This window comes from Lithobates pipiens, unplaced genomic scaffold (genome assembly GCF_037356315.1).
Source record: "Lithobates pipiens isolate NorthernLeopardFrog02 unplaced genomic scaffold, aLitPip1_a1.2 Scaffold_3, whole genome shotgun sequence".
Lineage (NCBI taxonomy): Eukaryota > Metazoa > Chordata > Amphibia > Anura > Ranidae > Lithobates > Lithobates pipiens.
The window spans coordinates 235,648,419-236,699,958 of record NW_027507790.1 but is presented as its reverse complement, the minus strand read 5'-3'; the positions used below and the strand labels follow the sequence as shown (position 1 = coordinate 236,699,958).

The window sequence follows — 1,051,540 nt, the reverse complement described above, 5'->3', positions numbered from 1 at the left end:
GGTTAGTGATGCCTCTTGCTTAGGTGTTGCAGCCTCTGGGGCCTTTCAAAAAGGTGTGTATATGTAATGACAGGTCATGTGACACTTAGATTGCACACAGGTGGACATCATTTCACTAATTATGTGACTTGTGAAGGTAATTGGTTGCACCAGAGCTTTTTAGAAGGAGGAGGGAGGAGCCACACAGCGGAAGCCTCTGTGATGCAGAGAGGCCCACCACCCATAGGAACCCGCAACCCACCACCTATAGGAGCCCGCAACCTGCCGCCCATAGGAGCCCTCAACCCACCGCCCATAGGAGCCCTCAACCATCCACCCATAGAAGCTCGCAACCCGCCGCCCATAGGAGCCCTCAACCCACCGCCCATAGGAGCCCGCAACCCGTCGTCCATAGGAGCCCGCAACTCGCCGCTCATAGGAGACCTCAACCATCCGCCCATAGGATCCCGCAACCCGTCGTCCATAGGAGCCCGCAACTCGCCGCCCATAGGAGACTTCAACCATCCGCCCATAGGATCCGGCAACCCGCCGCCCATAGGAGCCCACAACCCACTGCCCAGCCCGCAACCCGTCGTCCATAGGAGCCCGCAACTTGCCCCCCATAGGAGACCTCAACCATCCGCCCATAGGATCCCGCAACCCGTCGTCCATAGGAGCCCGCAAATCGCCGCCCATAGGAGACTTCAACCATCCGCCCATAGGAGCCGGCAACCCGCCGCCCATAGGAGCCCACAACCCACTGCCCATAGGAGCAGGCAACCCGCCGCCCCTAGGAGCACGCAACACACCGCCCATAGGAGCCCTCAACCCACCGCCCATAGGAGCCCGCAACCCGCCGACTATAGGAGCCCTCAACTCGCCGCCCATAGGAGCCCGCAACCCGCCGCCCATAGGAGCCCTCAACCCACCGCCCATAGAAGCCCGCAACCCGCCTCCCACAGGAGCCCACAACCCACCGCCCATAGGAGCAGGCAACCCGCCGCCCATAGGAGCCCGCAACCCACTGCCCATAGGATCCCTCAACCCACCGCCTATAGGAGCCCGCAAGCCATCTCCCATAAGAACCCGCAACCCACTGCCATCAAAATAATGTGCTCTTAAAAGAAAATTACAATGAAGCTTTCTCAAATTATTTGCAAAATATATATAAAAAAAGCAACTTAAAGAAACGAAAACTTGACATCCGCTTGCAGTCCAGGTTGGCTCCTCTTTGCGCAAAATCACATTATATTACGTGATCTCGCAAGGTTTTCATAGCAGGCGCGCGCGTACCTGCCACAAGCTCTGTGGGTCCGACCGCGATCGTCTCACGGAGTGGAAGAATGGGGAAATGTTAATGTAAACAAGCATCTGTTCTGCCTAGTGACATTGTCACTGATCGCAGCTTCCTGTAATCAGGAGAGATGATCAGTGATGTGTCTCACACAGCCCCTCCCCTCCACAGTTAGAATCACTCCCTAGGACACACTTAACCCCTGCAGAGCCCCCTCCTGGTTAACCCCTTTACTGCCAGTCACATTTACACAGTAATCAGCGCATTTTTAATTGCACTGCTCGCTGTATAAATGTGTGAATGGTCCCAAAATAGCGCCAAAAGTATCCGATCTGTCCTCCATAATGTCGCAGTCACGATAAAAAGCGCAGATCGCCGCCATTACTAGTAAAGAAAAAAAAATTATTAATACAAATGCAATAAAACTATCCCCTATTTTGTAGATGCTATAAATTTTGCGCAAACCAATTAATAAATGCTTATTACTAAAAATATGTAGAAGAAATGTATTTTTAGCAAAAAGTTAAAAATATTGCTTATTGCTTTTTTTCAAAATTGTCGCTCTTTTTTTGTTTATAGCACAAACAATAATAACCACAGAGGTGATCAAATACCACGAAAAGAAAGCTCTATTTGTGGAAAAAAAAGGACGTCAATTTTGAGTGGGAGCCATGTCGCCACGTTGCACGACCGCACAATTCACAAGTCAGAAAGGGGACTGTATTAATGTAAAGTACCAAATAACAACATAAAGTCCATAAACAATATTCATCAGGTTCACATTACAATCTGAAAAGGTCATCTTCTTTTAGCTGTCAGTTTGTTTGGTGCAACCTATGAACGTCTAATGTACAGTAGTGATGGTCATCTCCATCTAGCAGCTGATGTGCACACTACTTAAAGCAATGTTATCCCACTCATGGGCGTCCGCAGAACTTTTTTCAGGGAGGGGCATCATTTTAAGGTCACCCATGCTCTGACCCTTTTCGACAATGTCATTATCACAGTCATAGACTGCAGCTGTAGTACAGGTGATGGTCAGAGACTGCAGACATGGCCCAAGAGACTGTCAGAGACTGCGAACATGGCCCAAGAGACTGTAGGAGACTGCGGACATGGCCCAAGGGACTGTCAGAGACTGCGGACATGGCCCAAGAGACTGTTAGAGACTGCAGACATGGCCCAAGAGACTGTCAGACTGCGAACATGGCCCAAGAGACTGTCAGAGATGGCATACATGGCCCAAGAGACTGTCAGTGACTGCATACATGGCTCAAGAGACTGTAAGAGACTGCGGACATGGCACAAGAGATGACCAGAGACTGCATATATAGCCCAAGAGACTGTCAGAAACTGCATACATGGCTCAAGAGACTGCAGACATGGCACAAGAGACTGTCAGAAACTGCATACATATGGGGAGTGATAGAGAGAGAGAGGGGGTGACAGAAAGAGACAGAGGGGGTGACAGAGAGAGACGGGGTGACAGAGGGGGGGTGAAAAAGACATAGGGGTGAGAGAGAGAGAGAGGGGGGTGACAGAAAGGGGTGCTGAGGGTAGTCACTCCTGATCCGATCCCTGATTCCAGGGGGGGGGGACACTTGCCCCCCCTTGCCCCTACCTGCGGACGCCCATGATCCCACTAGATCGCACACACAAGAAACCTCCAGAAACCTGCAATGGGGGCACGAAGTTTTAAATGCCTAGGGGCCTTCACAGAGTTTAACCTGGCACTGGACACTAATAATATATCTCCTGCGCCTGTGCACTGGTCTGGAGTTCCATATCTCGGCGGCATCCATCTCCATTCTCAGCAGTACACAGCACTGGATATGTCCCATAAGCAGTGCACAAAAAATGAAAAAATGGAAGTAGTTTTTTCTGGCAGAAGAGACTTTGCATGCGCAAAAAAATATCTCCTAACAATTTTTTGAGTTTGCCACTTTAGTCTAATTTTCAGCCCCCATTCACTCTGAAGAGACTTGTCATGTGATTTGACTGGTTAAATCGCATGACAAGTCGCAGCCTATTGCCGGCAATGACACTGTTCAAATCGATGTGACACCAACTTTGCGGTGCGGCACCAATTTGCAAAGTACTTTTGACAATTCCGGGTGCGACTTGAATAGCATGAAGCCGCACAGATGTCTTCCAAGTCGCACCTGAAGTCACACCGTCATGCGGCTTTTTAAATTGTGCAGTTTCAGATGAAGTCGCCTGATCTCAAAGCCGCAGTCAATGTGAACGAGGGCTAAGGGTAGCTATATTCTTTAGTACTACTTTATCAGGTATGATAAATGTGTGTAGGCTGATATCACATGTGCTAAACGTTTCAGTGCCAATTACATAATAGACGTGTACCCATGCAATGCAAAAAAAAATAAAAATAAAAAAACTTTAGGCAACAGTAAATTCTGGTATTCCTACACAAAAATGACCATACTACTTTTCAGATGGCAGAATGCCAGATTCTTCAACAAGTAGAAGGAGACCCTTGGATACATTTAAATGCAACATTTTAAAGTTTCGCAAGAGACCAGAAAAGCCCAAAAACATGTGACAGCTAGTAATTACTATGTAAAAAAATAATTATTTACTACTCTGACTTAACATCTGTCTCCAGAAAGCTGGAGATCTTAAAATGGAAGTAAACCCTTCCAAACAACTTTGACCTACAGGTAAGCCTAGATTAAGGCTTACCTGTAGGTCCAAGTAATATCTCCTAAACCTATATGGTTTAGGAGATATTTGCCCGAAAATGGGCACCGCTGTCTACGGCGCATGCGCCGTAGACAGCGGCGCGCAGGCGCACTAAATGCGGCAAGTCCAAGAATGGATTTGCCAAATTTGTCTACTCCCGTGCGCATGCGCGGGAGTGACGTCATCGCGGCTCCGGCGAATGGCAGCGTCGGAGCTCCGAGACGCGACTCCCGTGCGCATGCGCGGGAGTGACGTCATCGCGGCTTCTCCGCTGTCATTCGTCGGAGCTGCGAGAGACGCCACAACCAAGATGGATGCGGCGGACTACAGGTGACAGCGGCGACTTCGCTGGCTCCTGTGTCAGGTAAGTGACACATAATGAGCTACTATGCGATGCATAGTAGTCCATTATGCTTTACCTTTGCAGGGAAAAAAAGAGGAAGTAAACCCATCAGGGTTTACTTCCTCTTTAAGTATGTTTTAACTATTTTCTGTTGCAGAATGTTTTTTTTTTACATAATTTCATTGCACCAACAGAATCATTGCTCTTGTATTTGATATATGAGATTTTGATTGCAAACTACTTGATTTTAAAAAAGGTTTATGGTTATGAACTGTTAATTTCATTGTCCAAAAGCTCCATCTGCTGGGAGGACTTGATATTACAACATATTTCTCCTAGAGCAGGAATTTTGTGCATGACAATCTCTTATGCCATGTACATACGACAGGACTTTCTAACAGACTAGGTTCGACGGTCTTCCCGATGGACTTTTGCCACACTTCCGACGGACTTTCCAAACAAATGGACTTGGCCACACACAAGCACACCAAAGTCAGACGGATTTAATGTGATAGCCAGTAGCCAATAGCTGCCCTAGCGTCGGTTTTCGTCCATCGTACTAGCATACAGATGAACTGATTTTTTGACCAGAATCGAGTCCGTCGGAAAGATTTGAAACATGTTCTAAATCTAAAGTCCGTCTGATTTTTCAACAGCAAAGGTCCGATGAAGCCCACACACAATCAAATTGTCCGACAATATCTTTCTTTCTTTCTTTCTTTCTCCCCCTTTTCATTCTTTAAAATTATTTTTCTTTCTTTCTTTCTTCCTTCCTAAATTTGCACACTTCAGCTTCTTTTCCCTTTCCTTCATTTAAAATATTTTTCTTTGTTTCTTTCTTTCTTTCTTTCTTTCTTTCTTTCTTTCTTTCTTTCTTTCTCTCTTTCTTTCTCTCTTTCTTTTTCTCTTTCTTTCTTTCTCTCTGTTTCTTTCTTTCTTTCTCTTTCCTTCTTTCTTTCTTTTCCCTTTCCTTCATTTAAAATATTTTTATTTCTTTCTTCCTTTCTTTCTTCCTTTCTTTCTTCCTTTCTTTCTTCCTTTCTTCCTTTCTTTCTTCCTTTCTTTCTTTCTTTCTTTCTTTCTTTCTTTCTTTCTTTCTTTCTTTCGTTCTCTCTTTCTTTCTTTCTCTTTCCTTCTTTCTTTCTTTTCCCTTTCCTTCATTTAAAATATTTTTCTTTCTTTCTTTCTTTCTTTCTTTCTTTCTTTCTTTCTCTCTTTCTTTCTCTCTTTCTTTTGTTTTCCCCCTTCATTCATTTAAAATACAATGATTAATACTCTGAATGTTCTCTTGGCGATGTTTTAAAATCCAATACAGGTCCTCAGTTTAGACTTTAGAGTTAACTGTGAGGGAAAAAAGTGCTGTTCCACAGAATTATGGTGCCATTCCTTGCTAAAATCATAAAAGTTTATTGGATAAACAATGGCTTGCAGAGGAAAGATTTGGCCAATAGTGTTAGCATTGAAAACACAGTGTGAATACCTGGAGGTGGGAGCTGTAAGAGTGACAGGGTGGCTCCTGATGTTGCAATCAATCAATGGAAAAAATTCTTAGCTGCGCTGAAAAAAATAACAAATATGTGATAACAACTGATCATGGTAAAAAATTAATTTTAATATGAGTGAATCATTCAATATAACTAATATAGTGATGTAACCTAAAAAGAAAAACTGAATGGTGAAGTCCAAAATAGTCCAAATTCAATATTCCACCAGATGCGACTAATAAAGGAGACTCCTTAGCGCTAGTGATGGACGAACTTCCGACGGGACGTTTCGCGAACGCGAAACGCGAACGGACACAAACGTTCGCGAAAACGACCGTTCGCCGCGGGCTCCATTGACTTCAATGGGAGGCGAATTTCGCAAACCTTTAGGTCGAATTTGCGGCCACGGGGTAATTATTAGGGGGTAGCACGTAGTCCCACCACCTGGACAATAGCATAATACATGTATGAGGTGAATTTGGGATCGATAACTACAAGCATTTTTTTTTTATTTGGGAAATTGTTCTGACAATTCAGGACTATGGAGCTAATGAAGGCAATGGAGGAGAGGGAAGGTCAGGGACCAGGGTAGGCAAACAAGAGGGTGCAGGAGATACAGAGCACTGACAGCAGCACCGTAATACAGAGCACTGACATCAGCACCGTGACATACAGCGCTGACAGCAGCTCCGTGACATACAGCGCTGACAGCAGCTCCGTGACATACAGCGCTGACAGCAGCTCCGTGACATACAGCGCTGACAGCAGCTCCGTGACATACAGCGCTGACAGCAGCTCCGTGACATACAGCGCTGACAGCAGCACCGTGACATACAGCGCTGACAGCAGCTCCGTGACATACAGCGCTGACAGCAGCTCCGTGACATACAGCGCTGACAGCAGCTCCGTGACATACAGCACTGACAGCAGCTCCGTGACATACAGCGCTGACAGCAGCTCCGTGACATACAGCGCTGACAGCAGCACCGTGACATACAGCGCTGACAGCAGCTCCGTGACATACAGCGCTGACAGCAGCTCCGTGACATACAGCGCTGACAGCAGCTCCGTGACATACAGCGCTGACAGCAGCTCCGTGACATACAGCGCTGACAGCAGCTCCGTGACATACAGCGCTGACAGCAGCTCCGTGACATACAGCGCTGACAGCAGCTCCGTGACATACAGCGCTGACAGCAGCTCCGTGACATACAGCGCTGACAGCAGCTCCGTTACATACAGCGCTGACAGCAGCTCCGTGACATACAGCGCTGACAGCAGCACCGTAAGCAGCCCCAGGAGGAAGTCAGCACAGCACAGGGATGGTGTGATCCCCTCATAATAAGAACCCCCAGGAGGAAGTCAGCACAGCACAGGGATGGTGGGAGCCCCTCATAATAAGAACACCCAGGAGGAAGTCAGCACAGCACAGGGATGGTGGGAACCCCTCATAATAAGCAGCCCCAGTAGAAATATGACACCGCTCAACCTCTTCAAAGAGGAGGGTAGGGGCATATAGTACGGTGTGCTTTTTTGGGTCAGGGAAGTGAGCCAAATGAATTAAGAAGGTCTGTGTGCTTGATTCCAAAAATTGTTTATAGACATATACATGGTCTACTGATCACATGTGTTGAATTCCTCCGAGATCCATGCCTCATTCATTTTTAGAAATGTGAGGTAGTTAACACTGTGGTGAGCTAGGCGAGTACGCTTATCGGTCACAATCCCCCCTGCTGCGCTGAACGTCCTTTCGGACAGGACACTGGATGAGGGGCAAGCCAACAGTTCGATTGCAAATTGGGCAAGCTCTGGCCAGAGGTCAAGCCTGCCCACCCAGTAGTCTAGGGGTTCATCACTCCTCAGAGCGTCCACATCGGCCGTTAACCCAATGTAGTCGGACACCTGACGGTCTAGGCGTTCCCTGATGCTGGATCCGGATGACACCTGTCGATGGGTCGGCTGAAAGAATGACCTCATATCCGAAGTCACCAACACATCTTCAAACCGGCCTCTTCTTGCAGGCGCTGTTGGATTGGTACCCGCAAATCCTTCTCTGGGAGTGGGAATTGCTCCTCTGCCAGCGCACGCAAAAGCAGAATGCAGCATTTCTCGAAGCAAGGCCTGGAAGTGCTGCATTCTGACAGCCCTCTGCGACGGCGGTAACATTTCCGCCATTTTGTGTTTGTACCGGGGGTCTAAGTACGTTGCCACCCAGTACTGGTCCTTGACCCTCATGCTTTTTATACGGGGGTCCCTATTAAAACACTGGAGCATGAAGGCCCCCATTTGCACTAAAGTGGAAGCGGTGTGGTGGCCTGGCTCCTGCTCATCATCCAGGATAATGTCGTCCTCTTCATTCTCCTCTCCCCATCCTCGCACAACAGGGATCCCAGAAAGGTTTAAAGCATGCTCTTCTTGCTCCTGCTCATCCGCCCCGGCACCATCCTCCTCTGACTCCTCATCAGACTCCTGTTGTTGACTTGTCTCAGATAGAGTAGCCCCCCCTGGGAATTCATCCAGCATTGCGACTTCCTCATCTTCCCGCTCCTGCTCCTCCACAGCCTGATCAATGACACGACGCAATGCACGCTCCAGAAAGAAGGCATAAGGTACCATGTCACTGATGGCGCCATGGCTGCGACTGACCAGTTTGGTGATCTCCTCAAATGGCCGCAGAAGTCTGCATGTGTCGCGCATGAGCAGCCACTGGCGCGGTGAAAAAAAACCCAGCTCCCCAGAACCGTTTCTTTCGCAGAGTTCATACAGGTAGACGTTAACTGCACGTTTCTGCTGGAGCAGCCTATCAAGCATATAGAAGGTTGAGTTCCATCGCGTCGGGCAATCGCAAATAAGACGTCTGACCGGCAGATGGTGTCGCCGCTGAATGTCAGCAAGGCGAGCCATGGCCGTGTAAGATCTTCTGAAATGGGCCGAGATTTTCCTTGCCTGCCGCAAGATGTCCTGGACCCCAGGGTATTTGACAAGGAATCGCTGCACGACCAAGTTTAAGACGTGTGCCATGCACGGCACGTGCGTGATTTTGCCCTGTTTCAATGCGCTAAGCAGATTGGCACCGTTGTCACACACCACTTTACCAACTGTCAAATTGAGCGGTGTTAGCCACTCATCTGCCTGTGAACGCAAAGCTGAAAGGAGTGCCGGGCCAGTGTGGCTCTTTGCTTCCAGGCACAACAGACGCAGCACGGCATGGCAACGTCTCACCTGGCATGTGGAATAGGTTCTGGGGAGCTTGGGCGGTGCAGTGGAAGAGACGCTAGCAGCGGAAAAGGAGGAGGCAGCTGAGGAGGAGAGGGAGGAGGATGGAGTAGGAGGAGGAGAAGAAGAGTCAGGCCTGCATGCAATCCGTGGCGGTAAAACCAAATCTACACGGGTGCCACGGGTTACATGCTTGACGGCCGTCAGAAGGTTCACCCAGTGGGCAGTAAAACTGATATACCTTCCCTGCCCGTGTTTGCTAGACCACGTGTCTGTGGTCAGATGTATCTTGGCACCGACACTGTGTGCCAGAGATACATTCACTTGCCGCTGAACATGGCCATATAGCTCTGGGATGCCCTTCTCTGAGAAATACTTCCTTCCTGGGACCTTCCATTGTGGTGTTCCAATGGCCACAAATTTGCGAAAGGCCTCCGAGTCCACCAGTTTATATGGCAGTAGTTGGCGGGCTATGAGTTCTGACAAGCCAGCCGCCAACCGTTGGGCAAGAGGGTTATCCGGCGTCATCATTTTTTTACGCTCAAACATTAGGCCCACGGAAGCCTGCCTTTTTGCAGAAAAATGTGAGCTTGGCGTGATGGAAGGTGGAGTGGAGGACAATTGTGAGGAGAGAGGAGAAGGAGAAGTAGAAGACGAGGCTGGACGGTGAGAGCCTGCAGTGTGGCTTTGTGTGTTCCGTTGCTCCCACTGGGCTCGGTGATGGCTGCTCATGTGCCTTCTTAAGGCGGTCGTCCCTAGGTGAGTATTGGGCTTACCGCGACTAACGCGTTGACTGCAAAGATTGCAGATGGCAACGCTATTGTCAGCAGCGGACACGTTAAAAAAAGCCCACACTGCGGAGCCATGTGCCGGTGTCCTGGGAGCGCCAGATGTGACCGTACATGGTCGATGACTCGCTCCTGATACATTTGCAGTCTGCTTTGTCCCTGCTGTGCAATGTAAGTCATTGCTGCTTCTCCTCCCTATCTGCTGGTCCATATCTCCCTCTGAACTCCCCTCCTCTTCCTCTCTTGTGGGCACCCACGTGACATCACTAGACACGTCATCATCAACGTCACCTTCCCCACCGCTATAAGTAGAGTAGGCAGCAACACCGGGGACCAACCTCCTCCTTGGGCTGATCTGGGTACTGGCGTCAGACTGCTGAGTAGCGCTTGTTGCTACCTCCTCTTCCTGATCCAATACCAAGAGTGGCTGCGCATCAGAAATGTCCTCTTGATATGGATCGGAAAATAATTCCAGTGACTCAAGCGGAAGGTATGTGGTGGTGGTGGTGGTGGTCGTGTTGTTGGTGGTAGTGTCTTTGGGGGTGCACATAGCAGAGAGTGAAGAAGAGGGTGCAGATCGAGAGGATGAGGAGGGTGCAGAAGAGTAAGGCTGAGCGAGCCACTCAACCAAGTCTGGTGCATCCTTTAAAGTAATTGAACGCACCTTCTGCAACTTCCCACTTTGGCTCAAGCCTGTTGCTCCTGCCCTACCCCTACCACCCCTGCGGAAGGGCCTGCCTCTTCCTCTGCATGTCATTTTTTAAATGACCCTGTGACAAAACTCTTAGTCCCTATACCGCTGAAGGACTGCTGCAGTATAGGTGAGCGGTCAGCAGTGGTGCACGTCAACCCTATCTATTGTGGACCTATAGCGGTCCTTACAGAACAGCAGACTGTACCGCACTCAAGCCTATGTACCGTAGCACCCTATACCAAGTTACCAGTCCTTATAAGAACTTTTGTGGACCAAGCAGGTTGTGTATTAGTGTTTAGCAGACTGTACGTCAGTCCCTATACCGCTGAAGGACTGCTGCAGTATAGGGCAGCGGTCAGCAGTGGTGCACGTCAACCCTATCTATTGTGGACCGATAGCGGTCCTTACAGAACAGCAGACTGTACCGCACTCAAGCCTATGTACCGTAGCACCCTATACCAAGTTACCAGTCCTTATAAGAACTTTTGTGGACCAAGCAGGTTGTGTATTAGTGTTTAGCAGACTGTACGTCAGTCCCTATACCGCTGAAGGACTGCTGCAGTATAGGGCAGCGGTCAGCAGTGGTGCACGTCAACCCTATCTATTGTGGACCGATAGCGGTCCTTACAGAACAGCAGACTGTACCGCACTCAAGCCTATGTACCGTAGCACCCTATACCAAGTTACCAGTCCTTATAAGAACTTTTGTGGACCAAGCAGGTTGTGTATTAGTGTTTAGCAGACTGTACGTCAGTCCCTATACCGCTGAAGGACTGCTGCAGTATAGGGCAGCGGTCAGCAGTGGTGCACGTCAACCCTATCTATTGTGGACCGATAGCGGTCCTTACAGAACAGCAGACTGTACCGCACTCAAGCCTATGTACCGTAGCACCCTATACCAAGTTACCAGTCCTTATAAGAACTTTTGTGGACCAAGCAGGTTGTGTATTAGTGTTTAGCAGACTGTACGTCAGTCCCTATACCGCTGAAGGACTGCTGCAGTATAGGGCAGCGGTCAGCAGTGGTGCACGTCAACCCTATCTATTGTGGACCGATAGCGGTCCTTACAGAACAGCAGACTGTACCGCACTCAAGCCTATGTACCGTAGCACCCTATACCAAGTTACCAGTCCTTATAAGAACTTTTGTGGACCAAGCAGGTTGTGTATTAGTGTTTAGCAGACTGTACGTCAGTCCCTATACCGCTGAAGGACTGCTGCAGTATAGGGCAGCGGTCAGCAGTGGTGCACGTCAACCCTATCTATTGTGGACCGATAGCGGTCCTTACAGAACAGCAGACTGTACCGCACTCAAGCCTATGTACCGTAGCACCCTATACCAAGTTACCAGTCCTTATAAGAACTTTTGTGGACCAAGCAGGTTGTGTATTAGTGTTTAGCAGACTGTACGTCAGTCCCTATACCGCTGAAGGACTGCTGCAGTATAGGGCAGCGGTCAGCAGTGGTGCACGTCAACCCTATCTATTGTGGACCGATAGCGGTCCTTACAGAACAGCAGACTGTACCGCACTCAAGCCTATGTACCGTAGCACCCTATACCAAGTTACCAGTCCTTATAAGAACTTTTGTGGACCAAGCAGGTTGTGTATTAGTGTTTAGCAGACTGTACGTCAGTCCCTATACCGCTGAAGGACTGCTGCAGTATAGGGCAGCGGTCAGCAGTGGTGCACGTCAACCCTATCTATTGTGGACCGATAGCGGTCCTTACAGAACAGCAGACTGTACCGCACTCAAGCCTATGTACCGTAGCACCCTATACCAAGTTACCAGTCCTTATAAGAACTTTTGTGGAACAAGCAGGTTGTGTGTTAGTGATTAGCAGACTGTACGTCAGTCCCTATACCAATGAAGGACTGCTGCAGTATAGGGCAGCGGTCAGCAGTAGTGCACGGCAACCCTATGTATTGTGGACCGATAGCGGTCCTTACAGAACAGCAGACTGTACTGCACTCAGGCCTATGTACCGTAGCACCCTATACCAAGTTACCAGTCCTTATAAAAACTTTTGTGGACCAAGCAGGTTGTGTGTTAGTGTTTAGCAGACTGTGCGTCAGTCCCTATACCGCTGAAGGACTGCTGCAGTATAGGGCAGCGGTCAGCAGTAGTGCACGGCAACCCTATGTATTGTGGACCGATAGCGGTCCTTACAGAACAGCAGACTGTAACGCACTCAGGCCTATGTACCGTAGCACCCTATACCAAGTTACCAGTCCTTATAAGAACTTTTGTGGACCAAGCAGGTTGTGTGTTAGTGATTAGCAGACTGTACGTCAGTCCCTATACCAATGAAGGACTGCTGCAGTATAGGGCAGCGGTCAGCAGTAGTGCACGGCAACCCTATGTATTGTGGACCGATAGCGGTCCTTACAGAACAGCAGACTGTACCGCACCCAAGCCTATGTACCGTAGCACCCTAGACAGACCAAGTTACCAGTCCTGATAAAGAGCTTTGTGGAACAAGTGAGTTGTGAATGATTAGCAGACTGCAGCAGAAGGGCAGCAGTCAAGTATAATATTCTTTCTATATTTGGAAGAAAGAATATTATACGTGTACAAGCCTATTACCGTACCACTGATACCAGTCCTGAAAAGAACCTTTGTGGAACTAATAGTAACAGCAAGTCTTTAAAATTATCCTCACTGCCTGACACACTGCTTCCTGCCTGTCCCTATACAAATTGGCAAAAAAGAGTAGGCTGGAACGATTAGCTGGAACAGCTCTTTTGTGGACCTGATAGTAACAGCTAATGATGATGATGATGATGATGATGAAGAAAGACTAATCTGGCTGAGCTGTCCCTAAAATAGCAGCATACAGCGCTCTGTCCCTTTATCTAAACTGACAAAAGAAACTCAGGCTGCTGACCTAACACCTATACCAGTCCTGAAAAGAACTTTTGTGTACCAAATAGCTAGCGTTTTCTCTGTCCCTACTCCACACAGGATCCTTTCCCTACAGTGACAGAAGAAAGAATGTAAAATGGCCACCGGATCGGGTGTATTTATAGGTTAGGGGGAATGTCCAAGTGTCCATGAGCTGTCATGTCTCAATTGGTTGTCCTGTAACACATGATAAACGTGTCACGAAAGGTTAAAGTTCTTGTATACATTAAACACGTAAGTCCGCCGGGGCGAACGACGGAAAAAGGCGTTCGAACCCGCGGACGGCGAAAGTCGGAAATTCGCCGCGAAACGACCGCCGGGCGAACCGTTCGGCCATCACTACTTAGCGCTCTATTTACTAGTGACATAACACAGTAGCACCCAAGAAGCAGTGACAGGATATGATAGAAAAAGGCCTCCACCACCGATAACACTGCCGCTTGCCACACTTAAGGATCTCTTTTTAGGGAGATCTCCAACAGCTTGTGGCTCTTTCCCCAGCCAGGGTTTCTATATAGAACTAGGAGAGTGGTCCCCGCTATGCCGTATCCGATGGTATCAAATAGGTTTAAGCAATGTTCATCCCCCATGCAAGAGACAGAAAAGCTTTTGTATCACTTATTCATCCCTTTTAGATTGTAAGCTCTTACCACGAGCAGGGCCCTCCTAAAACTGCCCATGGATTGATCAAAAATCAGCTGCTTCAGCAGACACACCGACATATGGAGGGTGACAGATGGAGGGTGCGTGTGGCCAAACTCAAGGGGAAGGAAAGAGGATCCGTTTCCCAGCCTGATAGCGCACTGGAATGGGCTGGTGGTGAGGTCAGCTTCTAGGTGTATGGATCGACCGTATGCAGTGGCGACTGGTGAAGTTTTTGGATGGGGGGGTGCCAGACCCCGCCCATCATGACCACGCCCACCATTTTGGCCCCTCCCACTTCTCATAAAACACACCCCTTATGTAATCGGAAAAAAAATTTGACGTGGGTTCCCCCTCCGAGAGCATACCAGGCCCTTAGGTCTGGTATGGATTCCAAGGGGAACCCCCTACGCGGAAAAAACGGCGTGGGGGTCCCCCCCAGATCCACACCAGACCCTTATCCGAGCACGCTACCCGGCCGGCCAGGAAAGGGGGTGGGGACGAGCCCCCCCCTCCTGAGCCGTACCAGGCCGCGTGCCCTCAACATGGGGGGGTGCCTTGGGGGAGGGGGGGCGTGCGGCCCCCCCACCCCAAAGCACCTTGTCCCCATGTTGATGAGGACAAGGGCCTCTTCCCGACAACCCTGGCCGTTGGTTGTCGGGGTCTGCGGGCGGGGGGCTTATCGGAATCCGGGAGCCCCCTTTAATAAGGGGGCCCCGGATACCGGCCCCCCACCCTATGTGAATGAGTATGGGGTACAATGTACCCCCTACCCATTCACCTGTGAAAAAAAGTACAAAAAAAAAAACACAACACAGGGTTAAAATATTTTATTGCACAGCTCCGGGGGTCTTCCGTCTTCGGGGGTCTTCTCGCCGGACTCCTCCGCTATCTTCTTGTAGCTCTTTTGCTAGCGGAGGAGTCCGGCTTTCTTCCTCGCCGCCGGCCTCTTCTCCCGACTTCGGGGGTCTTGTCCCCCTCTTCGGTTCTTCTGCCGGGCCACCGCGCCTTCTTATAGCTCTTTTATAGGCGGTGGCCCGGTCTTCTGCTGCCGCTGCCGCCGCCGCCCGTTCTTCTTCTTCTTCTTCTTCTTCTTCTTCTCCTTCTTCTCCAGGAGATGTTGCCTCGACGATCTCCCTGGCCGGAATGCCAGGGACGCGCTGCGCTGTTACTTATATAGGGACAATGGGGCGGTGTCACATGGGTTGATGTCACATGGGTTGGTCACATGGGTTGATGTCACAGTCGCCATGTGACATCAACCCATGTGACCAACCCATGTGACATCAACCCATGTGACACCGCCCCATTGTCCCTATATAAGTAACAGCGCAGCGCGTCCCTGGCATTCCGGCCAGGGAGATCGTCGAGGCAACATCTCCTGGAGAAGAAGGAGAAGAAGAAGAAGAAGAAGAAGAAGAAGAAGAAGAAGAAGAAGAAGAACGGGCGGCGGCGGCAGCGGCAGCAGAAGACCGGGCCACCGCCTCTAAAAGAGCTATAAGAAGGCGCGGTGGCCCGGCAGAAGAACCGAAGAGGGGGACAAGACCCCCGAAGTCGGAAGAAGAGCCCGGCGGGGAGGAAGAAAGCCGGACTCCTCCGCTAGCAAAAGAGCTACAAGAAGATAGCGGAGGAGTCCGGCGAGAAGACCCCCGAAGACGGAAGACCCCCGGAGCTGTGCAATAAAATATTTTAACCCTGTGTTGTGTTTTTTTTTTTTTGTACTTTTTTTCACAGGTGAATGGGTAGGGGTACATTGTACCCCATACTCATTCACATAGGGTGGGGGGCCGGTATCCGGGGGCCCCCTTATTAAAGGGGGCTCCCGGATTCCGATAAGCCCCCCGCCCGCAGACCCCGACAACCAACGGCCAGGGTTGTCGGGAAGAGGCCCTTGTCCTCATCGACATGGGGACAAGGTGCTTTGGAGTGGGGGGGCCGCACGCCCCCCCTCCCCCAAGGCACCCCCCCATGTTGAGGGCACGCGGCCTGGTACGGCTCAGGAGGGGGGGCCGCCCGCTCGTCCCCACCCCCCTTCCTGGCCGGCCGGGTAGCGTGCTCGGATAAGGGTCTGGTGTGGATCTGGGGGGGACCCCCACGCCGTTTTTTCGGCATAGGGGGTTCCCCTTGGAATCCATACCAGACCTAAGGGCCTGGTATGCTCTCGGAGGGGGAACCCACGCCAATTTTTTTTCAGAAATTTGGCGAGGAGTTTCCCTTTCAGAGCTCATTCTCTGATTGGCCACGGCAAAAGTCGCCTGGCCTGGGGAAACCTTTCTGGCTGAAGTGTGAAAGCTTTTTTTCCATTCATTCAGCTAAATGCATGAACATTTAACAAAGTAGAAACTAAGGTCTTTATGCGGTGACTCACCTCCTGCCTGTCTTGCAGCTCCGCTTGGGCTGAGGAACGGAGCTGCCGACGTCACTTCCGGGTTTCGTAAAGCAGCCGGAAGCCGGAAGTGACGTGCCTGTCCAAGAATGACAATGCTCCCGCCCGTAGAATCACAGTGATTTTACGGGCGGAAGCCAGTCGGCGTTCTGCAGTGCGCCGCAAGGCGGGTTTTTAACCCGCAAATGAAGCGCCATGGATGCAATCTTGTGATTGCATTGACGTGGCGCTTCTCATAGTGCACTGTGACCGGCGCCACAGTACACTATGTCAAATTGTTAAATGACATTATTTTTTTTTTAAATGTCTTAAAGGGCCCGTTTTTTTTTTTTAACCTTTTTTTTTTTTTTAACCTTTTTTTTTTTTACACCTGGGGGAGGGGGGGCGGCGCCCGGGCGCCCCCTATGGGCGGGCCGCCACTGACCGTATGGGGACACTGGGGCAGATGGAGCTAGCCGGTGTTTTGTCAGATTAGGCTACCCGTCAGATTTTGTAACAGAAGTGATGTTCCGACACCACCATCTTGCTACACCCCGCACTCATCCACACTAAGGATAAAGCGAGAAGGCGGCTAGCAGACATCTTGTTACACCCACCGGAGTCTTGTGTGTCACACTTATTTTTAACAGTAATCTCAGCTTATATAGTGAAATTCAGTATTTTTTAATCCGTGAGACTGTTTTGAAGTTGATTTTTCATGGCAGTGGAGTTCTGTCATATTAGCAAACCTGTGGGTTCAGCAGGCTCACTGCTGATTTTAAAATTCAATATCTAAACAGTCAGACGGATTTTTCAATACTGTATTTTCACTATTAAACCTCAGTTTACTGTTAAAAATAAGTGAGAAATGCATGACTCCGGTGGGTGTAACAAGATGTCCGCTTGCCACCGTCTCACTGTATCCTTACTATGAATGAGTGCGGGGTGTAGCAAGTTGGCTGTGACAGAACGTCACTTCCATTACAGAATCTGACAGGTCGCCTAATCTGATGAAACACTGGGGCACCTGGAAGCCTCTGGCTTTGTGATGAGATTGTCGACCAGGGATGATGTCATGATCTGGCGGAAGAGGATTTGAACAGCCACAAACTGTATGCAAAGCTAAGAGGAGAGCCAAGTCAAGCCAACTGTGGTCCAAAGTATAAAAGCAAGCTGCACAGACTACATGTTTCGGGGTAAAACCTCTTCTTCAGGTCTTAGGGTGCTGGCTGCCAAGTCACAAGTAAAGTTTTAAATAGAGAAAGGAAGATTAAGGGGTGAACCAAATGACAAGGGAAGGGGCGGAGGACCGTGTCACTAAGGCCGCGTACACACGCGGGGACTGTTCGCCCAACTTTGTCCGTCAAACAGTTTGACAAACAGTCCGCTCAAAATTTGCATGAGCGGACTTGACTACACACGATGAACGAACAGTCCGCTGAAACCGTGCGCGATGACGTGAACGGCACGTACGACGGGACTAGAAAAACTACGTCCTATACACTGCAATGCAACCTTCGGCGTGTAAATTCTTTCTGAGCATGCGCGAGACTTAGTTTGACGAACAAGCCTACACACGAGCGGACTGTTCGCTGAAACAAGGTTTCAGCGGACAGTTTTTCGGAAATTCCGAAAAACCTTGTTCGTCAAACTGTCCGCTGAAACTGTCCGCTGAAAGCCCACACACGAGCGGACTGTCCGCCCAAACACTGTTCAGCGGACAAAGTTGGGCGAACAGTCCGCCCGTGTGTACGCGGCCTCATACTCAACAATCCTTCCCAAAGAAAAATAAAACATTTAAAGGGTACTGGCAAGCAAGTGAATATATAACACATCCCTTTTTAAGGTCACACACAACACAACAAACAAAATACAAAAAAAAATTAAAATAAATTCTAAAGCAAACCCAAAAAAATACTAAAATAAATGTAATTAGGGAGTGGATATGTAAACCAAAAAATGAAGTCACATAACAGTATGGGCGTCCATCTCCTCGTTTAATCTATGGGGGGACAAAGTATCCAGCTTATATATCCAAAGAGTCTCTCTCTTACATAGCAACGAAAATCTTTCATTGTCCATGAGAGACTCCTTGGGTACACACTCAAAAGCTAAAACAGAAAGATGTTTAATATTCTTGCCATGGAGAACTGCAAAATGACAGGAAACACTTGTGCGTCCTCACCTTTCTTAATGAACCTGTGATGCTCACCAACTCTAGTTCGTAGGGTCCATATGGTACGGCCTACATACAGTAAGTTGCAAAGGCACCGCAGGATATAAATCACAAACTGAGTAGAGCAGGTAATGAACTGATTGATGGAATAGTTCTTTCCGGAGCTGTCACTAAAGGAAGACTGTGAGAGATGAACTGGCACATGTGACAGCCCCTTTTCCTGCTTGGAAAATTCCCACATTATTATCAAAGTAAGTTCTAATTTCCATACTTCTTACTTGCCTAGCCTCTGTGGACTTACTAGGAGCAATATTATTTTTGAACGTACAGGCTCTCTGGAAGACGACCTGCGGTGCTGATGATAAATAAGGGCACAACTTAAGGTCAGAACGTACTATGGACCAATGTTTCTTAATTATGTGGGTGATGGCCCTAAAGTTGCTATTAAAACCTGTAATGAACCTAACGCTGAGATTTGTCACTACCTGTTGCCTAGGAGCATCACCATTGGAACATCAAAATTTACTAAGGCAAGAGTCAAACGCTTCCTGGAGAAGGTCCTCAGGGTAGCCCTTCTTCCTAAATTTATCAAACAGGTTCCTGCTCTGTGTGATGTAATCTTTATCCCTGGAACAGTTCCTCCTGAGCCGGAGGAATTGTCCTTTTGGTATGTTATTCAGCCAAGTCGGGTGGCGGCAGCTCCCAAAGTGTAAGTACGAATTGCCACTAACCGGCTTGGAGTGATTACTGGTAAAAATGGAGCCTTGTCATGTGTAAGCTCTAGATCCAAAACTACCAGATGGTCAGGGTCAATGACGTGTGTAAAGGTAAGGCCCAAGGCATTAGTGTTGCAATAAGCAACATAAGACAGGAAACTACTGGCGTCTCCATCCAAAATAATGAGCAGGTCATCAATTTACCTGCCATTGAAAGCAATATGTCTCATGAATGGATTATTTGTCCAAACTGAACAGTCCTCCCACAACCCTAATGATAAATTGGCATAGCAGGGTGCAAAACTCATGCCCATCGCTGTGCTTCTTATTTGTAGATAACATTTATCCAGGAAAGAAAATGAATTGCGTTCCAGACAAAACTTTGTCCCCTCAACAAAAATTTAGCCTGTCTTGAATTGTACTGTAGGTCTTTAAACAAAAAGTGGGAAAGGGTTTAAGACATGAGGGATGGAGGTGTAAGGGGAGTAGGCATCCAAAGATGCCCCATATGGTTGCTCTCCTATTTATAATGTTGTAGAATGTTGATGACATGACTGGAGTCCCGTATGTAGGAGGGAAGCTTTTGCACCATGGGTTAGAGAAATATACTCCAGAGCCCACTGGTAAAACCATTGGTACCAGCAGCTATGGCTCTACCAGGTGGGTTGACCAGTGACTTGTGCACCTTGGGAAGATGGTAGAAATATGGGGCGCTGTAGATGGTAGGTAACAAGTACTGGCCTTCCTGTTTGCTGAATACAGCATCATGAATAGCCTCCTGTACCATATATATGAGGGCCTGCTGGAATTCAGAGAGGGGATCATTGGTCAAAACGAAGTAAGTACTGTTGTTGGAAATCAGTCTGAAAGACTCCTGGAGATAATCGGCACGGTCCTGGATGATTATGATGCCACCCATGTCCACTTGTTTAATGGGGATTTGACTCTAGGGCCTTCAGGGCTTGCTGCTCCGTGGGAAGTTAGACTTATGATGGGATGTGCTATCACGTATGTTAATCAGATCTTTATAGACCACCACAAGTTTCAAGAAACTGGCCTCTAGATCGAGAAGGAATGTGAACAGAAAAAGATGTGTGAAACGGGGATCAAAACATTCTTCTAGTGGTTGACTGTGTCATGACTCTGCAGTAATGTTTCACGCCCTGTCTGTCTGCTTACCTTTGGTCAGTGTATCAGCTTAGGGACCGTGCTCTCACACCTGCATGTTTAAGTAATCTTCTCTAAGCATGGCTCCACCCAAGCCTCTAACAGCAAACACTATTTAACACTGTAATAAACACAGGTCACACAGGACCAGACCGCGCTATAGTGGTAATAGCAAACCACGGCACAAACCAACAGAACACTAAAAAAGGTGTCCCCGCCCCTATACCTCACAGCCCTAAGGAGGATCGTGAGCTATAACAGATATCAGAGAATACTTATGTATTGGAAAGGGCCCAGGCGCTACCTATAGTGGCTAAAGAGAGATGTGTGCATATATGTGTACAGACATAAATATATAGATACACATACAGCACCACCAACTAGAAAATCCTGATGATTATTAATGGTAAGACCCCCCAACATCCACTATTAGATACAGGAGAGTGGAGTAGGCAAGGCAAGTGGCAAACAGACCATATAATTTTACCCTAAGGGTAAATAATATAGGTTCAGTACTTGTTAATTTGACATACACTAATGCCTATAATATACTAAAAATAGTACAGACTATAAATACCATACCAATATCATAAGTGCATGTGTAAAACACTAAATCCAACTCATGTAGCCATATGCCCAATAAGCAGGCTAGTCACAAGCGGAGATATATATAAACCTAAATAGGTATTAGTGATAAAGTGTAACTGTGCAGACACAAAAAGGTGCTAAAAATACACAAAAGGTGCAGAAATTATACAAAAATTAATCACATAGGAAACTAATATTATTGTGAAAAGGAAAAAAGCAAACCAAAACAAAAATAAAAATCAGAACAAAAATAATTTAGTGCTTAAAGTCCATAGATAAATTCATTCATGAAACAAATAAAACAAATAATGTCCTAGAGGGTGCATTATTCAGGCAAAATAGATATGTATGCTCAAAATCTTCAAGTAGGTGCAGTTTAAAGTGACTGGTGCTCAAATATATATAATTCAGGTGACTTCCGTGCTCACCCCCTCAGCTCCCCACTCACCGGAACTTTATACCCACGAAGGGCAATCAGGCCTGTAAGTTTCAAGCAGCAGGGACTGATCCACGGAAAGAAGATCCAAAGGAGGCAATTTTCCACTCTTTTCTCCTTTCTTGATGTATAGAGAGGGTTTTGTGAGCTGATGCTAGTAGATCAGAATATCCTCAGAGAGAAAAAAGGGGTCTCATAGTGTAGTAATTCCAGGTCTCAAAGGTTAATTTTAAACCATAAGCTTTATTGGTTAACACACCAGAGAAAAAAGGTTTTATTTAAAAATCCAAATAGCATAACCCCTGAAGGGGATAGTATACAAAAAAATTACAGTCCCGGGATGACCATAAATAAATAAACAGGATCTTTTTGTAAAAAAGTGAAAAAGATAACAATATAAAAAATATATATAAAACATAAAAATAAAAATAAAAATAAAAATAAAGATAAAAAGGAATTGTGTTTGCACACCTCCTCTAACTGAAACAATTATGAGCAGAGGGAGTCCTAAATAAACAAATATAAGCAGGGGGAGTCCTAGGTGCAGCTGTCTCTGCCGTAGGGTCACAATGAAGCGACTCCCAAACGTGACGCCCTAGACGAGGGTCGGTCACCGCTAATCCTCACGGGGAATAGTACCCTCCATAGCGGACTGAGACTGGCAATTTAACACTGTGCACTGCAAGGCAGCCAACAGGAAATACTATTTAACACTGTGCACTGCAAGCCAGCCTTGTCCGAGCAATAGTGTGTTTAGGCTCCCCTGTGTTTTTCTTGCCGTGTGCTCTACGTTGTCTGCTTGTTACCCTGACCCTTGGCTTGTCCTTCTGACAATTCCTTGTTGCCCTGCACTGCTGTTTCCTCTCCATCCACCAGAGCCTGAGTGGGCATGAGCTGGGAGACCCTGGGGGCCACGACCTGGTGTCAGCTGCAGTGAAGTCCATCCTCCCCATCAGAGGCTCTGGTGAAATCCTGCCGACTCTTATGCCCTGTACTCACGATAGTATTTTCCGATGGAAAATGTGTGATAGGACCTTGTTGTCGGAAATTCCGACCGTGTGTAGGCTCCATCACACATTTTCCATAGGAATTTCCATTACACAAAATTTGAGATCTGGTTCTCAAATTTTCCGACAACAAAATACGTTGTCGGAAATTCTGATCGTGTGCACACAATTCCGACACAGAAAGTGCCACGCATGCTCGGAATCAAGCAGAAGAGCAGCACTGGCTATTGAACTTCATTTTTATCAGCTCGTCGTACGTGTTGTACATCACCGCGTTCTTGACGTTCGGAATTTCCGACCAACTTTGTGTGACCGTGTGTATGCAAAACAAGTTTGAGCCAACATCCGTCGGAATAAATCCCATGTATTTTGTTGTCTGAAAATCCTATCGTGTGTACAAGGCATGAGGCTCTGCACCCTGGGGAATATATGCTCTAGCTCCCTGTTCAATTTGTATTGATGCTCAGGGGAGCTGCTTTCCTGAACCACCCAGAGCTCTATCTGTAGCACTCAACCGAAAGGTTCACAAGCTTAGCAGTGTCCTTCTGACCCCGGCGGCGTGCATCTGTCACCTGGCCTCAGGTGACCTGACAGACTCTCAATGTGACTCTCCTCCTGTAACTCCCATAAGTTGGCTAAAACAGAGGAGTTGGAATCACCAACAGAGGGGCTCATGCGCCCGGACCTCTGTGCAACTTGTATTGCAAGCAACATTTTGCTTGCAATAGGTGCGGTCAGGGATGCGCGGTAATATCATGTTGCCTATGTGATGTAATATTTTAAAACAGGTTCTCTTTATTGAGAAATTAACAGTCTTTTAGACCCTTGATGTCTCACTTGTCTTCCATTGAAGTAAATGGTGCACAGATTGCATTCCATTAGCTTGCAACACAGAAACCAGAAGTGAGATTTTACATGTTGCTTTCAGATTAATTCTAGCTAGGGGAGATCAGCGAACACTTGCTTACTGGTCTCCCTCCCCTCCATCCAGCTACACCTGCCATATGGGTGTTGGTTTCGCATGTGGACATTGGAGCCAGAGATGCATGGTGTGGGGGGGATGTTGTGCTGGCAGCCCTCTTCAGGATGGGGGGGTCAGAGAAAGCAATCAGGCAGCTATGCAGCTGCCAGATCGATTTAATTAGAAAGCCAACAGTTGGGGGTGTGTATAACCCCCCACCCCACTTCCACCACCATAACACATAGTGTCAGTAATATGGTTAAACTAGGATGATTTACTTTTACTTTGTATTACCCTGCATTTGAAATAATTACATTACATAAAGCGGTCCCAAGAAGTCAATTCCTGAGACTTGAGGAATTGTACAGACACAGAGATTTACAAAAAACAGGCCTTTATTTTGACAAAAAACTTTTTGGATAAGGGGTATGACCCAATATCTGTACACTCACAATATCAGAAAGTTTTAGAGACAGATAGGAGTGCTTTGTTGTTGGATCGCCCACCAAGAGATCAAGATAACTCTTAGAAATGGGCAATTCTAACTTCATATTCAGTACAACACAATGATATTAAAACCATATTGAACAGACATTGGAATGTCCTGAAAACGGACAAGGTTTTGCATCCTCTAATACCAGAACACGCTAAAATTACTTTTAGGGGAGTACCTTCACTACAAAGTAAAATTGCTCCAAACATAATCAACCCTCCTGGTCCCCCTTTTTTATTTCCTAATTTGAAAGGGTACTATCCTTGTAAAAAGTGTGTTGTATGTTGTCATAATACAAATGGCAGGTCTAAAACATTAGAATTTAGCTCCCCTGTCACCAATCGTGTCTATCCATAAAAGGTTTCCACACGTGCGCCTCAAGATACGTTGTCTATCTGATTACGTGCCCATGTGGAATGCAATATATTGGGCGCACTACTCATACCTTTTCAATTACAGTAGGGGAGCATATTGCCAAAATAAAAAGTGGAGACATTAAACTCACGGTCCCAAGACATTACAGGGAACATCATTGGAAGTCATGGTTGCTGTACCTTTCCTTGGGTGTGTTACACCAAAATCTTGGTTGACCCATCAGGCATATGCCTAGCTGGGTTCAACCTGTCTGGTAAGCCTCTTTTCTTATGGTGGTGGGTTATCAACCAGATTAGACAACCAGTTCACCCAGATTCACAGTCACATTATTCATTGCCGTATTATATGGACTTTCTGCACTTTATATGCACTGTTGGTTTGCATAACTTTATCATTATTGGTGTGTAATCTTTATTTGCTGTATATTTACTTGCACATTTATATACTATATCATTTTTTGGGGGAAATAATTTCATTATTTATTTCACTTTTTTATTAGCGCTGCACTATATTATTTTATTGAGTCTCTAACCCTTCCCCATTCTATCCAACACAAAATAGGAAGTTTGGACTTCAAAGAGTTTTACACAACCCTGGATTCCACCTTTCTTGGCATACTAAACCAATTTACCAAAGTATAACTAAAGTAAAAACTTTTTTTTTTTTTTTTTTTTAGTTTTGAATGTGGAGAGGGTGTGTGAGTGTACTACATTCATTTGTCTATATATTTTTTAATAAACGGTGTCACACTAGGGCCGGTGCGCTCTCTCTTTTACTCTTGCCTTTTCAGCTGTCAGTATTCCTGCTGGTTGATGGAGCAGCATGGCTAGACCTATGTATAAACGGTTTCTTTCCATACACATACTCTATTGATGGATTATTGTGGAACTGTTTTGGCTTTTATATCCACCTTGCCATCAGCTTATTGCCTTCATTGATTTTCTGTACTTTTGGTGTTTTCTATTCTTTTTATCATTATCATCGAAAGTGAAAGTAAATAAAAATCCCAAATTTTGGGTTGTGATCAGAATAGAAATAGAGGAAAAATCTTCCATTGAGGACACTAGTTATTCTCGATAACCAAGGATTCCCTCACTTTGAGAGGATTTCAATCTCTCTAATGCGACTCAGTTGGTAAAAGAAAACCCTTCCTTACGCAATCCAAAGTGAAAAAAAAAAGTTGTGCATTTAGTTCAACTTTCAAATTCCCATTATGAAAATTATTTAGTCAGTGTATTGGGAAATAAACCTGGGGATTCTCAAAAAGGTCAAACGGATGGTCTATTCAAGTTGGTGAATGGGCATCGACCAACAGTGAGATCTGATGTGATGATGATTTCTTTTTTTATTAATGTTTATTGAAGAAAAGAAGCATGTACAATAACATAACAGACAATACGTAAACCAGCACAGGGGACAGTTGTATCACATCATCAGCAGCCATGGTTCAAAGCAAAGTACCGCCCACGAGGGCCTAGCTAATAGAGGCAGTATATGAACTGGAACCATCGTCAGGATTTCAAAGGCACATGACCAGGTGATCGGTACGAATCACTGCTGCTGGAGCCATCAAACCTCTGCGGTAATAAGAATACACCCTTCTCTTCCATTATAAAAGAGAAAACACAATGGAAAGATATAGAGAAAGAGAAAAGAAAAGGAAGAAAGGAAGAAAAAGGCAGGAAATAAAGAACATAGAAAAGTGTGGGGAATGTGAAGGTGGGGGAGGAGGGGAGGGGGGGGGGGGGTAGGGGGATGCAGGTCCGCCTCTGATATCAGCTCCAAAATTACCTCAAAAACCTTAAGTGGTATGATTACATCACAGTGGTTGAGACATTATATCTGCATAGCTAGAGGAGTATTTAAAGGCAACCCAACAGGCCCAGATTTTTGTTGCCAGCTCAGATTTGCCACGGAGGGAGAGAGTCAGGTCCTCCATGTAATAGGTGGTATCCACGTTGAGTAACCAACGTCGGAGCGTAGGGATCTTCCTCAGTTTCCAAAATTGTGGAATGAGGGTTTTTGCGGCATTAAGGAGGTGGGGTGTAATTGATCTTTTATAAGGGCCTGTTGGCTTCCCCGTACAGTGGAACAAAACATACCATGGGTCATTAGGAACCTCCCATCCCTGGATCTCTTTAATCCAATATAAAATCGTTAGCCAGAATGGACGGATCCTCGGGCAGTACCACCAAATATGAGCATGAGTAGCCCTTTCACCGCACTCCCGCCAACACAGTGGTGATGTCAGGGGGAAAAACCTATGCAATACCACAGGCGTGTAGTGCCATCTGGTTAAAAGTTTATACGCCATTTCCGACGTTTTAGAGGATCCGGAGGAGGTATGTGCCAGGGCTAGGATTTGTGATTTTTGGGACAGCAAGAGTTCCATTTGTAGATCCTGTTCCCAGTTGCGTAGGAATGTGGGGGTACTAGTAGAAGTGAGGGACAGTAGTGCTTGATAAAAGTACGAGATTGGCTTCTCAGTTGGACTAGTGTCGGCAAATGCGGTTTCCAAAGGCGTAAGCTCCGCCAAGGAGCGTAAGGGTTTTGGGAGCGACCGAACAAAGGCCAGTAATTGATGATGTTTCCAGCGGTCCATATATGATATGGGAGATGCACCCATGATGGTAGAGAGCGGTAAAACGCCGGAGGGGCCGGCAATTTGATGCAGGTAGATTTTATTGCCCAGCTGCCATGGATGAGTTTGAGAGTCCATATTACCAGGTGGGAAGAAATTGTGTCCTATCACGGGCATCAGGGGGGAATTATACGTCCATCCATGTGTCTTACACAGAGAGTCCCATACCATCAAGGTTGATTGCGTTAGCGGTGACGTAGTAGGCAAGAGAGTCCGGAATTTCCTCTGGATCCACATCAGCGTGGAAAGTTCAGTGCCACATAGGTCTGTCTCTAGATTAACCCATAGTTTAGCCTCCTTGCAGTATTTCCAGTCAGAGAGCCTAGTCAACACAATGGATCGATAATAAAGCTTAAAATCTGGCACTGCTAAGCCACCATTACACTTAGGGCGGGTGAGGAGAGATCTAGGGAGTCTGGGTTTTTTTCTATTCCATTTGTATCTATACACCATAGAGGTCAAGATCGTAAAAAAAAACACCGGTATCCCAAACGGGACCATCTGAAGCATAAAGAGCACCCTGGGCAGCAAATTCATCTTGACCAGCCCGATTCTACCCAGCCAAGAATGTCGCAGCTGGGACCATTTCTGGATATCTGACCTAAGTGTGTTAAGCAGAGGTATAAAGTTAGCGCGGAATAGGGACGACAGGGAGGGCGTGAGTTGAATGCCTAAATATATCATGGAGCTCGCCTGCCAAGTAAAGGGGTAGTTCCGTTTCAGGTGAGACACCTGTCGGGCGGGGACAGAGATATTTAACAGTTCCGATTTGGACATATTAATTTTAAAATTCGAAACCAAGCCATAAGCCGAAAACTCAAACATAAGATTGGGGAGGGTGATCAGCGGTTGTTGTACATAAAACAATATATCATCAGCGTATGCTGCGTATTTGTGTTCCGTTTTGCCTATTGATATACCATGTATACTCGGGTTGCGCCTGATGAGGGAGAGGAATGGTTCTAGGGAGATTGCGAACAAAATTGGCGAGAGTGGGCATCCCTGGCGGGTGCCATTGTATAAGGAGAAGGGGTCACTAAGGGTGCCATTAATTCGTATTTGAGCAGTGGGACGGTGGTATAAGGCTGATATTTTGGAGCGCAAAGAGGGGCCAATTCCTAGATGCGTCAGCGTTGCCATAAGATATTCCCAGTCCACCCTGTCAAACGCCTTCTCAGCATCTGTGGAAAGTAACAGGGTGGGCTGGGAAGTCCGCCGTACATACGCCATCAGGGAAAGTGTGCGAAGGGAGTTATCCCGCGCCTCTCTACCCGGGATGAACCCCGTCTGGTCCTGCGAGATCCATTGTGGTATCAAGGGGAGCAGTCGGTTTGCAATGCTCAATAGCGAAATAGGACGGTAGCTCGCGCAATCACTGGGGTCTTTGCCCACCTTGGGGAGAACAGTGATGTGGGCATGAGTGGTTTCCGGACGAAGATCTCCGCCGGTCGAGGTCACGTTAGCATAGTTGGTCAAGTAAGGGATCAGTATGTCAGCGTACGATCGATAATAAGTCACCGTGAGGCCATCAGGTCTCGGGGCCTTGCCACAGGCCATGCCCTTCATGGCGCCCAGGAGCTCCGTCGATGTGAACTCACTCTCCAAGGAAGCCAAGACCTCCGTAGGGAGCGTGGGGAGGGCGGCACGGGCCAGATAGTCTCGGAAAAGGCGTCCCCTTGTGTCTCCATCCCGGACGTCCTGGTGCACCTGATACAGGCGTTGATAAAAATCCCTAAACGTCTTGGCTATTTGGGGGGTATCAAACACCAGGTCTCCCGAGGGGGTCTTAACCATAGCAATAAATGCCGCGTTCTTACGCTGTCGCACCGAGTTGGCCAACAACCTGCTGGGTTTATCCCCCCACTCATAAAACCATTGAGCCACTAACCGAGAGCGTCGCTTTTGATCCAAATGAAGGAGGGACTTCAGGGTCTCCCGTTTCTCAGTCAGGGTGTGGAAAAGGGCCGGGGTCTGATTTAGTTTGTGTTGGCGTTCCAAGCCTGCAATTTCACGCAGTAAGGTAGATTGGTGTAGCGTGCGCTCCCTCTTTTTCCTTGATCCCAATTCCATAAACTTACCCCTAATATACACCTTGTGGGCCTCCCATAACACTCCCGGGGAAACGTCAGGGCTCACGTCAGTCCTAAAGTAAAACTCTAAATTGTCGCCCATCACCTTTTTGTCCGCCTCCTCGGCTATCAGGTCTTCATTCAACTTCCAATTAGTGGATTTCAGGGGTATGGACTCTACTTTGATAGTTAACGAGATAGGTGCGTGATCTGACAGGGGAGAGGAGTCAATGCTTGACTTCACTATGAGCGGTAGGTGTTGATGATCAATGAAACACAAGTCAATTCTGGAATACGTTTGGTGTACGGAAGAATAGTAGGTAAAGTCCCTTTCCCGTGGGTGAGCAATTCTCCGGACATCCATCAACTGTAGGTCATGGAGTCGTGAGCGTATAAACTTTAATCTTCTGCCGGATAAAGAGGAGCCACCCCTAGAGGTGTCCAAAGTAGGTTCCAGCGGAACATTAAAGTCGCCCGCTAGTAGGATACATCCACGGGCAAAACTCCGCAAGGAGTTGAGTGTGGAGGCAAGAAAACTCGCTTGATTCTTGTTAGGGGAATATAAGGTAGCTAGGGTACACGGCATGCTGCCCAGGGTGCCCCGGAGAAACAAAAAGCGTCCCGCAGGATCGCTCAGCATAGCTTCAAACGTGAACACGGTTCCCCCACGAAACCCAATGGCCACACCCTTTGCTTTGGAAATATCGGAAAGGCTGTAGTACCACGTGGGGTACTTTGGGGAGTGTAGTCTGACTAGGGTCGTATGTGTGAGGTGGGTCTCCTGGAGGAAGACCACGTCCCCCCGCAAACAATCCAGCTCTCTATATAAATTGTGTCTCTTCCCCGGAGCATGGAGGCCCCTTACGTTAAAAGATACAAGGTTCACCGTGGCCATGAGGTCTCCGGAGGAGGAACCGCGAACACCAACATATAACCAGTACAATACAGAGGCGGACCACCGCTAAATGGGGGGGAGAGGGCAGGGGAGGGTGCAGGAAGGAGCCAAGGGAGGGGGGAGAGAGAAGAAAAGAGGAAGGAAAAGGAACAGAAAGAGAAAAGACCACATAGTAGTGGGAAAAACAGAAAATACCAGAAAAAATGCTGTCTGACAACAGCTAGTGTTGCAAGCATAATCATGCCGTGCGAGAGCGGGCTACATGCCCGCCACAGGGCCCCCACGCCCCCCACCCCAGAAGGGGCAAGGACACCAGGGCCCCGTGCCAGGCAGCCCCCGCTCAAAAAGGGGGAGACGGGATTAAGGCAACTGGGCACAAACCACACCATGGGGGTCTGAAGCACAGCCCAGTGGCCCGGTGCCGACACTACAGCAGATAACTCACATCATCCAATAGGTATAACAGTAGAACACATGTATAATAGAGTACGGAACCAGGGCGGTAAAGCATGCAAGGGGAAACCGCAATCCGACCAAAATTAAAAAACAAGGGGAGAGAAAATAAAAAATAAAACAACATTAAACAAAACTTATGCAAAACAAAATCAGAGGACCCAGAACGAAAAGATAGCAATGTCCACCCTCGGGTAGGGGCCCCCAGGGAGGCACAAAGGGGTAGTTGGCACAGCAATCAACATCCTACCCGTAGCCTAGCAAGGTCCAGCAGCCGCCAGAATCGGTCCTTGTCTACTTACAGCCAGGGCAGGGAAGGCATCTCACCCTCAGCAGGGTGGTAATCCCTGCGATTGCAGCCAAGAATCCAGTGCGGGAAAGCAAACGGCAGGGCATTTTGTCGTTTCAAGGGCGGTGATCCTGGGCAGAGGTGCGACGGGCATGACCCACTTTCTGCCATCCCTGGTCGGCCCCATTGGGTAAAGGCGGGATGCCATCCTGCCAGCCAGGTAGCTCCGGGATATTAACATTCAGGTCGTTGCAGAATCTGGCCAGGTCTTCTGGGAAGCGAAGTATCGCGGTTCTGCCATCCTGAGAAGCAATCAGGGCCGCAGGAAAGCCCCACTTATATTTAATGGACGCCGCCCGAAGCAGTTCCGTGAGGGGACGCAGGGCTCTGCGTCTATCTAAAGTCTCCCTCGCCAAATCGGGAAAGAAGGATAACATCGCCCCATCAAAGTCGAATGGTGTGGCGCCCCTGGCCTTCTGCATGATCAGCTCCTTCTCGGGATAATGGTGGACCCGGCATATGACGTCCCGTGGGATGTCCGTGGTGAGGTTGCGGGGTCGAAGAGCTCTATGCACCCGGTCAATCTTTAAGGGGGCATCCGCCGCTCGGCCGAGGAGGCTGTTAAAAATGCCTCTGACGGACGGTAAGAGGTCATCATCCCCAGTTGCTTCAGGGAGACCCCGAATCCGAACGTTATTGCGTCTGTTGCGATTCTCCTGGTCTTCGAGCTTGTAAAGAGTCGATCGATGCGCAATTGCAAGCTGATGGGTAGTCGCCTGTAAAGTCCTAATAGCGTTTGCATGTCGATCCAGGCGTTGTTCAGATTCTTCCACCCGCAACAATACTTGAGACAGGTCCGATCGGACCGCGGAGACCTCCTTCTTAATGACCCGCTCCAAGTTTATCAGCATAGAGGCCAGGTCAGAGTTGGTAGGCAGGCCGCTCACCTTCGTCGCCGCACCGGTAGAATTAGGCAGGTCCTCCTCATCGCCCGAGTCCGCAGAAGACTCAGGCGAGCGCGGTCTCCGTTCCGGCCTATCGCGGGAGGCGGGGTCTACTCCCAGAGGCGCACAGCGTGGCGAGCGGCCTAGGCCATCCTGTCCCTCCGCATCTTCAGGTTCCACGGAAAGGAACCGCTTAATCGACCCCGTAGAGGCACCTTTCTTGGGCAGGGACTTGCCCGTTCGCCGGCCCATCGTCAGGCGAGAAGGATGTGAGAGAATCCGTAAAGTTTAGGCTATTTTAGTAGTGTCGGCCCCGGAGCACACGTCCGCTCTATTGCATCGCCAGGCCACGCCCCCGTGATGATGAATTCTGTCCAATCGTCTAACCTCCTGGTACTTTTTGTGTGCCCCATCTCTTCTAGTATGACCACGGTCTCTGACAGTTTTCTGTAGTGTAGCGCCCTTCCAGTTGGGCTGTTAGGCAAATTTAGTTATTGGCTTCACTAAAATGAGTGTAGTAGTTGCTTCCAGTTAGGCTGTTAGATAAATTTAGTTTGGCTCCACTATGTTGAGTGGAGTGGTTGTTGATTGTTTGGGTGGGCTCAGGGTTCCTGAGCTGAGAGTTTGAAAGAAGCTTCCAGAGCACAGGGAAAGGGGATTTAAATGATCAGCTGAACATTTTTTCATTCTTGGCCAATCTCTGGAAGGGGGCATCCAGATGTGGCTGCGGAAATGATTAATACACCGGAGGCCTGAACAGATTGTTCTTTCCTCACCAGGAAAGAGTCCAGTACTTTTGGGACTGCCAGTGTTCTGTCAAGATAGGCAATTCATCAAGATGTCCAATTACGTCACTTTTGGTTACTGTAAACCATCAGTAATTGGAGATTTCAATGACTTGCCATTTTGACACAACATCGGTAAGCGTGTGCATTACGGTACATGAAGACTTTGCGATTTTGAGACAACAGCGGATAGCAAGGGAACAGTTGTTGCCTCTGCAGAGGAGGCCATTTTGTTAATGTTTATCAGAGCGGAGTAACAATATCTGCTCTTAATACTGTGTACCGGAGTGTATATGGTTGCCAGTGTTGTGTTAAAACAGCAATACAGTGAAATCTCCAATTACTGCCAGTTTACAGTAACCGGAAGTGATGTAATTGGAGGTCTTGATGAATTGGCTATTTTGACAGAACACTGGCCATAGGAGAGGAATCACTGAAACAAGAGACTACAGTTTGGGACTCAGTGGTGGCTGGGCTGAGGGCCTCAGGAGAATTGCTGAGGAGGCATACCTGCTGAAGGACACTGGTCTGGAGAAGGAGTTTGTTATCTTCCTCATGAGAGACCTACCTGTGAAGGATGGGTGGCAGACAGCTCCTAGGACACTGTGAGTAAAGATCTTGCTTCAGAAAGCTGTTATTGAGAGACTAGAGGGAAGTTTGTCCTCTGGTGCTGGTGCTGAATGTTTTGGAGTATCTTGTGACCCCAAACCCCTTCCTCCTGTTAAAGTTCTACTGCAATAAATTCTAAAAAGGCATCACTTAGATTGAGATTTAATTGTCAGTGTGCTGGTGTGATTGGTGGCATCTGTACTACTTAATGAGAACCTATCTGTTTCCAGCGGCCCGTGAGCGCTACATTAGTATTACATATACTAAATATTATTTGTAGCCCTATGGTGATTTCTGAGGCCACACTTGAGACACAATACATGTAGTAAGTTGACCACAGAGGAGAATTTAGCTTGTGGTTAAAGTGTTACTAAACCTACAACATTAAAATCAATCTGTATATGCAGTAAAGCATGCTTGTTATACTCACTGTTGAACCTAAGGTGTCAGTCCTCCATATTGTGTAAAAAGGCTGTTTGGTCTGGTCTCCTCTGATCCTCCTTTTCTTCCACAGTCCCAAATAAATAGATAAATGTCCATAGAACAGAGCCTTGGAGGCACTCTGCATATGCTCGGTTTGGTGTGTATTTCAAGAGGTTTTTTTTTTATTTGGTGGGGGGGGGGGGGGGTGCATGTGATCAGCACAGGGCCAATCAACACTAACCAGACAGAGGGTCAGGGGTCATGCAGCCTCATAGGACAGTCAGAGGAGAATGTAATCTCCTCCTACAAGCTTTAACCAGACACTGATGGAAGTCACAAGACTGCTTTATACTGCTGATGAGAAAAGGTATTTAGCAATTTATTTTTACTAAAATAATTGCATTTACATGTTCTGTTTACTGGGGGAGACCATGAATGCCAGGTCCTGGGTTTAGTAACACTTTAATTCCATCCTGGGCCTGTGATAATAAGATATGCTGGGCTGATGGTCTTAAATGGAGCTAATCTGACAGTCAGTGATACACGCCGGGCATTACATTTATACCTTATAGCATTGCCACCAATCAATGTGGAATCATGTCAAACTTTGTGTAGTACATTTTATTTAGCCCACACAAATTAATTCCTACCATCAAAGGGCCGGTTGGCTGTGTTTGTCCCAAAGATCAACATTTTTTAGTCCTTCCTCCGTTGACTATTACTGGTCCAAGTGTGTCCTATTGTTAATGTATCTGGAAGGATTACAATACAGGACCCAACCTGCTTGGAAATAATCACTATCTACTTGGCTGTTTTGTTGCCCGTCCCTATTTGGAACAGGTGTGTACATTGCCTTAATCAGTTCTGTCCCTGGAATGTTACTGCTACATAACATTCCTTGAGAAAAATTCAAATTATGAATGCTATAAGAATATTAAATAAGTCAGACTTGGCCTTGACCAATGAGGGGGGTGGGGGCTAATTATTCTTATAAATGACAATATGAAAGACTATATCCACCTTCTAGTAAAGCACATCTGGTAAGCCCCATCCATCTAATCTCCTTCACACGTGTTGAAAGGTCAAATCACAGAGACGTGAGGGTGTTTAGGTGTGAAATACTATTTTATTTCCAAAAAAATGAGTGATGTGTGACTTTTGCCTGAAATGCCAGATAAACAATCGCAACTGATGTATGAAGTTTCTTTCCTCCACTTTGATCTGCTTGGAGGAGAATGCCAAAGAAAAATCTATTTCATACACCAGGCACGGGTTGCTTTGTTCATTACTGTAGATATTTGGAAAATACATATTTTTAATATGAACTAAGCTGCACTGTATAAAAACTTCAATAATATATCATACTAAAAAATTCAAATATACAGAATTAGAAAGATGCTGATATTGGCTTAGGTTCTAGAACCATAGCTGCACAGCTCTTTCCCTAACACAACCACCTTGATGGTGTACAGTAGGGTGATTCACCAAAGGAGTAGGCACTGGTCACTTACAAGAATAAGGGTCAGGGTCAGATGCATGAACCCAATGATCTTTTTGGATGTTTGTAAGTATGGCATTCTCATCACCACTGTATAAGGGACATTCTTCTTAATAGTCACCATTGTAAGGGGCATTTTCTTACCACCTATAAATTAATTATAGGATCCCCACAACCTGAAAATGATTACAAGGGCTCCTTTGAAGTTAAAAGGTTAATAAAGGCTGCTCCAAAAGTAAATAAGAATACCCGTTGATCTGCTAGAAATATATTAACTGCCTGACAGCACAAAACAGTAAAAAGAATACAGTAAAATCTTCATAATGTAACACTGTTTATTCTTATAAAGTCAAACATTAAAACCAATACACTCAGATAGCTCTGTGCTCTCACCTAGCACCTAGATAGAACGCTCAGTCAAAACCAGTTTTGGTTCCACCTCACTACCTGGGGCAAGCCATTTCTGTATGCGGGATGACGTCATGTATAGCTCTACCCCAATGCATTTGATCTCATCAGCATCATTAGGGAGGTACCGTCATAGGGAGTTATGTGAGTGTATTTGTTTGAATGTTTGATTTTATAAGTGTGACAGACTCACTCGGGACGGGGGCTTTTGGAGGGGACTGAATGCTAGCCTCTTGCTTACGGAATATGGGCCCAGGCATTTGAGGGAGCTACAAGCATTTTAGGAAGATATTCTGTTATGTAATGCAAAATGACATTATTAAGGAGGCCATGATGGTCTCTGCTGTTTGGGGTGTGGCTGTATTCCAATGTTCTATTGTGTCTCTCTGCCTTGCATATTATGGGATGTGTATGTAGATTAACTGTGAGATTGATGGGAGAGAATTCCTCCAACAGCTCTCCCTGCTCATTGGACAGTCTACCCCGCCCGGAATGCAAAGGAGGGGGGTCTCGAGTATTATCTGTGTACCTGTTTTTTCAATAAACAGTCCATGTTCAGAAACCAAACAAGTATTGTCTTGTTTTCTGGTTGTTAGAGGTTAGACTATCTGATATCTATATTCAGACTGGGGGGAAGCGGTATATGACGAAAGCACCCAAACGGAGTGTGGGACATTTTGTTACAATAAGAACAAACATTATTACACTATGAAGATTTTACTGTATTCTTTCCCAGTGACGGCATCCATTTGAGGGCAAGAGGAGATGATATATGGTGTTTTCTGAGCTTTTCTGATAGAGTGACACATGCTGAGGAGTATTAGTAGTGGAACCCCTCAACCGAGGGGAGTGGTGGAGCCCCCAGAAAAAGGAGTTGTGGAAAATCTGGAGAGGAGTGTGGAGGATGGTCATAGTGGAGGAGTGGTGGAACCTTCCCATAATTTTGAGCGCAGATAGACCCTACATGATAGTGGGTCTTTAAATCTGGTGATTGGCTTGAGAAGGTGGGGGTCAGCATGTGGTGATTGGATTAATATAAAGTGATACTAAACACACACTGTTTAATTGACATTGTCCCTTCTATTTTTGTATATGGATGATAGCACTGTTATTATTTTAATTAACCACTTGATACTGGGCACTTAAACACCCTTCCTGCCCAGACCAATTTTCAGCTTTCGGTGCTCTCACACTTTGAATGACAATTACTCAGTCATGCAACACTGCACCAAAATGAATTTTTTGTCTTTTTTTTCCCACAAATAGAGCTTTCTTTTGGTGGTATTTGATCACCTCTGAGGTTTTTATTTTTTGCGCTATTAATATAAAAAAAAGACCGAAAATTGTGAAAAAAAACGCATATTTCTTTGTTTCTGTGACAAAATTATGCAAATTATTAATTTTTCTTCATACATTTTGGCCACAATTTATACTGCTACATATCTTTGGTAAAAATAACCCAAATTAGTGGATATTATTTGGTCTTTGTGAAAGTTAGAGAGTCTACAAGCTGTGGTGCGAATCGCACAAAATTGATCACATCTGATGTACTGGTGGACTATCTCACTTCTTGCGACCCGAACAAGTCAGGAAAGTACAAATACCCCCCAAATGACCCCTTTTTGGAAAGTAGACATTCCAAGGTATTTAGTAAGAGGCATGGTGAGCTTTTTAATGTTGTCATTTTTTCCCACAATTCTTTGCAAAATTAAGATTTTTTTTTCTTTTCCACAAAATTGTCAATGCAATAGGTTATTTCTCTCACGTGGCATGTGTATGCCACAAATGACACCCCCAAAAATATTCTGCTACTCCTCCTGAGTATTACAATACCACATGTGTGGGACTTTTTTACAGCCTGGCCACATAGAGAGGCCCAACATGCAGGGAGCGCCATCACGTGTTCTAGGAGCATAAATTACACATCTAACTTGTTGACTACCTATTACACTTTTGAAGGCCCTGGAGCACCAGGACAATGACACGTGGCACTAATGACAGATGGCACTGATACGTGGCACTGATGACACGTGGCACTGATGACAGATGGCACTAATATGTGGCACTGATGACAGATGGCACTTATACGTGGCACTGATGACAGATGGCACTTATACGTTGCACTGATGACACTTGGCACTAATACGTGGCACTGATGACAGATGGCACTAATACGTGGCACTAATACGTGGCACCGATGACAGATGGCACTAATACGTGGCACTAATGACAGATGGCACTAATACGTGGCACCGATGACAGATGGCACTAATACGTGGCACCGATGACGCGTGACACTGATGACAGATGACACTGATAAGTGGCATTAATGACACGTGACACTGACAACAGATGGCACGTGACACTGACAGGTGGCACTGATGACAAATGACACTGATACGTAGCACTGATGACAGATGACACTAATTGGTGGCACTGATGACAGATGGCACTATGTGGCACTGATGACACGTGGCACTGATGACAGATGGTACTTATACGTGGCACTGATGGCAGATGGCACTGGGGACAAATGGCACTGACAACAGGTGGCACTGGGGACAGATAGCACTAACAGGTGGCACTGGGGGCAGGTGGCTCTGGGGAGGATAGCACTGGGCGAGGATGGCATTGGGGTGGATGGCACTGGGGAGGATGGCACTGGGGCGGATGGCATTTTATTTCCTATTTTTTTTAAACTTACGGCCGCTGCAGCCGTTGATCTCTCCCTTCTCACACGCTGTCTGTGTGAGGAGGGAGAGAGGCGCTGAGAGATGATCTCATATGTTTACATATGAGATCATCTCTCATTGGACATGCCGATCGTGCTGTAAACGACCGCTGTGATTGGCCGTTTACAGTGATCTGTGACTGGCCATGTCCGAGGGACACGGCCAGCACAGAACTTCCCCGATGCGTGCTCGCGGGAGTGCGCATTGGAGAAGTAAACAGGAGGCCATTCAGGGACGGCCTCTTGGCAGTTAGCGTCCGCTCTGTAGCCATCTTTCGGCTATAGGGCGGGCGCGAAGCGGTCAAAATATCGATGTCCCATGGCCCAGATCTTTCCCAGCATGTCTGCAGTGAAACAAAAGCAGGAGGCCTCTGCTGCTGGTCACATATTCAAAATAAAAAAAAAAGGCCTTTGGAATATAGAGTAAAAATAAATAATTAATTTGAATAAACTGTTTTAATATTTCATTAAAAAATATATATTTGAAATCAAATCTTTATTATTTTTTTGGCAATAACGTGGTGTGGGCGGATTTCTGCCAGTCATAGTCTGTGTCACGCCCCTCCAGCCTCTGTTTTAGAATAAGAACAATAATAAAATAAAACAAATGGAAAAAGAGCAAACATTTTGAAAATAAAACACTTTTCTTCCTTTCTGTTATAAAATGTAGCAAAAAAGTAATTTTGCTCCTTCACTGATGTGCAGTGATGAGGCTTCACTGATAGGCACTAATAGGCTGCACTGATGGGCATCCAAAGGGCACTGATGAAGTTACACTGAAGGGCACTGATGAGGCTGAACTGATGGACACTGATGGACACAATGATCACAGAGCAATGGGCACCCTAAGGGCTTGCGGTGGGGCAGGGGTCTGTGAGGACATTAATAGACACCCTCCTGGAAATGTGCAACCACGCTGTAACAGTAATTTGGTTAACTCGTGATCGGCAAGAAGTTAATATACATGTAATATACCACCCCCATTGTGTTTAGCTGGTTAGTGGGTATGGGGGAGGAGGGAAGGAGTGGGCTTGTCAATAGAACAAAATGATCCTGCTTCCTTTTGCTTCTTTATGGTAAAGTAATATAAACATTACCTGCGTACACTGTAATCACAAAAAAAGAAAAGAACAAAGCATAGGAATTTAACGGTTGCCAACTGTAATCCCAGATCGGAAATAATGAGTACTCAGAATTGTTAAAAAAGTATACAGCATTTTATTTAAAGCGGACCTCCACCCTAAAGGGGAAGTTCCGCTCATCTGAATCCTTCTCCCCTCCAGTACCACAATTGGCACCTTTCAGGGGGGTGCAGATACCTGTATAATCCAGGTATCTGCACCCACTTCCGGGAATAGCTAGCCACAGATGCCCCATCCCCCCCCTTGTGTTCTGGGAAACACACAGTTCCCAGGACACAACGGGGACCAGTAAAGACGCGCAGTGCGACTCACGCATGCGCAGTAGGGAACCGGGCAGTGAAGCCGCAAGGCTTCACTTCCCAATTCCCTGACAGAGGATGGCGGCGGGGGCAACTGAGAGATGAGCGATTGCTCGTCATCTGCTGCCGACATCGCTGGATCCTGGGACAGGTAAGTGTCCATTTATTAAAAGTCAGCAGCTGCAGTATTTGTAGCTGCTGACTTTTAATATTTTTTGTTTAAGGTGGCCCTCCTCTTTAAAGCGGGGTTCCACCCTAAAGTGGAACCTCCGCTGATCGGATCCCTCCCCCCCTCCGGTGTCACAATTGGCACCTTTCAGGGGGGAGGGGGGTGGAGATAGCTGTCAAAGACAGGTATTTTCACCCACTTCCGGGCATAGACTCCCGTGGGAGTCTACGCCATTTCTTGTCCTGCCGCGCTGTCTGCTGGGACACACACGGGTCTCAGAGACAGAGCGGAGAATTCCTATTGCGCTGCGCGACTCGCACATGTGCAGTAGGGAACCAGGAAGTGAAGCCGATTCGCTTCACTTCCTGATTCCCTCACCTAGAATGGTGGCGGCAGCAGCCGAGGGCCGAGCGATTGATCGGCCTTCGGCTGCCGGCATCGCTGGAACCCGGGACAGGTGAGTGTCCATTTATTAAAAGTCAGCAGCTGTAGTATTTATAGCTGCTGGCTTTTAATATTTTTTTTTTTCGGTGGAATCCCTCTTTAACAACATTTTGGGGTAGATTTGCTAAAACTGGTGCACTCAGAATGTGGTGTAGCAATGCAAGTTAACCAATCAGCTTCTAAGTTCAGTTTTTTTTATAAAGCTTTGTTAATAAAACCTAGCAGCTCATTGGTTTCTATGCAGAGCTGCACCAGATTTTGTATGCTCCAGTTTTAGTAAATAACCCCCTTTATATACTTTTTAAACTATTCTGAGTACTCATCATTTCCGATTGGGGATTAAAGTTGGCCTATGCTTTGTTCTTTTTGTGAATATTTATGGATGAGGCGCTACACTTGCTGGGTTGTGTCTTCAATCTTTATCATATGTAATCACGCTATACTTACAATGGTAAAATATATCTACTTTAGGGCTGTCATGAATTCTACGATCATTAAAGCATTAAAGCCTTTACAAGGATCTTGGAACATTTGCAGAGATTAACCACCTTGTTAACACCATGTAGTAAAAAAATAAAATAAAAAAAAAAAGGTGGTTAGGTGGACACTATTTTCTGGAGTCTGTTTATAAAGGAAGCTACACAAAACACACAGGCAACCAGTGTGCGCTCCTGAAAGAAAGATGTCATTAGACAGCGCAGAGCATAGGCATAATGTACAGAGCCAGTAAGAATGGCTTTGTACCTTATGATCGCTGTGAACCAATCACATTCATTACAAGTGCATGTTCTATCTATGTTTACAAACATTCAACCTATTTACACCTGAGGAAAGAGAGGAAGTGGAGTGATGCTTGTAAAACATGAGCAGGATTGTTTCTAATGTATGTTTATTCTGTTCTGGTAAGTGGTTACCGCCATCCCTATTTCTGTACTTGAAATGGGAAAAAGACCCTCTTATGGGATTTTGAAGGCAACCAAAAAAGAAAATGCATAACCATCTATTGTAAGGGATCTTCCCGGGGTAGGGTGTGTTTGGACACAGTTCACAGCAGACTTGGAATTTGATAAAGCAGATCTTGGCGTTTATTCGTGGTGCAAACAGTCCAGCAAACAAAATATACAGCAACACCGTGCTTTCTAAGTACAACAAAAATAAAAGTCCTAGCCCGGCTGGGCGCTTACTAACAGGTTCTGCTCACCTATCTGACACTTACAAACACAGCGTCTTTCGCCTGGATATCGCAGGGTGAGTTTTAGCTCCAGCAGTGGCTGTGCTTGCAGCTTCCTTCAACACACAGATTGTTCATTCCCTGGCTGAGAGCAACCACCTGCAGACCCTGCAGTGCCTTTAGCTTCCCAGGCTAATTAGGATCAAAGCTCACCTGATCCCAAACCCAGAACTGGATCGGGGGATGTGGAATGACAGGTCCCTCTACCAAACCTACCTGCCATTCCATATAAACCCAGGCCCGGCAAAATTAAATAACAACTCAGCAGCATATCGCTGCTGAGAAACTGATCCATCCTGGATTTACCATCTCACACTGTGTAGCAACCTAGGTGAGATGTACACCCCCTCGATCACTTCTCCAGTGACATGTCTACATATCCCCCCCCTCTTTTTCAGACCGGAGGGCTGAGCCTTTTGTCCCCACAGACAACTTACCCTTGACAATGCGTCAGCATTTGCCTGTAATTTCCCTGGCCTGTGTTCCACAGTGAAATTAAAGTTTTGTAGGGAGAGAAACCATCTAGTCACTCTTGCATTTCTCTCCTTGTTTAACTTCATCCATGTTAGGGGGGCATGGTCTGTCACCAACTTGAATTTCCTGCCTAGCAAGTAATACTTTAAAGATTCTAGGGCCCACTTCACTGCCAAACATTCTCGCTCCACAATGGCATAATTTTTCTCGGCCGGGGTTAGTTTTCTACTCAAGTACGTCACCGGATGCTCCTCACCATTCACTACTTGTGAGAGTACTGCACCTAAGCCTGTGCTAGAGGCATCTGTCTGGACCAGAAATTCTCGCCTGAAATCGGGGGTGACTAACACAGGTGGTTGGCACAAGGCAGACTTAAGGCTTTGGAAAGCCTCCTCGGCCTCTGGGGTCCACGTGACCATTGCTGTCTTTCCGCCCTTTGTCAAGTCAGTTAGCGGAGCAGCAACTGAGGCAAAGTTCGGCACAAATCTACGGTAATAACCCGTAATACCCAGGAAAGCTCTAACCTGTTTCCTTGTCAGGGGTCTAGGCCAATTCTGTATTGCCTCAATTTTATTTAGCTGTGGCCTAACCAATCCTCTTCCAACAATGTAGCCCAGATATTTGGCCTCTTCTAGGGCTAGAGCACACTTCTCGGCATTTATGGTCAACCCTGCATCACTTATGGCATCCAACACGGCCTGTACCTTACAGAGGTGACTTTCCCAATCAGGGCTAAAAATGACCACATCATCGAGGTAGGCGGCTGAGTAATCACGATGTGGTCGCAGAATCAAGTCCATCAACCTCTGGAAAGTTGCAGGCGCTCCATGTAACCCGAACGGCATCACTACATACTGGAATAGCCCATCAGGGGTGGAGAAAGCAGTTTTCTCTTTAGCCTCGTCAGAAAGTGGAATCTGCCAATAGCCCTTTGTGAGATCGAGGGTGGTTATGTACCTGGCGTTACCCAACTTCTCAATCAACTCATCTACCCTGGGCATAGGATACGCATCGAACTTGGAGATCTCATTCAACTTTCTGAAATCGTTACAGAACCTCCAAGTTCCATTGGGCTTTGGGATTAGCACAATTGGGCTGGACCATTCACTCTGTGACACCTCAATTACCCCCAGAGCAAGCATACGTTTTACCTCGGCAGATACGGCTTCCCTACGTGCCTCGGGTATCCTATAGGGCTTAAGGTTTACTCTGCTTCTAGGCTCAGTTTCAATGTGATGATGGATGAGGTGTGTACGCCCTGGGAGGTCAGAGAACTTGTTTTTGTTTTTCTGTAAAAATTCCTGAGCCTCCTGTTTCTGTGACACTGATAGAGTATCACCTACCTTGACTGGAGGGATTGGTTGTGACAAATTATTAACAGTATTTGTCGCCCCCAAGGATTCCCTGTCTTTCCAGGGCTTGATCAAGTTTATGTGATAAACTTGGAAAGGCTTCCTTCTACCTGGTTGGTGCACCTTGTAGTTCACCTCACTGATCTTTTCAACAATTTCATAAGGACCTTGCCACTTCGCCAAGAATTTACTCTCAACAGTGGGGACTAGTATAAGGACCCTATCGCCTGGGTTGAATGTCCTGATTCTTGCGGACCGGTTGTAAATTCTACTTTGGGCCTCTTGAGCTCTCTGGAGGTGTTCCCTTACCAGGGGCATTACAGTGGCTATACGGTCCTGCATTTGTGCTACATGCTCAATAACACTCTTGTATGGGGTGGACTCATTCTCCCATGTCTCTTTTGCAATGTCTAGTAGACCCCTAGGGTGATGACCATAGACCAACTCGAATGGTGAGAACCCTGTGGACGCTTGGGGCACCTCCCTAATAGCAAACATGAGGTAGGGTAATAAATGATCCCAGTCACGACCATCTTTTGCCACCACTTTCTTCAACATATGTTTCAAAGTTTTATTAAATCTCTCCACCAATCCGTCCGTCTGGGGGTGGTACACAGAGGTACGGATGTGTGAGATTTTAAATAGTCTGCATAATTCCTTCATTACTTTCGACATAAATGGCGTACCTTGGTCAGTTAGGATTTCTTTGGGGATCCCAGTCCTAGAGAACATATAAAACAACTCACGTGCAATTGTTTTAGATGCAGTGTTTCTTAAGGGTACAGCCTCAGGATAGCGGGTCGCATAATCCAGGACTACCAAAATATACTGGTGTCCTCTAGCTGACTTTACAATGGGACCCACTAAATCCATGGCAATACGCTCAAAAGGCACCTCTATAATAGGGAGCGAAACCAAAGGACTGCGAAAATGTGACACTGGGGCACTAACCTGACATGTGGGGCACGACTCACAGTATTTTTTAATGTCATCATATATGGCCGGCCAAAAAAACCTCTGGAGAACCCTCTCTCGCGTTTTGTCAGTCCCCAAGTGTCCCCCAAGAACATGGTTATGTGCCATGTCAAGCACCTGACGCCGGTACGGCTTAGGTACCAGAAGCTGTTCCACAATCTCATCCTTAACCTTATTAACCCTATAGAAAAGATCATTAGTCACCGAAAAATGTGGAAATCTTTTTTCAGCATCTGGTTCCTGAGGTACCCCATTCATTACAGCAACCTGCTCTCTCGCATTTTTGAGAGTGGGGTCCTGTAATTGTGCAGCCCCAAAATTATCTCTAGACACCTCTAAGTCTAGTATATTTTGCTCAGTGGGAGGAGCCTCCTCCTCCCCAGCCAGGACCTGTAAAGGAAAACAATCATTTTCATCCTGCATACTTTTATCATTCACAGTGGACAAGGCAACCCCCTTAGAGGTATCCTCACTCCTTTTGGGGATTTTTCTTTTTTTCCCAGAGAGCCCAGAATAATGGAAAATCGCGCCCCAATATTACATTATGCATGAGGTTTTTAACCACACCCACTTCATATTGTACGGTGCCTTGTTCAGTCCCGACTTTAGCCAGCACTATAGGGTACATTTTTGTATCACCATGTATGCACACAACACTCATATGCTTTTTAGACTCTAAGTCCCCAGTCACCAGGCTAGCATGCACCAAGGTTACAAGGCTTCCTGAGTCCATTAACGCTTTAACAGGAAAGTCATTGATTGTAATATCGCAGATGTGCGGTTCAGTCTCTAGTCCAGGAACTGCAGCACAAGATGGTTCCGCAAATAGCGACTGACGCCGGCTAGCGTCACATTCCATGGGTTCAGAGGTAAGAGGGCAATGGGCCGACACGTGTCCCGCCTCATGGCATCTCCAACACTGGATAGGGCCTGGTCTCTTTGGCAAGGAGTCCTTTTCAGAGCCCCTTAGCCACCCGGGACCATCACCAGTCTTTTGTCCCTGAGACACCACTTGAGCCCTTTTCCCCCCATCAGCACCCCTCCACACTCCCCCAATAGATGGAAGTCTCTTACCAGCTGACGGCACAGATCTGGCGCTCCGGGGAGGTGAAGATGCTGCAGGAACATCACGGAGGTAGTCCTCAGTCGCCTGGAACCTCTCCACAAGGTTGACAAGTTCGTTTGCATTCTTAGGATCACCTTGTCCCACCCAGCGTTGCAAGTCAGTAGGAAGGGCTCGGAGGTAGCGATCCATCACGACCTTCTCTAGGATTTGTGCAGGAGTAGAAGTGTCTGGCTCCAACCACTTTCTTGCCAAATGGATTAGGTCATACATCTGGGACCTCGCTGATTTGTCCAGACTGTAGCTCCAGTTGCGTACCCTCCGGGCACGGACTGCAGTAGTAACTCCTAGTCGGGCAAGCATCTCCTCTTTTAGCCGAGTATAGTCCTTAACCTCTTGCTCACTGAGGTCATAGTAGGCCTTTTGAGGTTCACCTGTTAAATAGGGCGCAATTACCTCTGCCCACTCAGCGGCTGGTAACTTCTCTCGCTCAGCCACGCGCTCAAATACTGTTAGATAGGCCTCAACATCGTCCTCAGCAGTCATCTTTTGCAGCGCTTTCTGCACAGTCCTTCTCCCAGAAAAAATCTCTGGAGCGGCTCCCATCACCACAGGCGCCTCTCGATTTGCTATCAGGTGCTCAATAAGTTGTTGTTGTGCAGCCATGGACTGTTCATGTCGTCTATTGGCCTCTATCTGAGCCTGCTGTTGTGCAGCCATGGACTGTTCATGTCGTTGCTGTTGTTGCAAACTCACTTGCATAAACTGCTTCAGCATCTCCTCCATGTTGCTGGACTGTTCCTGGAGTGTCATTGCAGCTTTCACCCAAGACATAAGCAGCTGTAGCCAAGTCTGTCCACACCGTTGCCCCTAGCAACCGACTTTGCCCGCATTCGAACACCAATTGTAAGGGATCTTCCCGGGGTAGGGTGTGTTTGGACACAGTTCACAGCAGACTTGGAATTTGATAAAGCAGATCTTGGCGTTTATTCGTGGTGCAAACAGTCCAGCAAACAAAATATACAGCAACACCGTGCTTTCTAAGTACAACAAAAATAAAAGTCCTAGCCCGGCTGGGCGCTTACTAACAGGTTCTGCTCACCTATCTGACACTTACAAACACAGCGTCTTTCGCCTGGATATCGCAGGGTGAGTTTTAGCTCCAGCAGTGGCTGTGCTTGCAGCTTCCTTCAACACACAGATTGTTCATTCCCTGGCTGAGAAGCAATCACCTGCAGACCCTACAGAGCCTTTAGCTTCCCAGGCTAATTAGGATCCAAGCTCACCTGATCCCAAACCCAGAACTGGATCGGGGGATGTGGAATGACAGGTCCCTCTACCAAACCTACCTGCCATTCCATATAAACCCAGGCCCGGCAAAATTAAATAACAACTCAGCAGCATATCGCTGCTGAGAAACTGATCCATCCTGGATTTACCATCTCACACTGTGTAGCAACCTAGGTGAGATGTACACCCCCTCGATCACTTCTCCAGTGACATGTCTACACTATATATAAAACACTTTTTATTACAAAACTCTAAAAAGACATAGCTTTGTTAAAAACACAGGTGGCCATATATAGGCCATGATCCATTGCACACATCAATATGCAGTTGATACTTTGGCACTGTTACATATCTCTTTGATGTTCAGCAGATAGTTTGCTTGGGCATCATACATCCTTTTTTAGATTTATTAATTAATCTCTTCCTCAGGGATGATTAGATGCCTTTCAATTTATCAAAATAATATTACCACTTCTCATAATGACTGGCCATATCAACCTCCACTTGCCTGTGAGTAGGGGTGAATTCATGCAAGGATCATAAATATTTTCATACCATGGAAAAGGGACTTGTGAAAATTAGGCCCATTTTTCACTGCTGTCCAACACAATCGTATATGTGCTAAGGAACAGACCTGCACAGCTTGGTTTGGGTGAACAGCAGTGAAAAATGGGCCTTGTGTAATTTTCTCAAGCAATTTACACTTGTTTCAAAACAAGGCTTCGGACACTTTATTAAAGCTCTCTGAACGCCAGTCAAAGCTCCTGTTTATAAATAAAATGGTTAGCTTACAGTCCTGTTTACACCTGCTTTTGCTTGGTGCTTCGATGAGGCTTCAGTGGGTCTTCAGTGGAGCTTAGGTGAGGCTTTGTGGAGCTTCAAGCGAACTTTGCCATAGACTTCTATGGAGGCTTTGAAGACACTTTGAAGACGCTTTGAAGCACCACTGAAGCTACATGGGGTATCATTTTTGAAGCAAAGCCGAAGCAAAGCAAAGCAAAAGCAAGGTGTAAACAGGACTGTAATGCCACGTACACAAGATCGGACTATCTGGCGGACTTAGTCCAGCGGACAACCCACCGGACTTTGCAGCAGAGGTCCGCCGGACATTTGAAATGAACGGACTTGCCCACACACGCAGTAAAGTCCGTTCATTTTGAACGTGGCTCCAGGTAGCCGGGACTAGCGAAGGAAGTGAATGTCGCCGCCTCCATCGGTGAGATTGACACCTCGCTAGCCCCGTCACCTGGTATGGATTTAAGGGGGAAACCCTACGCCGAAAAAAACGTCCATAGCAGACCCTTATCTGAGCACGCAGCCCGGCCGGTCAGGAAGGGGGGTGGGGACAAGCGAGCGGCCCCCCCTCCTGAGCCGTACCAAGCCGCGTGCCCTCAACATGGGGGGGGTGCTTTGGGGAAGGGGGCCCCCACCCCAAAGCACCTTGTCCCCATGTTGATGAGGACAAGGGCCTCTGCTACATGTCTTTGGTAAAAAAAAGAAAATTCCAATAAATGTATAATAATTGGCTCATGTGAAAGTTATAGCAACTACAAACTATGGTATATACCCTATTTATCGGCGTATAACACGCACATTTTCCCCCTTAAAATAGGGTGAAAATAACGTGTGCATGTTATACGCTGATATATGGTGCCACCGAGCGGGAAGGAGGGGACGAGCGCTGCTGATCCCCTGTGTACTTGGTTCAGCTCGCAGTCACGCTCAGTCCCACCCCCTGGACGACTCCTAGCATTGACATTCTGGCATTGGACCGGCATTATGTCCATCATAAGATCTGGGCCAAGGGGTGGGACTAGGCGTCACGCCGAACTGAGTACACAGGAGAACCGGCTCTATTTCAGCAGCGCTCGTCCCCACCTTCCCCTTGGTGGCAGCCTATATTTCGGCAAGAATGCAGGTGGGCACTAATCAGGCTGCAGTGAGGAGCAAAGCTGCAGATGGGCACAGATCAGGCTGCATTGATGCTCATTGACCATTATTTTGCTTCACAGTGGTTTATTTAAAAAAAAATGTTTTTTTCCTGAAACTTTCCTCTTTAATTGGGATATATATATATATATATATATATATATATATATATATATATATATTTAAAAATGGATAAATCCTGATGTCCTGACGACTAATTTTTTGAGGCCCTTTGGAAAGTAGACAGACAGTCCAATGTAATTACTACAAGGTATGGTGAGTTTTTTGAAGTTGTAATTTTTTTCTCACAATTTTTTGGAAAATGAAGAATTTAAATAGAATTTGTTTTTGTTTTTCATGATTTTCTTTTTTTACTTACTGTCACCAGTGCAGTGCAGTGTCATCATATAATGGGTGTGGCAGTGATCAGGGACACTGACTGGTGACAGTATGAAATATAGTATATATATATATATATATATATATATATATATATATATATATATATATATAGTGCCTTGCGAAAGTATTCGGCCCCCTTGAACTTTTCAACCTTTTGCCACATTTCAGGCTTCAAACATAAAGATATAACATTTTTATTTTTTGTGAAGAATCACCAACAAGTGGGACACAATTGTGAAGTGGAACGAAATCTATTGGATTTTTGAAACTTTTTTAACTAATAAAAAAATGAAAAGTGGGGCGTGCAAAATTATTCGCCCCCCTTGCGTTAATACTTTGTAGAGCCACCTTTTGCTGCGATTACAGCTGCAAGTCGCTTGGGGTATGTCTCTATCAGTTTTGCACGACGAGAGACTGAAATTCTTGCCCATTCTTCCTTGCAAAACAGCTTGAGCTCAGTGAGGTTGGATGGAGAGCGTTTGTGAACAGCAGTTTTCAGCTCTTTCCACAGATTCTCGATTGGATTCAGGTCTGGACTTTGACTTGGCCGTTCTAACACCTGGATACGTTTATTTGTGAACCATTACTTTGTAGATTTTGCTGTATGTTTGGGATCATTGTCTTGTTGGAAGATAAATCTCCGTCCCAGTTTCAGGTCTTTTGCAGACTCCAACAGGTTTTCATCCAGAATGGTCCTGTATTTGGCTGCATCCATCTTCCCCTCAATTTTAACCATCTTCCCTGTCCCCGCTGAAGAAAAGCAGGCCCAAACCATGATGCTGCCACCACCATGTTTGACAGTGGGGATGGTGTGTTGAGGGTGATGAGCTGTGTTGCTTTTACACCAAACATATCGTTTTGCATTGTGGGCAAAAAGTTGGATTTTGGTTTCATCTGACCAGAGCACCTTCTTCCACATGTTTGGTGTGTCTCCCAGGTGGCTTGTGGCAAACTTTAGACGAGAATTTTTATGGATATCTTTGAGAAATGGCTTTCTTCTTGCCACTCTTCCATAAAGGCCAGATTTGTGCTGTGTACGACTGATTGTTGTCCTATGGACAGACTCTTCCACCTCAGCTGTAGTTCTCTGCAGTTCATCCAGAGTGATCATGGGCCTCTTGGCTGCATCTCTGATCAGTCTTCTCCTTGTCTGAGCTGAAAGTTTAGAGGGACGGCCAGGTCTTGGTAGATTTGCAGTGGTCTGATACTCCTTCCATTTCAAAATGATCGCTTGCACAGTGCTCCTTGGGATGTTTAAAGCTTGGGAAATCTGTTTGTATCCAAATCCGGCTTTAAACTTCTCCACAACAGTATTACGGACCTGCCTGGTGTGTTCCTTGGTCTTCATGATGCTCTCTGCGCTTTCAACAGAACCCTGAGACTATCACAGAGCAGGTGCATTTATACAGAGACTTGATTACACACAGGTGGATTCTATTTATCACCATCAGTCATTTAGGACAACATTGGATCATTCAGAGATCCTCGCTGAACTTCTGGAGTGAGTTTGCTGCACTGAAAGTAAAGGGGCCGAATAATTTTGCACGCACCACTTTTCAGTTTTTTATTTTCTAAAAAAGTTTAAATTATCCAATAGATTTTGTTCCACTTCACAATTGTGTCCCACTTGTTGGTGATTCTTCACAAAAAATTAAAATGTTATATCTTTATGTTTGAAGCCTGAAATGTGGCAAAAGGTTGAAAAGTTCAAGGGGGGGCAAATACTTTCGCAAGGCACTGTATATATATATATATATATATATATATATATATATATATATATATTTTTTTCTTTTCTTTTTTTTTCCTTTTTGTTAACATGTTTTGACCAGAGCAATGTAATGTTAACATAGTAACTCTGTACTACTCTGGGTAAGTGATCATTATTTCCTTTTTTTTCCTTTTACACATTATGTCTATTGGCATGGACCATAGGGTGAGTACATGGATTGAAAAACTGGCTACAAGGGCGAGTTCAGAGGGTGGTGATAAATGGGGAGTACTCGGAATGGTGAGGTGTGGGTAGTGGGGTCCCCCAGGGTTCTGTGCTGGGACCAATTCTATTTATTTTGTTCATAAATGACCTGGAGGATGGGGTACACAGTTCAATCTCTGTATTTGCAGACGATAATAAGCTAAGCAGAGCAATAACTTCTCCGCAGGATGTGGAAATCTTGCAAGAAGATCTGAAAAAATTAATGGGGTGGGCAACTACATGGCAAATGAGGTTTAATGTAGAAAAATATAGAATACTGCATTTGGGTGGCAAAAATATGAATGCAATCTATACACTGGGGGGAGAACCTCTGGGGGAATCTAGGATGGAAAAGGACCTGGGGGTCCTAGTAGATGATAGGCTCAGCAATGGCATGCAATGCCAAGCTTGGGCTAACAAAACAAACAGAATATTGGCATGCATTAAAAAGGGGATTCATTCCAGAGATAAAACGATAATTCTCCGGCTCTACAAGACTCTGGTCCAGCCGCACCTGGAGTATGCTGTTCAGTTCTGGGCACCAGTCCTCAGGAAGGATGTACTGGAAATGAAAAGAGTCCAGAGATGGGCAGCTAAGCTCATAAAAGGTCTGGAGGATATTAGTTATGAGGAAAGGTTGTGCGCACTGAACTTATTCTCTCTGGAGAAGACGCTTGAGAGGGGATATGATTTCAATATACAAATACCGTACTGGTGACCCCACAATAGGGATACAACTTTTTCACAGAAGGGAGTTTAACAAAACATGTGGCCACCCATTAAAATGAGAAGAAAATAGGTTTAACCTTAAACTACGTAGAGGGTTCTTTACTGTAAGAGCGGCAAGGATGTGGAATTCGCTTCCATGGGTGGTGGTCTCAGCGGGGGGCATCAATCGCTTCAAAAAAACTATTAGATAAGCACTTGAACGACCACAACATACAGGGATATACAATGTAATACTGACATATAATCACACACATAAGTAGGACTTGATGGACTTGTGTCTTTTTTCAACCTCACCTACTATGGAACTATGGAACTATGTTTGCATATGGCAGTGCATTACATGACTACTGTATATGCAAACATTTTACTGAATGAAATTGGTTAATTGACTTTGTTTTGTTGTTACTATCTGTGATTGGTCAGAGCTAATCACATGGTACAGATGGGCTGTGATTGGCACAGTCTGTACCAGGGGCGGACTGACCATTGGGCCACTCGGGCTCTGCCCGAGGGCCCCATGCCACTAGGGGGCCCCATCAGGGTTGCCAGCCTCAGTAAAACTAGGGACAGTATGTAAAAATCTGTGTTTTTTTTCTTGTACATCTGTCTCTGAAATGTCCCTTACCGAAATTCTGAGATTATAGCTGCCCCAACTCTCCAGTACCTTCTCGGGCAATAGAAACATGTCTGTGTATACTGTGTGATTTTATACTGTGTGTGTGTGTGTATACTATTGGGCCCCATAATTTCTGATTGCCTGGGGGCCCCATAATCTCCTATTGCCCGGGGGCCCCATGAGTTGTTAGTCCGCCCCTGCTCTGTATCATGTGATCACACTGACCAATCACATCTAGCAACACAATTGAACATAGTTACATAGTAGGTGAGGTTGAAAAAGACACAAGTCCATCAAGTCCAACCTATATGTGTGTGATCATATGTCAGTATTACTTGAAAGGAAGCCATCCACTGTATACAACTGTCATGTGACCTGCTGTGATTGGTTGCATCGGTCACATGGTACCGGCAGCGGGCTGGTACACAGATCAGACATTGGCTGTGTCCGGTGGATGCAGCCTGCGACAGATCATGCCACTGCTCGGCCTCGCAGCTGCGTGCGGGGTGCGTGCGGGCTGCGATCTGGCAGGACCTTATCTGACGTCCACCTGGATCAATGAGAGGTTCCCGCCGGTATCATTATACCATACGCCTCGTGGGAACCGGTTAAATACTATCAAAAGAAAGCCCTTTTTCTCTCAATAGGGGGTACAACATTGCATGGCCAAGTAGTTGTCAATCAAACCATCACAGCACTGAAAACTAGAAATAAATGCCCCTCTACTGAAAGAGTATATGCAGCCTAGTACTCAAATGGTTAAAATGTTGGGGAGCGAAATTGAAACTACGACTGCTTTATTTCTTCATTTCATTCAGCCCTTGGGGCTCCTAATCTTCAATAAAATATCAGATTACAAAGAAGAAAAGGGATGTGACCCTCATATACATGAAGATAAATTTAGCTTTATTGATCAGATTAGCCAAAAAAAAAAAAATGCCTGTTTGCCACATGCTAGATCATTGGATCAAAACTGAACTGTGAAATGACAGATGAAGAATAACAGTTTGAATGTGATTTGTTGCCCTGAGACCATAAGAACAGCTCAGCGGGTGGCCAGTGTCACAATATACACTCACTGGCCACTTTATTAGGAACACCTGTTCAATTGCTTGGTAACACAAACTGCTAATCAGCCAATCATATGGCAGTAATTCAATGCATTTAGGCATCTAGACGTGGTGAAGACGACTTCCTAAATTTCAAACCGAGCATCAGAATGGGAAAGAAAGGAAATTTAAGTGACTTTGAACGTGGCATGGTTGTTGGTGCCAGACAAGCTGGTCTGAGTATTTAAAAAACTGCTGATCCACTGGGATTTTCACACACAACCATCTCTCAGGTTTACAGAGAATGGTCCGAAAAAAGGGAAAATATCCAGTGAGTGGCATTTGTATGGAGGAAAATACCTTGTTGATGTCAGAGGTCAGAGGAGAATGGGCAGACTGGTTTTGTGATGATAGGAAGGCAACAGTAACTCAAATAACTACTCATTACAACCAAGGTATGCAGAATACCATCTGTGAACGCACAACACATCGAACCTTGAAGCAGATGGGCCACAGCAGCAGAAGACCACACAGGGTGCCACTCCTGTCAACTAAGAACAGGAAACTGAGGCTACAATTCGTACATCATACGAATCGTAAATTCATAAGAAACTGACCTCCATGCTGTTTCTTCCCCCAGCGTGTGCCGTTACTGGCCCATTATGCTTTTAATTTGCAGGCTTTGCAGGGAGCAAACGAGGAAGTAAAACACAACCTCTTTAAATACTCTACAGTGCTGGATGTAAAAAGGAGACAATTGGTAATAATTTGTGGATCCATTGTGGTATTATTTGTCTGGAGACATTCTTCACTTGGCTTTTCTTGGTCTCAGAATCTCAGTACACACGCTCAGCCAAAATTCCAGAAATAATTACATCGGGCGCCAAACGGTGAAGCCAAAATTTTCCTCTGAAACTGCATGCACCTGCTGCATCTGTATGTAATTCTGCATTGTTCATGTTATCTCATTGACCTATACACGGCCAATAGAGCTTGCCAAAATCCTATCTCAGACTCAGACATCATACCCGAGAGGCTCAAAAAAAGGAAAGACACGTTTTTTGTGTCTTCTTCAGTTTATCAGTATATTTAAAGTGGACCTAGCAATGTGTTATGCCCTGTACACACAATCGGACATTCCGACAACAAAATCCATTGTTTTTTTTCTACAGATGTTGGCTCAAACTTGTCTTGCATACACGCGGTCGCACAAAGTTGTTGGAAATTACAACACGTACAACGGGACTATAAAGGGGAAGTTCAATAGCCTGTAACCAATAGCTTCCGTCTCGTAATAGATTCTGAGCATGCGTGGCACTTTGTGCGTCGGAATTGTCTACATACGATCGGAATTGTGGATCGTGTGCATTTTCTATATTTTTGGATGCAAAGAATGCACTTTTTGGTTAAGTTCTATTGGCAGATAGCATGTCTAATTTTATTTTTTTAATTTTTTTAATGCACAATAAAAAATGTTCGGAGAATAATACTTGGCTATGTGTTTTACTTCAAATGACAGTTTGGGAGCAGGCAGTTACATTTTTAAAAATACAATGTAAAATTGACAAGGGACACCAACATAGTTGTGTCTTTGATCTTAAAAATTATGGGATAATGGTGTTCTGGTAACTTGCCCAAATAAAAAAAAAAACATAATAATATTCTTGATATCACTAGAAAAAAAAAAGCTTTTGAAACCTTGTTTGCACTAATTCCATCAGCAGCAAAGCAGCTTCATTATTATCCCATTAAAGAAGAAGAGAATTGTGCTCTGCATTTGGAGATTTCATAATTTGCCGCGTCACAAATGTTCTCCATTACGAACGCTAGTTTACAAGACCGGCCGCTTCTGCTTCCGAGCATGCATGTTTGTACTTTGGACTTTGTCCGACTGACTTGTGTACACATGATTGGATAATCCGACAACACACATTTGTTGGTGGAAAATTTGAAAACATGCTATCCAACATTTGTTGGTGGAAAGTCTGAAAGCAATTGTCTGATGGAGCGTACATATGGTCGGATTTACCGCCAACATCCTGACATCCAACATTTCCCGTTGGAAAGTCCGATCGTGTGTACGGGGCTTTAGAGTTAGGACTTTTCCAAACAAATGCTACTATGTCTGTTTGTAGTGACATATCAGACTTGTAAAGTTACTAAAAAGTCCACTCTAATGTAAACCTGCCATGAGATCATATGTAAAATACCATGCTTTCTCAGATCTAGTAAATAATGCTGGCCTTACACAAAAAATGATATGATTGTTTGACATAAGGATTGTTTAGATTTTTGGGAACATTTATCATGTATCCATTAGGCTTGGTTCACAGTAGTACAATTTCAAGTGCAACTTGGGTCCCATAGAAGCACACAACAATGGAAATCATATTGATTTTAAAGTGACTTTGGGGAAGGAACAGGTGCTTACTGTTGTAGTTGTTTTAAAGTGTTTTTTAACCCCCCCAAAAAAATGCAGATTCTGGTCCCTTAAAGCAGATTACACAGCACAGCCCTTGTGCTGTGTAATCTGCCTAATCTGCCCCCCCCCCCCCCCCCCAACTGTAAAAAAAAAAAAAAAAAACTGAACTTGCCACTTCATGTATGGCCTCTCTAAACAGACCACGAAAATCAGGGCTGCTTTGCCCTGATCTCCGTGGTCAAAGTACCTCCCTCCGTGATAGGCTGCCATGCTCTGCTCTCCTTTCTTCCCCCTCCTTCCTGCCTGTCAACCCCCTCTGTGTCTGTCTCCGACCACCCCCCCCCCGCTATTCCTGTAAAATTAAATTACATTTTTTTCACTGCCAGCCTTTCTATTAGAGGCTGGCATAGCACACTATGTCACTAGTTTTCAAAAACTAGCAGTGTAAATACTTGATCTGGGCTGTCTTCAGTCCAGTCATGTGACTCACGGCTGCTTTACAGCTAGGATACACAGCTTCTGCGGAGGAGACGAGAGGCCACATGATCTCCCCGTTTGACGTGAGAGGGAGATCATGGCCCCTCCCACAGAAGCAATCCATGTGACCGGCCTGAAGACAGCTCAAACTAGGTATTTACACTGCTCATTTTTTTAAAACGACTGACATAGTGTGCGATGCATGCCTCTAATAGAGGGGCTGGCTTAGTTTTATATCGACGAGTTAACAAAATCTTTAAAGAGGAAGTAAACCCGACCAAAAAAATTCAAATTTTCTACTGTTACTCTAATAGTGTACATCAGCCTTCATCCTATATATGTAATTTCTCAAAACGAGCGCTGTAAATACCTTTTTTGATCGTTTCAAAAATATCTCCCTTCCCGGTATCGCCCGCGCCATTTCAAATTCTGGCTTTGACGTCCTTTCCGGACGTCATTTCCGCCCTTAGTTAGATTTCACTCCGGAAATCTCGCGCATGCGCCGTAGCGTCATAAGAAATCCTAACCAAGCCTCGATCTACAACGCGAGACTTCTCCTCTGCCGCAATGAGGAGAATGCCTCGTATTAAAAAAAAGGCAGAGAGGCAGGAAGATGAAAGGCGGCAATACAATATACGCCGCATTCGCTCGTCCACACTGCGCAAGCGCGGCTGACGTCACGGACATGTAAACGGCGGTTTTTTCGAAAACTACACAAGTAAGTTTACTTTCTCAGGCAGCGATCAGCTGCCTGAGAAAAGCATTATCTAACAAGCTAAACATGTTTAGGAGGGTTTATTTCCTCTTTAATTATGTATGTAAAATGTCCAGATGCTGACATCTGGTGCCAATCCAGTGTTACTACAACTTGTTATTTCTGTATTTGTTAATGGTATAACCCAGTTCACCTGTCTGTTGCAGCTAGTTAGTCTGAAGAAAGGGGTTCTCCTCTGAAACGCATCGGCCGCTTATGTTGGGGTATTCGTCAATTCATCTGACATCAGATCTGGACATGTTGATGTTCGGTGCAATGGATCCAATAGTATTTTATACCTTTTTTATATCTTTTATCAATACTCGTTTGTGAGTAGCCATTTTGCTATATGTTCTGTTTTTAATAAAGCTCTATTTATGGTAATGCACTAGGTCAGTGTGCCTTCCTTTTTTGTTTTGTTTTCTCCAGTATTTGAATACCCAATATTCTAAGGAGGGCTGCAAGACCTTTTTGACACTACCTTCTAAAACTGTCGGTATCACACTTTGAAGACCCAGACACCAGAGCGCAGGAGAAGTTGTCCTTTTCCTGTGCGGACTGCAGTCACCACTCATCTCCTGCTGCACATCTGATTATCAAAAGGCCATGGACCGGTACCGCTCTGTGGCCTGGGGTTGGGGATTCCTGCCTTAGTTTAACCCTCCCTTCATCTCCATGTTCCCTAAGTGAGCTGCTATAGTAGGCTTAAGACTTCTGGGTTGGGTGGAAAGAGGTTAATGAGCTTAAAAAACAGCAACCATGAAAATGGGAAATTAACCCTTTTGCTAGTTCCAGTCAAGACTGAAGATCAAACCTGAAGATGCATCTAGAGAGCAAAGCCGGTCTGCTCAGTACTTAAATTATAACTGTCATGACGAAAACATGGAGACTGCCACTGCTGACCTCTCCTCCTGTATTTGTTGGTTGTCTGGCTGCCATACTAACCCTCTGGCTTCAATAGTTGAAACAAGCTTGACTGTTGGTCGTCTGCAGGCTTGGTCTGAGCCAAAATGTACTGAAGTTAATGAGCCAGCATAGCAGCCAGATAGGTATCATTTCCGAAGGAGCTCAGCAAAAGCAACTCCTAAATTGATAGGTTTAATTTGGTTTCATTCAGAACTATGCATCACAGTAATGTGCGATAGAATGATGTAGTATGTTGAGGTGCCATTCATTTTGAATGGCATCCCAGCGTACGAAACCAGCACACACCTGGTATTATGGGCAAAAATAAAAATGACATATACTGTAAATATATTATAATCAGTTAAAAGCATTAACAAAGTAGTTTTGTTTTTCTGAGTTCCCCCCCAACATATTTCTATGCCCCGTTGATCCTGCTAGTGCCAGATCTGTCATTTTTCCACAGTGTGATAACACTGTTCATTCTGTAATAAAATCACACATCAACTATGCCACCCTGTGAACACCGTAATTCGTAATTTTAGATTTAATGTCATTTTAGATGTACATATGGTTTTATATGAACTTTAAGTGGAAGACAACCACATAAAACAATCCACCCAACAACACCCACCCCCCCCCCCCCCCCCCGTTGATCGGGTCACTGACGGCACCCACTCCTAGTCCTCCTAGGTGGCTTGTCTGTCTGGTCATGGGGTCACAGGCTCATAGGCTGCACCCCCCCCCCCCCCAGGTCGGTTGGACTGTCAGTAGTCAGGGCCCCGCACTTATACCATCTCACGGCTGAGGGCGGCTGCTTCCTGTGCATCTCCTCCCTCTTCCTCCTGATTGGATCTCCTTTTGGTCAATCGGCTGTCCCACTTCCTGATTGGCCGAGAGGAGAATCAGTGTGACAATAGCGAATATTCATTTGCTATTGTCACACAACTGGGTGGGCTTCGTGCGCAATGCTCTGCGCCCTGAGCCCACCCTATTTTGAAGCCTGTTAGAGCCTCTGGCTGTAATCACTTGCTTCAAAAAAATGCATGTAGATCAGGGGGCCAGACGCCTGGATGGGGGGTGGCGCCCATGCAGCCTTATGGATGGGCTGTCACTGCTCCTAAGTTATGAAAAAGAGGGCAGGGAAGGTGTTCTATAAGTTTAACACACTGTTCAAGGGTGATAACGCTGATCCTCCATATATACAGCACAGTGATATATACAGCATTATCCCCATAGGACAGGGTACTGGTAGGATCTGTACAGTAGGTGAAAATAAAGGTAAACAAAATAAAGCAGACCTTCCCCCTAATGTGTTGATGGGTTTTGTCCATGGGCACATTTGTGCATGCTACATTAGGGTGGCACCCGGGGGGAGGGGCAGAGCCACCTGGATTAAAGTTCAGTTTTAAAGCTGAAGTTTAGCTATTTTATTTCCCTGTATAGCATTAGTCACATTATTTACTAGTAATGAAGTAAATCCCATATTGTGAAGCTAACTTGATCCTGGAGAAATCTTCTGTGTAGGGATGCCCCATACTCTTCCTCTCAGAACCAGACATTTTGAGACAGAAAGAGGACAGGGCATCCCTACACAGGTTTGTCAAATTCCTGTCCCCCCGCACTTTCTGTGTATTTTGGTTTCATCTGCAAGTTTCTACATCACTATAGGACACAGTAATGACATAAAGGCCAGCGGGAAGGTCCACATCACACAGCTGGGGATCAGGTGTGCTCAGAAGGTTCTGCCAGGAGCCCTAGCTCCTAAATAAGGAGAAAATTCCAGAACGGGAAACCTTCTTTTGCAAGGTGCTTCATTTTTATTGGATAGCGGCAGATAACAACCATTTCTTTCTTTTTTGTTTAGATAAGCATTTTTCTTCTGAAATTTCCAAATCGCTATGAAAATTTGAGAACATTGTTCACCGCTGACAGCAGTTCAAATATATCCTATTGAAAAGTGAAAGTGTAATACCGAGCTTTCCCTTTGAATGATAAACAGCAGCTAGCACGGAAAATAGACAATTGCAAAGATAATAACGTAAAAATAGAAGTGCAACACTAAAAACACATCTCAAAAATGAACTAAGACCATGTTGTGAGTCTCACACTAAATAATAAAGAATGTGTGGAACCGCTCATTGTAAGCCCTTGTACACACGGTCGGAGATTCCGACGGAATGTGTCCTATCGGACCGTTTTGTCGGATATTCTGACTGCGTGTGGTCTCCATCGGACTGTTTCCGTCAGAATATCCGACGGACCAACTTTTCCAACTTGCCAGTAAAATTTTCCGACACAATGCTCCGATCGGACATACTCCGATCGTATGTAGCCTACTCCGACGGACAAAGTGCCACGCATGCTCAGATCAAATTCCTAGACCAAAGTTATTGGCTACTAGCCTGAACGTAGTCCCGTCGTAACGAAATAACGTCATCATGTTATGTACAATCTGATTTTCCGACAACTTTGTCCAACCGTGTGTATGCAACAGTTTCGGACAAAATCCGTCAGACAAAATCCGTTGGACAAAAGCCAACGGATTTGGTTGTCAGAATTTCCAACCGTGTGTACAAGGGCTAAGAGGTCTGACCAGTTGTTATGATGGTCAGAAATCTAGCAACGTAGGAATTCTTCCAAGGACTGATTGGCTCATTCTGCGGCCCCATTAGACTGCGATGCGAAGAAAGCGGAGGCCCGGCAAGAAGAACCGAAGAGGGGGACAAGACCCCCGAAGAGGGGGGCAAGACCCCCGAAGTCAGAAGAAGACCCCCGGATGGCGGTGTCATGAAAATTGCATGAAAAAACGGACCCCCAGGTCTTCTGGTTTACGGCCGCGGGCGTCACCACGGGTGCGCGCAATCGTGTGCGCGTGCGTTCGTGCACGGGTGCACGTGCACGGGCACGTGCGCGGTCGCGTGCGCGTGTCCGTGTTGCCGCCAAACAGGCTATTTAAACCTGTCTATTACTAATGGTCTCCGCTGTCTGCTCTACAGCGTTATACCTGTGAACCTGATCCGTAGCATTCTTTTCTGATTGACCCAGCCTGCCTGTGACCCATCTGCTATCTGCCTTCACACGCCCCCAGGCTTGTTGTGACGATTCTCCTGCCTGTTCCATTGTACTTCGCTTCCAGTCTGATATCTGACCCAGCCTGCTCTGACAATCCATCTGCTAAGGTGAACCTGCTTTACTGAATTGTTTCATCTGCTGCAAATTGCCTGCTTGTTTGAACTGTTTCATCTGCTGCAAGTTGCCTGCTTTATGGAACTGTGTCATCTGCTATAAGTTACCTGCTTTACTGAGCTGATCCATCCGCTGTGGTTACTTGCTTTACTGAACTGTGTCATCTGCTATAAGTCACCTGCTGATCCTTCCGCTGTGATTACCTGCTCCACTGGACTTTTCCCCCTGCTGTTGTGCTCCAGTCTGCAAAACTGAACCTCACCAATTCATCCCTTTCATCTGTTGATCCTGCCAGGCACCTGTACCCCTCCTTACTCCTGTGTTCCCTGTTACATTATCAGGAGACCGGTAGTGGGAGTCGTAAGGTAGGCCTCTCTCCGCAACCCGGGCTCGCTACTATAAGGTACGTGACAGGCGGTGGCAACGTCGAAGAAGAAAGCCGGGCTCCTCCGCTAGTAAAAGAGCTAGCAGAAGATAGCGGAGGAGTCCGGCGAGAAGATCTCCCAAGACGGAAGACCACCGGAGCTGTGAAATAAATTATTTTAAAAACATGTGTTGTGTTTTTTTCTTTACACTTTTTTTCACCAGGTGAATGGGTAGGGGTACATGGTACCCCAATACTCATTCACATAGGGTGGGGGCTCGGTATCTGGGGGCCCCCTTATTAAAGGGGGCTCCCAGATTCCCATAAGCCCCCCGCCCGCAGAGCCCGACAACCAACCGCCAGGGTTGTTGGGAAGAGGCCCTTGTCCTCATCAACATGGGGACAAGGTACTTTGGGGTGGGGAGCCGCAGGGCCCCCCTTCCCCAAAGAACCCCCCCATGTTGAGGGCACATGGCCTGGTACGGCTCAGGAGGGGGGGTGCTCGCTCATCCCCACCCCCTTTCCAGACCGGCCAAGCTACGTGCTCGGATAAGGGTCTGATATGGGCTTGGGGGGACCCCCACACCGTTTTTTCGGCTTAGGGCTTCCCCTTTAATCCATACCAGGTGAGGTGTCAAACTCACCGATGGATGTGGCGACATTGACCTCCCTCGCTAGTCCCGTCTACCTGGAGCTGCGTTCAAAATTAACGAACTTTTCTCCGTGTGTGGGCAAGTCCGTGCATTTCAAAAGTCCGGTGGACTAGCACACAGATGGACGAATTGTCCGGCGACTGCCAAGTCCTGCGGACAATTTTGAGTCAAAACTTCTTTCTAAGTCCGCCGGACTTTTGGAAAGAAAAAGTCCGCCGGAGCCCACACACAGGCGGATTGTCCCACGGACTCTGGTCCGCCGGATAGTCTGATCGTGTGTACATGGCATAAATCTAATTGGTGGTGGATTATCTACTTGGAAAACCCTCTTCATGAGTTATTTTTACTTTTGATGTCAAATGGACATTATAAACACTAGGCCTCTATTCATTTACATTTTTTGGACTCACTACGCATTGGATTTCTATAACTTATGGATTTCATGTTTATTTGCCTTTCATTATTGATGCATTATCACTGTGAACTTATCTAATCAAGGTTCCACATATTCTTTATTATTGAGTGTGAGACTTACAACACTTGTTTTTCCAAGCATAATATCTGCAGAAACAAATACTTTTATTTTTTTTGGAAATGTATCCCAGCCGTCTCTCCTGCTCGCAAGGTCTGAAACCAATTTTACCTGCGCCACATTTTTTCTTGCAGGTTCACAAATGTTACATTACAAACACATGCATGTCGAAGGTTGACAAATGCTTTTGTATGTCGTGTCAGGCAGATCGATAGAACATCAGCAGTGAAATGTGTTGTTGATCTGTGTAAAGTGAAAGATAAACATACGGAATGGATTACTGGCCTTGTTTGGACAAGGATTCAATGAGTTTGGTGTGTTACTAATATGAGAATGGGCTGTCAGAGGATGACAAGATGTTCACCCATTTCCACGGAAAACACACCAAAGCCAAACTTTGTAAAAAAAATTAAAAAATTCCAATAAAGGAGTAAGAACAATTACTGGAAATGGAAAAAAAAACATTCTATTAAGTTTAAAGAATATGATTTCTTTCCCATAAAATTGTCGGGTTGTGCTTGTAATATATTCCTCCCTTAATATATGACTCATAATTATTAACTGAGGAAAAACGCTTCTCTGCCTTGCATCACTCAGTGGGTGACTAGATGTTAGCCAGGAGGAGACCAGGAAAGGAAATAACAATTGAAGAAGCAGAAATAATGAAAGTGTTGGCTATACGCTGTCCCTTGCATTAAGGACACTGCATTTAGGCACCTTAACCACTTCAATACTGGACACTTTCACCCCCTTCCTGCCCAGCACCAGGTCAAATGTCAGCTTTCAGTGCTGTTGCACTTTAAATGACAATTGCGCGGTCATGCTACACTGTATCCATATGAATTGTTTATCATTTTTTTTAAAGACAGATGGAGCTTTCTTTTGGTGGCATCTAATCATCACTGTTTTTTTTTTTTCAAACAAACAAAACAGACCAAAACATTGAAAAAAAAAGAAGAAGAAAAAAGTTTTTTCTTTGTTTCTGTTATAAATTTGTGCAAATAAGTAATTTTACTTATAATGTGTGCTGATGAGGCTGCAAAAATGGACACTGATTAGGGAGCAGTGATAGGCTACACCAGTGATTGTCAACCAGGGTTCCGTGAAACCCTAGGGTTCCTCCAGAGGTTTCTAGGGGTTCCTTCAGCATTGGGCAATTTCTGCCTCTCAGATAAGTTCCCACCCACACCATTGATCTTTTTAACTATCTGTAAGGAGGTAATTCTTCCCAATGACCACAAGTGTAAGGACCATTCTTCCCACTGACCATCACACTATTGTATCACGAGTTGTAGATTTCTAATTTTTAGTAGGGGTTCCCCAAGACTGGAGAACTATTTCAAGGGTTCCTCTGTGTTGAAAAGGTTGAGAAAGGCTGGGCCACACTGATGTGCACTGCTAGGTGGCACTGATGAGGAGGCACTGATAGGCGACACTGATAAGCTGCACTGATGGGGCTGCACTGATTAACAACTCTCCTCTCCTTCCACAGACACGGCGTGGGAGCAAAGGACTGCTGATAACCAGCAAGTTTGTTTACATGTGATCAGCTGTGATTGAACCAATTGGGATGCAGAGAATGCCTGATGCATGCTGCAGGGGTCACGCCGGGATGCAAGGTTTCGGGAGGATGTCCATGGCTTCCCTTCCAGAACTGGACGACCACCCTGTAGCTGTCTTTTGGCTATAGCGCGGTCAGGAAGGTGTTGAAACTCTAAAATTATTTTTAAAAATTAATTCCAGGTATGGATATTTTATACATAGTTAAACTGGTCCAGCTTGGACCAATTTAACAATGCATACACCATACCTACCCGATTCCCCTGGAGCCTAGGTATTACCGAAGTAGACACCGCTATTCCAGGGATCGCTACTTGCTTTTGGGTCCTGTGCTCAGCAGATGGCCTAATACATTCTGAACACAAAAAGGTTGGTTGCTTGGCATGAGTGTCATTCAAAGAATGCTTTGCATTTTCTGAATCAATGCAAAGTGTATTGCCCCGCAGCCAGGCACACAATCTCAGCCACTCTTTTCCTCAATAACCAGTCTAGGAGTGTTGTTTTTTATTTTTGGATATCATGGATAGGGTTGAGGGAGCTTAGTGAGGTACTCCAAAAACAGAACTATGTACAGATGGAGGACAATGAACTTCTTTCTGAAAAACTGAAGGAGGCGCTCTTGCTTATAGCAAACTTAGCTTTGTAGTGGAAACACTTAAACGCAGACTCCTTTCTTTAGAGCCACAAGATCTGCCCCTGCCCCATTATGTAGAATCAGACAGACTAAGCCAGTGATGGCGAACCTTGGCACCCCAGATGTTTTGGAACTACCGTATATACTCGAGTATAAGCCGAGATTTTCAGCCTCTTTTTTGAGGCTGAAAGTGCCCCCTCGGCTTATACTCGAGTCACCGCTGTCTGACTGCTCGATCAGCGTATCGAGCAGACAGACGGCGGACATTAAAATTCAAAAGCCGCGCCTCCTTCTCCGCCTCCGCCTGTGATAGGCGGAACACTGAATTTCCCAGCAGTCAGTGTTCCGCCTATCACGGACATCCGTTCATTCTCATACTACGGACGAGTATGAGAGGATGTCCGTGATAGGCGGAACACAGGCTGCTGGGAAATTGAGTGTTCCGCCTATCACAGGCGGAGGACGGAGGCGCGGCTTTTGAATTGTAGAATGGCCGCCGAGAAGAGCGGCGATCCTGGAGCGGCGATCCATCGGCACGACACGGGACGGAGGAGGCACGGGACGGAGGAGGCACGGGACAGAGGAGGCACGGGACAGAGGAGGCACGGGACAGAGGAGGCACGGGACAGAGGAGGCTCGGGACGACGGCGGCTCGGGACGGAGGCTTGGGACACAGGTAGGCTGGACACACACACAAGGCTGCACGGACACACACACACACACACACACACACACACACACACACACACACACACACACACACACAGGGATGGATGGATGGATGGATGGATACACACACACACACACACACACACACACAGGGATGGATGGATGGATGAATACACACACACACACACACACACAGGGATGGATGGATGGATGGATACACACACAGGGATGGATGGACGGACACACACACAGGGATGGATGGATGGATGGATGGATGGACACACACACAGGGATGGATGGACGGACACACACACAGGGATGGACGGACACACAGGGATGGACAGCCATGTCTCACCCTCGGCTTATACACGAGTCAATAAGTTTTCCAGTTTTTTGGGGGTAAATTGGGGGCCTCGGCTTATATTCGGGTCGGCCTATACTCGAGTATATACGGTACATTTCCCATGATGCTCATATACACTGCAGTGTAGTGGAGCATCATGGGAAATGTAGTTCCAAAACATCTGGGGTGCCAAGGTTCACCATCACTGGACTAAGCTCTTTGGGACACCAGCTGAAGTCCCCAGCTGACTCTCTATTGCAAGAGGGGTGGCAGCAGTCTCTAAGATCTCTCATAGCAGTCTGTAATTACAAAAATTTCTAGGGACAGTAGGTTTCCAACTTCCAAGCAACACTTTTCTCCAGTGATACCAGACCAGATCTTCAGAAGACAGCCCCTCAGCTCTCTGTAGCTTCAGCATCCAGACCCCCAGATCTGAAATTTGTATGTTGTCATAACAAGCAGTAAAATGAGCATTTCCCTGCAAAGGATCAGTGTGGATGGACCTTAAATGATTAGGCAATTTCAGAAAACAGTAACCTTACACAGCCTCGGGGCTGTCTTTAAGGCAGGGCAAAAGGGGAAGCTGCTCCGGGCCAAGTCATTGTTGTGGGGTCCAAAGCAGCTGCCCCTTGAGCCTACAATGCCTGTAAATAGTTGACAAGTGGATTTGGGAGGGCCCAAGAAAATGTTTGCCCAGGGTCCAATCAATGTTAAAGACGGCCCTGCACAGCCTTAACAAAGGGAAGAATATGACAAATCTGATCAATCTGATCAAATCTGATCAATGTCACAAAGCAAAGTTGGGGGAGAGGGGTTTATGTTTTCAGAGTGAATTAGTTAGGGGTCTTTAGGGCTAATAATAGTTCCAAATTACCCTTATAGCAGTGCACCAGGAAGGCAGCACAAACCCTTCCAATTCCGTACCACATCCTGAAACATTTGTTGGTGCACAAGAATTTAATAACCATTAAGCTGGGGTGCTCAAAGGGGTCCCTGTTTGGTTTAGCCCCCTCTTGAAGCAACTGTTTGGAGATGAAGAGCGTAATTAGCCATATCAATGGAAACCTCTTCATTGGCATCCTTACTCCTATGGAGAGAGAAGCCTGAGTGCCTATTTTAGCAGGCTGGTATAACCATTGAATACATCAAAAAAATGTTCTAAAGCAGACGAGGTCTAGATGGTGGGAATTATTTGCAAATTGACCTACTTGATCTTGAACTTTAATCTGAAAAATGGATTAGCTCATTAGATGGAACAGTAAACTGACATTTTTATCATTTTAATGAAAACGTTGTAACTTTTAGTCACAGCTGAAATAAAAACCGCAAAGTCTGACCGACTACAGCTATGTAATTGTGCAGGTATTCTCTCTATCATCTATTTTAGGCTCCTTACTGCCACTCATAGACAGAGAGAAGGGCTAAGTTACATAGCACAGGGCCATGTGACATGAAGCTGTGCACCTGCAGTCTTCAGCACATTTGAAAATGTGCAGGTTAAAAGCAGATATACACTATATATATATATATATATATATATATATACTATATTACCAAAAGTATTGTGACGCCTGCCTTTACACACACATGAACTTTAATGGCATCCCAGTCTTAGTCTGTAGGGTTCAATATTGAGTTGGCCCACCCTTTGCAGCTATAACAGCTTCAACTCTTCCGGGAAGGCTGTCCACAAGGTTTAGGAGTGTGTCTATGGGAATGTTTGATCATTCTTCCAGAAGCGCATTTGTGAGGTCAGGCTTTGATGTTGGACAAGAAGGCCTGGCTCGCAGTCTCCGCTCTAATTCATCCAAAAGGTGTTCTATCAGGTTGAGGTCAGGACTCTGTGCAGGCCAGTCAAGTTCCTACGGACTAAGACTGGGGTTTACAAGGTTTAGGAGTGTGTCTATGGGAATATTTGGCTCAATCCATCATGGATGCTGCTGCCAGACTCATACACCTTACAAACCGCACAGTGTCTGCTACCCCTCTCTGCCAATCCCTCCATTGGCTGCCACTTGCCCAACGAATTAAATTCAAAATACTAACACTTACTTACAAAGCCATCCAGAACTCTGCCCCCAGCTACATCACTAGCCTTGTCTCAAAATACCAACCTAATCGCCCACTTCGTTCCTCCCAAGATCTCCTGCTCTCTAGCTCCCTCATCACCTCCTCCCATATCCGCCTCCGGGACTTCTCCCGAGCCTCGCCCATCCTCTGGAATTCACTACCCCAATCTGTCAGAATGTCTCCAAATGTATCCACTTTTAGGCGATCCCTGAAAACTTTCCTCTTCAGAGAAGCCTATCCTCCTGCCTCCATCTAACAACTGCACTATTTTTCCATTAGCTCATCCCCCACAGCTATTACACTTTGTATAACTTGACCCTCCCTCCTAGATTGTAAGCTTGCGCGAGCAGGGACCTCTGATTCCCCATGTCTTGAATTGTAGTGTATTGTAATGTCTACCCTAATGTTGTAAAGTGATGCGTAAACTGTCGGCGCTATATAAATCCTGTATAATAATAATAATAATATTTGACCATTCTTCCAGAAGCGCATTTGTGAGGTCAGGCTTTGATATTGGACAAGAAGTCCTGACTTGCAGTCTCTGCTGTAATTCATCCCAAAGGTGCTCTATGAGGTTGAGGTCAGGACTCTGTGCAGTCAAGTTCCTATGCATAAAGACTGGGATGCCATTAAAGTTCATATGCATGTAAAGGCGGGCGTCCCAATACTTTTGGTAATATAGTGCACATAGAACAGATTAAGATATAGAGTTTTTGACCAATAGAAAAAGGCATAATCCACCTTTACGACCATGTTTCATATTACACCCCCTACCCATGTACTTGAATCATAGGTGCTTTTCCCTGGAGCATCCTAGTATTGTTTGAATTCAGCACCATTCATTCACAGAGTCCTTCACAGGGACCTGTGAGTCGGAAAACTACAAGTCCCATCTGCCACAGTGGCAGAGTGGCTTACAGATTATGCTGGCACAACTCTATCAATGTCACCACATCAGTTAAAGTAAGTCCAGCCCTGATTTTACTTCTAAATCTAAAGTTGTTCTCTAAATTTGCTTACTGATTATTGGAAATAGAAAACTGCCTGTGAAATCTATTCAAAATTTTTTTTTTCTAAAATGTGTAAGTTACAGTAGACAATGACAAGTATACCAGAACCAGATTTATGCCACTGCTATATAGTTTGGCCGCACAACATTTTAGCGAAGCCAAAAACATTAAAGCGGAGGTCCACCCTAAAGTGGACCTTCCGCTCATCGGAACCCTCCCCCCCTCCGGCGCCACAATTGGCACCTTTCAGGGGGGAGGGGGGTGCAGGTACCTGTACAGTACAGGTATCTGCACCCACTTCCGGGATAGCTCTCTGTGGAAAGGGGCGTAGGTTACACCCCTTTCCGAAAGTCCCCCGCTGCCTGCTGGGAAACACAAGGATCCCAGAGACAGCGGGGACCATCCTTATTGCGCAGCGCGACTCACGCATGCGCAGTAGGGAACCGGGAAATGAAGCCGAAAGGCTCCACTTCCTGATTCCCATACCCAAGATGGCGGCGGCAGCACCCGAGAGATGATCGAGAGATCGGCTTCGGGTGCCGACATCGCGGGCGCGCTGGACAGGTAAGTGTCACTATTTTAAAAGTCAGCAGCTGCAGTATTTGTAGCTGCTGGCTTTAAAAAAAAAAAAAAAAACGCCGAGTCCCGGCGGACTCTCGCTTTAAATGCAGAAACAAAAAACAAACATGTCTCTGCGAAACTCTACTTGTCCCGACCTCTTAATGACTAATACACTGATACGGAATTGTAGTGGAGAGTCCCGTTCAGGTATTTAGGGTGGACACTGTACAGGTCCAAACAAATGACGAAAGAGCTAAAAAAAAAAAGCCTTACAAAAAAACCTGATAACAAGTCCAAAACCACATCACCACAGACCATAAGCCAGGCACACAAGCCAGGAAAATGATAGTATCTAAGAACAGTCAGGTTAGGCTATTTAAGGAGGAGGTCAGTTTCTTCTGATTCATGACAATCTGGAAGAACACGCAATCCATTGTAGGAAGATTATGGGATGGAGGTGAAGGGGGATTGCACTTCTGAAAATTCCCAGATGTATGATGGTTTAGTTTTGTGAAGCAGAGTTGGACAGAAGCATTGAGATCAAAATGTTCCAAGGAACCATCAACCTTTGGACTACAGGAATGTAAAAGTGATGCAACACAGTTCTCTGGAAGTTACACATTTGCCTTGAACTGCCACGCTAAGTTGTGATGCTTGGCGTAAATTACTATGCTCTCTTTAAAACCATTAACCTAGATCACAATCTGTGGAATGTTCTTGGTCATTTAGCACAGGGGTATGGGAGAGAAGCCACTAAATTGTTAAATCAGCTTCAACAAAAATATAGACAACTCCTGGATTCCCATAAGAGGTGGGCTCTAGAAAAACATTTGTATGTTTTTGCATTAAGTCCATGTTGGAGCATTTTGTGGCATTAAGTGTGGCTCTCCTCAGTAGCTCTTAAATTGAAGGTGGTTAGCAGCAGCTGCAGTTCTAAGCCCTTGTACACACGGTCGGACATTCCGACAACCAAATCCGTCGGATTTTGTCCGACGGATTTTGTCCGAAACTGTTGCATACACACGGTCGGACAAAGTTGTCAGAAAATCCGATCGTACTTAACGTGATGACGTAATTTCGTTAGGACCGGACTACGTTCAGGCTAGTAGCCAATAGCTTTGGTTTAGGAATTTGATCTGAACATGCGTGGCACTTTGTCCAATCGGAATTCTATACACATAATCGGACAAAGTCCGATCGGATCATGTTGTCAGAAAATTTTATAGCCCAGCTGGAAAACTTGGTCCGTCGGATACTCCGACGGAAACAGTCCGATGGAGCCCACACACTGTCGGATTATCCGACAGCGCGGTCCTATCGGACATTGTCCATCGGAATGTCCGACCGTGTGTACAAGGGCTTAGACTGATCCATATACTGAAGTGTTTCACCTATGTCAGTTATGCAGTCTTTAGCAGATCAAGAGTGGAGTTGAGTGGAGTTACTTATAACGTCAGCTGCAATTGTCCATGAAGACGTCACTTGCTAACTTTGAAAGGCTTGCCTCTTTCTTCCCAAGAGTTGAACATTTACATTAAAGCCATCAATACTGTTTCGGTACATATATTCAGGTGCAGGAACTCCTCCCTCCTGAGTCAGCCTTGGTTTCTGCCCCTACCCACCTCTGAGCACCTTTCCTTAGTTCTACCCCCTACTCACCCCCCAGGGCCACCCCTTTCAAAGATCACAGAGCCAGGTATAATTTTGCGGTGCTAAGTAAATTTGTATGGAATTTGGCAATGATAAGAAAAGTAGTAAAATAGACCCGCAGCAACAACAGACCCATGGTAGCGACAACAAATTTCCTAGCAGCCAGCCATAATAGACACCTCCCTCAACAGTAGATCCCTTCCAGCAACAATTGACCCTCCAGCAACAATAGACCTCCCCAGCAACAATAGATTACCACACAAAAAGAGACCCCCTTCAGCAAAAATAGATCCCCCAGCAGCCAGCAGCAATAGACCCTCCAGCACAACCCAGTAACCCCTGCCATTACATACATTCAGTGCTGGAACGGCGTTCCCCACATTCCCTCTGAAAAAAAGTCTTGCATACATTAAAGTAGAAGCTCAGCCAAAAACTAACTATAAATCTACTGGCAGGCACATGATTGGAATTTTGGTCGGAAAAAGCTCTGGTGGTTTTTCCGATGGAATTCCGACAGGATTTCGCTCAAGCTGTCTTGCATACACACAGTCACACCAAATTCCGACCATCAAGAACGCGGTGACGTACATGTATGACAGGACTAGAAAAAGGAAGTTCAATACCCAGTAGCCAATAGAATCCATCTTGTAGTTGAATCTGAGCATGCGTGAGTTTTTGCACATCGGAATTGCATACACACGATCGGAATTTCCATCTGAAAAATTGCTCTCAAATTGTTGCTGGCGGGAATTCGGACAGCTAAATTCCGTTGGAGCCTACACACGGTCACATTTTCCGATGAAAAGCTCTCATCTGTCTTTTGCTGGCCGAAATTCCAATCATGTGTACGTGGCATAAGACTAATCTATCTAACCCTGTAAAACAAAAATTACTATACATACCTTTTCTGCAGCTGTTCCGGTCTGGTCCCACAGCTGTCAGCGGTGGGATTCTCTCTGTAGGTGTGTGCAGTTGGAAGACCCATAGTAAGTCTATGAGTGGCATCACTTCCCAGGCACAGTCATCTGTCTCCTGCACACAGACCGGACTGGATCAGCTTCAGAAAAGGTAGGTATAACAATTATTGCTTTACATGGTTAGATAGATTAGTCTTAGAATGTGGCTGCCAGTAGATGTAGAGTTAGTTTTTGGCTGAACTTCTACTTTAAGTACTTACAATGTTCATAACAATAGCTGTGTCCTGAATTCCAGGCCCAAGCTGTACAATTGTAACTAAGCCTCGGACCCAACATTCAGTGGTTAAGTTTTACAACTGCTACTGACCTTGAGACTTTATTGATGGACTGTTGAATGTTGGGAGAAGAGCTATTCACACTGCTTGTCATGGTGCTGATGTGATCTTAAGTTGAGGTGCTGTATACAGCATTAGACTACACAAAGACACAGTTGTTGCTTTTGAAATGAACAAAAGGTAATTGGTACTATAAGAATATTCAGTTTTTGAGACCTGATGGGTTCTCATTAAAGTAAGCACTGTAACGCCAAAACATTTTTCTTTCCATTTTGGGTAGAAAAGAGAATGGTGTCAGTTTGTTTTTGCCAGCTGTGTCCTATTTCGGAGATTTCCCTTTACTTCCTCTCCTGTAAACACAAGGTGAAGGACATGCCACTGAGACAGTTGTCACCCGAATAAGTGTCCCCACTGGAAGATTTTCTCTCTATTCCTCTTCTGGTGGCAGCTAAAAATTTTGGATCTTTCCTCACTTTGAGCCTTGGTGCCAATGGTCAGAGGATGAGCAGATAGTGTACATTTGCCTAATGTGGACACAGACAACAATAAAAAAAACTGAGGGGGTTCTAACCCCTCTCCATACTATCCAGAACTAAGAGATGATCTAGGACATATTAACAAACCACATGCACATAAGACTAATGTACTCCCAAACCGACATTGTACCCACCTGTAAGCACGTTTTTCCTCATGGAACCCGGCATGCATGCCATATACTTGTGTACTCTTCCAGTATCATCATAAATCTGCATACACACTAAATTTTGACCCCTATAGGACTGGTTATTTTGTAGCATTAATAGTTTTTAATACAGTGGGGAATATTGACAAGTTCTGTAAGGTTCTTATTTCTGTATGAAACCCCATTGAGGAGATTCTCCCCAATGTTCTGTCATTGTGATGCCCATACAAAATGGGTGAATGTCACTTGGACAGGAAGAGACCGATAGCTATAAAAACATTGTTGGAAGTTCCACCCTGTCCCCACTCTACTGAAAAGGTGAGAGGATTTTCCATCAATTCCCTAATTCCATTAGAGACGCAGGCAGCATTAAGAATACAACAAAGGCTCATATCCTTCCCCACTCTATCCAAAACAAATGGGACTTGAGCTTTAAAGTGAAACTAGTACCACTGATTTGACTATTTACATTAAAGGAATGTCAAAGATCAATCACAGATGCCAATATGCTTATGTCAACTCTCAACCAAAGTTCAAGCCCTCAGAAGGCTGCTATCATAGCTGATCATATTTGCAGCACTCATGGCAAATGCAGATCCAAATAAACGCTAAGATGGCACCATCTGTGGCTGTAACAAATACAAGGTTTTAGTTCCACTTTTAAATTTTTGAAACATTACATAAAGTCTCACATGGACCTCTTACCACAAGAGGTCAAAAAGGCTTGTGGCTCCACACCCAGCCAGGGCCTTTTAGAACTTCAGAGGATCTTCAAGCATTGACATACCAATTTTCCCGACATGGTTGTCATTGAAACTCCCCAAAATACAAAAGGCTCCACATAATGAGAAATCTTAAATACATTTATTGCACATAAGCTAAAAGTTGCACTTACATCAAGGATTCATATATAACGCCTTTAAAAGTATGTATTGGCCGATACACATACAAAAATCCATCCTTCCGTGACTCGAGGGTTACGGCGATATCAGCGCATCGCTCCGCCCATAACCGTCACTGTAACCCTCGAGTCCCCAAAGAATAGGTTTTTGTATGTGTGCCGGCCAAAGTATACATTTAAAGGCATTATATATGCATCCTTGATGTAAGTACAACTTTTAGCTTAAGTGCAATAAATGTTTTTATGATTTCCTACTATGTGGAGCCTTTTGTATTTTGGGGAATTTCAATGACAACCGTGTCAGGTTGGTATGTCACTGCTTGAAGACCTTCTAAAGTTCTAAAAGGCCTTGGGTGGGTGTGGAGCCACAAGCAGTTTTTGGTTCTTGTGGTGAGAGGTCCGTGTGAGCTGGTAAGCGAGCCTTTCAGTCTTTGGTGGTGGTGTTGATGCACAGAATCACAACTCAAGGTGGTGGATGGTAGTGATACTCACCAAGAACATCGGTATTTGTCACTTGCGGACTTTCTATTTCTATTTTTATTTTATTTAACTAGCACAACTTGGTATAAGTTATACAATATTGAGACTGTGCTGATATCTCATAGATGAGTCGCTGCTCGTACCACTTTTTACATCATTTTATGTTGTTACACATCTAGCTTGGCTATTTCACCTTTATTATTACATAAATTCTGCCACTATGCCAAGACCTTAATGAATGCTATACTTCACGGCAAAACTGCTTCTTTCTCTATGGAGATGCACAATCAATCAAAACAGGATGATGCAGCTTACAAGAAGGTCAACTGCAGGCAAGAAAGAGGTCAACTGCAGGCCAAAAGCAGGTAATCAGCTTTAAACTTTAGGAAAATTTACATACATTCTGCCACCATGCCAAGACCAGAATGAATGCTGTATTTCAGATCAAAACTTCTGCTCTCTCCATGGGGATGCACAAACAACTCAAAGCAAGTTAATGCAGCTTATAAGGAGGTCCCCTGCAGGCCGACAGGAGGTAACCTGCAGACCAGAAGGAGGTCAACTGTAAATTTGAAGAATTTAACTGCAAATCAGAAGAGAGAATATTGCAGATCAAATGTATCTGCCAATGAACGCAGAACCATCTTCATCCAATCTCAAATGTAAGCTGAATGTGGCTGGAAGCAAACTGCATTTGCCCATCAACACAAACCCAAAGCCAGCTGACACGGGCATAAAGGAATAAATACTTAAATACACCAGATTGTTATTTTCTTTCAGGGTATTCCAACAATAACAAGGCCCTGAACTGATACTGAATCCTTTTTTGTTGAAGAAAAAGAATATGCTGTTAAAAAATAAATAAGCTTCAGGTGGCAATGATTTTTATGTATGCTCCAAACATGGTAATAATCAAAAAAAGGTGTATGTAGTGCAAGACTGTGAAACAAAGCTTTGGGGATTTTTGCATTACTGAATGTTAAAATCATGTGTGTGAAACAGGTGTGTTCAGAAAAAGAACATTTTTAAAGTGCATTCCAGAACAAAACTTTTTTTGTTGTTTTTGGATAGAGTGAGGAAGGTTAGTTATTTGTCACTTCCTATCAAAATGTCATGGATTTTTTATTTTTTTTAAAGACTAAGGCTAGCACCCTAGTCAGCTTCTTTTTTTGTTGTTTATGTAGCATCCTCTAGTGCTAGATTCATGTAGGTAAATATGTTTTTGTGACTCATAGTAGTTGTGTCTGTTAATTGGGTCGGGTTACTGTAGGTCAGGCTGGAGGGCTCTACAGTTCAGGCTTCTGGTATCTCCCCCTGGTTCTAGAAGCTTGGAGAAGTTTCTAGAAGCTAGTGAGTGGAGGCCAGGAGGTGCTGATCTGCATGTTTGTGGGAATCTGGCCAATCCCCAGGAAGAAGGCCTGGCAGGGTGGCTGGATCAGCACATAAATATTGTGGAGCCTTACCAGCCAAGGGGAGTCGGGTGGAAGATGGAGTGAGGAAGCTGTGTTATGTGGCCTGGGAGGGAACCTCTGGCTCCAGGCTGAGAACTGAGAAAGGAAGAAGGACAGAGGGATCTATACTATCCCATGGTCTCAGTTGGGAGACACCCTGGCTTGCGAAGAAGGACCTGTACAGCAGGAGGCCTGAACAGTTGTCTCTTCTGAAGCACCAGGATTTCCAGGGACAGTATGAGTACTTCTACATACCCAGGGCCAAAAAGGGTTAAAGTTGTTGGTTGTAATATCGAGCAAGCTTTTCTGGGACTGTGCTAACAAGCTGTGACTCAATCTCTTGTCCTGGGACATTTGACTAAGCAGCCAGGTGGTCTGCCAGTGGAGATTTTGCTAAAATTAATTTTTTTGGATCACACACAGAAGGAAGTTGCCTTCATCATTGTTCCTCAAGTTGAGTTAGGCATCCCATAAAACCCCATACCCTATCCAAGTTGTTTTCCCCAATAAAACAGCAAAAACAAGTTATTTGACGGTTTCCTTGGGAAATCAAAATCCAGCAGCCCTTGCGGGGATATCGCTACACCTATATCCCTGTTGAAGACTTCTCCTCACTTCCTGTCTGGTAAAACCATTGTCACAAAGACAGAAACTGAGAGGAAATCTCTCCAACAGAGCACTGGATAGCAATCAAACCCAACATAGGTTCATAATTTGTCTTCCTACGGTATATCTAAAACAAAACTTTTTTTTTCTTTACCCAGGGACAGCCTTGACTAAATGAGGAGTGAACCCAAAAATTAAGAAAATTTGGTCACCTTATTTTAAAATTCCTATATTCCAATTATAGCAGGTTTCCATTATACATTAACACACACCAAAAGGTAGTATTATATTTTGTAATATTATTTTTTAAATTATCGATTGCATAAAAATTTCACATTTAGGCTCACATCTCATATTCATCCTCAGATTTCATTCTGAATGCTCTGCAAGAAACTCAGCTTTCATTATGGTTTCACCAGAGCTTTTTGTAATGCTTATGGATAGTTCTGTATTTCCACTGTATTTTCACACAGCATAAAATTCCATACGAGTAGAAAGGAGAAATTCAACAATGAGCTCAAGGAAAAAAAAATACACAGTTCAGTCTAGATGATATTGAAGCCTTTGTTTAAAAAAGAAAAAAAAGTTGTAGGACAATATAAACCAATAAATTACAGATGCAAGTAGATGGAATACCATTTTTACGTATGTTCTATGAGCCAAGTGTGAATGTTTTTGATTGAGAATGTAACAAGTTTAATCTCCAGTTAACCTCCTTTAAAAATTGCTTCTCTCAAGGTGTAAATCAACCTCAAGTTGATGGTAAGTTCTAGGTGGATACCAAAAGTTGAACCAACTGCCAACTTTTTGTGTCTTTCAGCCAACCTGGGGGAGAGAACTAATGGCTGAGATCCCTGCTAATCTTTTCCCTCCTTGGCAGCTACCTTGTTCATCTTATAAAGAACTAGTGGCCAGGCTATGGACATTTGGGTATTTACATGTTCATAACAAGCAGTAAAAATTATTTAAAACAGGGGTCTCCAAACTTTCTAAGGACTTTAGTAGGCCAAACTGTGGCCATTGGGAGTAGAAATTGTCCTGGAGTCAGTGGAAGGAAATAGTGCCCCATCATTGGTGTCAGTAAGAGGAATACAATTGTTGATGTCAGTAGGAGGAATAACACACCATCGTTGGTCCCAGCGGGAGGAATGGTGCACCATCTTTGGTGTCAATGGGAGAAATAGTGCCCTGTTGTTGATGCCAGTAACAGGAATTATGACCCATTGTTGGTGTCAGTGGAAGGAATAGTGTTTTGCATCACTGAGAGGAAAATGCCCCAAGAGTCAGGTAAAGGCAAGCAAAGGGTTGCAGTTTGGAGACCACTGCTTTAAAACAAGCCCTAACTAACCTCCATAGTTTTAGGCACCATAAAGCATTTGTCCTCAGAAACACTGAAGTGGTTCTCCTAATAGTTCTTCTCCCTCCCATCAGCGACTGAGCAGCTCTTCCCCTTCACACCCCTCCCATTAGGGGCTCTGCAGCTCACTTCATCCTGCTTTACCCTCCCAGCAGTGACTTAACAGCTCAGCTCACCTTCCAGCAGTGACTCATCAGCCTTCTATTCTTCTATTCTCCATTGTAAACACATAGAGGGAGATTTTCTAAGATGGGTGCCCACAGAATCTGTTGCAGCTGTGCAGAGTAACCAATCAGCTTCTAGGTTTTGTTGTCAAAGTTCAATTGAACAAGCTGAAGTTAGAAGCTGATTGGTAACTATGCACAGCAGCACTATATTATATGGGCACCAGTTTTAGAAAATCTCCCCCATAGTAGGAGCTCTGGGAGAGAGAACAGGGTAAGCTGATGAGGGAAGGTTTTGGATGGAACTTTGAGGATAAATTGCTTTAATGTGCCTGCAGTCACTGAGGTGAGTGAGATCTTGTTTTAAAGCTCATTTGCTAATTGTTAAGAATATGTAAACTCTTTAGTGTTTATAGCCTGGCCACATTTACTAGTCACATATATGATGCTCTCCCTGCCCTATTCTCCACTTAGGACCAATTTACATTTGTGCAGTGCCTTAATGTGTGTCGTGGCTTCCAATGCACAAAAACATCTCAATTATTGGACTTCTCTCATCTCATTTTGCTGCAATGCACTAAGGTGCATTTCTGCACATTGCAATGCACTAAGGTGCATTTCTGCACATTGCAATGCATGTGCAATGCCTTTGTTTTTTGGGGTGCTATTCAAAATGAATGGCACTGCAAAGTGCCAAAGCATGAAACAATTTCTAATGCCGCGTAAACATGGCTGGATTTTCCGACAGGAAATGTTGGATGTGAGCTTGTTGGAAAGTCCGACCGTGTGTATGCTCCATCGAACATTTGCTGTCGGACTTTCCGCCAACAAATGTTTGCTAGCAGGTTCTCAAATTTTCCACCAACAAAACTTTTTTGGCGGAAAGTCCGATCGTGTGTACATAAGTATGTCGCACAAAAATTAACGCATGCTCGGAATCAAGCAGAAGGAGCTGCACTGGCTATTGAACTTCCTTTTTCTCGGCTCGTCGTACGTCTTCTACGACACCGCGTTCCCACGTTCAGAATTGTTGGCCAACATTTGTGTGACTGTGTGTATGCAAGACAAGTTTGAGCCAACAACCTTCGAACAAAAATCCACCGTTTTGTTGGCGGAAAGTCCGATCGTGTGTACGCGGCATTAAGGTAAAGCAGATTAAGAAATCTCACAGCAGCCTCAAGGAGGAAATCTGAGAATACCCAAAAGTGTGGCCGAGAGTAAAAGAAGGCTGATGATCCAACAGAGTGGTTTCCCCCTTAAATAACTGATATATCAGTTCTTGGTGGACCTAACCTTTAAAATAAGCTTCTGTACAAATGAGAAGCAAAATAATAATACAAATAATAATAACATTAATAACAAATAAATTCAAAAGTCAAAAATAGATACTCTTTACATTATCAGTGCATTGTTTTATACATTGAGAAACAATATAAAATTATTTTCATCCTGGCGCATGATTGGTTAATGGTGGTTTGTTTTGTCTGTTCGCAGATTCTTGGACACAGTTCTTTGTTTGTAGTCCTCTCCTGAGCCAAAGTCCATTGTGTCATGATGGTTGGAAAACTCCTGAGGTATAGGAAATTCTTCTGCAGAGGAATGCATGCGGCGCCCAAAGACTTTGTCCTGCAGTTCCGCTATATCATTCCGTATGTCGGCCATCATGAGTAACAAGAAGTCAAAGGATCCCGGTGGCCCCTTAAGGTGAAGATCAATATTCTCAGGTTATATTATTATTTTCAAATGATATGTCCACACAACAATTACATTTTAGTAAAGAAGTAGACACCAAAGAATTTCAGCATCTGTAGAGGCTTATTTGCCAATGCAATAGAAGTGCCAGTGAGAGTTCATTTTTTTTTGGTGGGGGGAGTAGAACAAGAGTGGGTTTCTTGAATATTTATAATTTTTTTTCGAAACAGCCATGGATTATGGCGATCCCTAGAACATGTTTTAAATGTGCTTCACGTTTTCTTTTTTTAAGCAAACCTGTAGTAGGATAAAACTTAATTTACCATTCTAGGTCTATGCAGGTAGTATCAGCCCTTGTACACACGGTCGGAGATTCCGACAACCAAATCCGTCTGAGTAATTCCGACTGATTAATTCCGGAAAAGGTCCGGAAGTGATGTTGCATACACACGGTCGGACTAAATTGTCAGAAAATCCAATTGTACATAACGTGATGACGTTATTTCGTTACGACGGGACTACGTTCAGGCTAGTAGCCAATAGCTTTGGTCTAGGAATTTGATCTGAGCATGCGTGGCACTTTGTCCGTCGGAGTAGGCTACACATGATCGGAGTATGTCCGATAGGAGCATTTTGTCGGAAAATTTTATCGGCAAGTTGGAAAACTTGGTCCGTCGGATATTCAGACGGACACAGTCCGATGGAGACCACACACAGTCGGAATATCCGACAAAACGGTCCGATAGGACACATTCCGTCGGAATCTCCGACCGTGTGTACAAGGGCTAAGTTTTTGTCTTGTGTACCCCAACGGCTTCTATAACCTGGATGCTCTAAAATGCAAATACTGACTTTTTCAAGGATGTCAGTGCTTGGCTCCTCATCTTCCCACATATTCTGATTTTGCCATCAATGTGATGAGAATCCTCAGGCCGCGTACACACGGGCGGACTGTTCGCCCAACTTTGTCCGCTGAACAGTGTTTCAGCGGACAGTCCGCTCGTGTGTGGGCTTCAGCGGACAGTTTCAGCGGACAGTCTGACGAACAAAGTTTTTCGGAATTTCCGTAAGACTGTCCGCTGAAACTTGGTTTGAGCGGACAGTCCGCTCGTGTGTAGGCTTGTTCGTCAAACTAAGTTCCGCGCATGCTCAGAAAGGATTTACACGCCGAAGGTTGCATTGCAGTGTATAGGACTTCGAATCTCTCGTCCCGTCGTACGTGCCGTTCACGTCATCGCGCAAGTTTTCAGCGGACTGTTCGTTCGTCGTGTGTGGTCAAGTCCGTTCATGCTAATTTTGAACGGACTGTTTGTCAAACTGTTTGACGAACCTAGTTGGGCGGACAGTCCGCCCGTGTGTACGCGGCCTCAGTAATCAGTTCTAGTTGAGGCTGATAATCGCATATTAGAGCACCCCAGGTTTAGGGGCTCCCCGGTTCTCTTGAAGGAAGACAATTCTCTAGACCAGCCTTTCTCAACCATTTTTAACATGGGAGGAACCCTTGAAATAATGTTCCAGTCTCAAGGAACCCCTGCTAATAATTTCTATATGTAAAGCTCACAGTACATTAGTATGATGGTTACTGGGAAGAATGCTCCTTACATTTGTGGTGATTGGGAATAATCCCTCCCTACAAACGGTTAAAAGAGAAGATTAGGGTTTAATAAAACCCAAACATTTGTGCTCACCTACAGTGCCTTGATAAAGTATTCATACCCCTTGAAATTTTCCACATTTTGTAACCAAAAATGCAAATGTGTGCTATTGGGATTTTATGTAATATAACAACACAAAGTGGCACATAATTGTGAAGTGGAAGGAAAATGATAAATGGTTCTCAAATGTTTTACAAATAAATATGTGAAAAGTGAGGCGTGCATTTGTATTCAGCCCCCTTTACTCTGATACCCCTAACTAAAATTTAGTGGAACCAATTGCCTTCATCAGTCACTTAATTAGTAAATAGAGTCCACCTGTGTGCAATTTAATCTCAGTATAAATGTTCTGTGAAGCCCTCAGAGGTTAGTTAGAGAACCTTAAGCCCCATACAAACTATCAGATTTTCTGCTGATTTTTTCTTTCAGATTTAACAAAACCATATAATATGAGGTCAAACCTTAGGAGTTTCAATTTGTATGCAATCAGCAGGCCCTTGCACTACATGGTTTTGGTAAATCTGAAGACAAAAATTTGCAAAAAATTGAATAGTGTGTATGGAGCTTTAGTGAACAAACAGCATCATAAAGGCCAAGGAACACACCAGACAGGTCAGGGATACAGTTGTAGAGAAATTGAAAGCAGGGTTAGGTTATTAAAAAATATCCTAAGCTTTGAACATCTCACAGAGCACTGTTCAATCCATCATCCGAAAATGGAAAGAGTATGGCACAACTGCAAACCTACCAAGACATGGCCGTCCACATAAACTGGCAGGCCAGACAAGGAGAGCATTAATCAGAGAAGCAGCCAAGAGACCCATGGTAACTCTGGAGGAGCTGCAGAGATCCACAGCTCAGATAGGAGCATCTGTCCACAGGACAACACATTTTGAAAATAATTTATAATTTTCCTTCCATTTCACAATTATGTGCCACTTTGTGTGGGACTATCACATAAAATCCCAATAAAATACATTTACGCTTTTGGTTGTAACATGACAAAATGTGGAAAATTTCAAGGGGTATGAATACTTTTTCAAGGCACTGTAGGTGAGTGCAGCATCGATCCCGTCCCCTGCAGGCTCTGTAGTGAGAACTGAGCAATCAGACATTCCTGATCACTCAGTTCTTGTCAGGGAGATCCTCCTCACGGACGTCCGAGCGGCGAAAGTCGCAGAAGATCTTTTGCCCAGTTTCAGGAGCGTTACCGCGATCAGCGGTGCGTGCGTGCGCGTGCACGTGCGGGTGCGCGTGCGTGCGGGAGCGCGCACGCGGGTGCGCGCGCGGCCGTTTGACGCAAATTGGCGCCAATAGCGCTATTTAAACTGGAGCCATGCTTCACTGCTTTGCTGCCTGATCAACAGCATTCCTGTGCTTCCTGGTGATCCGTATCTGAACCTGAACCTGTACCTGTACCTGTATCCTGATCCGTATCGAACCCGGCTTGTTCCCGACTCTGCTGTTTGCTGCCTGCCCCCCGACTTTGGCTTTGTACCCGACTACTCTTCTGGATTCCGTTTCTGTACCTGATCTGCCCGCCTGTGCCTGACCTGGACTGTTACACCATCCGTCAACTGTAAGTTGCTTGCTGTTGTACTACAGGACACCTCCCAGTCCTCCGCAATATTTGGCTGTACTCCTTCTGCGTTTGTAGCCTTCTACCTCTGGCTGCAGACTACTGGACTCTTCCACTTCCGCTTATCCATTGCACCTGCATCCGTTGTTGGACTACAATACCCCTCCGTTGTTTGTCACTTCCTGCAATCACTTGTATGCCGTTGCTGGACTACAGGAACCCTTCTGCTGTCTGCTGAACCTTATCTCACCTTTGCCTGCATTCTGACACCGGACTACAATACACCTCCTCCTTCAACGGTCTTCTGCCTCTACCACCTGCTATCCAGTCAGGCACTTGTGCCCCTCTGTGCTCCTGAGCCCCTGTCATCACTACCAGGGTCTCTCGAGTCAGAGGTCTACGAGAGGCCACTCCCTGCACTCCGGGCTCTGCTTAAAGGTACGTGACAGTTCTCCACCTCTGCTCTTAGTAGAGAGATGTGACAGCTCTCCCCTCCAGTGCTCAATTGAGCGCTGGGTTGCTGACGGGATGGGAGGGGCTGGCTCGGGCTCTCAGCAGATCGCACGACTGAACAAGGTCTGCCGATTTGCTCCTGATTAGTGCTCTCAGCCAATCACATGGTTATTACAGCTGCTCCCCTGGAGCTGTCATAGTAGGTGAGGTTGAAAAAATACACAAGTCCAACCTATGTGTGTGATTATATGCCAGTATTACATTGTATATCCCTGTATGTTGTGGTCGTTTGGGTGCTTATCTAATAGTTTCTATTAGATAAGCCCTGCTGGGTAGAATGATAAAAAAAAAACTACTAGTGTGTACTAACCTTAAGAGACAACATGTTTGAAAGGTAAATATTTGCACTGTGCTTTCTTAAGATAACACGTACAGATATGCACATATCTGTGTGTGTGTTATGCCCCGAACACGTGGTCAGATTTTTTTATGGAAAATGTTCGATGGGAGCTTTTTGTCTGAAATTCAGACCATATGTAGGCTCCATCGAACATTTTTCATCGGAAATTTCTGTCACACAAAATTTGAGATGTGGATCTCAAATTTTCTGACAACAAAATCCGTTCTCGGAAATTCCGATCGCGTGTACACAATTCCGATGCACAAAGTTACACGCATGCTCGGAATCAAGCAGAAGAGCAGCACTGGCTATTGAACTTAATTTTTCTCGGCTCGTCGTACGTGTTGTACGTCACCTCATTCTTGATGTTTGGAATTTCCAACCAACTTTGTGTGACCGTGTGTATGCAAGACAAGTTTGAACCAACATCAGTCAGAAAAAATCCATGGATTTTGTTGTCGGAATGTCCGATCATGTGTACAGGGAATTAGTGTGTGTGTAAGTTGGAACCCAAATGTACCTAAAGCATTTATTTTTAGTTTTGCATAGACTGGTGAAGGGATAGATCCCTCCACTGGGAAGATTGGCCCTCTCCTTGTCTCTTGGTGACCACTGTTGAAATTGAGGGAACATTTCCTGTTGTGTCCTGAGACAGGAAGTCAAGGAAAATCTCCATAATATGGCAAAAAAACATAACCATACAGGTTATGAGAAGGACCTAAAGGAATCAAAAAAGACCTCCAACAGAATCAGTACATAGCACAGTAAAGCCTTCTAAAGGCCCATACACACGATCATACTTTTTGACAACAAACATGCAAATTAGCTGTTTTGGAGCAACATCCGGCCATGTGTACGCTCCATCGGACAAACTTTTTTGGTTTTCATCAGACTTTTGTTGGCTGTGCGAACGGACAAACTTTCTGGCAACAAAAGTCCGATGGAGCAAAGTCTGATCGTGTGTACAGAAAGCCATAGGACTTTTGTACAAAGTACAAACAGGCATGCTCAGAACCAATGCAAAAGATCAGACAACAATACAGAAGTGGTAAAGAGCAGAAAAACCACATGATTTGGTGAAAGTTGGTTGAAAAAGTCCTGCTGTGTGTATGCAATACAAGTTCAGGGCCGACGCCCTTTGTACAAAAATCCAAGGGAAAGTTTGTACAAAGTCCGATCGTGTGTATGAGGCTTTAGAAGGACAAATGACCACGTCTGCTTCCACCACATATCCTTAAAATAAGAGAAATATTCCTATTTCAGGACAGTGGGTGGCATCATGCAAATCATACCTTTATACTGTACACCAACAGCCAAATGGACATCCAGAGCTGCTGGAGTTTATTACAAATATAGCCTAATATTATAGGGTATTTTTTTCCAAATGCATATAGCTGTTTCAGGCTTTTTTCCCATCATCAGTGCATAGAAACCAAGGCTTCTATGAAGTAGGGCTAGGAGTGTCCAAATAGGACACAAACACAAACATTTAAATTATTAAAAGAAATAAACAGTATATACTGTATAGCCTTTAGATGGACTTTCAGGAACATTGAAAGCAGACAATACATTTTGTCAGACCATTAGACATCATTGCTTGATTTAGCAGATACATTTTAGATTATTAATAGTGAATAACGTCTAAGCCGTGATAGCTGTTCTGAATGATATCTGCGTTCAGCTTCTTTTTATATTTTGTTATTCCAGACACTAATTTGTTAATAGAAAACATACTGCACTTCAACGGGACGTTTATTGGGTGTTTTGGAATAACATCGTAAAATTGGGAGATATATGTGAGAGTGTATTTAAGAGAATGTAGCAGATTGGGCAAATAAAACCACAAGGTGAAATAAATTGGAGACACAAAAGGTCAGTCATAAACATAAAACCGAGGAATAATGAGATATATTTCTATCTGTTTTATTTCAGAAACTTGAAGTGAACCTTTACTACATTTTGGACTTGTAAGGCCCTATTCACAGATGTGAATGGAGCCATTTGCAATTATCCATGGGAGACTCAGCTTGGATCCATGAGATTAGGTGCGGGCAAGAAGCCCTATTAAGAGCAATGGGCGCCTGACAGCACCCACAGATATTGGTGGCCATTCACTTGTATTTGCTGATGCAGCATTTAGCTGCAGGTGATTGGCCCTGGAGGCCCACAGCCTGTAGGCCCTGTCAGGTTCCCAAACAAATGGCAACTGCCCCAACCTATAACTGGCCTTAACAGCAAAAAGTAAATGGAAGGGCAAGACATGTCAAACAACAACAAAGAAAAAAAATTCCCAGTTCAACTTAACAGCCAGCCTGCAACAAACCGAATTGTCCTGTCTAACAGTACACGTTAAAAAAAGGGGTTTTGTTTGTACACATCTGCAAATACATGCATAAGCTGCAGAGGACGCTACATGGCACCCCGGTATTATCTGCAGTCCTTACGCTATACATTTTAGGAGCCCCCATAGTAGGAGACTTCATATATAATAATGGATAGATTGAGGGCAGGTATGCCTGGAGGGAGCCCACTCCTCCTTAAAGGCACAGGGGTGCTCTGGACATCCAGCAACTAGCACAATGGCAGGGAAGGTGTCCAGTGCTCACCAAATAACCAACAGTACAAACCATTGGCAATTACCCTAACCTATAACTGGCCTTAACAGCAAGGAGCACATGGAAGGGCGACACATGTCAAACAACCAGGGCCATGTTTTCAGCGGGAACGTGGGGGAACACAGTTCCAGCACCTATTGATGCTGTCTGCTGGGGGATTTATGGTCACTGGTGGGGATCTGTTTTTGTGTGAAGGTCTATTATTGCTTGTGGGGGATCTGTTGTTGTTGGGGGGTGTCTTATGTTGCTTGTAAGGATCTACTATTGAGGGAGAGGTCTATTGTTTCTGGCTGCTGGAGGGTCTATTAATGCTGAGCGCTGGAAGATCTGTTGATACTGCTGGGGGGGGCGGAGTCTAAAGTTTCTGGGGTGGATCTTCTGTTGCTGAGGGTGGTATTTTGTTGTGGATGGTCCATTGTTTCTGTGTGGGGGTATATTATTGTGTAGAGAACTATTGTTGCTGGGGTGGGGCCTATTGCTGGGGGGGACTATGGTTGTTGGGGTGGAGTTCATTGTTGCTGGGGGAGTCTATTGTTATGTGAGGGATCTATTGTTTGTTGCTTGGGAGGACCTATTGTTGTTGAGGTGAGGTCTAATATTGGTGGGAGGGAAAATTGTTGCTTTGGAGGATCTATTATTACTGGGCTGGGGTCTATTGTTGCTGGCTCCAGTGCATCTATTTTTGTATTGCTTTTCTTGTTATTAGACAAGAACAAATTCCATGCAAATTATTTAACAAATGATACTTGGGGCAGTACTGGGAGGTGGGTAGGGGGTGGAATCAAGGGGGGGACTCAGAAGGGGGGAGTTCCTGCACCTATTCTCTGAGAAAAAAAGCCCTGCAAACAACAAAGAGAAATTCCCAGCTCAATTACCAGTCAGCCTGAAACAAATCAAATTGTCCTGTCTAACAGTTCCTGTTAAAAACAGGGGTTTCGTTTTATAGTTTTATAGCGGTAGGACTGCAGATAATACTGGGGTGCCTTTTCAAGGCCTCTGCCTCATATATTTGCAAATGTGTGCAAACTAAAGCCTGGATTTTAACTTGAAATTTTAAACAGGACAATTCGGTTTGTTGCAGGCTGGCTGGCAAGTTGAGCTGGGAATTTTTGTTGTTTGACATCCGTCACCCTTCCATGTGCTCCTTTCTGTTAAGGCCAGTTATAGGTTGGGGCAGTTGCTATTTAATTGTACTGTTGGTCATTTGGTGAGGGAGTGTATTGGACACCTTCAATGCCATTGTGCTATTTGCTGGGTGTCCAGTGTGCCCATGTGCATTTAAGAAGAAGTGGGCTCCTTCCAGGCATACCTGCCCTCAAGTTATCCATTATTATATATGTGCTTCTACTATGGAAGCTCTCAAAATTGACAGAGTTAGGACTGCAGATTATAATGGGTTGCCTTGTCGTGGCCTTTGCAGCTTACGTATGTATTTGCAAATGTGTGCAAACTAAATTAAAGGGCCAATCATCTGCATCTAAATGCTGAGCTGAATTTTTCTTTGTTGTTGCCTGTCAGGCTCCCATTGCTTTCAATGAGGCTTCTTGCCCACACATACTGTAATCTTATGTATCCCTGCTGAGTCTCCCGTGGGAAAAAAGCAAACGGCTCTTTAGGCCTCTTTCAGACCCCTTTCACACTGAGGGCGTTTTGCAGGCGCTATAGCGTTAAAAATAGTGCCTGCAATCCGCACTCAAACAGCTGCACCATTGTCTGGCAGGACGTCAGGAAAAGTCCTGCCAGCAGCTTCTTTGGAGTGGTAAAGAGGCGGTGTGTTTACTGCTCCCCCACCATTGCTCCCCATTGAAATCAATGGGGTAGTGCGGCTATACCGCCGGCAAAACGCGGCCTTTCTCGCCCGCTAGCGGGGGTTAAAAGCATTCCGCTAGCGGCCGAAATGCGCTGCAAATCCAACGGTAAAACGCAGCTAAACATAGCGCTGTTTTACAGCCAACGTTAAGGGCTGCGCAGTGTGAAAGGGGTCTCACACAGAGTGGACTCTGTTTTGATCAGCGGGGGATCTGTCCGCTGATCCCCTACTGATCAGAACAAAGCGGGTGGATGACAGATCTGTGTCTGCTCAGTTTCTGCAGAGCGAACACAGACAAAGCCTAGTCTGCTCTATGGACAGCCACAAGTTGGCAAACACCCGTTGTTCGTCTACACCCTACTGCCCTCCATTCAAAATTATCTTTTTTTTTTTTTTAAATGGTACATTTTCTCAATTTAAAGAAGTTCAGACTGAGCTCATTTGGCTGGCCTTCTCCTATGGGTCAGAGGAGTGCAGGTCGTTTTGCACTCCTGTGACCCGTTTTCAGCAGAGAGTGGACGGAAGACCACTCTCTGCTGATGCCACAGGAATCAGTCCAGGCACTGCGTTATCCCAATAATGGAAGTCTGGATCTGTCAGGTTCCCTGGACTGACACCTGTCTCAGCCTCTCAGCGAGCCACTGAGAGCCTGAGCCAGCTGCTCCCCACCCCTCCATAGCTCAGCGCATGGAGGAGCAGAACGGAGAGATGCTGATTGACAGTCAGTAACTCTCTGCTCGGGGAGCTGTGAGAACCGAGGCATCGGTGGTGATATTCGATCACTCGGTTCTCAGTGTAGAGGCGCCAGGGGACAGTATCGGATCGATGCTGCATCCACCTAGGTAAGTATGATCATGAAAATAAAAAACCAAACCCATACTTCTATTTTGATACATTTGATACGTTTTCTATTTTCTATTGTAAATAAAATATGGGTTTATGTGATTTGCAAATATTTGCATTCTGTTTTTATGTAGAATTTAGTCCTTTTTTTGGAATTGAGGTTGTACATGCATGCCTAATTGTTGCTTGTGTTCAAAGAAGGAGTAAGAATTGTGTCTAAGTTGGCACCCAAGCCAAGCCATGGAACACCTCAGCACCTTCTGGTGCCTCACTTGGACTTTCGGTTCATAGTCTGTAAACTCTTGGGCAAATAACTTAATCAATAAATGGAACAGGAAAGCATGCCGATCAGGAATTCTGACTTCACTTGCAACATAACTGTTTCAGGTCAGTGACTCAGAAAGTACCGACATGAGAGGAGTTCAGACAACTAGCATTTTTTAGGAGAAAGTCAATAGTGGTGTCCTATATGTATGTCTGCAAATCATACTAGAATCTCACCGGAAGTCCTCTTGGTCCTGGAGCTCCTCTTTCACCCTAAAAAAAATAACCAAAAGATACATTTAAAGTGATACTAAACACACTGTTTCATTTACATTGTCCCTTCTATTTATGTATGTAGATGATGGCACTGTAATTATTTTAATAAAAAAAAATCTAAGCACCTTTTTCTTAATTGATATAAAGCTGTCACATGACCCAGATCTTTCCCAGCCTGTCTGCAGGGAAACATAAGCAGGAGGAGCTTCTAGCCCTCTGCTGCTGGTAACATGTTCAAAAAAATAAATAAATACATAATATCAAAAAACTGTTTTATATTGTCATTAAAATATCAATTTGAAATCAAATCTTTATTATTTTGTGGAAATAACATAGTGTTGGTAGATTTCTGCCAGTCACAGGCTGTGTCACGCACCTCCAGCCTATGTCTTAGAATAAGAGGGAGGTGAAGCCTCCATTAATATACATGTAATATCTAGACATGTGCACTGGCAAAAAATGTGTTTGTTTTAGTTTTATTCGTTTTTATTTTTTCATTTTTATTCATTCGTTATGATCGAAATTTGTAAATTCAAAAATTGAAAAATTCAGAAATTCGAAAATGAGTAAATTTGTAAATGTATAAATTGAAAAATTAGAAAATCCAAAAATAAGAAAGAAAATCCGAAAATTCTAAAGGACGAAAATCCAAAAATTTGAAATAATTAACTATCTAATAATAACTAACTATTAAATTATAAGTATTAGCAATAAAAAGATTTATATATATATATATATATATATATATATATATATATATATATATATATAAATAAATAAAAAAAATTATAGGTATTAGAATTTCCTTTCAAATTTGGCTGTTAGTCAACGTAACGATTACAAATTTATCCAAAGTTACGAATTATCTGAAAAAAACGAATGCTGGATCTAAAGAAATTGAACGGAATGAATTAATAATAATAATAATAATAATAAAATGTTTTTATTATTATTGGTATTTATTATTATTCATTTGTTACATTCCATTTGTTTAGATATTCGTTATTTCGGATAATTCCTAACTTTGCATAAATTCATATTTGTTCTGTACCCTAACAGCCAAATTTGAAAGGAAATTCCAATACCTATAATTTAATAGTTAGTAATGGTTAAGTTATTAAGTTAGTTATTATTTCAGACTTTCGAATTTTCAGATTTTTGTTCTGATGTTCGTTCTTTAGAATTTTTCATTTGTGAATTTCTGAATTTTCAAATGTATGAATTTACGAATCTTCGGAAAAATTTGTTAAACGGGTTTTCATTAATTCAGATATTTACGAATTAATGGATTTGTCAAAATTTGTTAAAAAAAGCAATTTGGAACAAAATGAATTGCACATGTCTAGTAATATCCCACCCCCATTGTGTTTAGCTGGTTAGTGGGCATAGAGGAGGAGGAGGGAGTGGGCTGTCATTTACCACTGTGTATACACCCACATGTGTGACTCTATAGTCACATGGGCTGCTCAGATGTAATAGGGAGGAAATGCTCTGCATAGAAACTCACTAAAAACTGAGCATGTGCAGAGTTGGCACCACAGCTGCAAAATCTCTAGCTGAATTGGAGACATGGGCACAAGGTCCACCAAGATCAACCAGGTTTTTTGCAGAATACAGAATCTTATGGTGACTGAGTGAGTATGGACAGCATGTAATACACCATTTATTGATATATTTTCATGATGTGGGTTTAGTAATAGCCTATTGTAATACTCCAAAAACTGCAGTGCAAAGGATATATACACACACAGTATCTCACAAAAGTGAGTACATCCCTCACATTTTTAAAAATATTTCATTATATCTTTTCATGTGACAACGCTGAAGAAATGACACTTTGCTACAATGTAAAGTAGTGAGTGTACAGCTTGTATAACAGTGTAAATTTGCTGTCCCCTCAAAATAACTCAACACACAGCCATTAATGTCTAAACAGCTGGCAACAAAAGTGAGTACACCCCTACAAGTGAAAATGTCCAAATTGGGCCTAATTAGCCATTTTACCTCCCTGGTGTCATGTGACTCATTGGTGTTACAAGGTCTCAGGTGTGAATTGGGAGCAGGTGTGTTAAATTTGACACCTCATGGCAAAGAACTCTTTGAGGATTTAAAAAAAAAAAGAATTGTTGCTCTACATAAAGACGGCCTAAGCTATAAGAAGATTGCAAAGATCCTGAAACTGAAACTGAGCTACAGCACGGTAGCCAAGACCATACAGCAGTTTAACAGGACAGGTTCCAACCAGAACAGGCCTTGCCATGGTTGACCAAGGAAGTTGAATGCACGTGCTCAGCGTCAAATCCAGAGGTTGTCTAAGGGAAATAGACGTATAAGTGCTGCCAGCATTGCTGCAGAGGTTAAAGGGGTGTGGGGGTCAGCCTGTCAGTGCTCAGACCACACGCCGCATACTGCAACAAATTGGTCTGCATGGCTGTTGTCCCAGAAGGAAGGCTCTTCTAAAGATGATGCACAAGAAAGCCCCCAAACAGTTTGCTGAAGACAAGCAGACTAAGGACATGGATTACTGGAACCATGTCCTGTGGTCTGATGAGACCAAGATAAACTTATTTGGTTCAGATGGTCAAGCATGTGTGGCGGCAACCAGATGAGGAGTACAAAGACAAGCGTGTCTTGCCTACACAAGCATGGTAGTGGGAGTGTCATGGTCTGGGGGTGCATGAGTGCTGCCGGCACTGGGGAGCTACAGTTCATTGAGGGAACCATGAATGCCAACATGTACTGTGACATACTGAAGCAGAGCATGATCCCCTCCCTCCAGAGACTGGGCCGCAGGGTAGTATGCGAATATGATAATGACCCCAAACACACCTCCAAGATGACCACTGCCTTGCTAAAGAAGCTGAGGGTAAAGGTGATGGACTGGCCAAGCATGTCTCCAGACCTAAACCTCATTGAGCATCTGTGGGGCATCCTCAAATGGAAGGTGGAGGAGCCCAAGGTCTCTAGCATCCACAGCTCCATGATGTCATCATGGAGGAGTGGAAGCCTGTGAAGCTCTGGTGAACTCCATGTCCAAGAGGTTTATGACAGTTCTGGAAAATAATGGCGGCCACACAAAATATTGACACTTTGGGCCCAATTTGGACATTTTCACTTAGGGGTGTACTCACTTTTGTTGCCAGCAGTTTAGACATGAATGGCTGTGTGTTGAGTTATTTTGAGGGGACAGCAAATTTACACTGTTATACAAGCTGTACACTCACTACTTTATATTGTAGCAAAGTGTCATTTCTTCAGTGTTGTCCCATGAAAGATATAATAAAACATTTTCAAAAATGTGAGGGGTGTACTCACTTTTGCGAGATACTGTGTATGTGTGTGTATATATATATATATATATACATGACTGAAAGAGCAAAGCAACCATATCAAAGTTTACTGTACCAGATTGTTTAAAGGGGTTGTAAACCCTCGTGTTTTTTTCACCTTGTGCAACCTATGTATTAAGGTGAAAAAACACCTGGCAGTCACCAGCCCTCCCGTTTTACTTACCCAAGCCCCTTAATCTCCTCAGCGGTGACGCGCTGTCCCTCTCTCCACTGGGTCCTGGCTCTTGATTGGATAGATTGACAGAGCAGCCATTGGCTCCCACTGCTGTCAATCAAATCCAATGACAGGGGGGTGGGGGGGGGTGGTGTTGAGCCCGACATTTGTGTCTGTGGATGCAAATGCTGGACTCGGGAGTGCACCCGCAAGGTAACCCCCTTGGGAGAGCGCTTCTCCTAGGGGGGTTATCTGATGTGGGAAGGAGCTACGAGAGCTGCCGAGGGACCCCATAAGAGGATGTTTGGGGCCACTCTGTGCAAAACGAACTGCACAGTGGGGGGTAAGTGTAATATGTTTGTTATTTAAAAAAAAATTAAAACGATCCTTTACAATCACTTTAAAGCTTATCCTAAGCTGGTGAGGGAGTTGGTAAATAAAATTGGGTGTAGCGCTGTCTGAGTCATATTATATCCTAACAGTTTGCTGTGCTCTATAAAAGGTGTAAACCACATGTAAACCACAAAGTACATACAGTAAAACCTTGGATTGCGAGCATAATTCGTTCCAGAAACATGCTTGTAATCCAAAGCACTTGTATATCAAAGCAAATTTCCCCATAAGAAATAATGGTTACCTGAAATTATTCATTCCACAACCATTTATTCATAGGTCCTTCAGTTTATAGTCCATATAAAAAGATTATAGTAAAGTGACCAGGTTGTGTAACCATAAAATGTCCATCCACAAATGGAAGCCTCCACAAGGGGATTAGAATCAAAATCCAGCAGGAGCTCCAGAGTATAAAAGAAGAGAGGTGACTCTAATGCCGCGTACACACCACCGGACTTTTCAACATCAAAAGTCCGACTGAACTATTCCGGCAGACCATTCGATCGTGTGTGCGCTGCAGCGGACTTTTGATTTGCAAAAGTCTGACAGACTTTAGAAATGGAACGTTTCAAATTTTTCCACCGGAACTCCGCCGGACCCAGTTCCTACCGAGAAATCCGCTCGTCTGTATGCTAGTCGGACGGACAAAAACCAACGCGAGGGCAGCTATTGGCTACTGGCTATGAACTTCCTTATTCTAGTCCGGTCGTACGTCATCACGTTCGAATCCGTCTGACTTTGGTGTGATTGTGTGTGGCCAAGTCCGTTCATTCGGAAAGTCTGTCAGAACTCTGAAAGAACTCCGTCAGAACTCCGTCAAAAGTCTGTCGGACCTAGTCCCTCGAAAAGTCCAGTCGTGTGTACGCGGCATAAGGGTAGCAATATGTTGCTAAATGTTGTACCTTCATTAAATGTAATCATCTTGCTACACTTAGAAGCGCCTCTCTTCTCTTTTACACTCAGTTGTGACGTGACGCTACTTGTATATCAAGACATTGCTTGTATATCAAGTCAAAATTTATTAAAAAATGTTGCTTGTCTTGCAAAAGGCTCTCAAACCAAGTTACTCTGCATCCAAGGGTTTACTGTACTAGAAAATCAGGGAATTAAAAATCAGAAATTAAAAAATAACATTGGCTCAAAACCCTTAAAGTTGTAAACCCTTACAAACCACTTTGACCTACAGGTAAGCCTAGATTAAGACTTACCTGTAGATCCAATAAATATCTCCTAAACCTACACGGTTTAGGAGATATTTGCCAAAAGACAGGCACTGCTGTCTACGGCGCATGTGCCGTAGACAGCGGCGCGCAGGCTCACTAAGCGCAGCTGTCAACAGCGATATGTCGCGAGTGGCAGCTCGCATGCGCGGGAGTGACATCATTGCGGCTCTGTCGAATGACAGCACCGGAGCAGCGAGACCCACCGAGAAGATGGAGACTCCACACACAAGGGGACAGCGGTGACATCGCTGGCTCCTGTGTCAGGTAAGTGACACATAATGGACTACTATGCGATGCATAGTAGTCCATTAGGCTTTACCTTTGCAGGGAATCAAAGAAGAAGTAAACCCATCAGGGTTTACTTCCTCTTTAACTTCCCTGGGTCTACCATCACCTGATTAATGCTCAACCAAAACTAAGCGATACAGGGTAAGAGGGAGCATTTAGTGGCAACCTGTGTCATTATCATGGCATAGAGGGGGATAGGATTCTACCACAGAGATGCCAAAGGAGAAATATAATATTGTACAAGGAGACAAAGGATACATGAACAAATTTACTTCCTGGAGATTCTCAAACATTTGTGCCCGTGTCTACATCCTGTTAGCCCTTGTACACACGGTCGGACATTCTGACAACCAAATCCGTTGGATTTTGTCTGATGGATTTTGTCAGACGGATTTTGTCTGAAACTGTTGCATACACACGGTCGGACAAAGTTGTCGGAAAATCCGATTGTACATAACGTGATGACGTTATTTCGTTAGGACGGGACTATGTTCAAGCTAGTAGCCAATAGCTTTGGTCTAGGAATTTGATCTGAGCATGCGTGGCACTTTGTCCGTCGGAGTAGGCTACACATGATCGGAGTATGTCTGATCGGAGCATTTTGTCCGAAAATTTTACCGGCAAGTTGGAAAAGTTGGTCCGTCGGATATTCCGACGGAAACAGTCCGATAGGACACATTCCGTCGGAATCTCCAACCGTGTGTACAAGGGCTTAGGGTGAAGGCAACCCTATCAATAGATGGGTACTACCTTAAAAACTATTTGGGAGACACACACATAAACATACTGGATGAGAATGACAAAACGAAAAATGAGTAAAAATGACATCAAGGTATGCTGCACACATCCCTGTTCTATTACAGTTGTAAGGTACTTCCCACATTAACAGGCATTGCATTTCAGCAACCTGTTCATTTAGAGAGAATAGCACGGCAACTGAATGTGATGCATGACAACACCTACTGTAAAGAGCACCATGGCTGCAGTAACTTATAGTAAAACGTGTGTTACCACAACGAATAGGTGACTTACTGTATATAAAGTGTACACCACAAACCAAAGTCATTCATGACTTTTACCTAAATCTAGTCTGGGCAATGACAGAGTAGTCACACAGGCTACATACCTTTAATCCATCTTTCCCAGGTGCTCCAGATGGACCCTGCAGGACACACAAGGGAGTTTTAGCAAAGAGAATATGTAGTACATGCCAGCAAAAGTCTGATGCAGTTGTGCATGGTAGCCAATCATCTTCAAACTTCAGCTTGTCCAATTAAACACCAGATTTTACACTCTCCACTTTTAGTAAATGAACCCATTCAACCCATACACTGTCATTATAGATAATTTATACAGATTATTCACAATGATGTACAAAGTAAGAAATAACAGGGGCTACAATGATAAAATGAATCAATAGGGAGCAGAATTCCAGCTAGCAGGGCATGCATTGTAAATTAGAAGGAAATTTGGCAATAGGAGCCTTTATGGGGAGGAAAAAAGACCACAGCTGACCATGTGTAGGAAAACTGAAGACTGGGTCATCATGCAAAGGCTCCAAACAGGGAAGGACTCCATTAGGACCATCATCAATTAACCACGACTGTAACCTCAAAGTCACTTACTAAAGTTAATTAGTCTTTCATTGAATGGGTAGATGAATATTATTTTGTTAGATACTTAAACCAGGACATGGATATATTGGATTGACTATATGTTTTTGTGGATAGATCACCGTTTCTTCTGCTATCCTATAATTCAAGAAAAATGGGTAAGGATATTGTAAATTTTAAACAAAGATATCTCTTTGTATGGCTTTCTGTAAATGTCAATTCTATGAAGAGCACTCATTCCCTAGTGCTACATATTATTACAAATGCTCATTGGTAATACGTTCTCTTTCAGCCCCCTTGTACAGTAGAGGGTTTACTGCCCTCTACTGTATAGTGAGAGAACAGCGGGGCAATAAATGATCTGGAGGGGGGGGCAATGTTTAGCAAGGGAGCCCTTGATTTGCCCTATATACATTGATATATGAGCAAATCTGCATTTTTTTGTGCTAGTGAAGGTCTGGTTTGATGTGGAAAGCTGTTTTAGAGAAAGAAGGAAACATAAGAGAAGTCTTGAATATGTGATTTGAAAGTAGTGATCAGAGAAAAACAGATATTATCAACATAATACTAACCACGGGACCTCTTCTTCCTTGTTTGACATGTGAAATCTCAGGAGATGGTCCCATTGGGCCCATGAATCCTCGTGGGCCGGGGGGACCAGGAGGCCCAGGGAGACCTGGTTGGCCAGCAGTTCCTTTAGGACCTGGTAACCCTTGAAACATACGTCAAGAAAAAAAATCTTGTTATAGCCAATTCAAATAATTTTTATTCAAATAAAATAAATACATGTAGCTAAGCTCTAAACAGTTGAGATATTATTACAGTGCATCGCAAAAGTATTCACCCCCTTGGCTTTTTACATATTTTGTTACATTACAGTCTTTAGTTCAGTGTTTTTTTTAAACTGGATTATATGTGATGGATCAGAACAGGATCAGTCTAAGTTGGTGAAATAAAATTAGAAAAGAATATACATATAACAATTTTTCAGGTATAAAAAACTGATAATTGGCATGTGCGTATGTATTCACCTCCTTTGTTATGAAGCCCATAAAAAGCTCTGGTGCAACCAATTACCTTCAGAAGTCACATAATTAGTGAAATGATGTCCACCTGTGTGCCATCTAAGTGTCACATGATCTGTCATTACATATACACACCATTTTGAAAGGCCCCAGAGGTTGCAACACCTAAGCAAGAGGCACCACTAACCAAACACTGCCATAAAGACCAAGGAACTCTCCAAACAAGTAAGGGACAATGTTGTTGAGAAGTACAAGTCAGGGTTAGGTTATAAAAAAAATATCCAAATCTTTGATGATCCCTAGGAGCACCATCACATTTTTATCATAACCAAATGGAAAGAACATGGCACAACAGCAACCCTGCCAAGAGACGGCCACACAACAAAACTCACGGACCGGGCAAGGAGGGCATTAATCAGAGAGGTAGCACAGAGACCTAAAGTAACCCTGGAGGAGCTGAAGAGTTCCACAGCAGAGGCTGGAGTATCTGTACATAGGGCGACAATAAGCCGTACATAGAGACTAAAATTGAACTTTTTGTCCATTAAAGAAAACGCTATGTCTGGCGCAAACCCAACACATCACATCACCCAAAGAACACCATCCCCACTGTGAAACATGCTGGTGGCAGCATCATGCTGTGGGGATGTTTTTCAGCAGTTGGGACTGGGAAACTGGTCAGGATTGAGGGAAAGATGGATGGTGCTAAATACAGGGATATTCTTGAGCAAAACCTGTACCACTCTGTGTGTGATTTGAGGCTAGTACAGAGTTTCACCTTCCAGCAGGACAATGACCCCAAACACACTGCTAAAGCAACACTTGAGTGGTTTAAGGGGAAACATTGTAAACTCCAAGCTAATATATCAGATACAAATGAATGCAGTTAGGTCAGTATTTATTCATAAATACATCATTAAATGTATGTTTTATATGCAAGCAGTGTAAGTACATGAATTTGACCTGGTATTAGTCTCTTGTAGTCCCTTATACATCAGTTGAGTCTGGAGACGCAGCACAATAGCCAATCAGTTTTGCTGCAGTGATCATGTACTAACAGGGAACACAGTGATGTGAGTAGAGTGCAGAGTGTCTGAATTTATAATTCAGAATGAATGAACTCATCAGCCTGCTACTTCTCCTTCACTTTTTCTTTATCTAAAGCCGTTTTTAGTGCAAGAAATAATTAAAATGTCTATTAGGGTTTTGCCATCTGTGTCTCATTGGGAAGTTTTCCTTTACTTCCTGTTGTGTAGACACAACAGGAAGTGAAAGGTAATATCTCCAAAGTGAGAGAAATGTACTCTTATGCCACATACACACAATCGGAATTTCGGCCAGCAAAACAGTGATGAGAGCTTTTCACTGGAAAATGCGACCGTGTGTATGCTCCATCGGAATTTAGCTGGCCGAATTCCCGCCAACAAAAATTTGATGGCGGGAAATTCCGATTGTGTGTATGCAATTTCGACACGCAAAAACTCATGCACGCTCAGATTCAACTACGAGATGGAAGCTATTGGCTACTGGCTCCTGAACTTCCTTTTTCTAGTCCCGTTGTACGTGTTGTACGTCACCGCGTTCTTGACGGTCGAAATTTGGTGTGACCGTGTGTAGGCAAGACAAGTTGAGTGAATCTCCGTCGGGAAAACCATCGGACCTTTTTCTGACCATAATTCCGATCGTGTGTACGCAGCATTAGATGTCGCTAGAAGTGCCCTCATTGGACGATTTTCCTTGGATCTAATTATTTCCTGGTCTAATGATAACTAGATCAACAGTCAAAAGTTTATTTTCAGAAATTAAAGTGTTTCTAAATTTAAAACGTGTTTTTAGCTTAATGCATTCCCTAGAATAAGGTAAAACATTTTAAAACTTTCTGTGTTCCCCCACATTCTTAAAGAGGAACTGCAGTCTGCTCACATAATTTGTAATAAAAACATCTTTGGCATTCTGAAGCTTCCCTCCAACCACTTTGCATATTATTTTATATATACTGTGATCCTGTACTTGCCAAAATGCTGCAGAAATCTCCCTTCACTGAGTCTGGCTGCAACCATTTTAACTGTGAGCAGCTGAAGCTGCTGCCTGCTTACTTCCTGGATTTACACCGACACACAGAGGCACACCTCCAGCTCTGCAGCTCTCATTGGGCCTCTTATGACTCACCCCCCTCCCTTCCTGGCAAATTCTCTCGGGAGTGAGAGAGAGAGAGAGAGCTGTGCATGAGTCTAGACTTTTTACCAGACAGGAAACAAGAAGTGGGCTGTATAAGGTATTTACTAGCAGAAAAAATATATTTTACTATCCAAAGTTAAAACAACAAGGGCAGAAGATTTAATAGCTGGAAAGTTAAAAAAATGACTGAAGTTCCGCTTTAAATACTTACCTCAATCGATCCAGGACTGTGCATGGCTGCATCTCTCCTCGCCTCTCCTCTCTCACTATACTTATGGGGACTGAGGCAGCAGTGGGAGACATTGGCTCCTGCTGCTGTCAATCAAATGCTGTGGGTCGGTAGTAGGGGTGGTAAGCTACGCTAGGTGTGTGTATAATTGTCTATTCTCCAATTAAACAGGGTGGAAACCATAATGTCACTGCCTCACCGCCCCGCCTCATCCAATCAGAGAACGCTTTGCATTCATTGGGAAAATGCAAAGTGTTCTCTGAATGGCACTCATGACATGCCAGCGATCTCCTGTGTTCAGTTAGCAGCAGGGCAACTGTTCAGCACAGGACCTGAAAACTAGTGGAGATTACTTGAGTAGTGGTGCCTACTTTTAGAGAGATCCCACAGGTATGGTATATGCAAAGTTATATTAGTCCAAGCTGAATATTTCCATAAACTTTCCATCACACAGCAGGAAGTAAAGCCTTGTACAAGCGATCGGATTGTTGGCCAACAAATACGAATGTAGTGATGTACTACGTTGTTTTTGAGCTCTTTAGCGCCACCCTTTGGGCTCCTTCTGCTAATTTTGTGTTAGTAGAAGTTTGGTGAGTGTTGATTTGCGCTTTTCATTTCGCACATTTCATTTTGTTTCTGAACGGCCGTTTGTCAACCAGCCATGTTGCGGAATTGGAGGAGATAACGTGTTATTTATTATTGGCCTTGGAGTTATTGCTTCGACATTATTTTTTGGGTTGAATAATAATGATTTGATTTGGTATATTTTCTATATTTTTGGATGCACAGAATGCACTTTTTGGTTACGTTCTATTGGCAGATAGCATGTCTGATTTTATTTGTTTTCTTTTTTTAATGCACAATAAAAAAATTGTTGCGAGTAATACTTGGCTATGTGTTTTACTTCAAATGACAGTTTGGGAGTAGGCAGTTACATTTAAAAAATACAATGTAAAATTGACAAGGGACACCAACATAGTTGTATCTTTGATCTTATATACTACAGGATAATGGTGTTGTGGTAACTTGCCCAAATAAAAAAAAAAAAAGCATAATAATATAATATATAATTTTCTTGATATCACAAGAAAAAAAAAAGCCTTTGAAAATTAGTTTGCAATAACTCCATCAGTATCACCAGCAAAGCAGCTTCATTATTATCCCATTAAAGAAGAAAAGAATGTGCGCGGCATTTCGAGATTTCATAATTTTCCACGTCACAAATGTTAATTCTCCATTATGATCTCTAGTTTACAAGACCGACCGCTCCTGGCTTGTCATTGCTTCCGAGCGAATGCGTGTTTGTACTTTGGACATTTGTCCGACGGACTTGTGTACACACACTCGGAAAATTCGACAACAGACATTTGTCTGCAGAAAATTTTAAAACCTGCCATCCAACATTTCCCGTTGGAAAATCTGATCGTGTGTATAAGGCTTAAGAGGAGATCTCTATAAATCAACAGGATATCCCTCTTGCACTTGGACAGCAATTCTTGACACTCTTCAGCAATTGAAGTGTTCTTCTCACTTCCTGTTCCTTTGACAGCTCAAATGTCAGATTTACCAACACTTTCTTTTCTAGAGACAGTGATCCTCAGGACCAACGAGGGAACACCAGTGGTAAAAACACATGCATTCCAAAACTTTAAAAAAAAGTGAATTTTTTGAATTTTAACCACTTGCTGACTGTGTCACGGAGATATACTGCAGCACTATGGCTCTCATGGGCGAACTTGGCCGCCAAGCCACGCACGATCGCATGCACAAGCGCCAGCAAGGGGATTTGTGTGTGTAAACACACAAATCCTTGTGCTGTCAGAGGAGAGGAGCCATGTTGTTTCTTCCTATGAACAATATGGCTCCTGCTAGTCACTCATATCCCCACACAGTTAGAACATGCTGAGGGAACACACATTTAACCCCTTGATCGCTCCCTAGTGTTAACCCCTTCCCTGCCCGTGACATTTACACAGTATTCAGTGCATTTTTATATCACTGATCACTGTATAAATGCCAATGGTCCCAAAAAAGTCCAATCTGTCCATCGCAATGTTGCAGTACCGCTAAAAATCACAGATCACCGCCATTACTAGTAAAAAAAATAAAAATGCCATAAAAATGCCATTAAAATGGCATAAATCTTTCCCATAGTTTGCAGACACAATAACTTTTGTGCAAACCAATCAATATATGGTTATTGCGATTTTTTTACCAAAAATATGTAGAAGAATACATATTGGCCTAAAATGATGAAGATTTAAAAAAAAAAAAACTTTTGGGGATATTTATTATAGCAAAAAGTAAAACATATTATATAAAGAAAACTCTAAAAAAATGGTGCAACTCCTGCAACAGGTGAGTTAATCCATCAAGAAAGAGTTAGAAACAGCGCGTATTAATCTAACCATAAACATTAGCAAAAGACAGCATTCACATAGTCAAAAAAAACTCCTAAAAAATGATCAAGCAAAAAAAAAAAAAAAAAAAGGGAAGATAAATGATTCCCAGGATCAGTCTTTGATATTATGTTTATATAAAACAATGTCCAACTGAAGATTAAAGCTTGATAGCGAAGATTCCGGTCTCACAATTAATTCATTGAAAGATATATGTAGTTTTATATTGCACCAATGCCCGACATACACCTCCACACATGCATACATGTAAGATCCTGTCCCAGATTACTGCCAGTGGAGAGGTAGTCCCCCTTAGGTATTACTCTTACCAGACAATAGCTGGGTTCTCGCAGTTAGTAAGTCAATTCTCATAGGCGAGGGGTGCAGGGATCTTCCTTCACTTCTTCATATACTCCTCCACTCCATCTCCATCAAGGTATAATCAGAAGAAAGAAAAGTGCATATAGCGTGATACCGTAAAACCAATAAATGCTTTATTAAATTAAAAACCCACAAACATTGCACTCACAAAGGTAGAAAGAAAACAAGCATAAATACAATATGCAGATTGGCAGCTAGGGTCAAGGAAGATGGTTAGGCTAAACGGTGGTCATACCGCCTTCGGCAACAGCTCACTCAGCTAGTATTCCTCGGCTTAGCACTTCTCCCCCTCTAATTCCTGTCGCTCCTGCTGCATACAATCACGTATGGTTCCACCCTGACGCGTTTCGTCTTACTGACATCATCACCCTCAGATGATGTCAGTAAGACGAAACGCGTCAGGGTGGAACCATACGTGATTGTATGCAGCAGGAGCGACAGGAATTAGAGGGGGAGAAGTGCTAAGCCGAGGAATACTAGCTGAGTGAGCTGTTGCCGAAGGCGGTATGACCACCGTTTAGCCTAACCATCTTCCTTGACCCTAGCTGCCAATCTGCATATTGTATTTATGCTTGTTTTCTTTCTACCTTTGTGAGTGCAATGTTTGTGGGTTTTTAATTTAATAAAGCATTTATTGGTTTTACGGTATCACGCTATATGCACTTTTCTTTCTTCTGATTATACCTTGATGGAGATGGAGTGGAGGAGTATATGAAGAAGTGAAGGAAGATCCCTGCACCCCTCGCCTATGAGAATTGACTTACTAACTGCGAGAACCCAGCTATTGTCTGGTAAGAGTAATACCTAAGGGGGACTACCTCTCCACTGGCAGTAATCTGGGACAGGATCTTACATGTATGCATGTGTGGAGGTGTATGTCGGGCATTGGTGCAATATAAAACTACATATATCTTTCAATGAATTAATTGTGAGACCGGAATCTTCGCTATCAAGCTTTAATCTTCAGTTGGACATTGTTTTATATAAACATAATATCAAAGACTGATCCTGGGAATCATTTATCTTCCCTTTTTTTTTTTTTTTTTTGCTTGATCATTTTTTAGGAGTTTTTTTTGACTATGTGAATGCTGTCTTTTGCTAATGTTTATGGTTAGATTAATACGCGCTGTTTCTAACTCTTTCTTGATGGATTAACTCACCTGTTGCAGGAGTTGCACCATTTTTTTAGAGTTTTCTTTATATAATAGTGATAAGGCTATATCCACGTATATATCCTAATTAAAACAGCTGCGAAATAGGATTGTAATTCCACACCCTCCAGCAAAACGCATATATGCAGTTTTTGATTTAAGCGCTTGTTAAATTTTTTTACATTGAGCTAGACGGCGCGCGAGGTGTATGAAAATTGTGGTTTTAAAAAGTAAAACATATTGTTGTTTTCTTTTTCAAAATTGACACTCTTTTTTTTTTTTTTTTATAGAGCAAAAAATGAAAACCACAGAGGTGATCAAATACCCCCAAAAGAAAGCTCTATTTGTGAGGAAAAAAAGGAAGAAAATTTTGTTTGGGTACAATGTCGCCACGGCCGCGTAATTGTCAGTTAAACCAATGCAGTGCCAAATTGTAAAAAGTGCTCTGGTCAGGAAGGGGGTAAAATCTTCCGGAGCTGAAGCAGTTAAAGAGGCAGCACACCAGAGCTGCTTGCTTTAAGGCACACTTGTCTGATTAGAACAGTCTTTCTCAACCTTTTCACAGAGGAACCCCTGCTAAAAATTAAAAATCTACAACTCATAATACAATAGTGTGATGGTCATTGGGAAGAATGGTCCTTACATTTGTGGTCTTTGCCAAGAATTACCTCCTTACAGATAGCTAAAAAGATCAATGGTGTCAGTGGGAACTAATCTAAGCCCTTGTACACGCGGTCGGAGATTCCGACGGAATGTGTCCTATCGGAGCGTTTTGTCGGATATTCCGACTGTGTGTGGTCTGCATCGGACTGTTTCCGTCGGAATATCCGACGGACCAAGTTTTCCAACTTGCCGGTAAAATTTTCCAACAAAATGCTCCTATCGGACATACTCCGATCATGTGTAGCCTACTCCGACGGACAAAGTGCCACGCATGCTCAGATCAAATTCCTAGACCAAAGCTATTGGCTACTAGCCTGAACGTAGTCCCGTCATAACGAAATAACATCATCACGTTATGTACAATCTGATTTTCTGACAACTTAGTCCGACCGTGTGTGTGCAACATCACTTCCGGACCTCTTCCGGAATTAATCCGTCAGAATTACTCCGACGGATTTGGTTGTCGGAATCTCCGACCGTGTGTACAAGGGCTAAGAGTCATAAATTGCCCAATGCTGAAGGAACCCCTAGCAACCTCTGGAGGAACCCTAGAGATCCACAGAACCCTGGTTGAGAATCACTGGATTAGAACTTTGGACTGATCCTTTCCTTTAACCATTTGCCTACTGGGTACTTTTAACCCCTTCTTGCCAAGGCCAATTTTTACACTTTGAATGAAAATTATGTGGTCATGCAACACTGTACACATATGAAATTTCTATATTTTTTTCACACAAATGGAGCTTTCTTTTGGGGGTATTTAATCACCACTGGGTTTTTTTGGATTTTTTTGCTAAATAAACAAAAAAAGACTGAAATAAAAAAAAAAAAAAAACTTTTTTCATAGTTGTTCATGTTATAAAATTTTGCAGAGAGGTAATTTTTCTCCTTCACTGATGTGCGCTGATGAGGCTGCACTGATGGGCACTGATAGACTGCACTGATGAGGCGGCACTGATGAGGAGGCACTGATGAGGCTTCACAGATAGGTGGCAATGATGGGCACTGATTGGCAACACTGGTGGGCACAGATTGGCAGCACTGGTGGGCACTGTTGGCACTGCACTGGTAATCAAGACACTGATAATCAGTGCCCTGATTATCAGAGTAGATGTCCCTTTCACAGAAGACCATTATTGGCTCTCCTCTCCTCTTCTCACTTTGTCAGTGTGAGGAAAAGAATGCTGATAACATTGCATTTACATCGTGATCACCTGTGATTGGACACAGCTGATCACGTGGCAAAGAGTCACTGATTTGCTCTTTACCATGATCTGTGATCAGCTGTGTCTTGGGTACACAGTGATCACAGAGCATGACGCCCACATGATGCAGCAAGTGCACGGCGGGCGTGACCATAGGAGGACAGCATATGATGCCCCTCCCAGAACTGGCCAGCCACGCTGCAGCCTTAATTTGACTATAGTGCGGTTGGCAAGTGGTTAAGGTCTGTGTAAGGGTCAAGTGTTTGAATAGATTTGAGGTTGAGTGTTAAATTAAGGTGGTTTTAAAGTCAAAATGTTTTTTTTTTACCTTAAACAATTCCCTGCATTAAGGTAAAAACTGCTCCATTACCTCTCCACCCCCCATTCCTAAACACTCACCTATCACCTCTAACAGATCCAGCACTGTCCCAGCTTTAGCACTGCCCCTCCACTTCCTGGTCTGGCAGTAGCAGGAGCCATAGACAGGGGGGCGGGGGGGCATGGCTTGTCAGCGCTGCATGTGTGTCTGTAGATGCACACAGCCCAGCTCAGGAGCACGCCTGCATGGGTTCCCTCTTAGCACACAACTTGCTACAGAAGGTACCAGGCATGTACTGGCCATTGGGACTACCAGGGTGGGCGGATGGCTCAGTGGGCCGGTCAGCTACAGTCCTGGAGCTGCTCCTCTCTGACAGTGAGTGATGATTTCTGGCCAGGAGGAGCAGCTGCTGTCACTTGCTGGAGAGTGGATTAGGCTTTCTGCTCCCTCCAGCCTGCAAGGGGAGCTAGTCAGCTGACAGACTTTCTTTCCTTCCTCTCTCCCCTTATCACTTGTCACTTATCACATAACTGGAGAGAGGAACGAGATGCTGCCTTCAGAACTGTGAGCACAGGTGGGAGGGGGAGGATAGGGAGGACACTCTGATGTAAGGGGGCTTCTGGTGATGGGGACACTCTGATGTAAGGGGACTGCTGGTGATGAGGACACTCTGATGATGAGCGGGCTGCTGGTGATGGGGACACTCTGATGTAAGCGGGCTGCTGGTGATGAGGACACTCTGATGTAAAGGGACTGCTGGTGATGGGGACACTCTGATGTAAGCGGGCTGCTGGTGATGAGGACACTCTGATGATGAGCGGGCTGCTGGTGATGGGGACACTCTGATGTAAGCGGGCTGCTGGTGATGAGGACACTCTGATGTAAAGGGACTGCTGGTGATGGGGACACTCTGATGTAAGGGGGCTGCTGGTGATGAGGACACTCTGATGTAAATAGACTGCTGGTGATGGGGACACTCTGATGTAAGTGGGCTGCTGGTGATGGGGACACTCTGATGTAAGCGGGCTGCTGGTGATGAGGACACTCTGATGTAAAGGGACTGCTGATGGGTGCACTCAAAATTAAAGTGGGCCGGTCTGGATAAAGTCCAGGGCCAAACTTTTGTCCCAGTCCAGCCCTGGAAGGAAGGGCTAGACAAAGTCAGTGGGAGACCACTGTGCAATATCATTTCATATAGCAGGTAAGTATAAGATCCACTTTTATTTTAAATCAAAAAAATATCTTTAGGTATTTTTTTTTTCAGCAAACTTAAAAAAAAATGATCTTGTTCTGTTCATGCCAAAAAAAATTTGTGTTTTCATTTATTTTTCTTCATTTTGTTTTGGGACTTCCACAAACAGTAGAGACAAGACTTGGGTGACCTTTGATACATCCCCTTCCAAGCAAATGCATGACAAAAAGTCAAATCTGAATTTATGAGCATGGAATAAACGAAAGTGTTTCCAGACTAGATCCGGAATGTCATATTTCCTTTCAAATTAGATTTCAGCATCAGAGAATGGAAAACGTTAACATGTCATAAAATGCAGTAATTGTTGAGGTAGTCATGGTAAACAGTCTGTGCTTTTCAGGGCTTTGTTTGTATCGTAGCATTAAAAAAAAAATTATAAAACGTCTCCTGCCTGCCTGAGATCCACAGTGGAAAGTAAAGACAAATGCCTAATGATTCCATGTATTTTGCAGCGATTAAGGAATTATCAAGAATTTACTGTCAGACTCATTAACCATATGAAAGGCTGACCAGTTACTGAACTCAACAGGATTACATTTGCTAAGATAACGTGCATCAAGTACAATTGCAAGTTTTTTTTTTTAGAAAATAAAATACTTCACCCTACTGATCCCATGCAGCCTCTTTGTGACAAATTCCTGTCTACATGTACTCCAGTAACATCCATTTGCAGATTAGGTTTCCTAATGGTGATAACAGTGGAACACTCTTGTGTAATGTGCATGGCAGGGCTTCTCTAAAGCCTCGTACACAAGATCGGATTGTTGGCCAACAAAACCATGGTTTTGTCTGAAGAGCGCTGGCCCAAACTTGTCTTGCATCCACACGGACACACAATTGTTGGCAGAGGCGGCTCTCTAATTAGGCAAAAGAGGCGGTTGCCTAAGGCCCCGCGCTCCCGGGGGCCTCGCGACCCGGCCAGTGTCTCCAAGCTGGCATGGTGAGCGGGTCGGTATGGTAAAGCCTCACCGTCTTTAGTATACAGCGCTGCTGCAGAGTGCAGAGGAATTGTAAAGGAGGCGGAGCTGCCTCCACTGCTGAAACCGTCAGGAGGTAGGGGCGAACTGGGCCAGGGGGGCTCGTAAAAATGGTGCTTGCTCTGCACCACTGCCTGCAGACGACCGTGACCCGCCGGCCACCGCTGCACTGTGTTAACTCTGCAGCAGAGCGGTGCGAGTATTCTATGGGTCCGTCCATCCGACGCATTTACTGCTCTGTCAGGCGGAGTGATCTTCGCCCGACAGGAGCTTCCTAGTCCCGCCCGGTGTGATGTCCTTCATTCACAGGCCGGGAGGCGGGAGGAACAGGCAGAGGAGATTGTGGCTGCACAGACCTGCGAGGAGCCAGTAAAGCCCCATGCAATAGTGAAAGTAAGTTTGCAGATGGTATTTGTAATATGCAGCATGGAGGGGGTTAATGCATTACTATACATTAACGACCAGTGTTAGTTAATTAACCCCTTTGTGCTGCATTAGTGGCAACAGTATCAGTGTTAATTAACCCCTATATGGTGCAGCATGAAAGGGTTCATAAACACTGATACTGTTGCCACTAATGCAGTGCAAAGGGGTTAATTAACTACCACTAGTCACTAATGCATCAGTGGTGTATTTGATACTATCCCCACCATACACTACGCACCCCTCTCATCTACATAATATCCCCACCATACACTCCGCACCCCTCTCATCTACATAATACCCCCACCATACACTCCGCACCCCTCTCATCTACATAATACCCCCACCATACACTCCGCACCCCTCTCATCTACATAATACCCCCACCATACACTCCGCACCCCTCTCATCTACATAATACCTCCACCATACACTCCGCACCCCTCTCATCTACATAATACCCCCACCATACACTCCGCACCCCTCTCATCTACATAATACCCCCACCATACACTCCACAACCCCTCTCATCTACAAAATACCCCCACCATACACTCCGCACCCCTCTCATCTACATAATACCCCCACCATACACTCCACAACCCCTCTCATCTACATAATACCCCCACCATACACTCCGCACCCCTCTCATCTACATAATACCACCACCATACACTCCACACCCCCTCTCATCTACATAATACCCCCACCATACACTCCGCACCCCTCTCATCTACATAATACCACCACCATACACTCCACAACCCCTCTCATCTACATAATACCCCCACCATACACTCCGCACCCCTCTCATCTACATAATACCTCCACCATACACTCCGCACCCCTCTCATCTACATAATACCCCCACCATACACTCCGCACCCCTCTCATCTACATAATACCACCACCATACACTCCACAACCCCTCTCATCTACATAATACCCCCACCATACACTCCGCACCCCTCTCATCTACATAATAACACCACCATACACTCCACACCCCTCTCATCTACATAATACCCCCACCATATACTCCACACCCCTCTCATCTACATACTACCCCCACCATACACTCCACACCCCTCTCATCTACATAATACCCCCACCATATACTCCGCACCCCTCTCATCTACATACTACCCCCACCATACACTCCACACCCCTCTCATCTACATACTACCCCCACCATACACTCCACACCCCTCTCATCTATATACTACCCCCACCATACACTCCACACCCCTCTCATCTACATACTACCCCCACCATACACTCCGCACCCCTCTCATCTACATAATACCCCCACCATATACTCCGCACCCCTCTCATCTACATAATACCCCCACCATACACTCCACACCCCTCTCATCTACATAATACCCCCACCATATACTCCGCACCCCTCTCATCTACATAATAACCCCACCATACACTCCGCACCCCTCTCATCTACATAATACCACCACCATACACTCCGCACCCCTCTCATCTACATAATACCCCCACCATACACTCCACACCCCTCTCATCTACATAATACCCCCACCATACACTCCGCACCCCTCTCATCTACATAATACCCCCACCATACACTCCGCACCCCTCTCATCTACATAATACCCCCACCATACACTCCACACCCCTCTCATCTACATACTACCCCCACCATACACTCCACACCCCTCTCATGTACATACTACCCCCACCATACACTCCGCACCCCTCTCATGTACATACTACCCCCACCATACACTCCACACCCCTCTCATCTACATACTACCCCCACCATACACTCCACACCCCTCTCATCTACATACTACCCCCACCATACACTCCACACCCCTCTCATCTACATACTACCCCCACCATACACTCCACACCCCTCTCATGTAAATACTACCCCCACCATACACTCCACACCCCTCTCATGTACATACTACCTCCACCATACACTCCGCACCCCTCTCATCTACATAATACCCCCACCATACACTCCGCACCCCTCTCATCTACATAATACCACCACCATACACTCCACAACCCCTCTCATCTACATAATACCCCCACCATACACTCCGCACCCCTCTCATCTACATAATAACACCACCATACACTCCACACCCCTCTCATCTACATAATACCCCCACCATATACTCCGCACCCCTCTCATCTACATACTACCCCCACCATACACTCCACACCCCTCTCATCTACATACTACCCCCACCATACACTCCACACCCCTCTCATCTATATACTACCCCCACCATACACTCCACACCCCTCTCATCTACATACTACCCCCACCATACACTCCGCACCCCTCTCATCTACATAATACCCCCACCATATACTCCGCACCCCTCTCATCTACATAATACCCCCACCATACACTCCACACCCCTCTCATCTACATAATACCCCCACCATATACTCCGCACCCCTCTCATCTACATAATAACCCCACCATACACTCCGCACCCCTCTCATCTACATAATACCACCACCATACACTCCGCACCCCTCTCATCTACATAATACCCCCACCATACACTCCACACCCCTCTCATCTACATAATACCCCCACCATACACTCCGCACCCCTCTCATCTACATAATACCCCCACCATACACTCCGCACCCCTCTCATCTACATAATACCCCCACCATACACTCCACACCCCTCTCATCTACATACTACCCCCACCATACACTCCACACCCCTCTCATGTACATACTACCCCCACCATACACTCCGCACCCCTCTCATGTACATACTACCCCCACCATACACTCCACACCCCTCTCATCTACATACTACCCCCACCATACACTCCACACCCCTCTCATCTACATACTACCCCCACCATACACTCCACACCCCTCTCATCTACATACTACCCCCACCATACACTCCACACCCCTCTCATGTAAATACTACCCCCACCATACACTCCACACCCCTCTCATGTACATACTACCTCCACCATACACTCCGCACCCCTCTCATCTATACTACCCCCACCGTACATTCCACACCCCTCTAATTTACATACTACCCCCACCATACACTCCACACCCCTCTCATCTACATACTACCCCCACCATACACTCCACACCCCTCTCATCTACATACTACCCCCACCATACACTCCGCACCCCTCTCATGTACATACTACCCCCACCATACACTCCGCACCCCTCTCATGTACATACTACCCCCACCATACACTCCGCACCCCTCTCATGTACATACTACCCCCACCATACACCCCGCACCCCTCTCATCTACATACTACCCCCACCATACACTCCGCACCCCTCTCATCTACATAATACCACCACCATACACTCCGCACCCTTCTCATCTACATAATACCCCCACCATACACTCCGCACCCCTCTCATCTACATACTACCCCCACCATACACTCCACACCCCTCTCATCTACATACTACCCCCACCATACACTCCACACCCCTCTCATCTACATACTACCCCCACCATACACTCCACACCCCTCTCATGTAAATACTACCCCCACCATACACTCCACACCCCTCTCATGTACATACTACCCCCACCATACACTCCGCACCCCTCTCATCTACATACTACCCCCACCGTACATTCCACACACCTCTAATCCACATACTACCCCCCACCATACACTCCGCACCCCTCTCATCTACATACTACCCCCACCATACACTCCGCACCCCTCTCATCTACATAATACCACCACCATACACTCCGCACCCTTCTCATCTACATAATACCCCCACCATACACTCCGCACCCCTCTCATCTACATACTACCCCCACCATACACTCCACACCCCTCTCATCTACATACTACCCCCACCATACACTCCACACCCCTCTCATCTACATACTAACCCCACCATACACTCCACACCCCTCTCATGTAAATACTACCCCCACCATACACTCCACCCCCCTCTCATGTACATACTACCCCCACCATACACTCCGCACCCCTCTCATCTACATACTACCCCCACCGTACATTCCACACCCCTCTAATCTACATACTACCCCCACCATACACTCCACACCCCTCACATCTACATACTACCTCCACCATACACTCCGCACCCCTCTCATCTACATACTACCGCCACCATACACTCCGCACCCCTCTCATCTACATACTACCACCACCATACACTCCGCACCCCTCTCATCTACATACTACCCCCACCATACACTCCGCACCCCTCTCATGTACATACTACCTCCACCATACACTCTGCACCCCTCTCATGTACATACTACCTCCACCATACACTCTGCACCCCTCTCATGTACATACTACCTCCACCATACACTCTGCACCCCTCTCATGTACATACTACCTCCACCATACACTCCGCACCCCTCTCATGTACATACTACCTCCACCATACACTCCGCACCCCTCTCATGTACATACTACCTCCACCATACACTCCGCACCCCTCTCATGTACATACTACCCCCACCATACACTCCGCACCCCTCTCATCTACATACTACCCCCACCATACACTCCGCACCCCTCTCATCTACATACTACCCCACCATACACTCCGCACCCCTCTCATGTACATACTACCCCCACCATACACTCCACACCCCTCTCATCTACATACTACCCACCATAAACTCTGCACCCCTCTCATCTACATACTACCAACCATACACTTCGCACCCCTCTCATCTACATACTACCCACCATACACTCCGCACCCCTCTCATCTACATACTACCCCCCACCATGCACTCCACATTCCTCTCATGTAAATACTACCCACCATACACTCCGCACCCCCCTCATGTACATACCACCCACCATACACTCCGCACCCCTCTCATGTACATACTACCCACCATACAATCCGCACCCCTCTCATGTACATACTACCCACCATACACTCCGCACCCCTCTCATGTACATACTACCCACCCCCATACACTCCGCACCCTTCTCATGTACATACTACCCACCATACACTCCGCACCCCTCTCCTCTACATACTACCCACCATGCACTCCGCACCCCTCTCATGTACATACTACCCACCATACACTCCGCGCCCCTCTCATATACATACTACCCACCATACACTCCGCACCCCTCTCATGTACATACTACCCACCCCCATACACTCCGCACCCTTCTCATGTACATACTACCCACCATACACTCCACATTCCTCTCCTCTACATACTACCCACCATACACTCCACATTCCTCTCCTCTACATACTACTTGCCTCCATAGACTCCGCACCCCTCTCATGTACATATTACCCACCGTCATACCCTCCACTTTCCTCTCCTACTCAAATTTACCGCCACTGTACAGTAGGGGCCCCTACTAGGGAGATGGTGACCCGTGGCATACAGAAAAAACAGTCAGTGTGGATAAATGATGCTACCTATTGGGCATGGCTTTTTAGTTTGATTAGAAATTTTAGTTTTTTTTTTTTTATATTCTTTACAGTTTTATTTTTTATACAATCTTTTTATTTATTTTTTTGCGTCTTTTGGTGAAAGTTTTTGGTTTCTTTGGTGAGATATCAGGGGTCTAAACAGAACCCTGAAGTCTCACTTTTGAGACAGAGAAAGGAAATGAGGAAACACGTTCCCCAGTTCCTTTCTCTATAGCGTCAGCTGCACTGCAGATGAATGAACAGGAGACAGAGGCTCCTGTTAATTCATAAACTAAAGCATAGTATGCTATGAATGAACACAGTGAGTGATAAGTTCCAATCACTCACTGTGTTCTTTTAGAAAAGGTAGGTTTACCAGCCCCCTTTTTCCTGGCCTCTATCCTGAAGATCCCCCCACAGCAGTCAGCTGGAGAGCAGAGGAGGGAAGTGGGGGCATACCTTTATTTTTTATCGATTGAATTATTTTTTCCATTATGGTCGTGAGTGGGGCCTCATGTCTAAGTTTTGCCTAAGGCCTCACAAAGCCTAGAGCCGCCTCTGATTGTTGGCCAACAATCACAGATGTAGTGACGTACTACATTGTATTTCAGCTCTTTAGTGCCACCCTTTGGGCTCCTTCTGCTAATTTCATGTTAGTAGAAGTTTGGTGAGTGTTGATTCGCACTTTTCATTTCGCACTTTTTATTTCTCGCTTTTCAGTTCGTTTCTGAACAGCCGTTCGTCAGCCAGCTATGTTGCGAAATCTGAGAAAATAACGTGTTATTTATAATTAGCCTTGGAGTTATTGCTTTGCCATTTTTTTTTTTTGGGTTGAATAATGATTTCATTTGGTATATTTTCTATATTTTTGGATGCATAGAATGCACTTTTTGGTTAAGTTCTATTGGCAGATAGCATGTCTAATTTTATTTGTTTTCTTTTTTTAATGCACAATAAAAAAAAAAAAAAATAGAATAATACTTGGCTATGTGTTTTACTTCAAATGACAGTTTGGGAGTAGGCAGTTACATAAAAAAAAAATACAATGTAAAGTTGACAAGGGACACCAACATAGTTGTATCTTTGATCTTAAAAACTACAGGATAATGGTGGTAACTTGCCCAAATAAAAAAGAAAACAAGCATAATAATATTATTCTTGATTTCACTAGAAAAAAAAAAAGCCTTTGAAAATGTATTTGCAATAACTCCATCAGTATCACCAGCAAAGCAGCGTCATTATTATTCAATTAAAGAAGAGAATTGTGCGCTGCGTTTCGAGATTTTATAATTTGCCACGTCACAAATGTTAATTCTCCATTACGAACGCTAGTTTACAAGACCGACCGATTCTGGCTCATCCTTGCTTCCAAGCATGCGTGTTTGTATTTTAGACTTTTGTCAGATGGACTTCTGTACACACACTTGGAAAATCCGACAACACACATTTGTCCGAGGAAAATTTTAAAACTTGCATCCAACATTTGTCCACGGAAAATCTGACAACAATTGTCCGATGGAGCATACACGCGGTCGGATTTTCCGCCAACAGCCTGACATCCAACATTTCCCGTCGGAAAGTCAAATCGTGTGTACGAGGCTTTAGTCTCCATTGGGAGAATTATTGGGATTGGGGGAGATTTACTAAAACTGGTGCACACAGAATCTCCTGCAGATGTGCATAGTAACCAATCCACTTCTGCGTTACATAGTCAGGTTGAAAAAAGACACAAGTCCATCCAGTTCAACCACAAAAAAAACCCCAAAGAAACAATCCCATATACACAATCCTATACCCACTGTTGATACAGAGGAAGCTGAAAAAACCCAGCAAAGAATGATCCAATTTGCTACAGCAGGGGAAAAAATTCCTTCCTGATTCCCAGAGAGCCAATCGGATATTCCCCGGATCAACTTTACCTATAAATGTTAGTACCCAGTTATATTATGTACACTAAGGCCGTGTACACACGAGAGGATTGTCCGTCCAACTTAGTCCACTGAAACATGTTTCAGCGGACAATCCGCTCGTGTGTGGGCTTCAGCTGACTTTTTCAGCGGACAGTCTGGCGGACTAAGTCTTTCGGAATTTCCGTAATATTGTCCGTCCAAACTTGGTTTCAGCGGACAGTCCGCTCGTGAGTAGGCTAGTTGGACGGACTAAGTATGGCGCATGCTCAGAAAGGATTTACACGGCCGAAGGTTGCATTGCAGTGTATTGGACGTCGAATTTCTAGTCCCGTCGTACGTGCCGTACACGTCATCGCGCAAGCTTTCAGCAGACTGTCTGTTCGTCGTGTGTGGTCAAGTCCGTTCATTCAAAAGTAGGACAGACTGTCTGTCGGATTGTCTGACGGACTTAGTTGGATGGATAGTCCGCCCGTGTGTACGCGGCCTTAGGAAATAATCCAGGCCTTTTTTAAAGCAATCTACTGAGCTGGCCATAACCACCTCTGCAGGAAGTATATTCCACATTTTCACAGCTCTTACTGTGAAGAAAACTTTCCATATTTGGAGATGAAATCTCTTTTCCTCTAGACGTAAAGAGTGCCCCCTTGTCCTCTGTGATGACCTTAAGGTGAATAACTCAACACCAAGTTCCCTATATGGACCACTGTATTTGTACGTGTTGATCATATCCACCCTTAATCTCCTCTTCTCAAGAAAGAATAAATTCAGTTCCTCTAATTTTCTTAGCCCCCAAGTGCATAACTTTACATTTATCAATAGGTTGAAGCCCTCGTTCACACTGGGCGGGTTTGAAATCGTGCGAGTTCAGCTGAACTCGCATTTCAGTGTGAGTTCAGGGGCAATTTGAAAGACATCTGATGTCTATTAAAATCACCCCTGAAGTCGCCAACAGCTGAACTACTTTTGGGAATCGGACGGTGCCATTGCCGGCAATAGGCTCTGATTTGGCATGCAATTTGACATGTCAAATCAGCCCCGTGTGAACGGGGCTTATGGTCAAAAGCTTAATTGAACAAGCTGAAGTTAGAAGCTGATTGGTTACTATGCACAGCTGCACCAGATTCTGTTTATATCAGTTTTAGTAAATCTCCCCTAGAGAACAATTGGTAGACAGGGACAGTGCATTGTCACCTGGTGCAAAGATATTATGTTAATGAAAGCTGTATATTTAACCACTTGCCGACCAGCGCACGACGATGTACGTCGACAGAATGGCACGGCCAGGCAAATGGGCGTACATGTACGTCCCTTTAAATTTGCCGCCCTGCCATCGGGAGCGTGCCGCCGCGGGCATCCCCGCGATCCTCTCACGGAGCGGCCAAATGGAGAAGTGCCGTTGTAAACAACATTTCTCCATTCTGCCTAGCAACTAGTGACGCTGATCTCTGCTCCATGTGATTGGAGCAGAGATCAGTGTTCACTAAATGAAAGCCCAACCCCCCCACAGCTAGTAACACACCCCTAGGAACACTTAACCCCTACACTGCCACCCACTGGTTAACCCCTTCACTGCCAGTGTCATTTACACAGGAATCACTGCATTTATATAGCAGTGATTACTGTATAAATGACAATGGTCCCAAAAATGTGTCAAAAATGTCCGATGGGTTCCCCACAATGTCGCAGTCACAATAAAAATCGCTGATCGCCGCCATTACTAGTAAAAAAAAAAATAATAAAAATTATTAATAAAAATGCTATAAAACTATCCCTACTTTGTAAACGCTATAACTTTTGCGCAAACCAATCAATAATGGCTTATTGCGATTTTTTTTACCAAAAATATGTAGAAGAATACGTATCGGCCTAAACTGAGGGAAAAAAATGTTTTTTTATATATTTTTGGGGGATATTTATTACAACAAAAAGTAAAAAATAATGCGTTTTTTTCAAAATTGTCGCTCTATTTTTGTTTATAGCGCAAAAAATAAAAACCGCAGGGGTGATCAAATACCACCAAAAGAAAGCTCTATTTGTGGGAAAAAAAGGACGTCAATTTTGTTTGGGAGCCACGTCGCACGACCGCGCAATTGTCAGTTAAAGCGACGCAGTGCCGAATCGCAAAAAGTGGTCTGGTCTTTGACCAGCAAATTGGTCTGGTCTGAAAGTGGTTAAAAATATTGAACATTAGATATTCTTCTATTCTATTAGGAACCTCTTCCAAAACCCTCTCTCTACACAATTTTTTTTTTCATTTTGAATTTTGGTAAACTTTTTATGCACTGAAAATATTTAAATTTTCTACCTTACTGTAACCCAATATGTGGCGTTTAACTGTGTCTGCCTATGTGTACATACTGCATTGACCCCACAGTTTCATATGTGGGGAAAAATAATTATTGGATCCCCTGCAGATTTTGTAAGTTTGCCCACTTACATAAAAAATGAAGGGTCTATCATTTTTTTATCATAGGGGTATTTTAAATGATAGAGACAAAATATCAACCTGAAATCGAGAAAAAATATGATACAAATGTTATAAATTGAGTTGCAGTTCAGTGAGTAAAATAAGTATTTGATCCCCAAGTTAAACATGACTTAGTATTTGGTGGAGAAACTCTTGATGGCAAGTACAGAGGTAAGACGTTACTTGTAGTTGGTTACCAGGTTTGCACACATCTCAGGAGGGATTTTGATCCACTTTTCTCTACAGATCTTCTCAAAATCCTTAAGGCTTCTTGGCTGTCACTTGGCAACTCGAAGTTTCAGCTTCCTCCATACATTTTCTATAGGATTAAGGTCTGGAGACTGGCTAGGCCACTCCATGACCTTAATGTGCTTCTGCCTGAGCCACTCATTTGTTGCCTTGGCGGCAATGTTTTGGGTCTTTTTCATGCTGAAAGACCCATCCACGACCCATCTTCAGTGTTATGGCTGAGAGAAGAAGGTTCTTATCCAAGATTTTACAATGCACGGCCCCGTCCATTGGCCCCTCAATGTGGAAAAGTTAGCCTGTACCTTTAGTAGAGAAACAGCCCCAAAGCATAATGTTTCCACCTCCATGCTTGACCTTAGGAATGGTGTTCTTAGAGTCATAGTCGGCATTTCTTCCTCCAAACAGGCAAGTCAAGTTAATGCTAAATAGCTCAATTTTGGTTTCATCGGACCACAGCGCTTTCTCCCAATCCTTCTCTGAATCTTTTAGATGTTCATTGGCATACCTCAGACGAGCCTTTACATGTGCCTTCTTGAGGAGGAGGAGGACCTTGCGGGTGCTGCTGGATTTCAATCCATGGCGTCATATTGTGTTACCAATGGTTTGTTTGGTGACTGTGGTCCCAACTGCCTTGAGATCATTCACAAGCTCCTCTTGTGTAGTTCTGGGCTCATTCCTCACTTTTCTCATGATTATCCTTACCCCATGAGGCAAAACCAATTATTGTTGGTTGGTAGAGGATCAAATACTTATTTTACTCACTGAACTGCAACTCAGTTTATAACAACCGCTTGCCAACCGCCTCACGCTGATATACGTCGGCAGAAGGGCTCGTACAGGCAAACTAACGTACCTGTACATTGCCCTTTAAGAGGCGGCCAGCGGGCACGTGCACGCCGCTAGCAAGCTCCATGAGTCGGGTGAGTCTGTGAGACGATCGCGGGTATTCTCACGGCGATCGAGTCTGCGGGACCCGCGATCGTCTCACAGAGAGGAAGAATTGGGAGATGCTAATGTAAACAAGCATCTCCCAGTTCTGCCTAGTGACAGCGTCACTGATATCTGCTCCCTGTGAGTGGAGCAGCGATCAGTGATGTGTCACACATAGACATGCCCCCCACAGTTAGAAACACTCCCCAGGACATACTTAACCCCTACACTGCCCCCTAGTGGTTAACCCCTTCACTGCCAGTGTAGTTTACACAGGAATCAGTGCATTTGTATTTGTCCCAAAAATGTGCAAAAATGTCTGATGTCCACCATAATGTCACAGTCATGATAAAAATCGCTGATCGCCGCCATTACTAGTAAAAAGAAATTATTAATAAAAATGTCATAAAACTATCCCCTATTTTGTAAACACTCTAACTTTTGTGCAAATGCTTATCAATAGACGCTTATTGCAATTTTTTTTCCAAAAATATGTAGAAGAATATGTATCGGCCTAAACTGAGGAAAAAAAATGTTTTATTATATATTTTTGGGGGATATTTATTATAGCAAAATGTAAATAATAATGCTTTTTTTTTCAAAATTGTCACTTTTTTTTTGTTTATAGCGCAAAAAATAAAAACCACAGGGATGATCAAATATCACCAAAAGAAAGCTATATTTGTGGGAAAAAAAGGATGCCAATTTTGTTTAGGAGCCACGTCGCATGATTAATTGAGGAATTGTCAGTTAAAGCGAAGCAGTGCCAATCGCAAAAAGTGCTCTGGTCAGGAAGGGGGTAAATTCTTCCGGGGCTAAAGTGGTTTAAATACACCTATGATAAAAAAAACAATTACGGACCTTTAATTTCTTTATAAGTGGGCAAACATACACAATCTGCAGGGGATTATATTGCAAATAACACGTTCATGTTAAAGCTTTATATGAGGAAGTTTTGAAAAACAGAGTTTCCGAGAAAGACTGCAGAGTGGTTGGTAGGTCTAATAGTGGTCAGACAAGGCTAATGGCGGGGTCGGGTGGCAAAAGTTGCACCGACGGTGGGAGGGGCTTAAACTTGGAGCCTATATATAGAGTACAGGAGTCAGAAGTATGCAATGTACAGTGCAGAGGTTCATGTTGAGTAATGTACAGGGGTCAGGTGTGTAATGTATAGAGCAGGGGGTCTCAAACTGGCGGCCCTCCAGCTGTTGCTAAACTACAAGTCCCATGAGGCATTGCAAGGCTGACAGTTACAAGCATTGCTCCCACAGGCAGAGGCATGATGGGACTTTTAGTTTTGCAACAACTGGAGGGCTGCCAGTTTGAGACCCCTGGTATAGAGTGTTGGGGTCAAGAGTGATTAACAGAGTGCAGGGGTCAGGTGTATGTTAAATACATAATTTAGGAGTCAGAAGTCTATACAGCCCAGCTCACAGTATCTTCTTTAATTAATTTTTGTCTCCACCCTTTTAAACTGTACATAGCACAGCCATACCACTGCATATGCATGCATACAACATAGATACGCATTGCAGACGCATACATACTGTACATGCACACACATGCATACAACATACATACACACTGCAATGGTTTGACCTGGCAACCAGAGCACAATTTTGGGATCGCCATATCAAATACAGTAAGTTCCCAGGTATAGTTTTGATAAGTTTATATCTACTTTTAACAATTCTGGTAATCAAACCTTTGATAAAGTAAGGCCTTTTTTTTTAGCTTTATTACAGCTGAACACATATTACACATTACATTACAAGCCTGCGTCAGCAGTTATTCCCATAGTTAACCATGTAGCGGGATCATGCGGGATGAAGGTGAGGTATGGATGGTATGACAGCAGCTATTACCAGTCTTACAAAAAAAATGTTAGTTGCTTGACAGTCAGCATGACAGCCGGGGAAACTAGTATTTTCAGAAGGGGTCAGCAAAGGTTTTCTTACTCAAAAAAAAATATGTAGATTTAATAAGATGAAGAAAGTAGACTTATCTGCTATTCCTAAATCCTTATTTCTAATAGTATATATGAAAACCTTTACACTGCAAAAGTAAAACCCATGTACAATAGTGCTATGACTACATCAAAGACTTACAGATCATCAATATTTATTTCACGTGTTTGTTTCTGATTAGCCTCTACATTTATTTTCATTTCCTGTGCCGTGATTCCCGTGCGATGTACTTATTCACACATGGTTGAAATTTTCACATGTACACTCAGTGCGTATTGCAGAGATTGTAGTAAGTTCTGCATTGTTACCTTGGGGTCCTTGTGCTCCTGGTAACCCTGGTGGTCCTTGAACATACATGGTGGAAGCCAGTACCTTGTCAGCTGTGATTTGTTTGCTGGATTCAGACACGCTGTTCGGTAACAACGCCAGCTAAAATATTAATAAAAAAAAAAAAAATAATAATATTTCAATGGCCATGTAAGCAAAAAACAAGTTATAAAAAAACAATATCTAAAGGGATTTTCTTTACTAAAGTTGCTTTAAAAAAATAATGGACTGCAAAGTTTAAACCCTTCTTCGTGTTGTCCAAAAAAAAAAAAAAAAGAAGAAATGTTGGCTGGTGTTGGGCTTTCAAATGGAACTAAATCCTAACTGTGGTTGGTCAAGTATGCACATTATGTCACACTCACCTCCCAAAGTGATGTGGTGTGTGCTGTTCCTTCGATGCCGGGTTTGGTGACTTTGGCTATCCCGATGGCTGGCCCTGGATGATGTTAATCCCACACTCGGGCATGGACTTAATACATATTGGCACTCAAGACATGGTTGTGCTGGAATGTTTTTAATATGCTTTTTTTTTTTTTTTTGTATAAAATAAATGAACTTTTTTAAGTATACCTAAGTGTTCTGTGCCTATAAAGTCCGAGCCCTTCCTCTTGGGTTGTTACTCCCCCTTGCTTTTTGTATTCATATATTTAGGACGTGGCACCTTATACCGCAGCAGTAGCCACAGTACCATTCTGTGGTGATACATTTTTTCATTAAATATTGGCACTCAAAGCATGCTGAAATTATACACTGAACTGCACATGTGCAGCTCAATCCAAAATTACAATAAAGTTGCTAGAATGTAAGGGAAAAAACTTTTATGGCAGAAGAGACATTTAAGGTTTCTTCTGCTATAAAAACATACCCTTTTGCATTAAAAAAAACATTTGAGTTCCCCTTTAAGTATTAAACTTTATGTACGGACAAAACTTTTTTTTTTAGATTTAGAGTAGGGAAGGATTTGAATCTGCCAGGTTTATATTACCATCTTGGGCTCCCTTAGCAAGCCTAAAGCTGGCCATACACCATACACCTGAACATTTTTACAGAAATTCGGAAAAGCTTTAGACCGTGCCATCACCGAGTCAACAAATTTTGTTCAAAACTCCTTAAAATTTCCCCCAGACATACTACTATAGCATACACTGTATTATCAAAAGTATTGGGACACCTGCCTTTTCACGCACATTAAGTTTTTATGGCATCCCAGTCTTCGTCCATAGGGTTCAATATTGAGTTGGCCCACCCTTTGCAGCTATAACAACTTCAACTCTTCTGGGAAGGCTGTCCACAAGGTTTAGGATTATTGTGTCTATGGGAATGTTTGAACATTCTTCAAGAAGCGCATTTATGAGGTCAGGCACTGATGTGGACAAGAAGGCCTGGCTTGCAGTCTCCAGTCGAGATCATCCCAAAGGTGTTCTATCGGGTTGAGGCTAGGACTGTCAAGTTCCTCCACCCCAAATTCGCTCATCCATGTCTTTATGGACCTTGCTTTGTGCACTGGTGCGCAGCATGTTGGAACAGGAAGGGGCCATCCCTGAACTATTCCCACAAAGTTGGGAGCAAAATATCTTGGTATGCTGACGCCTTAAGAGTTCCCTTCACTGGAACTAAGGAGCCAAACCCAACCCCTGAAAAACAACCCAACACCATAATCCCTCCTCCACCAAATGATTTGGATCAATGCACAAAGCAAGGTCCTTAAAGCGGGAGTCCGCCGGGACTCCGCGTTTTTTTTTTTTTTAAAAGCCAGCAGCTACAAATACTGCAGCTGCTGACTTTTAAAATAGTGACACTTACCTGTCCAGCGCGCCCGCGATGTCGGCACCCGAAGCCGATCTCTGGATCGTCTTGTCAGGTGCTGCCGCCGCCATCTTGGGTATGGGAATCAGGAAATGGAGCCTTTCGGCTTCATTTCCCGGTTCCCTACTGCGCATGCGCGAATCGCGCTGCGCAATAAGGATGGTCCCCGCTGCCTCTGGGATCTGTGTGTTTCCCAGCAGGCAGCGGGGCACTTGCAGAAAGGGGCGGGCACTTGCGGAAAGGGGCGTAATCTACGCCCCTTTCCGCAGAGAGCTATCCCGGAAGTGGGTGTAGAATACCTGTACTGTACAGGTATCTGCACCCCCCTCCCCCCTGAAAGGTGCCAATTGTGGCGCCGGAGGGGGGGAGGGTTCCGATGAGCGGAGGTCCACTTTAGGGTGGACCTCCGCTTTAAATTCATGGAGGAACTTGAACCCTGGCCTCAACTTGAGGTGCTATTTATTAGCACAAGGACCAGTTTATGAGAGTTTAAAAGTGCTTCTGTAACCTTCAGGAGCCATTTTAGCCTATTACAGCCTTTTAATAACTTAAAAATCTCCCTTATTTTACCTTCTGCACTGACTTCGATGACTCCAAAAAGTTCAGATTTTCAAAGAAATCTCAGGAAATTGCATACTCTGCTTTAATATATCACTAGCACGGATGAGTGGAAATAAAACAAAAGCTTACTAGAAGCTTTGAAACATTGTGTTCACAAATGATATACTAACCACAAAATGAATTATCAGTGAGCTCCCTATTCCCTATGCAGGAATAACTTATTTGTTCAGAGATTTTTAGATCTTGCACATTTATTTTCACACTGCTACCAGTAAATGCATTTTCCTCTCTCATTTCTGAGAAATTATGTGGGGCATTTCTTTAGTGGATTAGAGAATCTGGAATTTATTATAAATAATTAGGTGTTTATCTTTGCAATGCATGATTATTTTCACTTTATAGATTAATAGAGATTGTGCATGCACTTGATTGACCACTTGGCCGGTTTTCTGTCATCACTGTTCTATGTTTCTGAGGTTGATTTACTAAAGCTTAAAACTGGAGAGTGCAAAATCTGGTGCAGCTGTTAATGGTAGCCAGTCAGCTTCTAACTTCAGCTTGTTCTATTAAGCTTTGACAAAAAAAAACCTGGAAGCATATTATATTATATTTATATTAATATTTGTCATATTTATTAGCTTTTTTAGTAAAAACATGCATCCCACCCCTGATGACTGGCAAGAAGCCAAGAAACGCATTGGGTTCTCAAACTAAGGATGCCCAATTAAGCTTATTTTAATCCTTGATAATATCAATTTTTGTCCTATAGAGTTTGTACTCATTTATGTGATTTTATGTATTTTGATTAGTAATTTATGTATTTCTGTTATGAACTGCATCCATGTATGTCCATTGATTTGTCTATACTCCAAACTCTCTGATTATTATTATGAAAATATATTGAGTGTATATCTATATTTATATTACTGTACTACCATTGTATGCATTCAGATCATGGACTACCCCTAGGGGTTATTGATGATAAATGAAATCTAAATCATTTCATCTACTCAGATATATTTATTATTTTTATTTTCAATTGACATGCTTCATTTAATGTCCCACTTGCCCCCCTTTTCTTTTAATACAATTTACCCGGGATGGAAGCATGCCATTGCTACTTGGTACTGCGGCAGGTCACTTCTCTTAAATCTGGAAGCATATTAGTTTCTATGCAGAGCTGCACCAGATTTGGCTCTCTCCAATTGTAGTAAATCACCCCATGGGCGCCCGCAGAAGTTTTTTCAGGGGGGGGGGGGGCATAATTTTAAGGTCACCCATGCTCCGCCCCTTTTTGTCAGCATCATGGAAGGGGCTTGAGTGGGCGGTGCCGTTGCCGCACCAGCTGGATCTACAGCTCTCTATCTCGCCCCAGTAGATCATCATTTTTGAATTAAAATGATTGCCCTCATTCTGATGTGTGCAGTGATATATGTATAGGGCAAACATCATTTTCCTACCTAGGTGACCTAGCACATATGTTTTTATATGTTTTTGTATGTGCGTGTGGGGGGAGGCCTCTACAAAAAATTCAATATTGTTTATGCGTCCATTTAAACAGTTAAAACTTTTTAAATTGTATTTTTTTTTACCATTGTTATCACATTAGGAACAATAGCCCCTAAATGATAGCATATAGGTGACTAGGTGGCAGGGGAGGGGTTGGCACATCACAGTGGTTGTGGAAGTGATCTGCCAACATTTGGATTTACAAAAGTACACACACTTCTGGCTGCTATTATAGCCAGGAGTGTGCTAAAAGGACATGTCTGCAGCACATTAACAATCTGAAGCAAGTGGTTGGGGATTCAGATTTTACAGCAGCAAGATTTACCCCTTTCATCCCTCTACTCCGTGCTGATCCCGCTCCTGTGCTTTGCTGACTCCTCCCCCTAATCGCACTGGACTCCTCCCTCTCATCTCTTGGCTCCAGTTCAGCGGCGATTGTTGAATCTGGGCTAGACTGGAGGCATTTCTGCGGCAATAGTTTATGCGGGTCTGGAGAGAGAAAAGCGGTTGTTCTGCCCTTCACCCGAGACTCGGAGAGAAGAGGAGCAGTAGAAGCCTGGAGAGCAGATGGAAGCTAGTGTGACCTGGAGGCAGTGGCTGATGTTCACAGAATCACAGTGCAGTGCTGCATGTCATGGTGCGTGCTGTGTGACCTGTGCTGAGCTGGGTAAAGGTGTGAGCGGGACCGGCATCAGCATCAGCTTTTCTTGAGGGACCTATAGCTTGAGTGTCCTCCCTTTCCTGGCACCTTAAGGCAGCCGCCTTTCCTCTCTCATGCTGGTGACGGGTCTCCGCACCCACTCAGGATCAGTCTGTACCCTGAGTGTCCATGTGTGGACACTGTGCTCTGGGGGGGGGCACTAGCTCCCCCTTGCCCTTACTTGGGACACCCATGAATCACCCCTCTGGCTGGGTTCACACTAGTGCGCTGTGCAAAATCGCATGTGATTCGCACTGCACTGCTGTGCAAATCACATGCAATGTCTGTGTGATGCGAATTCTGCCATACAGATTGTATTTCACATTCTGGGGTCGATTTAAAATCGGAGAGTGCAAAATCTGGTGCATCCCTGCTTTGAAAGCTTTATCAGCTTCAAGGTTTTTTTTCTTGTCAAAGCCCAAGATAGAAGATAATTGGCAATCATGCAGAGCTGTACTAGATTTAGCATTCTCCAGTTTTAGTAAATTAACCCCTCTGTACCAGGATTCTGCAATGCAATCCCGAGTGTGGCTCAGGGTTACCGCTAATGGTACTGAAATTTAACCCCAAGCCACACTCAGGAATACCGCCAGGAGAGTAAAACACACATTTACAGTGTTACATTTTGGATAATATTGGCAGTGTTAAAACTTACTGAGCTACCTTAGCCCCCATTCACATGGGTACGACTTGTCATGCGATCTGACAGCTCCAAACTGCAAACCCTTTCTGAGCACACTTTAAAGATGGCTGATATGGAAGACCGCATGAGAAGGAATAACATACGGCTAGTGGGGTTCCCTGAGATCGTGGAGGGGAGACACCTGGAAGATTTTTTGGAGAGCTGACTTGGAGAGCACATGGCTCCTGATACTTTCACAAAAATGTTTACTATTGAAAGGGCACATTATGTTCCGGGCCGTGCTACACCAAAGAGAGCACCTCCCCGATCTATGAGAGCAAAGATATTACATTTCCGTGATCGGGAGAATATTCTGAAGGGGGCCAGGACAGCCCTGAGCTGGAGTTTAATGGCTATCAAATATCCATTTATCCTGACTTCTAAGCTGCCATTCAGAAACAGAGGGCCTTTTTTCAACCAGTAATGAAGCATCTTAGGGATCTGAACTTGATCTACAGTATGCTATAGCTTTCTAAACTGCACATTGTGCATAATGAAAAGGCTATTTTTTCATAACTCCTATTGAAGCTTCAGAATGGTTGGATGCCCACGGTCGCCCGTGGGGTGGAGCTTCTTCCTGCCCCTGCTAACAACCTATGAGGAAGATGGTGTGGACATTTTCTGCTGTTTTCTTTTCTTTCCTGTGGATATATATGTTTTTCTCTTTTTAAATTTTTTTACTCTGGGTAAAACTCTGCCTGGGATTCAAAACCATTGCTCTGTTTTCCTGGCAGCCCAGCAGACTGATTGAGATGTTATAAACCCATAGGCCCCTTTCACACGGGGCGGATCAGTAATGATCTGCCCCGTGATGATCTGCTCGCTCAGCGGGGATCGCTCCGTTGTCCCCGCTGAGCCGGCGGCGGACAGGGCTGTCTCCGCTCTCCTCTATGGGGGATCGGATGAGCATGGACCGTCTGTCCGTGTTCATCCGATCCGCTCTGCAGACGGATAGAAAAATAGGATTTTCCTCCGTCTGCAGAATCGGACCATAGCGGAGGCGGACAATAGCGGGTGTCTGCGGATGTTCATCCACAGACACCCGCTATCCCATAGGAAAAAAATGTATGCCCGTATTTCATCCGCAAACGGATGGATGAAATACAGACATACCGTCCGCATGTGTGAAAGGGGCCATACAGTATTTCCTGTTTGCCTATACTATTCCATGTTGGAAGCCTGCAGACTGTTCTCTATACTGCAAAGATTTTGCTGTTTTACAGTAACTCACAAAAGTGAGTACACCCCTCACATTTTTGTAAATATTTTATTATATCGTTTCATGTGATGACACTGAAGAAATGACACTTTGATAAAATGTAAAGTAGTGAGTGTACAGCTTGTATAACAGTGTAAATTTGCTGTCCCCTCAAAATAACTCCACACAGCCATTAATGTCTAAACCGCTGGCAACAAAAGTGAGCACACCCCTAAGTGAAAATGTCCAAATTGGGCCAAGAGTGTCAATATTTTGTGTGGCCACTATTATTTTCCAGCACTGCCTTAACCCTCTTGGGCATGGAGTTCACCAGAGCTTCACAGGTTGCCACTGGAGTCCTCTTCCACTCCTCCATGACGACATCACGGAGCTGGTGGATGGCAGAGACCTTGCACTCCTCCACCTTCTGTTTGAGAATGCCCCACAGATGCTCAATAGGGTTTAGGTCTGGAGACATGCTTGGCCAGTCCATAACCTTTACCCTCAGCTTCTTTAGAAAGGCAGTGGTCATCTTGGAGGTGTGTTTGGGGGTCATTATTTTGGAATACTGCCCTGTGGCCCAGTCTCCGAAAGGAGGGGTCCATGCTCTGCTTCAGTATGTCACAGTACATGTTGACATTCATGGTTCCCTCAATGAACTGTAGCTCTTCAGTGCCAGCAGAACTCATGCAGCCCCAGATCATGACGCTCCCACCACCATGCTTGACTGTACGCAAGACACACTTGTCTTTATACTCCTCCCCTGGTTGCCGCCACACACGCTTGACACCATTTGAACCAAATAAATGTATCTTGGTCTCATCAGACCACAGACATGGTTCCAGTAATCCACGTCCTTAGCCTGCTTGTCTTCAGCAAATTGTTTGCAGGCTTTCTTGTGCATGATCTTTGGGATGACAGCCATGCAGACCAATTTCATGCAGTGTGCAGCATACGGTCTAAGCACTGAAAGGCTGATCACCCACCCCTTCAACCTCTGCAGCAATGATGGCAGTCCTCATACGTCTATTTCCCAAAGACAATCTCTGGACATGACGCTGAGCATGTGCACTCAAGTTCTTTGGTCGACCATGGCAAGGTCTGTTCTGAGTGGAACCTGTCCTGTTAAACCGCTGTATGGTCTTGGCCACCATACAGCAGCTCAGTTTCAGAGTTTTGGCAATCTTCTTATAGCCTAGGCTATCTTTATATAGAGCAAAAATTCTTTTTTCAGATCCTAAGGGGCCATGTTGAACTTCCAGTGACCAGTATGAGAGAGTGAGAGTGATAACACCAAATTTAACACACCTGCTCCCCATTCACACCTGAGACCTTGTAACACTAACAAGTTACATGACACTGGGGAGATAAAATGACTAATTGGGCCCAATTTGGACATTTTCACTTAGGGGTATACTCACTTTTGTTGCCAGCGATTTAGACATTAATGAGTTATTTTGAGGTGACAGAAATTGTAAACTGTTATACAAGATGTACACTCACTACTTGTAGCAAAGTGTCATTTGTTCAGTGTTGTCACATGAAAAGATATAATAAAATATTTACAAAAATGTGAGGGGTATACTCACTTTTGTGAGATAATCTATATTTTTTTTGACTGAGATGCTTTTCTTAGACTGAACTCAAGGACTGGTACCTCATGGTGCTGGGTCCTGTGTGGCTACATTAAGTCAGCAATGGAACTATTCATATTATGAAAAAGTCTCCTGCACTACTTTTAGCCAAATTCAATGCAGCTTGCATAGACTTCTGTTAGGCCCCTTTCACACTGAGGCATTTTTCAGGTGCTACAGCGCTAAAAATAGCGCTTGAAAAAATCGCCTCCTTTCACTCCTTTTCACCTCCGGCTTTTACACTGGAGCGGTGCGCTGGCAGGACAGTAAAAAAAGTCCTGTTAGCCGCATATTTGGAGCGGTGAAGAAGCGGTGTATTCACCGCACCTAAACCACTCCTACCCATTGAAGTCAATGGGGCAGCGCGGCTATACCGCCGGCAAAGCGCCGCTGCAGAAACGCTTTGCAAGTGGTTTTAACCCTTTTTCAGCCGCTGGCAGGGGGTAAAACAGCCCCACTAGTGGCCGAATACCGCTGCTAAAGCGACGCTAAAAATAGCGGCGCTTTACCGCTGACGACGCTCCCGCCCCAGTGTGAAAGGGGCCTTAGAAGAAGTTGCAAGCCGCAATGAAATTGCATAGCTCCCAACTGTCCCTGATTTGGAGCAATGTCCCTCTGTCCCTCATTCCTCCTCATTTGTCCCTCATTTTGGTCTGATCTATATAGTTAAAAATGCACTTTCAATCTTTCAAAAAGTGTTTCCCAGTGCTAAACATTTCATCCAATTTTAAAATTGCTGCATTTGTACATTTTAAAAGCCAATATAAAGGAATAGTAGTGGTAAAAAGAAAAAGCACTTGTGGATTTAACCTCCCTGGCGGTACGATTATTTCGGATTTTAGGTGCTAAAAGCGGTACAATTATTTTGCATGAAAATTTGGTGTTTTATATTGTAGTCCTGTAATTCTTAGGAATAACTCGCTTAAATCTGTCCAAACCAGAGTCTAGCAGACATCCCGGGTATGATAAAGTTTGAAAAATGAAATCATAAATTATAATATAATAAATAATTATAAATAATTATACCAAATAATAATATAACAATAATAAAAATTATTCAATAATGTAATCAAATCAAAAACATTGAAATTTGCTCAGTTGCAGAATTGTCACTGTCATTACTTTTCAGTATTTGATGACGGATCTCCCTACAAATCGCTATCCCTCAATTCTGCAAGTGATTACAATTTATTCTCACTGTTTTCTAGCTGGTCTAAAATAATTTTTGATGTAAAGGGACAGTTTTGGTTGCTATGGACAATCTCCAGTTTCCAGGCATAAAGAACAGTTTTTATAATATAAAACTGCATGCAGGGCACTGGGCAGACCACTAGGGACAAAGGGGATGTGAAATAATTACATACAGCAATGTAATCTGTAAGATTACATTATACTGTATGTATAGTGAGTGTTTCACTTTTTGAATTTGGCGCCGATCTCCGTCCCCGTGCGTCGCAACGCTCGGAGGGCACGGAGATCGGCTCCATGATAGATTGAGTGAGACACGGCTCGCTCGTACATCAAGGGGAAATCGCTAGATCCGAGGGAGAAGGTAAGTAAACATCCACCTGGATCCAGCGATGCGGTCCCGAGTCTGACTCGGGGTTACCACTTTTGGTATAAAAATTCCACCCCGAGCCAGACTCGGGAATACCGTCAGGGGGGTTAATTAACCTTTTTTTTTGGTTAATTCTCCTTTAAGGGGGTGTGACAGGGGGGCGTGTCCTATGCCTACATACGTTTGTTAGTAGGTGTCCCTCATTCCTATCTCATAATGTTGGGAGGTATGAAATTGGCAGTGCAAATCGCACTGATGTTTGGCTTTGAAATTGTGCCGAAGAAGCGCAATTTCAAAGCCACGCTGGTCTGAACGGGGCATAAAAAAATACAGCTTCTGATTTTTACACTGTTAAAAGTTGCAAATAAGTCCCATGTTATATATCTACAAAGATGAATGGGACAGCATACTTCCTTTCATTAACTGCAACCATTGTATCAGATCTACTGAGCCAAATTGATACTGCCAAAAAAATTCTCTTACCCAGATTAAATTATGGACCCTAATTTAGGGGTTATTTACAGTATGTATGTAACGCCTTTCCCTCCCTTGAACAAATAAAAGATTTATATAAAAATCCAAGTTTAAAAAAAATGTATATTTATGGAATAAAAAAATGTTTATAGACTGAGCAAGCAAATGTTTGGTTCGGATTCAACAATTCCTTGAAGTGATCCTAAGCATGAAAGAAAACAATCCCCCAATATACAATGTTTAAGTGTTTCATATCTTGCCTATATGTGTTTGTTTCAGCGTATCTGAATAATATACATGGAGGGGGCCGTATACCTTCTGCTTGAGCTGCAAGACGGTCTGTTTTATTTGGTGAAATTCCTTGCATGTGTCTGAACAGATTCCTGGTTTCAACACATTGTTGAATTTCTCAGATTCTGCAAAGAAAAAAAGCAATGTTTGTTAGAAGAAAGTAAACTCATTACTTAGCATGTGGATGTGAGAACAATGCGCTGACAAGTAACTGTTATTGCATTTGTGTTTCGGAAAATATTTCGCTTTAAAAAAAGGCTTGACGAAACCATAAAGGGGGATTTACCGCTCGGTTTTGGCAGGATCGTTTTTTTTTTTTTTTTTTTTGCTTTTTTAGGACTGCAGGAAAACATAAGTCTTAATAAAATACTTACAGACAGCAAGACATGAAAATAATAAATGTGTAGAGGAACAGTCATAGAGACCTGCAAAAAAGACCTGCAAAATAAGGCCTGGCACCCTCTTGTATTTCCCCAACTGGCCAATAAATGTGCAGTGAAAATAGAAATGAAAGTGTATGTGAAGGTAAAAGTTTTTTTCCCCTCTTTTTTAGTTTTAGATAGAATAGGGAATAATTATTTGGTTTTTATTTGTTCTATGAGTTCCAGCATGAATATTTCCCTTTACTTCCTGTTCTAGAGGCACAACAGGAAGTGAGAGGAAATCTTTCTTAAAGCGGAGCTCCAGGCTCCTTCAGAAAAATAAAATAAAACTCAGTAGCTACAAATACAGTAGCTGCTGACTTTTAAAATTAGGACACTTACCTTTCCACGAGTCCAGCTGTGTCTTCACCCGAGCCGAATTTTCAAAACAACTCTCAGTTGCTGCCACCACCATACAAAGAATTACTGCTCTAAGGTAATGACTTCTCCCAAAACAGCTGTCTACACAATCCCACAGGGCTGCCACCACTATCTCGGCTAAGGGAAACCAGCAGTGAAGCCTTGCAGCTTCACAGCCAGTTCCCTACTGCGCATGCTCGAAGTGCGCTTTGCATTGTGAATGGCTCGCCTATGGGGGGGGGAAGAGGAGGGGGGCTGAACTTCCAGCTGAGTTCACCGCAGCGAGCTCAGCCAGAAGTGGGAGTGGGTACCTGTCAAAACCAGATACCCACTCCCCCCTCGAATCCCGCCCCCAAAAGGTGCCAAGTGTGGCAGCGGAGGGGGGAGGCAAACAAGCGGAGCTTCCTCTTTTGGGTGGAACTCCGCTTTAAGCACGGGAAAATCCCTGGAAAAGGTTTTGGCAAAGGAATAAAATAACAGAAGAAACTGCACAATCTTAAATGCTTTCAAAGATAAACTACCACCTCACTTCTGCTTGCAATCAATAATCACAGCGCTGTAAATAATTCTAAATATATCAGTACAAAAAAAATAAAAAAATTGTGCAAAAAAAATTACAAGTTATACCAGCTATATGAAAATGCCAATCTATGCACACTAATACACTATAAAAAGTCCAAAAAAGTCCTTATGTGATCACATTCATATTGCTGGTATAAGTTTATATAATGTACAAAAGATTCTTTTTTTGGTTGCACTGATATATTTATAATTTTACCTAAAGGAAGATTTGCTCTTTCAACAAAGAAACTCCAAAATATGGACCTTGTGCCCCGGAAAAAATGATCCCCCATACAAATACAGAAAGTGAATTTGTCCAGCAGGGACACCGACAGGAAACTAAAAAGAAGGCTTTTAACACCTTCTCACTCCATCCTAAAACTAAAAGAAACAAAGTTTTGCCCTTTTGGTACATTTTAAAGGGGTTGCAAAGGATTGTGTTTTTTCACCTTTATGCATCCTATGCATAAAGGTTTAAAAACACTTGGCAGTCACCGACCCCCTCGCCCCCCATGTTACTTACCTGAGCCCCTTCATCTTCTTCGGCAGGGACACGCTGTCCTTCTCTCCATGGAGTCCCGGCTTTGATTTGATAGATTCAAAGCAGCGCAGCCATTGGCTCCCACTGCTGTCAATCAAATCCAATGACCTGGGTTCCGGGGGGGGGGCGGGGCCGAGTCATACATTCGGCTTCTATGGATGCCGAAGGAATGACTCGGAAGCGCGCCCGCAAGGTAACCCCTTCGGTAGAGCGCTTCTCCTAGGAGGTTATCTAATGTGGGAGGGAGCTGCGAGAGCCACTAAGGGACCCCAAAAGAGGATGTTTGGGGCCACTCTGTGCAAAACGAGCTGCACAGTGGAGGTAAGTATGACATGTTTGTTATTTAAAAAACAAAAAACAAAGGTTTAGTATCACTTTAAGGTGCAATGTATGCATATTATAAATGCCAACAACCCCCCTCCCCTGGTAACATGCAATTAAACATTTTCAAACAAACCTTTTTTTTTAAAGAAATACCTCTTTGGAGACCCAATGGCATCATCATTAACCCTTTGGAGCTGGCGCCTCCCACCCCTTTAAGGGGTTTATGATGCCGTGAGGTGGGGCGGGGTTTGTGATCATGTGACCACAATTGAATCTCTCTTCTTAAAGAGGAAGTAAACCCTGATGGGTTTTACTTACTCTTTTTTCCCCTGCAAAGTAAAAGCATAATGGGCTAGTATGCATCGGCTGGGGGCCGCATCCATCTCTGCCCCTCTTCCTTTTCGGGGCCACATGGGAGTCATCAGTCACGGCACTTGCTTGTGAAGAAACGGCATGGAGGGCCATTTCTTCACAGCAAATGCCCCGATGACATTATCAGCGCATTACAAAACTAAGCACATTCAGGAAATTTTTACAGTACCTATAGGTAAGCCTTATTATAGGTTTACCTATAGGTACAATTTCTGAATTGGGGGTATACAACCATTTAAAAGCTCTTGATAATCCGATAAATGGTTGATTTAGGTGCAATCTTAGTAGCAGCAATATCCTTGCCTGCGAATCCCTTTTTATGCAAAGCAATGATGACTGCACCTGTTTCCTTGCAGGTAACCATGGATAACAGAGGAAGAACAATGATTTCAAGCACCACCCTCCTTTTAAAGCTTCCAGTCTGTTATTCTAACTTAATTAGCTTTGTCCTCATCAACACGGCCACCTGTGTTAACGAGAGAATCACTGACATGATGTTATCTGGTCCGTTTGTGGCAGGGCTGAAATGCAGTGGACATTTTTTTGGGGATTAAGTTCATTTTAATGGCAAAGAGGGACTTTGCAATTAATTGCAATTTATCTGATCACTCGTCATAACATTCTGGAGTATATGCAAATTGCCATCATAAAAACTGTGACAGCAGACTTTGTGAAAATGAATATTTGTGTCATTCTGAAAACTTTTGGAGAGGGATATAGACTCAAATACATTTAAGTGCACCCAAACTTTTGTGTGTGTGTTGGGATAGGGGGGCTTCTAGAATTTTTTTTATGAGTGTTTTTTATATAATTTTATTAAACTTTTTTATAGACCATCAGAAACCAGCCGAGATTCCGACCATGTGTGGGCAGGCCGAACATACCAAGTTGATCGATTGATCAACTTGGGTACAACCAGCCTGCCAAATTCACTTCCGATTATTGCTAGTGGCTATAGCGGCCACTAGCACTGTTTTCTCTCTGGGGTGTTGGACAACAGGTGCAAGAGAAACCCCTCTCAAGCTCGATCTTCACCATGTATGCTACACTTGCCAAGCATAGAGAAGGTGAAGCCAGGCTGTCAATCACAGGAGGCCTAACACAAGACACATCTGTCCTTCCCGTGACAGTTATTCTTGCTTTTTGCATACATCAGCAGGGGTGGGGTGGGCTGGTTAGAAGCAGGTTTGAATGATGATGACCTTTTAGAAAAAGTCTGAAGCACACACTATCAGATTTTCTGCAGATTTTTTCCTTCAGGTTTACCAAAACCATGTAGTACAAGGGCCTGCCTGATTGCATACAAATTGAAACTCCTAGGTTTGACCTCATATTATATGGTTTTGGTAAATCTGAAGGAAAAACTCAGCAGAAAAACTGATAGTGTGTATGGGGCTTAAATGTACATATCTACAGCAGTCCTGTTCAAAGTCTACTTAACCTACACATTTTTGGAAAAGCAGACATGCTTATTAAATGGAGCACATTATAAACATACTACAAACTTTTCAAGCTCGGAGAAAGGTTCACTTTAAGCCAAGAAATGTCCATATCAGATATTATTTTCCTAACAACACAACATAGTATTACATCAGGGAATTACATGAAACAAGGATGAGTATTGGAGTTATTCATTTGATAGATGTTGTTACATTATTTGTCCTGCTCAGAGCAAATGTGTTTGCAATTTAAATTTGTATCAATAATTATTATTGCCTTAACCTACTTTGCTGTATATCAGGTAATAAATTAAAACAAATATGGAATGCATACAATAGCTCCAAAATGTTTCTGAGAGCAACCTACAGAGCTGTGTTTGATCTGTGCTAGAAAACGCAAGCCATTAAATACTTGGGCAAATATTCATCTTAATTTCCAAAACGGTTCCAGGCAAACAAAATAAGATTAGCATTGCTTTTTTTTTCTGCAAGTATGTGAAATTCGAAAAGTTCCAGACCTGAGCTAGTTTCAGATTCTGATAGGTGAACTCAGAACCCTAAATTGTACAAGGAACCTCTGTGTCTTTAATTAAAGAGTATTCAAATTTTTTTTCCGCTCTGTTTGGACAGGTATCTAACCCTTTGTATGATGATAAAGGGCTAGAAAACATATATATGTACTAAATTATTTATCTGCTGGTAGAAGGCTGAACTCAACTTACTACTAAATTTATAACCAATGTTTTTCATCAATATTCTGTAAGGCTCCTTTCACACGGAGTGCAATCCATGCCGATCAGCAGGGGACCTGTGAGCATATCTTTTGCTGAATCTGAGCTGAACGAGGCGGATGTCAGTTTTTTTAAATCCGTGCCTGTTCAGTCTGTGCCTGGTGGACATGTGCAGGACTCCACTGTTTGTTTAAATTAGGCTACCTCCAAACTGCCACTTTTAAGTCCAAAAAACTGGAAATGGATGGCCTAAAGGGTAGGTACATGTAATGGACATGAGACCATTTGCATCCACCTGTCCATGGGACTGCATGGAGCATGCAGATCTGGTCCTATTGGACGAAACACGTAGGGTGTAGCCAGTGTATATTGATGCTGTTGATCTAAGCTGCTGTCTCACGATGAGTGGCAGCACATATATGAGTTTACACTTGTTGTCTTTTGTTTTCTTTCTTGTTCAATAAATAAAAAAAAGCTACACTATGAGCAATTTTCTTTTGCCCTGTGTGAGACATATTGTGGGTTGTCTGTCTTGATTGGTGGAGCAGGAGGGTTCAAACCATTCTGATATATGTGGGGAAGGTTCTTGTCAGCTGGGGTTCCTATGATTCACCATAAAAGTCGGTCTGCAGGGGGAGGGGAGCTTTTTTTGGGTACACTTTGGTGGATTTGTCAACAGATTATATATGACAGCTTTTTATGGACAATATTTTCACAATCACTTACTGTATCAATGTTTATTTGGTTGTAGGGCGCTTAAAAAAAATATTTTAATTTAATTTAATATTTATTTCTACAAACATTATTCATTATTCATTTATTTTTTTTAACTAAAATTACTTGGAAGGCATTTAATTAAAAAAGTTTGAAACTAAAGATTCACTAAAACTGAAATCTACGAAGCTTTCTGCTAATATTGCAAAAAATTAAAAATAAAATCATCCTTTAGTGATTTGTTACTGCTCTGGAACAGGGGGAAACAATGAAAGAAATAGACTATTTTGTAACCGGCTCAAGCTGACCCTGATTTCTGTACTATCGATTGATCTTCATATTAGAGTTTACAGTCAGCATCTATATGACAGTGAAGTCTCCAAAAAGAAAACATTTCAGCTGCTCATTGGGTTTGGTTTACCAAAGGTAAATAGGCTATTTACGTTGCAAGCGAAGTTGCACTTTGCAATGGAATTTGAACCCAGAGTGAGAGACCATATGTCCAGCAGAAATATTTTTTTTTTCTTGCTCATGGCTGGGTAACATCATCACATTCACTAAGGTAAATTCCCTTGCAAAGCGAACAGCCTATTTGCTTTTAGTAAATCAAACGCATTGGTGGCAAGAAAAGCTGAGCAGAAGTAGAATTACTGAGAGGGGCTTAAAACGTAGCTGGATTTTTTCACGTGAGGGTGTGATACTCTATACCAGTGATGGCGAACCTTGGCACCCCAGATATTTTGGAACTACATTTCCCATGATGCTTCACTACACTGCAGAATGTATGAGCATCATGGGAAATGTAGTTGCAAAACATCTGGGGTGCCAAGGTTCGCCATCACTGCTCTATACAAACGAGGGGTGGAGGTGCAGGATCTCCTTTAGGGTGATCTCACAATTGGGGACCCCAAAACCTATATAAAGCCAGTGTGCAATAAACTGAAATTTTAAGATAAGCCGGACCTGCATTTGTACTGATGGAGATACATTTAGCAGAAAAATTGTTCTAATCGACTGGTTTTGGCAGAAGCTCTGAAAAAACGTGAAGTAATTGAAAGACATTAAGGAAGATGCCTGTGTTCATACCTTGATTCCCCTTGGTGCACGTTTTCCCATCCACCTCCAGGGAGTAGCCTTCGTGACAGTCGCACCTATAACTTCCTGGGGTATTGATACAGATGTGAGAGCACACCGTCTCATTCTTCAGAGTGCATTCATCAATATCTAAAAATAGACAAAAGAGATGGGGATGGAAACATTATTAGCCAATAACATAGACATGAGTCACTCTGAGAATTTTCTCTCTCTTCCATAGGATTCCTGTACATACAGCTGTACTATAGATATAGGAAAAGCAAGTGCAGCACCCTCTAGTGTGCTAAATGTAGATAGGTTTGTTGTTAGTGTAGGTAAAAATTTGTTTAGCTCAGGGTTAAAGTGGTTATAAACCCTCTATTTCAACTTCAGCTCATTATAATCTGCATAGAACAGGCAGCTAGTCGCTGCCTGTGAAATGTCACTTACTGTAAGCCCTTGTACACACGGTCGGACATTCCAACAGAAAATGTCCGATCGGACTGTGTTGTCGGATAATCTGACCGTGTGTGGGCTCCGTCGGACTGTTTCCGTCGGAATATCCGACCGACAAAGTTTTAGAGCTGGGCTATAACATTTTCTGACAACATGATCCGATCGGACTTTGTCTGATCGTTTGTAGAGAATTCCAATCGGACAAAGTGCCACACATGCTCAGATCAAATTCCTAGACCAAAGCTATTGGCTACTAGCCTGAATGTAGTCCCGTCGTAATGAAATAACGTCATCACGTTCTGAATGATCGGATTTTCCGCCAACTTTGTCCGACCGTGTGTATGCAACACAAGTTTCGGACAAAATCCGACGGATTTTGTTGTCGGAATGTCCGTCCGTGTGTACAAGGGCTTACAGTTTCCTCATAATCCATTCTGCAATCTGTAATGATGTCACCGGCGCATGCCCAGTTCGTAGCATATTTAACGGCACGCTATGTGTGCCGTTTCATTATCCACAGCATGTCAGCTTATTTCCTTTCACTCTGAACGGCACAGGAAAGGAAGCCTCACAATACTGTGCCCTCCTCCTCACCTTCCTGGATAGAGGCTTGATTTACACATGACCGCGAACGCGCAAGATTAACACAGGAAAGGAAAGGAAAGGAAGGGCAGAAATGACGTCCACACAAGAGCCAGTAATCAATAGTAAAGATGGCGCAGCCGATTCCCGGAAGAAGGGAAAATTTATAAAAGCAAAAAAAGGTATTTCCAAACCTTGTTTTAGTGAAATTTTTGCATGCAAGACTTCTATATACATTGCTGCATTTTAATTTAAAAAAAGGGGGAAAAAATCTGGGGATTACTTCCTCTTTAAGCCTGAGCTATGAATCTGGCACAGGGTTTAGTAACTCAGGGCTGGGTGACTCATCCTACCAGCTTCTCTGGTACCCCCACACTGTTTTCTGGGACATTGGAGAATGTTCTAGACATAGTGGGTGGAGGTTAGGAAAAGCTGCTTGGCATAATTATGAGGGCCTCAGCCAATCCCCAGTAAAGGGCTGGCAGGGGGCAGGCCACCACATAAATAGGCATGAGTCATTCCAGGACAGGCAGCTGGATGAAAGACGGAGATGGAGTGCTGAGGAGGCTGTCGGTGGCCCATGACGGTGCCCCCTAGTATAGGAGGGGGAGGGGCTCAGGTCACACGGAGGAAACCCTTCCTGGAGGCACGGGAGCAAGGAGAGAGGACAGCGGGAGCAGGTCAGCATGTCTGGAAGATCTAAGAGTCAACCAGGTGTGTTGGTGAGTGTAAGTCTTGAGGACTATGGAAAGAAGTTAGCATGGAGGGCTAGTGAATGGGACAGCTGCAGCCAGGTGGGTTGTCAGCACTTGAGGTGGTGCTGGGATCAGTAGCCACAGGACTGATGCAAGCTGGACACTGAAATTCTACTACACATCTAAGGGACTTTGGGTTCCTGCCTGTAATGGGCCATTAATGGGCCTGTAATGGGCAATGGGCTTTCAGCTGACTGAGTGACTGTCAGGTCATTATTTCATGGCTAGTTCAGACTCATGCTAACCATTGCAGACTGTAAGATCTAATTCAAATGGGGAACCACCAAACATGATATTATGCATGTGTAGACTGAGGTTCTCCTTTTATAGTTTAGTCAAATTTTTTAGTAATTCGTTTTTTTAGATTTGCATGGTCATAGTTCATATTCAAATTGCACTTGCCTTAATCTTCAATGTGTGTCTGGGAATGGAGCAAGTAAGACTGCTGAATGAGTGCAGTAACAGACGTAATTTATGTAATAAGCCACCATAGGCATATATTGTTTTCAGACAAAATCTATTGACAGACTTAAATTGTGATATGGGGGACAGTAGTTTAAAAAAGAAAGAACTGCTGAGCATGTATGAGTAAACATTACTGCCTGTAGTACATACTATATGGAAAGTTATAGTTAAGAGAAGCTATTGTAAAAAAAGCTAGTATTGTATTAAGGAGGTAGAAGGTTTGTTAGAAGTCCTCCATTTACTATCACTATTACTATTATTATCTACTGCAGATCACTTTTCAGTGGGACACATGTATGAACGAGCCCTGAGCCCTTGTACACACGGTCGGAGATTCCAACAACCAAATCCGTCGGAGTAATTCCGACTGATTAATTAATTAAGAGGTCCGGAAGTGATGTTGCATACACACGGTCGGAATAAGTTGTCAGAAAATCCGATTGTACATAACGTGATGACGTTATTTTGTTACGGCGGGACTACGTTCAGGCTAGTAGCCAATAGCTTTGGTCTAGGAATTTGATCTGAGCATGCGTGGCACTTTGTCCGTCGGAGTAGGCTACACATGATTGGAGTATGTCCGATAGGAGCATTTTGTTGGAAAATTTTACCGGCAAGTTGGAAAACTTGGTTCGTCGGATATTCCGATGGAAACAGTCCGATGCAGACCATATACAGTCGGAATATCCGACAAAACGGTCCGATAGGAAACATTCCGTCGGAATCTCCGACCGTGTGTACAAGGGCTTAGAGAAAGGCATAGCGGCCAGAGGTGGGAGCTAAAAACTGGCATAGACAACTTTCAAATTGCTTTAGCATGTTTCTAAGCAGGTAAGACCAGCATGCAAGGAGGGCCTACTGTAATAGAGCCAGTTGGCTGTATCTGCTCTCAGGTCAAAATTTCCCAGTCCTCGCCTAAAGTAAAGCAAAACTTTTCAAGCCAGAGGTCTTCGGAAATGTTATAGACTGTAAACCAAACACTGCATCTCAACCAAAAACAAAGCTAAGGCAAGTAGATAAAATGTCTTTAAGAATCCACTGTACATTAGAAGCAAATCATTTTATTGGATTTCCCCTGACACAACTATTGGTTTTAGTCAACCGGTTCTCATCACCAACAGTCATGCCCATTGCTGGCCACCCGAGGACACATTTAAGAGGACTTTAGGGGAGTTGAGAAGATTCTCATCTCTTGGATGGCAGGATGAAATTTCCATTAGAACTGATGAGGCAGTCAAAATATTACTCTATACCTACAAGTGCTGCTGATGAAAATGTCTCCTCCGAGATTCCTTAACAGTCCTCGCCTGAACCGAATAATTGGACCATTCATTAGGCCACAAAGCAGTTACTGGACAATACGTGCATGAAGAATGGGGGTAGATGCTGCACTGAGTTACTCAGGCTTGGAAATGATTTTTAATCTTATGGACGTATTGGGTTTCAGATTTTTCCTTATAGATGTGATGTTGCTATTTTACGAGAGTTTCAGCAGTGGTGATTGACTTGTGGCTGCTGCCAAACACAGCACATCATACATCCATTTTTATATAAGACATCAATAACAGCCTCTTAGTGTACACCAGAGAGCACTTTACACCGATAGAGTGTAGTACTTAACCCATGTTTTCCCACTGTTATTTCTGAAAGTCTTCCCATTTATTGTTATTTATTTGGCCTGACTGTTTGCAGAAGTAAATGGGTAAAAGAGGTGACTATAAGAACGATTTCACGGTCAAATTAAAGGAGAACCAAACCAAACTTAAAGTGAATGGGCTGGGTCTGAGGCCTAGGCTCACGCTGCCTTGCTGGAGGTACTAGTCCCAGGATTGGAGCTGATCCTGGAAAAAAGCAGCAGGGAGGAACTTCAGCTGCTGGAGGTGCCTGAAAAGTTGGAATTTGACTTGGACTTTGCAGAGTCTGGTATCTCATCTAGTGAGTTCATGTAGCATCTGCACTACAGTCAAGTTTTTTTTTTCAAAAATCACAGTGTGCCACCGCTTCTCTGCATGACTGGGCTTGTGAGATAGACTCCCTTTGCCATCTAGAACAGATGGCCTTCTGACAAATGGACAACACTAAGATTACTTGCACAATTTCTTACACCACAGTGTATTGGTTATAGCTTGCACTTATACTACTGGTTTGGAACGATCAAAGAGGCACTGAACTTCCTCCCCTTTTCTACTTGTGCCCCCTTTTCCCCTCCACTTCTCATTCCCCTCCACCCCCCCCTTTTTTTTTTCTTCCCTCTCACGTATCTGCTTCCTTTCCCTTGCCTGAGCTTCTTGCACATCTCTTCCTTGTTGCTACAACTCAACTTCAAAATGCTACTCGGCATCCTACCTACCTGGAATACAGCAATGAGCTTCTTACTGAGTGGCTGTTTTTTTTCTATTACTACAGGTATCTGACTTTCCTTCTGTGTACTGGTTTCCATCTTGAATTGGTATCATAATACCCTTTCTTTTTTACCCCAACATCTTACGATTATTGGGGGTTATTGATTTGTAAGATCAGGTTTCTATAGTTCATTGTTATTTTTCAGCTGACTACACTTTGTGATATCCTTCTCTTGTCTTGAATTTTTTTGCAACCAAAAAGGAACAATAAAATAAACTAAACTAAAAATTACAGGGTGCCAATCTGGCTTAAAAGTCATTTTACCTGTTATGACTGTAATTGAATTCTGGAGTCTGCTGGATTCTTTGGGTGTCCTGTAAACCTTATCTTTTTGGCTAAAAGGTGATTGGTGCCCATCTATCCACAACCCTAATATAAGTCAAGGACATAACCCTGAGATGAAGTGTCAGTCCACCTGACTTCTGGGGGTTACAAAGAGCCTCCAAAGGGTAAGGAGGTACTACATACTGATTTGGGTGCCTTTTCAATTTAGTTTTCTTTAGAATTGGCCCTTACTTCTTAGCCCTTGTACACATGGTCAGAGATTCCGACAACCAAATCCGTCTGAGTAATTCCAACGGATTAATTCTGGAAGAGGTCCGGAAGTGTTGTTGCATACACATGGTCGGACTAAGTTGTCAGAAAATCCGATTGTACATAACGTGATGACGTTATTTCGCTACGACGGGACTACGTTCAGGCTAGAAGCCAATAGCTTTGGTCTAGGAATTTGTTCTGAGCATGCATGGCACTTTGTCCGTCGGAGTAGGGTACACATGATCGGAGTATGTCCGATAGGAGCATTTTGTCGGAAAATTTTACTGGCAAGTTGGAAAACTTGGTCCGTCGGATATTCCGACGGAAACAGTCCGATGCAGACCACACACATTTGGAATATCCGACAAAATGGTCCGATAGGAAACATTCCGTCGGAATCTCCGACCGTGTGTACAAGGGCTTAGAGATACTGTAGGTCCTCGTTAGCTACTATTACAATGTCCACAAGTATCATCTCGATGGTCATTATGAGTTGAGTGATATGTATGAGAAAGATTAGTGATACATAAGTATAAGAAGAATAAATGAAAAAGATAAAGTGTAAGAAGTATTTATGAGAACGTTGAGTGAAAATTTGCATAAGGAGAGTAAGTGACACCTACATTATTTAAAAGGAGAATACCCGAGAAAGAAAAATAAGAAGTGTGAGTATGCGTATTATGAGAAAGCTAAGTGTGAAGTATGAGGAAGGTGAGGGAGAAGTATGTATGAGAAAAGTAATTTAGAAGTATTTATGAGCTGAGTGAGATGTACAAGGTAGACAAGTGATACTCATGTATGAGGAGATGAAATGAGAAAGAAGTGTACAAAGTATTTATGATAAAGCTGTAAGCTATATAAGGAAGATGAGGATACATATGTATGAGGAGGATGAGGAGGATAAATAAGATGGGTGAAAAATATTTATGAGAAGTACCTATGAAATAACGTGCAAATATCAATCGGTGCAAACAAAATCTACAGTGTATAGATAGTGATTAAAATCTAATAAGAACTGGGACTGGGTACAGAATATGAATGGGGTAATTCTTAAGGAAAGAGTAATATATATAAGACAGGGAGGAATTAAAAAATTAGATAAGATCTGGAAATTGTGGTGTGAGAAAATGAATAGAAATATCTATATGTAAAAGTGGAAAGGTTATTAGACATGTAGTAGAGAGATAGGAAAACTCTCATGAGTGGAATGGAGGGGAGAATGTTGGAGGGATTGGAAGGAAGGGATGAGGGAAAAGGGGGCTTATTGTCTTATTATCTAGTTCTCTGTTTTTTTTTTTTATATATAAAGGTATGTGAATGATGTTTGTTTTGTTTAAATTGAAAAGAAATTAATAAAGATATAAAAAAAAAAAAATCTAATAAGAAACGTAGCCGCTGTCACATAAAAGTGATTTCACCCCACTTACAAAATTATATAAACCAAAACAGTGCTGCACTACTACATAAATATAAAATTTTTTGAGGGGATAGCACATTTCCACTGTTATGCAAGCTGTACACTCACTACTTTACATTGTAGTAAAGTGTCATTTCTTCAGTGTTAAATAAAATGAATAAATTGCGGCGCTACCAAAAACTAAAATGAAATATATCAAAACACGTTATAGTGTAAAAAAATATATATATAAGGCAACCAAAGATGAGTGTAACTCACTCTAGTGATAGAAGTGCAATGTGGGGCAATATATAATATAGCATCTAATGAACTGATAAATGTGCATAAATAATCTAGGGCAATAAATAACGTGACATCTGATACAATGAAAAATGTGCATACATAATCAAACAATCATGCTGTCACCAGTGAAGAGCTCGGACCTGTCCGCCATCCGCTGTCATCCCCCTCCGATGTGTCCGGACTGGACGGTGCTGCCGCGCTGCTCACAGTACCTACCGCCCTGCCCGCTCAGGATTAACCGTATATGTACAGGGGCATTTGCTTTGCTGGACGGATAAGGATGGATCTGCTTATGCTTGCATACTGAGCTTGTATACTAAGCATTTGAGGTGAGAGGCTGGGGGAAACTGGTGGTGCACAAGCTTTGCACTGAAGTTAGCCGGTGGATAGCCACGTGTTTGAGAGTCACCTTTTACTTTATGCATGGACTTTGTTATACGCTCACGAAGCAAGTGCATGGACTTTTTTTGAAGAGCACTATATATTATTGCATTGTTTGCACATGTTTTTGTAGTAACCCTTTTTTTGCATTTGTGGATTGGGTCATCACTTCATGCATGATTGTTTGATTATGTATGCACATTTTTCATTGTATCAGATGTCACGTTATTTATTGCCCTAGATTATTTATGCACATTTATCAGTTCATTAGATGCTATATTATATATTGCCCCACATTGCACTTCTATCACTAGAGTGAGTTACACTCATCTTTGGTTGCCTTATATATATATATTTTTTTACACTATAACGTGTTTTGATATATTTCATTTTAGTTTTTGGTAGCGCCGCAATTTATTCATTTTATTTATTTCTCCTTTGGTGCAGAGATCACTATTTCTTTGCTGGCTGCTTCCACACATTTTTATTTATATATTTATATATTTATGTTCACTATACACGTTTTGTAGTTCGCTTCTTTCCACACATTTAGTAGTGAGGTGTAGCGCATTAGTACTTTTTTATCATTTCTTCAGTGTTGTCACATGAAAAGATAAAATATTGACAAAAATGTCAGGGGTGTACTCACTTTTGTAAGAAACTGTAAGTAAAATCAGCAGTGTTCCCCTGTGGGGATAATGAAGATTGCTGGCGTGGTGTGGACACTTAACCTCCTCTATCCCAGGCACCTACTTTGGGTTCTGCTGAACCCAGATCATCTCACCAAATGAGATATAATATGCAAAAAAAAAAAGGCAACATCTAGTGCTCGCCGTCTGAGATAATTTATTAATATAAAAAATGGCCTGTGCTGGCTGTATCAACAAACAGACAATATAGTCTTGAGATGGGCGTAATGTGACGTCAGTACGCAGGCTCTGCCCCCTAGACGCGTGTCGTCAGGGCGTTGACTTCTTCAGTAGGACCCCTACTGGGAAGGTATTTAGTCCCTCTTCTGCTGTTACGCCTTGCTCCAGCGTTTTGCTTGCTGCCAGATACTGCTAGCTGTTATCTTGTCCCTGCTCTTTGACTATGCTCTCTGCCTAGTATCTTTACCCTGAGCCCTGCTAGCTTGTTCCTTTTCCCTCTTGTTCCTGATCAGTTTTGGTTTCCCCCTTCCTATATGTTCCCTGCATCTCGCTTCCCTGTGTTCCCCATTTGTATATATTGTATATAATTAGTTTGATAGTTAGAATTTCTGTTATTCTGTTCTATTCTGGTCATTTATTTAGGTATTTTGTCACTGGGTTTTTGGTTTACTTATAGCTTTATGTTTGCTGCTGATTGGATGTCTTGTTATACTATAAATACATTTGTTTGTATATAATCCTCAGACAATTCTTTGCTGCTCTTTCTCTTTTCCAAGATCTGTGTGGCACACAGAGACACACAACAGAAAAGTTGAGTCAATCTTTCACCATTTTAACTGGTTGCAGGTGTGATTTCTATATTATCAGTGCCTGTTAATTGACAGAGGGGAGTTTAATTACAAATTACAGGAGCATCGTTTTGTTTATTTGTATTTGAACCGATTAGAATATTCGAAATTCTAACAGTTTTCAAATCAATTTTGAATAGTTTTCAAAGTCGAATTGTTTTTGAATCATTTTGAATAGTTTTCAAAGTTGAGTCATTTTCAAATTCAAAGATTTTTCGAATTCGAAAAGTTTTCATATTAGAATTCGAAATGTATTTGAATACTTTTCGAATTGGAATTGTTTTCCATTTTCCAAAGAGAATAAAATTGAATATAAAATAAAGGAGGAGAATAGAAAAAAATATAATAAAATATAAAAGAATATAAAAGAAAAGAAAATAATAGAATAGAATGAAATAGAAACAAATAGAATAGAATAAAAATAGAAATAATATAACCATCTGCTGAAATTCGAATAGAAAAGAATAGAATAGAAAAGAATATAGTTAAAAAAACAATACAACAAAATAGAAATAATATAACCATTTCCCAAAATTTGAATAGAATCAATTTGTATTTCAATGGAAAAGAAAAGAATAGAATAGAAAATAACAGAATAGTATAGAAAAAACAAAGAATAGAATAGAAAGAATATAACCATCTTCCTATTCTAATCTATTATTTTCTATTCTATTCAAATTCAAATTAATTCTATTTGAATTTTGGGAAATGATTATAGTTTTTAATTCTATTATTTTCTCTTCTATTATAGCCTATCCTATTTTTTTTTTTATTATTTTCTATTTGTTTCTATTTTGTTCATTTCTGTTCTTTTATTTTCTATTTTGTTCCGTTTTACTATATTATATTCTATTCTTTTATTTTCTGTTATATTCTTTTCTATGCTATTATATTATTTTTCTATTTTATTCTTTTATTTTCTATTATATTTTATTTTCTTTGGAAATTGGAAAGCTGTTCGAATTTAAAAACTTTTCAAATTCGAATTTGAAAACTATTCAAATTCAAAAACTATTCTTAATTGATTTAAAAACTATTCAAAATGATTCAAATTTTGTCCACATTTTTTTACCGTTATTATGGATTGGTTTAAATTCGGTACTATTGTAATTCGGATATTCGGATGTATCTATTTTTCCGAAAATCAAACGAACTGCAGTGCACATGTCTAATTGATAATTATGAGAAAGGAAAATGAGAAAAAAGTGTAAGCAGTGTTTATGAAACAAGTGAGATGTATGTTTATGAGTGAGGTGTATGAGGAGGATGAGTGATACATATGTATGAAGAGAATAAATAAAAAAGAACTGTAAGAATATTCATGGGAAAACTGAGTGAAGAGCATGTATGAGGAGGATTTGTGAGGAAGAAGATTGATAAGTAAATTAATTTTGAAACAGTAGGAGAACTGCGACTTAAGTTTTGAAGATTACTATTCAAGTCACCAATCATAGAAGTAAATGTCGAATAAGTGGCAGAGGCCCGGGGAAAGAGTGAGCAGACAGTGACGAGGACTATTAACCGCTTAAGGACTGCCTCCTGCACATATACGTCGGCAGAATGGCACGGCTGGGCACAAGCACGTACCTGTACGTTGCTCTTTAAGTGCCCAGCCGTGGGTCGCGAGCGTGCCACCGGCAGCGCGCTCGCGACCCAGTCCTGAGCTCTGTGGCCGCGGGACCCGCGGACCCGATCACGCTGGTGTCCCGTGATCAGGTCACAGAGCTGAAGAACAAGGAGAGGTCTGTGTAAACAAACCTCTCCCCGTGAGTTCTACTGTGGCTATCACTGATCGTCTGTTCCCTGTTATAGGGAAAGACGATCAGTGATGTCACATGCTAAGCCACGCCCCCTACAATAAAAAAAACACACGTCACACATAACCCCTCCTAGCCCCCTAGTGGTTAACTCCTTCACTGCCAGTGTCATTTACACAGGAATCAGTGCATTTAAATAGCACTGATTGCTGTATAAATGACAATGGTACCAACAATGTGTCAAAAATGTCCGATGTGTCCGCCATAATGTAGCAGTCACAATAAAAATCGCCATTACTAGTAAAAAAAAATATTAATAAAAATGCTATAAAACTATCCCCTATTTTTAAACGCTATAACTTTTGCGCAAACAATCAATAATCGCTAATTGCGTTTTTTTATGCCAAAAATATGTAGAAGAATACATATCGGCCTAAACTGAGGGAAAAAAATGTTTTTTTATATATTTTTTTGAGGATATTTATTATAGCAAAAAGTAAAAATATAGCATTTTTTTCAAAACTGTCGCTCTATTTTTGTTTATAGCGCAAAAAATAAAAACCGCAGAGCTGATCAAATACCACCAAAAGAAAGCTCTATTTGTGGAGAAAAAAGGATGGCAATTTAGCTTCGGAGCCATGTCGCATGACCGCGCAATTGTCAGTTAAAGCGATGCAGTGCCGAATAGCAGAAAGGGGCTTGGTCCTATGGCTGCAAATTGGTCCGGGGCTTAAGTGGTTAATGAACAATGAGTTTTGAGGGTTGAGGTTTGAAGGAGGTGTCCATTCATTACCGGTTGAAGGAAGAGTGAGGAGTAACATATGTGTGTTGAATTACTTTAAAAAAAGGAGCTCTTACTAGATTGTTAGGATGCAGGAAGAGTTCAAGTTGTAGACTTTAGATATATTATATACATAATAAAATCTTTGTTGAGCATCTTGTGTGTCTACGATCGGCAAACAAAGAACATATGCCCTTTTTTGTAGTGGATGTGGCCGTACTCCATTAGACATCTCATAAAGGTAGTTGGCTGTTGTCTGTGCCTATTGAGCTATATTTTTACATTTGGCGGAAATGTACTATGATATCAGTATTTTCTTCCTAGATTCCATTATCCTCTGCTTTATACCGTGCCTTGAAAAAGTATTCATACCCCTTGAAATTCTCCAAGTTTTTGTCATGTTACAATCAAAAACGTTTTATGTGATAGACCAACACAAAGTGGCACATCATTGTGAAGTGGAAGGAAAATGATAAATGGTTTTCAAATATTTTTACAAATAAATATGTGAAAAGTGTGGCGTGCATTTGTATTCAGCCCCCCTGAGTCAATAGTTTGTAGAACACCTTTCACTGCAATTACAGCGGCAAGTTTTTTGGGGGGCTTTGCACATCTAGAGTGACATTTTTACCCATTCTTCTTTGCAAAATAGCTCAAGCTCTGTCAGATTGGATGGAGAGCATCTGTGAACAGCAATTTTCAAGTCTTGCCACAGATTCTCAATTGGATTTAGGTCTGGACTTTGACTGGGTCATTCAAAGGGCCGGTACACACGATCAGTCTTTTTGAAAACAAACATGCAAATTAGCTGTTTTAAGGCAACATCCGACCATGTTTAGCCTCCATCAGACAAACTTTTTTGGTTTTCATCACATTTTTGTTGGCTGCGCGAACGGACAAAATTTTCGACAACATAAGTCCGATGGAGCAAAGTCGGATCGTGTGTACACACCCCCCTACACTTTTTTTTAAAACAGTGTTAAAAAAAAAAAGGTAAAAGAAATAAGTAAAAAAATATAAAAATTTTTAACGCTCCCCGTCCCGCCGAGCTCGCGTGCAGAACACATATGTGAGTATGAAAACGCATATGAAAACAGTGTCCACACCACAAACCAGACAAAAGTCTGATCGTGAGTACGAGCCTAAAAAATCTCTGAGGGCTTCACAGAACAGCTGTATTTATCCTGAGATTAAATTACACACAGGTGGACTCTACTAATTAGATGACTTCTAACTGGTTCTAATAGATTTTAGTTAGGGGTATCAGAATAAAAGGAGCTGAATACAAATGCACACCACACTTTTCACTATTTATTTGTAAGAAATGTTGAAACCATTTATCATTTTCCTTCCACTTCACAATTATGTGCCACTTTGTGTTGGTCTATCACATAAAATCTCAATAAAATACATTTACGTTTTTGGATGTAACATGACAAAATGTGGAAAATTTCAAGGGGTATGAAAACCTTTTCAAGGCACTGTATGATAAAACATGGAATATATTTTATATATAGAGAAATGCTAAACAGCCTCCCGTGTCTATAGAGTGATAGCTTCTGGGTCATGATCTTACAAGTGATCACCATCAGTCTGTTTTATTCAGTTGTCTATCTCCCTCGCAATGACAGCTGCAATCTGCCATACATTTTAATCCTATATCTGTTTCCAGTAGTAAACACCTCATTTAAAGCCCCATGTTTACTGGACGTCAACTGATACACTCCATTCTACGTGAGGGTTTTTAGATCCCCCGGGTAATGAAAAATTGCATCACATTTTTATTTTTTGTTTCTTGAGTGTCTGAGATCGTGAGACTAAATAAAGAATATTTCAGGAATGACTTTTGAAAAACAGTTCCATAGTTTACCATGTGAATATTTCTTTTTTCAGAGCTAACCATCTGGTTCAGGCAGTGTCCAACATCAATGAAAAGCAGAACACGTAAGTGTCCACAAGATTTATACTGTGACATTAGAAGCAGTTCATAAAATAGACAAAGGCTGAGCGGGCGCCAATATTTTCTTTTTTAATATTCAGTGAATTTCTATCATAATATATGCCAGTGCGCCTGACTGTAATGAGCAAAGATGAACAAGTAATGGAATCGGACAGAAAAATAGCTTTAGAGCTAGAAGATAAATACAAAAAAAATTAATATTATCTAAAGAGCAAAAGTTTCTAGAGTAGAAGGAAACAGATTATTACATGATGACCATTTGACTAGTGGAGGTAAATTCAACTCACCTACAGACAAGCGAATGCTGGAAATTTTCAACATGGGCATATGGCCCATTAACAGATGGAAATACTAATACTCCCATAAAGGGAACCTGTGATCAGACTATTAAAATCAAAGGATTTCCAGAAAAGTAAATGGAATAGTTATAAAGTAACATAAGTTGCCATCACCCTTGCACAGTTAGTTTCCAACAGGGGTGCTTGGGTAAGGCAGTTACTTGCATGGTTTCTCAAGGTCAACTTGAGTCTTTAGTCTATAAGGATTTGCCTAAAAAAATCTTAAGTCTCCTTAGCCCTTGTACACACGGTCGGATTTTCCGACGCAAAATGTCAGATCGGGCCATGTTGTCGGATAATCCGACTGTGTGTGGGCTCCATCGGACTGTTTCCATTGGAATATCCGACGGACAAAGTTTGAGAGCTTGGCTATAAAATTTTCCGACAACATGATCCGTTCGGGCTTTGTCCGATCGTTTGTAGAGAATTCCGATCGGACAAAGTGCCACGCATGCTCAGATCAAATTCCTAGACCAAAGCTATTGGCTACTAGCCTAAACGTAGTCCCATCCTAGCGAAAGAACGTCGTCATGTTCTGAACGATCGGATTTTCCGACAACTTTGTCCTACTGTGTGTATGCAACACCAGTTTCAGACAAAATCCGTCAGAAAAAATCAGACAGATTTTGTTGTCGGAATGTCCGACTGTGTGTACAAGGGCTTACAGTTCTACGGCATACTATAATATTATTTGTTATTTTCTGTATTATCATTTTATGCCAATGTTCACTTTACCTTTGCATATTGTATTCCATGTCTTTATTGATACTAAGCTTTATGTCAATGTATGTGTATGTAACATGCAAATTCTTTAATAAAAAAATATTGGATAAAAAAAATTAAAAATTTAAGGATTTACATACTCTAAATTTCTAAAATAAGAAAATTTGTTTAAAAACAAACTTTTTCATGACTTCTGTAACTACAGCCACTGTGGAGCAATTCATCATCAACTATCACTACAGAGACACTGAAGTCTGATTACAGTTGCTTACTGAATATCTTCTGAAGGGCACCTGCTACTTGTTTATAGAAGAAAGGTGTCAAGTATCTGATGCTATGTTACAGTACTCACAGGATCCCTCCTGGGTCTCCAGTATTTCCTAGGATCTCCAGTACTCGCCAGTATTTCCTAGGATCTCCAGTACTCTCAAGATCCCTCCTGGGTCTCTAGTATTTCATAGGATCTCCAGTACTCACAGGATCCCTTCTGGGTCTTCCAGGATTTCCATAGTCTCTAGGACCTCCAGTACTCACAGGATCCTTGCCAGGTCCTCCAGGATTTCCATAGTCTCTAGGGCCTCCAGTACTCACAGGATCCTTGCCAGGTCTTCCAGGATTTCTAGGACCTCCACTACCTCTAGGACTTCCAGACTACCCACAATTGAAGCTGGGTGTGTCCTTGACCAGAATAATATTTAACCACTTCAGGAGCACCGCACGCTGATATACATCCTTACTTTAAAGTGAAATATCGTTGTTATGAGAGCAGCTAGCTGTCAGGCTGGCACTTACCGAACCGATGAGTCCGCTTGGGCAGAGGGTGGTCTCCCGTACGTGTCCGACTTACAACCCCTGATAGAGCAGACAGGTGGCTGAGAGTGCGGAGTGGTAAGAGAGCCTGTGATATGGCTCCAGGAGCAGGAACTTGCAGGAAGCTTCCGGCAGCAGGTGTGTAGATAGGACACAGGCAACTGGGTACAGAACAGGAGCAGAGCAGGCAAGTCCGGGTGCAGGCAGGGTACGGCAACAGGCGGGCAGCAGAGGCACAGAAGGAGCAGGCAAAAGAGAGGTCAAACAGGCCGAGGTCAGATGCAGGCAGAGGTCAGCGGTGTCAAGGGAAAGCCGGGTCGTCAGGAGATAAGCAACAGGAACACAGGATACGAACAACGGGACAGGAACCGAGAAGCTGTTGATCAGGCAGCACCTGGGAGATGTCAGTGGCAGACCTAAATAGGCCGTTTGGCGCCAAGCACCGCGCACACGCGCGCGCCGACGCGCGCGGGCGCGCGCGCGCCCCCCCGGACGCCGGCAGACACACCAGCGGTACCCGAAGTGCCCACCACCGCGCGCTGACGCGCACCAGCGCCAGCAGGGGCACGCGAGGGCACACACCGACGCGCACCAGCGCCCACAGGAGCGCGCAACACCGCACGCACAGGAACACGCACCCCAGCACGCACCGCAGGACATCGGCGCGCACCAACACGGGTAGCACCGCGACCAACCAGGTAATGACCCTGACAGTGCCCCCTCCCTAAGGGCAGACTCCGGCTGCCCAGGTGAGCCGATCTGGAAACCTGACGGTTCTTGAAGGCCCGCAAAAGTTCCTGAGCATGTAGATTGTCCTCGGGTTCCCAGGAGTTGTCCTCAGGTCCATAACCCTTCCACTTGATGAGGTACTGGGTTACATTACCCCTCTTCCTGCAATCAAGGATTGCTTCAACCTCAAACTCCTCTTCATTGTTCACTATAACAGGTTCGGGTGGGTCGGTGGTGCGGTCAGCAAAGGGATTTGGGGTGACGGGCTTCAGTAAGGTCACGTGAAAGACCGGGTGCACTCTAAAAGAGTCAGGCAGGTTAAGTTCATATGCCACTTCGTTTATCTTCCTTTTTACAGAAAAGGGGCCCATGAATTTAGGGCCTAACTTCTTGGAAGGACAGGCCATCTTAAGGTTGACTGTAGATAACCATACTTGGCTGCCGGGAGCCAGAACGAGTTCTCCCCGTCTCCTTTTGTCAAACGCCCGTTTATAGCATTCCTGGGACCGGGCCATGGTTTCCTTTAGGAGTTGGTTGTTTTTAGAGAAGAAGTCCAATGTCTCGGAAACTGCCGGAACAAGGCATTCTGGGACTGAGCTGGGCAAGAAGGCTGGGTGGAAGCCGTAATTGGCAAAGAACGGTGTCTGGTTGATGGCGGAGTGCAAGGAGTTGTTATAGGCAAACTCCGCCATGGGTAGTAGCGAGACCCAGTCATCCTGCGAGAAAGAAGAAAAACAGCGGATGTACTGTTCCAGGGACTGATTGGTTCTCTCCGTTTGTCCGTTTGTCTGGGGGTGATAAGCGGAGGAAAAGGCCAGTTCAATTTCAAGAGACCCGCAGAGCGCTCTCCAAAACCTCGAGGTGAATTGGGCGCCTCGGTCGGAAACAATACTTGCCGGGATCCCATGCAGCCTTACAACTTCTTTGACAAAGATCTTGGCCGTCTCCATAGCCGAGGGAGTGCCCTTCATCGGGAGGAAATGGGCCATCTTGGACAGCCTATCTACGACAACAAAGATAGTGGAGAACCCCTCGGAAAGGGGGAGTTCCACGATAAAGTCCATCGAGATCATTTTCCACGGTCTCTCAGGGACAGGTAACGGTTTCAGTAGGCCCCAAGCCCGCGTCCGGCTGTTTTTATTTCGGGAGCAAGTGCTGCACGAGTCCACATAGTCCTTGCAGTCCTTAAGAAGTTGAGGCCACCAAAAGGTGCGCTGAATCAGTTCGGCAGTCTTCCGGGTACCAAAGTGTCCGGCCATCTTATGATCGTGGCAGAGTTCCAACACGTTTACCTTCAAGGCTTCAGGGACCACGATCTTGCCTTTATGCCAGAACAACCCCTCACTACAGCTGACCTCGGGGCTCGGGGGCATTCCAACAGAAGCCTGTCTGATCCGGGAGATAAGGTCCCCTTGGAGGAGCAAGAAGTTCCCAGAAGGGAGAATAGTATCAGGAGGCCGAGTCTCTTCAGGGATAGAAAACATACGTGACAGGGCATCCGGCTTGACATTCTTAGAACCAGGTCTATAGGTGATATGAAATTGAAACCGGAAAAAAAAAAGAGCCCATCTGGCTTGCCGTGGTCTAAGTCTTTTGGCAGTTCTCAAATATTCCAGGTTTTTGTGGTCAGTGTAAACCAGGATGGGATGTGCAGCACCTTCCAATAAGTAACGCCACTCCTCCAGAGCCGCCTTAATGGCCAGAAGTTCTCGGTCCCCAACATCATAGTTCCTTTCGGATGATGACAGTTTGCGAGAAAAGAACGCCACCGGGAAAAGAAGGGCCTTGGCACCCTGCCGTTGGGATAACACCGCCCCCACAGCGATTTCCGAGGCATCCACTTCCAGAACGAAGGGTAAGGCTGGGTCCGGATGTTTTAGAATAGAGGCAGAGGTGAACAGCATCTTAAGTTTTTCGAAGGCCAGCTGTGCCTCAGGGGTCCAAGAGAATCGGGTACCCTGCCTGGTCAGTTCGGTGATGGGAGCAATAATCGCAGAGAAACCCCTGATAAATTTCCGGTAGAAGTTGGAAAAACCGACGAAACGTTGTACGCCCTTCCTGTCCACAGGTGCAGGCCAGTCCAGGATGGCAGCTACTTTTTGGGGGTCCATCTTGATGCCCTCCACAGATATAACCAGGCCCAGGAATTGGATGGACTGGCGTTCAAACTCGCATTTTTCGAGTTTCGCGTAGAGCCCGTGTACCCTGAGACGAGCTAGCACACTACGGACATGTCTACGATGGTCTTCCAAGGATGAGGAAAAGATTAGGATATCATCCAGGTATGCAATTACGTATAGATCCAGGTAGTCGCGGAAGATGTCGTTGACAAAATGTTGAAAGGTTGCGGGTGCATTACACAGCCCGAAGTGCATGACAAGGTACTCGTAGTGCCCAAAACGAGTACGAAACGCTGTCTTCCACTCGTCTCCTTCTCGGATACGGATTAAATTGTAAGCTCCGCGAAGATCCAATTTCGAAAAGATGACTGCAGACCCCAGCCTCTGGAACAACTCGGGTACTAGGGGTAAAGGGTAACGGTTTTTGACAGTTATCTTATTCAATTCCCGATAGTCAATGCATGGACGTAAGGAATGGTCCTTTTTTTCGACGAAAAAAATGCCAGCACCGGCAGGGGAAGTAGACGGACGGATAAACCCTTTCTTTAGGTTTTCATCAATATACTCCTTCAGCGTGCCTAACTCCTGTTCCGTTAATGGAAAAATTCTCCCAAAGGGGACTTCGGTACCTGGTAACAGTTCAATAGGGCAGTCATAAGGCCTGTGGGGGGGGAAGAATATCTGCGCCTTTTTTGCTGAAAACATCCACAAAGTCCTTGTAGGGTTCCGGAACGGTCTGAAGCAATTTTGGATCGACATCCAAACAGAGAAGTTGAGAGGAGTTGCATGTCGGTCGGGCCAAGCAGTGTTGTTGACAGTAATCGGAAAGAAACTTGATTTCTCCTGTGGCCCAGTTAATGCTTGGATTGTGGGCCTGCAACCAGGGTATCCCCAGGATAATTGGAAACAAGGGGGAGGAGATGGCATCCAGACGCAGGTGCTCCTGGTGACAGGTGCCCATAGTAGCCAGCAGAGGAACAGTCTCTTGAGTGACAGGACCGGAACTAAGGGCGGAGCCATCGGCTAGATGTACAGCAAGCCCCTGAGCCTTGGGTATGAGCGAGATGTGATGGTTGGCAGCGAAGGTCAGATCGATAAAGCAGCTGCATGCTCCGGAGTCAATGATGGCTGACACTGGAAAACTCCCTCCTGGAAGCTGCAAAGTGAGGAGAAGGGCAAGGTGAGAACTGGGTTTTCGTAGAACAGAGGCACACGTGAAGGAAGAGGAAACACACTTACGTGTCTTGTTGGGGCAAGCCCTGACATAATGCCCAGGTTCACCACAGTAGAGACATAAGTTAAGGGTACGTCTGCGCTGCTTTTATTCAGGGGTCAACGAGGGCCGGAGTAACCCGAGCTGCATTGGTTCCGGAGCTTCCAGAGCGGGAGCAGAAGAGGTAGACGAGAACTGACCAGCAGAACTGGGAACCTTGGGGAGCACCCAGGTGGGACGGAAGTGGCTGGAGGACCTCTCCGACCGGCGTTCCCTTAACCGGCGGTCAATCTGAATGGAGAGGTTGACTAACTCATCCAGGGTTTGTGGTATTCCTACCCGTGCCAACTCATCCTTAAGGGGGTCAGAAAGTCCCACCCGGAATTGGTGACGCAAGGCGGCGTCATTCCAATCCGTGTCGGAGCTCCAACGGCGAAACTCCACTGCATAGTCCTCGGCCGCTCTGCGACCTTGTTGGAGAGAGTGTAGTGCGGCTTCTGCGGTCGCAGTCAACTGAGGGTCCTCATAGAGCTGAGACATGGCCAAGAAGAAGTTGTCAAGGCTATCCAGGGTTCCAGATTTCTGCTCCAGTAAACGATGGGCCCAGGTTTGAGGCTCGCCGGACAACAGGGATATCACAAAGCCCACCTTGGTTGCCTCTAGAGAGAATGTCCGGGGCTGCAGTGCGAAGTACAGTTCGCAGGAGTTGCGAAACGCACGATACTTGGTGCGATCGCCGGAAAACCTCTCGGGTGTAGGTACCCTTGGCTCTGGAGGAAGCATCACTACGGAGGGTGCAGATGAAAGACCGGTGGGGGAGGTTCCTTGAGGGTTAGATGAGGAGGACAAGGCTTGGACTTGCTCTTCCAACCTTGAGTAGCCATCCTGGAGACTCTTCACGGCTTGGGTCAGACCGGCCAAATGTCTGCATAACTCATCCATAGGGGAGGCCCCCTGCCCGGACTCAGTCATGGCTGCCTGATACTGTCAGGCTGGCACTTACCGAACCGATGAGTCCGCTTGGGCAGAGGGTGGTCTCCCGTACGTGTCCGACTTACAACCCCTGATAGAGCAGACAGGTGGCTGAGAGTGCGGAGTGGTAAGAGAGCCTGTGATATGGCTCCAGGAGCAGGAACTTGCAGGAAGCTTCGGCAGCAGGTGTGTAGATAGGACACAGGCAACTGGGTACAGAACAGGAGCAGAGCAGGCAAGTCCGGGTGCAGGCAGGGTACGGCAAAAGGCGGGCAGCAGAGGCACAGAAGGAGCAGGCAAAAGAGAGGTCAAACAGGCCGAGGTCAGATGCAGGCAGAGGTCAGCGGTGTCAAGGGAAAGCCGGGTCGTCAGGAGATAAGCAACAGGAACACAGGATACGAACAACGGGACAGGAACCGAGAAGCTGTTGATCAGGCAGCACCTGGGAGATGTCAGTGGCAGACCTAAATAGGCCGTTTGGCGCCAAGCACCGCGCACACGCGCGCGCCGGCGCACGCATTGGCGCGCGCGCGCCCGCACGCGCGCGCGCCCCCGGACGCCGGCAGACACACCAGCGGTACCCGAAGTGCCCACCACCGCGCGCTGACGCGCACCAGCGCCAGCAGGGGCACGCGAGGGCACACACCGACGCGCACCAGCGCCCACAGGAGCGCGCAACACCGCACGCACAGGAACACGCACCCCAGCACGCACCGCAGGACATCGGCGCGCACCAACACGGGTAGCACCACGACCAACCAGGTAACGACCCTGACACTAGCTGCCATAACCCCGGTATCCTCTTCTTCAGCCGGAGGTCCGCTTTCCGATAAGAGTGGTCTCTGTGGCGAGATCACTTTTATCGGAGGCGGAAGAAGCCCCCCCCCTCTCATCGCACTCCGGTGCCCTGCGGAGCTGTCAGCAGCAGCAGAGGCGATGGGATCTTCACCCTTGCTGGGCATGGAGACGAGTGAGGGGAAGATAGCCCCCAACTGTCTCCATAACATTGCAGGGCGGAAGCCATGTTAAAACATCACTTCCGCCTAAAGCTCTTAAAGAGCCATATTTTTTTTAAATGACAATTTTTAAAAAAAAATTGCATTTTAGTGTAAATATGAGATGTGAGGTCTTTTTGACCCCAGATCTCATATTTAAGAGGTCCTGTCATGCATTTTCTCTATTACAAGGGATGTTTACATTCCTTGTAATAGGAATAAAAGTGACACATTTTTTTTTAAAACAGTGTAAAAAAAATAAAGGTAAAATAAATAAGTAAAAAAAAAATAAAAAATTTTAACACTCGCTCGCGTGCCGAAGCGAACGCATATGTGAGTATGAAAACGCATATGAAAACGGTGTCCACACCACAAACCACACGTGTGAGGTATGACCGCGATCGGTAGAGGGAGAGCAATATTTTTAGCTCTAGACCTCCTCTGTAACTCAAAACATGCAACCTGTAGAATTTTTTAACTGTCGCCTATGGATATTTTAAAGGTTAAAAATTTGTCGCCATTCCATGAGCGGGCGCAATTTTGAAGCGTGACATGTTGGGTATCAATTTACTCAGCGTAACATTATCTTTCACAATATAAAAAAAATGTGATAACTTTACTGTTGTCTTATTTTTTAATTCAAAAACGTGTATTTTTTTTTTTTTAAGTGCTCTTGTAAGACCGCTGCGCAAATACGGTATGACAGAAAGTATTGCAATGACTGCCATTTTATTCTCTAGGGTGTTAAAAAAATGTATAATGTTTGGGGGTTGTAAGTAATTTTCTAGCAAAAAAAACAAACAGTTTTTAACTTGTAAACAACACATCTCAAAAAGAGGCTCGGTCCTTAAGTGGTTAAAGGCATTTTTTTATTTTTTTACCTTAATGCATTCTCTTACAACAGCAGTGTAAAAGTATTGACCCCCAACCCTCCTCCATTACCTGAATTATTTAAGAGCAGCGGGAGCCATTGGCTCCTGCTGATGTCAGTCAAATCAAGTGAGGAGTGAGTGAGTGAGTAAGGCGTGTTATCTTAATTAAAAAAAGTTTTCCTTACAACCACTTTAAGCAACAGCCTTGGAAGTGGCTGGTGCTGCACCTTTTCACCAGCTACCTCATGCCGCGTACACACGATCAAACAAGCGGGTGAAAAAGTCCGGCAAACTCAAGTCCGCCAGACAATCCCCCCGTGTGTAGCCTCCGGCATACTTTTTTGACCCGAAAGTACGGCGGACTTATAAAGTAGTTTTGCACTCCAATCTTCCCGCCGGACTCGCATTTCGGCGGACAATCCGGCCGTGTGTGTGCCAGTCCGCCGTACTTTTGAAATGAACGGACTTCTCCCGCCCGGAGAAAAGTCCGCTCATTTCGAGCGGGTCTCCAGGTAGGCGGGGCCTGCGAAGGAGACATCGCGGGCCCCGCCACCTGGTATGGACTTAAAGGGGAACCCAACGTGGAAAAAATCGGCGTGGGGGTCCCCCCAAGGTCCACAACAGACCCTTGTCCAAGCACGCTACCCAGCCGGCCAGAAAAGGGGGGACGAGCGAGCGGCCCCCCTCCTGAGCCGTACCAGGCTGCGTGCCCTCAACATGGGGGGTGCCTAGGGGAAGGGGGGGCCGCGCAGTCCCCCCCACCCCAAAGCACCTTGTCCCCATGTTGATGAGGACAAGGGCCTCTTCCCGACAACCCTGGCCGTTGGTTGTCGGCGTCTGCGGGCGGGGGGCTTATCGGAATCCGGGAGCCCCCTTTAATAAGGGGGCCCCCGGATACCGGCCCCCCACCCTATGTGAATGAGTATGGGGTACCATATACCCCTACCCATTCACCTGTAAAATAAAGTACAAAAAAAAACACAACACACAAGATAAAATAGTTTATTGCACAGCTCCGGGGGTCTTCCGCCTTCGGGGGTCTTCTCGCCGGACTCCTCCGCTATCTTCTTGTAGCTCTTTTGCTAGTGGAGGAGCCCAGCTTTCTTCCTCGCCACGGCCTCTTCTTCTGACTTCGGGGGTCTTGTCCCCCTCTTCGGTTCTTCTGCCGGTCTTCTGTCGCCACCGCCTTCCGTTCTTCTTCTTCTCCTGGAGATGTTGACTCAACGCTCTCTCCGGCCACAATGACAGGGACGCGCTGCGCAGCGACTTATATAGTGACAAGGGCGGGGTCATCGGTTGATGTCACATGGGTTGATGTCACATTGTGACCCCGCCCCCTTACGATGTCACAGTCCCGGAGGATGATGGGACTGTTGCCATGTGACATCAACCCATGTGACATCAACCCATGTGACATCAACCGATGACCCCGCCCCTTGTCACTATATAAGTCGCCGCGCAGCGCGTCCCTGTCATTGCGGCCGGAGAGAGCGTCGAGTCAACATCTCCTGGAGAAGAACGGAAGGCGGCGGCGGGGGCGGTGGCGGCAGAAGACCGGGCCACCGCCTGTAAAAGAGCTATAAGAAGGCGCGGTGGCCCGGCAGAAGAACCGAAGAGGGGGACAAGACCCCCGAAGTCGGAAGAAGAGGCCGCGGCGAGGAAGAAAGCCGGGCTCCTCCGCTAGCAAAAGAGCTACAAGAAGATAGCGGAGGAGTCCGGCGAGAAGACCCCCGAAGACGGAAGACCCCCGTGTTGTGTTTTTTTTTGTACTTTATTTTACAGGTGAATGGGTAGGGGTACATTGTACCCCATACTCATTCACATAGGGTGGGGGGCCGGTATCCGGGGGCCCCCTTATTAAAGGGGGCTTCCGGATTCCGATAACCAATGACCAGGGTTGTCGGGAAGAGGCCCTTGTCCTCATCAACATGGGGACAAGGTGCTTTGGGGTGGGGGGCCGCGCGGCCCCCCCTTCCCCAAGGCACCCCCCATGTTGAGGGCACGCGGCCTGGTACGGCTCAGGAGGGGGGCCACTCGCTCGTCCCCCCTTTCCTGGCCGGCCGGGTAGCGTGCTCGGACAAGGGTCTGTTGTGGATCTTGGGGGGACCCCCACGCCGATTTTTTTTGGCGTTGGGCTTCCCCTTTAAGTCCATACCAGGTGGCAAAAGTTTCCTTCGCGGGCCCCGCCTACCTGGAGACGCACTCAAAATGAGCGGACCTTCCTCCGCGTGTGTGGGCGAGTCCGTTCATTTCAAAAGTAGGGCGCATAGTACAGCGGACTAAGTACGCCGTATTAGTCCGCTGAAAAAGTGCCGTGTGTGGGCAAGTAGCCCGTTCGGAAAGTCCGATGGACAGTCTGGCGGGAAGTCTGCCAGACTAAGTCCGTCGGATAGTCTGCTACGTGTGTACGCGGCATAAGAACTAAAGTTCTATAATATTTACCTGCCATTTTCCTGTTTTTTGCTGACCTGCATTGACTTGACTACTTTCCTGCTTGCTGCCTGCCAAGACCCCTGCCTGGACCTGACCACTGTATGGCTTGATGTCTGCCAAAACCCCTGAATGGTCCTTACTACTTCCTCACTTGCCATTCGCCAAGACCACTACCTCGATCAGACTCTAACTTGCTCCCCCTAGAACTCGCATCTGACTACTCTGCTGCCCTGATGCTTTGTACACAATCTCTGCATTGTAGCCTTCCCATTCCAGCCTCCCAATGGTGGGGTGGGGATCCTGGGGGCTGTGACCTGGTGCCAGTTTGCAGCAAAGTAAACTTATATCCTGCAGGGTGCTCTGGTAAATACCAACTGTCATTTAGTCCCCACATGTCAGGTGAGCCCACTTTGTTTTGAGTTACAGAGGAAGTCTAGGACTAGAATTATTGCTCTCGCTCTAACGATCGCGGTGATACCTCACATGTGTGGTTTGACCACCGTTTTCATATGCAGGCACTACTCATGTATGCGTTCACGTCTGCACGCCAGCTCGTCGGGACGGGGCGTTTTCGAAAAAAGTTTTTTCTTATTTATGTTCCAAAAAAAAAAATTGGGTCACTTTTATTCCTATTACAAGGAATGTAAATATCCCTTGTAATAGAAAAAAGCATGACGGGACCTCTTAAATATGAGATCTGGGGTCAAAAAGATCTCAGATCTCATATTTGAACTTAAATGCAATAAAAAAAAATTGTCATTTGAAAAAAATTACATTGAAAAAATGGGCCTTTAAGACATATGGGCGGAAGTGACGTTTTGATGTTGCTTCCGCCCTGCAGTGTCATGGAGACGAGTGGGGGCCATCTTACCCTTACTTGTCTCCATGCACAGCAAGTGAGAGGATGTGTTTGCCTCCACCGATACCGATGGTGGAGGGCACCGGATAGCGGCAGGAGGGGGGTCCCCTCTCCCGCCACAGATAAAAGTGATCTTGCGGCGAATCTGCCGCAGAGACCACTTTTAACTTGTAGCCGACCGAACATGGGGATACCGGGGTTATGGCAGCTAGCAGCTACCATAACAATGATATCCATCCCCAAAGTAGGGACGTACATCGGCGTGTGGCGGTCGGCAAGTGGTTAAAGTAGCCTTGCTTCTGCATATCCATTATAACGCATGTGGTTGCACTGTGGATGGTCTCCAAATTTAGAGTTAGGACTACAGATACAGGGGTATTTATTTTTTTTACTAGTAATGGCGGTGATCTGCGTTTTTTATCAGTACTGTGACATTGCGGCAGACAGATCGGACACTTTTGACACTTTTTTGAAACCATTGACATTTATACAGCAATCGTTGCTATAAATAGCCACTGATTACTGTATAAATGTCACTGGCAGGGAAGGTGTTAACACTAGGGGGTGATCAAGGGGTTAAAGTGGTTGTAAACCCTTACAACACACTTTTTGCTACAGATAAGCCTTTAACCACTTGACCACTGGGCACTTAAACACCCTTAATAACCAGACCAATTTTCAGCTTTCGGTGCTCTCACATTTTGAATGACAATTACTCAGTCATGCAACGCTGGACCTATATGAAATTTTTGTCCTTTTTTCACACAAATGGAGCTTTCTTTTGGTGGTATTTAATCACCGCTGGGTTTTTTATTTTTTGTGCTATAAAAGAAAAAATACAGAAAATCCTGTAAAAAAATTAATTTTTCTTAGTTTCTGTTATAAAATTTAGCAGATTAGTAATTTTTTCTTCATAAATTTTGGCCAAAATTTATACTACTACATATCTTTGGTAAAAATAAGTACAAATTGGTGGATATTATTTGGTCTTTGTGAAAGTTATAGAGTCCACAAGCTATGGTGCCAATATCTGAAAATTGATCACACCTTAAGTACTGACGGCCTATTTCAATTCTTGAGACCCTAACATGCCAGAAAAGTACAAATACCCCCCAAATGACCCCTTTTTGGAAAGAAGACATTCCAAGGTATTTAGTAAGAGGCATGATGAGTTTTTTGAAGTTGTCATTTTTTCCCACAATTCTTTGCAAAATCAAGATTTTTTTAACTTTTTTTTTTTTTCACAATATTGTCATATTATCAGTTTATTTCTCACACAGCATATGCATACCACAAATTACACACCAAAACACATTCTGCTATTACTCCCGAGTACGGTGATACCACATGTGTGAGACTTTTACACAGTGTGGCCACATACAGAGGCCCAACATGCAGGGAGCGCCATCAGGCGTTCTGGAGCACCCAGGACAATTCTGACATTTCTCTCCTACATGTAAAAATCATCATTTATTTGCTAGAAAATTACATCGAATCCCAAAACATTATATATGTTTTTTTAGCAAACACCCTGGAGAATACAATGGTGGTCGTTGCAACTTTTTATCTCACACGGTATTTGCGCAGCAATTTTTCTAATGCTTTTTTTTGGAAAAAAACAGTTTTGTGCTTAAAAAAAAAAAACACAGTAAAGTTAGCCCAATTTTTGAAAGATGAAGTTACACCGAGTAAATCGATACCTAACATGTCACTCTTCAAAATTGCACACGCTCGTGGAATGGCGCCAAACGTCGCTACTTAAAAATCCCCATAGGCGACGATTTAATTTTTTTTTTTACTGGTTATATGTTTTGAGTTACAGAGGAGGTCTAGGACTAGAATTATTGCTCTCGCTCTAACGTTCGCAGTGATACCTCACATGTGTGGTTTGAACACCGTTTTCATATGTGGGCGGGACTTACGTATGCGTTCGCTTCTGCATGCGAGCACATGGGGACAGGGGCGCTTTAAAAAAAAAAAAAGTTTGACATTTTTTCCCCCAAAAATAAATTTTTTGATCACTTTTATTCCTATTACAAGGAATGTAAACATCCCTTGTAATAGGAATATGGCATGACAGGTGCTCTTTACAGTGAGATATGGGGTCAATAAGACCCCACATCTCATCTCTAAGCTGGGAAGCCTGAAAAAAAAAAAGATTCTGGATTTGATCGTATTGGTGAGTCGGTAGAAGCACCAGAGGGCGGCGGGAGGGGGGGGGGGGTGTCTATGGCTGGGTATTGCAGGGTATCACCGACTATGGCTGGGTATCTCAGAGTATGGCTGGGTATCTCAGAGTATGGCGTTGCAGAGTATTGCGTTGCAGAGCATTGCAGGATATTGGAGGGTGTTGCAGAGCATTGCAGAGTGTTGCACGGTATTGGCGGGTGTTGCAGAGCATTGCAGAGTGTTGCAGGGTATTGGTGGGTGTTGCAGAGCATTGCAGAGTGTTGCAGAGCATTGCAGAGTGTTGCAGGGTATTGGCGGGTGTTGCAGAGTGTTGCAGGGTATTGCAGAGTGTTGCAGAGTATTGCAGGGTATTGCAGGGTATTGCAGGGTATTGCAGAGTAATGCAGAGTAATGCAGAGTAATGCAGAGTATTGCAGAGTATTGCAGTGTAATGTAGAGTATTGCAGTGTAATACAGAGTATTGCAGTGTAATACAGAGTAATGCAGAGTATTGCAGAGTATTGCAGGGTATTGCAGGGTATTGCAGGGTATTTCAGGGTATTTCAGGGTATTGCAGAGTATTGCAGAGTATTGCAGAGTAATGCAGAGTATTGCAGAGTATTGCAGAGTATTGCAGAGTAACGCAGGGTATTGCAGAGTAATGCAGAGTAATGCAGAGTATTGCAGGGTATTGCAGAGTAATGCAGGGTATTGCAGAGTATTGCAGGGTATTGCAGAGTAATGCAGAGTAATGGCAGGGTATTGCAGAGTATTTGCAGGGAATTGAGGGGTTAATTTTCGGTGAGCAGCGATGTGGGCACTGCAGATGCAGCCCACATCGCTGCTGACACCGATCTCTTCCCCCTCCGCTGTTCCGATCGGTACAGAGAGGGGGAGGGAGGAACCGGCGTCATAACATGACGCCGGTTTGTTTACAAGTGATCACTCCGTCATTTGACGGAGCGATCAGGTGGTAAACGGCCGCTATGAGCGGCCGTTTACCGTGATCCGTGATGGCGGTCACGGATGCTCTCGAGTGCGTGCCCCAGGGGGTGCGCGAGAGCGGAATTCTGGGAGGACGTCATATGACGGCCTCCCAGAGTTAAGAAACCGCCCTGTAGCCGTCATTCGGCTATAGGGCGGTTATTAAGTGGTTAATAAGGCTTACCTGTAGCTACCCTGGATATCTAATAAATCTGAAAGCAAACTGAAGCAATGACACCCTACGAGCTTCAGTGAGTGTGCTGTTACCGGGGGCTCCCGCATGCATGCACAGGAGTAACATCATCACGGCTCCAGCCAATCACAGCGCCGGAGCCCATGATGCCCGGAAATAACTCCGGGAGCGATGTTGGAGCAGTGTACAAGTAATTCTTAATGAGCTAGTATGATACGCATACTAGCTCATTATGCCTTTGTCTTCCAGGTTTTTGTTTTTTTTGTCCTAGGGTTTACAACAACTTTAACTGTGTTCCCTAGGTGTGTTCTAACTGTGTGGGGATGGGGGGTGGGGGGGTGGGACTGACTAGGGGAGGAGGGAGGAGACTGATCAGTGTTCCTATATACTAGTTACACACAATCTGTCTCCTCTCCCCTGACAGGGTGTGGATCAGATCCACGTTCCTGCTCTGTCACAAGCGATCGCGTGTGCCCGGCGGACATCGCCGTCGCCGGGCACACGCATTGGCTCCTTTAGAATGCAGCAATTTAAACTTTGGATGAAAGGTTTAGCACTGTGAGTCACTTTTTGAAAGATAAAAAGTGCATTTTATATACAACTACAGTGGGGACAGAAAGTATTCAGACCCCCTTACATTTTTTACTCTTTGTTATATTGCAGCCATTTGCTAAAATCATTTAAGTTCGTTTTTTTTGCTCATCAATGTACACACAGCACCCCATATTGACAGAAAAACACAGAATTGTTGAAATTTTTGCAGATTTATTAAAAAGGGAAAACTGAAATATCACATAGTCCTAAGTATTCAGACCCTTTGCTGTGCCCCTCATATATTTAACAGGTGCTGTCCAATTCTTCTGATCATCCTTGAGATGGTTCTACACCTTCATTTGAGTCCAGCTGTGTTTGATTATACTGATTGGACTTGATTAGGAAATCCACACACCTGTCTATATAAGACCTTACAGTGCATGTCAGAGCAAATGAGAATCATGAGGTCAAAGGAACTGCCTGAAGAGCTCAGAGACAGAATTGTGGCAAGGCACAGATCTGGCCAAGGTTACAAAAAATTTCTGTTGCACTTAAGGTTCCTAAGAGCACAGTGGCCTCCATAATCCTTAAATGGAAGACGTTTGGGATGACCAGAACCCTTCCTAGAGCTGGCTGTCCGGCCAAACTGAGCTATTGGGGGAGAAGAGCCTTGGTGAGAGAGGTAAAGAAGAACCCAAAGATCACTGTGGCTGAGCTCCAGAGATGCAGTCGGGAGATGGGAGAAAGTTGTAGAAAGTCAACCATCACTGCAGCCCTCCACCAGTTGGGGGGTTTATGGCAGAGTGGCCGGACGGAAGCCTCTCCTCAGTGCAAGACACATGAAAGCCCGCATGGAGTTTGCTCAAAAACACCTGAAGGACTCCAAGATGGTGAAAAATACGATTCTTTGGTTTGATGAGACCAAAATAGAACTTTTTGGCCTTAATTCTAAGCGATATGTGTGGGAAAAAACAGGCACTGCTCATCCCCTGTCCAATACAGTCCCAACAGTGAAGCATGGTGGTGGCAGCATCATTCTGTCAGGGGTGTTTTTCAGCTGCAGGGACAGGACGACTGGTTGCAATCGGGGGAAAGATGAATGCGGTCAAGTACAGAGATATCCTGGACGAAAACCTTCTGCAGAGTGCTCAGGACCTTAGACTGGGCCGAAAGTTTACCTTCCAACAAGACAATGACCCTAAGCACACAGCTAAAATAACAAAGGAGTGGCTTCACAACAACTCTGTGACTGTTCTTGAATGGCCCAGCCAGAGCCCTGACTTAAACCCAATTGAGCATCTCTGGAGAGACCTAAAAATGGCTGTCCACCAATGTTTACCATCCAACCTGACAGAACTGGAGAGGATCTGCAAGGAGGAATGGCAGAGGATCCCCAAATCCAGGTGTGAAAAACTTGTTGCATCTTTTCCAAAAAGACTCATGGCTGTATTAGATCAAAAAGGGGCTTCTACTAAATACTCAGCAAAGGGTCTGAATACATAGGACCATGTGATTTTTCAGTTTTTCTTTTTTAATAAATCTGCAAAAATGTCAACAATTCTGTGTTGTTCTGTCAATATGGGGTGCTGTGTGTACATTAATGAGGGGGAAAAAATGAACTTAAATGATTTTAGCAAATGGATGCAATATAACAAAGAGTGGAAAATTTAAGGGGGTCTGAATACTTTACGTCCCCACTGTATATAGATCAGACCAAAATGAGGGACAAATGGGGAGAAAAGAGGGACAGAGGTTCATTGCTCCAAATCAGGGACAGTCCCTTGAAATCAGGGACAGTTGGGAGCTATGGCCATTTGTTTATAAGAGCCCAGTTGCCAGATTGGCCCCTGTGCAGCTGCAAAATCTGCACAATTGGTATGTGCACCAAAGCCTTCCGGTAATACATCCCTGAGAAGGGATCTGAGGCTGCCCCTTCCTCCAGCTGTCATACAGCGGCACAGTCCCTGCTGTGATCTTCTCTCACTCTCTGCTTCTTGCTTCCCATACTGGCAGCTAGCAGCGCTTTTACTAAGTGGTATTACATACATTTCAGATTGCCTCATATGTAAGCAATACTCAAACAGCATGTTATCTATAATTCAACACTTACATAGCTTTTATGCTCAGTAAAAAGATTTTTTTTTTTTTGCAAAAATAAGCACTTTTTCTTCATGCTAAGCTGCAAAGATCAGAAGCATGGCAATGATAGCCAGCGTCAGCTACACTTTGTCCTCTAGGGGGCAGCGTATGATTGCAAAAGCACCATCCAAAAATAATAAATTCAGGAGCCCAGCATGCAAAGACAATCTACAAATAATAGGATCAAGCAGTTAAAAAGCGGCTGTAGCGAATCAGAAATCAAGTTACTAGCGTCAGCTGCCACATTTCTATCTTAACAGTTTGTTTTTAAAGGGAAAATACACTCTATGGCCAAGTGTTTGCGGATACCGATCAACTTTCTTTGATGATCTTTAAGAGGGACACCTATTAGTATAAAGCAAAGAAAAAGAACACACGCCTGTGATGTAGACGTGTGCGTTTCTTTTCATTTCAATTCGTTTTTTTGGACAATTTCATTTTCGAAGAGTCAGATTTATATACCGTAAATCTCGGAATGGACGAATGTCAATAAATCTGAAAAAAAATCTATATCAAAATTAACAAATGTATTTGTTTCATTTGGATGACATCACATGATGGGATAGTAGTTCAGGCCCATGGGGAAATGGATTACATTTTTGAATTTGTTTGATAATTCGAATGTGGGTAACAAATGGATCCAAATTTTGTTCAATGCGTTAATTCGGATGCACATGATCCCACATTCGATATTGTCCAATCAGCTCATGGCATTTCTCTTGATGGCTATAAAATATTGAATCCTTCTGATCTGAATCTGTCTGATTTGACAATACATTCAATATATAGCAATCTTCAGGAAAAAAAAAAATACAATTTTTTTTTAATCCACCTGGACCAATGAATATATGAAACAAATGCCGAAGATACAAAACAAATTCCAAAAACAAATTGGGTCAACATAACGAATACGAGGAAACAGCATTTTTCAGTGAACTAATGCACCTTAAACTAAAAAAAAAAAACTAAAAAAAATGTCAGCGTGCGTGATGTTCTAAAGCCTCATACACACTTACTAGCCCTGTGCATCCTTGTTCAATGCTCTGGACCGACCTGACCTCTTCCATATCTCAGCTCAGACACATATGCCTAGGACCAATGCTATTTACTCTTTCCATTTGGAAAAAATGTAACAAGAGGTTCTCTCTCTCTTCTCCATGCCCTCCTCTCTTAAACATCACCTACAACCTGGATATCCCAGACAGCCTTTCCTATGTTAATATGCTTCCATGGACTCAGGCGGGTATTTTTCAGCTCCGTCATATAGTACATCCAGTGACCCGCAAGCTACTCTCCTTTCAGGATTTACAAGACAAATTTGACATACCTGAAAAGTTTTTTTCTCTCGTATCTCCAATTTAAGCATTACTTCCATTCCGTATCACCTGCCATGGTCTTAGAAAAACCCAATGCCTTTGAAGCTTGATGTGCCCAAGGCCCATATCAGCCTGGCCTCATATCCACTGTATACAAGATCCTCCATGATTCGACTCCACTCACATTGGCCTCCCATGTATACATGCGGAGATGGGCCAAGACAATCCCTTCTCCTATATCCCTTCCTTATTGGCAGGAGATCTGGACTTCCATATCCAAGGCCTCCAGATGCGTGGAGCAGAGAGAGACAGCCTATAAGGTCCTCATTTTTTGGTACAGGACCCCTGAGGTTGTGCATAAATATGACCCCTCTGTTTCCCGGAAATGCTGGAGATGTATGCGGGATGTGGGAACACACTACCATATCTTTTGGGAATGCCCGCTAATTTTACCATTCTGGCCCTCGGTCCAGTCAGTGCTGCAATCAGTATTGGAGAGGGACTTCCCGATGGACCCAACACATTACTTATTAGGTCTCCCAATCCTGGGATTATCCAAACACACCAAGAAGTTAATGTCATATATTCTCCTAGCTGCCAAGAGAGTAATACCTACCCATTGGTTATCTTCCGACCCTCCCACGCGATCCCAACTAATCTTAACTATAGCGCAGATACGTAGAATGGAACATATGACGGCAGTGATTCAGGACTCTCTATATCAATTTTCAAAGATTTGGGATCCATGGGACAAATCCTCTTTCAATCCTGAACCACTATTCTAAAATGCTTTTAAAAAAAAAAAAAATGTTTCCCGGGCAACATACATCTCTGTACACAAATGTTTAGTCTATTCGCTATTCTTATATATTTTAGTGATATTCAATTGCTGTACCACGATTCATGGTGTACCCTCTCCCCTTTATTCTTCTTTCTACTTCCCTCCCCAGATTATGTCTCCCACTGAATGATGCTACTTTTCTTTGAATATGATGACAGTGACATTCTTCTGTACCGTATTTGTTCTTTCTCTGTTTTGTTATGGAAATTTTTTTTTTCAATAAATATACATTTAAAAAAAAAAGCCTCGTACACACGATCGGACTTTCCGACAGGAAATGTGTGATGACAGGCTGTTGGCGGAAAATCCGACCATATGTTTGTTCCATCGGACAATTGTTGTCGGACTTTCCGCCAAAAAAGGTTCTCAAATTTTCCTTGGACAAAGGTCTGTTGTCGGATTTTCCGAGCGTGTGTACACAAGTCCATCAGACAACATTCTAAAGTACAAACACGCATGCTCGGAAGCAAGGACGAGCCAGAAGCAGTCGGTCTTGTAAACTAATGTTCATAATGGAGAATTAAAATTTGTGACGTGGCAAATTATGAAATCTCGAAATGCAGCGCACATTTCTCTTCTTCTTTAATGGGATAATAATGAAGCTGCTTTGCTGGTGATACTGATGGAGTTATTGCAAACACATTTTCAAAGGCTTTTTTTTCTAGTGATATCAAAAATATTATTATGTTTTTTTTTTTTTTTTATGTGTACAAGATACCACAACACCATTATCCTGTAGTTTTTAAGATCAAAGATACAACTATGTTGGTGTCCCTTGTTAATTTTACATTGTATTTTTTTAAATGTAACTGCCTACTCCCAAACTGTCATTGGAAGTAAAACATATAGCCAAGTATTATTCTTCATAATTTTTTTTATTGTGCATTACAAAAAGAAAACAAATTAAATTAGACATGCTATCTGCCAATAGAACTTAACCAAAAAGTGCATTCTATGCATCCAGAAATATAGAAAATATACCAAATCAAATCATTATTCAACCAAAAAAATAATATCAAAGCAATAACTCCAAGGCCAATAATAAATAACACGTTATCTCCTCCGATTCTGCAACATGTCTAGTTGATGAACGGCCATTCAGAAACGAACTGAAAAGCACGAAAAATGAAAAGCGCAAAATGAAAAGCGCGAATCAACACTCACCAAACTTCTACTAACACAAAATTAGCAGAAGGAGCCCAAAGGGTGGCGCTAAAGATCTGAAAAACAATGTAGTACGTCTAGTATGTTTGTAATTGTTGGCCAACAGTTGTGTGGCCGTGTGTATGCAAGACAAGTTTGGGCCAACACCCTTCCGACAAAATTCCACAGGTTTGTTGGCCAACAATCTGATCGTGTGTATGGGGCTTAAAGCTTAAAAGCCCCATTCACACTATCAGATTTTCTGCTGATTTTTGTCTTCAGATTTACCAAAACCATGTAGTGCAAGGGCCTGCCTGATTGCATAAAAATTGAAAGTCCTAAGGTTTGACCTCATATTTTATGGTTTTGGTAATTCTGAAAGAAAAAATCAGCAGAAAATCTAGTTACATGGTTCATGAAGAATTAAAAACGCAAAAAAATCATTATTAAATCCACAAGTTGTTTTTTTCTCCACTTCTTTTTCTTTAAACTAGGTTTTCAAACCAATACATTCAATCTTTTAGCGGATTGTTGTACAGTTTACTGCAGTAATACACTTCTGGTAGCTACATAGTACATTTCTTTTTTAGAAGTATATTTATGAGACCAAAAAGAGGGATGAATAAGGAGGAAAGGCAAAAAAAGGCACATGGGTGTCTGCAAGGAAGGGCCCCCGGAATCCGGGATCGGATATGCACTTTCCGTCAGATCCAGTGCCAGCATAAGGCAGCCAAGGCGGCCACTTGAGGGTGCCAGAAGGGGGGAGCTGCGGCCGGCGCTGCTCACACCTGTATACAGTTTAGCATACTGATACTCAGGCTGATACTCAGGCATAGCCCTGGCCGGGCACCATTAACTTCACCCGCTCTCCTCTCCTGACTCTAGTCCCGGCCCCCTGTTGCTGCACTTCTCCTCCTCTGCCAGATGCAGGGCAGAGAGACATCCTCAGCTCAAAGACACCGCACCCCCCCAAGACAAAAAACTCTCTCCCACCTGGGCGTTGGCAGAGAGAGGGTTAGGAACGCCTCCAGTTCAGCAACACAGAGACCACCGCCCTGAACTGGAGGTCTTGTGAGACAAGGAGAAGCCGGGGAGGAGTCTAGAGCCAAGTGAGGCTAGGGGGAGGGCCCAATGCCAGCACAAGGCTGGCATTGGTGGCACTGGTGGCATTACCACAGATAAAGATATCTCTCTCCCATCTCAGTGGAAGGTAGGGCAAACATGCTGCTTGTAGCTTAATGGTGTCAGAATCTGGCTGTGAATATTATTGTACCAGTCCTGTCCTTGTGCCATCTCCAAAGTCTCTGACAATCTCTTGTGCCATGTATGCAGTCTCTGACAGTCTCTTGTGCCATGTATACAATCTTTTAGAGTTTCTTGAGCCATGTATGCAGTCTCACTCTGACAATCTCTTGTGGCATATATGCAGTCTCTGATCCTCTCTTGTGCCAAGTCCGGAGTCTCTGACCATTTCTTGTACCATGTCCGGAGTCTCTGGCCATCTCCTGTATTACGTCTGCAGTCTCTGACCATGATAATGTGGTGATCACATTGTTGAAAAGGGACAGAGCATGGGTGACCTTAAAATGATGCTCCTCCCCTGAAAAAAGTTTTGCGGACGCCCATGCAAAGGGATTTGGTTCCAAAAGGTGGTCAATCACGCTAAATCAGGCACAGTTGGGAGCTTTGCGCCTGGTCATCACACCTATATGAGCTTGTTGGATGTCATACCAAATTGATTGAAAATTAAAATTAAGTTTTACCCCATCTTTGTGCCTGTAACAGCCTCCACTCTTCCGGGAAGGCTTTCAACATGGGTTTGGAGTGCGTCTGTTAGAATGTACAGTACTAAAACATTAGTGAGGTCCGGTTGTAAGCGGATGCAGTAAGCTAGTCTGTCACTAGGTGGCTCTGTCACAAAACAGTGTGGCAATAGAGAATTACACTATATTGCCAAAAGTATTGGGACATCTGCCTTTACACACACATGAACTTTAATGGCATCCCAGTCTTCGACAGTAGGGTTCAATATTGAGTTGGCCCACCCTTTGCACCTATAACAGCTTCAACTCTTCTGGGAAGGCTGTCTAAAAAGGTTTAGGAGTGTGTCTATGGGAATGTTTGATCATTCTTTCAGAAACACATTTGTGAAGTCAGGCACTGATGTGGATGAGAAGGCCTAGCTCACAGTTTCCACTCTAATTCATCCCAAAGGTGTTCTATAGATTTTGGATGAGTTGGATACCATGTCCCTGCTTGGTGCTAAAGTTCCTCCCACTGGCCACTAAATCACTACAGGACACTGCTACTAAATCTCTATAACAGACCTAAAATTTAACTTAAGCTTTAGTCATGTAGGGCTAAGCAAGAGGTTCACTTTAAAACCAGCCCCTGCAGCTGCCCTGGGCAGACTTCTGTGCACCTTTACAAGCTAATCCACATTCCTTCTTGTGGATGTAGGAATTGGGCACATGCTCATCCAGATGTGCACTCGAATGCACGTGCACACACCAGTGCGTGCATCAGCACACATGCACATGTGCACCAGCATGCTCACATGCACCCATGACAGATGGTGGTGCCAATTGGGCTATTTAAAATGAGACAGTGCTCAGGTTTAGTGCTGCTTTATCTTCTGTGTGTTCTGAGAACCTCTAATCCTGCATCCTGACTCCAGTTGCTGACCGAGCTTGTCTTAATTACCCCCTGGACTCTGCCTGTACTGGCCTCGATTTGCCTTCTGACCTCTGCTTTTGCTACTGCTCTACCGATCGGCTCCTTACCCGGCTTGTACCTTGATCACACCTTTGCCTGCCTGCCTGACTCTGCTTTCCTCCAGCTGTTGCCAGGATCTGCCTGCCATTCGGCTGTGTCTGCTTGCGCACTGACTAGTTACTACTAGTACAAGCCTTGCATGCATGCTATTCCATTACCGGCCTGCCTCTGTTTGCTGCTTACCAGTTGCTACCCAGCCTGCCTGCTCCACTCAAGACCACTGGTGACTACCCCTGCCTGGCGTGGTCACCTGCTCTGCTAGCAAGGCATACAGACACTCATGCCACTCTGAACTCCTGTGCCTTCTGTTCACACTATCATGTAAGGGAGGCCTTCCCCATCATATCAGGCTCTGTTACCCGGTTCGTGATAGCTTCTTTGTTGCTATGTTTGCCTCCTGAAGGGAAGAAAAGAAAACCCTAAGTGAGTTCCTAATAGAAGGTAGTTGTAGCTTTTGCAGTGCTGAGGACTCTCTCCCAAACCACTGTGAAGATGCTAGAGCCTGAGCAGCCAACAGTCAAGCACCAGCAATAGATAACTGGCAGGTGAATAAAGGGAAGACGAGTATATGCAGGAGCAGGGCAAAGTTCACTTTAAAGAGAAGATAATATGAAGGAAAGAGGGATACAAAAAGATTAGTGGATATCACACATAGTGCAGGGGTCAGGAGTAAATACAGTCACAGAGTGCAGGGGTCAGGAGTATGTAATGCACAAATTGCTGGGGTCAGGAGTGTGTAACACAGGCAGTGTAAAGGTCAGGAGCATGTAATGCACAGGTCAGGATACAGAGTACAAGAAACAAGAAAAACGTGATATTGCTGTTGCACAAGACAAGACCCTAGGTGGCTTGTATAATCTACTTAGAGTACAAAAACATATCGGCCCAACTGTAGCAAAGCACTACAAGCAGAAATTAGATTGTTGAGACAATCGTTAACTGTCAGTGTATGGGAGGACTGATCCAATCAGTGACAAATGCACATGGAATGCAGCTTCTGAAGCCTCTTGGGGTTAGGGGTGTGACACAGACAGTGCAGAAGTCAGGAGTATGTAATCCACAGGCCAGTATACAGACTATAACCAAAAGCGACCCCCTCCTCCCATAATAAATGGCACCCCCCCAAGCCAACAGATTTCCCCCAACAGCCACCCCCCTCAGTAGAGACGCCCCTCTCCCAGGTCACCCCCCTTCTCAGTTCACCCACCCTTACTAGCTTACCCTCCCCAAAGTCTAGACTCACTCTCCCAACTCCCCTCCCAGTACAGACCACTCACCGCTCAGCACGACACCCCACCCACCCCATCCCCCCATCCAGTACACACCTGCCCCTTCCATGAGGTAGCAATTTAGATTAAGGCGGAAAGCCATGGACACTGCAGTGCCACCCAAAACCAAAAGATTGTCAGCTTCAGGACCAGGGAACCCTGCAAGAAATGGCCAGCACTATTAATGCCCAAGGCAACACAGTTTCCCTAGTGAAAGTGCCAACAACATTTGTCTGCTTTGTTACCCCTCCCCTATTGTTTATGCTGCTTAATGACAGGTGCTCTCTAAAGGCATAATATGTTAATATGCTTCTTCACTGTGGCATGACTATACGTTTGGTTATCCTTCTATTTCCAGCCTCTGCTACACATGTTTCCTATTGTCCTAAGTTGTAAGAACCAGAATGCTCCCCTGTTGTGCAGGTTGCATAGTGTGGCTACATTCCTATCATACATCTTATATACACAGCTATTATGTTGCTTATTACTAACACTTCATTTACAAAATATGCCTGAGCTATTTAATAAATTACTTTTATGAACCAAAAAGAATTATATCTACACATCCCAATTCTGGAAAAATAAGCGTGAATTTGTGGATTTTGTTTTCAAGTGTAAAGCCGACCTTACATGATAAAATCTCATTGGACAAAGAGAGCACAATCTCCTCTAAATTAGTAACAAATATGCAGTGTGAAGGCCAACCTAAAATCCAAGCTATCCGAGCTGCAAGGCCTTCACATTACATAGCTGTTGGCCTATCTATCACAATCTATGACGAAGCTTTGAGGTCATTTTAATAACACAATCATAGCTGACTAGGGGAACTCAAAATTAAAAACAGTCATGTGTAAATTCAAGTTAAAGTGTCATTCCACCCAAAGGTGATATTTAAGTTATATCGCTGGTAAGCTGGGTCAGCCCCACACTATGACTGGGGCTGGGTAGGTAAGGGGTATGTTCCTCCTCTGAGTCATTGGGTTGTACACTATGGATATGTACTCAATGGACACCTGACCATCACATCTACAATTATATGAATTATATGGCCAACTGACACACTTCAATTCTTGTACAAAGCCTTCCAAAAAGAGTGGAGGCTTTTATAACCCCAAAAAAGGGGAAGGGGTCGGGGGCAACTCCATAGTAATACCCATATTTATGGAATGGGATGACCAATAGGCCCATATAGGTGTGATGGTCAGGTGTTCACAAGCTTTTTGCCATATAATGTATGCTTTGAATAACAGGTTTAATTAAAGCAGGGGTGTCCAACCGCTGGCCTGCGGGCCACATGTGGCCCACAGCGCCCTCTGATGTGGCCCGCCATGTCTTGCTCTGAGATGGCAGTTCAGCAAGCCCAGATCACGGGTTCCCAACCTGCCATCTCTGAGCATTAGTGCAAAGAACGGCGCCGCCGCTAGAGAAAGCAGAGCTGATGCTTCCTGTATAGCACCGGCTCCTTCACAGGTGAAGTGATACCAAATGTACTCTGCCTGTGACAGCAAGCATTGGCTCTGCTCTCTACTGCAGCTGCATGCTTCTGTCACAATTATGCTCGGGGATGGCAGGTCGGGACATAGGAGCCTGCGATCTGGGACAGCAGCCACCAGTATCAGTACCAGTACCCACCAGAAGTACCTGCCAGCAGTACCAGTACCCACTATCCGTACCAGTCATCAGTATCAGCCAGCAGTATAAACCAGCAGTGCCAGCACCAGCAAGAAGTACCTGCCAGCATTACCAGTACCCAACATCCGTACCAGTCATCAGTATAAACCATCAGTACCAGTACCAGCCATCAGTACCAGTACCAGCCACCAGTATCAGTACCAGCCAGCAGTACCAGTACCCACCAGCAGTACCAGTCAACAGTACCAGTACCAGCCAGCAGTACCAGTACCCACCAGCAGTACTAGCCAGCAGTATCAGTCAGCAGTACCCAGCAGAAGTACCAGTACCAGCCAGCAGTACCAGTACCCACCAGCAGTACTAGCCAGCAGTACCAGTCAGCAGAACCAGCACCTGTCAGTAGTACTCACCGTCAGTACCAGCCAATAGTACCAGCCAGCTGTAGGAATCCTGAGGAAGAAGTGAAGATTGAGGTCAGTTGAGGAGCAGCCTTAGGCCCCTTTCACATGATCGGTCTGATCGGGTCCACCTGTCTGTTTTTCAGGTGGGCCCAAACGGACTCTCCATTCACCTCTATAGAGCGGCAGATGTAAACGGACTCATGCCCATTTACACCCGCCTATATGCAATCCGATCTCCTTAAAAAAAAACAGAAGGGGATCTGTCCCCTTCTGTCTGGGCGGATCGGAGGGCCCTTAGGGTAGAGCTGGTTACATATGCAGAGTGGACACAGACCTGCCATCCCCCATTTACGCTCATTGTGGCCCGCAACCGGTTACCAAGTGGCCCTCGCTCCTCAAAAGGTTGGGCACCCCTGGATTACAGCAGATGCATAGCATAGTAGAAAAATGTCTCAACAAAGGTGGTGGTTAACTGACTTACATTGGCCACCTGCAAGTGGTAAATATGACATATTCTTATAAATATTTGAAAGTTATATGCTTAATTATTAGTTTTTAATGTAATAAAGAAAATATCTTCAATGAGATATTATACTTCTCCTTTAAGTCTAGACTAGCTAGACCAGAAGGCAATTAACATTACACTTACCTAGGCAATATGGCTTCTCTCTGTTCTTGTGTCTCTCACGGTCATACTGGTAACCAGGATAACAAGTGCACAGAACTCGGCCAAAATTATCCGTACATTGCTGTTCACATGGTGCTTCTGAGCAGACGTCATAATCTATAAAGAGACGAATCATTGAGGAATTAGCAAAAAAAATAATAATTGTTCTCGTTTCTAGCAACTATCTACTACGATGTATGATGATTCAAAATGGCTGTCATGCCAGGCAAAACAACAGGCCCATTTTATGGCTCCCTCCATAGTAACACATAATCACATGTTCTTCAAGTTGTCCAGAGCCATGGACTCTCCCCATGTGACAGCGCTGGTCATTGACCTTGTGCTGTCACATATATTGAGTCACATCTGCCTCTGTACCTGGAACTACTGGGTTCTTTGCTCTAAAAATAAAGCAGAGGGGTAGCAACCCTTCTAAATAAAGATTTTTATACTATTCTTGTGAACTTTTTTTTTTTTTTTTCATTTTCATTCATTTTCATTTCATTTTTTTGTTTATTGTTTTTTATTTCGTGAAAGCATTGAAAAAAACACCCACTGACAAAATGTATTAAAATGCCCTAAATTGTTTGCAAATAACTTTGTAATGCTTTGTAACTGAAATTTTGATTTAGGCATTTAACACAAATGGGACAAACTTAAGACAAACGAAATGTATAAATGATATATCTATAGCAGCTTTTGTTTTCAAATGATCATTAGTCAAACTAGAAAGAAGCTTATATTTTTTTTCAAATTTTTACTTCCACCTTTTCACTTTAAAAGAAATAAAATAACTTGAAAATATCACAAAAAGGAAGCTTTGTTTGTCCACTCTTACATTACAAAAAATATATACATGTATATACTATAATCATTATTATTATACACAATTTATATAGCGCCAACAGTTTACTCAGCGCTTTACAATGTAGAGGGGGGGACAACACATTTACAGTACAGTTCAATACAAAAGGGACAGGAAGGCCTCGCTCATAGAGCTTACATTCTAAAGGGAGGTGGTGGCACAAAAGGTACAAAAGGTAATAGATGCGGGGGAATGATTTGATGGGGGGTGGCTCAGGTTAGGTGGGTGTGGGATAGGCTTCCCTGAATAAATGAGTTTTCAGGGATCTCCTAAAGGTGGACAGGGTAGGGGCTGATCGGATTTACTGGGGCAGGGAGTTCCAGAGGATGGGAGAGGCTCTGGAGAAGTCCTGAGCATGGGAGGAGGTAACAAGGGAGCTAGAGAGCAGGAGGTCCTAGGAGGAGCGGAGGGGATGATTTGGGCAATATCTGCAGATGGGGTTGGTGATGTAGATGGGGGCGATGTTGTGAATGGCTTTGTATGTTGTGGTTAGCATTTAGAATTTTGCACGGTGGGGTATGGGAAGCCAGTGAAGGGATATACAGTATGCCTCACATCTGTATCATAAGTAATACAATTATTTATAGATTAAATATTGTAAGTATATGACGCTGAAATGTGAAAATGACTCTGGAACTAAAATCAGTTGCTTTTAAGTTCAAAGGAAAATATCTATTATTGTAGTGAATATTTATTTTAAGTTATCATCATTGCATAGCTCCCAACTGTCCCTGATTTCGAGGGACTGTCCCTGATTTGGAGCAATGTCCTTCTGTCCCTCATTCCTCCTCATTTGTCCCTCATTTTGCTGTGATCTATATAGATGTATATAAAATGCACTTTTTATCTATCGAAAAGTGTTTCCCAGTGCTAAACCTTTCATCTGATTTCTAAATTGCTGCATTTGTAATTTCCAAAAGTCAATATAAAGGAATAGTAGTGGTAAAAAAAGCACTTGTGGGTTTAACCAATCTTGTTTTTTTGTACAATTCTCCTTTAAGGGGGTGTGGCAAGGGGCGTGTCTTATGCCTGCATACTTTTGCTGATTGGTGTCCCTTATTCCTATCTCAAAAAGTTGGGAGGTATGATCATTGTATTATTAGTGGCAACTTTAGGACTAGATAAAAAAAAAAAAACACTTGAAAAATGTGCACCCAGCAAAACAAATAATTAAGACTCATCTGTCCTGCTGCCCATGCTACCGATCTTTGCTTTTTTGAAAGGCTGAGCTGGATGAAGTATCTTCCAACAGTTTGGTGATTGTTGAATGCTTGGCCCCCCCCCCATCCTTCAATCTGGAAGGTCTACATTTCTACAAGACACAGTTGTGATGTATAGGGATGAGGTCTGGCTTGCTGCTGCTATGGGTTCACAGTGATTCCGTAGGATGCATGAAGTTCACATTTCACAATGTTTGCAGGTTCTCCTTTAAAAATAAGGAACAACCTATAATTGGGCAACAACGTCTTTGCTTCTGGTCAGTTGAGCCACAAAAAGCAATCATTTGAAGGGATGGAGAGCCCAGTCTTCTTTCTATAAAATGTATATGTTTGATGTCTGTTAAAGTGGTTGTAAACCCTTACAAACCCCTTTTACCTACAGGTAAGCCTAGATTAAGGCTTACCTGTAGGTCCAAGAAATATCTCCTAAACCTACACGGTTTAGGAGATATTTGCCAAAAGACAGGCACCGCTGTCTACGGCGCATGCACCGTAGACAGCGGCGCGCAGGCGCACTGAGCGCACCACTGTCAACGGCGATATGCCACGAGTGGCGGCTCCCGTGCGCATGCGCGTGAGTGACGTCATCGCGGCTTCGTCGAATGACAGCGGCGGAACAGCGGGACCCACCGAGAAGATGGATGCGCTGGACTACAGGGGACAGTGGTGACTTCGCTGGCTCCTGTGTCAGGTAAGTGACACATGATGGGCTACTATGCGATGCATAGTAGTCCATTATGCTTTACCTTTGCAGGGAATCAAAGAGGAAATAAACCCATCAGGGTTTACTTCCTCTTTAACGTGATTCTAAAGCTCTAAGGTTTTTAACCTTTATGCATTAAGGTAAAAAACTTTCTTTTGCACAGAATCCCCCCCTATCCCCACCTGAGCCTGATTTCCATCCAGCGATGTGCACAAGAGCAGTGGCTCTCCCGACTCTATTCACCTTTAACCACTTGACAACTGGGCACTTAAACTTCCTTCCTAACCAGACCAATTTTCAGCTTTCAGTACTCTCACATTTTTGAATGACAATTACTCAGTCATGTAACACTGTAACCATATGAAATTTTTGTCCTTTTTTTCACACAAATAGAGCTTTCTTTTGGTGGTATTTAATCACCGCTGTTTATTTTTTATTTTTTGCGATATAAATCAAAAAAGATTGAAAATTCAGTAAAAAAAAAAAAAAAATTTTTTGTTTCTGTTAAAATGTATTGGCAGAGTATTGGCGAGTATTGGCAGAGTATTGGTGAGTATTGGCACGTATTGGCGAGTATTGGCACGTATTGGCAAGTATTGGCAGAGAATTGGCAGAGTATTGGCAGAGTATTGGCAGAGTATTGGCAGAGTATTGCAGTATTGCACAGTATTGGCAGAGAATTGCACAGTGTTGCAGAGTATTGGCAGAGTATTGCACAGTATTGGCAGAGTATGGGCAGAGTATTGTCACTGAGCAGCGCTGTGGGCTGGATGTGTAGTGCCCACAGCGCTGCTCATCTCTCCCCCTCTCCCCTCTCACTGTACCGATCGGTACGGAGAGGGGAGGGAGGAACTGGCATCATGACGTGACGCCGGTTTGTTTACAAGTGATCACTCTGTCAATTGACAGAGCAATCATGTGGTAAACGGCCGTTATCAGTGGCCATTTACTGTGATCCGTGATGTGCCGGATCCTCCGGACCCGGCGGTCACGGATGTTCCCGGGTGTGTGCTCCAGGTGGCGCGCAGGAGCAAGATTCTGTGAGGACGTCCCATGGACGTCCACCCAGAATAAGCTGACCACGCTGTAGCCGTCTTTCGGCTATGACCCGGTCGGCATGTGGTTAATGGGCAGATTGATAGCAGCAGAGGCCATTGGCTCCTGCTCCTGTCAATCAAATCCTATGACGAGGGAGCAGGGTGAGACTTTCCATGGGGGTACTCAGTGGGGGGGGGGGGGCAGAAGCACTGACGTGGGACCCCAGAAGATGAGGATCGGAGCTGTTCTGTGCCAATCCATTGTATAGAGCAGGTAAATATGAAATGTTTGATTTTTTACCTAAAACTTTTTCATTTTCTTAAATATCACTTTAACACTGTTAGGGAGAGCTACCAATTCTGTTTAGGGACATAAACTGTTATTTTTATCATTTTTGCATTAGTCCAAGGAAGCTCCCAGCTTCCCATGCATTTTGTTTGACAATAGCTTGCTTATTAACCCTACAAGTGGCAGAACAGAAAAACAAGATTCATCTCATGTAGACTTCAATAGGTTTGCCACAAAGTTTGTGAATTTCAAGCAAGTTTTGCGAAACTGTGAACTGAAGACAAGTAGATGTGTCCAGTCCTAGTGATGTGGTTGCTGACTGCCCAGCAGATGAAACCACAATGCACAGCAGGTACCAGGTATCCACAGCATATATAAGTACCAGATGCTATGGATTCTTCAACAAGCTTAACTCTTCAAGAGAGCGAAAATCGGCAGTGTGGATGGCAGGACAGGTGATTCTTAATTCTCTTCTTTTTTTTTATCCAGGTGCACTTTTAAAAAAAAATCTAGCAATCATGTCACCTTAAGAAATCTTCACCAGCACATTTTCCCAATGTAGCACCCTCCTAGGTAGGTGCTAGAGAGTTTATATAGTTTTGGGCTTTTCTGCTTAAAGTGATTATAAAGGCTTGTTTTTGTTTTTTTGTTTTTTTTATATGAAACATGTTATACTTACCTCCTCTGTGCAGTTGGTTTTGTACAGAGCAGTCTGGATCCTCTTCTTCTTGGGTCCCTCTTTGCTGCTCCTAGGCCCTCCCTCCTTTGATTGCCCACTCAGCCAGCAGCTTGCTACAGGGGGCACCCAAGCCGAGTCAGAGCTCCGTGTATCCATTCAGACACGGTGCCCTGGCCTGGCCCCGCCCCCTCTCTCCCCTGATTGGCTGACAGATTTTGATTGACAGATGCCAGAGCCAATGGCACTGCTGCTCTGTCTCAGCCAATCAGGAGGAGGGTCCTGGATGACTTAGGGCAGGGATCTTCAAACTACGGCCCTCCAGTTGTTCAGGAACTACAATTCCTATCATGCCTAGTCTTGTTTGTGAATGCCAGAGTTTTACACTGCCTCATGGGACATGTAGTCCCGAAACAGCTGGAGGACCGTAGTTTGGAGATGCCTGGCTGAGGGGATCGTGGACATCGCTGGAGAGAGAAAGGGCTCAGATAGGTAATTGGGGAGGGGGGGGGCTGCTACACACTGAAGTTTTTTTTATCTTACTGCATAAAATGCAGTAAGATAAAAAAAAACTTCTGCCTTTATAACTTGATTTGTCACTGATTCAATAGCAGGAAGGCATATTGGACAATGGGAGGAAACCTAGCAGGTCATGGATGCAGATATAGCCCTGGCCAATTGGAAGGGGATGTGCCCAAGGAATGCTGGGTGCCTGTATTTAAGTCTGACTAGCGCATGGGCTCAGGGTTCCAGTCCAGCCCACCTCTAAAGAGAGAGGTTCAGGTGGGGAGGAGGCTACTAGCTGTCCCTGGACATTTTGTGAGTACAGACCCTGAAGGGTTACTTGAGGCTCAGTGTGTTTTGCTGAAATCCCCCCTCTGGTCCTAGAATTCAGCATACTGGGTGTGTGAGCTAAAGGAGACACTGGCTAGTGTCTTGAAGACTTACGTCCACTGACAAAGTCCCCTGACTCCTTTCTGCTACAGAGGGACTTGTTCTTCCACACAGACGCTGTATGGTTCAGCAGATAATCTGCTCCACAGTTCTACAGAGAGAGAGTTGTCCTCGCTTGTGCATAGTTCATTTGGAGTATCCTACTAATTCCTACTAATTCCCTTTCTCCTATCCAAATTCTCCAAATAAAACATAAAACCAAATCCCCTAGACTGGTCATTGGAGACAACAAGCGGAAGAGTGAGTGCACCTGGCTGTGTGAAAATACCATGTAACTGCCTGCAGGATAATCAGTGGGAGACCCAGGTACAGAAACTCCAGCAGTTCCTGTGAGAGCAGTGCTACACCATAAAAAAATTAAGTATCGTTTTTATTATTATTATTATTATAATACAGGATTTATATAACGCCAACAGTTTACGCATCGCTTTACAATATAAAAGGGAGACAATATGGTTACAATACAATAAAATACAAGAGGATTAAGAGGGCCCTGCTCAGAAGAGTTTACAATCTAATAGGGTGGGGCAGGTGGTACAAAAGGTTGTAACTGTGGGGAATGAGCTGATGGAAGTGGTAGAAGATTAGTTGGAGACTTGATAGGCTTTCCTGAAGAGATGAGTTTTCAGGGATCACCTGAAGGTAACAAGAGTAGGGTATAGCCGGACCAGTGGAGGTAGCGAGTTCCAGAGGATGGGAGAGGCTCTGGAGAAATCCTGGAGATGAGCATGAGAGGAGGAGACGAGAGAGCTTGAGAGTAGGAGGTCTTGAGAAGAGCGGAGAGGACGATTTGGGTGATATTTGGAGACAATATTGGTGATATAGCTCGGGGCAGAGTTGTGAATGGAATTGCATGTTGTGGTTAGTATTTTAAATTTAATTCGCTGGGTGATTGGGAGCCAGTGTAGGGATTGGAGGAGAGGGTTGGCAGACACTGAGCGGTTGGTAAGGTAATCTTTATTCAAAAATTATAGATCGAGTCATCACCTGGAATGTATTTAGCTGATTTACCCTATAGGTTCAATTAGACTTAAATTATTTGATTTTACTTCTTATTCTATTTAGAGTTTGTTTACTTTTTCAAAGTTTACTTTATTTGTAAAAGTAATTTTACATGGAGGTAAATTTGTACATTAGATTCAATAATCCTTCAACACTCCACCCATGAAATAATTAAAAATTTTGAGAAAACCACAAAAAGACTAAATCACAAAATGACGGCAAAACTTTAAAATGGCATTCATTTATTTAAAGCTTCCCATCTGGTGTATAATTACCTTACCCAGCAACCAGTTTTCCATTTCAGACCTAATATTTGCATTGACATACCCGTACACAGAAAATGCACATATGTTTCTTCTTGTGGCTTGCAGGTTTTTCTTTTTTCTTTTCCATACAAGCCACCTACTGGGACCCAGTATCGATAGCCCTGTGAACTAAACAAAAATCCGGGCTGGGTTATAAAAAGTCGGTTTCTACTCCCTGGAAAAATATTTTTGGAATTCAAAAGGGAATTTTTGGAAAATCAAATAAGTTTTTAATTTATTTTCTCAGCTTTGTAAAGATGAGAAACCTAGTCCGGGGCAAAAGCGCGTAGCAGGGTCCAGTCCGTAAGTGTATGGTGAGACAGCTGTCAACACGAAGAAAAAAGGGAAAGACAGAAAATCTGATGCTCAGCAAGACGGTTTTCATGCCAAGTGCACCGCTTTTAACAGTTATGTTTCATATGATCTACCGCTTGACACTTCAGGGAGTTCAATGTAAGCTGGCAATGAAGTTTAATATGTTAGTTATGACTCAACCAGGGTATAGATGCCAAAGAAAGTTTTAACGCCTTAAACGCGCCGCTTTATCCACAGAGGCTCGGGAGAGAGCTTAGTGCATGAAGAGCTTTGGTTCAGGATCAGCAGAACTGAGCCTGCCAGCTGGACATTATGCTTGAGGGCACTGGAGGGGTTAATCTAAAAAATACACAGACGAGAGTGATGTAGGTTGGATAAAGTATATTTAAACCCAAGAACAAAAATGTATTATATTACAGCCTTTCAGTCCCTAGATAAGACGGCTGCAGTAGTGTTCTTTTTAAAGGCTTTTTGCCTTTTTTTCTACCTATTTATCCTGCCAGCAACCCAGTTCCTGTCCTAGGGTGACAACGTTTACAGGGAAACTGTATTGAATGCTTTTGCAAAATCCAGATACACCACATCCACAGGCCTTCCCCTATCTAAATGGCAGCTCACTTCCTCGTAGAATGTTATCAGATTGGTCTGGCAGGAACAATGCTTCGTAAACCCATGCTGATTACTACTAATGATACTGTTTTCATCAGGAAATTCTTGGCTATAGTCCCTTATCATCCCCTCCAATCGTTTATATACTATAGATGTAAGGCTGACTGGCCTATAGTTTCTAGGTATATGTCTCTGCCCTTTTTTGAATATTAGTACCATGTGGGCTTTTCTCCAATCAGCTGGTGCCACCCCTGTCTATATGCTGTCAATAAAGATTAGGAATAATGATCTGGTTAGAGTTCTTTGAGGACTCTCGGGTGTAAGCCACCCTGTCCTGGTGATTTATTTGTGTTACGCTTTTCTAGTCTTTTCTGGACACTGGCTTCTGTTAGCCACAAGGGTACCTCATGCGACGTGTTACTAACAATACTCTTGTGGTTGGTATACCCTTCCTTTTACTGTGTAAAATCTCATTAGAAGAAAGCATATACAGTAGTATAACCTGCACGGTTAAGGAGAGATCCCTGTATTTGCATGTGCCAATGTCATCGGCACATGCGCACTTAAGCAAACTGAAGCAATGGCACGTACATGCTGATGCTTTAGTTGTACCGTGCCGCTACCAGCGGCTCCCGCACGTATGCGCAGGAGTGACGTCATCTCGGCTCCGGCCAATCACAGCATTGGAGCCGCGATATCTGGAAGTAACACCCCAGAGAGATGTCGGCCACTGGAGAGGTGAACGAGGACCTCTGTGGGGGCTTCGATCTCAGGTAATTCTTAATGAGCTAGTATGCTATGCACACCACTTACATTACAGTCAATACTGCATACTAATCAAAGCTTTTACGTGTTAATTGTAGCCCTGATGAAGTTGGGCCCTTTGAACCCCCTGATATGTGCTGGATTTTTTCTTACATAAGAGACTGAATAAAATGAAATCTGGATTCTATATGTTATGGTTTTAGCACTTTCTTGTACACCCAATACCTACTCGAGCAAAGAGCTAACCTTCAGCCATAACTCCTGGGAGCACTGCCAATGGAGAATTGTTCCCTCTACACTGCCTAAGACCGGACTGAGAACACCTACTGCTTTAAGAGATCATATGACCCTTACCTTTTTTTCTACTTCCACCAATAAACACCTGACAGTTTCCAATCTTCCCCATCTATTCAAAACTAAATGAAAAGGTTTGGAATTTAGATATACTTCATGATGTTCAAATCTACTAAAGTAAGTCCACCTTTACATCTTAATTATAGATACAACAGCCACACCCTTAAAGCGGAGTTCCACCCAAAAGTGGAACTTCCACTTTAAGTACTCCTTACCCCCTGGCATGCCACATTTGGCATGTCATTTTTTTTGGGGGGAGGGAGCGGTACCTATTTTTGACAAGTACACAGCTCCCACTTCCGCTCGCTCCGCCTAGGCGACTCGAGCGGAAGTTCTCCTCTCCCCTCCCTCCCTGAAATCTTCTGGGACACGTCACACGTCCCAGAAGATTGCTCGGCCATTCAGGATGCGCAGCGTGACTCGTGCATGCGCAGTGCCCACCTGGCTGTGAAGCTGCAAGCTGTCACAGCCAGGTGCCCACACTAGTGATCCCGGCATCGGGGAGAGGCGAGGAGAGAATGGATAGTTCAGGTGGATGCATAGTTGGATCGTAGGACAGGTGAGTGTGTGTTTATTAAAAGTCAGCAGCTACGCTTTTTGTAGACGCTGATTTTTAATAAACACATAAATGGCTAGATCTTCGCTTAAAAAAGGGGGTGCTGTACATTTTGTACAGAATGACCCCCCCCCCCCCCCCCAAAAAAAATCAAATTTCCCTTTCCTGCATTTGGAGCTTCATTTTTAGTTACATACTGGTGGTGATGATAATGAGGGCAGACTGTTCCAGTTAGTAGTCAGTTTGAGAAAAGGCATGAAAATGGTTGCATTTGTTTCTCCTGAACCATAACAAGTCAAGAACCTTCAATAAAGTTTTCAGAAGCCTTGCAATACACATAGTTTATGTAAAGAGAATTTCTTTCAACAAAATTGGAGTTTCAGTCGTTATATGGTTTTGGATAGAAGCATGTTTAGGTCACCCACTAGCTTCCTATAACTACCCACCTCTCTGCCCCAATTTTCCATCCTCACCAGTCTTTCTCAACCGTTTTTACCCCAGAGGAACACCTTGAAATAATTTTCAGGTCTTGGGAAACCCTTGCTGAAATGAATCTATTGGTGGTCAGTGGAAAAAATGTCCCTTACATTGGTGACCAGTAGGAAGACCGTACTGTCCTTCCTGTACAGTGGTGGTCAGAATGATCTGCTTACAGACAACTATACATGTCATATATGTCATGAAGCTGGCTCTGACAAGTAGTGTTGGGCCCAGAACTATGCAGGCACCATAACATGGAATGTCAGTCATCCACAACTCAAGAAACCCCTAGCAGCCTCTGGAGGAGCCCTATGGTTCCATGGAAGCCTGGTTAAGAATGGCTAATCTAAACACTTGCCCATTAGTCATAGTGAGTAGGTCTTGGCCTGGCTCTTATTATTTCAAATCACAGAAAATGTATCTCATGTTTGACTTTAGAAGGACTGCCATAAGGAGTAAACTCAGCAATATTCATCCTGAACTGAACTGTTTTATTTCGAGTGGTCTTAGCCTTTAAATGGTATCATAAAAAAAAAAATCATGGTATTTCAAAAAGCGTTTACCTTCTGGAATGCATTGTCCAAGGACAAATTTATATCCTTTGCAACAGCTCTTCCTGAAAAGAAATAAATAAATGCATAAGTACAATGTCAAAATAATTATAACATTAACATAATATGACATGGCATAATAGAACAAATTATTTACATTTTTCATGAAACAATAAAACAAGCCACAGAAAAGCATAAACTGCAGTAAACAAATAAAACATTTGCATTTCATTAAAAAGAATAAAAGTTAAGAAATTATTAAGAATGCTTTGCAGTGCAAAACCTTAAAACTACTTACGCAATACAGCCGGAACATTTTTATTTCAATTCATCATATTGATTTAGATTTCAACACAACAAGCTGGCCATACTCTGTTACAGGCTAAATAAAGAAAAAAAAATCTAACAGATTCCATCATTTTTGCTAACCGGCACAGATGGACAAATCCCACTGCTGGTCTATTGTATTATATATTTTTTTGAATTCTTTAATTTAAGAAATATGAAGTATTACACTGCAAAGAAATCATAGAAGAAGTCTATTATATTATATAATATATTATAATAGACTATTGTATTCTAACAGTCACCATTTGTATGAATGCAGCCACTGACTGGTCAAAAACTTTCCAGCAGGCTCCTTCAACAAAAGTTGTTTGAACTGACACAAGTAATGGCGGGATCAGGTGCAGCAGTGAGAGCAGGTCAACAGGTGTGGTGGTGGGAAGAGGATGGAGCTATGGTGGTGGGAGCATGGGGAGGGCGACTGGCGTGAAGAAGCAGTTGTGGGGGGATTTTAGATTTTGTAGTATGGTGAGGGCACAGGGGTTGTAGTGAACGGGGGTGTGGGCACACTGGTGTTGGGGGGGGGGGGTGGTTGCAATCTTAAGAAGCAGATTTGGGGGTGGGAAAAGTAGGTTGGCTGTGTGAGCTGGCCATATATGGCTCAAATTTTTTACCTGCGGGTGGCCCTGTTGGCACCACCCGGTTCAACAAAAGTCAAATTTCCAATTATCAAAGGGATCAGGTGGAAATTGTCAGCTGAACAATTGAGTGGAAGGAGGAATCTCCTAGATCAGGGGTCTGCAAACTTTTTAAACAAGGGGCCAGTTTACTGTCCTTCAGGCATCAGGGGAGACGGACTGTGGCCACTGTAAGTAACAAATGTCCCTGCATCAGTGGGAGTAAACAATTTTTTGCTGGTGGAATTCCAGCCAGCAAAAGATTGAGAACAGGTTCTCAATCTTTCAGAAATATCTGATCGTCTGTAGCAATTCCGACGAGCAAAATTCCTACGCATGCTCGGAAACAATTTGACTCATGCTCGGAAGCATTGAACTTTATTTTCTCGGCTCGTCATAGTGTTGTACGTCACCACGGTCAAAAGTTCAGCAAACTTTTGTGTGACCGTGTGTATGCAAGCCAAGCGTGAGTGGAATTCCGTCAGAAAAAACATCCAAGATTTTTCCGACGGGAAAATCCATTCGTGTGTACTCGGCATAAGAGAAATTGTGCCCCATTGTTTGTGTCATTGGCTGGGAAGAATCATGCCCCATCCTTGTCACTGGGAGGAACTGTACTCCATTGTTGTTGTCATTGGTAGGAATTGTGCCCGTTTGTAGGTGTCAGTGGGGGGGGGGGGGGGGGGATTATGCCCCATTGTTGGCATCAGAAAATGAAATATTGCACCGAAGACCGGATAAAAGCAAGGAAAGGGCAGCATCTGGCCCCTGGGCCTCAGTTTGGAGACTGCTGTCCTAGATACTCTCCATGAGTATAAGGAAGATGTAAAAAAAAATGTAATATGGTGTCTGTTTTAGAAAAAGCTTTAAGGTACTTCCAGGTATGGGGCACATGTGACATTCAATACAACTTCCAAAATACAGTGCTCAGCAATTACAAAGCCAATCTTCAGGACAAAATGCTATGAATCGAGGGCAGCTCAGGTTCAGACCTATGCAGATTATTAGCAGCTGCATAGGATTTTCTGGACTGTATGATGATGGTTTGAGGCAATGAGAAGCAACAGTAAAGGCAAGAACTAGAGGATCTCTGCTGCAAAAGCTAAGGGTTGGTATTGTATATCTGTACTAGTACAATTATCCAATTCCTATTTTAATCCTAACCTTTTCCCTACTTATCCAATAACCCAAAGTAATAGGAAAAGAACTGCTGGGCTTGCTTATCAGGTGCACCAGGCTCATTTCCACTACAGGCACCTAGACACAGCCAGTGTTTAAAGCTGAATTTCAGGCAAGCAACTCCATTTAAAAATATAATATACAGTATACTGTATATGGGAGATATGTTACTCGCAAACCGAGTCAGAGTTTAAAAAAAAAAGTTGCTCGTCTTTCAAAAATGCTCCTTACAGTGATGGTCAATGGTAAGAATGCTCTTTATAGTGATGGTTACTGTGAAAAATGCCCCTAATAGTGGTGGTCACTGGGAAGAACGCCCCTTACAGTGGTGGTCAATGGGAAGAATGCTCCTTACAGTGATGGTCAATTGGAAGGATGCTCCTTATAGTGATGGTTAATGTAAAGAATGCCCTTCCTTTACAAATAGCTAAAAAGGCCAACTGATGTCAGTGATTACTTATCTGAGTCAGAAATTGTTCATTGCTCAGAGAACCACTAACAACCTCTGGAAGAACCCTAGTTGATAAAGGCTGGATTAGTACGCATCGCAAATTTAGGTTTTCTAAACCCCAATAACAGGAAAAAACTCATTATCAAAATAATAATTCCTATGTATTCTGGACAAAACCTTCTGCGTTCATAACACTGATAACATTTTTGTGAAGGTTGTTTGAAAATTGTGTTGAGTAAGTTATTTTCTATAGTCCAGTTTAGCCTTAATAAAAACAGTGAAAAATTCCAGCTGTTACAGAGACTTCATATCGATGAGTAGCTACAGCTGACGGTGAGACTTCTGGCCAGGCAAAACACGAACCTTACAGGAATGCAGAGACGGGGCTGAGAGGTATTAGGATGTTCCATCCAATTCTTTTATCATCGGGTTAAATGAAACACTTGTGCTACAGACAACATATTTAAGGCTTAATGTGACAAAGGCACATTAAAGAAGAACAGCTTTGAGATATTTTTTACAACCCTGGGAGCATTTATTCCAGAGGATCTAAAATGCCTGCTTTAACAACTGCAGCAAATCTTTCACACATTTATTTTCAAAGGTTAGCAAAACAGAGATCATAGATACTTAGGTCAATCTTTTGGAATGCCCAATGGGGCTACAGACTTACCACACCTATCCTCACGTATAGCCAAATCATAAAAATATAAAGAATAAAAACCTAATCTTCACGTATGAAAGTTTCAGGGCTCCATGGGATAAAAATGTTGCAGTCAATGGGTACCTAAAGAAGGGGGAGCAGGCAGCCATGCTTAAAGCAGAGTTCCACCCACTTTTACAAGGTGGTCTTACACTAAAGACCACCCCTTCACCCACCATTTTTGGATATCTATTTTGGCATAATCCAAAGAGTGTAGGGGTCAGGAGTGCATACTGCACAGAGGGAGGGGTCAGCAATGTGAAATGCAGGGGCCAGAAGTAGGTAACACACAGAGTGCAGGGGTCGAGAGTGCATAATACACAGAGTGCAGGGGTCAGGAGTGCATAACGCACAGAGTGCAGGGGGTCAGGGGTGCATTATGCACAGGGTCCATGGATCAGGACTACATAATACTCAGAGGGTAGAGGTCAGGAGTCTTTAATGCAGAGTGCAGCGGTCACCCAGAATAATTATAGCTATAATGATTTCTGACTTTTTGCTGCATGTACAGTATAATCTGGGTCTGTAACCCAGAAGAATTAAAAACTGTGATAACCAGGGAACCGGGGATTTTCATAAAGAGGTCAGCAATGATAGCTAGTTAGCTACGTTAGTCTTTATTGCTTTTATGGAATTGGACATGCCAGAAGGTTAGCCTGTGAAAATGGTCAGCTGCTTTGCTAACATGTACATGTTTATGTGCACAATTTTTACATGCATATCATTATCTTCGAAGGTGGAAACTGTTAGTGAAAGGCTACAGTCCAAATCAAAATTGGTGTGCCTGCCAAGGTTGAAATAGGGAGTAACAGACAACCAAAGCCAAATTACAATCATAGGGAAGGTCAGCGATAGCATACGGGTTAGGACAGGCCCTACAAATGGAACATCAAGACTCAATCCAAATCAGTCGCTTGAATAAATAAAGAATTCGTGCCACTGATCTGAATGAGTATGGCTCTGACATGACTTGTATTATTGAACTTTTTAAAGTTCTGGATAGAGTGGAGAAGCATTACAATTTCTATCAGTTTTTTATCTCTTTCTGAGGGAGTTCTGGGGAGAAGTCCCTTCACTGTCCCTCCCTATGACAACAAGACAAGGAGCGGAGTTGCCATTGGGACAGCATAGACAGAAATAAAAACATTGTCTCATGCTCTAATGCTTTCCTACTCAACTAAAACATTTTCTTTGTATTTGTCCTGTTTCAGGAAATTTTTCATCCTTTCTGAGCTCAACAGGAAGTGAAGGTACATTCCCTCAAAAGGGACGCAGCAACAAACCTGAAAGGGTCTCTCCTTGTTCTAGTCAAAAAACAAAAAACAAAAAAAAATGTAAAAAGTTGGGCTGTAATCATAGAAACGTCATCATAAAAAGAGCATTTGGGGTAAAGCAAAAAATTGTAACTAGAAGGAGTTAAACTAAGAATGGATGTAAGCAGACATGTCGTCATTGAGCATCACTGATACAAGCAGTTAAGTGTGTCAAATATGATGTTAACGTAATGGAAACCTAATGTTCTATCAAGAAGATAAAAAGGGAAGTATCCAATGGTGATCTATTGTCTCTGAAACCTTGGCTCATTGAAAGATCTGATTCCTATTACTTCTGATCTCAGGAAGTCTTTCAGAGGAACATGAACCACCCACAAATCACTTTCTATATAAATGTCTGCCATACAGGTGACATACACATGGAGAGCCCCAGCTTAAGAGGCACATGTTTTGCCAGGACACGTAGTGTCGATTTCAATGCAGGAGCCCTCTGTGCACATAAAAGGACCTCTTCATTCATCCATGGAGAGAAGTGCTTCAAGTCTCAGACTGAACTTATGCAGACACTTTTAACAGACCTGTTTATGGATTTTGCACTTTCAGATTTGTTCCTTGTCGGGTTGATGCCAAGAGGCTTCATATCATGAACTCTTTTCACTTCCAGCAGTCTTTCTGTTACCCTGTGGTAATACTGGATGGAATAAGGAGATGTATCAGGTAGTTGGCAGCCTAAGGTGTCAGTCCTATATTTTTGGCAGTGATCTACATCTCCAGTACTACTTGTTGGCTTCCTATCATCTATAAAGCTGACAACTTTCAGAAAGTTGCCCTTAACATACCTATATACACACCCTTTTACCCCTTTGCAGTAATGTTCAGGCCTACAGGAAAGTTACTTAGGGCTCAGACATTGCATTTTGGCAGAGGCAGGGGGTGTGCAGCTTCTATACAGTGAGGGGGTAAGGGTAACTTGGTTCACCATGACCTACACAACTCTTATTTTGTTTCAGGTTTTGGCACAGATGTAGTTTGAAGAATATACAAATGAACATATCAACACTTTAGCTATTGTATTGGAATCCTTACTTTATTGGTGCATTTACAGTACAGTACAGATACGCGTTTTGGACATATGGCTGTAGAAAGGACTACTTTAGTTGAAAATGCATAGCATTCCTGTGCTGCTTTTACAGTTGTTCCAATAAAGTACAAATGTTACAGTATCTTTGCAGGAGTGCCAATCTACACATTTGGGGATTCCAAAAAGGTTAGGGCCACAATCTGACCCACTACGATTTGGTCGATAGTACACAGCCTTGAGGTAGGCAGGTGAAGTCTGTTTTCACCACTGCGGGTGGTGCTCATCTGCAGCAGCAGTGCAGAGCTAGAGATAGTCAAGAGGAGCATGGTTCCTCTATTGTTTCCTAAATCACTAGGGCAGTGATCCAGTTAGATGCTGGCCACCTATGTTACTCTGGAGGCCATCTTATGTGTGGCAGAGTCTATTTAAAGCCCTGGCTCCTGGGTTTGACACACATTCTGCCTTGTGGATAGTGTAGGCACAGGTCACTGTTAGGCCGCGTACACACGGGCGGATTGTCTGCCCAACTTAATCCGCTGAACCATGTTTCAGCGGACAATCCGCTCGTGTGTGGGCTTCAGCGGACTTTTTCAGCGGACAGTCTGACGGACTAAGTCTTTCGAAATTTCCGTAATTTTGTCCGTCCAAACTTGGTTTTGACCGTCCAAACTTGGTTTCAGCGGACAGTCCGCTCGTGTGTAGGCAAGTTGGACGGACTAAGTATGGCGCATGCTCAGAAAGGATTTACACGGCCGAAGGTTGCATTGCAGTGTATTGGACGTCGTTTTTCTAGTCCCGTCGTACGTGCTGTACACGTCATCGCGCAAGCTTTCAGCGGACTGTCTGTTCATCGTGTGTGGTCAAGTCCGTTCATTCAAATGTTGGACGGACTGTCTGTCGGATTGTCTGACGAACTTAGTTGGGCAGACAATCCGCCCGTGTGTACGCGGCCTCACTCTCTTTGGATACCTTCCCATTTGGGCTTGGACTGGCCCTCCAGACAGACGCTGTCAGTTAAGCTGAGACCTGCTCCACTACACACTGTTGGCATCTGTGTTTGTGTTCCCAGTTAGGCTTCCTTCCCCCAGGCTTGTTGTGAACTATTTCTCCTATACTTCAATACAAGTTCCATTATTTGCACATGGACTGAGTGTGTGTTTTATTGCCGCTGCACCACACTTTACCTATCCACATGGGTGAGCTGTTACCTTGTGTACATTGAAGTATCTCTGCAATTTTTTTTTACATTTGCAATAGAAAGGTTTCTGTGCAAAGCAAAGTATTACCCTTTATCCCTTCCTGGGTTCTGCGCTGCTGTCTTAAGCAACTCTGTTAGGGAAAAACCTTCAGCATCAGACACTTTCAAATGTATTGGATGTCTGGCTCCTCTCTGCATGGTGTGGTTCCTTTCTTCAGCCGTATGTCACTATAGAACACAGTTGTCATGTAGGGCCTGGGGAAAGGAACCATGGTACTTAGAGGCTCATAAGGGGACAAGGTATCCGACATTCGCATAAGTGTTGGGTGCTGAAGATGTTTAAGCTGCTTGAGTTTCTGCATACAGCGTATACCAGTCTTTCTCAACTTTTTAAGTCCCTGAGAAACCCCTAAAATAATTTTAAGGTCTCGGGAAACAATACAAGGAACAGTTTTTCTCAGGGAACCATTACTTACACCAGTTTATCTGAGGTAATTTGGAAAATCCCCCCTACATTGGTGGCCAGCAGGAAAAATGCAACCCTACAGCGATGATTAGAATGCCACCTCAGACAAGCAAAAACATAATTGTAGTCATGATGCTGGCTTGGCCAAATAGCATTGGCTCTGGAACTATGCAGGCACCATCAAATGGGAGGTCAATCAATAAAAAACCCTTTCAACCTATGGAGGAACCCTAGTTAGGGATAGTTTGTGTATCCTAACATATGCACTCTCTCCCCACTTCCTCGCTGCAGAAGTCCACCCTAAGTAAGCTCTGGTCTCAGAGCTTACCCTTGTGCATGATGTCATTACACTTCCCCCCATCACATGATGGTGTTTGGGCCTGGTGACTGGCTGCTCAGGCCGAAGGACTGTCACATAAGTGAGGTCACATCCTCCCTCATCCCTGGAACTTCCACTTTATTAGAGTAATGGTGTAAGAGTTCCAATGTAGCAATGAGGGAATATGAAGAAGTGAGTATAAATTGCTAGGGTGGTGGACTGTCAGGAGGCAGTAGCACTTTGTAGAGTACAAAACACTGATGTATTTATAGGTTACCTAAGCACATTCCCAGACCATATTCAGGCATACACTTGATTGCTAACAACTACATAATAAAATACAAAAAATCTGAAATTCACATTACTGGTTAATCAGCCTCTTGGGTCTATTTGTAAAAAAAAAAGAAAAAGAAAAAATACTGTACAAATGTGACAAACATTTTCACAGCCGCAACAAGAAATATAATCATTTAATATGATCGTCAGTGCCATCTAGTGGGAATGATGCAGTATTTTTCCGGATTGAGGTATTTCAAGAAAAATAGTGCATTATGACCACTAAATGGTGCTGACGATCATAGTAAATAAAAATAGACCACTTTGTGTCACCTATACTATTTATTAAGCAGGCAAGCTGGTGTGCATTTTAAAAGCTTGCCAGTTGCCACCCATGCCAAGCATCCTCATTTCTAGTGAGTTCTACATTAAAACATTACAGAGTACAAAAAACTAATTATTTTGAAAGAGTGACCATGTCCCCTTAAATCACAGACCCAGCTTTGACCTTTGTTATTGGTGTGCCCTTTGCGTGTCTTGGCGTTTCATGGCAAAAAGATCAGAGACCTTGTACACTTCCAGTAAACACACAAGACTGGCTTAGAACAAAACATGCAGACTGGGTTTTGCCGCTGTGATCTCGGAAACCATTTCTGGGAGCATGGAGACCTTCAAAGACTTTTCAACAAAAAATAAATACACAAAAAATCAGAACATTCTTTCCAACGATCAGAATCTTGATTCAAACCTCATGCTCGGACTCCAGGTATTCTATTTTTGTTCACAGGGGTCAGAATTATAAAACTACAAGCAGGAATTCATCAGCTTAATGGAGAGTAATGGAATCCAGCGCGATTACCGGGAGATTTATCAATGGGGAATCACAATGTGCATCCAATTTAGGTTTGCCATAAAAAAATATTTATGAAACAGCAAAAATTTATCAATTACCCTTCTGTGGAGGAGATGAAAGTAAGGGCAGGTAAGTTTAACTTAACAGAATTGGGAAAAAGGGCTTTTAGTGAAAAGCCAATTCTGGCTGTAAAAAGGGATAGTAAACATAAATTATTTTACATTAAAAAGGCTTTCATAGCATCCATTATTTCAAATGATGTAAAAGCTACTAAAGATTATCAGAAGCTATGGTTGGTTATTTTTTGAATTCTGAAGGCATTTGGGCCATTAAAGAAGAAGAATAACCTAACGAAATGTATTCTTAAAAATCCCCACCCCCCTCCACTTACCTATCCTGCCTAACCTGTATAAAAGAGATCTATGCACTTACCTATTTGCAATCTGCTCCACGATCCTTCATCATTGCGTAAGTGCTTGAAAATGGCTAGGAATTCCATTAGCTGTGACGCCACCCATAGTCCCCATAGCCCAACAATTGTTGATGCTTCCCCTTCTCCCTTGTAGCAGTCACTTGTTGACACCCCCCCCCCTCTCCTGTTAATGTTGTTCTTCAAACAATAAACTGCATAAAAAGACAAACCCTAGCCTGATTTTTGTAGCCTGAGTGTATGGACTGGTTCTTAGGTGACTGGCAGCCTCTGTACTGCTGGGGAAAGACCAGTTATTACCAATGGCCCTTAAAGTGGAGTTCCACCCTAAAAAAAAATGTCATTCATGTGCATACAAAAAAAACAAAAAAACATTTGGAGAAATTATTTTTTTCCCACCTCTAAATGGCTGTTGCTAGGGGGTCCCTCATAGTCTTCCTCCCTCAGTGCCTGGGCTCTTGACGTCACTTCCTCCCTCGGCGCAGGAAGGGAGATCAGCTCTGCCCCCTCCCTCTTGTCAATTATCTGGGACACGTCTCAGGTCCCAGATGATTGCATGTCCAATCACGGCATGCAGCACCACATGTGCATCCACAGTGGGTGCCCGGCTGTGAAGCCACAGCCGGGCACCCACAGTTACAATGCCGGCACCGCCGAGTGAAGGGGGGAGAAGAGCGGGGCTTCGATCCCTCACATCACTGGACCCTGGGGCAGGTAAGTATCCGATTATTAAAAGTCAGCAGCTGAAGTACTTGTAGCTGCTGACTTTTCATTTTTATTTTTTTTAAGCGGAGCACCACTTTAAGGAGGTAGCTCAGCCATTCACAGGAAGCTTTGTATTTTATGAATAAGTACAAGCTCTAATTGGCTTAGGTGGAGAGGTAGGCAGATGATGTCACACTCTCCACCTCAGCCAATCAGATGAAGCTTTGTATTAATTCATAAAAATGCTAAGCTTCCTGTGAATGGCTGATCAGGACTTCTTTTTGTTTCGGCAGCAGATGGCAAGCTATACATGCCCCCATTAGGGAGATTCAAAGCTCTCTATCTGTTTACCATCATCAGTGAAGATGAAAGCAAAAAAAAAATCCCAAATTTTATATTGTCCCCACAACAATATTAAAGCAGATATGTTGCAATAGGAACACCACTACCAAGGATTCCCTCACTTTGGAGGAATTTCCTCTCACCTCTGGTTTTGTTTTTTTTTGACAGAAAGCGAGAGGAGATTTTACCCGGACGAGGTGGCAAAAAAAAAAAAGACTCTATCCAAAACTATATCCAAAATGAAAAAAAAAAGAATTGTTGTCAGTTCTACTTTGAGCATTTATGGAGTATATAAAATATGCATCATGTCCAGAGCCCTAGGAAATATATATATATATATATATATATATATATATATATATATATATTTTTTTTTATGATAGTTTCTTAAAATGCCAGTTAATTGTTAGCTGCTCGTGAAATGATTGCGCCTGTAAAAAAAACTTGGAAAATACAAACTGTTAAAAGGTACTTTAAGAAAAATTTGGAAAACAAATCTGCGATACAACTATTGTTTCAGGTTTGGCTAAACACCAAATGCACTCCTCTTCTCTGTTGTTTTGTGTTGTTTTTCTATAAAGTATATCATTATTACACTCACACATGCCTAAAACAGGTCTGCAATGGGTGTAAAGTATGCATTCAAAAGTGACAAGAATCTGCTTCGGTTCGCAGGAAATATGATGTCATGAACAGTTCTGGAGCTTCAAAAGCTTCTGACGCCAAATGCTTATTCATCCAGCATGTTTCCGTGCACAAACCATAACACGGTCCCGGTACAGTGACAGCCATGAGCTGTCCAATGTCGTAACTTTAGCAGAGGGCTCTTCACCGCAACGTGCACTTGGTGTTACAATTAACAAAAGATGCTAATTAGATCCATACAGGTCCAATGGGAACACAACATCATAGTTTGCCAAATGCCCCTTGCTGTGCTTCTTAAAGTGGACATTTTAGTCGTTTCTAAACATGTTAATATATTTAGCCACAGTATAACTTTTCAGAAAAGGCTTTTCGTTTACCATTAAAGCAGAATAAAACCCAAAAGCAAACATTTATTATACTGCAACTTATCAATTCCTAGATATGATGGCTGCATCCGTTTTCTTTTTTAGGCTTTCTTTCTTCTATTTTCATCTGGTGACCAAGCCAATGAGTTTATTGCTTTTCACAAGAACAAGCTCTCCAGCAGAATGTATCGGGGAGAGACAAACCATTTAACACTAGCAGGGGTACTTGCAATGATTAGCTTTTATTTATTTATGTAAAAACCTTTATCCCAAAAGGAACAATGGACGTGTGTTACAGTGCAGCATAACACATGTGTTGTGGTGCAGGGCACTGCCAAATACTGATGCATTCAAAGAATAAGTGGATTGCATTGCACCAACATATTTAATGTGTGTTGCATATGCAGTGCCTTAAAAAAGTATTCATACTCCTTGAGATTTTCACACATTTTGTCATGTTATAACCAAAAATGTAAATGTATTTTATTGGGATTTTATGTGATAGACCAACACAAAGTGGCACATAATTGTGAAGTGGAAGGAAGATGATAAATGGTTTTCAACATATTTTACAAATAAATATGTGAAAAGTGTGGTGTGCATTTGTATTCAGCCCCCCCAAGTCAATACTTTGTAGAACCTCCTTTCACTGCAATTACAGCTGCAAGTCTTTTTGGGGATGTCTCTACCAGCTTTGCACATCTAGAGAGTGACATTTTTGCCCATTCTTCTTTGCAAAATAGCTCAAGCTCTGTCAGACGGAGAGCAATTTTTAAATCTTGCCACAGATTCTAAATTGGATTTAGATCTGTACTTTGACTGGGCCATTCTAACACATGAATATGCTTTGATCTAAATGGTGTTGCGCTCCGACTACTTAGATCTAATTAAATTAACATGTACTCAAGTGACAACCAAAACAGAAATAAACTAAAATGTGAAACTGCATGTTTAAATAAGCTCAGACAATGTGCATAAATATTAAAGTGCAATAAACCAGGTCACATTGTGCGCTTGACAAAAAACTTGATATGAAAAATCCTCTATAGATGACAGTGAGATGATATTAAGTATATATCCAAATATATAAATGATATGAAAAAAAAAAAAAAAAAAAAAAAAAAAAAAAAAAAAAAAAAAAAAAAAAAAACACAACTGAGTGTCGTTATAAAAGTGCAAAACAGATCAAAGAATACACAAAATACTAATAATCCATGTGTAGTGTATCACGTGTCTGAACAAAATACTAATAGTCCATAAGCAGTGAAATGTGTGTTTGAGCAAAAATTCCAAAAACAAAAATAAGGTGAACTATAGTTATATGGAGAGCATATCCATTTAGTGATAAAATGCGTCCATTTGATGATCAACAAGGCAGTATCCTGCGTGCTCCAAAAGCAGGGGGTGGATTCCACCAGTGCTCCTATGCGTATAATATCCTCACACTAGGTGCAGTAATTACCTTACCTTACTGCTGTAAGGTAAACAGCATTTCCAAAGTGACGCTTGTTGTCCAATGTAGGTTCAGTAGGTGATGTAATCCTGGACTCTCATTCACCATGGGCACGTTGTAACATGCAGAGAAAGCAAGGGGAACACTCCAATAGTGAAGTACGTATTCACAATTTATTGGGTATAAAACGAAGGTAAGGTACTCACATTTAAAACAATAATAAAAGCACAACTTAAACGAACGCGTGTCACGTTCGCGCTTCCGGACGTCACTTCCGGTGTCCTTACTGGCCAATTGTGTTCCTACGCGTATCGTCAAATGACTTCATTCCCTGATGAAGTCATTTGACGATACGCGTAGGAACACAATTGGCCAGTAAGGACACCGGAAGTGACGTCCGGAAGCGCGAACGTGACACGCGTTCGTTTAAGTTGTGCTTTTATTATTGTTTTAAATGTGAGTACCTTACCTTCGTTTTATACCCAATAAATTGTGAATACGTACTTCACTATTGGAGTGTTCCCCTTGCTTTCTCTGCATGTTACAACGTGCCCATGGTGAATGAGAGTCCAGGATTACATCACCTACTGAACCTACATTGGACAACAAGCGTCACTTTGGAAATGCTGTTTACCTTACAGCAGTAAGGTAAGGTAATTACTGCACCTAGTGTGAGGATATTATACGCATAGGAGCACTGGTGGAATCCACCCCCTGCTTTTGGAGCACGCAGGATACTGCCTTGTTGATCATCAAATGGACGCATTTTATCACTAAATGGATATGCTCTCCATATAACTATAGTTCACCTTATTTTTGTTTTTGGAATTTTTGCTCAAACACACATTTCACTGCTTATGGACTATTAGTATTTTGTTCAGACACGTGATACACTACACATGGATTATTAGTATTTTGTGTATTCTTTGATCTGTTTTGCACTTTTATAACGACACTCAGTTGTGTTTTTTTTTTTTTTTTTTTTTTTTTTTTTTTTTTTTTTTTTTTTTTTTTTTTTTTTTTTTTTTTTTTTTTTTTCATATCATTTATATATTTGGATATATACTTAATATCATCTCACTGTCATCTATAGAGGATTTTTCATATCAAGTTTTTTGTCAAGCGCACAATGTGACCTGGTTTATTGCACTTTAATATTTATGCACATTGTCTGAGCTTATTTAAACATGCAGTTTCACATTTTAGTTTATTTCTGTTTTGGTTGTCACTTGAGTACATGTTAATTTAATTAGATCTAAGTAGTCGGAGCGCAACACCATTTCTTAATCACTATCACTTAATCTGGGGAGGGTGTATACCCCTGCCGGTGTTTTGCTGCAACCCCACTAGTTTTAGGACACATTGGTAGGCGCGAGAATACTTTTACTCTCATGCTTTGATCTAAACCATTCCATTGTAGCTCTGGCTGTATGTTTAGGGTCGTTGTTCTACTGCAAGGTGAACCTTCACCCCAGTCTCAAGTGTCTTGCAGACTTTAACAGGTTTTCTTCTAAGATTGCCCTGTATTGGGCTCCATCCATCTTTCCATTAACTCTGACCAGCTCCCCTGTCTCTGCTGAAGAAAAGCATCCCCACAACATCATGCTGACACCGCCATGTTTCACGGTGGGGTTGGTGTGTTTGTGGTGATGTGCAGTGTTAGTTTTCTATCACACATAGCGTTTTGCTTTTAGGCAAAAAAGTTCAATTTTGGTCTCATTTGACCAGAGCACCTTCTTCCACGTGTTTTCTGTGTCCCCCACATGGCTTCTTGCAAACTGCAAAAGGGACTTTTTATGGCTTTCTTCTTGAAACTCTTCCATAAAGTCCAGATTTGTGGAGTGCCCAACTAATAAGTGCCCTGTGGACAGATTCTCCCACTTGAGCTGTGGATCTCTGGAGCTCCTTGAGAGTTACCATGGGCCTCTTGGCTGCTTCTCTGATTAATGCTCTCCTTGCCTGGCCTGTCAGTTTAGGTGGACGGCCATGTCTTGGTAGGTTTGCAGTTGTGCCATACTCTTTCTATTTTCGGATGATGGATTGAACAGTACTCCATGAAATATTCAAAGCTTGGGATATTTTTTAGAACCTAACCCTACATTGCTTTTTTTCAGAATTGGCGCTCTTTTTTTGTTTATAGCGCAAAAAATAAAAACCGCAGGGGTTATCAAATACCACCTAAAGAAAACTCTATTTGTGGGAAAAAAAGGACGCCAATTTTGTTTGGGAGCCACGTCGCACGGCCGCGCAATTGTCAGTTAAAGCAATGCAGTGCCAAATCGCAAAAAGTGCTCTGGTCTTTGGCCAGCCAAATACTCAGGGGCTGAAGTGGTTAAATTAAACACAGGTGGACTCTATTTAGATGTACCACTTTGTGTTGGTCTATCACATAAAATCCCAATAAAATATATTTACATTTTTGTTTGTAACATGACAAAATGTGGAAACTTTCAACGTTTTTTCAAGGCACTGTAGTTAGTCTGGTTGAAAAACATAAGTCCATCTAGTTCAACCAATAATATATAAAATCTTATATAGATACAAAAAAACTTCCTAATCTCCCAAGAGGCAATCAGACATTCCCCGGAATAACTTTACCTATAAATGTTGGTATCCAGTTATATTGTGTACATTTAGGAAATGTTTTTTTACAGCAATCTACTGAGCTGGCCAGAACCAACTCTTGAGGCAGTCTATTCCACATTTTCACAGCTCTTACAGTGAAGAAACCTTTCCATATTTGGAGATTAAATCTCTATTCCGACAGATGTAAAGAGTGCCCGTTTGTTCTCTGGGATGACCTTAAAGTGAATAACTCAACACCAAGTTCACTATATGGGCCACTTATGTATTTGTACATGTTGATCATATCCCCCCCTTAATCTCCTTTTCTCAAGAAAGAAAAAATTCAGTTCCACTAATCTTTCCTCATAGCTGAGCTCCTCCATGCCTCTTATCAGTTTGGTTGCCCTTCTCTGCACTTTCTCCAGTTCCGGTTGCCTTCATGCATCTCATTGATGTGAGTGGGCCCTAAAAATGAAAGTAAAATTCTTAAAATGGCAATTTACAGTACAGGGTGGCACAGGATTTAAGGCTTACGGTGACCCTGCTGTCGTCTCTTGGAACAGCCTGGATATTATGGGAGAATGGCAGCGTGGGGGTCTGTGTCAAGCTGGCTTATGATAAATAATGGAAGCCTGGCAGATACTACTCCAATCCTGGTCTGCCAGCACCCATCCCAAGTGGCTCTGCAAGGTTCACCAAAGAGTGTATATACTGCGGTACAAACTGGGCAGCTGAAACAATGGCTCCTGCTGTTTTATATCAAGAATCTGTTTTATATCAGGAACCTGGCAGTACACATCGCCTACTGGCAGTATGCTATTTTTATATTTTATATTTTTAGTACATATTCATTTTGCACTGCAAATTTAGAAAAAAATTACATGACTGAATATGTTTTAAATTTAACACATTTCATGCAAAGGAAAGTTTCAGATAAAGTATAAAGCATTAGACCAGCCTTTCTCAACCTTTTACAACACAGGGGGACCCTTGAAAGAACATTCCGGTCTCAAGGAACCCCTGCTTAAAAATACTTTATCTATTGTATCTCATGATACATTAGTGTGATAGTCCATGGAAAGAATGCTCCCTATACTTGTGGTTAGGGATGAGCTTCGAGTTCGAGTCGAACTCATGTTCTACTCGAACATTGCCTGTTCGCCTGTTCAGCGAACAGTGAACAATTTGGGCTGTTCGCAGCAAATTCGAAAAGCCAGAACACCCTATACAAGTCTATGGGAGAAATCTAAAGTGCTCATTTTAAAGGGTAATATGCAGGTTACTGTCCTAAAAAGTGTTTGGGGACCCGGGTCCTGCCCCAGGGGACATGGATCAATGCAAAATAAGTGTTAAAAACGGCCTTTTTTTTCAGGAGCAGTGATTTTAATAATGATTAAAGTGAAACAATAAAAGTGTAATATTCCTTTAAATTTCGTAGCTGGGGGGTATCTATAGTATGCCTGTGAAGGGGCGCATGTTTCTGCTGCTTAGAACTGTCCCTGCACAAAGTGTCATTTGTGCAGGAAAAAAAGTCTTTTAAAATCACTTGCGGCTATATTGTCGGCTCCCCGTAATACAGAGAACACTCAATGAGTGTTCTCTGTATTAGCCGACAATTCATTCATTCATTGATAAAAAAAAAAAAAAAAAGCGTGGGGATTCCCCTAAATTCAATTACCAGGCCCTTCAGGTCTGACATGGATATTAAGGGGAACCCCGTGTCAAATTTAAAAAAAAATTGACGTGGGGTCCCCCTAAATATCCATACCAGACCCTTCAGGTCTGATATGGATATTAAGGGGAACCCCGCATCAAATTTTTAAAAAAATTGACGTGGGGTCCCCCTAAAAATCCATACCAGACCCTTTATCCGAGCACGCAACCTGGCAGGCCGCAGAAAAAGAGGGGGGGCGAGAGAGCGGCCCCCCCTCCCTCCTGAACCGTACCAAGCCACATACCCTCAACATTGGGAGGATGCTTTGGGGGTCTGTGACCCCTCAAAGCACCTTGTCCCCATGTTGATGAGGACAAGGGCCTCATCCTCACAACCCTGGCCGGTGGTTGTGAGGGTCTGCGGGCGGGGGGCTTATCAGAATCTGGAAGCCCCCTTTAACAAGGGGACCCCCAGATCCTGGCCCCCCCTGTTTGAAATGGTAAGGGGGTACAAAAGTACCCCTACCATTTCACAAAGAAAGTGTCAAAATGGTTAAATAAGACAAACACACTTTTGAAAAATTCCTTTATTAAAAATAAAAAAAAGATTCCAGCGGTGCTAATCCACTCTTGCTATCCAGCGACGGATCTCCGGGGTCCAGCGATGGATGATCATATCCAGCGACGGGGGATCTCTCAGTCCAGCGCTGTCCATACATCCTTCTTCTGTCTCCACTGCGGAGACTGCGGAGATCCCAGCGCTGACGTTTCTTATATTAGGAGGACGGGCCACCCGTCACCTGACCCCGCCCCTCTGACGCTGGAGAGGGAAGCCAGGGGTTCCCCGGTGACGTGTGGGTGACCCCGCCCCCTCTGATGTAACGCAGGTTTCCGTTACTTCAGAGGGGGCGGGGTCACCCATACGTCACTGGGGAACCCCTGGCTCCCTTCACCAGCGTCAGAGGGGGCAGGGTCAGGTGATGAGTGGCCCCGCCCTCCTAATATAAGAAACGTCAGCGATGGGATCTCCGCAGTGTCTCCGCAATGGAGACAGCAGAAGGATGTATGGACAGCGCTGGACTGAGAGATCCCCCGTCGCTGGATATGATCATCCATCGCTGGACCCCGGAGATTCGTCGCTGGATAGCAAGAGTGGATTAGCACCGCTGGAATCTTTTTTTTATTTTTTTTATTTTTAATAAAGGAATTTTTCAAAAGTGTGTTTGTCTTATTTAACCATTTTGACACTTTCTTTGTGAAATGGTAGGGGTACTTTTGTACCCCCTTACCATTTCAAACAGGGGGGGCCGGGATCTGGGGGTCCCCTTGTTAAAGGGGGCTTCCAGATTCTGATAAGCCCCCCGCGCGCAGACCCTCACAGCCACCGGCCAGGGTTGTGAGGATGAGGCCCTTGTCCTCATCAACATGGGGACAAGGTGCTTTGAGGGGTCACAGACCCCCAAAGCATCCTCCTAATGTTGAGGGTATGTGGCCTGGTACGGTTCAGGAGGGAGGGGGGGCCGCTCTCTCGTCCCCCCCTCTTTTCCTGCGGCCTGCCAGGTTGCGTGCTCGGATAAAGGGTCTGATATGGATTTTTAGGGGGACCCCCACGTCAAATTTTTTTTTTATTTGATGCGGGGTTCCCCTTAATATCCATATCAGACCTGAAGGGTCTGGTATGGATATTTAGGGGGACCCCCACGTCAATTTTTTTTTTTATTTGACACGGGGTTCCCCTTAATATCCATGTCAGACCTGAAGGGCCTGGTAATTGAATTTAGGGGAACCCCCACGCTTTTTTTTTTTTTTTTTATCAATGAATGAATGAATTGTCGGCTAATACAGAGAACACTCATTGAGTGTTCTCTGTATTACGGGGAGCCGACAATTTAGCCGCAAGTGATTTTAAAAGACTTTTTTTCCTGCACAAATGACACTTTGTGCAGGGACAGTTCTAAGCAGCAGAAACATGCGCCCCTTCACAGGCATACTAAAGATACCCCCCAGATACGAAATTTAAAGGAATATTACACTTTTATTGTTTCACTTTAATCATTATTAAAATCACTGCTCCTGAAAAAACTGCAGTTTTTAAAACTTTTTTTTGCATTGATCCATGTCCCCTGGGGCAGGACCCAGGTCCCCAAACGCTTTTTAGGACAGTAACTTGCATATTACCCTTTAAAATGAGCACTTTAGATTGTGAACGTTCGAGTCCCATAGACTTTAATAGGGTTCTAAAGTTCACACGAAGTTTAGGTCTGTTTGCAGGTTCTGGTGGGAACCGAACAGGGGGGTGTTCGGCTCATCCCTACTTGTGGTCTTTGGGAAGATTTACCCCCTTACAGATAAATAAAAAATTCAATGGGTGTCAATGGGAACTTATCTGAGAGTAAAAAAATGCTCATTGCTCAAGGAACCTTTAGTGGAAGAAATCTAGGGTTCCATGAAACTTTGGTTGTGAAACTCTGGAATAAACCCTTCTTTAAGTTTTGATTGCCATCTATGGAGCTTCCCCCCTTTAAGTTGTCCTGCTTGATCATTGTCATCGAAAAAAAAAGTCAGTGGAAATCCCAGATTTTTGAGTTGTGACAACATCAGGAGGTGAGGGCAAGCCATCCAGTGGGAACAAATGTTCTGGTGACGATTGTCTAAGGGCGAGTCCGTTCATTTAAAAAGTACAGCGGATAGTACGGCGGACTTAGTGCGCCGTATTAGTCCGCTGAAAAAGTGCCGTGTGTGGGCAAGTAGCTCGTTCGGAAAGTCCGGCGGAAAGTTTGCCAGACTAAGTCCGCCGGATAGTCTGCTACGTGTGTACGTGGCATAAGACTGGAATTCCCTTCACTTAAAGTGGAAGTTCAGTCAAACAATAGATATTTTTAAAACTACTCCCAACACCATTATGAGCCTATTCTATCTACCAAGTGAAAGGAAAGATCTGTATATTTACCTAATCTGAGGGTGCTCCTGTCACATGATCGGGTCTTTAGTGTAGAGAAGGGACAGCCAACAACGGATGCTCCACAGTAAGCCTATGGGTGACATCATCACCCAGGCTTCACAGCTTTGTCAGTGATCTCTCCTCTTCTCTGAAGTCGGATCATGTGACTGGACTGGAGCACCCTTAGCATATACAGATCTTTCCTTTAAAGGGTAGCTAGAATAGCCTTAGAATCGGGGTGGGAGTAGATTTAAGTATAGTTAAAGTGAACTTCCACTTTAAGGGTCAAAACTCATTTGTGATGTGGTAGATTGCAGTAATGTATGCATTTGTGTGCATTTTGACACACATTGCATTCATTTTGAATGACAACATACTTAGCAGAGGCGTAAGTAGGTAAGTAAAGCCTTCAGGTCCTCAGTGCAAGAAATCGTGAATGCCGCCTGTCTCCTCAGCACGGCTCTGATCTGAGAGCATCTCTCTCATACAGCTCAGAGCCGTTGTTCTATGGAATACTGCCTCCTGTTCTCCCTCCCTCCTCTGTCCTTTCTCACGGGGGATGAAAGAGGAGACAGCCAGTCTGCTCATTCTCCCCTTCCCCTCTCCTCCTGTGTGTGCCGATCGTTAGCTTCAGACTTAAAGCGGGATTCCGCTCTTTTTTTTTTTTTTCTTACCTGTGTCACAGGTGGGCGACTGCTACCTTCGCTTAGCATCCACGTCCACGTCCGGCGTTTTTTTGACCCCCGGCGCGACGATTCTTTTCCTCGGAATGACTTTTAAAAAAGTGCTCTGGCATCTTCCATTTTAAGTGTGGGCGTCTGAAGCCCACAGGCATTTACTTCCTGTATATCGATGACGCTCGGCTCCCAGCATGCTCCGCTCCATCTCGCGCATGCTCAGTGATAGCAGTGGTAACGGCAGATACAGCTGCCTGCCCACTTTAAAAATGGCAAATTCGGACACGCCCTCATCACGTGACCGGCGTCCTAACGAAATCTCACGAGATTTCGCAATTTCTTTGTCCCCCCATGGATTCTTGGGAAATAGCTTAGAAATTTCCCAGGGACCATTGCGAGGACGATAACCAAGCCTACTCCCACGGGAGGACAACCCGGAAGTCAGCAGAAACTTCTGAAATAAAAGGTAAGTAAAGAATATTTTTTTTTCAGGGTTCATTTAGGTAAGTATTCGATCTGGTGATTTTAATAATATGAAGTTTCATTTTTAGGTACCAAACCGCTTTAACTTCCCACAGAGCACACACAGGAGGAGAGAGTCAGGGGGTGAATGAGCAGACTGGCTGTCTCCTCTCTCATCCTGTTCGAGAGATGACGGAGGAGGGAGGGAGGATGGGAGGCAGTATTCCATAGAACAGCGGCTCTGAGCTGTATGAGAGAGACGTTCTCAGAGCTGTGTGACCAGCAACCCGGCTGGGCCCCCCAACAGAGGCAGAATGCCAGGGCCCAGTCAGAGTTGCGACTGTTGCGACCCTGGTAGTTCCGCCACTGATACTTAGGCAGCACAACTCCTATGCACAAGTTAGTAGAACAATAAAGCCTGTCACCGCTTCAAACTCTTATGTCTCTCTCCTTGTCTTATGTGTTGGTCAAAGAGCTTGTCCTTGTTCCAAATGCTCAAAGAAAACAAACAGCTGCATAGGCCCAAAAGGTGAAATGGGTTGAGGTGGTCTTCAATTGGGGATAGTGAGTTCTTGATTGGATCAATAAAGTTCTTACGAAGAAGTGACATCAATAGTAAGCCGTTATTTTCTCTCAAAATTGTTGTATGACCATTTCTGTGTCCATGCAAAATGTATGAGTTTCCTTAACATGTGACAAAATCTGCATTGATGCACAAGCATTAACAAAATGCACGAGATCAGTAAAGTTCAAAAGAACCTACACAACCGGACTTTTCGACAGCAAAGGTCGGATGGAACGAATCCGTCAGACAATTCAATCGTGTGTGGGCTCCATCAGAGCTTTGCTGTCCAAAAATCTGACAGACTTTAGAAATAGAACATGTTTCAAAGTTTTCGGCCGGTACTCCGCCGGACCCTGTTCCTATCGAGAAATCCGTTTGCGTGTATGCTAGTTCGACGGATAAAAACCGACACTAGGGCAGCTATTGGCTACTGGCTATGAACTTCCTTATTCTAGTCCGGTCATACATCATCACGTTTGAATCCATTGGACTTTGGTGTGATTATGTGTGGCCAAGTCCGGTCATTTGGAAAGTCTGTCGGAACTCTGCCGAAAGTCCGTCGGGAAGACCGTCGGACCTAGTCCATCAAAAAGTCCGGCGTTGTGTACGCGGCATAAGGCTGGGTTCACACTATTGCAAATTGGATGCGAGTTTCCCCACATCCAATTCACATGTCAGGAGCCTATGACTGGCTCTCTATGGAGCTGGTTTACACCGGGACAGCTGGGAGCGAATGGCATAGGAGTCCTGTGCGTCTTCTGGTCTGTTTCAGGTCCGAATTCAGCCAAAAATTTGTCCCAAAATCGGACTTGAAACGGTGAACAGGGATGCACCAGACCCCTGCTGTGAGCTGCTCCGCACAGAGAAGTGAACCCAGCCTTGGGGTGGTTTCTTTTAATTTCCTGTTACTTCTCAAGAACAGGAAGTGAAGGGAAATTTACCCAGTGAGATACAGACAGCAAAAAATAATCTGGCAGGGGTTTTACCCTTTCTCTACTCTATTACCATAACTAAAAAACAGAAAATTGTATCAAATACTTACCATAGCGTTCCTTCTCTGGCGCCAATTCATGGCAGCATACTACCACTTCTGTGCTGCCACGTTGGTACAAGGAAAATAAAAAATAATATCAAATACTAACCGTAAATTTCCTTTCCTGGTGCCAATCTATAGCAACATACATGTGATAGTGTGCTGCCTTTTTAGCACCAGGAAAACAGTTTTGGCTATACATATACAAAATATTACCAATAGTATTGGGAACCCTGCCTTTACACACACATGAACTTTAATGGCATTCCATTCTTAGTCCGTAGGGTTCAATATTGAGTTGGCCCACCCCTTGCAGCTATAACAGCTTCAACTCTTCTGGGAAGGCTGTCCACAAGGTTTAGGAGTGTGTCTATGGGAATGTTTGACCATTCTTCCAGATGCGCATTTGTAAGGTTAGGCACTGATGTGGACGAGAAGATCTGGTTTGCAGTCTCTGCTCTAATTCATCCCAAAGGGGTTCTATCGGGTTGAGGTCAGGACTCTATGCAGGCCAGTCAAGTTCTTCCACTCAAAACTTGCTCATCGATGTCTTTATGGACCTTGCTTTGTACGCTTGTGCGCAGTCATGTTGAAACAGGAAGGGACCATCCTCAAACTGTTCCCACAAAGTTGGGAGCAAGAAATTGTCTGAAATGTCTTGGTATACTGACACCTTAAGAGTTCCCTTCACAGGAACTATGAGGGACAAGCTCAACCCCTGAAAAACAACCCCGCACCATAATCCCCCCTCCACCAAATGATTTGGACCAGTGCACAAAGCAAGGTCTATAAAGACATGAATGAGCGAGTTTGGGGTGGAGGAACCTGACTGGCCTGCACGGAGTCCTGACCTCAACCCAACAGAATGCCTTTGAGATGAATTATAATGGAGACTGCCAGCCAGGCCTTCTCGTCCACATGAGTGCCTGACCTCACAAATGCGCTTCTGGAAGAATGGTCAAACATTCCTAAACCTTGTGGACAGCCTTCCCAGAAGAGTAGAAGCTGTTATAGCTGCAAAGGGTGGGCAGACTCCATATTCAGCCTTTTCGGACTAAGACTGGAATGCCATTAAAGTTCATGTGCGTGTAAAGGCAGGCGTTACAATACTTTTGTTAAAATAGTGTACTTTAATCTTTTTCTTATAGAGGGTGTTTTTGTTCTATTTTTTTACTGTAGTGAGAGGGTTGCTTTAAGGGTTTAAGCAAAATTGCCTAACCTACATATATCATATTCAATTGCTGAGAGATAAAAATATCACTTTGCATTGAATCAAACTTACCCAGATTCTCCTCGATCAAACCTCCCGTTAGTAGCAAAATATTTGGCTTACAATAAATAGTCTATTTGAATTACGTTTCCTGAACATAGAGCTGTACCTATATATTACCCAGTGACATGTATTTGGAAGCAAAGATCCATTAGTAACATCTGTTTAGAATTAAACCTCAATAAAGAGAAAACGAACCACCTTCAGGCAGGTGATAAGTCTTTGAAGAAGAAGAAAATAAAAACGGCTTTTCCTGTTTCATAATAATCGACCTCAGAATGAAACATAGAGGCGGTATCATGGCGGCAGGATAACTTCATCAAAACCGATGGCTAAAGAAGGACCGAAATGTGCAAGGACCCAGACATCATGACTTCGGGCAAAAGTTTAAAAGTACATGGAACCATAAAAATGATTAGTAGAAGGCTTTCATCTGTCCGGTGCTAATAGAAAGTACCCATCAGTTATGTACAACAAAGGTTGCCATGTTGTGGATTTAAAGCTACTTAGTCACCAAAATAAAACAGCTAAAACCAATTTTGGCCTGGTGGATGGTGTCCCTGTTTGGATAGACAGGGCGCCTCCACATATACTTACAGTACCTCTGTGCCACAGATCGCCACTGCATTGTAAAGAATCGGCTCCTTAAAGATGCTTCAGAAGATGACAATTCCGGAAATGTGGTATTTTTGGTCCCCCACTGCAATCAATGGTTTGATCCATTGGACTTTAGGTTGCCACATCATCCCTTTATTCCAGGACAAACATTAATAACGCAGGTTCTGTGGCTGATTAAGGTGGTAATTAAACTCACTTGGTGCCTTATCTGCATTAAATCAGCCTCAGAACCAGGGCCAGATTATGAGCATCATGGGCCTGGTGCTAAGGATTTTGGATGGCCATTTTTATGGTTAATAAATAAAATTAAACACAACCAATTTTTTATTATAACAAATTAGGTATTTTAAACAAACTGCTCATTCACACTGTATGTGCAAGAGAACCCATTTGAATGAGCCCAAATTTTTAATTTTTACATTTTTTCAATTATTTGTTGCAATCTTTTATTGTTTACATTTTTATTTTTGTTTTTTTATTAAATTTTTTTACAATTTAACTTTTTTTTTTTCCACAATGTTTTGCAGTGGAGGGTGTCAGTAGGGCAGTGGATGGAGTCAGTAGAGTGTCAGCAGTTTTTTTTATATTTTTATTTCATTTTTTAATTATTTTTTACAATTTTATTTTTATTTTTCAAAATGCATTTGGGGCTGGGTTTGGCAGTTGCGGCATTAGCAGGGCAATGATAGTGCCCAAATGGTCATTCCAACCCTGCTGGGCCTATATTAAGTAGGGGCCTGGAGCTACAGCTCCAATAGCCCCTACGTTAATCTGACCCTGCTCAGAACCTGTGTAATTAATATGTGTCCTGGATAAAAGGGATGATGTAGCAACCGGGCACCGTAGTGATGTAAAGGCCAGCAAGAGGAAACACGGCATGCAACAGGGGACCAGGGATCCCACACCAACCTTTGTAACAAAGTCTACTATGCAGTCAAGCAGCTCCGGTATTTTAAAAAAAATGGTGTAGATGGAACTTTTGGAGGTTAAAGTATATCTAAAGCAGCCTTTCTCAACCTTTTCAACACAGAGGAACCCTTGAAATAGTTCTCCGGTCTCGAGAAACCCCTGCTAAAAATTAGAAATCTAACTCATGATACATTAGTGTGATGGTCATTGGGAAGAATGGTCCTTACACTTGTGGTCATTAGGAAGAATTACCTCCTTACAGATAGCTAAAAAGGTCAATGGTGTCAGTGGGAACTGACATTGCCCAATGCTGAAGGAACCCCTAGCAACCTTTGGAGGAACCCTAGGGTTTCACGGAACTCTGGTTAAGAATCACTGATCTAAAGGCAAAACTTTTTTTTTAGTTTTGGATAAAGTTTAGAGAGCAGCGGCTCTTTCAGGGCTCTTTGCAGGCACTATTTTTAGCGCTGCAGCGCCTGCAAAGCGCCCCAGTGTGAAAGGGGTCTTAAGGAAAATGTTACTTTCTCTTGGAAGGCAAGCAACAGATTGCAAGTGAATGAAGGAGGGAGGGAGTTGATATTAATTATTTTTATGGAATGTTTGAAAAAAAACTACAGAACCTCCACAGCTCTAGCAATAATTAATGGCATAATCCTGGAAGATTAAACACTCAAACCATTGCTGGCAGCATGACCTCAACTTCGGTAGACTAGGCGCAAAGTCTCCTTAGTCTTGTACTTCTTACTTAATAAAAGAATACATTCTCAGAAAATGACAAACTGTCCCAACAATTCAAAGCAGCAGCTTATTTTTTATTTTTGGCCATGTATATTCACATACCGGAAACTCTCATTCTTACTCCCCACATTATGACACATCACGCAAAACTGACATAACTCGTATCCTCAGTCTCAGAAAGTCTTGACACAGCGGGTGGGATCTTTAGCACGTAGAGTGACTGTAAAATTAAAAAAAGCCACCAGTCTTGATGGCCTCTGTCCCAGTTTCTCAAGCAAAAATTCAGTCCGACTTGCCAGTGAATTTTATTGCATTAGTTTTGCCACACGAGTGGTTCCCGGAGGACAGGAAAAAAGTTATGGAAATTAAACTGAAAAACTGCTAAGTCAGATTAATATCTCTTGAGTTCCTTTGCAGATAAATGTAAGAAATGCATAAGCAATGCATACTTAAAGCTGAACTTTAGGTAAACAGCTAAATATACAGATGAAATACATATATGAGAGCTGTTTTAAGTCCTAAAGTATTTATATTACTGTCCATCCAGTTTTATCATTCCCAGCTCTGCTATACCAGGAAGATAGAACCACTTTCTCTGGTATAGTTTTAGCGTATAAAAGGGGTTTCCTCTCTATGCCCCAACCTGCTGATAGAACAGTGAAGGAGCAGTGGGAGATGTTTGAGGGCTTACTCTGCCCTCTCCTCCTGTCGGCATATTCCTTGTCAGCACATTTGTATGCACGCTTGATTGGCTCCCAATATGTACTGGAGTCTATGCTAACTCAAAGTGTTTATTGGGTCGTAAGATTCCAACCTAGGTAGTTCTGTTCAAGGTATGCTGGCTCAAAGTGTTTATTAGCCCTTGTACACACGGTCGGATATTCCGACGGAAAATGTCCGATCGGACCGCGCTGTCGGATAATCCGACCGTGTGTGGACGTCAGACTGTTTCCGTCGGAATATCCGACGGACAAAGTTTGAGAGCTTGGCTATAAAATTTTCCGACAACATGATCCGATCTGACTTTGATAGTTTGTAGAGAATTCCGATTGGACAAAGTGGCATGCATGCTCAGATCAAATTCCTAGACCAAAGCTATTGGCTACTAGCCTGAACGTAGTCCCATCGTAACGAAATAACGTCATCACGTTCTGAACGATTGGATTTTCCGACAACTTTGTCCGACCGTGTGTATGCAACACCAGTTTTGGACAAAATCCGTCGGACGAAATCCGACGAATTTTGTTGTCGGAATGTCCGACCGTGTGTACAAGGGCTAAGACATGTGCGATTCGGTTTGTAATGGATATACTTTCGTACAAATTTGTTAGTATTCGAACATCCGAATAGCTGAAAAAAACAAAATAATTAAATTACGAAATTACGAATAAGCAAAATAACGAACACGCAAAAATACGAACTTATGAACCGACAAACTTACGAAAATACGAAACTCCGAAACAGTAAAAGAAAGAAAATAACATCTATAATGAATGATTTACATTTTGTATCTTCAATCCTTTGTTTGTAATTTCGTATGTTCGTATTTTCATTTGTGTGTTCATAATTTCATTTCTTTGTCTGTTCGTAATTTTGTTTGTTCGTGTTCTCGAATTGTTCTTTGGAATTGACAGTTTAAGTGTATCTTAACCTCCCTGATGGTATTCCAGAGTGTGGCTTGGGGTGGATTTTCAGTACCAAAAGTGGTACCCCCAAGCCACACTCGGGATCGCATTGCAGGATCCAGGAAGAGGTTATTTACCTTGTCCCAAGGATCCTGCTATATCTCCCTGCTCTGTGTGTGAACCGTGTCCTCCGCCAGATCTATTCCAGTGACGAGTTCTATCCCCTGCGAGTGTTGCGACGTACAGGGATGGAGAACGGCGCCAAATTAAAAAAGTAAAAAATACAATACATACAGTACACTGTAATCTTACAGATTACATTACCATATCAATTTATTTCACCTCCCTTTTGTCTCCAGTGCCCTGCATGCAGTTTTGTATTATATATACTGTTCTTTTTGCCTGGAAACTGGAGATTGTCCATAGCAACCAAAAACCGTCTCTTTACATCAAAAGTGGTTTTAGACCAGCTAGAAAACAGCAATAATAAATTAGAATCACTTGCAGAATTGAATGATAGTGATTTGTGGGGAAATTCGTCATGAAACACTGAAAGTAATGACAGCGACAATTCTGCAACTGAGCAAATTTCTGTGTTTTTGTTTATTTGATTACATTATTGAATAATTTTTATTATTATTATATTATTATTTGTTATAATTATTTATACTTATTTATTATATTATAATTTATGATTTTGTTTTTTAAACGTTATCATACCCGGGATGTCTACTAGACTCTTGTTTGGACAGATTTAAGTGAGTTATTCCTAAGAATTACAGGCCTACAATATAAAACGCCAAATTTCCATGCAAAATAAGTATCGTTTAAGCATCAAAAATCTGACATAATCGGACCGCCAGGGTTCCCCTTAATATTCATACAAGACCCAAAGGGCCTGGTAATGGACTGGGGGGGGGGGATCCATGCCGTTCTTTTCAATGATTTTTATCTATATTGCCAGGATCCTGCTTTTCCTTTAGAAGTTTAACTTCTTTAACTTGCTGTGGTACTGTTCTAAACACGGGAAAGATGTGCTACTTTACAGGCATACTAAGGATACCCCAGGCACAATATTTAAAGACATATTTCATTTTTATTGTTTCACTTTAAGCATTATTAAAATAACGGCTCCTGAAAAATCTGCAGTTTTTAAAACTTTTTTTGCATTGATACATGTCCCCTGGGGCAGGACCCAGGTCCCCAAACACTTTCTATGGCAATAACTTGCATTTAAGCCTTTAAAATTAGCACATATGATTTTTCATATTCATGTCTCATAGACTTTAACAATGTTCCCACAAATTATTTGCCTGTTCACAAGTTCTGGTGCGAACCAAACTGGGGGCTGTTCGGCTCATCCCTATCTAAAAGCATGCACTAACATGAATGTTTCTGTTAATGTTAAGGTTGGGAAGGGGTATGGTGCTGTAGCTTGACAAGATGAACACTATCTGGCCAGGCCTTGCTCTTGAAGGGTTTACAGCAGTTGCCTGCAATCCTGCAACCCCATTACTAACCCAGCTTATTAGTTGACCCCTCTTTAACTCTTCCTGTTCTACTCAACTGCTCTCATATCAGCTATGTCTTGCTTCACCAACTTTTTCTGCCTGCTGTCCTGGAACCTCATTGGCAAGTTGCTGACCTTACCTGTCCCTCAACTCTATTTCTGCTGCTTATATGATACCTCTACACCTGCTGACTGTCACTAACTCTGGCTTGTTTCCTGACTTTATCCCCATTATTATTATTATTATAATACAATATTTATATAGCGCCAACGGTATGACCAACGCTTTACAATATAAAAGGACAATATAAAGGGACACTGTAAAACCACTTTTACCTACAGGTAAGTCCAGGGGCGGACTGACAGCTCATGGGGCCCCCGGGCAAAAGGAGAACATGGGGCCCCCTGTGTCTCCACCAATGTGTCCCCACCCACGTTCAAGCTACATCCACACAAAGTCCCACCTACATATTGCACTGCCCACATTGCATGCGTTCAAAGAATTTCTCTACACTATGTTCAAAATAAATGTTTATTATAGGTATTAAAGATGTAAGGATCATTCTTCTCACTGATTACCAATGTAAGGAACATTCTTCCCACTGATCACCAATGTAAGGGACATTCTTCCCACTGATCACCAATGTAAGGAACATTCTTCCCACTGATCACCAATGTAAGGAACATTCTTCCCACTGATCACCAATGTAAGGAACATTCTTCTCACTGACCACCAATGTAAGGAACATTCTTCCCACTGATCACCAATGTAAGGAACATTCTTCCCACTGATCACCAATGTAAGGAACATTCTTCCCACTGATCACCAATGTAAGGAACATTCTTCCCACTGATCACCAATGTAAGGAACATTCTTCTCACTGACCACCAATGTAAGGAACATTCTTCCCACTGATCACCAATGTAAGGAACATTCTTCCCACTGATCACCAATGTAAGGAACATTCTTCCCACTGATCACCAATGTAAGGAACATTCTTCCCACTGATCACCAATGTAAGGAACATTCTTCCCACTGATCACCAATGTAAGGAACATTCTTCCCAATTTTTCTTTATTAAAAGTCTTGCAATCAATAATCATAAAATCACAATATATAAATATACATAAATATATACACATTTACATAAATTAAAATAAATATAGCAAATCTGCTCTCAAACCAAAAAAATACTTTAAGCAATAACATAAATCCTATTACGACTCACACCATTACACCAGACATCAAACTTGTGAGGTTAAGAAACAAACCTGTACCCATTATGCATGCAGCCCTTCTTCAAAAAGAAGATACTAACCAAAAAAAGCTAAGGGAGTGAAAGAACCAGAAAAAGAAAAGAGCTCCTCACCCAGAGATGGGCAGTTCACCAAAGGCAGGTCTGATATTCCTCCACGCCCTTATCCAGACTGCCCGAGGCTCCCTGCCCTTCTCAAGACCCCGAATTTTCCCAACCTCACCCAGAATATCGTGCACCACCACCTCAACAGAGAGGACTTTCTTCCGCAGGGTAATCTGGCACCGTGCATTCCATGTGAAGTAACGGACAACTATACTAACTAAAAACAGTGTATCCAAATCAAAATCCCAGTGAGTCGGGAATGCCCCATACACCCACTCCGCATAACTCATGCGATAGAAAAAGGGGATGCCTAGAGCACTCCCCACCCTTTTATACACCTCTATGTTAAAGGGACACTGGAGCAAAAAGTGGTCCATAGACTCCACTTTACCAACACACTCCGCTCTAGGACAATCCCGATCATCCACAGGGCGATGCTTCAAGTTCCCTCTCACATAGAGCCTTCCATGGAAGGCGAGCCAGGCTTGATCCCTAAACTTCAAGGGGATTCTTTCTAAATTGATTAAACGCAACCCTTCCCTCATTACAGAGCCTGGGCAATCCCTTAAGGCCAGTGACACACTGAAAGCAGAGCCCAAAATCCTCTTCTCCAGAAGCTTCCTGGGGAGGGACTTGATATCCTCCACTGTCACCTGCCACTGCCGAAGTATTTTCAGACACGGGGCAACATAAGCCGGGAGCTTGCCATGTCGGACTCTCAGACTTTTCACTGGCCCGCCATCTTCCCAGGATCGCAGAAAAGGCCTAAAACAAGATTGAAAAATACCCACCCATCCCGGCGGGTTCTCTGCTAGCATGTTACCAAGATTGTACTTTAAAAACAGCAGAGAAAAGAAAACTATTGGGTTGACCATTCCTAGGCCACCCTCCCGCCTAGACAGGTAAGTTACATTGCGTTTGATCAGGTTCAGCCTACTTCCCCATAACAGTTGGAAAAAGCAGCTGTACACCCTTGCATAGAGAGATACTGGCAAGATACAGACGAAGCTGACATATAAAAAAATTGGGACCAGGTACGTTTTGATCAAGTCAACCCTCTCCCTCAATGAAAGCTTCCATTTCTTCCAACTTGCTACTTTGGCATTGGCACACACCAACCTGCTTTCCCAATTTCGATGACCATAGTCACCAGGACCAAATTTGATGCCCAACACTTTAATTTCCTGCTGGGGCTCTGGGAAGGCATCCGGAAGTTCGAAGCTTTCACCTTCCTCACCCATCCAGAAAACTTCACTCTTTTCATGGTTGACTTTAGAACCAGAAGCCTCCGTGTACTGCTCTATCATAGAGACCACCTCCTGCGCCTCCTCCGTTCCAGAGACAATAACAGACACATCATCGGCATAGGCCACGACCTTCAAAGGTGGCACACCAGCAATGCCCAAAGGCACCCCGCACAAAGATCCACTCTCTAGCCTTCTTATGAAGGGGTCGATTGCGAATACATATAACAGGGGGCTCAGAGGACATCCCTGGCGCACACCAGAGCCAACCTCAAAAGGCCGTCCAACCCAACCATTAACCAGTGGGAAGCTCTCAGCCCCTTTATATAATGTCTTCAGCCAATCTATAAACCTCCCCTGCAGGCCGTATCTACCAAGTAGCAAATACAGGTACTCGTGATTGACTCTATCAAAAGCCTTCGCCTGATCCAATGCCAGCAAGTACTTTCTCCATCCAGCAGCCCTGCATCGTTCCAAAGCCTCCCGGACAGCTAAAACCGCTGAAAAGGTACTTCTACCTTGGACCGAGCAGTGCTGATGACTGGACAACAAATCGCCTGCCACTGACGACAAGCGCCAAAAAAGAATCTTCGCCAAGATCTTTCTATCAACATTGAGAAGACTGATGGGGCGCCAGTTCTCAATCATTGAGGGGTCTTTACCTTTTGACAGAAGAATCACAGCGGATTGCCTCATGGAGGGAGGGAGCGAACCCTCTTCTAGACAGCTGTTATAAACCTCCGCTAAAAAGGGAGCCAGAATGGACTTAAAACACTTGTAGAATTCAGCTGTCAACCCATCTGGCCCAGGCGATTTTTTGGTAGCCAGCTTCTCTATAGCATGGACTACCTCATCCACTGAAATTGGTTCTGTCAAATCCATCAAAGGCAATGTACCATTTCCCAATCCTGGAGTAGAATCCAGAAAGCTTTCCATCTTGTCCCGACAAAGGTCCTTTCTTCCCAGAAGGTCTGCATAATATGATCTGAAGATCTCCAGGATCCCTGATCTGGACTTCACCAGGGAACCCATACTATCCCTCAGGCCTATGACCGTCTTAACTGCTATGCCTTGCTTACAGTTCTGGTAAGGATCAGGCGAGTGATATTTTCCATAATCCCTCTCCAGAACCAAGGAGGCATGCCGGTCGTATTGACACTTTCTAAGAAGAAACTTGACCTCAGAGATCTCCCCTGGATCTCCTCTATACGAGACAAGACGATCAAGCTTCCTCCGCAAATGCTGGTAGGCAATGTACATACCAAGCTGCTTCTTCTTACTTATGGCCTTGAAAAGTCCAATCGCCCTTTGTTTCACAAGCTCCCACCACTCTGACTTAGTGCTGCAAAAGTCCAGAATAGAAACCTGTGCCTGAAAAAAATCCTCAAAGGATTGTCTTACCTCTACGTCTTCCAGGAGAGCCGAATTCAGTTTCCAGGTACCCCTTCCCCTGGGTGGAGTGTCCGAGGCATTCAGAGTCACAGACAGCATACAGTGGTCAGAGAACTCCACCGCCCTCAACTCAGGAGCCGAGAAAGCAGAGTTCTCCTTTAAAAAAAACCTATCTATCCTACTCTGACTATTCCCTCTCTGAAATGTGAATCCCGTGCTGCCAGGGCAGTGCTTAATATGCACATCTACCAGGCCTGCTTGTCTCACCATATCTCTAAGAAAAACGCTATCATACGCCAGCCTGTCTATGGAGCCTCTCCTGTCTTCAGGCCTAATTATGGTGTTAAAATCACCTCCAAAGACAACCTGCTGGGATGTAAAAAGGAAGGGCTTGATCTCTGTGAGGAGGCATTTCCTGCCCCATCTTGACTGCGGTCCATAGATATTAATCAGACGCAAGTCCTGCCCCCTAACAGAGACGTCCAAGACCATGCATCTCCCAATCTCTACCTCAATTACCCGCCGGCACGTTACCATATCGGTTTTAAAAAGGACCGCAACTCCGCTGCAGGGCTCAGCCGCAAGAGACCAAAAGGAGGGACCGCATCTCCACTCCCTTTTTGCTAGATGGACATCGGCCAAAGTATTGAGCCAGGTCTCTTGCAAAAATAAAATCTCGGCATCAAACTCGCTGAGCAAAAATAAGGCAATATCACGAGCTCTTGCAGATTTCATGCTGGCGACATTAATGGTCGCCACCTTTATCGGAGTGGGAACTGCCATCAGGATGATTGGGGTAGTCGTTTCTTAACCTTTGCCACACTCTCATCACCAGAAACAGCTCTCTTCAAACTATGTGACTCCCCCTCATCCATGGATGATAAAGAAAAAGATATATCAGACATCCCATCACCTGACAAAACTGAAAAAGGGTTACCAGGAGGAACCCCTCCTGGGTCCGACTCTGAGGAAGAAATAACTACTTTATTTGTCTTCCTCTTCTTCTTTTTCTTCCTCCTAAACGTCTCCCACCCCTCATCATCTGAATCCCCCTCAACAGAGGGTGAGACATGGGATATGGACACCCTTCCATCCGCCCCACCCCCATCCAGCACCCCCACATTCCCCTGACCACGTTTGCGCTGCCGAGGGACAGGGACTGGAGGCTGAGAAGGAAGATCCGCTAAACCTGCCCCCCCAGCAGCCTCCGCTAGTCTGGAGGACCTACGTACAGCAGGAATAGGGACAACCACATGGGGGACAGACTTAGGGACCACATCACTAGAGGGAACAGAATCTGAAACAGAAGGAAGTGACACAGGAGGGACAGACTCAGGGACCACATTACCAGGGGAAACAGAACCTGAAACAGATGGAACAGACACAGGAGGGACAGACTCAGGGACAACATTACCAGGGGAAACAGATGGAACTGACACAGGAGGGACAACAACAGTTACAGCGGCCTGATCCTCCTTATCCAGCCTCTGCAGCTCAGCCTCCAATCCTTGCAGGTTATGTAAAGCCTCTGGACACTTACTGTAAGGATGGCCAAGCTGTTGGCACAGATTGCACCGAATTTGGGTACAATCTTTCGCCAAGTGGTCCAGACCCTGGCATAGCGAACACTTTTTACGGGTGCAGGTAGAGGCAAAATGGCCCTTTTCACCACATTTATTGCAGACTTTGGGCTGTCCCTGGTAGAAAATAGTCAGCCGATCTCTTCCCAGAAAAGCTGAGCAGGGCAGATGTTGGACTACATTGCCCAGCACCCCCAGTTTTAGTGACACCGTCCAGGCCCCTGTCCATATCCCATGCTCATCCAGGACCTTCCGCAGTGGAGTGAGGACCTCACCATATCGGCGTAGCCATACTATCAAATCAGCCTCTGGTATGGATTCGTTACGCACCAGGATGGTCACCGATTTTATCAGAGGCTGCCTGGAAATCACCTTTGGCACCAAACCACTCCACTGCTTAAGGCCCTGGCACCTCCTATGTCGCTCCCAAAATAAATCCAACCCCTCAGGTTTTACAAAAGACAAATCAAATTCATAACTCCCCACTGGGCAAATCAAAGCAAAAATATCCACAGCTTTAAACCCCATTTCCAAAATCAACTCTGCCACCCTCCCCCTCACTGGTGGGGTCCCCTCCCCCTCCCACTTGAACTGAACCACATTCCTCCTCCTATACCCACCACCAAAACCCCCTATATTGTGACCACCAATATTTACAGTATTCCCCCCACCCTCCTTGGTGCGACTCCCCACAACAGATGCATAACTCCCCATATTCCTCCCAGCAGAAGAGATATTTGTGTGTTTTGAACTGTCTGAGACATCTTTAGCAGATATCGATTGTACAGATTTGGTCTGCACAATCGATGAGTCTTTCCTCTGAGCAGAGAGAGAAATGTCATCTTTGTTTTTCCCAGCAGTATTAACCCCTTCACCATCACCACCACCACCCACCACATTCATTGTTTTATCATGACTGCCATTGTTAATACTTGCTGGTATATTCACATGTCCTGCAGTCTTCCCAGCAGTGTCAGTTCCCACTGCTGTGCTGGTGGAATCTTCATCTGGCCTGTTCTCTTCCATCAGGACAGGACTTTCTGCAGAGGACAGTGCAGGCTGGACTGACACATCCATGGCTTCCATTGCACATGGTGCAGTATTCTGACCCCCTCCCCCATCAGCATCAATCAGCTCTGCTGGAACACAGAGAGGCTCAGGTGAAGCAATCACATTGCAGGTGTCAGCCACAGTGTGTGAAACACATGCAGCAAATGTGGTAGTGGAACTACAGGTCTCAGCACATGCGGGTGCAGCAACATCCATGTTCAGGGGATTTGGTGCAGGTTCATCCTCATTCCCTGGCTGATTCTTCTGAACATCCTCCGGGACCTCTGATGGATTATCAGACATTACAAGCTTGTCTCCTCTCAGGGGGGATTCCATCCTCTGGATGAAGGTCAGGGTGCCATTCTCACTCTCAACCCCCTGGCTGGTTGCCGCCGGCGACTCCAAGGCCTTACATGGGGGGAGAGGAGCAGAGGCAGATGGACCCGGGTCATCCATATGCTGAGGCTGATCCACTGAACACGCTGAGGACTGGCTGACAAACCTTCTCTCGTTTTCAAACTTTTCTTTAAATGCTCCACTTTTTTCTTTTAGTTTTCCCAACAATAAAGTTTGCTGCTTTACTTTTTCCTCTAATTCCTGTAGCTCAGGCTTCATGGCGGTGCGATTCTTACTCCAGGCCTGGAAGTATTTGGCTTTGAAGTTTTTAAGCTCCACTCTCAAAACTTTAAGTTTCTCCTCCGCTCTCCCAATCGCCCTAAAGCGATTAACAACCTTAAGGCTGAAAACGCTGGCATCCATACCAGGGCCCGGACCCACAGACAGATCCTCCACCTCCTCCTCACTGGGCCCCGTGTCATCAGGGGGATCCATCTCAGGGCCTCCCCCAGGATCAGGCATTATTCCTGGGCCGAGCTAGCAGGCAAGGCCCAGGCTTGAAAAATGGGTGGTTCTCACAGAGAGCTCTTTGGGTGTGTCCTCCTCCTCCTTCCCACTGACCACCAATGTAAGGGACATTCTTCCCACTGATCACCAATGTAAGGAACATTCTTCCCACTGATCACCAATGTAAGGAACATTCTTCCCACTGATCACCAATGTAAGGAACATTCTTCTCACTGACCACCAATGTAAGGAACATTCTTCCCACTGATCACCAATGTAAGGAACATTCTTCCCACTGATCACCAATGTAAGGAACATTCTTCCCACTGATCACCAATGTAAGGAACATTCTTCCCACTGATCACCAATGTAAGGAACATTCTTCTCACTGACCACCAATGTAAGGAACATTCTTCCCACTGATCACCAATGTAAGGAACATTCTTCCCACTGATCACCAATGTAAGGAACATTCTTCCCACTGATCACCAATGTAAGGAACATTCTTCCCACTGATCACCAATGTAAGGAACATTCTTCCCACTGATCACCAATGTAAGGAACATTCTTCCCACTGATCACCAATGTAAGGGACATTCTTCTCACTGATCACCAATGTAAGGAACATTCTTCTCACTGATCACCAATGTAAGGAACATTCTTCCCACTGATCACCAATGTAAGGAACATTCTTCCCACTGAGCACCAATGTAAGGAACATTCTTCTCACTGATCACCAATGTAAGGAACATTCTTCTCACTGATCACCAATGTAAGGAACATTCTTCCCACTGACCACCAATGTAAGGAACATTCTTCTCACTGATCACCAATGTAAGGAACATTCTTCTCACTGATCACCAATGTAAGGAACATTCTTCCCACTGATCACCAATGTAAGGAACATTCTTCTCACTGATCACCAATGTAAGGAACATTCTTCCCACTGATCACCAATGTAAGGAACATTCTTCCCACTGATCACCAATGTAAGGAACATTCTTCCCACTGATCACCAATGTAAGGAACATTCTTCCCACTGATCACCAATGTAAGGAACATTCTTCCCACTGATCACCAATGTAAGGAACATTCTTCCCACTGATCACCAATGTAAGGAACATTCTTCCCACTGATCACCAATGTAAGGGACATTCTTCTCACTGATCACCAATGTAAGGAACATTCTTCTCACTGATCACCAATGTAAGGAACATTCTTCCCACTGATCACCAATGTAAGGAACATTCTTCCCACTGATCACCAATGTAAGGAACATTCTTCTCACTGATCACCAATGTAAGGAACATTCTTCTCACTGATCACCAATGTAAGGAACATTCTTCCCACTGACCACCAATGTAAGGAACATTCTTCTCACTGATCACCAATGTAAGGAACATTCTTCTCACTGATCACCAATGTAAGGAACATTCTTCCCACTGATCACCAATGTAAGGAACATTCTTCTCACTGATCACCAATGTAAGGAACATTCTTCCCACTGATCACCAATGTAAGGAACATTCTTCCCACTGATCACCAATGTAAGGAACATTCTTCTCACTGATCACCAATGTAAGGAACATTCTTCCCACTGACCACCAATGTAAGGGACATTCTTCTCACTGATCACCAATGTAAGGAACATTCTTCCCACTGACCACCAATGTAAGGAACATTCTTCTCACTGATCACCAATGTAAGGAACATTCTTCCCGAACATTCTTCTCACTGATCACCAATGTAAGGAACATTCTTCCCACTGATCACCAATGTAAGGAACATTCTTCCCACTGACCACCAATGTAAGGAACATTCTTCTCACTGATCACCAATGTAAGGAACATTCTTCCCACTGACCACCAATGTAAGGAACATTCTCCTCACTGATCACCAATGTAAGGAACATTCTTCCCACTGACCACCAATGAAGGAACATTTTTCCCACTGATCACCAATGTAAGGAACATTCTTCCCACTGACCATCAATGTAAGGAACATTCTTCTCACTGATCACCAATGTAAGAGACATTCTTAGTGTACAGATGACAGTGTTAGAGCCCTTTCACAGTGGGGCGGTGTGGGTGCGACGGCTGTAAAGTGGTGCTATTTTTAGCGCCACTGCACCATCGTTTCAGCAGCGATATTTGCCTGCTAGTGGGGGGTTTTACCCCCCACTAGCGGCCGAAAAGGTTAAAACCACCACAAAGCGATCCTGCTGCAGCAGTGCTATGCTGGCGGTATAGCCGTGCTGCCACATTCATTTCAATGGGCAGGAGCGGTGGAGGAGCAGTACATACACTGCTCCTTCACCGCGCCAATGATGCTGCTAGCAGGACTTTTTTTTAGCATCCTGCCAGTGCACCGCTCCAGTGTGAAAGCCATCGGGGCTTCACACTGGAGTGTGAGAAGCGGCTCTTTCAGGGCACTTTGCAGGCACTATTTTTAGCGTTATAGTGCCTGCAGAGCACACCAGTGTGAAAGGGGTCTTAGGGATGAGCACCCAGTGTATACATTTCAGTGATTATATATATATATATATATATATATATATATATATATATATATATATAGACTAACACTCACTTAGCCCAAGTTCACACTGACAGCGGGAATGAAAGTGTGCGAGTTCAGTTTAACTCGCACAATTTCAGAACCGCATATCAGTATGAGTTTGGCAGCGATTTCAAAGACATCTGTGCGGGTTGCTGCAAATGCAGCGCCACACTGATTCAGGTAGTGCCATTGCCGGCAATTTGCCATGCAATTTCACATGTTAAATCGCATGCCAAATTGCTCTAATGTGAACCAAGGCTAAGTGCTATTCCCTATATATAACACTGATATCTATACACTGAGTGGCATTCAGTGTAACAGATATCAGTGTTGTGCACTAGTGAATAGCACCTGGTAAATAGGCACATGGCAAGAGGAAAGGAAAAAGAACTCATTCATACACTAACTGCTGTGCTGTCATTATCACACTGACCTGCTGCTGCGCACAAGGCAGGTCAGTGTGGTTTGCCAATTCCACGATGAGTTGACTCTGTGGGCTCTGTCCTCTGTGTGCACTCTGCAGGCTCCAGCTCCGTATCGACTGTCCCGTGCAGCAGTGATGTGGCCCCGCCCCCTCTGCTGAATTCCTCGGGGGGAGAGGTGGCCAGAGCGCCTGTCTGTGCAATCATCCCTGCACAGCTGACGGGGCTCCATGATTGCACTATGATCTATCCCTCGCTCCTCTCCTCTCCTATAGCCGCATGAGCAACTCCCAGTGTTAGCAAGGATTTGTTCACTGCTGGTTCCTCGGGGGTATAGTCTTAGTCTCCAATTCTGCATGTTAAGATGCGGGCACCTCAAGGGGCAGACTGAGCCGGCCCCCCCCCACCTCGGGGCCCTCGGTCAGCGACCGAGTGACCGAATGGTCAGTCCGCCCCTGGGTAAGTCTATATTAAGGCTTCCCTGTAGGTGGTGGAAATATCTCCTAAACCTCCACAGTTTAGGAGATATTTACAAAAAAGCTGCACGCCAATTTCTACGGCACATGCGCACTTTAGAAATGGCAGATCGTGCCGTTTCTAAAGGGGTGATGCTGTGACTGGTGGCTCCCGCATGCATGTGATTTCACACGACTCCGGCCAGTCACACTGCCGGAGTTTTCAGCCCCAGAAGGAACAAGGGTGAAGATGGATGCTGGCTACTAATGGGGACAGTGGTGGCAACGAAGGTTTCAGTTTTAGGTAAGTGAAACATAATGGGCTACTATGTGATGAATAGTAGCCCATTATGCTTTATCTTTGCAGGGAAATGAAGTGGAAGTAAACCCCATCAGGGTTTACTTCCTCTTTAAGAGTGCCCTACTCATAAGTGCTTACAATTTAATAGGGTGGGGAAAGTGGTACAGAAGGTTATAACTGTGGGGGATGAGCTGATGGAAGTTATAAAAGTTCAGTTAGTTGGAGGTTACCCTGAAGAGATCAGTTTTCACGGATCACCTAAAGGCAGCCAAAGTAAGCGATAGCTGGACAGAGGTAGAGGGTTCAAGAGGATGGAAGAGCTTCTGTAGAAGTTCTGGGCATGGAAGGAGGAGACAAGAGAGCGAGGAGACAAGGGAGCTTATGAGTAGGAGGTCTTAGGAGTAGCGGAGAGAACGGTTTGGCTGATATTTGAAGATAAGGTTGGTGATGTAGCTCAAGGTAGAGTTGTGAATGGCTTTGTATGTTGTTAGTATTTTGAATTTAATTCGCTAAGCAATCAGAATACCAGTGTCAGGACTGGCAGAGAGGTGTGGCAGACATTGAGCAGTTAGGAAGGTGGAGGAGTCTGGAAGCAGCATTTATTATAGACTAAAGAAGGGATAGCCTATGGAGAGGTAGGCCTATGAGAAGGGAGTTGCAATAGTCAAGACGAGAGATAACAAGGGAGTGAATGAGTAGTTTGGTGGATTCATTTCATTATCTCCCTTGGTGATCAGCATCATCCAGATATTCTGATCTGCTTGATAGGATCATTTGTAAGTTTCAGTGACATCAACATCACATAGTAGGTGCGTGTGCCACTTCTTCATTCCTACACTAGTCACCTACCAACCTAAGGGTGTTTGGACTGGAGAAGTAAGAGAGGCCAACCTGGTTGCCCTGGGCACCAACTCCAGGTATGTGACAGGCACATTTTTAACTATGTCATAACTTTGCTGGTCTAAATCAGGAAAAGAGTGCGTTTCCTATGCTGCAATAAAAACGTAACTCTTGTTTTTCTCCAGCACCATTCTAAAACAGTACCCAAGTTTTACCCAAGGGTGCTGCTATCACAATCCTTGCATTGCAGATATCCCGCACAGTCTATACTCAGCTGTAACAATCTTTAGAGGCAGTCTAGCACGCGATGTCATACCACGGATTTTATCACTGCCCTCTAAAAATGATGTTCTGTTTCATTATTCCCTAATTTCAGGAGCTGGCCAAAGGTTACATCTCAACATGCTAACGAAAATATAAAAATATAAGAGTGTTTCGTGTGAGTTTTCAGCACAGGTATATCACCTAATTTCTCTCCGATAGTGTGAGATAGCCGTGTTCTCCTCACAGCAGAGACAATGTACAGCACATATAACATTTTTTTGGCTGGAAACCTCAAAGCGCGACTTAATAACCTATCCATGGCTTAGAAAGTTGTCAGAGACCTGTATTAAATGATGCCAAAGAAATCCCTTATAAGTCAGGGGTACAAGACACTAGATCGTGTTACACATTGAATTTATCTCAGAATTGACTTTACGACTAACTCAGGACTCTGTCTAAATGTTTTCCAGTGCTATGCTCAGAAAACATTCCAGCTATTAGGAGTTACTCTTTTCATGACGATCATAATAGTGACCAAATAATTTTAATTCATCCTGAAATAACCAAATATTCACTATTGCACTGTACAGTGCTGTGGATGTAGATTTGTTTGTAGGTACTGGGAACTAGAGAAGGTTATAAGACAGATTATAAAAGAAGGAAGGCACTGGGAAGGAACCAGCATTGTTATTATGCTCATTAATAGTCATATTAGAAGGAAAGCAACATAATGAGGTTGATTTACTAAAACTGGAGGGTGCAAAATCTGGTGCAGCTCTGCACAGAAGCCAATCAGCTTTCAGGTTTTATTGCCAAAGCTTAATTGAACAAGCTGAAGTTAGAAGCTGATTGGCTACCATGTACAGTTGCATCACATTTTGCACTCTCCAGTTTTAGTAAATCAACCCCAACGGTTTTGCGTTACTAAAGGCAAACAGACTGTGCACTTCACAAGTGCAGTTGCGTTCATTTTCCCCAAAATGAAAAATTATCTGAAATTGCAAGTTAAAAATAATGCATGCATGCTGTGCAGGCACAATGCAGGACCTGGTATTGTCCATAGCTTCATGTCTGCTGGCTGAACAGCCAAGAAGTCATAGTCTTAGGCCGCGTACACACGAGAGGATTGTCCGTCCAACTTAGTCCGCTGAAACGTGTTTCAGCGGACAGTCCGCTCGTGTGTGGGCTTCAGCGGACTTTTTCAGCGGACAGTCTGTTGGACTAAGTCTTTCGGAATTTCCGTAATATTGTCCGTCCAAACTTGGTTTCAGCGGACAGTCCGCTCGTGAGTAGGCTAGTTGGACGGACTAAGTATGGCGCATGCTCAGAAAGGATTTACACGGCCGAAGGTTGCATTGCAGTGTAATGGACGTCGTATTTCTAGTCCCGTCGTACGTGCTGTACACGTCATCGCGCAAGCTTTCAGCGGACTGTCTGTTCATCGTGTGTGGTCAAGTCCGTTCATTCAAAAGTAGGACGGACTGTCTGTCGGATTGTCTGACGGACTTAGTTGGACGGACAATCCTCTCGTGTGTATGCGGCCTTAGAAGTCATAGGCTTACCAGCATTTTAATATGTCATTACGTTTCCAATATTTGCATAAGACACCAAGACTGGCAATGCACAGAACAGTACAGCCCCAACCAGTCCTGCCTTGTGTTCTTCCATGTCATTTCCAAAACCCCAAGTAAATGGTTAATTAAAGCCGGCCATAGATAGGAGTGATTTTTTTTCTTGCAGGAAAAGAAATCACGAAATTTCCCCATCAACACAGCCAGTGTTGATGGTGCAATCCCTCCCATGGAGCCATTGTGTTCTCCTGCCAGAGAGAACACAGTGATTACAGCAGCTATAAGAGTCACTAGCAATAAAAAAAAACGACAGGCTGGTTGTAACCAAGTTGATCAATTAGTCAGCTTTGGGTACATGCAGTTTCCCCATACATGGTTCGAATCTTGGCCAATTCCTGCTGAACCAGCTGAGATTTGAACTATCTATAGCCGGCTTTAGGCTTCATTCACATGAGCAATTACACCTGTAGTCCATGATTAAGCCATGTCTTTAAGTGGCTGGAGCTGCCAAGTTCTATATGCGGGCAGCCCATTTATGTCTATGGGGCACACGGGAGTTCCCCATAGCTTAGTTAATGAGGCAAAGCTTCACCCAATCATATGCAAGGAAAAACAAAACAAAAAAAAACAGCAAGTTTGCTTGCACATGATTGGATGATGGAAGTCAACAGAGCTCTTCCTTATTTACTAAGCTCTGGAGCAACTGCACTTGTAAAAGTGCACAGTCTACAGTATCTGCCTTTAGTAAATCAACCCCAATGTGTCTGCATTTAGGGCGGCTCACCAACACAGCTGTCAAATTGGGACTAGCGGCTGCGTTCCTATAGGCATGAATGGGCTACCTGCACCTGAACCCGGTGGCTCCGGCCACTGAATGACACAGCCTATTCACAGACTAAGGGTGTAAGCATTCATGTGAATGAGGCCAAAGGAGAAAGAGAGAGAGGGATAATTACACACCCGGTTCCTAGCTAAGAATTAAAGTATATCCTACAGAGAAATTCATGTGAGGGAACAATTGCATCACTTTCCCCAGAAAATGCAATTTGCAATTTCAGAGTGTTTGCGATAAAAAAAGATACTTTAAATCTGCTTTAAGAATTTTTTAAAACATTCCCGCACATCAATAAAATGTGCATTAGGCTGATTCCTTTCGCAGGTATATGTAACATACATTAAAAGGTCTACAGTTCACTTAAAGAACAATATAGTTCACATAAAGAACTCGTAAACTATCACATCTTCTTAATGTAAAAAATATCCTAATAGGTATGAAGTGGTAAAAACAAAGAAAATGATCTCCAATTGTTTTTATTCCTTTTCCACAGACACAATTACACATGTGGTTGTATTTGCGGTTACTGTTTTGATGGCAGTATCTAAGATATGGGTCCAAAAAAGACCGATTGCACTTATTATTGTGTTTAAATCATCTAAATCACGGTAGATTTTTTTTTTTTTTATCATCAGATAGATGCTACATGAAGCCCCTCAATGAACTACTAAAATGCATTTCCTTTGCCAGATTTGATATTCTTTCCTCTGGAAAGGGATATCCAAACACATCGGATGATTGGTTATAGCTTCCCTTTGCTATTTTGGCTTTCCTCATCTATTAAATGAGAAACCGGGCCTTTGTTTCTGATTAAAAAGAAGTTAAAATACTTTCATCCTCTTTTGCTGGCAGAAGAATTGGGTTGTAAAAAGAAAATCGTGTTTTGTACAACAAACGGAAAGATGATTTTTATTTCTTTTCTGTAGGAAAAGGAAAAGGAGAAATGGCGAATCCTGCCTACATTTTTCAGAAACAGTAACTCACATAAAACGAAATGATACCTTTCTTGGACTCTTCAGCTAAGTGTACATGTGCATTTTTTTTAAAACTCAGCTTGTAAATTCTACTCTACAGATTATATTTTTTAGGATTTATTTGTGTTGATCAGAACTTTATTCTAATATGAAACACTAGGGGAGATTTAGAGTCCAACTCTGGGCTAGAGTTTTCCTTTTTTTGAATGGGCCCCCAGTCTGTTTAAAAACAAAAAATACTGTTCCAGTTGCAATAATCATCTCCTCTCTGCCACTTTCACCCACTGTGCCTCTCCTCTGCCACCCGGTTTCATTTAACTGAGGAGTGCAAGGTGTCACAGACGTAGCCCCAGAGAGGGCATCACTCTGGTGCACTGCAATGCCCTACAAGTAGGACGAAGAGGAAGAGGGTTGCCATGCAGCCGACCTGAGGACTTTTGAAAAAAAGGTAAATATTAAAGGAATTACTACAGGAATTCACTCTAAGGTAGGAAGGGAAAGGGCTTGAACAAAGACTTATGCCCTGTACACACGGTCAGACTTTCCGACGGAAAATGTGCAATCAGACTGTGTTGTCAGAAATTCCGATTGTGTGTGGGCTCCATCTGACTTTTTCCGTCTGAATTTCTGACATACAAAGTTTGAGATCTGGATCTAAAATTTTCTGACAACAAAATCCAATCGTTTAAATTCCGATCGTGTCTATACAATTCCGACACACAAATTGCCACGCATGCTCAGAATAAATTACGAGACGAAAGCTATTGACTGCTGGCCTCTTTATAGTCCAGTCGTACATGGTTTACGTCACCTGGTTCTGAATGATCTGATTTTCTGACAACTTTGTGTGACCGTGTGTATGCGAGACAAGTTTGGGCCAAAATCCAATGGATTTTGTCATTGGAATGTCCGACCGTGTATGTACAGGGCATTAGGCTTTTGGAAGCATTTTGAAAGCTTCAGCACTTCTGTGCCTGGAGGTGATTAGTGGTGCCCAGGAGAAGACCGATTTCCACTGACCAATTTTGAGTTTTCAAGTTTGCAGAAGGAGATAGAGAGGACTGCACACAGGAGTAATGTGGTTTAATGTGTTAAATTTGGTTCATTAAGCAGTTGCCTATTTCTCTTGTGCTAAGGCTCACTGGTAAGCATGTAGTAAGCATGTTGGCCCTAAGGGCCTACCCAACACTACTTATATTGTATTTCTTCGGTGACTTTTTCTACATGGCTCTTTTACTGCCTTTTTGACTGTGGAAGAGTTGCTAGAAGGGGCAGGGGTGAGGGCACTAAGAAAATGGAAGAGGTTTTCATGGCGCCTCCATCCCTGCTGCCTACAAAGCTCTTTCTTAGAGCTCCCCTTTCCTGCCCTCTTGACACCTGGTATTCTCTCCTTCCCCCTCCTGACACCTATCTATGGTACTCCCTCCTTCCCAACCCTCCCAAAACCAATCCATGGAACCTCTTTCCCTGCCCGTCTATCACCTGGTACCAATGGTGCCCCTTCTGTGCCATATATATATATATATATATATATATATATATATATATATATATATATATATATATATATAAGTTGTGCTCAAAAGTTTGCATACCCTGGCAGCAATTGTGAAATTTGGCCATTAATATTGAAAATATGACTGATTATGCCAAAACTGTCTTCTATTTAAGGATAGCAATCACATGTCACCATTTATTATAACATAATTTTTTGGATCCTTTTTAAATCATAATGATAACAGAAATCACCCAAGTGGCCCTGATGAAAAGTTTACAAACCCTGGAATGTTTTGCCTTGGTACAGACACAGAAGGTGGCACACATGTTAAAATGGCAATTAAAGGTTAATTTCCCATTGTGTCCGTACTGAGGCCAAACATTCCAGGGTATGTAAACTTTTAACCAGGGCCATTTTGGTGATTTCTGTTATCATTATGATTTAAAAAGGATCCAACAAACAATGTGATAATAAATGGCTTCATGTGATTGTTATCCGTAAATAAAATTTTTTTTGGCATAATCAGTCATATTTTCAATAATAATGCCAACATTTCACAATTTCTGCCAGGGTATGCAAACTTTTGAGCACAACTGTGTGTGTGTGTGTGTGTGTGTGTGTGTGTGTGTGTGTGTGTGTGTGTGTGTGTGTGTGTGTGTGTGTGTGTGTGTGTGTGTGTGTGTATATATATATATATATGTGTGTGTGTGTGTGTGTGTTATGACTTCTCTGCTCTCCTGACAATTCTCCAATGTATCCCCCACGCTGCCCTCTTGATGACTCCTCCATGGTACCCTCTTCTCTGTCCCCCGACACCTATTCCATGGCATCTCCATAAGGGGAGATAAGGGATAAAGTGGCATAAGGGATAAACTGCTTAGACAACCAGTGAGTCAATGGGTCAATTTACAAATTAATTTCATTCTTAGATTGTAATCTCTAATGAGCAGGACCCTCAAATTCCTAATGCAGTAAAGTGTATTGTATTTGTACGTCTACCCTCAAGTTGTAATGCGCCATGCATTCTGTATAATAAAAATAATAATTTAACCAGAACATCAAGGTAAGGGCTCAGTTAAACGGGCACAAAAGGTCATATGTGTATTTAGGCACCCGGAAGTCACAGGTGTTTGCGAATAGCTGTGGTCAGCAGCCAGGCACAGAAATACTCTAAATTCTGTTAGTGTAAGAAGGCCCTCTGTGCCTGTGTAAATGAGCCCTAATACCATTCAAATAAGACATATATATATATATGAGAAAACAGCAGGGCATGGGTAAATCCTCAACACATTTAATAATCGTTGTGGCTACCCACAGTCTTTCCATAATTGCAGCCGATTCTTTTTTTTGCTACTGCTTAAAGTTTGAGTATGAATTGTTCCACAATGCCAGCAGCTACATAGGTCACTGAGGGTATTTTTTTCAAACAGAAATTTTCATTTTGTCCTCTCAGGGCAAAGTATAAGGGAATAATGTGACCTCCCCCATGTGCCATGCTGGGGTCTAAGCAGACATTTTGCAGGTGCTACCACTATCACATGGGAAGGAACAGTGATGTTATCCACCTGGGTAACTTCTGTCACCATCCAAAACCAGAACTTACTCATGGTGGACAAATTGACATTATCTCCTATAGGCCATTTATTGCTTGTTGGAAATATGTAAATATTTGAATGTAAAAAGCCTGGCCACAGATTTCCGTTAAGTCGTGAAGAGCTCAGACAGATTTTGAGGATCTCTGGTAGCTTGTTTTATGGAGCCGAAGGTTTGGGGGTTGAACTGAAGGGTGAAAGCACCTTTTGGTACTGGGTTATTGGTTTCTGGTACCAGGATCTTGGTGTGGGGCTAACTTATTTTTTTGCACAAAGGATCCACATTCTGGAGATGTGAGATGGTTTCAGGGAGGGTTGGTGTGAGCGGAGATTTTGAAGACATCTATGTCAATGCCATGAGCTCTGCGCCAATACCTAACAGCACTGATTTTTCATTATGCTCTTGCTTCTACTCTTAATGGATTATGTTCTTTTTTTCCGTGGTAGGTTCACTGTAATAGAAAAGGCAAATCTAAAATATTTTTGAACAAATCAAAGGCAGCAGATGGATGTAATCAGCTGACCAGGTAAATCAGTTCTGGATTCTTTCTCCTGCTGCCCATCTGGCAAGGACCATGAAGTAGCGGAAGTCTAATCTGTACCAATGTAACAAAGGCACGCAGCTGGTAGGCGGTAGTTGTGTTTGTTCGTGATGTCTCTACAAATGTCTGCCAATTCTAGTACAAAACTACGGTGAAAGTATGCATGAAAACATGTGTTATTTGTACAACATTTCTCTATTACCAAATTTCCAACATGCATTTAACACGTACAGCTTCGTTTATGCTGTAAGAGGTCATAAACATACTAAGATCTAATGCCAGCACATCTGCTGCACAGAGATTCTCTCATTTATCTGTGTGGCTCTTTATATGGTGCAGGATGAGGTTCGCTTGCTGTAACTACAAGTCCCAGAATATCTAGATTACTCTTTATGAGTTGCAGCAGTAAGTGTTAAAACTGCAAATTTCAAAATACAAATGTTGACAACAAAACATATTATGAGATGGGAAAAAGCATTGTCCTTTTATTTAATGCACAGCTTACACTCCCGCCACACCACAGTCATTCTTTTATTATTTTGATTAGTAATTTAATTGTTTTAAGGATATATAAGTATTTTCAGTTTTCATTCGGTACAACCTTTCAATAAAAACCATGCTGTGTTTCTATTACAGTCTAACAAATGCACAAAAATATAAATAAATACATTTATTATTATTAAATTATATATATATATTATTATAAAAAAAAAAAAAAAAAATATATATATATATATATATATATATATATATATACACACACACACACACATATATATATAAAAAATAATATATTAAAAATAATATATAATATATAGAAAATACTACTATCATTATTATTATTAATAATAATAATAATAATAATAATAATAATAATAATAATAATTATTATTATTATTATTATTATTAATAATCATCAATAATAATAATAATAATAATAAATATTATTATTATTATTATTAATTATCAATAATATATACTTATTTGTTTGTTTTTACATTTACAGTACAAACAGAGGCATCTGCAGGCTAAAGATTTTTTTTTAGTACATAGCTAGTCAGGTTGAAAAAAGACACAAGCTAATCAAGTTCAACCAATAGAGAGATATAAATTCAGTAAATAGAATACATAAATAGATAACCTCCATATGAACAATCCTATACCTACAGTTTAATCAGAGAAAGGGCAAAACAAAAACAAAAACACCCTGCCTGCATGTGACCAAGATGTCATACCTGTCACTGTAATCCTATGTATCACCCTCTTAGATAGGCGGCTAGGATTTCAGGCAAATTTAATTCTTTTTGGCCCCTCTGGAATCTTTGGAACAGGTATTTCTTTGGGCTGTTCTAAATCTCACAGGTTGCAATGTTTGACTGTTTCCCCCTGTGTTCTGGAGGCTTCCAGAACATAGGCCTGGGAAAGGGGCAGCTTGAATATTTATTGTGCTTCAGCCAATCCCTATGAGGGGTGCCCAGTAGGTGGCTGCGGAGAACATAAATAGCCTGGGGTGGGCAGCAGCCATTATTCTTGTGCTGCTGGAGAAGTTGGAGAAGTTCCACAGCCTCAGGGGCTCTGCCCCTTTGAGGCAGCTTGCTTGAGTTGCTGCAGTCCATTGATGTCCCAGCTATGGCAGAGCTAATGGGCCTATTTCTAATCAACTTTGGAGCTATCCAAGCAGTCTTATCTAAGGATTTGGTCTGGAGGACTCACTGAAGAGTGCCAGGTGGAAGCTAAAAAGTGTATAGCTGTCCTGTGGCATTGTGAGTATGAACCCCTTCCTCACTGAAGAGTGTCTGCTGGAAGCTAGGAATTAAGGAATTATCCTGAGACATACAGTAGAAATGTCTGGAGGAAACGGGTGGAGTTCAGAAGTCTTGGAGAGAAATAGTGAGACCTAAGCTCAAGATCCGAGTGACGGTGAGCTACATTTAAGGAAGAGTGCCAGTAGTGGCTCTTTCTGAGGCAGCACTTACAGGGTGCCATTTGTGGCCATTCCTATTAACCCTTGGCAGAAAGACTGTTCAGAGAAGCCTAGCCTAGTCAAGAGTGTCCTCCTGTTAGTGTTCTTGGAGTATCCCATAACACCCTCACCTGTTACAAGTTCTTCAACCAATAAATCTTAAAAAGACAAACCCCTAGACTGTATATTGAGGCGTTCGTGAATGAACTGTTGCTTGTGTGATTGGTGGCCTCTGCACTTTCTGGGAAAGAATTGGTCAGAATCAGCAGCTCCTACGGAGGTTGCGCTACCAGTGTTAATTTTGGCAGCAAATTTAGATTTAGTTTTAGTCTTAGGACTAAAATGGCATTTTAGTTTTAGTCCCATTTTAGTCTTCTGCAATTGTTTAGTTTTAGTCGTATTTAGTGGACTAAATCTTCAGAACATTTTAGTCGACTAAAACTCATTTTAGTCGTATAAAATCTAATGGGTGTAATTAAATTGTAATGCATTAGTTAACATTTCTCTACAATTTTCAAACTCATTATATACTGCTGGAGTGAAAATTCTAATATGCTATTATTTATGGTATTGAAGTATGAATATGCACTACAGACCAATTTTTAATTTTGAAGCCAAATTTCAATTTAGTTTAGTTTTAGTCTTAATCTTTTGACTAAAATGACATTCTAGTTTGAGTCCCATGTTTGTCTTTTGAAATGAACACTGTGTGCTACACACATAATCGTGAAGCACTCTTGTTGGTCTTCATTAGTCCTTATCAACATGGGAAATTGTGTAGGAGAACAATAATCTTCAGAGTTTATTGACTGCCTTTTTAAAAGTGAATTTATTGCTTGTTAAGAATGTGCAGATACTTGAATGTGCATAGCCAGGCCACAGTTGTACTTTAAAGTGTTTGTAAACCTAAAAAAAAAAAAAAAAAAAAAAAAAAAGTGGTCTGTACTAATGCAATGTTATTTACTCCTTCCTGTGTTGAATAATACCTTGTTGCCTGCGCCTCTCTTCCTAACTGTAAACTGGCCATGCTAATCATGGTTGCCAATACAGGACAGTGTGGTCAGTTTACATTTTTTGTCCTGCTGCTGACTCTACAGGCATGCTGTGCAAGAGTGCAGGTCCATGGTTTGTGGAAAGCCGTGCCGCCCCCCACCCATCTTTCCTGCCTCCAGCCCTTCCTCCCCACCTATCCATCCTGCCTCCAGATGTTCCTCCCCACCTCTGGGAATAGAAAGAGGGCCACGTAATTTCTGGAAATGATGCAGTACCCCCACTCTGACACAACAACTAGCGGGTGCATGGATTGCTAGGGAAACTATAGCACTCACTTGATCTGCACTTAAGAAGCGAGGAATTCAAAATAGGAAAGTTAGATTAAAAAAAATGACCTTGTGGTAGCCTTACATTTGCAAAGGCATTTTATACAGTTACCCACAAATGTTTATTTTACAAATTGAGGTATGTTGGCATGGACCATAGGGTGAGTACCTGGACAGAGACGGGTCCAAAGGGTGGTTATAAATAGTGAGTACTCAGAATGGGCTGGTTTGGTAAGTGGGGTTCCCCAGGGATCTGTCCTGGGACCAATTCTGTTTAATTTATTCTTAAACGATATAAAGGATGGGGGCTAAGCAAGGCAATAACTTCTGCGCAGGATGTGAAAACCTTACAAGAAAACCTAAATAAAATAATGGGGTGGGCAACTATGGCAAATGAGGATTAATGTTGAAAAATGTAAGGTAATACATTTGGGTGCTAAAAATATGAACGCAAATTACTCTCTGGGGGTATCCAGGATGGAAAAGGACCAGGGGGTCCTAGTAGATGACAGGCACAGTAATGGCATACAATGACAAGCTGCTGCAAGCAAAGCCAACAGAATATTGGCATGCAATACAAGGGGATTCACTCCAAAGGTAAAACAATCATTCTCCCACTCTACAAGACTCTGGTCCAGCCGCATCTTGAGTATGCCGTCCAGTTCTGGGCACATGTTCTCAGGAAGGATGTGCTGGAACTGGAAAGAGTTCAGAGAAGGGCAACAAAACTAATAAAGGAGGACCTCAGTTATGGAGAAAGACTACAAGCATTGAACTTATTCTCTCCGGAGAGGAGACCCTTGAGAGGGGATATGGTAACGATTTACAAATACCTTACTGGTGACTCTAGCATAGGGAAAAAAAGTATCAGTGGGAGAGAGTGTAAGAAGACATAGGGCTATTCACTGATATTGGAAGAGAAATGGTTTAACCTTAAACTGCATAGAGGGTTATTTACTGTCAGTTAAAGATGCGGTATTCTCTTCCACAAGCAGTGGTATCAGCAGGGAGTGTTTATAGTTTCAATAAACTATTAGATGGGCATCTTAATGATTACAACATACAGGAATATACGTTTTACCATTGACATAAACACATGCACACACATACACGCATGCTACAAGTTGAACTGAATGGACTGGGTTCTTTTTTCAACCTTACCAACTATGTAACTATGTAACTGTAGCACCCTTGTCCTAGAATAGGGCTACAGGTAAATTTAGTTATGCTGGGTGGTAGCCAGCCTGGCTAATTTGTAGTGTTTAATGGTCAAATGACTTCTGTTCTAAATCCGATTCAGTTGTGGCTTCTCCCTTTTGTCAGTAGGTGGCACTGTTGCCTTTTAAATTGGTATGATGGGCTACAGTACATTCAAGTTATGGATAAACATACTTTTCTCAGCCAATCATATTTGCTGCAATGCATGCTGGGAAAAGCAATTCAGAAAGAAAGAAAGAAGTCAGGTGATCGTTCATTTTCCCACCCAGGGCTGCGGCCTGGGTGGATGTGTGTACAGTTCCTGGCTGCTAGGCCTGAAGCCTGAGGCCTATTCAGGTGGCTTCCGGCTGCTCCAGGTTCCAGGTTCAAGTTTCCTGTTGAGGAAAGCCTGCCAAAGAGCTAGAAATGATTCTGAGAGGGATGGCATTCTAAGGAAGCACTAGAGGGGACTCTTCATGAGCTGGAGGCTATGAAGTGTCTGGGAGGACTTCAAGAGATAACTCATCCAAAAGAATCTGTGTATGATGCTGTGAGTAAAGTTCAGATACTAGAGGAGACCGCCTATCCTACAAAGTACAGATGTGCTGGTTCAGCTTAGAGGCTCTTTACCCTGTACTGCTGTCTGCCTAATCTCACCTATTTGTGTGTAAGGAGTCTGCCAATCTGCCTTTTTCTGATCGTTACTAAGGGTGTCCTGTGCCCGATATCCTCTCTCCCACATTTTTCCTGTTCTGAGAAATAAACTTCTATTCTGTTTAAGCATAAAGGTGACCGGCGCCCAACTTTCTTTCTTGTTCATCACCCACCATGCCTAATACCCTGCACACTGAGGAATTATGTCAGCCCTCCCAACCTCCGGTATTTACCATCAGGCTCCCAAAAAAATCGTTTTTTAAATCACCTTTATTTATAATGCTCAGTGCTAAAAATATATTTCCTTTAATTAGGTAAATATGAACTGCTGCTTATGAAACTGTCATATTTCCAGCTTTATGCATTCTTGAAAAGTCTAAGCTCCATGGATTCTCTCTTTCAGGCAGCTGCTGTGCTTACAATAGACCCGAATGCATGGACTAGTGGACTCTGCCAGAAACATAAAGGTAGTGCTGGCAGTCTTTTCAAAAACACTTTTGTTTTTTTTTTTTACTTGAAGATTTGAGATGAATAGCTAGTGCAAAAAGAATGAAGATGCAATAATACATTTGCTAGATGCAAAAATGGGATTTCAGGCAAACAGACAGTTCCATAATTCAAACATAAATAATGTAAATCCCTTACTTAACAAGTCCCAGTCTGTAATACAGTACATTAGAAGGGCACATTACTCTATATGCACCTGTGTAGATAAATCACCCACACACCTCTATATATTTACTGCTCCTGTGTATCACTTGTGAGATATTGAACGTAAATGCGTTTTGAAAAATTTGGACAGTTCTAAAAATGTGTTCAAGGATGGAGCCCAAGGCCAAATATTCTTAGATCCTTTTTGACCTTTATCCAAGTAGCTGGATGGCTGGTTATCAGTTTTTCAATTAGTCAAAATGACCTGGCACTGTTCAATTAGTTTACTTCAGTTTAGTTATTCATCATATAGGCCAGTGGTCATCAACCCTGTCCTCAGAGCCCACTAACAGGTCAGGTTTGCAAGATAACTGAAATACTTTACAGGTGATATCATTTGCTGCTCAGTGATATTAGTATTCTAGTCTCCCCAAGGTAATACAAAAAAAACCTGGCCTGTTAGTGGGCCCTGAGGACAGGGTTGATGACCACTGATATAGGGCATACTCCTACAGCAAAATGGATAAAGCAGAATAAAATAGACAGTTTATTGTATCCTTCCGTATTTTTTTAAAGCAGTCTTAAAAAGGAACTTCACGCTAGAAGAAAAATTTAAAGTCAGCAGCTACAAATACTATATCTACTGATTTTTAATAAACATGCACTTACCAGTCCAGGAATCCAGTGCTGCCCTCACCCAGGCCAGTTTTTCGCCAGTCTTTGGGTTCCCAGGGGCCAACATCTGGATGCTCTTTCTCAATTGACCCATAGCCTCCAGGAGGCTGTGGCCAGGGAGGTGTGCAAACTTCTACTCAGATTGCCTAGGCGATCTAGTGTAATTAGGAGCGGGTACCTGCAGGGGCGGACTGACAACTTATGGGGCCCCCGGGCAATAGCAGATTATGGGGCCCCCGGGCAATAGGATAAGATTATGGGGCCTCCGGGCAATAGATTATGGGGCCCCAGGCAATAGGAGATTATGGGGCCCCCAGGCAATAGATTATGGCCACACAGTATACACACATACACATACAGTATACCCACACAGACACACAATATACACACACAGTATACACACACAGAATACACATACACACACTGAAAAGGTACTGGAGAGGCGGGGCAGCTATAACCTTGGGATTTTTTAAAAAACACAGATTTTTACATACTTTCCCTGGTTTTATTGAGGCTGGCAACCCTGATGGGGCCCCTTGATGGCATGGGGCCCTCGGGCAGTGCTCGAGTGGCCGAATGTTCAGTCCGCCGCTGGGTACCTGTCAAAACTAGGTACCCACTCCCAGAAAAAAAAATCCAATATGGATTTGGTGGGGTGTTAATAGTGGAATTTCCCTTTTTAAGTGAAGCTCCGGTTTAAAATGTTTTTACTTTGCAGTCCAATTGGAATAAGACCTACTTTATGTAATTAGCTGCTAGTGGTGCTCAGTGTCCCCATACACATGCATGTATTTTTGTTGGCTGGCATTATTGTGCTTGATGTGACGTACTTGGATATTAGTACCTATTGTATAATTGTGTTTATATATATATATATATATATATATATATATATATATACAGTGCCTTGCGAAAGTATTCGGCCCCCTTGAACTTTTCAACCTTTTGCCACATTCAAACATAAAGATATAAAATTTTAATTTTTTTTTAAGAATCACCAACAAGTGGGACACAATTGTGAAGTGGAACGAAATCTTTTGGATATTTTAAACTTTTTTAGCAAATAAAAAACTGAAAAGTGGTGCGTGCAAAATTATTCGGCCCCTTTACTTTCAGTGCAGCAAACTCACTCCAGAAGTTCAGCAAGGATCTCTGAATGATCCAATGTTGTCCTAAATGACTGATGGTGATAAATAGAATCCACCTGTGTGTAATCAAGTCTCTGTATAAATGCACCTGCTCTGTGATAGTCTCAGGGTTCTGTTGAAAGCGCAGAGAGCATCATGAAGACCAAGGAACACACCAGGCAGGTCCGTAATACTGTTGTGGAGAAGTTTAAAGCCGGATTTGGATACAAAAAGATTTCCCAAGCTTTAAACATCCCAAGGAGCACTGTGCAAGCGATCATTTTGAAATGGAATGAGTATCAGACCACTGCAAATCTACCAATACCTGGCCGTCCCTCTAAACTTTCAGCTCAGACAAGGAGAAGACTGATCAGAGATGCAGCCAAGAGGCCCATGATCACTCTGGATGAACTGCAGAGAACTACAGCTGAGGTGGGAGAGTCTGTCCATCAGGGCTGTCTTTAATATTGATTGGACCCCGGGCAAAAAAAAATTTGGGGGCCCCCTCCCATGCAATTTCACTCTCCACCTGCTCTGAGACATACAATAAATAGAAGCTGGACTTAAAATCAGTTTACTGTATCAGATCAGGCAGCAATTGTGATTGGTTGCCAGAGGTTACAGCATATCATTAAGTGCTCAATCAGGGCACAGCGTACACTCGATGTCAAGGAGCGGGGCCGGGAAGCTAGCCGATGCATCCTTAAAGCGGAGCTCCACCCTAAAGTGGAGCTTCCGCTCATTGGAACCCCCCCCCCCTCCGGCGCCACAATTGGCACCTTTCAGGGGGGAGGGGGAGGGGGGTGCAGGTACCTGTACAGTACAGGTATCTGCACCCACTTCCGGCATAGATATCCTCAGAATCTACGCTCCTTTCCGCAGAATCTACGCCCCTTTCCGCAGGTCCCCTGCTGTCTGCTGGGAAACACACGGATCCCAGAGACAGCGGGGACCATCCTTATTATGCAGCGCGACTCGCGCATGCGCAGTAGGGAACCGGGAAATGAAGCTGCAAGGCTCCACTTCCTGATTCCCATACCCAAGATGACAGCGGCAGCACCCGAGAGACGATCGTAGGCGCACTGGGTGGGTAAGTGTCCTTATTTTAAAAGTCAGCAGCTGCAGTATTTGTAGCTGCTGCCTTTTAAAAAAAAAAAACGGCGGAACTCCCGGCGGACTCCTGCTTTAACAACCAATGAGTCATCAGCTGTCAATGGATTTCCCCACTCACAGCTGAACAATAAAAAAAAAAGTGTCAGGTTAAAAAATAAAGAAAAAAAATGTGGTGGGGTCCCCCTGAGAATCCATAACAGACCCTTTCCTGGGCATGCTGCCTGGCAGGTCACAAAGGGGGGGGGGGGGAGGGATAAGGCTGTGGTTATTGGGGTCTGTGGTTGGGGCGCTTATCGGAATCTGGAAGCCCCCTTTAACCACTTACAGACCGGAAGATTTTCCCCCTTAATGACGAGACCATTTCTTGCGATACAGCACTGCATCACTTTACCTGACAATTGCGCGGTCACATGACGTTGTACCCAAACAAAATTGACGTTATTTTTTTCCCACAAATAGAGCTTTCTTTCGGTGATATTTGATCACCTCTGCGGGTTTAATTTTTTGCACTATACAGAAAAAAAGAGCTTCAATTTTGAAAAAAAATTAATATATTTTCTACTTTTTGCTATAATAAATATCTCAATAATAATAATAATAATAAAAAAACTAATTTCTTCAACAGTTTAAGCTAATATGTATTCTTCTACATATTTTTGTTAAAAAAAAAAAAAAAAATCGCAATAAGCGTATATTGATTAGTTTGCGCAAAAGTTATAGTGTCTACAAAATAGGGAATAGATTTATGGCATTTTTATTGTTAATTTTTTTTTTGTTTTTGCTAGTATTGGCGGTGATATTTGGACTGCGACATTGGAGACTTTTAACACTTTTTTGGGACCACTGACATCTATACAGCGATCAAAGCTAAAAATAGCCACTGATTACTGAATAAATGCCACTGGCAGGGAAGGGGTTAATACTGGGGGGGGGGGGGGGGGGCGACTGACTGGAGGTGGAGAAAGGTGATCTCTCTAGGATGTTCCTAATCACTAGGAACAGCAGATCTCTCTCTAACTCCCCTGTCAGAACAGTGATCTGTCTGTTTACATTGGCAGAGCCCCGTTCTTGCCTTAGTTCCTGGACATCATGGCCACCGGTCACACGCATTGGGTCCCTCGACGTACACCTACGGCGATTTGCGGGAACATGCCAACCTGACGCCGTATAAGTGGTTAACAAGGGGGGCCCCCAGATCCCGCCTCCCCCCAAGTAAATGAGTATCGGGTAGGGTACATAGTACGCCTATCCATTCACCAAAAAGTGTAAAAAGGACACAGTTTTTGACAAATACTTTATGAACCACTTATCTACCGGGCACTTTTTCAGCTTTCAGCGCTGTCCCACTTTGAATGTCAATTGCGCGGTCATGCTACACTGTAACCATGTGACATTTTTATCATTTTCTTCACACAAATAGAGCTTTCTTTTGGTGGTATTTAATCACTGCTGGGATTTTTTTTTCCCTAACAAAAAAAAAGACCGTATATGTTGAAATAAAAAGTTTTTCTTAGTTTCTGTCAGTAAATTTTGTAAATAAGTAATTTTTCTCCTTCACTGATGTGCGCTGATGAGGCAGAACTGATGGGCACTAATAGGCTGCATTGATGGGCACTGATGAAGTGGCACTTATGGGCACTGATTAGGTGGCACTGATGAAGAGGCACTAATATTCTGCACTTATGGGCACTGATACGTTGCACCGATGAGCACTGATAGTGGCACTGGTGGACATTGATAGGTGGCACTGGTGGGCACTGATAGGTGGCACTGACAGGCCCTGATAGCTGGCACTGGTGGGCACTGATAGGTGGCATGGATAACTAGCACTGATGAGTAGTACTAATGGGCATTAATAGGTGGCATTGATGGGCGGCACTGAAAGCCACCACTGACTGGCATCATTGATTTTTGGTTGTGGTGGGCACTGATTGTTGGCACTGGTGGGCATTGATTGCTGGCACTGGTTAGCACTGGTTGCTGGCACTGGTGGCACTCTAATGTAACCAGGGCACTGATCATCAGTGTCCTGATTACACCTCTCACTGTCCCCTGTGAGGAAATGCCACTGATCGGCTCTCCTCGCCACACTCTCTGTCAGTGTGAGGGGAGGAGAGCCGATTACCGACACTCCGTTGTTTACATGTGACCGGCTGTGATTGGACACAGCCGATCACATGATTAAAGAGCCATGTTAGCGGCTCTTTACAGAGATCAGGGATGCACCGTGTCCTAGCAACACGGCGCGACCGCGATCGCCGTGCTGCGCGCCCCCATGGGAATTCAGGGGCGGCCATTCGGGTATGCCGTCATATGATTTGGATTCTTGTTTGTCCCTGATAGGATTCCCAATTTTGCCCTCTTCTGTCTGAGTACAATGTTCATTGTCAGTCAGGATTCAGTCAGTGTTACACTATCCCCTGGCAGCCCATCTGAAAAATCCCTAAGCTGTGTTGGCTTACCCAACTATGTGCAAAAGAATAAAAAAAGAAAAAAAACTGCGATTTGCTTTGTGCTTTCACATAAAAACTCTACATTTCCTTTAAAACAACAAAAAAGTCTTATATTTTTAAGTTTGCATATAGATTCATTGTTCATTTGCTTGTTTTTTTTTTCTTGATTGTTACTAATAGCTATTCTGCACCTTTTACGCATTTCAACCCCCTCCCCCCGTTACCCTAGTGACAATTTGACTGCATTGCATTGTTTATCAAAGGTTGATGACACCATGGTCATAAACAAGTACACCTAGCAAGTCATAAATCAATATATTCTCAGAAAATTGAGTGATTTAGTGATTTGGGGGTATGGGGGGAGGGGGGCGAGTTTAATGTACATGGAAACTGATACAATTCCCTATCTGTAAACTATTCAGCGTTTCACATAACCGCACCCCAAACGGCCCAAGGTCCCTATTAAATATATCATGAGAAGTCAGTAAGCGCCTATCTCAGCATTGAATTGGCACAGTCTCTGCAGAGTGTTCTCACTTGTGGAATGCCGAGAGTTGGGCAAATACCTTAATATATGGAGACCGCGAGATACGAAGCCAATCCCGGATCTTGATTCAATTTATCTCGAGCTGTATCATTTTTCCAAGATTTGTTGAACTGTTGCATGGGGAGAGATCATTAAAATACCCGAAGCGCAGATGTTCATTCATTTGTGTTTTTTCTTTTACTTTACTCCGTCCAGGTTAAAAGCAGTTTATTTCGACACGTATAAAGGTTTTATTTTTATCTGTCTGTTACAATACTCCTACAGTGCAACGGTTTAAGATGGGTTCAGCTCGATCTCAGCACGGTGCCACCCTAATAAAATACCTGTGATTCCGATACAACGCAGACATTTGGGTTCATAAAGGAGAACTTTGGCTTATATTTCAAAATGTGGCGAATGGAGATTATTCTGTTCTACATGAAAAATTATGGGGTTATCAAAAAAAATTAGGTTTGTGAGCACCTGAGAATTACAACTAATATATGTGGAGACCCCTCCAAATTATTGAGTTTAAAGGCTCATACACATGATCGGATTTTCCAACAGGAAATGTTCGATGTCAGGCTGTTGGTGAAAAATGTGTCCGTGTGTATGCTCCATTGGACAATTGTTGTCGGACTTTCCGCCAACAAATGTTGGATAGCAGGTTTTCAAATTTTCCGTGGACAAATGTGTGTTGTCGGATTTTCCGAGCGTGTGTACACAAGTCTGTCGGACAAAAGTCAAAAATACAAGCACGCATGCTCGGAAGCAAGGACGAGGGAAAAGCGGTCGGACTTGTAAACTAGTGTTCGTAATAGAGAATTAACATTCGTGATGTGGCAAATTATGAAATCTCGAAATGCAGCGCACAATTTTCTTCTTCTTTAATGGGATAATAATGAAGCTGCTTTGCTGGTGATACTGATGGAATTATTGCAAACACATTTTTAAAGGCTTTTTTTTTCTAGTGATATCAAGAATAATATTATTATGCTTTTATTTTTTATTTGGGCAAGTTACCATAACACCATTATCCCGTAGTTTTTAAAATCAAAGATACAACTATGTTGGTGTCCCTTGTTAATTTTGCATTGTATTTTTTAAAATGTAACTGCCTACTCCCAAACTGTCATTTGAAGTAAAACACATAGCCAAGTATTATTCTACACTATTTATTTATTGTGCATTAAAAAAAGAAAACTAATAAAATTAGACATGCTATCTGCCAATAGAACTTAACCAAAAAGTGCATTCTATGCATCCAAAAATAAAGAAAATATACCAAATCAAATCATTATTCAACTAAAAAAATGATGTCAAAGCAATAACTCCAAAGCCAATAATAAATAACACGTTATCTCCTCCAATTCCATAACATGTCTGGTTGACGAACAGCTGTTGAGTAACGAACTAAAAATTGTGAACTGAAAAGCCTGAAATGAAAAGTGCAAAATGAAAAGTGCGAATCAACACTCACCAAACTTCTAATAACATGAAATCAGCAGAAGGAGCCCAAAAGGTGGCACTAAAGAGCTGAAAAACAATGTAGTACGTCGCTACGTTTGTATTTGTTGGCCAACAATTGTGTGGCCGTGTGTATGCAAGACAAGTTTGGGCCAACACCCTTTGGACAAAAGTCCACGGTTTTGTTGGCCAACAATCCGATCGCGTGTACGAGGCTTTAGTGTTTCCAATGAAGGGTAGTGTTAATTCTACACCAAAGACATTTTAGACCAGCTTTTCTCAAACAGGGTTCCGTGGAACCCTATGGTACCTCCATAGGTTGCTGTGGGTTCCCCGAGAAATTAACAATCCTTGCCTCTTAGATAAGTAACTACTGTCAGCATTGATCTTTTTAGCTATCTCTAATGCCACGTACACACGACTGGACTTTCCATCAGAAAAGGTCCAACGGAATCATTTCATCGGATATTCCGATCGTGTGTGGGCTTCAGCGGACTTTCTTTTTCAAAAAGTCTGACGGACCTAGAAATAGAACATGTTTTAAATCTTTCCGACAGAATCAATTCCTATCGGGAAAACCATTCGTCTGTATGCAGGTCCGACGGACCAAATACAACGCAAGGGCAGCTATTGGCTACTGGCTATTGAACTTTCTAGTCCCGTTGTACATCATCGCATTCAAAATGAACAGACTTTGGTGTGATCGTGTGTAGGCAAGTCCGTTTGGTCAGAACTCCGTCAGAAAAACTCAGTCGGAAAGACTGTCAGGGTTTATTCTGATGGAAAGTCCGGTCCAGCAGGTAGGCATGACCCCCTGCAGCCACTTATGAACTGTAAGGCCGCGTACACACGCGCGGACTGTTGGCCCAACTTTGTCCGTCCAACAGTTTGAGCGAACAGTCCGCTCAAACTTAGCATGGACGGACATGGCCACACACGACGGACGAACAGTTTGCTGAAACCGTGCGCGATGACGTGAACGGCACGTACGACGGGACGAAAAATACGACGTCCTATACACTGCAATGCAACCTTCCGACGTGGAAATCCTTTCTGAGCATGCGCAAGACTTAGTTGGCCGAACAAGCCTACACACGAGCGAACAGTCCGCTGAAACCTTGTTTCAGCGGACAGTTTTTCGGAATTTTCGTAAGACCTTGTTCGGCCAACTGTCCGCTGAAACTGTCCGCTGAAGCCCCACACACGAGCGGACTGTCCGCCCAAACACTGTTCAGCGGACAAGGTTGGGCGAACAGTCCGCGCGTGTGTACGCGGCCTAACAGTGCTCTGTAGACCTAAAAAGATGCCATAGCATCTGCAACAAGGAGTGGAATGCAGCCGCCTGGCCCATCCACACCCAAAGGGGAGGCTTCCTGAAGCAAGGTAAACGTAGTCTCTGCATTGTCCCTCCTACTCTGAAACTTTTCCCTATTTCTAAGCACTGTCCCTGCTAGACAGGGAACCTGTCCCTACACCAGAAACTCACATAAAACGCAGCAAACCCTGGAGCTGGAGTCTTAAATAGACTCTGCCTGACCCAAGATGGCCGATGAAGTCACGTGGGTTGCCAGTGCCCAATCGGACAGCTGTCTCCCTGTGACCGCACGAAATCATAGAGCAACCAAGTTCCTCACAACCTCCTTCCCCTTCTCCATTGCCTCTTCAGTGGCGTGCCACCAACAGTGGGAAATACAGACAGGCTTTTGATGGGTTTGTACATAACTGCTCAGAATTACAGATGCACGCATAGAAATGTAATGCAGACCAGGGTTCTAACCCTACGACACTTTATCCAAAACAATAGAGGTTTGGCTATTGGTAGCGCAACTCTTTTCTTCATTATTTTAGAATTAAACTTTAACCTTCTCCCACCAGTCGTAGGCATATGGTAGCAAAGCTGTGAGCTTTTACACCAGGCTGCCACATATACGGTATGTGTACAGGTAATGTCACTGTTATAGTCTTGGATCACGCTCACTTGGCGCCCCCCACTACTGTGACTGTGCTGTTGCCAACATCTTCTGGTCACTGTTTACAATAGGGAGTTTGTGGCATAGGCTCCCAATTATGGTATCACTGTGGAAGCCAATCGGTGATCCCATGACCGGGGAGCCCATGTAACCCCTAACGTTTTTTAAGGAGGCCAGCTCCTGCTGTCTGGAAAGGGTTAATAATCCAAATTTTATCGTGCATAGCAATACATATTTTTTTGGTGATCTCAGTACTTGATCTTACAATTTTAGCATTAACACCAGCTGGGTGATTAGGCTCTCAACACGTATTTGATGATTTAAATGATCTTCAGCGGAACATGTTTAATTACGGAGAAAATTCTCCAAGATCCGTCCACGAATGTGATACACTTGGCTGAATATCCTTTGTGGTAACAATAAAGTATAAAATTTTATTTAGCACATGAATGTAATTAGAGGTGTGTAGAAATGTGTGTGGCAAAATGTTCTAGGTAAAATACATTTAATGACTTTATGGACAATAAAATGTTTAATTACCCATATTACATTAATACTGGTGATAATATGTGTCAGATGCTGTCAAATTAAAACGTGGAATAAAAAAAAAAGCCAAATACGGAAACAAAATAAATTGGAGCAAAAAAATAAAAAAAAAGTGGAAATATATTTTATTTTAGTCATTGCTGTTGTGGAGTATAGAAAACTACAATCAAACTTTTAATCCTTTCACTGCCAGAGTCATACTTTTTTTAAATAATCTTTTAATTACTTTTTTTTATTTATTTAAATTTTTAATTTAATTCCCCTTTTCCGGCTTTTAAATTCCTAAAACACCCCAAACATGACATATTTTCTGAGCACAGAGGGTTTATTTAATAAAATGATGGTAACTACAATTTTTATTATGTCTCACAATGTTAGCACGACTGTTTATCAAATCTATATTTTCAGTAAAAAAAAAATACACTGAAATACATAAATACATTTTAATACATTTTAATCCTTGATTATTGTTTTTTGGAAAATAAGATGGGATTGTGTAGAGTAAAAAGATAGTAAACGCATATCGCATACAGACGTAGATGTGATCGGCCACTAGCCGGCAGTATATATATATATATATATATATATATATATATATATATATTGTACTGCCACCAACGTAATATTTATAACAGTGTCTGAAAAAGGGTAACAAAAAACGATAAAGGGGTTTCAAGTATCGGTCACATTTTATTGCTGTTTCACCTTCAGTTACTGTTCTGGTTATGCAACAAGACACGTTTTCTAAAAGAGAACATAAACACAATAGACGTGAAGTTGTGTTCTCCTTGAATACCCAATTACATGCAAAGAAAATGAAAATAAAAAGGAAAAACATTGTTTTATTTTTTGCATATAATTTGATAAGAGTGGCTAAAGTTTCATCATATTCACTTGCCACAGTGAACAACTACTGTTCTATCAACCCTTAGTGTTTGCATACACTATATTGTCAAAAGTATTGGAACACCTGCCTTCACATACACATGAACTTTAATGGCATCCCAGTCTTAATTCGTAGGGTTCAATATTAAAGTGATTGTGAAGCTTAGTTTTTTTTTTCTTTTTAAATAACAAACATTTCATACTTACCTCCACTGTGCAGTTCGTTTTGCACAGAGTGGCCCCAATCATCCTCTTCTGGGCTCTCCCCAATGGCGCTATCAGTTCCTCCCCCAGCATCATATAACCCCCTAGGAGAAGTCCTCTCCCAGGGGGGTTACCTTCCGGGTGCACTCCCGAGTCCAGCATTTGCGTCCGTAGATGCAGAATGTAGGACTTGGCCCTGCACCTGTGGCACCCGCGTTATTGGATTTGATTGACAGCGGTGGGAGCCAATGGCTGCGCTGCTATCAATCTATCCAATCAAGAGCTGAGAACCCCGGGAAGAGAGGTACAGCGTGTCTCCGCTGAGGGATCGAAGGGAGTTAGGTGAGTAAAACGTGGGGGGGGGGGGGGGGGTTGGGGGGCCGGTCACTGCCAGAGGATGCATTAATGTGAAAAAACACAACGGTTTACAACCCCTTTAGGTTGGCCCACCCTTTGTACCTATAACAGCTTCAACTCTTCTGGGAAGGGGTTGGGCTTGGCCCCTTAGTTCCAGTGAAGGGAACTCTTAGGGCGTCAGCATTCCAAGACATTTTGGACCATTTCATGCTCCCAACTTTGTGTGACCAGTTTGAGGATGGCCCCTTCCTGTTCCAACATGACTGCGCACCAGTGCACAAAGCAAGGTCTATAAAGACATGGATGAGCGAGTTTGGGGTGGAGGAACTTGTCCTGACCTCAACATGATAGAACACATTTGAGATTAATTAGAGCGGAGACTTTGAGTCAGGCCTTCTTGTCCAACAACAATGCCTGACCTCACAAATGTGCTTCTGGAAGGATGGTCAAACATTCCCATAGACACACTCCTAAACCTTGTGGCAGGGCCGTCTTACTGAGCGGACACCCCTGAGCACTGCCCATCAGAGCCAGACAAGTAGAAGTATCAGTGGGACAAAGGAGTCAGGCACAGGCAGTCCATCAGGGGGGTACAGCCCATACACTAGCAAGGGGCCTGAGCATCTATAAGGGCCAGGCTGTCTGGTGGGGATGGGAGAAGGTAGGGGCGGGTGCAGGAGAGCTCCGTGGCTGTGCTGGCTTTCGGAATGTGTGTGAGTGACATTGAGCTGACATTGGGCTCTTTGCTGCCCCCTCTGGTAACGTCCTGCATGTGCACCCCTCGTGTGTCCTGCACAAGAGCTGGAAGTGGGACAGGGTTTTTGTTTTTGTGTTTGCATGTATGTGTCTGTGTACATGTGTGTGTGTGTGTGTGTGTGTGTACGTGTATGTGTGCCTGTGTACATGTGTACATGTGTGTGTGTGCCTGTGTACATGTGTGTGTGTGCATGAGTACATGCACACACACACACACACACATGTACACAGGCACACACAAATGTGTGTGTGTGTGTGTGTGTGTATGTGTATATGTGTGTGTGTGCCTGTGTACATGTGTGTGTGTGTGTGTGTGTGTGTCTGTGCACATGTGTGTGTGTGTCTGTGTACATGTGTGTGCATGCCTGTGTACGTGTGTGCGTGCCTGTGTACGGATGTGTGTCTGTGTATATGTGTGTGCGTGCCTGTGTACATGTGTGTGCCTGTGTATGTGTGTGTGTCTGTGTACATGTGTGTGTCATATACACACATGTGAGGGGGGATGAGACCATACAGGTGTGAGGGGGCTGAGAGCATACAGGTGCGAGGGGGATGAGACCATACAGGTGTGAGGGGGCTGATACCATACAGGTGTGAGGGGGGGTGAGACTGTACAGGTGTGAGGGGGCTGAGAGCATACAGGTGTGAGGGGGTATGAGACCATACAGGTGCGAGGGGGATGAGACCATACAGGTGTGAGGGGGCTGATACCATACAGGTGTGAGGGGGGGGTGAGACTGTACAGGTGTGAGGGGGCTGAGAGCATACAGGTGTGAGGGGGGATGAGACCATACAGGTGTGAGGGGGATGCGAGCGTACAGGTGTGAGGGGGGGCTGAGAGCGTACAGGTGTGAGGGGGCTGGGAGCATACAGGTGTGAGGGGGCTAGGAGCATACAGGTGTGAGGGGGCTAGGAGCATACAGGTGTGAGGGGGGCTGAGAGCGTACAGGTTTGAGGAGACTGCAAGCGTACAGGTATGAGGGGGGCTGAGAGAGTACAGCTCTCTCAGGGATTTTTTATACCAAAGACATGTAGCAGAATACATTTTGGCCTACATTTATGAAGACATGTTTTACATTTTTCTAATTTGATATGTTTCATAGCAGAAAGTAGAAAATATTGTACTTTAATTCTTAGGAGTAGGTGCATAAGTTGGGCAGGCTTGTAGGGGCCCCATAGCATTACTTTGCCCAGGGGCCCATGATGCTATTACGATGGCCCTGCCTTGTGGACAGCCTTCCCAGAAGAGTTGAAGCTGTTATAGCAGCAAATGGTGGGCCAACTCAATATTGAACCCTATGGACTAAGACTGGGACGCTATTAAAATTCATGTGCGTGTAAAGGTAGGCGTCCCAATTTTGACAATATAGTTTATATACATTTTTTTTTTAAACTCCCCACCACCATCCTGTCTGAAAATGGGTCTGCTAGTGAACAGCACAACCCCTGGGGCTCTCTCTATTCTCTAAGAAACCTAAGTAATTCCTGCTTCTGTCCATTAGCTTATAGACCAGGTACTATATTATTAGCTTGATTTCAACTTTCAGCAGGTCCAACTCAACTTAAAAAAGGTAGCTATCTGATTCCATGAAGTCACATGTACAGTAAATTAATACAATTGTGTTTTTAGTACACAAACCATTCCATTCTGTTCTGTCTATCAGTCTAATAGTAGGAGATAAATTATTTCCCAAATTATTTCCCATGGGGATATTTCTTATTTCTAGCTAGAGCAGAAAAACAAGTGGGATTTTACAGATGTCATAATAAAGTAAGATAGGAGACATACAATAAATACAACACACAATAACTGCGAGAATACATAAAAGGCATTTTTAGGACACAATTATTATTAATTACTCGGGATTAACCACAAGAGATGATAAAATAAACAATTTAAAAGACAAGGTTTATGTATCACCTCCTTTCTTTTATGATACTGTCCGAAGGGGAGGAAGCGCTAGTCACAGTTACAAATTTAAATGAAACGATTCCAAAACTCGCCTTATTCTACAGCCAAGGTGTTGACTTATATAAAGATACAGATTGAGGAAATGAAGAAGGTATGCCAATTCTAAAACTGAAATGAGCCAAGAAGGGCCGTATAGAATGCGGGGACCCAGTTACTATCACATGTGAGACTCATAGCCAAGTCCTTATCGTTTAATGTTCTCAGCGTGACAGCTTTGTTAAACAATTAGGGGCACTTTTAGGCCCTGACAGCAGCAAAGGCGATTGCCTAGGGCTCCAGCCAAGTGGGACCTTCTACATGGGGTAAGAGTGATTACTGCTCTTCTCTAGCTACAAAAAGATGTTTTGTATCTTGTGGTACAGCCAGACCAAATAACGGGCAGATAGACTGACTCTATACCTACGAGTGAGAAATTCTGAAGTATTATAGGAGAGGAAAAGACTCTGATAGTGGGAAAAAAAAGAGGGAGGGAGGAAAGAGCATTAAAGAAAAGAGAAAAGGAGAGCAGAAACAACCATGAGAGCTTTTTAGGACTTTAGCTACACTCTTGCCTGTAGTCATGTATTTATTGGGGATCCATTCAACATCACCTTAGTTGGGGTGCCTTGAGTATTTTAGAATTTTAGCTGCATCCCTCAGACATGCAATGTTCATTTTATTTCTGATATTCCTATATATTAGAATGTTAAATGATCAGTTCATCCCCAGCTGATGCTTCCGATTTTGTTCCAGAGTTAAACTTATCTTTGAGGACTCCTGGGCCAACATACAGTGTTAGGCCGCGTACACACGGGCGGACTGTTCGCCCAACCTTGTCCGCTGAACAGTGTTTGGGCGGACAGTCCGCTCGTGTGTGGGCTTTCAGCGGACAGTTTCAGCGGACAGTTTGACGGACAAAGTCTTTCGGAAATTCCGAAAAACTGTCCGCTGAAACTGTGTTTGAGCGAACAGTCCGCCCGTGTGTAGGCTACTTTCGAAATGAGCAAACTGTTCCCGCTCGGAGGAAAGTCTGCTCATTTCGAGCGTGTGTGAAGGTAGGCGGGGCCCGCGAAGGAGCCGTCGCGGGCTCCGCCGCCTGGAATGGGCTTAAAGGGGAACCCCAACGAAATCCCCCCAAAAAATCGGCGTGGGGGTTCCCCCAAAGTCCACAACAGACCCTTGTCCGAGCACGCTACCCGGCCGGCCAGGAAAGGGGGGCGAGCGAGCGCGCCCCCCCTCCTGAGCCGTACCAGGCCGCGTGCCCTCAACATGGGGGGGTGCCTTGGGGAAGGGGGGGCCGCGCGGCCCCCCCACCCCAAAGCACCTTGTCCCCATGTTGATGAGGACAAGGGCCTCTTCCCGACAACCCTGGCCGTTGGTTGTCGGGGTCTGCGGGCGGGGGGCTTATCGGAATCCGGGAGCCCCCTTTAAGAAGGGGGCCCCCGGATACCGGCCCCCCACCCTATGTGAATGAGTATGGGGTACAGTGTACCCCTACCCATTCACCTGTGAAATAAAGTACAAAAAAAAACACAACACAGAGAAAAAATATTTTATTGCACAGCTCCGGGGGTCTTCCGTCTTCGGGGGTCTTCTCGCCGGACTCCTCCGCTATCTTCGTGTAGCTCTTTTACTAGCGGAGGAGCCCGGCTTTCTTCCTCCCCGCCGCCGGCCTCTTCTCCCGACTTCGGGGGTCTTGTCCCCCTCTTCGGTTCTTCTGTCGCCGCTGCCTTCCGTTCTTCTGTCGCCGCCTTCGGTTCTTCTGCCGGGCCACCGCGCCTTCTTGTAGCTCTTTTACAGGCGGTGGCCCGGTCTTCTGTCGCCGCTGTCGCTGTCGCCGTCGCCGCCTTCCGTTCTTCTTCTTCTTCTTGTTCTTGTTCTTCTTCTTGGGTTGACCCCTTACGATGTCATAGTCCCCATGTGACATCAACCCATGTGACCAACCCATGTGACATATACCATGTGACACCGCCCCATTGTCACTATATAAGTGACCGCACAGCGCGGCTCTGGCATTCCGGCCGGAGAGAGCGACGTGTCAACATCTCCTGGGGAAGAAGAAGAAGAACAAGAAGAAGAAGAAGAACGGAAGGCGGCGACGGCGACAGCGACAGCGGCGACAGAAGACCGGGCCACCGCCTGTAAAAGAGCTACAAGAAGGCGCGGTGGCCCGGCAGAAGAACCGAAGAGGGGGACAAGACCCCCGAAGTCGGGAGAAGAGGCCGGCGGCGGGGAGGAAGAAAGCCGGGCTCCTCCGCTAGTAAAAGAGCTACACGAAGATAGCGGAGGAGTCCGGCGAGAAGACCCCCGAAGACGGAAGACCCCCGGAGCTGTGCAATAAAATATTTTTTCTCTGTGTTGTGTTTTTTTTTGTACTTTATTTCACAGGTGAATGGGTAGGGGTACATTGTACCCCATACTCATTCACATAGGGTGGGGGGCCGGTATCCGGGGGCCCCCTTCTTAAAGGGGGCTCCCGGATTCCGATAAGCCCCCCGCCCGCAGACCCCGACAACCAACGGCCAGGGTTGTCGGGAAGAGGCCCTTGTCCTCATCAACATGGGGACAAGGTGCTTTGGGGTGGGGGGCCGCGCGGCCCCCCCTTCCCCAAGGCACCCCCCATGTTGAGGGCACGCGGCCTGGTACGGCTCAGGAGGGGGGACGCGCTCGCTCGCCCCCCTTTCCTGGCCGGCCGGGTAGCGTGCTCGGACAAGGGTCTGTTGTGGACTTTGGGGGGACCCCACGCCGATTTTTTTCGGCGTTGGGGTTCCCCTTTAAGTCCATTCCAGGCGGCGGAGCCCGCGACGTCTCCTTCGCGGGCCCCGCCTACCTGTACACGCGCTCGAAATGGGCGGATTTGCCTCCGCCTTACGTGGGCGAGTCCGTTCATTTCAAAAGTTGAGCGAACTGTTTGGCAAACAGTTCGCTGAAACAGTCCGCTCAAAAAGTGCCGTGTGTGGCCATGTCCGTCCATGCTAATTTTGAGCGGACTGTTTGCCGAAACTGTTTGACAAACAAAGTTGGGCGAACAGTCCGCCCGTGTGTACGCGGCCTTAGGCCGCGTACACACGGGCGGATTGTCTGCCCAACTAAGTTCGTCAGACAATCCGACAGACAGTCCGTCCAAATTTTGAATGAACGGACTTGACCACACACGATGAACAGACAGTCCGCTGAAAGCTTGCGCGATGACGTGTACAGCACGTACGACGGGACTAGAAATACGACGTCCAATACACTGCAATGCAACCTTCGGCCGTGTAAATCCTTTCTGAGCATGCGCCATACTTAGTCCGTCCAACTTGCCTACACACAAGCGGACTGTCCGCTGAAACCAAGTTTGGACGGACAAAACCAAGTTTGGACGGACTGTATTACGGAAATTCCGAAAGACTTAGTCCGCCAGACTGTCCGCTGAAAAAGTCTGCTGAAGCCCACACACGAGCGGATTGTCCGCTGAAACACGGTTCAGCGGACTAAGTTGGACAGACAATCCGCCCGTGTGTACGCGGCCTTAGAATGGCCCAGTCAAAGTCCAGACCTAAATCCAATTGAGAATCTGTAGTAAGACTTGAAAATTGCTGTTCACAGATGCTCTCCATTCAATCTTGTTACATAGTTAGTCAGGTTGAAAAAAGACACAAGTCCATCCAGTTCAACCACATAAAAAATAAATAAAAATCATGCAATCCCATATACCCAACTCTATACCCACAGTTGATCCAGAGGAATGTGAAAAACCCCAGCAGAGCATGATCCAATTTGCTACAGCAGGGGAAAAAATTCCTTCCTGATTCCCCGAGAGGCAATCGGATTTTCCCCGCATCAACTTTACCTATAAATGTCAGTACCCAGTTATATTATGTACATTTAGGAAATAATCCAGGCCTTTCTCACTCAATCTGACAGAGCTTGAGCTATTTAGCAAAGAAGAATGGGCAAAAATGTCACTCTCTAGATGAGCAAAGCTGGTAGAGACATCCCCAAAAAGACTTGCAGCTGTAATTGCAGAAAAAGGTGGTTCTATAAAGTATTGACTCAGGAGGGCTGAATACAAATGCACCCCACACTTTTCACATATTTATTTGTAAAAAAAAATATTGAAAACCATTTATCATTTTCCTTCCACTTCACCATTATGCACCACTTTGTGTTGGTCTATTACATAAAAATCACAATAAAATACATTTATTTTTTTGGTTGTAACATGACAAAGTGTGGAAAATTTCAAGGGGTGTGAATCCTTTTTCAAAGCACTGTACCTGCCATGACCATTATGGGTGTTTCAGTTGTCCCTGCTGAAATTTTATACTATGGAGGATGTAAAAGGGGGAGATAGAACACACACAGGTGGGCAAATGCTCTTTCTGGTGTGCAAGAACATTCATGGCAATGAGATCTCACTGTTCGAGTATCCAAGGCATATAGGAAGCCCACCAGCTGCCTCCAGTAAGTAAAGATTTAAAGGGTAGACTGATCTATCAATTTAGTTTTAAATAGCAAAATGTTACAATTATGGCCGTTTAAATGTTGGTGATGTCCATGAATATTTTGAGCTGTTATTTATATTTAAATCCACAAATACTATTATATTAGAAAAAGAATACACACACATGGGCCAAAAGGCCTAGGTCTAGGAGATCGCAGATAGTGTAACAAAAGAAACCAATGATAACCATTCTGTATGAACAGTATGCATCATAATGTGAATACATAGATTTCCCATTGGTTCCCAAAGACAGCAATAGTGCTTCAACATCGTATCCAATTTTTTTTATATTTTTGAAGAAACGTAATCCAAGTAATAACTATAGATGGCGTGTATTGAGCTGGCATCTTGGTACCAGAGGGGAGGGGATGAAAAGAGCCCAAGTATCAGGATAAGGGTAGGTTTCTAAAGGAAAAAAAAACAAATATATGGAGCCTTGTTTTTATATAGGTTTACTTCAATAGAGAAGACAGGCCAGCTGGCAGCCCTAATTGAGGTTATAAGCCTGACCACGTAAGAAATGAGGAGGCAGGAATAAGAGAGAAGGGAAAAAGGGTGAGGGGTGAGGGAGCAGGAGGGGATTGTGGGGATGGATAAAGGGGGCTAATGAGAGGAAAGGGGGGGAGAATGGGGGTGAGGGAAAGAACATGGTTTCCCCACCTCCCCATCTTTGACCCCCCCACGGTTAGTGAGGCCTTCAAGCCAGAAGTGTTGGCATGCAGTGAAGGTGTCACTTAAAATTTATTTTAAGTCTATTTTTTAAACTTCCTTCTAATAGCATTATCTCCCCCTCTTTGAATACCAATGGATAAAAAAAAAATTCTAGATCCCAATATGTTCTTTATTCATTGGTCATCTCTGCTTACTGCTTCCCCCTTGTAGGCGAATGATGTCAAACTCTACTGGGATATTTTCGTCAGCAATCCCAGGATTCTTCAGGCTTTTTTTTTTGTGAGGGGAGGAGTGCTGGAAGAGGGCGTGGAGGAGCTGCAGGAGGGCAGAGAAGAGCGGTAGGAACGCGGAAGAAAGTTAAAGGGGGGGGAGAAAAAACGGAGGAGGGCAGAGGACAGGCAGAGATGAGCGGAGATGGGCGGAGATGGGCAAGCAAAGAACGGATGGAGACAACAGTCTTGATCTACTAAGACTGGTGCACTCAGAATCTGGTGCAGCTGTGCATGGTAGCTGATCAGTTTCTAACCTCAGCTTGTTCAATTAAACTCCGTCAATAAAACATGGAAGCTGATTGGTTTCCATGCAGAAGCTTGATTTTGCACGCTCCAGCTTTAGTAAATAAACCCCAACGTGTAGTGCGCAAGCACGGACTCCAATGTGTACTGCGCATGTGCGAATTCACTGTGCGCCACAGAGAAGCGTCATGAATTCCCCAGAAAACTGAGGGTGCTGGCTTCAGCTGCCCACAATCAAATTGGTTTCTGTGACATTTATGGTCAGTGTGATACAACAATAAATTGGTAACATTATCAAGGTTTTGCACGTATTTTTTTCTACAACTTTTAAAGTCTGATTGAAGTTCCTCTGTAACTGGGATAAGCGTACATAATCTGGGCATATTCTGTCCTGGTTTGAAAATGTGTCCAGCAGGCCCAACATGCGATAAATTTAGAGAAGGTATTATGCGAGATGGCATTTAGTTCCTCCATCTCAGCAGTCGTTTATATTTTAGTAAGCTGTCTGTAAAATGTACAGATTTTGGGCTTGCAATATAAGCACCTTCACTTGTTTCTGATTGTCTGCTAAAGCCATTTATTTACTTATATTTTATTATGCAGATAAAGAATTAGAAAAGAGAACATGCACCCAATATCACGTATATACTCTGCATTGCTCACTCCAGCTATTCTGCCCGTATTCTGAAGAACAAAACTGAATGGCTAATCTGAAAAAGGTAAAGTTCTGGGCTTCCTTTTGGCTACGGATGTCCAACTACCACCTAGAGGGGCCCTACTTTCACCACCACTGTCCTACAGCCTTCTTATGGACATCATCTATGTATTTTATAGATGTAATCCCACTGTTTATTTTTCTTTGAGCGCTGCGTGTCAATACAAAATTCCTCTGTATTCATACGGCGAGCCGAAATATGATAGAATTGTCATAAAGTGCAGATTCCTTAGCTGGTTTGAATTTCCTATGAACAAAAAAAAAACTCAGATGAGGCATAAACTTGTACACTTCATTTCTGTTCTGTAAACCAAGAAGAGGCCAAAGCAGTGAAGTGAGGAATGCGGTTTTATTAGTTGGCTGATAGAGTGTTGCGGGGTCATATTGCTGGCAAGTGGGTGAGATCTGCTGAAGGTCAGTTTGGGTTTCATGTACCACTCCAAACAGCGTTCCAGATGTTCCTTCAGAAAAAGGCACCCGAGATTAGGGTATGGATCTCCAGCAGCCACACAACAATAGGCTAGGGAGGTTTGAATGGATGTGTTTATTTAGACAGCTAAGCCCAGAATCCTTTGCAGCTTTGGCGTGTTTGACATATGATATTCCAACATATTGAAACTGGCTGAGAAATTTCATCTTTCAGAAGAAGAACATTGGGAGATTATGACTTTTTTTTTTTTTTTTTTTAGATCGTACCCTGTGAATAAATTATAAGTCAAGGAAAGTTGTAGAAAACTTTCTTTACACCTCGTGTCCTTTCTGTAGGCTGCAAAAAAGGCGATTGTGTTGAAAACCTAAAGCATGACGAGTAAGACTTTGTATAATACTGTAATCTTAATAAAATACATAGACGATATTTCTGTCAAAAACATCCCAACAAGATATGTTTACTGGTTGTATGTCTGTGCTATTATAGTTGATTTTTCCAGAAAACATATTAGGTGTTGACTGAACTACTGAGTGGTATGTTCATGCAAAGGCTTTTAATGCACACCACATTTAAAGGAAAGATCCGCAAAAAATATATATATATTTTTTTTAATTTGTAATGGCTGCTGCCTGCCTAAAATATTTATTTTTCTGTGCAGACGGTGTTATCTTTGTCTACCATCAGTCTTAGCTGCTTAGACTAAACAGCCTGACTACATTTTGGAAACCCTCATAAATCCTCTATATGGTATGTGCCCCACCTTCTCACATATGCCACATCCAAATCACTAGCTTCCTGTGAAGCTTTAAATCTAAATACATTTCAGGTGTAGCAAATTCAAAAGGTGAGCAACGTCTTACAGTTTGTTTTATTTAGAAAGCAGCCACAGCTTAAGCTGAAACGCCTGTCCCCTGCCAGCATGCTGCAGACAAGGACCCTTACTCTATTTGGAAGCAGGGCTCTCTACAGAAGTTCAACAAGCTGCCTGCAGAGTTACAGCTTTCCAATCAGAAGGGAGAATAAACTTTGCTGATTACAGATCTTTAGGTCTGTCTCAGTAAGTGGCTTGTTGGCAGTGGTAGCTGTTCCAAATGGGGCGCATATCTATGCATTCGGCCTCCTAATCTACATGTGGCACTAAACACATGGATTCCAATGGGTTTTTTGTTTGTTTGTTTTTTAAGCACATGAGTAGAGCCTCAGGCTCTAATTGGCTTCAAAAAAGGGTGGGCTTGGGGCACAGAGCACTGCACCCCGAGCCCACCCATTTATGTGACAATAGCAAATTAATATTCACTATTGTCTTCCTGCTTCTCCTCCCACCTATCAGGAAGCAGGGGGCTGAGAGCAGAAGCGATTGTATTGGCTGGTACCGGGGGTAGGGAGGATGTACAGAAACCCAGAAGAAGCTGCCACCATCGGCTCTGCATCCGTCATCTCTGCTTCGCTGCCACGGGCCCATGTGAGTGCCACCCCGGGGGGGGGGTTTGTTCTGTTTCCGGCCCCGGGGGGCTGGGTTGAGTGGTTTGTTTGCCTACCCCCTGGCCCCCAGTCGTCACTGCTTGTTGGACCTCTGCAGGGAGACCAACGATGGCCCACAGGGAACAAGGATCATAGCATGCTGGGATAGGACAGACTTTATTACTCAGGCAGTGGCTGCTTTCTAAAGAAAATGAAATGCACAACTTTTTATCTTGATGTACCCAAAATGTAAGTGACTCATTCAAACCAAATGTTCAGTTGGACTTTAACCACTGACCGGACCACCAATATACAACCAATATACATCCTAACTTTGAAAAGGGATATCTTTGTTATTGCAGCAGCTAACTTAGAGGCACCTCTCTTCTCTTTTATACCTTGTAGCTTTTACTGGATTTTGTTTCTAATCCCCTGGTTGAGGCTTCCATTTGTGGATGGACATTTTATGGTTACACAACCTATCACATTGCTATAATCTTTTTATATGGACTATAAACTGAAGGACTTATGAATAAATGGTTGTGGAACGAATCATCTGAGCTTCCATTATTTCTTATGGGGAAACTCGCTTTGATATACAAGTGCTTTGGATTACAAGCATGTTTCTGGAACACATTATGCTCACAATCCAAGGTTTTACTGTAATGGCTTTTGAAATTTACAAATGCAGCAATTTAGAAATTGGATGAAAGGTTTAGCACTGAGAAACACTTTTTGAAATATAGAAAGTGAATTTTATATACAACTATATACAGGGCTGTCTTTAATATAGATTGGGCCCTGGGCAAAAATTTGCCTAGGGCCCCCCTCCCCCCCATGCAATTTCACTCTCCACCTTCCCTGAGACATACAATAAATAGCAGCTAGACTTAAAATCAGTTTACTGTATAGGATCAGGCAGCGATTACGATTGGTTGCCAGAGGTTACAGCATATCATTACTGCTTACTGACTGGTTGCTAGAGGTTACAGCACTCCTTAAGGCTCACTGATTAGTTGCTAGAGGTTACAGCACATGATTTTGGCTTGTTGATTGGCTGCTAGAGATTACTGTACAGTAATACTGCTCACTGGTTGCTGTAGGTTACAGCATATCATCTCCTCACTGCAGGGGGCATGATATACATATAAATGCTGCCTTATTTACATATCAATGCAGTTGGCCTCAGCTATTTACATATGCACGTCACTGCTATTTACATATGAATGCTGGTTATTTACATGTAAACACAGGTCTGCAGGTGAGTCGTCTGTACACAACAGGACTAAAACCTCATGGGACAAGGGAATGTAAACTGGCATAGTTGGCAAGTATGAGGCAGCTTCTTTGGGCCCCACAACAATGACAGGGCCCAGGGCAGCTGCCCCTTTTGCCCTGCCTTAAAGACGGCCCTGACTATATAGATTAGAACAAAATGAGGGCCAAATGAGGAGGAAAGAGGGACAGAGGGACTTTGTTTCAAATCAGGGACAGTCCCTCGAAATCAGGGCCATTGGGAGCTATGCAAATGGTTCCCGCTGACTGACAGTTGCTGACTTTGCATAATAAAGTGAACTGAACTTCTTTATGACGGAAGAGATCCTTGCTTCTCCCTGCCTGGCAGCATTAATGTACACGTCGCACGTGTGTGGCTCAGGGTACATTTATGGCACGGATTTGTGCTGTGATGTGACTCCCATGCGCATGTGCAGGAGTGACATCATCATGCCTGGCCAATCAAGTGGCCGCAAGTTCCAAACCCAGAAGATCGGGAGAAGATGGATACCACATTGCTGGAGAGCGTCATTCTGACAGCTCCTGGGAGCCTATTGTTTTCTAATTGCGGAAGGTTAATTTGCCTTTAACAGTCTTCTCAGTTTCAGAAGCCAAGACAAAATGAAGTAAAAGAGGTACACAACTCAGACATTATAATTTATAAAGCTTTGATTACAGCAGAATTAATGACTGGGTTTGTATGTGTAAAAGTCAAAGATATTATGCAAATAGATTTCTACCACATCTAAGAACTTAAAAGTATCACTTAACTATAAAGATGAAGCTGGCCAACAAGCAGAAGAAGGTTTGCAGATAATTAGAATTAGATTTCAACATTGTTTTGGACCGCGGCCAGAAACCCCACAGAATACTCATACCGATCTCAATGCATCAGAGTGCGAGGTCAGCCCACGGCGTGTCTTCCTGATGGGAGCACTATTCATCATCTGATAAAAGACACGTGCGGTGCCCCCATGTACTTATTTACTAAGGATTTATTTATTGACTGTCTGCTTCCAGTATAAACGGCATTAAGAAAAACTCAAAATTTTCAGTGAGCACCTATGTTTTTAGTCGTGTTTGTTTTTGGAATGCACTTCTTAGGAAATATGTATTTTCTTCTTCATGTTTTCACTAGAATGCTACACTGCACAATGGAAAAATGTGTTTTTTTTACGGACACATTAACCAAGCCCTTTTTTTGCGATACAGGACTGCGTCGCTTTAACTGAGAATTGCGCAGTCATGTTACGTTGTACCTAAACCAAATTTATGTCCTTTTTTCCCACATAAATAAACCTTTCTTTTGGTGGTATTTGATCACCTCTGCGATTTTAATTTTTTGCGCTATAAACAAAAGAAGAGCAGCAATTTTGTAAAAAAAAAAAACATTATTTTTTACTTTTTGCTATAATAATTATCCCAAATTAAAAAAATAAATAAACAAATTTCCCTAAGTTTACGCCGATATGTATTCTTCTACATATTTTTGGTAAAAAAAAAATCTCAATAAACATATATTGATTGGTTTGCTCAAAAGTTATAGCGTCTACAAAATAGTGGATAGAGCCGTGGCATTTTTATTATTTTTTTTGCAATCTGCAATTTTTATCGGGACTGCAACATTGTGACGGACACATCAGGACACTTTTGATACATTTTTGGGACCATTGACATTAATACAGCAATCAGTGCTATAAAAATGCACTGATTACTGTATAAATGTCACTGGCAGGGAAGGGGTTAACACTAGGGGACAATCAAGGGGTTAACTGTGTTCCCTCAAGGGGGGGGGGGGGGGGGGTTCTTTCTTTGCTTTTTGCTTGTTTGTAATTTTTTTGACTGCTTTTGGAAAAAAAGAAAAAAGCACATATATACTGAAATATAGGGTAGGCTCAGTGACCTGAATGGCACACTTAGGTTACAGAGATATGTGCAATACTAATGTGTTTACGGAGATAAATGTTGATGTAACCCCTATCTGATGTACTGTATGATTACTCTTTAAGTGCACAATAAAAAAAAAAAAATGTGTTGCCTCACTGTGTTCTTATTGTGGGGGGATGGGACTAACTTGGGGAGGAGAGCGATCGTTCTTCCTATATACTAGGAACACACAATCTGTCTCCTCTCCCCTGACAGGATGTGGATTTGTGTTTACACACACAAAATTGTTTACACACACAAATCCCCATCCTCGCTCTTTCAGGAGAGATTGCAGAGATTGTGGCCGCCGGTCACGAGCATCGGCTCCTTATTGAAGCAGCACGCACACGCGCGCCCCCTACGCGGCTTAAAGTGCCCGCCATACAGCTACGGTGATTTGCGCAGGAGTGCCATTCTGCCGGCGTCAATCGAGGTCGGGTAGTCGGCAAGTGCTTTAGTAAATCATTTTGTTTCGTCATAATCGTTATTTTAGAATGAATTGTTTTTGGAATTTGTTTTCATATATTCAGATTTTTTTTGTATGTGCTGTGCTGAATTGATTCATATTTCTGGAAGTTATTGGCTATGTTGGTTTTAATATGTTAATTCTTTATTTCGGGAGATTACTTATGTACTCTGATTATGTCATCCCTGCTAGCCCAACTCACAAAAAGAAGTGGAATGAGCAGATTGGACAATATGGACTTGAACCGCGTGCATCCGAAAGTAAAATATGGAACACGATTAATTTTCGGATTCATTCGTAATGTCATGATCCACTTCCATCCAACCCAAACATAATAAGTAGAAATCATCTTGTTTTACTTTCATACCTTATTGTATTTATCGCCATATGTTTCCATTTCATATGTAGTGCTTCTTTTTATAATAATAAAAAATGTTACTGCAAAAAGAATCAGCTGATTATCCGAGAGTCGAAGACCAGCTCTCATCTGAATAAAACGAATGAATCCAAATTAATATATAATTTGCTTATCCCCAACTGACTTTGTTCCTTAAACTGCACACATACAAATTAATCACTTCAGCCCCGGAAGGTTTCACCCCCTTCCTGACCAGAGCATTTTTTGCGATACGGCACTGCGTTGATTTAACTGACACTTGCGCAGTCGTGCGACGTTGTACCCAAACAAAATGAATGGCCTTTTTTTCTCACAAATAGAGCTTTCTTTTGGTGGTATTTGATCACCTCAGCGTTTTTTATTTGTTGCATTATAAACAATTTTGAAAAAATAAATAAAAATGTTTTACTTTCTGCTACAAAACACATCCAATAAAGAAAAATAAAATGTCTTCATCAATTTAGCCCAATATGTATTCTATATATTTTTGGGAAAAATCCCAATAAGCGTATATTGATTGGTTTGCGCAAAAGTTATCGCGTCTACAAACTATGGAAAAGATTTATAGACTTTTTATTTTTTCATATTTTTTACTAGTAATGGCGGCGATCAGCGATTTTTAGCGGGACTGTGACATTGCGGAAAATCTGACACTAGGTGACACTTTTTGGGGACCAGTGACACCAATACAGTAATAAGTGCTAAACAAAAAATGCACAGTCACTGTATAAATGACACTGGCAGGGGGCGATCAAAGGGTTAAGTGTGCTCCTAGGGAGTGCTTTCTAACTATGGGGGAATGCTGTGACTGGAGGAACACAGACATCTGTGTTTCTGCTTATCAGAAACACAAGATCTCCATTTACCTCTCTGGCAGAACGGCGGTCTGCCTTATTTACATAGGCAGACCGCCATTCTGCACGCATGTGCCCCAGACCCAGAAGAAGTGAAAAACGTTGACTTGCTCCAATAACGTTTTACAAGAAGAAGCATTAGTGTTGCCAGCATTTTTTGCTATTTGACATTGGGATATAATAGCCTATGCACCAACATTCAGCTCATTATTCTTCACTATGCGGTAGAGCTAGAGTGAGTTTTGTTGTACAATGTACAGGTACGTTGTTTTGCACAGCCGGGCCGCCCTGCCGCAGTATATGTGTGGTGGGTGGTCCAGAAGCAGTTAAACAAGTGGTTTCTGAAGTTCAACCCTAATACAAAAAGAACCTTATTAGAATATTCATGCTATCTTATTAGAATAAAAAACAAGTGGATCGGAATCAGCTTGGATCATTCCTTTTGTCCTTATGCACTTTAGGATGCTTCAAACATTAAAAAAAGGCCCAAACTTTCACATCATGTCACCCGAATTAAGCAAATGAATACGAATGAATTTGTTTTTGTTATTTTGGATTCCCTGGAATTCGCTACTATTGTGATTCGGAGATTCAAATACATCCGAATCTCCAAATTACAAAAATTGAGTCTGGATTTTGATTAGTAACAAAACGAATTGCCCATGTCTACTTTTGACCACTGGAATAGGGCTGTGCCATGTTACGGTGTAGAGGGGATTTGGTGTCATCCACGTGTAGCCCTGGTCCGCAGCACTGACAAGGAAAGGAGCAGCTGCATTTTCATTGTTTCTACTGCTGTTTGTTTTTACAAGACAGGCACAGCTGTAAGAAGAGACTGCTGTTATAGAGCTGTGTAGAGCCAGTGCTATGCCTGCCATTAACCCAATAGGGATACACAGAGGAAGAGGATGTGGACTGCTAGGAACACTGGGAGGAATGGAGGATTGTGGTAGGTGTAGTTCTTTACAGACTGAGCTGGCTTGGTAAACTGAGTCAATAAGCTCCTGCCCCAATGCTCTTTGGAGCTCTGAGCAGAGGAATACAGTAGGTTGAGTGTTGTTGTTCCTGGGTTGAAGAGAAGGAGAGCAAGGAAGATGTTAAGAGGGACTAAGTGTGTTTCAGGCTTCCCGGCAAACCACCCCGATACCTGAGAAGGAGAGAAGAGCAGTGCTAGACATCTTGAAACACTGGAGAGCACCAAAGATGCTCCCTAACCAAGGGGAAGGACACTGCTGGCCAGATCTCACTGTACTTTGACAAAAGAGGAACAGTGTTGCTTACAGGTATCACAAAACTAGTGCCTTTATCAGTGCTTAAAGGGACTTTATCCTGAGTGCTCGGACATAAGAGTTAGGCCCCAACGAGCTGGCCAGCAGAAGAGAGAGGGTATATTACAGAATACTGAACTGTTATTGTGGCATAATTCTCCTTAGTCAGGATTGCCCCAGTATATGGTATTGGATGGATTGCTCTCTCCGCCAATAGTTTGTTTCTGCAATATTTTTCCTGCTATCGTTTACCCATGTTGCTAGTTTTTAACTGTTTGCTGTGCCAATATTGTTGTTTATATCTCTTGTGCCACCCGTGTACTACATATACATCTGCAATACATATTCACTATCCACCCATCCAGGTGCATCAGAGTGCATGGTACTATTTGCAGTCATGGGCGCAAGAAAAGGGAGACAAAAAACAGCAGCTCCTTTGAGGGAAAGTGCTATACAGGGATCTCAACAGTGCAGATTCAAGGGCTCTGGGATGCATGTTTTATATGAAAGAAATTGGATTTTCAGTTTCCTGCAGGGTGGGTAACTCCTGGTCAGGGTCCTGAAGCCTGGAGGCTTGTATAGGGTGGGATGCAGCCTCCATCACTGGGTACACATTGCGCCAGTAATCAGCACACTGATTGTCCCATTTTTGTATGGGAACTGGCTAGAGCTCAGGGCTCTGCCCCGGAGATAGAAGAGGTTTCCTCTCCAGGAGTCAGGAGGACTACACCAAAGAGTCAGGATGGGAGTCAGTGTAGTTGATTGCTGCCAGAGATGATGCATGTGTGCACAGAGTTGTGTTTGAGTACTGTCTAGAAGAGGAACGGCCAAAGGTCTGAAGCCTGAGATCAGAGCAAAGAAGTTGCAGGAACAGCCATAAGGCTGGCAAAGTATTTGTTTTTCTTATGAAAAAGAGATGCTGAGATACCCCTGAAAGGGTAAAATTATTTTAATAAAAATGGGCAATAAAGCCCTAAAAAGATGATTTTGCGAGTGGATGTGTCCACTGTTTGAAGATAATTCTCACACCCTGTAAAAGGAGAGGGCACCTATCTGCAAAAATATCTTGGTGTGGTTGGGGGCAATTAGTCATCCCATGCAATAAAGACCAATCCAGCTGTGGTCCCCTCCCAGCAAACAAAGGTAAATCTTTATTTAAATTTTCAGTTTAAAGCAAACCTGTCGGCTGGTAAACCTGTAAATGGACTGCAGGCAGATACAGCTGGCATCTTTATGTGTCTAAGATTTTTTTAGTTCCACTTTAAAACCCTGGGTGCCCTTTTATACAAACAGTGATCGAATCTTGCATGCTTGTATTGTGGCACTTTATCACCTTCCTTACTTTCTTATTGGCCACTAAATGTAATAACTTTCCTCAAGTGCCAAAAGGAAGGTGATGAGTGCAATAAGGAGCAGGGCAAAGTGAGATGAGGCATGGTCTCACCACCTTACCTTTCTGACCGTAAAAGCAAGATTCCCCATAGAACAGTAACAAAGGCATGAAAGGTGTCCACAAGCTTCATGTACAATCCAATTGTGAACTGGCCTTTCCAGGCTTTTTATATTAGAGATGAGAATAGCTGATCTAGGCGTAAATATGCAAGAATGGGCAATATTGTTGTATATGGTTTGGTTAAAGTGAATAAATACCCTAAACTACCCTAAAGATATAAAGCCACTGTCGGTTCATTTTTTTACATCTGTTGGGGAGATGTTACTTTGCTTGTAACAGAAAGTGAGGGAAATTGTCATCTTAGACAGTTGTCCATGGAACAAGTTTCTCTATTTAAAGATTTCCCCCTGTTCTTTTTCTATTGACATGTCCAGTTTTCTTTTTTTTTCGATCTCCCATCACTTTTTGTCTTGAGGACAACAGTCACAACTGAGATAATTGATAGCACTGCAATATTTACAGGACATGCAATTGTTGGTTGAACTGGATGTAACCAGCCAGACATACCAAAGACACTCAGTGGGAGCGAGAGTTGTACTGCGTCAAGCAGATGGTTGCTCTCATGCAGAGCACTACAGTCCTTTTCTGCAGCTTGCCCCCTGTGCTTTGAGTTTTGGGCTGGTGCTGGGGTCCAAATCATTTGGTGGAGGGGGATTATGGTGCAGGGTTGTTTTTCAGGGGTTGGGCTTGGCCCCTTAGTTCCAGTGAAGGGAACTCTTAGCCCTTGTACACACGGTCGGAGATTCCGACAACCAAATCCGTCGGATTTTGTCCGACGGATTTTGTCTGACGGATTTTGTCCGAAACTGTTGCATACACACGGTCGTTCAGAAGGTGATGACGTTATTTCGTTACAATGGGACTACGTTCAGGCTAGTAGCCAATAGCTTTGGTATAGGAATTTGATCTGAGGCTTAGCCCTTGTACACACGGTCGGACAATCCGACGGAAAATGTCCGATCGGACTGTGTTGTCGGATAATCCGACCATGTGTGGGCTCCATTGGACTGTTTCCGTCGGAATATCCGACGGACCAAGTTTTCCAGCTTGGCTATAAAACTTTCCGACAACATGATCCGATCAGACCTTGTCCGATCATGTGTAGAGAATTCCGATCGGACAAAGTGTCACGCATGCTCAGATCAAATTCCTACACCAAAGCTATTGGCTACTAGCCTGAACGTAGTCCCGTCGTAACAAAATAACGTCATCACGTTCTGAACGATCGGATTTTCCGACAACTTTGTCCGACCGTGTGTATGCAACAGTTTCGGACAAAATCCGTCGGACAAAATCCGACGGATTTGGTTGTCGGAATCTCCGACCGTGTGTACAAGGGCTTAAGGTGTCAGCATACCAAGACATTTTGGAAAATTTAATACTCTCAACTTTGTAGGAACAGTTTGGGGATGACCCCTGGCTGGTTATATCCAGTTCTGCAAACAATTGCATGTCTGTGGAACTCCCCAAACCCCTGTAAATGGCTATCAAACTTTTTTTGCACACTATTGAATGCATTTGTGTGATTTTTTGTAAGCTTCATGAACATTTATAGAAGTCTACTGACATTTCAGCTATGTTTAGTAGCTCAGTTCTCCTGTAGAAGCAACTGTATTGGAGCCATACAGCAGCTCTGATATGTAAGAGACGTATTTCACGTGTCTGCATCTGCAACACCCCTTTGCATTAAAGTCTAGTTTGAAAGTCCAGACGCTCACATGCGAAGGGCTGAATGAGTTTCATAAGCTGGCTTAGATCCAGAGTTGCCACATGCCTTGTCATCTTTAATACTCACTATTTACAGGTCTTGCAATGTATAACTTTCATATCAAAAAGAGATATAGATCCTTTTGCTTTTTGTCTGTAATAATCTGTTTCATGTTTACTGCCACAAACTGTATACATTGAACACGGAAGATAAATTCTGATCATATGCAACAGATGTCTACTATAGTTATACTCTACGTAGCATTGGGCACTGGTTGGCAGGAGTGCAGAGGGTGTATATGTATCACGTAATTTTCTCATGTACACATGGTGAAGGACTCCAGAGTTTGTGGCTAAATTGGACAAAGCATACTATTTGCGCTGAATCTTAATAAGTTCTGTTATGGGTCCTGGAGCCCAGAGATGTTGTAGAGCTTTGGGGTGAATAAGCTTCCATTCCCAGATTGACATCTTGCACTATAGTCAGACTTAATTATTAGTTTTAGCACTCCGCATACATTTATATATGTGGGTTTCCTCTTGCTCTCTCTGCTGTGAGAGCCTGCTGCTGGGCCAAAAGGCTGAGTACACTGCAGCTCAAATCAGCTCAAAGAAGCGGCTCCTTCAGGTTTTTTAGCTTTTTTGAGCTCTCATTTTTTTTTCTCTTTTTCCAGAATTTACAGGCATATTATATGTTCTTAAAGGCAGAGGAAGAACCCCACCAAACTCGTGTTTTTGAGAGGAGCTTCCAAGCAGAAAAAAACATCTAGGTGCCCAAAAATGTGCAAAAACGTGCAAAAAAAGCACAAAGAAGCTCAAAAACCCACAAAAAAAAAAATGAAAAATTAGCTGAGGGGTGGGTTTGTGAAAAAACCCTTCTATCCACAAAAAGGTTTAAAGAAGCTTAAAGGAGCTCAAAGAAGCTTAATAAAAATGTGCTAAATGGCCCAAAAAAGTACAAGCTTCTTCAAGCTGAAATAAAAGCTCAAATGCCTGTAAAAGCATCTTTTTTGAGCTGCAGTGTGCGTAAGCCCTAACAGAACACTAAAAAAAGGCACATGCCTGTTCCCCATGACTAAGCTCTGTGTGCGGAGTGAAACGCATTGGAGTATGGCCTGGTTGGAGTCTTGGCTAAGGCTGTCATACACCTTCTTATGGGTTTTGCAGAGATGTATGACTTCCAGGACTTTTCCCTTTTCCATTAGATGTCTAGAGCTGGGACGAGCCCAGTCCTTGTCTGCTCTGCAAGCGGTTGCTACATAAGAGAACCCAGTGGAGCCCTTAGCAGCCCCTGCCAATCTAGTTTGGTTCCAGTATGCAGTTGCCATACCTAACTGGTCCTCATGGAAGCTGGAAATCACTGCTACAATAGAGGTCACCACTAGTTTCCGGGTCCCGCGCCAAGCGGAAATACTTTGCATTTTGTCAATAATTGCGAAGCATTCCGCGCTTGGACAAGGTGAAGATTGTGATGTCTCTATCCTGCCTCTTTAATAAAAGAATGCTTTTCATTCATCGAGAAAATGCAGTGTGTTCTCTGAATGGTGCCTGTGCCAAGCAAGTAAGCAACCTCCTCCTTGGCAATGCTTCAGGACAGGCACTCAGTACAAGACCCTGAAGCTACTGGAGTAATGTCTAAACCACTGGCAACAAAAGTGAGTATACCTCTAAGTGAAAATGTCCAAATTGGGCCCAATTAGCCATTTTCCCTCCTCGGTGTCATGTGACTCGTTAGTGTTACAAGGTCTCGGGTGTGAATGGGAAGCAGGTGTTTTAAATTTGGTGTTATTGCTCTCACTCAACATGATAACGACCCCAAACACAACTTCAAGATGACCACTGCCTTGCTAAAGAAGCTGAGGGTAAAGGTAATGGACTGGCCAAGCATGTCTCCAGACCTAAACCCTATTGAGCATCTGTGGAGCATCCTCAAACGGAAGGTGGAAGAGCGAAAGATCTCTAACATCCACCAGCTCTGTGATGTCATCATTGAAGAGTGGAAGAGGACTCAAGTGGCAACCTGTGAAGCTCTGGTGAACTCCATGCCCAAGAGGGTTAAGGCAGTACTGGAAAATAATGGTGGCCACACAAAATATTGACACTTTAGGCCCAATTTGGACATTTTCACTTAGGGATGTACTCACTTTTGTTCCAGCGGTTTAGACATTAATGGCTGTGTGTTGAGTTATTTTGAGGGGACAGCAAATTGACACTGTTATACAAGCTGTACACTCACTACTATACATTGTAGCAAAGTGTCATTTCTTCAGTGTTGTCACATGAAAAGATAGAATTAAATATTTACATAAATGTGAGGGGTGTACTCAATTTTGTGAGATACTGTTACTATACAGAAATATCCATATCTGCATTGCATCTTTACAAAACACAATTCTAGTGAATACAAAGTGGCAATAATTTGTGCCTTTTATATCTGCCTAGAACTCGGCATTAACCTAATCACTCAATGTGCTTCTCCTGCAAGGCTCTCTCATTAAGATCATTTAGTCTAGCCATTGATAAATATTTGCAGTAAGTGCATGTTACTAAAGTATAAATACCTGTCAATCTCCCAACATTACACATTCCTAAAAGTATAATACATGACAACACATTTCAGTTGCCTGTTTCCTTATTTACCTTCTAAAAATAAGCTTGTGTATGTGAAATAAGGGGTCTGATTGCTAAACACTTCCAGGACAGATCATTAAAGGGATCCAAAGGATTAGCTTACAACTCTATTCATAAAAAACACACAGTAGTCATGTAAAGATAAATTCTATCTATGCCACTATGCCAGTCAAAAAGTAGCACTACTATTTATGTATGTAAATATTTTATATTCTATATATATATATATATATATATATATATATATATATATATATATATATACCTATATATATCTATATCTATCTATATATATATATAGCTTCCATTCCCAGATTGACATCTTGCATATATATATATATATATATATATATATATATATATATATATATATATATATATATATATATATATATAATATTTCCAAAAGTATTGTGACACCTGCCTTTACACGCACATGATGTTGGGCGAGAAGGCCTGGCTCGCAGTCTCCGCTTTAATTCATCCCAAATATGTTTTATCAGGACGTTGTGCAGGCCAGTCAAATTCCTCCACCCTAAACTCGCTCATCCATGTCTTTATGGACCTTGCTTTGTGCACTGGTGTGCAATTATGTTGGGACAGGAAGGGGCCATCTCCAAACTATTCCCACAAAGTTGGGAGCATTACATTGTCCAAAATGTCTTGGTATGCTGACGCCTTAAGAGTTCCCTTCACTGGAACTAAGGGGCCAAGCCCAACCCGACACTAAGAATAATAATAATCTCCCCTCCACCAAATGATTTGGAGGAGTTTGGACCACAGCTGCAACCATACATGTTTTCACCAGCAGGTGGTGCTGCAGGTAAAAGGTACAACTGCAGTTCATGCTCCATATTAACTTGGAGCCTTGGGGATACAGGGCCTTCTAGACCTACGCAGAGAAGATATGAACCACCAGGGAATTTTTCTTTTTTTTTTTTTAGATCCGCGGTGGTGCAAAAATCCTATAATGAAAAAAAAAAACGTTAGTGTACAAAAACGTGCCCGTGGACACACACAAAAAAGTGCACTTAAGGGTGTGCTTTTGTCAACCCCCCCCAAGGAGTAACTCGCCTAGCCAGAAAGCCTGGCATACCACCTTTCTTCTAGGACAGCCAAAGTCATGCCAGAATATTAGGTCAGGGGAGCTCTCCCAAAGAGAGATCCGGCAGGGGAGGAAGGAACCAGAAGGCCACACATCCTCCCCCTAGATGTCAGGGTAAACCCTGAGGACTCCCACCTTTCATCCAGTGAAAAAACACACACAAAAGTTGAAAGTGACAAACATGGGGAGAAAAATAATTAGTAAAAATAATAAAGTTGCCATGCCCAGATTGTGCATTGGCCTAGGCCCAGAGGCCTGGAAAGAAAAGATTGCCCCCGGACTTTAGCCAAAAAGCCAGACCCTAAAATCGTGAGTTTTTTTCACAGTGGGTTCCCACACCCAATGCTACTAAGAACTCCCCTAGGGTGACCACTCCTAGGGGGCACAGACACTGTGGATCATCTGCCTCCCCAGCCCATGGCCAGACAAGGTAGACCGTTCAAACCAGGGGGTAGTGAAGTCTTTCGGCTTTCTTGGGGTGAACCTACTCCCGGCCCCCAATTACATTCAGACGCTTCGGTTTCGGTTCCTGCCAATACTAACCTTCCAGGTTCCCATCACACCAGTGGATATGCATCACCCCAACCCCTCTCCAAGCTGGGATAGTAGCACAGCGCCTCCATTGGACACTAATAAGAACAGATACTACACTTGATCTTAGCCAAAGGGAATTCCTAGTTTTAGAGTATGTATGTATATGTATCTCTGCCATTGAATCAAACTCATGGTGAACCTATGGGCCAACTCTCTGGGCACCATGGGTGCCTGTAATGGCAATATACTTTATTGTCATTACAGGTAGGTCAAGTTATTCCTCAACCCTCCTTAATTGCTTAGGCTTTGGGCCAGCATGTGGAATGTGATAACACACTAGGGCTAATTTAGACAGCAGGTATCTACAAGCATGCATTTGGAGTCAAGGGGAAAACTGGAGTACCCAGGGGAAACCCATGCAAACACTGGGAGGATATGCAAACTTCATGTAGATAGTGTTCTGGTTGAGATTAAAATTAAGGACCCCAGTGCTGCAAGGCACTGATGAGTAAAATGTCTTTATCCCATGAATTTATTAACTGCAACTCATATAATTTATGGCTTCTGTCCAAATGTACATCATAGGTCCAATGGCATGTTATAAGCTATTTCATTCAATTGCTGTATATACTATGTGCATATTTCTGCTTCCCAATGCCATGTACTGCTTACATCTTCCACATGACTGGGAATGCAATGTCTGCATCATACAGAATGATTAAATCAAACTCAGCGGGAAGATGGATTGCTGTGTGGAAATGATATATACATTATTTACAGTGGGACAATCAGAGGCTGTGACGGGAATCCAGATGTAGTTTGCAGGGCCCTGGGGAACAAGGAAAGCTGAATCCGATTAGGAAAGTTAATAAACTAAATTGAGTAGCCAAATATGTCTTGAGATCTTTATATTTTTTTATATGGTCCCTCAGGAATCCCCAACTACCACAGCACAAACACCAGTTACATATAAAGTTCAGGATGCTCAATCACTGGTACTCGGTGCCTTTGGCAAGGTTTATTCACTATAGGGAACAGCGTTCCGAATAATAACGTCAAACCCAAGAGCAGGAATCAATCAAACCATTTGCACCTGATATGTATTTTCAGTCAACAAAAAAAAATATTCTTCACAAAACAAAATGAGCTTGAACTGCTGTCAAAATGCACCTTCCTGACATCTGTGTGAATCCAACTGTCAGACTGCAGCAATTGGAAGATACATACAGTTAACAAATGGAATGGGCCTAGTAATAACCAGCTGTGACATAGAATGGGCTACGAAATATAGGGGTTGATTTCAGAGGCGTAACTAGAACTTTCTGGGCCATGGTGAAAGAAACCATGAAGGGCTCTCCTGACCCCCGGCTGGGGCCCTTCCCGTTGATCCCAATGCCGTTTAGTCCTGTCGCAGGCCCCTTTATTATGGTCCTGTAGTGGGACCCTTTCACATGTTCTGCAGTGGGCCCCATTCTTGCTCTTCTGGGGCCGCCCCACAGTGGCAGAACACCAGGGCCCAGTCGCATGGGTGACCTTTCCTACCTAGGGGTATCAGGACCTACCAGGACCTTATCTAGGGGTAACAGGACCTAGGTCAGTCATAGTAGGTGGAGTAATTAATAGTAGTAGTAGTAGGTGCAATTAATACTTTGTTGACCTTCATGGGCTCCTCTGTTCCTCCCCCCCTCTTCTGAGACTTGTAGTTCTGCCTTTTCTGGATCCTCTTCCCCCATGACAGGTCCTCTGCCCCTCCCACTGACTTGTATATGGCTCAGGAACAGAAAGGCAGGGCCGGCTCAGTGACTGGGGTGAGGTTACCAATCTCTAGGGATGAGCTTCGAGTTCAAGTCAAACTTATGTTTGACTCGAACATTGCCTGTTCGCCTGTTCAGCGAACAGTGAACAATTTGGGCTGTTCGCAGCAAATTCGAAAAGCCGGAACACCCTGTACAAGTCTATGGAAGAAATCTAAAGTCTATGGAAGAAATCTAAAAACTGCAGTTTTTAAAACTTTTTTCTGCATTGATCCATGTCCCCTGGGGCAGGACCCGGGTCCCCAAACACTTTTTAGGACAGTAACTTGCATATTAGCCTTTAAAATTAGCACTTTAGATTTTGAACGGTTGAGTCCCATAGACTTTAATAGGGTTCTAAAGTTCACACGAAGTTTAGGTCTGTTTGCAGGTTCTGGCGCGAACCGAACAGGGGGGGGGGGGGGGGGTGTTCAGCTCATCCTTACCAATCTCTAATCCTCTTCCCCAATGAGAGGACCTCTTTACTCCTGCCACTGGCCAGTGAAAGGTTCATTGACTGTCTCCTCTCCCACATTACCAGACTGTCATATCTCACTCTCTGCCTCCCACCCCACCCCCTCTGATGCTTCCTTGCACCATGCTGGGTACTATGGATTTTGGCCAGCGAATGAATGTGTGTAGAGTGGGGAGGTGGTGCAAGAGTTCCTGAGGCAGGAGCATGGCAAGCTAGACACCGCGCACAGACCCAGCAGCAGGACCTGGATAGGAGGGGCAGTGGGGGTGACATTCAGTGGCCCTGAGCCCCTACATTTTCAGGGAGAGAGATAAGCTGGCATTCAGCGGCTGCAGGATGAAAATGAAGGGGCTCAGTTCTTTGTATGTCATCTCCGCCATCCCTCCTATCCAGGTGCATAGGGGAGCCGCACGGGCCCCCTGGAGCATGGGGCCGGGTCACAAGCAAGACCCCTGTGACCCCTATAGCTACGCCCCTGGTTGATTTACTAAAACTTGAGGGTGCAAAATCTGATGCAGAAGTGCATGGTAGCCAATCAGCTTCTAACTGCAGCTTATTCAATTAAACGTTGACAAACAAATCTGGAAGCTGCTTGTTTCTATGCAGAGCTGCACCGAATTTGTCACTTTAAAGTTTTAGTAAATTAACCCCTTTGTATCAGCTCTTCTAAAACATGTGAAACATGAATTATTTTCTCTTTTTTTATTAATGCATGAACAAATGCTTGAACAACTGTAAAAATTCCAAATATTGTCAAGGACAAAAAGGTTAAGCTATATAAAATCCCATGAGATCAATTGTCACAAACAGATGTGAATGTTGGACCCTGTTACTAGTAACTAAGGAAGGGTTTGATGTGTTTGAAAGTAAGATATATGGAGGACGCTGCAGCTGCTCTCCTTATCCTGCACCTCACATCTGCCATGCACCCCTCACCCTATACTGACCTACTCTACAGAACCCCGCACCCCTTAATATACACCCTGCACCCACCTCATAAAACACTACACCCCTTAATATACACCCTGCACCCACCTCATAGAACCCTACACCCCTCAATGTACACCCTGCACCCACCTGATAGAACCCTGCAACCCCTAACCCTATACTGACCTAATCTACAGAACCCTGAACCCCTCAATATACACCCTGCATTCACCTCATAAAACCCTGCATCCCTTAATATACACCCTGCACCCACTTCATAGAAGCCTGCATCCCTCACTTTTGTGAGATACTGTATATATATATATATATATATATATATATATATATATATATATATATATATATATATATATATATATAGATCTATATATAGATAGATATATACACACCAACACATGTGTTTGAGCTTTGGGGTGCATACCTTTTAATGTAATAGGCTACACACACCTATGATAGCGGTATATCTGAATATGGAGTGTCAGATTGAGATATAATAATGAGCTTTATGATAGATATAACCATACCAGACCAGCCTTTCTCAACCAGGGTTCCTCCAAAGGTTGCTAGGGGTTCCTTAATCTATGGCTAATTGACCTCCAATTTTATGGTGCCTGGATAGTTTAGGGTCAACACCACCTGGCAGAGCCAGCTACAGGTCACCAATTATCTTTTTGGCTGCCTTTTTTTTTTTACCCCCCCCCCCCCCCCATCTAATGGTCAACTAATACTTCTAATGTTTCAATGTTCTACCCACCAATCATTATTATAAAGTCCCCTTTGCAGCCATGAGATGGAGGTGTTAGCACCATCTTCAACTTCCAACCAACAGCCAGGAGCACTGATTCCCTCATATAGGTGGCAGCCATCTTAACAATGAAGCCTGTAAAGAGGGGATTAGACATCATTCGGACATGCTTTTAGTGAGTGGTAGGTTAGGGTTAGGAACCCCTTGCATAGGGACAGTGCAGGGAATGATTCCTGCACATGTAGGGACAGGGTAAGGGACACTGTCCAGTGCCAAAGAACCTTCAAAGGATCCTTTTCAATGGGCCAGTCCAGCATAGTTATATACTTCCACCCCTCCCGCAAATGCCATCCTCAACAGTGATGCAATTCATACTACAGAGCACTATATTGAAATTGTCTTGTTCTTCAGTGTGTCATAATGTTCTTCTATTGTAATCGCTGAACTTCTGAACCATTGCCATGAAACTACTACCAGGCTAAGGCACTATGGGGGTTATTTACTAAAGGAAAATCCACTTTGCACTGCAAGTGCACTTGAAAGTGCACTTGGAAGTAAAGTCGCTGTAGTTCCGAGGGGGACATGCAAGGAAAATAAAAAACAGCATTTTAGCTTGCACATGATTGGATGATAAAATCAGCAGAGCTTCCACTTATTTCAGATCTACCCCTTAGATTTAAAGCGACTGCACTTCCAAGTGCACTTGCAGTGCAAAGTGGATTTGCCTTTCATAAATAACCCCCTGTGTGGTAACTTGATTGATGCCCTGCCTACAACCATGCAAGACCCATCCTTACATCAAAATAGGGATATCATCAGGGAGGACTCTTTAAGATATTGTATACCTGTCTACCTGTACCTTGTGTTTTTCTGACATCTCAGACAAGCTTTATACATTTTGCATTTTGAATGGCTGTAGAGAAGAAAAGACAGCAGACAAACAGGTACAACTTCTGTAGGAGGATTTGTTTCATCCCTGTGTATCAACTGAGACCAGTCACTTCACTGGGTATATGTCAGGGTTTACAACTACTTTAACTCTCCAGAGCCCAGAGTTTGCAGATGCAGAGCCAAACAAAGAGAAGTTGGCATTTCGTGCATGCTTTTATGTGACTAGTTTATTATGGCAGGATGGCCAGATCCAATGGATTATATTTGCTGCCATGCTTTCACAGTTAAGGATCTATTTCCATAAATCTCTGGAGGCACAAAGAACATTATTATAAGTTCTAACACTCTCTTGAAAGTGTTTGTTTTTGGAGCTTGTGATAACTCTCTGTTATGTTTCTGTTTGCAGGGTCGCTGATGACTGATATTAGCTTCCTGGAACAACACTAAAAGGGTTCTTTTATCTCCAAATTTGATTAAATGTAATACATAACATTCACAGCTTTGCACCCACCATAAAGGCAGCCATTCTGGGTCATTCAGGATGCTCAACACAATGTTCTTAAAGCTAAACTACAGCAGATATAAAAGACCCGGATTAATGTTCTCTACAGTGAAGTATTTGAAGGGAAAAAGTATTTGATCCCCTGATTTTGTACGTTTGCCCACTGACAAAGAAATAGTCGATACATTTTAATGGTAGGTTTATTTCAAAAGTGGGAGAAAGAATAACATAAGAATAAAAAAAAACAGGAAAACACATTTAAAAAGGTTATAAATTGATTTACATTTTAATGTGAAATAAGTATTTGATCCCTTTGGAAACATGACTTTGTACTTGGTGGAAAAACCCTTGTTGGCAATCGCAGAGGTCAGACGTTCCTTGTAGTTGGCTACCAGGTTTGCACACATCTCAGGTGGGATTTTGTTCCACTCCTCTTTGCAGGTCCTTCAACTCCCTCCACATATTTTCTTTGGGATTAAGGTCTGGAGACTAGCTAGGCCACTCCAAGACTTTAACATGCTTTTTATTGAGCCACTCCTTTGTTGCCTTGGCTGTGGGCTTTGGGTTTTTGTCATGCTGGAATACCCATCTACGACCCATTTTCAATGCCCTGGCTGAGTGAAGGAGGTTCTCACCAAAGGTTTGACAGCATGTGGCCCCGTCCATCGTCCCTTTGATGCAGTGAAGCTGTCATGTCCCAACAAAAAAACATCCCCAAAGCATAATGTTTCCACCTCCATGTTTGATGGTGGGGATGGTGTTCTTGGGATCATAGGCAGCATTCTTCCTCCAAACACAGCATATGACCACAACATTTTCACCCAGTTCTCCTCTGAATCATTCAGATGTTCATTAGCAAACTTCAGACAGGCCTGTACATGTGCTTTCTTGAGTAAGGGTACCTGCAGAATTTTAGTCCTTCACGGCATAGTATGTTGCCAATTGTTTTGGTCTTGGTGACTATGGTCCCATCTGCCTTGAGATCATTGCCAAGATTCTCCCGTGTAGTTCTGGGCTGATTCCTCACCGTTCTCATGATCATTGAATCTCCCCTAGGTGAGATCTTGCATGGAGCCCCAGACTGAGGGAGACTGACAGTAATTTTGTGTTTCTTCCATTTGCGAATAATCGCTCCAACAGTTGTCTCTTCACCAAGCTGCTTGGCAATGCTCTTGTAGCCCATTCAAGCCCTGTGAAGGTCTACAATCTTGACACAGACATCCTTGGACAGCTCTTTGATCTTGGCCATGGTGGAGAGATTGGAATCTCATTGATTGATTGCTTCTGTGGACAGGAGTCTTTCATACAGGTACCAAGCTGAGATTAGTAGCACACCCTTTGCCCACGTTCGCATCGGGGTGATTTGGCATGCGATATGACATGTAATCGCATGCTAAATCAGCGGCTATTTCTGGCAATCACAACTGTCCGAATCAGTGTGGCCCGACTTTGCAGCGCTACACCAATTCCCGAAAGTAGCTCTTGTACTACTTTTGGGCGACTTTGACAGGCAATTTGTATAGACATCTATGCAGGAACTAGCACAGATATCTGGCAAATTGCCCCTGAAGTTGGACTGACATGCGGGTATGAAATTGTGCGAGTTCAGCTAAACCGCAGTCAGTGTGAACCTAGGCCAGGGATATGCAATTAGCGGACCTCCAGCTGTTGCAGAACTACAAGTCCCATGAGGCATAGCAAGACTCTGACAGCCACAAGTATAACACTCAGAGGCAGAGGCATGATGGGACTTGTAGTTTTGCAACAGCTGGAGGTCCGCTAATTGCATATCCCTGACCTAGGCTATAAGAGAGTGCTTATAGTCTCAGCTTGTTACCTGTATAGAAGACACCTGGGAGCCAGAAATCTTGCTGATTTGATCAAATACTTATTTCACTCATTAAAATGCAAATAAATGTATAATTTTTTTGAAATGCTTTGTTATGGATATTTTTGTTGTTATTCTGTCTCTCGCTGTTAAAATAAACCTACCATTAAAATTATAGACTGGTCATTTCCTTGTCAGTGGAAAAAAATACAAAACTAGGGGATCAAATACTTTTTTCTCTTTTTTTAATTTCTTTTTGTATTCTTGTACTTTTTTCTAGCAAGGTAAATACCTGAATCTTTAGATTCAGTCCCTGTACAGCAGAGCTCAGAATGGAAGGGGGGAAAGTAGCATTGTGTGCATGAGTTCTCACGCCGTGTGCATTTTTGGCCATGCACCCGCTCCTGCATGCCTGTCAAATTTTGACAAGTTGCTGTGTCTATGCAGCAGCTCTGTCTGCATACATTTCCATAGGCATGCACATGACTGAGGGCATATGCAGATACCAAAGCAAACACCTCATGCATGCAGCAGAGGAGCCAGTGCCTGTCTGAATGAGGCCTAAATCTCTTGCCATCAACTGAAACACCCAACCCCCTGAGTGCAGCCCTCAAATCAGAAGGTGTGCAAAGCCCTGCAGTTTGTTATCTTTAAAAAGTAGCCATGGGCTGAATAAATAAAGTCGTTCCTCTTCTAGCATGCCACAGAGGAATGGGGAAGCAGTGGTCTCTCTGCAGTGCACACATGCTGCCTACCGAGTCAAACTTATAGATCTGCATTTAGCTATCAGCAGGTGGGTTGTTGGACCTTTGTAGAAAGAAGACTGCTTCCAACCAGAGAGCAAGGGTCCTTCTCTGCAGCATGCTGGCACTGGGGTAGGCTTTTCTACTCAAGCTGTGGCTGCTTTCTAAATAAAAAAAATTGTAAGACTTTGCACACCTTTTGTTGCAACTGGAATGTATTTGAGTTTAAAATTTTCACAGCTTCATGCTTAAGAAAATAAGAGAAGCAAGTACTTTTGGAGCTGCTTTTCTTAACCTTTTACCCCAGAGGAACCCAGGAAAACATTTTCAGGTCTTGCGGAAACCTTGCTAAAACCAGTTCAACAGGGATCAATGGGAAGCATGCTGCCTTACGCTGTAGTCAGAATGTCCTTACAGATGGCCAAAAAAACACTTTGGTGATGTCACACTGGCTGGTGACATCACCAGGTGGTGTTGGCCTTGGAACTATGCAAGCACCATTAAAGGGAAGCACCGTTAAATGGAAGTCAATCAACCACAGCTCAAGGAACCCTTAGCAACCTCTGCAGGAACCCTACTTGAGAATGGCTATTTTTTTTTTTTAGAGAGAGGCCACTGCTTCCATACAAAGAGGTCCTTCTGTGTAGCATTCTGATAGAGGGCAGGCTTTTCTACTCAGGCTGCAGTTTTTTTTAATAAGAAGTAACTGTTACAGTATGCACACCTATTGGTTTTGATACACCTGGAATGGATTTGCTCAGGAAAAAAATAACCCAGACATGGATAAGAACCTAATAAATTTGTCTTATGTGGAACACATTTATAATATCTGAGGTATACAGAATTATGTGGACAGAATTCTATGGCCATGGCTTTAGCAGAATAAAAGTTGCCTCGGGGATCACATATTTGGAGCAGGCCTCGGACACACAGCTTACTACAATCCAGTAGGGTAAGGTAAACATTTCAATACCATAACTTCGGCATGACTGGTATTTGGGGAATGACAATCTTGTCTCTTTCTTTTTAGAATCCAATTTAGCTTCTTATCCTAAATATACAATCCTAAATATTTCCCTGATTTCACTGACTGTTGCAGGATTGTTATTATTTACAATGTAGGAAAACTTAGCTTGGAGGTCAAAGAAAAGTGATATGTATAGTTAATAACAGACCCACCATTTACTGTAACCAAAACCATTTCCTTCTAAACCTATTGCATATTTTTCAGTAAAATAATGACATTCCCCTGACTATTAGTCTGGAAAACACTTTTGTGTTTTTTTGCCTTATGCTTTTTATATTTACATCTACAATATGTTTTGTCAGAACATGTGCTTTACTGTAATGAACGGTTTCTTGACCAGGTTTCCGTGGAACCCTAAGGTTCCTCCAGAGGTTATAAGGGGTTCCATGAGTGATGAACAGTTTTTTCCTCTCAGATAAGTTCCCATTGTCACCATTAATCATTTTAGATATCTGTAAGGGTGTACATTGGTCTCCCCCAGAGATCACCCACCCTTACATGTTTCACTACTCAGGACTTAGTCGAATAGGTATCGCCCAGGGCTCAGGTGCTGGTTCCAAAAGTAGCCATTCATCCTCCAAGTCACTCCAAAAGCAAAAACCAAGCAGCCACACACTGATGGCATGTGCAAAAATTAAGACTTTATTCCAGCAGATATCTTGGCTTTAGTCCACATCCAGAGACCATCTATATATCTTGAGTGGTGAAACACGTCAGAGTGGGTGGTGGTTGGGTGGGGACTAACACCAATATTACTGCTAAAATAAAGCCTGAACATTTGGATCAGTGTCCGGCTAGCTGGTTCTTTTCTTTGATGTCTGATTTCTGGGACATTTTAGTTTACTGGAAGCTCATTTGTTTCATTGGACTGCCTTAAAGCAGTAGTAAACCGCCTAAACCCCCCCCCCCCCCCAAAAAAAACCCCTGAAAGACAATAGCATAATGTGCTAGTATGCATTGCATGCTAGCACATTATTAAATGCTCACCTTAGAACAAAGCTCCCACAGCTCGCTCGATCACCCAATCACCGCTGCACGGTTTCAGCTTCCAGGTTTTTTGTCAAAGCTTATTTGAACAAGCTGAAGTTAGAAGCTGATTGGCTACTATGCGCAGCTGCACCAGGTTTTGCATTCTCAAGTTTTAGTAAATCAACCCCATAAATTGTAGCTTCTATCATATTCCTAATGGTTTTCATACAGCGTTTGTTGACTGTCATAGAAAATAGTTCTGTAATTAGAACGCTCAGGCTAAAATCTCTTCTGCACAAAGCTCTTTGCTTATATTATTTTCCCGTAAATCATCAGTAAAGTATGTGGACACATGCCACTAATGAGAATATCTAGACCACTTCTGTATTTTAAATAATTTCTTGAATAACTGCTCTTTTGTAAGTCATTGCTAGCCACTTAGCCCTTGTACACACGGTCGGACATTCTGACAACCAAATCCGTTGGATTTTGTCCGACGGATTTTGTCCGAAACTGTTGCATACACACGGTCGGACAAAGTTGTCGGAGAATCCGATTGTACATAACGTGATGACGTTATTTTGTTACGACGGGACTACGTTCAGGCTAGTAGCCAATAGCTTTGCTCTAGGAATTTGATCTGAGCATGCGTGGCACTTTGTCCGTCGGAGTAGGCTACACATGATCGGAGTATGTCCGATTGGAGCATGTTGTCGGAATATTTTATAGACAAGTTGGAAAACTTGGTTCGTCGGATATTTCTGACGGAAACAGTCCGATGAAGACCACACACAGTCGGATTATCCGACAATACGGTCCGATCGGACACATTCCGTTGGAATCTCCGACTGTGTGTACAAGGGCTTAAAGTGTAAAAAGCCAGAAAAGTCAGCCTGCACCAAGTGCCATGCCTATGCAACTGGCCCTAGCAGCATCATACTGGAGTGGCTTCTGTACAGTGCGATGACTACACTGGTGGGGTCATTGGATGGGAGAAGTGTGGGAAAGTCACTCTTTGTCTCTGCCCCCTACCCACCTTCGGGGACTGTCCCTTGGTTCCAACACCTACTCACCTTCCAGTACTGCCCTATTTTAGAGAATTCAGAACCAAGTATAATTTTGTGGTGCAAATAAACAACAATAGACCCTTCCACCCCCCCGCAACAGTGGACTTCCACCAGCAACAAAAGATCTCCCAGCAGCCAGCATCAATATAACCTCCAGCAGCCAGCAACAGTAGACCCCTTCCTCAACAGTAGAAATACACTTTAAGTCAGCATAATTGTGACACATTTTTTGTCCATCAACGTCTGTCAGTTTGCCCTCTGTCCATCGCCGTCTCAATCTGTCATTGTAAGCCTGTCCGTCACAGTGAAAATTAGCACTGCGTGCATTATCCCAATAATATACCCAATAACAATAAAGTTAATAGTTCTTGGTTATGAAATTTAAAAAATCTCTTAATGACAAATATTTAGATAGAAAATGCTTTTTAGCTTTAAAAGTTGAAAGAGGATCTTTTGCAGTACGGTGGATTCGGGGCATCAGCTTGGCAAAATAAAAATGTATGTGTGCAGACTGAAGATCCGATTTATAAAGGTATAATAACAAGCTGGAGGTCAAAACAGATGCTACAAAATGAAAAACCAGGATGCCTGGCATATTTCTGTACAGCTCTTCATACGTCACAGCATTCCGAAACATGAGCCGAGGCTGAGACACAAAAATGCGACATCCGGAAAACAGAGAGGGCCCTGATCCTAACGCATGAACAATAGTGAAACCACCCGTGAATAATAAGCACGGCAGAAAGTACATTGCTAAGCATCAGAAAAGTTTGGAACAAACTCCATGAATTAAGAGGACTGTGAAACTTTGGGTGAAGGTCAGTGGATTAAAGCAGAACTTAGTCTTCTGTTTCCTTCAACTCCACTACCCACCCTCCCCTCCATGCATCACCCTTTCTCACCACCGCCACCATTTTCTTTTGAATTACTTTTTACATACCTGTAACCCTTCAGTCTTCTGGACAGTCCAGTGATGTCACAGGTTCTTCCTCTACAATGTAAAGCAGTGAGTGTACAGCTTGTATAACAGTGTAGATTTGCCTTCCCCCTTTAAAATAACTCAACACACAGCCATTAATGTCTAAACCGCTGGCAACAAAAGTGAGTACACCCCTAAGTGAAAATGTCCAAATTGGGCCCCAAGTGGCAATATTTTGTGTGGCCACTATTATTTTCCAGCACTGCCTTAACCTTCTTGGGCATGGAGTTCATTAGACCTTCATAGGTTGCCACTGAAGTCCTCTTCCACTCCTCCATGATGACATCACGGAGCTGGTGGTTTTTAGAAACCTTGCGCTTCTCCGCCTACCATTTGAGGATGCCCCACAGATGCTCAATAGGTTTTAGTTCTGGAGACATGCTTGGCCAGTCTATCACCTTTACCCTCAGCTTGTTTAAAAAGGCAGTGGTCGTCTTGGAGCTGTGTTTGGGTCATTATCATGTTGGAATACTGCCCTGCGGCCCATTTTCCAAAGGGAGGGGATCATGCTATGCTTCAGTATGTCACAGTACATGTTGGCATTCATGGTTCCCTCAATGAACTGTAGCTCCTCAGTGCCTGCAGCACTCATGCAGCACCAGACCATGACACTCCCACCACCATGCTTGACTGTAGGCAAGACACACTTATCTTTGTACTCTTCACCTGGTTGCCGCCACACACACTTGACACCATCTGAACCAAAAAAAATTATCTTGGTCTCATCAGACCACAGGACATGGTTCCAGTAATCCATGTCCTTAGTCTGCTTGTCTTCAGCAAACTGTTTGAGGGCTTTCTTGAGCATCATCTTTAGAAGAGGCTTCCCTCTGGGACGACAGCCATGTAGACCAATTTGTTGCAGTGTGCGGCGCATGGTCTGAGCACTGACAGGCTGACCCCCAACCCCTTCAACCTCTGCAGCAATGCTGGCAGCACTCATAAGTCTATTGCCCAAAGACAACCTCTGGATATGACGCCGAGCATGTGCACTCAACTTCTTTGGTCAACCATGGCGAGGCCTGTTCTGAGTGGAACCTGTCCTATTAAACTACTGTATGGTCTTGGCCATCGTGCTGCAGCTCAGTTTCAGGGTCTTGGCAATCTTCTCATCTTCTAGCCTAGGCCATCTTTATGTAGAGCAACAATTATTTTTTTTCAGATCCTCAGAGAGTTTTTTTGCCATGAGGTGCATGTTGAACTTCCAGTGACCAGTATGACAGAGTGAGAGTGATAACACCACATTTAACATACCTGCTCCCCATTCACACCTGAGATCTTGTAACACTAACGAGTCACATGACACCAGGGAGGGAAAATGGCTAATTGGACCCAATTCAGACATTTTCACTTAGGGGTGTACTCACTTTTGTTGCCAGCGGTTTAGACATTAATGGCTGTGTGTTGAGTTATTTTGAGAGGACAACAAATGTACACTGCTATACAAGCTGTACACTCCCTGCTTTACATTGTAGCAAAGTGTCATTTCTTCAGTGTTGTCACATGAAAAGATATAATAAAGTATTTACAAAAATGTGAGGGGTGTACTCACTTTTGTGAGATACTGTAGTTATTTTTCTGGTGGCTTGTGTCTTCAAACTCCAACACTTTGATGAACCTCAGCTGCTGCAGGTATCTGAGACATCCAGGTATGTCATATACCTGCTCCCTTTTCTTCACTGCTCTATGTTGTGGTCCATCTTGCCAACTCATATGTCCAGAAGTGGTGTACGAGCTGGTGGGGGGAATCACACGGTGTAGCCAAATAAACTGGCCATTTACACACTAAAAGGTTGGATACCTGTCTGTTTGAAGACAAAGGCTGCTGGTAAACATACAGTATTTTCTGTGGGCTTAGTTCAAAGTGGTTCTAAAGCCTAAAGATTTTTCACCTTAATGCATTCCTTGCACCAATTTTGGGGCACTGGGCAGAGAGCAGGAGTGAGGAGCGCCTGTGGGGGAGCCGAGAAGAGGTGGTTCAGGGCTGCTCTATGCAATTTCAGAGCAATTAAGTATAGAGATGTTTGTTATTTAAAAAAAAAAAAAAAAAAACTTTACAATCACTTTAATTTGGACCCTGTAGTGATCGGGTCACTTCTTTACCCTTTTGAGCTTCGCAGTGTTTTTCTTAAAAGCTAAGTACAGCCAAAGCTCCTTTGGAGTCCATTCTACACTCCTGTGACCCATTTTCAGCAGACAGTCCGCTGCCTACTGACGTCACAGAGCCAGTCCATGCTTGGTCAAGATTGTGACAATGGTGTCAGGATCTGTTAACCCGGCTTAGCCCCTCAATAAACCACTAAGAGCAAGAACCAGCCGCTTCCACCCCTTTACGCTCTAGTGAGTGCAAGGGGAGGGGGAGCAGGGCGGAGAGCTGGTGACTGACAGTCACCAGGTCTCTGATAAGGGAACCCTGAGAACTGAGCAATCTGTGGTGGTAGAGGCTTAGAGAGTCTTAGGCCGCGTACACACGGGCGGATTGTATGGCCTACTTAGTCCGTCATACAATCCGACGGACAGTCCGTCATACTTTCGAATGAACGGACTTGACCACACACGGATGCACAAACAGTCCGTCGAAAGCTTGCGCGATGACGTGTACAGCACGTACGACGGGACTAGAAATAGGAAGTCCAATACACAGCAATGCAACCTTCCGCCGTGTAAATCCTTTCTGAGCATGCGCCATTCTTAGTCCGTCGAACTAGCCTACTCACGAGCGGATTGTCCGCTAAAACCAAAGTATGACGGACAGTATTACGGAAATTCCGAAATACTTAGTACACCAGACGCTGAAAAAGTCCGCTGAAGCCCACACACGAGCGGACTGTCCGCTGAAATGTGTTTCGGCGGACTAAGTAGGCCATACAATCCGCCCGTGTGTACGCGGCTTTAGAGGCATTGGGGCACAGACGCCACAACAGACTAATGCTGCATCCACCTAGGTAAGTATGATTATTAAATAAAATGAATCCCATACTTCTCTTTTAACTGCGTGTTTTGCAGCATTTGTTGTACATTTTTCATACAAAAAATGTGTGTCTGCTAGCCATTTATTTGCTAATTTGTGTGATTGTTGTGCGCATTCATGAAGTATGTGGTGTGAATGCAGCCTTAGTTTATATCAGCTAAATACATTCCATGTTCATCAAAACAAGATTTTGTGCAGTCTTATAGTGCGTTTTCTATACAAAGCAGCCACAGCCTGAGTAGAAGACCCTGTCCCCTGCACACAGGGCGGTCTTTAATATTGATTGGACCCTGGGCAAAAATTTTCTTGGGGCCCCCCCCCATGCAATTTCTACCTGCTCTGAGACATACAATAGCAGCTAGACTTAAAATCAGTTTACTGTATAAGATCAGGCAGCAATTGTGATTGGTTGCCAGTGGTTACAGCATATCATTACTGCTTAATGAATGGTTGCTAGAGGTTACAGCACACATTACGGCTCACTGATTAGTTGCTAGAGGTTACAGCAAATGATTTCTGCTTGTTAATTGGTTGCTAGAAATTACTGTATAGTAATACTGCTCACTGATTGCTAGAGGTTACAGTACATCATCTCCTTACTGCAGGGGAGCATGATACACATATGAATGCCACCTTTATTTACATATCAATGCCGCCGGCCGCAGCTATTTATTAGTAATGCTGCCGCTATTTACATATGAATACCGGTTATTTACATATAAACACAGGGCCTGCAGGTGAGTCATCTGTACACAACAATAGGGCAGAGGCGGCCACACTTCACACTGAGATATCGGGACACAGCACAGGACTGCAACTTCAAGGGACAAGGGAATTTAAACTGGGATAGTTGGCAAGTATGAGGCAGCTGCATTGAGCCCCACAACAATGACAGGGCCCAGGGCAGCTGCCCCTTTTGCCCTGCCTTAAAGACGGCCCTGCCTGCCAGCATGCTGTAGAAAGAACGTTTCTTGTGTGGAAGCAGTGGTCTCTCTGCAGATGTCTGAGTTACAGCTAGAGATCTCTGATCAGCAGGAAGCATGAGTTGTGCTGATTGAGGAGCTATATAAGCTTTACTTGGCAGGGGGTGTGCAGACCACTGCTTCAACACAGAGAGCAAGACTACTTCTCTGCAGCATGCTGGAAAGGGACAGGCTTTTCTACTGAGGCTGTGGCTGCTATTTTTATTAAAACAAACTGTAAGGGTTTGATACATTTTTATTTCTTTATTTGGAATTCAGGACTAAAACACCTCTTTAATAGTTGACCACGCTCTTCATCTGGATTGGCACACTGATCCACAGATATTATTTCTACGTTCTCTTATCTTCCTTATAGCTGTTTAGTATCATTAGGGAACACTTTGCCCCACTATAATTGGATTAATCAGGAGTTATTCTAACAAAGGCTTATAGTACAATATGCTTCACATACATAGAAACTGAAAAATACTTCTCTTCATGATCTCTCAAATCATCTCCAACCATCCAGCCAAATTATCATATTTTCACCGCTATTAGCTTAATGAGTATAATGTGTTTTACATCAGAATATAGCGGCATCGCTGACATTCCTCAACCTGCAATTTCAAACAGATGTCTGCGTTCCCCCGACCCTCTCTGCCTGCTTTCATGTGGTTTTTATTTAAATGAATAATCATTTTGGTACCACAGACATAAATCGTTTACACTTATCTCAATAGCACCACTTAATCACTGGATGGGATACAGGCAAGGCCAATGAAACTTAGATATACGATGTCCAGTTACTTGTTTAGCATTTGAAGTTATTTCCACCTTTGGATACATGTCATTGATAAACATATACTTTACATATTATCGTTTTCACCGACATAAGTTTTGTTTTCTTATTCATGAATTTTTTATCTGATTTTCCCACTTTGCCCTCCAATGTCTACCAAAAAAGTTTATTATCAGTAGCTCTTCTGTTTTCTGTTAGGATCGGTGTGGCCATATCCACACTTCTATTCTTTCAATTCTCTAGTAATGCATGGATAGTCACAAAGATCTGCCATTAATAAGCAGGTCTTAAATTATAAGTTGCGCTCGTCTTATAGACCACCAAGTGTTACAACATGCTGTGACTAAAGCTTAACTTTCGGCTGACTTTTGCATAATCGGCCAACATTCATGCCCTGCAAACACCACCTGGCTCAACAAGAATTTTAAAATCAGCTGGATGGGGTGGAAAATGAACAGCGAATGCATCCTGATACAATAGCAGTGGAGATTCTTGGGATTTAGTTAACTATTGTATGCATTTGGTGGTATCCTTGTAATGTGGGTCCTTGGGCCCATTACCCGGTCATGTCTTTTCCCTCTTCTTGGGTATATTCTATATTATGTACTATCTCTTTCTTGCTCCCCCAGCCCTTGCGGCACAGCCGCTTTCTTTCTTGCCATTGCATTGTTGCCCCCAGAAATTTGTTGGTTTATTTTTACTTTACTGGACTTGTAAGTATGAGATCTTTTTTTAATTTACTTTTATTTCTTATACTAAAAAGCTGGTTTCCCCATAGACATCTATGAGTTCTTACATCTGATGAAGTAATCGTTGTCTTGCGAAACGTGTCAACAGCTCGTCCAATATGAATAAACTATTTATAATGTTGAATATTTATGGAATTATTCATAATTATATTTACATCCTCATCTTGAGTGATGTCTATTAATTATTATTATTGTTATTATTATTATACAGGATTTATATAGCGCCGACAGTTTACGCAGCGCTTTACAACATTGGGGTAGACATTACAATACAATACAATTCAAGATAGGGGGAATCAAAGGGCCCTGCTCGTTAGAGCTAACAATCTAGGAATGATTTTATATTCAGCTTGAGCATTTTTTAACATGTTTATTCTCAATAAAATGTACATTTTTTACTGTTAATAACGTGTCTAAAAAAGTCTCTTGGGCCTCATTTTGAATAGAGAGGAAATCGTCAAATGGAGACACAAGTAAATATATAGTAAGAAAGGGAGGTCAGATCATATTGGTCCCATAAAGAATGATGAAGGGAATCCAGTTACTAAAGATGGAGAGATGGAGAAGGTATTGAATTTATTCTTCTCCTAAGGCAGCGTACACACGGGCGGACTGTCTGTCCAACTTAGTCTGCTGAAACACGTTCCAATCCGCTCGTGTGTGGGCTTCAGCGGACTTTTTCAGCGGACAGTCTGGCGGACTAATGCAGGCCATACACGGTCGAATTTCGAACGAATTTTCTTTTCAAAAATCAGAAAATTCGTTTTTTTTGTGATCCCATGATGCCACCATTGATTTTTGAAATTCGGCCGACCAAGCCTTCAATTTCACCTCATGTTGGTACAGAAAAGAATTTTCTTGGCTGGGAATCTTCTTTTATCTCCGTACATTTTCTTTTATCTCCGTACATTTTCTTTTATCTCCGTACATTTTCTTTTATCTCCGTACATTTTCTTTTATCTCCATACATTTTCTTTTCTTATTACGTTTCTCGCACGATTCTCCCATCATTGATTAGAAAATCGTTCGTTTTTCTAAAAATTTCCAACATGTCCGATTCCTCAAATTTTATTTCCGCACGAAAATCGGCTGTTGCTGCAGCCCACTAATGGTGCGAAATTCATACGAAAATTCTTAGATACGATTTTCGAAAGAAAATTCTTTCGAAATTCGAACCGTGTATGGCCGGCATAAGGCCGCGTACACACGGGCGGATTGTCTGCCCAACTAAGTTCGTCAGACAATCCGACAGACAGTCCGTCCAAATTTTGAATGAACGGACTTGACCACACACGATGAACAGACAGTCCGCTGAAAACTTGCGCGATGACGTGTACAGCACGTACGACGGGACTAGAAAAACGACGTCCAATACACTGCAATGCAACCTTCGGCCGTGTAAATCCTTTCTGAGCATGCGCCATACTTAGTCCGTCCAACTTGCCTACACACGAGCGGACTGTCCGCTGAAACCAAGTTTGGACGGACAAAACCAAGTTTCAGCGGACAAAATTACGGAAATTCCGAAAGACAAAGTCCGTCAGACTGTCCGCTGAAAAAGTCCGGACTAAGTTGGGCAGACAATCCGCCCGTGTGTACGCGGCCTAAGTCTTTCGGAATTTCCGTAATATAGTCCGTCCAAACTTGGTTTCAGCGGACAGTCCGCTCGTGAGTAGGCAAGTTGGACGGACTAAGTATGGCGCATGCTCAGAAAGGATTTACACGGCCGAAGGTTGCATTGCAGTGTATTGGACGTCGAATTTCTAGTCCCGTCGTACGTGCCGTACACGTCATCGCGCAAGCTTTCAGCGGACTGTCTGTTCGTCGTGTGTGGTCAAGTCCGTTCATTCAAAAGTAGGACGGACTGTCTGTCGGCTTGTCTGACGAACTTAGTTGGCCAGACAATCCGCCCGTGTGTACGCGGCCTCAGTCTTCATGAGGGAATCGGGGGGCTTCAGTAACCAAAACTGCATTGTTTATCCTCACGACACGTCACAGGAAGCCCCCCCATGGCTAACAGAGGGTAGAATTAGAAATAGGCTTGAAAAATGTAACATTAATAAGTCACCGGGACCAGATGGCTTGCACCCTAGGGTCCTTAAGGGACTCAGTAAACTGTTTGCCAGACCATTGTTCCTAATTTTTATGAACAGTCTACTGACTGGAATGGTACCAGCTGATTGGAGAAAAGCCGATGTAGTATTAACCTCCCTGGCGGTATGATTATTGCAGATTTTAGGTGGTGAAAGCGGTACAATTATTTTGCATGAAAATTTGGCGTTTTATATTGTAGTCCTGTAATTCTTAGGAATAACTCACTTAAATCTGTCCAAATTAGAGTCTAGCAGACATCTCGGGTATGATAAAGTTTGAAAAATGAAATCATAAATTATAATATAATAAATAACTATAAATAATTATACCAAATAATAATATAACAATAATAAAAATTATTCAATAATGTAATCAAATCAAAAACACAGAAATTTTCTCACTTGCAGAATTGTCACTGTCATTACTTTTCAGTATTTGATGACGGATCTCCCCACAAATCGCTATCGCTCAATTCTGCTAGTGATTCTAATTTATTGTCGCTGTTTTCTAGCTGGTCTAAAATCATTTTTGCTGTAAAGGGACAGTTTTGGTTGCTATGGAAAATCTCCAGTTTCCAGGCATAAAGAACAGTTTTTATAATATAAAACTGCATGCAGGACACTGGGCAGAACACTAGGGACAAAGGGGATGTGAAATTATTACATACAGCAATGTAATCTGTAAGATTACATTATACTGTATGTAATGTGTGTGTTTCACTTTTTGTTTACCATCCCCATGCGTCGCAACGCTTGCAGGGAATGGAGATCGGCTCCATGATAGATCGAGCGGAGCGTACAGCGGGGAGACATCGCTGGATCCAGGGCAGAAGGTAAGTAACATCTCCCTGCATTCAGCGATGTGGTCCCGAGTCTGGCTTGGGGTTACCGCTTTTGGTATAAAATCTACACCCCAAGCCAGACTCGGGAATACCGCCAGGGGGGTTAAAAAAAAGGGCCAAGATACATACCTGGGAATTATAGACCAGTTAGCCTAACATCAATAGTATGCAAGCTCTTGGAGGGGATGATAAGGGACTAGATACAAGATTTTAGCAATGACAACTGTATCATTGGCAGTAATCAGCATGGATTCATGAAGACTCGTTCTTTCAAAACCAATCTATTAACATTCATGAGGAAGTGAGTTGCAATCTAGACAAAGGAAGGTCCATAGATGTGGTGTATCTGGATTTTTCAAAAGCATTTGATACAGTTCCCCAAAAATGTTTACTGTACAAAGTAAGGTCAGTTGGCATGGACCATAGGGTGAGTACTTTTTTCAGCCTCACCTACTATGTAACTATTATTTTTTATAATTATTTATAATGATTTATTAAATTATAATTTATGATTTTGTGTTTCAAACTTTATCATACCCGGGATGTTTACTAGACTAATAATAATAATAATGATTACAGGCCTACAATATAAAACAACACATTTCCATGCAAAACAATGTACCACTTTGAAATTCAAAAATACTCACATAATCAGACCACCAGGGAGGTTAAAGTATGTCCTATGCAGTGTACACACAACCGGACTTTTCGGCGGACTAGGTCCGACGGAATGAATCAGTCGGATATTACGATCGTGTGTGGGCTCCAGCAGACTTTTTTTTCCCCCAAAAGTCAGATGGACCTAGAAATAAAACATGTTTCAAATATTTTCAGCGGACTTGAGTCCGGTGGAAAAATCAGTTCGTCTGTATGCTAGTCCGACGGATGAAAACCGACGCTAGGGCAGCTGTTGGCTACTGGCTATGAACTTCCTTATTCTAGTCCGGTCGTACGTCATCATGTTCAAATTCGTCTGACTTTGGTGTGATTGTGTGTGGCCAAGTCTGTTCATTTGGAAAGTCCGTCGGAACTCCGCTGAAAGTCCGTCGGGAAGACCGTCGGACCTAGTCTGTGGAAAAGTTCAGTCGTGTGTACGCGGCATTAAGCTAATGTTTTTTTTTTTTCAATTTTTGCCTAGAATAAGGGAGGGTTCAAACAACTGCCATTTTTGTTGCCATCTGTCTTTCATTAGGGAGATTTCTCTTCACTTTTTGTACTGTAAACTCGACAGGAAGTGCAAAATGATATCTTTCCAATGTGAGGAATACCCCTTGTTAGACAGTTCTCATGGGAACAAGTGTCTCCATTTGACCATTTTCTCGCTATTCTTGTTCTGGTGACAACTCACAATGTTGGCTTTACCCATCCTTTTCTTTCCTAGTGACATCAGTGATCAGGCCAATTGGAGAAAGTGAATCTTACTAATGGGAACACAGACAGCAATAAAAGCCTGACAGAGGCTCTACTACACAACTCTATCATAATCTAAAAAAAAAAAAAAAAAAAAATGTTTGCCCTTAGTTATACTTTTAGCTCTGGTTAATGAATGTGTGATACACAGATACACGCTTTGAGGATGAATCATGAAAATAACCATGCTCTCCAAAAATCTATAGCAACTGCCATAATGTACCAGATTGTATCTCTAGTTATTAATTACAGCTGTTCTTATCTCCATCCCTATTTTTCTTATGTAATTGCAGGTCATACATGGGAAACTCAATCCTTCCAGAAAGGGATATTTCAATTAATGCATGCTAATGTTTAATGCCCGGCTTTGATTAATTGTAACAACGAATGTTGTATGATCTCCAACCACAAGGTCAAGTCTCTTGGATTCCACAGCGAGATCAAGTAGATGACTAAAGAAAGCTGGTCTGTAACACAAGGAAAGTCAATGAATTTAAAGGGGTACCTTTTATGGCTGCATGCTGCTTTAGAACATCTCAAAACTTTAGTTTGTTAAGTTATTCTTTTAAAAGTCATTAAAACTATTTTTTGTTTAGCTTAAAGAATTACCTATTTTATGTAGAAAGGGATAATTGCTTAACTGTATATACAGGAGAGAGAAGAGCATAGATGAAAAGCCAACAATGGTAAACGTTCCTTGTGGTGGCTGCAGTCGTTTTCTTCCTTCACACCTGAACGTTTTCAGCTCATAAAATACTCGTAAAACGCCCAAAAAAAAGGCCTGAAAAACTCCTAACAAGCAAAATCCCATTCATGTCAATGGCACCTATTCACATCTGAGCGTTTTGTCACCTGAAGCAAAACACCTGAAAAATGCCCTAAGCTCAAAAAAGAACATGAGCTTCTTTGTGGCCGATTTTTCTGCCTATTACATTGGTGACCTGTACAAAATTGCATCAAAAATGCAGCAAAATTGCGGTAAAAAATGCGGTAAAAACGCCCGACTTTGAAATGCTCAGGTGTGGATGGGGCCTTAGTGCTAAGAACATTTTCAGCAAGTATAGAAAATACCTGATAACCTGGCCAGAAATGACATGTGCTTGAGGTTAACAAAAAGCATGAATAATTTTATCTTAATTTTGTAAATTTGTAATCCACCTTAATATATTGTAGATGACATGTTTGAAGTCCAGCCTGGCTCCCTCCATAGATACAGTCACAGAGTAAGGATGGCCATTGATGGCTAAAATTTTGGCCAGAGAGAGCAAATTTATTGATTCTACCTTATTCAGGCAGCAGCAGTCATTGGTTGACAAGGCCACCCACAGCCCATCTATGGTCAGCTTAGACGTAGCAAGGAAAGTGTTTTTAACGGCAATCTGCAATTTTTATCGGGACTGCAATATTGCGGCGGACAAATGGGACACCTTTGACACGCTTTTGGGACCACTGACAATTATACAGCGATCAGTGCTATAAAAATGCACTAATTACTGTATAAATGTCACTGGCAGGGAAGGGGTTAACACTAGGTGGCGATCAAGGGGTTAATTGTGTTCCCTAGGTGTGTGTGTTCCCTAGGTGTGTTCTAACTGGGGGGAATGGGACTGTCAAGGAGGAGAGAGAGATTGGTGTTCATACTTAGTATGAACACACGATCTGTCTCCTCTCCCCTGAAAGAATTGGGATCTGTGTGTTTACACACACAGATTCCAGTTTGCACTCTGTCACTAGCGATCGTGGGTGCCCAGCGGTCAACCCACCCGCCGGGCACTTGCATCGACTCCAGGCACACACTGCGGGCGGCCAAAAGGCGAAGCAACGTAAGGTAACGTAGTTTCGCCCAACCGTGCCATTCAACCAGTTAAAGAGATATCACCAACTCTCGGTAGTTGACCAATACAGAGTTCAGTTCTTGACCAATGGGTTCGCTTCCTGTAAGTTATCTGTATTTCTTTGTTTACTGACTTGCCTAGCTAAGCCCTTGCCAAGTCCTCTACTTTCTATCTACCCAGACATAATCTTTCACACTTCCATTTCTAGTAAAGAAAATCCCATCCCCTTCATCCACCTAATTTGTGTTTTTTATGAAACCCTGGAAAGTTCTCCTGAATCCATTGTCATGTGATCAGTTAGCAGGTGATCTTGGATTCCTCTCTATGCTCTCCGCTGCTCAGTTGACAAGTCCATAATTCACCCTTCATCACGTCGACACAGTGGACCCCAATGAGGACCTAGTGATGGACTGTTCCAATAGGCAATGGGCAGCATCCACATCATCAGGAAATGTATTTATTAATTTCAGGTACTTATATAGCACCATCAATTTATACAGTGCTTTACATATATATTATACATTCCTATCAGTCCCTACCCTCAAGAAACTTACAATCTAAGGTCCCTAACTCACATTCATATTAGGGGCAATTTAGACAGGATCCAATTAACCTACCAGCATGTCTTTGGAGTGTGGGAGGAAAACGGAGTACCTGGAGGAAACCCACACAGGCACAGGGAGAACATGCAAACTCCAGGCAGGTAGTGTTGTGGCTGGGATTCGAACCAGCAAACCTTTTTACTACTAATCAAAAGTGCTATCCACTACACCACTGTGCTGCCATATGGTTTCTGCAGACCCAAGCCTTCCATACTGTAGACCAAAGGAAGGCAGACCAGGGATGTGCAAGGAGTTATTTTAGATAAGATATTGGGACTTCTGGGGAGATTTTTTTTTTTTAAATAAAAGATTAAGTTGTGGAGAAGGGGAAGTGAAAAGGGGGCCTTTTTTTCTTGGAGATAAGCTTTAAATCCTGGGGTCACCCAGGTAGGAGTACGTCCAATCTTCCTGGACCCTAGCTTGTTTAAAGGTGAACAATACCAGGTAGATTGGGACATAACACCTGAGATGAGGCCAGATCTTCTGACATAGGGGGTTATTTACTAAAGGAAAATCCACTTTGCACTGCAAGTGCACTTGGTAGTAAAGTCGCTGTCGATCAGAAAAAATACTTCAAAGAGAAAAAGATGGCGATACCTCAACCCCAATTCATTGAGAAATTTAGGACGTTTGCAAAGATGATCCTTTAAAACACAATGGGGGTTATTTACGAAAGACAAATCCACTTTACACTTGGAAGGAAAGTCGCTGTAGATCCGAGGGGGGCATGCAAGGGAAATAAAAACATAATTTTAGCTTGCACATGATTGTATGATAAAATCAGCAGAGCTTCCCCTCATTTCAGATCCACCCCTTAGATTTAAAGCGACTGCACTTCCAAGTTCACTTGCAGTGCAAAGTGGATTTGCCTTTCATAAATAACCCCCAATGTGTTAACATTCGTATTACTATGTGGCCATTAAAAAAAAGTATCAGTGTTTGCATTTAGATGGTTTGGTCAATTTTTTGGTAGCCATTGGGGTACCAAAAGTTGATTTACTTAAGGGAAATCCATTCTGCACTACAAGTGCAGTGCAGTCACTGTACATCGCTGTAGATCTGAGGGGAAGCTCTGAAATTAGGGGAAGCTCTGCTGATTTTATCATCCAATCATGTACAAGCAAAAATGCTGTTTTTTTATTTTCCTTGCATGTCCTCCTCATATCTACAGTGACTGCACTTCCAAGTGCACTTATAGTGCAAAGTGGATTTGCCTTTTGTAAGTAACCCCCATTGTGTTTTAAAGGATCATCTTTGCAAACTTCCTAAATTTCTCAATAAATTGGGGTTGAGGTATCTCCATCTTTTTCTCTTTGAAGTATTTAAAATCAAGTAGTGTTATATGTATTTACAGATTTAACTACACTAACACATTTAAGTCAAATTCCAATTGACACTTTTGAATCTGTTACAGCTGTGTTTTTTTTCCTTTTGAGATAAAGGTTTTGCACAGATCAATAAAAGTTGATCATTTTATTCACCCTTGTCAGTGTTAAAGCGGACCTTCAGTAATTTTTTCAACTTTCCATCTATGAAATCTTCTGCCCTTGTTGTTTTAACTTTGGATAGTAAAACATTTTTTTGTTGCCAGAAAATACCTTATACAGTCCACTTCCTGTTTCTTGTCTGGTCATTAGCCTAGGCTTATGACATCATGCACAGCTCTCTCACTCTCATGAGAGTTTGCCAGGAAGGGAGGGGGATGAGTCATAAGAGGGACAATGAGAGCTGCAGAGCTGGAGGTGTGCCTCTCTGTGTCTGTGTAAATCCAGGAAGTGAACATGCAGCAGCTTTAGCTGCTCACAGTTAAAATGGTTGCAGCCAGACTCAGTGAAGGGAGATTTCTGCAGCATATTTGGCAAGTACAGAATCACAGTATATATATAAAATAATGTGCAAAGTGGTTGGAGGGAAGCTTCAGAATGGCAAAGATGTTTTTATTACAAATTATGTGAGCAGACTGCAGTTCCTCTTTAAGGGGGTTGTCTCATCCATGTAAATTGATACATTCTGCTGGCTGCATCACCCGATGAAAACAGAAGAAAGAAAGCCTAAAAAGGAAACAAATACAGCCATCACATCTACGAATAGATAGGCTGTGTAGCGCTGGCTCCTGAAGAGCACACGCTATATGTTTTTCAATTTAATGTTACCCTCAAAACCGTAGTTTGGTTTGGGTCTAATTGTTCTAAATTTTGACCTCAGCATCAGTCTGACTGGACTGTAGGGTGTTCTGCCTGGCCATGGGGGGCGCTGTCACTTTTGGTAGGCATGAAACACAGTCTAGTTGGGTGCATTAAGGTTGCTCTCTTTCAGAACCAGCCCAGTGGGAGTGTCCCTCTTGCTGTGCTTTCTGGGAGGGGGTACTTGAGGTGGGGATGTCAAGTGTATCGGGGTTGCGGTCCAGAAGTATGTTCTGACTGTATGGTCCTGGTCCTCCTGACTAGCCCCCAGGACTTCCATGGCCTGGGGTGCAGATCCACCCGACTTTACGTCTCGGGGCTGGCTAGCCCGAGGCGAGGAAACTGAAAAAAGGATTTGGAGGTGATCCGGTGCCGTCTCGGTTAGTGGAGAGGCCCAGCAACTGTGAAGTTATCCAGGGGAGGACTCTTTGGGAGAAGGCCATGCAGGGGTTAGCTTTTCAACAAGAGCCTGGAAAAGCTGAAGGAACTAAGCAAATCCAATCTCGTGCGGTATCGCCGGACCGGCTGCAAGATACTGGTACCACACGAGTGTTCTACAAGTTTTCAAGTTTCCCTCACGTGTTTTCTAGCAAAGTCTGTGGCAGAGAGAGACTTATTCCTGACTCAAACACCCTGTTGGCTGCTAGGCCTGGTGAGAGAAGGACTATCCAATTAGAGTGAGGATCCAGTTGTGAACGGCTATTCTCTGGATTTATTCAAAGGGAGAGACTGTTTCCTACTGAATTTAACTTTAATGCCCCGTACACACGAGAGGACTTATGTCCGACAGACTTCCAAAGGAGTTCTGCCGGAGTTCCGACGGAGTTCTGACAGACTTTTCGGCCGAACGGACTTGGCCACACACGATCACACTAAACTCCGACGGATTCGAACGTGATGACGTACGACCCGACTCGAATAAGGAAGTTCATAGCCAGTAGCCAATAGCTGCCCTAGCGTCGGTTTTAGTCCGTCGGAGTAGCACACACACGAGCGAATTTTTCGAAGGGGACCGGGTCCGGCGGAGTTCCGTCGGGAAAATTTGAAGCATGCTTCATTTCTAAAGTCCGTCAGACTTTGGCGAATCAAAAGTCCGTTGCAGCCCACACACGATCGGATAGTCTGACGGACTCGGTCCTTCGGACTTTGGATGTTGAAAAGTCCGCTCGTGTGTACGGGGCATAAGAGTACCTGGACTTTTCACCTAAACCCTCTGATCCTATGTTGAGAGATTGTGTTGTTAACTGCTTTTTGCAAATAAAAATCCCTTCAAGTGGATCTGTCGTCAGTCTCTACAGTTCTTGGGCCATCTACCTCAGGAAACCCCTAGACGCATACGAGGTGAAGGAGGTAACGGTAAGGCCAATAAATTCAGCCGCTCCTTCGGGGGTCAGTGCTACAGCTGCAATATAATAAAGGTTTGCTTTTGGTTTACTACAGTAATTTAGCACCTTTTACAGCTTATTTTTTAGGTTTGAATACAGTAGAGAAGGGTTTGAACGTATGTCAAGTTTTAGCGCTTCTTGTGTCTTTGTTGCAGAGGATTATCCCAAAATTTTGATGGTCGGGATCTCTCTAATGATGACACATACATATTATAGGTAGTGGAAGTCACATACTGTATCTTTATAGTGTCACGGACAGGGAGTGTGATTGGCCATCCCCCAAATGGAAGCACAAGGAGAAATAAAAACCTGGGGTTCCAATACTTCTCCAAATAATCCAAATCTAAAAGAAAAAAATTCAGCTTGAGTTCCAGAGCGACACAGGAGAACTTTGGGTGATTCAACTTGTTAGCATCTTCCAGTTATCTGGGGTGACTGCCATGGACCCAGGGGTGGACTGACAACTCATGGGGCCCCCCGGGCAATAGGAGATTATGCAGCCCCCAGGCAATCAGACATTATGGGGCCACACAGTATACACAAACACACACACAGTATACAATCACACAGTATACGCAGACATGTTTCTATTGGCTGAGAAGGTACTGGAGAGGTAGGGTAGCTATAATCTAAGGATTTTTAGACCAAAAGGATGTCAGTAATGCCGCGTACACACGATCGAATTGTATGACGTACTTAGTCCGTCATACAATCCGGCAGACTTTCTACCGAACGGACTTGGCCACACACGGATACACAAACAGTCCGCCGAAAGCTTGCGCAATGACGTACAGCACGTACGACGGGACTAGAAATAGGAAGTCCAAGACACAGCAAAGCACCCTTTGGGCTCCTTCTGCTGACTTTGCGTTAGTTGAAGTTTAGTTAGAGACGATTCGCGCTTTTCAGACTTCAGCTTAATTCGTCCGTTTTCTGCGGCGCAGTCTGCCTGTGAGGTTTGTATCTGTCTTTCGGTACGCGTGGATCAGTTGGTACCTGTTTCGAATTGGAATATTAATCATAGGATGAGGATGAATAAAGACATTTGTGATAACTCTGTGTGAATATAAGCAGCAAAGTAACTTCCTCGCATTATGAAGAAAAAAAGAATATGCTATATTAAAAAATCACAAAATTAGCAGCATGACGAATATGCTAGCTTCAATACGAACACTAGTTTTACAAGACAGAGCGCTTCCGCCCTGTAAATCCTTTCTGGGCATGCGCCATTCTTAGTCCGTCGGACTAGCATACTGCCAAACGTATTGTCTGCTGAAACCAAAGTACGATGGGAAGATTGGTGTGCAAACCGACCTTCTTAGTACTCCAGACTTCACGCTGAAAAAGTCCGCTGAAGCCCACACACGAGCGGATTGTCCGGTGAAATGCGTTTCAACGGACTAAGTACGTCATACAATTCGATCGTGTGTACGCGGCATTAGGGATATTTCAGAGACATGTAAAAAAAAACACAGATTTTTACATACTGTCCCTGGTTTTACTGAGGCTGGCAACCCTGATGGGGCCCCCTAGTGGCACGGGGCCCTCGGGCAGTGCCCGAGTGGCCCAATGGTCAGTCCGCCCCTGCTTGGACCACAATACTGGTTCAAGGGGCATTTAACTCCATTCCGCTAATACCTTCCATGGATAACACAGAGGCTAAAATATCGTTGTGGTCCATAGAAAGGTATGATTCTTATGGCTGCCCATAGCAGAATTCTGCTCTAACATTCTACTTCCAAAATCTGTTTCTCATCGAAGAACAATCATGTCAGATATTGTAAATGTCAGTTTGGCCTACTCTGCTGCATCTCCATTACTATACACTGGCTCCTCTCGCAAGTAAAACAAATAACGAAGTACAATGTAGTGAAAGATTTACAAGAGATAAACGGCACAGACATGTTTTAGTAGTGGCTCTATTTTCACAGACAACATGGAGTACAACTGAAGACATCCTCGCTATTCTGTGACCCATTGAGCTGAAGAGACAGAGCTTCAATTAGATGGGATCAGATTCCCCTTCCCGTCCTCATAAGACAGACTTCTGTCTGTAATAATGGAGTAAAGAAGACAACATAAGAAACATCACTTTCATTAGAATTTAAACGGAGTAAGGATCTCCGCCCCAGACAGACCTCCGACACACAAATGTTATCGAGAACGAATGCAGTTCCATTGTATGTTATTTTAATTATTTTTCTGTGTATTGTTGTGCAAATTCTCCAAGCAGTCATTATTTTTAAAGAATTCCGGAAAGTCAGAAAGAAATACAGCTTATATACTAGTACAAAATTATAATAATTATAAACGTGCTGCAGAACTTAAAGGGGTTGTAAAGTCTCCAGGTTTTTCACCTTAATGCGTTCAATGCTTAAGGTAAAAAAAAATCTTCAGCTGCCCCCCAGAGCCCCCACTTTTCTATGTGCAGGAGCCAAGTGGCTCCAGCCACTGTCCCCATCCTCATTGGATAGATTGATAGCAGCAGTAACCATTGGCTCCTGCTGCTGTCAATCAAATCCAGCGACACAGGAGCAGGGTGGGGGGGGGGCTGAGTTCCACTGTCTGTGTCAATGGGCGCAGCAGCGGGACTCACTGGTGCCACCGAGGGAAAGCAGCTCTCTGTAGGGGGGCATCAGATGAAGGGGAGGAGCCAGGAACACCATTGGGGAAAACCAGAAGAGGAGGATTGGGGCTGCTCTGTGCAAAACCCTTGCACAGAGCAAGAAAGTATAACATGTTTTTTAATTTTAAAAAAATAAAAATGTTTTAACCTTTACGAACACTTTAAAGTGATACTAAGCACACACTGTTTAATATACATTTTCGTTTCTTTTTCTGTATGTAGATGGTGACACTGTAATTATTTTATTAAAAAAAAAAAAAATCTAAGTACCTTTTTTCCTAATCGATATCACACGAGCCAGTTCTTTCCCAGGCTGTCTGCAGGGAAACATAAGCAGGAGGAGCTTCTAGTCCTCTGCTGCTGGTCACATGTTCAAAATCAAAAAACTGCTTTTGGAATACACCCGCTGGCGCCACATTTGGCACCTTTCAGGGAGGAGGGGGAGCAGGTATCTGTTTTTTACAGGTACCCTGTCCCCACTTTTGGGAGACAGGGTTGCGGCAAATTACGTCAGCAGCTTTGCCCCCCTCCTCCGCCCTCCCCTTCTGCCAGCCAGTGAGAGAGCACAGCGCGCTTTGTGCATGCAAAGTAGGGACCCGACCGTGAAGCCGAAAAGGCTTCCCCTATCCACAACAGCGGCGACAGCACCTGATCAGCCGATGTAACCATCAGCTGAGGTGCCAACATCAATGGACTCCAGGACAGGTAAGTGTTCTAATGTTAAAGGTCAGCAGCTAAAGTATTTGTAGCTGCTGACTTTTAATTTTTAAAGGGGCGGGTGGAACTTCACTTTAATTGAAAGAGCTAAAGTTAGAAGCTGATTGGCTACCATGCACAGCTGCGCCAGATTCTGTGTACACCATTTTAGTACATCTCCCCCACTGAGAAATATTTGTGGGTTTACCTTTATTTTGGTCTGATAATTGTGCCATTAGCACATTTCCTGTTCCTGGGTTTCCACACTGTAACTATGGAGGAAGCCATGGTTGTTACACAGGCTAGACTTTTATTATAGATACTTACTGTACATAATGCTGTCAATTTACACAGTGCTTCACATATATATTGTACATTCACATAAGTCCCTGCCCTCAAGGAGCTTGCAATCTAAGGTGGGCTTAAAATATGTCTACCTATGTTCATCTCCAACACATGTTGGATTGAGAATAGTTTACAAAATAAAGAATACAATGTTTGTGCTTTCTTTCCAGCTCACAGGAGATCAACAGGTATTTCTTGTACTTGCTGAAAATGTTTTTAGCCTGAAAAATATTAAAACAAATGCAGCCACCACATCTAAGGACTGGTAAGATGCAAAAATTCAACCTAAACTGGTTGATAGAGCAACGGTAAGGTACAGAGAACAGATGTTGGAAAGTACATTCTCATTGCCTCCTATGGACTTTTTGGGGCTCTCTGATTTGTACTGTACATGCAGTGGATAACACAGAACTCAATTTATGGTAAGAAGAATAGAACAGAATCTTCTCATATTAGCACAGCTGCAATGTTTGCTAATATGGGAAAGGTTTGATGGGTAGGAAAGTAGCTACTGGTGCCACCATTACAGTGAACCTGTTGCTTTGACTTGCATGGTCATAAAGTCAACTTAACCCTAATGATAAATCTGAAAAGGGAGGGGGGGATATTCACACCAAACTAAAAAATATGTCCCACAAATCAGCACAAAAATTTAGCAAAAATTTTGTATACTACTGTTTTGCCTCTGTGCCATATGTGGGTGGCCCAACACCTACTACCTATTATTTTTTATGATAAAATCTTTGTTTTCCATTAGTAAAAAAAAAACAAAAAAAAAACCACAGTAACACAGGCACTATGTATCTGTAAAATGCTCGGAATTCTCCTCTTTACGGAGGAATGCTGTATGACTAAGAAACTTGGAAACTTGGTGCCGAGCTTTAGACCTCAGATCATCCTTTTCTCAGACTCTTTCTACGGCTCAATTCCCTGCTGCTCTCCAAGTCTACTGATGGATCTTGACATCTTTCCCAAAAAACCTATAACCTGCCAAATTGCACGAATGCAGATGGAAGTACGCTACTCATACAAGTCAAGATATAATGGATAATTTTAGGATTAGTATTTTATTTTATTTTTTCCCATCTATGTAGTTTAACATAAAGAGTAATTATCCCATACAAAGCACGAGCAGATGTTACTGGATTAACGTGTCTAAATTTAATGACTTTGTGATCCGAGCCATCTTTCACCCGAGCTTGAAAATTACCTAATACAATATGATGAGCCCAGCATGTATGTTTTCCCATCACATGTAACACCTACTCAAAAATCCAGTCCCCTGTTGTGCTTATGTAAAAAGGAACTTACAAAAAAAAAAGGATTATAATAGTAACTGCATGCCTGTAATATCATTTATTTTTCCACACAGAGAGTAATTTATTCCTTCAATGTTCCCAAAGCTATATGTAGATAGAGGTCATCCATGGGCGTAGCATAAGGGGTTGCAGGGGTCACAATTGCAACCCTGCCCCTAGCTCCAGGGGGCCCCCGGCAGCCTCCCTGTCATATTATCATATCCTCTACAAAATCCAGCTTCGATCTGCCCTAGAGCCCCACATCCTCGCTCCAGTACTGGGCTTCTACTTTGCCTTCCACAGTCCACATCCCTCTGTTCCCATTGGCTAGGGGGAAGCTGTGAGCCATTTCCTGAATGGAGAGGAGCACAAGGTGAGAACAGCCCATGATGCGGAAGTGTCTGTGCTGTGTGCTGGCAACATGGAATAGTAACCAATCTCAAGAGGTGGAGAGTGCTGTCATGTAGCCACGATGGGACCAATGTCACTGGTGAGGTATGGCACTGCTCAGTGTCTCCTAGTCACCAGCTGGGATTCTCTGTACCACCCCCTCCCCCACCTGGGGATGTCTACTCACCCCACTTCCCTGACTGGGGAAAAGACACACATGTCCGAGAGGTGACCTTCCCCCAACACCTGCCAACACTGACAGAGAAACCTTCAGAAATTGCTAAAACAAATCCCTTAACACCTCCTTGGGGGGTCCCTGAAGGGCTGCAGGCTCCAGATTTTGAATCACATGGCTTTGCCCTCCCAGATCTACGTTGCCCCCCTCCCAAAGCCCCCTGAGCACTACCCTCCACCCTGCATGCTATGCCCGGCTGCTGAGCTCCCCTTTCCCATTACAGCACTCTAAGCTCTTCCTCCTCCACAGGGCTGAAATCACATTCCTTTACAACACAGCCAGTTTTAGCCATGATCTGCACGGGGGTGCATCTGCCTACTACTACACTGCCGTTCCGACCAGAGAATTTCACAGAACAGAAGGGCAACATGAAAGCCAGATACACCTTACACCTGTGTGTAAAGGAAAAAGATTTGAGCCCTGTGTAGTGTGTATGTGTGTGAGTGGTGGGGGGGGGGGGGGCTATATACAGTGCTGGCATGGGAAAGGAGCTCTGCCAAGTGACCTGCCAGAGGTCCCTGTCCTCTGATTCTCCAGTGGTAATCCCTGTCCTCTGTAAAGAGGAACTCTGGGAACTCCAAACTCTTAAGCCACTTTGAGTATCTTGGTGTGCGGTGTATGTATTTGCACGCACGTTGGAAGTAGTGGGAGGCGTCCCATGTGAATTTTTGCATCGGGGCCCACAAGCTTCAAGCTACACCTCTGAGGTCATCTATACATTATATTAGTCTCCCGGGTCTGAGACTTCTGTGACAGTAAGGGCAGGGGCTAAACTACTGTGACATTACAGAAGTCTTAACAGAGATCGGTGTGTGTTAGTAAACACAAAACCCAGATCTGGCTGGTTCTGCTTCCTGATCTCACTTACAGTTCAGAACTGAGATCAGGAAGAAAAGCCAGCAAGTCTGTGAGTAAAATCAGCACACATACACTTGTTAGGCACAGTTAACACCTCGATTGCCCTCTTGATCACCTCTGTATCCCAGCCAGTGTCATTAGTACAGTGACAGTGTACAGTATTATCACTGATCACTATATTAGTGTCACTATCGATGTCAGATAGTGTCAGTTAGAGTCACTTAGTGTTCCTCCCAGCCAGTGTCAGTTAGCGCCTGGCACTTTATCATCTCAAGAAATGTGATAGGCAGTCAGAAAGTCAGAGCTGCTTAAAAGCTGCATAAATTCCAGTATATACTGTATACCATGGGTGCTCAACCTGTGGCCCTCCAGCTGTTGCAGAACTACAAGTCCCATCATGCTTTTGCCTTTGGGAGCCATGCTTGTAACTGTTCAGCCTTGCAGTGCCTTGTGGGACTTGTAGTTTTACAACAGCTGGAGGGCCACAGGTTGAGCACCCATGCTGTATAGCAGGGATATGCAATTAACGGAACCTCCAGCTGTTGCAAAACGACAAGTCCTATCATTCCTCTGCCTCTGGGTGTCATGCTTGTGGCTATCAGAGTCTTGCTATGCCTCATGAGAGTTGTAGTTCTGCAACAGCTGGAGGTCCGCTAATTGCATATCCCTGCTGTATAGCATAGATTGTGGATGCTATAACTTTCACACAAACCAATTAATACGCACTTATTGGGATTTTTTGTTTACCAAAGACATGTAGCAGAATCCATTTTGGCCTAGATTTATAAAGAAATTGGATTTATAATAATAAAAAAAAACTCAGTGGTGATCAAATACTACCAAAATAATTTTATATTTCTGTGAAAAAAATATATAAATTTCATTTGGTTTACAGAGTTGCATGACTGAGCAAATGGCAGTTAAAGTAACACAGTCCTGAATAGCAAAAAAATGGTATTGGTCATGAAAAGGGTAAAACTTTCCAGTGATCAGGTGGTTAACTTTAGGCATCCATAAAGCACATGCAAGGGTCTGAGCAAATCAAAACAGGAAAGGGAAATTGAACTAACTTATACAGGGTATATCAAGTGCTGTATCTGTAATAACAGTTAACAGTATGAACACCACATTTAAAGTGCTGACAATTATGCACATGCTTCCCTGCTTCCTGCTAAAATCTTGACTGGTGCTGTTCTTTAAAGTGTCGCTAAGCCCACATCATATAAATCATCATTAAAAAACAATATCATCAATCAATAAATGGTCTATTACATGCTGTCCATGTTCACTCAGTCAGTATGAGATTTGTTTTCTGTATTCTGCAAAAATCCTGGTTGATTCTGCTGATTTCTATCTGAACCTTCTGTCCATGTCCCCGATGCAGTTGTGGATTTTGCAGAACAGGGTTGGCAGCTCTGGACATGCTCAGTTTTCAGTGAATTTCTATGCTGAATATTTCCTCCCCATCACATCTGAGCAGCCCATGTGACTATAGAGCCATACATGTGGGTGTATATACGGTGGTAAATGACAGCCCACTCCCTCCCTCCTCCTCCATGCTCACTAACCAGCTAAACACAATGGGGGTGGGATTCTACATGTAGATTAATGGAGGCTTCACCTTCCTCCTATTCTAAGCCCTTGTACACACGATCGGAGATTCCGACGGAATGTGTCCGATCGGAGCGTTTTGTCGGATATTCCGACAGTGTGTGGTCTGCATCGGACAGTTTCCGTCGGAATATCCGTCGGACCAAATTTTCCAACTTGCCGGAAATATTTTCCGACAAAATGCTCCGATCGGACATACTCCGAACATGTGTAGAGAATTCCGATCGGACAAAGTGCCACGCATGCTCAGATTAAATTCCTACATCAAAGCTATTGGCTACTAGCCTGAACGTAGTCCCATCGTAACGAAATTACGTCATCACGTTCTGAAAGATCGGATTTTCCGACAACTTTGTCCGACCGTGTGTATGCAACAGTTTCGGACAAGATCCGTCGGACAAAATCCGACGGATTTGGTTGTCGGAATCTCCGACCGTGTGTACAAGGGCTAAGACAGGCTGGAAAGGTGTGGCACAGACTATGACTGACAGAATGCTGCCCACACCATGTTATTGCCCAAATAATAAAGATTGGGGTTCAAATATGTATGTGTATGACAACTTAAAACAGTTTATTGATATTAAAGAGGAAGTAAACCCCTTCAAACCACTTTGACCTACAGGTAAGCCTAGATTAAGGCTTACCTGTAGGTCCAAGCAATATCTCCTAAACCTATATGGTTTAGGAGATATTTGCCCGAAAATGGGCACCGCTGTCTACGGCGCATGCGCCGTAGACAGCGGCGCGCAGGCGCACTAAATGCGGCAAGTCCAAGAATGGATTTGCCTAATTTGTCGACTCCCGTGCGCATGCGCGGGAGTGACATCATCGCGGCTTCGCCGAATGGCAGCGGCGGAGCTGCGAGACGCGACTCCCGTGCGCGGGAGTGACGTCATCGCGGCTTCGCCGCTGTCATTGGTCGGAGCTGCGAGACGCCACCAGCAAGATGGATGCGGCGGACTACAGGGATCAGCGGCGACTTCGCTGGCTCCTGTGTCAGGTAAGTGACACATAATGAGCTACTATGCGATGCATAGTAGTCCATTATGCTTTACCTATGCAGGGAAAAAAAGAGGAAGTAAACCCATCAGGGTTTACTTCCTCTTTAATGATTTATTTTTACTCTGTACTCCAAAGTTTTTTTTTTTGTTTTTTGTTTTTACCATGTAACCAGCAGCAGAGGACTACAAGCTCCTGCTCATGTTTCCCTGCAGCCAGGCTGGGAAAGTGTTGGGTCATGTGACAGCTGTATATCGATTATCAAAATGGTACTTAGATGTTTTTTTTTTTTAATTAAAATAATAATTATAGTGCCATCATCCATATACAGAAATAGAAAGAACAAAGTAAATTAAACAGTGTGTGTTTATTATAACGTTAAGGTACGAGCAGTCCTACTCAGTCTGCTCCCTGGTGAGAGTCCATTCAGGATACAGGCTTTCCCAATATGGCTGCTGTAGCTCAAACTGGAGGATTTATCTTTTCTCAAAGTGCACACCAAAGTAAGCAATGCCCTTTAAAGTTGTTGAGTGGCTTAAAACGCTATGGAGACAGACTTAAAAAATAAGCCCAGGCTTCAACTAATTAAGCCTAAAATGGCTCCCACTCCTTTCCTGACCCCTATTCTAGCTACCTTGTAGAAGGAAGATGCTTATACTTACTTATTGCCAGGGCGCTCTGGTCATGTCATGTAATTGGCTCCCAGCATCTAAATTCAGGGGAGAGGAGGGAGTGCCGACAATAAATGCCCCTTAGTATATGTATGGGTGATGACATCTCCCAGGCATTCCATCCATTGCTGGTGCCCTCTACTGAAGCTGGCCGAGGTGGAGATCACATGATTGGACCGAAGTGCCCTGAGAATAGGTACATATAAGCGTCTTCCTTCTACAGGGTACTTAAAATAGGATTTAGAAGGGAGATTCACAGTGTGACAGCGCTGCAACCTGAAAATTGGCCTGGGCAGGAAGGGGGGTATAAGTGCCCAGTATTGAAGTGGTTAAGGGTGCTGCCTATTGTCCTTACATACAACCCAAGCATGGAAGTGTAGAACTAGCACCATGTGTCCTGCACTCTTGGAATCCTAGTTCTAATGGAGCTAAAAAGGAGAGATGTGCTGAGATGGGATAAGATTTTACTGCAGGGGTCCTGTAAATCGGGGAGCAGCCAGCAGCATATCAAACTCTCCTGCGTTCAATCCAACACTGGGAAATCCATTCTCAGTTAAACAGCTTTTTTATTTTTAGCATTTTTTTCTCAATAAATATGTACATCACACATTTAAATAGACAGAAAGTTTAATTATCTGAGAACAAGCAGATATTTTTATAGCTCTGAGGGTCCTCATGGAAGAAGAATGACAATGACTCGGCAAGCACATAGCTATGATAAATTTAGCAACATGTCTGGTTTTAATAATTTGTCAAGTCACGATCGTTACTATTGGCCAATCTGCATTCTTGGCAGCAGAATTACCAGGAAATGTTAACTTGTTTACTAAACTCATGGAATGGCTATTACGGCATATGTGATTGTATTGCATGTTAAAGGGACAGTGACCTTACTCATTTTCTCTCTTATAGAGAAAATGAATCCTCACTTATGATCTCAGAAGACATTCAGAGGATGTTTGCACAGGCTGATCCTTGTTAACCTTTTCTTTTACGGAGGGCAGAACACATTCCCTGTAGTTGATAGTCTGACTACTTCCATGGTAGATCCTGTTCTTTATTTTCTGATTGTAGGTATTATTATAAATTATTATACAGGGTTTATATAGCGCCAACATTTTGCGCAGCACTTTACAACATTAGAACAGACAGTACAATTACAACCCAATTCAACAGAGGAGGATTCAGAGGGCCCTACTCATTAGAGCTTACAATCTAGGAGGGAGGGGTACAGAATGTTTACCTTAACGCCTCCTAGGGCTCACCTAAGGTCTGCACTGGTTTTTCAGTTTATTCCGCCCACCGCTCTTCCTATTGTTTCTGCAATATACCTTCAGAAGACATCCATGGACTGGACTGCCATTATGGCAAGTGGTACAGGTGATTGGGCACTAAGCCTGGAGACAAGATTATTCTCAATTGGGGATCCGACTTGCACTACACAAGGTTTAACCAAGAATTTGGTCTGGGTTCCCACCACAATCTGTTCTTTACCTCATTTCCGAGCTTTTCAAGAGATACCCTCTGCCTGAGTTTTCTTTTTACTGACCTTTTTGCATCCACTTACAGTCTACATGCACTTCCGCAATGACTGCATGGAATTTCTTCAGGCAGGTTCAGGCTCTGGGCATGGTGACAACAGTGGTCCATATTTGTCTAATGTGTCCTGAAATGGCCACTTGTATTCTCCATTGGAAGCCCAAGTGACAAGGTGACAAAGCAGGAAAACAATGGAGAAACAGAGGTTTGTCTCCTCATAACAGGAAATTCCTGCACAAGGACCTCCATCACCATGTATTATTTTAATGAAAACTGCAAATGTAAAGTAGGAATCAAGGATATCATTAACTAATCTTAAAACTGGCCGCCCCCACCATCTAACACTAATAGAAGAAAGATGCATATAGTTATCTATTTTCTGGTCGCCCCAGTCTGGTCATGTTATTTCCTTTGTGTTAGGCCAGTGCTGGCTACAGGGGGGAGAAGAGAGCTCTCAGACAATGGCTGCCAATTCCTAGGAGCAGTGATGTCACCCATAGGCTTACTATTGTCCATCCATTGTTGGCACCCCCTCCTCTCCCTCGAACCCAAGCTGACAAAGGAGAGCCCATCACGTGACCGGACCAGCGTGACCTGAAAATAGGTAAGTATATGCATCTTTCTTCTACAGGTTAATTGTTATAGGTAGTACTAAAAAACAGTCTAGTGAATTCCCTTAATACTGTATACTTTTTATTAATAAAAAAAAAAGCAAATATTATACTCCCAAACAATTTCAGTGAACAAGCACATCATCAGAATGAGCCATGACTAACATGAGATCTACCAAGCATGGTTTGTACCACAGGAAGACCCCGCACCATCCCATATGGCTTATGCGTTTTGAGGGTTAACCTCTCTTCTTCAGAGGCGGCTACATACTGTACTTTCGCATTAGTCCCTGACTCTGAAGGAGTTACAATCTAAGGCCGCGTACACACGGGCGGATTGTCTGGCCAACTAAGTTCGTCAGACAATCCGACAGACAGTCCGTTCAACTTTTGAATGAACGGACTTGACCACACACGATGAACAGACAGTCCGCTGAAAGCTTGCGCGATGACGTATACAGCACGTACGACGGGACTAGAAATACGACGTCCAATACACTGCAATGCAACCTTCGGCCGTGTAAATCCTTTCTGAGCATGCGCCATACTTAGTCCGTCCAACTTGCCTACACACGAGCGGACTGTCCGCTGAAACCAAGTTTTGACGGACAAAACCAAGTTTGGACGGACAAAATTACGGAAATTCCGAAAGACTTAGTCCGTCAGACTGTCCGCTGAAAAAGTCCGCTGAAGCCCACACACGAGCGGATTGTCCGCTGAAACACGGTTCAGCGGACTAAGTTGGGCAGACAATCCGCCCGTGTGTACGCGGCCTAAGGTTTGTATCCCAAACACTAGGGCCAGTTTAGAGAGGAACCAAGCAACTTACTAGCATGTCTTTGGAGTGTGGGAGGATACTGAAGCACCCAGAGAAAACCCACACAACCACAGGGAGAACATGCAAACCCCATGTAGATAGTGATCTAGCCAGAATTCAAACCTGAAACCCAAGTGCTGTAAGACACAAGTGCTAACTAGTAAGGCACTGTGCTGCCTAGTTCTACATATACAGTACATCATTGGTTTTATAGCATTAGGATTTAGCAAGTAGGAGCCAGAAGGACGGATTGGATCATATTAAGCAGGAGACAAAGGTGAGCATTTTTTCCGGTTTCTGAAAAACATGCAAAATAACTTAATTGCTGTTACTAGTACAGGGAATTCATCATCATTTTGCCATCATGAAGTCAGGTGAAATGTTTCATGCTCTAAGGTTAATTACCAGATGCTATATTGAAGAATTGTGTTTGCTTTACATTGAATCAATCGACTTAGAATTGAGAATTGTGAAACATGATGGATTTGTATTTTTTGTTCAATTACATTTTTTTCGAAAGAAGCTGTGGAAACAAGAATTCTGAATTTATAGAAGACCCACTGATCTACCCAAATAATTAAAAAAGATCGCTTTCACTTAAAAATGTATATAATGTATAATTTCAACACAAACTATTTTGTAATTTAGAGTGTATCTAAAGCCATTTTTTCTACCTTTGGATAAAGAGTTTACATCTTGCTGTTTGTGTCCCTGCTGGGGAGATTCTCCCTCTATATTTTTCCTGGTGGACATTGTTACCAGCAGTGGGGGAAAGTGAGGGAAATTCTAAAATTTGGAGTTGTCACCAAAATAGGAATAGAGGAAAATCTTCCAAAGGGGATACCCATTCTGGTGACTACTGAGGAGATTTCTCTCACCTGGAAAAGATTTTCTTTTATTGTGTCTGCAGAACAGGAAGTGAAAGAAGGTCTTTCCAATGAGAAACAGATGATAAAAGAAAACCTGACAAGGATTTTGACCATTTTCCACTCTATCCAAATGATATAAAAAAAGTTTTGACTTTCGATAGACTTTAGCTAAACTGCAAACTAAAAAAAAAATATTGTCTATATACAAGAATCATGTGTATTCTTGATTTACTATTGGAGTATTTTGTTTATTGCTTTCATCTGTACAGTAGTCCTGGAGAAAACATTTTGCACTTTGCCTCAATGCAGGAGCTTCCTGTAATAAAGACCGGTCATTGCTGCTCTCTCTCCTTGTGCAGGGTGACTGGTCTTGTCTCCGCCCCCTCTTTTGTTTTTCCTGTAGGCAGCTTGTAGTGGGTTGGCCTCCTGGGCCCCTCCCACAGCTCTGCTCTCTGCCCATGCTATGTACAGCACAGCGATGATGTCATTTCATTGCACACAAACTGAATTTCTTTCCTTTGTGGCATTTGAGGAATATCTCTAAATTAGAGTTTTTTTGCTTTAATGTTATTATACTACATTATATATATATATATATATATATATATATATATATATATAGAGCTTCAGTTCACAACCAGTTTTGATTTTCTGTAACTGCCGAAAAAATTCAAATTTTGCTTCCTTACATGCAATTACACATATTCATATTAACATTGGACTGTTAACATCCACAATACACATCTAAAAACCTTGCCAAGACTAAACTTTACCTTTAGTGGACACCCTTTAAAAAGAAAACTTAGGGAAAGCTAACTGTCACAGTTCCTTGTGCTCTCAACTGAACTGTCAAGCCATTGAATGACTGGTGTCATAATTAATCACATGTGTGACACCATGCCAACTGTAGATCAAATAGAGGCTAAGATGGCTTTAAAGTTCATTTCGATCCAGAATGTTTTTGAGGGGATCCCCCACCCTGTTGGTGAGGCATCCTGTTGTATCTCGAGGACAGGAAGTAAAGGGAACTCTCCCTAGTGAGACACAAGAAGCAAATGCATAGCTTAGCGTACAATTTACATACTTTTTTTATTTCCTTTTTTTATGGAGCTCAACTGTGTGGTGCTTTTTGAGTCTCCTGTGAACAAAAAAGTGAACTGTGAAATCACAGTATAGAAAAAAGGTGCATGAGAATACAGTAACAGACCGATCTTTGAAGAGGTAGAATCTCAATCCCTGAAAACTTTTGGGGTGCAATGCTCCTGAAAGGGGCAAAGGACTCTGTTTTTCCTAGGCTGAAGCCAGGTGGACCCCGCTCCTTAGGGACCGGCTGAAGTCAGTCCACCAAGTACTTGGTGTGGGATCTCCTGAAGAGAACCCCCCCCGATGGGAAGAGGAAAAATACCTGAAGACCATAGAACCTCTCTCCAACATTAAGTAAGGCTCAGAAAAACCTTCACCCTCCATCAATGGGAATAGTAAAAAAAAAAAAAAACACATGTGCAATTTACATACTGAGTTACGTAATCTCTGCATGGTTAACCACCTCAATACCACTGTACATATATATATATATATATATATATATATATATATATACAGCCTTGTATTTAGTTGGCTACACCAGGATCATAGCTGAGACTATGGTCTAACTTTTTTAAGAGACAAATCTCTTTGATGTAAAATTGATCTGAGTGGCTATACTATCGCTTGATCACTTTTACGGGCGTTGGAAGTAGTTTGCCCCCCGGGCTCTTCCATTCCACAGGGGAGCCCAGAACTCATGTAGCCAGTGGCGTCAGGTGCACTGTGAAGAGTGGAAGCAATGGAGGTTCTTTCCCCCTTCTGCAACATTAGAGGCAAAAAGCAATAAGGATTTCGCCACTTTCACTTTTGTCGCTTTCCGTTTTGGGTCGTACCTTAGGATACCAATAAATTTGATCCAAAAAAAATTAAAGGTACAGTGTAAAAAATGTATTTAAATAACATAAATAATAAATGTTCTTAAAAAATTAAAGTGTCCCCTTCCCCCAATGTTAAACATGCACTTAGGCCCCCCATGTATACATAAACAGTAATCACACCACACATGTGAGGTATCACTGTAAACATCAGAACAAGAGCAATGATTCTAGGGCCAAACCTCCTGTGTAACTCTAAATTCGTAATCTGTGAAGCCTTTTAAATCATCGCCTATGGAGATTTTTAGGTGCAGTAATCTGTTGCTGTTCCACAGGCGTATGTAATTTTAAAGCGTGATGTGTTTGGTATCAATTTACTTGGCATAACATCACCTTTTATATTTTACCAAAATATTGGGTATTATATTGTGTTTGTGTGCACTAAAATTCATTAAAGTGTATTTTTTTACTCAAAACTTGCTTTTTGATAAACCGCTGCACAAATATTGTGCAACATAAAACATTGCAACAACAAGCAAAGCCTCTGCTTAAACAAATCTATAATGTTTGGGGGTTTCTAAATCATTTTCACCAAAAAAAAAAAAAAATCCACATTTTTGTCATGTATGTGAGAAAATTTTGAATGGGCCTGGGGGTCAAATGGTTAATCAAGATGGCTGATGATCCCAAAACTGGAGGAAGAGCCAATACAAATGTTGGCTCCAGCAAGGGAGTTCGCAGACACTGCATTGCTGGAGGGGAGATGAGTATAGTTCCGCTTTAACCATCCTCTTTCCTATCCAAAACTAGCAAAAACAGGCATTGTATATATACAGTACTTTAAACATTTCCACAAGAGACCTTGTAAAAAGAATGCATGCTGCGTTCATTTGGCCTTTATCTCTTGTACAAATTCTAAGTTTTTATATATTGATATGAAACACTGTAAAAGTGTGACAATTTCAATAAAAGTTACAAAGAGATCTGGCCAATCAAAAATCCACAAAGTAAGTTCCAAACGCCGATTCATCCATGGGGGCAATGACTAATCTACACATGCACTTATTAAATGACCAGTCTCCATAGAGACACAAGAGTGCAGTTTACTAGATGTTCAAGCCAGTAAAGACCTCAGCACTGACATCTTTTGTCAAAACAATGGAGTAAGAAGAATTTGTTAAGGGCTTAGAGTTTGGGTCTCTGGGGAACGGTGAAAAGGCTGGCTTGCTGCAAGGACTCTGCTCCAATCGCATGTTGGGAAGGAAAAACCATTAGGCAGCAAATGATATCAGTGCCAAACACACTAAAAGAGGCTTGAAGATACAAGAAAAGAATTAATGATCTAAAAGCTACAAGCTCTGCTTAGCAGCCTGTATTATATTTACAAGGAAAAGAAGGCTTCATGAAATGTAACAAGATTGGTCTGCACATCAGGGACTCCATGATGCTAAGTGGAGCCTTGTGTTCATTCTTTAAAGCACATCTCCCCTATTTGTTTTATACATAACGTATAATGGTAATAAACCCAAACACAGAAATGCAGCTTACCTGCATCCTGTTTAAAGATTTTTTTACCTTTAATTTCATCTGGTTATCCAGCCAGTAACATTTCCTGCCTTTGGGTGTCTCCACTCTGGATGGAGAAGCAAATAAGACACCTTTGGACAGTAGCACAGTATTAGATGTTTCCTGCGCTGGCCAACTGAAGATGACCAAAGACTGGCACACAGAAGAAGATGTCGGATCTGGCATATGGGGACTGTTGGAAGAAAGGTGAGTTTCACGCCCTTAAGTTCAATGGACTTGGCTAACAAATTAAAGCCAAACTCCTGCTAAAGCCTAGTACACATTACTAGGTGTAGTGTTGGAGCCACTGTACTACCAATCCCATGTTAGTACAGAGACCTCCCCTGCTGTGCTATTGCGTTCTGACAAGGGGGTGGCCCCCACCAGAACACTCCGGTCAACGCTCTCAGCCATTGGCTGAGAGTGCTGATCGGGAACTGGTCAGCAGACCATTTTCAGTCACGACCCTTCAGCCAGCTTCTGCGGAACCGCCTACCATACACACGGGCCAAATGTCAGCTGTTTTCTATTGAACCGCCTGATGTTGGCCAACATTCGGCCCGTGTGTACTAGACTTTACACTGTTTCAGTGTTATAGTAACAGTTTTTTTTTTCTATTTGAGACAAAGATTGTTTGTCCCAACCCCCAAAATTCCACTTTTGCCTGACAGATTGGTCTGTTAAAGTATCAACAGATGGAAATAAAAGAAAAAGTCTAATGCCCTGTACACATGATAGGATTTTCTGACAACGAATGTTGGATGTGAGCTTGTTGTCGGGAAGTTTGACCGTGTGTATGCTCCATAGAACATTTGTTGTCGGAATTTCCGCCAACAAATGTTTGAGAGCAGGTTCTTAAATTTTCCGACAACAAACTTGTTGTGCGAAATTCCGATCGTGTGTACATAAGTCCGACACACAAATATCCACGCATGCTCGGAATCAAGCAGAAGAGCCACAATGGCTATTGAACTTAATTTTTCTCGGCTCATTGTACGTGTTGTACGTCACCGCATTCTTGACGTTTGGAATTTCCGACAATTGTGTGACCATGTGTATGAAGTTTGAGCCGACATCCTTTGAAAAAAATTCACAGTTTTGTTGTCGGAAAATCCTATCGTGTGTACAGGGGATCAGAAAGAAAACGGATGCACTCACCACACCCAAGAACTGGAAAGATGCAATATAATAGATTTTTGTTTTTGGGTTTAATACCGCTTTAAATGTAGTAATCTTCTGGATGGTCATGTAACATCCTAGGGTCTTCTTTCAATATGGCATCGGCAGTAGGCAGTCTTTAATACTACAGATATACAGCTTGAATTTCAGATGAGTCTTACAAAACTGACTGAAATTGGAGCCATGAATGGCCTTGCAAGAACCACCTGACTTGCCAAAAATTTGAGCCAGATGGAAAGTTATCAGCGAAACAATGATTGCATTCTATCAATCACTGTTGTTCAGCAGTGCCAGTTTATTCAGTCAGCTGTGGGTACAGTTGGGTACAGTTGCTACCTGAATACAGCTGGCAGTGGAGATTCCTACATCCACACTGTTAGCATGAATTGGGGAATATACTGATGTTCTATGAGCCCAGGCCAAAATGTTAATGCACACCTAGGTGGTTAAATGATGTCAGCTGTCATTCAACCCAAAGGTTGGGTGGCTGGGAGTGAAACGGACTTTCTTTGGGGGATAGCATCAGAGCGAAAGTCAGAATTGTAGAGAAAGTTAACTCTAATGGCTCCACCAGCTGTATAAAAATTATTTAACTCCTACACTTATATTGTATAAAACTAACAGAAGTTTAAATAAGTATGTTAATAGGTTACTGATCGTCACTTAAAAAAAAAAAAAATTCTAAAGGCTTTTGAAGCTGATTTATTGTGAAGAACACTGAAGTGAACAACTTTTTTAACATCCCCCTAGGTCCCCTTAGGGCCATGGGCCCCCGGATAGCTGCTCGGTCTGCCTTTAATATAATCTGCTGCTGATATTATATATACTAGTTTGGTTATTTAGTTTTTGCCCCCTGGGTCAACTGCCTGGTGTTGTCCCCCATCTAGATTATTAGTCTCGTTAGCCATGGTATCGCACAAATGCAGGCAGCTTAACCACATAAGACTGTTGACAGCCTGGCTGAAAGAGATGGTTCACCCACTCTGCACCAGTACAACTCTACAATAAAACAGGTTAAACCATGCCCTACTCTATCCAAAACAGAGATGCCTGTTTTGGTGGAATTGCTCTTTAATGTCTGTATCTCATTATATATATTTTTTTAGATCTGCCCTCTGTTCTTTTTTTTTTCTTTTTTTTCCGTATGTGTATGCACGTTTTTGTTTTGCTGGATTTGCAGATTCTGGGCAAATAATCCAAAGAGTGAGAACACTGAACCTTTCTCATCTCTAATAATAAATCTCCAGAAACAAAATCTCCATCCGTTTATTGTATTGAACTCTTAAAAAAAAAAATTGTTAAGAAAAATACCATTTCAACCTCCAAATATTTCAGAATATATGCCTGTTTACTTGATATCTACAACACAAGACAAAGAGATAAGACATAGGATGCTTACCGGTGCCATCAATGTGTCAGCTTTATCTGGCGCTACAGCCCTTAAAAATGAGCATAAACTACACTATCTTGTTGCATTTTACAAGGCAGTTCTATTCATCTGTGTTACTTCCCCAGTTACGTATACATTAAAAACAGTATTTTATGTATCTTTCATGGAGTAAAACTTGCACTAGGCTCCAGTGCTTGTTGAATAACAAATAAGCTACACCTCGGTCTTTTTGGATCTCTCCCACTGGGGAAGATCAATCAATCCAAGTTCTAAATTGACCCAACACAGATGCTATAACTACAGTAAATACCTAGGTGACTGTGACTGGCTCTCAATGGAGCTGGTACACAAATCTCAGGGACGTATGCAAAGCGAATTGCACAGGGGTCCTATGCGTCTTCTGGCCTGTTTTAGGTCCAAATTCAACCGAAGTCAGACCTGAAAAGTTGAACAGGGACACACTGGGCTCCTGCCGTGAGCCGCACCACACAGCAGTGTGAACCCAGCCTTAAAGTGCCTGTATAGATAAAAGGTTTTTTAGCTTTGTGAATTCTCCACATTAGGGTACGAAACCTTTTAATAGTAGCTCCTCTGCAGCCTCCCTAAATACTTACCTGAGCCTGATCTCAATTCAGTGCTGTGCAAATCTGCAGCAGCTCTTTTCCACTGGCTCCTGCTGATGTTAGTTAAAACCTGTGACCTGAGAGCTGGGAAGGGGGTGCAGGGGGTCATGTTAGTTAAAACCTGTGACCTGAGAGCTGGGAAGGGGGTGCAGGGGGTCATGTTAGTTAAAACCTGTGACCTGAGAGCTGGGAAGGGGGTGCAGGGGGTCATGTTAGTTAAAACCTGTGACCTGAGAGCTGGGAAGGGGGTGCAGGGGGTCATGTTAGTTAAAACCTGTGACCTGAGAGCGGGGAAGGGGGTGCAGGGGTCACGGAAACTCAGCCGGGCTATGTTTCTAAATAGATGCCAACAGCACAGATTGGAATTGAGCCTGCACGAGTGCCCCCATAGGAAGCGGCTTCCTATGGTGGGCACTTGGCAGGAGGGAGGAGCTAGAAGAAGAAGAGGATTGGAGGGGGGCTGCTCTTTGCAAAACTGTTGCACAGAGAAGGTAAGTATGACATGTTTATTATTTTAACAAAAATATTAAATTTAAAACTTTACAATCACTTTACACCATCTCCAAATCTTCTGTATCATTTGAATCTAGCCTGTTGCACCAAGCCTTATTTTATGAGTAGTAAAAAAAAACAAATTATTCTTTAGATCCTTCAACAAGATGGCAAACATTCAACTTAAAGTTGTAAAAGAACAAATTACCCAGTGCGTAAGATTGAGAGAAAAGGGCCTAAAATGAACATAAATAGCACACAGGCATCCCATGTGGGAGAGACATAAATAAAACAAAGGAAAAAACACTGCAATCTAAAATAGAGCTATTATTGCCTGCTATGGTCTTAGGTAGTCAAGGGAGTGCTACAATGTTACTATTTAAAATAAAGCTAACAAGTGTTTCCTAGCAACATTAATTCACAGTTGCCTAAAAGATGCTTACTCCCATTCCACCCACACAACAAAATATTTGGCTATCTCAATCCTCCTCTTGTAGTTTGTGAATCTGCCAGATTTCTCAGTAAAGTTACAGCAAAATGTTGGCTTCATCTAGAACAGGTATATGATATTTGTCTTGTCTGATTGCGTCTTGAAATGACTTAGTCATCCGTTCCAACTGCTATTGTGAAGTAACAATTTTTAATAGCGTTGCAGATAGGCAGGGAAACATTAAACAGATGTATTTGAACAAGCATAGAAATAAATAGTAGGAATGGGATCGGGGTCTCTGGCATGTGGTTGTAAACCCTCCCCCACAACTTTGTCCCATGTAAATCAGCATAAAAAACCCTAATGAACACTGCTTGTAGATATCTCCTTACTTGCTTAGTATTGTTGTAATCCTTTTTGTTCTTTAGAATGATGTCACTGAGCATGCCCAGATCTCCCCTGATTTACGGCACACTCTCTATATCTTATCTATCTGTTAGCAGGACTTCCTACGGCACACAACACTGAAATCCCAGGAGACTTCATAATCACTCAGAGCTTCCTCCTACACACCATGTGACCTCACATGCAGTGTAAAGCAGGGCATGGGACAGCATTACTGCAGACTTATCAGCTGAAGCTGATAGAACTCACACAGGCAAACACTAGGAAATGAGCACAAGTAAACACTATGAAATAAAACAAGTCAGCTATGAACAGGGAATCAGGGTTGCCATAGAAACGTTGGATTGAGAAGGAGGCTTGGTTAACAGTACAGGAAGTGCTCAATGTAAGGGCGGAAATACACTCCACTGAGGACTCAGAAAACAATACTTAAGATGGCGCTGCCTAACCCTTGGAAACACGTTTTTTAAAGTTTCTTAAAACAGTAAGTAATATGCGATTTGGGCTGGATTACAGTGGCTAAAGTTTGATAATTACTTATTATAATGGACTAAATGAAAAGAAGCATCAGAGTGGGAGAGTTTACTTCCTCTTTAAGGAATACATTAAAGTTGACACTAAACAACAATGTAAGGTCCCCTAAATATATTAGCGCCCATTCCTCAAGGTATATACAGTTTTAGAGAGCAATGCCGCATACACACAAGTGGATTTTCCATCGGAAAAAACTAGGATGGTTTTTCCAACAGAATTCCACTCAAGCTTGGCTTACATACATACGGTCACACAAGCGTTCTCCGAAGTTTTGACCGTCAAGAACACGGTGATGTACAACACTACGACGAGCTGAGAAAATGAAGTTCAATGCTTCTGAGCATGCGTCAAATTGTTTCCGAGCATGCATAGGAATTTTGCACGTTGGAATTTGTACAGAATTTCCGACCGAAAAATAGAGAATCTGCTCTCAATCTTCTGCTGGCTGGAATTCTTCCAGCAAAAGTCCGATGGAGCATACACACGGTCGTACTTTCTGACCAAAAGCTCACATCTGACTTTTGCTGGCAGAATTTCTGATCGTGTGTATGGGGCTTTAGGCTCATGGGTGATCACTAGGCAACACATCCCCACTTACTGGATCATCACAAAGTGTTTCTACTCCAGCAGCATCTTCAAGCAAGCAAGTGATACAAACCACGGCCTGCAAACAATACAAAATCCCTTCATTTTTAGATAAAATTACACCTGAAAATCAAGAGAACATTGCGCAAGCTCTTGCATGAGCAATATAATTCTTCTGGATTGGCATCGTCAATAACCAAGAATGCATATTGGCGGGAAGATTTTACATTATTATGGGGGGGGGGGGGGGTCCTGTTCTCATGTATAGTTGAAAGTTCTTCATGTAGAGTTGAAATGTATAGTTGAAGTTCTTCACATATACAGTGCTTGTTATTCCATTTATAATAAAAAATACAATTTTAAAAAGCAACTTTGGTTTATTTACTGAATAAGCTGTTCTTGTATTTCAAGCATAATACTTTTATATACATTTATTTCACCTTCCCAGTGTAACAAAATCCCTTTCAATTTGTAAAACTACTCCACGCTGAATTTTTTTTCAATTTTTCAAAAATGTCTATTTTTTCAGCAAAAACAAGGAGAAAATTAGTTTTTTTCCCCATGGCTTTAACATTTCCAGAAATTTTAGACAGGTTGGAACAATAACTTAAATAAAAAAACAATGTATTCACAAATACTATTTATATTAAACAAATATCAAAATTGAGTTGACGAGAGGTGGTGGCTCCATACACATCTTATTTTAAACAGTATTATTGCCTAGCCTATTGCTCTGTGTACATCACAGAGGTTACATATGGTTACATATGATCTACAATGGCAATAGAAGTTTTGACAATAAATTTTGTTAGGAAGATACACAGCCTGCCACATTTAGACCTCACAAGACGCTACCAACCACTAGCCAAGAATGGACGCCAATAAAAACACAAACAGTGGTCCCAGGTAGACCACAGGAGGAAAAATAAAATAACACACCAGCTTCCAAGTGGATAAAAAAGGTGCTCAGAAGGTGTAAGTAAATTGCACAGAAAGAAATGCACTTTCTTACAGGGAGACTCATTTAAGACAACGGCAGAGGAGATTCCACACCAATAAGTATATGCTGCGGATGCCTCTTTGAGACCTCACGCTACTCCACATCCACCAGCTCCAATGGGTAAAAATACTGCATTATAGCTATAATAAGAAAAAAGACTGAGAAAATTTAAGAAAATATAATTAACTTCCACCTAACTTTAGCCCACCATGCCTAGGCGAGGGAAAGGTAACAACTCTTCCTGCAAAATCCTGTCAATAAACCGAAGCTAGCCTCCGTATTATAATCCGATTGCATCTACTTTAGATTTTCCAACAAATGTGTAATCCCTATGTCTCACTCCAAAAATTACTTCTTTTAAATCTGCTAGATACACCACTATAAAGAAATGTGTAATATAAAGGCAAATGATAATGGTTTGGGGTAAATTTTATTTTTGGATCAAGTTTGTAAGCTTTTACATTTCTGATTATCATATGTTTTTCTGCTATATTTAGACAACTTTTGCTCTACAAATGGTCATTTAATAAATGATAAAGGATCTCCAGAGCACTAAGGGAGAAAGCTGCCACGCATGCTCAGATCAAATTCCTACATCAAAGCTATTGGCTACTAGCGTGAACGTAGTCCCGTCGTAACAAGATAACGTCATCACTTCTGAACGATCGGATTTTCCGCCAACTTGGTCCGACCGTGTGTCTGCAACAGTTTCGGACACAATCCGTCGGACAAAATCCGTCGGACAAAATCCAACGAATTTGGTTAGCAGAATGTCCGACCGTGTGTACAAGGGCTTAGAAAGATGAAAACTAACAGACTTACTGGCAGGATCACCAGGTGAAAATAAAGGGGGGGGGGGGGAGAAAACTAATTAAGCCACCACATTTAAGTATTGGTAAACTGCAATATATAATTGTTGGTTTTGGGTTTAGATACACTTTCATTAACCTCTGCATATGGAAAGGCTTCTCTACAGAAAATCCTCATTCACACTGGCCCTGTCAAATCTCCAGTGTGCAGCATAAATAAGTACACCCCAACAGATTTTTCAGAGAACCTTTATTTTCCTTTCAGAATCAACATCCTCTATGGGACACTATACTACAAAATACTCCCACAAATGCGGCCCATTGATTGCAACCAATATTTGTTAATTTGCACACAAAAAGTATTTTTCCTAACAAATTTATTCAAAACCATGTTGCAAAAATGAATACACCCCAATGAAATCCTAATTAATAAGAATTCAACTACAGGTGAGTCTAATGATTCATTAAGCAGGTGTCCAGCAGACAGTTGATTATAAAAGAGCATTACTTAACCCCTTGCTTACTGGGCACCTAAACCCCCCCCCCCCCCCCTCCCGTCCAGCCCAATTTTCAGCTTTCAATGAAAATTGCGCGGCCATGCTACACTGTACTCAAATTACGTTTTTACAATTTTTTTAACACAAATGGAGCTTTCTTTTGGTGGTATTTAATCACCAATGGGGTTTTTATTTTTTGCTAAGCAAACAAAAAAAGACAAATTAAAAAAAAAAGTTTCATAGTTTGTTATAATTTTTAGCAAACAGGTAATTTTTTTCCTTCATTGATATTCACTGATGAGTTGCACTGATAGGCACAGATACATTGACACTGATAGGAACTGATAAGATGGCACTGATGGGCACTGATAAGACGGCACTGATGGGCACTGATGAGTGACACTGAAGGGTGGCACTGACAGATGTCACTGATGGGTATTGATAGGTGGCACTGATGGGCACTGGTAGGTGGCACTGATGGGCACTGGTAGGTGGTATTGATAGGCAGCACCGGTGATGAGGCACTGATTGGTGAAATTTATAGGTGGCACTGTGGGCACTCATAGGTGGACATTGATAGGTGGTACTGTGGGCACTGGTAGGTGGCGCTGGTGGGCACAGAAGCCTCTACAGAGGCTCCCCATGATTGAGATGTGACGACATGATGTCCCTCTCACAGCCCCCTGGTGATCGGCTTTTTATTTTCACCAGCATGAGGAGAAAAAATAGCCGATTACCGGCTCTGCTTACGTTACATGATCAGCTGTCATTGGCTTGCAGCTGATCACGTGGTAAGGGGTCGGGATCGGCCCTTTACTCCGATCTGTGATCAGCCGAGTGTCATAGACTTGGTGATCACGGAGCTCGCTGTGCGCACCCTGCAGGGGGCGTGCCGGCCACTCGAGCACGTCCATGGATGCCCTCCCGGCAAATTAGGTCCACGCTGTAGCCGTGTTTGGTCTATATGGCAGACGGGAGGTGGTTAATAGCGAAAACTCCCTCCCATTTCATGCTGTCGGCAATAACACCAAATAGAAGAAAAATTTCACATGGCCTTAGAAAGAAAATCATTTCTTTGCACAAGAAAGATGAAGGCTACAAGATCGGCAAAGCTTTACTTATCAGTCAGAAAACTGTAGCAAAATTCATACAATTGAACAAAGATGGAACTGCAACCACCAGAGACGTCCAGGCCGTCCACGGAAGTTATCACCTCGACAGGAGCATCTTCTGAGGAGAAGGGTTGAAGAAAATCGCCATGCAAGTTCACTGCAGTTAGCTAAAGAAGTAGAAGAGCCAAACCGGTATTCGGCATGCATGAGTTTTGTTCACGAAGGAAGATTCTTCTAAAGTCCATGCACAAAAAAGCCTGCCTAGAATTTGCCAGGGCCCATACTGATAAAGAAGAAGATCAAGATAAATGTTTTTGGAACCGATGGCTTCAAAACTGTACGGCGTTGCAAAGGTGAGGAGTACCAAGAAAAATGCATGGTGCCTACAGTGAAACATGGTGGTGAAGTGTCCTTCTGTGGGACTGCATGAGTGCTGCTGGTGTTGGGGGGGCTGCATTTCAATGATGGTATCATGAATTCACAGAGTGTACTGCTCTGTACTGAAAGTAGACATGTGCAGAATGAAAACATTTGTTTTGGTTTGTTATTTACATAAATTTATTTAGTTAAATTCATTGCATTCCTTTAATTTGTTTTGTTTATGCGTTTTCAAATTCGAATTCGGATTCATTCAAAAAGTTTTCAAATAGTTTTCGAATTCAAAAAATGTTTTCAAATTCGAATTGTTTTGCAATTTACAAAGAGAATAAAATAGAATAGGAAATAAAGGAATAGAATAGAAAAAAAAAATAGAATAGAAAAGAATATAACAGAAAATAAAAGACTATAATATAGTCAAACAGAACAAAATAGGATAGAAAAAAGAACAGAATAGAATTGAATAGAATAGAAAGGAATAGACTAGAATAAAAAAGAAAGAACAGAATAAAATAGAAAGATTATAACCATCTTCTGAAATGTGAATAGAATAAAAAAAAGAATAGAATTAAAAAAAACAATAGAATAGACAGAATATAACCACTTCACAAAATTCTAATATAATCAATTTAGAATTGGAATAGAATAGAAAAAAACAGAAATAGAAAGAATATAACCATCTTCCGAAATTCTAATTTAAAATAGAATACATTTGAATAGAAAATAATAGAATAGAATGAAGAATAATAGAATAGAAAATAATAGAATAGAACAAAAAAATAACATGATTTTAAAAAAAAACAATAGAATAGAATAGAATAGAATAGAAATAATATAACCATTTTCCAAAATTCAAATAGAATCAATTTGAATAGAATAGAAAAGAACAGAGTAGAATGGAATAGAGAATGACACAATAGTATTGGAACAAAACAGAATAGAATAGAATGAATATTATCATCTTCCTATTCTAATCCATTCTCATCTATTCTATTCAAATTGATTCTATTTGAATTTTGGGTAATGGTTATATTTTTGCTATTCTAATCTATTCTATTCTTTTTTTAATTATATTTTTTTCTATTCTATTATTTACTATTCTATTCTATTATTTTTTATTCAAATTCACATTTTTTCTATTTGAAATTTGAATTTCTGAAGAAGGATATATTTTATTTTTTTCTATTCTATTCAAATCCAAATTGATTCTATTAGAATTTTGGGAAACGGTTATATTCTTTCTATTCTAGTCTATTCTTTTTTAAAATTCTATTCTTTTCTATTCTATTATAGTCTATTTTATTCTTTTTTTTTCTATTTTGTTCTCTTCTATTCTATTATTTTCTTATGTATTCAAATTCAAATTTATTGTATTTGAAATTTGAATTTCAGAAGATGGTTATATTCTTTCTATGATATTCTATTCTATTCTTTTCATTGCTATAAAAGTCTAGTCTATTTCGTTATTTTATTTTCTATTCGATTTTGTTCTGTTTTACTATATTATATTATATTCTTTTATTTTCTGTTATATTCTTTTCCAGTCTATTATTTTTTTTTTCTATTCCTTTATTTTCTATTCTATTTTATTCTCTTTGGAAATTGGAAAACCATTTGGATTCTAAAAGTTTCAAATTCAAATTTAAAAACTATTTGAATTCAAAAAGTATTTGAAAATGATTTGAATTTGAATTTTGTCTGAATTTTTTTTTCCGTTATTTTGGATTCATTTAAATTCGGTACTATTGTAATTTGGAAATTCGGACACATACAAATGTCAGAAAAACAAAAATTTGTCCGAATTTCAGTTCGGAGCAAATTGAACCACACAGCTAACTGTTGCATTTCTGAAGGAGAACAGGGTGAAAGCGATTCAGGGGCCAAGTATGTCTCCTTATCTGATCCCAACTGAATACCTATGGGGAATTCTGAAGAGACGGGAAATGTGTGATGTCAGGCTGTTGGCGGAAAATCCAACTGTTTCTACGCTCGATCGGACAATTGTTGTCGGATTTTCCGTGGACAAATGTTGGATTGCAGGTTTTAAAATTTTCAGTGGACAAATATGTGTTGTCGGCTTTTCCCAGCATGTGTACACAAGTCCGTCGGACAAAAGTCCAAAGTCCAAAGTACAAACACGCATGCTGGGAAGCAAGGACGAAAAACAAAACAAAAAAGGAACCTAGTGCATTACCATAAAAAGAGCTTTATTAAAAACAGAACAAATAGCAAAATGGCTACTCACAAATGAGTATTGATCAAAGGCAATATCAATACAATTGGATCCATCGCACCGAACATCGACACATCCAGATCTGATGTCAGATGAATTGACAAATACCTCAACGAAAACGTCTGACGTGTTTCGGGGGTAAACCCCTTTCTTCAGAGCCAAAATAAGCAACAGTTACTCGCTGGAGGCTAGCGGTATATATATATATATATATATATATATATATATATATATATATATATATATATGGAGGTTTCTGAAAGCATGTGGTCAGAAAGGTCATGGAGCTCCACCCACAAATGCACTAGGTCAGTGCGCCTTCCTTTTTTGTTTTGTTTTTCTCCAGTATTTGAACACCCAATGTTCTAAAGGAGGGCTGCAAGACCTTTTTGACACTACCATCTTAAACTGTCGGTATCACACTTCGAAGACCGAGACACCAGAGCGCAGGAGAAGTTGTCTTTTTCTTGTACTTTCGGAAGCAAGGACGAGCCGGAAGCGGTCGGTCTTGTAAACTAGCGTTAGTAATGGAGAATTAACATTTGTGACGTGGCGCACAATTCTCTTCTTCTTTAATGGGATAATAATGAAGCTGCTTTGCTGGTCATAATGATGGAATTATTGCAAACTAATTTTCAAGGGCTTTTTTTTCTAGTGATATCAAGAATAATATTATTATGTTTTTTTTTTTTATTTGGCCAATTTACCACAACAGCATTATCCTGTTGTTTTTAAGATCAAAAATACAACTATGTTGGTGTCCCTTGTTAATCTTACATTGTATTTTTTTAAATGTAACTGCCTACTCCCAAACTGTCATTGGAAGTAAAACACATAGCCAAGTATTATTCTACACATTTTTTTTTATTGTGCATTAAAAATAGAAAACAAATAAAATTAGACATGCTATCTGCCAATAGAACGTAACCAAAAGGTGCATTCTGTGCATCCAAAAATATAGAAAATATACCAAATCAAATCATTATTATTCAACCCAAAAAAATTATGTCAAAGCAATAACTCCAAGGCCAATAATAAATAACACGTTATCTCCTCCGATTCTGCAACGTGTCTGGTTGACGAACAGCCGTTCAGAAACAAACTAAAAAGCATGAAATTAAAAGTACTAAATGAAAAGTGCGAAACAACACTCACCAAACTTCTACTAACACCCAATTAGCAGAAGGAGCCCAAAGGGTGGCGCTAAAGAGCTGAAAAACAATGTAATACGTCACTACGTTCGTAGTCGTTGGCCAACATTTGTGTGGCTGTGTGTATGCAAGACAAATTTCTACCAATGCCCTTCAGGACAAAAGTTAACGGTTTTGTTGGCCAACAATCCGATCGTGTGTACGAGGCTTCCCTCTCCATCTAGTATTCAGGCTCTAAAAGAGGTTGTTCTAGAAGAAAGGAAAAATATAGATGTGGCAATATGTCACCAACTTGTTCATTCCATGCCTAGAAGACTTAGTGCTGTCCTTACAAATCATGGAGGACATACAAAATACTAGATGTTGCATTGATGGGTGCATTCAATTTTTGTATCAACTAATTTGAGTAAAACTGAAGATTTTCTATTCTAAGTTATATTACTAATTTTACTTTCATGTAATGAGCTAAACAAACGTTCTATAAAACCCAGTTTTGTCAAAATGTTGGAAATTGCTCTCCTGTTCATTGAGATATTCATTATAATCTTACTTTTCAAAAGGGGCGTACTCATTTATGCTGAGCACTGCATATGCTTTTAAAAGACACATCTAAATGCATGTAATCATTTTTCAATAGTGCCATTCACATTGAGCACATACATGTGTTTAAGTAATAATTAGAGAATATAGGTAATGTTTAGAGAAGATAGAATTCTGTGCACACGGGATCCGATTAGAAACTCTAATGCCGCGTACACACGATCGGAATTCTCGTCGGAAAAAGCTCTGATGGTTTTCCCGACGGAATTCCGATGGGATTTCGCTCAAGCTGTCTTGCATACACACGGTCACACCAAATTCCAACCGCCAAGAACGCGTGATGTACAACACGTATGAGGGGACTAGAAAAAAGGAAGTTCAATAGCCAGTAGCCAGTAGCTTCCATCTCATAGTTGAATCTGAGCATGCTTGAGTTTTTGCGTGTTGGAATTGCTTACACACGAAAATTGAGAACATGCTATCAATTTTTTGCAGGCGTTAATTTGGAATAGCTAAATACCGATGGAGCATACACACGGTCACATTTTCCGATGAAAATCTCTCATCCGTCTTTTGCTGGCCGAAATTCCAATCGTGCGTACGCGGCATGGCTGCGCCTATACATGATTAACCTATTTTAAAGCAGGAACATCTAAATGCATTACAAAAAAGATCAGTTAGAAAGTATAACATTAGTTTACACTTCCCCGTTCATTTCTCCTGCATTTAGTAAAGCTAAACGTAGGAGTGCCAGTGTGAATGAAGACTAAAAATTGGAAAAAATGTAAAATGGAATTCCAGGAGTTCTTGCCAAATCTTGAATTTTTTTAAAGCCTGGATATGTTTAAAAATTCACAGAATATAATTAGCTAATAATATTTATAAATGATAAAACCATAGATTGTTTATCCAGGGAGTTTCCAGTTGCCTTAGGGGATCAGGAAGGAATTTTATTATCCTGTTGGAGCAAATTGGACCATGCTTTATAAAGTTATTTTTTTTTTCTTTCCTTTGGATCCAGTTGTTGGTTTAGGGTTCTGTGGATGCACATTTTACATTTATTGTTCTATTGGTTGAGCTTGGTGGACATACAGTTGTGCTCATAAGTTTACATTCCCTGGCAGAATTTATCATTTCTTGGCCATTTTTCAGAGAACTTGAATAACACAAAAACTTTTCTTTCACTCGTGGTTAGTGTTTGGCTGAAGCCATTTCTTATCAATCACCTGTGTTTACTCTTTTTGAATCATAATGACAACAGAAATGACCCAAATGACCCTGATCAAAAGTTTACATACCCCAGTTCTTACTACCGTGTATTGCCTCCTTTAACATCAATGACAGCTTGAAGTCTTTTGTGGTATCTGTGGATGAGGCTCTTGATCTTCTCAGATGGTAAAGTTGCCCATTCCTCTTGGCAAAAAGCCTCCAGTTCCTGTAAATTCTTGGGCTATCTTGCATGAACTGCATGTTTGAGATTTCCCCAGAGTGGCTCAATGAGAGACTGAGATGGCCACTTCAGAACCTTCACTTTATTCTGCTGTAGCCAATGACAGGTTGACTTGGCCTTGTGTTTTGGATCATTGTCATGTTGGAATGTCCAAGTACACCCCATGCGCAGCTTCCTGGCTGATGAATGCAAATGTTCCTCTAGTATTTTTTGATAACCTACTGCATTCATCTTGCCAACCATTTTGACCACATTTCCTGTGCCTTTTGTTACCCACACATCCCCAAAACATCACCGATTCACCTCCGTGTTTCACACTAGGAATGGTGTACCTTTCATCATAGGTCTTGTTGACTCCTCTCCAAATGTAGCATTTATGGTTGTGGCCAATAAGCTCAGCTTTGGTCTCATCACTCCAAATGACTTTGTGCCAGAAGATTTGAGGCTTGTCTCTGTGCTGTTTGGCATATTGGATACTTTGTGGGATTTCTTCTGGTGACTCGACCATGCAGTCCATCTTTCTTCAAGTGCCTCCTTATTGTGCATCTTGAAACAGCCACTCCACATGTTTCCAGAGAGTCCTATATTTTTGTATTTTACAAAAGTTATTTGTGAGTTTTTCTTTGCATCCCAAACAATTTTCCTGGCAGTTGTGGCTGAAATTTTATTTGGTTTCAACAGAACCCCTAATTTTCCACTTCTTAATTAGAGTTTGAACACTGCTGATTGGCATTCTCAATTCCTTGGATATCTTTTTATATCCCTTTCCTGTTTTATACAGTTCAACTACCTTTTTCCGCAGATTCTTTGAAAGTAGTTTTGCTTTTCCCATGACTTAGAATCCAGAAATGTCAGTGCAGCACTGGATTAACCCCCCTAGCGGTAATCCCGAGCCAGACTCGGGATTGCATCGCTGGATGCAGGGGAGGACGCAGTGAGACTTACTTACCTTGTCCCCTGGATCCAGCGGTGTCCCCCGCGCTGTGTGATCGAGCTGTCCTCTGCTCGATTCACAGTGCCGAATGCCGCCGAGCTCCGTTCCCTGCGACGTTACGGCGCACGGGAGCGGAGAACGGCGGCAAATTCAAAAAAGTAAAAAGACACAAAACACACACAGCACTGTAATCTTACAGATTACAGTGCTGTATTAAAAAATTACACACCCCCTTTGTCCCTAGTGGTCTGTGCAATGCCCTGCATGCACTTTTATATTATAAATACTGTTTTTTCTCGCCTGGAATTTGGAGATTGTCCATAGCAACCAAAAAGTGTCCCTTTTTCAGTGTTTTAGGATTTGATTACATTATTGAATAATTTTTATTATTATTTATTATATTATAAACTTTATCATACCCGGGATGTCTGCTAGACTCTGGTTTGAAGAGATTTAAGAGCGTTATTCCTAAGAATTACAGGACTACAAAATAAAAGCCAGATTTCCATGCAAAATATTTGTACCGCTTTCAGCACCTAATTCCAGACTGAATCATACCGCCAGGGAGGTTAAAGATTCAAGGGTCTGTCAGGAGTCCAGAAACTGATTGACCTTTTATACACACACACTAATTACAAGCAAACAGAACACAGGTGATGATGGTTACCATTAATAGCCAGTCAAACCCCTTGTGTGCGTGTTATCAAGCCAAAATCATCAGGGTATGTAAACTTTTGATCAGGGTCATTTGGGTAGTTTCTGTTGTGATTTTGATTTAAAAAGAGTAAACACAGTTGATTGATAATAAAGGGCTTCAGCCAAACACCACGAGTGAAAGAAATGTTTTTGTTTTATCATTCATATTCTCAGAAAAATGGCCAAGAAATCATACATTCTGCCATGGTATGTAAACTTATGAGCACAACTGTATGTTTTTGTATGTTTTTTGTCAAGCCTGACTAACTCTGTAACAATGTAACAGTGAGCATCACCTTTCATGATAGATGCTTCTCACCAAGACTATAGACTAAGTAATCCACCAAAGGGATGAGCTGCTGCAGTAAATCACTACTCCAAACTATTTATATGTATGTGTACACTTCTGAGCTACTGAACTCTGTAAACAAAATTTTTCAGCAAGAATTAAAGGTGACCTCCAAGTAAACTGTCCATTGTTGAAGTGCACACCTGCCAAAGGATTTGTATTTGTGATCATGTCAGCAAGGTTGGTGACTTCACTTTTCTCTACTGAAGTTGGAGCAATAGAGTCTGACCACAGCCTGTGATTGGACAGTGAAAGAGCAACTACAAACTCAATGCTCTCTCCTTACATACTACAGGAGATGGTCAGAGACTACAAACATACTATGAGAATTGGTCAGAGACTGAAGATTTGTTACAGAAGATGGTCAGTGACTACGGTGAATGACCAAACATGTTATAATAATTAAAGTGATATTAAAGTTACTTTTTTTATTCTTTTAAATAACAAACATGTTATACTTACCTGCTTAGTCCCACTCTCTCTCTCTCTTGATTGGCTTAGTGGCTGTGATTGTCTCAGCCAATGAGGAGGAAGAGTCCCTGGAGAGCCAAGGCACCCATGCACATTGCTGGTAGCCTTGGCTCTAGTGGGTGCTCAGGTAAGTATTAGGGGGGGCTGCTGCACACAGATGTTTTTTTACTTTCATGCATAGTAAAAAACCTTGAGCCTTTAATGGGGACTGTGGACATGTATTAGGAAACTATAAATTTGTGCTTAAACATTACTTGTGATACATTTTGTATTTCTCTCAACAAGATCTATTATAAAAATATAAAATTAGAATAACTGGATGGGTAGCACTAAAAAGATATCATGAAAGAACGTCTAAAATACTGCAATCCATATTGAATTACTGATATCACGGTAGTTGTTTTAGCCCTTGTACACATGGTCCGAAAGTCCGACGGAAAAGGTCCGATCGGACCATGTTGTCGGATAATCCGACAGTGTGTGGGCTACATCTGACTTTTTCCATCGGAATGTCCGATCAACAGAGTTTGACAGCTGGATATAACATTTTTCAACAACATGATCTGGTCGGACTTTGCCCGATCGTTTGTAGAGAATTCTGATCGGACAAAGTGCCACGCATGCTCAGATCAAATTACGAGAGCAAAGCTATAGGCTACTTGTCGCAATGTAGTTCCATCGCAACGAACAAACGTCATCACGTTCCGAATGATCGGATTTTCCGACAACTTTGTCCGACCGTGTGTATGCAACACCAGTTTCGGAAAAAATCCGACAGATTTTGTTGTCGGAATGTCCGACCGTGTGTACAAGGGCTTAGACCACACAATAGTTCATATATTGTTGAATAATTTCATATTTGGAAGTCTGAAGATCTTTATATGCTCTATATGCTCATTTGTACTGGTTTATTGTTTGTATTCACATTTTTGATACAATAAACTGAGATTGAACTAAAATACTGGAAGGTAATGAAGACACAGAGAACTTTCTGCAGAGGCCCTGAGGGCCGCAAAAAAAGTGCCGATGGGCCACATGCAATCCCTCTATAGAGGGACCAATGCCTTAGATAGCCATCTGTCCTACCTCGTACTAAACGATCTCTGGCAATTTCAGTTGTAACATTGACCACCTAGGCTATGCCTATTAACTCTCCATAATAGACTCCTAGACAGGGTAGATGGTCGGTCTGAGGGTGGGTGGCCTTCTCCAAAACACATTTCTGATTATTGTATTTATGGAAGCAATGAGGCATTAGGGTGATCACAATACCTTCCTGCCATGCATGCAATCAAATTTTTTTTCAATGGTGGGTGTCCTGTAATCTTATTGGAGGCTGTATATTGGATGTTAATACATATACGTTGTATGAGGGACACAGGACAGAGTGGTGGACGTGAGTTGGGCCTGTTTGATAAAATTCCAGGATTTTTTGTGTTTTGTACAACATCACTATGTTTATATAGAAATATCAAGTTGTTGAGATGTTTATATAATGTTGTTATTGTAAATTAAGCAGTGTTGTTCCATTAACAGAACCGTGGTTTGACAAATGACTTCAGTGGCGGCTTGTGAACGGTTCTTCTTGCCAGTATTCCTTAATGGCAATTTTCTGGACTGTGTCTAGCCTGGGGAAGTGTATACAAAGGATTTTCCATGTTCACTTTCCTTTTTATTTTTATCATGTTTCTGTGATTGTTTTGAATGTGCTAATGCCATGAAATAAAACGTGTAATTTATTGTTGGTATATTCATTTTTGTATGAGGTTTTCAATGTGATCTCACATGTTCTTTTATATGTTCTTTTTAATTGATCAAATATAAAAATTAAAGATGCATGTAAAGGACTGTACAAACGGCTGTATTAATAATTATAAATGAAATGAGTAAGGTGTATGACCAATTTTTCTCAATCCGCCTGTCAAATCCCCTAAAAAATGTTTTTCCATATTCACTTTTTATTTTTATTGTGTATTGTGTTGTGATTGTGTTGAATGTGTAAATACCATAAAATAAAATGTCTAATTTATTGTTGTTTGATTGATTTTTCTGTGGGGTTTTCAATGTGATCTCACATTTCTATATAAAAGATATACTCTTTTATATGTTCTTTTTGATTGATCAAATATAAAAATTTAAGATGTGTGCAAAGCATTGTGCAAACGGATGCAATAATTATTATAAATAAAATGAGTAATGTGTAAGAGCAATTTTTCCAACAGTTGGACGTCGGGGACAAAGGCTGATATTACCGCCTGTCAAAATCCCTAAATAAAGGATTTGCCATGTTCAGTTTTTTTAGTTTTTTTTTAATTGTGTTGTGATTGAGATGAATGTACCAATGCCATAAGACAAAATTGTCTGTCATTTAAAGTTCCAACCTTTCTCTTTTATCATAGGCTATAAGAAGTTTGCCAAGACCCTAAAACTGAGTTGCAGAATGGTGGCCAAGACCATATAGTGGTTAACGGGACAGGTTCCACTCAGAACAGGCCTCGCCATGGTGGACCAAGGAAGTTGAGTGCATGTGCTCAGCGTCATCTCCAGAGGTTGTCTTTGGGAAATAGACATATGAGTGTTGCCAGCATTGCTGCAGAGGTTGAAGGGGTGGGGGGTCAGTCTGTCAGTGCTCAGACCATACGCTGCATACTGAATCTAATTGGTCTGCATGGCTGTCATCCCAGAATGAAACCTTTTCTAAAGATGATGCACAAGAAAGCTCGCAAGCAGTTTGCTGAAGACCAGCAGGGCATGGATTACTGGAACTATGTCCTGTGGTCTGAGACTAAGATAAACTTATTTGGTTCAGATGGTGTCAACCGTGTGTGGTGGCAACCAGGTGAGGAGTACAAAGACAAGTGTGTTTTGCCTGCAGTCAAGCATGCTGGTGGGAGTGTCATGGTCTGGGGCTGCATGAGTGCTGCCAGCACTGGGGAGCTACAGTTCATTGAGGGAACCATGAATGCCAACATGTACTGTGACATACTGAAGCAGAGCATGATCCCCTCCCTTCAGAGACTGGGCAGTATTCCAATATGATAGCGACCCCAAACACACCTCCAAGATGAACACTGCCTTGCTAAAGAAGCTGAGGGTAAAGGTAATGGACTGGCAAAGCATGTCTCCAGACCTAAACCCTATTGAGCATCTGTGGGGCATCCTCAAACAGAAGGTGGATGAGTGCAAGGTCTCTAACATCCACCAGCTCTGTGATGTCATCATAGAGGAGTTGAAGAGGATTCCAGTGGCAACCTGTGAAGCTCGGTTGAACTCCATGGCCAAGAGGGTTAAGGCAATGCTGGAAAATATTGGTGGCCACACAAAATATTTACATTTTGGGCCCAATTTGGAGTGTGTGTGTGTTGAGTTATTTTGAGGGGACAGCGAATTTACACTGTTATACAAGCTGTACACTCACTACTTTACATTGTAGCAAAGTGTCATTTCTTCAGTGTTGTCACATGAAAAGATATAATAAAATATTTTCAAAAATGTGAGGGGTGTACTCACTTTTGTGAGATACTGTATAAAGTAAACCATCACAAGGGCATCATAAAATCATGAACATTTTGATGCATCCCTGGGCTTCTGATGCAACCCATATTGGGAAAGGAGTAGCATCAGGAAGAAAGTCCACCAAGCAGGCAAACGCCAATATGTGGAAATACTGCCACTACCACTGCTCAGCCCTGGGGGGGGAAGATTTACCTTATACTGTATCAGAGTCCCCCATTATATTAGAGGTATCATCAAAGTTCCTTTTACATTGGGGTCCTCCCATACATCAGAGTTCCCCCTTACATGATGTTTCTCTTACATCAGAGTACTCCCTTACATCAGGGTCCCCATCAGATTCCCCTCTTACGTCAGAAGGCCAGATAAAATCTTGTACTGGTCTGGATTTGGCCCATGGGCCGTAGTTTGGAGACCCGCTCTAGTGTTACAAATAAAACATTGAAATAGGAAATGAAACATTTATCCATTTTGAGTGTTTGTGTGTGAATTATATTCAGCGTGCAGAGGATGTTTATTCAGCTGTGTACACACGGATTTACATTAACACTGTAACATGGCATATTATGTTAACCCCAGTTACAGCATTAAGCTTGTTTTTATTTTTCTATAGCTTCCAGAGCCTTACTTAACACCTGGCTGCTCACATGGCCTAATGAAGACTTGGGATTTTTGGGTCAGTTAAGTGAATTATGATACACTGAGAACTGTAATACCGAGATAGGTGGGGAATCATTCCAACCTGTCATTGTTGACATTCTGGAAATGCTCATCGCATATCTGTTATGCTGATCCTCCCATTTGAGATCTTTGGGTCATCAACCACTTGCTGACCGCAGCATGCAGATATAGGTCGGCACAATGGCAGCGGCAGGCAAATGGACATACCTGTATGTCCCCTTTAATTGGCGGGGCTAGCGGGTGCTCAACGTACAGCGTGACCGTGCCCGCTGGACCTGCGGACTCGATGTCCGCCGGTCTCCCGGCGATCGTGTCATGGGGCCGCAGAACGGGGAATGGATAAATAAGGCATTTCCCCATTCTGTCTAGTGACATGACAGAGATCACTGCTCCCTGTGATCGAGAGCAGTGATCGCTGTCGTGTCAGTGTGAGTCCACCCCCCCCCCCCCACAGTTAGAATCACTCCCTAGGACACACTTAACCCCTTCATCTCCCCCTAGTGCTTAACCCCTTCCCTGCCAGTGTCATTTACAGTAATCAGTGCATTTTTATAGCACTGATCGATGTATAAATGACAATGGTCCCAAAATAGGGTCAAAGGTGTCCGATGTGTCCGCCATAATGTCGCAGTCATGATAAAAATCACAGATCGCTGCCATTACTAATAAAAAACTAAATTATAATAAAAATGACATAAAACGATCCCCTATTTTGTAGAGGCTATAACGTTTGCGCAAACCAATCAATATACACCTATTGATATGGATATAGAAGAATACATATCATCCTAAACTGAGGAAAAAATTAGTTTTTTTTATTTTAGTGTTGTTTTTGTTTTTTTATATTTATTATAGCAAAAAGTAAAAAATATTGTATTTTTTTCAAAATTGTCGCTATTTTTTTTGTTTATAACGCAAAAAATAAAAAACGCAGATGTGATCAAATACCACCAAAAGAAAGCTCTATTTGTGGGGAAAAAAGGACGTTGATTTTGTTTGGGTACAGTGTCGCACGACCGCGCAATTGTCATTTAAAGCGATGCAGTGCCAAATCGCAAAAAGTACTCTGGTCAGGAAGGGGGTAAAATAGTCCGGGGCAGAAGCGGTTAAAGCAGGCCTTCATATTTTTTTTTACAAATTCCCCAGCAAGCTTACTAAGTTAAATATATATTTTTTTATTTTCTGAATTTTGTAAAGGCATTTTTTTTTTCTTCCCCTCATTTCAACATTTCTTGTCTAGACAACCTTAGGTTGTAAGCTCCTTGAGGGTAGGGACTGATGTGAACGTACAATATATATGTAAGGCGCTGCGTATATTGACGGCGCTATATATCCAACAAGCCAAGAACTACACAGGAGGAGCTTGTGAATGATCTCAAGGCATTTGGGACCACAGTCACCAAACAAACCATTGGTAACACAATACACGTCATGGATTGAAATCCTGCAGTGCCCAAAAGATCCCCTTCCTGAAGAAGACACAAGTACAGGCCCATCTGAAGTTTGCCCATGAACATCTAAACGATTCAGAGAAGGATTGGGAGAAAGTGTTGTGGTCAGATTAGACCAAAATGTATCTCCTTGGCATTAACTTGGCTCACCGTGTTTGGAAGAAGAAAAATGATGACTATGACCCTAAGGACACCATCCCTACAGTCAAGCACAGAGGAAACATTATGCTTTGACTCTGTTTCTCTGTTAAAGGTACAGGCCGATTTTTCCACATTGAGGGCCAATGGACGGGGCGATGTATTGTAAAATCTTGGATGAGAACCTTCCTCCCTCAGCCAAAACACTGAAGATGGGTCATAGATTGGTCTTCCAGCATGACAGTGTCCCAAAACATACCCCCTAGGCAACAAAGGAGTCTTACCTCTGTGCTTGCCAACAAGGGTTTCTCCATCAAGTACTAAGTCATGTTTTGCTTGGGGATCAAATACTTATTTGACTTACTGAACTGCAATTAAATGTATAGCCTTTGTATCATGTGTTTTTTTCTGGATTTTTGGTTGATATGCTGTCTCTATCATTTAAAATACACCTATGATAAAAATTACAGACCCTTCATTCCTTTGTAGGTGGGCAACCTTACAAAATCTGCAGGGGATCAAATAATAGGCTTACCTGTAGGTAAAAATCACAAAGCAGACTTTACTACAGCTATAATTCTCCATGACTGGGGGTGTGGCAGGGAGTGTGTCTTTAGCCAACGCACTTTGTGTGAAAGGGTGTCCCTCTTTGTCATCTCAGAAAGTTGTCAGGTGGGACCTTACTTCTATTGTTGCCAATATGACTCCATTCATATCCATGGGGACTTACTGGAATAATGCAGGAGAATTGGCAATTCCTCATAAAACATCAAAGAAGGTTGGGGGGCTGGGAGCTTTTCAGGAAAAGTGTAGTTGTCCTTTAGAGACACACCTTGCCCTCAGTCAGGCATTTACTAGCTGCTAGCAATTGTCTGATAGGCCCTAGTACTGCCACATGATGGAGGAGGTTGCATGCCCATACCTGGAAGCGCTGGGTAATATTGCTAGCTGCATCAGATGATGGAGCGGCAATGGAGCGCAACCAAGGTAATTAATATAAGGGGGTTGGCCGGCCTTTTGCAAAGATACTGCTACATTGCACTGCATGGGCAAGCTTACAGGGGTCTCCTTAAGTAGATATCACTATCAGTAGAATTGGTTTTGCTATAATAATAAAAAAAAAAATTCACAGAGAGCTAAAAGATATTTTTGAAAAATGAAAACGTAAGATTATATTTTTTTCAAGAAGACATTCATAAAGTAGAACCTGATCCTGTGACAGTGTGAGAAAGCCAAAGCGGATTTGGAATGGAAGACAATGGGTTGTGGTGGACTTGTTAAATGGGAAGTTTTAGTATGAAAAGAGTTTAGTCCCAAAGCGGCCATCACAGAAACATTTTTCAAACTACAATTTAACTTAACGGATTTTTATTGAATGTACAAAACAGAACACATTATATTTTATTGTATGACATGTAGTTACAGTAATAACACTCAAAATCTATAATAGCGTGCATTTATGACTGCACAACAAGACTGAGGTTTTTTTCCATCTTACTTATACAAATAGTCAATCCCTTCTTAAATCTCTTGACCTTTGAAGTGAAACTCAGCTAATAGTGAAGAAAAACTGGGGGTCATTAGGGGTAATGCTTGAATCGAGCTTTAAACGAAAAACAAAGCTCTTATTGGAGGGAATGCCTTAAATTCTACAATGAGCTCTGTGAAAATGAAATCCCTGAGCCAATCAAAAAACAGGAATGAGATGGACAGGTAAAAATGTCCAACAGTGATTTCCGCTACAGTACATCCAGTTTTAAACACAACAGAATCAGCAAAAGCGCATGGTGCAAAGTTTTTAAAGACAACTGGACAGTATGTTGAGTAATGACCCACAGGCCTCCTTTCTATTGGCCAGTAAGATTTCCTAAATACTAGGCTTGTGCAATTTGTTTCGTAACGAATCGAAATTCGGCCGAATTTTGCACCTTTCGGACATTCGGATGCATCCGAATGTCCGAATAAAAAAATAATGAATAACAACGAATATGAAAGAAATATAATGAATGAATTCGAATGAATTCGACATGATTCGGTAATTCTTTAAAGATCAAATGAAACAAAAGGTCAACTCAAAGAAAATCTTATAGTCCAATCAGCTAATTAATTTTGTGCCGGAGGATGGATTATTGGCAAAGTGCATTCCTGAGAACTGAGTTAGAAGGGTGTTGTATTGTATTTGAGCCGTGGAGAAGAGACGTTGTCATTGTGTGTGTTAAAAGATTCAATAAACAAACGACTTTCCAAACTACGAATCATTATCACGAATGTCTATACATACATAAATAGCGAATTTCAATGAATACGAACGAATGAATTCGACACTCTACGAATAATAACGAATTATCCGAAAACGTATTAACTTAACATAACGAATATAACAGAACGAAATTATGTATTTTACGAATGACAAGGAACCGAAACTAAACTAAATTTTCCATTGTGCACAAGTCTACTAAATACTATTTGGCTTATCGAAATATGTGGGAAGCAGGAGAGCTCCTGAGATGCTCTCCTGCAGCAGGAAGCTTTAAAAAAAGTTGACTATTCAACCCATAGCTATTGCCCCCACTCCTTCTGGGAAGTTTGTCCAGCAGTCAACGCTCTCTTATGCCACGTACACACGATCGGAATTCTCGTTGGAAAAAGCTCTGATGGTTTTCCCGTCGGATTTCGCTCAAACTGTCCTGCCTACACACGGTCACACCAAATTCCTATGATCAATAACACCGCAACATACAACACATTCAACGGCACTATAAAAGGGAAGTTTAATGCTTCCGAGCATGCGTCGAATTGTTTCCGAGCATGCATCGGAAATTTGCGTGTCGAAAAATGGAAACACACGCTCGAAAAATCCGATAGAAAAGTTTTACGTCTGAAAAATTAAGAACAGGCTCTCAATCTAAAGACCGTCGGAAATGCTGACAGAAAAAGACCGATGGGCATACACACGGTCGGAAAATCTGATGAAAAGCTCCCATCGGACTGTTTCCATCGGAAATTCCAGCCGTGTCTACGCAGCATTAGTACCCATCACTATGCCAGCAAAATTGGGTAATTATAATGAACAGACTTCAAGTCCATTGATAAAGAAATTTCATTCCATTAGAACAGACTTCTTTATTATTGGACTGAAAGTTCATTCTTTAGACTCTGAATGAGAAGTCGACTTGAGAACATGGATAACTCATCCTCAATGTTTTCCCTCAATAAGAGTTCTAAATGAATGTTTGTTTATATACTAAAATACACTTATAAAATAAAACTATAACGAGAAAATATAAAGAGAAATAAAATAAAAACACTTATAAAAATTAAAATATAAAAACAAATTAGCCTATTACTTATTTTTTGCATTTTTTTTTTATTTGTTATTTGAGTTTTTTTAGATAGCAAAAAAAAGATAGTAACATAGGCATGAATCAAATTATCATATCAAACAATCATAAAGCAAAAGATGTTGTTTTGACCTAAATTCTTCCCCTGTGTTTTAAAAAAAAAAAAAAGAAAAAAAACTTAAATAAGGACAAGATACACCCAAAATACAGGAAAACACAAGTACAATTAAAACATTGCATTTTGGTTGCATATGTTAAAAGCAAACAAAAAAAACCCCTTAAAATATAGTTATATAACATAATAGTTACATAATAGGTGAGGTTGAAAAAAAGTCCATCAAGTCCAACCTATATGTGCGATATGACTTTTTCTTATTTTTTCCAATGTTTTAATTTACTATTTAAATTATTCAATAAGAAAAAAAAATAGTTTTACAACTTGAAATATTTAAAGACATGACACTTTTATATTTTTTTCTTCTTTATTGTGTACTGTATACTCATAAGAAACAACAAATATTAAAGAAATGCACCAAATAAAATAATATAAAAAGCACAAAATTTATATTCTAATTTTTAAGTTTGAGAATTTAAAAAAAAAACATGAGTAAATAACTTTTCAAATCTTAAAGAAATAGAGACCTGTTTTTGAACTCCTATTTCCTTAGCCCTTGTACACACGGTCGGAAATTCTGACGGAAAATGTCCGATCGGACCGTGTTGTCGAATAATCCGACCGTGTGTGGGCTCCTTCGGACTGTTTCCTTTGGAATATCCGACCGACAAAGTTTTAGAGCTGGGCTATAAAATTTTCCAACAACACGATCCGATCGGACAAAGTGCCACGCATGCTCAGATCAAATTCCTTGACCAAAGCTATTGGCTACTAGCCTGAACGTAGTCCCGTCGTAACAAAATAGCGTCATCACGTTACGAACGATCTGATTTTTCGACAACTTTGTCCGACCGTGTATATGCAACGCCAGTTTCGGACAAAATCCTTCGGACAAAATCCGACGGATTTTGTTGTCGGAATGTCTGACCGTGTGTACAAGGGCTATGTGTTTGGGAGTATTGTATAATTATATGTTTTAAAAAATCAGATAACAGTAAAATGCGCAAAAAACAAGTACACCCGGGACATAAACAAAATACCCTTCTGTACCATATAAAGTTCTTAAACGCCTTAAATACAACCTTGATTCTGCTCTACTCATTGACTCTAATGCATTTTTGCCTATAGACAAAATTTTGGCAAACATTAACAAATTTCGCCAATCCCTACTATTTAATAAAATTTTAACTTTGTATTACAAATGAGGTCATTTAATGCTTTTTTAGGCATTTTTAGAAGCAACCTATAAATTTTCTCAACAAACACAACAATGAAGAGATTACACCAGAGGAGCTGAATTACCACATAGAACCCAGGTGGGTAGGTAGGTTAGATATAGTAACCCTCATTTTGATGACTATTACATTATCGTTGACAGTTCATATCTACTAGATACTATTAAATTAACTTGGTGATGACAGAGAAAGTTTATGGAACTTTTCTTCCTTCCTCAAAAGAAGCAATATTTTTTGACTTGACATTAAAAGGTATTAAACGATCATGCCTTGCTTAACTGGGATTACAATTACATTCCTGATCCTGGTCTGACCTTTTGTAGCACTCGGTAAAGCCAAGTCGAAATTCCTGGCTCCCTGGCACTGCTCTTTCTTGACAGGCACAAGGGGTAGGAGTGCTTGTAGAGAATCTTAAAAGCTTTCTTGAAATAATATAAGATAAAACTATATGTTATGTACAAAGGATAAATTCTAGAGGGAAATGACAATGCATCCTCCATTTCCTTTAATACGGATTACTTTCAATGACCATTGGCTAATGGTGTGCCAATTTTCTTTGAAAGTGCACATCTGTATGTTTTAAGTTTGGGTATGGTTCAATTAAATATTTATTTGGAACATTTCCGATGCCTATAATGGAGGAAAGATGATCACAAGAGCTGAAAAGGACTATGGTAATGAGGTGTATGAGCATCCGATCAGGACACATATATTGCTGTATACAAGTGTTATGGAAACATACAGGACAAAAGATGCCTGTGTGCATTTGTCCTTTTAAAGTTTTAGAGTAAAAAGGACATTTTGTGGGAATGTGTGTAAATTGTGTATTTATTGGTTTGGTTTGGACAGCAATACTGTGCTGGTGCACTTGTGGTTGCTCAGCTGTACTTAAGAAACAAGTCCATGTATGACATCAGTCTGCTCTATAATGTCTTGTTTGCCTTATTTGTCCTTAAAGAAAAACTACACCAAACTTCAGACAGCTAGAGAAAACTTAAAATGTCAGTATTCAACTGTTAAAAATATATATATCAGTTTTGGCTGATTTGATCTTTTTATTATTACTTAGTATTAATACTTGAAAAAAACAATTCAGTTGTCCATCTCTTACTCCAGTAGAGGTTTGACATAGCAGGAGGCTTTGCATTTGCTTCATGAGTCTCTTTTTTTACCTCTTGCTGCCAGTGGGACATCAGCCAGGTGAGTGTAATACAAGTGTTTCAACAGGTTTAAGAAGGTCTTGCTCTATCACAGTGGACTTCAAACTGTGGCCCGGGAGCTGGATGAGGCCCTCTGCTTGCCCTTATCTGGCCCTTGGGGCACTATTCCCCCCCCCCCCCCACTGATATGTGATACTATTATGCTAACAGGTATCAACAATGGGCACCATTTCTCCCACTTATACCAATGATGGGGCACTATTCCTCCCCATAATACCAAATGTGGTTATGTTTTCTCCTACTAAAGCTAGGAAAATGTCCACTCCCACTGGCCACAGTCCAGCCCCCTAGGACAATAAACTGGCCCTTTGCTTGAAAAGTCTGGAGACCCCTGATCTACATGTATTATCAATCAGTGTAAGGGCTTGTGTCAATGACATCACTTGACATCATTTTGAAACACCTATGAGATAACTTAGCCCTTGTACACACAATCGGAGAATCCGTCGGAATGTGTCCTATCGGACCGTGTCGTCGGATAATCCGACTGTGTGTGGTATGCATCGGACTGATTCCGTCGGAATATCTGTCGGACCCAATTTTCCAACATGTTGGAAATATTTCTTGACCAACTGGTTCGATCGGACATACTCCGATCATGTGTAGAGAATTTTGATCGGACCAAGTGCCACGCATGCTCAGATCAAATTCCTACATCAAAGCTATTGGATACTAGCCTGAACGTAGTCCCATCGTAACGAAATTACGTCATCACGTTCTGAATGATCAGATTTTTCGTCAACTTAGTCCGACCGTGTGTATGCAACAGTTTCAGACAAGATCCGACGGACAAAATCCGACGGACAAAATCCGACGGATTTGGTTTTCGAAATCTCTGACCGTGTGTACAGGGGCTAAGAATGTAATGACAAGTGCAACTGATCTGCAGTTTACCTCTTTCTGACCTGCTTCAAGCAGATTTAGCATTTGCATAGGCTTTTATGGGAATACAAAACTGTATGATGCAAACAAAAGCACATCCTTGCTGTGCCAACCAATATTCAAGCGGGAGTCCGCCGGGACTCCGCGTTTTTTTTTTTTTTTTAAAGTCAGCAGCTACAAATACTGCAGCTGCTGACTTTTAAAATAGTGACACTTACCTGTCCAGCGCGCCCGCGATGTCGGCACCCGAAGCCGATCTCTAGATCGACACTCGAGTGCTGCCGCCGCCATCTTGGGTATGGGAATCAGGAAATGGAGCCTTTCGGCTTAATTTCCCGGTTCCCTACTGCGCATGCGCGAGCCGCGCTGCGCAATGAGGACGGTCCCCGCTGCCTCTGGGATCTGTGTGTTTCCCAGCAGGCAGCGGGGCACTTGTGGAAAGGGGCGTAATGTACGCCCCTTTCCGCAGAGAGCTAGCCCGGAAGTGGGTGCAGTTACCTGGATTATCCAGGTAACTGCACCCCCCTCCCCCCTGAAAGGTGCCAATTGTGGCGCCGGAGGGGGGGAGGAATCCGATGAGCGGAAGGTCCATTTTAGGGTGGACCTCCGCTTTCAGCTTTCATCATCTGGTGGTCACTACTGTGCACTGCCAAGCTCCAGCTGACACCTGAGCCTCTTTAAATACCCATATTGGGGATGATTTACAAAAATTTGAGAGTGCAAAATCTGGTGCAGCTCTGCACAGAAACCAATCAGTTTCCAGTTTTTTTTTTATCAAAGTCTAACCGAACAAGCTGAAATTAGAAGCTTGGCTACCTTGCGCAGCTGCACCAGATTTTGCACTCTCCAGTTTTATTAGATCAATCCCATACTGCACTCTGAACTCCAAACCCTTGTTGTTTGTTTGTATTAGCCTAACTACTTAGTTTGGATTTGCTTCCCCCTTATTCTGATCTCAGCCTGTACTTTGGATTATGCTTCTGTCTGCTGCCTGTCTCAACCCCCTAACCCATCTGACTATGCTTCTGTTTTCCTGGACCTCCACTGCTTTCTGTGCCTGATTGTTGGCTGCTGTTCTGCCTTTTCATCGAAGCCCTTGTACACACGGTCGGACATTCCGACAACAAAATCCGTCAGATTTTGTCCGACGGATTTTGTCCGAAACTTGTGTTGCATACACACGGTCGGACAAAGTTGTCGGAAAATCCGATCGTACATAACGTGACGACGTTATTTCGTTATGACGGGACTACGTTCAGGCTAGTAGCCAATAGCATGCGTGGCACTTTGTCCGATCGGAATTCTCTACACACAATCGGACAAAGTCCGATCGGATCATGTTGTCGGAAAGTTTTATAGCCCAGCTCTAAAACGTTGTCCATCGGCTATTCCAATGGAAACAGTCCGATGGAGCCCACACACAGTCAGATTATCCGACAACACGGTCCGATCTGAGATTTTCTGTCGGAATGTCCGACCATGTGTACAAGGGCTAAGGATTTGCATTGCTCTTACACTAATACTACCTGTTGTTGGCTGGACAGAGAGTCCACCAAACTCTGTGACAGAGACACTGAACATGACATCTCTGAGCTCAAGCCAGTCTTGGATTGCAGGGGAAAGGCTCTAGTTTAGTTTGTTTGTGGAGTCCATCTTCTACTTCCTATAGTTGGGTGATTGTTGGGATACAGCAGATGATAGTTTTTTGTCCTCTTGGGCCTTACTTGACAGTTAGGAGCAGTGATTCTCAACCAGTGTTCCTCCAGAAGTTGCTAGGGGTTCCTTCAGCATTGGGCAATTTCTGCCTCTCAGATAAGTATCCACTCACACCATTGATCTTTTTAGTTATCTGTAAGGAGGTAATTCTTCCCAATGACCACAAGTGTAAGGACTATTCTTCCCAATGACCATCACACTAATGTATCATGAGTTGTAGATTTAAAATTTTTAGCAGGGGTTCCCCGAGACTGGAGAACTATTTCAAGGGTTCCTCTGTGTTGAAAAGGTTGAGAAAGGCTGGCTAAGAGGGTAAATTTGTCTGACAAATTAATTAATCTTTATAACCTTTAAATGATACGTATTAATGTTGCCCACCATCACAGTACAGTGTTTTCCCATAGTCTGGTCAGCAAATCGTTTTTTCCTTTCCTCCTTTCAGTAAAATGGTGAGACCAACATCTAGAGTTTGGAAACATTTTCACAGTGCAATTTCTGCTGAGAGCAAAGCTGCAATTTGCAAATGTGAGAGGAAATATCCTTTTCCAAATCCTACACCGATGACAACACAAGACATATCCTGGCATGCCAGAGGTGCCCTAAAGACATCAAAAAGTTCTCATCCCAGAAATTATTTTTCTGCTGCTTCTGGATCATCCCAAAGGGTTTCTTCGCCAGTAAGTAAGGAAGTGTTACAAACCATGACCACGGCCTCCCAAAAATACACAATCCCTTCATTTATAGGGAAAATGACACCTGCAAATCAGGAGAACATTCATCAAGCTTGCAATATATGCTTCCGAACCAGCATTGTCAAAAACTGAAAAATGCATATGGGCTGGAAGCTTATAACTTAATACGAGAGAAAAGGGGGTGCTTACCTGTTCTCATGTATACGTGAAATGTTCTTATCATATACAGTCCTTATTATTCCATTTGTATTAAAAAAAAATACTATTTTGAAAAGCAAGCTTAATATGTTTACTGACTAAACTGTACTTTTATTTCAAGCTTAATACTTTTATATACACTGAATTTCACCTTCCCAGTGTAACAAAATGACTTTCAATTTGTAAAACTATTTCACACAGAATTATTATTTTTTTTTACATTATTTCCAAAATTTCTTTTTTTTCTGAAAAAAAACAGGGAAAAAAATCCCCCCATGGTTTAAAAATTTCTCGAAACTTTACATCTCTAGCCAGAAACCCTAGCAACTAAGTAAAAAGTCAGAAAAGCCAGACCCCTAGTAAGCAAGCAAAAAGCCAGTAAAGCCAGGTACCTACTAACAAAGTAAAAAGTCAAAAAAGCCAGGCATCTATTTCTATAATTTAGAATAGTCTGACCCCTAGTAACAAAGTAAAAGTCAGACCCCTAGTTACAAAGAAAAGTTAGGAACATCAGACCCCTAATAATAAAGTAGAAGTCAAGAGGGTCAGACTACTAGTAACAAAGAAAATTCAGAAAGGGCAGGCTCCTAGTCACAAAGGAAACATCAAGAAAATCAGACCTCTAGTAACAAGTCAGGTAAGTCTTTCACCTAGTAACAAAGTAAAGGTCGTGAAAATCAGACCCCTAATAACAAAGTAAAGTAAAAAAAAGTCAGACCCCTGGTAACAATGGGGTTTATTTACTAAAGCTAAAGAGGTCTAAATCAGGCTCAATTCTGCATAGAAAGTAATCGTAATCAGCTTCCAAACACAGCTTGTTTGATTAAGCTTTGGAAATACAACCTGGAAGCTGGTTGGTTTCTCTGCAGAAGTGAGCCTGATTTTGCACTCTCCATCTTTAGTAAATAAACCCCAAGGCAGATGTCAAACCCTTAGTAAGTAAGTAAGTGTAAGTCAGAAATGCCAGGACTCTAGTAACAGTAAAGCCCCATGCACACTATCGGTTTTTCTGCTGAGTTTTTCCTTCAGGTTTATCAAAACCATGTAGTGCAAGGGCCTGCCTGATTACATACAAATTGAATCCTCCCTCCTCCTCCTAGGCGTCCAATAGGATTGCCTGTCTTTTCAGCCAATCAGGTCAAGACCCGATTCCAGATTGGCCGGGAGGAGGATCAGTGTGGCGATATTGAATATTCATTTGCTATTATCACACAACTGGGTGGGCTTGGAGCGCAGTGCTTTGCGCCCCGAGCCCACCCTTTTTTGAGCCTATGGCTCTAATCACATTCTTCAAAAAAAAAAAACACCCCCTCCTTTGCAATCCATGTGCCAGCGCAGTTAATGTAGATCAGGGGGCTGGACACGCGGATGGGGGGGGGCAGCGCCTGTGTGCCCCTAATGGACGGGCCACCGCTGGTCTCTAGTAACACAACAAAAAATGTCAGGAGAGCCAAGAAACTACTAACAAAGTAAAAAGTCAGCAACGCCAGACCTCTAATAACATCATAAAATGTCAAGTACATCAGATCCTAGTAACAAAGTAAAAGTAAGAAATGTCAAATCCTAAAGTTCCAAAGTAAATTCAGGAACGTCAGATACCTAATAATAAAGTAAAATTCAGGAGAGCCAGACTCATAGCAACAAAGAAAAATTCAGAAAGGCCAGACTCCTAGTTACAAAGGAAACGTCAATAAAATTAGACCACTAGTAACAAGGGAAACGTCAATAAAATCAGATCCCTAGTAACAAAGGAAACATCAATAAAGTCAGTGCCCTAGTAACAAAGTAAATGTAAGGTAATGGCCAGTACACACGATACGAAAATCAGATGAAAAATATCGCTTTTGACTTGATCGTACGATAATCGGATCAATAGTACAGAGCTTTCGAGAGCCGATCACGACAATTCATCCGATATTATTCGATCAGACAAGCACAAAAGTTTTTCTTGTACGATACCAGATCGTAGGATTTTCATTTAGTCAGAACAGCTATCCTCCAAAAATACAATACAAATACATTACAACATATGCCATCACTTTCAATTTTTTTTTTCTGTTGTGCGAGAATTTTCGTGACTTTAGAAACCTATTCAATTTCTACTTGTGACTATTAAGTGAAAAAAGTCGGACTATCTGTCGTCTGATTTCGGATCGTGTGTATGGGCCAGAAGTCTAGCCATCAGTAACAAAGCAAAAGTCAGGAAATCAAACCCCTAATAACAAAGTAAAATCAAAAAAGTCAGACCCCTGATAACAAAATAAATAGAAAAACAAATAAAAGGCGCCTCTAAGTGCAGAATTAAAAGCTGTTTAATTTCCCCAAGATATGTAGACTGGCAGAGCATATCATTAACCTCCCTGGCGGTACGATTATTTCGGATTCATGGTGCTAAAAGCGGTACAATTATTTTGCATGAAAATTTGGCGTTTTATATTGTAGGCCTGTAATTCTTAGGAATAACTCACTTAAATCTTTCCAAACCAGAGTCTAGCAGACATCCCGGGTATGATAAAGTTTGAAAAATTAAATCATAAATTATAATATAATAAATAACTATAAATAATGATACCAAATAATAATATAACAATAATAAAAATGATTCAATAATGTAATCAAATCAAAAACACTGAAATTTGCTCAGTTGCAGAATTGTCACTGTCATTACTTTTCAATATTTGATGACGGATCTCCCCACAAATCGCTATCGATCAATTCTGCGAGTGATTCCAATTTATTATCGCTGTTTTCTAGCTGGTCTAAAATTTTTGATGTAAAGGGACGGTTTTGGTTGCTATGGACAATCTCCAGTTTCCAGGCATAAAGAACAGTTTTTATAATATAAAACTACATGCAGGACACTGGGCAGAATACTAGGGACAAAGGGGATGTGAAATTATTACATACAGCAATGTAATCTGTAAGATTACATTATACTGTATGTATACTGTGTGTTTCACTTTTTGAATTTGGCGCCGTTCTCCGTCCCCGTCCATCGAAACACTCGCAGGGAACGGAGATCGGCTCCGCGATGAATCGAGCGGAGGACGAGCCACTCGTACAGCGTGGGGACATCGCTGGGTCCAAGGGAGAAGGTAAGTAAACCTCCTCCTGGATTCAGCGATGCAGTCCCGAGTCTGGCTCGGGGTTACCGCTTTTGGTATAAAACTTCCACCCCGAGCCAGACTCGGGAATACCGCCAGGGGAGTTAATATCCATGTAGATGGTCCGGCATGAATGCAGTGGTCACTGGCATATACAAGTTCTTTAGGCTGTGTGTGTCCAGTAGCAGGGGGGTCCAGGGGATGCCAATGGGAAAACAAGCAGGGAGCTCCAAGAGAACTGACAGGCCAGCCCGCAATCACAGTCTCAAAACACGAGGATCGGAGAAGTGACGTCAGCGGCAGGAGACAATAACCAGCAACCAGCGTGGACCACAAACAGGAAGCAAAGCAGGAAGAAGAAGTCATCAAAGAGGGACGCGTTTTCGAAACATCTCATTGGTTCCTTTATCAACCTCAATTAATGATATGCTCTGCCAGTCTACATATCTTGTAAGTGTTTTTAACCCTTTTTTCGGAAATTAAACAGCTTTTAATTCTAAACTTAGAGGTGCCTTTTCTTTGTTTTTCTGTTTCCTATTCAGAGATTGCTTCTCTCCATAAGTGCAGCCCTAAGTGGGGAAGATACCCTATTATAGACTTTCTGGTTCATAAAGACATCTGTTTTTGCTTGGTCCTGAAGTTCAGAGCGCCCTTACAAACTGTATCTAATGCCCCGTACACACGAGCGGACTTTTCGACATCCAAACTCCGACGGACTGAGTCCGGCGGACTATCCGATCGTGTGTGGGCTGCAACGGACTTTAGCGAAGCTAAAGTCTGACGGACTTTAGAAATGAAGCATGCTTTAAATTTTCCCGACGGAACTCCGCCGGACCCGGTCCCCTTTGAAAAATCCGCTCGTGTGTGTGCTACTCCGACGGACTAAAACCGACGCTAGGGCAGCTATTGGCTACTGTCTAGGAACTTCCTACGTCGAATCCAGTCGTACGTCATCACGTTCGACTCCGTCGGAGTTTGGTGTGATGGTGTGTGGTCAAGTCCGTTCGGTCGAAAAGTCCGCCAGAACTCCGTCGGAACTCCGGCGGAACTCCGGCGGAACTCCTTTGGAGGTCTGTCAGACTTAATCCCTCTCGTGTGTACGGGGCATAACAAAATACATGTCAAACTCATAGTAACTAAGTCAAGACTCTGGTAACAAGTAAAAAAAGTCAGGGAAGTCTGGCCCCTAGTAACAAAGGAAAATGTTAGCAAAACAAGACAGGCAAAAGTAATAAATCAGAAAGTCAGACCTTGTGTAACAAAGTACATTTAGGAAAGCCAGACCCCTAGTAACAAAGCAAAAGCCAGGAAAGTCAGAGCCCTAGTAACAAAGCAAAAGCCAGGAAAGTCAGAGCCCTAGTAACAAAGCAAAAGCCAGGAAAGTCAGAGCCCTAGTAACAAAGCAAAGCCAGGAAAGTCAGAGCCCTAGTAACAAAGCAAAAGCCAGGAAAGCCAGACCCCTAGTAACAAAGCAAAGCCAGGAAAGTCAGAGCCCTAGTAACAAAGCAAAAGTCAGGAAAGTCAGAGCCCTAGTAACAAAGCAAAAGCCAGGAAAGTCAGAGCCCTAGTAACAAAGCAAAAGTCAGGAAAGTCAGAGCCCTAGTAACAAAGCAAAAGCCAGGAAAGTCAGAGCCCTAGTAACAAAGCAAAAGTCAGGAAAGTCAGAGCCCTAGTAACAAAGCAAAAGCCAGGAAAGCTAGACCCCTAGTAACAAAAAAGGTCAGAAAAGTCAGAGCCCTTGTAACACAGTGAAAATAAATGAGAAAGGCTTACATAGAAAGTGTTTATGGCTAATAAAAAAGTAGGCAGTTGTATAACCTATTAGGTTTACAATAAATTATACAGCCACAGAATAATGGTGAAGACACTTAGCACCATGAATTTCACAACCTAGTGAGTATCTGGGTAGTTCTCTTTAAATTCATTCCCCTATGACAGGAACAGAGCCTACCATTCCATCTTCATCTACATCTATAACCAGCACTTTAGATATGCGGGAGGGTTAATGAACCGAACGGCTGCTGAGATGAGCATTCATTCAATATAAACATATACAACGACCTTCCAGAAAACGTATCCAGACTATACATGCTAACAATGAAAAAGTCCAGTCACAAATATCTCCAGCTTAAAGAACATGTGCTGCCATAATTACTTTAAACATTAATGCTTCTTTACACTATAAAAATGACAGATATGGATTTGCAGTCATTTCCGCTCTCCCGTGCAGAGGTCAGCATTACAACATTGATAGTAAGGGGAGATTAGGGACGCTGTATGGCCATATGTTATACACAGAGTTCCGTCCCAGCGACCGCAAACTTTCCACTCGCTGTGTCAGATTCTATCAAACACATTTTTAGGGGATCTCGGCAGAATTTGCATTCATCTGATATTTTATTCACGTTGCAATAACACGGTAACTTGATAAGAAGCAGATAGAGTGGACTTAGGCTCTGTTGTTTTTATTTAAGCCTTAAAATATTGGCAATTATACGGTAGAGGAGATGAATGTAGGCATTGGCACAAATGTATGACCCAGAATACAAAGATGAAAATATAGATGCACCCTGCTAGTATATTGTGAAGATTTTGTAAGAGGATAAATATATACCACTTGTTCACTTCACTTAGGTGTTCTTATAAATGCCAAGAAAACAGTTTTATTACCTGGAGATAGTTTTTTTATAAGGAGTTGTAATAGTAATTAAGTGGTTGCAAAGGCTCAAGGTTTTTTACCTTCATGCATTCTTTGAATCTTTAAAAAAAACCTTCTCTGTGCAACAGCCCCCAGCCCCTCTAATATTTACTTGAACCCCATCGCGATCCAGCGAGGTGCACGAGAACCTCGGCTCTCCGGGGACTCTCCCTCCTCATTGGCTGAGGACAGCCAGTGAGCCAATGAGAAGAGAGAGGGGGCTGGGCCAGGTCAAGGCCCTGTATGTGAATAGACCCTAGGTTCCACAGAACACTGGTTGAGTGTGGCTGCCCAATAGTATTCCCTTCCCCCCTATAGAGAGAGGTGAAGGGATGAGAGGAGTAGCTGGGCCAACACTGGCAGTAACTAGAAACTACCAGAAGAGGAAAAGGCTATGATGTTCAAGGTGCACGTGGGCTGTGCTAAGGTATTCAATCTTCCTGGTGTAACCCAAAAAAAGTTAGAGAACCAGAATATTGACTCATGGGCTGTTCCCACATTTTGGGCCCCATCAGTGTAGGGCGTATTGTTCTGATAGTTACCAGTAAAGTGCCACAGAAGTGATTTTACTGGAGCATGTAAGGGGAAGGATGCTCTGGTCAATACCATGTGAGGAAGCATTGCCTGGGGTCTCCTAACCTGTACTAACTACTCCTGCGATTCCGGCAGACCGGAAACCCTTTTTAAACCACAGTCATGCCTACACATATGTAGTTTTGGATGTGTTTACATTAGCTATGCTAGTTTATGAATTCAACACAGAGGCCTCAGTGGGCTCGGGAGTGAGCCTGTTTGGGTGCTCCCATGGCAAGCTTGCTCTAAGGGCACTCGGCAGGAGGGAGGAGCAAGGGGTGCCAGTGCGGGACCTGAGAAAAGGAGGATCGAGGGTGCACAGAGCAGGTAATTAAAACACATTTAAAAAAACTGTAGCAAATGTATGCAACTAAGGCCTTAAAGAATAACTGCACGTTTGCTGAGAAAAAAACATTCTCCTCTGGGTGATCAATGTACATTGCAGTCAGTGGCAGCCCGTGCATTGTGGGTGCATGGGCGCCGCCCCACCATCCCTGCCGCCGCCCCCTATCCATGCACCCTGCCCCTTTCAGGACGCCGGACGCATGGACTCCTATGGCGGGGGGGGTTATTTTTTAAACACCTGATTAGAGCCAGAGGCTCTAATAGGCTTCAACAAAGGGTGGGCCTGGGGCGCAGAGAGTGCGTCCTGATCCCACCCTGTTGTGTGACTATAGTAAATAAATTTTCGTTTTTTTCACACCACAGTGTCTCCCCACCAATCAGATTATTTTTTTATTTTGTGTTTTTTTTTTGCCCATAAAAGTGGAGTTACCCTTTAAGCACACAGGCACAGAGCAGTTAAAACCGTTTCTTTGCTGGCTTGCTGGAAAGTGTGCTGGGGATCCCTTTGTACTGATATTTTATTCATGTTGTAATAACACGGGTAACATGATAAGACACAGATAGAGTGGATTTAGTCTTAGGCTCTGTTGTTTTTATTTAAGACTTAAAATACTGGCAATTATACGGCAGAGGAGATGAATGTATGCATTGGCACAAACTTTTGACCCAAACACATGGCTGAAAAATGAGATGTACCTTGCTAGAAAATTGTGAACATTTTGTAGGATGGCACACATATAATACTCATTTATGTCACCTATGTGTTCTTTAAAACATTGGAAAATCAGTATTCAAGGTTTAATTACCTAAAAAAAAAATTATATGGCATTATGATAGCGCTACCTGAAAGTTAAAGTGTAGGTGTGGCCAAAGTTTTTATACATTTTGAAAAAAAGTAGGAAGCATAAGAATTTCTTACAGGTTTTTTTAGGTTTTTTTTTTCTTTACTGTCTGTGCCTCCACTGGAGAGATCCACGTTCAATAACCTGTAACCAGGGGCGGACTGACCATTGGGCCACTCGGGCACTGCCCGAGGGCCCCATGCCACTAGGGGGCCCCATCAGGGTTGCCAGCCTCAGTAAAACCAGGGAAAGTATGTAAAAATCTGTGTTTTTTTTACATCTGTCTCTGAAATGTCCCTTACCGACATCCTTTTGGTCTAAAAATCCAGAGATTATAGCTGCCCCACCTCTCCAGTACCTTCTCAGCCAATAGAAACATGTCTGTGTATACTGTGTGATTGTATACTGTGTGTGTGTGTGTGTGTGTTTGTGTGTGTGTATACTGTGTGGCCCCATAAAGTCTGATTGCCTGGGGGCCCCATAATCTCCTATTGCCCGGGGGCCCCATGAGTTGTCAGTCCGCCCCTGCCTGTAACCTGTAAATAATTGAAAATTAGCTTTCATCAATCTAAACATTTTAATGGGAAAAAGCCTCTTTGGAAGACATGGTCACCAATGTGAAAAAATATATTTTGTGCTATAATTGATTTGTTTGGTAACCGGAAACAGCACTAATGTCTCATGGACATTATAAATGCTTGATGCGCCAAAAAAAGCCAAATGCATTCCAATGGGTCTGAATAAATAAATTTTCTGCCCAATGGAATGAAATAAATGAGAAAAAACAAATAAATTCAATGCGCCAGCAATTAGAAGAACTGCTGCATCCAATACACAATCTATATACAAGATGTAAAAAAAAAAAAATCTCTTTCAAGGAAAGTGAACGCACTGTCCTTTTAAGTGCCAATGTGCATATAGTAAGTTACATAAAATAATAATACCATGCTCTAAAACAGGGGTCTCAAACTGGCGGCCCTCCAGCTGTTGCCAAACTACAAGTCCCATGAGGCATTGCAGGGCTGACAGTTACAAGCATGACTCCCACAGGCAGAGGCATGATGGGACTTGTAGTTTTACAACAGCTGGAGGGCCACCAGTTTGAGACCCCTGCTCTAAAATGTACTAATAGTGTTGACAGTGCATACAAAAAAAAAAATTAACATTTTCATTTAATTAAAATTTTTAAAAGCTGCAAAAAACATTCATACAATAAAAACATATATAATGTGACATAACAATTCACACACATTTACACAATAAAAAATGAGCATAAACATATACATATATATATATATTACCAAAGGTATTGAAACGCCTGCCTTTACACACACATGAACTTTAATGGCCTCCCATTCTTAGTCCGTAGGGTTCAATAATGAGTTGCAGTTATTTGCAGTTATAAAAGTTTCAACTCTTCTGGGAAGGCTGTCCACAAGGTTTAGAAGTGTGTCTATGGGAATGTTTAACCATTCTTCCAGAAGTGCATTTGTGAGGTCAGGCACTGATGTGGACGAGAAGGACCAGCTCGCAGTCTCCGCTCTAATTCATCCCAAAGGTGTTCTAGCGGGTTGAGGTCAGGCCAGTCAAATTCCTCCACCCCAAACTCGCTCATCCATGTCTTTATGGACCTTGCTTTGTGCACTGGTCCAAATCATTTGGTGGAGGGGGGATTATGGTGTGGGGTTTGTTTTTCAGGGGTTGGGCTTGGCCCCAGGAAAGGGAACTCTTAAGGCGTCAGCATACCAAGACATTTTGGACAATTTCATGCTTCCAACTTTGTGGGAACAGTTTGGGGATGGCCCCTTCCTGTTCCAACATGACTGCGCACCAGTGCACAAAGCAAGGTCCATAAAGACATGGATGAGAAAGTTTGGAGTGGACGAACTTGACTGCACAGAGTCCTGATAGAACACCTTTGGTATGCATCAGAGTGGAGACTGTGAGCCAGGCCTTCTTGTCCAACATCCGTGCCTGACCTCACATATGTGCTTCTGGAAGAATGGTCAAACATTCCCATAGACACACTGCTAAACCTTATGGGCAGAGGCGGCTCTAGACTTTCTGAGGCCTTAGGCAAAACTTAGACATGAGGCCCCACTCACGCCCATAATGGGAAAAATATTATAAAAATGATAAAAATTAACTGTATGAATGCATATATTAACTTAATTCCTATGAACTATGAATTCACCGTTTCTATAAATTTCTCTAGCCAATTATTCTTTAATCAAATATCATTAAACATAGGGTGGGTGGGTATATATGTTACACGCACACAGATATAGATCAAATTGTGCAGCTGCCTACTCATTATCCTTTGTGCTGTCTCATAAATGTGAAATTAATTTGTCAACAAAGTATAAAACAAAAAAAAAAGTAATTTTACAACATATTCTAAAACATAACCTGTTTAATGCAACAAGTCCAATCCAGCTAAGGAGCAGTCCCAGCTGAGGGATATAGTCATAGTCCAACCCAGCTGATAGACATAGTCCGACCCATCCAATCCAGCTAAGGGACAGTCCCAGATAAGAGACAGCCCAGCTAAGAGACAGTCCAATCCAGCTAAAGGACAGTCACCGACCTCACATCCATGATACAAGAGATGGTCAGAGACTGTGTACGGGCAATAATACAGGAGATGGTCAGAGACTGTGTGTGGACAATGATACAGGAGATGGTCAGAGACTGTGTGTGGACAATGATACAGGAGATGGTCAGAGTCTATGCAGACAATTATACAGGAGACGGTCAGAGACTGTGCAGACAATGATACAGGCAAGGGTCAGAGACTGTGGACAATGATACAGGAGATGGTTTTATTATGGTAATGACAAGCAAACTCTTACCTGGCTAACATGGTATCAAACGTTGGAGCCACTGACAGGGTGCTGACAGACAATCATGCAGGAGATGGTCATAGACTGCGGAAAATTATACAGGAGATGGTCAGAGACTGTGTGTGGACAATGAATCAGGAGATGGTCAGAGACTGTGTGTGGACAATGAATAAGGAGATGGCCAGAGACTGTGTGTGGACAATGATACAGGAGACGGTCAGAGACTGTGTGTGGACAATGATACAGGAGACGGTCAGAGACTGTGTGTGGACAAGGATACAGGAGACGGTCAGAGACTGTGTGTGGACAAGGATACAGGAGACGGTCAGAGACTTGCAGAGACAATGATACAGGAGACGGTTTTATTATGGTAATAACAAGCAAACTCTTACCTGGCTAACACGGTATGAAAAGTTGGAGCCACTGACAGGGTGCTGACAGACAATCATGCCACAAAGATGCAGGAGATGGTCAGATACTGTGCGCAGATAATGATACAGGAAATGGTCAGAGACTGTGGGCGGACAATGATACAGGAGCCACTGTGCCATCAAAAGCAGCCACCGTGCCAGTAATCGCAGCCACTGTGTCATCAAACACAGCCACTGTGTCATCAAACGCAGCCACTGTGCCCTCAAACGCAGCCACTGTGCCAAAACGCAGCCACTGTGCCCATCAATTGCAGCCACTGTGCCCATCAAACTCAGCCACTGTGCCCATCAAATGCAGCCACTGCGCCATCAAACGCAGCCACTGTGCCATCAAACGCAACCACTGTGCCATCAAACGCAGCCACTGTGCCCTTAAACGCAGCCACTGTGCCCTCAAACGCAGCGACTGTGCCCTCAAACGCAGCCACTGTGCCCATCAATTGCAGCCACTGTGCCCATCAAATGCAGCCACTGCGCCATCAAACGCATCCACTGTGCCATCAAACGCAGCCACTGTGCCCATCAAACGCAGCCACTGCGACATCAAACGCAGCCACCGTGCCAACAAAAGCAGCCACCGTGCCATCAAACACAGCCACTGTGCCATCAAACGCAGCCACTGTGCCCATCAAACGCAGCCACTGTGCCCATCAAACGCAGCCACTGCGACATCAAACGCAGCCACCGTGCCAACAAAAGCAGCCACCGTGCCATCAAACACAGCCACTGTGCCCATCAATTGCAGCCACTGTGCCATCAAACTCAGCCACTGTGCCCATCAAATGCAGCCACCGTGCCCATCAAATGCAGCCACTGCGCCATCAATTGCAGCCACCGTGCCATCAAACTCAGCCACTGTGCCCATCAAATGCAGTCACTGCGCCATCAAACGTAGCCACTGTGCTCATCAAACGCAGCCACCGTGCCATCAAACACAGCCACTGTGCCCATCAATTGCAGCCACTGTGCCATCAAACTCAGCCACTGTGCCCATCAAATGCAGCCACTGCACCATCAATTGCAACCACCATGCCATCAAACTCAGCCACTGTGCCCATCAAATGCAGCCACTGCGCCATCAAACACAGCCACTGTGCCATCAAACGCATCCACTGTGCCATCAAACGCAGCCACTGTGCCCATCAAACGCAGCCACTGCGACATCAAACGCAGCCACCGTGCCAACAAAAGCAGCCACCGTGCCATCAAACACAGCCACTGTGCCATCAAACGCAGCCACTGTGCCCATCAAACGCAGCCACTGTGCCCATCAAACGCAGCCACTGCGACATCAAACGCAGCCACCGTGCCAACAAAAGCAGCCACCGTGCCATCAAACACAGCCACTGTGCCCATCAATTGCAGCCACTGTGCCATCAAACTCAGCCACTGTGCCCATCAAATGCAGCCACCGTGCCCATCAAATGCAGCCACTGCGCCATCAATTGCAGCCACCGTGCCATCAAACTCAGCCACTGTGCCCATCAAATGCAGTCACTGCGCCATCAAACGTAGCCACTGTGCCCATCAAACGCAGCCACTGTGCCATCAAATGCAGCCACTGTGCCATCAAACGCAGCCACTGTGCCATCAAACACAGCCACCGTGCCCATCAAATGCAGCCACTGTGCCCATCAATTGCAGCCACCGTGCCCATCAATTGCAGCCACCGTGCCATCAAACTCAGCCACTGTGCCCATCAATTGCAGCCACCGTGCCATCAAACTCAGCCACTGTGCCCATCAATTGCAGCCACCGTGCCATCAAACTCAGCCACTGTACCCATCAAATGCAGTCATTGCGCCATCAAACGCAGCCACTGTGCCATCAAACGCCGCCACTGTGCCATCAAACGCAGCCACTGTGCCCATCAATTGCAGCCACTGTGCCATCAAACACAGCCACCGTGCCCATCAAATGCAGCCACCGTGTCATCAAACTCAGCCACTGTGCCCATCAAATGCAGCCACTGTGCCATCAATTGCAGCCACCGTGCCATCAAACTCAGCCACTGTGCCCATCAAATGCAGTCACTGCGCCATCAAATGCAGCCACTGTGCCAGCAAACGCAGCCACTGTGCCCATCAAACTCAGCCACTGTGCCATCAAACGCAGCCACTGTGCCATCAAACACAGCCACCGTGCCCATCAAATGCAGCCACTGTGCCATCAAACGCAGCCACTGTGCTCAATAATTGCAGCCACTGTGCCATTAAACCCAGCCACTGTGCCATCAATTGCAGCCACCATGCCATCAAACACAGCCACTGTAAAGCATCCTCAGTAAAGCAGATGAAAAGTTATTTTTAGAATGTGTGAAAATAAAACTGTCTTGTCAATGCAGAGTTAATATGGCCTTTGGACTCTTAGATTTGGTGGGGGTGCATTGTTGTTAGGTTTTTCATATATATATATATATATATATATATATATATATATATATATATATATATATATATATATATATATATATATATATGAAAAACCTATATATAAACTGTACCTGATGATCCTGCTCCTCGCCTTGGTGACAAATTTGTAAAGGCAGCAGGACTCAGTTGGAGAAGCAACACATGATGTTCTAGCTCTGCCCTGCAGTGCAATCTGGGAGTTGTAGTCTCTGCAGAGCACAGGCACCAGACGGCCATGTTAAAGTCTATGTGCCTGTGCTCTGTGGGAGAACTACAATTCCCGGCATGCAATGGGGCCGCCGTTAGGGGAAGGAAGGGCTAGGACTCGGAGGACAGCGCTGCTGCTATTGGACACACAGGCAGCCTAAGCCATGCATATTAGACAGTCGGACATACTCTTATCACCCCCCTCATCCACCGCCGCGGAGCTCACTCTGTCTGCAGCTGTGTGCAGCGCGCCCGCCGCTCGCTCACCCCGCCGTTTGAGAGACACTCCACACAGCAGCAGACAGTGCAGCACAACACCTCAGAGACAAATTAGGCAATCGCTCGATGGCGAGGCCCTTCCTGTGGGCGAGGCCTAAGGCAATCGCCTAATTTGCCTAATTAAAGAGCCGCCTCTGCTTATGGGCAGTCTTCCCAGAAGAGTTGAAGCTGTTATAGATCAGTAATCAGAGATTATGGGGCCACACAGTATACACATACATGTACACACAGTATACACAGACATGATTCTATTGGCTGAGAAGCTACTGGAGAGGTGGGGCAGCTATAATCTCAGGATTTTTAGATCAAAAGGAGACAGATGTAAAAAAAAAACACAGATTTTTACATACTGTCCCTGGTTTTACTGAGGCTGGCAAACCTGATGGGGCCCCCTGGCAGTGCCCGAGTGGCCGAATGGTCAGTCCGCCCCTGGTCCCAATACTTTTGACAATGTAGTGTATTTGTACAGATGGACAAATGTACATATGCCCTCATGTTGTAAAGTGTTGCGAAAACTGTTAGCGCTATAAAAATCCTGTATAATAATAATATAGACAACTCAAATGCTCAAATATGGAAAAACAAAGACGTGCTATTCAGCAATAGGCACAAAGATAATAAAACAAAATATAACAAGAAATTGTGCATAATGTCCATACAAATGGATAAATATCCTGGTAAAAAACAATCCAAAATCAAGACAGAAAGTCTCAAAGAATAACAAGACACACTTCAAAGTGTAAGACAAGAATACTCAGTACAGCAGGAATGAAGGGTGCCAGGGAATCACACCACCCACATGTAAGGTAAACTTAGTAAATAGTGCTTCTATACCCGGAAGCTGCTGTTTACAGTGAAACGCGTTGGTAAGGGCTGAACATGTGACGTCATCATGCACGCTGGCAGCAATTCGGTGGTGTTTACCTGTTATTACACGCTTGGTAACATCTTATTGATCTTACCTAGGAGGAGTGGTGTAGTCTGAACATTTGGTGCTGTGGGACAGCATGGTGCTTCATGATCTCTTTGTGGGATCAATGTCTCTGGTAAGAAGTTTTTTTTTTTCACAATAGAAGTATGTATTCTGAAGTGAACAATATGGGTCATGTTACTTTGCCTTCTGGCTCTGTGCTTGGGCCTTCAATACTTTCACCACAATCTTCTGTTCTTCAATGAGGAATGCCCGCTTGATTCTGTGATGAACACATTTAGCACACATGGATCCACCATAAGCTCTGCTGACATGCTTTTTTTGTTTTTGAAAGCCTCATAAGCACTTTAGGTCTGACTTCTCGGATACCACGGAGTCTTCCTGGGCAGATACCGCATGCTGATTTAGGGGCTTTGCCAACCTTCTTGGTGTACAAATAAACAATTCTGTTTCCTGGTGTTCGGGGCAGCCGGTTTGAGGCTGTATTGTAGGACAGCCTACGACAGTAGGTCAGGCATTGAGCCATTTCTTATATCTGGTACCGATGTCACCGGAAGAGCCTCTGGTAAGGAGTTTATCTTACATGTAGGTGGTGTGATTCTCTGACGTCTTTTATTCTGCACTGAGTGTTCTTTGTCTTACCCTTTGAAGTGTCTTCTTATCCTTTGGGACTTTCTATCTTGATTTTGGATTTTTTACCAGGATATTTATCCATCTTTTATGGACATTATGCACAATTTTCTCATATATTTAGTATTATAATCATCATGTCTATTGCTGAATAACACATGCCTTTATTTGTTTGATTTTCCACATTTGAGTTGTCCATATGTACATTTGTCCATCTATACAAATATATATTTTTTTATGCTCATTTTTATTTTGTGTTGAGGGTGAATTGTTATATCACATTACATATGTTTATATCGCTTAAGTGTTTTTTGGCACTTTTAAATATCATTTAAAAAGGTATAACTAACTTTGTTTTATTTTTATTGTATGCACTGAGTTTACACTATTGGTACCTTTTAGGGCATGGTATCATTATTTGATGTGGCTTTACTATATGCAATTTGGCACTTTTGAAATCTAAAAGGACAGTGCATTCACTCCTTGAAGTAGCAATGGAATAATAAATACCCAAACATTTGATGAATTTAAATGCATCTAAAGGTGTTTGTAATATGTAGTTTTAGGAGTGTTTTTAAAGCGGTAGTAAACCGCATCCAAAAAACAAAATCGAGACTCGGGCAGTTTAACTCATATTGTGCTAGTATGCATTGCATACTAGCACATTGTGACAGATTTTCCTGAAAACTTAGCCCTCCAGCAGCAGGCTGTCACTGCTGAAGGTACTTCCATCTTCGCCCAGTCTTCTTTTTGGGTTTGCAGGCTTCAGCTATCTGATTGGCTGAGCTGGCGATGATATTATTCCCACACATACGCGTAAGAGGTGCTCTTTAAGGGCACGGTTCTGAAGGCACAACAATGGTATACCGTTCCTTTAGAGCGCATGCACCGGTGACGCCACCGGCTGCACCTTAGGTAAATATCTCCTAGACCATTGATTCTCAACCAGGGTTCCTCCAGAGGTTGCTAGTGGTTCCTTCAGCATTGGGCCATTTCTGCCTCTCGGATAAGTTCCCACTGATACCACTGATCATTTTAGCTATCTGTAAGGAGGTAATTCTTCCCAATGACCACAAGTGTAAGGACCATTCTTCCCAATGACCATCACACTAATGTATTATGAGTTGTAGCCTTCTAATTTTTAGCAGGGGTTCCCCAAGACTGGAGAACTATTTCACAGATTCTTCTGTGTTGAAAAGGTTGAGAAAGGTTGTCCTAGACGGTGCACATTTAGGAGATATGTACAGTATGTACAGGTAAGCCATATTATAGGCTTACCTATAGGTAAAGATCATACATGGGAGTTTATTCTCATTTAAAGCAGCTTTTCTTCTGTCAGGAGAAAGGCATTCAAACGGGGTGGGAAAACACTCAGTGTGCATGAGACCAAATAGAGTATAAATTTACTGAAATAAGTCTAGGCTAGGACAAAAAGGGATCAAGCACCAAAACAATCAAAAGCTCTCAACCCATACAACCATTTTCCATTTCTGTGGAGGAATTCACATTGGCACTTGGTACAATTTTCACTGGCTTGATTGTAAAAATACCCATTAGGTATCAAAGCTTACAGCCAAAATCTGAGATCCCATGTCCTTCTTTCCCTTCTTGTTCTAAATAATGTAATCCTTGGCTGACCCATCGGACAATTAGAACTAAGTACGGTATATTTGTTCTCTTGAAACAAATAATAAGCAATAAAAGTTATATCGTACTGTTCTCTTCCAAGAAATGGATGGAAAAGTTAGGAAACTGAAGTGCTTCTGTCTAAACACTTTGATAGAGAAGTCTTTCTTGGTATAAAACAATCATTATATGGAATTTAGGGTGTTGACTTACCAAAACTGGAATGCAAAATATGGTGCAGGTCTGACTAGAGGCCAACCAGCTTCCAGGTTCTTTTGTCAAAGCTTAATTGAACAAGATGGAGAAGAAGCTGAATTGTTTCTATGCAGAGCTGCACCAGAATTTACACTGTCCAGTTTTAGTAAATCAACCCCACAGCTAACTTACAGACATCAGAAAGGAGACCAGACATCAAGAGATGATTTGACAACAAAATAATCTATCTATAAACAGGTACGTCGGAACATGCATATTTAAAGTGGTTGTTAAGGCACAAGGTTTTTTTTACCTTAATGCTTTCTATGCATGAAGGTAAAAATGTTTCCGTGTGCAGCATCCTCCCCAATATTTACCTGAGCCCCCTCTCAATACAGTGATGTCCATGAGAGTGTTGCCTCTCCAGGGACTCGCACTCCTGATTGGCTTTTGGCAGCTTTTTGTCTCCCGCCCCTGTCAACCACAGCCAGTGTGCCAATCAGGAGATGGAGGGGGCAGGACAGAGACGTAGCTCTCTGTGTCCATTCGCACCTGCTTGGGTGCCCCCAGAGCAAGCTAGTTGCTCTGAGGGCACTCAGCAGGAGGGAGAAGTCAGGTGCACCAGCATGGGGTCCGAGAAGAGGAGCAAAACCACTGCACAGAGCAGGTAAGTATAAAATGTTTGTTATTTTAAAAACAAACAAACAAGGCTTTACTATCAATGAGGCACAGCTCTCTTGTGTCAGCAATCCTCCATGAAAACCCAACCAAGTCAGTGGGAGGACTGAAAGTGTGTCTGGACAACTTGGTAACCACCCATAGACATACCATGATCAAAATATATCAACTGTTAAAAATAAAGTAAGTACCAATTTTAATCTGATAATTCATTGTTTATTATGTTAGTAGCGTTTGTGCAGACACAATAGGAAGTAATAAAAATAGTCTACAAAGTAAGGGAACAATCCCATCCGCCGGTTCAGCAACCGACCTCAGCAACTGCCTTTGGCATTTGTCACCAAAATGGATGTCTTCATTGCAAATGTAAATAAATTACAACTTAATAGTTCTTAGATGTGATAGCTGCAATGATTTTATTTTCAGGCTTTTTTTTTTTCATCTGGTGATCCTTCGAGTAAGACACCTGTCTTGGACGACAACGCTCACTCACAACACACCTCCCCCCCTTTTATTTGCCCTGCACCTTTAGGAATGGTTGGAATTGAGCTTCAATAGTATTGGTTAAAGTATGTGTAAACCAAATCACTAAAATCTCCTATCTTTAACATGTTAATATAATATTAAATCAATTTTAATCATTTTTAAAACTGTAGCTTTCATTAAAATACTAACTGGTAATCAGTGTTAATTTCGTCAACTAAAACAACTAAAGTATTTTATTCGACTAAATGAATATTATTTTAGTCAACTAAAATATGACTAAAACTAAAACAACTGAATAAAATATGACTAAAGCTAAAATGCCATTTTAGTCAAAAGACTAAGCCCTTGTACACACGGTCAGGGAATCCGTCGGAATGTGTCCTATCGGACCGTGTTGTCGGATAATCCGACTGTGTGTGGTATGCATCGGACTGATTCTGTCGGAATATTCGTCGGACCCAATTTTCCAACATGTTGGAAATATTTCCCGACCAACTGGTTCGATCGGACATACTCCGATCATGTGTAGAGAATTTTGATCGGACCAAGTGCCACGCATGCTCAGATCAAATTCATACATCAAAGCTATTGGCTACTAGTCTGAACGTAGTCCCATAGTAACGAAATTACGTCATCACGTTCTGAATGATCAGATTTTTTGACAACTTAGTCCGACCGTGTGTATGCAAGTTTCGGACAAGATCTGATGGACAAAATCCGACGGATTTGGTTGTGGAAATCTCTGACCGTGTGTACAGGGGCTAAGACTAAAACTAAATTGAAATTTGAATTCAAAATTAACACTGGTCTGTAGTGCATGTTCATACCTCAATGTAATAATAAATAACATATTAGATTTTTCATTCCAGCAGTATATAATGAGTTTGCAAATTGTAGAGAATTGTTAACTAATGGATTACAATTGAATTACACCCATTAGATACATTTTATTCAACTAAAATGTACTGGAGAGTTAGTCGACTAAATACGACTAAAACTAAAACAACTGCAGAAGACTAAAATGAGACTAAAGCTAAAATGCCATTTTAGTGCTAAGACTAATGACGCGTACACACGACAGGACTTTCCGGCAGACTAGGTCCGAAGGGATTAGTCCATCAGACAATCCGATCACGTGTGGGATAGTCCGATCATTTTTCAATAAAAAAGTCCAACGGACTTAGAAATAGAACATGTTTCAAATCTATCTGATGGACTCAATTCCGATGGACTAAAATCTGGAAAACCGTTTGTCTGTGTGCTGGTCTGACGGACCAAATACGACGCAAGGGCAGCTATTGGCTACTGGCTATTGAACTTCCTTCTTTAGTCCCGTTTATGTCATCACGTTCACAACAAACAGACTTTCGACTGGACTTAGTCCGTTCATGTGTGGCCAAGTCCATTCGTTCGGAAAGTCCGTCGGAACTCCGCCGAAAGTCCGCCTGGAAGACCATCGGACCTAGTCTTAAGGAGAAAACGAAATCAAAATTTGCTGCCAAAATTAACACTGCTGGTAATTTGACTCTAGAGGTCCTTGTTCAGGCACCCCTGTTATAGGATGACAATGCTCTGACCCCATCTCCCAATTATGTTTCACAATTGTGTTGTGCTGTCACCCTGGGCTTCAGATTAACACACCTAGTGGCCATTTCAACACACCAGGCGTGGTCAACTGGTGGAAATGCACCCTGAGAAATGCCATCCAGACCTATAGCGCATGTAGATAGTAAGTGGCTGCAAAGGGAAGCAGGGATCAGAAGCACTGAAATGTAACAAAGGATGAAAAAAGTGAAAACTAACTAATTAAAACAAAATAGGCAGTTTCTTATAATACACAGTGCTTTAATAAAGTAAATGTAATTCACTGAGGGTTTACATCTACTTTAAGCAGAGTGGTGATATAATTTTACATCCTCATGTTTCCAATTGGGGTCCAGGAGACACGGTACCACTATTACTCATTATTGCTCCTCTAAAATTGGCAAAGTTGGGTTAGGGTTGTTGTCCTTAGTGTGCCAGGATTGCTTTTTTACCTTCGGTCTGGCCCTGTCACCAACCTTACTATATGATCAATTTAGCTATTTCAGTTGACTTTAATCAATTATCTTCTAAGTATGTTTTGCCTATGGCATAGCTTTAAACAACAAGTAATTAAGTTACAGAAGGCAGCTGTCTGACCTCCAGAGAAACATTATCCAAGATCTGTCAGACAGAATTTCCAATTCACACGAGTAGTCTATGTATCTTCCCTGTGACTATATACAGTGAGAACAAACATCTGATTTTACCAGAAATGTACTTAGTTCAGGAGCTTCTTGTTAACATGTAGCCCACTAGGGTCCCTGTGTGCCAGCTACAGACCACATATTGAAGAAAAGGAGACATTGTTGAGCACAAGGGAGCTGGGTATACCTGTTAACCACTTTAGCCCCAAAAGGATTTACGCCCTTTCTGACCAGGCCCTTTTTTTTCGATACGGCACTGCCTTGCTTTAACTGACAACTGCGCGGTCATGTGACGTTGTACCCAAACAATATGATATTAATATAATATTATATATATAAAATTATGGATGACCTATGAGTGCAACAACATTTGTTTCAATATATAGCAAAGAAATATTGTTGCAGCTTTTTACAAATTTCATGGCTTTTTGAATGCTTTTTAAACTATTTTTGGAATAAATAAATTTTTTACTCATTTTTGTCTCACCGTCCTTCTCTGGTACCAGTAAAGTCTGCAAGGTTCTAAATGTATTATTCTTATATGTCTTGGATATACCTCTATCATTTAAAGAGGTTGAAAACCTTGGAAAAAAAACAAACCCTGAAAGACAAAGGCATAATGAGCTGGTTTGCATCGCATACGAGAGCCACTTTATCGACTTGGTAACTCGTCGCGGACCACAATGAGCGTAAATGGAGAATGGCAGGTCTGTGTCCACTCTGCATATGTAGAGCAAACACGGATGCAACCTGTTCTACCCTAAGGGCCCTCTGATCCACTCAGACAGAAGGGGACAGATCCCCTTCTGTTTTTTTTAAGGAGATCGGATTGCAGGTAGGCGGGTGTAAACAGACACCTGTCCGTTTACATCTGCCACTCTATAGAGGTGAATGGAGAGTCCGTTTGAGTCCACCTGAAAAACAGACAGGCAGACCCGATCGGACCGATCATGTGAAAGGGGTCTAAGGCTGCTTTCACACTGATGCACAGCGGTTTACCTGCTCCTCAACTGACCTCAATCTTCACTTCTTCCTCAGGATTCCTGCAGCTTGCTGGTACTGCTGGCTGGTACAACCGGGGGTACTGTGACAGGTGCTGGTACTGCTGGATGGTACTGCTGGTGGGTACTGTTGGCTGGTACTGGTACTGCTGGCTGGTACTGCTGACTGGTACTGCTGGCTAGTACTGCTGGCGGGTACTGGTACTGGTGGCTGGTACTGGTACCGCAGGCTGGTACTGCTGGCTGGTACTGGTACTGCTGGTTTATACTGCTGGCTGGTACTGATGACTGGTATGGATAGTGGGTACTGGTACTGCTGGCGGGAACTTCTGGCTGGTACTGGTACTGCTGGTTTGTACTGGTACTGTTGGTACTAGTACTGCTGGCTGGTACTGGTACTGTTGGTTGGTACTGGTACTGTTGGTTGGTACTGGTACTGATGTCTGGTACTGGTACTGATACTTATGGCTGGTACTGATACTGGTGGCTGCTGTCCCAGATGGTGTGTTCCTGTGTCCCGACCAGCCATCCCCGAGCATAATTGTGACAGAAGCATGCAGCTGCAGTAGAGAGCAGAGCCAATGCTGTCACAGGCAAAGTACATTTTGTATCACTCCGCCTGTGAAGGAGCCGGTGCTATGCAGGAAGCATCGCCTCTGCTTCCTCTAGCAGTGTCTCCGTTCTCCGCACTAATGCCCTGAGATGCCGGGTCGGGAACCCGTGATCTGGGCTTGCCGGCTCGCCATCTCAGAGCAAGACATGGCGAGCCACAGCGGTTGGGCAACCCTGCTTTAGAACGATGCCCTGGATCAGCACTAGACCTCCGAGTACAGCGCAGACTTCTTCCACCGGAGTTACTACCGGGTTCGCGGCTATGGTGCTGTGATTGACCGGAGCCATGATGATGTCACGCACGCCACCGGTAACGGCACAGCTACTGAAGAGATGTCATCAGCGGCTATTTCTTCAGTGCACATGCGTCGATGATGTCGGCAGCAGCTCATATACTGAATATCTCCTAAACCAAAAGTTGAGGAAATATTCACAGACGGATCTGAATCAGCTGAAAATCACAGGGGGCTGCACACTGAGTGCCAGTGGCACGCTTTCTCTCTATGCCCCTTGCAGTAGTGTTTGTGATTTGATGAGACATAAAAGCCTCAGCATTCCCTGCTACTGGGACTTGTTGTATAAGTAAAATTCACCAACGGTTTAGACGCTGTATCCAAGATTGTTTAATTTGTGTTACTTAGGCAGGCTATCTTCAAATTTTAGGAAAGTCTAGATTAAAGAACCTTTTTTAAAAAGAAAAACTGCTGCAGGCATGACGACCCCCACAATAATCTGCATGTTGGATGTTCTGGGTCACATTGTGTTCTTTAGTGCAAGCAAAACATCATTCAGAACTTTAACAAATACAAACCTTTGTGCTAATTTGTGTTTCCCATCGGAAAGTCCGACTGTGTGTACGCAGCATAACAGTTTACACAAACAAATTATTTATTCCTAGGTTACTTGCAGAGTAATATACTAATAATAGCATATTTACAAAAACTAGCTATAGTGAGGCCCTCTGGACAGGTTCGGGGGCCATAAATGATGCCCCCTATATTTGCTAATTTGACCACTGCTGATCTAAACAGTTAATTTGGCCACAAGACCTTGACAATAATAAAGGTTCATTCAGGCTTGTGTGTTGCAACAATACTCACCAAAACACACATTTCCACAATGCATGGCAATACACCTGCTCTATGTGTTCTGTGTTTCGGTGTGGTGCTATTTATGGTAAATGGCACTCCAATGCATTGTTTAGTAGAAAGTGTAGTAGTGCACCCCTCTATAAATAAATCATATTCTCTTTTTAAAAGTTGTGTTGTTTTGGCTGTCCATTCATAATGAATAGGCTGCCTTAACGCAAGGCACATTGACATGAAATGCAAAGCATGTGTTAACACACTGCAATGCACCACAAAAAGGGTGAATCCAGCCTTAAAGCACACGCCTAAAAAGCAATCAACCGCAACCCATAGATGTCCCCAAAACATAGCCAAAAATGCAGTAGACTGTGTGGGTATCCATCTCTCCTCTCCTCCTTGTCCAAACAGAAAACACCTGTTCAGTTCCACTTTAAGGTACTGCACCACTATCCTTACATTCTTGGGGGAATGGAAAGATTCACTAATCTCTCCAGAGAATCTAAGGTAAGAAAATGATACACTGGTTTGGCCTTCACTGCAGTAGAATGGGTTTGGTCTTTGCAGGAGGAATATAAAATCAACGAGCCTCAAACAGACATATTGAGAGTCAGTGACGGACACTGTCAGCAAAGAGCCCTTGTCTGAGAACATTTTTCGGCCCTCCCATTCAATTAGAGGAAATGATTAGGACAGCATAAGGAATGTGTCTCACCTGAAGTGAACAGATGTAGTGACAGCATCCATCCCACCAACATGTTGTGTAAATGGGCCCCATAAATCTCAGACTCCTGTATGCCCTTGTGTATTTGTGGTCCACACAAAGGGTGCACCCACCTCCGCTAAGAGCTACCAAGGCTGGGGGTTCTCATTAGAGTTAAGAGGTTGATGTAAACTAGAAGATAGACTCTATAGGCAGTAACAACTATACGCTGGGGAAGCTGCTGCCCTTCGCCAGGAGGACCTAGATGGGGTAAGTGCGGTGTGACCAATCGGGGGGGGGGGGTGACCCTACCAACTGGGGGGTAGCTGTGGGTGCATTGTTGCCCCAACCCCCCCCCCCCACATATAATATACCAAGAGCCGCCACCGCCTAGTAATATGTACAGTAAATTACAGTGCTATTGCAAGTTTATAATTTTTTTTTCAGCAGAACAGCAATTATTTCTCTCTGGCAATTGAGCCTGAGTCGAATTCATGCAATTGGGATGTGTTTTTTTGACAACAGGTGTAAAAGCATTACCACCTTCTCACTCCATAGCTCTTTACCCAGTGCTCAGAGGCTACCGATGCCTATATAAGACACAGCGCACTGGAGAAAATGTCAGTACTCAGGAAGGTCAAAGAAATACAATCTTCCTTTATTAAATCACATGAATTCAGCCGTAAAACTGCCAACACGTTTTGGCCCTGTTTTACAGCTGTATTCATGTGATTAACTAAAGGAAGACCATATTTTGTTGACCTATCCGTGTGCTGACTTTTTCTCCAGTGGGTTGTGTTCATGACACCCTTCATTCACAGGAAGTGGGCTGGATGATGCCGGCTGTCATTAAACCATGAACAGGAGCTCCATCTAGTGGCAATGAGCAGTTTCTGTGGGGAACAGCATCAGATTGAATATAAGTATTGCAACCAAAACAGCTTTATTTAAACTTTTATTGGGCTATTTAATTGTAAAGGAGTTCTGCTTTAAGCTTTAAGAAGTGCTAAGAATAAAAACAAGAATACACCAAGTAAATCCAGATGATTCATTTCAAACATATGATTCAGAGTGAGAAAGGAGACTAGCCTAAAAGTAGTAAAACAAGCAGAGAAAAAAATATTATGACCTTTTCCTTTCCCCTTATGATCCCTCTTCGGGGTCTGTCCTGTAGGAAGTCTCTGAAGTTCGCAGCACTTTGGCATTCGCGCGTTACAGCTTCAAAGCAAATATGTTAATTTGTTTTCCTTACGGCTTGTTCTTTAAATGCCAACGCATTCACTGTGATTTATAAGGTTGGCTTTCATTGTCTCGGCCTGCGATTACCCTTATAAATAGACATAAGACTGCAAAACACAAGAGGCGGCTATGGCGTACTTTGCAGGAATATGCAGGAAATGTAAACATCTGCTCAGATCACACAATTCAGCAGGTAGCCGGCATGTTGTAAATCTGAGTGATGATGTCTCATATGGAAGAGTATGTTGGACAGTTTTGATGGTTTCTGCAGTCTGTCTGACTGCCGGTCTCATCACCAGTCTACAACTGAGGTATTGTTTAGTCAGAAGTTCCCTGTGGTGAAAGAATTGCGTGTATATATGATTAATGTGCACCTGTTGCTTTGTAGGACACGGTGGACCTTGTGATTAACAAAAAAGTCTGCCGGATAAACTGTTCTTATCCATAGCAACAAACCAAGTCTTCCTTTCATGTTTCCACCACATTTCCAAAGAGTCAAGCCAAAGCATGCAAGCAAAAGACACATGACCTATGAACTCCTAATCACGTGGACCATGAAGAACTTATTATTTAACCACATTATAGTAGCATTTTAAATAAAGACAATAATATAGAGGTTATTGGGAAAAAATGTGTAATTAACCCTCCCTTCAGCCTCTGGCTCCAGAATACATCTACACAGCTCCGGAATACAGCTACAGGTGTCATGTGGCCAGTAATAAAGATAATGGACAGGGAGATCACTGGCCTATGTAAAACTCTCCTAGTCTAGGATGCTAGGTACTAGGGATGAGCTTCGAGTTCGAGTCGAACTCATGTTCTACTCGAACATTGCCTGTTCGCCTGTTCAGCGAACAGTGAACAATTTGGGCTGTTCGCAGCAAATTCGAAAAGCCGGAACACCCTATACAAGTCTATGGGAGAAATCTAAAGTGCTCATTTTAAAGGGTAATATGCAAGTTACTGTCCTAAAAAGTGTTTGGGGACCCGGGTCCTGCCCCAGGGGACATGGATCAATGCAAAAAAAAGTTTTAAAAACTGCAGTTTTTTCAGGAGCAGTGATTTTAATAATAATTAACGTGAAATAATAAAAGTGTAATATTCCTTTAAATTTCGTAGCTGGGGGGTATCTATAGTATGCCTGTGAAGGGGCGCATGTTTCTGGTGCTTAGAACTGTCCCTGCACAAAGTGTCATTTGTGCAGGAAAAAAAGTCTTTTAAAATCACTTGCGGCTAAATTGTCGGCTCCCCGTAATACAGAGAACACTCAATGAGTGTTCTCTGTATTAGCCGACAATTCATTCATTCATTGATAAAAAAAAAGCGTGGGGGTTCCCCTAAATTCAATTACCAGGCCCTTCAGGTCTGACATGGATATTAAGGGGAACCCCGTGTCAAATAAAAAAAAAATTGACGTGGGGGTCCCCCTAAATATCCATACCAGACCCTTCAGGTCTGATATGGATATTAAGGGGAACCCCGCATCAAATTTTTAAAAAAAATTGACGTGGGGGTCCCCCTAAAAATCCAGACCCTTTATCCGAGCACGCAACCTGGCAGGCCACAGGAAAAGAGGGGGGGACAAGAGAGCGGCCCCCCTCCCTCCTGAACCGTACCAGGCCACATACCCTCAACATTGGGAGGATGCTTTGGGGGTCTGTGACCCCTCAAAGCACCTTGTCCCCATGTTGATGAGGACAAGGGCCTCATTCTCACAACCCTGGCCGGTGGTTGTGAGGGTCTGCGGGTGGGGGGCTTATCAGAATCTGGAAGCCCCCTTTAACAAGGGGACCCCCAGATCCTGCCCCCCCCGTTTGAAATGGTAAGGGGGTACAAAAGTACCCCTACCATTTCACAAAGAAAGTGTAAAAATGGTTAAATAAGACAAACACACTTTTGAAAAATTCCTTTATTAAAAATAAAAAAAAATTAAAAAAAAGATTCCAGCGGTGCTAATCCACTCTTGCTATCCAGCGACGAATCTCCGGGGTCCAGCGATGGATGATCATATCCAGCGACGGGGGATCTCTCAGTCCAGCGCTGTCCATACATCCGTCTTCTGTCTCCAGTGCGGAGACACTGCGGAGATCCCAGCGCTGACGTTTCTTATATTAGGAGGGCGGGGCCACCCGTCACCTGACCCCGCCCCCTCTGACGCTGGTGAAGGGAGCCAGGGGTTCCCCAGTGACGTATGGGTGACCCCGCCCCCTCTAATGTAACAGAAACCTGCGTTACATCAGCGTCAGAGGGGCGGGGTCAGGTGACGGGTGGCCCCGCCCTCCTAATATAAGGAACGTCAGCGCTGGGATCTCCGCAGTGGAGACAGAAAACGGATGTATGAACAGCGCTGGACTGAGAGATCCCCCGTCGCTGGATATGATCATCCATCGCTGGACCCCGGAGATCCGTCGCTGGATAGCAAGAGTGGATTAGCACCGCTGGAATCTTTTTTTAATTTTTAATAAAGGAATTTTTCAAAAGTGTGTTTGTCTTATTTAACCATTTTTACACTTTCTTTGTGAAATGGTAGGGGTACTTTTGTACCCCCTTACCATTTCAAACAGGGGGGGGCGGGATCTGGGGGTCCCCTTGTTAATTCTGATAAGCCCCCCACCCGCAGACCCTCACAACCACCGGCCAGGGTTGTGAGGATGAGGCCCCCCCACAAGGTGCTTTGAGGGGTCACAGACCCCCAAAGCATCCTCCCAATGTTGAGGGTATGTGGCCTGGTACGGTTCAGGAGGGAGGGGGGCCGCACTCTCATCCCCCCCTCTTTTCCTGCGACCTGCCAGGTTGTGTGCTCGGATAAAGGGTCTGGTATGGATTTTTAGGGGGACCCCCACGTCAATTTTTTTTTAATTTGATGCGGGGTTCCCTTTAATATCCATATCAGACCTGAAGAGTCTGGTATGGATATTTAGGGGGACCCCCCACGTCAATTATTTTTTTAATTTGACACGGGGTTCCCCTTAATATCCATGTCAGACCTGAAGGGCCTGGTAATTGAATTTAGGGGAACCCCCACGCTTATTTTTTTTTTATCAATGAATGAATGAATTGTCGGCTAATACAGAGAACACTCATTGAGTGTTCTCTGTATTACGGGGAACCGACAATTTAGTGATTTTAAAATACTTTTTTTCCTGCACAAATGACACTTTGTGCAGGGACAGTTCTAAGTACCAGAAACATGCGCCCCTTCACAGGCATACTATACACACTGCTGGAGTGAGAAGTAAGGATACATCGTGCCTACGGTGGAATGAGTGTCCAGAGTTGTGCTACTTATTGAACCCACACCAGCGGATAACAAGTGTTGTTTTGGGAGTGCTGTTTACCTTACAGCAGTAAGGTAAGGTAATTACTGCACCTAGTGTGAGGACACAATACGCACAGGAGCACTGGTGGAACTCACCCCCCGTTTTTTTCCGGGCACGCAGGATATCGTTTTGCTTACCACTGAATGGACATTTTTTTGCATGATTATAGTGAACTTTATTTTAATAGCTACATTGGAGCCTTGTTTTAGAGCACATCTTCACTGTGCTTGGAGTTCAAATATTATTACTAGCACTATGTGCATTTTTTGATTAATCATCACTGTTTATTGCACCTCTTAAAGTTGCACTTGTAGCATTTATAAATTTCATCTCATTCGTTATTTTTAGCATCATTTCTATTAATAGAGGTATTTCATTTTTATTTTTGTTCTTTACACTATATAATTTACTAATTTATGTGTATTGCACATTGTTTCACTGATATTTTGGATTCTATATGGAGGATTTTGTATATCACCCGACTTAAGTTTGTTTTTTGTTAAATGCACTATTTGATGTATTGCACCCAAGAGGTTACGCACATTGTCTGAGTTTATTTAAACACGTAGTTTAACATTTATCTCTTACCTTCCTGCTGCTACCAAGGTACTAGCTAGTTTATTTTAGTTTATCACATTTATTTAGCCGGAGCGCAACACCACTTTTATTCATTATCACTTACTTTGGGGAGGGTTAGTACCCCTGCCGGTGTTTTGCTGCAACCACAATTTTCTTTTGTAGGGCACATAGGTTGGCGCGAGAATACCTTTACTCCCATACTATACACACCCCCCAGCTACGAAATTTAAAGGAATATTACACTTTTATTGTTTCACTTTAATCATTATTAAAATCACTGCTCCTGAAAAAACGGCCGTTTTTAAAACTTTTTTTTGCATTGATCCATGTCCCCTGGGGCAGGACCCGGGTCCCCAAACACTTTTTAGGACAGTAACTTGCATATTACCCTTTAAAATGAGCACTTTAGTTTGTGAACGTTCGAGTCCCATAGACTTTAATAGGGTTCTAAAGTTCACACGAAGTTTAGGTCTGTTCGCAGATTCTGGTGCGAACCGAACAGGGGGGTGTTCGGCTCATCCCTACTATGTACATTTCGTTTTGGCTCCTTCTGCTATCAAGGGAGCAATAATCGTTTGTCCTGGTCTCCAAAGGGTTCCACAGGCTGGGAGTTTGATTACTTCAGTTTGATTACTTCCCCTTTCCTCTGAAAGAAGCTCCCAGAGCTCAAAGCAAGAGATTCAAATTAATACACCTGAATATTTATCAGATTTCAGCCAATCCCTGGAGAGAAGTGTCCAGAAAGGGACTGGAATGTTGATAAATAGCCTGTAGCACTGGAGAGTGGAGTTCCTTCTCAGGAGTTGGAGGGGCTGTTACCTGATCTCTGTGACTGTGCAGTGTTCTGGAGATTGCACTGGGTACCAGCAAGGTAACCAAATGCCACAGAGCCTTGCCTTGTGATCCCCAGCTGTAAGGCATTAGACTGTCCAACACTTGCAATTACCCACAAGGGAGAAGATTGTCCTTTAATCACTAAGTGCTAAGCGTTTTGTAGTATCCCATGCCCTATCAACCTCTCTTGTTAAAGTTTCTCAAGTAATACATTACAGAAAGACATCCCCTAGACTGATTCATTGGAGCCAAAGTGCATGGGCCTGGTGATTGAGTGACTGGTGGCCTCTGTACTGTGAGGGAAGATCCAATTGTTACCAGCTACCCCATGGGGGTAGTACTACACCTATTTTAAAGCTGATGGATAGGGAGACCTAGCCTATCAGTGGCTTTGCCTGAACACCTTTCCCACCCTTATAAGCAGTTATGTGCTCCCACCCTGATCATGCACTGATGGCTGCAGGTAAAGAGAGTGCAGGTGCCACTGTTAGGTAGGCTAAGTTTGTTAGGCTAGTAATGGGACAGAGATGATGAGAGCAGTAAATTAGCATAGTTTGGAAAGAGAGTTTGCATATATCTGCTTGAGTAGACTACAGAGAACAAAAAACAAAACCTTATCATACAACTCTCCATTTTCTAACTTTTCCATTTGTACTGTCCTCCAGTTACTCTTTGGTCAAGTCAAAGAACATTTGGGAGACATAATGCCTTCGGCATGTGTTCTGGTCAAGGGCCTCCTCCCAACTGGAAGCACCTTAAAAAGGTCCACAAGGAGCCATTCGTCTATTATATTTTTATGAAAAGTTTGGGAAACAGTACAGAAATAAAATCAATTACCGTAACAATTCCCCTCCAATCTCAGATTTCAACAAAAAAAGGTTCAAAACATGTTCAAAAAAGGAAACAGTTTTTTACAGCGATAAAGAGAAAAAATACAACACTACAAAGAACAATTCCAAAGAACAGTAACACAGACTTGTGGGAAAGCTTGTACAATAAAACCACAATATACATGGGAAATGTCAGCATAATGGGGAATTAAAGGAAACCTGTACTAAGTGAAACGTGTAGACTGCCATTGCTGATCTCTCCTGGAAATTCTACTTGCCTGATGTCTGTGAAGTTCCACATTTACTTGTTCATGGTATAGCTCCTATAGTTAATCACAATCAATGTGATTCTAGGTTGAGGAAGTTAAAGAAGCTGCTTGGATGAGTAGTAAAAGGTATTCCACATTACAGAAAAAGTCCTACTGGATGTGCAACTAAGCTACTTACCTGGCTTTACCAGCTTAATTACCTTCTGAGTCACTAACCTGGAAGAAGTATGCAAAACAGAAAGCCAGGAAATAGAATTTTGAGGTTGACAATGGCAACCTCCAGGTTTTTCTAAGTAAAGGCTTCCTTTAAAGCAACTGTGTTGGTTAAAGTGATCCTGTTACCACAGGTTCATCTAGTACAGTGGTCCCAAAACGATGGCTAGGGGGCCAGATGCAGCCCTTTGCTTGCCTTAATCCGACCATTAGGCACTATTTCACTTAATGATACGAGGCACTATTCTGCTGACAGACAAACAGTGGAGCACCATTTCTCCCACGGACACCAACAAAGGGGCAGTACTTCCATTGCTACCATCAATGGGGCATCAGTCCTCCCCCTATCACTTCATACAGGGATGCTTACTCCCACTGATGCCATAAAAATGTCCACTCCCGCTGGCCACAATCTGGCCCTCCTAAAGTCTGAAGGACAATAAACTGGCCCTTTGTTTAGAAAGTTTGGAGACCCCCGATCTAGTACATCTATACTTATCTCTATGGTGCCCCATATTTTGAAACACCGCCTCTTTGTTGGATGGGTCGAATACCTGCTTCCCCTGCCACACTTTATATTTCCTTCCAACAGATTTTATATCCTGTAAAAACATCCAAGCCCGTGTGAGGAACCACAACATGCCATGGAGGAAGCAGGAATTCTATACATGAGGATGCCTTGGAAAACTGCAGTGGCCAAGGAGCAATGAACCTGTGGAATTTAAATACATAGGGTGCCAGGTAAGTATAGATGATAGTATGGGCTTTTTTACAGTCTGGGCTTTTTTATTAGTGACCCTGTCTGCACAGATGATGCAGAAAAGCCCTAGGTTAAGATTCTGCAGTGGCAATGCTGATGGGGGATGAATTTGAGGGGAACCAAGTTCCTCTATGGTTAATTAAGTCACAAGGAGCCATCTATCTAATTGGTTGCTGGCACTTCATGTGTCTTTGGTGGCCATCTTGGGTCAGGCAGAGTCTATTTAAGACCCTGACTCCCGTGTTTGGCACACATTTTGCAACTGGCTCAAGTAAGGACAGGTCACCCACCTGACAGGGACCATGCACAGAGTCAAAGAAAGGTTCCAAAGTAGTAGGGAAAGTCCTCAGAACACTACACACCTCTGGAAAGATTCTCCTTTGGGTACAGACCAGTCATGCCACATTCTGCTCCTCAAGGCAGACACTGTTGACATCTTTGAGTCTTCAGTATACTTTCCTATCACTGTTAAAACTTGTGAGAGTTCCCAGTCGGGCTGCCTCCCTGCCAGGTCTGTTGTGTATTGCTGGACTTCTTTTACAATATATTCCTGTTACTGCACTTGGACTCCACATCATGCTGCACCTACCCAGAAGCCCATACATTAGTCAGTTTCTTTTGTTCAACCAGTGCCTTGAATGAAAGAACTAACCCAATTCTCTTATCCGCACATTCAAGGAGAAGGAGAAATCCCCTCTGTCAGAATACACAGAGAGCGTGGCAGTCTGTAGCCTGCAGCACAGATCGAGCAGAGAAAATCTGAAACGACGGTTGTAAAGAAGTCAATCGACATATCAATTTTTGGACAACCACAGTGCCCATACATGGATCAAAATTTCGTAGCTCCCTGCAGAATATTGATTCATGTGTGGCCAGCTTAAGTGAATAGACACTTTCATAAGATTTCTTAAGGTCATGGACAGAGGGGCACTTACATACATATATAATGGACATGCCCCAAGATTGAACCATTTTGGCATTCAATCTCACCATGGACTAAAGAACTGACAATTAGACCCATAGAAGTTACTATTTTACATTTCCTGTTTCATGGGATGCCGTGTTCTAAAAAGTTCTATAAAAAAAGCATTACACTGTATTTGTTGGATGCGGCAAAATCATTAATACCAAGGCTATGCAAGCGCGAGAGAGGCCCCACCTTGATGGAATGGAAGAAGGAGTTTAATGCAATAATGGAGGTAGAACGATGGGAATTTACAGTTAAGGATCAAAAGGATATGTTTAAAGATATATGGGCATGTTGGATGTATCACTCAAGAGAAATATCGGCTGACTAGGGTTACTAGTGATCCCCTTATATTGATTAAAGTATATATGGCAGTAGATTTTCCCCTTAGTTGCACCTGTCATTAGTTAATAGTTAATGGTTAATTTATTTACATGGGAAAGGTTTCTTTCCAACCAGTTAATGGAAGAGATATGAGAGGGGAGGGAGAGTGAAGGGGCAGTTGGTGGCAGGGAGGAGATGAAAGAGGGAGGGGAAGAGTTTGGTATGAATGGATTATAGTGAATTCTCACTGCACATATGAGGAATGGTAGATGAACAGTGTTCATCCCTAATTATAACACGTCTTTCTTTTGCACATATAAGGAATTGTAAATGAACAGTGTTCATCCTTAATTATAACACTGGGACATTTCCCCCCCTTTTTTTCCCCTCTCTTCCTCCTTTCCTTGTTGTCTTTCTCCTTTTCACACCCTCTTTTATTAAAGAGAGGTAGGATTTAAAGCGGTTGTATAGTCTTTTTTATAACTTTTACCTACAGGTAAGCCAATCATAAGGCTTACCTGTAGGTAAAAAAAAAATCTAAACCTGTATGGTTTAGGAGATATTCCCCTCGCAATGCGCCGCTGACTGCAGCGGTGCATGCGCACAGGGGATTCTCGGCTGAAAGTCCGGCAGACCCCGAACCCTGCCGGAAAGAAATCTTGCGTGAGTGACGATATCGTGGCTCTGGCCACTTACAGGGCCAGAGCTGCGATATCCGGAAGACACGCAGGGTTCTGTGTTGGGACCAATCCTGTATAATTTGTTCATAAATGACCTGGAGGATGGGGTAAACAGTTCAATCTCCGTATTTGCAGACGATACTAAGCTAAGCAGGGCAATAACTTCTCCGCAGGATGTGGAAACCTTGCAAGAAGATATGAACAAATTAATGGGGTGGGCAACTACATGGCAAATGAGATTTAATGTAAATAAATAATAATAAATGCAATCTATACACTAAGGGAAGAACCTAGGATGGAAAAGGACCCAGGGGTCCTAGTAGATGATAGGTTCAAGCATTTTTTTTATCTAGAAGCAGCCATGCTGATCCTCTTGATGCTTTCCGAGGTTCTCCTTCTATTTAGGATCTCCCAGCGGTAGTTGTGACCTCTGGTATGTCAGGTTCTCCTTCCAAACTTCTGTCCTCTGGAATACTCCCCTGGGCCTCTAGTAGCAGTACAACACCGAACCTGTAGGTTTCTGCTTCTGGGTATTTGCACCATGCACATGCAAAAGCCTCCTAGGCCCAGGCCTAGCACAGTCACACATTTCAAGGACATTAGATATACTCCAGGGCAGGTTGTGGAGTCAGATAGTTCCAATCATTTCTTATGTTGGGCATGTTATTGATGGGACCCCTGCCTTGTCCTTTAACCTGACACTGAGAGTTTTCTGATCTGCAATTGGCATGATTGTGAGTGTGTGGGGTCCTGTTTCTGTTGCCTGTGTGTGACAACATTTTCCACTCATTTTAATTGTTGGTGCTTGGAGGTGTTGGCTATTATGGCCTCCTAGGCCCAGGCCTAGTCACACAGCATTGTCACACATTTCAAGGACATTAGATATACTCCAGGGAAGGTTGTGGATTCAGATAGTCCCCATAATTTCTTGGCCTTATGTTGGGCATGTTATTGATGGGACCCCTGACACCTGGCTAGTCTTTTAACCTGACACTGGGAGTTTTCTGATCTGCAGTTGGCATGATTGTGAGTGTGTGGGGCCCTGTTTCTGTTGCCTGTGTGTGACAACATTATCCACTCTTTTTAATTATTTTAATAGTTGGTGCTTGGAGGTGTTGACCATCATGACCTGCCATTTTTGATATTTGTACATTTTTAATAGAGTCAATTATTCTAGAAACTTAATGCCGTGCCTGGTTCTCCTCATGCAACTTCTGTTTGGGGTGATCACTTTGGTTCCCCTTAGTGCTAGGTAATTCTAGTCACACAGCTGCACATCACACATCCTCCCCAGGTGGCAGCCCGGGTGAGAGAGAGAGCTCACAATGTCCACTCCAAATATTTATGATCTCTCACAGCAGGCACCAGTGGTAATAAACCTCATACAGGTTGGCCAGTAGAAACAAATATTCAATGTACTATTATGCCGGGTACACACGATCGGATTTTCTGACGGGAAATGTTGGATGTGAGATTGTTGGCGGTAAGACTGTGTGTATGCTCCATCGGACATTTGTTGTCAGACTTTCCGCTAACAAATGTTGGCTAGCATGCTCTCAAATTTTCTGCCAACAAATGTGTGTTGTCGGATTTTCTTATCGTGTGTACACAAGTCCATCGGAGAAAAGTCCAAAGTACAAACATGCATGCTCGGAATCAAGAATGAGCTGGAAGCGCTCGGTCTTGTAAAACTAGCGTACGTCTTGTACGTCACTACGTTCATAATTGTTGACCAACATTTGTGTGGCCATGTGTATGCAAGACAAGTTGGAGCCAACACCCTTCGAACAAAAATCCACAGTTTTGTTGTCGGAAAGTATGATTGCGTGTATGAGGCATTACTGTGACATCACACTCTATTTCCGGAAGTACCAGTGACCCCTACTGGTAACAGAGAGAAACAGGGGAAAACCAAATGAGCATCAGTTTGGGTTGACTACCACCAAGCAAGGCCAACTTTAAATAATCACCCCTGCTTAGCGCAGGGTGGCTACATCCATTCACATTTCCTGATAACATAGTTGGAGATAACACTGCAGAGTTTACAGGACACAAAACAGCACAGCATTTCTGGCAGGAATAACAGGTATTTTTAATACTTATTTAACAGCTATAACAAAACACTTTCAGTGGTATATTTAACAGACCAAAAGGGAGAAAATAGGAGGAATTCATTGCTGGGGTTTATGTATTATTATTATTATACAGGATTTATATAGCGCCAACAGTTTACGCAGTGCTTTACAATATATACCTTAAGCTCCAATTATTGGTAGCAGAGTTCAGATGGATTGTATCTCCAGCCCCTGTTCTGTTTATGATAAGCCCCCCCCCCTCCTAAGTCCAATAGCTTGCACTATCTCACTGTCTGTTATCCATTTAAAGCTCATTATGATTTTTGTCCACAAATCCACTTGTGTTAATCATCAGCTTGCTTTATGACCATTGCACAATGCGCATTCCAAGCTAGTGCACATTACTGCTTACTGGCCAGGATGAATACAAGCACATGAATGAATTAACATCCGTCTGAGACAATTAGGGAAAGTATTTCCATAAGAATGTTAAGTCAGCACAATCAAGTGAGCACCAAATGTTCGCAATGCCAAAAAGTAGTTCAAAGCGATCGTCAACTTCGTAACATGAGTAAGTAGAGCACACATGTACTAAGATGAATTCGCTCGTCAGAGTACCTGGTTTACAAAGCTTTCAGATAGGGCTGGATTTTCAGGCCCACAAGCTTTGGTACCCAAAGCAGCAACCCTCTGGCTGGATTTAGAAGGAGCAACATTTTAAATGGTTATTTCCCCAAAATGTATGGAAAATTGTGAGATTTCAACATTTTTATGAAATGCTTTCAAGTCATAGAAGAAGGGTGCAATGAGCTTAACTTGATTGTAAACCTAATATTTATTTATTCAAATACCAAACATGTTATACTTACCTGCTCTGTGCAATGGACACACAGAGAACCACTCAGGAGCTAACCCACTGGAGTGTCTTCATAGCCAGCGGCTCGCTATGGTGGTGGGCGCTCAGCAGGGGGGGGAGCCAGGAGCGCTGGCGGGGGACCCCAGAATTATAGGGTCGGGGCTGCTCTGTTCAAAACCATTGCACAGTGCAGGTAAGTATAACATGCTTGTTATTTAAAAAAATAAATAAATAAACTCCCTCTTCACGGCATGTGATTGACAGCAGCGAGAGACAATAGCTGTGTCTGAGCCTAAAACAGCTTGTTTATATGTATTCTGTTGTATTTCACAGTATACCCTGTTTTCCAGAAAATAAGACCTAGCGTGATTGTCAGTGATGGCTGCAATATAAGCCCTACCCCCCCAAATAAGCCCTAGTTAAAGTCCTTGTAGGTCTTATTTTCAGGGAAACAGGGTAGATCTTATTTGGGGGGTAGGACTTATATTGCAGCCATCACCGACAATCACGCTAGGTCTTATTTTCGGGGAAACAGGGCAGTATATTTAGCTGTTTGCTGTGAAGTATAACTAAAGGTAAAACCTTCATTTTTCTATTTTGAATAGAGTGCAGAGGGATTCTAACACATGTCAGGTTTCGAATTCTGGCTGTGCCCCCGTTAGGGATATTCACCTTCTCTGTCTGTCTTATTTATTATTAATACCGAGAAAGTTAAAGAAAATCCCACATTTTGGATTGCCCCCAGAGCATGAATAAATGGGAAATATTTCAATGGTGACAACCAGGGATTCCCTCACTTTGGTCGGATTTCCTCTCACTTTCTGTTTTGGCTTTTGGACAGAAAGTGAAAGGAAATCTCCCCAATGGGACACAGATGGCAAAACTGACAACGGTTATAACCTTCCCCTACTATCTCCAAAGTGAAAAAAAAATGTCTACTTTAACCCTTTCCCGCCGAGCGTACGCATATCTGCGTACTCGGCTTCCGGGGGGTATACCGGGATGATGCCCGCACCTGCAGGCATCATCCCGGTACCTTTTTCTTCAGCAGGCGATTGGCTTTCCAGCCATAACAACCGATGCGGCTAAAAGCTGCTCGGCTGTTATGCCGGAGGAGCGGGAGGGGACGTCCCCCCCTCCCGCCGCCTCCCGCCGCTGTTACCGGTGCTGCCGTTCGATCGGGAGCACCGATTCAAGTTGCGCTGCCTCCGGCCACTGGGGAGGAACTGGAACGAAGCCGTAATCGGCTTCGTTCCAGTCTCCTCATAGTAAACACGGAATCGACGTCATGACGTCACTTCCCGTTTACTCGGCTGCCAATGGCGCCGGTTTAAAAAAAATATACGGTATTCAGAATCGCCGTTTTCGGCGATCTGAATACATTGAAGTGTAAAGGAGGGGTGGGGGGTCTTTTAGACCCCCGATCCCTCCATAAAGAGTACCTGTCACCACCTATTACTGTCACAAGGGATGTTTACCTAGTGGTCTGCCCAGTGCCCTGCATGTAGTTTTTGATTGTCCATAGCAACCAAAACCGTCCCTTTACATCAAAAGCGTTTTTAGACCAGCTAGAAAACAGCGATAATAAATTAGAATCACTCGCAGAATTGAGCGACAGTGATTTGTGGGGAGATCCGTCATCAAATACTGAAAAGTAATGGCAGTGACAATTCTGCAACTGAGCAAATTTCAGTGTATTTGATTTGATTACATTATTGAATATTTTTTATTATTGCTATATTATTATTTGGTATAATTATTTATAGTTATTTATTATATTATAATTTATGATTTCATTTTTCAAACTTTAACATACCCGGGATGTCTACTAGACTCTGGTTTGGACAGATTTAAGTGAGTTATTCCTAAGAATTACAGGACTACAATATAAAACGCCAAATTTCCATGCAAAATAATTGCACTGCTTTCAGCACATAAAATCTGAAATAATCGTACTGCCAGGGAGGTTAATCTCTGTGTATCACCTGAGGCTAGTCACTTCACTGGATATATGTAAGGGCTTACAACCACTTTAAGTTTAGATTTAAATACATTTAAAAATGATAATGATATCCCAAAAACATATCTAACAGACAATTTTTTTCTCGTCAAATTTGTTTATTATTTTTTTTAAATATAACAAAAACTGACAAATTGAGTACATACAAGTCTGGTGGCACAATATTCAAATAGCAATAAAGCTAAAGATATCAATTTAAGAACAGGATGAGCTATGAACAGGATGTAAAAATGGAACAAATAGAGCAACAAATAAACCAATAAAGTATTACATCAAAAGCATTAGAAAATTACATCAGAAAAAAAAGTAAGCTTTTTTGTTCATTTTGCAAGAGCCAAAAGATAATTTTTTAATCATGCACTAAATAATCTTAAGATGTCTACAGCTGGCGCTACATCCTTTCATTGAATAAAAGATAAGATAAGTATTTTTTTTCTGGATAAAATCTCATCAAAGCCGTATACATTGTAACAAGAACTGGAGCTGATTTTAATTGCTCCTAAAAGCAGCTGCAATAAAAAAAAGAATTGAATATTCTCTGAAAAGGAACTTGCTCCTGTAAAGGATCAGACACACTTTCTGTAGCTGGTTACGACTCTACTGATTGATTCATGTCGGTATTTACTGTTTGACTAGTGGATAGTGGCAAAACTGATGAGGGTGTTAATGGCAGTAGAGCAGACTTATGGGATAAGGTCCCGTGAGAGTCTAGGTTACAAAGTATACAAAGCAATTTATTCAATCTGCCATATAGTGTTATTTTATTTTTCCTCTTCTCCTTCCAGTATATTTAGTTACAAACTTTACTCAAGTTCCCCTCTTGATTTTGTCTGTCAGTTGCACGCCTTCTTTCCAAGGCTTTTGATTTTTTTTTTAATAAAAAGAGATGATCTTGTGCATTGGTGATATAAAAAATATAATAATAATAATAGTGATGATATCAATAAAAAATAAAATGGTCAAGGGACAGGATATGATGGGCATCACTGATTAATATTAAGTTTTTCGGAGTCCATATAATAATGCTCAGACTCAGACAAATGTAATATTAATCAGTGATACCCATCATATCCTGTCCCTTGACCATTTTATTGACCATTTTATTTTTTATTGATATCATCATTACTATTATTATTATATTTTTTATACCACCAATGCACAAGATCATCTCTTTTTATTATTGCTTTTTTCTTGTGTTATGTGAGCACTATTAGGTTTTGCAGCAGGTTGATTTCATTAGCACTTATTCTTTTTATTTTTCCTTTACTGAACAGAGTCACATTTAATATATTTTTGTGGTAGTGCGAAGGCTCTTGTACACACTTGTTTTATTTTATTTATTTATAAAGAATGCCTGTTACAAGGCAAATTAATTAAAATAAAGCAAATTAATTAAAAGGCAGCATAATCATTAGATGCCCATTATCCTGTAATTTTAACGGGTTTGTGAAAATGTTATGGCCCATAGAACTGTGTTTCTCAGCCTTCCTGAAGCGTTATACTGAGTGATTGTGTACGTCAACCACAAGTGGCAGATTTTGTCATACTGTAAAAATTACTACTAAACAAATTGCCTACTATTATGTATTATGAAAAGACAAGAAACGGGGGTGCACGTGCCCAATGGCCAATAAGAGAGAATCAAACTTTGTTGGTTTTAAAGTGTATCATAAAAGAAGAAGAAGCAAATGAGTGTATGTGTATGCGAATAGCAATGGCAGCCCATCCATTAGCGGCCCCCTGATCTACATACACTCTTGTCAATATTCCTATTGCACACGTTCCTAGCAAGTATGGCTCTTAAAATGGTGGGTGCTGCAGCGATTACCAATTGGATCCTGCAAACATCAAACAAGTGTACAAATTCGCCAGCGCATCATGGATCAACAACTTCCGTCCAAAGGTTTCTTTTATTGGAAGAGATCACATCACAGAGATAAGTGCAAGGTTTCGGAGCCACGCAGGGCCCCTTTGTCAGGCATGTGATTGATCTACATATATAGACTATGGATTCCAATGGGGGGGGGGGGTGGTGTTATTTTTGAAGCATGTGATTAGAGCCAGAGGCTCTTATAGACTTCAAAAAAGGGTGGGCTCAGGTGCAGGTGTGTGCCAATTTGCTATTTTCACACTAAATCTCCCCCCGCCAATCAGGAAGTGGGTTGAGACCTGTTTCCCGATTGGCCAAAACGTCAGGCGATCCTATTGGATGCCTAGCGCCGAGGACGAAGTGAGAGTGGACGGAGAGGACACCGGAGCCGCTGCCCACCACCCCACCATGCTGGAGGATACCGGAGCCGCAGGAGGAGATGGAGAGAAGCCACAGCCCGCTGCCCACCACCCGCCACTGTCCGCTATGCTGGAGGACATCAGAGCTGCAGGAGGAGAGAGGAGACATTGAGGAGCCACAGGAGGAGAGAGGAGATGGAGAGGTGCCGTATCCTGCCACCGTCTGCCATGCTGGAGCACACCGGAGCCGCAAGATGAGAGGAGACGAAGAGGAGCCATAGCCCGCCACTGTCCGTCGTGCTGGAGGACACCGGACACTGGAGCCACAGGAGGAGAGGAAAGGGAGAGAACACCAGAGCTGCCATATCAGATAGATGGTCACTATCTATAGGGAGGCCTCCTCAAACTATTTGATAGGCCAATTATCATGATATAAAGTCAAGCCCCTCGTTGCTCTCAGTCAAAAAAGGTGGATCTCATATCTTCATTGCAACCTAGTGCCCATTTTGACTGGCCAATTACCATGGGATGGTGACTTGCATCCTCCAAGCCGCTCATTGCTCTCAGTCAAAAAGAGCTCTCATAACTACATAGAAAACAGATTGTCCTCCATCCTAATAAACCATGTGACACCTCAAATTATAAAAGAATAGGTGAAATGACCCTTGTCAGGAGTACACCAAATCAAAATAGTGGGACAAGCAAACAAATAAGGCCCATGGAGGTGAAAGAAAAATGGCATCCAACTGTTTGGTCACCCGGTAGTTATACCATTCTGGGCAAAATGGCCCCCATATGTACACATGTAGTGTCGTCATGATGCACATGACTTCACTGTGTCATCACACAATCATGCATTGGTGTTTGCGCATGCGCGAATAAAAAATAGCTTTTTTTATCTGTTAGCCACAGCACCACCAATCAGACTATTTGAGATGTGTTAGTCAATATTTGTCCATAATATCACATGCAAATCGATTACTCTTGTGGATGAAGGATAAAATAACACTAATCATGGAGCCAAGGAAGCATTAATACTCCATGTTCCAGGTGTAAGTCCTGATCCACAAGAGACATTATACTGATACCGCGCCATATGTTATATGAGTTAAAGCGGAGTTCCACCCAAAAGTGGAACTTCCACTCATTTGTCTCCTCTCCCCCTCCGGTGCCACAATTAGCACCTTTCAGGGTGGGAGGGGGGACAGGATGTGTCTGACAGGTATCATATTCCCACTTCTGGGAGGCCGGGCCGCTGCCCATGACATCACCTCATCCTCTCCCTGTCGCTGAGCCAGTAGGAGAGAGGAGTGGGGCCTTGCATGAGCAGTAGGGTTCCCGGCATGAAGCCGTAAGGCTACACTGCCGGGTACCCTTACACGTAATGGTAGCGGCAGCACCCAACAGCTGATAGAAACATCAGCTGCGGTGCTGACATTGTCAGACTCCAGGACAGGTAAGTGCCCTATTATTAAAAGCCAGCAGCTGCAGTATGTGTAGCTGCTGGCTTTTAATTTTTTTGTTGTTTTTGTTTTGGGCGGAACACCGCTTTAAGCGCTGTATTTGGAGGAAAGTGAAAGCATATTTAAAGCCAATAGTTTTTCTTTAATTTGAATAAAGTAAGGGAGGTTTAAAATCAATGTAATTTTTTTTTACCACCTGTGCCTCAGTAGAGATATGTCCCTTCAATGCCTATCCTATAGACCCAACAGGAAGTGAGAGGATATCTTTTCAATTTAAGGAAAATCCCCTCTCTCAAGAGAATAAATGCCCTAACCAGAAGATGTCCCCTCAGATTTGGTGGCAACTCAAAAATTTGGATTTACCCTCACTTTTATTCCCGGTGATGGTGGTGAGCAGAATAGTTAGAAAGAACAGATCTCCCTAACAAGGACACAAACAACAATACAAATCTGACAGTAGTTCTATGCCTTTACTACTCTATTCTAATTCAAGGTTTTTCATTTTTTCCTTTTGCCATTGCTTGAAGGAAATGAGAAAGGAAAGTAAAGGAAAGGAATAAGAGGAGAAAAGAGAAGGGAAAGGTCAGGAAAGGAAAAAGGAAAATATCATAGGGGGAAAAAGAGATACCGTTAAACCTTGGATTGACAGTAACTTGGTCTGAGAGTGTTTTGCAAGACAAGGTCAATTTTTTTATAAAAATTGACTTGATATACAAGCGATGTCTTGATATACAAGTAGCGTCATGTCACAACTGAGTATAAAAGAGAAGAGAGGTGCCTCTAAGTGTAGCAATATGGTTACATTTAATGAAGGTACAACATTTAGCAACTCACATGGTTGATGATTAAAACATGCACATCTAAGTAAGTGCAGGCATCTGGGGTAAAGCTGTCCACATAGACTATCCTTTCCACGTTTTGCTCCATGAGCGCTTCAAGCCTCGCTTTCAGGCTAATCTTCCTGGTTACGATTGCAGACATCGGTGAGAGCCGGCAGTGCAGAGGATGGTCTATGTGGACAGCTTTACCCTGGATGCCTGCATACTTAGAGGTGTCTCTTTTAATCATCAACCATGTGAGTTCCTAAATGTTGTACCTTCATTAAATGTGACCATATTGCTACACTTAGAGGCGCCTCTCTTCTCTTTTATACTCTGTAGCACCTGCTGGATTTTGCTTTTAAGCCCCTTGTGGGGGCTTCCATTTGTGGGTGGACATTTTATGGTTACACAGCCTATCACATTGCTATAATCTTTTTAAATGGACTATAAATTGAAGGACTTATGATTAAATAGTTGTGGAACGAATCACGAGTTTTCATTATTTCTTATGGAGAAATGTGCTTTGATTTACGAGTGTTTTGGATTACAAACATGTTTCTGGAATGAATTATGCTCGCAATTCAAGGTATTACTGTATAAGGAAAGAGGAGAAGGGGGGAAAAGGGAAAGGAAAGGGAAAAGGAAAGGGAAAAGGAAAGGAAAGGGGAAAGAAAGGGGAATAGAACAGAAAGGGGAAAGGAAAGTGAAAAGGGGAGGAAAGGGGAAAGGAAAGGGAAGGGAAAAGGAAAGGGAAGGGGAAGGGGAAAGGAAAGGGGAAGGGTAAAGGAAAGGAAAGAAAAGGGAAGGGGAAAGGGAAAGGTAAGGGGAAAGGAATGGAAAAAAGAGCGCTAAAGAAGACTTCTAAGTGGCAACTTAATTTTATCATCATGACAGCACAACGTAGCATGTAATGATTAGGAATCAAAGGTTTGAGCAGTAGTACAACACAAGTCTGTTAAGAGAAACAACGCATTCTCTCATTTCCCTTCTATCCATAGTTCTTATCCAGAACAAACTGGCAAAGAGGAAAGTGTTTTTATCATTAATGCTCAAAGAATTTCCAAAGATACACATTGGAAAGCTTTTGCTTACTCATATTACCAAAAATTGTAAATCACAGACAGAAAATTTTCATTGAACTAGACGGCAACTTGGCTGTCTCCTTGAAGGAAATGGACATGTACTTAGTCTGGCAGCTAGATGGGGCCTACAGGACGCTTACCAGAGTATGTGGATTCATCCTCTTATGAGGCCCTTTGGAACGAGAAGTTGGTCAGAGTGATTCTTTTGGAGTAGACAGAGGAACAGGGGAGCCATTAGGATCACAACACAGTTGCAACAGGACTTTTTTTTTTCATTTAAATTCTAAATGAGAAATCAAGTTCTGAACTGAAATACCTCTAATCACCCACTACAAGATGGCCATTACAACTATCCAGTGACTGTTTAACCTTGCAGTTCCCCAATGTACGGCCAATTTTAGACTCTGGCATCATGGAGACATTCACATATCTGGCTATGCATGTTGAATATCTCCTCCTCTATCTCTGCCAATAAAATATTTTATTTTTAAATGAATGCTTTGCTTGCTTCAGTTTCCATTACTTAATTTCCCTGGTAACAAATTTCTGATATTCCGCTTACAAAGCACTTTTAGCCTAACTACATCTTTCTGTTCCCATATTAACTAGGCATTGCTTTAAATCATAACATTAAGCTGGACTTACAGTGGACCACGGACCCTTGAAAAGATGTCTCAATTTTTATGTAATTTAGCAAGTGGATTGGTATATTTCTTGTAGTTGTGCATGAAGGTATTACAATGAAATTCAGACTTTTAAATGTTTGCAATCATTATGAAATATTTTCATTTTAATCAAGGTTGCCATAAAATGATTTAAAGAGACCCAATCACCACCTGTGACTTTAGTGTGAAGCTTGAAAACCATTGCTTTCATTTTTCAGAAAACTGTCCCCTACTACAGCCCCCATAACCGTCATCCTAAAATTGTCACCTCTGAGAGTGTCAGCACACTCTGCTTCCCCCAAACCCCCTTCTCAACATCACAAGAATGCATTGTTTTGATATGCCAAAGGCTATGGAGTTGATTTACTAGCTGCAAATAGGATGTCCACTTTGCAAAGGAAGTTGCACTTTGCTATGGAATTTTACCCAGAGCTTGGTAAATGTAGTAAAATATCACCATGCAAAGAAAACCCAATCATGGTCAAGGTAAACAAAATAAACTTTTTGCTTGCATATGATTGGATGATAAAAGTCAACAGAGCTTCACCTCATTCATTAGGCTCTGGGGGAAAAAAAGTGAAATTTTCCTTGCAAAGTGAACAGTCTATTTGCCTTTATTAAAACAACCCCAATATGTGGAGGTGGACATCCAGCCGTCGGTTTTATGTTTTTTATGGTTTTATGTTTTCTTGTGAAGTAAAGGTTATTCTATCGGTCAGATTGCCAAGAAGCTGAAGATTTTCACTACTGTCTTGATAGAAGAAGGCTATATTAACTCCTTCACGCCTAAGGGTAACAACAAATTTTAACGAACTACTTTGTGCATCTAGGTGTATTATACCTTGGTTTTTTTTTTTCCAGGACAAATTGGGCTTTCATTTGGTAGTAAATGGTAATGGATATCTGCTGATTTGTTTATTATTATTATTAAAGGAAAACTGGCCCAAAATAGTAAAAACAAAATATTATTTTTAAATTTAGCCATAGATTTCTTGTTACTACCATAATCTACCACCAAAGAACAACCCAAAATAAATTCTTCTGCTCCAGATAATCACAATGATACCACATATGTTTATGTCAGTTATTGTTTGTACCCGTAATACAACCCAGAAGCAATAGTGCACATTTTGCTTTTTTTTTTTTTTTTTGTCCTACTTCAAACACACTGACACTAATGCCGCGTACACACGTTCCGACTATCCGGTGGACTTAGTCCGGCAGACAAACCTCCGGACTTTGAAGCGGAGGACCGCCGGACTTTCGAGTGGAGATCCACCGGACTTTCGAGTGGACCTGCCGAACGAGCGGACCTGCCCACACACGACTGGACTTTTCCGGACTTTTGAAATGAACAGACTTGCCCACACACGGAAGAAAGTCCGTTCTTTTTGAAGGCGGCTCCAGGTAGATGGGACTAGCGAAGGAAGTCAAAGTAAATGACACGTCACTGGCCCCATCACCTGGTATGGACTTAAAGGGGAAGCCCTATGCTGAAAAAACGGCGTGGGGGCCCCCCCAAAGTCCATATCAGACCCTTATCCGAGCACGCAGCCCGGCCGGTCAGGAAAGGGGGTGGGGACGAGCGAGCGCCCCCCCTCCTGAGCCGTACCAGGCCGCGTGCCCTCAACATGGGGGGTGCTTTGGGGAAGGGGGGCCCTGTGGCCCCCCCACCCCAAAGCACCTTGTCCCCATGTTGATGAGGACAAGGGCCTCTTCCCGACAACCCTGGCTGTTGGTTGTCGGGGTCAGTGGGAAGGGGGCTTATCGGAATCCAGGAGCCCCCTTTAATAAGGGGGCCCCCAGATACCGACCCCCTACCCTATGTGAATACCATGTACCCCTACCCATTCACCTGGGGGAAAAAATGTAAATAAAACATAACACAAGGTTTCAAAATCATTTATTGCACAGCTCCGGGGGTCTTCTTCCATCCTGGGGGGGTCTTCTCGCCAGACTCCTCCACTATCTTCTGCTATGTTGCTAGCTCTTTTACTAGTGGAGGAGCCGACTTTCTTCTTTGTCGACGTCTGGGGGTCTTCTTCTGACTTCGGGGGTCCTGCCCCCTCTTCGGTTCTTCTTGCCGGGCCTCCGCTTTCTTCCTTTAGCTCTTTTACTAGCAGTGGCCCGGTCTTCTGATTTGCCGCCGCCTATTCTTCCAACTTTGGGGGTCTTGTCCCACTATTCGGTTCTTCTTGCTGGGCCTCTGCTCCTGCCTGCTCTTTTACTACCGGTGGCCCGGTCTTCTGTCACAGCCGTCGCCGCTGTCTTCTCTTTTTCTTACTTGAGATGTTGACTCAACGCTCTCTCGGGCCGCATTGACAGGGACGTGTTGCACGGCGACTTATATGGGCGAGGTCACCGGGTGATGTCCCCGCCCCTTATGATGTCACAGTCCCAGAGGATGTAGATCATTAGTACAGGCCCCGGTCTCTGCACTGGGAACACGCCGTGTGCCTTCACATTATCCCAGGAGGTCAATAACATACACCACCACGCAAAGGTAAAATCTGTCATCTGGGGGAAGAAGGTCACATGCCCATACTTACCAAACAGATAAATGGAATATATGGGGAACACATCATATATAGCTGCGAGAAGTGACCAGTCAAGAGAATGGTCAATTGCTTTGACCTGAATTGAATTGAATTTATGCACGTCGGGACCCTTCGGGGTAAGACCGCTCTATATTAAGATTCCGCTCAACTCAACTCAACTCAATTGGCAAAGTGATTGATTTATTTTTGATAATGAATCCCCACTAACTGTTAAAAAAGTGTAAACGGCAAAATACCAATGAGGCCCCAGAAACTTAAAGGGTGACTCCACTTTCGTGGGGGAAAAAAATAGCAAATAAAGAAAAAAATAATATAGCGCATATAATTGCAACACTAATCATATTATAATTGAATGTTATTAAAAATTACCTTTTTAATCTGCAGCTCTGTAAGTTTCTATAAATGCAAAGCAATATGGCTACCTGGAGCTGTTCTGTACACAGAGTGTGTACTGACCACCCCCCAGAAACCAAATTTCCTGCTTGTGTGATTGGCTCACCAATTTTCCCAGAAATCTGCACTAAGCTACAAGTCAGATTTTAGGCATCTCCTGCAACACAAATGTCATTTTTGGAGAGATACTTTCAATAGGAACCCGTCTAAAGGGATGCAGGCCCAGCTAATTTCCTCATTATTGCCCTGCTGCTGCCACAGCTGACAGTTAAAGGGGTTGTAAAGGTTTGTGTTTTTTCACCTTAATGCATCCTATGCATTAAGGTGAAAAAACACCTGTCAGTGACCGGCCTCCCAGACGCCCCGTTATACTTACCTGAACCCTTGAACTTCACCCACAGGGACGCGCTCTCTCTCTACCTGGGGTTCTCAGCTCTTGATTGGAAAGATTGATAGCAGCCATAGGCTCCCGCTGCTGTTAATCAAATCCAATGACGTGGGCGCCGGGGGCAGGGCTGAGCCCTGCATTTGGCCTCTATGGACACAGAATGCTGGATTCAGGAGTGCGCCCGCAAGGTAACCCCCATCCCAAAGCGCTTTTCCTAGGGGGTTATCTGATGTGGGGAGGAGCTGCGAGAGCCACCAGGGGACCCCAGAAGATGAGGTTCAGAGCCACTCTGCGTAAAACGACCTGCACAGTGGAGGTAAGTATGATATGTTTGTTATTTAAAAACAAAAAAAACAAAAACAAACCTTTAGTGTCATTTTAATTATGAAACCACTCCCATTAGACCCACTCAGTACAGAGGCACAGACAAACACACAGAGATGTCTTCAGAATAAAAAAAGATAGGAATCTGCAACAACATTTGTTTTACTCCTTGTAATTTACATAGATCACCCAGAGGGGAATGTTTTTTTCTCAACACTTCAAAAACAATTGTGGAAACAATTCATAATAAATATATAGATCTGTGTGCCAATTGGCTATAAGACTTGTAGCCAACGTGGAAACTTGTCTCAGCCAATACCAATGGTTTTCCATGGAAATGTACAGATTATCATACAAGAAATTTGTAGACTATGATTACATGGGTACATGTGTATATATATTTACAGAACCACAGAAAGCTTGAACGGCACACAAACATAAATATCAACCACATGTGCACATTTGTTTCTACGGCTCTCGAGATTGATGCAAAACTATTTTACAAGCTTTGCTAATTAAGAGCCATCGGAGTGTTCTCAAAAGCAGCCAAAGCTTTAGCTAAATCGCACGGGCTTTACTGACTATAAACATTGGAGAGACTTGATAGGGGCTTACCAATCCACTCACTGTTCAGGTTTTGTTGTCTTGCCAAAAGGTTAATTGACTCTCTCCGCTACTTAGAATTGTCCTTGTTTAAAGCTACAGGAAATCAAACAAGATCATTTTTTTTCTCTTTCCATATTTGAATGCATTGTAAGAAAGGAATAAATCAAACAACAGGGATCAACGAGATTATTTCTAATTAAACACAGTAATGATAGCTGTATAATGTACCATACCGTGCTTTGCAAATTCAGGCAAGTAAGTGAAGAATTAAAACCCAGCTTCAACCACACTGTTTAGGAGCCCCATCCGCATGGGTATTTTATATTTTATTTTTTATGTTTTTATGCTTAAGAGTCCATTCACTCGGGGGCAACACGACTTCCGGCGAGACTTTGGGAGGTAACTTGGACACGACTTGAGTATGAATCACAGCGCGACTTGAGGCAACTTACAAGGCAACTTGAAGTTGCCTCCAGGACAGGGGACTTTGCCAGTGGCCAATCACATAATAATCAGCTCTGTGGGAGGGAGGGGTTTGCCTAGAAAACTATTTTTACTTTCTGGAAAGTTGCTTCAGTTAAGACAGGGGATGCGACTTGGAGGCAACTTGCATTGAAATCAATGGGTACAAGTCGCCTAGTATTCGGATTGAAGTAGTACAGGAACCTTTTCTGAAGTCAGAGAGACTGCAGTAGTGTGCATTAAGACGGCTCTCATTCACTTACATTGATTTTATCATGTTGCGCGACTTGAGGCAACTTGGGACAACTTTAAGTCAGATCCAAAGTTGCCCCTGCATGAATGGTCTCTTAGAGCCGGTTCATACAGGGGCAACATGACTTCCAGCGCAACTTTTGGAGGTAACTTGGACATGACTTGAGTATGAATCACAGCACGATTTGAGACAACTTACAAGGCAACTTGAAGTTGCCTCCAGGACTGGGGACCTTTCCAGCAGCCAATCACATAATAATCAGCTCTGTGGGAGGGAGGGGTTTGCCTAGAAAACTATTTTTGCTTTCTGGAAAGTTGCTTCAGTTAAGACAGGGGATGCGACTTGGAGGCAACTTCCATTGAAATCAATGGGTACAAGTTGCCTAGAAGTCTAATTGAAGTAGTACAGGAACCTTTTCTGAAGTTGGAGCGACTTCAGTAGTGTGCATTAAGACGGCTCTCATTCACTTCCATTGATTTTCTTAACTGCGCGAATGGGGAGACTTGAAGTCAGATTCCAGGTCATCCCTGTGTGAACCGACTCTTAGGGTTCTTTGTCTTTGTCTCTTCTTCCGAGTGGGGCAGTCCTCAATGTAGAGAATTAAAATATTCAAAATATAAACCAGCTCCACCGAGTCCGCAGACAAGGGAGCCAAAATCAAATAAAAGAAACTCACAAAGTATCCTTTAAAACAAATGTCAACGCCACAAAAAATGTATGAAAAATTAAATATGGCTGTATTATAAAGCCCCATATACACTATCAGATTTTTTGCTGATTTTGTCTTTAGACAAAACCATGTAGTACAAGGGCCTGCCTGATTGCATACAAATTGAAACTCCTAAGGTTTGACCTCATATTATATGTTTTTTGGTAAATCTGAAGACAAAAATAAGTAGAAAATCTGATAGAGGCATACCCCACTTTTAAGTACACAATGGGGGTTTATTTACTGGAAAGTGCAAAATCAGGCTCACTTCTGCATAGAAACCAATCAGCTTCTAACTTCAGCTTGTTCAATTAAGCTTTGGTAATAAAACCTGGAAGCTCATTGGTTTCTATGCAGAAGTGAGCCTGATTTTGCACTTTCCAGCTTTAGTAAATAAACCCCATTGTGTACTTAAAAGTGGGGTATGCCTGTAGTGTGTATGGGGCTTTAATTATACGACACTATACAAAAAGTACAACACCCCACCGCTATAAACTCACAGAAATAATAATATACAACAAACCCCCTGCCACCAAAAAAATTCAATAAAAATAAGAGTATTAATACACAAGTCCTTATACAATGCTATCATCCATTAGGGAACTCAAATAGAGCCCTGGATGACACTGACCCAAGTCAGTAAACCATTTACAGAATATAAGTAATGTAGTTCATCGTATAAGAACATCCACGAAAAACAAAACAAAACACACACATATATATATATATATACACAAACGCACACGCACATATACACTATATTACCTATCAGGTTGAGCTCAGGACCCTGTGCAGGCCACTCAAGTTTCTCCACCCCAAACTCACTCATCCATGTCTTTATGGACCTTGCTTTGTGCACTGGTGTGCAGTCATGTTGGAATAAGAAAGGGGTCATCCCCAAACTATTCCCACAAAGTTAGGAGCATGAAATTGTCCAAAATGTCTTGGTATGGTGACACCTTAAGAGTTCGCTTCACTGGAACTAAGGAGCCAAGCCCAACCCCTGAAAAACAACCCCACACCATAATCCCCTCTCCGCTAAATGATTTGGAGGGGTGGCCCAATACTTTTGGCAATATAGTGGGGATAAGCGAGTTTGAGATGACTTGCCTGCACTGAGTCCTGACCTGAACCTGAAGGTCGAGCGGAGTCTGTAAGCTAGGCCTTCTCGTCCAACATCAGTGCCTGACCTCACAAATCCGCTTCTGGAAAAATGGTAAAACATTCCCATAGACACACTCCTAAATCTTGTGGACAGCCTTCCCAGAAGAGTTGAAGCTGTTATAGCTGCAAAGGGTGGGCCAACTCAATATTGAACCCTACAGACTAAGACTGGGATGCCATTAAAGTTCACATGTGTCTAAAGGCAGGCGTCCCAAAACTTTTAGCAACATAGTATATAACATATATGCAGACAATTTTTGTAAATTCTGAGTATCCCATTCCTTCATCATTTTACACATTTACATAAAAGCTTAACACAGTAACCCCACCCCCCTCAAAAAAATAATGAATAATATACAGTATATGTAAAATGCACTTAACACACGTGATGCACATGGAGACTACTCCAAATATTAGCACATTATCTATACCCTTTTTAAAAAAAAAAAATTATTTATCTGGCGCTAATGGGACTGTTAATGTTAATAAGGCCCCAACAACATGTCCAATTACATTCACATTACATTAAATATCTATAAATAGCACATAATATTGCTTAAATGTATCTCTCTCTCTCTCTCTCTCTCTCTCTCTCTCTCTCTCTCTCTCTATATATATATATATATATATATAGATATATATATATATAGATATAGATATATATTTATTTATTTCGATTTTTTAAACTATATATCTATATATATATATATATATATATATATATATATTTATTTATTTGGATTTATATATATATATATATATATATATATATATATATATATATATCTACATGATGACCCCCTGACCCTCTAAATATAAATATATATATAGATATATATTTATTTATTTGGATTTATATATATATATATATATATATATATATATATATATATATATATATATATGAATATATATATATATATATCTACATATGTATATATATATATATATATATATATATATATATATATATATATATATATATATATATATATATATATATATATATATATATATTTGTTTATTTATTTATTTATGTATTACATAGAATCTAAGACTAAATAAATAAATAATTAAAAAGGCCATAAGTACTATGCCTACATAACTTGGTACATGGCAGACTGGCAGAAAGCTCTTGATTTATTTAGCCACTATTTGCGTTTATACAATTTTTGTGGTGAGGACATTTGTTTCAGGGGGTGCTTTTTGTGGGCAGACAGCTAAAATGGCGTAATGACATCAGCACGGCTCTAAGTATCATTACATTAGAGTGCAGAGCCCCATTATACATATTTCTATGATGCCTGATGCAAAGACTATGGCTTATTAAAGCTGTAGTAAACACAGGTTTACTTTATGCTTTGCTTTAATTTCCTTCATTGCTACTGTAAATATGTCTATGTTTAGGCTTAAAGTAGGACCACACCTTGTAGAGGTACCTCGACATGGTGTGTGCTTGCAATTACATGAAACTGAGACCTCTGCTGTTATTAAAATGTTAGAAATGGGTCCCCACTGCTGGTCGCAGAGCTGGAAAAAACCGTTATGCGCTTGTAAATAACTGCCCATCCCACGTGCACATCCCATGCTAGTTATAAATGGACCGAGCTGCTTGCCATTTTCTCTGTTTGCTGTAATTTTCATTTATGTGGTGTACTTTATGGCCCCACCTTTTAGGACAAGTCAAAGGTTCAAACCACAAAAAGCAAACAGTTTATAGAGCTTCGATGTGCCAAGCAAAGCAAGAGGCTTCAGAGACCACCTGTGTCGGAGTAACGAATATGGCTCACAACAGGCAAGCCTGTGCCATTTCACGGAGAAGGGAACAACAAGAAACGGAGGACAAAAATGATCCATTTGAACGGCCCCTTCCAATGACACAAATCATTACCCTGAGGGTCCATTATATAACCCGGGCTGGGTCAGCATGCTCTATCAGCCAGATAAGGACACCAGAGAGTCTTTTCTTAGCCTCGGGTGCTGTTCAGCTCTCTAGCAATCTAATTAAAGGCTTAACCGCAGATAGATTTACAGCTTAATTATACCCTGAGAAAACTAATATTTTAAATGTTTTAAAATCCAAACATCTTGTAGGGTCATTTATTGTCGACTGAAGAAGGCCACCCATATCTAGTAATGGCACGATGCAGAAAAAATCGAACAGGATTCAAGTTACAACTTTATTGGTAATATTTTTATAAGCAACAGGTGCCACGTCGGATGCACTCCAAACCGCTAGCCGTAAAGTCTATATATCCTGTCCTATGAACGCAGACTTTGGGATCTTTAGAAGACAGTTGGTAAACTCTTTAAGCAAAACTCTATTTAGAAAAAATGTTTAGACGCCGTTTAGTGCAGTAATACTCGGAGCCCACGTCGCATGATGCCTCCCTGGGCATTTGGCCGTCCAGCAAATTCTGTAGTCAAAGATTTTACTCACTCTCATAAAAGAACATATTACTCTAAGTTGGACCTAGCACCAGAATTTTTATTTTTTTTCATGTTAAAGCAGTCATGAAAAGATAAGTAGTCCGTTAAAATATGGAACTAAAAAAGCAGCTATACTTCTGATCTTTCAGATCCTACCCTGTGCAGATATTTTCCTGATCTGGGGCAACAAGCAAGTTTGGGTCACTGGAGCAGGCTAACACCACAGTTAACCCTTTGCACACACAGTAGTTTCCACGACATGCTTTAATGGAAACATGAACCATTCACAACATGTGCATTGCAATTCCAACATTTTAAAAACATGTATGTATCAGTGCTACCACACCGAGACTAGAACATAACAGTTAACAACAACATGTTAGCATTCCTTACACAAGCCAAACGTTTTCTGATTACAGCATTCGGTTTTACGATTTTTATATATTTAATGAAAGAAAAAAAAGATTGCAAGAATCTTGTGGGTGGGTCTCAGGACCATGACTGAGTCACCCGCATGTCCTCTACCTGGCCCACCTAACACAGGGAAGATTAAGGCCTAACTCCAGACTACATATAGTACACAGCCCTCTAAGCTCTCTTCCTTTCCTGTCCACCTGCATGTACAGTGTGCCTAAGACAAGGCGCAACCTATGCACAAACCAAACTCCTGGTCTCCATTGCCAACCATGCCACTTTGGCTGGGGACCACTCTTGCTCTGGGCCAAACTTCTTCACGTAATTGCCGAAAAGGCTTTTAATTACACCATCCACCAACCATCCCCTAGTCAAACCAGGTTTGCAAACAGCTGGCTACACTGGTATCTCTCCTCACCATGTGGGTACTTCATGAGATGCACTGTCTAGCTTGGCCAAACGGTGTGCTACCTCATTTCACAAAAACCAGGTTACTAAGGTTCCACTTCAGGCACAAGAGGCAGCCATAGGCTCAATCCAACTCAATTTTATTGGGACAGTTTCCTTCAAATGTCCATTAAGTAAAATCTTCTCCGTTAATCAATCAGCAGTTCTATTTCAATGGGTAGTGGTGTACCTTAAGGTGACAGTAGCAGGGGTGTCTATCCATAGGGTATTGTAGAAAACAAATGTCCCTTAATTCATCTCTCTTCCTCTCCTGTTCCTATTTTCCCACTGGCTAGGCAGGTCTCTACCAGCAAAGATCCACCCAAAAAATATTTAAATGATTCTGCCAGGAAATGAAATCATTCTTCTTCCTGGAATGCTTTTAAAGGAGCATTACTCTTAATGACTCCTGCCTACATTACAGAAAAAAGGGGATATTGAGAAGAACAAGGATGACCAGTAGACATGGGAGTTCTTGCTGGAGAGGAAGCTGTACATGAGGATTGGCAGTAGAAGGATCTCCCTGCTTCTGCTTCCTTCACTGTGATTTTTCTTTTTCCCTCTGCTTGCCTTTTTGGGGCAAAGTTTTCTCAGTTCAGGTCCTTTTTAGAGAAGTTAGGCCTGTAATTATTAGGAATAACTCACTTAAAGAGGAGCTGCACCTAAAAAAAAAATATTAAAAGCCAGCAGCTACTAATATTGCAGCTGCTGACTTTTAATAAAATCACACTTACCTGTCCCAGGGTCCAGCGATGCCGGCGGCAGATGACGAGCGATCGCTCGTCTCGCTGCTGCCACTGCCGCCATCCTCTGTCAGGGAATCGGGAAGTGAAGCACGGCAGCTTCACTGCCCGGTTCCCTACTGCGCATGCGCGAGTCGCGCTGCGCATCTCTTCAGATCCCCCGCTGTGTCCTGGGAACTGTGTGTTTCCCAGAACACAACAGGGGGCGTCTGCGGAGGGCCGGGGGCGGTCTGCCCGGAAGTGGGTGCAGATACCTGGATTATCCAGGTAACTGCACCCCCCTCCCCCTGAAAGGTGCCGATTGTGGTACCGGAGGGGGGGAGTGATCAGATTAGCGGAACTTCCCCTTTAGGGTGAAGAACCGCTTTAAATCTGTCCAAGAGTCTAGTAGACATCCTGGGTATGATAAAGTTTGAAACAAGAAATTATAAATTATAATAATAACAAATAATAATATAATAATAAAAAAATGTATTCAATAATGTAATCAAATCAAAAACACTGAAAGTGAAACACTGCTCAGTTGCAGAATTGTCGCTGTCGTCACTTTCAGTGTGACGAATTTCACACGAATCACTATCGTTCAATTCTGCAAGTGATTTTAATTTACTATCGCTGTTTTCTAGCTGGTCCAAAACCGCTTTTGATCTCAAGGGACACTGTTTGGATGCCATGGACATATATATAATTTTTCTTTTTCCTTCTGTTGGTTGAACTAGATGGATTTGTGTCTTTTTTCAACCAAACTAACTATGTAACTATTTACTAGACATGTGCAGAGTAAAATATTTCGTTTCGGAATTTCGTTTTCGTCCGAAAGCTTAATTTATTTAGTTACTCCCGAAATTCGTTTTTATTTATTTCGTTTTTCGTTCAAAAATTGCATTCGTCCGAAAATCCACATGAATTACGGTCGAATCTGTCTTGGAAGGCTTATGGTGTCTGTCGAATGTATAAAGAAGATTCGACGGAGCTAACTATATAGCATACTTTAGAACCCTATTAAAGTCTATGGGACTCCAACGTTCAAAATCTAAAGTGCTAATTTTAAAGGCTAATTTGCAAGTTACTGTCCTAAAAAGTGTTTGGGGACCCGGGTCCTGCCCCAGGGGACATGGATCAATGCAAAAAAAAGTTTTAAAAACGGCCGTTTTTTCGGGAGCAGTGATTTTAATAATGATTAAAGTGAAACAATAAAAGTGTAATATTCCTTTAAATTTCGTAGGGGGGGGGGTGTCTATAGTATGCCTGTGAAGGGGCGCATGTTTCTGGGGCTTAGAACTGTCGCTGCACAAAGTGTCATTTATGCAGGAAAAAAAGTCCTTTAAAATCACTCGCAGCTATAATGAATTGTCGGCTCCCGTAATACAGAGAACACTCATTGAAAGTCATTGATAAAAAAATAAATAAATAAATAAAAAAAAAAAGCGTGGGGGTCCCCCAAATTGAATTACCAGGCCCTTCAGGTCTGGTATGGATATTAAGGGGAACCCTGCCTCAAATTTAAGAAAAAATTTGACGTGGGGTTCCCCCTAAATATCCATAACCAGACCCTTCAGGTCTGGTATGGATATTAAGGGGAACCCCGCGTCAAATTTAAAAAAAAATTGACGTGGGGTTCCCCCTAAAAATCCATACCAGACCCTTTATCCGAGCACGCAACCTGGCAGGCCGCAGGAAAAGAGGGGGGGACGAGAGAGCGGCCCCCCCTCCCTCCTGAACCGTACCAGGCCACATGCCCTCAACATTGGGAGGATGCTTTGGGGGTCCGTGACCCCTCAAAGCACCTTGTCCCCATGTTGATGAGGAGAAGGGCCTCATCTCCACAACCCTGGCCGGTGGTTGTGGAGGTCTGCGGGCGGGGGGCTTATCAGAATCTGGAAGCCCCCTTTAACAAGGGGACCCCCAGATCCCGCCCCCCCCCTGTTTGAAATGGTAAGGGGGTACAAAAGTACCCCTACCATTTCACAAAGAAAGTGTAAAAAAATGGTTAAATAAAACAAAGACACTTTTGAAAAATTCCTTTATTAAAAATAAAAAAATAAAAAAAAGATTCCAGCGGCGGTAATCCACTCTTGCTATCCAGCGACGGACGGTCATCTCTCCCGCGATGTCATGTCATCCAGCGCAGCGAATCCTTCGTTCTTCTGTCTCCGCAGAGGAGACAATGCAGGGATTCCGGCTGGCTGACGTTTCTTAAATACGGAGGGCGGGGCCACCCGTCACCTGACCCCGCCCCCCTCTGACGCAAGGGGAAACCCGGGGTTCCCCGTGACGTATGGGTGACCCCGCCCCCCTCTGATGTAACGGAAACCTGCCTGTGTTACATCAGAGGGGTGCGGGTCACCTATACGTCACAGGGAACCCCGGGTTTCCCCTTGCGTCAGAGGGGGACGGGGTCAGGTGACGGGTGGCCCCGCCCTCCGTATTTAAGAAACGTCAGCCAGCCGGAATCCCTGCATTGTCTCCTCTGCGGAGACAGAAGAACGAAGGATTCGCTGCGCTGGATGACATGACATCGCGGGAGAGATGACCGTCCGTCGCTGGATAGCAAGAGTGGATTACCGCCGCTGGAATCTTTTTTTTATTTTTTTATTTTTAATAAAGGAATTTTTCAAAAGTGTGTTTGTTTTATTTAACCATTTTTTTACACTTTCTTTGTGAAATGGTAGGGGTACTTTTGTACCCCCTTACCATTTCAAACAGGGGGGGGGCCGGGATCTGGGGGTCCCCTTGTTAAAGGGGGCTTCCAGATTCTGATAAGCCCCCCGCCCGCAGACCTCCACAACCACCGGCCAGGGTTGTGGAGATGAGGCCCTTCTCCTCATCAACATGGGGACAAGGTGCTTTGAGGGGTCACGGACCCCCAAAGCATCCTCCCAATGTTGAGGGCATGTGGCCTGGTATGGTTCAGGAGGGAGGGGGGGCCGCTCTCTCGTCCCCCCCTCTTTTCCTGCGGCCTGCCAGGTTGCGTGCTCGGATAAAGGGTCTGGTATGGATTTTTAGGGGGAACCCCACGTCAATTTTTTTTTAAATTTGACGCGGGGTTCCCCTTAATATCCATACCAGACCTGAAGGGTCTGGTTATGGATATTTAGGGGGAACCCCACGTCAAAATTTTTCTTAAATTTGAGGCAGGGTTCCCCTTAATATCCATACCAGACCTGAAGGGCCTGGTAATTCAATTTGGGGGACCCCCACGCTTTTTTTTTTTATTTATTTATTTATTTTTTTATCAATGACTTTCAATGAGTGTTCTCTGTATTACGGGAGCCGACAATTCATAATAGCTGCGAGTGATTTTAAAGGACTTTTTTTCCTGCATAAATGACACTTTGTGCAGCGACAGTTCTAAGGCCCAGAAACATTCACCCCTTCACAGGCATACTATAGACAACCCCCCCCTACGAAATTTAAAGGAATATTACACTTTTATTGTTTCACTTTAATCATTATTAAAATCACTGCTCCCGAAAAAACGGCCGTTTTTAAAACTTTTTTTTGCATTGATACATGTCCCCTGGGGCAGGACCCAGGTCCCCAAACACTTTTTAGGACAGTAACTTGCAGAATCTTTTCTCTCCGTCAAATCTTTTCTCTGTCGAATATTTTCTCTATATAATCTTGGACTAATAGAGGTAAGGTTAGGCACATTCGACCATAGGTTCTATAAACACGTTGTCAGAGTCATGTCGAATCTCCTATTCTATATCGAACTGTTGTAACAACGAAAACGAAAATAAAGCATTTATTTATGTCGGATCTTTCGTTTTTCGGATTTTGTGCTTTCGTTATCGTTTGTCAAAACGAAAACGAAAATAGCTGAAATTCGGACGAAAATGCATTCGGACGAAAACGAATGCACATGTCTACTATTTACTACAAATAAAGTCTTTCTGTGGATACCATATATTTCTTGTGAAAATATAAAAAAAATTGCATCTATATGATAATTGTAGATGAACTGAACATTTTAATGAGAAACTTATCACGCAGACAAAATCACGCAACCTTAGACCTAATATTTCATCATATTGTACAGGTACTTCCAAAATAATTTCTTTAGATAAGGGCTCAGAACTGATGGCACCAATCCCAGCATCTCTATCAGAAGACCAAAACAATGCAAAATTCCATATTTCTTCCTTAGACAAAAAATTATTTTGATTTTACCTTTGATAAATTGCACCAATGATATAGTGCGATAAGTCAGCCAGCACCCCATGATTCATGAGGTTAACTGACATGATGTAATAGGTCCTGGCAGAATTCAATCCCCTACATTTCAAACCTACGGTTTCACATTAGCTAAGCAATACGCTCCTTTGGCAACATGCTGTAAACCACAAATTGTATTTTATTTTTTTCCTTTTCTACACAGGTCAGAAAGGCAAAAAAGTAAATAGAAAGGAACGAGTGTCATATAAACATCGAAAGGACTGTTTTGAAATTTGGGTATATATAAAATAGGACATAGGTTTTCAATTTTATAGACTGAATATGTGATCAACCGAAAATTACATTGTATTTTAAATTAGCTCTAATGATTCTTTTAAAGGCATAACTCTCTTTTCCCCCCCAAAAAAATGGCTATGCAGATACGGGGAATCTGTAGATAAAAATAAGCTGTGCAGCTTTGATCAAAGTTGAATAATTCCCTTGCGATAGGTATAGGCCATTTATGAACCCTAACTGGAAAACTCCCAGGAGGTTGCCAAGAGAAGCTCAGTGTTACTGGTCACCTCCACCATCACAGGAGGGAGCTCTTTGATTCATATACCCCCTCAATAGAACAATAAAATACAAAAATGGTGCAGCGTCGCCGCCGTCGCATCCTATTAGGCTCTCCATGGTTATCAGATTGTTATTTATACACAAAGGGTGACACCAATAGCTCCACCCACCGCTGAAAAAGGCCCAATCGGATGTATTGTACGTATGGGGGGAGGAGCTACCTACGGACATCACCCGCTGTCTTGTATTGCAGTGTGCCTTGCTGTCTATGCCGCCACAGTGGCATCTTGTGGAGGTTTAAGCTATAACTATACGGACATTGTACACAGCATATGTATTAACTTTTGACTGTTATTTATCATCATCATTTTAAAATTTTATTGAATTTAAATAAAACGATCTTCCATTTTGCTACACTTTGAATGTTTTTTTTATTTAATATTTTTTATATTGAATTCCTCTGGCTGGGGCTTTTTTTCGTATTGGAGACATTTTTCGCATATCTACATCTGGATTGACATTTATGGGATACATATGAATGCATATACCTGAAGTTGGTCATAGTTAATGATTGAGGCTTCTGGAGGATCATAACTGGAGACTGCCTTGTCCATACCTTGGGAGCGTAGCAGTTTGGTCCTTACATACCACAAGTGCGGATCTGCCTGTTTGACCATTTGAGTATTGAGTGGTCCACCCCAGCTGGTAAGAATATATTAATACTGGTGGAAGGATTGGTCACATACAAGAGAAGATTTTCCTTACTACTTGGTGTTTCTTCCTATATATTCCTTGCTGCTCCACAATAATACGTGATCATTATTGGACTTTATTTGCGCTGCACCATTTTTGTATTTTATTGTTCTATTGAGGTGTTTGTGTTTTGCTCCTTTGGGTGTTCAGCTTGCAATTTTATTCGATTTGTATATGTGTGCGCTAATTGTTTTTTTCATCTCATATACCCCCTTACCTGCTCTTTCTCTCCCCAGATGCAGTAGCTCTGAACTCAGCGTTTGACAGCTCATTCACTGTGGTATTGATTTTTTATTATTATGGTGAGAAATATAAAATACAATTTTAGCATTTCAGGTAAATTAAATATTTGTACTCATATCCAGACACTAGGTGGACCTCTTGGATCCCTTTTACCTATTTTCCAAACTCATGTTAGTTCATCTGTTGCTTGGGTAATAACCCCAAAAGCAAACATTGATTACATTGCAAGTTAAAAATTCTTGCATGTGATGGCTGCATTCATTTTGTTTTTTTGTACTTTCTTTTTTTCTATTTTCATCTGGTGATCCAGCCTGTAAGTCTGCTGCTCTTCAAAACGCACAAGCTCTCTGTATCAGTTTACATAGTTACATAGTTAGTCAGGTTGAAAAAAGACACAAGTCCATCTAGTTCAATGATAAAAATGAATAAAAAATAATATCATACAATCCCATATACCCAAACCTATACCCACAGTTCATCCAGAGGAAGGCGAAAAACCCCAGCAAAGCATTATCCAATTTGCTACAGCAGGGGAAAAAATACCTTCCTGACCCCCGGATCAACTTTACCTATAAATGTTAGTACCCCGTTATATTGTGTGCATTTAGGAAAGTATCCAGGCCTTTCTTAAAGCAATCTACTGAGCAGACCAGAACCACCTCTGGAGGGAGTCTATTCCACATTTTCACAGCTCTAAAGCCTTGTACACATGATCGGATTTTCCGCAGACAAAACCACGGACTATTGTCCAAAGGGCGTTGGCCAGGAACTTGTCTCGCATACAAACTGCAAGGAATTGTCGGCCAAAAAGAAAAAAAAACTTAGTGCCACCCTTTGGGCTCCTTCTGCTAATTTCGTGTTAGTAGAAGTTTTATGAGTGTAGATTTAAATTTCGCACTTTGGTGGAATCAGAGGAGATATTGTGTTATTTATTATTGGCCTTGGAATTATTGCTTTGACCTAAGTTCAGTCCAGGAACAGGACGAGGAAGATTTCTTGTGGATGTCTTGAGGATGTCATATGCCTTTGCTGCGGGAGCTCCAGGAGTATAATCCAGAGGTTTTTCGGAATTATCTCTGGATGACAGACCCCCTGGACTCTTGCCATTGTTGACCCCCTATTTTAAGAAGCAGGAGACATGCGTGAGGCTTTTATTTAATTTTTTGGTTGAATAATGATTTGATTTGGTATATTTTCTATATTTTTGGATGCATAGAATGCACTTTTTGGTTAAGTTCTATTGGCAGATAACATGTCTAATTTTATTTGTTTTCTTTTTTTAATGCAAAATACAAAAAATGTGTAGAATAATACTTGGCTATGTGTTTTACTTCAAATGACAGTTTGGGAGTAGGCCGTTACATTTAAAAAAATACAATGTAAAATTGACAAGGGACACCAACATAGTTGTATCTTTCTTCTTAAAGCGGGAGTCCGCCGGGACTCCGCGTTTTTTTTTTTTTTAAAAGCCAGCAGCTACAATTACTGCAGCTGCTGACTTTTAAAATAGTGACACTTACCTGTCCAGCGCGCCCACGATGTCGGCACCCGAAGCCGATCTCTAGATCGTCTTGTCGGGTGCTGCCGCCGCCATCTTGGGTATGGGAATCAGGAAATGGAGCCTTTCGGCTTCATTTCCCAGTTCCCTACTGCGCATGCGCGAATCGTGCTGCGCAATAAGGATGGTCCCCGCTGCCTCTGGGATCTGTGTGTTTCCCAGCAGGTAGCGGGGCACTTGCGGAAAGGGGCGGGCACTTGCGGAAAGGGGTGTCGGAGGGGGGGAGGGTTCCGATGAGCGGAGGTCCACTTTAGGGTGGACCTCCGCTTTAAAAACTACGGGATAATGGTGTTGTGGTAACTTGCACCAAAAAACCCCCCAAAAAACAAGCATAATAATATGATTCTTGATATCACTAGAAAAAAAAAAAAACACTGAGCTTCCAGGTTTTTATTACCAAAGCTTAATTGAACAAGCTGGGGTTAGAAGCTCATTGGTTTCTATGCAGAAGTGAGCCTGATTTTGCACTTTCCAGCTTTAGTAAATAAACCCCATTGAAAAACTGAGATATGCCGGTAGTACACTGTAATCTTACAGATTACATTACTGTATGAAATCATTTCACAGCCCTTTTTGTTCCTAGTGGTTTGTCCAATGCCCTGCATGCAGTTTTATATTCAAAAGTGCTTTTAGACCAGCTAGAAAACAACGATAGTAAATTAGAACACTTGCAGAATTGAGCGATAGTGAATCGTGGGGAAATTCATTTTATTATTATTATATTATTATTTTTTATAATTTTTTTATATTTATTATATTATAATTTATGATTTTGTGTTTCAAACGTTATCATACCCGGGATGTCTACTAGACTCTTGTTTGGACAGATTTAAGTGAGTTATTATTAAGAATTATTACTAAGAATTATGGGCCTACAATCGGGGTGGACTGACAACTCATGGGGCCCCCGGCAATAGGAGATTATGGGGCCCCCAGGCAATCCGGGCCACACAGTACACACACACACAGTATACAATCACACAGTATAGACATACATGTACACACAGTATACACAGTAGACATGTGCATTCGTTTTCGTCCGAACGCATTTTCGTCCGAATTTCAGCTATCTTCGTTTTCGTTTTGACAAACGATAACGAAAGCACAAAATCCGAAAAACGAAAATCCGACATGAATAAATACTTTATTTTCGTTCGTTTTCGTTGTTACAACAGTTCGATATAGAATAGGAGATTGGGTCCTGCCCCAGGGGACATGTATCAATGCAAAAAAAAGTTTTAAAAACGGCCGTTTTTTCGGGAGCAGTGATTTTAATAATGATTAAAGTGAAACAATAAAAGTGTAATATTCCTTTAAATTTCGTAGGGGGGGGGTTGTCTATAGTATGCCTGTGAAGGGGCTCATGTTTCTGGTGCTTAGAACTGTCCCTGCACAAAGTGTCATTTATGCAGGAAAAAAAGTCCTTTAAAATCACTCGCGGCTATAATGAATTGTCGGCTCCGTAATACAGAGAACACTCATTGAAAGTCATTGATAAAAAAATAAATAAATAAATAAAAAAAAAAGCGTGGGGGTCCCCCAAATTCAATTACCAGGCCCTTCAGGTCTGGTATGGATATTAAGGGGAACCCCGCGTCAAATTTTAAAAAAAATTGACGTGGGGTTCCCCCTAAAAATCCATACCAGACCCTTTATCCGAGCACGCAACCTGGCAGGCCGCAGGAAAAGAGGGGGGGACGAGAGAGCGGCCCCCCCTCCCTCCTGAACCGTACCAGGCCACATGCCCTCAACATTGGGAGGATGCTTTGGGGGTCTGTGACCCCTCAAAGCACCTTGTCCCCATGTTGATGAGGACAAGGGCCTCATCCCCACAACCCTGGCCGGTGGTTGTGGAGGTCTGCGGGCGGGGGGCTTATCAGAATCTGGAAGCCCCCTTTAACAAGGGGACCCCCAGATCCCGGCCCCCCCCTGTTTGAAATGGTAAGGGGGTACAAAAGTACCCCTACCATTTCACAAAGAAAGTGTAAAAAATGGTTAAATAAAACAAACACACTTTTGAAAAATTCCTTTATTAAAAATAAAAAAATAAAAAAAAGATTCCAGCGGCGGTAATCCACTCTTGCTATCCAGCGACGGACGGTCATCTCTCCAGCGATGTCTCATCTCATCCAGCGCAGCGCAGCATCCTTCTTCTGTCTCCTCCACAGAGACACTACAGGCATTCCGGCGGCTGACGTTTCTTATATACGGAGGGCGGGGCCACCCGTCACCTGACCCCGCCCCCCTCTGACGCAAGGGGAAACCCGGGGTTCCCCGTGACGTATGGGTGACCCCGCCCCCCCTCTGATGTAACAGAAACCTGCCTGTGTTACATCAGAGGGGTGCGGGTCACCCCTACGTCACAGGGAACCCCGGGTTTCCCCTTGCGTCAGAGGGGGGCGGGGTCAGGTGACGGGTGGCCCCGCCCTCCGTATATAAGAAACGTCAGCCGCCGGAATGCCTGTAGTGTCTCCGTGGAGGAGACAGAAGAAGGATGCTGCGCTGCGCTGGATGAGATGAGACATCGCTGGAGAGATGACCGTCCGTCGCTGGATAGCAAGAGTGGATTACCGCCGCTGGAATCTTCTTTTTATTTTTTTATTTTTAATAAAGGAATTTTTCAAAAGTGTGTTTGTTTTATTTAACCATTTTTTACACTTTCTTTGTGAAATGGTAGGGGTACTTTTGTACCCCCTTACCATTTCAAACAGGGGGGGGGCGGGATCTGGGGGTCCCCTTGTTAAAGGGGGCTTCCAGATTCTGATAAGCCCCCCGCCCGCAGACCTCCACAACCACCGGCCAGGGTTGTGGGGATGAGGCCCTTGTCCTCATCAACATGGGGACAAGGTGCTTTGAGGGGTCACAGACCCCCAAAGCATCCTCCCAATGTTGAGGGCATGTGGCCTGGTACGGTTCAGGAGGGAGGGGGGGGCGCTCTCTCGTCCCCCCCTCTTTTCCTGCGGCCTGCCAGGTTGCGTGCTCGGATAAAGGGTCTGGTATGGATTTTTAGGGGGAACCCCACGTCAATTTTTTTTTTAATTTGACGCGGGGTTCCCCTTAATATCCATACCAGACCTGAAGGGCCTGGTAATTTAATTTGGGTGACCCCCACGCTTTTTTATTTATTTATTTATTTATTTTTTTATCAATGACTTTCAATGAGTGTTCTCTGTATTACGGAGCCGACAATTCATTATAGCCGCGAGTGATTTTAATGGACTTTTTTTCCTGCATAAATGACACTTTGTGCAGGGACAATTCTAAGCACGGGAAACATGCGCCCCTTCACAGGCATACTATAGACAACCCCCCCCTACGAAATTTAAAGGAATATTACACTTTTATTGTTTCACTTTAATCATTATTAAAATCACTGCTCCCGAAAAAACGGCCGTTTTTAAAACTTTTTTTTGCATTGATACATGTCCCCTGGGGCAGGACCCGGGTCCCCAAACACTTTTTAGGACAGTAACTTGCAAATTAGCCTTTAAAATTAGCACTTTAGATTTTGAACGTTGGAGTCCCATAGACTTTAATAGGGTTCTAAAGTATGCTATATAGTTAGCTCCGTCAAATCTTCTTTATACATTGACAGACACCATAAGCCTTCCAAGACAGATTCGAACGTAATTCATGTGGATTTTCGGACGAATGAAATTTTTTGAACGAAAACGAAATAAATAAAAACGATTTTCGGGAGTAACTAAATAAATTAAGTTTTCGGACGAAAACGAAATTCCGAAACGAAATATTTTACTCTGCACATGTCTAATACACAGACATGTTTCTATTGGCTGAGAAGGTACTGGAGAGGTGGGACAGCTATAATCTTGGGATTTTTAGACCAAAAGGATGTTGGTAAGGGACATTTCAGAGACAGATATAAAAAAAAGCAGATTTTTACATACTGTCCCTGGTTTTACTGAGGCTGGCAACCCTGATGGGGCCCCCTAGTGGTTCGGGGCCCTCGGGCAGTGCTCAAGTGGTCCATTGGTCAGTCCGCCCCTGCCTACAATATAAATCGCCAAATTTCTATGCAAAACAATTGTACCGCTTTGAGACACAAAAATCTGACATAATCATACCGCCAGGGAGGCTACAATGATCAGATTTTATTTATTTATGTAAAACCTTTTATACCAAAAGAAAAAAAAAACATTTTACTGTAACTGATTATAAAGTATTAGCTGTTATATTGCTTTAATTTGTTAGTGTAGTCAAATCTGTGTATACTTTAACACTAACCTCCCCCCAGACTGACAATGCTTCTGTCTTCTGTGCCTCCTGTGCTGCTTCATCCAGAGTGGGAGCACTCTAATACAGGAGGGGTGTTACTGGCCGGATTACAAGGTAAAAAAAGAGGGAGAAAAGCCAAAGAATAGAAAACAAATACAGCCATCACATCTAATGATTAGTAAGCTACAATTACCTGCAATTAGGGACAGATGATCATCTCTGGACATAGACAGTTTAATATGTGCAACAATTACATCATCTGCCTAGTGTCTGAAGAAAAAAGGATCAGGAAAAGGATGACAGAGGGGGCAACCACCCAGAGCCAGTGAGAGGAGGGGGGGGGGGGGGGGGGGGGTAAACCCAGGGGCAGGTCTACCATTACATGTAAGGGTACATAACAGTACTGCAGATTGTGGTAAATGCTGACATTTCCCCATAAAAATGATCTTGTTCCCATACATAACTATACAAAAAAAAAAAAATTAACCACGCATTAAACAGCTTTAGTTCATTTGTGCAGTATTAAGATTTAAAATGATCCAATCAAACTGAATTTTAATGACATGTTAATCACCAAGGCAGACACAGCATACGATCATATGACAAATGTGGGCTCCGGCCAAGAATTCATACAACATAATGCAATGCTGTGTTCAGTGCATGAGGCTCCCATGGCAGAAATTTAAAGGCAAAGTACTTAAAGTGTATTTCCACTTTTGCAGCCAAATTAGTATTATATCTACTTTATACTCACCGGCCACTTTATTAGGTACACCTGTTCAATTGCATGGTAACACAAATTGCTAATCAGCCAATCACATGGCAACAACTCAATGCATTTTGGCTTCTAGATGTGGTGAAGACGACTTGTTGAAGGTCAAAGTGAGTATCAGAATGGGGAAAAAAGGAGATTTAACCTCCCTGGCGGTATGATTAGTTCTGGTTTTAGGTGCTGAAAGCGGTACAATTATTTTGCATGGAAATTTGGCGTTTTATATTGTAGTCCTGTAATTCTTAGGAATAACTCTCTTAAATCTGTTCAAACCAGAGTCTAGCAGACATCCCGGGTATGATAAAGTTTATAATATAATAAATAATAATAAAAATTATTCAATAATGTAATCAAATCCTAAAACACTGAAAAATGAACACTTTTTGGTTGCTATGGACAATCTCCAAATTTCAGGCAGAAAAAACAGTATTTATAATATAAAAGTGCATGCAGGGAACTGCACAGACCACTAGGGACAAAGGGGGTGTATAATTTTATTATACAGTACTGTAATCTGTAAGATTACAGTGCTGTGTGTGTTTTGTGTCTTTTTACTTTTTTGAATTTGGCGCCGATCTCCGCTCCCGTGCACCGTAACGTCACAGGGAACGGAGCTCGGCGGCATACGGGCAATGTGTGAATCGAGAGGAGGACAACTCGATCACACAGTGCGGAGGACATCGCTGGATCCAGGGGACAAGGTAAGTAACTCTCCCTGTGTCCTCCCTGTATCCAGTGATGCGATCCCGAGACTCGGGATCACCGATAGGGAGGTTAAATTACTTTGAATGTGGCATGGTTGTTGGTGCCAGACGGGCTGGTCTGAGTATTTCAAAAACTGCTGATATACTAAGAAAAAATATCCAGTGAGCGGCAGTTGTGTGGAGGAAAATGCCTTTTTGATGTTAGAGGAGAATGGACAGACTGGTTCCAGATGATAGAAAGGCAACAGTAACTCAACTAACCACCATTAAATCCAAGGTATGTAGAATACCATCTCTGAACGCACAACACCTCGCACCTTGAAGCGTATGAGCTACAGCAGCAGAAGACCACACCGGGTGCCACTCCTGGCAGCTAAGAACAGGAAACTGGGGCTACAATTCACACAGGCTCACCAAAATTGGACAATAGAAGATTGAAAAACATTGCCTGGTCTGATGAGTCTCAATTTCAGCTGCAACATTCAGATGGAGGGGTCAGAATTTGGTGTAAACAACATGAAAGCATGGATCCATCCTGTCTTGTATCAACAGTTCAGGCTGGTGGTGTAATGATGTGGGGGATATTTTCTTGGCACACTTTGGGCTCCTTAGTAGCAATTGGGCATCGTTTAAATGCCACGGCCTACCGTATGGAGTATTGTTGCTGACCATGTCCATCCCTTTATGACTACAGTGTCCCCATCTTCTGATGGCTCCTTCCAGCAGGATAATGCACCATGTCACAAAGCTCCAATCATCTCACTACTGGACAATGAGGTCACTGGACTCCAATGGCCTCCACACTCACCAGATCTCAATCCAAAAGAGCAACTTTGGGATGTGATGGAATGGGAGACTCACATCATGGATGTGCAGCCGACAAATCTGCAGTAACAACGTGATGCCATCATGTCACTATGGACCAAAATCTCTGAGAAATGTTTCCATCACCTTGTTGAATCTATGCCATGAGGAATTAAGGCAAGTCTGAAGAAAAAAGGGAGTCCAACCAGGGGCGGATGCAGAGTCTAGTCTCGGGAGGGGCACTGCCAGAAGATCTTTTTTTTGCAGGCAATTTATTAGGGAAATGGCTGGTGTTAGCGCTTCAATCATCACGGCACCATGGTTTTTATGGTGTCAGGATGGTTGATGCGCATTATTTCTATCATTACATTGTAATATAAAATGAAATAGTTCAACTCACCATAATGCAGAATCAGTGGGAGCCCTGAGCGTGTCACCTGCCACCAGATGCCGATTGTCACTTGCCACGTCAACTGCCAGACATTGTGGATTGTCACTTGCCTGCTACAGCTACACGGTGCAGATTCTCACTTGCTGTGTGAAGGCCGACAGCAGAGAGATCATATAATCTCTCTGCTGTCCGCGGCTACACAGTGAGGGCAGGAGAGTGGTGATGTAGGGCGGGTGGTGAGAGATGATGTCATCTATCTGCTCCCCTCCCGCTCACCTGCCGACCGGCCTGTTCGACTGCTGACATGCTGACTGATCCACCCGCAGGCCCGCTAACTGACCCCCCGCTCATCCACCAGCCCCACTAACTGATCCACCGTCTCACCCCCTGGCCCACTAATTGATCCACGACTCACCCGCCAGCCCCACTAACTGATCCACTGGCTCATCCGCCAGCCCCACTAACTAATCCACCAGCTCACCTGGCTGGCCGGCTAACTGATCCCCTGGCTCACCCGTCGGCCCTCTAATTGATCCACCCACTCACCTGTCGGCCCAACTAACTAATCCACTGGCTCATCCGCCAGCCCCACTAACTGATCCCCCGGCTCACCTGCCGGCCCGCTAACTGATCCCCTAGCTCACCCGATGGCCTGCTAACTGATCCCCCGGCTCACCCATCGGCTCCACTAACTGATCCACTGGCTCACCCACCAGCCCCTCTAACTGATCCCCCAGTTCACCCGCCGGCCCCACTAACTGATCCCCCGGCTCACCTTCCGGCCCCACTAACTGATCCCCTGGCTCACCCACCAGCCTGCTAACTAATCCCCAAACTCACCCACCAGCCACACTAACTGATCCACCGTTTCACCCCCTGGCCCACTAATTGATCCACGACTCACCCGCTGGCCCCACTAACTGATCCCCCGGATCACCCGCCGGCCCCACTGACTGATCCACCGGCTCATCCGCTACCCCCACTGACTGATCCACCAGCCTGTCTGTCATTAATTTTTCGGTGGGGCGGCCCCTGGGTCCAACTCGGTACTACCTAGGTGTACCTAATAAAGTGGCCGGTTAGTGTATATTTGCTATATGTTTCCATTAACATAGCCTAACTTTACAAACATATTTAAAAATTGTTGCTTACCTTTTTACTTTTATGAGCTTAAAAATCCTTTCTAGTTTCCCCCTTCTGTATAATGTTAAAGGGGAGTGAAAGCTAAATTAAACCCAAAACCAAAAAATGTAATACATCTCAGTTTACCGATTCTTAGATGTGGTGACTGCATTTGTTTTCTTTTTTTAGGCTTTTTACTGTTTATTTTCACCTGGTGATCTGGCCAGTAACACATTATTATAGTGTAATACACTGTATTATAGTGCCTCCACTGTGGATGAAGGAGCACAGGGGGCACCTCTGGACAGCAGAATTGTCAGTCTGGGGGGGGGGGGAGAGTTATATGCACAAATTGAAGTAAAACTACCGTTTTTAAGCAATTGCTTTTTATGCAGTTGCAGCAACAGTTTTTGTTTTCCTTTTTGGGAAAACGGTTATAAATAAATAATTAATAAATACAAGCTGATCACTGTAAGCACCCCTGTCAGTAGTAAATGGTTTGTCTCAACCCTCTACCTTCTATATCTGCAGGATAGCTTGGTTTGTTAAAAAATAAGAGGCTTACTGGCAAGATCACCTGGTGAAAATAAAGGAAGAGAAGCCTAAAAAAGAAAATGATTGCAGCTACCACATCTAAGGATTGGTAAGGTAAGCTACAGTATAATAAATGTTTGCTTTTGGGTTTAATGTTGCTTTAACCTCCCTGGCGGTATGATTCAGTCTGGAATAAGGTGCTGAAAGCGGTACAATTATTTTGCATGGAAATCTGGCGTTTTATTTTGTAGTCCTGTAATTCTTAGGAATAACGCTCTGAAATCTCTTCAAACCAGAGTCTAGCAGACATCCCGGGTATGATAAAGTTTATAATATAATAAAGAATAATAAAAAATATTCAATAATGTAATCAAATCCCCAAAAAACTGAAAAAGGGACACGTTTTGGTTGCTATGGACAATCTCCAAATTCCAGGCACAAAAAACAGAATTTATAATATAAAAGTGCATGCAGGGCATTGCACAGACCACTAGGGACAAAGGGGGTGTGTAATTTTGTAATAAAGCACTGTAATCTGTAAGATTACAGTGCTGTGTGTGTTTTGTGTGTTTTTACTTTTTTGAATTTGCAGACGTTCTCCGCTCCCGTGCGCCGTAACGTCGCAGGGAACGGAGCTCGGCGGCATTCGGCACTGTGAATCGAGTGGAGGACAGCTCACTCACACAGCGCGGAGGACAACGCTGGATCCAGGGGACAAGGTGAATAACTCTCCCTGTGTCCTCCCCTGCATCGAGCGATGCGATCCCGAGTCTGGCTCGGGGTTACCGCTCCTGTAATTAAAATCCCAACCCGAGCCAGACTCGGGATTACCGCCAGGGAGGTTAAGTTCACTGTGTTGACAGATCTCATTATCAGTTGTAAACTAGATGTGCTTTCTTAAGTCAATGAAAGGATTTTTAAAGGTAATGCACAAGGCTGGTGTGCCCTTTTTAATGCATGCTAACAGTCTACTGGCCTTGCCTGCTGCAGCTTGGCATTGCATGCTATTGCTGAGCCTGTCATCTACTAGGACTCCCACAGATCCTTTTCCATTCTTGATTCTCCCAGAGGCTCTTCCCTTAGAGCAGGGGTATTCAAACTTTCAAAGCAAGGGAACAGTATACTAGTCTTGAGGCTTTAGGAGGGAAGACTGTGGCCAGTAGGAGCAGAAAATGCCCCTGGCATCAGTGCCCCATCATTGATTTTAATGGGAGGAATAGTGCCTCATTGTTGATATCAACGAGAATAATAGCGCCCAATTGATGATGTCATTAGGTGGAATGGTGTCCCATCATTGGTGTCAGTAGGGGGAAAGGTGCCCCATCATTGGTGTCAGAAGGGGGAATTGTGCCCCATCATTGGTGTCAGCTGGTGGAATAGTGCCCTAAGAGCAAGCAAAGGGCTACATCCGACCCCCAAGCTGCAGTTTGGAGACCATTGCCCTAGACTGTACCTTGACCAGCATATCTGCTTTGGTTTATTGGTTATCCTTGGTTGAGCTACTTCAACATGGTGGCTGACAAAGGACTACAAATTGTATTTCATATTCAAATTAAATACATTTTAGATCTCATATGTCACATCTTGTTTTCTGAACAGCTGTGTGAATACCTATATCAGGGTTTCTCAACCAGGGTTTCATGGAATCCTACGGTTCCTCCAGAGGTTGCTTGAGCAATGGGCAAGTTCTGCCTCTCAGATAAGTTCCCAATGACACCATTGATTTTTTTTAGCTATCTATAAGGGGGTAATTATTTGCAATGACCACAAGTGTAAGGAACATTCTTCCCACTCAGGGCAGGTGCAAGGATTTTTGACACCCTAGGTGAAACCTAATTTTGCCGCCCCCCCCCCCTGGCTTCATCCCTGCCTCCACCCCCTTCGCCCTGCCCATGTATACCCCACCTTTTTAATGATGCGCCCATCAAATGCAGCCTCACCAATGAGAAGAGAGTAGGAACACCAGTGGCCGGGCACACTAGAGAGCAGTCCCCTGCCTAGTTTGCCTAGTGTTAACACCGGCCCTGTTCCCACTGACCATCACACTAATGTATTATGAGTTGTAGATATGGTAATTTTTAGCAGGGGTTCCCCGAGACCAGAAAATTATTTCAAGGGTTCTTCTGTGTTGTAAAAGATGAGAAAGGCTGTTCTATATGCACGCTAGGCTGGCTAGCAGCTTTTGTTTTACATCAATGATCTTTTTTTTGCATATACTTCTATTGTTCTTTTAATGAACTGTACAGTCATTTCCACTTAAACTTTACTACACAATTACTACGCAGAATCTACTACAGAAGCTGAACAAATCAGACATGTTATTATTAAGCTAATTGTGCGATGTTAGACCACACGGACCGCACATCAGGATAAATGACTTGTGAAATAATTTGCCTTCCAGGTGAGATCTCCCCTTTCACCACTCGGTATGTAAGTAAAGAAAGCTATTTCTCCCGTAGGGGGGAAACTGATGTGTATAAAAGAATGTCACAGCAGACAAATAAAGTTTTTACTGGCGAGCGCAGTTGAGTTAAGTTCCATTTATGTTAGTCAATACATAATGAAGAGTTGCAGCTAATGACACGTGGGGCGTTAAAGAGGACCTTTGATCCCTGGATTTAATTACACGCTGGAGGCAATTTGTTGAATATTTTGGTTTCCTCCGAGTACACAGCTAGTCGCTAATGAAAACTGAAAGCCAAATACGGCTCGGTCTCTGGGTCAGAAAAAAATGTCTCCAAAAAGAAGAAAAAAAATTTTTGAAACTTTCTACAACATTATGTCACAGGCCAGAGACGGGATTGAGAAAACCATAAGAGAATTAAGTGTGGATAATTACCCGGAACATAACGCAGTTACTTTTCCAAAGCACGAAATCTCAAGCTTCGACCGCAGGACATAAAAGAAACACAAAACATATAATATGCACATGGTGTAAGTATCTGAATAAATTAGTGTGAAGAAATAGCATTGTATTTAGTTACCGCTGACATCACTAGTCATCAAAGAGAAGATTTTTGTTTTTTATTCTGTGGTGCCCAAAGTGTTTTCATGTCAAAGAGTAATAAAGAAATATCCTGCACCGAGTTCAAAAGTGGAACTCTGAGGAAATATTAAAAAACAAGCAGAAAATGGCAGCTGCTCAAATCAAAATTTAACTAACACCAGAAAAGGATGCCCCGTTGTCATCAGTCCATGGGAAGAAGAATGCCCCAGCAGCTATATCTGTAGGCTGAAGAAGACCTTGCGGTTAAGGTCCTTGGTAAGACAGTGGCATGACTGTTGACCAATGGAATGAAAACTGTCACAGTATACAAGTCCATAGGAAGAGGAATGCCTTGGCATCAGTTTCCTTGAGAGGAAGAATACCCAATAACGGTAAGTAGGATGAAGAATTCATCAGCATTTGTGTCTTTAGGAGGAAAAATGCCCCAACACTCACTTTCTTTTTTTTTTTTTTGTTTTAATACTCTTTATTCCGTTTTCCTTCACATTTACAAAACATCATAATACTCATTTTCAGTAGGATGACGAATGTCACAGCATACGTGTCCATAGGAGGAGGAACACCTTGGAGTCAGTGTCCTTGAGGGAAAGAATGTCATGGTCAATGGGATGGAGAATAACTTCATGTGTATTCATAGGATGAATAATGCCTTGGCGTTAGTGTCCTTAGGAAGAAGAATACCCGCCATAGTCAGAGGGAGAAAGAATGTCACAGCATGTGTATACATAGGATGAAGAATGCCTTGGCATTCGTTTCTTTGAGAAGAAGAATGCCCCATCATGGTCAGTGGAATGTACTTTGAGAAGAAGAATGCCCCATCATGGTCAGTGGAATGTACTTTGAGAAGAAGAATGCCCCATCATGGTCAGTGGAAAGTACTTTGAGAAGAAGAATGCCCCATCATGGTCAGTGGAATGTACTTTGAGAAGAAGAATGCCCCATCATGGTCAGTGGAATGTACTTTGAGAAGAAGAATGCCCCATCATGGTCAGTGGAAAGTACTTTGAGAAGAAGAATGCCCCATCATGGTCAGTGGAATGTACTTTGAGAAGAAGAATGCCCCATCATGGTAGGTGGAATGTACTTTGAGAAGAAGAATGCCCCATTATGGTCAGTGGAAAGTGCTTTGAGAAAAAGAATGCCCCATCATGGTCAGTGGAATGTAGACTGCACTGGCATTCATATCCAAGGGAGGAAGAATGCCCCATCATTGGTGGCCGGTGTGATGAAGAAAAGTACCGTACATTAGGCTTGTGCAATTTGTTTCGTAACGAAACGAAATTCGGCCGAATTTTGCATCTTTCGGACATTCGGATGCATCCGAATGTCCGAATAAAAAAATAACTAATAACAGCGAATACGAAAGAAATATAACAAATTAATTTGAATGAATTCTAATGAATTCGACATGATTCGGTAATTCTTTAAAGATCTAATGAAACATAAGGTCAGCTCAAAGTAAATCTTATAGTCCAATCAGCTAATTAATTTTGTGCCGGAGGATGGATTACTGGCAAAGTGCATTCCTGAGAACCGAGTTAGAAGGGTGTTGTATTGTATTTGAGCCGAGAAGAAGAGACTTTGTCATTGTGTGTGTTAAAAGATTCAATAAACAAACGACTTTACAAACTACGAATCATTATCACGAATGTCTATACATACATAAATAGCGAATTTCAATGAATACGAACGAATGAATTCGACACTCTACGAATAATAACGAATTATCCGAAAACATATTAACGTAACATAACGAATATAACAGAACGAAATGATGTATTTTACGAATGACAACAAATCGAAACTAAACGAAATTTTCCGTTGTGCACAAGTCTACCGTACATGTCTACAGGAAGAGGAAGAGTTCATGTCTGTGGGGGAAGAATGCCCTGGCATTGGTGTCCACGGTAGGAAAAGTTCTCTAGAGATGGATTAAAAATAGGTAAGTACACAAATGTTTTTTTTTTTACAGGTTAGGCAGGAGAAGGGGTTAGGAAACATTTATTATAAATAGTTAGAGTCAGGGCAACACTACAGTAGACATAATGTATCTTCCTAAACACAATGCACTCCACTGCTCATGTGGCCAGCTCACTTCTTTTCTCACAAATATGCACAAAACTTGAGGTCAAATTAAAGGCATCACCTGCAAAGGGGTTTTCATCTTTGGTGGAGTAATTCTCAGGACTCGCGCATGTATAAGGCAAGACCAACCCACTAAGCAGTCAGATTGAGAAAGCCCATGGAAAAGCCGATATCAATATCACTGTATAGTCTACCTGGAAGCAATTGTGTGATGACCTGTATTCACCACTATACTGTTTATCATATGATATTCAGGATCTAATACAGTGTAACACAGTGACATCATAGACTGATACATATAACATCTGATTATCATCAAAGCATGAAGCCTGAGCTGAACATAACAAAACCCTGGGGGGGAATTAATCAAAGACATAATGCTTATACAGACAAGGACAGCATAATAATTACCAGAGCCAATAACATAGCTATAGAATTCAAGCAACCCAGAAGGGATACGCTCATAAATTATCCATAAGCATACTATTGTAACATATACCTGAGCAAGCAATATTTTTTAATATTTCATTGCTCTTATTAAACTTGTAGGCCCTTGAACATAGGGTTGTTCAGCTGCAGAACATCCCTCCTGATCCTCTAGTGCTCCTAGAAGGAACAGGTACAGCGTCCAGCCCTGCTGCAAGCAGACTGCCAAAGTCTATGGCAGGCTACGGACAAATGGGGCTGAACGTTGTACTGAGTGGTATAGGCATTTGGGGCCCTGTCTATTCAGGGCTGAGGTTCCAGAACACAGAAGACCTGCATTCCTGAAAGTGGTTGTAAACCCTTACAATCCACTTTTTGCTACAGGTAAGCCTATAATAAGGCTTACCTGTAGCTACCCTGGATATCTCCTAAACCACGGTTTAGGATATATGCCCTGTATCTACACGTGCTGATGTCATCGGCACATGCGCATTGAAGCAATGACACGTATGTGCCATTTGCTTCAGTGAGAGTGCCGTTACCGGTGGCTCCAACACACATGCGCGGGAGTGACGTCAACGCGGCTCCAGCCAATCACAGCACTGTAGCCGCGATGCCCGGAAGTAACTCCGGGTAGAAAATTTGTCGCCAGCCGGTGCTGTGTACGGGCACAGAAGCGGGGGCTTCATTCTGAGGTGAGTATTACATCATGAGGTAGTATGCTATGCATACTAGCTCATTATGCCTTTGTCTTGCAAGTCTTTTTTTTTTTTTTCATGTGGGTTTACAACCACTTGAATATTGTCCCTGAACAGACAGGGCCCTAAAAGCCTGCAGAGAGACAGTCTCTGACCTTCTCCTGTACCTTGTCCTCAGTCTTTGAACATTTCCTGTACCATGTCTCAAGTCTCTGATAATCTGCCGTAGCATGTCCCCAATTTCTGTAGCTTAATCTGCCGTAGCATGTCCCTAGTCTCTAACCAGCTCCTGTAGCATGTCGGCAGCCTCTGACCACCTCCTGTAGCATGTCCACAGTTTCTGACTACCTCCTGTAGCTTGTTTGCAGTCTCTAACCATCTTTTGTAGCATGGCCCCTGTCTTTGAACATCTCCTGTACCATGTTCCCGGTGTCTGACCATCTCCTATAGAATGCCCCCTATCCCTGACCCTTTCCTGTCCCATGTCCCCAGTGTTTGACCATCTCCTGCAGCATGTTTGCAGTCTCTGGCCATCTTATGTAGCATGTTTGCAGTCTCTGACCATCTCCCATACCATGTTTCCAATGTCTGACCATCTTCTATCGCATGTCCCCAATTCCTGACCACCTCCAGTAGCATGTCCCCAATTCCTGACCACCTCCTGTAGCATGTTTGCAGTCTCTGACCATCTCCTATACCATGTTTCCAATGTCTGACCATCTTCTATCGCATGTCCCCAGTCTCTGACCACCTCCTGAAGCATGTCTGTAGTCCTCTGCTGCATATTATGTAGCAATCTTTTTCACACAAAGGGGTTGATTTACTAAAGGAAAATAGGCTGTTCACTTTAAAATGCAAGTTGCAATCTGCAAGTGAATTTGCCCAGAGCATAGTGAATGTGGTGAAGTTTCACTTTACAAAACCCAATCACATTGAAGGAAAAAACAACATTTGGGGTAAATTTCCTTGAAAAGTGCAACTTCCCTTGCAAAATGTACAATCTATTTGTGTTTAGTAAATCAACCCCTATTTGTTAAGCCTGGATTTCAGCTTCAAACCAACTTTTAAAATTCAATAACATGCTAACATTTCTGTGAGAATTTAGTAATTGTATTTTGATCTACTTTACGGATCCAAATATCCTTCATATGTTTAGTGGAGAACTGTTATTACTATAACTTCGACTTGTCTGCTAAGTATAATTTCAGTTGACCTAAGCTGCAAAAGTACTTCACTTTACTAAGAGCTGTATAAATTATTGTTTGGGATTATGCTAAGATTCTGTGGATCCAGGCTTAGATTTTTAAATGGAAATGTTGGATATTAACCTAGGTTAACCCAGGGCAGATCTGTGTATATCGATATGCTGTTTCTTCATAGATACGATTCTCAAAGGAGAGATAGGAACGTGTGGAAAGTAACAATATTTTATATGGTTGCAGCAGGTGATGAGTCCAGTTTTATAGGCGATCATTTCTTGCAGAAGCCGCAGAACGCTCGTCCAGTGGGTGGGGTCAGACAGAGCTGCCGAGCACAGAGGGACAGATAGAGTTCACGGTTCTCCTAAGTCTGCAGCTGTTTTATGAGGTCAATGGGAAAAAAACACTTTATATCCAAAGACACAGATAGTGCTGACATCGATGTTCCCTCTGTGACTCTCAATTCTGATCTTGCCAGAGTTTTCACTGCATAGACCAGTCAATCACATCTTCCACATAGCCTGATCCACATCTTTCGTCACCCAACCATTTTGAAGTATAAGCAAAAAATGACTTGGATTAAGTTCTTACTGGGTCATGTTGAAGCAGACCTAAAGTCTAATGCCCCGTACAAACGATCGGATTTTCCTTCAACAAATTTGGATGTGAGCTTGTTGGCGGAATGTCCGACCGTGTGTACGCTCCATCGAACATTTGTTGTTGGACTTTCCGCCAACAAATGTTGGCTAGCAGGTTCCACGCATGGTCGGAATCAAGTACGAGCCGTAGATATAACTAGCATTCGTAATGGAGACATCACGTACGTCTTGTACGTCACTACGTTCATAATTGTTGACCAACATTTGTGTGACCGTGTGTATGCAAGACAAGTTGGAGCCAACATCCTTTCAACAAAAAATCCACAGTTTTATTGTCGTAAAGTCCGATCATGTGTACGAGGCATAAAGCTGACCATAGATGGATCAAAATTCATCTGTTCCAGCAGGGACAGGACAAATTTTGATCCATGTGTGTCCATGTCTGTTCATCAGAAGTTGATGGTGAGATCAGGCTGGCCACAGATCACTGTATTCTGCCAGTAGAGAGCCCCACTGTCACAATACATGGTAGGTTAATTGGATCCAGTCTAAATTGTCCCTAGTATGTATGAATGTGAGTTAGGGACCTTAGATTGTAAGCTCCTTGAGGGTAGGGACTGATGTGAATGTACAATGTATATATAAAGCGCTGTGTAAATTGATGGCGCTATATAAGTAACTGAAATAAAAATAAATAAATAATGTCCCAGCTAGGACCATTCCTCTATCCACATTGATTGTATGAATGAAAGAGTGTTTTTTTTTTGTTTGTTTGTTTGTTTGTTTTTTCATGAAGCCTGCTGGCTGATAAAAAAAAAAAAATGAGTAGTTAATGACCAGCTTTAGAGCAAACCCATGCAAGTCTAAAGCCGGACATAGAAGGTTCAAATCTCAGCCAGTTCAGCAGGGATTGGCCAAGATTTAGCCCATGTATGGGCAGGCTGAGTGTACCCAAGTTGATCAATTAATCACATAAAATGAAAAAATGGTCGCACTCTGAATTTCCAAAACACTTGCTTGATGTACCTTTATTGCCACAAGTATATCAGACAAACACAGGACAAGCAGTTGACATGTTTCACAAGCGATTTATTGATCTTTGTTGTGAACAAGCAAGTTATCAACCATTGGCAGCCTGTCCATAGGTGGCGCCCGGGCACCGCCCCCCTTAGGCAGTCACAAAAAAATTATAAAAACATTTTTTTTTTAAACATGGCCCTTTAAAAAAAAAAAAATCCTTAAGTGCACTGTGTTCGGGCGCAGATGTAAGGAGGGGCTCCGCTGGGGACACAGATGTAAGGAGGGGCTCTGCTGGGGACACAGATGTAAGTAGGGGCTCCACTGGGGCACAGATGTAGGGAGGGACTCCACTGGGGACACAGATGTTATGAGGGGCTCTGCTGGGGACACAGATGTAAGGAGGGGCTCTGCTGGGGACACAGATGTAAGGAGGGGCTCCGCTGGGGACACAAATGTAAGGAGGGGCTCCACTGGGGACACAGATGTAAGGAGGGGTTCTGCTGGGGACACAGATGTAAGGAGGGGCTCCGCTGGGGACACAAATGTAAGGAGGGGCTTCGCTGGGGACATAGATGTAAGGAGGGGCTCTGCTGGGGACACATATGTAAGGAGGGGCTCCGCTGAGGACAGAGATGTAAGGAGGGACTCCACTGATGGGACACTGATGTAAGGAGGGACTCCGCTGGGGACACTGATGTAAGGAGGAACTCTGCTGGGGGCACCTGATGTAAGGAGGGACTCTGCTGGGGGAACCTGATGCAAGGACTGGATTCCGCTGGGGGCCCCTGATGTAAGGACAGACTCCGCTGGTGGCATATGATGTAAGAACGGACTCAGCTGGGGGCACCTAATATAAGGACGGACTCCGCTGGGGGCACCAAAAGTAAGGACGGACTCCGCTGGGGGCCCCTGATGTAAGGACGGACACCGCTGGGGGCACCTGATGTAAGGACGGACTCCGCTGGGGACACCTGATGTAAGGACAGACTCCGCTGGGGACACCTGATGGCATCTGGTGGCAGGCGACATGGCAGGTGACACACTCAGGGCTCCCACTGGTTCTGCATTATGGTGAGTTGAATGATTTGATTTTATATTACAATGTAATAATAGAAATAATGCGGTCCAATCATCCTGACACCATAACAACCATGGTGCCAGGATGATTGAAGTGCTAACACCAGGTGTTTGGAGACTCTTTATCTGCTGATTGTTAAACTTTCTAGAATACACATATTTCTATTGTTGTGTAGGATCTGGTCCTGCTGTCCATCCCTCGTTCATCACAGATGCTAACCATACCCCCTTGGAGCCACACCATTTAAGCCATGCCCACTATTTCACTGAAAGCTCACCCATTTTCGTCAATCGGAAGGGGTCAAAATGGAAGGGCGGGGTCTGGCGCCCCATCCTAAAACTTCCCCAGCCGCCACTGCAATCAACTCGGGTACAACCAGCCTGTTGGATTTTACATGCAAGTATTGCTAGAGGCTATTATAGCCATTAGCAATAATCCCAGCAGGGATGGCTCCCCCTGCCCCCACCCCCTGCAGGGAGAACACAATGGCTCCAAGGAAGGTATTGCTTCATCAACGCTGACTATGTTGATTGGGGAATCTAGTGATTTTCTTTCCTTAAACCCATGGTTGCGTGAAGGAACATCACTCCATCTACGGCCGGCTTAAAGCTGGCCGTACAATAGTAGAATTTCAGTTAAAAAAAATAATTTTAAGAATGTTTGTTACATTTTCTGTTGCTTGAAAACAGAAGTAGCACAAGCTAGAATTCCCACCTACTATTTCATAAATCCAAAATTGCCTCCCCTGTCTACAGGGGACAAGTCAATTGAAATAAAGTGGTGGAATTCTGATTTATCGCACTTGTTAGGTAGATTTAGGACTACTGCCCTACTACTTCCGTGCGCTGTGTTTACATAAAAACCCTTTTACAAAAATCCTGTCTTTAAAGCAGATGCAATTTTCTGTCTTCATTTACCATTTATCTTCTGTTTCACCCATCGTACATGACATTGATACACTTTGCGGATTACAAGAGATTAAGACGATTGGCTTACAAAGGGATATCCTACATTCCATAGTAGAAGCATCATCTGTGGTTTGGGATATGCATGTGATGAAATAATAAATAAATAGTGATGATTCTAATGTAATTAGGTGCCTGAACATAAAATGTGTACTCCAGGTACAAAAATTAAGATGTACTCAGATACAGGATGTGCAATTTTTAAGTGCCAACTCTGTTCGAAGCTGTTATTTTAGTTTTGTGTGGGCATGCCAGACTCCCATTATTCTTTCCTCACAGTAAGCCACAGTAATGTCTGTGACTACACCAACCTAGTCATATGTGTCTGTCTGCTGCACCAAAAATAATTTGACGAAAGAAAGTCCAAGAAGAGGTTAACTCCATGGAACCATGTGGTTCGATCAAAAAAATATTTTATTAAGAAATTGTATAGTAATTGATATCAAAGCTGAAAAAAAAAAGAATAAATAAAATATGGGTTTATGAGATTTGCAATTCATTGCATTCTGTTTTATATAGATTTTACACCCTCCCTTCCATTTTTTTTGGAATTGGGGTTGTATGTAGGGATGGGCGAATGGTTCAGCCAAAGCATAAGTTCGGGCAGACCTTTCATTGTTCAATCGGTCGGCAATCAGCCGAACACACGGGTCGTTTGACCGTTTGTTCGCCCCCCCCCCGACCACAATGCATTGCAGTGCTAAACAGTGTATTGCAAGCCCTTAATGGCTGAAGCAGTGAAAGTTTCAGCCAATCAGGGCACAGAGCACTGTCAGAGTCATGATTGGACACTGTCATCATGACTGTATCCAATCATGCCTCATTCGCGCCCCGCAGTATAAAAGTATTCTTTCAATGGCAGCCATTTTCAGTGTGATTTTGGCATGTAGAGAGATAGAACAGGGCTCTGTTCAGTGCTATTAGTTAGTACATGTACTATATTGTGCTATTTTGCTTCAATTGTCAGTGTAGAGTATTAGTTTAGTGTTAGTCTAGGGATAGTGTGAGTGCAGTGAGGAGGACCATCATTCAGTTTTGCATAGCGTGCAGCTAGAGCAGGAACAGCTCAGATAGTTTCAGTGTAGTGTAGTGAGACCGTGTCAGTAATCTTTACATTAGTGTATAGCTAGAGTAGGCACAGATAGCATCAGTTTAGTGACGGTTGAACATCGTTTATTTGATTGCGTTACTGCCAGTTTATCGCCATATAGTTTTGCATGCGTTACTGCCAATTTAACGCCATATAGTTCTGTGTGCGTTACTGCCAGTTTAACGCCATATAGTTCTGTGTACGTTACGGACAGTTTAACGCCATATAGTTCTGTGTGTGTTACTGACAGTTTAACGTCATTTACTTCTGTGTGCGTTACTGCCCATTTAACACCATATAATTTTGTGTGTGTTACTGCCAGTTTAACGCCATATAGTTTTGCATGCATTGCTGCCAGTTTAACGAATGCCATATAGTTCTGTGTGTGTTACTGCCAGTTTAACGCCATATGGTTTTGTGTGCATTACTACCAGTTTAACGCTATATAATTTGTGTGCGTTACTGTCAGTTTAACGCCATATCGTTTTGTGTGCTTTATTGCCAGTTTAATGAACGCCATATAGTTCTGTGTGCTTTACTGCCAGTTTAACGCCATATTGTTTCGCGTGTGTTACTGCCAGTTTAACGCCATATAGTTCTGTGTGTCACTGTATGTTTGGCGCATTATATAGCAGTATATTATAGTGTATCCGTGGAGTGTGTCTGTGTAGTGTGAGTACTCAAATTAAAGTGCACCAAACAACACTTTACATTGATTAAAGTGCATCTAAATACAGATTTCCACTTCTTCTTTACATTTGCTTATAAGCACAACCTCCTCCCTCCCAATAATGTCTGCGAGGACAAGAAGAGGCAGATGTTTCCTTGGGACTGTAAGGGGGCCAGCAACAAATGTGTCCACAGTCAAAGGAGGACATGGTGGCCAGTCCTCAGGCAGGGCATCATTTCCTCTGTTTAGTGAGTTTGCCCATGCTATCCAGCCACAGCATGCAGAGGAGTTGGTGGACTGGCTTACTAAACCTTCCTCATCCTCCTCATCCTCTGCCACGCAAGCAGAGACAAGTGTGCACTCCCCTGCAGTTGCCAGAGTGGATAAACCTGCCTCCTTGCCCACATCTATTCCTGCCATAGCCCCAACATCAGCCATTGAGGAGTCAGCTGAGTTATTTGACCACAACCTCAGTCACTTGCTCCTTGATAATGCCCAGCCATTACTGGATTCAGATGTTGGTTCTGAGGTTGAGGATGATAGGAACATGAGCCTAGATAGAGAGAGGAATACTGGTAGACAAATTGGCATTCATGTTCCCCAAGCCGCAGCATATTACCAAGTTGTCTCCAGTGGTAATGATGAAGATGGAGGAGATGGAGATGATGATGATGAGGTCACTGATGCGACTTGGGTGCCAGATAGAGCAGAAGAGGAAACTGAAAGTGAGACGACACAACCCGAAGGAGGACGACATCAAGAAAGAGTAGAGAGCAGCCACCCTTTTCTATCATATTCTGCAGCTTTTATCTCCTGGCCCATTCCCCAAAGATCAGCTGTCTGGGTCTTTTTCAGCACATCTGCAGCAGATCACACTGTTGCTATCTGCAAACTGTGTCTCAAGCACATCAAATGTGGCAAAAACACCAACCATTTGGGTACCACATGCTTAACAAGGCATTTAACGTCCAACCACTCTTTGTGTTTCGACACCCTGTGCCACTGTTGTGTTCCTGCTGGAGCAAACTCTGCGGGGCATTATGGACAGGGCAATGGAAGCAGAGCAGTAGGAGGAAGAGAAGGACTTCCTTTCCTCTCAAGGCCCACTTTAGCCAGACACCATCATCCCTATGTCACAGAACACACTGGAGGAAAGAGAGGAGGAGGATGAGGAGGAGGATTCTGACACTTTCATAGGCTTCGAAGAAGAAGAATATGTAAGCGATGGCTTTCCAACCCCAGGACCCTTGAGAGTAGTACGTGGCTGGTAGGAAGAAGTTCCAGATGCTGTCATCCTGAGTGACCCTGAGGAGTCTGCTTCTGCAAATTTGAAACCTGCGAAAGGACCCAAGAATACATGGCATAAAGGCGAAGGATGATTACTGGTTGGCAACCCTTCTTGACCACAGTTATAAAGGGGAGGTCTCAGTACTCATCCCATCCCCACAGAGAGTTCAGAAGATAAAATCTCTTGAGGACACATTAAAGAGGATTTTATTGTATGTTTTTCCTGACTTCTGTAGGTTACAGTGTCGTGGAAAATGTAGTTTTGAGTCTTCTGTTGGTCAAGAAAGGAGCGTTGGAGAAGGTGTCTGCCTAAGTGAGGCATTTCAGAATTTTTTTTAATCCTCACCGCCCAGGGCTATCAGATTCCACATCCCATCGGCAGCGTCTGCATCACAGGGTGGACAATTACCTCGGGGCCAAAACAGAGATGCAGAGCTTTCCAGTTGATGATCCACTGACTTACCGGGTCATGAGAATAGAGCACTGGCCATAACTTGCCCAGTATGCTATTGAGTTGGGCTGCCCTGCATTCAACATGCTTTCAGAATGGGCATTCAGTGCTGCAGGAGGATTTGGTAACTGATCAAAGAACACGACTGTCCAAAGACTCCGTGGACCGTCTGACTTTTATAAAAATTAATTAGTCCTGGGTTACCAGCTGTGAAGCCCATGATGCCGATGTCACTGATTAAGTCTTTTTGGGATGTGGAATCTCTGCAGGACTTGCAAGGCTGCCTTGCTTTAAGGGTGTTCAATCATTTCATCTGGAAGAATGTTTTTGGCATAGGTTTCATGGGCACAATTAACACCCAAAGACCAATTTTTCAGCACCTGTTTGACAGGTGCATATCATTGCACTTTTTTACAGCAAGGCCAATTCTTGCTTTCATCAAGAATACCTCTATAGGGTTACGGTGGGAAGGCGCCACCGACACCCAAAGACCAATTTTTAAGCACTTCTATTCAAAGTCAAAGTGACACCAGAATGTATCCAAAAAATATCTAATCTTGTTCCCAGTGCACTATATTGTGGCAGGAAAAATAAATAGCTGGATAGCCACACTCCAAAAAAATCACCTTTATTGTATGAAAATGGATATGAAGGCATCACAAATGGGTACAGACTAACTGCAAAAGCCCTTAACGCGTTTCAAACCAGGCATGGTGCTTAGTCTAAGCACCGTGCCTGGTGTGAAACGCATCAGTGGCTGTACAGTTAGTCTGTACTTATTTGTGATGCTTTGATATTCATTCTTATACAATAAAGGTGAATTTTTTTGGAGAGCGGCTATCCAGCTATTTATTTTTCCTATTACTCCTGTTGCAAACAGAGCCTGCACCCTGCTTTATTGTGGAGACAGCTGAACCTAGGAGAGGTAATTACCTGTGAGCGGTGAACTTTCTCGCACTACATTGTGGCCTCATCATACACATTGGCTCCCCAGCTGTTGTTGTGCAAAATAAAGGCAGCTTGCAGGGAAAATTTATTTTTTTTGGCTTTATAAATGCAGTTAGTGCTGCAGCAGATTCTAGACATGGGACAGATCTGCCACTTTACAGGTAGAATAAGGGTACCCCCCAGGCACTATATTGGAAGTTTTTTTTTTTTTCACTTTTATGCTTTCACTTTAAAAATCAAAAAAAATCACTGCTCATTTAAAAATGACATTTTTCACAAACTTTTTTTCTTATTGATAAATGTCCCCCAGGGAAGGACCTGGACCACTGTAACCATTGTATGCCCAATTACTTACATATAAGCCTTCAAAATGGGCACTTTTGATTTTTGACGTTCGGGTCCCATTGACATTAATGGGGTTCTTTATTCAGGGCCGAACTTTTGCGGTGTTCGAAAGTTTTGGTGTGAAACGAACAGGGGTTCGTTTAGCCCATCCCTAGCTGTATGTATTTCATCTGTGTATTTAGCTATTTAGCTGGAATTCATCTTTTAAATATTCCCTATAACATTGCAAATCTCCACTTTTTGAGTTCAGTTCTCCTTTACAAAGGGTGTGAAAAATTCTGCAAATGACAGTGGCTGAGCTCGGTTTACCCAATGGAATTTAAATGAGCTGAAGTAGCCCAAACGTCTGGAAGTGTTTAACAACCAAACAACTAACATTTATTTTAGTCTGTGACCATAACTCCTGGAGGTGTTTGACCTGCCACCTTAGCTTACTCTCCAGTGAAATCAATAGCATTTTGTACCCAGTAAAGCTTTACATTACCAGCTGCCGTCCCCCAGTTACACATGGAGTGCGTTACTTGGGACTTGGCATAGTGTTAGTGCTTCTACACTGCCAATTGTTTCCACCAATTGCAACAATTTTTAAATAAGTAAAGCAATTTACACAAGAATAAATGGCAGGAAAAAAAATATTTTTTGGCTATAAAAATTTTTGCTAAGTCCCGTTTGCTTCTAAACTGATGATATAACATAAGCCAATGGCTGTGTATCAAGTCAAATCTTTTTGTGGAAGAACACAAGCCTGGGAATTTCATAAACCATCTGGCTTAACCACTTGCCCTACAGAAGATTTACCCCCTTCATGACTAGGCCATTTTTAGCAATATGGGACTGCGTTACTTTAACTGACCACTGACAAATGTCCTTTTTCTTCCTGCTTTCTTTTGGTTGTATTTGATCACTTCTGCAGCTTTTATTTTTTGCGCTATAAACAAAAAAAAAAGACCAACAATTTTGAAAAAAATATATATATTTCTGTACTTTCTGCTATAAAACATATCCAATCAAAAAATTGAAAAATAAAACAAATTTCTTCATCAATTTAGACCAGGAGTAGGCAACCTGGGGCCCTCCAGCTGTTGCAGGACTACAAGTCCCATCATGTCTATGGGAGTAATTGTAGCTACCAGCCTTGCAATGCCTCATGGGAAATACAGTTCCACAACAGCTGGAGGTCCCCAGGTTGCCTACCTCTGATTTAGACCAACGTGTATTCTGTTACATATTTTTGGTAACAACAAATCCCAAAGAGCATATATTGAATGGTTTGTGCAAAAGTTATAGCGTCTACAAACTATGGCATATTTTTATTTATTTATTTATTTATTTACTAGTAATGGCGGCAATCAGCTAGCGGGACTGCGATATTGCGGTGGACAAATCGGATGCTAATTGACACTTTTGACACTTTTTGGGGATCGGATTCAGGAAAGAAAAAGGTGGGGGGTCTGGGGGGATGCTGCAGCACAAAAGGTTTTACAACTCCTTTAACCACTTGCTGCCCGCCATATACCAAAATGATGGTGGCAAAGTGGTTTTAATATCCTGATCGGAACGTCATATGACGTGATCAGGATATTAAGCCGCTGCGCGCCCTCGGGGGCACGCATCGCGGCGATCGTTGTTGCGGGGTGTCAGTCTGACACCCTACAACTACGATCTCGGTAAAGAGTCTCCGACGGAGACTCTTTACCACGTGATCAGCCGTGTCCAATCACAAATTGAAGATGATTTTCACTGTAGTGACAAGGAAAATTTTTGTCTAATCAACGAAATTCTAACTGTGAGATTGGTTTAATTGTTTGGGGAAAAATCATACCTATTGTAATACGCGCACGCATCCAGAAATCAATCATAGAAAGCACTGGCAGGGCAAATGAGAAAAACATGTTATTGTTTTTTTATCGTTTATAGCAAAACGGCTGTTGCTCAAAAAAGTACATGAGCTACTTTTCAGACGGAACTGAACTTCTCTGTCCCCAAAGACTTCAATGGAAACCCCTAAAAAAAAAAAAAAAAAAGCGCAAAACATGAGCTTTTTCAGCCGTGAAATTCCTGTTTTTTTTTTGGTTTGTTTTTGTTGGTTTCACAGAGAAAGAAAGCAAGGGGTGGCTTTATGACAGGCTGAAACGTTAAAGGTTTCACCGTGTCATTGCGTTACTTTCGCCCATACGAAACTACCCGGGAATTGAGCTGAATGCCGCAACGGTGGCTTTTCCTATCAGGGCCGAATACCCTTAATAATCACCTACTACACACGCCGGGTGCCAGGACTATAAGGCACTTTTAAATATGAGTGAATTATATCAATTTGTGTATTTAATAAACCTGGTTTTACGGGATTGCACAATGAAGGTTCTCCTTTGTCATTTCCATCCATACTTATGAGGTGCATTCATGCATGAGAAGTCATTTCAACAGGTTCCCTAGGGGTATCCCTACATACCTAAATGACTATACCAGCGATAGTTGGTCAACATCCAGGGTGAGTGTACCTATGTGGGGCACCCAGTCTGAACACCATTGCACAGGAAATGTCAATTTAAGCACAAGCAACTTTATTTCATCACCTAATGAGACTTTATTCATTTTTTTATGTGTTCTGCATGTTTACATGAATGAGATCAACCCTAAGCGCAGCAAACTGTTTTTATATTCTCAATTTGCTTCTTTGCTATTTGCTTACTAGCAAGTTTTTTACTGCAGCTGGAGTTTGATGATCAGTTCTTTTATCCAAAGGTACTAAGATTTATATTTTTCTCAATCAGAGAAGCAGCCAAGAGGTTCATGGTAACTCTGGAGGACCTTCAAAGATCCACAGCTCAGGTGGGAGAATCTGTCCACAGGACAACAATTAGTTGTGCACTCCACAAATCTGGCCTTTATGGAAGAGTGGCAAAAAGAAAGCCATTGCTGAAAGAAAGCCATAAGAAGTCCCCTTTGCAGTTTGCGAGAAGCCATGTGGGGGACACAGCAAACATGTGGAAGAAGGTGCTATGGTCAGATGAGACCAAAATTGAACTTTTTTTCTAAAAGCAAAACTCTACATGTGGCAGAAAACAAACACTGCACCCTGAACACACCATCCCCACTGTGAAACATGGTGGTGGCAGCATCATGTTGTGGGGATGCTTAGAAGAAAACCTGTTACAGTATGCAAAAGACTTGAGACTGGGGTGAAGATTCACCTTCCAGCTACAATGGAATGGTTTAGATTAAAGCATATTCATGTATGAGAATGGCCCAAAGTCCAGACCTAAATCTAATTGAAAATCTGTGGCAAGACTTGAAAATTGAAAAGTGCTAGTATGTATCGCATACTAGCACATTATGTGACACTTCCCTGCAAACTAAGCCCTCGACCTCCCCGCTAGAGGCCGCATCCATCTTTGCCCGTCTTCCTTCCAGGTCCGCGGAGCTTATGCGCTGATGCTGTCATGGGTGCAGTATACAGTAAATATCTCCTAAATACTGCACGTTTAGGAGATATTTACCGTATCTATAGGTAAGCCTTATTATAGGGCTAAAACCTATAGCTACAAACATTAGAGGGGAGTTTACTTCCTCTTTAAGAATACATACTTGAATAGAATATTTTATGAAATCAAGGTTTAGTGTCAGTTTACCCTTTATGGCATTAAAGGATGCCACCATTGATAGAAGCTTGGCTATCTAAAGGTGCAGTACCTATAAGAATTGTACTTCCAGAACATGCGTATTTCAGCAGCATGTGCACAGCTGCCGCTGATTTAGAATGTTTCAGATCTGTGGTCCTCTTTACAAAAGTCAGCTCTCTGCATTTCTGGAAAGAGAATTTTTTTGTCCATAAATCATTTCATTTGTTCCTTTTCCTTTAGCGCAGAGCAGAAGTGACTGCCAAAGAATTTGTGGTCCATTTGGCAGCTGCTCCTATCTGTCCTGACAGCTAGAGAACATGGCTCGTGATAAGAGTGATGGACTTCTATGTTCAATCATTTATTGTCACTCCTTTCCACTACTGCTCCATTAACTAGCTTCCTGTTACCAGTACTGGACTTAAAGTGAGACTCAAACTTTAAATCCCAGAAAATGATATCATGGAGGTTTAGCATGAACATTTTACTTTGATAGAGTATTTCACAAAAATAAGTACACTCCTCACATTTTTTGTAAATATTTTATTCTATCTTTTCATGTGACAACACTGAAGAAATGACACTTTGCTACAATGTAAAGTAGTGAGTGTACAGCTTGTATAACAGTGTATATTTGCTGTCCCCTCAAAATAACTCAACACACAGCCATTAATGTCTAAACTGCTGGTAACAAAAGTGAGTACACCCCTAAGTGAAAATGTCCAAATTGGGTCCCATTAGCCATTTCCCCTCCCCGATGCCATGTGACTCATTAGTGTTACAAGGTCTCAGGTGTGAATGGGGAGCAGGTGTGTTCAATTTGGTGTTATCGCTCTCACTCTCTCATACTGGTCACTGGAAGTTCAACATGGTATTTCATGGCAAAGAACTCTCTGAAGATCTAAAAAAAAAAAAAAAAAAAAAAAGAATTGTTGCTCTACAAAAAGAATGCCTGGGCTATAAGAAGATTACCAAGACTCTGAAACTGAGCTGCAGCAAGGTAGAAAAGACCATACAGCGGTTTAACAGGACAGGTTCCACTCAAAACAGGCCTCGCCATGGTCGACCAAAGAAGTTGAGCCTGTCAGTGCTCAGACCATACGCCACACACTGCATCAAATTGGTCTGCATGGCTGTGGTCCCAGAAAGAAGCCCCTTCTAAAGACGATGCACAACAAAGGCTGCAAACCATTTGCTGAAGACAAGCAGACTAAGGACATGGATTACTGGAACCATGTTCTTTGGTCTGACGAGACCAGAATACACTTATTTGGTTCAGGCGACAACCAGGTCATGGTCTGGGGCTGCATGAGTGCTGCCCACACTGGGGAGCTAAAGTTCGTTGAGGGAAACATGAATGCCAACATGTACTGTGACATACTGAAGAAGTGCATGATCCCCTCCCTTTGGAGACTGGGCCACAGGGCAGTATTCCAACATAATAACGACCCCAAACACACCTCCAAGATGACCACTGCACTAAAGAAGCTGAGGGTAAAGGTATTGGACTGGCCAAGCATGTCTGCAGAGCTAAACCCTATTGAGCATCTGTGGAGCATCCTTAAATAGAAGGTGGAGGAGCGCAAGGTCTCTAACATCCACCATCTCCCCATGGAGGAGTGGAAGAGGAATCCAGTGGCAAACTGTGAAGCTCTGGGGACCTCATGCCCAAGAGGGTTAAGGCAGTGCTGGAAAATAATGGTGGCCACACAAAACATTGACACTTTGGGCCCAATTTGGACATTTTCCCTCACTACTTTACATTGTAGCAAAGTGTAATTTCTTCAGTGCTGTCACATGAAAAGTTAGAATAAAATATTTACAAAAATGTGAGGGGTGTACTCACCTTTGTGAGATACTGTATATGATAAACTACATTGCACTAAGTTAAAGAATGTGATTATTTCAATCTATGAATCAAATAAACCACACAAATATACAAGTCCCATAAAATGATTATGAAGTGCTCATGCTCAAAATCTTCGCTTTAAAGCAGGTGGTCCACTAATGCTCAATTCAAGTGCCCCGCTGGATGTGCACTCACCCTGGATGTGGTCCAACTATTTCTAGTATGGTCACTATGGCCAAATGCCTGCGGGGAATCCATCCCTAGGTGATGTCCAAGGTGGTAGCTCTCTCAAGAGGGTTAATCGCTGGGTCTCCTGTTCCTAATGTGGTCTCTTGCTCTTTTTCATGTTCGATTAATCGTTTTTTTTTTTATTGACTAATTTCGATTAATTTTAACGCACATACAGATTCAACTACTTTTAGCTGATCTCCTTGCATTGCAACTCTGCATTAGTCAGTGGTAAATGTGGTATACACTATATACAATCACCCGACACTAGTTAGTTTCCACAATTCATGACTAAACTTCACAGTTCACACAAATACGTTTTAAATTCAAACTGTAGCACTGACGTAATTTTTTTTCCACAGTAGCGTGACAATCCCTCCACCTCCGGTCTAACTAATCACTCTCACCTTATGGCATGGACCCCTGTGCAAACAGGTGGTCATGCAAGCGGGTATCAAAAGTTTTAACATGGACCATAAACTTCTCTCACGTCTCCTTAGATCTCAGTAAGGATGTCGGGTCATGGGTAGAAAGAAAAGATCTAAGTGCTCACCGCTTAAGTATAAGATTTCATTTTTGTGTTCAAACACAAACTACTCACATAAAGATGATAAAAACACAGCATGTAAAGCCGACAATCGTGTTAGTTCCGTAGGGCAGCAGCGGGTGACGTCATGCGTAGCTCCTCCCCTATATGTGTTACCTTCAATCAGAACTTCGACATCACTGCACTCCTCCCCCTTCCCTTCATTAGCAGACGGAGGCACTTGGGGAAGGGGGGAGGAGTCCAGTGACGTCGATGTCCGTGACGTCATCAGATCTCAGACGGAACTCCCTGAAGACCCGGAAGCCGGTGGAGAGGTGAATACCGATCAAACAAATTAACAATTAATCGAGGAAATAATCGTTAATTTCTGCAGCACAACTATAGAGGCATCATCAGGAAATCCCTGGGTTCAAGTGGCCCGCCTTACCTGTGTAAGAACTGTCAAACGGCAAGCCAGGTATTCAGTGGTTTGCCTTAGTTGACAGTGGAGCGATTTTTTCTTTTTGTGGTCGGCGGTGCAGTGGTTGTCGTGATTAAAGATGGATTTACATCGGGGGACACTGTTTTTTTTATTTTTCTAATAAACGAATTTTCAAAAACTGTCTCTGTGTTTTTATTACTTTGACACTTTTTTGGTGAATGGGTAGGGGTACCCCATACTCATTCACATGGGGGGCAGGATCTGGGGGCTTAAAGGGGGCTTCCAGATTACAATAAGCCCTCTGCCTGCAGACCCCCACAACCAGAGGCCAGAGTTGTGGGGAAGAGACCCTTGTCCCCATCAACATGGGGACAAGGTGCTTTGGGGTGGGGGGGCAGAGCCCCCATGTTGAGGGCATGACGCCTGGTATGGTTCAGGGGGGGGGGTGCACTCTCACTCCCCCTCCCCCCTTCTTGAACTGCCAGGCTGTATGCTTGGACAAGGCAATAAAATGACAAAAACAGTATGGCGCCAGAAAATGGGGTATATGTTGCACTGGGAACCTTGTGAATGTCCAGCAAGAGCCCAAAAAGCAGCTGTGTGGGTGAGCACACCAGGAGGGGTGTGAATACAAGTAAAAACATTCAGGGGCAACCATAATTGGAAGCACCGATCGGGACAGTCTTGAAAGGACAAATAATCAAAAAGCTCAATGAGATATAATCATGTGACAATTTAATAATGACATATATTTAGATGAACAATTATCTAAAAATCTCCTTGCATAGATGGAGCGATTGCAAGGCGTGCTCCTCAGTGTGACAGTACCTCGAGCAACAGTTGGTGGTGGACTGGTGAAGCAATGCTGCGATGGCAAAACCTTCATGTATTCTTGGATGTTATTAGGAGGAGGGAAACCAGCGTTTGCAGAGCCAGATGCCAGATGGTGGAACAGCCACGGAACAATGAAGGGACTGAGATACCGCCGGAACAACCACCGACCGGAGCTGGTGGATGGAAACACCCAAGCGTGACGTCTTAAGATCAGGGAACACAAGTCTAATACGAAGGCTTGAAGCACAAAGGGTAAGGAGCAAGCCTGGGAGAATGGAGAAAGAGGATAGCTGTCATCTTGACAACGCGTATCGGGACGTGGCCCTTTTTTAGGTCAGTTGGCAGCTATACCTACTCAATATTAGGTGGGTGGTCATAATATTATAGTTGATCAGTGTACATCAGTCGAATAGTGTTTTTGCCCTGAGAAGGGTGGCGGTAATGTCAAGTGCTTGCAAAATGCATAAACATACTCGCCTGGCTAGTATGTGTGTGCATGTTTATGCCGCCATCAGAGATCAGATAATCCTGAGTTGTATCATTCAAATAGATGACCTTCGACATAAAATACATAAAGCATTCTTATGTTTTAAAGGTAGAAAAGAAAGACATATAAAGAAAATATCACTTTTTCTACTATGTTGCTACGTACATGGGCCACCAGCACACAACATAATCAGATCCTGTGCCCCTGCACTATTTCCTAATAGCAGGAGGCTGCTGAGGGACGTGTAAGCAAGTTCAGGTTCTTGTCTTGTTCTACCCCTAGAGGGCGCCACATAGGATGTGGCTCATAGCAGGACTGACCCTGTAAAGATTGCAGCAAGCAATGATACAGCAACAAATTATTTCCTGCTAAGGTAGAAAATGAACATGCATTCCTCAGCATGTCACAATGAATTCCATATGCCGAGACCTTGACTGGTCTGAACATATAAAGTGTTACTAAACGCTGTGAAAGCCATAAAGTGAAATACCTCGGTCTCGCAGTCGCTGAACTGTGATGGACTTGCTTGTGTGGTTTCTTACTTACCTTATTGCACAACCGGAGCAGACAAATATTCCACAACATTCTGTTATTTTAGGAACATGTTTCCGGCAGCTGAGTGTGAGGAAGCACAGCAAATATTCCAAAGAATTATGAACTAATAGAGATTTATGAGGAAGCGTCCAAGACAGACGAGGAGCCTAGAGAGCACCAAATCCTGACATGGATGTTTATTTTAGATTTGATTAATTAAAATGCATGGAAACCTTAACAATCAAATCCCATTTGGTCTGTTAAATAGACCATTGGAGTGTTTTGTTATATCTGTTATATCTGTTCAATAAGTGGAAAAAATACATGTTGATCTTGCCAGAAATCTTGTGCCCTGTTTGACTCTGTTGACTGTTATTGGCTACATCTATCTCTGTGGTCTACACTGGTGGTCTCAACTGTGGACCGTGGGCCAGATGCATCTCTTTGATATTCATCCGGCCCTTAGGGTACTATTCCTTTGACTGAAACATGGCACTATTCCTCCCACTGATACCAATGATGGGGCACTATTCCTCCCACTGATACAAATGATGGGGCACTATTCCTCCCACTGATACAAATGATGGGGCACTATTCCTCCCACTGATACCAATGATGGGGTATTATTCCTCCCAGTGACACCAACTATGGGGCACTATTCCTCCCACTGACACCAATGATGGTGCACTATTCCTCCTCCTACCAATAAAGGCACTGTTCCTCCGAGTGACACCAATGAGGAGGTGCTACAGTGCCTTGAAAAAAATATTCATGCCCCTTGAAATTTTCTACATTTTGTCATGTTACAACCAAAAACTTAAATTTATTTTATTGGGATTTTAATAATTGTGAAGTGGAAGGAAAATGATAAATGGTTTGCAATTTTTTTTACGAATATATATCTGAAAAGTGTGGTATGCATTTGTATTCAGCCCCCTTTACTCTGATATCCCTAACTAAAATCGAGTGGAACCAATTGCCTTCGGAAGACACCTAATTAGTAAACAGAGTCCACCTGTGTGTCATTTATTCTCAGTATAAATGCAGCCGTTCTGTGAAGCCCTCAGAGGTTTGTAAGAGAACCTTAGTGAACAAACAGCATCATGAAAGCCAAGGAAAACACCAGACAGTTCAGGGATAAAGTTGTGGAGAAATTGAAAGCAGGGTTAGGTTCTACAAAAAATCCCAAGCTTTGAACAATCTCGCTGAGCACTGTTCAATCCATCATCCAAAAATGACATGTCCCTTCATCTAAACTAACAGGTCGGGTAAGGAGAGCATTCATCAGAGAAGCAGCCAAGAGGCCCATGGTAACTCTGGAGGAGCTGCAGAGATCCACAGCTCAGGTGGGAGAATCTGTCCACAGGACAACTATTAGGAGTGCACTCCACAAATCTGGTTTTTATGGAAGAGTGGCAAGAAGAAAAACATTGTTGAACGAAAGCCATCAGAATTGCCGTTTGTAGTTTGTAAGAAGCCATGTGGGGGACACAGCAAACATGTGGAAGAAGGTGCTCTGGTCAGATGAGACCAAAATTTAACTTTTTGGTCTAAAAGCAAAACGCTATGTGTGGCGGAAAACTAACATTGCGCATCACCCTGAACACACCATCCCCACCGTGAAACATGGTGGTGGCAGCATCATGTTGTGGCGATGCTTTTCTTCATCAGGAACCGGGAAGCTGGTCAGAGTTGATGGAAAGATGGATGGAGCCAAATACAGGGCAGTCTTAGAAGAAAACCTGTTAGAGTCTGCAATAGACTTGACACTGGGGTGGAGGTTCACCTTCCAGCAGAACCACAACCCTAAACATACAGCCAGAGCTACAATGGAATGGTTTACAGTGAGGGAAAAAAGGTATTTGACCCCCTGCTGATTTTGTACACTTGCTCACTGACAAAGAAATGATCAGTCTATAATTTTAATGGTAGGTTTATTTTAACAGTGAGAGAAAGAATAACAACAAAAATATCCAAAAAACGCATTTAAAAAAAGTTATAAATTGATTTGCATTTTAATGAGTGAAATAAGTATTTAATCCCCTATCAATCAGCAAGAGTTCTGGCTCCCAGTTACCTTCTATAGGTAACGAGCTGAAATTACAGCACTCTCTTAAAGGGAGTGCTCCTAAACGCAGTTTATTACCTGTATAAAAGACACCTGTCCACAGAAACAATCAATCAATGAAATTTCAATCTCTCCACCATGGCCTATACCAAAGAGCTGTCCAAGGATGTCAGGGACAAGATTGTAGATCTACACAAGGCTGGAATAGGCTACAAGATCATCGGCAAGCAGCTTGGTGAGAGGGTGACAACAGTTGGTGCGATTATTCGGAAATGGAAGAAACACAAAATAACTGTCGATCTCCCTCGGTCTGGGGCTCCATGCAAGATCTCACCATATAGAGTTTCATGATCATGAGAACGGTGAGGAATCAGGCCAGAACCACACGGGAGAATCTTGTCAATGATCTCAAGGCAGCTGGGACCATAGTCACCAAGAAAACAATTGGTAACATACTATTCTGCGAAGGACTGAAATCCTGCAGCGCCCACAAGGTCTCCCTGCTCAGGAAAGCACATGTACAGGCCCTGAAGTTTGCTAATGAACATCTGAATGATTCAGATGAGAACTGGGTGAAAGTGTTGTGTGTGATGAGACCAAAATCAAGCTCTTTGGCATCAACTCAACTCGCTGTGTTTGGAGGAGGAGGAATGCTGCCCATGACCCCAAGAACACCATCCCCACCGTCAAACATGGAGGTGGAAACATTATGCTGGGGGGTGGGGGGTTTCTGCTAAGGGGACAGGACAACTTCACCACTTCAAAGGGACGATGAACGGAGCCATGTACCACCAAATCTTGGGAGAGAACCTCCTTCCCTCAGCCAGGGCATTGAAAATGGGTCGTGGATGGCTATTCTATCATGACAATGACCCAAAACACACGGCCAAGGCAACAAAGGAGTGGCTTAAGAAGAAGCGCTTCAAGGTCCTGGAGTGGCCTAGCCAGTCTCCAGACCTTAATCCCATTATTAGAAACTATGTGGAGGGAGCAGGAGGTTACCAAACATCAGCCTTGACACCTTAATGACTTTGAGAGGATCTGCAAAGAGGAGTGTGACAAAACCCTTCTGAGATGTGTGCAAACCTGGTGGCCAACTACAAGAAACATCTGACCTCTGTTCGCCAAAAACAAGGGTTTTGCTACCCAAGTACTAAAGAGGAGGGCCGTTTAAAAAAAAAAAAAAAATTAAAAGTCAGCAGCTGCAAACACTGCAGCTGCTGACTTAATAAGCACTTACCTGTCCAGGTCGCCCGCGATGTCAGCCGCCCGAGGCCGACCCGTCCCTCGGCTCTCGGGTCCCGGCGCCACCATTCCTTCTAAGGGAAACAGGCAGTGGAGCCTTACGGCTTCACTGCCCGTTTCCTACTGCGCATGCGCGAGTCGCGCAGCACTTTGTGAATGGGACGCGCTGTGTTCTGGGAACTGTCTGTGCGACCCATTACCCAGAAGACAACGCGACGTGGAGGAGGAAGAGGAAGATTAGGATTATGTGCCTAGCAACAGGCATTTCTGGTAAGTAAAAAAAAAAAAAAAATTTCATTTTTTTTTTTTGTAATTTTTAATATTTTTTTTTTTTCAGGGTGGCCCTCCACTTAAGTCATGTTTTGCAAAGGGGACAAATACTTATTTCACTCATTAAAATACAAATCAATTCATATTGTTTTTGAAATGTGTTTTTCTGGATATTTGTGTTGTCATTCTGTCTCTCACTGTTAAAATAAAGCTACCATTAACATTATAGACTGATCATTTCTTTGTCAGTGGGCAAACATACAAAATCATCAGGGGATCAAATACTTTTTTCCCTAAAGGTAGATCAAAGGATATCCATGTGTTAGAATGGCCCAGTCAAAGTCCAGACATAAATCCAATTGATATTTTGCAAAGAAAAATGGGCAAAAATGTCACTCTCTAGATGTGCAAAGCTGGTAGAGACATCCCCAAAAAGACTTGCAGCTGTAATTGCAGAGAGAGGTGATTCTACAAAGTATTGACACAGGAGGGCTGAATACAAATGCACACCACACTTTTTATATATTTATTTGTAAAAAAAATTGAAAACCATTTATCATTTTCCTTACATTTCACAATTATGTGCCACTTTGTGTGGGTCTATCACATAAAATCCCAATAAAATACATTTACGTTTTTGGTTGCAACATGACAAAATGTAGAAAAATTCAAGGAGTATGAATACTTTTTTCAAGGCACTGTATTTTTGCCACTTACATCAAAGATGAGGCATTATTCCTCCCACTGACACCAAAGATGGGGCTCTATTCCCCCCACTGACACCAATGATGGGGCTCTATTCCTTCCACTGACACCAATGATGGGGCTCTATTCCCCCCACTGACACCAATGATGGGGCTCTATTCCTTCCACTGACACCAATGATGGGGCTCTATTCCTTCCACTGACACCAATGATGGGGCACTATTCCTCCCACTGACACCAATGATGGGACTCTATTCCTCCCACTGACACCAATGATGGGGCACTATTCTTTCCACTGACACCAATGATGGGGCTCTATTCCTCCCACTGACACCAATGATAGGACTCTATTCATCCCTCTGATACAAGGCACTATTCCTCCCATTGACACCAATGATGGGGTGCAATTCCTCCCACTTGCACCAAAGATGGGGCACTCCACTGATCCAAGACACTATTAATCCTGCTAGACTAATACACCTCACTAATTGATCCATGACTGCTGCTCCTCTCTGCCAAGACAGGCACCACTGTCTATGGCGCATGTGCCATAAACAGCGTCACGCAGTCGCACTGAGCATGTTGCTGCTAATGGCGATGATGTCGTTAGCGGCGGCTCCTGCACGCATGCGCGGGAGTGACGTCACCGCGGCTCCGACCAATCACAGCGCCTGAGGCATGATACCTGGAAGTCGCTAAGAGATAGATGCCGGCGTCGGAGGAGGACAATGAGGGTTGCTTCAGGGGCTTCCATCTCAGGTAAGTTATTCATAATGAGCTAGTATGCTATGCATACTAGCTCATTATGCCATTGCCTTGCAGGGTCTATTTTTTCTTTTATTTTAGTTTGGCTTTACTTCCTCTTTAAGGGCTTACAGGAGCCACAGCCGCAGCACCTAACCTTACCACAGCCTGAATGGGATGCCTTGGGTTAAGCATGGGGAGTTTATTAATTTAGAAAACCTTTATGTCTGAATCGTGCAACACAGAAGGGTCATTCCATATGGATGTCCTTGTGAAGTGCAGTGCTCTAAAATGCACTTTTTGTCCCCGAAAGCTCCGGGAAGACAACCATCCAGCCTGCGCTGTTCAGACGGAGTCGCTGACATCAGCACAGAGCAAACTGAAGTGCTGTCATAAATACTAATTGGATTGAAGAGTTCATGGTGGAGGATTTTGTTTCAGAGTCCTTTTAGAGAAAGCTGTGCTAAATCCCAGATAAAGTGACGGGAAGTTGGCTAATGTAGGGATAACACAAGCAGAAGACGGCTCATTAGCCAAGTGTTACAGTGAGTTCAGAGGACGGGATGGAGGCGGCTAGAAAGCCCATTTAAAAGTTTGTGTAAATGTTGACAGTAACAGAAAAATCACATATAAAAAAAAAAGACTGAACGCCGAAATATGAGCAGAAAATGATTTGCTTGTCACTGTTTATCTTAGAGATTGAAGGGGTCAATGTGGGGGTCCGTAACAAATCAACATAATACAGGCGTAGATTATTAAATGTTTATATGCCTGACAGGTCACTTGTAGAACTGTTGCAAAATCCTTAATGGGGGACAGCTTTAAAGGAGAATTCCAACTCCCTAAATACACAGAATACATATATAGAGGGATATATTTTATCTTCCAATAGATTTGTATTATCTGTACAAATTGTCCCTCCCCCTGTCTGTAACTGGACAGTGGAAGAGCAGCAAGAGACTGGATGAGCTCATCTCTCTGTCCTCTCCTCCTTTCAGCCTATTCATTTTTTCCACATGACCATATGGCCACCAGATGGCGCTGGCAATCACAGGAGATAATCATATTACAAATGAGCATCCGTTGTGCCCGTGAGAATGTTTTAGACATCAGCACGTGAAATGTTTAATACATAGACTCCATAGTGCAGGGGTTTCAAACTGGTGGCCTCCAGCTGTTTGCATAACTACAAGTCCCATGAGGCATTGCAAGGCTGACAGTTACAAGCATGACTCCCACAGGCATAATGGGACTTGTAGTTTCACAACAGCTGGAGGGCCACCAGTTTGAGACCTCTGCCATAGTGTCTTACCAGCAAAAGATTTGTAATTCTGCTTGGCCAGCAGCGGCGGCCAGTCCATTAGGGGCACCGGGGCACCGCCCCCCCCCCTAATCTCCATGTGCTGGCCCCTAATATCTATGCGGGGCACCGGCACATAGATTTCAAAGAGTTTTTTTTTCTTTTTAAGCCCATAATTGGAGTAGGGTTGCCACCTGTCTAGAATTCACCCAGACAGTTCGGGTTTGAAACCATGCACCCGGGTTTCAGACTGCCTGAAACCCAGACACATTATTCAGGCCGGACTATTGCTTCCCAGCAGGGTTGCTGGCTGCAGTTGTCTAAGCTGTGTCTGTTACACTCTCTTTCACACTGCCCAAAGCCAGCACTAACAATCCCCCCCCCCCCCCCCAAACACACACAAATGCACAGTGCATTTATCCAATCGATTAATATTTTTCTAATTTGTTAAATTTGTGTTATATATTTCTGATATTGCTGAGACTGTTGATTGTCTAAAAAATCAGTTTATTTCTAGTGCTCACTGTGCCTGATATCATTTAAATCTGAAATCATTTTAAGTCATTAAATCTCCTGAAGAAGCCAATTACCAAGGCGAAACATGTAGAGATGAAATCAGTCAGCACATGTATTAGTACTGTAATATCAATATCTACCTTTTGTTTTGTTTGTTTTTATTGCTTGAATACATTTCTACTTTTTATAAATAATCTTATTCTAATTTAGCACCTTAAAAATCCTAGATACATTTTTAAATTTCAAAAAAATACCTGTTGATCCTGCAAGTAATCGAATGAGCTGATAATTTCTTGTGTTCTCTGCCTGTACTAGACTCTTACCAGGTACATATTTACTTCACGCACACTACAGAACACATGCCATTGAGAAGAGAAAAGGTGGATGTGTTCTGTAGTCCACTTTAAAGCTGAACTCAAGGCAGACATAAAAGTCCTACAGTAAATTGTTGCAGCTCAGTAATCACCAATCAATAATACATCATTAAATGGATTTTTTTAATTTATGGAATCATATGGTTCAGCAATCTAATGTCCTGTACACAGAACCGGACTTTCCGGCAGAAAAGGTCAGACGGAATCATTCTGTCGGACATTATGATTGTGTGTGGGCTTCATCTGACTTTTTATTTTTTTAAATTCTGACGGACCTAGAAATAGAACATGTTTCAAATCTTTCCGCCGCAACTCTCCCGGAACCAGTTCCTATCGAGAAAATCGCTCATCTGTATGCTGTACCGACCAAAAACGATGCAAGGGCAGCTATTGGCTACTGGCTATTGAACTTCCTTTTTCTAGTCCCGTCGTACGTCATCACGTTCTAACCTATCGGACTTTGGTGTGATCGGGTGTAGGCAAGTCCTTCTCGGCGGAACTCCATCAGAACGCCGTCGAAAAGTCCTTCGGAGTTCAATCCGACGAGAAGTCCGCTTGTGTGTACGCGGCATTAGGATGCACTTTCGTCATCAAGGAAATAGCTACTGAGTTACTTGTATACAATATACGACATGTGCCCTTTGGGCTCATTTCTACTCTGTGGATGGCGAAGGGAGGAGGTCCTCCCCAACATTACCATTTTGTGACAGAACTACATAATATTCTGGACCTCTCTATCCTTAAAGCAGCCCATAGATGATTTATTTGTTTTCCTTCAACCAGTAGGTTGAACGACAAAAAAAAAAGGCTCGATCCCCAATCCCCACGCTAAATGGGTTTAAGGAAAGGAAATTGCTCAATTTCACTGACTGTGTTGATGGGGGAATCCCTCCTGCAAGGCTATCGTAATGTATTCTGACAATGGGAGGTTTCCCAACTGTCAAAATACAACGATGACTGCTTGTGGCTATAGCCACTATCAAGTGATCGCATGAAAAAAAATATAATGGGCTGGTTTTACTGAAGTCAATTGATGGATCAACTTCAGAGCAACCAGCTTGCCCATACATGGATCGAAATTTGTCTGGTTCCTGTTGAACTGGCCAAATATTGATCCGTCGTTGGCCTGCTTTAGATTGCTCTAACCATATGATACCCTATACTAATTGTGACCACTATTGTGAGATCAGTGGGTTTGCATGGATATCTTCTAGCCCTTTCACTGCCAGCACCTGCTGATGTGGCACTATCTACAAAATGCGTTGATCGCAATCTGTTACCTGTGAAATGGGGAAACTCAGTATAATGCAAATATATAAATGGTCTTTGTAGTGTGTTAAAAAGAATATTCTCCCTGCGCCTGTGTGTGTTTCCTCCGGGTACTCCAGTTTCCTATCACACACCAAAGACAAGCTGGTAGGATAAATGGTTCCTGTCTGAATTGGCCCTAGGATGTGTATGTATGAATGTGAGTTTGGGACCTTGGATTGTAAGCTTCTTGAGGGCAGGGAGTGATGTGAATGTACTATATATATATATATATATATATATATATATATATATATATATCTTGTGATTGGGGTGTTTAGCTCAAGTGGTTAGAGGCATTTTTCAGTCCACATCAGGCAGGAGTTTATAGTTAAGGGCCTGGTAGCCCACGTTTATTAAAAGGAAAAACAAAATAGTCCATCCAGGAATCCCACTCCAATCTTAAATTAAATACACACAATCCAAATGAAAATGCTAGCCCACCTGGCTACTCTTCAGCAGTAGTGCTGCTATAGGTACTTGCCCCTCAAATGAGCTGCTTGGATACACACAGTCTTAGGCTCCTTGGACGCACACAGCTTCAACCCTTCAATACACAGCTTTGGACTCCTTGGATGCACACAGCTTCAACCCTTCAATGCACACAGCTTTGGGCTCTTTGGATGCACACAGCTTCAACCCTTCAACGCACACAGCTTTGGGCTCTTTGGACATGCACAGCAGCAAGCTACTCCACTCCACCATCCCTCACACTCTACTCCCAACAGCCCCTTCGTTATATGGGCTGTGTGCAGCTGGGCACACACCCTGCTCATTATCACCAAGACCTGGACACAGGGTTGGAGATCCCTCTTTCCTCCAATTTCACAGGGACAGAGCCTCGCTCTGTCACAATATATATATCTATAGATATATATCTATAGATATATATATACTATATGCCAGGGATATGCAATTAGCGGACCTCCAGCTGTTGCAGAACTACAATTCCCATGAGGCATAGCAAGACTCTGACAGCCACAAGCATGACACCCAGAGGCAGAGGCATGATGGGACTTGTAGTTTTGCAACAGCTGGAGGTCCACTAATTGCATATCCCTGCTATATGCCATCGCCTTGTGTGGATCAACTATCAACACTTGCTGCATGATTATCTGACACAGTCACCCTAACTTAATGAACCGGATAGATATTTTGGGCATGTTTTAGTGAACTGCCACTTTTATTTAATATTGTATCAAATAGACACCTTTGGCATGATTTAATGAATTATTTTAAATTATATTTTTAATTGTTTACTGTGAAACACTGTGATCTGGGTCAGGACACAGTGAGGTATATGAACTTTCATATTAACCCTTTTATTGCACTTCGTGTATTTTTTATTATATATACAGTATCTCACAAAAGTGAGTACACCCCTCACATTTTTGCAAATATTTTCTTCTATCTTTTCATGTGACAACACTGAAGAAATGACACTTTGCTACAATGTAAAGTAGTGAGTGTACAGCTTGCATAACAGTGTACATTTGCTGTCCCCTCAAAATAACTTAACATTCAGCCCCAGAAGATTTTACCCCCTTCCTGACCTGAGCACTTTTTGCGATTCGACACTGTGTCACTTTAACTGACAATTGCGTGGTCGTGCGATGTTATACCGAAACAAAATTTACGTCCTTTTTTCCCCACAAATAGAGATTTCTTTTGGTGGTATTTGATCACCTCTGTGGTTTTTATTTTTTGCGCTATAAACAAAAAAAAGAGTGATAATTTTGAAAAAAAATATACACACCATATATAGAAAGCACTGCGTAAATTGATGGAGCTATATAAGTAACTGTAATATATAAATAGATACATATTGTATTGTGCATCATATGTGATTCTTCATATGTCATAGGTCAGACTTTTATATGATATGATTAATAAATCTGGAAATATTAATTTTTTCATCCATGTGGAGAAATTATGTGTTTTGGTGGCATCCTAGAAAGTCCCTAGTTCTTTGTCTACTCTAATCAATTGTGTGTTTAGGGTGATGGTCCTCCAAAGTTTTATCCCAGTATCATCCTGCTTCTCTCCCTTCTTTTTTGAAACCTAAGCTCCTTTCGAGTCAATATTGGCTTTCATTTTTTACTTCCTCTAGAATCACTTTAGTTGCTTTTAGTTCTATACAGGTACTCTTTAACATTTCTGAGTTTTGTTTGTTTTACTGGGTATTCCTTTGAAGCCTACAGAAAATAGTTAGGTGTGGCCAACTGTATCACCTTCCTCTTGGGGTCCCAGCTACAACCACAGCAAAACCCTTGCTAATTTGGAGACAGATGATACTGTATCTGGTACAGACTTAGCTGCTGATTTCTCCTACACACTAAAGACCCGTGATCCCTTTAAAGCGGGAAGGATCACATGGAGGATCAGGATCTGATACAGATAATACATACAAGTACGCTGGATGGAGATGCTTTCCAGATGTCTTCTATGAAGTTTCTGCTAAAATTCAGTTATAATACCGCTCCGCTCCACACAATTTACACCCATCCTGATGAGTTCCAGAACGCCTTGTCTGATCTTTCTTCCTCCGCGTGCTACGGGCCTTTCCTTGGCTGGATGCTACAGATTATTAACTTTAAGCTTCATATTATTTCACTTAAATGCCTATTACTCACCTGAGCATTAACTCTGACGAACCTTCCCAATATTAGAAATATGGAGCCGCAAAATAGAACGATCACAGCCCCATCTGGTCCTGCCATACCGCATATTAATAGCTTCTTCTCATGATAGACCTACACCGCTTCCAATTACTTTCATTTTTTCCAGCAGGTTTTAACACATCTGTTAGCAGTCTGTTCAAGGTATCTGCAAGCCTCAAGTATTGAGGATACACTGGACGATTTCTCTATTTTGAAGTTTCTCTTGACCACATTTCTTCGATCATATAACAAGTCATTTGATGCAGATTCAGTGTTAGGCTTCAATTAGACATAAATCTTCAGTAGGGTTTCTCAGTAAGGATCAGCACATAAACTTTGCTGGTACTAAATATAATATAGGAATGGCCTAATCACAATAGATAGACTTATCTTGAACTGGATTATTAGAAATCAATGGCAGCTAGATAAGTAATATTATTACTCTGCATTTTTTAACTGAAGTTGACCCATCCCTCTCACCTGAACAAAACAAAACAAAAGGGTGCAAGTGCAGTGATCTCCAAACGGGGCTGAATTTGTCCCTTTTCTTGCTTTTATCAGACACTCGGGGCAGTATTTCAACCTCTGACAACAACAATGGAGCGTCATTTTCCCCACTGACATCAACCAAGGGGCAAAATGCATATCAATAACACCAATGATGGGGCACAGTTCCTTCCTGCTAGTAACACCAATGATGGGGCATAATTCTTCCCACTCAATGACACCAATGATGGGACACAATTCCTGTCACTGATACCATGGGGCATTGTTTACTCCCTCTGATGGAGAGACACTGTCTACTTCCAGTGGCCACAGTCAGGCCCCCCCTAGTAAACTGGCCCATTGTTTAGAAAGTTTGGAGACCCCTGGCCTGGTGCATTACCATCAACACTTTATTAGAAAATGAAAACCAATGAGCGCATACTCACAAAAGCCAAAAAGTGTTACATAACCCCATGTAGCAATATGGTCTTCCAGGAGATGGAGTTCCATCACCTGGAAGACCATATTGTTACCTGGGTTTAAGTACAACAGTGGTGTAATCATTGACTTTTCTCAGTATGCACTCATTGGTTTTTATTCCCTAATAAAGTATTGATGGTAATGCACTAGGCCTTTGGGCCCTTTTGTTTTCTTCATCCTATTTCAAGATTCCCCAATCTCAAGAGGACATTGCACAACAGTCTTCATTGAGAGCTACTACCCACTACTGTCCGTTTGGTTTCTCAAGTATCTCTCAGTGCTGTGGTGTCAAGGTTGTTTCCTTTGGGGTATCATCCCTCTCACCTCTATATTGGTCAGTAAGGGCATCTATCACATTAATGTGGGCTTTGGATTGAAAAGCAAATGCTTATGCTGCCAGGGTCTCATCCCACGGTATAAATTACTATTACTATCTTGTACATTCATAAAATTCCTGTAAGAAAAAAGTTAGATAAGGTAAGATTTATAATTATCTTAGGTCAATCTTCTGCATCATTGGTTGTGACGTCACAGTCCTGTCGGGAAGATTCCTATGTAATGCAGAACAAGCAAAATTGCATGAGAAGTCATACTGGCTGCACTTGCAAGCACTGCAACTAGCAGTGCAACTTATGGGTGCTTGTAATGAACGAAGCTGATGGCACCGTGCAAAACCACTCTTGTGGTCTGTGTCACCTTGAGGAAGGAATCTGTGAATCCCGAAAAACACCTTATTTCCTGCTGCTCTGTATTCCCTAGGATCTTACACAGGACCGGACTTTTCGACGGACTAGGTCCGACGGTCTTCCCGACGGACTTTTGGCGGAGTTCCGAAGGACTTTCCAAATGAACGGACTTGGCCACACACAATCACACCAAAGTCCGATGGATTTGAACATGATGACGCACAACCTGACTAGAATAAGGAAGTTCATAGCCAGTAGCCAATAGCTGCCCTAGCTTCCTTTTTTGCCCGTCGGACTAGCATACACACCAACGGATTTCTCGATAGGAACTGGGTCCGGCGGAGTTCTGGCCGAAAAATTTGAAACATGTTCTATTTCTAAAGTCCGTCAGATTTTTGGACAGCAAAGGTCCGATGGAGCCCACACACATGATCGAATTGTCCGACGGATTCGTTCCGTCCGACCTTTGCTGTCGAAAGTCCGATCGTGTGTATGCGGCATAACTACTCTTAAAATTTTTCCCTCAGCCCTTTTCCTATTTTTTTTGCACACTCTGTAGAAAAAAAGATCTGTGTACTTACCTATTTAAAATTCGGCCCAGTCCAATCGTGTGATCTCACAGCTCCAGCTTCCCTTTGGCAGAGAGCAGCTTCTGCAGGGGAGTGGAGGGAGTACTGACAGTGGCTGGGCTACGGGGAGCCTATGGGTGACATCATGACTCTGGGAATTCACAGCTGTTTTCAAGCGCCCTTTTACGCAGGGAGCCAGAGATGACGAATCATGTGACCAGACCGGATTAAAAAAGGTAAGTACACCGATCTTCGTTATGCAGGGCTTGCAAGATACAGTAGATAGGAGGAGGATGGAGGGAACATTTTTACCAATAGTTAGAGCTTGCATTTATTACCACTTTAAAAGGTCCAATAGAGTGGCGATGGAGTGTGATCAAGCTTCACTATTACAAGAAAGGTGTACACATTAGACAGACTGAAGTGAACCGCTGCTAAAAAGCCACCCATTTATCCTGGGCATGGTACACTTAACCCATGCCGTGCGTGGCTTGGCGCACTCATACAAAACAAGCGAACCGGACCAAGGGGGTCAACCGTGTCTGGGCATTGTTAAAACTGCCAGTGTGAGGGCACCCTATAAAACCTGTTAATTTGCTCTGCAAGAGTAGAAACACTTTAATAGAAGCAGTCCTGACTCCTGATACATCAGTCATTGCTTTTTTCGAGGTTGAGTGCCTAGCAATGGCATAACAAAATAATCTCTTTTATCAGGTTTCTCTTATTTAGACATTCTAGAAGTGAGTTGCTTCGGAAGATCCAGATATGTACAGGTAGGCAGAAGGGCTTCAAGACAAGTGACGGCAGGAAAGACAGCATTATTGAAATAAAGTTATTTACAGCCTTATGATGTAATAGCTCATGAATTCAGATACTTGAACTGATTTCATTGGAAAAGAACATACAATCACATTATTGAGCAATGCTCAGCCAACATACAAATAAAAAAATGCAAATAAATTAAAAGTGAATATTCTGTTACATGTTTTAATTCTGAACTGCGTAAAACTGCTTGTTGCAACAGACCTCTGACTCCCGCTAAGAGCCAAAAGGTTAACTAGAATTTTTTTTGGTTTCTAAATTCTTATCACATGGTATATTCAAGCTATTAACCTCATCACTGTGAATTAAGTCGATGTTTATGAGTAATGCCTCGAACACACGATCGGATTGTTGGCCAACAAAACCGTGGAATTTTGGCCCAAACTTGTCTTGCATACACACGGCCACACAATTGTTGGCCAACAATTACGAACCTAGTGAGGTACTAGACGTACGTGTTTTTTCAGCTCTTTAGCACCACCCTTTGGGCTCCTTCCGCTAGTTATGTGTTAGTGGAAGTTTGGTGAGTGTTGATTCACACTTTTCTTTTCGCATTTTTCATTTAGTGCTTTTCAGTTCTCACTTTTCATTTCGTGCTTTTCAGTTCATTTCTGAATGGCCGTTCGTCAACCAGACATCTTGCGGAATTGGAGGAGATAACGTGTTATTTATTATTGGCCTTGGAGTTATTGCTTTGACATAATTTTTTTGGTTGAATAATAATGATTTGATTTGGTATATTTTCTATATTTTTGGATGCAGAAAATTCACTTTTTGGTTACGTTCTATTGGCAGATAGCATGTCTAATTTTATTTGTTTTCTTTTTTTAATGCACAATAAACAAATAGTGTAGAATAATACTTGGCTAAGGCCCCTTTCACACATGCGGACGATATGTCCGTATTTCATCCATCCGTTTGCGGATGAAATACGGACATACATTCATCCCTATGGGATAGCGGGTGTCTGCGGATGAACATCCGCAGACACCCGATTTCCTCCGCCTCCTCAACAGTCCGATTCTGCAGACGGAGGAAAATCCTATTTTTCTATCCGTCTGCAGAGCGGATCGGACGAACACGGACAGACGGTCCGTGCTCATCCGATCCCCATAGAGGAGAGCGGAGAGCTGACAGGGCGGTCCCCGCACAGTGTGCAGAGACCGCCCTGTCCGCAGCCGGCTCAGCGGGGACAACGGAGCGATCCCCGCTGAGCGAGCGGATCTTCACGGGGCAGATCATTACTGATCCGCCCCGTGTGAAAGAGGCCTATGTGTTTTACTTCAAATGACAGTTTGGAAGTGGCAGTTACATTTAAAAAAATACAATGGAAAATTGACAAGAGACACCAACATAGTTGTATCTTTGTTCTTAAAAACTACGAGATAATGGTGTTGTGGTAACTTGCCCAAATAAAAAAAATAAAAACATAATAATATTATTCTTGATGTCAGTAGAAAAAAAAGCATTTGAAAATTAGCTTGCAATAACTCCATCAGTATCACCAGCAAAGCAGCTTCATTATTATCCCATTAAAGAAGAAGAGAATTGTGCGCTGCATTTCAAGATTTCATAATTTTCCACGTCACGAATGTTAATTCTCCATTACGAAGGCTAGTTTACAAGACCGACCGCTTCTGGCTCGTCCTTGCTTCCGAGCATGCGTATTTGTGGATTTTTGTCCGATGGACTTGTGTACACACACTCGGAAAATCTGACAACATACATTTGTTGGTGGAAAATTTGAGAACCTGCTATCCAACATTTGTTGGCGGAAAGTCCGACAACAGTTGTCCAATAGAGCGTATACACGGACGGATTTACCGACAACAGCGTCGGAAAGACCGATTGTGTGTATGGGGCTTAAGAATGTGGTCTATAGGCTTGGATGGACCTTCCTGTTTGGTAACCACCTATGCACCATCGCATGTTCCCGTATTACACGCTCATAATTAAAATAGACAGCCAACTTGGTTTACACTCTCTATATGATTTAAAGAGTAACTCCAAAAAAAAAAAATATATATAGCATATACAATTGTGACACAAGTCATATTGTAATTGAATGTTATTAAAAATTACCTTTCCTCTTCAATCTGCAGCCGCTGTAATTTTCTCTAAAGCACAATACAATATGGCTACTTGGAGGTGTTCTGTGCATAGAATGTGTCCCCTAGAAACATAATTTCCTGCTTGCATGATTGGCTCACTAATTTTCCCAGAAGACTGCATTAAGATACAAGTCAGATTTTTGGCATCCCCTGCAACAAAAAGGAAGTAACGTCTAAAGGGATGCAGACCCTGCCACTTCCTTCATTAGAGCCCTGATTCTGCAGCAGCTGTCTGATAATTACGAAACCACCCCATTAGACTCACTCCGCACATGAGCACAGAGGAACACACAGGGATTTATTCAGAATAACAAAAAGGTAGGAATCTGCAACAAAGTTTGTTAAAATCCTTGCGATGTACATAGATCACCCAGAGGGGAATGTTTTTTTTTTCCTTAACAAAAGTGGAGTTACTCTTAAAAGTAGATGCAAACAAGTCACTAAAATCTCTTATAAGCTTCAACATGTGGCTTGCCGTGCTGATGTATCACCATTGTTGGGTGGCAGGCCGTTGTGGCAACTGATCATTGTGACTGACCCTGGAGCTACGGCACTGGAGAACGTGACTGAGGATAGATTTATGTCAGGCATTATTTATTTATTGTTTTAAATAAAGGACTTTGGTGTGTGCTCACATTCTCATAGGGGCAGCGGATATCTATGGCTCACTTATTATAAAAGTATGTTCCAGAAGTCTCCCTCACAAACCCCAGCATCCAGTGGTGGCTGATGCTGTATATTTTGGGGGGGTGGCAAACAAGACACTCTCCGGTCGCTCAACCCCCCCACCTGTCCTGCACTTACCCCATCTCCTCCTCCTCGGCAGCTTCACCCTTGTGTCCTTCCCTCCTCCTTCCCTCGGCGGCCAATACGATCGCTTCTCCTCTTGGCCAATCGGGTCTTAAGACTTGCTTCCTGATTGCCGAGGAGTAGAATCAGGAAGGCAATAGCGAATATTAATTCGCCATTGTCAAGCAATGGAGTGGGCTGCCTTTGATACGGTTGACCACCCCTTCCTCTTCTCCTCCCCCCTTTTTTGAAGCCTCTGGCTCTAATCACGTGCTTAAAAAAGACCCCAGTGAAATCTGAGCATCAGGCGCCCTATATGTAGATTAGGGGCCGGGCGCATGGATTAGGGGGGCGGCGCCCCTGCTCCCTGTATGGAAGGGCTGCCACTGTGGGGCATCCCTTTTGATGTACAGGTTGTGGGGGAATGGGGACAAGGTGCCTTGCAGTGGGAAAGACTTTGCTGCCCCCTTTTAATTTTGAAAAGCATGTGGTCTGAAAAAAGAACTGCACGCTCGCCTTTTCGATAAGACCTGGTGGGAAGTTTAAACGGGTTGTAAACCCTCAAGGTTTTTCACCTTAATGCATTATGTGCCTTGAGTGCCCCAAGGTAGAGTGGCTCTCCAATGGGGCACTTGAGAAGAGGGGCAGACGGGATCACCGCTGAGGGAGCCAAGAAGAGGAGGATCAGGGCCACTCTGTGGGAAACCAACTGCACAGAGGAGGTAAGCATGACATTTTTTTTTACCTTTACATAACCTTTAAGGTTAACCCCCACACCCTTTTTTTCATTATTTTAAGGAAGGGTTTGTCTTACTGTTTCATAACTTCACATATAGCTTCAATATATCTCCCTAGTGTGCTACTGAAAGGATTTGTGTAGTTTCAATATTTCTCTTTAAGTGGCATGAAAAGGCCCTCTTCCCTCTGAATCAGGGGCGGACTGACCATTGGGCCACTCGGGCACTGCCCGAGGGCCCCATGCCACTAGAGGACCCCATCAGGGTTGCCAGCCTCAGTAAACCAGGGACAGTATGTAAAAAATAGTGTTTTATTTTTTTACATCTGTTTCTGAAATGTCCCTTACCGACATCCTTTTGGTCTAAAAATCCTGAGATTATAGCTGCCCCACCTCTCCAGTACCTTCTCAGCCAATAGAACCATGTCTGTGTATACTGTGTGATTGTATACTGTGTGTGTGTGTGTGTTTGTGTCTACTGTGTGGCCCCATAATCTCTGATTGCCCAGAGGCCCCATTAGTTGTCAGTCCGCCCCTGCTCTGAATGATATTTTTTAAAATGTTTTTGCATTTATACTTGTCTCCCATGGCAATGCCCATCTCCCTATACCATTTTTTTTAAATAGCCTGAAAATAAGCCTTGATAACAGGCAGACAAAAAAAATCTGCCTCCCATAGACTTTGACGGGGTTCACTGCAAGCTTCGGGGCTCGTGAACTTCCCAATGAGTATACTGAAGCTCCAGCGAATCAAACTTCGCCAGTTTTTTTCATTCCAGTATAGATTACTGCAAACCACAACAGCATTTTCCATTACTTTTCCTCTCTTATCTATGGAAATATAATATCGTAGAGTGCAGCCCTGTGGGGAGCCCCATCTGAGGACATCTGTAAGGTAGGTTCTGTAAATACACCAGCATCTCCTTTGCACAGGGGAGCCTGGCTTTACATTACTTTGAATTCCAGAGCAGGAGGAGGTTGCAGGAGGGGGAAGAGGTACAGGTTATGGTCAGTGTGAAGGAGGCGCAGAAGGGAGTGTGCAGCAATGATGAATGACTCACCCGCATCACTGAGGGCTTCCTAAATCAAACTTAGTGTTCTAAATCTAATGCTAGAAGACATTCTAACAGGGCAACATGTATACATAGGCAGAAACAGATGGGACGAGGATGTTTCGGATAACAGAAAAATCTAATGCCAAGTGTGGACACTGATAACAGCTACAAGTCTGATGATTTAATACCTGATGAGTCAGTGAATAAAAGTACTTAGATGAGGGCTGCTTGCATCTAAACTACCCACACAACATATCCTCAAACCAATTTCCAAAAAAAAAAACGTAAATTCGTAAAATGTGAGTTTTCTGCTTAAAGTGGATCTACACTTAGTTGTTAAAATGGCATATAAGCTGTAATGTGTTCAACGTAAACTTTTTTTTTTTTAGTCTTTTTAATTCATTTAAATAAGACCTAGTAATCCTGCCATGAAAGTCCTTGCCCGGGCACTTCCTGGTATAGGGTGAAATCTGAAAATGCTGTGTCCTTGTCCCCCCAATTGCTTTCCTGTGTTGTCACCCTGTTACATGCGCCTCCAACGGAGACTACAAGAGTCAACATTTATTGCACAATTTTTGGATCAGTGGCACTAAAAAAAGTGAAAACTGTATTTTCTTAAAGAGACCCTGTACATTGCCAATTCAGGGAAGAGTGACAGTCTCTCCTGATAGTGTTCTCCCCCACTCCCCAGCAAGGTAAACTTACCTATCCATACTTCTTTTCTTTCTCAACAAGTCTAAGCCCTTGTACACACGGTCGGAGATTCCGACAACCAAAAATCCGACGGATCTTGTCCGAAACTGTTGCATACACACGGTCGGACAAAGTTGTTGGAAAATCCGATCTTTCAGAACGTGATGACGTTATTTAGTTACGATGGGACTACGTTCAGGCTAGTAGCCAATAGCTTTGATGTAGGAATTTGATCTGAGCATGCGTGGCACTTTGTCCGATCGGAATTCTCTACACATGATCGGAGTATGTCCGATCGGAGCATTTTGTCGGAAAATATTTCCGGCAAGTTGGAAAATTTGGTCCGACGGAAACAGTCCAATGCAGACCACACACAGTCGGAATATCCGACAAAACGCTCCGATCGGACACATTCCGTCGGAATCTCTGATCGTGTGTACAAGGGCTTACATAGGAGGACTTTATGGTATGGGGGACCATGTGTCCTTTCCCATTTGACAGTGCTCCTGCCTCAGCAGCCAATCGCCAGTATTTAAATGTTATCCTAGGGTGACATGTAGACATTATATTTTTCAATTTCTGCTAATGGCCATTGGACCTCAGTCTCCAACCACACCTGTATCATGTCTCCAGTCTTTGTTTTTTTTTACAGCGTGTCTCCAGTCTCCAACCATACCTGTATCATGTCCCTAATCTCTAACTGTCTCCTATAGCATGTCTCCAGTCTCCAACCATACCTGTATCATGTCCCTAATCTCTAACTGTCTCCTATAGCATGTCTCCAGTCTCCAACCATACCTGTATCATGTCCCTAATCTCTAACTGTCACCTATAGCATGTCTCCAGTCTCCAACCACACCTGTATCGTGTTCCTAGTCTCAGTCTCCTACAGAATGTCTCCACTCTCCAATCACACCTATATCATATCCATAGTCTCTGTCTCCTACAACATGTCTCCAATCTCCAACCACACCTGTATCATGTTCCTAGTCTCTGTCTCCTACAGTATGTCTCCAATCTCCAACCACACCTGTATCACGTTCCTAGTCTCTGTCTCCTACAGCATGTCTCCAGTCTCCAACCACACCTGTACCACGTTCCTAGTCTCTGTCTCCTACAGCATGTCTCCAGTCTCCAACCACACCTGTATCATGTTCCTAGTCTCTGTCTCCTACAGTATGTCTCCAGTCTCCAACCACACCTGTACCACGTTCCTAGTCTCTGTCTCCTACAGCATGTCTCCAGTCTCCAACCACACCTGTACCACGTTCCTAGTCTCTGTCTCCTACAGCATGTCTCCAGTCTCCAACCACACCTGTATCATGTTCCTAGTCTCTGTCTCCTACAGCATGTCTCCAGTCTCCAACCACACCTGTATCACGTTCCTAGTCTCTGTCTCCTACAGTATCTCTCCAATCTCCAACCACACCTGTATCACGTTCCTAGTCTCTGTCTCCTACAGCATGTCTCCAGTCTCCAACCACACCTGTATCACGTTCCTAGTCTCTGTCTCCTACAGCATGTCTCCAGTCTCCAACCACACCTGTACCACGTTCCTAGTCTCTGTCTCCTACAGCATGTCTCCAGTCTCCAACCACACCTGTATCATGTTCCTAGTCTCTGTCTCCTACAGCATGTCTCCAGTCTCCAACCACACCTGTATCACGTTCCTAGTCTCTGTCTCCTACAGCATGTCTCCAGTCTCCAACCACACCTGTATCATGTTCCTAGTCTCTGTCTCCTTCAACATGTCTTCAGTCTCCAACCACACCTGTATAATGTCTTTAGTCTCCAACTGTCTTCTTCAGCATGTCTGCAGCCTCCAACTACACCTATATCATATCTCTAGTCTCCGTCTCCTACAGCGGGTCTCCAGTCTTCAGCCACACCTGTATCAGGTCCTAGTCTTGGTCTCTTACAACATGTCTCCAGTTTCCAACCACACCTGTATCATGTCCCTAGTCTCTATCTGTTTCCATTAACATGTCTCCAGTCTACAACCAGACCTGTATAATGTCTTTAGTCTCCAACTGTCTTCTTTAACATGTCTCCAGCCTCCAACAACACCTGTATCATATCCCTAGTCTCTGTCTTCTACAGCATCTCTCCAGTCGCTAAACACCCATGCAAAACACCCCCACGATTTGTTTTTCCCTTTAGTAAGCCTACAGTCTTTGACATTAGAGCCTGCATTTGAGCCCCCGATACCTCACAGGTCAATAGCCACTGCCCTAAATAGCAAATGGAAGGGTGGGAACCATAATAGGTGTGAACCGTGGTGGCTCCTATTTCCATACCAAATACTTAGTAATCAATTTCTTGTGGATTTATTCACATTTATTAACAGAAAAGCAGATTTCACACATAGCATAATGGCACTTTGGTTTTAAGGCTACAACTATAAGTACAGCTATAAGTTAAAATAAAAAAGGTATACAGTCATATATTTTTGAACAAATAGACATAAAATTGTTCACTTAGAAATAGGTGTGTGTTCAAATGATAAAAAAAAAGGAGGAACGCTAACCAGAGTGTAATAAAAAGGTGAATGGCAAAGGAGGATTGTATAAAGTGACCTTTAACCCGTGTCAGGATGCAATCTGATAATGATGGCTTATCTTTCAGTGGTACTTTATGCAGTTCACATTCAGTGCTAATAGGGTTAGTGAAGGTTAAGTAGTCCAAGTAGCTGTGCAATTAATAAGCCTGAACATGCAAGCAGTGAAATTCTGGCCAAAAAATCAAAGGAGATGGACAAAAAAATTGCCATCTGAATAGTGGTTGTAACCAGTCAGTTGCAGTTGTTGTTTGGGTATTTTGACAGAGTAAAATAGCTATAGCAGGAGATTCATCCATCTGCCATGTGAAGCCTTAATAAAGGAATCTGTTAGTCCTTGTACACCCGGTCGGACATTCTGACAACAAAATCCGTCGGATTTTGTCCGAAACTGGTGTCGCATACACATGGTCGGACAAAGTTGTCAGAAAATCTGATCGTTCGTAACATGATGACGTTATTTAGTTACGACTGGACTACGTTCAGGCTAGTAGCCAATAGCTTTGGTCTAGGAATTTGATCTGAGCATGCGTGGCACTTTGTCCAATCGGAATTCTCTACAAACGATCGGACAAAGTCCGATCGAATCATGTTGTCGGAAAGTTTTACAGCCCAGCTCTAAAACTTTGTCGGTCGGATATTCCGACGGAAACAGTCCGATGAAGCCCACACACGGTCGGATTATCCGACAACACGGTCTGATCGGACATTTTCCGTCGGAATGTCCGAACGTGTGTACAAGGGCTTAGATTTATACAGTATAATCCCAAGGTATGTCTATCTATATGTATATGGCCAGCTTTAGGCAATGCATTGGTGTCTGCACATCATCTTTCAGCCCTATTGCTTTGCCAGGGATCAGGTGTATTTAATTGCAAGAAAATGTGTCTGTCTGCTGGAAATTCTTTACATCCAAACAAATCATAGCTGTAAAAAAGAATGCCTCTACTTTGCTCATTCTGTAAAAATAACAAGTTTGCTTTATACCTAATTTCAAAAAGAATTCCAGATATACATATTTTTACATAATTACATTGGTCCAGATGGAACATTGTAACGATGCATATAGCACACCTGTGGGATCCCCCTGGAAGTTGTAAATCACTATGATAGGCATCGCTACTCCAGTGACATCCGGGTCCCGTGTTGAGCGGGTTCCAGCGGCTTACTGGACACAGGAGGTTGCCTGCTAGGCACGGGCGCCAGTCAGAAAACATTTAGCATTTTCTTAATAAATGCAAAGCATTCTCTGATTGGATGAGGTGGAGGGCATCACACCACACCCATCTCTCCACCTTATTCAATCAGAGAAAAATTTGCATTCACTGAGAAAATGCAAAGCGTTCTCTGAATGGCACCTATAGTGAATGGAAAACCTCCAGTGTTTAGTAAGCAGCACAGCACCCAGAAGTTGTTGGAGATCTCTTTAGTAGTAGTGCCTACTAAAGTGAATTCCAACTTCTAGGGGGAATCTATAATAGTATATGGTATATACATATTACATTGGTCCAAGCTGGACCCAATTATGTAAAAATATTCATACCTGGAATTTTTCTTTAAGTTGACCATACTACTGTAGAACTTATGCTGCGTACACACGGGCGGACTGTATGGCGTACTTAGTCCGTCGAAACACATTTCAGCGGAAAGTCCGCTCGTGTGTGGGCTTCAGCGGACTTTTTCAGCGTGCAGTCCGGCGTACTAAGAATTTCGGATTTTTCGAAATTCTGTCCGTCGTACTTTGGTTTCAGCGGACAATCCGCTCGTCAGTATGCTAGTTCGACGGACTAAGAATGGCGCATGCCCAGAAAGGATTTACACGGCGGAAGGGTGCTTTGCTGTGTATTGGACTTCCTATTTCTACTCCCGTCGTACGTGCTGTACACTTCATCGCGCAAGCTTTCGACGGACTGTTTGTGCATCCGTGTGTGGTCAAGTCCGTTCAGTGGAAAGTACGACGGACTGTCTGTCGGATTGTATGACGAACTAAGTAAGCCATACAGTCCACTCGTGTGTACGCGGCATTAGTTTTAACATTTTTACGGGAACTCTGGAAAAGTTGTTAATCAAATCATTCCATCTTGCCATCATCGAGTCAACATCATTTGTACAAAAGCACTTAAAATTGTATTCAAACCCTCCACTTGGAATGTCAGACATATTAAAGTAGAACTAAATAAAGTGAATTCCTTGGGGGCAGGTCACCAGAACTGGTGTCCCCATTGGAAGATTTCCCCTTTCTTAGGCCGCGTACACACGGGCGGACTGTCTGACGGACTTGGTCCGCTGAAACGTGTTTCAGCGGACAATCCGCTCGTGTGTGGGCTTCAGCGGACTTTTTCAGCGGACAGTCTGGCGGACTAAGTCTTTAGGAATTTCCGTAATATTGTCCGTCCAAACTTGGTTTCAGCGGACAGTCCGCTCGTGAGTAGGCTAGTTCGACGGACTAAGTATGGCGCATGCTCAGAAAGGATTTACACGGCCGAAGGTTGCATTGCAGTGTATTGGACGTCGTATTTCTAGTCCCGTCGTACGTGCCGTACACGTCATCGCGCAAGCTTTCAGCGGACTGTCTGTTCGTCGTGTGTGGTCAAGTCCGTTCATTCAAAAGTAGGACGGACTGTCTGTCGGATTGTCTGACGGACTTAGTTGGCCAGACAGTCCGCCCGTGTGTACGCGGCCTTACTTTTCTGGGGACAACCCAAAATTGGGGATTTTCTTTCGATGATAATGGTAAACAGGACAAATAGAGAGGATGAATCTCCCTAACGGGGGCACAGACAGTAATGAAAACTGACAGGTGTTCTAATCCCTCTCCACTCCATCCAAAACTAAAAAAAAATAGTTTTCCTTTGATTATATTTTAAGGAGGTTTCATAACAATATGTATGATTTTTCCTTCCCAAACAAAAACAAACAACACATTCACAGTTTAAATAGCATCTGTTAAAAAAAAACATCCAAACATTCATTTATCTCCACCAACTATTAGAAAGTTGAGCAAACGTTCCAAAAATGGTTCCAAAATTTTTGACCAAAATGATGCTGATGTATGGCCAGCTTAATATGGGGTTTTTCCTCCAGGCTCCAGTAAATAAAGAGGTGAGGGGAAACCTTTTAATAGGGATAACAACTTTCTAAGTGTGGATTTCCATTTTGGATAGATCCTCTAGATTTTCTCTTGCTTGGTCTGTCTACACAACAGGAAATTAAGAAAAATCTCCCAAGAATGAACACAGGAAAGAAAAACTTGAAAGTCCTGAAAATTTGCATTTGATAAATCGCTGCCCAAATGTCATTAAAAAAAATAAAATGTTGTAAAGCATTTTCTGTTAAAAAAATGCTGATTTTTACTTGTATGTGGGAAGTGTCAGCATTTCCATGGACAGCGAGTGGCTATAGACCTTTAGTTATCACTAAAGGGATCACCAGCAGGAGGAGGGAGCTCTTGATTCCCCTATATAGATCTTTAATTATCTCTAGAGGGGTCACCAGCAGAAGGAAGGAGGCCCTGATTTCTCTATAATATATAGATCTATTTTTATCACTAGAAGGGTCACCAGCAGGAGGAAACAGGTGCTGATTCCCCTATATAGATCTTTAATTATAAGTAAAGGGATCACCAGCAGGAATAAGGAGGTCCTGATTCCTCTATATAGATCTTTAGTTATCAATAGAGAGATCACCAGTAGGAGGAAGGAGGTCCTAATTCCTCTATATAGATCTTTAGTTATTAATAGAGAGATCACCAGCAGGAGGAAGGAGGTCTCGATTCTTCTATATAGATCAGTAGAGAGATCACCAGCAGAAGGAAGGAAGTCCAGTTTCCACTACATAGATCTTTATTTATCACTAGAGGGGTCACCAGCAGAAGGAAGGAGGTCCTGATTCCTCTATATAGATCTTCAGTTATCACTAGAGAGATCACTAACAGAAGGAAGGAAGTCCAGTTTCCACTACATAGATCTCTATGTCACTATAGGGATCACCAGCAGGAGGAAGGAGGTCTTGATTCCTCGATATAGATCTTTATTTATTGGCTATAATCATCTATAAAAGCCATAAAAAAAAAAAGTTTTGCTAGAGATAAACTTTAAATTGTAAAATTCGGGTATAGGTATTTTTGCATTGTTACATTGGTCCAGCTTGGAACAAAAGGGGCACTGGTTGGATATGTGTTTATGATTTTGTTCCCCTCTGCAGATTTGAAGCTGAAATTTAGGTATGGATATTTATACATAATTATATTCCAGCTTGGACGAATGTAAGTATGTATGTGCCATATCAGGCCGATCCCCGTGAAAGCTGAAAATCACTGTAGCAGGTATTGCTACTATACTCGTCACCACCAGCTCCTGCTTCCCTGCCATGTGGCTGTCCCGCTGCTTAGTGCACACAAAATGTTGCTCACTCCGTACAGGTGCCATTTAGAGAACAGATTTGCATTTTCTCAATGAGTGCAAAGAATTTTCTAAATTGGACGAAGTGGGGATTATGAGGTCACTGCCCCCTTCTCTACCGATCAGAATTCACTAAGCAGCAGAGCAGCCACTCGGCAATCACAGTAGCAGCCTTGCCTACTACAGTGATTTCCAACCTCCACAGGGAATGACCATGTATGGTATATACTAGGGATGCACCGACACCGATACTAGTATTGGTATCGGTGCCAATACCAAGCATTTGCATGAGTATCAGTGCTCACGCAAATGCTCAGATGCCTAATCCGATACCTGTAGTATCGGTTCAGGCACAAGCTCAGCAGGGAGGCAGGGCAGCCTCACAGATGATCGGTGTGGCAGTGGTGGCAGTTAAAAGCACCGATCTCCCTGTATAGCTTTTTTGACAGTAGCTTCTCCTCTTCTCCCTCGAGCGGCTGTCAGGGGCTTTTTTGAAAATTATACAGGGAGATCAGTGCTTTTAACTGCCCCCACTGCTGCACCGATCACCCTCGACTGTCCTCCTCTAGGTCCTCCTCCTTCTGTCTGGTGTCATCCTCCCCGGCTCCCCGACACCCCATGCCCTCCCCCCCTATCCCAGATCTCTCAGGATGGAGAGCGGAGGAAGTAGTCTGTAAATCTGTCATTTACCGGCTCCTTCCTTTTCTGAATGAACAGAGTGATCAATGACTCTGTCCATTGATAACTGAAACATCATAAACTGTGTTGATGATGCCTCCGTTAACAGTTTATGAATGGAGAGGAGCCTCTGTCTCTTCTCCATTCATTTTCAGTGCAGCTGAGGCTGCAGAGAAAGGGACTGGGTAATCTGTGTCCTTAGTCCCTATCCCTGTCTCAAAGGGGAGATGTTTAGACCCCTGATATCTCACCAAAGCCCCTCCCCCCCCCCCCCCCCCAGCAGGGCTGATAAAAAAAAAAAAAGAATTGTAATAAATAAATATTTAAAGGCGAAATTGTAAAATAATAAAAAACACTGACACTGTCCACTCCCCCTATCACCCCCCCCCCCCCCCCACACACACACACACAAAAAGAAGGCATTGTAAAAAAAAATAATAACAAAAAATACATAAATTGTAAAGAACAACAAAAAAATTAATTGTAAAAAATAATAAAAAAATTTATTGTAAAAAATAAAAATAAAAAAAATAAAAATAAAAAACTACTGACACACTCCATGCCTCATCAGTGCCCATCAGTGCGGCATATTAGTGCCACCGTTGCACGACATTAAAAAAAGTATCGTTAATCAGAATCGGCGAGTACTTGAAAAAAAGATTTCTCAAAAAGCCCTCCGGCAAACTCTGCGCTATAACCAAGGTGAGATATATAATTAGGGCTGAAACAACTAATCGATTAATCGACAACTAATCGATTATGAAATTAATCGATTACTATTTTCATAATCGATTAATCGGCCAGTAACATAATGGGGTTAAAAAAAAACTAAAATGAGCCCTTTATAGTACAAAGAGCAAATAATCGCTACTGTAAATATTACTCTCACTGTTCTACAGTAAAAAAAAAAACGCTTACAGTAGTGATTATCTGCTTTTTTCTACTATAAAAGGGCTTATTTTATTTATTTTTTTAACCCCATTATGTTACTAAACATCTTAGACCTGGTTCACATCTCTGTGTTTTTTGGTGCTTTTTGCAGAAATGCACTACAGTTCATTTACGTGGTTTCCTATGGGACACGTTCACATCTGAAAGGGTCAGGGACTTTTAACGCAAAATGGTGCTTTATTGGTTCAATATACTTCAAATGAGAAGCTGCAGAAAAGCATGTAACACATCTTTGCAGCAATTTGTGTTTTTTAATCTGCCCAAAAAAAAAATGCACAAATGCAAATTGCAGTAAAATCACGTGCGCAAAAATCAAAACGCACAGCAAAAAGCACCGCAGAAACAGATCAAAAGCAAACTGCATAGGTGTGTGTAATATTCAGACAAAAAATCTTTGTACATTCGCTGAATGAAAGAATTTTGTTTGAAATTTTCACTTGTTTTTAACATTTTGTTTTTAAAATGAATGTAATTTCTGAACGAAAACCACATACACAGTCTGAAAATTCCTTTGACTAAGAAGTTTTCTATTATTTCCAAACTTTCCCGTCACTGTGGTTGAAAATGAACATCAATTTGACCCATTTTTTTTTTTTTTTTAAGGTTATTAACCGATTAATCGAAACAATAATCGGCCAACTAATCGATTAGCAGCCAGCACCAAAAAAGTCCAGTACCAAGTACTTCTTACACAAATATAAAAACAAAATAGATGCAGCACTAATAACAACACATAATTGAATTACGTGATAAATTAATTAGTGAATAATGAATACAGTCAATTAACTATAAAAGGAAAAAAAAGTATCGGTACTTGTACCCGGTCTTGAAAAAGTGGTATCTGTGCAACCCTAGTATATACGTACTTTGGTCCAAGCTGGACTGATATAACTATACTGTATATAAATATCCATACCTAACCTTCAGCTTCAAATCTGCAGAAGGGAAAATAAAAATCTTGAATACATATCCCACCAGTGCCCCCTTCTACGTTCCGCCCACAGGCCCAAAACCTGGAAAATGTACACAGTCCACAATTACGGCAGGCAATCCAATTTTCTCAGTCACTTTCAATCTGGCTTACACCAGAAGTCATTCCGCAGTCACTGCTACGGAGATAATGAAATGCAGTCTGACACATATTACCAGAGCCTTTGATAGTGCCGATAATTATGCAGGAATTGGACCTCATCCCCTAAACTGATTTCGTAAGGCTAGAATTAGACCCTAACCCCTAAACTATTCTATGATTCCATTTCTCAGGACAATATCAAAAATGTGTCAGTTTACTGGATGTTTAACCCCATGCAGCCACAGCCGTGGGCACTTTAAAAACAAAGAAAACATTCCAATATGTTTTCTTAAAAACCCTCATTCACACCAATGTGATTTGTCATGCGATTTGAAAGTTCAAAATCGCATGACAAGTTGCACCCTACTTTTGGCAATGGAACCGTTCAAATCATTGTGACTCAAGTCGCAGCAACTTTGAAAAAGTTTCCTGCACTATTTTTCTGCTATTTTATTGCGACCTCCATTGACTTTTGTTAAATAAGTTTGCAAGCCTCAGTGAATTTGGAGATCCAAATCGCACTGCTCTGCGGCATTGAAATTGTGCTGAAGTTTTGTGATTACACAAAGCCACACGGTATGAACCAGAACCAGGAAGCGTTAATAAACCCAGGACCCTGCATTCACAATATCTGGTCTCCGTCTCCCACAGCACACAGAACATGGAAATTCAGTTATTTTAGTAAATATAAACTGCTAAATACCTTTCCTCATCAGAAGTATATACAATGGGGGTTATTTACTAAAGGAAAATACACTTTGCACTGCAAGTTCACTTGAAAGCAAAGTCGCTGTATAGATCCGAGGGGGACATGCAAGGAAAATTAAAAACAGCATTTTAGCTTGCACATGATTGGATGGTAAAATCAGCGGAGCTTCCCCTCATTTCAGATCTACCCCTTAGATTTACAGCGACTGCACTTCCAAGTGCACTTTCAGTGCAAAGTGGATTTGCCTTTCGTAAATAACCCCCAGTGCCTCGCAAATGTATTCACCCCCCTTGGCTTTTTACCAATTTTGTTACATTACAGCCTTTAGTTCAATGTTTTTTTAATCTGAATTATATGTGATGGATCAGAACACAATAGTCTAAGCTGGCGAAGTAAAATTAGAGAAATATATACATAAAACTATTTTTCCGAAATAAAAAAATGATAATTGGCATGTACGTATGTATTCACCCCCTTTGTTATAAAGCCCATAAAAAGCTCTGGTGTAACCAATTACCTTCACAAGTCACATAATTAGCGAAATGATGTCCACCTGTGTGCAATCTAAGTGTCACATGACCTGTCCTTACATATACACACCTTTTTTAAAGGCCCCAAAGGCTGCAACACCAAAGCAAGAGGCACCACTAACGAAACACTGCCATGAAGACCAAGGAACTCTCCAGACAAGTAAGGGACAATGTTGTTGAGAAGTACAAGTCAGGGTTAGGTTATAACCAGATTTTAGGGGGGACCAGATGGCATTGCAAACGGCTTACGCATTTCGAGGGAGGACCCTCTTCCTTAGAGCCAAAGTGGTGAACCAGTCCAGGTTACAGGTGTGTAGAGACACTGTTCCATTTGGTGGTGTATTGGCAAGCCTTTTTTATCATGTCTGTATGTGAGTATGATCACTGCCAGTGGTGGCGCTAGGGGGTGGCTTTTGGGGCTATAGTCCTGAATCTGGGGCACATAGCCCAGAGTCTCTGCAGGGGTCCCCAAGGGGAGGGGGCTCTCTGGGGATCCTGATTTAAGGGAGAGGCTCTCTGGGGACTCTGATTTAAGGGGCGCTCTCTAGGGTCCCTGATGTAAGTGGGGCTCTCTGGGGTCCCTGATGTAAGTGGGGCTCTCTGGGGTCCTTGATGTAAGTGGGGGGGGGCTCTCTGGGGATATATACAAACACATGTATTTTACTGTACATGTGTATGCCCGCCCAAGAGTATGACTTTCTTTACTACGCTGCTATGGGCTCTAGCCCGAGATCCTTTGTAGACCTAGCAACGCCCCTGATCCCTGCTGTCACTTTTTAATAAATTCTATCTTTGGTAATGCACAAGGTCGGCATGCCCTCCTTTCTTCTCTATATGTTTCAGTTCTAAGGATGCAGGAAGGTGCTTTGACGTCATCACGTTTGCCTCGTTGGAGGTGTAGCTTTGCGGAGGACAGCGAGCAGGGAGAGCGTTATAGAACACCGATAGTTTTATATTGCGCTTTAACGTGATGTTCTTGTAAGTGCAATTTATTTAAATTTATTAAATTTGTATCCAAATACTACACAATGGGAGTTTTCATTGTTTGCATTCTCTGAGTGTTACCGATCCAGGATCAGCTATATTGCCACATTGGTTTTTGGGAGACCGAATTCCCTAGGCTTGCTGAGACCATTCTATTGGTCTTTGGAGTTGGTAAGGAGAATATTTGTTAAATAAAGGAAAATAATACTGCGCTAAACCAAAACCAATATAGAATAGAAAAATTACTTTCCGTAGCAGCTAACACTCAAACAAAGTCAGACAAATTTGGGAAAACGTATGTGTAGCGCTTAAACACTTAGGGTCATGAAGGACATGTACCCAAACAAATATAAAATCAAAACATGCAATAGTGCACAATATTCAATATAAAAGTCCACTGAACAGTGGTGAAACTAATTTGTGAAAGTCTCTCTTGGAGAACTCGAATGTAGATAGAAATGTATCAATGATGTCTCAGAGATGATAACTAAGGAGCGATACGTTGCTTGGATCACAAGGTACTATAGACACATAATAAGGTACTCTTACCAACAATGGTGGACGCACATACCATATGGCAGTGAGTCAAATACGCTTACGTTTTTCCCGTTGGATGTAGAATCGAAGTCCTGGTCCAAAGGGCACACCGTAAGGATGTAGACTCGCGGCCAAGGATTATCTTCGGCTCATCCGGGGTCTCGAACTCCAACCCGTCAATGATCACAGATGATGGAATATAATGCAAAAAATAGGGGAAAATGCTCCATATGTTGCAGATCAACCAATAATGCTTTATTGGGATATATTCTCACAATTACGGAGACACGGAAAAGGAACAGTAGTCTAATAGTGGCATAAAAAACGTTATGGAGCATTGTTCTCCTATTTTTTGCATTATATTCCACAGGGGTAATGCGCACATAGCTCCTTAAGTTGGCGGGTAACCACTGGTGTCAGCCTTTGCAGTTCCCCATCATTGGTGTCAGTGGGAGGAATAGTGCCCCGTCATTGGTGTCAGTGGGAGGAATAGTGCCCCGTCATTGTTGTCAGTGGGAGGAATAGTGCCCTGTCATTGGTGTCAGTGGGAGGAATAGTGCATATAGGATATTGTATTAAAGTACCATAATGACCAGAAATTCAGTTGAGTTGTCCAAGCCAACTGCATTTTAACAATTGGGAGGAATAATGCCCCAAGGACCAGATATAGGCAGGCAAAGGGCCACATCCATAGTATAGAGACCACTGCTGTAGACAAAACAAGCATTTTACAGCAGCCCAGAGTGGGCCTTTATTAATGTGATTGGTGTGGTTATTTTTATGTCCAGAATAGCATTAATAAACAATACTCTTCCTCAATACAGGATGTTTCTCCTTGCAAATTAAACACAGTCTGTTATCACTTTGGCATTGAAGCTGTGTCCTTAATCAGCAGCCAGTATTTGTACTAGCTCAGCACACAGGAATATTGTGTTTGTTCAGCCCAGAGATAACTCATTTTCTAGATTGTCCAGTTAAAATTACTTGTGATTCTGAATCCAACACTGCGTTTTACTGAATGCAGCAAACCTTTAAAGTTATATTAAAGGCATATTTTTAATGAAAATAACAAATATGTCATACTTACCTTCTGTGGGTAATGGTTTAGCACAGAGCAGCCCTGATCCTACTTTTCTCGGGTCCCCCACCGGTGCTCCTGGCCCCTCCCTCCTGCCAAGTGCCCCCGTAACAAGCAGCTTAATCTAGCTCGCTCCCGTGCCGCTGCTCTGTGTGTCCATTCACATATGGAATCGCAGCTCAGCCCTGCCCCCTCTCTCACCTCATTAGCTTACTGGCTGTGATTGACAGCAGCAGGAGCCATTGTCTTAGCCAATGAGTAGGGAGAGTCCACGGAGAGACAGGGCTCTCCTGCACATTGCTAGATTGAGATGGTGCTCAGGTAAGTATTACGGGGCTGGTCCACAAAGATTTTTTTACCTTAATGCATAGAGTGCATTAAGGTGAAAAAAGCTTCTGCCTTTACGACTTTAAAGTGGGGTGCCCCTAAAAAAAAAAAATTCAAAAACCAGTAGCTACAAATACTGCAGCTGCTGACTTTTAATAATCGGACACTTACCTGTCCCAGGGTCCAGCGACCCCCTCGTTCCCCGCTCTGCTCGCGGCACCGTCATTCGTACTGTGGGCACCCGGCTGCGCATGTGCGAGCGGCGCAGGGCACCGTGATAAGTTACACAGTCATCTGGGACACGTGACAGGTCCCAGATGACTGTGCGGCGCTAGGGGAAGTGATGTCACCAGCCCGGGCAAGGAAGAAGGCAGACTACGAGGGACCCCCTAGCAACAGGTATTTAGAGGTAAGTAAAAAAAAAATTTAATTTTCAATTATTATTTATTTTTTTAAGAATTTTAAACACTTTTTTTTTTTGGTGGCAACACCACTTTAACTCCCAGCTGAATGGACCCTTTGTACAAATTTGCTTTACAGACATTTATAATTGTCATACTGCCCATTCCTATCCAAGATGAATAGCCAGAATGTATAATATTCCGCATGGTGGTTCTGCAGTCCTGCTGGCAACTTAGTATCAAGTGACTTGAAACATCTTAAAGGAAAGTTTTCAAAGAACAAATACTTGAGCAATCCAGTGCAAAAACAAAAAATAATTGATTGGGTCGGCTGTTCAGAACTGTCCTTGTCCTGTGTACAAATCCTGGGTTGTCTATGGTAGCACATCAGAAGGTATTTGTTGTCAATTTGCCTAGTCACATCAGTGTGGTGTGATTTTTGGAAATTTGTCCTGAACTATTTTGGTGCGATTCCAGCACAATTTTGAATATGCAAATGTCATCCAAAACACAACCAAGTTGCACTACATAATTGCACTAAAAATTGGATTGCAGTAGTGTGAACCTTGCCTGCAAGACAAGTGGAGGCAAAGGGCTAGTCATCTGTATTCCCTGTAGGCTCCCTGCAGCAGATCTACTTCCCATTACTGACTTACCATAGCCATACATCCCAACATTTTGAGATGGGAATGAGGGACACCCACTAGAAAATGTATATAGGTATAGGACACGCCCCCAGCCACATCCCCTTAAAAGAGAATTAACCAAAAAAAAGGTTAATTAAATCCACAAGGGTATTTTTTTACCACTACTATTCCTTTATATTGGCTTTTAAAATTTACAAATGCAGCAATTTAGAAATTGGATAAAAGGTTTAGCACTGGGAAACGCTTTTTGAATGCTAAATGGTGCATTTTATATACAACTATATAGATCAGACCAGAATGAGGGACAGATGAGGAGGAAAGAGGGACAGAGGGACATTGCTCCATATCAGGGACAGTCCCTTCAAATCAGGGACAGTTGGGAGGTATGCTCTTTCTGCATTGTGTCTCTGTATGGAGGCAGCTATCTACAGTAGGTAGAGGCATGGTTGTGCTTCCTTATGTCAGAATTACTTCCTTGACCAACAACCAAAAAGCAGAAGGAGATGTGGAAAAGGCACGGGTTAAAAAAACAAAAACAAAGTAGGAGCAGGGTGATGCTTATATTGCAGGTCCTCAGGTACAGCTTCCTCTCCAACAGACTCTCAGAAGAACGATGAGCAGCGAAGGAAGTAAACCAACCGCCACTAAACTGCCAACCCCTATCCCCATTGTGACTCCAGATTCCAGGGAGCAGCAGGGTCAGAGTGGTGGGGGCTGACACAGGTGTGTGCTTAGTGCTTGCTTGAGGGTGATGCATTGTGCAAGAGATCTACTGATGATGATTGATTGACACACTGTATCTGTCTCTGCAGCACCTACACATTATGGCATTGGTAGCATGGGTGGTTTCTGCAGGCAGCACATGCATTATGGAATTGGCAGTGCCACCCATGCTGCAAATGCCATAACGCATGTGCTGCCTGCAGAGACAATGCCACCCATGCTGCCAATGCCATAACGCATGTGTTGCCTGAAGAGATAGTGCCACCCATGCTGCCAATGCTATAACGCATGTGTTGCCTGCAGAGATAGTGCCATCCATGCAGCCAATGCCATCACGCATGTGCTGCCTGCAGAGACAGTGCCACCCATGCTGCAAATTGCATTGGCAGCATGCGTGGCATTGTCTCTGGAGGCAACACATGCATTATGGAATTGGCAGCATGGGTGGCACTTTTGTCACTGCAGGCAGCACATGTGTTATGGAATTAGCACTGTCTGCAGCATATTATGGCATTAGCATGTCCCAGTGTTAAGTCACTGATCGCCACCAATACCTGCACTTTGTTTCAAGGCGGGGTCTGGGGAGGGGCCAGGGGTGTGGCCAGGGGTGGGGCTGAAGGAGGGACCAGGGGTTGGGCTGAAGTTGACAGGTAGGCTGTACGGGGCCCCATGATTTCTATCAGCAGCCTTGAGAAGGACACAGTGGGGGTTATTTACGAAAGGCAAATCCACTTTGCACTGAAAGTGCACTTGGAAGTAAAGTCGCTGTAAATCCGAGAGGGACATGCAAGGAAAATAAAAAAACAGCATTTTAGCTTGTACATGATTGGATGATAAAATCAGCAGAGCTTCCACTCATTTCAGATCTACCCCTTAGATTTAGAGTGACTGCACTTCCAAGTGCACTTGCAATGCAAGGTGTATTTGCCTTTAGTAAATAACCCCCAATGAATCTCTAAGGAACAGTAGTCTTCAAAGGTAGGGGTGTGCAGGATATTCCTTTGGTCAGCAGTGGTCATCTTTCCTGAGAAAGTGGGCTTCAAGTGCAGCCCCTAACATCGCTAAAAGGGCTGCACATAAAATTCAACGATTGTGATACAGTACTAAGCTGTCAAAGACTGCAAAGAGGCAACATGAGATGGTCAAATCATGCTTGTTACAAGACAAGGTCAGAGACTGCAGACAGGAATTGTTGGGGACTGGGGACATGTACCAGGAGACAGACTGTTGACACAAGACATGAGACTGAAGGCCACAAGTGCCATTGGGCCATAGGTTGGGCACCAGGGCTTTAGGTGATCTCACAATGCCGACATGCACCTATGAAGCTACAGGAGCATGAGTGCCTAGCCCTGTCTGGACCAAGTCCAAAAGAAGATTTTTCTGGGTACTTTTAGGTACCCTAAAATGAACCTTTCTCCATGTTATCTATAGAAAAGCAAATCTTCATTCTTTGAGAATAGGTCCACAGTCCATAAACTGAATGTCCTTTTTTTTTGTGCGCCATGTTTTTATTATAACCCAGATGTCTCAGTCATATCTTCCTATCCAGATCAGGCCAAGAAAGTCATAAAATGATAATATTCATGAGTAAATGCCTGAAATGTGTGATCTATCCTGCTTAGAAACCATAGGGAGGACAGCCAACCTCTGCACCGCAGTGACGGTCTCTTGGCTTGGTACTTTAGGCTATTTGGAAAGATCATCTTATTACAAGTAAGCAAAATCTTAGAACAAAGAATTATTTTAGAAAACAACATTTCTGTTTGGGGCAAGCGGGAGGATCTGCTCATCTGATCAGCATGTCCACATTCTGCAAGAGTCTGGCCTATGCATCCAGGAGCTGTTTATAAATAATTTCAAACAAATGGAAAAACGTATGTCGTGTTTACCTTCCACTTAAGGAAAATATTAAGATCTATTTCAAGCATATAACAGAAACTACCAGGGGCATGATGACCCCATTCCTTCTACAAATGATGAACCTTCACCTACGCAGTGCCTGGTGCAAATGGAACATTAACCGCTTCAATACCGGGCACTTTCACCCCCTTCTGCCCAGACCAATTTACAGCTTTCAGCGCTGTCACATTCTGAATGACAATTGCGCGATCATGTAATGCTGCACCCATATGACATTTTTATATTTTTTTTCACACAAATAGAGCTTTCTTTTGCTGGTATTTCATCACCGCTGGGTTTTTTATTTTTTGCTTAAAAAACAAAACAAAGACCGAAACTTTACAAAAAAAAAAGTTTTTCTTAGTTTCTGTCAGAAAATTTTGGAAATAAGTAATTTTTCTCCTTCAATGATGTGTGCTGGTGAGGCTGCACTTATGGGCACAGATGAGGTGGCACTGATGAGTTGGCACTAATGTGCACAGATGAGGTGGCACTGATGAGGAGGCACTAATATTCGGCACTGATAGGCACTGACAGATGGCACTGTTTAACACTAACAGATGGCACTGTTCTTCAGCACTTATGGGCAATAATAGGTGGCACAGATAGGTGACACTGATGGGCAGCACTGAATTGCATCACTGATTAGCACTGACAGATGGCACTGTTAGGCAGCACTTATGGGCAATGATAGGTGGCACAGATAGGTGACACTGATGAGCAGCACTGACTTGCATCACTGATTAGTTCTCACAGATGGCATTGTTAGGCAGCACTTATGGGCAATGATAGGTGGCACAGATATGTGACACTGATGGGCAGCACTGACTTGCATCACTGATGGCCACAGATTGGCCTCACTGATTGGCACACATCTGAATCACTGATTGGCACATATTTGAATCACTGATGTGAACAGATGGGCCTCACTGATTGGCACATATTTGAATCGCTGATTGGCACATATTTGAATCGCTGATTGGCACATATTTGAATCACTGATGGGCACAGATTTGAATCACTGATGGGCACCTATTTGAATCACTGATGGGCACAGATTTGAATCACTGATAGGCACAGATTAGCCTCACCGATGTGCACAGCATATTTGAATCACTGATGGGCACAGATTGGCCTCACTGATGGGCACAGATTGGAATCACTGATGGGCACAGACTGGAATCACTGCTGGGCACTGCTGGGGCTGCACTGATGTTCAGTGCCCTGATTATCTGTAGAGGTCGCCCCTGCGAGGAAATGCCACTGACCGGCTCTCCTGTCCTCACACTCTGTCAGTGTGAGGCGAGCCGATTAACTGAATTTTCTTGTTTACATGTGATCAGCTGTGATTGGACGCAGCTGATCGCATGGGTAAAGAGCGTCATCGTTGGTGAGATTGGGGTCGCACCATGTCCTGCCACAAGCGCAGTGAGACTGGGATGACGTCATATGATGTCGGTCCCAGAACAACAGAGCATCCGGCCTGCCGTCATTTGTCTATATGGTGGGTGGGAGGTAGTTAATACATATTATCCTTTTACAGCTAGGAGTACACAGATCTGCACTGTCCTAACTGGCTGTCATAGAGCTCAGAATTTCCACTTATGATCAAAAACAAATTAAAAAGGTTACCAATTACGTGATTACCATGTCAACTCATTGACATTAGTATCACATGGCTTTTTTTTTATAAACAAAGCCATACCAGTTTAACCACTTGTTTACTGGGCATTTAAACCCCCTTCCTACCCAGACCAATTTTCAGCTTTCAGCGCTTTTATACTTTGAATGACGATTGCACGGACATGTAGCACTGTACTCAAATTAAATGTTTATCATTTTTTTCACACAGATAGAGCTTTTCTTTGGTGGTATTTAATTACTGCTGTTTTTTTAATTTTTTGCTAAATAAAACAAAAAAGGACCAAAAATGTTGAAAAACAAAACAAAACTGTTTCATAGTTTGTTATAAATTTTTGAAAACAGGTAATTTTTCTCCTTCACGCATGTGCATTGATGAGGCTGCGCCGATGGGCACTGATAGGCGAGACTGATGGGCACTGATAGGCAGCACTGATAGTCACTGATAAGGCGGCACTAATGATCACTGATAGGTGGCACTGATAGGCAGCACTGATGGGCACTGATTGTTGGCACTGATAGGTGGCACTGAAGGGCACTGATAGGTGGCACTGATAAGCGACACTGGTAGGTGGCACTGATGATCACTTATGGGCACTGGTAGGCACTGATAGGCAGCACTGATCTGTGGCACTGATTTTGATATGCTGATGGGCATTGATTGGCAGCACTGGTGGGAATTGATGGGTGGCACTGTGGGCACTGATAGGTGGCACTGTAGGCACTGGTAGGTGGCACTGGTGGGTACTGATAGGTGGAACTGGTAGGTGGCACAGTGGGCACTGGTAGATGGCACTGCTAGGTACCGATAGGTTGCACTGTTAGGTGGCACAGTGAGCACTGGCAGCTGACACTGGTGGGCCGGTGTCCCTCTGACAGGAGCCGGTGATCGGCTTTTTTTTACCCTCATGCTGTTAGCATGAGGAAAAAAATACCGATTACCGAGCTTCTGTTTACATCACGTCAATGTCATTGGCTGACAGCTGATCACATGGTAAGGGGCCGGGATCGACAGAGTCTCATAGACTTATAGACTTATAATATAAATACTCAATACAGTATTATCATAAACATGTTTTAAAAAAACAACTCTATAGTCCAGGCTAAGATTGTCTCCTTTAAGATCTCATACTTGTGTTAGCCATACATAGCTTGAATTTCAGCATTGAACTTTACTTGAATTCTCACTACACATATTTCTGAAATCAAAGACCGTGTGTTATTAGCCGATTCCGGACCACCACACGCTGATGTACATCCCTACTTTGGGGACGGATATCGTTGTTATGGCAGCAGCTATCTGCCATAACCCCAGCATCCCCGTGTTCGGCCAGCGGTCCGGTACAAGATAAAAGTGGTCTCTGCGGCAGATTCGCCATGAGATCACTTTTATCTATGGCGGGAGATGGGCCCTCCGCCGCTTACCGTAGCCGTCAGCAGCGGTGGAGGCAATCGCGTCTGTCCCCTGGGCTGACATGGAGACGAGTGAGGGGAAGATGGCCCCCATCCGTCTCCATAACACTACAGGGCGGAAGCAACGTCATGACGTCGCTTCCGCCCATAGCTCTTAAAGGGGCATTTTATTTTTTTACTTTTTTTTAATTACAAAATGTTTTATTTTTTTTTATTGCGTTTTAGTGTAAATATGAGATCGGAGGTCTTTTTGACCCTCAGATCTCATATTTAAGAGGTCCTGTCATGCTTTTTTTCTATTGGAAGGCATGTTTACATTCCTTGTAATAGGAATAAAAGTGACAGATTTTTTTTTAAAACAGTGTAAAAAAAAAAAAAAGTAAAAGGTAAAATAAATAAGAAAAAAATTATTTTTAAACGCGCCCCATCCCGCTGAGCTTGCGTGCAGAAGCAAATGCATACGTGAGTAGCGCCCGCATATGAAAACGGTGTTCAAACTACACATGTGAGGTATCGCCACGATCGGTAAAGCAATAACCCTAGACCTCCTCTGTAGCGCAAAACATGCAACCGGTAGAATTTTTTAAATGTCGCCCATGGAGATTTTTAAGGGTAAAAGTTTGTCACCATTCCACAAGTGGGCGCAATTTTGAAGCGTGACATGTTGGGTATCAATTTACTCAGCGTAACATCATCTTTCACAATATGAAAAAAAATTGTGCTAACTTATTTTGTAATTCAAAAACGTGTATTTTTTTTATAAAAAAAAGTGCGTTTGTAAGACCCCTGCGCAAATACGTTGCGACAGAAAGTTTTGCAATGACCGGCAATTTATTCTCTAGGATGTTAGAAAATTTTTTTTATAATGTTTGGGGGTTCTAAGTCATTTTCTAGCATTTTCGTTTCGACCGATTCAAAAATGTATCGATTAGATCGTCTTGAATCGAAAAAAATCAGTAAATTCCAAATACGGATCCCGAAAATGAATTGAATGATTCAACCGGATTTAACTAAACAAAATAACTAGATTAACAAAACAAAACGAAACACATTTTTTTGTCATGCACATGTCTAGCAAAGAGTTCAAGATGCCCCACACACGCGATCGGAAATTCTGCCAGCAAAAGTCCGATGTGAGGTTTTGGTCAGAAATTGCGACTGTGTGTATGCTCCAGAATTCCCGCCAGCAAAAGATTGAGTGCAGGTTCTCTATTTTTCCGACGGAAAAAGTTCAGATCAGAAATAACGATCGTCTGTAGCAATTCCGATGTGCAAATTTCCTACGCATGCTTGAAAACAATTTGACGCATGCTTGGAAGCATTGAACTTTATTTTCTCGGCTCGTCGTAGCGTTGTACGACATCGCGTTCTTGACGGTCGAAAGTTCAGAGAATGCAAGCCAAGCTTGAGCAGAATTCTGTCGGAAAAAACCATCCAAGATTTTTCCGACGCAAACTCTGATCATGTGTACACAGTATAAGAGGTCAGAAAGGGATCTGTCTGGGTGGCTCAGCAAGAAGAGCTACTGCAGGCTGCTGTAGAGGACATGGGCTCAGATCCTGGTCCTCATACATGGATATATATTCTGAAATAAGAGTTTCAGAACACTATTAGACATTGTACTAAATGAGAGAAATCTATCTATCTATCTATCTATATATATATATATATATATATATATATATATATATATATAACTAGCCTTATGTTGTTATATGGTCTTCAGTCCCCCCTCCTAGTAAGTCTTAAGCCTTGTACACATGATCGGACTTTCCACCAACAAAACCGTGAAATTTTGTCCGAAGGCCGTTGGCCCAAACTTGTCTTGCATACACACCGGCCACACAAATGTTGGCCAACAATTATGAACGTAGTGACGTACTAAGTGGTTTTCAGCTCTTTAGCGCCACCCTTTGGGCTCCTTCTGCTAATTTGCATTAGTAAAAGTTTGGTGAGTGTTGATTCGCGCTTTTCAGTTTGTTTCCGAACGGCCGTTCATCAACCAGACACGTTGTGGAATCAGAGGAGATAACATCTTATTTATTATTGGCCTTGGAGTTATTGCTTTGACATTATTTTATGGTTGAATAATGATTTGATTTGGTATATTTTCTATATTTTTGGATGCATAGAATGCGCTTTTTGGTTAAGTTCGATTGGCAGATAGCATGTCTAATTTTATTTGTTTTCTTTTTTTAATGCACAATAAAGAAATGTGTAGAATAATACTTGGCTATGTTTTTTACTTCGAATGACAGTTCGGGAGTAGGCAGTTACATTTTAAAAAAAATACAATGTAAAATTAACAAGGGACACCAACATAGTTATGTCTTTCATCTTAAAAACTACGAGATAATGGTGTAATAAAAAAAAGCAAAAAAAAAAAGCATAATAATATTATTCTTGATATCACCAGAAAAAAAAGCCTTTGAAAATCATCCCATTAAAGAAGAAGAGAATGTGCGCTGCATTTTGAGATTTCATAATTTTCCACATCACGAATGTTAATTCTCCAATAGAGACCCTAGTTTACAAGACCGCCCGCTTTTGCTTCCGAGCATGCGTGTTTGTACTTTGGACTTGTGTACACACGCTTGGAAAATCTAACAACACACATTTGTTGGCAGAAAGTTTGAAAACCTGCTATCCAACATTTGTTGGCAGAAAGTCCGAGAATAATTGTCCGATGGAGCGTACACACAGACGGATTTACCGACAGCAGCCTGACATCGAACATTTCCCATCAGAAAATTCTGATCGTGTGTACGGGGCTTTATACTCACCTGTCCCCTATCCAGTGAGATATCACTAACAAAGCCACTGAGCCACTTGTCCCATGAGTAGAACACTCCCCATTCTATCTTATGGCAAGCTCGTACTCCAGGGCAGCTTGATGACATACCACTGGGTGCAGGTCCTTGATGACCTGGGCTCACAGGAAGCAGTTGATCAATGCTGGGCATAATTCCACCTAGAAAAGGATCGGCTCTGGATTACAGAGCAGTGAGTCTGATGGGGACAGTGGCGTAGCAAATAGGGTTGCCACCTTTTCTTCAAGAAAAACACGACCAATTAAGCGGCGCACAGCAACCTTTTATATTTTTGGGGGGGGGGACACTGTGGACTCTGATGTAAAGGGGAGCTAAGCTAAGGGGGTTTCTGCTCACCAAAGTCACGGGGGGGGTTCACAGGGGATGGGGAGGGGGGCCCACACAGTAGGGGGAATGTGCATCACATGGGCTGATTAGGGTGTGCCCAGGAACGCCCAGCACACCCTGTGCTCACACCTATGGATCTGAATAATGTGTCCGGGTTTCAAGTGGCCTGAAACCTGGATAAATCATTCAAAACCTGGACTGTCTGGGTGAATCCTGGGCAGGTGGCAACCATGGTAGCAGAGGTGAGTATTGCAGCAAGAGCTCGCCTTTTTATTTTTGCAGGTGTAAAGCAATTCATTTTCAGATTTTTTTTTTTCTAAAGCCAAAGTTAGACTTCAAACCCCAGTTAGAATATGATGACTACACAATCAGTATGTCACAGGTAGGGAAGTGAACCAGAGTTTTATAATATATGACTTAGTTCTGACATGCAGCTAAAACATTTACACACATGTGGATGGATGATATTAACAGATCTCCCATATATACGAAGGTACATTTTTGGTCTACCCTGCGGAGGGAGGGATGCACAATCCATATCTTCATCGTTCCCGGTGAAGGATCGGCTCTGGTCCAGAGGCTGAGCAGAACTGTTTACAGTAGGTGGAATTCCAGCACTCTTTTGGTATGCAAGTTGTGACAGATGAGCAGAGCTGGAGATCCTCTTCAGAGGGAAGCGGTGCAATGTCCTCTGGTTCACTGATTGCTGGAGAGAGAACGGCTCCAGGCTGACCTCCTATCCGCCACTAATTGGCAGCTCATTAGGCTCTGTGCAGACATTTCACTGGGATGGGGGATTAATGATCTGTTATCTGCTGCACTGTACAGTATATACTATATACAATGCAGCTAAAGTGTAATCAGCATCCAAGCAAAATTAAAGTGGTTGTAAACCCTGTAAAAAACAAAAAAAACCTGCAAGACAAAGGCATAATGAGCTAGTATAGCATAGGATACCAACTCATTATGAATCACTTACCTGAGATTGAAGCCCCGCAGAGGTCCACGTTCACCACTCTGGCGGCGGATATCTCCTTGGGGGGGTTACTTCTGGGTATCGCCGATCCGGAGTTGTGATTGGCCGGAGCCGCGATTACGTCACTCCTGCGCATGCGCGCAGGAGCCGCCGGTAACAGCACAGTACAACTGAAGCAACGCCACGTACGTGGCGTTGCTTCAGTTTGCTTAAAGCGGAGTTCCACCCTAAAGTGGAACTTCCGCTCATCGGAAACCCTCCCCCCTTCCGGTGTCACAGTTGGCACCTTTTGGGGGGGGGGGGGGGGTGCAGATACCTGTCTAAGATAGGTATTTGCACCCACTTCCGGGCATAGACTCCCACGGGAGGCTATGCTTCTTCCTGTCCCGCCACGCTGTCTGCTGGGACACACACGGGTCTCAGAGACAGCGCGGACCATTCCCATTGCGCTGCGTGACTCGCACATGCGCAGAAGGGAACCGGGAAGTGAAGCCGCAGTGCTTCCTGATTCCCTCACCGAGCGATCGATCAGTCTCGGCTGCCGACATCGCTGGACCCTGGGACAGGTGAGTGTCCATTTATTAAAAGTCAGAAGCTGTAGTATTTATAGCTTCTGGCTTTTAATATTTTTTTTTTTTCCAGTGGACTCCCTCTTTAAGTGCGCATGTGCCGATGATGTCACATGCAAATACAGAGGATATATCCTAAACTGTGCAGGTTTACTAGATAAACGGTGTAGCTATAGGTAAGCCTTATTATAGGCTTGTCTGCAGTATAAAGTGGTTGTAAAGGGTTTACAACCACTTTAACAGTAAAACTTACATAGTTACTTACATGTACGTAAAAGGGAACTTCAGTACCATTACTGTGGGCCCCACCTCCATTTTTGATGGTCCTCCCCATGCGCAAATGTGTCGATATACTCTGCCTGTGCTTTTGAGCCCTGCAGCAGATCTGCGCAGAATTAGGAAGAAAACTCTTGTTCCAGCTTGAGCATGCGCCAATTTTTCAAGGCGCGTGCAAGAACTAACACAAAGTCCTGCATCTTCCTAATCACGCCGTGTCGCACACATGTGCAGCGCATGTGCAGATGTGACAAAGGTCTCTGGCAGCTACTGAAGGCTGGGCAGAGCCCTTTAGCACATCTACACACGCTTAAATCAGGCACAATGTAATTCATGCGTAAGTGGAAAAGGCAGAAGTGCTGCCTTGTAATTTTTTTTTTGGGGGGGGGTAAAGATCCACCTTAACTGCTTGCCGACCAACCCCCATCATTATACTGGGGCAGGTCGGCTCCTTCCTGAAAATTGCCTTACCTGTACGTTGGTTCCTTTAACAGCTATAGCAGGTGGGCGGGGGCATGCCACACAGAGGGGGTGCGCCTGCCCAGTGCCCACGATATCCACTGGCCACCCGCAATTGCTCCAGAATGGGGATCTGACAATGTAAACAAACAGATTTGACAGGGGAGTAGAGAGTGAGGCCGCGTACACACGGGCGGACTGTTCGCCCAACTTTGTTCGTCAAACAATACGACAAACAGTCCGCTCAAAATTTGCATGGACGGACTTGACCACACATGATGAACGAACAGTCCGCTGAAAGCGTGCGCGATGACGTGAACGGCACGTACGACGGGACGAGAAATTCGACGTCCAATACACTGCAATGCAACCTTCGCCGTGTAAATCCTTTCTGAGCATGCGCGAAACTTAGTTTGTCGAACAAGCCTACACACGAGCGGACTGTCCGCCGAAACCAAGTTTCAGCGGACTGTCTTACGGGAATTCCGAAAAACTTTGTTCGTCAGACTGTCCGCTGAAACTGTCCGCTGAAGCCCACACACGAGCGGATTGTCCGCTGAAACACTGTTCAGCGGACAAAGTTGGGCGAACAGTCCGCCCGTGTGTACGCGGCCTGATGGTCTGTTTCCAGTGATCAAGAACATCAATCCCTCTCCTCCTCCAGTCAGTCCCCTCCCCCCACAGTTAGAAATACCCCCCAGGGAACACATTTAACCCCTTGATCGCCTCCTAGAGTTAACCTCTTCCCTGCCATTGTCATTTATACAGTAATCACTACATATTTTTGAGCTCTGATCACTGTATAAATGTCACTGGTCCCAAAAAAGTGTCAACAGTTTCCTAGCTGGCCGCCACAATGTTGCAGTCCCCCTAAAAATCCCTGATCGCCGCCATTACTAGTAAAAAAAAAAATGTTTAAAGCGTCACCTATGGAGATTTTTAAGTACCTGAAATTGTCACGATTCCATGAGCGTGCCCAGTTTTAAAGAGTGACATGTTAGGTATTTATTTACTCGGCGTAACATCATCTTTCATACTTTACTAAAAAAAATGGGATATATATTGTGTTTTTTTTTTATTTTTTATTATTATTCATTAAAGTGTCGTTTTTTCCAGAAAAATTGCTTTTGTAAAACTGCTGCGCAAATACATACATATGTTTGAGGGTTATAAGCAGTTTGACAAAAAGTGCCAAAAAAGACCTGGTGGGTCCTTGGTGTTACCTTCAGATGGGATCTTTGATAATATTGAGTGTTCTATAATGGTAATCCTCATTGATATGAGATAATACCACCATGCCAGGAATCCTCGATGAGCCGATAAACCAAGCGTGGTTGCGATAATCTCATATACGTATTATATACTGACGACATGTAGAAGACTTCCGTCACAAGCATATAAAACCCGTGAGCGATGTGCGCAACATGGATGGTTTTGTTTAATATTAGGAGGAAGGATTATACCTCTCCCCTCGGTTCCCTGTAATACAGTAGTCAGTCCTCCAGGGCTGGGATTAAAGGATTTACTTCCACGAGCCCGGCTGACAAGATGCTGTTTATGTAAGTGATCGATTGTCATAAACAAACAGCTATTCACAGAACATCAGAGGAGCCGTACTCAGGAGAACAGGAAAAATAGATATCATATTTTTTTTTTTATATTAGGCAACATGATAGATAAGAGATACAAAAATATCTGCAATAAAAGCCAAAAGAACCATAAAGTTATATTATACCCGCAAGCAAACATTTATTATATTGAAGCCTACCAATTACTAAAAGTGATGGCATTCGTTTTCTTTCTTTTTTTTTGTAGGCTTTCTTTCCTTCATTTTCACCTTGTGATCTGGCCAGTAATGCCCCACGATTGGACATGTCCGATCGTACACACGATCGGACATTCCGACAACAAAATCCCATGTTTTTTTTCAGACGGATGTTGGCTCAAACTTGTCTTGCATAGACATGGTCACACAAAGTTGGTTGGGAATTCTGAACGTCAACAACGTGGTGACGTACAAAGCGTACGACGCGTCGAGAAAAAGTTCAATAGCCAGTGCTGCTCTTCTGCTTGATTCCGAGCATGCATGGCACTTTTGCGTCGGAATTGTCTACATAAGTTTTGCGCAAACGTATTTTGTTGTTGGAAAATTCCGATGGAAACTGTCCGATGGAGCCTACGCATGGTCCGAATTTTTGACAACAAGCTCCGATTGCACATTTGCCCTTGGAAAGTCCGACCGTGTGTATGCGGCATAAGTCTGTTTTTCAACAGAATAAGCTCCCCTACAAATGTAGCAAATAGAACGCGGAGACAAATAATTTACCACTGACAGGGGTGCTTACAACGATCCGCTTTTATTTATTTATGTCAAGTCTTCATCCCAAAAGAAAATATGTTTGCTGTAGTTTGTGTAACTACAGTGTTATGCTGCGTACACACGATCGGATTATCCGGTGGACAATCCGCCCATGTGTTTTTCTTCCCAAATGTACAGCGGAAAGAAGTCTTGACTCAAAATTGTCCGCCGGACTCGGCATCCTCCGGGACTGTGACATCATAAGGGGTGGGGTCATCGCGTGACTTCACCTGGTGACCCCTCCCCTTATCCCTATATAAGTCGCCGCAAACGCGTTCCTGCCATTGCGGCCAGAGAGAGCTTTGTGTCAACATCGGAAGAAGAGAATAAGGAAGAAGCAGGAAGAAGCAGGAAAAAGAAGAAGAAGAAGCAGAAGGCGGCGACAGCGACAGAAGACCGGGCCAACGCTAGTAAAAGAGCTGGAAGAAGAAAACGGAAGCCGGGCAAGAAGAACCAAAGAGCGGGATAAGACCCCCAAAGTCCGAAGAAGACCCCCGAAGTCGGAAGAAGACCCCCGGACAGCGGCGGCCACGAAGGAGAAAGCCGGGCTCCTCCGCTAATAAAAGAGCTAGCAAAAGAGCAGAAGATATCGGAGAAGTCCGGCGAGAAGACCCTCGAAGACGAAAGAAGAGCCCCAGAGCTGTCTAATAAAGTATTTTAAAAACCTGTGTTGTGTTTTTTTTATGTACACTTTTTTCCCCAGGTGAATGGGTAGGGGAACATTGTACCCCATACTCATTCACATAGGGTAGGGGGCCGGAATCTGGGGGCCCCCTTACTAAAGAGGGCTCCCGGATTCTGATAAGCCCCCGCCCGCAGACCCCGACAACCAACGGCCAGGGTTGTCCGGAAGAGGCCCTTGTCCTCATCAACATGGGGATAAGGTGCTTTGGGGTGGGGGGGCCACAGGGCCCCCCTTCCCCAAAGCACCCCCCCATGTTGAGGGCATGTGGCCTGGTACAGCTCACTCATCCCCACCCCCTTTCCTGACCGGCCAGGCTGCGTGCTCGGATAAGGGTCTGGTATGGACCTTGGGGGGACCCCCACGCCGTTTTTTTGGCGTAGGGGTTCCCCTTTAAATCCATACCAGGTGACGGGGTTAGCGAGGTGTCAATCTCGCCGATGGAGGTGGCAACATTGACTTCCTTCGCTAGTTCTGTGTACCTGGAGCCACGTTCAAAATGAACGGACTTTACTCCGTGTGTGGGCAAGTTCATTTCAAAAGTCTGGCGGACCCCCGCCATAGTCCGGCGGCTTGTCTGCCGGACCTAGTCCGCCAGAAAAGTCCGGTCTCGTGTGTGAGCGTGTGTGGGCAGGTCCACTAGTTCGGAAAGTCCGACGGACCTCCGCTGCAAAGTCCAGCGGGTTGTCTGCCGGACTAAGTCCGCCGGATAGTCTGATCGTGTGTACACGGCATTAGCGGAACTCCACACAGGCACAGGGAGATCAGGCAAACTCCAGGCAGGTAGTGCCATGGTTGGGATTCAAACTAACAACCCCAGTGTGGCTAGACGGAAGTGCTAACCACTTAGCCACTGTGCTGCCTGCTTAAATAGCTCCCAACTGTTCCAGATTTCGAGGAACTGTCCCTGATTTGGAGCAATATCCCTCTGTCCCCCTTTCCTCCTCATTTGTCCCTCATTTTGGTCTGATCTATATAGCTGTATATAAAATGCACTTTTAATCTATCAAAAAGTGTTTTCCAATGCTAAGCCTTTCATCTGATTTCCAAAATTGCTGCATTTGTAAATTCCAAAAGCCAATATAAAGGAATAGAAGTGGTAAAAAAAGCACTTGTGGGTTTAACCAATCTTGTTTTTTTGTATAATCCTCCTTTAAGGGGGAGTGTCAAGGGGTATGTCCTATGCCTGCATACTTTTGCTGATAGGCGTCCCTCATTCCCATCTCAAAAAGTTGGGATGGTATGCCGCCGGGCCATTCAGAAAGCGGAGTGTGCTTCGCACAGTAGGGTATTGGCTGTGAAGCCGCAAGGCTTCACTGCCGGTTTCCCTTACAGGCAATGGTGGCGGCAGCACCCGAGAGTCATTGGAAACATCAGCTGGGGTGCCGACATCGCTGGACTCCAGGACTGGTAAGTGTCCTAATATTAAAAATCAGCAGCTACAGTATGTGTACAGTATGCGTAGCTGCTGACTTTGCTGGGGGGGAGGGGGGCTTTAAAGGTATATTTCACAGACCAAAAGGAGGCAAACAAGAAAAGTTCAATGTTGGGGCTTACATAGATTTTTTAGATTCAAGGCCATTTGGAAGATGAGGTTATTTGAAGCCAATAGACATTTAGCTAGTAAAGCAGCCAGGTGTGGAAGTTGAGCTCCCGGATGACAATCAGAGCCATTCAGCAGGTTGGCTTCATCCCCCTGAGTCAGTTTAAATGCAAAATGTTCATATTTGACTGGAATGTTCCTTAAAATTTACAGTTCCTGTAGCTTCTGTAATTAGTGCCGTATGGTCGTGTTACCGATACCATGATTTCTCTGTATTCTACATGCTAGAAGAAATAGAAAGACATAGCAAGTCTTAGAACCCCTCTGGTTAAATATCCCCTGGTTCATATTACCTTGAATGGAAATAAAAACAAAGTCATAGCAACTAAAGAATGTGGATCACCTGCAGGCCACGCACGCTGTGTCAATCTCAGATATTCATCTAGTATCAAATGATTCTATCAGCCAACCCTAATCTCGGTAATGTTTTTGTGTTATTTGCTACAGTTCAAGTTTAGGGCTTCTTGCACACTGGATGCTTTGGCCATCTCTCCTACAGAAAACCCTTTTCTACCACCAGCATTGCACCCTAAGGTGCTCCAAATAATCATCCATGTTAATGTTAACAACAGTCCACCCAGAACCGATTTTCCAAATTATGGTAGACAAGGAACACTTAGACCAGGGGTATCAAAGTTGATTTTATCATGGGCCGCATCAGCAATATGGTCGCCCTCAAAGGACCGGTTGTATCTGTAAGACTAGATGTCCAGAGCACCTCACCTCCCCTTACATCAGATGTCAAGACCCCCCACCACCATCAGAAGTCAAGACTCCCCCACCCTCCCTTACATTATAGTGCATCCCCCTTACTATGTGCTGCTGCAGCTGGGAAGAAGCTGGAAGTGAAGCTGGGAAGTAGAAAGTGAGGGTCTGGAGGAGGACCAGAGGAGGGCTGGAGAGCTGAATCCTGAGACCAGGGGAGGAAGAGACGAGGGGAAGATGGAGAAGTGCAGGATCTGTAGGAGGAGTTCTGTCCTCCTCTTTGCTGCTGACTGCTGAGACAAGGTGGGAGTGAAGATGAGGGGGTGCCGCAGTTTCAGGAGAGGTGCAAGGGCCACATGATATGACCCAGAGGGCCAGATTCGGCCCCCCAGCCTTGTCTTTAACGCAGACCATCTGATAGTTCCTTATATCCCTCTGGGATTCTTCTAGTGGAATCTCTGCGCTTAGTTCCTGGGTCTCTATATGTGTTGTGATCATTTAAAGGAGTTCTCTCTATACCTATTGAAGATTATTACATATTATGGAGAAAGTAAAAGGAGAAGCTGCAACACACAAAAGTGGGTGGGAACACCAAAAGGTCCAAGACGGACAAGAACAGAGTTGGGAGTTTGAGAAGATTGAGAAGATTTCAGATTGTAGGGAGATTTGATGTTTGGCAGCCCACCAGACTCCTGCTATAACTAAATATCCCTTTTGGATGAAGTTACTCTTTAAAGATTTAGGAACTACAACCCAGACATTCAACAGTACTTGAGGCCGACACATTAATGATCACCACTATTGTATGGCTCCACCTACCTTAGAGGAGATGGAATGTAAGCAATTGGATTGTCCCACAGTGGCAATGCAGGAAGTGATGTCTCTAGCTAGTGATCGCTCAGTCACTTCCTGTTTTGTCTTATAGTAGTAGTGGCCACATGGCTGCCATTTACTACAGATGCTAGGACCAATGTGTCCCCTGCTGCTGATTCCTGGTTCCATCTTGTGGAAGCCTGTGTCTAGCAAAAGACACAGAGTTCTCCCAAGATTTGGGTGGCCCTCTTGGATGCAGATGGGCTATACATACAGTAGCTCTAGCTATGTCCCTGTCATACAGTACAATGCGGGGAGTACAAGACAGGGACTAGGACCCGTCAGTAGTGAGAGACTAGGTTTATAAACAGAGGATATGTTTCTTGTGAAGAGAGATGGTTCAGGTTCTGGGTAGACTACCTCAAAGAAGGCCAGTGGTGGAGACTCACATACCCAGTACCCTGGCCTGGACCAGTGGAAAGTATACCATACAGCAGGGAACAGTAGTAAGAAGAGCCGGCAACACTGTTATCCTTGAAGTGTCGTTTATTGGTACATCAGAGTGACAGTAAAACAATAAACTGACGCGTTTCGGCAATTGCCTTAGTCATAGCTGGTTTAAAACAGATATGGCAAAATATATATATATATATATATATATATATATATACTCACATACACATATGCAAACTCCATTGGCCCATCAGGTTAGTGTCACAAAAAATTTGCATATTTAATTGATACCACCAATTATTCAAGTGGTTAGTGACTACACCTGTTTTTAGCCAACATGAGAAGGGGGAGAGGAAAAAAAAGGCAATATAAAAAGGTTAATTTATTGAGCCAAAAAGAAGTGTGTAGAAAAAATTCTACATAAAATATTAAGACCTTATTGCTTCAAAGAAAAAATGTATTCCTTAGAAGATGAAAATGCAGACTTATGTTCAAGTAAAAAATGTTTTCGTTTTTTAGTGATAACACTCAAGATAGAGGGGGAAAAAAAAAAAAAAAAAAAAAAAATATATATATATATATATATATATATATATATATATAAATAAAGGGGAGGGGGATTCAATTTATGGCAGGATCAAAAAAGAGGACCCTCCAGGGAGTCATATCCTGGGAAATTCTGTCAGCACAGGCCTGTCCGCACAACCTCTTGTATGTAAGCCCTGCATTGTTATTAATATTAGTGCCTTGTTGATCAGAGGTGAATTTTGTAGAAGAATACAGTATTGGTGTAGCTGGCCGTTATTCTTAGATACAAGACCGCTTAAAAGGAGAAGTTCCCTTTAAATCTTTAAATATCTTCCACACCATATGCACCCCCTACAAGAATCCCAGGGTACAAATAAATTGACAAATACAAACAAAAAACAAACAATATTTGAGTATGGTTTTGACATTGGATATTCATTGGCTGGCTATACAATTTTAGGATGCTCATCCATCCTGAAGAAGGTCCATGAAACACTTTGCAAAGTATTTATCCATTTATTTTGGTAAATCGGAAAATCTGTATCATTCATGTATGAATAAAATACAAGGGGAAACATTGACGGATGTGCAATGTACTCAGCTTATTATTTGTTTATTTTAAAGGCTAATTCCGCGTACACACGGGCGGACTGTATGGCGTACTTAGTCCGTCGAAACACATTTCAGCGGACAGTCCGCTCGTGTGTGGGCTTCAGCGGACTTTTTCAGCGTGCAGTCTGGCGTACTAAGTATTTTGGATTTTTCGAAATTCTGTCCGTCGTACTTTGGTTTCAGCGGACAATCCGCTCGTCAGTAGGCTAGTTCGACGGACTAAGAATGGCGCATGCTCAGAAAGGATTTACACGGCGGAAGGGTGCTTTGCTGTGTATTGGACTTCCTATTTCTAGTCCCGTCGTACGTGCTGTACACGTCATCGCGCAAGCTTTCGACGGACTGTTTGTGCATCCGTGTGTGGTCAAGTCCGTTCAGTCGAAAGTATGACGGACTGTCCGTCGGATTTTATGACGGACTAAGTACGCCATACAGTCCGCTCGTGTGTACGCGGCATAAGTTAAAGTGTTTGTTACCCCACCAAAAAAAAAAATGCAGATCCTGGTCCCTTAAAGCAGACTACACAGCACAGTGCTTGTGTTGTGTAATCTGCCCTCTTCTAAACTGTAAAAAACCCAGCCCTGAATCTGCCACTTCCTGAGTGCCCTCTCTGAGCTGACCTCGAAAATCAGGACTGCGCCGCCCTGACCACTGTGGTCAGAGTACGTCCCTGCATCATACGCTGCTGTCCCCTCTGCTGTCCCCTCTGCTCTCCTCTCTCCTTCTAACCCCCTCCTTCTTGCCTGTCAGTTTCCTCTCCATGTCTGTCTTTGCCCCCCTCCCCTGCTGCTATTCTTGAAAAAAAATAAAAATAATTAAAATTGTCACTGCCAGCCCCTCTATTAGAGGCTGGCATAGCACACTATGTAAGTTGTTTTTAAAAACGAGCATTCTAAATACCGATTTTGAGCTTTCTTCAGGCCGGTCACATGACTCATGGCCGCTTTACAGCTACGAGACAGAGCTTCTGTGGGAGGAGATGAGCAGCCACATGATCTCCCCGGCTGACGACAGAGGGAGATGCCAGGTCCCTCCCATAGAAGACATCCATCAGAGACATAAAGCGGCCACGAGTCATGTGACCAGCCTGAAGACAGCTCAAATTCGGTATTAACAACGCTCGTTTTTTAAAAACAACTTACATAGTGTGCTATGCCAGCCTCTAATAGAGGGGCTGGCATAGTCTCATATAAATGGGTTCACAAACACTTTAAGCTTTGCAAATAAATAAACAAATAAATAAAATAATAAATGCAGTGGATCGTAAGTGCAATGTCAGGCTCCTACACACTACCTAGAGTTTTCTGCCCGTACCTCTGAACGGGCAGACATTCCCTGAGTTGTAGGCAGTGCGAACAAACTATGAGTGTGCTGATCAGCAGGTCATTGATACCACTCATCTGTCTGCCACAGTGGATGATGACTTGTAGTCTATTTATTCACAGAATCCTGTGAATGAATGATGGGGCTGTGAATGAATAATGCAGAGCAGTGCAGTTTCCAAAATATGACACCGTGTGCGGGGAGAGGATCCCAGAGGATCACAAAGAGAAAATCTCTGGTGGCGTGAGGCGGGTGCATAGGAGCATGCTACATGTTATACCCTAAATATGGGTGTAACACATAACATGCTCCTACAGGTGAACTTAACTTTTAAAGAAATCATTTTTTTTATACTTATATATGAATAAAAGGAAGTTTAAAAAAAAAAAAAAACCCACATACTCGTACTATATGTGTACCTAAAAGACAAAACCATTTACCACGTGGTACTTACAATGGACAAATTTTATTTATTTATGTAAAACCTTTATCCCAAAAGGATTACATTTTTTGTCAAGCCCTTATAAATCTGATCCGATAAAAAGTGTATTTAACACTACTCTCTAACCAGGCTGACAATACTTCTGACTAAGGCCGCGTACACACGGGCGGACTATCCGTCCAACTAAGTCCGTCAGACAATCCGACAGACAGTCCGTCCTACTTTTGAATGAACGGACTTGACCACACACGACGAACAGACAGTCCGCTGAAAGCTTGCGCGATGACGTGTATGGCACGTACGACGGGACTAGAAATACGACGTCCAATACACTGCAATGCAACCTTTCTGAGCATGCGCCATACTTAGTCCGTCCAACTTGCCTACTCACGAGCGGACTGTCCGCTGAAACCAAGTTTGGACGGACAATATTACGGAAATTCCGAAAGACTTAGTCCGCCAGACTGTCCACTGAAAAAGTCCGCTGAAGCCCACACACGAGCGGATTGTCCGCTGAAACACGTTTCAGCGGACCAAGTCCGTCAGACAGTCCGCCCGTGTGTACGCGGCCTAAGGCTGGATTCACACCTATGCATTTATTGTGCTTTTTACATTTTGCAGATTTGCACGACAGAACGTGTTCCATAGGAAACCATGCTAAATGGACTGTAGTGCAAATCTGCAAAATGCAAAAAGCACTAAAACTACATAGGTGTGAATCCAGACTAAAGATGTCACCGATGCTCCACCAACCAAAATGAAGACACCCTAAGGCTGGATTCACACCTATGCAGTTTTAGTGCATTTTGCAGATTTGCACTACAGTCCATTTACCATGGTTTCCTATGGAACACGTTCTGTAGTGCAAATCTGCAAAATGCAAAAAGCACTAAAAATCCATAGGTGTGAATCAGGCCTTAGATAGGATGTGTGTTAATATAATAAAGGAAAGAAAGTAAAAAAAAATGCAGCCACCACTTTTAAAAATTGGTAAGCTACAATATATTACATTTTTACATTATTCGTTTTTGGATTTCGGTATTGTAATGGGAATGTTGGTATGCTCTGAACTGAATTAAGAGTTTAAATTAATTTATTTTAATTAAATTTAGTTTAATGTCATAAGAACAGTTGGAATTTTTGTCAGAATGTTTAAAAAGAAGCCACATGCTGGGCGCAAAAAAATAAAAAAATAAAAATAAATTCCAATAAACCAAAAGCAATGAAGAATTTCAAAAGGAAGTGTCCATCAGTTAGTTATTATCAGCTTCAAGATGGGACAGCCATCTGTGATTAGAAATCCTACACTGGAAAACCCAGTTAAAAAGCCCTTTTTTCCCTCTTGACAAAAAAGAGGTGGAAAGTATGTGTCTGACAGGCTGTAGATATGAACGAGGTCTCTGTAGCTGTAAACGCCTGGCTATGAAGATGTTTGTGTTAAGCCGATTATCTCCATCACAGGGTACAGAGTTGCAGTGAGCAGGAAAAGCCACTTGATCTTGACAATGTGCAGACAGTGGTCTGATAGCTGGGTGAGAAAGCTGGAGGTGAGAATGATCCTGAACACTACTCAGCATCACATCACAGCCTTCTACTAAGCAAGAATGTGTTTTATTAAAACGGGGATCCGCAGCTGCAACCTGCAGAACATGCTGTTGAAAAGTTTTGAGCTAACAGAACAGGTAACAACTCTGGGCAAATGTAATTTTTTTTTATCTAACTTCAAAATTCATACATTTTAAGAAAATCAAGTGACTTCTGCCACACCAGCTAAAAGCTAAAATGTTTTCTCTGTAAGCCATTGCTTAAATAGTTATAATATGAGGTGGGCTTACAGAGCCAGGAGATCATCTAGGTTTTGGCTTCCTCATCTTCATGTAAGGTTGCTTGGGGTTCCTTATCTCCCTGTAAGCAGGCATGTACTGGCCATCGGGACTACCGGGAGATTCCCGGTGGGCCGATGGCTCAGTGGGCCGGTTGGTTTCAGTGACAGACAGCCTGTTAAAATAATGGATGCATGGCCCGCACAGCCATTATTTTGAGCACTGCTGTACTGCCCAGGGCCGGCCCAACCATAGGACCTCTCTCTCCATGTCTTCCTCTCTCTCTCTCCATGTCCCTCTCTCTCTCTCTCTATGTCCCTCTCTCTCTCTCTCTATGTCCCCCTCACTCTCTCTCCATGTCCCTCTCTCTCTCCATGTCCCTCTCTCTCCATGTCCCTCTCTCTCTCCATGTCCCTCTCTCTCCATGTCCCCCTCTCTCTCTCTCTCCAGGTCCCCCCTCTCTCTCCATGTCCCTCTCTCTCTCCATGTCCCTCTCTCTCTCTCCATGTCCCTCTCTCTCTCTCCATGTCCCCCTCTCTCCATGCCCCCCTCTCTCTCCATGTCCCCTCTCTCTCTCCACATCCTCTCTCTCCATGTCCCCCTCTCTCTCTCTCCCCGCCCCCTTTCTCTCTCTCTCCATGTCACCTCTCTCTCCATGTCCCCTCTTTCTCTCTCTCATGTCCCCCCTCTCTCTCTCCCGGCTCCCTCTCCCTTCCCCCTCTCTCCGGCAGCAGATGACGTGGCATGTGACACACTGCATACGTTGGCAAGCGATGGTGGCAAGTGACACACAACATCTGGTGGCAGGCGGCGGTGGCAAATGACATGCTGCATCTGGTAACAGGCAATGGTTCCTACTCATTCTGCATTCTGGTGAGTTGAACTATTTCATTATATATTACAATGTAGCAATCGAAATAATGTGATTTGATCATCCTGACACCATATTAAGCATGATGTGGGGATATTTTACTTGCCAGCACCAGCCATTCACCCAACAAATCACCCCCGCCGCTGAATTCCCCGTCAACCCTGAGACTACATCCCCCCCCCCCCCCGGGTCTAAATGTGATCACCCTACCGGGGGACAAGGTGTCAATTTTCCCCTGGGTCGCTCTGATGCCCCATACAAAGGCCTCACCATCTCAGATCCATCTCAAACTCAATAAGTATACATATTATTTATATTATATACTGTTTTTGTGCATGTTTGCAAAATTAAAGTGTGCCACTCTGGGTTAAGTCCAGGGCCAAATTTTTGTCCCAGTCCAGCCCTGCCTGTAAGGTTGGTTGGGGTTCCTCATCTCTCTATAGGGTTGGCTGGGGTTTCTCATCTCCCTGTAAGGGTGGTTGGAATGCTGCATCTACCTGTAAGCAGTGCAGGGATGAGGTCTTCTAGTGCCCAGGGCAAAGATGCCAAATGGCACCCCCCTCCTCAAAATGTATGAATTTTATGTGTCAGCAAAAATCCCCTCCCCTGAGCACTAATCTTCACACTTACCACCTAAGCATAAATTCCCTTTGTAAGTCAAATCTCTCCCCAAGCAAAAATCCCCCCCCCCTTTCAGTACTCTCCCTCCCCAAATCCCCCTCTCCTAGAACAAATCCTTACTCTCCTCAAATCCCCTACCCTAGCACAAATCCTCTACCCCTACATTTTTCCCTCTAAGCATAAACCCCCCCCTTCCAAATCCCCCTTCCTAACACAACCACCCCCCCCCCCTCAAAATCGGCATTTATAGCAAAATCCCCAAATCCCCACTGCACCTAGAGCAGCCATCACTCCTGCCCACCCCTTGTCCCAGCCTTGTCTGTAAGGTTGGTTGGGGTTCCTCATCGCCCTGTAAAGTTGGTTGGGGTTCCTCATCTCTCTGTAGGGTTAATTAGGATTCCTCATCTCCCTGTAGGGTTGGTTGGGGTTTCTCATCTCTCTGTAGGATTGGTTGGGGTTCCTCATCTCCCTGTAAGGTTGGTTGGGGCTCCTCATCTTTCTGTAAGGTTGGTTGGGGTTCCTCATCTCTCTGTAAAGTTGGTTAGGGTTTCTCAGCTCCCTGGAAAGTTGGTTGGGGTTCCTCATCTCTCTCTAAAGTTGGTTAGGGTTTCTCAGCTCCCTGGAAAGTTGGTTGGGGTTCCTCAGCTCCCTGTAAAGTTGGTTGGGTTTCCTCATATCTCTGAAGGGTTGGTTAGGGTTCGTCATCTCCCTGAAAAGTTGGTAAAGGTTCCTTATTTCTCTGTAGAGTTGGTTAGGGTTCCTCGTCTACCTGTAAGGTTGGTAGGCATTCTCCATCTCCTTGTAAGTTTGGTTAGGGTCCCAGGGTAGCTGAAAAAAGCTTTCGGTAACCCTCAGGAGCCATTTAAAGTCTGTTGCATTTAAAAACATCTTAATTTTTCCACATTAAAGTGGATCTTTACCCCGCCCCCCCCCCCCCAAAAAAAAAACAACGTATTTTAACCTTTTTTTTTGTGTGTGCTCTTTTTTGCCTAGGAGGCAAGAATGGCATTTTGCTTAATTCCACCCTTGCATTGATGTCATGAAGGGACCTTTGGGACCTGGCAAAGTGCTTTGGTAAATCTGAGCATGTGTTGGTTTTCTCAAAGATGGCAGAGTACATACTGTGGGGCCAGCATTACAGGGACTGAGGTTCCTCTTTAACTTAATTTGCCACAATGATGACATTTTGCTAAAAACTCCCAGTTTTCACTGTCAGAGAAATTTAAAAAAAATGTGGTGAATTTCTAGTTAAGAATAGAAAAAAAAACATTGTTACCTTTAAAGTTTCTGTGTCAAAAAATTGGTTTAAATGTTTTTTTTTTTTCTACAAATACTTTTTTTGTCACAAAGTGACACGGTGAGACCCAGGTCATGTTATTACTACTACTGCTGATAAGTACCATGAACCATAGCAATGACACATGGAATGCAGCAGGAAGCGCCTGTCAGTTGTGTGGGACAGAGGCAAAATGGCTGCTGTTTCCACTGACATATCCAAGGATTTCCCACACAGTGAAGAAAGGTGGTAATGCTGCGGGTATTATGAAATGTCTGACAGCAGGAATTTGATATGACTTACTGCTGATCTGACAAAAGATTTCACTTCAAAAAAGTTAAATCAGCCATGTGTAGACTATGTATTAACCATGATCATAGCTCCCAAATGTACCTCATTTGGAGGGACTGTACGTCTTTTGGACCAACTTCCCTTTCACCCCCTTTGATGTCCCTCTTCTTGGTCTAATGTATAGAAGTAAATGAACTATTTAACAACCAATATTGTATACTGCACTAAACCTTTTATCAAACTTCTATATTATTGAATTTATTGTCAGTAAAAGGGAAAAGTAATGGTTAATTAAAGCATTAGTGGGTTCAAACAACTTTTTTTTATTTTTATTTTAATTCTTCTAGTTAATTGGCATTGAAGCACAGGTCTTCACATTGCATACACGCTCTGTGCTGGAGGCATCCTTATCCTACTTTCCTAGCGTCAACATTGCAGCATACATGTGGTAGTATGCTGCCATGGGTTGGCGCCAGGAAATTTAAATTACATTAAGTATTTGAAACTATTTTCTGTTATCCTGGTGCCAACATGGCAGCATATTATCACATGCCAGAGTAAACTGCCATGGGTTGCCACCAGGAAAGGAAAATTATGGTAAGTATTTGATAGAATTTTCTTTTTTCTACTCTCAGAAAGTTAGGAGACTTGATGGACCTCTCCATGTTCTGTGAAACACTGATACCCAAGACTTGGTGGCCCACACAATAACACATGACATCACTAGCCTCTCCATGCCAAGGTTCTAAGTGTGATCCTGGACTCTGAATTATCCTTTCTGCCCCACATCCAATCACTGTCCAAATCCCGCCGCCTCAACCTCCGCAGCATCTCCAAAATACACTCCTTTCTAACCAATGACACCACAAAGCTCCTAGTTCACTTTCTCGTCAACTACTGCAACTCCCTTCTCAGTGGAATACCTTTACATAGGTTATCCCCCTTTCAGTCCATTATGAATGCTGCTGCCAGCACATCAAGGTTTAATCCAGAATACTTATTGGAATTCCATGTCAAAGAAGTCAATGTTTCAGAAATGTGATGGTGTGCTTTATCAAGGTAACAGACAATACATCCTTTGTGGGTGTTCAGGTACTTTGATAAAGGGGACCATCGTGCCCATGAAACCTTAGTTTCTTTGGCAAGAAATTCCAGTAGATTTTCTTCATCGAACCTTTGTATACTGGCTTCTGGATATATTTATAAATGAAAATCTGAATAAATGTTAAGGAAGAATTTCAATTATGATTATTTTTACATCGTTTCAGTGGTTCAGCTTGGGCCAATGTAACTATTCATGTATCATACCTGGCCAGGAACTCTGTAAGATGGAATTATCTGTAGTAAACACTTATACTACAATGATTTCCACTAGCTTCCGGGTGCCGTGCTGAGCAGCTGCCCGTCAGATTAGTGAGCATAAGATTTCTCTGGTTTGTCACAGTGACATTCAGAGAATGTTTTCCATTTTCTCAATGAATGCAATACTTTCTCTGATTGGACAAGGTATAGATTGTGATTTCATTGCCCCACCTTTACAAATCATCCAATCATTCCTTGAGAAAATGCAAAGCAATCTCTAAATGATGGCCATGCCGAGTGACTTTATTTGGACCAGCAAATGGAGATTACTGAAGTAACAGTGTCTACTTCAGTGATTTGCAGCTTCCACGGGGATCGGCCAGGTATAGGATATACATACTTCCATTATTCCAAGCTGGTAAAAATATTCATACCTGGAATTCTTCTTTAAGTCTTCCCCACTTTATCCAAAATGAAATAAAAGTAAAAGAAAATTTGGCTTGTGTTAGCCCTTTTATACACGGTCAGACATTCCGACAACAAAATCCGTTGGATTTTGTCCGACGGATTTTGTCCGAAACTTGTGTTGCATACACACGGCTGGACAAAGTTGTCGGAAAATCCGATCGTACCTAACGTGATGACATTATTTCATTACGACGGGACTACGTTCAGGCTAGTAGCCAATAGCTTTGGTCTAGGAATTTGATCTGAGCATGCGTGGCACTTTGTCCGATCGGAATTCTCTACACAGAATCGGACAAAGTCCGATCGGATCATGTTGTTGGAAAGTTTTATAGCCCAGCTCTAAAACTTTGTCCGTCAGATATTCAGACGGAAACAATCCGATGGAGTCCACACACAGTCGGATTAACCGACAACATGGCCCGATTGGACATTTTCCGTTGGAATGTCCGACGGCGTGTACAAGGGCTTAGACATAAGGTAGCTGAAGAAGGGGCTGGGGAGGAACTGTTGCCAGCTAGACATGAAGACCTCATGCCTGTGTGGGAATTTAGTCCTGGTACATGAGACTCCAGTGTTAAGTTGTGGGTAGAAAGCACAGGCACACGTTCAGCCCTGCTGTCGGCATCCTGCAAAACTCAATGACAGCCTAAAACCTGCTGCGGCTGGACAATGCACCTATCGCTAATAACATTTAGGGCAATATGCTTCCAGGGACGAAGGCCCAAGACACAAACTGCTTGTCACCCGGGTATTTGTCCCTGGGCCTATACTGCCTCAAATGTTAATACCACTGGGTGCAGCACAAAAAGTAAGATTTAGAGAGGACAAATTCAAATCGCCAAGCTGTAATTTTAATTTCTGCTACATCAACCAGAAGCAGGATCCCCCCAGGCTAGTATATTAAAAATTGGACCTTTTTGCAAACAATGTTAACAGGAAAGCGAAGTTGGTAATTTTTGTGAAAACAGAGCAAGGGTCAGGGCCCAGGGGACAAAATGTCCAAAATCTGAGAACAGTTCCCTATAACACTGTGCAGGCTCCAACTGAAAAATCTTCCTGTGCTCATCCATAAAGCTCAACAGGCACCACTATGACACTACTAAGAGTTTAACACGCGTTACTAATCCGGAAGAAGTATGTAGGTCAGAAGTCCTGTCCTCACTAGCTGCACTTTCAGTGACTTTCTAAGAATCGGTTGAGTAATTTTCAAAGCAAAAGTAAATATCAAAATGTGAAAAGTATATAAAACAGAAATAGTGAATTGCTGCTGAAAATAAAATGAAAACAAATACTGATATAAATAAAATCACAAATTAACAATCTTTTTAGAGAACGTAGTAAAACAGTGTCAAAAGAATGTCCATGCAATAAAGCTTGAAAGCTAATGTGAACAATAGTCCAGAAAAATCAAAAGTGAAAGAGGTCTTCTCAAAAGGAATGTGGTCCAGGATTCTGGTGCAGTAACAGTAAATATGAAATAAAGTCTTCACCTCACTAAAAGGGACTTTTTGGGACCAGAAAACCTGTGCTGCAAGCACAACATTATCCTCACAAACTTTATCCCAAGAAATTAGGACCCAAATCCCAGAACTGCAAATCGTATACCAGTAAACCAGTCATATACCACGTGTGCAGGGTGTGCCTTCACCCTAGTTATTTGACCTATAAATTAATAGAGGTCAAAACACTTCTCCCCAACTCATGGGGGTATAAATGAATGGCTCACAGATATCCTTAAGCTCTTTCTGCCCCTTTACTGGAAACCAAAGCGATGTTTCTTTAAATCTTCACAGTACACGTAAAGGGCACTGCAATACTCATAACTACAAAGAGAAAACCACTATAGTGTAGTATTTAAAACAATCCACACCTTTATTCAGTAAGAGATGGACCAACAAATAAAAGCACATAGCAGGCTTAAAGTAAATCCCCATCAGCTTCTAGCTCACCACTCTCCCTAGTTGGCTCCCGACAGTGGCGCTGATGTCACCCCGGCTCAGCTCTAACGCGTTGCTCCACTACTCACGCATGGGCGTCCGCAGAACTTTTTTCAGGGGGGGGGGCATAATTTTAGGGTCACCCATGCGCTGCCCCTTTTTGACAATGTCAGTATCAGATTATCATGGTCAGAGACTGCAGACTTAGTACAATCCCTAAGATAGGTAATGGATAATGGCCAACAGGCCCTCTTACCAGACCCAGCGAAACAACACCAGTGATCCCTCCAGCTGGAAGATCGCTCACGCGCCATGGGGACGACTCTGGTCAGTAGTGTAGCATGTATGTACCCTGGCAGTGACTCAGTCTTTCTCTCTCTGGTGGAGCTGGGCAGCATGGCTCTCTCTGGTGGTGCTGGACAGCATGGCTCTCTCTGGTGGCATGGGGCAGTGTAGTTCTCTCTCTGGTGGCGCTGGGCAGCGTGGCTCTCTCTCTCTGGCTTCTGCCCAGCACAATCCTTGTTCTTTTTCCTGTAGCACCCTCTCCCTCAGCTTTTTTCTCAGGCTACAGTCTCTCAATCTCTCGATCAAGCTGTATCCTCCTCCGTGTGGAAAATGGGGCCACCAATCTTTGGGACTACATGTCCTATGATTCTCTCCTCTCCTAGTCTCTTTTGATTGTCCCTCAGTTATGGCCAATAGGGAAGGAACAGAGCGGGCAGGAACAGTTAAGGCCAATAGGGAAGGAACAGAGCGGGCAGGAAGCTGGGCGAGGAACCTGGTGAGAGCCGTCGTCTCTTCTCCCTGACAGGAGAAAGGAGGGGGTAAACCTGATAGCACCGCTGCCGAGTTCTCTGCTGGACTGGGCACGGAAAAGAGCCTGCAGTCACGCTACACTGATAGGGGGGCTTGGCAGAACCTTGATGGTGTCACCCCACTGGCGGGTTGCACATGGGTGTGGGCTGCCCGCACCCTGATAGGGATGGAACTGTGTTGAATTTAAGATCTCATCCCTGATTCCAGGGGGGGGCACTTGACCCCCCTTGCCCCTACCTGCGGACGCCCATGTACTCACGTGACTTCATCAGAGGATCATCCAGACAGATGCACGCCTAGACTACAGGTGCCTGCGCCAACACACATTTCATATATATGGTCCACCCTTGTCAATATCAGGAAGCCAGTCCAGAACAATGATGTGCAGCTGAAGCTGGAATGAGTGCATACAGACAGCTGAAGGAGGCTGGAGGAGATAAACAGCACTGAGATGTAAGGAACGATGAAAAATAGTGAAAGCAACCTTTTAGGGGAAAAAAGCCCATGGCTATTGTTTATGGCACAGTAGGATTGCTTTACTAAAACTGGAGAATGCAAAATCTGGTGCAGCTCTGCATAGAAACCCATCAGCCTTTCAGTTTTTATTTTGTCAAAGCTTAATGGAACAAGCTGAAGTTAGAAGCTGATTGGCTACCATGCACAGCTGCACCAGATTTTGCACTCTCCAGTTTTAGTAAATCAACCCTACAGTGCTTTAACATGCTTAAAGCGGAGCTTCAGTCCCCATGAACATTTTTTTTTAAATGCTCCCCCATCATTGTTATCACGTCTTATTTAGGATTGGCATAATGTTACTAAAGTGTTCCTTCTTTTTTCTTTGAAACCAATAAAATCTAACCTGGTCTCAGAAGGGGCCATCGAGCTTGTGGATATCTGAAGGCCTCTTGACATTATTTCTGGGATTCGGTGAAGCTGACTACCCAGCACGCACCACCCAATCTCGCTCCTGCGCAGTATTGACACTGCGAGGCACAGTTTCTTCATGACAGGTTACCATAGCAATGGCGGCGGCTGCAGAAGTTTCCCACCCTGTTGTCATGGCAAGCTGTCAATCAGAGGACAACCTGGTCATTTCCGGTCTTCAAATAACGCTAGATTTTAGTATTAGGCGATTCCCATGGACTCCTGGGATAGATGACGCCGATATCCCAGGAGTTCAAGGGAATCGCCTTATGGCTATATTGCCTAGGCGGCCAGACCGGAAGTCAAAAAAAGATAGTTAGACATTAATAAAAAAAAAATGGCATTTAGAAATGCACTATGGATGGGCATGTGGATGTAAATATATTGTTAAAATGTGTGGAACTCCACTCTAAATCCATCTAGTTTTAGTTTACATATAGCTAAAGCTTAGGTATGGCAATTTTTACATAGTTACATTGGTCCAATTAGGGCCAATGTAAGTATGCATGTGCCATATCTGTGGGATCCTGCTGGAAATCACTGTAGTTGGCACCTCTAGTACAGTGATCCACTAGCTTCCTGGTCCTGATCTAAATAGCTGCCCTTGGCACAGTGTCATGCAGGGAACAATTACATTTTCTAAATTAATGCAAAGAGTTCTCTGATTCAACAAAGTGGAGAGGTGGAGTGATGGTGTCACAATCACCACCTCATCCAATCAGAGAACACTTTGCATTCATTGAGAAAAAGCAAAGTGTTCTCTGAATGTTGCCTATACTGAGTGTGCTTCCACTTATGTTCACTATAGAGCAGGTCAGCTGTTTGGCATTGAACCTGAAAGCTAATGGAGATCACTGTAGTTGCGGTGCCCAGTACAGTGATTTTCAGCATCCATGGTGTCCTCAAAGGTATAGTATATGCAGGTGCATCTCCAAAAATGTTAACATCACCAAAAAGTTTATTTATTTCAGTAATTAAAGTGTAACTCCACTTTTGTTGTGAAAAAAACATTCCCATCTGGTTGATCTATGTACATTGCAAGGATTATAACGCAGAGACCACTTTTATCTTGAAGCGGACCGCACGCTGAAGAAGAGGATACTGGGTTTATGGTAGCTAGCTGCTACCATAACGGTATTTCTCTTCAAAGTAGTGACGTAAAACGATGGCGGGCGGTCCATAAGTGGTTAAAAATCCTTTTTTTTTATTGGTCTTTTGTAATATTCTAATTTTCTGAGATACTAAATTTTGTAGTTTCACTAGCTGTAAGCCACAATCATCAAGAATACAAGAAAGAAATGCTTGAAATATATCATTCTGTGTATATTGAATCTACAGTATATAATATATGACTTTCACTTTTTGAATTGAATTACTGAAATAAATTAAGTTTTTGATGATATTCACATTTTTTTGAGATGTATCTCTATATATATATACGTATATCGGTTCAATCCATACCTAAACTTCAGCTTTAACTACTTAAAGTGCTATGCAAAACTGCCCATTCCAAGAACGCATTAAAGACTCCTGCTTGGGTCATGTTGGTAATAAAAGGTACCCTTTAGATTTAATACATGTTAAATCTTTAGGAATACAACTATTATATTAGCAGGGCTGAGTTCTATTAACTTCATATTCTAGACCTCTACAAAAAAAATATTATTTCCAAATGTTTTCTTTAAAAACTGTTATTACTAAGTACGTCTTAGACACATATGTCCACCATAATTAAGACAGACCTGAGCATACAATGTAGCCACACTTTCAACCAATGCACAAGTCAATTAACTCAGAAATGCTCGTTCAAGGCTAAATTCAATAAGAAGGGTGTTTGCGTTTCCCCGGAGTCCTTACTGTATTTTTTGTTTGTTTTGGACTCCAAGCTCTATGTTTTTGGGTCATTCATCAAAATGACCCACAATCAGTGAAAAAATAATTAGCTTTTTTTCCCCTTTTCTGGCAGAAAACAGCCGTATGTCAGAGTGTTATGTAAGAACCATTTTTCAAAGGAAATTTCCTGAAATGAAGGCACGGGATATGAAAGAGAAAAAACAGATGCTGAAAGAGCTCTGTGTATTTCTAATCGTAAGCCACTTGAGAGTCATACAGGCTGCGGTGGAGTGTAACACATACCCGGGCCTGTCACCTACTAGATAAGCTGATTTTATGTTTTTTGTTAATTCTCTACTGTGCTTTAAATTTTAAATAGTATGCTAAAATTCCCAGTTTCAGTCCACTAGGCTTGTCCACTGAAACCTGCATGGCTTGAACCCAACTCAACTCCCAGAATCTGATCCAATCCTATGGCTCTGGTTGGGGTGCCTTCTTAAAGCCCAACTCTAGATAAATAAAAAAAAAAAACTCAACTCAAGCTCTGGTTGGGGTTCCTTTTTGAGCACCTTAATCTGGCTTGATCAGCTATCTGTAATCCACTGCTCAAGGCAGAAGAAAGGCCAGTTCTAAGAGCCAATGCAGTTTTGCTGTAATACATGTGTGCTAAGAATTAAAGTGTATCTAAAGCCATTTTCATATGGAAATAAATTTTAGAGGCATTACAAATGTGTTTTTTTATTGCTCTGTTTCCTAACTCTGGAGATTCACCCTCTCTATTTGTCCTGAAATTCACTGTCACAGGGACTGAAAATGAGGACAAGCCAAAATTTTGTTTTTGTCACCAAACTGAAAGAGGAGAAAATCTCCCAGTGGGCATACTTTAAAAAAATATCTAAAGCTGGCCATACACTAGTAGAGTTTTGCATTTCCCAATGCAGACAGACACTGAAACGTGTGCAAGGAAGATGGCTGCTTGATTCACTTGCTCCGCGCCATTGGAACGGTCCACCTCGCCGAACAAAGCACAGCCTGCACTTCACCACCTCTCACCCACCTCCTGTGGCTCCGGAACACCTCAGGCTTCTAGCGGTTATGTACTGCTTATCCAAGCAGCGCCAGAGGAACTGTCAGAACCCCAAAGCCTCCCCAGCTGCAGGCAAGGGCAAAAGCAAGATGGTGCCTAAGCCTCCGGAGTCTGATGACTCCACATAGCTCTCCGTAGCAGATCCGGCATCCCCTGCTGACAGTTTCCATGAATTGCCTACGGATTTCATAAGTCCATTACCGAATGACTCTGACACTATGCTGGCTAAGTTACGCAAGCTTTCCTCTGACCTAGTGAAAAGTCTTAAAATGATAGGCCACCACAAAAATCAGTTAGAGCAGCGCATGAACTTAGCCACCACTGTACTTGAAGGCCATGAACAGTAAGTGGATAAAATGTCAACTGCACTGGTGGCTATGAGAGATAAACTAGAAGATGCTGAGAATAGGGCCCGCAGGGATAACCTTCACCTCTGGGGTGTCCCTGAAGCTATTACTGACCTGCAGGGTACAGCAACTGCCTTTTTTCAGGAACTGGCTTCTGAAATCCCTCTTGAAGGACTGGAATTTGACTGTATCCAGTGATCCCTTGCCCCCCAACCGTCAAAGGGCCCGCCAAGAGACATAATTATTAAATTCCACTACTACCACACTAAGGAGAGACTCCTGCAGTCTGCAAGGGAGCAGCAAGACCTTTCCTTCCAAGGCAACCCTCTCCAGCTGTTTGCAGACCTCTCACTGGTAACCATCGCAAGGCATCGGAACTTGGAGCCTTATTTTCGGGTTCTGCAAACCAGAGGAATCAAATACAGTTTGGGGTTCTCCTTTAAACTCTCCTTCTCGCATCGGGGTCATCAGTTCCAAGCCTCCACTCTGTCTGACCTACAACACTATTTTCAAGAATTACAGTTCGACTTACCTCAGCATCTTCATCCTCCCGACCCAGGTCTTCTCTGCCTTCTTCACAAAAGTCTCAACCCTGCTCCCAGGCCCTGCGAGATTTACAGGCCCAATGTTTTAAGAATGTCCCTACGGGCTGATGGTAGCTGGCTCACTTTCTTGACTTCCGCGTATTGCTGCCAGCTCGATGATTCCCAGGCTGTTTTGGTGCATTTCTATTGCCCTCTAAAACAATTTCCTATGCTCCACTCGGTGGAACTCATTCTACTGTTACAGAACTGCCGAAGGGCCGCATTGGACCCTATGGTGTTTTTTCCCTGCCCACCTAAGCCCTTGCTCCGAACCCTGATATGGGGTTGTGGGATGCTACCCTGTCATGGGCCGCCCCATTTGTGAAATGGTGACCATGGGGTACTGTGTCCTACATTGCACAACGAATTAGGTTTCTAGTATTGTGTATTGCTGTTGACTTTTCTGTGGTGGTTTAAGTGGGGCAGTTTGTGTCCGATCATCTGGCCACCTCCTGCCATTACTGCTTCAGGAGATTCCTGAATGCTACACGGTAGGGAGGGCATTTGGTTTCTGGATAGGGTTGCTTATTTACTATATGTTAGACGATCATCCCAAATGGCTTGCAGTTGCTTCACCTGGAGGTGGGATCGACCTAGTCAGTGCCTTTCTATTCTTATTTCATTGATAAGTGTGGCTATTTTATTGTGAAAATGTTATATTTCTACTTAATGGCCTAATGGTTTAACAGGGTTCAGATGATATTTTCGGTGGCCCCAATTGGAGATGGTGGCCCTGGGTGACTGAGGGACCTATTTTTACATACATTCATATATTCTTTTACTGTTTGAGATTCCTTTGTGCTTCATAGTTGATGTAGTATGTCGAGTGGTACTGACGGACCACTGCTCCCCCTATGTGCCAGCACTACTGTCTTGGCCAACTTCCGACTTCCTTCTGAGCCTTTTGTCCCATACATTGATGCATTTAAGCTTTACTTTGTTTACTGTGTTCCGAGTATTCCTCAACATTTTCATGTCCTATGGTTTGCTTCTTCTCTTTTCTTTCCTACTTGTTTCTTTTCTTCTCTTCCCTTCTATCCTCTTTCCTAAGTCTGCGGGACGTGCGGGCAGCATAGTATTTTGGTATGCCTCTTTGATGCCATGACACTGAACTGGTTGCCCCTGAATGTTCAGGGTATAAACTCTCCCCAAAAAAGAATGAAGGTTTTTAATTACCTTAAAAAAACAAAATGAAGCCCCTTTCAGGAAGCCAATTTTTCATCCTCATCCTGCCCTAAATATTTTGATGCCCTGTCTTCTCAGGTTTTTCTGGCTAATGGTCCAACTAAACAAAGATGATTACCTCCACTCAGAGCCTGGACACCTTCTTGAATGGCTTGACACTACCTTCCTTATCTGAAACCTACACTTCATTAATGGATCGGGATATTTTCCGTTGGAATGTCCAACCGTGTGTACAAGGGCTTAAGGTTTGACCTCATATTATATGACTTTGGTAAATCTGAAAAGAAAAATATGCAGAAAATCTAATAGTGTGTATGAGAAGCCCCTGTGGCATCAGAGGGGGGGCGGGGTCACCTGTTTATGTCACCGGGTAGCCCCGCTATATAACAACTGTCACCCAAAAGAAGCGTCAATCGGCGGGAGCCTCCCATGGAGGCGGAACTGTTGCAGATTTTTTTTTCTTTCTCGGTTCATCGGGCAGCGCGAATTTACATTTTGTTTTTAATAAAGGACTTGTCCCAAGCTGTCTCTTATTTTTTTACAATTTTTGACACTTTTTTTGTAAAATGTACCCCGTTACCAATTCACATGGGGGGGTGCCAGGATCTGGGGGTCCCTTTGTTAAAGGGGGCTTCCAGCTTCTGATAAGCCCCCATACGCACACCCCCACAACGACCTGGGAAGGGCTGTGGGGATAAGGCCCCAAAGCACCCTCCCAATGTTTCCCCCCTCTTTTCCTGTGACCTGCCAGGTTGCATGCTCGGATAAGGGTCTGGTATGGATTGGGGGGGAGGCGTTTATGCCATTTTTTTTTAATTTTGGCGCAGGGTTCCCCTTAAAAATCTATACCAGACCTAAAGGGTCTGGTATGGATTTTGGGGGGGGGGCTACGCCATTTTTCATTTTTAATTTGGTACAGAGTTTACCTTAATTTACATACCAGACCTGAAGGGCTTGGTATTGGTTTTGGGGGGACACCCACGTAATTAAAAAAAAAAAAATGGTTCGGGGTTCCCCTTAATATTCATACCAAATGGCCTGGTAATGGATTGCGGGGGGAACCCATGCCCTTTTTTTCAATGAGTTTTATCTATATTGCCAGGACCGACAATTCATTACAGCCACGATCAGTTTTAAATGACAATTTTTCCTTTAGAAATGTCATTTTGCTGTGGTACTGCTCTAAATATGGAAAAAATGTGCCACTTTAAAGACATACTATAGACAACCCCCAGGCATGATATTTAAAGGAATATTTCATTTTTATTGTTTCACTTTAAGCATTAAAAAAATCACTGCTCCCGAAAAAACTGACATTTAAAAAAAAAAAATTTGCATTGATACATGTTCCCTGGGGGAGTACCCGGTTCCCCAAACACTTTTTATGACAATAACTTGCATATACATCTTTAAAATGAGCACTTTTGATTTTTCATGTTAGTGTCCCATAGACTTTAACGGTGTTCCGGCGGCTTTCGAATTTGTCCCGAACACAGCATAAACTTCGGTGTTCGCCGAACATCTGAGCAACCAAAGTTCAGCCTGAACTTATGCTCGGGCTGAACCGTTCGCCCAACCCTATTGGTGAGTATGGGGTCTTTCCTTTTTCTGTGAGGCCTCTCTTATCATTTGTCCATCACTTATTCATGTATTACATTACTTTTTGATTATTCCTTTCCAGATATATCCCACATGCATCCACCCCTGAAGAGCGAGCCACATCTCACGAAACACATCGGGTGTTATAGATGTCATGTATACTCATGTACTTTAAATGCAATCTTTAACTATGTGCAATATTTTATCGGCTTTGCCTTTGTATGTTACTTTTTTATGTGTGACTATTTCTGTAATAAATACTTTACTGTACTTACATTTGTCAATTTTATCAGCCAATTGTGCACACTTAATTTCCAAGTCCTAAGGGCCCAATCCACATTTCTATTTATGGTTTTATACAGTGTGGCACCTTCCTCTTTTCCTTCTATGGTGAGCATGGTGGAGTATCGGTGTGATTCTGGAGATTGATCCTAGCTGATGGAAAGTGGAGATCCATGTCAGATCATCTGAATGCTGATCGGGCACGATTTTATGAGATCACTATTGGATTGAGTATGCTGTGAAGTTTTTTCAGTAGCATTATATGGGGTGAGTATCCGATTTCCTTTGAAAGTGGAGGACACTGGCTGCTGAACTTCCCTATTTTTTGCACAAGTTCTATTTGCACTACAGGATCTATTTTAGCACATATGCGTTTCTTGACGATTTAGGACTGTATGAGAGAAGATTGACTCCTTGCACATTTATGAACTTTTTTATTGATGAACTGTTTTGGACTTTCACATTAATTAATTTATTTTCTGAGCATTTGCACTTTGTATTAGAAGTTTCATGAACTCTTTTATGGATGATTTTTTTTTCGGATTTTCATTTTATATTACAGTATCTATTTATTCATTATTTGCACTTTATATGAGATCATCCATGAGTGACTTTAGAATTTGATAAACTTTTGATTTATTTCATTTATTTATTTGTTCACAAGATCTTTTTCACTTTAAATTCATTTTTTGCACCTATTTAATAATTTGATTGATATTTAATAAAGTCCAATTAGTGAAGCGCGGTTACCCTATTGTATATAACAAGCAGAGTTTTGTCTGAAATTAAGAACATTTGTTTGATTTTCTAATCGTCAAAATCAATGTTCATTTTCTACCATAGTGATGGGAAAATTTGAAGGATGGAATTTTTTACTCAAATGAAGGAATTTTTAACAGTGTATGTTATTTATGTTCAGGAAATTACATTCATTCCAAAATTTAATGTTAAAAGCAAACAAAACTATGAAGCTCTTTTAAATGACATTCGTCAAGTTATCAAATATACTGAGAATTTTTGTATGAATAATCATACGAAAGTTTGTTCAAATGTCTTCTAGTATATGGCCAGCTCTAGAGAAAATTTCCTTTACTTTCTGCTGTGCCTCTGAGATGGTAATATATTCATTCTCAATGGCGCTCCAATGCACCTTGCTGATGGATGTGCATTGCGTTGTGTTGCCAGTAATGGTACATGCACCTTTTATGGTGCCTTAGGCAGCCCATTCAAATACACAGGCTGCATAACATGTATTAACACATAGCAATAGTTTGAAAAGGCCCTTAGTTTAAAGCGGTTGTATACCCACAAAAATAAAACAAAACAAAAAAACCTGTAAGGCACAGCATACTAGCTGATTATGACATACTTACCTTAGAACAGAGATTCTTAACCAGGGTTTCGTGGAACCCTAGGGTACCTCCAGAGGTTGCTAGGGGTTCCTTCAGCATTGGGCAATTTCTGCCTCTCAGATAAGATCCCACTCACACCATTGATCTTTTTAGCTATCTGTAAAGAGGTAATTCTTTCCAATGACCACAAGTGTAAGGACCATTCTTCCCACTGACCATCACACTTATGTATCATGAGCTGTAGATTTCTAAATTTTAGCAGGGTTCCCCCGAGACCAGAGAACTATTTCAAGGGTTCCTCTGTGTTGAAAAGGTTGAGAAAGGCTGCCTTAGAACAAAGCGCCGGCATCACCTCCCAGTCACCGCTGAGGGCGTCGACATGTTCCCTCAGCTTTTCTTTTGGGTTCATGGCTCCAGCGCTGTAAGTGGTTGGATTCACAATGATGTCACTCCCGTGCATGCACACGGAAGTCCTCTTTTCTGAAGGGCCCTTTAATTTTCCAGCAGCATCCCCCAGACCTTCAAAGCGCATGCGCTGCTGATGTCAGAGGCTGCATGCAAGGTGATAATCTTAAAACCGTGCAGGCTTAGGAGATATTCATTTTACCTACAAGTAAGCCTTGTATAGTGGTATAGGCTTACCTGTAGAGAAAAATGTGAAAGCGGGGTATACTGTTTTAAATCAAATAAATACATACACCCATAAGCGCCTGTTGTGCCTGGGCACACCCTAATCAACTTGTGTGGCACAGATTCCTCCTGAAAACCCTGATATTTCACCAAAGCCCCCTAAGGGGGATCCTAAAAAGTTTATAAAAAAATAAAATTGTAAAAAATAATAAAACATAAAATAATAAAAATAAAAACTACTGACACCATCCACTGCCCTACTGACATTGTCAGAATATATACACTTACACTCACACTTATGTGTTTGAGATTTGAGGTGTACATCCTAATGCAATTGGCTGTGCACACCTATGCATACACATCACATTCCAGTAACTCATGGAAAATGTGCATGTTTCTGCAACATGCAGTACATGCGTGGGTTTTACCTGTGGACAGAAGTAGGCCGAATGATGATTTCTCCTGCAGTGTACAGTCTGTGATAACTCTCTAAGGCCCCTTTCACACAGGCTGTTCGATCAGGTCCACCTGTCCATTTTTCAGGTGGACCTGATCGGACCCTCCATTCAGCGATATGGAGTGGCAGATCCCCGCTGTGCAAGGAGAGTCTGTCAAAACGGATCTGCCCTGTGTGAAAGGGACCTAATGCCGGCCATACACGGTTCGAATTTCGAAAGAATTTTCTTTCGAAAATCGTATCTAAGAATTTTCATATGAATTTCGCACCATTAGTGGGCTGCAGCGGAAATAAAATTTGAGGGATCGGACATGTTGGAAATTTTTAGAAAAACAAATGATTTTCTAATCAATGATGGGAGAATCGTGCGAGAAACGTAATAAGAAAAGAAAATGTACGGAGATAAAAGAAAATGTACAGAGATAAAAGAAAATTTACGGAGAGAAAAGAAGATTCCCAGCCAAGAAAATTATTTTCTGTAGCAACATGAGGTGAAATTGAAGGCTTTGTCGGCCGAATTTCGAAAATCAATGGTGGCATCATCGGATCACAAAAAAAACGAATTTTCTGATTTTGAAAAGAAAATTTGTTCGAAATTCGACCGTGTATGGCCTGCATTAGAATGCCAAATTCTGAATTTTCTGCAAGCCATAGATATCCAGCTCAACCCAGTAGTCTTATGCCCCGTACACACGATCAGATTTTCCAACAACAAATGCTGGATGTGAGCTTGTTGGCAGAAAAATCCAACCATCTGACATTTGTTGTCGGACTTTCCGCCAAAAAATGCTGGCTAGCATGTTCTCAAATTTTCCACCAACAAATGTTTGTTGTCGGATTGTCCGATCGTGTGTACACAAGTCCATTGCACAAAAGTCCACGCATGCTCAGAAGCAGAAGCGGTCGGTCTTGTAACGTTTGAAATGGAGAATTAACAAGCAAATTATGAAATCTCCAAATGCAGCACACAATTCTCTTCTACTTTAATGGGATAATAATGAAGCTGCTTTGCTGGTGATACTGATGGAGTTATTGCAAACACATTTCCAAGGCTTTTTTTTCTAGTGATATCAAGAATAATATTATTATGCTTTATTTTTATTTTTTTGGGCAAGTTACCACAACACCATTATCAAGTAGTCTTTAAGATCAAAGATACAAGTATGTTGGTGTCCCTTGTTAATTTTACATTGTATTTTTTTTTTATGTAACTGCCTACTCCCAAACTGTCATTTGAAGTAAAACACATAGCCAAGTATTTTTCTACACAATTTTTTTTTATTGTGCATTAAAAAGAAAAAAAAAATAGACATGCTATCTGCCAATAGAACTAAACCAAAAATTGCATTCTATGCATCCAAAAATATAGAAATATACCAAATCAAATCATTATTCAACCAAAAAATAATGTCAAAGCAATAACTCCAAGGCCAATAATAAATAACACGTTATCTCCTCCGATTCTGCAACATGTCTTGTTGACAAACGGCTGTTCAGAAACTAACTGAAAAGCGATAAATGAAAAGCGCAAAAAGAAAAGCGTGAATCAACACTCACCAAACTACTAACACAAAATTAGCAGAAGGAGCCCAAAGGGTGGCTCTAAAGAGCTGGAAAACCTCGTAGTATGTCTACTACGTCACTATGTTCGTAATTGTTGGCCAACATTTGTGTGACCGTGTGTATGCAAGACAAGTTGGAACCAACACCCTTTGGACAAAACGGTTTTGTTGTCGGAAAGTCCGATCGTGTGTACGGGGCATTGTAATGCACACCCTTATTTATTCAAAAACACATTGCCCTGCTCCAGTCTTCTAAAATTGATGCTCGGGAAGAAAGCAGAAAGCAACTGGCAAGAGGTTGCAGTCCCACTGGTAAAAGTGACTTTAGCACAGTTTCCTTGATTCTATAACATTCCAAGAAATTATTTTACATGTTTCCAGCATTTTTCCTTCAATGACCATTCCACTACCCCTGTGGAAAGTTTAACAACCACATTTTCTGCTTTGGCCCCAAAATAATATTATATCACCCACTAGAAATAAAAAAGTGCCGAAGGTTTGAGGTGTACATCAGCTTCAACAAGGAAAAATCTCTCATCTCCGGCTAAAATCAATGATTTCTCTGTTTGTGGCTGGCCCTAGCTGGAGAAGTTCCAAACTTTTTTACTATTCACATTGTTTCCACTGTGGAATTTTCAAGGGCAACAGATAATTAAAGAAAACATCTAAGTTATCTAATTTAGTCTCAGAGGACTGGCTGAGTCAAGTTCTTCAGAGTTCCGGAAGACAGTTTACTAAAAGGAAAATGCTTTTTTAACTATGACTCACAGTATTAAAGGGAATGTATTACTCTTTTGTTAAATGTTTAATACTGCATATATGAAGAAGAGTGCAACGTGATGTAAATTTTATCAATGTGTAATAATCTTTTATAAAAAAAAAAAAAAAGTTCTTCTCTATATAGTTTGTTATGTACATGGGGCCAGTTATACTTGTTTATTGCATATGCAGGCCCAGCTTCCTACTTAGACCATTGTCACCTGGAGTGAAAGTGATGGAAATGACAAAACAAAAATATTCCAGTAGTTCTGGTGACAACTGTCTAGGACAGGGGTTCTCAACCCTGTTAGTGCCGTGACCCCTTGATAACATTTCCCAAGTTGTGGGGACCCCTAACAGTAAAATTATTTTCGTAGCATGGGTTGTCAGCACCCAAGGCAAGATAACCCACGGACATTTAGCGCTCCCTGAGTCCCTTCCACTCGTACAGCATTAAAACCCCTTATGGTGCATTTTACGATGCACCACTCTTTCTCCTTGTTCTCCTTTCTTTCCCTTGTATCTCTCTCCATCCTATTTCTTTGTTTTTTCCCCCACCCCTCTCTCTAGCCGTATTTCTTGTTCTTTCTCTTATTCTTTCTCTCCTTTTTTCTTTGTTACTTCCCCTCTTTTCCTCGTCCTATACATGTTTTTTTATTCCTTCTCTTATTCCTTGGTGGGGGGAATGGGATCAGTGGCAGTAATGGTGGGGAGTTGGGATGAGTGGCAGTGATGGTGGGGATTTGGGATGAGTGGCAGTGATGGTGGGGAGTTGGGATGAGTGGCAGTGATGGTGGGGAGCTGGGAGGAGTGGCAGCAATGGTGGGGAGAAGGAATGAGTGGCAGTGATGGTGGGGAGTTGGCATGAGTGGCAATGATGGTGGGGAGTTGGGAGGAGTGGCAGCGATGGTGGGGAGTTGGGATGAGTGGCAGCGATGGTGGGGAGTTGGGATGAGTGGCAGCGATGGTGGGGAGTTGGGATGAGTGGCAGCGATGGTGGGGAGTTGGGATGAGTGGCAGTGATGGTGGGGAGATGGGATGAGTGGCAGTAATGGTGGGGAGTTGGGATGAGTGGCAGCGATGGTGGGGAGTTGGGATGAGTGGCAGTGCTAGGGGGAGTTCTGATCAGCCATCTTAGGTACTCTTGATCAAGGTCATCTGCTGATCTGAGAACTGTAGTGGAGACTTTTAATGGCAACTCTAATCACAGGTAGAGTTACTCACTGTGTCTCCGACTTCGTGGGGTCTCGCAGCGGTTACCCCTATGAGGAGATATGGCCTCCTCCAGCCCCTCCCACTTCAAATTCCTCACCAGTCCATGGGCTCCAGGGACAGCCCTGCTGTGCGGCCGCAAGAATGCTGGGAGAGCCTTGCGGGCTTCAGGAACCACCTAGGATTCTGTGACCCCTGGCAAATCGTCATTCGACCCCAGAGGGGGTCCCGACCCCCAGGTTGAGAACCACTGATCTAGGAGGTCATTACCCCCACCTCTCACTTTCTGTGTGTACAAGATGGAAAGTGAAGGGAAATCAACCCAATAGGACCCAGATGTAAAAAGGGGTAAAAAGAACGTTACAGGGATTTTAGCCATTCTCTACTCTGCTCAAAAATGGAAAATAAACATAGTTCCAGTTACATAGTTAGGATGACAAAATAAACAAGTCCGTCTAAATAACAACTACACTAATAACTTAAAGTGGTTTTAATGCCTCAAGGTTTTATATAGGATATATAGGCTATATCAATAGGCTATATTATACGTCTTACCTCTGTGCTTGCCAACAAGGGTTTCTCCACCAAGTACTAAGTCATGTTTTGCTTGGGGATCAAATAGTTATTTTACTCACCGAGCTGCAACTCAATTTATAACATTTGTATCATGTTTTTTGGGGGGGATTTTTGGTTGATATTCTGTCTCTATCATTTAACCTCCTTGGCGGCAATCGGAAGTGTGGCTCAGGGTTAAATTTCAGTACCATTAGCGGTAACCCCGATTGCATTTCAGGATCCTGGTGCAAGTTACTTACCTTGTCACCAGGATCCTGCAATGTCCCCCCATTGTGTCCGCGGGCTCTGTCCTCCACCCGATGCTTATGTGTGTCCCGGGCTCCACTCCCTGCGAGCACCGCGATGCACGGGGTGGAGCCCGGCAACAAATTAAAAAATTACAAAATTCATAATACATACATAATAATCTTGTAGATTACATTAACTGTAAGAAATCATTTCACATCCCTTTTTTCCCTCGTGCTTTGTCCAGTGCCCTTCATGCACTTTTATATTATATATACTGCTCTTTCTGCCTGGAAACTTGAGAATGTCCATAGCAACCAAAAAGTGTCCCTTTACGTCAAAAGTGGTTTTAGACCAGCTAGAAAACAGCGATCGTAAATGAGAAAACTTGCAGAATTGAGCAATAGTGAATCGTGGAGAAATTCATTTTATTGTAATTATTATATTATTATAATTTTTTATAATTATTTATAGTTATTTATTATATTATAATTTATGATTTTGTGTTTCAAACTTTATCATACTCGGGATGTCTACTGGATTCTTGCTTGGACAGATTTAAGTCTGTTATTCCTAAGAATTACAGGCCTACAATATAAAACGCCTAATTTCTATGCAAATTTCTAATTTTCTATGCAAAACAATTGTACCACTTTCTGACATACCGTAATCATACCGCCAGGGAGGCTACAATATACCTGTGATAAAAATGATAAACCCTTTATTTCTTTGTAAATGGGCAAACTTACAAAATCTGCAGGAGTTTAAATAATTATTTTTCCCCAATGTACCTGTAGATACAAGTTCAAAAGAGGAGTTTTCTACCACTTTAAAGCCCTTCATGTAGAGTGGACTTGTTTGTTTGCCAGGTATAGGAAATGTTAGGAAGTGAAAGAAGGGAAAGGGATATAAAGCAAGGAGGTAATAACTTAACCACTTACGGACCGCTCGCCGGAGGCTGTTTGAAGGAGGATATCATTGTTATGGCAGCACTTAGCTGCCATAACCCCGTTATCCCCTTCTTCAGCGGGTGGTCCGCAACAAGATAAAAGTGGTCTCTGCGGTGGATTCACCGCAAGATCACTTTTATCGGTGGTGGGAGAGGGCACCCCCCCTCCCGCCGTGATTCAATGCCTTCTGTCGATTACTGGAGCTGTCGGAAGCAGCGGAGGCGATCGCATTCTCCTGCTGGCTCAGTATGGAGACGAGTGAGGGGAAGATGGCCCCCACCTGTCTCCATACAATTGCTGGGCGGAAGCGACGTCAAAACGTCACTTCCGCCCATAGCTCTTAAAGGGACAATTTTTTTAAATTATTTTTTTATTGCATTTTAGTCTAAATATGAGATCTGAGGCCTTTTTGACCCCAGATCTCATATTCAGAGGACCTGCCATGTTTTTTTTCTATTACAAGGAATGTTTAAGTGTTCCTAGGGGCATGTTACTAACTGTGGGGGGCTGGGCTTTGTGTTAGTGAACACTGATCTCTGCTCCAATCACATGGAACAGAGATCAGTGTCACTTGTTGCTAGGCAGAACGGGGAGGTGCTGTTTACAACGGCATCTCCCTGTTCAGCCTCCCCGTGAGACGATCGTGGGTATCTCCACAGCAATCGCGTCCGCGGGACCCGCGACCGGACTCACGAGGGTCCCGACCAGCATGTGAGCGCCCCGCCGGCAGCGCGCACACGATGGCAGGGCGGCATATAGGAATGGACGTACCTGTACGACAATATGCCTGCCCGTGCCATTCTGCTGACATACATCGGCGTGCGCCAGTTGGGAAGTGGTTAAACATGTAAACACCAAAATCTCAAAACAAGGCTGGACCAGCCTTAAGTAGTTAAAAAGCAGGAAACTGCATGCCATTATTATTTATTATACAAGATTTATATAGTGCCAACAGATTGCACAGCACTTTACAACGTGAGGGCAGACAGTAGAGTTACAATACAATTCAATACAGGAGGAATCAGAGGGCCCTGCTCGTTAGATCTTACAATCTAAAAAGGGACGATCAAGTTATACAAAAGGTGGAAAATGTGGCGAATGAGCTGATGAAGAAAATAAAAGTACAGTTGTTAGATGTGGTAAGGATAGGCTTCTCTGAAGAGAAAACTTTTCAGAGATCACCTTATAGTGGATAGAGTTAGAGATAGTTGGACAGATTGGGGTTGGGAATTTCAAAGGATGTCTCTTGGGAGAAGTCCTGGAGGAGGTGACAAGGGAACTAGAGGGCAGGAGGTCTTGAGAGAACGAAGAGAACAATTTGGTTGGTATTTTGAGACCAGGTTATTGATGTAGCTGGGGACTGAGTTGTGGATGGCTTTGTAAGTTATTGTTACTATTTTGAATTGAATACGTTGGGTGAGTGGCAGCCAATAGAGGGATTGGCAGAGAGGGGTACGCTGAGCGGTTTGTAAGGTGATGAGTCTGGCAGCAGAATTCATAGTTGCATGGGGGTTTATTTACTAAAGAGTGCACAATTAGTCACATTTCTGTATAGAAACCCATCAGTTTCTAACCTCAGCTTGTTTAATTAAGCATTGGCAATAAAACCTGGAAGCTGATTGGTTTCTCTGCAGAATTGTGACTATTTTTGCACTCTCTAGTCAGGGCCATCTTTAATATTGATTGGACCCTGGGCAGAAATTTTCTTCCCCCCATGCAGTTTTGCTCTCCACCTGCTCTGAGACATACAATAAATAGCAACTAGACTCAAATTCAGTTTACAAAATCAGATCAGGCAGCTATTGCAATTGGTTGCCAGTGGTTACAGTGTATCATTACCACTCACTGACTAGTCGCCAAAGGTACAGCACACATTACGGCTCACTGATTAGTTGCTAGAGGTACAGAACATGATTTCTGCTTGTTGATTAGTTGCTAGAGATTACTGTGTGTATGACCTCAGGGGGGCATTATATACATACAAATGCCGCCGGCTGCGGCTATTTACATATGAATGCCACCGCTATTTACATATGAATTCCGGCAATTTACATGTAAATCATCTGTACACCACAATAGGGCAGAGCTGGGCAGCATTAGTAGCAGCACTTCACACTGAGATATTGAGACACAGCACAGGACTAAAACCTCAAGGGACAAGGGCATTTAAACCAGGATATTTGGCAAGTATGAGGCAGCTGCTTTGGGCCCCACAACAATGACAGGGCCCAGGGCAGCTGCCCCTTTTGCCCTGCCTTAAAAACGGCCCTGTCTCTAGCTTTCGTAAATAAACCCCATAGTTACATAGTTGGTAAGGCTAAAATAAAAATAAAAAACAGTTCATGCAGTTCAACCTGTGGTGTGTGAGTGTACTTTTGTTTATTTCAATAGTACAATGTACAGTATATCCCTGTATGTTGTGATTGTTAAAGTGGTTTTAAACCATTACAGACCACTTTAACCTACAGGTAAACCTAGATTAAGGCTTACCTGTAGGTGCAAGAAATATCTCCTTAAACTACATGGTTAAGGAGATATTTTCCTAAAAAAGAGCACCGATGTCTATGGCGCATGCACCGTAGACATCGGTGCAGGCGCACTGAGCATGCCATTAGTGAAGGCGATCATGGCGTCACTGACGGCTCCCGCGCGCATGCGCCGGAGTGATATCATCACTGCTCCCGCCAGTCACAGCGCCGGAGCAGCGATACCCAGAAGTCACTCCGGGTCTCATGGCGGCAACGGAAGAAGTGAACAAGGGTCGCTTCAGGGGCTTTGATCTCAGGTAAGTAATTCATAATGAGCTAGTATGCTATGCATACTAGCTCATTATGCCTTTGTCCTGCAGGGAGTTTTTTTTTTTTTTAGAGAGGGTTTACTTCCTCTTTAAGGCGCCTATCTAATAGTTTTTTGAAACTATCGATACTCCCTCCTGATGCCACTGCTTGTGGAAAAGAATTCCACATCCTTACCACCCCGACAGTAAAGAACATCTACGCAGTTTAAGGTTAAACCTCCTCTCTTCTAATTTTAGTGAATGCCCACGTGTCTTTTTAAACTCTTTCACTGAAAAGTTTTTTCCTTGTGCTAAGGTCTTCAGCTAGGTATTTGTACATTGAGATCATATACCTTCTCAAGCGTTTCCTCTCCAGAGAGAATAAGTTCAATGCTTGTAGTCTTTCCCCATAGCTAAGATCCTCCAGTCCCTTTATTAGCTTTGTTGCTCTTCTCTGGACTCTCTCCATTTCCAGCACATCCTTCTTTAGGACTGGTGCCCAGAACTGGACAGCATACTCAAGATGCGGCTGGATCAGAGTCTTGTATAGCGAGAGAATTATTGTTTTATCTCTGAAGTGAATCCCCTTTTTGATGCATGCCAATATTCTGTAGGGTTTGCTTGCAGCAGTTTGGCATTGCATGCCATTGCTGAAGCTATCATCTATTAGAACCCCCAGGTCCTTTTCCATCCTAAAGTCCCCCAGAGGTTTCACCCCCCCCCCCCAGCGAGCAACTTGCGTTCATATTTTTAGCACCCAAATTCTACTTTGCATTTTTTAACATTAAACCTCATTTGCCATGTAGATGCCCAGCCCATTATTTTATTTAGGTCTTCCTGTAAGGTTTCCGCATCCTGCACAGAAGTTATGGTCTTGCTTACCTTTGATTCAGCTGCAAATATTGAGATTGAGCTGTTTATCCCATCCTTTATATCGTTTATGAATAAGTTAAAAAAAATTGGTCCCAAGACAGATCCTGGAGGGACCCCACTTACCACATGGGACCATTCCAATTATTCGCTATTTATGACCACCCTTTGGAGCCATCCCATAGCCAGTTTTCATCCAGGTACTCACCCTTTGGTCCATGCCTACAGACCTCAGTTTGTAAAGTAAACATTTGTGGGGAACTGTACACTACATCCACAGGCCTTCCTTTATCTAGATGGCAGCTCACTTCTTAATAGAATGATAATAGATTGGTCTGGCAAGAATGATTCTTCTTGAAATCCTGCTGATTACTGCTACTGTATGATATAATCCCTTACCATCCCCTCCAATAGCTTGCAGACTATTAATGTTAGGCTAACTGGCCTGTATTTTCCAGGGATAGTTCTCTGCCCTTGTTTAAATATTAGTACCACATTGGCTTTTCTCCAATCAGCTGGTACCATTCCAGTCAGTAAACTGTCCATAAAAATTAGGAACAATGTTCTAGATATCATCTGACTGAGTTCCTTAAAAGAGAAGTATGGGTTTTGGCTTTTTTTGAGAATCATACTTACCTAGGTGGATGAAGCATCAGTCCGATGCTGCATCTGTCCCCCACGTGCCTCTGCACTGAGAACCGAATGATCGAACACCGCCGATCACTCGGTTCTGACAGCTTCCTTAGCAGAGAGCTGCAGACTGTCAGTCACAGCTCTCTGCTCCCATCCTCGCTCATTGGAGTGCTGGGCTGTGGAGGGGGTGAGGGCGGCCAGCTAAGGCTCTCATCGGCTCGCTGAGAGGCTGAGTGGGGTGTCGGTCCAGGCACCTGGTAGATCCAGACTTCTGGACTGGTACCTGGACTGACATTCGTGATGTCAGCAAAGAGCGGACTTCAGACCGCTCTCTGCTGAAAATGGGTCACAGGAGTGCAAAATTAACTGCACTCCTGTGATCCACAGGAGAAGTACAGCCAAACAAGCTTTGGCTATATTTCTCCTTTAAGGATCCCTGGGTGTAAGTCCACGGGTCCTGGTGACTTTTTTATGTTACGTTTTTTAAGTCTATTTCTGATACTGGCTTCTGTTAGCCATGAAAGCGCTTCCTGTAACGTGTTACTAACATTACAGAATAATGCATTTAAAACCTTTGCCTTCTCTTTGTCTTTTGTAACTTCATCATCCTTCATGGGGCCAATATGTTCCTGATGGACTGAAGGGGGTATAACTTATCTAAAGGTAAGCCATAGGTGAGGGAGTTGCAGTAGTTGAGGCGAGCCATAACCAGGGAGTGGATTAGGAGGTTTGTGGTGTCACTGGTAAGGAATGGGCGTATTTTGGAGATGTTGCCGAGGCTGAGGTGCAAACGTTGGAAAGTGATTGGATGTGGGGCCAAAAGGAGAGTTCAGAATCCAGGACAACACCTAGCACCCTGACATGCGGGGATGGGTTAACTGTGCCATTGATCTTGACAGAGAAGTCAGGGGAAGGGGCACGTGGGGGTGGATAGTACTAGTATGAGCTTGGTTTTGGATAGATTGAGTTTGAGGAAGGGGTGTGACCGTGTGACATCCAGGCTGCTATATCTGTCAGTAGATTAATGATACGCGAAGAGACTGATGGAGTGAGCTGAGGGGTAAAGAGATAGTTTTGTCTCTCTACCCCTAAACTGTCTAAATCATTACCGGAAGGACCAGATTTATGTTTTGCCAGCAAGGCCATGGTACACCTAACACACTAAAAATCTGCAGCACAATGTATTAGGCAAAAAGTCTATTGCCATTAAAAATGCATTTAACCCCTTGTTGTAACAAAGGCTTTCTCAGCCTTTTTTTTATATCCTAGAAGAAACCTAATTAAGAAGAAATAATTTTCAGGTCTTGGGGGAACCCTGCTAAAACCAGATCACTTCAGGTCAGTGCGAAACATGCACCTTACATTGATGGTGTTTTACAGTAAGATAAAAAGATCATTGGTGCCAAGTGACCCAGGCTTCATGAACTATGCAGGCACCATCAGATGGGAGATCCATCAATCACAACTCAAGGAACCCCTACAACCTCTGGAAGAACCCCGTTTGAGAATGACAGGTCTAAGGGCTTGTCTATATGGGCTTTCTCATCAATCACTTCCTTTTGCATTTGAACCATTCACACAAAACCTGTTTAGGAGCCAGGAGAATACAGGGATGACCTCATTAGAGTGCTTCTCGTTCTTCATTGTCCAGTCAACAAGCTGGAGATGACTATGTGGCCTGAAATTGCTCACCTGACTTCACCTGACTTCAGTTTCAGGTCCAAAAAAATACATGGTAACCGTATATTATTTTGAAGAATTATCTAATATTTCGGAATATTCCCCTCAGGGTCTGTAGCCATGTGTTTTCACCTAAAATTTCAAAATATGTAATATGACCAGGGCGGTGCATGCAGATATACTGTATATGTATTTAAAAAATGTCCGTCCTTTCATTTAACATGTAACCATTGTCAAAAGTCAGCTGCCAGTTACATGGACCTTCTCATTGCATATGCACATATATAATAATCTTTAAACAAGTCCCTTTTGTTATCATGGTCCATTCTGGACTCTGGGTATCCCCCACAAGTGTATATTTAATCAATACAGTGATTACTGCCTCCAACCTTCCCCATACTGGATAGAGAAATAAGGTTTATTTAGCCAAATGTAAAATCTGTTCTCAACTATGAAAGCAATAAAAATCCAGCCCGAAACTGCCATCATTTTATTAAATTCTCATGGCTGCATAAATTATACTGAGAAAGCCCAGTTGACATCTCAACTATGTACGATTAAACGTAATCATGTTCCGACGTTTCAGCGGCTGCAAAACAGATGCTATGTGGCAAATTAACATTTACTTAGAAACATATAACCATTATGTTTAATATGTAGATAATATGGACCATATCGGATTGGAGTAAATCATGGAGGGGATGTGGCGTTGTGGTCAGGCTCTATAAATTAGGATGAAAACACTGTGTAAGACTGAAGCAAAATGGAATAAACTTCAAAAGATTTTTTCCCACAGTGCTTTGCTCTGTACTGACAACAGACATGTTATTTAGCTACAAAGGGAACATCTGCAATGAAGTTTTTTTTTTTTTTTAAACTAACTTCCACGTCAAGATTAATGCCCAACTCAAGCCAAAATTGTTTTTAAATTTAGCTTGTTTTAGAGATTGGAAGGGTTAGAGCCTCTGTCAAGTTTTCATTGCTCAACATATAGCCAGCACGAAATGGAAAACCTCTGCTTTTTGAGGTCACTATAAAAATTTTGTGAAAAAGACATGCTTCAACTCCACTGACATGCTTCAACTCCACTGATGTCAGATTGTAAGAGGAGCTTCGTGGCTGGCTGATTTTGGCACCCAAGCACGAGGCCCTTTCCCTGCTCCAGTTCTACTAGAACACCGTGCCACCTGCTGAGAAACCATGAAATCAGACCGAGACAGAAGTACAGTACAGTTAAAGGGGTGGGTAAGCTGAATTTTTTTTCAAACACTGTGGCTGCTGACTTTTAATAAGCACATTTACCTGTCTAGGGTGCCTGCGATACTGGCCGCCTGAGGCCGACCCCCTCCCTCGGCTCTCGGGTCCCGGCACCACCATTCGATCTAAGGGAAACAGGCATTAGAGCCTTGCGGCTTCACCGCCCATTTCCTACTGCGCATGTGCGAGTCACGCAGCGCTTTGTGAATGGGGTACACACAGTTCCCCGAACACACCGCGTCCCATTCCCCAGAAAACGTGAGAAGGAGAGAAGACTGAAGATCACCGCGGAGTAGGAAGAGGCAGATTAGGACGATCTGCCTAGCAACAGGCATTCCTGGTAAGTTTAAAAAAAATATATATTTTTTTATTTTTCCTTTTTTTTTTAACATTTTAATGTCATTTTGTTTTTTAGGATGGCCCTCCACTTTAAATCATACTTGTTTAATAATAAAAGTAAAAAGAACAAACGTAGTCAAAACATAACCAAAGTTCAGTAACCGGAATGGATAGTCAGCCAAGCCAGAAGTCAGGGATCAATGTAGTGGAACAGCAAGCAGGATCTGGAGCCAGAAGGGATGTCAGCAAACACAGTCTTTAAACAGGAATGCAGGAGATGTTTCTTGTGATGTTGACCAAGGCGAAGGCAGAGATCCTCTGGCCTGGATGGCTTAAAGAGGAAGTAAACCCTGATGGGTTTACTTCCTCTTTTTTTCCCTGCAAAGGTAAAGCATAATGGACTACTATGCATCGCATAGTAGCTCATTATGTGTCACTTACCTGACACAGGAGCCAGCGAAGTCGCCGCTGTCCCCTGTAGTCCGCCGCATCCATGTTGCTTGTGGCGTCTCGCAGCTCCGACGAATCACAGCGGCGCAACCGCGATGACGTCACTCCCGCGCATGCGCATGGGAGTCGCGCCTCGCAGCTCCGCCGCTGTCATACGGCGAAGCCGCGATGACGTCACTCCCGCGCATGCGCACGGGAGTCGACAAATTTGGCAAATCCATTCTTGGATTTGCCGCATTTAGTGCGCCTGCGCGCCGCTGTCTACGGCGCATGCGCCGTAGACAGCGGTGCCCATTTTCGGGCAAATATCTCCTAAACCATATAGGTTTAGGAGATATTGCTTGGACCTACAGGTAAGCCTTAATCTAGGCTTACCTATAGGTCCAAGTTGTTTGGAAGGGTTTACTTCCTCTTTAAGTAGGCAGGACTGACAAGCAGGATATCATCAACAGCCGAGCAAATGTGGAGAGATAGAAGCTGGCAATTAGCCAACAACTGAGTGGCCAGCTCAGAGAAGGAAGGGCTCAGCCCAGCCCTGACACTGAGGCCGACCTCTCAACCACGTCTTGTCCTGCTCCCTGCTCATGCATGACATTCCCGGCCATAAACCGCTACATCCTGAAAAAAGAATGTCTATGCAATAAATAGGTTCACTGTACTTTACTGGTTTTGTTCAGGGAAAGGTCACATCCCTAGGACATACATTCAATTGACATTCACAATCAACCACATATAGTGGACAGTCCGGAGTAGTCACAAGTAAAAGAACGCGCAGCATCTCAACAGTAATCTTCTTACAGTCTCCCCTCTGCCGAGGGTCTCCAGTACTCACAGGACTGTATTCTCTGTAGACACCTCCAAGCTAAGTACATCTCTCCCCGGACCCTTCAGGAAAGCTGCCTCATACAGGTATCTCCAGCCTGGCCTATAAGACATTATGCAATCTACCTGAGCCCCACCTCCTCAAGGGACAGATTGCCTACAGCCAGCTCCTCCTGCATACAGGTCTACTTCACCCAGCCTCCTGCCATGTCCAGGTCTCTCCCTAAAAGGGGCCTGTAGTAATATGCCCAAACCATTGTGACTGATAGGTTTGATATGCTCTGCTATTTCAGTATACAAGATAGCTTAAATTTGCAACTATAACAAAATGCTTAGAAAGATGCAAGCACAAGCACTGTAATATATATTTATATATATATATATATATATATATATATATATATATATATATATATATATATATATATCATTGTGGGTTGGTTTGTGTGGGACAGGATGCTGCATGACTTATGACTCATAACCAGTTGGCCTGTTGACCCGTGTTAACTCATGATAACATATCTTAAGGGGTCACTGACTTATATAACCATATAACTATATATTTCTATACAAATACATAATTTACTAACCACTCCCTCCTCCCCACTTTCTATTGGTATGTTGAACCATATATAAGCTGTAACACATTCATTCATTGAGATGTCTCAATACAAGGGGTCCCCGGGATACTAACAAGATAGGGACTGTAGGGTTGCTCTTAAGTCGAATTTGTTTGTAAGTCGGAACAGTACCTTTTTTAAGGCACGGTTAGTTAAAATATTTTTTATTTTTACTTTATCACTTTTTTTTGTAGCTTGTCGTTTACTTTTATTATTTTTGGATAATTTTCTTATTTTTAATATTATTTTTCTTATTCTTTACTTTTTTAATTACTTTTTTATTTTATTAATTGAATTATTATTTCTTATTATTTTTTTATTTATTTTTTATCAATTTGTTTTCACTTAAAGCGGTTGTAAACCGGCTGTTGTGTTTTTTTCCCACCTGCAAAGGAAAAGGCATAATGAGCTAGTATGCACCGCATACTAGCTCATTATGAAATACTTACCTTAGAACAAGGCCCCGACATCTGGCACGATCCACGCCGAGGGAGCTGACATGTTCCCTCTGCGTTTCTTCCGGGTATCGCGGCTCCGGCGCTGTGAGTGGCCGGAGCCGCGATATCGTCACTCCCGCGCATGCGCGTGGGAGATTTCTTCCCGGCAGGGTCCGGCGTCTGCCGGGCTTTCAGCCGAGAATCCCTTGTGCGCATGCGCCGCTGCAGTCAGCGGCACATTGCGAGGGGAATATCTCCTAAACCTGTATATTTTTTTTACCTACAGGTAAGCCTTATTATAGGCTTTCCTGTAGGTAAAAGTCCCAAAAATGACTGTACAACCGCTTTAACTTTATTGCTATCACACAGGAGAAAACAATTCCCTGTGTGAGCACTGTGCTAGATTTCCTGGCACAGCTGAGAGGGGAGGAGCACAGCTCTCCCCTCTCACTGTTTACATCGGCGCCAGGGACAGGAGACAGCAGAAAGAGGTATGTGGAGGGAGGGGAGGACACATTGTACAGTACACTGTATACAGTACATAGGCATATTACAGTAATGCCGGACAGTTCACCTTGTAGGTCTTATTGCAGGGTAAGGCTTATTTTCAGGGAAAGAGGGTAGGGCCTATTTTCAGGGAAAGAGGGTAAGGCCTATTTTCAGGGAAAGAGGGTAGGGCTTATTTGGGGGGTAGGGCTTATATTGCAGCCAACACCGACAATCACGCTAGGTCTTATTTTCGGAGAAACAGGGTAGTTATGTTCACTTCAGCTAAATTTGAAAGGAAATTCTAATACCTATAATTTAATAGTGAAGTTATTATGAGTTAGTTCAGATTTTCGTATTTTTGGTCTTGTGGGTCTTCTTTTGAATTTTTCATTTATTTTTGTATTGTCGAATTTTTGGATTTTAGAAATTCAGAATTTTTCGGTTTTTCAGATTTTTGAATTTTCAAATTTTGTGAATTTGTAAATTTGAAAATTCAAAGTCTGAAAATTCAAAAATGCATAAATTTGTAAATTCGGAATTTTAAAACATTTGAATTTACGAATATTCGAAAAAATTTGGGTTTTTGGTTAATTCAGATATTTTAGAATTTACGAATTTGTCGAAATTTGTTAAAAAACGAATTCGGAACGAAATTAATTGCACATGTCTAACACCTGTCAAACTGTAGCGCAGCAGTGTGAATACTATTGCTATTAAATGCACAAAGTGTTTAACCCTTAGCACTTGTACACACACTCGGACATTCCGACGGAAAATGTCCGATCGGACCGTGTTGTTGGATAATCCGACTGTGTGTGGGTTCCATTGGACTGTTTCCGTCGGAATATCCGACGGACAAAGTTTTAGAGCTGGGCTATAAAACTTTCCGACATCATGATCCGATCGGACTTTGTCCGATTGTGTGTAGAGAATTCCGATCGGACAAAGTGCCACGCATGCTCAGATCAAATTCCTAGACCAAAGTTATTGGCTACTAGCCTGAACGTAGTCCCGTCGTAACGAAATAACGTCATCGCGTTACGTACGATCAGATTTTCTGACAACTTTGTCCGACCGTGTGTATGCAACATAAGTTTCGGACAAAATCCGTCGGACAAAATCCGACGGATTTTGTTGTCGGAATGTATGACCGTGTGTACAAGGGCTAAGAGTGTGGGGGCCCCACTGCAAGGGAAATATATATATATTTTTTTTTGCATGCCTGGAATGAGGCTTTAATTACTATACAAAAAGTTTTCAGGGGGCTGACAGCGTCTACTGTATGAATGAAGCCTTTAATGACTGTTTGCAGGCTCTATTTATAAGTACTGTAATAATATTGCTACAACGTATTTTGTTTAGTGCTTATTGTGCAAACCAGGTCCACATATAAAGGTCTATTCTTATAAAGTGTTCCTCCAAAAACTCACAAACATTTCCAATTAGATTCAATTGAAGAAACAAGAGAATTCTGGGAGAAAGTTGTGTGAAAACATGTATAAATATTAATATTTATAAAACATTTATAAATATTATTAATATTTATAAATTATTTATTTTACCTTTTGTCTGGAAAATTATCAGCTTTCTTCTTTTTTTATTTTTGCAATGTTTTAAATAAGCCAATAAAATAAAAAAAAAAATAAACGCAACCCAGATTTCATTTGTAAATAGCTTCACCATGCTTTGTGTCGGCAACAGTTTTAGTGTCATTAATAAATCCCAGAAAAAGGAGACTGAAGATTTAGTTATACGCTGTCTTTGTTCCCAAACGTAGGAAAAAATGTGGTTTATCATAATGCTAATGAAAACCATTTCCAGTTTTACCATCCTGACATGCCTATTATAACTAAACCACACTCAGTGAGTTATGATGACTTTACATACGCCACACCTATTTATCTACTTCACATTTCTCAGACTTTATACAGTAGGTGTCGGAGACAACAATGTGTTTTTTTGTATGCAATGTAATCTATTCTTTTATCATAGCTCCTCCAAGATATGATTTATAGTTTGTTTTATTTATACATACTAACGTGTTGAATTGGTGGGTAATGAGGCACCACATCCCTTTTTTTTATTTTTTATTTTTTGTTTATAATAAAGGGATTTATTGAAGATTTTTACATACAAGTGAATTAAGCTGTAAGCCCAAACACAATCTTCAATACAGAAAAATAAATAAATTGACATACACTAGCTTAAACAGCTGCAGGACATTTTTAGGTTATCTGATGAGGTTAGACCAAAATCAGACCTCATTCATCCCTTATTAACATAAATTGCACATAATAAAGATTTTTTTAAAGATACTGTATATATAAATATATTATTTTTATATATAAATATATATACATAGATAGATAGATATATACACATACAGTATCTCACAAAAGTGAGTACACCCCTCACATTTATGTAAATATTTTCTTCTATCTTTTCATGTGACAACACTGAAGAAATGACGTTTGCTACAATGTAAAGTAGTGAGTGTACAGCTTGTATAACAGCGTAAATTTGCTGTCCCCTCAAAATAACTCAACACACAGCCTTTCATGTATAAAACATTGGCAACAAGTGTGAGTACACCCCTAAGTGAAAATTTCCAAATTGGGCCCAAACAGTTAATATTTTGTATGGTCACCATTTTTTTCCAGCACTGCCTTAACCCTCTTGGGCATGGAGTTCACCAGAGCTTCACAGGTTGCCACCGGAGTCCTCTTCTACTCTTCCATGATGACATCACAGAGCTGGTGGATGTTAGAGACCTTTCACTCCTCCATCTTCTGTTTGAGGATGTCCCACAGATGCTCAATAGGGTTTAGGTCTGGAGACATGCTTGGCCAGTCAATCACCTTTACCCTCAGCTTCTTTAGCAAGGCAGTGATCGTCTTGGAGGTGTGGGGTTGTTATCATATTGGAATACTGCCCTGCAGCTCAGCCTCCGAAGGGAGGGGATCATGCTCGGCTTCAGTATATCACAGTACATGTTGGCATTCATGGCTCCCTCAATGAACTGTAGCTCCCCAGTTCCGGCAGCACTCATGCAGCCCCAGACCATGACACTCCCACCACCATGCTTGACTGTAGGCAAAACACACTTGTCTTTGTACTCCTCACCAGGTTACCTCCACACACGCTTGACAGCATCTGAATCAAATACGTTTATCTTGGTCTCATCAGACCACAGGACATGGTTCCAGTAATTCATGTCCTTAGTCTGCTTGTCTTCAGCAAACTGCGGGCTTTCTCGTGCATCATCTTTAGAAGAGGCTTTCTTCTAGGATGATACCCACGTAGACCAATTTGATGCAGTGTGCGGCGTATGGCCCCCACCCCTTCAACCTCTGCAGCAATGCTGGCAGCACTTATACATCTATTTCCCAAAGACAACCTCTGGATATGACGTTGAGCATGTGCATTCAACCTCTTTGGTTGACCATGGCGAGGCCTGTTCTGAGTGGAACCTGTCCTGTTAAACCACTGTATGGTCTTGGCCACCGTGCTGCAGCTCAGTTTCAGGGTTTTGACAATCTTCTTATAGCCTAGACCATCTTTATGTGGAGCAACAATTCTTTTTTTCAGATCCTCAGAGAGTTCTTTGCCATGAGGTGCCATGTTGAACTTCCAGTGACCAGTATGAGAGAGTGAGAGTGATAACACCAAATTTAACACACCTGTTCCCCATTCACCGCTGAGACCTTGTAACACTAACATGACACCGGGGAGGGAAAATGGCAAATTGAGTCCAATTTGGACATTTTCACTTAGGGGTGTACTCACTTTTGTTGCCAACGGTTTAGACATTAATGGCTGTGTGTTGAGTTATTTTGAGGGGACAACAAATTTACACTGTTATACAAGCTGTACACTCACTACTTTACTTTGTAGCAAAGTGTCATTTCTTCAGTGTTGTCACATGAAAATAAATATATATATATATATATATATATATATATATATATATTTTTTTTTTTTACATATATATATATATATATATATATATATATATATATATATATATACAGTATACAAATATATATACTGTATAATATGAAATAGAAGTATATGTAAAAACATAATTTCATTTCTTGTACATGAAGCAGGGAATTCTCTGTCTGTCAGCGGACTTGTTCTCTCATAGAATTTATTATTAAGTTTATTCTATTCATATTTCGCACTTATTTCTCCGGTTCCCCGTGGTATTTGAAGGCGGCAGTATCTGATGTCAACCTTTACTATACTTTTTACTGTACTTCTGAATGTAACTGCTCACTGCAACTATACACATCAAATGAAAAGACGAGTTAAGGGAATCTCAACTTTTCAACTTAAAACAAGAAAAAAGAATGTAAAAAAACAAAAAAAACAAAAAAACGATCTCTGATAATCCGCATGTGCTTATATGACTCTGATGATAGGGGGAATAATAACAAGCCTGGTGCTTTACCCTGCATGGACAAAGAACAGGTTGGTTTTAAAAGATGGTAAAGGGTAACTTCAATTTCATGGAGAAAAAAAAAAATAGCAAGAAAATAAAGAAATAAATAATACATATATAATATAACATATACAATTGCTACACAAGCCACATTGTGATTTAGTGTTATTAAAAATTTAATTTCCTTTTCAATCTGCAGCGCTGTAACTTTCTGTATAATTCAATACAATATGGCATCCTGGAGGCGTATTGCACGCAATTGGTGTACGGAATGCCCCAGAAATGCCATTTCCTGCTTGTGTGATTGATTTTTCCAAAATTCTGCACTAAGTCACATTTTAGGCATACTCTGCAATAGGAATTTCAGTTTTGGTAATGGCTAGCATTTTCACCTAGCAGCAAAAAGGGTTGCTGGTTTGAATCTCGGCCACAACACCATCTGCCTGGAGTCTGCATGTTCTCCTCGTGCCTACATGGGTTTCCTCTGGATACTCCAGTTTCCTCCCACACGCTAAAAAAGACATGCTGGTAGGTAAATTGGATCCTGTCTAAATTGGCCCTAGTATGTATGAATGTGTGTTAGGGACAGGGGCTGACTGACAACTCATGGGCCCCCGGGCAATAGGAGATTATGGGGCCACAGAGTATACACAAACACACACACACACACACACACAGTATACAATCACACAGGTTACACATACATGTACATACAGTATACACAGATATGTTTCTATTGGCTGAGAAGGTACTGGAGAGGTGGGACAGCTATAATCTCTGGATTTTTAGACCAATAGGATGTCGGTAATGGACATCTCAGAGACAGATGTAAAAAAACACAAATTTTTACATACTGTCCCTGGTTTTACTGAGGCTGGCAACCCTAATGGGGCCCCCTAGTGGCCCGGGGCCCTCGGGCAGTGCCTGAGTGGCTGAATGGTCAGTCCGCCCCTGGTTAGGGACCTTAGATTGTAAGCTCCTTGAGGGCAATGACTGATGTGAATGTACAATGTATATGTAAAGCGCTGAGTAAATTGACGGCGCTATATAAGTACCTGAAATAAATACTCCTGAGGGTTAAATACTTCTAAAGAGATGCAGACCCTGCAACATTCCACGTCAGAGAATGCACCAGGTGATTATAATGAACCAGACCCTTCTATTCAGAATCCGTCTGCAAAGAACATGGTAAAACAAAGAGCTATTTCTTCAGAACTGCAACAGAGTTTGTTAAAGTCCCTGCAATGTACATTGATCACCCAGAGGGGATTGTTTTGTTTTTACAAAAGTAAAGTTACTCTCTGAGATAGATGTGGCTCCCAGGAGAGACAATCAGGAGTCTGCAGCTACAGTAGATGTTTGGAGATCATGAACAGCAACCTATACATTTTTAAATAATCACTGTGGTCTTGAAGAATACAGTGAAAAGTGAAAAAAAAACAAAAAAGGTAAAAAAAAAAAAAAATTTTAAATGTAACTAAACCTAAAAATAATAAAAAATAAAATAGTACCTTACCCACCACTCATTCGAGCGGTGTCATTATTTCCATATTTTTCTTTTTTGTGCCCATGGTTGCAACCCATACATCACTACAGGATTCACTGACCTAGGGGTTGGGGGGTGGAGCCATGCCGCAGAGCAGGGAACACAAGTATTTGACACTCCTGGAAGTGTCAAAAGCCAAAGTCATTGACAGAGGCTGCAATGATGCATCAAAGGCCAGAGAGGAGACAAAGGCCAATAGAGAGGCGAGTACCTCCTCTGCTACAGGGACCTCTCATCTCTATATTTGGTAATATGACAGGATTGCCTGAAAGTGTCTCTTCAGTCATTTTTTCATCTTTCCATCTATTAAATCTTCTGCCCTTGTTGTTGTTTTAACTTTGGATAGTAAAACATTTTTCTTCCTGCCAGTAAATACCTTATATAGACCACTTCTTGTTTGTTGTCTGGTCTGTTTCTAGGCTTATGACATCATGTACAGCGCTCTCTCTCTCTCTCTCTCTCTCTCTCTCTCTCTGAGAGTTTGCCAGCAAGGGAGGGGGTGAGTCATAAGAGGGCCAATGAGAGTTGCAGGGCTGCAGATCTGGAGGGGGTTGGATGAGGGTGGAGATAACAGGAGACTGTAGAAATCCATATCTATTCATCCACAGAGTTGAAATGTGCAAACAAACAGAAGTGTGAGTGTGTCTGTCTGTATATATGTGTGTGTATATATATGTGTGTGTGTGTGTGTGTGTCTGTGTATATATGTTTGTATATATATGTTTGTCTGTCTGTATATGTGTGTGTGTCTGTGTATATATGTTTGTATATATATATATGTTTGTCTGTCTGTATATGTGTGTGTGTGTGTATATATATATATATATATTTGTGTGTGTGCCTCTGTGTGTGTGTGTAAATCCAGGAAGTGAACAGGCAGCAGCTTCAGCTGCCCACAGGTAAAATGGTTGCAGCCAGACTCAGTGGCGATTTCTGCAGCATTTTGGCAAGTACAGAATCACAGTATATATAAAATAATATGCAAAGTGGTTGGAGCGAAGCTTCAGAATGGCAAAGATGTTTGTATTACAAATGATGTGAGCAGACTGCAGTTCCTCTTTAACTTGCTAATGATGACAGATAAAAACAGACTTGAATGCCTGAACCCAGTCTTGCCCCAGCTGCCTTATTTTTATTTTGTTTCTATTGGCCCTTCTTGCATAGTGTGCAGTCACAGTTCTGTGGACACATGGTTACAATGCTGGGAATGCACAATTACAATTGTGTGAGCCAATCTGGAAACAACTGTTTGGGACTTGGCAAAGATCTGTGGTGTGTCTGCACATGCACAGTCTCCGCCATGTATTTGGGACCTGACAGACCCATGTCATGTCCGCACGTTTGTCCTTCTCCCATACAGCAGTTCTACCATAGTCTGTGCTACGTCTTCTGTAAGTGAAACACTTGTCTCCTGGGATGTGTGAGGGGGACATCCCAGTAAGCAGCACAGAGCAATGGTTATGTTCTCCTCACCTAGGGGAGAATAAAGAAGTAGCTGGCCGCACCAAATGAAAAGGTATGTCCACTACTTAACATTAAAACACAGTCTGCTATTGTGTAAGAGGGAGGGGTAGAGGAGCAGATGAGAAGTCAATTTTATGAGTGAAAAGTTTTAGGCTGGGTTCACACTATTGCGATGTCAGACATCACGTGATTCACACCGCATTGTTGTGCAGATCGCATGTGATGTCTGTGCGATGCAAATTCAGCCGTACAGAATTTGCTTCGCATTCAGACCAAAATGGTGCAGGACCTTTTCTTTGGTCCGCACTGGAATCGAATCGCATGGGTGTTCACACCAATTCCTGCACCATTTTACAGTTTGCACTGTGATTTGCAAACTTATCTGGGGGTGTCATTTACTTTTTATTGACACCCACAGCGGTTCGCATAGGGCAGTGTGAACTGCCTGCGAGAGAAATGCGATGCGGGAACCTGCACAGGAATCGCGCTGGTTCCCGCATCGCATATGTGTGAACCCAGGCTCAAAGCGGAACAAAATTTGACAGTTTAAAAAAACAGTTACATTCCTGACATGTGCTGGCTAATGGCCTGTACAAATGATCCGAAAATTGGACAAAAAATACAGCTTTCGTACGATAATCAGATCGTTGGTACAGAGCTTTCGGGAGCCGATCACGACAGTTCATCAGATATTATCCAATCGGACAAACACAAACGTTTTTTTCTGGTACGATACCAGTTCATACAATTTTCATTTAATCGGTACAGTTGTGGTCCGAAAATATAATAGAAATACACTATAACACATGACCGCTTTTTTTTCTCTGTACGAAATTTTTTAGCACTTTAGTAACCTCTCCATTTTTGATATGCAACTAGCATGCACAAAAAACTCTCCAAAAAACTGATGATCTGATGTCCAATTTTTGGATCTTGTGTACGGGCCTGTTTGCTTGTGCTCCCAACCAAACTGCCAAACAATCCAATGGCTGGTGTCATAATTGATCACATGTGCAGCACTATGGCAGTTGAAGATCAGAGGCCAAGATGGCAGCCTCCTTGGCTGAAAGCTATAGGAGGGCTTAGTTCTATTTTAATACATCACAATTGTCTTAAAAAAAAAATACACAAAAAACTAAACTAAAATTAAAGTGGTTGTAAACCTCAGACATGAAATATGAACAAAGCATATTCCTCTATAGTGTGTACTTGTCTCAATCCAGAGAACTAAGTGTCATTTAGTGTCATTTCTGTCTGCTGTCTTGTTCTTTTGCTTTGAGCACGAGTCACCTCTGACAAGTTTTCAGTAAAATGGTGACAGGCGAGGGCACAGACTGCGATTGACAGCCTCAGCTCTGTTCCTGTGTGCTGTGTGAAGGTGGGTGTGTCCCTTCCCTCCAATCAGCTATCAGCGCTCTCCTCACTGATGTAACTTTAGCTCTCCGCCCTCTGCTTTTCACAGCCGAGAGATCCTGTATAAATTCTACACTTGGAGTGGCTGTAAAGGAAAGACAGCACACATTTGTTTCATCTCTGTATATCACCTGGAGCCAGTCACTTCACTGGGTACATGTAAGGATTTACAACCACTTTAGGCGGCCGCGGATGCTCGCGGTCAATGACGGCCGACCGCCGCTCGGTCCCCGGTGGTTGTAAACTTACCACTTTAGCTCATTACAATCTGCATAGTACTGGCAGCTGATCGCTGCTTGTGAAATTTTACTTACTGTTTCTGTGTATTCATAATCCGTCCTGAAAACTGTAGTGACATCACTGGCACATGCGCAGTCCATAGCTTCTTTAACGGCACGCTATGTGTGTCGTTTCACTATCTTCACTTGAGAACGGCACAGAGGAAGCCTTACGATACTGTGCCCTCCTCCTCTCCTTCCTGTTTCTCCCCTTGTGACTGTATAAGACGTCATGCAGGGGGAGTGAACTATAGCAGCACAGAGACATTACTAGGAAGCAGATGTTGTAGATAGAGGCTTGGTTTAAACGCGATCGCGCATGCGCGAGATTTCGTCATGAAGGGCGGAAATTACGTCCGCACCCGAGCCAGCAATCATTAGTAAAGGTGGCGAGATCGATACCAGGAAGAGGAAACATTTTATAAAAGATAAAAAAGGTACTTCCAGACCTCGTCTTGCCACCTTTTAAAGAGTAATGCTGCGTAAACACGACCGGATTTTCCATCAGAATAAACTCTGGCGTTTTTTTCTGATGGAGTTCTGCTGAAACAGACTTGCCTACACACGATCACACCACAGTCGGATTGGTTAGAACTCTGTTACATAAAACACGTACGACGGGACGAGAAAAAGGAAGTTCAATAGCCAGTAGCCAATAGCTGCCCTTGCATCCTTTTTGGTCGCTTCGGAACAGCATACAGACAAACAGTTTTCTCGATAGGAATTTTTTCCGTCTGAAAGATTTAAAACATGTTCTGTTTCTAGGTCCGTCAGAATTTTTGAAAAAAAAAAAGTCAGCTGAAGCCCACACACATTTGGAATAGCTGGTGAAATGATTCTGTCTGACTTTTTCTGCCCGGAAAGTCCAACCGTGTGTACACGACATTAGGCTTATCAATGCATTAAACTTTTTTTTTTTTTAATTAAAAAAAAAAAATGTGTTGCGCTATAAAGCATAAAGTTAAAAAGGTAGCTGCTAACACAATAGTGTTGGATACAATACAAAATAATCAAAAGGTCCAGTGTACACTGAACCTTTTTATCAATACATTGTTGGGTGTAAATGTGAAAAAAAAAAAAAGGAAAAAAGTCTGGGGTTTACTTCCTTTTCAAGTCTTGAAATCCAGTCCTCCACCACTACTTTATTTAGACATGGCATTGCACAAGGACAACCAGAGCTAAAACCTGCGCTGTCAACAATTAGTACATGTTCTGGGAACACCAATGGCTGAGCCATGTGAAAGTCTTACCCACTGATATCCCTACTGATGGCTTCAGAAAGTGAAAAAAAAGGCAGTGCCACTGCCCAAAAACAAATATCAGGAGGTGGGAGCCCACCCACAATCAAACACATCAGCTTGCAAAATCTGTCTGCATTGAATTGTGTAGCACTCAGATTTAGGCTGGGTTCCCACCATCACCGCATGCGACTCCCAGCAGGGGTCCGGTGCGTCCTGGTTCACCATTTCAGGTCCGATTTCATCATGAGTCTTAGGCTGAATTTGGACCTGAAACGTAACAAAAGATGCACAGAACTACTGTGCAAAATCGCAGCGGAGATATGTGAACCGGCTCTATAGAGAGCCGGTCAAAATCTCCTGCTATTGCGAATTGGATGTGGAGAATCCAGCCTTAGGGAAAGAGTGAAACTTTTGACTTTGAAATAACTGCAATGCTTCCTGCAGAGCATTTGCTGCTCAATCAATGTCTTACCAGTCATTCCAGAACTATAGTTCCAGTAAAGCAGATAAGCTGTGGCCTATTTTACTCCAAGCAAACATAGAAACTGTCAGACTGTTCTGCAATAACTCTTAAGCAACGCGTATCCAGTTTTAGCCATAATGATATCAGATTGTTTGACGGTCAAAGTGCAGAGTGGAGCAGTCATACAATTCTAGCCTAAAAATAAACAAGGGGAAATGCTCGGACGCTGATTGCATAAATCTGATAACAGAGCAAGAGACTGGCTGGAGATATCACTGCACTGACGTGGCTAAAGATTTCTATTCTTCTATTTATCTATCTATCTATCTATCTATCTATAGCTCCCAACTGTCCCTGATTTCGAGGGACTATCCCTGATTTGGAGCAATGTGCCTCTGTTCCTCATTCCTCCTCATTTGCCCCTCATTTTGGTCTGATCTATATAATTGTACACACAATGCACTTTTTAATCATTCAAAAAGTGTTTCCCAGTGCTAAAACTTTCATCCAAATTCTAACTCTAGTGACAATTGCGTGGCCATGCAACACTGTACCCAAATAAAATTTATTTTTTTGCTAATTAAATGAATAAAGGCTGAACATTTTGAAAAAAATAATAATAATTTTATAGTTTGTTATAAAAGTTTGCAAACAGGTAATTTTTCTCCTTCACTTATGGGCACTGATGAGGCAGGACTTATGGGCACTAATAGGCTGTACTGATGGGCACTGATGAGGAAGGACTTATGGGCACTAATAGGCTGTACTGGTGGGCACTGTGGGGACTGCACTGATAACCAGGACATTGATAATCAGCCACCTGAGTATCAGTGTAGATGTCCCCTTTTGAGAATGTCAGCATGAGGAAAGGAGTGCCAACAACCGGCTTCCTTTGACATCCATGATCGGCTGTGTTTGGACACAGCTGATCACATAGTAAAGAGCCACTGATTGGCTCTTTACCTCAATAAGTGATCTGCAGTGTTCTATGGACACTGCAATCAGAGAGCACGCCACCCGCATCCCGCAGCGGGTGCATGGCGGGCGGAAATAAGGCACGCCGTCATGTAACAGTGTCCCAGAACTAGCCTGCTGCACTGTAGCGCCATTCGGCTATATAATGGTCGGCAAGTGGTTAAAGTGTAAGAACAGAAATGTAACATATTGCAACTTACCAGTTAGATATGATGACTGCCATTGTTTTTTGGGGTTTTTTTTGGCCTTTTGGCCTCAGTTTTCACCTGGTGATCCTTCTAATTGTACCTTTATTAAAGTGAAAAATGTGGCTACATGTGCATGTATTAGGAATGTACTGAATATTTTTGTTTCTCAAGACAAACAATTTAAAGAAGAAATCATGGTATAGCATTTTTATATAGTACCATTGCCTTGATAGTAACATCAGGGTTTGATCAATGTTACTGTATATACCATACCTGTGGGATCTCTCTAGAACAGAGGTCTTAAACTGGCGGCCCTCCAGCTGTTGCGAAACTACAAGTCTCATAATGCCTCTGCCTGTGGAAGTCATGCTTGTAATTGTCAGCCTTGCAATGCCTTATGGGACTTTTTTTGTTTTGTAACATCTGGAGGGTCGCCAGTTTGAGACCCCTGCTCTAGAAGTTGGAAATCATTGGGTTAGGCACCGGTATGCCAGTGATCTCCACTAGCTTCCAGGTCCCAGGCTGAGCAGCTGTCCTGCAGCATTCTGAACACAGTATAGGTATAATTTCAATTTATAAATACCGTACTGGTGACGCCACAATAGGGATAAAAAAAAATTGCAGAAGGGAGTTTAACAAGACACGTGGCCACGCATTAAAATGAGAGAAAAAGAGTTTTAACCTTAAACTACATAGAGGGTTTTTTACTGTAAGAGCGGAAAGGATGTGGAATTCCCTTCCACAGTTGGTCTCAGCTGGGGGCATTGATAGTTTCAAGAAACTATTAGATAAGTACCTGAACGACCACAACATACAGGGATATACAATGTAATACTGAAATATAATCGCACACATAGGTTGGACTTGATGGACTTGTGTCTTTTGTCAACCTCACCTACTATGTAACTCAGCAGAGTAGCCACTATGGGCCTTTATTTCAAGAGTAGACACAATGTGACACAAGCACACTGATATTTAGATAAAATGTCGTTACCATAAAATGGCTTATATAACAGGTTCGATTTTCCTCCAGCTCAGCTGCAAGTTATAACGCATTGTTAATCCCACCAAGCAGAAAGGCTGTTTGGAGAGACCCCAAAAAAGGTGATAACTGTGTAATGATAAATATTTCCATACCAGAACCCTTAAAACATAAACCAGGCTCTCTGCCTCTCAGAGGCTGATATCAATATAGAATTCACTGGAATGTGGAATCTGTGACCTCTGACCTGGAAGTGTTACCTAAAGTGGGCAATAAAAATACCAACCTGTCTGCAAAGAGTTAGGCTATTTATATGACGGTAAAGACTTCCATACATAATTACAGAAAAAAACAACCCAAGAAAATGATTATTTTCTTAAAGCGCATGAACATCTATATTTATTTTGTTAAAAGGTGAATAAGCGCACCAAATAGAGGGTGACCAAATGAACCATCAACTGGCTTCTCTCTTGTGGACTCTTGTTGTGTGATCCCATGCTGTAAGTGTGCCATTAAATGATATATGTTGGACATTGGGCCATTAAAGTTTTGACTGGTACATTATCATAATCATTGGGGAAGAGTTGTGTTAATAAAAAATTATTTGGTAAGTTGTTTGGCAACCCTTCTTGGCATATCTGGTATTCTACCCCAAGTAAATGACAAACTAAGCCCTTGTACACATACCAAATCCGTCGGAGTAATTCCAACGGATTAATTCCGGAAGAGGTCCGGAAGTGATGTTGCATACACACAGTCAGACTAAGTTGTCGGAAAATCCGATTGTACATAACGTGATGACGTTATTTCGTTAGACGGGACTAAGTTCAGGCTAGTAGCCAATAGCTTTGGTCTAGGAATTTGATCTGAGCATGCGTGGCACTTTGTCCGTCGGAGTAGGCCACACATGATCGGAGTATGTCCGATCGGAGCATTTTGTCGGAAAATTTTACCGGTAAGTTGGAAAACTTGGTCCGTCGGATATTCCGACGGAAACAGTCCGATGCAGACCACACACAGTCGGAATATCCGACAAAACGGTCCGATAGGACACATTGCGTCGGAATCTCCGACCGTGTGTACAAGGGCTAAGAGGATTGATTTACTAAAATGGAGAGTGCAAAATTTGGTGCAGCTGTGCATGATAGCCAATCAGTTTCTAACTTCAGCTTGTTCAATTAAGCTTTGGCAATAAAACCTGGAAGCTGATTGGTTTCTTTGCAGAGCTGCACCAGATTTTGCACTTTCAAGTTTTAGTAAATCAACTCCACTGTCACAGTTTGCTGTTCTCAGAACTTATCAGTGCTGCTCTCAGTGGAGTAACTACAAGAACTACTTGAACAAGATAAAGCCTAACATGTATGGCTATTGTTGCTCTCTTATCTGTTCTTCTCTTGGTGGCTCTTGAGAACCCTGTGAATTCATTCCTGAAGCCCTTTGTTTGCTTTTAGAAGACCTTTGAGGCACTATTTCTTCCACTGACACTAAGAATGGGATTCTATTTCTCACACTAAAATGATAGGACACTATTCCATCCACTGATGCCAATGATGGGCAGCATGGTGGCTAAGTGGTTAGCATTTCTGCCTGGTAGCACTAAGGTCATTGGTTAGAACGCCAACCATGGCACTGCCTGAATGGAGTTTGTAAGTTCTCCCTGTGCCTGCGTGAGTTTTTCATCTGGAGACTCCCATTTCCTCCCACACTCCATAGACATGCTGGTAGGCTAATTGGTTCTTGTGTAAACTGGCCCTAGTATGTGTATGTATGAATGTGAATTAGAGACCTCAGATTAAAAGCTTCTTGAGGGCTGGGATTGATGTGAATCTATAATCTAATATATAAATGTAATATGTAAAGTGCTGCATAAATTGACAGTGCTATATAAGTACCTGTAATAACTACCGGTAAATAAAATGAATTTGCACTTCCATGGACTCCATAATGGGGTACCATTCTTCCCACTATTGCCAATGAAGGGGAACTTTTCCTAACACTGATACCAATGATAAGGCACTAACTGCACTAACACCAATGACGGGACACTATTGCTCCCACTGACACCAATGATGGGGCACTATTCCTCACAATGACACCAATGATGAGGCACTATTCCTCCGATTGACAATGATGGGGCACTATTCCTACCACTGATACCAATGATGGGACATTATTCCTGCTACTGACACCAATGATGGGGCACTATTACTGCCACTGATACCATTGATGGGGCACTATTCCTCCCACTGACAATGATGGGGCATTACTGCTCCTACTGACACCATTGATGGGGCACTATTTCTCCCACTGATACAAATGATGGGGCACTATTCCTCCCCCTGACAACAATGGTGGGGCATTATTCCTCCTATTGATACACATGATGGGGCATTATTCCTCCCACTGATACCAATCACGGGACACTATTTCTCTCAACGACACTAATGATGGGGTGATGGGGCACTATTCCTCCCACCGACAACAATAATGGGGCACTATTCTCTCTACTGACACCAATGAATTGACCACTGCCCCCCCCCCCCCCCGCCCGAGGTATGCAGGTTAGTGAACTGGTCCTTTGTTTAGAAAGTCTGAAGTCCCCTGCTGTAGATTACATTATGCATTCTTAAGTTTAGGGTCCAGTGCATGATGCCTTCATATCTAGGATGCCATTGTGGAGCTGCCTGTTGCCAGAATCATTGTAGTGGGCGCTCCTCAGCAAAGGCTAGCAATAGCTCCACAAGGATAAACTTTATCTAAAATCCAAAGAACCTGACAATTGCAAAGAGCACTGAAGGAAGGAGACAGAGTAGACACCTGCTACAGAACTAGTAAAAGTGCACTTCTTCTGGTTACAGTAGGGATCAGAATGACAAAAATGTGGTGCAGTGTACAATTACATTCCTGCTGTGAGATTGGCAGAAGCCCAAATGTACTTGCTGCTTCATCTAATTAACAGACAGCAGTATGACGTCCAGAGCATGTGCGACTTCTTTGTGTTTGGCATGTGATCAGTATACCTAAGACCTACAAGTGCTTGCTGCCCTAGACGTGTGTAAAATAAATATCCTTGCACAGACTGAGTTGTGACCAACTGAATAGCTGTGATAGATAATCAAGGCATGGGCAGGGGAGGACTGCGATTTGCAAGGTACTGAATTTACAAATGGTAACTCAAACACATGAACAATATTTCTCCTCAATAGATTATGTTCCTACTTATTGGAATCTTTCACTCTTTCATCGCTGTTATAGTGTTCTTCAGTTTCTCTATTGATCATCCAACGTGGTACAAGGTGATTAGCAGCAAGAATGGGAAGAGTCATAATGGGGGATTTTAATTATCCAGACATAGACTGGGTGGAGGGAAACACGCATTTCTCTAAGGCTTGCCAGTTCCTAAATGTCTTGCAAGACATTTCATGGGTCAGATGGTAGACGTACGGGGCAATTTAGGAAACAGTGATCACAGGTCAATTGGCTTCAGTATAAATAACACAAATAGGAAACACAAGGGGAATACAAAGACACTTAATTTCAAAAGAGCAAACTTCCCTAAACTACGAACCTTGCTAGAATCGTAGGAAGAAAAAACAATGGAGGAGAGATGGGTTTGCTTTAAGAACATATTAAATAAGGGCATTAGCCAGTGCATCCCATTGGGTATTACATTTAAAAGAGCAAACAAAAGTCCTGGATGGCTTAACTCCAATGTAAAAATGCATATAAAAGCAAAGGAGAAGGCTTTCAAAAAATACAAGGTTAAGGGATCATCATCAGCATCCAGACTTTATAAAGAATGCAACAAGAAATGTAAGGGTGCAATTAGGACGCCAAAGATAAAACATGAAAGACACATAGCGGAGGAGAGCAAAAACAATCCCAAGAAATTCTTTAAGTGTATAAACAGCAAAAAAAGGGAGGACAGACCATATTGGCCCCATAAAGAATGAGGAAGGACATCTGCTTACAAAGGGTGGGGAGATGGCGAAGGTATTGAATTTATTATTCTCCTCAGTTTTCACGAGAGAATCAGGGGGCTTTAGTAACCAAAACTGCAGTGTTTATCCTCATGACACATCACAGGAAGCACCATCATGGCTAACAGAGGACAGAATTAGAATTAGACTTGGGAAACGTAACATTAATAAATCACCAGGACCGAATGGCTTGCACCCGAGGGTACTTAGGGAACTCTGTCTAGTAATTGCAAGACCATTGTTGCTAATTTTAACTGACAGTCTACTGACTGGAATGGTACCAGCGGATTGGAGAAAAGCCAATGTAGCACCAATATTTAAAAAGGGACCAAAATGCATTCCGCTGGGAATTACAGACCAGTTAGCCTAACATGAATAGTATGCAAGCTCTTGGAGGGGATGATAAGGGACTATATACAAGATTTTAGTAATGAAAACAGTATCATTAGCAGTAATCAGCATGGATTCATGAAGAATCGTTCTTGCCAAACCAATCTATTAGAGCTACACAATTCTTGCTAAAATAAAAATTACAACTTTTTTGCTTAGAAGATAGATCACGATTCTCTCACGATTCTCACGGCGTAACATCACCTTTCACATTAAAATATAAAAAATGGGCTAACTTTAGTGTTTCTTTTTTTTTATTCATTGAAGTATATTTTTTCCCCAAAAATTGCATTTGAAAGACTACTGGGCAAATACAGTGTGGCATAAATTATTGCAGCAATTGACATTTTATTCACTAGGGTCTCTGCTAAAATATATATAATGTTTGGGGGATCCAAGTAATTTTCTAGCAAAACATATTGATTTTAACTTAAGAAACAAGTGTCAAAAAAAGATTTAGACTTTAAGTGGTTAAACTTCCTGCATTTACAATTGTTTAAAAACTTGGCAGACTGCCTGGATTTTTTTCTTTACACACAGAAGTTTCCCTTTGATATAAGAAGGAAGATTGTTAGTTACAATGTTTTAGTTAAAAACATGGCCAACTGCCCGGATGTTTTCTTTTGACAGTTGAGTGAGCAGATAAGTCTCTCCACTTGTTATATGAAAGAATTGGCAAACTCTCCAATAGAGATCGTCAGAGGGGTTGAATCAAGATCATGATTTTTTAACAATTAATTGTGCAGCTCTACAATCTACTAACCTTCTATGAGGAGGTAAGTTGCTATCTAGATAAAGGAAGGCCCGTAGACATGGTGTATCTGAATTTTGCAAAAGCATTTGAAACAGTTCCCCATAAACGTTTACTGTACAAAATAAGGTCCATTAGCATGGATCATAGGGCAGTTATGGCGAACCTTGGCACTCCAGATGTTTTGGAACTACATTTCCCATGATGCTCAACCACACTGCAGAGTGCATGAGTATCATGGGAAATGTAGTTCCAAAACATCTGGGGTGCCAAGGTTCGCCATCACTGCCATAGGGTGAGTACATGGATTGAAACATGGCTACAAGGGCGAATTCAGAGGGTGGTGATAAAAGGGGAACACTCAGAATGGTCAGGGGTGGGAAGTGGGGTCCCCCAGGGTTCTGTGCTGGGACCAATCCTGTTTAAAGGACCTGGAGGATGGGGTAAACTGTCCAATCTCTGTATTTGCGGATGATACTAAGCTAATCAGGGCAATAACTTTTTAGAAACCTTGCAAGAAAATCTGAACAAATTAATGGGGTGGGCAACTACATGGCAAATGAGGTTTAATGTAGAAAACTTTAAAATAATGCATTTGGGTGGCAAAAATATGAATGCAATCTATACACTGGGGGGAGAACCTCTGGGGGAATCTAGGATGGAAAAGGACCCGGGGTCCTAGTAGATGATAGGCACAGCAATGGCATGCATTGCCAAGCTGCTGCTAACAAAGCAAACTGAATATTGGCATGCACTAAAAAATTAATTACCTGCAGGGATAAAGTGATAATTCTCCCACTTTACAAGACTCTGGTCCGGCAGCACTGCACTGATTGGACACGGCTGATCACGTGGTAAAGAGTCTCCATCAGAGACTCTTTACCTAGATCGGTGTTGAGGTGTGTCAGACTGACACACCACAACAACGATCACTGTGATGCGTGCCCCCGAGGGCGCGCAGCGGCTTAATATCCTGGAGATGTCATATGATGTCTGGTCAGGATATTGAAACCACTTTGCCGCCGTCATTTTGCTATATGGTGGGTGGCAAGCGGTAAAACATACACCAGCTAAGATATGGTGTGCCTAACAAAATAGATTTTCTCTGTTTTGGGGGCTATTTTTCATTTTAGCTTTTTGCATTTAAAGTGTTACTAAACCCAGGACCCTGTATTCACTATATCTGGTTTACTGCAGTACACAGGACATGGAAATGCAATTATTTTAGTAAACATAAACATTAATACCTTTTCTCATCAGCAGTATATAGCAGTCTTGTGATTTCTGTCCGTCCAAGCACCAGTTAAAACTTGTAGGAGGAGATTTAATTTTCCCCTAATTGTCCTATGAAGCTGCAGGATCCTTGAGCCTCTGCCTGGACAATGCTGATTGGCCCTGTGCTAATCACATGCACCCTCCAAAGAAAAAAAATAGAACTCTCTAGTAATACACACCAAACTGAGCATGTGCAAAGTGCCCCCGGGGCTATCAGGAGATAGATTGGGGACAGTGGAAGAAGTAGAGGATCAGAGGAGACAGGATCAAAAAGCTTTTTAAACAATGCTTAGGTTCAATGGGGAGTATAACAAGCATGCTTTACGGCATATACAGAATGATTTTACTGTTGTGGGTTTAGGAACACTTTAATTCAGTAAGAAAATGGCGACAGTAAAAAAAAAATGAAATATGGAACATACCATATATTTTTGTGTATATATACACATGTGAATAGCTGTCCTACTTGCTCCACGCAATGCATTAGAATAAGGGGGCAGCTAAAGTCAAAAATTCCCATACTCAAGACCAACTGCAAATTAAGCAACCCTTGGTATATAAGAAACTTGGATCAAAATGATGTAGCATGGCTGGCTGATAAATTCTCCAGTATGGGTGAAAACACAGGTTGAGATCATATGTAAATGTCTCAATAAGCTACTTCAAACAACTTGAAATGTTCCTAGTGGATTTCATCTTTTTAAATAAACACAAAGATTGCCTAGAAAGTATCCATAAAACCAGCGATTTGAGGAACATACAGTATAATCGAAAAAGAATAAGGAAAGCTCTGTTCCAGTATATTAGAGCCATTTAGCAGTATAATTCTGACAGCTTCAAGGTCACACTCTGTAATTGAGCTGTACGAGGTGTGTCCAGAAAGTAACGAGAATGATATGTTAAACATTCTTTTATTGAAACATTTTACAATTGAGCATTGGGGTTGATTTACTAAAGGAAAATAGATTGTGCAGTTTCCAAACAGCAGTTGCACTCCTACAAAAGCAGTTGCTCCAGAGCTTAGTAAATGAGGAGGAGCTCTGCTGACTTCCATCATCCAATTACATGCAAGCAAAAATGTTGTTTTCTTTTTATTTTCCTTGTTCGCGATTGGGTATCCTTTGAAAAATGAAGCTTTACCTCATTTACTAAGATCTGGAGCGACTGCCTTTGTAGAGTGCAACTGCACTTTGCAAAGTGCACAATCTTTTTGCCTTTAGAAAATCAACCCCATTGTCTCCTTCAAAGTGTATGTACCTGGGATTTTTGCATTCATCTTAGCATCTCTGGAAGTCTTCAAGTGGGATGGAGTTCAGACCCTGCGTAGTGGCTATTTGGACGTTATCCACACTATAAAAATGGTGTCCTTTCTCATGTTCAAATGCTGAGTCATGATTTCATGAACAATTGACTTAGTAATTCCTGTTTCCTCTGCAATCATTGTGATAGTGAACCACTGGTCAAAAATAGAACAGAATGTGGATGCAGTGAGGTCTGTTCTTACCTGTGACCAATGATTGCAGAGGAAATGGGAATTACCAAGTCAATTGTTTATGAAATCGTGACTCTGGATTTGAACATCAGAAAGGGCACCATTTTGGTAGTGTGGATAACGCCCCAAATAGCCACTACGCACGCTCTGAACACCATCCCACTTGAAGACTTCCAGAGATGCTATGAAGAATGGAAAAATTGCTGAGAGTGTTGTGTACAGTTAAGTGCATGTATAGAGTCCAGTCATTTCTTCAAGTGTACACGGTTTTACAGCACAAGTAAAGGCTCAGCGTAGCACCCACCCCACCTTCAAGTGCTATTCCCCTGGAGGTCCTGGCAGAAGTGTACAGGAACTTGGGAAGAAGCTGCAGCAGTCCTGTTTCTGGAACAGTAAGAAAGGAGTCATGAGCTGGATGCATAGAACCTAATGGGCAAGTCATAGCACTCTCAGTGAGTACTGATGACCCTGGAAAGTGAGAGAGAGATTTACTAAGGGAAGATGGCTTATCAGTGATGGGCAATGTGCAGCTTTCACATATTGACTGCTACAGCATTTCCACTATTTAAGTGCATGCATGGAGTCCAGTTATTTGTTCAAGTGTACATCGTTTTTATCATGCATAAAGATACCCCCTGTGCCAGGCAAGTGACCCTGTTTGGCAAAGTATGCCATGTGACCACTGTTAGTATGCCTGCGCGATGTGATTTTTCACTGCCATCTATGAAAAAAAAACAGTAAAGGGCAGAAATTATAACATTTGTGAGGACATTCCTTTCTTGTGAATATAAAGGCCAATGGCCGGGGATGTCATGGGAACATAGAGGTGAGGGAATATGGTTGTAGGGGCATGGGCAATCATCCCTAGTAGAAATATGCAAGAAAGATTCCCCAATATAATGGGATTATAGCGGCCGAAAATGGAAAAGTAAAATCATCTGTAGACAAAAAGTATATATAAAAGATAGAACACATTTATTAATACATTTTAAAAACTGACATATAACAAGAAAATGCTGGTGTGCAATAGAAAAAAGCCATAGGTACACAACAAAGATGCATATATTAGCATGATAGTATGTCATGGGAAGGCCTCTGGCAAGGAGCTGGCACAATATGGCGAAAGGCTAAAAACCAGCTGGTGTGTTCTATGGGAGCTTGGTGATATGGCGCCAACAGTGAGCAAATCACAAGCTCTCTTACATTTGGCAGCCTCCTTTAAGACTGTATTGTAGTTGGACCGGTTATTTTGAACCCACCGCCCAATAAAAAAAAAAAATTCCAGTTGGTTAGGAAATGTTTCTCCTCCCTAAGTGCTGTCTGTGTGATTCTTCTCTATAATATCTACATGGTATGGCATAAACATTACAAACTCAAACATGGCAGCTATTGAAAACAAGATCATATCTCAGAAATCAGTGAACTAAGCACTTGCTATCGGCTTTAGTAATCAGATAAAAGATTGGAATCACACAGAGGGGGCACTGGGTCCAAGGCTTATCACATTAAACAGCCCTGAAGTCCAAAATATGCATTAGGGACTAATGCTGGCTGCACACTATTAGAATTTCCTTAGAAATGTTTCATTTCATGAATGTTCTTTGATTTTGTAATCAACCTTCTTTTTGACAGCCTTGATGAAAAAATCAGATTTTTTTTTTCTCGAACAAAGGAATTTCTAACAATGGACGTGGCTTTCGTTTGGGAAAGTTCATTCACTAGAAATATAAAAATACCTCTAGTATAGTCAAGGCTCGTTCATTTACATTAAAGTATCCTGTACCCTGTTTTGTGTTTGTGAAGCATGTTTAAATTAGTTTATTCTGGTCCTGTACAGCGTGGCCATCTGCAGTGTGGGTATCTGAAGCCGCAGTGTCCCTCTTCTGGAGATTCCGTGCATGCTGGCTACCAAGCTTTATGACTTCTTGGGTATGGATGGCCAACTCTCTTCCTCTGCCGGGGTGTCTGCTGCAGATCCCCCGTTGGATTTTTGGAGTGGTCTCCAGCTGCGTAATTGTCTTCGCAGGTGGTCACGGATCCCAGGCATATCTCGTCAGCTCACGGAACTGGAAAACATTTGTCACAGGGGGGAGCTGGTCCGCCATAGTCTTTTGACGATCTATACCTTACTGATTTGACCAGTGGAAGGTTTTGTCCCTCTGTTCCTTTCCAGGTGGGAATCGGACCTGAATATTAATTTCACCTACATCCAGAATGAGAAGATCCTTAATTTTGCCCAGAATTCCTCTATAGCTACCAGTCCAAAAACAGTCCAAAAGACCTGTTACAAAATTCTGACTCAATGGTACAGAGTGCTCCACCACCCAGCATCGTTTCTTCCCTCAAGTCCCTAATCTGTGTTGGCGATGTGGCAATGCAGAGGGAACAATGTTACAAATTTTCTGGGACTGTCCCAGGCTCGGATCATTCTGGCGGGAGGCACTATCAAACATCTGACAAATGTCGATCTAGATGGAAATCCCACGGCTTGTTTGCTCCACCTCTTGCTGTGACCGATCAAGAAATACAAGGCCTCCCTTATAATTCAGTTACTGAATGCGGCTAAGGCATGCATCCCCTCTGTTGGAGATCGGAGACCCCCCCATCCAAAGCCCTATGGTTCTCTAAAGTAAACAAACTGAGGGATATGGAAGATCTCACTGCTACCTTACACAACCGGGAGGAAACCTTTCGTGAGACCTGGAGACCCTAGCACCATTTTGTATATACTGAGGCATATCTCCAGGAGGCCTCACAATCTGACCTCTTGGACTTAGTTCTACTCCCCTGGGTGAGAGGTACTGTCTACTATCTGCCTATCCCCTTCCCCCTCCCGCTTTTTTCAAATCCATTCTCTTCCCACACTAGTGCGATTTTCTGCGTGAAAACAAAACGCTCATGTGTGAATGCAGCCTTAAAGAATATTTAAAAAAAAACAGGATATTTGTGTAGGGGAAGGGGGGCAGGATTGAGTGGAGCATACCTTTTATAAAGGCTGAAGATCTGCTTTAATATTTTGTACAAATAAACATCATGTTTAAACTTGAATACAGCAGGGATGGATTAGAATCCCTGTCGGGTTTTACTGATATCTGTGAATAAATAAGGAATGATTTCAAGACCATAAACTGCTGCAGCGTGGGGGAGAAGATGCTACAAGGGCCAGTATAGCATCAGGGATTAGCCAAGGATCAGGAAAATAAATCTTCTTTTATTGTTCCCCTACTCCAAACTTTCCAAAGGGCCAATTTACTGTCCTTCAGACTTCAGAGGGGCTGGAGTGGCCAGTGGGACAAAAAAAATTGCATAGCGCCTGTAGTAAGTAGAATGAGCAATCATTGCTATTAGTTGAGGGAACAGTGCCCCATCAATGGTATTAGTTAAAGGAATAGTGTCCCATCATTGGTATTTGTTGGAGGAATAGTAGTGCCCATCCAAAGGTATTAGTTGGAGGAATAGTGCTTCATTATTGGTATTAGCTGAAGGAATAGTGCCCCATCATTAGTACTAGTTGAAGGAATAGTGACCCATAAATGGTATTAGTTGGAGGAATAGTGCCCTATTATTGGTATTAGTTGGAGGAATAGTGCCCCATTATTGGTATTAGTTGGAGGAATAGTGCTCTATTATTGGTATTAGTTGGAAAAATAGTGCTCCATTATTGGTATTAGTTGAAGGAATAGTGCCTGATCATTGGTGCCAATGGAAGGAAAAATGTCCCGTTGTTGGTTTCAGTGAGAGGAACGGTTCCCCAATATTGGTGTTAGTATAAGGAACGGTGGCTCCTTTCTGGTGTCAGTGAGAAGAACTGGACCCGAGGGCCCAATAAGGCTATCAATGGCCCGAATTTCGGCCCATGGGCTAGACTGAAACAAGCAGCTTACCCAAAGAACCAAATAAGAGTGGTTGCTTGTTACCCCTTAAAAAATGACTGAAGCATTGCAATATGATCAAAATGACGGTCATTTTAAAGTATCAAAAATATTGTTCATATGATGCTTTGGGTCCAAATAAGACTTACTATTGCCAGAAGAGTGAATTAGTAAAAGCTTGCCAGTCTCCCTTATAAAATCCAGGCCTGGACAATAATCTAAGATGCTCTGACTCTAATCCAAGCTTGGCCACTGGATCAATCTTTCCAACTGTTCTTGCCTAAATAAATAAAACCTTGCATTAACTAACCACATAACCCATCCTGCTTACAAATTGGCTTCCGAGCAGACCTTACATTGACTTCAAACATAACATTTCCTCAGTTCACTACAATGCCAACAACTTTAATCAATACAAGTAGGCTCCCCTTCCGACAACGGTCATGTATGAAATTTGAAGGGATTACGGCAGGTTCGGCAATAATAAATATCTCAGCTTGAACAAATACATTACAGCATGGAGACTATCGTGCTTACCACAACGTTCCATATTTTCACTGATAAAAAACAGCTTTTGTCTGATGTTTTCCAAAGTTTAACAATTTATTCCTGATTATCACATGGCTGTTACGTGAAAGTGGTCTACATGTTATTGTGTGAACTGTATTATGTTCTCATCTCAGTATGATAACCTGCAGGGCAATCTTGTAGATATGTAGATACCAAGAAATTCCAGACAAAAAAGGGGACCTGTCATATAACAGTTAACTGTACAAAAAAAATGAATAAAATGAAAGGGTGTCTACAAAATTAGTTTTAGTGAACTGAACCCAGAAAATAAAAACTGGCTAGCATGTACAATTTTTTGGTAGAAAAAAATTTACAAGAAAATTTTCTCTCTCTAAAAATTGCCTGGTGTGTATACACAGATCAGAGTACATTTGTAGCATTTTTCAGATGCTCATAATTGAAGTGTAATGTTGGGATGGTGCAGCTTTATCACACATACGCAAGAGTTTCTCTATCACTGGATATTCTATCGATAATGGAAGAAGACACCAGTAGTTGGAGATGGTGGTTATCAATGAAAAGATGGCACCAGCAGATGTAGATCAGCAGAAATTTCCATAATGTGCAAGTGTGCACAAGTATTTCCCCTTCAAAAGTTGTATTCCAATTAAAGTGTAGCTTTTTTTATTTTCCAATATTTTTTTTTATAATCTTTTAAGATATGTGTACAATACAAGTACACAAACAAGTGCATTTTACAAAATTAAGACACTTTCTTACACTTAGGTACAACAGTTTCAGCCATTACTTTTCCTTCCCTTTTTTTTTTAGATTTTTTGTTTTTTATTCTTTATTTTTATATTTTTTGTTTTTATGTTATTCCTATTTTATATCTTATTTTATTATACTTTATCATACTCTAAAACACTCTAAATTACTCAGTTAGAATTGGTTTTGACAAGGAATCTAGAATTGTTAAAATGTTAAACTGTAAAATGGTCCAACTGTTCATTAATGCTTAACAATCACTATTACGCTAAGAGTACAAATTATTATCAGAAGGACTGCACATTCTGTATTTACCATTCTTCCAATATAAGCGTTATTTGACACATTCTGTATGATAACCTCTTGTTTGTACAAATTATCCAGAAAACAATAAAAATTATTGGAAAAAAGAAATAAAAAATGTTCAAACAGAAACAAACTGGGTTTCTAGTGTAGCACCCTCTACCTTAGGTAGGTAGGCTGCGAGAGTAGTGGGTTTTGTGTGTACTGTCAGTGCAGGTAAATTTAGGTAGGCCTAGCTGTGAGCTAGGCCTGTATGTTTTTGATCTGGGACTGGGGAGTGGTTTAGTGTAGCAGCAGGTGACTGACATGTACTTTATCTCTCTGGTGCCTCCTTTGTTTCCAGAGGGTTCTGGAAAAGAGGCAGGGCAGAGAGTGACATGGGGTATACTTGGGAGCCCTGACCAATCCCCAACTAGGACTGGCAGGGGGTAGGCCTCCTATATATACCCATGGTCAGCCTGTTGTGGGAGGAGTTGTCAGTGGAAGAACTCAGATGATGGAGTGTTAGCCTGTTGTGGCCTTTGAGGGAACCCCCTTTCTGGGGGGGGTTAACTCAGTCTGGGAGCCTCTCTCTACACGGTCATTGAGAGGTGTTCTGGAACAGGAGCTGGAGCAGGAGGAGAACAGTTGGGAGCACTGCTGATCAAGTCATTAAGGAGGGATCCATGCTGGGGTCTGTGAGTGAGAAGCACAGTGAGAAGCTCTGGGAGAGACATGCCAAGATTTCTATGTGGAGCCAGAGGGTTGAGACTGTGGTGTTGTTGAAGTCAAGTCGCTGCAGCCAGGAGGGTTGGCAGGATTTGCACTGGACTTTCTGGGATTAGTAGTCCACCAAGTATCAGTTAGCTACTATCCTTTTCATCTAAAATGGTTTTGACCACAGAGGGGACTGCAGAAAATGCTAAGACTTTTTCAGAGTGAGGCCTAGCCATGTGCTAACAATGACAGGAATCTAGAATTGGACAGTAGAGGAAAGCAAATAATCTCAAGTAGTATGCTGGAGGAGATGTGCAGTAGGAGAGACTGTCAATTTAGATTCAACTACCTTTATTTTAACTAAGAAAGATTCTTAATTTGGGCATCCCATGTCCCTTTTCCCCATCCAAATTGAATCCCCTAATAAGAACAACAAAAACAAGCAAGAGACTGTTCATTGACTGGAGAAAGTGTACCTGAAATGGATGTCTGACCAAGCAGGATGATGTGTGGAGCTGAAACAAGCAGTGACCCCACGGGGGCACCACTACACTAGCCATATAATGTCTTATGGTCAGGTTTCCAAAGTTTGTATGTCTGTTCATTTTTTTTCCCTCAAATGCCTTCAATTTACTAAATACCTTATTTATCAAGCAGATTTGCATGTCTTGCTTTACTTTTTCTAAGATTAAAAAAACATTTTTTTTTGCAAAATAAATTATTTCCAGTTTGGTAAAAATTTTAACACGCCTGATTATATCTATCACACATACCTTTCATGAGAAAGCTGTATAACTTCTTTTTCTTCTTCTTCGTATATAATATACAGTATATAACTGTCATAACTACGTCAACTGCAGGGGACTATTCAGGTCTAAACGTGAATATTTGATTTATGGTGGGTTTCTGAAGTGAAATATGAATATTCTTAAGAAGCGGAATGAGCAAAATCGAGAGTTTTAATTTCCACGCTATTTCAGTGAAAATCTAGAGATTTTAGTGGCATTTCACATTTTCGGTGTAATGCACCGAAGACAACCAGGAAAGCAAAATTAAAGTTTTTACTGCTGTCTGGAGTTCTGAACCTTTCCATCTTTTTCAGCACCCAGATCTCCACTCGCTTACTGTCCCAGGACAGTGATAGATACAAAGTGAGGAAAAATCTGCAATAGCAACACAGATAAAACCTTTTTTTTTTGCCCTTGAAACTGCTGAATACCTAGTTAAGGAATCTGTCACATAAAGAGAACTAGATAGCAGTAATCTTAAAAATCCTTCCCAACTCTATCTAAAAGAAAAAAAAAATTGCATATAAACATAAACAGCACAGATAGATTTTTTGGGGATTTTTCTAGTTAGGAAAAATGTCTCTAACAGAGCCCTCAATACCAAACAATAATAATAAACTTTATATATAGAATCTTTAAGCCTAGGTTCACATTGCTGCGAGTTAGAAATCATGCAAGTTCAGCCGAAATCGCACGATTTCAACCCTGCAATGCAGTCTAGTCAGGGGCGATTTGACAGATATCTGTATGGGTTCCGGCACAGATGTCTACACAAATCGCCCCCCCGAAGTCACCAAAAGTAGTACAGGTACTACTTTTGGGAATTGGTGAGGCGCCGATTTGTGATCGGTGCCATTATCGGCAATAGCCAAAGGTTTGGCATGCGATTTGACATGTCAAATCAATCCAATGTGAACCTGGGCTAAAGGTAGCTTTTCAAAGCGCTTTACAAAGAAAAGAGAAACAAAAACACAAGAAATACAAAGGATAAAAAAAAAAAGAAGAAAGATCAGACAATTGCATGAAATAATAAATGACTGAATATAAATAATGATAAAATATACACAAAATGCACACATACTAAGAACGCCACATGAAATTAAACTGAACTACCAAAAATACAACCCCAAATAAACCACATCATGTAAAGAAATTTTGCCTCATCAGTTTATTAAGTGAAATCGAGAGTTTCTGTTGCCAAAATAATGTTGCTGAAATCCCTCTACTCAACTCTACTAAAAGCAAAATGAGCAGGCTTTGGGGAGTCTAAGTGTCTCAATTTAGTTGAATGAATGAGGCCAGACATCAACCAAGTTAGGTTACCACTATCTAATTAATTAGTGTAATTTTCTCAGCATGTAATGCTTTCTGGAATGCGACTTCAGATTCAGTGTCTACCACCCCTATCTGCCAATCCCTCCATTGGCTTCTGCTCGCCCAAAGAATTAAATTCAAAATACTAACAACAACTTACAAACCCATCCACTCAGCCCCCAATTACATCACTAACCTGGTCTATAAACTACCAACCAAATCACTCTGTTCATTCCTTACAAGACCTCCTGCTCTCTATCTCCCTTGTCACCCCCTCCCATGGTCACCTCCAGCACTTCTCCCAAGCCTCTCCCTTCCTATGAAACTTCCTACCCCAATCTGCCTAATTATCTCCTACTCTGTCCACTTGTAGACGATCCATGAAAACCCTTCTCTTCATAGAAGCCTATCCAGCCTCCACCTAACAACTGTACTTTTACTTTCTCCTTCAGCTCATCCCCAACAGTTATTACCTTTTGTATCCCTTGACCCTCCCTTTTTAGATTGTAAGCTCCAACAACCAGGGCCCTCTGATTTCTCCTGTATTGAATTGTATTGTAATTGTACTCTCTGCCTTCATTTTGTAAAGCACTGCGCAAACTGTTGGCGCTATATAAATACTGTAGAATAATAATAAAATAATCCAACCCCGGTAACCAAAGCAATGCAGTGCCATTTTTCCAAGCCTTGTTTAGATTTGGTAAACCCTTGAAAGACTACGAATGCTCTTTTTCTTTAGCTGATACTGTCAGATCGAAGCACAAAGGTTGTCCCTAGAGAATACTAGTCAGTTCGTTTTCTGAGGAATGTTATGTTAGGTCAGCGTTCAAGAATGATACTTTGTTCTACAACTACCTACCTGACGCTGCCCATTATTTTCTGAATGATCAGACACTACCCGCCCATCATTATCTCGTAAGAAAGGCATTCATGTGCATCGTTCTGTAGGTGCCAAATTATCACAAGGATAAGACAGTGAAGAACATATGACCCAAAGCAGATCTAGCATCTGGCAGTGATATCTTGCTAAACAATGTATTCCCACCACAACTGGGCTGGACTCATATGGTCCTAATACCAGCATAATAAAATTTAGATTAAACATGGATAGCATGTTGTACCACCCTACTCAACTCGCGCCTCTTTGCAGCCTGAAAGGGATGGAATTTTCCAAGGGGAGGGCTGAGTGAGAGGGTGAAGACCTGGTTTGTGTTTCATTATCACTTATTTCCAGTAAGGAAGAATGACATGTATTTATATAACAGTAAAAACAGAGAAGATGTTGTCGGTATGTCTCTTACAGCTACCCCAAGACTTCTCCCAGAATCCTTCGTGCCTTGTTCAGCTCTGGCTGAGGGCTGCTCTGACTTTATCAGTGGGAGACTGACTTCTCTGTGGATTTACACAAAAATTATACAAGTCACAACACAAAAGCTGTGAACAAATGAATGGTTGGATTGTTCAGGCTGTACAATTCTTCATCTCCCATTGAGGGTTCATGATTGAAGGCACTGCAGACTAGGCTGACCATTACTTTTACCACCATACCATTCACTGATTGATTATCAATCACAGGGAGGCCTCAAAGTATGCTTGGTGGAATAAAAACATGAAAACTTTAAACCTCACATAATTTAATGGATTAAAAATATTAGCCCAACAGTTAGGCACCATACCTGAGGTACAGTCCCAGGCCGTAAAAGTGTCACCTACAGTGCATATCACATCTAAAAGTAAGAGAAAGAAACAATAATATAAAAACACAGACAGAGTCAATATTGTTTCCTAGCTCTGCAGAGGTAGCCCAATTCTTTACTTGCAATCAGGGGGCCATCTTGGTGTTGGAGCCATGGTTATCTTTTTTCATGTAGTCCAGCCTTTCTCAACCTTTTCAACACAGAGGAACCCTTGAAATAACTTTTTGGTCTCAGGGAACCCCTGCTAAAAATGACTATATCTACAACTCATGATACATTAGTGTGACGTTCAGTGGGAAGACATAGATAGCTAAAAAGATCTATGGCAGACTTTAACTTTTTCAACACAGAGAAACCCTTGAAAAAAAAACACTTTCAGTCTCAGGCACCCCCTGTTAAAAATGGCTATATCTACAACTCATGATACATTGGTTTAATGGTCAGTGGAAGTGTGCTCCTTACATCTATGGTCTTGGGGAAGAATTTCCCCCCTACAGATAGCTAAAAAGATCATTGGTGTCATTGGGAACTTGTCTGAGAGGGAAAAATTGGTCATTGCTCAAGGAACCCCTAGCAACCATTGGAGGAACCCTTGGGATCCATGGAACCCTGGTTGAGAAACCCTGATCTATGGTGTGAGTTATCAGAGAGGCAGAAATTGCTCAATGCTCAAGATACCCCTAGCAACCTCTATGGAACCCTGGTTAAGAAACCCTGATGTAGTCTATGAAATTACTGTATATTTTTCATTTTCTTTCTGTTGGTTTGCCATGACGGAAAGTAAGGGGAAATCTCCTCAAAAGGGACACAAATAAAAATAAAATTCTGAAAATAGGAAAAGAGAGTGGCAGATCAACATATTGAAGTCCAAGCTTATTTATTTAATTCATTTAAATCATTAATTTAATCTGCAAGAAGAAGCCAACACATGTAGAGATCCTGTCCCCCTTCATTGGGGCTTTATGACAAAGAGGTAGCCTTGGACCCTGAGAGATTCTAGTAGGTTGTTTTCATTCTAATTGCCAAAATATCACCAGCAGCTAATATTTGCAGTCTTGCAAAACTGTAGGACTTTAAGCCATTGTGATGTGAGCTCTTTTTACTATACTAGAGTTATACTCCAAAACATATACTTTATAGACACTTCTCTGTGAGATTTACTTCATTTGGGATCTAGTGCTTCTAATTTGAACTTGCCATAGCTAACAAAAACTGAGAGATGTTCTAACCCTTCTCCACTTCAAAAACATTTTGCTCTGAGCTTTGCTTTCATAACCTTCATTATTCTACGAATCTTTACTTTTCAGTCTTCTGTTGGCTCCTTATGACTTTATTTCATATTTTTGCTGTAAAATCTCTCCACAGCCAGCAAAAATTGCCAATATGCTTCAATGATATGCTCTGTAAACTGGAACAATACTACACTGAATCATTTACGTGTTCACATCGGGTGCTGGGGATGATGCGCAGAGACAATAGGATACCCTAGACCAGGGCTTTCTTTCTCATAGAATAGGTGCAGGAACTCAACCATGCCCGTCACACTCACATACCTGCCAAATAGCATCAAATAGTAGCTCTTCCCTCTGCATACAACCCCCTTCCTCCACTGCCCCCATCTTCTCCCCCTCCTTAAAAGCTCCACCATCTGTCATATGTCTTACCTTTGTTGCAATATTAAGCTGAAACACCTATCCAGCTGTAGTACCTCCCAGCGTACTGTAATATACTACAGTCACTTGCAAGGGAGATTATGCAGCAGGAGCATCAACAACTGGTCACCAGGGAAAAAATGGAGACCACAGAGGGTGCAGCCTACCACGCACCCAAGCCTGCCCATGACTGCACTGAAACCTGGGCACCTGTTCTGTATCTTCCTTGTCCCTGTCCAGCACTCAGTGGGATCTGATCTGTGGGAGCTACTGGGTGATAAGTTATCACTTGTAAATTACAGAAGCTGGACTTCAGTGTTACCAAGTGATAGTGGTGAGTCGGGAGCAGAAGACCTGAGCCAGAGGTATGGAACCGAGTTCCCCCTAGTTCCTGCTGAAAAAAAGCCCTGCCCTAGACTTCTAGCAGGTTCAAATGGGTATTTAACATTCAACCCAACAGGTTAGGAGAAAAGAGTACCCAAACTTGTGACATTGCTGCTTAATAAACAAAGTATTTGAATCACAAAGGTTGGACACAGAACGTGAGGAGAGCCCAGAATTCTTAGTTTATGGTGAAACCACTGCCACTTGGCTTATCAAAAATAATATGGTATGTGATTCTTTGGAACAGGGGTCTCCTAACTTTTTAAATAGAGTCCCAGTTTATTGTCCTTCATAGACTGTAGCTAGCGGGAGTGACCATTTTCCTGGCATCAGTGGTATTAAACATTGCCACATTTGGTATTAGGGGGAAAATAGTGCCCCATCATTGGTACCATTAGGAGGAATATTGCCCCATCATAGTTATCATTAGAATGAATAGTACCCCATCATTGGTATCATTAGGAGGAAAAGTGCACCAATGTTATTGTCAGTGGGAAAAATGGCACCCCATTGTTGATGTCCATTGGCAGAATAGTGTCTCGTATCAGTGGGAGGAATAGTGCTGGATAAAGGCAAGCAAAGCTCCAGAATCAGAGAACATTGGGGATATAGAATTATACAGAGAACTAAAATAATAAGAGATAAAAATTATTTTATAGAACATGTAAATAAAAATATATGCTCTTTAGGGAACCCCAGCTTTTAGTTATTATATCTACAGCTCATGGTACTTTAGTGGGATGGTCAAGGAGAAGAATGTTCCTTTTGTGTGAGGTCTTTGGGAATAATCCCCCTTACAGAAAGATAAAAAGATCATTAGTGCCAATGGATACAAATCTAAGAGTCATAAATTGCTCCTTGCTCAAGGAATCCCTAACAATCTTTGGAGGAACTCATGAATCCTGGTTGAGAAAGGCTGATCTAAATGAATTAAATAATTGAAATCGATTAGATTCCCCTTTTTTACAGAATAAAAACCATGCATCTGAAATGTCACACATTTTATAAAAAATTTTTTTTCTGTAACATGCTAGTCATTGCTAACAAAGTTGCACTAATATATGCTCACACAGGGTTTTAATTTCAAAGGTGAAAAGGTTAGAGTTACATTCTAACCAAACCTTGGGGCCCCATTCACACCTCAGCATTTTATAGCTTGGAGCTCAAAGCTCCAAAATGCTGGAGGAGAAAAAAAAACTATTATTCTCTATGGAGATTGTTCATATCTCCACTCCAAATCGCCTGAAGCTCAAAAAAATTCTGGAGCTTTTTTTTGGAGTTCAAATTGGGCAGATTTGCATGTTTTTGGCGCATTTTTAATCCCATAGAAATGAATGGAAACGCAATTTATTATTATTATTATTTTTATTAGTAGTAGTAGTAGTAGTAATCATAATAATACTACTAATAATAAATAAACACCCAAACCCGAACAAAAAGAATTAATGAATAATAAAAATATAAATAATATTTTTTTTTTCTATTTTGCATTATGGTGTTTATTTTTTTTGTTTGTTTTTTTCGTTTTTTTTAAGGGTTAGGGGTTAAGGTTAGGGGTTATTTATTTATTATTACATAGTATTCATGTATTGTATTCATTTATTATTTATTTATGATTATTTTTTATTTTTTATTGTGTATTTATTTTACATTTATTTATTCATTTATTATTATTAGCAGTAGTAGTTTTAGTATTAACACCCTAACAAAATAAATAAATAATAATAAGACAATAAATAAAATAATAACCCTTAATTCAAACCCTAACCCCAACCTCAACCTCTAACCCTAACTTAACCTTAACTCTAACCTCTTATTCTAACAACAACAAAATAAAATAATAATAAATGAATAATAATAATAAATAAATAAAAGTTGATGGAAAAGCTAAAAAAACAAGCAAAAAATTGTGCAACAGATGATAGCTTTCGCTATTGGATAATAAAAAATGCCAAAGCTAAAAAAAATGTAAAAAAAACAGGTCAAAATTGCGCATTAAAAACATGCGAAAAAACGCCAGAAAAAAGCTGGCGCTACACTTAGGTGTGCATGCAGCCTAACAAACAATAATCGAAATCAGCATTTCCCAAACTTTTTAACCACTTATGGACTGCCCACCGTCGCTATACGTCGGTGCTTTTAAGAGGGATATGCTTGTTATGGGAGCAGCTAGCTACCATAACCCCGCTATCCTCTTCTTCAGCAGGTGGTCCACTTCAAGATAGAAGTGGTCTCAGCAGTGGATTTGCCACAAGATCACTTTTAGCAGTGGGAGGAGACGCCCCCCCTCCTGCTGCACTCTAGTGGCCTCCGCCGCTTACCAGAGCCGTCGGGTCCTGTCTCCTGTTAGGTATGGAACTGAGTGAGGGGAAGATGGCCCCCACCCGGCTCCATACCAATGCAGGGCGGAAGCAACCTCAAAATGTCACTTCTGCCCATAGCTCTTAAAGCAAAATGTTTTTTTTTTTTTTCTTTCATATTACTTTTTTTTTTTTTATTGCATTTTAGTGTAAATATGAGATTTGAGGTCTTTTTGACCCCAGATTTCATATTTAAGTGGTCCTATCATGCTTTTTTACTACTACAAGGGATGTTTACGTTCCTTGTAATAGGAATAAAAGTTACACTTATTTTTTTTTTTTTTTAAAGAACAGTGTAAAAATAAATAAGAAAAAAATTGAAACATTTTTGAACGCGGCCTGTCCTGCTGAGCTTGCGTGCAGAAGTGAACGCATACTTAAGTAGCGCCCGCATATTGAAAACGGTGTTCATACCACACACATGAGGTATCGCCACGATCGTTACAGCGAGAGCAATATTTCTAGTCCTAGACATACTCTGTAACGCAAAACATGCCACCTGTAGAATTTTTTAAACGTATGGAGATTTTTAAAGGTAAAAGTTTGTCGCCATTCCACAAGCGGGCGCAACTTTGAAGCGTGACATGTTGGGTATCAATTTACTCGGTGTAACATTTTTACAATATAAAAAATTGGGCCAACTTTACTTTTGTCTTATTTTGTTATTCAAAAAAGTGTATTTTTTCCAAAGAACGCTGTGCAAATACCGTGTCACAGAAAGTATTGCAGTGACTGCCATTTTATTCTCTAGGATGTTCAAAAAAAAATATATATATATATATATAATGTTTGTGGGTTCTAAGTAATTTTCCAGCAAAAAAAATGATTTAAACTTGTAAATAACAAGTTTGAAAAATAGGCTCTGGGCCTATTCATGTGGTTAACATGAAGGAACCTTTGAAATTACTTTCCGGTCTCATGGAATGTCTGACAATAATTACTATTACTATAGCTCATGACACATTAGTGTGATGGTCAGTGGGAAGAATGCTCCTTACACTTGTGGTAATTGGGAAGAATTACCTCCTTATAGATATCTAAAAAGATCAACGGTGTCAGTTTTGTTTGGGGGGGGGGGCGGAAAACAGTGCACAGTCAGCCACCTGCCCCTCCGGTCGGTCATTTGGCCGCAACACTTACCCCAGGTAACAGATGGGTGGCCAGCTAGCTTCCCCTGCATCTCCTCCCTCCTCCCGGTGGCCAGTGTAGCATCTCCTTTCAGCCAATCAGGAAATGGGTCCTGATTGGCTGGGAGAAGAATTAGTATGATCACACAATTGGGTGGGCTCGGTGCACAGTGCTCTGCACCCTGAGCCCACTGTATCCTGAAGCCTATTAGAGCCTCTGACTTTAATCACGTGCTTCAAAACCCCCTCCCCCATTGGAATCCATGTATCCGACACCCTACATGTAGATTAGGGGCCAGATGCATGGATAGGGGGGTGGCACCCATGCGCCCCCTATGGAGGGGCCACCACTGGTCAGTGGGAACTTAACAGAGGCAGAAATTGCTCCTTTTTCAAGGAACCCCTAGTCACCTCTAGAGAACCCTAGAGATTCATGGTACCCTGGTAGAGAAAGGCTGCTCTGGAGGAACCCTAGAGTTCCATGGAACTCTGGTTGAGAAAGGCTGTTCTGGAGGAACCCTAGAGTTCCGAGGAACCCTAGAGTTCCATGGAACTCTGGCTGAGAAAGGCTGATCTAAATGAGTCAAAGAATGGAAAATGTTTGGATGGAAAACTTGCATCTGAAATATGCTATAACATTATTTCTGTAACATGCTAGTTAGTGCTATGCCGCATACACACGACCGGACTTAGGTCCGACAGACTTTCGATGGAGTTCTGACGGAGTTCTGACGGAATTTTCGAATGAACGGACTTGGCCACACACAATCACACCAAAGTCCGACGGATTCGAACGTGATGACGTATGACTGGACTAGAATAAGGAAGTTCATTGCCAGTAGCCAATAGCTACCCTAGCGTCAGTTTTTGTCTGTCGGACTAGCATACACACGAGCGGATTCCTTGGTAGGAACTGGGTCCGGCGGGGTTCTGGCGGAAAAATTTGAAACATGTTCCATTTCTAAAGTCTGTCAGACTTTTGCGAATCAAAATTCCGCTGCAGCCCACACACGATCGAATAGTCTGCCGGAATTGTTCCGTCGGACTTTTGATGTTGAAAAGTCTGGTCGTGTGTACGCGGCATTAGTTGACGAAATTTCACTAAATATTGAAACGTAAAAGCACTTTTTTCTGAAAAAAAAAAAAGATTAGCTACAGGGATTATATATCAACAGCGAGCTGCATTTTTCTGCAACTGTTACACTGAATGCAATCGTCAAGATTTTAAATAAGACCTCCTAAACCCTCCATACCACTCCACAATTTATAATGGATTTGCAGTAATGTAGAAGCACTCAGGCATGTAACCATCTAGTTAAATGCATGATGGCTTATTTAAGGAAACGGCCTCTCATCAAGCAGCTGTAATCAAAAGAAAATTGTGTTTGCACAGGGTGATTGTGTAATTCCTCCTAATACATTCTGTAAATACCTTGCAAAGCTTATAAAAGGTATTATTACTGAGGATCTAGAAATCTATCACATAGAGAACAGACTCTGGAAAAGTCTGAACACAAGATTTCTAGGAGAATTAGCAGATTTTTTCCTAAGCAAATATCACAAAAAGGTTTCAGTTGTATTTTTAAATTCGACTTTCAAGCGGTTGTAAACCCTTTACTACCATTTTTACCTACAGGTACCACAGAATTGGAAAAACGCAGATCCAGGAGGTGGCAAAGAATCAATTGGAGGTGGAATCCATGAGAAATTTAAAACAGTTTATTGCTGATAAAACATGTAACCAATACACAGTACAAATGGGAAAAATTGTCAGAATGGCCAAACCCACTGTGATAGTGCCAGCGATGGAACCAAAGGTGGTGGAGAAATGGCCGTCCCTTCCGTAAGGGCTGTGGACAGAGGGAGATGCAGACCAAAAAAGGGGAAAGCCTGAAAACATGTTCCAACAGCTAGGAAGGGTGATCATAACCAAAGCCGGGCTACATCAGGGAGGGGAAAGGCTGGGCACAGATCCAGGAAGCACGATCACTGTATGACCAGAGTGGAAGATGGCAGAGCCACTGCAGCGGCCGGCGAGACTTGTGGATTTGAGAACAAAAAGGCTGAGACACTGAAGAGCGGGGGTTCCTTCTCCCCAGGAGGGTTTCAGAGATTCAGGACCACTGCTATCAAGCAGCCCATGGACTGTACAACTGCTCTAAGAGGCCTTGGAAACTTTGGACTAACTGCAGAACTTCACCATCAGGGTTTCGCATCAGGGAGAGGCACCATCTCACTCACTGGGTTGTGCCCAGAGGAAGGTGGCAGCTGTCCTGGGAAATTGTGAATAGTGACCTTAAAGAGGAAGCTTCCCTCCAACCACTTTGCATATTTTATATATACTGTGATTCTGTACCAAATATGCTGCATAAATCTCCCTCCACTGAGTCTGACTGCAAGCATTTTAACTGTGGGCAGCTGAAGCTGCTGCCTGTTCATGTGCTGGATTTACACAGAGGCACGCCTCCAGCTCTGCCGCTCTCATTGGCCCTCTTATGACTCATTCCCCCTCCCTTCCTGACAAACTCTCAGGAGAGTGAGGCCGCGTACACACGGGCGGATTGTCTGTCCAACTTAGTCCGCTGAAACGTGTTTCAGCGGACAATCCGTTCGTGTGTGGGCTTCAGCGGACTTTTTCAGCGGACAGTCTGACGAACAAAGTCTTACGGAATTTCCGTAATTTTGTCCGTCCAAACTTGGTTTTGTCCGTCCAAACTTGGTTTCAGCGAACAGTCCGCTCGTGTGTAGGCAAGTTGGACGGACTAAGTATGGCGCATGCTCAGAAAGGATTTACACGGCCGAAGGTTGCATTGCAGTGTATTGGACGTCGTTTTTCTAGTCCCGTCGTACGTGCTGTACACGTCATTGCGCACGCTTTCAGCGGACTGTTTGTTCATCGTGTGTGGTCAAGTCCGTTCATTCAAAATTTGGATGGACTGTCTGTCGGATTGTCTGACGAACTTAGTTGGGCAGACAATCCGCCCGTGTGTATGCGGCCTGAGAGTGAGAGAGAGAGAGCTGTGCGTGATGTCATAAGCCTAGGCTTTTAACCAGACAAAAAGAGTAAGTGAGCTGCATAAGGTATTTACTGGCAGAAAAAACTTTTTACTATCCAAAGTTAAAACGACAACAAGGACAGAAGATTTAATAGATGGAAAGATGAAAAAAATGACTGAAATCCCACTCTAAGCTGATCCTTGAGACTGTGTGCTACCTCCCAACTTTCTGAGATGAGAATGCGGGATACCTATTAGCAAAAGTATGTTGGCACCCCCAAGTGCTTGTTTTACCACTACTATTCCTTTAAATTGTTTTTTGGAATTTACAAATGCAGCAATTTAGAAATCGGATAAAAAAGTTTAGCACTTTAAGAACACTGTTTGATAGATAAGTAGTACATTTTATATACAACTATATAGATTAGACCAAAATGAGAGACAAACAAGGAGGAACAAGGGACAGTCCCTCTAAATCAGAGACAGTTGGCAGTGGCATTGCTATGGGGGTGGACGGGCTGCACTGGGTGACACCAGGGCCACCGCTACACACTGTATTATATAATTATATTGCAAGCCATGCGGGGGGGGGGGGGGGCGAGGCTGCCTATAACACTCCCCCGTCAGGTTAAGCTGTCACTCGACCCCTCTGGGATCTCCAAAATCAGTCCCGAGGCCGGAGTTGGTGTGAGGAGCTGAGGGTGTGGCTCCTCCACTCCCCCCACAGACTCCTTCACTTTGGCTGATCCCGCAGCTGAAGGAGATAGAGGCGAGGACTCAGCAGCTCTGCCCAGGTCCTCATCTGCAGGAATGATTCTGTAAATTACTGCACAGTGCACACTATCACTGCACAGTCCTGACCTGCCCTATGCCACCCCAACCTGCCATATCCCATCCCAACCTGCCTTATACCACCTCAACCTGGTACTATGCCACCCAACCTGCCCATATACCACCCCAAACTGGCACTATACCACCCCAACTTGTCCTATGCCACCCCAACCTGCCCTATACCACCACAGCCTGCCCTATGCCACCCTAACCTGCCCTATACCACCCCAACTTGCCCTATGCCACCTTAATCTGCCACTATACCACCCTAACCTGTCCTATAACACCAAACCTGCCCTATACCACCATAGCCTGCCCTATACCACCCCAACCTGGCACTATACCACCCCAACCTATCCTATGCCACCCCAATGTGGCACAATACCACCTCAACATGGCACTATATCACCCCAACCTGTCCTATGCTACCCCAACCTGCCCCTATACCACCCCAAACTGACACTATACCACCCCAACCTGCCCTATACCACCTTAAACTATGATTTAAGGGGCAGTTTCAGGGTGCTCCCCATGACCATGCGCTGCCTGCAGGGCGCTGGGCAGGATAGAGGGGGGTTGACACCAACCCTAGTGACACCACTGTCAGTTGGGAGTTATGGAACTGTGAATTGTGCAAGGTAACTAGATGCCCAAATTACCTACCCCATGGTGTTCAACTGTGGAGCCTAGGACTGCAGGGAAAAGGTGCATGTATTACAGAGATGTACTGTATATGTATTTTTGTTGTAATTTTTGCCTAGGCATTTGAAGTAAGGAAGCCAATCAGGAACGCCATTCACTGTGGTAGGATGAAGCATGACGGCAATGCTTATGTGCACAGGGCCATGTAGAACAGAACACTTTTTGTGCCAGCTTTCATTGTATGCAGCATTCCCCTCCTAATCTTGCAATTATAATCCCATTAATGTGATACTTACCTGTAAAGTAAATGCATTCAATTTCCAGATAGCGATGGGATTAGAGTGCCCCGCTATCTGCTATTTCAGTGTTTCATCCAGACTTTATCAGCTACGAAATGACACGGCTAAACAAATGTTTGTATGATACAGTACGGCCATCCATCATTGGGGCATCTGTATCAGACATTACCTCTGAGCTGTCACTTTAAAGGGGGCAAGTCTTATCAATTAGCTATTAGGAGGTTTAAAAGCTTTTAAAGTGGGGGGGACATAAATCACCGTACAGACAGCAGCGAGCTTTGATTATCCCACTCCCTGTGCCGCTGTCAGTCTGACGGCTTATTGGAGCTTATGAGTGAAGTATGGGGTGATGATAGCTGAAGAATCCAATACATTAATGGGAAGACGTGTACTCACAGCATAATGATGTAATGATTAGAACAGACATTCCAAACACAAGAACTTCCTTCTTAAAGGCTAATGCCACCTTTTGGAAAAACTGTCTGGACAGTGCTGATTGGCCCTGTGCTGATCACATACACCTTCCAAAAAAAAAACTCTAGCAATACACACCAAACTGAGCATGTGCAGAGTGACTCCAAACGTGCTGTTCTATCAGCAGATGGATTGGGGACAGTGGAAAAAAGGGGAGGATCAGAGAAGAGAGGATCCAACGGCCTTTTTGCACAATGCAGAGGATTAACCCCTTAGGTTAATAGTGAGAATAACAAGCATGCTTTACTGCATTTACTGACTGGTTTTACTGTTGTGGGTTTAGTAACACTTTAACTGCTTCAGCCCTAGAAGATTTGGCTGCTGAATGACCAGGCTATTTATTGTGATTCGGCACTGCATCGCTTTAACTGACATTTGCACAGTTGTGCGGCACTGTACCCAAACAACATTGACATCCCTTTTTCCCCCACAAATAGAGCTTTCTTTTGGTGGTATTTGATCATCTCTGCGGTTTATATTTTTTGCTCTATAAACAAAAAAAGTGAAAATTTTGAATAAAAAAACACAATATTTTGTACTTTTTTCTATAATATCCCCATTTTTCTTAAAAAGCTATTTTTTTCTCAGTTTAGGCCAATATGTTTTCTTCTACATATTTTTGGTAATAAAAATCACAATAAGCATATATGGATTGGTTTGCGCAAAAGTTATAGCGTCTACAAAATGGGGGATAGATTTATAGCATTTTTATTATTATTATTATTTTTTTTACTAGTAATGGCAGCAATCTGTGATTTTTATCAGGACTGCGACATTATGGCGGACAGATCGGACACTTTTGACACATTTTTGGGACCATTGACATTTATACAGTGATCAGTGCTATAAAAATGCTGTATTGCTGTAGAAATGTCACTGGCAGGGAAGGGGTGATCAAGGGGTTGTGTTCCCTCTCTGTGTTCTAACTGAAGGGGGGATGGGACTGTCTATGGGAGATGACAGATCGCTGTTCATATGGTGTGTTACTAGCGATCGCGGAAGCCTGGCGGTCGCACACTCGCATCGGCTCTAGGGGCGAGCAGCGGACGCCCCCTAGTGGCCACAAGGCAAAGCGACGTTGCATAACGTTGTTTCACCCAGCTGTGCCATTCTACCGCCGTAAAACTGTGGTGGCTGGTCATCAAGTGGTTAAAGGGGGTTGCTAAATACATTTTCTTTTTTTGGGGCATTTTTACCTTTATTTTCACATGGTGATCCAGCCAGTAACACACTTCCTATGGTGTCTCCACTAGAGGTGGAGGAAAGACACCTTAGTATAGCATCACTGTCAGTCTGGGGAGTGTTAGATGTACTAGCAGATTTAGGTGGACTTAAAGTGGTTGTAAACCATATACCAAGTGAAGTGAATGGCCTCAGGTGATACACAGAGATTAAACAAATCCTTTAACATAAGTTGTATCTGTTTATCTACAGCTGTCTTTCCTTTACATCCATTCAAAGTGCAGAATTTACACAGGATCTCTCAGTTCTGAAAAGCAGGGGACGGAGAGCTGAAGTTACACCAGTGAGGAGAGCTCTGAGAGCTGATTGGAGGAAAGGGACACACCCCCCCCCCCCTTCATATAACACACAGGAACAGAGCTGAAGCTGGTTCACACTGATGCGATGCGGGAAATGCACAAGATTCGCTGCGTTTCCCCGCATCACATCGCGCACTACAAATCAATCGCACAGAATCCATGCACTCTGCCACGGGTGTCGATTTATGTATAGAAATTCTATCCGTGTTTAGTGACTAAAAGTGAAAATAAGACAGCAGCTGAACACTTTAACCCATTGTAAAGTGCAGTGCTAAAAATTATGCGATTCGAGATGACACAATGGATGTGTAGCTTGTGATATCTGTAAAGTGCAAATGTGCAATACCAGCTGTAGCTAATGTGCAATAGTAATACAGAAAAATGCATGTATAACCAACACAATACATAAAAAAACACGCATTATACTGTAAAGTGCAACAATATATAAAGTGCCAAATGTGATAAGCTCTAAAGAGCAGGGCCCTCTGATTCCTCTTGTACCAAATTGTAATGTAACTGTAATGTCTGCCCTCATGTTGTAAAGCGCTGCGCAAACTGTTGGCGCTATATAAAACATGTATAATAATAATATCAAATAACAGTGCAAATGTGAAAAGTTCATATATGGCTGGAATGCAAAAGAGGGGATCCCATGTGAGATATGGAGCAATGATCAAATGCTCGACAGTGTGATACCCATCACCACAGTAAGATAAAAGGCTTACCAGAAAGCCTGCGACCACCCTTATTCGGGGGGGGGGGGGTCACAAAGTGCTTTGTTGGATCAAAGATGCACTGAAAAAATGTCCCGATGTCCTGAGAGTCTCCAGAAGCCTCTACAGACACTTGGCGATGATCAGATAGTCTCAATACCAGGAAATGCAGAAAGGCAGGGAAGCAAAGACTCCAATAGTGTGATATTGTCTCTTCGGGTATGTTTAATGGCAAATGCTGCATACAAAAATTCTGGCTCAAAACAAGTCTCCAGTACAAATGAAAAGGAATTCCTTACAGGTAAAAAGTCCATAAAACGTGCAGCAAAAGCATTTGCGCATGCGTAGAGCGTGTGTGCGTAGCGTCCCGACGAGCGTTTCGTCATAAATGACGTCATCAGGGGTATGCCTACACGCCTGCACCCACGTTATATATACTTCATTGGCAAGGAAATGTTAGATTAACGACACCCCAAAACAGATTGCAAAACACAGTGTGATTGCCAGAATCGCATTGCATGGGTGTAAACATATCAGATCACGGTAGATCTTGTGAGGCTCATGCATGAGATCAGCAACAGACGTCACCAGTGGATGAACACAGAATAAGGAAGAAGGAGCCAGCCGCCAGTGACTTTATTTTAAAAAATAGCGTCCAAGTTTTACGTTTGGGGGGAAACCAGACTACAGAGACGGCAGAAAAGATAAAAGATAAATGCAAGAAACTATTACTAAGTTTATTGATGTATTGCAATTCTACTATCAGTTTTAAAGGGCTTATGCATGGGATGTCAAAACGTATTGATTTTCCACTGCTAATTAATTTAAAAAAAAAAAAGCAAAAGTTTAAAAAGTAAAAGTGATTTCTACAAGGCTTCTGTCTCTTTTAAAGTGTGACTGATGTCCCAGAAGAGATAAAAAAAAAAAGAACAAAGCAACAAATTAGAAGAAAAGCTCCATTAATCTCAGGGAACAGCTTAGCCTCAGGCATGTCATAGGTATCCTGAACCTGATACTCAGCCGTCACAGGAACATATTACATGGCTGACACTCAGCAGTCGCTCCACCAATTCATTATAATCTTCTGCTGAAACCGAAGCTGCAGGAATGTCCAGATGATCATGAAGAGCTGCAGCCCAGACTGACAGATGATGAGCCGCAATATGGGACAGCTCTGTCCAGCTAATAGGACGTCTCCGTTTTTCTGAAACCGCACGCAGCGACATAACGCCGGGGGGGGTGCAGATCTGAAAAGCTGAATGATAGAGGCTCATTTGCCACTCACGCCCTGCCACACTGCTCATTGCAGTTAAGCTGTAAGTCTGGCAAAAATTTTTTTTAAATAATTACAGTATCTCACAAAAGTGAGTACACCCCTCACATTTTTGTAAATATTTTATTATATCTTTTCATTTGACAACACTGGAAAAATTACACTTTGTTACAATGTAAAGTATTGAGTGTACAGCTTGTATAACAGTGTCAATTTTCTGTCCCCTCAAAATAACTCAACACACAGCCATTAATGTCTAAACCGCTGGCAACAAAAGTGAGTAGACCCCTAAGTGAAAATGTCCAAATTGGGCACAATGTGACAATATTTTGTGTGGCCACCATTATTTTCTAGCACTGCCTTAACCCTCTTGGGCATGGAGTTCACCAGAGCTTCACAGGTTGCCACTGGAGTCCTCTTCCACCCCTCCATGATGACATCACAGAGCTGGTGGATGTTAGAGTCCTTGCGCACCACATTCACCAAACAAGCCATTGGTAACACAATACACCACCATGGATTGAAATCCTGCAGCGCCCACAAGGTCCCTCTCCTGAAGAAGGCACATGTACAGGATCATCTGAAGCTTGCCAATGAACACCTATATTAATCAGAGAAGAAATGGGAGAAAGTGCTGTGGTCAGATGAGACCAAATTTGAACTCTTTGGCATTAACTGCTGACTATGAACCTAAGAACACCATCCCTGCAGTCAAGCATGGAGGTGGAAACATGATGCTTTGGGGCTGTTTCTCTGTTAAAGGTACAGTCCGACTTTTCCGCATTGATGGGCCAATGGACGGGGCCATGTATTGTAAAATCTGCATGAGAACCATCCTCAGCCGGAACACTGAAGATCAGTCATGGACGGGTCTTCCAGCATGACAATTTCCCAAAACATACTGCTAAGGCAACAAAGAAGTGGCTCAAGAAAAAGCACATAAAGGTCGTGGAGTGGCCTAGCCAGTCTCCAGACCTTAATCCTATAGAAAATTTAGGAAGCTGAAACTTCGTGTTGCCAAATGACAGCCAAGAATCCTTAAGGATTTAGAGAAGATCTGTAAAAAAGAGTGGACCAAAATCCCTCCTGAGATGTGGGCAAACCTGAAAACCCACTACTAGAAACGACTGACCTCTGTGCTTGCCAACAAGGATTTCGTCGCCGAGTACTAAGTCATGTTTTGCATGGGGATCAAATACTTGTTTTACTCATTTGAACTGCAACTCAATTTATAACATTTGAAACATGTGTTTTTTCTGGATTTTTGGTTGATATTCTGTCTCTATCATTTAAAATATACCTATGAAAACAATAATAGACCCTTCATTTCTTTATAAGTGGGAAAACTTACACAATCTGCAGGGGATCAAATAATTATTTTCCCCACTGTGCAGACACACACAGGATAAAATGACAATTAAAGGTTAGTTTCCCACATCTGTACCTTTTTAAATTGCAAATAGTGTCTGTGTATAAATAATCAACGAGTTTGTTAGCTCTCACGTGGATATACTGAGCAGATAAGATACTAAGCCATGGAGAAAAGAACGGTCAAAAGATCAGCGTAACAAGGTAATGGAATTTTCTAAAGATGGAAAAGGATATAAAAAAAATTCCCGAGCCATAAATATGCCAGTCAGTACTGTTCAATCATTTATTGAGAAGTGAAAATTTTGGGGATCCCTTGATACCAATCCAAGGTCAGGTAGACCCAGGGCTTTTTTTCAGCAGGAACTAGGGGGAACACAGTTCCACTACCTCTGGTTCAGCTTTTCTGTTCCTTCTGCGTTTACAAGTGATAGCTTATCCCCCAGTAGCTCCCACAGGTCAGATCTCCTGCACAGATCCCACTAAGTGCTAGACAGGGACAAGGGAGATACAGAACAGGTGCACCCTAGGTGGTCTCAATTTTTTCCCTGGTGACCAACTGTTGATGCCCTACTGCATGATCTCCCTTGCAAGTGACTGTAGTATAGTATAGTATGCTGGGAGGTACTACAGCCAGATAGGTGCTTCAGCTTAATATTGCAACAAAGCTAAGACATGTGACAGATGGTGGAGCTTTTAAGGAGGGGGAGAAGATGAGCTACTATTTGATGCCATTTGGCAGGTATGTGTGTGTGGCGGGCATGGTTGAGTTCCCGCACCCTTTCTCTGAGAAAAAAAGCCCTGGGTAGACCAAGAAACTTTGTTTGAATTTTTTCATTTGTGGAATATTCGTGGGATTCTCCAGTGGTTAGTAAGCTCAAATTGATGTACATTTTAGACCACAGTGACATGAAAATTCGAAGTACCAGGATGGAAAATGTTTCTTGAACAAAGAAAATTCTAATGCCGCGTGCACGTGATCGGACTTGCCGAAGGGAAATGTTGGCTGTGAGCTTGTTGGCTGAAAGTCCGACCGTGTGTATGCTCCATTAAACATTTGTTGGCAGACTTTCCTCCAACAAATGTTGGCTAGCAGGTTCTCAAATTTTGCGCCAACAAAACTTTGTTGTCGGACTTTGCGATCATGTGTGCACAAGGCCGTCACACAAAAGTTCACGCATGCTCGGAATCTTGTAAAACTAGCGTTCCTAATGGAGCGATCACATGACTATTGAACTTCCTCTTTATAGGCTCACCGCACGTCTTGTACGTCACTATGTTCCCACGTTCGTAATTGTTGGCCAACATTTGTGTGACCGTGTGTATGCAAGACAAGTTGGAGCCAACAACCTTCGAACAAAATTCCACGGTTTTGTTGTCGGAAAGTCCAATCGTGTGTACGGGGCATAACTGTAAACGTGATGTTTCGTTCAGGAAAAAAAATTAATATATTGTAATGCAGTCTGTTTATCGTCTAGAGTTCCATTCAAATAGCAGGTCTTGACAAAATTTCTAAAACTTTCAAATTAAATTAGTTGAATAAATTCAAGAAAGAATGTTCTGATAAACAATTTTCCATAATTTCCATAAGAAGGTTTAAATGAAAATCCAGCCATGTATGGTGAGCTTTATTAAGGTCCTTGGTGGGAAATGAGTCCACAGCCCTAGCGCTGCAAGGCAAGTGTGCTAAGCCCTAGGTCACCAGCAGTTCAGTTACCCTAATGATGCCGAGAATGTACAATCTGTGCCATCTGGGAACAAAGAGCATGGCTGTGTTTCATAATTATACTCTGGCACAATGATGATGATAATGAAGAAGATGATCCAAATGCCATCAGTGGGGAAGTTTGTAGACAAGACGGTCTCTAGACTGGCGGGAGTTCTAATGAGGCCGGATAATTACATATTGTGGTTTTCTGACATGGATCTGCCCACAGTTCAGCCCATTTACTACTCTGACCCCCCGTATCATTCTGTTTTCATGGTGTCCCAATCAGCCCAAATCAACTAGTTTAAATGACATGGTTTCAGTGCAAAAATGGCTGATTATTAAATGATGACTTCCCGCAAGGAAACACCCACTTATACAGTCTGGTGGTTTCAATCTGCATTTGATTTTACCCCCCCCCCCACCCCTCTTCCTTTAAAAAAAACAAAAAACATTTATTTTTTTCAAAAAAGACCTTTGTGACCTGAGGACATTTAAGCTGAGATGTCCAGACCAAAATTAGCAGTGTTAGTTAAATTCAATATAACCTTATGAATTATTTCTCAGTTTGACAGCAGTCTCTAAGTACTAGGAGCGTGCACAGGTGTGCATTCCTTGTTCTCCACTGAAATGTTAATTAACATTCTCACAGCATGGGGCATTGTGTGTGAGGAGTTAAATGGCTCAATACTAATTGCTGTACTGGTGCATTCTCAAGTATGAATTCACACCTAACGTGTTACTAAACCCAGGAGCCTGCATTCGCTATATCTGGCCTCCCACAGTACACAGAACATGGAAATGCAATTATTTTAGTAAATATAAACTACTAAATACCCTTTCTTAGCAGTATATAGCAGTCTTGTGACTTCTATCAGTGTCTGGTTAAAGCTAGTAAGAGGAGTTTTCATCCTCCTCTGACTGTCCTATGAGGCTGCAAGATCCTTGCCCCTCTGGGCATTTCTGATTTGCTCAGTGCTAATCATATGCAAAAAAAAAAAAAAAAAAAACTTCTCTATCAGTACACATCAAACTGAGCATTTACAGAGTGTCCCCAAGGTTCTCTACTATCAAGAGATGGATTGGGGACAGTGGAAGAAGGGGAGGATCAGATAAGACAGGATCAAACAGCATTTTTACACAATGCAGAGGATTAACACCTAATGCCCCGTACACCAGTAAGTATAAGGAGGTCACTGGTCGACCAGCAGGGGGCGGGGGGGTCCGCAGGGGTACGTTTTCTGGATATACAAGGAGACGGAGATCTGGGGGGGGCAGTTAGACACAAGGAGGAGAAGATTTAACGCCCGCCCTACATCCTTATGGTTTGTCATATGTATGTTTTTTTCAGGCCAGTGCGGTTGGGAACTTTGGAGGCATTTTAAAATAACCTGCTGTGATGATGTTATTAGGGACCCATTAAAGGTATAGCGTCCCTGGTGGAATGCCAGTTATGGTGGATTAACTGGTAATTACAATGGTGGTATCTGCATAATGTGGATCGTCTTGAAGCCGGTGTGGTACGACTGTGGACCGTGGTAGTAGATATTTGGTGCCTCCAAGGATCAACAACCTTCATTTGATGGGTATTGTAGTATTTTGTTTTCATTTATTAAAGCGAGATTCCACCTACTTTTGAGAGGAGTTCTTAAATGAAAGACCACCTCTCTACCCCTCGTTTTTGGCTAGTTCCATTTTTTTTTTTTTTTGTTCTAACTCACCTTTTTATGAAGTATAGCTTGTACTTCTGATCCACCAGGTCCGCGGCGCAGGATGTCATATCCTCTTCTTCGGCGAGCCCCCCCCCCCCCCACGATATCTTCTGGGACATGTGTGTGTCCCAGAAGACAGCCGGCCATTCACAAAGCTCTGCGCGACTTGCGCATGTGCAGTAGGAAATGGGCAGTGAAGCCTCAAGGCTCCACTGTTGGTTTCCCTTAATTAGAATGCCGGCGCCTGCACTCGATCCGATGGACGGATCGGCCTCGGAGGGCAGACATTGCGGGCTCCCTGGACCGGTAAGCGTCCTTATTAAAAGTCAGCAGCTACATTGTTTGTAGCTGCTGACTTAAAAAAAAACAACAATTGCTGGTGGAACACCGCTTTAAGGAATGTTTGTTATATTTGTTACTATTTAATAAAGGGGCCGAAATGGCCAATTTTACTCCAACAATTTGAGTCATGTTTTTTTCTGGTATATTTAGTTGGGGTAAGAGGGGAGGTGTTGGTAGCGGTTGATAATACAAAAGTATAGGATTACATCTGGGGTAATGTTATCATGCCTGTGTATGAAGACTCTGATAAGAGCCGCCATTCCCTGACTCACATGAGTTCTGGTTTTGGGTTTTGCCCTGTGAAGGATCCAGGGGTTATCTCTGTGGAGCGTGCAGGTCTCACTAACCACATCGCTCTTTAAACACGATGATAAGGAACACCGATAAATATAAGACAAGGCCTGGGAGGAAGATACTACACACTTGTGTTTATAGAGTGCAGATATGGAAGAATTTCACCGGCAAACACTGCCTGTCATGTGTGTATGTCAGGATATTAATTGGGTTCCAGAAATTTCTATTTAAATATTGTGTCAACAGATCTGGCAACAGTTTCCCCCCCTATCCCCCCCACATTCAGATGGGGGAGGTCACGTATAGGATGGCATACTGTAAGATATGAGGTCATCAACAATAACTGATTAGATGTGATGTAACATGCACATGTGCTTTGTTCACTTTGGGCAACAAGTTCACTTTAAAGGTTTAGTTCAAAGAAAAAAAATGTCTATGCAGGTAATGAGCGCTAGCAGATAAAAAGAAAAATGTAATATTAAATACCTTTATGTACAACCTTACTGTTAGCTCCAAAAAATAATATGTGACTATATAATATATTGAATGTGCTGCTGATCCAATCTATAAGTGTGCCACACACTTTAACTTTGGGGGCAAAGGCGTGCACATGGGGTGCACATTAGGGCACACCCTAATCACCAAGTTCAGAAGGCTCTGGTGCTGCACTTTTCAGGCACTAGTAACTTTTACTTCACCCCTGAACCCTGCTCTCTGTCCACTGTGCACCCCTGAACTCTGCACTCTGTACGTATCGCACCCCTGAACCCTGCACTCTGTACGTGGTGCACCCCTGAACCCTGCACTCTGTACGTGGTGCACCCCTGAACTCTGCACTCTGTGCGTAGCGCACCCCTGTACCCTGCACTCTGTACGTAGCGCACTCCTGAACCCTGCACTCTTAGATAGTGCACCCCTGAACCCTGCCCTCTGATCGTATCGCACCACTGAACCCTGGACTCTGTATTTAGCTCACTCCTGAACTCTGCACTCTGTACATAGCACACTCCTGAACCCTGCACTCTGTATGTATCGCACCCCTGAACCCTGCACTCTGTACATAATGCACTCCTGAACCCTGCACTCTGTACGTAGCGCATCTTGAACTCTGCACTCTGTATGTAGTGCCCTCCTGAACCCTGCACTCTGTATGTAGTGCACTCCTGAACTCTGTAGGTAGCGCATCCTGAACTCTGCACTCTGTATGTAGTGCACCCCTGAACCCTGCACTCTTTATGTAGTGTACTCCTGAACCCTGGACTCTGTATGTAGTGCACTCCTGAACTGTGAACTCTGTATGTAGTGCACTCCTGAACCCTCTACTCTGTACATAGCGCACTCAAGAACCCTGCACTCTGCATGTAGTGAGCCCCTGAACTCTGTAGATAGCGCACTCCTGAACTCTGCACTCTGTGCGTAGCGCACTCCTGAACTCTCCACTCTGTATGTAGTGCACACCTGAACCCTTAACCCTGTAGAAAGCCCATGGTATTTAATGGCCATTTAAGGCCCTCCTACTCTTAGTGCAATTAGGGCCCCACGAGTTCCTGCACCTATTCTCTGAGAAAAAAATTCCTGTGTATATGTGTGCATGTATATATATATATATATATATATATATATATATATATATATATATATATATATATACACATATACACACACACAGAAACTATATTGCCAAAAGTATTGGGACACTTGCAGGGTGGATTTGGTTTAAATCACTAGTAAAAAAAAAAAAAAAAAGGCTTAATTTAAAGCATAATTTTTAAAGAGCATCTGTCATCTCTGTCCCACAGCGGCTCCTCCTCTGACCTGCTGTTGACTCAGCGACAGTCCCATTCACTTCAATATTGAGTTGGCCCACCCTTTGCAGCTATAACTGCTTCATCTCTTCTGGGAAGGCTGTTCACAAGGTTTAGGAGTGTGTCTATGGGAATCTTTGACCATTCTTCCAGAAGCGCATTTGTGAGGTCAGGCACTGATGTTGGATGAGAAGGCCTGGCTCGCAGTCTCCACTCTAATTCAACCCAAAGGTTTTCTATCGGGTTGAGGTCAGGACCAGTCAAGTTTCTCCACCCCAAACCCGCGCATCCATGTGTTTAGTACTTGTTTTGTGCACTGATCCAAATCATTTGGTGGACGGGGGGGATTTGGGTGAGGGGGTTGTTTTTCAGGGATGAAAATGGGTCACATTAGTGCAGAACGAACTGCACTCCTGTGATCCATAAGAGAAGTATGGTCAAAAAAGTTGTATTGTGGCTGCAAGAGGTCAAGTTATACTCAGGTACATACACTGCTTGTATAGAAAAATACATGAAATGATGTATTCATTAACACAGAGTTGCATTCATTTGTGTCTTCATATGGGCCTGGAGTCAAACAACATCATTTGTACACATTAAATTGTATACACAAAGTATAGTTCATGATAAAGATGTCCAAGTCGTTAAACTAAACAAAATGGACCAATGTAACCGTATCCCGCTCTGACATCCCGGCGAGTAGCGTGCACGTGGCTCCCACTAATTAAAGTCCAATATATAAACACATTACTGGCTGGAACGATGTATACAGCTCGAGGCAACATCAACACCATGTACTATAGTGTGATATCTTCCAGGATTGTGCTAGGCTACAAGGCCAGGGTGCCATAAACACGTATTCTAATAAAAAGCTGTGAGGATTGTTCCTTCAAAGAGAGTTTTTTTTTTTTTTTTATATAATTTTGAGCGTATTGCTTATTCTAAAATGTATTGAATGAGCATCCTGTCTTATTTTAACACCATTTTATTTAACAAAGGAACTGCAGTCTGCTCACATAATGTGTAATAAAAACATCTTTGCCATTTTGAAGCTTCCCTCCAACCACTTTGCATGTTATTTTATTTTATATATACTGTGATTCTGTACTTGCCAAATATGCTGCAGAAATCTCCCTCCACTAAGTCTGGCTGCAAACATTTTTAACTGTGGGTGCACTCCCTGTATATCAAGGGGTGGAGTGGAAAATGCTACGCAAAGAGCAAATGCACAAGGGGCCAATCAGTTCATCTGCTGACAAAGGGGCATGCTGATAGGAGGCTAGAGCAGAGTGGCACAGATAAGAGCTCATCACTATGCTGCTTCTCCTTCACTATCAAATCACAGGCTGGGTTTGGTGGAAATCTCACGTTGAAGGTGAATATTTCAGAAAAAGCTTTTCTATCTTTTTAGTTCAATCTTATTAAGGTTTTACAACAGGTGATACAGATACAGGAAATACACAGTTGGTGCATTTCAACATTTCAAATCATCTATTAGTAGTAGAATGCCCATTTAGAACAAAAAACATTTTTTATATATATATATATATATATATATATATATATATATATATATATATATATATATATATATATATACACACACATATATATACACACACACACACACACACATACATTATATATATCGTGGATATAAAAAGTCTGCACACCCCTGTTAAAATATCAGGTTTCTTTGATGTAAAAAAATGAGACAAAGGTAAATCATTTCAGAACATTTTCCACCTTTCAAGCAGAGCTCCACCTTAAAAAAATTATTAAAAGACAGCAGCTACAAATACTGCAGCTTCTGATTTTTAATAAATGGGCACTTACCTGTCCAGGGAGCCCCCGATGTTGGCAGCAGAAGATTAGCAATGGCTCGTCTGCCCCCGCCACCATCCTCTGTGAGGGAATCAGGTAGTGAAGCATTGTGGCTTCACTGCCCAGTTCCCTATTGCGCATGCGCAAGTCGTGTCACGCGTCTTCACTGGTCCCCGATGGGTTCTGGGAACACAATGGGGGGGGGAATGATGTATCTGCGGATATCCTGTGGCTATCTATGCCCGGAAGTCGGTGGTCAGTGCAGATACCTGTATTATCCAGGTATCTGCACCCCCCTTCCCCCTGACAGGGGACAATTGTGGCACGGGGGGGGGGGGGGGATCTGATGAGCGGAAGTTCCACTTTAGGGTGGAGCTCCGCTTTAATGTGACCTATAAACTGTACAAGTTTATAGTTTATATTTGCCCACTCTTTGCAAAAACACTCCAAGTCTGTCAGATTCCGAGGGAACCTCCTGTGCACAGCCTTCTTCAGATCACCCCACAGATTTTCAATGGGATTGGCTGGGCCATTCCAAAACCTCAATCTTCCACCGGTGAAGCCGTTCCTTTGTTGATTTCGATGTATGCTTTGGGTCGTTGTCATTCTGAAAGATCAAGTTCCTCTTCGTGTTCAGCTTTCTAGCTGAAACATAATTCAGGAACGCTCAGGCGCACTGAGCGTGCTGTTTCTAACTGCGATCATGCCGTTAGTGGCGGCACCAGCGCCCAAGCGTGGGATTGATGTCATCGCGGCTCCGGCCAGTCACAGCACCAGAGCCGCGATACCTGGAAGTCACTCCGGGATAGATGGCAGCATCGGAGGAGGCGAATGAGGACCGATGCCGGGGCTTCCATCTCAGGTAAGTAATTCATAATGAGCTAGTATGCTATGCATTTTTTTTTTTTTAAGAGGCTTTAGTTTCTCTTTAAGAAGTGATGGTATCACAAACGCGCACCACGTTTTTCCATGGTTTGGAATTGTGGGCAGAATCATGAGAGATTGCGCCCGCGATTCAAATAGAGCATCAAGGCTATCTCTAAACTTATAACCTGTAAAGGCTTTTAAAGTGTCACCTATGGACAATTTGGGGTACCATAATTGTTTGCAAATTCAAGGGCACATGTAATTTTAAGGTTTGACATTTATTCAAGGCACCTTTTATATGCTATACACACGATCGGACTGTGTACAAACTTGTCCCGTGGATTTTTGTACAAAGGGCGTCGGCCGTGAACTTGTGTTGCATACACACGGCAGGACTTTTTCAGTCAACTTTCTCCTCTTTACTGCCACCTTTGGTCAACTTCTGTATTGTTGTCTGATCTTTTGCATTGGTTCTGAGCATGCGTGTTTGTACTTTGTACAAAAGTCTGATGGTTTTCTGTACACACGATCGGACTTTTCTCTATCGGACTTTTGTTGCTGGAAAGTTTGTCTGTTCACACAGCCAACAAAAGTCAGATGAAAACCGAAAAAGTTTGTCCGAAGGAGCGTATACGCGGTCGGATGTTGCCTTAAAACAGCTAATTTGCATGTTTGTTGTCAAAAAGTCTGATCGTGTGTATGGGCCTTAACAGGTGTCTGCGCTTTTCTTTTTTTCTGCCTCTAAATGTCCTTTCATGTTAACTTATGTCTCCACACATAGAAGTGTAGAGGAGTTTACAGGCAGGAGTGTTTAGAGGCAGAAAAAAAATGACTTGTGCATTCAGGAGAGGGGCTTTTGAGCATAAACAAGACGATCAAAAGCGCCTAAACACGCCTAATAGTGCATTACCGCTAGATGAGTTCTCACATTAATTCATTCTAATGCCAGACTTGGGCACACACATAAACGCACATAAATACATATTAAAAAATGTGCCTTTTTACCACTTTTTGCTTCTGCTAAACACCTGTAAGAGAAAAAAGCTTCAATAGACTACAGTGCGCATGAAGGGTAGGTTCATACCTGTGCATGTGCTTCTTAATGCAATTTTTTGGTGTGTTTCTTGTTTCATGGGGGGTTTTTTTTGCAGGAAAAGGAGACCGGTTTTTAAACACAAAACCCAACGAAATACGCACCACAAAAATGCTTGTACATGCATTTTTTATATGTTTTTCATGCACGCCCATTGAAGCCTACAGAGCCAAAATCCCACTTTTCCTGCACCAAAAGAAGTGCTTGCACTTCTTCCAAAAATGCACTGCAGGAAAATGCATAGATATGAACGCGCCCCATAGAAAACAATGTAAAATGGATTGTAGTGTGTTGTTTTGCTTCAGCAAATGCACTACAAATTGCACAGTAATGAAGAAAGCCTAATATTGCGTACAGCACCTGGACGGACCCAAAGACATCGGAGCAAATCACATTTTTATGCCCTCTATGGTTTAAATGGAGGCTGTTCAGAGCTTACATTCTATAGGAAACACACATTTATTAGTAAATTCATGGAATGTGTGCCGTAGCCTGTCCACCCCTGTCCACATGTATCTGAACATCCACTGGGCAGAATGTTCATTTATTCTGGCCATTAGAACGTATTAACGTGTGAACATGCCTAGCGTTCACGCGTGTTTATGTGCGTTTAGGTGCTTTTGAGTTTTTTGTGCTCAAAAGCTCCTCTCCTAAATCCAACCTTGGTGGGGTATTTTTATTTTTTTGCTTCTAAACACACCTGTCCCTAAACTCCTGTAAATGCCTAAAGTGTGCGGGGAAACATGGGCTAACATGGAGGCGCGTTTAAAGGCAGAGAAGAAAAATCTCAAACGCTTGTAAAAGCACGCCTGAGCGTGCAAAGTGTGCATGAGCCTTAACACATTTCATGGTTTGCCTATTCAGAAATCATAGATGCAGATTACTTCGATTGTCCCAGGTCATTGGTGTCCATTTCCAATCCAAACCCACGGCAGCTGAAATATGCGATTATGTTTAAAAAAAATCCTCTTTATTACTGGTGAACATAACCATATTGTTAAAGCAAGGGATCAGCTCAACAAAACATAAACTGAACATGCTAGATTATGCCTTGTTTCTTATCAGATGTCAGCTGGGGATCAGGTTGCATGTACAATGTCATCTGTGAGAACTTAAATAAGCTTTCAGATCACAGGGGTTAATTGCGATCGCCTCCGGGCACTTCTGGAACAGCACAGTAGTGCCTTCTAAGTCTCCGCTGGGAGAAGGTGGATGGTTTTTCACAGAAGTCGGACTGAACCTAGGGGATTTGTACACCTTTTGTCACATGAACGCATAATTAATCAGCCAATTAAATGTGGTAATAGACCAGCCTTTCTCAAACTTTTGACTACAGAGGAACCTTTGAAATAATTCTCAGGTCTCAAAGAACGCCTTGAGAACTTCACTGGTGGTCAATTAAAAAAAGTCCCTTGCGTTGGTAGTCATTGGGAAGAATGCAACCGCTATGGATGGCTAAAGAGATCATTGGCTTCATGTAAATGGTTCTACCAAGTGGCGTTGACCCTAGAACTATGCAGACACTATCAAATAGGAAGTCAATCAGCCACAGATCAAATACTCCCTTTCAATCTCTGGAGGAACCCTAGATTCCCATGGAACCCTATTTGAAATGGTTGCTAATGACATTAGATGACAGTCTGCTGATCTGACCTCCTTTGGTAGTTTTGGTTGCTAATCCAATGTTCATGAGGCAGGGAACACAACTGCCCCAAAACTAGGATTCTCTGACAATTTATACATCAGTGCTATATGCAAACCAACTGCAGAGCAAGTAAAGTCCTTTTCACCATGTCTGCAAGGTGCTCAGGTCTAAAGTGCACGCCGCTAAAGCGCAATCTCAGGAAATTCTGATCAAAGCTCTGACAAGTCCTGGTAGTGTCAAAGCTTGGTGTTCCTTATTGTCTCAACATGTTCCTATTGGCCCACCATTATAGTTACATAATTACATAGTTAGTAAGGTTGAATAAAAACACCAGTCCATCCAGAGTGAGTGTCTACAATTGGCCCTATCCCTGTACATTGCACACTCACATCAGTCCCTACCCTCAAGGATCCCACAATCCAAGGTCCCCATTCATATACTAGGGCCAATTTGGGACAGAAGCCAATTAACCTACCTGCATGTCTTTGGAGTGTGGAAGGAAACCGGAGTACCTGGAGGAAACCCACGCAGGCACATGGAGAACATGCAAACTCCAGGTAGGTAGTGTCGTGGTTGGATTCAAACCAGCGACCCTTTTTCCTGCTAGGTGAGAGTGCTAACCACTACACCACTGTGCCGCCCTATGCCCTGCCGCCTTATGATGGGCTTCTTCACAATCCAATAAGAATATACAAGAAGCCAGAAGGAGTGCATAAGCTTTGACACTGCCAAGGTGTACCAGAACTTTGCCTTACAAAAAGGTTTGGGATTTGCCCATAACAATAGAGCTTGGATGCATGTAGTATGTTCATGCACCGCTTGGTACTGTTTGTACCTGACAGCATTTTCTGTTTTTGTGCCACAGAAGTGTATTAAGGGTTGTTTTGCTTTCTTTGAAAGTGGGTAGCAAACATGGCATCTTGAGCAACTTTTGTTCTACAAATTCTAAATATAATTTAGTTGGACTACCTTTGCATGGATAGCCAGGGTTGCGTAGTCTGCTGCATTGGACGCAGCAACATTCTGTGCTATGGCCAGTTAACTGCAGCCAGTTTGTTTGCAGCCAAAACTTCAGAAACCCAGATCCTGGATGTACACTGTCTTGTCCAAGGTAGGTCGGAGGCTCTGTTTGCTCATCCGAGTGGTGGCACGTGAACAGTGGTGGCACCAGCTATTGATTTGTACAGAGCACAAATCTGCCAACTGACACTGACAGCTGCTCTTGTCCTTATTGTGTGCAGCCAGCATTAAATACTGCTGGCGAGAATCTACTGATTTATACTGTCACACTGTAAATAAAAAAAAGTGGAAGGTAAGAAAGGAAAATTAAGAAGGAAGAAAGGAAAGAGAAGGAAAAGAAAAGTAAGGGAAGAGAAGGAAAAGAAAAGTAAGGGAAGAGAAAGAAAAGGGGGAAGGTAAAAAGGAAAGGGGAAAGAAAGAAAGGGAAGAGAAAGAAAGGGAAAGCATAAAGAAAAATACAAAATAAAGAGAATATAAAAGACAGGGAAAGGATAAAGAAAAAAATATAAAATACAAAAACGGAGGAATGCAATAGAAGGTAAAGAAAAGGAAGGAAAGAACATTAAAGAGAAAGGAAAAAAAGAAAGGAATAGAAACAGAAAAAGAAAAAGGGGGAGAGGAAGAATAGAAAAATGAAAGGGGGAAGGCAAGTGAACAAAAAGAAAAAAGGAAGGAGGGAAAGAGAAGAGAAGAAAAAGAAAGGGGGAAAGGGAAGGAAAAAAAAAGGGAAATGGAGGGGACGAGAAAGAAAAGTAAAAACGGGAGGGGGAAGGGAAAGGAAGGAAAAGAAAAGGGAGGGGAGGAGAAAGAAAAGTAAAACGGGAGGGGGAAGAAAAGAGAAAGAAAAGGGAAACAGAGGGGAAGAGAAAGAAAGCAAAAAGGAAGAGGGGAAAGGGAAGGGAAGAAAAAGGAAGGGGGAAAGGGAAGGGAAGAAAAAGAAAATAAATGGAAGGGGGAACAGGAAGGGAAGAGAAAAAAGAAAAAAGAGGGGGGGGGGGTAACAGAAAGAAAAGGGAAGGGGGAAAGGAAAGGCAGGATAATGAAAAGGAAAGAGGGAAGGGAAGAGAAAGGAAAAAAAAGGAAGGGGGGGGAAAGGGCAGGGAAGAAAAAGAAAAGAAAAAGGAAAGGGAGGAATAGAAGGAAAGGGAAGGGAAGAAAAAGAAAAGAAAAAAGAAGGGGGAAAAGGGAGAGAAAAGAAAGAAAAGAAAAAGAAGAGGGGATGAAAAGAAAAAGAAAGGGGAAAGGGAAGCTAGGAGAAAGAAAAGAAAAAAAGAAGTGGGGTGAAAAGAAAAAGGAAGGGGAAAGGGAAGGGAGGAGAAAGAAAAGAAAAAAAGAAGGGGGGGTGAATGGAAAAAGAAAGGGGAAAGGGAAGGGAGGAGAAAAAAAAAAGAAAAGGGGGGGGGGAGCTAAGAGAAAGAAAAAGGAAGTGGGGAAGGGAATGGAAGAGAATAAAAAGAAAAAAGGAAGGGGGGAAGGGTACAGAAAGAAAGCGAAAGAAAGGGGGAAGGATAGGGAAGGGGACAGGAGAGGAGAATGTATGCTCTGCTGACTTCAGGCTTTTAGCCATTAAATTAACATATAAAGTAAAAAAGGTTTTCCATGAAAGGCCTGACACCCTGTCCCCGGTGCTGACTCAGTAAGTTGTAGAAACGGCCCTATCTGCAGGCAAACAGTCCATTTCCCTGCAATAAAACTTCTCTGGGGATGAAAGCCTTCTCCTTTATATACGCCCCATCGAGGTTATCACTGAGCCATGAAGGGAGATAAGGAAAGTGCTAGAATTCTACTAGACTTATTAACTTTGTCATAAACTTTGTATACTACATATCCCGACATCTTCCACACAGCGGTGTATAGACAATTCTAAGTCAGACACTTATGCCACTTCTAGGTTTCAAACAAAGTTTTATGAAGCAGCTTTCTGTGGAAGAAGAGGAATGTATCTCAAGAGGTTGTTGAAGACAAGTCGTTCTATTACATTCTCCCAGACAGGCGAGACCCAAGAGGATTTATATGGTGAAATGTTTTTATAAACAAATAAATTTGTGCTAATGATAAAAATAGTGCGCCCATTTGTTTCTTTTTATAACCATACATTGTACAACTCTAATTGCTCATTAATATGCAGATTGCTTAACCAATTGAGTCCCCGTGCCTTATTTTCCTTAAATCCCTTTGAGTTCCAGAATGTGTTATTTTATTTATTTTATTATGGCGATGTCTTTGTTTAGCACATTATACCTTTTAGTGTTTGTAATTGAACCTAATGTATTATACATTGCTTTTTTTGGGACAGATAGGGCTTTACTTTTGTAGCAAACTTGGATAAACATATTTTTATTTCCTTGGATTCTATTCGGAATAAATAGTAAAATAAATATTATTTACATGTAAAAATTTGCATTTTTTATTTTATTATTGATTAAAATGTTTTTACACCGTCTCTTTGGATCAACCATATTGCAATCAGAAAAGCACCCTTACATTATGGCCAATTGTAGAGGTTCCTCCTTACATCTATGTTAAGTGGGAGCAGGAATGCATTGGTGGTCAGTGGGAAAAACATCCCTTAGATTGGTGGTCAGTGGGAAGAAAGCCCGTTACATTGAAGATCAGTAATTAGAATGATTCTTACATTGGTGGTCAGTGGAAAGAATGACCCTTACATTGGTGTCCAATGAGAAGAATGCTACATACATTCAGTGAGTCAGTGAGAAGAATTCCCTTTACATTGGTATTTAGTGTGAGGAATGACCCATACATTGGCAGTCAGTGAGAAGACTTCTTATATTGATGGTCGGTGAGAACAAAGTCCCTTACATTGATAGTCCATGGGAAGAATTCTCCTTAAATTGGTGGTCAGTGAGAAGAATGTCCCTTACATTGGCAGTCTTTGAAAAGAATGTCCCTTACAATGATGGTCAGTGGGCAGAATGTCCCTTACAATGATGGTCATTGAAAAGAATGCCCCTTACATTGATGGTCAGTGGTATGACCCTTAAATTGGTCTCACTGTCTCTTTGGATCAACCGTATTGCTATCACAAGGGATGAACAACATCCCTTGTGACAGGTGCCCTTTACTGAGAAATCTGGTGTCTATTAGACCTCAGATCTTTTGTCCCTTCCATTGATGGTCAGTGAGAAGACAATGGTGGTCAGTGGGCAGAATGTCCCTTACATTGATGGTCAGTAGGCAGAATGTCACTTACATTGGAAGTCATTGAAAAGAATGCCCCTTACATTGATGGTCAATGGTATGAATGACCCTTAAATCGGTGGTCAGTGACCCTTACATTGGTGGTCAAGGTCAGTGAGAAGAATGTCCCTTACATTGGCGGACAGTGAGAAGAATGTCCCTTACACTGATGGTCATTGAGAAGAATGTCCCTTACACTGATGGTCAGTAAGAAGAATATCACTTTCTTTGGCAGTCATTGAAAATAATGTCCCTAACATTGATGGTCAGTAGTATGAATGACCCTTATGCCACGTACATACGATCAGAATTCCGGCCAGAAAAAGACCGATGAGAGCTTTTCATCAGAAAATGCGACCGTGTGTATGCTCCATCGGAATTTATCTGTCCGAATTTCCGCCAGCCAAAAATTGATAGCATGTTCTCAATTTTCCCGACAGAAAAACTTTCTATCGGAATTTCCGATCGTGTGTATGCAATTCCAACACGCCAAAAATCACGCATGCTCAGATTCAACTATGAGACGGAAGCTATTGGCTACTGAACTTCCTTTTTCCAGTCCTGTCGTACGTGTTGTACGTCACCGCGTTCTAAACGATCGGAATTTGGTGTGACCGTGTGTAGGCAAGACAGCTTGAGCGGAATTCCGTCGGGAAAACCATCAGAGCTTTTCCCGATGAGAATTCCGATCGTGTGTACGCGGCATTAGTGGTCAGTGAGAAGACTGTCCCTTACATTGATGGTCATTGAGAAGACTGCCCCTTACACTGATGGTCAGTGGTATAAATAACTTTTATATTGGTGGTCTGTGGGACAAATGTTCCTTACATTGGTGGCCTGCAGAAGAAATACCATCCTTAAGGCCCGTACACACGGTCGGACTTTTTGGCAACAAACATGCAAATTAGCTGTTTTGGAGCAACATCCGACTGTGTATACGCTCCATCGGACAAACTTTTTCTGTCTTCATCAGACTTTTGTTGGCTGTGCGAACGGACAAACTTTCTGGCAACAAAAGTCCAATGGAGCAAAGTCCGACCGTGTGTATGCAAAAGCATCGGACTTTTGTACAAGGTACAAACACGCATGCTCAGAACCAATGCAAAAGATCAGACTACAATACAGAAGTTCACCAAAGGTGGCGCTGGAGTCATTGAACGTCCTCTTTTGAAGCGGCGTCAGTACGTTGTGACTTCATTACGTTCGTGTTTGTTGTCAAAAAGTCCAACCGTGTGTATGCAATACAAACTTGTGGACCACGCCCTTTGTACAAAAGTCCACGGAAAAGTTTGTACAAAGTCCGACCGTGTGTATGAGGCTTTACAGATGACTAAAAAAAATTATTGGTCTCATGCCACTGACTGTTAAGTGGTGTTGTCTCTGTGATTTTAAGGCATCCCTATAAAGGTTGAATTTCTGTTAATCCTCAAAGAACCCCCAGCAACCTCTGGAGAAACCTTAGGGTTCCACAGAGCCCTGGTTGAGAATGGTTAATAAAAAGGAGAAAATCACAAGCATACAAGCAATAAGAATTGATAACATATCTATTCAATTACTTTTTTCTTTTTTAAAGTAACGGCTGGAATGCTCTAACAACATTGACAGCCCAATAACAAATAACAATGTCTGATGTAACATAAGTACAGATCATATGGCAGAATCTATCAATTAGGGGAAATGCAGAATCTTGAGATTGGTAATTCTACACCACCCATCACCGCAAAAACTCTGAAAATCATGCACAAGCAAGCTTTTATCTCTTTCTCGCAGTGGAAATGTCAGGTCCTGTGGCTTTTTTGCTTTCCGTGTTTCTAAATAACACCTAATAAAAAGAAACCAGGGACTAAGATGATTTATACAATACAACGTTGCTCACGTGCGCAATTATCCTTCATAAACGATCGTCTGCAGGAGGATGTTTATAGAGATACGAGAGGGGGCTTAAAGGAACCACATTTTCTTTAGTAATGATGGGTTTAAGACTCAACTGGTTGTTTCATTCTGCTTCATTAAGACAAGTATAATAATCGCTTAAAAATTACATCGGTGGAAGACATTGCATTATTTAAAGTATACTGGTCATGAAAGAAACACGGAGGCTACCACTACTGAGCATCTGAAAATGGTTGTTGTCTGAACTTCCTGCTTCAATACTCTCTGAGTGTCTAAACCAAAAAAAAGTATGCAGATGTGTCAGAACCTGTGTCAGTTTTTTACTGTTGTATGTGTCTCCATTGGTGTAATGTCCTGCACTTCCTGTCCCCTGTGGGGTTGCACCCACATTGCAAGTGTTAAATACTTGTTTCTGTTTATGAGACAGAAAAGGCACTTTTACTTACCTAATCCTCCACTCCCCTACTCTCTGGCATTGGACTGTTCCTCAGCACCCTCAGCGTCCCATAGCAGGGTTATGGTCCCTGCATCAGACTTAATGGCGCCAATGACCTTAGATCCCCAGAGTGCAGGGGATGCAGTCACTCTGTGATGACAGGGTGCCTCTGATGTAAAGGGGGAACTTTGATGTGATGAAGGGACTCTGCGGTAATGGAGGGCCTCTGATGTGTAGGGGGAACTTTAATGTGATGGGGGGAAACTGACATGATAGGGGGACCTTTGACATGATGGGGGCCTCTGATGTGATGGAGGTTTTTGATGAGAAGTTAATGTTATCTAGGTGGTTGTATGCATCGTCCCAGGCTAAGGTTTCCAATTAAGAGCTGGTTCTCACAGCACACTGCACTTTCAGTTGCAATTCACATATGGTGCGGTGCGATTTGAGCCCATTCATTTTGAATGAGCTGAATTGTACTGGACTGCACCAAAAGCAGTGCATGCACTACTTTAGAAAAGGCACTGCAACCAGATCGCATGGTACTTCTGTTCTTTCCTACTTTCAATACATACAATGTGGTGCAGAGAGACAGTGGTGTCACTAGGGTTGATGTCACCCGGTGCGGAAAAAAATTGTGTCACCCCCCTCCACCAAGTATAGCCCCCCTCAGTACAGACCCCCCTCTACTAACTACAGACCCCCCTCTCTCAGTATAGACCCCCCCAACTAAGTATAGACCCCTTCCTGCAATATAGATCCCCCTCCATCAGTATAGACCTCCCTCCTCAGTATAGACCCCCCTCAATGTAGCCCCCCATCAGTATAAACCCCAATCCAGTGAAGGCAGGCAGTGGTGCCACTAGGGTTGGTGTCATCCGGTGCTGAAAAAATTGGTGTCACCCCCCCTCCACCAAATATAGTCCCCCCTCAGTACAGACCCCCCTCCCTCAACAAAGACCCCCCCTGCACTAACTACAGACCCTCCTCTCTCAGTATAGACCCTCCCCCATCAAGTACAGCCCCCTTCCTGCAGTATGGTTCCCCCTCCCTCAGTACAGACCCCCCCTCCATCAGTATAGACCCCCCTTCAGTGCAGACCCCATCCATAAGTATAGACCCCCCTCCATCAGTATAGACCCCAATCCGGTGCAGACAGACAGTGGTACCACTAGGGTTGGTGTCACCCAGTGCTGAAAAAATTGGTGTCACCACCCTCCACCAAATATAGTCCCGCCTCAGTACAGAACCCCCTCCCTCAGTACAGACCCCCCTCAGTATAGACCCCTCTCCATCAGTATAGACCCCTCTCCATCAGTATAGACCCCTACCTCCAGTGCAGACCCTCCTCTATCAGTATAGACCCCCCTCAGTGCAGACAGGCAATTCTGCCACTGGTGGCACAGTAAGATGAAGCAAGTCCCATGTGGACTCACTCTCTAACTGGTCTGGAAGTTTGTAGAATTTCACTAGCTGTCAAGGGAGCCCAGAAAGAGTGAAATCTCATTGGTGCACCCAGTAGGGGTCTGCTCCCGCCATGTTTTTACATGGCAATGCATGTCAAGTGTACTGGAGCAATTCATTCTGAATGGCCCCCAATGCACCTTTTTATGTGTATGCATTGAAGCAATGTAATATGGTACACTGCTACAAAATAGGGATTTGCACATTTAACAGAGGGAATTCACTAAAACCGGAGCAGACAGAATCTGGAGCAGCTGTGCTTATTAACCAATCAGATTCTATCTTCAACTTGTTCAGCTTTGAAAATAAAATATGGAGGCTGATAAGTTGCCATGCACAGCTGCTCCAGATTCCAAATCCCCCTCAATGTTTCATAATTGGTAAGGTTGAATAAAGACTCCAGTCCATTTACTCCAAGCTGTGACGCGTGTTTTAGCGCAAAACCATGATTTGAACAGTCCCGGAGGGAGCAACTTCACAAAAAAAAAAGTAAGTGGTCTCTTAGTGATCCTGTTGCTGGTGAACATTACACACAAACTTTCTGTAAATAAATAGAATGTTCTGGTGGCAAACGGCTGCCAGGGATGATTGGATCAGATGAAGTCAGCTGATCTGTGCACTATGAGTCATTGAATATAACGTAACACAATGTAATCATTACAATGCTCAGTGCAGAAGTGTAACAAATTACAAAGTAAAGTAACAGATGTAGCAAATCAACATTTTAACATTGAAAGGTTCTAGAAATCCACAAAGGATGTAACAGTAGCTTGTTGTAAAAAACGTGAACTATGCGGTGCCAATAGCTGACTAATCAGAACGGTCGCTCTCCAACACAGCCCTTTCCCCGGACTCCGAGTCATCGGACTGTGGCTTCTCCTACCTCTCTGGATTTCACAAACAAGAACTCCAGACAAACAGCCAAATGCAATGCTGAAATGTTTGTCTGCCAAAGGATTTGTTAGTCTGTTTTGTGACCAGCATAATGTGACCCAGCCAGGAAGACCCCAACGTTTCCCACATTTGGTTTTCTGTCTATGTCCTCTTTTGACTCGCTGGACAATAAATCAGCAGTGCGATGATGTTGATTTCATTGTGTTAGGGATGTGTAAATTACAAGAGTGGCTCAACAGAATAAGGCTTGGTACTGAGGTGCAATTTTGCAGCAATTTTCAATGCGATTATGTAGTGCAACTTGACTATGTTTTTGCACATTCTATGGGGCCAAATCACACTGTAAATAGTAGCACAGGAACCCTTTTTACCATGGTTCATTGGACCATGCTGAGCCACATTGATGAGAATGGGCACCATTGAATATAATGTGATTTTCCTTGTCATGCGATTCTGCGTGACACAAATCAAAATCGCACTAACATGAACCAGCACATGCACAAATTTTGTCAGGGCCAACAATTCTCTTATAAATGTCTTTAAATCACGTATACAACTGTTTTCCTGCAGTCCTCTTATTTCTGCTGCACTCACCATAATGTACAATAAAAGTAGATCCCAGCAGTCAACTGGAGCCCCCCTCTTAGTGACTGCAGAGAGTGCAAGGAACTAATATTTGACCATTGGAGTCACCAAGAAGCCAATGGGTGATTTATTCTTCAAGCATCAATCCAAATGTAAAATATCCATCCCCTGAACCACTTATACCAGTGATGGCGAACCTTGGCACCCCAGATGTTTTGGAACTACATTTCCCATGATGCTCTAGCATTCTGCAGTGTAGTGGAGCATCATGGGAAATGTAGTTTCAAAACATCTGGGGTGCCAAGGTTCGCCATCACTGACTTATACGCACTTCCCTGTCCTTCTCTGCCACTCCTTCCTCTGATTAATTAAAGCTCTTGTTTTCCCTCCATGTCAAATGATGTCAAAACTTACATCTGGTTGAGGACGCCATGCTCCTCAACAGTGTTCAGGCCTGGTAAATGACTTGGTCTGAGAATTGCACCTTAGGAGAAGGTCACATGCCCCCCAATACCCAAAAGCACATTATATTTGCAATGTCTGGGATGGATGGTTAATATGAATATAAGTGCCCCAAGGGGTGGACTAGTAGAAGATGCTGAATGGGCAGAGCCTATTTGCCAGTCCACATTTACATTACAGCCCCACTCTACGCAGGCAAAAAAAATATGCTTACAGTGCTCTCCCATACACTGCAAAGATTAAATGCTCACTGAGTCTAGGGGTAGAGGAATGAGCTCCAGCTTGCTCCCTTAAACTGTGTGTCCAGCCATCCCAAGATGCTTTGGCCGCAGGTTGCATTACATACGTTGCAAGACCAATTGCCAGAAAGAAGAGAACATCAGTTGCCAGGAGAACGATTAATATGGCAAGTATTATTGTCTATTCTTCTACTCCTATACTTAACAGGCATTTAACTCAGCCATTCCCAGCTTTTTCACCCCAGAGGAACCTTTGAAACAATTTTCATGTTTTGGGGAACTCCTGCTAAAACAAATTCGTTGGTGGTCAATGGGGAAAAAAAAAAGGCCCATCTTAAGCCAACCATAGATGGTGGGATTTTCTTTAGAAAACTGGATTATTCCACCATCACCACAGTCAGTGTTGATGGGGTAATCCCTCTCCTGAAACTATTGTGTAGGGGTGGGGAAGGGTGGAGCCGTCCTGCCGGGAGAACATACAGTTATCATTGATAGTGGCAGGCTGGTTGTACTTAAGTTGATTGATTGAACCGGCCGAGATTCAAACTGTCTATGAACGGCTTTGCACTGGTGACTATTTGGAAGAATCCCCCCCTTACTCAAAGTTAGAAGGATCATTCATGTCAAGCTCCTGGCTCTGCCAAGTGGTGTTTGTCCCAGTATTATTCCGGTACCATCAAATTGCAGATCCATCAGCCACAGTTTAAAGTGGTGCTTAACTTCCAAACGGGGGTTGATTCTCAGAATGGCATGGTCCTGCTCTTGCAATCAACTGGGATACACCACACAAAGGCTTCAGGATTGGGCACATAGAGTGGTCTGGAGCCAACCAGAAAGTTGGCCCAGTGCATCATCAGTAGCTGGCTGCCTGCGTCTGAAAGAGGATCAAGAATCAGTGGCGGTGTGTCCATAAGGGCGCACGGGCGCCACCCCCTCTCTCCAGCCAGCCCTCTATGCCCAATGGATAGATTCATGCATTGCATAAAACTATCCATGGCCGCCAATGCTACCCCCTATTCAGGCGTCTGGCTCCTTTTTGGGCGCCGGGTGCTGGAATTACAGCGATGGGGTATTTTTTTAAGCACCTGATTAAAGCCATAGGCTCTAATAGGCATCAAAAATGGTAAACAGCAGGCACCATGCTTGGCGCTCGCAGTTCACTCAGCTATGTTAGGAAAGCAAATTAATGTTCGCTTTCCTAACACTGAGCCACCTCTCCACCAATGAGGTGCCTGGGTCTGTTACCTGTCACCTTATTGGCTAAAACAACAAGCGCTGCTATTGGATGCCTTTCAGGAGAAGAGGACAGCAGGAGACGCATGAAGGACTCCGCTTTTTGCCATCACCTGCTGCCCCACTAAGACAGGATAAGTGCTAGGCAGACAGCGAGTGGGCGGGGGTCACACTGGGGGCATTCATGGGCACACTGGTAGCATATGATGGGCACACTGGCAGCATTTAATGGGGACAGTGGCAGCGTTTGATGTGCACAGTGGCAGCGTTTGATGTGCACAGTGGCAGCGTTTGATGGGCACAGTGGCTGCAATTGATGGGCACAGTGGCTGCGTTTGATGTGCACAGTGGCAACATTTCATGAGCACAGTGGCTGCAATTGATGGCACAGTGGCAACGTTTGACTGGCACAGTGGCAGCATTTGACTGGCACAGTGGCTGCATTTGATGGGCACAGTGGCTGCATTTGATGGGCACAGTGGCTGCATTTGATGGGCACAGTGGCTGCATTTGATGGGCACAGTGGCTGCAATTGATGATTTTTTTTTCAACATTTTTTTTGCTCCCCACCCAAAGAAATTTTGAGCACCAGCCGCCACTGATAAAGTTGGTGGCGTGGGACCTGGTGTAGGTTACCTGAACAGTGCAATGTAGCACTACAGGTAAGAGTAAAAAAAAAAAACAATAACATGGGGTTGGTGGAGGAAGGAGTTAAGTACCACTTCAATTAAATCCTTTCCAACCTCTGCAGGAACTTTAGGGTTCCACTGAGCTCTGGTTGAGAATGGCTGATTTAACCCTTGCAGTGTGAAGGGGCCCCACTTCAGGGGTTCCACTTTAAATGCTTCGCAGATCTTAGAGTTAAATGGAAAGTGATCATATTTATGTGTGACATGTTTTACCAATGACAGAAAATGACATTGTAGGTCAGAACTTTTCAACTTTTGCCAAATGAAGGCATTCCACCATGGATCAGAAGATAGAATATAGACAGAAAGGACAGGTGCCATACAAAGTCATGCTTCTTCAAAGTAATCTTTTATCTCCAGCGTATCTAAAAGGTATCTCTAGGCTTCGCAGCCTGCAGGACACATCGACCATAACTCAACACAAGCCAGACAAGCTGTAATCAGCAAGATAATGGAGCATGTCAGTATCTCTGCCGGCACAGCTCTGACACGCTGCTGGTACATCTGGTACATCACAGCATCACACCGCCGCTTATCAATGCGAGGGAAATGAACCGCAGCACTCACCGAAAGCATGTCGTCAGCTCTCCCGTAGTCTTCAGGCATGGGTACTTTGTGGTGGTAATCTTATTCTCCGAACAAACTTCCCTGTGGATGAACAGAAGAGAAATCTTATACATGATGCAGGGAAAGATGTTTAGGCTAATTTATTAATCAATGTGAGAGGTTTTATAACTATAAATCAATAAATACCGTATATATCATTGCATAGAAAAGCATAGAGGCCTGGTGATGATACCATTCTGTCTAAAATAAGGAAGGTAATGAAGGCGGGACGGTTTTTATATAAAAATGTCATTATGATGGTGGAGAGAGAGAGAGAGAGAGAGAGAAGGAGGAATCAGAGAAGGTAGGTGAACGTGTGTCCAGTAGGGACACCTCTTCTGGTCACAACTGGGGGGCTCCCCTCAATTTGGAGACAGACAGGATTGTAGATTCTTTTTTCTATCCCAGGAGGGATTCAGCCTTGGGGACCTAGAGGTGAATTGTGGGTGTGACATAATTGCGCTAACAGTGGGAGGGGCTTACATCTTTTGCCTACTTGATGTATACACAGTAATATATGGCACAGTCCTTGTACCCAAAAACTAATTCTTTAATGTTGTGCCACAAGCAAGAGTCTAATAGGGATCAGCAACGTATAATGCAAAGGTCAGTATACAGAGCACACAATTACCTCACTCTCAAAGCATCAATCACCCCAGTATAGATCTCCCTAGTACTGCTCTCCCCCACAAGTACAGATCTCTGCCCCCTCCCCCGTACAGATCAATCCCCCCCCAGAAAACAAATCTCCCTTCCATTGCAGTGACCCCCAAGTACAAATCTCCCTCCCAGTGCAGATTCACCCAGTACAGATCTCCCCCCAGTACAGATCTCTCCCCCTCCCCCGCCAGTACAGATCAATCCTTCAGAAAACAAATCTCCCTTCCAGTGCAGAGACCCCCAAGTACAAATCTCCCTCCCAGTGCAGATTCACCCAGTACAGATCTCCCCCCAGTACAGATCTCTCCCCCTCCCCCCCCAGTACAGATCAATCCTTCAGAAAACAAATCTCCCTTCCAGTGCAGAGACCCCCAAGTACAAATCTCCCTCCCAGTACAGATCCACCCAGTACAGATCTCTCCTCCAGAACAGATCCCAATCCAGTATAGATCCCCCCCAGTTAAAAGTCCCCCCCCCCCCAGTACTTCTTCTTCTTTCCAGTACAGATCTCCCCCACAAGTAAAGATTCCCTCCAGTACAGATTACTCTTCGATTGCAGTCCCCCGAGTACAGATCCCCCCTCCCCAGTACAGATCCCCCCCCCAGTACAGATTCTCCCCAGTACCGATCCTCTAAGTACAGATCTCCACCAGTACAGCCCCCCCCCCATATAGCCTTCCTTCCCAATCGAATTCGCCCCAGTACAGATCTGCCCCCCAGTACAGATCCCCCAGTGCAGATTTCCCAACAGTAAAAATCTCATCCAGTAAATATTCCCCCCTTCACAGTACAGATCTCCTTCAGTAGAGATCTCCTTCAGTAGAGATCTCCCCCAGTACTGATCCCCCCACCAATACAGATCTGCCTCCAGTACAGACCCCCCCCCCCATTTTTTATGCCCCTGTTTAGAGAGATTTCTTTCCACTTCTTGTTATTTGGGATAGTGAAGTGATAAGTGACGGAAAATCAGACCAATGGAACAAAAACTGAAAAAAAAAAGCAAATCTGTGCCTTGGCCAACTAGGGCAAAGCAGAATGATTGCTTTAATCCTCCTCTGCTCCATTCCTCACCATTAGTTGAAGGTAATACCTGCTTCTGGGTATGGAGGAGTGACTCACCCATGTGACAATGCTTTACCAATCAGCGCTGTCGTACAGGGAGTCCATAGCCCAATTTATCACAGCGACTCACAGCTTGCACAAGGCTTTCCTTTTGTCCCCAGCGGCTGAATGGTGCACAAGGTGAGTATGTGCTGCTGGGGGAAGCAAAATTAAAATGAGCCTATTACTTTTCCCTGTGTGGGCTCGTTTTATGCTGATCTGCTCACATCTGAAATACATTAAAACTACTAAAGTTTTCCTTTAAATTTCGCCTAAAGGCTCCTGTGTGACAGTCTGACAAGTATCACATCCAGTTACAGCAGTGACTCTCAAACTGCGTGCCGCGTGAGATATGCAGGTGCGACCTGGGAGTATTGAAGAATATTTAAAATTTCTAGCGTTTTGAAACCTTGAATGTATGGAAAAATTAAATGGTAAATCAATGTCGCAAAAGTAAAAAAAAAGTAACATATATAAAAACGCAGTCTCTGTCAGTCTGTCATTCATTGGTTCCTTTCGGAACGCGAGACTTGGGCGAGATCTCGGAAGAACTTGATCGCTCTAATTTTATTATAATAATATGGACTGTTCCATTTCCATTCCAACTTTGATGCTTATAAATAAATTGTCTTCATTGTTTAGCGATGGAGAAATACTTAAAGGGGTTATAAAGGTTTCTTTTTTTTTTAAATAACCAACATGTTATACTTAACTCCTCTGTGCAATTGGGCCCAATCCTCGTCTTCTGGGGTCCCCCAGCTGCACTCCTCTTCTTGAGTGCCCCCCTCGGAGACCCGCATTCCAAGGGGGCACTCATACAGGCGTGCTCCCAAGTCCTGCTGCTGCGTCTATTGACACAGACAGCAGGACTCGGCCCCGCCCTCTGGCTCCCGTGTCACTGGATTTCACTGACAGCAGGGGGAGCCAATGGCTCCCGCTGCTATCAATCTATTGAATGTGGATTTGAGACATTGGCTGGGGCTGTTGTGCTCGTGCCCGTCTCTGCAACACTCTGGTTCAGGTAAGTAAAAGGGGGGCTCGGGGGGGAGGGGGCTGCTGCACTACAACCCCTTTAATCAAGTCGGGGAAAGAGAAACTGTTAAATGAAAAGTAAGGTAGGAAGCGAATGTACAAAGAAGAACGCAGGCACATCCTTCACATTAAATTTGAAAAGTAAATATACAGTGGAACCTTGGATTACAAGCATAATCCGTTCCAGGAGAATGCTTGTAATCCAAAGCACTTGCATATCAAAGCGAATTTCCCCATAGAAGTCAATGGAAACGAAGATAATTTGTTCCGCATTGACTTCTATTACATGCAATACCACATGTGGCCAGAGGTGGGGGTGGGCCTTGGAGAGCCTCATAAATACTCGGGAACAAATCGGCTGAACTCAGAGAGGCTCGGAAACACTTGGGAACTGAGTATTTCCGAGTATTTCTGAGTCATTCCGAGTATTTCCGAGTGCTCCGAATGGCTCCAAACTGTTCCGAGTGTCCCCGACGCCCCAACACCTCTGGCCAAATGAGGTACTGCACCACCCATTAGCTTGAAGTCTGCACGTTTTGCGAGACAACACTCGCAAACTGAGTCAGAATAAAAAAAAAAAAAAGTTGCTCGTCTTTCAAAACGCTCATTAACCGCGTTACTCATAAATCAAGGTTCCACTGTATATGTAAAAATAAATAATTTCTTCGACACAAAAAATTTTTTAAATCTTTTCAGGCGTGCCGTGAAAATTGTTACATCTTTTTGGTGCGCCGCAAGACAAAAAAGTTTCAGAAACACTGAGATAGATCTGTGCGTCACATACGTCACAAAGTAACCAAAAGCTTCCTTTACTTTCTCTGACTGATCTAAACCCTCCTTGATCTGTATCTCACACACTCCCCTATCAGGCACTGCAGCTCACAGTGGGAGGGTTTCACCAACAGAGGCAGTGCTGACAAATTGAAAATCCAGTGGACGGGACTAGATGTGGCCAGGTGATGATTGATAAGATACTTGTGAATAAGCAGTGACCATGCTGATAGCCACACCCCCCTGGAACATCTCATCCCACTGTAGGGGAAGAATGAACAACCTACATAGGAGTGGCAGCTCTGCATGAATTCAGGAGCAGTGCAGCATTGTTGCCACCCCATTAAAAGAGCTGCATTAGGTCGACTTCATCAGCAGGATCAACAAGTATTTAGGGACTTTCTTGCACAGATGGCAAAAAAAATTAAAAATGACAGGGGTTATAACCTTCCCTTACTCTATCCAAAATGAAAAACAGTTTTGCCTTTAAAAGTTTTGCCTTTGTACCTGAACCAGTGAACAGAAACGCACCGCATTCCAGACTGCAAACCGCAGCCACTTATATGTGAACCTGGCCTAAGAGACAGCAATAAAAACCTGACAGGTGTTCTAACCCCTCTGTAGTGAGGAAAAAATGTATTTGACCCCCTGCTGATTTTGTACATTTGCCCACTGACCATGAAATGATCAGTCTATAATTTTAGTGGTAAGTTTGCTTTAACAGTGAGAGACAGAATACCAACAAAAAAAATCCAGAAAAACGCATTTCAATAAAGTTATAAATCGATTTGCATTTTAATGAGTGAAATAAGTATTTGGCTCCTTCGCAGAACATGACTTAGTACTTGTTGGCAATCACAGAGGTCAGACGTTTCTTGTAGTTGGGCACCAGGTTTGCACACATTTCAGGAATGATTTTGTCCCACTCCTCTTTGCAGATCCTCTCCAAATCATTAAGGTTTCGAGGCCGACGTTTGGTAACTCAAACCTTCAGCCCCCCCTCCACATATTTTCTATGGGATTAGTGTCTTAAGACTGGCTAGGCTACTCCAGAACCCTAATGTGCTTCTTCTGGAGCCACTCATTTGTTGCCTTATCTGTGTGTTTTGGGTCATTGTCATGCTAGATTTCCAATGCCCTGGCTGAGGGAAGGAGGTTCTCACCCAAGATTTGATGGTACATGGCCCCGTCTTTGATGCGGTAAAGTTGTCCTGTCCCCTTAGCAGAAAAACATCCCCAAAACATAATGTTTCCACCTCCATGTTTGAAGGTGGCGATGGTGTTCTTGGGGTCATGGGCAGCATTCCTCCTCCTCCAAACACGGCGAGTTGAGTTGATGCCAAAGAGCTTGACTTTGGTCTCATCGGACTACAAAACTTTCACCCAGTTCTCCTCTGAATCATTCAGATGTTCATTAGCAAACTTCAGACAGGCCTGTACATGTGCTTTCCAGAGCAGGGGGACCTTGTGGGCGCTGCAGGATTTCAGTCCTTCGCAGAATAGTGTGTTACCAATTGTTTTTTTGGTGACTATGGTCCCAGCTGCCTTGAGATCATTGACAAGATTCTCCCGTGTGGTTATGGGCCGATTCCCCAACATTCTCATGATCATTGAAACTCCACGAGGTGAGATCTTGTATGGAGCCCCAGACTGAGGGAGATCGACAGATATTTTGTGTTTCTTCCATTTGCGAATAATCGCAGCAACTGTTGTCACCCTCCCACCAAGCTGCTTGCCGATGGTCTTGTAGCTTATTCCAGCCTTGTGTAGTTCTACAATCTTGTCCCTGACATCTTTGGTTTTGGAAATGGTGGAGAGATTGGAATCTGATTGATTGATTGCTTCTGTCGACGGGTGTCTTTCATACAGGCAACAAGCTGAGATTGGGAGCACTCCCTTTAAAGAGAGTGCTCCTAATCTCAGTTCGTTACCTGTATAGAAGATGCCTGGGAGCCAGAAATCTTGCTGATTGAGAGGGGATCAAATACTTATTTCACTCATTAAAATGCAAATAAATGTATAACGTTTTTGAAATGTGTTTTTCTGAATATTGTTGTTGCTATTCGGTCTCTCACTGTTAAAACAAACCTACCATTAAGACCCCTTTCACACCGAGCCACCCAAGGCGTCAGCGGTAAAGCGGCGATATGTTTAGTGCTGCTTTACCGACGTTTTAGCGGCGCTATTCTGCCTCTAGCGGGGCATGTTCCCCCACTAGCGTCCGAAAAGGAATTAAATCCACCCGAAAAACAGAGCTTTGCTGGCAGTATGGTGGCGCTGCCCCATTGATTTCAATAGGGAGGAGCGGTGGAGGAGCAGTGGAGGAGCGGTGTATTCACTGCTCCTCCACTGCGGCAAAGAAGCTGCTGGCAGGACTTTTTGTGACGCCCTGCCAGCGCAGCGCCCAGTGTGAAGGCCCTCAGGCTTTCACATTGGGTTTGCAGCTGAGGCTTTTTTCAAGCGTTATTTTTAGCGCTGTAGCTCCTAAGCTCCTCCAGTGTGGTCTAAAATTATAGACTGATCATTTTTTTTGTCAGTGGGCACATGTACAAAATCAGCAGGGGGATCAAATACTTTTTCCTCTCACTGTACTCTATTCAAAACGAAAAATAACGTTTATCCACTAAGGCCCCATTCCCACATGTGTGTCACATGAATTTGCATTTTCCGCACTTTGTTACGCATTTATGTTTTATTTTTTACACGGCATGTGTGGACCAGCCTATACACTTAAATTGGGCTTCCTTATGGGTGACTAATGCGCCAAAGAAGCTCTTTTTCAGGCGTTGAGCCTCACATTTTTTTTTTAGCAGCACACTTTGCCATGCAACACAATGCTCCAACCCCATTCCCCTCCTTTTTGGGTCACCCCCCTGGAGCTACTGGCTCTAACCCCATGACCAGTGCCCCCAATTGCAAGCTGCGTGCTATGGGGGCACTGGTGCATGCTCACTCCTGAGCCCTGCTCTGTGCAACCATAAGACACATAGAGCCGCGGTTCGGCCCCGCTCTCTCTTCATTGGCTGTGTTCACCAATGGCTCTCACTGCTGGGCTCTAATTGGTTTATAAAAAGGGCGGGTTCGGAGCCCGGAGCCCATCCAGTTGTGTGACAATAGCAAATTAATATTGCTATTGTCTTTCTGATTCTCCTCCAGGCCATTGGCCAATCAAGAAGTGGGTCCTGAGACCTGATTGGCCAGGGAGTCTTTCCTTACCATCCGTCTCCTGTGCGGGAGGAGGGTGGCGGCATTGGTTTGCTGCCCCCCCCCCCAAAAAAAAAATTTAACGCACCAGCCACCACTGTTTTTTACCTGCATGCATAGAATGTATCATGGTAAAAAACCTTCAGACTTTACAACCACCTTAAAAATGTAATTGGTAGCGATCCCATATGATCTTCTTAGTGACAAATCTCTGTAACAGAATTGGAGGAATTGCTGAGATAAAATCATCAAAATAAGCACAAATACTTCTCCAACAAAAATCAGATGTTTATAAATATTTAAAACAGAAAATTCTCAGCCAATTTATCTTGGCAAGATTTGTAACATTGTAACAATTTACAATGTATTCTAAATGTATTCCTGTATCCCAACACAGCAGCAGAACCCAGGAACCTGCCACAGGGGAGGAACACACAATAAAGGAAATACACAACACATTTCCAGGGGTCTGCAGCTGAGGGCTATGCTAGCACTCCTACAGTGCAGGACCCTGTCATAATGGAAAAATAGAACGCTGGATAGCGGCACTCCAAAAAAGTTCACCTTTATTAAAACATGAATATCAAAGCATCACAGGGCAATACAGTAACTGCACAGCCTTTGACGTGTTTCACACCAGATGTGATACTTAGTCATAGCTATGACTAAGCACCATATCTGGTGTGAAACGCGTCAGTGATGTGCAATTAGTCTGTATTGCCCTGTGATGCTTTGATATAATTTTTTTTAATAAAGGTGAACTTTTTTGGAGTGTGGCTATCCAGCGTTCTATTTTTCCATTATCACTGTTGCAAACAGAATCAGCACCCTGCCTGATTGCGGAGACAGCTGTTCTTAGGAGAGGTGATTACTTTGGAGCGGTGGACTCCCAGGAACCTGTCATAGGTGTAGATGAGAAACATATAATACAGAGAATGCAGAACACATTTCCAGGGGTCTGCAGCTGAGGGCTGTGATAGCACTCCTACAGTGCAGGAACCTGTCATAGGTGTAGATGAGGAACATACGGTACAGAAATGACAAAACACATTTCCTGGTGTCTTCAGCTGTCTGAATGCACTTCTTCACTGCGGGAATCTGTCATAGGTGTAGATAAGGAGCACATAATATAGAACGCATTTTTGGGGGTCTGCAGCTGAGGGCTGTGATAGCACTCCTACAGTGCAGGAAACTGTCATAGGTGTAAAAAGTTTTGGCTTGAGGCTATAATGAAATTGAATGGTACCATAACACTAGATGAGGAACATATAATACAGAAAATACAGAACACATTCCCAGGGGTCTGCAGCTAAGGGCTGTGATAGCACTCCTACAGTGCAGGAACCTGTCATGGGTGTAGATGTGGAACATATAATACAGAAAATGCAGAACACATTTTTGGGGGTCTGCAGCTGAGGGGGCTGTGATAGCACTCCTACAGTGCAGGAACCTGTCATGGTGTAAAAAGTTTTGGCTTGAGGCTATATTGGAATTTAATGGTACCAGAACACTTGGAATACAAAAAGTATATAAAAAGTCAATTAAACTGCCATAGGTGTAGATGAGGAACATACAATACAGAAAATACAGAACACATTTCCAGGGGTCTGTAGCTGAGGGCTGTGATAGCACCATAGGCATGTGCACAGGGTGTGCAATGTGTGCCTGGGCACACCCTAATCACCCCATGTGGTGCACATTCCACCTGTTTTGACCCTTGATATTTCACCAAAGCTCCCTAACAGGGCTCCTAAAAAAATTGTAAAAATAAAAATGAAAAAACAAAAATTATAAAATATAATACAAAGTAAAATAATACAAATAGAAACTACTGACACCAATATTTGCCCTGCTGACACCATCCACTGCTCTACTGACACCATCAGTTGATATATTACATACACACACACACACAGGTGTGTTTGAGCTTTGGGGTGCACCCCTAATGCAATAGGCTGCACACAACTATGGATAGCACTCCTACAGTGCAGGAACTGTTATAGGTGTAGATGAGGAACATATAATACAGAAAATGCAGAACCCATTTCCAGGGGTTTGCAGCTGAGGGCTGTGATAGCACTCCTACAGTGTAGGAACCTGTTATAGGTGTAAAAAGTTTTGGCTTGAGGCTATAATGGAATTTAATAGTACCATAACACTTGAAATACAAAAAAGTAGATAAAAAAATGTTGATTTTTTTCAATTATCATATTCATATGGAACTTAATTAACCTGCCATAGGTGTAGATGAGGAACATATAATACGGAAAATGCAGAACACATTTTTTGGGGTCTGCAGCTAAGGGCTGTCATAGCACTCCTACAGTGCAGGAACCTGTCATAGGTGCAGATGAGGAACATACGGTATAGAAATGACAAAACACATTTCCAGGGGTCTGCAGTTGTCTGAATGCACTTCTTCAGTGCAGGAATCTGTCATAGGTGTAGATGAGGAGCACATAATATAGAACACATTTTTGGGGTCTACAGCTGAGGGCTGTGATAGCACTCCTACAGTGCAGGAAACTGTCATAGGTGTAAAAAGTTTTGGCTTGAGGCTATAATGAAATTGAATGGTACCATAACACTAGATGAGGAACATATAATACAGAAAATACAGAACACATTCCCAGGGGTCTGCAGATAAGGGCTGTGATAGCACTCCTACAGTGCAGGAACCTGTCATGGGTGTAGATGAGGAACATATAATGCAGAACATACAGAACACATTTCCAGGGCTCTGCAGCTCCTGATTGCACTTCTTCAGTGCAGGAACCCTGCAGTATCTGCGATCTAGACCTACAAAGCCCTGTGTTCCCTGAGTTATAATCAGCAGGGGGGTTTATGATGAAGATGACAGGTAAAGGACCCCAGGGGGCCCCTCACCTGCAGCTCCTGCAATGTGACCTGTCAGAGATCAGGAACTCACCTGTCACTCTCCACCTCCTCTCGGTAGGTCCAGGCCAGTCCCAGGGGCAGAAGCAGCAAGAGGCAGCCCAGGCACAGGCAGATCCTCCGGGCCCCTCTCTCACACATTGGCCCCTGCTCTGTTCCTGCCGGCTGGGTGAAGGTCCTGCGCTGGGACGCGCTGCAGGGGGCGCTCGGGAGGTCGCTGGGCAGACCTGTCCGGGGTCGGGGCAGCGCTGGAGTCGGACAGGCAGAGGAGGATCGGCCGGTGTATCGGGCTGGAGGCGGAGCGCTCAGATCACACAGGAGAGGAGAGGAGAGCGGCTACTGCTGGAAGTCACACGGAGGATGAGTGCCGCCTGGATCTCTTCTGTGGATTCCTTCTGATTACTACAGATTGTCTATTCACTCTGGATCCCTTGCACGAGATTCCTTTTGATTCACACAGATCAGCTTAGTAGACGACCCGGATCCTTTGCACTGGAGTCCTAAATCCTGCAGATCGCCTGTACAGTCCGGATCCTTTCCCGTTTGATTGTCTCAGTATCGGATCTAGATCCCTTGAATGAGATTCTTGAAGATCACCTACTTAGTCCGTATCCCTTCAATGAGATTCCTTCTGATTCTTGCAAATAACCTGCTCAATCTGGATCCTTCTGTCTCCTGAAGATCACCTATTCATCCTCGATCCCTTTTAATTGTCGGATCCTGATCCCTTGAAAAAGATTTTGCATTCGATTTCTTTCTATTCAATCTGGATTCTTTGCATTGGCTTCCTCCTGATGGCTGTAGATCTCTTATTTGGCACGGATCCCTATTTGATTGTCGCAGATCACCTATCAGATCCAGATCCCTTACATGTGATTCCTTCTGACAATTCAGATCACCTTTTCAGTCTGGATCTCTTCCACTAGTCTCTTTTAAATATAGATCCCTTATCTGGACGTAGATCCCTTAGATTTGTTTCCTTCTGAACCTTCCGATTACCTTTGCAGTCTGGATCCTTTGCTTGAGATCTCTTGATTGTCGCAGATCACCTACCGGATCTGGTTCCCTTGCACTAGATTTCTTTCTATTCTTGCAGGTCACTTGATTGATCTGGATCCTTTGCTCTGGCTTCCTTGTAGGTCACCTATTTAGTCTTGAACCTTTGCACGAGATCCCCTTAGTTATTGAGGGCCACCTATTGGATCCTTTGCATGAGATCCCTTCTGGTTCTTGAAGGTCACCTACTGGATCCTTTGTATAATGCAGGCCACCTCTGTGAACCAGTTCCTTGGCAGTAGGTCCTTCTAACTCTTGCAGAAGAACACTTGTTGGATCACTTGCAGTAGGTAGATTCCTTCTGCTTCTCCTAGACAAGCTGTTGATCACTTGTACCAGATCCCTTCCCCTTCTTCCAGAGACCCCCTGTTGGATCTGTCTCCTTTGTTGTAGATCCCTCCTGATTCCTATGGCAGATCACCTTGGACTTCTGCTGCAAGCAGGTTGGTGGCACTGGGTTAAGGTTGGCTCAGCTTTGACTTTTCCTCCTGAAGGTGACTTTTAACATACAGTAAGTACTCCCAGGGCTTGTGGCACAACGTTGCATGTGTTATGTCTCTGCCCCATTGATCAGCCTGTCCTCTCTGCTCTGGTCCTGGCTTTTCCTTCAAGGTGGGATTGATTTCATGCTTTCATGTGACAGTTTTGGATTGTTGAGTTTCTGGGATGTTTTTAGTGCACAGAGATCCAGTGATGAGGGGGGAGGGGCTGTGTCTGGTATGTCATGGGGGGTGGCTGAACCTCTTCATCTGGCCCCCTGATAGACGAGTCACTATCTGCCTGGACTCCCTGCATGAAACATCACAACCACCAATCAGAGGAGTTCTGACCTGCTTCTGAAAATGCTGGTTGCCTGGCTATCAGGAATTTCTGAGTTACTGGTCTAGAGCAAGTAAGTGAACTTGGAACCCCTGACAGACTAGAATAGAATGCCTGCACTTGTACAGGTAAAAAAAAATAAAAATAAAAGCCCACAGATTAACATGACAGCCAGAAAAATAGAGATTACAACTTCAGCAGCACCCCTATTTCTTCTGTAGCATCTCCCAAGTAGCAATAGTCATTATAGTTTTTTTTTTTTTTTTTTTTTTTTACATTTCTAAATATTTGATGTCCCATATTGTCACAATTGTGTATCATATGGAAAAACAAACATTCTCCATTTAGTGGATATCCCTGCTTTTGAGCAATGAGCCCTTCTAGCCAGAGAATGTTTCTCTATACAAGAATTTTATATAGCCAAAACATTTTTTTACGTTTTGAATAGAGTAGGGAATGGTTAATCCGCCCCCACCCCATCGTTGAGTTTATTTATAAAAAAAAAAAAACCCTGTTTATTTTTATTTAAAAAAAAAAACCCTTATGCCGCGTACACTCGATTGCAAAAGACCGATGAGAGCTTTTGGTAGGAAAATGTGACCGTGTGTATGCTCCATCAGACTTTTGCTGGCCGAATTTCGGGCAGCAAAATATTAAGAGCATGTTCTCAATTTTTGAGTCGGAAAAAGTTCCTATCTGAAAATACTTTCGTGTGTATGCAATTCCGACGCACAAAAACTCACGCATGCTCAGATTCAACTACGAGGCGGAAGCTATTGGCTACTGGCTTTTGAACTTCCTTTTTCTAGACCCGTCGTAGGTGTTGTATGTCACCGCGTTCTTGACGGTCGGAATTTGCTGTGACAGTGTGTATGCAAGACGGCTTCAGCGAAATTCCATCGGGAAAACCATCAGAGCTTTTTCCGACCAAAATTCTGATCGTGTACATTTGTTAAAACTCCCTTTATTTATGTGTTTTAAAACACCCTTAATTAATGAATGTATTTATTGAACCCCCTCCCCTTTATTTAAACTCTATTTATTTATTTTAAAAACCCTTTATTAATTAATTAATTTATTCATTCATTCATTTATTGAACCCCTCTTTATGTATTTATTAAAACTCTTTTTATTTAAAAGAATCCTTTAATAATTAATTAATTTATTCATTCATTTATTAAACCCCCCTTTATTTATTAAAACTCGCTATATATATATATATATATATATATATATATATATATATATATATATATATATATATATAGATATAGATATAGATATATAACTTTTATAATTGAACTAATTAATTAACTAATTATTCATTTAAAACTTTTTTTATGTATTTATTTAAAAAAAACGAATTATTTATTTAAACTCTCTTTATTTTTTTTTAAACTTTATTTATTTGTGTATATTAATTAAAACCCTATTAATTAAAATCCTAATATTTATTTATCTATTAAAATCCCCTTCCTTTTTTTTTTTTATTTTGCCATGATCCATTAAGGCCATTTGCCTTCACCTTTTGTCCTGTGACATAACAGGAAGTGAAAGGAAGTCCCCTTTTTGGACAGGTCTCCACATTGGAGGGGGAGTTAAATTTTTGGATTCCCCCCTCACTTTCTGTCTGTGACAATAAACAGAATCTACCCAATGGGGGGGGGGGGGCACAGACTGCAATAAAAACCTGACGGGTTCTAATCCTCCCCCAACATCCAGAATGTTAAAAAAAATAGAAGAATGGGCTGTACATAAACTTTAAGGGGCTCATTCACATGATCACATTATAGTAACCTAGATAGACAATGAACAAACCTCAACGGGTGGCGCCCTGCGACAAATGGGGCATGACCCGTTTGTAGTGCGTTGGCAGTCCATTCATTTTGAATATGCTGCCTTAACGTGTGTTGGCACATTGGCCTAATTGGACCGTAACAGTGTGAATGGGCCCAAATTATTTGGAAGTACCTTGCTCATCTGTCGCCTTTCTGGAGGTGAATCTAGGGGCTCATTCACATGGGTGCAGAGAGCACCAAAAAACAAGCGTATCTCTGCGCCCGGGAGGCATCCACAGGTGCTGGTAAACATACAACCAGGGGAGCCATCCGTCCCTGCATGCATGTAAATCTTCGGATGTGCGGTCGCCATCATACAGCCACAGCCTGTCCATGATATGTACAGGTGACTTGTACAAAGCGCTTTTGCGATAACAAAAAGCACCAGAAAAGCTCAAGAAAAATGTATCCCTTTAAATTCTAACGCACCCCATTATAATCGATTGAAAATTCACAAAAGAGTCTCAAAAACATTCCTGATTGGATAGCTTGATAGCAGTGCAGCCATTGGGTCACACTGCTGTCAATCAAATCCAAAGATGCAGGAGTCCTGCTGTCTGTGTCAATGGACGCAGCGGCAGGACACGGGAGCATGCCCGCACGGGTGCCCCAAAGGGGGGGGACCTCTCCGACGGGGCACTTGAGAAGAGGAGGAGCCAGGGGGCGCCACTGAGGGACCCCAGAAGAGGAGGATCCGGGCCACACTGTGCAAAACCAACTGCACAGAGGAGGTGTGTATGACATGTTTGTTTTGAAAAAATCAACAAAAAAAAACCGTTTACATATCCTTTAACTCTCACAAAATAAAAACATGCAAATAAAATCATCATAAATTGATACAAACAATGATATGTATACAGAGCTATATGTAGCTATATAAATGCCTGTTGGGTTGTACATGTTTCGCTATAGTGCTTCTTCAGGAGCTGTAAGGCATATATTGGCTACAAAAATCTACAAAAAAAATTATTTATTCTTATTGTATTTGTATTTTTTTGTAGCCAATATTTGCCTTACAGCTCCTGAAGAAGCACTATAGTGAAACATGTAGAGCCCAACAGGCATTTATATACTGTAGCTACATATAGCTCTGTATACATATCATTGTTCTTATCATTTTGTGATGATTTTTTTTATGTATGTCTTTAGTTCTGAGTTAACATAGTTTACTCCTTTTTATATTTTTATACTAATAAAAAATATTTTTTTATGAAACTATATTCTATATATACACTTGTTTCACCATTAAAGTCCCCCTTTCCATTTCCTTTTCAGTTCTCATATTTGGGATGTGGGTGCCTTGATCTCTTGAGTTAGTCATTTCAATGTCTCAGTGTGAAAGTAGCCTAAAGCCGCGTACACACGAGAGGACTGTCCGTCCAACTTAGTCCGCCGAAACACATTTCCGCTTGTGTGTGGGCTTCAGCGGACTTTTTCAGCGGACAGTCTGGCGGACTAAGTCTTTCGGAATTTCCGTAATACAGTCCGTCCAACTTTGGTTTCAGCGGACAGTCCGCTCGTGAGTAGGCTAGTTCGACGGACTAAGTATGGCGCATGCTCAGAAAGGATTTACACGGCGAAAGGTTGCATTGCAGTGTATTGGACGTCGTATTTCTAGTCCCGTCGTACGTGCTGTACACGTCATCGCGCAAGCTTTCAGCGGACTGTCTGTTCATCATGTGTGGTCAAGTCCGTTCATTCGAAAGTAGGACGGACTGTCTGTCGGATTGTCTGACGGACTTAGTTGGCCAGACAGTCCGCCCGTGTGTACGCGGCTTCAGGCTGGGTTCACATATATGCAAATTGGACGCGTTTTTAGCCGCATCGAATTCGCGTAACATGTGATTGTGACCGTCTTTGAAAGGACCCGGTTGACACGTGGAGGGCAGTCGTGGTGCGGTTTTGAAAAGGTGTCCTGTTTTTGGGTATTGTTCAGGTGCGAATTCAGGGGGAAAAAAAAAAATCGGACATGAATCAGTGAACAGAAACACACCGGATTCTAGACTGATAACCGCACTATATATGTGAACCCGGCCGTAGTCAGCGGGGTTCCATATACAAATGAAATTAAAAAAGTGTTTAAAGCAGAGCTCCACCCAAAAGAAGTTCCGCTTTAGGGACAGGTTCCCCACTTCTCTTGAACAATTGGCACTTTTGAGGAGCGGGGGAGGAGCAGGTACCTGATTGTGACAGGTACTGGCTTCTCACTTTCGTTCAGTTCTCCTTCTTCCCGCCTGCAGTCTTCTGGGACACCGTCAGGTCCCAGAAAACCGTATCCACCATTCGCGGCTGTCCACTGCCCATAGTGAAAATGCCGGCGTCTGGGGCGGAAGACAGCGGGTGAGACTGCCTGGGGCAAGCACACCACTTAATTGTGGGACAAAGAAGTTCCTGCACCGTTTCAAGTGTTGAGCTTCAAAGGGTTTTTGTGCCGCGCATTTCTACTGACCATGTTTTAGGGTGACATTAGGAATTATTGGCACAGCAAGCACGGCGTGTGTTTGTAGCATGCTTTTCACATGTTCCTGGAATGCTTGCATTCCTGTGCACATTCCCGAAATGCACAGGTGTGAATGCAGCCTAAGACTACATTCACATTGAAGGCGGCTTTGAAATCATCTGAAATCGCATGATTTCAAAGCTGCGTGTTCCATGCGACCACGGGTGCGGCTTTATACACAGATGGGTATTTAAGTTGCAGCCAAAAATCGGAAAAAGTAGCGCAGGCACTACTTTTGCAAATCGGCGCGGCGCTGAAAAGTCAACATTGCACCGATTGGGACAGTGCCATTGCCGGCAATAGGCTGCGATTTGTCATGCGATTTTGCTTCAATGTAAACGAGGGCTTAGGCTTGATTCACATTGATGCATCTTGCTTTGGAGCGTTTCTGCAGTGATTTATGCTGTGCTTTCTGCGTTTTTACCGCAATTTTGTTGCGCTTTGCTATCCTTTTGGGGGGGGGGGGGGGTTTGTTGGGAAGTTTAATAAATGCAAATCGTGGCAAAATTGCGGTAAAAACACACTATGTGCTTCTCTGCAGCTTCTCCATTGAAGTCTATTGAACCAAAAAAAGCAACAAAAAAAAGCAGCGTTTTGCATTTAAAAAGTCCTTGACCCTTTTCAAAAACGCAGAGGCACAAAAATGCATTGATGTCAACATGTTCCATAGGAACCCATGTTAAAATTAATGTCCTGCGTTGCAAAAAGTATGAAAAAACGTATTGGTGGGAATGGAGCCTTAGACCCGCACACACATACTAGGGCCAATTTAGATTGGACCCATTTCATCTACTGCTGTGTCTTTGGAGTGGGGGGAGGAAACTCCCATGAGCATGCAAACTCCATGCAGACAGTGTCGTGGCCGGGACTGTAACCAAGGACCCCAGTGCTGCAAGGCTCCAAAGCTGGTCATACACTAGTAGAATTTAAGATGATATATTCTGTTTTAACCGCTTCAGCCCCGGAAGATTTTAACCCCTTCCTGACCAGAGCACTTTTTACAATTCGGCACTGCGTCACTTTAACTGACAATTGCTCTATCGTGCGATGTTACACCAAAACAAAATTGACATCCATTTTTTCCTACAAATAGAGTTTTCTTTTGGTGGTATTTGATCACCTCTGTGTTTTTAATTTCTTGCGCTATAAACAAAACAAGAGCATCAATTTTGAAAAAAAAAGCATTATTTTGCTATAATAAATATCCCCTAAAAATATATAAAAAAAACTAAATTATTTCACAGTTTAGGCCGATATGTATTCTCCTACGTATTTTTGGTAAAAAAATTGCAATAAGCGTTTATTTTGCGCAAAAGTTTGTTTAGTTTAGTTTGCGCAAAAGTTATAGCGTCTACAAAATAGGGAATAGTTTTATTTGATTATTCTTTTTTTTTTTTTAATTAGTAATGACGGCACTCTGTGATTTTTATCATGATTGCGACATTATGGCGGACACATCGGACACTTTTGACACTATTTTGGGACCATTGGCATTTATACAGCGATCAGTGCTATAAAAATGGACCGATTACTGTATAAATGTCACTGGCAGGGAAGGGGTTAAACACTAGGGGGCGATAAAAATTGCAGTGATGCCTCACATGTGTTGTTTGAACACTGTTTACATAGTGTTTACATATGTGGGCGCAGCTTACATGTGTGTTTGCTTCTGCGCGCAAGCTCAGAGGGATGGGGGTGCGTTAAATTTTTTTTTTCTTATTTATTAATTATAATTATTATTTATTTAACTTTTTATTTTTTTATTTGTATTTTTTATTTTATCACTTGTATTCCTATTAGAAGGAATGTAAACATCCCTTGTAATAGAAATAAGGACGACAGGACCGCTTTATCTGGGGTCAAAAAGACCTCAGATCTCTATCTACCTTTATCTACCTTTAAGGGCAAATTTACACCACATGCAGTCCAGTGCAGGTTTTTTTCTGCATCAAAAACGCTATAAAAAAGCTATATGGTTTTCAAAGGCAAAGTTCACACCAGAGCCTGCAGTTCCAGTGCGTTCCAGTTCCAGAAAAAAAGTAGGACATGCTGCATTTTCCAGCACTGGACTGGACTGGAACGCTGTAAATTGCATCAAAAACGCACTGTAACACAGTGTCCTTATTTAACCCATTCCCGTTGAGCGTACGCAAATGTGCATACTTGGGTTTCGGGGGTTATACCGGGATGATGCCCGCAGCTGGAGGCATCATCCTGGTTCTGTTGTTTAGAGCGGGCGATCGGCTTTCCGAAGATAACAACCGATGCGGCTAAAAGCCTCTTGGTTGTTATCCTGGAGGAGCGGGACGGGACCACCCCGTCACCTCCCGCCGCTCTTCCTGGGCCGCCCATGGCACGGGAGAGCCAGTCAACGATCCGCCACTTTCGGCGGCAAGTGCCACACTGGACTGAAGCCGGAAATGGCTTACTTCCAGTCTCCTTGATGTAAACACGGAAGCGACGTCACAACGTCACTTCCTGTTTACTCGGCTGCCAATGGCGCCAGATTTTAAAAAATATTCAGTATTCAGATCTGAATACTTTGAAGTGCAAAGGAGGAATTTGGGGTCTTTTAGACCTCCGATCCCTCCATAAAGAGTACCTGTCACCACCTATTACTGTCACAAGGAATGTTTACATTCCTTGTGACAGCAATAAAAGGGATTAAAATTTACTTTTTTTGAAAAACACAATTTAATAATGTAAAAAATAAATAAATAAATAAATAATAAAAAATTCAAACTGCCCCCGTCACCGCAAGCTCGCGCAGCAAAGAAAACGCATAGGGAAGTCGTGCACGCATATGAAAACGGTGTTCAAATCACACATGTGAGTCTCCGCGATTGTCAGAGCGAGAGCAATAATTCTAGCACTAGACCTCCTCTGTAACTCTAACCTGGTAACTGTAAAAAAAAAATTAAAGTGTCGCCTATGGAGATTTTTAGGTACCAAAGTTTGGCGCCATTCCACGAGTGCGTGTAATTATAAAGTGTGACATGTTTGGTATCTATTTACTCGGCGTAACATCATCTTTCACATTATACAAAAAAATTGGGATAACTTTACTGTTTTGTTTTTTTTAAATTTGTGAAAGTGTCCCTTTTCCCAAAAAATTGCGTTTAAAACACTGCTGCACAAATACCGTGTGACATAAAATATTGCAACAATCGCCATTTTATTCTTTAGTTTCTCTGCTAAAAAAATATATATAATGTTTGGGGGCTCTAAGTAATTTTCTAGCAAAAAAAATAGGGATTTTAACTTGTAAACACCAAATGTCACAAAGAGGCTTAGGCTCGATTCACATCTATGCATGTTGCTTTTGAGCGTTTTTGCAGTGCTTTTTGTGGTGCTTGTCACGTTTTTGGACACGCGTCTTTTACCGTGATTTGCCGCGTTTTGCGTTTTTTTTCTTTTCTTTTTTTTTACACTGTGGTTGCTTAGCAACCAGCTATATACAGTGAAAAAAAGTGAAAAAAAAAACGAAATTAGGTACTTGCGTTTTTGATGCGGGTCCATTGACTTCTGTTACATGCAAAACGCTGCATTTTGCATGAAAAAAAGTCCCTGACCCTTTCCAAAAACGCAGAGGCACAAAAATGCATTGATGTGAACATGTTCCATAGGAACCCATGTTAAAAAAATGTCCCTGCATTTCTGCAAAATGCGTCAAAAAACGCGTTAGTGTGAATCAAGCCTTAGTCATGAAAGGGTTAAGAAAAAAGAGAAGGGAAAAAATGCACCAAAAAGCATAAAAAAAGGCACTGGAACGTATCAAAAATGCACATGCAGAAAATCATCTGGAACGCATCCGGACTGCGTTTCAATGGTGTGAACTGGCCCTTAGAGAAAAGAAAATCCTGTCTTTCTGCCTTAGAAAGCGAAGTGACGTTGAAGGTCACTCAGGTCCTCCAAGGGCAAAGAGCCCAGCGGGGCGGGGGGGGGGGCGGGCTATCTTGCCCTCACTCGACTTCCTGCCTAGCCATCGGCCCCATCGGATTGGTTCCGGCTTACTGACAGCTCTGGTAAGCTCGGGAAGTGGCGGGAGGGGGGGGGGCACCTCTCCTGCTGCCTATAAAAGGGATCTTGCGGCGAATCCGCCACTGTGACATCTTTTATCTGAAAGACAGCCTAAGGTAAAAAAACAATACCAGGGTTATGGCGGCTAGCTATTTAATGTCAAAGTGATAATGTACATTCCCAATTAGGTGGTTGACAAGTGGTTAGCGCCACCACAGATGCGGTGCGATTTTGCAGCAACTGCCACGCAAGAAAATACAGAAGAATCGCAGCAAAACGCAAAGTGAGAAGTGAACAGAGTCCTAAAGCACATGTCTATGTAAAGTAAAAACATAACATAATTCGCACGTCTCTGCAATTCATTCACCTTTCACCGCGATTTATCCCTTTAAAGCCCAACGCCGGCGCAATAAACGTGTCCGGCTTCAACCAGTTCTACATTCCACTGCCCCCCCCATCCAGGCTTTCTTCTACATTAGACAAACCTTCTATATTACATACCGGAAGAAGTAGAGCTCCGGCTGTGTTTCCAGTGCTCTGGGATGTATGCACTGTCAGTGTTATCGTTATAGCTCCGCCTCCCTTTCCTCCTGACCATTCACAAAACACACATCCTTAGGCTTTGTTTTGTGATTGGACAGGAGAAGAGCTTTTTTTTATTGTTTGTGGAGGTGCTTTGCAGGCAAATTATTTTAAATTGCGTTTAAAACAGCATACAGCAGAGAAGGACCCTCGTTTTCTGTATGGAAGCAGTGGTCTCTCTGCAGAGGACTAACACTTTACTTGCTGAGTCGGAGTTAGAGTTCTCCAATCAGCAAGCAGCATGAGTTTTTACTGATTGCTATAGGTCTGGCTCAGCAGTAGTGTCAGAACCTCTTCAGAGAGACCACTTTTCCCACACAGAGAGCAAGAGTCTTTCTCTGCAGCATGCTGACAGAGGACAGGCTTTTCTACTCAGGCTGTGGCTGCTTTTTCAAGGAAACAAAGGGTAAGGGCGTATTCATTTTGTTGTGGAGCGGTAACATGCATTTGTGCAATACGGAGCTATTCATTCCTAATGGCCTGTCCAATGCACCTGTGCTACATACAAAAATGGCAAATGCAAAGCACAGTAACATACAACATAAAGCACAAGAAAAGGCAAGGCACCAGACCACAGCATGGCTTAAAAAGGTTCTCTAAAATCATATTGTGATACACTCACTTGGGACAGAGTCACACATATAAATGCAGTGGAAGTTCCAGTGTGATTGAGGCCTAGTGTTGTATTTATAAAACCTTTGCATAGCAATTCACCCAGTGAAAATGCATGTACATTCATTCTGTGCAAAGGAAGCAATAAACAAATGTTATTTGGATATATCCAGTACTGGTCAAATGTTTTTAATTGTTTTATAATGACAAATACCACCGTTGGCCACTAGATGGCTTCAATGAGTTTCTAAGATACTTAATGCCATCTAGTGGCCAGATACAGGATTTTCTATTTTAAATTAATTAAATACTATAGAGCAGCACAGGAAATAGCCTATTAACATTCATTTGTTTGCCCCATGCGCATTTTATTGGTTAAATTGCTGTGCAAATCTTTTATAACTACACCCCTAACATGTAACTAAGGGTGAGAACAGTATTTACTAATATGGCAACTATTTCTATTAGGGATACACCGATACCGGTATTGGTGCCGATACCAAGCATTTGCGCACGTATCAGTACTCGCCCAAATACTCCAGATACTGAAACCCCGTGACGGCTGGTGCTCAATTTTTTTTTGGGAGGGGGGGGGGGGCGCAAACAAACTGGAAAAAAAAACCCATCAATTGCAGCCTCACTGTACCATCAAACGCAGCCAATGTGTCCAGCAGTTGCTGCCATTGTGCCATCAAATGCTCCTACTGTGCCCATCAAATGCTCACACTGTGCCCATTAAATGTTTCCACTATGCCCATCAAATGCTCCAACTGTGCCCATCAAATGCTCCAACTGTGCCCATCAAATGCTCCAACTGTGCCCATCAAATCCTTCCACTGTGCCCATTAAATGTTTCCACTATGCCCATCAAATGCTCCAACTGTGCCCATCAAATGCTCCAACTGTGCCCATCAAATGCTCCAACTGTGCCCATCAAATGCTCCAACTGTGCCCATCAAAGGCTCCAACTGTGCCCATCAAATCCTCCCACTGTGCCCATTAAATGTTCCCACTGTGCCCATCAAATGCTCCCAATGTGCCCATCAAATGCTCCCAATGTGCCCATCAAATACTCCCACTGTGCTTCTCCTCCATGGCAGCTTCCAGCTCCTCCCCTCCTCCTCTTAGGCATCCTTTCAGTCAATCGGGTGGCCGTGAAGAGGATCAATGTTACAACAGCGAATATTCATTCGCCGTTGTAACACACCTGGGTGGGATTGGAGTGCACTCTCTGCCACCCGAGCCCACCCTATATTGAAGCCCATTAGAGTCTCTTGCTCTAATCAGTGCTTCAAAAAAACAGCCCCCCCCCACATTGAAATCCATGCGCCAGTGTCCTGAAATGGGCCGAACGCATGGGGGGGGGGGGGGGGGCAGCGATGGACGGGGGGAGGGGGAGCCCATGCGCCCTTAATGGACGGGCCGCCCCTGCTTCCACCCTATACCCAGGGGTTCCCAGAACTTCTCTTCCAGTACTGTGAGCACCTCCAGTGGCCCCAATTTGCTATTATCTGCGTACCAGGACACGTATCTAGATTATATTTCCAGTGACCAGATATGTACTGTGAGCTCTAATTTTTTTTTAAACTGCCCACTAGATGGAGCTTTTCCCTTTCTATATCCACACCCAGGAGCAGTGGGGGAAATCACATGCGATTCTTTGCAGTGCGACTTGCACCAATTTTTTTTTTTGTATTGACGCAAATCGCACCGCAAAGCATCAGTACTCGGTATCGGTGAGTACCTCACCGAAAGTGTGGGTAGTGGTACTCGCCGATAAAAAAAACAGTATTGTTGAAACCCTAGTTCCTATTACATAATGACTAAATGTCACTCAGGTCGGGTTTGCATGTACTGTAACCCTTAGTAACCTGTCACTATCTATTAATGTTTTTCTTTACAACATTTTTAATAACATTTTTATATAAAAAACAAAACAAAAACGCCTTTACTTTAATCAATGATTGCTTCATATTCAGCGGCTTAACTGAGATTGCCCTTTTCCTATTGCCATATCTTTAATACTATTAAGATATTTTTCTTCCTGGCATTAGCCAGCGTGATCTGTTTTCCCAGCGAGCGTTAGAAAGGATCAGCGTGCCAGAAACATAAGTTAATTTGTACACATGGCTGTTTTGTGTTGGATAACTTCTTGGAATCGCAAATATTTTTTAATGACACAATCGCATGGAACGCAGACAAAAGGCTTGGAGTAATGCTCTTCATATTTCATAGAGGCCAGCAGGGAGCATGGAATTTAAAGTGTACCTGGTACCCAGTGCCTGGTAGAGATCGCTACATTACAGGCTATTCTAGTGTAGCCAGGAGCTGGGTGCTTACATTTTCCTGCAATCAGAAGACGCTGTGTGGTATTGTTCAGAGACAGTTGTTTCCCCCTAGTGTTCCAGTTTGGCTGTCCTGTGACTCTCTTAACCAAAGGTAGAGCAAGGCATCTTGGGATATGTAGTCCTAGGGTTGCCACCTTTTTCTTCAAGCCAAACCCGAACACTTTAGTGGAGCATGGCAAACATTTTTTTTTTTTTTTTTTTTAAGGGGGAACGCTGTGGACTCTTATGTGAAGGAGAACTCTGATGAACCCAAAACCTCCCTCTGAGTTCTCAGCATTCCCCCTTAAATTAGGATTCCCAAAGCCCCCCTGACATCAGAGTCCACAGGTCACCCCTTACATCTAAGTCCCTCTTACCTTAGTGTACTCACTTGCTCGGAGGCAGAAGAGAGAAGTGAGGGAGACTTCAGTCACAGACATTGGATGGTGAGCTCAGTCACCCGAGGATGGAGGCTCAGGTTTTGGGGGATCCCGTCATGGATGAAAGGTGTAGACACCTTTCATCCATGATGTAGCTGCCGGTTCCGAAGCTTCAAATTTCCAGAACACACATCCCTTTGCTGAGGCACAGAACGCCGGAGATTGGAGCGTGGGTGGGCAGACAGAAGGGTAGGTTTGGGAGGAGGAGGAGCAGATCAAGCCCTTTCTCCTTTTCTCTCCATGTATGGGGATGGGGCCCATGAGCACCCCTATGTACTCGGCGGTTGCGGTACTTGGCTACTTGGGGAGCTACAGTCCATTATGCATATTGTGTCCAGATTTTAGGCAGTCTGAATCCCGGATACACGATTCGAAAACCCAGACTGTCCAGGTGAATCCCAGACAGATGGCAACCCTATGTAGTCCATATGGAGAGGATTCGCCCTCTGGCTGTATTATGTGAAATGACAATTACCAGCAGGCTGATGGAGAAGAGCAGACTGCTGGGAGAGACTATAAGAGACAAGGCTGGGGCCTAGCACGCTCTCTTGGGACTGGCATGGATCTGCATGCAGGGAGTCTGTGATAACAGTGAGTGCAGCTGTCTTGTGGCCTGCTGTGGCAGATTTACCCAGCGAATATCTGGAAGGACACCTGCGGGGACATCAGATCTGTGTGAGCCGCGGTGCGGTGCCACAGAGGCCAGAGGTCATCCCTTGAGCAAAACACCTGAGAGATCATCACCCTCATCATCATCATCTTCTTCTGTTCCAGTGTGGTGAGCGGGAAGTTGCCCAGTCTGATAGACACTGTGTATAGACATCATTGTTCCCTGCACTTCTTACAATCTTCAGTTCAAAGGTCTGTTCCAGCATAACATAGACACTATACACAGACATCCATGTTATTCATTGTTCTGCTGTTGCTTGTAGTTCCACAGAGTTTAACATCTTTATGTCAGTGATCACTGTGAATTCAATTACAACCCTGACTTGCACAGGAATATTGTCTACTGGTTATACACCATCTATTGGATCAGCTATTCTGCCTTACCAATCAATATGCTTTGCATGCAATTAAAGGGGTAGTAAACCCTTACACACCACTTTTCCCTACAGATAAGCCCTATAGTAAGGCTTACCTGTAGGCATTGGAAATATCTCCTAAACCTGCACCGTTTAGGAGATATTTACCATATATGCTTGCACCAATGTAATCTGCACATGCACACTGAATAAAGGGCACGATCGTGACGCTTCAAAAGGGCCTCGGCCATGGTCGTCGGCTCCCGCGCGCATGCGCGAGTGACGTCACACGACTCCGGCCAGTCATAGAGCTGGAGTCCATGGCCCCAGAAGGAGGGGTGAAGATTGATGCGGCCACCGGCAGGGACCTGTGGGACATGGCGGCTTCATTTGTAGGTAAGTGCAGCATAATGGGCTAGTATGTGTTGCATACTAGCCCATTATGCTTTTACTTTGCAGGGGAAAAAAGAGGAAGTAAAACCCATCAGGGTTTACTTCCTCTTTAACCACTTGAGGGCCAGCCGCCGTCATTATACTGCGGCAGGTCGGCACGATCCCACAAACCTAGGACACACTCATCCCCTTGATCACCCCCCTAGTGTTTAATCCCTTCCCTGCCAGTGTCAATTACACAGTAATCAGTGCATTTTTATAGCACTGATTGCTGTATAAATACCAATGGTCCCAAAAATGTGTCAAAAGTGTCCGATGTGTCGCAGTCCCGATAAAAATTGCAGATCGCCGCCATTACTAGTTAAAAAACTAGTAAAAAACGAAAATAAAAATGCTATAAATCTATCCCCTATTTTGTAGACGCTATAACTTTTGCGCAAACCAAACAATATACTCTTATTGCGATTTTTATTACCAGAAATATGTAGAATACATATCAACCTAAACTGAGAAAAAAATTTGTTTTTTAAAAAAATGGGGATATTTATTATAGCAAAAAGTACAAAATATTGTGTTTTTTTTTCAAAATTGTCAATCTTTTTTTGTCTTTGTTTAATAAAAAAAAATGTATAAGAAAAATGCCATAATACTATCCCGTTTTGTAGATGCTATAACTTTTGCGCAAACCAATCAATATACGCTTATTGTGATTTTTTTTTTTTACCAAAAATATGTAGAAGAATACATATTGGCCTAAATTGAGGAAAAAAATATATTTTTTTTTTAAATTGTCGCTCTTCTTTTGTTTATAGTGCAAAAAATAAAAACCGCAGAGATGATCAAATACCACCAAAAGAAAGCTCTATTTGTGGGAAAAAAAGGACGTTTGGGTGCAGCATCGCACTACCGCGCAATTGTCAGTTAAAGCGACGCAGTGGCGAATCGCAAAAAGTGCTCTGGTTTTAAGCCAGCAAAATGTTCCGGTCTGAAAGTGGTTAAAGCAGGGTTAGGTTATAAAAGAATATCAAAAGCTTTGATCATCTCACGGACCATCATGCAAAAATGGAAAGAGTATGACACAACTTCTAACCTACCAAGACATGGCTGTCCGCCTAAACTGACAGGCCCGGCAAAGAGACCATTAGGCTCGGTTCCCAATGCCGATCACACGCAATGTCTGTGTGATGCGAACTCAGCCATACAGATTGTGTGGCTGAATTTGCATCGCATTCGGACCAAACTCACACTGGACCTTTTTTTTTTGTTCCGCACCAGAATTGGATTGCATAGGTGTTCACACCCATGAGATCCGATTCCTTTGCAAATTGACAGTAAAAAGGATGTCAATTTTGCTTGGGTGCAGCGTCGCACGACCGCGCAATTGTCAGTTAAAGCAACGCTGTGCCGAATCGCAAAAAATGGCCCGGTCATTCGGCAGCCAGATCTTCCGGGGGTTGAAGTGGTTAAATATCTGAGCGCTAGCTGAAGATTAACCGGATTGCCACGCAGCAACACTGGACTACTTTTATTTCCCTCCCCACTTCAGGAAATAGTTTTTACTGAAAATATCAAAGCTGAGTTTCACCAAGAACTCTCTGTAATGCTGTGTACACGCGATCAAAATTATTGTCGGTAAAAGGTCTGATGGTTTTCCCGACGGAATTCCGCTCAAGCTGTCTTGCCTACACACAGCCACACCAAATTCTGACCGCCAAGAACGCGGTGACATACAACACGTACGGCGGGACTAGAAAAAGGATGTTCAATACCTAGGAGCCAATAGCTTCCGTCTCGTAGTTGAATCTGAGCATGTGTGAGTTTTTGCACATCGGAATTGCATACACATGATTAGAATTTCCATCGACAAAAAATTGAGAACATGCTCTCAAATTTTTGCTGGCAGGAATTCAGCCAGCTAAATTCCGATGGAGCACACACACGGTCGCATTTTTCGTTGAAAAGCTCTCATCGGTCTTTTGCTGGCCGAAATTCCGATCGTGTGTGCGCACCATTAGAGCAGGATGAATTGCACTATAGTTACTGTTTGCTGGAGTTGTATTTGTTTATCTTCAAGGAGCGGTAGAGAGGGGTCTGACACTCATAAGATTCATTCCTTTGCTCTCCTGTAGCTTATTCACATAGACATTATATATACTTATTTGGGTATAGGAAATATAACGTGCATTGTTGAGTATTTGAATCATAACGGCGATAATTTTTTTCTTATCAAGAATAACCTTTGTAAGATAACCTCTTTGGAGTTAAAGTCAGATTCGTTCTTTGATTCTTTCTCCATTCATTTCATTGAGTAAAATATCTCTGATTTAACTAATCCTGGTGTATTTCATTATTGCTGCTGTTATCTAAAGAAAAAAAAATGGATGAACTCGGGGTGGCAGAGGTGTCCGAGGTGGCAGAGGACTCCCAGGGTCAGGGCAACCAGAGGGGTATTGGTTTATCTTGCGACCCTTAAGAGGGCAGCACTACACTAGGATTTCAGAAACTGCTGCCAGCAGTTCACTGGTGACTTGCAGCATATACTTAACAAACAAGCTTTAACCGCTTCAGCCCCGGAAGATTTTACCCCCTTCCTGACCAGAGCACTTTTTGTGACTCGGCACTGTGTCGCTTTAACTGACATTTGCGCGGTCGTGTGACGTTACACCAAAACAAAATTGACATCCTTTTCCCCACAAATAGAGCTTTCTTTTGGTGGTATTTGATCAACTCTGTGGTTTTTATTTTTTGCGCTATGAACAAAAAAAAGCGACAATTTTGAAAAAAAAAAAGCAATTTTTTTTACTTTTTCTATAATAAATATCCCCCAAAAATATATATAAAAATGTTTTTTTTTTCCCTCATTTTAGGTTGATACGTATTCTTCTACATATTTTTGGTAAAAAAAAAATCGCAATAAGCTTATATTGATTGGTTTAGGCAAAAATTATAACATCTACAAAATAGTGGATAGTTTTATTGCATTTTTATTATTATTTTTTTTTTTATTAGTAATGGTAGTGATCAGAGATTTTTATCATGACTGACATAATGGCGGACACATCGGATGCTTTTGACACTATTTTGGGACCATTGTCATTTATACAGCGATCAGAGCTATAAAAATTCACAGATTGCTGTGTAAATGACACTGGCAGGGAAGGGATTAAACACTAGGGGGCGATAAAGGGGTTACGTGTGTCCTAGTGAGTGATTCCAACTGTGGGGGGAATACCTCCCAACAATTTGAGATGGGAATGAGGGACACCTACTAGTAAATGTATGTAGGCATAGGACACACCCCCTGCCACACCCCCTTAAAGGAGAATTAACAAAACAAAATGTTAATTAAGTCCACAAGGGGCTTTTTTTTACCACTACTATTCCTTTATATTGGCTTCTACAGTTTACAAATGCAGCCATTTATAATTTGGATGAAAGGTTTAGCTCTGGGAAACACTAACCCCACCAATTAAAGGGGACATACAGTTACGCCCATTTGCCCACCGCTGCCATTGTGCCGACGTATATCGGCATGCAGCGGTCGGCAAGTGGTTAAAGGAGATCTATCAAAGGAGAAAAAAAAATGAAATCCCCCAGGGGTCCTTCTGTCCATTGTCCTCATTAAAATCCAAGCCTTGGATGTTAAGAAATTGTTCTTTTCTGTCATTTCTGCTGTAGCTCCTCCCCTCCTGAAGCCTAAAAGGAAGAAAGTAATGAATGATCTTTCAGTGCTGCCATGTCAAAGCCCTGCTGCCAACCACTCTGCCACAGTGTCTGATGGGACATGTAGTATGTTCATTCAGAGATCACAGACATAACAGATGTCAGGTAGGTGGATAATTTAAGGGCTCATGCAGAGCCGGTGATAAGGCAGTACAGCCAGCCCTCCTGTGCTGGGCCCAGGCCCCATCAGTTCAATAGGGGGGCCCAGGCACCTGCTGAGCAGGAGGGCCGGCTGTATTGAATTACTGCAGACACCAATCCTCTTCTGCCTCCCCTGCAGCACTGCCTGCTTCTCCTCCTGTTTCTCCCTCTGCAGAGGGATTGATTCTAGCACATGTACCCCTTCCATCTGGTGTCTGGGCCCTCTGTGTGCCCCTTTCTCCCGCAGCACTGCATTCCTCTCCTGCTGGCCGCTGCTTTGGGCACACTGGGGGATGTTTCAGGCTTGAGAGTGGGGGAAAGGGGATGGTAAATATATAATATATTGGCCCTTGGCTCCTTTCCTGAAGGAACAAAGTAAATGATTGGTACCAATCGCTCCTGTATCCATTCATCGTTGAAGCATAGTAAACTGTGTTTACTATGCTTCAGTTTGTGAATGAGCAAAAAAGCCTCAGAGTGCTTCCATTTAATTCATCTGTGTAGCTGAGGCTGCTGAGAAAGGGACTGATAAATCTATGTCCTCAGTCACTTCCGCCTGGGGGGAGGGGGACCCTGTCAGGTACATTGTATGGGTCCCTGTGATTTCTAACAGTAGCCCTGGGCTCATGCACACTGCAGCTCAAAAATGCCTGATTTACAGGTTTGAGCTTTTTTTCTCTCCAATGGCCTCCACACTCACCAGATCTCATCCAATAAAACAAGAATTAAAGTAGTTCTGAAGGCAAAAGGGGTCCAACCCGGTACTGTGAAATCGCACCGGACCGCACCAAAAGTAGTGCATGTACTACTTTAAAAAAAACAAAAAACACACCAACCGGATCACATAGTACAATATAGTACCATGCAATCTGGGGCAGGAAAACGCACTGCGTTTGTGACCTGCATTTGGTGTGTCGTTAAGATAACACTGATACCCTCTGTAGTTCGCAAGTGCGGTGCGTTTTGAATGTGGTGCTAGTGAAATCGCATTCTGGTGTAAACCTGCCCTAAGCTGGATTTTATTAAATGTGGGTAAACAGATATACTGTAAAGTAATAAAAGATACATGAAATGTTACACGGTTCAGGGGAGAAATGCTCATTTTCCTGGACTGTGTGAATGGCAGGCTGTGCGGAGTTCATGTCACTCAGTTGTCAGCCCCATTGTTGTAATAGATAGGCCGTCTCTTAGTGTTGTGTTTAGATTATTCCTTCCCATCAATTCACCCGTCATGTCAGTGTGACACTTATCCCACTTTGTACTCACACTCTGAGTAAACATCAAGTGGAAGGGGAGCTCTTCAAGTAAGACCTTGAGACATGTTTATCCATGTAATACAAGGCCTGCCATAGACAGATTCCATCGCTGTATTCATTTATAGAGTGCCAACTTAGGCTAGCTGCTCTCAGGTCCATTAGACAGGGTGCCCATTAGACCAGCTGCCCATTAGACCAGGGGCCCATTAGACCAGGGGGGAGTGAGACCAGCAGCCCATTAGTCCAGCAGCCCATTAGACCAGCAGCCCATTAGACCAGCAGCCCATTAGTCCAGCAGCCCATTAGACCAGCAGCCCATTAGTCCAGCAGCCCATTAGTCCAGCAGCCCATTAGACCAGCAGCCCATTAGACCAGGAGCCCATTAGACCAGGAGCCCATTAGACCAGCTGCCCATTAGACCAGGAGCCCATTAGACCAGGAGCCCATTAGACCAGCTGCCCATTAGACCAGGGGCTCATTAGACCAGGCGCCCATTAGACCAGGCGCCCATTAGACCAGGCGCCCATTAGACCAGGGGCTCATTAGACCAGACGCCCATTAGACCAGGGGCCCATTAGACCAGGGGCCCATTAGACCAGGCGCCCATTAGACCAGGCGCCCATTAGACCAGGCGCCCATTAGACCAGGGGCCCATTAGACCAGGGGCCCATTAGACCAGGGGCCCATTATACCAAGAGCCCATTGGACCAGGAGCCCATTGGATCAGGGGCCCATTGGACCAGGGGCCCATTGGACCAGGAGCCCATTGGACCAGGAGCCCATTGGACCAGGGACCCATTGGACCAGGAGCCCATTAGACCAGGAGCCCATTAGACCAGGAGCCCATTAGACCAGGAGCCCATTAGACCAGGGGCCCATTAGACCAGGGGCCCATTAGACCAGGGGCCCATTAGATCAGAGACCTATTTGACCAGGGGCCCATTAGACCAGGGGCCCATTAGACCAGGAGCCCATTAGACCAGTAGGCCATTAGACCAGTAGGCCATTAGACCAGGAGCCCATTAGACCAGGAGCCCATTAGACCAGGGGTCCATTAGACCAGGGGTCCATTAGAGCAGGAGCCCATTAGAGCAGGAGCCCATTAGAGCAGGAGCCCATTAGACCAGGGCCCATTAGACCAGGGACCAATTAGACCAGGGGCCCATTGGACCAGGAGCCCATTAGACTAGGGGCCCATTGGACCAGGGACCCATTGGACCAGTAGGCCATTAGACCAGTAGGCCATTAGGCCAGGAGCCCATTAGACCAGGGGCCCATTAGACCAGGGGCCCATTAGACCAGGGGCCCATTAGACCAGGGGCCCATTAGAGAAGGGGCCCATTAGAGCGGGGGCCCATTAGAGCAGGGGCCCATTAGAGCAGGGGCCCATTAGAGCAGGGGCCCATTAGACCAGGGACCCATTAGACCAGGGACCCATTAGACCAGGGGCCCATTAGACCAGGGTTCCATTAGACCAGGGGCCCAATTAAAATGACTATTCTACGCCAGCAATATGCTTCATTACATTTCATATGGAACAGCCTTTCTTTTCTTCACATCTCTTTTAAAGCTCATTTACATTTGTGTTGGCAATCTGCAATGGATCACATTTTAGAGGGTGTTTGGCAGGTGGTATGGAGGCATTATGTCACCTCCTCACTGCCTGTTTTCACCCCTAAAAACCCATTACTGCTGCACAGCAAATGCATGCATTTGTGGGGTGGTCGCAGCATGGGCCCAGTCACTAGAATTGGTCGAACTCAGTGGACTGTACCGCCCACTACGCAACAGTGGGAATCATTTTTGCCAAGCTGCGATGCAAATCATGCTGGCTACATCATGCATATACTCCCTTACTGCTTTGCAGCTTAGGCAGTGTGATTGGAAGGGGGGTGGTAAAAACATGTCCCACCTGCATGTTATTACCCCCCCCCCCCCCCCAATTTGCAATTGTAAACTAAGACTTCACGTGCTACTAAACCCAGGACCCTGCATTCACTATATCTGGTCTCCCACAGTACACAGAACATGGAAATGCAATTATTCTGGTAATTATAAACTGCTAAATACCTTTTCTCATCAACTGTATATAGCAGTCTTGTGACTTCTATCGGTGTCTGGTTAAAGCTTGTAGAAGGAGTTTTCTTTCTCCCCTGATTGTCCTATGGCTTTCTGTGTGCCTTTCTGTGTTGAGAGTGCTGATTGGCCCTGTGCTGATCACATGCACCCTCCCATTAAAAAAAAAAAAAAACTCTAACAATACGCACCAAACTGTGCATGCACAGAGTGCCTCCAAGGCTCTGTACTATCAGGAGATGGATTGGAGACTGTGGAAGAAGGGGAGGATCAGAGAAGACAGCATAAAACAGCCTTTTTACTCAATTCAGAGGATTAACCCCTTAGGTTCCACAGTGAGTATAACAAGCATGCTTTACTGCATATACAGACTGATGTAACTGTTGCGGGTTTAGTAAAATATTAAAGTGTTTGTGAACCAAAACATTAACTATCATTATGTTGCCTCTTCCTAATAACAGTTGTCTGAAGTTTTGCCCAGTGCTTAATAAATAAAATATATTTTACCAATAAATAATGTGTTTGTGCAGAGTTTGTGTCTATTATATATTATATTTATTATTTTCTATTCCAATAATAAGATCTTATTTTATAAACAGTGTCCAATAAAAAATCCCCGGGCAACGTCTCAAGCAGTCCCGCTGCTTTTACAAATAATTGCCGTCATTTGTGTAATATGCCTACCTCCTAGAATCGTCAACTCCATCTAGTGGCCATAATACTGTATTTTCCTGAAATATCCCAATCAAGGAAATACTGCGTTATGGCCACTAGATGGCACTGACGATCATAGGAAATAATTATATTAGGCAAATTCCAGGGATTATTTGTGGCGATCCGAACATCAGGATTGATCAATATTGAGATATATAGAGATACACACATATATATATATATATATATATATGTATATATATATATAATGTATAGATATAGATACAGATCTATATCTATAGATATAGATCTATATCTATATATATCATAGTTTGTAGATGCTATTATTTTCATAAAAAACAATTAATATACAATTATTGGGATTCTTTTTACCAAAGATATGTAGCAGAATATATTTTGGCCTACATTATTTTATTTTTTTTCCTTCTTCAACAATTTTATTATGATTTGAAAACAAGAGTAAAGGCTTACATTTATGAAGAAATTTGATTTTATTGGATATGTTTTATGACAGAAAGTGGAAAAAAATTTTTTGTTTTGTTTGCTTTTCTTAAATGTTTGGTCTTTTTTCATTTATATCACAAAAATAAATAAAGAACCTAGTGATGATGAAATACCACCAAAGGAAATCTCTATTTGTGTGAACAAAATTATAAAAATTTCAATAGCGCACAGCATTTCATGAAGCTGCAATTGCTCTGGTCATGAAGGGGGTAAAACTTTCAAGTGGTTAAACGTGAACCTGATTTAGCCCCACATAGACAGGTTCACTTACTCACTCATTAACTGCAGCCTTTTAGTTGTGAGTGCCAAGTGGCCCAACAATACCATTACTCCACAAGCCATGCCTTCATCGTTGGCTGGAGATGAAACCCAGAACTTTCCCGTCAGTTACTCTCAGCGTTTATTGTTCTTCAGTCTGATGAAAACACATTTGGGTATTTTAATACGTTGGATCTACTCGCAGCTTTCCATGGTCTCCATTTTTAGCATTTGGAATGAAATGACACACGCTTTCTACTGAATGGCAGCTCTCCATGTGGACGCCGTACGGGGCTGTGCTGCTTGTCAAGCGTTGTCTGGGAAAAACACAATCCTGTCCAATCCACATCCACAGAAGTCTCAATATATCTTTTACTCTAAAGTCAGATAAACTGGTGAGACCCTACACAGAGGACCACTGCACTGAAAAGTGTTTTCAATTTTGGATAGAGTAGGGAATGATGAAAATCCCTGTCAAGTTTTTTTTTTTTTTCTATTGGTGTCCCAAGAGAGTGATTGTTCTTCTCTTCCTGTCCTGTAGATGCAACAGGAAGTAAGAGGAAACCTCTTCAATGCAAAGAAAATCCCCTCACGGGATTAGGCTGGCTATACACAAGTAGATTTTCAAATGAATGATGGTATGAACATACATAGGAATATTATGTGTGTACCATATATAAAATCCCACATGAAGTCCACCATATATAAAGTCCCATAAAAGGTCTACATATATAAAGTCCACCATATTTAAAATCCCGTATGAAGTCAACAATATATAAAGTCCTTTATGAAGTTCACCTTATATAAAGTCTCATATATAGCGTGCACCATATATTTAACTCCCATATAAAGTCTACCATATACAAAGTACCATATAAAGTCCAACATATATAAAGTCCTGTATGATGTCCACCATATACATATTATAAAGTCCTAAAATCCACCAGATATAAAGTCCTATATAAAGTCCACCATATATAAATATATATAAAGTCCATATGATGTCTGCAATACATAAAGTACTTTATTAGCTCAACTATATGTAAAGTCCCATAAAAAGTCCACCATATATAAAGTCCCACACAATGTCCACCATATATAAAGTCCACCATATTTAAAGTCCCATACGAAGTCAACCATATATAAAGTCCCATAGAAAGTGCTCCATGTATAAAGTCCAACAGATATAAAGTCCTGTATTATGTCCACCATATACGTCATATAAAGTCCTATATAAAGTCTACCATATATAAAGTCCTGTACAGAGTCCACAATATATAAAGTCCCATATACAGACCACCATATATAAAGCCCTAAATAAAGTCCACCATATATAAAGTCCCATATGATGTCCACCATATATAAACTACTTTATGAAGTCCATCATATAATAAAGTCCGGTATAAAGCCCACCATATATAAAGTACCATATAAAGCCCACCATATATAAAGTCCTGTACAGTACAAAGTCCACTATATATAAAGTCCATATAAAGAACACCACATATAATGTCCCGTACAAAGTCCACTATATAAAAAATCCCATATAAAGCCCACCCAGAGGGATGAAAGTTTGATTCCCCCAATGCATTGGGTGCAACCACCACCATAGATAACAGTCTGTATAGAGACAGAAACTTTCTCCATAAGTGAGGTCAGATTGTACACCATGCCACTGGTTTACTGCAACCTACCCAGATGTAAGTAACCTGCGCTTTATTCTTGCAACATATTTCTAACTTTACCTCCATATAAGAGTTAAAAATTAGGCTCTTCTGTCTTTCCCCCCTTCCCTTGTTTTTTTTTGGAAAAACAGACTGCGAGACTAGAAGGTTATTCTGCCATGACAGTCTTCTTCCAGGTTTGGCTTTTTTTTTTGTCTTGGCGACATTTGAAACAGAAGAGTCTCCTTTCACTTCAGGCACTTTGTCTTCTGAAACCTCAGATGGAAAAATTAATTGGGAAGACAGGGGCAGGTGCCACCATTGTAACCTATTCATCTCTGTGGTGTAAATTTCAGCTTGAGCTACTGAGCTCTGTAGACAACAGGAAAACATGAATCAGAACCTAAAATTTGACCTATGTTATTTTCCTGATCGTCACAATATATTTTCTAAAAACTGAATTTTATAGCCCTATCCATAATTAAAAAAGAAAATGTGTACAAAACCACCATACAGCCCCTGGTTGCATTCCAAAAAACTGCGTTTCCCTTCAGAAGTTAAATTTAGTTCAGAGGTGCTCCCTGAATAAACCTTCTCAAAATTTCTCAGGATGTAATTATTAGCTACTCAATTCCAGGAGCAGACACGTTACATTTCCTATTAACTGCTTTCTGATCTGTCCATAAAAATTAACTTATTCCTGATTAGCAGGTTCATAAGTAACACAACCCTTATCTCATCCAGGCACTCAGCCATGAAGCCGGGCCTGAGATTGCCTGCTTTTCCTCAATGACAATTAACATTGGCCGCAAATGAAAAGATAGGGCCCCCACTAGTCCTTCTAAGGGGGTCATGGAGAGGTTGGTTGGCTTTTTTATAATGGCAAAGATAGGATTGGAGCATCAGTTTTATTCACTAAGGCACATTGATGGATTCTATGTACACGCGGAATTCAATATACCGACCACCAATGGCAGAATTTGATAAAAATGATCGCCAATAAACAGATGCGGAATATCGGTCAAATTAATATGTATATATTTTAGGGCTCATGCACATGGGCTTAAAAAACACAGCTTTTACAGGCATTCCAGCGTTTTGTTCTGTTTTCTTTTCTTTTTATGGTTTAGATCTGTATTTCAAGAGCAGAGTTTAGAGACATAAAACAAAATGCACCAAAGGTGCTTTCTTGGAGAAATTTATGAGCATAATTTATTGGCCAGAATTAATTAATAATCTGACCAGTAGAATGCATTTACACTTAACGCCATACGCACACAATCGCAAGTACTTAGAGGCATTTTTTTCTGCCAAGTTCTTACAGAAAAAAATCTAGCATATTTTCAGCATAAACTCCTACACCCGTGATCATGAGGCCATATCAAAGGCAACCTGTACAGATGGTTGTTTATTTCTAAAGAAAAGTTATCATCATAAACTACTACTAGGAAAATACCATATTATTGCCACTAGATGGAGCTGATACAGGTTACGCTATTCACAGCATCTCAAAAGTGAGTACACCCCTCACATTTTTGTATATATTTTATTATATCTTTTCATTTGACAACACTGAAGAAATGACACTTTGCTACAACGTAAAGTAGTGAGTGTACAGCTTGTATAACAGTGTAAATGTGCTGTCTCCTAGGTGAAAATGTCCACATTGTGCCCAATTAGCCATTTTCCCTCATGTGACACATTAGTGTTACAAGGTCTCAGGTGTGAATGGGGAGCAGGTGTGTTAAATTTGGTGTTTTCACTTTCATTCTCTCATACTGGTCACTGGAAATTCAACATGGCACCTCATGGCAAAGAACTCTCTGAGGATCTGAAAATAATAATTGTTGCTCTACATAAAGATGGCCTAGGCTTTAAGAAAATTGACAAGACCCTGAAACTGAGCTGCAGCATGGTGGCCAAGACTATACAGCGGTTTAACAGGACAGGTTCCGATCAAAACGGGCCTCGTGCACTCAATAAAGAGGTTGAGTGCACATGCTCAGCGTCATATCCAGAGGTTGTCTTTGGGAAATAGACGTATGAGTGCTGCCAGCATTGCTGAAGAGGTTGAAGGGGTGGGGGGTCAGCCTGTCAGTGCTCAGACCATACGCCACACACTGCATCAAATTGGTCTGCATGGCTATCATCCCAGAAGGAAACCTTTTCTAAAGATGATGCACAAAAAAGCTCACAGTTTGCTGAAGACAAGCAGACTAAGGACATGGATTACTGGAACCATATCCTGTGATCTGATGAGCCCAAGATAAATGTATTTGGTTCAGATGGTGTCAAGGGTGTGTGGTGGCAACCAGGTGTGGAGTACAAAGATACGTGTGTCTTGCCTACAGTCAAGGTGGCGGGAGTGTCATGGTCTGGGGCTGTTAGAGTGCTGCCAGCACTGAGAAGCTACAGTTCATTGAGAGAACCATGAATGCCAACATGTACTGTGACATACTGAAGCCGAGCATGATCCCCTCCCTACGGAGACTGGACTGCAGGGCAGTATTCCGACACAATGAGCCCAAACACACCTCCACCCCACTACATTGCTAAAGAAGCTGAGGGTAAAGGTGATGGACTGGCCAAGCATGTCTCCACACCTAAACTATATTGAGCATCTGTGGGGTATCCTCAAACGGAAGGTGGAGGAGCGCAAGGTCTCTAACATCCACCAGCTCCATAATGTCATCATGGAAGAGTGGAAGAGGACTCCAATGGCAACCTGTGAAGCTCTGGTGAACTCCCAAGATGGTTAAGGCAGTGCTGGAAAATAATGATGGCCACACAAAATATTGACACTTTGGGCCCAATTTAGACATTTTCACTTAGGGGTGTACTCACTTTTGTTATCAGTGGTTTAAACATGAATGGCTGTTATAACACAGTTATCAACGTACCATTTACTCTACAGTTTGCTTGTTCTCTTCTGCCCTGTTGGATTACAAATACTGCACTTTAAACTACAGGCTAACTGAAGATATCATTAATAAGCATTATTAAAATCACTGCTCCCGAAAAACGTCAGTTTTTAAAACTTTTTTCTGCATTGATACATGTCCCCTGGGGAAGGACCCGGGTCTCCAAACACTTTTTAAGACAATACCATGCATATGAGCCTTTAAAATTAGCACTTTTGATTTTTCCCATAGACTTTTATAGGGTGTTCCACGGCTTTCGATTTTGCCGCGAACACCCCAAATTGTTTGTTATTCGGCGAACACCCAATGTTCGAGTCGAACTTACATTCGACTCAAACATCGGCTCATCCCTACTAGGGGGAGCCCTTGAGTACAGGTTAAATATTACATTGTATTATTGAATGTAGGAAAAATTATATTGCAATTAGGTGTGTGTATTGAGGCCTCAGTGGGAAGGTGTTTAATATAGGCTTTGGAGCATATTGAACACTTGTGCCATTGCACACCTGTCTACATATGATCCCTACTGTGATTATTGAATCCACCATTCTCATATCTATACTGATTGTTACCAACTGTCATTTATTGTTTCTGTCTAATAACATTGTTCATTGTGTTTAATATCCATTTTAGTAAACTTTGTGAGTGGTTCATTGATATTGTGTGTGAGTCTCTATTTACTACCACAGCTGGTAAAGTGAAGGAACCCAGGGCCTTGGTGAATATACTTCATGGTTTATCATTACTGTTTTTTCTCTCTATTGCCGGGTTTCGCACTAATATTATCAAGCAGGTGTAACGGAGGGATTGAGACCGTTCTTGGGGTTGATAGGCAGAGTACAGAATGAAACATACATTAAGTGGCTCCTTAGGGGGTATCGCTACAGTTATTTTCAGGGGACAGCAAATTTACACTGTTATACAAGCTGTACACTCACTACTTTACATTGTAGCAAAGTGTAATTTCTTCAGTCTTGTCACATGAAAAAGAAATTGAGGGGTGTACTCACTTTTGTGAGATACTGTATATATATATATATATATATATATATATATATATATATATATATATATATATATATATTAAATATCACAAGCCAAGTGTCAGCTTACTGGTAGACATGATCCATTGGCTGTATCGCTTTCATGGACTCCCCAAAACATTCATCCCCCCATGGGACCCCCAAACACCGCCATGTTTCACAGATCCAACTATGTACAGTTCCACATAGTGATCTAATACAAAAGTATAACTAAAGGTTTATATGTGGCTATGCTGGCGCAGCAGGACAGGCCTGTAGCGGTTATACCAGAAATACTCACAGCAGAAGGGTCACTGGTTACCTCTCCGGAGGATATTTTGACTGCCTTCACCAGGTTTTACTCCTCTCTGTATGTCTCCTCACTCCCTGACAGCTTTGACCCCACACCAATGACCTTGTTGTTAGATACGCTAGCACTGGGATGGCTCTCTGACACGGAGCGACTACTCCTTGTCTCGGAGATCACACCAGAAGAGGTCCTGACAGCCATCAGGTCTTTCCCAGCGGGGAAGACCCCGGGGCCGGATGGACTTCCTATAGAGTATTACAGAGCCCACGCGGAGCTGCTTGCCCCCAGGCTGGCTCAGATGTATCGAGCCTGTCTTCAACAGGGCTCCCTACCGGCTTCTATGAGAGAAGCTCATATTGTTCTCATTCCGAAACCTAATAATGATCCTAAGCAATGTGCCTCTTACAGGCCGATAGCACTCCTGAACTGTGATTTAAAAATATTGACTAAGATTTTGGCCACTAGACTCAATACAGTAATCAAATCTCTAAATGACTCCGATCAAACAGGCTTTATGCCAGGTAGGTCCACTGACATCAATATCCGCAGATTGTTTTCTAACATTCACGCCCCCCATGATAATCAAGGTACTAGGACTATTGCCACCCTTGATATGGAGAAAGCATTTGATACAGTGGAATGGGTGTATCTGTGGGAGGTCCTTAGAAGAATGGGTTTTCCATTGCGGTTTATTGCCTGGATACGTACACTTTACACCGGTCCTACGGCATGCTTTAAACTGAATGGTTCCCTGTCACCCTCGTTCCCCCTGCAGCGGGGCACCAGGCAGGGGTGCCCTCTCTCCCCGGCCTTGTTCGCCCTAGCCATGGAACCTATTGCTGAGGCTCTTCGGAGTTCGGTCGAGGTCCGTGGTCTTCGGGTGGGCTGGCTGGAGGAGAGAGTGGCCCTCTATGCGGATGATCTTCTGCTTTTTTTAAATGATCCTGGTGACTCTCTGCGGGGCGCACTTGGAATCATGGATGCCTTCTCTGCCTTCACTGGGTTGAGGGTGAATTGGCATAAATCTCAGCTCTTTCCGGTGGACGAGGGGACCAGGACCTCACCATCCTCCACCACGCTTCAATGGGTGGATAGGTTTACCTATTTGGGTATTGTCATTTCAAGAGAGACCAAGGACTTTGTCCGGCTCAATCTTGAACCTGTTTTGATAGAAATCAAGCCCAAATTAAAGGCGTGGGGCAATCTTCCCCTCTCTCTTATTGGGCGCATAAACCTTCTTAAAATGAAGGTCCTTCCCAAACTTACATACATATTTAGGAACTCCCCACAATGGCTGACTAAAGCCTTCTTTAACTCTCTGAAACAACTTTTTCTCTCCTTCATCTGGGGACCCAAGTCCCCCAGATTCAAATACACCACGCTCACCAGGCCTGTGGGCAGTGGAGGGTTAGCTCTTCCCGACTGTCACAAATATTTCCTAGCTACCCAGCTTGTTACCGTCCACTGGTGGCTGCAGCCGGACCTGACCAATGCTGCGACGGTCTTGGAGGCAGCTATAGTGGGGTCTCTGGAGGCCTTAAGGGGGTTGGTTTTCAGGGGCCCAAAAACGCCTCACTGCCTCACCCCTTCTATGCGCACCACTTTAAGGGCATGGAGGGCGGGAGAGGCACTGAGGGCGTCCCTGCCGAACTCCTGGTCTCCTCACACCCCCCTGTGGCTGAATCCTGGCCTTCCGCAGTTTAATACCATCCCGGACCCTCAGGCCTGGGCCAAGTGTAAGATACTGACGCTCGAACATGTCGTTCTCAACGGGGAACTTGCTCCCTTTCATATCCTGCGTGACAAATTTAATGTGCCTACATGGGCCCACTTCCGTTATCTTCAAGTGCTTATCGCTGTCAATTTTTGGGACAACCGGTCGTACTGGAGTACTCTGAGCTTGAGTCCATCCTTCGGGTAAAAGACCTGGAGAAACCCATGTCTCAGATTTACAGGTCCCTACTGGTTGCTGCCGTCCCCAAGCTGTCCTCCCTCCGCAGGAAATGGGTGGTGGACATACCGGAGTTGGATGACGATGACTGGAGGGAGATTTGGGATTTTCCGTTCTCCCCTTTGGTTTCAGCCAGGGACAAATTGGTCCAATACAAAATTGTACACAGAGTCCACTACACGCCCCACAGACTGCACAAGATGTCGCCGACGCACTCCCCGGAGTGCTGGCGCTGCTCCTATCAGCCGGGAGACTTCATTCACATTTTCTGGGCTTGCCCAGCGATTGTATGCTTTTGGAAAGAGGTTCTCCTGGTGATAGTTAAGACCACTGAGGTTAATATTCCTTGCGATCCTAAATATTGCCTGCTGGGGCTGGTGGAACAAATGTCGATCCTCAGGGCTAGGAAAACACTCATATCCCTGTTGCTCTACTATGCACGCAAGGCCATCACCATGACCTGGAAACAATCGTCTCCCCCCTCTATTAAATTCTGGAAAAACCTGATGAACGCTAGCTTACCCCTCTATAGGGCCACCTACTTGAACAGGGGTTGCCCAAAGAAATTTGAGAAGGTGTGGAACTGCTGGCTGGATGATAACACAACGGCAACAGATGTAGTAAATAACCCATAGTTCGGTATGGATGTAGTATAGTTATAGGCTGACCCACCTGCTCTTATGACACTTTATCCGGTCATTTTAATACTTAGCACGAATTATCCTACAATATCCTCTCCCCACAGTGGGGTATAGATAGGCAAGTTTATGTTTGTGTTAATTTGCCCTGTTGCGGTCGGTTGCCGCATCAGAGGCAGGGTATATGTTTTGTAATGTGCTTTGTTGTGGCCTGTTGCCGCATTTGGAAGTTTACCCCTGTGTGGGAAATGTTTGGCCCCTGCATGGGCGATTTTGTATGACACTGAAAATTCAATAAAAAAAAAAAAAAAAAAAAAGGTTTATATGTATTTTTGCTGATGACACAATGGTGTGCAATAGGGTTGATATCCCTGCAGATGTCTGTAACTTGGAACATGGTTTGGCATTGCTGGAAGATTGGTTAAAGCAGTGGACACTGCAGTTCTGAATATAAAATAATGCACCTAGGGAAAAATAATCCCCTGAGATAGTACAACTTAGGGGGAACAGTGTTAGCCAGCACAAAGATTTGGGCGTACCTCTTTCAGATGATTGCAAAATGTGACTAGAAAGTGGAAAAAGAAAATGAAATTCTAGAATGCATCACTAGAGGGATCACCAGCAGGAGGAAGGAGGTCCTGATTACTCTCTATAGATCTTTAGTTATCACTAGAGGGGTCACCAGCAAGAGGAAGGAGGTTCTGATTCCTCTATATAGATCTTTATATCACTAGAGGAGTCGCCAGCAGGAGGAAGGAGGTCCTGATTACTCTCTATAGATCTTTAGTTATCACTTGAGGAGTCACCAGCAAGAGGAAGGAGGTTCTGATTCCTCTATGTAGATATTAATATCACTAGAGGGGTCACCAGCAGGAGAAAGGAAGTTGTGATTCCTCTATGTAGCACTGACCCCCGAAGGAGCGGCTGGTTTGTTTGGGTTTACCGTTTACCTCCTCTTCCTTGTAGCTCGTCGTTCTTGTCTAGGGGTTCCCAGGGTTGATAGCCCAATAACTGCAGAGACCAGTACTTGAATTCCTTTTGGAATTCTTATTTGCTTAAAACGTTGAACAGAAACACAGTGTCTCAGTTGGGAATAGAGGGTAAGGGTATAGAAGCTCAGGCATTTTGGAACTGCTGACACTCAGTAAATGTCTCTCTTTAGATGATCCAGGGAATAGCCACTCACAACTGGATGCTTCAACTGTTGAATAAATCCTTGTTTGTGGATCTAGCAGCCAACAAGAGATTTTAGCTTAGCAAAGTCTCTGCCACAGACTTGGTTGTAGAACTTTAGATAAACACAAAAAGTCTCTCACAGGAACGTAGTTGCAGCTGAAGGATAAAGTTAGGAACTTTCTTGCGGTAACAGTATCTTGCAGCTGGTCCGGCGATACCGTAAGAAATGCGGATTAAATTTAGTGTCCTTACAGCTCAGTTTCCAGGCTCTTACCGAGCAGCCAGCCTCGTGTGTGGCCCTCTTCTGAAGAGTCCTCCCCTGGTTGCATGACGAGTTGCTGGGCCTCTCCAAAACCCGAGATGGCACCAGAACACCTTAGAATCCTCCTTCCAGTTACTGTGCCTTGGACTAGCCTGTTCCGAGGCTCGGAAACAGATGGATCCGCACCCCAGGCCATGAGGGCCTCTGGGAGCTGGTCAGGAGGACCAGGACCATGGAGTTAGAACATACTTCTGGACCGGAACCCAGAACCACGTGACTTCAGCACCTTAAGTACCCTCTCCCGGGAATACACAGCGAGATAACGCACCCACTGATTGGGTCCGAGAGAGAGATTGGTACGGAATGCGTCCAACCAGACTGCGTTCCAATGCCTGTCAAAGGTGTTACCTGCACCTATGACCAGGCAGAACATTAATACAGGCCAGCCAAACTGATGCCAAAACCACAATTTAGCACAATTAACCCCAAGACTTAACTATAGTCTTGAGAAAAACTAAATTTACAGACATAGCACGCACTCTTCAGGAGTACCGACGCTACATCTATATAGAGCTTTATATCAATAGAGGGGTCACCAGCAAGAGGAAGGAGGTTCTGATTCTTCTATATAGATCTTTAATTAGACCTCATTTAGAAAACTGAGTCCAGTTCTGGAGACCTCACTTACAGAAATATATTGATAAAATAGAACAAGCCCAGAGACGGGTAACAAAAACAGTGAAAGGCTTGGGGGATAATATAATATCAACAGCAACTTCAGGAACTTAAAGCGGAGTTCCAACGACATATATCAATTTTTTTTTAAATCCATCTCTGTTACAATCATAGTATGCTAATGATGCACTCATTAGCCTGGAAAATTGTGCCACTATTGTTCCTATTTTATCAAAAAACAAACCTCATATTCCTCCTGCTTGGGCATTCCCATCTTGCTTGTGGGCAGGTGAAGCCCACACGGGTAAACTTCCAGGATACGGTGCTACTGAATAACCAGCATGCACCGCCCGTTCGGGAAGGAAGTGCCCCATTGTGATGGCAACCAAGATAAGCAGAAGATATAGACCTTTATTCGCGCCACTTCTAGGATCAAAATAACGCAATGATAGCCCTCAGCGCTGCCCACTGACTGCTGGGAAAGAATGACGCACATCTCCCAGGAGCACTAGCGAGCACAGGCACCGAGGGAAATGACGTGAATCACCGTGGAGATAAAGGGGCAGAATATAAGGGATCTCATAGCAACAGTGCATAAGGGGCGAGTAAAAAAAAAATAAAAAATGTCCAAATGTTGTTGCTGAAGGATTATGCTGTTAATTTTAGTAAAGTACATTTTATGGGTAGAACTCCGCTTTAATATGTACAGTCCTGAAGAAAGAAGGGAAAGAGGAGACATGATTGAAACCTTTAAATACATCACGAGGGTGAATAAGGTTCAGGAAGGCAGTTTCTTCAATATGAAACCAAAATCAAAAACACAGGGATGTGACCTCAAACTAACTGGAGGAAAGTTCAAAACTAATCTTGGAAAGTATTATTTTCCTGAAAGGGTAGTTGATGCTTGGAATAAACTACCAGCAGGCATAGTGAGACAGTCAACAGTATATCGATTCAAACATGCTTGGGTCAAACGAAAAAAAACAAAAACAAAAAATAAATAAAAATGGGCACACTCAATGGAATACTCTGTCTTTTTCTGTCGTCACTTTTCTATGTTTCTATGTTTATCCCACCTGGGGGCCCAGGACACACATGGCTGGTATCGCCAGGTAGAAGGGAATGAGACCAGCGAAGATCTGCTTGTAAGAACCCCTAAGCATTGGGGGATTTTGTCACTTATATTTTTTACTGACACGTTACCCAGGCTGCTGTGGCTGGAAAAGAAGATAAAAGAGTGGGATCTACACGTAATTCTTTTTAGTGGAGTGAATGGATCTAATCATTAAAGAGAACTTGTCACTCTAATGCTGCGTACAAACGACCCGACTTTTCGATGGACTAGGTCCGAGGGTCTTCGCGACGAGTTATGTCAGACTTTCCGATGAACGGACTTGGCCACACACAAGCACACCAAAGTCCGACGGATTCGAACGTGATGACGTATGACCGGACTAGAATAAGGAAGTTCATAGCCAGTAGCCAATAGCTGCCCTAGTGTCGGTTTTTGTCCGTCGGACTAGCATACAGACGAACGGATTTTTCGACCGGCCACAAGTTCGTCTGAAAAATTTGAAACATGTTTTAAATCTAAAGTCCGTCTGATTTTTAGACAGCAAAGGTCTGATGCAGCACATACACAATCGAATTGTCCGGTGGATTCGTTCCTTCGGACCTAGTCCATCGAAAAGTCCGGTCGTGTGTACGCGGCATAAAGTCTGCTATCACATAGGGGGCTATTGGTCCCATAAGTGATGGCCATAAAAAAAGAATCATAAGAAATGAAAGGTACAACTAAGGACCTAAAAAAAATCCCAGAAAATTATGAACCCCCCTCCACGTACATGTACTTACATACATATGTAAATTCAGACGGTGGAATCTACTCATGGAAACACCAATTGCAATACACATGTTACATATTGCCACACACGTCGGAGTACAGCAATAATTCTAGGACTTAGCATGTTGATAAACCATAATGTCGTATGAGATAAAAAAAATGTAATTCCCCTTTTTTTTCCAGGGTCCCTGCTTTTCAAAAAATATAAAAAAAAAATATATAAACCGATTGGGGATTTTATCTACAGCATAATCTTTAGGCCTAAAATTTATATTTTAACATGCGTCTAAAAATTGCTCTGGCAGCAAAAGGATCAATATTGAAGCTCGAGTATCTCCAGGGAACTGGCATTATCAAGAGAGGTTAACAATGCAAACCTGCATATATCCCATATGACAGGTGCACTTTAACCACTTGCCTACAGGGCACTTACACCCCCTCCTGCCAAGCTTTTAACGCTGTCGCATTTTAAATGACAATTGCGCGGTCATGCTACACTGTATCCAAACAAATTTTTGATCATTTTCTTCACACAAATAGAGCTTTCTTTTGGTGGTATTTAATCGCTGCTGGGTTTTATTTTTTATTTTTTACAAAATAAAAAAAAGACCAAAAATTTTGAAAAAAAAAATGTTTTTTACTTTTTTTCTGTCAGTAAAGTTTGTAACTAAGTAATGTTTTGCCTTCACTGATGTGCACTGATGAGGCGGCAGTGATGGGCACTAATAGGCTGAACTGGTGGGAATTGATGAGGTGGCACTTATGGGCACTGATGAGGTGGCACTAATGGGCATTTATGAGGTGGCACTGATGAGGAGGCACTAATATGCTGCACTTATGGGCACTGATAGGTGGCAGTGATATGTGTCACTGATGAGCACTGATAGGAAGCACTGATGGGCACTGTTAGGTGGCAGTGATGGCCAATAATAGGCGGCACTGGTGGGCACTAATTGGCAGCACTGGTGGGCACTGATAGTTGGTACAGATGGGCACTGATGGGCATTGATGGGTGGCACTGATGGGCAACACTGATGGGCATTGATCGACAGCAGTGATGGGCATTGATGGGCAGCACTGATAGGTGGCACTGATTGCCGGCACTGACTGGCATCACTAATGGATGCTGATTGTGGTAATTGTGGGCAGTGGGGGGCACCAATAGGTGACACTGTATTGCTTTATTGTAATCAGGGCACTGATGACACAGCCAATCACATGGTTAAAGAGCCACGGACATGGCTCTTTACAGAGAACGGGGTCCTAGCAACACAGCACGGTTGCGATCACCATGCTGCGTGCCCCGGCAGGCGCTCAAGATAGGCTGTTCTGGGAGGCCGTCATATGAGGGCGTCCCAGAATTTGATGGTGGGCGGTTCGCAAGCAGTTAGAGACCACTGAGATGCTCATGAGAAGGTCTCTTGTTTTCAGTCAGGTCAGCCAGTAGTCTTACCCTGAAGGGAGTTGTCAAGCACAGTCATCGTGCACTAAGAAGTAAGTAGAGCCTGCATATGTAATAGACTAACCTGTCTGCCACAATATATAATTGCAATAAGGTACAAAGCACAAAAGTGTCAAAGGACCCTCATGACCAAGTCATCTGCTAATTCCCCTTCCCTGGTGGACCATGGAACAATGCCTTGGTTTCCTATTATTACATTCGTCCTGATGGGTACATCTGACTAAACTGCAAAAAAAATTTCTACTCTACCCATTTCTGTAGCTCCAACTCTTCTAAAACATGTTCCTTTCTATCAAAACAATTCAGTTTAATCTCTTTTGCGTGACATGTTGTTTTAAGATTTAAGAAGGAAGACGCCCATCCATTTTATTTTTCAGGGCAATGAGAGTCCATGCAGACACTTGATGATTAAGGCTGTGAGAAATGAGCGAGAGAGACACAAAGCCCCACAGCTCCATTGTATTTTCAGCACTCCAAGAGACACCAGCTATCAGCTGTTCTATAGTTCTACGGCTCATCTAAAGCTCATCTGCTTCCCGGACACTCTACCAAATGAAGAATGCAGTATCAGTGCACCAAAAGGTAAAGAATTCCCACTGGACTCTTCAGGAAGGTGTTTTACTGGTCACAAAGATGGGGATTGTCTCTACAAACACTGATAAATGATGAGGTGGCGGTGATTAAGTCGGCATGTTCAAGAACACAAAATAGAGAATCTGCAGAAAATGTATTAATTTCCCTTGCCCATTGGTAGATTCTACCAGAGAGGGATTGCAAGCTGTTGCACCATAGTAGAAGTGTGTGTAAAGTAATAAAACTTTACTAGCAGTTACAAATATAGGTAGAACTTTCGCAAAGAAAAATTGAAGCTAAGGGACCTCACTCTGGACTTATTTGTCATATCCAACCAGTATTTGGTCAAAAGTCATGCTTGAATTGGGCATGTTGCTTGTATACTGTATACAAAAGTGGTCAAGGCACTAACAAGACAGAGTAGTTGGCCTTAGAAAGAACTTGTCCCTGTTGCCATATTTTTTTAATCAATGTATTTCATTGCAACTATGACATTTTCTGATATACTTTACTTGATAAAAGAGCCATAACTTTTTGTAGAGACGGTGGTCCTAATTCATGACTAGGAACAACGGTCAATTATGGAGCCATCTCTTAACATAGAAACAGTGGCCTTGTTTTATGCTTATATATACCGGTGTACGAACCCCATCAAAAAGCCATTATTAGCCACGAGGTCAGGAGACTGGGTCGGCATGGAAAAGTTGTACTGGGTCAGCATCCTGGAAGTAAATAACAGCCAGAATAGAAAAATCATTATTGCACACATTCATCACTATGACATCACATTCCCACATTCTCTAAAGGAACCATATTCATGGTATAAAGACATGAATGCGTTTGTGGTGGAGGAACTTGACTGGCCTAAAACAGAGTCCTGACCTCAACCCGATAGAAAAGCTTTGGGATGAATTAGAGCAGAGACTGCGAGCCAGGCCTTCTAGTCCACATCAGCGTCTGACCTCATAAATGCACTTATAGAAGAATGGTCAAACATTCCCATAGACACACTCCTAAACCTTGTGGACAGCCTTCCCATAAGAGCTGAAACTGTTACAGGTGCAAAGGGTGGGCCATCTCAATATTGAACCCTACGGACTAATGCCACATACACACAATCGGAATTTTGGTCGGAAAAGGCTCTGATGGTTTTCCCGATGGAATTTCAACAGGATTTCACTCAAGCTGTCTTGCATACACGCGGTCACACCAAATTCCGACCGTCAAGAACACGGTGGCGTACGACGGGACTAGAAAAAGAAAGTTCAATACCCAGTAGCCAATAGCTTCCATCTCGTAGTTCAATCTGAGCATGCGTGAGTTTTTGTGCATCGGAATTGCATACACATGATCGGAAAAATTGAGAACCTGCTCTCAAATTTGTGCTGGCGGGAATTCGGCCAGCTAAATTCTAATGGAGCATACACACGGTCACATTTTCCGATGAAAAGCTCTCATCGGTCTTTTTCTAGCCGAAATTCTGATCGTGTGTACGTGGCATAAAACTGGAATGCTATTAAAGTTCATATGTGTGTGTGTAAAGACAGGTGTCCCAATACTTTTGACAATATAGCTGCTAATTCTTCAAACACACATATTTTTACCTATGCAAATGGGGTTTTTATTTTTGTTTTATTTTGTTTCATTTTTTTAAATTTAGCATTTTCCATTTTCATACTAACAAAAATTGCCTACCTCATCATTGTGTGCCTTATACTTGCAATATTATGTTTAAGTTTTCATTTAATATATGGTAGCTTACCAGTACTTTGGATGGCGCACCTGCACATTCCAGCGCCAAGGATCTGCAGGTGACAAGTGTGTACAATGAGCTGCAATCAGTTGGAACATACAATGTAATAACAGGCTGATGGCTGCCACAGTTACCTGTGACTGTTTACACAGCCAGTGAAAACGGTTAGGGACAGGTAATCACTGGCTGTGTTAACGCCGTAAACCTGTCATTGCATTGTATAGGCAGAGTGGCTTTTTGCACACACCTGTCATTCCGGTGGCTGGAATCTTCATGTTCTTGAAGCTGGAATTTACATGTTTTGCTAATCACCTGGTGTGAATGTAGCCATAGGCCAGCCATAGACGGTTTGAATCTTGGCTGGTTCGGCGGGAACTGGTTGATATTCAGACCACATGGGCAGGCTGAATGTACCATGCTGATTGATCTTCGGTACAATCAGCCTGCTAAATGTACTTGTGATTATCGCTAATGGCTGCTATAGATGCAGCAATAATTGCTGTCTTCTCCCAGCGGGGATGGCTTCCCCCTTCTGGAGTGGATGAAAAGGTGTAATATGAATCCTGTACAGATTAATGGTCAGATGGAATATGGTGGTCCTCCTGCTGACTGGGTTGGAGAGGCTCCTTGGGACAGAAATATTTATCAACAATATCCCTCAAGAAATCAATGAAGATACATTAATTCAACTTTTTCAGACTGCTTCAACATTGTTTTGTCTCGTAGACTGTTGTAGACTGTTGCTGGACAGTCTGGGATCCCTACTTAATCAAAACATTGTCTATGTGTGAATTCCCATTGTTAATTGAGTTATTTGAGTCACCTGTTGTTTCTGTCTGTTGGCTAACTACTGGAGGTTCCTACGTGATGGGATTAGCCTTGTGTCAACTCTACCACATTATCTAACAATTGTGTGATATTTTGGGTAATATTTGGTTTTTATTGCTCATGTGGTTACTGACCTACTTTTGAAGTGTATAATAAAAACTGTATTTCTGTTCAATAAATAGTCGTTCCTCTAGTTTTACTTCAACATGTTGGCTGTGTATGATGTTTGGGGAAAAAGGGCTAGTATTAGCTCTTGGTCTGCTGGAATGGTTTGGAGAGCAGGAGACACTGTTTGGTGGAAGCACCCAAGCTGGGTGCCAGGCATTCCGCCACAGGGGGATTCTGTAGTCCGAGAAGCAGTGGCCCAGTCACAACACTGCTATAACCCCTGTTTTGTCCCAGTGCCCCAAGAGCAGGAGCGTTAAAGGAGCTCTATGGTCAAAGCATACACTTTCATTTGATAACATCATCAGTGTAATAGCAAAACAAACAATAGTCATTATTGACAATGTAATATAAGCTTACCTGAAAAACCTCCTTTCATGTTGTGAATTCTACCTGTCTGCTGGCCATCTCTTTAAACAACTTTCTAGATAGGATGCATGCTTTGCAGGTTCTCTTCTGCTGTTTACTTTCCATGTCTAAGCCCTTGTACACACGGTCGGAGATTCAGACGGAATGTTTCCTATCAGACCGTTTTGTCGGATATTCCGACTGTGTGTGGTCTGCATCGGACTGTTTCCGTCAGAATATCAGACGGACCAACTTTTCCAACTTGCCGGTAAAATTTTCAGACAAAATGCTCCGATCGGACAAACTCCGATCATGTGTAGCCTACTCCGATGGACAAAGTGCCACGCATGCTCAGATAAAATTCCTAGACCAAAGCTATTGGCTACTAGCCTGAACGTAGTCCCGTCGTAACGAAATAACATCATCACGTTATGTACAATCCGATTTTCCAACAACTTAGTCCGACTGTGTGTATGCAACATCACTTCCGGACCTTTTCCGGAATTAATCCGTCGGAATTAATCCGTCGGAATTAATCCGTCGGAATTAATCCAACGGATTTGGTTGCCGGAATCTCCGACCGTGTGTACGGGGGCTTAGGACTACAAATCCCATGGTGCCTTGTTGCCTGCAGGTGGTAATCTCTGTACTGACCCCACCTTCTAAAACTCCTTCTCTCAGCACCTCGGTTGTTCAGAAGGCAGGCTCTATTAAATGTGTGACACAGCAGTGCCTACATACAGAGCATAGTGACTATGTGTCACAGAATTCATGGAAGAAAATTAGGAGGGGATCTTTACAACAGAATTAAAGATCATTGAGATTAATAGAGGTAAACTACACATAGCTGAAATATATTATGGAAGTAAAATATAATTTTTTACATTTTGACCATAGATACACTTTATGATCAAAGATCTGCAATGCTCTGGCCTGCCCTGTACATAACATGACAGATGTGTGTGTTCAAAAAGTGTCTTTTTCTAAGAAGAAAGCCTCGCAGACTTTCTTTTTTTTCCCTTCAGGAAGTGAACATAACTTTTTGTAAACTTGTTTCAGGTTAAAAATGATTTTTTTTTAACCGGCTCCTACTGCAGATATGTATGCTTCAAATTTCTTTGTTATCATAGGGTCTCGGAATCGTCCACGGTTGGTAGCAGGTTGTAGGAGGGATCTACAGGGTGACCTACATGTCTTCCTGTACATCTAGATGTACAGGAAGACTAGAACGCCAAAGAACCCTATATGCAGGGCAGGACTTACCATTGGGCTTGACTGGGCTCAAGCCCATGGGCCCCGCCCAATAGGGGGCCCCGCCGAGATACATAGCCGAGTGTACTCGGCTCCGCTCCGCTCTGCTCACGGTCGCGCCCAGTCCCACCCTTTGATGGACAAAGGGAATGGGCATGACTGTGAGCCGAGCCGAGTACACTCGGCTACTCTCGGCTCCGCTCGGGACTGCAAGAGGACCTGAGAGCCGCCAAGAGGACCCGAGAGCCACCAAGAGGACCCGAGAGCTGCCAAGAGCTGCTAAGAGCCGTCATGAGGACAGGAGAGCCACCAAGATACACCTGACTCTGTATCTTGGTGGGGCCATTTTTAAACTTCAAGACTGCAATGACAAGGCTGCAAATGACACTGGATAAGGCTGCATTGATGGGTGTTTAAATGTACGTTTTTTTCCTTAAACTTCCCTCCTAAACTTGGGGTGCGTGTTATACGCCGGCGCGTGTTATACGCCCATAAATACGGTAATGTATAGAAGGTAGGGCCCAAAAGTGACTCAAGCCCAGGGGCCCCCACCACCCTAAGTCCTGCCCTGCCTATATGGTTGCCTCTTGGGAACGAACGGTGCTAGCATGGGTGGGCAAATTCATGGGTGGGACAGGTAAGCAGGGAACTTGACCATGATTCCTGCAGTATCTGCAATGTGTACATGCATAATATTATTCTGGGTAGGTGAATCCAAGTCAAGCTCACTGATTCCCTCCAAATCACAGGTCAGTACCTAGCACATTGGTAGCTGCAGAATGTTGTTTGATGAAGAAAAGTTCAGCAGGTTGGATAGATATAGAAACAATGGAACAAACAGGGTTATATTTGATTTTGTTTTAGTCTTACGACTAACGTGGCATTTTAGTTTTAGTCCCATTTTAGTCTTCTGTAAGTGTTTTAGTCGTATTTAGTTGACTAAAGCTTCAGTACATTTTAGTAGACTAAAATCATTTTAGTCAACTAAAACTCATTTTAGCAATCTAAAATCTAATGGGTGTATTTAACTTGTAATGCAGTATTTAAGCATTTCTCTACAATTTCCAAACTCATTATATACTACTGCTAGAGTGAAAAATTGAATATGTTATTATTTATGGTACTAAGGTTTGAACATGCACTACAGACACAGATTTAGTCGTTATAGAACATCTTTATTTAAGTAAAACCATTTAGTCAAGAATATTGCTTTTTTGACAAAAGAGTAACGTAAAAAATAACAAAAAATACAAAAAAAAATAAAATCTCTTTGCGTGATCGTGGTGATGTCACCATGCAGTGCACAATCATTTACATGAACTTTAACAGTTCAAGAAACTGAACAGAACATAACAAAACATTTCAGCAGCTTGGCCTGGTGTCAAGAAGGGCAGCAAAGAGGCCAGGCCACTATCTCACTCAAGGAAAAATATCAGGGACAGACTGATATTCTGCAAAAGGTACAGGGATTGGACTGCTGATGACTGGAGTAAAGTCATTTTCTCTGATGAATCCCCTTTCTGTTTGGGGCTTCCATAAAAAAACCTTGTCCAGAGAAGAAAAGGTGAGCGTTACACCATCAGTCCTGTATCATGCTCATGCCAACAGTAAAGCATCCTGAGACCATTCATGTGTGGGGTTGCTTCTCAGCCAAGCGAGTGGGCTCACTCACAATTCTGCCTAAGAACACAGCCATGAATAAAGAATGGTACAAAAACATCCTCTGAGAACAATTTCTCTTAATCATCCAAGAGCAGTTTGGTGATGAACAATACCTTTTCCAACATGATGGAGCACCTTGCCATAAGGCAAAAGTGATAACTAACTGGCTTGGGGAACAAAACATGGAAGTTTTGGGTCCATCCATGGCCAGGAAACTCCCCAGACCTTAAAGTGGAGTTCCACCCAAAAATTTAACTTCTGCTTTTTGGAATTCTCCCCCTCTCTGGTGTCACATTTGGCACCTTTCAGGGTGGAGGGTGGAGCAGATACCTGTCTAATACAGGTATTTTGATCCCACTTCCGGGCATAGATACCCGAGTCACCCACGGTATCTACACCACTTCCAGCACCTTCTCTGTCCCCCCCCCCCCCCTGTCTTCTGGGAGACACACAGGTCCCAGGAGAGAGCAAGGACCAGTGGGAATGTGCAGCGCAAGTAGCACGTGTGCAGTTGGGAGCCCGGAAGCGAAGCCACAAGGCTCCACTTCCTGATTCCCTTACCGAAGATGACGGCGGCAGCATCCAAGAGCCGAGGGATGGATCAGCTTCGGGTGCCGACATCGCGGGCGCCTTGGACAGGTAAGTGTCCTTATTTTAAAAGTCAGCAGCTGCAGTATTTGTAGCTGCTGACTTTAACCACTTTCAGACCGGACCATTTTGCTGGTAAATGACCAGAGGTCTTTTTACACTTTGGCACTGCGCTGCTTTAACTGGTAATTGCGCGGTCATGCAATGTTGTACCCAAACAAAATTTGCGTCCTTTTCTTCCCACAAATAGAGCTTTCTTTTGATGGTATTTGATTGCCTCTGCGATTTTTATTTTTTGCGATATAAATGTAAAAAGACCGCAAATTTTGAAAAAAAATGATATTTTCTACTTTTTGTTATTAGAAAAATCCAATAAACTCAATTTTAGTCATACATTTAGGCCAAAATGTATTCAGCCACATGTCTTTGGTAAAAAAAAAGTCAATAATTGTATATTTATTGGTTTGCGCAAAAGTTGTCACATCTACAAACTAAGGTACGTTTTCTGCAATTTACGCAGCTTTTAGTTTACGACTGCCTATCTCATTTCTTGAGGTGCTAAAATGGCAGGGCAGTACAAAACCCCCCCAAATGACCCCATTTTGGAAAGTAGACCCCCTAAGGAAATTGATAAGAGGCATGTTGAGCCCATTGAATATTTAATTTTTTTGCCTCAAGCGATTGAATAATGACAAAAAAAAAAATTTTTTTTTTTTTTACACAAAGTTGTCACTAAATGATATATTGCTCACACATGCTATGGGCGTATGTGAAATAACACCCCAAAATAAATTCTGCTGCTTCTCCTGAGTACGGGGATACCACATATGTGGGACTTTTTGGGAGCCTAGCCGCGTACGGGGCCCCGAAAACCAAGCACCGCCTTCAGGCTTTCTAAGGGCGTACATTTTTGAGTTCACTTCTCACTACCTATTACAGTTTTGAAGGCCATAAAATGCCAAGATGGCACAAAACCCCCACAAATGACCCCATTTTAGAAAGTAGACACCCCAAGCTATTTGCTGAGAGGCATGTTGAGTTCATGGAATATTTTATATTTTGCCACAAGTTGCGGGAAAATTACAAACTTTTTTTTTTTTTTTTTTTTTTTCACAAAGTTGTCACTAAATGATATATTGCTCACACATGCCATGGGCATATGTGAAATGACACCCCAAAATAAATTCTGCTGCTTCTCCTGAGTACGGGGATACCACATATGTGGGACTTTTTGGGAGCCTAGCCGCGTACGGGGCCCCGAAAACCAAGCACCGCCTTCAGGCTTTCTAAGGGCGTAAATTTTTGAGTTCACTTCTCACTACCTATTACAGTTTTGAAGGCCATAAAATGCCAAGATGGCACAAAACCCCCACAAATGACCCCATTTTAGAAAGTAGACACCCCAAGCTATTTGCTGAGAGGCATGTTGAGTCCATGGAATATTTTATATTTTGCCACAAGTTGCGGGAAAATTACAAACTTTTTTTTTTTTTTTTTTTTTTCACAAAGTTGTCACTAAATGATATATTGCTCACGCATGCCATGGGCATATGTGAAATGACACCCCAAAATAAATTCTGCTGCTTCTCCTGAGTACGGGGATACCACATATGTGGGACTTTTTGGGAGCCTAGCCGCGTACGGGGCCCCGAAAACCAAGCACCGCCTTCAGGCTTTCTAAGGGCGTTACAGTTTTGAAGGCCATAAAATGCCAAGATGGCACAAACCCCCCCCAAATGACCCCATTTTGGAAAGTAGACACCCCTAAATTTAGGGGTACACTAGTGAGACTAGGTAATAAATGGCGGGTGCCCTGAAACTATAAAAAAATAACTAACCAACCAGCGTCACCTGTAACAGTTATATGGTGATCACTGGTGAAAGGGTTAACTAGGGGGCAATCAGGGGGCTTTATGCGGTAGTATATGGGGGTCCCTGGCACTATAAAAAGCTGCGGCGAACCTAAATACCTACCTGCCTAACTAGCGTCACCTGTGACACTAATACAGCGATCAGAAAAACGATCGCTTATTAGGCTGGGTTCACACTGGAGCGATGCGGGAACGCCACGAATGCGCGGCGGGTTCCCGCATCGCATGCCTCCCGGCGGCAGTTCACACTGCCCTATGCGAACTGCTGGGAGTGTCAGTGAAATGTTACTGACACCCCCAGATCAGTTCGCATATCGCAGTGCGATCTGCAAACTCGGATCGCATGGTGTGAACACCCATGCGATCCGATTCTGCTGCGGGCCAAAAAAAGGGTCCCGTGCGAATTTGCGGCGGGTGCGGCGGGTGTGGCGGGTGCGGCGGGTGCGGCGAATGGCTGAACTCGAATCGCACAGAGATCGGATGTGATTTGCACTGCAGTGCGGTGCGAATCACATCCGTTCTCATAAACCGCTGCAATGTGAACCCAGCCTTAGTGACACTGGCGACGGGGGGTGATCACGGGGTTAAACCTTTATTGGGGGGGTTAGGGGGGTACCTTAGAACTAAAGGGGGCTAACCCTAACTGCCCTAACAGTTATTAGTCACAAATGACACCCGCCGGGTGATCAGGGGGTTAAACCTTTATTAGGTAATAAATGGCGGGTGCCCTGAAACTATAAAAAATAACTAACCAACCAGCGTCACCTGTAACAGTTATATGGTGATCACTGGTGAAAGGGTTAACTAGGGGGCAATCAGGGGGCTTTATGCGGTAGTATATGGGGGTCCCTGGCGCTATAAAAAGCTGCGGCGAACCTAAATACCTACCTGCCTAACTAGCGTCACCTGTGACACTAATACGGCGATCAGAAAAATGATCGCTTATTAGGCTGGGTTCACACTGGAGCGATGCGGAAACGCCGCAAATCCGCGGCGGGTTCCCGCATCGCATGCCTCCCGGCGGCAGTTCACACTGCCCTATGCGAACTGCTGGGAGTGTCAGTGAAATGTTACTGACACCCCCAGATCAGTTCGCATATCGCAGTGCGATCTGCAAACTCGGATCGCATGGTGTGAACACCCATGCGATCCGATTCTGCTGCGGGCCAAAAAAAGGGTCCCGTGCGAATTTGCGGTGGGTGCGGCGGGTGTGGCGGGTGCGGCGGGTGCGGCGAATGGCTGAACTCGAATCGCACAGAGATCGGATGTGATTTGCACTGCAGTGCGGTGCGAATCACATTCGTTCTCATAAACCGCTGCAATGTGAACCCAGCCTTAGTGACACTGGCGACGGGGGGTGATCACGGGGTTAAACCTTTATTGGGGGGGTTAGGGGGGTACATTAGAACTAAAGGGGGCTAACTCTAACTGCCCTAACAGTTATTACAGTCACAAATGACACCAATGCAAAAAAAAAAAAAAAAAAAAAAAAATGACATTGGTGTCACTGTGACTGGGGGGCAGGGGTAATTGGGGGGGTGATCGGGGGGTGTGAGTGTGCCTGGCATGTTCTACTGTGTGTGTAGAGTGTTGGTGCAACTCACCGATCCACTCTCCTCCGTGTCGGAACGAAAAATACCGACACGGAGGAGAGAATACATCACTTCCTCTCCTGTGTTTACATTACAGGAGAGGAAGTGATGTCACGGGGGATTCCTATTCGTCGGGAGCGATCGCGAGGGGGTGGCCATGAACGAATGGCCGTCCCCTCGTCCGGGATCGCTCCCGCACGAATACCGACCGCCGCAGGCACCGGGCGGGGGCCCGATCGGGCCCCCGACCCGCGGGAGGCAAGGGACGTACATGTACGCCAATATGCCTGCCCGTGCCATGCTATCGACGTACATCGTCGTGCGGCGGTCGGCAACTGGTTAAAACAAAAATAAAATTGACTGAGCTCCGCTTTAATCCCATTGAGAACTTGTGTTTAATCCTCAAGAGGCGGGTGAGTGAACAAAAAAAACCCCCAAATTCTGACAAACTCCAAGCATTGATTATGCAAGAATGGGCTGCCATCAGTCAGGATGTGGCGCAGAAGTTGATTGACAATGACAACATGCCAGGGTGAATTGCAGAGGTCTTGAAAAAGAAGAGTCAACTCAACACTGAAAATACTGACTCTTTGCATAAACTTAATGTCACTGTCAATAAAAGCCTTTGACACTTATGAAATGCTTGTAATTATACGTCAGTATACCATAGTAACATCTGACAAAAAGATGTAAAAACACTGAAGCAGCAAATTTTTTATTTTATTTTTTAATTCTTTATTTCTTTGCAAGAACAGAACAATATATAGGTTATCAACAACCGTTATACATAAGAAACACTTTCTCATAACCGCAGCAAATTTTTTAAAAATTTTAATTGGTATCATTCTCAAAACTTTTGGACACAGCTGTACATGTACAAGACCAAGCATAGCACACACAGACAGCACACTGCACAGGCACTGCCACTGCCAGTTTGGCACAGGCACAACATAATAAACCAAAATACTTGAGGGTAATGCTTATTTCTACAATAAGAATCAGTTAACTGTCAGTTTATTATATCAACGGTTCTAATTCTCAGATACATTCAAAGATAAAGTGCACGGTCTATAATAATGCCATTAGTGTGTTGATAATACCACTTCTTATCAACTACTCTCTCCTCTCTCTCTCAGCATTCGCAATGATAATAGAGGTATAAATCACACTAAAAATACTACTGGGGTAGGACCCCGATGTAAGGCTGACATTTTTGCCCATTCCTGATCTGTTTTTCTTTTTCATTAGTGTTATATTTACCTCTATTGTGAAAAAGCTAAGAGAGAGAGGAGTTGATAAAAAGTGGTGGTTGTTATTGTTCCACATACTAATGGCATTTGTAGCCTGTGCATTTTTCTATGAATTTTATTGACAATTAAAACTGTTGTTGAACTATTGATTCTTCCTTTCGCAATAAGCACAACCTACAAGTATTAGGTGTGCTTCTTATGTTAGAAATAGAAATACATGAAGAATAAAACACTTCTATTTGTTTTGATTCATTTTAAGGCATGCACTTTGTGCCAACATGACCCTTACTCTATTCTGGCGGCCCCCAGAGAGGTCACCTGCGACACTGAATACCCTCTCTGCAAAGGCTTGAGAAGCTGGCATATCTAATGCAAAAGGTTTTAGCTGGAGATAAAAAGTGTCATTCCTTGACAGACAAAAATCTGTTGCGGTGTCCTCACTGACAGTGGCAACTTGGTGCAAAAGCTCTTCCTTATATTTTCTGATCTGCTGTTCTATGCTGTTTGGGGAGATCCTCTGCCTGGGTCTTCTGCGGCATTTAGAAAGAAACTGAACGACTGGCTGCTTAGATGTGGATGGCACCAGTGGCGGTACTTCTTCCACTTCCTGTGATGGTTCCACATCATCTTCTTCAGACAATTCCCCATGTCGTGTGTGTGGCAATGTGGATTTTCTAACGGCATACTCCTCTGCCTTTTTAAGCAGTTCATGAATATTCTCATCCGCCACATCAACAAGGGTTTCACAGACAGTAGGGTTGACAAAACAAGCAGCTGCTGTAATGCCGCGTACACACGACCGGAATTCTTGTCGGAAAAAGCTCAGATGGTTTTCCCGACGGAATTCGGCTCAAGCTGTCCACACGGTCACATCAAATTCCGATCATTTATAACGCGGTGATGTACAACACATACAACGTGACTAGAAAAAGGAAGTTCAATAGCCAGTAGCCAATAGCTTCTGTCTCGTAGTTGAATCTGAGCATGTGTGATTTTTGGCGTGTCAGAATTGCATACACACGATCAGAATTACAGATAGAAAGTTTTTCCGTCTGGAAAATTGAGAACATGCTATCAATTTTTGGCTGGCGGAAATTCAGATAGCTAAATTCCGATGGAGCATACATACACACGATCGCATTTTCCGATGAAATGCTCTCATCTGTCTTTTTCTGTCCGGAATTCCGATCGTGTGTACGTGGCATAAGTGGCAAGAACATTTCATCAGTTGGATCTAAAAGTGAAGCAAAACACTGGTTCACACTTCCTTTGATTCTCTGTGTAATTGTGGCAAGGTCTTGGAAGCTAGTGTTCTGTTTAAAGTGCTCAAGGTAGCTGAGCAAATAAAAGAGGGCAGGGACAGCCAGGGACATGTTGTCACTCTGGAGGGTTTTAGTATGCTCTGCAAAAGGCAGCAGTAGGTCATGCAATGATGTGAGCTTTTGCCATTCCATAGGGAGCAAACTTTCCCATGCCATGTTGTTTGCGATTTGGCAGACCGACTCAAGAGTAAGGCCACAATGCTCCAATATCTTCTGTGCTGCAATTGAAGACTTGCAGAAAAAGGTTCACTATTGATCTTGTTTTATCCAGTATTCTCTTCACACTTGCCTCCTTCTGCACCATGTGGACCACAAGTTGCAAGGTATGCACCACAAATAGTGTCCGGTCCATATTGATCTGTTGGTACCTAGCAAGTGGAACACAGCCAAATAGGCATAAAGTATAGAAAAGGTTACTGTTCCATTCTATTATTTTAACACTTAAAATTTTATGGGAATACTTTTACACAAGACTACAAATAAAGTGGAAAAATAACTAAGATGCACCAGTAGAGTAGAGCAGATAGCACCCCCATATCAATCATCTGGTGTCAACCATGGCATTATGTAAAAAGAATAAAAATGGCTCACCGCAGATCGTCAATTTCAGACTCAGCCATTTTCCATCAGGGGTGAGTCTTCCTCACTAGAGCCGGGTGGTTCTTCTGCTGCTGCAGTTTGTTTAAATGCTGCCATTATATTGTTCCCATTGTCTGTTATCACTGTAAGGATCTTCCTCTTTGGTATGTCCCACTCTTGCAAGCATTTGTCCACACGTGATTTGATTGACTGTGCAGTGTGTGGGTGGGCTACTTGTTCAAGGGCCAACAATATGTGTTCGTGTTTATGTTGTTCAACACAAAAGTAGCATGCACTTAGCAAGGAATGAAGCTGAGAGTCATTTTTTGGTCTGCCAATCAGTGCAAATAGATACGGTCCAGGCAGCAGCCAGTCTTTTTCAATTTTTGTTTTTCATTTTCATACTGTTTGTCAATCAGATTGCTTATTTTAATTTTCTTTAAAACAGCTTCCTATCTACTGTCTCCATCATGATAACAAAGTCCTTATTTTCAATTGTTCTGACTGGTAATCCATTGTGCCCAATCCATCTTGCTATGGCCTCCTTCCTGGCCTGTTGTTCCTTGGAGTCCATCTTGTATTTTGAAGCACCTAAAAGAGCAGTTCAAATAGTTTGGTGTGGTGCACTGGCATGATACTACATGTATGGCCCTTCCCAGGGCCAGCCTTAGGCCTTTAGGCGCCATGTGCCTTGCGAAAATTGACAGTGTCCCAGCCCCTCCCAATGATCACATCATTCTATATATATTTTGATGATATACTTCAGTTCAGGGAAATCAGCAGCTGATAGATATTATGAAATCAAATCACTGCCATTAAAATTCAGTGACTAAAGTGCACAACATAGACAGACAAACAAACAGTTATTACTTCAGAATAACAAAAGGTATGAAATCTGACTGCAAGAAAGTTTGATAAAAAAAATCCCTGCAATGTACATAGATAAGACTGTTCCCAAGAAAAGTGGAGTTAAGTGCTGTGCTTACCTTTGTATGAATTTCAGGATGAGTTAGTTGTCTGCAAATGACAATTCAAGTTTGTTGTATTTTTACCAGCGAGTGTCGCTTCACGCGGTTTGCAAAGGGTCTTGTTGTCCTTAAGATCAAATGTTAAATACACCCATAGATCTTCTCTTCTCTCTCCATCAACCACAGATGCCGACATTTCTTGTATACTTTCTGCAGCAATGGGGATGGGAAAATAGGAGGAGTGACTGAGTCTGACTTACCTCGGTGAGGTCTGGACGTGGACAGTGAGGAGGAAGCCTGTAATGCACAATGCTCTGGACGGTGGTCTGAGTAGGCCAGTAATGCTGCAGGGTGCTCTCTAGACTGTGGTCTGAGGAGGCCTGTAATGCTGCACAGTGATCTGGACGGTGGCTCGAAAGGCCTGTAATGCTGCACAGTGATGTGGTTGCCGGTGGTCAGAGGAGGCCTGTATCCAGTGCTGGATGGTGGTCTGGTCCCAGCCAGTCTGACTTGGATGGCCTGTAATGCACAGTGCTCTGGATACCAGTGGTCAGAGGAGGATTGTAACGCATACACAGTGCTCTAGACAGTCGTCACTCTGAAGGATGGCCTGTAATGCACAGTTCTCTAGATGCTGGTGGTCAGAGGAGGCCTGTAATGCTGCGCACACAGTGCTGGATGGTGGTCTCAGGTCAGGTCTGAAGGATGGCTTGTAATGCACAGTGCCCTGGATGCCACTGCCAGTGGTCAGAGGAGGCATGTAATGCACACACAGTGCTCTGAATGGATGGTGGTCTGAGGGGAGGCCTCAGGCCTGCTGTAATTGTAATGTACTACACACTCACAGTCTTCTCTGCTCTCTGCTGCTCTGGACATGGGTGGTTGTCTCTTGAGTCAGGACGCGGGAGTGGGACAGTCTCATCGGGACTTGGGAAGCCTGTCTGTAATGACAGTGCTGCTCTGGTCTCTGGCAGTCATCACGGTGCACACAGTCGCTTCAACTAGCTTGCTTGCTGGGAGTGGAAGCAGGTGGATCTCTGTGAAAACCAGAAGTTAGTTCATGAGGGTCAAAGTCCCTGCCTCACATTTTCATCCCGTTTTCATTTGTTAATGAAAATGGATTTAATTTACATCATAGTTTTCGTCAGCAGACAAAAATGAGCTGTACTTTTCATTTCATTTTCAACTTTGATGAAAATGTTTTCGTTGACGAAATTAACACTGGGAACCAGAAAGTCCAAAGATCCATTGCCTTTCTTAGTTCTGTCAGCACCCTGAGCTGCTTACACAACATGCAGCACAAAGATTTTGAACAGAGGAGCTACTGGAGAAGGGTGTAGATAGGCATAGAGGGAGCCATTTAAGATTCTAGATAGTTAAGATACCTGACAATTTCTTATATCTCTTGGAGGTTCAATTTGTGTGATCGCTACCCTTGAGTCTGCAAACCTGCCGCGAGCATTAGGAGGGGCTTCCACTCTTCTTTTAAAACTTTTAATTAAAGATCCAGCCTGTATTGGGTTATTTTTGCATTAGCACTTATTTCTACTGTATTTTATCTTCTGAAAAAGGTAACAGGAGGCACTGGGCCTACAGAAGATGATCAAGAACCCCACATGTGTAAAGAAATGGTAATTATTAGGCAAGGAGACCTACTGGAGGTCAAGAAGCCAAGGGCTCACTCAAAATACCAACAGCACAAACAGATGGCAACTGCCCCAACCTTTAACCAGCAAGGAGCAGATGGAATGGCGACGTGTGTCAAACAACAACAAAGAAAAATTCCCAGCTCGACTTACTCGCCAGCTTGTAACATACCAAATTGTCCTGTTTAACAGTTCACATTAAAAACAGGGGTCTAGTTTGTACACATTTGCAAATACAAGCGTATGCTGCAGAGGCCACATCACGGCACCCGTTATTAACTGCAGTCCTAACTCTATACATTTTGAGAGCCTCCATAGTAGGAGCACATATATAATTCATAGATTAAGGGCAGGTAGGCTTGGAGGGAGCCTTAAAGGCACAGGGGCACCCTGGACACACAGCAAATAGCACAATGGCAGCAAAGGTGTCCAGTGTGTCCCGTCAACAAATAACCAACGGTAAAAACAAACGGGAACTGTCCCAACATCAAACTACCAGGCTCCACCTATAACTAAATGTTACTTTTAGGGTGGACCAACCCTTTAACCACTTGCCGACCGCCACACACAGATGTACGTCGGCAGAATGGCACAGGCAGGCAAATGGACGTACAGGTATGTCCCTTTAAATTTGCTGCCTTTCGGGCCCACACAACGCGGGAGCATGCCCACGGGTTGCGGGAACTTGATGTTCTCCGGTGGCCCGCAATTGCGGTGTGGAGAGGTAGAACAGGGAGATGCCTATGTAAACAAGTCATTTCCCCATTCTGCCTTGTGTCATAACAGATATCTACTGCTCCCTGTCATTGGGAGCAGGGATCGCTGTCATGTCCTAGGTAGCCCCTCCCCTCAACAGTTAGAATCACTCCCTAGGACACACTTAACTCCTTGATCACCCCCTAGTGTTTAACCACTTCCCTGCCAGTGTAATTTACACAGTAATCAGTGCAATTTTCTAGCACTGATCGCTGTATAAATGACAATGGTCCCAAAATAGTGTCAAAAGGGTCCAATGTGTCCACCATAATGTCACAGTCATGATAAAAATTGCTGATTGCCTCCATTACTACAAAAATAAAATAATGAATAATAAAAATGCCATGAACTATCCCCTATTTTGTAGACATTATAACTTTTGAGCAAACCAATCAATATACACTTATTGTGATTTTTTTTTTTACCAAAAATATGTAGAAGAATATATATCAGCCTAAACTGAGGAAAAAAAAATAGTTTTTTTTATATATTTTTGGGGGATATTTATTATAGCAAAAAGTAAAAAATATTGTTTCTTTTTCAAAATTGTCACTCTTTTTTTTTTTTATAGTGCAAAAAATAAAAACTGCAGATGTGATCAAATACCAGCAAAAGAAAGCTCTATTTGTGGAAAAAAAAGGACGTAAATTTTGTTTGGGTACAACGTCGCACGACCACGCAATTGTCAGTTAAACGCAGTGCCGAATCGCAAAAAGTGCTCTGGTCAGGAAGGGGATAAAATCTTCCGGGGCTGAAGTGGTTAAGGAATGTTAGTTCACTGTAGAATCCACAGGGAAGCTTGGCAGGATAAAGCAGAATGAACCAGAAAATGCAAAAAGCACTAAACTATGTCCAAAGGCCCAGAGGCAGGATCTAGATAGATAGATAGATAGATAGATAGATAGATAGATAGATAGATAGATAGATGGACAGATAGATAGAGTGATAGCCCTTTATTTCTGAAAAAAAACACGTGTACTGGATAAACTTCTATTGCACCAGATCATGTCCTTTGTTACAGTAACAAAGACTTAAAAGCTATTTCTTTTGGAATGTAGGCACAAAGGCTCTGGATACTGGAATTAAAATTAAATTAAATTATGTCAAATGTTTTTACGATTTCACTTATGCCATTACATTCAAGTGATGTAAATGGACTACAAGAATGTTCTAACATTTGTAACTGATTAAGCAGCTGAGCAAAAAAATAAAAAAATATGAGAGACATGTCATAGGACATTCACAAACAATGGAAACAGTAGAATTCATTCCTGGTATTATGTAAGATATGCGTTAAAGGCTCTTTAGGATGTCTGGTACTGGCCTGCCAACAATCTCTACATGTGTATGTGGGGAAAGTAAAAGCAAAGAGGAACATTGATTGAACTGGGTAAGAAACCCAACTTGATCAATTTCCTCTACCTGTGATAATCGGCTCTTGCAGCTTCTGGCTGCCCTGCTCCCCTACTCCTATATATTGTCTGCAGTCACATGAATTAGCAAGGTTGTCAGAGCCCCTTTAAATATGCTGCCCTTAGTGTGTTGAGTAGGGTAGCGCTAGACAACCAACTGTCCCTTTAGACCTCATGCACACTAGGCATCACAAATGGCACTTTTTTTCCTGCCTCTAAACGCCCCTCCAGTCTATACGTCCTTGCACACATAGGCATTTACGGACAGGAGAATTTAAAGGCAGAAAAAAAACAGTGCCAGTGCGTTCAAGAGAGGAGTGTTCTGGCAGAAAAATCTCTGAATGTGCATAAATGTGTTTATGGCCAATGAAATGAATGAACAATCAAACTTCTAATGCACTTGAACGCACCTACATTTTTTTGCATAAAATGTCTTTAAGTGTGTGTTTAACTCTGCTTTTCTTGTGCCAGGAGAGAGGTGTTCAGAAGAGCTGCCTCTGAATAAAAATGATTTTCATTCCAAAAAGACATGTGACAAGAGTAGGGTGGGTGTAGGGGACCTACCACCCTAGCTATTCTATCTAACAATCCAGCTGCTATGAAGATACTTAGAAACTACTGCAGATCTTGCAGCGGTCCAAATACACAACACCCATGTCCTCACTGTCCTGCATGTAGATGGCATATTAACACTGAAGGCCCCTTGGCCCCATCAAAGGAAAGGTAGCCTTGACTGCTAAAAGCTTGGCATCTATGTGGGCATCTACCTAAACAGGGAATTTAAGTGGCTCCTTTGGGATTTTTTTTATTCATTTTTTATTAATATTTCCAGTTGACCATCAATTAATATGCCACTGCCCCATAAGAGTTGATATAGAGATCATTTGATCAAGGGGTGCTCTTATGCACTCCACTTTATTAACCTTCCAGGTCATGGACGGTGAGTTTGGCTGACTGCGTCTCATGATCCGGGGTTGCGATGGGCTCAGGTCCTTCCCCCGCTTGTCTCTTCCATATGATGGGGGCGAGGGCGGACTTTGGCTCATCGACGTCATGTAAGCGCACCCCGTGCTCTGCGTCATATGACGCCACGGTGCGAGAGCATACTTCCTCCATCCCACCTTTTAGCGGAGGGGTGCGGATGCCCGCAGGTTTGATGGGGGTCCAATGCTCCTCTCCTTGGCTGCCACGTGGTGTACATGATGTTGGCGGGGATCCGCCCAGGACCAGGGGTATATCTGGCCTGGGGCTAGCCGGCATCTCACTCCACATGCCATCACCATGAGGAATAGATATTTTTGTGTTATACTTATTTTCAGTTTAGGTAATTGGGGATTATTTTTATCACTTCCACATACCCTAAACACACACATATATACATACACATATACATACACCAACATACATACACACACATATAGATACATACATACACCTACATACATTCTTCAACATATACACATATGTGTATGCATACACACGATCAAACAATCTGGTGTAAAAGTCAGACGGACTCGAGTCCGCCGGACAATCCGTCCGTGTGTGGGCTCCGGCGGACTTTTTTTTACCCAAAAGTCCGGCGGACTTAGAAAGTAGTTTTGCACCAAAATTTGTCCACCGGACTTGCAGTGGACAATACGGCCATGTGTGTGCTAGTCCGTCATACTTTTGAAATGAACTGACTTTTCCCGCACGGAGAAAAGTCCGTTCATTTTGAGCGTGGCTCCAGGTAGCCGGGACTAGCGAAGGAAGCTTCGCTGGCTCCGTCACCTGGTATGGACTTAAAGGGAAGCCCTACATTGAAAAAATGTGTAGGGTTCCCCCCTAGGTCCATATCAGACCCTTATCCTAGCATGCTACCCGGCCGGTCAGGAAAGGGGGTGGGGACGAGTAAACGCCCCCCCCCCCTCCTGAGCTGTACCAGGCCCCGTGCCCTCAAAATGGGGGGTGCTTTGGGGGGTGCTTTTGGGGGTCCCCCATGTTGATGAGGACAAGGGCCTCTTCCCAAATACCCTGGCCATTGGTTGTCGGAGTCTGCGGGCAGGGGGCTTTAAGAAGGGGATCCAGGCCCCCCACCCTATGTGAATGAGTATGGGGTACAACGTACCCCTACCCATTAACCTGTGAAAAAAATGTAAATAAAACACAACACACAAGGGTTAAAAATAGTTTATTGCACAGCTCCGGGGGTCTTCTTCCATCTTGGGGGGTCTTCTCGCCGGACTCTCGCCGCTATCTTCTGCTCTTTTGCTAGCTCTTTTACTAGCGGAGGAGCCCGGCTTTCTTCTTCACCGCCATCCGGGGGTCTTCTTCCAACTTTGGGGGTCTTGTTCCCTTCTTTGGGGGTCTTGTCCCCCTCTTCGGTTCTTCTTGGCGGGCCTCCGCGCCTTCTTCTAGCTCTTTTACAAGCGGTGGCCCGGTCTTCTATCACCGCTGTCTTCGCCGCCTTCTGTTCAGGTAAAGTCCCAATCCCACTTCTTTTTGTTTTCCTTTGGGATTGGTTACAGAAGCATGAGGTGACTGGGTGTTGCCTGAACTCTAAAAAAGGCTACGCAGGGCACGTCCCACTACTCTTCTCGAGATTCTGACGACACAAGAGTTGCCCACCCACCTGCCCATTGTGAGCTTTATTGGAGGTTTAGCTTGCCAGCGATTGATATTGCTTTATGGGCTATGCTCTCTCGTTTAATTCTGGGGTCAGTTTAATGCCTGTCTCGCACTGATGGTGGAGACAGGCCTCTTAGACTATCCGTGTTAATTTTATGGATGCTCACAGTATAACTATTTTGTAAGTTCAACAAAGCTGTGGCCTTGCCCTACTTCCAATTTAAAGTATTCTCTGTGTCTTTTTGGGGGGCAAGGTTATGTCTCAATAATGGTTTAAGACATGCCTATGCTTCTCAGCAGTCATGACTTCCAACCCAAGAAAGACATTCCAACAATACAGAAAATATTCACCATCAATGGTAAATTTTAAGGATTACCTATAATGTTGTAAAAAACTGAAATACTTCCTATTTTTCCAAACAACATGAAGCCAAGCACTGAGCGTCTCAATGGCAAAAGAATATATAACGTACCTGGGAATCAGTGTTGGAAAAACATAATCTGCTTTGTACAATCTAACCCCCACCACAATCTCAAAAGAGCTGGAGACCTGGACCGCCCTCCCTATGTAAGTCATTGGGAGGATACACCTAGCAAAAAAAAAAATTTTGCTAGATTTTTATATCCATAACAAATGATACCAGTACCACTTCTACTGAAACACACTCATATACGCCACCAAACCAAGCCTTAACCATTTTGCTGTGGAAAAAGGAAAGACCACCCATATTGCTGAAGAGACTATACCTCTACAAAGGAAACCTAGCCAATTTACGAACCTACAGCATAACTAGCTTATTTCATGACTCTAGATTGGACCCAAATGACCTCAAGAGTTATTATTTTATCATTTGGAATCAGAAATGGCCCACCCATAGCACCTAGCTGCCATTCACCATTTCCCAATACCTAAACTCCCACCAGAACTTTGAAACAATATCATTATCCATGACACAGTGATATCCCAGTATTTACCAATCTTCAGTCATTTTATATTCCCACAACTTCAGACTACCATGCATTTTTAACTTGTCAAAACTGGAGCCTGGTGAAATTCCCCAAAGTCATCCACCCATACACATTCATACCAATACCCTTCCACAAACTAAGGATATAACATGGTATACTCTAAGCTTCTCCTAAAGTTGAACAAAGTAAAATGGGGCCAAGGTTTTCCACAGACAACATAACAAAGATACTGGTGCAGCAATATCAAATCATTAATACATTGATGACAAACAAAAAACACAGAGAATAACAAATTTAAATCATGCATTGGGCATAGACAGCTTTTTCTGTGCCAAAGCAGACACCATAACACATTGTCCCAAATGCAAAAAAACAAAGGCCACCATCTCCCATTCTTTGGTATTGCCCAGGAATTCAAGAATTCTGGGACTAAGAAATTTGATATATCACAAGACAGCTGATATGAGACTCCTAGCAGACTGTTTAATGCTGCTTTTATTTAGGGGAGACTAGCACATTAAAGCTGAACTCTAGGATAAGCTAAATAGTCTAAATACAAGTTCTATGTGTATTCCTAATTGAATCTTGATGTGATTTGTGTATTTCTTCCAGATCTGTGTAGCAATCCAGTGTGAGACTTTCCCTCTGTGCAGCAGCTTCCTGTAATAATGACCAATCACTGCTGCTATCCCTTATTGTGCAGGGTGACTCGTCAGGAAGGAAGGAAGGGGAGAGAAGGAAAAAAAGGAGAAAGAGAAGAAAAGGCTGAGAAGAGTGATTGCTCAAGGATAGGATATCGAGTGTGAGGGAGTACAAGGCAGGGTGGACAACTAGGAGGAGCCATATAGTTCTAGAGACCAGAAAATAAACATCAGAGTAAGGAAGGCAACATTAAGACTATGGAACCCCAACTATTTAGATACCATAGCAGTGAGTTAAAAATTCAGGGATCTAGCCATAATCCACACATCCCAGATTTTCTCAAACATGCCAAACCACTGCCTCCAGAAGTCTTGAATAGGAGGACATTCTCATATTAAATAAAAATATGTCCCCACCTCTTGTGAACATTTGGGACATGTCTCAGATCGTGTAGGATAGTTTCTGGAGAGGTGCTGGAGGGGTATAGTAAGCCTTATGAAGGAATTTAAGCTGTATAAATCTATCTTTCGCCAAAATAACTGTGGGTACATACTGCTGAACCCCTTTATCCCAGTCTTCTTCTGTGAAATTGGGAATGTCTGCCTGCCAGGAGTGGAATAAGTGAGCTTCTCTACCCAAAGATAAATTGATGGGACGATTTTATGTCAGTGCTACTTTTACAAGGTATTTTGCAAATACTTTTGATTACATACAAAGCCAATTTATATATTTTGTGGCTATTAAGTTGTTTGGTTTACCTGTTATTTTGTATTCTTCCATATACAAACGGCTACTCTGTAAAAATACCCCGTTTTTAGCAATGCCCCCTCTACACAAATCATAACCGAAAGCTGAACTAATGTTAGCTCTGCCCATTAAATGCACTGACACATTATCTATAGGCCTTGAGCACCGATGGATGAGAGGATCTTGGAAACAGTATAATGGTAACATTGTCCTAATCAAATTTAATGAGAGTTAAAGCGGAGTTCCACACAATTTTAGAAGTTCACCTTAATAGGATTCTCGCATTATATACATTGCCAAATGGAATTTTTTTATTTATTTTTTCCTATGGGTTACCTGTATAGCCTTTATTTCTGTGGCGTTTCCTGTGTCAGCCACCCGCGGGTATCGCCGTCATATCCAGCGGTGCACTGTCTCCTGGGGTGACGCACTGTCTCCTGGGAGCTATGAATCATTATTCCCAGGAGTTAGTGTGGCTAGCCGCCGCTAATTCTCATGATCTTCCGAAACCAGAAATGACGCAATGACGTGTTTTTGTTTATCTTCGTTGCCATCACAATGTGGCGAGCACTTCCGACAACACCGCCTGCTGTGATGGCAACGTCAGAAGTTGACGGCGCTGCGCACAGTAAATAATGCGCAGGCACGGGAATGGGCAGTGCATGCTGGTAGCTCAGCATCGTTGTATCCCTGAACTGTCTGCTTGTGGGTTTCACATGCTCACAGGCAAGATGAAAACTGCCAGGAACACATTATATACAGTGCCTTGCGAAAGTTTTCGGCCCCCTTGAACTTTTCAACCTTTTGCCACATTTCAGGCTTCAAACATAAAGATATAAAATTTTAATTTTTTGTGAAGAATCAACAACAAGTGGGACACAATTGTGAAGTGGAACGAAATCTATTGGATTAACCACTTGCTTACTGAGCACTTAAACACCCTTCCTGCCCAGACCAATTTTCAGCTTTCGGTGCTCTCACAATTTGAATGACAATTACTCAGTCATGCAACACTGTACCCAAATTAATTTTTTGTCCTTTTTTTCCCACAAATAGAGCTTTCTTTTGGTGGTATTTGATCACCTCTGGGGTTTTTATTTTTTGCGCTATAAATGAAAAAAGACTGAAAATTTTGAAAAAAAAAGCATATTTCTTTGTTTCTGTGACAGAATTATGCAAATTATTAATTTTTCTTCATAAATTTTGGCCACAATTTATACTGCTACATATCTTTGGTAAAAATAACCCAAATTAGTGGATATTATTTGGTCTTTGTGAAAGTTAGAGAGTCTACAAGGTGTGGTGCGAATCGCACAAAATTGATCACATCTGATGTACTGGTGGCCTATCTCACTTCTTGTGACCCGAACAAGTCAGGAAAGTACAAATACCCCGCAAATGACCCCTTTTTGGAAAGTAGACATTCCAAGGTATTTAGTAAGAGGCATAGTGAGCTTTTTGATGTTGTCATTTTTTTCCCACAATTCTTTGCAAAATTAAGATTTTTCATTTTTTTTTTCTCCACAAAATTGTCATTGTAATAGGTTATTTCTCTCACATGGCATGTGTATACCACAAATGACACCCCCCAAAAAATTCTGCTACTCCTCCTGAGTATTACAATACCACATGTGTGGGACTTTTTCACAGCCTGGCCACATAGAGAGGCCCAACATGCAGGTAACACCATCATGTGTTCTAGGAACATAAATTACACATCTAACTTGTTGACTATTTATTACACTTTTGAAGCACCAGGACAATGACACGTGACACTGATGACAGATGGCACTGATACGTGGCAATGATGACACTTATACGTGGCACTGATGACAGATGGCACTAATATGTGGCACTGATGACAGATGGCACTAATATGTGGCACTTATACGTGGCACTGATGACACGTGGCACTAATACGTGGCACTGAAGACACATGGCACTAATACGTGGCACTGATGACAGATGGCACTAATACGTGGCACTAATACGTGCCACCGATGACAGATGGCACTAATACATGGCACCGATGACGCGTGACACTGATGACAGATGGCACTGATAAGTGGCATTGATGACACTTGACACTGACAACAGATGGCACGTGACACTGACAGGTGGCATTGATGACAAATGGCACTGATACGTGGCACTGATGACAGATGGCACTAATACGTGGCACTGATGACAGATGGCACTATGTGGCACTGATGACACGTGGCACTGATGACAGATGGCACTTATACGTGGCACTGATGACAGATGGCACTGACGACAGGTGGCACTGACAACAGGTGGCACTGGGGGCAGGTAGCAATGGGGGCAGGTAGCACTGGGGGCAGGTAGCACTGGGGTGGATGGCACTGGGGGCAGGTAGCACTGGGGTGGATGGCACTGGGGGCAGGTAGCACTGGGGTGGATGGCACTGGGGCGGATGGCACTGGGGCAGATGGCACTGGGGCGGATGGCACTGGGGCGGATGGCACTGCTGGGGGCGGATGGCACTGCTGGGGGAGGATGGCACTTTTTATTTTATTTTTTTACTTTTTTTTTTACTAGAGGCAGAACGGCTGTCGCTGCAGCCGTTCATCTCTCCCCTCTCACACTGTCTGTGCGAGGAGGGAGAACGGCGCTGAGAGATGATCTCATATGTTTACATATGAGATCATCTCCCATTGGACATGCCGATCACGCTGTAAACGGCCGCTGTGATTGGCCGTTTACAGCAATCTGTGTTTGCCTGTCCCCGGGGGGACACGGCGAACACAGAACTTCCGCGATGCGCGCCCGCGGCGGCGCGCATTGCGGAAGTAAACATCAGAACGTCCAGGGACGACCACCCGGACGAACGCGCCTGCTCTACGGCCGTCATTCGGCTATAGGGCGGGCGCGAGGTGGTTAAACTTTATTAGCAAATAAAAAACTGAAAAGTGGTGCGTGCAAAATTATTCGGCCCCTTTACTTTCAGTGCAGCAAACTCACTCCAGAAGTTTAGCGAGGATCTCTGAATGATCCAATGTTGTCCTAAATGACTGATGGTGATAAATAGAACCCACCTGTGTATAATCAAGTCTCTGTATAAATGCACCTGCTCTGTGATAGTCTCAGGGTTCTGTTGAAAGCGCAGAGAGCATCATGAAGACCAAGGAACACACCAGGCAGGTCCGTAATACTGTTGTGGAGAAGTTTAAAGCCGGATTTGGATACAAAAAGATTTCCCAAGCTTTAAACATCCCAAGGAGCACTGTGCAAGCGATCATTTTGAAATGGAAGGAGTATCAGACCACTGCAAATCTACCAAGACCTGGCCGTCCCTCTAAACTTTCAGCTCAGACTAGGAGAAGACTGATCAGAGATGCAGCCAAGAGGCCCATGATCACTCTGGATGTAAACTACAGCTGAGGTGGGAGAGTCTGTCCATAGGACAACAATCGTACACTGCACAAATCTGGCCTTTATGGAAAAGTGGCAAGAAGAAAGCCATTTCTCAAAGATATCCATAAAAAGTCTTGTCTAAAGTTTGCCACAAGCCACCTGGGAGACACACCAAACATGTGGAAGAAGGTGCTCTGGTCAGATGAAACCAAAATCAAACTTTTTGCCCAAAATGCAAAAGGATATGTTTGGCGTAAAAGCAACACAGCTCATCACCCTCAACACACCATCCCCACTGTCAAACATGGTGGTGGCAGCATCATGGTTTGGGCCTGCTTTTCTTCAGCAGGGACAGGGAAGATGGTTAAAATTGAGGGGAAGATGGATGCAGCCAAATACAGGACCATTCTGGATGAAAACCTGTTGGAGTCTGCAAAAGACCTGAAACTGGGACGGAGATTTATCTTCCAACAAGACAATGATCCCAAACATACAGCAAAATCTACAAAGGAATGGTTCACAAATAAACGTATCCAGGTGTTAGAATGGCCAAGTCAAAGTCCAGACCTGAATCCAATCGAGAATCTGTGGAAAGAGCTGAAAACTGCTGTTCACAAACGCTCTCCATCCAACCTCACTGAGCTCGAGCTGTTTTGCAAGGAAGAATGGGCAAGAATTTCAGTCTCTCGATGTGCAAAACTGATAGAGACATACCCCAAGCGACTTGCAGCTGTAATCGCAGCAAAAGGTAGCTCTACAAAGTATTAAAGCAAAGGGGCCGAATAATTTTGCACGCCCCACTTTTCCTTTTTTTATTAGTTAAAAAAGTTTCAAAAATCCAATAGATTTCGTTCCACTTCACAATTGTGTCCCACTTGTTGGTGATTCTTCAAAAAAAATAAAAATTTTATATCTTTATGTTTGAAGCCTGAAATGTGGCAAAAGGTTGAAAAGTTCAAGGGGGCCGAATACTTTCGCAAGGCACTGTAACTAACTGCTTTTTTTATACAAAACCGGATATCGGGGGATATTCAGGAAAAAATAAGTGAGTAGTACATGTACATTATATGAACTTATGAATTGTTTACAACATTTTTTTTTTAATTAACGTTGGAACTTCACTTTATCGGACATTTTTTGAAATCCCCGGTAGTGCTATTAATACTGGTGTGTTCACTTGGCCACCTGAGGCTGGTTTCACACTACTGGCAAAGTGCCCATTTTATTATGCATTACCATAAGGCTTGGCATGCAATGATGGTGAACCTTGGCATCCCAGATGTTTTGGAACTACATTTACCATGATGCTCAACTACACTGCAGAGTGCATGAGCATCATAGGAAATGTAGTTCCAAAACTTCTGGGGTGCCAAGGTTCACCATCACTACACTAGACCAATGGGGGTGGGGGGGGGGGGGTTGGGGGGGTGTGCAGGAGTCAGAGGGACAAGTCTTGTTCAGGGAGGATTGGAGTATTAGGTAAGTATATTTCTGTTCTCATTTCTGTTCTCCAATCCCCTAGACAAAAACGAGCAGTAGCACGGGGAAACATTTTTTTTTGCTTGGAGTTGGGCTTCCAGCTTTAAATAAAGAACAGAATAAAAATATGTAGAAGAATACCTATCGGCCTAAACTATATATTTTTGGGGGATATTTATTATAGCAAAAAGTAAAAAAAGTGCGTTTTTTTCAAAATTGTCACTCTTTTTTTGTTTATAGCGCAAAAAATAAAAACCGTAGGGGTGATCAAATACCATCAAAAGAAAGCTCTATTTTGTTTGGGAGCCACGTCGCACGACCGCGCAATTGTCAGTTAAAGTGGCGCAGTGCCGAATCGCAAAAAGTGGTCATGTCATTGGCCTGCAAAATGGTCCGGGGTCTGAAAGTGGTTAAACATAAAGCATCTCAGTGGAACAAGATAAAATGGAGGGGGGCCTCAGAGTTTTCCCAGAAGAATAAAGTCATAGTTGCTAAGTAAATCTCATTTGTCACTGCCCTGCCAGCCACAAAATTCTACATTGAGTCAAGCAATAGCATTTGTCTCCTAATGTGTAAATCAGCATTAAGTGCTTTGTATAGTATACTGGTGTCTACTTAATGTTATCTCCCCTCTTCTGTCAGACTAAGTATACTACTCAGCAAAGACGGCACCTCCTCACAAAGGCTGTGCTCCAGGGCGATCCCCCCCAGATACATCTGTTCTATGTCTATTGTCAGGGGATCCTCAGAAATACAACAGAGATTAGTGTGGATGGATTTGGGGATTATTTAACCCTTGTTAATAATAAAAAAATTTTTTTTTATGGGTTATGGTTATTGGCACTTTTTGCACTTATCTGTTATTTTTACTTATCCTTAAAGCCTGCTCAATTACAATGCCTTGAAAAAGTAAATTGTGTTCCACATTTTGTCATGTTACAACCAAAAACGTAAATGTATTTTATTGGGATTTTATGTGATAGACCAACACAAAGTGGCACATAATTGTGAAGTGGAAGGAAAATGATAAATGGTTTTCAATTGTTTTTACAAATAAATACCTGCAAATTGCATTTGTATTCAGCCCCTTTACTCTGATACCCCTAACTAAAATCTAGTGGTGGTCTTCAGAAGTTACTTAGTTAGTAAATAGAGTCCACTTGTGTGTAACTTAATCTCAGTATAAATACAACTGTTCTGGGAAGCCCTTAGCCCTTGTACACACGGTCGGAGATTCTGACAACCAAATCCGTCGAAGTAATTCCAACGGATTGATTCCGGAAGAGGTCCGGAAGTGATGTTGCATACACACGGTCGGACTAAGTTGTTGGAAAATCCGATTATACATAACGTGATGACGTTATTTCGTTACGACGGGACTACGTTCAGGCTAGTAGCCAATAGCTTTGGATTAGGAATTTGATCTGAGCATGCGTGGCACTTTGTCCCTCGGAGTAGGCTACACATGATCGGAGTATGTCCGATAGGAGCATTTTGTCAGAAAATGTTACCGGCAAGTTGGAAATTCCGACGGAAACAGTCCGATGAAGACCACACACAGTCGGAATATCCGACAAAACAGTCCGATAGGAAACATTCCGACGGAATCTCAGACCGTGTGTACAAGGGCTTAGAGGTTTGTTGGAAAACCTTATTGAACAAACAGCATCGTGAAGGCCAAGGAACACACCAGACAGGTCAGGGATAAAGTTGCAGAGGAGTTTAAAGCAGGGTTAAGTTATAAAAAAAAATAACAAGCTTTGAACATGGCACAACTGCAAACCTACCGAGACATGGCTGTCCACCTAAACTGACAGGCCGGGCAAGGAGAGGATTAATCAGAGAAGCAGCCAAGAGGCTCATGCTTTACAGGCTCCAAGAAAAATAATAATAATTAATGGACATTTTATTACCTGTAAAAAAATTGCATTTATTCTTTTTTTCAAAAAAGTTATCCTTTAAGGAGAGTCACCCTCTCTATTTGTCCTGTTTACCATTTTCGAAAGTGAAAGTTAAAGAGAATCCCAAATTTTGGGTTGTCACCAGAAAAGTCATAGAGGGGAAATCTTCCAATGGGGACACTAGTTCTGGTGACCTGGGGAATGACCCCCAAGGAATTCCCTTAATTTACAGGGTTTTCCTCGCTATTTCCAAAAGGGAAAAACATTTTTTTGCCTATAGTTCTACTTTGAAACTCAAAATTCTGAATTTATATCTCATAAATATGGCTTTGAAACTCAGAAATCTGACTTTAATCTCGGGTTCCAAATTGAATTCTAGGAGCCACATACACTAGCAGCAGGGCCGGATTAGGATAGGGGCTAATGAAGCTGCAGTTCCAGGCCCCTTACCCTAGGATAGACACATTTGTCCAAAAAAAATAAACAAATGACCGTGTTTCGAGGGTCGTAGACCTACCCCACCACTGCTCAAAATTTGGGGCTCCTGGGACTTATGGTTGCAGAAATCAGAGCCTCCTTACGCAGCCTGTCAGAAGCTACATACAGAGCGGACAGTTTAAATACAAGCTGGCACACTCTGTTTGTAGCAGACTGAGAGGATGAGCTCACAGTGCCTCTCCTTACTTCTTGTCAGTGGCACTGAGCTCAATGGACAGCTTGGAGTCTTGGACCAATGGTAAAGTACCATTGGCCCCAGCTGTCCAATAAAAGACACATGCTCCCTTTCAGCCCAGCCCTCTTAATTAGAAGGAAATACATGGGTTTATGTATGGGACTTGTAGTTTCACAACAGCTGGAGAACTGCCAGTTTGAGACCCCTGCCCTAGGGAATAAAATGACGGCCGTTGCAACTTTTTATGTTACATGGTATTATTTGCGCAGAAATTTTTCAAGCGTTTTTTCTTTTTGGAAAGAAACCGTTTCATGAATAAAAAATAAATAAAAAACACAAAAGTTAGCTAGATTTTTTTGTATACTATGAAAGATGAGTAAATAGATACCTAACATGTCACACTTTACAATAAGGCACACTTGTGGAATGGCGCCAACTTCAGTACTTAAAAATCTCCATAGGTGACACTTTAAATTTTTTTACAGGTTACATGTTTAGAGATATAGAGGAGGTCTAGTGCCAGAATTATTGCTCTCGCTCTAACGATCGTGGCGTATGTAACCTGTGTGTATCTGGCTCTGATACTAGCCAGTGCCTCATCAGCCACTGACCTCACTGCACTTCTCTGACCCAAATCTTAAAAATACATTTGGACAGGGCTGTACAAATTCCGTAGCTGTGATGCTTTACTTCTTTTTATGGCTTTTTTTGGGGGGGGGAATTTCTTTAGCTGCAGCATCTTTAACTAAGCCTTCAGAGTTTGACAGGCAGCACCGCCTGTCAAACTCGCCTATTGATTTCAATGGGGCCACTCTGCAACTGCAAGCCAAACTCGCTCACAGTAGCAGCATAGTCCAACAATGTAAAACTACTATTCAGCAATATATAAAAAAAAAAAAAAAACAAGGAGGCAGTAGCGCCTCATGAACGCCTGTCAGCTGCTGCTATGCCACTCTTTGCAAAGCAATCGACCACAGATCACTTTTCAGAGGGCAGTAAGCATTACCGCAAATGTGAAAGAAACTTGAAGCACATCATCTATTTCACACTCGCACAATAACCAGGTCACTCCCCAGCCACTTCCCATGTTGGCCACCTCCCTTCCACTTATATCACAGGTGACCATTTCCCAACCTGCAGATGACAAAACCTACTCCAAAAGATATCACTCCTAGTTACTCCCCCCACCCGCTCATTGATATCCCTCCGTGACCACCTCACACCCCCCTGCTGACAGAGCTCTCTCCCCAGCCTGTCCCCACACACCCTCTCACCTGCTGACCTGTGGATGGGGGAATCACTCCTGCAGTGTTATTGTGTTCTGCCAGTGGGGAGCCTTCCATATCCACACAATACAATCATCAGTGTTGCTAACTATAGCTGGTAGCACTGACTGTTTTGGGAAAAACCTGACAGACTGGTTGTACTCAAGTCGATTAACAGATTGACTTGTGTACAACCAGCTAGCCTATACATAGATTGACTATGGCTGGTCTCTGTTTAATTGGCTTAATTTCAATCCATGTATGGCCCGCTTAACCACTACGCAGTCCCTAAACATCCTTCCACAAACCTTTACATTTTTCCTTTCCCGATTCCTTCATCCTCCTTACCGGTACAAAGTGCCCGCTGTCAAGCCCTCCACACTCCTCTCCTATACATACTGCTCACTGTCACACATTCCTCTCCTGTACATACTGCCCCCATCATACCCTCCACACTCTCCTCCTGTACATACTGCCAACTGTCTTTCTCTTCACACTCCTCTCTTGTACATACTGCCCTATAATATCCTCCACACTCCTCTCCTGTGCATACTGCCCACTATTATCCCCTACACACTCCTCTCCTGTACATACTGCCAACTGTCTTTCTCTTCACACTCTTCTCTTGTACATACTGCCCCATAATACCCTCCACACTCCTCTCCTGTACATACTGCCCACTATTATGCCCTACACACTCCTCTCCTATACATACTGCCCACTGTTATCCCCTCCACACTCCTCTCCTGTACATGCTGCTCACTGGCATACCCTCCACACTGCTCTCCTGTACATAGTGTCCACTGTCAACCCTCCACACTCATCTCCTGTACATAGTGCCCACTGCCATATCCTCCACACTACTCTCCTGTACATACTACTCACTACTGTCATACCCTCCACACGCCTCTCCTGTTGTAATACCCTCCACACTCCTCCCCTGTACATACTGCCCCCATAATACCTCCCAGACTCCTCTCCTGTACATAGTGCTCTTATCATACCCTCCACACTCCTCTCCTGTACATACTGCCCCCATCATACCCTCCACACTCCTCTCCTGTACATATTGTCCACTGTTATACCCTCCACATTCCTCTCCCTCACCTGCACATACTTACCACTTTTATACCATCCATACTCCTCCCCTATGCCTCTTACCCACAAAAACAGTTCTTTAAAATTATATTGAATATACTCAATGTTACCAGCTCTAGAATGGGCACACTTTTGTTAGTTTAACTAAAGGAAATCTTCTCAGTCCTCATTTGTTCTGCCCATTATTAGTACTCATTTAATGTTGTGATTACTGTTGTGATGTATAGAGGAACATAAGGGATGTCAGCTACTCTAAACTGGTAAAAAAAAAAGTGTCCCTGAAAATATTTTTGAAATGTTGGCAACTATGCACTTGGGCACCTCCCAAGGGCCACTGGGTCAATAGGGGCCCCATGAGAGGCTCCTGGGATCCTGTGATATACAAAGCAGTAGTAAACTTTGCTAACATTACTACTTTTTAGAGGTCTTGAGGTAGGTTATGCCATAATGCAGCCCTCAAAAATTCCACTCGCTTTTTCGTCATATACAGCCCCTTCTCTTTGTCCTGCACTTTGACAGACAGATCACATGTCCAGTCCCGGGACAGGTGATCTGTCTATCAACGTTTACCGGACAAGTGGGAGGGGCTGTATGTGACGACACACAGTGGGGAACACACAGCTATTGAAATGAAAGCTCTTATGTTCCCCAGCACTCTGATCATATGGGCGGTGGCTCTCCTCTCTTTTACCCTGCACAGGTAGGCTGCATTGGGGACACGGGCTGCATTGGTGACACAGGCTGCATTGGTGACACAGGCTGCATTGGTGGCACATGCTGCATTAGTGGGGAGAGGCTGCATTGGCAGACGCAGGTTGCATTGGTGGCCACGGATAAAGTTGTTGTTAATATTTACTTTTATAACTTAATTCTGCATAAAAACATTTAAGTGTCATTTCATGAGATAATTTATGAGGGCGTGTTTAGGGGCAGAATTAGGGGCGGGCAGGGTAGGGGTTGGGAAGGGCAACTGGTGGCAAGTAACCCTTGCATTAAGGGCACACAGACACCACCCCCTCTCTCCAGCCACCCCCTCTATCACCAATAGATAGATTCATGCATTGCATGAATCTATCTATGGCCACCATTGCCACCCCCTATTCAGGCGCCCGGGCCCTTTTTGGGCACTGGACGCCTGAATTACAGTGGTGGGGGGTGTTTTTGAAGCAACTGATTAGAGCCATAGGCATCAAAAAAGGTCACTCAGCTGTGTTAGTAAAATGAATGACTATTTGCTTTCCTAACACTAAACTGCCTCTACACCAATCAGGTGCTCGGATCTGTTACCTGTCACCTGAAACGACAGGCGCCACTATTGGATGTCTATCAGGAGAGGACAGGAGATGAGGATGGCAGGAGATACATGGAGGACCCCGCTTGTCACCGTCACTCACTGCCCTACCTAGACAGGTTAATTTCCCGGCAGACGACGAGCACACAGGGTCACACTGGGGGCATTCAAAGGCACACTGGCATTTGATGGGCACACTTCTAGCGTTTGATGGGCACAGTGGCAGCATTTGATGGGCACAGTGGCAGCATTTGATGGGCACAGTGGCAGCGTTTGAGGGGCACAGTGACAGCATTTGGCACAGTGGCAGCATTTGATGGTACAGTGGCAGTGTTTAATGGGCACAGTGGCAGCGTTTGGCACAGTGGCTGCAATTGATGGCACAGTGGCAGCAGTTTTTTAAGGCACAGTGGCAGCGTTTTATGGCACAGTGGCAGTGTTTGAGGGCACAGTAGCAGCATTTTATGACACAGTGTCAGCGTTTAATAGACACAGTGGCAGCATTTGATGGCACAGTGGCTGCAATTGATGGCACAGTGGCTGCAATTGATGGCACAGTGGCAGCATTTGAGGGCACAGTGGCAGGATTTGATGGCACAGTGGCTGCAATTGATTTTTTTTCAAAATGTTTTTGCTCCCCCCCAAAAAATTTTTTTTGAGCATCAGCCACCACTGCATTATAGCAATTGAGGTTATGGCCCTTAGGCCCCCATTAACAGTTCTCTTGGAAGAATAAGAGTTAAATTCATATTTCACATCATGTCAGAGGCAGATCCCTTGAAAGGCTTTCTCAGCGTCTGCACATAAGACAAAAGGCAGCTTCCCTGTGATGTTTGATCCTCAGTATCACTGCGGTGTCTCTGTCAGGACGGCCTAATTCTGACCATGAATTTCCAGCATCCCAGAGGGGAGAGTACAAGTGCAGTGTTTTCTCAGGTCATCCATTGCTGGGGTAAACACAGACTTAATAAATATAGTTCCATCATGTCCGTGATGATAAAAACCAGGAGAATGCGTAAATGAGTAAATCATGCTGTAGATTTATACATTGGACACACAAAGGAGAAACGTCATGTCTTTCAGCAGAACACAAGCTTAACGTGAACTGGTCAGGCAGTAAAAAAAAAAACACATACATTTTAAACAAGCATAATGCTTTGGCAGGTATTCATAAAGCTTCGGTGATGATGATGCTTGCTAAATGTCCGCTAAATGCTTGCGTAAAGCTACAGCTAGCACTGTGCTCTACACTACCTGACTGGAGTTGAAGAGTGCCAAAAAGGACGTTTATTAACACATTTACATTATTTGCGAATGTTTGCTTACACTTGCTGAATGTATGGTGAATATGATATACGCTTTAGACTTGTATTTACTCGCCAGGATAAAGCAAAACTTATATGGGTATATTAGGTGTTACACTTGTAGGCAGGTGCAGTCTATTTTCTCCACTGCAGGTGGCGCTCATTCGTAGTGACAATGCAGCTGGAGGACCCTCGTTCCTCTATGATCACCTCAGTCACAGAAAGGCAGCATCTGATTGGATGCTGGCATCCAATGTAACTTTGGCGGTCGTCTTGGGTCAGGTAGAATCTATTTAAGATGTAGATTGTGTAGGGACAGGTCACCCATATGTTGGGGAGGTGCTTAGCATTAGGGAAAGGTTGCAGACAAGTAGAGAAAGTGCAGGGACATACTATCCTTCCTGGGTGCCTCCTCGCTTGGGTAAGAACCGGCCAGGCCACATTATTCCCCTGGAAACAGATGCTGTTGGCACACCTGTGACCTATTGCTACTACTCATCGCTGTATATCCATACTTGCCAACAGTCCCGATTTTCCCAGGACAATGAAGATTTTGGGACCCTCGTCCCGATCGGAGGCCATCTCGATCAGACAGCTGAATAACATTGCGAGGGAGAGTGGAAGGAGCTGCAGTGCAGAGGGCTGGAGGGGCGGGGGTTAGGAGGAGCTAAAGTCCAGTAGGCCGGAGGGGCGAAGTTACGATCTCCAGCCGTGAGCCAGGGGGAAAAGGCTCTCTGGGGGAAACCGATTTTGGCATAACATCGGTCTGTGAGAGGCAGAGCCAAGGGACTCTACTGCACTGGGGACACTTGATGTAAGGAAACACTCCTCTGAGGACACCTGATGTAAAGAGGGACTCCGCTGGGGACGCCTGATGTAAGGAGGCACTCCGCTGGGGACACCTGATGTAAGAAGGGACTCTGCTGGGGATGCCTGATGTAAGGAGGCACTCCAATGGGGACACCTGATGTAAGGAGACACTCCACTGGGGGCACACTACTAAGCTAAACAGGGCAATAACTTCTCCGCAGGATGTGGAAACCTTGCAAAAAGATCTGAACAAATTAATGGTGTGGGCAATTACATGGCAATTGAGGTTCAATGTAGAAAAATATAAAATAATGCATTTGGGTGGCAAAAATATGAATGCAATCTATACACTAGGGGGGGAACCTCTGGGGGAATCAAGGATGGAAAAGGACCTGGGGGTCCTAGTAGATGATAGGCTCAGCAATGACATGCAATGCCAAGCTGCTGCTATCAAAGCAAACAGAATATCGGCATGCATTAAAAAGGGGATTAATTCCAGAGATAAAACGATAATTCTGCCGCTCTACAAGACTGGTCCGGTAGCACCTGGAGTATGCTGTCCAGTTCTGGGCACCAGTCCTCAGGAAGGATGTACTGAAAATGGAGCGACTACAAAGAAGGGCAACAAAGCTAATAAAGGGTCTGGAGAATATTAGTTATGAGAAAAGATTGTGAGCACTGAACTTATTCTCTCTGGAGGAGAGACGCTCGAGAGGGGATATGATTTCAATATACAAATATCATACTGGTGACCCCACAATAGGGATAAAACGTTTTCGCAGAAGGGAGTTTAACAAGACATGTGGCCACTCATTAAATTTAGAAGAAAAGAGGTTTAACGTTAAACTACGTAGAGGGTTCTTTACTGTAAGAGTGGCAAGGATGTAGAATTCCCTTCCACAGGCGGGAGTCTCAGCCAGGGGCATTGATAGTTTCAAGAAACTATTAGATAAGCGCCTGAACGACCGCAACATACAGGGATATACCATGTAATACTGACATATAATCACACTCATAGGTTGGACTTGTGTCTTTTTTCAACCTCACCTACTATGTAACTTTGTAAGGAGGCATTCCGCTGGGGACACCTGATGAAAGGAGGCACTCCGCTTGGGACGCCTGATGTAAGGAGGCACTCCGCTGGGGACACCTGATGTAAAGAGGCACTCTGCTGGTGACGCCTGATGTAAGGAGGCATTCCACTGAGGACGCCTTATGTAAGGAGGGCCTCTGCTGGGGACGCCTGATGTAAGGAGGCACTCCGAAGGGGACGCCTGATGTAAGGAGGCACTCCGCTGGGGATGCCTGATGTAAGGAGGCACTCCGCTGGGGACGCCTGATGTAAGAAGGCACTCCGCTGGGGATGCCTTATGTAAGGAGGCATTCCACTGAGGACGCCTTATGTAAGAAGGGCCTCCGCTGGGGACGCCTGATGTAAGTAGGGAATCTGTTGGGGAAGCCTGATGTAAGCAGGGACTCCTCTGGGGACACCTGATGTAAGGAGGTGCTCTGCCGGGGACGCCTGATGTAAGGAGGGAATCTGCTGAGGGCACCTAATGGCATCTGCTGGCAAGCGACATGACAAGTGACATGCTCAGGGTTCCCACTGATTCTGCATTATGGTGAGTTGAACTATTTCATTTTATATTACAATGTAATAATAAAAATAATGCACTTCAATCATCCTGACACCATAACAACCATGGTGCCAGGATGATTGAAGCGCCAACAACACGTGTTTGGAGTATCTTTACCTGCTGATTGTTAAACTTTCTGGCATACACATATTTCTATTGTGGTGTAGGATCTGGGCCACTTGTTAGTTTAAACCATGCCCATTTGCCACCGCAGAGCGCTACGTACACCGCACTTTCCTTTTCTCTCTACACCCCGCCCCTAGTTATAATAAGACTCTGCCTACAGACAAAAAAGTGTCCCTATAAATGTTTTTTGAGCGTGAGCGTGCCCGGTCGGATTGTCTTCCCGCCGGACTTGTTATGCATCCCTGAACTTCAACACCTATCCACACACTATGTCCTAAGTGTAAATATAAAGAAATGCCTACAAGTACTTACAATTCTTTACACATTGTTTTCTTTGTTCCAGGACAATCCTCCAGTCTTAGAAGATTCTGTTTAAAAGTCCTGTAATGGAGTACTAATTGACATACCATGTTCAAGTACAGGAGCAGGCCCCTTTAAAGTGGTTGTAAACCCTGTTTTTGGAACTTCTACCTATAGGTAAGCCTTGAATAAGGAAACTCTGTGCCATTTCTTCCCTAGCGTGTGCCATTACTGTGCACGTGCACAGGAGTGACGTCACGCGACTCTGGCGAATCATAGCCGGAGTCCGTGGCCGGAAGGAAGAGGGGCTTGAAGATGGACGCTGCCTACACAGGGGACATCGCTGGACTCTTTTGCAGGTGTCAGATAATGGGCTAGTATGCTGTGCATACTAGCCCATTATGCTTTTAATTTGCAGGCTCTACAGGGAGCAAAAGAGGAAGTAAAACCCATCAGGGTTTAATTCCTCTTTAATTCCTTTTCCTATAACACAACTCCTGGGTTCCAGAAAACAGCCAGGGAAGATACATTTCTCTGCTTCCCTCCCTTTGCATCTCAGAGATGTCAAAGTGGATGAGGCAGAAGTAGCTAGACAAGTGATCTGCAGCCAGGTGGGAGGCCTGCCACTTTTAAAACCGGCATGTGGGCAGACCTTCAGGGATGTGAGGTGAGATCAAACGAACGTTAGAGTGAGAGCAGTAATTCTAGCACTAGACCTCCTCTGTAACTCTAAACATGGAATCTGTAAAAAAAAAATTTAAAGCATCACCTATGGAGATTTTTAAGTACTGAAGTTTGGCGACATTCCACAACTGTGCGCAATTTTTTTTTTTCAAAAATGTATTTTTTTATTGGGTTATAAAACAACAGATATAAAATTGTTACATAATGCACAATTCACTGATAATGAAAACATAATGATATCAGAGAAAATGATAGAAATATTAGGTACAGATAAACAATGTCCATGAATACAGAGCACAGGGTTGATCTGCACAGCTTATCAAAAATATATAAAGTAAACAACTCCTTGGTAAATAATAAAACTCAAAACTAATTTAGATTTGACCGTTGGCATAGGGGTCCCATATTCTGATCAATCCCAAGGTTCCCAAACTTTATCAAATTTGGAAATGGAATCAGGTACAGAGGCCGTTAAATATTCCATCCTCCAAATCTCAGATACCAGGTGAAGAAATCTGGACCACGGAGGAGGTGTGTTGGACAACCAGCACAATGGAATAAGCCTTTTGGCAGCTAGCCTAAAAAAGGAAGCCCCAATAGACAATTGAAGGGATCTAATGGAAGGGACACTTCCACCACTTTCTGTATTGGTAGCCTCACATCATGACAAAAGGGTTGAACCAGAGAACATTGCCAGAAAATATGAAATAAAGAACCCGTGTCGGTTCCGCAACGCCAGCAGTGAGACGAGACTGAGGAATCGTATTTGTGAATGACATCAGGGGTTTTATACCAAAACATGAGCATCTTAATGGATGTTACCCTTTGGGTTACACATTTGGAGGACTTAAAAGTAGAGGACCAAATCCTATCCCATACCTGGACCGTGATAGGTCTACCTAATAAATGAGACCATTTTCTCATGTAGTGGTGTGTGGTCTCAGTAAGAGGGATCGACTCATGGAGGATACGGTGGATGGAGGATATTAAATTCAGTTGGTGAGGACCCTGAGCACATAAATATTCAAAGGAGGTAGGTTTATCAAGAGTCAGGGATGAAAATTTGGAGTGAAAGAAATGTCTACCCTGTAAATAAAAATGAAAAAGTTGGGAGGGTATATCAAATTTCTCACATAGAGTATCAAAAGTATGCAATCTCCGAGTGATGGGATGAACCAAATTCCAGAGTTGAAAAAGAGGGGCATTAAGCCATGGGAATACCCTGCGCAGAGACATACTGTCTGGTATGATTGGGTTAAACAACACATTCACAAGGGGAGGGCAAGGTGAGACAAGAGGGTAGCTTTAGAGACATTTACGCCAAATGGTTAAAGTAAAGGTCATTGGAGCAGTACATTGGCATTTAAAAATGGGATCCAGGGATGGAAGGGTACCCCAAACTAAAGAGCATGGGTGAATTGGGTATAACACTCCCTTTTCAATGGCAGTCCATTGATTCGGTGCGTGTAGAGAGGACCATGAAACAATAGCCCTCAAATGTGAGGCATAATAATATTTAATAATGTCCGGGGCTCCCAAACCCCCCATGGATCTTGGAGCAAATGCCACCAAACTCGCTATACGGTGAGCCCTACCGCCCCATATGAACTTTAGAAAGATCCTCTGAAGTGCTTTTAGTTGAGAGGAAGGCATGGCAACTGGTAATGTTTCAAAGTGGTAGAGTAATCTAGGTAAAATAGACATTTTTAGGACATTAATCCTACCTAACAGGGACAGGGGATATTTTGTCCAGGCCAACAGGGATTTGTTAATGTCTAAAACCAGAGGGGGAAAATTAGCAGGATAAAGGGAAGAATAAGAAGGGGTGAGAAGGACGCCTAAATATTTGAGGGAGGTATTGCACATTTCTAAGGGTATGATTCTTTAAGCTGAGATAATGGGGATGATGGGACATGTATGGGGAGGGCTTCAGTTTTGGAAGTTTTTACCTTATAACCAGAAATGGCACTAAAAGAGGACAATAATTTGTGCAATGAAGGAAGAGATATCAATGGGTTAGTAATAGTGAGCATAGTGACCGTCGCATCACCACCCCTCGAATGTCCAGATGAGTGCAAATGGACTCGGCCAGGGGTTCTAGACATAAAATAAAAAGTAATGGCGATAAGGGACAGCCCTGCAGAGTTCCGTTTGTCATGGGGAAGCCAGGCGACAGGAAGGATGACATTTGCACTTGGGCTGTGACTGCTGAATAAAGGGCCTTTAAAGCTTTTAGAAAAGGGCCATTAAAACCATATGTTTTTAAGGTGGCAAACATATAAGGCCAACTCAGCCTGTCAAAGGCCTTTTGCGCATCTAAACTTAGAATCAATGCCAAGCAAGGAGACCTGCCCAAGAGATCTATCAGATCTATTGTATGTCGGGTGTTGTCCCCCGTGTGCCTGCCAGGGACAAAACCCACCTGGTCTCTACAGATTAGTTTGGGAACAAGCCTGGACAGTCTGGATGCAAGAATTTTGTTAAATATTTTATAATCTGAATTTAAAAGGGCTATGGGCTTGTAGTTATCTGGAATAGAGGGGTCCTTACCAGGCTTTGGGATGACTGAAATGTAGGAGTGGGAGAAATGTGGATGTGGGGATGTGCCCTTAAGCAGGGAGCCATATAAGGTCAACATGTGCGGCGACAAAATGTCAAAGAAAGTTTTTTAGTCGAAATATGGCAGGCCATCAGGGCCAGGTGATTTATGTAAGGGAAGATCCTTAATTATAGTCAAAAGTTCCTCAGCCGTTATAGCTGTATTCAAGCTAGCTAAATCTGCTGAAGATAATTTTGGAAGCTTTATGTTAGAGAAAAAAGTCTCAAATTTTTCCTGGGTGAAATTAAAGTGATTCTCCGGGGTCAGACAGTTATATAGTTTATGGTAAAATTTGCCAAAAATTCGTGACATCTCACGGGGGCAGTGCACTCTAGATCGTCCGCCTGTAGAAGGAAGTCAGGGAATGAATTGAATGGATGTAATTTGTTGACTAACATTCCATGGGGTTTGTTTGAATATTCGTCAAATTTTTGTTTTGTCCAGAGTAAGGATCTGGCTGCCCTGCCAAGCTGTATTAATTTGATTTGTTCTCTGAGGGAAGTGACCTTATGCAGCTTCATCACCGTGGGGACACATAATAGCCTCCGCTCCATGCTTACCAGAGCGGATGTTAAGGACTGTGTAAGTCCATTTCTAACTTTCTTCAACCGAGAGCTTTCAGCTATGCAACCACCACAAAATATGGCCTTGTGTGTCGGAAAATCGGAAAACCTACCCTATGTTAAACTGGAAAAAATCTACTAAACTTTTTGCTAGAATAGAATGCAAAACTTCAGACTGTAAGAGATGGTCATTAAGACGCCAGTGACAGTGACAGGATCTGGTGTAGGCCTGAGAAAGCATAAGGTCTAACTGTGCACAATTTTAAAGCATGACTTGGCGTAACATCATCTTTCACATTATAGAAAAAAATTTGGGTTATCTTTTGTTTTTTAAGATTAATTTTTACACAAAAAAACCCGCTTGAAAAATTGCTGCGCAAATACCAAGTGACATAAAAAGTTGCCACCATTTTATTCCCTAGGGTGTCTGTTAAAAACAATATATATAATGTTTGGGGGTTTTGAGTAATTTTCTAGCAAAAAAATTATGATTATTACATGTAGAAGAGAAGTGTCAGAATTGGCCTGGGTGACAAGGGGTTAATTACCATAAGTAATACACAAATAATTATTATATATTGTTTTTAAGGTAATTTATTATATTTTCAAAAACTGTAATTATTACTCAAGCAGGTGGCTTAACAAACAAATTACTAAAGTTTGAAGTTATAACTTCCAACCAGTAATTTCACAGTAAATAGATAAATGAGAAGGCTGGCCTGCGGACAGCCTGTATTTGTAGGAGGGGTTGGGCTGTATTTAAACCCGCCCTCTATCCTTCATTGCCTGCCAACGGTTCTCTCGTGTACAGTCGACAAGCATCATTTCTGGCACAACCTTTCTAACATCACTTCCGCATTTTCATTTCTACTGGGTGGACCTGTGGCTGTAGCAGTCTCTGCTTCTCCCCGCTGTGACGTGCAGGATACAGATAGCAATTGGGGGGCAGCCCATCTAGACTATCGCGGGCCTTGGTGCTGGCCATGGGGGGCTGGGGGCAGAGCCAGGCAAGTAAGGTTTGGGCATTATCGTCATGTATGGCATGGGTCTTAGTGAGGGTGAGGGGGTTGTTTGGGGGTTCCTTCATAGTGGGGAGGTTGTGGCTGGGTGTGTGTCACTCAGGGCAGCTGGGGTCTATGGGCGGGTCCCCGGTGGCACTTGTTTCCAGGAGGGCTCGTACAGCCAGGAGGCATGTGTTGCATCACAGTAGAGTATAATCTCTTCACCTGTTACATGCAATGGCGGCTGGTGAAGTTTTAGGATGGGGGGCGCCAGACCCCGCCCTTCCTTTTTGACTCCTCTCACTCCTCCCACTTGGCGTGGTTTCAGTGAAATAGTGGGCGTGGCTTTAAGGTGGTGTGGTTAGCGTCTGAGATGAACGAGGGATGGAGGGAGAGGGAGAGAGGGATGGACAGCAGGCCCAGATCTTACACAACAATAGAAATATGTGTATTCTAGAGAGTTTAACAATCAGCAGATAAAGATACTCCAAACACCTGGTGTTAGCACTTCAATCATCCCGGCACCATGGTTGTTATGGTGTCAGGATGATTGAAGCACATTATTTCTATTATTACATTGGAATCTAAAATGAAATCATTCAACTCACCATAATGCAGAATTAGTGGGAGCCCTGAGCGTGTCACTAGCCACATCGCCTGCCATCAGATTCCATCAGGCATCCTCAGCAAAGTCTGTCCTTACATCAGGTGCCCCCAGCGGAGTCCCTCCTTACATGCAGCCTGTGTCACATCAAATACAGCCACATCAAATGCAGCCTGTGTCACATAAAAGGCAGCCTGTGTCCCACCAAATGCAGCCTGTGTCCCACCAAATGCAGCCTGTGTCCCACCAAATGCAGCCTGTGTCCCATCTAATGCAGCTTGTGTCCCATCAAATGCGAGAGGTATCTATGTCAAAGGTAAGATATGGTTACTTTTAATGTGTATTTCTGTCTTATGTGTCGGTATTTTTAGTTCACCACATACCGGATTTTTATTGTCATCTCATACATGGTTCATGATTTTGCCTTCATGTGTTAGGTCACGGCATTCACCACTGCAGCAGTTACCTATCATGTTTATAGGTACCAACGGGTTGAGATGATCGTTTCTAATTGGCTTGTGCGGGGGCAAGTCTCCTCATCCGTCTCTCATACAGCATACGGGTTACCAGCGTGTTAAGATGGTCATTTCTAATTGGCTTGTACAGTGGTAGGTCTCGCCATATGTTTCCTCAATTAATATACATTTGTCGGGGTGTTTTCACTACTCAGATCATTTGGCTAACACATTTTCAGATTTCCTGGGCCAGACTTTGAGTTAATTTGCCTGCTACGCCTCAGGTGATTCAGCTTTTGTCTAAATCCCAAGACTGACAGGTTTTAGCCCTGCACAAACGTACATTCCATTTTTCATTATCATCTCATACATGTCGTGTTCATATCTTCACGTTTTAGATCTTACGGCAACACTCCACTGCAAGTTTTCCTATCACTTTTATGGGTACCAACGGATTGAGATAATCGTTTCTAATTGGCTTGTGCGGTGGCTCATCAGTTTCTCATCAGTTTCTCATGGCTTATGCTACGACTTCATACGTCATGACATCTCACTACTCTCATTAATTGCCTGACATATCTTCAGGTTTCATAGGCCTCTGTTTATGTTTTTAATTTGCCTGGTATGCCTCAGGTAACTCAGCCTTGCTTGTTTCTTGAGACTGACATGTTTTAAGTCTTGCGCAACGTATACTTCGTCAGGAAAAAAAGTAAAAGTAAAAAAAAAGTAAAGAGATTTTCCTTTCCTAAGGGTAAGTTTGAGGTACATTTGGTTATAACTCTTGCTTATGACGGCGTTGTTCTCGATTGTATAGGTCATGTCACAGGCAGCGGATATCAAAGACTTTGCCTACATCCCTCCTGCTCTGGCTAAGGGTTCTGAACATGATAGTATGCCCTCCTTAAGAACCTGGACTGCCCCAAGGCTCATGGCGGAACTATGATACAGGGGTATTTCATGCCCGGCTTCTGCTTGCAAAGCGGAGCTATTCAGGTTATTATTCCCCTATGCTTCAGGCTCTAATGTTGAGCAGGTTACCCTATGATCTGTTCCCTCATCCCACAGATTCACACCACCCTAAGCTCACTGGCAACTCCTGTCAGGAGCTGCTGGCCAGGGTTGAGGTTTTGGAAAACCAGCAGAGTCCGGCCCCAGAGGCTCCAACTGTTCTAGGGACATCAGCAAGTTCCCCTTGGTACCATGCCCTGTACCTTTAGCTTTAGGTAAAAATACAAGTGCTATTTACATTACCCTGGTGTCCTACCAGGTACATCCAGGACATTCCAGAGTTTACTCCTGGCCCCAGCTTATTCAGCTGACATAGCGGATGCTTTCAAACTTCTCCCAATTCTGCCGTCACTCTGGCAGTAGCATGGGATAAAGTGGAGGGGTCTGTATTATTTTTCTACTAAACTTACCTTTGGGTCCAGAAGCAGCCCTTGGCTGTTTGATACTTTCATGCAGGCACTCAGCTGGATACTCACCCATATAGAATGCTGTCAAGAAGTCATCCACTCTCTGGGTGATTTCCCCCTCATCGAAAGTTCCAAACAGGACCCCTGATCTACAGAAGCTGACATCCGTTTTCTCTGCTCTCAACATCCCACTGGTGACAAGAAAAATGGAAGGCCCGGTGACTGCCCTTACGTTCCTGGGGATCACGCTGGATACTCAGGCTATGTAGGACAGTCTGCCTGCAGACAAATTAGACAGAATCAGAGACCAGAGTGTGTTCACGATTTCCCAAACCTGTTCCTGGGTAGAATTGCAGTCACTGTCAGGCATGCTAAATTTTGCCATCAGGATCATTCCCCAGGGTAGGTTGTTCATTTCTCGTTTGTTGGCTTTGTTACCTTCAGCCCCTGACTATGACTCTTGGGTCAAGTTAGATTTCACTGCTCTATCCGGCTTAGGTATGTGTGACAAATTCCTCTAACATTGGAACGGAATCGCCATCCCTGCAGAGTAAGTTCTTTTTTACTCAAGTCTTGACTGATACAACAGACACCAAAGGCTATGTGGCTATTTTTGGCACTCACTGGCTAGCTGGGCTATGGCCAGTCAAGATCTTGGCTATTCCAGGGTTTGCGGAGACATCAGTTTTATTCGAGATTTGCCCCATAGTGTCGGCAGCGCAGGCTGGGGGGGGGGTCGCTTTTGGACAGGTTAAGGCTACCTCAGAAATTGTTAACAAAGGCAGAGCCAGTTCTTTACTCATCATGTCTTTTGTATGTAGGCTGATTTGGTTGTCCCTTCAGTTCCATTTCCACATACACTGTAGGTTCATCAGTGGTGTATGAAATACAGCAGCGGATGCTCTGTCCCGTTTTAACTACGCGCTATTTTCCAACAGGTCCCAGACACAGACGCCTGTGTCACAATGTCCCCGCAGTTCTCGCTGTCACTAATGGACTAGGTTACCACTGGGCTGATGTGGCAGTTTTGATCTACAAGTCCTTATCAATTAACACCAGAAAGGCTTATGATGCGGCCCGGAATACCTTCCAGGCTTTCCAGTCTCAGTATCCTGTGAGTGATCATCACAAACATTCAATATCTACTGGTTTTCGTTTCCTTCTGCCACTCATAGCTCAAGCTACCCTACAGCACTATCAAGACATATTTGGCAAGAATTCTACTCCCTGGTGCTCCCCTCTACTCAGCACAGTTCATGAAATGTTTTCGCACCTTGCTGCCAAACCTAGGTTTGGACCTCAAAGCTTATTCCAGCTATTCTTTCAGGATAAATGTGGCTTCCGCTGCTTCTTGCCAAGGGGTCCCCGTTCATGTGATCACAAAGTGAAGTAGGTGGAATTCAGCATGCTTCTCCAGATATATCCCTGATCCACATGTTGAGATGTCGTGGGCTTTCATGCATTTGGCTGGTTAATTTTACATACGATTACTTTCAATGAATTGTTTTCTAGCTCAATTTAACTGTCTTTTTTTTCCCTCTTTAGGCATACTGACCATGTGACTACGGCACATCCCAGGTCACTTTTCCCATTTCCTCTCATATCTTTTCCTAATACGGTCTACTAGAGACTCTGAGTACAATTAGGAAGGCTAACCGCAGGTCAGCCTGTATTTGTAGGAGGAGTCTGGCTCTATTTAAATCCGCCCTCTATCCTCCATTGCCTGTCGGCGGTTCTCTCGTGTCCCTCCCTTCTTTTTTGTTTTTCTTTCCATTTCTTCTCTTTTACTTATACTTGGGTATTCCCCCTTTAGGCATAGTGACGATGTGACTACGGCACACCCCAGGTCACTTTTCCCGTTTCCCCTCATACCTTTTCCTAGTAGAGTCTACAAGAGACTCTGAGTACAAGTAAAAAATGATTATGTTATAACATATAGCATAATAATATATAATTTAGCTTGTACCTTTTCAGCAGCAGCAGATTCTCATTCTCCCTCTTAACTGTGAGAGAAAAACATGGGATTGTGGGTAAATCTAAAACATAAACATATGTGGAGTATTTGTCTTTTAGACACATGCACCTTCTATGACACTACAGTGAGAGGCATGCCTCCACTGCAGCATTGTTATTGGAGAGCTGGGGCTAATGGTACTTTGCCATTGGCCCAAGACTCCAAGCTGTCCATTGAGCTCAGTGCCTCTGACAAGAAGTGAGGAGAGGCTCTGTGAGCTCATCCTCTCTGTCTGCTGCAAGCAGAGTGTGCCAGCTTGTATTTAAACCAGCTGCTCTGTATGTAGCTTACATAGTTACATAGTAGGTGAGGTTGAAAAAAGACACAAGTCCATCAAGTCCAACCTATGTGTATGATTATATGTCAGTATATGTCAGTATTACATTGTATATCCCTGTATGTTGCGGTCGTTCAGGTGCTTATCTAATAGTTTCTTGAAACTATCAATGCCCCTGACTGAGACCACCGCCTGTGGATGGGAATTCCACATCCTTGCCATTCTTACAGTAAAGAACCCTCTACGTAGTTTAAGGTTAAACCTCTTTTCTTCTAATTTTAATGAGTGGCCACGAGTCTTGTTAAACTCCCTTTTGCAAAAAAGTTTTACCCCTATTGTGGGGTCACCGGTATGGTATTTGTATATTGAAATCATATCCCCTCTCAAGCATCTCTTCTCCAGAGAGAATAAGTTCAGTGCTCGCAACATTTCCTCATAACTAATATTCTCCAGACCCTTTTGTTGCCCTTCCTTGTACTCGCTCCATTTCCAGTACATCCTTCCTGAGGACTGGTGCCCAGATCTGGACAGCATACTCCAGGTGCGGCCGGACCAGAGTCTTGTAGAACGGGAGAATTATTGTTTTATCTCTGGAGTTGATCCCCTTTTTAATGAATGCCAATATTCTGTTTGCTTTGTTAGCAGGAGCTTGGCATTGCATGCCATTGCTGAGCCTATCATCTACCAGGACCCCCAAGTCCTTTTCCATCATAGATTCCCCCAGAGGTTCTCCCCCAGTGTATAGATTGCATTCTTATTGTTGCCACCCAAATGCATTATTTTACATTTTTCTACATTGAACCTCATTTGCCATGTAGTTGCCCACCCCATTAATTTGTTCAGATCTTTTTGCAAGGTTTCCACATCCTATGGAGAAGTTATTGCCCTGCTTAGCTTAGTATCGTCCACAAATACAGAGTTTATGAACAAATTAAATAGGATTGGTCCCAGCACAGAACCTTGGGGGACCCCACTACCCACCCCTGACCATTCCGAGTACTCCCCATTTATCTGACAGGCAGCGCAAGGAGCCCCATATCTCCAGAGCCATAGGTTGTAGGAGCTCCAGATTTTTTATCAGTGGTGTGGTAGGACTTAGGCTATAATTATTTTTATTTTTTTATGTTCATGGCAGGTGAAGTTCTGCCACACCTGCCTCCCCTGACTGCATGTCCCTGATAGCCTCTCTGGGAAGACTCAGCTACTGGGGAGAGCAGAATAACCTCTCACCCTCCCAATTGCTATCAAGGTACAGCAGTACCAGTGGAGTTATGCTTCGTCCTTTGTCCTGAAATCCCTCCAGCTATTCACCTGTGCTACTACAGTTACCTTTGACTTCACTGAGAGGGATGTTGTTCATGAGGATAAGCACAAATAGCCATTTGTGCTCTGTGCTGTATTACTGAAGTTGTGATTTCCAGCTAGACTCTCTTTTACTATAGAGCAGGGGTCTCCAAACTAGGGCCCATAACCCTTATCCTAACCCTAAGGCCCATAGGCCTGCTACAAGATTTTGTCTTGCCCACAGCTAGGGTCAGTGGTGTATCCTCAGACTCAGTGCACACACTGAAGATTCAGACAGGTTGGTCTCCCATTCTGAAGGGGATCCTGTTGTATGGGGGAAGTATGACAGACACCCTAATCTAAGCGGGGGTTCTGATGTAGGGGAAGCTTTGAATTGATGAGGGGGGGGGGACTTCTGATATAAAAGGGTGACTTTGCTGAGATGGGGTGGCTTCTGATGTGAAGGGGGAGCTTCTGATATGAAGAGGGGACTTCTGATGTAATAGGGCACTTCTGATATCATAGGGGTCTTCTGATATGAAGAGGAGAACTCTGGTGTGATAGGGTTCTTCTGATATGAAGAGGGGACTTCTGATGTGATAGGTGTCTTCTGATATGAGGGCAGAACTTATAAATTGAATAGGGGGGGTTTCTGATATGAAGTTACTCTTATGCCCCATACACGCGGTCGGACATTCCGAGAACAAAAATCCATCGGATTTTGCCCCAAACTTGTCTTGCATACACACGGTCGCACAAAGTTGTGGGAAAATCCAATCGTTCAGAACGCGGTGACATAGAACACGTACAATGGGACTATAAAGAGGGCAGTATCCAATAGCTTTCGTCTCGTAAATTATTCTGAGCATACATGGCACTTTGTCCATCAGAATTGTCTACACACGATCGGAATTTAAATGATCGGATTTTGTTGTTGGAAAAATTTAGATCCTGCTCTCAAACTTTGTGTGTCGGAAAGTCTGACCGTGTGTACAGGGTATTAGAGTGTGTTTATTTATAAATTTGTTTGTAAAACTGATTTTCTTTTTGTCAACCTGCAAAATTTTTTAAAATATATGATGTGGTCCTTGTACTAAAAAGTTTGGGGACCCCTGCTATATACTGGTAGGCGGCACTGATAGGTGACACTGATGGTGGCACTGATTGGCAGTACTGGTGGGCACTGATTGGCAGCACTAGTGGGCACTGTTGGGACTGCATTGATAATCAGTACACTGATAATCAGTGCCCTGATCATCAGTGTAGATGTGCTTTTTACACAAACCTGTTATTGACTCTGCTTTCTTCACGCTCACAGTACAAGGAAAGGAATGCCAATAACTGGATTGTGTTTACATCGTGATCAGCTGTGATTGGACACATGCTCTTTACCCCGATCTGTGATCAGATCTGTCCCAAGGACACAGCGATCACAGAGCGCTCCGCAGTGCAGGGCCATTTTTAAGGCGGGGCAAAAGGGGCAGCTGCCCTGGGCCCTGTCATTGTTGTGGGGCCCAAAGCAGCTGCTTCATACTTGCCAACTATGCTGGTTTAAATTCCTTTGCCCCTTGAGGTTTTAGTCCTGTGCTGTGTCCCAGATGAGTCACCTGGAGAACCTGTGTTTACATGTAAATTACTGGCATTCATATGTAAATAGAGGTGGCTGGCAGCATTGATATGTATATCATGCCCCCTTGAGGTCATATCCACAGTAATCTCTAGCAACCAATCAACAAGCAGAAATCATGTGCTGTAACCTCTAGCAACTAACCAGTGAGCTGTTATGTACTCTGTAACCTCCAGCAACCAGTCAGTGAGCGGTAATGATACACTGAAACCTCTGGCAACCAAACGCAATAGCTGCCTGATCTGATTCAGTAAACTGATTTTGAGTCTAGCTGCTATTTATTGTATGTCCCAGAGCAGGTGGAGAGTGGGCCCCCCAAGAAAAGTTTTGCCCAGGGTCCAAATAATATTAAAGACGGCCCTGCCACAGTGCGCACACGGCGTGTGTGATCATGGGAGGATGGCATATGACGCTCTCCCAGAACTGTCCAGCCACGCTGTAGCCTTCATTCAGCTATAGCACAATCGGCAAGTGGTTAAATATTAAATTATAAAAAGGTGGTTATTAAATTCCACCAAAAGAAAGCTCTATCTGTTCAACAACAATTTTATTAAATTTATTTGGATACAATCTTGCATGATCGAGTAATTGTCAGTCAAACTATCACAGAACCTAAACCTCAAAGCTGGCCTAGTAATGAGTGGGTAAGACAGATTGGTAACGCTCCATCACACCCATTGGGAGGTGGCCATAATTTGGGCCATGGTTGGAAAAAGCTTTAAATAAACACACTGACACTTCATGCACGTTGCAGTGAGTTCGCTGTCTACCAGCATGTTCTACTGTGTCCGTTTTTAAGGAAAACAGTTTTATTACCTGTCCTTCAGAAAGTGATATTACCGTCACTCCTGTACAGTTCATTAATCAGCTCTTCCCCAGGGGTCCGTGTCCACAAATCTATGAGCTCATAAACTCAATGCAGACACGGTACATGACCAGAGAGTGTTAGGGGGAGAAGGATTCCGAGTCGTGTTTCATAACTCCGTTCCTAAATCCAAGGCAAAAGGGAGGACGTTTATAAATGGGATTCTTCAAGGCGGAATATGTTCATTTTAATCCAATAAAAATATAAGCTTTCAGCTATTTCTCCTTTTTTGTTTGATTATTTACTCCAGATTTATAGGCTCCAAATAGCTGAGCAGACTTTTATAGTGATAAAATGGAAAAGGAACAAGATGTAAACACGAGAAGTGTTATATTTACGGGCCGACTGGGAAAGAATATATTTAATGTGCGGTGATTTTCGCTCTGTGACCAACAAATTACAAATACGATGACATATTAGTCTTGGCCAGTTATGGAATGGTTATCATTTTAATTGCGATGAGCCCTTACAAAGGTGTAGGTTTCAGCAAGTTATGGTTCAACTCAGTGGGAGGACCTGGAATGAATTTAAATAATATCTGTATGGCAATAGCATGTGAAAACACAGTCCAAAAGTATATGGATTACAGAACGGTCATCCGTAAAGCGGATCTTCACTGCATCTGAGCACCACAAACCAAAAACACTATTTAATTCATTTTTAATATTCAAAGCAAACTCCCCCATCCATCCATGTCACTATGCTTTCATTTTGTTGAGAAATCACTTTAACTGCTTCCTGACAAGCGCACGCTGATATACGTCAGCAGAATGGCACTGATGGGCAAAAGGGCGTACAGGTACGTCCCCTTTAAGAAGCGCCGATGCGGGCGCACGCATGCCCGCTGTGTTCTCCGTTACCATGGGTCCTGCGGATTCGATGTCCGCCGAGTGCCTGTGATCGTGTCACGGAGAGGTAGAATCCAAGGCAAAGGGAGGACGTGTTCTCCGTTACCATGGGTCCTGCGGATTCGATGTCCGCCGAGCAGGGGTCAAGTCCTGGGGAAAAAAGTGTGGGAACCTCCACCCAAGATCCACTCCCCCCACCAAAAAAAAAAAAAAAAAATGATACACTCATATGCACGAACACTTCAAAAGTGGTATTTCTCATCCAATTTTCATATTGTGCGTATGAAGCTTAACTGTTAGTACATTTTTAAAAAAAAACAATCGTCAATAAACATAAATACGGTAATTATCTGAATAATCAGCATTCATTCAATTGTGCTTCCATGCAAATGTGAACATCGTGTTCTGATCTTTATTGGGGAATTTTATTTTGTATATAGAGTGTTTATGTGGTGAGTTTACACTTTTCATTGAACAGAGTTTGGATAACACAGGGTTAAATGGAAAGGTCATAAATGAACTGCACATTATCTGGACAGAATGCTTGGGGAGATAGTGATGTGTTCCTGCTTAGGAGATGTATGTTAGCTTGGGGGGGCTGCAAACTCTGCAGGGGCTCCAACACACACTCGCTGCTATTCCAACCCTTCACATATTTCTACATAAACTTCCCTCCGGGCATTAAACTTTGCCAGGTATTGTGCTCAGCTTACCACCCCAAACTAATGTTCCTCCCTCAGCTCACCTCTCTCCCTGCATGTCCTGTGAGCAGAATAGCTGTGCTCCTCCTCTGGGGTCTCTCATCATATGGCACTGAAGATAGAGGAGGGGGGGATTCAGTGGGACACACAGAGCAAGTATGCAGGAGACCTGGGGGGGAGGATGAGGAGACAGAAAATAAGGAGGGGCCGGCGGGGAGGAGCGCATCATGAGAGGTCTGACTAAATACAATCTCATAGCAGCAGGGACCTGATCTACCCATCAGCTAGCTGTGATTGACAGGTAGATCGAAGCGGAAGCGGTCATGGTGCCCCCTACTGGCAATGCCTGAATGGTCAGGTGTGCAGCACTTACTATTGCGAGCTGTGTCGGCGGCTGCTGGTGTAGCACCTGCCACACAGCTCACATACTTCAAAGTCTTGCAGGACGTGGCTACTAAAGGGAACTGAGTTCCTGTTGTGGAAAAAGTACAGGAACTCCGTTCCCATCTGTTCCCGCAGGACTTGAGCCCTGACGGGGAGATGCTTTTGTAAACAAAGCATTTCCCTGTTCTGCCCAGTGACAGAACAGAGAACACGGCTCTCTGTCATCGAGAGCAGTGATCGCTGTCATGTGTGTTGTAGCCCACCCCCCCACAGTTAGAATCACTCCCAAGGACACACTTAACCCCTTCATCGCCCCCTAGTGGTTAACCCCTTCACCGCCAGGGTCATTTACACAGTAATCAATGCATTTGTATAGCACTGATCGCTGTATAAATGACAATGGTCCCAAAATAGTGTCAAAAATGTCCGATGTGTCTGCCATAATGTTGCAGTCCCAATAAAAAAAATAAAAAAAATCGCAGATTGCCGCCATTACTACTAAAAAATAATAATAAAAATCCCAGGACCTCCTGCTCTCTAGCTCCCTTGTTACCTCCTCTCATGCTCGCCTTCAGGACTTCTCCAGAGCATCTCCCATCCTCTGGAACTCCCTGCCCCAGTCTGTCCGATCAGCCCCTACCCTGTCCACCTTTAGATGATCCCTGAAAGCTCATTTATTTAGGGAAGCCTATCCCACACCCACCTAACAACTGTCCCCGAGCCACCCCCATCAAATCATTCTCTGCCGCTATTACCTTTTGTACTACCACCCCCTCCCTTTAGAATGTAAGCTCTACGAGCAGGGCCCTCCTGTACCTTTTGTATTGAACTGTACTGTAATTGTGTTGCCCCTCCCCCATACATTGTAAAGTGCTGCGTAAACTGTTGGCGCTATATAAATCGTGTATAATAATCATAATAATAATAATGACATAAATCTATCCCCTATTTTGTAGACGCTATAACTTTTGCGCAAACAAATCAATATACGCTTATTGCGATTTTTATTTTTTTACCAAAAATATGTAGAAGAATACATATCAGCCTGAACTGAGGAAAAAAATGTTTTATATATATTTTTGGGGGATATTTATTATAGAAAAAATTAAAAAATAATGCTTTTTTTTCAAAATTGTCACTCTTTTTTGTTTATAGCACAAAAAAATAAAACCGAAGAGGTGATCAAATACCAACAAAATAAATCTCTATTTGTGGGAAAAAAAAGGACGTCCCTTTTGTTTGGGTACAATGTTGCCCGACCGCGCAATTGTCAGTTAAAACAACGCAGTGCCGAATTGCAAAAAGTGCACTTGTCAGAAAGGGGGTAAATCCTTCCTGGTCAGAAGTGGTTAAAAACAACCCCATATCATTTTTGGCCATGGCCTTCTTGAGTAAGGGCAAATGATTCATGTAGCATTTACTTCCTGGAATCCATCTGCCCTTAGCTCAAACATGCATGCAGAGTGTGCTTAGCTGAGAAAAACCCTCCTCCTCTCCTCTCACCCTGAAGACTCCTGGGATGTATGACATCATTTGCCTACGCAAAAAAAAACATGAAGTAACTGAAAAAAATTTAAAACAAAAATGTTTAAAACCACTAAATATAATATACTTTCCTATCTACAGTTCCTTGAAAAAGTGTTCATACCCCTTGAAATTTTCCACATTTTGTCATGCTACAACCAAAAACATAAATGTATTTTATTGGGATTTTATGTGGTAAACCAACAAAAAGTGGCACATAATTGTCAAGTGTAAGGAAAATGATAAATGTTTTACAAAATGTTTTACAAATAAATATGTGAAAAGTATGGCATGCATTTGTATGACGCCCCCCTGAGTCAATACTTTGTAGAACCCCCTTTCACTGCAATTACAGCTGCAAGTCTTTTTAGGGATGTCTCTACCAGCTTTGCACATCTAGAGAGTGAAATTATTGCCCATTCTTCTTTGCAAAATAGCTCAAGCTCTGTCAGATTGGATAGAGAGCGTCTGTGATCTCTGGAGCTCCTCCAGAGTAAAGCCTCGTACACACGATCAGATTTTTGGCAGACAAAGCATCAGACTTTTGTCCAAAGGGAGTATGCCAGGAACTTGTCTTGCATACTAACGGTACACAATTGTTGGCCAACAAACGCAAACGTAGTGACGTACTATGTGGAATTTCAGCTCTTGTGCTCCACCCTTTGGGCAATGAGGCAGTATTTCCTCCACTGACACCAACAGTGGGACATAATTCCTCCCACTGAAAGCAAGAATGGGGCACGATTCCTCCTACTAATATCTATGATGGGGTACTATTCCTCCTAATGACACCAATGATGGGACACAATTCCTCCCACCAAAATCAATTATGGGACACTATTTCTCCTCCTACTGGCTACGGGTGCTATGTCATTTTCTTGTACCCCCACTGATCACCAAACCTGAACCATTATTTACATACTTAACTATATGACTTGACTTATACATTTGACTTTGGGGCATTTTCTACTCCAGATGGCCACAGTCCGGCCCCTCTAATGTTTAGAAAGTTTGGAGACCCCTGATCTAAAGGGAGACACAGTGGTGTAGTGGTTAGCAGTAAAAAGGGTCGCTGGTTCAAATCCCAACCATGACACTACCTGCCTGGAGTTTGCATGTTCTTCCTGTGCCTGCGTGGGTTTCCCCTGGGAACTCCGGTTTCCTCCCACACTCCAAAGACATGCAGGTAGGTTAATTGGCCTCTGTCCAAAATTGGCCCTAGTATATGAATGGGGGCCTTGGATTGTGGGCCCCTTGAGGGTAGGGACCAATGTGAGTGTGCAATGTACAGGGATAGGGACAATTGTAGACACTCAGGTTGAACTGGATGGACTGGTGTCTTTATTCAACCTTACTAACTATGTAACTATGTAACAATACAGATAAAATACAAGAATGTTAGGAAGGCCTTGCTCATAAGAGCTTACAATCTAATAGGGTTAGGCAAGTGGTACAAAGGGTAATAACTGTGAGGGATGAGCTGATGGAAGAGTTAAAAGTTCATTTGTTAGTTGGAGGCGTGATAAGTGTCTCTGAAGAGGTGAGTTTTCATGGATCGCCTAAAAGTGCCCAGAGTAGGAAAAAGCCAGACAGATTGCGGTAGAGAGTTCCAGAAGATGGGAGAGGCTCTGGAGAAGTCCTGGAGATGAGCATGGGAGGAGGAGACAAGAGAGCTAGAGAGCAGGAAGTCTTGGGATATAATACTGTATATTTTCCTATTTATTTACTTATGCTAGCAACATAATGATTAAAATAGTTAAAGAGGAAGTAAACCCTGATGGGTTTACTTCCTCTTTGACTCCCTGCAAAGGTAAAGCATAATGGACTAATATGCATCGCATAGTAGTCCATTATGTGTCACTTACCTGACACAGGAGCCAGCGAAGTCACCGCTGTCCCCTGTAGTCCGGAGCATCCATCTTCTCGGTGGGTCTTGCTGCTACGCCGCTGTCATTCTGCGAAGCTGCGATGATGTCACTTTCGCCCATGCGCATGGGAGCCGCCACTCACGGCATATCGCCGTTGACAGCGGCGCGCTCAGCGCATGCGCCGTAGACAGCAGTGCCTGTCTTTTGGCAAATATCTCCTAAACCATGTAGGTTTAGGAGATATTTCTTGGACCTACAGGTAAGCCTTAATCTAGAGACCTTGTAACACTAACGAGTCACATGACAGCAGGGAGGGAAAATGGCTAATTGGTCCCAATTTGGACATTTTCACTTAGGGGTGTACTCACTTATGTTGCCAGTGGTTTAGACATTAATGGCTGTGTTGAGTTATTTTGAGGGGACAGCAAATGTACACTGTTATACAAGCTGTACTCTCACTACTTTACATTGTAGCAAAGTGTCATTTCTTCAGTGTTGTCACATGAAAAGATATAGTCAAATATTTACAAAAATGTTACTCACTTTTGTGAGATACTATATTTTATATATATATATATATATATATATATATATATATATATAAAGATAGCTAGATCTATCTATATAGACATCTAAAATATATCTATATACAGTATATATATATATGTGTGTGTCGTAATCAGTAGTCTTCAAGAAAATATGGTATTCTTTTTCATAGAACAAAAACAGATCCATTTTCCTCCAACTTCTATTAGGATTTCACTGGCATGTGTAAAGCATGAAAATTACCATGCCATAATTTTCTTTCATGTAACACTTTCTGCTTATTTAACAAATAATCTGCCAAACATTCTACCGTATAATTATTTTTCCAAAAATCACGCAGCTCTTTCTCTTTCTCCAAAACCTCTCGCCAGTTAAAGTCTTCTCTTCTGGATCCTGAGACATGATCTTTGCCCAGTGCTTAGAGGAATTTTTAATTTTTCTATTAGCCAAGCTTCACAGACATCATCTAGGGAATATCAAAAGTCTTCAACACTTATTAACATACAGAAGATAAATGAGAAATATTGTAGGTTTTGAACTGTTTTAGCTGATGTATGCAAAAAAGTAATATCAGTTATTCTTAATGCTCTCCATTAAACATTAGACCTGTGTTAAAGCTGGCCTCTGGGATAAGCAAATATTGCCTACATACATTTGTCATGTGTATTCTTCCTTGAATCTTGGTGTGCTTTGTGTATTTATTCCAGATCTGTACAGTAATCTAGTGCAAGACTTTTTCCTGCAGGAGCTTCTGTAATAAAGACTGGTCACTGCTGCTCTCTCTCCTTGTGCAGGGAGACTGGTCTTGTCTCCGCCCCCTTCTGTAGTTTTCTGCAGGCAGCCTGTAGTGGGTGGAGCTTACTCTGCCCCTGCCACAGCTCTGCTCTCTGCGCAGGCTGTGTACAGCAGTAGTTCTCAACCCTGTCCTCAAGTACCCCCAACAGGCCATGTTTGCAGGTTTTCATTTATTTTGCACAGGTGCTTTAAATCAGAGTCAATTGGTTGGTGTTTTGGACAGCTATTTTATCTAAGAGAAATTACCAAAACATGGCCTGTTAGGGGTACTTGATGACCAGGTTTAACATTTTATTATTATTATTATTATTTATTTTATCCAAAACTTTATTTTTTACACTTTTTTTTATATTTTTTGGATTAACTTTATTGCTATCATAAGAGATGAACAACATCCCTTGTGACAATATGGGCCGTGACAGGTCCTCTTTCTGGAGAGATCTGGGGTCTATTAGACCCTAGATCTCTCCTCTGGCCTCCCATGCAGCCGATCAGATACAGATAAGTCTAATTGGCTACTTTCCTGGCCACTAACGGCCAGGGAAACAAAGAGGTGGAACCTGAAGTGACACCATACTTGTTGCTCCCAGTTTCTGGGGTCACAGAGAGAGAGGAACAATATCAGTTCCTCTCTCTCTGATCTGTGCAGCCATGCCGTTGGTCGCATCGCTCCCAGGCTCCGCATCTGGACACTACAGTCCAGGAAAACCGGCGGCGGGAGGGAGATGGGACCCCTTTCTGCCACCCGCAGGAGTGATCGAGTGGGATGATGCCTGTAGATGCAGGCATCATCCCGGTATAACCACTGCAAACCGAGGATGTCCATGGATGTCCTACGGGTGGCAAGTAGTTAACGCCCAACTCCATGCAAATAACAAAAATTATCCTTTGCAGAGGGGTTGCGGGTTAATTGCTCATTTATGCCTAGGGGGAAACAGTAATAGGCAATCATTACTGAAAACCTACAAGTAGACGTTAAACCCTTAGGCACTGCTAGTTTATTCCTTAAATCGCATCTATAGCTCCAAAATTATTTTAGACTTATTATTATTTTAGGGTTTACATACACTTTAAGTAAGTGATCTCAACAGCTCTTCAATTTATTACCATACCCTGCTTTATATTTAGCTCTTCTATATATCAAAGATTTTTCAACTTTTGTAAAAAAATGCTTTCTTACTACAGAACCCTTTTTATGTTAATAGTACGGCAAAAAAAACTCATAAATATTGAACGCTTTGGCAGAAAACGTAGCGGTGACCTGTAACGGGCTCTTGTTACTTACCTTCGTTCCAGTTACAGCTTCCAAAAAATATTTTTAGAACCTTACAGAGCTTTGGAAATATTTCTTACAACACAAATATTCCCTGTTTTATTAATTGCGAGAAAACACAGATAGAGCAAAATTACAAAGAGCAAAACAAAAAACAGAGCCAAATAGAAATCTATAGCGATAAAATGTAACAAGATTTTGCCTATTGCGTTCCATAAACTTCTATTGCTGTTTCTTCAACACTTGAGACGTTTTATGTTTTTTGCCCAATTTGTTGCACAAGGCATGGTGTTTTTAACAATCATTACCATGCATGTTGGACTTATTAGCGTAAATTCATTCCACTGTACTTTTAACTGACATTTTCCTTACATAATGACACAGATGCAGCTATTACTAGCGGCCCAACAATCTGCACTAATGATGTTAAATTGTCAAGATTTCAAAATGCGAGCCAGCCAAGTCAGTGCAATTGGTCTCCATGACCTTGGATTCAGGTTCCAACTACTACGAATAACTGCTTCAAAATATGATAAAGCCCTTGATGTGTCTTGAATTAGACTCAAGAAAAAGAAGACGTGAAATCTACACGTGGCAAACATTATTCTATGGCTGGAGAACCAAGTATCTGCAGCAATAAAATGTCAAAAACACCACCAATGTATTGTTAAGTTGGGTTTCTAGAACACACACCGTTTGCACAGTGCTAGGATGGTCTGTTACTGTAATGTGTTGATTTAATGTGTGAATTCCATAGGGGTGGGCTGTATCCTGCTGAGGTACTGCCATAGCACAAAATGGAACCACCACTTTCTGAAAAGCATCTACGAGCCAGCAAACTATACTGCTGCTAGATCTGCTCCTGTTAGTATAGGGTCTGTGGAAACCCAACAGCTGTTTCAAAGGGGATTATTTTAAGAGTGTATGGTTGGTGGTGTGAGGCTTTGGTTGTATTGTATGTGTCCTTGTGGGATGAGTGTTTTATGGTTTGTAATTTTGAGGTAACAGGATTGGGTTGTGGTCTTTGTGTGTGGGGCTGAGTGGTTAGGGTGGCTGATGTAATTCTTGGATCCTGTGGTTGGTTGGTATATGTGTGGGTATGGCTGAATTTACTTCATTTGCACCCTACTTTACTTATTTTTGGTGATGGAGGGCCCTGTATTGGAATACTTATGTTATTTTATTAATTATACTATTTTTGCAACTGTGACTGCATGGTTGGTTGTTGCCTTCTCTTCCCTGCTGGGTGGTTCAGTACTTGGTGTGCCACCCTTATGCCTTAAGGCTGGGGTGCAGCCCTCAGACTCTCATATGATATCTCCTTGAGATTCAGCGGTTCTTATAGACATTCTAGATGTTATGGTAAGCCTACTTACACTTATGGTGACCTAATTTGGGAAAGTAACATGTAAATATGTTTGTAGTGTAAAACACTTTAACTTTCCAGATGCTTCCGTGGTGACCCTGATGAAGCAGTTGTTGACTGCAAAATGCATTGGTACAGACCAGTTGATTATATCAGCATCCAATCTGTCATGTATGCATCTGTATTGTTTTTAATGTTATGTGCTGTATTGCTTGTAATTGGAGTATGTTGGTTCAACATTGGTCCAACATCTACTTTTTAACTGGTTATTAAATAAAATGTAAGACTGTTTCATATGACGTTTTATATGGAAATGCAATGCTATTTTTTAAGGACAAGGCCTTAAAAGTCCCTATTTTCTTCTTTTGAAAAGACACTTTCCTTGTTGCGGTGTTGGTATATATGCTGATGTGGCATTAAATGATCATCCCCAAGACATGGTAATATTTTTGGCTATTTTAAGCCTGTTGAAATTGTACACCTTTCCTTCTCTAAATGTCTCTAAATCATATGTTAATATTTTTTCCTCATTCCACTTGAAAATGTCATAAGTACCGTGTTCTCTTCTTGCTCTCCTAGTCCTACTCCAGTGTTCTGTACTTTTTTTAACAAGCTCCAATTTAATCAAACCACTGAGTACTCTTGCTTTACCCTAGGTTTATTGTAAATACAGGTATGCATAGGTAAAAAGACTTCAACAGGGGGACCTTGACATGTTTTGCACAAAGTGCCTAATCATAAATGGTCTGTATGTATCTCTTTGTGTTCTTTAAGTTCTTTTTTATCTCCAAATACGGAAAGGTTTCTTCACAGTAAGAGCTGTGAAAATGTGGATTAGACTCCCTCCAGAGATGGTTTTGGCCAGCTCAGTAGATTGCTTTAAGAAAGGCCTGTATTCTTTTCTAAATATACATAATATAACTGGGTACTAACATTGATAGGTAATGTTGATCCAGGGAAAATTTGATTGTATCTCAGGGGATCAGGAAGGAATTTTTCCCCCTGCTGTAGCAAAATTGGATCATGCTTTGCTGGGGGTTTTCGCCTTCCTCTAGATCAACTGTGGGTATAGGATTGGGTATATGGGATTGTATGATATTATTTTTTAATTCATTCATTTGTTTTTATGGTTGAACTAGATGGACTTGTGTCTTTTTTCAACCTGACTAACTATGTAACTATGTAATTATGTGTGAAACCCATGTAGCCACCCTGCCCTAAGCTGGAGTGACGCTTCAAATTTAGTGTTGCTAGACTGTAACCAGCCTAAGCTGAATTAATAGGTTGTTAATCGCTTGGTTTTCTCTAAGCAAGAAGATCCAATAATGCTGGAAAAATAATATTTATGCCCCCTTGGCGATTTGTTGCCGGTGGTGGAGACTGGGAGAGTGTATAAATATTTGGGTGTGACCTTCTGAGGTTTTTTTCCCCAGTCTCCAACCTGGTGGAGAGTGTGTGCTGGAAGTCTAATCCACCTAGGCCTGCTGCCTAAGGGGGGGCACCCATATGTTCACGAGACAAGGCCTGAATCTGGGGCCTAGGCTTGCACTGCCTTACTGGAGGTAGCTCTCCCAGAAGTAGTGATGCCAATCCTGAGAAGGAGAACCAGGGAGTTTGTCTGAGAAGCTAGAATTTAGTTTGGACTTATCTGGGAGTCTGGTGTCTGTGCTACAGCTGCTTGAGAATCACAGAATTCCCAGTCGGGCATTCTGGTCAAAAGGCCTCTTGACCTGTGAAGGCTGTAAATATGATTCTTCCTGGAATTTTCTGGGTTCTTTAAGTGTACTATACCCTAACCCTCTCCCCTTGAGTTTACAGTGGTGTATAAAGTCTAAATGTTGACTTTAACGTGACTGTTACCCATCCCCTGCAGCAGAAAAGTGTTTGTCAAATTTTTTCTTAGACTTATCTTTTGAATGTCTTCAGGTCAGTCCTGTGCAAACTTTTTCTTTTCACCTCTTCTGTAGCACTGGGCAATCCCAATGATGAAGAGAGTGGCACTAATATAGGGATGATCTTGGTTCGCATGTTTGACTCGAACACCGGCTGTTCGCCCGTTCAGCTAATTCCAAACGTTATGGGCCGTTCGTGCCATGTTCGTGTGGCACTCACTGCCCACAATGCACTGCGCCATCGCAGTGCATTGCTGGCTGATGATTGGCCAAGCATGCACTGTGCCCTCGCATGCTTAGCCAATCACAGGGCCGGCAGCGAGGAGAGCCATAACACAGTTAGTACACGCCCCACACTATATAAGGCCGCCAGCGTGGCGGCCTTGTGTAGTGTGTTGCGGCGTTCAGGGAGAGAGCAGGATAGGCAGGAACAGTGTGTTCTTTTCTTGTGAACCTAGCGCTGTTAAAGTGGGTGTTGTGTGCCTCCAGCACAGTATACACCTGAAGCTACCCTTTATTGCTGGTGATCTGTAATACAGGCATCTGCAGCAGTTAAAGTGGGTGTTGTGTGCCTCCAGCACAGTATACACCTGAAGATACTCCTTATTGCTGATGTTCTGTAATACAGGCATCTGCAGCAGTTAAAGTGGGTGATGTGTGCCTCCAGCACAGTATACACCTGAAGATAACCCTTATTGCTGGTGTTGTTCTGTTTCTGTAACACAGGCAGGCAGCTGCAGTAATTACAGTCGATGTACTGTGTCATCTGCTCAGTGTGCACCTAAAGCTACCCAATTGCTGGTTTTGTCATCTCCCTGCAGGCCATTACTATGTCTGGAAAAACAACAAGGAGAGGCAGACAATCACGAGCCAAAAAAAGAGGGCAAGCAGGCTCTGTGTCTAGAGACAACAGTGCTGGTCGTGGACGTGGTGCATTGTCATCAGCACATGGCCATGGGACACGGTTGTCCTTATTTTCGGCAGCTGGACGTGTTGAACCGCATCATGCTGAAGACTTGGTAGAGTGGATGACCAAGCCCTCCTCATCTTCCTCATCCTCTCTCACCCAGGCTCAGGGTACTAGAAAAGCAGCTGCCAACGCGTCCTCTTCCCTCATCTCAATATCATCAGTCACTCCTTCCCTAGACCCACCATGTCCTCCTGAGGAGTCCCCCAAACTGTTTGAGCACAGTGTTGGGTACATGCTCCAGGAAGATGCCCAGCGTTTTGAAGGCTCTGATGATGATACCCAGCTAGAGGAAGGCAGTATCGTGAGCGCAGAGAGGGGATGCTCAAGAAGGACAGCAATCTGGCAGTCATGTTCCACCAGCTGCAGCATACTGCCAGGTTTGCTCCAGTGATGAAGAGGGAGGGGATGATGAGGTCACTGACTCCACGTGGGTGCCTGAGAGGAGGAGGAGGAGGCACATCTCCAACGAGGCAGGATGCCCTCTGGGGGCCAGCTTAGGGGCAGCACACCGACTGAATCACACTGCAGAGCTCTGCCTGTGCAGGGCGCTGCCTCTGCCCGTTATTCCAAAAGTTCTTTGGTGTGGGCCTTTTTTGAGACGAGTGCATCAGATCGCACCGCTGCTATCTGCAACATATGTCTCAAGCGTATCTCACGTGGCCAAAACATCAGCCACTTGGGCACCACATGCTTGACCAGACATATGTTGACCTGCCATGCAGCTCATTGGCAAGCGTACCTTAAAGACCCACACCAAAGAACAAAGCGGACCTCTCCTTGCTCCTCATCAGCTCGGATCTTCAACGCCACTAGACCTTCAGTCCTCTCTGAAACCTGCACTGAGAGGAATGAAGGTGTAGAATTAGGTGTGTCACAGCCAAGTACTTGCGGGCACTCTGCTAGCAGTACACCGACGTCCGATTGTACCAGGCAAATTTCCCTGCCCCAGCTGCTGGACCGTCGAAAGAAGTTTACTCCCAGCCATCCACATGCCCAGCAGTTGAATGCTAGCTTGGCTAAATTGCTAGCACTTCAGCTGCTGCCTTTTCAGTTGGTAGACTCGGCCCCCTTCCGTGAGTTTGTGCAATGTGCGGTTCCTCAGCGGCAGGTCCCCAAACGCCACTTTTTCTCACGGAAGGCAATTCCGGCTCTCTACCGGCATGTGGAAGGCAATGTCCATGCCTCACTGGACAGGGTAGTCAGCAGTAAGGTGCATATTACCGCTGACTCATGGTCCAGCAGGCATGGACAGGGACGTTACCTATCTTTCACGGCCCATTGGGTCACTCTTCTGGCAGCTGGGAAGGATGCAGGACAAGGTGCAGTAGTGTTGGAGGTTGTTCCGCCACCACGCCTCCAAAATGCTACTACTGGTTGTGACACACCTCTCTCCTCCCCCCCCCTCCTCTTCTTCTTCCTCCATGGCCTCTTCCAGTGCTTTGTCCTCGGAACCAGCAGTGCTCCGTAGGTGTTAAAGGGGCTACGCAAGTACGCAGGTAAAAAGTCTGTGTGCATTTCTGCCGATCATTTAATGCCAGTACTCGGCTGGCTGAGCTCCAAAAGGAGTTGAACCTGCCCAAGAACCGCCTTATATGTGACATGCCCACCAGGTGGAACTCAACGTTGGCCATGCTGCGGTGGCTGCACATGCAGCAGAGGGCCATCAATGAGTACGTGTGCGACTACTGCACCCCTCCTTATTTCCCCTGCTGCCTTCTGGGACACACGCAGGGCTAGCCCAAGACATTGTGCTGCCCGGTTACAAGAATGAAATGCTGCCCCGCCCCCCCCCCCCCCCAATATCCATTAATTTATATCATGATAATTAAAACTAAAATTTAATTTATCAGGAAGTCAGATTTACATGCAACAGCACTTTGTCTATATGCTACATATGACATACCATTATTTTCAATTCCAAGGGGCGGGCTAGGGTAGTATAGGGGCAGGCTAGGGCAGTATAGGGGCAGGCTAGGGCAGTATAGGGGCAGGCTTGGGTAGTATATAGACAGGCTAGGATAGTATATGAACAGGTTAGGGTAGTATATGAACAGGCTAGGGTAGTAAGTGGGCACACTAGGGTAGAATATAGACAGGCCAGGGCAGTATATGGACAGGCTAGGGTAGTATATGGACAGGCTGGGGTAGTATATAGATAGGATAGGGCAGTATAGGGTAGTATAGGGGCAGGCGGAGTGGCCCGGGGGGGCAGTTGTCATCATGACACCCAAAACTGATGGAAAAAAATTCTTGGTTGTCAATTTGCTGGCTAAATAGAAGAGGAGAGGTGTCCGTGGTTCAATTTGCTGCCCCTCTCAAAGTGCTGCCTGTGTCCAATGGACCCACTGCGACCCATGGTAGGGCCAGCCCTGCACACACAGGTCCCAGAAGATGGTGGGACTGTCCAGAAAACGCAGCGCAATTCGTGTATGCACAGTATGAAACCCTACTTACCCCTACTTACACAATGCTGGTGCCTGCACCCAAAGCAGATTGACAAATCGAACTTGGAGTGCCGACATCGAGAGATCCCTGGACAGGTAAGCATCCTTATATTAAAAGTCAGCAGCTACAGTATTTGTATAGTCAATCCAGACTGGAGCTCCTCTTTAATATCAACACAGTGGTGTTCCACACCCAGAGTATTGTCCTTCCTGAAAGAACACCTAATCCTCTTCCTTCCAGCTCAAAAACCTGCAGAGGAGTCACTCCAACTGCAAGCCCAATTTTACCTTTCAGCTGTCATGGTGCAACTGTATATTACGATAAATGTCAGGTCACGACATTGGCTGAGCCGAAGGAAAACTTAGTGACTTTAAAGTCATACATAAGTGAACTAAAAGAGAGTATTATGTATTTGCGTGCAGCTGTTGTATAAAACTTCAGTAAATTGCAGAAACTCAAAAACACTCATAGCAGCTGAGACCTTTAGAGCACAGTCAGAGCTTAACCTACAAAATACTCTGTTTTTCTACTAAATCCGCACTGCTTGTTTGGACAGTGATAAAATGTGGTTTCACTTTGCAATGCTACGGGGTTTTTCTATTAATGCCTACAAGAAAAATAAAACAGTCTACGCAAATTAAAACATCTGAGCAATGCGAATAAGCCATTAAAATCTGTTTGATATTGAGAGCGAGGAAGGAAAATTTATCTCTCTGCTAAAGCTCTTATGTTTTCAGTGGAAAGGAATAAAAGAATATTTAATAAACATTGCTCCATGCCAAGCCTTCTGCTGTTGTTCCCATCATTTCTGATTAGTGCCAATTGGCTGTTAATTGGAATTGTGTGAACCTTTGCATGCGAAGCCACAGAGAACGTGCTCTTCCCCCCAACACAATCATGTACAGACACTTTTTTAATATCCTGTAGGTCAGATTAATTAGCAGAGATATTTGAGCCCACACTCCTATATACTGTATGGTTCTCAATACACTGTGTGCTGTTGATCTACAAGAGGAGAACATTATTTTAGGTTTGAACTTTGTATACATGGAGCTAAGCTACACAGGCACATGCTGGTGTTCTGTTTAATTTATAGAGTCTACAGAAAGAGAAAAAGAGAATTAGAGATTTGTCTAGGTGCACTCACATACTGTGAATGGAGACAGTACTGTGGCACTAACCTTGAAAGTCCTGTGCGTGCCTCAGTACATTATTCTATATATAAATGTTACATAGATAACATAGGTGTCATTCACCAGATTTGGAGGTGTCTCCCATACCTTGCCTGGGTATGCGAGAACCAAAAGAAGTCCGACCTTCCCAAGGGCCCCCTTGCAGGGGTTGTGGGACTTGTGAGACAGGCTTCCCCCGAAGACGGTAAACCCCAGGTTCATCCTGCATAGGATGACCAACAAAAGTGAAGTACCAAATCATCAGGCAGATGTGGAGTGGGAGACAAGCTGGAGGTCAGGGCTGGCAGCAGGCAGTCCCAAACAATCAGAGAGATTTTCTTTTCTTACTGTTGATCGCTGTCAAAGTTGGGAAGTTGGGAGATCCTTTGGTATTTCTTGGGATGGGCACAGGTTTCATCTAAACTTAGGTTCAAACTAATCCAGAAAAATGTGAGTTTTGAACTTGGATTTGGACCAATCCCAGAAAAAGTTGTCACTTCCTCCCACTGCTGTCCAATTACCTGTGTCTGGTCACTCATGTGTCACCATATTAAGTCATGGATGCGATGAGCATTCCCTCTTTGTGTATCAAGATCAGGGGTCAGGCTCAGAGATCAGTAGCTATAGCAATAGAGAGGCTCCCACTGATCGGTATACAAGCAGGTCACCCGGCGGATGACACAGCCTTGCCCAAGGTGAAGGGTCTAAGCACTAACCGGTATTCCCCTGCTTGTATACCAGATAGGTATACAAGCAGGTCACCCGGCGGATGACACAGCCTTGCCCAAGGTGAAGGGTCTAAGCACAAACCGGTATTCACCGGAGCTTCTGATGGTGGAGATTGCTGTGTGTTAGTACCAGGTTGCGGTTCACAGGATTGCCCCATCAGAAGGTAAACAAGCTGGGATCCAGTAACAGATATAGCAGGTAGGGATCAAGCAGAAGTGTAGTCAGCAAACAAGCCAACGGTCAGTAGCTAGTGATAGTGAAGATACTAATGGCAGCAAGAATGACAAGATCAAGATATTAGTTGGAGGGAGAGTGCGCATTAATCTGTCAAACAGGAAATGCAAAGGCATAAGTAGGAGGTTTATTAGAGGAGCCAAGGTTTCAAGGTTCAAGAGAAACAAGACACAAGGCAAAGTTGCCTAAGGAATCTTGTAAGGAGCCGTCCAGCACCTCAGGTGGCTCAGTAAGAAGAGATACTACCAGACAAAGCAGAGGTTGCAGGTTTGGATCTTGACAGTGTACAGTATGTGTATGCTATGGGCATGCCATGGCCACAGTTGTTCGAGCAGCAGTGGGTGGGAGTGACAGATTTTTTCTGCGTTTGGTCCAAACCCAGGTTTTGCAACACACCTGTGCCCATCCTTAGTTACTACAGCCTATTTGATTTTTGGTGCCTATTTAGTCCATGCAGTGCAGCTAGGAAGACCTAAGGCACACAAATATGCATAGTGTGGTGTTGCAAACAGTGGCTGCAACCAAATGCCATCTTACAGTAGGAGCATCCTAAAACAGTAAACTAAGGCCGCGTACACACGGGCGGATTGTCTGCCCAACTTAGTCCGCTGAACCATGTTTCAACGGACAATCCGCTCGTGTGTGGGCTTCAGCTGACTTTTTCAGCGGACAGTCTGACGGACTTAGTCTTTCGGAATTTCCGTAATTTTGTCCGTCCAAACTTGGTTTTGTCCGTCCAAACTTGGTTTCAGCGGACAGTCCGCTCGTGTGTGGGCTTCAGCGGACTTTTTCAGCGGACAGTCTGACGGACTTAGTCTTTCGTAATTTCCGTAATTTTGTCCGTCCAAACTTGGTTTTGTCCGTCCAAACTTGGTTTCAGCGGACAGTCCGCTCGTGTGTAGGCAAGTTGGACGGACTAAGTATGGTGCATGCTCAGAAAGGATTTACACGGCCGAAGGTTGCATTGCAGTGTATTGGACGTCGTTTTTCTAGTCCTGTCGTACGTGCTGTACACGTCATCGCGCAAGCTTTCAGCGGACTGTCTGTTCATCGTGTGTGGTCAAGTCCGTTCATTCAAATGTTGGACGGACTGTCTGTCGGATTGTCTGACGAACTTAGTTGGGCAGACAATCCGCCCGTGTGTACGCGGCCTTAGGCCGCGTACACACGGGCGGATTGTCTGCCCAACTTAGTCCGCTGAACCGTGTTTCAGCGGACAATCCGCTCATGTGTGGGCTTCAGCTGACTTTTTCAGCGGACAATCTGACGGACTTAGTCTTTCGGCATTTCCGTAATTTTGTCCGTCCAAACTTGGTTTTGTCCGTCCAAACTTGGTTTCAGCGGACAGTCCGCTCGTGTGTAGGCAAGTTGGACGGACTAAGTATGGCACATGCTCAGAAAGGATTTACACGGCCGAAGGTTGCATTGCAGTGTATTGGACGTCGTATTTCTAGTCCCGTCGTACGTGCTGTACACGTCATCGCGCAAGCTTTCAGCGGACTGTCTGTTCATCGTGTGTGGTCAAGTCCGTTCATTCAAATGTTGGACGGACTCTCTGGCGGATTGTCTGACGAACTTAGTTGGGCAGACAATCCGCCCGTGTGTACGCGGCCTTAGAGTATTAGTTAATCTTTCCAGAAAAATGTAAAGGTGAACTAACATTGTACATCCCCCCACCCCGTTCACCTTCTGCACTTATCTGCAAAAATACCGAGCTGTCAGTGCCCATGCAACTAGTCCAACAGTCCAGGGATTTGAAATCCCAGTGCAGACAAACCAGAGGAGTGCTGATTGGTCAGCACCTGCACAGTAAATTGCTCTGGTCCGTCCTATTTCCAGCGTGGATCGGAGGGGTGAGGGGGCTGTGCGGTGTTTGTTCACCTTTGCATTTTTTTTGTGTAAAAGTGAATTAACACTTTAAATATTTACTAAGCCTATTTGCCATATACAATAAGCCACAGTCCTTGTATTTAACGTCAATATGCTTTCATTACTTCAATTATTGTACCACAGTTGAGCGTTTCACAGACACACGTAAACCCCAGGACAAAGTATATTTAAAAAAATGTAAACTCTTATGCCGCGTACACAGAACTTGATTTTCCGGCAGACTAGGTCCGACAGACTTTCGGCGAAGTTCCAACGGACTTTCCGAACAAACGGACTTGGCCCCACACGAACAGACTAAGTCAGTTCGAAAGTCCATTCATTTTGAACGTGATGACATAAACGGGACTACACAAGGAAGTTCAATAGCCAGTAGCCAATAGCTGCCCTTGCATTGTATTTGGTCCGTCTGACCAGCACACAGACGAACGGTTTACCCGATTTTTAGTCCATCGGATAGATTTGAAACATGTTTTATTTCTAGGTCTGTCTGATTTTTTTTTTTCGGATTAGCCCACACACGATCGGATTGTCCAATGGACTGTTACCGGACCAAGTCTGCCGGAAAGTCCAGTCGTGTGTACGCGGCATTACATTACATATGCTTTACTATACTACACAGATAGCTGACACTTTGTTTAGACCTCCTAAAGCAAGGTCTTAATTTAAAAAAGTCGGGCACTACTTAGCAACCATTAACTGTTCAAGAGCAAGCAGTCTATTCAATTACCCTCGACTGTTGGATACCCCAGGTTTAAGCCCGTTGGAACTGGTGTTAGACAGATTACTCATTGGTTAGGTCCATTTCATGTTTTATTTTCCTTGGATGTAACTATGCAACTTTCTATGAGATACCAAAGGAGGGGGGCTTCCCTGGGGGTCTTTATTGGGATGGATGCTATACTAAATCGGAGGAGGCTAAGTTTGGGCAGTATTTTCTTTCTCGCTACTTTGTATGTGCTTATCTTTAGGTACAAACTGTGTTTACAATTGCTTATTGTGTATCTGTGTGGATGTCTTGGTATTATCTTTTCAGTACTGCTTTTTGTTTTGTGTTTTATTTCATTAATAAAACCCTTTTTGATTAAAAAAAAAAAACAGCTTGCTCTTGTATTGGAACATCTCCCCCGTTTAGTGCAGCGCAAACATAGGGTAAAATAACTCAGGAGTTCATTGGATTTCTAGCAGATTCAACTGGTATTTTTATTCATTTGCAGCATTTTTAAAAAGACAAATTACGGTGTAGCGCCCTCTACCTTAGGTAGGCAGGTTGCTACAGTATTAATATATATATATATATTGTGACAGTACAGTTCCCTGTCCTAGTAATTGTCGCCCAGGGTTCTCAAATAGGCAGGTTGAGGGGCTCCAGGGGTATTTAGTGTGGAGGAATCTGTTTAATCAATTTCCTCCAAAGTTTGTAAAATCCAGTTGGGGACCTGGAGCCTGGAGATTCCATAGCGTTATGGGTGGGAAGGAATCTCCAATCCTGGGACCGGGTTTTGGGAACAGCCAGGAGTCTGGCTGGTTGATTGAGCAGGTGGGTCCTGGGCTTATAGCAGAGTCAGGATTAAGGTTGTGGCCTCCACCCAGAGAGACAGGAGGTCTCCAGAAGTGCAGATGCGCACTAGTGAAAGCCAGAGACACAAGTCTGAGGATCAGAGCAGTGAGGGGCTGCTTTCTAGATAGACAGTGTGTGCGTTGAAGCTGTGTGTATCTAAGGAGACAGATGAGAGCCTGAAATCGAAGGCCTGAGCAGCAAGAAAGCTGAAAAGAGGTACAGTAGTTGTATGGGAACCCTGTTATATGGCCAACAGGGCTGAAGCGTAAATCCAAAGTGGCAGCACTGCTGAAGAGAGCCAGGTGGCTCTGCATTTTTCAGTTATTGTTTTTAGGAAAAGAACCCCCAGTGTGGGCAACCAAGTGCATGTATGAACTTTGTTTTGTTCTCCTTTAATAAAAGTGGGCTACCATGCCCTTAAACTATAGTTCCGGTTCGCTGTGAACTTACTGAAAAGGCATCTACCACTGAGTTAAACATCCCCCAATGTCACACTATATATATATATATATATATATATATACTCTCTCTCTCTCTGCAGCAGGCAGCATTGGTATATAAATAAAGTTGACATTCATGTGAATATCATGTCCCCCTGCAATGTGGAGATGATGTGCTGTAACCTCTAGCAACCAATAAGTGAGCAGTATTACTGTACAGTAATCTCTAGCAACCAATTAACAAGCAGAAATAATTTGCTTTAACCTCTAGCAACTAATCAGTGACCTGTAATGTGTGCCGTAACCTCTAGCAACCAGTCAGTAAGCAGTAATGATATTCTGTAACCACTGGCAACCATTCGCAATTGCTACCTGATCTGATACAGTAAACTTATTTTAAGTCTAGCTGCTATTTATTGTATGTCTCAGTGCAGGTGGAGAGTGAAATTGCAAGAAAACTTTTGCCCAGGGTCCAATCCATATTAAAGACGGCCCTGACTGCATGCAGCGACCCCCATGGGCGCCCTGCTACATTTTGGAGGTCCCACGGAGATCCACTGTCACGATTAACCTGCTGGCTGTAGCAATGCAGAAGCGGGGACTTTGCTTGTCCTGTCACACAGAGGATTCAATTAAGGGAAATGACTTGTGTGTTTGCCTGCTATTCAGCTTTAACAAGTGCCATTGTCAATAACAACCATCCAGGATTGTCAATATTGCTGTTCCTGCCACCGAGTTACCCCGAAACAGTGCTGGGGTGGACACTTGTACCAATCCTGCAATTCGGTGACGGTATAATAAGTGCCCTCACCTGTGGCAACCATGATGGACGATCGTGCCCATGGATTACAAATATGTACATCGCTCTGTATGGCATAGGCATTTCCCACTGGATTACAGGAAACTTGCATTTTGCTCCAAAATCCTGCTTGAAGCAGAGTTCCAAGTGGAACTTCTGCTCATCGGAACCCCCCCCCCCTCTGGTGCCCCAATTGGCATCTTTCAGGGGGGGAGGGGGATACAGATACCTGTATGATACAGATATCTGCACCCACTTCCGGGCATAGATATCCGCAGAATCTGCGGGTATTTATGCCACTTCCTGCGAAACGGAAACACCAGGGACCGTCCTTATTGCGCAGCGCAACTCGCACATGTGCAGTAGGGAACCACTTCCGCGTTCCCATACCCAAGATGACGGCGGCAGCACCCGAGAGCTGAGCGACTGATCGGCTTTGGGTGCCGACATTGCAGGCGCACTGGATGGGTAAGTGTAAAAAGAAACGGCGGATCTCTCCGCTTTAAAGACAGTAAAGTGTGACTGAGAATGTCTACTGTTACCGCGGGTGATAGGAAGCAGCCTGGGGGGTGCCTGTGAGTTGGACTATATTAAGTCAGTACTTTAAAGGGAGGCATTAACTATTGACTTTATTGTTGCCATAGGCTACCACTGGACAATTCACCTGCTATCCGTATCTAGTTACTTTGGCTTTCCACATTAAGCAACATGTCTGGGCAAATAATGCTAGCATCAGCATGCCTGCTAACTCCAGCTTGTCCTACAAGGGGTTAAAGCAGAATGGAGCTTGCTTATCAGTTCCTCAGGCGCCAGGCAGACAGAGAGTTGGAGGGTGGAGCCACACCCTGGAGGAAACCAACACTTCCCACTAGCAGCAGTCACCACGAGGCAGCTGAAGTTGATGGAGGGCAATCGGCTGATGCCCACATTGCAGTGATTACCTAATGTGCAGGAGCAGGCGCTGGTGGATACTGGCGTCCAGTTAGAGCTACATGGAGGGCTCACCTTGGGGGCGATTGATATAGCAGAGGTGACTGCTTGGGCCCGGTGAGGAGCCACTTACCAGACTTGGACCCGTTCAGTAGGAGCCACAGTACTATGTCAACCTGCTTTCAGGACTTTGCACACCGCAGCTGCTGAAGATTCAGAAGGCTGGAGAGGGCCAAAGATCGCCAGCCAGAGGCAGAGAGGTGTTGCAGCCTGGCGACCCCTCCGTGAATACTGAGGACATCAGGAAGGAAATCGCCATGACCTGTGGCCTGGCCAGGGGCCTGGTAACTGCAAGTACTAGTGTGCAGGAGCGGGATGAAATCCCTGAAGGGCCGGCCAGCTCTAAGTACCTTGCGGTACCCGTCCGGAAGGAGCTCATGCTAGAGGGAGGTGCACCTCCAGGTGAGCTGTACGAGGTAAGTGAGGGGCGGGTCCTAGATTGGGGTTTTCCCATAGTACAAGTTGAGTTTGGCTCCCTCGAGCAGTTGGCGGAGTGGTCGTCACCCTGTGAGAGCTTGGAAGAGGAATGGGAACCCGGGAATCCCAGGTCCTTGAGGCAGAAGGTGGACCAGAATTAGCTGTGGGACCTAAGTCAGCTGTACGGACCTCAATCACCAGTAGGCAATTATCAGAATCCAAGCCCATCACTACCCAGACCAGGGAACTTTCTCAGCGGCAGTGGGTCAGTCGGGCCCTTACTGCCTAGGTCATGCCCGGAAAGGAGAACCCGCAGGAGCTGCCTAAGTTCCCCCGGTCCAGAGGATGGTGCAGAAGAGAGTTGCCCGGGAGTGGGGCTTGGACTTCCCATAAGTCCCAGCTCAGATCATGAAGGACATTGAGAGCTCCCAGGGTGGATTGGAGGATGACATTCTCTGGCTGTATTTGCGGGTCCCCAAGCCATGTCAGGTGCCAGGCAGTGGATCCTGGGCCGGGTTCCTGGAGATCAAGGAGTGGTGGCTTGATAGGACCATCTACAATGATCGGGTGCTTATTTGGAAGGCGGTAAGGTTTGCAGAAAGTCATTCTGTCCCCAAGCACAGCAGTGAGAAGGACTGGAAAAGACTGGAGGACCCACGGTTTTATGTCTGAAACCCAAGTAATTGAACCGTGAGAGGGGTAGCCTGGGTCCCTTCTTTCTTTTTCCCTGACTTGCAGGAACAGACTATGCCTGCCACCCTGCATGCCTGATAGAGGGACTGCCTGATCATGGAAACTTTGGGGGTACTGTTCCTGCCCACCTATTTTGGAGCCTGTTTGTCCAGGGAGGGACCCCTCCTCATTTAAAGACCCACATTCCTATCTTATTTACCTGAATCAGAGACCTTTTTATTGATATTAAAGAAGAACTGTTCTGAAGTTGTGGTGTATATATTTTGTGGTTGTTCTGTTTTTAGGTTAATAGTTCCCTTTTGACAGAACAAACCAAACAGAAATGTGTATATATATGTTGTGTTGCTGATGTCCTTTGCTGGAAGGATGCTAACCCCCTTCCAGTGGAGGTTTGTGCAGTGTTTAGGTAGAATGAAAGTGTAGGATGTATGGTTTATGTTTTCTCTTCGTATCTTCAGGAATGGGAGGGCTGTGTAAAGGTCAAGGTCAGAAGCCGACATGACCAGAGCCATCCATAAAGACCTGCCATTATAGGAGGCCATAAACTCACCCCAAACTCCCAGATCTCCTTATGCTCACGCGAGAGCCTGATGAAGTGATACAGCAGTAGTACCCCTGAAGTGGCGGCACATAGGTGACGACTAAAGATGCGTCCCATAGGCATGATGTCTCAGGCAAAATTAAGCTTACTCAATAGAGACTGCCTGATTGTTTAAGCCTAACCTTCTTTGCCGCCTTGACCTCGGCAACCCTCCGACACAGATCTTCCAGTTTGTCAATCGGCAAGTGACATTCCATGAGACACGTGTCAATGACAATACCTAAGAATTGTATGACCGTGGCAGGACCTTCCATTTTTTTAAGCGCCAGAGAAATCCCGAACCGTCACAATGGATTCCAAAGCGTGTGTAACAGTACAGAACAAGCTGAGGAATCTGGGGGGCAATGCAAAGGAGTCTCCTCCCGTACCACCACTAAAGACCTGAAAATATGCGCAGCAAATGGAACAGCCCATCTGGAGACAACTGTCAAGAAAAAACTAACCCAGCAAATGTTCTCTCTCTGGGTGGAAGGCAAATTAGATATCTGTCTTCGCCAACAGCAAACCTTGGCCATAACATTGCACCCAACCGACTGCGGCATTAAAGGGGGTGTAAGACACTAAAGGCAGGTACGGAGAAATGGCATCATTCACGGACGCACCCTTCGAATACGACAAATGTTGTATTAACAATTTTTTGGGTTCCTTTTTGGGGTCAACCTCCAAGGAAGACACATGCAAAGACAGAATGGGCGGATGGTCAAATGATCCAGCCATTCTCCCAAGTTCCACCTCTTTAGCCAACTTGTCAGAAAAAACCTTGGAAAATTGCCATTTTGCTTTCAGATTCCAAGGCTGTGGAGATGGGGCAGAACACGAAATACAAAAACCATGTGCAAAACCCTCAGCCAAGAAACTTGCCGCATCCCTCCATGGATATCTACCTAGATACAGTACCGCCGCAGGAAGGCTTACCAGTGTCCTCCTTTTTTGAAGCAGACTCCCTGGGTTGGGACTTTTTTCTTAAAACATTTGGCATAACTGTGGGAGTCCCCGCAACCGTAGCACTCATGGCAGAAATTACACGCCGCGCCAAAACTACATCAACCCTCATTGAGCTGCCAACAAACTCCTCTTTTTTTGGGTGTTCGACTTCCAGTGTGAGGAACAGGGTGCAGCCGATCCCTCCTGCTGCTTGTGGCTGAGCTTTAGCCTTGCCGAGCTCCTCTCTGTGCTGCATCCACAGAGAGCCGACTGCTCCGGATCCCCGTGGCGGTGACTGGTAGGGAAAGATAGCGTAACTCCCTCAGTGCAGACCCCATATCTAGGGCAGACCATGCTGAGCCACCCCCCCCTCTGCACCTCAGGAGTAGCTGCAAGCTCCGGCATCTGATGAGAGGGGGAGGAGGGGGAGTAAGAGCAGGATGCCTCCTCCCCCCCCTCAAGTTCCGTCGACGACAAGGATTCCTCCCAGGGCCCCCGCCAAGACTGGAATCAGGAAGTCCAGTAGCAGGCCGTGGAGGGTCCCTATTACAGGGGCTCCTATGTAGACGCTGGACCCGGGGGACAGGGGATGGACTGAGGCGCTCATGAGGGCGAACCTTCCTAGCCCGTTTCCGGCCCAGACGAGAAGAGGCAGGTGAGGGAGACACTCCCAACCCCCCCCCCCCCCCCCAGCACGTCTGATAGCTGCCGCTGCAGCCACTGCGGTCCTGACCTGTGTCAACAAGGCCTCCAAGTCACTAATTTTTCTCTCTCTACCTGCAGGTAGGGGGACTTCTCCTGACTCCTTGGAATGCTACAGACAACACTCCTCTGCAAGACCTTCGCCTCTGGACCCTGCCCCTTTCAACATCTGCTTCCAATCATGTAAGGTCTCCACTCCTACCCTCCGCACTGACCAAGCTGACCATTCCCTGACCCTGCTCCTCCCCTAGTCATGCAACCCTTCTGTCCATTTTCTTCTCCAGGTCTCGCTAGTAGTGTGCTGGAGGCGTGTGGACTTTGGAGACTCTCAATATAGATTCAACCATCTTTTTTCAAAGAAGCAGGATTCATTATATGGGCGTCCCATGACCCTTTTCCCCAATCTAAGTTTAATCCCCCTAATTAAAAACAACATAAAACAAGCTAAAGGATTGTTCATTGACTGACAAAATGTGTCTGAAGTGAATGCCTGGCCAAGCAGGGTGATATGTGGAACTACTACACGCAGCGACCCCCACGGGGGCACCCCTACAATGGAGATGTGCATGCATTGGAGAGATGAATTTAATGTTTTTTGAAGTGACATTCACTGTAATGTGTGTGTTTTTTTTTTTTTTTTTTTTTTTTGTTATTTATCCATTACATTAAGTTCTTGCCTATGATAGGCCTCACTCACTATTTGACCTTTGGAAGGCCTACATATTAAAGCAGAGCTAAATTGTATCTGGTCAGGATCTTTTCAGAGGCTGGACCGGCTCTAGGATATCAGCCAACAACAGGCTTTATCTTAAAGTGGTAGTTAACTCTATTGTACCACATGTACCTAAAGGCAAACCTATAGTAAGGCTTAACTGTAGGTACTGTGAATATCTCCTGAAATTGCACAGTTTAGGAGATATTCATAGTGCATGCAGCCAGTGATATTACTGGCACATTCGCTCTGAAGGTTCAGCATACAGTGCCGAACCTTCAGAAACTGCACGCATGTGTGGGAGTGACATCATTGTGCCCCCGGCCACTCATGTAGCTGGAGGACGCAAACCCGGAAGAAGACCAGGGGAAGATGTCAGCCCTCTCAGCGGTGACTGTATGGTGCTGGAAGGATTTGTTCTAAGGCAATGCATACCAGCACATTATGACATTGCCTTCCAGAGGATTTTACTACTGCTACCGCTTACCAGGGGCGGACTCGCCATTGGACCACTCGGGCACTGCCCGAGTGCCCCGTGCCACTAGGGGGCCCCATCAGCGTTGCCAGCCTCAGTAAAACCAGGGAAAGTATGTAAAAATCTTTTTTTTTTTTTATTATTATTATTATTTATTTATTTTTTACATCTGCCTCTGAAATGTCCCTTACCGACATCCTTTTGGTCTAAAAATCCAGAGATTATAGCTGCCCCACCTCTCCAGTACCTTCTCAGCCAATAGAAACATGTTTGTATATACTGTTTGATTGTATACTGTGTGTGTGAGTTTGTGTATACTGTGTGGCCCCATAATCTCCTATTGCCCAGGGGCCCCATGAGTTGTCAGTCCGCCCCTGCCGCTTACTACCGCTTTAATTAACTGCACTCCTGTGACCCACAGGAGAAGTATAGCCAGAAAAGCATAATGTTGATTAAGAAAGTAAAGTTCCTCTTTAACAATCCAAAGGACAATAAGTGAGGCAGTTTTACCAGAGGTCAGTGGAAATTCCTTATCAATCTGATGGATCAGTGACAGGTAAATTATGTGCCAACAGATCAGGCAACTTTCACTGACATTTAGGTATCCATGAATCTGCCTGATTTGGGTCTAATCTTGGTTTAGGACATCAAATCACTCATCTCTAATTAACTGTCAGCTCATTGCTGCTTGGCTTAAAATGTCTGCTTCCATGTATATTTGTCCCATACACCTCAAACCAGAAGAGAATGCAGAATGATTTCTCGGTCAAGATGAGCTGGAAATATGTATGTCCATGATGACAAATCAAACTGCCTGCAGGCCAACTAAATATAACCCGTGTTTACTCTAAGCATCATTTCTATGCCAAAAAATGTCTGTATCCATTGCAATTAGACATGTGCAGCTTATCACATTATTTAGATATCTGCTGGTATAATTTATCATATCGGACTATTTAAGGAGGATCACTTAATGAACCAAGACAATGTTCCAGCGAAGACGCACGTTTCGGGGTAAATCGCAGCCAAAAGTCTATGTGGTCCTGTCACTCCCTGCCCTCTGATATGAGGACTTCAGAGGAAGCCTCTTTTTCTCACAATTAGATTACAACAACAAAAGTTCAGGCCGATTGATAACACCACCCGCCATCTGAAGAAAACTTTATCGGCTGTCATTTGTCTTACTCAAAGGCACTTAAAATAAGACTATTTAATGGTCAGGCGATTATTGGCCGGCCAAGAGCAGATATATATTGTTAAGCAAACATATTAAAATGCTTTCAGTGTGGTAAACAGAGCCTGTCAAGGGCTAATGAGGGGAAGGTTTGTGTAAGCAGAGGCCAAGTTAGGATGTGGTGCTGCTTCTATAAACAGATTTCAAAAGGTAGGGGTTGGGGTAATGAAGTATTTATGTATTTGGACTTAAAAGCTAAGTTCACTTTTTTTTTTTTTTTTTTTCTATAAATTCCAGCTCCCTTATGTACCAATATAGCAACTTCTTTTTCAAAAATAAAACTGCTTTCCATTTATTCTACACACACTTACCTCACTGTCTTTCTGGCTGTTTCCAAACACTACTTGATTACTTCTGCCTTACTTTCAGGACAGACTTTAGGTCATGACACAGGAAGGACTTGACCAGCTGAGGGTAGATGATGCAGGGTGTGTGCTAATGAGATCAGCTGGTCAACTCCTTCCTGTGTCATGACCTACAGTATGTCCTGGCAGTAAGGCGGAAGTAATCAAGCAGTGTTTTGAAACATCCATTAAAATAGTGTGTAGAATAAACGGAAAGCTGTTTTATTTTTGCAAAAGAAGTGCATTAATGCTATATTACATAGGGGAGCTGGAATTTAGAAAAAAATAAAAATAAAATAAATAAAAAAGGTGAACTTAGCCTTTAACTACTTCAGCTCCAGGTTTACGCCCCTTCATGACCAGGCCATTTTTTGAGATAAGGCACTAAGTTACTTAACCGATTGTACAGTAGTGCGACACTGTACCCAAATAAAATTGATGTCCTTTTTTTTCCCCACAAATAGAGCTTTCTTTTGGTGGTATTTGATAGCCTCTGTGGTTTTTTATTTTTTGCGCTATTAATAGAAAATGTAAAAAATCTAATTTCTTCATCAGTTTAGACCAATATGTGTTCTGCTACATGGTTGTGGTAAAAAAAAAGTTATAACGTCTGCAAATTATAGGATGGATTTATGGATTTTTTTTTTACTAGTAATATCAGTGGTTTTAAGTGGGACTGCAACATTGTGGCGGACAAATCTGACACTAAGTGACACTTTTTTTGGGGACTGGTGACACCAATACAGTAATCAGTGCTAAAAAGATGCACTGTCACTGTACTAATGGGAGGGAAGGGGTTAAGATCGGGGGGGGGGGGTGCTTTGGCTATGAGAAGACAGAGATCCGTGTTACGTATGCGGGGTGGTCGGTGAGTTGTTAATAGTGATGGACAATTCTGCATACGTTAGATCCGCCAAAGGTTCGGGAAATTCTGCAAACTCAAAATTAGAGGCAAATCACATGGAAGTCTGTGGGGCTTATCATTCGGACACAGCATGTAAGAGGTAACACACAAGCTTAGTATTTTTCCCTCCCTCCCTATAGGCAGCTGTATGGATGTGTTGTGTTTTTTCAGTGTTTTCTGTTGTTTCAGGTACTGGTGCTATAAGGTAATGAGGGAACCATCTTGTTAGAAGACATCCATTTTGGGTATTGGAAAATTACTGTTAGCATGACATAGAAACCTATTGCTTAAGGTCATATGTGTTTTTGCTTGTACAAGGCATTTAGAATTGTCACAAGGTTAGATATCTGTTCAGAACAGATGGATGCGGTTAAGCTACTTCCCTTTTTGAGAGCAGAAGTAACTCCATGGCGTTAAACCACAGGCCTGTCTTGCACCAGACCTAAGAAACATTTTAAACTGTATAAAAATGTATATATTTAGCTTTTTGTTACTAGGCAGAAATTGCTTGTACAAAAAAACCATGATGACGTAGTAAAATATACTATCTTGCATATTTTATGTGGCAGTCCCTGATTGGCTAAACCACAGGGCTGTGCTTTAGCTCAAACTAAATAAAACTGCTGTGTGTGCTCCAATATGCACATTCATTATTCACGTACAATCGTGTGTATGTGTGATGTCTGTCCACCGGTGAACGGGACCTCCGCTCTTCCATCCTAGCCTAGGCTACCAGGGGTTACTTACAGAAGACGAGCAACCTAACAGTTTTGGTACCAGAAAAGTGGGGTTTGTCTCGTCTTGCGACAGGTAAGTCACTTTACTCTTTTTACCTGATTGGTGAATGGTGTAAACACTTACTCTGTCCGGGCGGCCGCTACGAACTTAGTTTAAAATTAAAAGAAGTAACTGTGCCTTCGCGGCGGACTAGGCTGGTCCCTCGGAAGGTTAAAAGGGCTCGCAAGGAATTTATAGGTTTAGGAGAGTCCGACTAGGTTGGTCTGACTTAAAACTATTGGTAATAGTATTTTTAACACGGGAAGTAGTAGATTACACCCGTGACAAAGGGATTGGTGGAGTGGACGCCCATTTGAAAAATTTTTTTTTTAAAAAAGTGCACTATAAATTGATAAATGTATTGCAATACGGTTATGTCATGTCTTAAAGTATATTAAGAATATGTCTGTTTCTCTCTAGGTACGTGTGTAAGTATATAGAGTATAAGTTTTAATATAGAGTATAAGGAAAATAATTGTTGTTGTTTAAATAAGTGCAGAATATGAGGAGCCCTCTTGTAGTGACATAGCATCCGCCTGCCCCCATTGCACGTTAGGTCTACTCTTCCTAAGAATAGATGACAAGTGGATTTTACTGACCACCAGACCAGGGGGGTTCTCTTGCAGACTTGGTGTAAGAGGGGTATATCCCGCCACCAGGAAAGATTTACCCTTTATCGTATATTAAGGGTGAATCTTCATAGTTTTATATAAGTCCATCTGCCCCAAAAAAGATCAGGGATCCTACTCCCAGACCAGAGACCGGATTGTTGGACAAACCGGGTGTTATCACCTGTGTCCTGCCACTAGACACACACTGCCCAGACTACTAGATGGGGAATTCTGCAGCAACCCAAGCTATGGCCACCCCATCACCCTATGAATTTGTCAGTAATATGATCCCTGGCCCCCAGGTAGAACCATTTTGGACACAAGTCCGAGAAAGGTGTCAGCAATTGGGGATACATGACCCAGGGCCATATGGTCCTTGTACTGAGGAAGACTGGCAGGAAGTAAGTAAAATATGCCAAATCCACAAAAATTCGTACCCTCCAGGGAAGTGGGAAAATATTCAATATATAAAAGATTGTTACCATGCATGGGATAAATGTCTACACAAATATAAAAAGAAGCATATTAATAAAACTACAAAGCTTACTTCAAATATAGGACCCAGTGCTGTGGCTGAAGCCCCTGCACCCCCCTCACCTCCCCCTCCCCCGCCTCAATGTCCACCCCCACCTTATGTTATGGTAAAAAACGAGGATGGGACGCCAGGTTCATACCTTCAATTATATCCTTCACTGGATCCTGTAGTCCTAGCCGCCATAACACACACCACAGCAACATCACAACAAGTGGCCCAATGGGAACAAATAAGTAGGGGCAGAGAGGAAGAGGGGAGACAGGAAGAAGTTACAGGACAAGAAGAAGTGGGTAGTCCCGAAATGCAGGAATTAGAGGCAAAAATAAAAGAGTTTGAAGAGAAGAAAAAGGAGGAAGAAGAGAGAATAGGGAAAAGGAGAACTGAGTTAGAAACACTTATGGAAGGCCTAACACAAAAAGAAATAGTCCTCAATGAGGCAGAAAAGGTACAAGTGGATATGAAAATAGAGTTAGAAATGTATCAGAAAAACTTGGAAGTAAGGGAGAAGGAATTTCAGGAGGGAAGAGAGAGAGAGGTACATAGGATGGAGGACTTACAAAAGGAACTAGAAAAGTTAAGAAAGCAATTAGGGAAGAAGGAGGAAATGTTGAAAGAAGCGCAGGATAGGATTATAGCGCTGCCCCCCACCACTACAAGAAGCCATACAAAAGAGCTATTCCCAAAACTGAGGAGTCAGGTCCAATTAGTAAAACAGGGACATTATCCATAGAAGAGGAAACTGAGAGAGAAGCAGTAGGGGCTTCACTCAAAGCACCTTTGATGACCATGGGGAACACCGAGGTGCATATACCATTACCTTTGGGTACACTCTCCAAAATAAAATAACTATGTCCCAATCCCAAGAAGTATCCACGAGATGCAGGTACCTTTCTGGCAAAATATAGTGCAGGCACAGGGCTTGACAAAGATGACATAAAAAGTATTCTTAGCATTGTAGACCCAGACAGCCCAGAAGTAGCCCCTGTAGACGACCTATGGACAACCCATATTCAGACCAATAAGGATTGGATATCCTTTTGGAAAGGCATGGGAGGTCATTGGTCCAAATTATACAAAGGATCATCTGCACTCCAAGAACTGATCCTAGCCAAGCAGGGACCTAAAGAGAAATTCTATGATTACTGTAACAGAGTATACTCCCTATGGAAAGCTGTAGATGGGGCCACACCACAATTATTTACTACTACCATCATGTCGGGAGGCGATCCCAAAGTGACGCACTTGCTCAAATTCACAAACCCCAAATGGGCAGAGCAAGCACCAGATGAATTCATGAAGGACGCTAGGTCCAGAGAGACTTCAGGAGTCTTTGAACTAAAAGGGGGAATTTTCCCCTCCTTGACACAAACACAAACCCTAGTCACACCTGAAACCTCATCCTCACCACCGCACCTCATGACCATGCAGCCCTACCCACCTGTCCAAGGATGTTTTAATTGTGGGGAACAGGGACATTGGAAATCACAGTGCCCATATAGACAGAGGGCGAGCTATCCAAGGGGCAGGGGAAGGGGGTACAATGCTGCTAATCGCCCCCCCCCCCTCACACTACAAGGTACCCCCAATATCCGCCACCTCCCCAAACACCATCTCAAAACCATGCGCTTGCACAGCCACCCTACACCCCAACCTCTAACAGACCTCCCCCTCGAATCCCTATGCAGTGGCCGTCTACCCGACAAACACACCCCCAATAGAGATGCCTAGAGTATGTTCCTTCCCTCAGTCTGGTGTGCCACAACCTATCATGGAAGAGTCTACCACAAGTTATATTACGCGTAGACAACCACATAGTGTGTTTCCTGCTTGATTCAGGTGCCACTTTTAGCTCATTAAATGATGAGAGGTATGACACACCACTGTGTACTGAGGGACACTCTATTGGAATAAATGGGACATCGGTCACTCATTCCGTCACCCCGCCTTTACCAGTCTCTACCCCGGATGGACTAGAGCTATGTATGCAGAGTTTCGCTGTCCTGACTTCCTGTCCAGTGTCCCTCATGGGCAGAGATTTACTATCCCAGTTGAACATTACCATTAAGTTTGAGAAAGACGGCTCCCTCACTGCAAGTTCCCCTCTTTGTGACTTACACAGCCCAAAAAGACATGCACACAGGAGTTTCTTTCTGATGATACCTTCCTCCCTTGACCATCACACAATTTGGGCAGAAAACAAAGGTAGTGTGGGCTTTATTAATTGCACACCATATGCACCCCAAATGCGATCAGATGCAGGGATACAATATCAAAAACAGTATCCCCTACCCCCAGAGAAAGTCAAAGGCATCTCCCCTCAAATTAATGATTACATATCAAAAGGTATCCTGAGACCAATCATCAGTCCCTGGAACACGCCCATTTACCCCGTAAAAAAGGCCAGTGGGGAGTGGAGACTTGTACAAGACCTCAGAGCAGTAAACAAACAAGTGATTCCCCTCCCACCCCTAGTCTCAGACATCACTTTTATTTTCTCATGCATACCGGCAGACTCTCTATGCTACACAGTAATTGATTTAGCGAATGCTTTCTTTAGCATTCCCATTGCAGAGGAAGCCCAACCTATGTTTGCTTTCTCCTGGGCCGGGGGCCAGTTAACCTGGACGCGTTTAGCGCAAGGGTATGTAGACAGCCCAGCCGCCTTCTCAATGGTGCTCAATGAGACTGTCAAGTCTTGGACATCTGAGCGAGGGTCGGTACTGATACAGTATGTGGACGACTTGCTCCTGTGCAGTCGAACTGCTGAAGATTGTGCGGTCGATTCAACATCACTGTTGGGACACCTAGCCCGAGCTGGACACCTCGCCTCCAGGAAGAAGGTGCAATGGTGCCAGTCCCAGGTTGAATACTTAGGTTGTATCCTTAGAGAAGGAACAAGGCTGGTGTCACCTAAACGTGCCGCAGCCCTACAAGCTCTCAGTCCGCCAAAAGACAAGGCCGCCCTACTCTCATTTTTGGGTGCAATTGTATATTGCCGCCAATGGATCCCTGACTGTTCTCACTATGATGGTATCCTACGAGAGGCTACTGGGTCAACCGCCCCTAAATTGATAGACTGGACAGAGGACAGACTAAAAGCTTTTAAAGCCTTACTACACAGTTTGTCATGTGCACCCGCCCTGGGGTTGGTAGACTATGGTAAAGCTTTTCAACTATACTGTGTAGTCTCGGGGACTTCTTTTGCTGCGGTTTTGACACAACAGCATGGAACAGGCTACCGCCCTGTCTCCTACCTATCTAAAAAACTCCCCCTTCAGGTTCAAGGCATGCCATCATGCCTTCAGAATTTAGCCGCCTGTGCTATGGCCGTACAAGATGCCAACAAGATGGTCTTGGGACACCCGATGACACTTTACACCACACATTCTGTCACCCACCTCATACAGAACATGAACACCCAACACATGACCTCACAAAGACTCAGTGGATATGAGATTTCCCTCATGAACACAGACAATCTGTCTCTCAAATATGTTCCCGCCAACAACCCTGCCGTCCGTCTCTTGCACTCCATGTTACGCCTACCACAAGACCCAGACCAGTTTCATGACTGTATAACACGAGTGGAGTCTATCACATCACCAAGACCAGACCTCACCGACGTACCAATTACCAATGCAGACGATGTTTTTGTGGACGGTAGTTGCTCCCGTCCCTCTGATTCCACCTTCCAAACAGGATATGCAATAGTCCAGTTGCCAAAAAAGGTATTAGAAGCCAAACCACTGCCCCCCTCTTCGGCTCAGGTGGCTGAACTAGAAGCCCTCACCAGGGCCTGCATTTTATTTACAGATAAGAAGGTGAACATTTACACAGACAGTAGATATGCATTTGGGGTGGTGCATGACTTCGGAGTAATATGGGCTAAAAGAGGTTTTAAAACAGCGGATAATAAACCTATTTCCAATGCTACCCAGATTGAGGCACTTCTTCGGGCTATTTTGCTCCCAAAAGAGGTGGCAATAATTAAAGTAAAAGCACATTCTTCAGATAATAGCAAACTTTCCAAGGGAAATGCTTTAGCTGACCGAGAAGCGAGAAAGGCAGCCCAGTCCTCCACCCAGGAGCCCACCCCCACGTCCATGTACTTTAAGGATAATTTCACCTGTCCTAACTTTAAATCTGTAGTGGCACAAATGCAATCATTAGCCACTGAGGAAGATGTCTTGTATTGGGTGAAGGCTGGCTTGACCAAAGACCCAGAGGGTCTGTGGTCAAAAGAGGGACCTGAGGCAAGCAGTATTCTAATTCTCTCCTACCTTCATGGTCCAGGACACATAGGTGCCGTCCCTTTAGCCACTATGTACACCAAATCTTTCTGCACAAACGCCTTGAACAAACAAGTCAAACTCCTGACCACAAGTTGCCTTACCTGTGCTCAAAACAATGTGCAGGGCAAACGGCATGGCCTACATGGTCATCTACCCCCACCAATGGGTCCCCTTACAGATTTACAAGTAGACTTCACACACATGCCAAAACAAAAGGGGAACTTAAGATACCTGTGCGTTGTCATAGATACATTTTCAGGCTGGGTTGAAGCCACTCCCTGTGCAGGTGAGACAGCCAATATAGCAGCAAAATGCTTGCTGAATAACTGGATTTGTAGGTTTGGCATACCAACATCTATTTGGTCAGATAGGGGACCTGCATTCAGCTCCTCCGTTACCCAGGCTGTGGCTAAATTGTTAGGGCTGCAATGGAAACTACACATCCCCTATCACCCTCAAAGCGCAGGGGTAGTGGAAAGAATGAATAGAAATATAAAGGATAAATTGAAAAAGGCCACAGGGGGCACAATGAAGGGATGGCTTGATCACCTCCCTTCTGTGCTATTCCAGATTAGAACGGCACCCCACGCCAGAACGAAACTTTCACCTTTTGAAATTTTGATGGGAGTCCCCGCAAACATAGAATTACCCCCATTAGACCAAGACACTGATATTGACATTTATTCCCAACAGGAAATGTACGTGAAAAACCTGGTAAGTATGCTTCATGAAATGAACGAACAAGTTTCTGTCACCTTTTCTCCTCTTTCCACAGAGCCAACACACCCCTTCATCTCAGGAGATCAAGTGCTAGTCAAGCAACTGGCCCACAAAAAGAGGATCGGACCAATCTACTCTGGACCTTGGAAGGTTGAAAAGGTGTCCAGAACTGCGGTCCTGACTGACCAAGGAAACACCTGGATCCACGCCAGCAGGCTGAAAAAGTGCCCACCGCTTCCCACAACCCCCGACCCCCCACCTATTGAAGGAGAACCCGACCCACTCGAACAGCGACCGGAACTGCAGGAGATTCAGGAAGGCATTGGACAATTAACCCTTGAAACCCTACATGATAGCGAAGAAGAAGGACAAGCATAAGAACTTGTAGAAATGTTTTTACCTTCAGTGTCAGGGAAGGCTGTATGCCTTTGGGGTAGTCTGGTACTATTTGTATTCCTGCCCACATGGTTTATAGCCAACTGTATATATCATCCAGAAGACTTAGGTCTATTAAAAGGGATATGTGGACCACCTAAGATGAATAATACCCCCGGCCAAAGACATAGTAGAAGTATTGTACCCGTTAATGAGTCACCTAAGGGACTGACTAGCAAGATGTTACTACTAAAATTCAAATATAGCTATGCTCAAAAATCTGGTTTTGAGAAATGCTGGATTTGCAGCAAGCTACATCCCAGTACAGCTAGAATCCCTCTCATGGCAGTCCCCTTGAATTTTACCCCCCTCCTTAATGGAACACCCCCTATCGTCCTAACAAATGTTACTAGGACCCTTCAAAATAAAACCCTCACTTTCCAAATTATAGGTAGAAGCCACTTCCCAGACTGGTGTTTCCGACTGGGAAACACCACAGATGGAGCCGAGGTTTGCAAACAAGCAAAACTTAACATTTCAATGACATCATTTAACAGTCCTTCTTTCTTCCATACTTCAGATCCCACCCGAAATGCCACCTTTTTAGACTTTCTTAGCTCCAGTACCAAGACTACAATACACCAATTAATGTCAATACTGGTGCTCTCTGGCCTTTCTGATACTCTTAGGAACGTGTTCCATAAACGACCCCTAGCTCTAGGAAATACCATATATATATGCTGCGGCAAACTCTGTCACCCCTGGATCCCAACCAAACCCCAGGGGTGGTGTTACCTTGCAGCCCTGGTTCCTATCATGGGGGTATTAGGGGATAACAAGGGAAGTCACCTCCTTGAAGCCAGCATGCATCCTAGATATCCCCTTAGACACCGTAATAAACGAGAATTGTTTTTAGAAAAAGATATGGCCTGGGCATGGTTCCCTTCCTGGACAGGGTGGGGAATTGACCTAATGAAAAGATTAAATAATTACACTGGCATAATTGATGAGATTCTGGAGGAAAATTCTGATGACATAACCAAACTAAATCTAGAAACTAGGGCAATTAGGAAGCAACTAGAACTACATGAGTTGGCTATAGAAAGTATGAGTGCAGCCCTTACTGGCCTCTGTGAGACTACTGAGGATTATGAGTGCTGTACCTGGATTCATAATACCAGCATCGAAGTCCCAGACTACTATGACGTTATTGCCCAACACAGGGAAGAGGTAAATAAACTACAGAAAGAGGCAAGGAACATAGGAAAAAACTGGGATCCCTTCTCGAGCAGTTTTAGTTTTGGGGGATTAATATCTTGGCTCCGAAATGCTGCCATGACAATTGTCACTGTGATTCTCTTCATTCTATTTTTATATGCCTGTTATAAGATAATCAAATGTTTATGTAAAAAGGGAAACACGGTCGCTCCGAAGGATCTGAAACTCACTTCCATTGTTAAGGATCCAACGGTATGGTATAGAAACCAAGAGCACAAGGGTTCGGAGTATGAAGCCTGTGCTATTAAATTAGAAAAGGAATGATCATTATGTAAATCACAGAATGATCAAAGGGAGGATTATAAGGTAATGAGGGAACCATCTTGTTAGAAGACATCCATTTTGGGTATTGGAAAATTACTGTTAGCATGACATAGAAACCTATTGCTTAAGGTCATATGTGTTTTTGCTTGTACAAGGCATTTAGAATTGTCACAAGGTTAGATATCTGTTCAGAACAGATGGATGCGGTTAAGCTACTTCCCTTTTTGAGAGCAGAAGTAACTCCATGGCGTTAAACCACAGGCCTGTCTTGCACCAGACCTAAGAAACATTTTAAACTGTATAAAAATGTATATATTTAGCTTTTTGTTACTAGGCAGAAATTGCTTGTACAAAAAAACCATGATGACGTAGTAAAATATACTATCTTGCATATTTTATGTGGCAGTCCCTGATTGGCTAAACCACAGGGCTGTGCTTTAGCTCAAACTAAATAAAACTGCTGTGTGTGCTCCAATATGCACATTCATTATTCACGTACAATCGTGTGTATGTGTGATGTCTGTCCACCGGTGAACGGGACCTCCGCTCTTCCATCCTAGCCTAGGCTACCAGGGGTTACTTACAGAAGACGAGCAACCTAACAGGTGCCAGGGGTCCTGAAGGTCGGAATGGTGATGGTGTCTATCTATCAGCATTTGTCACTGAGCTGGATTGATCGTGGCTAGGGGTCAGGATGCTGTTGTGGTGGTCAGCCAATGAGATAGTTGTACCTTCTTTCAGGAACCTCAGACGTAGCAGTAAAATGCTTTTGGTTATAAATATATGTTAAATGTTTTATATTTATTTTTATATATAAAATAAGAGTTATTTTTATACAATTTTTTTGTTTGGAATTAATAAAGGGGCCATTGTTGGCCATTTAATCCAGACAGTGTTGCGTGTTTCATTGGTAAATTAAGATTAAGTAGGGGAGTTTGTAAATGGGGGTAGTGGTCAGGGCAGCTAACATATCAGCCTTACACCAGTCATGTAAAACTGGCCAGCACCAGGACATTTTTAATAAGGGAGACTAGGTCAAAATGTACTAGAGATAAAGTGCACAGGCAGGTCTTTTACCACAAGAACACAGGTGACAACAGCAGTGTAAAATTGGTCAGCGGCAATTTAATGAGCAGGGCTAGGCCTAAATTTACTTGAGAGGAGAATCATAGGCTAGAGCTTTACCACAAGAATTAAAACTTTGCAGAAGATGCCTCAGTGAAAAATTGGTCAGCCACAGAGCAGTTTACTCAAGGATAATAGGCCTAACTGGTGTATGCCTAACTTTTATTTTGTCTATGGGGAAAGGGGGTGTAGTGAATATGAATGATATGTGAGGCAGTTTAGTTTTGCATGTAGTTTCTTTTTTTTCCCTTTCAAGAATTGTGGCATTCTGTGAAAAATTAGAGCTTAAAGAGCAGATGGTTATAACGAGATAATGTTCCACTTTAAGAACCCCAAATTTAAAGAAAGGCCATATTAACATAAATTTAAAGACTTCAAAAGTAAAAAAAAACACCACCAATTAAGGGAAGACTTGCAGGAAAAATGTGCATAAAATAAAAAGAAAGCTACCCCCAAAATACCATCCACTGAAAATAGAAACAGAATAAAGAGAAGCATTTCAACAAAAAACTTATGCTATGGACAGTAAAGCTGCTGAAAACATGAAGTGGATGAGACTAAAGCTAAAGGTGGCCACTCACCTCAACTCACCACAAAATAAAATGAAAGGCTAAAAAGCTCCCAATGATAAGAAACAAAGGCAGCAAAGGAAGTAATTGTCGAAAGAACTAGTAAACAGAATTTAAGTACAGTTTGCAGACTGAACCTAATTTTTCCCTATGCAATATTTCAGCTTTTTCAATGCTTTCTCCTCCATAACAGCTTTCAAGTCGCTGAAACTATGGCGTTCATGTGTTCCTCACTCCCCTTTATCCATCTTCCTAAGCCTGCTGGCCAAATGTCAAAGGCCATGCAGTGCAATAAAAATTCTCCCAGGTGGATCTGCAGAAAAATTCAACAGGCTGTAAATCTGGAACCCGTGAGATTTGTCTGAAACCCATGGTATGGCAAACCTGAACCTCATCCGTAGGTTTGAATCATCCTAAGCATCACATGTTCAGGCAAGAGCTATAATCAGTAAACAGATAATTAAAAAAAAAAAATGTAAGAAGTCCATAGCATTAATTAAACCAGATATGTTAAAAAAAATCTATGCTTAAAGTGAGAGTACAGTAGACACATGAGACACCTGACAAATCTTGTACAGCCCCTCAGAAGCCCTAAAGTTTGGGGTGCTCTTAGTATAGTGATGTTGGGGACCAAAGTTATGAACAGGCTCGTCCATTCCTGCACTTCACCATTAGTAAGTGAGGCTGTCCACAATAGTGAGGGACCAAAAGATGAGGCAGTGATGGGAAGAAGCATGGACAAGTACAACTTGAAAGTATTAGTCAGTCACTTTCAACTGGTCTAAAGCTAAATCTAAAGCCTTACCTTTAGCCCCACACAGTTGTACAGGCTCCTCTCCTGTACTAATACCGATTTAATCTGATAGGTGGCCCTACACAAACATAGCCTGCAGAATCTATAAAAAAAAGAGTACACATGTTTTAATCATGTAATTATCATTTTATGACACCAATGTCATATAGATATAAAGCAGTGATATGCAATTAGCGGACCTCCAGCTGTTGCAAAACTACAAGTCCCATCATGCCTCTGCCTCTGGGTGTCATGACTGTGGCTGTCAGAGTCTTGCTATGCCTCATAGGACTTGTAGTTCTGCAACAGCTGGAGGTCCGCTAATTGCATATCTCTGATATAAAGTTTAAGATGAATATTTAGAGTCTTGAAAGCATTCCAAAACCACAAGGGCTCCAGGTAATAGTGACATCTGCAGGCATGAAACAGTGCTGTCTGCATGCCCTACGTCTTATCCTATGGTGAAAAAAATGGTTGAAATATCACCAGCAAATGTAAGGGGGTGGGTAGGTTACTCAGGATTCTCCCTTCTACCAGAAAAACATTGTCCAATTTTTAACAAGTCCATTCATTAATTATTTGACCTATTAACTAAGGTAAAACACTTCAAAAAACTGTATTTTGTTTGTAAGGGTGCTTTGCACATGGGCGGCGAAAAAAGAAAAACCGCCAGCTGAACTGTGGTTTTACTGCCCCCTGGCCACCCACCTGAATATTATAAAGTCAAAGGGTATGGGGGATGAGTGTGAGACATTTATGACCCTACAAAAGGTACCATCCCAAAGTGAACATATACCATATTAGAACAGGGTCTAATGAAAATATAAACCCTGGAAATTTGTATAAAGATAAACAAAATTTTATTCTACATATATATTCATAAAAGACTAATTAAAAACAGTTACAGTAAGTTGTCCGGGGTATTGTTAACACAGCTGGAAAAATCGAATATATGACCTACGCATTTCGTGAGACAGTCCCGCTTCATCAGGGCCTTGGATTTTAGCGCAAATTATCTATATACTATAATGATATGAATAAACACATTAACACTCAAGTTCCACATAGGAATCAAAAACAAAAAATAGTAATGTATTCATTGTATGTTTCAACAAACTTAACAAACAACATATTTCATTTTTCATTCTTCTTAATGCTTAGTTAACACGTCTATCGATAGCATTTCAAATAAGCTTGTTGTATGCATCATGGCACAGTGTGGGAGAAAGAGAGAGAGAGAAGGCACCTGTAACATAGTGCATATATCGTCTAGATTTTAAAGGATTTCTAAATTTGGAATGTATACTAAGCATAAAGAAAAAAAAAAATAGATGAGTATCTACCATCTGAATATTAGCATTACAGCCTAACAGGGCTGTACACATGCCATGGCTGCAATGCTTTGCTTCACGGCTTTGGTCTTGGCATTTTTAACTAGGGCTGCAGAGTGTGACATGTGGCACCCCCTGGTGAATTTTCTATTGAGGTCAGTGGACACATGATGCAACCGTGAGCCAAATGATTGGTTCACAGTCGTAGCATGACCCCCCAATGTACAATTGCCATTCAAAAAAGAAAAAAAGGAGTCAGGAGGCAGCAGTAGTGGATAGCTTTTCAAAGGATGGTAAACATTAAGAACACTAACATTTTTAAAATGCCAAAGGTTTTTTTAAAAGGTGTAAACATTTTAATAAAGCAACCTTTAGTAAGGCTGATTTTGAGCAAATTGGTTTGACTATCCAGAGTGGTATGGTAAAGCTTAACTTACCAATACACTGGAAGCCCCCCTCCCAAGTCGACCTTTCTTGTTTTTTTTTTTTTTTTGGCTTTTACCAGCAATAGATTGAAGTTGCTGTCATATAACTGGCGTAGCTCCCCAAACATCTTTTTTTCAGATCAGGCCAAACGAGACTGGCAGTATACCCATGTCATCCGTCAATGACATGCACCACCACTTTAGGACTACATGTCCCAAGAGGAAGAGCAGCTCACTGTTGGTAGAGGGTGGCAAAAACTGTGCTTTGCAACTTGTAATGCCCCAAGTTTGCAGTGGTGTCATGACATCACCCCATAGACTATCATGACTCCCAGCCCAGAGAACAAAGGACTGGGTCACCCTGGTCATTGCATGTCCTGAAAGTAAGATGATACAACTGGATTCACTGCAAAGTTGAGAGAGTAATGGGAAAAATTGTTTTTTGAAGCAGGAGATAAGGGTTGCCATATGCAAGGCAAGGCACGGCCTAGAATTGGTCTTTAGGACTTTACCCCTGAATGCAAAACTTTGCAGAGAAAATTTTGTTTTCTCTGTACTGTGCACATGTGCACCATTGTCCTATTCATTCTTATGGATTCATACTCAATTGGATGACTGGAGGCCACAATGAGAAAGGTTCATCCAAAGAAACAGAGTAGCACCACCATGTAAGTGACTTTACCTAAGTCTATTCTCAGAATAATATATTAATGCCCTACAATGCCATGTACTGAGTGCGCTGACGTGGCCTTTCATAAAAATACCTTTCCTCTCTCTGCATCTCTGCCTAATTATATACTGGACGGAGAGGAGAACGTCTGATGGAAATTTATGGCTCACCTTTCACCGTGATTGCAATGTGCGGTTTGTTGATCAATGTTGTTTGTTTTGTTCCTCCACTATACATAAACACAATTAGTACTGGGAGAAAACCCAAAGGGAGTGGGTGCACACAACTGAATATTTCATCAAACATGAAAAATGATTCACAATGGAAAATATAATAAATTATCAGAAGAAAGGAATTCTACAGACCCAAAAAAAAGTTCAAATTCTGATTAGAAAATGAGTGAACTTTGTGAACTTTTATTTTATAGCATAAATAAAGAAAGATAGAAAAAAACAGCAATTGTGGACCCATTGCCTGGATATGTCCCCATCCATTTATATCCTCAGCTTAGAATGGACTCCGATCCAGTTGGAAACCTTGAGGTCTGATCTCTATCTCCTCCCTTATTCTTTTCCTCTGTTCTTTGGACGTCCTGTTCTCCTTTACTCTACAGGGCTAGTATATGACTAAATTGCATAGAGATCATTGTTGCTGGATACTTCTGGGCAGGGCAGGACTTAGGGTGGTGGGGGCCCCTGGGCTTGGGTCACTTTCGGGCCCTACCTTCTATACGTTACTTTAAATAGAACAAAATGATACATACACAAGCTATGTATTAGAGCTACACAATTCAGGATAAACTGAGAATAAAAATAGAGATCACGATTCTGAACAAACAACTAAACAAAATTACATAATTTATATTAATTGCTGAAGTCTATTAAAAATGTTAAATTAATCTCAATAATTGTCATTGTAATAGGTTATTTCTTTCACATGGCATGTGTATTCCACAAATGACACCCCAAAATACATTCTACTACTCCTTCTGAGTATTACGATAATACATGTGTGGGACTTTTCCACAGCCTGGCCACTTAGAGAGGCCCAACATGCAGGGAGCACCGTCACATGTTCTAGGAGCATAAATTACACATCTAACTTCTTGATTACCTATTACACTTTTGAAGGCCCTGGAGCACCAGGACAATGACACGTGGCACTAATGACATCTTACACTGATGTGGCACTGATGACAGAAGCCACTAATACATGGCACTGATGACACGTGACACTGATGACAGATGCCACTAATGTGTGGCACTGATGACACGTGGCACTAATGACAGATGGCACTAATACGTGACACAGATGACACTAATATGTGGCACCGACAGATGACACTAATAGGTGGCACTGATGACACGTGACACTGATGTCAGATGGCACTTATACGTGGCACTGGGGACATGTGGCACTGTGAGCACTTTATTTCCCCCCCCCCCTTTTTTTTTTTTTACCTTGACGCTGCTGCTGTTCGCTCTCCCTCCTCACACGCTGTCTCTGTGTGAGGAGGGAGAGCTGGCGATGATAGATGATCTCATATGTTTACATATGAGATCATCTCCCATTGGACACTGCGATCGAGTGCTAAATGGCCACTGTAATTGGCCATTTAGCATGATCTGTGATTGGGTATGTCCAAGGGACAAGCACCGGGGAAGTAAACAGGAGAACGTCCAGGGACGTCCTCCCGGCAATTGGAGTCTGCGCTGTAGCCATTTGGCTATAACACATACACCTAGTGTTTAAAACTTAAAGATACAGTATTTAAAATGTAAACAGGGGGGCCCACGGGGCCCCCTATTGGATGGGGCCCATGGGCTTTAGCCCAGTCAAGCCCAATGGTAAGTCCAGCCCTGCTTCTGGGACTTTACTGTATAATTAATTTGATATTCACTGTACAGACGGTCCCCGGGTTACAAACAAGATAGGGTCTGTAGGTTTGTTCTTGAGTTGAATCTGTTTGTAAGTTGGAACAGGCACATTTTTTTTAGGTGTAGTTCCATCCAAAAAAACGATTTTTAAGCTTTCTGGATAGCATAGGGAAGGGTTAACACTCCTGTAACGTTTGTTTTGCTGTCTGTGCCCCTGTTCAGAAGATTTCACCTCACTTTCTGTCCCAATGACAATTGGATTTTGAAACTTTTGGGTAGTTGTGTAAACAAGCCTTGGTGATAAAGCATCCATGGAGGTACCCTTTTCCCATAATAACTCTTATGCTGCATACACACGACCGGACTTTCCGGCAGACTAGGTCCGAAGGGATTAGTTTGCCAGACAATCTGATCGTGTGTGGGCTAGTCCGATCATTTTTCGTCAAAAAAAATCAGATGGACCTAGAAATAGAACATATTTCAAATCTATCCGATGGACTAAAATTGGGAAAACCATTCATCTGTGTGCTGGTCCGACGGCCAAATACGATGCAAGGGAAGCTATTGGCTATTGAACTTCCTTGTTTAGTCCCGTTTACGCCATCACGTTCAAAACTAATGGACTTTGGAATGTTTGTTTTCTGAAGTTCCCTGCACTGTGGTTCTGGCATTTAAGCTGGCCATACACTAGTAGAATTTTGTTTAAAAAAAAGAATTTTTGGAGTGTTCTTTCAATTTTCTAATAGTTAATGGGGCCAAATCGACGATCGTTTATGACCATAATGACTATCCCATTCATTACACAGGACCCCCCGCACATTACTCCCATTATTGCACAGGAACACTCTCCATACTACCTCCATCATTACACAGGACCCCCTCCCCATACTATCCCCATCATTACACAGAACCCCCTCCACCATACCAAACCCATTATTACACAGGACCCCTCGCCCATACTATCCCCATCATTACACAGGATCCCCTCCACCCCACCAACCCCATTATTACACAGGACCCCTCCCCCATACTATCCCCATCATTACACAGAAACCCCTCCACCATACCAACCCCATTATTACACAGGATCCCTCCCCCATAATATCCCCATCATTACACTGGGCTCCTTCCATCATACCACCCCATTATTAAACAGGACCCCTCCCCAATACTACCCCCATCATTACACAGGTCCCCCTCCCCCATATTACCCCCATCATTACACAGGACCCCCTCCCCCATATTACCCCCATCATTACACAGGACCTCCTCCCCAATACTACCCCTATCATTACACATGACCCCGTCTCCCACACTACCCCCATTATTATTTATTTTTTAATTTAACCACTTGCTTACTGGGCACTTAAACACCCTTCCTGCCCAGACCAATTTTCAGCTTTCGGTGCTCTCACACTTTGAATGACAATTACTCAGTCATGCAACACTGTACCCAAATGAATTTTTTGTCCTTTTTTTCCCACAAATAGAGCTTTCTTTTGGTGGTATTTGATCACCTCTGGGGTTTTTATTTTTTGCGCTATAAATGAAAAAAGACCGAAAATTTGGAAAAAAAACGCATATTTCTTTGTTTCTGTGACAGAATTATGCAAATTATTAATTTTTCTTCATAAATTTTGGCCACAATTTATACTGCTACATATCTTTGGTAAAAATAACCCAAATTAGTGGATATTATTTGGTCTTTGTGAAAGTTAGAGAGTCTACAAGGTGTGGTGCGAATCGCACAAAATTGATCACATCTGATGTACTGGTGGCCTATCTCGCTTCTTGTGACCCGAACAAGTCAGGAAAGTACAAATACCCCCCAAATGACCCCTTTTTGGAAAGTAGACATTCCAAGGTGTTTAGTAAGAGGCATGGTGAGCTTTTTGATGTTGTCATTTTTTTCCCACAATTCTTTGCAAAATTAAGATTTTTCATTTTTTTTTTCTCCACAAAATTGTCATTGTAATAGGTTATTTCTCTCACATGGCATGTGTATACCACAAATGACACCCCCCCCCCAAAAATTCTGCTACTCCTCCTGAGTATTACAATACCACATGTGTGGGACTTTTTCACAGCCTGGCCACATAGAGAGGCCCAACATGCAGGTAGCGCCATCATGTGTTCTAGGAACATAAATTACACATCTAACTTGTTGACTATTTATTACACTTTTGAAGCACCAGGACAATGACACGTGACACTGATGACCGATGGCACTGATACGTGGCAATGATGACACTTATACGTGGCACTGATGACAGGTGGCACTGATGACAGATGGCACTAATATGTGGCACTGATGACAGATGGCACTAATATGTGGCACTGATGACACGTGGCACTAATACGTGGCACTGAAGACACGTGGCACTAATACGTGGCACTGATGACAGATGGCACTAATATGTGGCACTGATACGTGCCACCGATGACAGATGGCACTAATACATGGCACCGATGACGCGTGACACTGATGACAGATGGCACTGATAAGTGGCATTGATGACACGTGACACTGACAACAGATGGCACGTGACACTGACAGGTGGCATTGATGACAAATGGCACTGATACGTGGCACTGATGACAGATGGCACTAATACGTGGCACTGATGACAGATGGCACTATGTGGCACTGATGACACGTGGCACTGATGACAGATGGCAGTTATACGTGGCACTAATGACAGGTGGCACTGACGACAGGTGGCACTGACAACAGGTGGCACTGGGGGCAGGTAGCACTGGGGGCAGGTAGCACTGGGGTGGATGGCACTGGGGGCAGGTAGCACTGGGGTGGATGGCACTGGGGGCAGGTAGCACTGGGGTGGTTGGCACTGGGGCGGATGGCACTGGGGCAGATGGCACTGCTGGGGGAGGATGGCACTTTTTATTTTATTTTTTTAATTTTTTTTTTTTTTAACTAGAGGCAGAACGGCTGCCGCTGCAGCCGTTCATCTCTCCCCTCTCACACTGTCTGTGCGAGGAGGGAGAGCGGCGCTGAGAGATGATCTCATATTTTACAGTTTACAGTTAGATCATCTCCCATTGGACACGCCGATCACGCTGTAAACGGCCGCTGTGATTGGCCGTTTACAGCGATCTGTGTTTGCCTGTCCCCGGGGGACACGGCGAACACAGAACTTCCGCGATGCGCGCCCGCGGCGGCGCGCATTGCGGAAGTAAACATCAGGACGTCCAGGGACGACCGCCCGGACGAACGCGCCTGCTCTACGGCCGTCATTCGGCTATAGGGCGGGCGCGAGGTGGTTAAAAAAGTGTATTTATTTCCAAAAAAGTGCGCTTGTAAGACCGCTGCGCAGACACTGTGTGACAGAAAGCATTGCAACGATCGCCATTTTATTCTCTTTTCTAGCAAAAAAAAACAGTTTTTAACAAATCTCAAAAAGAGGCTCTTGCTTAAGTGGTTAAGGGTAAAAGTTTGTCGCCATTCCATGAGTGGGCGCAATTTTGAAGCGCGACATGTTGGGTATTAATTTACTCAGTGTAACATCATCTTTCACAATATAAAAAAGAAATTGGCCTAACTTTACTATTGTCTTATTTTTTAAGTCAAAAAAGTGTATTTATTCCAAAAAAAGTGCGCTTTTAAGACTGCTGTGAAAAAAAAAAAAAATACACATATATATATATATATATATATATATATATATATATATGTGTGTCCAACAAAGGTGTCCAGTGTGTTCCCTCACCAGTATTATGTAAGTAACAAACAACTGTCAGTTGCCCCTTTTGCCGTGCGTTAAAGATTGCCCTGTACACACGAGTGGATTTTCAAAACTTGGATGGTTTTTCCGACGGAATTCCGCTCATGCTTGCCTTGCATACACACAGTCACACAAAAGTTTTCTGAACCTTCGAGAACGCAGTGACGTACAACACTACGACAAGCCGAGAAAATGAAGTTCAATGCTTCCGAAAATGCGTTGAATTGTTTCCGAGCATGTGTAGGAATTTTACGCGTCAGAATTTGTAAAGACGATCACAATTTCGGATCTGAACTTTTTCCAACCGAAAAATGGAGAACCTGCTCTCAATCTTTTGCTGGCTGGAATTCTGCCGGCAAAAGTCCGATGGAGCATACACACGATCGGAATTTCTGACCAAAAGCTCACATCTGACTTTTGCTGGCAGAATTTCTGATAGTGTGTACGGGGCTTTAGTTGTTTAGTCCAACTAATAAGAAGAAAGAAAGGATTAGGAATGGAATAATCATTTAAAAATATCTTCATTGGGGTAACTCCTGCCTGTAGTCCTCCCCTCCCCCTAAGACAATGACACCAGCATATAAGAATGACATGACTCAAAGAAAGATTAAAGTTTGTCTGTTTTCAATAAGAAGCTGTGAGAGACGTTGTGCAGTAATACCAGCGAGACTAATATCCCTGAGCGATGGGGATATAATGGGCTCCAAGAAAACCTCTGAAGTGTTTATAATTGTATTACTTTGCTCGTCATATGTTTGCGCTCAGCACAGTTGTTTTTGTTGTGTTCAGGACACTCTCTTGGATTCAGTTTGATTTGGATTCCATTTGATTTGTTTACGTGAAACTAAAACAGAAAATGTCATGCTGATCAGAAAAACCACTAACTCTAGTAATTCGCCATAGACTCTAAAAAATTAGCTGGAAATAGCCAGGGAAGGACATGCAGCACACGCATTCTATCACTTTACTATTGACACCTCCTAAGTCACTTATATAGTAGAGACGACAGGTTGCTTCATCGTCAAACCCAATTGGCTGAAGTGGACTAGTAAAGTGGTCACATAGAAGCCTGCTGGTTAAGTGGGATCCCCCACCCTGCACAGCCAGGCACGCCGAACTTCTGCATTTTCCCAGAGCCAGAAAACAGTCCAGTACTTTGTTTTTGTATTTTTATTAAGGAGATAAAACTTGGATAGGGAGTAGGGGTATTATGGGATGCCCAACTGACTTTGAAACATCTTCAGGGACAACTCTTAGTATATACAGTCCTATATACAGCTCCTTTCCTTCCTCCAGAACTGCGCTTGCTTGCAGAATCACCAGTGGTGTCACTATGTAAAAATCCATAGCACTGGCCCTTTATAGACAGGGACTTGCAGCCCCCACACTTGTTGGATATAGAGTGACACCACTAACACATTTACTGCACTTCTTCCTGTGGTCACTGGTCCCAGCACCACCTCTTCAGGCCAGCCCTCCCTACTGCAGCAGCCTCCCTCACCAGCCCTCACCATAGTCCTCCAGACTGACTTTCACCAGTCCTCCCAGACTGACTCTTATGGACGTGCTGACTCTCTCTTGCTGTCCTCACACCTTCTACTGTGCATCCAGGCAAAGATTTCTCTGTGTATTGTAGAGGGTCCCTCTAACACTTGAGCCCCAGGCCCGAGGCCCCCCCCCCAGACTAGGGGGCACCCTCAGGGGCCACCGACAGCCTCCGCAGCCCTCTTTTTCCATCTTTTACCTGACTGCCCCTGCTGGCATGACTCATGTTTATTTATGAGGTGAGTCTGCCCCCTGACAGCACATTTGCTGGGGGTTGGCTGAGGCCCTTATAAATATGCATGGCAGACCCTTCTAGACTCCACCCTCTACTTCTGGAAGCTTTTCCAAGGATCCAGAAAGTTACCAGAGGTGTTACCAGGAGTTACCAGAGGTGCTGTTTCCTGAATCATCCATCCTTCCTGAGTCACTCATCCCTGACCCAGATTCAACTTAGGCTTTGCTCTCAGCCAATGTACCTACACTACAGCTTACAAAAAAAAACTAGATCTAGCACACTAAGCTAGAGGGTGCTACAGTGGTATAAAGTACTATCTAATCGCAAAGTGTTTACCACTGTTTCCAACCTACCGCAGCATATACTGATGGAGTACATTTTTACTGACAACTTGAAAAATTACAGCACTCATATTAAAAATAAGACAACCAATATTTAAACAGTATAAACACAATATGGAAACACTAACAATACCCACAGCAAGTAATTTGCCTAGTTTACACTTAAAAATGTTACACAGCATGACAAATTATCAGCCCCTGATAATTTACTGACGGTTTTGTAACCCTGGCGTTTAGGGGTATCCACACTTTAAGGGGCATGGCCAGGTTCCATGTTTTAAGGGGCCCTAGTTAATTAAAACAAAAAAATATATTAAATCATACAAATATTATATATAATGACTATAAAGTGAATATACAGTATGTGCACTTCATATTAATTGCATAAGGACCCATGCATCAAATTGCATAGCTCCCAAAGGTTCCTGATTTCGAGAGACTGTCTCTCATTCAAAAAAAAAGTCTCTCCGTCCCTCTTTACTCCTCATTTGTCCCTCATTTTGGCCTGATCTATATAGTTGTATATAAAATGCACTATTTATCAAAGAGTGTTTCCCAGTTCTAAACCCTTCATCCAATTTCTAAATTGCTGCACTTGTAAATTCCAAAAAAAAATCACATGTGGGTTTAACCAATCATTTTTATGTACAACTCTCCTGTTGGTGTGTGGCAGGATGCCTACATACTTTTGCTAATAGTATCCCTTTTTCCCATCTCAGAAAGTCCGGGGGTATGAAATTATAGTAATTAGCAATTATACTCAATATAAATAATAAGCAAATTCAGTCCATGTGTAAATCATATTTCCTGTTCCGAAAAGTTTTTTTCATCAAGAAACGCCATGAAAAGTTTCCTGTGCCAAAAAAAACAAACTTCCCATTTTCTTTCCACATTCACCAAAGGTGGCAATAAACTTTGACAAACTGTGGCAAGTGCACCAAGATCCCAGAATGTATTCCACCATGTGCAGGGCCGGACTGGCGTAGGACATTTCCCGGTAGGCCGCTTGCCCTGGGGCTGCTGCTAATTTGAGCTGTGGCTGCAGACAGAGCTCCCCCTCTCTCCCTCCCTTACATAGCGGGAGACTGTGACAAAAGTCCCACCCTCCTCCTAGACCGCTTGTGTGATAGACCGAATACTGCTTCTATCACACGATCTGGTGTAGAAGGAGGGCGGGACTTTTGTCACAGCGCGGCCGAACAACAGAGTCAGCTCCGAGATACAGCGGGAGATGCACAATGAGGCTGCAATGACGGGCACCTTGAGGCTGCAATGACAGGTACATTGAGGCTGTGATGGGAAAATTGAGGCTGTGATGGGCAAATTGAGGCTGTGACGGGCACCTTGAGGCTGCAATGACGGGTACATTGAGGCTGCAATGATGGGCACATTGAGGCTGCAATGATGGGCACATTGAGGCTGCAATGATGGGCACATTGAGGCTGCAATGATGGGCACATTGAGGCTGCAATTATGGGCACATTAAGGCTGTGATGGGCACATTGAGGCTGCAATGACGGGCACTTTGAGGATGTGATGGGCACATTGAGGCTGTGATGGGCACATTGAGGCTGCAATGAGGGGTACATTGAGGCTGCAATGACGGGCACATTGAGGCTGCAATGACGGGCACATTGAGGCTGCAATGATGGGCACATTGAGGCTGTGATGGGCACATTGAGGCTGCAATGACGGGCACATTGAGGCTGCAATGACGGGCACATTGAGGCTGCAATGATGGGCACATTGAGGCTGTGATGGGCACATTGAGGCTGCAATAACGGGCACCTTGAGGCTGTGACGGGCACATTGAGGCTACAATGACTGTCATATTGAGGCTGCAATGACAGGCACATTGAGGCTGCCATGGCGGGTACATTGAGGCTGTGACGAGCATCTTGAGGCTGCAATGACGGGCACATTGAGGCTGCAATGATAGGCACCTTGAGGCTGCAATGATGAGCACTTTGAGGCTGCAATGATGGGCACCTTGAGGCTGCATTGATGGGCACCTTGATGCTGCAATGATGGGCACAGTGATGCTGCAATGATGGGCACAGTGAGGCTGCAATGATAGGCACAGTGAGGCTGCAATTATGGGTATAGTGAGGCTACATGGACAGGCAAAGTGAGGCTGCATGGGCTGGCATGAAGGCTGAAATGATGGACACAGTCAGGCTGCATTAATGGGCACAGTGGTGAGGACGCATTGATCTCTTGTATCATTTTTACATTCTCTTACAATCTTTAGTATCTCTGAGCTGTCATTTTTCAGGTTGTCAGTAAAAATGTACTCTGTCTCAGTCTCTAATCATCTCCTGTACCATGCACGCAGCCTCTGATATCTTCACATCTCCTATACAATGCCCACAACCTCTGATATCTCCTGTACCGTGCCTGCATTCTCTATCTCCTGTACTATGCCCGCTGCCTCTAACCATCTCTTGCATCATCTCCGCAACCTCTGACCATCTCTTGTCTTATATCATGTCTGCAGTCTCTGAGGGGGAGTCTGGAGAGGAGTCAAGAGTGAGAGTGCCGCCGGGATGGGGGTCATGGGAGAAGTCAGATTTGTGTGGACTGTGGAGAGGAGACTATAGGATAAAACCATAGCCACCAAGCTGGAGCCGACTGATTAATTCCTGCATGGAGAGGAGGTCAGTGACAGCGACGCCAGGCCAGTCTGAGGGGTGGTCACTGATTTAAGGGGGGAGTGAATACAATAATGTAAGGGGGCACTGATATAAAGGTTTCCCCCTCATATCAGTAACCCCCCCCCCCCCCCTTACCTTAGTGTCTTCTTTCTGCGGAAGGTGGTCTGGTGGTCTGGTCACCACTACATTCCCAGAGTCCCAGGTGCACCCCTCGATGATTGCTCCACTTTTAACTGGAATTTGCTGTTGTGTGTGTGTATATATATATACACACATATATATAGCCCTATGTGCTTTCATATTTGTCTATTTATATATAATACGCTCTTTAAATGTGCTTTAAAATGTATGGTTTTCCCTTTTATGAACAAGAAAATAATGACGTTATGGTGTTGGGCTGGCATAATAATGCTATAGGGCTGGTATGAAATTATTTCCAGGGCTGGTTTTTATTCCCAGTCTGGCCCTGCCCATGCGCAAATGGTATAGGTGTGCCCTCACCTTCCTAGATGGACCTCTATTGCTATAAAAGGTCAGGAAGGCTTAAAACACAGATTTTCATCCACAAAATCTGTAGCTTTCTTCACTATCGTCTCTCAAGGGTTAAAGCTCAAAACAAATATATACACTATATTGTCAAAAGTATTGGGACACCTGCCTTTACACGCACATGAATTTTAATGCCATCCCTTTCTCAGTCGGTAGGGTTGAATATTGAGTTGCCCCCCCCCCCCCCCCCCCCACCCTGCAGCTATAACAGCTTCCACTCTTCTGGGAAGGCTGTCCACAAGGTTTAGGAGTGTGTCTATGGGAATGTTTGACCATTCTTCCAGAAGCGCATTTGTGAGGTCAGACACTGATGTGGACGAGAAAGCCTGGCTCACAGTCTCCGCTCAAATTCATCCCAAAGGTGTTCTATCGGGTTGAGGTCGGGACTCTGTGCAGACCAAGTTCCTCCACCCCAAACTTCCACGTCCATGTCTTTATGATCCTTGCTTTGTGCACTGGTGTGCAGTCATGTTGGAACAGGAAGGGATCATCCCAAAACTGTTCCCACAAAGTTGGGAGCATGAACTAGTCCAAAATATCTTTGTATGCTGACACTTTAAGAGTTCCTTTCACTGGAACTAAGGGGCCAAGCCCAACTCCTGAAAAACAACCCCACTCCATAATCCCTCCTCCACCAAATGATTTGGACCAGTGCAAAAACCAAGGTCCATAAAGACATGGATTAGCGAGTTTGGGGAGGAGAAACCTGACTGGCCTGCACAGAGTCCTGACCTCAACATGGTAGAACACTTTTCAGATGAATTAGAGCGTAGACTGGGAGCCAGGCCTTCTCAACCAACATGAGTGCCTACCTGCCCGATACCATGAATCAGACAGACAGAAAATGCAGTAAAAATAACACCTTTTAATATAGTGGTAAAAATGGTACAAATAGTAAAGGTAGTCAAAACATAGCCAGGGTTCAGTAATCAGTGGATAGTCAATGCAAGCCAGTAAATCAGGAAGCCAGATATCAGCATAGTCGCAGCCAGGCAAGTCTTTAACAGGAACACAGCAGAGAATCTTCAAATATGTTGACCAGGATGAAGGCATGGGAGAAATGAACCAGGCATATTAAATAGGCATAAGGGGCTGGCTGATGAGCAGTAAATGATCACCAGGCGAGGCACTGTGGAACGATGAGTGCTGGCAATTAACCGACAGCTGAGCACTGAGAAGGGAAGGCTGAGCTCAGCCCTGGTACTAACTCACAAATATGCTTCTGGAAGAATGGTCAAACATTTCCATAGACACCGGACACAGTGCACTATAGGAAGCGCCACATCAATGCAATCATGAGATTACAGACGAGGCGCTTCATTTGCAGGATTTTTACCTGCTCTGTGGTGCATTCCATCGTGCCGAACAACTTCCACCTGTAGTATCACTACGAGTGGGTGCTTTGTTGTTCTAGTTAAGAGGTTACTTACGGTTTCCCTGTGCCAGTGGGAAACCGGAAGTAACGTCTGAAGCTATGTGGAATGTACAGCCCGGGAGATGAGGCAGAGGAGATGCACGAAGGACCCGCTCGTCGTCGTCACCCTATGCCCCACAAACACAGGGTAAGTGACAGGCAAATGGTGAGTGGGTAGGGGGCACACTGGCAGTATTTAATGGCCACACTGGCAGCGTTTGGGCAGTTGGGTACACTGGCAGCATTTGATGGGCACACTGGCAGCATATGATGAGCACACTGGCAGCATATGATGGGCAGTTGGGCACACTAGCAGCATTTCATGGGCAGTTGGGCACGCTGGCAGCATTTTATGGGCAGTTGGGCACACTGGCAGCATATGATAGGCACACTGGCAGCATATGATGGTCATACTGGCAGCATTTGATGGGCACACTGGCAGCATTTGAGGGGCACAGTGGCAGCATTTGATGGCACTGTGGCTGCATTTGATGGGCACTATGGCAGCGTTTGGCAAAGTAGCTAGATTTGATGGCCCAGTGGCTGCGTTTGATGGCACAGTGGCAGCATTTGATGGCTTAGTGGCTGTGTTTGAGTGCACACTGACAGCTTTTGATGGCACAGGGGCAGCATTTGATGGCACAGTGGCAGTGATTGGCACAGTGGCTGCATTTGATGGGCACAGTGGCTGCGTTTGATGGGCACAGTGGCTGCGTTTGAGGCACATTGGCTGCATTTGATGGCACAGTGGCTGCATTTGATGGCACAGTGGCAGCATTTGATGGGCACAGTGGCTGCGTTTGATGGGCACAGTGGCTGCATTTGATGGGCGCAGTAGCTGCGTTTGAGGGTTTGAGGGCACAGTGCCTGCAATTGATCGTTTTTTTTTCAACATTTTTTCAGTTTGTTTGCACCCCCCCCAAAAATTTTGAGCACCAACCGCCACTGATGGACACACTCCTAAACCTTGTGGACAGCCTTCCCATAAGAGTTGAAGCTGTTATAGCTGCAAAGGGTGGGCCAACTCAATATTGAACTCTACGGACTAAGACTGGGATGCCAATAAAGTTCATGTGTGTGTAAAGGCCAGCGTCCCAATACGTTTGACAATATAGTGTATACGAGGATGCCCATAGTGTAGTAAATTCAACCTTTTAATATTAAAGTATAACTAAAGACAAAACGTCATTGTTTTATTTTTTTATAGAGAGGAAAGTGTTTAGGAGGTTTGCCAGTCTTTATTGCTGTCTGTACCCCTGTTGAGGAGATTCACACTCTATATTTACCCTGTTTACCATTATAATTGAAAGTGAAAGTAAAGAAAATCATAAATTTTGGGTTGTCCCCAGAAAAGTAATAGAGGGGAAATCTTCCAAAAGGGATGCCGGTACTGGTGACCTGGGAGTCCCCAAGGAATTCCCTTAATTTGCAGGGATTTCCTCTAACTTCCTGTTTGGCTATGGGACAGGAAGTGAGGGCAAATTGCTGCAATGGAACACACATGTCAAAAAAAAAATCTGACAAGGTTATAACCCTCCCTTACTCTAGCCAAAATAAAAAATAAAAAGTTTTGCTTATAGTTCTACTTTAGCCACTTCAATACCGGGCACTTAAACACCTTCCTGCCCAGACCAATTTTGAGCTTTCAGCACTGTCGCACTTTGAATGACAATTGCGCGGTCGTGCTACACTGTACCCAAATGAAATTTTTATCATTTTTTCCCACAAATAGAGCTTTCTTTTGGTGGTATTTGATCACCTCTACGGTTTTTATTTTTTGCGCTACAAATAAAAATATACCAAAAAAAAAAAAAAAAATGTTTTTTTTTGTTTCAGTTTCAAAACTTTGTAAATAAGTACGTTTTCTCCTTCACTGATGGGCACTGATGGGGCTACACTGATGGGCACTGATAAGGCGGCACTGATGGGCACCAATGTGGCACCAATGAAGTGGCACTGATAGGCGGCACTGATGGGCGACACGGATGGGCGACACGGATGGGCGACACGGATGGGTGATACGGACGGACACTGATAGGTGGCACAAATTGGCACTTATAGCTGGCACGGATTGGCATGGATGGGCGGCACAGATGGGCATGGATAGGCGGCACAGATGGGCATGGGTGGGCATGGATAGGCGGCACAGGTGGGCACTCATAGGCGGCACAGGTGGGCACTCATAGGCGGCACAGGTGGGCACTCATAGGCGGCATTGGTGTTATACTATAGTAATGGATGCCAATCAGTGCCAAACAATAATGCATGCCAATCAGTGATGCCCATTGTGGGCACTGATTGGCATCCATTATGGGCACTGATTGGTACCCATTGTGCTGACTGGCATCCCTGGTGGTCTAGGGAGGATTACCTTTTCCCTGGTGGTCTGGTGGCGTCCCTGGTGGTCCAGTGTGGGCATCCTCGGGGGGGCTGTGCTGATAATCGATCAGCACAGACCCCCCCTGTCAGAGGAGCAGCCGATCGGCTCTCCTCTACTCGCGTCTGACAGACGCGAGTGAGGGAAAGCCGATCACCGGCTCTTCCCATTTACACTGTGATCAGCCGTGATTGGACACGGCTGATCACGTGGTAAAGAGTCTCCGTCGGAGAATCTTTTCCCAGATCGTAGTTGCCGGGTGTCAGACTGACACCCCGCAACAACGATCGCCGCGATGCGCGCCCCCGGGGTGCGCAGTGGCTCATAATCCTGATCACGTCATATGACGTCCGGTCAGGATTATGCAACCACTTTGCAGCCGTCAATTGCCTATAGAGCGGGCGGCAAGTGGTTAAATAAAGAATGTAATTGCATTCACATCTGAACAGAAAACAACGACTTTACAAGTGTAAAGCTTCAGAAGGTTTTGTCTGCCTGTGTGTTCCTACTGCAGCCTGAATCCACCAAGGTCTCCACTCTGCCCAGCATGATGTCCTCACAGCCCCGTCTACCCGATGCGTTGCGTCCAATAGGATTTTGTCAAAGACGGCCTTTCCCATGGGTGTACAGATAGATACACCTGAGTGAATGTGGCCTAAAAAACATATATAACATAATGCTTTGCATTGTATGTTTAACCACTTCACCCCCCTAAAATAAATATTTATCAGGTGGTTATGGATTCCCTATATTTATTCCATATATATGTATTAACTTGTCTATTCCTATAGTTAGCTAGTCTGGCAAAGCTCTAGTATAGTTACTGGTGATAGCACAATAATAAGGTTAGCTATTGACAGTAATCACACTGCTTGTATAAACCAGGGTCTTATTTATTTGCCAAGAAAATAGGTCCTCCAGATGTTGTCTCGTCAGCTGGGCTCAAGTGGCAAGAGAGCCATCAGGCAAGAGCAAGTTTTTCCTGCCAGTCAGCACTTTTAAACTGCATTCAGACCCCCCCCCCCCCCACACACACACACACACACACACACACACACACACACACTACACCCATCTAGCCTCCTGTCCAAACTCCAGGAAGCATGTGGTATTGTCCACTAGGGGTGGCATGTGTCCATGAATCACAGATATCCGCACTTGGTCAAATCTTCAATGACATCTGGTCTTTGATCTTGGTAGCTCAACCCATCAGTCATCTTGGCAGCAGTGGCTTTCTTTAAAGCTTTGTTTGCAGACGTGTTAATCAAGCACTTCCATCTTTATTACACGAGGTGGTCTGGAGCCAAGCTCTTACTCCCCTGCCAGGGGGCATGATTCAACACCCTGCTGGGTCAAATTGCAACTTCCAACTAGGGTCACCTGGCTGTATCAACCGGAAAGTAAAACTCCAGAAATATGATATTAAAGCATGTTGCCTTCCAATACCCCTGGAAGGATTTACCCACTTCCTGACCAGGCCATTTTTTGCGATACGGTACTGCGCTGCTTTAACTGACAATTGTACAGTTGTGCGACGTTGTACACAAACAAGTTTGATGTCCTTTTTTTACCACAAATCGAGCTTTCTATTGGTGGTATTTGATCACCTCTGTGGTTTTTATTTTTTAGGCTATAAACAAAAAAAGAGCGACGATTTTGAAAAAAAAAACAATATATTTTTACTTTTTGCCATTATAAATATCCCCCCAAAAAACACACTTCTTCCTCAGTTTAGGCCAATATGTATTCTTCTACATATTTTTCTACATATTTTTGGTAAAAAAAAATATTTTTGGTAAAAAAAAATATTTTTGGTAAAAAATCTGCACCATTCAGGGAATGTTTTGCAATTTCTGAATTAATGCAATGCGTTCTCTGATTAGATGAGGTGGGAAGCTTGACATTACCACCCCACCTCTCCCCCTCGTCCAATCAAAGAACAGTTTGCAATCATTCAACGATATATGCTATATCAGGCTGTAGGCATAGCTCCCAACTGTCCCTGAATTGGAGGGACTGTCCCTGATTTGAAGCAATGACCTTCTGTCCCTCATTCCTCCTCATTTGCCCCTCATTTTGGTCTGAGATGTATATAAAATGCACTTTTTATCTATCAAAAAGTGTTTCCCAGTGCTAAACCTTTCATCTGATTTCTAAATTGCTGCATTTGTAAATTCCGAAAAAATATATAAAGGAATAGTAGTTGTAAAATAAGCACTTGTGTGTTAAACCAATCTTGTTTTTTTGTACAATTCTCCTTTAAGGGGACGTGGCAGGGGGTGTGTCCTATGCCTGCATACTTTTGCTGATAGGTGTCCCTCATTCCCACCTCATAAATTTGGGAGGTGTACTGTAGGAATGTAGTGCCTAGGCTAGTTGGCACCCCAGATGTTTTGGAACTACATTTCCCATGATGCTCACCTACACTGCAGAGTGCACAAGCACCATGGGAAATGTAGTTCCAAAAAACATCCGGGGTGCCAAGGTTCGCCATCACTGGCCTAGGCACACTCACACCAGGAAGTGTACTGTTATTTTTCAGGGAGAATTCCAGATAAAATGTGGAATTAACATTTCTAGATATTCCCTATAGCAAACCTTCACTTTTTGAGTTCTACTTTATTAATATATACTTCTCGGCTCATGTTTCCTTATATCGTTGCTTGTTAAACAGATAATATTCACCTGAATGGCAAAGGTTATAACTCCTGCATTTCTAGCATGACTTGGAAATCCTTCACCACGTGTTCCCAGCATGAGCCGCGCTCCCTCCGACTCTGTCCAGCAACTTTTCATTGTATTACATGCGTGACATCTGAACACAGTTCACAGGATGGAAAACAGCTGGGAAAATTGGCCAAATGCAACATGAAATGTTACATAATGACAGTGTAACTGTGCAGCCACAACCTATGGAAGACATATAATGACCCGCATACTAGTGTCTACCAACCAATTGTCAAAAACCAACCTCAGTTTTTATTTTATTTTTAAATGCTGGAGGGATAACCTGCCAGTTTCTTATATTGCTCCCCAAACGACCACTGACCAATTCAAGAGTAGCAACAGGATCTTCCAAAGCTGGAAGGTCATGCTCCAAGGAAGAATGGGCAACCTGCTTTTTGGGTGACCTCTGGTCAGCTGACAGAATCCAAAGAGGATCCTAATGAGGAGGGATCATTTGCCTATGTAGTGCTCACCCTCAGAGGGGCTGCTGAGAATATGCCCAGGTCTCCCTTACTAGTAAAGAAGCTGCTAGGAGGACTGGCTAGCTTTCATATAACAATTACAGGATTGACCATCGTAGCCATCTAAGGCACACCAAGCTCAAGGAATGGAGAGGCTGAATGACACAGTCTGCCCACCCTACCTTGGTATATTGATTGGGCAAAACTTTTCTTGGGGCCCCCCATACAGTTTCGCTCTCCGTCTGCTCTGAGACATACAATAAATAGAAGCTAGACTCAAAATCAGTTTACATATCAGGCAGCTATTGCGATTGGTTGCCAGAGGTTACAGTGTATCATTACTGCTCACTGACTGGTTGCTAGAGGGTACAGCACACATTACGGCTCACTGATTAGTGGCTAAAGCTTACAGCATATGATTTCTGCTTGTTGATTGGCTGCTAGAGATTACTGTGGATATGACCTCAGGGGGGCAAGATATACATATCAATGCTGCCGCTATTTACATATAAATTCCGGTAATTTACATGTAAACACAGGGTCTGCAGGTGAGTCCTCTGTATACAACAAAAGGGTAGAGCTGCATTAGTAGCAGCACTTCACGCTGAGATATTGGGACACAGCACAGGACTAAAACCTAAAGGGACGATGGAATTTAAACCAAGATAGTTAGCAAGTATGAGGCAGTTGCTTTGGGCCCCACAACAATGACAGGGCCCAGGGCAGCTGCCCCTTTTGCCCTGCCTTAAAAACGGCCCTGCTTGGTATACCTAGAACTAGTGCCTAGAATAGTAGGCCAAACTGGCACCATACTCTGTCAGCAGTTTGGTTTTATGGGTACGGACCCAGGGTCATAATATCACAGTCTTCTACTATAATGCAGATGGCAGTTAAGAAATAAGCATTTGCAGAATGAGAGGTCATCACTAACAGGTATTGTTTTTTGTGCTACAGAGCAGATGACAACCAGGCAATTAGCATTTACAGAATGAGAAGTCGCCAATGACAGTTACCGGTATTGGTTGTTGTTCTATAATGTGCATTCTCACTATTAAAATGAGACTTTTAGGATATAAACATCTCTTACACCTGCTCGGCTTCCCAGCAGCGGGTCCCTCTTCCAGGACAAGTTCCAGCTGTCAGAGTCGTGACAAATAGCCCTCTCTGTTATTCCTGCCCCAAAAGCGATTATTCAGATGAGATGGAAATGATGTTAGTCAGGTTTCCCATGCAGCGCTGTAAGAACACGCATACTTGTGTGCCTCGCTGGTGATGTGATGTTTGAACAGAACAAAGGCAGGACGTAAGATTAATGGCCTTCAGAATAAAGTCACTGCACTTTCCAGATGTGAAGTAGATAGCGAGGAAATTCATTTTACAGCAAGATGTCTTCAGTCCATCAGTGTTACTTCACATACATTTTCATTACAGAAGGAGATGATAGATTACAGTAACAATGACTGGTGTATACAGTGTGGTTGCTAGCCCCCACTCATCCCCCACTGAGTCCATCAACATAACTGGGTTAACACGGTTATAATTCCAGTAGTGGTACTGGAGGCCCAAAGGTCTTGGGTGAAAGTTCTTCTCACTCTTGTAAAAAAAACGATTTTATACTTTTATGATGCATTCATAATAATGTAATAAAAGTAATGCAAAAGTGGGCATCATTTTTTTTTATTAAATGGCATAGGCTGTTCAAATTTCACAGGTTGGTTGAGTAACGTTTCCTCTATAGTAGGTCTTCTTCTTTTACATTGCAGGTAAATAATAAATTCCAAACAGAAGCAATGTGCCCTCGTGGAGTTCTTGACGAAGGAGGGTTGCAGTCTGTCCAACAATGATTGTCTCCTGTGGTGTGATTTGTCTTCAGTGCTGGTTTCCCCTTCTTTAAATGTTTTCACCCATCTGTGCACATTGCTCTTGTCAATGTATAACCCCTGTAAACATTCTGAAGCCTTCTGTGGATGTCAGACAGCCGGCTCCCCCCCTTCGTCAAGAACTCCATGATTGCACAGTGCTTCTGCTTGGAATCCATTATTTACTTGCAATGAGAAAAATAAGAAAAGTTAGCTGCTTCCCATTCGCAATGTACTGTGGATTACAGCAGCCGCTGTAGGCAAAGCGATAGACCCGCTGCCTACTTACATTTTGGCAAAACTTTATAAAGAAGTTTTCTTTTTTTTTATGTTTTTTTATTGGACATGTTTTATAGCAGTAAGTAAAATAATTTCAACTTTTTTTGTTTATATCGCATAAAATAAAAAAACCCATTGGTAATCAAATACCACCAAAAGAAAGTTGTATTTCTGTGAAAAAAATATGATATAAATGTAATTTGTGTACAGCATTGCATGACCACGCAATCACCATTTAAAAGCACAGTGCTAAATAGAAAAAAATACCAATTAACATATGCTTATTGAGATTTTTTTCTTTTTACCAAAAATATATAACAGAATACGTATTGGCCTAAATTTTTGAAGGAATTGGATTTAAAAACATTTTTTTTATTGGATGTGTTTTATAGCAGAAAGTATAAAATATTGTTTTTCTTTTTCAAAATTATCGGTCTTTTTTTGTGTATAGCGCAAAAAAGAAAAAACCCAGAGGTGATCATAAACCACCAAAAGAAATCTCTATTTGAGGAAAAAAAATGACATAAATTGAATTTAAGTACAGTGTTGCGTGACAGCAGTCACGTGATCAGAAACCTCTCGATCGCAAGTATGCATTGGGAGCATTCCAGTACCCGCCGGCTTCCGTGCAGGGAGTGAGCTCTCAGCATGGTAAGTTGTTTTAATAGGGCCGCATACTGTATCTCACAAAAGTAAGTACACATTTTTGTAAATATTTCATTCTATCTTTTCATGTGATAACATGGAAGAAATGACACTTTGCTACAATGTAAAGTAGTGAGTGTACAGCTTGTATAACAGTGTCAATTTGCTGTCCCCTCAAAATAACTCAACACAGCCATTAATGTCTAAACCGCTGGCAATAAAAGTGGGTACACCCCCTAAGTGAAAATGCACAAATGGGGCCCAATTAGCCCCCTCCGGTGTCATATGAGATACAGTATATGCTGCTGCTTAGTGTTATGGCCCACCTGCCGAGTGGCCTCATATATGCTTGCTGCTGGCGTCAAGGGGTTAATATGTAAAAGTAATTTTGAAGTCATTGTCAATATGTTTAAATCTACAGTTTTCGTTGGAGTGTTTCTAAATTGTCCCTGTGTCTGTGGTGTCAGTGGAAGGATAAAATGTCCTTGCATTGGTGATGTCACTGGAAAGAAAAAATGCCCCTAAACAGGTGTTATCACTGGAAAGACCAAATGTCCCTGTGTCAGTGGATTCCCTGGAATGAAAAAATGTCCCTGTGTTTGTGGTGTCACTGGAAGCAAAAATGTCCCTGTGTCTGTAGTGACACTACAAGGAAAAAATCTCCTTGGGTCTGTGGTGACACTGGAAGAAAACATGTCCCTGTGTCTAAAGTGTCAATGGAAAGAAAAAAAAACTGTGTCTGTGTCTGAGGTGTCACTGAAAGGAAAAATGTCTTTGAGTCGGTGTCACTGGAAGCAAAAAAATTTCACTGCATCTCTTGTTAAACAGGAAGAAAAAAATGTCCCTATGTCTTTGATGTCACTGGAATGAAAAAATGTCCCTAGTTCTCTGGTGTCACTGGAAGGAAAAATATGTCCCTTTGTCTGTGGTATTACTGGGAGGAAAAAGCATCTTACATAGTCAGTAAGGTTGAATAAAGACACCAGTCCATCCAATTCAACTCAAGTGAGTGTGAGCGCGCACAATTGTCCCCATCCCTGTACATCTCGTCACACCAAGATGCTCATCTATTACACTATTATTTATTTAAGGTGCCCATATAGCGCCGTCAATTTATGCAGCGCTTCACACATACATCGCACACTCACATCGGTCCCCACCCTCAAGGAGCCCACAATGCAAGTTCCCCATCTCCAGGGCCATCTTTAATATTGTTTGGACCCTGGGCAAACATCACAAGCCAATACAAGCAAGCAGTTACACTTGAGACAGGAAGCTCAATTAACTACCATAGTACTTAACAGTGCCGTGGTAGTTCAGTGAGAACTACAAGCAAACAGCCGCAAAGGCGTTTGGACATTGTAGTGTTCCCATTCACATAACACTGTGAATGAATGATGCGGCGAGTGGGCAGAGCTCCGCACGGCCACGTCTTTTTTATGTAGCAAGGTCTTTTACCTCCTTTGGTCTAATGAGAACCTCCAAGCTTCAATCCCCTGCATCGCTGGACCCTGGGACAGCAGCTGCAGTATTTGTAGCTGCTGACTTTTAATTTTTTTTTTTTTAAGCGGAACTCCACTTTAAAGCAGCATTTGAAACAAAATATAAAAAAAGATACTTGGGTCAATAAGAGAGACTTCCGTTTCTAAAGAGGGATAGTTGTGAGCTTTGCAAACAGTGTATAAAAATATATTCAGCCAAATATCTTTAAATCCACTCAACAAATATAAGAGAGTCCCTAAGTGATATAGGAAAGCTTCAATTGGTTTAGCTCTCCAGCTGGGTTCACACTGTGGACTGCGGATTTCACTGCATCCAATTTGCATGGCAGGAGACTGTGACTGGCTCTCAGTGGAGCAGGTTCCCACGTCTCTGTGGAATGCACTAGAAAATGGTCCGGTGCTTCTTCTGGTCCATTTTGCACCTGAAACAGAGAACAGGGATGCACCTGACCCCTCGCTGTAACCCGAGGTCGCAGCTTTTGGGAACCCAACCTTCAGCTTCTACTAAAAATTGGGTCTAGTGACACTTTTATGTGCCAAATTCAACTCAAATATGCCGTAGCCCTGAATTTCAGAAGTATTCTTCCATTCTCCGGCAATGTTTTCTATTTCCGGCCATATAAATTTAAACCATACTTATGCTCATGATCTATTACATGTGACGCACTTCCCTTTGTTGTACGCTCGACTGGCTAAGAGCCCCCATAAGCAGACATTGGGTGTAAAATGCATTCGCTGTGCCTGAAAGGCCGTCGTAGATAGACATCGATATGTTTTGCATGCAGCTGTAGACGGCAATGGCTTCCCTGGGGTTCACTTTCAGTAGTGTCTGATTTAAGTAAGCAAAGAACATTGGACATGTTTGTGTTTGTTTTTCCTGAGGAAAAGAAGCAGCCAAGTGCACAGATATAGACTCTGGCTGGAGCAGACTGTCGGGGGAAGCGTCCGATGATTTCAATGAGAGGGCGCGCTTAAGCCAGTGGCGGCCATGCTTCGATGGCAGTGTCTGGCAGCAATCAGAGATCATCTGAGGAACATTTGAGAATTTTTTATACGGTCTGGTGAAGCTTCATTGCTAGTCATGATACGCTTTGCTCTGCTCTTCCTCATGTGTGGCTTTAAATGTAAAACGTGAGCTATATTTAATCTACTTCCTTCGGACTGGGGAATAGAATGCGCCAGCTCACTTAAAGGGCCAATCCACCAAAAATTCATAATTTACTTGTTGGGTGGTGATAGTTGTCAAACAGAACCATAGAAAATTCCAAGCTCAACTTACTGACCAGCCTGTGACCAACTAAATTGTCCTGTCCAAGAGTATGCGATAAAAACAGAGGTTTAGTCTGCATACATTTGCAAATACATGCGTAAGCTGCAGACCCTGTCAAGGCACCCCATTTTTTGTAGCCCCTAACTCTAACTTCTAAGAGTCTCCACAATGGAAGCACATGCATTTTAATGGATAGGCAGAGGGCAGGTGAGCCGGAGGGAACCCACCACTCCTTAAAGGCACAGGGGCACACTGAACACCCAGCACATAGCACTATGGCAACAAAGGTGTTAGTGTGTTGCCTGGCCATTATATTAACAATACAAACAAATGCCCACTGCCCCCACCTAAAGGAGAAACTAAACAGATCGTTGCTCCAGGTGAGTATAATAATCCACCAAAAAGGAAGGGCTGGGAGCTAGCTACGGCTCACAACCGTGAACATGTAGACCAAGTAAGAAAAATTAGCTGCATACCAATATCCATCCAACAGGTTTATTGAAAGACAGACTGCCGCGAGGACTAAAACAACGGACCAAGGGGTGATGATGTTTTACACATACATTGTGCTTATTCAAAACCCTCTTTTGGTTTTGAAGTAGCACAATGTACATGTGAAACACCGTCACCCCTTGGTTCCGTTATTTTAGTCCTGGTGGCAGTCTTTCAATAAACCCGTTTCCCCCACCTATAACTGGCCTTTGCAGCAAGGAGCACTGGAAGGCAACTGTATGTCAAATAAGGGACCCCATTTTCTGTAGTCCCTAACTCTAACTTCTAATGCCCCGTACACACGATTGGATTTTCCAACAATAAATGTTGGATATGAGCTTTTTGGCGGAAAGTCTGACCGTGTGTATGCTCCATCGAACATTTGTTGTCGGACTTTCCACCAACAAATGTTGGCTAGCAGGTTCTCAAATTTTCCACCAACAAATGTTTTTTGTTTGACTTTCTGATTATGTGTACACAAGTCCTTCAGAAAAAAAGTCCACGCATGCTCGGAATCAAGGACGAGCCGGAGATATAACTAGCGTTCGTAATGAAGATATCACGTACGTCTTGTATGTCACTACGTTCGTAATTGTTGGACAATATTTGTGTGAGCGTGTGTATGCAAGACAAATTGGAGCCAACATCCTTCGAACAAAGTCTGATCATGGGCGGGGCATAAGAGTCACAGTGGAAGCACATGTTTTATTTGACACACATTGTTCTTCCAATGCTCCTTGCTGCAAAAGCCAGTTATAAGTGGGGGCAGTGGCCATTTGTATGGGTGACGATAGTTGACAGGTGCTCTTTCAAGGCAATGTGTGACCCAGAAGAAACTCTTTGATATCCAGTATTTTACTAATCAAATAAAGTGACACGCGTCAGTCAAGTCCAATAGTGCACAGATTAAAGCATATTTCCACTTTTGGTCTGCAAAAGTTGGCATAATATGCAATTTCTGAACGGGTCTTCAAAACGTTTCTGCACTTTTTTTTATATTAATTTAAAAAAAGTGTGGAAACTTTTTGAAGAACCCGTGTATATTTGTTGTATCCTTCACATAGCATAACTTAAAAATATCAGCTTAACTTTTTTTAGATGTTCTCTTTGTAGCTGTGGTGCAGCGGCAATAATTCACACAGTCAGGTGTGATAATAAACTTGTATTGTAGCAGTGCAGCAACAGTTCACAACAATCCCAGTGGGAAGACTGTACAACTGGGTGCAATCATGGTTACAGCAATGTAAACAGAGTGGGTTCCAGCCAGAATGACAGCAGCTGTAGAGAAGGGCAGAATGTGGCCTGACCATTTTGTGCCCAATTGGGAAGATGTTCAGATGAGATGTGACCTTACAATTTCCCTTCTCATCAGGAACATTTCCCTATCGCTAACACTGTCCCTAACAGATTGGGTACCTTCTCCCTGCACTATCTACTCACATAAAGCACACCAAACCCAGGATCCAGGGCCTCAAATAGGCTCCGACTAACCCAGGAGGGCTGCCAGTGTCACATGGGGCAACAGCATCCAACTGGATTGCTTCCCATTGACCCAGGAAGCCAAAGGAGGAGCCAGGTTCCTCCTAATTTACTCACCAACTGCTGAGCGCCACCTACAGTTGAGAAGAGAAAAACACGTGCCTACATATTCTGGACACATTTAGCAAGGAAAATCCCAGGTAGTTTACTTTGTTTATAAGGAGGGCAGGGCATCTATGTTTGCTAAAATTAGCCCCATCTGTGATTATCTTCATTATCAATTGTAGCTAGATTTGAACACAGTCTGTCCTAACAAAGGGTTAAAGGTGCAGTGACAGCGAACATTAGCACCCCAGATAATTTAGAACTACATTTCTCATGATGCTCAACTACACTGCAGAGAGCATGAGCATCATGGGAAATGTAGTTCCAAAACATTTGGGGTGCCAAGGTTCGCTATCACTGGTGTGGAGACAGGGCTTTTCGCATTTTATGGTAATGAGGGCATACTTGGGACATGCTTACTCCAATATTGATGAGACAGATGGAGCGCCCCCCCATCCTGAGCCGTACCAGGCCGCATGTCCTCAACATGGGGGGTGGGTGCTTTGGGGAAGGGGGGCGCCCTGCGGGCCCCCCACCCCAAAGCACCTTGTCCCCATGTTGATGAGGACAAGGGCCTCTTCCCGACAACCCTGGACGTTGGTTGTCGGGGGTCTGTGGGTGGGGGGCTTATCAGAATCTGGGAGCCCCCTTTAATAAGGGGGCCCCCAGATCCTGGCCCCCCACCCTATGTGAATGAGTATGGGGTACATCGAGGAAAAAAGTGTCACTAGTCACAGGTTTTTAAAATAGTTTATTAGGCAGCTTCGGGGGTCTTCTTCCGACTTCGGGGGTCTTCTGGCTGGGCTCCTCCGCTAGCAAAAGAGCGGCAAAAGAGCAGAAGATAGCTGGGCTCCTCCGCTATCTCCTGCTCTTTTGCTGCTCTTTTGCTAGCGGAGGAGCCCGGCTTTCTCCTTCGTCGTCGTCCGGGGGTCTTCTTCCGACTTCGGGGGTCTTCTTCCAACTTCTCTGCACTTTCCAGTTCTTCCCACCGGGCTCCTCTTCTTCTGCTCTTTTGCCGCTCTTTTGCTAGCGGAGGAGCGTGGCTTTTGCCGCCGTCACCGTAGCTGCCGTCTTCTTCTTCCTTCTTCTTTTCTTCCGATGTTGACACAACGCTCTCTCCCACTGTAATGCAGTGGACACGGTACGCAGCGACTTATATAGGCATAAGGGGTGGGGTCACTGAGGGATGTCACATGGTGACCCCGCCCCTTATGAAGTCATAGTCCCAGCATCCCCGGGGGCTGTGACGTCATAACGGGCGGGGTCACCTCAACATCAGAAGAAAAGAAGAAGGAAGAAGAAAAAAGAAGAAGAAGAAGACGACGGCGGCGACAACAACGAAAGCCACGCTCCTCCACTAGCAAAAGAACGGCAAAAGAGCAGAAGAAAGTGGAGGAGCCCGGCGAGAAGACCCCCGAAGTCGGAAGAAGACCCCCGGAGCTGCCTAATAAACTTTTTAAAAACCTGTGTAGTGTATTTTTTTTAGTGACACTTTTTCCCTCAGGTGAATGGGTAGGGGTACGATGTACCCCATACTCATTCACGTAGGGTGGGGGGCCGGGATCTAGGGGCCCCCTTATTAAAGGGGCTCCCGGATTCCGATAAGCCCCCCGCCCGCAAACCCAAACAACCAATGGCCAGGGATGTCGGGAAGAGGCCCTTGTCCTCATCAACATGGGGACAAGGTGTTTTGGGGTGGGGGGCCGCAGGGCGCCATCCCTTCTCCAATGCACTCACCCCCCCATGTTGAGGGCATGCAGCCTGGTACGGCTCAGGAGGGGGTTGCGCTCGCTCGTCCCCACCCCCTTTTCTGACCGGCTGGGCTGCGTGCTCAGATAAGGGTCTGGTATCGATTTTGAGGGGACCCCTACGCCGAAATCCATACCAGGCGACAGGGCTAGCAAGGTGTCAATCTTGCCGATGGAGGTGGCGAGATTGACTTCCTTTTCTAGTCCCATCGTACATGAAATCACATTCAAAATGAACGGACTTTAGTCCGTGTGTGGGCAAGTCCGTTTATTTGGAAAGTCCGGCGGACTAGAACACAGGCGAGTCGAAAGCCGAGTCAAAAGCTGAGTCCGGCGGCCAATTTTTAGTCAAGTCTTCTTTCAAAGTCCGCCAGACTTTTGGGAAGAAAAAGTCCGCTGGAGCCCACTATCTGCCGGATAGTCCGATCGTGTGTACGCGGCATAAGTGTAACTTTACTTGGGCAGAGAAAAATAGGTCTTCCTCCCTGCTGGACCCCTATTTACTTATCATTAATATAACTGATCAATAAATAGGCTCCTAATAAAAGCTTCCTTTACATTAGAGTTCAGTTAGGCTATTAAGGTACCTCCTTTACAATAACGATCAGCCAGAAAAAGACCCCTAATGCTAGTCTTTTAACCACCTCGAGCCCGCCCTATAGCCGAATGACGGCCATAGAGCAGGCGCTTTCGTCCGGGTGGCCGTCCCTGGAACGTCCTGTTGTTTACTTCCGCAATGCGCGCTGCTGCGGGCGCGCATCGCGGAAGTTCTGTGTTTGCCGTGTCCCCCGGGGACAGGCAAACACAGATCGCTGTAAACGGCCAATCATAGCGGCCATTTACAGTGCGATCGGCGTGTCCAATGGGAGATGATCTCATATGTAAACATATGAGATCATCTCTCAGCGCCGCTCTCCCTCCTCACACAGACAGAGTGTGAGAGGGGAGAGAAGAACGGCTGCAGCGGCCGTCAGTGTAAAAAAAAAGAAAAGAAAAAAAAGTAAAAAAAAAGTGCCATCCTGCCCCAGTGCTATCCTGCCCCAGTGCTATCCTGCCCCAGTGCCATCCTTCCCCAGTGCCATCCTGCCCCAGTGCCATCCACCCCCAGTGCCATCCGCCCCAGTGCCATCCACCCCAGTGCTACCTGCCCCCAGTGCCACCTGCCCCCAGTGCCACCTGTTAGTGCTATCTGTCCCCAGTGCCACCTGTTGTCAGTGCCATTTATCCCCAGTGCCATCTGTCATCAGTGCCACGTATAAGTGCCATCTGTCATCAGTGCCACGTGTCATCAGTGCCACATAGTGCCATCTGTCATCAGTGCCACGTATTAGTGCCATCTGTCATCAGTGCCACGTATCAGTGCCATTTGTCATCAGTGCCACCTTTCAGTGTCACGTGCCATCTGTTGTCAGTGTCACATGTCATCAATGCCACTTATCAGTGCCATCTGTCATCAGTGTCACGCGTCATCGGTGCCACGTATTAGTGCCATCTGTCATCGGTGGCACATATTAGTGCCACGTATTAGTGCCATCTGTCACCAGTGCCACGTATTAGTGCCACGTGTCATCAGTGCCACATATTAGTGCCATCTGTCATCAGTGCCACATATTAGTGCCATCTGTCATCAGTGCCACGTGTCATCGGTGCCACGTATAAGTGTCATCATTGCCACGTATCAGTGCCATCTGTCATCAGTGTCACGTGTCATTGTCCTGGTATTTCAAAAGTGTAATAAGTAGTCAACAAGTTAGATGTGTAGTTTATGTTCCTAGAACACATGATGGCGCTCCCTGCATGTTGGGCCTCTCTATGTGGCCAGGCTGTGAAAAAGTCCCACACATGTGGTATTGTAATACTCAGGAGGAGTAGCAGAATTTTTTTGGGGGTGTCATTTGTGGTATACACATGCCATGTGAGAGAAATAACCTATTACAATTACAATTTTGTGGAGAAAAATAAAAAAAATTAAAAATCTTAATTTTGCAAAGAATTGTGGGAAAAAAATGACAACATCAAAAAGCTCACTATGCCTCTTACTAAATACCTTGCAATGTCTACTTTCCAAAAAGGGGTCATTTGGGGGGTATTTGTACTTTCCTGACTTGTTCGGGTCACAAGAAGTGATAGGCCACCAGTACATCAGATGTGATCAATTTTGTGCAAATCGCACCACAGCTTGTAGACTCTCTAACTTTCACAAAGACCAAATAATATCCACTAATTTGGGTTATTTTTACCAAAGATATGTAGCAGTATAAATTGTGGCCAAAATTTATGAAGAAAAATTAATAATTTGCATAATTTTGTCACAGAAACAAAGAAATATGTTTTTTTTTTCAAAATTTTCGGTCTTTTTTCATTTATAGCGCAAAAAATAAAAACCTCAGAGGTGATCAAATACCACCAAAAGAAAGCTCTATTTGTGGGAAAAAAAGGACAAAAAATTCATTTGGGTACAGTGTCGCATGACTGAGTAATTGTCATTCAAAGTGTGAGAGCACCGAAAGCTGAAAATTGGTCTGGGCAGGAAGGGTGTTTAAGTGCCCAGTAAGCAAGTGGTTAATGTGTAATTGCTGCATGTTTCTTAGGGTAGCTGCAATGTAACAATGCAGTATATACTAGCCAATTTCATCTAGGGTTCCTCCAAAGGTTGTTAAGGTTTCCTTGAGCTGTGGCTAGGTGACCTGATGGCCTGCATAGCTTCAGGATGCCACTACTGCAATTTGGCAAAGCCAGCCGAATGACTCCAGTGATCTTTTTAGCCATCTGTACAGGTGGCATCATAACCACTACTGTGAGTGGTTCCTACTGACTACAAATGTACTGTAAGCCCTTGTGCACACGGTCGATATATTCCAACGGAAAATGTCTGATCGGACCGTGTTGTCGGATAATCTGATCGTGTGTGGGCTCCATTTGACTTTTCCCGTCAGAATGTCCGACCAACAAAGTTTGAGAGCTGGATAGAAAATTTTCCGACAACATGATCCGATTGGACTTTGTCCGATCGTTTGTAGAGAATTCCGATCGGACAAAGGGCCACGCATGCTCAGATCAAATTATGAGACCAAAGCTATTGGCTACTAGCCTGAACGTAGTCCCATCATAACAAACGAACATCATCACGTTCTGAACGATCGGATTTTCTGACAACTTTGTCCGACCGTGTGTATGCAACACCAGTTTCGGACAAAATCCGTTGGAAAAAATCTGACGGATTTTGTTGTCGGAATGTCCGACCATATGTGTACAAGGGCTTAGAGGCATTTTTCCAATTAACCCCCAATGAACTGGTTCCAGTAAGGGTTCCCTTAATCCAGAGACCTGAAAAATATTATAGGGGTTCCTTTAAGGTAAAAAGTTTGAGAAAGGCTGATATATAGCAGAGGAGAGCAAAAAAATTAAAGAAATTCTTTAAGTATGTAAACAGTAAAAAAGGGAGGACAGACCATATTGGCCCCATAAAGGATGAAGAAGGACATCTGTTTACAAAGGATGGGGAGATGGTGAAGGTATTGAATTTATTCTTCTCCTCAGTCTTCACGAGGGAATTAAGGGGTTTCAGTAACCAAAACGGCAGTGTTTATCCTCATGACATGTCACAGGAAGCACTTCCATGGTTAACAGAGAACAGAATTTAACTTTTCTGCTTGGTGTGACTTTTGCCACCAAATTCCCGGAGGAATTCTTTGTTTGCTTTTTGCATCTCAAAGAAACGTCCACAGATTGGGATAGGAAGGGACCCAGCGCATTATAAAACTGTCTTGAAGACATTGAAAAAGGGAAGTATAATAAAAAAAAAACATATAATACACATGCCTCTGGTGTTTGGTTGGATGAGTTTGGGCTTTGATGCTGAATCCCAAAGAAGAAAAAAATCCTACCTTGCAGTGGGGTCACCCAATGCAAAGAGTTGCATTTTGTCCCCTGAGATACACTTTGGTATATTAATAATTAGTTACATAGTATTGTCCCTATCCCTTGCACACTCACATCGGTCCCTACCCTCAAGGAGCCCACAACCCAAGGTTCCCATTCATATACTAGGGCCAATTTTGGACAGAAGCCAATTAACCTACCTGCATGTCTTTGGAGTGTGGGAGGAAACCAGGGTACCTGGAGGAAACCCACACAGGCACAGGGAGAACATGCAAACTCCAGGCAGGTAGTGTCATGGTTGGGATTTGAACCAGCAACCCTACTTACTGCTAGGTGAGAATGCTAACCACTACACCACTGTGAATAAGTATTTTTTTTTAATATAAATTATAGAGATCTTTTTTATAGATTACTGTTATGCTGTATCTTTATTCTAAAAGAGCAGAGTATTTATAATTGCATTATTATAAAATAAGGCACTCAATGTCTTTTTTTGAATCTCTGGCATTAATATATCTCTACACAAAAAATTTTATGACACGGACATGCAAGTATGAGAAAGCGCCTATAAAACAAAATCTTACACTCTGTATTTTTATTACGGTGATACTGTCCCTTTAAGATGATTTAAAGAAAGTATATGTATTTAAATTATTTTGTGAACATTTCTGCCTAAAATTGTCATTGCTACTGACGAGTACAGATAAAAATAATAAATGGTCTGGCAACCATTTTGAAAAATCTTTGCTCTATTTAATGGACAATCGGTTATGCGTAGTTAATATCTACTTTTAAAAAATTATGTGTATAAATATTCCCCGTTACTGACATCTTACACAAAAACACTGTCGTCTATTATTGCGGAAAGCAGAGTTTTCTTTGGCGCTGGTACAATAAGATCATGTTATAGCAGAAAATGTTGGTTTTAACATTATTTGTGACAAAGCCAAAAAAATATTTAAGTAGAAAGAAAAACAGCTGCGTGTGCACTGAATTTTATAAATGTCAGAATGTCCATGCAATGTTATAAAGTGTTAAAGGGGAACTGCAGCGCAACAAATATGTTCAGTTATTATAGTCATGTTTTGCCTCAAAGCAAAACTCCAGGCAGATTAAAAAAAAAGACATCAATTTATTCAGGTTCATTTAAAAATCATTAAATCATTAAAGTGTATGCGATGAGAAGATGTTTCTGAAGTTTTAAATAGTATAGGGAAGAGTTAGGCTTTCTATCAGGTTTTTATTGTTGTCTGTCTCCTCCCCAAGATGGCTGCCTGCAGCCGATGGCATGGAACCGTTAGTTCTCAATGGGCTCCTCCCAGCCTGAAGAAACAGCATAGTGCCACCTTCAAGTTGGAGGCTACATTGCAGCCTCCACCTTCCTTGTCCTAGTTATAATTGCCACCGAGACCCAAAGTATGGGGAAATCCAAAAAGTTAGAGTTGTTTATTATTATTATTATTATTCAGGATTTATATAGCGCCAACAGTTTGCGCAGCACTTTACAATATGAGGGCAGACAGTACACTTACAATACAAATCAATACAGGAGGGATCAGAGGGCCCTGCTCATTAGAGCTTACAATCTAGAAGTGTGTTTACATCAAACATATATTTTTCGGGGGAAAAAAAATAATAAAATTAATTTTGAGAGCAAACACAATCATTTACCAAATTTTTTGGTCAATTTTAAAAGATCTGGGTTATGTCGAGCAGTGTTAATTTAGTCAGGGAAGGGTTGAAAGCGACAAACCGGCATAGTGTAGCACAATTTATTAAGTAATATACCATGTTAAACAAATGGAACTCACAAGCGGGTGAGGGGGAGAGAGTGGATGACAGTACGCAGTGGATTATAATGAGCTGGGAGATGTGTGGTAGTCCTTGGAGGAGAGGACTGTGTTGGGGAGTAAGATGAGCCTGAAGTCCATGCAGGGAGACTGGCGCCAGGCTGCCCTGTGTGGTCGTGATGGTATATCCAGAAATCAGATTTTCGCCCAAAGATGATGTGTCCAGCTGGAGTAGTGAGAGAAGCTGTCAATCCAACCACTGTGTGAGGCATTCAGGAGGTGTTTTGGAAGCTTAACCATGCCTCCTTCATCAGTGTTAATTTAGTTGACTAAAATATTTTAGTTGAGTAAATGAATACTATTTTAGTCTACTAAAATACGACTAAAAATTAAATAATTCAGATGACTAAAATACGACTAAAACTAAAATGGCATTTTAGTCAAAAGACTATGACTAAAACCAAATTGAATTTATATCACAACGGCTAAATCTGTGTCTGTAGTGCATGTTCAAACCTTAGTACTATAAATAATAAACATGTTATTAGATATTTGTTCCAGGTGTATATAATGGTTAGCAGTTCTAAAGAAATAATGCATTCAAATTGAACTAAACCCATTTGATTTCAGTCTACTAAAATACGACTAAAACTTAAACTTAAACAACTCCTATTACTAAAATACGACTAAAACGAAAATAGCATTTTAGTCAAAAGACTATGACTAATACTAAATTGAAATTTGATGTCAAAATTAATACTGACTTTGAGTAAATACTGTAGATACCAAACAGGTCAAGTCTGTGGAATCTCCAAATAAAATATGGTACCCAAAATTCTCCATAAGTTTTCAAAGTCTTTAAAAAATATATATAGTATTTTTATTTTTTAATGGAATACTTTTGTTTTTCCCTTTTTAAATTTGTTTTACATTTTATTGTTATAACAAGGGGGTTAAATAGCCCTTATGTGATAGCATTGGGCAGGTGACTCTTTATGAAGATTATGAAGACAATGTCTCCCCTGCTCTTCAATGCAGTTTTGTGTTTAAATAGCTGCATCCTTCACTATGTTAGCTGAGGAAAGACATCTATGACCCCCGGAGGTGACATAGAGTATGCTGCTTCCAGGGTCATTAGTGGCACAAGGAATTGGAGAATGAATGTTCCTCCTGCTTTCACCGGGGAAGCTGTTTCCCACAGTCTTGGGCTCCCTGGAGGAACCATCACTGTCTGGCAGAGGGGCGTCTCTTTGAGAGCCCTGTTAAAGTGATCAGGCGGTTTTAGAGCTGCCCAATCACTTTTATCAAAGAGCCCTTCGCTGGCTTTTAAAGCCATTAATGAAAAATAACAGATTTACTTGCAGGATCACCAGGTGAAAACAAATTCATTTAATTCTTCAATTAACTCTTTGCACTGCCACTGCGTGTTTTAACTAGAAACACACACCATTCACTGTATTAGCAGTAACAATTCTGACCTACAGGAAATTACTTTGACACTCCAGACAGGAATGTAACAGCTATGAGTACTGAAAAAAAAAACTGTGCAAAATTACCTAAATAAATGATAAATAAATAACCTCTGAAGAATAGCTGTTTGTCTTGCAGCTAGGCAAGCTGGAAAAATAACCAAAATGAAAAGACAGGGGGGCATGTGCAAGATATCGTTAGGAGCAGACGTGTTTTAGACTAGCTCCCGACTCCAGCCTATGATCCTGTCTCTATCCTGGTGCAGATTGACTATTTACAACTCACCCTTCTCCGGACTTTCTGCAGGTGTGCTGCGCGATGCCCAAGGGAAAATGTGTCAGCCAGAATAAGAACTCAGCGACCACAGTGAGTTCCTTGCCCATGCCGGGGCCTACCACCAGTTCGGCACATGACATGGAGACCTAGAATGACTCCCCGCCTGACGGTACCATCCAGGCCAGCTCTGCAGCCTTTCACGCCCTGATGCTGGCCATCACGACATGTCAGTCCACACTAACTGCAAAAATAGACCACGTGAAAACCGAAATGGCCCTTATCCGCAGGGACATGGATACATTTTAGGACCGGGTGACGGAGGTGGAGAGACGGGTCTCTGAGACAAAAGACATACAGAGAGACCACCATGCGAACTTACAGGCCCTGAAACTCAAGGGCAAATATCTAGAGCTGAGGATGCCGAAAATCAGAATCGCCACAACAATTTGCGGGTCCTGGGCCTTCCTGAGGGAGCTGAGGGGTCGGATCCTGTGACTTTCATGGAACAGTTGCTTCAAACCCTACTGCCCGAGCTAAATTCGCCCCCACACTTCTCTATCGAACGTGCCCACCAATAGCCAGCCACTAGAGGCCCCCAGGGGCCCGCCACGCACTTTCATATTCAAACTACTGCACTACCGGGACTGAGACGCGGTGCTCCATGCTGCACGAGTGCAAGGGGAATTAAAATTTGAGAACACTAAGCTCCTCATCTTCCCGAACTATTTGGTGGAGACACAGCGCCAACGCAAATCATTTGACCGTGTGCACGTTATGCTGAGGCAGAAGGGGATCAAGTACAGCATGCTCTTCCCTGACAAATTATGAGTCCAAGTTCTTTACCACACCTAGGGAAGCTGCGGCATGGGCTCACATGATCCAGAAATGACGACCTACTCTGTGTGTTATTATCATTCCTGAGCTTATCAGGTTACTACTATGGCCACAATGACCAGTTGTTTTTCATCCCTGTTGTTCTCTCCGGTGACTCTGCTGCAGCGTTTTTTCCGTGAGCGAGCTTCTGGAGACCTGGAAACCCCACTTGTTGCTTTATTCCCTGGCCACGAACCATCCCTGGCTGTTGAATTTGGACTGACACCCTGCAGACTCTGCCTGGGAATACAGCATACTATACCGTGACTAATCCTTGCCCTACATTGGGGTATCTCCTCCACTCCTTTGTTCCCTGGGGCTTGTAGGGTCCCTGGACACTGCTGCTTTCCCCCTACAAAAGATTAGGACTTTTCCTGACAGGGAATGTAACGGTCTGTGGGTATATGGGGTAAGCCCCCCCCCCCCCGCTCCGGAGCTCTGGGGTTTGGATGCTCTCGAGCCGTCACCTGCAATGTTCCCAGGGACCTGGGTGATTGCAGCTGCAGGTCGCAGAGTGAGTCTCATGGTCATCGTTTTAGTAACAACCGACAGTTCATTTAAGTTTGTGCCCCCGGGGATCCTGGTGGTCTACACCACCAATCCTTGCCGGATTATGTTATGTACTTTTGTTCATCTATGTAGTGAGAGGTTGAGTGCCTCTTGCACATTTGCCTCTATGCCCAGCTGGCGAGCTGGTATTGTTTTGGGGATACAAACCCCCCTCCTGTGCTGGGGGGTGGGATGGTTGGATATGTTGGGCCACTGTTGCTGGCTCTAAGTTGAGTGTTTTTGTATATCTGACAGTACTTACTGATGTTGCTCTGCCTGACACTACATACTTCTCTGGATCTCTCTTCTGCCCTTTCCGGATCTGGATATCCAGCTTAAGGAGGCTTAATTCCCCTTTCCATTCTCCATTGCTTCCACTGCACTATAATTTCTTCTCTTGAAATACTCTCCTGGAACACATGAGGCCTGAACTCTACCATTAAACGATCCCTGGTGTTTCAGTTTATTAAAACGTATGGCCCTCATATCTGTGTGCTCCAGGAGACACACCTGACTGGCAGTAAGACCTTTAGCTTAAAGAAGCCTTGGGTGGGACACCGCTACCATTCTACATACTTTGCAAGGGTAGTAAGTGTACTGGTCCTCAAGACACTCCCTTTTAAACTCCTTGACCTGGCCCTGGATCCAGAGGACAGATACGTGCTAATCCATGCACTAATCCACTGTCTACCATGGGTTATAATGGGTCTCTACCTACCACCTCCAGCCTCCTTCCATGTGCTGAATCTTATCACAGATAAAATAGCAGAGTTCTCTACTGAAAATGTGGTCCTACTGGGAGATTTTAATTTGGTCCCGGACTCTGGTTTGAACAGACTCATGGCTACTGGCACCACCCACCAAGGCTTGGCGACTTGGGCTGATACATATGGTCTGAGTGATATCTGGCGGTGGAAACACCCCCGAACACGTGCCTTTACTTGAAAAAAGAGGGGGGGGGAAGGAGGGAGAGAGACACAAAAAAACCTCAACAAAAAATGTTGATTGTGTTGGACTTTTTAGGCATAAATGTATAATATATTTAAATACAACAAAATTGTTAAAGCTCCTGAGGAAGCGTTGTAACTAAAACGCGAAACATGTAGAGCATCAGAATACGTCTAACCGTCTAAATATCTTGTCTATGTTAATCAATCTTTATATTAAGTGTTAATGTCTCTTTTGGGCTCATATGTCTAGATATGTATGGGAACACATATAGATATTGTTAAAATTTACTAGATTAGACAGGATATGGAACAGTAATGCCGGCCATACACGATGCGAATTCCGAACGACCCGTCGAACGATAAACGAAAGCGGCACTCACAACAACATGCGAATGTGCCATCAATTAAGTACGAAAATCGTACGTTAAAACACTATGTTTTAACGGGTTTTTTTTATTCCGTGTTGCGTTCGACCATTCGTTCGTTGTTTTATATGGTTTCCTTCTGGTTCAAACTTTCCAGAGATCGTGCGCAGTTCATTTTCTTATGTCAAATCGTCCAACTCTGCCATTAACGATACGATTTTTGGACGATTTTTGAAAAAAAAAACAACATGTTGGATTTGTCAATTTGCCCTGTCGTACGAAAATCGCATGTCGCGCATACCACACTAACGATACGAAAATCGGTCGATTTTACTTTCGCTCGGATTTTCGTTCGGAATTCGCATCGTGTATGGCCGGCATAAGATCTGTTATGTTTTATATATATCCCTTTTGTTCCTTTTTTTTATAAATAAAAATCTTTTTATTCAAAAATTTTCTTCTCCTCCCCCCTTGTTGTATTTAAATATATTATACAATTATGCCTAAAAAGTCCAATACAATCAAAAATTTTTGTTGAGGTTTTTTTGTGTCTCTCTCCCTCCTTTCACCCCCCTCTTTTTTCAAGATATATAAAGGACGTGGCATTGGGTTTTCTTCTATAGTGTATCCCCAGGACCACCCTGTGGTAGATACACACTAAATCTATTTCACGTGCCTTTACTTGTCACTCACACAGAACTTTTTCTCGCATAGACCTGGCCTATGATGGGGGCTCGGTCCTGCCCAGAATTCACGATATTGTAATTTTGCCCCGGGGTATTTTGGATCACGCTCTGCTCTTTCTAACCCTGGACCCGTCAGTCGCCCCCTCAGACAGACTGTGGAGGATTTTCAGGTTTTGGGTCTCGGATGCAGAGGTGGCGTCAAAATTTAGGGGCAAGATGGAGACGTATTGGAGGGTCAACGGTGGCTCGGCCTTTGCATTCTCTGTATGGGATGCTTTCAAGGCATACTCCAGGGGATAGTACCAGACCATCATAGCTGAGGTTCGAAGGGGGCGTAGAGCAGATCTTACTGGCCTAGAGGCGGAGGCGACTAGACAGGATGCCCTATATGTAAGATGCCAAAACCCCCACTGTTACGCCTCCCTACAATCCCTGTCCAGAGAGATTGATCTTTGGAGAATGACCTTGATGCAAAAGAAGTTACTCCATCAGACCCAACGAATATTTGAGCAAGAGGAAAGGGCTGGGCGCCTGCTGGCCTGTCTTTGCAGGGAGCAGTTGGGCAGTATGACCATAGGTCTGATCCTTGCCCCTGACCAGGGCTGGTGCTAGACTATTTTGCGCCCTAGGCGAGACCAGCTACTTGCGCCCCCACCCCCCCCAAAAAAAAAAAAAAAAACTTCTGAACCGCTAAAATATAATTTATATACCTCTATACGGTATAGAATGGGCGCAAAATAGTCTAGCACCGGCCCTATCTATACCCCCCTGTAATGTTTGTTGCCCCCCCCATTGAAATGTTGTACACAGCGAGCATAGTTGACAACATTTAAAATTCTTTTTTTTAGAGAAATGGGCGACAGCAGAGGGCTGGGTGACAGCAGGGCAGAGGACTGGGCAACAAAAGGGCACTGAATGACAGCAGAGGGCTGGGTGACAGCAGGGCAGAGGACTGGGTGACAGCAGGGCAGAGGGCTGGGTGACAGCAGGGCAGAGGGCTGGGTGACAGCAGGGCAGAGGGCTGGGTGACAGCAGGGCAGAGGGCTGGGTGACAACAGGGCAGAGGTCTGGGTGACAGCAGGGCAGAGGGCTTGGTGACAGCAGGGCAGAGGGCTGGGTGACAGCAGGGGGCTGGGGGACAGCAGGGCCAAGGACTGGGTGACAGCAGGCAGAGGACTGGGTGAACGCAGATCAGGGGACTGGGTGATAGGAAGACGAATGGGAGACAACAGGGGACTGGGTGACAGCAGAGGGCTAGGTGACAGCAGTTCAGAGGACAGGGTGAACGCAGGGCAGAGGACTGAGCGACAAAAGGGAACTGGGTGACAGCAGAGGACTGGGTGAACACAGGGCAGAGGACTGGGTGACAGAAGGGCAGAGGGCTGGGTGACAGCAGGGCAGAGGGCTGGGTGACAACAGGGGGCTGGGTGACAACAGGGCAGAGGACTGGGTGACAGCAGGGCTGGGTGACAGCAGGGCAGAGGGCTGGGTGACAGCAGGGCAGAGGACTGGGTGACAGAAGGGCAGAGGACTGGGTGACAGAAGGGCAGAGGGCTGGGTGACAGCAGGGCAGAGGGCTGGGTGACAACAGGGCAGAGGACTGGGTGACAGCAGGGCTGGGTGACAGCAGGGCAGAGGGCTGGGTGACAGCAGGGCAGAGGACTGGGTGACAGCGGGGCAGAGGACTGGGTGACAGCGGGGCAGAGGACTGGGTGACAGCAGGGCTGGATGACAGCAGGGCAGAGGACTGGGTGACAGCAGGGCAGAGGACTGGGGGACAGCAAGACTGGGTGACAGCAGGGCAGAGGACTGGGTGACAACAGGGGACTGGGTGTCTGCAGGGGGCTGGGTGACAGCAGGGCAGAGGACTGGGTGACAGCAGGGCTGGGTGACGGCAGGGCAGAGGGCTGGGTGACAACAGGGCAGAGGAGTGGGTGACAGCAGGGCAGAGGTCTGGGTGACAGCAGGGCAGAGGTCTGGGTGACAGCAGGGCAGAGGGCTGGGTGACAGCAGGGCAGAGGGCTGGGTGACAACAGGGGGCTGGGTGACAGCAGGCAGAGGACTGGGTGAACGCAGATCAGGGGACTGGGTGATAGGCAGACGAATGGGAGACAACAGGGGACTGGGTGACAGCAGAGGGCTAGGTGACAGCAGTTCAGAGGACAGGGTGAATGCAGGGCAGAGGACTGAGCGACAACAGGGAACTGGGTGACAGCAGAGGACTGGGTGAACGCAGGGCAGAGGACTGGGTGACAGAAGGGCAGAGGGCTGGGTGACAGCAGGGCAGAGGGCTGGGTGACAACAGGGGGCTGGGTGACAACAGGGCAGAGGACTGGGTGACAGCGGGGCTGGGTGACAGCAGGGCAGAGGGCTGGGTGACAGGAGGGCAGAGGACTGGGTGACAGCGGGGCAGAGGACTGGGTGACAGCACGGCTGGGTGACAGCAGGGCAGAGGACTGGGGGACAGCAAGGGTGGGTGACAGCAGGGCAGAGGACCGGGTGACAGCAGGGGAGAGGACTGGGTGACAGCAGGGCTGGGTGACAGCAGGGTAGAGGACTGGGTGACAACAGGGGACTGGATGTCTGCAGGGGGCTGGGTGACAGCAGGGCAGAGGGCTGGGTGACAACAGGGGGCTGGGTGACAGCAGTGCAGAGGACTGGGTGGCAGCAGGGCTGGGTGATGGCAGGGCAGAGGGCTGGGTGACAGCAGGGCAGAGGGGTGGGTGACAGCAGGGCTGGGTGACAGCAGGGCAGAGGACTGGGTGACAGCAGGGCTGGGTGACAGCAGGGCAGAGGACTGGGTGACAGCAGGGGAGAGGACTGGGTGACAGCAGGGCTGGGTGACAGCAGGGCAGAGGACTGGGTGACAACAGGGCTGGGTGACAGCAGGGCAGAGGACTGGGGGACAGCAAGGCTGGGTGACAGCAGGGCAGAGGACCGGGTGACAGCAGGGGAGAGGACTGGGTGACAGCAGGGCTGGGTGACAGCAGGGCAGAGGACTGGGTGACAGCAGGGCAGAGGGCTGGGTGACAACAGGGGGCTGGGTGACGGCAGTGCAGAGGACTGGGTGACAGCAGGGCTGGGTGACGGCAGGGCAGAGGGCTGGGTGACAGCAGGGCAGAGGGGTGGGTGACAGCAGGGCTGGGTGACAGCAGGGCAGAGGACTGGGTGACAGCAGGGGAGAGGACTGGGTGACAGCAGGGCTGGGTGACAGCAGGGCAGAGGACTGGGTGACAACAGGGCTGGGTGACAGCAGGGCAGAGGACTGGGAGACAGCAAGGCTGGGTGACAGCAGGGCAGAGGACCGGGTGACAGCAGGGGAGAGGACTGGGTGACAGCAGGGCTGGGTGACAGCAGGGCAGAGGACTGGGTGACAACAGGGCTGGGTGACAGCAGGGCAGAGGACTGGGGAACAGCAAGGCTGGGTGACAGCAGGGCAGAGGACCGGGTGACAGCAGGGGAGAGGACTGGGTGACAGCAGGGCTGGGTGACAGCAGGGCAGAGGACTGGGTGACAACAGGGGACTGGGTGTCTGCAGGGGGCTGGGTGACAGCAGGGCAGAGGGCTGAGTGACAACAGGGGGCTGGGTGACGGCAGTGCAGAGGACTGGGTGACAGCAGGGCTGGGTGACGGCAGGGCAGAGGGCTGGGTGACAGCAGGGCAGAGGGGTGGGTGACAGCAGGGCTGGGTGACAGCAGGGCAGAGGACTGGGTGACAGCAGGGCAGAGGACTGGGTGAAATTGGGTTGAAATCTGCTCTGCCCAATATCACAGTCAAGACACTGCTACAGGAAAGACCAGATATCATCTTGATCTTTGTCACTTTTTTACTTATGTTTAAAAGTCTAAAGATAGAAATAATAAAGTTGACAAAGACCAAGATGATATCTGGTCTTTCCTGTAGCAGTGTCTTGACTGAGATATCGGGCAGAGCAGATTTTAACCCAATTTCTCCCAGTCCAGTGGTTGCATAAACAAACAAAACAGAATTTTTAGAGCCTTTTTTTACCTCCATGATGCTCTGCCCAGAAGGACCTGCGATCATCCCTGAGGCTGGCTGCTCCGCCCCCTGTCCCCCGTCCCCCAGTGACATGTGGGATCATCCCCTTGCTGGCCACACCCCCTCACAAGTCCCGACCAGTGACAATGAAGGAGGTGGGCCAACTCCTCGGTATCAATCAGAGCCCTGAGCCGCTGAACAGCTCTGCAGCTGGTGAGCCGGGGGACGGATCTGTCAGTGTAATACATGTGATAGTTCCCTCCCGGCGCCCCTGCACCATCCCTGGCAACAGACATTCCCTCTCCTCCTCCGGACACACTCCTGCAGACCCGCCACACGGGGACAGCGGATCCATAGGTTACATCCAGCGGGGATGAGGAGGTGACAGGCCATGGCTGCGCCCTAGGCGGCAGTGCGCCCTAGGCGGCTGCCTAGTCCGCCTAGTGGTAGCGCCGGCCCTGCCCCTGACAGTACTCTCCTCTCCACTCTAGTGGAGATAACCAATGCTTTGCCTCCTACAACCAAATGCTTTATAGCTCCTGAGCAGACTATGAACTCCATGAACCAACAGCTTATTTACAGTGGTGTGAAAAAGTGTTTGCCTCATTTCCTGTTCCTTTGCATGTTTGTCACACTTAAGTGTTTCGGAACATCAAACCAATTTAAACAATAGTCAAGGACAACACAAGTAAACACAAAATGCAATTTGTAAATGAAGGTGTTTATTATTAAAGGTGAAAAAAAATCCAAACCATCATGGCCCTGTGTGAAAAAGTGATTGCCCCCTAAACCTAATAACTGGTTGGGCCACCCTTAGCAGCAACAACTGCAACCAAGCGTTTGCAATAACGTGCAATGAGGCTTTTACAGCGTCCTGGAGGAATTTTGTCCCACTCATCTTTGCAGAATTGTCCTAATTCAGTTACATTAGAGGGTTTTCGAGCATGAACGGCCTTTTTAAGGTCATACCACAACATCTCAATAGGATTCAGGTCAGGACTTTGGCTAGGCCACTCCAAAGTCTTCATTTTGTTTTTCTTCAGCCATTCGGTGGTGGACTTGCAGGTGTGGTTAGGATCATTGTCCTGCTGCAGAACCCAAGTTCGTTTCAGCTTGAGTACACAAACAGATGGTCGGACATTCTCCTTCAGGATCTCTTGGTAGACAGCAGAATTCATAGTTCCTTTTATCACGGCAAGTCTTCCAGGTCCTGAAGCAGCAAAACAGCCCCAGACCATCACACTACCACCACCATATTTTACTGTTGGTATAATGTTCTTTTTATGAAATGCAGTGTTCCTTCTACGCCAGATATACTTGGACATACACCTTCCAAAGAGTTCCACTTTTGTCTCATCGGTCCACAGAATGTTGTCCCAAAAGTCTTGGGGATCATCAAGATGTGTTGTGGAGAAATTGAGACGAGCTTTGATGTTCTTTTTGCTCAGCAGTGGTTTTCTTCTTGGAACTCTGCCATGCAGGCCATTTTTGCCCAGTCTTTTCCTGATGGTGGAGGCATGAATGCTGACCTTAACTGAGGCAAGTGAGGCCTGCAGTTCCTTGGACGTTGTTGTGGGGTCTTTTGTGACCTCTTGGATGAGTCGTCGCTGCGCTCTTGGGGTACTTTTGGGTGGCCGGCCACTCCTGGGAAGGTTCACCACTGTTCCATGTCTTCGCCATTTGTGGATAATGGCTCTCACTGTGGTTCGCTGGATTCCCAAAGCTTTGGAAATGGCTTTATAACCCTTTCCAGACTGATAGATCTCAATTACTTTCTTTCTCAATTGTTCCTGAATTTCTTTGGGTCTCGGCATGATGTGTAGCTTTTAAGGATCTTCTGGTGGACCTTACTGTGTCAAGCAGCTCCTATTTAAGTGATGCCTTGATTGTGAACAGGTGTGGCAATAATCAGGCCTGGGTGTGGCTAGAGAAATTGAACTCAGGTGTGGACAACCACAGTTATAGTATGTTTTAACAAGGGGGGCGATCACTTTTTCACACAGGGCCATGATGGTTTGGATTTTTTTTCACCTTTAATAATAAACACCTTCATTTACAAATTGCATTTTGTGTTTACTTGTGTTGTCCTTGACTATTGTTTAAATTGGTTTGATGTTCCGAAACACTTAAGTGTGACAAACATGCAAAGGAACAGGAAATGAGGAAGGGGGCAAACACTTTTTCACACCACTGTAGATAATATAGATATCCCGGTTCTCACCTAATCCTATGCAGATAAACTAGATGCACCTATTAAAGCTCCAGTCTTTACTGGCTAAATCCATAGAAGTGGCTACACTTCCTGACACCATGCATTACGCAGTGATAGTGGTCATTCCCAAACCAAGAAAGGACCCTACTCTGTGTCTTCTTATCGTCCTATTTCCCTCCTTAATGTAGACACTAAAATACTATCCAAGATCCTAGCTAACAAATTAAATACAGTCATTACAGCCTTAATACACCCTGACCAGACGGGCTTCATGCCAGGCTGAGGTACTGACATCAATTTCCGCAGACTCCATACTCATATCCCGTGCGTGGTGGCCTCAATGCTGAGAAGGCTTTTGACTCGGTCGAGTGGGGCTACTTGTAGGCGGTCCTGTCCAGATTCGGGTTTGGCCCTGATTCATGTCCTGGCTGCGGATGCTGTATGCCTACCCTCGAGCTCGTATCTGAACCAATGGGAACCTGTCTGATGGCTTCACCCTGGGGAGGGGGATACCTCAGGGGGGCACACTCTCCCCAGCATTGTTTGCCTTGGCACTGGAACCACTTGCCATTCTCCTCAGAGCTGACCCAACAGTTAGGGGCATATGAGTAGGCGCAGGGGAGGAGAAGATATCCCTGTATGATGATGACTTACTCCTTCATCTGGCTGATGCTTCCTCCTACCTAAATTTGGCATTGGCCATTTTTGATTGATTTGCATAAACTGGAACAAATCAGTCCTGTTCCCACTTCACTCATCATTGTCCCCCATAGACACACATACACCTATACGTTGGGTGGACAAATTCACCTACCTGGGTGTAAGGGTGAGTGATGTAGTGGCTGGCTACCTCAAACTACATGTAAATACCCGGTTTTGACACAGCTCACTCAACTGTTCACAACATGGTGGATTCTCCCTTTAACTCCGGTCGGTCGAGGTAACCGCCTTAAAATGATCTACCTACCCAAATTTTTGTATTTTTTAGGCATACCCCGACTACTATTCCTAAGTCTTTTTTCCATCGCCTGGAAAGTGTTGTGATCTCCTTTGTTTGGGCCGGCAAGCCCCCGCGGATGACAAAACATATACTTTACCTTCCGCTGTCTGGCAGTGGATGGGCACTTCCCAAATTCCTACTATATTACTGGGCAGTGGTACTGGTCACTGTGAGGTGGTTGTTCTTCCAGGCCCGGCAGAACCCCCACGGTTGCATTCGAGGTTGCTCTCCTAGACTCATATCCAGCGTTGCCTAATTTGGAGTACCAGGGCAGTGGGACTCACCCCTCTGTGATGAGCCCCGTGAAAACCATGATCCAGGTGTGGCGGTCCTCCAGAGCAGCAGTCCTGAAACCGTCTTGTATCTCCCCGCATACCTCGTTATAGGGCAATCCTTTTCTTCCCCAGCTATATAAAATACCTGACCCTGCGGTGTGGGCTACGAGAGGAATTACCCTCAGGCAGGTGATGCCAAGGGGCGAAATTGCCTCGTTTCAGGAGCTGCGACGGACCCATCACCTCCGGTGATCCTTTCAATTCAGATACTGGCAGCTAATGCAAGCCCTTAGAGCCCAGTTCCCTACTCAGGTGACGCTCGAACCTGATTCAATTGAGCGTCTCCTGATCTCTGGGGTACCGGAGAAACCCTTGTCCTCCCTATACCTATATTTGACAGTAACACATGACGTTAAACTCACACAATCACTGCACAGATGGAGAGTGGACATTCCCTCTCAGGGAGACGAGGAATGGGAAGACTGCATTACATTGTTTATTCCCTCCATGACTGCAGCCAAATACAGATTCATCCAGTTGAAGTTTCTGCACAGAGTATATTACACTCCGCAGAGGCTAGCTAGCATTTATCCCAGTCTTAGCCCAAAGTGTACTCGATGTGCCCTTGAACCGGATACCTTCTTCCATATGGTCTGGTCCTGTACCAAGCTCCATATTTGCATGCAGTGGCAGACACTTTGGGGGTTATCTGAGGGATAGACATACCTCTGGATCCCAAGATTTTGTTACTGAGCCATTTAGAAGACATTGAGTGAGACCATTATGTCAAATAGTGCCTTACTTCCTATTTTACGCCAGAAGGGAAATCTTGCTATGGTGGAAGCTGAAGGAGGCTCCTACCAAAGTGGCAAAAGATGATCAATAGCATGTTGCCACTCTACCAGATCACATACGAGAGTAGAAATTGCCTTGGGAAATTCAATAAGGTTTGGTGGAACTGGATCGACGCCTGGGGTTGATCCTCGATTACTTAACTGTCACCCCACCTTTGGGGGCCTGGGTTTGGACAGATGTTTCCTGACCTCCCTCTCTCTCACCTCCCTCCACGGGGAGATCTCTGCTCATACCAATTTCTCTCCATGGTCCCTAAGCTCTGTCCCCCTGTCTATCTGCTGTCAATCAAATCCAATGACACGGGTGGGGGGGGGGGGGGGGGCAGGACTTGGGAGCGCACCCGCAAGGTAACCCCCTCGGAAGAGAGCTTCTCCTAGGGGGTTATCTTATGTGGGGAGGAGCCGCCAGGGGACCCCAGAAGACGAGGTTCGGGCCACTCTGTGCAAAACGAACTGCACAGTGGAGGTAAGTATGATATGTTTGTTATTTAAAAAAAAACAAAAAAAAAAAAAACGATCCCTTACAATTACTTGAACTTTTATTTATGAGTTGTCATATGTGATTTCCACTTTATTTTGGAATTATCACTTAGCACCCGTCAAAACAATCATTCATTTATAATTTTATGGAAATAGAGTAATTTATGATATTATTGCTGTAAATTTTTTAAATTATGTGATTTGTATTCGGTGATACCTTATATTCTTGGGTTTTTAGTCTAGAATTTTATGTGAGGAGCGCAATCTATCTTTTCATTTTGAGGAATGAACAGAGTTTAATGTATAGACGAGCTTTTCACATACACAAAGGCTTTTAATTTCTTGTTTCATTTGGTGATTCATCTTAAAAGTTGTTGAAAAGAGGTGCCCTAGGGACAGCTTTGAATTGCAGTGAATATTGCAGCCTGAGCTTCTTTTTTAACTTTCAAAGAAAAAAAAATAGTCCAGAGTTGGGCTTTAAAGATCATCTACTGTATCTTACATTAATGTGGATGGCTTGTGTACTAGTGAATACCATATGCTAACTATAATACAGAAGGAATAGAATTCCAGGGAATAGACAACTTTGCAATTGAAGTGATAGTTGAAAAGATGAAACTGTTGGCAGGCCTGAGAACTTGTAAGGAAGCAACATTTTAAATTTAGAGCTATGAGAAACCGGTTTACAGCTTCAGCTGACTTCTGAAAGAGAGCAAGTTATTGAGCAGATCTGGAAGTAATTGAAGAAATGTAGGTAGTTCAGCTACAAATGTATTCAGCTAACCAGTGGCAGTCTGCCCATTAGGGTAACACGGGTGCCTCCCCCCTTATCCATGTGTCTGGCCCTCTGATCTACATGCAGGGCGCCTGATGCATGGATTCCAAAGGGCTTCTTTTTTTTTGAAGCACGTGATTAGAGCCGGAGGCTCTAATAGGCTTCAAATAAGGGTGGGCTTAGGGCGCAGAACGTTCTGAGCCAACCCAGTTGTGTGACAGTAGTGATTGAATATTGTCACATTGATTCGCCTCTCGGCCAATCAGGAAGTGAGGGCCCTGAGACCCATCACCCGATTGGCTGAGAGGACAGGCAATCCTCTTGGCTGTCTAGGAGGAGGAAGGAGTAGAGGCAGGAGAAGCAGCTGCCCATCACCAAGAGGGAAACGCTGCCCGCTTGATGGGGTAAGTGCAGGCTGACCATCTGACCGACCCATGGGGGGGAGGGGTGTGGTTGACCCAACCATCTCACCGACCTATGGGTGGGTGGCTTTGAGTGCACTTTTCTGCCCCCCCCCAAAAAAAACACATTTGCGAGAAGCCATGGGGGACACAGCAAACATGGAAGAAGGTACTCTGATTAGATGAGACCAAAATTGAACTTTTTGGTCTAAAAGCAAAACGCTATGTGTGGTGGAAAAATAACACTGCACTTCACCCTGAACACACCATCCCCATCGTGAAACATGGTGGTGGCAGCATCATGTTGTGGGGATGCTTTTCTTCAGCAGGGACAGGGAATATGGTCAGAGTTGATGGGAAGATGGACAGAGCCAAATGCAGGGCAATCTTAGAAGAAAACCTGCTACAGCAGAGATAGGCAACCTTAAAGAGGTGGAGATCTACCAGAACAACACGGGAGATGTTAAAGATCACCAGACACAATGTCGCCTAGTGTTGCCTCCCCCCCACCTGATTTAAACCTCGAATTGCCGTACTACCTTGTCTCAATCGTGTGCAATGCATGCCAAAGGGGGTGCGGTAGCAGTGTTAAAAATACGTCTTAACTTTTTTTTTCTTCCTTCTTCACTAACATGGGGTGATTTCTCACTAGAGAAATGAGCAGTCTCAATGCATGCCTCCATTTATGAATAGGCGAGTATTGGGGCGACTCATTCATATACCCATGCATTTTTGCGTGGCCTTATTTTCGTTAGGCTGAGTTGGTGTAATTTAACTTTGTGCTGGGAGGGGAGGGGGGGGGGGGTTCTCACTAATATGGGGTGTTTTTTTCTCACTTGAGAAATGAGTGGTTTCAATACATGCCTCCATTTATGGAAAAGCAAGTATTGGGGCCACTCATTTATATATCCACACATTTTTTGCATGGTTTTATTTTTGTTAAGCTAAGTTGGTGTAACTTAAAGCGGGATTCCACCCTAAAGTGGAACCTCCGCTGATCGGAACCCCCCCCCCCCTCCGGTGTCACAATTGACACCTTTCAGGGGGGAGGGGGGTGGAGATACCTGTCAAAGACAGGTATTTTCACCCACTTCCGGGCATAGACTCCCACGGGAGTCTACGCCATTTCCTGCCCTGCCGTGCTGTCTGCTGGGACACACACGGGTCCCAGTGACAGCGCGGAGATTTCCTATTGCGTGGCGCAGCTCGCGCATGCGCAGTAGGGAACCGGGAAGTGAAGCCGATTCGCTTTACTTCCTGATTCCCTCACCTCGAATGGTGGCGGCAGCAGCCGAGGGCCGAGCGGTCGATCGGCCTCGGCTGCCGGCATCGCTGGAACCCGGGACAGGTGAGTGTCCATTTATTAAAAGTCAGCAGCTGTAGTATTTATAGCTGCTGGCTTTTAATATTTTTTTTTTGGGCGGAATCCCTCTTTAACCTTGTGCTGGGTGGGGGTGAGGGTTTTTTTTTTATGAGGTGTGTTTTGTCACGGAAGTAATGAGGGGTCCCAATGCATACCCCCATTTAGAGGGAGTGGTGTATTGGGGCGACTCATTCACATGTTTATGCATTCCTGTGGGATTATATACTTTCACTGATATTTAGAATAAATTTGTATAAATTAATATTGTGGGGGGAGGTGGAGGGAGATTGTTTACCTTTTCCCTTTTTCTTTCTTTTTTTTTTTTGTACTCCTGATATAATTGACATTACTTTAGATATGTATCTAGAGGGGGCCTATTGGAGAATTGCTCTTAGATGACATATTTTGTGAATACTTGGGATACACTTGCTGCTTTAATATTGAAATTGGAGGCATGAGTTATAAGATCCATGTGGAATATACAACATGGGCGAGTCGAATTGGCGGATATCTGGAGAAGGATAAGAGGGAAGGAGGGGAATAAGCAAGGGGATAACCTAAAGAGGGGGGGGGGTGGTCATTTTGAAGTAGAGATGGGCTGGAGAGATACATTTAAAGAAGGTAGGATGAGCACTGGGTAAACATAGAGAGTCGTGGGAAGGGGGCTCTCTGGTTGAAGTAGGTGTTTCTATAAAAACGGCCGAAATTAAAAGAGCGGAGGTAGTCAGGGACAGCCGGGGAGTTGCATCCCAGCCCTCTCTTTCTACACCCCCCCATACGTTTGCGCTCCATACCAGTATTGAACTGGGATGTGCACTAGCAATTTTTTTGTGGTTCTATTAGAAAAGGTTGGGGGGGGGGGGGGTTCTGCCCCTTTTTCTTTTTTTCCCTTTTTTTTTTTTCTTCTTCTCTCTCCTCTTCCTCTTCTTCCTCTTTGTGACATGGAGTTGGTGAACATGCTCTCTTTAAATGCAAAAGGACTAAATATCCCTGAAAAGAGATGCATTTCATGTACAGCTAATTCTTTTAAAATTGAATATAAGCTTGAACATGTTAACGTAATTATAAAATGTATTTATATTATTTTTCAATCTACAGATTTCATTAACCACCTCAGCCCCGAAAGGATTTACCCCCTTAATGACCAGGCCATTTTTTGCGATAGAGCACTGCGGTATTTTAACTGACAATTGCACAGTCTTGCGACACTGTACCAAAACAAAATGTTTTTTTCCTCCTCTTCCAATCAGAAAACTCTGAATGGCAGTAGTGCGAAGCAGGTGACTTTTATGTTGTTACTCTTCAAAAATGTCCTTTTTTTTCCCCCCACAAATAGAGCTTTCTTTTGGTGGAATTTGATCACCTTTGCGGTTTTTATTTTTTGCGCTATAAACAAAAAAAGACCAATAATTTAAAAAAAAAACAATATTTTTTACTATAATACATATCCAATAAAAAAAAATTTTAAAAACTAATTTCTTCATCATTTTAGGCCAATATGTATTCTTCTACATAATACTCCACTTGGTAAGAAAAAACCCACAATAAGTGTATATTGATTGATTTATGCAAAAGTTATAGCATCTACAAAATAGGGGATAGATTTATGGCATTTTTATTATTATTATTTTTTTTGCCAGCAATGACGGTGATCAGCAACTTTTAGAGGGATTGCAACATTGTGGCAGACAGATCAGACACTTGACACTTTTATGGGACCAGTGACATTATTACAGTGATCAGAGCTAAAAATATCCACTGATCACTGTATAAATGATACTGGCAGGTAAGGGGCGATCAAGGGGTTAAGCGTGTCCTAGGGAGGTGTTTCTAACTGTGGGGGGAGTGGACTGACTGGTAGTACAGAGAGATTGCTTTACCTGATCACTAGGAACAGACAATCTCACTGTACTCTCCTGTCAGAACGGGGATCTGCATTGTTTACATACCAGACCCACGCATCGACTCCCCTGCTGTGCAGCGGGCACACGTGCGCCTGACGTGTCTCGTGCACGAAACAACATACGGGTACGTTGTTTCGCACAATAGGGCCGCCCTGCTGCAATAAATATGCAGTGGGTGGTCCTTAAGTGGTTAAAAGCATTGTACACTTTCAAATGTTTTTGTTGTTTTAACTAGGTATTACTGTATTTCTATTCCCTGTTTTTATTTATCTTACCTTGCAATGATGGGCTCACATGTTGTGCCTGCAGTTTGCTACATCATGGCTGACCAATTCCCCCATGATCATTTATTTATTCACCTAGCTTGTTCCTATTCACTAGGACAGGCAACTTCTTATTCTGGGTCACGCAGTGTCCAGTGAATTCCTTGATATTTCTTCTGTGTTGTATCACAAATGTGGAAGTGCTAAAGTGACGAAATACATCTCTTCCAGCATTTTAATGGCTTTGCCTGTTCGTGTCTGTGTCAGATCAAAATACTGTGTAGCCGTCACCTGCACAACACTAGATTGAGGGATATGCAATTTCTTCACAGGAAGTGTTAGGTCTCAGCCCTTGTACACATGGTTGGAGAATCCGTCGGAATGTGTCCTATCGGACCGTGTCGTCGGATAATCCGACTGTGTGTGGTATGCATCGGACTGATTCCGTCGGAATATCCGTCGGACCCAATTTTCCAACATGTTGGAAATATTTCCCGACCAACTGGGCCGGTCGGACATACTCCGATCATGTGTAGCGAATTTTGATCGGACCAAGTGCCACGCATGCTCAGATCAAATTCCTACATCAAAGCTATTGGCTACTAGCCTGAATGTAGTCCCATTGTAACGAAATTACGTCATCACGTTCTGAAAGATCGGATTTTTCGACAACTTAGTCCGACCGTGTGTATGCAACAGTTTCGGACAAGATCCGACGGACATAATCCGACGGAGAAAATCCGACGGATTTGGTTGTCGAAATCTCTGACCGTGTGTACAGGGGCTTAGACTACAGACAGAGGTCATGCATTAACCTGTGCATTGAGGAGAACTTCTTATTTGCACTCAAAAAAATTGATACAATTATGTAAAGATTTAGGCAGGACATAGATTATGTGATTTTCTTTCCTGGAGGGGAGTCGCAGCCAAGAGAACACAGTGATTATTGCTTTTGGCTATAGCAATAATCGCATACAAAAATCGGACATGCTGGTTGATGGATCGACTTGGGTGCAATCAGCTTATCCATACATGGATAGAATCTCGGCTGGTCCCTGCTTAACCAGCCAAGATTCTAATCATCTATGGCAGGCTTTACTCTATAATACAGTGTGTGTACATTCCAACAAATTACACCATTAAACTAACTACATGTTCAATGTACATTTTGTAAAGATGAAAGGTGCAGGTAGGAAGGTTTATAATGCCTTTAAAATAATACCAGGATATCCTGCCATGAAGGTCTCTAGCTCAGACGCTCCTGTTATAAGGTAACACAACTCAGTCACTGTCTTTCAGTTGATCTCCTGTGCTTATTCAGGTTTGGTCCACTGATGTCATCATCAGGAAACCCGCTCTGCAGGAAGACAGGAAGTGGCTGCACGGAGGTTGCAGGAGATCAGCAACAAAGGATAAAAAAAGGGGAAAACAAATATTTTATTAAAGCTAAAGTTTAGGTATAAATGTTATGGCATACTTACATTAGCAATTTGGACCAATGTAAGCCTGCATATATCATACCCTGTCAATGCTTGTGTAAGCTGCAAACTTCTATAAAACTTCTCAAAGAATTCACCATAAACAACAGGTAAATAGTGGAGCTGTATAAACCTATACTGTATCAAAAAATCTAAGTGCAAATAACACCAAAGCAAAAAATATAGCACCTCCCGTAGGACACGGATCGGGGAGACACACCGGACAATACACACAATCTGGACACTGCCCATGATGGATTGATTAACCCCAAAGTTAATAGGCGCTTTTGCCAAACATGAGAGTGTTAGGCCGCGTACACACGCGCGGACTGTTCGCCCAACCTTGTTCGTCAAACAGTTTCGGCAAACAGTCCGCTCAAAATTTGCATGAGCGGACTTGCCCACACACGAGCGGACTGTTTCAGCGAACTGTTTGCCAAACAGTTCGCTCAACTTTTGAAATGAACGGACTCGCCCACGTAAGGCGGAGCCAAGTCTGCCCATTTAGAGCGCGTGTACAGGTAGGCGGGGCCCGCGAAGGAGACGTCGCGGGCTCCGCCGCCTGGAATGGGCTTAAAGGGGAACCCCAACGCCGAAAAAAATCGGCGTGGGGGTTCCCCCAAAGTCCACACCAGACCCTTGTCCGAGCACGCTACCCGGCCGGCCAGGAAAGGGGGGCGAGCGAGCGCGCCCCCCCTCCTGAGCCGTACCAGGCCGCGTGCCCTCAACATGGGGGGTGCCTTGGGGAAGGGGGGGCCGCGCGGCCCCCCCCACCCCAAACCACCTTGTCCCCATGTTGATGAGGACAAGGGCCTCTTCCCGACAACCCTGGCCGTTGGTTGTCGGGGTCTGCGGGCGGGGGGCTTATCGGAATCCGGGAGCCCCCTTTAATAAGGGGGCCCCCGGATACCGGCCCCCCACCCTATGTGAATGAGTATGGGGTACAATGTACCCCTACCCATTCACCTGTGAAATAAAGTACAAAAAAAAAACACAACACAGGGAAAAAATATTTTATTGCACAGCTCTGGGGGTCTTCCGTCTTCGGGGGTCTTGTCCCCCTCTTCGGTTCTTCTGCCGGGCCACCGTGCCTTCTTATAGCTCTTTTACAGGCGGTGGCCCGGTCTTCTGTCGCCGTCTTCCGTTCTTCTGCCGCCGCCTTCGGTTCTTCTGCCGGGCCACCGCGCCTTCTTATAGCTCTTTTTTCTGTCGCCGCTGTCGCCGCCGCCGCCGCCGCCTTCCGTTCTTGTTCTTCTTGTTCTTCTTCTTCTCCTGGAGATGTTGACTCGACGAGCTCTCCGGCCGGAATGCCAGGGACACGCTCCGCTGCCACTTATATAGTGACAATGGGGCGGTGTCACATGGTATATGTCACATGGGTTGGTCACATGGTGACCCCGCCCCCTTACGATGTCATAGTCCCCATGTGACATAAACCCATGTGACCAACCCATGTGACATATACCATGTGACACCGCCCCATTGTCACTATATAAGTGGCAGCGGAGCGTGTCCCTGGCATTCCGGCCGGAGAGCTCGTCGAGTCAACATCTCCAGGAGAAGAAGAAGAAGAAGAACAAGAAGAACAAGAACGGAAGGCGGCGGTGGTGGCGGCGACAGCGGCGACAGAAGACCGGGCCACCGCCTGTAAAAGAGCTACAAGAAGGCGCGGTGGCCCGGCAGAAGAACCGAAGGCGGCGACAGATGAACGGAAGGCAGCGGCGACAGAAGACCGGGTCACCGCCTCAAAAAGAGCTATAAGAAGGCGCGGTGGCCCGGCAGAAGAACCGAAGAGGGGGACAAGACCCCCGAAGACGGAAGACCCCCGGAGCTGTGCAATAAAATATTTTTTCCCTGTGTTGTGTTTTTTTTTTGTACTTTATTTCACAGGTGAATGGGTAGGGGTACATTGTACCCCATACTCATTCACATAGGGTGGGGGGCCGGTATTCCGGGGGCCCCCTTATTAAAGGGGGCTCCCGGATTCCGATAAGCCCCCCGCCCGCAGACCCCGACAACCAACGGCCAGGGTTGTCGGGAAGAGGCCCTTGTCCTCATCAACATGGGGACAAGGTGGTTTGGGGTGGGGGGGGGCCGCGCGGCCCCCCCTTCCCCAAGGCACCCCCCATGTTGAGGGCACGCGGCCTGGTACGGCTCAGGAGGGGGGGCGCGCTCGCCCCCCTTTCCTGGCCGGCCGGGTAGCGTGCTCGGACAAGGGTCTGGTGTGGACTTTGGGGGAACCCCCACGCCGATTTTTTTCGGCGTTGGGGTTCCCCTTTAAGCCCATTCCAGGCGGCGGAGCCCGCGACGTCTCCTTCGCGGGGCCCGCCTACCTGTACACGCGCTCGAAATGGGCGGACTTTCCGAGCGGGAACAGTTTGCTCATTTCGAAAGTGGCCTACACACGGGCGGACTGTTCGCTCAAACACAGTTTCAGCGGACAGTTTTTCGGAATTTCCGAAAGACTTTGTCCGTCCAACTGTCCGCTGAAACTGTCCGCTGAAAGCCCACACACGGGCGGACTGTCCGCCCAAACACTGTTCAGCGGACAAGGTTGGGCGAACAGTCCGCCCGTGTGTACGCGGCCTTAGGCAAATTAGTTTGGTGAGTGTACACCTGATGGGAAAGTGGTGGCATACTTTCATGTGATGTGGTGTGAAGATTGCATGTTTTCATGAAAGTTTTTTTTAATGAAATATATACATTTTTTTGGAGATCACTGAAACTGGACTTTCATGTGAACATTTTTTTGAATTATTCACTTCACATGTAACACTGTGTGTTTTTACTCTTTTTTATTGCGTGTATTTTCTTCTTGCGTGTTATTCACACTTTGATTTTTTTTTTATCTAGGTTTATACAGAGCAGCTATTTAGCTGTTGTTTATAACAAATTCTTTGAGATCCTTCATACATTTTTTAAAGTGGCATCTACCATTATACTGTTCATTTAAAGAAATCTATTGTTTTTTGCTTTCAGCTGTGGCGCATAGGTAGGTCACTATTTCTTTTGACAGGCACTATAAAACATACTGCTACTACAGTGATAGTAGAAGTCTTCCAGGTCCAGTGCCAGGCTGCTGTCCTTCTGCATAGTAACCACAGTTTCTAGTTCTCTCAGCATTGTCACCATTCAGAAAACATTGTGTATTTTTTCCTCCTCGTCCAATCAGAAAACTCTGAAAGGCAGTAGTGCGGAGCAGGTGACTTTCTGTGGTTACTCTTCAAAAAAGTAGCTGACATTCAGTTTCCTGTTAAGAAGAGGTGGAGAGGCAGGGTAGTGAGGTCACAATCTCTACCTTCTCTAGTCAGAGATCGATCTCAAACATAAGCTTGGGCAAACCAGTTCACCCAGCCATTGAAGAAGGTGCAGCGGGCCCCCAAACCAAGCAATTGATGTCAGAGAGGTAGCATTCTCACCAGCCCTTGTTGCATTAAAAGCAGCATCCTGATTGGATCTTTACAGGTTATCTATATGGGGAGGTCTTCTGTGTACTTGGCTAAAACACTGTTTTACTAATGGATTCTACTGATAGACCCTACATAAAAACCAGACGGCAGTTTTTCCATTATTAGATCATCATAAATATAAGGACAAATAAAGAATCATGTAATAATCCTTAATACTACTGCGATTAGGAGAAATATGTAGAACAGAACAGAAAATATAATAATCAAAAAAGTGAAGTTAAGTTGCTATCAAATCATTACAATTAGCATAGCAAAAGAAGAAAAAAATACAACAGTTTTCTCCAGGCAGCGCTAATCCATAAACATAGCATAAATAGTGATAATGATATTATCTTTCATAAAAAAAAACACCCGGTGTTAAAGTGAAATCTAAAATCCACCTTAAATTGCAAAACTAATGAACAGTAATAAATCAAAGTCCATAAAAAGTCCCCTGTGTAACATAGAAAGAATTGCAGTATATTGAGAATCCAAAGTGCTTCTTATATTTCCGCATCCACTTCACCACAGTGAACATGTTCATTGAGGGAACCATGAATGCCAACATGTATTGTGACATACTGAAGCAGAACATGAGACTGGACCACATTCCAACATAAGGACCTCAAACACACCTCCAAGACGACCACTGCCTTGCTAAAGAAGCTGAAGGTAAAGGTGATGGACTGGCCAAGCATGTCTCCAGACCTGAACCCTATTGAGCATCTGTGGGGCATCCTCAAATGGAAGGTGGAGAAGCACAAGGTCTCTAACATCCACCAGCTCTGTGATGTCATCATGGAGTAGTGGAAGAGGACTCCAGTGGCAACCTGTGAATCTCTGGTGAACTTCATGCCCAAGAGGGTTAACCCTTTAAAGTCCACATTTTTCAATGAGTTAGCATGACTCAAAAAGTGCACTACCAAACGGTGGAGCAGAACGTTAAGGGGTTAAGGCAGTGCTGGAAAAAATGGTGGCCACGCAAAATATTGACACTTTTACTCACTTTTACTCACTTTTATTGCCAGTGGTTTTGACATTAATAGCTGTGTGTTGAGTTATTTCGAGGGGACAGACCCAAGGACGTTTATTCCTTCCAGTGACACCACCAATGCAGGAACATTTTTCCTTTCAGTGATACCATCGACTCAAAGACATTTTTCCTTTCAGTGACATTTTTTTTTCTTTCCATTGACACTTCAGACACAGGGACATGTTTTCTTCCAGTGTCACCACAGACCCAAGGAGATTTTTTTCCTTCCAGTGTCACTACCTATGCAGGGACATTTTATCCTTCCACTTACACTACAGACACAGACACATTTTTGCTTCCAGTGACACCACAAACACAGGGAAATTTTTTCATTCCAGGGAATCCACTGACACAGGGACATTTGGTCTTTCCAGTGATACCACCTGTTTAGTGGCATTTTTTCTTTCCAGTGACATCACCAATGCAGGACATTTTTCCTTCCACTGACACCACAGACACAAGGATATTTTAAAAACACTCAAACGAAAACTGTAGATTTAAACATATTGACAATGACTTCAAAATTACTTTTACATGTTAACCCCTTTACGCCAGCAGCAAGCATACATGAGGCTGCTCGGCAGGTGGGCCATAACACCAAGAAGCAGCATATACTGTATCTCATATGACACCGGGGGGCGGAATGGCTAATTGGGCCCCATTTGTACATTTTCACTAGGTGGTGTACTCACTTTTATTACCAGCGGTTTAGACATTAAAGAGGAAGTAAACCCTGATGGGTTTACTTCCTCTTTGATTCCCTGCAAAGGTAAAGCATAATGGACTACTATGCATGGCATAGTAGTCCATTATGTGTCACTTACCTGACACAGGAGCCAGCGAAGTCACCGCTGTCCCCTGTAGTCCGGAGCATCCATCCTCTCGGTGGGTCTCGCTGCTCCGCCGCTGTCATTCAACGAAGCCACGATGACGTCACTTCCGCGCAAATGCGCACAGGAGCCGCCACTCACGGCATATCGCCGTTAACTGCGGCGCGCTCGGTGCGCCTGAGTGCCGCTATCTACGGCGCATGCGCCGTAGACAGCGGTGCCTGTCTTTCGGCAAATATCTCCTAAACCGTGTAGGTTTAGGAAATATTTCTTGTACCTACAGGTAAGCCTTAATCTAGGCTTACTTGTAGGTCAAAGTGGTTTGTAAGGGTTTACAACCACTTTAATGGCTGTGTGTTGAGTTATTTTGAGGGGACAGCAAATTTACACTGTTATACAAGCTGTACACTCACTACTTTACATTGTAGCAAAGTGTAATTTCTTCAGTGTTGTCACATGAAAAGATATAATAAAATATTTACAAAAATGTGAGGGGTGTACTCACTTTTGTGAGATACTGTATGTAGGCAAATATCTGCATTGCACATTTATTCCAAAAATTCTGTTTTCATTTATCTGTTCTGATGTAAGAAGAATGAAAACTTTTTAGCTTTTTTTTTTTTTTTTTTTACCATGAGTGCCAAAAAGGCAATAACAACTCATACAAGGGCTTCTAAATGCGGCCGCTATTTAGGCAGCCCCATGTGGCACCAAGAAGTAGGGTTACAATAACATGCTAACTTTCATAGCTGTCACTTATATCATCCAGCTAACACACTACTTAATCCTGCCCGATAATAAAATTAATGGAGGTGCTGACGGTCCGACTCTCCAGTGACGGCTTAGTAGATATGAAGCGTGGTGGAAACGAGCCCATGCTCTCGAATCTAGAAGACCTTACACTTCTCCAGGGAAGGTTTCATTATTCAATGTGTTTCCCTGGTTAGTGTACACATGAGTCACACCGCTAAAGGTAATGGGATAAGATTTGTGATGTATGGCAATGAAAGATTCATAAATTTGTTTTTATTACATATGATATAGCTCTTGACAGTTCTTGGATGCACATTTGGGAGGAGGAGGAACCGATCCGTTTCAAGCTGTCCATTCTTGCTTCTACAGCTAAACTAATTGCTTTTATTGATCATGAATCCTTTTCCCCAATCTCATAAAGCTCCAGTTTACTTAAAGTTGACTCAAAGTCAAGCAAGGTCCCCACTACACCATTCCCACGTTTTTAAATCATAAAACTAAACACATGCCATGAAACTCTTTGAAACTGAAGTTTCTGGATCCCACAGCAGCCAGTCATGTGACCAAAAGCCGCCTATGGAGTTGTCATGTGATCTTAAAATCTCTGCAAAAGGATCAGACTCTGCCTGAATTATGATCCTTCAAAAAAAAAAAAAAAAGGCATGGACCTTTGGCAATGGCTATGCACCAAATAAGTGACATACCTTCTCCAGAAATGGAAAGTATCTCATGCCTTAATTGGCTGTTAAATTTAACATTTTAAAGGGAAGGGGTTTGAGCAGTGAAACTCTTAAATGGCAGGAAGATATTAAAATTTTCTTTTAAGAAGAATGAAGGTTTCAAATGTTCCACGTGAGAAGGTACGAGCTATTCTCGATCTACACGTCCTCCCTGGGTCAGCTGATAGCATCCAATGTCTTACACTACCATTTATACGCTGATGACACCCAAATCTATCTCTCTGCCCCTCGGCTCACCCCATCAGTCTCCTCACACATCACTGATCTACTAACAGACATATCAGCCTGGATGTCAAACCACTTCCTCAAACATAATCTATCTAAAACTGAGCTCTTAATATTTCCTCCCCCACGTGCCCCTTCCCCTGACTTCTCTGTCAAGATCAATGGCACATCTATCAGTCCGTCCCCACATGCCAGGGTGCTAGGGGTAACCTTAGACTCCGAACTGTCCTTTCATGCCCGCCTCCAATCCCTGTCCAAATCATGCCGCCTTAGCCTTCGCAACATTTCCAGAATATGCCCCTTTTTAACTAATGACACCACCAAGCTTCTAATTCCCTCCCTGGTTATCTCTTGATTACTGCACCTCCCTCCTCATTGGATTAACTTTACATAGACTATCCTCCCTTCAGTCCATAATGAATGCCGCTGCCAGACTCATCCACCTTACCAACCATTCAGTGTCATCCACCCCTCTCTGCCAATCCCTCCACTGGCTTCCACTCACCCAACGAATAAAATTCAAAGTACTAACAATAATTCACAAAGCCATCCATAAAACTCTGCCCCCAGCTACATCACTAACCTAGTCTCAAAATACCAACCAAGCCACTCTCTTCGGTCCTCCCAAGACCTCCTGCTCGCTAGCTCCCTTGTCGCCTCCTCCCATGCTCGCCTCCAGGATTTCTCCAGAGCTTCTCCCATCCTTTGGAACGCTCTACCCCAATCTGTCCGACTGTCCCCTAATCTATCCATCTTTAGACCCTCCCTGAAAACCGTTGTCTTTAAAGAAGCTTATCGTGCTTCTAACACTGTTTTACTTCCTCCATCAGCTCATCAACCCACAGCTATTACCTTTTGTATCAATTGACCCTCACTTTTTAGATTGTAAGCTCTAATGAGCAGGGTCCTCTGATTCCTCTTGTACCAAATTGTAATGTAACTGTAATGTCTGCCTTTATTTTGTTAAGCGTGGAGCAAACTGTTGGCGCTATATAAATCTTGTATAATAATAATAATCTCAAAATGTTTGTAATTGTGGGTATGTTCATTGGTAGATTCATTTGGACTGTATCACTTGTTGTTGGGGTTTCTTATAGAATTTTTATCATACCCCCAGCCATACCGTACTCTGCTGGACTGTCCTGGGATTCTAACGCATATTCTGGCATATACCACTTGTACTGGATTGAGTTAAAATCCCAGGAGAGTCCCACGGATACAGGTTGTTTCCCAGAGGTGAGTGCTGGAGCTCTTGCTTCAGCACCCAGCTTCAGAGATTTATGAAAAGGAGTAATCTTGCTCTTCCAACTGGGAAGAAAGAGAGTATCAGCATGTGACACATACCCCTGTTTAAGATTACAGTCTTCTACCAAGATACCAATATCACCCCCCCCCCCACACACACACACACACACACACACGCGCACACACACTCGGAGCACTACTGTTCCTCCCCACCCCCGCCTAGGCACTAGTGTAATCCCCTACTCCCCGTTAGTCACTATTGTTGTTCCTCACTGCCCCTGCTGGGTACTATTGTTTTTCATACTGTCTGCTGGGTACTATTGTTCTTCCCCATGCCTTCTGGTTGCTACTGTTCCCCCACCCCCTACTCAGCACTGTTGCTCCCCCATTCACCCTTTTCTGGGTACTATTAATTTCTCGTCTCCCAATGGGCAGTATTGTTCCCCCCACTACCCACTAAGCACAATTGTTACCCCCCCCCCTCCCATGCTAGGTACCCTTCAGCTCTCCTGAGCATCAATGTTGGCCCTTCCCCCACAATTGACCACTAGGGCCCCCTTCCACAACCAGATGACACAAACGCACCTCCCCCCCACCAGGGTTAGGGCAGGTTAGAGCCAGGTTAGGTAATTTCTTTGCTCTCATGGGCACTAACACTGGGCATTTTTTTCCTCCCATTGACTACTGACTCTTTTTTTCCTCTCAATGCACCAATGCTGGCCAATTTGTCCTCCCACTGAGATTTGATGTCAGCTATCAAACAGTGTCCATAATGAAAAGAGACGTCTAAAAAAATTATAATTTGGCTGAAGATAAGCTTTAATTTAGGGATTTATGAATCAATGTTAAAAGTGTATGCAAACCCTAACAATGAACTTCTCTTATTTTCAAAATTTTGGTCTTTTTAATAAACAGTTGAAAGCATTTTATGTGCAAAAAAAAACTACCTTTTGATCCTGTCAGAAATCCAGTGAGCTGATTAATTCCTATGCACTCTGCCCTTGCTGCACTGTAAATCTCTGTGTTATCAGTCCTGCCAAAATCATCCTTGGGAATTACAGAACCACCCTCTCCCCCATGTTATGGAGAGTAGAAGATGGGGAGGTGTTCAAATCAGGAGCATGCAGCCAGCCTAGGGTGACAATACTGGCCCTCCATAGATACAGTACAGTGATTGTTGTCACCCTAGGACGTTAATAGCAGGATCCCCAAGGGAAAATAAAGGGGGAAAAAGCCTGGAAGAAAAAAGCTAATGCTAGATCTAAGCAAGGGTGAGCTGCAGTATATAACATTTTTGTTTTTGGATTTAGATACAGTTTAATGGTAACCCCGTCTTGGTTGATCAATCAGCAGCACTTCACATGCTGGAGAAAATTCAAAATTTTCAAATCATACTACAACCTGTCTCTAAGAAATGACTTCATAGATTCTTATCACCAAGATGTCCATGATAAGCTTCTGTCATACTGAATTAATTGGACTTGTTTAGGGCAGTGGCAGGGGTACTTGAAAGTGTCTACAATAGTGATGGACGAACTTCCGACGGGACGTTTCGCGAAAGCGAAATGCGAACGGACCCAAACGTTCGCGAAACCGAACGTTCGCCGCGGGCCCCATTGACTTCAATGGGAGGCGAACTTTGCAAACCTTCATGTCGAATTTGCGGCCACGTGGTAATTATTAGGGGGTAAAACGTAGTCCCACCATCTGGACAATGACATAATACATGTATGAGGTGAATTTGGGATCGATAACTACAAGCATTTTTATTTTATTTGGGAAATTGTTCTAACAATTCAGGACTATGGAGCTAATGAAGGCAATGGAGGAGAGGGAAGGTCAGGGACCAGGGTAGGCAAAGAAGAGGGTGCAGGAGATGATCACCAGCAGCGTGACATACCGGAATGACACATGCACCGTGATAGAGGCATCTGACAGCAGCACCGTAATACAGAGCACTGACAGCAGCACCGTGACATACAGCGCTGACAGCAGCACCGTGACATACAGCGCTGACAGCAGCACCGTGACATACAGCGCTGACAGCAGCACCGTGACATACAGCGCTGACAGCAGCACCGTGACATACAGCGCTGACAGCAGCACCGTGACATACAGCGCTGACAGCAGCACCGTGACATACAGCACTGACAGCAGCACCGTAAGCAGCCCCAGGAGGAAGTCAGCACAGCACAGGGATGGTGTGATCCCCTCATAATAAGAACCCCCAGGAGGAAGTCAGCACAGCACAGGGATAGTGTGATCCCTTCATAATAAGAACCCCCAGGAGGAAGTCAGCACAGCACAGGGATATCATAAGCAGCCCCAGTAGAAATATGACACCGCTCAACCTCTTCAAAGAGGAGGGTAGGGGCATATAGTACGGTGTGCTTTTTTGGGTCAAGGAAGTGAGCAGACTGTACGTCAGTCCCTATACCGCTGAAGGACTGCTGCAGTATAGGGCAGCGGTCAGCAGTGGTGCACGTCAACCCTATCTATTGTGGACCGATAGCGGTCCTTACAGAACAGCAGACTGTACCGCACTCAAGCCTATGTACCGTAGCACCCTATACCAAGTTACCAGTCCTTATAAGAACTTTTGTGGAACAAGTGAGTTGTGAATGTTTAGCAGACTGCAGCAGAAGGGCAGCAGTCAAGTATAATATCCTTTCTATATTTGGAAGAAAGAATATTATACATGTACAAGCCTATTACTGTACCACTGATACCAGTCCTGAAAAGAACCTTTGTGGAACTAATAATAACAGCAAGTCTTTAAAATTACCCTCACTGCCTGACAACACTGCTTCCTTCCTGTCCCTATACAAATTGGCAAAAAAAGAGAACGATTAGTGGTTACTGGAACAGCTCTTTTGTGGACCTTGATAGTAACAGCTAATGATGATGATGATGATGATGATGATGAAAGACTAATCTGGCTGTCCCTGTAGCATACACCGTCCTTTCCCTTTCTCTAAACTAACAAAAGACACTCAGGCTGCTGCAAGAATCAGCAGCACAGCAAACCTATCAACACCTAACACCTATACCAGTCCTGAAAAGAACTTTTGTGTACCAAATAGCTAGTGGTTTATCTCTCCCTACTCCACACAGGAACCTGTCCCTATCGTAACAGAAGAAAGAATGTAAAATGGCCACCGGATCGGGTGTATTTATAGGTTAGGGGGAATGTCCAAGTGTCCATGTGCTGTCATGTCTCAATTGGCTGTCCTGTATCACATGATAAACGTGTCACCAAAGGTTAAAGTTCTTGTATACATTAAACACGTAAGTCCGCCGCGGCGAACGACGGAAAAAGGCGTTCGAACGTGCGGACCGCGAATGTCAGAAATTCGCCGCGAAACGACCGCCGGGCGAAACGTTCGTCCATCACTAGTCTACAACACTAGACCTACAATGTAAGTTTTCATGGTACACAAACATCTGTGTAATATATTAAATACCTTACTTCATTTGTGCCAAGTAGCTTACAAATACAATAATAAAAATAATGGTGTCCCATATTTCATATTACAATAGCTGGTGACAATTTGCAGAAGTGGTTAACATGTTTTATGTTAGTATTTATAGTGCTGTAGAGAGGCCATAATAAATATGTGCCAAAAATAAAAAGTTTGGCATTTTTTTGGAAGAGTTTACTTGTATCAAGTAGCACTCTTATCTGGCAAATATCTCAACATTTTTTAATATTCAATAAACGTGCTTGTCAGTGCATGCATAGCATATGGTGGATGTAGACCGTGAACTTTGGGCAAAAAGCACTCTTAAATTCACAACTAGAACATGCATAAACCCTCAAATATATAGTTGTATATTCCTGCTCTGCCATGAAAATCTGAATCAAATTAATGGCTCTGGCGAAAAACCTGTTCATTTGAAGGCTGGATATGCATAGGATACTTTTCAGGTGCGTCCATAAATATCCAATGAAAGTTTAAAAACATGTGAATGAACCATAGTAATATTTTTTACAATTGCTTTAAGTAATTAAATCCTAGAGAGATGACCATTGTTCTTGAACATCTTGAATGCTAAAATATATTTGCTGTTATAGGAAAAAAGTTCTGGATCGAGATCGGGCTCAGGTAAGTATTTGGGGGTGGGGGGGGGGGATGGAGGGAACTGACCATGAAACATTTTATTTTACCTCAATCCAGACAATACATTAAGGTAAAAAACTTTAATGCCCTGTACACAGGGTCAGACATTCTGACGACAAAATCCGTCAGATTTTTTCAGATGGATTTTGGCCCAAACTTGTCTTGCATACACACAGTCGCACAAAATTGACGGAAAATCTGATCGTTCAGAGCGCAGTGACATACAACAACTACGTCCAAGCTATAAAGAAGCCAGTAGCCAATAGCTTTCATCTCGTAATTTATTTTAAGCATGCGTGGCACTTTGTCCGTCGGAATTGTCTACACATGATCAAAATGTAAACGATCGGATTTTGTTGTCGGAAAATTTTAGCTCCAGCTCTCAAACTTTGTGTGTCAGAAATTCCGATGGAAAAAGTCAGATGGAGCCCACAAACTATCGCATTTTCCGACAACACGATCCGATCGCACATTTTCGGTCGGAAAGTCCGACCGTGTGTACAGGGCATAAGCCTTTACAAACCACGTTTTTATCTTAATGCAGACAATGCACTAAGGCAGCCATCACTAAATGGCAGACTCCTATCTGGACCGTCAGCCAGTCTAAAATGTACATCTCCGCCGATCAGCAGTCACTGGTTGCTGGGACCGAGGGTGTTCCAGCAACCAATGACGTCACGTGTGCGCCTTGCCCCCTGATGCTCGCTATCCTGACTGCAGGCAAGGTATCTGACGTTGTGTGTGTGCCCTGCCCCCTTCAGCAGGGTTCTTGCTGCAGCTCCCACCCCCTGCAACTCGCTACCTCTGCCAGCTCCTGCGCCCTGCCTTCCCTCAAGGTATGGTACTGTACAAAAGATTTACTGCACAGTGATGTACTTCACAGAGATTTACAGGGGCACGCTGATGGGCACACACTTTATGTTGAGGGGCACATTTATAGAGACGTCTTATGTTAAAGGGCGCGCTGATGGGAACATTTTGTTGTGCCCATCAGCGTGTCCCTTAACATAAAATGTGCCCATCAGCATGTCCCTTCACATAAAAGCAGAAAAAGAGGCAAAGATGAAAGCTCAACAAGCAGAGGCAGATTCCCAATTATATTCCCAATTAAAGATTCTGCAAATGGAGAGGGAGGAGGCAGCTGCCCTAGCAAGGCTGAGAGTCCCCGAACAAGCGATGGGAGAAAGTGCTAACTTAGACTGGTCCATCCCAGCAGAACTGCAAGACCCAGTTGAACGCATCAGTGAATATGTACTAAAACATAATGTTTCCAATGATACAGAGTTCTCTCCTGTACGTCTTACTAACAACACTGTTCTGACTCTCAACACAGAGACCTCTCAGCTTCAAATGCCTATTCAAGTCTACAACACAAGTGCATCTATGCAGCAAACCGTATCACATCTTGCTGACAACAAGGTGACGCCCTAAGATCTAAGATAGCTAGAGAGAGAGGATTAGCCTGCAGGGGGCAGACTAGCCTTTGTCTCAGCGGAATTGACAAGGAATGAAGGGTGTCTGGAGACTAGAGAGAAGCACGAGGAGCTTCTTTGCAGTTTGTGATCTGTGAGTACAGGGGGAAGGGGAGCAACTCTGATATGTGGAGGGACACCTGGAGGCACCTGATGTAAGGGGAACTCTGATGGGGACAGAAAATGTAAGGAGGGACTCTGATGGGGATACACATGCAAAATGGGGCTCTGGTGGGGCCACCAGATGTAAGGGTAGCTCTGGTGGGGGTACTTGATGTAAGGGGAGACTCTGATAGGGGGACACTGATGGGGAAAACAGATGTATGGAGGGACTCTGATGGGGACACCTGATGTAATGGGGACTCTGATGAGAGCACCTGATGTAAGGGGGGAAACTCTGATGGGAACACCTGATATAAGAACTGAATCTAAAGGAGACACCTGATGTAAATGGGCACTCTGATGGGGACACCAGATGTAAGGGGGAACTCTGATGGGGAGACCAAACGCAAGGGGGCACTCTGATGGGGACACCAGATGTAAAAGGCACTCTGATGGGGACACCAGATGTAAGGGGGCACATTGATGGGGACACCAGATGTAAGGGAGGACACTGGTGGGGACACCAGATGTAAGAGGGGACTCTTATGGGGACACTTGATGTAAGAAGGCACTCTGATGGAGACAATGGATGTAAGGGGGCACTCTGATGGGGACAAGAGATGTAAGGAGCACTCTGATTGGGACACCTGATATAAGGGGGCACCCTGATGGAGACACCAGATGTAAGGGGGCACTCTGATGGGGACACTAAATGTCAGGGGCACTCTGATAAGGAAACTAAATGTAAGGAGGCACTCTTATGGGGACACCTGATGTAAGGGGGGCACTCTGGTGGGGACACTAGATGTAAAGGGGGGCTCTAATGGGGACCCGGATGTAAGGTGGGACTGTGATGAGGATACCAGGAGTAAGGGGGAACTCTGATTGGGACACCTGATGTAAGGGGGACTCTGATGGGTACACCTTATATAAGGTGGTTTTAATTTATTTTACTTCAAATATGGATGTGATTGTCCTACTTGTATGCTATATTAGAGAGCAATTTGGACCTCAGCTGGAAGAAAAATATAGGTAGACATTTGTGTGTTGCAGGAAAGTGCAAAAAATGTCATGCATTCCTGCAGTGCACAAAAACACACAGCCCTTTTGCAGGTGTGCAGTGGCGCCATTAAATCTCAATGGCACAACCACACTCTTTGCTTTTGTGCTCATTCACCTGCGGCAACAAAATACCATGTGACTCGGTGCAGCACATTTTTTTTAAAAGGTTATACAAGTTCTACATCTATTTGTACTACATTTTGTTTTTCATTTGTTTTGTATACTACAAAAAAAAAAGATGGGTTTGGTGTCATAGGTGTCATAGGCAAAGGTGTCAAACCTATGCCTCAATACTAGTTCTGTCTGAATGGTAACCAGCCAACTATCTTTGGAGTCTAAAGGTAGGCATTTTCTGCAGAAAATCTCATCCCTAGCATCGGAAAATTTGATGAAGAATAGGCACTTCTGGATTCTACATCTTGGCTAAAAACTTCCGCCAACTCCAGGGGGAAAATCTGCACTAATTGCAGTAGAGAGTAGGGATGAGCCGAACACCCCCCGGTTCGGTTCGCACCAGAACTTGCGAACGACCCCCGCGTTCGGTACGAACGTTAGAACCCCATTGAAGTCTATGGGACTCGAACGTTCGAATTGGAAAGTGCTCATTTTAACGGCTAATATGCAAGATAGTGTCCTAAAAAGGGTTTGGCGACCTGCCTCCTGCCTCAGGGGACATGGGTCACTGCAAAAAAAAGTTTTAAAAACTACCGTTTTGGCGGGAGCACTGATTTTAATGACGATTAAAGTGAAAAAAAAAAAGTGAAATATTCCTTTAAATATGGTGCCTGCGGGGTGTCTGTAGTATGCCTGTGAAGTGCCACGTGTTTCCCGTGTTTAGAACAGTCCCTGCACAAAATTACATTAAACGGAAATAACACCATTTAAAACTGCTTGCGGTTTTAATGTTATATCTGGTTCCTGCAATATGGTTGAAAATCATTGAGAAACATGGCATGGGTAGCCCTCCCTGCCCATTACCAGCCTATTTGGGTCTTGTACGCATATTAAGGGGAACCCCGTACCCATATTAAAAAAAGGAAATGCGTGTGGCCCCCAGGCCCTATATACTCAGAACAGCAGTATACAGGCGGTGCAAACAAGACAGGGACTGTGTAGGTTTGTTGTGTTAAGTTGAATCTGTTTGTCATTTTCAACCGGTACATTTTTAAAGTGTAGCTCCAGTCAAAAAAACTATCTTTAAGCTTTTTGGAAAACATAGGGAAGGGTTATCACCCCTGTATAATTTGTTTTGTCGTCCATCTTTTTTCATCTCACTTGCTGCTGTCTCCTTGCGTTTGCAAGTAGGAGATGTTTGTAAGTTGGATGTTTGAAAGTAGGGGCCTGCCCTATATTATAGCGGTATGTACTGGGTACAGAGCACGCAGACAGCACGCACTATCTCCTAACACTACTGACTGCAAGCTCTATTATTAACCACTTGTTAGCCCAATGTTTGCATAAAGTGAAAGATGAAGTTATGCTGAGTAAATAGATATCAAACATGTCACTCTTCAAAATTGCACATGCCCGTGGAATGGCGCCAAACGTCGCTACTTAAAAAATCCCCATAGGCGACGCTTTAAATATTTTTTTACTGGTTACATGTTTTGAGTTGCAGAGGAGGTCTAGGACTAGAATTATTGCTCTCGCTCTAACATTCTCGGCGATACCTCACATGTGTGGCACATGCGAGCACATGGGGACATGGGCGCTTTAATTTTTATTTTATTTTTTTATTGTTCATTTTACTTTATTTATTTTAGTTTGACATTTTTTTTCCCAAAAATATATTTTTGATCACTTTTATTCCTATTACAAGAAATGTAAACATCCCTTGTAATAGGAATATGGGGTGACAGGTCCTCTTTACAGTGAAATCTGGGGGGTCAATATGACCCCACATCTCACCTCTAGGCTGGGAAGCCTGAAATAAAAAATAAAAAAAAGATTCTGGCTTTGATCGTACTGACGAGTTGGTAGAAGCACCGGAGGGCGGTGAGGGGTGGGGGGCGTCTATGGCTGGGTATTTCAGGGTATCACCGAGTATGGCTGGGTATCTCTGAGTATGGCTGGGTATGGCAATTTATGGCAGGGTATTACAGAGTATTGGCGGGGTATTGGCGGGGTACTACAGAGTAATAGCAGGGTACTGCAGAGTATTGGGGGTACTGCAGAGTATTGGGGGTACTGCAGAGTAATGGCGGGTACTGCAGAGTATTGGGGGGTACTGCAGAGTAATGGGGGTTACTGCAGAGTAATGGGGGGTACTGCAGAGTAATGGCAGGGTACTGCACTGCAGAGTAATGGCGGGGTACTGCACTGCAGAGTAATGGCGGGGTACTGCAGAGTAATGGCGGGGTACTGCAGAGTAATGGCAGGGTACTGCACTGCAGAGTAATGGCGGGGTACTGCACTGCAGAGTAATGGCGGGGTACTGCACTGCAGAGTAATGGCGGGGTACTGCAGAGTAATGGCGGGGTACTGCAGAGTAATGGCAGGGTACTGCAGAGTATGCACTGGTATTGCAGAGTATTGGCAGGGAATTGAGGGGTTAAATTCGGTGAGCAGCGATGTGGGCACTGCAGATGCAGCCCACATCGCTGCTGACACCGATCTCTTTCCCCTCCGCTGTACCGATCGGTACAGAAAGGGGAGGGAGGAACAGGCGTCATAACATGACGCCGGTTTGTTTCCAAGTGATCACTCCGTCATTTGACGGAGCAATCACGTGGTAAACGGCCGCTATGAGCGGCCGTTTACCGTGATGCGCCGGGTCCTATGGACCCGGCGGTCACGGATGCTCTCGAGTGCGCACACCTCGGGGCACGCGAGAGCAGAATTCTGGGAGGCCGTTAATTAACGGCCTCTCTGAGTTAAACAACCGCCCTGAAGCCGTTAATCGGCAATGGGCAGTTGTTAAGTGGTTAAAGCTAGATCACTAGCTATATAGGTGAGGTGAATATAGTGGTGTATACTGCAGTCAGGGCACAGACAACAACCACTACACAGCAGCAAGATAGGAAATCAGCCAAAAACGATTGGTGTGTACTGTGTTGAAGGTACACAGAACACCCACTGCTTCAGATGCAAAGTAACACACTACAGGAGGCCGCCTTAAAGGCGGCCTTATATAGTGTGGGGCGTGCACTACACAGCCTGAGCTATGATTGGCCACAGGCAGGATGCCTGTGGCCAATCATGGCTCTCCTCGCTGCCGGCGCTGCGATTGGCCAAGCATGCGGGGTCACAGTGCATGCTTGGCCAATCATCGGGCAGCAATGCACTGCGCCAACGCAGTGCATTGTGGTCCGCGCGCGCGTCACTCGAATTTTGACGCGAGCGGCCAAAACGTTCGGAATTCGCCGAACAGCCAATGTTCGAGTCGAACGTACGTTCGACTCGAACACGAAGCTCATTCCTAGTAGAGAGGTAGAAATGTAGATAGATGGATATATATATGTAAATAGAGGAAAATATATGTGTAGCGCTATGACAAAGTCAAAATAGAATTATACGTGTCACCACATAAATCTCAAATCATATAAATGAGAAGCATGTTCTCTAGTGATCCTTGGACATAAAAACCAAGTTTAAGCAATTGAATAAAATTAAATACAAGTAGACATAAAAATAAATATAAGTGAAAAATAAATAACTAATAGGGGTGGTGCATCACCCCCACCGCTGTGAAAATGGGGAAGGCTTACCAGAAGACTTGGACTTAGCTAGGCATACGCCCCCCAAGTCTTGTAGGCTTATATATGGAATTCAACCCAGTAGGTATAGGTAATCCACAAACTCAACTTTCACCACCGCATCAATTAGGCAAAAACCTCATTAGTATCCAGTGAGAGATGGAGTAATGGTATCGTGCCATAAAGATAGAAACCCGACATAGCATAATATTGTCACGAAAAGCACTTTAATGAATAAGCATATAAAGAGAAACTCACATTCTGAAAGTATCAAAATGGCATGTACATGAATAAAAGGCAAGCGATGTCTGTAAAGGAGTCTACCCAACGCATTTCGACTACGGAGTCGTCATCTGGGGTCAGGGGATATGCTTATTCATTAAAGTGCTTTTTGTGACAATATTATGCTATGTCGGGTTTCTATCTTTATGGCACGATACCATTACTCCATCTCTCACTGGATACTAATGAGGTTTTCGCCTAATTGATGCGGCGGTGCTAGTTGAGTTTGTGAATTACCTATACCTACTGGGTTGAATTCCATATACAGTGGTGTGAAAAAGTGTTTGCCCCCTTCCTCATTTCCTGTTCCTTTGCATGTTTGTCACACTTAAGTGTTTCGGAATATCAAACCAATTTAAACAATAGTCAAGGACAACACAAGTAAACACAAAATGCAATTTGTAAATGAAGGTGTTTATTATTAAAGGTGAAAAAAAATCCAAACCATCATGGCCCTGTATGAAAAAGAGTACACTTTTGAAAGTTTTTTCTTCTGCAAATTCAATATCGTATTTCATAATTTGGGATTTATTTAGCACCTGCACATCTTTTGAGAATAACCTGTGAAGGACTATTAGTTATTTATTTTTCACTTATATTTATTTTTATGTCTATTTGTATTTAATTTTATTGAATTGCTTAAACTTGGTTTTTATATCCAAGGATCACTAGAGAACATGCTTCTCATTTATATGAATTGAGATTTACATGGTGGCACGTATAATTCTATTTTGACTTAGCCATAGCGCTACACATATATTTTCCTTTTGTTTATGCTTTTTTGTCTAGAAGTTGGGTTGGCAGCTTGATCAAAGTTTTTTGTCACGGTGCAGTATACACCAAAACACTATTTGCACCATATATGCAAATAGACAATGGATAGATAGATAGATAGATAGATAGATAGATAGATAGATAGATAGATAGATAGATAGATAGATAGATAGATAGATAGATAGATAGATAGATAGATAGATAGTTATGAAACTTTTTATGGAATGCTAAAATAATGTAAAATATTCTTCATTTCATGATTATAGCCTAAGCAAGTTCTCTCAGCAAATGTTTTCCTCTTTTTTTTCCCAGACGTTTCATCCAAGAACAGCAGCCATGTTTCGGTACCAAGAGACCCATTTCAAGCACAGTCAGCTCATGAATGGGCAGCCTCCTTATTATGTCCAGCATATCTCTGGCAGTGTCAGCTTTTTCTCTAGTGACTTCTAAGTTACAGATCAGAAGGACACACAGCTGTTGGCACGACCCAGCTAGGAAGTCTGTTTTCCCAATAGCTCCCAACCAATGTTTACTGTGCAGAGACACATACAGCTTTCACATGGATTCCCCTGGCATCTGTGCAAACAGACTAAATAATGTAAAGCTCAAACATTTTTTGGAGAGTGCTTTATTCCATGATGGGGTGTAACATGTCATTTTAAGATAGGAAGCAGATAACGGATTTAAAAAGTCAGAGGGCATATTTAAACAACGTTATCATTTGCTAATAATGATAATAATAGCATGCCTGCTGAACAAAATCCCAGAAGCAAATAGGCAAGCAATATGAAAACTGACCACTGGCACCAATTTGTGGACGTCAGTTTCTGACCAGGGGTCATTGATGCCTATTTGCCCAAGCTAAGTTTAGTAGTGGCAGAATGCTTTGGTTAACTTGCAATAAATCACTCCCTTGTGTTCTCATATCCACATCTTCCATGTTCATCACTTGGCAATAACTCTATGACTCATTTTCATACCTAAATTATTTTTATAAGTTTTAAGGAGGTGCTTATTTTGGGTACAGTGTTTTATTAAAGAGGAAGTAAAGGCAAAAAAATGTTTTAAATGTTTTAAAAAAAAAACACACCCTGTAAGGCAAAGACATAATGAGCTAGTATGCATAGCATACACACTTGAAGCAAGTCAAATACAAGTCAGAAGGAGCTGAACTGCAGATCAAATACACCTGTCATGAATTGTGAAGGATCTCAGAAGCGTCTTAACCACTTGAGATCCGCGCTATAGCCAAATGACGGCTACAGCGCGGATCTCCTTTGCCGGGACTACGTCTATTGACGTCGTCCCGTGCACGAGCTGCCTGCGCGCCCCCTGAGGGGCGCACGCGGCGCGCTCTGTGATCAGCGAGTCCATGAGACTCGCCTGATCACCGATCCGTGCAAGGGGTCGATCCCGACCCCTTATCACGTGATCAGCTGTCAGCCAATGACAGCTGATCATGTGATATAACAGAGCCGGTAATCGGCTATTATTCCTCCTCGCGCTGACAGCGCAAGGAGAGAAAAAAAGAGCCGATCACCGGCGGCCGTGATCGGGACATCAGTCCCGATCACCGCCAGCCCTGCTAGTGCCCACCTGCCCCCTGCCAGTGCCCACCTGCCCTCTGCAGTGCCAAATGTTTAAAAAGTAAGTGCCCCCCGTCAGTGCCACCCAGCAGTGCCCACAGTGCCACCCAACAGTGCCCACAGTGCCACCCACAGTGCCACCCACAGTGCCACCCAGCAGTGCCCACAATCTGCCTCAAAGGTGCTGCACCCCAGTGCCTCTTATCCGTGCCCATCAGTGTCATCTACCAGTGCCCAGCAGTGCCGCTCATCAGTGCCCAGCAGTGCCACCTATCAGAGCCACCTATCAGTGCCTCCTATCAGTGCCCATCAGTCCCATCTATCAGTGGTACCTATCAGTGCCCATCCGTGCCACCCATCCATGCCACCCATCCGTGCCCATCTTTGCCCATCAGTGCCGCCTTATCTGTGCCCATCGGTGCCGCCTTATCTGTGCCTATTAGTACCGCCTTAACTATGCCTATCAGTGCCCACCAGTGCAGCCTATCAGTGCCCACCAATGCAGCCCATCAGTGCCCACCAGTGCAGCCTATCAGTGCCGCCTAATCAGCGCACTTCAATGAAGGAGAAAAATTACCCATTTGCAAAATTTTATAACAAACTATTAAACATGATTTTTTTTTTTTTTTGCATCTTTTTTTGTTTGTTTAGCAAAAAATAAAACTCCGAGCTGTAACTAAATACCACCAAAAGAAAGCTCTATTTGTGGGAAAAAAATGATAAAAATTTCATTTGGGTACAGTGTTGTATGCCCACGCAATTGTCATTCAAAGTGCATCAGCGCTGAAAGCTGAAAATTGGTCTGGGACTGAGGGGGGTTTAAGTGCCCAGTAAGCAAGTGGTTAAACTGATGCCATCAACACTAACCCAAAGCCTGTCGAAATAGGCACTAAAACTGATGGCAATTGGCTGACTCCGATGCCATTGCAACCTGAAAGAGACAAAATTAATTTGCAAGCTGAAGGCATTTTTTCAGCCTACAGTATGTGTGATCAATATGTCATAGCTGACATAGTGAAAAGTCTCTGCAGGGTTTTTGGGATACTATGCTTGGCCCAGAATTCCATAAACTGGTAAAATAAATGTTTTTATTCAACACTGTTTGGTTATACATACTTAAAAACAAGACCATTCTACCACCAGTCTGATCCCTCAGACCTATTTTTCGTTCAGTATTACACATGTAGCAAGGTCTTTAGCCTTTTCCAGTCTAATGAGGACCTCCAAGGGTAAAGATAGCTGACATCCTTCAATATGTAGTGGGTTGTGAGGCATATTGGGTGCAAAATGGCGAAAGTCATTGAGTGCCAGACACTTCTTGGATGTAAAAGAGGTTTTAGTTCTTTTAACAGTCCTTACTGTATTTTGAGGCGGAAAGAGGGTTAGGGCCAGGACACCCTTAAGTAGTTGTAGATTCAATTGGCCGACTCCAAGACTTCAATAGGAGGACAGCGTGCAGGGAAAGGTTCCAGCAAGGCGCCACATCTGCACCTGCAGGAATGCTGTCTTCTATGGTAACAGTCTTTAACAGTTCCTAACACAAATGTAACAGTTCCTTCAGCTTCACTACAACTGCTTTTTGTAGTTCTTCAACAATGAGCTCCTAGCCTTTCACTAGACCCACTGATTCACTGACTCTAAATCCCTTGAGCTCCTGCAATCTTTGCGGTGGTATCTCCCTCAAGCGTCACCCCCGCTTCCCTGCTAGCTTGGCACTCCAGATACTCCTCAAGCTTCACCCCAGATGACCGTCTCAGTCCCTGGATTAACACACAAGGCTTCTCTGAAAGCATTCTCCACCATGTCTGTTCGGTGAGAATGCTGCTCCGGTACTGGCTTCAGTTACTCACTGTGGTCCCTGGTATAGGTGGTTGGTCCCTTAATGGCAACAGCTCCCCTTCGACCACGACAGGTTCTCCGGCCAGCAGAACCATCGCTTTCGGTTGGATTGCAAGCCGCAATCCCAACCCTACGCTGCCCTCTTACTTCTGGATAGGCCCTCACACAGCCTGGCAGCCAGATGCTCCTGGGTTAGGCCCAATCTCTGGCCTAGCAGCCCGGGGCATAAAACACACGTCCACCCAGACAGGCATCTCTCCAGGTGGCAGAGAACACAAATCAACTGAGTTCACCTAAATAAATAGGTGCTCTCAGCAGGCCAAGGGATTCAAGAAAAGCCCTGCCTATTGGCTGAGATACCCCAAAGACCAATAACCTGGCATTGTGTTGCCCTTCTCATATCTAGTACCACCAAGTACCCGGCCACCTGATGATAGAAGAGAAAAGTGCAGCAAGGCCAAACTTAGGGAGAAATCAATAGATCTCTATCAATCAACCAGGATAACTACTCCTTGCAAGTAAATTTGTGAGGAGCTCAATGTCTACAGGGTGCTACACATATCTATAATATGGTTGACACAATGTCCATATCTCAGTTGACACCATATTCATATGTCAGCAGGCACTTTGGGGCATCTCTACGAACCTCTAAGACAAATGGCTTGCTTCTTGAGGAGAGATACAGTATAGGAGGTATAGGTTTAGGGTATGGGAGGTGGTTTGCACATCCAATAATAAAAGTGGCTTTATGCTACTCTGTAAAGATCTTTCCATGAAGTAAATATAACATCAGATATATTTTTTTAATATTATGTGCATGCATGCTAAGTTACATAGTCAGGTTGAAAAAAGACACGAGCCCATCTAGTTCAACCAAAAAAAAAAACAAGAAAAAAAAAAACATACAATTCCATATACACAATCCTATACCCACAGTTGATCCAGGGGAAGGTGAAAAACCCCAAAAAAGCATTATCCAATTTGCTACAGTAGGGGGAAAAAATCCTTCCTGATCCCTCGAGAGGCAATTGGATGTTGCCTAGATCAACTTTACCTATTAATGTTAGTATCCATTTATATTATGTACATATAGGAAAGAATCCAGGCCTTCCTTAAAAGAATCTACTGAGCTGGCCAGAACCACCTCTGGAGGGAGTCTATTCTACATTTTTAGAGCTCTTACAGTGAAGAAACCTTTCTGTGCTCGGAGATGAAATCTCTTTTCCTCTAGACGTAAAGAGTGCCCCCTTGTCCTCTGTATTGATCTTAGAGTGAATAACTCAATCTTTCCTCATAGCTGAGCTCTTCCATGCCTCTTATCAATTCAGTTGCCCTTCACTGCACTTTCTCCAGTTCCCCGATATCCTTTTTTAGAACTGGTGTCCAAAACTGAACTGCATATTCCAGGTGAGGTCTTACTAATGATTTGTACAGGGGAAAAATGATATCTCTCTCTGGAGTTCATACCTCTCTTAATACAAGGAAGGATTTTGCTCGCTTTGGAAACCGCAGCTTGGCATTGCATGCTATTTTTAAGCTTATGATCTATCAAAACCCCCAGATCCTTCTCCACTATGGATTCCCCCAGTTGTACTCCCTCTTCTATGTATACTGCTTGCATATTCTTAGGCGCCAAGTGCATATCTTTACATTTATCAGTCTTAAACCTCATTTGCCACATAGTTGCCCAATTAAACAGTGCATTGAGGTTGGCTTGTAAGTTGGAGACATCCTGTAAGAATCTTTTTCCACTGCATAGCTTGGTGTCATCTGCAAAGACTGAAATGGTACTTTTAATCCCAGACTCTGTATCATTTATAAAGATATTAAAAAGTAAGGTTCCCAACACTGAACCTTGGGGTACACCACTGATAACCTTAGACCATTCAGAGGAAGAATCATTTACCACTACTCTCTGAAATTTAGCCAGTTTTCTATCCATTTACAAATTGATTTTTCCAAGGCTGTAGACTTTACCTTACACATTAGCTGTGTGTGGGGAACAAATGTTGCCGAAGCGCGTCAGCTGTTTTGCTTGTCACTTCATGTAACCAACCATTAAAATCGCTATTTGGACTACAGAGTTGCCGGCTCAATCCTTTTACTTGTTTGAACTGTGTCAAAATGCTTTTGCAAAACCCAAGTATACCACCTCCCCAGCCACCCCTCTGTCCATGGTTTTACTTACCTCCTCATAAAAAGAAATCAGCTTTCTTTGACAACTTCTGTCTTTCATGAATCCATGCTGTCTTTTGCTTAAAATATTTTTTCACTTTCCCCCCTTACTGCCCAGGACAATTTTCAGCTTTCAGCGCTGTCACACTTTTAAAGACAATTGCTAGGTCATGCAACACTGTACCCAAACAAAATATTTATCATTTTCTTCCCACAAATAGAGCTTTCTTTTGGTGGTATTTGACCAACATTTTTGAAAAAAAGTTTTTTCTTTCTTTCTGTTATAAAATGTAATTTGCTCCTTCACTGACAACACTGATAAGGCATCACTGATGTACTGATGGGCACTGATAAGGCATCACTGATGAGATGGCACTGATGGGCACTGATGAGTTGGCACTGATAAGATGGCACTGATGAGGAGGCACTGATATGTAGAATTGATGGGCACTGATATGCAGCACTCATGGGCATTGATAGGTGGCACTGATGGACACTGATAGGTGACACTGACAGACAGAGCTGATGGGCACTGACAGGCAGCACTGATGGGCACTGACAGGTGGCACTGATGGAGACTAATAGATGGCACTGATGGGCAGCACGGATGATGAGGTACTGACAGGTGTTGCTGATGGCCACTGATAGGCACTGTGATTAGCACTGTGGTGGGTGCTTATTGGCAATGTTATGGGCACTGACTGGCGTTTCTGATAGGGCACTGACTGGCAGCTGATGGGCACTGATTGGCATTGTTGGCGGCAGATCTGGAGGGGCTGTACTGATAATGAATGTGCTGATTATAAGCACAGACACCCCCCTCCCCCCCATCAGGTAATGCCGCCGATCGGCTCTCCATGTCAGCGCGAACCAAGGAAAGCCGTTTACCGGCACTTTGATCAAAGGTGATCAAGAGGTAAGGAGCCTTCATCAGAGGCTCCTTACTATGATTGGAGATGCGGTGTGTCAGTGTGACACACAGAACCACTGATCGCCACTCTGCGCACCCCTGCAGGCACGTGCCGGCATGTTATCCTGCTGGAAGTCATATGATGCCAAGTCAGGATAACTGAATCACTGTCCTGCCGTTATTCTGATATAGGCCAGGCGGGAAGTGGTTAAACTCTCCAGTATCTTCCCAACTATATAAGATAAACTAAGCCCTTGTACACACGGTCGGAGATTCTGATGGAATGTGTCCGATCGGACCGTTTTGTCGGATATTCCGACTGTGTGTGGTCTCCATCGGACTGTTTCCGTCGGAGTATCCGACGGACCAAATTTTCCAACTTGTTGGTAAAATTTTCCGACAAAATGCTCCGATCGGACATACTCTGATCATGTGTAGAGAATTCCGATCGGACAAGTGCCACGCATGCTCAGATCAAATTCCTACACCAAAGCTATTGGCTACTAGCGTGAACGTAGTCCCGTCATAACGAAATAATGTCATCACGTTCTGTTTCCGTCAACTTTGTCCGACCGTGTGTATGCAACAGTTTCGGACAAAATCCGTCAGACAAAATCCGACGGATTTGGTTGTTGGAATGTCCGACCGTGTGTACAAGGGCTTACAGGTCTCTAGTTACTTGGTAAAGACGTTGATCCCTTTTTAAATATAGGCACCAAATTGGCCCTACACCAATCCAGTGGTACTATTCCAGTCATTAGCAAGTCCTTAAAAATTTGAAACAATGGCTTTGAAATGAAAGAGCTCAATTCTTTTAGGATCTGTGGGTGGCGCTTTATCCACCTTTATTCTGTCTAAATATTTCTGGACCATTTTACTTTTGAGCCATTGTGGACACCCCCACCCCCCATTATGGACATGAGCTCCCCCATGCTCCTTTGTATACACAGAGCTGAAGAAAGTATTAATAAATTTGCCTTCTCTTTGTCCCTAGTCACCCACTCCAGATTATGTAAAGGGCCTATATGCTCAGACTTGACCTTTTACTATTAATATATTTGATTCATTTTTGGGGGTTTGTCCTACTATCTTTTGCAATCTGTTGTTTGTTTTGAATTTTTGCGTCCTTGATTTCCTGTTTACATACTCTGTTGCATTCTTTGTAACATTTAAATGATGATAGTGCTCCTTAATTTTTAGATTTTTTTAAAAGCTCTTTTCTTATCATTTTTAGCTTTTTTAACTTTGGCCATGAGCCACGTAGGTTTGAATTTTTAGCCTTTTAAATGTATTGCCCTTGAGAATATACTTTGCAGTGAGTTTGCGTACAGTCTTTTTGAAGAATTCCCTTTTCTGTTCTGTGTTCTGTGTTCATTAATGCCAGCATTCCCTCTCAGTCTAGGTCTTGGAGAGCAGCCCTGATTCTTGGAAAATTTGCTCTCCTAAAATTAAGTGTTTTTATATTTCCCGTATGTGTTTGTTGCTTACAGCTAACATTAAATGAAATCATGTTATGGTCACTGCTACTCAAATGTTCTTTTATATGAATATTGGTAATAAGCTTTGCATTGTTTGCGATTACCAGGTCCAGCAGTGCATCATTCCTAGTCAGGCCTCAATAAACTGGACCATAAAATTGTCTTGTAATAGGTTTATAAATATTTGCCCTTTAACTGTTCCGGCCTGCCATTGACTGCCATTTCTCCAGTCAATGTCCAGGTAGTTAAAATTCACCAACCCTTGCAGCCCTTTCCATCTGTGCAAGGATCTGAGTCTCCACCTCCTGATTAACACTGGGAGGTCTATAACAAACTCCAATGATAACCTTTGTAGTATGCACACCCATGTACAGTTCCACCCAATATGTTTCAGACTCATCATCAACTAGGTCCTCTTTCAAACTCACTTTGAGATCACTTCTCACCCAGAGACAAACCCCACCACTCTTCCATTTTACCCTGTCTTTCCAAAAGAGAACATAGCCAGGAATATTAATAGCTCAGTCATGTGAAGATTGAAGCCAAGATTCAGCAATACCAATTAAATCATAGTTCTTCTTGTGCACCAGAGCTTCCAACTCACCTAAGTAATGGATAAATACAATGATTCACAGGTGCCATCAGCAAATGCTTCCAATCCACAAACTGTGAACTCTAATGCTGCATACACACCATCGGACATTCCGACAATGAAATCCTGGGATTTATTTCCGACGGATGTTGGCTCAAACTTGTCTTACATACACACGGTCGCACAAATGTTGAAATTTCGATCATCAAGAATGCGGTGACGTTCAATGCGTACGACAAGCCAAGAAAAATGAAGTTCAATAGCCATACTTGATTCCGAGCATGTGTGGAATTTTGTGCGTCGAAATTGTGTACGCACGATCAGAATTTCTGACAACAGATTTTGTTGTGGAAAATTTGAGAACCAGCTCTCAAATTTTGAGGTCGGAAATTCCGAAAAAAAATGTCCGATGGAGCCTACTAGTGATGGACGAACTTCCGACGGGACGTTTCGCGAAAGCGAAATGCGAACGGACCCAAACGTTCGCGAAACCGAACGTTCGCCGCGGGCCCCATTGACTTCAATGGGAGGCGAACTTTGCAAACCTTCATGTCGAATTTGCGGCCACGTGGTAATTATTAGGGGGTAAAACGTAGTCCCACCATCTGGACAATGACATAATACATGTATGAGGTGAATTTGGGATCGATAACTACAAGCATTTTTATTTTATTTGGGAAATTGTTCTAACAATTCAGGACTATGGAGCTAATGAAGGCAATGGAGGAGAGGGAAGGTCAGGGACCAGGGTAGGCAAAGAAGAGGGTGCAGGAGATGATCACCAGCAGCGTGACATACCGGAATGACACATGCACCGTGATAGAGGCATCTGACAGCAGCACCGTAATACAGAGCACTGACAGCAGCACCGTGACATACAGCGCTGACAGCAGCACCGTGACATACAGCGCTGACAGCAGCACCGTGACATACAGCGCTGACAGCAGCACCGTGACATACAGCGCTGACAGCAGCACCGTGACATACAGCGCTGACAGCAGCACCGTGACATACAGCGCTGACAGCAGCACCGTGACATACAGCGCTGACAGCAGCACCGTGACATACAGCGCTGACAGCAGCACCGTGACATACAGCGCTGACAGCAGCACCGTGACATACAGCGCTGACAGCAGCACCGTGACATACAGCGCTGACAGCAGCACCGTGACATACAGCACTGACAGCAGCACCGTAAGCAGCCCCAGGAGGAAGTCAGCACAGCACAGGGATGGTGTGATCCCCTCATAATAAGAACCCCCAGGAGGAAGTCAGCACAGCACAGGGATAGTGTGATCCCTTCATAATAAGAACCCCCAGGAGGAAGTCAGCACAGCACAGGGATATCATAAGCAGCCCCAGTAGAAATATGACACCGCTCAACCTCTTCAAAGAGGAGGGTAGGGGCATATAGTACGGTGTGCTTTTTTGGGTCAAGGAAGTGAGCCAAATGAATTAAGAAGGTCTGTGTGCTTGATTAAAAAAATAGTTTATAGACATATACATGGTCTACTGGTCACATGTGTTGAATTCCTCCGAGATCCATGCCTCATTCATTTTTAGAAATGTGAGGTAGTTAACACTGTGGTGAGCTAGGCGAGTACGCTTATCGGTCACAATCCCCCCTGCTGCGCTGAACGTCCTTTCGGACAGGACACTGGATGAGGGGCAAGCCAACAGTTCGATTGCAAATTGGGCAAGCTCTGGCCAGAGGTCAAGCCTGCCCACCCAGTAGTCTAGGGGTTCATCACTCCTCAGAGCGTCCACATCGGCCGTTAACCCAATGTAGTCGGACACCTGACGGTCTAGGCGTTCCCTGATGCTGGATCCGGATGACACCTGTCGATGGGTCGGCTGAAAGAATGACCTCATATCCGAAGTCACCAACACATCTTCAAACCGGCCTCTTCTTGCAGGCGCTGTTGGATTGGTACCCGCAAATCCTTCTCTGGGAGTGGGAATTGCTCCTCTGCCAGCGCACGCAAAAGCAGAATGCAGCATTTCTCGAAGCAAGGCCTGGAAGTGCTGCATTCTGACAGCCCTCTGCGACGGCGGTAACATTTCCGCCATTTTGTGTTTGTACCGGGGGTCTAAGTACGTTGCCACCCAGTACTGGTCCTTGACCCTCATGCTTTTTATACGGGGGTCCCTATTAAAACACTGGAGCATGAAGGCCCCCATTTGCACTAAAGTGGAAGCGGTGTGGTGGCCTGGCTCCTGCTCATCATCCAGGATAATGTCGTCCTCTTCATTCTCCTCTCCCCATCCTCGCACAACAGGGATCCCAGAAAGGTTTAAAGCATGCTCTTCTTGCTCCTGCTCATCCGCCCCGGCACCATCCTCCTCTGACTCCTCATCAGACTCCTGTTGTTGACTTGTCTCAGATAGAGTAGCCCCCCCTGGGAATTCATCCAGCATTGCGACTTCCTCATCTTCCCGCTCCTGCTCCTCCACAGCCTGATCAATGACACGACGCAATGCACGCTCCAGAAAGAAGGCATAAGGTACCATGTCACTGATGGCGCCATGGCTGCGACTGACCAGTTTGGTGATCTCCTCAAATGGCCGCAGAAGTCTGCATGTGTCGCGCATGAGCAGCCACTGGCGCGGTGAAAAAAAACCCAGCTCCCCAGAACCGTTTCTTTCGCAGAGTTCATACAGGTAGACGTTAACTGCACGTTTCTGCTGGAGCAGCCTATCAAGCATATAGAAGGTTGAGTTCCATCGCGTCGGGCAATCGCAAATAAGACGTCTGACCGGCAGATGGTGTCGCCGCTGAATGTCAGCAAGGCGAGCCATGGCCGTGTAAGATCTTCTGAAATGGGCCGAGATTTTCCTTGCCTGCCGCAAGATGTCCTGGACCCCAGGGTATTTGACAAGGAATCGCTGCACGACCAAGTTTAAGACGTGTGCCATGCACGGCACGTGCGTGATTTTGCCCTGTTTCAATGCGCTAAGCAGATTGGCACCGTTGTCACACACCACTTTACCAACTGTCAAATTGAGCGGTGTTAGCCACTCATCTGCCTGTGAACGCAAAGCTGAAAGGAGTGCCGGGCCAGTGTGGCTCTTTGCTTCCAGGCACAACAGACGCAGCACGGCATGGCAACGTCTCACCTGGCATGTGGAATAGGTTCTGGGGAGCTTGGGCGGTGCAGTGGAAGAGACGCTAGCAGCGGAAAAGGAGGAGGCAGCTGAGGAGGAGAGGGAGGAGGATGGAGTAGGAGGAGGAGAAGAAGAGTCAGGCCTGCATGCAATCCGTGGCGGTAAAACCAAATCTACACGGGTGCCACGGGTTACATGCTTGACGGCCGTCAGAAGGTTCACCCAGTGGGCAGTAAAACTGATATACCTTCCCTGCCCGTGTTTGCTAGACCACGTGTCTGTGGTCAGATGTATCTTGGCACCGACACTGTGTGCCAGAGATACATTCACTTGCCGCTGAACATGGCCATATAGCTCTGGGATGCCCTTCTCTGAGAAATACTTCCTTCCTGGGACCTTCCATTGTGGTGTTCCAATGGCCACAAATTTGCGAAAGGCCTCCGAGTCCACCAGTTTATATGGCAGTAGTTGGCGGGCTATGAGTTCTGACAAGCCAGCCGCCAACCGTTGGGCAAGAGGGTTATCCGGCATCATCATTTTTTTACGCTCAAACATTAGGCCCACGGAAGCCTGCCTTTTTGCAGAAAAATGTGAGCTTGGCGTGATGGAAGGTGGAGTGGAGGACAATTGTGAGGAGAGAGGAGAAGGAGAAGTAGAAGACGAGGCTGGACGGTGAGAGCCTGCAGTGTGGCTTTGTGTGTTCCGTTGCTCCCACTGGGCTCGGTGATGGCTGCTCATGTGCCTTCTTAAGGCGGTCGTCCCTAGGTGAGTATTGGGCTTACCGCGACTAACGCGTTGACTGCAAAGATTGCAGATGGCAACGCTATTGTCAGCAGCGGACACGTTAAAAAAAGCCCACACTGCGGAGCCATGTGCCGGTGTCCTGGGAGCGCCAGATGTGACCGTACATGGTCGATGACTCGCTCCTGATACATTTGCAGTCTGCTTTGTCCCTGCTGTGCAATGTAAGTCATTGCTGCTTCTCCTCCCTATCTGCTGGTCCATATCTCCCTCTGAACTCCCCTCCTCTTCCTCTCTTGTGGGCACCCACGTGACATCACTAGACACGTCATCATCAACGTCACCTTCCCCACCGCTATAAGTAGAGATCTCGGAGTAGGCAGCAACACCGGGGACCAACCTCCTCCTTGGGCTGATCTGGGTACTGGCGTCAGACTGCTGAGTAGCGCTTGTTGCTACCTCCTCTTCCTGATCCAATACCAAGAGTGGCTGCGCATCAGAAATGTCCTCTTGATATGGATCGGAAAATAATTCCAGTGACTCAAGCGGAAGGTATGTGGTGGTGGTGGTGGTGGTCGTGTTGTTGGTGGTAGTTTCTTTGGGGGTGCACATAGCAGAGAGTGAAGAAGAGGGTGCAGATCGAGAGGATGAGGAGGGTGCAGAAGAGTAAGGCTGAGCGAGCCACTCAACCAAGTCTGGTGCATCCTTTAAAGTAATTGAACGCACCTTCTGCAACTTCCCACTTTGGCTCAAGCCTGTTGCTCCTGCCCTACCCCTACCACCCCTGCGGAAGGGCCTGCCTCTTCCTCTGCCTGTCATTTTTTAAATGACCCTGTGACAAAACTCTTAGTCCCTATACCGCTGAAGGACTGCTGCAGTATAGGTGAGCGGTCAGCAGTGGTGCACGTCAACCCTATCTATTGTGGACCTATAGCGGTCCTTACAGAACAGCAGACTGTACCGCACTCAAGCCTATGTACCGTAGCACCCTATACCAAGTTACCAGTCCTTATAAGAACTTTTGTGGACCAAGCAGGTTGTGTATTAGTGTTTAGCAGACTGTACGTCAGTCCCTATACCGCTGAAGGACTGCTGCAGTATAGGGCAGCGGTCAGCAGTGGTGCACGTCAACCCTATCTATTGTGGACCGATAGCGGTCCTTACAGAACAGCAGACTGTACCGCACTCAAGCCTATGTACCGTAGCACCCTATACCAAGTTACCAGTCCTTATAAGAACTTTTGTGGACCAAGCAGGTTGTGTATTAGTGTTTAGCAGACTGTACGTCAGTCCCTATACCGCTGAAGGACTGCTGCAGTATAGGGCAGCGGTCAGCAGTGGTGCACGTCAACCCTATCTATTGTGGACCGATAGCGGTCCTTACAGAACAGCAGACTGTACCGCACTCAAGCCTATGTACCGTAGCACCCTATACCAAGTTACCAGTCCTTATAAGAACTTTTGTGGACCAAGCAGGTTGTGTATTAGTGTTTAGCAGACTGTACGTCAGTCCCTATACCGCTGAAGGACTGCTGCAGTATAGGGCAGCGGTCAGCAGTGGTGCACGTCAACCCTATCTATTGTGGACCGATAGCGGTCCTTACAGAACAGCAGACTGTACCGCACTCAAGCCTATGTACCGTAGCACCCTATACCAAGTTACCAGTCCTTATAAGAACTTTTGTGGACCAAGCAGGTTGTGTATTAGTGTTTAGCAGACTGTACGTCAGTCCCTATACCGCTGAAGGACTGCTGCAGTATAGGGCAGCGGTCAGCAGTGGTGCACGTCAACCCTATCTATTGTGGACCGATAGCGGTCCTTACAGAACAGCAGACTGTACCGCACTCAAGCCTATGTACCGTAGCACCCTATACCAAGTTACCAGTCCTTATAAGAACTTTTGTGGAACAAGCAGGTTGTGTGTTAGTGATTAGCAGACTGTACGTCAGTCCCTATACCGCTGAAGGACTGCTGCAGTATAGGTGAGCGGTCAGCAGTGGTGCACGTCAACCCTATCTATTGTGGACCTATAGCGGTCCTTACAGAACAGCAGACTGTACCGCACTCAAGCCTATGTACCGTAGCACCCTATACCAAGTTACCAGTCCTTATAAGAACTTTTGTGGACCAAGCAGGTTGTGTATTAGTGTTTAGCAGACTGTACGTCAGTCCCTATACCGCTGAAGGACTGCTGCAGTATAGGGCAGCGGTCAGCAGTGGTGCACGTCAACCCTATCTATTGTGGACCGATAGCGGTCCTTACAGAACAGCAGACTGTACCGCACTCAAGCCTATGTACCGTAGCACCCTATACCAAGTTACCAGTCCTTATAAGAACTTTTGTGGACCAAGCAGGTTGTGTATTAGTGTTTAGCAGACTGTACGTCAGTCCCTATACCGCTGAAGGACTGCTGCAGTATAGGGCAGCGGTCAGCAGTGGTGCACGTCAACCCTATCTATTGTGGACCGATAGCGGTCCTTACAGAACAGCAGACTGTACCGCACTCAAGCCTATGTACCGTAGCACCCTATACCAAGTTACCAGTCCTTATAAGAACTTTTGTGGAACAAGCAGGTTGTGTGTTAGTGATTAGCAGACTGTACGTCAGTCCCTATACCGCTGAAGGACTGCTGCAGTATAGGTGAGCGGTCAGCAGTGGTGCACGTCAACCCTATCTATTGTGGACCTATAGCGGTCCTTACAGAACAGCAGACTGTACCGCACTCAAGCCTATGTACCGTAGCACCCTATACCAAGTTACCAGTCCTTATAAGAACTTTTGTGGACCAAGCAGGTTGTGTATTAGTGTTTAGCAGACTGTACGTCAGTCCCTATACCGCTGAAGGACTGCTGCAGTATAGGGCAGCGGTCAGCAGTGGTGCACGTCAACCCTATCTATTGTGGACCGATAGCGGTCCTTACAGAACAGCAGACTGTACCGCACTCAAGCCTATGTACCGTAGCACCCTATACCAAGTTACCAGTCCTTATAAGAACTTTTGTGGACCAAGCAGGTTGTGTGTTAGTGTTTAGCAGACTGTACGTCAGTCCCTATACCGCTGAAGGACTGCTGCAGTATAGGGCAGCGGTCAGCAGTGGTGCACGTCAACCCTATCTATTGTGGACCGATAGCGGTCCTTACAGAACAGCAGACTGTACCGCACTCAAGCCTATGTACCGTAGCACCCTATACCAAGTTACCAGTCCTTATAAGAACTTTTGTGGACCAAGCAGGTTGTGTGTTAGTGTTTAGCAGACTGTACGTCAGTCCCTATACCGCTGAAGGACTGCTGCAGTATAGGGCAGCGGTCAGCAGTGGTGCACGTCAACCCTATCTATTGTGGACCGATAGCGGTCCTTACAGAACAGCAGACTGTACCGCACTCAAGCCTATGTACCGTAGCACCCTATACCAAGTTACCAGTCCTTATAAGAACTTTTGTGGACCAAGCAGGTTGTGTATTAGTGTTTAGCAGACTGTACGTCAGTCCCTATACCGCTGAAGGACTGCTGCAGTATAGGGCAGCGGTCAGCAGTGGTGCACGTCAACCCTATCTATTGTGGACCGATAGCGGTCCTTACAGAACAGCAGACTGTACCGCACTCAAGCCTATGTACCGTAGCACCCTATACCAAGTTACCAGTCCTTATAAGAACTTTTGTGGAACAAGCAGGTTGTGTGTTAGTGATTAGCAGACTGTACGTCAGTCCCTATACCGCTGAAGGACTGCTGCAGTATAGGTGAGCGGTCAGCAGTGGTGCACGTCAACCCTATCTATTGTGGACCTATAGCGGTCCTTACAGAACAGCAGACTGTACCGCACTCAAGCCTATGTACCGTAGCACCCTATACCAAGTTACCAGTCCTTATAAGAACTTTTGTGGACCAAGCAGGTTGTGTATTAGTGTTTAGCAGACTGTACGTCAGTCCCTATACCGCTGAAGGACTGCTGCAGTATAGGGCAGCGGTCAGCAGTGGTGCACGTCAACCCTATCTATTGTGGACCGATAGCGGTCCTTACAGAACAGCAGACTGTACCGCACTCAAGCCTATGTACCGTAGCACCCTATACCAAGTTACCAGTCCTTATAAGAACTTTTGTGGAACAAGCAGGTTGTGTGTTAGTGATTAGCAGACTGTACGTCAGTCCCTATACCGCTGAAGGACTGCTGCAGTATAGGGCAGCGGTCAGCAGTGGTGCACGTCAACCCTATCTATTGTGGACCGATAGCGGTCCTTACAGAACAGCAGACTGTACCGCACTCAAGCCTATGTACCGTAGCACCCTATACCAAGTTACCAGTCCTTATAAGAACTTTTGTGGAACAAGTGAGTTGTGAATGTTTAGCAGACTGCAGCAGAAGGGCAGCAGTCAAGTATAATATCCTTTCTATATTTGGAAGAAAGAATATTATACATGTACAAGCCTATTACTGTACCACTGATACCAGTCCTGAAAAGAACCTTTGTGGAACTAATAATAACAGCAAGTCTTTAAAATTACCCTCACTGCCTGACAACACTGCTTCCTTCCTGTCCCTATACAAATTGGCAAAAAAAGAGAACGATTAGTGGTTACTGGAACAGCTCTTTTGTGGACCTTGATAGTAACAGCTAATGATGATGATGATGATGATGATGATGAAAGACTAATCTGGCTGTCCCTGTAGCATACACCGTCCTTTCCCTTTCTCTAAACTAACAAAAGACACTCAGGCTGCTGCAAGAATCAGCAGCACAGCAAACCTATCAACACCTAACACCTATACCAGTCCTGAAAAGAACTTTTGTGTACCAAATAGCTAGTGGTTTATCTCTCCCTACTCCACACAGGAACCTGTCCCTATCGTAACAGAAGAAAGAATGTAAAATGGCCACCGGATCGGGTGTATTTATAGGTTAGGGGGAATGTCCAAGTGTCCATGTGCTGTCATGTCTCAATTGGCTGTCCTGTATCACATGATAAACGTGTCACCAAAGGTTAAAGTTCTTGTATACATTAAACACGTAAGTCCGCCGCGGCGAACGACGGAAAAAGGCGTTCGAACGTGCGGACCGCGAATGTCGGAAATTCGCCGCGAAACGACCGCCGGGCGAAACGTTCGTCCATCACTAGAGCCTACACACGGTCGGAATTTCCGACAACAAGCTCCTATCGAACATATGTTGTCAGAAAATCCGATCGTGAGTATGTGGCATAATGCAAATCTAATTGAAGTCAATATGACTCAAATCTTGAACAGTGATAAGCTTAAGCAGCTTTGGACACAAATCTGAACCCACCTGACCTATACCACTGGGAAGCTGTTCGAGTTAACAGACAATCATAGGTGCCAGAGAAATTCCCTGTCAAGCAGTCGCATGTATGCACACCCCTTTTATGCATACAGCTGCATGGCATAGAATTCCTCTGCCTCCTATAATAGGCTGTCAGCATTGAGAGCTTCCTGGCAGGATAGCTCAGGCCTGAGCTCATCTCTTATCTTGGAAATCTATTCTTTCAGTTTTCAAGGCTAATGGGCAAGGGATTGGAAAACAAAAGGTGTATGAAGCTGGGCATTGTCAGAGAAGGGGTAGGTTACATATACCAATGACATTTTTTTTTTTAATACCATTTATCAGGGACCCACCCTTTTAATAAGGTTTATGGTAAACATTAAAAATACACAATTCCCTTAAATAACATGTTGGGGGATGCTCTAAAGCTGCACATTTTAGAAAGAATAAAATGCATACCAGAGCCTTATTTTTCATGATGGTCTAGTATAGATTTGGGAAGTGGGAACTTCCTAAACATCTATACCATACCTTTATCTGAGCATGCAGCCTGCAGGCAAGGAAAGGGGGGGCAGCAAGCATGTACAAGCCTTCTGAATCATACCAGGCCAAATACCCTCAACATAGGGAAGGTACCTTGCCATGGGGGCACACTGGCAAGGTACCATGTCCCCATTTTGATGGGAACAAGGGCCTCTTTCCCACATCTCTGGCCTGATGGATGTTGTGGTCTACAAGTGAGTACGTATCAGAATCTGGAAGCCCCTTTAAGATATGGGGAGTCCTAGATATCTGGGCCTCTACCCTCATGGACTGTGCAGGGACTACATAGTACCCTTGGTCACTCATTCTCAAAAAATATCCAAATCCATTGTCAATCATGTCACCCAGCAATGTGGATTCATCGTCAATCACAATGAATGCCAATCTTGACAACCCGCCGCAAACAAAAAGTGATGACCAGCACAAACCATCTTCTCCTGATAGACTGTAGTCACAACTGACAGATCCTTGTCTGGCAGCTGAATAGGGCCAGTGATGTGCCATTGGTTTACATAAAATATGGCTGCCAGTGTCCTAGCAACCATTGAGGTTCCTGAGCGAATATCTGTCACATGTAGTGGCGGTAGTAATACTTCCATTAGATGAATGACTTTCTGCACAGCCGGAGGTTTGTTTGGTTTGGTGGATAGGCAAAAAGGGCATAAAGTTCTCCAGATCTAGCAATAATCACTGTCTTCTCCCGGCCGGGGGCAGCTTCCCCCATCCCCCCGCCGGGAGAATACAATGGCTTGGCAAGAGGGATTCCCCTGTCAACACTGTCTGTTTCAGAAAATTCGCTACATGTATGGCCTGATGGCCTGCCTTAACCTCTTCCCGTCTGCACTATAGCGGAATGACAGCTACAGCATTGACCTACATTGCGGGGAGGCCGTCAATAGCTGTCCGCCCCTTTGCAAGCTCCCTGCGTGCCCCCTACCACCAATCAGTGCCACCTATTAATGCCCACCAGTGATGTCAATCAGTGCCTCATCAGTGCCATCTAGCAATGCTGCCTATCAGTGTCACCTACCAGTGGTCATTACTGCCACCCATCAGTGCCACCCATCAATGCCATCCATCAGTGCCAGCTATCAATGCCACCCATCAGTGCCAGCTATCAGTGCCATCCAGCAGCGTCCTTCAGTGCCACCTATCAATGCCCTTCAGTGCCGCCCATCAGTGCCACCCATCTGTACCACCTCTCAGTGCCCACCAGTGTGGCCTCATCAGTGCCCACCAGTGCCGCCTTATCAGTGCCCATCAGTGCCTCCTTATCAGTACCCATCAGTGCCGTATATTAGTGCCCATCGGTGCTGCCTCATTAGTGTACATCAATGAAGGAGAAAAATTACCTGTTTGCAAAATTTTATAACAAAAAATATAAAACCGTTTTGTTTTTGTTTTCAAAATTTTTGGTCTTTTTTTCACTTTTTTAGCAAAAAATAAAAAACCCAGAGCTGATTAAATACCAACAAAAGAAAGCTGTATTTGTGGGGGAAAAATTGTCATTCAAAGAGTGAGAGCACTGAAAGCTGCAAATTGGTCTGGGCAGGAGGGGGCGCCCAGTGAGCAAGGGGGGTAATCTGCTAGTATATCCAACACTCCCTTCCCCCAACTGACAATGCTGCTGTCCAAAGGTACTGTATCTCAATTTCTCCTCCATCCATGACTAGGGTAGCCAGATACCTTACTGCCCCACCAATACATGCATGCACTCACTGTTGTATTAAATGAATACACGGACACCTGCTTGGCTATAAATGGCCTTAACGGCCTTTATTAACAAAACCAATAAAAAAACATCAATTTTAATTTAAATATTTCTTAACAATATTCAAACATTCAAAATATTCCAGCTACAAAAAAACAAGTAATTGGCTGCTGGTCCCTGACGACCCCTTATTACATTTGAGCCTGTGATCCCTTTTCGTTAGCATCTGTCCCTAGGCACCAACTCGCCTCGAGAATTCGCTAAGTGACCACAGACCCCCACAACTTATTAGCCGTTAATCCGGACTGACACCAGACCAACTCCATACCTGGGATGGGTCCCAAACTTTTTAAGTGCCCCATGTTTTCTATATATATATCTCCATATATATATGCCTGTCGTCAAGAACCCAACGCCACCGCGGAACAAGTGTGAAACCTTACACTTGTGCCCGCCGCCATGCCAACAATGCCCTATGTATACCATCCTCAAGCCCTAATGCCCAAAGGTCAATCCTAACCGGGTTCAAATGAACTCCGTCACTTCTCAAGTACCTCCAAGTGTCCACCTACAATTCCCAATGCCGAATAACGAACGAACCTTCCCACTTCTTTGTTCACTTTTATCCTGGTTTTGTTTAGCTTCTCTCATGAACGAGCCCGCCTCCAGGACATGCAGGCCACTATATCGGACCATACTATGGTCATGTCCGGAAAGGCTGTGCGAAGCCTCAAAAAATCCCATTGAATGTCCTTGATGACCTGCCGCATGGGCCTGATCCCCAAAACGTTGCACCCAACATGGAGCACCAGGATATCTGGGGACCTGTCCAACCTGGAAAAAATATGGACCTCAGGGACCACCTTGTGCCACATCATGCCCGGAATCCCAATCCATCTAACCATGCCTTCCTCCTTGGCCACCCTGAGCTGCCTACCATCTGGCCTGACATCCACCCTTCTCGCCCCCCAAAAACATATGAATGTCCCAGTATCCATACGAGACATCGTGGGGGATCTGAAAAGACATAACATAAAATTCAAACCCAACTACTATCCCGAAACAACAGAAACATGAAATAAGATAAGAATCACAGTAAATGTGGCCTAACATACAATTTATACCTAGTTGATTCCCATCTACCAATCCTCTAATATGACTTCCATCGGAAGTCCCCACGAGCCGCTTCTGTAGCCGCCCCACTCCTGAAAGAGTGGGCTGCATATTCCACCTTCCCCAAGACTGCCAAAATCAACCCCAACACAGCAAAAGACACAGGGTGCCTAGAGTCTTTTTTTGTGGGATCCCCTCCTATAACCCCCTAAAGCCCTGCGGACCATAAAAGATTTCGTAAAATCCCTATGACTTTCCATTTGAAACAAAAAGGCTAAAGCAGCCATCTTTCTTCCCATCGCAGTCCCAGAAACTCCCCTGGAATAGTTAAGGCAGATAAAACACAAAACCAATGTTTGCATCTCTTCCGGGTCCTCCGACCCTTCTACCTCTTCCACCAGAGCCAGCCACTCCTGCCATACTTTCCGATAGGCCTTCCACGTTTCAGCGCTGAGGGACTGACGTATCAATCTTGCAGCGACTCCAGCGCCACCTTCCACATCTCCTGCGGGCATGGCTTCCCCACCCGATTCGTTTCCGGTGCCAGCTTGCGAAATTCTTCCCACTGGAACCGAGACAAAGCATCCGCTAGTTTGTTGTCGACCCCAGGGATATGAACTGCATACACAAATGCATTTTTGCGCAAACAATCGAGCACCAGTCATCATAACAATCTTATTACAGGAGAAGAAGAGGCCGAGATGTTGTTAATTGCCACAACCACCCCCATATTGTCATAGTTAAACCGCACCTTCTTGTTACATAACTCATCTCCCCATCTCCACTGCTAGAACGATGGGAAAGAGTTCCATCAAAACTAAATTCCGGAGGAAGCCTGCCTCTTTCCAACACTCCGGCCAGGGGCCCGCACTCCACTTACCCTGGCAATACACGCTGCATCCACCCGATCCTGCCACATCCGTGAACAAGACCAGGTCCGCTTTGCTGACCGGTCCCGCCTGCCATATTGACCTTCCATTAAAGGATGCCAAAAATTTATCCCAAATCTTCAGGTCTTCCTGTAACTCCCTAGTCAGCCATATGAAGTGATTTGGCACCCACACTCCTGCGGTGGCAGCCGCCAATCATTGGCAAAAAAATGCGTTCCATGGGAATGATTTTGCACGCAAAATTTAACTTGCCCAATAACGATTGTACTTCCTTCAAACAAAGTTTTCACCTAACACTTGCCATACTCTCCTCCTGTCGCAGGGCCACTAGCTTATCCTCTGGCAATCTACACTCCATGGCCATGGAATCGATAGTGATACCTAGAAAAACCAGCTCAGATTTGGGGCCCTCCGTCTTATCCGCCGCCAGGGGGATCCTTAACCTCTCAGCCAAGTGCTGCACCGTCCCTAGCAAGATTCCACAACATCGAGAATCCGGTAGGCCTATGCACAAAAAATCATCCAAATAATGGATAATTGAACTAATCCCTGCAACCTCCCTAACTGCCCACTCAAAAAATTAGCTAAAAGCCTAAAAAAACACACAAAAAATTGAACAGCCCATCGGCAGGCAACGATCTACAAAATATGACCCCTGCCAACAACAACCTAACAAGTACATGCTTTCGGGGTATACCGGTAACAACCTGAATGCCGACTCCATGTTGGTTTTGGCCATAAGCGACCCCCTTCTGTATTTTCTAACCCACGAGACGGCAGCATCGAATGATGTATAGGTAACCGTACATATCTGCGGTTCAATATCATCGTTCACCGAGCCACCTTTTGGGTAAGACAGATGATGAATCATCCTGTATTGACCCGGCTCCTTTTTTGGAACCCACTCCCAATGGGGAAACAACTAAACACGGCATCGGCGGAGCAACAAACGGGCCCGCCATTCATCCTAATGCCACTTCCTTGGCCAATTTGGCTGACACCACCTCCTGATAAAGGCGTGCTGACCACAAATTTTTGGAGACCGGCGGGACCTCCCGCACTGTACCCGGAATCCTAAAACCCTCCTTAAAACCAACCTCTAACAAATGCGCCGCAGCCCTATCGGGATACCTACTTAGAAAAGGAAACATCCTTACCAGTCTCACCGGCGTCATCTCCTTTTCCAGCGGCGTCACCTGTGCGAGCCTTTCCTTGCCTGAAACAGCGCATGAAGGGGTGCATCCCGCTACACCCTGAGCACTCATGTTTGTAATGACACAATGTGCCAAATCGACATGTTCCTTCATTGAACTGCCAGCATGCCCCTTTCTTTTTAGGGGCCGGCGATCCGGCGGACGAAGCGCCGCCGACCCCACCTGGAAAAAACTGGCTCGTAGCCCTGGATGACGTCATCAGTTTCATCCAAAGACTAATGTCCTTGTGGTCCCACCTGATCGAAGGGCGAATGGCCTTCCCCTGACGAAATTGCTTATCATACCGAAGCAAAGCCCCCATAAACCCTGTGAGCCTCACTGATCGCCTATAGATAGCAAAATAATGCTCGGGGGCCTTTTCCCCGATCACGCTAGCAAAAATCGCAAACGCTTGCAAACAGTTTGCGAACATGCACAGAATAAGTCTGTACCTCCTATTTTCTTCCTCCTCTTTCTTACTCTCATCTGGCTTTACCCGATCTAAATTAAACTTTTCCAACGGGAGCAGGGAAAGAATTTCCACAAACTCGTCCTTCCAAATTTTTTTACGCACTTCCTTCTTCAAATGTGCTCCCAATGGTCCCTCGAAGCATATGTACACCTCGCAACGTGCCGCATCTGCTAATCGTACCTTCTCTGACTCCTTGTCCATCGTTGTGGCTCCTGCAGTCGATCCCATGCCATCTTTTTCCTTCTGCGTTTCCGCCGTCACCGCTGCCGCCGCTCTCTGTGGTGTATCCAGCCGCCCGCAGGATCCCTTACAACAGCGGGCGGGGGTACCGAAGGGGCCACTGCAGCCAGGGGCTGCGGAACCCCATTGTCTAGGTGAAGTAGCTCCCTGAGGGACTCCCAGAATGTGTGTAACATGAGAGCTCCCCCCTCCCCCCCTAAACCCGCCCAAAAGGCAATACAGGTGCAATTGAAGTAACAGTAGGAGTGCACTTACCAGGCTGTCCCGGGCAAGAAGACCCTCCAGCCGTCTGTCCTGTCACCCCCGCAGCCTCCTGGGGATCTTCCGACAGCTCTCCCTCCTCACTGCTGCTGTCCGCCAGTTCTTCATGTCTCCGCACTTGCTGGTCCCTTCTCGCCACTCCCCCTGCTCTGGGCCCTGCAGCGCTGTTCACCTCTGAGGGCTTCTTCCGCTGTTTAAAACAGTGCACAGGCATTCCTCCGGCCAGCCCTCCCAGGACCCAAGCTGAGCCTGGATACAGGGCCTCTCGACCGCCAATCTGTAACAGGACTCCTTGGGCCTCCTTCATGCTGTAAAATGGTGCCGCCACGAGGTAAGCCACCAGTCGCCTCTCCGCCAAGGCTGGTGCCCGCCTGACTGTATCTCCCCTGCCGGAGTGCCCCCCCGACCGGAGCATCGCCAGAGGTGGCAGCCAAATGAATCTGGGCTTCTGTGGTTGTGGGGGGGGACCCGCCTGGTGGCCACATGCATGTCACCCACCCTGGGACTTTGCCAGGCCCCCCGCTCACTGACAGAGGGGTCTGCTTGGCAGGGGGGCCTGAGGGGACCCAGCTAGGGCTCCCAAGCCGGCGTTGAGTCCTGGGGGTAGTGTCTGGGCTCAGGTGCTCCGGATGCATAGAAGCTGGCCTTATTGTAGAAGGACCCTGTCCTACCCCCTGCAGCGTAGCAGCGATCTGGCTCTGCAGCCAGTCCGTGCCATGCATCTCTGCTGCATCCGTGAGCTGTGCCCAAAGCTGATCTAACCCCCAAGATTCTCCTCGCTTGCTGACCCCCAACTGCTGCCTTTGCTCCACCCCAGCACATGGAATGAATTGCCACACTCCTCCCATCTGTAACCATCCTCCAATAGGGTAAGTACTGCTACATTCTAACCACCCCCCCCCCCTCTAACCTTAACCTGTTAAATCCCCTAAGTTCCTTGCACCCTGTCATGTATGTTCTAGGCTTCCTTTTCAATACAGCTGCATACATGTCTGAATGGAGACACCCAAAGATGGGAATTGTATTACTGGCCTGATCACAAGGTGAGAATAAAGGAATAAAAAAGTCTAAAAAAATAAAAACTAATACATCCACTACCTTTAAGGACTGGTAAGCTGCAATATATAACATTTGCATTTTTGAGTTTAATATCGCTTTAAGGTTTCAGACAACTTTAAACTCAAAAATAATTGGTTCTCAAGTGACTACATATCCAGCATCTGAGAATAAATCTGCTAATCTTCTGTTTTATTTTATAAGCTGTTTTGCTTTATGTGTTTTGTTTCTTTATTAAATTCACATTTATTTCTTGAGGCATGGGTTTTCACTGTTTCTTTTTTCCCTTTAATATGTTTTAGTGAAACTTTGCATTGACAGCATTAAAATACTGAAAAAATCTTTCCCATTTCAGATTCATGTTCCAATCATTTTGAATATTTCGTCAGTGATATATAGCATATACACCCTTTGCAGCTTAAAGTGTTACTAAACCCACAACATTACAATCAGTCTATATATGCGGTAAAGCATGCTTGTTAAACTTACAGTGGAACCTAAGGTGTTAATCCTCTGCATTGTGTAAAAAAGCTGTCTTCTCTGATCCTTCCCTTCCTCCACTGTCCTCAATACATCTCCTAATAGTACAGAGCCTTGGGGGCACTCTGTACATGCTCAGTTTAGTGTGTTTTGCTCAGTTTGGTGTGTTTTGCTAGAGAGTTTTTTTCTTTGGAGGGTGCATGTGATCGCCACAGTGCCAATCACCACTCTCCAGACAAAGGGTCAGAGGTCCTGCAGCCTCATAGGACAGTCAGAATAGAATGAAAACTCCTCCTACGAGCTTTAACCAGACACTGATAGAAGTCACAAGACTGTTATATACTGCTGATGAGAAAAGGTATTTAGCAGTTTATACTTACTATATAAAATAAACAAAATAATAATTGCATTTCCATGTTCTGTGTACTATTGGAGACCAGATATAGTGAATGCAGGGTCCTGGGTTTAGTAACACATTAACTGCTTGCCGACCAGCCGCAGTCATGATCCCATGAGCTGTCATAGCTATACATTGGCTCCTTTAAGCAGGATAGCAGGCACGCACACGCCCGCTGCACTGTGGGGGTGCTGATGCTCGTGGCCGATGTTTGCAATGACCACTGGCCACAAGCAATCACGAGCATGAGTGGTAGAACCGGGACGTGTGTGTGTAAACACACAAATTCCTGTCCTGTTCTGTGAGATGAGACAGATCATGAGTTCCTAATAGCTAGGAATCACAATCTGTCATTTCCTCAAGTCAGTTCCCCTATCCCTACAGTTAGAAACACACACAGTTAACCCCTTGACTGGCCCCCATAGTGTTAACCCCTTCCCTGCCAGTGATATTTTTACAGTAATCAGTGCATTTTTATAGCACTGATCGCTGTATAAATTAAATGCCAATGGTCCTAAAAATGTGTCAAAAGTGTCTGATGTGTCCGCCATAATGTCGCAGTCACAATAAAAATCACAGATCGCCGCCATAATTAGTAAAAAAAAAAAAAAAATATTAAGTCTACCCCCTATTTTGTAGATGCTATAACTTTTTCGCAAACCAATCAATATACACTTATTGTGATTTTCATTACCAAAAATATGTAGAAGAATGCATATCGGCATAAACTGAGAAAAAATTAGCTTTTTTTAAAAAAAAGGGGGATATTATAGTAAAAAGTACAAAATATTGTGTTTTTTCCAAAATTGTCTGTTTTTTTGTTTATAGTGCAAAAAATAAAAACTGCAGAGATGATCAAATACCACCAAAAGAAAGCTCTATTTGTGGGAAAAAAAGGGTGTTAATTTTGTTTGGGTGGAGTGCTGCACGACCGCGCAATTGTCAGTTAAAGTGATGCAGTGCCAAATCGCAAAAAATGGCCTGGTCATTCAGCAGCCAGATCTTCCAGGGCTGGAGTGCTTAACGTGACACTAAAGGTTCATTTTTTTTTTTTAAATAACAAACATATCATACTTACCTCCACTGTGCAGCTTGTTTTGCACAGAGTGGCCCCTAACCTGCTCTTCTGGGGTTCCCCCGGTGGCTCTCACATCTCCTCCCCCAACAGATAACCTCCTAGGAGAAGGGGGTGTTACTTTGCGGGCAGCGCCCGCGAGTCCTGCATTTGGTGTACATAGAGGCCAAATGCAGGACTTAGGCCCCACCTACCGGCGCCCGTGTCATTGGATTTGATTGACAGCAGCAGGAGCCAATGGCTGCACTGCAATTAATCTATCCAATCAACAGCCGAGAACCCCCTACCAGAGAAAGAGAGCGCATCCCCGTGGGACAAGTTCGAGGGTTCAGGTAAGTAAAACGAGGGGGCTGGGGGGCTGGTCACTGACAGCCGTTTTTTCACCTGAATGCATAGGATGCATTCAGGTGAAAAAACACAAACATTTACAACCCCTTTAAGTGTACTTTCCTTTTCAACTTTCCATCTTCCCATGTAACAAGTCTGCTCATTGGAAGATATCAGATATCAAACAGTGCTGATTCATTATCCAATCTCCAATGAGTTTGATATGGCACAAGAAACTGCAAAGCTGACTCAAGAAAGTTGGTGGAGGTGGGTCTCACCTCCACCATATTGGGGGTCTCACCTCTGCAATATGGTGGAGGTGAGACCCACAAGACTGGATGAACAGAATTTCAACTTTTGCGTTAAATGTATTTAACTATTTTCCTGGAGTTCTGCTTTAATAATAGATCTATTCGTTTACAACTTTTTCCCCAGATCAATGTTTTGTTTGAAGGAGTACAGTCTCTTCACTACTATTTGTTTTTAGAAGCGTAGCTGTGGATGTTCTTGGCATTTTTCTCCGCACTTGTCCTTCACATGTTCAAAATGTGAATTTGATATTTGTCAGCTTTGGTTTATTATTCAAAAAATCAGAAAAGACTATTTTAGCTTGATGCTGTCCAATAATAACTGAGGGCTGAGGTCAGCAGCTTTGGATAGCAAACACCCTGGAATTTGTTTTCTAACAGCGCAAGGCTCCATAGAGTTCCCACAGATCTCTGTAAGCAAAAACATCTGCAATAGCTACGAGGTCTGCTGAGCTTAGGAGAGCAAGCACCTCCATGTGTTTGTACCCTCCATCAAAAACGGAAATTCTAAAACAGTCTCTGGTAACCTCGAACGGCTTGTTTCATGGGAGGCATCAATTATTCCAGCAGCCAAGCCAAGCACCGATAAATATTATTTCTCCTTCCCTTCTTGCTGTAATAGAACCAATATAAATTAGACATGTTATTAATATTGTGATTTGTTGCTGTCCACCCAATTACTGATCTCCCTTGGAAACCATTTAAACTGTGAGTATTACAGCCTGCAGGAAGCCTTTTGAATTGTGTATTACACCAATGGCCTGTTGGATTGGTTTGTGGGCAACCTGAGACCTTAAAATGACACATGGCTTCCCAAAAAAATAGATTGACCCCATTAAGATGATGGGAGCCGGAGCTTCAATCACTTGACCTCCGGAAGATTTACTGTACCCCCCTCCAGGATCAGGCCACTTTTTACAATATGGCACTGCACTACGTTAACTGAAAATTGCACGGTTATGCAACGTTGTACTCAGATAAAAGACTTTTTTTTTCCCCACAAATAGAGCCTTCTTTTGGTGGTATTTGATCACCATTGCGTTTTTTTTTTTCTTAGCTATAAACAAAAAAAGATCGACAATTTAAAAAAAAATATATTATTTTTTACTTTCTGCTATAAAACATATCCAATAAAAATATGTAAAAAATCTAATTCCTTCATAAATATAGGCCAATATGTATTCTGCTACATGTTTTTGGAAAAAAACGTCAATAAGCATATATTGGTTGGTTTACACAAATGTTATAGCATCTATAAACTATGGGATATATACTGGAATTTTTTCAATCGCAATCAGCAACTTATAGCAGGATTGTGATATTGCGAAAATCGGACACTAAGGGTCCTTTCACACGGGGCGGATCAGTTCTGATCCGCCCCGTGGATGTCCGTTTGCTCAGCGGGGATCACTCCGCCGATCCCCGCTGAGCAGGGAGATGACAGGTCCGTCTCTGCACACTGCGCAGGGACGGATCTGTCACAGCGCCGCTCTCCCCTATGGGAGATCGGATGACGACGGACCGCAGTGCCCGTCGTCACCCGATCCGATCCGCAGACGGATGGAAAAATAGCTTTTTCCTCCGTTACACTTTTTCGGATCGGAGCGGGTCGGATGTCAGCGGACATGTCACCGCTGACATCCGACGCTCCATAGACCTCTATGGAGCACCCGTTCAGGTCCGCCTAAAAAACTGACAGGCGGGCCTGAACGGGACGTCGGTGTGAAAGGGGCCTAACTGACACTTTTGGCACTTTGTGGAAACTAGTGACACAAATACAGTGATCAGTGCTAAAAATATGCATGGTCATTGTACTAATGACACTGGCTAGGAAGGGGTTAAACATTTAGGGTGATCAAAGGGTTAACTGTGTGCCTAGCCAGTGTTTGTGCTTACTATTTATGCTGCTTTTACTAGGGGAACAGATGGATTTCAGTCCCTGCTTTGCAGGAACACAGACTCCATCCCTTCCCATCAGAATGGAACTCTGCCTTGTTTACATAGGCAGAGCTCCGTTCTGTGTCTCTGCCCAATAATCAGATGATATTGTAAGAGGAGGACATGAGATGGGAAAATGGGACTAAAGGAGCAGGAGGGGAAGGACATGGGATGGAGGATATGGGACTGGAGGAGGAAGAGGACATGAGATGGAGAAGGAGAAGGACATGGTATGGAGGAGGAGGACAGGGAATGGAGGAGATGGGACTGGAGGAGGAAGAGGACATGGCATGGAAGGGGACATGAGATGGAGGAGAAGGGGGACATGGGATGGATGAGGGGAAATCGGATGGGGGGTATGAGATTGTAAGAGAAGGACATGGGATGGGGAGTTGGAACTGAAGGAGGAGAAGGAAGAGGACATGGGAAGAAGGAGGACATGGGATGGAGGAGATGGGACTGGAGGAGGAATAAGACATAGGATGAGGGCGATGAGATTGTAAGAGAAGGACATGATATGGGAAGATGGGACTGAAGGAGGAAGAGGAAGAGGACATTGGAAAGAGGAGGAGGGGGACGTCAGTGAGCGGATTCGGTGGTACAGCCAGTGGGTAGGCCCTAGGGAATGTCAGCTAGTAGTTAATGGGCTATGGATGGTAGGCAAGGCTCCTGATCTTGAGGCAATGCGATTGGCTGTACAGTGTTAACGTCACCAGGAGCCTACGGCCTTTCCGATTGTCAGTAGCTGACCATGATCTGTCGGTGACATCAAGACTGGAACCATACTGTAGCTGAGCACCACAAACTGAGATCAGTATTTACCATATTTATGGGCATATAACATGCACCCCAAGTTTAGGAGGGAAATTTAAGGAAAAAACTTTTATATATACGCATATTGCTGTTGTAAAGGAGTTAATTAAAAATCTAAAAAGTTGGGAGGTTATGCTTCTTGTTATTGGCAGAAAAAGGATTTATGGTAATTGGCCAGCCCACCTAACAATGATATTGATGTAAAGTTATAAATCCACTTTGTGTGTATAAAATACCTTTGCAAACCCACATATTAATGAGCAAAAGTAGCAGTGGCATCATCACTGTGCTGTACATTGCCTGTGCAGAGAGCAGAGCTGTGGGAGGGATCTGGCAGGTCCACCCACTACAGGCTGCCTGAAGAAAACTACTGGAGGGGGAGGGAGACGAGACCAGTCACCCTGCACAAGGAGAGAGAGTAGCAGTGATTGGTCTTTATTACCAGAAACCATTGTACAGAGGCAGTGTTAGCACTTCCACCTAGCAACACTAGGGTCATCGGTTCAAATTCCAACCACGGCACTACCTGCCTGGAGTTTGCATGTGCTCTCTTTGCCTGCGTGGGTTTCCTCCAGGTACTCTGGTTAGACATGCTGGTAGGTTAACTGGCTTCTGTCTAAAATTGGCCGTAGTATGTATATGAATGAATGTGAGTTAGGGACCTTAGATTAAAAGCTCCTTTAGGGCAAAGACTGATGTGAATTTACAATAAATATGTAACATGCTGCATAAATTGACAGCACTATATACTATGTAGCGCGGACATCTCTGCCTACTGTTCCTATGGTAATGTTATTATAATGTAAGTCTATGGACAATTCTATAGCTTAGCATTTGGCGCCATCTAGCGGCCAAATACAGATAGTGGACTCGGATGACTTTTCTTTTCAGAGCATTGAACTAAATACAGGAAGTGACTGTTTATTTACTTTGATATATGACCTACCTCCCAGAATGCCAGGTGGCCTACCCAAGGACACCCTCTCTTGCACTGCATGCTGGGTATGACATAAAAGGACCCCGAGCGGCCATCTAAGGTCTCTTGGGAACACATGGCCTGCCTGTGAGGACTTGTGAGGAGGCCTCCCGGAGGAAGCGGCCTACAGCCATTGCGGAATGCAACTTTAACATACTGTGTGAGCGATCTGACACCGTGAGAGACACAGTGACCAGATTGGGAAGATGCAGAGACACTCGTCTGAGCATCAGAGGACCAGGTTCACACAACGGAGCGAAGCCGAGTGACGGAGCAAGTCACAAACACCGGACCAGAGCTGCCATACAGAGCTTCCGATCCACTTGGTGAGCGTGTTGCGGCCCACAGTTTATTAACTTTTTCACCTAGTCAGACTTATACACATGCCTCGCTGGGATCCATAGTCCTACGGAGGAAGAGTTTAGCAACTGACATTAGGCAGGCATAAGGCCTATCTGCTATTGCATCTCAAGCCTTGTATCATAGTTATGGAAGCAACACCAGGATCATCTGTAACTCAACTTTAATTACTTTACTCTTGGATTACAAATTATAAGAAATTACAATAGCTAGCAGAAGACAAGACGACTATTGGTATTACTTGTGGTATTACAGAACCTTAAGTTCCTGACAGCTTCTATGGCAGCCCCTCGCAGGCTCTCACTTATACGTTGTTTCTTTTGGGCCTCTGGCAATTCCCATTCTTCCAATGCCTGCATGGCTTGCTCTATCCAAACATCAAATTCTTCTTCCCCAGCCGGCACAGGCTGTTTTCCTGAGAAGATCCTCAGCTTACTGTACCCAGTCTCCACACATACTGTGTTGCTTTTCTGGCACTTTGATACGAAGTCCCCCAGATTTGTGAGGAGCTCTGGTCCTATTATGGTCAGGGGTACTGAGGAGGTGGCTGCTGCGCTAGCTGGCTCTACCTGACCAGCACTGGGGGGATCCTCTTGTAGAACTCTTGGGTGTACTATGTAAAACTTTGATTTGTTTCCTAGTTGTACACTTTTGCCTCTGAAGCTTTCGGGTACTCCCTCTCTCTACTCTAACAGTGCATGAGTGTGAGAAATCTCTGTGTCTTCCTTGATGGCAATAACCCATTCTTTCCTATCTGGGGACAGTAACTTTACAATTTTACTGACCTCCTCTTCGTCCAAGGCCTCTCCAGGGAGCTCAATTGCCACGCTCACTTCTGAGCGTGCGCCTTCCGTTTAGCACCACTGGACCACTGTGATGGGGTCCATACTGGCACCAAGGGGGTGGGCTTGCTTGCAGAGTTACAGTTATCCTGGATGAGCCCCCACGTGTAGCACTGACCCCAAAAGAGCTGCTGGTTTGATTTGGGCCTGCACTCTGCCAATAAACCCCACTAACTTGACTCAGTCCCCTTGACACAGCTGTGGTGCAATACAATACAGTACAATATAAAATAATGCAATATGCCTGTATTGTCACCTCAGGATCCACTGGCTCCACCTGCTGGGAGAAAACAATACTCCACACAACAGGGTACTTATCCAAGATATATTTTACTGTATATATTGGCAAACAGGTGATTACAGTAAATGTGCTATCATCCCAACATAGAATGACAGGACAATGAATTTTGGTAAAACAATAAAAAATAAATAAACACAAGGGAGCTCCCCCTACTTTTATAGCTACTTGTGAGATCTCATTAAAAGTACTCAGTCTTTAGTCTTCTTGTCTTCTGCTAGCTATTGTCATTTCTTATAATTATAAGAGTAAAGTAATTAAAGTTGAGTTAAAGATGATCCTGGTGTTGCTTCCGTAACAATGATACAAGGCTTGAGATGCAATAGCAGATAGGCCTTATGCCTGCATAAAATCAGTTGCTGTACTCTTACTCCGTAGGACTATGGATCCAGCGAGGCCTGTGTATAAGTCTGACTAGGTGCAAAAGTTAATAAACTGTGGGCCGCAACCCGCTCACCAATTGGATCGGAAGCTCTGTATGGCAGCTCTGGTCCGGTGTTTGTGACTTGCTTCAATGCCGACTGGCTCCGTCACTCCTCTGGGTGAACTGGGTCCTCTGATGCTCAGACGAGTGTCTCTAGATCTTCCCAATCTGGTCACTGTGTCTCTCACACAGTCAGATCACTCACACAGTCTGTTAAAGTTTCACTCCGTAATGGCTGTAGGCCGCTTTCTCTGGGATGCCTCCTCACAGGCAGGCCATGCGTTCCCAAGAGACCTTAGATGGCCGCTCGGGGTCCTTTTATGTCATACCCAGCATGCAGTGCAAGAAAGGGTGTCCTTGGGTAGGCCACCTGGCATTCTGGGAGGTAGGTCATATATCAAAGAAAATAAACAATCACTTCTTGTATTTAGTTCAATGCTCTGAAAAGAAAAGTCATCCGAGTCCACTATCTCTTTTTGGCCGCTGGATGGTGCCAAATGCTAAGCTATATAATTGTCCATAGACTTACATTATAATAACATTACAATAGGATCAGTAGGCAGAGATGTCAGTGCTACAACTATATACACTATGCACTGGTGAGCAGCCATGTTGGAACAGGAAGAGGCCATTAGCAAACTGTTACCACAAAGTTGGGAGAAGATGAAATTGTCCAAAATGTCTTGGTATGCTGACACCTTAAGAGTTACCTGCACTGGAACTAAGGGGCCAAACCCAACCCCTGAAAAACAACCCCACACCATAACCCCCCCCCCCCAAATGATTTGGACCAGTGCACAAAGCAAGGTCCATAAAGACATGGATAAGTGAGTTTGGGGTGGAGGAACTTGATTGGCCTGCACAGATTCCTGACTCCAGCTTGATAGAACACCTTTGGGATGCATTAGAGTGGAGACTGCGAGCCAGGCCTTCTCGTCCAACATCAGTGCCTGGCCTTGCAAATGCGCTTGTGGAAGAATGGTCAAACATTCCCATAGACACACTCCTAAACCTTGTGGGCAGCCTTCCCGGAAGGGTTAAAGCTGTTATAGCTGTAAAGGGTGGGCCAACTCAATATTGACCCCTACGGACTGAGACTGGGATGCCATTAGTTCATGTGTGTGTAAAGGCATGTGTCTCAATACTTTTGGCAATATAATGTAAGTACTTGTAATAAATAAAGCACAAAAGTTGTGTCATTTTGGATTACTACACAGATCTGGACAACACCAAGATTCAAGTAAGAACACATGGTTCTTGTATTTAGACAAAACTGTATCAACTCTATAGGTGGAGCCTGTTGGAATGGATCAGGCTCTGGTTTCTTATATACCTAAGATGCTCCAACAGCAAGCTCTCCCTGCCAAATTTCAAACTCTATTTCTGTTCAATTTTGGGTGTACCTTCCCACCTCCATGTGTTCCAGTTCCTCCCGTCACATTCTTCATAATAAAAAATAAAATTTAAAATCCAACAGTTTGAAGAAAAGACCCTCATAATGGCAACAACGTACAGCTGCAATATCAATGGGCTGTGCTTTGCGAATGGAACAACCAAGAGAGGGAAGGGGAACACAACACTGGAGCTCATGTCTATCATGGACATCATTCTGCTGCCACGGAACAGAACCTGCAGTTCCCACTGTACATGACTAATGTATAACAGATGTACTTACTGCTTTAACTCCCTGTTTGCCCCAATTTCTTACCCATAATCCTATATTAACGAGACCACACTGAAATTGGACTAAAACATAGGCCATAGCAGCCTTATTTATTAAACAAATCTATTTTTCAAAATAATATCAGCATAACATCAACATAAAAATCTGTTACTAGAAAATCAGACACCTAGCGTTGGTCTTTGCAGGAACCTCCATTACCATCTGTGTAAACTACTGCACTGCGGTACCTCTCATATGATTATAGGACTCAAGCCGACAGCATGGCTCAGAGACAACCACTGACCGCAGTGCAATGAAATCCTACCATCAGGACCCATACCACTGATGGGTCCTGAACTAATTCCTTCCAAGGTATCTTCCTTCATCCGCAAAGACCAAGTTTTCCCCTTGGGTGCCCCTCCACACCCTCAGAGCTCTCTGTATGCCATCTTGCAGTTCCAATGCCCATAAGTCAATCCCCACCACAGTGAGTTTCACCCCATAGCCCCAAAGGTGTCCAAGTGTCCACCTCCAACTCCATGTGCCTTACCACCAACCCTCCATTCCTTACCACAAATCTGCTCACATCCCGATTAATCTTCCTATGGGCCCTGTTGATACCCTACAAAGACCTAGCCATCCTCCATGTGGTCCGAGCAACAATGTCCGACCACACAATGATCATGTTCGGAAATGCGATGCGTAGATGCAGAAAATCAAAATTGATGTCCCGCATGATGTCCAACATCGACCTCACCCCTAGATCATTACCACCCATGTGCAGGACTAAAACATCAGGCAGCCTATCCAGACGTGCAAAACGATGCACCTCTGGAACCATCTTACTCCAAAGCATTCCCGGAACTCCCAGCCTTCGAACACAAACCTCCTGTCTTGGAAACCCCAATTTCCGACCTTCTGGCCTCACATCTGCCCACTTTGCCCCCCCCCCCCCAAAACAAAAAAGAATGGCCCAGTATCCAGACCAGGCCCTGCACTGAACCTGAAAGAAAAGAAAGAAACAAGTCGCCATGACCTTAGCAAGCCCAAAAAAACATCACAGCCCTATACACACCCCCCACTAGGGATGAGCCGAACACCCCCCGGTTCGGTTTGCACCAGAACTTGCGAACGACCCCTGCGTTCGTTACGAACGTTCGAACCCCATTGAAGTCTATGGGACTCGAACGTTCGAAATGGAAAGTGCTAATTTTAACGGCTAATATGCAAGATAGTGTCCTAAAAAGGGTTTGGGGACCTGCCTCCTGCCTCAGGGGACATGGGTCACTGCAAAAAAAACTTTTAAAAACTGCCGTTTTGGCGGGAGCACTGATTTTAATGACGATTAAAGTGAAAAAAAAAGGTGAAATATTCCTTTAAATATGGTGCCTGGGGGGTGTCTGTAGTATGCCTGTGAAGTGCCACGTGTTTCCCGTGTTTAGAACAGTCCCTGCACAAAATGACATTAAACGGAAATAACACCATTTAAAACTGCTTGCGGTTTTAATGTTATATCTGGTTCCTGCAATATGGTTGAAAATCATTGAGAAAAATGGCATGGGTAGCCCTCCCTGCCCATTACCAGCCTATTTGGGTCTTGTACGCATATTAAGGGGGAACCCCGTACCCATGTTAAAAAAAGGAAATGCGTGTGGCCCCCAGGCCCTATATACTCAGAACAGCAGTATACAGGCGGTGCAAACAAGACAGGGACTGTGTAGGTTTGTTGTGTTAAGTTGAATCTGTTTGTAATTTTCAACCGGTACATTTTTAAAGTGTAGCTCCAGTCAAACAAACTATTTTTAAGCTTTTTGGAAAACATAGGGAAGGGTTATCACCCCTGTATAATTTGTTTTGTCGTCCATCTTTTTTCATCTCACTTGCTGCTGTCTCCTTGCGTTTGCAAGTAGGAGATGTTTGTAAGTTGGATGTTTGAAAGTAGGGGCCTGCCCTATATTATAGCGGTATGTACTGGGTACAGAGCACGCAGACAGCACGCACTCCTAACACTACTGACTGCAAGCTCTATTATTAACCACTTGACCACTGGGCACTTAAACACCCTTAATAACCGGACCAATTTTCAGCTTTCGGTGCCCTCACATTTTGAATGACAATTACTCAGTCATGCAACACTGGACCTATAGGAAATGTTTGTCCTTTTTTTCACACAAATAGAGCTTTCTTTTGGTGGTATTTAATCACCTCTCAGTTTTTTATTTTTTGTGCTATAAAAGAAAAAAGACCGAAAATTCTGCGAAAAAATGAATTTTTCTTCGTTTCTGTTATAAAATTTAGCAGATTAGTAATTTTTTCTTCATAAATTTTGGCCAAAATTCATACTACTACATATCTTTGGTAAAAATAAGTACAAATTGGTGGATATTATTTGGTCTTTGTGAAAGTTATAGAGTCCACAAGCTATGGTGCCAATATCTGAAAATTGATCACACCTGAAGTACTGACGGCCTATTTCCTTTTTTTTTTTTTTTTTCCACAAAATTGTCATATTATCAGGTTATTTCACACACACAGCATATGCATACCAAAAGACCCTGGAGAATACAATGGTGGTCGTTGCAAATTTTTATCTCACACGGTATTTGCACAGCAATTTTTCAAACGCGTTTTTTTGGGGAAAAAAACAGTTTTGTGCTTAAAAAACAAACAAAAAAAACAGTAAAGTTAGCCCAATGTTTACATAAAGTGAAAGATGAAGTTATGCTGAGTAAATAGATATCAAACATGTCACTCTTCAAAATTGCATATGCCCGTGGAATGGCGCCAAACGTCGCTACTTAAAAAATCCCCATAGGCGGCGCTTTAAATTTTTTTTACTGGTTACATGTTTTGAGTTGCAGAGGAGGTCTAGGACTAGAATTATTGCTCTCGCTCTAACGTTCTCGGTGATACCTCACATGTGTGGTTTGAACACCGTTTTCATATGTGGGCGGGGCTTACGCATGCGTTCGCTTCTGCATGCGAGCACATGGGGACATGGGCGCTTTAAAAAAAAAATTTTTTTTTTATTGTTCATTTTACTTTATTTTTTTTAGTTTGACATTTTTTTCCCCAAAAATATATTTTTGATCACTTTTATTCCTATTACAAGGAATGTAAACATCCCTTGTAATAGGAATATGGGGTGACAGGTCCTCTTTACAGTAAAATCTGGGGGTCAATATGACCCCACATCTCACCTCTAGGCTGGGAAGCCTGAAATAAAAAATAAAAAAAAGATTCTGGCTTTGATCGTACTGGCGAGTTGGTAGAAGCACCGGAGGGCGGTGAGGGGTGGGGGGCGTCTATGGCTGGGTATTTCAGGGTATCACCGAGTATGGCTGGGTATCTCCGAGTATGGCTGGGTATGGCAATTTATGGCAGGGTATTGCAGAGTATTGGCGGGGTATTGGCGGGGTACTACAGAGTAATAGCAGGGTACTGCAGAGTATTGGGGGGTACTCCAGAGTAATGGCAGGGTACTGCAGAGTAATGGGGGTTACTGCAGAGTAATGGGGGGTACTGCAGAGTAATGGCAGGGTACTGCAGAGTAATGGCAGGGTACTGCACTGCAGAGTAATGGCGGGGTACTGCAGAGTAATGGCGGGTACTGCAGAGTAATGGGGGGTACTGCAGAGTAATGGGGGGTACTGCAGAGTAATGGCGGGGTACTGCAGAGTAATGGCGGGGTACTGCAGAGTAATGGCAGGGTACTGCAGAGTAATGGGGGGTACTGCAGAGTAATGGCAGGGTACTGCAGAGTAATGGCAGGGTACTGCAGAGTAATGGCGGGGTACTGCAGAGTAATGGCGGGGTACTGCAGAGTATGCACTGGTATTGCAGAGTATTGGCAGGGAATTGAGGGGTTAAATTCGGTGAGCAGCGATGTGGGCACTGCAGATGCAGCCCACATCGCTGCTGACACCGATCTCTTTCCCCTCCGCTGTACCGATCGGTACAGAGAGGGGAGGGAGGAACCGGCGTCATAACATGACGCCGGTTTGTTTACAAGTGATCACTCCGTCATTTGACGGAGCGATCACGTGGTAAACGGCCGCGACGAGCGGCCGTTTACCGTGATCCGTGACCCGGCGGTCACGGATGCTCTCGAGTGCGCGCCCCAGGGGGCGCGCGAGAGCAGAATTCTGGGAGGCCGTTAATTAACGGCCTCTCAGAGTTAAACAACCGCCCTGAAGCCGTTAATCGGCAATGGGCAGTTGTTAAGTGGTTAAAGCTAGATCACTAGCTATATAGGTGAGGTGAATATAGTGGTGTATACTGCGGTCAGGGCACAGACAACAACCACTACACAGCAGCAAGATAGGAAATCAGCCAAAAACGATCGGTGTGTACTGTGTTGAAGGTACACAGAACACCCACTGCTTCAGATGCTAACACACTACACGAGGCCGCCTCAAAGGCGGCCTTATATAGTGTGGGGCGTGCACTACACAGCCTGAGCTATGATTGGCCACAGGCAGGATGCCTGTGGCCAATCATGGCTCTCCTCGCTGCTGGCGCTACGATTGGCCAAGCATGCGGGGTCACAGTGCATGCTTGGCCAATCATGAGCCAGCAATGCACTGCGCCACCGCAGTGCATTGTGGTCCGCGCGCGCACCACTCGAATTTTGACGCGAACGGCCCAAACGTTCGGAATTCGCCGAACGGCCGAACAGCCAATGTTCGAGTCGAACGTACGTTCGACTCGAACACGAAGCTCATCCCTACCCCCCACTAATCCCTCGGCTATTCCCGCCCCACCAGCAGATCGTGGCGAATGTATAGCCCAAATATACGAGACTCCCACCTACCAATACGCTTAGCCGCCTCAGCATCCATCCCACACCTAGCCGTCTCCATTGTGGCCCCAATCCTGAAGGAATGAGAAGAAAATTCCTTTTCATCCAAACCTAAAACCCTTAAACATTTCCTGAAAACGGAAACAAATTGAAACCTGGATAAAGGGGATCCATCCGCATGCATTAAAAAGGACCCTGCGGCCCTGGGACGCACTTCCAAAAACCCCTTCACGGCCCCCACCAGAAACAGCGGTGATCCAGGCCGAGCAAAGGCCTGCACCAACTTACTCCTGCCCACCTGATCCGCCTTGGATCTCCGTAACAGCAACGACGCCCCCTCGTCCTTGCACATTACCTCGTGAGCCCACATCCCACCTTGGACTTTTTTAGAAGGAATGACCAACTCTCCAATCCGAAAGGCCCCAAAAATTGCCAACAAAAATGCCACTCTAAATAGGGAAACCTCATATGCTGATGAACACAAACCCTGCAACTGCCCCAAAATCTTTTCCAGGATATCAAAGGAGACTGGGCGCCTAGAGTCCCTCCACTGACTTGCCTGCCGGTAACCTTTAACCACTTGCTTACTGGGCACTTAAACCCCCCTCAGTCCCAGACCAATTTTAAGCGCTGATGCACTTTGAATGACAATTGCGCGGGCATACAACACTGTACCCAAATGAAATTTTTATAATTTTTTTCCCACAAATAGAGCTTTCTTTTGGTGGTATTTAATTACAGCTCGGAGTTTTATTTTTTGCTAAACAAACAAAAAAAGATGCAAAAAAAAAAAATCATGTTTAATAGTTTGTTATAAAATTTTGCAAACAGGTCATTTTTCTCCTTCATTGAAGTGCGCTGATGAGGCGGCACTGATAGGCTGCACTGGTGGGCACTGATAGGCTGCATTGGTGGGCACTGATAGGCTGCACTGGCGGGCACTGATAGGCATAGTTAAGGCGGCACTAATAGGAACAGATAAGGTGGCACCGATAGGCACACATAAGGCAGTACTGATGGGCACAGATAAGGCGGCACTGATGGGCAAAGATGGGCACGGATGGGTGGCACGGATGGGTGGCACGGATGGGTGGCACTAAGGGGCACTGATAGGTACCACTGATAGATGGGACTGATGGGCACTGATAGGTGGCACTGATAGGTGGCTCTGATAGGTGGCACTGCTGGGCACTGATGGGTGGCACTGATGGGCACTGATGGGCACTGGTAGATGACACTGATGGGCACGGATATGTGGCACTGGGGTGCAGCACTGTTGTTGAGGCAGATTGTGGGCACTGTGGGTGGCACTGTGGGTGGCACTGCTGGGTGGCACTGTGGGCACTGCTGGGTGGCACTGTGGGCACTGCTGGGTGGCACTGACGGGGGCACTTATGTTTTATTAAGGTGGCACTGGCAGGGGGCAGGTGGGCACTGGCAGGGGGCAGGTGGGTACTGGCAGGGCTGGCCGTGATCGGGACTGATGTCCCGATCACGGCCGCCGGTGATCGGCTCTTTTTTTTTCTCCTCGCGCTGTCAGCGCGATGAGGAATAATAGCCGATTACCGGCTCCGTTGCATCACATGATCAGCTGTCATTGGCTAACAGCTGATCACGTGATAAGGGGTCGGGATCGACCCCTTGCTCGGATCAGTGATCAGGCGAGTCTCATAGACTCGCCGATCACAGAGCGCGCCGCACGCGCCCCTCAGGGGGCGCGCAGGCCGCTCGTGCATGGGACGACGTCAATAGACATCGTCCTGGCAAAGGAGGTCCGCGCTGTAGCCGTCATTCGGCTATAGCGCGCATCTCAAGTGGTTAATCGCCTGCCGCACCCAAAAATCTGTTGTAAAATTGGGGCAACCTTGCCTTTTGAACAAAAATGCCAAGCTCACCAGTTTTTTCCCCAACGCGGACCCAGACACCCCATTTTCCATATTCCTGGAAAAAAAGTATAACACCAACAACCTCATCTCTTCGCCCACTGGATCCACTTCAGTGAATTGAACTAACGCCTTCCATTCTTGCCATACCTTCTGATAAGCAGCCCACGTAGCCTCACTCACCGACTTCTTGATCCATCCGGAGACGACTCCAATGGAATCTTCCACAGCCAGTCGGGACAGGGCACCCTGCGTTGCTCCGCCGTGGGTGCCAATTCCCAGAATCTGTCCCACTGAAAGCGAGACAATGCATCAGCTATGACGCTCTCCACTCCCGGAAGATGTACCACATAGACAAACACATTCAATTGCAGGCATCGCAACACTAAGTGTTGCAATATTGGAACTACCGGGGGCGATGATGCAGAGACTCTATTGGTCACTTGCACCACCCCCAGGTTATCCCCGTGGAACCGAACCTTCAGATCCCTGAAGGAAGCGCCCCACAACTCCATTGCCAATACCACCGGAAACAACTCCAGCAGCACCAAATTTTTTGTGAAACCCCCGTCAATCCAAGACTGAGGCCACGGGCCTGTGCTCCATCTGCCCTGAAAGAACGCCCCAAAACCTTTTGAGCCATCCGCATCTGTGTAAAACTCCAAATCGAAATTGCTAACCAGGCCGGACATCCACAGCGCCCTCCCGTTAAACGATTCCAGGAATGAGTGCCACATTAGAAAAGCCTCCCTGTGTGCCCTAACCAACCGCACAAAGTGCTTTAGCAATCTGATCCCAGCTGTACTCGCCGACAGCCATCAGCAGAATACTCTACCCCTCGGCAGTATGTGGCAAAAAAAGTTCAGCTTACCCAAGAGCGTCTGCAACGCCCATAGCTGCACCTTGCGCAAGCCCAGCATACCCTTAATCTCGGCCTTGAGCGCTGCAAGTTTGTCCTCCTGGAAGCGGCACTCCATGGCACCAGAGTCCAGGACAATGCCCAGGAATGTGATGACTGTGCCTGGTCCCTCCGTCTTTTCTGATGCCAAGGTAATGCCAAATCGTTCTGCAACATTCTCCAACGTAGACAGGAGCACCTGTTGCTTACCGAATGTAACTGCTGCAGGTGCCTGTGGTATAGGACCAGAACAACATGAGCAATTGAGGGTAGCTTCAGGTGTATACTGTGCAGGTGGCACAATACACTGACTGCAACTGCTGCAGCAGCCTGTGGTATAGGACCAGAACAACACAAGCAATTGGGGGTAGCTTCAGGTGTGTACTGTGAAGGGGGCACAATACACAGACTGTAACTGCTGCAGATGCCTGTGGTATAGGACCAGAACAACACCAGCAATTGGGGTACCTTCAGGTGTACACTGTGCAGGGGGCACAGTACACCGACTGTAACTGTGCTAGGTTCAGTCACAAGAAATGTAGACACTGTCCCTGCCTATCCTTCTCTCTATGAACGCCGCAACACACTACACAAGGCCGCCGCACAGGCGACCTTATATAGTGTGGGGTGTGTACTAAACCCCTTGAGCTATACTTGGCCACAGGCAGGATATGGCTCTCCTCGCTGCAGGCACTGTGATTGGCCAAGCATGCGGGTCACACTGCATGCTTGGCCAATCATCAACCAGCAATGCACTGCAATTTCTACACCCTAAACAATAACCCCCTCCCCACCTCTACACACTAAACCATTAACCCCCCTTCCGCCTCTCCACCCTAAACAATAACCACCTCCCCACCTCTCCACCCTAAACAATAACCCCCTCCCCGCATCTCCAACCCAAGCAAATTACCCCCTACCCGCATCTCCACCCTAAAAAATACCCCCCTCCCCGCCTCTCCACCCTAAACAATACTCCCACCCCACCTCTACACCCTAAACAAATAGCCCCCTCCTGCCTCTCTACACCCTAAACAATAAACCCTGTGTTAAATGATAGGGTTAGTATGGGGGAGGGGTCCTGTGTAATAATGGGGAGTAGTATGAGGAGGGTGTCCTGTGTAATGATGAGGGTAGTATGGGGGGGGGGCTGTTTAATAATGGGGGCAGTATGGTGGAGGGGGTCCGGTGTAATGATGGGGGTGAGAAATTGCATGGGGGACCTGAGAAAATGTTTGTCCAGGGCTCAATCAATATTAAAGATGTCCCTGGCTGCACCTGTCACTAAGTGCATACAGCACCCAGGGGCGGACTGAGCATTCAGTGGTCAGCGAGGGGCCCCATGAGAGGTTCCTGTCGGCGGTTGATGCAACGGCCCTGGAGAGGAGGAAGGAATTGTGCTGGCTGGGGTGAGAGGCATAGGTGTGTGCAGCCTATTGCATTAGGGTGTGCACCCCAAAACTCTAGTGCCACGCGTACACACAAAAGTTCGCTGAACTTTTGACCATCAAGAAAGCGGTGGCGTACAACACGGTGACAAGCCGAAAAAATGAAGTTCAATGCTTCCGAGCATGTGACGAATTGTTTCCGAGCATGCGTAGGAATTTTGTGCATCGGAATTGCTACAGACGTTCGGAATTTCCGATCTGAACTTTTTCTGATCGAAAAAATTAAGAACCTGCTCTCACTCTTTTTCTGGCTGCAATTCCGCCAGCAAAAGTCTGATGGAGCATACACACGGTCGCATTTTCCGACCAAAAGCTCTCATTGGTCTTTTGCTGGCGGAATTTCGTGTGTATGAAATTCTTATGCTTTTCTCTGCAGCCTCAGTTGAGATAAATGGGATGTGCTCTGTGGTGAGCGACTTCCTGTTCATTCAGAAACTGATGCATAGTTTACTATGATTCAGTTATGAATGAACACAGTGAGTGAATGTGTTAACTCTGTTCATTTAGAAAAGGAAAGGGCTGGGAAAATACATATTTACTAGCCCCTTCCCCCACTCTCCATCCTAAAAAGTTCCCCCCAGGGGAGGCGTAACCCGGGGGGAAGCCTAGCCAGGAGGGGGGAATCTGTACTGCACATAGAAATTAGGGTGTGCCCAGGCACACCTGGCACACCTCCTGCGCACGCCTATGGTGAGAGGGATGGCGGAGCAATGTAAATGAGGGCAGCCGTTCCTGTTACTTCATCTCCTGAGGGCTTCTACATGCGGAAACACACTCCCTACTGCCCCCCTCTACGTTCAATGGAGGGGAAGGGCCAAGGTCCACATCTCCGCTATGGGGAACAGGTGCCAAGAAGAGAGCTGGAGGTGGGGGAGTGTACAGAGCAGCCGTCTGCCTTGTGTGCAGATCAGTGATCACCAGCAGCTTAGTGGGTGCTTCATTCTAGAACAGGCTCAGTGTGACAGTAACAGCTCATGTACCAGGTGTTGTATACACTGAGTGCTATTATCTATATATAACACTGATATCAGTTCCACTAAGTATACAGAGACCAGTGTTATATATAGAGATTAGCACTCAGTGTATAGAAATCAGTAATATATGCACGATACACTCCTCTCCTGCACATACTACCCACCTCCGTACACTCCACACTCCTCTCCTGCACATACTACCCACCTCCATACACTCCACACTCCTCTCCTGCACATACTACCCACCTCCATACACTCCGCACTCCTCTCCTGCACACACTAACCACCTCCGTACATGCCACACTCCTCTCCTGCCCATACTACCCACCTCCGTACACACCACACTCCTCTCCTGCACATACTACCCACCTCCATACACTCCGCACTCCTCTCCTGCACATACTAACCACCTCCATACACTCCACACTCTTCTCCTGCACATACTACCTATCTCCATACACTCCGCACTCCACTCCTGCACATACTACCCACCTCCATACACTCCGTACTTCTCTCCTGCACATATTAACCACCTACATACACTCCACACTCCTCTCCTTCACATACTACCCACCTCCATACATTCCATACTCCTCTCCTGCACATACTACCCACCTCCATGCACTCCACACTCCTCTCCTGCACATACTACCCACCTCCATACACTCCACACTCCTCTCCTGCGCATACTACCCACCTCCATACACTCCACACTCTTCTCCTGTACATACTACCCACCGCCATACACTCCTCTCCTGCACATACTACCCACCTCCATACACTCCATACTCCTCTCCTGCACATACTACCCACCGCCATACACTCTGCACTCCTCTTCTGCACATACTACCCACCTCCATACACTCCACACTCCTCTCCTGCACATACTACCCACCTCCATACACTCCACACTCCCTTCCTGCACATACTACCCACCTCCATACACTCCACACTCCTCTCCTGTAAATACTACCCACCGCCATACACTCCACACTCCTCTCCTGCATATTCTACCCACCTCCATACACTCCATACTGCTCTCCTGCACATACTACTCACCTCCATACTCCTCTCCTGCACATACTTCCCACCTCCATACACACCGCACTCCTCTTCTGCACATACTACCCACCTCCATACACTCCATACTCCTCTCCTGCACATACTACCCACCACCATACACTCCGCACTCCTCTTTTGCACATACTACTCACTGCTGTATACCCCACTCTGTACATTCCCCATTTAGCATTACCGCATTCTACACTATGTAAGTAATCTCAGACTCTAACCACACCTCTTTCAAGCCACGCCCATGACTTAAGAGCAATTTAATTCACTCCACGTATCGCCATTGCCCGTCACCATGTACTGCTTTTTTTTCTCTACAACAATAGTGCCCACTTTTGATCTTGTACATGGGCCTACTGATTTCATGATACACCCCTGTATACTGCCCACAGTTATACCCCCATGCTCCTCTCCTGCACATACTGCCTGTTGTTATGCCCTCCACACTCCTCTTCTTTACATACTTTCCCCATCATACCCTTCACATCCCCTTTTTGCACATACTGCCCACTAAGACACTTCTTTAGCATTGTTTATTATATCCTCAGCCTTTCCTGTTTTAGAACAGGCATGCCTGCGCTAGTGACTGATAATACCAGGACCACTGCCAGCACTTCTTATTTGTAGTTGTCCAACATGCTCTAGAGTGTAAACTCATACAGCCAAGGCCTTCTCCCCCCTAGTGAAACTTGATATTGTGGTATCATTTTTGTATGATATTCATTTCTTGTGGCTTTACCAGAAACACAAGCAACACTTTTATAACAGTTAAAGTGGATCTAAACTCAAACTGCTAAAGTATTGTATACCATAAACAGCGATCATATTTTATGGGATTAAATGTTAGATTAAGTTTACGTTAAGGGATAATTTTGAGGGCTAAGGTTGGGAATAGGTTACGTTTTAAGGTAGTTGAGGTGCTAAAATTTAACTGAGGGGGTTCTGGTTCAGTTTTAGGATTGGAACACAGAAAGAGTTCAATTTCAATCATACCAGATGTGTTGGCAAATTTTTTTTAAACACATGCCAACACAACAACCTGTACGAACTAAGGTATGTGAGTGAGAGCAGTTCACGCTGGTATGTTGAATTGATATGAGCTGGCTTGCAGTAGAAAAAAGTGAAGCAAGCCTTTTTTTCAACTCAATTTAATACACCTAACTTAATACAACACATAAAAAAATATCAGCAGGCCAGCACAAGTCTGGTTCCTGTTGCATGCCATAGACCCTTTGCATCTTCCAGGAAGTGAGGAAGCAAAGTGCCCCTTTGTTGATGTCAGTGGGAGGAATAGTGCCCCATCGTTGGTGTCAGTTGGAGAAATAATGCCCTATTGTTGGTGTCAATGGGAGGAATCGTTGTTGTACGAGGGAGGAATAGTGCCCCATTGTTGATGTCGGGTGGAGGAATAGTTCCTTATTTTTGGTATCAGTGGAAGGGGTGGTGCCTCTCTGTTGGTGTCAGTGGAAGGGATGGTGCCTCTTGGTTGGTGTCAGTGGAAGGAATGGTGCCATACTGTTGGTTTCAGTGGGAGGAATCATGCCCCACTGTTGGTATTAGTAGGAATAATCGTGCCCCATTGTTGGTTTCAGTGGAAGGAATGGTGCCTCTTCGTTGGTGTGAGTGGGAGGAATAGTACATCATATCAGTGGGAGAAACAGTGCCCCAAGGGCCAGATAAAGGCAAACAAAAGGCCGCAGTTTGAAAACCATCAATTTAAATGACACCTATTACCATCGACATAACATAGGAGGGAGGTGTTCTGTAGCTCATAGAAGAGAAATGGGGAGGCTAAAATATTTTTTGAGCTATCAGTTCAGTACACAATGAGGGTTATTTACGAAAGACAAATCCATTTTGCACTACAAGTGCAAAGTGCACTTGAAATTGCACTGAAAGTGCACTTGGAAGTGCAGTCGCTGTACATCTGAGGGGTAGATCTGTAATGAGGGGAAGCTCTGCTGATTTTATCATCCAATCATGTGAAAACTAAAATGCTGTTTTTTTATTCTCCTTGCATGTCTCCCTTGGATCTACAGTGACTGCACTTCCAAGTGCACTTTCAGTGCAATTTCAAGTGCACTTTGCACTTGTAGTGCGAAGTGGATTTGCCTTTTGTAAATAACCCCCAAAATGTTACATGTACACTGGATTTCTGTCAGGAACAACAAATATTTTCTATTGCATATAATGTACTTAGCCAGGAGAAATAACACCAATGCAGCCACCACATCTATGGAGTGGTAAGTTGAAATATTTAACCATTTTGTTTTTGGGTTTAGATATAATTTAAGTGTTAGGTACAGGTTACAGAGGAACATCACCGAGCATGTGAAAATTAAAAGTCAGCTGCTACAAATACTGTAGCTACAGATACTTACTAGCCCATGATGTCCATTGCTGCTTCTACGCAACCTATTCTTATCAAGGCTTTTAATCTCCCATCTCGCCATCTTGGTTTGAATGTGTGTTAGCCCTTGTACACACGGTCGGACATTCTGCCAACCAAATCCGTTGGATTTTGTCCGACGGATTTTGTCCGACGGATTGTGTCCGAAACTGTTGCATACACACGGTCGGACCAAGTTGTCGGAAAATCCGATCGTTCAGAATGTGATGACGTTATTTCGTTACGACGGGACTACGTTCAGGCTAGTAGCCATTAGCTTTGGTGTAGGAATTTGATCTGAGCATGCGTGGCATTTTGTCCAATCGGAATTCTCTACACATGATCGGAGTATGTCCGATCGGACCATTTTGTCTGAAAATATTTCCAACAAGTTGGAAAATTGGGTCCGACGGATATTCTGACGGAATCAGTCCGATGCATACCACACACAGTGGGATTATCCGACAACGCGGTCCGATAGGACACATTCCGACGGATTCTCCGACTGTGTGTACAAGGGCTAAGACTGGTCCTGTAGTCTCCTAGATGTGTGATGTTATCCCAGAAGGCTGCGGGTGGGGGGTTAACCTTGCCTAAGTAAGAGGAAGTGGAAACGTGTACCATCAAGAAAAGGTACCCACTCTACATTCACCCTGTTATGTATCTCTTCATACTCCCTTTAGGTAGTGCAGATACAGTTAAATATTATTTTAAAAAAGCTAATAAGGGCCCCTTACATGCCACTCTTCAGAAAAAAAAAAAAACAGAAAAAAAGATTAACTTTCTTTTTTGGGTGAAGGTCCAAGGTTTTCAAGCTTATGGTCAGGGGATGTAAGGGAACACTTTTTTTACACTTGATTTGATGATGAAACCTACTTACTGTTGTAATGGAAATTTGTAGGTTCTGTATATAATTGTATTCTATTTTATATGTATTGCACAATGCCCTCACTGTGCACACGGCACTAACAATGTTTTCAGTACATGTTTTGCATTCTTTCGAGTTCTGATTAGAATAAGCCTGCCTATGTAACGCCCCTTGTTACCATAAACGTACAATTGTAATATTAATGTGATACCTACGTAATCATGTGTATAAAAGCCTTCACATGCGTCATAATAAAGGAGAACGGTTATTTGGAAAGATGCTGAGCGTATCTTTTGTGTCTGTTCCCTACTGCAGTAGTTATTAATTTGGAACCACTAATCAATATGAGGATAGGAGTTGCCTATCATCAAAATATCCATTTCAGGTGGCGAAGCCAGCCCAGCAGGGGTTATCAGGTGACCCTGAGTATCCGAAACGAGGAGCTTGAGACGATCCGGGAATTTCTGATAATCAGCCGGCTGAGGTAAGCCTTTTGCTTACATTTGAGTTATCAGACTTCCTTGATCGGTAAGGCATTTTCGGGACAAAGGGTACCTATTTTACTCCCCTTAATCGAACTGTATTGATTAGTGGTTATATGTTATGTTGTCACTGTCTACTGTCCATCAGAGTGTTATAGAGAAAGAGAAGAATAGTGCTGTTCACAGAGTATAATGTAGTACATCTGCTACATAAAGTAGTTTAGAGGCAAGAGGGTATAGGCACATGTAGAGAAGACTGGCCAGTCATTATGGGCATTAAATTAAGTAAGGGAATGATGGGTAAGAGACCCTCAGAAATGCCCAGCGCAAGAGGAGCGCTATATATGAACCGAAGATGTGGTTCCGCCTATACTGAGCCCCTAGATTAATGGTTAAAGTGGACAGGGATCCACAAAGGGTAACTGGGTTACCACCAAAGTCCGCAGGGACAAAGAATCATGCAGAGTATACAGCTAGAGAAACAGCTATTTATGTGAGCAGGATGGATCAAGAGTGACATTAACACTAGACAGAAAGGGACTTTTTGATGTTAAGTTGTGGGATGAATTTGGGGTCAGGCACTACAACTAGTAAAGTCAAGAAACAGTAATGAGAGTTAAAACAGAATGCTTTGTATGTTGTCAGAGAGGGAAGATGGGATGAGCACTATAGCTACCCGTCTGATCATAGAAGGTACAGTATGTGAAGTATGGAATTACAATACATTGGATGCAAAGGATATCAGAACAAAATAAAGCAGACATGTAAGCAAGGAAGTATTAAAAAGCGTTAAAAGAAAGCGAGAGAATGATATGCATGTGTTGTGTACAAATGGGAATAATGTAAGCAATTTTAGAGATATATTTGAGTATGTTTGTGAATGCTGGAACCTTTAGTTCGCTCGCTTGTGTCATGTACGCAGATGTGACCCCCACCTTTGTGCTCTCCTCAAAGAATGTAGCTGGGATGAGAGTTGGTGATAAGCTGGGAAGACACCATGCCAATTTCAGTTTTTTAGACAAAACATTTATAACAAAATGTGCCGGGTTAACGAATCTAATGATAAACAATGTGATCACAATTATTTTTGAATCTGTTTTCCAAACATGGTAAAATCAAGGTTACATTTAACCATGTCTTACACTAATTGAATATCTTTTGATAGTGGAAACAGTGCATTTAAAAAAAAAAGAGAGAAATTGAGTAAAATTAAGTAATATGTCCCCCTTTAAGGACATTTATCTGTGCATATATATTAGTGTGTGATATTGAAATTATCATATGAGTATTAATTTCTAATATGAGTTTAACAATTTTATTAATAAATATAGATATATTGAAACTGGTTTAGACAACCTTTGGTTGGAAATGAAATACAGGTTAATGGGAAAATTGGTAAAAATGGAATTAGTTTAGATTAAGATAACAATTTTGTAATTTTACATTTATTGAGTGGAAAGAAAAAAAGTTTAAGATGAAGTTGTTAATTTGAATACAGCTGCAATAATGTTTAACAAAGCCAAGATGAATGGGATACATAAGGAAGTTTTTCTACAGAAATGAAATCTTAAAGTCTGATAATAACTTGATGTGCGGTCCATGATGTGAGAGTAATAATAACATGTAAATATAACAGACCCATCACATCAAGTCCACACACCCTGTTAGGATAGCTGCTGCCTGCAGCCAGTTGGTTTATAGTTTTTGATGGCCGAGTGCTTTCTGGTCCTTCATACATATTGTTGGTCCTTTTGTTTTTATGTATTTTTATTTTTGAAATCCAAAGCAGAATGTGTGGATTGTGAAATGATGTGTCCCTTTTCCTTATAATGCAGTGGGTATAAGTATAAGAATACTTAGGGTTTATGGAAATCTCTGCATGACTGCAGGGTATTCTTATCATTTATTATAATATTGCTAGGAAAAAGTTGTCTTTTTGAAACATGAAACAGGAGTTCTTACACAAACAGCATGATAGAAAACAAGCCATTGTTATATTTATGCAAGCTGGACCCAGTAATGAAGGGTTCACTCCGATGTATCAGAGCTGTAGCTTTATGCAAAGTTGCTATTAGACAAAGTTACAGATATTATTTTGGTTGAATATTTAATTTTTAATAGTCCGACATTCTGCACAGCAAATATATAGCTAAGTGTTTGTCTAATGAAAGGTTCAAAATATGAATTTGTTTTGTGTGTTTATGTACAAATCTAACAATGAAAAATGAGTACATTTGAATCCAGCCACCTTATTGCCTCTATTGGAGGAGGCTGGAGACAAAGAAAAAGCACATGTGTTAAATTGATGATGTAGGAATCAGCTGCTGTGAGCCCAGTGCAGGACACACTCCCTGAAGACCCGAGTATTTACTTTTTTGTAGTGTTATTCCTGGTTTTATACCGAGGATGAAGTTTATCACCCAGAAGGATTCCCTGTATTCAGAGTCATTGGATCCTTTTTCCCCATCTCAAGAAGCAGAGCTCCATGTTTTAGAAAAACCTGTGAGCTATAAAAAGAGTATATATTTATATAGATAGTCAAGATATAGAGAGCTTTTGGTTCCATTTGAAGGGCCAGAAGTTTGTTTTTACTTCAGCAGGTAAACCAATCAAGCATGCCAAGTTAATTTGATTGGCTGTTTTCAGCCTTCCAGGTTCTTGCTGAGGTAGCCATACTAACAGTAAAACTCACATATGGAAGCAGACCAGGCGACTCTAAGGATGCTGCATTTACAGCCCCGGACACTTGCTGGGTCTGTGCAACTCACAGATTCCACCCTAGTTCTGGCCCAGTATAGCTGGGATTAATAATTCAACTTTAAGGACCCCAGAACGAGAAGCACAAGTGGTTCACAGAGGGCAACTTCTTACAAAACAGGACTTTGGAAAAGGTGATCATTTATGTTTGCCAGACACTCTTTTCTCTTCAGCTTGGCACGTGGACCGTGTCATCAGTCACAAGTAGTTATGGCTGCCTTAGTAAATGATCACCTTTTCCAAAGTCCTGAACTTACTAAATGTGCAGTTATTAGAGATGAGCCGAACGCCACCCGGTTCGGTTCACACCAGAACCTTCGAACAGACCGAAAATTCGTACGAACTTTAGAACACCATTAAAGTCTATGGGACTCGAACGTTCAAAATCAAAAGTGCTAATTTTAAAGTCTAATATGCAAGTTATTGTCCTAAAAAGGATTTGGGGACCCGGCTCCTGCCCCAGGGGACATGTATCAATGCAAAAATATTTTTTTTTAAATGGTAGTTTTTTCGGGAGCACTGATTTTAATGATGCTTAAAGTGAAAAAAAAAGTGAAATATTACTTTAAATATCATGCCTGGGGGGTGTCTATAGTATGCCTATGAATCGGCACGTGTTTCCCGTGTTTAGAACAGTCCCTGCACAAAATGAAATTTCTAACGGAAAAAAAGTAATTTAAAACTACTTACGGTTTTAATGTAATGTCTGGTTCCGGCAATATGGATAAAATCATTGAGAAAAATGGCATGGGTAGCCCCCCCTGCCCATTACCAGCCCCTTTGGGTCTTGTACGGATATTAAGGGGAACCCCGTACCCAAATAAAAAAAAAGGAAAGGTGTGGGGCCCCCAGGCCCTATATACTCAGAACAGCAATATACAGGCAGTGCAAACAAGACATCCAGAACCAAAAATATTCTTCCAAGCTGTCAGCGGGATCATTGAGGAGGAAGAGGATAGTCAGTCAACATAACAGGACAGTCACTCAGCATCAGCATAGACAGTCTTGAAGGGATGCGACATTTCAAAAAAAATTATTTGGTTACATCAGCTTCAGGTGCTTGGTAGCTGGTGGTGATCCAAGACTGATTCATCTTTATGAAGGTCAGTCGATCAACCGAGTCGGTGGACAGGCGCACCCTGTGATCGGTTACAAAGCCTCCAGCAGCACTGAATGTGCGTTCCAAAAGAACGCTGGATGCAGGACAGGCCAGTAGCTCAATTGCATACTGTGCAAGCTCTGCCCAGTGATCCATCTTCAAGACCCAGTAACCCAGAGGATTTTCGGTGGGAAAGGTGTCCAAGTCTGACCTTGCCCCTAGGTATTCCTGCACCATGTAAATCAGACGCTGGCGATGGTTGCTGGAACCAATCATACCTTGGGGCTGCGGACTAAAAAATTGTCTGAACGCATTGGTCAGACAGCCACCTTCTCCTTCTGTGACTGACCGAAGCCTCAGCAACACGTTGTGCAGGACCAGGAGTTTGTAACCTCCCAGTCTCTGGGAATGCGTTGCACAGACCTTTCTGCAAGGCCTCCTGGAGAAGTCTCATCCTCTGCTCCCTCTGCGAAGGCAAGATAAGGTCCGCAACCTTACCCTTGTACCGTGGATCAAGGAGAGTTGCCAGCCACTAATGATCCCTCTCCTTGATCCGAAGAATACAAGGATCCTTACGCAGGCTTTGCAGGATCAGGGAGGCCATGCAGCGTAGGTTAGCTGAGGCATTCGGTCCGGAGTCCTCTGGGTCACTAAGGATGACATGATCCGCAGGCAACTCCTCCCAGCCAGGCAGAAGTCCAAGGGTTTCATGGGACTGTAAATCATCCTTAAAAGACTGCTGCTGCTGCTGCTGCTGCTGCTGCTGCTGAGTGCCAGGTTCCACCTACATGCTGACACAATCCTCCTCCTCCTCCTGGTCCTCTTCCTGTGTGATTGGCGGGACAGCAGGAACACTGTCTGGATAAAGGGGGCCTTGAGAGGCAAGTCCTCCTCTTCCTGCCTCTGTTCTGCCTCAAGTGCCCTGTCCATTAATCCACGCAGCGTGTGCTCCAACAGGTGGACAAGAGGTACAGTGTCACTGATGCATGCACTGTCACTGCTCCCCATCCTCGTGGCCTCCTCAAATGGTCACAGGAGAGTGCATGCATCCCTGATCATGGCCCACTGGCGTGGGGAAAAAAAGAGCTCCCCTGACCCTGTCCTGGTGCCGTAGTCGCACAGGTACTCATTAATGGCCCTCTGCTGGGTGTGCAGCCGCTGCAGCATGGCCAACGTTGAGTTCCACCTGGTGGGCATGTCACAGATAAGGCGGTTCTTGGGCAGGTTCAACTCCTTTCGGAGCTCAGCCAGCCGAGCACTGGCATTATATGACCAGTGGAAATTAACACAGACTTTCCTGGCCTGTCTCAGGACATCCTGTAAGCCTGTGTACCTGTCCAAGAACCACTGCACCACCAAGTTAAGCATGTGAGCCAGACAGGGCACATGGGTCAGTAGTCCCTGTTGGAGGGCGGAGAGGAGGTTGGTGCCATTGTCGCAAACTACCATTCCTGGCTTAAGCTGGCGTGGCATCAACCACCTCTCAGCCTGCCCCTGCAGAGCTGACAGAATATCTGCCCCAGTGTGGCTTCTGGCCCCCCAAGCACACCAGAGCAAGCACAGCATTGCATCTTTTTGCCTGCGTACTTGCGTAGCCCCTTGAAGGCCTACAGAGAACCGCTGGTTCCGAGGACAAAGCGCAGGAAGAAGCCATGGAGGGGGTGGAGGAGAGAGGTGTGTCACAACCAGTAGTAGCATTTTGGAGGCATGATGGTGGGACAACCTCAAATACTACTGCACCTTGTCCTGCATCCTTCCTAGCTGCCAGAAGAGTGACCCAATGCGCCGTGAAAGATAGGTAACGTCCTTATCCATGCCTGCCGGACCATGAGTCAGTGGTAATATGCACCTTACCGCTGACCGCCCTGTCCAACGAGGCATGGACATTGCCTTCCACATTCCGGTAGAGAGCCAAATCGCCTTCCATGATTAAAAGTGGCGTTTGAGAACCTGCCACTGAGGAACGGCACATTGCACAAACTCACGGAAGGGGGCCTAGTCTACCTGAAAAGGCAGCAGTTGAAGTGCTAGCAATTTAGCCAAGCTAGCATTCAACTGCTGGGCATGTGGATGGCTGGGAGTGAACTTCTTTCAACGGTCAAGCAGCTGGGTCAGGGAAATTTGCCTGGTACAATCTGACGTTGGTGTACTGCTAGCAGAGTGCCCGCAAGTACTTGGCTGTGACACACCTAATTCTAAACCTTCATTCCTCTCAGTGCAGGTTTCAGAGAGGACTGAAGGTATAGTGGGGTTGGAGATCCCAGCTGATGAGGAGCAAGGAGAGGTCCGCTTTGTTCTTTGGTGTGGGTCTTTAAGGTATGCTGCATGGCAGGTCAACATATGTCTGGTCAAGCATGTGGTGCCCAAGCGGCTGATGTTTTGGCCATGCAAGATACACTTGAGACATATGTTGCAAATAGCAGTGGTGTGATCTGATGCACTCGTCTCAAAAAAGGCCCACACCAAAGAACTTTTGGAATAACGCGCAGAGGCAACGCCCTGCACAGGCGGAGCTCTGAGGTGTGATTCAGTTGGTGTGCTGCCCCTAAGCTGGCCCCTGGAGGGCATCTTGCCTCGTTGGAGATGTGCCTCCACCTCCTCCTCTCTCTCCTATCAGGCACCCACGTGGAGTCAGTGACCTCATCATCCCCTCCCTCTTCATCACTGGAGCAAACCTGGCAGTATGCTGCAGCTGGTGGAACATGACTGCCAGTTTGCTGTCCTTCTTGAGCATCCCCTCTCTCTGGGCTCACGCTACTGCCTTCCTCTAGCTGGGTATCATCATCAGAGCCTTCAAAACGCTGGGCATCCTCCTGGAGTATCTACCCAACACTGTGCTCAAACAGTTCAGGGGACTCCTCAGGAGGACATGGTGGGTCTAGGGAAGGAGTGACTGATGCCATTGAGACGAGGGAAGAGGACACATTAGCAGCTGCTTTACAATTACCCTGAGCCTGGGTGAGAGAGGATGAGGAGGGCTTGGTCATCCACTCTACCAAGTCTTCGGCATGTTGCAGCTCAACACATCCAGCTGCCAAAAATAAGACAAGCATGTCCCATGGCCACATGCTGATGATGATGCACCTCATCCACGACCAGCACTGTTGCCTCTAGACACAGAGCCTGCTTGCCTTCTTTTATTGGCTCGTGACTGTCTCCCTCTCCTTGTTGGCCTTTCAGACATACTAATGGCCTGCAGGGAGATGAGAACACCAGCAATTGGTGCATACTAAGAAGATGACACAGCACACCGACTGTGATTACTGCAGCTGCCTGCCTGTGGTATAGGACCAGAACAACACCAGCAATTGGGGTAGCTTCAGGTGTACACTATGCAGGTGGCACAATACACCGACTGTAACTGCTGCAGCTGCCTGAAGTATAGGACTAGAACAACTCCAGCAATTGGGGTAGCTTCAGGTGTACACTGTGCAGGTGGCACAATACACCGACTGTAACTGCTGCAGCTGCCTGTGGTATAGCACCAGAACAACACCAGTAATTGGGGTCACTTCAGGTAAACACTGTGCAGGGGGCACAATACACTGACTGTAAGTGCTGCAGCTCCCTGTGGTATAGGACCAGAACAACACAAGCAACTGGGGATAGCTTCAGGTGTATACTGTGCAGGGGGCACAAACACAGACTGTAACTGCTGTAGCTGCCTGTGGTATAGGACCAGAACAACACGAGCAATTGGGGATAGCTTCAGGTGTATACTGTGCAGGGGGCACAATACACCAACTGTAACTGCTGCAGCTGCCTGTGGTATAGCACCAGAACAACACCAGCAATTGGGGTAGCTTCAGGTGTATACTGTGCAGGGGGCACAATACACCGATAACTGCTGCAGCTGCCTGTGGTATAGGACTAGAACAACACCAGCAATTGGGGTAGCTTCAGGTGTACACTGTGCAGGTGGCACAATACACTGACTGTAACTGCTGCAGCTGCCTGTGGTATAGGACTAGAACAACACCAGCAATTGAGGTAGCTTCAGGTGTATACTGTGCAGGGGGCACAATACACCGACTGTAACTGCTGCAGCTGCCTGTGGTATAGCACCAGAGCAACATCAGCAATTGGGGTAGCTTGAGGTGTATACTGTGCAGATGGCACAATCCACCGACTGTAACTGCTGCAGGTGCCTGTGGTATAGGACCAGAACAACATGAGCAATTGAGGGTAGCTTCAAGTGTATACTGTGCAGGTGGCACAATACACTGATTGCAACTTCTGCAGCAGCCTGTGGTATAGGACCAGAACAACACAAGCAATTGGGGGTAGCTTCAGGTGTGTACTGTGCAGGGGGCACAATACACAGACTGTAACTGCTGCAGATGCCTGAAGTATAGGACCAGAACAACACCAGCAATTGGGGTAGCTTCAGGTGTACACTGTGCAGGGGGCACAGTACACCGACTGTAACTGTGCTAGGTTCAGTCACAAGAAATGTAGACACTGTCCCTGCCTATCCTTCTCTCTATGAACGCCGCAACACACTACACAAGGCCGCCGCACAGGCGACCTTATATAGTGTGGGGTGTGTACTAAACCCCCTGAGCTATACTTGGCCACAGGCAGGATATGGCTCTCCTCGCTGCAGGCACTGTGATTGGCCAAGCATGCGGGTCACAGTGCATGCTTGGCCAATCATCAACCAGCAATGCACTGCAATTTCTACACCCTAAACAATAACCCCCTCCCCACCTCTACACCCTAAACCATTAACCCCCCCTTCCGCCTCTCCACCCTAAACAATAACCCCCTCCCCGCATCTCCAACCCAAGCAAATTACCCCCTACCCGCCTCTCCACCCTAAAAAATAACCCCCTCCCCGCCTCTCCACCCTAAACAATACTCCCACCCCACCTCTACACCCTAAACAAATAGCCCCCTCCTGCCTCTCTACACCCTAAACAATAAACCCTGTGTTAAATGATAGGGTTAGTATGGGGGAGGGGTCCTGTGTAATAATGGGGAGTAGTATGAGGAGGGTGTCCTGTGTAATGATGAGGGTATTATGGGGGAGGGGCTGTTTAATAATGGGGGCAGTATGGTGGAGGGGGTCCGGTGTAATGATGGGGGTGAGGATTTGCATGGGGGACCTGAGAAAATGTTTGTCCAGGGCCCAATCAATATTAAAGATGTCCCTGGCTGCACCTGTCACTAAGTGCATACAGCACCCAGGGGCGGACTGAGCATTCAGTGGTCAGCAAGGGGCCCCATGAGAGGTTCCTGTCGGCGGTTGATGCAACGGCCCTGGAGAGGAGGAAGGAATTGTGCTGGAAAGAAATGTAGACACTGTCCCTGCCTATCCTTCTCTCTATGAACGCCGCAACACACTACACAAGGCCGCCGCACAGGCGACCTTATATAGTGTGGGGTGTGTACTAAACCCCCTGAGCTATACTTGGCCACAGGCAGGATATGGCTCTCCTCGCTGCAGGCACTGTGATTGGCCAAGCATGCGGGTCACAGTGCATGCTTGGCCAATCATCAACCATCAATGCGAACGAACGGCCCACAAAGTTCTGGCTTCAACTCGAACACCAAGCTCATCCCTAGCAGTTATGTATAACATACTGTCTTGAAAGTAGTTTTTCTTTTTGTCTTGACCCTTGTAAAAATTGTAAAAGCCTTCTGGGTTCTGCAGTTCCACAACAATGCCGAATCACTTATTGGGTGCATATTCCAAAAGTCTGGCTGGAATGTTGAAAAAATAAGTTAAGTTATTCCAAGAATTTGTGATATATTATCCTGGCCATGAATAAAACATGCTCAACAAACCATCTGCACATCATAAGCTATGTTTTTACTTTCTTTAGGTATTATTCACAGGAATAGACTTTATTTCCCATGTACGAAGCAGATGGCCGCGGTGTCTGATACATTCCGTATATGTGCCGTGAGCAGGTCAGCGAAGCCGCGGGGAAGTTGTGTCCACATGTGTTTTTGGAGGAGATCTGATTATTCCAGTTCCCCAGGAGGGGAGGCTGACAGGTTCACAAACACACCGAGAATTAGGTAGGTGACACTGATATCTCTGTGGACCTGCAGTGGGGATAGGCTAGGTTGGAGGCCTGCTTGTTAATATTAGTACTGAACTTTAATGAATTGTTCATGATGGGGCAAGAAGACAGCTAATTGCATACAGAAACCCAGACTTGCTCTGTCAAGAAAAGCAATGATTGACTACCACAAGCTAGGAGGTCTACCTGCCACAGGAGAATGCAAAGTGGATTTAGTGCTCTTATTGCTAGAACACTCATCATGTTTTTTTATCTTTTCAGAAAAATGGTCTCCAACAGAGGGCTATTTAAAAGCCACAGTGTCTTGGTACAAATTCCTAAAGCACAAACCGTGCCAAGGCCCTACTGTGTTAGAGTATTATACTCTAGTGTATAGCACCATCCATGTTGGGACATACTGTATATAGCAAATCAAAACTGAACGCAATGTTCCTAATGGTTACCCTATTCCTGAAACAAGACCCTGGCTACATTCAGTTCTTAACAGTCTGCTAGGGGCCTGCTACATTTCAAGGCTGTACAAGGGCCTAACGCTTCAGCCCACTATCACCTGACAGCCCATGTGTAGCACCCTCCCAGATAGGCTGCTAGGAAAAATACATAAATTAAGTTTTCTTTGGCTTTACTGTAATCAGTAGAGGAACTTGTGAGTGTTTTGGGCTGTTCTGGGCTCTGCTGGCTTGATTGCTTCCCTTGTCTTCTGGAGGATTCCAGAATATAGTGGGTTAAGAGGATGCAAATCAGCAGTCTGAATATTATGCTGTCTCAGCCAATCTCTGGGGGAGGGTGCCGGTAGGTGGCTGGAAAGTTAATAAATAGTCAAGGACCTCAGGCAGCCCTGTTCTTGTCTAGGCAGCCCAGCTCAAAATCTATTTGTGTTCACCGAGGTCCCATTTTCTGCTGAGTTGAGCAGCCTACTTGCTGAGACTGAGGCTGCAGTTATGGATTTTCTTCTGAGGATCCGGTCTGGAAGGTTCACTATGGAAAGTCTTCAGGTATTGGAAGGTGGCTTGGGGCATTGCATATGCTGTTTTAGTACTGTCACTGCTAGTGCTACCACTGAAGGGACTGTTCCAAGCAGTAGCTTCAGAGTCAAGAGTGTGCTTTTTGCTACTGCTCATGGTTTTGGAGTATCCCACAGCTCCCTACCTCCTATGCCAGGTATTCAGCAATACATTTAAAAGAAAAGCAACCCCTAGACTATTAATTGAGCCTTGAGAGTAACTGTTGCCTTGTACCTAGCTGCTGAACCCTTAACTTAAGAAGGAACCTGGCGCAAATTAGCAACCCTCTCAGGGGTTGAGTACTACACACACATATCAAGCAGTCTTTGAACTTTGTCTATGGATGGTGGATTGAAAAATCCTACACTAAACTATCCCCCTAGTCCAACATAGCACCAACCTATAAGTATATGGAATTATTTGTGTCAAAGGGCCCATTTCTCTGTGCTTTCAGGTCAGGGCTTCTACAGTCCAGCCAAAAACCTAGGGGCCAGGGATCCTGTAGGCCAGCACCTGTGGAATGTTGTAGAAGTTACCAGACTTGCTAGTTGGAAGCTGAACAGTGGGAACCTTGAGTGGAGAGTGTGAACAAGGTTTGCTTTTGACTGCTGGTGATTGTTGTGTTGCATTTTTAGGTTCTTTTTGGGGTTTTTCCTTGCAGCTTTTTTAACACCTTTTCTGTCACTTTTTAAACAGCCTTTTTTTTTCTTTTCTTGCTTCAGCCTACTTATTAAGGTGAGTGGTTAATTGGTCACAGGTGCTTGAGGCCTATATAACTTTCTGTAGAAGTCATTTTGAGCCTGCTCATTCTTGAGATTGCCACCTTTTTGCTTGCTGGAACTTAGACCAAGTGGAACCGGACTAAATGCTGAGTTAAAAACCAGAGTTATGCAGGCCATACACGGTCGAATTTTAACCACTTTCAGACCGGACCATTTTGCTGGTCAATGACCAGAGGTCTTTTTACTATTTGGCACTGCACTGCTTTAACTGGTAATTGCGCGGTCATGCAATGTTGTACCCAAACAAAATTTGCGTCCTTTTTTTCCCACAAATAGAGCTTTCTTTTAAAGGTATTTGACTGACTCTGCGATTTTTATTTTTTGCGATATAAACGTAAAAAGACCGCAAATTTTGAAAAAAAATGATATTTTCTACTTTTTGTTATTTGAAAAATCCAATAAACTCAAATTTAGTCATACATTTAGGCCAAAATGTATTCAGCCACATGTCTTTGGTAAAAAAAAAGTCAATAACTGTATATTTATTGGTTTGCGCAAAAGTTGTCACATCTACAAACTAAGGTACGTTTTCTGGAATTTACGCAGCTTTTAGTTTATGACTGCCTATCTCATTTCTTGAGGTGCTAAAATGGCAGGGCAGTACAAAACCCCCCCAAATGACCCCATTTTGGAAAGTAGATACCCTAAGGAAATTGATAAGAGGCATGTTGAGCCCATTGAATATTTTATTTTTTTGCCTCAAGCGATTGAATAATGACAAAATAAATTTTTTTTTTTTTTTTTACACAAAGTTGTCACTAAATGATATATTGCTCACACATGCCATGGTTATATGTGGAATTGTACCCCAAAATACATTCTGCTGCTTCTCCTGAGTATGGGGATACCACATGTGGTCGACTTTTTGGAAGCCTAGCCGCGTACGGGGCCCCGAAAGCCAAGCACCGCCTTCAGGATTTCTAAGGGCATACATTTGTAATTTCACTCCTCACTACCTATCACAGTTTTGAAGGCCATAAAATGCCAAGATGGCACAAAACCCCCACAAATGACCCCATTTTAGAAAGTAGACACCCCAAGCTATTTGCTGAGAGGCATGTTGAGTCCATGGAATATTTTATATTTGGCACAAGTTGCGGGAAAATTACAAACTTTTATTTATTTATTTATTTTTTTTCACAAAGTTGTCACTAAATGATATATTGCTCACACATGCTATGGGCATATGTGAAATGACACCCCAAAATAAGTTCTGCTGCTTCTCCTGAGTACGGGGATACCACATATGTGGGACTTTTTGGGAGCCTAGCCGCGTACGGGGCCCCGAAAACCAAGCACCGCCTTCAGGCTTTCTAAGGGCGTAAATTTTTGACTTCACTCCTCACTACCTATTACAGTTTTGAAGGCCATAAAATGCCAAGATGGCACAAAACCCCCACAAATGACCCTATTTTAGAAAGTAGACACCCCAAGCTATTTGCTGAGAGGCATGTTGAGTCCATGGAATATTTTATATTTTGCCACAAGTTGCGGGAAAATTACAAACTTTTTTTTTTTTTTTAACAAAGTTGTCACTAAATGATATAATGCTCACGCATGCCATGGGCATATGTGAAATGACACCCCAAAATAAATTCTGCTGCTTCTCCTGAGTACGGGGATACCACATGTGTGGGATTTTTTGGGAGCCTAGCCGCGTTCGGGGCCCCGAAACCCAAGAACCGCCTTCAGGTTTTCTAAGGGCGTAAATTTTTGACTTCACTCCTCACTACCTATTACAGTTTTGAAGGCCATAAAATGGCAAGATGGCACAAAACCCCCACAAATGACCCCATTTTAGAAAGTAGACACCCCAAGCTATTTGCTGAGAGGCATGTTGAGTCCATGGAATATTTTATATTTGGCACAAGTTGCGGGAAAATTACAAACTTTTATTTATTTATTTATTTTTTTCACAAAGTTGTCACTAAATAATATATTGCTCACACATGCTATGGGCATATGTGAAATGACACCCCAAAATAAGTTCTGCTGCTTCTCCTGAGTACGGGGATACCACATATGTGGGACTTTTTGGGAGCCTAGCCACGTACGGGGCCCCGAAAACCAAGCACCGCCTCCTCACTACCTATTACAGTTTTGAAGGCCATAAAATGCCAAGATGGCACAAACCCCCCCCCCAAATGACCACATTTTGGAAAGTAGACACCCCTAAATTTAGACCTTTATTGGGTAATAAATGGCGGAAGCCCTGAAACTATAAAAAAATAACTAACCAACCAGCGTCACCTGTAACAGTTATATGGTGATCACTGGTGAAAGGGTTAACTAGGGGGCAATCAGGGGGCTTTATGTGGTAGTATATGGGGGTCCCTGGCGCTATAAAAAGCTGCGGCGAACCTAAATACCTACTTGCCTAACTAGCGTCACCTGTGACACTAATACAGCGATCAGAAAAACGATCGCTTATTAGGCTGGGTTCACACTGGAGCGATGCGGGAACGCCACGAATCCGCGGCGGGTTCCCGCATCGCATGCCTCCCGGCGGCAGTTCACACTGCCCTATGCGAACTGCTGGGAGTGTCAGTGAAATGTTAATGACACCCCCAGATCAGTTCGCATATCGCAGTGCGATCTGCAAACTCGGATCGCATGGTGTGAACACCCATACGATCCGATTCTGCTGCGGACCAAAAAAAGGGTCCCGTGCGAGTTTGCGGCGGGTGCGGCGGGTGCGACGCAAATTCAGCCATACTATCTGTATGGCTGAACTCGAATCGCACAGAGATCGGATGTGATTTGCACTGCAGTGCGGTGCGAATCACATCCATTCTCATAAACCGCTGCAATGTGAACCCAGCCTTAGTGACACTGGCGACGGGGGGTGATCACGGGGTTAAACCTTTATTGGGGGGGTTAGGGGGGTACCTTAGAACTAAAGGGGGCTAACCCTAACTGCCCTAACAGTTATTACAGTCACAAATGACACCCGCCGGGTGATCAGGGGGTTAAACCTTTATTAGTTAATAAATGGCGGGTGCCCTGAAACTATAAAAAAATAACTAACCAACCAGCGTCACCTGTAACAGTTATATGGTGATCACTGGTGAAAGGGTTAACTAGGGGGCAATCAGGGGGCTTTATGCGGTAGTATATGGGGGTCCCTGGCGCTATAAAAAGCTGCGGCGAACCTAAATGCCTACCTGCCTAACTAGCGTCACCTGTGACACTAATACAGCGATCAGAAAAATGATCGCTTATTAGGCTGAGTTCACACTGGAGCGATGCAGGAACGCCACGAATCCGCGGCGGGTTCCCGCATCGCATGCATCCCGGCGGCAGTTCACACTGCCCTATGTGAACTGCTGGGAGTGTCAGTGAAATGTTAATGACACCCCCAGATCAGTTTGCATATCGCAGTGCGATCTGCAAACTCGGATCGCATGGTGTGAACACCCATGCGATCCGATTCTGCTGCGGACCAAAAAAAGGGTCCCGTGCGAATTTGCGGCGGGTGCGGCGGGTGCGGCGGGTGCGACGCAAATTCAGCCATACTATCTGTATGGCTGAACTCGAATCGCACAGAGATCGGATGTGATTTGCATTGCAGTGCGGTGCGAATCACATCCGTTCTCATAAACCGCTGCAATGTGAACCCAGCCTTAGTGACACTGGCGACGGGGGGTGATCACGGGGTTAAACCTTTATTGGGGGGGTTAGGGGGGTACCTTAGAACTAAAGGGGGCTAACCCTAACTGCCCTAACAGTTATTACAGTCAAAAATGACACCAATGCAAAAAAAAAAAAAAAAATGCAATTGGTGTCACTGTGACTGGGGGGGGGGGCAGGGGTGATTGGGGGGGTGATCGGGGGGTGAAGGGGGGGTGAGAGTGTGCCTGGCATGTTCTACTGTGTAGTGTCGTGTTGGTGCAACTCACCGATCCTCTCTCCTCGGTGCCGGAATGAAAAATACCGACACGGAGGAGAGATTACATCACTTCCTCTGCCTGTGTTTACATTACAGGAGAGGAAGTGATGTCACTCCTCACTTCCATTCGTCAGGAGCGATCGCGAGGGGGTGGCCATGAACGAATGGCCGCCCCCTCATCCCGGATCGCTCCTGAACGGATACCGACCGCCGCTGGCACCGGGGGGGGCCCGATCGGCCCCCACCCGCGGGAAGGCAGGGACGTACAGGTACGCCCATATGCCTGCCCGTGCCATTCTGTCGAAGTATATCGTCGTGCGGCGGTCGGCAAGTGGTTAAACAAATTTTCTTTTCAAAATCAGAAAATTTGTTTTTTTTGTGATCCGATGATGCCACCATTGATTTTCGAAATTCGGCCGACCAAGCCTTCAATTTCACCTCATGTTGCTACAGAAAATAATTTTCTTGGCTGGGAATTTTCTTTTATCTCCGTACATTTTCTTTTCTTATTACGTTTCTCGCACGATTCTCCCATCATTGATTAGAAAATTGTTAGTTTTTCTAAAAATTTCCAACATGTCCGATTCCTCAAATTTTATTTCCGCACGAAAATCGGCTGTTGCTGCAGCCCACTAATGGTGCGAAATTCATACGAAAATTCTTAGATACGATTTTCGAAAGAAAATTCTTTCGAAATTTGAACCATGTATGGCCAGCATTAGTGTAACTGGACTAAGTGGTGAGTGAAAAACCAGAGTTGAAAACAGGAGGTTATAACAGGGGTCAAAGTACCTGTGCATTGTAAGTACACGAGTGCTGTGATGAGTGGGCTGTATTGAGTAGTAGTGTCAGGTAGTACCTGAGTATTGTGAGTGTTGGGAGTACCTGTGTATTGTGTGTACCTGAGTGTCATCTGAGTAGTGTGTGTGGAACGTTAGCACCTGTGTATTGTGTATACTTGTGTATTGTGTGTACCTGTGTATTGTGAGTAGCTGGGTATTGTGAGTGCACGTGGACAGTGAGTACACAAGCTCTGCAAGTGCACGTGGTCTGCGACTGCACATGGGCAGTGAGTGCCTGTGTATTGTCTTGTTGAGTACCTGTGTATTGTATTGTTGAGTATTAGTGTCAGGAAGCTAGTTGTTAGGTAATATGGACAGGGTATAATCCCCAATCCTCATCAAATTAGTAGGTACGATGCCAGGTTGTGGAAATGTGACTCGGTGTCCATCTTGCGGCATGTATGTGTTCCTTGATCATCTGATCGAGGGTAAATACTGCTGTATGCCCCTCTTTTCTCTTCCCCTTCCCCCCTTTCTTCTTCACATCATTTGCAGCCTTCCATTGCAGCCTTGTCAGTCATTTGCAGTCTTTTCTGGGGCTTTGTCATTTAAAAATGGCGCCGCCGAGATACAGAGCAGATGTCCTGTGTATCTCGGCGGCGCTCGATAGTTCTCGGCCGCTCTCGGTGGCTTTAGGCTATTTTCGGCCGCACTCGGCCGCTCTCGGCTATTTTTGGGCACAGTCGGCCGTTCTCTGTGGCTTTCGGCTTTACGAAAGCCGCCGAGAACGGCCGAGTGCGGACGAAAATAGCAGAGAATGGCCAAAAATAGCCGAGAACGGCCGAATATAGCTGAGAATGGCCGAAGATAGCCGAAAATACCCCGAAGCTGCAGAAAGGGTTAAAAATTGTGGGGGATCGGCATATAACGGGCACCCCCAATTTCCCCCTGACTTTAGGGGGAAAAAAGTGCGTGTTATACTCCGATAAATACGGTACTTTAATAAATATTCAAAGCATTCTTTTTTACAGAGGGGTGCATCCTGAGTTTCCTCTGGTGGGGCTTGGCGGGGTATCCCCATGGGCTACCCAGGCTCATTGCTCCTCCAGGACCGATACACTGCCTACACATCCTGGAGGTAAACTATAAATTAATATATTTAGTACAAATAGATTTAATTTCTTTACGCATAACTGGAGTATCCACTTCCCTCCCTCTCTATCTTCATGGAATATTCTTGTGTTTGTAGGACACCGCTGGACATGAAAAAGTATGATTTGTAGCTGCATTTTTGTCAAAAAATTTTATGAAGTTATACCTGTATTTTACTAAAGGGTAATCACAAATGCCCTACAATGGCATAGGGATTGTGTAGAAATGTATTTATATTTTACATATGCAATATCAACACTTTACTCAATACTACTCTATGATATAGCCAATTTCACAATTTTGTAGCTCTAGGATATCTTTACTATTTATATGCTGTTTGTTCCGTTCTAAAAGGCCCTGACGAAGCGGGGTTCCCAGGAAACATGTAGGCCATGCTCCATACCAGGACCTGCACAACTTGGATCAAAGAAACAGTAAACTATACTCTTTTTCAAATTGCAATATGTTTTAAAAATTTGCATCCACGGATGGCAAATAAAGTATTTCTATTTTTTTTAAATAAAACATTTTGTTTCTACTAGGGTCGGTGCCTCCTTGTGAGTTATAATTAATCCACATTTACCCCCACCCACATTTATAGAAGGGACAGACTGCACCTAAATGAAGAGGGTGCAGATCTGCTGAGAGTGAAGATCGCCAAAAAGTTAGTGGGGTTTTTAAACTAGGTGACGGGTGAGAGGGTCCAGAGGTAGAAATAGTCAATGAATATATTCCAAAGGGTAGTATTGGGGGCATTAGTGATAGTAGTTGACTAAAGCACCTAAACCTGAGGTAAGTATAGTAACAAGGCCTATTTGCAATCTCGGAACAACCAATAAGAGGAGAATATGCGACCGGTCTAAACTATGTGGCATGTTCACTAAGTTTCACCATGTTCAAACAAGATGGGCAAACTAGAGATACTGTTGTACGAGGAGGATTTGGATTTTGTGGGAATTTCAGAGACCTGGTACAACAGCTCTCATGATTGCCTGTATACCCTATATTCAAGGGTATACCCTTTATCGCAAGGATAGAGAGGGTAAAAAAGGGGGAGGGGTAGGCCTATATATCAAGAATAATGTACAAGTGAATGTGAGAGATGACATCAATAAGGGAGCTAGGGAGGAGGTAGAATCCTTATAGGTAGAGCACCAAAGGGAGGAAGCCAAGGGGAAAATAATACTGGGAGTATGCTATAGACCCCCTAACCTGAGGGTGGAGGGGGAGATGGACCACCTATCACAATTTGAATTAGCAACAAGGATGGGAAGTGTTATCATAATGGGGGATTTTAATTATCCAGACATAGACTGGGCGGAGGGAACCACACAAATCGTCTAAGGCTCACCAGTTCCTAAATGTCTTGCAGGACAATTTCATGGTTCAGATGGTATATGCACCCACTAGAAACAAGGCGCTACTAGATCTACTGATTACCAACAATACAGACCTGATCATGGATGTAGAAATACGGGGCAATTTAGGAAACAGCAATCACAGGTCAACTGGCTTCAGTATAAATCACACAAATGGGAAACACAAGGGTAACACAAAGACATTGAATTTCAAAAGACCCAACTTCCCTAAACTACGAGCCTTGCTAGAAGATATAATTGGGATAAAATCTTAGAAACAAAGAACAGGGAGGAGAGATGGGTTTGCTTTAAGAGCATATTAAATAAAGGGCATTAGCCAGTGCATCACATTGGGAAATAAATTTAAAAGAGCGAATAAAAGTCCTGGATGGCTTAAAAAATACAAGGCTGAGGGATGATCAGCATTCAGACTTCACAAAGAATGCAACAAGATATTTAAGGGTGTAATTAGGGTGGCTAAGGTAGAACACGAAAGACACATAGCGGAGGAGAGCAAAAAAGATCCCAAGAAATTCTTTAAAGAGGAGGTCCACCTAAAAAAAAAAAATATTAAAAGCCAGCAGCTACAAATACTGCAGCTGCTGACTTTTAATAAATGGACACTTACCTGTCCCAGGGTCCGCCGTCATCCTTGGTGAGGGAATCAGGAAGTGAAGCATTGCGGCTTCACTTACCGGTTCCCTACTGCGCATGCGCGATTCGCACTGCGCATCCTAACTGGTCCCCGCTATCTCCTGGGACCTGTGTGTTTCCCAGGAGTCAACGGGACAATAACTTCTCCGCAGCATGTGGAAACCTTGCAAGAAGATCTGAACAAATTGATGGGGTGGGCAACTACATGGCAAATGAGGTTTGATGTAGAAGAATGTAAAATAATGCATTTGGGTGCAAAAAATATGAATGCACATGCAATGCCAAGCTGCTGCTGTTAACAAAGAAAAAAAATATTGGCATGCATTAAAAGGGGGATTAACTCCAGAATTAAAGCGATATTTCCCCCACTCTACAAGACTCTGGTCTGGCCGCACCTGGAGTATGCTGTCCAGTTCCGGGCACCAGTCCTCAGGAAGGATGTGCTGTAAAAGGATCGAGTACAAAGAAGGGCAAAAAGTTAATAAAGGGTCTGGAGGATATTAGTTATGAAAAAAGGTTGCAAACACTGAACTTATTCTCTCTGGAGAAGAGACGCTTGAGAGGGGATATGATTTAAATTTACAAATACCGTACTGGTGACCCTACAATAGGGATAAAACTTTTTCATGGAAGGGAGTTTAATAAGACACATGGCCACTCACTAAAATTAGAAGAAAAGAGGTTTAACCTTAAACTGCGTAGAGGATTCTCTACTGTAAGAGCGGCAAGGATGTGGAATTCCTTCCTCAGGCGGTGGTTTCAGTGGGGAGCATTGATAGTTTAAAAAAAATATTAGATAAGCACCTGAACGACCGCAACATACAGGAATATACAATGTAATACTGACATACAATTACACACATAGGTTGGACATGATGGACTTGTGTCTTTTTTCAACCTCACCTACTATGTAACTATGTAGTTGCACCCGTTCAGCCTCTTGTGACCTAACCATGTACTGGCCCACTTTATGCTCTTCCACTGAGGTGTCAGACATCCTCTTGAACAAAATCATAACAGCGAGAAGCTGAGTTCATGCCTTTTATGATGTGCTTGCAGGTTACACTTATATGATGTAGCATCTCTTTCTTTTTTTTATTTTATTGTATTTTTATTGAAAATATAAAGATAACTAGATTATAGTATCTTAAATTGTTTAAGTGTACATGGAAACAATAATTTTAGCATATAAGACAAATCAAAAACAGGGGGAGGGGGGAGATGTAAGGGAGGGGGAAGAGGAAGGGAAGGGGAGGGAGGGATAAGGATACTTCAGCACAATTAGTATGTCATCACAAAAATAACAGTTATTTATGGTACAGAACATCAATCGCCGTAATCATATATTCATTTACCAGTGGGGAGGGGATGTGGAAATTTCTTTCCTATAGGAAGTCATGAAATGGTTTGGTCGGTCAATTTGAGCATCAAACTCATCGTAAGGGGGAATAGAGTAGGAATCTATATTAAGCATCAGTATTCAGTTTAGAGCGACTCCACAGATCCCAAATCTTAGAGAACTGAGGCATAGTATTGTGGACTATGGCTGTAAGCCTCTCCATACGGCCAATATGTTCTAGGTACTGCAAAACTTGGGGGAGAGCGGGCAGAGTACGGGATAGCCACTGTATAGGGATGGCTCTTTTAGCCGCTAGTAAAATGTAGCATCTTTCATAGGCAACATAATGAGAACAATTGCAGAATTCTATGTCCAATTCCAGTGGCATGATGGAAATATGCCCGACTACAGGGGTGACCCTCTCCAGAGAGGCCCTCAAAGGTGAAAAACAAAATACTCTCCCTAGTCCAACAGTTTAATGATCTCTAAACTCCAACTCCAGAAAGAACAGTTGAACCAAAAGGAGCCCAACTAAAATGGGAACCAATTAACTGCTGCCTACACTTATTATTGCTGGGATAGAGGAACAGCCTTACCTGCCAGGCCAGGTGAGTTACTTGCATTGGTGAAAAGCACCAGCAGCGTACATACAGGTCACGAATGCAACCTGGCCCCATGCTCCAGGGGCCCTATCTGCCCATCCCCACCTGTACACCTGAAAAAGAAGGGCTGTGGCATGTAGGGGAATGGATCCCTCCATGCAGCCACTGAATGCCACTTCTCCTCCTCCTCCTGCAGACATTTAGTGGCTGTAGGAAGGAAATAAAGGGCATTGGTTGCTCTACATGCCCCGCTGCCTCTCTATCCCTGTCCTGCTACCCCGGGACCCTGTGGGCTCGGCAAGTGAGCTGGGCATGTGTTCTTTCATATAATGCTTGAGAAAAAAAAGATTGATGACAAGAAAGTCTAATGTCGTGTGCACACGACCGGACTTTTCGGCAGACTAGGTACGACGGAATCAATTCGTCGGACAATCCGATCGTGTGTGAGCTAATCCGATCATTTTTCATCTAAAAAAAAAAATCAGACGGACCAGGAAATAGAACGATTCAAATCTGTCCAACGGACTCAATTCCTATTGGGAAAACCGTTCTTCTGTATGCTGGTACGATGGACCATATAGGACGCAAGGGAAGCTATTGGCTACTGGCTATTGAACTTCCTTTTTTAGTCCTGTCTTACATCATCACGTTCAAAACTAATAGACTTTCGAACGGACTAAGTCCGTTCGTGTGTGGCCAAGTCCGTTAGTTCGGAAAGTCCGTCGGAACTCTGCCGAAAGTCCGTCGGGTAGACCGTCGGACCTAGTCTGCCGGAAAGTTCGGACGTGTGTTCCAGTAGATGTGAAAGGTGAGCAACAACAACATGGATAAAGCGAAAAGGCTGATGAAAATTCAACTCATTCAGACAAGAATGAAAGTAGGTTGTATTGTTGAATTGCAAATTTAAATTTGCAACAAGTCTGGGAAAAAGGTAAGACTTGAGCTCAAAACCTACTAGCAAAGTTTCTTTCTTTTTTTTTTTTTTATTATAGCCCATCTTCTCCTTTATCTATAACCCAGAACTTAAACCTAAAACATTATATCAAAATAAAAATGCCCTTGAAAGAAGCTTCGATGTTTCAGCCAAATTCCGATTATGGTTCAGGAGCAAAAAGCACTAAATATAGCAGGGTAACCTGAAACAGCTGCAGTAACAGTAATTGGTTTAGCACAAGAGCAGTGATAAAAAGTAAATTCCCTTTCAGTTCAGTGAAAGTTGTACATTGTGAATTAACCTTTTATCTTCTGGAATTGAATGGTGGATCCTTTTTCTATATGAGGGGTACAGTATCTCACAAAAGTGAGTACACCCCTCACATTTTTTGTAAATATTTTATTATATCATTTCATGTGACAACACTGAAGAAATTACACTTTGCTACAATGTAAAGTAGTGAGTGTACAGCTTGTATAACAGTGTAAATTTGCTGTCCTCTCAATATAACTCAACACACAGCAGCCATTAATCGTCTAACCCTTTGGCAACAAACGTGAGTACATCCCTAAGTGAAAATGTCCAAATTGGGCCCAATTTGACATTTTCCCTCCCCGGTGTCATATGACTCATTAGTGTTACAAGGTCTCAGGTGTGAATGGGGAGCAGGTGTGTTAAATTTGGTGTTATCGCTCTCACTCTCTTATACTGGTCATTGGAACTTCAATATGGCACCTCATGGAAAACAATTCTCTGAGGATCTGAAGAAAAAAAAATTGTTACTCTACATAAAGATGGCCTAGGCGATAAGAGGATTGCCAGGACCCTGAAACTGAGCTGCAGCACAGTGGCCAAGACCATACAGTGGTTTAACAGGACATGTTCCACTCAGAACAGGTTTTTCAATGGTCGAACAAAAAAGTTGTCTTTGGGAAATAGATGTGTAGTGCCCACCACTTTTAGGTGGGTGCTAGTAGGTAAGGATAGGAGAAATTACCAGTGCCTTACTGTTCTTTTTGTTTAGGCCTGGAGGTTTGGTTTGGGTTAGGGAAGAGTTGTAGATTAGAGGGGGGTATGACCACCTGTTCATCACCCTGGAAAACCCTTCCTTGCTTCTCCAGAGTAATGTTCTGGAAAGGAGGCGGGTGCAGGGATTGAAGGGCAGGCAGTGTGTATGGTCCTAGCTCAATCGTTAATTTGTTTGGGCAGGGGCGGGTTCATACATATACACTGGGGTCACATGTTCCCTGAGAGAAATGGGACTAGAGAAGATCCAGAAAGGCTGCAAGATGTAATCCACAGGAGCAGGGCTGGAAAGCCTGGGGGTACAGAGGCCCCAGTGCTAGAAAACCAAGGAACTCAACTGAAAAGCTTGGGGGTTCAGAGACCCCAGAGCTGGAAGGTTCAACAATCAAGAATCAGGAAGTAGCTGCCAACCGACCTGAGTAGACCTGGGTCACCTGGACTTTCCTGAGCTGGCCTGGGAAGAAATCGGAGGCGAGAAGGGCAGGTGAGGCCTGGGGCTTCCAGCATTTCATCAGTACCACATGTCTTTCAGAGGGGCATGGGCCAGTTCGTTAAGGGAAAGGGTTCTTTCTACTCTTGCAGCTCAACAAGAGAGGCAACTTATACTGTCCTGCATCACCTACAGATCACACACACACTTGCGCATCAAGAATAAACATTCCCATTAGACTGTTGAACTGTGTTTGTGATTATTACAGCGGGGTGGAAGAAGCAGTACTATAATGAACTACTCAGCAGATCCCAAGGAAGTAGTGCGCTACAATGTATGAGTGCTGCCAGCACTGCTGCAGAGGTTGAAGGGGTGGGGGGTCAGCCTGTCAGTGCTCAGATCATACGCCGCACACTGCATCAAATTGGTCTCCATGGCTGTCGTCCCAGAAGGAAGCCTCTTCTAAAGATGATGCACAAGAAAGCCTGCAGACAGTTTGCTGAAGACAAGCAGACTAAGGACATGGATTACTGGAACCATGTCCTGTGGTCCGATGAGACCAAGATAAACTTATTTGATTCAGATGGTGTTAAGTGGGGGTGGTGGCAACCAGGTCAGGAGTACAAAGACAAGTGTCTCATGCCTACAGTCAAGCATGGTGGTCAGAGTGTAATGGTCTAGGGCTGCATGAGTGCTGCCGGCACTGGGGAGCTACAGTTTATTGAGGGAACCATGAATGCCAACATGTACTATGACATACTGAAGCAGAGCAGGATCCCCTCCCTTTAGAGACTGGGCCACAGGGCAGTATTCCAACATGATAACGACCCCAAACATACGTCCAAGATGACCACTGCCTTACTAAAGAAGCTGAAGGTAAAGGTGATGCACTTGCCAAGCATGTCTCCAGACCTAAACCCCATTGAGCATCTGTGGGGGATCCTCAAATGGAAGATGGAGGAGCGCAAGGTCTCTAACATTAACCAGCTCAGTGATGTCGTCATGGATGAGTGGAAGAGGAGTCCAGTGGCAAGCTGTGAAGCTCTGGTGAACTCCATGCCCAAGAGGGTTAAGGTAGTGCTAGAAAATAATGGTGGCCACACAAAATATTGACACTTTGGGACCAATTTGGACATTTTCACTTAGGGGTGTACTCACTTTTGTTGCCAGCGGTTTAGACATTAATGGCTGTGCGTTGCGTTATTTTGAGGGGACAGCAAATTTACACTGTTATACAAGTTGTACACTCACTACTTTATATTGTAGCAAAGTGTAATTTCTTCAGTGTTGTCACATGAAAAGGTATAATAAAATATTTAAAAAAATGTGAGGGGTGTACTCACTTTTGTGAGGTACTGTATACTAAGCCTGCTGGATCTATGCATAAAGTGTGTGTGTGCATAAGGCCCCTTTCACACGAATGGACCATCTATCCATTTTTCTTCCATCCGTCAATGGACGACAATGCATCCCTATGGGCAAACGGATGACCATAAGTTACCATCCGTTAACCTCCGCTTCTGATTTTGTTTGTTTTTTTCATGTACAAGGCTACGTTGAGATCCATGAAAACAGATATTAAAGTGGAGGTTCACACAAATTACTAACCTAATCTTATCCCTATCAGTGCATTGCACTGATATGCAAATGAACAAAAAATTTTTTTTAGTGCTGTATTTACCTTAGCATCAGTGTTTATTGTGGCACATCCGGTCTTTCACTCCCGCAGAAGTAGGTGTGTATATGGCTTTTCCCTGGCGCTGGCACTGTCTCCTGGGAGCTCAGTTTTGTATTTGTTTGGTTGCCATCACAACGGGGCGGGAACTTCAGACGATGCTGCCCGTTGTGATGGCAACCTAGAAGTTTACCGCACTCCGTACTGTAGACACTGAGCATGAGCAAGAAGGATCAGTGAATGCTGGGAGCTCAGCGTTCACTGCATCCTGGAAATCAATGCTTGTGGGCTTCACATGCCCACAAGCAAGATGGAACCAGCCATCATAAGATTTAAAAGTTCATTTTCTAATCGAAAACGGGCATCAGGGGAATTAATACACTAAACAAGTGAGTGTTATATAGTGTTTAGCAAAGTGTCAGAATGGCTGAAAAAGAAAAAAAAAGAATGGTCGGCGGACCTCCGCTTTAACTGATATTAACGGACAATGTCCGTCAACATCCGATCAGTTAAGATCCGTTTGGAAGAAATAATTTTTTTTTGTTTATCTGTGAACTCAACCTTTGACCCAGGCAGTAGTTGGATAATAGGAAGTACATCCCCAGTACATCCCCAGTATTACCCCAAGGAGAAACATGGCCAGAGATGTTTCCCAGGAGGAACTAATAAACCTGGTGCATAAAAGGCCAGGCTTGTGGGACTCAACCTGTCGGGACCACAGTGACAGAATAAGAAAACGACAACTATGAGATGAAATCTCTAAGCTGGTGACTCCAAATTGGTCCACTATGATTCCCAAACAGCATGATCAATGTGGTAAGTGTTACCCAACTGCAGCATGCTCTCTTGTCAGTGTGTTTATGTAATCATGAGATTACGGAAACATGTGAATAATGTACTGTTCAGTCTCTCGCTGCAGCAGAGCCAAACCATGTGGCACTCTGCTTTGTAGCTTTGTATGTAGTGTTGTTTACCGTTTGTAGTAATGCATGTGAGTTTGAGGTTAGTGCACATTTTTTCTGGCCTTTCTGAAGTGTGTGCACCTTGTCCCAGAAGGACATAATTTTTGTGTATATTGCTGTCCTTGCTGCATGCTCAATTTGTGGTGACCTAAGCATAAAAATATTGCTGTCCATTCTGAATATGTTGATAGCATTCTGTGCAAATGGTGTTTAATATTGTGAACAGGCAAGGGCATGCTGACTCTTCCATGGACTATGGAGTCCTATTGATTGTTACAACGTGCCCATGGTGAATGAGAGTCCAGGATTACATCACCTACTGAACCTACATTGGACAACAAGCGTCACTTTGGAAATGCTGTTTACCTTACAGCAGTAAGGTAAGGTAATTACTGCACCTAGTGTGAGGATATTATACGCATAGGAGCACTGGTGGAATCCACCCCCTGCTTTTGGAGCACGCAGGATACTGCCTTGTTGATCATCAAATGGACGCATTTTATCACTAAATGGATATGCTCTCCATATAACTATAGTTCACCTTATTTTTGTTTTTGGAATTTTTGCTCAAACACACATTTCACTGCTTATGGACTATTAGTATTTTGTTCAGACACGTGATACACTACACATGGATTATTAGTATTTTGTGTATTCTTTGATCTGTTTTGCACTTTTATAACGACACTCAGTTGTGTTTTTTTTTTTTTTTTTTTTTTTTTTTTTTTTTTCATATCATTTATATATTTGGATATATACTTAATATCATCTCACTGTCATCTATAGAGGATTTTTCATATCAAGTTTTTTGTCAAGCGCACAATGTGACCTGGTTTATTGCACTTTAATATTTATGCACATTGTCTGAGCTTATTTAAACATACAGTTTCACATTTTAGTTTATTTCTGTTTTGGTTGTCACTTGAGTACATGTTAATTTAATTAGATCTAAGTAGTCGGAGCGCAACACCATTTCTTAATCCCTATTGATTATAGGCTTTTTTCTTAGCCACTTTACTCAAAATTAGTGATGGCCCAAACCTCCGACGGGACGTTTCGCGAACGCGGACCGCGAACGAGGCCGACCGTTCGCGAAACCGAACGTTCGCCGCGGGCCCCATTGACTTCAATGGGAGGCGAACGTTTCAAACCTTTAGGTCGAATTTGCAGCCATGAGGTAATTATTAGCAGGGAAAACATAGTCCCACCACCTGGCCAATGACATAATACATGTATGAGGTGAATTTGGGATCGATAACTACAAGCATTCTTTTTTTATTTGGGAAATTGTTCTGACAATTCAGGACTGTGGAGCGCATGAAGGCAATGGAGGAGAGGGAAGGTCAGGGACCAGGGTAGGCAAAGAAGAGGGTGCAGGAGATGATCACCAGCAGCGTGACATACAGCATTGACACATGCACCGTGATAGAGGCATCTGACAACAGCACCGTGATAGAGGGCACTGACAGCAGCGTGACATAAAGCATTAACACCAGCACCGTGACATACAGCATTGACAGTGTTAGGTGTGACTACAGCAAGTCACCTACTCATCAAGTTATGTTACCGTTTCCCAATTATTATTAGAGTTCTTATCTAAGCAAAGAGACACGGAAAGAAGTTCTCAGTATTTCTGCTCAGAAGACTGCACCCAACTCTGAGACTCTTTATTAACACAGGTCTCTTATATACACAAAAGACAGGCTTCAGGAATGTTGAAACACAACAACAATTTCCATAAAAGGCAATTCTCTAGGCGTCTTCTGCTTTTAGAGCTGATGTGGCAGATGGTCCTTAAGATAAGGTTTCCTCTTATGTGTACGTGACTGCACCCACCCGGACTTAAGGATGATGTGTCTTTAAGATACTGAGAATGAAACAGACAAGATAAGCATTTAGTAAAACATACTGTCAACCATCTTGGTTTTCTTATACCTTGATCCTCACAATTTCCCCCTTTGACATCACCCTTCCCTCTTACCCTGGGTCCACCTGAACAAGTTCTAGTCGGCCTATGTCCAAAGTACTCTCCCTGACCGCGAGTTGTCAGAGGGGTATACACCCATCCCCCTGGATAGTACCAACATCTAAAATTCAGGAAGAGTGGCCTTTCTGAAAGATGGGTGATGTCAAGAAACTAAATCCATCTATCTTATCCAACTTATCAACTTACAAAAGTTCCATCTTTTCTACAGCATTTACCTTGGCTTTCTTGCAAAAACACATAAACAACTTAAAACACAAATAAATGAGAAATATGAATATAAGCACTACTATAATCGTCATTGCTGCCTTCTTGAACCAAGAAAATAACCCTGAGAAACTAAAAGTTCCACCAAAAGGATCCCAGTCACGGCCAATATTACGGGCCTTCTCCTGTAGATCCTTTACTTCCGTGCGGTGTTGTGCAATGATGTCATAATAATCGGGTACTTCGATGCTGGTGTTATGTATCCAAGTACAACATTCATAGTCTTCTGTGGTCTCACAGAGTCCTGTTAATGCTGCACTCATACTTTCAATCGCTAACTCATGTAATTCTATTTGTTTTGTGATGGCTCTGGTCTCTAGATTTAACTTAGTAATGTCATCAGAGTTTTTCTCCAAAATATCATTAATTATTCCAGTATAGTTATTTAGTCGCTTCATTAAGTCTATACCCCATCCTGTCCAGGACGGGAACCAAGCCCATGCCATGTCCTGCTCTAAAAATATTTCTCTTTTGCTACGATATCTGAGGGGATATCTGGGGTGCATACTAGCTTCTAGTAGGTGATCACCTCGTTCATCACCCACTACTCCCATTACTGGTACCAAACTTGCGAGGTAGCACCATCCCTGAGCCCTTCTAGGTATCCAGGTATAACACTTATCCCCACAACAGATGTATATATTGTTTCCTAAGGCTACTGGACTTGAACTGATATTACGTCTATAACGAGAGGTGTATCCATAGAGGGAAAGGTTGGACACTAACCACCTAACCTTATTATCCACAATGTTAGTGAGGAAGTCAGATAATGTCTGGTGTGTACTGGTATTACTGGGGTAGAAGCTTCCATTTAATACGACAATGGACAAGTTAAACTTACTGTCTTGGCATTCTCTATTTCCTCCCGTTGTGTTCCCTAGGTTGAAACACCAATCAGGGGGAAAGGCGAGGCCATTTGATTTAAACATTACTGTCTTGCTGGTATTTGTTCCAATTATGTTAATGCTACTGTTAGCAAGATCAGTATAATTTATAGGAACTGCCATCAGTGGTATTTTAGCCGTGCTGGGGTGTAATTTACTGCAAACCCAACATTTCTCATATCCTGACTTCCGAGCATAAGCATATTTAAACTTCAGTAATAACATTTTTTTAGAAAATCCTTCATCCTTGTGAATTTCATTCTGTGAGGTAACCAAACTATTGGCCAGGATTACTGAAACAAAAAGAATAAAAAGATACATGTTGTCATTTGCCAACTGGCTCCTTTTTACAGTGTGAAGCGTGGATCCAGGTAGGTTTCCCTTCCAATTTCACTGAGGTTGCTGTAGTCAATAGCACCTGGAAAGGACCCTCGAACCTTGGTTCCAGTGTCTTCCTGGTATGTTTCTTTACATACACATAGTCTCCCGGTTGTAAGTCGGTGAGTACCTGTGACAGAATTAGGGTCTGGAAGAGAAGAATACACACTCTTGTGGATTTTAGTTAGACGCTGTTGCAATTGTATCACATATGTAGTTAAACTATCACATTGCAATTGCATACTTTGAGGAAAATATAAACCTAATCTGGGTACACTCCCAAAAAGTATTTCATATGGGGATAACCCGGTTTTTCCTGTTGGAGTGTACCTAATAGAGAACAAAGCTAAGGGTAGACACTCAGGCCATGGTTTATTTAACTCTTGCATGGCTTTTTGTATTTTTAGCTTTATTGTCCCATTTACTCTTTCTACTGATCCTGAACTCTGTGGGTGGTAAGGGGTGTGAAAACTTTGTTGAACCCCTAACATTGCCATCACATTTTGCATTATTTCTCCCGTGAAATGTGTCCCCCTATCCGATTCTATTGTTTCTGGGAGACCAAACCTAGGTATCAGCTCAGTAATCAGTTTCTTGGCGGTGGCTTTTGCCGTAGCTGATTTCACAGGATAACTTTCTGGCCAGCCTGAAAATAGGCAGATGCACACGAGAACAAATTCAAAAGGGCCGCTCTTGGGCATTTGTATGTAGTCAATTTGCAGTCTCTGAAAGGGATATTGGGCCCGGACCTGATGTTTACGTGGGGTTTTCACTCTCTGTCCTGGGTTATTTAACAGACAGATTTGGCATGCAGCACAGTAGTTCCTTGCAGTACTACTGAATCCAGGGGCTAGCCATCCTTGGCTTACAATCCTATACATAGAATTGGAGCTGACATGAGTGGGCAAGTGGACAGCCGCTGCCATTGCGGGGTATAGAGAAGCGGGTAGACATATTTTTTCTCCCTCTCTCCATACATTGTCAAGGCCTGGTGCAGCTCCCTCCTTAACCCAACGGTCCTTCTCAGTAGTCCCTGCTTGTTCCTGTAGTTCGATCAGCTGCTGCCATGTGGTTTCGGGCATACTCACCTGTACCGTGGCTAAGGTCTCAGGGCTTACTTCCCCTAGAGCTGCCTTCTTTGCAGCTAAATCTGCAAATGCGTTTCCTTTTGCCTCAGTTGTTTTTGCGCTCGTGTGTGCCGCTATCTTCATAATGGCTACTCTTTTAACTTTTTGAAGATTGTTCAGGACTCTTTTGATTCCTTCACCATGTTTAACAGGTGTGCCTGCTGCTGTAAGGTAACCTCTAGCTTTCCATATGTGGCCATAATCATGTGCCACACCGTAGGCGTATGCAGAATCAGTGTAAACGTTCCCTTCTTGTCCCTCTAAGTGTTCTAAGGCTTTTTCTAAAGCTGTTAGTTCCGCTTCTTGTGCAGACATGTGTGCTGGTAGTGATTTTGCCTCAATTACCTGTGTGTCCGTTACCACAGCATAACCTGTGTGATATTTACCTTTGTCATCGGCAAATCTACTACCATCTATGTACAGTGTGTGTTCTGCATTTGCAATGGGTGTGTCTGTGACATGTGGGAACCCCGTGGTCTCTTGTTCCATAAGTTGAAAACAATCGTGTTCATCAGATGTTATGTCATGAAATGAAAGTGTGTCAGAATCCTGAGTTTCTTGTGCTGTGCCTTCACCATTACTCCCCCCTGTCAAATCTGTCTGTAAGGGTAAAAGTTGTGCTAAGTTAAAAGAAGTGCATCGCTGGAAGGTAACATTGGGAGGTAGGAGCAAGGTGCATTGCAGACGCAGCTGCCTCGCCATTGATATGTGTTTTGGCTGAACCTGTGACAAGATGGCGTGTATGTCATGTGTGGTATGTACCACTACAGGATTGTCTAAGACAATTTCTGAGGATTTGTCAATGATAATTGACACTGCTGCGACTGCTCGTACACAGGACGGTGATCCTCTAGAGACAGGATCGAGAGCCGCTGAGAAGTATGCTACCGGCCTTTGTTTGATGTGTTGTTGTGTCAACACCCCTGTTGCGTGTCCCGTGATTTCAGCAATGTACAAATGAAATGTTTTGGTATAGTCAGGAATCCCGATCGCAGGTGCCGAAATTAGTAACTTTTTTAAGGTGCTAAAAGATTTATGACCTGCTTCTGTGAGTACATAGGGTACTATTTTCAAGCAATCATATAATGGCTGCATCAGAGAACTGGCATGTGGTATCCATTGTCTACAATATGACACTATTCCCAGAAACATACGAAGTTGCTTAAAGTTGCGTGGGACATTCATTTGTCTTATGGCCTGGACTCGTTCTTCAGTGAGGTGTCGAGTCCCCTGGGATATACAGTGGCCCAAAAAGACAACCTTTTTCTGGCATACCTGTAACTTAGTTCTATTCACTTTGCACCCTTTTTCAGCCAGGAATTGTAACAATGATAGAGTGGCTTTTAAACAAGTATCGTTATCCGGACAACATAACAATAGGTCATCTACATATTGCAACAATACACAAGTGTCAGGTGGTTGCCATTCCCTATTTTTACTTTTAAAGGTTTAGTCAGTGGGGCATCGGACAAAAGACCGTCATAACCACTTATGGGTATGGTGTCACGGGAGGTCATGTGTGGAGGGACTACTGAATCAGATAATAAGCTGCGTGATGCTCCTGTGTCAACTAAACAAGGAATATGTTTACCTTCCACCTTCATCAACATGTGGAGCATTTTATTCTCTGATTCAGCTAGGACTGGGGCAAGTCATGCTGTCGGATCGTCCCTATCGTTGGTACGCCTCTGTCTGTTGTCCCTCGTGTCTCTGTCCGTATTTCCTTCCTGTTCGTCCTTTATTCTTTTCCTACAGTTTCTTTTTATATGTCCCACCTTGTTGCAGTAATAACAGGTAAGAGGTTTACGGGAGGAATTCCCTCCTTCATTGACCCGGGCAACAGTGTTAACTCCCGGTGTCCTTCTGTGTTTAGCTTCTGCTAAATCAGCCTCTATGCCTTGTGCTTTCTGCAACAATGTTCCTCTGTCCCGTATGGCTCTCCATTCGGGAGTACATGCCTTCAATTTGTCACCTATTTGGGGTACTAGTCCTTCCATAAACTGTCGATTGAAAGCCCTAATGGTGACGGGTAAGGCTAAATCTAGACCTTCGTCAGCCATCATGCTTTCCATGTTGAGGTAAAATTCTGTAACAGTCTGACCTGGGGCCTGTTTTATGGGCGCTGTCGAACCCCTTTCCTGCTGTTTCCCTTGGCAAAATTCTCGTAACTGATTAATAAACAGGGGTCTAGAGTCTATGTGACGGGGGTGTATTCCTGGTGGATCTGCCGCTGGATCCCCTTGTGGTCTATGTGGAGCAATTTCATTCATAAATTGATTAAACATCGTCAGTGTCATTTTATGTCTACACAAATCTTCCCCATCTTGCCAAGCTGCTTCATGTGTGTCTAGTAATTGTGTCACGAATCTACAGAATGCGGCAGGTTTTGCTACGGGATCAGGAGCATTCTGTATTAATGCCATAAGAGTGTCAGCCGACCAAGGTGTCCATGTCCTCAGAACGACTTGTCGAGTCACTGTAGGTGGCTGTCCTGCTTGACCCGCATTTGGATTATTTACTTGTATTACCCTAGTCCGACTGTGGACTGGAGCTACGGGCTCTGGTCTTTGAGCTCCGCAATGTACACATTCCTGTGCCCAGTCTGTATTCTGGGTACCGCATACTCGGCATACCCATCCTCTTCCTCTTAAGGAAGGATAAAGTTTTGGTCTTTCATTACCCGGTTTGGTAGTGCTATAAGGAGGTGGAGTACCTTCCGTTTCTACTCCATCCTCGGGAGCTGAAGGGAGACTCTTGCGTCGGACCTTCATGTCCCATCCACCCTGTTCATGACAATACTTCCATCCCTCCTCTTTAGCCCTGTTGGAAACCTTAATTAAACATTGTATTTGTGATACCCATCTGTTCTGCAGGACCTCTCCCTGTCTATCTCTCTTTATATTCTCCCAACCTTCTACACTTAGCCCATTTTCTCCATCCATTCCAAATTTCTTGAGAACTCTATTCGTGCCCTGTGCCTTGTCCTTCCCATACAACATTGTAATTATGTCTTTAACAGCATAACATTTCTGAGATTCCTCCTGGGGTTTACCATGTGTCTGGCCCATTTTGACAGTCTTGCCTAGGTGACGTTTGAATCACTTACTAAGTGTCTCGTTGCCTTCTCCTCCTAGGGTGCCAAAATACTAAAAACCTCTCCTGGATGAGATTTCTGAAATCGAATTACTTTATATGCTAGCCAACTGACAAATATTATGACCAGACTGACGGCTACAACATATACAAGCATTCCTTTTGGTGGCCAAACACATATAACTAGATCTCCGGACTTTGTGGAGACCTTATTCCCTTCCCATTACCATGGAATCTCTCAGCATTCGTTTCTTATTCCTGCTTTATCGAGGTAGTCAGGACTTATACTTTCAACCCGTTTTTAGGCTCATGAATCAAAAAGCGTATATCAAACTTAAGTGTCGGACCCCCAAAGTACTCTTACGAGTTAAAGGCGCATTCCGTTACTCATTGGGATGATATATGTTTCAATTCACACCATACAAACAGGGCTTATCTCAGTCACAACAGACAGATGACAAGGAGACAGACAAGAAACAACGGTAACATAAGTCAAATATTAAATTCAAGACTCGCTTACTACAGAGGTTGGTTTTACCTGAAGAACAATTCAGACAGATCAGGTGGGCACAAATCTAAGAAGCACAGAGTTTATAAGAAAATAAAGCTTTTCTTACCTGCGCAGGTTTTGTCTGTGGTTCCTGATGTGCCCGACCTCTTCGTTCCGTCCTTATGTTCGTTCGCCTCTTGTAGTTTCTTCAGCGAGTCCCTGTTCGGGCGCCAAAATGTTAGGTGTGACTACAGCAAGTCACCTACTCATCAAGTTATGTTACCGTTTCCCAATTATTATTAGAGTTCTTATCTAAGCAAAGAGACACGGAAAGAAGTTCTCAGTATTTCTGCTCAGAAGACTGCACCCAACTCTGAGACTCTTTATTAACACAGGTCTCTTATATACACAAAAGACAGGCTTCAGGAATGTTGAAACACAACAACAATTTCCATAAAAGGCAATTCTCTAGGTGTCTTCTGCTTTTAGAGCTGATGTGGCAGATGGTCCTTAAGATAAGGTTTCCTCTTATGTGTACGTGACTGCACCCACCCGGACTTAAGGATGATGTGTCTTTAAGATACTGAGAATGAAACAGACAAGATAAGCATTTAGTAAAACATACTGTCAACCATCTTGGTTTTCTTATACCTTGATCCTCACAACAGCAACACCGTAATAGAGAGTACTGACATCAGAAGCGTGACATTAAGCACTGACATCAGCACAGTGATATACAGCACTGACAGCAGCACTGTGATAGAGAGCACTGACATCAGCAGCGTGACATACAGCACTGACAGCAACACCGTGATAGAGAGTACTGACATCAGAAGCGTGACATTAAGCACTGACATCAGCACCGTGATATACAGCACTGACAGCAGCACCGTGATAGAGAGCACTGACATCAGCAGCGTGACATACAGCACTGACAGCAACACCGTGATAGAGAGTACTGACATCAGAAGTGTGACATTAAGCACTGACATCAGCACCGTAATATACAGCACTGACAGCAGCACCGTGATAGAGAGTACTGACATCAGAAGCGTGACATTAAGCACTGACATCAGCACCGTGATATACAGCACTGACAGCAGCACCGTGATAGAGGGCACTGACATCAGAAGCCTGACATACAGCACTGACATCAGCACAGTGATATACAGCACTGACAGCAGCACCGTGATAGAGAGTACTGACATCAGAAGCGTGACATTAAGCATTAACACCAGCACCGTGACATACAGCATTGACAGCAACACCGTGATAGAGAGTACTGACATCAGAAGCGTGACATTAAGCACTGACATCAGCACCGTGATATACAGCACTGACAGCAGCACCGTGATAGAGGGCACTGACATCAGAAGCGTGACATACAGCACTGATATCAGCACAGTGATATACAGCACTGACAGCAGCATCGTGATAGAGAGTACTGACATCAGAAGCGTGACATTAAGCATTAACACCAGCACCGTGACATACAGCATTGACAGCAACACTGTGATAGAGAGTACTGACATCAGCACCGTGATATACAGCACTGACATCAGCACCGTGATATACAGCACTGACAGCAGCACCGTGATAGAGAGCACTGACATCAGCAGCGTGACATACAGCACTGACAGCAACACCGTGATAGAGAGTACTGACATCAGAAGCGTGACATTAAGCACTGACATCAGCACCGTGATATACAGCACTGACAGCAGCACCGTGATAGAGAGCACTGACATCAGCACCGTGATATACAGCACTGACAGCAGCACCGTGATAGAGAGCACTGACATCAGCAGCGTGATATACAGCACTGACAGCAGCACCGTGATAGAGAGTACTGACATCAGAAGCGTGACATAAAGCATTAACACCAGCACAGTGATATACAGCACTGACAGCAGCACCGTGGTAGAGAGTACTGACATCAGAAGTGTGACATTAAGCACTGACATCAGCACCGTGATATACAGCACTGACAGCAGCACCGTGATAGAGGGCACTAACATCAGAAGCGTGACATACAGCACTGACATCAGCACAGTGATATACAGCACTGACAGCAGCACCGTGATAGAGAGTACTGACATCAGAAGCGTGACATTAAGCACTGACATCAGCACAGTGATATACAGCACTGACAGCAGCACCGTGATAGAAAGTACTGGCATCAGAAGCGTGACATTAAGCACTGACATCAGCACCGTGATATACAGCACTGACAGCAGCACCGTGATATACAGCACTCACACCAGCACCATGATATACAGCACTGACAGCAGCACCGTGATAGAGAGTACTGACATCAGAAGCGTGACATTAAGCACTGACATCAGCAAAGTGATATACAGCACTGACAGCAGCACCGTGATAGAGAGTACTGACATCAGAAGCGTGACATTAAGCACTGACATCAGCACCGTGATATACAGCACTGACAGCAGCACCGTGACATTAAGCACTCACACCAGCACCGTGATATACAGCACTGACAGCAGCACCGTAAGCAGCCCCAGGAGTAAGTCAGCACAGCACAGGGATGGTGTGATCCCCTCATAATAAGAACCCCCAGGAGGAAGTCAGCACAGCACAGGGATGGTGTGATCCCCTCATAGTAAGCAGGCCCAGGAGAAACTCAGCACAGCACAGGGATGGTGTGATCCCCTCATAATAAGAACCCCCAGGAGGAAGTCAGCACAGCACAGGGATGGTGTGATCCCCTCATAGTAAGCAGGCCCAGGAGAAACTCAGCACAGCACAGGGATGGTGTGATCCCCTCATAATAAGAACCCCCAGGAGGAAGTCAGCACAGCACAGGGATGATGTGATCCCCTCATAGTAAGCAGGCCCAGGAGAAACTCAGCACAGCACAGGGATGGTGTGATCCCCTCATAAGAAGAACCCCCAGGAGGAAGTCAGCACAGCACAGGGATGGTGTGATCCCCTCATAGTAAGCAGGCCCAGGAGAAACTCGTCACAGCACAGGGATGGTGTGATCCCCTCATAATAAGAACCCCCAGGAGGAAGTCAGCACAGCACAGGGATGGTGTGATCCCCTCATAGTAAGCAGGCCCAGGAGAAACTCAGCACAGCACAGGGATGGTGTGATCCCCTCATAATAAGAACCCCCAGGAGGAAGTCAGCACAGCACAGGGATGGTGTGATCCCCTCATAGTAAGCAGGCCCAGGAGAAACTCAGCACAGCACAGGGATGGTGTGATCCCCTCATAATAAGAACCCCCAGGAGGAAGTCAGCACAGCACAGGGATGGTGTGATCCCCTCATAGTAAGCAGGCCCAGGAGAAACTCAGCACAGCACAGGGATGGTGTGATCCCCTCATAAGAAGAACCCCCAGGAGGAAGTCAGCACAGCACAGGGATGGTGTGATCCCCTCATAGTAAGCAGGCCCAGGAGAAACTCAGCACAGCACAGGGATGGTGTGATCCCCTCATAATAAGAACCCCCAGGAGGAAGTCAGCACAGCACAGGGATATCATAAGCAGCCCCAGTAGAAATATGACACCGCTCAACCTCTTCAAAGAGGAGGGTAGGGGCATATAGTACGGTGTGCTTTTTTGGGACAAGGAAGTGAGCCAAATGAAGAAAGAAGGTCTGTGTGCTTGATTAAAAAAATAGTTTATAGACATATACATGGTCTACTGGTCACATGTGTTGAATTCCTCCGAGATCCATGCCTCATTCATTTTTATAAATGTGAGGTAGTTAACACTGTCGTGAGCTAGGCGAGTACGCTTATCGGTCACGATCCCCCCTGCTGCGCTGAACGTCCTTTCGGACAGGACACTGGATGAGGGGCAAGCCAACAGTTCGATTGCAAATTGGGCAAGCTCTGGCCAGAGGTCAAGCCTGCCCACCCAGTAGTCCAGGGGTTCATCACTCCTCAGAGCGTCCACATCGGCCGTTAACCCAATGTAGTCGGACACCTGACGGTCTAGGCGTTCCCTGATGCTGGATCCGGATGACACCTGTCGATGGGTCAGCTGAAAGAATGACCTCATATCGGAAGTCACCAACACATCTTCAAACCGGCCTCTTCTTGCAGGCGCTGTTGGATTGGTACCCGCAAATCCTTCTCTGGGAGTGGGAATTGCTCCTCTGCCAGCGCACGCAAAAGCAGAATGCAGCATTTCTCGAAGCAAGGCCTGGAAGTGCTGCATTCTGACAGCCCTCTGCGACGGCGGTAACATTTCCGCCATTTTGTGTTTGTACCGGGGGTCTAAGTACGTTGCCACCCAGTACTGGTCCTTGACCCTTATGCTTTTTATACGGGGGTCCCTATTAAAACACTGGAGCATGAAGGCCCCCATTTGCACTAAAGTGGAAGCGGTGTGGTGGCCTGGCTCCTGCTCATCATCCAGGATAAGGTCGTCCTCTTCATTCTCCTCTCCCCATCCACGCACAACAGGGATCCCAGAAAGGTTTAAAGCACGCTCTTCTTGCTCCTCCTCATCCCCCCCGGCACCATCCTCCTCTGACTCCTCTTCAGACTCCTGTTGTTGACTTGTCTCAGATAGAGTACCCCCCCCTGGGAATTCATCCAGCATTGCGACTTCCTCATCTTCCCGCTCCTGCTCCTCCACAGCCTGATCAATGACACGACGCAATGCACACTCCATAAAGAAGGCATAAGGTACCATGTCACTGATGGCGCCATGGCTGCGACTGACCAGTTTGGTGATCTCGGCCGAAGAAGTCTGCATGCGTCACGCATGAGCAGCCACTGGCGCAGTGAAAAAAACCCCAGCTCCCCAGAACCGTTTCTTTCGCAGAGTTCATACAGGTAGACGTTAACTGCACGTTTCTGCTGGAGCAGCCTATCAAGCATATAGAAGGTTGAGTTCCATCGCGTCGGGCAATCGCAAATAAGACGTCTGACCGGCAGATGGTGTCGCCGCTGAATGTCAGCAAGGCGAGCCATGGCCGTGTAAGATCTTCTGAAATGGGCCGAGATTTTCCTTGCCTGCCGCAAGATGTCCTGGACCCCAGGGTATTTGACAAGGAATCGCTGCACGACCAAGTTTAAGACGTGTGCCATGCATGGCACGTGCGTGATTTTGCCCTGTTTCAATGCGCTAAGCAGATTGGCACCGTTGTCACACACCACTTTACCAACTGTCAAATTGAGCGGTGTTAGCCACTGATCTGCCTGTGAACGCAAAGCTGAAAGGAGTGCCGGGCGAGTGTGGCTCTTGGCTTCCAGGCACAACAGACGCAGCACGGCATGGCAACGTCTCACCTGGCATGTGGAATAGGTTCTGGGGAGCTTGGGCGGTGCAGCGGAAGAGACGCTAGCAGCGGAAAAGGAGGAGGCAGCTGAGGAAGAGAGGGAGGAGGATGGAGTAGGAGGAGGAGGAGAAGAAGAGTCAGGCCTGCATGCAATCCATGGCGGTAAAACCAAATCTACACGGGTGCCACGGGTTACATGCTTGACAGCCGTCAGAAGGTTCACCCAGTGGGCAGTAAAAGTGATATACCTTCCCTGCCCGTGTTTGCTAGACCACGTGTCTGTGGTCAGATGTATCTTGGCACTGACACTGTGTGCCAGAGATACATTCACTTGCCGCTGAACATGGCCATATAGCTCTGGGATGCCCTTCTCTGAGAAATACTTCCTTCCTGGGACCTTCCATTGTGGTGTTCCAATGGCCACAAATTTGCGAAAGGCCTCCGAGTCCACCAGTTTATATGGCAGTAGTTGGCGGGCTATCAGTTCTGACAAGCCAGCCGTCAACCGTTGGGCAAGAGGGTTATCCGGCGTCATCATTTTTTTACGCTCGAACATTAGGCCCACAGAAGCCTGCCTTTTTGCAGAAAAACGTGAGCTTGGCGTGATGGAAGGTGGAGTGGAGGACAATTGTGAGGAGAGAGGAGAAGGAGAAGTAGAAGACGAGGCTGGACGGTGAGAGCCTGCAGTGTGGCTTTGTGTGTTCCGTTGCTCCCACTGGGCTCGGTGATGGCTGCTCATGTGCCTTCTTAAGGCGGTCATCCCTAGGTGAGTGTTGGGCTTACCGCGACTAATGCGTTGACTGCAAAGATTGCAGATGGCAACGCTATTGTCAGCAGCGGACACGTTAAAAAAAGCCCACACTGCGGAGCCATGTGCCGGTGTCCTGGGAGCGCCAGATGTGACCGTACATGGTCGATGACTCGCTCCTGATACATTTGCAGTCTGCTTTGTCCCTCCTGTGCAATGTAAGTTATTCCTGCTTCTCCTCCCTATCTGCTGGTCCATATCTCCCTCTGAACTCCCCTCCTCTTCCTCTCTTGTGGGCACCCACGTGACATCACTAGACATGTCATCATCAACGTCACCTTCATCACCCCTATAAGTAGAGATCTCGGAGTAGGCAGCAACACCGGGGACCAACCTCCTCCTTGGGCTGATCTGGGTACTGTCATCAGACTGCTGAGTAGCGGTTGTTGCTACCTCCTCTTCCTGATCCAATACCAAGAGTGGCTGCGCATCAGAAATGTCCTCTTGATATGGATCGGAAAATAATTCCTGTGACTCAAGCGGAAGGTATGTGGTGGTGGTGGTGGTGGTGGTGTTGTTGGTGGTAGTGTCTTTGGGGGTGCACATAGCAGAGAGTGAAGAAGAGGGTGCAGATCGAGAGGATGAGGAGGATGCAGAAGAGTAAGGCTGAGTGAGCCACTCAACCAAGTCTGGTGCGTCCTTTAAAGTAATTGAACGCACCTTCTGCAACTTCCCACTTTGGCTCAAGGCTGTTGCTCCTGCCCTACCCCTACCACCCCTGCGGAAGGGCCTGCCTCTTCCTCTGCCTGTCATTTTTTAAATCACCCTGTGACAAAACTCTTAGTCCCTATACCAATGAAGGACTGCTGCAGTATAGGGCAGCGGTCAGCAGTGGTGCACCTCAACCCTATCTATTGTGGACCGATAGCGGTCCTTACAGAACAGCAGACTGTACCGCACTCAACCCTATGTACTGTAGCACCCTAGACCAAGTTACCAGTCCTTATAGGAACTTTTGTGGACCAAGCAGGTTGTGTGTTAGTGATTAGCAGACTGTACGTCAGTCCCTATACTGCTGAAGGACTGCTGCAGTATAGGGCAGCGGTCAGCAGTGGTGCACCTCAACCCTATCTATTGTGGACCGATAGCGGTCCTTACAGAACAGCAGACTGTACCGCACTCAACCCTATGTACTGTAGCACCCTAGACCAAGTTACCAGTCCTTATAGGAACTTTTGTGGACCAAGCAGGTTGTGTGTTAGTTATTAGCAGACTGTACGTCAGTCCCTATACTGCTGAAGGACTGCTGCAGTATAGGGCAGCGGTCAGCAGTGGTGCACCTCAACCCTATCTATTGTGGACCGATAGCGGTCCTTACAGAACAGCAGACTGTACCGCACTCAACCCTATGTACTGTAGCACCCTAGACCAAGTTACCAGTCCTTATAGGAACTTTTGTGGACCAAGCAGGTTGTGTGTTAGTGATTAGCAGACTGTACGTCAGTCCCTATACTGCTGAAGGACTGCTGCAGTATAGGGCAGCGGTCAGCAGTGGTGCACCTCAACCCTATCTATTGTGGACCGATAGCGGTCCTTACAGAACAGCAGACTGTACTGCACTCAACCCTATGTACTGTAGCACCCTACACAGACCAAGTTACCAGTCCTGATAAAGAGCTTTGTGGAACAAGTGAGTTGTGAATGATTAGCAGACTGCAGCAGAAGGGCAGCAGTCAAGTATAATATTCTTTCTATATTTGGAAGAAAGAATATTATACGTGTACAAGCCTATTACCGTACCACTGATACCAGTCCTGAAAAGAACCTTTGTGGAACTAATAGTAACAGCAAGTCTTTAAACTGACCCTCACTGCCTGACAACACTGCTTCCTTCCTGTCCCTATACAAAGTGGCAAAAAAGAGTAGACTGGAACGATTAGTGGTTACTGGAACAGCTCTTTTGTGGACCTGATAGTAACAGCTAATGATGATGATGATGATGATGATGAAAGACTAATCTGGCTGTCCCTGTAGCACACACCGTCCTTTCCCTTTCTCTAAACTGACAAAAGACACTCAGGCTGCTGCAAGAATCAGTAGCACAGCAAACCTATATACACCTAACACCTATACCAGTCCTGAAAATAACTTTTGTGTACCAAATAGCTAGCGTTTTATCTGTCCCTACTCCACACAGCAACCTTTCCCTATAGTGACAGAAGAAAGAATGTAAAATGGCCACCGGATCGGGTGTATTTATAGGTTAGGGGGAATGTCCAAGTGTCCATGTGCTGTCATGTCTCAATTGGCTGTCCTGTACCCCATGATAGACGTGTCATCATAGGTCAAAGTTCTTTTACACATTAAACACGTAAGTCCGCCGGGGCGAACGACGGGAAAAGGCGAGCGAACGAGCGGACCGCGAACGACCGAAATTCGCCACGAAACGACCGCCGGGCGAACCGTTCGGCCATCACTACTCAAAATCAAAACCTTTATTCAAATTCTTTCTCAATGTGTGTTTACAGGATTTGAAATTAACAGAATGTGGCGTTCTCTGAGAGACCGTTTTTGAAGAGATTTGAATGAAGAGGCAGAGTGTGCAAGCGGTTCTGGAGCTACTACAAAGAAAAAACAAATCAGTCTTCTTTGAAATGTTGTCCTTCCTAAGGAAAGTCATGGACATTGGACCGTAAGTGATGTTTGGATGTTCCATCTAGAAAGTGAAAAAAGTAGGTCTCCATATAGTAAGGTTTTGTTACCAAATGTTCCTCCTTTTTATTGTAGTACATCAAGCATCTCAGAGTGTGAGGAGAACACTGAAAATAATGAGACAGAGGCAGTGCAGGAAGGTGAACAAGCCACATAAGAGGGAGAAGGCCAGTCCCAGTCTGTGGATGAGACAGGTGAGCTGCTTGCATTTACAATTGGTGGAGGACATCACTTGTTTGGAATTTTTAATCTTGCCTGCCTACTGATAGGATCACCCTTTATGGACACTTGCTGATGCTCTTATGGACTTTCTTATCTCATTTTTCTATGTATGTGATTGTTAGTTTTATGTGCTGCACTGCTTTTATTTATTTGACTGTAGGGATTTGATATTTTGGTCCTCAGTGTTCAGCTGCTGTTATGTGATATATTTGTTGTGCTGACTGATTTTTTATTTATATTTTTATGTGGATGAGACAGCACGTCCGAGTGCATGCCCAAGCTCTTTGCAAAGATCCGTATATGTAAGCATACTATTAATTAATAAGCTTTATCTGATTTACACCAAGTCATCATTGCATTTCTCATTCTGCATATTATCCTCTATAGGTTAGTTATGACAGGCCAACATCGCGATCCTTGCGGTGTGGCAAAAAGCCTGAAAATCCAGAGATGGACAAAGCCATGAAGTCCTTCATGGACGAGATAACCTCCTTTTAAAAGACTGTAGAGTAAGGATCCATTCTGTGATCTAAATAACTGAAATGTGCCGTTCCTAAGGGCAATTTATCATACACTTCAAAAAGCACCAGCAGAGAGGCAAATGGAAATACATATGGGTATACAGTATTTAATTATGTGGTGGGGGTGTATTAGAGCTGCCGAGTCAGGAATGGCATTGCCCACTATTAGCCAGTATGAACCCCCTCAGAGGTCATACCATCAATATTCCTATGAGTCCCCATGCCCCCCCGGCCCAGCCACATCTACCACCCTATGCACAGACCCCTGTGCATTCATACAGCTCAATGCACAATACCCAGAGGCCTTCTTATGTTAAACACTAGCTCAAATTCTGCTGATGTTTCTCAAGCTAATAGCCAAATTATGGATTTGTAACCTGGTTTTTATGTAAAACTAAGAAATTAAGTTTGCATATTTTATGCTTTGTTCAAACGTTGACAAATAAAAAAAAAAAGTTAAGTAAAAAAACCTTTATTTTAAACGAGTTATGCAGAAGAATAAAATAAAAACATTTTGAACATATCATGTGCTTTTGTGTCTTTTTATGCTATCAAAACACAATGAAATAACCTAAAGTAGCAAACATAACACAAGTAATTTTCATATCGCATCTTAGGACATATTTGTACAATTATTGAAATTTGCACTGCATTACATATATTGATATTGCCATGGAACATCTCCTGGTGGAGATAGAAAGTAGTCGTCAAATTTTTCCCTCATGGCAATGTAGAATCTCCTTGCACGTACTCTGCTGTACTGTACGGAGAGAAGGTGGAAATCTTCCTCTTCCTCAACGTAAATGCCCTCCTTATTCCAGACAATATTATGCAGAATGCAGCAGGCCTGAATTACTAACTCAGCATTCCCAAGACTGAGTTACAACAGGGTTTGGAAAACATACCATTTACTGGACAATATGCCAAATGTACATTCAATGAGGCATCTTGTGCGGCTCAGCAGATAGTTAAAGATCCTCTTCTTGTCCTCCAGATTACTTCTGGCATAAGGCCTAAGCAGATATTGATAAAGTGCTAAGGCCTCATCTGCAACAAGTATGAAAGGCAGGTCTTGTCCTTCAGTTCCAGGCAGAGGCTGATCAGATGGTATGTTGAATCTTGCAGTCTTCAATCCATTACAGACTCACGGAACACTCTGGAATCAGAACTGCTGCCATAGGACCAATGAAAAATATTTCTTGTAGCTATGAAAACTGTACCCGGAACGTGGAGGATTTTGGATACAGATATGCTTTACATCAAGAGCTCCAATACAATTTGGAAAGTTTGCTTTATTCAAAAATCCATCTGCTATTCTTCCCCACATGTTTTCATCTAGTAATGGCATCACTGCTGGACACAGCTCTTTCCATAGTGCACAATACTTGATTAGCCATATGTCAGAAATATATGAACTACCCAGTAAAAAATACACACAATGCAGATAGCACACACCAAATTAGGGGAGGGGTTAATTGTTCACAGGTGTATAAAGGTAGTTATACAAACTCCCCCTTGAGCTTGCTCCCTGATTGTGGCTTGCATGTGGATTTTTTGAACACAAGTGGAATTTTTTGAACTAAAGTGGAGAGTTAATAACCAGGAGTTGAAAACAGGAGTTAAGACAGGAGTCTCTAACCTCTATCCTACCTCCATCCTCCCCTCCATTTTAAAGATCCCACCGCAAGGGGCAACCAGACAGTTTTCCAGAAATGTCAGGCTGACAGCAAGCCAGATTCACCGGAACCAGAGTGTTTAAAGGGGACAACCGCAGCCAGGTAAGCTCGCACCTCCACTCCCCCCCCCCCCCCCCCCAGTGATTGTTCCAGGGACTCCGTCCGACCGCCTACGGGGGTCAGGAAGGAATTTTTGCCCACTGGTGCATTTGGCTGCTACTGTCAGGGGGTTTTTCGCCTTCCTCTGGAACAACCATAGGTAAGCATACCCCTACCTCCGGCCTCCTTTCCATTTTTACGCTATCCTAGGACGACTATTCCAGATCACAGCCAGACTTCTTTTCTAAGCGGAGACCTCCACCTTAAGTAAATGCAACTGGAACAGCCAGCAACGGAATACAACAACTCCTTCCGCATCCATATAGGCATCCCCTGATCAACTTGCGCGCTAATAGCCTCAAGCACGGCGGCAAGTCTGATACCTAGCCCCACCTCAGGATCAATACCCTGATCAGGATCATCATCTTAGGCCCATAGTACCATCAACAGCATCCACAAACCATGTGCTACTTCAAATACTCAGCTGAAGTTCTGCACAGACTAAGGAACATCAACACCACTTTGCCATTTTCCATACAAAAAATACTTCAAAGAGAACAACTATTAAAAACCGGACGACAAGCAGCTCCCAACCACAGGAAGACATCTACTCGACCACTACAATTAGATTGCGCCTTGATTAACGCCAGGTCTGCAGTCAAACATAGACTGGAAGTACACGACTTCATCATCGAGAACAATGTAGACTGCCTCTTCATCACCGAAAGCTGGTTAACCTCTGACTGCAACACCATCCTCACCGAATTGGTGCCGGAAAACTACAGGATCCTAACCGAACACCGGATAGGGAAAAAAGGAGGAGGCCTAGCAGTGATCTTTAAAGGTCACCTGGATCTCACTAAACCATCATCTCAGAACCCAGTGTCTTTTATGGAAACCCTGACGCTACATTTTCAAACAACACCCCATGACACCACTCATATTCTACTGTGCTACAGACCACCGGGACCAAAGTCCAATCTTCTTTCACCCCTCACGGAATCCTTTGCAATGCACACCCTAAAATTCAAAAATTTCCTGGCACTCGGAGATTTCAACCTTTGGGCAAACGAGCCTAAAGACCCCATCGCAACTGCCTGCATCAATCAACTAGAAGAACTGGGTCTACAGCAACTGATAAAGACTCCCACGCATGGGTCAGGGCACACCCTGGACCTCATTTTCAAACAGAACATCGACGTCAACATACTCGACAACATAACTCTGCCATGGACGGATCACCACGCCATCAAATTCAAAATCACTACCAACATGACCAACGCAAAACGGAAACCTGTAACAACGCACTGGACCAGATCGCATAAAAAACTGTACTCCGAAGCCTTCAAAACCACTCTGTCCAAAAAAATATCTACAATAACCTTAAACCACTCTACGGAGGAAACACTCAACTCCCTGAACAAGGCATTACTGCAATCAGCAGACTCGGTAGCACCAAAACGCAGGGCTCTCATCAGGAAGAAAAATGCTGGATGGTTTAATAGCTCCCTCTCCGTACTAAAGCAAGAACGCAGAAGAGCGGAAAGAACATGGAGAAGAAATCCCACCGAGGAAAACCTATTTAACTACAAAGGTCTGACAGAGAATTATCGGAAAGCAATCTTCAAAGCCAAAAAGGACCACTTCTCATATACAATCTCAACGGCCGCAAACCAACCACAGGAACTGTTTAAACTGGTTAATCAATCAATGAATCCGGTGTGCCTAGAACCCCCAGAAAGCGAATCCCAGGATTACTGTGACAAACTGTCAGATTTTTTCATCGATAAAGTCAAAACCATCAGGGAAACAATTTGTCAGAAGAAAACATCCAACCTCAGCCAGCAAATACATAAAGAGGATGTCCGCACCAACATACCGCAACCGCCAAAATTTTCACTATCCCCAATTACCGTAGACACCGCAAAAAACATCATTAATAAACTGCGTGACAGTACCTCACCTATTGACATCATCCCCACAAAACTACTGAAAGAATGCTCTGACATCGTGGCTCCAACCATAACCCACCTCATAAACCGATCATTCCACGAAGGGATTGTTCCCAGCATCCTCAAACAAGGCATCGTCAAACCTCTACTCAAGAAACCAAACCTGGACCCTCAGGATCCAAACAACCGTAGGCCGATTACAAGCCTCAACACCATTTCTAAGATCATGGAGAAAGCTGTAGTACATCAGCTACAACTTCACCTGGATACTCACAAACTCCTGGACCCGCTGCAATCAGGCTTCCGCCCGGGTCATGGAACAGAAACGGCTCTCCTCAAGATTTGGGATGACGCCCTCGAAGCAGCAGATGACGGAGAGCCGTGTCTCCTCGTACTGCTAGACCTAAGTGCAGCGTCTGATACAGTAGATCACAATACTCTACTCGTCCGCCTCACAGAAGTAGCCGGAGTCCAAGACATAGATCTCCAATGGTTCGCGTCCTTCCTAGGAAATCGGTCACAGACAGTGAAACTAGGAAAATTCCTCTCCAAAACTCGGGCAGTCACCTGCGGAGTCCCTCAAGGCTCTCCGTTGTCACCCGTTCTCTTCAACATTTACATTCGCCCACTCCTTCAAATCATCAGATGCTCAGATCTCTGCTTCCACTCTTACGCTGACGACACGCAACTTTATTTCCGGATCAATGGAAAAAAAGATCACCAACAACAACTTGAAAACTGCCTCAAATCAATAGAGGACTGGATGACCACCAACTCCCTCCAGCTGAACCAATCAAAGACAGAGCTTCTTATCTTACACCCAAATCATAAGCCCGCAACCAAAACCTCCTGGTCTCCACCAACCGTCTTTGGGCAGACTATCTCCCCAAAGACCAAAGCGAAGAGTCTCGGGGTTATTTTAGACGCACAAATGTCAATGGATGCGCAAATAGGATCTGTAGTCAGTCGATCTCACCATCTGCTGCGAATGCTTCGCAGACTCATCCCTTTTATCCCAAAGAATGACAAAGCAGTGGTAGTTGGAACAATCATTAATTCACGACTGGACTACGCAAACTCGCTTTACATAGGATTACCACAATATCAACTTGCGCGATTACAACTGATCCAAAACACGGCGGCAAGGCTGATAACAGGAAAAAAACCCTGGGAATCAATTTCTCCTTCACTGAAGAGCTTACATTGGCTAACCGTAAAAAATCGGATCACGTTCAAGACCCTTTGCCTCACCCACAAATGCGTGCATAGAGAAGCTCCGCAATACCTAATGGAGAAAATAAATCATTACACACCAAACCGCAGTCTTCGATCAGCCAACAAAAACCTCCTCCTCGTGCCCAAAGCCCGGTATAAATCCAAGGGTGATCGGAGATTCGCTGTCCAAGGGCCTCGGCTATGGAATGCTCTACCAATCAACATCCGCCTGGAAGAAAATCACCTGGCTTTTAGGAAAAAACTCAAGACCTTCCTCTTTTAGCAGATGATCAAAGCTCGCCACAGCGCCGAGAGGCGATTCAGTTCGCATTGTGCGCTATATAAGTATTTCATTCATTCATTCATTCACACACAAGGACAAGTCACTCACTGAAAACTGCAATGCAGCATGGGAGGAGCATTGCTTTCTGGGTAATGTCATCAAAGCCCCAGAAACTGCTGTAAATGGATCAAAATGGATGCAAAAACGGATGTAAACGGGTACATTAATGGATGTTAACAGAACGGAAGACTGATAAAAACGAAGATTAACAGGACAAAAGACGGATGAAGGATCGGATAAGAACTGATACATTTTTAACGTGGCTAAACTGACTGTGCCCATGTGAATGAGGCCTAACAGTCAGCATTGTGTTGGAAAGTGGACTGTAACTGAGAGCAAATGTTTGCATATGAACTCAAATTATTGGCCACAAGATTTATACTGGCCAATTGCTGAATGAAATTTGGCCACTTCAGCAGGGATTGTTATAATTTCAATCAGTGTGTGGCCGCTCCCACTAGACATACAGTAAGTAGATCTGATCTATTTCTGCCCAATAGGCATGTTGGACAATTTTTCTTGCTCAGCGGCTGCAGCCAAACAACTACATCTGCTGGTCCGTGTATTTTGACAGTGGTAGATGCCAATATTAGAATACACTATTTTGCCAAAAGTATTGGGATGTCTGCCTTTACAAGCACATGCACATTAATGGCATCCCAATCTTAGTCCGTATGTTCAAAATTGAGTTGGCTCACCCTTTGCAGCTATAACAGCTTCAGCTCTTTTGGAAAGGCTGTCCACAATGTTTTGGGGGGGTGTCTATGGGAATGTTTGACCATTCTTCCAGAAGCACATTTGTGAGGTCAGGCACTGATGTTAGACGAGAAGGCCTGGCTCACAGTCTCCGCTCTAATTCATCCTAAAGGTTTTCTATCAGGTTGAAGTCAGGACTGTGCAGGACAGTCAAGTTCCTCCACCCCAAGCTCGCTCATCCATGTCTTTATGGTGCACTGTTTATTGCGCACTGGTCCAAAACATTTGGTGGAGGGGGGATTATGGTGTGGGGTTGTTTTTCAGGGGTTGGCTTGGCACCTTAGTTCCAGTGAAGGGAACTCTTACCAGCGTTAGCATACCAGGACATTTTGGACAATTTCATGCTCCCAATTTTGTGGGAACAGTTTGGGGATGGCCCCTTCTTGTTCTAGCATTCCCATAGACACGCTCCTAAACCTTGTGGACAGCCTTCCCAGAAGAGTTGAAGCTGTTATAGCTGCAAATGGTGGGCCAACTCAATATTGAACCCTACAGACTAAGACTGGGATGCCAAAATTCATGTGCGTGTAAAGGCAAGTGTCCCAATACGTTTGGCAATATAGCGTGCATGTTCTGACAGGGGGATTTCTCCATCCAATTCATTTGTATAGATGGAGGAAGCTTATTTTTTTCTGTCAGGCTACTAACTGGGTATGGCTAGCTTATTGATCAATGTAACAATAGTTACCGATGGTGCAGTCAGTATAACAGGGGTCTTCACACGATTTGATTATTTTCCCTCACTGTAGAATAGCAGCAGTGGTTCCGTTTTCTGTTTGGAAAATCTCTCAATCAGGAACAAGAGTGCCTGGTCTGAGGTGGTATAGTGCAGTCAGTGAAGAGGATGAAAGATGCAACATACTGTAAAGTTGAGGGTTATTTTAGCTTAGTGTAGAGCCTACCAGTGAGCAGAGTCCATGCCACATATGCCGTGTAATCACTTGCCGACCGGGCCATAGCCGAAAGACGGTTGTAATCTTGCTCCTGCGCAACCCCTGATCACTTGTAAACAAACCGGCATCATGTCATGATGCCGGTTCCTCCCTCCCCTCTCTGTACCGATCTGTACAGTGCGAGGGGAGAGGGGGAGAGATCGTTTGCAGCAGTGCTGTGGGCTAGATCTGTAGTGCCCACAGTGCTGCTCAGTGCCCATACTCTGCAAAACTCTGCCAATACTTTGCAATACATTTTAAGAGAAACACATAATTTTTGTTAGTTTTTTTTACCAAATTTTCAGTATTTTTTGATTTATAGCGCAAAAAATAAAAAAAACATGATTAAAGCGGGAGTCCGCTGTTTTTTTTTATTTTTTTTTAAAGCCAGCAGCTACAAATACTGCAGCTGCTGACTTTTAAAATAATGACACTTACCCGCCCAGCGCGCCCGCGATGTCGGCACCCGAAGCCGATCTCTCGATCGTCTCTCGGTTGCTGCCGCCGCCATCTTGGGTATGGGAATCAGGAAGTGGAGCCTTTCGGCTTCATTTCCCGGTTCCCTACTGCGCATGCGCGAGTCGCGCTGCGCAATAAGGATGGTCCCCGCTGTCTCTGGGATCCGTGTGTTTCCCAGCAGGCAGCGGGGGACCTTCGGAAAGGGGCTTAGATTCTGCGGAAAGGGGCGTATCTTCTGCAGAATCTACGTCGGAAGTGGGCGCAGATACCTGTACTGTACAGGTACCTGCACCCCCCTCCCCCCTGAAAGGTACCAATTGTGGCGCCGGAGGGGGGGAGGGGTCCAATGAGCGGAAGGTCCACTTTAGGGTGGACCTCCGCTTTAAATACCACCAAAAGAAAGCTCTATTTGTCTGATAAAAAGCACAAACATTTCATATGGGTACAGTGTTGCATGACTGAGTAATTGTCATTCAAAATGTGAGAGCATCGAAGCTGAAAATTGGTCTGGTTAGGAAGGGGGTTTAAGTGCCCAGTGGTCAAGGGCTTGTTGGTCCACTTTTATTAAAGAAAGAAAATGTCCATCCAGAATTCCCACCCAGGGGTTTCAACTTCACAGCAGTAATGTGATAAACTAAAAATACCAAGCCACCTGGCTCTCTGGTCAGCACTGCTGCTCAGGCTTTGGCCTTGGTCCTCTTGACCCTTTAACAGTGTCCCTGGCTGGTACACACACTGTGCCTATGCTGGCACTCTCTTTTCCAGCTTTCTTGCTGCTACCACCCACAGGCTTGGGCCCTTCGTCTGCTCTGCTCGTCAGACTGTCCTGTGCAGACATGCACACTTCTCCCTTGCATACCAGGACTCCTCGAGAGGGTTGAGCCAGAATGTTGGTGCTGTCTCTACTAAAAGACCCAGACACACCTGCACGGTCAGTGTCCTGGCTAATCCTAAATCCTTGTCCCATGATAAGAGATTTCATCCCACCCAGATTGCTATGAAATCTCTAGACTCCAGGTCCCTAACTTGATTTTACCAATTATAGAGAAAACAGATAAAACAGTTTTCTCCAAATCAAGCACTCCTCCTGGAGCCTCTCAACCTGCCTATTTGAGAATCCTAGGCGACAAACACAAGGACAGGGAACCATACTGTCAAAATACACTAGGAGAGAGACCATCTCAGCCCCAGCATGTTAACACACAGTGATGTGTCCATCCTGTGGGAGCCGGAGACCGTGTTATCCTTAAGAGAGGCTAACTGCAAAGAAAAATCAGAGGGGATAACTTACTTTCCCAACTGCTTGACTAAGGGGGCAGAGCCCCAGAAACGTATAGTGGCCCCTTCCACTACCAGCATCACTGGTCTGAGTTCACAGCTGCCTCCAGCAAACCCACCCCCAGCATCACTGTTGGGTTCTGACAGCTGCTTTCTAATCCGTACTGCCTTGCCCACCAGTTTCCTCGAGCTTTGCCTGATGCCATTAGCTTCTCTCTGCTGCACGTCCTGCTTGGCTTCCATTACCGTGTTCACCCACTGATGTCTGCAGTGCCAGTGTCAGTCCCTACATACTATTTGTTAAGTATTCTATATGTACAGTAAGTGTGCTATTGGTAATAAACATGTTGTTTATACAGTTTCACTAGCTCCAGCACCATTCTTTTTGTTATGCTGCCCTTGGAGATCCTTCCCAGATCTTTTTGGGGGAGCTGCAGGAGTTCATAGAGCCTTGCTACCTTTATTCTCATCCTCTCCCTGTGGTCTGATTCCTGACATGCTATGGAAATTATTCAACCAAAGGAGTGCTGAGTAAGCTGTACACACTTGGTATGTACATATCTTATACATAATATATGTTGTAACTGGCAGGTCTATGAGCTTGATCTGTTGGTCGTGAAAAATAGTATGATACATGAGTCCCAGTAAACAGTTCTATTTCATTCAGACAAGTTACCCCAGCTGACTACATTTGTTGAATGATGCTCATAGTGTGTCAGGAATCAGACCACAGAGAGAGGATGTGAATAAAGGTAGCAAGGTTCTATGAACTGCTGCAGCTCCCACAAAAAGATCTGGGAAGGATCTCCAAAGAAAAGAAAAAAGAAGGAAATAAGGAGATATCCTACACCTAATATTCCCTCCCTCCAAATGTATAATGATGGGGCTGCGGGAGACCTCCCCCTCAAACCAGGAGACTTTGGAAGCTGCCCCCCAAGATGGTACTCCTGATGAATGCACCTACAGCCAAGGAAACACTGCAATTAATGATACAAGTAGGTTGTCTTTTGCCAAAAACCTGAATGGAGAGCTCTACACCTTACGGCCACAGTGGGCAAATGTAGTAGCCACTTCCATTACAGGTAAATCCGGGAAACAATAATATGGGTCAGTGGCCACTTCTGTTGCCGTTCATCTTATGGCAGATCACATAACCTAATCCCAACTAGGAGGGTATTGGTGATTGCCTAGGGTCTAACACAAGGGAGAACCAACAAGGAAGTTCATGTAGCTGACAGGATGCTGGATAATATATAGTGACCCACACTCAGAGCTAATTACACCTTTAAACATTCCACATCATTACCATGTCAGTAGGGTGTCATGAAGAGGTCCCAGTTCATACACATTGTTCACAGCGAGCAGTTTGAACATACAGTCATAGGATTGTATCCAATCTGGCCAGTTTATGACTGGGTCCCAGCACTCTGGGTACCCTAATGTAACTGCCAATATGATCCGTCTACAATATGTGATGGTACGCACTGTCCTGCTGCCTCTTATAAAGGCTTGGTGTAGGTGGAGCAACCAGATAACTCAGTGCGGGTGACTGTCCTGTGTGAATGCTGCAGACATGCAATTCCCATGTTGAGCCATTTTCCCATGTACAGGGAGAGACAATTCAAGCAATCCAGCCATGCATCAACAGCATAGTCAGCTACAGACCATCCAATTTCCATGGGCACAGTGGCAGTATTTGATGGTACAGTGGAATCATTTGATGGCACAGTGACACCATTTGATGGGCACAGTGAATGCATTTGATGGGCAGAGTGGCTGCATTCGATGGGCACAGTGGCAGCATTTGATGGCACAGTGGCAGCGTTTGATGGCACAGTAACACCATTTGATGGGCACAGTGGCTGCATTTGATGGACAGAGTGGCTGCATTTGATGGGCACAGTGGCAGCGTTTGATGGCACAGTAACACCATTTGATGGGCACAGTGGCTGCATTTGATGGACAGAGTGGCTGCATTTGATGGGCACAGTGGCTGCTTTTGATGGGCACAGTGGCTGTGTTTGATGGGCACAGTGGCGGTAATTGATGGGCACAGTGGTGGCAATTGATTGGCACAGTGGCAGCAATAGATGGGCACAGTGGCTGTGTGTGATGGCACAGAGGCTGCAATTGATGAGCACAGTGGCTACACTTGATTCCCACAGTTAGGCTGCAATTGATGGGGGTTTTTTTCAGTTTGCACACTTATTGTGATTAATGTTTTTTTTTATCACATTCTCATACCCTTTTTGTTTAGTGTGAATTTTCTCTGTATACTGTCTTTTGAAAATATATTAATTTCTCATATGGGTTACACATAGCAGGTATTATTACATCAGTATACAGATAGCCTCTACAGAGAGAATCTGTAGATGTTTGCTATGAAATGCAAACAAGAAAATGTGAAATCGCAAACATGCAAAATGCATAAGCCCCACCAAATAGGAGATGGTTGGCAGATAGAGGAGAAATAAAGTGTATTTAAAGCGGTAGTAAACCCGCTATTTTTTTTTTAACACCTGCAAAGCAAAAGGCATAATGAGCTAGTATGCACCGCATACTAGCTCATTATGAAATACTTACCTTAGAACGAGGCCCCAACATCCGGCGCTGTGAGTGGCTGGAGCCGCGATATCGTCACTCCCGCGCATGCGCGCGGGAGATTTCCTTCCGGCCGCCGGCCACTGCCGGATTTTCAGGCCGAGAATCCCCTCATGCGCATGCGCCGCTGCAGTCAGCGGCGCATACCGAGGGGGATATCTCCTAAACCGTACAGGTTTAGGAGATATTTTTTTTACCTACAGGTAAGCCTTATTATAGGCTTTCCTGTAGGTAAAAGTTACAAAAAAGGGTATACAACCACTTTAAACTCAATAGCAAAAATGGAATATATTGCTGCTTACCAGCTCTTAGCTGTGGTGGCTGCATTAGCTTTTATTGGGTGGGTGGGCTTTTTTCCTTTACTTTCATTTGGTAATCCTACCAGCAACAAACTTCCTGTCCTAGAGTGAAAACGGTAACTCACTGTACTATATTTATGGAGAATCAGCGCTGGCAACATAGCTTGGGACTACAAAGACCCCTTCCTCCCCTCATCTCTATACCATTGATCGCAGGGGTTTTGTTGACCTTTAAAACAGCTAGGAGCAAAGTAACTGATGAGAATAATTGAATTGATGGAATTAAAGTAAATAGTATATGGAGGCAATAAAGGCACTGCCTTCAACAAGGAAAATAAAATTTGGCATCACTGGTTGCTATAGGAAATGCAGTCTTTTCTTTGTTCCACTTGGTGTAAATGAATACCAAATGTCTATGGCAGAATACAATGTATATACAGCCTTGTACATTGTATATATGTGTGTGGCCAGAATCACCCTGTTTGACTGCACAGAATATTGGACAGGAATCCTACTAAATTTGATTAAGTGGTACAACATCATAGAAACAACACTACTCTCTAAGGTACATGTGGAGAAACAGTTAGTGAGAAATAATTATAAACAAGACGAGTTTGGTTTACATATTATATGTAAGTCATGATTCACCCGGAGCACATGGTTCTAGTTAAACAGGTCTTGGAATGTATCATCATTCCACTTTTTATACATACAGCACTGATGGACAGCTTGGCCTGTAACCCTGATGCATCACAATGTACCTGGCAGGCTAAGTGAATGGGGGGGACTAAACCTGAAATAAATATTTTGGTATGATGTAGTGGCTGGGGAATTGTACAATCTGGCCTTTCCTTTAATCAAAGGATAATTCTGTATACTGAAAGTCATTAAAGCGAACCTTTTACTCCAAAGTAAAATTGTAATAGTGCCTTGTGCAGCGTTAAAGCCCATGTGTTCAGATTGTGCTACTGCATAGGGCCACATAGGGAAAGATGGTCCATCAGAGCTGGAGTACCTGGGCTCTCTCCTAACAGAGGATGGTAGACACTGCAGTGTCTTGACACTGAGTGACTTTTCTCAACCAAGGTTCTATGGAACCCAATGGTTCCTAGAGGTTGCTCGGAGTGCCTTGAGCAAGGATCAGTGTCTGCCTCTCAGATAAGTTCCCACCGAAACCAATGATCTTCTTTAGCTATCTGTAAAAGAAGGAATCATCTCACTGACCACAAATTGAAGAAGCATTCTTCCCACTTGTGGGCAAGCTCTAACTGTGCCCATGCACTTCAGGGTAACACCTTACCTGAAGGTGTGCTCACCAATGCCTGGGACCAGGCAGAGCCTGTGGTCATGCAAGGAATCAAACATTAAGGCAGTCCCCGACTCAAGGATAAGCCACTTGTGTAGAGAAAAGAGAGTCTCACCGCTCCAGGAACACACATGCAGATAGTGAACTGTTCTCTCGGCCCGGAGGCCACAGGTGCTGGCAGTTGCCGATAGCAACAGATGAAAGTAGACTCTGAACTGCCGCACTCTTCAGAAAAAATGCAAAAAAAGCTGACGTTTCGCACTAGCAGTAGTGTTTAATCATAACCTATGATTAAGCACTACTGCTAGTGCGAAACGTCAGCTTTTTTTTTGGCTGCTGTGTTTGTTGGGTTTTTGATGTGATTTTTTAATAAAGAAAGGCATTTTTTTCTGAAGAGTGCGGCAGTCCAGAGTCTACTTTTGTCTATAAGCCACTTGTATGTAGCAATAATATAAGATGTTTTGTCCCATGTCATTACTCACTTGTAACTGATGTATGTGTTGCATTCCGAGGAATATGCAGAGCCATTGCCCACGCTACCAGTCCAGCATACCCCGCTGGACACCTAGCTGGACAGTCTAATGTGTGGCCTACCTTAAAGTGGATGTAAACCCTCACATATACCCAGTGAAGTGAACAGCCTCAGATGATACACAGAGATTAAACAAATCTCCCTACAGAAGTTGTATATGTATATCTGCTCTCTTCAGCTTTATATATTCTTTAGAAAGTTCAGATCGTGTTAGGAGATTTTCTTTTCCTGTTCACCACTGAGTGTGAAGTCTGGGCATACAGTCAAGGCAGCTGATTGGAGGAAAAGCACACACACCCTTCACATAGGCAGAGGCCCTCAGAGCCATCCTGTGAATAGTTCAACTCTGTGCTTATCTAATTATAGCAACCTACCTCGACACAAAATTCAGGCTGGTCTTATCTCAGTTGACAAAGAACTTGTCATATGTTAGCCCTTCCTTCTCTGAGCTGGCCTCTCAGCTGTCAGCTAATTGCCAGCTCCTATCTCTCCACATTGACTCACCTGTTGATGATCCTGCCTGTTAGTCCTGCCTACTTAAGCCGTCCAGTCCAGATGATCTCTGCCTTCGCCTTGGTCACATCTCTAGAGACGCTCTCCTGTCTTCCTGTTAAAGACTTGCTTGGCTGACATTCCTTCTGGCTCCAGATCCTGCTTCATAAGAAGTTGAACTAGAAGCTAAAAATGGAAATAATGTTAGTTTTGAGGTACTATTCAGTTGCTCCTCCTTAGGCCTAACATTATTTAACTGTATTTCACTTGGGTTGGTTGATGTGATGACATGAACTTGTGATGTTTGTTTTATAAGTGGCCTCATCAACAATGATGATATTTCATGTTCTGTGTGACATTTGAGCTTTTCATTTTCAAGGCATAATGCATGTACAATGCAGCTAAAAGTATCTGCCCCTCAAGGAGTTTGAGCTTTTTTCCTGCCTGTTAATGCCTCCCCTCCATGTCAGCCCATTGCACACTAGTTTCAGTTAGTACTATACCAAAAGAGGAACCATGGAGTATGCAATATAGTGAAAAAATATATACTGTATATACACATATGAACCAATGTTGTTCAAAGCTAGATGGACTTGGAAACTCGGAGACAGTGAAATTAATGAGATGAATGTGTAATGGTGTGCGCATGAATGAACCATTAGAGTGAATATAATGATGTATGAGACAATGTATATGGCAGGCCATGCTAAAGTTAAATGCTCAAATGTGAAGGGAGTGAATGGATGATTAGCATCCATCAAGGAGTGGTGTGGCCTCACGTTGAATGAAGTAAACTGCTACATGTGAGAGAAACAGGAAACAGGAAGTGACAAACAGATCCCAGCCATGACTAGCCCTCAATTTATATCCCCATAGGGCCCAGTGAGCTCCGCCTCCAATGCCATGTGTGTGAAACAAGGCAAACGAACGTGGCGCTCATTACTGCCACCACTGGGTATCAGGCAATTGGTAGTCTGATCCAGCCTTCGGTGAGTATAGGGCCATGCGTTTTTGGACCCTCTTGACTAATTGTCATGATACCATGTCCAGGGGCGGACTGACAACTCATGGGGCCCCCGGGCAAGAGGAGATTATGGGGTCCCCAGGCAATCAGACATTATAGGGCCACACAGTATACACAAACACACACACAGTATACAATCACACAGTATACACAGACATGTTTCTATTGGCTGAGAAGGTACTGGAGAGGTGGGGCAGCTATAATCTCTGGATTTTTAGACCAAAAGGATGTCGGTAAGGGACATTTCAGAGACAGATGTAAAAAAAACACAGATTTTTACATACTTTCCCTGGTTTTACTGAGGCTGGCAACCCTGCTGGGGCCCCCTAGTGGCATGGGGCCCTCGGGCAGTGCCCGAGTGGCCCAATGGTCAGTTCGCCCCTGACCATGTCTGTGTTGCCATTCTCCTAGAATGCACTCTAGAATAGTTATAGATTTATTATTCACATTGCAGGTAATGCATATATACACCGTTATTTGCTGACTTTGCTGATTCATGAGTTAATCCCAGTCTAGTGGTTCAGAACTCTATTCTAAGTTACATTGGCATAGTGATTATACTTTCTAGCTGACTGTGCCTAAACCAAAGGCACGTGCAGTGTGTGTGCTGGGTGTGCCTGGGCACACCCTAATCACCCCTGTGCAGCTCAGATTCCACCTGCTGCCTACCCCCTGACCCATACCCCCTAACAGTGCTACCACCTACCCTCCTCTCCTCTGCCACCAGCTGCTGCCACAGGATGTCATTTACCAGCCTCTTCTTTTTCTGAAAGAACACTGAGTGTTCATTCATAACTGAAGCATAGTAAAATGTTTATGATTGAACAGGAAGCTCCTCAGCACAGAGCGCTGCACATTCATTTACTGTCCAGTGCAGCTGAGGCTGCAGAGAAAAGGACTGGGGAAACTTTGTCCTTAGTCATTTTCTCTGTCTAAAACCTGAGACATCAGGGGTCTGATATTTCACCAAAGCCCCCCAACAGAGCTTCTAAAAAAAAATTTGAACATAACATTCAAAAAAAAATATTTGTATACAATAATAAAACAAATGCAAAGTGTAAAAATTTTCAAAATAGTAAAAAAAACTACCGACACCATCCACTGCCCTACAGGCACGAATCTCTGCCCTACTGACTCTATCCACTGTCCCACCGTGTGTGTGTGTGTGTGTGTGTGTGTGTGTGTGTGTGTGTGTGTGTGTGTGTGTGTGTGTGTGTGTGTGTGTGTGTGTGTGTGTGTGTGTGTGTGTGTGTGTGTGTGTGTGTGTGTGTGTGTGTGTGTGTGTGTGTATATATATATGTGTATATGTGTATATGTGTGTGTGTATATATATATATATATATATATATATATATATTGTATATACAGTATCTCACAAAAGTGAGTACACCCCTCACATTTTTATAAATTAAAAAAGGGCGTAGGTGCGGGACTTTAAATGAAGTATGCGGTGGGTCAATATATTCTGCAGAAAGTTTATAATGTCTGTTATGCCGTGTACACACGATCTGACTATCCGACGGACAAACCGCTGTAAAGTCCGCCGGACTGTCCGAACCAGCGGACCTGCCACACACATGACTTTTCCGGTGGACACAGTGGTGTAGTGGTTAGCACTCTCATCTAACAGTAAGAAGGGTCGCTGGTTCAAATCCCAACCATGACACTACCTGCCTGGAGTTTGCATGTTCTCCCTGTGCCTGCATGGGTTTCCTCTGGGTGCTCCGGTTTCCTCCCACAATCCAAAGACATGCAGGTAGGTTAATTGGCTTCTGTCCAAAAATTGTCCCTAGCATATGAATGGGGACCTTAGATTGTGGGCTCCTTGAGGGTAGGGACCAATGTCAGTGTACAACATACAGGGATATGGACAATTGTAGACACTCACTCAGGTTGAACTGGATGGACTGGTGTCTTTATTCAACCTTACTATGAGACATAGTCCACCGGATTATCTGCCATACTTTTGAAATGAACAGACTTGCCCACACACATGGAGGAAAATCCGTTCATTTTGAGCGTGGCTCCAGGTAGCCGGGACTAGCGAAGGAAGCGTTGCTGGCCCCGTCACCTGACATGGAGTTAAAGGGGAAGCCCTACGGCAAAAAAACAGCGTGGGGGTCCCCCCCAGGTCCATATCAGACCCTTATCCGAGCACACAACCCGGCCGATCAGGAAAGGGGGTGATGACGAGCGAGCGCCCCCCCCCCCTCCTGAGCCGCACCAGGCCGCGTGCCCTCAACATGGGGGGTGCTTTGGGGAAGGGGGAGCCACGCGGCCCCCCCACCCCAAAGCACCTTGTCCCCATGTTGATGAGGACAAGGGCCTCTTCCCGACAACCCTGGCCGTTGGTTGTCGGGGTCTGCGGGTGGGGGGCTTATTTAGTAAGGGGGCCCCGGATCCCGGCCCCCCACACCCTATGTGAATGAGTATGGGGTACAGTGTAACCCTACCCATTCACCTGTGAAATAAAAAAAAAAAAAAACACAACACACAAGGGTTAAAATAGTTTATTGCACAGCTCCGGGGGTCTTCTTCCGTCTTCGGGGGTCTTCTCGCCAGACTCCTCCGCTATCTTCTGCTCTTTTGCTAGCTCTTTTACTAGCAGAGGAGCCCGGCTTTCTTCTTCGTCACCGCCCTCTTCTTCCGACTTCGGGGGTCTTGTCCCCCTCTTCGGTTCTTCTTCCCGGGACGACAGAAGACCGGGCCACCGCTAGTAAAAGAGCTAGAAGAAGAACCGAAGTCGGAAGAAGAGGGCGGCGACGAAGAAGAATGCCGGGCTCCTCCGCTAGCAAAAGAGCTAGCAGAAGACTACCACACAATTTTACGTGTGAATGAGCCCTAGGGGTCATTGAAGCCGAGAAGGGGTCATGGGGCGGAGCACTAGAAGGTAGGCTCGTCCGGAGCTCCTCCACCCTTCCCTCTCTACCTGGAATCCCTGCGGCATACCCCGCCCTCCGCTAACACGTGGCGAGAAGAAGAGCAGAGCGGTACTCGGATCGGGCATGTGGGTAGGCGGAGGAGAACCGGCTCGTTCTCGGTCACCGCGCCGCCCCCCCTCCTCAGCCTGACGCGGCTTCAGAAGCAGGCGACCTGCCCCGTGCATCCCCCAACCCGGATGTCGGACGCCCGTGTCTAGCAGTAGACCTGAGCCTCAAGCAGTACGGGACCCACACAGGAGACAAACAGGTGACGGGAGTCTCAGCGGGAGTCCCGACTCACTGGCGTGCAGCCAGAAGCCACCTTTGGAGGACAGCCAACTGTACCATCTATGCGCATTACAGCGGAGTGAAAGGGATCCGAAGCGCTCGGACACAGGACACTGGAATGTGGTACAGTAATTAATAAGGGTGATCTTAGTGGGGAATGTGGAAAGGCATGCCAGAGCTGTATATTGATCTGTATGTGAACTGTGCCATAAGGAGATGAGCTCTGAAACCGCTAATGCTACGATAAGTTTTTTCTTTTTTTGCTGGCTTTTTGTTTTTGGTTTTACAAGGCTTGCTCCCATTATCCCCTAAACCCTGAGCATGTATGAGGTAGAGGCTGGCAGGAAAATAAGAGGGACAAAACCACCAAGAGAACAGCAAAGATAAAGACATAGATATTAAATCCCTCCCCTCGCGTAAAGTACTGTACATTTGGACGGAGCTTACGGCCACTCCCCTGGAGGAGGTTTCATCATATCAATATAAATAACTACGATACTGGGGGGGGGGGCCCATTCAATAAAGAAAAAGTGTAAAAGCATGCTCACCCCCGGATCACTACCCCAGTTCCCATGCTGAAACAACCACGGCAATAAAGGAACCTTCCTCCCAAGCAACGCTAATAAAGGGAAAGAAAGGAAAAGGAAGAAAGAGAAAGGGAAAAAGGCATTGGAACCCCGGCGGAGATAAGTAAAGAGCGCCCCAAAGAACATAAACTTTTGCTTTGTCTTCTTTTTTTTGTTTCTGCTCTCTCATTTTTGTCTCACCGAGAAGGTTGGGGGGGGATTATAGAGGTAACAAACGGTACATGGTCTACGGCTATGCTTTAGGGTCTTCCCAAGGCGGCCCCTTTGTCTGGGTGGATAGCTGGACACTGGAGATAATTGGTAAGCTTAAAGTGTCTACAACGGTAACCTCCCCCCCACCTTCTATTCAAGCGGATATCGTTTTGATACAACATAGAGTTGTGGGGACATTCAGAGGAGTAAACAAGTAATCAAGGTCACCGTCTACAGAGAAAGGGACTATTACCATTCACGCTATGCCCAATTTGAGCCTTCATTGAATAGCCTTAATTCTAATGATCAGGCGTACGTCAAGACAAAGAAGAAGCTCATACGCCAAAAGTTGATAGAGATTGTATAAATATTGTATAAATACTGTTGGGACTTATAGCACGACTATAGCTTGCGTACCCCTGTGTTCCCTCTGATCTCTGTTTATGAGGTGTATAGTGTGGTAGGGGGTTGCTGTATCGTTTTTAAGTAAAGGACCCCGGGGAAGGGCGGAAGGGAGAAGAGAGGGAGATAATTTCTAGAACCTCGGAGAAGGGGTTTAGCGCGGGGGGATCTCTCTCACCCCCCTGACCCCTCTCTAGTGGCTAGGTAAGAAAGGTTTAAAAACAAGGGGAGTGTAGCCTTAGGGAAATATGAGAGGGAAAGTAAAAACAGGCAAAAAAAACCCACTGGTCTCCAGCCCAGGGGGAATTCAGCGTTATATGGCAAGTAACTCTAGTATAACGGAGGAAGGCCCCTGCAGCCCCAGATTAGGAACAACACGGAGATCCGGCCCAAATAGGCAGAAGATGTTAGAAGAAAGTAAAGGGGGAAAGGAAAACGGAGCTAATATGGGGACCCCAAAGGAAGTAAATGTGAGGGAGGAAAGAAGACAGGGAGAGGAGGGTATAAGGGGAGAAGGTAGGGCGCCAGATACATCCCAGGAGAGGGAAGGCCCCCTAATTAGGGAGATGCTAATGGAGATGTTCGCAAAAATGGAGGACTCATTAAAAATGGAAATAGCAGGAGTAAGGGCAGATATAGGACTAGTCCTTGGGAGGGTGGAAGAGATAGAGGGGAGACTAGACAACCAGGACCAAAGATTAGATGAGATAACAGAACAAATTACATCCCTGCAGTTAGTGAACAGGAGCCTCCAATACAAATTGGAGGACCAGGATAACCGAGGGAGAAGGAAGAACGTGCGCATCAAAGGCCTCCCAGAGAAATATAACAGTAAAGAACTGGGCAACATAATAAAGCAGATATTCAACCCATTACTGGGAAGAGACCTCGGAGACACCCTCAGGATAGACAGAGCTCATAGGATAGCAAGGCGGACAGGGCTAAGAGAAGAGCAGCCTAGAGATGTGATAGTGAGGTTTCACTATGTAGAAGAGAGAGGCCTCATTATGGAGAAATTGAGAACATCAGCAGGACTGATCTTCGAGGGGGCAGAGCTGCAGGTCTTCCCGGACCTGGCCATAGAAACATTAGTGAGAAGGAGGCTGCTGAAGCCCCTCACACAACAGATGATGGCTTTGGGTGTATCCTACCAATGGGGATTCCCCGCCTGTTTAATTGGGAAAAAAGAGGGCCGGTCTGCAGTTCTACGATTCCCCGAGGATTTGCAGGGGTTCTGCGAAAGGCTGGACATCCCCCCCCCCCGGTTACCGGGATGGGGGGATGAAGAAAAGATCTGACCCATTCCAAGGATCCCTAGATGGAGAGGAGGGAGGGCAGCCGAGTCAACAGCAAAGTAAAGTCCCTAGTAGAGAAGAGAGGAAAAAGAAAGAAATAAAAGAGGGAAGGAAAGAAGAGGGGAAGAAAAAGGGAAAAGGGGACTCAAGGAAAGACTTAAAGGGGGGTTGAATGGGGCGGGGGGAGGGCGGATGAGCCGCGGGGGGAAAGGTGGAGGGAGGGAGGGAGGGGGACTTCGGGGAGTCTCTGGTGGGAGCCCCTGGGTAAATATGGGAAGAAGAAGGTCCCTACGAGAAAGGTATCTAACCCATATGATCAACAAAGTTAGGGAGGAACTCCGACCACCCTTTTTAGGGGTACTGTTGCGGAGAAGGGGAGGGAAAAGGGGGGAGGGAGGGAAGAGGGGGAGGGAGGGATTAGGGGGTTTGCGGGTAGACACCCCATTTTTTGTGTTTTTTTTTTTGTTTTGTTTTACCACCCCCACTGGGTCCTATTCCCCTGTGTTCCAAAGGGGGCATGCCCCCGGGTCAGCCTTTGTGAGACTCCGATTGACATTGAAAGTATTCGATGGTTGCAATTAATGTAATATCATATAATGTAAGGGGTTTAAACACAAAAGAAAAAAGAGGTAAGATAGATAAAGAACTACAATTTCTAGGTGGGAACGTGGTCTGTCTCCAAGAGACATATATTACTAATGCATCCCCCGTAAAGCTACCATCATCTCAATTTCCACTATGGTTTTACGGGGATACACCGTCAGCCCACTCAAGAGGCGTAGCTACGGGGTTCGATAGAACAACCAGATTTGAGATAGAGGAGCGACTGGCTGACCCGGAAGGTAGATACCTATTTCTAAGGGGCAAATTGTTTGATATGAAGTATACAATAGCGAATATATATGCACCCAACAGAAACCCAGACAGATTCCTAAGGAGCGTACTAGAGAAGCTGGAGGGTTTCAAAATGGGGAAACTAATCATAGCAGGGGATTTGAATTGGACTTTAAATCCTAAACTGGACAACTCGGGGGGTGGTAGTAAGGTGGCAGAGGGGAGATATAGAGCATTAAAGAGAATCTTAGCTAAAGCACAGATTGTAGATGCATGGAGAATTTCCCACCTAAAAAAGAGAGATTACACTCACTATTCAGCCCCACATAAATCCTACGCAAGATTAGATTACATTCTGCTTGACCACCAATTAGTCCCAAACCTGAAAAAAGCAGAAATTAAACCAATCACCCTTTCGGACCATGCCCCAGTAGTAATCCAGCTTGAGGTACAGGGAGAGAGGGGAACAGGGAGGACATGGAAATTAAACAACTCTTTACTACAGGATCAGGAAGTTACAGCCAAGATAGAACAGGAACTGAGTAGCTTTTATGAACTGAACGACACACCAGATATAACGAGAGCCACCCTCTGGGAAACACACAAAGCAGTTATTAGAGGGGTCCTGATTGGGATCGGAGCGGGGAAGAAAAAGGAAAGGGAGCAACAAAAAGTTCACCAATATAGGGAGATCAACGAATTAGAACAGGAAACTAGACCAAAGGGACTAAGGGAAAGACAGGAGTTAAGGGAAAAAAAAAGAGAACTGGAAAAAATTATGGAACAAGAAAGGGAGTCGGCATTTCATAAAATAAATAGAGAGAGATATCAATGGGGGAATTGGTCGGGAAAATGGATAGCAAAAAGAGTTAAGGATTACAAGAATAGGACCCATATCACAATGATTAAAGACAAAAGAGGAGAGATACATTATTCCACTCCAAAAATTGCAGAAAATTTCCACACGTATTATAGTGAGTTGTACAATATAAGAGGGAAAAGGGGAGATAAGGAGACAAGGAGAGGAAAAATAGAGGAGTACCTTCGGGACATGGACTTCCCCAGGGAGTAAAGGAGGAGATGGAGACATTAGAAGCTCTGATAACAATAGAGGAAGTGAGGAGAACAATTATTAATACAGCCCTCGGGGGGAGTCCAGGCCCCGATGGATTTTCGATTCTGTACTATAAGAAACTCCAGAAGTTCCTAATATCAAAACTCTGTGATTATTTCAACGCGGTGGGAGTAGGAGAGAGGTTCCGGGAGGAAGCCCTATGCGCACACATAACCCTGATCCTGAAAGAGGGGAAAGACCCAGCAGCCCTGGAGAGTTACCGACCGATCTCCCTATTAAATACGGATATAAAGATCTTTTCGAAAATATTGGCAGAAAGACTAAAAACCCTCCTCCCGGAATGGATTCACCCGGACCAGGTGGGGTTTGTCCAGGGGCGAGAGGGGAGAGATAATTCTCTAAAGTCCATAGCATTAATCCAGGAAGCTACTAGGAGAAAGACCCCCACAGTACTGCTGTCAGTAGATGCCGAAAAGGCTTTTGACAGAGTAGAGTGGGAGTTTATAGATAGGATATTAGAACATCTAGGACTGGGAGAAAAGATGCTGAGATGGCTTAAATCTTTATACTTGCAGCCATCAGCGAGAATTAGAGTGAATGGATCCCTGTCTCGTCCCCTGGAACTGTTTAATGGGACGAGGCAGGGATGCCCCCTCTCACCGATTTTGTTCGTGATCTCATTGGAACCACTGTTGGTTGCAATGAGGAGGAACCAGGATATACGGGGTATCCGGGTAGGCGGGAGGGAATATAAAGTCTCTGCATTTGCAGATGATGTACTGGTCTACATAGTCAACCCAACCACAACAATCCCATCCCTCCTCAAAGAGTTCGAACAGTATGGCCACCTATCAAACTTTAAAATAAATGCGACCAAATCGGAAATTTTAAATATAAATCTAACAGAGGCGGAACAGACAGCGCTAAGCTCTCAGTTACCATTTAAATGGTGTAAAGAAGAGCTGACTTACCTGGGTATAAAATTGACGGCACAATCGGTCAACCTCTACGGGGCTAACTATCTTCCTCTACTGAATAAAATTAAGGACAAGTTAAACAAAATGAGATATAAAGCTCTCACGTGGATGGGGAGGATAAACGCAATAAAGATATTTATATTACCACTGGTAATTTATACGCTCCAAATGATTCCTGTCCCCCTTCCTGTAAGCTACCTGGGAAAGGTCAAATCAATGATCTTGTCGTTTATATGGGCTCGAAAGAGGCCGCGAATAGCCTACAAGGTCCTAGTGAAGGAGAAAGAGAGGGGAGGGGTAGCACTACCAGATTTTACAAAATATTACGAGGCTATAATAATTTCAAGGGTAGCGGACTGGTGTCACAACAAAAAAGAGAAGAGCTGGGTAGATTTGGAAGTTACATTAAGAAATACAGAGTTAGCTAAAATGATATGGATACCCCCGCAACACAGAAACTTAGGGACCAGCACTTGCACCTTAACTAGACACACGTTAAAAATTTGGGATAAAGTAAACAAGAGACACAATTGGCACTATAACTCACCCTTAATGTCACTTCTGGACACAAATTATTTCCCTCCAGGGAAAGAGGAGCGTTTATACTTTAGCAGGTGGGCAAAAAGGGAGGATATAACACTATTAGACATAATGAAAGGGAATAGGATAAATACTTTCAGGGAAATCACACAAGAATGGGGGCGTAGGCCACTTGATTACTGGAGATACACGCAAATGGCTCACTTCATCCAAGGATTACCACAACCATTAAGAGGAAAGACACAACTTAGACCACTAGAAAAATTATTTAAGGAACCACAATGTTTAGAGAAAAGGGTCTCCAAAATATATAAGATATTAAAGCAAGAGGGAGAGGGGGGACTTCCAAGATACCTGGGGAAATGGGAGGAAGAAATAGGGCCTCTGAGAAATCAGGAGCATAGGAACAAAATAATTAAAATGACTTACTCCTTGGCAAGAGATGTTCAAACGATCGAAATGTCCTTTAAATTAATAGCGAGGTGGCACTTGACGCCACAGAGAATACAGAGGTTCAGTGAAGAAAATCAGAAGCTATGTTGGAGGGAATGCGGGGGACAAGGGTCTTTCAAGCACATATGGTGGGACTGCCCAAAAATAACCCCTTTCTGGGAGCAAATAAGAGAAATAATATTTTCAGTGACAGGGGAAAGGGTGGGAAATTCTCCATGGGAATGCCTGTTCCATGATACAAAGAAACGGATTTCGCAATATAGAGGTACAATGACCCCAGTCCTACTGAACGTAGCGAAATCCCTGATTCCGTGCCACTGGAAGTCTGTACAGGTACCGACGATATCAGAGTGGGTCCGGAAAGTAGAACATATAAGGGTAATAGAGGAGTCCATACAGAGACTGGAGGACTCAGGCCAAAAACAAATGAGCAAATGGCAACAATGGGGAGCATTTCTGGAAAAAGAGCATTATATAAGGACGGGAAGGGTGGGAGAGGAATGAGAGGAAAGGAGTGGGGGATTGGGTTTTTTTTTTTTTTTTTTTGGGGGGGGTTAAGGGGTGGGGAATATTTGCATTGTTATTAAAAATAATGTATGTAATTGTAACCTATAAATGGTGTTTTGTAAAGAAAACAATGGAGAAAAGAAATAAAGAGTATACAAAAAAAAAAGAGCTAGCAGAAAATATCGGAGTAGTCCGGCGAGAAGACCCCTGAAGACGGAAGACCACCGGAGCTGTGCAATAAATTATTTTTACCCTGTGTTGTGTTTTTTTTACTTTATTTTATAGGTGAATGGGTAGGGGTACATTGTACCCCATACTCATTCACATAGGGTGGGGGACCGGTATCCGGGGGCCCTCTTATTAACCACTTAACAACCGCCCATTGCCGATTAACGGCTTCAGGGCGGTTGTTTAACTCTGAGAGGCCGTTAATTAACTCCCAGAATTCTGCTCTTGCGCGCCCCTTGGGGCGCGCACAGGAGAGCATCCGTGACCGCTGGGTCCAGTGGACCCGGCGCATCACGAATCACGGTAATCACGAATCGCGGCCGTTTACCACGTGATCGCTCCGTCAAATGACGGAGTGATCACTTGTAAACAAGCCGGCGTCATGTTATGACACCGGTTCCTCCCTCCCCCTCTCTGTACCGATCGGTACAGCGGAGGGGGAAGAGATCGGTGTCAGCAGCGATGTGGGCTGCATCTGCAGTGCCCACATCGCTGCTCACCGAAAATTAACCCCTCAATTCCCTGCAAATACTCTGCATTACTCTGCAATGCCCTGCAACACTGCAATGCCCTGCAACACTGCAATGCCCTGCAACACTCTGCAATGCCCTGCAACACTCCGCAATGCCCTGCAACACTCCGCAATGCCCTGCAACACTCCGCAATGCCCTGCAACACTCCGCAACGCCTTGCAACACTCTGCAACACCCTGCAACACTCTGCAATACCCTGCAACACCCTGCAACACCCTGCAACACTCTGCAACACCCTGCAACACTCTGCAACACTCTGCAACACTCTGCAACACTCCGCAATACCCTGCAACACTCTGCAACACCCGCCAATACCCTGCAACACTCTGCAATGCTCTGCAACCCCCGCCGATACCCTGCAACACTCTGCAATGCTCTGCAACACCCGCCAATACCCTGCAACACTCTGCAATGCTCTGCAACACCCGCCAATACCCTGCAATGCTCTGCAACGCAGTACTCTGCAACGCCATGCTCTGAGATACCCAGCCATAGTCGGTGATACCCTGCAATACCCAGCCATAGACATCTCCCGCCGCCCTCCGCCCTCCGGTGCTTCTACCAAATCGCTAATACGATCAAAGCCAGAATTTTTTTTTTTTTTTCAGGCTTCCCAGCTTAGAGGTGAGATGTGGGGTCTTATTGACCCCACATCTCACTGTAAAGAGGACCTGTCATGCCATATTCCTATTACAAGGGATGTTTACATTCCTTGTAATAGGAATAAAAGTGATCAAAAAAATTATTTTTGGGGAAAAAAATGTCAAACTAAAATAAATAAAGTAAAATGAACAATAAAAAAAAATGTTTTTTTAAAAGCGCCCCTGTCCCCATGTGCTCGCATGCAGAAGCGAACGCATACGTAAGTCCCGCCCACATATGAAAACGGTGTTCAAACCACACATGTGAGGTATCGCTGCGAACGTTAGAGCGAGAGAAATAATTCTAGCCCTAGACCTCCTCTGTAGCTCAAAACATATAACCAGTAAAAAAAAATTAAATCGTCGCCTATGGGGATTTTTAAGTAGCGACGTTTGCCGCCATTCCACGAGCGTGTGCAATTTTGAAGAGTGACATATTAGGTATCTATTTACTCAGCGTAACTTCATCTTTCACATTATGCAAAAATTGGGCTAACTTTACTGTGTTTTTTTTTTTTTTTTAAGCACAAAACAGTTTTTTTTCCCAAAAAAAGCATTCGAAAAATTACTGCGCAAATACCGTGCGAGATAAAAAGTTGCAAAGACCACCATTGTATTCTCCAGGGTGTTTCCTAAAAAAACATATATAATGTTTTGGAGTTCTATGTAATTTTCTAGCAAATAAATGATGATTTTTACATGTAGGAGAGAAATGTCAGAATTGTCCTGGGTGCTCCAGAACACCTGATGGCGCTCCCTGCATGTTGGGCCTCTGTATGTGGCCACGCTGTGTAAAAGTCTCACACATGTGGTATCACCATACTCGTGAGTAATAGAAGAATGTGTTTTGGGGTGTAATTTGTGGTATGCATATGCTGTGTGTGAGAAATAACCTGATAATATGACAATTTTGTGAAAAAAAAAAAAAAAGTAAAAAGAATCTTGATTTTGCAAAGAATTGTGGGAAAAAATGACAACTTCAAAAAACTCATCATGCCTCTTACTAAATACCTTGGAATGTCTTCTTTCCAAAAAGGGGTCATTTGGGGGGTATTTGTACTTTTCTGGCATGTTAGGGTCTCAAGAATTGAAATAGGCCGTCAGTACTTCAGGTGTGTTCAATTTTCAGATATTGGCACCATAGCTTGTGGACTCTATAACTTTCACAAAGACCAAATAATATCCACCAATTTGTACTTATTTTTACCAAAGATATGTAGTGGTATAAATTTTGGCCAAAATTTATGAAGAAAAAATTACTAATCTGCTAAATTTTCTAACAGAAACAAAGAAAAATTAGTTTTTTTACAGAATTTTCTGTATTTTTTCTTTTATAGCACAAAAAATAAAAAAACCCAGCGGTGATTAAATACCACCAAAAGAAAGCTCTATTTGTGTGAAAAAAAGGACAAAAATTTCATATAGGTCCAGTGTTGCATGACTGAGTAATTGTCATTCAAAATGCGAGAGCACCGAAAGCTGAAAATTGGTCTGGTTATTAAGGATGTTTAAGTGCCCAGTGGTCAAGTGGTTAAAGGGGGCTCCTGGATTCCGATAAGCCCCCCGCCCGCAGACCCCGACAACCAACGCCCAGGGTTGTTGGGAAGAGGCCCTTGTCCTCATCAACATGGGGACAAGGTGCTTTGGGGTGGGGGGCCGCGTGGCCCCCCCTTCCCCAAGGCACCTTGTCCCCATGTTGAGGGCACGTGGCCTGGTATGGCTCAGGAGGAGGGGGGGTGCTCGCTCGTCCCCACCCCCTTTCCTGACCGGCCAGGCTGCATGCTCGGATAGGGGTCTGGTATGGATTTTGGGGGGGACCCCACGCCGTTTTTTTTGGTGATGGGGATTCCCCTTAAAACCCCTGCCAGACTTAAGGGCCTGGTATGCCCCCGAGAAGGCGTGCAGGCTTCATGAGAGAAGCGACATTGTCGCCTCGCTCTGGCTGCCATAGGAAAATTAAATTTTCCTATAGCAGCCAGCGCAACGGGATCGCGCTGGTTAGAGAAGTCTGTCGCCGGGAACCAGCGCGATACTGTCGTGCTGGAAACACAATGTCGGCGGCACCTACTATATATACAGACATAATTTCCTATCTACATGATCTAAAGTTCCTCTAATCCCTAACATTAAAGATTAACTTTGTTTCCATATAATTCATAATTCATAACAGTCCCTTTAAATGTTAAAACCCGACATATATCAATCATATTGTATGTTAGTATGTTCATGATACATAATAAATCCACAGTAAGTTGATAGAGTATACTAACACATGATTGGAACACGACATCTGTTGGTTCAACACGTTTCATGACTTTGTGTCACTCATGAGAAGAAAGCGTGTATTGTATCTCTGAAATGACATGTTATAGATTTCTAATTGATCTGGTATAGTCGCAAGTGTTAAAATGGCAAAAGAGTGGGATACCCTGAATTTTTGTAAATATTTTATTATATCTTTTCATTTGACACACTGACGAAATGACACTTTGCTACAATGTAAAGTAGTGAGTGTACAGCTTGTATAACAGTGTAAATTTGCTGTCCCCTGAAAATAACTCAACACACAGTCAATAATGTCTAAACTGCTGGCAACAAAAATGAGTACACCCCTAAGTGAAAATGTCCAAATTGGGCCCAAAGTGTCAATTTTTGGTGTGGCCACCATTCATTTCCAGCACTGCTTTAACCCTCTTGTGCATGGAGGTCACCAGAGCTTCACAGGTTGCCACTGAAGTCCTCTTCCCCTCCTCCATGATGACATCACAGAGCTGGTGGATGTTAGAGACCTTGCACTCCTAAACTTTCTGTTTGAGGATGCCCCACAGATGCTCAATAGGGTTTAGGTCTGCAGACGTCCTTTACCCTCAGCTTCTTTAGCAAGGCAGTAGTTGTTTTGGAGTCACATGACACCGGGGACCAAAAGTAATTTGGTCATTTTCACTTAGGGGTGTACTCACTTTTGTTGCCAGCGGTTTAGACATTAATGGCTGAGCGTTGAGGTATTTTGAAGGGACAGCAAATCTACACTGTTATAGAAGCTCTACACTCACTATTTTACATTGTAGCAAAGTGTAATTTCTTCGGTGAGATACGGTAATACATATATATATATATAGTACATACACACACACACGTATGCGTGTTTGAGTTTTGGGGTGCACACCTTAATGCAATAAGCTGTGCACACCTATGGTCTGAAATTACCTTCTGTTTGTTAATTGATGCTCAAACCACTATTTATTCTAACCCATACTAATACATTGAGTTAATTTACCACTTAACGGTCTTGTGTCTATTTCTATTTCCTAACTGAGTTAAATGTATCTACACTTGTGTTTCTGTAAGTTCTTGTAGTATCTTTCACTCAACCAGGTGTGTCACAGGGGCTGGAGGTTGTTCTTGGAGTCAAGGTAGAGAACCCAAATTACCTTTGGGGGAAACACTGCATTGTAATAAAAAAAAAATACAATAAGCCTGGGACCATCTTAGCAGGGGGTATTGTGTTTTTATTAAAGAATGATACAGAACAATGAACAAATTCATTCAGAATTAGCTGAGATGGTATAGTAATCCCATACTGGGTCTAATGGACTGTCCATTATAAGAAATGTATAGAAAGTCCACCTGTGACAGAAGTTTAGCAGTCCCCTACCCCCCAAAGGCTAGTGGGGACTAGTGATGGACGAACTTCCGACGGGACGTTTCGCGAACGCGAAATGCGAACGGACCCAAACGTTCGCGAAACCGACCGTTCGCCGCGGGCCCCATTGACTTCAATGGGAGGCGAACTTTGCAAACCTTCATGTCGAATTTGCGGCCACGTGGTAATTATTAGGGGGTAAAACGTAGTCCCACCATCTGGACAATGACATAATACATGTATGAGGTGAATTTGGGATCGATAACTACAAGCATTTTTATTTTATTTGGGAAATTGTTCTAACAATTCAGGACTATGGAGCTAATGAAGGCAATGGAGGAGAGGGAAGGTCAGGGACCAGGGTAGGCAAAGAAGAGGGTGCAGGAGATGATCACCAGCAGCGTGACATACCGGAATGACACATGCACCGTGATAGAGGCATCTGACAGCAGCACCGTAATACAGAGCACTGACAGCAGCACCGTGACATACAGCGCTGACAGCAGCACCGTGACATACAGCGCTGACAGCAGCACCGTGACATACAGCGCTGACAGCAGCACCGTGACATACAGCGCTGACAGCAGCACCGTGACATACAGCGCTGACAGCAGCACCGTGACATACAGCGCTGACAGCAGCACCGTGACATACAGCGCTGACAGCAGCACCGTGACATACAGCGCTGACAGCAGCACCGTGACATACAGCGCTGACAGCAGCACCGTGACATACAGCGCTGACAGCAGCACCGTGACATACAGCGCTGACAGCAGCACCGTGACATACAGCGCTGACAGCAGCACCGTGACATACAGCACTGACAGCAGCACCGTAAGCAGCCCCAGGAGGAAGTCAGCACAGCACAGGGATGGTGTGATCCCCTCATAATAAGAACCCCCAGGAGGAAGTCAGCACAGCACAGGGATAGTGTGATCCCTTCATAATAAGAACCCCCAGGAGGAAGTCAGCACAGCACAGGGATATCATAAGCAGCCCCAGTAGAAATATGACACCGCTCAACCTCTTCAAAGAGGAGGGTAGGGGCATATAGTACGGTGTGCTTTTTTGGGTCAAGGAAGTGAGCCAAATGAATTAAGAAGGTCTGTGTGCTTGATTAAAAAAATAGTTTATAGACATATACATGGTCTACTGGTCACATGTGTTGAATTCCTCCGAGATCCATGCCTCATTCATTTTTAGAAATGTGAGGTAGTTAACACTGTGGTGAGCTAGGCGAGTACGCTTATCGGTCACAATCCCCCCTGCTGCGCTGAACGTCCTTTCGGACAGGACACTGGATGAGGGGCAAGCCAACAGTTCGATTGCAAATTGGGCAAGCTCTGGCCAGAGGTCAAGCCTGCCCACCCAGTAGTCTAGGGGTTCATCACTCCTCAGAGCGTCCACATCGGCCGTTAACCCAATGTAGTCGGACACCTGACGGTCTAGGCGTTCCCTGATGCTGGATCCGGATGACACCTGTCGATGGGTCGGCTGAAAGAATGACCTCATATCCGAAGTCACCAACACATCTTCAAACCGGCCTCTTCTTGCAGGCGCTGTTGGATTGGTACCCGCAAATCCTTCTCTGGGAGTGGGAATTGCTCCTCTGCCAGCGCACGCAAAAGCAGAATGCAGCATTTCTCGAAGCAAGGCCTGGAAGTGCTGCATTCTGACAGCCCTCTGCGACGGCGGTAACATTTCCGCCATTTTGTGTTTGTACCGGGGGTCTAAGTACGTTGCCACCCAGTACTGGTCCTTGACCCTCATGCTTTTTATACGGGGGTCCCTATTAAAACACTGGAGCATGAAGGCCCCCATTTGCACTAAAGTGGAAGCGGTGTGGTGGCCTGGCTCCTGCTCATCATCCAGGATAATGTCGTCCTCTTCATTCTCCTCTCCCCATCCTCGCACAACAGGGATCCCAGAAAGGTTTAAAGCATGCTCTTCTTGCTCCTGCTCATCCGCCCCGGCACCATCCTCCTCTGACTCCTCATCAGACTCCTGTTGTTGACTTGTCTCAGATAGAGTAGCCCCCCCTGGGAATTCATCCAGCATTGCGACTTCCTCATCTTCCCGCTCCTGCTCCTCCACAGCCTGATCAATGACACGACGCAATGCACGCTCCAGAAAGAAGGCATAAGGTACCATGTCACTGATGGCGCCATGGCTGCGACTGACCAGTTTGGTGATCTCCTCAAATGGCCGCAGAAGTCTGCATGTGTCGCGCATGAGCAGCCACTGGCGCGGTGAAAAAAAACCCAGCTCCCCAGAACCGTTTCTTTCGCAGAGTTCATACAGGTAGACGTTAACTGCACGTTTCTGCTGGAGCAGCCTATCAAGCATATAGAAGGTTGAGTTCCATCGCGTCGGGCAATCGCAAATAAGACGTCTGACCGGCAGATGGTGTCGCCGCTGAATGTCAGCAAGGCGAGCCATGGCCGTGTAAGATCTTCTGAAATGGGCCGAGATTTTCCTTGCCTGCCGCAAGATGTCCTGGACCCCAGGGTATTTGACAAGGAATCGCTGCACGACCAAGTTTAAGACGTGTGCCATGCACGGCACGTGCGTGATTTTGCCCTGTTTCAATGCGCTAAGCAGATTGGCACCGTTGTCACACACCACTTTACCAACTGTCAAATTGAGCGGTGTTAGCCACTCATCTGCCTGTGAACGCAAAGCTGAAAGGAGTGCCGGGCCAGTGTGGCTCTTTGCTTCCAGGCACAACAGACGCAGCACGGCATGGCAACGTCTCACCTGGCATGTGGAATAGGTTCTGGGGAGCTTGGGCGGTGCAGTGGAAGAGACGCTAGCAGCGGAAAAGGAGGAGGCAGCTGAGGAGGAGAGGGAGGAGGATGGAGTAGGAGGAGGAGAAGAAGAGTCAGGCCTGCATGCAATCCGTGGCGGTAAAACCAAATCTACACGGGTGCCACGGGTTACATGCTTGACGGCCGTCAGAAGGTTCACCCAGTGGGCAGTAAAACTGATATACCTTCCCTGCCCGTGTTTGCTAGACCACGTGTCTGTGGTCAGATGTATCTTGGCACCGACACTGTGTGCCAGAGATACATTCACTTGCCGCTGAACATGGCCATATAGCTCTGGGATGCCCTTCTCTGAGAAATACTTCCTTCCTGGGACCTTCCATTGTGGTGTTCCAATGGCCACAAATTTGCGAAAGGCCTCCGAGTCCACCAGTTTATATGGCAGTAGTTGGCGGGCTATGAGTTCTGACAAGCCAGCCGCCAACCGTTGGGCAAGAGGGTTATCCGGCATCATCATTTTTTTACGCTCAAACATTAGGCCCACGGAAGCCTGCCTTTTTGCAGAAAAATGTGAGCTTGGCGTGATGGAAGGTGGAGTGGAGGACAATTGTGAGGAGAGAGGAGAAGGAGAAGTAGAAGACGAGGCTGGACGGTGAGAGCCTGCAGTGTGGCTTTGTGTGTTCCGTTGCTCCCACTGGGCTCGGTGATGGCTGCTCATGTGCCTTCTTAAGGCGGTCGTCCCTAGGTGAGTATTGGGCTTACCGCGACTAACGCGTTGACTGCAAAGATTGCAGATGGCAACGCTATTGTCAGCAGCGGACACGTTAAAAAAAGCCCACACTGCGGAGCCATGTGCCGGTGTCCTGGGAGCGCCAGATGTGACCGTACATGGTCGATGACTCGCTCCTGATACATTTGCAGTCTGCTTTGTCCCTGCTGTGCAATGTAAGTCATTGCTGCTTCTCCTCCCTATCTGCTGGTCCATATCTCCCTCTGAACTCCCCTCCTCTTCCTCTCTTGTGGGCACCCACGTGACATCACTAGACACGTCATCATCAACGTCACCTTCCCCACCGCTATAAGTAGAGATCTCGGAGTAGGCAGCAACACCGGGGACCAACCTCCTCCTTGGGCTGATCTGGGTACTGGCGTCAGACTGCTGAGTAGCGCTTGTTGCTACCTCCTCTTCCTGATCCAATACCAAGAGTGGCTGCGCATCAGAAATGTCCTCTTGATATGGATCGGAAAATAATTCCAGTGACTCAAGCGGAAGGTATGTGGTGGTGGTGGTGGTGGTCGTGTTGTTGGTGGTAGTGTCTTTGGGGGTGCACATAGCAGAGAGTGAAGAAGAGGGTGCAGATCGAGAGGATGAGGAGGGTGCAGAAGAGTAAGGCTGAGCGAGCCACTCAACCAAGTCTGGTGCATCCTTTAAAGTAATTGAACGCACCTTCTGCAACTTCCCACTTTGGCTCAAGCCTGTTGCTCCTGCCCTACCCCTACCACCCCTGCGGAAGGGCCTGCCTCTTCCTCTGCATGTCATTTTTTAAATGACCCTGTGACAAAACTCTTAGTCCCTATACCGCTGAAGGACTGCTGCAGTATAGGTGAGCGGTCAGCAGTGGTGCACGTCAACCCTATCTATTGTGGACCTATAGCGGTCCTTACAGAACAGCAGACTGTACCGCACTCAAGCCTATGTACCGTAGCACCCTATACCAAGTTACCAGTCCTTATAAGAACTTTTGTGGACCAAGCAGGTTGTGTATTAGTGTTTAGCAGACTGTACGTCAGTCCCTATACCGCTGAAGGACTGCTGCAGTATAGGGCAGCGGTCAGCAGTGGTGCACGTCAACCCTATCTATTGTGGACCGATAGCGGTCCTTACAGAACAGCAGACTGTACCGCACTCAAGCCTATGTACCGTAGCACCCTATACCAAGTTACCAGTCCTTATAAGAACTTTTGTGGACCAAGCAGGTTGTGTATTAGTGTTTAGCAGACTGTACGTCAGTCCCTATACCGCTGAAGGACTGCTGCAGTATAGGGCAGCGGTCAGCAGTGGTGCACGTCAACCCTATCTATTGTGGACCGATAGCGGTCCTTACAGAACAGCAGACTGTACCGCACTCAAGCCTATGTACCGTAGCACCCTATACCAAGTTACCAGTCCTTATAAGAACTTTTGTGGACCAAGCAGGTTGTGTATTAGTGTTTAGCAGACTGTACGTCAGTCCCTATACCGCTGAAGGACTGCTGCAGTATAGGGCAGCGGTCAGCAGTGGTGCACGTCAACCCTATCTATTGTGGACCGATAGCGGTCCTTACAGAACAGCAGACTGTACCGCACTCAAGCCTATGTACCGTAGCACCCTATACCAAGTTACCAGTCCTTATAAGAACTTTTGTGGAACAAGCAGGTTGTGTGTTAGTGATTAGCAGACTGTACGTCAGTCCCTATACCGCTGAAGGACTGCTGCAGTATAGGTGAGCGGTCAGCAGTGGTGCACGTCAACCCTATCTATTGTGGACCGATAGCGGTCCTTACAGAACAGCAGACTGTACCGCACTCAAGCCTATGTACCGTAGCACCCTATACCAAGTTACCAGTCCTTATAAGAACTTTTGTGGACCAAGCAGGTTGTGTATTAGTGTTTAGCAGACTGTACGTCAGTCCCTATACCGCTGAAGGACTGCTGCAGTATAGGGCAGCGGTCAGCAGTGGTGCACGTCAACCCTATCTATTGTGGACCGATAGCGGTCCTTACAGAACAGCAGACTGTACCGCACTCAAGCCTATGTACCGTAGCACCCTATACCAAGTTACCAGTCCTTATAAGAACTTTTGTGGAACAAGCAGGTTGTGTATTAGTGTTTAGCAGACTGTACGTCAGTCCCTATACCGCTGAAGGACTGCTGCAGTATAGGTGAGCGGTCAGCAGTGGTGCACGTCAACCCTATCTATTGTGGACCGATAGCGGTCCTTACAGAACAGCAGACTGTACCGCACTCAAGCCTATGTACCGTAGCACCCTATACCAAGTTACCAGTCCTTATAAGAACTTTTGTGGAACAAGCAGGTTGTGTGTTAGTGATTAGCAGACTGTACGTCAGTCCCTATACCGCTGAAGGACTGCTGCAGTATAGGTGAGCGGTCAGCAGTGGTGCACGTCAACCCTATCTATTGTGGACCGATAGCGGTCCTTACAGAACAGCAGACTGTACCGCACTCAAGCCTATGTACCGTAGCACCCTATACCAAGTTACCAGTCCTTATAAGAACTTTTGTGGAACAAGCAGGTTGTGTATTAGTGTTTAGCAGACTGTACGTCAGTCCCTATACCGCTGAAGGACTGCTGCAGTATAGGTGAGCGGTCAGCAGTGGTGCACGTCAACCCTATCTATTGTGGACCGATAGCGGTCCTTACAGAACAGCAGACTGTACCGCACTCAAGCCTATGTACCGTAGCACCCTATACCAAGTTACCAGTCCTTATAAGAACTTTTGTGGAACAAGCAGGTTGTGTGTTAGTGATTAGCAGACTGTACGTCAGTCCCTATACCGCTGAAGGACTGCTGCAGTATAGGTGAGCGGTCAGCAGTGGTGCACGTCAACCCTATCTATTGTGGACCGATAGCGGTCCTTACAGAACAGCAGACTGTACCGCACTCAAGCCTATGTACCGTAGCACCCTATACCAAGTTACCAGTCCTTATAAGAACTTTTGTGGAACAAGCAGGTTGTGTATTAGTGTTTAGCAGACTGTACGTCAGTCCCTATACCGCTGAAGGACTGCTGCAGTATAGGTGAGCGGTCAGCAGTGGTGCACGTCAACCCTATCTATTGTGGACCGATAGCGGTCCTTACAGAACAGCAGACTGTACCGCACTCAAGCCTATGTACCGTAGCACCCTATACCAAGTTACCAGTCCTTATAAGAACTTTTGTGGACCAAGCAGGTTGTGTATTAGTTTTTAGCAGACTGTACGTCAGTCCCTATACCGCTGAAGGACTGCTGCAGTATAGGTGAGCGGTCAGCAGTGGTGCACGTCAACCCTATCTATTGTGGACCGATAGCGGTCCTTACAGAACAGCAGACTGTACCGCACTCAAGCCTATGTACCGTAGCACCCTATACCAAGTTACCAGTCCTTATAAGAACTTTTGTGGAACAAGCAGGTTGTGTATTAGTGTTTAGCAGACTGTACGTCAGTCCCTATACCGCTGAAGGACTGCTGCAGTATAGGTGAGCGGTCAGCAGTGGTGCACGTCAACCCTATCTATTGTGGACCGATAGCGGTCCTTACAGAACAGCAGACTGTACCGCACTCAAGCCTATGTACCGTAGCACCCTATACCAAGTTACCAGTCCTTATAAGAACTTTTGTGGAACAAGCAGGTTGTGTGTTAGTGATTAGCAGACTGTACGTCAGTCCCTATACCGCTGAAGGACTGCTGCAGTATAGGTGAGCGGTCAGCAGTGGTGCACGTCAACCCTATCTATTGTGGACCGATAGCGGTCCTTACAGAACAGCAGACTGTACCGCACTCAAGCCTATGTACCGTAGCACCCTATACCAAGTTACCAGTCCTTATAAGAACTTTTGTGGAACAAGCAGGTTGTGTATTAGTGTTTAGCAGACTGTACGTCAGTCCCTATACCGCTGAAGGACTGCTGCAGTATAGGTGAGCGGTCAGCAGTGGTGCACGTCAACCCTATCTATTGTGGACCGATAGCGGTCCTTACAGAACAGCAGACTGTACCGCACTCAAGCCTATGTACCGTAGCACCCTATACCAAGTTACCAGTCCTTATAAGAACTTTTGTGGACCAAGCAGGTTGTGTATTAGTTTTTAGCAGACTGTACGTCAGTCCCTATACCGCTGAAGGACTGCTGCAGTATAGGGCAGCGGTCAGCAGTGGTGCACGTCAACCCTATCTATTGTGGACCGATAGCGGTCCTTACAGAACAGCAGACTGTACCGCACTCAAGCCTATGTACCGTAGCACCCTATACCAAGTTACCAGTCCTTATAAGAACTTTTGTGGAACAAGCAGGTTGTGTGTTAGTGATTAGCAGACTGTACGTCAGTCCCTATACCGCTGAAGGACTGCTGCAGTATAGGGCAGCGGTCAGCAGTGGTGCACGTCAACCCTATCTATTGTGGACCGATAGCGGTCCTTACAGAACAGCAGACTGTACCGCACTCAAGCCTATGTACCGTAGCACCCTATACCAAGTTACCAGTCCTTATAAGAACTTTTGTGGAACAAGTGAGTTGTGAATGTTTAGCAGACTGCAGCAGAAGGGCAGCAGTCAAGTATAATATCCTTTCTATATTTGGAAGAAAGAATATTATACATGTACAAGCCTATTACTGTACCACTGATACCAGTCCTGAAAAGAACCTTTGTGGAACTAATAATAACAGCAAGTCTTTAAAATTACCCTCACTGCCTGACAACACTGATTCCTTCCTGTCCCTATACAAATTGGCAAAAAAAGAGAACGATTAGTGGTTACTGGAACAGCTCTTTTGTGGACCTTGATAGTAACAGCTAATGATGATGATGATGATGATGATGATGAAAGACTAATCTGGCTGTCCCTGTAGCATACACCGTCCTTTCCCTTTCTCTAAACTAACAAAAGACACTCAGGCTGCTGCAAGAATCAGCAGCACAGCAAACCTATCAACACCTAACACCTATACCAGTCCTGAAAAGAACTTTTGTGTACCAAATAGCTAGTGGTTTATCTCTCCCTACTCCACACAGGAACCTGTCCCTATCTTAACAGAAGAAAGAATGTAAAATGGCCACCGGATCGGGTGTATTTATAGGTTAGGGGGAATGTACAAGTGTCCATGTGCTGTCATGTCTCAATTGGCTGTCCTGTATCACATGATAAACGTGTCACCAAAGGTTAAAGTTCTTGTATACATTAAACACGTAAGTCCGCCGCGGCGAACGACGGAAAAAGGCGTTCGAACGTGCGGACCGCGAATGTCGGAAATTCGCCGCGAAACGACCGCCGGGCGAACCGTTCGGCCATCACTAGTGGGGACCCTGGGAGGTCAGGTTGGCTGAAATGTTGTAAAGTGCTGTACAAACTGTTGGCGCTATATAAATCCTGTATAATAATTTACCCCAGGACTGTGACCTTGGTATGTGGTGGGGTTGTGAAACAGGAGGCGTCAGTCACTTTTATGTTGATTGAAGATTTTATTTATACCATCAATTCAACGTGAGAGGACAAAGGGCTCCAGATACCCACGGATTGGTACAGATTGCAGACTCCACTCCCTGCTGTTCAGTCTTCATGCCGGAATTGCCATTCTGTAACTTGCAGTTTATTCTGACTCCCCCATAAGTTTCTAGTTTACTTGTGAGGCTCCCACTTTACACACCTTTCAGAGACACTTCTTCCATACAGACAGGGCAGGCTTTACCATAAAACCCAGGCTTAATGTCTTAAACACACAAAAGCTCTCCATATTCAGCAGGCCCAGGACACCATCCCTCCGCCAGGCCTAAGCCTGGTTGGGGGGGGGGGGGGGAGACACCTTCAATACTGTAGGTTAGTTCAAATATTTATACCCTTCTCCACCATACACCACTGGCAATAAATCTCCCAATGGATGGCATAGTTGTCAACATTATCAAAAAAATTATAGGTACATTTTTTTGCATGTATTCATTATTATAAATAGGGGGTGGGGCATTAGCTCATAGGTGTGGCATAGTGTGGGTGGCAAAATGGGTGTGGTTTAGACTAAATATTGGGCATGGTTTAAATAGGGATGGTTAGAGTCTGAGATGATTGTTGGATGGTGGGAGAAAGAGAGAGGGAGAGAGAAAAAAAAGAAAGAGATAGGGAGGGAAGGAGAGAGAAAGAAGGAAAGAAAGAGAGATGGAGGGACAGCAGGCCCAGTTCCTATACCACAATAGCAATATGTGTATTGCAGAAAGTTTAACAATCAGCAGATAAAGATACTCCAAACACCTGGTGTTGGCGCTTCAATCATCATGGCACCATAGTTGATATGGTGTCAGGATGATACAAGCACATTATTTCTATTATTACATTATAATATACTTGGAAATAGTTCAACTCAGCATAATGCAGAATCAATAAAATGAAAAGTCCTGCGCAAATCGTGCCACTGAAAAAATAGGATGATATATATAAATGTGAAAAACAGGAGTCAATGGAAAACTCATACAAATAAATACACCAATAAGTGTAGGTGTATGGTGAAAAAGCTTGAGAAAGAGCAGGACCAAATGTTCCAAAATATCAGGCTCTCAGAACTCTCACCTCCAAGCAGGTATAATCAGGCAAAATACAGATGATCCCAGTAAACTTCTCCTTTAGTTCCCTGTGCACAATTCCCAAGTGGTATAGACTTCTGCCACTAGAGGGCCAATTCAACCTCTTGTATGTAATGCTGCAGCATTTGTATCCTCGTGGTATAAAACTTAAAGAGAACACAGAGGGAAGGAGGGAAGGGAGAGAGAGAGGGGACTCCAATAGTGTAGTGGTTTCAATAACTAAATAAATTTATTAAGAGAAAGCAATGGACTCTCACATTTAAAAAGAAAGTTCAAACAGATAGAGATCTGGCGTGTACCGCCAGTCTTACGTTAGTTCCGGTATATCCTACGGCCACTCCCTACGCGTTACGTCACCACGTGACTTCTTCATGGGGATAACGCTAGACCGTTCGTGATACACTTATATATGAAAAAACCGGAAACGATCGGACCGGAAACGTCCGAACGACCATTTTGAAAGAGGTAAAAAAACGCCCGAACGACCATTTTGGAAAAGGTAAAAAAACTATAATCTAGGCCGGATGTAGTAACTCCGCCATCTTACTCCTCCTAAATGGTGAAAAGGAAGTGTGTATACCACCATTTTAGACCGGAAATAATTCTTCGGCCATCTTAATAGTCATAAATGATGTAAAAGGAAATACACATTCTCCCATTGAGGAACAAATAAATCTAAACGGCATATAAAATATTAAGGAATTAAAATAGAAAAAATGAAAAAATATGTATCTGACAGTTTAATAGCCCATATTAAAATATACGAAAAAACGGCATTAAACATTAATATATGAATGTCATGATACATAAATACAGATATATTAACAATATGGATAAAAAATTATTTATTAAAATTATATCCTAGCCATTTAAAATGTTACGTCACTATATAAAAATATAGAGTATAAACAGCGACAGTACCAACTCAGCAAAAAATTATTAAAATATATATAAAAAAAATGTTAAAAAGTAAATATATATAATAAAAATAGTAGATAAGATGAAATATACCAACAAAATATTCACCAAATAGAGTGCCTAAAAAATGATATTGGCATACCGGAAATAGAGCAAGACTTTACATAAAATATCCTATCATAATAATACCACAAAAGGATAAAATATGTAAACAATATAATGTATATAATACAAAATTAAAAATTATTTAAAAAACAATTAAGATCAAAGTCGACATTTAAACCATCAGGATAAAAAGATCTCATAGTAAAAATCCATCTAGATTCCTTCTGACTAATGGTTCTAATTTTGTGGCTACCCCTCCATGAGGGATTAAATCTTTCGATACCCCAAAATTCTAAATGGGAGGGGTCCCTATTGTGGACTTGATCAAAATGTCTGGAGACACTGTGTTGTGGAAAACCCTTTAAAATGTTCTGTATGTGTTCTTTCAGTCTTACTTTGAGTGCTCTTTTGGTTCTTCCAATATACTGTAATTTACAACTACATTGTAAACAGTATACCACGCCTTCCGTATGGCAGAAGTCTATACCACTTGGGAATTGTGCACAGGGAACTAAAGGAGAAGTTTACTGGGATCATCTGTATTTTGCCTGATTATACCTGCTTGGAGGTGAGAGTTCTGAGAGCCTGATATTTTGGAACATTTGGTCCTGCTCTTTCTGAAGCTTTTTCACCATACACCTACACTTATTGGTGTATTTATTTGTATGAGTTTTCCATTGACTCCTGTTTTTCACATTTATATATATCATCCTATTTTTTCAGTGGCACGATTTGCGCAGGACTTTTCATTTTTATTCATTTATGTGATAGTTTGTGTTTACTATTTTTTGTCCCGCTGCATTTTTGTAATATTTAGCAGCACTTGCACTTTCTTCATCCCACAGGTTGTTTTATTATACTTTGTAATATTTTCCATTTTTTATGCACATAGATTTATTTCACGTTTAGCACTTAGTGGCGCAAGGGTCCATTTTTCACATTATAATGCAGAATCAGTTGGTGCCCTGATCGTTTCATTTCCCACCGTCGCCTGTTACCACATGAAGTTGGTCACTTGCCATGTCGCCTGCCACAAGATGCAGCTGGTCACTTGCCACGTCGTCTGCCACCAGATGCAGCTTGTCACTTGCCACGTCATCTGCCATCAAATTCGGATTGTGACTTGCCATGTCGCCTGCCACCAGATGCAACTTGTCACTTGCCACATCGCCTGCCACTAGATGCAGCTTGTCACCAGATCTGCAGCATGTCACCATATGCAGCTTGTCACCAAATCTGTAGCTTCTCACCATATGCAGCTTCTCACCAGATCTGCAGCATTTCACCATATGCAGCTTGTCACCAGATCTGCAGCATGTCACCATATGCAGCTTGTCACCAGATCTGCAGTATGTCACCATATGCAGTATGTCACCATATGCAGCTTGTCACCAGATCTGCAGCATGTCACCATATGCAGCTTGTCACCAGATCTGCAGTATGTCACCATATGCAGTATGTCACCATATGCAGCTTGTCACCAGATCTGCAGCATGTCACCATATGCAACTTGTCACCAGATCTGCAGCATGTCACCATATGCTGCTTGCACCAGATGCAGCTTTTCACCAGATTTGCAGCATGTCACCATGTGCAGCTTGTCACCAGGGGCTGGCACTGGTAATTTGATCTCTGCTGCCATTTTACAATGAAGACCAGATCTCGTGAAGCAAGAGGCAGGGCCCAGGTGGCTGCCAATAGAAATGGAGGGGCAGGGGGTTGGCGGTAGCTCCATTTCTATTGGCAGCCATCCGGGCTCTGCCTCCTGTTTCTTCCCCTCTGCCTTCAGAAGAGCTGGTCTTCTGTAAAATGGCGGCGGAGCCCATATCACCAGTGTCATCTCCTGACCTCTAGCGACAGCTTTGGCGATTCACCGGGAGTCGGGACAAAACCAATTTCTTGTGATTTTTCCTGGGACATGGTAAGACCAGGACAAGGGTCTGAATCTGGCATGTATGAAATATTCCTAATCCACACCTATACCTCTTCCCACTCTATTGCCAGGGCACACTCCAGCATTAGGCAGAAGTAGACAATCTGGCTTGGTTTAGGGAAGGCAAAGCAAAGACAGAGACTATCAATAAGGCTCTAGCTGACTACAGCCAGTGATTGTTAAATTCAGGGAGACACTCCTGCTTAAAGTGGAACTTCATTCTCTCAATCAACATTGACTATTTTAATCCGTATGCTGCTAGCATTAGTGAAAACAATTTTAATGTGTATTTGGTGTCTTCCTGGTTTCCAGGCCTAGGAAAATGATGCCATACATCCCAGGAGACTTCAGGAGGGGAGGATGGATTTTCTCAGTTAAGCACACCCTCCTGCCTTTTTGCCTAAAATAGGGGCAGATGAATTTCAGGAAGTAAATGCTACATGAATCATCTGCCCTTACTCAAGATGGCCACAGTCAGAAATGCTAGGGGTGTGTTTTTCAAAGTGAGTTTGCATTGAGACATGGATGGCTGGGTTTGCTTTAAATATTAAAAATGAATGAAATAGCATTTTTGCTTTTTGGTGCTCAGTGTAGTTCTTGCTTTAAGAGAATGCGGCTACAGAGGCTTTGCATAAAACCTTTATCGTGTGTACAGGGGTGGGTGGAGATCCCCCACTGGGATCCAAGACAGCAATGAAGCATAGAAAGGCATACAACTGTACTCTCTCCATCCAACATGAAGCAATCTGTTTTGGGAGAAGATAGGCATTACTAGCCAAAATAACAGAACTCAAGGCTGACCACAATAGAATGTCAACCACAAGGACACTGATAAGCATAAAATAATAATGAGTTATCCAGATTTTTAGGAAAAATTGTGTGTATATTTCATTATGATAATCATGTGTTGTGAGCTATCTGGTCCTATTAGCCATGTTTATATCTGATTCTCCAAAATAGTTTATTAGATTGATGTACCTAGTAACTATGGAATGTCTTTACAACACATGCTATTAGTATCCCATTCTTGGATCAATATTACACATTATCGAGAATCTACTGGCATAAATCTTTCTTAAACCCTTCCCATCAATGACTAGAGTAGAGTTTGGTCAAGCTATGAAAAGAAGGCAATTATGTATATGGGAGAGAGGAACAGTTCCTTTTTTTTTTGGTGCCACATAATCCTCCTTCAGTGGAATTTATTGGGTATTACGTCTGTGTTTTATAATCCAAGGCATCCTACGGAGATATTTCACAAGATCTGAGCATTGCAATCTGCAAGGAATGTGTAAACCAACACCAGATAGCCAGAGGGAAGACAGAAGATTCTGATAGAAGAATGCAAGGACATCTCTAGGAAATCATCTAGTTTTATTAAACTCCTGCCTCTCTGTCTGTCACAAGACTATTTGTTGTTTTGTTGCTTGTATTCACTCATTTAGCTTCAACATATTCTCCATGGCTTAAAGCAGAGTTCCAACTGTATATATATATATATATATATATATATATATATATATATATATATATATATATATATATATATGGCTTTTTTTTCAGCGGGAACACAGGGGAACGCAGTTCCGGCACCTTCACCACTGACAGCAAGTGGTGCTGGGGTGTGCTGCAGAGTCTATTGATACTCACTGCTAGGGGATCTATTCTTGCTGGAGGGTATCTATTTTTGCATGGGGGTCTTTTGTTTCTGAGGAAGTCTATTGTTGCTGGTGGAAGACCTACTGTTGCTGGGGGTGGGTCTTATATTGCTGGGGGATCAATTGTTGCTGGGAGAGATCTACTGTTGATGGAGGGGTCTATTGTTGCTGACTGCCAGAGATTCTATTGATGCTGCCCGGGGTGGAGATCTGCTGTTGCTGCTGGGAGTCTATTGTTGCTAGGGGGAATTTTTTTGTGGTGGGGTGGTCTATTGTTGCTGACGGGGGCTCTATTGTTGCTGGCTGCAGGGATTACTTAGCACCACAAATTGATACTTGGTTCTGTATTGTCTAAAAGGGCAGTACTTGGAGGTGGGTAGGGGATGGAACCAAGGAATGGTGCTCGGAGGTGGGCAGAAGTGGGAAAAAGGGGTGGCTCAGAAAGGGGGAGTTCCTGCACATATTCTCTGAGAAAAATTCATATATATATATATATATATATATATATATATATATATATATATATATATATATATATATATATAGAGATATATATATAGATATATATATAGATATATATATATATATTTATGATGAATATCTTTGGATTAGAACTCACATATAGCACTCACGTTTTTTAGGATCTATCGCCACTCGATTGCCGATTTGCAATCAAGAGATGTCTTTTATTCTTGTCTCCTTGTATTTTCCATATTGCTTGTGGGCATGTGAAGCCCACAAGCACTACCTTCCGGAATACGGTGCTGCTGAGAGACCAGCATGCACTGCCCGTTCTCGCGCATGCGCAGTATGTTTGGCTCGCAGTGCCGTCAACTTTTGACTTTGCCGTCACAATGGGCAGCGTCGTCGTATGTGCCCGCCCCGTTGTGATGGCAACGAAGATGATATGCACTGGTTGTCCCCATTTAAAATGGCGTTTGGTAACGCCTTGTATTGTGTCATTTCCATCATCACGTCACTTCAAGTTTTGAAATCTCGCGATGCTGAGCGGTGGCGATACACACTGACTCCTGGGAATTATGATTCCAAGCCCCTCAGTAGACAGTACGCCACCGGCAAATGACGTTATTAGCCGAGGGTGGGAGAAGGAGGAAGTGAAATTGATTGGCTTTGAAACAAGGTAAGCTGGCAAAAAAAAAAAAACTATCAATGAGTAAATTATTGGCATTAATAGATTGAATAAGAAAAAGTTAAAAAAGTGTGTGGATCTCCGCTTTAAGAGAGGTCACAGAACCATCATATGACTTCCTGTCCATAAAGAAGCTCACAGTCTATTGTCCCCATTACAGTCACACTGCCACATAACACATACAGTATGTTAGCCCATTTTGGGCAGAAGTTAAAGCACCAGAATTTTTTAAACTCAGTAGTTAGTCCATTTACACGCACATGAACTTTAATGGCATCCCAGTCTTAGTTCTGTATTGAGTTGGCCCACCCTTTGCACCTATAACAGCTTCAACTCTTCTGGGAAGGCTGTCCACAAGGTTTAGGAGTGTGTCTATGGGAATGTTTGATCATTCTTCCAGAAGCACATTTGTGAGGTCAGGCACTGATGTTGGACGAGAAAGTCTGGCTCACAGTCTCCTCTCTAATGCATCCCAAAGGTGTTCTATCAGGTTGAGGTCAGTCCAGTTCCTCCACCCCAAACTCGCACATCCATGTCTTTATGGACCTTGCTTTGTGCACTGGTAAGCAGTCATGTTATAACAGGAAGGGGCCATCCCCAAACTGTTCCCACAAAGTTGGGAGCATGAAATTGTACAAAATGTCTTGGTATGCCGACACCCTAAAGCTGGATACACACTATGCAATTTTCTGTAGATTTTTTCCTTCAGATTTACCAAAACCATATAATATGAGGTCAAACCTTAAGCCCTTGTACACACGGTCGGACATTCCGACAGAAAATGTCCGATCGAACCGTGTTGTCGGATAATCCGACCGTGTGTGGGCTCCATCGGACTTTTTCCATCGGAATGTCTGACCAACAAAGTTTGAGAGCTGGATATAGAATTCCGATTGGACAAAGTGCCACGCATGCTTAGATCAAATTACGAGACCAAAGCTATTGGCTACTAGCCTGAACGTAGTTCCATCGTAACGAACCAGCGTCATCACGTTCTGAACGATCGGATTTTCCAACAACTTTGTCTGACCATGTGTATGCAACACCAGTATCGGAAAAAATCCGTTGGAAAAAATCAGACGGATTTCGTGGTCAGAATGTCCGCCTGTGCGTACAAGGGCTAAGAGTTACGATTTGTATTCAATCAAGCAGGCCCTTCCACTACATGGTTTTGGTAAATCTAAAGGAAATCATACAAAAGTTGTATAGTGTGTATGGGGTCTAAAGCCTTGTACAAACGATCCGATTGTTGGCCAACCGAGTGTCTGATTTTTGTCTAAAGGGCATGTGCCTGGATTTTGTTATGCATAATAACGGCACACAATTATCGGCCAACAAACACGAATGTAGTGACGTACTGCATGGAATCTCAGCTCTTGAGCGCCACCTTTTGGGCCCTTTCTGATAATTTTGTGTTTGGTGAGCATTAATTCCAAGCATGCATGTTTGTGCTTTGGACTTTTGTGTGACAGACTTGTGTACGGACGATATGAAAATCAGACAACAGACCGTTGTCCGCCAAAAATTTAGTTTTGATGGATGGCAGGCTAGTAAATTTTTGGCGGACAATGGTCTGTTGTCTGATTTTCATATTGTCAGTACACAAGTCTGTCACACAAAAGTTGAAAGTACAAACACGCATGATCAGAATCAATGCTCACCAAAAATTAGCAGAAGGGGCCCAAAGGGTGGCACTCAAGAGCTAAAATTATTTGTAGTACGTCACTATGTTCGTGTTGGTGACACGACAATTGTGTACCTTTTAGTATGCAAGACAAGATCCAGGCACATGCCCTGAAGACAAAAATCAGATGCTCAGTTGGCCAACAATCTGATCGTGTGTACCAGGCTTAAGACCCCATACACACTATTTGATTTTCTGCAGATTTTTGTCTTCGGATATACCAAAACCATATAACACCCTTAGGCTCGGTTCACACGCAATGCCAATGCGGCTCACAGCAGGGGCCCTTTGCATCCTGGTTCAAAGTTTCAGGTCTGAATTCAGCCCGAATTTTGGGCTGAATTCGGACCTGAAATGGACCAAAAGACACACAGGGCTCCTGTGAAAGTTTGCACCGGAGTCGCATCCGAGATATGTGAACCGGCTCCATTGAGAGCCTTTCACATTCTCCTGCTATTGCGAATTCAATGTGGTGAAACCCAGCCTAAAGCCTCGTACACATGGTACGATTGTTAGCACGGGATTGTCTGTTGGCAGAGTCTTGTCCAAAAATCTTACCGTTAGTACCGTTCTGACATCAAGCGGACATTGGCTTGATGTCAGATTTTCGTATGGTTAGTACACAAATCCGTCACAAAAGTACAAACATGCATGCTCAGAATCAATGCTCACCAAACATGAAATTAGCAGAAGGGGCCCAAAGGGTGGCGCTCAAGAGCTGAAATTCCTCGTAGTACGTCACTACATTCGTGTTTGTGGCATAACAATTGTGTACCGTTAGTATGCAAGACAAGATCCTGGCCCACGCCCCAACAATCGTACGTGTGTACGAGGCTTAAGCCCTTGTACACGCGGTCGGACATTCCGACAACCAAATCCATCGGATTTTGTCCGAAACTGTTGCATACACACGGTCGGACAAAGTTGTCGGAAGCAGAACGTGATGACGTTATTTCGTTACGACGGGACTATGTTCACGCTAGTAGCCAATAGCTTTGGTGTAGGAATTTGATCTGAGCATGTGTGGCACTTTGTCCGATCGGAATTCTCTACACATGATCGGAGTATGTCCGATCAGAGCAGTTTGTCCAAAAATCTTATCAACAAGTTGGAAAACTTGGTCCGTCGGATACTCAGACGGAAACAGTTCGATGGAGACCACACACAGTCGGAATATCTGACAAAGCGGTCCGATCGGACACATTCTGTCGGAATCTCCGACCGTGTGTACAAGGGCTAAGAGTTTCAATTTGAATCCACATGTTTTTGGAAAATCTTCAGAAAATCTAATAGTGTGTATGGGGCCTATAGCCTCATACACACGGTACAAAAATCAGAAGGGAATTGTTGTTTGACAAGCTGTTGTTCGAAGTTCTTATCGCTAGTACGCTCCTTTCAACAATTGTTTTCCAATTTTTGGCCAACAAATGTTGGCTGCCATGCCGGTAAATTTTTAGATGGTCAGTACACAAATCTGTCACATAAAAATTGACAGTACAAACACGCATGATCGAAACCAAGGAACGAGCTGGAAGTGGTCGGTCTTGTAAACTACCATTTGTAATGGAGAATTAGCATTCATGACGCAGAAAATTATGAAATGTCAAAATACAGCGCACATTCTGTTATTTTTTTTTTTTTTTTTCGCAAAATCTTTTTTATTAAAGTTTTCATTAGCAAACCTTTGCCCACACAAGGGCAGTTCTTCTGATGCGGCAACATACCGCAACAGGGCATACAGGATAATGCAACATGAGAGTAGTTGGGTCAATATACTAGACTAGAGATATAGGGGGTTATTTACGAGAGGCAAATCCACTTTGCAGTCGCTCTAAATCTAAGGGGTAGATCTGAAATGAGTGGAAGCTCTGCTGATTTTATCATCCAATCATGTGTAAGCTAAAATGCTGTTTTTTTTTCCTTGCATGTCCCCCTCAGATCTACAGCGACTTTACTTCCAAGTGCAATTTCAGTGCACATTCAAGTGCACTTGCAATGCAAAGTAGATTTTATAGTGTTAATCTAGGAATTGGTTACAGCATTGCCGTGGTATTATCATCTAGCCAACAGGTCCATACCTTTTCAAATTTTTGTGGACAACCCCTGTCCGAGTAGGTGGCTTTATACAGGAGTAAATTGACATTCACTAGGCTTTTCCAGAATCTGGCAGAGGGGAGAGACGATTGTTTCCAGTTCATCGTAATGGCTATACGAGCATAGTACAATATCGGGGATATGAGTATTTTCCTGGCTCTGAGCATTGATAGTTGTTCCACCAGCCCCAGCAGACAACATTTAGGATCATAAGGAACATGAGTCTTAGTGACCTTAGCAATCACCTGGAGTACTTCTTTCCAATAATGTTCGATTGCTGGGCAAACCCAAAAAATGTGGAAAAAGTCACCCGGTTGGTAGGAGCAATGCTAGCATGCCGGAGAATGCGCCGGCGATATCTGGTGCAGCCTGTGAGGCGTGTAGTGAGCTCTATGCACAATTTTTTTTTTTTTGTAATTCCTTTATTGAATGCAAGAAGAAAAAACAGGTGCATGGACAACAGTGATATAACAGACATAGTTCCAAAACATAAACATCCTAATAACACCTGGGTGGGAGATATAGAGACCATCCCAGATTTAGGCTTAAACATGACCTGAAAGCATTCCCGGACAGGGGGCTAAATTCCCCTCTACGACCTCTGACACCAATAGGCAATATGAACCCACCCAGGTGAGCGGTAATCATCGCATGGCCATACAGTACAGTGAGATGCACAAATTTTTTGTTATTTTATAAAGAAAGGGAAGAGGAGGGAGATGGGCGATGAGCCGGGCCCCAGGCGGGCAGAGCTTACACTATTAAGAACTAGTCATTTCCGGAAAGGCCCACAACCCACCTCGTCCTACATAGTTTAGCCGGCAAAATCTAACTGTGAAAGAAAAAGGACTGAATAGGTGGAGAAATAGAGGGGAAGGGGTTGTTGAAAAAAGGGGACTACAAGGGTGGACAAGTGGAAGGGGGGTCAGAGAGAAAGGGAGAGGGACCAGAACAGAGAGACAGAACAAGTATAGGAAGCAAAAGGAGACTTCAGGCAGGCTGAAGCAAAAGGACCTGACACAAAAGAAAAAAGAGCAGGATAATGACTGTGGGCGTCACCCGGCCGCAGGGGGGGGGGGGGGGTCCAGGAGCCAAAGAAAAGAGACCCTCTCTCAACGGGCGTCCATAGCCACCTCCCGGAGATAAGCCTCAGTGTAGGTGAAATGTTGCCATGGTCTCCAGGTCTCACGGAAGGCCTCCTCCCCGTTATGAAGCGTCGCTGTGAGGTCTGCCATATCTCTTAACTTTAGAGAACCATAGAGACTTAGCCGGTGGGTTCTCCGATCTCCAGCACAAAGGGATGCAGGCCTTCGCCGCATTCAGCAATTGAATAGTCAAAGAGTTCCTATATTTTTTAATGGATTGCTCCGACAGGTGCAGCAGGCAGGCCGCAGGGTTCCCCTCCAGGGAGACACCCGTCAGACGACCGATCATGTTGGTCACCTCGCCCCAGAAGGGGACCAGCTTGGGACAGGCCCAAAAGACATGCAACATGGTTCCCTCCGCCTCCCCACAATGCCAGCAACAATCAGGCACCTGAGGGAAGATGCGGTGAAGAACGGATGGGACCCTGTACCACCTGGTTGTGATTTTGTAGCACGTCTCCTGGACTTGTGTGGCCATAGAGGATTTCTGCGCAAAATGCAAGCTCCGCCTCCCACTTAGCCACGAATGGGGGGACATACCCCTCAGCTGAACGGATCAGTGCAGAGTAAAGAAACGAGAGGCAGTGCCGCACCGGATCCCCCCGATAGCAGATCCGCTCCAACTCCGTGAGGGGGCCGGAGATGCCCGGCGTACGCAAACAGTTACGCAAGAAATTCCGTAATTGCAGGCCACTCCAGAAGTCCAGTGGCGGGTCCACTGCCCGTGTCCCCGCCTCTGGAGTAAGTCGACCATCTGGGCCAATAAAGTCACATAACCGCCGCCTGTCGCCCGTCTGCAGACGATGGAAGCAGGGACTCTGGAAGCCCGGTATAAAATCCGGATTGCCCAGGACCGGCACCATAGGGGAGGGCACCGGGGACACCGACGAGCTCCGAAAGGCCTCCCTCGCCACCCTCAGGGTACCACCCAATGTGGGGTGATCTAGTATAGCCCTTGGTAGGGGCGTCAATAGCCATGACCTGCTCCCTCTATGCACAAATTTGTATTTGACCAGTTTTGTCACGTACACACGATCGGACTATCCGCTGGACTTAGAACGGCGGACCAGAGTCCGCCGGACAATTCGACCATGTGTGGGCCCCGGCTGACTTTTTCTTCCCAAAAGTCCGGCTTTCCGGCGGACAATCCACTAGTCTGTGTGCTAGTTCGCCGGACTTTCCAAAAGAATGGACTTGTCCACACACGGACTAAAGTCTGTTCATTTTTAACATGACTTCAGGTACGAAGGGACTAGCGAAGGAAGTCAATGTCGCCGCTTCCATCGGCGAGATTGACACCTCGTGAGTCCCGTCGCCTGGTATGGGTTCTAAGGGTAACCCCTACGTGGAAAAATGGCATGGGGATCCCCCAAAGTCCATACCAGACCCTTGTCCGAGCACGCAGCCCCGCCGGTCAGGAAAGGGGGTGGGGACGAGGGAGCGGCCCGCCTCTCCTGAACCGTACCAAGCCACATCCCCTCAACATGGGGGGTGGGTGGTTTGGGGAAGGGGGCGCCCTGCGGGCCCCCCCACCCCAAAGCACCTTATCCCCAAATGGTCCTCTTCCCGACAACCCTGGACGTTGGTTGTCAGGGTCTGCGGACAGTGGGCTTATCGGAATCCAGGAGCCCCCTTCAATAAAGGGACCCCCAGATCCCGGTCCTCCACCCTATGTGAATGAGTATGGGGTACATCGTACCCCTACCCGTTCATCTGGGGGAAAAAGTGTCATTAAAAAAACACACAACACAGGTTTTTAAAGTAGTTTATTAGGAAGCTCCGGGGGTCTTCTCGCCGGGCTCCTCCACTATCTTCTCCTCTTTTGCTGCTCTTTTGCTAGCGGAGGAGCCCAGCTTTATCCTTCATCGTCGTCGCCGTCCAGGGGTCTTCTTCCGACTTTAGTTCTTCTGCCACGCTCCTCTGCTACCAGCTCTTCTTCCAGCTCTTTTACTAGCGTTACTAGCCCGGTCTTCTCGTTCGCCGTCACCGCCGTCGTCTTCTTCTTCTTCTTCCTTCTTCTCTTCTTCCGATGTTGACACGAAGCTCTCTCCCGCTGTAATGCCAGGGACGCGTTGCGACTTATATAGGCATGAGGCGGGGCGACCGGGTGATGTCACATGGTGACCCCGCCCCTTATGATGTCACAGTCTCGGGGGATGCTGGGATGCAACAGAGCGGCAGAAGATAGCAGAGGAGTACGGTTCAGGAGGGGGGGTGTTCGCTCGTCCCCACCTCCTTTCCTGACCGGCCGGGCTGCGTGCTTGGACAAGGGTCAGGTATGGACTTTGGGGGGACCCCCACGCTGTTTTTCGGCGTAGGAGTTACCCTTAAAACCCATACAAGGTGACAGGGCTATAGGCCTCAATCTAAGCAGTATAGGACACTAACCACCTATGCCCCAATTTCGAATTGTACCTTTGTTTTCCCTTAGTCTGTTGGCGATCATTCGTCTTGTATGCCAAGATTGTTCCTATGGCCGTTCCATCAACCGTGCATTCTGGTTTTATACACACTGTACATGCGACCATATCTCTTCTGCATGCTACACACAGAGGAACATTCGGGAGGGACAACATGGTGGATTCGGTGGATTACAGCCAGCCCTGTGGCGATGGAGTTCAAAGCAACTCCCATGAGCTAGGGTGAGATGGTGGAGATGGTGCGCATCCTAGAGAAGCGAGATTGCGCCTGCAAGCTGTGCAATTATGAAAGGCCCAACAGCCGAAAGGACAGTATTTTGGAGAAGGTCATCGCCGTTTTGCAAAGAGAATTTTCGGTGGACCGATCAAAGGACCAAATCTGAAAAAGATGGTCTGATCTAAAGCACCCGGAACAAAACCCTTTCTGGATGCTGCCTGGCTTATCAGTGCCCATTAATGCAGCCTTGCCAGTGTAGATATGGGTAGAGGAGAGGCCCCAGGGCTCCCAGTCACACAGAGTTATGCCTGCTAGGATGGTCATCATATATCCATAGGAGACAAGAGGAGTGGGGGGCAATTTCAGGACTTTAATGTTGGCACTTGTCAAGTTTTTGCCCTCTGGAAAATGCCATCACCTTCCCTTTTTTATGCATTTTTCACAGAAAAACATCCAGAGTGTAGCATGGTTGAGTCCACTAGTCAGGAGCAAACATTGACATCAGACCAGTGGAAGATTGGTCAACTCATGTAGCAAAATGGATGCTAGAAACAGATGGGACTTGGGGTGGCTTAACCACTCAAGGACCAAGCCTCTTTCTGAGATTTGTTGTTTACAAGTTAACAGTTTTTTTTTTTTTTGCTAAAAAATTACTTAGAATTCCCAAACATTTTACATTTTTTTTCCAACACCCTAGAGAATAAAATGGTTGTTGCGAAACTTTCTGTCACACCGTATTCACGCAGCGTTCTTACAAGCACACTTTTTTTTAATAAAAAAATAAGACAACAGTAAAGTTAGGTCAATTTTTTTATTGTAAAAGATAATGTTATGCCGAGTAAATTGATACCTAACATGGTGACAAACTTTTAACCTTAAAAATCTCCATTGGTGACGTTTAAAAAATTCTACAGGTTGCATGTTTTGAGTTACAGAGGAAGTCTAGGGCTAGAATTATTGCTCTTGCTCTACCGATCGCGGCGATACCTCACATGTGTGGTTTGAACACCATTTTCATATGTGGGCGCTACTCACATATGCGCTCGCTTCTGCATGTGAGCTCGTCGGGACGGGGCACGTTTAAAAAATTTTATTTATTTTTTTTCTTATTTATTTTACCTTTTATTTTTAATTTTTATACAGTTTTAAAAAAAATTTTTTTTAACTGGTTGCCGACCGCCGGCCGTCAAATGACGGCCAGGCGGCGCACCTATTGTGGCGGGAGGCCGTCATATGACGTCCTCCCGTTTAAACAGGGAATGTGCGCGATCGTGCGCGCGCATCCCTGTTTCTTCGGTAGCGGCGTGTCACGGAGACACCGCTCGCCACCGAAGGGGGTGAACAGCCATTCGTTATGGCTGTTTACCACGTGATCGGCCGTGATGAAGTCACGGCCGATCACAGATGGTCACACCCCGAACGTGCACGGCGCATGCGCGCGATCGCGAGAGCGCTGCGCGTGCACGTCGGTGGCGGCGTGTTCCCCGGGAACACTGCTCGTCACCGACGCTGGTAAACAGCCATTGGCCGGCTGTTTACCCACGTGATCGGCTGTGATCCTTTCACAGCCGATCACTAAAATGTAAACAAACCGCTGTAACGGGATGTTACCGGGTTCTCCTCCTCACACACCGATCGTGTGTGAGGAGGAGATTGCGGTAACATCTCGTTACCGCATACAGTGTACACCAATCACACTGATTGCCCCCCCCCCAATAAAGAGGACCTGTCAATCACAGTCCATCAGAGTACCTGTCACAGTCCATCAGATTATTTGAGTACCTGTCCCAGCCCATCAGAGTACCCGAGTACCTGTCCCAGCCCATCAGAGTACCCGAGTACCTGTCCCAGCCCATCTGAGTACCCGAGTACCTGTCCCAGCCCATCTGAGTACCCGAGTACCTGTCCCAGCCCATCTGAGTACCCGAGTACCTGTCCCAGCCCATCAGAGTACCCGAGTACCTGTCCCAGCCCATCAGAGTACCCGAGTACCTGTCCCGGCCCATCTGAGTACCCGAGTACCTGTCCCGGCCCATCTGAGTACCCGAGTACCGTTCCCGGCCCATCTGAGTACCCGAGTACCGGTCCCGGCCCATCTGAGTACCCAAGTACCTGTCCCGGCCCATCTGAGTACCCGAGTACCTGTCCCGGCACATCAGGGTACCCGAGTACCTGTCACGGCACATCAGGGTACCCAAGTACCTGTCACGGCACATCAGGGTACCCGAGTACCTGTCCCGGCCCATCTGAGTACCCGAGTAGCTGTCCCGGCCCATCTGAGTACCCGAGTACCGGTCCCGGCCCATCTGAGTACCCGAGTACCTGTCACAGTCCATCTGAGTACCTGAGTACCTGTCACAGTCCATATGAGTACCTGTCACTGCCCTTCAGAGTACCCAAATACCAGTCACCAAACCATCAGAGTACCTGAGTACTTGTCACCAGGCCATCAGAGTACCCGAGTACCTGTCACCGTCCATTAGAGTACCCGAGTACCTGTCACAGTCCATTAGAGTACAGAGTACCTGTCACAGTCCATCTGTGTACCCGAGTACCTGTCACAGTCCATCTGTGTACCCGAGTACCTGTCACAGTCCATCTGTGTACCCGAGTACCTGTCACAGTCCATCTGTGTACCCGAGTACCTGTCACTGTAAATCTGAGTACCCGAGTACCTGTCACAGTTCATCTGAGTACCCGAGTACCTGTCACAGTCCATATGAGTACCTGTCACCGCCCCTCAGAGTACCCAAATACCAGTCACCAAACCATCAGAGTACCTGTCACCAGGCCATCAGAGTACCTGAGTACTTGTCACCAGGCCATCAGAGTACCTGAGTACCTGTCACCAGGCCATCAGAGTACCCGAGTACCTATCACCAGGCCATCAGAGTACCCGAGTACCTATCACCAGGCCATCAGAGTACCCGAGTACCTGTCACAAGGCCATCAGAGTACTCGAGTACCTGTCACCAGGCCATCAGAGTACCCGAGTACCTGTGACCAGGCCATCAGAGTACCCGAGTACCTGTGACCAGGCCATCAGAGTACCCGAGTACCTGTGACCAGGCCATCAGAGTACCCGAGTACCTGTCACCAGGCCATCAGAGTACCCGAGTACCTGTCACCAGGCCATCAGAGTACCCGAGTACCTATTTGCAGCCCATGTCTCATAGAATATACGTTGGGGTGTTTGCTTTCCAAAATGGGGTCATTTTGTGGGTAATTTCACTGTCCTGGTGGTCCAGCACCTTCAAAAGTGTGATGGGTAGGAATGAAATGAGATGTGTCACTTATGCTCCTAGAACGCCTGAACGTACTACTTCAATGTTCGGCCTTTCTATGTGGCCAGGCTGTGTAAAAGTCCTACACATGTGGTATCGCCATACTCGGGAGGAGTAGCAGAATGTATTTTGGGGTGTAATTTTTGCTATATACATGCTATGTGTTAGAAATATCTTATAAATTGACAATTTTGTGTAAAAAAAAATGCATTTAAATTTTTTCCCCGGAATATGTGGAAAAAAAATGCATTTTAATTTTTTTACACATATTCCAAAAACTTCTGGAAAAAAATGAACCGTTCAAAAGACTCATTATGCCTCACAGATTATATGTTGGGGTGTCTGCTTTCCAAAATGGGGTCATTTTATAGGAAATTCCATTGTCCTGGTACTCCAGGGCCTTCAAAAGTGTAATAGGTGGTTGAGAAACGAGATGCGTAATTTTTGCTCGTAGAACGTCTGAAGGTACTACATCAATGTTAGTGCTCTGTATGTGGCCAGGCTGTGTAAAAGTCTCACACATGTGGTATCACCGTACTCGGGAAGAGTAGCAGAATGTATTTTGGGGTGTAATTTTTGCTATATACATGCTATGTGTTAGAAATATCTTATAAATTGACAATTTTGTGTAAAAAAAAAAGTGTTTTAATTTTTTTCCACATATTCCAAAAACTTCTGGAAAAAAATTAACCATTCAAAAGACTCATTATGCCTCACAGATTATACGTTGGGGTGTCTGCTTTCCAAAATGGGGTCATTTTATGGGAAATTCCATTGTCCTGGTACTCCAGGGACTTCAAAAGTGTAATAGGTGGTTGAGAAATGAGATGCGTCATTTTTGCTCGTAGAACGTCTGAAGGTACTACATCAATGTTGGTGCTCTGTATGTGGCCAGGCTGTGTAAAAGTCTCACACATGTGGTATCGCCGTACTCGGGAAGAGTAGCAGAATGTATTTTGGGGTGTAATTTGTTGTATGCATATGCTGTGTGTGAGAAATAACCTGATAATATGACAATTTAGTAAAAAAAAAAAAAAAAAATCTTCATTTTGCCAAGAATTGTGGGAAAAAATGACAACTTAAAACTCACCATGCTACTTACTTAATACCTTGGAATGTATACTTTGTAAAAAGGGGTCATTTGGGGGGTATTTGTACTTTCCTGACTTGTTAGTGTCTCAAGAAATGAGATACACCTGATGTACTGAAGGCCTCATCAGAAGTGATCAATTTTCAGTGATTGACACCATAGTTTGTAGACTCTATAACTTTCACAAAGACCAAATAATATATACTAATGTGGGTTATTTTTACCAAAGATATGTAGCAGTATAAATTTTAGCCAAAATTTATGAAGAAAAATTACTAATTAGCAAAAATTTATGACAGAAACCAAGAAAAATGCATTTTTTTCACAAAATTTACGTTTTATTTTATTTATAGCACAAAAAATAAAAAACCCACTAGTGATTAAATACCACTAAAAGAAAGCTCTATTTGTGTGGAAAAAAGGACGCAAGTTTCATATGGATACAGTGTTGGATGACTGAGTAATTGTCATTCAAACTGTGAGAGCGCTGAAAGCTGAAAATTGGTCTGGTCAGGAAGGGGGTGTAACTGCACTGTATTGAGGTGGTTAAATTGTCACTTTTATTCCTATGAGATCTGAGGTCAAAAATACCTCAGATCTCATGTTTACACTAAAATGCAATAAAAAAAAAATTGTCATCTAAAAAAAATTTAAAAAATGTCCCTTTAAGAGCTATGGGCAGAAGTGACGTTTTGACGTCGCTTCCACCCTGCATTGTTATGGAGATGGGTGGGGCCCATCTGAGGAAGGCAACATCCCCACAGTCTTGGGATACTAATGTCTCGGTTGCCCTTCACTTTACCGAACTCAAACTTTAAGTTACTGAGTTTTGGATGTGTATCTAATGGTTTAGAACATGCCTGTTTAGCCACAAAAAAAGAGAAATAATGCAAAACATACAGGTTATACATCAAGATGTTGGTTTGTTTTAAAACCTTAAAACGCACATGTGAATGTGCTTTGAGTAAAATGTTTTTTACTAAACAATGTGTGGCTTATTATTTCATTGCTCAATACCAGTGTATTTCGTAAGTTGTAGTTACAGTGACAATGTGCGTCTAAAAAAAAAAATTAAAGGAGTTGTAAAGACATAATGTTTTTGAACTTCATGCATTAGATCCGTTAAGAACAAAAACATTGTGTGTAGCAGACCCACAGCACACCATAGTAGTTAGCTGAAGATATTGTCACCTCATGTAGCAATTAAGGTCCATTTGCACTATTGGAACAAGTGTCCAAAATAAAGCCAATTTCACAAATGCTAGACATATAAGAAACACTGACAACAGTAGTTCAAATTAAATTTTAGTTTATGATCTCAAAGAAAGATTAGACAAGATCCGCCACAATTTTCTGCCAAGCCACTGCCCCTTTACCCACAAAATATTCAAGGTATTTCTGCCATAAATCTCGGGCAGTTTGTGAGGGCAATCCAGTATGGGCAATTTCAATAGCTGTCAGCACGCCCAAAGACAGACGAGCTGCAGCCTCTTCAGCTGGGCCTGCCACTACAGGGTCTACGTTTGCCTGAAACAACTCGATAGGATGCCAAAGGCAATTTCAACCACACTCCTGGCATGAGAGAGCCTGTAATTGAAGATTCTGTGCTCTGGGGTGAGGTTCCTCATAGGAAACAGCTTCATCAGATGTTCCCACAGAGCAAAGGCCTCATTTTCCACAAAACCAGAATTGAGGCCCTCAACATTCTCCTCAGCAGGTGGCAAGTTTAAGGTGCCATTCTGGAGCCACTTGTAGAACTGTCCTCATAATCACTCCTCCGTTAGAGTTGCAGCCATTCTTCCCAACATCCAAATACAAGAACTCGTGGTTGGCAGACACTACAGCTGGCATGACTATGCTGCAAAAGTGCTTATAGTTAAAATAATAGGAGCCAGAGTTGGGTGGTGGTACAATCTGGACATGCTTGCCATCAATAGCACCACCACAATTGGGAAAATCCCACTGCTGATGGAACTGGGTTGCAACATACTGCTATTGCTCTGGGATGGAAGGAAACTGTGGATTTAAAAAATAAAAAATAAATTACTAATTCTGCATATAACATTGCAATCAGATTTGACACAAACATGCTTAGCCAACATAACGATACACTTAAATGAATATTTAAAGACAAACGTGGAAGGTCAACTTATCCGATTCCTCCCCTCCTCTGGTTGCCCATTAGACAAATTTTAGGGAGGGGGGGGGGGGGGTAATGGGTAGATGTTTTGGAAAGGTATCCCTCTCCACTTCCATGAGAGCTGTTTGCATAAATAACCAGTTATACTTTGGCCAGCCCTTCCTTACTTACACTATTGGCAGCCCAGTGGACAGGTAAGAAGTGCCATAATCTAAAAAGCTGGATACACACTATCAAAATTGCAGCACATTTTGACATTAGGATTTAACCAATATAATAGGAGACAAAAACTTAAGAAGAATTTTCAATTTGTAGGTAATCAGGCAGACCCTTGCACCATATGGTTTGGGGAATTTATACAGAAATTTTAACACAATAGAGGGATAGTGTGTATGTGTTTTTCCAAGTCAGCAGATCGAGTATTTGGATCTGTTGACTTAGCATTTTTGGGGGGTTTCCAAATGAGTTTGGGCCCAAATAATGGCCTCTTGTACTTTTCCTGAATTTGAGGACACCAATAACATTTGTACACATTTTAGGGGTTGTTTAGGGTACGCCACAAAATGTAGCTGACAAAAAAACATTAAGTTATCAGGCTAGTTGTGTATGGGCCCAGGATAGCATGATGGGGAGGCTATTGAAGAAAAATATGCATGTAGGTCAAAAAAGGAGCAGGAAAAGCTTACAGCATGCATGAGGACAAAGAGGACATTCACAGCATATTACAATATTGATAATTATGTAATCAACAAATGAATAAAATACATTAGCAAATATAAATACATAGAATGTGATCTTAAAGTTAAAAACTTGCCCTAATATAGTCCTTCTGCAGGACTTGAATGATGACTGAGCAGGTCTCTGGAATAATGACACCCAGAGCCTGGGGGGAGATCCCAGTAGTAAACTTGAGGTCCTGGAGACTGCAACCCCTTCACTCTGGAGTGATGGAAAGCCTCATACATGTGTCCTGCTTCTTAATATAGGGGGTCACCAATGCCAAGAGGTGGTGAAAGCAGGGATCCGTCATCCAGAGTTGATTACAAAAATCATACAGATTATTGTCCTGGAGCTCCCGCAGCAATGGCATATGACATAATTGGTTACGATTAAGCAACCAACTTTTGGTCCAAGAACTCCTCCTCCTCCGGTTCCTAGCTCAATAATCACATGTTCTCTCCTCCGATTATGCAACATGGCTGGTTGACGAACGACCGATCAGAAACTAACTGAAAAGCGCGAATCAACACTCACCAAACTTCTACTTCTAACACGAAATTAGCAGAAGGAGCCCAAAGGGTGGTGCTTGAGAAATTAACTTCCTCTTTGTAATCTCATAGTATGTCACTATGTTCGTGTTTGTCAAATGACAATTTGTGTACCATTAGTATGCAAGACGAGATACTGGCACACACCCTTTTGACAAAAATCAGAAGCTCGGCCGGCCAACAATCATACCGTGTGTACGAGGCTTAAGAGTTCCCTTCACTGAAACTAAAGCCTCATACACACAATCTTATTGCTGGCAGGGGATTGTGTGATGACAGATTCTTGGCCTAAAATCCGATCGTTAGTATGCTCCTTCAGATAATTGTTGTCCAACTTTTGGCTAACAAATGTTGGATGGCGGCTAGTAAATTTTTGGTGGACATCGGTCTGTTGTCAGATTTTCGTATAGTCTGTACACAAATCTGTCACACAAAAGTCCAAAGTACAAACACGCATGCTCGGAATCAATGCTCACCAAACATGACATTAGCAGAAGGTACCCAAAGGGTGGCGCTCAAGAGCTGAAATTCCACGTAGTACGTCACTACATTTGTCTTTGTTGGCCAATGATTTTGTGCCATTAGTAAAACAAGATCCAGCCACATGCCCCTTTGGACAAAAGTCTGACACTGTGTTGGCCAACAATCCAATCATGTGTGCAAGGCTTAAGACCCCATACACACTATTAGATTTTCTGCAGATTTTTGTCTTCAAATTTACCAAAACCATATAATATGAGGTGAAATCTTAAGAGTTTCAATTTGTATGCAATCAGGTATGCCCTTGCACTACATGGTTTTGGTAAATCTGAAGACAAAAATCTGCAGAAAATCAAATCTAAAGCCTCGTACACATAGTACGATTTTTGGACAACCGAGCATCTGATTTTTGTCAAAAGGGCTTTTGCCAGGATCTTGTCTTGCATACTAACGTTACACAAATTGTCGTGCCACAAACATGAACGTAGTGACGTACTATGAGGAATTTCAGCTCTTGAGTGCCACCTTTTGGGCCCCTTCTGCTAATTTCGTGTTTGGTGAGCATTGATTTCGAGCATGGGTGTTTGTACTTTCAACTTTTTTGTGACGGATTTGTGTACTGACCATCTGAAAATCTGATGTGGAGCTGTCGTTTGACAAAAATTAACTTGCCTGTCAGCCAACATTTGTTGGCCGAAAATTGGAAAACGATTGTTGAAAGGAGCGTACCAACGGTAAGAACTTCGAACAACAGCCTGTCAAACGACAATCCCTTTCTGATTTTTGTACCGTGTGTACAAGGCTTAAGACTGGGATTCCATTAAGTTCATGTGCATGTAAAGACATGTTTTCACATTACTTTTGGTAATATAGTGTATATTATGTGAAAAGTTACACATAGGTATGTATTTATGGAAATTTCTAAATCTTATCAAAAATAACAGGATAAAAATCAGCCAAACATGTAACCTTTTGAATGACCCAAACATTGCAAGTCTTTAATGGTAATATCATTTCTCATTGTTTTGTACAACCAGTATCATTTGAAAAATGTAGCTAGAAGCAAAAAAGGAATGGGAAAAACTCAAATTTAGTCAAAATGGGACTAAACATTAGCAAGTATGAATATTTGAACATTAGCAAGCATATTTGAACATTAGTATGTTCAAATATGTTTTACAAACATTGCCATTGGATGGCTTTATTTTAAAGGGTCAGTCCACCCAAGGGTTTCCTTCAAGGGATTCCTTGAAGACACCAGTGTTTAGATCTTCCTGTCATTGTCCTCAGCTCTGCTCCTGAATTGTAGGTGTTCTTGCCCACCCTGAGGTGTTTTCTGCTACTCATATTTCATTCTCCATAGCACAAAAAAAATATGCAATGAGGGATTGGGGTAAGCTTAGTCTGAACATAGGTCAGGTGAGTACAGCCACGCCACAGATATGAGGGGTCCAGCCTACAATAGATTAGGTCTGGTGAGTAAACTCATATTTGCAGGACCAGAATGTTACGGTTATAGGATGGGGCTAGCTCCCCACTGTTAGTAAATATAGCTAGAGAACATTCATCTGGATACCAAATATACCAATACTTAGTATACTGGATACCAGTGGCTCGGACAGGTGGTCCTGTTGGGTCCATTTTCTCTCTGGGATGTCACTGATGAGCTCTAAGGGTAGAATATATATAAACATAAAGGAAGACTCTAATAATGGTCTGTAATGGTGGTAGCTGCACCGATGTGAATCTGCTAGGTGTGCTGTAAGGCAGTGGTCTGCAAACTGTGCCCCACGAGCCAGATGCTTGCCCTTATCTGATCCTTGGGGTAATATTCCTTCAACTAACACCAAAGATGAGACATCATTCCTTCCCCTGACACCAACAAATGGGGCATTATTCTTTCCACTGGCACCAACCATGGAGGGTTACTCTTCCTTTGACACCAATGATGGGGCACTATTCCCTCAACTGACACCAACAATGGGTCATAATTCCTTTTACTGACACCTATAATGGGACATAATTTTCCCAGTTATATAAACAATTGGACACTATCTCTCCCAATGACACCAATGATGTGTCTCTATCCCCCCAATCAATACCAATGATGTAGCACTTTTTCTCATCCTACTGACCACAGTTATATTCTGCAAGTGCAGTTGCAAGTGCAGTTGCTCCAAAGCTTAGTCAATGAGGTAAAGCTTTACTTTGCAAAGAATACCCAATCACGTGCAAGGAAAGTAAAAAAAAAAACAGCATTTTTGATAGCACATGATTGTATGATGGAAGTCAGAGCTTCTGCTCAGCTACTAATCTCTGGAGCAACTGCTCTTTCAGAGTGCAACTGCACTTTGCAAAGTGCATAGTTTATGTGCCTTAGTAAAACAACCCCATTGTCTGCTTCCACTGATGCTGAAGCATTTTCTAATCCTATTGGCCACAGTCAATCCCCCATAAAGTCTGAAGGATAGTACATTTCTTGAAAAAGTTTGGAGACATCGGCTGTAAGGCATACCCTTGTACTGTAGCTATGCGGCATGGTCCCAGTAGGGTTACAGACTAGACATGTGCGATTCGGTTCATGACGAATAGATTTTCATACAAATTTGTTAGCACTCATACATTCGGATCAATTTGAACATCCGAATAGCTGAAAGAATCAAAATAATTTACGACATTCCGAATAAAGCAAATTAACAAACATGCGAAAATACGAACTTACGAATGGACAAACTTACGAAAATACAAAACTTCAAAACAGTAAAAGAAAGAAAATGACATCTATAATGAATAATTTAAATTTCCTTTTTTCAATCCTTTGTTCGTAATTTCGTATGTTCATATTTTCATTCGTCTGTTTGTAATTTAGTTTCTTCGCCTGTTTGTAATTTCATTTGTTCGTGTTCTCGAATCGTTCTTTTGAATGGACAGTGTAAGTTTATCTTAATATGTTTGTTCGCATTTTCATGTTCTCGAATCGTTCTTTCGAATGGGCAGTGTATTAGTGAGTGATTTATTTTATTTAATACCTTTAGCCAATCAGCTTATCCCTTTTGTGTCTGAGTCATACTGCATTCCTGAATCTTTTTAGATTCATATGAGGAGGAGACTGAGTCTCGTGACTGAGGGAGTGGACTGGAGTAAGTACAGGACTTATTAGAAAAGCAAGCATAGGATTATCATTCTTTCTTTTCTATGAAAGTACGAATCAATGGAAAAGGCCATCTCATAAAAGTAACAATTACTAAATTACGAGTAGTGTACCGAATAAACAAAAATTATTGTCTAACAAAATTACGAATTTCGAATCAAAGAAAATTAGACTAATGGAATTACGAATCATTTTGTATCAAAGAAAATATAATTGTTACGAAAATACGACCGAGTCAGAATACGAAACCTCGCATCTTACGAAATTAAGAAACATTACACTAACGGAATTATGAATCATTTCGTATCTCTGAAAATATATCTGTTACGAAAATACGAAATTATGAATCTGTATGAATTAACGGAAATGTAAAGAAACTAAACACATTTTTTTGTTGTTTACATATCTATTAGACTGAACTGAAGTGCGTCTTCAAATTAATATTACAGTGTGCAATCAAATCATTGAAAGGAATTCCAGTACTAGAGAGGAGCCTGTACAACTGTGCAAGTCTGAAGGGAAGGCTGAATTCAGCTTTAAATTTGGGTTTGGATAATGAAATCTGTTTTCAGCATCTTTGTAGGAAATCGCTTTTTAGATGTGGGTGAGGCATTCAATGTGATGTTATCGTTTTTACTTCTCATAATGACTTTTGCATGTCTTTTATCAAAAAGGAGAACATATGGACGCAGACAGGTGAGCCAGCTGAATATTATATATTCCAGAGCCATGTTTGGAATGGCTGGGCAGCTTTGACTAATCAGCAATTACGCCATAACTATAAAGCCACGTGTTTCCCAAACGCGGTCATATTTTACTGATAATTCATCAGACCAATGGATTGCAATTTTTCTGACACCATCTCTAGTTTTTGATAAATAGTCCAAATAATGAAGAACACAGCTTGTGTTGAAAGATTGATTATATCCCTTTTAAAAGGCCATAGGGATATTTTCCATGTGGTATGCTGTTTAAAAGGAGTTTAAAGGGGAACTCCATATCTTCACAAAATAATATAATATACTGTATGTGCTTATGCAATTAAAGATTAATTCCTTGATTAATCGATTAATTTTTTTGATCGATCAAAATTCTTTTGATTGGTACTCATCTCTCCGCCGGCTTACGGGTCTTCAGGGAGTTCTGTCGGCGATCCGGTGACGTCACGACATATCGACGTCATTGGACTCCACCCCCCTTCCCCAAGTGCCTCCGTCTGCTAACGAAGGGAAGGGGGAGGAGTCCAGGGACGTTGAAGTTCTGATTGAACGTAGTGTGTACGGGGGAGGAGCTACACATGACGTCACCCACTGCTGCCCTCCGGAACTAACACGATTGTCGGCTTGACATGCTGTGTTTTTATCATCTTTATGTGAGTAGTTTGTGTTTGAACACAAAAATGTTATCTTATATTTAAACGGTGAGTACTTAGATCTTTTCTTTCTACCCATGATCTGGTGTCCTTGCTGAGATCTAAAGAGACGTGAGAGAAGTTTATGGTCCGTGTTAACCCTTTTGATACCCTCTTGCATGACCACCTGTTTGCACAGGGGTCCATGCCATAAGGTGAGAGTGATCAGTGGCGTAACTAGAACCTTCAGGGCCCCGATGCAAGAAACCATGAAGGGCCCCCCTGAACCCCAGCCAGGGCCCTTCCCTCCGAGTCCGGCGGTAGAACTCCAGGGCATGGTCACAGGTATGACCTTTGTGAGCCCTGTAGTTCCACCACTGGTTGGGAAAAACAGACATCGGACTGAGCGGCAATGCATGGAGCAGGAGAGGGGTACTCTGAGGAGCCGGCCGAGGACACAGGTCATGCGGGGAATGCACAACTAAAGAGCAGCCAGTGCGATTAGTAGAGCATGGAGCTCTGCTAGTCACCCTCCACCTCCAGCCACCCGTGTGCATGGTGCACTGGTACCCCTAGCTGCCTATGCTGCTGCCGGCCATATGTAGAGGGGGCTGCATGGGCCCCCTGCATCACAGGGCCCGGTTGCGGTCGCGACTGCTGCACCCCCTATAGTTACGCCCCTGGTGATTAGTTAGACCGGAGGTGGAGGGATTGTCACGCTACTGTGGAAAAAATAAATACTTACGTCAGTGCTACAGTTTGAATTTAAAACGTATTTGTGTGAACTGTGAAGTTAAGTCATGGATCGTGGAAACTAACTAGTGTCGGGTGATTGTATATAGTGTATACCACATTTACTACTGACTAATGTAGAGTTGCAATGCAAGGAGATCAGCTAAAAGTAGTTGGATCTGTATGTGTGTTATAATTAATCGAAATTAGTCGATTAATCGATTGATTGATTAATCAAACACGAACATTTTAATCAGTAACAGCCCTGATTTTATATATATATATATATATATATTATTCTAATAGTGCAGGGCTGCCTCACAAAAACGTATATCACTTAAAGCTAAAAAAAAAATTAAAAGCCAGTCGCTACAAATACTGCAGCTGCTGACTTTTAATAATCAGACACTTACCTGTCCCAGGGTCCAGCGATGTGGGGAATCGAAGCCCCGGTCATCTCCCCCTCTGCTTGGCCAAGCACCCACTGCGCATGCGCAAGCCCCGACTGGCCGCGCAATCATCTAGGACCTGTGACGTGTCCCAGATGATTGCCTAGATGGGGGGGCAGAGCTTATCTCCCTTCCTGCGCTGAGGGAAGTGTCGTCAAGAGCCCAGGAGCTGAAGGAAGCAGATTACGAGGGAATCCCTAGCAACAGGCATTAAGAGGTGAGTAAAAAAACATTTCTCCAAATGTTTCTCCACTTTAATGACATTTCGTATATCATTAACCAGTCTTATGTGAACTAATAAATATGTGCTTTAACAAATTTCCAATGTATATAGTTTATGTATGTATATTTAAATCTTGATTGTTGTGAACTTCAGCCCTTAGACCCCTTTCACACTGCCAGCATTTTTTCAGGCGCTACAACGCTAAAAATAGCGCTTGTATAGCGCCTGAAAAAAGCAGCTCCTTTTCACTCGAGGGCTCCTTTCACCCGAGGGCTTTCACACTGGAGCAGTTAGCTGGCAGAGCGGTGAGCTGGCACTTGACTGCCACCCCCGTTAACCCCCCGCTAGTAGTAATATTATATTATTTGAATATTTACATATACTGTATATTTCAAACTTTTACATGTGTTCACTTAAAATTGCACCAGGTACTTTGCTTTAATTCCTTTTTGTTTCTGATTCTTGCATTAGGTAGTCAGGCTAACACAAAAAGGAGCATTTCTTAGCCCTTGTACACATGGTCGGAGAATCCGTCGGAATGTGTCCTATCGGACCGTGTTGTCGGAAAATCCGACTGTGTGTGGTATGCATCGGACTGATTCCGTCGGAATATCCATCGGACCCAATTTTACAACTTGTTGGAAATATTTTCCGACCAACTGGTTCGATCGGACATACTCTGATCATGTGTAGAGAATTTTGATCGGATCAAGTGCCACGTATGCTCAGATCAAATTCCTACATCAAAGCTATTGGCTACTAGCCTGAACGTAGTCCCATCGTAACGAAATTACGTCATCAAGTTCTGAATGATCGGATTTTTCGACAACTTAGTCCGACCGTGTGTATGCAACAGTTTCGGACAAGATCCGACGGACAAAATCCGACGGATTTGGTTGTCGAAATCTCCGACCGTGTGTACAGGGGCTAAGAGGATGTTCTGAGCTGCATTGTTCATTGTGCCTAACCTGCATGGACAAACAGATTGGTGTGTACCTCTGCAGTTTTTATTATAAACTGTACACAAGTGAACTTCTGTGTGTATAGATTACTCATAGTAATAAGGGGGGAGGAGATGGACACAGAAAAGTCAGTATGTGAAAAAATATAACTGAGAAAACAAAGAAAGCACGCTAAATATTTTGCAGATTGAATATGTATAAAAAGTGAAACTGCCTTACAACTTAAAACAAGTTAAAGAAGATCACCAGCCAAAAATTTTACAAAAACAAGTCCATTAGAGGATAACATAAAAAGCTTTTTTTTTTCTGCCACTAGTTGTCCCCAGTCTTTTAGTCTTCTACTTACTGTAAGTCCAGGCTGTCCCACCCCTGAGGGATGGTTTCATTATGCAGACTAGATTTAGAGTGTTAAAGCACTGCACAGTGCATGCATTTCATTATGTGAGCGCCGATCAGTGTAACAGTAAAGACCACCCCTGCTGCTACCAGAGAAGAACCTGTAACATCATTAGATGAATTAGAAAACCCTTGCAAAAATATATTTTTTTGCTCAATATTTATTCTTTAAAAAGGTTCCTGGTGAGTTTCAAAGTAAAAAAGCAGCTCTGGTTGCAAGACCTCTTCGGTGGTACCATTCTCAACAGTAAATACTTTTTTTAAAAGCATCATTCAACCCTGAAAACTACAGATGTCCTGTAAATGCACCTGCCCCCCAAAAGGGTGACACCAGGGAGCCAGAAAGCAGAGCTGACATCATTATATTAATGTTGCCCTCTGCATCTTTAGGACCAACCACCTCCAGCAGAAGATCCAAAGAAGAAGAGGACCCTATTCCTCATGAATAGCCTGAAGACATCTGGAATGGGTAGCAGTGGTGCCCTATGCCTGACTAAACTCATGCACCCCCTAATTTAAATACAACCCACCCTTCCTGTCAAGGCCACACCCCTTCATATTGAAGACACGCCCTGTCATCTGTAAACCACACCCCTTACTCTTTCAATTGATAGGCACAGTGGCTGCGTTTGATGGCACAGTGGCAGCAATTGATGGGCACAGTGGCTGCATTTGATGGTGCAGTGGCTGCATTTGATGGTGCAGTGGCTGCATTTGATGGGCACAGTGGCTGCAATTGATGGGCACAGTGGTGGCAATTGATGGGCACAGTGGCTGTGTTTGATGCCACAGTGGCTGCGTTTGATGGGAACAGTGGCTGCATTTGATGGTGCAGTGGCTGCATTTGATGGGCACAGTGGCTGCAATTGATGGGCACAGTGGCTGTGTTTGATGCCACAGTGGCTGTGTTTGATGCCACAGTGGCTGCGTTTGATGGGCACAGTGGCTGCATTTGATGGGCACAGTGGTGGCAATTGATGGACATAGTGGCTGCATTTGATGACACAGTGGCTGCGTTTGATGGCACAGTGGCTGCGTTTGATGGCACAGTGGCTGCATTTGATGGCACAGTGGCGGCAATTGATGGCACAGTGGCGGCAATTGATGGCACAGTGGCGGCATTTGATGGGCACAGTGGCAGCGTTACCAAAGCTGCCTGGGTAAACATGTAAAAATCGGTCCTGACTCGCTGTTTCAATCCATCTATATATATCCCTCGCTCTCATCAATTTGTACCTGAGAGTTCCCGCGGTCATCCTCCTCTCTATTGCTCCTCCTCCTCTGGTTACAGAGAGATCAATCCCGACTCCCCGGCCCGAGCTGGAGAACATGCAGTGATGCTGCATGGAGGTGGGTAGGCTCACAAAAGTGAGTACACTCGTCACATTTTTGTAATATCTTTTCATGTGACAACACTGAAGAAATTCACTTTGCTACAATGTAAAGTAGTGAGTGTACAGCTTGTATAACAGTGTAAATTTGCTGTCCCCTCAAAATAACTCAAAACACAGCCATTAATGTCTAAACCACTGGAAACAAAAGTGAGTACACCCCTAAGTGAAAATGTCCAAATTGGGCTCAATTAGCCATTTTCCTCCCCGGTGTCATGTGACTCATTAGTGTTACAATGTCTCAGGTGTGAATGGGGAGCAGGTGTGCTAAATTTGGTGCTATCGCTCTCATTCTCTCATACTGCAAGTTCAGCAAGGCACCTTATGGTAAAGAACTCTCTGAGGATCTGAAAAAAAAGAATTGTTGCTCTACATAAAGATGGCCTAGGCTATAAGAAGATTACCAAGACCCTGAAACTTAGCTTCAGCATGGTGGCCAAGATCATACAGCGGTTTAACAGGACAGGTTCCACTCAGAAGAGGCCTCGCCATGGTCGACCAAAGAAGTTGAGTGCACGCGCATATCCAGAGGTTGTCTTTGGGAAATGGACATAAGAGTGCTGCCAGCATTGCTGCAGAGGTTGAAGGGGTGGGGGGGTCAGCCTGTCAGTGCTCAGATCATACGCCACACACTGCATTAAATTGGTCATCCCAGAAGGAAGCCTTTTCTGAGTATGATGCACAAGAAAGCCCGCAAGCAGTTTTCTGAAGACAAGCAGACTAAGGACATGGATTACTGGAACCATGTCCTATGGTCTGATGAGACCAAGATAAACTTATTTGGTTCAGATGGTGTAAAGCGTGTGTGGCGGCAACCTGGTGAGAAGTACAAAGACAAGTGTGTCTTGCCTACAGTCAAGCATGGTGGTGGGAGTGTCATGATCTGGTGCTGCATGAGTGCTGCCGGTGCTGCGGAGCTACAGTTCACTGAGGGAACCATGAATGCCAACATGTACTGTGGCATACTGAAGCAGAGCATGATCCCTTCCCTTTGGAGACTGGGCTGCAGGGCAGTATTCCAACATGATAATGACCCCAAACACACCTCCAAGATGACTACTGCCTTACTAAAGAAGATGAGGGTAAAGGTGATGGACTGGCTAAGCATGTCTCCAGACCTAAACCCTATTGAGCATCTGTGGGGCATCCTCAAATGGAAGGTGGAGGAGCGCAAGGTCTCTAACATCCATCAGTGCCGTGATGTCGTCATGGAGGAGTGGAAGAGGACTCCAGTGGCAACCTGTGAAGCTCTGGGGAGCTCCATGCCCAAGAGGGTTAAGGCAGTGCTGGAAAATATTGGTGGCCACACAAAATATTGACACTTTGGGCCCAATTTGGAAATTTTCACTTAGGGGTGTACTCAGTTTTGTTGCCAGCGGTTTAGACATTAATGGCTGTGTGTTGAGTTATTTTGAGGGGACAGCAAATTTACACTGTTATACAAGTTGTAGACTGACTACTTTACATTGTAGTAAAGTGTAATTTCTTCAGTGTTGTTACATGAAAAGATAGAATAAAATATTTACAAAAATGTGAGGGGTGTACTCACTTTTGTGAGATACTGTATATATAGCGACGGGAGGCTGTATCTGAGTGGGAGCCGGCCGCGGGAGGCTGTATCTGAGCGGGATGTGGGGAGGACGGGTCGGGTCGGTTTTCGTTGGGAGGCGGCAAAAAAGCCCACCCCTCCCGCCCCGCGCAAAGCGTCGGCCTAGGCCAAGACACAGCACTGATTGGTGGGTAGAAAAATCCAAAGCATGAAATATATGCTACAAGGGGGCACAAGGGGTGGAGAGGGAATGATTGCATGGCTGGTGGAGAACTGGAAGTTGGGCTTTATGTCCACTGAAAGTTAAACCTGAACCAGGTATGCATTTTATATCATAATTTCATTAGTCCAGCTGCGTTTGATGGGCACAAGTGGCTGCATATGATGGGCACAGTGAGGCTACAATTGATGGGGGGGTTTCAATATTTTTCAGTTTGTTTACACCCCCCCAAACATTTTGAGCACCAGCCGCCAATGGTGTATGGCCTTTCCCCTTCCCTTCACATCTCACCTTAATTATCCTTCAATATCATCCCAATCGCAAGAAGGTCTAAATACGGTTGTTAACCACTTCAGCCCCGGACCATTTTGCTGGTCAAAGACCAGACCACTTTTTGCGATTCGGCACTGCGTCGTTTTTAACTGACAATTGCACGGTCATGCGACGTGGCTCCCAAACAAAACTGACGCCCTTTTTTTCCCACAAATAGAGCTTTCTTTTGGTGGTATTTTATTACCCCTGCAGTTTTTATTTTTTGCGCTATAAACAAAAATAGAGCGACAATTTTGAAAAAACGCATTATTTTTTACTTTTTGTTATAATAAATATCCCCCAAAAATATATAAAAAAACATTTTTTACCCTCAGTTTAGGCCGATACGTATTCTTCTACATATTTTTGGTAAAAAAAATCGCAATAAGCGATTATTGATTGGTTTGCGCAATAGCTATAGCGTTTACAAAATAGGGGATAGTTCTATGGCGTTTTTATTAATTTTTTGTTTTTTAACTAGTAATGGCGGCGATCAGCGATTTTTATTGTAACTGTGACATTATGGTGGACACGTCGGACATTTTTTACACATTTTTGGGACCATTGTCATTTATACAGCGATCACTGCTATAGAAATTCACTGATTCCTGTGTAAATGACACTGGCAGTGAAGGGGTTAACCAGGGGGTGGCAGTGTAGGGGTTAAGTGTTCCTAGGGGTGTGTTACTAACTGTTGGGGGCTGGGCTTTCATTTAGTGAACACTGATCTCTGCTCCAATCACATGGAGCAGAGATCAGCGTCACTAGTTGCTAGGCAGAACGGGGAGATGCTGTTTACAACGGTATCTCTCCGTTTATCCGCCCTGTGAGACAATAGCGGGTATGCCCGCGGCGATCGAGTCCGCGGGACCTGCGACCGGACTCATGGGAGTCCCGCCGGCGGTGTGCTCGCGGTGGCAGGGCGGCAAATTTAAAAGGACGTACAGGTCGCCCATTTGCCTGCCCGTGACATTCTGCCGACGTACATCGGCGTGCGCCAGTTGGGAACCGGTTAAGTTTGTATTCTTCTTGGATTCTTCTGAAATATCATCATTCCTTAGCCCCTGCGAACGCGACTTATATGCTTGCTTTTGATTTCATACTTTGTGGCCTAAAACCAATAAATGCATTGAAACAGAATAAAGACACTAGTCCATCCAGTTCAACCTGTGTAATTGGTGTATTTGTGTTCATGTCGATAATCATTTTCCATATCCCTGTATGTTGTGTTCATTAAAATGCATGTCCAAGAGTCTTTTAAAACTAACACTACTTCCTGCTGACACCACCAATTGTGGAAGAGAGTTCCACATCCTTATTGCCCTGACAGTGAAAAACCGCCTACACAGCTTAAGGTTAAACCGCTTCTCCTCTAATCTCATTGAGTGGCCCTGTGTCCTCTTACAATCCCTGAGACTAAATCGTTTCCTAACTATACTGGGATCACCACTGAGATATTTATATGTCGCTATCATATCTCCTCTCAAGCAGCAGTTTTGTGTTTGTAGTCGTTTCTCATCATTTCTTTTGAAAAACAACATATTTCCTGCCCAGATCACCAGATGAAAATAGAAGAAAGAAAGCCTAAAGAAGAAAACAAATGCAGCCATCACATCTAAGCCCTTGTACACACGGTCGGAGATTCCGTCGGAATGTGTCCGATCGGAGCTTTTTTCTCGGATATTCCGACTGTGTGTGGTATGCATCGGACTGTTTCAGTCGGAATATCCGTCGGACCAAATTTTCCAACTTGCCGGAAATATTTTCCGACAAACTGCTCCGATCGGACATACTCCGATCATGTGTAGAGAACTCCGATCGGACAAAGTGTCACGCATGCTCAGATCAAATTCCTACATCAAAGCTATTGGCTACTAGCCTGAACGTAGTCCCATCATAACGAAATGACATCATCACGTTCTGAAAGATCGAATTTTCCGACAACTTTGTCCGACCGTGTGTATGCAACAGTTTCGGATGGATTTGGTTGTCGGAATCTCCGACCGTGTGTACAAGGGCTGGTAAGCTGCAATACAATAAATGTTTGCTTTTGGGTTTAACATCACTTTAAACTCACTCTACCCAAATCTTAATGCTGTAAGCATGAGGACCATAGTGGACGGTTCGTTTTCTTCCCAACATTTACACGCTGTATTTATGTTGCTGATTTAACCCAGATTTTGGATATGAACGTAGAGCAAGTTGCTCAAAGCAGCTCCACTAGATAAAGACTCTGAAATCGAAGCGGCAGTGTAATAAGTGTTAATATACTCTCATTTTCCACAGCTCTGCTTCCCCTCTGACATCATCCCACCACAGATCAAAGAGAGTCCATATCAGCCCTGACAACGCACGCCATCCCTTCACCTAAAGCATGAACCACTTGAATCCCTTTCTTCCTCTAAGGGGATTCATTAACTGGAACTCTCCCCAGAGTCAACGCTTTAATGTAATCCTTCCCAGATGATTTGTGCTGACAGATATGTATGGCTGAATGCTATGGCTTTATCATTCATCTAAAAAAACAATATACAGTCATATGAATCTACTTTGAAATTATCTTGTAGATTGTAAACTCTTTTAAAACTTTGGACACGGCTGGCCTGTGTGGGTCAATATTGGACTTTTTACACACAAATGTATTTAAACCCAAAACTTTTTTCATTTTGATTAGAGTAAGGAAGGGTTGTGTTTTGCCACCTGTGTCCCAAATTCCTACAAAGTGTTGTCACCAGCACTAGTGTCCCCAATGGAAGAGGTCCCCTCTATTACTGTTCTGGTGGCTGTCACAGGAACAAATGTACAGGAAGGGTGGTAAGTGCCCACCTGTCGCTGATGTACATTTTCCTAAATTTATGGTGTGGTGGGCAGTGCCAGTCTCTTGTTGACAGTTGAGAGGTGATGCTGTGGTCACATGACCGATAGATCACTTGCTCTTCTGTTCTTAGGGGTTGGTTTACAAAAACTGGAAAGTGCAATATCTGGTGCAGCTGTGCATTTTAGCTAATCAGCATCTTACTTCAGTTTTTTCAATTAAAGTGGCTTTAAAGCCAAATGGTTTCTTACTCAAGCCTGATCCAATCCAACAATGTGCATGAGCGCAGCAGTTCCAGCTGGCAGCGGTTCCAGCAGTTGTCAGCCATTGGCTCCTGCTGTTGTCAATCAAATCCAGTGACTCGGGAGTGGGGCAGAATCCCACTGTCTGTGTCCTTGGACACAGCAGCAGGACTCCAGAGCAAGCCCCCACAAATGCACCCAGGGAAAGCGGCTTTCCGTGGGGCCACCCAATGAAGAGGAGGGGCCTGAGTGCCGGTGGGGGACCCCAGAAGAAGAGGATAAGGACTGCTCTGTGCAAAACAATTACACAGATCGGGTAAATATAGGCATGTTTGATATTTTTATTTAACCACTTAACAACCGCCCATTCCCGATTAACGGCTTCAGGGCGGTTGTTTAACTCTGAGAGGCCGTTAATTAACGGCCTCCCAGAATTCTGCTCTCGCGCGCCCCCTGGGGCGCGCACACGAGAGCATCCATGACCGCTGGGTCCAGTGGACCCGGCGCATCACGAATCACGGTAAACGGCCGCTCATCGCGGCCGTTTACCACGTGATCGCTCCGTCAAATGACGGAGTGATCACTTGTAAACAAGCCGGCGTCATGTTATGACGCCGGTTCCTCCCTCCCCTCTCTGTACCGATCGGTACAGCGGAGGGGGAAGAGATCGGTGTCAGCAGCGATGTGGGCTGCATCTGCAGTGCCCACATCGCTGCTCACCGAAAATTAACCCCTCAATTCCCTGCAAATACTCTGCATTACTCTGCAATTCCCTGCAAATACTCTGCATTACTCTGCAATTCCCTGCAAATACTCTGCATTACTCTGCAATTCCCTGCAAATACTCTGCATTACTCTGCAATTCCCTGCAAATACTCTGCAATGCCCTGCAAATACTCTGCAATGCCCTGCAACACTCTGCATTGCCCTGCAACACTCTGCAACCCTCTGCATTGCCCTGCAACACTCTGCATTGCCCTGCAACACTCTGCATTGCCCTGCAACACTCCGCAATGCCCTGCAACACTCCGCAATGCCCTGCAACACTCCGCAATGCTCTGCAATACCCTGCAACACTCTGCAACACTCTGCAACACCCGCCAATACCCTGCAACACTCTGCAATGCTCTGCAACCCCCGCCGATACCCTGAAACACTCTGCAATGCTCTGCAACCCCCGCCGATACCCTGCAACACTCTGCAATGCTCTGCAACCCCCGCCGATACCCTGCAACACTCTGCAATGCTCTGCAACACCCGCCAATACCCTGCAACACTCTGCAATGCTCTGCAACACCCGCCAATACCCTGCAATGCTCTGCAACGCAGTACTCTGCAACACCATGCTCTGAGATACCCAGCCATAGTCGGTGATACCCTGCAATACCCAGCCATAGACATCTCCCGCCGCCCTCCGCCCTCCGGTGCTTCTACCGAATCGCTAATACGATCAAAGCCAGAATCTTTTTTTTTTTTCAGGCTTCCCAGCTTAGAGGTGAGATGTGGGTCTTATTGACCCCACATCTCACTGTAAAGAGGACCTGTCATGCCATATTCCTATTTCAAGGGATGTTTACATTCCTTGTAATAGGAATAAAAGTGATCAAAAAAATTATTTTTGGGGAAAAAAATTTCAAACTAAAATAAATAAAGTAAAATGAACAATAAAAAAAAATGTTTTTTTAAAAGCGCCCCTGTCCCCATGTGCTCGCATGCAGAAGCGAACGCATGCGTAAGTCCCGCCCACATATGAAAACGGTGTTCAAACCACACATGTGAGGTATCGCTGCGAACGTTAGAGCGAGAGAAATAATTCTAGCCCTAGACCTCCTCTGTAACTCAAAACATATAACCAGTAAAAAAAATGTAAATCGTCGCCTATGGGGATTTTTAAGTAGCGACGTTTGCCGCCATTCCACGAGCGTGTGCAATTTTGAAGAGTGACATATTAGGTATCTATTTACTCAGCGTAACTTCATCTTTCACATTATGCAAAAATTGGGCTAACTTTACTGTGTTTTTTTTTTTAAGCACAAAACAGTTTTTTTTCCAAAAAAAAGCATTCGAAAAATTACTGCGCAAATACCGTGCGAGATAAAAAGTTGCAAAGACCACCATTGTATTCTCCAGGGTGTTTGCTAAAAAAACATATATAATGTTTTGGAGTTCTATGTAATTTTCTAGCAAATAAATGATGATTTTTACATGTAGGAGAGAAATGTCAGAATTGTCCTGGGTGCTCCAGAACACCTGATGGCGCTCCATGCATGTTGGGCCTCTGTATGTGGCCACGCTGTGTAAAAGTCTCACACATGTGGTATCACCATACTCGGGAGTAATAGCAGAATGTGTTTTGGGGTGTAATTTGTGGTATCCATATGCTGTGTGTGAGAAATAACCCGATAATATGACAATTTTGTGAAAAAAAAAAAAAAAGTAAAAAGAATCTTGATTTTGCAAAGAATTGTGGGAAAAAATGACAACTTCAAAAAACTCATCATGCCTCTTACTAAATACCTTGGAATGTCTTCTTTCCAAAAAGGGGTCATTTGGGGGGTATTTGTACTTTTCTGGCATGTTGGGGTCTCAAGAATTGAAATAGGCCGTCAGTACTTCAGGTGTGATCAATTTTCAGATATTGGCACCACAGCTTGTGGACTCTATAACTTTCACAAAGACCAAATAATATCCACCAATTTGTACTTATTTTTACCAAAGATATGTAGTAGTATAAATTTTGGCCAAAATTTATGAAGAAAAAATTACTAATCTGCTAAATTTTCTAACAGAAACAAAGAAAAATTCGTTTTTTTACAGAATTTTCGGTATTTTTTCTTTTATAGCACAAAAAATAAAAAACCCAGCGGTGATTAAATACCACCAAAAGAAAGCTCTATTTGTGTGAAAAAAAGGACAAAAATTTCATATAGGTCCAGTGTTGCATGACTGAGTAATTGTCATTCAAAATGCGAGAGCACCGAAAGCTGAAAATTGGTCTGGTTATTAAGGGTGTTTAAGTGCCCAGTGGTCAAGTGGTTAAAAAAACAAGCATTTACAACCGCTTTATGGTCACGGAAAGACGTGCCAGCTGATTGGCTTCTATGCAGAGCTGCACAAGATTTTGCACCCTCCAGTTTTCGTTTTAAATCAACCCCTCAACATGACTGCTGCATTCACATTGGCACTAGAGGGAACCCAGCATTGGACTAGTGTATTTTCGGCTATGGGCTGTCATCTTGGGAATGCCTGTCCCAGATTTTGACACAGGCTAAAGGATTAAAAAATGTAAAGGTGAACTAACACTGCACAGTCTACACTCATCCCCCCCCCCCCCCCCCCCCACAATGTACTTTCCTCCAGTGATCATGGGTTGTCAGGGCTCCAGCTGCCAGTCCAGCTCTCTTCTCCATCTTCTATGTGTAGCTCATCTGGGATTAATTCCCTGTGATGAACTATCAGAAATTATCTGGTTCTGTCCTGGAAGCACCGCACAGAGAAGAGTGGAGGTTTAAATCCCCGAACTGCTGGATCAGATGTGGGATGACAGCTCAGGATTAGAACAGTGGGGACCGAGAGGGGGAGGAGGTGGGGAGGCTATACCATTTAAGTTCACCTTTACATTTTTCTGTAAAGTCGAGCCAACACTTTTAGGAATTTCTTGCCAGTGCACCAAAAAATTGTGTCCAGAAGTTTATTGAGGTCATTACACGTGTAGCACCCTGGTGTTTAGGCAGGGTTGCTCCTAAATTTACCTGCCAGGTATAGCTACCTTGGTCTATTGTTAGGGATCAATTCATTTCACTCCAAGTCTGTACTTGCTGCACTTTGCTCTTCTGCCGCTAGGTGGCTGGGTACTTGGCATTAGACATAAGAAGGGCAGTGCAAGGTCAGATTATGGGTATATGGGGTATCTCAGCCAATGGGCAGATGTTTTCTTAAATCCCTTGGCCTGCTGGGAGAACCTATATATTTGAGTGGAGTCAGGTGATCAGGGTTCTGTGCCACCTGGACAGCTGTCTGGGTGGACATGTGTTGTATTGCCCGGGCTGCTAGGCTGGAGTTTGGGCCTATCCCGGGCACATCTGGCTGCTAGGCTGTCTGAGGGCCTATCCAGAAGCAAGAGAGTAGCGCAGGGTTGGGATTGTGGCTTGCAGTCCAACCAGAAGTGATGGTTCTGGCAGCTCGAGAACCTGTCGTGGTTGGAGGTAGAGGGGAAGCTGTTGACCACTAAGCGACCATCCACCTTATTACCAGGGACCACAGTAAGTAGCTGAAGCAAGTACTGGAGCAGTATTCTCACCAACTGGGGATGGTGGAGAATCAGGAAACTTCAGCGGGTATCAAACCAGGGACCCAGCCAGCGGAGGGGACGCTTGCAGAGCAGCCTTGTTGTGCCCATATACTACAAGGGTGCAAATTGTAGCTATACATGCAGATCATGGATTAATAGGGATGGTCCCAATGTTCAAAACAAACAATGAGTATTCGTTTGTTTGTAAATGAACCAAACATACGGGGTGTTTGCGGCAAATTCGAGCCCCATAATGCACTGCGAGATCACATTGACATCTGCTGATTGGCCAAAGCATACACTTGGCCAATCACAGCGCAATCTGCTGTGAGAGCCATGATTGGCCGACCATGGCTTAGGGGGCTAAGTTTCATGCCCCAAACTATATAAGGCTGCTTACACGGCGGCCCATGTAGTGTGATCCGTGGAGGAGATTGAGAGAGCTTCAGCTAGATTAGGCAGGTTACATAGTGGTGTGCAGTCAATTTAGTGTAATATATATATATATATATATATATATATATATATATATATATATACACAGTGGTGTGAAAAAGTGTTTGCCCCCTTCCTCATTTCCTGTTCCTTTGCATGTTTGTCACATGATGGTTTGGATTTTTTTTCACCTTTAATAATAAACACCTTCATTTACAAATTGCATTTTGTGTTTACTTGTGTTGGCCTTGACTATTGTTTAAATTGGTTTGATGTTCCGAAACACTTAAGTGTGACAAACATGCAAAGGAACAGGAAATGAGGAAGGGGGCAAACACTTTTTCACACCACTGTATATATATATATATATTAGGACTGTTACTGATTCAAATTTTTGTGTTCGATTAATCTTTTTTTAATCGATTAATCGACTAATTTTGATTAATTATAACGCACATACAGATCCAACTTCTTTTAGCTGATCTCCTTGCATTGCAACTCTGCATTAGTCAGTGGTAAATGTGGTATACACTATATACAATCACCCGACACTACACTAGTTAGTTTCTACAATCCATGACTTAACTTCACAGTTCACACAAATAAGTTTTAAATTCAAACTGTAGCACTAACGTAAGTCTTTTTTTTTTTTCCACAGTAGCGTGACAATCCCTGGTCCCTGGAGTCCCTGGACTCCTACTGGAGTCCCTGGACTCCTACTGCAGCTCTATTTTTTATATGATATAAGCGCTTAATTCATTGGATACATGTAAGTTCATTACTTATTTTATTAAAAATTTTTTAAACGGATTTACACTATTGTGGCCCTCATTTTCCTCCTGTATGAGTTCCATAATGTGCGTTGGAGTTTAAAGCGGAAGATTTCCCATCGTTTGAGTACTTGGTTGAAAATTCCCTGGAGAGTCACTTATGGTGGAGAGCTCTATATAAGAGTATTTAGAAGCCTGATTGATCCTTCGAATATATATTCGCTTGGATCCATTCAATTTGGTAAGCTTACATCCTATTTGGTGATGGAAATGCCACAGGGTGCCTGCATGTGGTCCTCATAAGAAGAAGGTGGATGGTTCTTTCCCTCTCACGTGTGGATTGGATTTAATTTAATTTAATCAATAGACTTTTTCTCGTATATTTTGGACTTTTTCACATCATTTGATTTCTTCAGTTCATTATTTTTTCACGATTTTATGCAAGTGTGGTGCAGTCTGAGAAGCATCACTGAGTGTTATTTAATTTTGACACTTATATAATATTGTTATATCACTAAGTAGTTTAAATAGGCTATTTTTCTTCTTTTTTATATAGCGCTACACTATAATTTAATATTTGGTATTTTGTTCACTATTTTATCCTTGTGATCGTGTTAGCAGCTTCTTTTTGTATATAATTTTGCCGTAGGCTTTTTGGGGATAGCGCAGTGTTGATTGTCATCGACAGCTTTTGGATACTCTCACCTTATGGCATGGACCCCTGTGCAAACAGGTGGTCATGCAAGCGGGTATCAAAAGGGTTAACACGGACCACAAACGTCTCTCACATCTCCTTAGATCTCAGCAAGGACGCCAGGTCATGGGTAGAAAGAAAAGATCTAAGTGCTCACCACTTAAGTATAAGATTTAATTTTTGTGTTCAAACACAAACTACTCACATAAAGATGATAAAAACACAGCATGTAAAGCCAACAACCGTGTTAGTTCCGTAGGGCAACAGCGGGTGACGTCATGCTTAGCTCCTCCCCGTACGCGTTACGTTCAATCAGAACTTCAACGTCACGGGACTCCTCCCTGCTTCCCTTCATTAGCAAACGGAGGCACTTGGGGAAGAGGGAGGAGTCTAATGACATCGATGTCCGTGACGTCACCGAATATATACACACACTGCATTTAATGTAGTATATATATATATATATATATATATATATATATATATATATATAATATATATTTGTGCAGTCAGTATACAGTATATAATACAGTGCATTGAAGTGGTTAAGGGGAACCCTATGGCAGAATTAAGAAAAATAACAGCATGGGCACCCCCCCCCCCCCAAAAAAAAATCCATACCAGGCCCTTTGGGTCTGGCATAGATTTTAAGGGGAACACCACCACCCCACGACAATTTTTTTAAATATGTTGGCATGGAGTTCCCCTTAAAATCTATGCCAGACCCTTATCCAAGCAAGCAGTCTGGCAGGCCAGGAAGGGGGGGACGAGTGAGCAACTCCCCTCCTGAACCAGGCCACTTGCCCTGGGGTCCTCTCCAAAGCACATTGTCCACACGTTGATGGGGACAAGAGACTCTTCCCAACAACCCTGGCCATTGGTTGTCAGGGTCTGTGGGCGGAGGGCTTATCAGAATCTGGAAACCCCCTTTAACAAGGGAGCGCCCAGATCCTGCCCCCCCATGTGAATGGGTATCGGGTACATTGTACCCCTACTCATTCACCAAAAAAGTGTCAAAAAGTGAAAACCACAATAGTTTTTGACAATTTCTTTATTAAAAAAGAAAAAAAAGTGTGCCGTGATGTCCCTCCATCTTCAATCACGCCGCCCGACGGACACGAAAAATAGAAAAAAAAATCTTTGCCTCGATGGGAGGTCTCCCAGTGACAGCTGTTATACAGGCAAGGGCAGGGCCACCCGGTGACATAACCGAATGACCACACCCCCTTCTGATGTCATGTGATGTCAGAGGGGGCAGAGTCATCTGGTTACGTCAGTGAGTGGCCCAACCCTTACCTATATATCAGCTGTCAAAGCCAAAATATAGCAGTTGCCGGGGGGCCTCCCATAGGGGTGGTGTTTTTCTGGGGTTTTTTCTATTTTGCGGGTCTGTCGGGCGGAGTGATTAATGGATGTACATCGCAGTACACTTTTTTTTTAATAAAGGAATTTTCAAAAACTGTCTATTGTGGTTTTTACTTTTTGACACTTTTTTTGGTGAATGGACCCGATACTCATCACATCCCCTATGGGGTATCGGGTCCATTCACCAAAAAAGTGTCAAAAAGTAAAAACCACAATAGACAGTTTTTGACAATCTGGGGGCCCCCTTGTCTAGATTCCCATAAGCCCCCCCCCCCACTGGTGTGGTTCAAGAGGGGGGGAGCACTCCCTTCCCCTCTCCTATCCTGTCCTCCAGGCTGCATGCTCGGATAAGGGTCTGGTGTGGATTTTGGGGGGGGCTGGTATGGACATCACACAGATGCACCACTTTACAGGCAAACTAAGGGGACATGCAGATCATGTATTAATATACACTAGTATATACTTCACTATATACTCTGAAAATGTTTCACTTTAAGAATTTTTTTTTATTATTATTATTATTTAAAAACGCACAAAAGATGACAATTAAAAGTAAACGGCAAGTGGCTGGTGTGCTAAGAAAAATTACAGTCAACAGGGTAACACCATTCAATGTAAATACCACATTCCAACAGTATCTGCATATAGGATTGAAAAAGGCATGTATGTAAATTCAATAAAGATTATGAAATATCTGAAAAAATAGAATCTAATAATGAATGAATATATATATTGAGCGGTGCCCAGCCGTGACAAAGTGCATCACCTTAAGCATTATGAGAATCGCTGCTCCTAAAAAAAAATGTTGTTTTAAAAACTTCTTTTTGCATTGATACATGTCCCCCGGGGCAGTACCCGGGTCCCCATATACTTTTTGTGGCAATAACTTGCATTTAACCCTTTAAAATTAGCATTTTTCATGTTTGTGTCCCATAGACTTTAATAGGGTTCACTCAAACTTTTTGCCTGTTCGAGGTGTTCTGGTGCGAACCAAACCGGGGTGGTGTTCGGCCCATCCCTACTGATTAACTGAAAACCTTTTGGCTGAGCGAACCGACCAACTTTCCTAATCCTTTTTGTAGGATTTTAATATTTGTATCTGGTCAGGAGTATGATAAGGTTATTTGAATTACTTGATAAAACAAGCACCATGTTCTCAACACAGCGCATTGTCAGTCATCTTACAGTCTATAAGCATGAATCATAGACCGATTCTGCTTTCTTCTCTTCATCTGTTTCCATTATTCGAAATCCCGCTTCCATTATTGCTGTACTTTACTGCATTTCATGGACAGTTTAACAGGCTTGGAATTCCATCTTTAGAGCACTTCTCATTTGAAGCTGTCATTAAAGTAACATTTAGTGTAAATAACGGATCTTTTCCAAGGCATATGCTGTTTATTTTCAGTGAGTCAGATTGCCGAGGTGTTAAAAGATAGTGTTGATGTATTTAATGATGTTAAACAAATTTTGACTAGTCAGCTTTCATTGGGCCAAACGGCTCTCCAAGAACATAACAGCTTCAATGTAATATTTAGTATTTATGTTGTGAGGTTTTGGAGCAAGCCTTGGTAAACTTGCCCATTCTGGAAATGGAGCAAGGACAAAGAAAAAAAATAAAGTAATATGGATCTACATTTTCTGTAGGTCTCTGGGTCCAAACTATATTGGAATCAGCGGAATGGTATAAACCCTTTAACAATCACATTGGTACAGTGAGGAAAGCTGTGCGTTCCCGAGCAAAATAGTCTCCTTTAGGACTTTACTCTGCCAGGCTAAGGGCATTGGGCTGAGAAATGAAAAAGGAGAATTTCAAAAATAGAAAAATTGTGATGTTGGTGCCATTTCCTGGTCATGGCCACATAACATTTAGAAATTTTGTCTTATAACAAATTAATTTGAGAGACACCCAGTCTTCAAGGCTACAGAACAAGTCCAGTTACTTATGACTACTGATAGCTCTAAATGATACTACCAGGTGGAGGGGAGGTGGGGGCATGGCACACCTATGCAAGTACCAACTCAGCATTTGTACTGCATCTTCTACAAGGTTCTGTGGTGATGGGTACATACTGTTTGGCTCTTAGTTTATACTGAAGGTGGGTTTTGGTCCATATAGGTACACTTTAAGGCAAGGCAATGAAATTATCAACTTTTCAGTTATACACCTCTATACCTTTAGATCAGAGCAATTGTTACATTTCTACTATGGACCTACTGATTTACTAATATATACATTTTTTATTTTTTTGGGGAAACTTTTTTTTATTGAGTTTTAAGTCATTACAAAACATACAAAAAGACAAAAATTTACAAAGAAACAGTGCCAGACTTATGTACAAAAGATTGCCAAGTAGTGTTCTGTGACTTTTAGGCCCGTTTCACATTGACAGCGTCGTAAAGTCGTTGTCTTAAATACGCTTTTTCGGCCGCTGGTGGGGCGCTTTTAACCCCTGTTAGCGGCTGAATAAAGGGTTAAAAGCTCCTAAAGTGCCCCTGCCCACTGAAATCAATGGGCAGCTCTGCTGAAATGCCTGCAAAAGTGCCTCGGCAGCAGTGTTTTGCAGGCGCTTCGGCAGCGCTGCCCATTAATTTCAATGAGCAGGGGCATTTTAGGAGCGGTGTATACACCACTTCTAAAGTGCCCCAAGGAAGCTGCTTGCAGGATGTCCTGCAGCGCAGGGCCCCAGTGTGAAAGCACTCAGGCTTTCACGCTGGGATTGCAGATGAGGCATTTTTCAGGCACTTTACAGGCACCATTTTTAGCGCTAAAGCGCATGAAAAACGGCTCCAGTGTGAAAGTGGTCTTAACAATTTTATCTCTCTGAACCAGTGTCGGCCGCTCATGCAGGGCGCAGGGGTGCCACCCACAAATCCATGCTCTGGGCCCCTAATCTACATGCAGGGAGCAAGGCGCATGGATTCCAATGGGGTTTTTTTTTCGAAGCACATAATTAAAGCCTGAGGCTCTAATTGGCTTCAAAACAGGTCACTGCAGAGCACTGCACCCAGAGTGCACATATGTGACATTAGTGAATTATTATTCACTAATGTCTTCCTTTTTTCTCCTCCCGGCCAATCAGAAAGCGGGTCCTGTGTTCTAAGACCCGACTGGCCATGAGTCCTAAGTCCTGATTTGCCAGGGAGGAAAAGCGACTGCCAGGACTTGGGAGGAGACAAAGGTCGAAGCCCCAACCTGGATAGGGTAAGTGCGGGGCTGGCGGGGGGCCTGGTGGAGGACGAGCGAGCGATGCTGCGATCAAGTGAGGGGGAGGAGCAGCGATCGAGTGATCGTCGGGGGGTGTTTGGTTGTTTGGCTGGCACCAGCTGCCACTGCTCTAAACCCAAAGCTTGTTATTTATTTTTACTGTTAATTTGAAGTTGGCACTGGCACAGTTTTTACAATGGTTAACCGCTGAGGAGGCTTAAAATCTAGCAGTGAAACATGTTGTGTTATTTTATTTTTTGGGGGAGGGGTTATTTTAAATTGGTGCTTATTTGAGTTTAGAAGGTGACTTTTTTATGTGTCAATGTTTTTAATTGAGTTTTTAAGGTTATACATGTAACAGCATAACTGCAATAACAACTTTACTAAGAGGAGGAACAGGCTGATGCATCTCAAAGTACAGTCAAAATAGCAGTCTCAAACAGTGGAGCTATGGCATACAATTAATACAATAGGTTACATCAAAAGGCATCAAGATACAATAGTATTTACTATCCATCCATGGTTTTCCTTTTTAAAAGAAGCACATGTCAAGTTTATGTGGGAGTAGATTTGTTCACGTGAAAGTGGCATAATAATCAGATCTACTGCTTCAGAAGGGTGTGGTGCTAAGTTTTCAGTCCAATGCCTGGCTATCACTGTTTTTGCTGCCACTAAAATGTGCAAAACAACAATTCCTAAACTATGGTGGAAGCTATCTATACCCAGGTGTAAAATAGCAACAAGAGCTAGGTTAGGTTTAGTCAAAACACCCGTGGTCTCTAAGCCCTTGTACACACCGTCAGACATTCCGACGGAAAATGTCCGATCGGACCGTGTTGTTGGATAATCCGACCATGTGTGGGCTCCATCGGACTGTTTCCGTCGGAATATCCGACCGACAAAGTTTTAGAGCTGGGCTATAAAATTTTCCGACAACATGATCCGATTCGACTTTGTCCGATCGTTTGTAGAGAATTCCGATCGGGCAAAGTGCCACGCATGCTCAGATCAAATTCCTAGACCAAAGCTATTGGCTACTAGCCGGAACGTAGTCCTGTCGTAACTAAATAATGTCATCACGTTACGAACGATCAGATTTTCCGACAACTTTGTCCGACCGCGTGTATGCAACACCAGTTTCGGACAAAATCCAACGGATTTTGTTGTCGGAATGTCCGACCGTGTGTACAAGGGCTAAGAGAATAGTAAAAAATTTCCTCCAAAAGCTAATAAGATTCTTACATGTCCAGCAAATGTGAAGGAGATTACCCACCTGGCCACATTCCCTCCAGCAAAGAGGGGATTGGCATTTAGAGAATTTTGATAATTGATATGGTGTGAGATAACAACGAGTAAGCAGCTTTTGTGATTGTTCCCAGTGGGCTACACAGTGCGACATAGAGAGGGTGCATCGAATGGCAATCGAAGGGGACTTTTTTGAGGGGGAAGGTCTAAGCATGGACACTGTTTAAGACTCCAGAGAAGGATAATTTAGGATTGATACTCATATGAGGTATGGGAGTCCCATGGAGATGAGATTTCTAGATTGATCTTTCTTTGACAAGAGTAAAGGTGATCAATAAATGAGATAGAGTCAATGGAAAAACTGCTCAGGAAGCCTAATAAATATTGAATGCAGATGCTCTATATGAAGTGGAAATAGAATATAGTATCATAGGAGAGGAATATTTTTGGAGCAGTTTCAGTTATTTCTGGAATAGTTCCATGCAAACAGAGATGAGTGAACCCCAAAAAGTCACCTCCCAAAAAAGTATACACAAGACACTACAAGGTTCTACACACATGGATATAATGAAATAAAGTATTTGTTAACTGATGGAAATAGATATGCATAGAGGTAATGCATGTTGTGTCTTCTATGTGAAAATAATAAATTACTTAAAGTGGAACTGTTTTCTCCAAAGCTGTGGTATCCCAGAGCTCCTTGCCGGCCACTGACATCTTCTGCCAGTCTGCTTCTGGTTATCGATCCCCGGATGAGCACATACAGTGGTGTGAAAAAGTATTTGCCCCCTTCCCTTCTTTTTTTTTTTTTTTTTTGCGTATTTGTCACAATCAGATGATTCAGATCAAACAAATTTTAACATTACACAAAGATAACCCGAGTAAATCCAAAATGCTGTTTTTAAATGATGATCTCATTTATTAAGAGAAAAAAGCTGTCCAAACCTGCCTGGCCTTATGTGAAAAGTAATTGCTCCTTAAAACTAATAACTGGTTGTGCCACCCTTGGCAACAACAACTGCAATCAAGCATTTGCGATAACTGGCAATGAGTCTTTCACATCACTGTGGAGGAATTTTGGCCCACTCTTGTTTGCAGAATTGTTTTAATTCAGCCACATTAGAGGGTTTTTCATCATGAATGGCCCGTTTAAGGTCACACCACAGCATCTCAATCAGATTTATGTCCGGAATTTGACTAGGCCACTCCAAAACCTTAATTTTGTTTTGTTTCTTTGAGCCATTCAGAGGTGAACTTGCTGGTGTGTTTCAGCTCATTGTCCTGCTGCATAACCCAAGTGGCGCTTGAGCTTGCGGTTACGAACTGATGGCCCAGACATTCTCCTTCAGGATTTTATGGTAGAGCGCAAAATTCATGGTTCCATCATTGATGGTAAGTCGTTCAGGTGCTGAAGCTGTAAAGCAATCCCAGACCATCACACTACCTCCACAATGTTTGACTGTTGGTATGATATTCTTTTTATGAAATGCTGTGTTTTACACAAGATGTAATGGGGCGCACACCTTTCAAAAAGTTAAACTTTTGTCTCAGTCGACAGAATATTTTCCCAAAAGTATTTGGGATCATCAAGATGTTTTTTGACAAATGTGAGGCGACCTTTGTGTTCTTTTTGGTCAGCAGTGACTTTGACCTTGGAGCTCTCCCATGGATGCCATTTTTGCCCAGTCTCTTTCTTATTGTTGAATCATGAACACTGACCTTAACTGAGGCAAGTGAGGCCTGCAGTTCTTTAGATAATGTTCTGGTTTCTTTTATGACCTCCTGGATGAATCGTCATCGTGCTCTTGGAGTAATTTTGGTAGGATGGCCACTCCTGGGAAGGTTCACCACTGTTCTAAGTTTTCTCCATTTGTGGATAATGGCTCTCCCCGTGGTTCGCCTTTTTTCACTCTTTCCAGACTGATACATGTCAATTACTTTGTTTCTCATTTGTTCTTGAATTTCTTTAGATCGGAGCATTCTGTGTTGCTTTTTACAGCACTGTATGTGGGAGTCCAGTCATCTTGGCATTGCCAAGTGCAGTGTGGACCTGCAAGTAAGCAACTTTAATGCAGAAGAAGCATAGAAAATCCAGCCTATTCAGAATTTATTTTAATTTTGGTAGTAAAGTTCCACTGTAAGGCTGGGTTCACACTATTGCGAATTGGATGCGGGATCCCCGCATCCAATTTCCAATAGCAAGAGATTTTGACCAGTTCTCAATGGAGCCAGTTCACATATCTCTGCTGCGGCTCCAGTGAGAATTTGCACAGAAGCCCTGTGCGTCATTTGGTCCGTTTCAGGTCCGAATCCAGCCAAAAATTTGGTCTGCAATAGGACCTGAAACAGTGAACAGGGGCGTACCGGACCCCTGCTGTGAGTTGCATGCAAACCCAGCCTTAGATTTAAAAAAAATACATATTTTTTTTTTGTTTGTTTGTTTTTTTCAGGACAAATCTGGTTTTTCTTTGGCAATATTGACTTTAAAAAAATTGTATTAAATCTATAGACAAATTATTTAAAATAAAACAAAAGAAAAGAATGCACATTTTTCTAGTTTGACCAGTGTTATTTTTTAAAACAAGCTGTTAAGCTGGCTATACGCTGGTAGATTTTCAAACAAACAATTGTACAAACATTCTCTGTACATTTGATGACTTGGCAACTGTTCAAAAGCACTTCAAATTGTTGTTTGCTTTTAAAATTAATTTTAGCAATGAATGTAATTTTCAGATTTTCTGATCGAAAACCACATTCACTGTTTGAAATGTGAACATTTGAGAAAAAAAAATCCCATCCTGGTCCTTTTTTGTTCTTCTCATTACTACAGACCAAAACGAACATCGATTCTACTAAACTGATTGGAAACTAAACAAACATTCTTAAATAAAGTGTTTATAGAATATAAAATTGCTACATAATATATATATTTTTAATGTTAGCATTTAATTTAATTTTAGAAATTACCTTTTCATCTCCTAGCATTGTGTAAAAATGTAAAAAAAAAAAAAGCAATGCAGTAATGCAGTATGGCAAAATGCAAGTGCTTTGTACGCTTTATGAACATAAAGTGTGCACCTGGTGATTGTAATGAAGGCTGGCCCTCCCATTCAAGAATCCATCAGGAAAAGACAGATATTTCTTCAGAACAGAAAAAGTTAGGTATCTACAATTACATTTGTTAAATGCTTGCAATGTATATACATCACCCAGAGAAAATAATTTTTCTATTGTCTGCAAATTGAATTACAATTTATGTTTCTTATACAAAGCATTGGAAAACTTTTTACAAATGACATTAAAAAAAAAATGCTCAAAAGAGAAAAAAAAATCCTTTAAGTGTGGCAGTAAAAAAACCTGTTAACAAATGAAAACAAGAAAAGGTTAAATATTAATAGTTAAAAATAGAAATAATATAAAATCAGAAGAAAAATAACCAAGTGGAAAAGGTGAGGAAGAAGTTAATTAGGCTCATTAGGGTTAATTAAATATTAATAACAGCTTAAATTGGAACAAGTTTTATTTAAAAAATAAACTTTTTTTTTCTTGTTGCTTTAATTGACATCATATGCAGATCAAAGGTCACCACTTTGATCTGCACATCAATGAACCAGTTTAAATGTGATGTAAGAACAATGTTGTTACATTGTATTTCTCCCTGATATTTGTAAATCATGTGAGGAATTATTCTTTTAAGTATTAGCGGTGTTCACTTCACTAGTGAACTTCAACCAATCATGTGCAAGAGAAATTAAAAGGATCTGGCTTTACTACCACATGACTGGGCATTTAACATGAGAGGACAGGACATATGGTGTATACCAAAGTACTTTGGTGATGGTTTTTAGGGCAAATGCTGGGTCCTCAGCTGGTTAACCACCTCCCGTTCAGCGACGTAACGGTACGCCGCTGTCCTTTTCGGTGGTTATACCAGGATGATGCCTGCAGCTGCAGGCATCATCCCGGTATTGTCTTTTAGAGGCGGCGGTTGGCTCTCTTGTAATAGAAATCAGAGCAGCACACCAGCCACTACTTTGCTATTACAAGCAGGCGACGGGGGGAGGGTCCAGAGATAGAGATAGTCAGCGTAGAACATATTCCAGAGGGTAGTATTGGGGGCATTAGTGGTAGGTTGACTAAAGCACATAAACCCAAGGTAAGTATAGTAACAAGTCCTAGTTGCAATCTCGGAACACCCAATAAGAGATTACTATGCGACTGGACTAAACTATGTGACATGTTCACCAATGGCGGGAGCCTGGCAGACAAGATGGATGAACTAGAGATACTGTTTTATGAGGAGGATTTTGTGGGAATTTCAGAGACCTGGTTCAACAACTCTTATGATTGACTGGTAACCATTCAAGGGTATACCCTTTATCTCAGGGATAGAAAGGGTAATAAAGGGGGAGGGGTATGCCTATATATCAAGACTAATATACAAGTGAATGTGAGATATGACATCACTAAGGGAGCTAGGGAGGAGGTGGAATCTGAAGGTATTGAATGTAATCTTCTCCTCAGTCTTCACAGGGGAATCGGGTTGCAGTAACCAAAACTGCAGTGTTTATACTCATGACACATCACAGGAAGCACATCCATGGTTAACGGAGGACATAATTAAAATTCTACTTGGGAAACTAAGCATTAATAAATCCCCGGGACCAGATGGCTTGCACCCGAGGGTACTTAGGGAACTCAGTCAAGTAATTGCCAGACCATTGTTCCTAATTTTTACTGACAGTCTACTGAGTGGAATGGTACCAGCTGATTGGAGAAAAGCCGATGTAGCACCAATATTTAAAATGGGCCCAAAATACATCTCTGGGAATTACAGACCAGTTAGCCTAACATCAACAGTGTGCAAGCTCTTGGAGGTGATGATAAGGGAATATATACAAGATTTTAGTAAAGAGAATGATATCATTAGCAGTAATCAACATGGATTCATGAAGAATCGTTCTTGCCAAACCAATCTATTAACCTTTTATGAGGAGGTGAGTTGCCATCTGGATAAAGGAAGGCCCGTAGACATGGTGTATCTGGATTTTGCAAAAGCATTTGTCACAGTTCCCCATAAACATTTACTGTACAAAATATGGTCCATTGGCATGGACCATAGGGTGAGTACATGGATTGAAAACTGACTACAAGGGCGAGTTCAGAGGGTAGTGATAAATGGGGAATACTTGGAATGGTCATCAGGGGTGGGTAGTGGGGTCTCCCAGGGTTCTGTATTGGGACCAATCCTATTTAATTTGTTCATAAACGACCTGAAGGATGGGGTAAACAGTTCAATCTCTGTATTTGCAGGCGATACTAAGCTAAGCAGAGCAATAACTTCTCCGCAGGATGTGGAAACCTTGCAAAAAGATCTGAACAAATTGATGGGGTGGGCAACTACATGGCAAATGAGGTTTAATGTAGAAAAATTCAAAATAATGCATTTGGGTGACAAAAATATGAATGCAATCTATACACTGGGGGGAGAACCTCTGGGGGAAAATAGGATGGAAAAGGACCTGGGGGTCCTAGTAGATGATAGGCTCAGCAATGGCATGCAATTCCAAGCTGCTGCTAACAAAGCAAACAGAATATTGGCATGCATTAAAAAAGGGATTACCTCCATGGATAAAGTGATAATTCTCCCACCCTACAAGACTCTGGTCCGGCCGCACCTAGAGTGTGCTGTCCAGTTCTGTTAACCAGTGCTCAGGAAGGATGTGCTGGAAATGGAGCGAGTACTGAGAAGTGCAACAAAGCTAATAAAGGGTCTGGAGGATATTAGTTATGAGGAAAGGTTGTGAACACTGAACTTATTCTCTCTGGAGAAGAGACGTTTGAGAGGGAGTATGATTTCAATTTACAAATGCCATACTGGTGACCCCACAATAGGGATAAAGCCTTTTTCGCGAAAGGGAGTTTACCAAGACATGTGGCCACTCATTAAAATGAGAAGACAAGAGGTTTAACCTTAAACTACGTAGAGGGTTCTTTACTGTAAGAGTGGCAAGGATGTGAATTCCCTTCCACAGGCGGTGGTCTCAGCGGGGAGCATCGATAGTTTCAAAAAACTATTAGATAAGCACCCGAACGACCACAACATACAGGGATATACAATGTAATACTGAAATATAATCACACATATAGGTTAGACTTGATGGACTTGTGTCTTTTTTCAACCTGACCTACTATGTAACTATGTAACTATGTAACAAGCAGCAGAAGGGGACATGAAGTGATAAAAAATAAATAAATACATGAATGAAAGCAACAGTGTAAAAATAAAAATAATTAATTAATTAATAATTCTAGAAAAACATGTAAAGTGTCCCCTGTCCTCCTATGCTTGCATGCAAAGACGAACATGCACTTTGGTTCCGCACCCATGCAAACAGCGATCATCCCACACAAGTGAGATATCACTACGATCATCAGATCATGGGCAGTAATTCTAGCACCATCCTCTGTAAATCAAAAGTGGTAACCTGTAAAGGTTTTTAAAAAGTCACCTATGAAAAGTAAAAATTATGTTGTTTGTCACCATTGCACGGGTGTGCTCAATTTTGAAGTGTGACATGTTTGGTATCTATTTATCTATTTACTCGGCGTAATTTCATATTTTATATTTTATTAAAAAAAATGGGGTTATGTATTGAGTTTTTTGCCATTCAAATTTAAAAAAAGTGTACTTTTTTCCCCAAAAATCACTTTTGAAAAAACGCTGTGCAAATACCATATGACATAAAAAATTGTAAAACTAACCAATTTTTTGCCTAGGGCCTCTGCTTTAAAATATATATATATATATATATATATATATATATATATATATATATATATATATATAATATTTGGGGGTTCTAAGTCATTTTCTGGCAAAAAAATACTGATTATTCCATGTAAACAAAAAGTGCCAGAAAACATTTGGACTGGAAGTAGTTAAAAAGTGTATATTATGCCGCGTACACGCAATCAAACAATCCGGTGGAAAAGTCAGACGGACTCCGGTGTGGACTGAGAAAGTAGTTTTGCACCAAAATATGTCCGCCAGACTCACAGTCAATACGGACAATACGGCCGTGTGTGTGCTACTCCGCCGTACTTTTGAAATGAACAGACTTTTCCCGCACGGAGAAAAGTCCGTTCATTTTGAGCGAAGCTCCAGGTAGCCGGTACCAGCAAAGTAAGCGTCGCTGGCCCCGTCACCTGGTATGGAGTTAAAGGGGAAGCTCTACGCCAAAAAACAGTGTGGTGGTCCCCCCCAGGTCCATATCAGACCCTTATCCGAGCATGTTGATGAGGACAAGGGCCTCTTCCCGACAACCCTGGCCGTTGGTTGTCGGGGTCTGCGGGCGGGGGGCTTATCGGAATCTGTGAGCCCCTTTAATAAGGGGGCCCCCGGATCCTGGCCCCCCACCCTATGTGAATGAGTATGGGGTACAATGTACCCCTACCCATTCACCTGTGAAAAAAATGTAAAAAACACAACACACATGGGTTAAAATAGTTTATTGCACAGCTCCAGGGGTCTTCTTCCGTCTTCGGGGGTCTTCTCGCCGGACTCCTCCACTATCTTCTGCTCTTTTGCTAGCTATTTTACTAGCGGAGGAGCCCGGCTTCCTTCTTCGTCGCCGCCCTCTTCTTCCGACTTCGGGGGTCTTGTCCCCCTCTTCGGTTCTTCTTGCCGTGTTGTGTGTTGTGTTTTTTGTTTACATTTTTTTCACAAGTCAATGGGTAGGGGTACATTGTACCCCATACTCATTCACATAGGGTGGGGGGCCGGGACCCGGGGGCCCCCTTATTAAAGGGGGCTCACGGATTCCGATAAGCCCCCCGCCCCGCAGACCCCGACAACCAACGGCCAGGGTTGTTGGGAAGAGGCCCTTGTCCTCATCAACATGGGGACAAGGTGCTTTGGGGTGGGGGGGCCACGCGGCCCCCCTTCCCCCAAAGCACCCCTCATGTTGAAGGCACGCGGCCTGGTACGGCTCAGGAGGGAGGGGGCGCTCACTCATCCCCACCCCCTTTCCTGACCGGCCGGGTTGCGTGCTTGGATAAGGGTCTGATATTGACCTAGGGGGGGACCCCCACACTGTTTTTCGGCATAGGGCTTCCTCTTTAACTCCATACCAGGTGACGGGGCCAGCGACGCTTCCTTTGCTGGTACTGGCTACCTGGAGCTTCACTTAAAATGAACAGACTTTTCTCCGTGCGGGAAAAGTCTGTTCATTTCAAAAGTACGGTGGACTAGCACACACACGGACGTATTGTCCGTATTGACTGCGAGTCTGGCGGACATATTTTGGTGCAAAACTACTTTCTTAGTCCGCCGGACTTTTGGTTAAAAAAAGTCCACCGGAGCCCACACACGGGGGGGATTGTCCGGCGGACTTGAGTCCGCCAGACTTTTCCACCGGATTTTTTGATTGCATCATGAAGGCCAAGGAACACACCAGACAGGTCAGGGATAAAGTTGTGGAAAAGTTTAAAGCAGGGTTAGGTTATAAAAAAATATCCCAAGCTTTGAACATCTCACAGAGCACTGTTCAATCCAAAAGTGGAAAGAGTATGGCACAACTGCAAACCTACCAAGACATGGCCGTCCACCTAAACTGACAGGCCAGGCAAGGAGAGCATTAATCAGAGAAGAAGCAAAGAGGCCCATATTGACCACTTGCCGCCCGCCCTATAACAAAATGACAGTGGCAAAGTGGTTTCATAATCCTGATCGGACGTCATATGACGTGATCAGGATTATGAGCCGCTGCGCGCCCCCGGGGGCGCGCATCGCGGCGATCGTTGTTGCGGGGTGTCAGTCTGACACCCTGCAACTACGATCTCGGTAAAGAGTCTCCGACGGAGACTCTTTACCACGTGATCAGCCGTGTCCAATCACGGCTGATCACAGTGTAAATAGGAAGAGCCGGTGATTGGCTTTTCCTCACTCGCGTCTGTCAGACGCGAGTAGAGGAGAGCCGATCGGCTGCTCCTCTGACAGGGGGGGCCTATGCTGATCGATTATCAGCACAGCCTCCCCGAGGATGCCCACACTGGACCACCAGGGATGCCCAGGACAAGGTATGCCACCCTAGACCACCAGGGATTCCAGTCAGTGCCACAATGGATGCCAATCAGTGCCCATAATGGATGCCAATCAGTGCCCACAATGGGCATCACTGATTAGCATGCATTATTGTTTGGCACTGATTGGCATCCATTAGTAAAGTATATTATAATACAATGCAGCCCATCAGTTCCCATCTGTGCCACCTATCAGTGCCCATCCATGCCACCTATCAGTGCCCATCCATGCCCACCTGTGCCGCCTACCCATGCCCACCCGTGCCGCCTACCCATGCCCATCCATGCCAATCCGTGCCAGCTATCAGTGCCAATTTGTGCCACCTATCAGTACCCATCCGTGTCGCCCATCAGTGCCACCCATCAGTGCCTCCTATCAGTGCCACATATCAGTGTCCATCAATGCCACCTCATCAGTGCCACTTAATTGGTGCCACCTCATCGGTGCCCATCAGTGCCACCTTATCATTGCCCATCAGTGTAACCCCATCAGTGCCCATCAGTGAAGGAGAAAACTTAAGCCGCGTACACACGGGCGGACTGTCTGGCCAACTAAGTCCGTCAGACAATCCGACGGACAGTCCGTCCTACTTTTGAATGAACGGACTTGACCACACACGATGAACAGACAGTCCGCTGAAAGCTTGCGCGATGACGTGTATGGCACGTACGACGGGACTAGAAATACGACATCCAATACACTGCAATGCAACCTTCGGCTGTGTAAATCCTTTCTGAGCATGCGCCATACTTAGTCCGTCCAACTTGCCTACTCACGAGCGGACTGTCCGCTTAAACCAAAGTTGGACTGTATTACGGAAATTCCGAAAGACTTAGTCCGCCAGACTGTCCGCTGAAAAAGTCCGCTGAAGCCCACACACGAGCGGACTGTCCGCTGAAATGTGTTTCAGCGGACTAAGTTGGACAGACAGTCCGCCCGTGTGTACGCGGCCTTACTTATTTACAAAGTTTTGAAACTGATACAAAAAAAAACATTTTTTTTCAAAATTTTCGGTATTTTTTTATTTGTTTAGCAAAAAATAAAAACCGCAGAGGTGATCAAATACCGCCAAAAGAAAGCTCTATTTGTGGGAAAAAAAAGATAAAAATTTCATTTGGGTACAGTGTAGCATGACCGCGCAATTGTCATTCAAAGTGCGACAGCGCTGAAAGCTCAAAATTGGTCTGGGCAGGAAGGTGTTTAAGTGCCCGGTATTGAAGTGGTTAACTCTGGAGGAGCTGCAGAGATCCACAGCTCAGGTGGGAGAATCTGTCCACAAGACAACTATTAGTTGTGCACTCCACAAATCTAGCCTTTATGGAAGAGTGGCAAGAAGAAAGCCATTCTTAAAAATAAAGCCAATAAAAAGTCCTGTTTGCAGTTTGTGAGAAGCCATGTAGAGGTTACAGCAAACACGTGGAAGAAGGTGCTCTGGTCAGATGAGACCTAAATTGAACTTTTTGGCCTAAAAGCAAAACGCTGTGTGAGGCAGAAAACTGCACCTCACCTTGAACACACCATCCCCACCGTAAAACATGGTGGTGGCAGCATCCTGTTGTTGGGATGTTTTTCTTCAGCAGAGACAGGGAGCTGGTCAGAGTTGATGGGAAGATGGATGGAGCCAAATACAGGGCAATCTTAGAAGAAAACCTGTAATGCCGTGTACACACAATTGGAAATTCGGCCAGCAAAAGACCGATGAGTGCTTTTGGTCAGAAAATGCGATCATGTGTATGCTCCATCGGACTTTTCCTGGATGAATTTCGGCCAGCAAAAGATTGAGAGCATGTTCTCAATTTTTCAGTCGGAAAAAGTTCCTGTCCGAAAAAGCTTTCGTGTGTATGCAATTCCGATGCACAAAAACTCACGCATGCTCAGATTCAACTACAAGATGGAAGCTATTGGCTACTGGCTTTTGAACTTCCTTTTTCTAGTCCCGTCATACGTGTTGTACATCACTATATTCTTGACGGTCCGAATTCGGTGTGACCGTGTCTATGCAAGACAGCTTCATCGAAATACCATCGGAATTCCATCGAGAAAACCATCAGAGATTTTTTCGACCAAAATTCCGATCGTGTGTACGTGGCATTAGAGTCTGCAAAAGACCTGAGACTGAGGTGAGGCTCACCTTTCAGCAGGACAATGACCCTAAACATACAACCAGAGCTACAATGGAATGGTTTAGATCAAAGCACATTCATGTGTTAGAATGGCCCAGTCAAAGTCCAGACCTAAATCCAATTGAGAATCCGTGGCAAGACTTGAAAACTGTTGTTCACAGATGCTCTCGATCCTATCTGACAGAGCTTAAGCAATTTTGCAAAGAAGAATGGGCAACAATGTCACTCTATAGATGTGAAAAAATGGTAGAGACATCACCAAAAATACTTGCAGCTGTAATTGCAGCGAAAGGTGGTTCTACAAAGTATTGACTCAGGGGACTGAATACAAATGCACCCTACACTTTTCAGATATTTATTTGTAAAAAATTTGGAAAACGATTTATCACTTTCCTTCCACTTCACAACTAGTGATGGACAAACTTCAGATGGGACGTTTTGCGAACGCGATCCACGAACGTGCCCAAAAGTTTGCGAACCGCAAGGTTCGCGGTGGACCCCATTCACTTTAATGGCAGGCGAACCTTAAAAACCTCCAGGTCATATTTTAAGCAACAAAATACTTACTAGCTGTGCACACATAGTCCCACAACATGGACACTGACATAACAAAAGTATTAAGTGAATCTGGGATCGACAACGACAAGCATTCTTTCTTTATCTGTGAAATTTTGACAATTCAGGAGCGCATGAAGGCCATGGAGGAGAGGCAAGGTCAGGCCAGGCTATGAAGTGGGTGCAGGAGATGATCAGTGCCACAGTCAGGGCAGCGCAGTCCTGTGCCAGTGTCCCAGTGTGCAAACCTGTGCTTGAGCCCCTCCATCTGCCCGGCCCTTACCCCCACCTATGCAGGGCTCCACTGCGGTGGTCTGGAGGTGCCAGTTCAGTGCTGATCCTCAGCCATGGTGCTGGCACTGCCTGCTGATTGGCTTCTCCGCTGCTATCTCCCTCACTGACACCAGCACTGAGATAGAACACTGACACTAGCACCGCGATAGAGACTGAGCACTGACACCAGCACCGAGATAGATAGTACTGACACCAGCACCGTGATAGAAAGCACTGACACCAGTACCGTGATAGAGAGCACTGACACCACACCAGCACCGTGATAGAGAGCACTGACACCACACCAGCACCGTGATAGAGAGCACTGATACCACACCAGCACCGTGATAGAAAGCACTGACACCAGCACCGAGATAGAGAGCACTGACACCAGCACCGACATAGAGAGCACTTCTGCAATTTCCCACTTTGGCTCAAGCCTGTTGCTCCTGCCCTACCCCTACCACCCCTGCGAAAGGGTCTGCCTCTTCCTCTGCCTGTCATTTTTTAAATGACCCTGTGACAAAAGTCTCTAGAGAAGTGCAGTATATGTGGAAGAAGGTATATAACACCCCGCTTCAATCTGTCGTTTTGGGGGGCCACTGGTCTATCACACCAGTTATAATACTTTTTTCTAATTGCGTTTGTCACTCTTTGTAGTATCGCTGCAGAACCGCTCAGCAGTCACAATACTGCACAGTGGAAATGCACTATACTATGCTTTCTATATTTGAAAGTATTTTATACGTGTATTACACCCCATATACTGCACACCAAATAGTACACCTATACCAGTCCTTAAAAGGACCTTTGTGGACCTAATAGTAGCTAGCTAGTAGCTAATGAATTGCAGATTCTCCCTGCTCCAAACACCAAACTGTCCCTACACTGAGAAACGACAGCTGCAGAATCGGTCAGCAGCACTGCATGTAGTGCACTATAATATTCTTTCTATATTTGAAAGAAAGTATATTATACGTGTATGTTACCGGCCTCAAAATGTGAATTAAGAGAGCCGATGATTGTAGACGCGATGAGATAAGGTGATCAGCTTGGCATGGACTGCAAAGAATCACACAAACAGCATGAGATATGACCACTGACTTTATGGCTGGAAGTAGTTTAATTTTTACATAACAATACATCTTTTACATTTTTATAGTCACATGTTTATAACCATTAACAATATATATAATACAGATTTTAACTAAAGTATTTTAAAACGTAGTTATAACAATGAACATTACTAAATTTAATAACATATATATCCCTGTTATTCAGTGTTATAGATAATTATCTTTATCTCTCTGGTACACTTTAAGTGTGCAATAATCATACTGGCAATGCATTGCTTTAATACAAATATTTTCATGGTAGTACTCTTTTTTTAACCACTAGATGGTGCACATTGCATGTCTGTATGATGCAATACATAAGCTTTACATACAATAGGTTTTTTTCTATATTAAATAACAGAAAACATGTGCTTCTATAAATCTATGCCATTTTCAATAAATCAGGTTTAAATATACCTATTTAGAAAGGTTTAGTGTTTATCATAGACATTTGTTCTGACTAATGCAGTATTTTCATGTTCTTATGCACTTTTCACTTGTTTCTGACACATGCTGTTCTAAACTTCTAATTACAGCAAAACTATAGCATAAAATCTGCTGAGACTTTTTCTGCATCTGCTCCAGATATTTAGGAATCTTTCTATCACAGGTTAATACAGATTAGGAACGATTTAGAGTACATACCTGCAAAGAATCACACAAACAGCATGAGATATGACCACTGACTTTATGGCTGGAAGTAGTTTAATTTCCAGTCACATGGTGTGTGGCCTTATATAGACTCTGTTTGTGTACCTTCTCTGCCATCTACTGGTTATTAATAGAATAGAAGGGATATGTTTAGAAATATTAAAAAAAAAATGAATATGTACTTTGCTTTGGGGTGTCTGTTTTGTGACCATATAAACCCCAGTCCGTCACACTCTCCCCTCCTTCAGTTAATGGCTCCCGACATTAAACTCAATTGGTATCTGAACACTATTTAGTTATTTAAGAAACCCAAATAGGTACTTGTTGCCACCAAGGAGCTACGTTAACTACCTGGCATGTCCTGGGAGTAGCTAGCATTGTGTGAGTTTGTATGGTGTGAATCTGACTTGGTATGTATCTTGGCTGACCTAGTGTGTCATATGTAAAGATCTCTTTAGGCTTAGCTTGTCTGGTAGATCTTCTGACAGGAGTTGAGTCTTCTCCATCAACATCATTCTACTTTTGCATACCTTGGTTCACAGGTAAGTCTTGACTTAATGAGGGTAATTCTGCAGTGTCTAGTCCCACCATGTCTGTAGCCCAGATTTGGTCGCCAACTACTGTTCCATTATTTTGTTCTTGTTCAAGATTGGGTGTGGTAGTTGCAGGATAGAACTCTTCAGCAGAAACTCTTAATGGGATTTTCTCTACGTTTTGAGAGTTTTGTTGAGACACAACACAATCATGACTTTCTGTAGTCTCTGGTATATAAGGATAATACCATCTTTCTTCATCTGAACATTCCTCCTCCTGGTCCACATCCATTCTGGTATTCTTTTTGTTACTTGATTGTCTTTGTTTCATCTGTACTCTTGGAATGTGTCCTTCAATTGGTAGGTCATTTACTGGTAGTAAAAGATTTCTGTGCAGTACTCGAATAGTCTTTTTACCATTTTCAGGCTGAATTTTGTACACAGGCCCATCTTTGATTCTTTCTACCACTTTGTGTACTGATTCTTCCCAGTATGAACGAAGTTTACCAGGTCCTCCTCTTTCAGAGAGATTTTGTACTAAGACCCGATCACCCGGTTGAAGAGGTGCTCCTTTTATCTTTTTGTCATAGTACTCCTTCCCTTTAGCAGATGATTTTTTGCTATTCTCGGATGCGATTTTGTAAGCTTCTTGCATTCTAGATGCCCATTTCTGAGTAAATGTTGGTTGACTTTCTGATTCCTTTTCCAAATTTAGGTTGAGCATTAGGTCAATTGGCAAACGAGGAGATCTTCCATACAATAGAAAGAATGGCGAGTATCCTGTGGCTTCATGCCTGGTGCAATTGTATGCATGAACCATATGTGGAAGATGTTCTTTCCAATCTGACTTTTTCTCTTCCTCTAAGGTGCGAAGCATCTGTAACAAAGTACGGTTCAGTCTCTCCACTGGGTTACCCTGTGGATGGTATGGAGTAGTTCTTGAATGAGAAATCCCTGCCAATCGTTGCAATGTCTGAAATAAGTTGTTTTCAAATTCTCTTCCTTGGTCATGGTGGAGTTTCTCTGGATAGCCAAAACTTGGTATGAAATCTTGAAAGATCTTTTCTGCCGCCGTTTTTCCAGATTTGTTCTTAGTTGGATACGCTTGTGCAAAGCGTGTGAAATGGTCAACTATTACAAGTATATACTCATATCCTTCTTTGCTTTTCTCCAAGTGAAGATAATCAATGGATACTAACTCCAAAGGTGAACTGGTAGTAATCGAACCCATAGGTGCTCTTTCGGTGATATTTGGACGCTTTCGTTTGATGCAGCTGCACTTCTTCAGCACATATTCATCAATGTCTCTTTGCATAAATGGCCAGTAAAATCGTTCACGTGCTAGGTGGGTTACCTTCTCAGTACCAATGTGACCCATGTCATCATGAAGATTTCTTAAGACCAATGGTTTTAACTTTTCTGGTAGAACTAGCTGTTTTCGGGTTCCAGAGTGTCGGTAGAGGATTCCTTCATCGACTCTGAGTTTATTCCATTCATGTATCAAATGTCTTGTTTTGCTGGTCATACTCTCCTTTTCTTTGTGGTTTGGAATCCAGTCGTTCTCCTTAAGCCAGACCACTTCTCTAATGTTGGTATCGTCTTGTTGTAATGCTCTGATATTCTCCTGAGTCATTGGGCAGATTGTCTGTCCTTTCAGCAATTCTTCGGCCACATCACTTTCTGAGTGAAGAGTCAATGAAGCCACCCATAATGCCTCTTCTTCGTCAACAGCTTTGCTCCCTTGCCACATAGCTGACACAACCTCAGATGGTACAAGCTCTGTGTACTCACTCAGATTCTTTGTGAGTTCCACCGGAAATCGTGACAGTGTATCTGCGTCTGCATTCTGTTTACCTGGCCTGTACTTGATATCGAAGTGGAAATCAGCCAACTCGCCAACCCAGCGATGACCCACAGCATTCAGTCTGGCAGTACTTAATACATATGTCAATGGGTTGTTGTCTGTGTAAACGGTGAATGTTGGAGCGTAGTACAAGTAATCTCTGAATTTGTCACAGACTGCCCACTTGAGAGCTAAAAACTCAAGTTTACCAGAGTGAAGATGGTAATTGCGCTCTGCTGGAGTCAATGTTCTGGAGCCAAACCCAATAACACAAAGTTTTTCTCCTTGTCGTTGGTATAGTACAGCACCTAGGCCTTCATTGGAAGCATCAGTGTGTAAGATGAAGGGTAAGTCAAAATCAGGGTATGCTAGAATTGGTGGATTGGTTAGCATGTCCACCAGTCTGGATACTACAGCTTGATGTTTGGGTGTCCATTGAATCAGTGTTTTAGATGGCACTTGTGCTTTGTTCCCGTTTTTCTTCATAGATTCCATCCGATTGTTTTTGGGGATGGATGTAGCAGATTCTTTCTCAGTGTTCTGCAAAAGTTCATACAGTGGTTTAGCAAGTCGAGAGAAATCTTGAATGAAGGACCTGTAGTAGCTCAGGAATCCTAACAAAGATCTGACTCCTCCCACTGTTTTTGGTTCTTTCCTTTTCAAATGTAATACCGCTTCAAGATCTTTTGGGTCAATTTTTATGCCTTCTTCTGACACCATTCGTCCAAGGTATCGAATCTGTCGTTTAAAGAATTCAGACTTCTTCGGTCTAAGTTTGATACCATGCTCACGCATTCGACTAAGCACTTGCCTAATATTGACATGCTCCTGAAAAGTTTTGGAGTAGCAAAGTACGTCATCCAAGTATGGAGAACAACATTTGTCTCTGATGCCCTCTAATACATTCTCCATGCATCTCTGAAAAGCTGCTGGGGCATTCGTTAATCCAAATGGAATACGGTTCCACTCCAGGAGTCCCCAGGGGGTGCTGAAAGCCGTCAGATGTCTGGAGTCTTCATGCACAAAGCCTTGATGATACGCACTACCCTGGTCCAGGATTGAGAACCACGTAAATCCTCCTAAGCTATCCAGCAGATCTTGTATTCTGGGTAGTGGATGTCTATCTGGGATAGTCTTTCGGTTTAACTCCCTAAAGTCAACACATAATCGTAGGTTACTGTCCTTCTTTCGAACACAAACAACTGGTGATGAGTATGCGGAAGAAGATTTTGTTACCCAACCTCGGTCAAGAAGGTTTTGGATATATTCTTTCACTTCTTTGTATAGGGGTTTCGGTATCGAATTGTAGCGTTTCTGAACAGGAGTTTCATCTTTCAGATTTATCCTCAGTTTCAGGTTAGGGATGCATCCTATGTCTCCCTCATCTCGAGCAAAGACATCTGATTCATCATATAACATTTGTCTCGCTATCGCCTGTTCTTCTTCTGAGAGATCTTCCAAATTGACAGGTGGGTGCCACTTAACAGATTTGTTAGTGGGTAGCTGATTTCCAGTGTCCACTTGATTCAACTGGTTTACATGAAACACCCTTTTCTTCTGGTCAATTCCCTTTCCATTGTCTTTGTTTGGAGACAATGGTAGAATCTCAGCTGCTGGAGAAATGGTACCCAATACTGTTCTGGGTGGAAGGTAGATGTCATGTTGAGCACGGTTCAGTATAGGTATCTTCACCAGTTTAGAGAACCCATTTGGCACATCTACCACTGAAGGAAATAGTTCAAGTCCTTCCTCGACTGGATATTCGGGAAGTGGTTCAAATGGCATGATTCCTCCTTTCGGCCACGCTCTAATTCTGCATTTGACTTCACAGAGCTCGCCTCCTTTAATCTGGAGTCCCTTCTTCCCCACTTTGACCATACGACTATCAAATATTTCTCCTGGGTCAGTTGCTTGACTGACAGCATTGACAATGTTATTCGCTACACTCTGTCTTACTTTCATAGCTTCACTCAGCAAGATAGTCAGGTTTTGGGTGCTGTTTGGTCGGTCACGGTTTTCTCTGATCAATTCTTCGATAACATTAAACCCAAGAATTGGATTGTCATTACAGCAGTCACTCACCAGCATTGGCACATAAATGGCTGAGTTTCCATGTCCACTACTTTCGAATTCCAGGCAGACTTCAATCCACCCGATGAATGGAATGATAGAACCATTTGCAGCTGTAATGGATAAGTTGTCATCACAAAGTAAATCTTGTATGTGCCTAATGGAGACGCTGGGTAGAAACTTTTCTAACCATGCCTTCCCGACAATGCTGACCTGAGCTCCTCTATCCATCAACATGTCAACCGGTACACCATTCATCTGACATGACAGTAGGCATTTTCCTCCAATTAATTGTGCTACGTGTTGTTTGGAGAATCCATTCTCTTTTGGGAGTGTTCTAGTTGACCGGTGGGTGAATACCCTGTTTACCTTAGCATGGGACAGATCATTTGAGGTGGTCACTGGTTGTCCCTTTCCCAGTGACCGTCTGTCGTTTCCCGACTGCCTTCTTTTCTTCAAGCAATCAACCGCTCTGTGTCCTGTCCAACCACAGTAGAAACAATGGTAGCAGTTCTGACTCTCTCGTTTAATGCAATCATCACACCTGGGCTTGCAGTGAGTTGTATCTGGAACTTGAACATTGGTTAGTGGCTTAGTCATTTGGTTTCCAACAATAGGAGTTAGCTTCATCATCTTTTCCAGGTTTTTTGTGAGAGCAGAGACATGTGTTGTTAGTTCCATTAATGCAGTGTGATTTGCTTTAACATCTCCCTCAACTCTCTGTTGCAAGGTGTCTTTTTCACTATTCCCTGGTGTCTGTGATGAATGAACAGTAAGAGGTTTATGTTTAGGTGCACTGTTTAAGCGTCTCTGCCTTTCTGTTTCCTCATCAACTGATCTGGTGACTTGCTGTATGATAAAGTCATCCGTTACTGTCAAATCAGACACGTAAGGCTTGATATCTCGTCTACCATTAGAATTTTTCTCATTTAGTCCCTGATACAGTGTATGAAGGAATATGCCTTGCACCAGTTTTTGTCATAGTTAAGCTCTCGCCTATCATGTTGTGATGTAGACAGAACTTTTTGTTTTAACCCCACTAGCCTGTAAACAAATTGTTGTGCTGTTTCTCTTTTTTGCTGGGTAGCATTGCTAAGGTCCTGAAATAACTCATTACCACTTCGTTCTCTCATATGTGACTTCAAAAACCTTTTCAATTCAGCAACAGTAAGATCATCTTTGTCAGTCAACATATCTTTAAAATTACCAGGTTTGATTATTCTCAACACTGTGCGTATAATTTCAGATTCAGGGAATTTTTCTGTTAGACCCTCGTCAATTTGTCTGCACACGCTACTGTAACTCATGTCCGAACCATGATCTGAAATTACACCACCATGCATTTTAAATTCTCTACGTGGCAATAAAGCAACAACATCAGTTAATCTCACCACCTCCGATACCTGTTCAGTTCTTGCAGTCCCACTACTTATTTTTTTTGCAGCGGTTGCAATTTCCACAGTTGGTGTACTTTCCTTGTTAAGTTTTAGTTCATTGATCTTGTCTTGGATGATGAGTAGGTAAGACATACCTTGATCTTCCAACTTTTCCAGCTGATCACTTCTCAAGTAGTCTTCAATAAATTCAACAAGTTCCATTTCGTTGGTACCAGTCACTGATGGAACGTCCACATCTCTTTCATCTTCCAGCGTAATAGCGAGGCTATGCAGCTGTTCTTCATTAAGCAGATGAATTTGTTTCTGGATATCCCACATCAGCGCACGACGAGGAGACGTCATCCCTGTTGCAATCTGAAGACTTGCACTCACGAGGCAGACGACTCTCACGACTCTCCTTGTAGCTCTGTAGCAGGCTCACGCTTGTCTCGCGCTTCCTTTTCACTGGTAACACAACGAATCCCGGCACACGAGCCCCCAAAATGTTACCGGCCTCAAAATGTGAATTAAGAGAGCCGATGATTGTAGACGCGATGAGATAAGGTGATCAGCTTGGCATGGACTGCAAAGAATCACACAAACAGCATGAGATATGACCACTGACTTTATGGCTGGAAGTAGTTTAATTTTTACATAACAATACATCTTTTACATTTTTATAGTCACATGTTTATAACCATTAACAATATATATAATACAGATTTTAACTAAAGTATTTTAAAACGTAGTTATAACAATGAACATTACTAAATTTAATAACATATATATCCCTGTTATTCAGTGTTATAGATAATTATCTTTATCTCTCTGGTACACTTTAAGTGTGCAATAATCATACTGGCAATGCATTGCTTTAATACAAATATTTTCATGGTAGTACTCTTTTTTAACCACTAGATGGTGCACATTGCATGTCTGTATGATGCAATACATAAGCTTTACATACAATAGGTTTTTTTCTATATTAAATAACAGAAAACATGTGCTTATATAAATCTATGCCATTTTCAATAAATCAGGTTTAAATATACCTATTTAGAAAGGTTTAGTGTTTATCATAGACATTTGTTCTGACTAATGCAGTATTTTCATGTTCTTATGCACTTTTCACTTGTTTCTGACACATGCTGTTCTAAACTTCTAATTACAGCAAAACTATAGCATAAAATCTGCTGAGACTTTTTCTGCATCTGCTCCAGATATTTAGGAATCTTTCTATCACAGGTTAATACAGATTAGGAACGATTTAGAGTACATACCTGCAAAGAATCACACAAACAGCATGAGATATGACCACTGACTTTATGGCTGGAAGTAGTTTAATTTCCAGTCCCATGGTGTGTGGCCTTATATAGACTCTGTTTGTGTACCTTCTCTGCCATCTACTGGTTATTAATAGAATAGAAGGGATATGTTTAGAAATATTAAAAAAAAATGAATATGTACTTTGCTTTGGGGTGTCTGTTTTGTGACCATATAAACCCCAGTCCGTCACATGTACAACCCTATATACTGTACACCTATACCAGTCCTTAAAAGGACCTTTGTGGACCTAATAGTAGCTAGCTAGTAGCTAGCGAATTGCAGACTGTCCCGGCTCCAAACACCAAACTGTCCCTACACTGAGAAACGACAGTTGCAGAATCGGTCAGCACTCAGCAGCACAGCAGTGCACTATAATATGCTTTCTATATTTGAAAGAAAGTATATTATACGTGTATTACAACCCTATATACTGTACACCTATACCAGTCCTTAAAAGGACCTTTGTGGACCTAGTAGCTAGTGAATTGCAGACTGTCCCTGCTCCAAAACCAAACTGTCCCTACACTGAGAAACGACAGCTGCAGAATCGGTCAACACCGCATGCAGTGCACTATAATATGCTTTCTATATTTGAAAGAAAGTATATTGTAAGTGTATTACAACCCTATATACTGTACACCTATACCAGTTCTTAAAAGGACTTTTATGGACCTAATAGTAATAGCTAGTGATTAGACTGACTGTCCCTGCTCCACACAGCGTCCTTTCCCTACACTGACAAAAGACAGAATGTAAAATGGCCACCAGATCAGGTCTATTTATAAGGTAGGGGGTATGTCCATGTGCTGAAATGTCTCAATTGGCTGTCCTGTACCCCATGATGGATGTGTCATGGGTCAATGTTCTTCACAATGTAAATGAATATGTCCGCCGTGAACAGCGGCAGAAGTCCGCCGGTTTGGCGAATCGCGAACGAGCAAAGTTCGTAGCGAACCGACCGCCGGGCAAACCGCAAGGCCATCTCTATTCACAACTATGTGCCACTTTGTGTTGGTCTATCACATAAAATCCAAATAAAATACATTTACGTTTTTGGTTGTAACATGGCAAAATTAGGAAAAATTCAAGGGGTATGACTACTTTTTCAAGGCACTGTATATATCATCACTGTTTGCATCGTGGTTCCTTTATGCCACGTACACACGAGCGGAATGTCCAACAGAAAATGTCAGACGGGAGCTTTTCATCGTATATTCCGATCGTGTGTATGCCCCATCTGACTTTTTACGTCGAAAATTCTAACGGACTTAGAAAGAGAACATGTTCTATATTTTTCCGATTAAACAAATTCCTATCGGGAAAACCGCTCGTCTGTATGCTGTTCCAACGTACCAAAAATGGCACATGCTTTTATTCAGCGCATTCTTTTGTTCTTTATAATGCTAGAATAATGAAGTTGTTTTGCTGCTGATATTCACACAGAGTTCTCACAAACGTATTTCTTTATTATTTCTCGTGATCTCATGAATAATCTTTTAATTTAAAAGCCCAATCTCCATAATAATGTTTAGAACTCATTTTTATAGTCTTTTTTTTATTTCATCAAGATCTCTAGTGATCTCTAGTGATCTCCATATAATTTTATTTTTTGTGTGTCAAGTTACCACAATAACATTATTATCTTGTATTTTTTATTAAACTCAAGGAGGTTGGTGTCCCTTGTTAATTTGACATTGTCTTTTAGAAATGTATCTGCCTACTCACAAACAAACTGTCCTTTTTGTAAAAAAAAAACACATAGGAAAGTATTTTCAGAAAATAAAATATCCATTTATTCTGGGTAACAAAATAAAGAGGAAGGTAACGCTGGAGAAACTTTTGGGATTTGCAAAGCCTTTTGGCCCCCAGGGCACATATCATGACGGTGGAAAATAAAATTGTTAGCTTGAGGAGTCCATATTATTTGGAGCCCAATCTGGTCCAGGAATCCCAGAGATCAGGATTAGCAGCAGATGACATATATGTCCCCAGGCTGTGGTACTACACCAGCCTGCGTCTTCTGTCAGACAGAAGCCAGGTCATCACTTTCTTCTCTTCACTGCAGCCTTCCCTCCACTCTTCCCTGTAGCCTTCCTTGGAGGCTGTGGCTCTGGTGGTGGACTTGTGGCAGGGGGAGGAGGAGGAGGAGGAGGGGCGAGGTCATATACGTGGCTGTTCTCAGTCAGCTGGCCCCTCAACCCCTTCTGAAGGGCCTCACCAAAAATTCCCTCACAGAGGAGGCATTGGCCCTCCTCCAATTTCATCAATCTAGTGGCTAGATAGCAGCCATAGCCCTCTTCAGCGTTGGGGAGGGGGGCTTGTGAGGACATCACTTGCTTCCCTAATGAGGCCCAGTGCTGCCTCCTCCATCATCGTCCCCTTCCTAGACCTTTTTGTTGTAAGGCGGAGGGGAGGCACCTGGGATTGGGTGAGGCTCCTACTGGGCCCACCCACCTCCTGGCTGACACTGGGCCCGCCTGCCTCCTGGCTCACACTGGGCATGGCCTCCTCCTGGCTGCCACTTTTCAGACCCTCCTCCTGGCTGAGCTCATCCTGTGTATAAAAAAGGGACAGTTTTATTTTTTGCTTCATCAATCACAAACAATTTTTAGCTCATGACTTGAAAATTGAATGTTTTCTTTCAACATAAAAATATATGTAAATTAATTTTAATTTGATTTTTTTTTCTTTGAGATTTTGTTTGAGATTTTCATTTATTCCAATTTCAATATTACAGTATTCAGAAAAATAAACATATCATATACAATGCATGCTGACATTTTTGTGGGTTGCTTAGAGTAGAATACATTCTTGGGTGAGGATATAGGTGATTCTAACAAGTATTGCTATACAATCCTGCTAATCCTATGGGTATGCAGAGTATTCATCCCATATTTGGTGACAAGTGGTCCAGGGTGGCGACTTTAAAGTAGGGGGTGATAGGGGATCCCTTAAGGGGTAAATGTACATTGCCCTTCGTTGGGTTGGGAGATTCCATTGCCCACCTTGAGGCTAGATTGGGGCAGCTTTAGTTTGCCCAGAGAGTTCGTAATATTTGCTTTGGCATACCAGGTGGTATATTGAAAGGTGGACATGAGTTGGTGAATTTCTGGCATCCTGAAAGTAGGTTCTATGAATGCTTTCCAGTGTGTAAAGAAGCACTTTGTAGTTCCAAGGTTTTGCATCATAATGTCCAACTTTTCAAGGTATAGAAGCGATTTCAGATTTGTCTTTACCGTAGAGAGTGATGGGCTTTGGCTAGAAGTCCAGGCCCGTGTGAGGACCCTCCTGGCTGTCAGCAGACAGAGATGTATCCAAGGTGTCAGGGTAATTGCTGTCCCTTTATGTGAGGCGTCCGAGGTCACCTGAGGAGAGTGACTGAACAGACAGATCATCGGGTCTTTGGGTAGTTTCGTAGATGCAATGCCCTGTATATATCGGATTATTTGATCCCAATAAGTTTGGATTGGGATGCAAGACCAAAAATTATGTAGGAGTGTTGGCCTGCTGGCGTTGCACCATGGACAAATTGCAAGAAGTGGGTTTGTAGGCAGATATGAACGCCCTATGCAAGATTTTGAACTGAGTCTCCCTCCATTGTTCATTGATAATAACTTTGCAGACCGCCTTATAACCTTGTAGAAGTTGTGTGGTGTCCTCCAACTCTGGGAAGTCCATGGACCACTCTTTCCAAATTGAATGGCCTGTGAGGGACGTAGTGTGCTGAAGGATTTGGGAATATAGGGTCGAGATAGAGTCGTTTTTCTGTTGTACTGCCTTATCGACCACTGGATGAGATAGATGAGTTCTCTTTCGGCCCAATTGTGATTTGACATAGGCCACAAACTGGAGGTAGTGGTAGTAGTGGTGAGGGGTTAGGCCATATTGTTTGGCGAGCTCCTGAAAAGAGCTGATGTTACAGGTGCCTGGGTGAAGCAGTGAGGCTGCCCAGGTTAAGCTCAGTGTAGACCAGGGGTACTGAATTAAAATTCACGGGGGTCCGGTCAGTAAAATTTTCTTCCCGCGGAGGTCCGAATGTCATATTGGTCATGACTCCGATCCTTCACATTACAACCTTCCTGTGCACATCACAATTGTTTTATATTGCCCTTGTAGATACCTGGGTTTTTCTAGGGCAGAAAAACAGATCTCTGCACAAGTGTGGACAAGCCCTTACATCAGTGCCCTCAGTCCCCCCTTCACAGCACATTTCTCACTTTTACATCACAGTCCCACCATCAGAAACCCCGCAACCCATTACAGACTCATCACAATGTGTCCTTTTAAAGACCCCCATCACAGACCCCCCCCCCACAAACACAGATCCCCCCCATTACAGATCCTCTTCACCACAGACCCCCCCCCCACTCAGCACAGATCCTCACTCCATCACATATCCCCCCCATCACAGACCCCACTCCATAACAGATCCCCCCCTAATACAGACCCCACTCCATCACAAATATCCCCCCCGATACAGATCCCCCCTCCATCACAGACCCCCCCCCCCGATACAGATCCCCCTCCATCACAGATCCCCCATTAACGGCCCCACTCCATCACAGCCCCCCCCGTTACAGACCCCATTCCATCACAAATATCCCCCCCGATACAGATCCCCCCTCCATCACAGACCCCCCCCCCCCCCCGATACAGATCCCCCTCCATCACAGATCCCCCATTAACGGCCCCACTCCATCACAGGCCCCCCGTTACAGACCCCATTCCATCACAGATCCCCCTGCATCACAGACCTCACTCCATCACAGACCCCTCTAATACAGACCCCATTCCATCACAGATCCCCCCCCCAATGCAGACCCCACTCCATCACAGACCCCCGTAATACAGACCCCCCATTACAGATCCCACTCCATCACAGTCCTCCCTCAACATTACAGCGTCAGACTGTCCCTTTCATCATCGCAGCATTCCCGCAGCATTCCCGCAGCATTCCCCCTCCCCACACTGCCCTACCTTATTCACACAAGCCGGGAAGCACGCATGGCAGGTCCGGACAAAGGGCGGGACTTTTCAAGTTAAAAGGGTGTGATTGGTTGCTGGACTGCCCCACTGCCTAGCAACCAATCACCCACTTCGTAACTTGATAAGTCCCGCCCTTTGTCCGGACCTGCAGCGCTTCCAGGCTTGTGTGAATAAGGAAGGGGAGTGATGCAATGATGCCAAGCCTCACCAAGGATTTTAGCGGCAGCGGCGGGCTGGCAATCCGGCAGTGGATAAAAAACACAGAGGCAACTATTTGCGAGTCTGCGGGCCGGATATGGCTGCTACTCGGTCCGGATTCGGCCCGCGGTCCGCCATTTAGTGATGCCTGGTGTAGACCATATTATGAATGCTTCATGGACCAGACCTGCAGGGAACAATGGGTTACATTGTATTGGGAGGTGATTTGAGATAGTGTGGGGCACCTTCATACGCTTGCAGACCTCTCTCCACACTATCACCGTATCTCTTATCAAGGAGTAGGGATAAGCCGAACACCCCCGGTTCGGTTCGCACCAGAACTTTCGAACGGACCCCAAATTCGTACAAACTTTAGAACCCCATTGAAGTCTATGGGACTCGAACGTTCGAAATTAAAAGTGCTAATTTTAACGGCTAATATGCAAGATACTGTCCTAAAAAGGGTTTGGGGACCTGGCTCCTGCCCCAGGGGACATGGGTCAATGCCTAAAATGTTTTTAAAAATGTCAGTTTTGGCGGGAGCACTGATTTTAATGACGATTAAAGTGAAAAAAAAGTGAAATATTCCTTTAAATATTGTGCCTGGGGGGTGTCTGTAGTATGCCTGTGAAGTGCCACGTGTTTCCCGTGTTTAGAACAGTCCCTGCACAAAATGACATTAAACGGAAATAACATCATTGAAAACTGCTTGCGGTTTTAATGTTATATCTGGTTCCTGCAATATGGTTGAAAATCATTGAGAAAAATGGCATGGGTAGCCCTCCCTGCCCATTACCAGCCCCTTTGGGTCTTGTACGCATATTAAGGGGAACCCCGTACCCATATTAAAAAAAGGAAATGCGTGTGGCCCCCAGGCCCTATATACTCAGAACAGCAGTATACAGGCGGTGCAAACAAGACAGGGACTAGTTTTGTTGTGTTAAGTTGAATCTGTTTGTAATTTTCAACTGGTACATTTTTAAAGTGTAGCTCCAGTCAAAAAAAACTATTTTTAAGCTTTTTGAAAAACATAGGGAAGGGTTATCACCCCTGTATAATTTGTTTTGTCGTACATCTTTTTTCATCTCACTTGCTGTTGTCTCCTTCCGTTTGCGAGTAGGAGATGTTTGTAAGTCGGATGTTTGAAAGTAGGGGCCTGCCCTATATGCTCTGCAGAACTGGCGGAACAAGTTGTTGGTTTTGCCACAACATTGTAAGCCCTGAAAGTGATTCTTGGTGGGCGCTGGAGCGCCCTGCTGTGAACGATTATATCAAGAATTGTAATTACATGCCATTGTTGAACAGTGGTAGAAAAATTGACCTTTGGTGGTTGTGGTGCTGGTGCCACAACACTATAAGTCCTCACAGTTACTCTGGGTGGGCACAGGAACGGGCCCTCCTGTGAAATATTATATCAAGAATTGTAATTACATGTCCCTGTTAAACAGGGGCAGAAAAATTGGGCCTTAGGCACTGGTGCTGGTGCCACGACACTGCAACCTCTCCCATATACTCTAGTTTTATTGCAGGAATTAGCCCTGCTGCAAAGCATTGCATCAAAAATTGTAATTAAACGCCCCTGTTAAACAGGGGCAGAAAAATTGGGCTGATGGCATCACCCAGAACCAGAAATGTTCTTCCAACATATCAGCGGAGGAGGAAGAGGATAGACAATCAACATAACAGGACAGTCACTCAGCATCAGCATAGGCAGTCTTGAAGGGATGTGATATTTCAAAAACAATTATTCGATTACATCAGCTTCAGGTGCTTGGTAGCTGTGGGTGATCCAAGACTGATTCATCTTGATGAAGGTCAGTCGATCAACTGATTCGGTGGACAGGCGCACCCTGTGATCGGTAACAAAGCCACCAGCAGCACTGAAGGTGTGTTCCAAAAGAACGCTGGATGCAGGACAGGCCAGTAGCTGAATTGCATACTGTGCAAGCTCTGGCCAGTGATCCATCCGCAAGACCCAGTAAGCCAGAGGATTTTCGGTGGGAAAGGTGTCCAAGTCTGACCTTGCCCCTAGGTATTCCTGCACCATGTAAATCAGACGCTGGCGATGGTTGCTGGAACCGATCATACCTTGGGGCTGCGGACTAAAAAATTGTCTGAAAGCATCAGTCAGACGGCCACCTTCTCCACCGCTCCTTCTGACCGATGCCTCAGCAACACGTTGTCAACGACCAGGAGTTTGTAACCTCCCAGTCTCTGGGAACGGGTTGCACAGACCTTTCTGCAAGGCCTCCCGAAGATGTCTCATCCTCTGCTCCCTCTGCGATGGCAAGATAAGGTCGGCAACCTTACCCTTGTACCGTGGATCAAGGAGAGTGGCCAGCCAGTAATGGTTCCTCTCCTTGATCCGAAGAATACGAGGATCCTTCCACAGGCTTTGCAGGATCAGGGAGGCCATGGAGCGTAGGTTAGCTGAGGCATTCGGTCCGGAGTCCTCTGGGTCACTAAGGACAACATGATCCGCAGCTACCTCCTCCCAGCCACGTACAAGTCCACGTGTTTCTTGGGACTGTAAATCATCCCTACAAGACTGCTGCTGCTGAGTGCCAGCCTCCACCTCCATGCTGACACAATCATCCTCCTCCTCCTCCTCTTCCTCCTCCTCATCCTCTTCCTGTGTGATGGGTGGCACAGCAGGAACACTGTCTGGATAAAGGGGGCCTTGAGAGGCAAGGAAGTCCTCCTCTTCCTGCCTCTGTTCTGCCTCAAGTGCCCTGTCCATTATTCCACGCAGCGTATGCTCCAAGAGGTGGACAAGAGGTACAGTGTCACTGATGCATGCACTGTCACTGCTCACCATCCTTGTGGCCTCCTCAAACGGTGACAGGACAGTGCATGCATCCCTGATCATGCCCCACTGGCGTGGTGAGAAAAAACCGAGCTCCCCTGACCCTGTCCTGGTGCCGTAGTCGCACAGGTACTCATTGATGGCCCTCTGCTGCGTGTGCAGCCACTGCAGCATGGCTAACGTTGAGTTCCACCTGGTGGGCATGTCACATATAAGGCGGTTCTTGGGCAGGTTCAACTCCTTTTGGAGCTCAGCCAGCCGAGCACAGGCATTAAATGATCGGCGGAAATGCACACAGACTTTCCTGGCCTGCTTCAGGACATCCTGTAAGCCTGGGTACCTGCCCAAGAACCGATGCACCACCAGGTTAAGGACGTGAGCTACACAGAGCACATGGGTCAATTGTCCCTGTCGGAGGGCGGAGAGGAGGTTGGTGCCATTGTCACAAACCACCATTCCTGGCTTAAGCTGGCATGGCGTCAACCACCTCTCGGCCTGCCCCTGCAGAGCTGACAAAACATCCGCCCCAGTGTGGCTCCTGTCCCCCAAACAAACCAGCGCAAGCACGGCATGGCATCGTTTTGCCTGTGTACTTGCGTAGCCCCTGGAACGCCTACGGAGCACCGCTGGTTCTGAGGACAGAGCACTGGAAGAGGCCATGGAGGAAGAAGAAGAGGAGGGGGTGGAGGAGAGAGGTGTGTCACAACCAATAGTAGCATTTTGGAGGCGTGGTGGCGGAACAATCTCCAACACTACTGCACCTTGTCCTGCATCCTTCCCAGCTGCCAGAAGAGTGACCCAATGGGCCGTGAAAGACAGGTAACATCCCTGTCCATGCCTGCTGGACCATGAGTCAGCGGTAATATGCACCTTACCGCTGACCGCCCTGTCCAGCGAGGCAAGAACATTGCCTTCCACATGCCGGTAGAGAGCCGGAATCGCCTTCCGTGAGAAAAAGTGGCATTTGGGGACCTGCCACTGAGGAACCGCACATTGTACAAACTCACGGAACGGGGCCGAGTCTACCAACTGAAAAGGCAGCAGTTGAAGTGCTAGCAATTTAGCCAAGCTAGCATTCAACCGCTGGGCATGTGGATGGCTGGGAGTGAACTTTTTTCGCCGGTCCAGCAGCTGGGGCAGGGACATTTGCCTGCTATAATCGGACGTGGGTGTACTGCTAGCAGAGTGCCCGGAAGCACTTGGCTGTGACACACCTAATTCTACACCTTCGTTCCTCTCAGAGCAGGTTTCAGAGAGGACTGAAGGTCTAGTGGGGTTGGAGATGCCAGCTGATGAGGAGCAAGGAGAGGTCCGATTTGTTCTTTGGTGTGGGTCTTTGAGGTACGCTTGCCAACGAGCTGCATGGCAGGTCAACATATGTCTGGTCAAGCATGTGGTGCCCAAGCGGCTGATGTTTTGGCCATGCGAGATACGCTTGAGACATATGTTGCAAATAGCAGCGGTGCGATCTGATGCACTCATCTCAAAAAAGCCCACACCAAAGAACTTTTAGAATAACGCGCAGAGGCAGCGCCCTGCACAGGCGGAGCTCTGCGGTGTGATTCAGTCGGTGTGCTGCCCCTAAGCTGGCCCCCGGAGGGCATCCTGCCTCGTTGGACATGTGCCTACTCCTCCTCCTCTCTCCTACCAGGCACCCACGTGGAGTCAGTGCCCTCATCATCCCCTCCCTCTTCATCGCTGTAGCAAACCTGGCAATATGCTGAAGCTTGTGGAACATGACTGCCAGATTGCTGTCCTTCTTGAGCATCCCCTCTCTCTGCATTCACGCTACTGCCTTCCTCTAGCTGAGTGTCATCATCAGAGCCTACAAAACACTGGGCATCCTCCTGGAGCATGTACCCAACACTGTGCTCAAAGAGTTCAGGAGACTCCTCAGGAGGACGTGGTGGGTCTAGGGAAGGAGTCACTGATGATGACATTGAGAGGAGGGAAGACGATGCGTTGGCAGCTGCTTTGCTAGTACCCTGAGACTGGGTGAGAGAGGATGAGGAGGATGAAGAGGGCTTGGTCATCCACTCTACCAAGTCGTTGGCATGTTGCAGTTCAACATGTCCAGCTGCCGAAAAGAAGGACAAGCGTGTCCTATGGCCACGTGCTGATGACAATGCACCGCGTCCACGACCAGCACTGTTGTCTCTAGACACAGAGCCTGCTTGCCCTCTTTTATCGGCTTGCGCCTGTCTGCCTCTCCTTGCTGGCCTTCCAGACATGGTAATGGCCTGAAGGGAGTTGGGTAAAACAGCAGTTGGGTAGTGTATATTGTGCTGGAGGCACACAACACCCACTAACTCCTGCAGATGCCTTTATTATAGAACACCAGAGATAAAGGGGTATACTGTAATGGAGTCACACAACACCCACTAAGCCCTGCAGATGGCTCTATTAGAGAACAGCAATAAAGGGTAGATACAGGTGTATATTGTGCTGGAGGCACAAAACACCCACTAACTCCTGCAGATGCCTTTATTATAGAACACCAGAGATAAAGGGGTATATACAGATGTATACTGTGCTGTGCTGGAGGCACACACAACTTCCAATAACTCCTGCAGATGGCAAGTGGGCTCAAATAGAGAAGAGCTATGTAGGTGGACGGTGTGTACTGGGTACAGAGCACGCAGACAGCACGCACAAGCTCCTAACACTACTGACTGCAAGCTCTATTATAAAAGATAGATCACGGGGGGCGTGGCCGGCGCGTGACTGAAATGGCTGCCTGAGCTCACAGCTCTCCACATCCACGGCGACTTACAGCGGCTACGAGCGGACCCCAGCCTTTTTAACTACTTCGTTCGGCAGTGCGAACACCCGCTGTACCCCGGGATCATGTCGTTGAAACGAAAGGAGACCAGGCTTCCCCGCAAACTGACGGCCTTTATGTATCAGCCGTCCGCGCGGCGAGGCCAAGATGGCGCCGCGGCGGGCGAACGTGTTACCTCAGCGGAACATCCCAGTCGTCTTCAAGGGAGAAACGACCGCTCCGATACAAACGACACGCGGGTAAGTCCCTGCACATCTGGGAACGATTTACGTTCTCCTCCCGGGTCTCCTTCCTCACACAGCCCTGCTAAAAGTAAAATGAGGATGGATGCCTCAGAAACGAACCAGGAGGGAGACAATAGAACAGGGCAGTCCTGTGGCCTACCATTACAGAGCCCTCAAACGGATGCCATTGCTTCCTTTCCCACAGTAGGCCAGGCTGTTATGGACACTACCCTCAAGGAAATGCTTATGTCCCTCCGCAGCTCCTTACAGTCAGACATAATGTCGGTCATGCAGGGTTTTGGCAATAATCTGGCAATATTGGATAACAGAGTCACCCATTTAGAATCTAATGCTGACGCCATGACTGCCACCATAAACGACATAATTGATTCACAAGAAGCACAGGCCCAGGAAACAAAATGGTTAACTGATAAACTGGCAAATTTGGAGGACAGAGCCCGCCGCAATAATTTTAAAATCCGTGGGGTCCCGGAATCAGTACAAAATACTGAACTTCCTGCCTTTGCGAAAGGCCTAATCAAATCGGTACTCCCAGAAGCTAAAAATATGGAACTGCTTGTGGACCGTATTCATAGATTACCAAAACCTGCTTTTTTGCCTGATACCACTCCCAGAGATGTCATTCTCAGAGTGCACTTTTTTCATATTAAGGAGCAATTTATGCAGAAAGTGAGGGCTATGCCAACGTTACCTGAACCTTATACTCACCTCCAAATCTTCGCCGACCTCTCCCAGCACACCCTGAGCAGACGTAGGCAACTGAACAATATTACTAAAACCTTACGGAACAACCAAATCCAATACCAATGGATTGCTCCTGCCAAAATATCCATCAATCATGCTGGATCAAAGCATGTGGTCTCCTCAGTCGAACAAGGGCTGCATATGTTGCGAGCGTGGGCCATTATCCCATCCAATACTGATCTGGTTTCAATGGATCAAAGCAACACGGGTTCCATAATAACCCATCCTCTTCCACAGAGAGGAAATAGAAGCACACTGCCTCATTAATTGGCTGCGGTACCATATCTTATTAGGGCCGATTGGATGTGACTCCTGATCACACTCGGTCGTATTAGACTGTTACCCCCCTCCAGGGTCCTTTTTTTTTCTCCGGACACCGGAGTGTCGTTCCAGTACCCTGAGAACTGTTTTTTGTTCTAATTTCACCTTTTTATACCCCAAGTATCACTCTCTCCCTGTTGTTCTAATAACCAACCCCTGGGGAGCTCCTCAGTCTCGTTCCCTATTTTTTTCTTTGTTTCTCTCTTTTTTGTTTGCTTTTCTTCTCCCCCATCCCCTACAGGTATTCAAGTTCCACTGCTGGTTTCTCATCCTAAGGACTACCTCTGCAACCCTACTCGGAACCGCACACGCAGATTGATAGACGATCTCTCCTCAACGACATATATTGACGAATTTCTTGTGCACGGAGCGGTCATCGTCCTCATCTCTGAAGTAAGCGACGGTATTTCTACTTTCAGTTACAACAGCTATCCCTCAAGCTCACACCATGACGATAACCATTGTTACAATTAATGCTAAGGGTCTGAACCATCCTGCCAAAAGAGCCTCCTTATGGGCTCTAGCTAAACAAACCAAATGCGACATATTATGTGCACAAGAGACACACTTCCTAGCCAGTAACCCCCCCTCCTGCACCAACAGAAACTTTGCTACCATCTACACAGCCAACGCGGATCAAAAAAAAAAGGGAGTGCTCATAGCTATTAACAACTCCTTGACTTTCAGACAAGACCAATGTTTTCTTGACTCAGGAGGACGGTATATTATTCTGAAATGTTATATTAATGATGCCCCTTACACTATAGTCAATGTATATGTCCCCAATACACATCAATCTCGTTTCCTACGAAAGTTACATAAAAAAGTTAAAAAAATTCAACATGGCGCTATTGTATGGTGTGGTGACTTCAACTGCACCCCTGACCCTATTCTAGATGCATCATCTCACACCACAAGGAAACGTCCTGAACTAAACTCGCTTCTACATGAACTGGAACTCTATGATGCATGGCGATGTATCCACGCAGACGAAAAAGACTTCACATTTTTCTCTCCTTGTCACAATTCATATTCCCGTATAGACCTTTTTCTCACAGATCAATGGACTCTGCAGAAAATATCTGCTTCAAATATACATCTGACCACCTGGTCTGACCACTCCCCTGTAAGCTTGACCATTGAGGATACCACTAAATGTAATCCAACTTATTTATGGAAATTGAACACCAGGATACTGCAATCCCCACAACATGCACAGGTTCTACAGGACAATCTAATGTCATTCTTTGAAAACAACACTGGCTCAGTAACTGACCCTCATATTCTTTGGTTAGCGCATAAAGCATATATGCGCGGTCTTTTTATTCAACTAGGGGCTAGAGATAAGAGGCAAAGGAGGCAGCGAATGAACACCCTATTGACAGACATCCAAACTACTGATCTCCTTAACAAGCACACTCCCACACAAGCACTTAAGGCGAAACTCATTGCCCTCAGATTAGAACTCAGAGCCTTATTGATTGAAACTCATGACAAACACCAAAAACGATTAAAAATGAGATTTTATGCGGAAAGTAATAAGCCAGGCAAACTGCTCTCCCATCAAATTAAGGGGTACTCCACTAAGTCCCGTATTCCTTACGTCCATCACCCACATACTAATGTCAAACTAACTGATCCACAAGCCATCGCAAACGCCTTTAGTACCTACTATAGTGCTCTTTATAACTTGAAAGATAGCCAAGATCAACCCCAACCAACATCCCTACAAATCAAAGCATTTTTAGATACAACTTGTTTGCCCAGCCTATCTCCCTCCCAACTAACTGAACTAAATGCACCCTTCACGGTAGCAGAAATTACTCATGCCATCCAATCCTTACCTAACAACAAAGCACCCGGGCCCGATGGCTTTGTGGGTGAATACTTTAAACAATTTCACCATATTCTCACCAAACACATTACTCCAGTGTTTAATTCGGCTGCCTCCTCGGCCTCTCTTCCACATGAAATGTTGAAAGCTTTAATCATAACAATTCCGAAGCCAGGGAAGGAACCCACCTCCACGCAAAATTTTCGTCCTATATCCCTACTAAACCATGATGTAAAACTCTTTGCTAAAGTAATAGCTAATAGATTGAATGATATTATGCCACAACTGATACACCCTGACCAGTCAGGATTTATTAAAGGCCGCCAAACGTCTGACGCAACCCGACGTATGGTCAACATAATTCATCATGCGGTGGCCCATCGGATGCCTTCTCTGCTTCTATCCTTGGATGCGGAGAAGGCATTCGATCGGGTCCACTGGCAATACCTAAAACAAGCATTGGAAAAATTTGGCTTCCAGGGTCATATATTAATGGCTATTTTGGCCTTGTACTCTACCCCATCAGCACAAGTTTATTGCTCATCCATGCTATCCACTGAGTTTAACATATCCAATGGCACCCGTCAAGGATGCCCCCTTTCACCACTAATCTTCGATTTGTTAATTGAACCCCTCGCGGCTAAAGTGCGATCCCACACACTTATATCGGGAGTTCCAATTGCCGATAAAGAACACAAGATTAGCCTATTTGCTGACGACGTGATCTTCACATTGACTAATCCCTCCTCTTCCCTGGCTTCTGTGCAAAGCTTATTAGATGATTTTAGTCGTGTATCGTACTATAAGGTGAACGTAACAAAATCTTTCATATTACCTTTAGCCTTGCCTCAACCAATTCAACAACACTTGCGCAACAAATATCAATATGCATGGTCTTCCAACTCCCTCACTTATCTGGGTACTGCCCTTACGTCCAACCCTACTGCCTTGTATAAAGCAAATTTTGTTCCATTCTTAGCTAAACTTTCCGCAGACCTTGCCAACATTTCTAAGCTCACCCTCTCCGCATCAGGCAGACTCGCAGCATTTAAGATGCTCAAACTCCCCCAGCTACTCTATCTATTTCGGGCTCTACCCATACCTCTACCATCCTCCTTTTTCAAACAAATACAATCCTTGCTCCGTAAATATGTTTGGCAAGATAAAAAACCTCGAATAGCACGACATCTTCTTACAAAACACAGAAGGATAGGGGGCATGGGTTACATAGATATTAAACACTACTACTACGCAGCAATTTTAGCTCAACTCAAAGCTTGGTTCATCTCTGACCCAAACAATCACTGGAGCAATATTGAAGCTTCTCAAATCCTGGGCAAACACTTAGGAAATTGGCTTCTATCCACACCTAAAATTAGGAAGACAGATCACCGTTTATCCCCAACCATTAAGGCATCCTTGGCAGCATTTAATTATCTATTCGATCACTTACCTACATCAGCCCCTACCTGTGAAATTCCTCTCCCTATAGAAACGCTACAATTACTGATAGCGGATTTACGGACCTCCACTTGGCGGGACAAAGGTATATCCCACATCTCTGACTTATACGACACTGATAACGGATATTTACTCCCATTCACCTCCTTACAAGAAAAATTCTCATTGCCAACCACGGACTATTTCAAATATGTCCAAATATCACATTGCCTTCTAAACACTCCCTCTCTCCGACGTACCCTACCGACAGTGGCTTGGCACTACCTATCAAAAAAATCCACACCGACCAAAGGTATCTCTCTCTTTTATGCTCTTCTGGATGATAAAAATAGCTTTGAGAAATTACCCCCTATGCTAACTTGGGAAAAAGATCTAAACTCCACATACTCTACACAACAATGGCACAACGCTCTACGCGCTACCTTCGCAGCGACTAAATCAGCTAACCTTTGGGATCTCTCCCTCAAATGTAATCTTCGGTGGTACCTCACCCCTACACAAATTCACAGATTTAGTCCTTCCACCGATCCTAAATGTTGGAGACTATGCGGTTCCCTAGGTACCTTATATCACATCCTGTGGGAATGCCCTAAATTGACTCAATTCTGGACAAACACTTTCCACCTCATATCAGAAATCACACACATTGCCTCCCCCCCAACTCCTGAATTGGCACTCCTTAACATAGGAATTGATAAATATCCACGTAACCTTCAAAACATAATCACTCATATATGCCTGGTAGCAAAACTGATCATTGTACGCAACTGGAAATCCCCTGAACATTTATCTCATACAGAAGTCATCAAACTAACGCATATACACGGCATGTATGAACGCATGTATGCATCGGCAGAAGGTTCCTTATCTAAACTGGCACACAGATGGACAGTCTGGTTAGAATGGTATAACACAACCAAACCTTTACTTCACTGAGAGGCTCATCTTACTCAGATCCTTGCTTACCTGTACATTCCCTCCTCCCCCCCCCCCCTCTCGTTTTTTTTTTTTTTTTTTTTTTTCTTCCTTTCCTCCCCACTATGTAATCTACTCATTACTATTGATTACTGCCAACAGGTTACCTCGAGTTATTTCCTAAGTTACTATTACTGTTCTGGATATTCCTTGGTTGAATCTATTTTATACTTACAGTTAGTAAAGATTGCTGAAGCAACGTTCAAGGAAAATGTTTGTATTGCACATTGACCGTTCACATCGAAACTTTGATCGAGGTAGCGGATCCTCGCTCTTGGTCACAGTGTGATCCCATATGGGGTGCCGGGAACGAGGGACCGTTCCCCTTATATTTCAGTCTTTGTACTATTATAGACCTACCCTTTCTCCACCAATTTGTATTCCCTTTGATATGTATGTATTCTGATTATATCAGTATTGTACTATCTATTGTCAACGACTCATTGTCAAGTATAATTCCTCACCTTGTATGCTACATACTTCTTGCTTAATAAAAATATATTGAAATTAAAAGATAGATCACTAGCTATATAGGTGAGTTGAATATAGCGGTGTATACTGCGGTCAGGGCACGCAGACAACAACCACTACAGAAGAGCAAGATCGAAAATCGGCCGATAATGATCGGTGTGTACTGTGTTGAAGGTA

At 43.7% G+C, this 1,051,540-nt stretch overlaps 1 protein-coding gene and 1 pseudogene across 1 annotated transcript; both read right to left on the bottom strand.

Moving 5' to 3' along the window:
• Positions 1-76,924: 76,924 nt before the first annotated feature.
• CCBE1 (collagen and calcium binding EGF domains 1) lies at positions 76,925-627,176 on the bottom strand. Its single transcript, XM_077462907.1, has 11 exons — positions 625,529-627,176; positions 615,793-615,873; positions 191,045-191,097; positions 180,334-180,468; positions 138,964-139,101; positions 132,438-132,538; positions 121,982-122,102; positions 97,076-97,215; positions 96,017-96,052; positions 89,444-89,479; positions 76,925-79,593 (listed from the first exon to the last, which is right to left on the bottom strand). The coding sequence occupies exons 1-11, from the start codon at positions 625,633-625,635 to the stop codon at positions 79,360-79,362; spliced, it is 1,182 nt and encodes a 393-aa protein (XP_077319033.1). The 5' UTR covers positions 625,636-627,176; the 3' UTR covers positions 76,925-79,359.
• Positions 373,392-373,795, bottom strand: LOC143940026 (large ribosomal subunit protein eL34 pseudogene; annotated as a pseudogene).
• Positions 627,177-1,051,540: the final 424,364 nt, after the last annotated feature.

Coding starts and splice junctions, on each gene's coding strand:
- CCBE1 (XM_077462907.1), bottom strand. CDS start 625,635: ATGTGTGAGAGAGGGGCCCGGAGGATCTGCCTGTGCCTGGGCTGCCTC. Junction 122,103..132,437: donor TCTTGCAGCTCAAGCAGAAG/GTATACGGCCCC, acceptor TTAATATTTTAG/CTGGCGTTGTTACCGAACAG. Junction 97,216..121,981: donor AGGAGCACAAGGACCCCAAG/GTAACAATGCAG, acceptor GTATGTTTCAAG/GGTTACCAGGTCCTAAAGGA.